The following is a 1,153,433-nucleotide window of genomic DNA, read 5'->3' as shown; positions in this document are numbered from 1 at the left end:
ATTTTGGTGGTATTTATTCACAACTCAGTTTTTTATTTTTTGCGATATAAGCGCAAAAAAAGCGGAAATTTGGAAAAAAAAACAATATTTTCTTTTTCCTATTTTAAAAGAAATCCAATAAAATCAAATTTTGTCATAAATTTAAGCCAAAATGTATTCTGCTACATGTTTTTGGTAAAAAAAATTCAGTGTATAATAATTGGTTTGTGTGATCACGGACATATGTACGCAAATGATCATGTACATATGTGTGCAGGTGATCACGTACATATGTGTGCAGATAATCATTGGAACATGTGATTTTAGTGGGAAATATGTGGGGGACATGTGTTTTTTTATTTTGGGACATGTCTTTTTATTATTTGGGGACATGTGTGTTTTGGGGACATGTGTGGTGACATGTGTATTGTGGTGACATATAAAAACAGCTCATACTCACTGATCACCAGCCGGCTGCATCGATCTGCTCTCCTCTCCTCAGCGAAGACTTCCGTGTGAGGAGAGGAGAGCCGATTGCCTAGCAACCAGCTGTTTGTATACATCACATGACGGCCATGATTGGACACGGCTGTCATGTGATCAGGAGGGCCAATCACAGAGTCCTCCTGCCAATCCGAGATGCGCCGTGTCCGGGTGACACGAGCGCATCGGGATTGCGCCGCTGCGCGGGCACACGCGCGCACGATCCCCCTCCTTCTGATGGACGTTCCTGAATGTCTAGTCAGAAGGAGGCGGCTCCCACCCGGCCAATGTACATATACGGCCGGGTGGGAGCCGGATGCTGGTTAAGGAGCACGGCCCAGGAAGCCGGATGCTGCGGCCTTAACAATCGATGTGTCATCAGCTGTCAATAGGTTTCCCCGCTGACAGCTTAACAATAAAAAAGTGGTGGTAAAAAAAATTAAGAAAAAACAGTGTGGACCCTCCCCCCAGTCCATACCAGGCCCTTCAAATCTGGTATGGATTTGGAGGGGAACCCACGGCAGAAAAAAAAGCATAGGGTCCCCCCAAAATGCATACCAGACCCTTATCCAGGCATGCAGCCTGGTAGGTCAGGAAAGAGGGGGTGAATGAGTGCCCCTTCCCTACTGAGCCATACCAGGCCATATGCCCTTAACATGGCCCCCCCACCCCAAAGCACCTTGTCTCCATGTTGATTAGGACAAGGGTCTCATCCCCATAACCATGGCTGGTGGTTGTGGGAGTCTGCTGGTGGAGGCTTATTGGAATATGGAAGATCTCAGATCTTCCAGATCCCAGCCCCCCTAGTACCCCTAGCCATTCACCAAAAAGGTAATAAACACAAGAGACAACTTTTTGACAATCCATTTATTACAAAATAAAAAAATTGTATCCCTCAATTTAAATCCATCGTCAAACACACCATCCGCCACACCCAAAAAAAAAAAAAGCTCACTTTCCCCCCTTTCCTGCATGGCTGAATATCTGGGTCTGGTATGGATTTCGGGGGGGGGGGGGGGGGCACACCATTTTTTTTTATTTTGGCATTGGGTTCTCCTCCAAATCCAAACCCTAAGGGCCTGACATGGACTGGGGGGACCCCACAACATTTTTTTCTTTATTTTTTAATAGCTAAGTGCTGGCAATTTTAACCACAAGTTATTTTAAATGGGATTTGACTATTTTGTTTTCCTTAGAAATGTAATTTTTGCTGCAGCATGTTTTATGCATGCTACAGATGTGCCACTTTACAGGGACATTAAGGGGACCCCCCAGGAGCTGTATTTAAAGGAATTTTTCATTTTTTACTGTTGCACTTTAAGCATAATTAAAATCACTGCTCCTGAAAAAAATATTGTTTAAAAAAACAAAAGTATTGATACATGTCCCCCAGGGCTGTACCCAGACCCCCATGCCCTTTTATGGCCAATTACTTGCATATAAGCCTTCAGAATGAGCACTTTTGATTTTTCCTGTTTGGCTCTCATAGACTTCAATGGAGTTCGCCATTCGGGTTAGGGGGGTGTTTGGCCGATGTCTAAACAGCAGCAGTTTGACAACTTGCTATTTATCTACATACTACAGTCCTTGTATTCCTTGTATGCTATATTCCAGAAACCTTGACTTATTGTCAAGGCTGGACTCAGCCCTTCCTTCTCTGAACTGGCCACTGCATCCGCCCTGCTTCCTCAGTGATTTGGGGGCAATCCAGTCCAATGCAGAGGGTTTCTCAACCAGGTTGAGATATACTTTGAGGTACAGCAGCCAGCTCAGAGAAGGAAGGGCTGAACCCAGCCCTGACACTTATTTATTTGACTGAATATGTACAACATGGATGCATGTCTTTGGCAGCATTGATATTGTCACATTGGGGTTTATTTACTAAAGCTGGAGAGTGCAAAATCACTTCTGCATAAAAATCAATCAGCTTCCAGGTCTTAGAGCCGGTTCACACAGGGGCAACACGACTTTCAACACGACTTTTGGAGGCAACTTGGACACGACTTCAACACGACTTGGGGCGACTTACAACACGACTTTAAGTCGCCCCAGGCCAGGCGACTTTTGCCGTGGCCAATCAGAGAATGAGCTCTCAAGTGGGAACTCCACGCCAAATTTATTTAAAAAAATTGGCATGGGTTCCCCTTCTGAGAGCATAACAGGCCCTTAGGTCTGGTATGGATTTTAAGGGGAATCCCCACGCCGAAAAAACGGCATGGGAGTCCCCCCAGATCCATACCAGACCCTTATCCGAGCACGCTACCCAGCCAGCCAGAAAAGGGGGTGGGGACGAGCGAGCACCCCCCTTCCTGAGCCGTACCAGGCCGCGTGCCCTCAACATGGGGGGTGCCTTGGGGAAGGGAGGGCCGCACCCCAGAAGAAGAGGAAGAAGAGGGCGACGGCGAAGAAGAAAGCCGGGCTCCTCTGCTAGTAAAATAGCTAGCAGAAGATAGCGGAGGAGTCCGGCGAGCAGACCCCCGAAGACGGAAGGAGACCCCCGGAGCTGTGCAATAAACTATTTTAGCCCTTGTGTGTTGTGTTTTTTTTTTACTTTTTTTTCACAGGTGAATGGGTAGGGGTACATTGTACCCCATACTCATTCACATAGGGTGGGGGGCCGGGATCCGGGGGCCCCCTTATTAAAGGGGGCTCACGGATTCTGATAAGCCCCCCGTCCGCAGACCCTGACAACCAACGGCCAGGGTTGTCGGGAAGAGGTCCTTGTCCTCATCAACATGGGGAAAAGGTGCTTTGGGGTGGGGGGGTCGCCATGTTGAGGGCACGCGGCCTGGTACTGCTCAGGAGGGGGGGTGCTCGCTCATCCTCACCCCCTTTCCTGGCCGGTACCGTTTTTTCGGCGTAGGGGGTTCCCCTTCAAATCCATACCAGACCTAAGCTGAGCTATTGAGCTATGGGCTATGAGCTAAATACCATGAGCTATTTTTTACAGCTTTTTACTCACTAATCACTAGTCTAGTGTAAAACACACATGTCCTCACACATGTCCCCAAAACACATGTCCCCACACGTTCCCAAAACACACATGCCCCCAAATAATAAAAAGACATGTCCCCAAATAAAAAAAAAAACACATGTCCCCCAAATATGTCCCACTAAAATCACATGTTCCAATGATTATCTGCACACATATGTACGTGATCACCTGCACACAAATGTACATGATCATTTGCGTACATATGACCGTGATCACACAAACCAATTATTATACACTTAACGGATTTTTTTTTACCAAAAACATGTAACAGAATACATTTTGGATTAAATTTATGACAAAATTTGATTTTATTGGATTTCTTTTAAAATAGAAAAAAGAAAATATTGTTTTTTTTTTCCAAATTTCCGCTTTTTTTGCGGTTATATCGCAAAAAATAAAAAACGGAGTCGTGAATAAATATCACCAAAATAAAGCTCTATTTGTGTGAACAAAATGATAAAAATTTCATTTGGGTACAGTGTAGCATGACCGCACAATTGTCATTGAAAGTTCGAGAGTGATGAAAGCTGAAAATTGGGCTGGGAAGGAAGGGGGCGAAAGTGCCCTGTATTGTAGTGGTTAAACAAGCTGAGGTTAGAACCTTATTGGGTTCTCTACAAAAGTGAGACTGATTTTGAACTCTCCAGCTCTAGTGAATAAAGAGGTAAAAAAGTAGTGATGCGCGGTACTATAATAGGGAGTTGGCCTAGGAGGCTTAATAAATTCTATAGGCACTAAGATTGTGCGTGATATATATATTCCCGTATACAGTAAGAGAAAGGTATATAAAAAGTTGTGCGTATTTTTATAAGGGGGTGGTGGACAACTCTCACCACTATAGCATGATGATATTCAAGATAGGAGACAAATGTAATGAGTAAGAAAAAAAAAAGAAAAAATTGCAATGCTTGGAATAAGTAATCCCTAATGTGATTTTATAACTGACAGAATCGCATAAAGTGCCAGTGCTAGACAATAAATAGAATCATGAAAGTATTAACTACACCATAGATTAAATAAAACAATATATATAAAGCAGTCACAAAGAATAGTGAATCGCAGTGCGATTTGTTCACGCTGACAAAATCGCATAAAGTGCCAGTGCTAAAGGTGAGAAGGTGTGTGGAATATTCTATTACACAATAAGGTAAATAGGATAATATGTATAAAACAATCACCAACTCGATAAAACGTATGTGCAAGAAATGGTGAGTTGTAGCTGCCAGAAGTCGCATAAAGTGCTAGTGTCACAGAAGTGGTAGAACAAGGTCCGTGCGGGTGTTCTCTACCATATAATCATCAAAACAATATTCCTGCGACCGTGAACAGCTCAATAGTTCAATTGTGCAAGAAAATGACAGAAAATCAAAATAAACGCATAAGTAATATTGGTGTTAAGGGAGTAAAAAGAATCCCACAAACTAATCAAAAAACTGTGTGCGATACCTACAAGAAATTATATAAAAAATAACAATAGCATATATCAGAGTGTGACCATTCTGCTTTGTGCGATAAACGGTGGCGATTATGTCAAAAGTCGCATATGTCGACAAATCGCATATAATGTCCGTGTCTGTATATAAGTGCACAGAGCAATATAATCGGTGATGGTGGTGAAAGAGGTGAATATATCCCACGTGGTCCTGTGTGGTTGGAGTATGGGTGTCCCCTTACCTTACAGCTGTAAGGTAACAGCGTGTGATATGTATATCCTCAGAACTCCTGTACTTTATCCCTCGAGGTCTTGTCCCGATATTTACAGATCCTGGTATCCACGGATCCTGGCGTCTCCTGCCTATCACGCTGTGTTGGTCCCTTTAAGTATTTGCTCAGCAGCACTCAGCGTGGGGGGGGGGTGTAGGTTTACCTCGGCAATTGGTGCATATGTAAGGGGTTAAAGAAATAAGGAGGAAGGGAGCCCCATAGTGTAGTAATTCTCAACACATATGATTTATTACAGCAAAACAGTAATGTACTCACAAGCAGACAAGTTTCAAATGCAGTGTATAAACGAGCCTCGAGCTCGATTGCGTCACTTCCGGTAGCGTCCCCGGACGCTACCGGAAGTGACGCAATCGAGCTCGAGGCTCGTTTATACACTGCATTTGAAACTTGTCTGCTTGTGAGTACATTACTGTTTTGCTGTAATAAATCATATGTGTTGAGAATTACTACACTATGGGGCTCCCTTCCTCCTTATTTCTTTAACCCCTTACATATGCACCAATTGCCGAGGTAAACCTACACCCCCCCCCCACGCTGAGTGCTGCTGAGCAAATACTTAAAGGGACCAACACAGCGTGATAGGCAGGAGACGCCAGGATCCGTGGATACCAGGATCTGTAAATATCGGGACAAGACCTCGAGGGATAAAGTACAGGAGTTCTGAGGATATACATATCACACGCTGTTACCTTACAGCTGTAAGGTAAGGGGACACCCATACTCCAACCACACAGGACCACGTGGGATATATTCACCTCTTTCACCACCATCACCGATTATATTGCTCTGTGCACTTATATACAGACACGGACATTATATGCGATTTGTCGACATATGCGACTTTTGACATAATCGCCACCGTTTATCGCACAAAGCAGAATGGTCACACTCTGATATATGCTATTGTTATTTTTTATATAATTTCTTGTAGGTATCGCACACAGTTTTTTGATTAGTTTGTGGGATTCTTTTTACTCCCTTAACACCAATATTACTTATGCGTTTATTTTGATTTTCTGTCATTTTCTTGCACAATTGAACTATTGAGCTGTTCACGGTCGCAGGAATATTGTTTTGATGATTATATGGTAGAGAACACCCGCACGGACCTTGTTCTACCACTTCTGTGACACTAGCACTTTATGCGACTTCTGGCAGCTACAACTCACCATTTCTTGCACATACGTTTTATCGAGTTGGTGATTGTTTTATACATATTATCCTATTTACCTTATTGTGTAATAGAATATTCCACACACCTTCTCACCTTTAGCACTGGCACTTTATGCGATTTTGTCAGCGTGAACAAATCGCACTGCGATTCACTATTCTTTGTGACTGCTTTATATATATTGTTTTATTTAATCTATGGTGTAGTTAATACTTTCATGATTCTATTTATTGTCTAGCACTGGCACTTTATGCGATTCTGTCAGTTATAAAATCACATTAGGGATTACTTATTCCAAGCATTGCAATTTTTTCTTTTTTTTTTTCTTACTCATTACATTTGTCTCCTATCTTGAATATCATCATGCTATAGTGGTGAGAGTTGTCCACCACCCCCTTATAAAAATACGCACAACTTTTTATATACCTTTCTCTTACTGTATACGGGAATATATATATCACGCACAATCTTAGTGCCTATAGAATTTATTAAGCCTCCTAGGCCAACTCCCTATTATAGTACCGCGCATCACTACTTTTTTACCTCTTTACTCCGCTATTGGGACCCAAGCATCCCCATTTCAGTGTATGCAGCAGTACGATTATCGGATTCTTCCCTGATTAGGCGCAGGAATAACCCTTTTCTCATTTACCTTGACAGCTCTAGTGAATAACCCCAATTTTGCCCATTTCAAAACAAATAAAATGTATTTTGGGTTAAAAAAATGGTTAATTACCTACACTGCTCCCCTCCTATTCCCTGACAACTTCTATTCACAGCAATGGTCCCTAGTAATGTGCTGACTATGCTAAAAGCTCTCCTGCTACCTGTCCCTGGTATAGACAAATATAGACTTTATGTTAACCACTTGTCAACCGGCTCATGCGAATATACTTTGACAAAGTGGCACGAGTGCGCAAAACTACGTACCCATACGTCACCCCATCATCGGTGGCTAGAGGTGTGGCGTGCATGTCCACGAGTCCCTCGTATTCAATGTCCGCCAGTGGCCCGCGATCATGGCATGGAGAGGCTGAACAGGGAGATGCCTATGTAAACAAGGCATTTCCCTGTTCTGCCTAGCAACATGACAGAGATCTACTGCTCCCAGTGATTAGGAGCAGTGATCTCTGTCATGTTCTACTGAGCCTATCCCCCTATAGTTATAACATGCTGAGGGAACACACGCAACCCCTTGATCCCCCCAGTGTTTAAAGCAGTGATCATTGTATAAATGCCAATGGTCCCAATATTGTGTCAAAATTGTCCGATCTGTCCACCGCAATGTCCCAGTCACGATAAAAATCGCAGATCGCCGCCATTACTACAAAAAAATAATAATAATAAAAATGCCATAAATCTATCCCTAGGGATGGCCTTGTGGTTCGCCCGGCGGTCGGTTCACGGCAAATTTTGCATGTTCGCGATTTGCCAAAACCGGCAGACTTCTGGAGCTGTTCGTGCGGCGGACATATACGTTTACATTGTGAAAGAACTTTGTCCATGATGACACTTTCATCGTGGGGTACAGGACAGCCAATTGAAACATTTCAGCACATGGACAATTGGACATCCCCCCTACCTTATAAATAGACCTGATCTGGCAGCCATTTTACATTCTGTCTTTTGTCAGTAGGGATGAGCCGAACACCCCCCGGTTCGGTTCGCACCAGAACTTGCGAACGACCCCCGCGTTCAGTACGAACGTTAGAACCCCATTGAAGTCTATGGGACTCGAACGTTCGAATTGGAAAGTGCTAATTTTAACGGCTAATATGCAAGATAGTGTCCTAAAAAGGGTTTGGGGACCTGCCTCCTGCCTCAGGGGACATGGGTCACTGCAAAAAAAAGTTTTAAAAACTGCCGTTTTGGCGGGAGCACTGATTTTAATGACGATTAAAGTGAAAAAAAAAAGTGAAATATTCCTTTAAATATGGTGCCTGGGGGGTGTCTGTAGTATGCCTGTGAAGTGCCACGTGTTTCCCGTGTTTAGAACAGTCCCTGCACAAAATGACATTAAACGGAAATAACACCATTTAAAACTGCTTGCGGTTTTAATGTTATATCTGGTTCCTGCAATATGGTTGAAAATCATTGAGAAACATGGCATGGGTAGCCCTCCCTGCCCATTACCAGCCTATTTGGGTCTTGTACGCATATTAAGGGGAACCCCGTACCCATATTAAAAAAAGGAAATGCGTGTGGCCCCCAGGCCCTATATACTCAGAACAGCAGTATACAGGCGGTGCAAACAAGACAGGGACTGTGTAGGTTTGTTGTGTTAAGTTGAATCTGTTTGTCATTTTCAACCAGTACATTTTTAAAGTGTAGCTCCAGTCAAAAAAACTATCTTTAAGCTTTTTGGAAAACATAGGGAAGGGTTATCACCCCTGTATAATTTGTTTTGTCGTCCATCTTTTTTCATCTCACTTGCTGTTGTCTCCTTGCGTTTGCAAGTAGGAGATGTTTGTAAGTTGGATGTTTGAAAGTAGGGGCCTGCCCTATATTATAGCGGTATGTACTGGGTACAGAGCACGCAGACAGCACGCACTATCTCCTAACACTACTGACTGCAAGCTCTATTATTAACCACTTGTTAGCCCAATGTTTGCATAAAGTGAAAGATGAAGTTATGCTGAGTAAATAGATATCAAACATGTCACTCTTCAAAATTGCACATGCCCGTGGAATGGCGCCAAACGTCGCTACTTAAAAAATCCCCATAGGCGACGCTTTAATTTTTTTTACTGGTTACATGTTTTGAGTTGCAGAGGAGGTCTAGGACTAGAATTATTGCTCTCGCTCTAACATTCTCGGCGATACCTCACATGTGTGGCACATGCGAGCACATGGGGACATGGGCGCTTTAATTTTTATTTTATTTTTTTATTGTTCATTTTACTTTATTTATTTTAGTTTGACATTTTTTTCCCCAAAAATATATTTTTGATCACTTTTATTCCTATTACAAGAAATGTAAACATCCCTTGTAATAGGAATATGGGGTGACAGGTCCTCTTTACAGTGAAATCTGGGCGGTCAATATGACCCCACATCTCACCTCTAGGCTGGGAAGCCTGAAATAAAAAATAAAAAAAAGATTCTGGCTTTGATCGTACTGGCGAGTTGGTAGAAGCACCGGAGGGCGGTGAGGGGTGGGGGGCGTCTATGGCTGGGTATTTCAGGGTATCACCGAGTATGGCTGGGTATCTCTGAGTATGGCTGGGTATGGCAATTTATGGCAGGGTATTACAGAGTATTGGCGGGGTACTACAGAGTAATAGCAGGGTACTGCAGAGTATTGGGGGGTACTACAGAGTAATGGCAGGGTACTGCAGAGTATTGGGGGTACTGCAGAGTAATGGCGGGTACTGCAGAGTAATGGCGGGTACTGCAGAGTATTGGGGGGTACTGCAGAGTAATGGGGGTTACTGCAGAGTAATGGCGGGTACTGCAGAGTATTGGGGGGTACTGCAGAGTAATGGGGGTTACTGCAGAGTAATGGGGGGTACTGCAGAGTAATGGCAGGGTACTGCAGAGTATTGGGGGTACTGCAGAGTAATGGCGGGTACTGCAGAGTAATGGCAGGGTACTGCAGAGTATTGGGGGTACTGCAGAGTAATGGCGGGTACTGCAGAGTATTGGGGGGTACTGCAGAGTAATGGGGGTTACTGCAGAGTAATGGGGGGTACTGCAGAGTAATGGCAGGGTACTGCACTGCAGAGTAATGGCAGGGTACTGCACTGCAGAGTAATGGCGGGGTACTGCAGAGTAATGGCAAGGTACTGCAGAGTATGCACTGGTATTGCAGAGTATTGGCAGGGAATTGAGGGGTTAAATTGGGTGAGCAGCGATGTGGGCACTGCAGATGCAGCCCACATCGCTGCTGACACCGATCTCTTTCCCCTCCGCTGTACCGATCAGTACAGAGAGGGGAAGGAGGAACAGGCGTCATAACATGACGCCGGTTTGTTTCCAAGTGATCACTCCGTCATTTGACGGAGCAATCACTTGGTAAACGGCCGCTATGAGCGGCCGTTTACCGTGATCCGTGATGCGACCCGGCGGTCACGGATGCTCTCGAGATGCCTGTGGCCAATCATGGCTCTCCTCGCTGCCGGCGCTGCGATTGGGCAAGCATGCGGGGTCACAGTGCATGCTTGGCCAATCATGGGACAGCAATGCACTGCGCCACCGCAGTGCATTGTGGTCCGCGCGCGCGTCACTCGAATTTTGACGCGAACGGCCCAAACGTTCGGAATTCGCCGAACGGCCGAACGGCCAATGTTCGAGTCGAACATACGTTCGACTCGAACACGAAGCTCATCCCTATTTGTCAGTGTAGGGAGAGGTTGCTCTGTAGAGCAGGGACAGACTGTAGTGACACAAATCACTAGCTATTAGGTCCACAAAAGTCCCTTTAAGGACTGGTATAGGTGTACAGTATATAGGGTTCTGGTGCACTGCTGCTGACTGCTGTGCTGCTGATTGCTGAGTGCACTGTTGACCGATTCTGCAGCTGTCTTTTGTCATTGTAGGGACAGGACGCTGTGTGGAGCAGGGACAGTCAGTTTAATCACTAGCTATTACTATTAGGTCCACAAAGGTCCTTTTAAAGACTGGTATAGGTGTACAGTATATAGGGTTGTACACGTATAATATACTTTCTTTCAAATATAGAAAGCCTATTATACTTGACTGCTGCCCGATTCTGCAGCTGTCTTTTATCAGTGTAGGGACTGAGGGACAGTCTGCAAATCACTAGCTACTATATCCACAAAGGTCCTTTTAAGGACTGGTATAGGTGTACTATTTGGTGTGCAGTATATATGGGTGTAATACACGTATAAAATACTTGCACATATAGAAAGCATAGTATAGTGCATTTCCACTGTGCAGCATTGTGACTGCTGAGCGGTTCTGCAGTGATACTACAAAGAGTGACAAACGCAATTAAAAAAAAAAGTATTATAACTGGTGTGTTAGACCAGTGGCCCCCAAAAACGACAGATTGAAGCAGGTGTTATATACTTTCTTCCACATACATACTGCACTTCTCTAGAGACTTTTGTCACAGAGTCATTTAAAAAATGACAGGCAGAGGAAGAGGCAGGGCCTTCCACAGGGGTGGTAGGGGTAGGGCAGCAGCAACAGACTTGAGCTAAAGTGGCAAATTGCAGAAGGTGCATGCGATTACGTCAAAGGATGCACCAGACTTGGTTGAGTGGCTCACTCAGCCTAAGGCCGCGTACACACGCGGGGACTGTTCGCTCAACTTTGTTCGTCAAACAGTTTGAGTGGACAGTCCGCTCAAAATTAGCATGGACGGACTTAGCCACACACGACGAACGAACAGTCCGCTGAAACTTGCGCGATGACGTGAACGGCACGTACGACGGGACTAGAAATACGACGTCCTATACACTGCAATGCAACCTTCGGCGTGTAAATCCTTTCTGAGCATGCGCGGAACTTAGTTTGACGAACAAGCCTACACACGGGCGGACTGTCCGCTCAAACCAAGTTTCAGCGGACAGTTTTACGGAATTTCCGAAAAACTTTGTTCGTCAGACTGTCCGCTGAAAAAGGCCGCGTACACACGCGGGGACTGTTCGCTCAACTTTGTCCGCTGAACAGTGTTTCGGCGGACAGTCCGCTCGTGTGTGGGCTTCAGCGGACAGTTTCAGCGGACAGTCTGACGAACAAAGTTTTTCGGAAATTCCGTAAAACTGTCCGCTGAAACTTGGTTTGAGCGGACAGTCCGCCCGTGTGTAGGCTTGTTCGTCAAACTAAGTTCCGTGCATGCTCAGAAAGGATTTACACGCCGAAGGTTGCATTGCAGTGTATAGGACGTCGCATTTCTAGTCCCGTCGTACGTGCCGTTCACGTCATCGCGCAAGTTTCAGCGGACTGTTCGTTCGCCGTGTGTGGCCAAGTCCGTCCATGCTAATTTTGAGCGGACTGTCCGCTCAAACTGTTTGACGAACAAAGTTGGGCGAACAGTCCCCGCGTGTGTACGCGGCCTTACTCTTCTGCACCCTCCTCATCCTCTCAATCTGCACCCCCTTCACTCTCTGCTGTGTACACCCCCAAAGACACTACCACCAACAGTGCTCTCTATCACAGTGCTGATGTCAGTGCTCTCTATCATGGTGCTGGTGTGGTGTCAGTGCTCTCTATCTCGGTGCTGGTGTCAGTGCTCTCTATCACGGTGCTGGTGTCAGTGCTCTCTATCACAGTGCTGGTGGCAGTGCTCTCTATCACGGTGCTGGTGTCAGTGCTCTCTATCTCGGTGCTAGTGTGGTCCCAGTGCTCTCTATCACGGTTCTGGTGTGGTGTCAGTGCTCTCTATCTCGGTGCTGGTGTCAGTGCTCTCTATCTCGGTGCTGGTGTCAGTGCTCTCTATCACGGTGCTGGTGTCAGTACTCTCAATCACGGTGCTGGTGTGGTGTCAGTGCTCTCTATCACAGTGCTGGTGTCAGTGCTCTCTATCATGGTGCTGGTGTCAGTGCTCTCTATCACAGTGCTGGTGTCAGTGTTCTTTATCCCGGTGCTGGTGTCAGTGTTCTCTATCTCGGTGCTGGTGTCAGTGCTCTCTATCACGGTGCTAGTGTCAATGCACAGTCTCTATCACAGTGCTGGTTTCAGACAGTGAGGGAGATAGCAGCAGAGAAGCCAATCAGCAGGCAGTGCCAGCCCCATGGCTGAGGATCAGCACTGGACTGGCACCTCCGGACCACCACAGTGGAGCCCTGCATAGGTGGGGGGAAAGGGCCGGGCAGATGGAGGGGCTCAAGCACAGGTTGGCACACTGGGACACTGGCACAGGACTGCACCGCCCTGACTGTGGCACTGATCATCTCCTGCACCCCCTTCATAACCTGGCCTGACCTTGCCTCTCCTCCATGGCCTTCATGAGCTCCTGAATTGTCAAAATTTCACAGATGAAAAAAGAATGCTTGTCGTTGTCGATCCCAGATTCACTTAATACTTTTGTTATGTTAGTGTCCATGTGGTGGGCCTATGTGTGCACAGCTAGTAAGTATTTTGTGGCTGAAAATATGACCTGTAGGTTTTTAAGGTTCGCCTGCCATTAAACTTTGCGGTTCGCGAACCGTCCTGTCGGAAGTTCGTCCATCACTATCTATTCCCTATTTTGAAGAAGCCATAACTTTTTTTGCAAACTAAACAATATATGTTTATTTTTGTGGGATAATTATTATAGCAAAAAGTAAAAAATATTGTTTTTTTTTTCAAAATTGTTGCTCTTTTTTTATTTATAGTGCAAAAAAAATAAAAACCACAGAGTTGGTCAAACAGAACGCAAAAAAGGGCTAGTATTGCAATGCATATTAGCTCATTGTGCCTTTGTCTTGCATGTTTTTTTTTTTGGAGGTTTGCAACCCCTTTATGAAAATTTTGCTAGGGGGTCCCACAATCTGTTGATACGTCTCTGAATAGGGACCACATTAAAGATACCCAAGAGTTTAATTTAGCTTCTAAACCATAGGTTTGGAGATATTGCTTTTGAAATACCACTGTTTGAACAGCCAGGGGAAAAACACACGCACGTAGTCAAACTAAAATACCACAAAGCAAAGCATCATGCACATGGCGTACTAAAAAAAAAACTACAATCTGATGTGCATGTAAATAAACATCTGTATTGTCAGGTAACTTATAATACTTATTATTTAGAACTCTGTGTGTTTATGTATCTAACATATTTACCACTGCAGAAAAACATGTTCTATATATAGAAATAAATGATTCGTTGTCTAGGTAATGGAACTGTGAACTTAGCTTGTGATAAATGAACGTAATGGATGTTTTAGTATTGACCATTAAAGTTTTTAATTTTGATTGAAAAGGTAAACACAGTTATCTGTAATAGCCTAAAAAATATTGTTATATCAGAAACCAAGATGTACATTAGAAGTATACTGATACAAAAAGTGTTAATCAAAGTGATATACATAGGGATATGACTGCTTTATAAATCTGGCCATACACACATATTTTTAATAAACAATGGGGCTGAAGGCATACAAATTTAAGATTGCTCCATTTACACTAAACAGCACAGATCAACAAATCTCCTGCTGCAGGATGATAATTTCTGGAATTTGCAATGAGTTTGATGAACAACCCATGAAATGATGACAAGAATTTTCATTATTGGAGAATACTTGTCTGCTTAGCATAAACTGGTTGGCACCAGTAAAGAGTTGTGTGAAGATGAGCAATATTCTGTATCAAATGCTTCTTTATGCATTGGCATACCTCCATAAACCCAGTCTGCCCAGACAATATGATAACTTACTGTACTGGCACCATCCACACAAAATGTATCCTTTTAATAACTTTAAAAGTATATATACTAAATATACAAACATGCACTGATGGTGTGACAAAAAAAGGTTAAATCAGTAAAGTGAAATAATTGCAGCTGCTGTACACAAAGTGCTAATCACTTGGAAATCATAAAACATATAAATATAGCGCTTGCAAACATACTGAATAAAAGTCCAAAAACAAGTAACTCAAGGTTCTCCAATCCAAAGTGAACAAAAGAAAGATGTCTGAAAAACTTAAGGTGCACAACACCCCCTTATGTGTCCCCAGATCCACGTGACCCCCAGCTTTTCAGTCTGGTGGGTCAGTTTAGGCTTGGTATGGATGTTTTTAGGATGGTGTGTGAAAAGCCAGGTCAGCAGATACAGGGTTGCTCAATGAAGAGTTTGAGCCAGATAGACATATACCCAGAAGTAAAAAATGGAACTAATAGTGAAGTACCATCAAAAATTGATTCATTTAAACAAAAGATGGGTACTTACAAAAAGAGGGATTATAACAAGCATTAAGAATGGAGAAGATCGTATGAAACCATCGTTGGTAGCATGTGTACCAAACGTGCGTTCCAAACGACCGGAACTGACATCAGTATTTCCGGGAAACAGCGTCAACGTTTCGCCCTCCCACAGGACATCATCAAGGACCTTTTAATAAGACTCATAAAGCCCCGTACACACGACCGGACTTTTCAACATCAAAAGTCTGACGGAATGATTCCGGCAGACTTTTCGATCGTGTGTGGGCTGCAACGGACTTTTGATTCACAAAAGTCTGACAGACTTTAGAAATGGAACATGCTTCAAATTTTTCCACCAGAACTCCGCCGGATCCAGTTCCTATCGAAAAATCCGCTCGTCTGTATGCTAGTCCGACGGATAAACAGCGACGCTCGGGCAGCTATTGGCTACTGGCTATGAACTTCCTTATTCTAGTCCAGTCATACGTCATCACGGTCGAATTCGTCGGAGTTTGGTGTGATTGTGTGTGGCCAAGTCCGCTCATTCGGAAAGTCCGTCAGAACTCTGTCAGAACTCCGTCAGAACTCCGTCGAAAGTCTGTCGGACATAAGTCTGGTCGTGTGTACGCGGCATAAGGTGAATTGAATGCGATTTTACTTCAGATACATGCAGTACAGATAATGTTTTTCAGTCTCTTGATGTGTAAGAAGACCATAACTGTCCTATGCCCTGTTTCTGCAAAGAAAACAACACTGCTTGAGGGAACATGGAAACTAAGAGGGTCTAGTTAGGACAGAACTACAATAACTGATGCTAAACAGGAGGGAAGAACAGAGGGAGGTATGAAAGCATATAAATAAATGAGTTGTAGTGACTGTAGACTAACACTAGATGTAAATATGCATTGGAATATCCTGATGCAGCTGAATCTAATGCCACGTACACACGATCAGACTATCCAGCGGACTTAGTCTGGCGGACAAACCACCATAAAGTCCGCTGGACTGTCCAAACGAGCAGACTTGCCCACACACGGGACTTTTCCGGCAGACTATCCGCCATACTTTTGAAATGAACGGACTTGCCCACACACACGGAGGAAAGTCCGTTCATTTTGAGCGCGGCTTCAGGTAGCCGGGACCAGTGAAGGAAGCGTTGTTGGCCCCGTCACCTGGTATGGAGTTAAAGGGGAAGCCCTACGCCGAAAAAACAGCATGGGGGTCCCCCCTAGGTCCATATCAGACCCTTATCCAAGCACACAACCCGGCCGGTCAGGAAATGGGGTGGGGACGGGCGAGCGGCCCCCCTCCTGAGCCATACCAGGCCGCGTGCCCTCAACATGGGGGGTGCTTTGGGGAAGGGGGGCCACGCGGCCCCCCCACCCCAAAGCACCTTGTCCCCATGTTGATGAGGACAAGGGCTTCTTCCCGACAACCCTGGCCGTTGGTTTTTGGGGTCTGCAGGTGGAGGGCTTATCGGAATCTGGGAGCCCCCTTTAATAAGGAAGCCCCCCGGATACCGGCCCCCCACCCTATGTGAATCAATGTACCCCTACCCATTCACCTGTGAAAAAAATGTAAATAAAACACAACGCACAAGGGTTAAAAATATTTTATTGCACAGCTCTGGGGGTCTTCTCACCGGACTCCTCCGCTATCTTCTGCTAGCTCTTTTACTAGCGGAGGAGCCCAACTTTCTTCTTCGTCGCCGCCCTCTTCTTCCGACTTCGGGGGTCACTGATTGGTTGCTAGCACCTGACAATTGGCTTTGGGCATTACTGAAGAGAGCCCTGTGTAGGTAAACAAACACAGGGCTCTCTTCTGACAGCAGCAATGTACAATGCAGGAAGTAAAAAACAGCACATTGCTTGGTAAAACAGCACACACAGTAACACATCTTGGCCACACATTTAACCCCTTAATTGGCCTAGATGTTAACCCCATCCCAGGCCAGTGTCATTAGTACAGTGACAGTTTTTAGCACTGATCAATGTATTGGTGTCACCGGTTCCCAAAAAAGTATCAAAAGTGTCAGTTTGGTGTCCGATTTGTCCGCTGCAATATCGAAGTCCCGATATAAGCCATTACTAGTGAAAAAAATGTAATAACTAAAAGTTCCATAAATACATCCCATAGTTTTTGGGCACTATAACTTTTGCGCAAACTAATCAATAAACTCTTATTGGGATTTTATTGCCAAACATGTAGCAAAATACATTTTGGCCTAAATTGATGAAATCATTGTGTTTTATAGCAAAAAGTAAAAACTTATGTATTTTTTTTCAAAATTGTCAGTCTTTTTTTGTTTATAGTGCAAAAATAAAAAACACAGAGGTGATCAAATACCACCAAAAGAAAGCTCTATTTGTGGGAAAAGAAGGACATACATTTTATTTGCGCACAGTGCCGCACGACCGCACAATTGTCAGTTAAAGTAACACAGTGCCATATCGCAAAAAAATGGACTAGTCATGAAGGGAGACCTTCTAGAGGTCAAGTAGTTAATGATGACTTCTTGATGAACCATGATCATAAGCAATTAACTTAATGCTTGCTGTAATCATAGTAATCTTTGATTGATCACTTTCATTTCATGACACAACCTACATATAATACATCAATCTGAGTATTTAATCTGAAGCGCCAAAAAATTAAAGTATATCAACTGAATCAAGTTCCCTGAGTCTGTCTGATCTCTATGTAGCTACATATTATCTCTTGAATTGGGTATCATTGACTAACAGCAGTCAGGTCTCTGTACATGAACTAAAATATTCCACAACATCAAAATAAAGCTCAATGGACATAGATGTGTCCACTGGACCTTGAGGATACAAAAAAAGAAAGAAAACATGCAAATCTATATGCTTTAGTCCAAAAAATCTGGTAAAATCTGGGATCATTCTTGATGTTACGATCTTGATACCTGAAGCAATCCTTAAGGGTATCAAGTTACTTCTTCATGAACGGTAAAGCATGTGTAATTCCAGAATCTTCAGTTCCAGCAGTCCAGGACACAGTGACCTTCCTCAGCCGTAACAACCAGGTTCTACAAGAAGCAATAACCTTGGCCCAGGCAGACAGTAAGAACGGATCGGAAGAGAAGGGAAGAATTGGATCTTCAAATCGGGGATCAGGTATGGCTTTCTACTTCCAATCTCAAGTTAGCCTGTCCTTCGAAAAAACTTGCACCCAAGTTTTTAGGCCCTTTTCCGGTGAAGAGAAGGATTAACAAAGTATCTTATGAATTGTCCTTACCTAAATCAATGAAGGTGCACCCAGTTTTTCATGTGTCCCTGCTAAAACCTTTGGTACCTGACCCCTTTCCAAATAGAGGAACTAGACCACCTGAGCCCGTCTTAGTTGACGGTAGTGAGGAATATGAGGTGGAGACCATTCTTGACTGTAGAAGACGGCAAGGGCAAAGACAGTTCCTGATAAAGTGTAAGGGCTACGCCCCGGAGAGCAACTCTTGGGAGCCTGATAGTAATTTATATGCTGGAAGATTAATTTGTGCCTTTTTCTCTGCTCATCCCGAAAAGAAAGACGTGTTGGGCACCCGGAGGTTGCCCCTTGTGGGGGGGGGGGCAATGTCAGGGCTCTGCTTGTGCTTTGCGGGCGAATCTGCATGCGCGCATGCCCACGTGTGCCGTTAGGCAATCCAAGGATTTGCACGTGTGTGTGCACCAGTGGCCCTATTTAAAGGTACAGCTGCATTTGTTCAGTGCTGTTTGTCTGCAGCTTGTACCTGAGACTCCTGTTACCTGTTCATCTGATTGCTATTACTGACCCGGCTTATGTCTGACTCTGCTGATCTCTCCTGCCCTGATTCCGGCCTGCCTGACTCTGTTTATGGACTGCCTATTTGATGCTGAACCTTTGCTAGCCTGTGACCTTACCTTGCCTGCCATTACTGCCTGATTGTCTATCTGCTCCAACCCAGCTTGTCTGCCCAACCCTCTGATTGTTCCAAATGTGCTAAGTTTATCCAGGATCTGCTGCCACTGTTCCTGTGCCTTCTTCTACCCGGCTTGCTGTTTGTCCTCCTGTTCTGCCAACTTCTGCCAGCTCTGCCAGCTCTGCCAGCTTCTGCCAGCCTCTGCCAGTTTCTGCAGTTCCAGCCATCTCCACTGCCTGCATCAGCTCTTGCATCCAGCTCAGACACTCCTACCCCGCTGCGCTTACGGGACCACTGTCTTCACTCCAGTGGGCCCTGAACCAGAGTCGTAAGCATGAGCTGCCTGCACGCTCCCTGTGGGGCACATGCTGTGCACTCTGTGATCAGCGAGTTGATGAGACTCAACTGATCATAGATCAGAGTAAGGGGCCGATCCCAACCCCTTACCATGGGATCAGCTGTCAGCCAATGATAGCTAATCACGTGATGTAAACAGAGCCGGTAACCCCGATCAGAGGCTTCTGACATTGGGACATCAGTCCCAAACACAGAGAGCCACTGCGGCCTCATCTGTTCCAACCAGTGCCCACCAGTGCCACCTGCCAGTGTCCACCAGTGCCACCTATCAATTCACACCATTCCCACTATCAGTGGCACGTATAAATGCCCACCAATACCACCTATCAGTACTGATCAGTCCTGGCAATTAGAGATGAGCCCAATGTTCAACATGTTCAACATTCGCCCATTTGCCGAATCTAGAACATTATGGGGTATTCGCGGGAAATAAGAGCACCCGCGGAACGCCCCATAATGAACTGCGAGATTGTAGTGCATTGATGGCTGCTGATTGGCCAAAGCATGCATCTGACTTGCATGCTTTGGCCAATCAAAGCACGCTCTACTGTGAGAGTCATGATTGGCCAAAGGCAATACTAGATTTTGTATCTTGTGGATCACACATATCAACCAATTGTGTCAAAACCAATGTACTGTAATAGTTGCCTCTATGCAAATGGTCAGGGGATATAACTTAGTGTAGCATCACCTATAGCAGCTCCAGTTCCTATAGGCCAAGCAAGCCTAGCCTACAAGGAAGTTCCCCGATCATCTCCATGGTCTATGGAACCAGAAATTACAAGCATTTTGTTACTTTTAGTTTAGTTTTGTTGTATACAAGCCGTTACCAGTTTTGAAAGCATCTGATCAATCTCAGGTTGATCAGATGCATTTGAGGGCAGAGGAGAGGTCTGGGTCTAGTAGATCTCTCCATACAGAGGACTTGTCATGCTTATGGCTATAACAAGGGACAGTGTAAAAAAAATGTAACCCCTTCACTCCCACGCTATAGCTGAAAGAGGGCTACAGCGCAGGCCTCAATTGCCGGGAGGGTGTCCACGTACGTTCTCCCATGCATGAGCTGCCTGCATGCTCTCTGTGGGGTACACGCTGTGCAGTCTGTGATCAGCGAGTCAATGAGACTCAACTGAGATCGGAGTAACGTGACAATCCCAACCCCTTACCATGTGATCAGCTGATCATGTGATGTAAACAGAGCCGGTAATCCCGATCCCCGGGGATTTTGGGGAGTATCCCCATGCCTTTTTTTTTTACATTTTGGCACAGGGTTCCTCTTAATAACCATATCAGACCTGAAGGACCTGGTATGGATTTTGGGGGACCCTCACTTCATTTAAAAAAAAAATTGGCTTGGGGCTCCCCTTAATATTAATACCTGACCCAATGGGCCTGGTAATGGACTCGGGGGGGGGGGGGGCATATGCCATTTTTTTTCAATGATTTTTATCTATATTGCCAGGATCCAACAATACATTACAGCCATGAGCACTTTTGGATGAATTTTTTTCCTTTAGAAATGTCATTTTGCTGTGGTACTGTTATGAACATGGGAAAGGTGCGTTATTTTACAGGCAGACTAAGGCGACCCCAGGTACAATATTGAAATGAATATTTCACTTTTATTGTTTCACTTTAAGCATTATTAAAATTACTGCTCCTGAAAAACTGAAAAGACAAAAAGACGTTTTTAAAAAACGACATTGTGATGCGCCCCTACACAATCTGTGACAGCGACAAAGCCTCCATCCCTAATATATGTACAACATTTGGAGAGAGAGGGAAATGGAACTTTAAATGAGGCATGTCACTGAATGGATACGTTAATTACATTTATTTATAAAATACAAATCACATCATGAAATGTGTCAGTCTGGGATACAGGACACAGTAAACTATGATACACTTGTTTACATACACTTCTTTAAATATACAGGTATTATACAGAATAGAATGCAACATGGTTGCATTCTATGTGTGTCTATGCAAATGCATAGACACACTCATCCATTCATAAAATCAATAAACATAAGCGACTACTCATGGTCAGCCAAACTTGTCTGGGCATCAGTTGTATATATACTCGACGCACGTTTCATGGCTCATGCCAATCATCAGGAGTAAAAATGCTCTGAAATTAAACCAAGGATATCTATAAATATGGGATAACCTTTAGACGGAGAACTCTCTCTCAAATAAAGGAAGGCCAACTTACAATCCGGCCCAAAAATGATGCCCAGCCTATGTCCAGGGGATGCAAAAGACAAGAACATCGATCTCCCCCGGGGCTGAGGTGAGGAATCTTTTTTTAAAAAAATGTTGCATTGATACATATCCCCTGGAGCAGGACCCATGTCTCCATACACTTTTTATGGCAATAACTTGCATATAAGCCTTTAAAATTAGTACTTTTTCATGTTTGTGTCCCATAGACTTTAAAGGTGTTCACAAAAATGTGTTGCCTTTTTGCATGTTCTGCTGTGAACTGGGGGGTTCAGCTCATCCCTACTGCCAACCAGTGCCCATCAGTCCCCCATCATCAGTGGTGCCTATCAGTGACACCTATCAGTGCCATCTAGCGGTGCCACCTATCAGTGCCCATTGCCCACTGATAGGTGCCACTGATGGTCACTGATAGGCACTGGTAGGTGTCACTGATAGGCACCACTGATGATGAGGCACTGATTATCCGCATTCCACTGGTAAATATAATTTTAAAACGCTATATGTTAGAGATCTATTTACTCAGAAATTGCATCTTGTTTACTACTGTGTATGTTGTTACACGTTTATTATATTTAATATGTCAAAGATATGATGTGGGTTAAATGAGAGTTCTTTGACCAAGAAAGCTTTAACACAATAACAACATTTATTTGTGAGTAGTTGAAAGTCTATCTAATACACAACCATCTATCTAGTCTACACCAAGGAAGAAAATATTAGGTTAAAATAAAAGAATACAGAGTATATTTGTCAAAATAAAAACAGCTTACCTGATATTTGCCGGTAGATGGCCTACATCAGTCTCCTGACTCCTGTCCTCTGTGTGTACTTCCTCCCACTAATATAGGCCAATCTCTCATTGACTTGAACAGGGCCCTAGTGATTGGTAATTCTGTTACCCCTCTCCTCACTCCGGGCATATCTCCTCCAATTTCTCCTTCCCCTTAATTTAGCATAGATCAGCCCCACACTAGCACCTGGGGATATAATTAGTTTGAAGAGAAATTATTTAAATAGAAGATCATCATCTTCTCTTGAATGGGGCACTTAACTATGCATGATCATAGCCGGGGCAAATTGTCCATTCCTGAACAGATCAAAGAAATATTCTCAGCATATCAAACACCTTTTGAAGTAAATAAAGGGTTGGTTAACACAGGGGAGTAAGGCCTTTATCTAGCTAATGATTTTGGCCCCCATCAAGTCTCTCCTGCAGTATTCAAGTCAGATGGTATCTCTTCCTTGCATTTGTATTTACAACAGGTAAATAGCAGAGAATCTCCCATAACTAGTGATGGACGAACTTCCGACAGGACGTTTTGCGAACGCGAACTGCGAACACCTCCAAAAGTTCATGAACCGCATGGATCGCGGCGGACCACATTGACTTTAATGGCAGGTGAACCTTAAAAACCTCCAGGTCATATTTTCAGCCACAAAATACTTACTAGCTGTGCACACATAGTCCCACAACATGGACACTGACATAACAAAAGTATTAAGTGAATCTGGGATTGACAACGACAAGCATTCTTTTTTATCTGTGAAATTTTGACAATTCAGGAGCGCATGAAGGCCATGGAGGAGAGGCAAGGTCAGGGCAGGCTATGAAGGGGGTGCAGGAGATGATCAGTGCCACAGTCAGGGCAGCGCAGTTCTGTGCCAATGTCCCAGTGTGCCAACCTGTGCTTGAGCCCCTCCCTCTGCCCGGCCCTTACCCCCACCTATGAATGGCTCCACTGTGGTGGTCCGGAGGTGCCAGTCAAGTGCTGATCTTCAGCCATGGTGCTGACAATGCCTGCTGATTGGCTTCTCTGCTGCTATCTCCCTCGCTGTCTTAAACCAGCACCGCGATAGAGACTGAGCACTTACACCAGCACCGTGATAGAGAGCACTGACACCAGCACTGTGAGAGCACTGACACCAGCACTGTGATAGAGAACACTGAGACCAGCACCAAGATAGCACTGACACCAGAACCGTGATAGAGAGCACTGACACCAGCACTGTGATAGAGAGCACTGACACCAGCACCAAGATATAGAGCATTGACACCAGCACCATGATAGAGAGCACTGACACCAGCACCGTGAGAGCACTGACACCAGCACCGTGATAGAGAGCACTGATATCACACCAGCACCGAGATAGAGGGCACTGACACCAGCACTGAGATAGAGAGCACTGACACCACACCAGCACCGAGATAGAGAGCACTGACACCAGCACTGATACCAGCAACTCACTGCGGGACCCGAAAATATGACACTGCTCAACCTCTTCAAACAGGGGGGTACGGGCATATAGTATGGTGTGCATTTTTTGTACAAGGAAGTGAGCCAAAGGTAGAAAAAAGGTCCGTGTGCTAGATTATATAAATTGTTTATAGAGTTATGCATATACATGGTCTACTGGTCACATGTGTTAAATTCCTCCGAGATCCATGCCTCATTCATTTTTATAAATATGAGGTAGTCAACACTGTCATGAGCTAGGCGAGTGCGCTTATCTGTCACGATCCCCCCTGCTGTGCTGAACGTCCTTTCAGACAGGACACTGGACGAGGGGCAAGCCAACAGTTCCATTGCAAATTGGGCAAGCTCTGGCCAGAGGTCAAGCCTGCCCACCCAGTAGTCCAGGGGTTCATCACTTCTCAGACATCCACATCGGTTGTTAACTCGATGTAGTCGGACACCTGTCGGTCTAGGCATTCCCTGATGCTGGATCCGGATGAGACCTGTCGATGGGTCGGCTGAAAGAATGACCTCATATCAGAAGTCACCAACACATCTTCAAACTGCCCTCTCCTTGCAGGCGCTGTTGGATTGGTGCCCGCAACTCTTTCTCTGGGAGTGGGAATTCCTCCTCTGCCAGCGCACGCAAAAGCAGAATGCAGCATTTCTTGAAGCAAGACCTGTAAGTGCTCCATTCTGACAGCCCTCTGTGATGGTGGTAACATTTCCGCCATTTTGTGTTTGTACGGGGGGTCTAAGTACGTTGCCACCCAGTACTGGTCCTTGACCTTTATGCTTTTTATACGGGGTCCCTGTTAAAACACTGGAGCATGAAGGCCCCCCTTTGCACTAAACTGGAAGCAGTGTGGTGGCCTGGCTCCTGCTCATCATCCAGTATAATTTCATCCTTCTCGTTCTCCTCTCCCCATCCACGCACAACAACAGGGATCCCAGAAAGGTTTAAAGCATGCTCTTCTTGCTCCTCCTCATCCGCCCCGGCACCATCCTCCTCTGACTCCTCTTCAGACTCCTGTTGTTGACTTGTCTCAGATAGAGTAGCCCCCCCTGGGAATTCATCCAGCATTGCGACTTCCTCATCTTCCTGCTCCTCCACTGCTTGATCAATGACACGACACAATGCACGATCCATAAAGAAGGCATAAGGTACGATGTCACTGATGTCGCCATGGCTGCGACTGACCAGTTTGATCTCATCAAATGGCTGCAGAAGTCTGCATGCATCGTGCATGAGCAGCCACTGGCGCGGTGAAAAAAACCTAAGCTCCCCAGAACCTGTTCTGCCGCAGAGTTCGTACAGGTAGTCGTTAACTGCACATTTCTGCTGGAGCAGCCTATCAAGCATATAGAAGGTTGAGTTCCATCGCGTTGGGCAATCACAAATAAGACGTCTGACCTGCAGATTGTGTCACCACTGAATGTCAGCAAGGCGAGCAATGGCCGTGTAAGATCTTCTGAAATGGACCGAGATTTTCCTTGCCTGCCACAAGATGTCCTGGACCCCAGGGTATTTGACAACGAATCGCTGCACGACCAAGTTTAAGACGTGTGCCATCCATGGCACGTGTGTCATTTTGCCCTGTTTCAATGCGCTAAGCAGATTGGCACCGGTGTCACACACCACTTTATCAACTGTCAAATCGAGCAATGTTAGCCACTGATCTGCCTGTGAACGCAAAGCTGAAAGGAGTGCAGGGCCAGTGTGGCTCTTGGCTTCCAGGCACAACAAATGCAGCACAGCATGGCAACGTCTCACCTTGCATGTCGAATAGGTTCTGGGGATCTTGGGCGGCGCAGCGGAAGAGATGCTAGCAGCGGAAAAGGAGGAGTCAGCCGAAGAGGAGAGGGAGGAGGATGGAGTAGGAGGAGGAGAAGAAGAGCCAGGCCTGCATGCAATCCGTGGCAGTAAAACCAAATCTACACGGGTGCCACGGGATACATGCTCGACGGCCGTCAGAAGGTTCACCCAATGGGCAGTAAAAGTTATATACCTTCCTTGCCCGTGTTTGCTAGACCACGTGTCTATGGTCAGATGTATCTTGGCACCGACACTGTGTGCCAGAGATACATTCACTTGCCGCTGAACATGGCCATATAGCCCTGGGATACCTTTCTGTGAGAAATACTTCCTTCCTGGGACCTTCCATTGTGGTGTTCCAATGTCCACAAATTTTCGAAAGGCCTCCGAGTCCACCAGTTTATATGGCAGTAGTTGGCGGGCTATCAGTTCTGACAAGCCAGCCGTCAACTGTTGGGCAAGAGGGTTATCCGGCGTCATAATTTTTTTACGCTCAAACATTTGGCCCACGGCAGCCTACCCTTTTCCAGAAGAATGAGAGGATGGCATGATGGAAGGTAGAGTGGAGGACAATTGTGAGGAGAAAGGAGAAGTAGAAGACGAGGCTGGACGGTGAGAGCCTGGAGTGTGGCTTTGTGGGTTCCGTTGCTCCCACTAGGCTCAGTGATGGCAGCTCATGTGCCTTCTTAAGGCGGTCGTCCCTAGGTGAATGTTGGGCTTACCATGACTTATGCGTTGACTGCAAAGATTGCAGATGGCAACACTATTGTCAGCAGCGGACACGTTAAAAAAAGCCCACACTGCGGAGCCATGTGTCGGTGTCCTAGGAGCGCCAGATGTGACCATACATGGTTGATGCCTCGCTCCTGATACATTAGCAGTCTGGTTTGTCCCTCCTGTGCAATGTAAGCTCAGCCTGCTTCTCCTCCCTATCTGCTGGTCCATATCTCCCTCTGAACTCCCCTCCTCTTCCTCTCTTGTGGCCACCCACGTGACATCACTAGACACGTCATCATCGATGTCACCTTCCCCACCGCTATAATTAGAGATTTCGGAGTAGGCAGCAACACCGGGGACCAACCTCCTCCTTGGGCTGATCTGGGTACTGTCGTCAGACTGCTGAGTGGCGGTTGTTGCTACCTTCTCTTCCTGATCCAATGCCAAGTGGCTGTGCATCAGCAATGTCTTGTGATGGATCGGAAAATAATTCCTCTGACTCAAGCGAAGGGTGTATGATGGTGGCAGTGGTGTTGGTGGTAGTGTTTTTGGGGGTGCACACAGCAGAGAGTGAAGAAGAGGGTGCAGATCGAGAGGATGAGGAGGGTGCAGAAGAGTAAGGCTGAGTGAGCCACTCAACCAAGTCTGGTGCGTCCTTTGACGTAATCCAACACACCTTTTGCAATTTGCCCCTTTGGCTCAAGCCTGTCCTGCCCTACCCCTACCACCCCTGCGGAAGGGCCTGCCTTTTCCTCTGCCTGTCATTTTTTAAATGACCCTGTGACAAAAGTCTCTAGAGAAGTGCAGTATGTATGTGGAAGAAGGTATATAACACCCCGCTTCAATCTGTCATTTTGGGGGGCCACTGGTCTATCACACCAGTTATAATACTTTTTTTTATTGTGTTTGTCACTATTTGTAGTGTCGCTGCAGAACCACTGATTCTATATTTGCAAGTATTTTATACGTGTATTACACCCCTATATACTGCACACCAAATAGTACACCTTTACCAGTCCTTAAAAGGACCTTTGTGGACCTAATAGTAGCTAGCTAGTAGCTAGTGAATTGCAGACTGTCCCTGCTCCAAACACCAAACTGTCCCTTCCTACGCTGAGAAACTACAGCTGCAGAATCAGTCAGCAGCCCAGCAGTGCAGTGCACTATAATATGCTTTCTATATTTGAAAGAAAGTATATTATACGTGTACAACCCTATATATTGTACACCTATACCAGTCCTTAAAAGGACTTTTGTGGACCTAGTAGCTAGTGATTTGCAGACTGTCCCTGCTCCACAACACCAAACTGTCCCTCAGTCCCAACACTGATAAAAAGACAGCTGCAGAATCGGTCAGCACTCAGCAGCACAGCAGTCAGCAGTGCACCATAATATACTTTCTATATTTGAAAGAAAGGGTATTATACATGTACAACCCTATATACTGTACCCCTATACCAGTCCTTAAAATGACCTTTGTGGACCTACTAGCTAGTGATTTGCAGACTGTCCCTGCTCCAAAACACCAAACTGTTCCTCAGTCCCTACACTGATAAAAGACAGCTGCAGAATCGGTCAGCACTCAGCAGCACAGCAGTCAGCAGTGCACCATAATATACTTTCTATATTTGAAAGAAAGTATATTATATGTGTACAGCCCTATATACTGTACACCTATACCAGTCCTTAAAAGGACCTTTGTGGACCTAATAGTAATAGCTAGTGATTAAACTGACTGTCCCTGCTCCATACAGCGTCCTTTCCCTACACTGACAAAAGACAGAATGTAAAATGGCCACCAGACCAGGTCTATTTATAAGGTAGGGGGTATGTCCAATTGTCCATGTGCTGAAATGTCTCAATTGGCTGTCCTGTACCCCATGATGGATGTGTCATGGGTCAAAGTTCTTCACAATGTAAACGCATATGTCCGCCGCTTGAACAGGGCCAGAAGTCCGCTGGTTTGGCAAATCGCAAACGAGCAAAATTCACCACAAACTGACTGCCGGGCGAACCACAAGGCCATCTCTACCCATAACACACACATGCCTACCATTCCTGCAAGTCAAAAGGAACTGTTAAATGAATTATAGTCTCAAGCCCAAAGCCTATCATATATCTACATCTAGATAGGTTAACCCCTTACCAACAGCAATATTTCATGCACACTAATCTTATTTATTATTCTAAACTATATATACATAGATACAAATATTCCCAGTTGCTAATGGAGATTACTCAAACTCCTCACATGGCAACAATGTGATTGCTGATTGGCCAATCAGCAATCACATAGTACTAGAGCTGCCCAGAGCAGTGAACACAGTTGGCACAGATAATTTACTTTAACCAAAACTATGAACAGAATTTTGTACATTTAATTTATATGGGCACTGCCTCTTTAAGTAAAGTAGTGGTAGTATTAAAACACCTATTGTTTTTTTGTTTGTTTGTTTTGTTTTCTGTCCCTGTCCTAGAAACACAATTTCCTGTCCTAGAAACGTAATTTTAAGTGACAGGTGAGCCAAATTTGCAGTTGTCCTAAGCACATATGAACTGAACAGTTTCTCCTCACCGCTTACTCTGATGACAACTCTAAAATTCAGAAATTCAACTTACTTTCTGACAATGGTCACCAAGCCAAATATAGGTTTAACTTCTGCAGTTGGGACACAGACAGCCACAAAACTTGATGAAGGATCTACTGTATACTTATTCTACCTTCTTTCATTAAAAAGTTTTTGCCTTTACATGCACTTTAAATACTCCATCGGTGTTGAATTTTATTCTGCTTCTACTGTATAATTTATATTATTGTAATACTACTTATACTTGCAAAGAAATGTTTGCATCACTGTATCAAAAAACATAAATTAAAGGTATTGCTGCATTCTTAGTTTTGCAATGTGTAAAATCAAAAGCTGTCATTATAATAATCTTAAATCAATAACATAAAAACCTGGAAATGCTAAACACATGTACTATGACTTGCATGGATTATCTGGTTGAATTTCAGTGAATGGACATATAGCTCTTAAGTGGTCACCCCTTCACTGTTAATATTTATTACCCTTAGGTTGAGAAATTGCTTTGTTGTAATTCAGACTAAATATACAGTGTAAAGAGTGTTCTTAAGCTTGAGAAATCTAAGCCATGGGCCAGGGCACCTCAGATGAAAAGCAGATGCATCTTATAGAATGTTGCCTTGAGATCTCTCTGCTGATGCTTTGATGGATTAGCACTTAAGCACCAAAATAATATCTTCCTGGCTTCTGAAAGGTTTAGATTGAACTGATTACAAGAATGTGGATTCAAGACACAAATAGCACTCAGAAGCCCCTAAAGGATCAAAAGGCCATCATTTATCATCATTGTTAACTGTAATGCAAGTACCAGGTACATGGCACGTCCCCGACAACTAGAATTAATGCTAAAACATGATTATTTATATGCAAGTCAAGAGCCTTGTCAAAATATTGCTCTTTCAGTCTTGTGTAAATGATAAAGTTCACAAGCTGACTTCGTTTTTGGCTTAACTACACCAAGATGTTTTCATTCTAACATAATGTACTCTTGTCAACGGTCTAATTGAATCCTTTAGGTATGCTAAAAGAAATTAAACCTTGGAAGCCTTTACCAGTGTGTATAGGCTTGTCATCATTGTCTTGAAATTATTATAGCTCATAGCATGTGATCAGATCCTTGTGTGTTTTAAAAAATGGACATAAGCAAAAAATACTGGGAGTGGGATTTCAAAATGCTAATATAAAATTGTCTTGAAAAGTTAATTACACATCTGCTTTGTTTTACTAAAAAATATGATCCAGCAGATTATTCTTTTTGAGCCAAGAAGAGTTTAAGCTAAATAATAAAAAAAAAAAAACAACAAAACTACACCCAGAAAGTAGAATGCCACATGTGCATTATTTTTCCTGTTAAGAAATGCATTTATCTACATTTTAATTAATAATGCTTTCTATGAAGTCTTGACAATGATTAATAGCTTGCTTTTACGTATCATAAGCACTGTGAGAGCAATGTTTTAAGATATATTACAGAGCATTGATATTAACTACCCAGCCCATTCTCTAATTCACTGACCATTAACACAAAAAGGATAATGATTTCCACTGGCTTTAAAAGCAAGTGCGGCTGGAAACAAACTTTGTTCCCATGGGAATAGCATACCTATCAACCATCTAATGTTTTAGCATTCATTCATTTATACATTTATTTAGCCTAGAGAGCATAGATTATTTTTTTGTGTAAGAGGGGCCGGAGGTTTATCAGGGCATTCTCTTTTCAGATGCATGTTGTTTTGTTAGTGAAGAGCCTAAATCACGGGTCTCAAACTGGTGGCCCTCCAGCTGTTGCGGAACTACAAGTCCCATCATGCCTCTGCCTATAGGAATCATGCTTTTAACCGTTACCCTTGCAATGCCTCATGGGAATTGTAGTTCTGCAACAGCTGGAGGGCCACCAGTTTGAGACCCCTGGCCTAAATGATCAAACACATCTTAATACTTAACTGCAGAAAAACATATCCGAAGCAGTAATGAAAACTGAATAGTTCATTGATGAAATTATGCTAGACTCAAAGTTAAATTCCAGGCTAAACCTAACTACTTAACCACTTACAGCCGGGCCTATAGCAAAATGATGGCCAGGCGGTGGTTCAGTTGACTGACAGACACGAGTAGAGGAGAGCTGATCGGTGGCTCTCCTGACAAGGATGGTCTGCACTGATTATTTATCAGTGAAGCCCCCTGCGAATTCCCACACTGGACCACCAGGGGTGCCGCCAGGACCACCAGGGATGCCCACCACACATGGATGACCAGGTGTGCACCCATGGCCACCAAGGATATCACACAGTGCCTAAAATATGCCAATTGTGCCCACAAATGATGTCATTCAGTGCTCACTACTAATGCCTGCCAGATTTCTCCTCATCAGTGATGCCGAGTAGTGCTATCTATCGGTGTTCATCAATGCAACTAATCAGTGTCCATCAGTGCCACCTATCAGTGCCCATCCATGCCCATATAGGTGGCATGGGTGTGCACTGATGGGCACTGATAGGTGGTATCAGTGCCCATCAGTGCACACTCATGCCACCTATCAGTGCCACCCATAAGTACCCATCAATACCGCCTATCATTGCCCATCAGTGCCGCCTATCAATGTCCATTAGTGCTCCATACCAGTGCCACCTATCATTGCGCCCATCAGTGCAGCCTATCAGTGCCCATCATCAGTGCTCATCAGTGCTATCTCATCAGTGTCACCTCATTGGTGCCATCTTATCCGTGCCCATCTGTGCCACCTTATCAGTGCCCATCGGTGAAGGAGAAAACGTATTTATTTACAAAATTGTATAACAGAAACAAAGAAAAACTTTTTTTATCAAAATTTTTGGTATTCTTTTATTTGTTGCGCAAAAAATAAAAACCTTAGCAGTCATCAAATACCACCAAAAGAAAGCTCTATTTGTGGGAACAAAATTATAAAAAAAATGTTTGGGTACAGTGTAGCATGACTGTGCAATTGTCATTCAAAGTGCCTGAAAGCTAAAAATTGGCCTGGGCAGGAGGGGGGTGTAAGTGCTTGGTATTGAATTGGTTAAAAATGCTCCTTCCCCACTCTTAACACCTATGCTAACTAACCAGTGTAAGAAGGATATACTCACCTATTTTCAGGCTGCTCATGTCCAGTCATGTGATCTGGCTCCCCTGTGTCAGCCAGCAGCAGTTGCAGGGGAGAGGAGGGAGTGCAAACAACAAATGGACTGTAGAAGCCTATGGGTGATATCACTGCTACCAAGAATTCTAGCCATTATCAAGCTCTCTCTCATCTATCCTTTATTTATTGATGCTTAGAAATTAAAGCAAAAAAATGCCTTTCAATATAGTACCTGGAAAGTTCCCTTGGTCCACCTGTAAAGTGGCACATCTGTACTGTGTATAGAAGTTGCTGCAGCAATAATTGCATTTATAAAGCCCAAAAAATGTAATTTTCTCTGCAAGCTTTCTTTATTTTGTAAGCAACGGCTTGGGGAGCTCACAATGTAGTGCACTGGGAACAAGATTAGAGATTTTTTGGGATAAATTCTGGTGTCTCTACCACAGACTTTGGATAGAAGTAATGGGTGTGGAAAAATTGGTCTTTGGGTGTCAGTGGTGCCTTCACACTGTAACTCTATAGAGGTACTCTTGATGAAAGCAAGAATTGGCCTATCTGTCAAAAATTACAATGATATGCATCTGTCAAACAGGTGCAAAAAAATGAGTCCTTGGTTGTCAGAGGGGCCTTCGCATCATAACCCTTTAGAGGTACTCCTAATGAAAGCAAGAATTGGCCTTGCTGTAAAAAATTGGGTCTTTGGGTGTCAGTGGCGCCTTCAACAAAAACCCAAAAAGTCAGAAGGCTCGTGAGGCCCCACTTTTACGGTCTGTATTCATACTGAAAATCAAGATCAAGCAAGCTTTTGCCCTTCTACTCCATGGGCGGTTTCTGTCCTCCCTGACCTTGCCTTAGGACACCTGCATTACACCGTTTGGCAAGTGTACTGCCCCAGTCAAACTCCCCATCTGCCACTGTCCTCGGAGCAGGTGCTGCCCATCTCGCTCACCCCGCCGGGGAGGTGGAGCATGAGCGTACGTGGCAGGACTTGAAAGACGATGAACTATGCCTGGGTAGGGTGAAGCCAGAGAAAACTCTGGTGGAGGTCTGCAGCAGTCCTGATGTGCAAATCAGTCATGTGACCTGGATATTAATTGTGCCCATGAAACCTACATCAAAAACATTCTTCCAGAAGAAATCAACACCTACAACACTAGGCAGCCTAGAAGTCCTGCAGTGATTCCACATCCCAAAAACACTTAATTGGCAAAATCTGTATCAGGGGCTTCATAGCTGCTGGTAATCCAGGACTGATTAATTTTGATAAATGTCCGTCGGTCCACGGAGTCTGTAGACAGACACATTCCATGATCAATAACAAAACCTCCAGCAGCACTGAATGCTCGTTCGTAAAGCATGCTGGATGAAGGGCAGCCCAGCAGCTCAATAGCATACTGGGCAAGTTCTGGCCAGTGGTTTGTTCTCATGATCCAGTAAGCCAGTGGATCATTGACTGGAAATCTCTCCATCTCTGTTTCAAAATCCACCATGTGATGCAGATTCTGCCAATGGGATGGGGAAGCTGACAGCCCTGAGTGGCGAGGATTAAAAAAATTGAGAAATGCATCACTTAGGCAGCCGCCTTCTCCACCACTCTTCTCTTGACCAACAGAAGTCTCAAAACTACTGTCACGTACCTAGTAGTTGAGCCTGGAATGCAGGGAGCGGCCCCTCGTATCCCCTGGCTAATGAACCCCTGGAGATGGAGACAGGTATTCAAAAGTTCAGGGGGCACAAGTGCCTGGCGGATTGAGACCGGTCCGGATAAGCAGCGGGGCACCGACAGCGAGTAGGTAGAGCTGATGGTACTTGACTGTAGCAGGCAGGCACAAGTGGATAGACTGGCAGGCAGGTGGACGTCAGGAAATACAGGAACCCCAACGGGTAAGCAGGAACAGCAGGGTCAGGTGCAGGCCGGGTCAGCAGGGATCGATCAGCAAGGTACAAGAGGATGAGGCAGAGACGTGGTCAAACAAGCAGAGGTCGTAGGCAGGCAGCAACGGATCAGGGTCAAGGAACAAGCCCGGGTATCAGGAATCAAGGTAACAGGTACAGGTACAGGAAGCAAGGTCACGGACACGCTGTAGACTGGACAGCACGGATGGGAAGGAGCAAGTGCCTTAAGAAGACCTTAGGGCGCCAAAACGGTCGTACGACGGGTCAGCGTGCCCCCGCGAGTAGACGTGCGCCCGTTCGTGACCCCACGTGCGTGCGTGCACTCGTTCATGTTGACGTGAGTGCGTTCGTTCGCTTTAGCGCGCGTCAAGGGGAAACGACGGGTTCTCCACGACAGGTTTCTACGGGTAAGTCTCCTGTGTACGGCCGAAACGCCAGAGTGATCGTGACATTGCCCCCCCCCCCAAGGGGCAGCCTCCGGATGCCCAACTGAGCCAACTTATTCGGGTGGGAATTCTTGAAGGCACGGATGAGTCTCTTGGCATGGATGTTAGCTTCTGGCTCCCAGGAGTTCTCCTCAGGTCCGTACCCCTTCCACTTGACTAAGAATTGGACCTGGTTCTTTCTCTTTCTACAGTCCAGAATGGCCTCAATTTCAAACTCAATCTCCCCATTGACCAACACGGGTTCCGGGGGACTGGAGGTCCTGTCAGCGAAGGGATCTGCGACTGCGGGTTTGAGAAGCGATGCATGGAACACTGGATGAATTCGGAAGGATTCAGGAAGTTTGAGTTCAAACGCTACGTCATTTAATTTCCTCTTGATCAGGAAGGGGCCCACGAATTTCGGGCCCAACTTCTTGGAGGGACAGGACAGTCTAAGATTCAAGGTGGACAGCCAGACCCGATCCCCAACCTTAAGATCCAGCTCCCCTCTTCTCCTTCTGTCGAAGACTTCCTTGTTATGCTCCTGTGACTTGGCCAGGGTTTCTTGTAAGAGCTTGTTATTTTCTTCAAAGAAGTTAAGTTTCTTCTGAACCGCTGGTACCGAACACTCGGGAAGACTGCCAGACAAAAACAACGGATGGAACCCGAAGTTCGCATAAAAAGGGGACTGCTTGGTGGCCGAGTGGATTGTGTTATTGTAAGCGAACTCAGCCATCGGTAACAGAGAGACCCAGTCGTCTTGGGAGAAGGACGAAAAACAGCGAAGGTACTGTTCCAGTGTCTGGTTCGTCCTCTCGGTCTGACCGTTGGTCTGCGGGTGGTAGGCTGAGGACAGGCAAAGATCGATCTTCAGAGTTCCACAGAGCGCCCTCCAAAATCTTGAGGTGAACTGCACCCCCCTATCAGATGTGATGCTGGCGGGAATGCCATGAAGTCTCACAATTTCTTTAACAAAGGTGTTAGCTGTCTCTGCGGCTGAAGGGGTGCCCTTCATGGGCAAGAAGTGAGCCATCTTGGTGAGTCTGTCGACTACGACAAAGATCGTTGAATGGTTCTCCGAAGGGGGGAGTTTGACGATAAAATCCATGGAGATCATCCTCCATGGTCTATCAGGAATAGGTAGCGGTCTTAGTAGACCCCAGGCTCTTGACTTGTCGCCCTTACTCCGAATACAGGTGGCACAGGCCTGTACATACTTCTTGCAGTCGTCCTTCATCCGTGGCCACCAGAATGTACGCCTGAGTAATTCCAGGGTTTTGAATACCCCAAAGTGGCCAGCCAGAGGATGGTCATGACAGGAGGCCAGAACCAGGGTCCGAACTGCCTGGGGAACAAAGATCCTATTCCCATGCCACAGAAGGTCATCGTTGGAAGACAACGGGGCACCGGGTGGAGGTGTAGCGCCTATGGAAGCCCGCTTGACCTGAGACACCACATCTCCCTGGAGTAGAAGAAAGTTCCCAGCAGAAAGGATGGTATCGGTAGGTGGCAAGTTTTCCGGCTGACTAAACATGCGGGATAAAGCGTCTGGCTTAGTATTCTTGGATCCGGGACGGTAAGTGATATGGAATACAAATCTTGAGAAAAAGAGTGCCCACCTGGCCTGACGAGGCTTCAATCTCTTAGCTGTCTTTAAATATTCCAAGTTTTTGTGGTCGGTATAGACCAGGATTGGATGGATAGCCCCCTCCAGCAGGTAGCGCCACTCCTCGAGTGCAGACTTAATTGCTAATAGCTCACGATCACCGACGTCGTAATTTCTTTCGGCCTCTGACAATTTGCGAGAGAAGAAAGCAACCGGATGGAGTAAGGACTTGGGTCCCTGCCTCTGGGAAAGTATCGCTCCGACTGCTATTTCTGAAGCGTCAACTTCGAGGGTATACGGTAGAGCGGGATCGGGGTGCTTCAGGACCGAGGCCGAGACAAACAAATCCTTCAGGGTCTTGAAGGTCTCTTGTGCTTCGGGGGTCCAACGGAACCTTTGGCCCTGCTTGGTCAGCCCGGTAATGGGGGCGATAATAGAAGAGAATCCCTTTATGAATTTACGATAGAAATTAGCAAAATCGCTGAACTCCCTTCCTATCGGAGGGGGCAGGCCAGTCCTGGATTGCGGAGATCTTCTGGGGATCCATCTCTACCCCTCTAACCGAGATGACCAGGCCGAGGAACTGAATACTCTCCTGTTCGAAAACACATTTTTCGGGCTTGGCGTACAAACCGTGAAGGCGGAGACGGGTCAGAACCTTCTTAACATGTTCCCGGTGGATGGCTAGAGTGGAGGAAAAGATTAAGATGTCATCCAGGTAAATAATTACAAACAAATCAAGATAATCTCTAAAAATGTCATTGACAAAATGCTGGAACGTGGCTGGGGCATTACACAACCCGAATGGCATCACTAAGTATTCGTAGTGCCCGAAGCGGGTACGGAAGGCTGTTTTCCATTCATCACCCTTTCTAATACGGACGAGGTTGTAGGCACCCCGAAGATCCAGCTTTGTGAACAAATTAGCGGAGCCCAGTCTCTGAAAAAGTTCAGGTACTAATGGCAGGGGGTAGCGATTTTTAATGGTGATCTTGTTTAGAGCCCGATAGTCCACACATGGGCGCAGGGAGTGGTCTTTCTTTTCCACAAAGAAAATCCCAGCGCCAGCTGGGGAGGTAGAGGGTCGGATAAATCCTTTTTCAAGGTTATCATCCAAGTAGGACTTCAGGGTACTCAGTTCAGACTCGGATAGAGGGAAGATTCTTCCGAAGGGGATTTCTGCTCCCGGGAGCAGTTCTATAGGGCAATCATATGGCCTATGGGGAGGAAGAGTCTCTGCCCCCTTCTTACTGAAGACATCTAGAAAAGCATGGTATTCCTTGGGTACAGCTTGTCGGGTTTCATCATCCGATTCCAGACAGAGAAGGGCCGAGGAGTCCCCGTTGGGAGTCGGACAGCAATGCTGGAGACAGTAGTCCGAGGGAAATTCAATTATTCCAGTGGCCCAATCAATGCGTGGGTTGTGTGCCTTCAACCAAGGCATACCTAGGATGATGGGGAACAGAGGAGACTGGATGACGTCTAGGCAAAGGAGTTCTTGGTGAGTTCCGGCGATGACAGCGGATAGGGGGCTAGTCTCCTGGGTCACTGGTCCTGATCCCAAGGTAGACCCGTCAGCCAGGTATACCGAGAGCCCCTTCTCTCTCGGTCTAAGGGGAATCCTGTTCTTTCGGGCGAAGGACGAGTCTACAAAGCCACTGCATGCCCCGGAGTCAATAACTGCGTGGGTTGGGATAGTCCTTCCTGGAAGCTGTAAAAGAACAGGAACAGCCAGATGAGAGGTGTTATCAGACAACACAGGTGAGGGAACAGGTGGAACAAGGAGGCACTTACGCATCTTAGCTGGGCAAGAGCGAACAAAGTGCCCTGGTTCTCCGCAATACAGACAGAGGTTGTTGACCCGGCGACGTTGACGTTCTTCTGGAGTCAGAGATGGGCGGAGTAGCCCCAGCTGCATGGGTTCCGGGGTGTCCAATGTGGATGCGGCTGGAACAGGAGGAGTTGGGTGACTAGGCACCCGTGGTAGCATCCAGATCGGGCGAGTAGTTGTGGAAGAACGTTCTTGGCGGCGCTCCCTCAAACGCCTGTCAATTTGGACAGAGGTGTCTATCAGGGCTTCCAGAGTCTCAGGGACACCCACACGTGCCAACTCATCCTTCAGAGCCTCGGAGAGGCCCATGCGGAACTGATACCGCAGGGCCGCGTTGTTCCAGTCTGTGTCTGCGCTCCATCGTCGGAACTCTGAGACGTAGTCCTCCACAGGCCTGCGACCTTGTTGCAGGGCATGTAAGGCTGCTTCTGCGGTTGCAGCGAGTTGGGGATCCTCATAGAGTCTGGACATTGCCTGGAAGAAGGTATTCATAGAGTCTAAGGATGGGTCCTTTCGTTCCAACAGACGGTGTGCCCAGGCCTGAGGTTCATCTGTTAGCAGAGAGATGACAAATCCCACCTTCGTCGCCTCAAGGGAGAAGGTCCTAGGTTGCAGGGCGAAATAGAGTTCGCAGGAGTTGCGGAAGGCCCTGAACTTGTTCCGGTCTCCCGCAAATCGTTCCGGAGTTGGGACCCTGGGTTCGGGTGGCAACATCACGACTGACGGTGGAGCATGGGCCCCTGGAGCAACTGGTGCAGAAACGGATAGCGCCTGGACTTGTTCCTCCAGTCTACCGTAGCCTTCCTGTAGACTCTTAACTGCCTGAGTAAGGCCGGCCAGGTGGTGGCAGAGCTCGTCCATGGGGGAGGCTCCCTGCGCAGGCTCGGACATGGCTGTCCAGTACTGTCACGTACCTAGTAGTTGAGCCTGGAATGCAGGGAGCGGCCCCTCGTATCCCCTGGCTAATGAACCCCTGGAGATGGAGACAGGTATTCAAAAGTTCAGGGGGCACAAGTGCCTGGCGGATTGAGACCGGTCCGGATAAGCAGCGGGGCACCGACAGCGAGTAGGTAGAGCTGATGGTACTTGACTGTAGCAGGCAGGCACAAGTGGATAGACTGGCAGGCAGGTGGACGTCAGGAAATACAGGAACCCCAACGGGTAAGCAGGAACAGCAGGGTCAGGTGCAGGCCGGGTCAGCAGGGATCGATCAGCAAGGTACAAGAGGATGAGGCAGAGACGTGGTCAAACAAGCAGAGGTCGTAGGCAGGCAGCAACGGATCAGGGTCAAGGAACAAGCCGGGTATCAGGAATCAAGGTAACAGGTACAGGTACAGGAAGCAAGGTCACGGACACGCTGTAGACTGGACTGCACGGATGGGAAGGAGCAAGTGCCTTAAGAAGACCTTAGGGCGCCAAAACGTTCGTACGACGGGTCAGCGTGCCCCCGTGAGTAGACGTGCGCCCGTTCGTGACCCCACGTGCGTGCATGCGCTCGTTCATGTTGACGCGAGTGCGTTCGTTCGCTTTAGCGCGCGTTAAGGGGAAACGACGGGTTCTCCACGACAGGTTTCTACGGGTAAGTCTCCTGTGTACGGCCGAAACGCCAGAGTGATCGTGACAACTACGTTTACCACGACACTGTAACCTACCAAAGTCCAGAAAAGCATTCGATAAACTCCTCTTTAAGGTGTCTTCAAGAGATTTCATCTTCTGCGTGCTCTGTGTGGACGGAATGAGTTATGAGACTTTCCTCTTATAACAGAGGTCAAAGAGGGTTGCCAACCAATAGTGATCCTTTTCCTTTATGCCGTGTATTATTGTTCCTTTTGCAGGCTTTGAAACATGAAAGAGCCCATACACCACAAATTTGCGGAGGCATGAGAAGCAGACTCCTTGGTGTCACTGAGGATTATAGTATCTGTAGCAACTGCCTCTTCACAGCCACATCCTACTACCAAGGGTTCTGGGGATGGAAAACCATTTCTTACTGTTTGACATATGTCTTCCTCTGCTTCAATGCCTCTGAAACTGTTAGAATCCTCATCCACCTCTCTCTCCTCTTGTGTGTTCTGTGGCATAGGAACAATGGTGTCTGCATAAAGTGGGCCTTGAGAGGAAAGGAAGTCCTCATCTTCACCCCACTGTTCTGCCTCGAGTGCCCTGTTCATGCCTTGTCTGCTCCAGCAGGAACACAACAGGGGTTGTGTCACTGATGCATGCATTGTCACAACTCACCATCCTTGTAACCTCCTCAAATGGTGACAGTACAGTGCATGCATCCTTTATGAGCAGCCATTGGCTTGGGGAAAAAAGGTCAAGCCGATCTAAGCCTGATGTTGTGCCATACTCACACAGATATTTGTTGACACCCCTTTGCTGTATGTGCAGCTGCTGCAGCATTGCCAGAGTCAAGTTCCACCTAGTGGGCATGGTATAAATCAGGCAGTTTATGGGCAGTTGGAATTCCCACTGAATTTCAGCCAATCGAACACTGGCTGATATGATCACCTGAAATGGCCTGCTTTAGTAGATCTTCCAAAACTGGGTACCTATTTAGGAAATGCTTCACCACTAAATTGAGTACAGGCTTGGCACATGTGTCAACTCTCCCTGTCTAAGGGCAGACAGGACATTTGTGCCATTATCACACTCCACCATTCCTGGGCCCAGCTGGTGTAGTGTCAACCACCTCTGGGCCTGTCCCTGCAGATCTGCGAGAAAGTCTGCTCCGGTGTGGTTCCTGTAGACACACCAGCTGAAGCACTGCATGGCACCTTTTAGCCTGACTCATTTAATAGCCCTTTGAACACTTAGGGGGTACTTAAGGTTTATTGGACAATTCAGCAGAGGAGGTCATGGAGGAGGAAGAGGAGAAAGAGGGGGTAGAGCTGACAAATCTCGCATCATCACCAGCTGTATGGAGACGTGGGGGCACAAGAAGCTGCAGCACTGAGTCCTGTCCTGCATCCTTCCGAGTTGCAAGCAGAGTTACCCAGCCTGCTGTGAACTAAATAAATCATCCCTGACTATGCTTGTTGGACCATATGTCAACAGTAACGTGGACCTTGTGGCTGACTGCCTTGCCCAATGATGCCACAACATTGCCTTCCACGTGATGGTAGAGAGCTGGAATAGCTTTACATAAAAATAAATAAATGACTGGGAACCTGCCATTGTGGTACAGCACATTCTGCAAATTCATGGAAGCGGGCAGAATCCACCAGGTAGAAAGGCAGAAGTTGTAGAGCCAGAAGCTTTGACAAGCATGCATTTAGACTCTGGGCATGTGGGTGGCAGGGACTGTATTTTTGTTTCCGCTGCAGCAGATGGGGCAGAGAAAATTGCCGGCTTTAGTCTACAGCTGGTGGTGTGCTGCAGGCAGATGTGTTGCAAGGACCTGGGACCCCCTGCACTCTGCCATCATCCCTATCAGTGAAGGCTACTGAGAGATCATGAGGTATAGCAGGGACAGGCTGAGATGAGTAAGGAGGAGGTACCAATTTGTGCCCCTTTTGTTTGTCTTTTAGGTGCTCTTGCCAATGGGCTGATTGGTGGGAGGTTAATTGCCTTGTCAAGCATGTGGTATCCAAATAGTTGGTGTTTGCCACGCTTGATGTGCTTGAGACAAATTTTGCAAACAGCAATGGTGTGATCAGAAGCATATGTACTAAAAAAAGGGACAGGCCGCTGAGCTGTGGGAAGCGGGCCGGGAGAAAACAGCTTCAAAATGTGATGGAATAGGGGGGCTGCTCTCTAATCTTCCATGATAGCAGCCTCATTGGGATTGTGTCTCATGCTCACTTTCCTCCTCTGCTCTATCTGGCACCCAAGTTGAGTCAGTGGCCTCATCATCATCATCTTCTCAATCCTCAATACCACTGACTACCAATTGGCAATACGCTGCGGCTGGGGGAACATGAATGCAAATTTGTGTACCTGTGTTCTCCCCTCTCTGTAGGCTCATGTTCCTGCCTTCCTGAGGAAGAGGAGAAGAAGGACAGTTTAGTAAGCCAGGCCGGAATGTCTGCCTCTCCTTGCTGTCCTCCCAGACATGATGGGGGTGGGGGTGCTTATTAACAAAATGTAATAAAGATGTGTAAATGTGTATGTGGATACACTTTAATCAATGAAAAGTGGTGTTTGGTGAACTTTAATTTGAGTATTCACTACACAGATGCACTCTGTGGATACACAATGATATACTGCAATATACTGTATCACACGTACAGTAACGCAATGAAATATACAGCATTAAACGTGCAGTAATGCACAGAACTATATGGCTTTAAACTTGCAGTAACACTATGAAATATATGGCGTTAAACTTGCATTAACGTAATGAAAAGTACGGTGTTAAACTTGCAGTAACACATGTGTGAATTGGTAATGGGGTACAAATGTAGTGACAAAGTGACAAAAAAGTTAAAAAAGACAAAAGACAGTTTAAAGTTCTTTATTAGTCTTCCTTCGGTGTTGTTCTCCATCTTCTTCTTCTCCATCTTCTTCTTCATCTTCTTCTTCCTCCGCTCTTCTTATCCTGCATCTTGCTCCGGCTTCTCCTCTGCGCCATCCGCATCGATTCACCTCTGTGGGAGTCTTCAGCAGTGTGATGCTCCACTTCTTCTGACAGTTCTTAAATAATGGAGGACAGGGCCACCCGGTGACCCCACCCTCCTCTGACACACAGTGACTTCCCTATGGCATTCCCCATGATGTCAGAGGGGGCGGGGTTACCAGTTTACGTGAGGGGGGCCACCCGGTGATCACGTAAATGGGTGACCCCGCCCCCTCTGACATCATGGGGAAGCCATAGGGAAGTCCTTGTGCATCAGAGGAGGGTGGGGTCACCAGATGGCCCCGTCCTCTGTTATTTAAGACCTGTCAGAAGAAGCAGAGCATCAGACTGCTGAAGAATCCCACAGAGGCGGATTGTGCGGACGGCAAGGAGATGAAGCCGGAGCAAGCTGTGGGATGTGAAGAGCGGAGGAAGAAGAAGATGAAGAAGAAGAAACAACATTGAAGGAAGACCAGAAGAAAGAAGATGAAAGAAGAAGCACAAAGAAGAGAATTTAATAAAGGACTTGTCAAAAACTGTCTTTTGTCTTTTTTAACTTTTTTGTCACTTTTTTGTGAAATGGCAGGGGTACATGTGTACCCCATTACGAATTCACACGGGGCGGGATCTGGGGGTCCCCTTGTTAAAGGGGGCTTCCGGATTCCGATAAGTCCCCTGCCCGCAGACCCCCATTACCACCGGGCAAGGGTGTTTATAGGATTAAGTGCAAGGAACCATGATTGGATACAGTCATCATGACAGCGTCCAATCATGGCTCAGATAGTGCTTTGTGCCCTGATTGGGCGAAGCTTTCATTGCTTCAGCCAGTCAGGGCTTTCAATGCACTGTGCAGTGGTGCATTGCATTGTGGTCATTCGGCGGCCCGAACAAACAGTCAAACAACTTGATAATTTGGTTGTTCGGCGAATGGTCGAACAGCCAAAGTCCGCCCATCCCTAGTCATGAAGTAGCCATAAAGTCTATATTGCTCGACCTGTAAAAAATGAAATGATATTAGTGGCAATATACACACACCTCCTATATGATCATAACAATAATATAGTTAATAACTCACACTTTAGAATCCAATGTTAAAATTACAGTTGGAAGTACATAAACACTCACTTTATTTGCCAACATGTACACAAAACAAACTAGGTAACAGATGAAGAAACTAGAACTGGTATACTCTAGCCAATGCAATTTTCTCAATCAGCACCCCAAATACCACAAGAACAGGTCTAAAAAGTAAGGCACTAAGAAAAATATATATATTTTTTTTGGGCTGTGGATTATCAGTTCATTTCTATAACTTTTACTGAGTCTGCAACTCTTTCCACCATCATGCAACCTGAAGACTTGAAAAACAAAACAAAGCACATGGAAACAATGGATTAAATACTACGTCAGATAATTTTGACAATCGAGTACTCTCGTCATGGTGATTAATACTCTTTCAAGGATTATAACACCAGAATGTATATGCAAAATCTGCCTTCGGAGTTCTGTCGTCTTCCCCTCACAATTGCCCTTATTTCCTTTCATTATTTTCTTTTTCCTTGTTCCTTCAAGGACTATTATCTTTCTCAAACTCAGTCTTTACTTACAATACAGTATTTGTTATAAACAGATATTTGAAGTTATGGTCAAGGTTTTGTTAAATTCAAACCTTTAAATGGATATATTCATGCCTACTCAGTTATAAACAATTTTCACACTCAAGATAATTTTTTTTAACACTGAAAAGTTTTTTTTTTTCTTGCATCATCTGTACTTCAATATTATACTCTAATAATTTATTCTAATATTCTGTATTTGTTGATATTCAATGTTTCTAAAATAAAAACTTTTGAATGAGGAAAAACAAAACAAAACATAATTTCTGCATACATTTGCATCTAAAACAATGTTGCAAATTAAGCACATTCTTTACCTACTTGGTTAGTATGTCTAAAGTATGTTTTAAGACTCTGATTATATTATTCATCAGGTTTTTCCATTTGTTTAAGATTTCACTCTCTTTCTGTATAAACAGACAAGTGAGTATCTCTTAGTGGGGGCATAGTTTACATTTCCCAGTTTTCCTTTATCATCCACTGTTATGTCAGTTAAAGCTGCTTTAATAAAATATCACTACCTGTCCTTGCACTGTAATATTTGCAGATGGTTAGCAGAGTATGCAGCTGAAGGTATCACTCTCCCTGGCAGTGTGTTGTCACTTTTGTGTACATTGTAGACTTCTTGTCATTTATCTATATCAACCATATTTCACAGAACTGTGTGTGTTTGTGTGTGTGTGCGTGCCCCAGTCATCCCCCCCCCCCCCCCCCAAGGTGTCTGTAATGAAAACCATTCTATAGTTCAACCAATCACAACATATTTACAGAATAACTTGTTAGATGCACACAATGTAATAGGAAATTTCTATCAAAACAGCAGTACTTGTAAGAATGAACTACACCATTATATCAAGGTTCATATTTATACATACAGTAAATGAGCCTGTTCTATTCTTGGTACATGTTCTACCTTTTCTTTGTGAAAAAAAAATATATAAGATAGAAAGATAGAAAGTGCTGGATTATTAGGTGGGCATTAATAGACAATGCCTTCCATGTTAAAGAGGAAGTAAACCCTGATGGGTTTACTTCCTCTTTGTCTCCCTGCAAAGGTAAAGCATAATAGACTACTATGCATCTGTTGACTAGTATTTATGATTATGTGCATACCCCTCAATCATTGTAGTAGTATGGACATATACATATCTAGATCTGAGAGATCTTGTACAAAAGAGATCAGCAATACACATTTATTTATAGGGTTACATAATATATACAAATTACACACCAGACAGTATTTACATCACAATATACAGTGTAGGTCCCCTGGCTTACATGATATTTACAAATTACTCACAGAATCATATTTACAATACAATATAAGGTGCAAGTTCAGAGTTAGATTACCTGTTAACTTCAGGTCAGCCCATGGTGACTGCCGTGTGCTCCCACACCAGAGTGACTTGGCTTGCTCACAAAGCATTATATCCCCCCCTACTTCCTGTAGTGTGGCTAATCTAATTTTCCCTAATTGGTCACTGTACCTAGTCAATGTATATTGGGAACAGCCTGATTGGATGAGTCAACAAAAGCTGTTGTTTACTTCCCAGGTGAGATGTTATCAGGGAAAACAAAAGGCCAAGCTTTGAAGTTGAACCAATTACAGTAACACCAACACAAACACTCAATACTTTAAATATATATTTAAATCTAATGGAAATATATTTCTAATTACAATGTTGTACAGGTATTAATGGAGATTTCACATAAACTCATAAGGCTACAGATGGCCCCTTGTGGCCAGTTGAGAATATGAGACTCGGCCACACATAGAATAATGGTTTATGTGCAATCTTCTTTAATATTTTGAACGTTTGGCTTTGCCCTCTGAAATGAAATAAAACTCTTTGAGAAGAAAAAAAAACTTTTAAAATCCCCATCTCTACAGTTCACATTTCTGGATCCCAGTATCGGTAGTCCTCACTTGTTCTGAATGTAATAAGTCCATAATAAAAATCATAGGATACAAAACACAATAAAAAACACGAGAGGGATAAAAAAAAACAAAAAAAACATGAGGATCCTTGTTCTCAACCGTCCAATAATAATAGTGCGAAAGTCAATAATGTCAATCTGGTCATGTTGCCCTTGCTTCTGGGACAGCCTTCCATGGTGATTCCGGTTGGATACCGCATACAGTAATGGCCTTTGGACCAGCTTTCCCGGCTAAGATTATACTTTGTTAATGTGGACAGAGGTAGAGAAAGAACACCACCAGTACATTGGAGACACATGCATTCAAATTAATGCTTGTCTGGTAAGTCTGAGCAGTTAGGACCTTTTATTAGAATTACCATAGATATACTGCGACATGCTAATAAGACCCCTTTCTCAGTGACATGAGTAACAATTTGGTTACGCCCTTCAGCCAGGTGTCTGATTTCCACCCCCCATCTTTCTTCCTCCATGGTTATATGCCTGCAAGTAACTCTGTTCTGCCTTCTGCTATATACCACTGTGTGTCTGTGTATGACCCTTCAAGTGTCCAGGGGGCTCTTGTTGCCATCACAACTCACCACTAACTCCTGTTACTGAAGCTATGTTCAGTGCTGGTCCCAAACATTGGGCACCGTCCTTGGCTACCATGTGTAGCTACTGCACGAGCCCTGCCTTTAGCAGGCTACGGAAGAGGTCATCACTTTAAGAGTTCTCATTGCAGATTAGGCAGTGTCGCCTACGCAGACAAACATGACTGGATTTCAGAATACAGATAGGTGTGATGTCACCAGTCACTAGTGGCTTCAGGAAAAATCTAAATAAAATACTCTTAAGTACAAATGTACTATACTCCCTGCTATTTGCCAATCACTATGAGTCTCACCAGTCCCAGTATATCTATATGATATTGACGCAATGCTCTTTGAACTTATTATGGCACAAAAAGAAAGAAATGAACATAAAAAAAAAATATCAATGACCACATCTAATGACTGCCCAACATTAGAACTGTAGAGAGGATTGTATGTCACATATACACAGAAAATAGTCACATGGCTGTAGCTAAACCCTAATGTTACTATTGTCATGATAATAGCTACAATGACCTAAATTCCTATAAAACAATTATCCAATGTCATAAAAGAAAAACAAAAACTGTCGGATACTCGACCCATCCCCAAAATGCTAAAGGGAAGCTTTTAATATTCTATATCAACATTTGTAATTGCTTTAAATGTTCTCCATATAATGTTCCCCATACTCCCCTCTTTTTTTTTTTTTTTTTTTTTTTTATTTCACCATAGGCAAGCCAAACTGAAGAATCACCAAAAAAATTAAAATAAGGTGATATAGGAAGTAAAGAAAAAAAAAATAGTTTTCTTTAAGAGAAAAAGTTGAAGGAGAAAAAAAAAACAATAAAGAAAAAAAAAACTATTCAGATTGAATGCTGCCTCAACCTTTAATTTGTTAAAGAGCCTTGAATCTGTAATAGTGTTAAACAAAATGATTGAATCTGCTTTCAAACATTGCGCAACACCCTCTCTCGGTGGTGATTAACATATTAATTGACTCTCAGTGCAAAACAATTTGCGAGTCAAGCAGGCCACAAAAATTTGTATTAGAGAGAGCAGGACCTCTGTTTATTGAAACAGACCGCCCTAAAGAAGTTAGAATTTAGTAAGGCCTGACTGTAATTAATTCCATTCAAGGCTTCTCCTTAAAACCAACATACAATTGTTTTAAGGTCCTCATCTGTGTTTCACAATACTTTGCCCCGTCTGCGTCCAAACATTCATCCTTGTTTGGGCAATTACCCTAAAATACAAAACTTAAAAATCATTAATAACACCTCACTGTACCTCTCTGAGAGGTTCATAATGGTCTACAATAGTAGTGGATGCTTGGAACAGACTTCCAGCCAAGGTAATGAGTCTATACTTTGACAGACCAAATATGGAAAAACTGGGAGGGTTTGTAAATACTTAAATTCTAAAATGACAACATGTAGATCTATAACCTTCACACATGTTAGCATCACATGAGTTAATTTGGAAGGAAAAACAAAACAAAACATAAGACCTACTGAATCCATAAGATGTCACAAGGTGCAAAGTAATGTATCATTTAGTTTCCGAGTGTCAGAGTGAAAGAACTTTCACTCTAAGCCACAGGAAAGGAGAAAACAAAGATATACACAACATCCCTACAGTTCCTCATAGTTATAAGGATTGAGATTTAATATTTGTGCACAGGTTATTTATTCGCACGTACATTTGAACTTGTAAAAAAAAATTATAAATTTAAACTGGTACCAGTATTGAGCTCATTTCCAATGAAAAAAAAAATGATAAAATAATCATAAACAGTACAACGCATGCGCATTAGTGTGATCACCCTTATTTATGGCCATAAAGCAATGTTGAGTACACCCCCTAAGAGAAAAAAAAAAATCTTTGTTTACACATGGACAGTTCATACCCATGCATTCCATCACTCACACATACACATTCATTTCGATTGCATCCTATACATCCTGGATAGCACTTTGGTATTTGCAAATGAATTGTTAGGCGTTTCTGGCCTCTGGGAGAATACAAAGGAAAGTGAGAGGAAGAGAGAAAAAACAAAAAACAATGGACTGTTATACCTTAACCTTGTTAGGCGTGTTCTTATGCATATGTACAGCTAATTTGTATGGACATATACTTTCCTGAACTCACTTAAACCTGAAAAAAAATTACTTTGTAGAAGACAGTTATTAATCTTTCCCCCTTTTTATTTATTTAACCTATTTAAAGCAAAACAAAAAATAAAAATAAAATAAAAAATACATCATTCTTATGTGTACATTGGTAAATAGACACTGACATCCGCACTTGGATCTGGTGAAAATAAATTACTCAGATCATAGACATCTGAATGACACATTAGATCTGGTACTTCTTTCACTGTTTCTACATTGCTTATATTTAAGTTTTGTTCCCCGTAAGAGGAAGTCCTAGCAGATAATATAGATAGATTGGGCCTCCCTCCTGTATTTTCTGTTTGAATGGAATAGACGGTTTTCTGTGGGGTCTTAACAATTTGATCAAAAGATTGTTTTATTTCTTTCAGTCCTTTATTACACTGTACCACATCTGCATGGCATGCTTCATATTTTTCCTTAAGAACATGTTGTGATGTTTCCATTATTTTATTGGTATTTTCCCAATTATGAATATGCGACTTCAGTAGCTCAATCTCATTTTCAAGAGACTTAATTGTGGTTATTAACGTAAGTTCTTTCAGAACTGATCTCCTGTGCTGTAATCTGAGATCGCTTTCCATGGTATTTACATTCAAAGGGGAGCATGAGGCTATTTGCCTTTGACTAGTAACTGTGGAGCCATGCCTATAGATCTTATCTTTGGAGGCATTGTAATTGTAATGATGTCTCTTTCTGTTTGAAAAGGTGGCCAATTCTCCTGTAGTGTGACTTACTAAATAGGTATTTTTGTTTGTACGCTGGTGATAAATCTTTGATTTCACAGAATTAGACCTTCTGGCTACATGAAAATAATTGTGCATACAATCCATGATACTTTGATATGAATCTTTAAGAGGATTTATAAAAAATCCACATTGAATTTTAAATTTTGGATGGGCATTAGATATTAGGAGGGTTTTGTACTCTGGGTCCTCTCTGTTTACATTTCTCTGTTTGCCTACATAGTAAGCTGACCATAGCCTGTTTGCATAAAGAAGTGGATTCTCATTATTTTCCTGTTTTGTTCTAAACGCTGCTATTAAGCCTAGGTCAAAGGGATATAATATTTTTAGCAGTTCATCTACAGTTTCATTGTAATCTGCTCTTCCTTCTTTAACATGGTCTGGTAAGGAAGACCATGTGTCTAAGTTAACTGTTAATAGTAAAACTTTAACCTGATCTCTGGAGTTGGCAACTCCCAGCAATTTACATCGTTGCAAGACATTATCTGCATGAAATGTTATGTGCACTCCTGGCAATAGTTTGCCAATATTGTTAGCTACAAGTAGCACATTTTCTAAAGACTGTCTGTCCTCCCTATCCATCTTTTGTGCTGTACTCTCAATTCCTGTTACATGCACTTCATTCACTGCAGAAACCATCTTTCAAACTTTTTTTTTTTTTTTAATCGACTGAATCTTCATGCATAGAAACATTGGGCAACAGCTGTTTTCATCTCCTTCTAATGTATCTGGACTCTTCATGTACACATTCTATATTATATTTAGCTTTTAACATAAGTGATGTGTTCCTTAGTATACTAATAGTAGGCTTCCTAATGATCACACACGATACAACACAGCTATTTTTTTATAGCCTATTTCTATATTGAGCACATAGAGCACCCAATGTTACTTTTTAGCATTCAGATGAAAAACCCTTTCATAGTTTGCCTTTTGTAGATATTTCAACCCCTTGAGATATTGCTGAAAGAGACCACCAATTTTTCCTGTCCCTTCGTCGGTCGCCATTTGTTGACTAGTATTTATGATTATGTGCATACCCCTCAATCATTGTAGTAGTATGGACATATACATATCTAGATCTGAGAGATCTTGTACAAAAGAGATAGTTCAATCAGCAATACACATTTATTTATAGGGTTACATAATATATACAAATTACACATCAGACAGTATTTACATCACAATATACAGTGTAGGTCCCCTGGCTTACATGATATTTACAAATTACTCACAGAATCATATTTACAATACAATATAAGGTGCAAGTTCAGAGTTAGATTACCTGTTAACTTCAGGTCAGCCCATGGTGACTGCCGTGTGCTCCCACACCAGAGTGACTTGGCTTGCTCACAAAGCATTATATCCCCCCCTACTTCCTGTAGTGTGGCTAATCTAATTTTCCCTAATTGGTCACTGTACCTAGTCAATGTATATTGGGAACAGCCTGATTGGATGAGTCAACAAAAGCTGTTGTTTACTTCCCAGGTGAGATGTTATCAGGGAAAACAAAAGGCCAAGCTTTGAAGTTGAACCAATTACAGTAACACCAACACAAACACTCAATACTTTAAATATATATTTAAATCTAATGGAAATATATTTCTAATTACAATGTTGTACAGGTATTAATGGAGATTTCACATAAACTCATAAGGCTACACATCGCATAGTAGTCCATTATGTGTCACTTACCTGACACATGAGCCAGCAAAGTCACCGTTGTCCCCTGTAGTTCCGAGCGCCCATTATCTTGGTGGGTCTTGCTGCTCCGGCGTTGTGATTCGCCAGAGCAGCGATGACGTCTCTCCCGCGCATGTGCACGGGAGCCAACACTCGCGGCATATCGCCGCGATCTGCGGCTTGCCCAGTGTGCCTGCGCGCCGCTGTCTGCGGCGCATGCGTCATAGACAGCGGTGGCTGTCTTCGGGTAAATATCTCCTATACCGTATAGGAGCTATTTCTTGGACCTACAGGTAAGCCTTAATCTAGGCTTACCTGTAGATTAAAGTGGTTTGTAAGGGTTTACAACCACTTTAAAGCATCCCTTCACTGAATCAAAAGCCATAGCAGATCTCCTGTCAAAGCAGGGATCTGCCAGGAAATGAAGGAAAACTTCTTACTGTCTCTCCATACCCTATGGCATGTCTCATTAAAGCAAAATTTAATGAAATAATGTCCCCATGCTTTATTTTGTTGAGAAATCATGCCCCAACTATCTTGAGACATGGCAAATGATTCAAGTAGCATTTATTTCCTGCAATCCATCTACCCTTAGTTCAGGCATGCTAACCGGGGGGTGTGTTTAGCTGAGGAAACCCCTCCTCCAGAAAAAAATAAATGTCCATGAGGACTCCTGGGGAATATGACATTATTTTGGCCTAGACCAGAAACTAGGAAGCAACTGAAGAAGTGAAACATTTTGTTTAAAACAAGTAAATATAATATACCTTCCTATCTATTTACTAATGCTAGCAACATAAGGATTAAAAATAGATCATGTTGACTGAGAGAGTTTGGTTCCAATTTAAGTAGCTGAAGTTTGCATTCAGTTCCCAGTAGGTACCCCTTTTCTTACAGTGCCAGGTAAATTTGTGTGTGTATGTGTGTGTGTGTGTGTGTGTGTGTGTGTGTGTGTGTGTGTGTGTGTATGCATCATCCCTTCAGCATGATCCTCATATGCATGTGAGCATGCAGTACATATAAGGTTGTTTTGGAGATGGTAATGTGTAATGACCCCCCCCCCCCCCCCTCACAATACCCTATATACCAACATTGTGGCAGCACCTGGGACATACAGTATAGTGTCCTGTAGTTTTTTTTTGTGTATTTTTGTTTTGTTTGTTTTTTGTTTACAAACTTTTATTAAGGAAAAAGTGAGATCCAAAATCCATAATTAAATAATGTAATAACATCTGTAGCAAAAACAAAATATCCTACACAGATTCTTAAACAAACCATTGAAAATTACAATCAAATTGTAGAGGACATGCTGTGATTCTTCTTTTCTCTTTGGTCCCCCCCCCCCTCTTCTGGGATACTCCTGTTTTTACTTCCCTATGAGGTGGTCATCTCCTTCATTCATATGCCTTCTCCCCTCCCTCCCCTCGCCTTTGTCTCCTTTATGTCAGCGTTAAAAACCATACGATGGGGAGCATCCCATTCTGATATTGGTATCTCCTGCAAGGGTGCTGCATATAGTAATGTTCAATACGAATGAGAGAGGAGATGGCATGGAGTGGGGCTATTGTGACACGAAAGGTGACTATGCTGTGCAGAACAATCTCAGAGACACATTCATGATGAAGTAACTGTTGTTATTATGTTTGGTATGATATGTAAAAACTGTTCTCATGTATAAAGTACAATAACTTAAATAAACATTCCTTCTGTTAAAAAAAAAATTGTAGAGGACATAATGACATTTATCATATAAGCAAAAAGGAAACTAAACTAAAAAAAAGAAAAGAAAAAAAATACAGCAAAAAGAGAAGGCCCTTCTAATGTATAAGTAAATGTACAGGTTAGCACCATACAGCAACTTCTGTTTGATGGAACAATCAGATTAAAAAAAATCAGCATTGTTAAACATTCGGATACATTCATAGTTATTGCAATTTAGAAAGCTATTGAGTTTGGGAAGCCTGAGTTAAGTGATATATAAAAAAAAAAAAAACAAGGATCCTATTTGGCATCAAATTATGTTTTAGAATCATAAATGATGTGAAACATCTGTTCCATAAGCATAATAACATTCATTCTAGAGATTATCTGGGCAAAAGACCATGTCATGGATTACCAGTGATACGCAATAGTCCAGTTCATAGCTACACATGTAGAGTATGGAGCAACCTTTTAAGAGGGCAGGTCTCGGATGGAGGAAAATAAAAGACATAACGTGATTTGTCTTCCTGCAAGCTTAGAGCAGAGATTAGAATTGTATTGCCATAGTGGAGCTATTTTTCACATTCCCAGAAGGTATGAAGAAAAGTGCCTGGTTGATGGCAAACCCAAAAACAGTGTGGGAAAACTTGTGGATAGATAGTGGAAAGTTTAGGAGGGGTATAATACTACCTAGTGAATAATGTGAGGGTGGTATCATGGACAGCCAGGGATCTAGTGCATTTTGTCAGATTAGTCCACATAGAATCTTACTCTTTCTCGTGTACTGTAGTTCTTAAACCTTAATGAATGTATTGCCAGTATATTCAACCAAGGGCTCAGAGCTTCAACAGAAGCTGCTCAAAAGATCAGCTTATGTTGAAGTGAGAGGCTTACAGACAGCCTGATAGAGGGCCACTTCCTGTGTTCCTTTGTAACAACCACAGCCTTTTCTCCAAAAGCACAGTAAACTACATGGTAAGATTTACAGAGTAAGAGTTGATGCATACCTTGAAAAATAGGTTTGTAAAAAGCACCTTTGAACTTCAGGATTCAGGGATTGGTGGAATAGGGTCCTCCTCAGTGTCTTGAACCTCAATATCCAGTAGCAATCCCGCACATTGGGCTAAGTTATGAAAGACACAGCAGGCCAAAAACATGTCGCCAACTTTTTGGGGTATGCCTGTAGTTCAGGAAAACCACCAGATAGTAAAATACAACAGAACCTGCTTTTAAGAACCTCAAAGGTCCACTCAATTACACATCTTGTGTCAGTGTTGTTTCATTGTAACAATATTCTGCAGATGTTAAGCACCTCAAGGGTGGTGTTAAAATTCAGGGCAGAGAAGGATAGCCAGAATTAACTACAATACAGTTGGATAATGCCCTTTTTAGAACAGCAATAGTATATCATGATGAGTGGTTAATAACAGGAACATTTCTTCCTTGCATTTTCATGTTAATGATTGTAATGTGAACACCTTAGGTCATATGTAAAGTGTCTTTAGTTGGAAATGGTTACACTAGGATGAGGATCTGGTTTATCGATTTCTTTAACAGCCAAGACTAACAATCTGCCTTGTAAATTATACGTACAAGGTGTGAGGAGTGAACACAGGAGTGTAACATATGACCATATACTTCCATGTATGAGGTCAGTGGCATGCATTGAAACGTATTTGATAATAAAAAGTGTCTTACCAAGAATCCAGCATCCCATTTTTCGGTTAGTGTCAAAATGGTGGTAAAACTGTAATTGCCTTAATATATGTGTATCATGGAAGGATTCTGGGAAGCCAGTGACCACATTTCCAATGAACATATTTGCATTGCAGACAACCTGTATGTTTAGTGAGTGGTACCCCTTCCTATTATGGTAGATGTGTTCTATAAACAGAGGGTGCAAAAAAAAGACACATGAGTACAGTTTATGACACCCTTGACATTGGGAATCCCAAATACCGCATTTAAATCACTCTTAATCTGATCCTGCTCCTGGCATGTGGTAGGCAGGAAGAAATATTTGGGGGCAGTTTGCCTGAAATCCAGCAGGGCCTTAGAAAACAAATGTGAGAAAGATGGCTAGGATACCCTCACTACCTTTCCCAGGACCATATGATAGGATGCCTTGCCCAGAAAGTGCAGGACAGCCAGCAACTTAGTCGTGGGTAATATTGCATGACTATGCAGTGTGTTGGACTGCAGAAAAGGTCTCAGTTTCTTAAAGAGAAGCATTATCGGGTCCTTAAAAATTTAGAGACCACTTCTGTTTCAGGGAAATCATCCAGCAAGGTGTGCTGCTCAAAGGAACGTGGACACATCACAACCACCCTTCTCCTATTTGCACTCCAAAGAATGGCCCCAAACTTCAACAAATTTACCTCAAAAAGCTGCATTAGGAATGTAGGGGAGATCAATGCAATGTATAGCTGGCATATGAATGTAGACTAGACAAATGCTCAAAAGATTGTTAACTGGTGCCCTTTTTAAAAATTTCCATGCCCTACCCATTCACATGTGATGACCAAAGTTATCACTTCTATCATTACCGCATGCCTAGGTCACTAATTAATTACCCCAAACTGATGGTTCACAAGTACAAACCACCACTAAGCTCCTGGATTAGTGAAAAAATGGCTCCTACAGCTGCCACTTAAAATAAGAAAAAAATGTGAACAATATTCAAACCACTAAAGTATAGACAATAGCGGAAAGAATAGTGGCGCTTAAAGTGAAATAAAAAACAACAACCAGTGGGGGTTATTTACTAAAGGCAAATCCACTTTGCACTACAAATGCAAACTATAAGTGCAACGTGCTCTTGAAATTGCACTGAAAGTGCACTTGGAAGTGCAGTCGCTGTTGATCCGAGGGAGACATGTAAGGAAAATAAAAAACAGCATTTTAGCTTGCACATGATTGGATGATAAAATCAGAAGAGCTTCCCCTCATTTCAGATCTACCCCTCAGATTTACAGCGGCTGCACTTCCAAGTGCACTTTGCACTTGTAGTTTGCATTTGTAGTGCAAAGTGGATTTGCCTTTCGTAAATAACCCCCAGTGTATTTTCAATAAAAAGTGAACAAATAATGAATATTGGTATCATCCTGTGACTGATGTAAGAGTAGAAGATATATATCTATCAAACTGCAAATATTGACACAGTTTACTATTATCACCCTGTGACAAGTACACACACATATACTTTCTACTACATGAACATGTATGATATAAGAAAAAAGTCCATAAGTATTGGAAAGAATAAATAATCCAACATACTTCAAAGTACAATTCTTCTAATCATCCACCACGCCTCTGTGGCTATGATTCCACTCCCCTCAAAGACAAGCACAGGGTGACAGGATGATACCAATATTAATCATGTGTTCACTTTTTATTGAAAATACACTGGTTGTTATTTTTTTTTTACTTTGAGCACCACTATTCTTTCCGCTATTGTCTATACTTTAGTGGTGTGAATTTTGTTCACTAATTAATTAATTAATGCATGCATTTATTTAATGATTTCCATCTGCGAATTGAGTTTAACTGCTTGCCGACCAGCACACGCAGATTAAGTTGGCAGAATGGCACTGGTGGGCTAAAGGGCGTACAAGTACGTCTCCTTTAAGAAGCAGTGCTGCGGACCGTGGGTCCCGCGGACTCAATGTCCACCAGGTGCCCACGATCATGTCACGGAGAGGTAGAATGGGGAGATGCTTTTGTAAACAAAGCATTTCCCCATTCTGCCTAGTGACAGGACAGAAATCACTGCTCTCTGTCATAGATAGCAGTGATGGATGTCATGTGAGGTGTAGCCCTTCCCCCCACAGTTAGAATCACTCCCTAGGACACATTTAACCCTTTCACTGCCCCCTAGCGGTTAACCCCTTCACTGCCAGTGTCATTTACACAGTAATCAATGCATTTTTATAGCACTGATTCTTGTATAAATGAAAATGGTCCCAAAATAGTGTAAAAAATGTCCGATGTGTCTGTCATAATGTTGCAGTCCTGATAAAAATCACAGATTGCCGACATTACTAATAAAAATAAAATAATAATAAAAATTCTATAAATCTATCCCCTATTTTGTAGATGCTATAAATTTTGCGCAAACCAATCAATATACACTTATTTTTTTTTAACAAAAATATGTAGAAGAATACATATTGGCCTAAACTGTGGAAAAACATATTTTATATATTTTTGGGGGATATTTATTATAGCAAAAAGTATGTCAAACAAATACAAAGAGATTTCCAAACTCAAGCTTTCCAACCAGCCAGCAACCAACCAAATAGATCTGCATATCAATATGCGTTAAGAACAGGGTTTTAGTCTGCACACATTTGCAAATACATGCATAAGTTTCAGGCCCTGCCAAGGCACCTTGTTTTGTGTAGTTCCTAACTCTAACTTCTGGGAGTCTCCACAATTGGAGCACATACATTTTAATGGATAGGCAGAGGATAGGGGAGCCTACAAGGAGCCCAGCCCTCCTTAAAAGTACAGGGGCACACTGAACACCCATCACATAGAACTATGGTAGCAAAGATGTCAGTGTGTTGTCTGACCAATAAAATCGAAATACAAACAAGTGGCCACTGCCCCATCTATAACTGGTCTTTACAGTGAGGAGCACTGGAAGAGCGACATATGTCAAACAAATACAAATAAATGTCCAAGCTCAAACTTTCCAACCAGCCAGTGACCAACCAAATTAACCTGTCTAACAATATGTGTTAGGAACAATGCATGTGCTCCCATTATGGAGACTCTCAAAAGTTAGAGTTAGGGACTACAGAAAACATGATCAGGCATCTCTGTATCAGACATCTCTTCCTGATACAAAGGTAAAGTCAATGGATCTACCTCCACCATCCCAGAGGGAGTTCCAAATGCTGCATTTTGAGGTAGTGGTGCAAAGAACCCTTTGCAGCATTTCTTTATATTGGTAAAATCCCCCAGTAGAAATATGCCTTCAGGTGAAAAACCTATGGTCATAGACTTCCTACCCTTTCCCAAATCGGGTTTTATATTTTTAAATTTTTTTATATATTTCTTTATATTTTGGAGCTGCAGAGCATACACTTGTTACTTTTACAGACAAAGCTCTTTGTTTGCAACAGTTCACTGCATACTTGTTTCCTTCCTATTGCCATATCTGCCATTAAATTATTATTTTTTTGCTCATTAGGCCAGGTCAGACAAACTCAGACAGAGGCTGCAATGTAAACTAGGTAGCACCTTAGGCATGAAGGAAGTTCTAAGCTTCAACAACACTTTGTCCCTATGCAAAAACAAAAATAAGGCTTCTTGCTTGATTCAACCAGCTCAGACTCTTGCCTCACAGGGGTGATGGCTATAAGGAATAACACCTTGTGGTTTAGGGTAGAGACAGGAATGTTTTTAATGGCTTTGAACGGTTTCTCTCTGATGCATCAATAAAACCAAGGTGTGAGAGGTCAATGTTCTCTAAAGCAAGATAGAAAGGCAGAAACTTGACCTTTGATAATACTTAGAACCAAACACTCATCCAGACCCAACTGGCCTAGCCAATTTCTCCCAAGCCCTCATTTTTGACTACTGAGTTTCAAGGATGTACTACTGACTGGAGATGGGCCAATATGTGCTAGCCTGCCCTCTTGTGCATGTTATGCCAGAGGGGCCTTCAGTGCAGTGCGGGAACTTATGTGTGAGAGGCTCTAACATTAATTGAGCATTTTTGCATATTTACCGTGACCTGTACTATAAGCTTTTGGAACAAAAGAATGCAGGTCATGCACTAAAAACATGCAGCACTCAGATGGTACCAGAAAGAACCAACTACTAGTCTGCAGTAGTAGATATATAGGCTAGAAACGAAATACTTCAGGTGGTGTCCTCTATATTGCCACTTTGAATGGACTATGCTATCCTTTTTCTGCCTGCTCTTATAATGAGGAAAAAACATAATACCTGTAGTAAGCTGACTAAGCATTAGCTGATCACCTATATACTGTATTGAAGTGACAGTAAAATGAAGCAAATCTCCTCTAGATAAAACAGTAAGGAACATCATTATAATAAGCTTGTCAAATGCTGCTCTGCATCATTTACATCTAAAAAAAATCCACACAGGGAATGGATACTCTTGGCTGACTTAATAAAAAAAATCCTTCATATAGCATTAATTGACAAGAAATAACAGTGTCAAGTATGACAGTTTCAGGGACAGGAATATGGCTGAGGATGGCAAGATAAATGCTAAGCCAATCATATATGGCCAGACTATGATTTAATATTCCGGAAGAAGTTCAGAATTGTGAAATATAACAAACCATGAAGAAAGCAATGCCAGATGACTGAAGAGACAGAACAAAACATAATGACATAATTTAAAACTTAGAACAAATCAAACTAATAATCAATCAAGTGAAAGCAAATGCCTAAGAAAGAAAGAAAATATAAATAACAAATGAATGTGAACATTTACATACTATCAAAAATATGTATGTGTATTTATATACTGTGCTCATTATTGTACTGCTCTCCAGCCCTCCGTGAACAAACTAGACATGTGAAATTCGTTTCATACGAATCTCAAATTTGTATGAATTTCCCTAAATTCGTACGTTCGGGAGGATCCGAAATGCGAATTGCCATGCGTCTGAATTTTGTATGAAATACAAACTTTTTTTTACGAATCCCCAGGAGGAAGTCAGCACAGCACAGGGATGGTGGGAGCCCCTCATCTAACGAAAATTCGTATTTCGGATAGGAAATTCTGCAACGGAATTTCGTATTTCGGATAAAAAACAAATTTCCATCAGCATCGACTGTCATATTGAGGTATATTTTTGCCTTTAAATTCATCGTAACGAACGTTCGTACAAGTTAACGAACCTAACAGCAATTCGTATTTCGTACGAATTGAAACTGAATTTCGGAATGAAATACGAAGTACAAATTAATTTTAATACGAACCGTAACGGAACAGAACGAAACAAATTTATTGACGGCAACCATGTCTAAAACAAACTGCCTTTTGCTACAGCCAAATATCTAAAATGTTGACTCATCAATCCAGAGCACTTGATGCCATTGCTTCACTTTTAACATACTCAAACTTTTTTCCAAAGCCTTATACTTGAAAGTCTTTATGTACACTGCAGAGAGCAGTAGAGGCTTTGGCATTTAATCTGACAAAGTAATGTAACCTTTAAGGAGTGGAGCCTAATCTTAAATTAGGCTGAAGTTGAGACCCTATGTACAACCGGGTCCTAGGATACAGGGGCTTTTGAAGGTATATTGGTATTGATTTGAAGACCAACACAAGTACTTACAGGCACCACACGGTGCCTATGTTTTAGCACTATTATTAGCTTATAAACATTTTAGGCTAGTTTAAGTTCAATGGAACCGATCCTTTGTAACAGCAGATTATGATTGCAGGCACTGGATTCCTACAGTGAGTAATATATAACTGGAAGAGTTGAGTGATCTCTCTCTAACTCAGTTCCAGTCAACCTACTCTGATCTTTGTTATTTGAAATTTGGCATTATCTTTATTACTCTTTCTTTTTTCTCTTCTTTGATTTCAGAAACTATTCTGTAATAATTCTACAGTTTCACAGTTCAGTATGCTATTTTCTGTTACATTATATTGATGGTTTCTGTCTGCTTGTTTTACCTGCTTGTATGTGCACATGCAATGATCTTTAGCTGTACCCAGGTGGTGCTATAGTTCCTGTAATGAGTCACCATACTCTGCTGTTCAGTCACCAAACTACATGTATCTCCCAGAGATCTGCACTGATAGAATGTGATTTAAATGTTGTTCTATTATTTAAGAAGCTTCTCAAAAACAAAACTTGAATAAATTGATGGTTCTCACTTATTTTTTAACATGCATTTTAGGCAGAATTCTATAGATTTTTGTTTCATGAAACTTTCTAATAAATGCTAACTAAAAAGGCTTATGGGGAAGAATTATCTGTGTATCTGCTAACAATATATTAACCCTATTAGAATATTAAACTTAATTGTAGGAATGTAATTGTTTATGTATTATTCATTTATTTTGATGTGTGTGGCTATCTTTACAGCTGGTGGTTGAAAAACTGATGTCAATGATACGCAAGTATGAAAGAATTACTAAAGCAAAGTCTTTTGTCTGCTAATATCTCATGCTTGTACTTGTCCTAGTAGAAGAGCATTTTGCACTCATCCTGCAATCACAGTTAATAAAAATTAAGTTCTTAGAACATTTTGGACCTTGCATGTGTTGAAAGACAATGTATGCATGCCTGTGTCTCAAAGACCATACACACCGCTGAAAATTAAACCCTTTTTCTTTATTTCAAGGAAGAAGTTATTTTAGAGGGAGACTTATACTTGATGTTGGCCTCATTCTTTTTAAAGTTTTCAGGGCAGGCAGGCAGGCACACAGGATGGTGTTAAAGTTGCAAAAGACACAGATGTTTATTGTGAGAGTCCGTTATGCAGTAACAGTCTTGGTGACATGAGTTATATCTTTCAGATGGTGAGTATTTTTTGCATTTTAATTTAAAAAAATGTAAGGAGCTGAGAAGAGAAAACATGGTGAAGCAACAGAAAATAAACCATGGAACTGGAAAGGTATGGGGGATGAACTTTCAAAAGAAGTTTAATATTTCTTTGTTTCATTTGTTTTTATTATAAGAATAAACCGTAAAATTACAATTCAACAGGTAGCTTGTGTTCCGACATGGATTACACATATAGAGTAGCAATGAGCCCAAACATGACTCCAGTAACATTGAATATATATAATAACTTTTACAAATATATTGTGTACATCATGGATACAGTGCACGATGTATATAAACATAGTAGTAGGAAAAAAAAAATAACATAAAAATAGAGAAATAATTTTGAGTAAACAAAAATAGTAAGAACACACTATTAGATTGTGGTCTGACTGAGTATTTACATGAAAAATGGAAAAGAAGCTTGAATAAAAACTGTGACATTCTTAATTAGCATATCAGTATATATTGCATAATATGCAGTCAGTCAATGGTTCTTCATCCAGGGATTCCATAGGCCCCAGTGATGATCAAAAAGTTGCCTGCTGCTATGTTTATATGCTACTAGGCTTTCATAAGTGTAATTAGGCTTTCATAAGTGTAATTTTGCTTTACCACATCAATTACTTCTGATACATTAGGTGTTAGTTTGGACTTCCATCTCCAAGTTATAAGTGATCTGGCAGCTAGTAATATGTGAGCAACAATTTTTCGACACTCAGGGGGAAAAGATTCAATGCCCACATTGAGGATCGACCAAAGCGAGGGAGGGTGGAGTGAGAATTCCAGTTATTTCAGATATTGTTCGAAAACAATTTATTCCAAAAACTGGATAGGTTGTTTGCAGGGCCAAAAAATATGCATGAGGTGTCTCATCCCTCGGCATCCCCTACAGTATAGTGGGGAGTGGGAAGCAAGATACCTGGAAATCCTATAAAGGAGTAAGATACCACCTAAGGGTGATCTTTTGGGATAGTTCCCAGTGGTTGGCACAATTTTTCGACACTCAGGGGGAAAAGATTCAATGCCCACGTTGAGGATCGCCAGAGCGAGGGAGGGTGGCATGAGAATTCCAGTTATTTCAGATATTGTTCGAAACAATTTATTCCAAAAACTGGATAGGTTGTTTGCAGGACCAACAAATATGCATGAGGTGTCCCATCCCTCGGCATTCCCTCCAGTATAGTGGGGATTGGGAAGCAAGATACCTGGAAATCCTATAAAGGAGTAAGATACCACCTAAGGGTGATATTTTGGGATAGTTCCCAGTGGTTGGCACATTTGGAGGTCTGAAATAAGGATTTGAAGGCAGATTGCCATTGGTTAGTGGTAAAGTCTTTCCCTAGGTCCCTTTCCCATTTTAAGTACGGGGTGGTTTTATGGAATGTGAGTTTGTTTTGCAATATGATGTAGAATAGAGAGGTGCCCTTAAAGAAGTTTAATATTTCTAATAACCACATTGGTAGAAGCACAGTTGTTTCTTTAGAGTGATTTAATAAATTATTCCTGCAGGAAAACCTTCTTGGGCATTTAAAATTAACATTACTCAACAATATTCAGTGCCTTTGCCTTTCACCCTTAAAACGGGAGTCCCGCAAAATTTTTTTTTAAGAGTCAGCAGCTACAAATACTGCAGCTGCTGACTTTTAAAATAAGGGCACTCACCTGTCCCAGGGGCTAGTGATGTCGGCACCTGAGGCCGAACCATCCCTCGGCCCTTGGATGCTGCTGCTGCCACCTTCGGTAAGGGAATCAGGAAATGAAGCCTTGCGGCTTCACTTCCCGATTCCCTACTGCGCATGCGTGAGTCACACAGCTCAATCCGAATGGTCCCTGCTGTCCCTTGGACCTGTGTGTGTCCCAGCAGATGACGCAGTGGGACAGGAAGAAGCATGCCTGGAAGTGGGTCCAAATACCTGTCTTAGACAGGTAACTGCACCAACCTCCCCCCTGAAAAGTGGCAAATGTGACACCGGAGGGGGGGAGGGTTCCGAAAAGGGGAGGTTCAATTTTTGTGTGAACCTCCGCTTTAAAGATAAGCTCACTTTAAAAAAAAACTAATTCTAAATGCACATTTTTTTTGCAGGTAAAACAAAATGTACATTTATTATTATTTTTTTTTGTTGGAGCCTTGAAAGTATTGCACCCGCAGGTGTCATACAGGACAGACTGTCGGTGTAAGCTGTCTGCCTGTACATTGTATGGGCAGGCAGTTTCACAAAGACAGGAAGAATCAATGAATTACTAGCATGCTCAAAGCACCCTGGTAGTTCATTGAGAACTACAAGCCCACAGCCACAAAGGCTGTCAGTACATATAGTTCATTCCTTTCGCAGAACTCTGTGAATGAATGACATAGCCATGTGGGAGTGGCTGCGATCTATTCAAATAGAGACTACAGGTATGGGGAGAAGATCCCTGGCCTGCTGTCACAAGCAGTGCGAGGATCAGGGAGCGGCTGCAGAATCAGGAAATGTTACATGTTCCACCCTAAAAAGGACCTAAGCTCTCACAAATAATATTTCGTTTTTAAAGTGCAATTTCAGGCAAACTCCCCTGGCACCTATTCATCTGACCTCCCCCTTGGAAGCATTTATCCTTGTTGGTATTTTATGCTTACCTTTTTCAGATGTTTTCATGCTTTTCCCAGGATGCAGGGGGATATCTTTGTCTCCTCTCTGATGCTCAGTGGCCCTCAGTGATACAGAAATGGAAGACATTAGTGTCATTCTGCACCATAACACTCAGTGCAAGATGCCATGGTGACATTCTGTTAGGTCCATTGTGCACTGCACTCATTGCAAAACTTCATTTTTTTATTTGAATTACACTGGGAGCCATTCAATTCAAAATATCAAGAACATCTAATGGGGAAAATAATTACTGTGGGAGACAGTTCCATAAAAAAGTAAGTATTGTAGCCAAATCTCCTTTTTTCTTCTAATTCCTATGAGAGACAGTTTAAAAAACTACAGTGCCTTGAAAAAGTATTCATACCCCATTGACATTTTCCACATTTTGTCATGTTACTACCAAAAACGTAAATGTATTTTATTGGAATTTTATATGATAGATCAACACAAAGTGGAAAATAATTGTGATGGAAATGGAAGGAAAATTATAAATGGTTTTCAAAATGTTTTACAAATAAATGTGTGAAAAGTGTGGCATGCTTTTGTATTAAGCCCCCTTTACTCTGATACCTCTAACTAAAATCTAGAGGAACTAATTGCCTTCATAAGTCACCTAATTAGTAAATAGAGTCCATCTGTGTGTAATTTAATCTCAGTATAAATGCAGCTGTTCTGTGAAGCCCTCAGAGATTTGTTAGAGAACCTTAATGAACAAACAGCATCATGAAGGCCAAGGAACACACCAGACAGGTCAGGGATAAAGTTGTGGAGAAGTTTAAAGAAAGATTAGGTTATAAAAAAAGTATCCTAAGCTTTGAACATCTCATAGGGCACTGTTCAGTGTTCAATCCATCATCTGAAAATGGAAAGAGTATGGCACAACTGCATTTTGAAAATTGTTTATCATTTTCCTTTCACTTCACAATTATGTACCACTTTGCGTTGGTCTATCACATAAATTCCCAATAAAATACATTTATGTTTTTGGTTGTAACATGACAAAATGTGGAAAATTCCAAGGGGTATGAATACTTTTTCAAGACACTGTAGACCACAGTTGAGCTTTAACTACTTGCCTACTGGACACTTATACCCCCTTTCCTAACCAGGCCAATTTTCAGCTTTCGGTGCTCTCACATTTTGAATGACAATTACTCATGCAACACTGTACCTATATGACAGTTTTGTCCTTTTTTCACACAAATAGAGCAGTCTTTTGGTGGTATTTAATCACTACTGTTTTTTTTCTTAATGCTTTAAATAAAAAAAGACCGAACATTTTGTAAAAATAACAAAAAACAAAGAAACAAAACATTTTCCTTTGTTTCTGTTATAAAATTATGCAAATTAGTGATTTTTATTTATAGATTTCATAGATTTCAACCAAAATTTATACTACTACACTTCTTTAGTAAAAATAACCCAAATCAGTGTATATTATTTGTTTTTTGGTGATTAAAAGTTGATCACACCACAGTAAAGGCCCCATACTCACCACTACACATAGCGGAGATGTGTATGAATTGTACCTAAGGTGAAAGGATACAGTTTGGTATATGGCAACTACTTGGTATTTTAAGGCAAAGGGTAAGAGGGGCCTAATAAATAAAGGCCCCATACTCACCACTACACATAGCGGAGCCAACATATGTGAAGCCTTCAGACAGTGACAGCAAGGCTTCACATACGTTGGCTCGGCTATGTGTAGTGGTGAGTATGGGGCCTTTACTTATTAGGCCCCTCTTACCCTTTGCCTTAAAATACCAAGTAGTTGCCATATACCAAACTGTATCCTTTCACCTTAGGTACAATTCATACACATCTACCCCTGAAGAGCGAGCTGGGACTCGCGAAACATGTCGGTACGCCTGATGTTTGTATGTTATGTTATGTGATTGTTCATACACAATTGTACTACTACTACCTATTTTATTCAATCCAGTTATATATATTTCTAATTGGGGGCTTTCATGTAAATTTATCCATGCAATTTTTGAAAACTTTTTTTGAAAAACATTGGAGGAGGGGTATATCCACGTTTTCTTTGCGGTTTGTAGAAACTTGTTCACCAACATACAGTATCTGGTTAAAGTTTTGGGTTTAGATACACTTTTACTAAATTGCCCAACTGGTACAAACAAAAATGGAACAATCTCATTGAAAGAATCTCATAAAAGCTATTTTCCTATTGGTTGAAGTTTGTTCTGAAAAATGTGTACTTTTTAATTGCCTGGGTTTGATTGGATGGTATAGCATGGAAATCCATTTTGTAAATCATTCCTGTCAAAGCTCTCTGAATTTTTTTTCGAATCATTAACATTTAATTTTCATTTAGGTATGTACATTGGTTAGCTATAATCAGTTTGAAAATGCCTTACCTAAAATAGGTACAGATATCTGTTTAAAATACACCAGTGTTTGCCACTGACTAAACTGAGCTCCCTTTAACAAGTACCAGAATAATTTCAAGATCAGCAAAGGAGCATGAAAAATAACAGCTATGAATTTCCCGGTCTTCATTTGAGCATCCCTATTATATAAACAGCACCTTTAATCTTAAAATAAGTCCCAAGGAGAATATAAAGTTCCATGACTGTGAAAGTCTCCCTGAAAGAAATCTAACATTTTTCATTCCTAGTTTTGGATACAATTGCGTAGCATAATCTGAATTGAAGCACAATATATGGAGGAGATTTCACATTTCATAAGGCTAAATTTGTAACTTTAGTTCTTGTACTGCACTATGCAGATGATATACAGTAACTGACTGCATACATTTTCAGTATAAATTGATATGATTTCTATTTTGAGAAGCAAAGATTTCTGAGTACATAGAAAATTCCTCAAGAACAAATAAATAAGGCATGCACTAAAGACTAAGGATAATAGTCCCTTTTTTTTATATTCATGCAAATCGTTAAATATTATATATTGTACATGCTGTAACAGTTAATACATCAAAATCATACAAAATATTTTTCATTAACCGCTTCCTGACCACCCCGCGCTGATATACGTTGGCAGAAGGGCACATACAGTCAAAATCACGTACCTGTACATTGCCCTATAAGAGGCGGCGGGGGCGCAAGCGCCGCTGGCGCTGCACTTGCATGCCCACAGGAAGCTCCGTGAGTCCGGTTGCGGGTTCCACGGACTCGAACGCCGCGGGAATACCCATGATCACCTCATGGAGAGGAAGAACGGGGAGATGCCTTTGTAAACAGCATCTCCCCATTCTGCCTAGCAACAAGTGACACTGATCTCTGCTCCCTGTGATTGGAGCAGAGATCAGGGATGTGCACAACACAGCCATACCCTCCACAGTTCGCAAAACGCCCCTAGGACACACTTAACCCCTACACTGCCACCTCCTGGCTAACCCCTTCACTGCCAGTGTCATTTACATAGGAATCAGTGCATTTATATAGCACTGATTGCTGTATAAATGACAATGGTCCCAAAATTGTGTCAAAAATGTTCGATGTGTCTGCCATAATGTCGCAGTCACAATAAAAATCTCTGATTGCCGCCATTTAAAAAAAAAATATTAATGAAAATGCCATAAAACTATCCCCTATTTTGTAACGCTATAACTATTACGCTAAAACCAATCAATAATTGCTTATTGCATTTTTTTTACCAAAAATATGTAGAAGAATACGTATCGGCCTAAACTGAGGGAAAAAATGTTTTTTTTAATATATTTTTGGGGGATATTTATTATGGTAAAAAGTAAAAAATAATGTGTTTTTTTCAAAATTGTCACTCTTTTTTTGTTTATAGTGCAAAAAAGAAAAACCCCAGATGTGATCAAATACCACCAAAAGAAATCTCTATTTGTGGGAAAAAAAGGACATCAATTTTGTTTGGGTACAACGTCGCATGACCTCGCAGTTGTCAGTTAAAGCAACGCAGTGCCGAATCGCAACAAGTGCTCTGGTCAGGAAGGGGGTAAATCCTTCCGGGGCTGAAGTGGTTAAAGACTCCATGGAAGTACTTTAAAGTGGTTCTTAAGGCTCATCGTTCTCCACCTTTCTGTGAATGGGAGTCTTGGCTCTGCTGGGTCTCTCCCTCCTCATTGGCTGAGACAGCAACGAGAGCCATTGGCTCCCACTGCTGTCCATAGCCAATGAGCCAATAAAGAGATGAAGGGGCAGGGTTAAGCTATAGCTCTGGGTGTGAATGGACATGCAGAGCTGTGGCTCAGGAGCATGCCTGTTTGGGTGCCCCATTGCAAACTGCTTGCTCTGGGAGCACTTGACAGGAGGAAGGGGCCAGGAGCATTAGCGGGGGACCCGAGAAGATGAGGGAGGGGCTGCTCAGTGCAAAACTGCTGCACAGAGCAGGTAAGTATGACCTGTTTGTTTTTGTTTTTTTAATGCCATTATTATCATCAGTATCAATTCAGTCTGTATATGCAGTAAAGCATGCTTGTTATACTCACTGTGGAACCTAAGGGGTTAATCGTTTGCATTGTGTATAAAGGCTGTTTCATCCTGTCTCTCTTATCCTCCTCTTTTTCTACTGTCTCCAAAAATAACCTGATATTTACAGAGCCAGGGAACGGGCTGCACATGCTCAGTTTGGTGTGTATTGCTAGAGAGTTTTTCTTTATTGGTAGGGTGCATGTAATCAGCACAGGGCCAATCAGCACTGTCCAGACAGAGGATCAGGGGAGAATGAAAACTCCTCCTACAAGCTCTTCTAGGAACTGATAGAAGTCACAAGGCTGTTATACACTGCTGATGAGAAAAGGTATTTATCAGTTTATATTTACTAAAATAATTGCATTTCCCTGTTCTGTGTGCTGTGGGAGACCAGATATAGTGAATGCAGGCTCCTGGGTTTAGTAACACTTTAAGCTGCTTTCTTGAACATGTCTGCTATGCTGCCCAGAGAGTACAACTACTGTACAGAAATTGGAATATTTCTAAGTCACAATGAAGTTTTTATCTAAATAGCTGTTAAAGTCTATGAACATAATGTAACTTTAGTCTGCACCAAGGATGGCAAATCTTATTAAACGCTAGCTCCAGACACTCCAATGTGCATAGATGATTATGAAGATGTGTGCTGGCCGAGTGTCTAGTAGAATATAAAAGACTATAAACTACACAACTATGTGTTAGCATGGAACATACTTAAACTATGAAATCCAAAAATTCTGCAAATGGGATGTAAATAAGCAAGTATATTTAATATGTTGATGTATTTTGTGTCACCTAATTTGTAAAAATGATTCTATATCTGGAAGAATTTCCACATCTTTTAGATATACTATCAACATTCCATAATGGTGGGATTTATGTATTAAAGGCATACAAGTTATTTACTTAGAATTTTATTTTATTTTATTGAGCTTAGTAAAGAAAATAAAACTGAGTTCACTTCAATTAATCAATCATGTTCTAGCATACAGTAAATCCATTTTTTTTATTTCCCTTGCACAAGATTGAGTATTTAAATTAAGAACAGGTTCATTTTATTTACTGTCATTCACTATACAAGGATAAGATGCACTTTTTAAAGTGAGCATTCACTTTGGCAAGTGGTCAACCTCTATTCATTTAAAAATACAATCTCACTATCCTGTTTCTGAACATTTTTGGGTAGAAATAGATCAAAATCAAGGTAAGACTTTACAAATACAGTACATTTAATGTCAAATCTGACATGTTACTCTCCATCTACCATGAAGTGACAAGATATGGCATATCATGCTTTCCAGATGTATGCATGGCATAAAAAATAAGGTGACACAGGGCGATTGGGGGTCTATATCCCCACAATAACATCTTTCCCTAACACATTTATTTTTTTTTGAAAAATATTTCTATTGAAGGTTTTAGAACATACAACACTTATAAGAACAGTGCTTACAGTATGCAAAAGGAATTTTGAAGAGAAATAAAGTTATGCATTGCAATATGGCATTTCAGTACTCTACATCTGTAAGGGTATATCTCTGGCAGCCCCTACCCAACAGGCACATTAGGTTTGATCTCCTGCAGGAACCTACAAGAACTTGGAATCCCTTGAAACCTTCTGGGGGGGGGGGGGGGGAGCAGAGCCCTGTCAAACAACTTAACCAAGTGTGCCAAACCTTGTCATATTTCTTTGGGCAGCCCCTGTGTGTGTAGGTATCCTTGTATAGGGGAAGACTGTTATTCACCAGGCGTTTCCATTGCCCTATGGAAGGGGGTTCTGGCTTTTTCAAGTGCATAACAATGTTCTTACGAGCGTAGAAGAGCAATAGGCTAATCATTGTGCGTTTAGCAGTGGACAGCACTATGGGTTCAATAAGTCCCAGTATGCAAACCTCCATAGCCAAAGGCACGGTAGTCAAGGTGACCTTTCTCGTTAGTTCCAGCACCATCTCCCAGTATTGTTGGACCTTTGGACATCCAGAAAATGTGCGGGAAGTCTCCAGGCGAGGCACCACACTGCCAGCAGCCCGGGGAGTGGGAGGGGTTCATCCTATGGAGTCTGTACGGGGTGTAATAGGCCCTGTGGACAATTTTAAATTGCACTAGATGGTCTCGGATAGAAACCAGGGAGTTAAAAGGGAGATCCCGAAGATTGGCATTGAGTACTTCGCACCCCACTAGTCATCTCCAAAAACATTACACATTGGGAAGCGGTCATGAAACTGTTTCATAGGTGGTACTATACACCGCAAAAGTTAGCGACCATCTTCCCCACCCACTCCCCACAGTGCTGGAGAAATTGCAACTCCACCGGGGACTTATTTCACATCTGGTGGAGCTGCCCGGCTATTGGATCCTTTTGGCTACAAGTTTCCTCTCTGGTTCAGACCTTAACCAACTCTCCCCAACAGCTGACCTTGCGAATGGCTCTCTTTGGTCTGGATTCCCAATATTGGCCCTCCTCCTGTCTACCCGTGGTACACCACGTCTTAATCTCAGCGCGCCTGCTCATAGCTCGTGCGTGGAAAAACCCCCTCCCTCCAACCCTAACTGAGCTTATTAACACACTTAATGTTCATTGTCGCATGGAATTTCTTTTCTCCAGAGTACACATGACAGAATCTAGATTCAACAAACAATGGTCTTCCTGGTTATCACACCCAAAATGTGTTAAGCTTGTCTAACTAGTAATCCATCACCCCAGACCAAGTAGAGCCGGCAGCGAAAGTCACTGGTTCAGTGTACTATTTCTCATACAGTATTTGTAAGTCAGCTCTGATTCTCCTGCAGCTCAGGTTATTCGACTCAGGCATTTCCATCAATTTCCTCCTCTATCTTACCTGTTTCTCTTCCCTTCTCTCCTTCCTGATCCTTTTTACAATCGCATTGGGACTGAATTTCACCCTCACTCTACCTTACCTTGCACTGTTTTATCTGGCGTGGCGTCCTCACTCGACACAGCCCACTGAGGTGTCGGGAGGGGACGGGATGCCCCCGGACCTACCGGACCTAGCGATACGGAATGTATAGTATACAGCAACTGGGCCCCAGGCCCATAGGCCTTCTCCTTTCTCTTTTTCTTTCTTCTGTTAGTAACTCATGTTTTTCAATTTATCCGGGCACTTCCTGCTTGTCTTATTTTTCTTTTGCCCGTCAACTCTCTGTATCTTATGTACAATGGTTGTTATCAATATCTGTTATTGTATTATACTACAATAAAATCTTTTGAAAATGAAAAAAAAAAAAGGGAGATCCCATATATTGTCCCAGTCGTCGTTATCGAGTGTTGGAATATCAGTCTGCCATCTAGTCCAAAGTTTGTCAAGAGTCGGTAGTGACACGTTAATGAGATGTGAATATAGGTGGGAGGTAGGTTTTCTGTCACAGTTGTCAGGTGTAGCTGTAATTCCCTTTGAGCTGCCATCAGCAGGTCAAAGTGGGCGGAGGTCGGGACTGCAGTATACGTGTTGTTGCAATCATCAATGGCCTGTTGCAGTGAGAGGGTCATGCTCGTTTTTTGTTTTTTTTCCTGTCAGCAATACAGGAAATGTATTGTCCCCTGGTGTATGCCTTAAAAGCATCCCACACATTATCAGGGGAAGAGGACCCTACATTCTTTTCCCAATACTCAGCTAACTGGGTTGGCAGTTTGTCTGAAAGATCAGGCTGGGAAATCCACTGTGTGCCCAATCGCCAAAGTGCCGTATTACAGGAGGCCGGGGAGCGGAGCACCACTGTCAGAGGGCTGTGATCGGACAGCCCACTGGGAAGATAGGATGCCTCCAACACATCCGCTAACAGTGCGGGATTGGAGAAAGCCAGGTCTATCCGGGATGCTATTTTGTAGGAGGCTGAAAAACAGGAATAAGCACTTGTGTCAGGATGTCTCTACCTCCAGATCTCCACTAGACCAACCGCCTGGGCCCAAGCGGAAAGATCCATACACTGCTTCTTTGTCGGGGTAGGTCTATCCAGTTCAGGGGACAGAGTGGCATTAAAATCTCCCATCACCAGTACCCTCCCCGGACAGAAGGGTGCAATCTTGTCCAAAACATCATACAGTATTGCAGGTGAAAATGAAGGGGGGATATAGGGGTTGATTATAATGTACCTTTGAGACCATAAAGTAAACACTATTATTGCAAATTTACCCAGGGGACCCGTACGGATTTCTTCAATTACACAAGGGAAATTCCTATGAATAAAGATCAATACACCCCTGGCATAGGTGGAATAGGTGGCATGTATTCCCCATTGTATCCAAGGTTTCTTAAGAGTTACTGTAGGATCTTGCTGCCCAGAAGGTGAGTTTCCTGTAGGAGAATAAGCTGGGGGGACTGAGTTTTCAAATATTGGAAAAGCAGAGCTCTTTTAAATTTAGAATTAAGGCATCTGACATTCCAGGAGAGGATAGTAAATGAATCCGAGACTTGGTTAGCCATTTGGTAGGGAGGGAATAAAGGGACAGGAGTATTGAAGGGGGCATATCCAGGAGTACCCTATAAGTAGCAAGATCACTATTGCATTGCATTTAATACTGACAGCACTGAAACATAGCACAAAACATACACAGATATAAACCTGTACAAAAAAAACTTTGGAGACCCAAACAGGTTCCAAACTACCCAGGCATGAGGTGCCTTTCCTAATATGACCCATCGTTCCCCTTAACCACTTAAGGACCGCCGCATGGCAATGTACGTCGGTGCAATGGCACCGACAGGCACAAGCACGTACATGTACGTGCTCACCTTCCAGCGGGTGGGGGGTCTGATCGGACCCCCTCCCGCTGGATGCGGTGGTCTGTTTCGCTGCTGGAGTGATCCGGGATGAGGGGATGGCCGTTGGTTTCTGGCCATCCCCTCTCGATCGCTCTTGGCGAATGAGAAGCGTCCCCCCGCTGTGTATAGTAAACACAGGCAGGGAGGAAGTGATGTCATTCTCCTCGGGGCGGTCTTATTGACCGGACTACGAGGAGAGGACACAGTAAGTCTGCACCAAACACTACACTGACACTAACTAACACATAGGCACACAAACCCCCCCGATCACCCCCCCCCGATCGCCCCCCGATGCCCCCCCCCCCCCAGTCACAGTGTCACTGATTGCAGTGATCATTTATTTACTGATCACATTCAGTGTCAGTTGTAAAAGTAAAAACTGTCAGGGCAGTTAATGTTAGGTCCAGGGTAGCCCCCTACCCCCAATAAAGGTTTAACCCCCTGATTGCCCCTAGAGTTAACCCTTTCACCCCCTTTTGCCAGTGTCACTAAGTGATCGTTTTTTCTGATTGCTGCATTAGTGTCACTGGTGCCGCTAAGTAGCTAGTTATTTTTTAGGTTCATCGCCAGGTTTTTATAGCGCTAGGTACCCCCGATATACTACCCAATAATGGTTTTAACCCCCTGATTGCCCCTAGTTAACCCTTTCACCCCCTTTTGCCAGTGTCACTAAGCAATCGTTTTTCTGATCGCTGCATTAGTGTCACTGGTGCCGCTAAGTAGCTAGTTATTTTTATAGGTTCACCGCCAGGTTTTTATAGCGCTAGGTACCCCCATATACTACCCAATAATGGTTTTAACCCCCTGATTGCCCCTAGTTAACCCTTTCACCAGCGATCACCGTATAAGTGTCACTGGTGACGCTGGTTAGCCAGTTAGTTATTTAGGTTCCCCGTCAGGTTTTTATATAGCGCCAGAGACCCCATATACTACCTAATAAAGATTTTAACCCCCTGATTGCCCCTAGTTAACCCTTTCACCAGTGATCACCGTATAAGTGTTACGGGTGACTCTGGTTAGTTAGTTTGTTTTTTATAGCATCAGGGCACCCACCATTTATTACCCAATAAAGGTTTAACCCCCTGATCACCCGGCGGGTGATATCAATTAGGTTTTAGGGTCAGGGTCTGCGTCGCCCCAGGCAGCGCTAGGTTAGTGCTAGTACTGCTAACACCCACGCACAAAGCATACACCTCCCGTAGTGGTATAGAATCTGAACAGATCAATATCTGACTGATCAGATCTATACTAGCGTCCCCAGCAGTTTAGGGTTCCAAAAAAATGCATTGTTAGCGGGATTAGCCCAGATACCTGCTAGCACCTGCGTTTTGCCCCTCCGCCCAGCCCACCCAAGTGCAGTATCGATCGATCACTGTCACTTACAAAACACATAACTGCCGCGTTCGCAGAGTCAGGCCTCATCCCTGCGATCGCTAAAAGTTTTTTGGTAGCGTTTTATATTTAAATCCTGAAGGCGGTGCTTGGTTTTCGGGGTCCCGTACGCGGCCAGGCTCCCAAAAAGTCCCCCACATGTGGTATCCCCGTACTCGGGAGAAGCAGCAGAATTTATTTTGGGGTGTAATTTCACTTATGCCCATAGCATGTGTGAGCAATATATCATTTAGTGACAACTTTGTGCAAAAAAATAAAACATTTTTTTTAATATTCCTGCAACTTGTGGCAAAATATAAAATATTTCATGGACTCAACATGCCTCTCAGTAAATAGCTTGGGGTGTCTACTTTCCAAAATTGGGTCAATTGTAGGGGGGTTTGTGTTATTTTGGCATTTTATGGCCTTCGAAACTGTGATAGGTAGTGAGGAGTGAAATCAAAAATTTGCACCCTTAGAAATCCTGAAGGCAGTGATTGGTTTTCAGGGTGCCGTACGCGGCTAGACTCCCAAAAAGTCCCACATATGTGGTATCCCCGTACTCAGGAGAAGCAGCAGAATATATTTTGGGGTGCAATTCCACATATAACTATGGCATGTGTGAGCAATATATCATTTAGTGACAACTTTTTGTAAACTTTTTTTTGTGTCATTATTCAATCACTTGGGACAAAAAAAAAATATTCAATGGGCTCAACATGCCCCTCAGCAATTTCCTTGGGGTGTCTACCTTCCAAGATGGGGTCATTTGGGGGGGTTTTGTGTTATTTTGGCATTTTATGGACTTCGAAACGGTGATAGGTAGTGAGGAGTGAAATCAAAAATTTGCACCCTTAGAAATCCTGAAGGCAGTGATTGGTTTTTGGGGTCCTGTACGCGGCTAGACTCCCAAAAAGTCCCACATATGTGGTATCCCCGTACTCAGGAGAAGTAGCAGAATATATTTTGGGGTGCAATTCCACATATAACTATGGCATGTGTGAGCAATATATCATTTGGTGACAACTTTTTGTAAACTTTTTTTTTTTTGTCATTCAATCACTTGGGACAAAAAAATATATTCAATTGGCTCAACATGCCCCTCAGCAATTTCCTTGGGGTGTCTACTTTCCAAAATGGGGTCATTGGGGGGGGGGGGTTTGTACTGCCCTGCCATTTTAGCACCTCAAGAAATGAGATAGGCAGTCATAAATTAAAAGCTCTAGTTTGTAGACGCTATAACTTTTGCACAAACCAATAAATATACGCTTATTGTCATTTTTTTTACTAAAGACATGTGGCTGAATACATTTTGCCCTAAATGTATGACTAAAATTGAGTTTACTCGATTTTTCTTATAACAAAAAGTAGAAAATATATTTTTTCTTGAAATTTTCTGTCTTTTTCCATTTATATCGCAAAAAAAAATCGCAGAGGCAATCAAATACCATCAAAAGAAAGCTCTGTTTGTGGGAAGAAAAGGACGCAAATTTAGTTTGGGTACAACATTGCATGACCGCACAGTTACCAGTTAAAGCAGTGCAGTGCGAAATTGTAAAAAGACCTCTGATCCTTAGGCTGACAATTGGTCCGGGGCTGAAGTTAAAAACGGGGGAGATCCGGGAATAGTTTGTCCCCAAAAAGCAGAAGTTATACCTAATAGGTGTAGGTACCTTTAACTGGGGGCTCTACACATCCAGTGTTCGCCACATGCACCACTGGACAGAGTCACCACTCAGTAGGGTTAAATGGCCAGGGAGCCAAGGTTATGGTATGTGGCGTTGGCCACTGGCTAAAGAAAAAAAAAAGAAAACACAAAAGGCGAAAACAGGGGGGGGGGGGGAAGAAAAAATGGAGGGGAGGAGGGAGGCAGTCCAAGACCGCGGTGGTAGTGCTTGATTGTAGTGGCGTGTGTCCTGTAGAATGCTGAGCGGGCCCACTCCTATAAGAGTGCCCGACAGCCATGCGTATAGGGGGAAGAAAGAGACAAGGGGGTAGGTATGCCGGTACAGTCCCTGAGTCTAAACCAGCTCCCAGTGGCCGGTAGGTTCCTCAGTGGCCAGGCAAGACAAGAGGGGGGAGTCAGCAGAGATGGCAAATGTCTGGCAGAGGAGCCGGGTCCCTGTCAGAGGATCCAATGGGCAAAAAAACAAAAACAAAGGAGTGAGCAACCAAGGGGACCTGTGGAAATTGTGGGAGTGCAAATAACCACAGCTCGCAGGGTACCTGTAATAGGGTGTGGCTCATCTACGGCCATCCAGCCAGGACATGGCTGCCTCCGGGTCCATGAAAAAGTGTACACTATCACCATCGATCACCCTGAGTTTGCTGGGATATAGTATGCTAAACTTGAGGCCCTTGGTAAAAGAGCGGCGACGATGTTGCACCTCTGGGGAATAGTCCAGAAAAAGCATGATTTTGCCACCATTAAAAAGTAGATCCTTTTTTCTCTAGCTGCCGTCAGAATCCTGTCTCTGTAATAAAGCAGCCCAAGCAGGAAAGGCCGCGGTGGGTTCCCAGGAACTGGAGGGGTTAGAGAGACTCTGTGCTCCCTTTCAACTATAAATGTAGGAGGCATGTCAGGCAGTTCTAGGAGCGTTTTTAGGAAGGCCTCAGTGAATTTAGCAGGCCATGCGCCCTCTGTTTTCTCAGGGAGGCCTATTATGCGGATATTATTCCTCCTGAGCCTATTTTCTGTGTCTATGGACTTCTCCTGCAGAGCTTTAACCTGTAGTTGTAATGCACAGAGGTTCCTGGAGTCAGATCTGGTGGTGTCTTCTAGCTGAGATATGCGGCCTTCAGCCTCTGTAAACTGGGCTCTAAAGCCATGTCATGCCTGATCAGGCTCACATCGGCCACCAGATGATCAATTTTTACCATCACCGAATCCCTGCCCTCCTTAATTGCTGCCAGGAGCTCAGCATGGGGGTCAGCTTGGGATGGGGGGGGATCAGCGGTGGCCTGGGAGCTGGCGGACATCGTGGCAGCCGGGAGCCTCGTAGGAAAGATGGCCGCTGCGGAGGGGGCCGCGAAGTACCGGAGCCTCTCTTCCTCCCCAGGATGTCAAGGGGGGAGGCTGTGTTGAGGAAGAAACGGTGCTGGAAGAAGGCAGGATGAGTGGTGGAGCGGAGCTCAGTGGTCACACGTCCTCTCTCATTCACATCACGTCCACGCCCCTCAACACATTTTTATGGATACTATAGATCTACAAGTCATGTTAACCTTTGTCACCCCATGCCATACATACAGAACCAAACTCGGATTGTATGCTGGGACTTGTATTTCCACAGGAGTAAGCATGCCCTGCCACCTTTTCATGCATATAGGATTTGACTGATGCTGAATGCTGAGACTTGTGGTTCCTTAACAACTGGTAAGTGCTACACTGGGAATACTGCTGTTTTGTGAGTCCTGGCATATTATGTGTCCCTGATATACAGCATGTGTCTGGCAGGGCACTGTAGGTTGTGAATTTTCATAGTAATCGAATACCCATAAATTGATTGAGGCTATCATGGTTGAACAGTATGTCCTGTGCCTCTCTGTAACCTAAGGTTATGATTCATTATCTGGTTGTTAGAAAAAGGTTGTTGTATTCAGCACAAATGCATTCAATGATGTTTCACAGTTATGTTTTTATCTCAATACCACCAAACAACTCTACTGTAAAAGTCTTCATTTTAGGACGATAATTATTATTATATCAATATACCAGTAATTGTTGGAGCTGTCAAAGCCTTTTTTCACTTAATCTGAGGGCTATTCTATAACCAATGTTTTATGAAAAGAAGTTCCAATGACATTGCAGAGAGCAAGGTGTAAGCATGCCCCTTGCTATTAACCATTAAACCAGAAGTAGTAGAAAGGTTCTTTTTGCAGGCAAAATGCTAAATAATAACCACATTTGAATATAATTCCACTAATTCCATTAGATAATTAAAACTGTTAAATAGTTTGGAAGGATTGTCTTCCAACTCTTATAGAGTAACCATTGTTGCAGTACACTTCACCTCTAGAAGCTACTAGGGATGAGCCAACCAAACACACTTTGGTTTGCTGGACTTTCTCAAACCCAGTGGGAAATTTGCAATACCCAAATTTAGCACAGAATCCTATAGGAGGAAAATCTTAAAACTTCTTCCTGGCCTTTTTTGAAGGTTAGTTCGCAAGCTTTCATTAAAAAAGTTGCTGGGCACTACCATATGGGACACGTACCAATGCAAAAAAAAAAGCTTTATTACATTTCTTCTTTCTGATTTTTAGCCTTGAACTGAAGTAATGTTTTTTTATATGTTTAATGGTGTCTAAAATATACATTATTGTATATCTTTACCAGATAATTGATGACATTTTTTACCAAGTTTAAATAGCTAATAATTTTTCTGTAAATCAGTTTATAGTTATATACCATCATTATACCAGAACATTTTAAAAGTTACCCATACAAAGATTACCTTATGTTGTTTTATATTAAATTGTCACATATCTGTGTGTCTTTTAACTGGCTCTCACCCACCATATTTTAGAATGACGGTTGAGCGGGACTGCTCTTGTTCTGAGAGGATGTCACATGATGTCCTCCCATTTGTGCTGTGCATGCATGCCCTTGGGGGAGAGCAGCACGGCGATCGCTGGTGAGCTGTGTCCCTCGGACATATCACCTCACCAATCGGGGTAAAAAGCAATTTTTTAACCAATCATAGCAGATCACAAATGTAACCAAAGACTTGTAATTCACTTATTGGCATCTTCTCCTCACACACAGATCCTGTGTGAGGAGAAGAGAGTTGGGAAGCATGAGGTAACAATCTGAAGACTGTATAGTGTGCAGCACAACACATACACACAGTAAAGAACACCTGTCACATCACCCATCTGCTCCTTCACCTTATCAGCAGTGTTATTGTTGCCAATCAGCGTACCTGTCATCCATCAGCAGTGTACCTGTCACCCATCAGCAGTATACAGTCACCCATCAGTGCCCATCAGTGCACTCATCACTCATCAGCAGTGTACCTGTGACCCATAAATGCCCTTCAGCAGTGCACCTGTCGCCAGTCAGTGCCCATCAACCGTATACCTGTCGCACATTGTCCATCAGTGCTGCCATCAACAGTGTACCTGTCACACAGCCACCATCTGCAAAATATCCATCCCAGTGTCACCAAAACCAGTCATGGGCAAAAAGTTTACACTAGTAAGGAGGTGTTTCAAATCCTCAGTATGATGGATGAGAGCAGCGGAGACCTCTCACCATCCAATTCCGATTTGCGTATGAACCTGTTGAAAATAGTGGATCAGTAACCGAATCGGAGGAGGAAAGGGTCCCTCCTAAAAGAATAAGGTGCTCTGAGAACCAGCCAGCCAGTAGCAGCGATAGACCCCAGGATGAAAGACCTAGTACCAGCACTCAAATATCACATTAGACCCCAAGAATCAGGGCCCACACATATCTCCCAGGTGCACTGGCGTCCCATTATGGCTGCCTTCCAACTCAGGATCAGCTACAATCCTCCCTTTCACCTCACAACCAAGTGTGCAGGCCAAAACTGAAAGTTTTTCAGAATTAATTATTTTTATTTATTTATTTTTGCCCGATAGTTTTCTTCAGTTTATTGTGGACCAAAGCAATAATTGTTCCCAACAATATATTGCTAATAACCCCAGTTCATCCTATGCCCATATGTTTGAATGGAGACATCTTAACATTGGAGGAGTTCAAGTTATTTTTTGGCCCCATCATTAACATGGGGTTTAAAAAAAATGAAGGACATGCATACTGGTCCACCCACCTCATCCATCACATTCCTATTTATTCCGCTGTAATGCCCAGTAATTGACCACCTGTACATTGAGCATCTGGCGTCCAGACAATTGTTCAGGTTATATATTATGTGGTCAAGGTCACTGTTTTGGTCTTTTTGCTTTTTGATTTTTGTCTTTTAGGCTACGGTTGCTATACTTGTAGGGTCACTTTGCAAAGTGCCCATTAAAGCACACACCAAGGTCTAGAATTCAATTACCTCCTTTCTTATCAGCAGGAGATCTACATGCTATTTTTTTATCTTAAATAAAGTAAAATTATTTTTTTTAACCTGAACACTGTATTCTGTATCACTCTTATGTCTTTTTCCCCACAATTCTTAGTGGGGAGTCTTTTTTGTTCACGTGCTCTCAAAATGGGTGGCTGGGTGCTTTGGGGTAGGGGGGCTTATTGGAATATGGAAACCCTCTTTAACACAGGGGGCCCCAGATCCTGCCCCCATGTGACTGAATTTGGGGTATATAGTATCCCTACCCATTTACCAAAAAAGTGTCAAAAAGTAATAAAAACACAGAGACAGTTTGACAATTCCTTAATTTAAAAATAAAAATAACATAATAAAAAAATAAGGGTTCCCCGATTGAAAATAAATCATCAATCCTGCCACCCGCCGCACCTGAAAAAAAAAAACGCTCCCACTGTCCATGAAGACTGACCACCTACTGCAGGCTCTGTCATTTTTACAGTTCTTATATAGGTAAGGGCAGGGCCACCTGGCTATGCCACCTGGTGGCAACACCCTCTTGTGATGTCACTGACCCAGCATGCACCAGTCCGTGATGTCAGAAGGGGAACAGTGCCACCAGGCGATGTCGCAAGGTGGCCCCGCCCTTACCTATATAAGAACTGTCAGACAGCAGAGGAGGCAGTGGGTGGCCAGCCTTCATGGCCTTCATGAGCATAATTTAAAAAGAAATTCAGTTGCGGCAGGCGGTGTGATTGATGATGGATTTTTATTGTGGGACACATTATTTTATTTTATTTTTTAATAAAGGAATTGTCAAAAACTGTCTCTGTTTTTTTTTACTTTTTGATGCCTTTTTGGTGAATGGGTAGGGGTACAATGTACCCCATACATAACCACATGGGGGGTGGGATCTGGGGGATCTGGGGGCCCCTTGTTAAAGGGGCTTCAAGATTCTGATAAGCCCCCCGCCCACATACCGCCACATCCACTGGCCAGAGTTGTGAGGAGGAGACCCTTGGCAGAGCCCCCCTGCCCCAAATCCCCCCGCCCCCATGTTGAGGGCATGTGGCCTGGTATGGTTCAGGAGTGGAGGGGCACTTGCTTGTCGTCCCCCCACCCCTTTACTGACCTACCAGGCTTCTTGCTCCAGCAAAGGAGCTGGTATTGACTGGGGAGACCCCGTGCCATTTTTTTCTTTATTTTTTTCAATAGCCAGTCAATTTCAATGTGATATGATTCAGGCAGACTAATGCCCCGTACACACGAGAGGACTTATGTCCGACAGACTTCCAAAGGAGTTCCGCCGGAGTTCCGATGGAGTTCTGACAGACTTTTCGGCCGAACGGACTTGGCCACACACGATCACACTAAACTCCGACGGATTCGAACGTGATGACGTACGACCCGACTCGAATAAGGAAGTTCATAGCCAGTAGCCAATAGCTGCCCTAGCGTCGGTTTTAGTCCGTCGGAGTAGCATACACACGAGCGGATTTTTCGAAGGGGACCGGGTCCGGCGGAGTTCCGTCGGGAAAATTTGAAGCATGCTTCATTTCTAAAGTCCGTCAGACTTTTGCGAAGCTAAAGTCCGTTGCAGCCCACACACGATCGGATAGTCTGACGGACTCGGTCTGACGGACTTTGGATGTTGAAAAGTCCGCTCGTGTGTACGGGGCATTAGGGGACCCCCTAGGCACTATATTTAAAGTATTATTTTTTATTATTGCACTTTAAGCATCATTAAAGTCATTGCTCCTGATGGCAAACTAGCATTTGATTAGTGCTTGCAGCCAGTATACAGTTTCATTTTAGGCATGAGACTAAAGGAAAGAAACATGCAAATTCACGTAAGGAAGGCGGGGGGTCAAGAAAGGGCCAACTACCCTGCCTGCAGAAATCTCTTAAGAAATTTTGTTTGCAACTACATTTTCCAAACCTAAAACAAGTAAAAAGTGTAATTAAAATGAATAATATCGCTATCTGTCTGTTTGAGTAGAACAGCAGCAATAGCTGCATTTATTGCAAATACACAGGAGTTGGAGTTCTTCCAATCTGCCCAATACTCCCAATCTGCCTGAGGATCAAAATAATTTAATGTTTAAAAATATTTAGAGACAGGATGAAGACCAGTGCACTCATGTTTACAAAAGATATATACCATTTTTACTGACAATCAAAGCGAAACAGACCTTTTTATGATAGCTAGATAATGCAGAGGCAAAATAAAGTTTTGAAGCATGTGAAAACTGACATAAATGAATTTAGCAACAAACGTATGTCTTTACACCCGAATACATATATGGGGAAATAGCAAGTTTCTGGTGAAATGCTTCTTCGTAATCAAGCCACAACCGACCATTAACATTTTTGTAAGCCTCAAGAATATTATGTATGTGCTGGAACAACCAACTACATTTATCTGAACACTTGTACCCTAAATGCTAGCATAGTTACAGAAGGATTGAAGCTAGATATTGAATGGCCTACCAACAGGCTTCCACCGATTTTCTTCCTATGGGGTTTTTAAAAAAGTAAACCTTATACTTACTTAGCTGGATGCAGAATTGATCCAATGCCGCCTCTGCAGTGAAAACTGAGCTATCAAACACAGCTGATCACTCAGTTCTCCCCTCCACTCTGAGGAGAGAGTCGTGACTATCAGTCAATAGCTCCCTGGTCTGCCTTTACAGCACTCACTGGAGCATTGGGCTGGGGAGAGAGCAGCGGGCTCAATCTCCCTGCGGCACAGCTGAGTGACTGAGCCAGCTGCAGATCCAGCCATGTGGGTGGATCCCGACTCTAAAGTCTTGATTTTTTTCCCCAGCTTGGACTGGCTGAGTGACTTCAGCTGCCAGTAGGCTTTAGCCCGCTGTCAGCTGAAAATGACAGGTCCTTGCAATGTGCGGGGCTGACATGGGGCAGCCTAAGGGGAATGTGAGTTTTTTTTTTTACTTTTGCAGGATTGCCACTGGTTACAGCCGGGGCAGCAACAGCAGCTGATTGGAGGGGTTTTGGCGGGAGCATAGCCCGCGAAAAGGAGCTGATAAAAGGGCTCGTCCGGCTGTTTGTCCACAGACCATACCTCAGGACCGAGACTCAGCAGGACCGTTGGGAGAATGCAGTGTGCACCTGAGGAGATGGAGAGCCTGCTACGCCACCTTATTGAGAAGGCTGAGAGCTCCGGTGGACAGGAATGGCTCCATTAATGCCTGGGGGACGGTCAGTTGGAGGCTCCGCCTGGTCCTTCCCCTCTCACTAGAGCTGGGAAAATGGAGGAGCCAGCTGAGAGTATCCGCATTCCGTGCCAACAGCCAAAGAGGGGAAAGAAGAGAGCAAAGTCAGCAGCTTCTGCCAGCCCACAGTGTGGAGAGAGCCCGCAGCTTTCCTGCTACTGACACAAGTCCTTATGAAGCAGCTGCCAGCAGTGTGCCTGACAGGAGTTCGCCTAGTGGTGAGACATGTAATAGCTTATCTGTACCTGACTAAAATGCTTTTCTCTCATCCTTGTCTAACATTGTAAATGATCTTAAAGGGGTACACACTGTTGGTACTAATGTTAATAGAGCTGAGGGAGCACATTACTCTGGTGCATCACATAGCTTGAGTGAATTTAATATGAATGAAGGAGCACATTACTCTGGTGCTTTTCATGATAGTCACATTATGACAAATTCAGGGGCACAGTTATCTGGTGCTATTTTGCAACATGGTTCAAGTGGTGGTTTAAAAGAAACTGAAGCTGCACGGTATTCTGCTAATTTACAAGATGCTGGTAGTAATAATGCTTTTAAGAGGGCACGTTTACATGGTGCAAGTCCGCCAATAGTTAATGATAACATGGCACAGCAGAATTTAGAAGATGTCAGCCCCATATGGCGAGATTTTTCAGAGGTGCCCATTGCTACAAATTTCACAAATAAATCTGTACAACAAAGACCTGTTATTTCTCTGCATACAGTGGCAGAGTCCTTATTTAAGGTACCTATGCCGTGCAATATTTCACCATTGGGTTTCCACTTAACTGACTCAGTCAAAGAGAAGATTTGGAAGGGCAAATGTATTGAGGTACTGTCATTATTGCCTTCTTCCAAAGAATGTGTTACTAAATCTGATAAAAGGACAGAGCATCGCTCTGATGATGATAGGCGAAGGATTGTTCTGAAAACTTTTCAAAATTGGCTGCAGGCTTTCTGCATTTATGCAGCAGTTTTGGGAGAATGTTTTCCTGAAAAATGTTCTGGTTTATTTCAGCACGTAGACATAATCCCTGAAGCTTTTCGCCATTTTCATTACCTCGAGATGCAAGTGGGAAAAGCCATGACACCAGTGAGCTTGCCAAGCATGCAACCATGGTTAGATCTCTACCCAGACCGCAGGATGGCACGGTTGCTAACTGATGGTTTTAAGGAAGGTTTTTTAGTTCCTTTCTTTACAGGGACAGGTTGTGTGCTGGTTAAGAATTTGCGTTCTGCCAGGATACATTCTATTATTATTCAAGAAAAAATAAATAGAGGTCACAGAAGGCCGGGTAGCTGGGCCTTTCGATCATCCATCTTTTGTTAATTTTAGGCTCTCGCCTTTGGACATTGTCCCCAAGAAAGAACAAGGTAGTTTCAGACTCATCCACCACCTGTCATATCCTTTGGATACTTCTCTTAATGAGGAAGTCTCAGGAGTAATTGCTCCAGTTTCTTACTCATTTTTTGATGAGGCCTTAATGCTTTTAAGACACTTTGGGCAGGGGGCATGGTTGGCGAAGGCAGATATCAAATCTGCTTTTCGCCTGCTTCCCGTGCATCCACAAGGGTTTAATTCCCTGGGTTTCCATTTCCAGGACAAATTTTATTTTGACAAATGTCTGCCCATGGGCTTTTCTTTATCCTGCTATTATTTTGAGGCCTTTTCCAAATGTTTGCATTGGGTTTTATCGCAATGTTTCCCTGCTGGAAGTTTCCTGCATTATTTAGATTATTTTTTGTTTATAGGCCCAATGGACTCCCCAATTTTCCTTAAAGCAATGGATACATTTTTTATGGTTTGTGATTCATTTGGTATTCCTATTGCCCAAGAGAAGACATTTTTTCCATCGTCTACAATTGAATTCCTGGGCATCACTATTGACTCTTCATTGATGGAATTTAGACTGCCAAGGGAAAAATTGCATCAAATGAGATGGATGATCTCATTATTCCTATCCAAGTGCAAGGTATGGTTAAAGGAGGAACAATCGTTGTTGGGTCTATTTGCATTTGCAGCCAGGATTATCCCGATAGCCAGAGTTTTTTCTAGGCATTTTGCTTTGGCTACAAGAGGTTTGAAGAATCCATACTTGCATGTTAGAATTTCTGCAAGTGTCAAAGAGGATTTAAAGATTTGGGATGCTTTTCTTGTTAATTTCAATGGATCCACTGTTTGGCAATATGAATTTACAGACGATTTGCAGCTAAATTTCTTTACCGATGCTGCGGGTTCATCAGGCTTCGGAGCCTTGCTGGATGGCCGTTGGTGTGCTTCTGAGTGGCACTCAAGCTGGCGTAACCAGGATATTTTTAAAAATACAGTCCTACTTGAGTTATTCCCAGTAATTGCTTCAATTGTAATATGGAAAGTTTATTTTATGAACCGTAGTGTTATACTGCATACTGATAACAAAGGTGTACTCTTTGCTATCAATATGCTATCATCCAAATCAGAGTTCGTTTTTAAGCTTTTGCGTTTCTTCATAGTTTTACATTGTTTGCGTTTCAATATTTGGCTAAGAGCATGGCACATAGCTGGTTTAGAGAATGACATAGCTGATGCTTTATCTCGTTTGCAGTTCGAGAGATTCCGGGTATTGGCTCCATCGGCGGATCTGCACGGCACTCCCTGCCCAGATTTCCTCTGGGGGTTGATTTGGGACTGATATCGACTCACCTTCGGAATTCTGTAGCGCAGAAGACATGTGATAGCATGAAGATTGATGTATTGATTGTGAAGATTGATGTATTGATGTATTGAATTGATGTATTGTAAGTGGATGCCTATGTATCGTTAGCCTTCTTCTCCTTTCTGATTAAATCGCAGTTACATCCTGCGCCGGTTAGCAAAATTTTGGCTGGGGTATCATTTTTTTTTTTAATTTTGGGCTGGCCAGCTTTGACATCTTTCTTTCAAGTATGCCAAATCCTCAAAGGTTTTGGGAAATCCTCCCCTGCTAAGGATGATCCCGGCCTATTTCGGTGGATCTGTTAATTTAATTATTATCAGTATTGGATAAGGTTGGTAATTCTTGTTTTGAAATGTTGCTGTTTTCTCTGTAATCTTTTTTGGTGCTCTAAGAATAGGAGAAGTTTTAGCTCGGAACAAGGCATCTTCTTTTCTTTTGTATAATCACATATCTCTGGGCTCCGACTGTTTAAAACTTTTTATTTGTAGGTCAAAGACCTTTGAGTTGGGTAAAGGTCAGTGGATGTCGCTGGCCAGGCCTCCTAACCCACTGATATGCCCTGTATCCAATGTTGCTAATTTTATGGCAATTAGAACCCTTTTCGAACGTTCCTTTTTTATCCACCAAGACTGGTCCCCTTTAACCAGATACCAATTTTCGGCTGTTTTAGCATCTTGCTTTAAACGCCTTAACCTTTCTGGTTTTAAATTCTCATCCCATTCATTTAGGATCGGGGCTGCCACAACTGCCAACCTCCTGGGTGTTCCTCCCAAAGGCCAAAAAAGGTTTGGTAGGTGGGCTAGTAGCAGGTACAAGATTTATGTTCGCCCCGAATTGCTAATCTTATAATTTCTTTTTCAGATCCAGCTAAATGAACAGTATGGATTGTAGGCCACTCCTACGTCTTCTGGGCTGGTAAGCAGGCTTCATCTAAGAGTTATTCCAATAATTTAGGTCTGGATCTTAATGAATGTACAGTTTTTTGGTCAGGTATTAGGGGCCTTCGTTGGCGTAATCTTAGAGGCCATTTCATTCATTTGTCTTCTAGTTGGCCCTCTCCTACCATTTTAGTTATTCACTTTGGGGCCAACGACATTGACAAGGTTAGAACCTGGGAATTGTTGTGTGAAATTAAGAAGGATATTTACTAACTTTATAGTTTCCCTGGGCGGTTTATCTTTCCAACATATGAAGTTGGAAGGTTTTATAGGAGTTTAGGGTTTATTTAGGAGGGATTTGGTCCACTTGTTGGATATTGGTATAGACATATTTAATATGGGTCTGCAAAACTTAATTGAGAGTGCCATGGTGTTGGGGAGACCTCAGTCAGGAGATCCTCTCCTGACCTCGGTAGTCGTCCAAAATTAGCTGGATGGACAACGTATAAATAAATTTTGATTGTTGTGTTATAGCCAAGATGGCTTCATTTATTTGAGTTTATAAATCATTATGAGGTTACCCTTTGAACAATACCAGGGCCAAGAATTTTTTTTAACCAAAATAAACAAAATTTTGTTAAAATAAGAAATGTTGTCAGTGTGTTATTGTATTGTTGTTAATGACTCCTTTGTGCTGGCCCATGACAGGTCCTTGCAATGAGTGGGGCTGACATGGGGCAGCCTAAGGGGAATGTGAGTTTTTTTTTTACTTTTGCAGGATTGCCACTGGTTACAGCCAGGGCAGTAACAGCAGCTGATTGGAGTTGTTTTGGCGGGAGCATAGCCCGCGGTGAAGGAGCTGATAAAAGGGCTCGTCCGGCCGTTTGTCTGCAGACCATACCTCAGGACCGGGACCCCCCCCCCTTTTTTATTTTTTATAATAGTCATGGTGTTGTTTAGTTGGGGAATAGTCGTCCAGCATTGGCTGGATGGACAACGTATAAATACATTTTGATTGTTGTGTTATAGCCAAGATGGCTTCATTTATTTGAATTTATAAATCATTATGAGGTTACCCTTTGAACAACACCAGGGCCAAGAAAAAAATACCAAAATAAATAAAATTTTGTTAAAATAAAGAATGTTGTCAGTGTGTTCTTGTATTATTGTTAATGACTCCTTTGTGCTGGCCCATGAGTCAGAGGAGTGCAGAACAAACTGCACTCTTGTTATTCATAAGAGAAGTTTGACCACAGAAGCTTTGGCCATACTTCTCATTTAAGTGAGAAATTTGTCAAAGAAGGCAACATGGACAGAAAATCTAAATATTTGTTTCTCCATTTTTTTCTTTAATGGTGTTTTCTAAATGGAAACCCAAAGGGGATATCTTACACACCATAGCTTCATTCAATCAGAATTCAGCAATACTCTGAGCTCACCCCAAGTGAACATTATCAATATAAACAGCAGAAAACCTACAGGGGATTCTGTAACTGCATCAGGCAACATTGAAACTGTAGTATTACTGGGAAGTAAATTGTTTTACCCAAAAATGTTATCTAGCTTAAAGCTCTGCGCAAATATGGACAAAAAATAAAAAATCAGCTGATTTAGACAAAACATTAGATTCAACAGTCACAGAGGGAGGAGCAGGATCAGAACACTACTAGGCACAGAGTGAGAAGATGAGAATTCAGAACAGTAATAAAGCTATTCTTTTCTATACGACTTGAAGTATGAACATTAACCACTTGGGTACCGCGCTATTGCCGAATGACGGCATTAGCGCGGACCTAGATTTCCGGGACGACGTCTATTGACGTCGTCCCGGTTACGAGCGGCCTGCGCGCCCCCTGAGGGGAGCGCGCGGCGCGCTCTGTGATCGGCGAGTCTATGAGACTCGCCTGATCACCGATCCGTGCAAGGGGTCGATCCCGACCCCTTATCACGTGATCAGCTGTCAGCCAATGACAGCTGATCATGTGATAGAACGGAGCCGGTAATCGGCTATTATTCCTCCTCGCGCTGACAGCGCGAGGAGAAAAAAAAAAGCCGATCACGGCCAGCAATGCAAGGCACCACATGCCACCTGCCAGTGCCCACCTGCCTCCCGCAGTGCCATCCTGAAGGATAAATAAAAGTAAAAGTAAGTGCCCCCCGTCTGTGCCCATAGTGCCCACAGTGCCACCCACAGTGCCACCCACAGTGCCACCCACAGTGCCACCCCACAGTGCCACCCACAGTGCCACCCACAGTGCCACCCAATCTGCCTCAAAGGTGCTGCACCCCAGTGCCGCCCATCAGTGCCCAGCAGTGCCGCCCATCAGTGCCCAGCAGTGCCGCCCATCAGTGCCCAGCAGTGCCACCTATCAGAGCCACCTATCAGTGCCACCTATCAGTGCCCATCAGTCCCATCTATCTGTGGTACCTATCAGTGCCCATCCGTGCCACCCATCCGTGCCACCCATCCGTGCCATCTTATCTGTGCCCATCTTTGCCCATCAGTGCCGCCTTATCTGTGCCCATCGGTGCCGCCTTATCTGTGCCTATTAGTGCCGCCTTAACTATGCCTATCAGTGCCCACCAGTGCAGCCTATCAGTGCCCACCAATGCAGCCTATCAGTGCCCACCAATGCAGCCCATCAGTGCCCACCAATGCAGCCTATCAGTGCCGCCTTATCAGCGCACTTCAATGAAGGAGAAAAATGACCCGTTTGCAAAATTTTATAACAAACTATTAAAACATGATTTTTTTTTTTTTTTGCATCTTTTTTTGTTTGTTTAGCAAAAAATAAAACTCCGAGCTGTAACTAAATACCACCAAAAGAAAGCTCTATTTGTGGGAAAAAAATGATAAAAATTTCATTTGGGTACAGTGTTGTATGCCCGCGCAATTGTCATTCAAAGTGTATCAGCGCTGAAAGCTGAAAATTGGTCTGGGACTGAGGGGGGTTTAAGTGCCCAGTAAGCAAGTGGTTAAAAGTGTTGTGAGATGGAGAAGCATGCAATCGTTTTGCCTCCTACGTAACCTTTATATGCGGCACTGTGCTTAATAAATAACAATAAAATGGGGAGCGTGGCCTGGCACCGGAGGAAGATGGCAGCTTAGTACGAGAGCTCCGCCGCCCAGACCTCATATTTCGCTTTTGTCAGCGGGAAGAGCCTTCCTCTATACTGGAGAAAATGACCGGGAGAAGCTCCTCCACCTCCCGGTCGGCGCAGGACCCGTCCACGCAGCTCAGCCGCAACATCCCGGCGATGTTTCGCTCGCAAGTGGCGGACATGCAGGCCGCATCCCAGACCCCGGACCGTAGTACTTCTGCCACCCCGCCGGACTTCCAGGGAGCCTCCGCAGCGGCAGGTATGCTCCACTCGCACACTCCCTCCCCCCTCTGAATCTAGCAGACTTACATTTGGTGGCCACGGACATTAAGAACACCCTCTTTGCAGCCATATCTGACCTCAGATCAGACATCAGGGCAGTGGCTTCTAGGGTGGAGCGGGTGGAGGCCGCAGCCATGACACATGGAGCAGCCATACAACAAGTACAGCAGGTCTCCAGTGTACACACCCAGCATCTCATGGACATGCATAGGCACATGGAAGACCTTGATAACAGGGGGCGCAGGCGTAACCTAAGTGTGCGAGGCATCCCTGAAACAGTGGAAGGACCCCAATTACAAGCTGCAATTTGGGCTATTTTTAACACGTTGCTGGGTAGGCCTCCGGATGCCCCAGTGGAGATGGAGCGGTGCCACAGAGCGCTGAGGCCCAGGGGTAGGGACACGGACCCCCCTAGAGATGCGGTGTGCTGTTTAGTGAGTTTCACTCAAAAAGAAGACATACTGAGGCTCGCACGCAACCATGATCGCCTAGAATACGAAGGGGCGTGCATACAGTTGTTCCAGGACCTATGAGCCATCATGCTACAACACAGACGGGACCTTAGACCACTGCTGCAAGCCCTGCGCGACCGACATATCCCATACAGGTGGAAGTTTCCCTTTTGCCTACAAGCCTCAGCAGGAAATCGCACAGCTCATCTGAGAGTCCCGGCTGACTTGAGGCCTTTCTGCGATACCCTGGGTATCCCGTTTGTGGAGGTTCCGGATTGGTACAGCGCCTTCTTGCAATGTACTGTCTGTCTGGTCCTTTACACATGTTTATTTTTGGGGACCGGAATCTCTTGGGCACTGCTTATTAAGTTTTTGCCCGAGGCATCTCGGTAACCGCCTAGTTGTTCTCGGTCATGAGGGCACCTCGCTGTAGACTGCAGTGTCTCACATTTCCAATCTGCCCCTTCAATTGACTAGCTTCTGGTCCTGCAGTTTTGCAACCTCTACTGGGGCCGGTGACGCGGGAAGGTTCTGCATTGCTGCTCTTCATAGACCGAGGGCACCGGGTTTGGGACCTTATAACTTGGTTTCTCTATCATATGGTTTACTGTTTGTTCAATTTTAGATACGGATTACATTTAAATCTGAGATGTAGAAAATTATAACATCTTTGCCTGTGGGTGCAATTTTTCTCTCCTTATATTAGATGAACAGGCGGGAACATGGCCCTACTGGAGCCTGGTGGAAGGGTCGAGTGGGGCTGAGTGATTTCCAGCAGTCCTGACCTCCCAAGAGGGAGGTTCTTCCCATATTATATGAGCCAGTTAGGGAGTTACCTGGGTGGGGATAGCTGTGTGACTCTCTCTAGTGTTAGGCTTCGTTTCCACATCAAGGAGGCGGGTTTCCCCCTTGAACATACCCGGTAAAAGTTACCCTGTTTTCTTTACTTTTATCATGGAGCGATTAGGTGGGGTAGCGGGCCTTTACCCATCTCTGGTTGTTCTATCCCTCGGGATACCCCTAGGGTACACGCAGTGCATTAGGTGGCGGCCCCAGTGATAGCTGGGACCCCCACTGGTGACTACTAGGTAGCGGTTCCTCCCCCTTCTGGTAGGGGTTCCCATCCCCCTTGTTTTAATTTAATTCTTAATTCCCCTTAATCTTTCCCCCCTCCGCCCGAGTTTACTCCTCCTCTACCCCACCTTTTCTCTCCCCTCCCCCCTCTTTTCCCCCTTTTTTTTCTCTCTCTCTCTCTCTCTCTTTCTTTCCTCTTCTTTCCCTTCCTCCGGATTTGCCTTCTCCGTCTCGCTGTCGCGGGGCTTGGGTAGGGAAGTATATTAGGCTAACGGCGTGACTATTGTCCTCTGCTCACGCTTTTTACCTGCCTCAGACGATGTCTTCCATAAAGCATATCTCAGCTCCTCTATCGCTCAAAGTTTTCTCCCTGAATGCTAAGGGACTCAATGTACCGGAAAAACGGAGCAGCATCTTGGCAAATTCTCTTCTTTCAAGAAACGCATTTCAAAACTGGTTCAGTTCCCCGCTTGTCGGACAAACGTTTCCCGACAGTATTCCATGCAACCTCCCCTGACTCCAAAGCTAAGGGTGTCTCCATCTTAATAGCCAAATCTCTCCCGTTTATTCTGACTGATCAGCTAGTTGACCCTGAAGGCAGGTACCTTTTCCTGAAAGGAACCTGGAAGGACAAACCTGTAACTTTGGCGAATGTGTACTGCCCCAATACTAATAGAATTCCATTTCTGAAAAACACACTATTGAAGCTCACAACTTTCCAGGCAGGCCTCCTTATACTAGGGGGAGATTTCAACCTAGCGCTAGACCCTCTGCTAGATACCTCGACGGGGACATCCTCGCTCCCTTACTAGGCGTTGCGACAAGTCAAACTTTAACTTGGATCTCTCGCGCTTCACGATACCTGGCGTATGCTTCATCCCAGTGAGACAGGAATTGGCTGATACACGGGCTCTATTGGTGGAGGAACTTTTTAGGCGGGCGCGTAAACGTCATATGTTATCGCAGAAGTTGTTTTATGAACAAGGCAACAAACCTGGGAAGTTGCTGCCACGTTGCTTGCAGAAGTGCACCCTAGCCTCTATGGTACACCATTTGACGGACAGTTTGGGGCGCTCCTTTGCAAAAAACGAAGATATTGCGCAACAATTTCTTCAATACTATAGCAAGCTATATAGTCTTGAGGACGTCATTCGTGACCCTGTGTAGGATAGGGCGCGCTCGACGTTAATCAGGGAGTTTTTAGACAAATATAGCCCTAAAGCGTTGTCGGCTGACGATCGCATTGGCCTGGAGGCTCCTCTGTCCTCCGAGGAATGGGAGACTGCTTTGAAGTCGATGAAGCTGGGTAAAAGCCCGGGTCTGGATGGCTTCACGGTATCATACTACAAAAATGATACGGCTCTACTGGCGCCACGATTTCTTAAAGCCTTTAATACATTAGCCAAGACCCCCCAACCCCCGGATATGCTTTTAGAAGTGTACATAACGGTGTTACCCAAAGACAGCAAGGACCCTACGGATGTCATGAACTATCGGCCAATTTCACTTTTAAACGTGGATCTTAAGTTGTTTGCGAAAATTATAGCAAACCGTCTGCCGTTTTACATTCCTGCCTGGGTGGGGAAGGACCAAGTGGGCTTTGTGCGGGGAAGGGAAGCGTGGGACAACACGATCAAGGCCTTAAACCTCCATCATTGGCTGACTTCCACCCAGCAGGAGGGTTTCTTTTTAGCAATGGATGCGGAGAAGGCTTTCGACAGGGTGGCCTGGGACTACCTGCAGGCGGTGCTGAGGGCTCTGGGCCTGGGCAGCACCATGTGTGCCTTTATTGGGGCTCTATATTCCAACCCCAGGGCCAGGGTCAAGGTTAACGGCCACCTGTCGGACGCCTTCCCCATCCGCAATAGCACCAGACAAGGGTGCCCTCTTTCTCCCCTCCTGTACATCCTCACCCTGGAACCCCTTTTGCGCTGCATTAGGCACAACCTAGACATTAAGGGCATCAGGGTGCGCCATAAGGAGTACAAGATTGCGGCCTTCGCAGATGATATCTTGCTTTTCCTCACATCCCCAGTAACGTCTCTACCAAATTTGATGCCAATATTAGAGCAATTTAAACGCATAGCCAACCTTAAAATTAATTACTCCAAATCGTTCGCGCTGAATGTCTCCCTGCCGCATTGTCTTGCCCAGCAATGCCAAGCCAACTTTCCGTTTAAATGGAAGTCAGATGCTATCACATATCTTGGTATACAATTGCCTGGTAAGCTAAGTTCCCTTCATGAAAAGATCTTTCTCCCTGAACTAAAAAATTTACAACAGGAGCTACAGAGGTGGGATGCCCCGACTCTATCGTGGTTTGGGCGGGCAGCTGCACTTAAAATGACTGTTCTTCCACGACTTCTTTATAAAATGCAAACAATCCCAATACGTCTACCGCCGGCTTTTTTTACGGCCTTTAAAAGAGATTGTAGATCCTTCCTCTGGGGCTCTAAAGCAGCTCGTATCGGGTGGGCGACCCTGGTTTTACCTAAAGCCCAGGGAGGAATTGGCCTGCCAGACCTTAAACGATATTATTGGGCAGTACACATGACCAGGGTAGTTGAATGGAAGATCCATTCGCGCTGCAAAGACTGGGTAGAACTAGAAAGGCTCACTGTAGGCCAAGACTTGCAAGCGCTTCCCTGGTGTAATAACCGACCCAATGGACCTCAGCTCTCTGCGCACCCTCTTGTTGGGGCGACTTTGCAAGAATTTACCAGGGCCTGCAAGGCGCTAGCGCTTTCCCACATGGAGAGCCCGATCACCCCTATTAGGGGTAACCCTGATTTCCCCCCGGGATTATCTGCCAGCTTTTTAGCTTGTGAATGGCCATTTGCGGAGATGGTAGCGAAACAGTTCTTTCTGAGGGGCAAATTTTTGAGTCATCATGACTTGGCCAAGCTGTCCAACACAAAGGCGTTCCCGTACTGGTCCTATATGCAGCTGAAGCATTTCTTAGATGAGCCGGGGAGGAGACCGGGATACTTGACAAAGCCAACTGTATTTGAGGCCCTGTGCTCCAGCACGATTCCCCAGAATCATGTGATCTCGACTTTGTATGCATCTATGTTTGGGACTCAGCATTCTGGCAAGAGTTCGGATCGGGTCTTCTGGGGGTCCGTGCTGGATCGGGAGATTACGGATGGAGAGTGGGACCGTATACATTTATACATTCACAAAGGGTCCCTCAATGTAAACACACAGGAAAATGGATACAAACTAAAGATGAGATGGTACAAAACCCCAGATTTGCTCCATAGAATCATTCCGACAGTCTCTGATCAATGTTGGCGATGTGGTCAGGAGTCAGGTACCCTTCTCCACATATGGTGGGGCTGCCCTTTGATTCAGCCTTACTGGAGGGAAGTCCATGAAGTAATCACTGAGATTTCACCCTTAGCTTTGGAGTTCACCCCGGCACAATATTTACTACACCTATCTAACATTGCCCAAAAGAAATATTTTAAATCTTTGGCGATGCATATGACCAATGCTGCTAGGCTTTGTATTCCGGTACTTTGGAGATCCATGTCCCCCCCTCGATTAAAAGCTGGTTTCATCGCATTAACCGTATAGAAGCAATGGAGGAGCTGATTCATATGGCACATGACAGGGTTGCCAGCTTTTCCGCAGTCTGGGAGGCGTGGCGGACTTTCAAATCTTCCCATAGATACCTTGCTTTGATGCAAAATTAAGAGACAGTAGCACCTTGAAAGAGGGCTTCTTCCCGACTGGCATTCCCCAAGTGGGCGGTGCATAAGGCACTGCCTATCTGGATATAGCTGCTGCTCTGGAGTGTACTGGTGCTTCCCCCTTGGCTGCTTCACCAAGACGGAGAGGGTAGCTGGTGGGTGACCCCACGCCCATCCCGTCCGAGGGCTTCTCCAAGCCTTCCCCCCTTTCCTCTAACTCATTGTCTTTCCCCTCTAAGTCCTAGCTGGCCCCTCTTTCCTTTCCTATCTCCACCCTCTCCCCCCTTTTTTTTCTTTTCTTTTTGGAGCTCCCAGATCCCCCCCAGCTATCTTGTAGGAGTTACTAGCGCACATGCGCGCCATTGACATCAGGGGCGCAACAGTTTGGAGTGAACGTAGGGCGCAATGCTATCTTGAGCAAGCTGGAATGAAGGCGTGTACCTAAGTGATACAGTTCCATTACTGTAAACTTACTGTTTGGAATTTGCTGCGTTTAATTGTTACAACTGTTGCTTATGGACGAGTGTATGTAAGGTCATGTTGGCCGTTCATGATGCGCTGTACAGATTGAAGTCTTACTGTGGCCTTGTATTCACTTGCTGTTACTTTGAAAAAATAATAAAAATTCTTTGTGGAAAAAAATAATAATAATAAAATTCACAAAAAAATCATGTTAAGCCAATCTATGTAAATTTCATAGGCTACAACCCAATATATAAAAAGTTGTATAAACAGTTTATAAACATAAATAACAGCCTAAAATGTCCAGTACATAACAAAATCATAATAAAACATTAGGGAATCAAAGTGCTGTGTCCTTCAAAACCATGAAAGTGTCCACTTGTGCAAAAAAAGAGTTATGTGCCTTTAATTTAACTGTTTTCCTTCTTACACATTAAACTGTCCTTTGTTTTTTTTTTGTTTTTTTAATCCCCACATATTTAAATCAGCTGCTTTGCTTTTGGTGTTTCTACTGCACACTTTTATACTATATCTTCATATTACTCTTTTATACCATATCCCCAGTGTGTTATTCAATTCATTAAATTCATCCACTCCTAGGAAAACTCACTGTATATTTTTACCCCCTTTTTTGTTTTCAAATAATACGTCAAATAAGTGCCAATCCAGTAAGTGTTCAGTCCAAATCAAGATGCTGTCCACACTCTTCCTTTCCCAGGTTACCTCACCATGCACACCCCATTTCCTGTAAAAACATATCACAGGGAATATGTCACAGAGCAGATGAAAGTGCTCATAGTGTAAAACCGTTTAGAATAAAAGTGTACTGCGGGGACACCAGAAGGAAAGCAGCTCATTTTAATGCACATAACTCTCTTTTACACAAGTAGACACTTGGTTTTGCATAAAAGGACACTGGGCACTCTGATTTACAAATGTTTTATTATGCACTTCTGGAGCACTGGAACCTTTAGATTGCTGTTCATGTTAATTAATTGTTTATACAACTTTTTGAATATTGTGTTGTAATCTATGAAATGTGCACTATTATTTTTTTTGGTGAGTTTTACTGTTATTTATTAAGGCTAGCACTGCATATAAAGGTTGTGAGTTTCAAACACCACAAGTATTGGGTGCAACAGCTGGGTAAAGTAAAGGGGCGCGGGTGCACAAGAAAGGTTTTGCCTAGATACTATTAGCTTATAGCAATGGCAAATACCTCAAAGAAGGCAAATGGAATGCTGCAGAGACATCATCACAAAAAGGGGTCTACTGATTTGTTCTTCGGGGTGAGTTCCTTTTTCCTATTCCACAGGTAATGGCCCTCTGTGGTAAAGGAGACTGTAAGCAATTGCTCTTTGTCCTTTGCTATTGCCAGTAAATAAAACATAAATTGCTTCACTTCCCAGTGTACCAGAAGTTGCATCACAATGTATTGGGTGCAGCAGCTGGGTAAGGTAAAGGGGCGCGGGTGCACAAGAAAGGTTTTGCCTAGATACTATTAGCTTATAGCAATGGCAAATACCTCAAAGAAGGCAGAGGGAATGCTGCAGAGACATCATCACAAAAAGGGGTCTACTGATTTGTTCTTCGGGGTGAGTTCCTTTTTCCTATTCCACAGGTAATGGCCCTCTGTGGTAAAAGAGACTGTAAGCAATTGCTCTTTGTCCTTTGCTATTGCCAGTAAATAAAACATAAATTGCTTCACTTCCCAGTGTACCAGAAGTTGCATCACAATGACAAAGATAAAAAGAAAGTTGGCAAGTAAGAAAAAACAACTGCTTTTTAATGGGTAGGGTGGATAGATTATTATTATTTTAACTTCTGGATGAAATGTTCTAATTTCGTATTTCCCCTTTAGTTAACTCAGTGTAGCTGTTTCTGTGGCTTATTTACTTTATATGGTAAAATAAAAAATTAAAAAAGAGTTTGATTTACCACAAAACTACCATTTACGCCATCAATGAAATTTTACAGAAGTGGAAACTCTGAATTTCAATAGACTGTTTAGGCTAAATATGCTGTATGATTTTTTTTCTTTGATCTGTTTCCTTAGTATTATTTCTAGTTGTTTTGTTTCCCTTTTTCAGATTATGCTATTTGTGTACTGTACTTTTTCATCAGTTTTTTATTTCTCTGAACAAATGCCAACAGAGACTAGATATGTGAAGGAAACTTTATTAACTCACAAGATCTAATTATTAGCCCTTGCCATAACTTACCAAAAATCACCTTTGCCTTCCCTGGTTGATTCCAATGCAATGTGCCAAAATAGCAAAATTATGCCTAAATCTTCTGTTTTTTTCCCCTACTATTTTAGGTAAATGAATGCTCAGTTTACTCAGCTTTACTCTTTACTCAGTCCTAGTTGATATTGACACCTCCAATGGTAAATTTTATTTTATATTTATTTTATGTTTATTCTTAATGGGAACTTATATTGAAACTATTTTATTGGATCAGTAATAGATCAACATATTTATTTTTCATATAGCAATGCCTTTTTTTTATAACGTAATGCTCTTTGTATTGTGATGTTTTTCTTTTGCATCTTACACATTCTGTATGTAAATACTGTGTCTTCAAGCTTTCCTTTTTGGGAATATTTTGTTTTTCAGCATCTTACAGAAGTGCTTAAATTGATTATGCTAACATGACAGCACCTAGGGCATCACATTTCAGTTAACGTTAAAATTAAATTTATGAGAAATTCAATCTTTTATCTTTGATAATTGATTGACAGATACAATTCAAGCTGCTTTCTGTACAAGGTCTTCGTTTGCACAAAACACTTTCAAAAGCCTTGTATACAGTACATAGCTTGTCCTTGTACTGCATGGTGTCATTTAAAATACATTTTTGCTGTATGGAAGCAATTATAGTTATAAATGGAAAAAGGGTTACATGCAGCTCAGCAAATTACAATGAGTTTACATGTGCATCCTGATGTTTTCTTTTTAATCCTTGAGATAAAGGTGGAATCAAGGACATTTTATTCTCCTTCTTGGCCAGCATAAAAACATAAACCCTTATTTACAAAATAAAATGTCACTGAACTCAATTCACAACAAAAATTTTACTTTTTTATGTTTCACCTAATTGTAAGTTTAAATAAATAGTAACCACTTAAATGTTGCCTTTAAATTAAACAAGCAAAATAGAAATTAAATAAACAACATTTAACTATTTTATCATCCCTGTTAAGGGATAATGTACTGAATTACATTCATTTAAAACAAATGTGCTTGCTTTAAATGTAATATTAACCAAATAAATAAATAACAATAATAAGTAACAATCATCATACCAACAATACAGTCACACTAGTTAGACATATTTTTAGGAAACATTTTGTTAAATATATCAGTTTTAAAAGGGATCTATTATCTATCTATAATAAGAAATCACTTTTTTCTGACTCCCTTATACACTTACTAATTCAAAGCCTAAGTCTACCTTAAGCAATAAAATAATTAGTGGATCCCCAAGCTCCAACTGTTATGTTCAGCCAATTTTAGGTATTATCCCCTGCAGACTCACCATTCAGACTCCTACGCACAACATTTCTTCCAGGTTGAAGGATGCCTATCATCTTTCAACCCACCTCTTGTAAGGCCCAGGGCATCAAAGACTGGAATTACAGGAGCATGTTGCAGAGAGGAGCACAACATCACTAATGACACAGAGAGTGACACAACATAAGGATCTGCTCACTACTGAAGGAAGAATGGGGATAAGAAGATCTGAAAAATGACTTAATATGGCTAAAAGAACCTGGAAAAGAGCTATGGATATTGATTGTTTTTATTGGTTGCAGGAACGTTTCACAGGAGAAGAGGTGGTATATGTATAAGGGAGTATCTGAGCTTGGAGTTAAGCTTTACAGGCTAAGTTCACCTTTTGGGAAAAAAATTATACATTTGTACATATTTTTGCAAGAAAAAATGCATTTATAATAATGATCAGTGGGTCAGGGGTGCAATGCCAGGATCCTGCAGACAAACCCTGAAGCTTTCAGTTCTGATGCCATATCACTGCATGATTCCAGTCAGCAATGGCTGTCTATAGAAGTAGAGGGGTTTAGAATTGATAATCAGTCAGTTTTTTTGGAATGCTATGTATGTGATTCTCATGGTGCAATAAATATTACTCTATAGCTATCTTTGCTGGCTCTGGTGTGAGCTTTATTTGCTGCAAATTGGATCTAGACATGTTCATGATGAAAACATTTATTTAGTTTCATTTTGATTAGTTAATCTAGTTATCCAGTTTAGTTAAATTTGGTTGATTCATTGAAAATTCATTTTCGGAATTCATTTTCGGAATTTGTATTCGGAATTCGTCGTTGGAATTTTGGAATTTTCTTTGAATTTACCTATTTTTCTTTATTCAAAACAATCAAACCAATACATTTTCGAATCGGTTGAAACAAAAATGTTATATTGTTTTCCATTCAAATGCAGCAAAGTGAACAAACAAAAGAAAAAAAAAGAAAAACCTTCATTAAATGATTACAATGACTCTTTGAATCACCTTTGGCTTAACAAAAACAGGATTTTTTCTAAATAGTACTATAATAACACACAGTCTTTGATTTCAGCAATATGTGTATTGAGAATTCGACTGGAGTTCAATATAAAATTTGATTCGAATTTCAGTACAAATTTCCAAAATTCGGACGAATTTCCGAAATTCTGACAAATTGTGTTATGTTATTCGGAGCATTCGTTAAAATTTGTTTATATTGTAATTCGGGTATATCCAAATCACTGAATAATGAAAAGTTTGTCCAAATATTAATTCGTAATTAAAAGAACTACACATGTCTACTTTGATCGGTGCTGGGAACTAGTGAAGAGAGCACTGTGGAGGGATACATAGGCTACCGGGGGTGATACCCACCTATGAGGACAATGTTATATAATGTTATTAGATTTTGTCAAGCTTCAGTAAATTAGTATTAATTTCAAACATTCAGTCAACTTAAGGGAGATAAAAAATACACTGTTCCCTTAAAGGAACCCCACAGTAAAGAAAACACAATGCCTTTGCTTACTTTTTCAAATGCCTTACTGTAAACACAAATATATGACTTTAATAATATCTAATTTACAACCTGCAGAAAGTATGCAAGAGTTCACTGGATCCAGACTACTTGCAGGTAAGTTACTCAGATGGGGTTAAAGCCCAATATAAGCATGCAGCCCTTACAGTTTTCTCAGTACAGGTTACTTTTAATTAGAAGCTAGCTTATATGATAACCAAATGGCAATCACTCTATAAAATAAACAATATATCTGAGGAATGGTCCATAAAAAATGGTATTCTAAACATGTAAACATTGTGAATGACTGGATATTAACTAAAGGTTTGACAACATTAAGGGCCTTTTAGACCTATGATCTTGCTTTTCTTGCTAATGTTTAGCAGTGATATGTATTAGTACTAGAAGTGCTAAAAAAAACAAAAACAAAACCTTAAGATGGTACATATGATTCAAAAATAAATTGTATTAATATGTACAATATAAAGAGCATAAAATATTAATAGTTGTATCTGTGCACCGGACTGTGGCTTAAATAATATTGATGTTTGTAATGATAGTCGAGAGCTGGTTTTGGAAAATGCGTGTCTGCCGACACAGATTAGAAGTACATTAGTGTCCAGTAATTGTGACTTATTCTGTGACTTTAGGAGATATAAAACTCTTCCAAGTAGCTGGTCTTGTATTTATCTTTGAACCAGTAATAGTACAATAAAAATGCTATATGTGGATTTAGCTAATATAACTTTTCCGTTTCTGTAAAACTCATACTGTAATACTGCATTAGGACCATAGCAATTTTGATCTAGAGAACTATAATATAGCTTAAAATAAAAATAAATAATAAACCTAATAGATATAGGACCTATTTACAAATAAAACAAATTGAACAGTGATGAGCATTTTACACATTTTGTTAGATATGTCACAATTAATTTCATACAATTAAACTAGAACTTATTTTCATTTTAAATGCATAGTCATGAATCATGTCTGCTGTGAAAATTGCACAAGCCCTTTACACACAGAGTGGGTGCAGTTGCTCCCAAGGTCACCTTCCGACAGCTTTGTGTGATAGGCAAACATGTGGCCACAAACTACTTATCATTTTCTGAATAACAGAGAAGTTTATGTCCACATGGCTTCTCAAACAGAGCTGCTTTGAAGGTAACCATGCTTGCATTTTTACTCAGGCATTGTTTAGCAACCTCAACTCATAGAATGGCAGACAACGAAGAAGAAAAGAAGAAAGAAACAGAAGAAATATTGCAACAACACAGTTGAGTACTATTGGAAGATACTCACAAAAAACAAAATTTTGTAAGCTTCTTTGAATTTTGCCTGAACACAGCCTTGGGACCATGTGAGCCTTCAATTATGCATATGTTTTATCAGTTGGAGACCCCTTATTTCAAATGCTGTTGAGCTGTATTCATTTTGCAAATACTGTGAATCATACTGCTACTTATAATTAAAAAAATAAAATAAAGTCAATTGATAATTAGGTAATAACTAATCATTATTGAAGTCGGTGTATAAAGATAAGTAAATGCAAATGCATTAAGTCTTGAGCAAATAAAATATAGTTCTTTCTTTTTGAACGGTGATATTAAAGGTGGGCAGGGAATCTTGCCATCTAACTCAGCCACTATAACAGAATGAAAGTGGGATTTCCATTTACTTACTAATCAGGGATAGAATGGGTTAACTAGTTGACAGAAGGAGCAGACCAACTTGCCTAGTGGATCAGACAGCTATAGCAAACATTTGCTCAGAGTAAATCACTGTAATCTGAGTCAAATACCAGTTCAGGTAACTTACTTAAACTTTCTATTAATACATTTATGAAGTTTCGAGCTTTAGAGGAGCTTTCAGTTGAGCTTTGAAATCCAGGTAATGTCTAGGTCTTGAAAAACCTTTATATATGGACTGTTGTATTTAATTTACGAATTTGGATGAAAAGTAACTGTAAATACAATTTTTATTGATTGAACAATTTTTACTACAGATATAGACCCACTCTGATAAAAATCACTATTATTATTTTTATTATTATTTTTATGGAAATCAGCCAGAAATAACATTTGTCAGAATATAAATGTTAGGTATAAATGTTATTTGTCTGTGTTTAACAATAAATTTAAATTATTTCTTTTTCTAACTTAACTCTAACTGCTAATTAAACTATATTATGAATGGTATATGGCTAAATGTACTTCTACTTTTACTTTATTATATAATTTAAACTCCATGCATAGGACACAAGCAATGTTAATTCTAATTGTTATCTTTTAATATATCCAATCTTAATGTAATTTTTCTTCTCCAATTTACAGCATCCTAACTCATGCATGTTGCCACATAGTATATAACTGTAATCTCAACAAACCATTCCTAACATTACCAGACAAGAGGATGCAGTGGTATTAATTTCCAATAATATCCCCTTATATTGGATGTGCCCTTTTAGAGGCATTTGAACAAAGGTTCACCAAAGGTTAATATTTTAGTAAATACAGTGATAAATGAATGTTCATCCCATGCCAGCTGTGACATGATAATAACATTGTTGTTTTTTAATAAATCTAAAGCTATCTCTTTATCAAAACTAAAGCCACCCCTTAATCCCATTACTTACATTTCCTGAGCAGGTGACTGAGGTTTTATATTTCTTTACAAGTACCATTTATTGGGATTACATTTCTTGGGAATGTTCATATTGTTCTTTTGACTTTTTCTAATATGTAGCTGCACATTTGCAACAGACATTTAAATTGCTGTAGGAACTTATTCAAATATTTTCTAACCCAAAACTCAATACATGCAGATCTAATGCAATATTTGGCAGGAACTAGAAGGTTCTAACTATTCAACAGCAATAGACAACTATCTTACTTAGTAATTTGTGGTTATTTCTCCAGAAATTCCTTGGGAATGTAGGCCGCACTCCCCTCCCCGAATACCTCAACAATGGCACTTAATTAATTAAAGACACTCAACAACTTTGATAGATAATTGGCCGCGGCACGTTTATTGGTGTAATAATAAATAAATGAACATAATTTTTTTAATTTTTATTAATTCATAAAAATTTTCAACTTGAAAATATTTAATACAAAAACAGCTCAGTCTTGCAGGACCCAAGCAATACAGAATATCCTATAAACACAAGTCCCCCCCTTCAAATATAAAGGGTGATGAACCACATATACGTGCTTGTGACAAGGGTGGAGGGGTTGCTTTGCTTGTTGCTGACTCTGACCAACTGGTGAGGAAATTGCACGGGCCAGCTTTATATAATCAGCCCCTTTATGGAATGTTCTAATGGGTCATGTGACCCTCTAGAACATTCCCAGCGGTCATGTGATGGTCCCGAAGTACTGCAGCATTCATGACCCCATTTTATCTCTTTTTTTTTATTTAAAGAGACCATTCTATTTTTTTTTTTAAACTACACTTGCAGGAAGGGGGGGAGGTGGCCACATGTCCATGCTAACGGGCTAAAATCATTAAGCCTTTTCAGTCCATTCTTATTGGATGTCATCGTTAATCAATGAATTGTAATGTGCCCGTACATTAAATAATTCATGGGGACAGACTGCTCCTGAGTACCAAGTGCAATCCGCAGCAATCCGGGTGCATACACGGCCGTTTTTCCCCAAATCTTCGGCCTATGCACCCCACCACCTGTCCTGCCTCAGCCTGGAAGAAAATTGGGACGAGACTGGCCTGGGATCCGCGGAGAGAGACGCCGGCCTAGTCCGTCCTCGGCCGCCGTCGCCATCTTCCCTGCCCTTCATCCTCCTCCACCACTTCAACGGGGGACCTGGCAGTGGATCTCCCCGCCATCCGGACTGCCCTACTCCGTGCCCGGTAAGGTCCAGAGGCCCGTGGGGCCGCCGGGATTGTCTGCCGCGGATGCGGCCTAGTGCGGCCTAGTACAGCCAGCCAGTCCCCGCTCTTTCCTACAACAGCGCCCGGCGGGAGGACGCCGCGGCCGTCTTCCCGGCCTCCACCCTCCTTAATCACGCTAACGGAGGCCCTCCTGGTGGGCTGCACGGCTCCCCTTGCCACCTGGTCGGCCCTAGTCACTAATGGGGGACCTCTGGAGGTCCGAGGGGCCCCCGGGACTGTCTGCCGCGGATGCGGCCTAGTGAGGCCTAGCAAGGCCCAGTGAAGCCTGCCAACTACCACACCTTTCTGCCCCAGCACCTGGCAGGGGGCCCACTCACTGGAATCTGGACACTACAGCTGCCATCCTCTCCCCCCACGCTCCAAGATCCCAAGACAGCTGAGGAAGAGGCGGTGATTGTGAGCTCCACGGTCCGCAGGTGAGGCACTGTCTTAGCCCAGGGGGCCCTTGCTTTCCCCAGACCTCGTCCCACTGTGTTCTGGACACTCTCCCCATCCCCACGGCTCCACGGCCCTCTCTCCGACCCAGCCTCCTCCTGGGTTCAGGCCCTTCACAGCCTGACTACCGCCCTAGTGGGTTAGAGCTCCAGCTAAGGCCCCTTCTCCAGGCTACACCTGGCTTGGCCTCCGCCATCTCCGCTCGGAGTCTCCGTGGCCCCCCCCCTGGTCTGGGTGAAATTGCTTGACCATCAAGGCAGACGGCTACGGTCAGTTCACGGGAGTCATCTATTCACCAGTCAGCTCTCCCTACACAGCCTCTTCAACAAGCCCCTAAAGAGACATACCCCCCTTCTCCTGAGACTTTCATAATTTCAGTTGTTGGAATCAGCGCAAACTAGCAGAACTCATGGGCGACTAACAACGCTGACACCATGTCTTAGTATGGCTTAATATACCGCTCCTTTCCTAAGGGACCCTGCACCGCTTCATAAGCTCTCACATACACAGGGTCATTATCAGCTGCCCCCCGGACCCCTCCGGATACTACATGGGCAAAGTTGGTTTTCAAAAGAATATATATCAAGGCTTTATCCCGCCATCGACCTCCCGTCCTGCACACGTCATGGAGCGATACCTACACAGATCGCAATCTCCAGCCTTACACACGCTGGCAGAACCACTAGAGGCCACCGACTCCCTGCCCTCCACACCTAGTTCTCTTCACAAAGGTGGCTCTACCCAGCAAACAAATCCTGCCGAAGCAATTACGGTAACGGTCCTGGACCTGAAACTACAGACACTCCTACAAGATTTGACACGCAATATAGCTACAGAGGTTGGAAAGCTTGCTCGGGAGCTTAGGGGTGAGATCGACCAGCTTGGAGAGCGTACTGCCACTTTGGAATCTAAATTTGATGAGAATGTGCAATACATGCACGTATTGGAGGACGAAAACGCATTTCTTAAACACACAGTCTCCCAAATACAACTACAACAAGAAGATTTGGAAAATAGAGAACGTCGCTCAAACGTGAGGATTCGTGGAGTCCCTGAAACAGTCAGTGATAAGGAGTTGCGGGTATACTTGCTTGATCTGTTTGTCACTCTGGCTCCGCACATACCAGATATCGATTGGCGTCTAGACAGAGCCCATAGATCTTTGGCTCCTAAACCTCCTCCTGGATCCAATCCAAGGGACATTATAGTCCGTTTCCACTATTATGACAGCAAGGAAGCTTTAACTGCAGCCACACGCAATAAAAATCGCATCGACTTCAAAGGCTCTAAGATCCAGATCTTCAGCGACCTTTCTCCCATCACCTTGGCCAAAAGGCGCAACCTCCGACCAATCACTGCACACCTCCAACTACACCAAATCCCCTACAGATGGGGTTTCCCTTTTCGGCTGTCAGCATCCAAAGATGGCACACAATACTCTATCAGAGAATTGCATGAATGTGAGGCCTTCATTCGCAATTTGGGCCTCCCACCTGTCCCGGAAGAGGACCTCCAACTCCCCCCGCCCGCTCTGGCCCCCAAACCTCTCCAAGCCCCTACGGCAATTTGGACCCCAGTTCGTCGGAGACATCAGAGAGGCTTCTCCACACCGCAACGCCCCAACGTGCCTAAACAACCTGCCTGAAGTTCCGGCGCCTGTCCGAATTGCACCTCCTTACCCTTGGTTTCCAGGAACCTATCGGACCTCTTCAGGAACTCTTCGGGGAACATCCCCCTAACTTTAAATCTCTCCCATTTCTGTAGTGCTCAACGAGCCTCCTCCCCCCCCCCCCCCCCGCGGGGCCCCTCCAGCTGGTATTGTACTCCCAGTCGATGGTGGTATGTCTGACCACTGTTCAAATGTTAAGAGTCCGAGGTTAATCATTCTTTGCGGGAGCGGTACATAGTTTACCACTCCAAATGTTTGTTATGTCCCTTTATAGGTCCAAGGTATTCTGCCTTGGCTCCCTGAAGATTTTATATCCTTCAGGCTTTCAAGATACATGTTTTATGTTTTTTGTTTTTTGTCTCTTCATTTTTGTCTCTCTATATTTTACTCAGGTTATTTTTTTCAATTTTTCAAAGTTTTTACCAGGTCCTTTTTTGACCTGTCCTGGTTTTTATATGTCGCTGCAGGTTGTAAACTTGACATACAATTTTATGTTACTAGGAAATGCTGATGTGTATATGCCTCTTCCAGACCTCCTTAGATCAGAGCACTCCAACCACATGTACCAGATTCCAATATCATCTGCTAATTATTCCATGAATGTATTATGGCTCTAAAAATATTTTCCTGTAATGTTAAGGGCTTGAATTCCTTAAGAAAACGCTGGCTAGCCCTGCGGGAATTCAAATCCTCAGGGGCTGATGTGATAATGGTTCAGGAGACGCACTTCCGCCCAGAGGGCTCATTTAAATTTGCCTCCAAGCTGTACCCTACTGTTTTTATGGCCTCCAGCCCATCTGGGAAGGCTGGAGTAGCCATTTTGATTAAACGTTCATGCCCTATACGGATCCTTGCTTCGATCCTAGATCCCCAAGGTCGGTTTATACTCCTGAACTGTTCTCATCTGAACACCTCCTTTACCTTAACTAACATTTATGCCCCTAATACGGGACAAATTGGCTTCCTCACTAGAGTATTGGATCGGCTGCGCTCCTTCTCTCAGCCTTTCGCAATCATAGGTGGGGATTTCAACATGTGTATGTCCCCTGGTAGGGATAGATTAGCACTCTCTCAACAAACCCCGTCCCTCCAAACTCTTAAACTGTCCACCTCCTTTCGCAAACTAATCCGCTCCCACAATCTCTTTGATGCATGGAGAGTGAAACATCCCACCCATCGCCAATACACCTTTTTCTCCCCCCCACATAAATTGTATTCCCGACTGGACCACTTTCTAATAACTGCACCCTTGCTACCCAATGTGGTATCTTCTGAAATAGAGCCTATCACGTGGTCTGATCACGCTCCCATCACTCTCAATGTGACGCTCCATAACGCATCACCTAAAACTTGCCACTGGAGACTGAATGAGTCTCTATTGCGACATGCTGAAACCAAAGATAGACTGCTCAAGAGACTGGAGGAGTTTTTCCATCTCAATGTAGGCTCCATTTCAGATATATCTACTGTGTGGGAGGCCCACAAGGCAGTTTTTAGGGGGGAGTGCATCTCAGCTGGCTCACGTCTGAAGCGGGACTCTGTTAGGCTGAGGGTGGAGCTTGTGACCCAGCTGCAGGTCGCGGAGGCGCGGTTACTCCGCTCCCCTACGGTGGATCGCTTGCGTGCAGTGACTACTATTCGCAACCACATTAAGGCTATAGACGCAAAAGACATTTCAAAATCAATGTTATGGTCTAAGCGAAAGTTCTATGAGTTTGCAGACAAACCACATAGGATGCTTGTCCACAAACTTAAGCCCCGGCCCTTTTTATCCATTCCTGATTATATAATGCAATCAGACGGTACACCAACGCACTGCCCTCAGACCATGTCCGGAGTATTCAGAGAATATTATAACAAACTTTACAACTGCCTGAACACGGGCACACAGGATCAGTTCCCACAAGACAGGTTGGACTCCTTCCTATCATCTATTCACCTCCCAAAACTCTCACCAGAGCAACGCTCCTCCTTAAACCAACCTATCTCCAATGACGAACTAGTTGACGTAATTAAACATCTCCCCACACATAAGGCCCCAGGACCAGATGGCCTTCCATACTCCTATTATAAGACGTTCCTAGAATCCCTGTCCCCACACCTGCTGACCCTATTCTCCTCACTGCTCCAGGGCACAATACCACACCCCTCGTTCCTACATGCAGTCATAACCACTATCCCTAAACCAGATAAGGATCCTTCCCTCCCTGACAATTATCGTCCCATAGCCTTATTGAACTCTGATTACAAAATCTTTACCAAGATTCTAGCGAACAGGCTCTCTCTACTGCTGCCAGCATTGATCCATAGAGATCAGGTGGGTTTCGTTCCCACAAGACATGCGGGGGACAATACCCGCCGCACAATTGACCTTATAGACCTGCTTACTAAAACTAAAAACCCCGCTTTGATACTCAGTTTAGATGCCCAAAAGGCATTTGACCGCCTTAGCTGGCCATTTATGTTTGCGATACTAAACCACTTTGGATTTTCAGGCCCCTTTATTCACGCCCTCCAAGCCCTATACTCGAAGCCCACCTCCCAGGTACAACTCTCCTCCCATCTGTCCCGTCCGTTTTCCCTTAGCAACGGTACGAGACAGGGTTGCCCTCTATCGCCATTGCTCTTTATCCTCAGTCTGGAACCCCTAGCTGCGGCTATACGGGAATGTTCAGATATTAAAGGAGTCTGCCTCCGCAACGCAGAATATAAAATATCCTTATTCGCGGACGATGTCCTCCTAACTCTCACCCACCCGCACACATCCCTACCACACCTTCACCACCTACTATCCACTTTTGGTAGCCTCTCGGGTTTCAAAATTAATGATACTAAAACCGAAACATTACCTGTAAACATAACCCCGTCCCTCTTATCCTCGCTTCAAAGTAAGTATAATTACCACTGGTGTCCTCACTCACTTAAATACCTGGGGGTTCGCATTACTGCTTCCTATGATACTTTATATAAGGCCAATTTCCCCCCCCTGTTCTCAGAAATTAATCGTTTGCTGACATACTGGACATCTCTCCCCCTATCCCTGTTGGGCCGAATCAATGTCCTTAAAATGTCTATCCTCCCTAAGTTATTATATTTGTTTGAAACTCTACCTGTGGCTATCCCTATGTCACAGTTGAAATCCCTTCAAAGGAGAAGCCTCCGTTTTGTTTGGAATAACGCTTCCCACAGGTTAGCGGGGACAGTGGTCCTGGCTCGGAGGAATAGGGGGGGGCTCGGAGGCCCAGATTTCATTAAATACTATTATGCCACACACCTGAGAGTTCTTACCTCCTGGACCTCCCGGAAGGCCCCAAATAGATGGTCAGAAATAGAAATGAGTGTTACAGCCCCGGTACATCCTTGCTATATGCTTTGGCCTTCTACTGCCCTTCATATGCCCCAATTACGGCGCATATGCCTAGCTCCCATGTTGTTCACGTTGAATATCTGGAAAAGGTGCAATGACCGCTTTTCCCTATCCTCACCGTGTCCACCGCTTTTAAATATCCTATTTAACCCAGACATCCCAGATAGCCTGTCCTATGATCGTATGCTACCATGGACCCAAGCGGGACTCTTTCAACTCCGACACTTTGTTAACCCAGGGACACGCCATTTATTGACTTTTCCCACCTTGCAAAAGCAACACCAGATCCCCCAAAGGCTTTTACATTCATACTTACAGATCAGACACTTTTTCTCTATCAGGTCCCCCTCTCTGACTCTGGACAAACCCACAGACTTTGAGAGCCTATGTGCTAAGGGTCCTTACGAACCCAGACTGATCTCTACTATTTACACGATATTACATGACGCCATACCTATGACGGTGAACACCCACCACTACATGAGGAAATGGTCTCAGATTCTACAACACGATATTTCCCTGGTGGACTGGGGGAACATATGGGAGCACACTTCCAGAATATCTCGATGTGTGACCCACAAGGAAACTGCTTACAAAGTTCTAATGCACTGGTATAGGACTCCAGATATTCTACATGCCCGTAACAGGTTAATTTCGAAACAATGCTGGAGATGTGGTGGGGAAGTCGGCTCTCACTACCATATTTTTTGGGACTGCCCCCTAGTCCACCAGTTCTGGCTCCAAGTCCAAAATCTGTTAGAAACACTGGCTGGCACTCCTATTCCCCTGACGCCCATGCATTATCTGCTAGGCCTCCCTTTCTCTGGTATTTCTAAGGCCTTGCGCAGATTGTTGTCCTTTATCTTATTGGCTGCTAAAAGGGTCATACCCAGGTTATGGTTGTCCACCTCTCCACCTACACTTCCGCAATTGATCACCACTGTAGCTGACATACGCAGAATGGAACATTTGACGGCCGTAGTGGAGGATAAGATGCAGAAATTTTCTAAAATTTGGTCAACATGGGATGAGTCTACATATGGTTCTGATGGGATTGCTCCTACTTAGATAAACCTGGATACATACATGTCCCCGAGAGAAGGTCTGAAATCTATTTTTTATTTTATTTTTTTTTCTTTCCTTAAAGCTCTCTTTGATGTTACATAGTCTGTTTACAGATTCTGTCTATAACCCCCTTAAAGATACGGTGGAAGATCACTACTTTAATCACATCGCTATGCCTCTATATGTTTAGATTTTGTATGCCTTGTAATCAAAGTATACCTGCATTTTTGATACGTTAATATTCATATCTCATGTATATTTTCTTCTGTATGATGTTGAAAATTTAAAATAAACAATTACAAAAAAAATAAAATAATTCATGGGGACAATTAACCGCTACAGCCCTAGAAGATTTTACCCCCTTAATGACTAGGACATTTTTTGTGATACAACACTATGTTACTTTAACTGACAATGCATGGTTGTACAACACTGTACCCAAATAAAATGTATGTCCTTTTTTTTCCCACAAGTAGAGCTTTCTTTTGGTGGTATTTGATAACCTCTGTGGTTTATATTTTTTGCGCTATAAACAAACACAAATGTAAAAAATGTAATTTCTTCATAAATTTAGGCCAATATGTATTCTTCTGCATATTTTTGGTAAAAAAATCTCAATAAACATATATTGATTGGTTTGCGCAACAGTTATAGCCTCTACAAACTATGGGATAGATTATGGACTATTATGGATAATTTTTTTTATTGTTTTTACTGGTAATGGCAGCAAACAGTGATTTCTAGCGGGACTGCAACATTGCAGCGGAAAAATCTGACACTAAGTGACATGTTTTGGAGACCAGTGACACCAATACAGTGATCAGTGCTAAAAAAAATGCACTATTACTGTATAAATGACACTTACAGGGAAGGGGTTGATATCAGGGGCGATCAAAGGGTTAAGTGTGTTCCCTGGGAGTGTTTTCTAACTGTGCAGGGGATGAACTGAAAGGAAGAACACAGGGATCCGTGTTCCTGCTTACAAGGAACAGAAGATCCATGTGTACTTCCCTACCAGAATGGAGATATGCCTTGTTTGCATAGACAGACTCCCTTTCTGCCTCTCTGTGGAGTGATCACGGGTGGCCGGTGGGCCCGCTGATTTTCTCCCCATCTGATCAGCTGGTGCATGCGTGCACCCACAGTATCTACTGCACGAAATGACGTACAGGTACATTGTTTTTAGAGTGGTCTTTAAGTGGTTATGGTGATAAACTATGCCTATATGGTATAATTCAATACATTTTTTACTTTGTAAATTATTGTGCTCTGGCTTACATCTCCTGATTCTTTTGGGTATAACTCTAGATAACTCATTTCATAAAGTAAGAATATGATGTGTACTTTACATTGAAAATAACCATATTCCAGTTTCCTTTTTCCTGTCTGCACATGCATGCTAGTAAAATCACAAGTGCATAGACATTCTCAATGGGGCAAAGCTGATTTTGTTTTGGTGCAAACACATATAATGGTTATTCATTCCTAATGTCACATTAAGGGGTTGCCATAACAAAATAATACTACTTTGAATTCCAGAAGGAATAAAACTTAAAATTTAAGAAATTTAAACAAAATTCCAGCCTTACCTTCAGTCTTCATAAACAATGGAAAATGTGCTGGCATATACAAAGAAAGCTGCTAACAGAGACAGTCAGACACACTGTGCACACAACAAAATAAACAAAATTCTGCCGCGCTAATAATAATATAAACCACAAATAATAGAGTGAGAAACTTATGTGTAAAACATTTTTTTTCATTATATGCCCATTTAAAATGTGTATAGATGAAAACAACAATCCCAATTAACGTTGGGTGAATGGTTCAGCCCGATCATGAGTTAGGGCCGAACATTGGCTGTTCGCCTGTTCAAGGAACACCAGAATTATCGGAGCGTTCGACCATTTGTTCAGCCTGCTGAATGACCACAATGCACTGCGCCGCCGCACAGTGCATAGAAAGTCCTGATTGTCTGAAGCAATGCACAGAGCACTGTCAGAGCCATGATTGGAGAAAGTAATGTTGACTATCCAATCATGGCTCATTGCTCTTAGTCCTGCCCCACACTATAAAAAAATATTCTCCCCGTAGCAGCCATTTGCAGTGTGATATTGGTGTGGAGAGAAATAGAGCAGGGCTCTGTTAAGTGCTACTAGTGAGTTAGTGTGCTATTGTGCTTCTATTGTCAGTGTAGAATATCAGTTTAATGTGCATTTAGTGATAGTTCAGTGTGACCATTCATTTTTACTTTAGTGTCAGTTTTTGTGAGTGTAGTGTGACCATTCATCTTTACTTTAGGGTCAGTTTCATTTGTCAGTGTAGGTTTCCTGAAGTTTGTATCAGTGCACCCCTGCAACACAGTATATATCAGTGCATTACTATACATTTAACACAGTATATATCAGTACGCAGCTAAACGATTAACACAGTATATATCAGTGCATTACTGTACCTTTAACGCAGTATATACAGTATCAGTGCATTACTGCACATTTAACACAGTATATATCAGTGCGTTATTGCATGTTTAACACAGTACATATCAGTGTGTTACTGCACGTTTAGTGTAGTATAGATTAGTTTGTTACTGTACATCTAATGTAGTATACATCAGTGTGTTACTGCACGTTTAATGCAGTATATACGTATACAGTGTAGCATGACTGCGCAATTGTCATTCAAAGTGCAACAGCACTGATTTAACACAGTACGTTTCAGTGCGTTAGTGCATGTTTAGCAAAGTATATTTTAGTGCGTTTTGCACATTTAACACAGTATATTTTTGGGCATTACTGCACATTTAACGCAGTATATTGTAGTGCATCAGTGCAGTTTTACTGCAGTATATTGTAGTGTGTCACTGGAGTGTGTCTGTGTAGTGCACCAAACACCACTTTCTATTGATAAAAGTGCATCCAAATACACATTTTGACATCTTTTTTACATTTTGTTAATAAGCACATAGGCAGACATTACCATGGCACTGTGAGGGGGCCAGCAGTGTATGTGTCCATAGGCAAAGGTGGACATGGGTGAACATGGTCACTGGGCATTATTTCCTCTGTTTAGTGATGTTGCCCATGCTATCAGCCACAGCATGCAGGGGAGGTGGTGGACTGGCTTACTAAACCATGCTCATGCTTCTCATCATCTGTCACCTAAGCAGAGACTAGTGCACAGTCCACTGCAGTTGCCAGAGTGGCTTATTTTGCCTCCTTGTCCACAGCTACTCCTGCCATAGCCCTAGCATCAGGCATGGATGAGTCAGCTGAGTTTTTTGAACACAGTGTCAGCCACTTGCACCTTGACAATTCGTAGCCATTACTTGTGTCCCACTATCTGTACAGCAGGCAAATTTCTCTGTCCCATCTGCTGCAGGGAAAAAATGAATACAGTCATTACCACCCACATGCCCAGCATCTAAATTCAAGCTTGTAAAATCTGCTGGATTTATAACCCCTGCCTTTCCATCTGGTGGAATCTGCTCACTTCTGTGAATTTTCAGAATGTGCTGTACCACAATGGCAGGGACCCAGTCACAATTTCTTGCCTGGCACATGTCCTCAATTTGGTGATGCAGCATTTCTTAAATAGGTACACAGGTTTGGAAGATCTGCTAAAGCAGGCCAGAAGAGTCTGTAGCCATTTCAGGCAGTCGCTGGCTGTGGCCAGTGCTCGGTTGGCTGAAATTCAGCAAGAATTCCACCTGCTCCTAAACTGCCTGATTTGCATGGAACTCGACTTTGGCAATGCTGCAATGACTGCACATGCATCAGAGGGCTGTCAGCGAATACCTGTTTGAGTATGGCACAACGACAGGCTCGGGCTGACTCAACTTTTTCCCCCATGCCAATGCCTACTGATAAAGGATGCATGCACTGTACTGTCACCATTTGAGGAGGCCACAAGGATGGTGAGCCATAACAATGCATGCATCAGTGACACAATCCCTGTTGTGTTCCTGCTGGAGCAGACACTGCATGACATTATGGACAGGGCACTCAGGGCAGAGCAGCGGGAGGAAGAGGAGGACTTCCTTTCCTCTTGAGGCCCTCTTGGGAGTAGTACGTGGCTGGGAGGAGGCAGTTCCAGATACTTTAAACTTCAAGGACTCTGAGCAGTCTGCTTCTCATGCCTCTGCAAACTTGCGGTGCATAATCTCATGCTTAAAGTCCTGCAAACGAACCCGAGAATCACTATTGGTTGGCAACCCTCCTTGACCACCGTTACAAGGGAAAATTCTCAGAACTCATCCCCTCCCCACAGAGGGAGCAGAAGATAAAATCTCTTGAGGACACCTTAAAGAGCAATTTTTGCGTAACCCCTTTCCTGACTCTGGTAGGTTACAGTTGAAAATGTAATTTTGAGGCTTCTGTTGGTCAAGAGAGGAGTGCTGGAGAAGGGGGCCACCTAAGTGATGCAATTTACTTTTTTAGTCCTCGTCACCCAGTGCTGTCAGTTTCCAGATGCCATTTTAAGCAAAAAGTTAGCAATAGGAAAGAAGAGAGACTGGATCACTAGGTATTTTGCACAAAGGAAACAAGGCAAAGAGAACAGGATATATTTTTTTAACATGAGTACATTTTACAACAAACACATATTAGGAATATGAAACGTTGGGGTAACATACACTTTAACCACTTCAGCCCGATTTTACCCCCTTCCTTACCAGAGCACTTTTTGCTATTCGGCATTGCGTTGCTTTAACTGACAATTGTGCGGTCGTGCGATGTTGCACCCAAACAAAATTAACATAATTTTTTCCCCACAAATAGAGCTTTCTTTTGGTGGTATTTGATCACCTCTGCGTTTTTTATTTTTTGCGCTATAAACAAAAGAAGAGCAACAATTCTGAAAAAAACACAATATTTTTTACTTTTTGCTATAATAAATATCCAATCTTTTTTTTTTTTTTTTAAATTTTCTCAGTTTAGGCCGATACGTATTCTTCTACATATTTTTGGTAAAAAAAAATCACAATAAGCATATATTGATTGGTTTGTGCAAAAGTTATAGCGTCTACAAAATAGGGGATAGATTTATGGCATCTTTTTTTTACTAGTAATGGTGGCGATCTGCAATTTTTTTCATGACTGCGACATTGTGACGGACATGTCGAACACTTTTGACACATTTTTGGGACCATTCACATTTACACAGTGATCAGTGCTATAAAATTGCACTGATTACTGTGTACGTGTGACTGGCAGGGAAGGGGTTAACACCAGGGGGCGCTGCAGGGGTTAATTATGTTCCCTGGGAGTGATTCTAACTGTGGGGGGAGGAGACCAATCGGTGTTCCTCTGTACTGGGAACACACCATCGGTCTCAACTCCTCTGACAGGACGTGGATCTGTGTGTTTGCAGGCACAGATCCACGGTCCTGTTGTGTTCCCAAGCAACCGCGGGTGCCCAGCAGACATCGCGGCTGCCGGGCATGCGCACAGTGTCCCGAGCAATGCCGCGGGCATGCGCACGCCCCCTAGATGGCCGCGAATGAGAGGACATCATATGATGCCCACCTAGGATGGGAGATCCCATCTGCGGGCATCATATTACTATGGGCGGGTAGGGAAGTGGTTAAGGAATACGTTTTGAACAGAGTTTATTTTGTTAGCAGTTGTTTCATAAAACATTTACATTGATATATCTTATTGAAATAAATAAGGAGCAGAAAAAGAACCATCTAAATGCCCACAGCATAGAGAACGATGGTATAGTATATTCCCCCTATCAATGTACCACCAGCTAGGTCCTTGCGGGTTAAGACTAGGGATGGCCGAAAGGTTCGCCCGGCGGTCGTTTCGCGGCGAATTTCGGCTGTTCGTCGTCCGCCCGATCGGCGGACTATTGCCGCCGTTCGCCCGGCGGACTTCCGTGTTTACTGTGTAAAATAACTTTTACAGAAGTCACCAACACATCTTCAAACCGGCTTCTTCTTGCAGGCGCTGTTGGATTGGTACCTGCAACTCCTTCTCTGGGAGTGGGAATTGCTCCTCTGCCAGCGCACGCAAAAGCAGAATGCAGCATTTCTCGAAGCAAGGCCTGGAAGTGCTCCATTATGACAGCCCTCTGTGACGGCGGTAACATTTCCGCCATTTTGTGTTTGTACCGGGGTCTAAGTATGTTGCCACCCAGTACTGGTCCTTGACCCTTATGCTTTTTATACGGGGGTCCCTATTAAAACACTGGAGCATGAAGGCCCCCATTTGCACTAAACTAGAAGCGGTGTGGTGGCCTGGCTCCTGCTCATCATCCAGGATAATGTCATCCTCTTCATTCTCCTCTCCCCATTCACGCACAACAACAGGGATCCCAGAAAGGTTTAAAGCATGCTCTTCTTGCTCCTCCTCATCCGCCCTGGCACCATCCTCCTCTGACTCCTCTTCAGACTCCTGTTGTTGACTTGTCTCAGATAGAGTAGCCCCCCTGGGAATTCATCCATCCAACAATGACAAAGATTGCTAAGAGCAAAGTTGGTACAAAACATATGTCAAAAGACACTGGGCATTGAGACGGACAAGACATAAAAAGGAGAAAGGAGGAAAAAAAACACAAAAAAAGGTTCCGGGTATGAGAGTAGACCTCCGGGTAACTGGGATTAATAAGCAAACTCTGAAAACAGGTCTTGGATGGAGGAAGTGGTCACTTAAACATGTGGGGCCCTGTTTCCAGACCCACCAGGATCAATCCAAGGTCAGATCCCCTCACCCCATAGGAATCTTGCTGTGAGGGGGCTGACTGAGGAGTTCCCGAGGGCCCTCTAAGGGTAGCCAAGGAGAGCTCGCTGTCCTTAGACACAAACCCGTGAAAGGTAAGAACCGCTAGGAGAAGTTGCAGTTTACTTAGGAAAGTTACCATGAGCTGGGCAGGAGGAGGACAGACCCCCCAGCCCAATATTGAAAAAGGAACCTAAAGAGAAAAAAAAAAAAACCTAAAGGTTGGAATGACCAACCGTCATACAGTTTGCTCCGGTATGTGTGGTGGGTCAAGGCAACCCCGCATAAAGGCAAATAGCAATAAGAAAGCAAGTGGGGAAGAGGAGAAGGAAAGGAAAGAGAGAGGTGAAGAGGAGGGCGAGTATGATGGTATGAAGAGAAAAAAAATGGAATAAAACCCCAAAAAACTATAAGATGCAGGGGAAGGGAAAGGGTAGGAACCCTCGCGGGAGTACCTGGCTCTGGAGGGAATTGGGGGGGAAAGCCCTGGAAAAATTTCAGGGCAATAGGGATATTACAATATATGAAGTCCAGGGTTCCCAAATAAGTCTGAATTTCTCAGAGGAGTCCAGGATCGCATTGGCCGTTTTTTCCTGCGCCATTATCCAGGATATTTTTTGTTTGGCCTGGTAAAAGGAAACCGATTTCCATGAATGTTGTTTACCATTTATATTTATAACTTTGCTAACATGCATAAGCAATACTTCTGATTCTTCTAAACTTGAAAAAAAATATAAAATTTTAGGTATTCTTGCCTCCAACATAAGTTATTTTTATCCAGTAGTAATATACTTGAATTGAACAGCGAAAGTAGCAACTATAGGAACATTTGCTATTAAAAAATAAAGCTAAAGCCCTGAACTTTAAACACATTGGCCAGCTGTGATGAGCCGAACATACATGGGTTCAGTTCAAGGCAGGTTTAGTGAACGCACTACAGAAATTCAACGCTGAATCAGAACTTCATTGAAGTCAATGTGAGCCAAAACCAGATCTGGCCATTTTCTAGGCTAATAGGCAGTGAATTTTTTTACTAAAAATTATGTTTGACAGGGAGAAGTGCTTTTAGTAATACTTAAAGTGAAACATTAAACATTAAACAATATTCTTTTAACCACTTGACGTGTGTGCTATAGCCAAATGACGCCCACAGCACGGACCTGAATTTCTGGGAGGCCATCATATGATGTCCTCTCCTTTGCACGCTCCCCCGTGCACCTCCCGCACTGAGACTCGAGTGATCACAGATCCGAGTAAGGGGCCGATCCCGGCCCCTTACCACGAGATCAGATGCCAATGACAGCTGATCACGTGATGTAAATAAAAGCTTGGTAATTGTTTTTTTTCTCCTCATGCAGTCAGTGTGAGGAGAAAAAAAAGCCGATCACTGGCTTATGTGCAAGGAACATCAGTCGCGAAGAGGAAGGGGGCACATCTGCCTAATCTGTGCCCACAATTACCGCTTGCCAGTGCCCACCAGTGCCACCTATCAATGCCCATAAGTGACACCTATCAATGCCCACCAGTGGTGTCAATCAGTGCCTCATCAGTGCCACCTAGCAGTGCTGCCTACCAGTGTAACCTACCAGTGCTGATCAGTACCCATTATTGCCACCTATCAATGCCCTTCAGTGCCACCCATCAGTGCCACCTTTCAGTGTCACCTCTCAGTGCACACCATTGCTGCCTATCAGTGCCCACCAGTGCCGCCTATCAGTGCTGCCTTATCAGTGCCCATAAATGCAGCCCAATGGTGCTCATCAGTGCAGCCTATCAGTGCCTATCAGTGCAGCCTCATCAGGGTGCATCAATGAGGGAGAAAAGTTACCTGTTTGCAAAATTGTATAACAAAATATATATTTTTTTTAAAAGTGGTCTTTTACGGAGTGCGCATGCGCGAGGCTTCCAAGATGGCCACGATCATCTAAAGCTCCGCTGCCTCGCGGAACGACGGAACCCCTACCGCACGAAACGGCTACCCTTCCGCTTCCCGAGCTGTAGGGACGGACTCCCGAAGAGTTGGGGCACATTACCGAATGACCGGTGGACTGACTAAACGCAATCTGGGCCCGCTGTTCGCTTCATTGGACGTGTGGGAGAAATCCAAGATGGCCACCGCAGCACAGCTCCTATCTCAGGACCACAGATCCGCAGGCACAGTGGATTTCAGGTCAGATACAGACTTTCCTCCTCTCCACGCCACCCCAGGCAACCTCAGGGGTCCTCCCAAGGAAGCCACACCGTCCCCGGCCTCCACGGTCTCCCTGCTGGAACGCACCCTCCAGGAGTTCTCCCCCTCCCCAGCGGGGACATACAGGGCTGCCCAGGCCACCATGGCCTCCCATGAGGCTGCTCATGTAGACCCAGTCTCCCACATGGATGCCCTGTTTGGCAAATTCTCTGAACTGTTGGAAAGGGGCCTCTCCCAAACTGCCTTGCAAATCACGGGGGAATTGAAAGCTGACTTTATTAACCTAGGCTCCCGGATCGAAACGATCGAACATAAAATGGAGGATACCATTGCCAGATCCACCCAAAACTCCAGGCACATTTATTCAGTACAGGAGCAATTAGACCTAGCCATGGCCCGTATTGATGACCTCGAAAATAGGTCACGCAGATATAACATCAGAATTCGCGGGCTTCCAGAATCAATAACTGATGTGTCCAGGGCGGTGCAAGACCTCATTACACAGCTAATCCCTGACATCCCAGCTCCTAAGCTTGAACTTGACCGGGTCCATAGAACCCTCGGCCCCCCTAGGAAGGATGGCACTCCGCGTGATGTTCTGGCCAAGCCACATCACTTTTCGGTAAAAGAAGAAGTTATGAAGAGAGCCAGATCCCTGCAACACGTCATATACCAGGGCCACCAGGTTCAGATCTTTGCGGACCTCTCCCCCTCCACCATACAGAGACGGAGAGCTCTGAAACCCCTCTTGCTTGCAATGTCACAAAAAGACATAAAATACAAATGGGCATTCCCATTTGCGGTCAGGTTCACGGACAAAGGGAAGTCTTTTGCTTTCTCCACTTTTCCCGAGGGGGAAAAGCTCCTTACCAGGCTGAAAATCATTTCTCAAGAAGCTGATATGGACACTTCTAACCCTGGCCAGAGCTCAAACAAACGGCCCACTCCTAACAGCCCACAATCCCCGTTGTGGACCTCCGGAAGAGCCAAGAAGGTCAAGGATAATGCACCCACCTGAGCAACATTCAGACCCCTTTTCAGACTCTCCATTCTGTGTCTGACCGTCCGAGGTCCTGGAGAGGGCCGGAGGACTTCTCCCCAAACATTGGAAGTTTGGCCCTCCACCCCTTTTTTTGCCCTCCCCTTGCCTAGGACTTGTGCTACCCTCTTCCCCATCGCCTTCAATATCCCGGGACGCTATGCAGTACTTCGTCCATCTACTGGACTGCCCGTAACCCCTCACATTATTTGCGCCCCCTCGAAATGGGCCCTAAGGGCTGCTTGAAGGACTCTTTAGGGGGCTGCAGTCCCCAGCACCCTCCCTGGATATACCATCTCACTTTCTGCTTAATGACCAGCATTCACTGATTAGCCCCAGTGTCTCCTAATCATTATGTTTAGCCGTGCCTTAAGTTTTTTATTGTTGTTTATCTTCTATTGTTATATAATGTTGAATCAACAGATCGGGTTGTTGCCCGACTAGGGGTCCCCAGTTCCGCGAGGGACCACATGTGCAACTCCCCCTCCCTCGGTCTCTCCCGGGCGCCTGAGGGTCGGGACATCTGACCTTATGGGTCGGTTGTTTACATTGTTCTTTCTTGGGATTTCGGGGGGTGTCTCCTGCCCTGATCTCCTCTTTCTCTTCCCAGGAACGCTTTCTTTCCTTGCCCTTTCTCCTTCTCTCTCCCCACTAGGTGGTAAGCTACTCCTGTTGAATGTTTACATGACACTATTTTTTTTCTCCTCAGGTCTGGCTGAGCTAACCCAGTCGGCAATGTATTCTGGGAGAAAACCACAGGCCGCCGATCCCAATGCTCTTGCCAAGAACCCCGCTATGGACTGGGTAAGTGAGGTCGCTTTCAGATGCTGGGCTCCCCCTCTGCTCCATGGCTGATCCACAAGCTGCTAGGCTTAAGATAGCCACCCACAACATTCAGGGCCTTAATTCCCCCATCAAATGGAGAAAAGCCCTTGATTACTATAAATCTCTGAAACTAGATATAATTCTACTTCAGGAAACGCACCTTCCTATCCGGTATAGTCCCAAGTTCCTACATGCCCACTTCCCTCAGTTCTACTTAGCCAACGCGGAATCCAAAACCAAGGGGGTGGCCATTTTGATTGCCAAAACATGCAAATTCAATAAAAGATTTGAAAAGGCGGATCCGGAGGGCAGGTTTATACTTGTAAAGGGCACTGTGGGGGACCACCTTTATTCCTTGGTCTCCTACTATGCCCCGAACACAGGACAGGTCAAATTCTTTGAATCCCTGCTGCGCACCCTTGCGCCTCTTTTAGAGGGGACGGTTATTGTCGGAGGGGACTCCAACGTCGCCTTTGATCAAGGCCTTGACAAATCCTCCTCCTCACATGCCCGTTTAACCAGGCCCACGAAGGCAAGCCTGCGGATCGCCAAATTGCTTCACGCTTATGGGTTATCCGATGCTTGGCGGGAATTAAACCCCACAAAGAGAGACTACACTCACTACTCAGCACCACACCATTCATATGCACGGATTGACCACATACTTGTCCCCTCCTCGCTCCTACCCAGGGTGCTCAAAGCCTCCATCACTGACACAGTGATCTCGGATCACTCGCTGGTAATTGTGACGGCCCTCGGGGGTTTGAGTGGGAGACACCCCAGGCATTGGAGGTTAAATGAATCTCTCCTATCAGAGCCATCACGAGTTATGGATCTCGACAAAGCACTGCAGGAATATTTCTCTATTAATGCGACTCCTGATGTCTCCCCCGAAACCCTGTGGGCGGCGCACAAAGCGTTTATTAGGGGAAAACTCATTCAATTAGGAACTCAAATAAAACGGGAAAGGCAATCAACCATCCTGAAGCTAGAAGAGGAATACTCTAAACTCAGGGCTCTTCACAAAAAGGACCCCCTCCGCACCCCCACCTCCCTGCTTGACAAGATTCGCTTAGAACTTAATCTCGCCCTCACCACGAAAGCAGAAAAATCGGTTAGGTGGTCTGGCCACAAGTTTTACTCACAGGCGGATAAAATAGGCACACTCCTGGCTAATAGACTCTCCCCTAGAACCAAGCTAAGCACCCTCCCTCGGATCAGAAGTGCAGGACACCCGCCCACGTCTAATCCGGTCACAGTTCTGAATGCCTTTCAGGACTTTTACACCTCTCTTTACAGCAGCCCCCCATCTCCCAAAGCTAACCTCCTTCCAAAGTTTTTGGAGGGACTCCCCATCCCTGTCTTATCGGACGTTCACAAACAAGTCATGGAATGCCCCTTCCAGGTGGAGGAGATATTGGGAGTCATAAAGGAACTCAAAAAAAGCTCCGCCCCAGGCCCCGACGGTCTTTCGATCCCTTACTATAAAGCCTTTGCCAACACGCTTGCCCCCCACCTGGCCAATCTCGGTAATCATACAGCTAATGGAAGCCCCCTAGATCCCTACCTTAACACGGCGTATATCACGGTCATCCCCAAACCTGGCAAGAACTTGGAGGATGTCAGCAACTACAGACCGATTTCCCTCATTAATAATGACCTCAAAATTCTCACGAAAGTTATGGCCAATAGGCTGGCCTCCTTTATCGGACGCTACGTCCACAAGGACCAAATTGGTTTTATCCCTGGCAGACAGGGACCTGATCAAATTCGGAGGGCGATCGATATTATCTCCATTCTGCAGTCTAATTGGGAAGGGGGACCCAAACAATCTGGCTTCCTCCTTTCCTTAGATATTCAGAAGGCTTTCGACTCGGTCTCCTGGCAGTACATCTTCCAGCTCTTTGACAGGTGGGGATTTGGGGCTCGCTTCCTTGGCTTATTACGGGCCTTATACTCCCAGCCGAGGGCCCAAATTCGAATTCAGGGATACCTTTCCACTCCAATTCCCATTACCAGGGGGACCAGACAAGGGTGCCCCCTATCTCCCCTCATATTTGCAATAGCCATTGAAACACTAGCGATAGCAGTCCGCCACAACATAGACATTGGAGGTGTCCAGTGCGGTAGTCAAACGCACAAATGCGGACTCTTCGCGGACGACATACTGTTATTCCTTACTTCCCCCCTCACAACCCTGCCCAACTTATCCCGAGTACTAGACGACTTTGCCAAGGTCTCAGGCTTGCGGGTTAATTACTCCAAGTCTGTGGCTTTGAATATTTCTCTCCCCACCCACCAAGTTCTCTCACTCAAACAATCCTTTCCGTTCCAATGGAGTGACACCGCCATCCAATACTTGGGTATCTCCCTTACACCTAAAATGGAGATGTTGTATGCCCACAATTACCCCAAATTATACAGACAGCTGGAAACTGATCTCTCCTCATGGTCTAAACACGAACTCTCCTGGCTTGGCCGGATTAACTCCATAAAAATGACCCTTCTTCCCAAAATCCTATACTATTTCCGAGCCCTTACAATACCAGTCCGGAAGGACCACCTCTGCTCTCTGCAAAGCAAAATACTGAAATATATTTGGAGCAATAAGGGGTACCGTCTCTCGCAAAACACGCTCTTCCTGCACAGTCGCAGGGGGGGTTGGGCTTGCCTAACCTTCACAAATACTACCTTGCAGCTCGCCTAGCCCAACTCTCCACGATCTACTCCAAATACGAGAAACCGGATTGGCAGTCCATTGAACGCTGCTCCGTACCCTCTTTTACATTAGATTTTCTATTGTGGTGCCCGCCCAAAGCCAGGCCGCCCATTATGTCCCCATCCCTCTCTCACTCCTGCGCCCTATGGGACTGTCTTCGCAAAGAGCCTTCCCTAGTCTCCACTTTAAGACCCCTTGCTCACATGTTCCGTAATCATGACTTTCCCCCTGGCCTGGACATTGAGGCCTTCAGATGGTGGTTGGACAAGGGATTATACCGGATAGGTCACTTTTTCAATTCAAGGGGTCCGATTTCCCTGGCTCATTGTATTGAACACTTAGAGCTACCAGACTCAGAGAGGTTCCGCTTCCAACAAATATCTCACTTTTTAAACTTGCTTTGGAAGAACAAACCCCTTCCTCCTCCCTTTACTGAATACGAAGCCTGGTGTGGTAAGATCGAGGAGCAGAGGGGTGGTATTTCAGTAATCTATGCGGCTCTCACTACCCCAACTGGCAAATCCCCTTATATGACGGCATGGGAATCTGATCTCCAGACCTCTGGCAGTCTTGAAACCTGGCAGCTGGCCCTAGCCAGATCCTTTCGTGGGATCCAAAACACCTCACTAATGGAGGCTAGCATCAAATTGATAACCAGGTGGTACCTCACTCCAGCCAGGCTAGCCAAAATATACCCCACGGCTAACCCCTTATGTTTTAGGGGGTGCCAACTTCGTGGCTCCATGATCCACATCTGGTGGGAATGCCCTAGGCTTCGATCGTTCTGGACTAAAATCTTTAACTTGATTTACATAGTCACAGGCTGCCGGGTTCCAAGAACTCCAGAGGTTGCGTTACTCAATGCCCCTGTTCCTTTGTTGCCTGGTAACACTCAGAAACTAACTTATTTTATACTCTTAGGAGCCAAAATTGCGATTGCCTCCGCCTGGAAGCAACCCAGACCCTCCTTCCTCGCAGTTAAGAGGAAGATATCTTGGATAATGTCCCAAGAAAAACTGTCAGGTATTCTGTCAGATACCACGCCTAAATTCAGAAAGGTGTGGGACCCTTGGGCCCGTTACATGGGAATATCTCTGCTGCCTGGGGTGCCCCCAGGCTCTACTTTAGTGACCAGACCTCACCCCTAAAGCGCCCCCTCTTACATTGAGTGCTAAACATTCTTCCACTGTACCCCTCCACCCTTTTAGGACATAGCTTACCTCCCTTTACCCCTCTGTCCTTCTCTTTTCCTCCTCTCTTCTCTCCTCTGTCCCTCTAGACGTTCTATGTTTGTGGTTTGCTCAACAGAGCTATAATTGACAGGTTCACCGTACAGTCCAATTGAATGTTGCGGTGCCCACTGTGGACGGCCCATCAAATTCTTTTTCCCTCTGAGAGGGGGGGTCCCGGGAGGATACTCCCCCATCCTGGCACAGCAAGTTCCCTATTAGGGGTGTCGGGGTGGGGGCTCCTGGTTGCTACCCCTTACGGTTGAGGCGGGGCATGATGACTGTACCCTTTTGATTTTGTTTGTCTTTCACTACTGTCTCCTGTTTTCAATACTTACATTGTGTCAGCGGGCCCTCCCTGCTGAAGATTGTTTATTATTCTGGTGTATTGTTGTAAGTGCCTTTATCATAAAATAAAATCTTTTGAAAGTAAAAGTGGTCTTTTACATTTTTTTAACAAAAAAAACTGCAGAGGTGATCAAATACCACCAAAAGAAAGCTCTATTTGTGGGAAAAAATTATAAAAATGTAACTTGGGTACAGTGTTGTATGACCGCGCAATTGTCAGTCAAAGTGCATCAGTGCTGAAAGCTGAAAATTGGTCTGGACAGGAGGAGGGTTTAAGTGCCCAGTGAGCAAGTTGTTAAATAAGATGCCTTAGGGGATATCCTTAAAGTGTTTGTAAATGGTCACCTTGTAAAACAACCTATTCAGTTTAAAATAAAAATGAAAGGAAAAACATTTGTGTATAGATACAGTATAACAAATTGTAAACACCCTTTTGAATTTTTTTTATAAGGGATCATATTCCCTCTGTTCTCAGCTGCATAAGAGCTGGGGGAGTAGAAAAAAACAGAACACTGAGCATCCCAGGTGAAAGCTAATGTAGTGTGTCAGGACAATTCATTGGAGGAGAGCACACTGAGTTCCCAGCATAGCTAGAGAACAGACCATAGTGTCTTCTCCTGCTTAGTGTGGTTGGTTTTTATTAGGAAAGCAAAAAGTCAGGCAGGAACACCTGGGATTTCACACAAAGGAAGCAACACATAGAGAACAGGATATTTTTTCACACAAGTACATGGTATAGCAGGTACATATCAGGAATATGAAATGTTGAGGTTCCATATTCTTTAACTGTCCCGTGAAGTGGTGAATGTGTGCATTCTATACAACTTACTTTAGCAAAACTGACATTTACAAAAAATAAAGTGTGTTTAACCACTTGCCCACCGGCTCATGCTGATATAAGTCGGCAGAATGTCTCTCCTGCGCAAATTGACGTACCTGCACATTAGTTCGTAAAAGCAGGATAGCAGGCATGCGCGCATCAGCCACATGCCGCGAGAGCATGCCCGCAGGTCCCGTGGACTGGATGTCTAATGACAGCCTGCGATCATGGCGAGGAGAGGCAGAGCGGTGAACTACCTATGTAATATGGGTAAACGGTGTAGCACTCAAAACACAAAATAATAAGACATGAAGTTCATGATTAAAAGTTCATCTGTATGGGCAGAAAGACTAGAATCAATCAGAACAATTTCCACCATGAAGGAAATATCTAATGATCAGAATCCACCATGGGAGAAAGAGAAGTCACCTTCACCCAATATAACTGACCCTTACCATCAATGTATGGGTTATACACATTAAATGCGTTCAAGTGATGACAAAAGCGATCCAACTTTAATAGCAATCCAATGCACATGTATTCCAAAGAGATCTTTCTCCCAATAGACCAAATGACAGACTGAAAGGGCCTTCCTCTCAGCAGGATATTAAACCAGGTGTGTTCCAAGGCTCAGGTAGTAGCTCAATCCTCATATAAATACATGGAGTAGAAAAAGAACGCTCATTACGCAGGCATCAATCAAAGGGTATTTATTATACAAAAAGAATAATAAAATAAACTCACATTTAAAAGGAGTTCAACAAGCATAAAGAAAGAAGGGACCAGTGCTTCTAACCAACAAGATGGCCGCCGCACCTCCTTCCATCCACATCCTACGTCACATGTCCCGTAGCTCCACCCAACGTTTCATCATCAACATGCATCTTCAGGGGCGTGGTTGTGACGTGCGACAATACTTGTTTATATAGGACGGACTGGCCTGACGGGCAGAAATGTGTTGCGTTAACATGAACGGAACCTGAACATGAACCTACGAAAACTGGAAGCGACCAGTCACAAGAAGCACCAGTACAGAGATAGGGATTTGATATGTTCCATGGATAAATAATATATTAAAAAAACAGGGACACTTATCATATCTATCAATATAATCGGCTTGCCATTATTATTGGGAAACCAAAAGGGGAAAGGACAAGTGTGACATTTGCTTATAGTACAATTAAATATCTAAATATATAAGTGGACATATAGCAGACTGTGGTTAAGTAACAAAATGCATCCGTAAACATCTAAGATAACAGAACATTATTAAAAATATGAAAACTAACATGCTTAAATCAAAAACACATAAAAAACAATAAAACATTCTCATACTCCAGAGATGTAAAACATATATAATAATCCGAATGATGGATACCAAATAGAAAAGATATAATATACTATGGTCAAAACATAGATGGGAATCTTCAATATATTCTACCCATTGTTAGTAAAAGCATTCAAATCCCATTCTATGTTCATTCAATAAAGATGGTACATTTGGGCCTGGTAGATCCACTTAGTCTCTAATTGAGAGAGCCCTCTGACCATGGTACTTCCCATCCAATGTCCCAAAAATGTATTGATTCCAATCTATTGGCGGCAGTAACCAATTATACCTGAAGAGGACAGCATGTGTTTTTTTTAGTGGGCGTGCCACTCCGACAGCTGTAACCCATGCAGAGCTTATTTTGCATTCCCTGGGGGTAAGTGTGAACCCCAAATACTCAACTGGTTGGAGACAGAACTGGACCTTGGACTTGGAAACCTTTGACCCTCTTTACATAGACAATTTAAGAAAACCAACAGTGTCTAACTGAGAAGCCAACGGGGAAGGACTGCACAGCAGTAATTCGTCGACATACTGAAAGAGGACAGAACCATTTTCAGCTGACCATGAGCGTAGAGTCTCATGAAGCGCTATTGAGTAGACTACAGGTGAGTCAACATAGCCTTAAGGCACATGGCCCAGGTATACTGGGTCTTTTTAAAAAAGGACAAACCATAAGCTTAAGTGTCTCCTCGTCAACAAGGATAGAAAAAAAAATTACTCAGATCAATGACAAAAAAAACTCTGGCGGTATAAACTGTGGGGTATAGAGACAATCAGTGATGATACATCTGGGGACAATTGGGCTACTAGTACTACAAAAGTACTACTTGCGCTCAAATTCTGTACAAATCTGTAAGCACCATTTGCTCTGGGCACAGAACAGATGGGAGCGTTACATGGAGATATCACTCCTTTATTATCCTTTGCTGCAGAAAAGATTGTACCAAAAATCTGATGTCTTCAATCCCTTCCTGCAACAAAGGGGTACTATCTATAAAAAAATTAGAGCTGTGCCTTTCCAATGAGAAAGGTCTTAAAACAAAGCCCCTTCTGATTAATGTACAAAGGGGTCTTCTAACTGTATTTCCTCACTAGCTTCCCCTGTTTCCTTGCTAGGCGGGCAGTCCTGAGATCTGAGCCCAATGCTAGAAGGGACCCGTGGCCTAGAAGGCAACAGTGCTCCCTCCCCTCACGGCACCCATCTTCCCAGCCACATGGCTAGTTTTAACCTCTTCAGTTTGATATTTGACTATTTAAGTTAACATTTCTATCTGACGCTCATTTCTCTGGTGTATTTCTAGGTGTGCTTCAGCGCAGTCATTGGAATTGGACCTGGACCATTGGTGGTGGAACCATCACAGGTGCCAGTGGCAGGACTTCCCATTGGGGGGCCGGGGCAGCAGGGAACAGATGTCTTGCAACTAACACCTCCAAGTTTAGTTCCACCCAAACTAGGACAGATCTTACTATATCCAGGGGGATGTTCCCAGGAGAAGTACAGAAGGGGTTAGTACGGGGAAAGGGAATGCCGTTCTGTTATACTCTGGGCTGGGCGGCACCTTCTCTCTCTTTCCCTTGATATTATCCTCTGGCGGGGGCATTGCCATCCACCAAGGAGCAACATTCAACCAATTAAATCCTCCTTCTCTCATATTAGTCATATTCCACTCAGGATCGGGTCCAACAAATGGAAAAGCAGCCTTGTCACGAAGACACAGACCCTTCACCATGAGAAAAACGAATGACTTCCCATAGCCTGCATCCAGCCTACCAAATTTAAAACCTATGTGTCCCCATAATAATAACCTGTTGATGACACTCTGCTCACATAATCCCTATAATTTTCTCCATCAACTGGAGGAGCATTTTTACCATTGAGAGTCCATTTCAAATCAAGCCTTAATCACTCCATAAGGATGTAGAGAAGCCACCGTTCCAAATTACCCCTTTTCTTGATATTGCAAAAAGTGCTCTGGTTTTTGGGCAACAAAATGATTTGGGGCTTAAGTGGTTAAGCATTCAACATATAATACAAACAAGATACAGCAGTGGGATTATCCAGCCATCAGCTGAACTTGGTGCCTCTGCAAGCAAAACCAACTTGACCCATTAACAAGCCTTCATGCAGAGTACCACCAAATTTGTTAACCTAACCTGACCTGTTAACAGGTCTTAAACAAATATTTGATCTGTGATAAAACAGCAATAACATATCTTGATCCGTACCAAATAAATCTTGCGCCTAGAACCAACCAATGTTTTCCCTTTTTTTGCAAACTTTATCAGAGCTGTGGTGACAGAATGCACCAAAAATCAGGTACAATTAACTCACCTTAGATGATCTTGCATTCTGCCGCTGCCACCAGGCCTCTTGGAGACTTTAAATCCGATCACTAGATTGCCCCCACCAGAATGCTGGAAGTACAGATTGACTCGCACACAAGATGAGATCAAAATGTACTTGTTTAATATGGCTGATCAGTTATTGTTTTTATTATAAGAAATAAAAGAGGATGGATTACAATATATTCAGGAATTGATTACAGAGGAACAGAATAACAATTCTAATAATAAGTATTTATCTCCATATGACTTTGCAATTCTCATAATATTCTCTGTGAGCAAGGTTCATATCAAAATGTCACGTCAAAGTGTTCCCAAACAACATAGCCCTTACAGCCACTCTTATCTTATTAGCCTAAACATATCTAACAAGAAAGCACATTCTAAGTCAAATTCAGATAATAGGAATCACATGGAAATTTACAGAACAGACAGCAGAAACATTTTTAACCCTTCATAATCCTTTCTCTGTTATTGGCACTTCTGAATCCTAGGATAGAAGATATTCCCTACCCCCTGCAACACATAGTAACTCATATCCTTATAGCGGCTAGATTAACAGTAATGAGGCACTGAAGATCAAACATTGCCCTCTCCTTTACTGAAGCACTTCATATAATGCAAACCCACAACAACTAGGAGCTCATGTAGTACTCATCAAGTAAGGGAAATATATGAAAACGGCATTGCTTTGGCATCCTTGGGTGAGGTGGTATGACACAAGATGTATACATTGTTGAATATGTAGTATGGATTAAACTTTTGTACTTCATGTGGACTGAAGGTGGAATATGATCTATAGTCTTGTGCAAAATTGTTTTTTGAGTCTGTTGCTATATCTCTGTGCATTACATTGTGCATTGTGACCATGGATGTGCTACATGAATATACTGAGTTTCTGTGTCAAAATATTGTGAAATATAGAAATCATGTTCTTTGTTATTTCTTTCTCTATTCTTTCTGTAAATCCCAATAAAAGCCTATTGGAAAGAAAACTTCCTCTTCAAAGGGAAATAAAATGTAGGCTAAACGATTAATCACTTTCAATTCCTTCTCATTGTCTTTGCTTTCTTTATTATAAATGTGCCAATTTTTTTTAAATACACACATACACACACACACACACACACACACACACACACACACACACACACACACACACACACTATTTTGTTTCCTTTATGAAAGAGTTTGTGTTGTCTCCTAAAGAACACAATTGTGGCTTTTAAGTGCATTGTGTACATCAATTACTTTAAACCCATATAGTGTAAGGACAGAGTAGTTGTCTGTTTGAAATCCCTCCCTTGTCATTATTCACATAAGATATTGCTTTCCTTCTTGCATTGAAAGTGTGTAAATAATAAGTATAGTTAGCATTCAGCACCATACTGTACTGCTTAGTACCTGTGTGACAGCCTTTTTTCTGTCTCACCACTGTGCCTTCATCTGTGTCTTACCCTTGTTTGATAGTCTGGAATAGGGATGAGCCCGATGTTACGTTCGACTCGAACATCACGTTCGTGTTTGTCTGTTCTCCGAATAGTGAACAATTTAGGGTGTACGCTGCAAATTCGAAAGCCACGGAACACCCTTTAAAAGTCTATTGGAGAAATCAAAAGTGCTAATTTTAAAGGCTTATATGCATGGTATTGTCATAAGTCCGGGCCCTTGCCCAGGGGACATGTATCAATGCAAAAAATGTTTTTTAAAAATTATGTTTTTTTCGGGAGCAGTGATTTTAATAATGCTTAAAGTTTTTTTTTCCTTTAGAAATGCAATTTTGCTCTGGGACTGTTATAAACATGGGAAACATGCTCTACTTTACAGATATACTATAGACACCCTCCAGGTACGAAAGTTAAAGGAATATTTCACTTTTTTTATTTCACTTTAAGCATTATTAAAATCACTGCTCCCATTTTAAATTACTTTTTTTTTGCATTGATACATGTCTCCTGGGGCAGGACCCGGGTCCCCAAACACTTTTTATGACAATAACTTGCATATTAACCTTTAAAATTAGCACTTTAGATTTTTCTTGTTCGTGTCCCATAGACTTTAACAGTGTTTGAATACATTTTTTGCCTGTTCGCATGTTCTGGATGCGAACCGAACAGCGGGGTGTTCGGCTCATCCCTAATTTAGAGTCATTGTTTTTAAAGATGGTGTCCAAACAAACCTGCCATATGTTTTATGTATATTAGTGCCTCTGCAAAAGATAGTGGGAAAAGAAAATTAAACAATGTTCACAAAATATCTCACAATGTCTATATTGTTAAGCAAATGCAAAAAACAATTAAATGATCTCAACAAGGAAATGGATTCTGTGAAGTTTCAATAGATATAATTTAATATACACCCCTCAAATGCTGAGTCAGATAACAAATTGAAGGAACATGTTGAAAAATGTAATATAGACAATTTATTTAAAAAGTTTGGTGTGATAAAACGCCCTTTCAGGAAGTTAGGGCATACAGGTGGACCAATCTACAAACTTGAAGAAGGGGTAGAAATAAGGGGAGAATAGGAGGGATGGAACCCCCTTTGTACAGGACAAAAAGGGAAAAAAGACATGGGAGACACCTCTGAATTGCAGTGGAACAGAATTTTGAAACTAGCCCCACTGGTCTTGCTGTTCCCCTCTCAGAGGATGTCACATTTGTTCTTGCTATATAGAACCTACCATACCATACCCCTCAAAAACATTTTCAGTTCGGCGGTTGGCCAGACTCAAAATGCCCTAGGTGTGGGGATCTAGAGGCGGATGTGCTCCATATGTTTTGGAATGCCCGAAGCTGTTCCGCTACTGGACGGGGTGACGGGAATCACCGGGCATTTGCAACCTCCACTGAGTTGGAGGAAAAAAATTGCCTACTGGGATTAGTGGATGGTTTGAGAAAACCAGGAAACAGGCAGGTAGCAGTTATGAGATGCTTATTCCAAGCAAGGAACCTGATCGCAGTCAGCATCACCATTGTCCAGTGGGGAATGGCTAAACAGTATGAATGGGGTAATTCTCAAGGAGAAATCAGTATATATAAAGCAAGGGGCGCTAAAGAAATATAACTTGATTTGTAAACCCTGGTTGGAAGCAAGAGGGATTAATGTGTAAACTTTATCAGCGTAGAAAAACACGTAAACGAGGGGTAGTAACCTAAAAGAATATAGATCACGAGAGATCGAAAGATGAGTGAATGAGAGGAATGGATGGAGTTGTGAGGGTGAAGTGAATCGGTTGTGACCCTGGAGGAAATGCCTGTTTTGATACATAAAAAAATAAGAAATATTTGAATAAAGAAATAACGTTTGTAAAAAAAAGAAGAGGTAGAAATACTAATAGACCTGATATAGATGAGGATCATTCTACTTTACAACAATCACTTTTGAGCTCTTCATCTTTGTCTTCATCTTCTCAGATCCAGCACAAACAGCATGACATTAGTCATAGTGTGGGGCACTCTACACATAATGATACAGATAATGCACATGGTGAGTAGGTTGGGACTTCTCCTGAAGCCTTACCTTCTGGTGTTGGTTTGTCACAGAGCACACCCAATTTAATTGCAGGTAAAGAGTTGGGCAAAAGCATCCAAAAGCACAAACAGGAGACTTTTTAGGTCAGTCACTGGGGGATTCTCAGGTAACATCAAAGATAGGAAAAAGTATTGACGCATACATGAGAAGACTCAGTGGCGACAAGTTGGACTGAATGTAGCCAATCTTTCGATATGCAACCTATCTAATGAAGAATAACAGGTATTATCTCTGGGTCTCAGTTTCTGTCCAGAATAAGATCTGGACAAATTTGAGATCATGAAAAGATTTACAATTATTTCCTAACAAACTAATTTTGAAAAGCTTACATGTCACACAATCAAAAAAAGGACACACAATGAAAGGGAGAATTAATATAAAAGTATACTTTTTATTACAGCATCATTAAAATTACAAAAAACAAATAATCAACATATAAACAACACCCTGTATGTTACCAGTTACCCAAAGATGCAGTTACAGAGGGCTGGATCTCTGAGACAGGTATACCAAGTATTGGGATTCCATCCTGATGTGGAATATAGATGACGTTTTGATGTTATGGACTGGCTCTACCACTGATCTGGCTAAATTCATGCACGACAGAATGCATTTAATTTAAAAGTTATCATGCATCAAAGTAAGAAATTCATTCCCTTCCTGGATATTGTAGTTGTGATTGAATGTGATGGGAATATTAACACGACTCTGTATCGAATAGTATACCTTATGGGCAATATCTTAGGTTATGCAGAATCTTCTCCAATAATATCCTATTTAAACAGGAAGCGGACCCATTATGAATTACACTGTCTGAAAGAGGATACTCTAAGACAGGGCTTAAAAAAGCTTATAAAAGAGCATTTAGGCATACTAGGCAGGAAGCTCTAGTTAAGAGACCCCAACAAAGTAAGGAAGATACTACTAGGATGATCATCACGTACAATCACCAGCACTTATGTGTATGGGAAATACTCAAGAAGCATTGGTATATTCTTACCAAGGATCCTATTATTTGCAAATATACAGGCTCTAAACCTAATATCACTTTCAGGAGGGCAAGATCACTTAGGGATAGATTGACACAAAGCCATTTCTCTGAAATAGTGAGGACACCACCTCGAGAGGTACTTGGCAATATGGCTTATGCACTTTTTTGTCCATGGATATATGAAAACCATGCAATGTATCTGCCAAACTGCAGATTACACTCTATGTCAACTGTCAAACATAGGACGTGGTGTACATTGTGTTTTGTGAATGTGGTGGGTTCTATGTGGGCTAAACTAAACAAGCCCTTTGATGTCGTATTAAGGATCATATATACTACATTAACAGCAATTAACTGCTTAAACCAATAGGATGACGTGTAAATCAAATGCATGTTGGTGATAGCAGTATAGTAAAATTTTCAGCATTATAACACATTCTAACGAACTCTCGAGGTGGCAGTCATAATAAAGAAAAACTACAAAAGGAAATGATGTGGATCCATACCTTGGATGCTACTACTACCCCTGGCCTCAGTGATGCCATTAGTAAACCTTTTGTGTAAAAATATTTTTTTTTGTCTGTCTAAATTGTTTTTAGCTTGACATTTGTGTGCTGGCGGATGGTTTCCTCTTTCAAAACAAATGTTGCCCTTTTTCCCTTGGTTATCTTTTAGGGTACCAGATGGGGGTGTTTAGAGGTGCTGCAACATATTCTTATTGTTGTGCTGCCTGCCACATACTATGTATTGTGAGCGGTTCTTTTTGTCTGTCCATCTGTTGGCGGCCATATGGTGATGGGGGGGGGGCATGTCTGTGTAGTTGTATATTGGTACGTCATCCTACAGGTCTTGTTATTTCCTGTTGACATTTGCCCATTTATTTGTGAAGCTTTTGTGGTCACTCAATCCCACTCACATGACCACGATCACATGGCATTGTTACAGGCCACATTATCAAAATACCCTTGGTGCCTATTTGCTTTGCCACACTTCCATCCTTGGTATTTTTTACACGCCCCTCTACAAGATATATATGTTCACACATTGTTGTATGCTCAATCATCTAAAAAGTGGTTTGCAATAACATGAGTATGCTCATATGACCATGATCACATAGCATTGTTATATGTCATGTGAATGGCTTTCCCTCTGGAACCACATTCATCCTGTTTTGCTTCCTCCTCCTTTACCTTCACACCCTATCATGTGAGGATGTATATGATCACATGACTTTGGTCATGTGATCTGTGATCATATAACGCTATTATATGTCACATGAGTCGGCTATTTTGGCATCATTTTCGCGCTGCCATGCCCATTTTCTTTCCCTCTGTCATTTTCATGCTTCTATAGAAGATGCAATGCACATGGATGTTGGGTGCCACACACAGCGAGTTAGGCCATACATAGGGGTGCAGCACCGAACGGTAAGCCGTAATGCTTGTTTAGCCACTTAGCTAATCACCATGTGACATCTTTGTTGGAAATTGGATATTTATTCCATCTATACAATTATTATGCATTTTATTAGAGGGTATAATTTTTCCCTGCTTATGCGGCAACCCTGATTCAAGTCCCAATAAAAGGCCTCCCCCTATGGTATAAGTGCAGTATTAACATATTCAGGTGGGTTCTTATATCTTGTTACTCATGCTTGTTAGTTGTGCCTGCATTAGGGCGCTTTTTTTATATACACTAATAGGTTGTTATGCCCCCCCCCCCCCCATTAGATATACTATTTGCTTCTATACCTAAAGGGATTGAGCACTCATTCATCTAAATAGTGGTCCTGTACTCATGGGCCAATTCTGGGTACTATCGGTGAGTACCATTCATATATACCCTATGTACCTTGGGTGTATTCTATGCTAGCACATATATATTCTACCTAAAGGGCTAACATCTAATTATGGACCTCGTCTACTTTTAGATATTGTACTGAATACATTTACAGTGGAAATTTGTTACTACTTACCTCTGTGTGTGACCCATATCTTAATATATTTCCACACAATTGTTACATACCAGGTGAGAGTTGCTCAAGTACAAACAGTTTTTTTGATCTGGGAATCTTAGCCTATAATGTATATGTCTCTGCTTTATCTAGTGATACTCATCATAGACCACAGGATATGCATGCACTTATACACACATATGGGAATTAGAATTTTCGTTTATCTCGGTTGTCTGTTAGTTCTGTGAGGTTCTCCCATACCCTGAGCCATAAATTTACTAAGCAAGCATACATGTTGCTCTGTTTATATGTTTTTTTTTTCTCGTAGCAATGTAATAACTATCATAGTTATACTTATACAGATACATACTATACTAACTACTTACATATGCATTTTTTGTTTTTTAAATATACCAGCACCTATCCAATCTTTGTCCTGAGGAAGCTAATATCTTAAAATGTGAAACGAATCGACGAGCACGTTTTTGGAGGCATTACTGGATCAGAAATGTATCTTCTATTTTCATACATTATGACATCAATCTCTGTACCTTAGATTCAGCACTCTTTAACTGCATCTTTGGTTAACTAATAACTGTGTCTATACATGGTGTTGTTTATATGTTGGTTATTTGTTTTTTGCAATTTTAATGATGCTGTAATAAAATGTATACTTCTTTATTAATTCTCCCTCTCATTGTGTGTCCACAAAATCTGCCAATTTTTTGACTTGGTCATATATATATATTTATTTTGGATGTTGGCATGGTGAGGGTCCTCCCTACCAATCAAAAAAAGGGGAATATTGATTTGCCCCATCATACAACTAGGGAGTTTAAGGCCATCAAAACCTAATGGCATTGTTAGATGACAATGAGCTAATCGACATGATCAATCAAATTGATTTAGAGACCATCTTGGCAGAAGCTGAGGGACCTTGGGTAACTAACAGACACTTGAGGTTTCATGTTTTAACCTTTTCCAGACCACCTCACGCAGATATACTGCGGCAGAAGGGCACGAACAGGCAGATAAATGTACCTGTATGTTGCCCTCTAAGAAGCAGCTCGCGAGATACCCACGATCGTCTCACGATGAGGAAGAACGGGGAGATGCTAATGTAAACAAGCATTTACCCGTTCTGCCTAGTGACACCCCGTTCTGCTTAGTGACACTTTCACTGATCAGCTCTCAGTGACATGTCACACCCCAGCCCCCCCCCCCCCCACAGTTAGAATCACATCCTAGGACACACTAAACCCCTACAGCACCACCTAATGGTTAACCCCTTCTCTGCCAATGACATTTTTACAGTACTCAATGCATTTTTTTAGCATTGGTCACTGTATTAATGCCAATGGTCCCAAAAAAGGTGTCAAAATGGTCCGATGTGTCTGCCATAATGTGGCGGTCATGATAAAAATTGCTGATTGTTGCCATTACTAGTAAAAAAATATATATTAATAAAAATGCCATAAAATGATCCCCTATTTTGTAGACGCTATAACTTTTGCGCAAACCAATCAATAAATGGTTATGGTGATTTTTTTACCAAAAATATGTCAAAGACTATGTATCAGCCTAAAAACTGAGGAAAAAAATGTTTTTTTGAATATTTTTTGGGGATATTTATTATAGCAAAAAGTAAAAAAATATTGTGTTTTTTTTTGAAAATTGTCGTTTTTTTGGTTATAAAAAAATCAAAAAAATACAAACTGCAGTGGTGATCAAATGCCACCAAAAGAAAGCTCTATTTGTGGGGAAAAAAAGGACGTCAATTTTGTTTGGGAGGTACATTGCATGACCGTGCAATTGTCAGTTAACACAACACAGTGGCAAATCGCAAAAAGTGCTCTGGTCAGGAAATTCTTCCGGGGCTGAAGTGATTAAGCCTCGTTACATACATAAAAGACAATACAAAAGATGCCAATTATTGATGACCTCTTTGTTCCTGAGTTGTGATGTTGATGATCGGGAATGTGGAGGCACATTATAATTCAGTTCCACATGACAAGGGTGCAGATGTCATTAGATGCACTTTGTCAAAAAGAAATCAGCAGGAGTGACAATTTAATGTGGTTCATCTCTTGAATTCATTTTTAAACACTGTGGGGTAGATTTGCTAAAACTAAAGCACTCAGAACAGGGCCATCTTTAATATTGATAGGACCCTGGACTAAACTTTTCTTGCCCCCCATGCAGTTTTGCTCTCCACCTGCTCTGAGACATACAATAAATAGCAGCTAGACTAAAAATCAGTTTACTGAATCAGATCAGGCAGCGATTGCGATTGGTTGCCAGAGGTATCATTACTACTCACTGACTGATTGCTAGAGGTTACAGCACACATTCCAGCTCACTGATTAGTTGCTAGAGGTTACAGCACATGATTTCTGCTTGTTGAGATTACTGTAAAGTAATACTGCTCACTGATTCATTGCTAGAGGTTACAGCATATCATCTTCTCACTCCAGGGGTCATGCTATACATATGGATGCCACCTTTATTTACATATCTATGCAGCTATTTACATATGAAAGCTGCTGCTATTTACATATGAATGCTGGTTATTTACATGTAAACACAGGGTCTGCAGGTGAGTCATCTGTACACAACAATAGGGCAAAGCTGGGCAGCATTAGTAGCAGCACTTCACACTGAGATATCAGGACACATCAAGAGACAAGGAAATTTAAACTGGGATAGTTGGCAAGTATGAGGCAGCTGCTTTGGGCCCCACAACAATGACAGGGTCCAGGGCAGCTGCCCCTTTTACCCTGCCTTAAAAAACGGCCCTGACTCAGAATCTGGTGCAGCTGTGCATGGTAGCAAATTAGCTTATAACTTAAGATTGTTCATTAAGCATAAGTATGTTGATTGGTTTCTGCACAAAGCTGCACCAGATTTTGCACATTCCAGTTTTAGTAACTCTCCCAGTATGTGTTCATTTTTGAAGGTTGAACATGTTGTGCCCCATCCTCCACCTATCTGTACCTGTAGGAGTAGGAACGACTATTTCTGGCTGATGAAGGGTTATTGAGTAGTGGAAGGGTTATTGAGTAGGGATGAGATGAACATGTGAACAGGCACAACATTTGTGCGAACACACGAACACTGTTAAAGTCTATGGGACACGAACATAAAAAATCACAAGTGCTAATTTTAAACGCTTATATGCAAGTTATTGCCATAAAAAGTGTTTTGAAACCTGGGTCCTGCCCCAGGGGACATGTATCAATGCAAAAAAAGTTTTAAAGACTGATGTTTTTTAACAGAGCAGTGATTTTAATAATGCTTAAAGTGAAAAAATAAAATTAAATATTCCATTAAATATCATGCCTGGTGGGTCCCCTTAATGTAAAGTAGTGTTTTTCTATGCCACAGCAAAATGACATTTGTTAGGTGCTCGTCTTCTCAGTAATATCAGTTACCCCTGGTTGCCTAGGCTAGGATGGAGGAGCGGAGGTCCCGATCACCGGTGGACAGACACCACACATACACGATTGTACGTGAATAATGACTGCGAAATTTATTAACTCACACATAGCCTTTTATGCAGTACAAGAAAAAGACCCTGCCCCGTAGAGGTCATTACACATAAACATACGTCAGCATTATACTTCCTCAAACAATAGTCCTTGTTAAGAAATATAGACCAAAAGTTAGTAAATTTGTCCTAGCTCGTTACGCTTGCACATCAGTGTCTGCTGACTGACCCCAAATATGTCAAGAGTTCAGCAAAACCATTCTCAACCAGCATTACCTCACCATGCGGTTGGTGTCACAAGTTGAAACAGACAATTGATGCTTGTATAGAAACTTGAGACAGACCTTCTGGTCAGACTTGAGTAATATCTTCTTTTTGTCACGCTACTAATTATCACGTTATCAGTAGTTTGTTACGTACACATAGCCCAGGCTTTGTTACTCATAAAATAAAAGTAAAGCATAAATAAAAAGGTACCCCATACCTTATAATCCTCCCTTTGGCCATTCTGTACTATACAGAATGGTCAAAACCTAATCAAGGTTCATGTTCCTGATTCTCATACCAAATATTTGAACTATTGGGAATGGCGGTTAACTTTAGGGTCTCCTGATTTGATACCGTCCCCTTAGCAGAACAAAGACATCCTACAATTCTATAGCAAGCGTATAAAAATAAAATAAAAAACAATATGATCACAATAGTCATGGCTGTGTTTTTTAACCAAGAGGTTATATTTCCAAGACTAAAATTGGCTAGAGGGTCCCATGTTATTGCAATATTCCTAGCCTCGTCTTGGAGTTTATTTACTTCTTTTCTGTGTTGTGCAATTATATTATAGTAATCAGGTATTTCAATGCTAGTATTATGAATCCAGGTACAGCACTCATAGTCTTCCGTAATTTCACAAAGCCCTGTGAGTGCTGCACTCATACTTTCTATGGCCAGTTCATGTAGTTCTAGCTGTTTCCTTATTGCCCTAGTTTCTATGTTTAATTTAGTGATATCGTCGGAATTCTTTTCCAAGATCTCATCAATAATTCCAGTATAATTATTCAGTCTCTTCATTAAATCTATTCCCCATCCTGTCCAGGATGGGAACCAGGCCCATGCCATATCTTTTTCTAGGAATATCTTTCTCTTATTACGATGTTTAAGGGGATATCTGGGATGGACACTGGCTTCAAGAAGGTGACTCCCTTCTTTATCCCCCAACACACCCATAATGGGGGCTAGTGCTGCGAGATAACACCATCCCTGGGGTTTTGTGGGAATCCAAGGGTGACAAAGCTTCCCACAACAGATATAAGTATTATTCCCCAAGGCTATGGGGCGCTTGAGGAACACTTTATACAATTTGTCGGAATAGCCAGAAAATGTAAGAGTTGATAAGAGTTGAGCCATAGGGGAAGTGGTGCTGGTATTTAAGAATTGGTATAATGTGGTGTTTAAGGTGGTGTCTTGAGTTCTATAAAAGGTCTCGTTTAATGCTGTCATTGAAATATTAAGCTTTGATTGCTTACAAATTTCGGCTCCCTTGGTAGTATTTCCCAACCTAAAACACCAATCTGGATAGTGGCTTCTACCTATGATCTGAAAAGTGAGGGTTTTGTTAGAAGCTTTTCTTGTAACATCGGTAAGAACTATTGGGGGTGTGCCTTTAAGGAGAAGGGTGAAATTTAAAGGTATGGCCATCAAAGGAATCCTAGCAGTACTAGGGTGAAGCTTACTACATATCCAGCATTTATCAAAACCTGATTTTTGGGCATAACTGTATTTAAATTTTAATAACAACATTTTATCAGTGAACTCTTGGGGAGGTTCACTTCTTTTGTGTCTAACAGCGGGTGTGTTATTTGTCTTGGGGGAGGGAGTCCCACAAATCCCTTTTAATGGTCCCAAATCTTCTGGGTGGTATATACAATTAGCTATCAACCAGGTTGGTAAAAACACTACTAGGGCAGTACAGCATAAGAGGCATAAGGCCTTTCCTGATATTAAAGGTAAAAACATTTCTACAAGTAGTTCTTATGCTTGTCCGTCTTCCTCGCTATTTTGTTGAGTTTCAAGGGTTAATTGTCCAATGCCTTCCTGAATCTCTTGGAGTTCCGGTGGCTGTTCGGGTGGGTCGGGTTCTTCTTCAACAAGCGGGGGGTCCGGAGTTGCGGGAAGCGGTGGGCACTTTTTCAGCCTGCTGGCGTGGATCCAGGTGTTTCCTTGGTCAGTCAGGACCGCAGTTCTGGACACCTTTTCAACCTTCCAAGGTCCAGAGTAGATTGGTCCGATCCTCTTCTTGTGTGCCAGTTGCTTGACTAGCACTTGAGCTCCTGGGATGAAGGGGTGTGTTGGCTCTGTGGGGACAGGAGAGAAGGTGACAGAAACTTGTTCGTTCATTTCATGAAGCATACTTACCAGGTTTTTCACGTACATTTCCTGTTGGGAATAAATGTCAATATCAGTGTCTTGGTCTAATGGGGGTAATTCTATGTTTGCGGGGATTCCCATGAGGACCTCAAAGGGTGATAATTTTGTTCTTGCATGTGGTGTGGTCCTAATTTGGAACAATACAGCAGGCAGATGGTCAAGCCATCCTTTCAACGTGCCTCCTGTGGCCTTTTTTAGTTTATCTTTGATATTCCTATTCATTCTTTCCACTACTCCTGCACTTTGTGGGTGATAGGGGATGTGCAATTTCCATTGCAACCCCAAAAGTTTGGCTACAGTCTGGGTCACAGAGGAACTGAATGCGGGTCCTCTGTCTGACCAAATGGATGTAGGTATGCCGAACCTACAAATCCAGTGATTGAGCAAACACTTTGCTGCTATGTTGGCCGTCTCACCTGTACAGGGGATCGCCTCAACCCATCCTGACCATTTATCCACGATAACGCAGAGGCATTTCAGATTGCCTTTCTGCTTGGGCATGTGAGTGAAATCTATTTGCAAATCCGTCAGGGGGCCCAAGGGTGGGGGTAGGTGACCATGCAAACCATGTCTCTTCCCCTGGACATTGTTTTGGGCACAGGTTAGACAACTCCTAGTCAGGAGCTTGACCTGTTTGTTCAGATTATTTGTACAAAAGGATTTCATATATATATTGATCAAAGGGGCAGCCCCTATATGTCCTGGACCATGGAGATATGAGAGTATAAGTACACAGTTTGTTTCGGGTATGCCCAGGATCTTCCCCTCTTTTGACCAAAGACCTTCAGGGTCTTTGGTCAATCCTTCCTTTGTCCAAAAATGGACATCATCTTCTGTGGCTATTGATTGCATCTGTGCTATGACAGTTTTAAAGTTAGGTGCTGCGAAGTGTTCCTTGAAAAACATTGTTGTGGGGGCAGGTGGGTTAGGGGAAAAGGCAGCAGCTCTTTTAGCTTCTCTGTCAGCAAGAGCATTCCCTTTTGAAACACGACTGCTGTCAGAGGAGTGTGCCTTTACTTTAATTATGGCTACCTTTTTTGGAAGAAGAATGGCTTGGAGGAGAGCACTAATCTGTGTGGAGTTGGCAATTATTTTGTTGTCTGCTGTTTTAAAACCTCTATTGGCCCATATCACACCAAAATCATGCACCACTCCAAAAGCATATCTACTGTCTGTGTAGACGTTCACCTCTTTTCCGGTGAATAGAATGCAGGCCCTAGTGAGGGCTTCTAACTCTGCTACCTGGGCTGAAGAAGGAGGTAATGATTTTGCCTCCAGTACGATGTCTGGTAGTTGAACAACTGCATAACCGGTTAAAAAGGTGGAGTCAGAGGGACGTGAGCAGCTACCGTCAACGAAAACATCCTCTGCACCTGAGATAGGGGTGTCAGTGGATCCGGTCTGGGACTGGTAATAGCAGCAACCTTTTCCGAACAGTCATGTATAATGTCTGGGTCATGTGGTAAACGCAACATGGAATGCAAAAGGCGCACAGCGGGGTTGCTGGCAGGCACATATTTGAGTGTGAGGTTATCAGTGTTCATCAGTGTTATCTCATAACCACTAAGTCTTTGCGAGGTCATATGTTGGGTATTCATGTTCTGAATAAGATGCGTGACTGAATGAGTGGTATAGAGAGTCAATGGGGGACCTAGCACTAATTTGTTTGCATCTTGTACAGCCATTGCACAGGCAGCAAGATTTTGGAGACAGGATGGCATTCCCTGTACTTGGATGGGGAGTTTTTTTGATAGATATGAGACAGGGCGATACCCTGATCCATGTTGTTGTGTTAGCACGGCGGCAAAAGAGCTTCCTGAAACTACACAGTAAAGTTGAAAAGGTTTACCGTAGTTCACCAACCCTAGGGCGGGGGCACTTGACAGGCTGTATAGTAAAGCTTTAAAAGCTTTCAGTCTGTCTTCTGTCCAATCTATCAATTTGGGGGCGTTTGACCCAGTAGCCTCTCGTAGGATGCTATCGTAGTGAGAACAGTCGGGGATCCACTGGCGACAATATACAATTGCGCCTAGGAAAGAAAGAAGTGCTGCTTTGTCTTTTGGAGGACTGAGAGCCTGCAGGGCTGCGGCGCGTTTGGGTGACACCAGCCTTGTTCCTTCTCTAAGGATACAACCTAAGTATTCAACCTGGGATTGGCACCATTGCACCTTCTTCCTGGAGGCGAGGTGTCCAGCTCGGGCTAGGTGTCCCAACAGTGATGTTGAATCGACCGCACAATCTTCAGCAGTTCGACTGCACAGGAGCAAGTCGTCCACATACTGTATCAGTACCGACCCTCGCTCAGATGTCCAAGACTTGACAGTCTCATTGAGCACCATTGAGAAGGCGGCTGGGCTGTCTACATACCCTTGCGGTAAACGCGTCCAGGTTAGTTGGCCCGCGGCCCAGGAGAAGGCGTAGATTGGTTGCGCCTCCTCAGCAATAGGAACGCTAAAGAAAGCATTCGCTAGATCAATTACCGTATAACAGAGGGAGCCTGCCGGTATGCGTGAGAAAATAAATGTGATATCTGACACTAAGGGCGGGAGTGGAACCACTTGTTTGTTTACTGCTCTGAGGTCTTGGACTAATCTCCACTCGCCACTGGCCTTCTTTACAGGGTAAATGGGTGTATTCCAGGGGCTAATAATTGGTTTTAGGATACCTTTAGATATGTAATCATTGATCTGGGGGGAAATGCCTTGGGTTTTTTCGGGGGGCAAGGGGTATTGTTTGTGATATTGTGTCTCTGCATCAGGGCGCATCTGTGGGGAGTAAGGTGTACAGTTGATGAAACCCACGCTCCCCTTATTTTCTGCCCAGATGGCATGTGTTTCAAGGGGGGCGGGTAAGATCATGAAGAAGCCTCTGTGTGTATGTCGTTTCGGGGCATGCAAGTCACAAAGTGGGGAGCTGGCTGTGAGGGAACCTTTCTTGTCAAATTTTATCGTAATGTTAAGTTTGGACAGTAGATCCCTGCCCATGAGAGACACGGGACAGGAGGGCAAGATTGCAAAACTCTGGGTGCATAGTTCTCGTCCTTCTGGAGTGGCTACAGATAACGGTGGTGTGATGGGGTGGGTGACAAATGTCCCATTTATACCAATAGAGTTTCCCTCAGTACATTGTGGTGTGTCAAAAATAACATCATTCACTGAACTGAATGTGGCCCCGGAATCCAGTAGAAAACACACTAGGTGATTGTCTACTCGCAATACAACTTGAGGAAGGCTTTTCCATGAGGGGTTGTAACACACTAGGCTGAGGGAAGGGACATACTCTAGGCATCCCTATTGGGGTGATTGTTGTTGGCGAGATGGCCATTGCATGGGAATTCGAGGGGGAGGTCTGTTAGAGGTTGGGGTGTAGGGTGGCTGTGCAAGCGCATGGTTTTGAGATGGTGTTTGGGGAGGTGGCGGATATTGGGGGTACCTTGTAGTGTGAGGGGGGGGGCGATTAGCAGCATTGTACCCCCTTCCCCTGCCCCTTGGATAGCTCGCCCTCTGTCTATATGGGCACTGTGATTTCCAATGTCCCTGTTCCCCACAATTAAAACATCCTTGGTCAGGTGGGTAGGGCTGCATGGTCATGAGGTGCGGTGGTGAGGATGAGGTTTCAGGTGTGACTAGGGTTTGTGTTTGTGTCAAGGAGGGGAAAATTCCCCCTTTTTGTTCAAAGACTCCTGAAGTCTCTCTGGACCTAGCGTCCTTCATGAATTCATCTGGTGCTTGCTCTGCCCATTTGGGGTTTGTGAATTTGAGCAAGTGCGTCACTTTGGGATCGCCTCCCGACATGATGGTAGTAGTAAATAATTGTGGTGTGGCCCCATCTACAGCTTTCCATAGGGAGTATACTCTGGTACAGTAATCATAGAATTTCTCTTTAGGTCCCTGCTTGGCTAGGATCAGTTCTTGGAGTGCAGATGATCCTTTGTATAATTTGGACCAATGACCTCCTATGCCTTTCCAAAAGGATATCCAATCCTTATCGGTCTGGATATGGGTTGTCCATAGGTTGTCTACAGGGGCTACTTCTGGGCTGTCTGGGTCTACAATGCTAAGAATACTTTTTATGTCATCTTTGTCAAGCCCTGTGCCTGCACTATATTTTGCCAGAAAGGTACCTGCATCTCGTGGATACTTCTTGGGATTGGGACATAGTTCTTTTATTTTGGAGAGTGTACCCAAAGGTAATGGTATATGCACCTCGGTGTTCCCCATGGTCATCAAAGGTGCTTTGAGTGAAGCCCCTACTGCTTCTCTCTCAGTTTCCTCTTCTATGGATAATGTCCCTGTTTTACTAATTGGACCTGACTCCTCAGTTTTGGGAATAGGTGTCTCTTTTGTATGGCTTCTTGTAGTGGTGGGGGGCAGCGCTATAATCCTATCCTGCGCTTCTTTCAACATTTCCTCCTTCTTCTCTAATTGCCTTTTTATCTTTTCTAGTTCCTTTTTTAAGTCCTCCATCCTTTGTTCCTCTCTCTCTCTTCCCTCCTGGAATTCCTTCTCCCTTTCTTCCAAGTCTTTCTGATACCTTTCTAACTCTATTTTCCTATCCACTTGTACCTTTTCTGCCTCATTGAGGACTATTTCTTTTTGTTTTAGGTCTTCCATAAGTGTTTCTAACTCAGTTCTCCTTTTCCCTATTCTCTCTTCTTCCTCCGTTTTCCTCTCTTCAAACTCTTTTATTTTTGCCTCTAATTCCTGCATTTCGGGACTACCCACTTCTTCTTGTCCTGTAACTTCTTCCTGTCTCCCCTCTTCCTCTCTGCCCCTACTTATTTGTTCCCATTGGGCCACTTGTTGTGGTGTTGCTGTGGTGTGTGCTATGGCGGCTAGGACTACAGGATCCAGTGAAGGATATAATTGAAGGTATGGACCTGGCGTCCCATCCTCGTTTTTTACCATAACATAAGGTGGGGGTGGACATTGAGGCGGGGGAGGGGGAGGTGAAGGGGGTGCAGGGGCTTCAGCCATAGCACTGGGTCCTATATTTGGAGTAAGCTTTGTAGTTTTATTAATATGCTTCTTTTTATATTTGTGTAGACATTTATCCCATGCATGGTAACAATCTTTTATATATTGAATATTTTCCCACTTCCCTGGAGGGTACGAATTTTTGTGGATTTGGCATATTTTACTTACTTCCTGCCAGTCTTCCTCAGTACAAGGACCATATGGCCCTGGGTCATGTATCCCCAATTGCTGACACCTTTCTCTGACTTGTGTCCAAAATGGTTCTACCTGGGGGCCAGGGATCATATTACTGACAAATTCATAGGGTGATGGGGTGGCCATGGCTTGGGTTGCTGCAGAATTCCCCATCTAGTAGTCTGGGCAGTGCGTGTCTAGTGGCAGGACACAGGTGATAACACCCGGTTTGTCCAACAATCCGGTCTCTGGTCTGGGAGTAGGATCCCTGATCTTTTTTGGGGCAGATGGACTTATATAAAACTATGAAGATTTACCCTTAATATACGATGAAGGGTAAATCTTTCCTGGTGGTGGGATATACCCCTCTTACACCAAGTCTGCAAGAGAAGCCTGTAGGTCTAGTGGTCAAAAGAATCTATCTTTCATAAATGCTAAGAAAAAAAAATAATAAACCTAGCGTGCAGTGTGAACAGGCGGGTGCTACCTCACTACAATCTGGTTCTTAATACTCTGTATTCATTTAACAACATTTGGGTTTATTCAAACAGATATCCACTCTATATAATTATATCTTATACAACGTTAATACTCTATATACTTACGCTTGCACCTAAAGAGAAACAGACATATTTTTATAGTTTAGGATTTCAGCTTTAAAACTTTACATGTACATTATCAAGTAATCACATCATGATGCATTTCATTATTTATAGTGCACTTTAAAAGTTCTCAAGTGGGCGTCCGCTCGACCAATCCCTTTGTCACGGGCGTATTCTTTTACTTCCCGTGTTAATAAAACTATCACCAATAGTTTTAAGTCAGACCAACCTAGTCGGACTCCCCTAAACCTATAAATTCCTTGCGAGCCCTTTTAACCTCCCGAGGGACCAACCTAGTCCGTCGCGAAGGCACAGTTATTTCTTTTAAATTAAACTAAGTTCATGGCGACCATCTGGACAGAGTAAGTATTCACACCATTCACCTTTTAGGCAAAAAGGAGTAAAGTGACTTACCTGCCGCAAGATGACACCCCACTCCTGGTACCAAAACTGTTAGGTGCTCGTCTTCTCAGTAATATCAGTTACCCCTGGTTGCCTAGGCTAGGATGGAGGAGCGGAGGTCCCGATCACCGGTGGACAGACACCACACATACACGATTGTACGTGAATAATGACTGCGAAATTTATTAACTCACACATAGCCTTTTATGCAGTACAAGAAAAAGACCCTGCCCCGTAGAGGTCATTACACATAAACATACGTCAGCATTATACTTCCTCAAACAATAGTCCTTGTTAAGAAATATAGACCAAAAGTTAGTAAATTTGTCCTAGCTCGTTACGCTTGCACATCAGTGTCTGCTGACTGACCCCAAATATGTCAAGAGTTCAGCAAAACCATTCTCAACCAGCATTACCTCACCATGCGGTTGGTGTCACAAGTTGAAACAGACAATTGATGCTTGTATAGAAACTTGAGACAGACCTTCTGGTCAGACTTGAGTAATATCTTCTTTTTGTCACGCTACTAATTATCACGTTATCAGTAGTTTGTTACGTACACATAGCCCAGGCTTTGTTACTCATAAAATAAAAGTAAAGCATAAATAAAAAGGTACCCCATACCTTATAACATTTCTAAAGGATTAAATGTAATTTAAAACTGCTCACTGCTGTAATGTATTGTTGGATCCCAGCAATATAGATAAAAATCATTGAAAAAAATGGCATGAGCCCCCCCAGTCCATTACCAGGTCTTTGGGTCTGGTATTGATTTTAAGGGGAACCCCGCACCAAAATGAAAAAAAAATGGCGTGGGGGCCCCCTTAAAATTCACACCAGAACCTTAATCGAGCACCCCCCCTGAACCATACCAGGCCACATGCCCTCAACATGGGGAGGGTGCTTTGGGGTCCCTTGTGGGGGTCTGCGGGCAGGGGCTTATCGGAATCTGGACTTGTCCAAAACTGTCTCCTGTCATTTTTACTTTTTTGACACTTTTTTGGTGAATGGGTAGGGGTACAATGTACCTGCTACCCATTCACTAGGGATGAGTCAAATGTAAGTCAGGTGTTCGCCTGTTCATCGAACAGCGAACAATATGCAGTGTTCACAGCAAATTTGAAAGCCGCCGTAACACCATTAAAGTCTATGAAACACTAACATGAAAAATCAAAATTGCTAATTTTAAAGGCTTATATGCAAGTTATAAATGGTGGGTGCCCTGATGCTATAAAAGCAAACTAACTAACCAGCGTCACCTGTAGCATTTATACAGTGATCACTGGTGAAAGTGTTAACTAGGGGCAATCAGGGGGTTAAAACCTTTATTAGGTAGTATATGGGGGTCCCTGACGCTATATAAAAACCTGATGGGGAACCTAAATAATTAATTAACTAACTAGCTAACCAGTGTCACCAGTGACACTTATACGGTGATCGCTGGTGAAAGGGTTAACTCTAGGGGCAATCAGGAGGTTAAAACCTTTATTAGGTAGTATATGGGGGTACCTAACCCTATAAAAACCTGGCGGTTAACATAAAAAATAACTAGCTACCTAGCGGCACCAGTGACACTAATGCAGCGATCAGAAAAACGATTGCTTAGTGACACTGGCAAAAGGGGGTGAAAGGGTTACCCGGGGGCAATCAAGAGGTTAAACCTTTATTAGGGGGTAGGGGGCTACCCTGGACCTAACACTAACTGCCCTGACACTTTTTACAGTCACAACTGACACTAAATGCAGTGATCAGTAAATAAATGATCACTGCAATCAGTGACACTGTGACTGGGAGGGAGGGTGATCGGGGGATGATCAGAGGGTGACTGGGGGTTAAAGTGTGCCTATGTGTACCTAAATGTCAGTGTAGTGTTGGTGCACTTACTATGATGTCTTCTCTCCTCACCGTCCGGTCAAAAAGACCGCCCCGAGGAGAGAAGCCATCACTTCCTCCTGCCTGTGTTTACACTACACAGGCAGGGGAAGCTTCTCATTTGCCAGGAGCGATCGTGAGGGGATGGCCAGAAACCAACAGTCATCCCCTCATTCCGGATCGCTCCTGAAGCGAAAAGGACCGCTGCAGCCAGCGGGAGGGGGTCCGATCGGACCCCCCACCCGCTGGAAGGCAGGCACGTAAGGGTGCATGCTAATGCCTGTCCAAACCATTGTGCCGACGTATTATTACATGCGGCGGTCCTTAAGTGGTTAAGGGGAACCCCCAAATCAAAATTTAAAAAATAATTGTGTGGTGGTCCTCCTAAAATCCATACCAGGGCCTTCTGGTCTGATATGGAAATTAAGGGGAACCCTGCACCAAATTAAAAAAGAAATGATGTAGGGGTCCCCCCAAAATCCAAACCAGACCCTTATCCAAGCATGCAACCTGGAAAACCAGGAAAAGAGGGGGGATGAGAGAGTGCCCCCCTCCTGAAACGTATCAGTCCAATGCCTCAACATGGATGCTTTGGGGTCTGGCATGGATTTTGGGAGGACCCCCAGGCCACTTTTTTCTATTTTGGCATGGGGTTCCCCTCCAAATTCATACCAGACCTTAAGGGTCTGGTATGGATTTTTGTGGGAACCCCACACCATTTTTTTTATTTTGGTGCGGGGCTCCCCTTAAAATCTTGGATGGATCCCCACGCCATTTAAAAAAAAAATTGATGCAGGGTTCCCCTTAATCACTTCAATACACTATATTATATATACTACACTGTCTAAATATAGATTCTACGCTGATAAAGGAAAGAGGTTTGGGACTTGTGTGAGACATAAAACGTCAGGTACATCTATCCCTAATTACTATTAGCATAAAGAGATTTGGGACATTATATGAAGTATGTGACAGAATTGGCAATGTGAACATGGAGTGGCTGGCGAATATGAAATATAAAATAAACCTAGTAACATTGTGTCATCGCATATATACAACGGCATAACAAACACATTATGTAAATTTGTAGTTGGATTTATTAAATATACATCACATAGTAGCATAATAGCATGTAAATTAATTATAATGACACAATAATGGTAATAAAAGCACCAGACTCAAAAATCCATGTACACATAATAATAGCAAAACCATAACATATTGGTATAGGACAGTACAGCATATTAAAATAACTCTTGATTTGATGATCATAAAAGCATCTATATAGCTTGACGTGTTTCATGGATACCTCTTCAGGAGCAGATGCAGTATCGCTATCTATAAAAAATTGGTAGAATATCTTAGGGGATAGCCAGAGAACAGGCAGGGGAAAATAGGAATAGATCTTGGACTAAGGCCGCGTACACACGGGCGGATTGTCTGTCCAACTTAGTCCGCTGAACCGTGTTTCAGCGGACAATCCGCTCGTGTGTGGGCTTCAGCTGACTTTTTCAGCGGACTGTCTGACGAACAAAGTCTTACGGAATTTCCGTAATTTTGTCCGTTCAAACTTGGTTTTGTCCGTCCAAACTTGGTTTCAGCGGACAGTCCGCTCGTGTGTAGGCAAGTTGGGCGGACTAAGTATGGCGCATGCTCAGAAAGGATTTGCACGGCCGAAGGTTGCATTGCAGTGTATAGGACGTCGTTTTTCTAGTCCCGTCGTACGTGCTGTACACGTCATCGCGCACGCTTTCAGCGGACTGTCTGCTCATCGTGTGTGGTCAAGTCCGTTCATTCAAATTTTGAATGGACTGTCTGTCGGATTGTCTGACGAACTTAGTTGGGCAGACAATCCGCCCGTGTGTACGCGGCCTAAGGATGATAACCTTGAAACCAAAACCTTCCCTTTATGCTAATAGTTTCTACACAGAATATCTAATCTACAATAAATGGAGAGTATATACTAGGTTGCGTATGTGTATATATATATATATATATATATATATATATATATATATATATATATATATATATATATATATAGATCAAATACACTGCCTGTACTGACTGAGTATAGATTCTATACTGAATATCTATGCTAAATGCAGAGTATATAGCTAGCTATCTATATATACTGTATATATAGCGCAAAGAGCATTCGATACAGTTCCTTACACACGGCCCATGTGTAAGGTAAAGTCTACAGGTTTGGAAATATCAGTTTGTAAATGGATAGAAAACTTAAAGCTAAAAGACAGAATTCAGAGAGTAGTGGTTAATGATTCTTACTCTGAATGGTCTAAGGTTATCAGCGGTGTACCCCAAGGTTCAGTGCTGGGACCCTTACTTTTTAATATCTTTATAAATGATATTGGGTCTGGGATCAAAAGTAACATTTCCATCTTTGCAGATGACACCAAGCTATGCAGTGGAATAAAGTCCTTACAGGATGTCTCCAATTTACAAGCTAACCTCAATGCTCTGTCTAATTGGGCGACTATGTGGCAGATGAGGTTTAACGTTGATAAATGTAAAGTTATGCACTTGGGGGCTAAGAATATGCATGCATCATACAATCTAGGGGGAGTACAACTGGGGGGATCCATAGTGGAGAAGGATCTGGGGGTTTTGGTGGATCATAAGCTCAATAATAACATGCAATGCCAAGCTGCGGTTTCCAAAGCGAGCGAAGTCCTTTCTTGTATTAAGAGAGGTATGGACTCCAGAGAGAGAGCTATCATTTTGCCCCTGTTCAAATCATTAGTAAGACCTCATCTGGAATATGCAGTTCAGTTTTGGGCACTAGTTCTCAAAAAGGATATTGGGGAACTGGAGAAAGTGCCCATGTCAGGAGGCCGAGGCTCATGATGATGTCTCCACCACCACTGCTGCCAGTGCCATCACCATCAGCACTACAGGGAGCTTGGCAGTGATCAGCATGGAGACAGAGTTTACTGCTTCTAATGATCACTGTTCCCTTGGCAACGTGGAAGAGGTGGAAGCAGGCTGTCAGGAAATGTTCCATCCGCTGATAATATCTGTATTTTGGCATGCAGTACTGAGGTCCACCGGTAGGTGTCTCCTGGTAGTTTGGAACTGTCAGGAGAGCTTTTCTCTGCTGATATGTCATCTTTGGGCTGCAGTACTGGCGTCCACCAGTGGATGGATCCTGGCAGTATGGAGCAGACAGCACCTCCTGCAATCAGGTGTCACTTGAGGCCAATCACAGGCCTATAAATAGCTGGCAAGCACTCATATGTTTGCCTTGGTATTGTCCTTGTGCCTTGACCTGCTGCTTGTGATCCTGAGCCTGCTTCTGAACCTGTTGCTGTGACCTGAACCTGTGACCCGTGTTTCTGATCCTGTTTCCCTGTCCTGGTCCCTACCCTGTCCCACCTGTTACCATCATCCCTGCCCTGCAGTCTGATCCGTCCATCCTCTCCCTGTCCTGTGTTCCTACCCCATCTGCTGATCTCCCCGTGTATGAGCTTGGCCTGGCTTGTGTCTCTGATTCTGGACTGACCTGTATTTATCTACTGATCCTCTGTGCATGTCCCTGCCCTGCCTATCGTTTATGATCCTGGTATTTTTCTATTTATTGTACATATCTGTCTGTTGTTATTTGGGGGTCTCTGCTGGTTGATTTATTACACTGTGTGGTTGTATTTATATTATTCACTTTCCTTAATAAATCATTATATTTCACTTATACACGTTTGGGTTTCCTCTGTTGCAGTCCACGCAGTTCTGGTCTTATCTGATACATGACAGAATACCAAGGCCATCCCTGACCAGAAGTGGCTACACAGAGGAACCATCTTGGTTCAGGTTGCTTACTGAAATTAATTTAGAGGTGATTCGTTATTATGCTTTGCTGGCGTCTGAGAGTAGTGACTATCTCTGCCAGACACTGAAAGAGTGGACCAGTGATCAGCTGTTGGAAACCATTCATTTAGCTCACTCCTGGGTTGATCAGGGCTGTATGCTGTTTGGGGATGTTCAGCTGTTAATACAAATCTGCACAGAGCTGGCCCTGCCCTGCATCCCAGAGGGCCATGATGATTGTTCTCCCCCTTTCAGTATTAATCAAGTCACATCACTGGTATGGCTTCTGGAAGATGATTCCCCTTACTTTTTTGAGCATTACACAGCCTGTTCCCAACAGATGATAATGGAATGTGTTGATTCTGTACAATCCCTTGTCAGACAGTATGTAACCCGCAGTTTGTGCAACCACTACTTTTAGCATGGTTTGGTATTTTGCAATCAGCCACAGCCAGTCCACAACAAACCATCTCTGCTACCAAAAACATGCCTGCCCAAGAGTCTCTTCCTCCATCACCTATGGCAACCTCAGTTTCAGCCCAATATACTCTACTTCCCACCAAATATCAATACCCTGTTTCTTCCTGCTGCACATACCCTGCCTTTAATCCAACTGCCTCTTTCCTATTGCCTACTATCCCTCAAGAACTTCCCCCAGCCACTGTTACCTCTTCCCTGCCATATCCCAGCCCTTCGTTTCAGTATGCCTCACCTCCTACTTACAGTCCTACAGCCACCTACAGATCTTCTTCAGTTAAGCCAAAGAAGGAACAAAAGTTCTTCCCCACTCACACGATCCTGCCAGTAACCCAACTTGCTTCCACACCAACCAACCTGCTACAGTCTGATGTCCCGGCCTTCCAGTCTGATGCCTTCCAGTCTGATGTCCCGGCCTTCCAGCCCGATGCCTTCCAGTCTGATGTCCCGGCCTTCCAGTCTGAGGCCTTCCAGTCTGATGTGCCTGACGTCCCAGTGCCTGCTTTCCAGCCTGACGTCCCAGTGCCTGCTTTCCAGCCTGACGCCCCAGTCCCTGCCTTCCAGCCTGACGTGCCGCTGCCTGCCTTCCAGCCTGACATGCCGCTGCCTGCCTTCCAGCCTGACATGCCGCTGCCTGGCTTCCAGCCTGACGTGCCGCTGCCTGCCTTCCAGTCTGATGTGCCAGCTTCCCGGTCCGATGTGTTCCTGTCTGCGGTCCAGCCTGAGGTGTTCCCGTCTGCTGTCCAGCCTGAGGTCTTCCTGTCTGCTGCCCAGCCTGAGGTGCCAGTGCCCGCCGCCCAGCCTGAAGTGCCCGCTGCCCGGCCTGAAGTGCCTGTGCCCACTGCCCAGCCTGAATTGCCCGTTGTCCAGCTTGAAGTGCTTATGCCTGTGCCCGCTGTCCAGCTTGAAGTGCCTGTGCCCACTGCCCAGCCTGAAGTGCCCGCTGCCCAGCTTGAAGTGCCTGCGCCCACTGCCCAGCCTGAAGTGCCCGTGCCCACTGCCCAGCCTGAAGTGCCCATGCCCACTGCCCAGCCTGAAGTGCCCGCTGTCCAGCTTGAAGTGCCTGTGCCTGTGCCCGCTGTCCAGCTTGAAGTGCCCGTGCCCACTGCCCAGCCTGAAGTGCCCGCTGCCCAGCTTGAAGTGCCTGCACCCGCTGCCCAGCCTGAAGTGCCTGCTGCCCAGCCTGAAGTGCCTATGCCCACTGTCCAGCTTGAAGTGCCCATGCCTGTTCCCGCTGTCCAGCTTGAAGTGCCCGCCGTTCAGCTTGAATCGCCTGTGCCCTCTACCCAGCTTGCGGTGCCCTCTGCCCAGCTTGATGTACCCGCTGTCCCACTTGATGTGCCTGTGCCGGCTGCCCAGCCTGATGTGCCTGTTGTCCAGTTCAAGGTGACTGCTGCCCAGTCTGACAACCCGGACCCTGCCGATGACCTGGAGCCTGCCACCCAGTTCGATGTGCCTGCTGCTAAGCCTGTTATGTCTTCACCTGCTGTCCAGCTTGAGATGCCCATATCCTGGTTTAATATTTTAGACTGTCTTCATATCCAGCTTAATGTGAATCTGCCTGTTGCCCAGCTTGATGCCATGGACTTGTCCCAGCAGCAGCTGGTTGGAGCGTCCGGAGGCCACTCCTTTGAGGGGGGGGTACTGTCAGGAAATGTTCCATCCGCTGATAATATCTGTCTTTTGGCGTGCAGTACTGAGGTCCACCAGTAATTGTCTCCTGGCAGTTTGGAACTGTCAGGAGAGCTTTTCCCTGCTGATATGTCATCTTTGGGCTGCAGTACTGGCGTCCACCAGCGGATGGATCCTGGCAGTATTGAGAGTAAAGCACCTCCTGCAATCAGGTGTCTCTTGAGGCCAATCACAGGCCTATAAATAGCTGGCAAGCACTCATATGTTTGCCTTGGTATTGTCCTTGTGCCTTGACCTGCTGCTTGTGATCCTGAGCCTGCTTCTGAACCTGTTCCTGTGCCCTGAACCTGTGACCCGTGTTTCTGATCCTGTTTCCCTGTCCTGGTCCCTACCCTGTCCCACCTGTTACCATCATCCCTGCCCTGCAGTCTGATCTGTCCATCCTCTCCCTGTCCTTTGTTCCTACCCCATCTGCTGATCTCCCCGTGTATGAGCTTGGCCTGGCTTGTGTCTCTGATTCTGGACTGCCTTGTGTTTATCTACTGATCCTCTGTGCATGACCCTGACCTGCCTATCGTTTATGATCCTGGTATTTCCCATTTATTGTACATATCTGTCTGTTGTTATTTGGGGGTCTCTGTTGGTTGATTTATTACACTGTGTGATTGTATTTATATTATTCACTTTCCTTAATAAATCATTATATTTCACTTATACACATTTGGGGTTCCTCTGTTGCAGTCCACACAGTTCTGGTCTTATCTGATACATGACACAGGCTTTCCTGACATTGCTGTAAACAAATTTGATTTCCAGCCCTCTACTCATGTTGACACCACTGACAGCCCAGAAAGTATCTCCCCTCAGTCCCCACTACTTTTCTCTCCTGAAATGACCCCTGCCAAAGTGCTTTCTAAACCTACAGCATCAGAATGGGCCAATGCAACCATTAGACCTCAATCCATCACAGCGCCCAAAATACCTGGGATGTTCAGGTCTCTTCCTCCTGCTCCTGCCGAACTTCAGGAAGAGAGTGTGACCACTGCAGTAGAAGGGATTCCATCAGGCAGTGTCATTGGTGGTGGCTGCTGTTCCAGCATTTGCAATCATTTAAAAAGAAATGGTGTCGGTCAGAAGGTCAAATGCAATCACTGTGGCAGGGGGGTCAGCCGGGGCTGAGACATAGGGTATATCAGTAATAGTGGCATGAACCAGCACATGCGTGTGCACCACCACGCAGTGCTGTTAGGGGAGAAAAGTATTATGGCCACTCCTCCAAACACCAAAAGGGAACCAATAGTGGCATTGCCACAGCCACCATGAGTGCCAGCACCACCAGCCAGTATAAGGCAGAAAAGAATGCTGTTACCATCCCGCATTAAATCCATACCAGCTAGGCCACCCTGGAAGATTTTGGTGGCTTTCAGAGTAAGGGTATGTCTCAGGCGCAGGTACGTAAAATAACACGCCTGATCGGCCAGCTCATTGCAGTTAGAGGAGCACCTTTCAACATGGTGGAAGGTGAGCCCTTCAAGCAATTGATGCAGGCTGTTGCACCACAGTACCGTGTGCCATCATGTAAGAACTTCAGCCAAACTGTGGTTCCAGCCTTATACAGGTCTTGTGTTGGGGTGCTCAAGGAGGAAATTGGAAGGGCAGGTGGACAGGCAGTGCACCTGCCCACTGACCTATGGAGTGCATGTAGTGCCCAGCACGCCTTCCTGTCCCTGATGGCACATTGGTGGCAGGCCAAGGTGTCCCATGATGTAGTTCAAACATCTGGATCCTTGTCAGTAGTTGACAAACAGGGGCACCGTTCCTTCCTCCTGCACGCTGAGGTAAAAGTGCACAGCGCAAAACATCCTGCAAGCCCTGCAGAAAATGTTGTTGCAGTGGTTTGGGGAGGCAGACAGCTAATACCAGATTGGCTATGTTGTCACTGATGGAGGCAGACACATGGTCAAGGCTGTAAGGGATGGCAGCTTTGTGGGTGTGCGCTGCTCAGCCCACCTTCTCCACCAGGTGGCAACTGACAGCTTTCGGTTGGTGGAGGCCATTTCTGGCGGCGATGGCAGGCAGTCCAAAGTGGTGGACTCTTGTTGGAAGATGGCTGCCCACTTCCATCAGAGTGTGAGGGACAGCCACCTCCTCAGGGTGGAACAGAGGAAGGCAGGCCTTCCAGAACACTGCCTAAAACAGGATGTGGGGACTAGGTGGAATTTAACCCTAGCAATGCTGGAAGGCATCCTTGAGCAGCAGAAGGCTATTAATGCCATGGCCTGTGATCATAACATGGGCATAGAGATACCTTTAGGCAGGGAGGACTGGGTCATAAATGGGCAGATTGTGGCAATCCTCAAACCTTTTCTCTATTTCACAGAACACCTAAGCCGTGAGGATGCCAGCACTGGTCATGTGCTCCCACTCTTCAACCACCTTCAGAGCAAATTGGAGTGGTTCAAGTCAGTTGAGGAACCTTTGCTTGGTGGTGGCCCTCAACCTGATGTGTTGGCTCTGCTAAATACATTTCTGATGGAATTGGGCAGGCGCACGCAGGAGTTGACTGCCTCTTGCCCAGAACTGATGCTGGCTGCCATGTGTGACCCTCGCATCAAGGGCAAAACAGCTGTGCAGTGTAGTGCTCTGACAAAATGGCGGGACAGACTAATCAACAGGGTGCGTCAGAGGGAAAGGCAGATGGTAAGGCTGGGAGAGGAGGAAGAGGAGAAAGAAGATATTGAACACCCCCTCTCCCGTGCATCATCTAGTGAAGTGAGAAGAGCTCCTGCCAGCGGAGCATCTTCTGTCTTGGCTGAGGCACTTGACACCCTAATGGGAACCTCCAGCATAGTGCGCCCCAAGAAACCCATATCAGCAAAGGAGGTTGTCATGTCCTATTTGTCAGCCCCAACAGTGCATCCCATCACAGATCCAATGTTTTTTTGGCAGGAGAAGAGCGAGGAGTGGCCTGCCTTCATAGATATTGCCAAGGAGCATCCTGTCACCCCAAAGATCCTGGTTGTCCCCCCAGCTAATGGAGCAGTTAGCATTTTTAAAAATCAATTTGCCAAAGCTGGGGTACCCCTTCCCCACTCTGAACATTCCTTGAACTGACTGTCTGCAGCAGAGATGGCCATTTGGTCATAATTGGTCCCTGTCCCTCGACACAATCCCTCCCCTCGCTTCTCATATATCAATATTTGCTTGTGACATCATCTGGGATGGACGAGAAGAGAGGAGGGGCCACCAGGGAGCAGCGGAGAGAGAACTTATTACACACGCTTCCTGCGCTACTCTGCATGCTGGCTGGTAAACGCTGTGCCCTGATGTTCCCCAATGTGCCCCAATGTGCTTCAATATGCCCTGATGTGCCCTGATGTGCCCTGATGTGCACCAATGTGCTCCAATATGCCCTGATGTGCCCCAATGTGCCCTGATGTTCCCCAATGTGCTCCTATATGCCCTGATGTGCTCCAATGTGCCCTGATGTACCTTAATGTGCCCTGATGTGCCCCAACCATTCTTCTCATTTACACATATGACTGCTAGAACAGATAAAAAGACATTTAGGGAAATTGATCAAAATTGGAGCAAACAGAATCAGCTTTTCTTCAGTTCGTTCTGACAAGATTTGAAAATGAAAGAGAGAAGCTGATTGTCTGCCATGCACAGCTGGTCCAGTTTTCACCTGCTCCAGTTTCGATAGATCCCCCACACTGTTTGGGGTCAACGGGAGGGATGTGCAGAGAGCACATGCGCGGAAACACCAAACAATTTCAAGTGACCCCGCACATCCCCAGTGACCCCGCACAGTGCGGGGGATCTATCAAAACTGGAGCAGGCAAAAACTGGAGCAGCTTTGCATGGCAGCCATGTGCTCATTATGAGGGGCTCCCACCATCCCTGTGCTGTGGTGACTTCCTCCTGGGGCTGTACGCCTGCTGTGCTCAGTATGTCAGCATAGCACAGGGATGGTGGGAGCCCCTCATAATAAGCATCATGAGTCATTGACGACGATTATGCCATATTGAGAAATTGTGTTTTTTGCTTTTTAAATTCATCATAATGAATGATCGTTATTGTTATGAAAAACTAACAAACCCAACGATCTGAAATACGTAAACGAAAGTTTGTATTTTGTACAAAATTCAGAAACATGGCAATTTTGATTCATACAAAACTAATCTCACATGTCTAATGGAGAGCTGCACAAGATTATGTGTGTCAATATAGCACAGTATAGCACTTTATAGCAAACTGTCTGCTCTTCCTAAACTGCTCCAATGCACTATGACAAATGGCTGTTGGGAACTCACCCTTTTATAGTGAGCAGGCTGGAACATAACAAATCCCCCATTACTGATCTTCTAAGCAATCCTTGTAATCCTTGAATCATGATTCTGTGACATTTCAGACTCTCCCACATTCACAGATTTTTTTACAAGCAGTGTGATCAATGGTGTTCCCGTCAGAACATCTGTACTGCTGCTCTGCCTGAAGACCCAAAACTGTTAACCATTAGAGCACTGGTAATAGGGAGACAGGAAGACAATAGGCATCTGTGCAGTGAGGTTTTCCAGGATCCAGCTACATGTATGACATGAGACATATGTAATTACAGCCCATCCCCTGATGACGTCATAAGGTGGTGCCTACGAGAGTGACATCATCAAGCACACTGAGTTGATGGATAGCCGGGTCAACTTTGTCTTCTCATAGGAATGCTACGGCTTTGTGATATGTTGTGATATCTGCTAGGTCTGTTAGTATACACTTTACATTTTTAAATAAAACCATTTGTACAGTATTACGCTATGAGATTGTTTCATATTCTTTGCTTTCAATAGTTTTTGTGGCTGCTTATTCCTTGTTTGGTTTATGGAGGAGACATGTAGATTGTCGGGAGATAGTAACCCCTCACACACTGATTGAACGTTTTAACAAATAATGGCTTACAGGATCTGGGTGCACGGGGTGCACTGATTTTATTTTATTTTGCATACTGAACTGATGGACATGCTTTGTAAGATTGGATTAATACACGTTTGTTTGGTCCTTTTTTATGTAGACTTTATTTGGACTTTATTGGGGTATTATATGATGATTAGGAGATCACAACAGTTTGTTTAACACATGTGAACCCTTATGTCATGTTTATTTTCTTTTTTCTTTCACATATATCCTGCATTAATCAATGTTGATTAAAGGGGTTGTAAAGGTAAAGGTTTTTTCACCTTGATGCATTCTATACATTAAGGTGAAAAAACATCTGACAGTGGCGCCCCCACCCCCGTTTTACTTACCTGACCCCTCGAAAGTCCCGCGCTCGCCTCCGACATCCTCTTCGCCGCTCAGCCTGACCGCTGATTGGCTAGAGTGGATGGATTGAAAGCAGTGCAGCCATTGGCTCGCTCTGCTGTCAATCACATCCGATGGCGCGGCATGCCGGGGGGCGGGGCCGAGTGATACAGTGAGCGGCTATAGCCGCTGGCTGTATCACGGGAGGGCGCCTGTAAGTACTTCTCACCATGCGAGGGAGCTTGCATGAATGTGAAAAGTACTTGCGGGGGGAAGCCGAGACAGCCGCCGAGGGATCCCAGAAGACCAGATTCGGGGCCACTCTGTGCAAAAAGAGCTACCCAGTGGAGGTAAGTACAGGAACATGTTTGTTATTTTTTTTTAAATCCCTTTACAACCACTTTAATTACTCATACCATTTACAGGGACAAGGATGTGGGGAAGAGGCCCTTGTTTTCATCAAGATGGATATGAGACGCTTTGCCCCTGGCAAGATACATTCTCCATTTTGAGGGCAGGTGGCCTAGTATATTTTTGGGTGGTATATTTGGGGGGGGGGGGTGAATTTTCTTGCTGACCCTTACTTTCCTAGCCAGCCAGGCTGCATACATGGATAAAGATCTGGTATGAATTTTGGGGACTTTGTATCAATTGTTTTCTGTTTTAGTGTGAGATACTCCCTCAAAATGTATATCAGGTCCCCATCAAAGATTAGAATCTGATACATCTTTTTGGTGGAAACACACTTTTTTGTATTACAGTGGAAATTACCTTTAGGAAAGTATGTATTTTGAGGGTCACTATGTCGTTAAATAAAAACAAAAACAAAAACCCCCCAAGCACAGTTTTTATGTGCATTTCTAATGCATCACTTTAGGCCTTGATAACTATTTCAAGCCTTGAAAATGGGCAGAATTACACGTGTTTACTAGCAACCCGATTGAGGTAATGATGAAATTCAAACATCACCTATCCAAGCTTTTTACATCCCCCAGTCACTTTATGATAGAAAGAATAGAATTGTTTCTGAGATATCCGCTGTCTACCATCTCAAGACAAAAACGTCACTACTTACGGTGATTAAAAAGTCTTAACGCTAGAAAATTGCCTGCCTCTTAGGGTTATAATGACTTTTTTTTATTTAAGAATTCTCAGATGTCCTTATTCCCTACTTGAAAAAAACTTTAACTTCCCTACAGGACCAACATTGCTATAACAGCTAAACCATCTTCTTACCCTCGCTGTTGGACTAACTATAGACTAATCTCTCCTCAAGAAAAACATGAATATGAAAATAATGACAAAGGTCTTGGTTGCTAAAATAAACCTTTTCTTGGCCATCTCATGTACAAGGACCACATGGGCTTCATGCCATTGTGAATCATGAGTGGCAATGTCCACCAGGTAATATATCTTATCTACCTTGCTTGTACCTGATCAGTTAAATGTATGTTGCTCTATCTCTCTCTCCACATGTACAAAGCCTTTCACACCCTTTTTAGCAATACATACACTTGGCCTTTTGCAGAAAATGTCTGAGAGAGCACTTATTGTTCTGAGTTACAGCTTTTTTTTCCAATTATCCGCTATGCTAAAATTTGCAGGATTCAGGATTCAGGTTCTTTCCTGATCAGCCAGGACACTAGATAGGCTTCCCTTGTGCCCTGCTTTTCTTTACCTTGGTAATAGAGCCTCTGGAGGCTGCAATCTGTGAACACTTTGCTATTTCAGGTTTAGAATTTGCATATGAACACCATAATATAATACAGTTTGCATATGTCCCGTTCATACTTCCTACCCAACTTACTTGGCACCTTCCTAGCCTCAGCCAAATCAAAGGCCCTGAACTTGACTTTGTATCCTCGACTTTTCTGTCAGCTTCATGAAAACTATAATTTTTACCTTCTTATCTTACCTGGGCATCAACCTCAACCATCAACCCCATTCCTTTGATTCCCTATACAGAGCAAATTACCCTTGTCTCTTTAAAGAACGTTCTGGTCTTCTTGTGTCTTGATTCTGCAGACCCATGCCCTAAAATTACATATCTACTCTAACTTCTTTAGGGGCAATTCCAATTCCTAGCTACATAATACATGTTGCGAGAGAGAAATTCCTGACATTTTTATGGAAATACCATAGAGCAGGATTGGTATCCTCCATACTACATCTGCATATCATGCTGGCATTTGGCTTTGATATTAAATTTTGGGGAAACTTTGGAAAATAAGCTATAGTAGGATCCTCTATGTACAGTAGTTTGTAGTACTCAGCTAGCTGAGGTCCAAACATTGAACAACACTGTATAATAATTTTCCTGAAAAACGGATTCAGCTATAGACTTTACCCATGCCAGGTGTCATTGAGCACTTTGTGGTATAAGGAACTTATAACAAGCACTCTGTTTTAACATCTGTGGAGACAGAACCTAAAAGGTTTGGCAGAGGATGACTTCCAATACAAAAAAACCCTAAAAAAAACATAAAATAATAGACACACGCTTTTGAGATTTTACAGTCAGCACCTGTTGTAAACACTAGAGTGGATGAGGTCCCAAAAAGTCATAGTAAGAACGTTTTTTCTGGTGACTTCTTCTCTCTAATGGCCATGTTATATCATATAGTTTTCCATTTTATGCAACATCTGCACACATTTTCACTTTTAAAATTTTTATGTACAAGATCAAAAATGGCAAAATGGCAGGTTTTTCATGGACACTTGAGTACAGCGTTTACCTTCAGCACACATTTTGGAAGCAATTGTTCTATACTGAAGTCTTCCATCACATATTTTGACTTTGCTGCAGGTGGCTCACCAAAGGCTTATTCCAGAAAGAAATATCTTTTGATGAGAAAAAATATAAATTTAGAAGAAACTGAATACAATATGCTGGACATGCTCCTCATTTTCATACTGCAATGCTTGCAAGGGAATATAGTTTGTTTTAATTAAAACTTTGGACTTGGTTTTTGCAGAATGAATAAATTCAGGTCGTTTTGCTCCCTATTTTATTCCTTAATTCTTTGCTAATGCAAAAAGAAAAACAGATCAATTGTTCTTTTTATTGTTTGCATAATGGCCCTGGCACTTCACAGTGGTGTTTTGCAAACAGCTGAGATTTTCTACATGCATGATTCATTCCCATGTACCACCTGGGGTATACACTAGCATTTTAGATTTAAAACTCTCAGGCATCTCTTCCAAGTTGCTAAATTCCTAATTGGGTTCTGGATATGTCACTATGATTCACAGAAAATATTTCTTTAACGGTTTGCAGAAAAATGCAACAATTTATGTTTCTTTGTTATATTGTTCTTCATTTAATAGAAATAAAATAATTAAGGTGAAACTCTTAAGAAGAATCATTAAAAAGTGTTTATTCATATGTTTTTCAGTGTAAGCAAAGGGCAACTTTTTAAAATTTGGATTAGTGGAATATACATGTTACATATGGTTTATTTGTATACAATGCAAGTGCAGTATGGCCTATTGATTCATTTAATTAATTAATGAATTACTGAGGTCATTTTAGTCAAGCTATTATGTGTTTAGAAAATGTTTTGCAGCCCTCATTCGGGGGAGGTATATAACAAATGGCTCTCACCAAACAGGATATTGTGTTAAACCTGTAGATAAATAAAAGAACAAGAACGTTCACTAAGTGGAAAAGCGAGTTTGATAAAGTTGGCAGTGCCTTCATCCTGGAGAGGGCCTCTGTGAACAGAAGGGATTCCCTTCCTGGTTAATTAACAAGTAATTCCAATCAAAATAATTGGGAGCACAGTGTAAGGAATCCAGTGGTGCACATGCGCACCTGCACAGGGGACCACAGATGCCGTGAGTGCTTATGTGCATGCGGATGTGCGGTGCACAGCCTACATGAGCAGGAACGCACCTTAGCTCCAGTTGGTGCCAGACGGTCTACTTAAGGAGGGCCCCAGCAACCGATCAGTGCTGACTGGTCTTCAGCTGTGTTCCTGTTACTCTAAAACCTGCGTTTGTCTGTCGATTTCCCATTGCTGACCTTGGCTCCTGTTGACCCCACTCTGTACTCTGCTATACCTGATCTCTGGTTCCTGATCCGGGCTTCCCATCTGACCTGTCTCTGCCTAATGTTCCAATACCCTGCCGTCTGCCTGTTGATGAACCCGGCTTCCCATCTGACCTGCCTCTGCCTGACGTTCCAGTACCCTGCTTCCCGCCTGTTGACGAACACGGCTATCCATGTGACCTTTCTCTGGTGCTCTGCTCGGCCCAGCATTACTACCCAAGTGTCTGCAACTACAGTCCTGTGACCAGCTGCAACTTCCTGCTCTGCAACCTCAGTCCTGTGACCAGCTGCGACTTCCTGCTCTGCAACCTCTGTCCTGCGACCAGCTGCGACTTCTTTCTACAGGATTCCTGGTCTCTATCTGCAGGCACTCATGTGCCTCCTGTCCTTTGGCTCCTTCTGTTCCACTCTCAGCGGGGCCTGAACTGGAGATACAAGAGAGGCCGATCTCATAATTTCAGTCTCCCTTCACTTATGTGACACAGAGGAGCTACTGCAACCAGCATATAACATTAACCATAGGCATGCAGAAGAGTATGGAAAGAATACAAGCTTTATAGGAAAGATTATTATAAATAATAATAATAATAATAATAATACATACCTACAATGTACAAACAGGTATTATCAGCAAAGGGCCCAAAAATAGTTCTCGTGGAATTTTGCACGTAATGTATATTAGTGTATAGAAAGCTATTAATAGAGATATCTCCTGTTGAATGTTACAGTAAAGAACATTTATAGGGGCCCTTGAGGAAGATCAAATAATTACAAAAATACTGTGCATGTGAAAAGATAATTCAGTGTGGAAAAAGCAGCACCACAAATGTGAGATATTACTACAAAAAAAAAGAAACAAAATAAAATAAAGGTGTGTTGTGCTACAGTGATTGATATTAAAAATACTGACTTTTTTAAGTGCAACACACCTTTTTTTTGTTCTTGAGGATGATTGCAATGTGGAACCTGTCTTTGTTTTGATCTGAAAACAAGATCTGCCATGATGAGGAGACCCTCCAGCCATTGTCCAACCAGCCTGGAGCTCAGCTTTTCAACAGCAGAAGCCATGGTGTGGCACTGGCGTCAGCCTATCTACCCTGTGCATAGTTCCAATAGTATCTAATCTGTCATGCAACCAAACCTCTAACTACCAGAAGTGGCCATCAGGTGCCTAACCTTGCTCTAGCCTAAGCTATTATGGAGCTCTGAGCTAAAATTAGCCATAGAATTGCTATGATAAGAATATCATATGATAAGAATATCATATGATAAGAAGCATAACAACATATAAATTATATTGAAATAAACAGGTTCACCGAATAAACTGAAAGATGACCACTAAACACATATAGCAGCACTTAGCTATCTGGCTCTATGCATGTGTGATAATAACAATAAGACAGACATACTCTGTCTGTCACAAGGATCCACCTACACAACTATTAACAGCTGCAGATAGACTATTAGAATATAGGAATAATTACAAAATAGTTCTTGTCTGGTCTGGTGGTTTAGCAGCATGGGCAGAAAATGTGGCTGATCCTTTCTGTCTCTCAAACTCTCCATCTCCTCCTTCTGGGGCTTTGTCTTCCTAGAGACAGGAAGTGATAATACAGAAATAAACATAGCAATGGGGGTTATTTACTAAAGGAAAATCCACTTTGCACTGCAAGTGCACTTGAAAGTGCACTGAAAATGCACTCGGAAGTAAAGTCGCTGTAGATCCAAGGGGGGCATGCAAGGAAAATAAAAAACAGCATTTTAGCTTGCACATGATTGGATGATAAAATCAGCAGAGCTTCCACTTTCAGTGCACTTTCAAGTGCACTTGCAGTGCAAAGTGGATTTGCCTTTAGTAAATAACCCCCAATGTTTTATTCTCATTATTATTACACTCACACATGATTGGGTATTACAGCAGAACTGTAGGCAAAACTTTTTCTTCATCTAGGATAGAGCAAGAGAGGGTTTTTTTTTGCCATCTGTGTCCTATTGGGATACTTTATGTGGTTTTTTTGGGTGTTTTGTAGTGCTTTTGCTCATCACTCATAGGGCAGCCCATTCATTTGAATGGGCTGCCCTACACACAACAATCACTCTAAAGACGCTCCAAAACCTTTTTTTAGAGCGGAGTGTGGTGCGTTTTTTTTAATAGTGCTTTTTGGTGTGTTTACAGTGTGTTTCTGAAACTCATGGCAAGGCCCACATTTTCTCTGTGGTTTGCCATGCATTTGGAAATGTACAGATATGAATGGAGCCTCATTGATTTCAATGGGCTGCCCTGCTCATGGAACATATTGGCTTGTTGCAGGCTGCATGTTTCTCTGTACAATCTCCTTTAAATGTACCAAATCTATGTAATAAGAGAACACATCATCTATACAATCACTCTATATCCAATCAGATAGACCCTTGGACTACACAGTTGATGGTAGATCTAAAGAAGATTGTGCAATTACATTTTAGAGTGTATGTTGAGCTCCACAGAACCCAGGACATACTTCTCTTGTTTTCAATTTTACAGCTATGCACATACTGTAAGTTGTTATCTGATTGCTCAGCTCCCCCCCACACACACAAGTGAACAATCTATGGCTATGTATTTAGTGAGAACGATATTCACTGATTGCATAGAAAAAAACATGCACTTGCTGAAAGGTGGTAGTGATCTGCTGGACTAGGAAGTTAGATGATGCAAGGTGTGTCAGCAGGTCAGCTGGAAATCTCCTTCCTGTGTCATGTCTCAAGATCCATCCAGGAAATAATGGAGCCTTTTTTTCATACAGCCAGCTGGACAGTGAGATAAGGGGTGTGAAGATAAATAGAAAGATATTTTATTTCTGCTACAAAAGAAGTACACTAATGATATATTGGTGAAAGGTGAACTTATCCTGTGACATCTGTGCTGTAACAAACACACACGAGGCTGGTGCTACAAAGGGGTTCCATAAATCAAACAGAAGAATATATAAATATGATCCCGCACACAGTTTGAAGTTCCAAATGTTATTGTGTTATTGTCTTCTAGATCTGCAGCTAAAACATACATCCACTAATGCATTCTAGCCCTTTTAGCTGACTAATGCCGCGTACACATGACAGGACTTAAGTCCGGCAGACTTTCGACGGAGTTCTGACAGAGTTCTGACAGAGTTCTGATGGACTTTCCGAATGAACGGACTTGGCCACACACAATCACACCAAAGTCCGACGGATTCGAACGTGATGACGTATGACTGGACTAGAATAAGGAAGTTCATAGCCAGTAGCCAATAGCTGCCATAGCACACACACGAGCGGATTTCTGGGTCCGGCAGAGTTCTGTCGGAAAAATTTGAAACATGTTCCATTTCTAAAGTCTGTCAGACTTTTGCAAATCAAAAGTCCGCTGCAGCCCACACACATTCGAATAGTCTGCCGGAATCATTCCGTCAGACTTTTGATGTTGAAAAGTCTGGTCGTGTGTACGGGGCATTAAACAACATCACAGTTTCCTTACATACGCTATGTCTCTCAATAAGAAAAACAGGAGGAGCCCTCAACCAACAATTAACCTTTGTATGTATTCTGCACTTTTATATTAAAATAAACATATTATGAAATGTTATGTAGCGCTGACCCCCGAAGGAGCTGCTGATTTTATTGGGCTTACCGTTACCTTCTTCACCTCGTATATGTCTAGGGGTTTCCCGATGTTGATGGCCCAAGAACTGTAGAGACTAAGACAGATCCGCTTAAGGGATTTTTATTTGCAAATAAGAAGTAAACAAAACACAGTCTCTCAATGAGGGCTAGAGGGTTTTAAGTAGAAAGTTCAGGTACTCTTGGAACTTAGTCAAATAGTAAGTCTCTCACTTTAGAAATCCAGAGAATAGACATTCACAACTGGATCCTCACCATTATCGGATAGACCTCTCACCAGGCCTAGCAGCCGGTAGAGTGCTCAGATAAAGAAAAGTCTCTGCCACAGACTTGTTGTAGAACACTTGAATAAAGTCTCTGCCACAGACACTTGAGTAAACTGAAGGATGTAGACAACTTAGAGAGCCCTCATACGGTACCAGTATCCTGCAGCAGGCCCGGCGATACCATACGAGTGTAGATTCGCTTGGGGTCTTTCAACTTAGCCTCCAGGCTCTTTCTGAGAAGCCAGCCTCAAAAGTGCTCATTTTAAAGTCTTATATGCAAGTTATTGTCATAAAAGTGTTTGGGAAGCTGGGCCCTGTCCCAGGGGACATGTATCAATACAAAAAAAAAACGTTTTAAAAACGGCTGTTTTTTCGGGAGTAGTGATTTTAATAATGCTTAAAGTGAAACAATAAAAGTATAATAGTCCTTTAAATTTCGTACCTGGGGGTGTCTATAGTATGCCTGTAAAGGGGAGCATGTTTCCCGTGTTTAGAAAAGTCCGAGTGCAAAATGGCATTTCTAAAGGAAAAAAAATAATTTAAAAGTACTCGCGGCTATAATGAATTGTCGGATCTTGGCAATACAGATGAAAGTCATTGAAAAAAATGGCATGGGGATTCCTCCCAGTCCATTACCAGGCCCTTCAGGTCTGGTATGGATTTTAAGGGGAACCCCGCGCCAAAATAAAAGAAATGACATGGGTTCCCCCCCAAAAATCCATACCAGACCCTTATCCGAGCACGCAACCTTCCAGTCCACATGAAAAGAGGGGGGATGAGAGAGCGCCCCCGCCGAATCGTACCAGGTCACATGCCCTCAACATTGGGATGGTGCTTTGAGGTAGCCCCCAAAGCACCTTGTCCCCATGTTGATGGGGAGAAGAGCCTCATCCCCACAACCCTTGCCCGGTGGTTGTGGGGGTCTGTGGGCGGGGGGCTTATCGGAATCTGGAAGCCCCCTTTAACAAGGGGACCCCCACATCCCCCCCATGTGAAATGGTAATGGGGTACATTTTACTCCTACCATTTCACCCAAAAAAATGACAAAAAATGGTAAAAAAAAAAACACACAGTTTGGCACAAGTCCTTTAATAAAAACAAAACAAAAAAAATTCCAGCGATGTAATCCTTCTATGATCCATGAACGATACAGCCTCCTCCATAGCAGCCGCCCAGCAGAATGACGTGCAACACAGATGACAGTTATTAAATAACTGAGGATGGGGCCACCCGTGATGTGTGAACGTCCCTGGTGCAAGGGGGAATGCCAGAGTTACCCAGTGACATGTACGGGTGACCCCGCCCCCTCTTACACAATGGGGTTTCTCATTTCCCCACCCCCTCTGATGTGTCACAAGAAACACCTGTTGCGTCCGCATGAACCACAGGCTTGTCACTTTTCTTTTCCACCTTTTGTGTGTACCATGACAGTAGAGGTGTTGTGAATAGTACTCATTAGTCACACATCTTTTTTGTCATGCCATCTCAGTGCCATCATTTTGCCTTTCTGCCAGACAACTATTTCTCCTGCATTGAGCTTTTTATTGCCAAAGGTTGGCAGGATGTCACATTGGTTAGCCCTAACAATCCCATATGCATCTGTCTTGTGCTATAGAAGAAACTCATAGAGTTCTGGAGAAGTGTAAAAATTATCTGTGGTTACACAGTAGCCCTGATTCAGCAATCGCTCAATCAAAGTAAGAACTGAAATGGTTGCAATTCCATAATTACTGAATCTTATGTTGAATTTGGTTCCTTTCCCATGTAAAGGACTGAATTCTATATGTAACCAGTGCTGGATTCACAGAGCATGAATGATTTTATGCCAAATCGTCCTCTCTTAGATGCGATATAGTGTATCCAGCTGAGTCTTCCTTTGTAGGCCATTAGACTTTTGTTGATACTGATGTCTCTATCTAGTACATAGGTCTGCTGGAAATGTTTCTGAATAATTTGATATACCTCCCAAATCTTTTTCAGTTTTGGTGCTGGATTAGAAGTCTCATCAAATTCTTCATTATTTTGAAAGTGCAAATACTTCATTATCAGAGAAAATTTGTACTCCGACATAACCATGCCAAAAAAGAGAGCGGCTAGTAATTTGTTGGTTGTCCAATAGCACTTCTGTAGGGGTTTCCCCACTACTCCCTGAAGAATTATTAGGCCCAGAAACTTACAGATGGTCACTGGTTCCTACTTTCTGCTCCTTGCAAACCTCTGATGCATAGCAGCTTGTTGCTCCTGGTACCGATTTGTCTCCGTAACAATTTTTTCTATAACCTCATTGGTCAAAAAGAGTTGGAGGTATGTCAAGGGGTTGTCATCTTCAACCTCTACTTTGATACCGGGCGCTCCAGTAAATGGGAATCTTGAGGGCGCTACATGCTTCATACCACAGTCAATCGAGCACCAAGTCTGCACATTGCTGGGCACAGTTGCAGGATCATCGCTGAAACCGTGCATGATGATGAACTTCCCCACAAATCGCTATCACTCAATTCTGCAAGAGATTCTGTATCACTGTCACTGTTTCCCAGCAGGTAATATGCCACTTTTGAGGTAGAGGCATGCTTTTTTGATGCCATGGTCATTCTGATGTTTTCAGACAAAAAGTACAGTAAAACTGCAGGCAAGGGTACTGGAGAAAGCATCGGGGACAAACTAAGGTTAATTTTATTTTATGTCGTAATGTAATCCAATTACAATGTATCAGTGTGTTTGTGCTTTATACTATTTGAATTTGCCGCCGGTTCCACCCCCCTGCGTCATGGCACTTGCAGGGAACGGAAGCCAGGGTATACAGTGCATCAGGCGGAAGATCCGGTGTTGTAAAATTTCCTGCGACCTATGAAATTCGCTCACCCCGTCACTTCCGGTGCGGCTCCGTCAGTGAAACAGCTGACGGCGGGCCATGTGCCAATCCCCTGCCATTAACAGCACATGCGCTGTATATTTATTTTCACGGTGGAAAAAAATTCTAGCCTCGAGTGGGCGGAGACTTGCGGGTGGGCGGGCGGATACTTGCGGATGGGCGGGCGGAGCTGAACAGATGGTTAGAACGTCAGCAGCAGCCCCGCCCACCCCAAGATTTTCTTCACTGTTCAAGAAAAATTATGGCTTCAAGCTGTATTAGCGCATGCGCGGGATATTTGTTCAGCGGTCGACCAAAATTATGGACTCAAGCGGGCGGAGACTTGCTGGGAGGGAGAGATAGAGCAGAGCTTAGAGAGGGGGGCGGAGCTTGGAGAGGGGGGTGGGGCCCCATGCATAGCACTGACTACATATACAGTACATTGTTCTGCCAATAAATACGCCTCACTGTGGCCAGCAAACACCACCTCACTGTGAATAGAAATCACCGCCTCACTGTGCCCAGCAAACACCCCCTCACTGTGCCCAGAAATCGCCACCTCACTGTGCCCAAAAAATGCCGCCTCACTGCGACCAGAAATCGCCACCTCACTTCGCGCAGCAAACACCACCTCACTGCGCCCAGCAAACGCCACCTCAGTGTGCCTAGCAAACGCCACCTCACTGTGCCCAGCAAACGCCACCCCACTGTGCCCAACAAACGCCACCTCACTGCACCCAGCAAACGCCACCTCACTGCGACCAGAATTTGCCGCCTCACTGGGCCAAGCAAACGCCACCTCACTGCGACCAGAAATCGCCACCTCACTGCGCCAAGCAAACGCCACCTCACTGTGCCCAGAAATCATCACCTCACTGCGCCAAGCAAACGCCACCTCACTGTGCCCAGAAATCGCCACCTCACTGTGCCCAAAAAATGCCGCCTCACTGCAACCAGAAATCGCCGCCTCACTGCGACCAGAAATCGCCGCCTCACTGCGCCAAGCAAACGCCACCTCACTGCGCCCAGAAATTGCCACCTCACTGCGCCCAAAAAATGCTGCCTCACTGCCCCAGAAATCGCCGCCTCACTGCGCCCAGCAAACACCACCTCACTGTGCCCAGCAAACACCACCTCACTGTGCCCAGCAAACGCCACCTCACTGTGCCCAGCAAACGCCGCCTCACTGCGACCAGAAATCGCCACCTCACTGCGACCAGAAATCCCCACCTCATTGTGCCAAGCAAACGCCACCTCACTGCGCCCAGAAATTGCCACCTCACTGTGCCCAGCAAATGCCACCTCACTGTGCCCAGCAAACGCCACCTCACTGCAACAAGCAAACGCCACCTCACTGCGCCGAGAAATCGCCACCTCACTGTGCCCAAAAAATGCCGCCTCACTGTGACCAGAAATCTCCGCCTCACTGCGTCCAGAAATCGCCGCCTCACTGCGCCAAGCAAAGGCCACCTCACTGCGCCCAGAAATCGCCACCTCACTGCGTCCAAAAAATGCCGCCTCACTGCGACCAGAAATCGCCGCCTCACTGCTCCAAGCAAACGCCACCTCACTGCGACCAGAAATCGCTGCCTCACTGCGACCAGAAATCGCCGCCTCACTGCGCCAAGCAAAGGCCACCTCACTGCGCCCAGAAATCGCCACCTCACTGCGCCCAAAAAATGCCGCCTCACTGCGACCAGAAATCGCCACCTCACTGCTCCAAGCAAACGGCACCTCACTGTGCCCAAAAAATGCCGCCTCACTGCGACCAGAAATCGCCGCCTCACTGCGACCAGAAATTGCCGCCTCACTGCACCAAGCAAACGCCACCTCACTGCGCCCAGAAATCGCCACCTCACTGCGCCAAGCAAACGCCACCTCACTGCGCCCAGAAATTGCCACCTCACTGCGCCCAAAAAATGCCGCCTCACTGCGACCAGATATCACTGCCTCACTGCGACCAGAAATCGCCGCCTCACTGCGCCCAGCAAACGCCACCTCACTGCGCCCAGAAATCGCCGCCTCACTGTGCCCAGCAAACGCCACCTCACTGCGCCCAGAAATCGCTGCCTCACTTTGCCCAGCAAACGCCACCTCACTGCGCCCAGAAATCGCCGCCTCACTGTACCCAGCAAACACCACCTCACTGTGCCTAGCAAATGCCTCACTGTGCCCAAAAAATTCCCCTCACTGTGCCCAGCAAACGCCACCTCACTGTGCCCAGCAAAAGCCACCTCACTGTGCCCAGCAAACGCCTCACTGTGCCCAGCAAACGCCTCACTGCACCCAAAAAATGCTGCCTCACTGTGCCCAGCAAACACCTCACTGTGCCCAGCGAACACCGCCTCACCGTGCCCAGCAAACGCTGGCTCACTGTGCCCATCAAACGCAACCACTGTGCCCATAAATTGCCGCCACTGTGCTATCAAACACAGCCACTGTACCCATCAATTGTTGCCAGATTGTCAAGCCATAGCTGTGCTCCCTGGGGATATGCTGATCACCCATCTGTGCTGCTGGAGGGAGCCCAGACGGGCATAAATGAGGGACCTACATGTCATGGTAAGTGAGACCATCCCATATCCCACTCCATCTTTCCTGAGAACAGGGACCCCCTTCCAACCCCCCCAGGAGAGGGAACCCCTTGCCCCCTCTGAGGACAGGGACCCCCCCCAAGACAGAGACCCCCTTCTCCCCCCTGAGGACAGGGAAACCTTCTCCCCCTGAGGACAGGGAAACCTTCTCCCCCCTGAGGACAGGGACCCCATTCTCTCCTGAGGACAGGGGCCCCCTTCTCTCCTGGGGACAGGGACCCCCTTCTCTCCTGGGGACAGGGACCCCCTTCTCTCCAGGGGACAGGGACCCCCTTCTCTCTTGGGGACAGGGATCCCCTTCTCTCCTGGGGACAGGGACCCCCTTCTCTCCTGGGGACAGGAACTCCATCTCCCCTGGGAACGGGGACTTCATCTCACCTAGGGACCCCATTTGCCCTGGGGATCAGGACCCCACCTCCCCTAAGAACAGGAACCTGATCACCCTGTGTGCGCCAACCTCACTGCCCTGCCGGCCATGTGTCCTGTGTGAGGGCCCTCCTGTGACAGCTCTTATAAGGACTTCACCCCACTGTGTGATCCCCCTACATGACTGATCCCTCTGTGTCCAAAACTTACACGGGGAACCCCTCTGTTTGCTCCCCCTACATGTCTGCATACTCTGACCACCACCTGTACCATTTCCACATCCACTGACTGCCTCCTGTATCCTGTGCACATGTTCCAACCACCTCTTGTACCATGTCTGTAGCCTCTAGCCACCTCCTGTGTCCTGTCTGCAATCTCTGACTATCTCTTGTCTTTTAACATGTCTGCAGTCTCTTAAGGGGGGTCTGGAGAGGAATCAAGAGTGAGAGCACCGCCAGGATTGGGATTACGGGAGGAGTCAGATGTGTATGGACTGTGGAGAAGAGACTATAGAATAAAACCAGAACCACCAACCTGGAGCCGTCTAACTGAGCCCTGCACGCTGCACTGGAGAGGAGGTCAGTGACAAGAGGGCACTCATATAAAGGTTTCCCATCATCTCAGTAACACCCGCCCTAGTGTATTCACTCTGCGGAAGGTGGTCTCTGGTCACCAGAGTTCCCCCCCCCATAACATTTCCCGGCATTCCCCTTTACATCAGAGTCCGCAGGATTCTTCCCCAAGGCAAAGGAAAATGCTACAGAGCATGATCTAAGGAGGAACTCTGATGTAAGGGGTGCTCTGGTCACCAGAGACCACCTTATATCAGAGTCCACTGCATTACCATTTACATCAGAGTTCCAACTTACATCAGGGTCCGCAGCATTGCCCTTTACATCAGGGTTCGCAGAGTTCCCCCTGTTAGATTAGAAGTTATGGAGGCCCAGAGACATGTCCAGAGTACACAGAGGATACATGGGTTAGATTAGAAGGGATGGAGACCTACAGACATGTCCAGAGTACACAGAGGCTACATGGGTTAGATTAGAAGGGATAGAGACCTACAGACATGTCCAGAGTACACAGAGGATACATGGGTTAGATTAGAAGGGATGGAGACCCAGAGACATGTCCAGAGAACACAGAGGATACATGAGATAGGTTAGAAGGGATGGAGACCCAGAGACATCTCCAGAGTACACAGAGGATACATGGGATAGATTAGAAGGGATGGAGACCTACAGACATGTCCAGAGAACACAGAGGATACATGGAATAGATTAGAAGGGATGGAGACCCAGAGACATGTCCAGAGTATACAGAGGATACATGGGATAGATTAGAAGGGATAAAGGCCCAGAGACATGTCCAGAGTACACAGAGGATACATGGGTTAGATTAGAAGGGATGGAGACCTACAGACATGTCCAGAGAACACAGAGGATACATGGGTTAGATTAGAAGGGATGGAGACCTACAGACATGTCCAGAGTATACAGAGGATACATGGGATAGATTCGAAGGGATGAAGGCTCAGAGACATGTCCAGAGAACACAGAGGATACATGGGTTAGATTAGAAGGGATGGAGACCTACAGACATGTCCAGAGAACACAGAGGATACATGGGTTAGATTAGAAGGGATGGAGACCTACAGACATGTCCAGAGTACACAGAGGATACATGGGTTAGATTAGAAGGGATGAAGGCCCAGAGACATGTCCAGAGTACACAGAGGATACATGGGATAGATTAGAAGGGATGAAGACCCAGAGACATGTCCAGAGAACACAGAGGATACATGGAATAGATTAGAAGGGATGAAGGCCCAGAGACATGTCCAGAGTCCACAGAGGATACATGGGATAGATTAGAAGGGATGGAGACCTACAGACATGTCCAGAGTACACAGAGGATACATGGGATAGATTAGAAGGGATGGAGACCTACACACATGTCCAGAGTACACAGAGGATACATGGGATAGATTAGAAGGGATGGAGGCCTCCTCTGTTTTCTCTGGGCCTCCATCCCTTCTAATCTATCCCATGCATCCTCTGTGTACTCTGGACATGTCCCTGGGTCTCCATCCCTTCTAATCTATCCCATGTATCCTCTGTGTACTCTGGACATGTCTCTGGACCTTCATCCCTTCTAATCTATCCCATGTATCCTCTGTGTACTCTGGACATGTCTCTGGGCAAGAGATAGTCAGAGATTGCAGACAGGACACAGGAGGTGGCTAGAGGCTACAGACATGGTACAAGAGGTGGTCCGAACATGTGCACAGGATACAGGAGGCAGTCAGTGGATGTGGAAATGGTACAGGTGGTGGTCAGAGTATGCAGACATGTAGGGGGAGCAAACAGAGGGGTTCCCTGTGTAAGTTTTGGACACAGAGGGATCAGTCATGTCGGGGGATCACACAGTGGGGTGAAATCCTTATAAGAGCTGTCACAGGAGGGCCCTCACACGGGACACATGGCCGGCAGGGCAGTGAGGTTGGCGCACACAGGGTGATCAGATTCCTGTTCTTAGGGGAGGTGGGGTCCTGATCCCCAGGGCAGATGGGGTCCCTAGGTGAGATGAAGTCCCAGTTCCCAGGGGAGATGGGGTTCCTGTCTCCAGGAGAGAAGGGGGTCCCTGTCTCCAGGAAAGAAGGGGGGCCCTGTCCCCAGGAGAGAAGGGGGTCTCGGTCCCCGTAAGAGAAGGGGGCCCCTGTCCTCAGGAGAGAAGGGGGCCCCTGTCCTCAGGAGAGAAGGGGGTCCTTGTATTCAGGGGGAGAAGGTTTCCCTGTCCTCAGGGGGGAGAAGGTTTCCCTGTCCTCAGGGGGAGAAGGGAGTCTCTGTCTTGGGGGAGGGGGTCCCTGTCCTCAGAGGAGGGGAGGGGTTCCCTCTCCTGGGGGGGGGGGGTTGGAAGGGGGTCCCTGTTCTTGGGAAAGATGGAGTGGGATATGGGATGGTCTCACTTACCATGACTAGGGATGAGCTTCGTGTTCGAGTCGAACGTACGTTCGACTCGAACATTGGCCGTTCGGCCGTTCGGCGAATTCCGAACGTTTTGGCCGTTCGCGTCAAAATTTGAGTGACGCGCGCGCGGACCACAATGCACTGCGTTGGCGCAGTGCATTGCTGCCCGATGATTGGCCAAGCATGCACTGTGACCCCGCATGCTTGGCCAATCGCAGCGCCGGCAGCGAGGAGAGCCATGATTGGCCACAGGCATCCTGCCTGTGGCCAATCATAGCTCAGGCTGTGTAGTGCACGCCCCACACTATATAAGGCCGCCTTTAAGGCGGCCTCCTGTAGTGTGTTACTTTGCATCTGAAGCAGTGGGTGTTCTGTGTACCTTCAACACAGTACACACCAATCGTTTTTGGCTGATTTCCTATCTTGCTGCTGTGTAGTGGTTGTTGTCTGTGCCCTGACTGCAGTATACACCACTATATTCACCTCACCTATATAGCTAGTGATCTAGCTTTAACCACTTAACAACTGCCCATTGCCGATTAACGGCTTCAGGGCGGTTGTTTAACTCAGAGAGGCCGTTAATTAACGGCCTCCCAGAATTCTGCTCTCGCGTGCCCCGAGGTGTGCGCACTCGAGAGCATCCGTGACCGCCGGGTCCATAGGACCCGGCGCATCACGGTAAACGGCCGCTCATAGCGGGCGTTTACCACGTGATTGCTCCGTCAAATGACGGAGTGATCACTTGGAAACAAACCGGCGTCATGTTATGACGCCTGTTCCTCCCTCCCCTTTCTGTACCGATCGGTACAGCGGAGGGGAAAGAGATCGGTGTCAGCAGCGATGTGGGCTGCATCTGCAGTGCCCACATCGCTGCTCACCGAATTTAACCCCTCAATTCCCTGCCAATACTCTGCAATACCAGTGCATACTCTGCAGTACCCTGCCATTACTCTGCAGTACCCCGCCATTACTCTGCAGTACCCCGCCATTACTCTGCAGTGCAGTACCCCGCCATTACTCTGCAGTGCAGTACCCTGCCATTACTCTGCAGTGCAGTACCCTGCCATTACTCTGCAGTACCCCGCCATTACTCTGCAGTACCCCGCCATTACTCTGCAGTGCAGTACCCCGCCATTACTCTGCAGTGCAGTACCCTGCCATTACTCTGCAGTGCAGTACCCTGCCATTACTCTGCAGTACCCCGCCATTACTCTGCAGTACCCCGCCATTACTCTGCAGTGCAGTACCCCGCCATTACTCTGCAGTGCAGTACCCCGCCATTACTCTGCAGTGCAGTACCCTGCCATTACTCTGCAGTGCAGTACCCTGCCATTACTCTGCAGTACCCCGCCTTTACTCTGCAGTACCCCGCCATTACTCTGCAGTGCAGTACCCCGCCATTACTCTGCAGTGCAGTACCCCGCCATTACTCTGCAGTGCAGTACCCTGCCATTACTCTGCAGTGCAGTACCCTGCTATTACTCTGTAGTACCCCGCCAATACCCCGCCAATACTCTGTAATACCCTGCCATAAATTGCCATACCCAGCCATACTCAGAGATACCCAGCCATACTCGGTGATACCCTGAAATACCCAGCCATAGACGCCCCCCACCCCTCACCGCCCTCCGGTGCTTCTACCAACTCGCCAGTACGATCAAAGCCAGAATCTTTTTTTTATTTTTTATTTCAGGCTTCCCAGCCTAGAGGTGAGATGTGGGGTCATATTCACCCCCCAGATTTCACTGTAAAGAGGACCTGTCACCCCATATTCCTATTACAAGGGATGTTTACATTTCTTGTAATAGGAATAAAAGTGATCAAAAATATATTTTTGGGAAAAAAAATGTCAAACTAAAATAAATAAAGTAAAATGAACAATAAAAAAATAAAATAAAAATTAAAGCGCCCATGTCCCCATGTGCTCGCATGTGCCACACATGTGAGGTATTGCCGAGAATGTTAGAGCGAGAGCAATAATTCTAGTCCTAGACCTCCTCTGCAACTCAAAACATGTAACCAGTAAAAAAATATTTAAAGCGTCGCCTATGGGGATTTTTTAAGTAGCGACGTTTGGCGCCATTCCACGGGCATGTGCAATTTTGAAGAGTGAGGCCGCGTACACACGGGCGGACTGTTCGCCCAACTTTGTCCGCTGAACAGTGTTTGGGCGGACAGTCCGCTCATGTGTGGGCTTTCAGCGGACAGTTTCAGCGGACAGTTGGACGGACAAGGTTTTTCGGAAATTCCGAAAAACTGTCCGCTGAAACCTTGTTTGAGCGAACAGTCCGCCCGTGTGTAGGCTTGTTCGTCAAACAAAGTTGCGCGCATGCTCAGAAAGGATTTTCACGCCGAAAGCTATAATGCAGTGTATAGGACGTCGTATTTTTCGTCCCGTCGTAGGTGCCGTTCACGTCATCGCGCACGGTTTCAGCAAACTGTTCGTTCGTCGTGTGTGGCCATGTCCGTCCATGCTAATTTTGAGCGGACTGTTTGCCGAAACTGTTGGACGGACAAAGTTGGGCGAACAGTCCGCGCGTGTGTACGCGGCCTGACATGTTTGATATCTATTTACTCAGCATAACTTCATCTTTCACTTTATGCAAACATTGGGCTAACAAGTGGTTAATAATAGAGCTTGCAGTCAGTAGTGTTAGGAGTGCGTGCTGTCTGCGTGCTCTGTACCCAGTACATACCGCTATAATATAGGGCAGGCCCCTACTTTCAAACATCCAACTTACAAACATCTCCTACTTGCAAACGCAAGGAGACAGCAGCAAGTGAGATGAAAAAAGATGGACGACAAAACAAATTATACAGGGGTGATAACCCTTCCCTATGTTTTCCAAAAAGCTTAAAGATAGTTTTTTTTGACTGGAGCTACACTTTAAAAATGTACCGGTTGAAAATGACAAACAGATTCAACTTAACACAACAAACCTACACAGTCCCTGTCTTGTTTGCACCGCCTGTATACTGCTGTTCTGAGTATATAGGGCCTGGGGGCCACACGCATTTCCTTTTTTTAATATGGGTACGGGGTTCCCCTTAATATGCGTACAAGACCCAAATAGGCTGGTAATGGGCAGGGAGGGCTACCCATGCCATGTTTCTCAATGATTTTCAACCATATTGCAGGAACCAGATATAACATTAAAACCGCAAGCAGTTTTAAATGGTGTTATTTCCGTTTAATGTCATTTTGTGCAGGGACTGTTCTAAACACGGGAAACACGTGGCACTTCACAGGCATACTACAGACACCCCGCAGGCACCATATTTAAAGGAATATTTCACTTTTTTTTTTCACTTTAATCGTCATTAAAATCAGTGCTCCCGCCAAAACGGTAGTTTTTAAAACTTTTTTTTGCAGTGACCCATGTCCCCTGAGGCAGGAGGCAGGTCGCCAAACCCTTTTTAGGACACTATCTTGCATATTAGCCGTTAAAATGAGCACTTTCCAATTCGAACGTTCGAGTCCCATAGACTTCAATGGGGTTCTAACGTTCGTACCGAACGCGGGGGTCGTTCGCAAGTTCTGGTGCGAACCGAACCGTGGGGTGTTCGGCTCATCCCTAACCATGACATGCAGGTCCCTCATTTATGCCTGTCTGGGCTCCCTCCAGCAGCACAGATGGGTGAAAAGCATATCCCCAGGGAGCACAGCTACGGCTTGACAATCTGGCAGCAATTGATGGGTACAGTGGCTGTGTTTGATAGCACAGTGGCGGCAATTTATGGGTACAGTGGTTGAGTTTGATGGGCACAGTGAGCCAGCGTTTGCTGGGCACGGTGAGGCGGTGTTCGCTGGGCACAGTGAGGTGTTTGCTGGGCACAGTGAGGCGGCATTTCTTGGGTGCAGTGAGGCGTTTGCTGGGCATGGTGAGGTGGCGTTTGTTGGGCAAAGTGAGGTGGCGTTTGCTGGGCACAGTAAGGGGCATTTTTTTGGCACAGTGAGGGACTTGCTGGGCACAGTGTGGTGGCGTTTGCTGGGCACAGTGAGGCGGCGATTTCTGGGCGCAGTGAGGTGGCGTTTGCTGGGCACAGTGAGGCGGCGATTTCTGGGCACAGTGAGGTGGTGTTTGCTGGGCACAGTGAGGCGGCGATTTCTGGGCGTAGTGAGGTGGCGTTTGCTGGGCGTTTGCTGGGCGAAGTGAGGCGGCGATTTCTGGTCGCAGTGAGGTGCCGTTTGCTTGGTGCAGTGAGGTGGCGATTTCTGGTCGCAGTGAGGTGGCGTTTGCTTGGCGCAGTGAGGCGGCAAATTCTGGTCGCAGTGAGGCGGCGATTTCTGGTCGCAGTGAGGTGGTGATTTCTAGTCACAGTGAGGTGGTGTTTGCTGGGCGCAGTGAGGCGGTGATTTCTAGTCACAGTGAGGTGGCGATTTCTAGTCACAGTGAGGTGGCGATTACTGGGCACAGTGAGGTGGTGTTTGCTGGGCGCAGTGAGGCGGCGATTTCTAGTCACAGTGAGGTGGTGATTTCTAGTCACAGTGAGATGGTGTTTGCTGGGCGCAGTGAGGCGGCGATTTCTAGTCACAGTGAGGTGGTGATTTCTAGTCATAGGGAGGTGGCGTTTGCTGGGCGCAGTGAGGCGGCGATTTCTGGTTACAGTGAGGTGGCGATTACTGGGCACAGTGAGGTGGTGTTTGCTGGGCGCAGTGAGGCGGCGATTTCTAGTCACAGTGAGGTGGTGATTTCTAGTCACAGTGAGGTGGCGTTTGCTGGGCACAGTGAGGTGGCGATTTCTAGTCACAGTGAGGTGGCGATTTCTGGGCACAGTGAGGTGGTGTTTTCTGGGCGCAGTGAGGCGGCATTTCTTGGGTGCAGTGAGGCGTTTGCTGGGCATGGTGAGGTGGCGTTTGTTGGGCACAGTGAGGTGTTTGCTGGGCACAGTGAGGCGGCATTTCTTGGGTGCAGTGAGGCATTTGCTGGGCATGGTGAGGTGGCGTTTGTTGGGCACAGTGAGGTGGCGTTTGCTGGGCACAGTGAGGGGCATTTTTTGGGCACAGTGAGCATTTGCTGGGCACAGTGAGGTGGCGTTTGCTGGGCACAGTGAGGCACCGATTTCTGGGCGCAGTGAGGTGGCATTTGCTGGGCACAGTGAGTCGGCGATTTCTGGGCACAGTGAGGTGGCGTTTGCTGGGCACAGTGAGGCGGCGATTTCTGGACGTAGTGAGGTGGCGTTTGCTGGGCGCAGTGAGGTGGCGATTTCTGGTCGCAGTGAGGTGGCGTTTGCTTGGTGCAGTGAGGTGGCGATTTCTGGTCGCAGTGAGGTGGCGTTTGCTTGGCGCAGTGAGGCAGCAAATTCTGGTCGCAGTGAGGCGGCGATTTCTGGTCGCAGTGAGGTGGTGATTTCTAGTCACAGTGAGGTGGTTTTTGCTGGGCGCAGTGAGGCGGCGATTTCTAGTCACAGTGAGGTGGCGATTTCTAGTCACAGTGAGGTGGTGTTTGCTGGGCGCAGTGAGGCGGCGATTTCTAGTCACAGTGAGGTGGCGATTACTGGGCACAGTGAGGTGGTGTTTGCTGGGCGCAGTGAGGCGGCGATTTCTAGTCACAGTGAGGTGGTGATTTCTAGTCACAGTGAGGTGGCGTTTGCTGGGCGCAGTGAGGTGGTGTTTGCTGGGCGCAGTGAGGCAGCGATTTCTAGTCACAGTGAGGTGGTGTTTGCTGGGCACAGTGAGGCGTATTTATTGGCAGAACAATGTACTGTATATGTAGTTAGTGCTATGCACGGGGCTCCGCCCCCTCTCCAAGCTCCGCCCCTCTCTAAGCTCCGCTCCATCTCTTCCTCCCAGCAAGTCTCCGCCCGCTTGAGTCCATAATTTTGGTCGACCGCTGAACAAATATCCCGCGCATGCGCTAATACAGCTTGAAGCCATAATTTTTCTTGACCAGTGAAGAAAATCTTGGGGTTGGCGGGGCTGCTGCTGATGTTCTAACCATCTGTTCAGCTCCGCCCACCCACCCGCAAGTCTCCGCCCAATCGAGGCTAGAATTTTTCTCCACCGTGAAAATAAATATACAGCGCATGCGCTGTTAATGGCAGGGGATTGGCGCATGCACTGTACAGGCCCGCCGTCAGCTGTTTCAGTGACGGAGCCACACTGGAAGTGACGGGGTGAGCGAATTTCATAGGTCACAGGAAATTTTACAACACCGGCCGCCTTACAGGATCCCAGGGACAAGGTAAGTAAACTCTTCCAGGATCCAGCGATGCTATCCCGTGGCTCGGGGTTACCCCCAGATCCTGCCCCCCCCCCTGTTTGAAATGGTAAGGGGGTACAAAAGTACCAATACCATTTCACAAAGAAAGTGTGAAAATGGTTAAATAAGACAAACACACTTTTGAAAAATTCCTTTATTAAAAAAATAAAAATAAAAATATTCCAGCGGTGCTAATCCACTCTTGCTATCCAGCAACGGGTCTCCGGGGTCCAGCGATGGATGATCAAATCCAGCGACGGGGGATCTCTCAGTCCAGCGCTGTCCATACATCCTTCTTCTGTCTCCACTCCGGAGACACTGCAGAGAGCCCAGCAGGGGGGGGGGGCGGGATCTGGGGGTCCCCTTGTTAAAGGGGGCTTCCAGATTCTGATAAGCCCCCCGCCCGCAGACCCTCACAACCAACGGCCAGGGTTGTGAGGATGAGGCCCTTGTCCTCATCAACATGGGGACAAGGTGCTTTGAGGGGTCACAGACCCCCAAAGCATCCTTCCAATGTTGAGGGTATGTGGCCTGGTACGGTTCAGGAGGGAGGGGGGGGCGCTCTCTCGTCCCCCCCTCTGTTCCTGCGGCCTGCCAGGTTGTGTCCTCGGATAAAGGGTCTGATATGGATTTTTAGGGGGACCCCCACGTCAATTTTTTTTTTTAATTTGATGCGGGGTTCCCCTTAATATCCATATCAGACCTGAAGGGTCTGGTTATGGATATTTAGGGGGACCCCCACGTCAGTTTTTTTTACATTTGACACGGGGTTCCCCTTAATATCCATGTCAGACCTGAAGGGCCTGGTAATTGAATTTAGGGGAACCCCCACGCTTTTTTTTTTTTTATCAATGAATGAATGAATTGTCGGCTAATGCAGAGAACAGTCATTAAGTGTTCTCTGTATTACGGGACCCGACAATAGCCGCAAGTGATTTTAAAAGACTTTTTTTCCTGCACAAATGACACTTTGTGCAGGGACAGTTCTAAGCAGCAGAAACATGCGCCCCTTCACAGGCATACTATAGATACCCCCCAGCTACGAAATTTAAAGGAATATTACACTTTTATTGTTTCACTTTAATCATCATTAAAATCACTGCTCCTGAAAAAACGGCCGTTTTTAAAACTTTTTTTTGCATTGATCCATGTCCCCTGGGGCAGGACCCGGGTCACCAAACACTTTTTAGGACAGTAACCTGCATATTACCCTTTAAAATTAGCACTTTAGATTTCTCCCATAGACTTGTATAGGGTGGTCCGGCTTTTCGAATTTGCTGCGAACAGCCCAAATTGTTCACTGTTCGCTGAACAGGCGAACAGGCAATGTTCGAGTAGAACATGAGTTCGACTCGAACTCGAAGCTCATCCCTAGCCCTGGGCAACGGAGAGATAATGCCATTAGTAAGAAATATAGAGTATTGCCCGAGAGGAGTCTCGGACCACTCCCCGTTGGTGCTGACAATAAATACAGAGGGTAAATCTTAGAGCATGGAAAATCAGCCCTTGCTGGTTGGAATTGATTGGTAACCCTGGAGAAGTGGTGTCTAGATTAAATGAACTTGTACAAATCAGTACAGGCACAGTGCCTGGGGTGGTTTGGGACTCCTTAAAGGCCTATCTCAAAGGTATTTTAATCCAACAAGTGGCAAGAACTAAGGGGTAATTGATAGAGTGGGAGGGGGAAATTAAGAACGAGGCGATCCAGGCAGAGAAGCGATATGTTGAAGATCCAACCCCTGACAGACAGAGGGAATGGTTGGATAAGCAACAAGTCTATAAAATGGCAAGTCGGAGAACAGACGAATATTCCAGCAGCAGTGCCATTTTGGTGAGGGGGAGAGGGTCGGTCCCTCTTGATTTAATCTAACACTTCCCCTTCTACTGGCGATCAGGACATCAAGTGGAGAGACCATCACTGACGCGTTAGAGATAATGCATGCATTTGGCGATTATTACAAGTCTCTGTATAAATCCAATAGGGGAGTAGGGGGAGTAATACCGGATGATTTCCTCCAGCGAATAGTATATCCCGTCCCTGTCAGAGAAGGATAGAATAGATATAGTGATTCTAGAGGAATTAAAATGGGCAGTGGTGGGGATGCCTAACCACAAATCACCAGGCCTGGACAGGCTTCCGGTAGAAATATATAAATGTTATGGTGAGGTATTACTCCCTGAACTGCTGAAAACACTGGGATGGGTGTCAGATAATGTCAGACTCCCTACCTCAATGACAGAAGCTACTATCATTGTAATACATAAGGAGGGGAAGGATCAGCAGGACATCTCCTCTTATCGTCCAATTTCATTATTATGTACTGATGTAAAAATCTTGGCTAAAGTTTTAGCAACCCACCTAAATAAATGTATTCAAAAGCTGATGCATCCTGACCAGTCAGGTTTTATTCCCAGTAGATCAACTAGCACTAACATTAGAAGAGTCTTCTTAAATATGCAGATTCCAATTGACAACTTAGGCCCCAGGGCCATTTTGATCTTGGATGCTGCTAAGGCCTTTGATAGCTTTGAATAGGACTATCTATGGATGGTGCTGGAGCGATTTGGGCTCGGTCCCTCTTTTATTAGGTGTGTGAAACTACTCTATAATGAACCTAGAGCAAGAACTAAAATTAATAATGAGTATTCAGACGTGCTTCATCTAGAGAGAGGGAGGAGACAGGGTTGCCCCCTATCTCCCCTATTGTTTGCTCTGGCAATGGAGCCCCTTGCAATTATGACTAGATCACCACTAGACATATAGGGGTTCCGGCATCAGTTAGAAGAAGACAGGATCGTGCTGTTTGCAGATGATATCCTGTTTTTTCTTGGAGATGTTGAATCTTCGCTAAATGCAGTGATACAAATGGTCGATGAGTTCGGGCGACTTTACTGTCTGGTCATCAATTGGGACAAGTCGGCTCTTTTGCTAGTCGACCCACTTGGTGACCCCTCCTGAAAGCAGTAGCCAAACTGAAATATCTTGGCGTTTGTATTACTACAGATACAAACCAGGATGTCAATGATAATCTAGTCCTATTGCTATTGAAATTAAAGCAATAGGACTAGGCATTTGGTGCCGTCTCCCTCTGTCTGTTGCAGGGCGTTGCAATCTTATTAAGATGATATGGCTTCCGCAGATACTGTACATACTCCATAACTCTCTGCCCTGTATAGGCCAGAAGTGGTTTAAGAGAATTGAATACCCGTTTAGGGAATTCATTTGGAGGAAGGGCAAATCTAGGATCAGCCTCCAAACTATGCAACTACCTATTAAAGAAGGAAGGTATGACGATCCGAGATTAAACTTCCTGTCATCCCAGCTCCAAAACCTAGTGGGCTGTGGAGCCCTGGGTGGTGGGAACCCCAGCAGCAAAATTATGCTAATGGAGGCCCCACACAGCACATTAATGGAGGCATTAGAAGCAGGCCCTCTTATTTATAGAGTATAGTACTGGTTACCAAAGTATGGCAGGCAACTAAGGCACTAATGGGATACAACGGAGTAACTGAGTACACCCCCTTATGGCATAATAAAAACTTGTCATTCTCAGATTTAAGAAGGGAATTTAATATCTCAGACAATATGTTTTATACATATAGGCATGCTATTCAAGTCAAATTCAGGTCCCAGACCATTGAATGATACTTATAAAAATAATGAAATCAGTCTCTTAATCTCCAAGCTATATTCTAACCTGGGGGATAGAATTATGAGCGGAGTGGGAGCCTATTACGAGCAAAGCGAATTGGGAGAGAGACGTAGGGACAATGACTATGGAGCAATGGGACAAGATTTCAGAACAAGGAGCCCTGGTCTCAATCTCCCCTTCGCAGAAAGTTTCTCACCTGTTCCTAATTCACAGAGTCTACTATAGCCCCAAAAAAATGTTCAAACTTGGATGGAAACCAAGCGACGAGTGCCCCAGGTGTAAAGCGACAGGAGATCTTATCCATATGATGTGGAGGTGTCCAAAGCTATTTAGATATTGAGAGGAGATAGTTGACAGGATAAATAAAGTATTTAGGACTACATTGGAATCTGAGGCTAAGATATGTCTCCTGGGGAGCTTGGAGGAAGATACGGCCCAGCCCAGTGCTACTGTGCTGAGATGTTTGTTCCAAGCGAGGAACCTAAGCGTGTAGAAATGGCAGGGACAGTCCCCCCCAACTGTTGGGACTTGGATTGGGACTATCAATTCAATGGTTTGGAGTCAGAGAGTGGTATATATTAGGCAAAATAACTTTAGAAAGTTTGTGAGATTGTGGGGTCCTTGGTTGGAGGGGATGGGATGTCCGTTATGAGGGGATGGTGGACAGTGGGGGAGATTTCTCCCCCGCTTTCCTCCATACCTCCGTCTCTTCTACCTTTTGTTTCTCATGGTCTCTGTCCTACATCTTCTTCTTCGACCACAGTTTGGGTTAATTTTACATATTTTTGATAGTTAATCGCCAATTTGTTTTGTATAATCAATGATGCGATTATGTGTGGTAGAGTGTTGGGAGTAGATTGGGTGGGAGAAGAAATATAAAATAATAATAGTCTTTTTTGTATTATATGGTTCTATATGTTAATTCATGATGCTGTATGTTTTTAATCTTGCAATATGAAAACCAATAAAAAATGAAATAATTTAAAAAAGGATACTTTAAGATCAAAATTTCATAAGAAAGCAAGTTTGCCGTTGTCTGTCCATCGAAAGTCGATGAACACCGTCTGGGCTCAAAACAGCGCTAACAAGGGTCCCCATAAAACAGCCCCCATGGTTCAGCCACAGAAAGACCCTGATGGGTGATCAAATATCCTAGAATAGGTGTATATACACAAATGGCTAAGATGTTGTTGGTCCTAAAGCCCCGTACACACGAGAGGACTTATGTCCGACAGACTTCCGAAGGAGTTCCGTCGGAGTTCTGCTGGAATTCCGACGGAGTTCTGACAGACTTTTCGGCCGAGCTGACTTGGCCACACACGATCACACTAAACTCCGACGGATTCGAACGTGATGACGTACGACCCGACTCGAATAAGGAAGTTCATAGCCAGTAGCCAATAGCTGCCCTAGCGTCGGTTTTAGTCCGTCGGAGTAGCATACACACGAGCGGAGTTTTCGAAGGGGACCGGGTCCGGCGGAGTTCCTTCGGGAAAATTTGAAGCATGTTCCATATTCTAAAGTCCGTCAGACTTTGGTGAATCAAAAGTCCGTTGCAGCCCACACACGATCGGATAGTCTGACGGACTCGGCCCTTCGGACTTTGGATGTTGAAAAGTCCGCTCGTGTGTACGCGGCATAAGGGGAAAATAATACTGGGAGTATGCTATAGGTCCCCTAACCTGAGGGAGGAAGGGGAGACAGATCTTCTATCACAATTCGGATTAGCAGCAAGGATGGGAAGTGTTATCACAATGGGGGATTTTAACTATCCAGACATATACTGGGCGGAGGGAACCGCGCATTCATCTAAGGCTCGCCAGTTCCTAAACGTCTTACGGGGCAATTTTATGGGTCAGATGGTAGACACATCAACTAGAAATACTGTAAAGCGTTACTAGATCTACTGATTACCAGCAATACAGACCTGATCATGGATGTGGAAATATGGGGCAATTTAGGTAATAGCGATCACAGGTCAATTGGCTTCAGTATAAATCACACAAATAGGAAACATAAGGAGAATACAAAGACACTGAATTTCAAAAGAGCCAACTTCCCTAAACGATGAGCCTTGTTAGAAGGCATAAATTCTTAGGAACAAAGAACACGGAGGAGAGATGGCTTTGCTTTAAGAGCATATTAACCACTTGCTTACTGGGCACTTAAACCCCCCTCAGTCCCAGACCAATTTTCAGCTTTCAGCGCTGATGCACTTTGAATGACAATTGCGCGGGCATACAACACTGTACCCAAATGAAATTTTTATCATTTTTTTCCCACAAATAGAGCTTTCTTTTGGTGGTATTTAGTTACAGCTCGGAGTTTTATTTTTTGCTAAACAAACAAAAAAAGATGCAAAAAAATAAAAAAAATAAATCATGTTTTAATAGTTTGTTCTAAAATTTTGCAAACGGGTCATTTTTCTCCTTCATTGAAGTGCGCTGATTAGGCGGCACTGATAGGCTGCATTGGTGGGCACTGATGGGCTGCATTGGTGGGCACTGATAGGCTGCATTGGTGGGCACTGATAGGCTGAATTGGTGGGCACTGATAGGCTGCACTGGTGGGCACTGATAGGCATAGTTAAGGCGGCACTAATAGGCACAGATAAGGCGGCACCAATGGGCACAGATAAGGCGGCACAGATAAGATGGGCACAGATAAGATGGCACGGATGGGTGGCACGGATGGGTGGCACGGATGGGTGGCACGGATGGGTACCACTGATAGATGGGACTGATGGGCACTGATAGGTGGCACTGATAGGTGGCTCTGATAGGTGGCACTGCTGGGCACTGATGGGCGGCACTGCTGGGCACTGATGGGCGGCACTGCTGGGCACTGATGGGCGGCACTGGGGTGCAGCACCTTTGAGGCAGATTGTGGGCACTGTGGGTGGCACTGTGGGTGGCACTGCTGGGTGGCACTGTGGGTGGCACTGCTGGGTGGCACTGTGGGCACTGCTGGGTGGCACTGTGGGCACTGCTGGGTGGCACTGACGGGGGGCACTAACTTTTATTAAATTGGCACTGCAGGGGGCAGGTGGGCACTGGCAGGGGGCAGGTGAGCGCTTACATTACTGGCCGTGATCGGGACTGATGTCTCGATCACGGCCGCCGGTGATCGGCTTTTTTTTTTCTCCTCGCGCTGTCAGCGCGAGGAGGAATAATAGCCGATTATCGGCTCCGTTCTATCACATGATCAGCTGCCATTGGCTGACAGCTGATCATGTGATAAGGGGTCGGGATCGACCCCTTGCACGGATCGGTGATCAGGCGAGTCTCATGGACTCGCCGATCACAGAGCGCACCGCGCGCGCCCCTCAGGGGGCGCGCAGGCCGCTCGTACACGGGACGACGTCAATAGATGTAGTCCCGGAAATGTAGGTCCGCGCTAATGCCGTCATTTGGCAATAGCGCGGTACCGAAGTGGTTAAATAAGGGCATTAGCCAATGCATCCCATTGGGTAATAAATTTAAAAGAGCGAACAAAAGTCCTGTATGACTTAACTCCAATGTAAAAATGCATATAAAAGCAAAGGAGAAGGCCTTCAAAAAATACTAAAAGGTTGAGGGATCATCAGCATTCTAACGTTATAAAGAATGCAACAAGAAATGTAAAGGTGCAATAAGGACAGCTAAGATAGATCATGAAAGACACATAGTGGAGGAGAGCAAAAAAAAATCTCAAGAAATTCTTTAACCTCCCTGGCGGTATGATTATTTTTGATTTTAGGTGCTGAAAGCGGTACAATTATTTTGCATGGAAATTTGGCGTTTTATATTGTAGGCCTGCAATTCTTAACTAATAACTCTCATAAATCTGTTCAAACAAGAGTCTAGTAGACATCCCAGGTATGAAAAAGTTTATAATATAATAAATAACTATAAATAATGATAACAAATAATAATAAAAATGATTCAATAATGTAATCAAATCCAAAAACACTGAAATTTGCTCATTTGCAGAATTGTCGCTGTCATTAGATTTAGTGTTTGATGACGGATCTCCCCACAAATCGCTATCGCTCAATTGTACAAGTGATTCTAATTTATTATCGCTGTTTTCTAGCTGGTCTAAAATCACTTTTGACATAAAGAGATACTTTTTGGTTGCTATGGACAATCTCCAAATTCCAGGCAGAAAAAAAAACAGAATTTATAATATAAAAGTGCATGCAGGGCACTGGACAGACCACTAGGGACAAAGGGGGTGTGTATTTTTTTTTATACAGTACTGTAATCTGTAAGATTACAGTACTGTATGTGTATTGTGTATTTTTACTTCTTTGAATTTGGCGCGGATCTACGCTCCTGTGCATCGTAACGTCGCAGGGAACAGAGCTCGGCTGCACTCGGGCACTGTGTGAATCGAGCGGAGGACAGCTCGCACACACAGTGGGGGGACATCGCTGGATCCAGGGGACAAGGTAAGTAAGTCTCCCTGTATCCAGCGATGTGATCCCGAGTCTGGCACGAGGTTACCGCTCGTGGTACTGAAATTTCAGCCCGAGCCAGACTCAGGATTACCACCAAGGAGGTTAAGTATGTAAACAGTAAAAAAGGAGGACAGACCATATTGGCCCCTATAAAGACTGAGGAAGAACAGCTGGTTACAAAGGACATCTGGTTTTTGTACAGTCTGGGTAAGATGTAGTTAGCACATCTAGGAGGTCTTTCTCCCTATATAAATTTAGAAATGAGTCTTTGGACAGAGGTTAGGAAGGAGTGAGGAAGGGGTATTATCAGTGTGCAAAAAAGGTATAAGAGTTTGTTAGTAGTTTTGGTAGTATTATCTCCCATGAGTACTTTTGTTGAGGGATTAGAATAGAGAGAAAGTAGTGCATTTTGGAACCATTCCGTTATTCTAAATTTGTCTAGGACCCCTTTGAGAAAGCCCCAATGTATTCTATCAAATGCCTTCTCTGCATCCAGGGATAGGAGCAGAGAAGGAGTTTGTGTTTGAACAGCATGGTGTATTAGATTCAATACCCTTCTTCTGGCGGCCTGGGATAAACCCGACTTGATCGGGGTGCACTAAAGATGGGAGGTGTGCCCTTAATCTTTTGGCAAGGACTTTGGCTAATATCTTTATGTCAGTGTTTAACAAAGGAACTGGTCTGTAGTTTGCAGTAAAGGAAGGATCTCTATCTGGTTTCGGTATGGTCACAATAGTTGAGTATAGCAATTCTAATGGTAGGGAACCAGGGGAACTGGCATAGTTGAAGAGGGTCATTAATTGGGGTTGGGGATGTCATTAAATTGCTTATAAAATTCATTTGAAAACCCATCTTCTCTGCGTGACTTATGTAGGGGTAATTCGTTGTCAACCACAAACATATCTATGCATGAGTAGGTCGTCTGTGAAGGGGAGAAGTGCGTGTAATATTTTTTCAGATCCATGCTAGCATCTCCAAATGTCAAAAAGGTCTGTTGTTTGAAGAAAGGGGTTTAATGCATCTCGCTATTGTTGCTTGTGTGCAGAGGTATCCATGGTGGGGTCTCCAACTATGCTGAAATCCCCCCCCCCTATGATAAGGCATCCTTTTCGTATCTTTTCAATTTTTTTATATAGGCGTTTGTGGAAGCTGAGTTGTTTAGTATTTGGCCCATATACATTGACCAGGGTTTAAGTGAGTTGTCCTATATCACAAATCAAAACTAGATAGCTACCTTGGAGGTCCTCACAAGATCGGTGAAGTTTGAATTGGAGGCTGTCTTTAATCACTGTTAGGACACTATTTTTCTTTTTTTGGCCTCAGACAAGAAAAAGTTGGTTATATTCTCTGAGTTTGATTGTTGGAGTTTTTGTTGCCGCAAAGTGCGTCTCTTGTACAAAAATTGTGTCAGCTTGCTGTTTTGTAGTTTCCTATTGCAGCATCATTACTGTCACAATATCAGTGGGTTTGGATTTTTTCAGGAGCTAGGGATACAAGCCCTGGCAAAATTTAATAGGTGAACTAACAGAGATTTGGGACATGAGTGTAAGTTTAAGGCGCACAGCGAAGGGTTTATCAGACAGATAAAAACCCTTAGTTTACGAATTACGTCTGTTACTGGTTGTCAGAAGGATCGCATGGCAATATGTTGTGGAAAGTGTTTGGCCAGGACTGACAGAGACCTATACCATCTTGTCACTATCTTGTAAGAAATCTTTTGATATGTATTGAGGATAGAGGCTTCATGGGCAAAGAATAGTATCCTACTTATTTGATCCTTTCTAAAAGTGAGCCATAGGTCTGTTTCCCAATTTATTGAGAAACCCTGGGTTAATCCGTGAGTGTGCATTCACATGGAATTGGTATCAGAGTGACAGGGATCATCAACTCACACGAATGGTTAGAAAAATTTCTTCAAAAGGTGTCAGTTCCCTTTGGAAATATTGGGTTTAAGAACGGAGTGTAGGAAGTGGGATATGTGGCGCTGTCACCAGGTATTGTGATCAAGGGTCTTCTAAGTAGCAGAAAGGGCCAGAAATTACTCCATGCAGGCCTAGATATAAATTCTGTTACCCTTATGACTATCAAACCAAGTGTGGAAACATTTACCTAATTGACAGGGGAGGAATTTGGGGTGACTCAGGAAAGGAGTCGTAGAGGAGGGAAAGCTTCTGATGTTAATCACCAAGTAGGCTCTAGGCTTATGTTAAAGTCTTTACCAAGTAACTACAGACCTGTTACCTTAACTTCTATAGTTGTGAAAATACTGGAGAATTTAATTAAAAAAAAAACACATAGATGAGTTGTATCCAGAAAAAATATTTTAAGCAATAGACAGCATGGATTCAAGAAAGACAGAAGTTGGCAGACAAATCTGACTTATTTTCATGAGGAGGTAAGTAAAACCTTAGACAAAGGAGTGGCTGTTGGTGTATAATACTTGGATTTTGCAGAACCATTTGACACAGTTCCCCACACATGGTTAATCATCAATTTGTAAATGGATGGAAAACTGGTTAAAAGACCTTATTCAGAGAGAAGTGGTCAACGATTCACACTCTGAATGGCCCAAGGTTATTTGTGGTGTACCCTAAGGTTCATTGTTGGGACCTTACTTTTTATTATATTTATAAATTATATAGTGTCTGGAATTAAAAGTACTATTGTAGTCTTTGCAAATGACACCAACCTATGCAGTGGAAAATCATCTTTACAGGATATCTCCAACCAACAAGCCAACCTCAATGCACTGTTTAATTGGGTAACTATGTGGCAAATGAGGTTTATTGTTGATAAATGTACAGTTATGCTAAAATAAAAAATATGCATGCACCAGTAATACTAGGGGGAGCACAACTGGGGGAATCAATAGTGGGGAAGGATCTGGGTATTTTGGTAGACTATGAGCTTAATAATGGCATGCAATGTCAAGCTGCAGTTTCCAAAGCGAGAAAAGTTCTTTCTTGTATTAATAGAGGTATGGACTCCAGAGAAAGAGATATAATTTTGCCCCTGTACAAATCGTTAGTAAGTCCTCATCTGGAATATGCAGTTCAGTTTTGGGCACAGTTCACAAGAGGGATATTGAGGAACTGGAGAAAGTGCAGAGAAGGACAACCAAAATAATAAGAGGCATAGAGGAGCTCAGTTATGAGGAAAGATTAGTGGATCAGAGTGTATTCTTTCTTGAGAAGAGGAGATTAAGAGGGTATGTGATAAACAGATGAATACATAGTGAACTTGATGTTTAGTTATTCACTTTAAGGTCATCACAGAGGACAAGGGGAGCACTCTTTACACCTGGAAAGAAAGAGATTAAATCGTAAAGGTTTCTTCACAGTAAAAGCTGTGAAAAAATGGATTAGACTCCCTCAAGAGCTGGTTCTGGCCATCTCAGTCAATTGTTTTAAAAAAGGACTGCATTCTTTCCTAAATGCACAAAATATAACTGGATACTTATAGGTAAACTTGGTCCAGGGAATATCCATTTTCCAATCAAGAATAATTTTTTGGAATAATTTTTTTTTCCTTCTGCTGGATCATCTATGGGTATAGGATTGTGTATATAGAGGTTTTTGATTTGTGTGGGTTTTTGTTTTTTTTGTGGGTTAAACTGGATGGTGTTTTTCTTCCATCAGACTAACTATGTAACTAATAGCATGGGTTCTGGAATCCCTATATGTACCATGCTACACTGCAAAAGGGCCAATAGACCCCATTAAATGCACTTTCTGTGGACAACTGAGGCATGGGGTACGATGAATTCCTGGCTTTGGAGATAATACCGAGTGTTCAAATAATACATGGACTAAGCCTACTGGGTAGAATTTTTTGAGCCACAGTTCAAAAAGATATTGGCCTATAACTGCCACAATAGAGGTTTTTTTTTTATCAGGTTTCAGGATAACTAAAATTGAAGTCTTTGCTAGGTGGTTAGGTCTGGCAGTTTTAGTTTTTCTTTTTGATGCAAGCATGCAGAATAAAAAAAAAAAGTGTAATGTATGTTTCTTACTCACAAGATCTATGGGTGAATTAAGTAGTGAGGGATGCTCCATGTTTTTATGCTAAGGGTTTGGGAAAAGCGGTCAGAGTTGGTATTTATTAGCCATTAACAACAATACCTGCCTGAACACTTTGTGTCACTACAAAAAATGGTTGGTATTTCCCTGTCAAAGACATGACATGTATACTACACATCTCTATATTTAAAATAATAACAATAATATTAAAGGACAAGAATTTAAAATTTAAAATTCAAAATCATATCAAATTGACTTCAATACAATTATTTGAATTGCTGCATATCACTGAAATTATACCAGATTTGCACTTTACGTGCAAAAGGTTGACCCTTCACACTAGACAAATGGCAGCCCTAAATTCATAAATGTCTAACGCCACCCATCCTGTCATGTACCTGGTAGGAGTCTGATATGACGAATTCGGCCTCCCTTGTATCTCCAGACCAAAACCCACTGATGGTGGCAGGGTATAACAGGAATCAGAAGATCAGGACACAGCTGAAGACCAGTCAGCGAAGTTTGTGAGTCAGAGCACCCCTCAAATAGGCCATCAGGCGCCAATTGGCGTTAGGAACACGGCCCTGCATGTGCACACAGACCATTGCGCATAAGCGCTCTGGAAGTCCACAATTGCCCATGAGCGAGCACATGAGCACGTGTGTGTGCCAGAGCAGTTCTCTTACACTGCTTTTGCTGTGAGTGCGCGCCAGAGCAGTTCTCTTACACATCCCTTTTCCTGCATGCCCTCCACCTTTTTACAATGTCTTCAAAAAGGCCACAACAAACACAGGACCTTGTTTCTATTTATCTCTTCTCAAGTGCTGAGTGGTCCTCAGTGATACAGAGAGCACCACTTATGAAATGATGCATCATTGTAGTGGAGTTCAGGGCAGCATGGTAATGCACGTGGGTCAAGCCATGATGCTCTGCAGTCAAAGGATGTGGGTTTAACCACAGTAGGCATCATTCAAAGCAGAAGAGGACCAGTAATGGATTGCAGAGTGGGAAATTGCCAAAGGGTAGGTGAGAATTGCAACCAAATCTGCTTTTTTTTAATTTAAAACGTGCTGGGGGAGTGCTTTGTTAAATCGTAATGTGGATCTGCACTTTATCAAAATCTGATAATGATGATGATTTTGATGACATTTTGGCACTAGGTGAATTAGTAAAAACCCCCAATACAATGTTATTATGAGTGATGATGACCAAACAAGAAGAACTGTTCAGGACAAGTACACTAGTGACCACTGTGTTTTGATTTAGTGTGGGTGGATATCTACATAGCAAAATGGGCTTATGATATCTTCATTTAGAATTCTTAATTGCATGCACATAATTTTAACAGACCTTTTTTTTTTTTTACCATAAATCTTTTATTTTGAAAAAAAAGTATATATAATATAATATATATATATATTGCCAAGAAATAGGGCACAAGAATCAAACATTGCATCAATAACGAGAATAGCACCACAGTAATTCAGCCATGTTGTGGGTTGGCAGCTTCTCCAAGCATGGCCAGAACTTCTGGGCAACCACAGCAGTACAAAATAATGTAAAAGCAGTTTCATCTAATGTACTAAGCTATGTTTACATTTGCTTTGCAAAATGAATGTTCACTTTTCCAAGTGAATATTCTTTGAGCTTTTGATAAATGAGTCCTAAAGTCCATTGATAGCTGTGAGAAAGGGCAGAAGGTATAGAAAAGTATATGCATGGTAACATGACAGAGTCTTTAGTTAGGGGTTTTTGTTTACCAGGTTTCCAAGAGTAGTGCTTGTACCAAGTTATTTCTGCAACACATGGAGAATAAGTTGTTTATAAATTGCAACCCAGTCTGTATAAACTTTTTCTGCATTTAGTAAGCTGCGTTATCATCGCTCTCCAAGGGACTGACCTACTTTGCAATATACTCCCCCATGCCTTTTTATGACAACACAATATCATAAAAAATATCTGGTGAGATTAGAGTGAACTTTTGTTGACAGAAAAGAACAACTGCTTTGCCACTTTTGCCTATTTATCTTTCTACATTTAGGTCATTTCTGGTTGTCATATATCAAGAGGATAACCTTGTACTGATTTTATGCAATTTAAATATATATAACTGTGTTAATCTTTGTCATTTTTATGTGTATTTTAGAGTCATTCCTAAAATAATGGGGCAATAGTGTAAACTCAATATAGAGATCTTCACACACCTGGCAATATGCACCATCTAACTAATCTACTAGATTAACCACTTGACCACTGGGCACTTAAACACCCTTAATAACCAGACCAATTTTCAGCTTTCGGTGCTCTCACATTTTGAATGACAATTACTCAGTCATGCAACACTGGACCTATATGAAATTTTTGTCCTTTTTTTCACACAAATGGAGCTTTCTTTTGGTGGTATTTAATCACCGCTGGGTTTTTTATTTTTTGTGCTATAAAAGAAAAAATACAGAAAATTCTGTAAAAAAATGAATTTTTCTTTGTTTCTGGGATGACAGCCATGCAGACCAATTTGATGCAGTGTGTGGCATATGATCTGAGCACAGACAGGCTGACCCCCACACCTTCAACCTCTGCAGCAATACTGGCAGCATCCATACATCTATTTACCAAAGACAACCTTTGAATATGACACTGAGCACGTGCACTCAACTTCTTTGGTCGACCATGGCGAGGTCTGTTCTGAGTGGAACCTGTCCCATTAAACCACTGTATGGTCTTGGCCTCTGTGCTGCAGCTCAGTTTCAGGGTTTTGGCAATCTTCTTATAGCCTAGGCCATCTTTATGTAGAGCAACAATTATTTTTTTCAGGAAATTCCAGTGACCAGTATGAAAAAGTGAGAGCAATAACACCAAATTTAACCACTTGACCACTGGGCACTTAAACACCCTTAATAACCAGACCAATTTTCAGCTTTCGGTGCTCTCACATTTTGAATGACAATTACTCAGTCATGCAACACTGGACCTATATGACATTTTTGTTCTTTTTTTCACACAAATGGAGCTTTCTTTTGGTGGTATTTAATCACCGCTGGGTTTTTTATTTTTTGTGCCATAAAAGAAAAAATACAGAAAATTCAGTAAAAAAATGAATTTTTCTTTGTTTCTGTTATAAAGTTTAGCAGATTAGTAATTTTTTCTTCATAAATTTTGGCCAAAATTTATACTACTACATATCTTTGGTAAAAATAAGTACAAATTGGTGGATATTATGTGGTCTTTGTGAAAGTTATAGAGTCCACAAGCTATGGCGCCAATATCTGAAAATTGATCACACCTGAAGTACTGACGGCCTATTTGAATTCTTGAGACCCTAACATGCCAGAAAAGTACAAATACCCCCCAAATGATCCCTTTTTGGAAAGAAGACATTCCAAGGTATTTAGTAAGAGGCATGATGAGTTTTTTGAAGTTGTCATTTTTTCCCACAATTCTTTGCAAAATCAAGATTTTTTTTACTTTTTTTTTTTTTTTTTTCCCCAAAATTGTCATATTATCAGTTTATTTCTCACACAGCATATGCATACCACAAATTACACCCCCAAACACATTCTGCTATTACTCCCGAGTACGGCAATACCACATGTGTGAGACTTTTACACAGTGTGGCCACATACAGAGGCCCAACATGCTTGGAGCACCATCAGGCGTTCTGGAGCACCCAGGACAATTCTGACATTTCTCTCCTACATGTAAAAATCATAATTTATTTGCTAGAAAATTACATAGAATCCCAAAACATTATATATGTTTTTTTAGCAAACACCCTGGAGAATACAATGGTGGTCGTTGCAACTTTTTATCTCGCACGGTATTTGCGCAGCAATTTTTCGAATGCTTTTTTTGGGAAAAAAAAAAGTTTTGTGCTTAAAAAAAAAAAAACACAGTAAAATTAGCCCAATTTTTACATAATGTGAAAGATGAAGTTACACGGAGTAAATCGATACCTAACATGTCACTCTTAAAAATTGCACAGGCTCGTAGAATGGCGCCAAACGTCGCTATTTAAAAATCCCCATAGGCGACAATTTAATTTTTTTTTACTGGTTATATGTTTTGAGTTACAGAGGAGGTCTAGGGCTAGAATTATTGCTCTCGCTCTAACGTTCGCAGCGATACCTCACATGTGTGGTTTGAGCACCGTTTCCATATGTGGGCGGGACTTACGTATGCATTCGCATCTGCATGCGAGCACATGGGGACAGGGGCGCTTTAAAAAAAAAAAAAAAATTTTATTGCTCATTTTACTTTATTTATTTCAGTTTGACATTTTTTTCCCCAAAAATAAATTTTTTATCACTTTTATTCCTATTACAAGGAATGTAAACATCCCTTGTAATAGGAATATGGCATGACAGGTCCTCTTTACAGTGAGATATGGGGTCAATAAGACCCCGCATCTCACCTCTAAGCTGGGAAGCCTGAAAAAAAAAAAAGATTTGATCGTATTGGCGAGTCGGTAGAAGCACCGGAGGGCAGCGGGAGGGGGGGGTGTCTATGGCTGGGTATTGCAGGGTATCACCGACTATGGCTGGGTATGGCTGGGTATCTCAGATTATGGCGTTGCAGAGTATTGCGTTGCAGAGCATTGCAGGATATTGGAGGGTGTTGCAGAGCATTGCAGTGTTGCACGGTATTGGCGGGTGTTGCAGAGCATTGCAGAGTGTTGCAGGGTATTGGTGGGTGTTGCAGAGCATTGCAGAGTGTTGCAGGGTATTGGCGGGTGTTGCAGGGTATTGGTGGGTGTTGCAGAGCATTGCAGAGTGTTGCAGAGCATTGCAGAGTGTTGCAGGGTATTGGCGGGTGTTGCAGAGCATTGCAGAGTGTTGGCGGGTGTTGCAGAGTGTTGCAGGGTATTGCAGAGTGTTGCAGGGTATTGCAGAGCGTTGCAGAGTGTTGCAGGGTATTGCAGAGTGTTGCAGGGTATTGCAGAGTATTGCAGAGTAATGCAGAGTATTGCAGAGTGTTGCATGGTATTGCAGAGTAATGCAGAGTAATGGCAGGGTATTGCAGAGTAATGCAGAGTATTTGCAGGGAATTGAGGGGTTAATTTTTCGGTGAGCAGCGATGTGGGCACTGCAGATGCAGCCCACATCGCTGCTGACACCGATCTCTTCCCCCTCCGCTGTTCCGATCGGTACAGAGAGGGGGAGGGAGGAACCGGCGTCATAACATGACGCCGGTTTGTTTACAAGTGATCACTTCGTCATTTGACGGAGCGATCACGTGGTAAACGGACGCTATGAGCGGCCGTTTACCATGATCTGTGATGCGCCGGGTCCTGTGGACCCGGCGGTCACGGATGCTCTCGAGTGCGCGCGAGAGCGGAATTCTGGGAGGACGTCATATGACGCCCTCCCAGAGATAAGAAACCGCCCTGTAGCCGTCATTTGGCTATAGGGCGGTTGTTAAGTGGTTAAAATGCAGGGAGGGCATTATGGAATAAAAAGAGGAAACTCCATGCTATCATCAGATAATTTAAAGTGTAACTAAAGTCAAAGTCAAGTTTAGTTTTGGATAGAAGAGAGTCAGTTTTTTTCAAATAACATTTTTATTGGTTGTCTCGAAGGAGAAACAGTACAAGAATATGATAGAAAAATAAAGCAATGCATGAAAGGTCGCAATAGCAATGAGAAAGGAGGAGCCTTCTTCAAACTTAGCATTATACATTATAAACTTCAGTAGTGATATTGCTTTGAAACAGTATTAGGCAATGCATGAAGTTTGACATCACATAAAGTATAGCATAAAGAGTAAAAAAAAAAAAGAAGAGAAAGAGAAAGAAAAAGTGACGGGGAAGAGAGGGAGAAAAAGTAGAGGGTTATCAAATCAGCTCCGTCACTGGCTCAAGGTGGGTCCTCCCGGAGATGCCACAGCACCCAGACCTTATTGTGGTCCTCTAGTCTGTCCCATATCCTAGCGGTCATTTTCTTCATAAACTCCACATCCTTGACCCTAGCATACAGGTTATCCGGGGAGGGTGGTGTGTGCCTCTTCCAGTTGAGGGTGAAAAGGCAATGTGCAGCCGTAAGGATGTGCTTAAGTAGTTTTTTATAGGGATTGGCTATTTTTAATGGAGAGAGGCCCAGGAAAAATAATTTTGGTGTCGTGGGTATCTGCACCTCAAGAGGCGGGTCAGTAGTTGTTGCGTCGAGTGTCAAAATGGAGTTATTAGAGGGAAAGTCCAACAGATATGGAAGAGGGTGCCTCTATCCCCCTGGCAATGCCAGCAGTGGTCGGAACTAGAGGGGTAGATAACATGGAGCACGTACTGAATCAGGTACCAGAAGTAGAGAAGTAACCATTTTCCTTATAGAGAGTACATAAAGAGCTCTTGGCTGCCTGTGTCCAGATTGCCTGCCAGGCTTCCAAGGGAATTTCCTCACCCAGCACCCTCTCCCAACAGGGCATGTAAGCATGTTTAACTCGGTCTGGTACGGAGTATGCATTAAGGATCCAATATATATCAGAGACCAGCCCTTTGCGTGCAGAGCCCTTGAATACAATGCATTCAAAAGGGGAAGGTGCAGAGAACTGCAGATTCAGGACCATGGTTTGGGCATTATACCAAATCTGTAGGTATTCATAAAACACCTGGCACGCTAGATCGTGTTTAGCTTGAAGTTCAGGAAATTACAGCAATTAACTAAGTATCCAAAGTGGAACAAGTTCCGTGATGCCCAGGGCAATGTCATCTGATGGGTAAGGCTAGCAGGCACTCAGATTTAAGCTCATTTTCACGAGATAACTTGCACCAAAGCAGCCTAAGCTGGGATATTGACCCCAACAATCGGCTGGGTTCTACCTCCACATTCGCATTCTAGGGTAGGCTATTCTGGTGTACAGGCACCAGCCAAGTTTTTTCGATTTACGTCCATTTATTTTAGGAGTGTTGGGGAAACCAGGAGACTATCATGGGTAGCTGGGCCGCCTGTTAATACTTCACGAGGTTGGGAAACTCTAGGCCCCTGTCAGAGTGCCATGCCATCAATACTGAGTGGGGTATTCTGTCTCTCTTATAGTTCCATTCATAGCGTATTAAGTCAGCTTGTAATTTGCAGAGCTGTTTCCTGACTGACCTATATAGGGGGGAAATTGGCTTGGTAGAGTGTGGCAAAGGTCTTGGGGAGATTAACCCCCAGGTATTTCAAGGAAGAGAGTTTCCAATTGTAGGGGAAACTGGTCTGTAGGTGGTGGACTTCATCCTCTGGGAGATTGACTGGAAGGGTCTCTGACTTGGATGCATTTATTTAATATCCTGAAAGTGCCCCAAATTTGTCAAGCTCTGCAATCTAATTTGGTAGGGAGATTCTACGCTGAATCAAAGTGAGTATAATGTTGTCTGCAAACAGCAAAATTTGAAATTCCTTCCCCCTGACCGATATACCCTGAATGTCTGGGTTCCCACGAATAGTCGCTGGTAGAGGCTCTACACATATTGAAAATAATAAATGAGAGTGGGGAGCCCATTGGGGTACCATTAGTGACTGGAGAGGTGGATGAGAGGACAAAAGGGGTTTTCCATTGTGATGTAGGGTTGGTATATAGATGTTGTAAAGCCTGCAGGAAGGGCCCCACGAAACCCATGTGGCATAGCACGGCAAACAGAAAAGGCCAACCAAGGCAGTCAAAGGCCTTCTCTGCATCCAGGCTGAAGATCAGGGACTCTGAACTACATCAATTAAGTCTATGACCTTTCTCGTATTATCTCCTGCCTGGTGGAGGGGAACAAAGCCCACCTGATCTTTATGGACAGATCGAGAGAAGTTTAGTGAATATTTTTAGATCAGAGTCCAAAAGGGCTATGAGCCTATAGCTGGCACATAAGGAAGGGTTTTGGCTGGTTTTGAGATCAGGGTAAGGAAGGCGCTCTGCATGTCCCTTGGGATAGGGGTTTGCTGAAGAAAGGAGTTAAATAGTTTACGCATGTGTGGGAGCAGTAGGGGAAGGAAGGATTTGTAGTACTTGTACAGTAGGCTGTTCGGGCCAGGAGATCTATGAGAGGGTAAGGCTTTTACAGTCATTGTCTTCTGTAATGGGTGCATTGAGTGTGAGAAGGTCCAAGGGTTGGAGTTGGTCTGCTCTAGGTAGTGGGATATACCATCTATTAGGTCTGGTGGAGGGAATTATGAGGGATTCCCAGTGTTATCATACAGGTCAGTAGGCTTGTGCAATTTGTTTCGTAACGAATCAAAATTCGGCCAAATGTTGCATCTTTCGGACATTCGGATGCATCCGAATGTCCGAATAAAAAAATAACGAATGACAACAAATATAAAAGAAATATAACAAATAAATTCGAATGAATTTGACATGATTCGGTAGTTCTTTAAAGATCTAATGAAACAAAAGGTCAGCTCAAAGTAAATCTTATAGTCCAATCAGCTAATTAATTTTGTGCCAGAGGATGGATTACTGGCAAAGTGCATTCCTGAGAACTGAGTTAGAAGGTTGTTGTATTGTATTTGAGCCGAGGAGAAGAGACGTTGTCATTGTGTGTGTTAAAAGATTCAATAAACAAACGACTTTCCAAACTACGAATCATTATCACAAATGTCTATACATACATAAATAGCGAATTTCAACTAACACGAATGAATGAATTCGGCACTCTACGAATAATAACGAATTATCCGAAAACGTATTAACGTAACATAACGAATATAACAGAACGAAATGATGTATTTTACGAATGACAACGAACCGAAACTAAATGAAATTTTACATTGTGCACAAGTCTACAGGTCAGTATAGTAATCTGCAAAGGAGTTGGTGATGTCCTGGGGATAGGATAGTAAGCAACCCGACCTATTCTTAATTTGGTGCGGGATCGAAGTGTAGGTCAGCTAGCTTTCTAGCTAGTAATGAATGTGCCTTATTACCCTTGTCATAGTATAGTTGTTTCAGCCAGACTAATGCTTTCTCCACTTGACCTACCACCAGGTCTTTAAGGGTCATACATAAGCATGTAATCTGTTTGAGGAGGGATAGGGATGGGGAGAGTTGCAACTGGGTTTCAAGGACCTCAAGTTACTTTTCAGTTTGTAGTTTACTGGCCCTTGCATCCTTCTTCATAGCTAAAGAAAGGGCAATACATCAGCCTTATGGACTGCCCAGATTGTAGAAAGAGAGACACCTGGGGTATTATTTTCGGCAATATACTGTTTCAGGGTAGATTATAGTACCACTCTGAAGGGGGGATGTTGGAGGAGGAAATTATTCAGCCCCCAATTGCACGGCCTATGGGAAGGAGCACCTAGGTCTAGTGTAAATAAGATGGGCATGATCGGATCAGGAGATTGTGAGTATCTGTGCCAACTGGGTGATGCAGAGTTTAGTATTATTGACAAAGAGGTAATTTTTACTTATGTGGTGCGGAATAGAATGTGTACTGCCCATCTTCAGGATAAAGAATGTGACAGGCATCAAAAAGAGCATTTCATCTAGTGAGTCGGTGAAAGAGCTTCGAGTCTCTGAGGGCTCGGGTCTGTGGAGCCTGGGAGTTCACCACATGGTGATCGAAAGTCGTGGAGTGGGAGAGGTTAAAATTGCCCCGGCTATTAGGAATTCATGGGGTGACCTAAAGAGACGGGTGAACACCTTTGTCAGAAATTGTAGCTGATGGACGCTTGGGGGTTTAGAGGGCGCAGAAGGTAACTGTTTGTGTCTGCCATGGACCATGTAATATGACCAAGTGTCCCTGCGGGTCCAGGTAAGAGGCAGAGCAGGTGAATTAGGAGCCTCTTTTAAAGAGTATAGCGATGCCTGCTCGTTTACAAGGGTTAAAGGAGTGGAAGACCTGAGGATAATATCTGGAAGAGAATGCAAAGGAGCCCCCCTATGAAAATGGGTTTCTTGGACCATGATGACATAAATTCTCTAAGTGCCTGGTGCCTTTTTCTATTGGAGTTTAGGCCATGGACATTCAGTGACAGAATCTTAACCATTGTAGGAGGGAGCTACAGGTGCACTTATGCAATTCAGTCGGTGGTATGTCATATGCAGGAGCCAGGAGCATGACATCCACGGGTGGAGATCCGGGCGGACCACATGGGGAGCCAGTGGATGGAGATAAGAGGAAGAAAGAGCTAGGAGATAAAAAAAGAGATTAAAACAATAGAACACACATTGAGTATAATATACATCATCAAAAGGCCCTGTGAGACCCAGGGGCCAGGAGACTAATGTAGTTCCTATATGTCCTCCCATTCAAGTAACATAAATAGAATGGGCCAGGGGGACACAGAGGTGCGCAAAAAACTGTTGCAAAAAAAAGCTAACAGAGGAGTATAGGGGGAACTCTAGGTGGTAAACCAAAGGGGATTGGTAAGCAAGAAGTCAACCTCTCTTGTGTCTCAGCTGAGACAAGCCCATGATGCTAAACTAGAATGAAGCAGGGGCATACGGGGATTAACAGCATGATATTCGTGGGGTGTAATTCTATGGGCAGTAACCAGGTTGTGGTTCAGTCCAAGTAAAACAAAAAAGAAAAATGAAAGAGCCAATGTGACTTGGAGGGGGGGGGGGGGGGGGTTACAGGGGAGATCAGGCATTTCTGTGTTTGATGGCTTTGCGGGGGGTATCCGGTCCCCGGGATCGCTTGGTGGGGGGCGCCTTCTGCCAAACCACAGATTGTGGAGGAGAGGTAGCCAGAAGGTCCCAATCAGGTAACTGAGGAACAGGGATACCAAGTGTTTAAAAAAAGGCATCCAAGTCTTCTGGGTATGGCAGTACGGTCGAATTTCCCTGGTGTCTTGCCATCGGGCTGAAGGAAATCCTCATCTGTAGATAATGTCCTTTTCCTGTAAGATGTGGAGAATGGGTTGTAAGAGTCTACATTTTTGAAGAGTGATCTGGGAAAGGTCCTGGAACAGCTGTACCGGATTGTTGTTAAAGACCACTTTGCAGATGGAACAAGCTGTGCACATGATGTCTTCCTTCAGCGGATAGGAATGGACCCTGCACATGACATTGCGTGGTTTAGAAGCAGGGCCTTTAGGCTGGAGGGCTCTGTCCATCTCAATGTGTTTGTCTGGTCCTTCACCCAGAAGGTTGTTAAACAGGGCCTGCAGGGTGGACTGTAGGTCTTCAGCCTTTTCTGAATCAGATAGGCCTTGCACACGGATGTTGTTTCTGTGCCCCCTGTTGTCCAGATCCTCGACATGGTGTTGCATGTCCCTTAGTAGGAGGCAGTGGTCTGCACCCTGAATTTGAGTGTGGTGGACTGCTAATTCGGTCTCCTGGATCTCCTCCTCAGCCATTTCCACTGCTCTATGAGCTGTTTAAAGTCCTCCTTGGTTGGAATAGCTTGGGGATAGGATTGCCATAAAGGAGGGACTGGTTGGAGGTGGGCCATGTCCCCTTGCTGTGGTTGCATGTGAGAGGGAGAGGGCCGTGGGTGAGGTCCTCCGCCAGTGCACCTTGAGCCCGGGAGGTGGGTCAGAGCGTGGGAGGGTGACAGAGCTAGCCCTGTTGCACCCCCTGTCTGGAGAGTTGTGTGGGAGCCTGCAATCTGGGCATAGGTGAGGAGAATCTCTTCTGGGGGAGCCAGGGTCTCTGGATTGGACTGCCTCTGGGATTTGGGAGAAGCAGGTACAGGCATTCTGGGTGGGTGTGGCCTACTGTCTCCATCAGGCATCAGAAGGGCCCGGGGTTGTGCAGGGCCTGGGAGAGCTGGGAAGTAATCAGGGTCCTCTGATGGAAAGGGAGAGGGAGAATCGGGGCTGCTCTTATGGATGCAGAGGTCTGACACTGTCTGCAGCAGCCTTGGGAAGTCGTCTGTGCACTGTGTATGGGGAGATGGGCTTGTGCTGTGGCCTGCTCCTCATATGGCGTGGCTGAAGGTGAGGGCATCTGAAGGGAGAGACTCACTGCCTGCGGAGGCCCTTTGATCCCCCAAACTGTCATTTGAATTAAAACACATAGCCAAGTATTATTCTCCATAATTTTTGTATTGTGTATTAAAAAAAAAGAAAACAAATACATTTAGACATGCTATCTGCCAATAGAACTTTACCAAATATGTATTCTATGCATCCAAAAATATATATTATTCAACCAAACAAATAATGTCAAAGCAATAACTCCAAGGCCAATAATAAATAACACGTTATCTCCTTCAATCACAATCACATTCGTGATTGTTGGCCAACAATTGTATTTGCAATTCCCTTCCTTCTAACCACCTGAAATATATTTTATGCTAAATATCAAAGTGTTAGGTCTTCCAGTCAAGGCCAATTTTCAGCTTTCAGCGCTCTCACACTATTACAATTAGTGACAATTACTCAGACACGAAACACTGCATCCAAGTGACATTTTTATAATTTTTTTGAGACATATAGAACTTTCTTTTGGTGGTATTTAATCATCACTGGGTTTTTATTTTTTGCTATATAAATGAAAACATACCAAAGATTTTGAAAAAAACACACTTTTTTTTAGTTTTAGTATATAAATAATCTTTCCTTGTAAAAGTACCTTTAGGCATTCCAGGGGCATAAATTATGTATAAATTACACATCTCATTTCCTGAATACCTATATCGTGGCGTGGAGCACCAGGACAGCAGTAAATACTCCAAGGTATTTTTAAGAGGGATGGGGGGGGGGTCTTTTGAAGACTTAGGCCGCGTACACACGGGCGGATTGTATGGCCTACTTAGTCCATCATACAATCCGACGAACAGTCCGTCCTACTTTCGAATGAACGGACTTGACCACACACGGATGTACAAACAGTCCGTCGAAAGCTTGCACGATGACGTGTACAGCACGTACGACGGGACTAGAAATAGGAAGTCCAATACACAGCAATGCAACCTTTCGCCGTGTAAATCCTTTCTGAGCATGCGCCATTCTTAGTCCGTCGAACTAGCCTACTCACGAGCGGATTGTCCGCTGAAACCAAAGTATGACGGACAATATTACGGAAATTCCGAAATACTTAGTACGCCAGACTGCTCGCTGAAAAAGTCCGCTGAAGCCCACACACGAGCGGACTGTCCGCTGAAATGTGTTTCGGCGGACTAAGTAGGCCATACAATCCGCCCGTGTGTACGCGGCTTCAGGTTTCTTGCCACATGATTTTTGAAGATGCTTAAAGAAAATTAAAATATTTTTTTTTACGCAAAGTTATCAATTTAATAAGATATTTCTCACACATAGCACATGTATACTTAGAATTACACCCCAAAACACATTCTTCTACTCTGCCCAAGTAAGGGGATACCACATACTGTATATGAGACTTTTTCACAACCTAGCTGCACAGAGGGGCCTGACATCCAAGAAGCACTTTAACTACTTCCACTCTAGGCCAATTCTTACAGTCCCCTCCTACATGTATAAAACTTTTTTTTTACTAGAAAATTACTTAGAACTCTAAACATTAAATATTTAAAATATTTCCAATTTTTTAAAGATTAAAATGGTTGGTGTTGCATATTTTTATGTCAGGCGGTATTTGCGCAGCATTTTCACAAAGGCAAATTTTTTGGAAAAAATACACTTTAATGACTTTTAGTACATAAAAACACAATATAATACCCTTTTTTGTAAAATCTAAAAGATGATGTTACACTGAGTAAATATATATCAAACATGTCATGTTTTAAAATTGCGTCGGCTCGTGAAATGGAGCCAAACTATGGTACGTGAAAATCCCCATAGGCTACAATTTAAAAGCCTTTAAGGGTATCAGTTTAGAGGTACACAGGAGCTCTGGAGCTAGAAGTTTAGCTTGATATTTGCGGCAATACCTCATATGTGTAGTGCGATCACCGTTTACATATACTTGTGAGACTAGCGCATGCATTTGCATTTGCATGCGAGTAGGGGGGGGGGGGGGGGGGCGCTTTAAAACATTTTTAGTTCATTTTATTATTTCTTTCATTAAAAATATATATATATATATATATATATATTTTTTTTTTTATTCAACTTAATTGCTATCGCAAGGGATGATAAAAGTAATCCAAGTGGCCCTTTACCTGCTCAGATTACTTTTACCAGCTTTGGAATTGCTGGTATAAGTATGCCACTGGACAGAAAGCGATTAAGGTGTTCTATGGGGCATAAATTAAGCATCTAATTTCCTGACTATCACATTTTTGGAACCCCTGAAGCACCAGGACAGTGGAAAAAAACTGGGGATACTGGCTCTGATAACACTGGTACTGACATGGCAGTGATCAGGACACTGGTATGGTGGTAATCTGGACACTGGTATGGGGTATAACTATAATTGGTATGCTGGTTGGGTATGGCAGTGATCAGGATGTTGGTATGGTGTATGGCTGTCACGTACCTTTAACCACTTGGGACCCGCGCTATTGCAAAATGACGGCAATAGCGCGGACCCACATTTTCGGGACTACGTCTATTGACGTAGTCCCGGTTACGAGCGGCCTGCGCGCCCCCTGAGGGGCGCGCGCGGCGCGCTCTGTGATCGGCGAGTCCGTGAGACTCGCCTGATCACCGATCCGTGTAAGGGGTCGATCCCGACCCCTTATCACGTGATCAGCTGTCAGCCAATGACAGCTGATCATGTGATAAAACGGAGCCGGTAATCGGCTAGTATTCCTCCTCGCGCTGACAGCGCGAGGAGAAAAAAAAAAAGCCGATCGCCGGCGGCCGTGTTCGGGACATCAGTCCCGATCACGGCCAGCAATTTAAAAGGACACCTGCCCCCTGCCAGTGCCCACCTGCCACCCGCAGTGCCATCCTGAATAAAGTAAGTGCCCCCCTGTCAGTGCCACCCAGCAGTGCCCATAGTGCCCACAGTGCCACCCAGCAGTGCCCACAGTGCCACCCAGCAGTGCCCACAGTGCCACCCACAGTGCCACCCAGCAGTGCCACCCACAGTGCCACCCAAAATCTGCCTCAGGTGCTGCACCCCAGTGCCGCCCATCAGTGCCCAGCAGTGCCGCCCATCAGTGCCCAGCAGTGCCGCCCATTAGTGCCCAGCAGTGCCACCTATCAGAGCCACCTATCAGTGCCACCTATCAGTGCCCATCAGTCCCATCTATCTGTGGTACCTATCAGTGCCCATCCGTGCCACCCATCCGTGCCACTTATCCGTGCCACCCATCCGTGCCATCTTATCTGTGCCCATCTTTGCCCATCAGTGCCGCCTTATCTGTGCCCATCGGTGCCGCCTTATCTGTGCCTATTAGTGCCGCCTTAACTATGCCTATCAGTGCCCACCAGTGCAGCCTATCAGTGCCCACCAATGCAGCCCATCAGTGCCCACCAATGCAGCCCATCAGTGCCCACCAATGCAGCCTATCAGTGCCGCCTAATCAGCGCACTTCAATGAAGGAGAAAAATGACCCGTTTGCAAAATTTTATAACAAACTATTAAAACATGATTTTTTTTTTTTTTTTTTTTTTGCATCTTTTTTTGTTTGTTTAGCAAAAAATAAAACTCCGAGCTGTAACTAAATACCACCAAAAGAAAGCTCTATTTGTAGGAAAAAAATGATAAAAATTTCATTTGGGTACAGTGTTGTATGCCCGCGCAATTGTCACTCAAAGTGCATCAGCGCTGAAAGCTGAAAATTGGTCTGGGACTGAGGGGGGTTTAAGTGCCCAGTAAGCAAGTGGTTAAGCAGAGCCCGGAGTGCAGGGAGTGGCCTCTCGTAAACCTCTGACTCGAGAGACCCTGGTAGTGGTGACAGGGACTCAGGAGCACAGAGGGGCACAAGTGCCTGACTGGATAGCAGGTGGTAGAGGCAGAAGACCGTTGAAGGAGGAGGTGTATTGTAGTCCGGTGTCAGAATGCAGGCAAAGGTGAGATAAGGTTCAGCAGAAGGGTTCCTGTAGTCCAGCAACGGCATACAAGTGATTGCAGGAGGTGACAAACAACGGAGGGGTATTGTAGTCCAACAACGGATGCAGGTGCAATGGATAAGCGGAAGTGGAAGAGTCCAGTAGTCTGCAGCCAGAGGTAGAAGGCTACAAACGCAGAAGGAGTACAGCCAAATATAGCGGAGGACTGGGAGGTGTCCTGTAGTACAACAGCAAGCAACTTACAGTTGACGGATGGTGTAACAGTCCAGGTCAGGCACAGGCGGGCAGATCAGGTACAGAAACGGAATCCAGAAGAGTAGTCAGGTACAAAGCCAAAGTCGGGGAACAGCAGAGTCGGGAACAAGCCGGGTTCGATACGGATCAGGATACAGGTACAGGTACAGGTTCAGGTTCAGATACGGATCAGGATACAGGTACAGGTACAGGTACAGGTTCAGGTTCAGATACGGATCACCAGGAAGCACAGGAACGCTGTTGATCAGGCAGCAAAGCACTGAAGCATGGCTCCAGTTTAAATAGCGCTATTGGCGGCAATTTGCGTCAAACGGCCGCGCGCGCACCCGCGTGCGCGCTCCCGCGCACGCGCGCACCGCTGATCGCGGTAACGCTCCTGAAACTGGGCAAAAGATCCTCTGCGACTTTCGCCGCTCAGACGTCCGTGAGGAGGATCTTCCTGACATTGCCCCCCCCAATGGGCAGCCTCCGGATGCCCAACTGGGACATCTTACCTGGGTGAGATCTTTTAAATGCCAGAACCAACCTCTTGGCGTGGATGCCAGTCTCCGGTTCCCAGGAGTTCTCTTCTGGACCATACCCCTTCCACTTCACCAGATACTGGACCTGGTTGCGTCTCTTTCTGCAATCCAAAATTGCTTCTACTTCAAACTCTTCTTCACCATTAATAAGCACAGGTTCAGGAGGGCCCACGTTCCGATCAGTGAAGGGATCCTGGATTGAAGGTCTTAAGAGGGACACATGAAACACCGGGTGAATACGCAGCGATTCTGGTAATTTCAGTTCATAAGCCACATTATTAATTTTCCTGGTGATTGGGAAAGGACCCACAAATTTTGGGCCCAGTTTTCTAGATGGGCATGTTAATTTTAGATTCAGAGTAGATAACCAAACCAAATCTCCGGGTTTTAGATCGAGCTCCCCTCTCCTCTTTCTGTCAAAAACTGCTTTGTTGCGCTCTTGGGTTCTTGCCATCGTTTCTTGAAGCAACTTGTTATTGATGCAGAAAAAGTTCAAAGTTTCTTGAGCTGCTGGAACCGTGCATTCTGGGATATTGGCTGATAAGAACTGAGGGTGAAAACCATAGTTCGCAAAGAAGGGAGATTGATTAGTTGCAGAATGAACAGAGTTATTGTAGGCAAACTCGGCAAGTGGTAAAAGGGATACCCAATCGTCTTGGGAAAAAGAAGAATAACAACGCAAATATTGCTCAAGGGTCTGGTTTGTTCGTTCGGTCTGGCCGTTGGTCTGGGGATGATAGGCAGAAGAAAACGAAAGATCAATTTTCAAGGATTTACATAAAGCTCTCCAAAATTTTGATGTAAATTGTACTCCACGATCGGAAACAATGTTCGCAGGTATACCGTGGAGTCTTACAATCTCCTTAATGAAGATCCTTGCGGTCTCAGGGGCAGAAGGTGTACCCTTCATGGGCAGAAAGTGAGCCATCTTGGACAATCTGTCGACCACCACAAGGATAGTGGTAAAGCCTTCTGACGGTGGTAGTTCTACAATAAAGTCTATGGAAATCATTTTCCAAGGTCTTTCCGGGATGGGGAGTGGTTTCAGCAACCCCCAGGCTTTGGCCTTGCTACTCTTGTTCTGGGTACAGGTAATGCAAGATTCTACATAAAGTTTACAGTCTCTTAGCAGCTGAGGCCACCAGAAGGTGCGTTGGAGAAGTTCGGCGGTCTTGTGTACCCCAAAATGACCGGCCAGCTTGTGGTCGTGGCAAGACTTAAGTACAGCAACCCGTAGTTGTTGGGGCACGTAGATCTTATTTTCATGCCATAATAAGTCATTGCTAGAGAGTAAGGTGGTGTTTGAGGGATGTGAAGCTGAAGATGAAGCCTGCTTAAGTTGGAATAGAAGATCTTCCTGGAGCATAAGGAAATTTCCGGGCGTAAGGATGGTGTCTGTGGGTTGAAGAACTTCGGGCTCGCTGAACATCCGGGATAGCGCGTCGGGTTTGGTGTTTTTCGATCCGGGCCTATAGGTAATGTGGAAGGAAAACCTTGTAAAGAAAAGTGCCCATCTGGCCTGACGCGGCTTCAGCCTCTTAGCAGTCTTTAAATACTCTAAGTTCTTGTGGTCAGTGTATACCAGAATGGGATGGGCTGCTCCCTCCAGAAGATAGCGCCATTCCTCAAGTGCAGCTTTGATAGCAAGTAGCTCCCTGTCCCCGACATCATAATTCCTTTCCGCTTCAGACAACTTACGTGAGAAGAACGCCACCGGATGCAATAAAGCCTTGGGGCCCTGTCTCTGAGAAAGGACTGCTCCCACTGCAACTTCGGATGCATCCACCTCAAGGATGTAGGGTAGCGCAGAATTAGGATGCTTCAGGACAGATGCTGATACAAATTGTTCTTTAAGGGAAGAAAATGCGGCTTGTGCCTCCGGAGACCACTGGAACTTGATACCTTGTCTCGTTAATCTGGTGATTGGAGCGATGATTGTAGAAAATCCCTTGATGAATTTTCGATAAAAATTCGCAAACCCCACAAAGCGTTGGATTCCTCTCTTATCAGTAGGGGCTGGCCAGTCCAGGATGGCCGAAACTTTTTGCGGATCCATCTTGATTCCATCCACCGAATAATCAGCCCCAAAAACTGAATGCTGCGACGTTCAAACTCGCACTTCTCAGGTTTTGCGTACAAGCCGTGTTGGCGAAGCCGAGTGAGAACCTTCTTAACGTGTTCCCTGTGAGCTGGCAGAGAGGGGGAGAAAATTAAGATGTCGTCCAGGTATACTATAACAAACAGGTCGAGAAAATCTCTAAAGATATCATTCACAAAATGCTGGAAAGTCGCAGGAGCGTTGCACAGCCCAAAGGGCATTACGAGATATTCAAAATGTCCGAAGCGGGTGCGGAAGGCAGTCTTCCATTCGTCCCCACTTCGGATACGGACCAAATTATAGGCTCCGCGCAGATCCAGTTTTGTGAAGATACTAGCTGATCCAAGGTGCTGAAATAATTCGGGTACCAAGGGCAGTGGGTACCGGTTCTTGACTGTAACTTTATTTAAGTCCCGGTAGTCAACACAAGGGCGGAGAGAATGGTCCTTCTTTTCTACAAAAAAGATTCCTGCCCCAGCTGGGGACGTAGAAGGACGTATGAACCCCTTTTTCAAATTGTCATCAATGTAAGTCCTGAGAGTCTCCAATTCCACTTCTGTTAAGGGAAATATTCTCCCGAAAGGGATTTCGGCTCCGGGAAGGATCTCAATTGGGCAATCGTAGGGTCTATGAGGGGGAAGTGTTTCTGCCCCCTTCTTGCTGAACACGTCCAAGAAGTCGTGGTAGGCCTCAGGAACGTGCTGGCGTGTCTCAACGTCGGTCTCCATACACATTAAATGGGGTGAGACCTTAATTGATTCTTGGAAGCAGTGTTGACGACAATAGGGAGAGAGAAAGTAGATGTTTCCGGTGGACCAGTCTATTTGCGGGTTGTGTGCCCGGAGCCAGGGCATACCCAGTATGATAGGGAAAAGAGGAGATTCAATAATGTCCAGACAGAGTTGTTCCTGATGGTTACCGGAAATAGTAGCAGTCAAAGGACATGTCTCCTGTGTCACCGGTCCTGATTTGATAGCTGACCCATCGGCAAGGTGTACAGACAACCCCTTCACCCTGGGCCGTAAGGGCACTTGGAACTTTTGGGCAAATGATAAGTCCATAAATCCACTGTACGCTCCAGAATCAACTATTGCGGGGACTTGAATGTTCCCTCCGGGTAGCTGAAGAGAGACGGGAACAGCCAGGTGAGTAGCATTACTAGGCACAGCAGGTAAAACAGGAGGAAATACAGAAGAATGCTTACGGAATTTGGCAGGACAGGATCTCACGTAATGTCCGGATTCCCCACAGTACAGACACAGATTGTTGAATTGCCGGCGTTGTCGTTCCTCGGTGGTGAGCGTTGGTCTAAGTAAGCCCAGTTGCATGGGTTCAGGCGTGTCAGCAGCAGGATGTGCAGGGGGATTAGGTACACGGGGTAACATCCAGACTGGTCGGGACGGCCCGGCAGTGCGTTCTGCTCTCCGTTCTCTCAAACGTCTGTCTATCTGGATGGAGAGGTTGATAAGGGCTTCAAGAGTTGCTGGAACACCCACCCGGGCCAATTCATCCTTTAGAGGTTCAGAGAGACCCGTGCGAAACTGGTATCGCAGAGCGGCATCGTTCCAGGTAGTATCGGAACTCCAGCGCCGAAATTCAGACGCATAGTCCTCTGCTGCTCTGCGGCCTTGCTGAAGGGAATATAAAGCTGCTTCCGCTGTGGCCGCCTGTTGAGGATCCTCATAGAGCAAACCCATGGCTTGAAAAAAGGTATTCAGGTTGTTAAGGCAGGTTTCCTTTTGCTCCAAAAGGCGGTGGGCCCAAGCCTGTGGCTCACCCAATAGGAGGGAGATAACAAAACCCACCTTAGTGGATTCTAGAGAGAAAGTTCTGGGTTGAAGTGCAAAAAACAGTTCACAGGCATTGCGAAAAGCTCTATACTTGCTGCGATTTCCCGAAAACCTCTCCGGGGTTGGGACCTTGGGTTCAGGGGGCAACATAACCACTGATGGCGCAGAAGAAGTTCCTGACACGGTAGGGCCTGTGGTAGATAAGACCTGGACACGCTCCTCCAACCGAGAATAGCCTTTCTTGTAGAGACTTAACAGCCTTGGTAAGTCCAGCAAGATGACGGCATAAATCATCCATGGCCGAATCTCCCTGCGTGGGCTCAGACATGGCTGCCTGATACTGTCACGTACCTTTAAGCAGAGCCCGGAGTGCAGGGAGTGGCCTCTCGTAAACCTCTGACTCGAGAGACCCTGGTAGTGGTGACAGGGACTCAGGAGCACAGAGGGGCACAAGTGCCTGACTGGATAGCAGGTGGTAGAGGCAGAAGACCGTTGAAGGAGGAGGTGTATTGTAGTCCGGTGTCAGAATGCAGGCAAAGGTGAGATAAGGTTCAGCAGACAGCAGAAGGGTTCCTGTAGTCCAGCAACGGCATACAAGTGATTGCAGGAGGTGACAAACAACGGAGGGGTATTGTAGTCCAACAACGGATGCAGGTGCAATGGATAAGCGGAAGTGGAAGAGTCCAGTAGTCTGCAGCCAGAGGTAGAAGGCTACAAACGCAGAAGGAGTACAGCCAAATATAGCGGAGGACTGGGAGGTGTCCTGTAGTACAACAGCAAGCAACGTACAGTTGACGGATGGTGTAACAGTCCAGGTCAGGCACAGGCGGGCAGATCAGGTACAGAAACGGAATCCAGAAGAGTAGTCGGGTACAAAGCCAAAGTCGGGGAGGCAGGCAGCAAACAGAAGAGTCGGGAACAAGCCGGGTTCGATACGGATCAGGATACAGGTACAGGTACAGGTTCAGGTTCAGATACGGATCAGGATACAGGTACAGGTACAGGTACAGGTTCAGGTTCAGATACGGATCACCAGGAAGCACAGAAACGCTGTTGATCAGGCAGCAAAGCACTGAAGCATGGCTCCAGTTTAAATAGCGCTATTGGCGCCAATTTGCGTCAAAAGGCCGCGCGCGCACCCGCGTGCGCGCTCCCGCGCGCACGCGCGCACCGCTGATCGCGGTAACGCTCCTGAAACTGGGCAAAAGATCTTCTGCGACTTTTGCCGCTCAGACGTCCGTGAGGAGGATCTTCCTGACAATGGCAGTGATCAGGATGCTGGTATTAAAACTCAATTTCCATGCAGGAAATACACATAAGAGAATATATAATGTAATGTAAACCATTTCATAAAGTAGATACAAAGAAAACTAGAATAAAAACAAGGAAATGGGTGCCAACAATTTATTAAGACAACAATATCCACTCACATGTGGGAAAGAAGAGTCGTGTTCAAATTCGTTAGCTGGGCTGAAGAGATGGAGTGGGACTGCAAGTCCCAGCAGATCCTATGGGGCTGGCTTCACATCAAATCCCAGCAGGACAGGTGGGATGACTGAGCACAGCACTATCTTCTTCAGCTGGTCCAGGCGTATGCAGGTTAATTCAAATCACAGTCATGTGGAGAAAAGAAAATCTACAGGACACAGATATGAGTTCCAGGGAAAAAAGATATGCAGGAAAGGACAGACGTCCCTAGCAAGCTGTGCCGTGTCTCCACAATGATCGTTCCGCCTTGGTGGTGTAAAACGGAGCACGGTCGTGAGATCAGGATCAGAACGAGGCTTAGGGAGCAAACACCGCCCGGCGCCAGGCAGTGACGTCACAAAAATGCTACGCTTTTCAGAACAAGCAAGCCATTGGTGGAGGAATAGTCACGCTCCTTTATCAAACATGTTTATAGATGCCCCTGTTCCTGTGTGCTCGCACACAGAAGCGAACACACATGTAAGTCCAGCCCACATATGTAAACGCCATTCAAACCACACATGTGAGGTATCGCTACATGCATTATCTTTCAGATCATATAAAAAAAATTAGGCTAACTTTACTGTTTTGTTATTTTTAAATTCCTGACACTGTTTTTTTCCCAACTATAAAATGTTGCAACGACCACCATTTTATTCCCTAGGGTGTCTGCTAAAAAATATATATAATATTTGGGGGTTATGGGTAATTTTCTAGCAAAACAATGATGATTTTTACATGTAGGAGAGGAGTGCCAGAACCTGCTACAGTAAAACTGACATATATAAAGAAAACAAATTACATTTAAATAGATTTTCCCTGCAAGTTTTCTTAATTTTGTAAACAATGGCTTGGGGAGCCAGTCTGTATGACGAGGCCACAATTTAGTGCACTCGGAACAAGATTAGAGATTTTTTAGATACATTTTGGTGTCTCTTTGGCAGACTTTGGATGGAAACAACACATTTTTGCACCACAGTGAGCAAGCCTTATATGAAGAAACCAAATTATAGTACACTATAGGCCAATTTTTTTAACATAAAGTCTAGTGTCTCTTTCACAGACTTTGGATAGCAGTATCAGGTACAAAAAAAAATTGGGCTTTGGGTGTTGGTGGTGCCTTCACACCGTAACCCTATAGAGCAGTGGTCATCAACCCTGTCCTCAGGGCCCACTAACAGGCCAGGTTTTATGTATTACCTTGGGGAGATGCAAACTAGAATACTGCAATCACTGAGCAGCAAATGTTATCACCTGTGATGTATTTCAGTTATCTTGCAAACCTGGCCTGTTAGTGGGCCCCGAGGACAGGGTTGATGACCTCTGCTATAGAGGTAGTGTTGAACCAAATTTACAGACGCAAGCTCTCCGTGTCTGTTTTCGCCCCTACATAAGCTTCCACCATATGATGAAGACTCTGCTGATGGGATGTGGAAGCTGAGATCCCTGGATGCTGAGGACTATTTTTTTTTTTAATGCATCACTTAGGCGGCCCTGTTCTCCATTGCTCCTTCTTTGACCAGCAGAAGCCGCAAAACTACCTTTTCCATGAGAATGTAACCTATCAGAGTTTGCAGAGGTGTAACATAAACTCCTCTTTAAGGTGTCCTCAATATATTTCATCCTGTGCTACCTCTGTGAGGGCAGGGTGAGTTCCAACATGTTTCCCTTGTAATGGTGGTCAAAGAGGGTTGCCAACCAAAGTTGATCCTTCTCCTTGATGCCACAAATTCTCAGGTGTTTTTCATTCTTTGAAGAATAAAGGATCCCATGCATTGCAAGTTTGCGGAGGCATGAGAAGCAGAGTCCTCAGGGTCACTGAGGATTACTTTATCTGGAACTGTCTCCTCCTAGCCATATACTACTTCCAAGGGTTCTTGGAACTGAAAAACATCTCTTAAGGTTTGACATATGCCTTGCTCTGCTTCAGTGCCTCCAAAACTGCCAGAATCATCTTCCTCCTTTTCCTCCCTCTCCTCTTGTGTGTTCTGTGTGTGTTCTGTGGCATTACAAAAATGTTGTCTGCATAAAACTTGCCTTGAGAGGAAAGGAAGTCCTCCTCTTCTTTCCTCTCCTCCGTCTCCAGTGCCCTCTCCATAATGCCACACAGAGCATGCTCCAGCAGGAACACAAAAGTATAGCGTCAATGATGCATGCATGTCATGGCTCACCATCCTTGTCGCCTCCTCAGATGGTGACAATACAGTTCATCCATCCTTTATCAGCAGCAATTGGCATGGGGGAAAAAAGTTAAGATCCCCTGACCCTGTCCTTGTGCCATACTGAGACAAGTACTCATGCATAGCCCTCTGCTGTATGTACAGCTGATGCAGCATTGCCAAAGTTGAGTTTCACCTGGTGGACGTGTCCCAAATCAGATGGTTTATGGGCAGGTAGAATTGCCACAGAATTTTAGCCAACCGAACACTTGTTGTGTATGAGTACCTGAAATGGCTACAAACTCTTCTGGCCTGCCTTAAAAGATCTTGTAAACCTGGGTACTGTATAAGAAATGCTGCGCCACAAAATTGAGATGTGCCAGGCATGGCCCATGCATCAATTTTTCCTACTGAAGAGCGGACAGAAGGTTAGTGCCAAGAAGATATTGAACCCATGACTTTCTGTGTACTGCTCCTGTTGTATTGTCTCTGAGCCACACCTCAGCTCATTATTCAGCCTGGTTTCCAGCTATGCCTTGTCCTGCATGCAGCAGTGAGGGCTATAATCTTGCTTTGCAATTAGCACCTATCATTCCTGGTTCAGCTGAGGCAGTTTATCAAATTAGCTGGGTATAAAACACTGCCTCCCCCTGAGGGCTGTGTCAGTTCATTGTTTCTTGTATTGTCAAAGGTTCCTGGTTTCCTGTGTTCTTATTTTCAAGTTTCAGTGTTCCAAGACTGACCCGGCTTCTGACCCTGGCTCTGTTCATCATTAACTCTGACTTCTGGAATTCCTTGGCTACTGCTTCACCTGGACAATCCTTTGGTAAATTCCCTGTCAAGCCCCCAAGCTCAAATTCACAGCACAGTTAGCCTTTTACCTAGTTACCGTGGGCTGTGTGTATTTGCAAGGGTGAGCATACATCTCTGCACTATGGACGCCATCCTGTGTAAGCCGTTACACTGGCTCAAGCTTCCATGGCGTGAACCACCTCTGGGCCTGCCCCTGCCAAGCTGTAATTGTCTCTGCTTCAGTGTAGCTCCTGTCCCTTGACAGAACAGCTGAAATACTGCATGGCATCTTTTAGTCTGAATCGTTGAATAGACCCTAGAACACTTAGGAGGGATCTGGCGGTTCATAGGACAATTTAGCAGAGGAGGGCATGGCGGAGTGGTTGGAGCTGACAGATTTAACATTATAACCACCATCTGTATGGACACATGGCAGAAAAACAAGCTCTGAGTCCTTTCCTGCATCCTTCCTAGTGGCAAGCAGTGTTACCCAGTGTGCTATGAACTAAATATATTGTCCCTGACCATGCTTGCTGGATCACATATCAGCAGTAAGGTGGCCCTTGCTGCTGATTGCCTTGCCCAACAATGCCAAAACATTGCCTTCCACGTGATGATACAGAGCTGGTATGGCCTTACATGCAAAGAAATAGCGACTGGGAACCTGCCATTGTGGTACAGCACATTCTGCAAATTCACAGAAGGCATCAGAATCCACTAGATGGAAAGGCAGGAGTTGTAAAACCAGAAATTTGGACAAGCTGTAATTTAGATGCTGAGCATGTGAGTGGCGGGGAATTATTTTTTTCAATGCAGCAGCTGGGGCAGAAAAAAATTGCCTGTTATACTCTACAGCTGGTGGTGTGCTACTGGAAAATGTGTTGCAAGGATCTGCAACACCTTTTGCTATACCCTCATCCCTGTCAGTGAAGGCTGCTGAGAGGTCATGAGATATAGCGGGGGTAGACATGAAAATTGAGGAATGAGGAGGAGAAGAATTATGTCCCTTGTGTGTGGCTTTCAGGTGTTCTTGCCAACGGGATGTGTTGGGAGGTTAAAAATGCCTTTGCAAGCATTTGGTACCCAAATGGCTTGTGTTTTTGCCATGCTTGATCTGCTTGCAACAGAGATTGCAAATTGCTTCAGTGCGATCAGCTGCACAAGCGCTAGAAAAGCCCACACAGCTGAGCTGAGGGAAGTGGGCGGGGAGATAACAGCTCCACAATCTGATTGAATATGGTGGCTACTCTCTACTCTTCTATGATAGCTGCCTCCAGCAGACATCCTGCCTCATTGGAGTTGTGCCTTCCCCTCACTTTCCTCCTCTGCTCTATCTGGCGCCCAAGTTGATTCAGTGACCTCATCCTCATCATCACTGGAGCCAACTTGGCAATACACTGTGGCTGAGGGAACATGACTGCCAATTTGTTGTTGATAAGTGTTCTTCCATCTCTGTAGGCTCATGTTACTCCCTTCCTCAACTTCAGAACCAACATCAGAATCAAGTAATGCCTATGCATTGTCAAGAAGCAAGTGGCTGATGCTGTTTTCAAATATTTCAGCTGACTCCTAAATACATGATGCTGGGGCTATGGCAGGAGTAGCTGTGGACAAGGAGGCAGAATAAGCCACTCTGGCAGCTGTGGTGGACTGTGCACTAGTTTCAGCTTGGGGGATAAATGATGAAGAGGATGAGGATGGCTTATTAAGCCAGTCCACAACCTCCTCTGCATGCTGTGGCTGGATAACATGAGCAATAATCACTAAACAGGGAAGGACGGACCACATCCACCTTTGCCTGTGGACACAGACGATGTTGGCCCCCTCATAGGGGCATGGGGATGTCTGCCTTTCCTTGTTGGTCTCCGAGACATGACGGGGGGATTACACAAATTTAGTAGATACTAGGAATAGTGTAATTGGATGCACCTTATTCAATGAAAAGTGGTGTTTGGTGCACTTTAAATTGAGGACTGCCACTGACAGAAATGTAAAAAATTTTAAAAAAAGGGGGCAGGCACGGGACAAAAAACCCTGCAGCAACCAAACAAAAAAAGGGATATACAGCACTAAATGTTATGTAATGCTGTGTTAACCACTTCAGCCCCAAAATGATTTACCCCCTTCCTGACAAGAGCACTTTTTGCGATTCGGCACTGCGCCAATTTAACTGACAATTGAGCAGACGTGTGACGTGGCTCCCAACCAAAATTGCCATCCTTTTTTTCCCCACAAATAGAGTGTTCTTTTGGTGGTATTTGATCACCCCTGTGGTTTTTATTTTTTGTGCTATAAACAAAAAAATAGTGACAATTTTGAAAAAAAACGCATTCTTTTTTACTTTTTGCTATAATAAACATCCCCCAAAAATATATAAAAAAAACATTTTGTTTTCCTCAGTTTAGTCCGATACATATTGTTCTACATATTTTTGGTAAAAAAAATTGCAATAAGTGTTTATTCATTGGTTTGCGCAAAAGTTATAGCGTCTACAAAATAGGGGATGGTTTTATGGCATTTTTTTTTGATTTTTTTTACTAGCAATGGCATCGATCAGCGATTTTTATCATGACTGCGACATTATGGCGGACACATCGGACAATTTTGACACATTTTTGGGACCATTGGCATTAATACAGTGATCAATGCTATAAAATTGCATTGATTTCTGTAAAAATGTCACTGGCAGTGAAGGGGTTAACCTCTAGAGGGCAGGGAGGGGTTAAGTGTGTCCTAGGGGAGTGTTTCTAACCTTCTGGGGGATAGGCTGTGTGTGACATGGACACTGATCACTGCTCCCAATGACGGAGCAGACGATCAGTGTCCTGTCATTTGGCAGAACGGGGAGATGCTGATAACATCGGCATCTCCCCATTCTTGAGCTCAGTGACATGATCGTGGGTATCCCCATGGCGATCGAGTTCGCGGGTCCCACAGGCACAGTCACGGAGCTCATGGCAGGAGTGTGCACGGACGGCGGGAAATCCAAAGTAACGTACGGGTAAGTTATTTCACCCAGCCGTGCCATTCTGCCAACGTATAAATGCTGACAGCGGTCGGCAAGTGGTTAAACACTGCACTAGGGATGAGCTGATGTTCGAGTCGAACGTAAGTTCAATTTAAACATACAGTGTTTGCCTGTTCCCTGAACAGCGAACATTATGTGGTGTTCGTGACAAATTTGAAAGCCGCGGAATACCATTAAAGTCTATGGGACAGTAACATGAAAAACCAAAAGTGCTCATTCTAAAGGCTAATAATTTATTGCCATAAAAAGTGTTTGGGGATCTGTATCCTGCCCCAGAGGACATGTATCAATGCAAACAAAAGTTTTAAAACAGCGTTTTTTTGGGAGCAGTGATATTAATATTGCTTAAAGTGAAACTTAAATTTTCCTTTAAATATCGTGCCTGGGGGGTGTCTATAGTATGCCTGTACTGTGGCACAGTTTTCCCTTGTTTAGAACAGTACCACAGCAAAATGACCTTTCTAAAGGAAAAAAATAATTTAAAAATGATTGTGGCTGTAATGAATTGCCGGGGCCCGACTCCCAGCAATATAGATAAAACTCATTGAAAAAAAACAGCATGGGTCCCCCACCCAGTCCATTATCAGGCCCTTTAAGGGGAACCCTGAACCAAAAATGAAAAAAAAAATTGCATGGGGGTCCCCCCAAAATCCATACCCGGCCCTTCAGGTATAGAATGGATATTAAGGGGAACCCTGCGCCAAATTGAAAAAAAATGGCCCGAGGTCCCCCCAAAATCCAGACCCTTATTGGAGCCGGCAACCTGGCAGGCTACACGAAAAGAGGGGGGCGAGAGAGTGCCCCCTCCTGAACCATACCAGGTCACATGCCCTCAACATGTGGGGGATGCTTTGGAGTCACCCCCAAAGCAACTTGTCCCCATGTTGATGGGGACAATGACCTCATCCCCACAACCCTTGCCCAGTGGTTGTGGGGGTCTGTGGGCAGGGGGCTTATCGCAATCTGGAAGCGCCCTTTAACAAGGGGACCCCAGATCCCGCCCTCCCCCCATGTGAATTGGTAACAGGTACATTATACCTCTACCATTTCAAAAAAAAGTGTAAAAAATAGTAAAAAAGACAGCAGACACTTTGTCCTCTATTAAAATATAAAAAAATAAAAATGTCTCACAATGTAGATCCATCTCACGCCGCCCAACAAGCCGACAGTGTGAGATGGATTTACATTGCAGGATATTTATTTATTTTTTTAACATTTAATAAAGGACTTGTCCTAAAGTGTCTCCTGTCTTTTTTACTATTTTGACACCATTGTGAGGGTAAAAATGAATGTTGAAGATCCGCTACCCATTTTTAAATGTAGGATGTCTTAATAAACAATTATTTTTGCCAGAGAATATGGTAAAATAGTGATATACCCCATTGTGTGATAAAGAGGTAAGTGAAAAAATTCCAAGCAGGCCAGGCAATGGAGATTTTAGGGAAAGGGTATTTAGATAAGAACCACAATATATGGATGGATGTAAAATATTCTGTTTTAGATATACTAGATTCTTCCTTAAGGACCTCTGCAGTTGATTTGAGTCCAAGGTACATCTCCAGTATACAGACCGCCCGTAATAGACCTTGGTAAACCAATTTCTCATCAGATAAATATGGAATAAAAATGTCAAGTTGTTCAAGGGGAAAATAATGAGATTGTGTCTGGGGACCCTGGTCTGGTGAATGAGTGAGTATTCACAACCTATCAAGGAAGAGTGTGTTGATATGGGTAGAGGAGTTTAAATCGGCTTTGTTTTGGAGCTCCAGGGTGTGGATTTCTATAAGAACCTTAATGAGCCGGGAGGTACACAGGACAGCAGGAGTCCCCTACACCACAGTGATAGATATGGCTGCGTAATCTAAACAGGTGACATCAGAAATGGAGGAATAGGACACTCACTGTAACATCCATTTGTCTATAATAAACAAATCAATGTGGGAGTTTGAGCTGTGTCTAGAAGAATAGAAAGTAAAGTCCCTCTCCTTAGTGTGCTGACAGTGCCATACATCATAGACATCCTCTTTGTGCAATAGGTCTTGTAACTAAGGGTTGCAGCCCCTTACCAACGAGGTAGTGTCAAGAGTAGGGTTCACCACTAAGTTAAAGTACTCACATAAGGCTAGATTCCCAAATCACACATTAGAGACCTTTTAAAAAGCTTTCAGGGGAATCTCTATTGGTGCTAGTTGGGTGCATAAACTGTTATTGGCGTACAAGGCTTATCGTTGATAGTGCATAGTGATATAAATATACCCTCTGGGTCAAAAAATATCATTTTTTTAAATTAAAGGATATTGAGTCTGTGATAGCAAATAACACTCCTCTTTTCTTCTCAGAAGTCAAAGCCTGCATTTTGGGATGAAGTCACAATGAAAATTGGTTTTCTGGACAGCAGTAATGTTGACCTTATTACGGGTGACTTCTTGCCACATGGAGTAGTGCTTAGTCAGATGGTTAAAGCCTTGGGCATTCATTGAGAGTAGTTTAACCACTTGAACTCTGGAAGATTTATCCCCCTTTGACCAAGCCGATTTTTGCGATACGGCACTATGTTACTTTAAATGAAAATTACACGGTCATGCAATGCTGTACCCAAATAAAATGTATGTCCTTTTTTTGGTGGTATTTGATCAACTATGCATTTGTTATGCTATAAACAAAAATAATAAAAAACACAATTTTAAAAAATAAACATATTTTATTTTCTGCTATAAAACATACCCAATAAAAAATATAAAAAATCTAATTTCTTCATCAATTTAGGCCCACATGTACATATTTTTGGTAAAAAAGCCTATATTGATTGGTTTGTGGAAAAATTATAGGATATACTGTATTTATGGAATTTTAATTAATTTATTTTTTACCAGTAATGGCAGTGACCAGCAACTTATAGCAGGACTATGATATTGCAACAGACAAATAAGACACTTTTGACACTTTTTGGGGACCAGTGACAGTAATACAGTGATCAGTAGACATGTGTATTCATTTTCGTCCAAATGCTTTTTCGTCCGAATTTCAGGTATTTTCGTTATTGTTTTAACAAACGATAACGAAAGTACAGAATCCAAAAAACGAAAGATCCAACATAAGCAAATGCTTTAGTTTCGTGTTTGTTGTGACAACAGTTCGATACAAATAGGAGATTTGACATGATGCTGACAATAACAATCTGTGCCTATCGAACCTCTGGTCGAATGTGCCTAACCTTAACTCTATTAGTCCAGGATTATTCTACATAGAGAGAAATTGCTTTCTTCATCACTTCGTCAGAGGGTGATCAGTGATCAGTGCTAAAAAATATGCATTGTCACTGTACTAATGACACTGGCTGGAAAGGGGTTAGCATCAGTGTCAATCAAAGGGTTAATTGTGTGTCTAGCTAGTTCTTATGTACTGTGTGGGAGGTGCTTTTACTAGTGGAAGGCACTGATCCATGTTTCTGCTTTGCAGGAACACAGGATCAATGCTTTCCGCACTGACAGAATGGCGATCTGCCTTGTTTGCATAGGCAGATAGCCATTCTGGCACTCTGCCTAATGATCGGTGGGTGCCGGCGGACATTGAGTCCACATTACCCAAAGTTTAGCTCTCGCTGTTTGTAATCACAGGAGGAGAGGGTTCACTGGCAGTAAACAGACTATGCATGTGATCCTACACAGCAGAGCTGCAATTCAACCATATATGTAAGTTATATGGTCAGCAAGCTGTTAAGACCCATGGTGAACCAACCTGAAGAAAATATTGTAGGGGCTTGATTCGTAGTGTTGAAGGGCTGGAGATAGCTAAGATCACTGTATCGACATGGTATGGCAGTTGTGCACATGAATCTCTAGGTGTGATCCAGTGAGTAATATAGATGGCTGCATAGGTGCCATTAAAGAGGAAGTAAACTCTCCCACTCTGATGCTTCTTTTCATTTAGTCCATTATAATAAGTAATTATCAAAGTATAGCCACGGTAATCCAGCCCAAATTGCATATTACTTACAGTTTAAAGAAACTTTAAAAATCTTGTTTCCAGGGGTTAGGCAGCGCCATCTTAAGTATTGTTTTCTGAGTCCACAGTGGAGTGTATTTCCGCCCTTACATTGAGCACTTCCTGTACTGTTAACCAAGCCTCCATCTCAATCCAACGTTTCTATGGCAACCCTGCTTCCCTGTTCATAACTGACTTGTTTTATTTCATAGTATTACTTGTGCTGATTACCTAGTGTTTGCCTGTATGAGTCCTATCAGCTTCAGCTGATACGACTGCAGTACTGCTATCCCATTCCCTGGTTTACACTGCATGTCATGTCACATGGTCACATGGTGTGTAGAAGGAAGCTCTGAGTGATTAGCAGCCCCCTGGGAGTTCAGTGGTGTGCCGTAGGAAGTCCTGATAACAGATAGATAAGACATAGAGAGTGTGCCGTAAATCAGGGGAGATCTGGGCATGCTCAGTGACGTTTTTCTAAAGAACAAAAATGATTACAACAATACTAAGCAAGTGAGGCGATATCTACAAGCAGTGTTCATTAGGGTTTTTTATGCTGATTTACATGGGACAAAGTTGTGGGAGAGGGTTTACAATCACTTTAAGGAAAAGTGCAACATGGAGTCCTGATTAGGTTTGAAGACTAATGTAACATTGTCCAGAAGTAGATGACTTGTTCCAACAGGGACCAGCCATAAAGTACAAAACTTGGATAGTGCTAACCAGTGCAGTTTTGATCTACATGTGAATCTTCAAGGATGAAACTTCATTGGAGTACAAAAATATGATTTTCAGCAATTGGAAATATATACAAATTTCATATAGAGAGATAATAACGCTAATACTAATGATACCGATAGACGCGTATTCAGGTAATGTTATGTTGTTAATTGAGAAATGTAGTTTGTCACTTTAGCATTTATACTAAAGTATATGAAGATTTCAGTAAGAAATAAAAAATATTAATATTTTAGCTATATTAAAAAACGAGGTTGTTATTTCTGTTGGATACAAAAATAGGTTTGTTTGTGATGTTCCTAGCTTTAGTAGTAAAAGAAGTTTAAGTTCTATATATTTCTGCCTATATCAGCTTAAAAGGAAACCCACTATTTTAAGAACAATGTTAATCAACAGAACATAAAGGAGAAAATGAGAACCCAAAAATGAGAATTTACCAAGGCAGTCAAGAAATCACTGGCATTGTTAAAGACAGATACACCTAATAATCACAATTGCATGCTACTATGCAAGATTTCTGAATTACCCCTACTGTACTCACAATGTTGTAATATTTGAAAGACAGGTACATAGCTTACAAAGCATCAATGTACTTTAGCTTCATGCTTGTGCCTTTGTTAATATATAATTCCAAACTAGGTTTCTAACATTAAAAAAGTAGAACAATCAATATCTCTAATTGTGGAATTGCTTTAGACGAATTTAAAGTGTGATGAAAGCAAGATCAGCAATGCCATTCCAATGAATCAGTCCACCTCAGTAGCAACTCACTGCAATAAATGTGTGTATAGCCAGTGAAAAAGTCTTGCATTGGTACAGTGGGCTAAACCATATTATGCTATCTATGAAGATCCAAAAAGAAAGGCATCAGAATATACTTGTATAAAAATAAAGGTATAAAGGTACTGAAATGACAATACTTGACATACGACAGTGACATTTTTAAGAAGAGCTTTATACCAGAAACAATTGTTCCTTTATTTAAGAAGAGAAGTGCAATAGTATTACACAGAGGGGTTCCTTACCTCCACTTCTGGAGTTCCCCTCCGGCACACTCGTCTCCTACCTTCCTAAGAGTACCCCCACAGCAAACCATTAGCTAAGGGGGCACCAGTAGTTGCAATATCCTGACCAGACATCATATGATGTTGTTCAGGAAATCAAGCCGCTGCGCACCCAGGGGTGCGCACCGCGGCGATCTTTGTTGCCGCATGTCAGTCTGACACACTGCAACTATGATCTAGGTAAAAAGTCTCTGACAGAGACTCTTTACCACGTTATCAGCCAGGTACAATCACGTTTGTAAACAGGAAGAGCCGTTGCTTGGCTTTTCCTCACTCGCGCCTGACAGATGTGAGTAGAGGAGAGCCGATCGGCTGCTCTCCTGACAGGGGAGGTCTGTGCTGATTGTTTATCAGCCCAGGACCACCAGGGATGCCACCACACTGGACCACCGGGTATGCCATCCTAGACCACCAGGGAAATGCCAATCAGGCCCTGGCAGCTGCCAATCAGTGCCAAAGTAAAATTCCTGCCAGTGCCACCAGTGATGCCTATGAGTTAAATCTATCAGTGCCAGCCATCAGTGCCCATCAATGCCTATCAGTGCTGCCTTTCAGTGCCCATCAGTGCTGCCTATCAGTGCCCAGCAGTGCTGTCTATCAGTGCCACCCATAAGTACCCATCATTGTCACCTATCAGTGCCCATCAGTGCCACCTATCAATACCCATCAGTGCCACATATCAGTGGCATCTATTAGTGCCGCATATCAGTGCGACATATCAGCTCCCATCAGTGCTGCCTATCAGGGCCACCTCATAGGTGCCACCTTATCAGTGCCCCTCAGTGCAACTTATCAGTGCCCATCAGTGGATGAGAAAACTTACTTATTTACAAAATTTTATAACAAAAACAAAGAAAATCTTTTTTTTTCAAAATATTCATTTATTTTTATTCATTTAGCAAAAAATAAAAACCGCAGAGGTGATCAAATACCACCAAAAGCTCTATTTGTGGGAACAAAATTATAAAAACCAAACACGCTGTGGAAATTTTTTACCTTATTGCAGGAAATGTATTAAGGTAAATACATTATTGACTTAAGAAACACTTAAAAAATTGCCTGGGTATGCAAGCAGTTAACCACTTAAGCCCCGGACCATTTGGCTGACCAAAGACCAAAGCACTGTTTTGCGATTCGGCACTGCGTCGCTTTAACTGACAATTGCGTGGTCATGGAAATTTTCCCCACAAATAGAGCTTTCCTTTGGTGGTATTTGATCCCCTCTGTGGTTTTTATTTTTTACGCTAAAGACAAAAAATAGCAACAATTTTGAAAAAAAAAACACATTATTTTTTACTTTTTGCTATAATAAATATCCCCCAAAAATATATATATAAAAAAAAATTTCCTCAGTTTAGGTCCATACGTATTCTTATACATATTTTTGGTAAAAAAAAGTGCAATAAGCGTTTATTGATTTGTTTGCGCAAAAGTTATAGCGTCTACAAAATATGGGGATAGTTTAATGCCATTTTTATTAATAATTTTTTTTTACCAGTAATGGTGGCGATTAGCGATTTTTATTATGACTGTGACATGGCAGACAGATCAGAGACTTTTGGCGAGATTTTGGGACATTTCACATTTATACAGCGATCAGTGCAATTAAAAATGCATTGATTACTGTTTAAACGTGACTGGCAGTGAAGGGGTTAACCACTAGGTGGCACTGTAGGGGTTAAGTGTGTCCTAGGGAGTTATTCTAACTTTGGGGGGAGGGGCTGTGTGTGACACGACACTGATCACTGCTCCCGATGACAGGGAGCTGTGATCAGTGTCTTGACACTAGGCAGAATGGGAAAAGACTTGTTTACGTTAATCCGTGGGACCACGGGTTTACATTGAGTCCACGGGACACGCAATCACACTCATGGAGGTCGCGGCGCGCGCGCCCGTAAACCGCTTTTTAAAGGGAAATGTACAGGTACGCTAATCTGCCTGTATGCACCCTTCTACCAACTAATATTGGCGTGATCTAGCCGGCAAGTGGTTAAACTTTTCACATACATTTTAAAATCTGTACTTCTTGCTAGAAAATTACTTAGAACCCACAAACATTATATATTTCCTGAAAGCAAAGCCCATGAGAATAAAATGGTGGCTATTGAAATTTGTTAATGTCACGCAATATTTGTGCAGCCATTTATCAAATAGACATTTTTAGGAAAAATACACTTAAATACATTTTAGTGCACCAACACAATATATTACCCATTCAAAATTCTGCACCATTGTAAAATGGGGATAAACTAGAATACCGTATTTTCCGGCGTATAAGACGACTTTTTATACTTAAAAAAATCCCCCAAATATCGGGGGTCGTCTTATACGCCGGTATATGGATGTCAGCATTAATGTCCGCGCCGAGCCAATCATGGCGAGCAATGTATTCTTTTAATGAATACAAAGCCTGCACGGATTGGCTTTGAGATTCAGAGAGGCATGGGTTGATGATGTTCCAACCTGTGCCAATCACGGCGAGCGATGTATTCTATTAATGAATACAAAGCCTGCTCGGATTGGCAGAGGCTGTAATATCATCAGCCCGCGCCTCTCTGAATCTCAAAGCCAATCCGTGCAGGCTTTGTATTCATTAATAGAATACATCGCTTGTCGTGATTGGCTCGGCGCGGTACACTGTAATACTGTATACAGTATGAATGCGGCTACCCCTCGGCTCCTCTTCCCTCCACGGCCACCTCGCCATTCAACACTGGAGATTTGGTTTTAAGCACCCGACCCTCCATCTGGCACCCGACCATCCATCTGGCACCCTACCCTCCATCTGGCACCCTACCCTCCATCTGGCACCCGACCATCCATCAGTGTATTTTGCCAGGCACATGAGGTATTTACCACCACAGCACTAGTCGAAAGGGGGTCGTCTTATAGGGCGAGCATATGTCAAACCAACGTTTTAGCTGGACAATTAGGGGGTCGCCTTATACGCCCAGTCGCCTTATACGCCGGCAAATACGGTACCTAAAATTGTCCGTATGTGACACTTTGAAAGCCTTCAGTTTATTAGTTTAGAGTTAAACATGAGCTTTAACAATAGAATTATTGCTCTCACTCCAATGTGGGTGGTGATGTTTTTAATTTAATTGTATTACTATCACAAAGGGTGTACATGCCTTTCTGATAGCTTTAAGCAGTGACAGATGCGCTTTACTGATATCCTTGATATCTCCCCTGCCCTTCAAAGCATCTGATTAAACACAGATGGTATTTGATCAAATGTCTCCCTGCCTGTACAGGCCAGGGAATGACAGCACTGAAAAAGACAAAAAGTGACCAAATCCTTGTTGCTTCCAGCTTCACTAGGCACAGGGGGAAATTGAGGAGCTGATGCTCCTCCAAATTCTCTGTGAGCAGCCGACCTGACCACTTAAGGAAAGTCCAGGAATAACGGTGGAAAACCTTTTGAGTCTTGTAAAAGTGATGATATGGTGTAAAGCTGCTCAATCACGTTTGCATGCACAATCAACAGGTATTTAAAATATGTTCCATAGGGTACTGAGAAAAATCAATCTGGTATTGGCAAAGTCTTAAATTGTGTTTTTATTGGTTTTTCAGTAGAAAAAAGTGATAAAGTGATAGTTCTGTATGTAGACACAGAGTGCCAGACAGGCATAAGATAACAATACAAGATAACTGAAAACAGCAAAACCATGCAAACATTGTAGTCATGGAGCACTCAAGAACTGCAGAATAGTAAATATACACAACTAAACATAAGTTCCCAATTGGCAGCCAAGAGTTACACAAACACACCTACATTAAATGCCAAGCCGGAGACTATAGTAGTCTAAACCTCCTGAACCACTCAAAATTATAGCAACTGATTAACAATCATATTAGCTGTTCAAGGTAGGTACAACTATTGGAAGTTAGGTACCAAAGGTAAAAGATATAAACAAAGTTAGTTATTAGGCAGAAGAAGCATTTGAAAAGAGGAAACGACTATTAGCTTTGCTTAGCATATGGAGGTAAGAAGGTACGCTGAGCCTACAGGGGTTTATTTACTAAAGTAAAAAAGGTTGATCCCTTTGCAAGGGAAGTTTAATTTTGCAAACTAATTTGCCCCTTGCCTAAACTAACATTAACATATTTGTAATATTTGTATGCCAATTTAGGCAAATGTGCAGATTATCATTTGTGCATAAGTGATGAGCTGGTTTATCATTCTCTTTTTTGGGGTGTTGCCTCACTTACTGTCCTGGTGATCGAACAGAGAGTGAGGAGATCTCCATAGTGGGGCATAGACAGCAATAAAACCTGACAAAGGTTCTCACACTTGCTCTATTTTAAAAATGTTTTATCACTGCCTATGCCCCCATTAGAGAGATTTTTCTCACTTACTGTCAATACTGGAAGTTAAGGGAACCATCCTCAATGCTTTCAGAAATAGAGAAAACCACTTAGCCCTTGTACACACGGTCGGACATTTCGACAACAAAATCCGTCGGATTTTGTCCGAAACTGGTGTTGCATACACACGGTCGGACAAAGTTTGTAATGTGATGACGTTATTTAGTTACGGCGGGACTACGTTCGGGCTAGTAGCCAATAGCTTTGGTCTTGTAATTTGATCTGAGCATGCGTGGCACTTTGTCCGATCGAAATTCTCTACAAACTATCAGACAAAGTCCGATCGGATCATGTTATCGGAAAATTTTATAGCCCAGCTCTAAAACTTTGTCGGTCGGATATTCCGACGGAAACAGTGCGATGTAGCCCACACGTAGTCGGATTATCCGACAACACGGTCCGGTCAGACATTTTCCATCGGAATGTCCGACCGTGTGTACAAGGGCTAAGAGATTCTAACTCCCCCTATTTTATACAAAACTAAAAAAGTTTAATATTTTCCATGGAGTTGTGATTTAAATAGAAGTTCTCAAAATGTCTGTGCTAAAGACAAAAAAAAAGTTTCTGGCAATTTATTGTATGATATGTCAGCAACTTGAAATAAATTACAGTGGAATTACATTTCTCCAGAGACCATTAGGGATTCCTTGATCGGTGGTATGCTGATCTCCTGGTCAACAAAGCATACATACATCTGGTACTGATGTTCCTCTATTGACCACTAACAAAAGATGACCCTACAACTCTCACTGACTCTCACTGTCAAAAACAAGCATAGGTTTCACATTAGAGAAGTAAGTTTATCTCCTATTTTTTTTTAAATGTAATTGATATATCTCCAGTAGGGATGAGCTTCGTGTTCGAGTCGAACATACGTTCAACTCGAACATCGGCTGTTCGCCCGTTCGGCGAATTCCGAACGTTATGGGCCGTTCACACCAAATTCGTGTGGCGCTCACGGCCCACAATGCACTGCGATGGCGCAGTGCATTGCTGGCTCATTATTGGCCAAGCATGCACTGTGATCCCCACATGCTTGGCCAATCACAGCGCCGGCAGCGAGGAGAGCCATGGTTGGCCACAGGCAGGATGCCTGTGGCCAATCATAGCTCAGGCTGTGTAGTACACGCCCCACACTATATAAGGCCGCCAGCGCGGCGGCCTTGTGTAGTGTGTTGGCATCTGTAGCAGTTAGTGGGTGTTATGTATACCTTCAACACAGTATACACCGATCGTTATCGGCCGATTTTTCGTTCTTGCTCTTCTGTAGTGGTTGTTGTCTGCGTGCCCTGACCGCAGTATACACCGCTATATTCACCTATATATCAAGCGATATATCTATCTTTTATAATAGAGCTGTCAGTCAGTGTTAGGAGATTGTGTGTGCTGTCTGTTTGCTCTGAACGCAGTATACACCGCTATATCCACCTATATAGCTAAATATCTTGCTCGTTTTAAATAGAGCTTTCATTCAGTGTTAGGAGATTGTGCGTGCTGTCTGCATGCTCTGAACGCAGTATACACCGCTATATCCAGCTATATAGCTAAATATCTTGCTCGTTTTAAATAGAGCTTTCAGTCAGTGTTAGGAGATTGTGCATGCTGTCTGCGTGCTCTGAACGCAGTATACACCGCTATATCCACCTATATAGCTAAATATCTTGCTCGTTTTAAATAGAGCTTTCAGTCAGTGTTAGGAGATTGTGCGTGCTGTCTGCGTGCTCTGAACGCAGTATACACCGCTATATCCACCTATATAGCTAAATATCTTGCTCGTTTTAAATAGAGCTATCAGTCAGTGTAAGGAGATTGTGCATGCTGTCTGCGTGCTCTGAACGCAGTATACACCGCTATATCCACCTATATAGCTAAATATCTTGCTCGTTTTAAATAGAGCTATCAGTCAGTGTAAGGAGATTGTGCATGCTGTCTGCGTGCTCTGAACGCAGTATACACCGCTATATCCACCTATATAGCTAAATATCTTGCTCGTTTTAAATAGAGCTTTCAGTCAGTGTTAGGAGATTGTGCGTGCTGTCTGCGTGCTCTGAACGCAGTATACACCGCTATATCCACCTATATAGCTAACTATCTTGCTCGTTTTAAATAGAGCTTGCAGTCAGCGGTAGGAGATTGTGCGTGCTGTCTGCATGCTCTGAAAAAGACGGACGGCAAAACAAATTATACAGGGGTGATAACCCTTCCCTATGTTTTCCAAAAAGCTTAAAAATAGTTTTTTTGACTGGAGCTACACTTTAAAAATGTACCGGTTGAAAATTAAAAACAGATTCAACTTAACACAACAAACCTACATAGTCCCTGTCTTATTTGCACCGCCTGTATACTGCTGTTCTGAGTATATAGGGCCTGGGGGCCACAGGTATTTCCTTTTTTTAATATGGGTACGGGGTTCCCCTTAATATCCGTACAAGACCCAAAGGGGCTGGTAATGGGCAGGGAGGGCTACCCATGCCATTTTTCTCAATGATTTTCAACCATATTGCAGGAACCAGATATAACATTAAAACCGCAAGCAGCTTTAAATGACGTCATTTCTGTTAAATGTCATTTTGTGCAGGGACTGTTCTAAACACGGGAAACACGTGGCACTTCACAGGCATACTACAGACACCCCCCCCCCCCCCCCCCCAGGCACGATAAAGGAATATTTCACTTTTTTTTCACTTTAATCTTCATTAAAATCAGTGCTCCCGCCAAAACGGCCGTTTTTAAATGTTTTTTTTGCATTGACCCATGTCCCCTGGGGCAGGAGCCAGGTCCCCAAACCCTTTTTAGGACAGTATCTTGCATATTAGCCGTTAAAATTAACACTTTTCATTTCGAACGTTCAAGTCCCATAGACTTCAATGGGGTTCTAACGTTCGTACGAATTTGGGGTCCGTTCGAAAGTTCTGGTGCGAACCGAACCTGGGGGTGTTCGGCTCATCCCTAATCTCCAGTTTACCAATCACACTAATGTACTGTGAGCTGCGGAAATAATAACTTTTTTTGCAGGGGTCAAAACCTAACAATCATTTCCTTCATGACAAAAAAAAGATTGTGAAAGCCTGGCTTATAAAGCACAAAGGATTATTTAGACTAGATTGGCTAGATAAAAAAAAAAATATGTTGTCCCAGTATTTATTATTTAGAAGTTCTCTGCTTTTAGCAAGTTCCATAAAATCATAGGAGCCCAACTGTGTTCTGTGCATGATTACAAAAGAAACCTTTAAATGATTTTAATAGCAGCAGGAAGGGACTATTGAATAGGAAAATATTATTGGGCATATTGTGACAAGCAGCAAAAAAAGAAAAAAGCTAGTCTAAAATGGATTCATGAGTTTTATAGCATTGTTCATCTTTGATGTATGTCAAATGATTACTATAACCATAAGCAGACAGAAGAAATCAAATAACTCTATTACCAAGAAACATAAAATATCAATGGTATTTTAATACTTATCAGAAAGACAGCAAGATATGGGACACATAATAATCCAGCTTGAAAAAGAAAAATCTCTGATCAAAATAGAGAAAAGGCCCTGCAGGGACATAGAGATTTCCTATATAGTACTGTATATGAAATGCAATCTAGTCTAGAAGAAAATACCAGGCAGCTAAGTAGCATACAGATATATATATATATATAGATAGATAGATAGATAGATAGATAGATAGATAGATAGATAGATAGATAGATAGATAGATAGATAGTAAACACACAGTTTCCGTTTCTCTGAGGGGGGAACTGACAGATCCTCTGTTCATACAGAGTATGAACAGGCGATCTGTTAGTTTCCCTGCACAGTCCACATCCCCCTTCAATTAGAACACTTCCTAGGACACACATTAACAAAAGGAGGAATCACAGGAACCAGAACCGATTCCATCTTGGAAGTGGAGGAAAATTGACACGCAATGCATCAGCTCTTATATTCTTAGTACCAGGTAAGAATGAGGCAATGTCATTGAAACTTGATAAGAAAAGAGACCATTGTGCCCTTCTGGGAGAGAGGCATTTAGCCTCAGACAAGAATGTTAGATTCATATGGTCAGTAAGAATGAGAACCGGCACAGTTGTACCATTGAGGAGATGTCTCCATTCTTTCAGGGCTAAAATGATCGCTAACAGCTCTGTGTCACCAATCTCATAATTGCACTCTGCAGGTGACAATTTCTTGAACAAGTAGCTACAAGGATGCATAGCGCTCTCAGAGGTAGAACGTTGAGGCAGAAGGGCACCAACTTTGGTCTCAGAAGCATCAGCCTCAAAGATAAAAGGTAACATAGGATCAGGATGTGCCAACACAGGAGCAGAAACAAAGACAGCCAGGAGACTCACAAAGGCCTTAATGGACTCCGGAGACCAACTCTGTGGGTTACTGTCCTTTCTGGTCATATTAGTCAGGGGCTTGATCAGAGAAGAGAAGTTATGAATACATTTCTTATAATAGTTGGAAAAGCCAAAAAAACACTGCAGAGGACGTAAATCCATGAGCCGGGGCCACTGTAGGACTGCTGAAAGTTTCTCTGGGTTTTTTAACCACTACAATACAGGGCACTTTCACCCCCTTCCTTCCCAGCCCAATTTTCAGCTTTCATCGCTCTCGCGCTTTCAGTGACAATTGCGCGGTCATGCTACACTGTACCCAAATGAAATTGTTATCATTTTGTTCGCACAAATAGAGCTTTATTTTGGTGTTATTTATTCACGACTCCGTTTTTTATTTTTTGCGATATAAGCGCAAAAATAGCGGAAATTTGGAAAAAAAACAATATTTTCTTTTTTCTATTTGAAAAGAAATCCAATAAAATCAAATTTTGTCATAAATTTCAGCCAAAATGTATTCTGCTACATGTTTTTGGTAAAAAAAATTCCGTTAACTGTATAATAATTGGTTTGTGTGATCACGGACATATGTACGCAAATGATCATGTACATATGTGTGCAGGTGATCACGTACATATGTGTGCAGATAATCATTGGGACATGTGATTTTAGTGGGACATATGTGGGGGACATGTTTTTATTATTAGGGACATGTGTTTTTATTATTTGGGGACATGTATGTTTTGGGGACATGTGTGGTTTGGGGACATATGTGGGGACTGTGTTTGTACTGTGTGGTGTGTTGTGTGTTGACACTAGACTGATGATCAGTGAGTAAAAAGCTGTAAAAAGCAGCCCATACTCACTGATCATCAGCCGGCTGCAGCGTTCTGCTCTCCTCTCCTCAGCGATGACTTCCGTGTGAGGAGAGGAGAGCCGATTGCCTAGCAACCGGCTGTTTGTTTACATCACATGACGGCCGTGATTGGACACGGCCGTCATGTGATCAGGAGGGCCAATCACAGAGCCCTCCTGCCGATCTCAGATGTGCCGTGTCCGGGTGACACGAGCACATCGGGATCGCGCCGCTGCGCGGGCACGCGCGCGCGCGATCCCGCTACTTCTGAATGACGTTCAGGAACGTCCTATCAGGAGTAGACGGCTCCCACCCGGCCGTATATATGCATTGGCCGGGTGGGAAGTGGTTAAAAAAAACAGCAGTGGAAATGACAGGAATTTAACTTGTTCACAATGGAATTTGCACTTCTCCAATTTACAATAAAGATTGTTCTCTCATAGTTTCTGAAGCACACGACAAACATCTGTGTGGTGGCTCTCCAGGGACTTGGGAAATATGAGGATATCGTTGAGATAACCCACCACACATAACTGCAACAAATCTCGGAGGACATCATTAATAAATTCCTGGAAAAGTGCCAGGGCATTACAAAGGCCAAAACGCATTACGAGGTTCTCATAATAGCTTATTCTGGTATTAAACGCAGTTTTTCACTCGTTGCCCTCCTTAATCCTCACAAGATTATATGCCCCTCTCAAATCAAGCTTAGTGAAAACCCTCCCTTGAGGCGGTCAAATAACTCGGTAATCAATGGAATCGGATAGGCATTCTTAATCGTGAAACGATTGAGACCCCTATAATCAGTACAAGGTCTCAGTTCACCACTCTTCTTCTTCACAAAGAAGAAACCAGCACCAGCAGGAGACAAGAAAGTGCGTCTGCAACATACTCTTCCATGACCTTATCCTTTAAATCAACAAAGGGTAAACTTGGCCACGAGGGGATATGGCACCAGGTTGAAGGTCAATTGCACAGTCATGCAACCGGTGTGGAGGAAAACTAGCTGCTTGATTTTTGTCAAAGAAAATCACTAAAATCACGGTACTCCTCTGGCAGGAATGAGAGTGAAGAGGTGTACAGGACCTTTGGCAACCTTCTGGAAGCATGTCTTACTGCATTGTGGCAACCATGAGAGAACCTCAGCATGGAGCCAATCAAAAGAGGATTTGTGCCTCTGTAACTCAGGATAACCAATAACCAGCAGAAACTTAGGTGAGGAAATAACTTGGAATTGGATTATCTCATGGTGAAGAGCCCCTAAGGCCATGGACAATGGAACAGTCTCATGAGTCACATTGGCAGGCTGTAGAGGTCTGCCATCAGGAGCCTCAATGGCAAGTGGAGTGTCACGCAGCTGCAGCAGAATCGAGTGCTTCGATACAAAGGTAGCATCAATGAACAGGCCTACTGCCCCAGAATTGATTAGAGCCTGTATCTCAATGGGTGACTCAGCCCAAGAAAGGGTAACTGGAACCAGGGGCTTATCCTTTTGGATAACTGGGGACAAAACAATGCCACCTAAGGTCTGTCCCTGACAGGACCTCAAGGTTCGGGCGTTCCCTGGACGGGTAGGACAAGACTTCAAAAAGTGACCTACATGCCACAATAAAGGCACAATCTCTCCCTCCTCCTAAGGGTTCTCTCATCTGCAGAGAGACACGTGAAGCCTAAGGCCGCGTACACACGGGTGGATTGTCTGCCCAACTTAGACAATCCGCTCGTGTGTGGGCTTCAGCAGACTTTTTCAGCGGACAGTCTGACGGACTTTGTCTTTTGGAATTTCCGTAATTTTGTCCGCTGAAACTTGGTTTTGTCCTTTGTCCGTCCAAACTTGGTTTCAGCGGACAGTCCGCTCGTGTGTAGGCAAGTTGGACGGACTAAGTATGGCGCATGTTCAGAAAGGATTTACACGGCCGAAGGTTGCATTGCAGTGTATTGGACGTCGTTTTTATAGTCCCGTCGTACGTGCTTTACACGTCATCGCGCAAGTTTTCAGCGGACTGTCTGTTCATCGTGTGTGGTCAAGTCCGTTCATTCAAAATTTGGACGGACTGTCTGTCGGATTGTCTGACGAACTTAGTTGGGCAGACAATCCGCCCGTGTGTACGCGGCCTTAGTGCATGGGTTCACCTTCACTGACTGACTTGGTACCAGAAGGCATGGGAGGTAAGGGAGGCAAGGGTGGAACTGCAAAGCTAAGAGACACATTTACAGGAGGCCTCTGCAAGCACTCGTCCAAAAGACAGTGTTTCTCTTAGTCTGGAGTCAATAAGGATGGCAAATGTGATCAACTTCTTAAGCTCAGTGGGTATATCTTGGGCTGCTATTTCATCCTTGATGGTATCCGACAGATCATGAGAAAAGCAGCCACGAGGGCCTCATTGCTCCTAGCAACCTCTGCTGCCAGAGTATGGAATTCAATGGCATAATGGGCAACAGTTCTCGTGCTCTGTTTGGACATGAGGCGCTTGACAGCAGAAGTGGAGCATGCGGGAAAGTCAAATACCCTTGGCCAAGGCTGTCTCAGAAAGCAAAGATATCACCAAACCTACTTTTCTTCTGTCTGTGGAAAACGCCTGAGGCAGCATCTCAAAGTATATCTCAATCTGGTTGAGAAACCCTCTGCATTGAACTGGATCGCTCTAAAATTGGGGAAGCGGAGCGGAACCAGACATTCCTCTTATAGAGGTAATACTCAAGGCAGGTTCCTGCACAGTAGTAGGGATGGCCTTTAACACAGGTTGTACCGGAGTAGCCACAGTGGGAGCTTCCAGGTGAGCAGTGGGACTCAGTAGCGATTGTAATGCCATGACAAACTGAGCCATGCAATGATCCTGCTCATCCAATCTGGAAAAAAATATTACCAACAAGTGGATTGACTACATCTTCTGAATTCATGGCCTTTGCCTACTGTCATAAACCATGACAGAGACAGAAGTACAGTTAAATCACACTTGTTTAATAATAAAATTAAATAGAACAAACAGTCAGAACATAGCCAAAGTTCGGTAATTGGAATGGATAGTCAGATAACCCAGAAAGTCAGGAAGCCAGAAATCAGCATAATGCAAGAGCAAGCAAGATTTGGAGCCGAAAGGAATGTCAGCCAAGCAAGTCTTTAAAAGGGGTGCAGGAGAAAGTCTCTGATGTTGACCAAGGTGAAGGCAGAGATCATCTGGGCTGGACGGCTTAAGTAAGCAGGACTGACAAGCTGGATATCATCAACAGGTGAGTCACTGAGGAGAGATAGGAGCTGACAATTAGCCAACAGCTGAGTGGCCAGCTCAGAGAAGGAAGGGCTGAACTCAGCCCTGACAAGAATAAATCCAGTTCCTCTAATCTTTCCTCATAGCTGAGTTCCTCTATGCCTCTTATCAGGTTGGTTGCTCTTCTCTTCACTTTATCCATTTCCCCGATATCCTTTTTGAGAACTGGTGCTCAAAACTGAACTGTATCTTACAGATGAGGCCTTACTAGTGATTTGTACAGGGGCAAAATGGTATCGCTCTCTCTGGAGTACATACCTCCCTTAATACAAGAAAGGACCTGGCTCGCTTTGGAAATCATAGCTTGGCATTGCATGTTATTATTGAGCTTATGATCTACCAAAAACCCCAGATCCTTCTCCACTATGGATCCCCCTAGTTATACTCCCCCTAGTATGATGCATGCATATTCTTAGCCCCCACGTGCATAACTCTACATTTATAAAACGTTAAACCTCATTTACCACATAGTCGCCCAATTAGACAGTGCATTGAGGTCGGCTTCTAAATTGGAGACATTGTATAAGGACATTATTTCACTGCTTAGTTTGGTGTCATCTGCAAAGACTGAAATGGTAGTTTTAATCCCAGACCCTAAGGTATTAAAAAGTAAGGGTCCGTACACTGAACCTTGGGGTACACCACTGATAAGCTTAGACCAGAGTAAGAATCATTAACCACTACTCTCTGAATTCTGTCTTTTAGCCAGTTTTCTATCCACAAGCCTGTAGATTTTACCTCACACATTAGACACGTGTGGGGAACTGTGTCAAACATTTTTGCAAAATCCAAGTATACCACGCCCACAGCCACCCCCCTGTCCAAGGTTTTACTTACCTCTTCATAAAAATAAATCATATTTGTTTGACAACTTCTGTGTTTCATAAACCCATGCTGTCTGTTTCTTAAAATATGTTTTTTTCCAGCAAGAACTCATCTATGGGGTCCTTTAATAAACTCTCCAGTATCTTCCCGACTATAGAAGTTAAACTAACAGGCCTATAGTTACTTGGTACAGACTCTGTTCTCTTTTTAAATATAGGCACCACATTGGCCCTATGCCAATCCAGTGGTACAATTCCCGTCATTAATGAGTCCCTAAAAATTAGATACAATGGCTTTGAAATGACAGAGATCAATTCTTTTAGTATCCGTGGATGGATGCCAACTGGTTTAGATGCTTTATCAGCCTTTATTCTGTCTAAATATTTCTGGACCATATCACTTTTGAGCCATTGTGGATCATTTGGGGCTGTGTCAATACCATCCCCATTATGGACTTGAGCAACCCCATGCTCCTTTGTACACATAGAACTGAAGAATGTATTTATTAAATTTGCCTTTTCTTTGTGCCCAGTCACCCACTCTAGATTATTTTGTAAAGGGCCTACATGCTCAGACCTGACCTTTTTACTATTAATATCTTTAAAGATTTTTTTGGAGTTTGTCCTACTATCTTTTGCAATCTGTCGTTCATTTTGAATTTTGCGTCCTTAACTTCCTTTGTACATATTCTGTTATATTCTTTGTAACATTTAAATGACAATAGTTTTCCTTCATTTTTATATTGTTTAAAAGCTCTTTTCTTTCTGTTTATAGCTTTTTTAACTTTGGGCGTGAGCCACATAGGTTTTATTTTTAGCCTTTTAAACATATTGCCCATGGGAATATACTTTACACTGAGTTCAGAAACAGTCTTTTTTAAGAATTCCAGTTTCTGTTCTGTGCCCATTGATGCTAATATTCCCTCCCAGTCTAAGTCTTGGAGAGCAGCCCTCATCCTTGGAAAATGTTCTCTCTTAAAATTGAGTGTTTTTATCTTTCCCGTATGTGTTTTTGCTTACAGCTAACATCAAATAATATCATGTTATAGTCACTGCTACCCAGATGTTCCTTTATATTAACATTAGTAATAAGCTCTGCATGGTTTGAGATTACCAGGTCCAACAGAACATCGTTCCTAGTTGAAGCCTCAATAAACTGGACCATAAAATTGTCCTGTAATAGGTTTATACATTTTTGCCCTTAACTGATCCAGCAGTGCCATTACTCCAGTCAATTTCCAGGTAGTTAAAATCCCCCATTATTAGAATTGCCCCAGCCCTTGCAGCCCTTTCCATCTGTGCAAGGAGCTGAGTCTCCATCTCCTCAATAACATTGGGTGGTCTATAACAAACTCCACTGATTAACTTTGAACTATGTAAGCATACACACGGTTGGATTTTCCAATGGAAAATGTTCGATGAGAGCTTTTTTTCTGAAATTCTGACCATCTGTAGGCTGCATCGGACATTTTCCATCGGAATTTCTGGCGCACAAAATTTGAGATCTGGATCTCAAATTTTCCAACAACAAAATCCGTTGTCAGAAATTCTGATCATGTGTACACAATTCCAACGCAGAAAGTTCTATGCATGCTCGGAATAAAGCAGAAGAGCCCCACTGGCTATTGAACTTCAATTTTCTTGGCTTGTCATATGTCACCGTGTTCTTGATGTTTGGAATTTCCGACAACATTATGTGACTGTGTGTATGCAAGACAAGTTTGAGCCAACATCCATCAGAAAAAATCCCATGGATTTTGTTGTTGGAATGCCTGATCATGTGTACGCAGCATCACACCGGTGGTCAATGATCATTGAGCAGCCTTACATTGGTGGTCAGTGCTCAGGGTTTATCCTTACATTGGTGCTCAGTGCTCAATGAGTTCTGTTGGTGGTGGTGATGGTCAGCACTAGGTGTGTTTGGTGTGCCCCCTTACATTGGTGGTCAGTGTGTCCCATTACACTGGTGGCTAGTGCACAGGGTGCCCCCTTACATTGTTGGTAAGTGCTCAGTGTGCCCTCTTATTTTGGTGTGCAGTGATCAGGTTCTTACCCTGACTTTCCACCTCTTCACAAGCAATTAGTTGCAGTATCCTTATGCAGATGGTAGGAAATGATTAGGCAGGCAGTCACATGCAGTGATTTAGAGGCTAGAAGAGGTGCTCTTTGCTCCAAGTAACAAAGATACAGTTGGTCTTGGAGACAGGAGTACTGCACTCCCCAGGACCCCTGGCCTGCTCAGGCAATCACCTACAACCAATATGACAGGTGGGGATTACAGGTACAGGGATGAAAGTGCAAGCTTCAGTAAAAAGGATTCAGCTCAGGGCTCCAAACATCACATTTAGTACATGTGCTCTTGTGTTTGGCGCTAGCAATGGCTATAATGAACTAAATCAACTCGATTTATGAACTCACTGAGAGACAATGGCGTGGGAGTATAAATGGAAGAAAATGATTGAGGACCTTGAAAGCCACTGGCAGCTAGAACAACCTGACAGCAATAGGCACAAGCGGAGGCAATGGAGCTAAATACATTGCCTTGAAAAAGTATTCATACCCATCGATATTTTGTGTATATTTTGTCATGTTACAACCAAAAACGTAAATGTATTTTTTTTGGGATTTTATGTGATAGACCAACATAAAGTGGCACATAATTGTGAAGTATAAGGAAAATTATAAATGGTTTTCAAAAAATTTCACAAATAAATATATGAAAGTGTGACGTGCATTTGTATTCAGCCCCCCTGAGTCAATACTTTGTAGAACCACCTTTTGCTGCAGTTACAGCTGCATGTCTCTACCAACTTTGCACATCTAGGGAGTGACATGTTTGCCCATTCTTCTTTGCAAAATAGTTCAAGCTCTGTCAGATTGGATGGAGAGTGTCTGTAAACAGAAATACTTTTTCAAGGCACTGTATTAGTGTACCCTGCACTGTGAACAGAGTAGCCCTTTTTGTGCCCTGTTTGACACTCTTCATCCCTGTGAAAAGAGGGTTTAAGCATCTATAGCCAAACACGGCAGGGTGAGGCATAAACAGCTGCGTGTGAAGAGGATTACTCAGGAGTTGTTTATTTGCCTCTGACTGACATCTGAAGATCTGTCACTCTTCATCCCTGTGAAAAGAGGGTTTAAGCGTCTATAGCCAAACACGGCAGTGTGAGGCAGGTGAGTGTGTGCACATAATGGGATTTAAGTCACAGTCATGGCGGTGTGGTGGAGGAGTGTTTCTGGAAGTTTTTATGAATTATAATTATAATTGATTCACTGGTCACTATCTAATGAACGTTGAAATCTTTGTGTTTTAAAAGTGGACACTTTATTTATTTATTTATTTATTTACTTATTCATAAAATATATTGCAACTATTCACTTCACAGGGTGTTGCTATTATAGTTTAAAGAGGTAACAATCAATTTTATTTATGCTATGTGTATACTTTATTGGATACATTTGAGTTGAGATTGTGTATTATTCGCATATTCACTGAGTATTTAGCGCCGCTCATTCTACACTGCTTGATAGGATTTGTGTTATTATATGTGTTTTGACACCTGTTTTAACACTTCACTATGTCATTTTAACATATATTGCATTTATTTATGGTAACAATGTCAGTCTTCACTAGACATGTGCATTCGTTTTCATCCAAATGCATTTTCTTCAGAATTTCAGGTATTTTCGTCTTCGTTTTAACAAACGATAATGAAAGCGCAGAATCCGAAAAACGAAAGATCCGACATAAATAAATGCTTTATTTTCGTTTTCGTTGTTACAACAGTTCGATATAGAATAGGAGATTCGATGTGACTCTGACAATAACAATCTGTGTCTATTGAACCTGTGGTCGAATGTGCCTAACCTTACCTCTATTAGTCCAAGATTATATAGAGAATAGATTCAACAGAGAGAAAATATTCGACATAGAGAGAAAAGATTCCACAGAGAGAAAAGATTCTGGAATTGGGTGGGGCACGTAAAATAAAAATAATGATGATGATGAATGTTATTGGCTGATTGTAACCAAAGAGGAGGAGCAGTAAAATAGCTAGAACTACCGTAAGTACACACGTACAGCCAACTTACTTTCACTTACGATTGCTACTGTAGCATAGAGGGACACAGACACTGAATCATTTCAGAAGACAGTTAATCTTAGCTGGTCCGTTTGAATTGTCACTTGTCAGATAATCCAAATTATTAAGCATAAGCACAGCAGCAGAACAATAGTGAAGCAAGCTACAGTTCAACTTAGCTTTTTTCTAATAATATGCTGCTATTGTGTTACTGTGAGAACCTTAGAGTGATACTAGTGTTGCTGCTAGTGTTGTTGTGATAGCCTCAGAGGCTGCCTGTGTTGTGGGGGGGATTTATTATTATAGAATCTTGTTACCTGTCTGATCAGTGATCACTATCACTAGTCCACCAGTTTCTGTTTGAACGAGTATATAATATATATACATAAACACTTGTAGATGACCCAGGAACATCCTCCAATGCCTTCATGTCCCTCTCACAATGGGTTGCCACTAAATTCGTTATTATCAGTCACTCACTATCTGACACCTGACACTGTGAGACTTAGACCATTCATTCAACATGAACGATGGAGATTCGACAAAGCAATGAAAAACACACACATTTATAATAATATTTGACGGAGCATCGAAGATTTACGACGCTGCAATCTCACATTTCCGGAGTCAAATGCTCCGCCTATAGGCTATATAGAGTTTAGCAGCTCTGTCAAATCTTCTTTATACATTCGACAGACACCATAAGCCTTCAAAAACAGATTCGACCGTAATTCATGTGGATTTTCGGACAAATGCAACTTTTGAACAAAAAACTAAATAAATAAAAACAAATTTCGTGAGTAACTAAATACATTTATTTTTCGGACGAAAACAAAATTCCGAAACAAAATATTTCACTTTGCACATGTCTAGTCTTCACAGTATTTTATATAACATTGCTGTGCTAAGTGAAGTAGTGGAGGATCCCTTAACTCTTCAATTATTTAGCACATGACTAAATTAAATCAGACATAACTTAACATGACATAATTAAATAAAAATCAGATCAGCTTGAGAAAAGCCAGAAAAACATTTAAAATAAAATCCCTAAAATACGAACGAGTGAAGAAGTCTTTTGAGAATGTAGTAGGGTACAGTGTATGTTGCTGTCACGATCAGAGGGTAAGACCACCTGGGACTGTAAAATCAAGATCTATTGGGCTATTAGAACAACTAAACAGGTGTACCAGGGTAACGGTCCCCACAGAAGCAGGGGCAGTGTGATCACAAGCAAACAGAGGTGTACCAGAATCTCAAGGTCTAAGGAGCCACGCGGTCTTCACCAGAGACTGGAGGTATGTATATTGCTCTGTGAGACAGCCCCCAGATTGCGGCCCTCTAGCATACTTGTGAGGGCACAGTGCAAACAAATAGCATGATACAGGATTAATGATAGCAAAGACTAGGCTTGTTATGAGTAGATTTAAAAGCATGTGTTTAATGTATTAAAAAGTATCAATAATTAGACATCTGCATTCGTTTTCATCCCAATGCATTTTCGTCCGAGTTTCGAATATTTCCGTTATCGTGTTAACAAATGATAACGAACGTGCAGAATCAAAAAATCGAAAGATCCGACATAAACAAATGCTGCTGATATAGATAGGAGATTCGACATGATGCTGACAATAGCAATGTGTGTCCATCGAACCTGTGGTCGAATGGGCCTAACCTTAGCTCTATTAGTCTAAGATGATTCTACATAGAGAGAAAAAATTCGACATAGAGAGAAAAGATTCGACATAGAGAGAAAAGATTAAACATAGAGAGAAAATATTCGACATTATAGAGACAATAGCAAAAAAGGTTGAATGTACCTAACCTAACTCTATTAATCCAAGATTATTTAACATAGCGATAAAATATTTGACATGAAGATTGGATGAAGTAATCTCTGCGAGTGGACATTTATGGTCAAATTCTCCACCCATAGGCTATGTTGGTTGACTAGTAATAATAATTAATTAATATAATTATTACTAGTGTCATACAACATTAGAATTCTACTATAGCTTGAAGGCGGAACATTCGACCGTAAATGTACGATTGCAGTGTCGTACAGTTTAGCTGCTCTGTCAAATCTTCTTAGAACATTCGACAGATACCATAATCCTTCAATGACAAATTCAACCTTAATGATTTCAGATTTTCGGACGAATGCATTTTTTTAAGGAAACAAAATAAATAAAAACGAATTTCAGGATTAACTAAATACATTTATTTTTCGGACTAAAATGAAATTCCGAAACAAAATATTTCAGTGTGCACATGTCTATCAATAATGAGCCTAAACTCATGCAAACAACACAGTATATTTCAATCAATGTCCCATCACCAAAAAACAATTAAAAAAAACATGTACTGTATTAATGTTTGGAAACTAGTATCTAGCATTGCTAGATGAAAAGATGATTGCTTTAAGCTCCGAGGTATGTAGCCCACATAGGCCCCAGGGCTCCTGTTACAATCTTCTGCCATCCACCATAGATCACACAATTGTGCAAAGCTTGATTGTGGAGCAATGGGCCCCTAATAAGTGCCACCAGGTGAACTGCAGGAATCCTGTAAACAACTAAGCAATGTATCACAATAGGTAGATATAGATTATGTCAGGTCACCTGAGACCAGGTGACAGATGCACTCCGTAGGAGTCGGAAGTGCACCGCTAGGTAGTGGACCTTAGGACTGACTGCTGCGGATTGTACCCAGGGAGATTCAGGACACAGGTCTACAGGATCACTACCACAGATCCCAATGGGAGCTGGAGCATAGATTTCCCAGGGAGCGGAGTCTAAGAGCCAGCAGGTGTTCACCAGAGCCTCCAGTGGTGAGGATGGACTTTGCTGCAGTCTGGCTCCAGGTCGCGGTCCCTAGGGTCTCCCAGCTCACGCTCACAATAGACTACAGGAGAAGGAAGCAGCAGGCTGAAACAACAAAGATAGTAAGGGGATATGACAGAGGTCAGAGCAACTAGCAGACAGCAACAATAGAGTACACGCCAAAGGTTCAGGGTCACAGGCAGACAGGGATGGTCGGGGACATGCCAAAAGGTCAAGGTCACAAGCAGACAGAAATTGTTGAGAACACACCAAGGTCGGTAACAGAGACAAACATAGAGCACACGGCAAGCAGGAAACAGAAAGCCAAACACACAATGGATACACAATGGTTGATCAGCACCACTGGCTTGCAGTGCACAGGTTAATATAGGGTTCTCTGATAGGGCCTGGGGCGGAGCCATGCTTAGAGGAGAGGTTATAAAAACCACCAGGTGGAAGTGGCTGGCCTCTTATCTGTACACATGAGAAGAGGTAAGCAAACAGAGGAAGATTACTGCATAACCATGACAGATTATTGAAGCCAGTATGTTGCTTGGAATATTGGTGAGAATCAGGTCAGCATAAAGGCACCTTTGTGATGAAATCCATGTGGCTGGTATGCTGCTGTAATAGGCAGGGGATAAGGATAAGTAATAAGAGTGGATAAGGAATTTTCAAATGGCAATACTGGTCTCTGTACCAACAGAGGTATCAAGTCCAAACACTCATGACAATCCTCAATACCTGAATATCTAATGGAATAATGAAGAGCGAGCAGGCCTTACCCTACACCAATGAGTACTCAGAGTGTGCTGTTCAGCAATTGTCTTGAGAAAAAGAAAGAGAGAGAGCAGTGCCGCTCTAAGCGTATTAACTTGGTAAACAACAGCTTTTAATTTGCTTTACAATGCACTCACATTATGTCAGTGAAAGTCAGGAGTAGGGTGAGGATGAGGGAGTTTCTTCAGCTGTGCTGTATAGTCCTACTATAATTACAAGTTGGGCAGCGGTGATGCTTCAGTCCCCTGTCTCCCCAGTGGTGTTCGTAGCTCCGAGGCTGTAGGGTGTCATGGCAGGCTCATCAACAGGCAAATTCCACACAGCAGGTCAGCAATGAAAGTGATGGGCGTGGCTATAGCACTTGCTCACGCAAATTAAAAGCTGTTGTTTACTTTACTTAAGTTAATACTCTTAGAGCAGCACTGCTCTCTCTTTCTTTTTTCTCATTGCCTCAGAGTTGCTTCTGCTCTACTGAGCTGGCTGACACTTTTTACTTCTGCCAGAACTTTTAATTACATGCCTGGACTTTAAAAATGAAAAACGGATCCATAACTATAACTTGAAAAGTACTGGCAATTACCATTAACATTTTTTATCCATCCACCTATTTACTTATTTCATTTTAAAGTGGTACCTGCTAGAGCTCCATCCCATCCTCTTTTCAGCAATTGTCTTGACTGTCACAAAGGGGAGGAAATCATTCAAATTCCAATTAGTGCCAGCTCCTGTGTCTCAGTGCTTGGATCTCCTGGTTGCATGTCAAGTAGGTATAGTATGGATAATGATTGTATTAGTGCTGAGATCACTTCATTTACCAGAAACCTTTCGTTGGCGGGCCCATCAGGCACTGTTCCACACTGCTAGCTGCAATCAGCTATGCTTGCACGTAAGCAAAACACGTTGACATCACTGACACATCATTGGACATCAGTACTCCATTCCCCAGTGAACTTGCACTTTTAGTAGGGAAACCCCGGGAATTCCCGACCGATTGCTGAATGAAGCTAGCAATGTGGAACAGTTCCTCATGGGCCCACCAGCGGAAGGTTGCTGGCAGTGGTAAATGAAGGATCTTGGCACTAATATAAATTATCATCCATACTGTACTATTACAGCAACATACCAGCCACACGGACAGCATGCAATGAACTATGCATTTCATCACAAAGGTACCCTTATGCAGACCTGAAACTCACTAATATTCCAAGCAACATACTGCCTTCAATAATCTATGTTTACCTATTGTGATACATTGCTTGGTTGTATACAGGATTCATGACACTAATTGGGGCTAATTGTGCCACAATTAAGCTTTGCACAATTGTGTGATCTATGGTGGATGTCAGAAGATCATAAGGGGAGCCCTGGGGCCTATATGGGCTACATACCTCAGCATTTAAACCAATCATCTTTTATTCTAGCTTTGCGGGATACCACACCAACCTGTGTACCAAACATAAATAATAGTGTCCGGACGTTAATACAGTGACATTGTTTTTAATTGATTTTGGTGATGGGACATTGATTGAGATATACAGTGTTGTTTACGTTGTTTTAATGATTATTGAATTGATTTTTTTTTTATACATTAAACACACGCATAACAAGCCACATTTTTGCCATCATTAACCACTTGGCTACTCCCTGTGGGAGCTTTACTCCCATTAAGGGTGCAGCCACCTCTTCTTTTTTTTATATGAGTTGTTTTGGTTGGCAGGCAAACACCTAACAGGTGTATAGGCATTTGAAGTGTGGTACATTAGATACTGTTTATACCCCCTATCTTTTGTTTTTGTTTTTGAAAGGACACAGGGTACACACAGGACACTAGGAACCAAGGAAGCCCACTGCAGCTAGCTAGGAGGGAACGCCAGGGGAGAAGATGCTGGGAGCAAGCGTAAAGTGCTGGAGAGAGGGAGGGTGGTGCTGAACAACAGTACAGGGAGAGAGAGAGAGAGACTCAGTAAGCTGAATATGGCTGTAGGTAAACAACAATTAGAAGCAATGCTGAGAAAGGCACACACAGCAACAGGAAATGAAGGGATCCACAGACCAAAACAAAAGGGAATATACAGTAACAGCCAGAGGGAAAACACTGAGAACAAAGACGGGATCAAACAACACACAAAATATGGTAATACTCAAACAGTGGTGAACACCACAGGAACAGATGGGTCTAGCTTCCATGTGAAGAAACACTGTTTGAACACTAACACACAGGTGCAAAGGCTTAATACCTAGGTTCAGGGCAGGTAGGCAGGAACCTGAGCAACTCAGACAGGAGACAAAACGCAGAGCTGGATCAGTGTGTATGGAAGCATGACAGTTGCACATATTCTGGTATACAACCAGAGAGTGCGCAAGATAGTATATTTTTACCAGAAGATTCCCCAATGCATTTAGGTGGAGTATAAAAGTTAACATCTTTACGTAAAGAAAAGTTTACTCTTTGTTGATCGATCAAACAGTTAAATAATTTACATAAAGACATTACTACATGTCCTGTAGAATTTAATTTAAAGTATAACAGCACCTTTGGTGAAATTACACTTATTTTGTAGTCAATTGTTAATTATAACATAATTGAGGGGTAGGGATGAGACCGATGTTCGAGTCAAACGTAAGTTTGACTCGAACATCGTGTGTTCGCCTGTTCGCAAAATAGTGAACAATTTGTTGTGCAGAAAATTTGAAAGCACATCCTTTAAAGTCTATGGGAAAAATCAAAAGTGCTAATTTTAAAGGCTTATATGAATGGTATTGTCATAAAAAGTATTTAGGGACTTGGGTCCTGCCCCAGGGGACATGTATCAATGCCCAAAAAAGTTTTAAAAAACTGCAGTGATTTTAATAATGCTTAAAGTGAAACAATAAAAGTGAAATATTCCTTTAAATTTAGTACCGGAGGGTGTCTATAGGATGCCTGTAAAGTGGCACATGTTTCCCATTTTTAGAACAGTCCAGAATCAAAATGATATTGAAAAAAGTCATTTAAAAGTACTCGTGGCTATAATGAATTGTCGGTGCCAGCAATACACATAAAAGTAATTTAAAAAAAAACGGCATGGGATTCCCCCACAGTCAATTACCAGACCCTTAAGGGGAACCCCGCACCAGTATTTTAAAAAAATGGCAGGGGATCCCCCCAAATTCCATACCAGGCCCTTCATTTAAAAAAAATGGCCATTAATGTCTAAACCGCTGGCAACAAAAGTGAGTACACCCCTAAGTGAGAATGTCCAAATTGAGCCCAAAGTGTCAATATTTTGTGTGGCCACCATTATTTTCCCGTACTGCCTTAACCCACTTGGTCATGGAGCTCACCAGAGCTTCACAAGTTGCCACTGGAGTCCTCTTCCACTCCTCCATGACGACATCACTGAGCTGGTGGATTTTAGAGACCTTGCTCTCCCCCACCTTCCATTTGAGGATGCCACACAGATGCTCAATGGGGTTTAGGTCTGGACACATGCTTGGCCAGTTCATCACTTTTGCCCTCAGCTTCTTTAGCAAGGCAGTGGTCGTCTTGGAGGTGTGTTTGGGGTCGTTATTATGTTGGAATACTGCCCTGCGGCCCAGTCTCCGAAGGGAGGGAATCATGCTCTGTTTCAGGATGTCACAGTACATGTTGTCATTCATGGTTTCCTCAATAAATTGTAGCTCCCCAGTACCAGCAGCACTCATGCAGCCCCAGACCATGACACTCTCACACCATGCTTGACTGTAGGCAAGACAGACTTGTCTTTGTACTCCACACCTGGTTGTCCCCACACACACTTGACATTATCTTAATCAAATACGTTTATCTTGGTCTCATCAGACCACGGGACATAGTTCCAGTAATTCATGTCCTTAGTCTGCTTGTCTTCCGCAAACTGTTTGTGGGCTTTCTTGTGCATCATCTTTAGAAGAGGCTTCCTTCTGGGATGACAGCCATGCAGACCAATTTGATGCAGTGTGTGGCATATGATCTGAGCACAGACAGGCTGACCCCCACACCTTCAACCTCTGCAGCAATACTGGCAGCATCCATACATCTATTTACCAAAGACAACCTTTGAATATGACACTGAGCACGTACACTCAACTTCTTTGGTCGACCATGGCGAGGTCTGTTCTGAGTGGAACCTGTCCCATTAAACCACTGTATGGTCTTGGCCTCTGTGCTGCAGCTCAGTTTCAGGGTTTTGGCAATCTTCTTATAGCCTAGGCCATCTTTATGTAGAGCAACAATTATTTTTTTCAGGAAATTCCAGTGACCAGTATGAAAAAGTGAGAGCAATAACACCAAATTTAACCACTTGACCACTGGGCACTTAAACACCCTTAATAACCAGACCAATTTTCAGCTTTCGGTGCTCTCACATTTTGAATGACAATTACTCAGTCATGCAACACTGGACCTATATGACATTTTTGTTCTTTTTTTCACACAAATGGAGCTTTCTTTTGGTGGTATTTAATCACCGCTGGGTTTTTTATTTTTTGTGCCATAAAAGAAAAAATACAGAAAATTCAGTAAAACAATGAATTTTTCTTTGTTTCTGTTATAAAGCAGATTAGTAATTTTTTCTTCATAAATTTTGGCCAAAATTTATACTACTACATATCTTTGGTAAAAATAAGTACAAATTGGTGGATATTATGTGGTCTTTGTGAAAGTTATAGAGTCCACAAGCTATGGCGCCAATATCTGAAAATTGATCACACCTGAAGTACTGACGGCCTATTTGAATTCTTGAGACCCTAACATGTCAGAAAAGTACAAATACCCCCCAAATGATCCCTTTTTGGAAAGAAGACATTCCAAGGTATTTAGTAAGAGGCATGATGAGTTTTTTGAAGTTGTCATTTTTTCCCACAATTCTTTGCAAAATCAAGATTTTTTTTACTTTTTTTTTTTTTTCACAAAATTGTCATATTATCAGTTTATTTCTCACACAGCATATGCATACCACAAATTACACGCCCAAACACATTCTGCTATTACTCCCGAGTATGGCGATATCACATGTGTGAGACTTTTACACAGTGTGGCCACATACAGAGGCCCAACATGCATGGAGCACCATCAGGCGTTCTGGAGCACCCAGGACAATTCTGACATTTCTCTCCTACATGTAAAAATCATCATTTATTTGCTAGAAAATTACATAGAATCCCAAAACATTATACATGTTTTTTTTAGCAAACACCCTGGAGAATACAATGGTGGTCGTTGCAACTTTTTATCTCGCACGGTATTTGCGCAGCAATTTTTCGAATGCTTTTTTTTTGGAAAAAAAACAGTTTTGTGCTTAAAAAAAAAAAAAACACAGTAAAGTTAGCCCAATTTTTGCATAATGTGAAAGATGAAGTTACGCTGAGTAAATCAATACCTAACATGTCACTCTTCAAAATTGCACAGGCTCGTGGAATGGCGCCAAACGTCGCTATTTAAAAATCCCCATAGGTGACGATTTAATTTTTTTTTACTGGTTATATGTTTTGAGTTACAGAGGAGGTCTAGGGCTAGAATTATTGCTCTCGCTCTAACGTTCACAGCGATACCTCACATGTGTGGTTTGAGCACCGTTTTCATATGTGGGCGGGACTTACGTATGCGTTCGCTTCTGCATGCGAGCACATGGGGACAGGGGCGCTTTAAAAAAATATATATTTTATTGTTCATTTTACTTTATTTATTTTAGTTTGACATTTTTTTCCCCAAAAATAAATTTTTTGATCACTTTTATTCCTATTACAAGGAATGTAAACATCCCTTGTAATAGGAATATGGCATGACAGGTCCTCTTTACAGTGAGATATGGGGTCAATAAGACCCCACATCTCACCTCTAAGCTGGGAAGCCTGAAAAAAAAAAGAAAAAAAAAAAAGATTCTGGATTTGATCGTATTGGCGAGTCGGTAGAAGCACCGGAGGGCAGCGGGAGGGGGGGTGTCTATGGCTGGGTATTGCAGGGTATCACCGACTATGGCTGGGTATGGCTGGGTATCTCAGAGTATGGTGTTGCAGAGCATTGCAGAATATTGGAGGGTGTTGCAGAGCATTTCAGTGTTGCACGGTATTGGCGGGTGTTGCAGAGCATTGCAGAGTGTTGTAGGGTATTGGTGGGTGTTGCAGAGCATTTCAGAGTGTTGCAGAGTGTTGCAGGGTATTGGCGGGTGTTGCAGAGCATTGCAGAGTGTTGCAGGGTATTGGTGGGTGTTGCAGAGCATTGCAGAGTGTTGCAGAGCATTGCAGAGTGTTGCAGGGTATTGGCGGGTGTTGCAGAGCATTGCAGAGTGTTGGCGGGTGTTGCAGAGTGTTGCAGGGTATTGCAGAGTGTTGCAGGGTATTGCAGGGTATTGCAGAGTAATGCAGAGTAATGCAGAGTATTGCAGTGTAATGCAGAGTAATGCAGAGTAATGCAGTGTAATGCAGAGTATTGCAGAGTATTGCAGAGTAATGCAGAGTAATGCAGGGTATTGCAGAGTAATGCAGAGTGTTGCAGGGTATTGCAGAGTATTGCAGAGTAATGCAGAGTATTGCAGAGTGTTGCATGGTATTGCAGAGTAATGGCAGGGTATTGCAGAGTAATGCAGAGTAATGGCAGGGAATTGAGGGGTTAATTTTCGGTGAGCAGCGATGTGGGCACTGCAGATGCAGTCCACATCGCTGCTGACACCGATCTCTTCCCCCTCCACTGTTCCGATCGGTACAGAGAGGGGGAGGGAGGAACCGGCGTCATAACATGACGCCGGTTTGTTTACAAGTGATCACTCCGTCATTTGACGGAGCGATCACGTGGTAAACGGCCGCTATGAGCCCGGCGGTCACGGATGCTCTCGAGTGCGCGGCCCAGGGGGCGCGCGAGAGCGGAATTCTGGGAGGACGTCATATGACGGCCTCCCAGAGATAAGAAACCGCCCTGTAGCCGTCATTTGGCTATAGGGCGGTTGTTAAGTGGTTAACACACCTGCTCCCCATTCACACCTGAGGCCTTGTAACACTAACGTGTCACGTGGCACGGGGAAGGAAAATGGCTAATTGGTCCCAATTTGGACATTTTCACTGTGTACTCACTTTTGTTGCCAGCGGTTTAGACATAAATGGCTGTGTGTTGAGTTATTTTGAGGGGACAGCACATTTACACATTAAGAAAGCCATATATCCATTATCTGGATTTAAAAAGAGTTGACAACGTTACTGCCATAAGAATAAAGCTCATAGCTGAAATGTTTATGTGATTTGAAGAGATAGGACACGTTATTAGGTTTGATTTATTCTTCCAACTTTTTTTAACACAACCACTTTTTAGATTTAGGCAGCAGCATTTTACCTCCCCTTTCCTTATATCTTTCATAGATGAAATGTTAAAAAAAGTTTTGGTCCAAAAGGATTCTAACAAGTTTGAGAGTTTCAAAGTCCAGTGCAAAAAAAGTTAGTTGAAACTGAAAATGTTGTGGAAACCACATTTTGATCATGAGTCCATTATCTTAAAATATAACTCATATATGCATTTTATAACACATTTCTTCCTTTGTTTTATTGAAAATGCATTTACATTTTATATAACCATTTTATTTAAAATTTCAAGAAATACATCTTTCATGACATGTTTTTTTTTTTTTTTTTTTTTTTTACGGTTAGGTCTAAGAGTGCAGTATAGTGGTAGTTGGTATGCATTTGGTTATTGTAACAAATGTGTCACACAGGCTTGCTAGGCTTTCAAATTACCCACTAATATTTCATATTTCACTATGAAAGTATGAGCTTTTTTATATTGCTTAGGGGATATTTATTATTATTCGGATGACTTATCTAGTCTCTCATTCACCTTTGTCTGCAGGCTTTCAATTTTCAATTCCAATTATTAAAACAGACAGGTGTATTTTTAGGGTAATGCTAAGGCCAAATGGGAGATTGTAATTGCTTGCTAACAAGAGATTTAACATCATGACAACAACCTTAAATTAAATCGCTCTATAGCAAAAATGGAAAAAGTCACTAAAACTGACACGTCTCTTAGCAACACAAGAGTAAACAATCCTATACCCAAATCAAAGTACATGTAAACCCAACCACTGCAATTTTGCTGTTAATTCCAATAAAAATTATTTTCTGTATTATCTTTTTATATAATTTCAACAGATATTATAGATAAAATATTTTGCATATTTTTACAAGGTTAAGGTCTTGTTAAAATGTTGCTTCAATATTAACAGGGTCAAAACTGATCATGTATTGGTTTATGGAGGGGAATTAATCATATACAAATATGGAAATAAACAATTTTTCATTTCAATATTTTTTATTAGAAGTAGTAATGATACATGGTAAACATACAGTTGTATAAAGCACTGCATAGCAAACAAGAAAAAAATATTTTTAGATTGGTACAATAAAAGAGATGTCAATAAGGCTTAGTACTTTACACATAAAATCATGAGATATCATTAGTGAAAATCAATACAAATTTGCACATAGGGAGGACAAAATACTAGAATAATAGAATTATATCTCAACTGAAAGAGTAACCAACAGAAAGGTTTATGAACCTATGGAACACAAAAGACAAGTAAGAAAGGGGTTAAGCTCAAACTTCCTCTAAAATGTTTTGATCTGAACTCCACCTATGTACAGTGTATAGTTACCATTTAGATTCCAACTTTTAGACAGATAGTCATGCAATCATTTTCAGATAAAACATATTTATGGACCGGTTGTGAGAAAATAAACAGACTTTTAAAGCCTGTAAAAACATAATTTTATTATATGTGTTAAAATTAGGCACATAAAAAAAGCTTTCAATCACCAAAACATTATATGGTCACCACCTTATCCAACACCTAGAAAGTATTTTAACAGTAGGACATTGTAAGTCCAGAGTTTCTGCTAAAGCAGAGTTCCAGGCTAAAATAAAAGTAGATCTTGAACAATAGAACACCCCCCCCCCACCCCCCCTCATTTTTGGATATTGTTTTTTTTTTTTTGTCATTTTGTCATTTTGCACCTTTTTTTCTTCTCCAGCTGGCAAGGTACATCAGTCCACATTTGCATATGCCACTCCTCCCCCCCTGCTGCCTTCTGGGACCTGTGTGTGTCCCAGAAGATGATGGGACCATTCAGAAAGTGCAGCGCGACTCATGTATGCATAGTAGGAAACTGGCAGCGAAACCTGAATGCTTCGCTGCTAGTTTTCCATACTTGCAATCCCGGGGCCTGCACCCGAGCTGAATCAGCTTTGAGGGATTGGCATCACTGGATCCCTGGACAGGTAAGTGTCCTTTTATTAAAAGTCAGCACCTACAGTATTTGTAGCATAACCAGGGTTATGTCAGCATAAGGGTGAATTCCCTATGAGAATAGACATTGGGTAAAGGTAAAAAATGGCAGTAGGTGTAAGAGAACTGTTGTCACGCTCCAGGCACACTCACGCACACATACGCGCATAAGTGACTGTAAGAGAACTGTTGTCACACTCCGGCGCACTCACGCATGCATGCACACACAAGGGACCTTACGGATCACACACGCGCCAATCTGCATGCGCAAAGGAGTGTGCGCACCCGTAGGAGCGCATCTGCATGCCCCTTTGGTGCCAGAGGCCTATTTAAGGGGCACACTGACTTGTGTCCTTGTGAATTTTAGCCAGTGGAATATAAAGATCCTGCTCAATAGCACTGGTTGTGTTATCTTCTTCCCAGGTTAAATCTCATTACAGTGCTGTGTTTCACAGATATTGCATATTGGTCCTATCTGGGGATGGGTGAAAATGCTGAATCCACAGTTCCCAGACTCATAGAAATGTTCATGACAAATAATTGTATTAAAATAAAACCTGATAATCCTACTATTAGTGTCCTTGTTTAGGCACTTTCTATTATAGCTTGGCAACAATGTGCCCCTGCTTCCAAATTCTGTATTGCTAGCCACTCTGTCACATGCGCTTCCATTGTAGACTGCAAGGGGCTGATTCAGCGCATTATTATTATTATTATTACACAATTTATATAATGCCAACAGTTTACGCCGTGCTTTACAATGTATAGGGGGGGACAACACAATTACAGTACAATACAAAAGGTACAGGAGGGCCCTGCTCGTAGAGCTTACATTCTAAAGGGAGGGGGTGGTGGTCAAAAGGTAATAGCTGCAGAGAATGATTTGATGAGGGTGGCTTGGGACAGTTAGGTGGGTGTGGGATAGGCTTCCCTGAATAAATTAGTTTTCAAGGAGCTCCTAAAGGTGGACAGGGTAGGGGCTGATCGGACAGACTGGGGCAGGGAGTTCCAGAGGATGGGAGAGACTCTGGAGAAGTCTTGAAGGCGAGCATGGGAGGAGGTAACAAGGGAGCTAGAAAGCAGGAGGTCCTGGGAGGAGCGGAGGGGACGATTCGGGCGATATCTGCAGATGAGGTTGGTGATGTAGATGGGGGTGATGTTGTGGATGGCTTTGTATGTTATGGTTAGAATTTCGAATTTTACACGGTGGGGTACGGGAAGCCAGTGAAGGGATTGGCAGAGAGGGGCAGCAGTCACGGATCGATTAGTGAGGTGTATTAGTCTAACAGCAGCAATCATAATAAACTGAAGGGGGGATAGCCTGCTTAAGGGTAGGCCATTAAGGAGAGAGTTGCAGTAATCAAGGCGGTAAATAATCAAGGAGTGAACGAGTTGCTTTGTGGTGTCATTAGTCAGGAAGGGTCAAATTCTGGAGGTGAAGGTGGCAGAATTTAGCCAGTGATTGGATATGGGGGCTGAAGGAAAGGTCAGAGTCAAGGATTACACCCAGGACCCTGGCTTGTGTGGAGGGACCAATGGTTGTGTTGTTGATGTTAATGGTGAAGTCACGGGGGGGGGGGGGATTGTGAATGAGATAATATAAGAAGCTCAGTTTTAGAAAGACTGAGTTTTAGGAAGTGGTGTGACATCCATACTGGTATATCATTCAGTAAGTTTGAGATCTGTGAGGAGATTGAGGGCGTGAGTTGAGGAGTGGAGAGATATATCTGGGTGTCGTCAGCATAGAGGTGGTATTGGAAACCATGGGAGGTTATCAACTGGCCCAGGGAAGAGGTATAGAGCAAGAATAGGAGGGGCCCTAGGACAGAACCGTGGGGTACCCCAACAGAAAGAGGAAAGGGAGCGGAGGAGATGGAGTTGTAGGTGACACTGAAAGTGCGCTGAGATAGGTAGGAGGAAAACCAGGATAAAGCAGAATCGCGGAGGCCAAGGGAGCGTAATTTGCTGAGGAGGAGCAGGTGGTCAACTGTGTCAAAGGCAGCAGAGAGGTCTAAAAGTATGAGTATGGAGTAGTGGCCGTTGGTGTTGGCAGTTAGTAGGTCATTGGTGAGTTTAAGTAGGGCAGTTTCAGTAGAATGTTGTGGGCGGAAGCCAAACTGTAGGGGGTCGAGAAGGTTGTTGTCTATGAGGTAGCGACTCATTTGGTCATGGACAAAGCGTTCGATGAGCTTGGAGGCAAATGAGAGCAGGAAGATGGGTCTTAAGTTGTTCAAACAGGTGTGGTCTAGTGAGGGTTTTTTGAGTATGGGGGTAACCAGTGTATGTTTGAGCAGGGAAGGAAAGGTGCCGGAGGAGAGGGAGAGGTTGAAGATGTGGGTTAGGGAGTTAAGGATAGAGTGGGAAGGTGGTAGCAGTAATTGTGAGGGGACAGGGTCCAGGGAGCAGGTAGTGATTATTAAATTCATCTGTGGTAACTGGGCAAAAAGAGGAGAGTACTGAGCATGGTGTTGGACCTGTTGTGTTGGGTAGGGGAGGAAGTTGAATGCTGGATTGTGAATTGTGTCAATTTTGCTATTGAAATGGTTGTCAATCTGTTGAGCGTTAAGCAAGTTGGTGGGTGGGGGAAGTGGGGGGTGAAGTAAGGAATTAAGGGTAGAAAAGAGTTGATGAGGTTTGGATGAGAGGGTTTTGATGGAGTATTGTAATAGGTTTGTTTAGCAGTGTGGAGGCAGGAGTTGTATTTGAGAAGGGCAGATTTGTAGAGGGTAAAGTCTTGCAGGGACTTAGATTTACACCATGCTCACTCAAGAGCACAGCTGTGTCTCTTGAGACTTCTGGTGTCGTCTGTTTACCAGGGTTGTGGCAAACGGGGCCTCTTTCTGCGTATAACAAGAGGAGTGAGTACATCTAGGGAGGATGACAGCGTGTTGTTGTAGATGGAAGTGGTTAGGTCTGGGCAGGACAGGGGTGCGATTTTGTCATAAAGGCCATCAGTAGCAGAATGAAGAAGGGAAGGGTTGAGGTTGCAAAGGTTTCTGCGGGTAGTGGTTTGTAGGTGGGCAGCATGGGATGTAGGAGACAAGGAGAGAGTGAAAAGGATAAGGTTGTGATCAGAGAGAGGAAAGGGTGCATTTGAGAAATTGCAGGGAGTGCAGCGATAGGAGAATACGAGGTCGAGTGTGTTCCCGTTGGAGTGAGTGGTGATTTGTGTCCATTGTGTTAGGTTAAAAGAGGAGGTTAAGTTGAGTAGTTTAGAAGTGGTAGCAGTATTAACATTGATTGGAATGTTAAAGTCACCTAGGATGATAGCAGGTACTTCAGATATGAGAAAATAGGATAGCCATACAGAAAAGTCATCCAGAAAGCATGACACTGGTCCAGGAGGTCGATAAATAACTGTCACCCTCAAACTGGAAAGAAAAGACGAATGCAGTGCATTTCGAAAGAGCAGGGGGAAAGAGAGGGAGGTGTGGGAAGTACCTGAAAGGTGCATTGTGGGGAGAGGAGAAGTCCGACGCCACCTTCTTTTCGTCCACTGGGTCTGGTGGATTGAGTCCAAAGGAGGTCACTGTGGGACAGGGCAGCTGGAGAGGTAGTGTCAGATTCCTTGAGCCAAGTTTCAGTTATAGCAAATAGATTAAGGGATTTGGAGAGGAAAAGGTAATTGATAGAGGCTAGTTTGTTGAAGACTGAGTTGGCATTCCAGAGGGCACATGAAAGAGGGGGGCCGACTTGTGGAATTAGGGGAATTGGGATGAGAAGGTGGGAGTTACGACTGTTGGAGGAGGTAGACAGCATATTTTGGGGGTGGGAATTGGGTGTGGGAGGGCCGGGGGTTTGGTGCAATGTCACCAGACATTAGGAGTAGTAGGAGGGTGAGGGTGGTAAGGCGGGAGTGGAATTTATAGGAGGACAGATGCTGTGGTGTAATGGACGTGGTGATACTGTGTGGGCTTAGAATGAGCAGGAGGTGATAAGTGGAGTGATATTGAGTGGGAAGAATAGAGAGAGATATGTAAAGGTTGGGGGCTGGAGAGGGGTGATAAAGAAATGAGAGTTTGAGCAGAGAGAACATTATAACAAAGATTAGTGTGTGTGAGCATGTTGGAGGGTGGGGAGAGGGGAATAGAAGGAAGGCTGAGGTAAGTTAGAGTATAAATAGGAAATTCCTGCCAAATAGCAGTGGATCAATGTCTGTACTTACTTTTTGTAGAAGTACGCTAGTCAAAGTGCCCATGCACATGTGCCAAACACTTGTTGCCGGCGTGACACTTTGTGCAGGAGTGACCAGCCTAAACCCTCGCCAGCCATCCCAAGAAATTAACTACATTTATACTGGGAAAATGTGGGGGGGTGATTCAAAATTATTCAATTAGAAGCTGATAAAACCAGGCTTGTAGGGGGAGGGGGGGTTGGGTTTTACAGCTGACCTGGACAGATTGCAGTGCAAGAGGGGGCAACTGAATAAGGTGAAATGTTTGATCTTGTTCAGGGCAGCATAATGCAAAATAAGTGACACTTTCAAAAATAAACAAATATAAACAGTAGTTTCAAATTCTTAATAAGGCAGAATTAAAGTTTAGTTAGGCAATGAAGTCCAGTGTTTAACCACCTCCCGCCCGCCCTATAGCCGAATGACGGCAGTAGAGCAGGCAGGTTCCTTCGCCTGGCAGTCCCTGGACGGCCTTGTGTTTACTTCCGCAATGCGCGCCGCCGGGGGCGCGCATCGCGGAAGTTTTGTATTCGCCGTGTCTCCCGGAGACAGGCAAACACAGATCGCCGTGAACGGCCAATCAAAGCGGCCGTTCACAGCGCGATCGCAGCTGCCAATGGGAGATGATCTCAAATGTAAACATATGAGATCATCTCCCATTGCCATGTCTCTCCCTCCTCACACAGAGACAGCGTGTGAGGAGAGAGAGGATCTGTGAGTCAGCCCCAGTGCCAACTGTCAGCCCCAGTGCCATCTGTCAGCCCCAGTGCCAGTGCCATCTGTCAGCCCAGTGCCATCTGTCAGCCCAGTGCCATCTGCCAGTAGTGCCAGTGCCGCCAGTGCCACCTGCCAGCGCCAGCCGTCAGCCCCAGTGCCGTCAGCCCCAGTGCCGCCAGTGCCAGTGCCACCTGCCAGTGCCACCTGCCAGCACCAGTGCCACCTTCCAGCGCCAGTGCCATCCGTCAGCCCCAGTGCCGTCAGCCCCAGTGCCGCCAGTGCTGCCAGTGCCGCCAGTGCCGCCAGTGCCAGTGCCGCCAGTGCCACCTGCCAGTGCCAGTGCCACCTGCCAGCACCAGTGCCACCTGCCAGCGCCAGTGCCATCCGTCAGCCCCAGTGCCGTCAGCCCCAGTGCCGTCAGTGTCGCCAGTGCCGTCAGTGCTGCCAGTGCCGCCAGTGCCAGTGCCACCTGCCAGTGCCAGTGCCACCTGCCAGCGCCAGTGCCACCTTCCAGCGCCAGTGCCATCCGTCAGCCCCAGTGCCGTCAGCCCCAGTGCCGCCAGTGCTGCCAGTGCCGCCAGTGCCGCCAGTGCCAGTGCTGCCAGTGTCAGTGCCACCAGTGCCAGTGCCGCCAGTGCCAGTGCCACCTGCCAGCACCAGTGCCACCTACCAGCGCCAGTGCCATCCGTCAGCCCCAGTGCCATCAGCCCCAGTGCCGCCAGTGCCACCTGCCAGTGCCACCTGCCAGTGCCACCTGCCAGCGCCACCTGCCAGCGCCAGTGCCACCTGCCAGTGCCAGTGCCATCCATCAGCCCCAGTGCCGTCAGCGCCAGTGCCGCCAGCGCCAGTGCCACCTGCCAGTGCCAGTGCCACCTGCCAGCGCCATCTGCCAGCCGCAGTGCCATCTGCCAGCCCCATTTGCCAGAGCAATTAGCCAGAGCAAATAGCCAGCACCATCTGCCAGTGCCATCTGCCAGTGCCAGCCCCAGTGCCATCTGTCAGCGACATCTGCCAGCGACATCTGCCTGCCCCATCTGCCAGCCCCATCTGCCAGCCCCATCTGTCAGCCCCATCTGCCTCCAGTGCCATCTGTCTCCAGTGCCATCTGTCAGTGCCACGTGTCATCAGTGCCACGTGTTGTCAGTGCCACATGGGGTCACTTTGTGGGCATTTCCATTGTCCTGGTGCTCCAGGGCCTTCAAAACTGTAACAGGTGGTTGAGAAATAAGATGTGTAATTTATGCTCCTAGAACGCCTGATGGTGCTATTTCAATATTGGGCCTCTGTATGTGATCAGGCTGTGTAAAAGTCTCACACATTTGGTATCGTTATACTCAGGAGGAGTAGTAGAATGTATTTTGGGGTGTCATTTTTGCTATGTACATGCTATGTGTTGGAAATATCTTATAAATGGACAACTTTGCGTAAAAAAAAATGCGTTTTCATTTTTTTTCCACATTTTCCCAAAACTTCTGGAAAAAAAATGAACCATTCAAACGACTCATTATGCCTCATAGATTATACGTTGGGGTGTTAGCTTTCCAAAATGGGGTCACTTTGTGGGCATTTCCATTGTCCTGGTGCTCCAGGGCCTTCAAAAATGTAATAGGTGGTTGAGAAATGAAATGTGTAATTTATGCTCCTAGAACGCCTGATGGTGCTATTTCAATATTGGGCCTCTGTATGTGGCCAGGCTGTGTAAAAGTCTCACACATTTGGTATCGTAATACTCAGAAGGAGCAGCAGAACGTATTTTGGGGTGTCATTTGTGGTATACACATGCCATGTGAGAGAAATAACCTATTACATTGAAAATTTTGTGAGAAAAAATAAATAAATAAATCTTCATTTTGCAAAGAATTGTGGGAAAAAGATGACAACATCAAAAACCTCACCATGCATCTTAGTAAATACCTTGGAATGTCTACTTTCAAAAAAGGGGTAATTTGGGGGGTATTTGTACTTTCCTGACTTGTTCGGGTCGCAAGAAATGAGATAGGCCACCATTACATCAGGTGTGATCAATTTTGTGCGATTCGCACCACAGCTTGTAGACTCTCTAACTTTCACAAAGACCAAATAATATCCACTAATTTGGGTTATTTTTACCAAGGATATGTAGCAGTATAAATTGTGGCCAAAATGTATGAAAAAAAAAATTATAATTTGCAAAATTTTATCACAGAAACAAAGAAATATGCGTTTTTTTTTCAAAATTTTCGTTTTTTTCATTTATAGCGCAAAAAATAAAAACCCCAGAGGTGATAAAATACCACCAAAAGAAAGCTCTATTTGTGGGGAAAAAAAGAACACAAAATTCATTTGGATACAGTGTTGCATGACTGAGTAATTGTTATTCAAAGTGTGAGAGCACCAAAAGCTGAAAATTGGTCTGGTCAGGAAGGGTGTTTAAGTGCCCAGTAAGCAAGTGGTTAAGAGTGGAGTCTTTGCAGTTACCAGAGGGTATGAAGAGGAGTCAGGTGGGAAAATCGCAGACAGGTAGAGTGACTTTTTGTTGCAGGGAAGATCAGTGCAGTTACCAGAGGGTATGAAGAGGAGTCAGGTGGGAAAATCGTAGACAGGTAGAGCGACTTTTTGTTGCAGGGAAGATCAGTGCAGTTACCAGAGGGTATGAAGAGGAGTCAGGTGGGAAAATCGTAGACAGGTAGAGCGACTTTTTGTTGCAGGGAAGATCAGTGCAGTTACTAGAGTGCATATTATGAAGATCCTGCCTACTGTTGTTACCATTAGGGATGGGCGAACGGTTCGGCCCGAGCATAAGTTCGGACCGAACTTTGGTTTTTCAGAATGTTCGGGCGAACACCGAACAATATGTGGCGTTCGGGAGAAATTCAAAAGCCGTGGAACGCCGTTAAAGTCTATGGGACACTAACATGAAAAGACAAAAGTGCTAATTTTAAAGGCTTATATGTAAGTTGTAACCCAAAAAAATACAGCGCTATTCTTCAATGAAATATTGATAAATAAAATTGTGTGAAATTTTTTTTACCGTGAGTGCAGCAGCAACTTATTAAGTGAGATACCCACAAACCAAATCCTAGTTAATTTTCAAAAAGCTGCGCTAAAAATTATCCAAAAATTATTTGTGAAAAATAAAGTAAAGAGAAACAGTATCAAACAATATTATACCAAACTCTAATTAAAAGAATGTGTATACTCAAAAAATAATCAAAAAATAGTCCATATCACCATCTACACACAAAAAAATTCATTTCATATAGAAAAAATAGATTCTTTTTGATTGTAGTTTCCACCGTGAAACACACCACACCGGTAAAGGAAAAAGGTGTCCTCAAAGATGCAGAAAACAGAATTCCACCACCAATATTACTGCCGCTTACCAGCTAGACTGGTCCCATCACAGAGACCAGATATGGCCACAATAAGAAAGCACTCCTTCTGCGCATGGACCACCAGGAGGATAAAGCTCTGTTCAGACGTTTGGACAGGTCCTACGGCCACACCACTCATTGCCCGGCACATACAGAAACAAGAAGGGTCGCCATAGTGTAGTAAATTCTTACGTTTAATAAATAAATAAAAGGTTGCACTTACATCCAACTGAGAAAACAGTTCGCTGTGTTACAAACAACAATATTGCCGGCCGGCTTCGTAAACGCTGCCCGTTGCTTCCGGGTTCAACGTGGAGGAGTGGCGTATTGACGTCACCGCGTTCTCTCTCTTGGTCTCTCTCCTTTTCCTGTGGTCTGCCAGGTTGCATGCTCGAATAAGGGTCTGGTATGGATTTCAGGGGGACCCCAACGCCATTTTTTTTTAAATTTTGGTTTTGGGGTTCCACTTAAAACCCATAGCACACATGAAGGGCCTGGTACATTAGGCTCATGCCTTGCGAGCAACCTGTTAGTAAACAAAGAATGGGGGGATTCATTGGCCAAATAGTTGTGCATGCAGGAGAGAGTGGGGCCAATGGCTGGCTTATTAGGTGAAACTTAAATGTGCATATCAGGTTGCTTCTCATTTACATATGTAGGCACGATCTATGTATACGTTCGCTTCTGCACGTGGGGAGAGGGGCTATTTTACGTTTTTTTTATTGTTTATTTTACTTTTATAAATATTATATTATATTATAATATTATTATAAAAAAAAAATCTGGCTTCCCAGTCGAGGCAGCTGCATTTTTTCATATGCAGAGGCCTGGCATGATGTCATAACATCAAGCCTGGCCTCCGAAAGATCATAGAGACACATGGGGGCCATTTGGCCCACCAGGTTATTTATGGTAAACTTCTGGCGGCAGGAGGGGGGTGTCCCCTCCCGCGGGCTGTAAGAACAATCAAGCAGCTGAACAGCCCCTATTATTGTTCTTACAGTGCAGGGAATCTCCGGCTCTAAAAGAATATATCTGAATGATGCCTGTAGCTGCAAAGTTGACTATGTCATATGATGTCGTTGGACCAGAAGTGGTTAAACTGTGTGCAGGATTTTCTGGAGTATTTGCTGTCATAAGTTGCAAACTTTTTTACCAGTTCAAGTTTATTATAACACTCATGGCTAGCTGGAATTTAGGCTTTCCCTTTCACTTTTTCCTTAGAGCACATTGATAATAAACTATACCTCACTTCAATAATTTGAGTTTTTGAGCATTTGGTGACTAGCTGTCATCTCTACTTTACGATGCCAACTCCATTTTTGTATTTTTCATTCTGCAGAGTAAAGTAGGGACTGATCAGGGAGAGATCACTTTGATGCAGTTGACCAGCTTCAACATGTACTGTATTGCAATGTACTGTATGTGAACCAAAAATCCCTGTTTTTATGCAAGGTTTTATTGAAATATTTAAGGGTGTAAAGCAGTGTACAAACGGTTGATTTAGAATTCTAACTTCTTAAAAATATTTTACATCAGTTTAAGCAAAAACTTTTTACAGATGTGAGCAGCTATTAACTTATAGACAACACAGAAGAAGACAGTAGAACAAAAGTGGTGCAATGCTCTCCACTTTGGCTTTGGACTCATGCATGCTAGATGCGGGGTGGTAAAAAAAATCAGTTTTGTTCCTTTTAATCTGCTTTCATCTAAGCTCACATTATATAAAGTTCTGTGGTAATGCATATAGAATGCATCAAAATCAGGGGTCTAAAACTGGTGGCCTTCCAGCTGTTGCGGAACTATAAATCCCATCATGCCTCTGCCTGAGGGAGCCAAACTTGTAACTGTCAGCCTTGCAATGCCTCATGGGACTAGTTTTGCAACAGCTGGAGGGCTGCAAGTTTGAGACCCCTGATCTAAAATGTACCTAGGAGACAATGCACCTACATGTGCCACACCTAATTGCAAATATGCGGACCAGACTTTAATTCAAATTCTGCTTGCTACATGCTAATGTCCTAGACTTAGACCATGCTTATATGACCTTTACATGAATCCAGCTGTAGCAATTCTGATCAACCAAAGACTACAGTTGTTTCAAACCTATCAACTCCATTTTCACATCTAAAATCAATGCAGGATGTTAATGGGATCCCAAGTTATAACAACATTTTGTTTTTAATTAACAACACAAAGCTCAAATAAATGAAAGAGCTTGTCAGTGAACACAGAATCATTTGGAACAAGGAGGAAAATATTTGAGATCTGAGTTTATCAAGTAGACAGCTCCTGCTTTGTACAAGATAGAGCACAGAGCACTCAGGAAACATTTCAGCCACAATGAAAAAGTAATCATAGGAGAATGTAGCAATAATAGCATCCAAGTTGCTTACAAATATTGGCAGTAATTAAAGGTTGTATCTCGGGTGAAACTATTTAATGATATAGCAGCAGGGTAACCAGTCAAAATACATTCCACTGAGATATCAATGTCTGTTCCAAATTCAAGACAGCACTTCACTTCAGAAACTAGGGAAATAGCAAAACAAGTAAAATAAAAGTCAAGTGCAATATTTAATCACAAACCTAAATCAGACAGACATTAACGTGCTGTGAAAAAACAAGTGATATTAAATTTCAGGCTTGTGACTGTTATGGGATTTATCTAAGCAGAAAAAAATGCTTATATCCTGCTGCAGTGCAGTATTTTACTGGCTTTCGTTTCTATATCAATACTATTTAGCAGCAGATATAGAGATTTGTTCACTTATATCTTTTTTTTTTTCTTTTGCAATAGAAAATCATAGAAACCAACTGTGCTTTATATCCAAAATCCAGGTTTTTAAAATCTATTCCTGAATGTCACCCTATTTCAATAGTGACCTAAAACATTACATCCATAATACATACAATTATTACCATTTGTCATTTTTTTTAGGCTTTTTAAAGCCTAAGTCTGCCTAAAACAATAAAATATCAGTGAAAGGAAAATTACCTGCCTTTAGTGAGAGAAAGTGTCCTTTTTTCTGCTGTATAATACCCTCCTTTCACTGAAATCTTCTTCCTCAGGTGGCCAGTGAGGCAAGGATTAATAGAACTAAAGGGACTCACTATACCCACCCTTTCCACCCAAGTGCTCCATTCACAGAGGCTGTTACTAAGGCTTATATGAATGAAACACAATCTATGAATGGAGGAAGTGAACCTACCAATCATTCACCCATCCTCCATTGTTAGATCATGTTTTTTTATGCATAGAAGCATAGTACAACCTCTATGAATGGTCCAGTTGGTTAGAAAGGGTGTCACAACCCTTTAGTTCAATTAGAAGATATGTACTGTATATAATGGATAACTGTGCTGACCCTTTGGTGCCAAAAATTATTATTAGAAAGTGTAAAATAATATAAACAAAATATGAATGTGTCAAAATATGCCATCAAATATACAAATTGCAACCTTAATGATTCACATCCATAACCAATTGTGCTTAGCAAAATATGTGTATATACAGACAGTCCCAATATGCATTCTTCATATATTAATCCACCGTGCTGAACAGCAATGTGCAATCCAAAACATTTGCGATTTGTGATTCACCACCACCTTCCAATATATGCTCTTACCAGAAAACTGTAAAATATAAGCCTGTGTTGTGGCTTAATCTCATTGGTTCTTCAAACAGATGGTCAGGGATATATCTAGCAGTTACAGCAATACTCTCTCATGTGTCGTCACTGTTTTATGGTTCTCAGACTCTCATGAAAAAACAAACGGCCATCATTGCGCAAAATTCCACATTTATTTCTTAAGAAACATTATAAAGGTTGTGTGTTTAGTTGTTTTGAGGGGACAGCAAATTGTCTCTGTTTTACAAGTTGTACACTCACTATTTTACATTGTAGCAAAATTTTATTTCTTCAGTGTCGTCACATGAAAAGATATAATAAAATGTTTACAAAAATGTGAGGGGTGTACTCACTTTTGTAAGATATTGTATGTTTGTGGCCAGGGACATTACAGTGTAGACATCTCTAGGGGAAGGAAATATGAATGTGTCTTTGTTCATTGAGAATCAAACTAGAATATTATGGTACTATGGAAATAATCAAATATATTGCAACAGATTGTAGTGGAAGCATAGCTGAACCTTGTCAACCCTAAGACCTGGTATTGTTGATGTTTTGAGGCATCTGATGTACTGCCTGCAGCAGTGGCCATTATTAGCATCTGCATTTTAGCATTTTCATTGCAAAGTCTTCCAAGAGCAAGACCATGTCCAGCTATATATTATATGTTATCGCTAGTAGTGCAGCTGTTCTAAACATAGCTAGATAATCATAATATATATGGTTAAAAATCAAACAACTGCCGGTCTAGTCTAAAATGAAAAACTGTTAAAGTTGAAGCATGCTTGAAAAAATATTATAATTATTTCAACAACATAACAATTGGCAGAATAATTGTTTGCACTGTTTCTTGAACTTACACTCCTGGAGACTACAGCAAGGATGAAAAGAAGCCACTACAGTTACAAGTTGATATAATTGTGCCCTGTGTTAGACACAGGAAGATCGCTTTTCATTTCAATTTCTTTTTAAAACTTTGAACATTCAATGTTAAGAGCAGTGGTCCAGATATTTTTTATTTTTTTTTGCCTTAAATAAAACTAGAAAATAAATATCATGTAAGTACTTCTGCTGACTTGTTTTAAATGGTACGTTCTCAAGAACTGTCATTTTCATCCTTCCTTATCTACTTGGTGAGTCATTCACCTGCAGCAGATATGTGCTAGATCTATCCTAGATATACGTAGTGTACTTTTGTGTACTTTTGGCAAAAATTAATTCTGATGAAATCACTCATTTTTGGGGTGAAGCAGAAAAATCTCAAGTTTCCCTCATTGCCCTGATTTGGTAAAATTTGCTTGAAAAAACACATCTACTGTATGTCCTTTTTTTTATTTAAAGTGTGTTTTGGGGAGGTTATTAAGTGTGGTTTACTTAATTTAATTAAGTTTTTTGTATGTGTGTTTTTTATAATCTGTTATTATTTGATTAATATTTGTGGGCTTTCACTTTAAATTTTTTTTATATTTTTACACAAACAATAGATTCAGAATGGTTAAAAGGAGTTTCTGTAACCCTTAGAAACTATTTATTGCCAATCACACCTGGGGGAGGGAGAGATGTTTGGTGTGCCCCCTTGTGTACACAGTTCCATAGAAGTAACTGTCATTCTTTGACTTTAATGCTTAAAAGTAAACCTTAGTATTGCTAGCTGGGCCATATTGTTAGGGAAATGTATATATTATGTACAGTTGCATTTTGGACTACATTACTAAGATTCTCTTAATCTTATTTAAAGTTTTCAAAGACCATTAGCTATTGAACTTTCATTTTATGCTTGATTTTAGCTACTGCATCAACAGAACCAGACAGGACTGCTTTAGCATGTTTAAGGTTTTACAAATACATTTAACTTCCGTGACAATTGCATTTTACTATGTCATATCTGTTTAGCACTAAATTACCATAATCTTGAAATAACCAGTCTTCCGTGTACTTCGGAATTTGTTGTCTAAGTATTTTCGTTTCTTTCTCTACCAGATCCAGACATCATTTTTATGAATACAGTTGTTATTACAGGTCTGCTGACAAGGCAGGTGGTTATTCCTTTGAGACTCTCTACATTTTAAGTGTTGAGAGATAAACTGTCTTACAGTATCCAATTGGGAAAGACAAAAGTATAGGCTAGCAGAAATGCTTCCTTTGTTTTTTCCCTTAGTATATATCCTTGAAGTTGATGACATCATGTTATTCAAATATTTAGATAATTCTCTTTAACTTTGTAAAATAAATAAATCTATTGTAAAAACTCTAGATTTTTTAACAAAAGTAATGAAGAGTAGTTTGTACTGAAATAGAAATAAATTGCTTTAATTTGCTGTCTTGGATAAATGCAATTTTAAAATGTAATGTATAATTTTGCACCGGTACATTCTTAGTCATGTGGAAAGATTGCTCCTAGGACTTTGCACTTATTGTATTGCACAGCTCCTTACTGGCATGAAATCTTATTTAACCACTTGCTGACCGCCGCACGACGATATACGTCGGCAGAATGGCACGGGCAGGCAAATGGGCGTATATATAAGTCCCTGCCTTCCCGCGGGTGGGGGGCCCGATCGGGCCCCCCCCGGTGCCTGCGGCGGTCGGCATTCGTTCGGGAGCGATCCGGGATGAGGGGGCGGCCATTCATTCATGGCCACCCCCTCGCGATCGCTCCCGACGAATAGAAATGCTCCGTGACATCACTTCCTCTCCTCACAGGAGAGGAAGTGATGTAATCTCTCCTCCGTGTCGGTATTTTTCGTTCCGGCACCGAGGAGAGAGGATCGGTGAGTTGCACCAACACACCACACGTACAGTAGAACATGCCAGGCACACTCACACCCCCCCTTTACCCCCCGATCACCCCCCCAATTACCCCTGCCCCCCCCCCCCCCAGTCACAGTGACACCAATTGCATTTTTTTTTTTTGCATTGGTGTCATTTGTGACTGTAATAACTGTTAGGGCAGTTAGGGTTAGCCCCCTTTAGTTCTAATGTGCCCCCCTAACCCCCCCAATAAAGGTTTAACCCCGTGATCACCCCCCGTCGCCAGTGTCACTAAGGCTGGGTTCACATTGCAGCGGTTTATGAGAACGGATGTGATTCGCACCACACTGCAGTGCAAATCACATCCGATCTCTGTGCGATTCGAGTTCAGCCATACAGATAGTATGGCTGAATTCGCGCCGCACCCGCCGCAAATTCGCACGGGACCCTTTTTTTGGTCCGCAGCAGAATCGGATCGCATGGGTGTTCACACCATGCGATCCGAGTTTGCAGATCGCACTGCGATATGCGAACTGATCTGGGGGTGTCATTAACATTTCACTGACACTCCCAGCAGTTCGCATAGGGCAGTGTGAACTGCCGCCGGGAGGCATGCGATGCGGGAACCCGCCGCAGATTCGTGGCGTTCCCGCATCGCTCCAGTGTGAACCCAGCCTAATAAGCGATCATTTTTCTGATCGCTGTATTAGTGTCACAGGTGACGCTAGTTAGGCAGGTAGGTATTTAGGTTCGCCGCAACTTTTTATAGCGCCAGGGACCCCCATATACTACCGCATAAAGCCCCCTGATTGCCCCCTAGTTAACCCTTTCACCAGTGATCACCATATAACGGTTACAGGTGACGCTGGTTGGTTAGTTATTTTTTTATAGTTTCAGGGCACCCGCCATTTATTACCTAGTCTCACTAGTGTACCCCTAAATTTAGGGGTGTCTACTTTCCAAAATGGGGTCATTTGGGGGGCGTTTGTGCCATCTTGACATTTTATGGCCTTCAAAACTGTAACGCCCTTAGAAAGCCTGAAGGAGGTGCTTGGTTTTCGGGGCCCCGTACGCGGCTAGGCTCCCAAAAAGTCCCACATATGTGGTATCCCCGTACTCAGGAGAAGCAGCAGAATTTATTTTGGGGTGTCATTTCACATATGCCCATGGCATGCGTGAGCAATATATCATTTAGTGACAACTTTGTGAAAATAAAAAATAAAAAAAAAAGTTTGTAATTTTCCCGCAACTTGTGGCAAAATATAAAATATTCCATGGACTCAACATGCCTCTCAGCAAATAGCTTGGGGTGTCTACTTTCTAAAATAGGGTCATTTGTGGGGGTTTTGTGCCATCTTGGCATTTTATGGCCTTCAAAACTGTAATAGATAGTGAGGAGTGAAGTCAAATATTTACGCCCTTAGAAAACCTGAAGGCGGTTCTTGGCTTTCGGGGCCCCGTACGCGGCTAGGCTCCCAAAAAATCCCACACATGTGGTATCCCCATACTCAGGAGAAGCAGCAGAATTTATTTTGGGGTGTCATTTCACATATGCCCATAGCATGTGTGAGCAATATATCATTTAGTGACAACTTTGTGTAAAAAAAAAAAAAAAATTTTTTTGTCATTATTCAATCGCTTGAGGCAAAAAAATAAAATATTCAATGGGCTCAACATGCCACTTATCAATTTCCTTAGGGGGTCTACTTTCCAAAATGGGGTCATTTGGGGGGGTTTTGTACTGCCCTGCCATTTTAGCACCTCAAGAAATGAGATAGGCAGTCGTAAACTAAAAGCTGCGTAAATTCCAGAAAACGTACCTTAGTTTGTAGATGTGACAACTTTTGTGCAAACCAATAAATATACAGTTATTGACTTTTTTTTTACCAAAGACATGTGGCTGAATACATTTTGGCCTAAATGTATGACTAAAATTGAGTTTATTGGATTTTTCTAATAACAAAAAGTAGAAAATATCATTTTTTTCAAAATTTGCGGTCTTTTTCCATTTATATCGCAAAAAATAAAAATCGCAGAGGCAATCAAATACCATCAAAAGAAAGCTCTATTTGTGGGAAGAAAAGGACGCAAATTTTGTTTGGGTACAACATTGCATGACCGCGCAATTACCAGTTAAAGCAGCGCAGTGCCAAATTGTAAAAAGACCTCTGGTCATTTACCAGCAAAATGGTCCGGTCTGAAAGTGGTTAAGGCCCCATTCACACTTCACGTAGTGTAAACGTGTGTTCTCACTCATTTTTTATTTTTTTTTGCGTGTTTTTACAAGTCAGCACAGCCCTATGCTTGACAACTGTGTCAAAGAAGTTCCAAAACCTTTTCAGGCATGGAGCATTGTGTGTTTTTTTAAAGCATGTTTTCCACTTTACAAAAACAGCAAAATCACACCACATTTGGGATGCCTTTACAGATTAATAGTATCAGAAGCACATCACGTATTTTACAGTGTTTCCAAAAACATGGACAGAAACACGCAATTCTCCCCTGTTTTCAGAGAAGCCAAGTGTGAATGAGGCCTAATACTTAATATTAACATTCTTATTTGATTTTTAGGGTACTTGCAATTTGTTTGCGTCCTTAACCACTTAAGCCCCGGACCAAATTGCAGCCAAAGGACCAGGCCCCTTTTTGCGATTTGGTACTGCGTCGCTTTAACTGACAATTGCGCGGTCGTGCGTCATGGCTCCCAAACAAAATTGCCGTCCTTTTTTTCCACAAATAGAGCTTTCTTTTGGTGGTATTTGATCACCTCTGTGGTTTTTATTTTTTGCGCTATAAACAAAAATAGAGCGACAATTTTGAAAAAAATTAAATTCTTTTTACTTTTTGCTATAATAAATATCCCCAATATATATATATATATATATATATATATATATATATATATATATATATATATACAATTCCTCAGTTTAGGCCGATACGTATTCTTCGTTATTAGCGATTATTGATTGTTTGCACAAAAGTTATAGCGTTTACAAAATAGGGGATAGTTTTATAGCATTTTTATAAAAAAAATGTTTTTACTAGTAATGGCGGCAATCAATGATTTTTATTGTGACTGCTACATAATAGCGCACACATCGGACATTTTTGACACGTTTTTGAGGCCATTGTCATTTATACAGCAATCAGTGCTATTTAAATGCACTGATTCCTGTGTAAATTACACTGGCAGTGAAGGAGTTAACCACTAGGGGGCGGGGAGGGGTTAAGTGTGTGTGTGTGTGTGTTTTTAACTGTAGGGGGAGTGGCTTGGCATCTGACATCACTGATTGTCTTTCCCAATAACAGGGAACAGACGATCAGTGACAAGCTCAGTAGGAAGCACGAGGAGAGGTTTGTTTACACAGACCTGTCCTCTTTCTTCAGCTCTGTGACATGAGCGCAGGACACCAGTGGCGACCGGGTCCGCAGGTCCCGCAGCCACGGTCACCGAGCTCAGGACCGGGGCGCCGGCGGCGCATTCGCGACCCGCGGCTGGGCACTTAAAGCGCAACGTACCTGTACGTGCTTGTGCCCAGCCATGCCATTCTGCCAATGTAAATGTGCAGGAGGCGGTCCTTAAGCTGTTAAAGTAAACCTGAGCTCAGATTATGCAAAGTATTTACATATTCCAAACAAGTAGTGAAAGCACGTAAAAATAAGCACTCATCCACTTTCTTATCTAGGAATTGTGGAGAAATTAATTCACAACAGTTATTTTATATATGAAAGCAGCTTTATTATGAAAGCAGATATGGCAAGCTGTGAGCCTTTAAATTCAAACACACAGCTAGGATGATATTTGAACCTAGCCTACTTGTGGTTTAGTGAATCACCAAAAATCTGGCCATGTTTAGTCAGTTCACCTGTTTGAATATTTGGCAACCAATGCTCCCCAACCTCCCAAACATCCCCCATATATTTGGCTTTATAATTATTTTTTTTCTTTTAGCTTGACTTACATAAAGCAGCCACCCAACTAATTCTTCTCAGTTTTAATGTAGCAATTAAAATGTAAAAAAAAAGAAAAAATGGGTATGGGTTCCCTTTCATATTTTAACTAGCCACATACCTTTCAACACGGGGGGGGGGGGGGGGGGGGTGCAGTCCTTTCATGGAGATGGCTAAGGACAAGGTTACATTACGATGTGATACCAGGCAATATAGCAGTAGAGAGGTTCATACAGACCAGCAGGATAAAACATAAGGAGGTCACCCTGGCGGACAATGTTGGTTTCCTCAAGGTGCAGGGTGTAAGCACTAGCTGGCCTTCACCAAAGCTCCTGATGGTGGAGATGAATTTCCAGCATGCTAGTGCCAGGTCGCAGTCCTCTAGGATCGCCCCACCAGGGGGTGAGAAAGCCAGGGTCAGGTAGCAGATGAGACAGATGCGGAACAAGCCAAATAGTCAGTTATAGGCAGTTGCAGGTTTGGATCAAGCATAAGACTAGCCAAGGAACATGCCAAAAATGGTAATGTGTGGTAGTGAAGATACAAATGGCAGCAGGACGGCAAGGAGACAGATATAGGCTGGAGCAGGGCACACTAATCTAGCAAACAGAAAGTGCAGACATGACTTAAAGAGGGAGTCTTCCGGGAGTCCGCATTTTTTTTTTTAAAAGCCAGCAGCTACCAATACTGCAGCTTTTAAAATAGTGACACTTACCTGTCCAGCACGCCCGCGATGTCGGCACCCGAAGCCGATCTCTCGATTGTCTTTCGGGTGCTGCCGCCGCCATCTTGGGTATGGGAATCAGGAAGTGTAGCCTTTCGGCTTCATTTCCCGGTTCCCTACTGCGCATGCGCGAGTCGCGCTGCGTAATAAGGATGGACCCGCTGCCTCTGGGATCTGTGTGTTTCCCAGCAGGCAGCGGGGGACTTTCGGAAAGGGGTGTAATCTGCGTCCCTTTCTGCAGAGAGCTATCCCGGAAGTGGGTGCAGATACCTGTACTGTACAGGTACCTGCACCCCCCTCCCCCCTGAAAGGTGCCAATTGTGGCACCGGAGGGGGGGAGGATTCCAATGAGCGGAAGGTCCACTTTAGGGTGGATCTCCGCTTTAAATAGGAAATTCATGAAAGGGGCAAGGAGTTCAAGAGTCAACAAAAACAAGATAGGAAATAAAGTTGTCAAAGGGATCAGGCAGGGAGCTGTCCAGCATTTCAGGTCGCACATCAAAAAGAGCTACAGCCAGACACTGTAGAGGTGATATGTTCTGAACCTGACCTTGACAGGACCTCTTCCCCACATCTGATGCCTCAAGAGGATGTTAAAATTTCTGTTGGAGATCTAAAGTTCCCTTTTCAATATTATCCCCTTCCCCCAGGGTAATGAGTACAATGGTATATTAGTACCTTTACACATTTCTTCAAAGAGTAAAAGCAAATAAAGATACCCAGCACCATGAATAAATATTTTATTGCTGAAACATTTAAATAATGCTCCACACTGTAAATCGATTATCAATCACATCCTCCAGCTATGTAGAGCCATCATCAATCACAACGACCCAGTACCTGACAATGTTGCCCTTCTACGTTACCATCACTAAGGCTAAATTCGGATTATAATGGACTGTTGCCAGAGTGCCTTTCCCCTTTGACAGCTGTCTGTTGCTGGCTTTGTTAGGGGACAGTGTGGTGCAAGATTCAGAGCATCACATTTGAACTGCACAAATCTACACTTCATTCATGGTGCTGTACAGCAGCATGATGCACTGTGCTGCTGTACAGTGCCATGAAATTATGTACAGTGCACTGCGATAATATGCAGCATGTCTGCATTTTATCGCAGCATACTGCAGCACAGCACTAGGCTGCGTTGCAGAGGGAATAGGAACAATTGTTTCCTGTGTGCCTTGCAGTGACACATATTTTACAATGCAGTAAAACATCTGTCACCGTAGAATGTGAATTCAGCCAATATGTAATTTTGCTGCCGTATTGTGGATGGGCAACATCATCAGGTAGTGGGGAATCATTATTGTACAGCAGCAAAACATTATCTGGCAAAGGGTCATCATAAATGATGATGGATCTGCATTGCTGGATGACTTTATTGATGGTTGATGTAACAGGAGATGTCATTTTATTAAAGAATATTTTCATCACTCTGTACTCATTCTAATGAGAGAAGCAGATACTGTTCAACATTCTACTGTTCTGTAACTTCACATGCAGATTCCACCTCTTGGCTACCACAGACATAGTACATATGTCTACAGAAACAGGGGGTTTACCACACACTCTTGGCTGCAAGTTTATGTACATTTCAGAAGAAGACTGCTGTATTGTTTACACAAATCCCCAGAATGGACAATTCCCCCTGCCTTTTTTCCCAGACTCCACTGTCCTTCCTGCAGGCCCAACACTGGCATGGTAGGTTGCCAGGTATAGGGGAAGGAGACCAGTAAATGTCCATTCATGGTTCTTCCCTATCTAGCACAAACTTGGAAGTGGTGTATATTAGACATAGTTAGTAAGGTTGAATAAATACACCAGTCCATCCAGTTCAACCTGAGTGAGTGTCTACAATTGTCCCTATCCCTGTACATTGCACACTCACGTCAGTCCCTACCCTCAAGGAACCCACAATCCAAGGTCCCCATTCATATACTAGGGGGGCCAATTTATATGTTTTTGGACAGAAGCCAATTAACCTACCAGCATGTCTTTTGGAGGGTGGGAGGAAACCGGAGTACCTGGAGGAAACCCATGCAGGCACAGGGAGAACATACAAACTCCAGGCAGGTAATGGCATGGTTGGTATTTTAGCCAGTGACCCTTTTTACTGCTAGGTGAGAGTGCTAACCACTACACCACTGTGCCGCCCAACAGTGACTTACTGTTTCAGCTTTTACTGCTGTGGATGAGGAATATGAATATAGAGCATTTCCTGTGCTCTATTAGCTTTAGTGGAGGACAGGGCAGACATCAGGGGTGTAATAAATGCCGAATATCTCAGTAGAGAGAACCTGTCATAGGGGGTTTGCTTTGTCAAGTGTTATTGGGATAATGAAAAATTTATACAAAGGGGAGGAAGGGGATCTGCATGATGTGTGATTGTGAGGATCAGAGGTAGGGGTGTACATTGTTTCTAGTGTGAGAATAAGGAGAGGGGGTATGCACTGTTTGTAAGTGAGTTGAGCAGGGGACAAGGAGGTGCAATATGAGTGATGGACAAGTGGTGAATGGTGAAGGAGGGGTAGGGTCTGTACTGGGAGGTTTACTTAAGGTAGGGACAGTTTTTACTTTTTTCTTTATGTTGTATGTTACATACTTATGATAGCCCTCTGTGCTTTATGCCAATAGTAATGTTATATTCCTGACCAAAGTATTCATTGTATTAACAAGTTGCTAGTTCTTCATTAAGGTAGACTAAAGCCTTGTACACATGATCATAACATAACGGTGGCCACACAAAATATTGACAGTTTTGGGCCCAATTTGTACATTTTCATTGAGTTATTTTGATGGGACAGCAAATTTACACTGTTATACAAGCTGTACACTCACTACTTTACATTGTAGCAAAGTGTAATTTCTTCAGTGTTGTCACATGAAAAGATATAATAGGATATTTTACAAAAATGTGAGGGGTGTACTCACTTTTGTGAGACACTGTAAATCGTGAATGAACTGTTATGAACCACATTTTTTGGAAAGCTGAGTTAAATTGTACTTGCCACAATCAGGCCTGATTACTGCCAGACCTGTTGAATCAAGAAATCACATAAATAGAAGCTGTCTGACAAAGTAAAGCATGCTAAAAGATCTAAAAAAAAGCAACACGTCATGTCGTGATCTAAGGAAACTCAAGAACAGATAAGACAAATTAATTGACATGTATCCATCTGGAAAGGGTAACAAAACCATTTCAAAGGCTTTGTGAATCAAGTAAACCATGGTGAGAGCTATTATCCACCAATGGAGAAAACTTGGAACAGTGGAGAAGCTCTCCAGGAGTGGAACTCCAAGAGCACAATGACGATTCATCCAGGAAGTCATAAAAGAATCCAGAATAACACCTACAAAAACTGAAGGCCTCACCTCCCTCGGGTAATATCAGGGTTCATAATTCAACAATAATAAAAAAGACTGGGCAAAAATGACATCCATGGGAGAGTTCCAAGGCAAAAGCCACTGCTGACCAAAAAGAACACAAAGCCTCTTCTCACATTTGCCAAAAAATCTTGATTTTCCCCAAGACTTTTGGGCAAATATTCTGTGGACTAATGAGACAAAAATGTTAACTATTTGGAAGGTGTGTGTCTCATTACATATGGCATAAAACTAACACAGCATTTCATAAAAAGAACATCATACCAACAGTCAAACATGATGGTGGAAGTGTGATGGTCTGGGGCTGCTTTTAAGCTTCAGGGCCCAGACAACTTACTATAATAAATGGACCCATGAATTCTGTGCTCTACCAGAAAATCCTGAAGGAGAATGTCCGACCATCAGTTTGTGACCTCAAGATCAAAGTTATGCAGCAGGACAATGATCACACCAGGAAGTCTACCCTTGAATGGCTGAAAAGAAAAATTAAAGTTTTTGAGTGGCCTGGTCAAAGTCTGGACTTAAATCTAATTGAGATGCTGTGGAATGACCTTAAACAGGCTTTCGTGCTCTAAAACCCTCCAGTGTGACAGAATTTAAACCATTCTGCAAAGTAGAGTGGACCAAATTCTTCCACAGAGATGTGAAAGACTCTTTGCCAGTTATTGTAAGTGCTTGTTGGCAGTTGTTGATGCTAAGGGTGGCACAACCAATTATTAGGTTAAAGGGGCAATTACTTTTTCACATAGGGCCAGGCAGGTTTGGACAGTTGTTTTCCCTTAATAAATGAAATCATTGTTTAAAAATGACATTTTTTATTTATTTTGGTTATCTTTGTGTACTATTAAAATGTGTTTGATTATTTGAATACTCTTATTTCCAAGAAAAGATCTTATTTGCAACATAAATCCCTTTTTAACACTTTTTTACCCCCAACCACCCGGCCTATAGACAAATGATGGTTGAGTGGGAGTACTGTTATTCTGGGAGGACATCAAAAAATAAGCAAACATGTTCTGAACAGTGGAAGCATCTTAGGAGGTCTGTTCAGTTAATAAAAGACAATTCAAATTGTACCGGCGCTCAAACCTACCCCTTTTTTTCTTTAATTTATTAGGTGCGCTGCAATCCCAATCTGATTCCCCCACCTTATGGGTTACAGGTAATGTACAATATATATTAGGGGATTGCGCCTCCTATTCACTAATCCCCCCAACCAATATAAAGAATCTAAACTCAACAAATACCTAAACTCACTAGGTGATCACTATGCCACCTTAATACCATATAAACCCCCCAGGTAACCCCCAAATATACAAAAACCACTGTTTATAACTAGGGATGAGCCGAACACCCCCCGGTTCGGTTCGCACCAGAACTTTCGAACGGACCACAAATTCGTACGAACTTTAGAACCCCATTGAAGTCTATGGGACTCGAACGTTCGAAATTAAAAGTGCTAATTTTAACGGCTAATATGCAAGATGCTGTCCTAAAAAGGGTTTGGGGACCTGGCTCCTGCCCCAGGGGACATGGGTCAATGCCTAAAGTGTTTTTAAAAATGTCTGTTTTGGCGGGAGCACTGATTTTAATGACGATTAAAGTGAAAAAAATTTGAAATATTCCTTTAAATATTGTGCCTGGGGGTGTCTGTAGTATGCCTGTGAAGTGCCACGTGTTTCCCGTGTTTAGAACAGTCCCTGCACAAAATGACATTTAACGGAAATAACATCATTTAAAACTGCTTGCGGTTTTAATGTTATATCTGGTTCCTGCAATATGGTTGAAAATCATTGAGAAAAATGGCATGGGTAGCCCTCCCTGCCCATTACCAGCCCCTTTGGGTCTTGTACGCATATTAAGGGGAACCCCGTACCCATATTAAAAAAAGGAAATGCGTGTGTCCCCCAGGCCCTATACACTCAGAACAGCAGTATACAGGCGGTGCAAACAAGACAGGAACTGTGTAGGTTTGTTGTGTTAAGTTGAATCTGTTTGTAATTTTCAACTGGTACATTTTTAAAGTGTAGCTCCAGTCAAAAAAACTATTTTTAAGCTTTTTGGAAAACATGGCGAAGGGTTATCACCCCTGTATAATTTGTTTTGTCGTCCATCTTTTTTCATCTCACTTGCTGTTGTCTCCTTCCATTTGCAAGTAGGAGATGTTTGTAAGTTGGATGTTTGAAAGTAGGGGCCTGCCCTATATGCTCTGCAGAAATGGCGGAACAAGGTGTTGGTTTTGCCACAACATTGTAAGCCCTCAAAGTGACTCTTGGTGGGCTCTGGAGCGCCCTGCTGTGAACGATTATATCAAGAATTGTAATTACATGCCATTGTTGAACAGTGGTAGAAAAATTGACCTTTGGTGGTTGTGGTGCTGGTGCCACAACACTATAAGTCCTCACAGTTACTCTGGGTGGGCACAGGAACGGGCCTTCCTGTGAAATATTATATCAAGAATTGTAATTACATGTCCCTGTTAAACAGGAGCAGAAAAATTGTGCCTTAGGCACTGGTGCTGGTGCCACGACACTGCAACCTCTCCCATATACTCTAGTTTTAGTGCAGGAATTAGCCCTGCTGCAAAGCATTGCATCAAAAATTGTAATTAAACGCCCCTGTTAAACAGGGGCAGACAAATTGGGCCTTAGGCACTGGTGCTGGTGCCACCACACTGCAACCTCTCCCATATACTCTAGTTTTAGTGCAGGAATTAGCCCTGCTGCAAAGCATTGCATCAAAAATTGTAATTAAACGCCCCTGTTAAACAGGGGCAGAAAAATTGTGCCTTAGGCACTGGTGCTGGTGCCACGACACTGCAACCTCTCCCATATACTCTAGTTTTAGTGCAGGAATTAGCCCTGCTGCAAAGCATTGCATCAAAAATTGTAATTAAACGCCCCTGTTAAACAGGGGCAGAAAAATTGGGCTGATGGCATCACCCAGAACCAGAAATGTTCTTCCAACATATCAGTGGAGGAGGAAGAGGATAGACAATCAACATAACAGGACAGTCACTCAGCATCAGCATAGGCAGTCTTGAAGGGATGTGATATTTCAAAAAAAATTATTCGGTTACATCAGCTTCAGGTGCTTGGTAGCTGTGGGTGATCCAAGACTGATTCATCTTGATAAAGGTCAGTCGATCAACTGATTCGGTGGACAGACGCACCCTGTGATCGGTAACAAAGCCACCAGCAGCACTGAAGGTGTGTTCCGAAAGAACGCTGGATGCAGGACAGGCCAGTAGCTCAATTGCATACTGTGCAAGCTCTGGCCAGTGATCCATCCTCAAGACCCAGTAAGCCAGAGGATTTTCGGGGGGGAAAGGTGTCCAAGTCTGACCTTGCCCCTAGGTATTCCTGCACCATGTAAATCAGACGCTGGCGATGGTTGCTGGAACCGATCATACCTTGGGGCTGCGGACTAAAAAATTGTCTGAAAGCATCAGTCAGACGGCCACCTTCTCCACCGCTCCTTCTGACCGATGCCTCAGCAACACGTTGTCCAGGACCAGGAGTTTGTAACCTCCCAGTCTCTGGGAACACGTTGCACAGACCTTTCTGCAAGGCCTGCCGGAGATGTCTCATCCTCTGCTCCCTCTGCGATGGCAAGATAAGGTCGGCAACCTTACCCTTGTACCGTGGATCAAGGAGAGTGGCCAGCCAGTAATGGTCCCTCTCCTTGATCCGAAGAATACGAGGATCCTTCCGCAGGCTTTGCAGGATCAGGGAGGCCATGCAGCGTAGGTTAGCTGAGGCATTTGGTCCGGAGTCCTCTGGGTCACTAAGGACAACATGATCCGCAACTACCTCCTCCCAGCAACGTACAAGTCCACGGGTTTCTTGGGACTGTAAATCATCCCTACAAGACTGCTGCTGCTGCTGATGCTGAGTGCCAGCCTCCACCTCCATGCTGACACAATCATCCTCCTCCTCCTCTTCCTCCTCCTCATCCTCTTCCTGTGTGATGGGTGGCACAACAGGAACACTGTCTGGATAAAGGGGGCCTTGAGAGGCAAGGAAGTCCTCCTCTTCCTGCCTCTGTTCTGCCTCAAGTGCCCTGTCCATTATTCCACGCAGTGTATGCTCCAAGAGGTGGACAAGAGGTACAGTGTCACTGATGCATGCACTGTCACTGCTCACCATCCTTGTGGCCTCCTCAAATGGTGACAGGACAGTGCATGCATCCCTGATCATGCCCCACTGGCGTGGTGACAAAAACCGAGCTCCCCTGACCCTGTCCTGGTGCCGTAGTCGCACAGGTACTCATTGATGGCCCTCTGCTGCGTGTGCAGCCGCAGCAGCATGGTCAACGTTGAGTTCCACCTGGTGGGCATGTCACATATAAGGCGGTTCTTGGGCAGGTTCAACTCCTTTTGGAGCTCAGCCAGCCGAGCACAGGCATTAAATGTTTGGCGGAAATGCACACAGACTTTCCTGGCCTGCTTCAGGACATCCTGTAAGCCCGGGTACCTGCCCAAGAACCGCTGCACCACCAGGTTAAGGACGTGAGCTACACAGAGCACATGGATCAGTTGTCCCTGTCGGAGGGCGGAGAGGAGGTTGGTGCCATTGTCACAAACCACCATTCCTGGCTTAAGCTGGCATGGCATCAACCACCTCTCGGCCTGCCCCTGCAGAGCTGACAAAACATCCGCCCCAGTGTGGCTCCTGTCCCCCAAACAAACCAGCGCAAGCATGGCATGGCATCGTTTTGCCTGCGTACTTGCGTAGCCCCTGGAACGCCTACGGAGCACCGCTGGTTCTGAGGACAGAGCAATGGAAGAGGCCATGGAGGAAGAAGAAGAGGAGGGGGTGGATTAGAGAGGTGTGTCACAACCAATAGTATCATTTTGGAGGCGCGGTGGCGGAACAACCTCCAACACTACTGCACCTTGTCCTGCATCCTTCCCAGCTGCCAGAAGAGTGACCCAATGGGCCGTGAAAGACAGGTAACGTCCCTGTCCATGCCTGCTGGACCATGAGTCAGCGGTAATATGCACCTTACCGCTGACCGCCCTGTCCAGCGAGGCAAGGACATTGCCTTCCACATGCCGGTAGAGAGCCTTCCGTGAGAAAAAGTGGCGTTTGGGGACCTGCCACTGAGGAACCGCACATTGTACAAACTTACGGAAGGGGGCCGAGTCTACCAACTGAAAAGGCAGCAGTTGAAGTGCTAGCAATTTAGCCAAGCTAGCATTCAACCACTGGGCATGTGGATGGCTGGGAGTGAACTTCTTTCGCCGGTCCAGCAGCTGGGGCAGGGACATTTGCCTGCTATAATTGGACGTGGGTGTACTGCTAGCAGAGTGCCCGGAAGCACTTGGCTGTGACACACCTAATTCTACACCTTCATTCCTCTCAGAGCAGGTTTCAGAGAGGACTGAAGGTCTAGTGGGGTTTGAGATGCCAGCTGATGAGGAGCTAGGAGAGGTCCGCTTTGTTCTTTGGTGTGGGTCTTTGAGGAACGCTTGCCAATGAGCTGCATGGCAGGTCAACATATGTCTGGTCAAGCATGTGGTGCCTAAGCGCCTGATGTTTTGGCCATGCGAGATACGCTTGAGACATATGTTGCAAATAGCAGCGGTGCGATCTGATGCACTCGTCTCGAAAAAGGCCCACACCAAAGAACTTTTAGAATAACGCGCAGAGGCAGCTCCCTGCACAGGTGGAGCTCTGCAGTGTGATTCAGTCGGTGTGCTGCCCCTAAGCTGGCCCCCGGAGGGCATCCTGCCTCATTGGACATGTGCCTCCTCCTCCTCCTCCTCCTTCTCTCTCCTACCAGGCACCCACGTGGAGTCAGTGCCCTCATCATCCCCTCCCTCTTCATCGCTGGAACAAACCTGGCAGTATGCTGCAGCTTGTGGAACATGACTGCCAGATTGCTGTCCTTCTTAAGCATCCCCTCTCTCTGCATTCACGCTACTGCCTTCCTCTAGCTGAGTATCATCATCAGAGCCTACAAAACACTGGGCATCCTCCTGGAGCATGTACCCAACACTGTGCTCAAAGATTTCAGGAGACTCCTCAGGAGGACGTGGTGGGTCTAGGGAGAGAGTCACTGACGATGACATTGAGAGGAGGGAAGACGATGCGTTGGCAGCTGCTTTGCTAGTACCCTGAGACTGGGTGAGAGAGGATGAGGAGGATGAAGAGGGCTTGGTCATCCACTCTACCAAGTCGTTGGCATGTTCAACATGTCCAGCTGCCGAAAAGAAGGACAAGCGTGTCCCATGGCCACGTGCTGATGATGACGATGCACCGCGTCCACGACCAGCACTGTTGTCTCTAGACACAGAGCCTGCTTGCCCTCTTTTATCGGCTCGTGCCTGTCTGCCTCTCCTTGCTGGCCTTCCAGACATGGTAATGGTCTGAAGGGAGTTGGGAAAAACAGCAATTGGGTAGTGTAAATTGTGCTGGAGGTACACACAACTTCCAATAACTCCTGCAGATGGCAGATGGCTCAAATAGAGAAGAGCTATGTAGGTGGATATAGCGGTGTATACTGGGTTCAGAGCACGCAGACAGCACGCACAAGCTCCTACCACTGACTGCAAGCTCTATTTAAAACTAGCAAGATAGTTTGCTATATAGGTGGATATAGCAGTGTGTACTGGGTTCAGAGCACGCAGACAGCACGCACAAGCTCCTACCGCTGACTGCAAGCTCTATTTAAAACGAGAAAGATAGTTTGCTATATAGGTGGAGGTTTTTATAAAAAAAAAAACTGCTGCCAGTTGTATTTACAAAACAAAGACATAAATACTCATTCTTGAAAAGAAGAAGGGAAAACCAACTTAAACAGACTTAATAAAAAAGAAAAGAAAACATGCTTTCTTCACCAGCTTAAAAGAAAAGTCACTCGGATTAAAAAAGTTTATCTACAATAACAACCTATCTATATACACTACACACCCTTTTATAGACAGGAACGTAACGAAACCATCAGTGCCTACCATGCTTTTAAAATTAGATTGCCCAAAAAACTAAACGTGAGGGACAGGACAGACAGACCCATCACCTAGGAAAAAGAAGGGGGAGGATCATCAAGGTGGCCGGAAAGAAAAGCCTCTCCACAATCTGGCACACCTTTCCCTGCCCGTTCTTTCTCCCTCAAGATACCTCACCTTCACCAATTCCCAAAAGATATCACCCGCCACCTCATGCACGGGCAGGAACTTGCCCCTAGTGGACACTAAGCACCGCGCGTGACAGGTGTAATAAAGGCAAACTGTACTAACTAAAAACAGTGACGATAACTCATGACCCCTCCGGACCCTGAAGTCGCCGTACACCCTCTCAGAATAGGTAAGGGCCCGGAGACGGGGATAGCCAATGGCATCCCCAACCTCCCCCAGAACCTCCAAGTTGAAAGGGCACTCAACCAAAAAGTGGTCCATGGTCTCCAGTGCCCCTCCACACTCGGGACGAGGACAGCCCCTGTCCTCAAGACTCCGGTACTTTAAGTTCGACCTCACATAGAGCCGTCCATGGAACGCCCTCCATGCAAGATCCCAGAACTTGGCCGGAATTCTCTTAGAATTCAGAAGGGCTAATTCCTCCCTGAGAACCCTGTCCGGACAATCCCTTAAGGCTAGTGGTCTCAAAAAGTCCGAGGTCATGACCCGCTGGTACAGCTCGCGCCGACCCAACGAGCCCACCTCCAGGGCCGTTATCCTCCACCGCCTCAGTACCCTTAGGGCAGTTGGAACATAGGTGGGGAGGTACCCATGGGATCTCCGTAGATCACCGGGGAGACTGCCCCCCTCCCACCCACTCAGGAAAACCAGAAACCAGTTCTTACATGAGCGTTCCCACAGGGAGGGTTCGTCCTGAAAAATGGATTGTAGGTTAAACTTAAGAAACACCACGGTAAAGAAAACCGTGGGATTAATCATGTCCAACCCACCCTGCTTCCTCTGTCGGTACATGACCTCCCTCTTTATCAGATTCAGCCTGTTTCCCCACAAAAGCAGAAAGAACAGACCGCAGATCCGCGCATAGAGCGATCTTGGCAGAAGACAAACGTAGCTGACATAGAGGAATTCGGGAAGCAAATAGGTTTTGACCAGACTCACCCTTTCCCTCAGTGACAGCTTCCAGCCTTTCCAGGCATTAACCTTTTGGGTGGCACTCACCAGCCTGCGCTCCCAATTTAGTTTGGGATAGTCACCCTGGCCAAAAAGGATGCCCAGAATTCTAATTTCTGGCCGGGGCGTGGGGAACACGTCCGGGAGGGCAAACTGCTCACCCTCCCTCCCCAACCAGAGAACTTCACTCTTAGTCCAGTTGACCAGCGAACCGGACGCCTCGGAGTAATCTCCAATCTGTGTTTCCACAAACTGGGCCTCCTTTCGGCTAGCCACTACTACCGAGACGTCGTCCGCATAGGCAACCACCCTTACTGCCTTATCCGTGCCACTGCAGGGCTCCGCCTTGACCCCCCTCAGGCGTCCGCAGTCTAGCCTCCTTACGAAGGGGTCAACCGCGAAGACGTAGAGCAGGGGACTCAGCGGGCAGCCCTGCCCAACACCAGAGTCCACCGGAAAGGTAGGACCTACCCAACCATTGACAAGAGGGAAGCTTTCAGCCCCCCTGTACAAAACTCTGAGCCAATCGATTAATTGATCAGGCAGACCGTATCTCCCCAAGAGAAGCCAGAGATACTCATGGTTCACCCGGTCAAAAGCTTTCGCCTGGTCTAATGCCAACAGATACCGCCCGTCACCCGTTGTCCTGCACCTTTCCACAGCCTCCCAGACGTTAAGGACAGCACTAAAGGTGCTGCGGCCAGGAACCGTGAAGTGCTGGGAAACAGACAGTAGCTTGACCGCGACTGCAGACATACGCACAAACAGTATCTTCGCCAGGATCTTTCTATCCGTGGAGAGAAGGGCGATAGGGCGCCAATTCTCCACCAGGGACGGATCTTTCCCCTTTGACAGAAGGATCAAGGCCGACCTTCTCATCGAGGGAGGAAGCAGGCCAGATGCCAAACACTCACTGAACACCTCCCTCAGACAAGGAGCCAAGAGGCCCTTAAAGGTCTTGTAGAACTCTGCCGTGAACCCATCGGGTCCGGCGACTTCTTTAGAGACAAAGAGTCTATGGCCTGTTCAACTTCGGCCACAGAGATCTCCTCTGTCAAAGAGCCAAGGGGGTCAGACCCCACCTCAAGTGGAGTCTCATCAAGAAATTTCTTGGCTTTTCCCAGGTCCAAAGGCTTCTTCTTCAGGAGGTCCGAAAAATGGGCTCTGACGATCCCCAGGATTCCCGGCCTGGACCTCGCCAAAGAACCCGAGGGATCCCTCAGTCCATGTATGACCTTCCCACTCACCGTGTCACCACAGCTCTTGTAGGGGTCCGGGTTGGTGAACTTCCCGTAATCCCTCTCAAGAACCAGGGAGGCGAGACGGTCATACTGACACTCCTTCATCTGAAGCTTCAGACCTGAAATGTGGTCCTGAATGCCACCATTAGAAACCAAGCGGTCAAGCAGCCTGCGCAACTTCTGGTAGGCCTGATACCGGGAAGCTGCCCGACGACCAGAGACTTCACGGAAGAAGCCTTCCGACCTTTTCTTCACTACTTCCCACCATTCCTGGTGAGAGCAGCCGCTCTCAAGGAGTGAAGCATGTTCCATAAAGAAGTCTTCATAGGCCGACCTGACTTCAGGGTCCTCAAGTAGCGACCCATTTAGTCGCCACAGGCCCCTACCCTTCTGAGGGGTGTCCGCCACATTCAGAGTGACCGACACCATACAGTGATCCGAAAACTCGACCGCATGCAGCACAGAAGCCGCAAAGGACGAGTCCCCCTTCAAAAAAAACCTATCTAGTCTACTCTTACTACTACCTCTGGAGTATGTGAAACCAGTGAGGTTGGGGAAGTGGTGAACGTGCACATCCACCAACCCGGCCTCCCTCACTATGCGATTCAAAAAGATACTATCATATCCCAGAGGGCCTGAGGTGCCTGCCCGGTCCTTTGACCTGGTGACTAGGTTAAAGTCACCACCAAAGACCACCTGCTGGGATGTAAACAGGTATGGTTTCAGCAGCGCAAGAAGGTCCTTCCTCCCTCTCCTTGACTGGGGACCATAGAAATTTATGAGGCGGAGAAATTCCCCTCTCACGACTGCATCCACAATCAAACACCTACCAATTTCTAATTCAATCACTCGTCGAAAAGCCACCGAACCGGTCTTAAAAAGGACTGCAACACCACTGCAGGGCTCAGCCGCAAGAGACCAGAGGGAGGGCCCATGTCTCCACTCCCTCTTTGCTAGGTGCATCTCTGCCACAGATGCCAGCCAGGTCTCTTGCAAAAACAAAATGTCGGCTTCAACTCGGCCGAGAAAATCAAAGGCTGAAAACCTAGCTGCCGCAGAACGCATACTTGCAACATTAATCGTCGCAAGGCGTATTGGAGCGGGTACCGTCATCCTTAGTGATTAAAGTTTACGTTCCTCTCTATATTACAAACCCAGGTTAATCCTCCTCAGAATCGGAGGATAGGACCCCAAAACGGTTCCAGAGGGTGAGCGAGGATCCCCCACCCGCCCCCAGACTGGTGCTGGGCTGAGGGTCCTCGCCACCCTCCTTCCCCAGGCCCTTCCTCTTTCGCTTTTTTGTCTTTTTCTTAACCCAGCCCGACTTGGGGGGCTCTCTCCCACTCTCACCGTCCGACCTCCCACTAGACACCTCCTTGGGGCGCTTATTCACCCCCTTACCCACCTCAGAGGTGTCCATTGGGATACCACCCTCCAGGCCAACCCGCCGACCACCCACCACCTCCGTGGAGGCGGGAGGAGGCATGAGAAGGGCCGCCGGATCCGGAGGCGGACATGGTACATCTGGGGGGGAGAGGCGGATGGGGAAGGAGAAGAAGGGGGGGAAAGGGAAGGTGGCGGGGGACGGGAAGGGGAGGCAGGGAGACGGGAAACAAGGGGGGAGGGAGGGGAAGGGGCGGGAACTGGGGGAGGGGGGGAGGATGCTTCTTAACAGAGGGCTTTTTTGGTTTAGCCTGAACCTCTGCTGGATTTCCTACCATCGCCCCATCGGGCACAGAACCGGACGGGGCCAGGGAACCTGCTGACATACCCACCCCTGCAGTACCCGCCCCCTGCTCACGCCTGGGGGGTCTGACCCTTTGAGGGAGGGGGCACCCTCATTCTGTGACCCAGAAGGATTGGGGCCCCCACTTTGTCTAGGGACCCGCCCACCCTCCGGGCCTGGAGCACTCTCCTCAGCCTGGCACCCCCTAAAAGCTTTGGGGCAGCGGCTGAAGGGGTGCCCCATTTCCCCACAGAGGTTGCAGACTATGAGTCTGCAACCCTCAGGTGAATGGCCGAAACCATTACACCTCACGCAGCGAGGCATAGTGCAGTCCGCACTAAGGTGCGTGGGACTGCCACATTTGAAACAGCGACGGGGCTGGCCAGGGTAGAAGACCAGGATCCGGTCTCTCCCTATAAACGCACTCCCAGGTACATGCGCCACGGTGTTGTTGTGGCGCTTGAGCCAGATCCTGACCAACCAAGCACCTGTCCAGACCCCGCGCTCGTCCAAATTCTTCCTCAACCCTGTCTGGAGCTGCCCATACCGCGCCAGCCAGGTTGCGATGTCCTCAGGAGGAAGGGACTCGTTTCTATACACTATATAAGGCCGGCTGCGTGGACACCTTTCCCACCGAAAATCCTCTGGGTTACTGGGTCTTGAGAATGGATCACTGGCCAGAGCTTGCACAGTATGCAATTGAGCTACTGGCCTGTCCTGCATCCAGCTTTCTTTCGGAACGCACATTCAGTGCTGCTGGAGGCTTTGTAACCGATCACAGGGTGCGCCTGTCCACCGATTTGGTTGATCGACTGACTTTCATAAAAATGAATCAGTCTTGGATCATCACCAGCTACCAAGCACCTGATGCTGAAGTAATTATGCTGATGCTGAGCAACTATCCTGTTATTCTGAGTGTCTATCCTCTTCCTCTTCAATGGTCATCCTGATAGCTTGTAAGAACATTTTTGGTTCTGGGCCACCAGTGGCTAAGGCCCAATTTTTCAGCCCCTGTTTAACAGAGGCATGTAATTACAATTTTTGATGCAATATTTTGCAGGAGGGCTCATTCCTGTGCTCCAACTAAAGTTTCTGTGAGGTGTTGCAGTGTTGTAGCAACAGTGCCTAAGGCCCAATTTTTCTGCCCCTGTTCTACAGGGACATGTAATTACAATTCTTGATGTAATATTTCACAGCAGGGTCCATTCCTGTGCCCACCAAGAGTAACTGTGAGGGCTTACAGTGTTGTGGCAACACCACCACCAAAGGCCCAATTTTTCTGCCCCTGTTCAACAGGTGCATGTAATTACAATTCTTGATATAATATTTCACAGCAGGGCCCATTCCAGCACCCACCAAGAGTAACCGTGAGGACTTACAGTGTTGAGGCAACACCAACACCTTAGGCCCAAATTTCTGCAAAGCATATAGGGCAGGCCCCTACTTTCAAACATCCAACCTACAAACGTCTCCTACTTGCAACAGAAGGAGACAACAGGAAGTGAGATTAAATCTACCCCTAGGAAAGGAAATTCTCTCCTGTAAGGGTTGATATGGGAAAAACATGTCTTCTTTCCACTGATGCCTTATCAACAATCCTTGTTTCACTAAAAAACCCACATTTTCAAAAAACATTTTTCATTGGGACAGAAAGTGAGGTGAAATCTTCTGAAGAGGTGCGCAGACAGCAAAAATAAATTTACAAGGGTGATAACCCTTCCCTGTGTTTTCCAAAAAGCTTAAAAATAGATTTTTTGGCTGGAGCTACACTTTAAAAATATACCAGTTCAAAATTGCAAACAGATTCTACTTAACAACAAACCTACAGTCCCTGTACACCGCCTGTACACTGCTGTTCAGAGTATATAGGGCCTGGGGGCTCCTTTTTTTAATTTAGGTGTGGTGTTCCCCTTAATATCCATACAAGACCCAAAGAGCCTGGTATTGGACTGGGGGGGGGGGTACCCATGTCGTTTGTCTCACTGATTTTCACCCATATTGCCAGGACCAGACATTACATTAAAGCCGCAAGCAGTTTTAAATTACTTTTATTCCTTTAAAAATGTCATTTTGTGCAGGGACTGTTCTAAGCACGAGAAACATGCGTCACTTTAAAGGCATACTATAGATACCCCCAAGGTACGATATTTAAAGGAATATTGCTCTTTTTTTTCACTTTAAGCATCATTAAAATTACTGCTCCCGAAAAAAAGGACGTTCTTAAAACCTTTTTTTTGCATTGATAGATGTCCCCTGGGGCAGGACCCCTTTTCCCCAAACCCTTTTAAGGACATAACTTGCATGTTAGCCTTTAAAATTAGCACTTTTGATTTTGAACGTTCAAGTCCCATAGACTTTAACTATATGCTGACCGCCGGCTGTGAAATGACGGCCAGGCGGCGCACCTATTGTGACGGGAGGCCATCATATGACGGCCTCCCGTTTAAACAGGGAATGCGCGCGATCGTGCGCGCGCATCCCTGTTTCTTCGGTGGCGGCGTGTCCCGGAGACACCACTCGCCACCGAAGGGGGTGAACAGCCATTGGTTATGGCTGTTTACCACGTGATCGGCCGTGATGAAGTCATGGCCGATCCCCGGGAACACTGCTCGTCACCAACGCTGGTAAACAGCCATTGGCCGGCTGTTTACCCACATGATCGGCTGTGATCCTAAAATGTAAACAAACCGCGGTAACGAGATGTTACCGGGTTCTCCTCCTTACACACCGATCGTGTGTGAGGAGGAGATTGCGGTAACATCTCATTACCTCCTACAGTGTACACCAATCATACTGATTGCCTCCCCAATAAAGAGGACCTGTCACCACCCCTCATAGTACCTGTCAATCACAGTCCATCAGAGTACCTGTCACAGTCCATCAGAGTATTTGAGTACCTGTCACAGTCCATCAGACTACCCGAGTACCTGTCCCAGCCCATCAGAGTACCCGAGTACCTGTCCCAGCCCATCAGAGTACCCGAGTACCTGTCACAGTTCTTCCGAGTACCTGAGTACCTGTCCCAGCCCATCAGAGTACCCGAGTACCTGTCACGGCCCATCAGAGTACCCGAGTACCTGTCCCAGCCCATCAGAGTACCCGAGTACCTGTCCCAGCCCATCAGAGTACCCGAGTACCTGTCTCGGCACATCAGAGTACCCGAGTACCTGTCCCAGCACATCAGAGTACCCGAGTACCTGTCACGGCCCGTCAGAGTACCCGAGTACCTGTCACGGCCCGTCAGAGTACCCAAGTGCCTGTCACGGCCCATCAGAGTACCCGAGTACCTGTCACGGCCCATCAGAGTACCCGAGTACCTGTCACGGCCCATCAGGGTACCCGAGTACCTGTCACGGCCCATCAGGGTACCCGAGTACCTGTCACGGTCCATCAGGGTACCCGAGTACCTGTCACGGTCCATCAGGGTACCCGAGTACCTGTCACGGTCCGTCAGGGTACCCAAGAAACCTGTCACAGTCCATTAGAGTACCGAGTACCTGTCACAGTCCATTGGAAGTAGCGAGTACCTGTCACGGTTCATCTGAGTACCCGAGTACCTGTCCCAGCCCATCTGAGTACCTGAGTACCTGTCACAGCCCATCTGAGTACCCGAGTACCTGTAACAGCCCATCAGAGTACCCGAGTACCTGTCACAGCCCATCTGAGTACCCGAGTACCTGTCACAGCCCATCTGAGTACCCGAGTGAGTACCTGTCCCAGTCCATCTGAGTACCCGAGTACCTGTCACAGTTTATCTGAGTACCCGAGTACCTGTCACAGTCCATCTGAGTACCCGAGTGAGTACCTGTCCCAGTCCATCTGAGTACCCGAGTACCTGTCACAGTTTATCTGAGTACCCGAGTACCTGTCACAGTCCATCTGAGTACCCGAGTACCTGTCACAGTTCATCTGAGTACCTGAGTACCTGTCACAGTTCATCTTAGTACCCGAGTACCTGTCACAGTCCATATGACTACCTGTCACCGCCCTTCAGAGTACCCAAATACCAGTCACCAAGCCATCAGAGTACCCGAGTACCTGTCACCAGTCCATCAGAGTACCAGAGTACCTATCTCCAGCCCATCAGAATACCCGAGTACCTATTTGCAGCCCATGTCTCATAGAATATACGTTGGGGTGTTTGCTTTCCAAAATGGGGTCATTTTGTGGGTAATTTCACTGTCCTGGTGCTCCAGGGCCTTCAAAAGTGTGATAGGTAGGACTGAAATGAGATGTGTCATTTATGCTCCTAGAACGCCTGAACGTACTACTTCAATGTTCGGCCTCTCTATGTGGCCAGGCTGTGTAAAAGTCCTACACATGTGGTATCGCCATACTCGGGAGGAGTAGAAGAATGTATTTTGGGGTGTCATTTTTGCTATATACATGCTATGTGTTAGAAATATCTTATAAATTGACAATTTTGTGTAAAAAAAAAATGCGTTTTAATTTTTTTCCACATATTCCAAAAACTTCTGGAAAAAAATTAACCATTCAAAAGACTCATTATGCCTCACAGATTATACGTTGGGGTGTTTGCTTTCCAAAATGGGGTCATTTTATGGGAAATTCCATTGTCCTGGTACTCCAGGGCCTTCAAAAGTGTAATAGGTGGTTGGGAAATGAGATGCGTAATTTTTGCTCGTAGAACGTCTGAAGGTACTACATCAATGTTGGTGCTCTGTATGTGGCCAGGCTGTGTTAAAGTCTCACACATGTGGTATCGCCGTACTCGGGAAGAGTAGCAGAATGTATTTTGGGGTGTAATTTGTTGTATGCATATGCTGTGTGTGAGAAATAACCTGATAATATGACAATTTTGTAAAAAAAAATAATAATAAAAAAACAATCTTCATATTGCAAAGAATTGTGGGAAAAAATGACAACTTAAAAAAACTCACCATGCTACTTACTTAATACCTTGGAATGTCTACTTTGTAAAAAGGGGTCATTTGGGGGGTATTTGTACTTTCCTGACTTGTTAGTGTCTCAAGAAATGAGATACACATGATGTACTGAAGGCCTGATCAGAAGTGATCAATTTTCAGTGATTGGCAGCATAGTTTGTAGACTCTATAACTTTCACAAAGACCAAATAATATATACTAATGTGGGTTATTTTTACCAAAGATATGTAGCAGTATAAATTTTGGCCAAAATTTATGAAGAAAAATTACTAATTAGCAAAAATTTATGACAGAAACAAGGAAAAAGGCATTTTTTTCACAAAATTTTCATTTTATTTTATTTATAGCACAAAAAATAAAAAAAAACACTAGTGATTAAATACCACTAAAGGAAAGCTCCATTTGTGTGGAAAAAAGGATGCAAGTTTCATATGGATACAGTGTTGGATGACTGAGTAATTGTCATTCAAACTGTGAGAGCGCTGAAAGCTGAAAATTGGTCTGGTCAGGAAGGGGGTGTAACTGCACTGTATTGAGGTGGTTAAAGGGGGTTCTAAAGTTTGCGCAAATTTTCGGTCCATTTGCAGGTTCTGGATTATATTCACAGTGAGTAATGTGGAGCCTTGTTTTTCCTTGCGCCATTATTTAAACACTGCAATAGCAGGGACGACCATTGATGCTTAAGTATCTTTCTGTTTTCTTTTCATAGGTGAATTTACACAGTCCTAATTACATCAGTGAATGTCCGCTTGGATCTACTCACAGCGTCCCCTGATTTTTACATTCTCCCTAACTTGTCTGCCAGGTTAATGATGTGATTTTACATTCTGGGTATGTTCAATCAAAGTTAGTTGTTTTTTGATCATCATAGATACATATATACTCTTTTTTTGACATTCTTTTTATTTTTGATACACATCTTTAATTTAGTATATGTTGTTCTTTTTCCCAGGCTTTCCATTCTTTAGGCCCCAGTATACATGATTTTTGCTGCACTTAGGAACATAACAGTCCTTTTTCATTGATTTGGGGTGTGTTCCGCATACACATAGGTTTTTCTTATTAGTATTATATTTATTGAGCTGGCGATATCTTTACCCATGGAAGGTCTATGTGAGCAGCCATAATGTGGGCATCATGGTTGGAAGACTTCATATGACAGTTTTTTTTTCCTTTTTAAACTAATATGGATACATCTATGTATATGCAATTAATCAAGATGTAAGTTATAAGTACCTATGATGTTTTCTTGGATAACTCAGTGATAACTCATTATTTTTGTTTGCATTTGAATCTCAAAAGCCCCGTACACACGAGAGGACTTATGTCCGACAGACTTCCGAAGGAGTTCCGTTGGAGTTCTGCTGGAATTCCGACGGAGTTCTGACAGACTTTTCGGCTGAGCGGACTTGGCCACACACGATCACACTAAACTCTGACGGATTCTAACGTGATGACGTACGACTCGGCTCGAATAAGGAAGTTCATAGCCAGTAGCCAATAGCTGCCCTAGCGTCGGTTTTAGTCCGTCAGACTAGCACACACACGAGCGGATTTTTCGAAGGGGACCGGGTCCGGCGGAGTTCCTTCGGAAAAATTTGAAGCATGTTCCATATTCTAAAGTCCTTCGGACTTTGGCGAGTCAAAAGTCCGTTGCAGCCCACACACGATCGGATAGTCTGACGGACTCAGTCCTTCGGACTTTGGATGTTGAAAAGTACGCTCGTGTGTACGCGGCATTAGATTGTTTTCCTTGTTAAACCCCTGACAAAGGAGACAACAGTCATCTCTGAAACATGTTGGGTATGGAAATCTGTATCCTCAATTTTCATATTTTTTATTTTTGTATCCATTATTATGTTTTATATTCCATCTAAAATACATTTATATCATATTTGTATACAATTCTTTTGGTAGTGCCTTCAAAGTCCCTCTCCAAGGGTTCTCTTTTTTCATCTCTACAATGCATTCCATGGTGTACGGTTTCTAATACACTTTAGGAGGTATATATATGTAAGTAGTGAGTGTACAGCTTGTGTAACAGTGTAAATTTGCTGTCCCCTCAAAATAACTCAACACACAGTCATTAATTTCTTAACAAAAGTTGGGGCAATTAGCCATTTTCCCTCCCTGGTGTCTGTAACTCGTTAGTGTTACAAGGTCTCAGGTGTAAATGGGGAGCAGGTGTGTGTTAAATCACTCTCACTCTCACATACTGGTCACTGGAAGTTCAACATGGTACCTCATGGCAAAAAACTCTCTGAGGATTTGAAAAAAAGAATTGTTGCTCTACATGAAGATGGCCTAGGCTATAAGAAGATTGCCAAGACCCTGAAACTGAGCTGCAGGACAGTGGCCAAGAACACACATCAGTTTAACAGGGCAGATTCCACTCAGAGCAGGCCTCGCCATGGTCGACCAAAGAAGTTGAGTGCACATGCTCAGCATCATATCCAGAGGTTGTCTTTGGGAAATATACATATGGGTGCCGCCAGCATTGCAGGAGAGGTTGAAGGGGTGAGGGGTCAGCCTGTCAGTGCTCAGACCATTCGCCGCACACTGAATCAAATTGTTTTGCACTCTAGCACTTTGTTGTGTACACCCCAAATTATTAGGTATTTTGGGGTCTATTCAAGGCATATCCACTCTGCAATACAAGTGTACTCGCTGTAAATCTGAGGGGAAGCACTGGTGATTTTATCATCCAATCATGTAGAAGCAAAGATGCTGTTTTTTTTATTTTCATTTCATGTCCCCTTCGGATCTCCAGTAACTGCACTTCCAAGTGCACTTGTAGTGCAAAGGGGATTTGCCTTTAGTAAATAAACCCCAAAGTCCAAGATACCTAATAATTTGGGGTGTACACAGCAAAATGCTAGAGTGCTATTTACCTAATGGGGAAACTATTTAGATGGGCCTGTGTGTCCCCAAGGAAAGACATTGGTCGGGTTTTACCCTCACTTCCTGTTTGGCTATGTGACAGGAAGTGAATCAATTTGAAGGAGAAACTGGCAAAATTTGGGAGGTGTCTTCACCCTATCAGGGGTGCAGACATCCCCAAAACCTGACAAGACTTCTACTCCCTCTGCCCTCTATCCCCAAGCAAAAATAAGAAAGGTTTTTATTTAGTTTAACTTTGCAAAGACACATTCCTAAGTTCAACTGTGATGCATGTCAATGGCCCATTTAGACCTTGTTTAATAGAGAACACCAGTTGCCTTTCACTAGAAACATTCTACATCTGCTTTATTATTAATTTCCATAAAAATTGGGTTCCTGCAGCTAGATGCGCCAAATGCATCTAGATGCGAGACCGCTGTGTATGTGAGATGCGCAACTGCTGTGTGCGCAGAGGTATGTACCTGTGGCGCATATCTGGTACCTGGAAGCAGTGGCCAGCACAGAGGAAGGACATCACATCCCTCCAGGAAGTTGCTTGTACGGCTGATAATTTCTTCCCACTACTATGCCCTGCTCACTGTTCTCTGAGGAAGAGATGATCCTTATTTGCAAATTTGGATCATTTTTAATTTATTTTTACATGGGTTACACAACTACTTTCTGTGTACAGATATACTTCCGGGCCAATGTATATTGCTTCCTACTTCAGTATGTGTGTATATATAGATATATCTATAGATATAGGTCCTTGTGTCCACCAACACAGAGAAGTTGGGTAGATGCCGCAGACTCCCAATTCTAGAGTCATAATAATAGTCTAGCACAGGGGTCTTCAAACTATGTGAATGTCAGAGTTTTACAATGCCTCGTGGGATGTGTAGTTCCACAACAGCTGTAGAGCCATAGTTTGAAGATTCCTGAACACTCTAGCATGTCTTAAAAAAGGTGTTTTTTCACGTGCCTTGTATAATGCCCAAGAAATATTGTTTGGAAAATACAAGTGGATTATGGCACATCTACATTCCAAATTTGCCACCTAATATGGTCACACACTATGCAATCTGATTAGCCAATCTCTGTACAACTCAATATTTAGGCAAAATAGGTAATAGGAAGATGCACTTGAACAATTAATTCAAATTATAGGAAAGCAAATACCGTATATACTCGAGTATAGGCCGACCCGAATATAAGCCGAGGCCCCCAATTTACCCCAAAAAAACTGGGAAACTTATTGACTCGTGTATAAGCCGAGGGTGAGACATGCCTGTCCATCCCTGTGTGTCCGTCCATCCCTGTGTGTGTGTCCGTCCATCCCTGTGTGTGTGTCCATCCATCCATCCCTGTGTGTGTGTCCATCCATCCATCCCTGTGTGTGTGTCTATCCATCCATCCCTGTGTGTGTCCATCCATCCATCCCTGTGTGTGTGTCCATCCATCCATCCCTGTGTGTGTCCATCCATCCATCCCTGTGTGTGTGTCCATCCATCCATCCCTGTGTGTGTGTCCATCCATCCATCCCTGTGTGTGTGTCCATCCATCCATCCCTGTGTGTGTGTCCATCCATCCCTGTGTGTGTGTCCGTGCAGCCTTGTGTGTCCTGCCTACCTGTGTCCCGAGCCTCCGTCCCGAGCCTCCGTCGTCCCGTGCCTCCGTCGTCCCGTGCCTCCGTCGTCCCGTGCCTCCGTCCCGTGCCTCCGTCGTCCCGTCCCGAGCCTCCGTCCTTCAGCCATGCCAGGATCGCCGCTCTTCGTCGGCGCCTCGGCGGCCATTCCTCTGTTCAAAAGCCGCGCCTCCGTCTGTGATAGGGGGAACACTCAATTTCCCAGCAGTCTGTGTTCCGCCTATCACGGACATCCTCTCATCCTCGTCCGTAGTATGAGGATGAGCGGATGTCCGTGATAGGCGGACCACTGACTGCTGGGAAATTGAGTGTTCCGCCTATCACAGACGGAGGCACGGCTTTTGAATAGTAGAATGTCCGCCGTCTGTCTGCTCGACGCGCTGATCGGGCAGGCAGACGGCGATGACTCGAGTATAAGCCGAGGGGGGCACTTTCAGCCTCAAAAAAGAGGCTGAAAATCTCGGCTTATACTCGAGTATATACGGTAGGCTCTTGCACTAAATCTAATTTATTTAAGATCTAACTGATTGCAGTGTATCGTCACCTTTAAAAAACAAGATCTGGAAATATTAATTTATCGAGTTTAGAAACTCTTCTCTGTTCTTTGTAATGTATTGAAACTTTTGGGTAAAAAAAGTAAAAAAATAATTTCAAAGATATATTAGAAGTGATAGGAATGAGATTAGCATCAAAAGGGTTAATTAACTGAGAACACCTACTAATTGCCTAACAAGACACATTGAATGAGTTTAAATTAACCAATTGTATTGGTTATTATGAGCTATTATCAATGAGAAAACTGAAGTTACCCCAGTGGCTGTTGCAGTTTACATATGTGGGTATTTATTATCGCTATTTGCCCTATAATGTGCGCCGGTTCGCACATTTAATTAATGACTTTTCCGACACACCAGTTAACGTATGAACTAGTGCAGGGGCTTCTTCTTAGTAATTCACCCCCTAATTCTTTTAAAGGAGGATCGTACAAGGTAATTTACCTCTTCATTCATTTAGAAACTCATAGTTGGTCTCATTTATAAAAATGTCAACAAAACAAAGGACAGCGATGTTTGTATAATCTTCAGAACGACACTTGGAAGGAATCTCCAGTTAAGCATTTTCAAACGATATATTACATGGACCAGATCATGTCCTTTGCAAAGATAGACTTAACAATTTAAAGAGATCATTGCTTCTCTGCCTCTGGTCTTCTTTTATTACAGTACTGCAGATTGCAGGTCAATCCTAAACAAGATTGACCTTACATAATACCTACTAGCTACAGATAAACCACATTTAAAATTCTAACCAAACCTGGCCAACAGAGAGAGCTCTAAATAAAAGAAAATAAGAAAAGGCAAGTGACAACTTGACAGCATTTTGATATACTGCATAAAAGACCAAAAAAATTTGGCATCTTTAAAATATGTGATATTGAATGTTAAGCTAGCCATACATGACTCAATTTTCTCTCATTCAGCTTGTGGGATGAAGAAGAGAAAATCAACCAATTCTCCCATACACATTAAACAGCAGGAATGGAGGAATTTCCACTGCCAGCTGTTGTATTCAGTGATGCTGCCAAATAGAAATTGTATTTAATAGGATGCAGTCACTGTTTGGTCAATATATTTCCACCTGGCTCATTCAATTTTATCATCGTTCTGATTATCATTCTGATACGTATCATTCTGATTCAGCAGAAATCATCCAAAATTCTAATTGTTAATGGCCAGCCTTACATTGAACCTTAACATGTTGACTCAGGCAGGCTTCTATTTTAATTCATGTTAATATTGTATTTTATTCCATAATGTTCTACAATATTTACACTTGACATAACTGAGGTAATAATTTCTCTCATCGCTCCTGTTTGCAAAGGGGATCAATATCTCTTCCACATTAACAGCTGTTACAACATAAGAAAGAGCCAGATGAGTTTAACAGTGTATACACTGACATATATACAATGTTTGGTTGCCAGGTGACTCTCTTTATATATTATTCCTGATCCTGCATTTCCAAGAAGCCTTGGACAAATGCAGTATGCTAATCTAAAGCCAGTGTCCAAGGCTGAGCACTGTGCATTCTCCTTCTTTTTTTTAAAATAAGGTCAAAGATCAACAATAAAGGTTCATTAAGACAAAAGGGTGGTGGTTTCCTTGATATAGCAGCTAAGACCAAATACAGACTAGTACACCATTGACAGCTTTTCTTGGAAATTTATAAAGCAGTTGTCCAGTTGCAGTTGTGTTATGGCCACTGTAAATACTAGGGCAAGATGCATATTGTCTCCATTACCTCAAACAAATAATAAATGTAAAGTATAAATAGAATAAAAGACTGAGGAATAATATGTACAAAGAGAGAGAATGGGATGATAGAAAAAAAGATGGAGAAGGTAGGTGTGTACCCCGTCTGGATCCTGTTCGTAAAGTGAAGCTATTTTCACCTCAGCTCTTTGTACAGTGTTGTCAGGCAAATAAGTAATTTTTATGGAGAAGAGACATAATATGTCTCTTCTGCATTAAAAACCTTACTTGTTCGCAATTAAAAAAATAAAATAAAATGCCACTTTAAATGGAAGTAAAGACAATTTTTGGAGGGCACAGAAAGTACTGGTGTTTAGCTGAATTAGAGAAGTCAATCCAAGCGCACCAAATTTTCCTGAACTTAAAGTGCTAATTCTGTTAAGTGACTAGTTAGTTAGTTAGTTCCTCCATCCTGCATCTGTGGAGAGTAGTATTATCACAGGTTCAAGACTGGAGAGACATTTAGCCTGCCTTGGGAAAGGCTCAGAGGCATTCTATTGCAAACATGTGCTGCAGGAATATCCTGCTAGGCATTTTGGGTTGCCAAGTATTGGGGTTAAAGAGTCTGTATAGGTTAAACTTTTATATTTATGAATGACAGAATCCTGTCTATCAAGGAGTGAGGAAATTAAGGGGGGAGGGCTGTGTAGGCAGGAGATGTATCGTTCTTACCCAAGGGAGAGATGTAAGGGGTATAGGAGATGTATGGCTTTTTATGGTCACACAATGTTTAGTGTGGGCAAGAAATAACTAGTCAGTGATATGACTTTAGACTGCTGCAGTGTTATATGGTAACTTGTTTTGCCTTCTAGCTTTCATTTGACTAAAATATTGTGGCATAATTGAGCCAAGGATCATGTCAAAGGATACTTAAGTAGGGCTGTCCTTATAGAATACGAAAACGGAGTTAAAAACTCAGTTGGGCAAAGTCTGAAAGTAGTAAAGGAAACATGGCAAATGGCCATTTTGTAAAGTCACATCATCCCAAGCCAAGAATGATTCTTTGTAGACCAACAGAATAGCCTACATTCGGTAGCGGCATACAAGGGTAGATTGTTCAGATAATACACCAATCAACCATAACTTTGTGACCACCCAACTAATATTGAGTGGGCCCTGACAAAACAGCCCCTTTTTCTGCCAAAACAAACCTGATCCATGAGACCTCTGAAAGTTGTTGTAGTATCTGGCACCTAACCATCAGTAGCAGACCGTTTAAGTTCTGTAAGTTGCAAGGTGGGGCCTCTATGGATCAGACTTGTTTTTCTAGCACATCGCAGAGATGTTTAAGTGCATTGAAATCTGGAGAATTTGGAGGCCAAGTCAACTCCTTGAATGTTTTATTGTGTCCCTCAAACCATTCCTGAACCATTTGTGCAGAGTGCATATCCTTCTGAAGGAGGCCATTGCCATCAGGGAATATAATTTCCATGAAGGAGCCTACATGCTCAACATCAAACAAATATCCACATGAATGGCAGGACCAATGGTTTCCCAGAAAAACATTGCCCAAGGCATCACACTGCCGTCGCCAGGTGGCCTTCTTCCCATACTGCACCCTTGGTAAATGCACATGTACCCAGTAGGGATGAGCCAAACACCCCCCAGTTTGATTCACAGCAGAACATGCGAACAGGCAATAAATTAGTTTGAACATCCAAACACCGCTATGCCGCATACGCACACGATGCTGGGACTGTGACGTCATAAGGAATGGGCTCAAAGAGTGACTCTGCCCCTTATGCCTATATTAGTCGATACGCAACATGTCCACAGCATTACAGCAGGAGAGAGCATCATGTCAATATCAGAAGAAGAGTAGAAAGAAGAAGGAAGAAGAAGAAGACGACGGCGACAACGGGAACCCTGCGTCAAATAAAAAAAATAATAATGTGGAGTTCCCCCCAAATATCCATACTAGGCCCTTTGGGTTTGGTATGGATTTTAAGGGGAACTCCACGGCAAATTAAAAAAAAAATGACATGGATTTCCCCCAAAAAATCCATACCAGACACTTTACCTGAGCTTGCAACCTGGCAGGCCTCAGGAAAAGATGGGAGGACGCGAAAGCGCCCCCCTCCCCGAATCATACCAGGCCACATGCCCTCAACATTAGGAGGGTGCTTTGGGGTAGCCCCCCAAAGCACCTTGTCCCCATGTTGTTGGGGACAAGGGCCTCATCCCCACAACCCTTGCCCAGTGGTTGCGGGGGTCTGCAGGTGGGGGTCTTATCGGAATCTAGAAGCCCCCTTTAACAAGGGGGCCCCCAGAATCCCAGCCCCCCCCCCGTTTGAAATGGTAACGCGTAAGTTCTTCCCCTACCATTTCACAAAGAAAGTGTAAAAAATTGTAAAAAAACACACAGACACTGTTGGGATAAGTCCTCTATTAAAAAAAAAATATATATATATGTGGTAATCCACTCTCGGTATCCTGCGATGGGTGATCTCCTCTCCGGGGTCCAGCGATGGATGATCTCTCCTCTTCAGATCCAGGGCCCAATGATGATGTCCAGTGCAGCACATCCTTTCTCCTCCGGAGACACAGTGGGAATCTCGGCAGCCTGACAGGTCTCTTAGGTGAGGACGGGGCCACCCGTCATGTGACCCCGCCCCCCTCTGATGCAAGGAAAAACCCGGGCATCCCCAGTGATGTGTGGGTGACCCCGCCCCCTCTGATGTAACGCAGGTTTCCGTTACATCAGAGAGGGGCGGGGTCACCCACACGTCACTGGGGAAGCCCGGGTTTGCCCTTGCGTCAGAAGGGGACAGGGTCACGTGACGGGTGGCCCCATCCTCAGCTAAGAGATCTGTCAGGCTGCCAGGATTCCCGCGGTGTCTCCGGTGGACCCTGGACGTGTAGAGGAGAGATCATCCATCGCTAGACCCCGGAGAGATGACCACCCATCCCAGGATACCAAGAGTGGATTACCACTGCTGGAATCTTTTTTTAATTTTTTTTATTTTTAATAAAGGACTTATCCCAATGGTGTCTGTGTTTTATTTTTTTATTTTTTACACTTTCTTTGTGAAATGGTTGGGGTACAATGTACCCATTACCATTTCAAACAGGGGGGGCTGGGATCTGGGGGTCCCCTTGTTAAAGGGGGCTTCCAGATTCCAATAACCCCCCTGCCCACAGACCCCACAACCACCGGGCAAAGGTTGTGGGGATGAGGCCCTTGTTGGGGGGCTACCCCAAAGCACCTTCCCAATGTTGAGGGCATGTGGCCTGGTACGGTTCAGGAGGGGGGGGCTCTCTCACCCCCCTCTTTTCCTGTGGCCTGCCAGGTTGCATGCTCAGATAAAGAGTCTGGTATGGATTTTTGGGGGGAACTCCACGCCATTTTTTTTTTATCAATGACTTTCAATGACTGTTCTCTGTATTACTGGGAGCCGACAATTCATTATAGCTGTGAGTGCTTTTAAATAACTTTTTTTCCTTCAGAAATGACACTTTGTGCAGGGACAGTTCTAAGCAAAAGCAGGAAACAAGGGCTACGTTACAGGGATACTATACAAACCCCCTAGGTACAAAATTTAATGGAATATTTTTTTTTATTTCACTTTAAGCATTATTAAAATCACTGCTCCCGATAAAATGGACATTTAAAAAAAAAATTGCATTGATACATGTTCCCTGGGGCAGGACCCAGGTCCCCAAACACTTTTTATCACAATAACTTGCATATAAGCATTTAAAATAGATTTCGATTTCTCCCATAGACTTTTACAGGGTGTTCCGCGGCTTTTCAAATTTGCCGCAAACACCCCAAATTGTTCGCTGTTCGGGGAACGGCCGAACAGGCAATGTTCAAGCTGAACATGAGTTTGAGGGACTCTGTGTTTACAGCAAGTGAGGACTTTTTAAATTGAATATGTATAATGGCTCTAATGAACTTTTACAAAAATAATTGTTATAGTCCAAGCTACAGTCCAATGAGCGATGCTAAATTTCTTGGCTCATTTATTAAAGAATGTGGTGCCTTTAACATCAACTCATTCCTATTTAGATGGAAAAACTTTTGTATAATCATAAGGAGCTTACATTGGAGTTCTTCTTTAGATGTTTAATTACGCATAGATACATTCAACTTGCTGTTTGTTGTTGATTCTACTCAAACATCCATTTTACCCCATTGTATTATTTCGGAATCATGGTGAGCAGATAAAGTGTTTGTAGGTTGATCCTGCTGTCTGTAATCTTATTATACTGGAATCATACTCAGATATTAATAAGTAAAGACATGACTATTGTATGGCAAGGTATCAATGAAAAAATCTGATTTAAAATATAAGATTTAAGGTAGCATTATCTAATATGACACAGTCAAGCAGAATTTGCAATCAGAAGCTGCTTTTTCATGTGGGTAGATTAACAAAGTCAGATTGCTCATTCATCTAATTAAGTTTAAGAAAACCATACGGCTTTCATGAATTATTCAAATTACTGTCAGTTTAGACCAAGTCAAATGTAAGGCATTGTTATTTGTGAAAGCCTCTGTGTTTAATTTCCAATAATGTTGATAAATAACATTATAAAAAGCAAATACTAAACATAAAAAATGGCTTCTATACTTCCCGCTTTTAGTCAGTATAAAATAACTGCTGTCGTGTTACATTTCCAGTTCGAAATATTAAAGACATAAATCAAAATGAGATTATTTTACAAAAGTGGAGTTGGATAGCCTTGTTCCTGCAGCTGACAAATATGCTTTTTTTTTTTTGTTTTTGTTAAATAAATGTGACTATCCCTAGAACCCTACTGAGCCATTCTATTATATATTCCAAAAATGAAGTTATTTTGCATTATAACGCTCTATTCTTAGTCAAATGTGTGTCCTGATTCATGCATTAAGCTTATAATGCCGGCAATCTAAAATGATGGTCTTTCTACGATACATAGTTTGTATATGTATGATTTCTCCTCCAGAAGCCATGTATTAGGCTAATTCTCTGCTACACAGAGTCTTAAAATGCTTTAGCAAAACCACCATGCTGGCATGTCTCTTGTTTGAATCTCTTTTTCTAGTCGCATGAGGAATTTCATGCAGGATAATTGGGAAACAATATTGAATAATAGGCACAAAGAGGGAGGATAGGCAGAACCTCATTGCTTGCAGCTAACTAGCGTTGTACTTACTCTTGTGAGTAAAGCTTGATTACTGTGACATTTTCCCAATAGACCACTTTTACTGAACTACACCAATGGCCACAGAGATGTGTGAATGCACAGTTCCATTTATACCAGAGTGATACATAAATAAAATGAAACTAGGAATACCTAAACCCTTTAACAGTGAGCACATGAGTGAAAAGCCCATTACCTCTTTGCTGCTAGACCCTGCTCTATGCTTTTGATCTAATGTGAAAATACAATTTTTGCTATTTTATTTTATTTTTTATAATTTTTCACTCATAGCCTTATGCCGCGCACACACGATCAGACTTTGGACCAGAGTCTGTCGGACAATTCGATCGTGTGTGGGCTGCAGTGGCCTTTTTTCTTCCCAAAAGTCCAGCAGACCTAGAAATAAGACTGGCTTCAAATTTGTCCACCGGACTCGGCTTTTAGCAGACAATCCGTTCATGTGCTAGTCCGGCAGACTAAAACCGACTCTAGGGCAGCTATTGGCTACTGGCTATGAACTTCCTTATTCTACGTCAATGCGTTTGAATCCATCTGACTTTTGGAGTGATCGTGTGTGGCCAAGTTCGTTTGTTTGAAAGTCCGGTGGACCTCAACTGCAAAGTCCGTTGGATTCTCTGCTCTAAAAGTCCAGTAGTGTGTACGTGGCATTAGAGTCTTAAAAAGAACCACCAAGCACATATTTTCTGAAAGCCCAGAATAGCATAAAAAGACGGTGCTACTGTTTTCCATGCACAAGTGTTTATCAAAATGATATTTTCTGTAAATGTACACTAAAATCATGGTAAAAAATCATCATTAGCCCAGGCAAAAACAACAAAACAAAATTAAATCTAAGAGATAAGACTGTATTGAGCAAATAAATAACAAATATTTGTAGATTTTAATTTGTGCCTATTTGTGATGTACAGTAGTGAAATTCAATGGTATGTAAAACTGTGAGTAAGTGGGGCATCCAAGTTGGCCACTTGAGTGCTGTGTTACGACTATACAGAGAGAAACACAGTAACCCACAGCTGCAGCAGCCACTTCTTCCCTCTGTCTGACAGCGAGCCCCACTCCCCACCAATACTGCATCCCCAGCATGAGGAGTCCCAAGATGGCCCTGGCATTGAATGGCACTCACATACTCCCAGCTGCCTGACAATACTAATACCCTGTATGGTATTGAGGACTCCCCCAATGATGTGCTGATGCCCAAGGACAGGACAAAATGATCAGCTACGTCTCTTTCTGCTTCTCCCAGCCACAGATCTCTGGTAAACAAAAAGCTAATGATGGGGATCAACAGGGACTCTCTGGCCATTCTGCATACAACAGACAATCCAGTTTCTGAACACATTAAAACTAGGGATAAGCTCAATGTTCAGTTTAAGCATAAGTTCGACTCGAACATCTGGTCTTTGCCTGTTCCCAGAACAGCGAACATTATAGGGCATTCACAGGAAATTTGAGCACTGTGGAACGCCCCATAATGCACTGTGATCTCGCAGTTCATTGCTGTATGATGAGTGACCAAAGCATGCACCTGACCTACATGCTTTGGCCAATCATAGAACACTCTGCTAAGAGCGATAGTACAGTTTCTAATACAGTGCAGACGGTGTACACAGTATCTAATACAGTGTGTACAGTTTCTACTACACTTTTGGTGGTGTGCAAAATACATTGCAGCCGTAGTACAGTTTCCAATACAGCGCAGGTTGTGTACACAGTATCTAATACACTGTGTACAGTTTCTACTACACTTCTGGTGGTGTACACAGTAGGGATGAGCCGAACACCCCCCGGTTCGGTTCGCACCAGAACTTGCGAACGACCCCCGCGTTCGGTACGAACGTTAGAACCCCATTGAAGTCTATGGGACTCGAACGTTCGAATTGGAAAGTGCTAATTTTAACGGCTAATATGCAAGATAGTGTGCTAAAAAGGGTTTGGCGACCTGCCTCCTGCCTCAGGGGACATGGGTCACTGCAAAAAAAAGTTTTAAAAACTACCGTTTTGGCGGGAGCAGTGATTTTAATGACGATTAAAGTGAAAAAAAAAGTGAAATATTCCTTTAAATATGGTGCCTGGGGGGTGTCTATAGTATGCCTGTGAAGTGCCACGTGTTTCCCGTGTTTAGAACAGTCCCTGCACAAAATGACATTAAACGGAAATAACACCATTTAAAACTGCTTGCGGTTTTAATGTTATATCTGGTTCCTGCAATATGGTTGAAAATCATTCAGAAAAATGGCATGGGTAGCCCTCCCTGCCCATTACCAGCCTATTTGGGTCTTGTACACATATTAAGGGGAACCCCGTACCCATATTAAAAAAAGGAAATGCGTGTGGCCCCCAGGCCCTATATACTCAGAACAGCAGTATACAGGCGGTGCAAACAAGACAGGGACTGTGTAGGTTTGTTGTGTTAAGTTGAATCTGTTTGTCATTTTCAACCGGTACATTTTTAAAGTGTAGCTCCAGTCAAAAAAAATATCTTTAAGCTTTTTGGAAAACATAGGGAAGGGTTATCACCCCTGTATAATTTTGTTTTGTCGTCCATCTTTTTTCATCTCACTTGCTGCTGTCTCCTTGCGTTTGCAAGTAGGAGATGTTTGTAAGTTGGATGTTTGAAAGTAGGGGCCTGCCCTATATTATAGCGGTATGTACTGGGTACAGAGCACACAGACAGCACGCACTATCTCCTAACACTACTGACTGCAAGCTCTATTATTAACCACTTGTTAGCCCAATGTTTGCATAAAGTGAAAGATGAAGTTATGCTGAGTAAATAGATATCAAACATGTCACTCTTCAAAATTGCACATGCCCGTGGAATGGCGCCAAACGTCGCTACTTAAAAAATCCCCATAGGCGACGCTTTAAATATTTTTTTACTGGTTACATGTTTTGAGTTGCAGAGGAGGTCTAGGACTAGAATTATTGCTCTCGCTCTAACATTCTCGGCGATACCTCACATGTGTGGCACATGCGAGCACATGGGGACATGGGCGCTTTAATTTTTATTTTATTTTTTTATTGTTCATTTTACTTTATTTTAGTTTGACATTTTTTTTCCCAAAAATATATTTTTGATCACTTTTATTCCTATTACAAGAAATGTAAACATCCCTTGTAATAGGAATATGGGATGACAGGTCCTCTTTACAGTGAAATCTGGGGGGTCAATATGACCCCACATCTCACCTCTAGGCTGGGAAGCCTGAAATAAAAAATTAAAAAAAAGATTCTGGCTTTGATCGTACTGGCGAGTTGGTAGAAGCACCAGAGGGCGGTGAGGGGTGGGGGGCGTCTATGGCTGGGTACTTCAGGGTATCACCGAGTATGGCTGGGTATCTCTGAGTATGGCTGGGTATGGCAATTTATGGCAGGGTATTACAGAGTATTGGCGGGGTATTGGCGGGGTACTACAGAGTAATAGCAGGGTACTGCAGAGTATTGGGGGTACTGCAGAGTAATGGCGGGTACTGCAGAGTATTGGGGGGTACTGCAGAGTAATGGGGGTTACTGCAGAGTAATGGGGGGTACTGCAGAGTAATGGCGGGGTACTGCAGAGTAATGGCAGGGTACTGCAGAGTATTGGGGGGTACTGCAGAGTAATGGGGGTTACTGCAGAGTAATGGGGGGTACTGAAGAGTAATGGCAGGGTACTGCAGAGTAATGGCAGGGTACTGCACTGCAGAGTAATGACAGGGTACTGCACTGCAGAGTAATGGCGGGGTACTGCACTGCAGAGTAATGGCGGGGTACTGCAGAGTAATGGCGGGGTACTGCAGAGTAATGGCAGGGTACTACACTGCAGAGTAATGGCGGGGTACTGCACTGCAGAGTAATGGCGGGGTACTGCAGAGTAATGGCGGGGTACTGCAGAGTAATGGCAGGGTACTGCAGAGTATGCACTGGTATTGCAGAGTATTGGCAGGGAATTGAGGGGTTAAATTCTGTGAGCAGCGATGTGGGCACTGCAGATGCAGCCCACATCGCTGCTGACACCGATCTCTTTCCCCTCCGCTGTACCGATCGGTACAGAAAGGGGAGGGAGGAACAGGCGTCATAACATGACGCCGGTTTGTTTCCAAGTGATCACTCCGTCATTTGACGAAGCAATCACGTGGTAAACGGCCGCTATGAGCGGCCGTTTACCGTGATGCCACGGATGCTCTCGAGTGCGCACACCTCGGGGCACGCGAGAGCAGAATTCTGGGAGGCCGTTAATTAACGGTCTCTCTGAGTTAAACAACCGCCCTGAAGCCGTTAATCGGCAATGGGCAGTTGTTAAGTGGTTAAAGCTAGATCACTAGCTATATAGGTGAGGTGAATATAGTGGTGTATACTGCAGTCAGGGCACAGACAACAACCACTACACAGCAGCAAGATAGGAAATCAGCCAAAAACGATTGGTGTGTACTGTGTTGAAGGTACACAGAACACCCACTGCTTCAGATGCAAAGTAACACACTACAGGAGGCCGCCTTAAAGGCGGCCTTTTATAGTGTGGGGCGTGCACTACACAGTCTGAGCTATGATTGGCCACAGGCAGGATGCCTGTGGCCAATCATGGCTCTCCTCGCTGCCGGCGCTGCGATTGGCCAAGCATGCGGGGTCACAGTGCATGCTTGGTCAATCATCGGACAGCCAACGCAGTGCATTGTGGTCCGTGCGTGTGTCACTCGAATTTTGACGCGAACGGCCAAAACGTTCGGAATTCGCCGAACGCACGAACAGCCAATGTTCGAGTCGAACGTACGTTCGACTCGAACACGAAGCTCATCCCTAGTACACAGTATAAAATACAGTGCAGCCATTGTACAGTTTATAATACAGTGCTGGTGGTGTACACAGTATCTAATACAGTGTGTAAAGTTTCTAATACAACTCAGGTGGTGTACACAGTATCTAATACAATGTGTACAGTTTATACTACACTTCTGGTGGTGTGCACAGTACACAATAAAGTGCAGGCATAGTACAGTTTCTAATACAGTGCTGGCAGTAGACAATATCTAATACATTGTGTACAATTTCTACTATGCTTCTGGTGGTGTATACAATATAGTGTGTATCGTTTCTACTACATTTCAGGCGTTGTACACAGTATCTAATACAGTGTAGTGTGGTGTTGCAAAACAAAAAATACATCATAGTAAAGTATAGAAATTAACTCCGCGCCAAAGATAATAAGAAAACAAATATAAAAAAAATTAAAAAGCCTCTCCCCTGATTGCACAACAGTGATCAATAAGAATTAGTAGTAAATAGAGGGCGCTAGTAAATAGACTAGTGATAATAACAATAGTGAGAAATAAAAACTGCTGACTAGACAATTATCTTAGTGAAAAAATACATGAAGTGTAAACTCCAAAATGACAAATACTAATTTACAAAAATAATGTATAACACTGATGATCAATCACAACATTGAACAACAGTGATATCAATGAAGTCCCAATTATTTTTGTAAATTGGTATTTGTAATTTTGGAGTTTACACTTCTTATTTTTTCACTAAGATAATTGTTTAGTCAGCAGTTTTTATTTCTCACTATTGTTATCATTACTAATTTATTCATTAGCGCCCTCTATTTACTACAAAAAATATATCATGTCTGGAAGGCCACCAAGGAGAGGCAGATACTCACAGGCCACTAAAAGAGGGCAAGCAGACTCTGTGTCTACAGTCAACAGTGGTGGTCATGGACATGGGGCATCCTCTGCAAGTGGCCGTGGGGCACGCTTGTCCTTTTTTTTCTGCTGCTGGCCATGTTATTGAGCCAGAACATGCATAAAAGTTGGTGGAGTGTATAACAAAGCCGCCCTCATCCTCCCAATCCTCTGTCACCCATTCTCAGGGTAGTTTGCCTTCCAACACAGCTGCCAAAGTGGCCTATTTCACCGGCTCTTTGTCTGCAGTCACTCTTTTCATAGCCCCACCATCATGCACAGAGGAGCCCCCAGAATTATTCAACCACAGTGTCGTATACACGCTTTTTTGGACTTGCTTCTGCAATTTGAAAGCTCTGATGTTGGTTCCTAGGTTGAGGAAGGGAGTAACGTGAGCCTAGAGAGAGATGTCACAGAAGGACAAGAAACTGGCAGTCATGTTCCTCCAGCTGTAGCATACTACCAAGTTTGCTTCAGTGACGAGGAGGGAGGGAATGTTGAGGTAACTGACTGTACTTGGGTGCCTGAGAGAAGAGAGAAGGAGGAGGCACAACTCCAACAAGGCAGGATGTTCTCTAGGGGGCAGCTTAAGGGCAGCCACCCTATTCCATCACACTGCAGAGCTCCGCAGGTGCAGGGTGCTGCTGACTTCCCGCTGACTTTTAAAAGTTCCTTGGTGTGGGCCTTTTTTGACACGTGTGCAGCAGATCGCACCATCACTGTTTGCAACCTTTGTCTGAAGCGGATCAAGTGTGGCCAGAACAGCAGCTGCTTGGGCACCACATGCTTGACCAGACATATTATGACCAGCCATGCAGTCCGTTGACAACAGCACTTGAAAGACCCACATCAAAGAAGGCGGACTTCTCCTTGCTCCTCATCTGGGATCTCCAATCCTACTATACCTCCAGTCTTCTCAAAAACCTGCACTGAGAGGAATGAAGATATAGCAATAGATGTCTCAAGTATTTGCAACCAATCTGCTACCAGTACACCACCAATTTATTTTAGCAGGCAAATTTCCCTACCCCAGTTATTGAACCATAAAAACAAATTCCGCACCAGCCATCCACATGCTCAGCGTCTAAATGCTAGCTTGGCCAAATTGCTAGCACTGCAACTGCTGCCTTTTCAGCTGGTAGACTCTGCCCCCTTTCCTGAATTTGTGGAATGTGCTGTACCTCAGTGACAGATTCCAAAACACCATTTCTTTTCACAGAAGGCCATTCCGGCTCTCTACCGGCATGTGGAAGGCAATGTTTTGGCCTCATTGGACTGGGAAGTCAGCAGTAAAGTTCATATTACCGCGGACTTATTGTCCAGCAAGCATGGGCAGGGACATTACCTTTCCTTCACGACACACTGGGTAACTCTGCTGGAAGCTAGGAATGATGCAAGACAGGGTTCAGTATTATTGGATCTTGTTTTTCGCCACCATGCCTCCAAAATGCTAGTGGTGATTCTGCCACAGCTCTCTCCTCCACCCCTCCTCTTCTTCTTCCTCTATGGCCTCTTCTTCAGATTTGTCCTCTGAAGCAGCAGTGCTCCATAATTGTTCAAGGAGCTACGCAAGCAGTAAGGCAAAAAGAAGCCATGTGCTGCTTGAGTTGGTCTGCCTAGGGGACAGGAACCACACTGGGGCAGAGATTCTGTCAGCTCTGCAAGGGCAGGCTCAGAGGTGGTTAACGCCATGCTAGCTTCAGCCAGGAATGGTTGTATGTGACAATGGCCCCAACCTTCTCTCTCCGCCCTCCAACAAAGACACTTGACCCATGTGCCATGGTCATTCAGTGGTTCTTAAGCAGGTATCCAGGCTTACAGGATCTCCTGAGGCAAGCCAGAAAAGTCTGTGTTCATTTCTTCCGATCATACAATGCCAGTGCTTGGCTGGCTGACATTCAAAGGGAATGCAACCTGCCCACCAACTGCCTTATTTGTGACATGCCCACCAGGTGGAACTCAATGTTGACAATGCTGCAGTGGCTGTACACACAGCAGAGGGCCATCAATGAGTACCTGTGTGAGTATGGCACCAGCACAGGGGAGCTTGGCTTCTTTTCACTACGCCGGTGGCTACTGATCAAGGATGCACTGCACTGTCCTGTCACCAATTGAGGAGGCCACAAGGATGATGAGTAGCAACAATGCATTCTTCAGTGACACTGTCCCTCTAGTCTTCCTGCTGGAGCACACGTTTGTGGAATCATGGACTTCCTTTCCTCTTGAAGCCCCCTTATCCAGATAGCATTCCTGTGGGCCCCCCAAACACACAGGAATAAGAGGAGAAGGAGGAGGTTTGTGTCAGCATGATTGTAGAGGATAACACTCAGCAGCAGTCTTCAAGGGATGGTTTTCAGTCCCCAGAACCCCAAGGAAATGTATGTGGCTGGGAGGATGTAGTTATGGATCATGTGATCCTTAGTGACCCAGAGGACTCAGAATCAATGCCTCTGCAAGCTGCATGGCCTTCCTGATTCTGAAAAGCCTGTGAAAGGACCATATGATTTGTGGTATCAAGGAGAGGGATCATTACTGGCTGGCAACCCTTCTTGATCCACGTTACAAGGGTAAGGTTGCAGAACTCATGCTGCCTTCACAGAGGGAGCAGACGATGAAATATCTTCAGTAGGCCTTGAAGAAAGGTTTGTGCAATGCATTTTCAGACCCTGGGAGGCTACCATTTCCTGGCGCTTGACAATGTGTTTCTGAGGCTTTGTTCAATCAGAGGAAGGGTGGTGGAGAAGGTGGCCGTCTGACCGATGCCTTTAAAAAAAAATTCATTCCTCAGTGCCAAGGTCTGATCGGTCTGCATCATATGATGCAGGAATATTTAGGGGCAAGAGCAGACTTGGAGACCTTTCCAACAGAGCATCCACTGGGTCTTGAGGATGGACCACTGGCCAGAACTGATTGAATTTGCTATGGATGTGGGATCCCTTGAAGACTGCCTATGCTGACTATCCTATGCCTCCTCAATTTTAATGATGCTAGCTTCCAACAATATTTTTGGTTTAGTGCTCCACCACCACCACCCAAGACCCAACTTTTCTGCCCCTGTTTAACAGGGGCATGTAATTACATTTTTTGATCTAATATTTCACAGCAGGGGCCATCCCTGTGCCCAACAAGAGTATCTGTGAAGGGTTACAGTGTTGTGGCACCACCACTCAGGTCCCAATTGTTCTGCCCTGTTTAACAGTGGAGTGTAATTATTTTTTTAATATAATATTTCAATGCAGGGCCCATTCCTGCACTCAACAAGAGTATCTATGAGGGGTTTCAGTGTTGTGGCACCCCCACCACCACCCAAGGCCCATTTTTTCTGCCCCTGTTTAACAGGGGCATGTCATTACAATTCTTGATACAATATTTCACAACAGGGCCCGTTCCTTCACCCAACAAGAGTAACTGTGAGGGCTTACAGTGTTCTGGTGCCACCAAAACCAAAGGCCCAATTTTTCTGCCCCTGTTCAACAAGGGTATGTGATTACAATGTTTGAAATAATATTTCAAAGCAGGGCCCTTCATGCGCCCAACAAGAGTAACTGTGAGGGCTTACAGTGTTCTGGCACCACCAAAACCAAAGGCCCAATTTTTCTGCCCCTGTTTAACAATGGCATGTAATTAAAATTCTTGATATAATATTTCACAGCAGGGCCTGTTCCTGCACCCAACAAGAGTAACTGTGAGCGCTTACAGTATAATGGTACCACCAACACCTAAGGCCTAAGTTTCTGCAGAGTATATAGGGTGGGCTGTATAGTATATATACTGCTGTTCAGAGTATATAGGGCCTGGGGGAAAAAAGTCTACTCCAGAATTTATTTTTCTTATGGATAAACACACCTTACAGCAAATCATTTCTACGCAAATTGGGTTAATTACCTGGTCAGATCATGTGCTGTTCTCCACTGAACTCTTTATGAACACTACTGCATGCACAGCTTTGATTTTGAGACTCAACACATCTATCCTTAAAGTAAGAGATCAAATATGCATTGCAATGCTTTTTCCATACAAATGTTGGCTGCCTCTCTGATGTAACCTCACATACAGCTTTGATTAGAGGTCTATTTATTAATTTAGCTGCCTATGAGTAGAAAAATTACACAAAAAAACTCTCACCTCATGACTCAAATTCGTGATCGTGAAACAAATAATACATCACACCCTAGTGCCAATCTCCACTCAGAACTTTGAAAGGGGAAGCTCCACTTGTTCGCACCCTCCTCCCCTCCACTGCCACATTTGGCACTTTTTTTGGGGGGAGCGGGTATCTGGTTTTGGCAGGTACCCACTGCCCTGCCTGGTAAGATCACCGATCAGCAATCTATGACATTTCCAGCCCCTCCTTCTTCCCCCCCCTGCCTTTTGTGACACATACAGGTCCCAAAAGATAGCAGGACCATTTATAGAGCACAGCACGACTTGCATATGTGCAGTAGGAAACCAGCTGTGAAGCCTGAAGGGAAATTTTTGGTTATTTGAAGATTCAGATGTATTTGAATCTCCAAATGAAATAGTAACGGATAGTAATGAATTTCATTTGTTTTGTTTATTCAACTTTTCAGAACAAATTCAAATTCTGTGTGGAGAAATAGCTTAACAACCTTAACAACCATGAGTCATCATGTGTCAGCGGACTTCCCCACTGACAGTTGAATGGAAAGATAAAGAATGACGGCAATTGCCCTGCAATATAATTTTTTTTTTAAATGGCATAGGGTCCCTCCTCCCCAGTCCATACCAGGCCGTTCATGTCTGGTATGGATTTTAAGGGGAATCCAATGTGTGGGGTCCCCAATGAAATCCATACCAGACCCTTGTCCAAGCATGCAGCACAGCAGGACAGAAGGGGGGGACAAGTGAGTGCCCTCCCTGAACCTGCCTTCAACATGGGGGGTGGGTGCTTTGGGGCGGGGGGCTCTGCACCCCCCATTACAAAGCACCTTGTCCCCATATTGACAACCCTGGGCTGTGGTTGTCAAGGTCTGTAGGTGGAGGGCCTATTTGAATCTGGAAGCCCCCAGATCCTGCACCCTCCCCATGTGAATGGGTATTGGGTACATCCTACCCGTACTCATTTACCAAAAAAGTATCAAAAAGTTAAAACCACAGGAAACAGTTTTTGGCAAATCCTTTATTTAAAAAATAATAGTGTCCCTCGATGTACATCCATCATCAATCACGACGCATGCCTGCCATTATGTGATGTCAGAAGGGGGCCGTGTCACTAGGTGATGTATCCAGGTGCCCCCCTTGCCTATATAACAACTGTCAAAGTGAAGAGAGGGCAGATGGTGGGTAGCCTCTTAGGAGGCAACGTTTTTTTTTTTTTTTTAAGTCGGCGAGCATCATATTTAACAACGGATATACATCAAGGGACACTATTCTTTTTTTAATAAAGGATTTGTCAAAAACAGTTTCCTGTGGTTTTTACTTTTTGACACTTTTTTGGTGAATGGGTACTGGTACAATGTATCCAATACCCATTCACATAGGAAGGGGGGCTGAAATCTTGGGGACCCCTTGTTAAAGGGGGCTTCCAAATTCTGATAAGCCCCCAACTCCCGACAACCACATCATAATGGGGACAAGGTGCTTTGAGGGCATGTAGCCTGGCATGTTTCAAGAGGGGGGGTACTCGCTCACCCCCCCTTCCTGACCTGCGAGGCTGCTTGCTCGAATAACAGTATGGTATGGGATTGGGGGGACCCCATGTTTGTTTTTCTTTTTTATTTGGCGTGGGCTTGGTATGGACTGGGGGGGCTACATTGTTTTTTTTTTACATTTTTTTTTTCCCATAAAAGTTTTATTTTTCATAAAGGAAAAAATTATAGATTGTGTTACATAGTATGCCAGAGGTACAATCAGGCAGATAACATATACGTAACCATCCCAAACATAAAAAACTATGAGGCAAACTTGTTACTGGGTATGTGGTCTAATGAACCCACAAAACTTACATTTTTCTATTGCTGGCCAATTGATGGCCTTTTCCTGTACATTCATCTGTGAGTGGTAAAGCCCGCTGACAGATGATGATTCATGGTTGTTAAGGATGCGGGCTGCTGGCTTCCCAGCCCGCTGCTTAACAACCAGCTATTTCTTCACACAGAATTCAAATTGGTTGATAGTTTTTCGACCAATCCAAATTCTAAATTCCTTCTGAAAAGTTGGAATTCTTTAGAAAATGAATAAATAAAACAAATTGTAACAAAAACTACATTTTATGAAGACAAAACTAAATTAATTCTGAAACCTAACTAAACTAATTCCATAAGAAAACAAAATTAGTAACATAAATCTATCCAAAATGAAACAAAGCAAATGTTTCTGTTATACACATGTCTACTAAAAGCCACTCTTGCAAAATTTGGTAAACTGTATATGTTTCGCCATCCAGGCTCTCTACACTCACCCCAGAATTAGTGTATGGACATCAGGATTTATCTAAGCCCTATTTATGATAACTAATGGAACCTGGCCATGGTGTACCTTGTCCTCTGTCATTTTTTTGCTTTGGTTTTGGAACTATTAGCATAACATACAAAGGTTGTTGCCAACTAATTGGAAAAAAGGATAGTTCAGGTCCACATCCTTAATACAAAATGTAAAAACTGGTTTCCTCAAAAAGTGGGACTTTAATGGACCAAGAATGCTCAAAAAGTAAGGAATTTATAAAATTACAAATTTATTACAAAGAGTAAATGACATATTGGAAAATTGATAAAATAAGAACACATGACTGAAAGGACAAAACACATAGAGGACAAACAGCTAGAAAAATCCCAAATGAACTGTCAGAAGGACAGAGGAAATTCAACACATTTCAACAAATGAGGCAGAAGTCTTCTTCAGGGAAAATAGGCTGAAGATTTCCAGATGTATACATACAATCTACAATATCAATATACACATAATTACAAAAAGAATTCAAAATTCATAATGTGACATCATTTATAAACTGATCATATTTAAGATTATACACAGGAAAACCAAGACAAAGAAAAGGAGAGCACAGATGTAAGTATCCATACTGACCTCATGTGTTATATATATATCAATCAGAAGAAGTCATAGCTCAATAAGTGGAAGGAAACAAAGACACCAGAATAGCGTCATGAAGCCAGAGCAGAATGGAACTAAACCATGTCCACATCAAAACCCTGCATCTGAATATGCCCCCCAAAGCCAGAGCAGTGTTGGGGGACAAACCAACAGGGATCTAAATACATAGAAAAACAAGGGGGGAGAAGTATACTGATAGTGAATGAATTATAATATAGGACAAAAACTAATGCATAAGGAAATGGACGTTCAATAAAGTTTTCCAAATATGTAATGATAAATGTACCTATCACTTGCAGGTTCATGGAGTAAATCTTTGAAGACAAGCATTTATTCTATAAAGTTACTTGTCCATAGACCCAATCCAGCTAGCAATGGTCACTGAATTTAAGGCAAAGATGTACCACAGATGAAACCAGGAGATCATGTCAAGCTCCAAAATTGTTCAGCAGATATCCAGGAAAAGGCTGAACAGTCAACAGCCAAACCTGGAATCAAGAGTGGTAAACATTTGTATTACAACAAGGGGAAGTTACCCCGTCAATGCAAATGGTACTGAAAGTAAGCAGACCCCAAGTATCAAAGAGGTGTATCATACCGTATAGATGTCATAAAGTTCAGCAGTTTCCTGTGTCTCCAGAATAATGCAAGGAGCATGGAGGAACTGTGGGCTTTTATATAGTGACCATAGTGGAAAGGGGCTGTGGTGGATGATGTCATCTTAGGGTATTCTCTCAATTCTGTTCCAGGATTAACGCTCACCATTCCACGCTGCCGACACAGGTGTACCCAATCCCAATTACGCTGGGTCACAGCATCACCCGCAAATCATGTCATTGTGAGAGACAAACACAGATGACATCATCGCGGGCAGGCGCTGGATCCTATCACGTGACGGCTCGACGCACTGTGCCGCCTCTAAACTGATGCACACAGGGCACAAACCATGCACTAGAGCCCAAACAAGCCACCTTCACCACCCCACAAGGGGGCCGTCCATACTGCTTGGGTGCGCCTGCTGGGGTAACAGATAAACAGAACACAGGGGAAAAAAGAACTCGGCTACGCTGTGGAAAACACACACAAGCCTAGAAAAGTTGCAAGACAGACATCAGGACTGGGAGCAAACAAGGCTTAAATGCACGTGAATCGGCTGCTAAAAGTAAGAAGCCAGGATCCCCACAGTAGATACCAAAAAAGAAGGGGGAGGGAGAGAGGAGAATAGAATAAAAGGAGAGAGGAGAAGGGAAAAGAAAAAGCGAATAAAGTGCCAATTTATCATGGAATAACAATTAACACATGAGATCAATGTATGAACCCATCCATACAATATTAGAAAAGTATATTATCTTAGGCCGCGTACACACGCGCGGACTGTTCGCCCAACCTTGTCCGCTGAACAGTGTTTGGGCGGACAGTCCGCTCGTGTGTGGGGCTTCAGCGGACAGTTTCAGCGGACAGTAGGCCGAACAAGGTCTTACGGAAATTCCGAAAAACTGTCCGCTGAAACAAGGTTTCAGCGGACTGTTCGCTCGTGTGTAGGCTTGTTCGGCCAACTAAGTCTCGCGCATGCTCAGAAAGGATTTCCACGTCGGAAGGTTGCATTGCAGTGTATAGGACGTCGTATTTTTCGTCCCGTCGTACGTGCCGTTCACGTCATCGCGCACGGTTTCAGCAAACTGTTCGTCCGTCGTGTGTGGCCATGTCCGTCCATGCTAAGTTTGAGCGGACTGTTCGCTCAAACTGTTGGACGGACAAAGTTGGGCCAACAGTCCGCGCGTGTGTACGCGGCCTTAGACATGATCTTTCAATGCTAAATAACACCATTGTTCAGTAAACTCACACACCAATAACATATATGACAACAACAATACAAACAAAACAAGTATAGAAAAAAGTATAGAAAACGATATGGAGAGCTAGCAGATTGATGGATGGATCAAGAAGGATTGACTGTAAAAACGAATTATTCTCTGGACCTCCCGAGATGAACCCCTAAAAAAGGCTTTTAAGATATCGTCTCGTTGGGACCAGAGAATGTGGTTGCATTGAGTCTAAAAGTCCAGCGTTGTTCCTGGTGTAGCAGTGTCTTGTTCCAGTCCCCTCCTCTAAGACCTTGGTGTACTCTATCTAGTATTGAGAATTTAATCCGTGGGAAAAAACCGCCATGGAATTGGGTAATGTGCCGTCCAAGTGGCAGATCTGGATTGCATAATTGCATACTGAGGATGTGACGGTATGCTCTCTGCCAAAATTCCTTTTTGGTCTTTCCCACATAAAAACAGGAACAATCACACTGTAACATGTAGACAACGCCTTGTGTTTGACAGTTGGCATAATGCCTGGGTTTAAATTTGTTAGGAAGATCTGGGTGTGTGGAGATGTTCATATATTGACAATACCCACATCCCCTTCATCTGAAAGTACCCGGCCTTTTGCAGGGATCCCTCCTGCCACCTCTAAACTCATTCAATACCAATTTGTCTCTCAGAGATCTAGCCCTCCGAAATCTGAATGTCAGATGCTCAGGTACACAGGATCCGGCTAAAGGATCAAGTGTTAGAACCTGCCAGTATGTGTTGATAATTTGTTTGAAACATTCCTGCTGTTTAGAGAAATGGGTAATGATTCGTAATTGATTGGTGTTTCTGAGTTTTGATTTTATATAACAGTTATTGTCTAGTTTTTATAGTAGCTTTTTTGAAAGCTCACTTAAGGCACTTTTTGGAGTACCCACGAGCTAAAAGGCTCACCCTAAGTTTGTCTGCTTCTTCTTTAAATGTACTATCGTTTGAGCAGTTTTGTCTAATATGAAGATACTGGCCAAAAGGGATAGATTTGACCAGACTGCTAGGATGCAAGCTGGTGGCAAGTTACCTTCAGTGGGTTTACAGTAGAGGCTACTTGACAAGAGACCGTCCTTGTCAATATGAATATATACATCTAGAAACTCAGTTTTGACTGTATCACAGGACATGGTGAAATTAAGGTTAAAAGTATTAGTGTTTAGCCACTGCACAAAAGTATGTAGCAACTCATGTAAGTCACTCCAAACCATGAAAATGTCATTGATATAATGAAACCAAAGGACCACATGATCAAGGAATGGGGCCAGGTCACCTGAAGTATTAATCATGCATTCCCATTCCCCCAGGTACAGATTGGCATAGGACGGTGCACAGAAAGTCCCCATCACTAGGCCCTGCACCTGGAGGAAATGAGAACCCTTTTGGGGGGCATACTCAGATGCAGGGTTTTGATGTGGACACGGTTTAGTTCCATTCTGCTCTGGCTTTATGATGCTGTTCTGCTGTCTTAGTTTCCTTACACTTGTTGAGCTATGACTTCTCCTGATTGATATATATAACACATGAGGTCAGTATGAATACTTACATCTAAGCTCTCTTTTTCTTTGTCTTGGTTTTCCTGTAAATAATCTTGAATGTGATCAGTTTATAAAATATGTCATATTATGAATTTGAAATTCTGTTTGTAATTATGTGTATAATGATATTGTAGATTGTATGTATACATCTGGAAATCTTCAGCCAATTTACCCTGAAGAAGACTTCTACCTCATTCGTTGAAATGTGTTGAATTTCCTCTGTCCTTCTGACAGTCAATTTGGGCTTTTTCTAGCTGTTTGTCCTCTATGTGTTTTTTCCTTTCGATCAGGTGCTCTTGTTTTATCAATTTCCCAATATGTCATTTACTCTTTGTAATAAATTTGTCGTTTTATAAATACTGTACTATCTGAGCTTTCTTGGTCCATTAAAGTCCCACTTTTTGAGGAACCAGGATTTTACACTACTAGCAGAACATATTAATTCCAATGCACACATCTCGGGAGACAAAGTAGGAACTAAAACTGGATTATATGCTGAATATTTACTCCTCTCTTTGACCAATTCCCTGCAAACTTTTCTCCCCTAACTTCTCCAAATCTTATATGCTAGCTATTGGCTTGCCCCCCCCCCCCCCTTATTAAATATCGCATCTCCACCTTGGAATTCAACTGTTTACACCTAGCAATTAAACTATGCTTAATTGCGCTACTTTACTCACTAAACTCAAAAATATATATATAGACCTCTGGTCTGTTTAATCTTCATGGGCAGGCTGTACATTTTTAAGTAGAATATTTTCCTTGCCACATCTAATCTAGATGTCTAGAACTTTACCACCTCTCATCCTACTGTACTACTTACAGAATCTTCAAACAATTCAAAACTCTTTTATATGGGTTACAAGAAACCGCATATTAACCACTTGCCGACCGCCGCACGACGATGTACGTCGACAGAATGGCACGGGCAGGCATATTGGCGTACATGTACGTCCCTGCCTTCCCGCGGGTCGGGGGCCCGATCGGGCCCCCGCCCGGTGCCCGCGGCGGTCGGTATTCGTTCGGGAGCGATCCCGGACGAGGGGACGGCCATTCATTCATGGCCACCCCCTCGCGATCGCTTCCGACGAATGAAAATGCTCCGTGACATCACTTCCTCTCCTGTAATGTAAACACAGGAGAGGAAGTGATGTAATCTCTCCTCCGTGTCGGTATTTTTCGTTCCGACACTGAGGAGAGAGGATCGGTGAGTTGCACCAACACGACACTACACAGTAGAACATGCCAGGCACACTCACACCCCCCCCATCCCCCCCCCCCCCAATTACCCCTGCCCCCCAGTCACAGTGACACCAATGTCATTTTTTTTTTTTTTTGCATTGGTGTCATTTGTGTCATTTGTGACTGTAATAACTGTTAGGGCAGTTAGGGTTAGCCCCCTTTAGTTCTAATGTACCCCCCTAACCCCCCCAATAAAGGTTTAACCCCGTGATCACCCCCCGTCGCCAGTGTCACTAAGGCTGGGTTCACATTGCAGCGGTTTATGAGAACGAATGTGATTCGCACCGCACTGCAGTGCAAATCACATCCGATCTCTGTGCGATTCGAGTTCAGCCATTCGCCGCACCCGCCACACCCGCCGCACCCGCCGCAAATTCGCACGGGACCCTTTTTTTGGTCCGCAGCAGAATCGGATCGCATGGGTGTTCACACCATGCGATCCGAGTTTGCAGATCGCACTGCGATATGCGAACTGATCTGGGGGTGTCATTAACATTTCACTGACACTCCCAGCAGTTCGCATAGGGCAGTGTGAACTGCCGCCGGGAGGCATGCAATGCGGGAACCCGCCGCGGATTCGTGGCGTTCCCGCATCACTCCAGTGTGAACCCAGCCTAATAAGCGATCGTTTTTCTGATCGCTGTATTAGTGTCACAGGTGACGCTAGTTAGGCAGGTAGGTATTTAGGTTCGCCGCAGCTTTTTATAGCGCCAGGGACCCCCATATACTACCGCATAAAGCCCCCTGATTGCCCCCTAGTTAACCCTTTCACCAGTGATCACCATATAACTGTTACAGGTGACGCTGGTTGGTTAGTTATTTTTTTATAGTTTCAGGGCACCCGCCATTTATTACCTAATAAAGGTTTAACCCCCTGATCACCCAGCGGGTGTCATTTGTGACTGTAATAACTGTTAGGGCAGTTAGGGTTAGCCCCCTTTAGTTCTAAGGTACCCCCCTAACCCCCCCAATAAAGGTTTAACCCCGTGATCACCCCCCGTCGCCAGTGTCACTAAGGCTGGGTTCACATTGCAGCGGTTTATGAGAATGGATGTGATTCGCACCGCACTGCAGTGCAAATCACATCCGATCTCTGTGCGATTCGAGTTCAGCCATACAGATAGTATGGCTGAATTCGTGTCGCACCCGCCGCACCCGCCGCAAACTCGCACGGGACCCTTTTTTTGGTCCGCAGCAGAATCGGATCGCATGGGTGTTCACACCATGCGATCCGAGTTTGCAGATCGCACTGCGATATGCGAACTGATCTGGGGGTGTCATTAACATTTCACTGACCCTCCCAGCAGTTCGCATAGGGCAGTGTGAACTGCCGCCGGGAGGCATGCGATGCGGGAACCCGCCGCGCATTCGTGGCGTTCCCACATCGCTCCAGTGTGAACCCAGCCTAATAAGCGATCATTTTTCTGATCTCTGTATTAGTGTCACAGGTGACGCTAGTTAGTCAGGTAGGTATTTAGGTTCGCTGCAGCTTTTTATAGCGCCAGGGACCCCCATATACTACCGCATAAAGCCCCCTGATTGCCCCCTAGTTAACCCTTTCACCAATGATCACCATATAACTGTTACAGGTGACGCTGGTTGGTTAGTTATTTTTTTATAGTTTCAGGGCACCCGCCATTTATTACCTAGTCTCACTAGTGTACCCCTAAATTTAGGGGTGTCTACTTTCCAAAATGGGGTCATTTGGGGGGGGGTTTGTGCCATCTTGGCATTTTATGGCCTTCAAAACTGTCACGCCCTTAGAAAGCCTGAAGGCGGTGCTTGGTTTTCAGGGCCCCGTACGCGGCTAGGCTCCCAAAAAGTCCCACATATGTGGTATCCCCGTACTCAGGAGAAGCAGCAGAATTTATTTTGGGGTGTCATTTCACATATGCCCATGGCATGCATGAGCAATATATCATTTAGTGACAACTTTGTGAAAAAAAAAAAAAAAAAAGTTTGTAATTTTCCCGCCACTTGTGGCAAAATATAAAATATTCCATGGACTCAACATGCCTCTCAGCACATAGCTTGGGGTGTCTACTTTCTAAAATGGGGTCATTTGTGGGGGTTTTGTGCCATCTTGGCATTTTATGGCCTTCAAAACTGTAATAGGTAGTGAGGAGTGAAGTCAAATATTTACGCCCTTAGAAAACCTGAAGGCGGTTCTTGGTTTTCGGGGGCCCCGTACGCGGCTAGGCTCCCAAAAAATCCCACACATGTGGTATCCCCGTACTCAGGAGAAGCAGCAAAATGTATTTTGGGGTGTCATTTCACATATGCCCATAGCATGTGTGAGCAATATATCATTTAGTGACAACTTTGTGAAAAAAAAATAAAAAAAAATTAAAGTTTGTAATTTTTCCGCAACTTGTGGCAAAATATAAAATATTCCATGGACTCAACATGCCTCTCAGCAAATAGCTTGGGGTGTCTACTTTCTAAAATGGGGTCATTTGTGGGTGTTTTGTGCCATCTTGGCATTTTATGGCCTTCAAAACTGTAATAGGTAGTGAGAAGTGAAATCAAAAATGTACGCCCTTAGAAAGCCTGAAGGCGGTGCTTGGTTTTCGGGGCCCCGTACGCGGCTAGGCTCCCAAAAAGTCCCACATATGTGGTATCCCCGTACTCAGGAGAAGCAGCAGAATTTATTTTGGGGTGTCATTTCACATATGCCCATGGCATGCGTGAGCAATATATCATTTAGTGACAACTTTGTGTAAAAAAAAAAAAATTTTTTTTTGTCATTATTCAATCGCTTGAGGCAAAAAAATAAAATATTCAATGGGCTCAACATGCCACTTATCAATTTCCTTAGGGGGTCTACTTTCCAAAATGGGGTCATTTGGGGGGGTTTTGTACTGCCCTGCCATTTTAGCACCTCAAGAAATGAGATAGGCAGTCGTAAACTAAAAGCTGCGTAAATTCCAGAAAACGTACCTTAGTTTGTAGATGTGACAACTTTTGCGCAAACCAATAAATATACAATTATTGACTTTTTTTTTACCAAAGACATGTGGCTGAATACATTTTGGCCTAAATGTATGACTAAAATTGAGTTTATTGGATTTTTCTAATAACAAAAAGTAGAAAATATCATTTTTTTTCAAAATTTGCGGTCTTTTTACGTTTATATCGCAAAAAATAAAAATCGCAGAGGCAATCAAATACCATCAAAAGAAAGCTCTATTTGTGGGAAGAAAAGGACGCAAATTTTGTTTGGGTACAACATTGCATGACCGCGCAATTACCAGTTAAAGCAGCGCAGTGCCAAATTGTAAAAAGACCTCTGGTCATTTACCAGCAAAATGGTCCGGTCTGAAAGTGGTTAAGCGAAATAATAAAAATGCTAAATTTCCCTAAATAATCTTCCCTATTTTCACCTGGTAAACTGGCTAGTAACACACCTCCTGTATAAGAGGACTTCCAGTCTGGTTGACCTTTGAACAGCAGAATTGTCAGTCTTGGGGAAAATGAGTGATAGATGTACTAGCAAATGTACATACAATAAAAAATTTAAGCTAAACTCCAGCTCACACTGCTGTTACACAAGCAGGTAAAGCAACAGTTTTTTTGTTTCTTTTAGGATAAAGGTTTTACATAGGAGAGCGTGTTCTGTTGAAAAACAACTAACTTACTGGCTGGATCACCATATGAAAATAAAGGAAAGGAAGCCTCAAAAAGAAAATTAATGCAGTCCGGAAGGATTTGTCCCCTTAATGACGAAGCCATTTTTTTCTATACAGCGTGCGGCGCTGTGCCCAAACAAATTGGACGTCCTTTTTTTCCCAGAAAAAGAGCTTTCTTTTGGCAGTATTTGATCACCTCTGTGGTTTTTATTTTTTGCGCTATAAATAATTTTGAAAAAAAATATATATATTTTTTACTTTTTGCTATAATAAATATCCCATTTAAAAAAACAAAAACAAATTTATTCATCAGTTTAGGCCAATATGTATTCTTCTACATATTTGTGGTAAAAAAAAATTACAAAAGGGGTATATTGATTAGTTTGCGCAAAAGTTATAGCATCTACAAAATAGGGGATAGATTTATGGCATTTTTTTTTTTTTTAGTAATAGCAGTAATCTGCGATTTTTAGCGTGGGACTTCAATATTGCAGCGGACAGGTCAGACACTTTTGATACTTTTTTGGGACCATTAACATTTATACAGCAATCAGAGCTAAAAATAGCCACTGATTACTGTATAAATGTCACTGGCAGGGAACGGGTTAACACTGGGGGCCGATTAAGGGGTTAAACGTGTCCTAGGGAGGTATTTATAACTGTGGGGGCAGTGTAGTGACTGGGAGTAGAGAGACATCACTGTTTCTCATCACTAGAAACAGCAGATCTCTCTCCTCTCTCTGACAGAATGGGGATCTGTCTGTTTACATTGACAGATCCCCCAATCATGGCTGCTGGGCACGTGCGTCAGTTACTATGTCACGTGGCTAAGGCTATTTAAAGGGCCGATGTACAGCTACAGCGGTTTGCCCAGGAGAGCCAACTTGCCGCAGTATAACAACGGCGGCTGGTCGGCTAGTGGTTAAGGTAAAAACATGCTGTTTAAATAGCTGGTAACTGCACACTCCCAGAACACAGGTCACTAACAGATCTCAGTCATAGCTTCTGATTGGGAGTCAGCTAGATGGGCTCTCTATGATATTACTGCTGTAAAAGCCAATCACAGGAGTCACACGATAGAGAAGCCACATTGCCTCATGAGCCCATCTATAGGGCTCCTGACAGGTGACAGGAAGCAGTTAAAATGTTTTTATTCTCTAAAGCAAGTCATAGATTAATATATTTTTTTTCCTTCAACCATTGGGCCACATGAAAAAAAAAACATGTTCATCTCTATTTTATGATGGATTGATGAGACTAGTAGCTTAGACAATAGAAATAAGGTTCTTTGTGTTTCCTTTTCAGCTTGCGTGGACTGACAAGTCATTGCGTTCCTGTCTAGAACAAAAATAATTTTCTTTACTTTCTGAAAGTGCTCTTAGTCTGAAAAGTGAAATTTAATGTAGTCAAAACAACCAAAGGACACATGAGCTGCAATATATTACATTTTTGCTTTTGCATTTAGGAACACTTTAAAAACAAAGCAACACACCCGATTTAGGACACATTTAAAGCAGCTTAAGACCCACAGTGGGTGTCAGTACCAAATCCTTTTGTAGACATTTTTGGCATACATAAAGAAAATCTGACAGTCTACGTTTTGAATTGTTATTATTTTGCAATGTGTGAAACTAAAATATATATTCTTGGAATTGTTTCTTCTTTAAAAGAAAAGGTGGGCATAGATGGATTGAAATTTGGTTGGTTCAGCCAGTACTGCTGAGTTTCAATCTATGTGTGGCCACTGCAGTTGAACAGAAGTCTATTTAGCAATCAACCAGCCTGTCAGATAAAAGTCACTTGATCGGAGCTTGATTGGAACAGGCTACATAGTAATGGCTGCTCATTATTAACAAACAGAAGCTTCTAAAGTCGGGCGATCATGCAAAACGACGTTGAGCTAGCTGTACATTGACAGCCCCAGATGTAATTGACACCAGCAGCATTTGAATTTTTGCTTTTTTTGTTTTCACAACTTTGGATGTTTTTATGTACTCACATTTCATTCAATCATTAAAATTACCACATTATGAGTATTTTTTATTTCTTATGTTTGGTGATTCCTTACGGATGTGTATACTTTTATTGACCCTTGGAGGAATTGGAGGAGATTGATTTGACAAAGCCACCTGAGATGTAAAAGAGAGAGAGTCATGGATGAACATCATTTAACATGCGTTGATAGCTGTTCTATATTTAGACAGCATATCCTTGTGGTGAGTGTGCATTTTTACCATATGTGAAGGATTATCACAACAGGTGTTATCCGTTTTTTCGTTTTTTTTTAACAATAGGTTTTTATTGAGTTTGAATAAACATGTTACAGATACCAGTGATAAATGAAGCTTCATATAAAAATTAGTAATATGCAGTATATTATGTCAATCATCAAAACAGTAGTAGGATTCTGTGACTAACAAAATTGCCGGAGTCCATAATGAAGAAGGATAATACAGAAGGCAAGAACATTAGCAAACAGGATAACAGTAATTAGTAAAACATCAGCAACATTAGAAATGTGTAACAGTTAATCAAGGAGAGGAATGCGACCATTTACTCCGTATTTTCTATGCACTTTCAAATTTATTGAACAAGTTGTTTCTAATGCCGCGTACACACGAGCGGACTGTATGGCATACTTAGTCCGTCTAAACACATTTCAGTGGACAATCCGCTCGTGTGTGGGCTTCAGCTGACATTTTCAGCGTGCAGTCCGGCGTACTAAGTATTTTGGTTTTTTCGAAATTCTGTCCGTCGTACTTTGGTTTCAGCGGACAGTACGGTCGTCAGTATGCTAGTCGGACAGACTAAGAATGACGCATGCCCAGAAAGGATTTACAGGGCGGAAGCACTCGGTCTTGTAAAACTAGTGTTCGTATTGAAGCTAGCATATTCGTCATGCTGCTAATTTTGTGTTTTTTTAATATAGCCCGTTCTTTTCTTCTTCATAATGCAAGAAAGGTGAAGTAGCTTTGCTGCTTATATTCACACAGAGTTATCACAAATGTTTTTATTCATCCTCATCCTATGATTAATATTCCAATTTGAGAATAAATATATTTTTATAATTTATCTATTACTATATATTTTTGGAACTACTATTGTTAGTTTAAAATTATTTATTTATTTTGCTTTTTTTTTTGTGTGTGTGTGGGGGGGGGGGGGGGGGGGGGGTTAAACTAGATGGACTTGCGTTTTTTTTGTCCAAGCAGACTATGTAAGTAGAGATAGATAGATAGATAGATAGATAGATAGATAGATAGATAGATAGATAGATAGATAGATAGATAGATAGATAGATAGATAGATAGATAGATAGATACCCAAACCAGCATTTTAGCTTACACATGATTGAATGTTCAAAATCAGCAGAGCTTCCCCTCATTTCAAATTTCCCCTCATTTCAAATCTACAGCGACTGCACTTCCAAGTGCACTTGCAGTGCTTTAAAAATTGCACTTGTAGTTAGCATATTTATATTAACATGAACGTGTGTTTTGTAAATAACCCCCATAGTCTTTTGACATGTACCTGCCTACTCACAAATAAACTCTGTTTTTTTATTCCAAAATAAAAAAAATTACAATATTTTTGGAAATAATAAATCTTTATTTTTAGTCTGTACAAAACAAAATCAAGAGGGAGGCAACACTGGAGACACTTTTGAAGTTTGTGAAGCCTTTTGTCCCCCAGGCACACATCAAGTCAGTGGCCACCAAAATTCAGATCCTGTGTAACATGAAAATAGGGAGCACAACATGGTCCTAGAATCCCACAGACCAGGAACAGCAGCAGATGACATCTATGTCCCCAGACTGTGGTACTACAACAGCCTGCGTCTTCTGTCAGAGCAGACTGAAGCCAGGCAGTCACTTCCGAATCTTCCGTGTAGCCTTCCCTCCACGCTTCGCTGGAGGCTGTGCCTCTGGTGGTGGACTTGTGGTAGGAGGAGGAGGAGGAGGAGGAGGAGGAGGAGGAGGAGGAGCAGTAGGGTCTGTGTTGTAGAGTCTGGTGGTTGGTGTTAGCTCACCCTTCAGACCCCGCTGAATACTGTCGAAGAAAATAGCCTCGCACAAGTTGCGCTGTCCCTTCTCCATTTCAAGCAACTTGCTGGCCAAATAAGTAGCGTAGGCCTCTTCAGGATTGGGGGGTTTACTCAGCAATTGGCTGGCTTGACGTATAAGCGCCAATGACTCCTCCTCTGTCTGTGTCATCCTCCTGGGCCTTTTTCTGGCTAGGCGGAGGGGAGGGACCTGACTTTCGGTCCGACTCCTGCTGGGCCCAGCTAGCTCCTGCGTGTGGCTGGTCCCGGCCTCCTCCTCCATACCACTGGTCCCTGCCTCCTCCTGGGGAGCTCATCCTGTGTAAAAAATAAAGAAATAAATAAATAAAATATGTCTATATTTTGAAATCATCAATCGCTGACAATTTTACAGTTCTCACTTGCAAATACATTTGTCTTGAAATACAAAAGGCTATCATTTTGACACCATCATTTTTCCATCAGTTCACCAAGATTTTAGCCACATTTGTGGAAACTACTGTACCCTTATATCTAATTTAATTTGTGATGAAATCCTAGATTTGGAAGCAATTCAAACATTGAACTTTACATCATTAATATTTGAGCAATCCTAACTTTAGAAACTTTAGAAACTAAAATATACCTGGCTCCAGCTGGGCGCATCAACTTCGTCCAGCAAGGAAGGGTCTGGATCTTCCTGGGGTGGCTCACCTGAGGTGGAGGGAAGGGTGGAGGGAAGGGTAGACGGAAGAGTGGAAAGTGACTGCCTGGCTTCTGACGGGTCATCCAGAAAACGCAGCCTGTTGTAATACCACAGCCTAGGTACATATATCTCATCTGCTGTTGCTCCTGATGTTTGGGACTCTAGGATCTTGTTGCGCTCCCGCCTATACATGTTACGCAGGCCCTGAATTTTGGAGCCCACAAACTTAATGTCTGCCTGGGGGAGTCAGGTTTTCACAAACTTCAAAATTATCCCCAGTGTTTTCCTCCGGCCAGGACGGCTTGAATATAGTGGGTGCTTGGAATCCCACAGGTTCCTGTGCATCTCAAACATATCAATGAATGTTGACAGGAATGCCTCCTCCTTAAAGGGGTCTGGAGTGTACTTTTGCATTTTGATTTCTGAAAAAAAAAAAAAAAAAAGAAAAAAAAAACATATGTCAGACCAAATGCACACTATTTATATTGTGACAATGTAGGCGAGACACACACTACACCCACACTACACCCACCCACATTACCCCCACACACACACTACCACACACACTACCACACACACTACCCCCCCACACCCCCACACACACACTACCACACACACTACCCCCCCACACACACACCCACCCCCACACACACACTACCACACACACTACCCCCCCACACACCCACCCCACACACACACACTACCACACACACTACCCCCCCACACACCCACCCCCACACACACACTACCACACACACTACCCCCCCACACACACCCACCCCCACACACACCCACACAAAACACCAACCCACATTAAAATCAACTAACCATCCACAAGGTAAAATCCCACTATATACATCCCTAACGCAGGCCTAAAACCCTAAAAATAAAAAGATAACCATCTTACCGTCGCGTGTATCGCTCGCTGCTTCCGTTCGGACAAACGTACGGCCTCGCGGTAACGCTTTATATACAGCGCATGCGTTCAAGCTCCGCCTGCGTCGCCCACGTTGCCCGCCCCTGACGTTCCTTGTGATCGTATTTCCCCGCCCCTTTTACCCTCGTTCCGCTGTGGGAGATTGAATAGATAAAGATGACGGACGGATTTTCAGTTAGCAGCACGGAGGAAAGCCCTGAACCCTATGCTTCCGGAGCAAGGAAGAGGTTTAAGGCCACAAACATGGCCTTTGAAGAGATGGTGGAGATGGTGGATATACTCCGAAGGGAGGATTACGATGGGGAAAATGGCCCGTATCCCAAACCCAATATCCGAAAAGATCGCATCATGACGATAGTTGTGAGCACTTTGGAGAGCAAATTTGGGGTCCGAAGAGCCAAAGATTAGCTCCGGAAATGATGGTCCGACATAAAATCCAGGGAGCCGGACCAATACAGGAGAATAAAAAAAGGCACTGAAAAAAAGTGAGTACTCTGCGCTTATCGTGACGGTCGGACATAATCGTTCATATAGGTGTATACGATATATTTGTAAATCTGGCGAATTTGATCATTTGTGTGGTTAATCGTTCATGTAATGAGCGAATATGCTCTTTCGTATATGTGGACGTAAATAGCGTGAATTTGTATATGGTGTAAATTTATCTGGTGTTGGATTCGATTTTAATTAGTTATACATTTTTTTGTATCGTTCATGATAAACTGAATTGTCACACTCAGTTTAGGATATCCTTGTGTACATGTCTTTATAGCTGCAGCTGTTTCATAAATGTATTCAGTGTAATGTAGTCTAACTAAAAAAAAGAGATAGATAGATAGATAGATAGATAGATAGATAGATAGATAGATAGATAGATAGATAGATAGATAGATAAAACGCTGGTTCAACATCTGGACTGGGAATCATTTAGTGTAGTTTGGGACATCATAGAACATTTTTTGACATAATCACACACAGGTACTCCAGGGGATGATTCCAGTGTGTCCGTCTGTGAAACTTGGACAAAAGATATAAAGTATCGCAGTTTGGTTAAAGGCTAGGTTCACATTGCTGCAATGTACGAGATCGAATGTGATTTGCACCGCACTGCAGTGCAAATCACATGTGATCTCTGTGTGATGCGATTTCAGCCATACATATAGTATGGCTGAATTTGCATCGCATCCGGCCCAAACTTGTACATGGCCCTTTTTTTAGTCCACAGCAGAATCGGATCACATGGGTGTTCACACCATGTGGTCCAATTCCTGTCCGAGTTTAAAGATTGCACTGTGATATGAGAAATAATTTGGAGGTGTCAATAAAACTTTACACTGACACTCCCAGCAGGTCACATAGGGCAGTGTGAACTGCCTCCGGGAGGCATGCGATGCGTGAAACCACAGTAGATTTGCAGCGTTCGCACATCTCAGCAGTCTGAACACAGCCTAACTAAAAAAATGTCATTTAAATGATGTATTAGGCTAGGTTCACACCATATCGATGCGGGAACGCCGCGAATCCGCGGCGTTTTCCCGCATCGCATGCCTCCCGCTGGCAGTTCACACTGCCCTATGCGGACTGCTGGGAGGGTCAATGAAATCTTAATGACACCCCCAGACCAGTCCGCATATCGCAGTGCGATCTGCAAACTCGGACAGGAATCGGATCGCATGGTGTGAACACCCATGCGATCCGATTCTGCTGCGGACCAAAAAAAGGGTCCTGTGCGAGTTTGCGATGGGTGCGATGCGAATTCAGCCATACTATCTGTATAGCTGAACTCGCATCGCACAGACAGATCGGATGTGATTTGCACTGCAGTGCGGTGCGAATCACATCCGGGTCTCCCACCCGCAGCGGTGTGAACCCAGCCTTAAACTAGGATCTTGTAACAACCAGCTAATAATTGTACACCAATTTAAACCAATGTTTCATATTCCAATTTCTGAACTCAAATATCACTGTGCTTAAAAGTATACCTTTTTTTTGGTTTTTCATTCTCATAGGGGAACAAAGACTCGGACAAGAGTCGGAGCAGCCCAGGACCCCCCGACCTCACCAGCCTGATTGGGCAGTTAGCCCAAGCCCAATGTCAGAGCTGGAGCAGCTCAGTCCATTGCCAGAGCTGGAGCAGCCCAGTCCAGGGCTAGATGTGGAGGAGGAAGAGCTGGTGGAGATACGAACCCCACAAAGTGAGTGTCTGACAACCCAGCTTAAGGTAAACAATTAATGGCTGTATATTTTAACAAAAATTTTTATCTACACATGTTTTTAGGTGATGATCTGGTTGTGGAAGGACAAGCCGCGGAGCCATTTTCCTCCGACAGTGCCCAGAGACTGATTGGTCAGATCATGGCCTGGAATGGCAAGATTGATCAAATGCAGAACAAGATGCAAAACATGCAACGACAACTGGACACTATGAAGCAGGAAATGAAGAACATGATCGATGTTTTAGGGAGAATCTAAGCCCCTTTTCCCTAAAACAAAAGATCATGTTCTTCATTCCTTGTAAAAAAGTTTTTAATGTTTTTATAACATTGTTTTTAGGTGTTTTTAGAGGCCAAATTTTGAAGATGCACACGGTGTGTCAACATGTGCTATGTGCCATCAGAGGATCGCAATGTACGCATTTTGTGTTTGCAAACCCTTCCTCATTCTAGTATGTGAGAGGAAGGGATTGCACCCACCAAACACGTCCATTGATCACTCATGATGGTAGATAGCACATGTTGACATTACCAATTTTTGGTGTGCATCTTCAAAATTTGGCTTTACCCCTTGTTTTCTGTAAATAGTTAAAAATTTGATTTTTTTTTATTATATATATATATATATATATATATATATATATATATTTTTTTTTTTTTTTTTTATATGTTTACAAAAAAAATTGTTTACCAAAACAAAACAAAACAAAAAGAAAAATACCAAAAAAAGAGGCACTTGTTGGAATGTGCACTATTAAGGGCCGGTTCACACTGCGAGGCGACACCGACTTGCCTCGCCGCGACCTGCCGCGACCTGCCGCGACCTCAGCGGCAACTTGCAGATGACTTCTGTATAGAAGTCAATGCAAGTCGCCCCGAGGTCGCCCAAAAGTAGTACAGGAACCTTTTTTCTGAGTCGGAGCGACTCGATTCGCTCCTCTCAGAACGGTTCCATTGTACAGAACGGGGGCGACTTGTCAGATCGAGGCGAGGCAAGTCGTGTCGCCTCGCATCGCCCGCAGTGTGAACCGGCTCTAAAAATTACAAAAAAAAGATGTGTGTGTTTGTGTCTCCTTCTTTCAATACTCAATACCAGTTTGGAAAGTCATTTTGTGTTTTCTGTCACAAAGGGCCTTATTTACTATTGGCAAAAACCACTTTGCAATACAAATGCACTAGGACAGGAATATGCAATTAGTGGAAATCCAGCTGTTGCAGAACTACAAGTCCCATGAAGCATAGCAAGACTGACAGCCACAAGCATGAGACCCAGAGGCATGATTGACTTGTAGTTTTGCACCAGCTGGAGGTCGGCCAATTGCATATCCCTGAATTAGGAGAATGTAGGAGACAACCACCTTGAAAAGCAAACAAGAACCAAACTTAAAAATTTGATCAGACAATACATATTTAAACAAAAGGAAATCTTTATTGGTCAGCTGGCATTGGAATAGCCCCCCTACCATTAAAATAGGTGACATACTGGTCACGCACCTCACGTGCTGTTTGGGGGGCTAAGCCAGGATGGGCATGATCCAGCCCTTCTGGCATTAGTCCGGCCTCAGGCCCAATTGGCTGCAGGTAATGGGTTCCAGAAAGTTTTCTTAAAAAGTTGTGTAAAATGCAGCAGCAGAGAATGACATAGTTCAGTTTGTACTCTGCCAAGTTTATTGCTGTCAAAAACAGACGGAACCGGCTGGCCATAATACCAAAGGCATTCTCCACAACCCTTCTTGCTCTGGCCAGCCGGTAATTAAAAACCCTCCTCTCCGGGGTGAGGGTCCTTTGGGGGAAGGGCTTCATCAAATGGTCACTCAGACCGAACGCTTCATCAGCGATAAAAACAAAAGGTAGACCCTCCACATTATCAGCATCTGGTGGCAAGTCCAGGCCACCAGTGATGAGACGGTGGCAGAACTCGGTCTGCCTAAACACTCCTCCGTCAGACATCCGGCCGTTCTTCCCCACATCCACATACAGAAAGTCATATTGTGCTGACCCCACCGCCATTAACACCACACTATGGAACCCATTATAATTCCAGTAGTAGGACCCCGAATGGGGTGGGGGCACAATCCGCACATGTTTCCCGTCGATCGCCCCTCCACAGTTGGGAAAGTCCCAACGGGCAGCGAACTGGGAAGCCCCAGTCTGCCATTCCTGTGGCGTGGAAGGAAACTGGGGAGTCAAACACAGGAAAAAAAAATAGTCATTAAATCAAAACAATTCATAACAAATAAAACTCAAAAACATTTTGGAACAGCAGTTAAACATAAATATTGAAAATGTTTTTCTGCAAAAAAAAACAAATAGACGGCCCAATTCACAGATTACTCAGCCCTCTGATGGACCAGGGGACATAAGTTAGGTGGGTGAGTGGGGTGGGGGCCTAATTAATGAGTATACAATTCCTGCAACCAATTTGAGTGGGGTGGGGGCCTAATTAATGAGTATACAATCCCTGCAACCAATTTGAGTGGGGTGGGGGCCTAATTAATGAGTATACAATCCCTGCAACCAATTTGAGTGGGGTGGGGGCCTAATTAATGAGTATACAATTCCTGCAACCAATTTGAGTGGGGTGGGGGCCTAATTAATGAGTATACAATCCCTGCAACCAATTTGAGTGGGGTGGGGGCCTAATTAATGAGTATACAATTCCTGCAACCAATTTGAGTGGGGTGGGGGCCTAATTAATGAGTATACAATTCCTGCAACCAATTTGAGTGGGGTGGGGGCCTAATTAATGAGTAGACAATTCCTGCAACCAATTTGAGTGGGGTGGGGGCCTAATTAATGAGTATACAATCCATATATATATATATATATATATATATATATATATACACACAAAAAGGGTGTATACAAAGAGTATACAAAGGGTGGGGGGCAGTAAAACAGTACAATGGAGCTGACAATATGAATTAGAGAAAAACAGTCTCGGCTGTGGGTGTATAGGGGCCCAGGATTGCATGCTGGGGACGTTAGTGAAAGCAAATATGCACGTGGGACACAAAAAGGTAAAAGCTCTAAAAAAAATGACAGAAAAAAAAAATACATCAAAAAAACAATTGCATGCATTCATATAAAGGGGACATTCACAGCATATTCCTGTCATGGATATTAAAAGTCATGATGAAATTAATACAAACATACAATGCATATAATGCAATATTAAAAGAACAAACTTACCTTCATATATTCCTTCTGCAGGACCCGAATAATGGCAGAACAGGTCTCTGGAATAATGATCCCCAGAGCCTGGGGGGAGATGCCTGTAGAGAACTTGAGGTCCTGAAGGCTTCTCCCTGTCGCCAAGTAGCGCAACGTGGCGACGAGCCTCTGCTCCGGAGTGATGGCTTGCCGCATGCAGGTATCCTGCCTGCTGATATAAGGGGTCAGCAAAGCCAGCAGACGGTGAAAAACGGGGTCCGTCATCCTGAGATAATTCCTGAAATCATCAGGATTATTCTCACGGATCTCACGGAGTAAAGGCATATGCGAGAATTGGTCGCGCTGGCGCAACCAATTCTTTGTCCATGAACTCCTCCTCACCCTGTTCACAGACTGGGCTCGGGTCAAAGTATTAACCCCAACACCAAGCCCCCATATAGCACGAACTCGTTCGCGAGTACGTCCACTCTCCATGGCTTTGAAACCGTCGGCTGGACAAACAAGCTTAACTGAATGCACTGAAGAACAGCCAGACCTATGAAGAACGACCTGAAACCCAGAAACGAGTGGACCAGAAGCGCCTAACAACAGGTACCAACTGATCCACGCGTACTGAAAGACAGATACAAACCTCACAGGCAGACTGCGCCGCAGAAAACGGACAAATTAAGCTGAAGTCTGAAAAGCGCGAATCGTCTCTAACCAAACTTCTACTAACGCAAAGTCAGCAGAAGGAGCCCAAAAGGTGCTTTGCTGTGTCTTGGACTTCCTATTTCTAGTCCCGTCGTACGTGCTGTACGTCATCGCGCAAGCTTTCGTCAGACTGTTTGGGTATCCGTGTGTGGTCAAGTCCGTTCAGTGGAAAGTACGACGGACTGTCCGTCGGATTGTATGACGAACTAAGTATGCCATACAGTCCGCTTGTGTGTACGCGGCATAAGGGACATAGAGTGTTCACAGATGTTATTAAGCTTAACCTTAGCAATCAGTTCAGACAAATTAGACGAAAAAGTCCTTCCACCACCATCTTAGTAATTTGAGATTTTGCCACTGTTAGGACATGAAAGACTACAATTCTGTGGTGGGTGGGGAAAAACGTGATACCTGTGTTGAGGAACGCTAGGGTAGGTCAGGTGAAATCAAAACCCCCTGGAAATCATCTGGAACATTGAATGACAGAAGCTAGTTCAGTTCTTACATTGCCATAGAATATGAAGTATGTTGCCCACTTGGCCCCATCCTCTCCAGCATAAGGAGTAGGGATGAGCTGAACACCCCTGGTTTGGTTCGTGGCAGGACATGTGAACAGACCAAAAATGTGTGCGTACACGCAAAGCCCGTTAAAGTCTATGGGACTCAAACGTGAAAAATCTAAAGTGCAAATTTTAAAGGCTATTATGCAAGTTATTGTCCTAAAACGTGTTTGGGGACCCGGGTCCTGCCCCAGGGGACATGCATCAATGCAAAAAAATGTTTTAAAAAAGTCCGTTTTTTTGGCAGCAGTGGTTTTAATAATGCTTAAAGTGAAAAAATAAAAGCAAAATATTCCTTTAACCACTTAAAGTGGTTGTATACTCATTTTTTTAACTTTTACCTACAGGAAAGCCTATAATAAGGCTTACCTGTAGGTAAAAAAAATATCTCCTAAACCTGTACGGTTTAGGAGATATTCCCCTCGGTATGCGCCACTGACTGCAGCGGCGCTTGCGCACAAGGGGATTCTCGGCTGAAAGTACGGCAGTGGCCGGCCCGGCCGGGGTGAAATCTCCCGCGCGAGTGCCATAAAACTAACCATTATTTTGTAGATGCTATAACTTTTGCGCAAACCAATCAATAAACGGATGTTTGAAAATAGAGGACTGCCTGTATATTCTATACAGCCTGCCCTATACACTCTGCGTACAATTGGGCCTTAGGTGTTGGTGGTACCAGAACACTGTAAGCCCTCATAGTTACTCTTGCTGGGCGCTGGAACGGGCCCTGCTGCAAAATATTATATAAAGAATTGTAATTACACGCCCCTGTTAAACAGGGGCAGAAAAATTGGGTCTTAGGCGGGGTGGTGGTGGTGGCACAGCACTGTAACCCCTCAATGATACTCTTGTTGTGCACAGAAATGGGCCCTGCTGTGAAATATTAGGTAAAAAATTGTACTTACACGCCCTTATAAAATAGGGGAAGAAAAATTGGGTCTTAGGCAGTGGTGGTGGTGGTGGTGGCACAACACTGTAAACCCCTCACAAATACTCTTGTTGGGTGCAGGAACAGGCCCTGCTGGGAAATATTAGATCAACAATTTTAATTATATGCCCCTGTTAAACAGGGGCATGCAAATTGTGCCTTAGGTGGTAGTGGTGGTGGTGGCACAACACTGTAACCCTTCACAGATACTCTTGTTGGGCTCAGGGACGGGCCCTGCTGTGAAATATTGGATCAAAAATTTTAATTACATGCCCCTGTTAAACAGGGACAGAAAAATTGGGTTTTAGGCAATGGTGGTGGTGGCACAACACTGTAAAGCCTCACAGATACTCTTGTTGAGCACAGGAATGGGCCCTGCTGTGAAATATTAGCACAAATATTGTAATTACATGCCCCTGTTAAACAGGAGCAGAAAAATTGGACTGCCCTTAAGCTGGCCCCTGGAGGGCATCCTGCCTCATTGGAGATGTGCCTCCTCCACCTCCTCTCTTCTATCAGGCACCCACGTAGAGTCAGTGACCTCATAATCCCCTCCCTCCTCATCACTGGAGCAAGCCTGGCAGTATGCTGCAGCTGGGGGAACATGATTGCCAGTTTATTGTCCTTCTTGGGCACCCCCTCTCTTTGGGCTCACGTTACTGCCTTCTTTAACCTGGGTACCATCATCTGAGCCTTCAAAACGCTGTGCATCCTCCTGCAGCATGTACTCGACACTGGTCAAACAGTTTGGGAGACTCCTCATATAGGCTTGGCTAGACTAGAGAGCAGTGGGTACAGTATATATATGTAGGAGACTATATATATATATACATATATAAATAAATAATATATATATATATATATATATATATATATATATATATATATATATATATATATATATATATATATATATATATATATAAGGTATATATATATTATGCACTGCAGATCACTGAATCACCTACCTGCCTGAAAGTGTATTTGAAAACGTACACCTGGAATGGCCTGCATTCAGGTATAGGCTTGGCTAGACTAGAATGCAGTGGATATATGTATGTAGGAGACTGTATATATATATATATATATGTATATATATATATATATATATATATATATATATATATATATATATATAGTCTACATATATATACCCACTGCTTTCTAGTCTAGCCAAGCCTATATGAGGAGTCCCCCAAACTGTTTGACCATAGTGTCGAGTACTTGCTGCAGCAGGAGGATGCACAGCGTTTTATATATTAGGCTGACTGTATATATATATATATATATATATATATATATATATATATATATATATATATATATATATATATATATATACCCTGTTTCCCCGAAAATAAGACCTAGCGTGATTGTCGGTGATGGCTGCAATATAAGCCCTATCCCGCAAATAAGCCCTAGTTAAAGTCCTTGTAGGGCTTATTTTCAGGGTAGGGCTTATTTTTGGGGAAACAGGGTAGGGCTTATTTTTGGGGTAGGGCTTATATTGCAGCCATCATCGACAATCAAGACAATATATATATATATATATATATATATATATATATATATATATATATATGAAATACACTGCAGTTAACTTAATCCAACTTAATTTAACTTAATTAGCACAGCAATCAGATTTATTTTTGATTGCTGCACTGGTGTCATTAGTGACACAAATCAGTGTTAGGGCAATTAGTATTAGCCCCAGATAGGTCTAGGGACCCCCAACCCCCCAATAAAGGTTTAACCCCTTGATTACCCCCTGTCACCTGTGATCACTGTATAAGTGTCACGAGTGAGGCAGTTTAGCTAGATTTTTTTATAGCATTAGGGCACCCGTCATATTTTACCCAATGAAAGTTTATCCACCTGATCACCCGGCAGGTGATCAAAATTAGGTTTTAGCGTCGGATAGGGTTTGCATAGACCCAGGCAGTGTCAGATGAGCGTCAGACCCCCCCCCCCCCAACCCCAATAAAGGTTTGACCCCTTGATAACCCCCTGTCACCTGTGATCACTGTATAAGTGTTACGGGTGACACAGTTTAGCTAGATCTTTTTTTATAGCATCAGGGCACCCTCTGAATTTTACCCAATAAAGGTTTAACTCCCTGATCACCTGGCGGGTGATCAAAGTTAGGTTTTAGTGTCAGAAAGGGTCTGCATCACCCCAGACAGTGTCAGATTAGTGCCAGTATCGCTAACACCCTTGCACGCACCATACACCTCTCTTTAGTAGTATATTGTCTGAACGGAACGGTATCTGATCTGATCAGATCTATACTAGCTTCTCCAGCAGTTTAGGGTTCCCAATAACGCAGTGTTAGCGGGATCAGCCAAGATACCTGGTAGCACCTGCTTTAGCCCCTCCGCCCAGCCCAGCCCAGTCCACCCATGTGCAGTATCAATTGATCACTGACACTTACAAAACACTAAAAACATAACTGCAGCATTCGTAGAGCCAGGCCTGATCCCTGCAAACGCTAACAGATTTTTTGGTAGAGTTTGAATCAGTCCCTAACAGTCAGGAGTCTCAGTACCGTACCAGTAAATTTAGAGACCAAAATGTCAAATCAAAGGTACAGTAGTGAAGAGGCCTACACGTTTCTGAGATAGTGAAGAGGAAGTCACTCATCTGTCAGATACAGGCTCAGAATACGAACTGGTAGACAGCAGCGGCACCCTGACAGATAGCTCTGATAATGGAGTTGTGGTCCCTTGCCAAGGTCAGGCATATCAGACCCCGTTCTGCTCTTGAGGTACTAGAGCCGCTCATCCTTCTGGTGAACTGCAAGCACCAGTGACCTAGTACATCCTGGTCGTGCATCCAGCACTGCAGTAACACTTGGTGACCCATTCACTGGCCAACACGGAATTCAGGTGGAAACAGTTGATTTTATGTCACTTGATTTTTAGATCTCTATAGATATATTGTGGACCAAAGCAATTTGTACGCTGGTCAATTCATCACCGATAATGCCCAGCTGACCCTTGCCAGAGTTTGGAGACCTATTACGGTCTCCAAATTTAAGACCTTCCTGGGCCTATCGCTCCTGATTGGAGTAACTAAAAAGAGTGGGTTGCATATTGGTCCACTGACCCAATTCACCATACGCCCATGTTCGCTGCCTCCATGACGAGGAAACGATACGAGCAGATCTGGTATAACCACTCAAAGTTCAGCAACATACTGGGTATCATCTTGGTATCACTTATTTCAGCCATCTGCTTCCATGGTTTTCTTGGGCTCTTCTGTCCCAATAGGGAACCCAAGAATGCAGCCGGTGGTTCAGCCAGCTGACCATAGAGCTGATCAGAGACCAGAATGGCTCCAATCATCTCTATAGCCTAAGAAACCGGAAGCTACAAGCATTTCCTGACTTGGGTTTCGCCGGATATTAGCAGCCCCATTGGGAAACTGGCAAAGCATTTTATCACATCGATCTTGGTGTTGTCAGATGCTTTGAGTGAAGAGGAGAGGTCTAATAAACCCCAATTCAAAAAAATAGTACCTGTCACTACTTATTGCTATCATAGGGGATATTTACATTCCCTGAGATAATAATAAAAATTATACAAAAAAATGACAGGAACAGTTTAAAAATATAATAAGACAGCAAAATAAATAATAAAAAAAGCATCCCTGTCCCCCCCGTGCTCACGCGTAACAGCGAATGCAAGTGTCGGTCTGGTGTCATATGCAAACAGCAATTTCACCATGCATGGGAGGTATCACCATGAAGGTCAGATCAAGGACAGTAATTTTTTCAATAGACTCACTCTGTAAATATAAAATGGTAACCTGTAAAGGCTTTTAAAAATGTAGTTTGTGCGCAAGTTAAAGCATGTCGTGTTTGGTATCCATATACTCGGCATAAGAATATCTTTTTTATTTCATCAAACATTTGAGCAATATAGTGTGTTTTAGTGCATTAAAATAAAAAAAAATAGTTTTTCCAAATAAATTGTGTTTGAAAAATCACTGCGTAAATTCTGTGTGCAAAAAAACATTCACCATTTTAATCTGTAGGGCCTTTACTTAAAAAAATATACAATGTTTGGGGGGGCGTGACTAGCCAGCGGAGCGGATGGTCGCATGTTAGAGCGGCTCCGCTTCATCCCAGGCTTCAGCTGCGAACTACACCGACAATAACCCTCGTTTCCACCTGCAAACTGTCAGACTACCTGCGGGCAACCTTGGAGTCCACCAGACCGGGCAGGATGTTAAATTTTTTTGGCCACCAGCGTCCGCCCTCCATCCAAGATGGCGCCGGCGGCAGTGTCAGCCACGCACAGGATCCGCAAGGCCAGCGGGAGAAATCAGAGAGGCAAGCCAGCGTGGGGAGATTCCCGTCCCTACAGCCCTCACCATGCCCATCGCCACCCTCAGCATCGTCGAGCCCGGCGAAAAGCAGGCTGAAAAAAGGCGGCTGCAGCAGCTGACATGGAGGAGGTGAGTGATTTTAACTCCTCACTAGATGACACCAGGGAACTACAGGACTCCATTACTGAATTCCCTACGCTGAATCAACCTGTATTGGACACTACACTTAAGGACATGTTGGTGTCCCTCCGCTCCACGTTACATGCGAACATTATATCACTGACGCAGCAATTTAAAACCGAGGTGACCGCGGCAGCCAGCAGGGTTTCACACATAGAAGTGAAAATGGGTGAGTTTGCAAATACATTCAACGACTTGGTAGACGCCCATAATGACAGAGACGATGAGATCGCAAATATTAAAGCAAAGCTGGCGGACCTCAAAGACAGGTCGAGACGTAATAACGTCAAGATCCGTGGGATCCCTGAGACGATTAAACCGCAGGAGTTGAGAGACTATTTTATTAACCTAATGCGGGTGACGCTCCCAGATACACCGGCGGAGGAATTGGTGGTGGACCGTATCCATAGACTACCGAGACCTAAAAACATCCCGGCCCACTTGCCCAGAGATACTATAGTCCGGTGCATTTCTATCACGTAAAGGAGCGATTTGTGATGGCGACTGGACAGCGGGAGAATTTGCCTACTGATCTTAAGGACTTGTCATTCTTTGCAGACCTTCAGCCTACACCATGCAGCAACGTAGACATTTGGCTACAATCACTAAACCATTGAACAACCACCGTATCCCCTATAGATGGCTGAATCCAGCTAAACTGCTAATAACTCAAGATGGGGAGTCACATCAGGTGACAAATGTCGAGGATGGCATCCGCCTTTTGGAAGCTTGGCAGATTCTTCATCCGCCACACGCAGCTCAAGGAAAGACAGGGTCACCCCTGCCCACACGCACAAATCTAGTAGCTGAAACAGGGTGAATCCACTTCACATAAATGTGATTTAACAGCCTGGACACCTGGGAAGAAGGCTTATAGAAATTTGTCGAGTTCTTGTTTTCAAACTTCAATACTGACCGCTTTTACCCCCCGAGAGTTATCGGTTTTACACCAGCACAGATTCTATAGTGAATCGCAAATCTTTTTATCTTTGTTTTTCTCTATCTAGTTCATTTTTGTTTGATTTTCACTGTTTCACTTTAACCGTATCTATCTTCCCCCTACCCCCTATTGCAGATACCAGTACGGTCATTCTCGGACAGAGAGGTTGGCTCAACAGGAGGCGCCTGACCCAAACCGAAGCACCTATCTGATCTTCACTAGTGGAGCGTCTCCTTTCAGGTCTTGAAAGGTCAGGTACTAATACAGTGTAACACAACATGGCTTTTACTATTTCATCGCTAAATGTTAAGGGCCTCAACAGCCCCCAGAAGCGCCAATTAGCCTGGAGAGAAGCGGCTAGACTGCGATGCGACATTATTTGCTTCCAAGAGACCCACTTTATGACGGGTAACCACCCTTCCTTCTCAAATCGCAAATTCCCACATGTGTTTATGGCATCTGGCCCCAAGAAAAAAGCGGGTGTAGCAATTGCTATTAAGGACTCTATCTGGACCCATCTGGTAGGTTCATAGTCCTTCTATGTGTGATTGCCCAACAGAAATATACTCTTGTAAGTGTGTACCTCCCGAACAATAACCAAATCAGGTTTATGCGGAAAATATGGAAGAAAGTTTCTGCGATGAGACAGGGCCATGTTCTTATTTGCGGTGACTTTAATGCTGTCCCAAATGGTGAAATGGACGTGTCTAACTAACATCTGAGGAGGTCCAATAGACCCACCCTTACAAACTTTCTTTCCACCTCTGGCCTCCATGATGTCTGGCGTTGTCAGCACGCCTCTGAAAGGGACTTTACCTTTTTCTCCAACGTCCACCATACTTACTCTCATATAGATTTCTTTCTGGTAGACAAATTTCTGCTACAAAAAATTGTACGATCTGACATACATACTATAACTTGGTCGGACCATGCCCCGGTGTCCCTGGGGGTGGGGGATCGCGGTGCCGAAACGAGAGCGAACAGGTGGAGAAATTATGTTTCCGTCATTTCCCAGCCTGCTAATCTAAAATATTTGAGGGAAAAACTGACTGAATTCTTTGAGATTAATGCTCCCTCTGTATCGGATCCCTTCATCCTCTGGAACACCCACAAGGTCTATATGAGAGGCTTATTAATCCAACTAGGAGCGAAAGTTAAAAGGCAGCGGCAGGAGCAGCTAAACTCTCTGCTAGAGGAAATACAAACTTTAGAAACGTCCAATAAACAACTGTCCACGCAAAAGACAAGAGATGCTTTGTTTTCTGCACGGCAAGAGCTACGTGCATTTCTGGTCTCCCAACAGAAGAACCATTTTCGTATCCTGAAAGCTAATAACTATCGGTATAGTAATAAAGCGGGGAAGCTACTGGCAAGCCAGCTTAAAGAAAGATTTACCCAGCAGAAAATTAGCAGTATGATCAACCCTAAAACTAAGCAAATGGTATACAATCCCAAAGAAATCGCTGATGCTTTCAGTGATTACTACGTGGCCTTATATAACCTTAGCGTTGACCCTGACACTCACCAACCCTCAGATCAATTAATCACTGAGTTTTTAGGGGCAATTGACCTACCCAGAGTCTCCCAGACTGAATTAGAACAGTTAAACTCCCCTTTCACAGTCCCCGAAATTCAATCAGTTGTTAAGAGTATGCCCCATAATAAAGCACCAGGTCCCGACGGCTACTCGTCAGAATATTTCCAGCTGTTTCAAGCTGAACTATCCCCATATCTAAAGCAGATTTTTGATGCCGCAATGTCCACTACCGCCTTTCCTAGCGATATGCTTACGGCTTTGATCATTACTATCCTCAAGCTGGGTAAAGACACTTCTCTCCCTCGGAGTTATAGACCGATATCATTATTGAATGTCGATGTTAAAGTGTACGCAAAACTGGTGGCCAATAGACTTGCAGGGCTTTTGCCAAGACTTATTAATCACGACCAGGTGGGCTTTGTTCTGGGACGGCAGGCACACGATGCAACGAGGAGATTGATAAATCTTGTTTATTCGGCTGAAAAGTCGGGGTGGCCTTCTCTGCTTCTATCTCTAGACGCGGAGAAGGCCTTCGATAGAATCCACTGGGGGTACCTGACCAGGGTACTACAACAATTCGGGTTGACGGGACGATTCAGCAGGCCATTTTGGCGTTATATTCCTCACCGTCAGCATTCGTGTTTGCGGAGGGGATGTTCTCAAAACGTTTCAGTATAACGAATGGCACCAGGCAGAGCTGTCTCCGATCATTTTTGCCATGGTAATGGAACCCCTGGCGGAATTGATCAGGTGACATCCTGGAATACAGGGTATATCCTCCCGAGGCACACAACACAAGATCTCACTCTTTGCGGACGATGTCATTTTGACATTGTCTAATCCCTACCAATCCATGACAGCAGCACAGGAGGTATTAACAAAATTTAGTAAGGTGGCCTTCTACAAAATTAATGAAAACAAATCATGCGTTCTGGGGATAGGAATTGATAGTCATCTAAAAGCAAAAATACAAAAGGAATTCCCATATCCCTGGTCCTCAGACTCTATTCAGTATCTGGAAACCCAAAAAACTCCCTCCACTACTAAGTTGTTTCAAGCGAATTTTCCCCCAATATTAGATGCTCTCCAAAGAGAAATACTTAAACTTCAGAAGCATTATATCTCTTGGCATGGTCGCCTGGCAGCTTATAAAATGCTACTACTCCCTAAGCTAATGTACCTTTTCAGGACATTACCGATAGCTATCCCCCCTTCCTTCTTTAAAACTCTCCAAAGGCAAATGCTAACTTTTATTTGGGCAGGGAAAAAAAGCGAGATTCCCATCTGGTATGCAAGGTAAAGGTAAACAAGTGGGTGGTATAGGGATCCCAGTTCTGCAAGATTATGCAGCAGCAGCAGTGTTGGATCAACTACGAGACTGGATCTCCCCACTAGAACCCACACACTGGTGTTAACTAGAGCAGACGTGGGTGCACCCTAGATCATTAAGCTCTCTATTGATAGCCCTTAGCTTTGAACAATTCAATGTCGGCATAGATCATCCCACGATACAAGCCTCTTTACAAGCGTGGAGAAGGTTCCTGTTATCATCCCTTTGTGGTGAGCAACTAACTGCAGTACCCATTCCCTTAAACTCGCTCCAGTGGTTAATCCCTAATATCTCTTTGAATAGGTCGCAAAGTAGGGGGATTGAACTAGTCCACAAGCTCACGGAAGGGGATTGTGTCCTGTCCTTCGAGGAAATTTCAAATAAGTTTAACATCCTCCCTTCTGAATTCCTAACATACTCTCAGATTGTGTCCTGGTACCATCGCTTGAGGGCCTCTAATTCATTAATCCCCTCTAGGGCATGGGAGTGTTTGACCTCGTCCAACCCTAAATCTAAAGGGATCTCCATATTGTATGATCTTTTAGATGCAAAATCCTCCTTCTATAGATTTGGTCACCTGGACAGGTGGGAAGCTGACCTTGGGAAACATTTTACGGATAAACAGTGGCTGTTAGTGATTAAGGTTAATATCCGCTCTTCGAGATGCTCAAGCTATGGGGAACTATCAATCAAAATTACAGCTAAATGGCACTTCACCCCCTATATAATAGCAAAATTCTCAGAGGATAATTCCAACCAGTGTTGGAGGGGGTGCGGCCAAGTGGGTACGCTAGTCCACATGTGGTGGTCGTGTCCACATCTGCAGAGCTTCTGGAATGAAGTATTCAAATTGATAGCGAGAATCACAGGTGTTCTGATCAGGGCATCCCCCGAAAAAGCATTGCTGAGCATAGGTATGTCTGTCTACCCATTACCATTGAGAGCTACAGCTATGAACATTGTACTTGCCGCGAGGTCTTTGATAGTGCAGAGTTGGAAATCAAAGGATATCCCCACGCTACGAGAGCTGATCATGAAGGTCAATATCATCTCAGAATACGAAAAAATGCTGGCATATAGAGACGGTACCGGTGCAAGGTACAGGGTTAACTGGTCTGCCTGGAACTGTTGGTTCCGGGATAAAGGGTAATCCCCACAAGCACTGGTCATAGCATTCATAGCTTTACAGTGGTCGCCTCCTCTCTTGCTACCTCCCGACCCCTTCTTCCCTTTCCCTCCCCGTCTTCTTTTCCCTCTTTTTTTATGTTTAAGAAATGTTGACTTATTACGTTACTTGAGTCGAAGTGCTGTAAGTGCACGCTTGACTAGTTGGACCTTTAGGCTGACGCACAACTTATGGCGGTCTGGTTGACAAGGTCCCCAATAAGTGCCTATATTCTTATGTTTTTATGTCACCTGGGTAAACTATGCAAATAATGGTGGTTGTATTCTTGCTTCTCAGTTTGGAAACCTTTGTATGTATACCATTGCAACATTAAGTTTTTGTATCCTGGTGCTTGCTGTGTTCATGTACCATTCCTCTTTTCAATAAAAATGTATTTGAGTAAAAAATATACAATTTGGGGGTTCAAAGTAATTTTCTTGCAAAAATTTTTTTTTCAAGCAAACAAAACTGTCAGAAGGGGGTTTGTCTTCAAGTGGATAGAAGAGTGGGTGATGTGTGACATAAGCTTCTAAATGGTGTACATAAAATGCCAGGACAGTTCAAACCCCCCCCCCCCCCATGATCCCTTTTTGGAATGTAGACACCCCAAGATATTTGTTGATAGGCACGTTTAGTCTATGGAATATTTTATATTTTGTCACACGTTTTGGGAAAATTACACTTTTTTTTCTGCACAAAGTTGTCAATAAATAATAAAAGTGAATAAATTGCGGCGCTAACAGCAAAAAACAACTAAATGAAAATGATTCTTATCTAAAAAATATGTAAAGTGCAAAGAGTGTGAATCACCTCGCAAAGTGCAAAATGTGCGATAAAGACAATACAAATAAAATATTTACTACAATATTACATGTGCTTGCATAACACAATCATGCAAAAATATAAAATCCAGAGAAATTGCTGAGAAGAAAATGTGCAAAAAATGCAAAAATCAAAAAATATTAATAAATAATGCTCATTAATTCCAGTTCATGCAATTGCTTCGTGAGCACAAATCAAAGTCCATGCACAAAAGTGACTTCCAAAGTGTGTGCTAATCCAGTGACTGAATTCAGTGCCAAGCCAGTGCACCACCAGTTTCCCCCAGCCTCTCACCTCAATTACTTGGTATAGAAACACAATATAAAAGCCAAAGCTAATCCATCCACATTCGTCCAGCGGCTAGTATCCACCTGTATATTTCTTTCCCAGGTTCTTCACATCTCACTCGTTAAGGTGTGCGATACATACAGTGTGGAACAAAAGGACAGGGGGCTCTCATGTGTAGTATGAAAATATGACGTTTTAATAACGAAAATAGCAACTTACATTGAAGTAGAAAACAGCAAGTAAATGTAGTACAGTCCGAACTTCCGGTCTCGGCCGCGACCGGAAGTGACAAGTGCAACACCACAGCTCCTTCCTTGACGCGTTGCGTCACGATCACATGACTTTTTCAAAAATCCCTTTGAAAAAGTCATGTGATCGTGACGCAACGCGTCAGAAAAGGAGCTGTGGTGTTGCACTTGTCACTTCCGGTCGCGGCCGAGACCGGAAGTTCGGACTGTACTACATTTACTTGCTGTTTTCTACTTCAATGTAAGTTGCTATTTTCGTTATTAAAACGTCATATTTTCATACTACACATGAGAGCCCCCCTGTCCTTTTGTTCCACACTGTATGTATCGCACACCTTAACGAGTGAGATGTGAAGAACCTGGGAAAGAAATATACAGGTGGATACTAGCCGCTGGACGAATGTGGATGGATTAGCTTTGGCTTTTATATTGTGTTTCTATACCAAGTAATTGAGGTGAGAGGCTGGGGGAAACTGGTGGTGCACTGGCTTGGCACTGAATTCAGTCACTGGATTAGCACACACTTTGGAAGTCACTTTTGTGCATGGACTTTGATTTGTGCTCACGAAGCAATTGCATGAACTGGAATTAATGAGCATTATTTATTAATATTTTTTGATTTTTGCATTTTTTGCACATTTTCTTCTCAGCAATTTCTCTGGATTTTATATTTTTGCATGATTGTGTTATGCAAGCACATGTAATATTGTAGTAAATATTTTATTTGTATTGTCTTTATCGCACATTTTGCACTTTGCGAGGTGATTCACACTCTTTGCACTTTACATATTTTTTAGATAAGAATCATTTTCATTTAGTTGTTTTTTGCTATTAGCGCCGCAATTTATTCACTTTTATTGTACCACTATTAGTGCTGAGATCACTATTTTTTTGTAGGCTGCTTTCACACACTTATATTAATTTCACTTTTATTACCCTACACATTGATTAGCAAGGTGAAGCGCACTGGTACCCTTTATTTATATTTTGTCAATAAATAATAATTTCTTCAAACCTGGTTATGTGTGGAATTACACCCCAAAATACATTCTTCTGCTTCTCCTGAGTACGGGGATACCACATGTGTGACTTTTTGGGAGCCTAGCCATGTACAGGACCCCGAAAACCAATCAGGATTTCAATGGGTGTACATTTTTGATTTCACTTTTAATATACCGTATATATATATATATATATATATATATATATATATATATATATATATATATATATATATATATATATATACACAGGGCAGTCAGTGTACAGTATATAACACAGTCCATTGAAGTGGTTAAACGGAACTCTGTGACAGAATTAAGAAAAAAAATGGCATGGGGTTCCCCTCGAAAGCCATACTAGGCCCTTTGGGTGTGGCATAGATTTTAAGGGGAACTCCATGCCAAAATTTAAAAAAATAAATAAAATCCATACTAGACCCTTATCCGAGCAAGCAGCCTGGCAGGCCAGGAAAGGGGGGTATGAGTGAGCAACCCCCCTCCTAAACCATAGCAGGCTGCTTGGCATCAACATAAGGAGGGTGCTTTGGTGTCCCCCAAAGCACCCTGTCCCCATGTTGATGGGAACAAGAGCCTCTTCCCAACATCCCAGGCCATTGATTGTAGGGGTCTGTTGGCGTAGGAATAATAAGAGGGCCCCCAGATCCCACCCCCTAAGTGAATGGGTAGGGGTAGTTGCTGCACATTTAAAGCACTATATATCAGTGTGTTATTGCACATTTAATGCAATATATATCCATGCTTTACTGCACATTTAACATAGTATATATCTGCATTACTGCATGTTTACTGCAGTATATATCAGTGCGTTACTGCACATTTAACACAGTATGTAACAGTGTGTTACTGTATGTTTAACACAGTATATCATGTATAGATCTATTGAGAAAGCCCAGTCAGAGGGTGATACACGTGTAGAGGGGGAGCCTAGCCAGTGACGTCATGTAGCCACAGTGGTGAGCAGGCGGATACATTTGTATTGTACAGAGCTGGTTTTAATTGAATATCTTGTAAGGGTTTTTAATTGGGGCAATTTAATAAATGTTGCAAACAAAACACTATGTATGCTCTATTTATTGTTGCATGAATATGGAGCCATATCCTATAAGGAATATCGAGCAATAATGCTGGTGTGGAGGAAGGAGAGAAGCAGTGTGGTAGTATATATAAGAGATCTTTCTCATGAATTCCAGAATTAAATATGATATATTTGGAAATTTTCCTCCATGTATTCGTTTTGTGTGGCGGCCAAGTGGCAGATCTGGGTTGGAAACCTGCATAATCCTGATGTGTCTGTATGTCAGGGGCGGATCCAGGGGGGGGGCAACAGGGAAATTGCACCCCCCCAAGAAAACATTAAAGACTGAGGCTGATTGTGCCCCGGGTAACCAGATCTGCTCTGGTTACCTGGCCAGCAGATGGGCTGGACAACTAGCAACCATTCTAAGCATGAATTGCTGTCCAGAACCCTCGGGACTGCACTCTCCGCCCCGTGTACCTCCCCCTGCAGTTTTTTTAGCCTCTCTCCTGCAGGCTGCTGCTTGAGTGGGCAGGATGGGGGTGTGCCTTTTCTCCAAGATCCTCTGGAAGAGGGAGATGTGTGCAGCAGCTACTGAGCAGAGAGATCGTGTGAAAGTTCCTGGAGGTGAGCTCTGCTGCCAGCACTACATTGTGGGTTTCTTTACAGGCACTTCTATGCTGAGACTGCTGAGTTACTGCAGCTTAGCATAAAGGTGCTGTTAGGTGAGGAATGAGATATTTATCTTTTCATGACAAGTGAAAAATTGAACTCCTTAAAAGATTATCACTGCCCCCTGGTGTATACCCTCCTTACCCCCCCCCCCCCCCGCAGTGTATCAGTGTATGCCCTCCTGATTCCCCCACCCCAGTGTATCAGTGTATGTCCTCCTGACCCCCCCCCAGAGTATCAGTGTATGCCCTCCTGATCCCCCCCAGTGTATCAGTGTATGCCCTCCTGATCCCCCCCCCCAGTGTATCAGTGTATTCCCTCCTGACCCCCCCCCCCAGTGTATCAGTGTATGCCCTCCTGATCCCCCCCCCCCAGTGTATCTGTGTAAGCCCTCCTGATCCCCCCCAGTGTATGCCCTCCTAATCCCCCCCCAGTGTATCAGTGTATGCCCTCCTGATCCCCCCGTGTATCAGTGTATGCCCTCCTGATCCCCCCAGTGTATGCCCTCCTGATTCCCCCCCAGTGTATGCCCTCCTGATTCCCCCCCAGTGTATGCCCTTCTGACCCCCCCAGTGTATGCCCTCCCAATCCCCACCTAGTGTATGCCCTTGCGACCCCCCCTCTCCAGCATGTGCCCTACTGTTCCCTGCACACTGCCCTACATACTACGGACCTCTGTACACTACCCTTCCTACTACTGACCTCTGTACACTACCTTACATACTACTTATCTCTGTACACTGTATTACACGATATTATACATTACAATTCAGTTCTGTAAGCAACACCTTATTTTCTGGCAGTGCCCCGAGACTAGACTCTGGATCCGCCCCTGCTGTATGTATGCCTTCAAAATTGTAGCTTCGTTTTGCCAACATAAAAGCAGCCATGCTCACAATACAACAGATAGATCACACTGATCGGCTTCCAGTTAGAAAGGTGTTTAGTTTGAAAAAAAATTGCCATTTGGAAGGATGGGGTCCTTCTGAGCGAGCATGTACTTGCAATAGTTAAAAAATGCTAATTAAAGTACCTTTATGTTTGCAAGGATCATTGCAGAATTCTCCCTTAAATTCACTGCAAACAAGTTGATATTTGATAGACTGTGCTCTCTTCAATGTGAATAATGGATGTTCAGGGACAAATTATTCAAGTATCGGATCCATGGTTGCCAGTATCTAGTCACAATGGATTTAATTTTTGCTTGTTAGTTGGTGTATTTTGTAATTATTCTTATAGAGTCAGTATCCTTAGTTTTCTCAGAGTAAAGATCCCAATTACTAAACTAATAAGGATACTGACTCTATAAGAATAATGGCAAAATACACCAACCAACAAGCAAAAATGACATCCATTGTGACTAGATACTGGCATATGTTAACCATGAATCTGATACTTGGACAATTTGTCCCTGAACATCCATTATTCACATTTAAGAGAGCACAGTCTATCAAAGATCAACTTGTTTGCAGTGAATTTAAGGGAGAATTCCGCAACAATCCTTGCAAACATAAAGATACTTTCATTTGCAGGGCATGTAACTACTGCAAGTACATGCTCACTCAGAAGGACCCCATTCTTCCAAACTGGATTTTTTTTTCGACCTAAACACTTTGTTAACTGCAATATGATCATTTTGATCTATCTGTTGTATTGTGAGTGTGGCTGCTTTTATGTTGACACATCAGGAGTATGCAGGTTTCCAACCTAGACCTGCCACTTGGCCGCCACACAAAACTAATACATGGAGGAAAATTTAGCAAAAATAAAAATTTTGATGAGGTCCTTGACCCCATCAACATGGTCAGACCCCCAAAGCACCCTCCCCATGTTGAGGACATGTGGCCTGGTACAGTTCAGGAGGGGGGGTGCTTTCTCACCCCCCTCTTTTCCTGCAGCCTGCCAGGTTGCATGCTCAGATAAGGGTCTGGTATGGATTTTGGGGGGACCCCTACATCATTTTTTTTAGATTTGGTGCAGGGTTCCCCTTCATTTCCATATTAGAACTGAAGGGCCTGGTATGGATTTTAGGGGGACCCCCACACATTTTTTTAAAATGTTGGTTCGGGGTTCCCCTTAATATTCATAACAGACCCAAAGAGCCTGGTAATGGACTGGGAGGGGGGGGGGGGGGCATGCTCTTTTTTTCAATTATCTGTATCTATATTGCTAAGACCCAAAAATTAATTATAGCCGTGATCAGTTTTCAATGACAATTTTTCTTTTAGAAATGTAATTTTGCTATGGTACTGTTCTAAACACGGGAAAATATCGTCACTTTATAGGCATACTATAGACACCCGTCAGGCATGAAATTTAAAGGAATATTTCATTTTTATTGTTTCACTTTAACCCCTTCAATACCAGGCACTTTTGACCCTTCCTGCCCAAGACAATTTTGAGCTTTCAGCACTGTTGCGCTTTGAATGACAATTGCGCGGTCAGGCAACACTGTACCCTACATTTTTATCATTTTCTTCCCACAAATAGAGCTTTCTTTTGGTGGTATTTGATCACCTTTGCAGTTTTTATTTTTTAGGTAATGGGTGGCCTCACATATAGTAAAAATTATAAAGTATCAATATGCACCCTCGTCCCAATTAGATAAACTGAGAATTTGATCGAGATCTCTGGTCTCCTATCAGAGATATTGGAAAAGTATGAGCAAGGGGACTATTACGGGGGCATGTACATTTGTTATATCAATGTGAAGAGAACCAGTAATCCATAAAAATATAATTTATTAAAAATACAAAACATTACAGCTTCGGGTATAAGTCACAATTTCAAAGTGGGAAGGTGAGGTAATTCGACTAGTTTCGCTTCTCAGCTTCTTCAGGAAATTACCTACATCTAAAAATACATCAATTTATTTATGAGTATATGAAAATACAACGATCATCATGCAATAGCAATACATTTGTTTAGCAGATCGATAAAGGAGACAATATTACAATACATAATGAGAGCGGGGTCTTACCTATCCGCCCTTGCCCCTGTCCAGAAACCCAGAAATGCCCTTCACCGACACTTCCTGGTTCAGTTGTGATTTGTCACAGCTGCTCACATGATAAGAAGCCTCTGTTAGAGGCTTCTTATCACGATCGGAGGTGTAGCATGTCAAACTGACATGCCACACTCGTGATCGCCGAGCTTCTTGCCCCTGCGAGCAAACACCGGCATGCTATCCTGCTGGACGTGATATAACGCCCAGTCAGGATAACAGAACCACTTCCCGGCCGTCAATCTGTTATAGGCTGGGCGGGAAGTGGTTAAGCATTAAAAAAATCCCTGCTCCCGAAAAAATTTTTGCATAGATGCATGTCCTCTGGGGCAGGACCCAGGTCCCCAAACACTTTTTATGACAATAACTTGCATATAAGCCTTTAGAATTAGCACTTTTGATTTTTCATGTTCATGACCCTTAGATTTTCACTTTCTATTGTAGTTCTTATCATGCCCTCTAGGGGGGCAATGGACTGTTTTGACCTTTGGACACACATGGAGGTACTCAGTTATAATGTATAATGTATTTTATAGCCCAATACAATATCGAGTCGCTAGTCATGGTGAGTTTACACCTTCTCCCTCATTGGTTCTGTTTCCAGGCGGGCATACAATCACCCGACACACAAGTTGCCTGGCCCTCTCAAACCATGGCGGATATTTGGAGCACAGAGGCCTTTTGGTCAGCTGTCTTCCATCTTGCTACTCCAGCGGACTTGTGCAGTGGGCTGGTTAGGCATTGTGTGTCGGTGAGCATTCCGCCGCACTGATGGCATGAATGCCTGGTTAGGATGGTAACTAATTGCTATATCAGTGTATATCATGTCCACTTAATTTAATCTGTGCTTATTACACAAATATTGGAAATCTATTTGACTTTTATGAACACTAGCGTCCCTATTTTGGATCAACGCACTATTCAGGTAGTAATTTCATGGTATCATTTATATCTTAGTTCTAATTAATGAGGCATATACACTTATCATTTTCTGTATTTATTTTTTGCATTTAGGTCATCCTCCCATCCTGTTTGGCCTCAGTGCTCTTATCTGCCCTTTCCTGGGGGATTCCCTCTGGGGGAGGGGAGGCCCGTCATCTCTGGCTCCTCGATTCATTTCCAACACAGAGGAGAACAGCTCTACAGGGTTACTAAGATCGTTTTATGAGACACAACTTTCTCTTTGTTTTTAAATTATGGAATGTTTCACCTGTTACACCACTTTAGCACATGTAAGTGCATTTCATATATAAAAAAAACAATATTTCTCACAATAATATATGTACTCTAATGTTTATTAAAATTGCATATCTCTCATAACATTATAAATGCACATATATGTTTACTGGAGAACACCCTTGAGGAGAGAATTTAACTGAAATGGATTATATTTGATCGTCTGCTGTAATATTCGTGTCTCTATGTACTGATTTTTACACATTCCAATCATTTTTTGTCTTAATCTATCATGTTTTAACATGTTTTGTTGAATAAATACTTTGTAATACTTTAACCACTCTTGAATACTTTTTGTATAGATAATAATGCCTTAAAAGTCAGTTTAGGGGTACCATTTTTCTGTTCACCCACACTCATAGACCATTTTTTCCACACCTGTCACTTCTTTCCAAAGTCTTCAAAATAATTTATCCAAAAAATCTCTAATCTTGTTCCAAGTGCACTAAATTGTGGCCTCATCATACAAACTAGCTCCCCAACCCATTGTTTATAAAATGGAGAAAAAGCTTGAATGGAACATTAAATTTTTGTAGGCTTTATAAATGTCATTATTGCTGCAGCAGGGTCTATACATGGTACAGATGTGCTACATTCCAGGCAGACTAAAGGGACCCCCCGACACTATATTTAACTACCTCAATACAGGGCACTTACACCCCCTTCTTGCCCAGACCAGTTTTAAGCTTTCAGCGCTCTCACAATTTGATTGATTCATTGATACATGTTCCCCAGGGAGTACCCGGACTCTGATAACCATTGCATGCCCAATTACTTGCATATAAGTCTTCAAAATAGGTACTTTTGATTTCTCCAGTTTGGGTCCCATAGACTTCAATGGGGTTCATTATTTGGTTCCTGTTAAGAAGGACGTCCCGGTAATCCGGCGGTATATGGAAGACCTGCCCACAGAATCCCTATCCTAAGAGCTAACTGGCGCACACGGGTGCGCGTTAGCATGAACGGGCGCACGCGGGTGCACAATAGCGTAAATGGGCGCATGCATGCGCATGATATCGCGAATGAGCACACGCAGACGCACCCGGGTGTGCGCGGGTGCACGCAGATGCGCCGTGTGACTGTTTTTGGCACCCAGAGGGCTATTTAAGGGAATCTGTCACTGTGCCTCCTTGCTGTCCAGTCTACAGCATTTCCTGTGACCCTGCTACCTGTTACTAGTTGACTTGATTCCTGTCTACCTGGCCTGTTCCTGACGACGTCTGTTTGCTGCCTGCCTCCGACCCCGGCCTGTCCATTATCCTTCTGTCTCTTCCTTTGGATTGATCACTGCCGCCTGTTACCGGCCTGGCCTGTACCTCTACTACCCTTCTGCCTCCGTTTGGTACCTGCTCTGCCCCCTAGTATTGATCCGGCCTGTCTGACTCTGCCTGTGTTACTGCCTGACCTCTGAGCACCTTCCTGCAACCTGCCTATCCAGCCCTCTTGCTGTACTACAGGATACCTCCTTGCTGTCAGATGTTTCAGAGTTCCTGCCAAGCTCAGGCATCTCCATACTTCCGCTGTTCCAGTGTTCCTGACAGGTTCCTGTGCACCACTTCACAGCCTGCAGATCCTGTGCTCCTGCTGCACTACAGAACTCCTCCCAGCTGTCTGCGTTGTTCCAGTCACCAGTTCCAGCCTGCTGTTTCTGCCTGCCTTTCTCCTGCTACTTCAGAGGTCCGGATCAGTCCCACAACTACCATCTATCAGGCACTTGTGTCCTTTGAACTCTTGAGTCCCTGTCTCCACTACCAGGGGTTCTCAAGCCAGAGGCTTACGAGAGGCCACTCCCTGCATTCTGGGCTCCAACACGAGATATGTGACAGTATTGGACAGCCATGTCCGGGCCCACGCAGGGAGCCTCTCCCATGAACAAGCTCTGCCGCCACCTTGTTTGACTTACTCAGGCGGTGAAGAGCCTGCAAGAGGGCTATAGTCAGCTGGAGGAACGTGCCCAAGCTCTGTCTGCATCCACACCCTCTGCTTCCGGGACTTCTGTAACACTTTCAGTGGTGATGATGCTGCCAGAGATTCTCAGGCAACCGGGGTAAATTTAGGACATTCTGTAATGCTTGCAAACTTTTCTTTGCCCTGCAACCAAGGACCTTTTCTCTTGAAGCCACCAAGGTAGGGTTTGTTATTTCACTGCTGGCAGGTGAACCCCAGTCCTGGGCTCATCGTCTCCTAGAAAAGAAGGATCCCTCCCTTGATAACTTAAGCACCTTTTTTCAGGCCATGTCTCTGCTCTATGAGGATCCGCAGCTAACCGCCACCGCAGAGGCAGCTCTGCATGCCCTGCAGCAAGGCCACAGACCCGTGGAGGACTACGAGTTGGAATTCAGACGTTGGAGTTATGACACAAACATCACATACCCCTTCAGCCTATAGCGAAAGGACTTTCAGTGTATTTGGCCGATGGCTTTACTCTTAGATCACGACCAGTAACGCAGGAGACTTTACCTCTGCTTACCACCATTGCCAGGACTCACCAGGAGTTACTGTGTTTAGATGTCATCATGTCTCCACTATTTCCCATCATACTAGGCATGCCCTGGCTGAGAGCCCATAATCCACAAATCGATTGGATCTCGGGGAAGATTGAATTCCTCTCACCCTACTGTCATCAACATTGTCTACCGGAAGTCAACGATGCCCCTTCTTCTCTACTATGCCTAGAAGTGGATGCTGAGACCCGTAAAGCTGTACCCGAAGTTTACCACAGCTTCCTGGATGTTTTCAGTAAAAAGGGTGCAGAAACTCTCCCTCCACATAGGCCGTAAAATTGCCCAATAGAACTTCTTCCCGGAGCAGAGATCCCTTTTGGAAGAATTTTCCCATTGTCAGAATTGGAATTAGGGACATTGAAGACTTACCTTGATGACAACCTAGAAAAAGGCTTTATCCGACCCGCCACCTCCCTGGCGGGTATAGGAATTTTCATTGTGTGGAGAAAAAAGATCGCTCCCTATGTCCATGCGTAGATTATCGGGCACTTAACAAAATTACAATTAAGAACTGATATCCTCTGCCTTTAGTGCCAGAACTGTTCCAAAGACTGGGGTCTGCAGTAGTGTTCTCCAAGCTGGATCTTCGGGGTGCCTATAATCTAGTCCGCATTCGGAGTGGAGATCAGTGGAAAACCACCTTCTGCACACGGTTTGGGCACTTTGAATACTTAGTTATGCCTTTCGGCCTTGGCAATGCCCCTGCCACATTCCAACACTTCGTGAATGACATTTTCAGAGACTATCTTGACCTATTTGTTATTATTTTATTAGATGATATTATGATTTTTTCCTACTCCTTAGCTGAACATCAAGAACACATTAGAAACGTTTTAACATGACTCCGTCTTCATGGTTGCCAAACCTGAAAAAACTATTTTCAAACAACAGAGCATCCAGTTCCTTGGTCTGGTCCTTAAAATGGACCCTCAGAAGGTTTCTGCCATTCTGGACTGGCCAGCACCTACTGACAGGAAAGGAAATCAACGGTTTGTGGGCTTCGCAAACTTCTACAGGAAGTTCATAAGGGGATTTTCCACCATCATTTCCCCATCACAAGATTAACCAAGCAGGGCCTAAAGTCCCAGTGGACTCCTGAAGCTTAAGCAGCCTTTACAACTTTGAAAGATTTGTTCATATCAGCCTCAGTTTTAAAGCACCCTGACTCAATCCTGCCATACATCTTGGAAGTAGATGCCTCGGAGATAGCGGTTGAGGCAGTGCTTTCCCAGAGACAAGGACCTAAATCCCTTCTGCACCCTTTTGTATACCCTTGGCTCACTTTCTTGTACAAAAAAAGCACACTGTACTATATGACCATACCCTCCTGTTTGAAGAGGTTGAGCGGTGTCATATTTTTGGGTCCTGCAGCAAATTGCTGGTATCGGTGCTGCTGTCAGTGCTCTCTATCTCGGTGCTGGTGTGGGCTCAGTGCTCTCTATCTCAGTGCTGGTGTGGTCGCAGTGCTCTCTATCTTGGTGCTGGTGTGGTCTCAGTGCTCTCTATCACGGTGCTGGTGTCAGTGCTCTCTATCACGGTGCTGGTGTGGTGTCAGTGCTCTCTATCTCGCTGCTGGTGTCAGTGCTCTCTATCTCTGTGCTGGTGTCAGTGCTCTCTCTCTATCTCGGTGCTGGTGTGGTGTCAGTGCTCTCTATCACGGTGCTGGTGTCAGTGCTCTCTATCATGGTGCTGGTGTCAGTGCTCTCTATCACGGTGCTGGTGTCAGTTCTCTCTATCTCGGTGCTGGTGTCAGTGCTCAGTCTCTATCATGGTGCTGGTGTCAGTGCTCTCTATCACGGTGCTGGTGTGGTGTCAGTGCTCTCTATCTTGGTGCTGGTGTCAGTGCTTTCTATCTCGGTGCTGGTGTCAGTGCTCTCTATCATGGTGCTGGTGTCAGTACTCTCTATCACGGTGCTGGTGTGGTGTCAGTGCTCTCTATCTCGGTGCTGGTGTGGTGTCAGTGCTCTCTATCTCGGCACTTGTGCCGGTGCTCTCTATCACGGTGCTGGTGTCAGTGCTCTCTATCTCGGTGCTGGTGTCAGTGCTCTCTATCACGGTGCTGGTGTCAGTGCTCTCTCTCTATCACGGTGCTGGTGTCAGTGCTTTCTATCACAGTGCTGGTGTCAGTGCTCTCTATCACGGTGCTGGTGTCAGTGCTCTCTATCTCTGTGCTTGTGTCAGTGCTCTCTAACTCAGTGCTGGTGTCAGTGCTCTCACAGTGCTGGTGTCAGTGCTCTCTATCACGGTGCTGGTGTCAGTGCTCAAGATCACGGTGCTGGTGTCAGTGCTCTCTATCACGGCACTGGTGTCAGTGCTCTCTATAATGGTGCTGGTGTCAGTGCTCTCTATCTCGGTGCTGGTGTCAGTGCTCAGTCTCTATCATGGTGCTGGTGTCAGTGCTCAGTCTCTATTGCGGTGCTGGTTTCAGACAGTGAGGGAGATAGCAGCAGAGAAGCCAATCAGCAGGCAGTGCCAGCACCATGGCTGAGGATCAGCACTGGACTGGCACCTCCGGACCACCGCAGTGGAGCCCTGCATAGATGGGGGTAAGGGCCGGGCAGAGGGAGGGGCTCAAGCACAGGTTGGCACACTGGGACACTGGCACAGGACTGCGCTGCCCTGACTGTGGCACTGATCATCTCCTGCACCCCCTTCATAGCCTGGCCTGACCTTGCCTCTCCTCCATGGCCTTCATGCACTCCTGAATTGTCAAAATTTCACAGATAAAAAAAGAATGCTTGTCGTTGTCGATCCCAGATTCAATTAATATATTTGTTATATCAGTGTCCATGTTGTGGGACTATGTGTGCACAGCTAGTAAGTATTTTGTGGCTGAAAATATGACCTGGAGGTTTTTAAGGTTCGCCTGCCATTAAAGTCAATGGGGTCCCCTGAAAACTTTGTGGTTCGTGAACGTTTGGCCACGTTCGCGGTTCGCATTTGTGAAACGTCTCGGAAGTTCGGCCATCACTATCCAAGATAAGGTTCTGCTATGGATTTGCAAGGGGGACCACATGTGTTAATTGGTAAAAAAATAAAAATTGCAATGGCAAGAAATATTTCCAATGGTGTAGCAAGTAATAGAGATATATTGATTTTTTTTTTATGTTTAACCTCCTTGGCGGTATTCCCGAGTGTGGCTCGGGGCGAGAGTTCAGTACCGTTAGCGGTAACCCAGAGCCAGAATGCATCACTGAATCCTGGAAGAGGTTACTCACCGTGTCCCTGGGATCCCGCAATGTACTCCCGCTGTGTCTGTTTAGAGACTCTATTGCGGTATATGATCTGTATGACCTAGGGGCTTATTCCGATTCTGAGACAGCCATATGTGACTGATATGAGGCCTATGACAATGCTTGAATGATGATAAAAGGAAACAAGTTTTTTTTCACTATTTCATGTTACTGTAATTATGGACATATCATCTGGCAGCTGTCAGCAAGCACTGTTTTATGAACTGCTCCATATATGAATTTAGTCTCTTTTTGATATCAGGACTTTATTACAGCTGCAAAATTGTTTCCTGGAACTGCAACTTTTGATGATATGCCTCTTTTTCTTTTTGCATTTTTTCCGCATTACAAAAGAGGAATTAATTGTCAGCCAAATCTTGAGACTATGTGCAATATTTGGAGAGTAGTCAGATAGACATTGTACTTTAGGGAATCTTTAGTTCTTTAGATTTTCCACATTCCTAGGTACCCTACTTTTGTTTACTCAACATTGGCAGTTTGACCGCAGGGTCTCTATGTATATATGGTAATTAATGCGCCCGGTCTGGTTTTTCTTATTTGTGTGTCTATTGTTTGAGTCTGTCTATGTATTTGTCTGTTTAGTGCACCACATGCTTTGATGCATTTTTGATGTACCACTGTCTGATTTCCAGCAAGACCAGTTCAATATAGCTTTCCAATTTGCTGAGTGATTTTTTATTGTTGTAGTTTTTGATATTAAATAAATTATGAGTTACATTTTATTGCTTCTTTCCCATAACTGCCAACTACAGCCATAATAGCCATCTTTTGTTCTGTGGGGGTCTTCTCTCTTTTTGATCCTCCTTGGAAGATACTTTGTATATGCTGTTTTTTGGTTACGGCAGTAGCCTCATTTATGTAGAGGAGTGGCATTGGGTTAGTAATCATTACTACACTGATGGTGTGGGGTGGAAATTTGGTCACTTTCCTTGTTTTGTATTCAAAATTTACCATACTCTGGATGTTTACTGAAGCAATATGACTAGTAATATTTTGATTTGATTATATTATTGACTAAAATGTATTGAATAAAATGTATTATTATTATATATTATTTGTTAATATTTATAGTTATTTATTATATTATAATTTAGGATTTTGTGCTTAAAACTTTATCATACCTGGGATGTCTGCTAGACTCTGGTTTGGACAGATTTAAGAGAGAGAGATTTATTCCTAAGAATTACAGGCCGAAAATATAAAAGGCTTTCTTACGTATTCACAACAAGCTACATTAGAAACAACACAACTTAAGACTATCTGGTCCTGATTTTTTTATGTGGCACATTGTGGTCCTCTTGCATTTGTCCACTTTGTTTTCTAAAAGCTGTGGTGCATGCCATTCTCAAAATTGTGGACATTCACAATGTTGTGCAGCAAACATGTTGCCTTCTCCACACTCACTGTGTTTTGTACATTGATGTGTATAGCAGAATTTAGTAATATGCACTTATTGGTTAGGGTGCATGCTATCATCCTGTGGGACAGTCTATAGTTGAAGATCCCTTTGTCTTGACTAAAGCCTCTCTAGTAATAGGGATGCATTTGGTGTTCATCCAAATGCTATGTATCCAACTAATTCAAGAAGATAAGCTGGCTCATGTTCCTCAGACAGAAGCCAAACTTGTTGAAAGATACTTGAGTCCCTGCTGCTACTATAAGAACCAACATCTATGTAAGTAACTTTGTAGTCAGCATTAAGTAGAACAAGCAGTACCAGCCTAAATATTATTTGTAATTAAAGTACTTGATTCCATTGCCTGGAAGCATGGCCAGACTAATTTGTTTTCCTCTTATTGCTGCAGCACAATTTGGGAAGTTGGTTATATGTCAGAAAAGGTCAATGATCTATGGCGGCTGTGCTCCTCTGGGTGTTATAATCTGGGGTAAATTTATCCATATGGCTTTTCAGGTCACTAGTACAGTATTTCTTGTCTGTATTTGGCCCACCAGTCATTAAAAAAAGCTTTACCCCTTCTTGGTGTTTTTGTACATTTAGGTAGCTTGAGTCAGTTATTCAATCAGTTTAGTTCATAGATATGATTCATCATACCCCTTAGGACATCTAGTAAAAATTGGATATACTGTACATACAGAGGGATATAATAACCTTTTACTATCTTTAACATCAGTTTGTTTTTTAGAGAAAAACTGGATTTCATTAAAAACCTAGTGTCAGAAAAATTATTATTGCATTAAGAAACGTTCACTGTGAGAAGCCATAAGCACTCCAAACATAGGCATATGCAATTGAAAGATGAATGATGACTCCCAAACCATGAAGATGAAAAAACTCTCACTTAATAAACCTTCCTCCATCATATAGTAAATGACCACTGCCAACATGGATGGGCTTGTCAAACCTGTCACCAGTCTCAGCATCAGCAGTCCCAGTAATCAGCACTGTATTCTAAGCATTACCACCATTAAGTCCTACATTGCAACTTAAAATAGCAGTAGCACTCTTGGAGAATTATGTCTGTTAACAACTTCTGGGGAAAAAGAAAATATTTTCAAGAGAAAAATGCAATTATAGTAGTTAAGGAAGTAACTTTTCTCTTCTCCAAGCAACAACACTTATATTGAAGCAGTATTGTCTGGTTTAATTTGTTAGAATAATATATTGCAACCTCTTAAAAATAAGGTTTATTCATTTCTGGCATTCTTCAGAGTAAATTAAAGGAAAAAAGTAAGCTATAATTAAAGAATCTTGATTTTTGTCTACGCATTGTTATTGGAAGAATCAGCATGCTCATTTATCAGCCTATTTAATGTCAATATTTTTGTGGCAATATAATGACATGTTCTTGTTAAAATGAGAGGGAAACATTTAAATTGGAATAATGTGCTGTTAATGGTTAGCTTAAAGCCTCTCAAAGATTTACACATGCTGTAGTTTTTTGTATAAGCTTATGTCTCAAAAAATAAGCATATATTAATAGCCATTTTTTACTACCTCCTAAACTGCATTTGTAGTGTTTAATTTCACTGTCAAAATTGACACCTAGTTGGGACTGTTGTATTCTTTATATATTATATAAATTCCCATTCTCATTTTTATTCTTCAGGTGCCAATTCTGTAGTGGTGATGAAAGCAAAATAGTTATTTGGGGTATTCTGAATTTGTGTTAATTGGCTGGAACTGCAAATATTGCAGATGGGATCTTAGCTACAACTTTTTGGAGCTTATAATGAATTAGGAAGAGCTAGATTTTATGTCAGGTTCTCATCACTGTTTGTATCCCCCATTGGGGTAAGTTAAAGAATCATGAAATATCCTCAATACATTTTCTGCTTTTTACTTTGATCATTTGAACTATTCAATGCTTTGGCAATCCCTGAAACCTTTTCTTTGTTCGTGTTATTATATTTTCTAAGTATAATGCACAAAATCGGGGCTGGAGTAATAGTTTTTCCTTAAACTGCAACTGGCCTTGCCAGTGGCATCCATCCATATTTTTTATACAGTTGATATACAGTAGATGTATACAAGGATATTACAAACAATTGTATGAAAAGCAAGGGTAACAATAAAACATTTATACTTTTTTACTATATTGTGCCCAGATGTCTTCTACTTTCCAAATTAGTACAAGTAGAGCCATGATTTGGATCTGTCTATGGGGCATCCCCATGTTTCAAAGGAAAGGAAAGTTTGGGAGGGGAGGCTATAGAAAGGTGTAATAAGGTTGCTGTTGAGAAAGGGGATAAGGGAAAAGAGAGGGAGAGAAAAGGAGAAGGAAAGAGAAAAATCATCTTCTTGATTTTAATTTTTTGCGTTAATCATAATGATAGACGGTGATTGTTTCCATGTTGACGGGATACAAACCCTGATTTTATTAGGTGAATTCATAATGATCGCTTGTAGGTTTTCCTGTGTATGTTATTGTGGTGATTTGGGAAAAGAGCGTGTGCCGCTCAGGCTCGATAGTGTGGGGATATGTAGACAATGCGTCTGCAACTGCTGCTAGAGTGCTGACAGGGGATGGAGCCCGATCTGGCTACTGCAAAGGTTCAAGGAAGGAAAGCGTGACCCCTGGAAGTCGCACATCTATGGTGTCTCGTTACGAGGAATTGAGTGGCAACCTCAACCTGGACTCCAACCAGGCCACACCCCATAGCATTTCACTCCACCGCCCAGAGCTTAGACATGGGAATATGTTATTGTGGTGTAATGGATAAAATTAAGGGTTGAATAGGATTATATCATGAAATTTTGAGAGATGGACCAGTCCTTGTTCCAGAATGGTCTAAGTACTGCACAAACCAAATATATGTAAGATGCCTATTTGGCCATATATTCAGCAAATATTTAGGGTTTATAGGGATATATGGTGGAGTTTTTGGGGTGCTGGCCTGAACCCATCTTGACATTGCGATGCCTAATATATATAAATGGATATGGCATTATGAAACACTGGCTGCGGTTAGCTCTCTTCACTTTCACACTTGGTGAACAACCAGAAAGGTAAGTGAAATATCCCCAACAGTAACAGAAATAAAATTGTGACAGAAAGCCTAACCCATACGCACTTCCACCAAACCTAAAAAAAAAAATATTGAGTCCTGCCTATGGAAAAAAAAATACTGAATTATTCAAAAGTACTTGTGTAACACAGAGGCTTATTCAAAATAATACTAAAAAGAATACTACACCTAAAATGTACATTGTCCAAAAATGTCTAAAGCTATATAAGCTAAATTCACAAAGGTAAAGCACCAGGATCAAGATATATATTTTTTTTCCAAAGAAGTGACAATTATTTGAAGCAGAGTCCAATGAAATTTGGAAACTACAGTCAAATGACACTAATTAAAGATGTTGTTCTTGACTTTAGGAATTGCTCAATATGGATGTAATAACTCTGCACAGAAATTGAGATACCATACATTTATCTAACTGTTCTATGCATCCTGTTGCTCTATATTAAATTCCAATAATGGCAAAAGTTTACATCAAAATGACAATTCCTTCCTTCCTTCCTTCCTTCCCTCCTTCTTTCTCTTTTTCTTTCTCTCTATCTTTTTTGTTAAGGGGCTTGCAAAGCTCAATCATACGACAAGCTATGTAGTGTAAATTCAGAGTACACACAAAACAGATCACAATGCATAAATCGAAATAAACACAGTTCATCTGACATGGAAATAACAGCCCATTCCAGTGTTCCTAAAAAAAAAAAAAAAATGCACAGCAGCATCCCATAGAGCTATGATCTTCACATTTGTGTCATACAATACTGAGATAGGGACTAGTAGGAAGGCTAAGTGTCAGAAAATCAATGTTTTTGAAATATGGTATTGGAGAAAAGGGTTTAGAGTTCTTGAACTGAAAGAAAAACAAATCAGTCAATATTCAAGTAAATAAATTCAATCTCTCTTTTGAAGGCCTGACACCGAAATTAAAGCTAGGATATTGTGATCCAATAGTATAAATGAAAAACTCACTATAAAGATGTGGGGATAAGCAATAGAATGAAATCAGGAGGCATTAGAGAGATCTTACTAGCAAGATGATTGTATTGCCACAACTGCTGTAAAAATAAGATTATATGTGTTGGCTGTGCCTATCTTTACCCAATCAACAATTCAAGCTTCATTATCGTGCACAAAACAATACAATTAAATCATAATTAAATCATTTTGTGACATAACTCCTTCATATGTTGAAGTTCAACTGTCATACGTGAATACAGATAAACTATAAATGCAGTTCATATGCAACAAAATGTTCTTTCATTCAAATAATAATCCTTCTGAATGTGTTCATAATGCCAATTTTCTTTTAACAATCATCCTTTGTGAATCTTTATAACATTTATGTGGGGTTCCTCCCACCAGCTTTCACCATTGCACTCACCTCAGAGATAGACCTGTTTCTAGGTCTAGAAAACCCTTCCCCGACTAGGCTATATATCCAGGCTGCTCAGCTGGTAATTCTCCCTATATCCTTCTTTGTTTGTCTGGATTGAACTTTAATAGGCAAACCTCATATAAACTCTTAGGTTGTACACATCTCTCCTCCTCCGTAAACCTCAGTGAAATAAATGGGCTTACATAGTGTAGTATTTAAAAGCTTCCACATTTATTAAAATAATATTCACTTACATTAAAAACAGGGACAATGTGCCTATGCAGATCATCCAACAGGACCACAGCTCCCAGGTTCCTTACAATCCACAGTTCTGACATAACCGACTCCGCCCATCTGTATTAATATATGAACTATTTAATTGTATTGTTTTGTGCACTATAATGAAGCTTGAATTGTTGATTGGGTAGAGATAGGCACAGATAACACATATAATCTTATTTTTACAGCAATTTTACTTAAACTTTTGCTATGGTGTCCTCTGATTTATAGTTAACTCCCTGAGAAAAAGATGATACTGCGTACATACGATCGGAAATCTTGCCAGCAAAAGTCCAATGTGAGGTTTTGGCTGGAAAATGTGACCGTGTGTATTCTCCATTTGACTTTTGCTGGTGTTATTCCCGCCAGCAAAAGATTGAGAGCAGGTTCTCTATTTTTTGGTCGGAAAAATTTCCTATCTGAAAATGCATTAGTCTGTATGCAATTCCGATGCGCAAAAAAAACACATATGCTCAGAATGAAGTACGAGAAAGAAGCGCTCAGTCTGGTAAAACTACCGTTCGTAATGGACATAGCACATTCGTCATGCTGCAATTTTTACAAGTTTAATGCAGCGCATTCTCTTCTTCTTTATAATGCTAGAAGAATGAAGTTGTTTTGCTGCTCATATTCACACAGTTCTCACAAACTTCTTTCTTTTTTGTGATCTCCTGAATAATCTTTTTTGTTTTTAAAGCCAGATCTCTATAAGAATGTATACAATTATTTTTTATTGTCATCTTTTTTTTTAAAATCAAGATCTCCTTTTTTATTGATTTTAAAAAAAAAAATTCTAGTGATCTACATAATTTATTTTGTTTTTGTTTGTCAAATTTCCACAACAACATTATTATCTTGTATTTTTTTAACCTCAAGGAGGTTGGTTGGTGTCCCTTGTTAATTAGACATTGTATTTTTGAAATGTACCTGCCTACTCAGGAGGATGGGCGAGCGCACACTTATCACATAAGTGCATGTTTTCACTCATTTGGCCCCTCAACCCCTCTCACATATGAGGCATTGTCTCTCCTCCATTTTCTGCAATTTTGCAGCTATATAGCAGCCATAGGCCTCTTCAGTGTCGGGGGGGGGGGGGTTTCAGGGTCGCATTAGCCTCTTTAATGAGGCCCAGTGCTGCCTCCTCCATGTTACTCCCCTTCCTGGCCCTTTTTGTTGTAAGACGGAGGGGAGGCACTTGGGATTGGGTGAGGCTACAGGGCCCCACCTCCTCCTGTCTGCCACATTCCAGAGCCTCGTCCTGGCTGAGGTCTTCCTGTGTATGAAAAGGGACATAGTTTTAGTTTTTGCTTCATCAATCACACACAATTTTCAGTTCATGACTGTTGCAAATTGAATGTTAATAAATAGAAAAGATTATCATTCTGACCCCAGCATTTTTCATTCTTGTCACACTCTTTTTTGGTTACTTTTATCTATTGATATGTCAAACACTTTTTGTTAAATCATTAATTTGTTAGCAATAATAACATCTAGTTAACAACAATCATTTTCAGACAATAAATATTTTAAAAAATACAATACCTGGTTCCAGCTGGGCTCCTCAACTTCTTCCAGGATGGAAGGCCCAGGTTGGTCCTTGGAAGCCTCAGCTTGGGTTGAGGGAAGGATGGATGTAGAAAGTGATTCCCTGCCTTCAGTCTGGTCTTCCAGAAACTGCATCCTGTTGTAGTACAGCAGACTGGGTACATACACATCCTCTGCTGCTGCTCCTGATTGCATGGAAGCCTTGACCTTATTAAGCTCTTTCCTATACGTGCTTCTCAAGCTACCAATTTTCTTCTCCACAAACTCAATATCTGCATCAGAGACCTGCATCTTCACATATTCCAGCAGTTTCTCCAGCAATGCCTTCCTATTTGGTTTATTGCAATATAAGGGGTTTTTAACCTCCCACAAAAACTGACCCATGAATTCAAGGTCTTTCAATTGTTTCATATTTGCTGAAAGACAAAACACAAGGCCAAAACACTAATATCAGGCTAAACTCTCCTAATTTTATACCAACATAGGCCTCAATCTAGAATCAGTATAGGCCACTGATGTCCCAAGTTAAAATGTTACCTTTGTTAGAATGTTCGTCCTCCTTACTCCGCGCACAGAATGTATGTACGGCACACACGTGTGTTAACCTTATATACAATGCGCATGCGTGATACTCCACCTGCGTCGCCCGCCCCTGACGTTCTTTCTAGAATATTCCCCACCCCTTCTCTTTTGTCACAGTGGGAGAGGAACATGGGGGAGACACAGCAGGTATTTAATAGCAGTAACGAGGAGGAAAGCCCGGAGAAAGAAACGTCACAATCCCGGAGAATATTTAAGGCGTCAAATATGTCCTTTGGTGAGATGGAGGATATGGAGGACATCTTGAAGAGGGCCGACTATGATGGGAAGTATGGACCGTACCTAAATCCAAATGTGAGGCCAAGATCAATTCCTGCGGTGGAATTTTGGGGTATGACAATCCAAGGGGCAATTGAGGAAATTCTGGTCAGACCAGAAATTGAGGGAGCAGGATCAGTACAGAAGGATCAAGAGAGTTCTTCTAAAAAGTAAGTAGTTGTCGTGTGTTCCTATTATTATTATTCCTTGCAAGCTTCTCCATGTGCTTTTCTTTACTGTTGTACGATTTAAAATGGCTACTTTCATGTTCGTGGGTACAGTAATCGGTCGTAGGAAACATTGTTCGTTTGACAACTAAATACAATGTTTTTAGCAGATACAAGGTTAACTACATTTGATCATGCTAATTTGTATTAAAAGAAGTTTAGGACATTGCTGTTTAGATGTGTTTGAAACTAGAATGAATTACTTGATTCAGTGTAATGTAAGGAGAGGACACTCAGCAGCTGTTTGCACATCTGGATTCAGGAGCACTAGTGTATATTCTTTTTTTTTAGGGGTTCCCACACAGGTGGTCCAGTGGATACTTGGGGTGTCTCCCAGTGTGAAACTTGTCCAAAAAAGGTAAGTATTCCAGCCTTGTTAAAGGAAAAAATCTTCAGCTTGGAACTCTGCCAAAACAGGCAATTGTACCCCACTTCCAACTAATGTGTCATATTCCTATTTCTGGCCTCAAATATCTGTGTGCTAAGTATGCCTTTTGTTTCATTCTCATAGGGGAGAAAAGATTCGGGATGTCAGAGGACAACAGAAACCCCCCACCTCTGAAAGAAGGGGAACAGAGAACACCACAACCTCAGGATGTGGAGGAAGGAGAGGTGGAAAAAGTGGTTGAATTTGTCATCACAACAGGTCAGTGTCTGACACCACAGATTCAGGTAATAGATGAATGCCTGCATATTTATAATACATGGTGTGTTTTTTTTATTTTAGGTAATGTGCATGTGCAATCTCCTCATTTCACCACTGAAAGCGCACAAATAATAATCCAGGACATAATGGTATGTTGTCGGGATTGAAACTTTATAAAGGAAAAAACCAAGGAGGTTGAACAAAGAATGAAAAACATGATTGATGTATTAGGGAGAATCTAAATCCAAAAACTAGTACAGCTTTTTTTTTTTTTTAAGAACATTTACCTAAACTTTTAATACAGTTTAAAAGCCAAATTTGGAAGATGCACACAGTGTGTCAATATGTGCTATCTGCCATCAGGGGATTTCAATGTATGCGTTTTGTGGGTGCAACCCCTTCCTCCCAACTCTAGTAGGTCAGAGGAAGGGGTTGCACCCCCAAAACATGTACATTGATCCCCCATGATGGGAGATAGCACATGCTGACATTAGGCATGGGATCAGGAGGGAAATCCCCAGTTTGACTCCCAATTTGCGTGCATCTTCTAAATTTGGCTTTTACAGGGGTGACATCATCCCATCTGATGAAGGCAAGATCAAGACATTTTTGACACTATAATGTCTGACATTATATATATGGATACACACATTTCAATCCCTCCACCTAGTGTATCATCACAGCGCTCAAATTACCCGCACCCCAAAACTCAGCTGCTACTTACACAAAAATATTAAATAGAATATAGGTGCATCAAAATTTGTTTCCAACAATAAATAAATAATTGATTTCACGTAGCGCTATTTCTGTGTAAATATTACTCAACACAACCTAATCTAAAACATTGAGTGACCTTATATGAATAAATGTGCTAAATACTGTGAACAGGAATCACATAAATTATATATATCACCTCCTATAAGTGAGTATAATGACCTACATTCACTTATATACATAAATTTGTGACTAGTGTAATACAACACTATCAAACAGAGAGTGAATATAGTCCATCACCCGGAAAACAATTATATTTAAACGATCAAACAATAGTCTTTCTATAAGTGCACAGCATATCTTCAGTGTTCAGAGCAGTTTCAATTAACTCCTTCACCATACCATCCGTGATTGTGAGTCCCCCTTCGTGAAAACACTCACCAGCTGCTAAGCCTAAGCCCCTGTACACACGGTCGGAGATTCTGCCAACCAAATCTGTCGGATTTTGTCCGTCAAATTTTTTCCGATGGATTGTGTCCGAAACTGTTGCATACACACGGTCAGACTAAGTTGGTGGAAAAATCCGATCTTTCAGAACGTGATGGCGTAATTTCGTTACGATGGGACTAGATTCAGGCTAGTAGCCAATAGCATTGATGTAGGAATTTGATCTGAGCATGCGTGGCACTTGGTCCGATCAAAATTCGCTACACATGATCGGAGTATGTCCGATCGAACCAGTTGGTCGGGAAATATTTCCAACATGTTGGAAAATTGGGTCCGACGGATATTCGGATGGAATCAGTCCGATGCATACCACACACAGTCGGATTATCCGACGACACGGTCCGATAGGACACATTCTGACGGATTCTCCGACCGTGTGTACAAGGGCTTACACTCGTATGATAGGCTAGAAGGGCTTTTAAACCTCTCAAGAGATGGTTTCAATACAGCAACACATATGATTGGATATTCTCCACTCAGGAACTTCTATATATGTACCTCAAAAGAAATCACAGAGGAAGCCTCCAATAGTGTAATACCGTAAACACACTTTAATCTTAAAAAAATTTCACTCTTTATACACTCACATGAACAATAAAAAAATGAGCCACTTCAAAACAGATCAAATCACTTCACACTCCAACTTCATCAAGTGCTTAAGATACGCTGGGGCATTGGTGGTCACAGCGGACCTCTTAAACAGGGAACTGGATCGCTCTCTCTCACCCCTCCTCACGTATCCCGCCTGGTCCCACACAGCAGGTCCGTTGTTTGAATAGGGCGCCTTAGCTTGATTGTACCGTCCCCTTTGTCCAGCACCACCTTCCACCACCGTGTATGTAAGCTCAGTATCTCAGTGTTGCTCGCCAGATAGCCATGTCCCCGACATGTTTCGTCATACCAGACTTAATCATGGGTTTGGCTATCTGGTCTGGCGTCCCACCTTTTATCTCTCTGTCCTCTCTCCCATACATCCCTCACCTACCCTCCACACAAGTGCACCTTCCGTATCGAGCATAGTGAATACCGGCCTCTAGCGCACGCGCAGAGACCAGATTCCCGGTCTGCGCATGCGCAGGCCATGAGACTTCATGTCCCCATTCACAGATTGCGCGGACAGCATTCCTCTGTGTCCCCACGCGCCACCATCATGCACACAACCGCATGACTCACACGCCCACGTGGACCCCATCCCTCTGTATCCACAATGCACTACCATTATGTACGGGCAGCACCCCTCTGTGTCTCACGTACACTAACATAATATGTACTCAGTCCATGGTTCTTGCGCATGCGCAGGGATCGAATACCAGAATCGCACTTGCGCAGATCACAGATCATTGTATCCCCAGTTACATATTGCACGGGCAGTGTACCTCTGTGTCACCAATGCGCGGTGAGGAGGGGATACACAACACCAATTAAGATTCATATCGAGGTTCCACCATCAGTATAGAGAGGTAGAACAGATCTTTAAGGAGCATTGGCACATTCTGGGCAGGGATAAACATCTGGGGGCGCTACTACCCAAACTCCCCAAGTTCATTTACAGACGGGCACCCAATATTGGGGATAGGGTCGTAAAAAATATTCCCGACCCCCCCGATGAGACAGACCATTTCCGGTGAACTGAAAGGATTTTATGCATGTAGAAGGTGTCTACATGCACCTGTTGCAAAACTGTGCCTCAGGTGAATAGGGGAGTAACCTCAGTGACTAATGGGGAGGGAGAGTCATTTAATATTAATGAATTTATGACATGTAACATGTCATATGTGGTGTATCTGCTGTGGTGTCCTTGCAATTTGTTCTATGTGGGACGCATGAAAAGATTGCTGAGGGTGCGTATCTCTGAACACTTGGCGAATATCCGGAAGGGTTACCAATATCCTAGTGTGTCACTACATTTTAAGGAATGCCATCAACAGGATCCGCGTTTATTACAGTTTTGTGGCGTGGACTGTGTTCACCCCTCCTGGAGAGGCTCAAATCGGGTTAGAGACTTATCCCAGAGGGAAACAAAATGGATTTTCTCAATGAGATGTTTCTCCCCGAGAGGGATGAACATAGAATTGGACCTAAACTGTTTTATTAGTAATTCCTGATAAACTGGATACTTGCACTAATACTGGATTAATTGAATATGAATGGATTTGATATCATATATATTATGTTTATACATTTTTTTTGCGTTTTTTTTACCTTTTAAGAAAGAAGATCCCCTAATTGGTTGGGGGGCTCTTGTGTCTACTCAGGATCTGTAGATTTATAGAGTGAGGGTGGTAAGATTTAGGTTGAGGTGACCCGGGGTTATCAATTATTAAAATCTGTTCAGGAAGGTGGAGGGTGATTTGTTCACCTCTGCATAAATAGGAAGGTATAGGATGTGGGTGATATAGGTTGAAATGTAAATTGAGCCATTCATCTGTATGGAGACTTTTGTATATATTTTTTTATATTTTTTAGTACCATTATTGGTTTTATATATAATTTTTTAAACACATCCTTTTTGTCTTATATATATATATATATTTTGAATATTATTTTATATATATATATATATATATATATTTTTTTTTTTTTTCTGTGTTATTATGCATTATTGTAGCAAGGTCAACTTGCACTGATTTAGATGATATAAAACAAGTAGGGGTTTCTATATTGTAAACGTTGGCGCATTGGTGACACTGCCCGTGCAATATGTAACTGGGGATATGATGATCTGTGATCTGCGCATGTGCGATTAATTGTAGTGCACTGTGGATACAGAGGGATGGGGTCCGCACAGGCGCGTGAGTCATGTGGTTGTGTGCATGATGGTGGCGCGTGGGGACACAGAGGAATGCTGTCTGCGCAATCTGTGAATGGAGACATGAAGTCTCGTGGCCTGCGCATGTGCGGACCGGGAATCTGGTCTCTGCGTGTGCGCTAGAGGCCGGTATTCACTATGCTCGATGCGGAAGGTGCACTTGTGTGGAGGGCAGGCGAGGGATGTATGGGAGAGAGGACAGAGAGATAAAAGGTGGGACGCCAGACCAGATAGCCAATCCCATGATTAAGTCTGGTATGACGAAACATGTCGGGGACATGGCTATCTGGCGAGCAACACTGAGATACTGAGCTTACATACACGGTGGTGGAAGGTGGTGCTGGACAAAGGGGATGGTACAATCAAGCTAAGGCGCCCTATTCAAACAACGGACCTGCTGTATGGGACCAGGCGGGATACGTGAGGAGGGGTGAGAGAGAGCGATCCAGTTCCCTGTTTAAGAGGTCCGGTGTGACCACCAATGCCCCGGCATATCTTAAGCACTTGATGAAGTTGGAGTATGAAGTGATTTGATCTGTTTTGAAGTGGCTTATTTTTTATTGTTCATGTGAGTGCATAAAAAGTGAAATTTTTTTAAGATTAAAGTGTGTTTACGGTATTACACTATTGGAGGATTCCTCTGTGATTTCTTTTGAGGTACATATATAGAAGTTCCTGAGTGGAGAATATCCAATCGTATGTGTTGCTGTATTGAAACCATCTCTTGAGAGGTTTAAAAGCCCTTCTAGCCTATCACGCGAGTGCAAGGCTTAGCAGCTGGTGAGTGTTTTCACGAAGTGGGACTCACAATCACGGATAGTGTGGTGAAGGAGTTAATTAAAACTGCTCTGGACACTGAAGATTTGCTGTGCACTTATAGAAGGACTATTGTTTGAGCGTTTAAATATAATTGTTTTCCGGGTCATGGACTATATTCACTCTCTGTTTGATATTGTTGTATTACACTAGTCACAAATTTATGTATATAAGTGAATGTAGGTCGTTAAACTCACTTATAAGAGGTGATATATATATAATTTATGTGATTCCTGTTCACAGTATTTAGCACATTTATTCATATAAGATCACTCAATGTTTTAGGTTGTGTTGAGTAATATTTACACAGAAATAGCGCTACGTGGAATCAATTATTTGTTTATTGTTGGAAACAAATTTTGATGCACCTATATTCTGTTTAATGTCTGATATTGCCTTCATTTTTTCAATGTTGAACTTTTTAAGTTCCATAGTTGTGTATGTTATGTTTACAAACATGCCTGTTTATGTACTTTAAAAAAAATTCAAGATAAAACTTAAAAAAAAAAAAACAATGTTTTAGAACGCACATGTGCACAGAGTAAAAGGCTTTCTACTCAACAATGTGTAGTTTCTTCTTTCAATGCTCAATACCACTTTTTGTATTAAGTTGGTGTTTACAGTGACAATGGGTGTTATTTAAATAATCGAAAAACCATGTGGCACTACAAGAGCACTAGGAGAACCTAGGAGACAGCTAAAAGAAACACAAGCAGTAAATCAAAATCAATATTTTATCATAACCAATTTTATTTTGAAAATATTAAAAAAATTTGCTGGCATAGAAATGGCCCCCCTACCCATTAATAATCAACATATGTTTGACACACTTCATGGGCACTTTGGGGGGTGGGGGGGGCAAACCAGGGCTGCCAGCTTCCAGAGCTGTCACAGTAGTTTCATTAAGTCCGGCCTCAGGCCCAACTGAGGCAACATAATTAGGAGAATTTTGCTTTAAAAGTTGTGCAGTATGCAGCATGATTGATTACCGTAAATGGTTAAGTTTGTACTCCGCCATATTTATTGCCGTTAGAAATAGGCAGAACCGGCTGGCCATTATCCCAAAGGTATTCTCCACGACTCTGCTAGCTCTGGCCAGCCAGTAATTAAAAACCCTCTTCTCCGGGGTGAGGGTCCTCTGGGGGAATGGCCTCATCATGTGATCACTCAGACCAAATGCTTTATCAGCAATAAAAACAAATTGGAGTCCTTTAACGTTCTCTTCCACAGGTGGCAATCCCAAGCCACCACTCTGGAGACGTCAGTAGAATTCGGTCTGGGAAAAGACCACCATCCGACATCCGCCCATTCTTCCCCACGTCCACATATAAAAACTCATACGTCGCTGACACCACCACCATTAACACAATACTATGAAACCTATTTTATTTAAAATAGTATGACCCCGAGTGGGGTGGTGGGATGAAGTGGACATGTTCCCCATCGATTGCCCCTCTGCAGTTAGGAAAGTCCCAGTCTGCCATTTCTGTGGCATTGAAGAAAACTGTGGAGTCAAAATAGAAACAAAAAAAATTTGTACTTTTGCACATAACATTGCAAGCAGATTAGACACAAACATTCTTGGCCAACATCAGTATAACATTAATTTTAAGGAATATTTAAAGACAAGAATATAAGGTCCACTTATCGGATTCCTCACCCCCTCTGATGGCTCATTTTAAAAATTTTAGGGGGGTTCCAAATGAATTTGGGACCCAAAAAAAAGCCTTTGGCACTCTGCATGAATTTAAGGACAACAATAACATTTTTATCCATTTTAAGGGGTGTTTAGGGTAAAGCACTACAATGGAGCTGACAAAATACATTGTTAAATGACTAGGCTATAGTTGTGTATGGGCCCAGGATAGCATGCTGGGGAGGTTAGTGAAGGTAAGTATGCATGAAGGACAAAAAAGGAGCATTAAAAGATTACAGCATGCATAAGGACAAAGGGGACATTCACAGCATATTTCAATCATGGTAATTAGGGAATGATGAAATAAATACAATACATTAGCAAACATTAAATACATATAAAGTGATGTTAAAGGATAAAACTTACCCTAATATAGTCCTTCTTCAGGACCTGAATGATGGCAGAACAGTTCTCTGGAATAATGATCCCCAGGGCCTGGGGGGAGATGCCTGTCGAGAACTTGAGGTCCTGTAGACTTCTCCCTGTTGGCAAGTAATGCAACGTGGCGACTAGCCTCTGCTCGGGAGTGATGGCTTTCTGAATGCAGGTGTCCTGCTTCATAATATAAGGGGTCAGCAAAGCCAACAGACGGTGAAAAATGGGATCCGTCCTCCAGGGAAAATTCCTGAAATCATCAGGGTTATTCTCCTGGATCTCATGCAGCAGAGGTATGTGAGAGAATTGGTCACGTTGGAGCAACCATTTCTTGGTCCATGAACTCCTCCCCACTCTGTTCAAGGACTGAGCTTGGGTCAAAGTAAGAACCCCAACACCAAGCCCCCGCACAACTCTTTAAACATATTTTATTAACATGCAGTATAGCAGTTACACAGTACAAATCACATGTTGGAGTGCAGGATTACAGACCGTTAAGTGATAAAGTAACAAATGTGATACATTCGTAGCGGGCGACAGGACCCGAACAGTAATACAAAATGGTAACAGAAGGATGCGTTATAGGGAAGATGCACAACAAACGGTTAATAAGGAAGGTTATGGACTAAAAGGTGCATAGAAAAGGGGAATGGAGCCTTCCCAAATAGGAGGTTTGATCCCGAGTAGGGATCTTAGTACTGCGTAGCAAGTTATTTTTAATAGGAGAGGGTATAGGAGAAAAAAGGAAAGAAAAAAGGAAACAGGAAAGGTGAATTAGGGGTAGTAGAGGGGGGAGAGAAGGCTGGGAAAGAGGGGGGAGGTCAGCGGGCCCGCCCGGGCCCGATGGCTAAGAACCAGTGACGGTTCATGTGATATCTATCTAATTATTTCAACAATCCAATGTGTCTAAGTCTACATCAAGAGGTAAAAAGTGATCTACCCACGGTTGCCAAATTTTATTATGTTTGGGGAGGCGGTCAAGAGTTTTGGCCTCGATCCTACAGTGGATCATGGCCTGTGTTACCCTGTTCCTAAATGCGGGCAAGGGCAGGGTTGCAGACTTCCAAGCCTGTGCTATAGTTTGCTTGGCTGCTGTGGTGAGTTGGAGGAATAATCTTAGCTGATTGCGGGAACAACATTCGGGTGATTTGTTAAGTATGGCGAAGGTAGGATCTGGGTGTAGTGTGAACTTAAATAGTGTTGATGCCATTTGGAACACTGCCTCCCAAAATTGCCGAACTATCGGGCACATCCACCAGATGTGCAGATGGGTGCCAACATCTGTACAGCCCCTAAAGCACATCGCTAAGTATCCCGGAACGTATCTGGCTATTCTAGCTGGAACTAGGTACCAACGCATTAGAACTTTAAAATTAGCCTCAGAGGCAGCAACATTTTGGGTCGCGTTCTTGGTGTTAGTCCAAATCTCATTCCAGGTCTCAGCGTCTAGATCTATAGCTAAATCGGTCGACCACCTCGTCGCATAAGCTGGGAGGGAAGGGGAGGGGAGTGTGAAGTGGGCATATAATTGCGAGATAATGCCTGGGGCGTGTGGATCTGAGTCACATATCTTTTCGTAAAATGATATATGATTCTGAGCGGCACTGGGCTTAGGCAGTGAGTGCAAAAAATGTAGGATTTGGAGGTGACGGAAGTATTCTGTATGTGAAATGTGGTACTGAGCGTGAAGATCTTGGAAGGACTTTGGTAGACCACCCTTCAGGTGGTCCGAGACCTTTTCCACACCTGCTCGGGACCAGGCCGCAAATGAACCTGGTTCCAAGATAGCCGGGGGGAAGAGCGGGTTACCAAACATAGAAAGTAGCGGGGTGTGCGTGGATATGAGTGGGGAAGATTTGTGGGCTACGTCCCAAATTTTCAGGGAATGCAATGTAACCGGGTTTGTAAGAGTGCCTCTCTTGGAAGGGGGCAACCAGAGCAGATTGGAAATGGCAATAGGGTGAACATCTACAGCCTCAAGGCTAACCCACAATGGAACTTCTGATTTAGCATGGTAAAGAGCGATTTGGGCTATCTGAGCCGCGCGAAAGTAATGTGTGAAATTGGGCACTCCAAGACCGCCCCATGTCCTGTGGCGGAAGAGTATAGATTTAGCGATTCTGGGTCTAGTGGGTTCCCAGATATACTTTAGAGTTTTGTTTTGTGTAATACGATGAAAATATGGGGGGACCGCGATAGGAAGGACCCTATAGAGATAGAGTAATTTAGGTAGTAGAGACATCTTTACCGCTGTAATTCTACCCAGCCACGAGACACAGAGCGGTTGCCATGAAGCTAAGATATTCGCAAATTTTCTGAGTAGAGGGAGATAGTTTAATTGATAGAGGGAGGACGGGTCACTCGTCAGTTGAATGCTCAGGTAAGGGATAGAGGATGAAGACCAAAAAAAGGGGAAGTTACTTTGTAAGCGTGTAAACTCGTCTGTTGGCAGGGAAACATTGAGAGCTCTGGATTTGGCCTGATTGACCTCTAAGCCCAATATTTTAGCAAATCTGTCCAAAAGTTTACAAAGATTAGGTAGAGTAGTATGGGGGGCAGTAATGAAAAGCAGGGCATCATCGGCAAAAAGGCACAGCTTATGTGAGGTCGAGGCCAGTTCAAGGCCGCGTATATCGGGGTGAGCCCTAATCAGCGCAGCAAGGGGTTCTATCGCCAATGCGAATAGAATGGGGGAGAGGGGGCATCCCTGCCTCGTCCCCCTTTGTATGGGGAAGGTCGCTGAGCGCGAACCCGCATATCTGACATAGGCTTGGGGTTGAGCGTACAAAGCGTCTATCCAACGAAGGAAATGGGGGCCAAAACCCCAGCGTTGCAGAATATAGTGAAGGTACTGCCAAGATATCGTATCGAATGCTTTGCGTATATCAAGAGAGAGCAGGTGCATAGGGATGTTTCTGGATTTTGCTATATGTTGGAGGAGAATCACCCGACGGATGTTATCGCTGGCCTGCCTCTGGGGGATGAACCCCACTTGGTCCTTATGGATTAGCCTACCAATAAGCGGGTTCAGGCGTAGCGCCAATACCTTGGCAAGGATCTTGACGTCTACGTTGAGCAAAGAAATGGGTCTGAAATTGGACCATATTGTATTATCAGAATTGGGTTTGGGGATCATAGTAATAATAGCCGTCAAGGTGTCCCTGCCAAGGCAGTGGTCTTGTAGGAGAGAGTTGAAAGAGTTAGTGAGAAGAGGGGCTAACGTGTCAGCGATTTTTTTGTAATAGGATGCCGGTAGACCGTCAGGTCCCGGACGCTTATGTGGTTTGAGGGATTTGATGGCCGCAAGAACTTCAGCCATAGTGATAGGGGCTTCAATTAAGTCGTGATTCACAGAGGATAGCTGGGGGAGCTGCAAAGAATGGAGCAAAGTGTCAGCTTGGGAAGAAGAAAAAGGGGTTTTGGCTTCATATAACTGGGATAATTGAGTGCTGAACTCAGTAAGGATTTTGGTGGGGTTACTAGTGGGTCCCTTTTGTGCTATTTGGAGTCTGATGGGCTTAAAAGATTTCTCGGGATTTCTTAAGTGCATTGCCAAAAAGGTGTCGGGCTTGTTGGCTTTGGTATAGGTGATATGGGAAGATCTACGGATTTGCTTGTCAGCCTCTTCGGTCAGAAGTAGGTCCAACTCCAATTTTGTCCTTTCGAGTGCCAATCTGTTTAATTCTGTGGGGTTGGATTGGAATTGAAGATATTGTTGTTGGAGGGTAGTCTCTAGTTGGCAGGATTTCTCCTGTCTGGCCCTTTTAAGGTGTGAGGCAACAGAAATGCAGGTGCCCCTAATGACCGGTTTATGAGCTTCCCAGAGGAGGGTAGGGGAGATGCCTGGAGTAGCGTTATGAGTGAGATATTCTGTGAGGGCTACCTGGATATCTAGACAATACGACTGATTGGAAAGGAGAGTTTCATTCATGCTCCATCCTCTATCCGCGGACTGTGGGATAATGGAGGAGACAGTCGTGATTGTAGCACAGTGGTCGGACCATGTGATAGGATGTTTACGTGAGTGAAGGAGAGTGGGAGCAGATGTTACGGGTATAAAGATATGATCAATTCTGGAGAAAGACTTATGGGGATTAGAGTAAAAAGTGAAGTTTTTTTTGAGGGGATTACATTCTCTCCAGGTATCTACTAATGCTGCCTGTTGAAGTTGCTTGCGCAGTTTAATTGAGGGGGCAAGGTGTTCCAGAGAATAGGGTGACTTATCCAAATGTGGGTGGAGGACTAAGTTAGAGTCGCCGCATATAAAAAGGGTACCTACTCGGTGTGTTCGAATGGTCTGTAGGAGGTGGGAGAAAAATGGATTGGGGTTTGTGTTAGGGGCATAGTAGGAGACAACTGTGGCTTCCGTGTCTTGGATCAAACCTGTGACTATAATGTACCGGCCCTCTGGGTCCCTGATTTCAGTTTTGGGAGTGAAGAGGAGGGTATGATGGAAGGCGAGGAGAACTCCTCTGTGTTTCGTGGATGCGGAGGCTGTAAAAACTTGGGGATATTTAGAATGAAAAAATTTGGGAGTGGAATGTGAGGAGAAGTGAGTTTCCTGAAGAGCCACTATTCCAGCTTTCAGTGAAAGGAAAGTGCGGAAAGCCTTGACCCGTTTTTGAGGTGAGTTGAGTCCTTTAACATTCAAGGACAGGATGCTCAGGGGGGCCATAGTGTGGGAGGGAAGGAGAGTTTAGCAGGCCACTGGGGTTCCGGGCGAGTCGACCGACCAATGGGATAAAGGAGGGCATTAGAGAAAAAGCATGGGAATAGAAAAAGGGAGAAGAAAGGAGATAGGTAAGGGGGAAGAAAGAGAAGCGTGAGGCGGTGCGGATAAGACCGGACCGCCCAACAAGAAGGTGTTGCAGTCCGCCTGGCCGACAACCAGCCAGGCGGAGTGTGCATCATCAAGAGGGGGGAGCAGTGACAACTCACCGCCGCGTACCCGTACAATGATCAAAGAACAATACAAAAAGATATAAACCTTAACATCATCAAACTCTACCGGCTAAAAGAGACATTTTTAGCATATATAAAGGAGACCAAAGGGTATTGGTTGCGTTGAAAAAATTGCTATGTGAAAAAAAACAAAAAAACAAAAAAAAACACTATTAAAAATAAGAGTGAACCAAAAGACATGAAGGAGGGATGATATAGATGGGAGCCTAAGGAGAATGGGAAGGGAAGAGGGAGAGGAAGGGGGGAGAGGGTATACGGGGAAAAAAGGGGGAATAATGAGGGAGGGGATAGGTAGGGGAGAGGAGGAGGAGGTAAACTAGTGGGAGAGAGTGTAAGGCATAGTGGGATCGTGTAATCAACAAATTTCCCAGGTCAAATAGAATGTTTTCAGTATCATGCCCTCTAGAGGTAAACAAGATTAGAGATATTGTGCCTGAGGAGGCAAAGTTCGCAGGTGATGTCCATGGGGGAACCTAGTAGTAGCAATTCCGGAGGGATGGTGATCCTTGGACTATGGGGCAAGGAAAAAAGACAAAAAAAAAAAAAGGGGGGGGGATTGGGGGGGGAAGAGGGTCCCGAAAAATCTGCGGCATAACTCTTGCAAAACAGACAAAAAGTCATAGGATGGGTAGAGATGATAAAGCCAAGACAAACAAAGTCCTGGGGGAGGGCCAGGATATGTTGAGTCCCATAATCTGGCGGTTCTAACTTGAAAGGACGCCAGGGCAAAAAAAGGAGAACACAAAAATAGTAGATAATTCGAGTCAGCGAGGGACAAATACCTTTGGGCTAGGGAAGCCTAAATTGGTAGAGCGTTTAGGTGTACATCGTCTGATGGAAGAAGAGCTCGGTGTAGCTTGAAGATTCCTCCTCGGTGTGGCCGTATAGGAGTAAGGAGCAGGATGGGCTGGTGTACGAGGAAGAGCCGTTTCCTGGGGCTCCGGCGAGACGAGATGGAGAGTCTCCAATAGGTTTTGCAGGGCTTCGGATGAGGAGCAGGTATGTTGCTGACCTTGGTAGGAGAAGTGTAGCGCAAAAGGAAAGCGCCATGCATACTTTATCTGGTGTTGCAGTAAGATTTGGAGTTGAGGCTTCATGGCTCATCTCTTTGCAATCGTCGTGGGCGCCAGGTCGGTGAAAAGCTGATACGTGTGGCCCTGAAACTGTAGATCTTGCTTATTGCGCGCTGCGGAGATCAATTGCTCTTTCGTGCGGAAATAATGGAGTTTCAAGATTATATCGCGCGGAGGACCCTCAGGTTGGCGTCGCGTTAGCGCCCTATGGATTCGATCGAATTCGAGTCGTTTGATCGGTATCGCCGGGGACAGTTCTTGGAAAAGTGCTGTGGTGAAGGACTGAAGGTCGTCCACGGTCTCGGGGATGCCCCGGAGGCGAAGATTCGACCTCTGTGAGCGATTTTCGGCGTCCTCTAAACGGGACAAGAGGACCGCGTTGTCATCGCGGAGGCTTGCTTGTTCACGGGCCAGTTCTTGTAAGGTGAGCTCAGAGTCATCAGCTCTCGTCTCGAGGTCAGCCGTGCGCTGGCCTAGGTCACGGATCTCACGGGTGAGTCTGTCTGTAATTTGGTCGGACGTGGCTTTAAGGGTCTTATGCAGCATGGTTTCCATGTGCTTTAGGAAGTCAGTCTGAGACATACCTGCCGGAGGGGGAGACAGCGTCGTAGCCATACAATCTGCCGGAGTGTCCTCCTCCTCACTACTCTCATGATGGTGCGGGTTGGTGGAGTGTTGGACGGCCGCGGAGGCCTTCGCCGCCATCTTGGAGGAAGCACACGCCAGTGCTTCTTTTATCGGTTTTGGCTTGTTTTTGCCCCGATGGCCGGTCAGAACCATACCGGGAGGTGCGCGAGGGGATCCGCAACGGAGGTCCACAATAGCAGAGATGATAGCCGCCTGGGACAAGAAGTTACAGCTCGGGATCGCGGCGGTGAGAGCGGAGCTCTAACGGGATGCGTCCGTCATGGCGAGCTTCGCGCATGCGCCCGCCCCCCCGCACAACTCTATGATGAATACGTAACGGCAACATGGCTTCAAAACGGTCGGCTGGTCAGAACGAACTAATAGAATGCACTGAAGAACATCAAGGCCTGTGAAGCGCAAGCTAAAAATCAGAAAAGAGTTGACAAGAACCCACTGAAAAACAGATACAAACTGACTACACGTACTGAAAACCAGATACAAACCCACAAGCACAAAATGAAAAGCAGTAAAACAATCTGAAAAGCAGGAGTCTGAAAAGCGCAAATTGCCTCTCACCAAACCTCTACTAACACAAGATAAACACAAGATTAGTAGAAGGAGCCCAAAGGGTGGCACACTGGCTATTGAACTTCCTCTTTAAAGTCCCATCATACGTGTTGTACATCACCGCATTATTGATGGTCGGAATTTGGTGTGACTGTGTGTATGCAAGACAAGCTTGAGCGGAATCCCGTCAGAAAAACCATCATAGCTTTTTTCAACCAAAATTCCGATCGTGTGCACGTGGCATAGGTACATCCGAGCTGCAGCAAATTTATTTAAAGGTAGAAGGTGGCTAAAAGTGAATGTGAATGTTTACATTGTAAATCACGTCAATCAGTTTAAAATAGTAACACAAGGCAAAATGCTTTTAAAAATGAAAAATTTAGGGGCGTGGCCGGCCAGCGGAGCGGATGGACGTGTAGGAGAGAAGCTCCGCAGCTATCTGTGCAGTGAAGGCAAATTACAGCGGCGGTAACCCTCGTTTTCGGCTAAAAAACATACCAGCACCTGCGGGCATCGACCCTGATGCCATCTAAAAAGAGAAAAGGACTTACTAAACCGGGCAAAATGCTGGACTTTTTCGCCCAGCAGCGCCAGATCCAGGCCCAAGATGGCGGCCGCGCACGAGGCCTGCGGCTTCAGCAGGAGCGGACGGATGAGTGCATAGACCATAGCAGGCAACAGGCAGCGGTCCCGCTCGATCACTCGGTTCCCACCTCTGCATCTTCAAGCCCAGCAAAAAGCAGGCAGAGAACGGATGCCCATTTGAATGACACAGAGGAGGTGAGTGATTTTAATTCCTCAATGGATGACACTAGGGAATTGCAGGACTCTATCACCGATTTCCCCACGCTGAATCAGCCAGTAATGGACACCACTTTAAAGGACATGTTGGTGTCCCTGAGATCCACCCTGCATGCAGATATTCTGTCTATCACTCAGCAATTTAAAAAAGAAGTGCATGCAGTTACTGACAGAGTGTCCCATGTGGAAGTGAAAATGGGGGAATTTGCTGAAACATTTAATGAACTTGTAAATGCCCATAACGATAGAGAAGAGGATATGGCGGCTATTAAAGCAAAATTGGCGGACCTCGAGGACCGCTCGAGGCGTAATAATATTAGAATCCGCGGGATACCTGAGTCCGTCCAACCGCAGGTGCTGAGAGAATACTTTATTAAGCTAATGAAAATAGCCATTCCAGAGCTAACTGAGGAGGAGTTAGTAGTGGATCGGATCCACAGACTGCCGAGGCCTAAAAGTGTCCCAGCGCACTTGCCAAGAGACACGATAGTCAGGATCCACTTCTATCATATTAAAGATAAGTTTGTCAGAGCAACCAGACGGAGGGAGGAATTGCCCACGGAGCTCAAAGATTTATCTTTCTTTGCTGATCTTTCGGCTTACACAATGCAGCAACGACGGCAGCTAGTTACTATAACAAAACCCTTGAATAACCATAAAATTCCCTACAGGTGGCTGTATCCGGCTAAGTTGCTTATCACATATGATGGGAAGTCGCAGGTAGTGACCAAAGTCGCAGAGGGCATCCGCCTCCTTGAAGAATGGCAAATTCTTCTTCCACCGCGTACAGACCCGAATAAATCGAGATCTCCTCTATCTACGCGCTCAAGTTCTGATGCTGAAACGGGTTGAGTCTCAATATTGTTGACTATACTAAATTCGCCTTCGCGCCCAGCTAGCTGGCTTACAGGTTTATATTTTTCTTCGTTTGTTTGTTTGATCTTTTTTTTATATAGAACATGTTCATTCATTCTTGCTAACTGTTGGTTTCATTTCAACCCGCATCTACCCCCCTGGTCTTAGCGGAATATTATCTGCACAGATTCCTTAGTGAATCGCTACCTTTTTACTGTTTTTTTCTGCTCTTTTATTTCTGTAGTTGCATACTTAGCAACTACTCTTTCCTTGATCCAGAACTTTATTTTTCTTCAATTAGTCCACCGAGGGTGCAACTGTGACTTTTTTTTTTTTTTTTTTTTTTTTTTTTTATCGACAAGACAGATTTGATAATACATTATGGCCTTTACAATCTCATCGCTCAATGTCAAGGGGCTTAACAGTCCCTACAAACGCCAAATGGCATAGAAGGAAGCAGCCAGACTACGCTGTGATATTGTTTGCTTTCAGGAATCACACTTTATGTCGGGGAACCATCCTTCATTCCAGAACCGCAAATTTCCACAGGTGTTTTTGGCTAACGGCCCCAAGAAGAAAGCAGGAGTAATCGTCGCGGTTAAGAACACCATCCCTTTCAGTCTTATAGACTCATATATGGATCAATCGGGTCGGTACATTATTCTTATTTGTGAAATCGCTCAAGTTATTTATACCTTGGTGAATGTGTATCTCCCGAACTCTAATCAACAAAATTTTTTACAAAAGATTTTGAAAAAAGTGTCAAGTATGAAAAGGGGTCATGTTTTATTATGTGGGGATTTTAACTCCATTATGCATAGTGAATTAGACGTATCTAACCCACATATACGTAAGTCCCGCAGGCCTACTTTAGCAAAATTATTTTCTACGGCTGACCTTTATGATGTTTGGAGGTGTCAGCATGCCTCAGAAAGGGATTATACTTTCTTTTCAAATGTGCATCATTCATATTCTCGTATTGACAGATTTCATGTTGATAAATTCCTGTTACAGAAAATTGTTAAATCAGATATTCATGCTATAACGTGGTCAGACCATGCGCCTGTTTCGGTTAGGGTGGAGGGGAAAGGCGCTGTTACGAGAGCAAACAGGTGGCGCAATGATGTGTCCATCATTTCCCAGCCTGAGAATACAAAATATCTACAGTCTGCTATGTCAGAATTTTTCGAGATTAATGCTCAGTCGGTGTCGGACCCCTTTATCCTCTGAAATACACACAAGGTGTATATGAGAGGCTTATTAATCCAGTTAGCTTCGAAGGTTAAGAGGCAAAGGGCGGAGCGGCTTAACGGTCTATTTGCAAAGATAGAAAAATTGGAATCCACAAATAAACAACAAACCACACAAAAACTAAGGGAAGATCTGTTTGTTGCTCGACAAGAACTGCGAGCTATGCTGGTCTCACAGCAGGAGAACCGCCTTCGTTCCATTAAAGCTCATAGCTATAGATATAGCAACAAGGCGGGGAAACTGCTGGCGGGCCAGCTTAGGGATAGGATTACGCAACAAAGGATCAGGTCCATGATTAATCCTATTACGAAACGGGAAGTGTGTAACCCCAAAGAGATTGCGGACGCCTTTAGCGACTATTATGAGTCCCTGTATAATCTCCAAAATGACCCAGAAACATTTCAACCTACCGACCGGTCGATTTCCGATTTCCTAAACTCGGTCAATCTTCCAACTATTTCCCAAGGTGACTTGGAGGCGCTGAATTCGCCTTGCACAGTCCCCGAAATCCAAAAAATTATCCACAGTATGCCTCACAATAAAGCACCGGGTCCGGATGGCTATTCATCAGAGTATTATCAATTGTTTCAAGCTGTTCTCTCTCCTTATATGCAACGGATCTTTGATGCCGCAATGTCCAGTGCCTCTTTTCCAAATGAGATGCTGACGGCATCTATTATTACTTTGCCGAAGGCAGGTAAGGACCCAACACTACCACAGAGTTACAGGCCAATATCGTTATTAAATGTTGACATCAAAGTGTATGCAAAACTGATTGCTAGTAGACTAGCAAGTTTATTGCCAGGACTTGTTAATCATGATCAGGTAGGCTTTGTATTAGGGCGGCAGGCCAACGACGCGACTAGGAGATTGATTAACCTGATATACTCTGCTGAGAAATCGGGAAGGCCTTCTCTGCTCCTATCACTGGACGCAGAGAAGGCCTTCGATAGAATCCACTGGGGTTACTTGACTAGAGTTCTACAAAAATTTGGGCTAGTGGGGCAAATCCTCCAGGCAATTTTGGCTCTTTATTCTTCTCCATCTGCGTATGTGTATTCTGAAGGGATGTTCTCTAAGCATTTTCATATAACAAACGGCACCAGACAAGACTGCCCGCTATCGCCCATTATCTTTGCATTAGTGATGGAACCCTTCGCCGAAAATATTAGACGTCAGCTAGATGTACTAGGCATCCACTCCCAGCAAAAGCAGCACAAAATATCACTTTTTGCGGATGATGTCATTCTGACACTTTCCGACCCCCTTAAATCTATTGTGGCAGCGCATGATATTATAGTGCAGTTTGGGAAGGCCTCCTATTATAAAATCAATGAAAATAAGTCCTGTGTCCTAGGCATTAATATAGACGATCATATTAAAGCGCAAATCCAAGGAGTTCTTCCATATCCGTGGGCCCGAGACTCTATAAAATACCTGGGTACTAATCTAACACCCTCTTCAGCGCAGCTGTTTCAGGCAAATTTTCCACCTTTGTTAGAGTTGCTCCAGTCAGACATAAATAGAATCAAAAAACACTATATATCGTGGCATGGGCGATTAGCGGCATATAAAATGTTATTACTTCCTAAATTGACATACCTCTTTAGAGCACTCCCCATCCATATACCCGCCCAATTTTTTAAAGCTGCTCAGAGACAAATGCTAGAATTTATTTGGGAAGGGAAGAGAGCTAGGTTCTCTACTAGTGTGCAAAGTAAGAAAAAACAGGCGGGAGGTCTGGGAATACCTGTTATCCGGGACTATGCCACAGCTGCGGTTCTGGATCAGCTTCAGGGATGGTTTTCCGCACTGGAGCCGAAACCTTGGTGTCAACTAGAACAGGCATGGATGTATCCTAGGTTGCTCCGATCCCTCCTAATCGCATATAACGTCGAGCAATCCCACATTAATTATGACCACCCCACCATTAAAACTTCTCTTCTAGCGTGGAAGGATCTACTTTCCTCATATGGTACCTCAGAAACGTTTACGTATGTCCCCATCCCAATAGAATCTCTTTATTGGTTGATTCCGAATCTTTCTCTGGCCATTTGGCTAAAAAGCGGAGTGTCCATGGTTCAAGATTTACTGGAGGGAAATAGCATGGTAGCCTTCCAGACTCTTCAGAACAGGTTTGGTATACCTAATTCCGAATTTCTGACATATTGTCAGATTCGGTCTTGGCTCCTAAAACCGAAGTTATCCGGTACTAAGGTTATAACATTGATATGGGACTTCCTGAATTCATCCAAACATAAATCTAAAGGGATATCGCTAATGTATGATTTACTTAACGCAAAGTCTTCTTTCTGCCGGTTTGGCCATTTGGACAGGTGGGAAAGAGATCTGGGTCGGAAGTTCACTGAACAGCAATGGTTATTGGCTTTTAAACACAATACTAGTTTTTCGAGATGCTCGAATTATGAGGAGCTGGCTGCGAAGATAACGGCTAGATGGCATTTCACTCCCTATATTACTGCTAAATTCTCCAACGAGCAGTCTACCGAGTGTTGGAGGGGGTGTGGTCAAGTGGGGACGCTGCTCCACATGTGGTGGAAGTGCCCACACCTACGGAGTTTTTGGAACGAAGTATTTAAACTGATTGCCCGAATTACAGGCGTTTTTCTTAAACCTTCCCCAGACAAAGCATTATTAAGTATTGGTATGTTAGACTATCCTGTACCCATGAGAACAATAGCTATGCATGTGATCTTTGCGGCCAGGTCCTTGATAGTATATAAATGGAAATCAAAGGAGATCCCAAACGTTTCAGAACTGATTTTAAAAGTGAATATTATTTCAGAATATGAGAAAATCTTAGCATTCAAAGATGGATCCAGAAAGAAGTATTTAGATAATTGGTCTGCTTGGAATGTCTCGAAACACACGGTCCCTTGATATCTTGTCTTATTTTTGCATCATTTTGGTACCCTCGAACCCATACTTTTGAACTTCATATCTTGCACCCCAACCTTTCATCCTTCGCTATTTTCTTTCTTTTCTTACCTTCTCTTTTCTTTTTTTCTTTTTTTTTTTTTTTTTTTCTTTTTTTTTTTTTTCTCCTTTTTCTCCTCAGTATCATCCTTTATCTTTCGTATTTCTTTCCAATTCTCTAATTCCCTTTCTTTTATATATTAGTTTTGATATTCTTCCAATGTAGAAGAATTTAAAGTTGTCCCTCAACAATCAGGGTCAGTAAATGCTTTTCTTGATGTGGTATAATAGTCATATTTTGTTATGTCTGACTATTGTGGTGGATCTGTAGTAGTACGTCTTATGTTTGTAATAAGTTTTGGAAAAGGATATGTTCAGATTGTACCCCTATATGTAACATTTCTCAAAGCATTGTAACCCGGATTGAGTTTGTATGTGTTTCTTTTATCTCTTTATTATTCTCAATAAAAATTACTTGAATTAAAAATGAAAAATTTAAATTGTATACTGTATACCTATTTTTTTATTTATTTTTTACAAGCAGTCGCATTACTTTTATTCTGTAAAATGGACTTAGAGGGGTGGAAATGCTTTGTTTATCTGCTGATCTGCCGACATAACACATTCCAGCTGCTGTCATTCGAACAGAACAAGCCTGGGGAGTGTGGCAGCAGTATTCCAATCAGAGTACAGACACTCTATATTTCCCAGGCTTCTGCACACTGAGCCTTCCTTGTGATGGGCTGGGTGTAAGGACAAGGCAGCAGAAGTCTGACCACGGTAATACATGCACACCATGCTCATGTACGGCATCCTGTACTCCCAATTAGGCTCGATTCACACCTATGCATTCTTTAGTGCTTTTTGCATTTTGCAGATTTGCACTACAGCCCATTTAACATGATTTCCTATGGAATACGTTCTGTAGAGCAAATCTGCAAAATGCAAAAAGCATTAAAAATGCATAGGTGTGAATCCAGCCTTAGGCCGCGTACACACGGGCGGACTGTTCGCCCAACTTTGTTCGTCAAACCATCCGACAAACAGTCCGCTCAAAATTTGCATGAACGGACTTGACCACACACGATGAACGAACAGTCTGCTGAAAGCGTGCGCGATGACGTGAACGGCACGTACGACGGGACGAGAAATTCGACGTCCAATACACTGCAATGCAACCATCGCCGTGTAAATCCTTTCTGAGCATGCGCGAAACTTAGTTTGTCGAACAAGCCTACACACGAGCGGACTGTCCGCTCAAACCAAGTTTCAGCGGACTGTCTTACGGAAATTCCGAAAAACTTTGTTCGTCAGACTGTCCGCTGAAACTGTCCGCTGAAGCCCACACACGAGCAGACTGTCCGCTGAAACACTGTTCAGTGGACAAAGTTGGGCGAACAGTCCGCCCGTGTGTACGCGGCCTTAGAAGGCACAGGCACCAAACTGTCCATGCTAGGTGTGGTCAGATTAAAACAGAAAAGCAGGCGTACAGGCGGCATCACCAGGTATTTTACAGCCAAGTAAGCAATACAATATATGCAATACATATCTGAAATATTACATTTTGAGGTTACATACACTTTAAATATAGAGGATATAGAAGTTCCGGTTTTAAAAACTGCTGTGGTTTTTATTTTTTACGCTATAAACAAAAGAAGAGCGACAATTTTGAAAAATAACACAATGGGATTTATTTACTAATGGCAAATCCACTTTACACTACAATTGCACTTGGAAGTGCAGTCGCTGTAGATCTGAGGGGAACATGCAAGTAAAATAAAAAACAGCATTCCCCTCAGATCTACAGTGACTACACTTTCAAGTGCGTTTGTAGTGCAAAGTGGATTTGCCTTTAGTAAATCAACCCCTCTATATTTTACTTTTTGCTATAATAAATACACCAAATTTAAAAATAAAAAACAAAACATGTTTTCTTCAGTTTAGGCTGTTATGTATTCTACATATTTTTGGTAAATAAAAAATAGCAATAAGCGTATATTGATTGTGTCTACAAAATAGGGAATAGATTTATGGCATTTTTATTATTATTATTTTTTTTTACTAGTAATGACAGTGATCTGCGATTTTTATTGGGACTGCGATATTGTGGCGGACAAATTGGACACTGTTGACACATTTTTAGGACCAATTATACAGTGAACAGTGCTATAAAAATGCACTGCTTACTGAATAAATGTTATTGGCAGGGGAGGGGTTAACACTAGGGGGTGATCAAGGGGTTAACTGTGTTCCCTAGTGTGTGTTTGAACTGCCAAAGCACCCTTTCCCCCTTGCTCCTCCATTTCTCATTCTCTTTTTATCTTTTATTTTAATTTATTTCCTTCTACACCTTGGGTGTCATCTTTTTCCCTCAAAATACAGGAAAAAAATCACTTGGTATGCCTTAATTACTAGGTGCAGCTACCGTGAGGATGGGTCAGAAAGAACTATATTGTGTAAAGTTCATGGTTTGTTAACCACCTTACAGTGGTTCAATACCTGCTAGCTAGTGTTTTTCTTTCTTTTCTGGTATGTTCATGACTATTGAGTTTCCATATTGGTTTTCCCCCACACTACAAGATGGGATTTTTTTGTAGAGGCTATTGCCCACAGTTTACGAATATTTTATATTGTAATGATGGAACATTGTCTGTTATTTCTTTGATATCCATTTATTTCTGTTGTGGTTATATTACTGTTTATATTTTGATTTTATTGACCATGACTGGTCATGTCATACTCTTATGTCCTATTGCATACCTTAAATAAAGAAAAAAAGGAAATCAAGCGGGGGTATCCAATACAGTAAAGCACCTCATCCCAGAATTTGTAGTTAGAAGGAATAGTATTGGGGGAATGGGATTATTACGGTGCCTATTTATCTAACAAGCAAAGAAAGATTAAATTAAATATAAAGATAACAAAGAATACAACATTTATATAGAGTACATAATTAGGAAAAGGTTATTGTTTATTTATTAAATACAATAAAAGAGTGGTCAAAAAATATATAGACCAAAATACAAAAATACATAAATTAAAATACACGTCTACTCGATCTACTTGGTCGAAAATTATTTACTGGTCAGGAATGTCCCAACATGTTTCGCCATTACAATGGCTTCTTCAGGGGAACCAATACTCGACCCAAGGAGAGACGAAAAAGTAAACTAAAAATCATAACAGAAAAAAAAAACATAAATGTTAAACGGAGTTCCTTATTATGTGCTGCTGGGTCATTAATCGAAAACATCTCACAATTAAATAAGATTAAATCTAATAATAAATACGTCCACAGTATAGATGGTATGGATTTATTTAAGAAAAAATACATTTAACAAACAGATACCTACCCCTGGCTCAATCCCCAAAACACGACGGATGGGGCAATCTCATCAAGAAGAAAGCAATCCAGCCTTACATACTACCACAGGTGACTGCAGGGGGTAGAAAAGGTGGCCAATTACCCAAGGAGTTACTTAAGGGAAAAGATAAAAATCAAAAGAATATAAAATTAGGTTATATATAAAAGGTTAAACACACCCATAGGTGTATAGGGAGAACAAAGAGAAAACATGGTAAAGCAAAGTTGTCGAGAACAGTATCTCCTCGTACGTACCAAAGTTAAATTGCAATAGTAGATGCATGTAGAGCAGGAATGCCAAAACTTAGGAAAAATAGACTGTGACGTTGCGTTATCAGTCAACCTACATATACAGAGAGTGCTACTTTATTAGGAGATACTAGTTAGTAAATGAGTATATAGGTAAATAGTATGCCCTCAATAACTGTAACAAATACATTTTAAAGTAGGCTTTTCTAGCCCAAACATGGGTTTAAAAATAGTTGAGTATCCAAAGAAAGTAGTCAAACAGTGTCCAGCAGGGAAGCTCTACAGAGTGTAGAGCACAACACTGAGCGCAATGCCTGGTTATGTAGTCCCTATCATGACGGGAAACAAAGAAATCACAGGAGGCTGTAATTATCAAACAACTGGAAAAGCTAAGAAAGTGTGGATTAAACCCAGCTCATTCCATCAACTAACCTTGTTCAGACAGTCACCATACATCATTGTCCCCGCAAAGCCAGCACAAACTGTGCGGCTTAGGCGTCTTAAGTACCCCCCACTCAATCGGCGTACGTACATAGTCGCTGACTGAGAGCGGACTAAATGTAGCACTGCGCATGCGCCGGGTGTACAGCGGGAGCCTACAATCCCCAGAGTACTTTGCAGCGAAGAGCGCATCACCGAGGCAATGGCGCAGCTGACAGAACTTCAGCAAAGACGATGCAGAGTAGAATGGAAATGCCTGGTATGTACATACCAGCTAGGGGATAGTAGGAAGCAGCGGAACATCGTTCGATGGTATCTGCTGTAGCGTCAGCATATTCCGGTCCAGTTTCCACAAGGCTGGACCCCGGGTGTCCATACAGGCAGAAGAGGCAGAAAGGCCAGTCCGCCCGAAGAAAATTGAACCATCACATCGAGCATGAAAAGAGGAGCCAGGGGTAATAAATATAGGGGAGATCAAATCATTATATAGGGAGAGGGACTATTATCAAGAAAAGGGAGATCTGCTCAAAGAATAGGGGGATGGGTAAATTATAATTGAGTCTCCCCAATTAACTGAACCATCTCAGAGATGAATAATAAAGATTAATGTCAAATTTATCAATGCAAGAATAACAACAACAAAAAAGGGGGGTATAAACACCACCTCTATCAAATACAGTGAGCAAGTGGTGGACATGGCTGGTCATCAAACGGGGCAAGATTCAAATCTAAGTTACAAAAAATGTTTAAAAGTAATATATTCATTCAAACCCAGATATTTTGTCACATCTAAGGTATGTATCCATTTTGTTTCAAGTTGTAGTAAGGGTGAGTCGATCTCTCCACCTCGAAAATGCGCAGGTACATGCTCAAGGGCAGAGAATCGTATCACACTCGAGTCGAAATTATGTTGATGACCTATGTGTATATTAAGGGCAGTTGTGCATAAATGCTTTGAGAGTGGCAACTTATGGTCTCTGATGCGTTTAAAGAAAGGACGTTTCGTTTTGCCGATGTAAAAACATCCACAAGAACAGTTCGCAAAGTAGACTAGCCCTATTGTTTTGCATGTGACATTGTATTTGATGGTATGATGGGATCCATTTGGCAAAGAAATATGTGAAGAGTTAGAGATAAATGGACAAATGTCACAAGATCCACAAGGGAAGGTGCCTCTTTTAGTGGCCTTAATTGGTTGGATGGACACAAAGTGCTGTTTACTAGACGATCTTTCATAGATAAGGATCTTCGATACGTGAGTTGAGGATAGGGCTTTATGTATTTTTTAATAGTTTGATCCGCCATAAGTAATGGCCAGTACTTAAAAATAATTTCTTTCATTTGGGAGTGTTGTCGTGAATATTGGGTGATTATCTGAATTGGTTGATCAGTAGTGGGAGTTTTTTTGGGATAAATGAGGTCAGTTCTATTTAAGTTAACCACTTTATTAAAGGTTTGTTTTAAAAGTGATTTACTGTAGCCACGCTGATTAAGTCTGACAAATAGGTCTCACGTGGCCAATTGAAAATCAGCATCCAGAGTACAATTCCGTCGAAGACGTAGATATTGACTGTATGGAATACTGTTGAGCAAAGGTTGAGGATGTGCACTGGAGGCATGCAAGATGGTGTTTCTGGATGAAGGTTTACGATACAGGGAAGAAATAATTCTTCCCCTATCGTCCACCATAATTTGCAGCTCAAGAACATTGATTTGAGACTGACTGTATTCCATTGTAAATTTTAAATTAAAATTATTAATAGCTAGTCCGTCAAAAAACTGCCTGAGATCATCCTTGCTGCCTGGCCAGAATAAAAGGATGTCATCGATGTAACAATGCCAACCCAGAATGTGCCTGGTTGGACTTGAAGATTGGTCATTTGCAAAAACTTCCCTTTCCCACCCCCCCAGGTACAGGTTGGCATATGAAGGGGCACATTTTGTGCCCATTGCCACACCTTGTACCTAGAGGAAGTGGGAAGAATCAAACATAAAAATGTTATGTGTGAGGATGAACTCCAGAAGCTGGAGAATAAACCCACCATACGCTTCAAAAGTTGAACCCCTTTCACTGAGTTGGGACTGAATGACTTGGATTCCTTTATCGTGTGGAATAGAATTATACAGGCATTCAACGTCCAGGGCCACCAACCAGGTGTTCAAAGGAAGCTGTTTACCATCCAGAATACGTAGTAAGTCAATGGTATCCTTAACGTATGATGATAGGGATAATACATGTGGAAATAAGTATTTGTCAACTAATGCACTAGCATTTTCAGTTAATCCTTGACAGCCGGAAACAATCGGTCGGCCTGGAGGATTAGTCATGGATTTGTGCAATTTAGGCAAAGAATAAATAGTAGGAGTTTTGGGATGTTTGACATTTAGGTATTTTCAAGTATTGAGATCAATGATGCCTGATTGTTAGGCTTTAAAGATCAGTTGATAATATTGTGCATTGGAGTTTTCAACTACCAATTTGGAGATGGGACGGTACCAATGTCTATTGCCTAGGATGTCCAGGCACATATTTTTATACCACCAAAAAAAAAAAGCTAAAGGTATATTTTAATGCCGGCCTATCGTATACCTCTCAGCGCCAAACTGGGACCTTCGCACACCTCCAAAATTGTGTATATATATGCACACACCTATATGGTACAAGTACACCCGTACATACAAAAGGTTCTTCTATATGAAGATCACTGCATGTATAATAATAATAAAACCAATCACAAATACAAATAAAATGATAACTGCTGAGTGTATTAACAGTCAGCAATGTGGACATATTTTTATATGCCCGGGGATCCATAACACAGACATTCCCCCTTTGTCTGCAGGTTTTATTACCAAGTCAGGGTTGTTTTGAAGAGTTTTAAGAGCTTGACGATGTTTAAAGGATAAATTGTCGGACTCCTGTTCATCTAGTTCAAGGTTCTTAATCTCTGAGGTGATTTGCTGCACAAATGCCCAACTATTGGGATTAGTTTGTAGTAAAGGGAATGATTTGGACTTAGGTTTAAATGAAACTGGTGGGGAAAAGGACACACCAGGGACCAAAAGCCACGGCACAATAGGCTCAGGTATCTTATCATCTCCTGTGTGCGCTCAGTGTTGTGCTCTACACTCTGTAGAGCTATCAGCAATGAGGTACTCACCGAGGCCAAGATGCAGAGAGCGGTGGCTGTTGCGACTCAGCGCACACCACCCCTGGAGGTGATACAGGGAATGGGTTGCACCAAGAGGCACAAGCCTCCAGCGGGATACCTGACTTGAGTGAAGGTCTGGAGGAAGGCTTGTGCAGGATGGACCGGACCAGAAGGTAAGCAGCCAGCAGGTCTGTAAAACAAGTAAAGAAAGTGCAGAAACAGGCCGAGGGTCAAACACCAGTAAACAGTCCTGGAGCCAGCAAGGCTGAGTGCAGAGAATAATCCGGAGGCAGGCCGAGGGTCAAACACAGGTGATCAGTCCTGGAGCCAGCAAGGCTAAGTGCAGCAGACAGAGGATAATCCAGAGGCAGGCCGAGGGTCAAACACAGGTGATCAGTCCTGGAGCCAGCAAGGCTAAGTGCAGCAGACAGAGAATAATCCAGAGGCAGGCCGAGGGTCAAACACAAGTATCCGTCCAGTGCGCAGCAAGGTTAAGAGTAGGAAGTCCGTTTAAACAAGCCAGGGGTCAGGTCAGGAGAGAATCAGCAGGTCTTCAGGCAATCCGGGTCAAAGCAGGAAGTGTCAAACAGGAACAGGAAGCGGCAAACAGGAACAGGAAGCAGGGAAACACAGGTGAGCTGAGACAAACCAGCAACTTGTCTGTGTGCTAAGGATCCTTTTATAGGCTGGTCAGGGAGTTCACGTTATGCGTGTGCTTGAGCGCACTCGCGCACGCCTCTCAGTAGGGCTGCGAATGTGCGTGCGCCGGAGCGCCGATCCATGGCAAATTTGTGTGTGTCTATGCGCAGGTAGGTGGTGAGTTTGATTCAAATTACTTCCCTGATAGTGCCCCCCCCCAAGGGGCGGCCTCCGGACGCCCAAGCTGGCCATCAACTCCGGATGTTCCTGATGAAAAGCTCTAATCAATCTTGGAGCATGAAGATTACCAGAAGGTTCCCAGGAGTTGTCTTCTGATGGGTACCCTTTCCCTTTTACTAGGTACTGAAGTTGTCTGCCCGACTTTCTGCAGCTAAGTATGGCTTCCACTTCAAATTCGTCCTCCCCATCTATTACAACTGGAGGCGGGGGAGGCTCCTCTCTTCCGGGAAATGGACTAGGAACTACTGGCTTTAAGAGAGATAGATGAAAAACTGGATGTATTCTGTATGATCTGGGTAAGTCTAACTCAAAGGCCACAGGATTCACCATTCTCTTGATTGTGAATGGGCCTATGAACCTAGGACCTAACTTACGTGAAGGGCAGGGTAGTTTGAGATGAGTAGAGGCTAGCCAGACCTTCTCGCCAATTCCAAAAGCTGGATTCTCCTTTCTCCCTTTGTCGTAGTACTTCCTGTAGTCGTCTTGAGCTCTTTGCATGGTTGCTCGAATCTTTTGAAAATTTGATTGGATAGAGACTATCCGATCCTGAACAGCAGGGACTGACGTTTCAGGGATGGAGTTGGGGAGGAAGGAGGGATGGAATCCAAAATTCGACCAAAACGGTGTTTGGTTAGTAGCTGTGTGTACAGAATTGTTGTATGCAAATTCTGCATAAGACAGAAGGGAAGACCAGTCATCCTGGGAGCCGGAACAGAAACAGCGGAGATATTGTTCTAGAGATTGGTTTGTCCTTTCTGTCTGACCGTTGCTCTGAGGATGGTAAGCGGACGAGAGACAGACCTTGATTTCCAAGGCCTTACAGAGTTCTTTCCAGAATTTAGAAGTAAACTGAGCGCCCCTATCTGAGACGATGCTGTTAGGTACTCCATGGAGTCTGACTATTTCCTTAATAAAAGTATTGGCAGTGTCCAAGGCAGAGGGAGTACCAATCATGGGCAAGAAGTGGGCCATTTTTGAAAGACGGTCAACCACGACCAAGATGGTGGTAAACCCTTCTGAGGGTGGCAGATCCACAATAAAGTCCATAGAAATGTCTGCCCATGGTCGTTCAGGGATAGGTAGGGGTCTCAGTAATCCCCAGGGTTTGGCTTTAAATCCTTTGTTACGTTGGCACGGAATGCATGAGGAGACAAATTTCTGACAGTCCCGCCTCCAACCAGGCCACCAGAAGGAACGGGAAATCAATTCTGACGTCTTCCGTATTCCGAAGTGGCCGGCCAACTTGTGGTCATGAAAAGTCTTTAAGATTGCTGGCCTTACTTCCTGAGGGACAAAGATCTTATCATGTGCCCAAAGTAGATCATTGCGTTTCTTCAAGGAAGACACTACGGGATCAGTACAGTGGCTTGAGGCTGTTTTAATGGCGGTTACCAGGTCGGATTGTGTAAGCAGGAGAAAATTTTGCGGTGACAGAATGGTGCTGGGTTCAGTAAACTGGGGGGATTCAGGGAACATCCGGGAGAGTGCATCCGCTTTGCCATTTTTGGACCCGGGACGGTAGGAAATGTGGAAGTTGAACCTAGAAAAAAAAAGTGCCCAACGGGCTTGTCGTGGTCTTAAGCGCTTGGCTGTTCTGAGATATTCCAGGTTCTTATGGTCCGTAAAAATTGTAATAGGATGAGTTGCACCCTCTAAGAGATACCTCCATTCTTCTAAGGCAAACTTAATGGCCAATAGCTCTCGGTCACCGACATCATAATTCTTTTCCGGAGGATTTAGCTTTCGGGAGGCAAAAGCTACTGGATGCAAAAGGGCCTTGGGGCCCCGTCTTTGTGAAAGAATGGCTCCAGTGGCGGTTTCAGAAGCGTCAACTTCCAACACAAATGGCAAAAGTGGGTCTGGATGCTGTAGAATGGGTGCTGAAGTGAACAAAGATTTCAGTTTAATGAAGGCTTCCTGAGCTTCCTGGGACCACTGGAAGCGACCATGTTGACGGGTCAGCTGCGTAATCGGAGAAACAATGGATGAGAAGCCGGCAATGAATCTTCGATAGAAGTTAGCAAAGCCTATGAATCTTTGCACAGCTTTTTTGTCCCCTGGAGCGGGCCAATCAAGAATCGCCTTGACCTTTTGGGGGTCCATGGCGATCCCCTGAGTGGAAATGATGAATCCAAGAAATTGGACAACGGTCTTCTCGAATTCGCATTTTTCTGCCTTAAGGTATAGTTTATGTTTCCTCAGAATGGTAAGGACCTTTCTTACATGGTCTCGGTGTAGTTCAATGGTGGCAGAAAAAATGAGAATGTCGTCTAAATATACGACTACAAAGTCGTCAAGGTATTCTCTGAAAATGTCATTCACCAGGTGTTGAAAGGTGGCCGGGGCGTTGCACAGGCCGAAGGGCATCACTAAATACTCAAAATGCCCAAACCTGGACCTGAAGGCTGTTTTCCATTCGTCATTGGTACGAATCCGAACAAGGTTATAAGCGCCTCGTAGGTCAAGTTTGGAGAAGATCTTGGCAGTCCGAAAGCGCTGAAATAGTTCTGGGATGAGCAGGAGTGGGTATCGGTTTTTAACAGTTATTTTATTGAGTTCCCTATAATCAATACAGGGTCTGAGGGAGCCATCTTTTTTCTCAACGAAGAAAATACCCGCCCCGGCTGGAGATGAAGAGGGCCGAATGAAGCCTTTTTCCAAGTTCTCATCGATGTAGGCTTTGAGAGCCTTTAGCTCAGTCTCGGATAGAGGGAATATGCGCCCGAACGGAATTTTAGATCCAGGTAACAATTCGATGGGGCAGTCATAAGACCGATGAGGTGGTAGACAATCGGCCTTCTTCTTATCAAAAACATCCTTAAACTCGAGGTATACTGGAGGGACATGCTGAAGACTGTCGGATGCAGGAACGACTGCCATACAGGTAGCTGGAACTGGAGGAAAACAGTGTTGAGAACAGTAAGAGGATGTAAAAGAGACCTTCTTTTTGCTCCAGTTAACGTGGGGGTCGTGGGCCTGCAACCAAGGGAGTCCTAAAATAATAGGGAACATGGGAGAAGAAATCAAATCAAAGCGTAGGAGCTCCTTGTGGCCTGAGTCCGTGATGGTGAGAATCGGCTGGGTCTCTTGTGTAACTGGTCCGGAGCGAGGTAAAGACCCATCAGCCAAGTGGACAAGAAGATTTTGTTTTTTGTCTTGGAGAGGAAGGTGAAGTTTTTGAGCCACAGAGATGTCCAGGAAACAACTGCACGCTCCGGAGTCAATTACGGCCGGTAGTTGAATCCTCTCTTCCGCCAGCTGCAGAGAAACAGAAAGAGTAACATAAGACTGGGTGAGGTTTGTGGCTTGATAGTTCATAACAAATTGCGGAGGTGGCTTACAAGGTCTCACTGGGCAGTTGCGAAGGTAATGGCCAACCCCTCCGCAGTACAGACATAGGTTGGCCTGTCGTCTTCGTTGCCTTTCATCTGGGGTGAGACGAGGGCGAACAAGTCCTAGCTGCATGGGTTCCCCTTCCGTGGCCATGGGGCCAGCAGGGACTGGAATTGGAGGGTAAGGAGTGGTCGACTTAGGGAGCATCCAGCTGGGCCGAGGGGTCTGAAGGCGCTCAGAGCGACGCTCCCGCATGCGCCTGTCCAACTTGGTGGCTAATTGAATCAGGTCCTCCAAAGAGGCGGGGGTCTCCACTCTAGCTAATTCGTCCTTCAAAGTTTCGGAAAGGCCTTGTCGGTATTGGTACCTGAGGGCGGCCTCATTCCAGCCGGTGTCAGCTGACCACTTACGGAACTCGACGGTATAGTCCTCCACTGGTCTCTTTCCTTGTGTTAAGGTGTGCAGAGTGGCTTCAGCTGTAGCAGTACGTTGTGGGTCATCATATAACTGACCCATAGAGTTAAAGAAGGTTTCCACTGAGTTCAGGAGAGGACTTCTTTGTTCCATAAGGCTATGTGCCCATGCCTGGGGTTCTTCAGATAGTAAGGAGATGATAAATCCAACTTTCACTATTTCAGAAGAAAAAGTCCTTGGTTGCAGGGCCAGATATAAGGAGCAGGCATTTTTAAATGCCCTGAATTTTTTTCGGTCGCCCGAAAATCGCTCAGGCATAGGTACCCTTGGTTCAGGAGTCGCCATCACCAGGGCAGGCGGTGAATGGGCCTGTGGTAGGGAGGCCCCGCCAGGGGGCGCTGGTGCTGCGTTAACTGGTGAAGGTGTTCCTGCTAATTGCTGAAGACGGCTGTCGATTTGGGTGTACCCATCTTGCAATTTCTGCACAGCGTCTGCAAGGGCTGTAACTTGCTGGCACAACATCTCCAAAGGTGAACCCGCTCTGTTGGCCTCTGTCATGGCTGGTTTGTACTATCAGCAATGAGGTACTCACCGAGGCCAAGATGCGGAGAGCGGTGGCTGTTGCGACTCAGCGCACACCACCCCTGGAGGTGATACAGGGAATGGGTTGCACCAAGAGGCACAAGCCTCCAGCGGGATACCTGACTTGAGTGAAGGTCTGGAGGAAGGCTTGTGCAGGATGGACCGGACCAGAAGGTAAGCAGCCAGCAGGTCTGTAAAACAAGTAAAGAAAGTGCAGAAACAGGCCGAGGGTCAAACACCAGTAAACAGTCCTGGAGCCAGCAAGGCTGAGTGCAGAGGATAATCCGGGGGCAGGCCGAGGGTCAAACACAGGTGATCAGTCCTGGAGCCAGCAAGGCTAAGTGCAGCAGACAGAGGATAATCCAGAGGCAGGCCGAGGGTCAAACACAGGTGATCAGTCCTGGAGCCAGCAAGGCTAAGTGCAGCAGACAGAGAATAATCCAGAGGCAGGCCGAGGGTCAAACACAAGTATCCGTCCAGTGCGCAGCAAGGTTAAGAGTAGGAAGTCCGTTTAAACAAGCCAGGGGTCAGGTCAGGAGAGAATCAGCAGGTCTTCAGGCAATCCGGGTCAAAGCAGGAAGTGTCAAACAGGAACAGGAAGCGGCAAACAGGAACAGGAAGCAGGGAAACACAGGTGAGCTGAGACAAACCAGCAACTTGTCTGTGTGCTAAGGATCCTTTTATAGGCTGGTCAGGGAGTTCACGTTATGCGTGTGCTTGAGCGCACTCGCGCACGCCTCTCAGTAGGGCTGCGAATGTGCGTGCGCCGGAGCGCCGATCCATGGCAAATTTGTGTGCGTCTATGCGCAGGTAGGTGGTGAGTTTGATTCAAATTACTTCCCTGATAAGAGCTTCCCTGCTGGACTCTGTGTGACTACTTTCTTTGGATACTCAACTATTTTTAAACCCATGTTTGGGCTAGGTAAGCCTACTTTAAAATGTATTTGTTACAGTTATTGAGGGCATACTATTTACCTATATACTCATTTGCTAACTAGTATCTCCTAATAAAGTGGCACTCTCTGTATATGTAGGTTGACTGATAACGCAACTTCACGGTCTATTTTTCCTAAGTTTTGGTGTCCCTTCTCTACATACATCTACTATAGCAATTTAACTTTGGTATGTACGAGGAGATACTGTTCTTGACATCTTTGCTTTACCATGTTGTCTCTTTGTTCTCCCTATACACCTATGGGTGTGTTTAACCTTTTATATATAACCTAATTTTATATTCTTTTGATTTTTATCTTTTCCCTTAACCTCCCTGGCGGTAATCCCGAGTCTCGGGTTGGGATTTCAGCACCATGAACGGTAACCCCGAGCCAGACTCAGGATCGCATCGCTGGATGCAGGGAGGACACAGGGAGAGTTACTTACCTTGTCCCCTGGATCTAGCGATGTCTTCCGCGCTGTGCGATCGAACTGTCCTCCGCTCGATTCACACAGTGCCTAATGCCGCCGAGCTCCATTCCCTGCGACGTTACAGCGCACGGGAGTGGAGATCGGCGCCAAATTCAAAAAAGTAAAAACACACAAAACACACACAGTACTGTAATTTTACAGATTACAGTACTGTATTAAAAAATTACACACCCCCTTTGTCCCTAGTGGTCTGTGCAGTGCCCTGCATGCACTTATATATTATAAATACAGTTTTTTCTACCTGAAATTTGGAGATTGCCCATAGCAACCAAAAAGTGTCCCCTTTTCACTGTTTTAGGATTTTATTACATTATTGAATATTTTTTATTATTCTTTATTATATTATGAACTTTATCATACCCGGGATGTCTGCTAGACTCTGGTTTGAACAGATTTAAGAGAGTTATTCCTAAGAACTACAGGACTACAATATAAAACGGCAAATTTCCATGCAAAATAATTGTACCACTTTCAGCACCTAAAACCAGAATGAATCATACCGCCAGGGAGGTTAAGTAACTCCTTGGATAATTGCCCACCTTTTCTACCCCCTGCAGTCACCTGTGGTAGTATATAAGGCTGGATTGCTTTCTTCTTGATGAGATTGCCCCATCCGTCGTGTTTTGGGAATTGAGCCAGGGGTAGGTATCTATTTGTTAAATGTGTTTTTTCTTAAATAAATCCATACCATCTATACTGTGGACGTGTTTATTATTAGATTTAATCTTATTTAATTGTGAGATGTTTTCGATTAATGGCCCAGCAGCACATAATAATGAACTCCGTTTAACATTTATGTTTTTTTTTTCTGTTATGATTTTTAGTTTACTTTTTCATCTCTAGCCTTGGGTCGAGTATTGGTTCCCCTGAAGAAGCCATTTTAATGGCGAAACATGTTGGGACATTCCTGACCAGTAAATAATTTTCGACCAAGTAGATCGAGTAGACGTGTATTTTAATTTATGTATTTTTGTATTTTGGTCTATGAATTTTTTGACCACTCTTTTATTGTATTTAATAAATAAACAATAACCTTTTCCTAATTATGTACTCTATATAAATGTTGTATTCTTTGTTATCTTTATATTTAATTTAATTTTTCTTTGCTTGTTAGATAAATAGGCACTGTAATAATCCCATTCCCCCCAATACTATTCCTTCTAACCTTAAATAAAGGATTTAAAATTCTATACTCTATACAAGTTAGTTCCAGTTCCTGTTGTAGTATTTTCAGAAGACTGTACATGTTATATGAATGCTTGGAACTGTCATTCAATAACTCCTCTGTCCTCCAGATTACAGGACATACCAATGGGCTAATACTAGTAAAAAGCTTATGGCATTAAGAAGGATAACTATGCAACAAAAATCCAGTGCATTACATCAGCATTAGCTTTCAATACAAAGAGCTTGCTAAAAAGTGTGTAGCTGTTTTCTAAGTACAGTCATTTTGGGCTGGAATTTAAACTAGGACACACACAGAGGCATTGATAGCAAACAAGTTATTAGGGGACAAGATTGCAGAAACGAGGCCACTAAACTTTAAAGCTCACATGTTGGGCTCCTTTATAGGAATTAGTGACATTGCCCATCCAAAATTCCAAAGGGAAAGGAACATGCATTTATATTAAGCAACATAGCAAGTATAGGCACACAATTCTGATATGACACTGCAAACAGAATCTTCCAATATATAAACCTATACAATATAGAGTATAAATAAAAAGTGTCTGATAGTCTCTGATAGTAATTGATTTAGTCCAATCGGAACTAGAATCCAGAAAAATGCAGACAGGGCAGCCGTCAATTTAGGAATAAAACCATGTTTCCAAAGGAACTGCAAAAATAAACAAGTAGAGAGGCTCCTCTGGGTGCAGTAGTTAAAATACCAAATTTATTAAGCAGCAAAATGTGCACTCACATGTAAAAGGAGAATAGCAGGCATTGTATAAAAGTTTCATGGACGTTTTCCCCGGTTTGCGGAAGGATGCCCTCAAAACGAGGCTTGGGACACAGTCTGGAGCCGACTGAACGCTGTGTCCCAAGCTTCGTTTTGAGGGCGTCCTTCCGCAAGCCGGCTTTTCCAACGTTCAGGAAGCATAACAACTAACGAACAGCTCGATCAGATGGCCAGATTCCATTTCTGTGAAAATGTCCATGAAACTTTTATACAATGCTTGCTATTCTCCTTTTACATGTGAGTGCACATTTTGCTGCTTAATAAATTTGGTATCTTAACTACTGCACCCAGGGGCGCCTCTCTACTTGTTTATTTATATTAAGCACCACTATCATAATCAAATATCTTATATAAACTTTTTCTGTAGGTTGACATTTCTAAAATTTCTGCCAAGGAGATTTTTTTTTAAATAACAGATCATACTAAGCTTATTGATTTAAGAGTTTGGAAGATACAAGAGAACTACACCAATGGATTCAGTGAATTTGAAAAGAACAAGTACAAGAATACAGCACCAATAGTTTCAGAGAACAGAGTTATTTTACTTCAATGATAGTTAAGGCTAAACCATTTTTTTTTCTTTTCATTTTGAACAGAGTGGAGAGGGATTAGAACATCTATTGGGTTTCTATTGCTGTCTGCGCCAACATTAGGGAGATTCACTCTCTATATCTGTCCCATTTACCATTATCATTTAAAGTGAAATTAAAAGAAAATCCCACAATTTCTGGTGAGCTGAGGGTAGCCCAGGGGATTTATTTAATTTGAAGGGATTTCCTCTCACTTCCTGTTGTGGCTATGGCACAATGGAAATTGTGCCTTTAGTTCTATGTTTATCATATTTTCTACTGTATTTCTTTCACCATGCCTTGAGGATATACAAAATCTGAATTCAGAGGTTTTTGGAGAGTTCAGGAAAAAAAAAAAGTTTCTCTCTCTTCTGTCACATACTTTAGCAGCATGTTATTGTTGGTTGTGTTAAATGGCCCATTTCCACAACCAGCTGCTGAAGTCTGTATCTAAAGAAATAGCAACATTCCTCCTGCACTGTATTTTCCATCCCAAATAGCACCTTAAACCTCAAACCTCAATGAAGGTACTGTAATGTACATAAATGTGTTTGTTCTAATGCTCTGGATTTTTATGATAACATAAATAATTCTGCTATAATAATCTATAATTGGAATCTATTGGACTAACACTCTTGTATATCTTTTTCAAACTCTTGAAAATATACAAATGTCAGAACAGATAGTTCTGACATTGAAATACTAATAATAAAGCTTTTATGGAGATATACGATTTCATAAAAAAGTGATACTTTTTTGCATAATTTATTATATTTATAGTTTGTTAGTATTATATTGCCAAATCGAAAAAAAGTGACCCTGTTATGTTACAACCAAAAACTTAAATGTATCTTATTGGCATTTTTTTGATAGACCAACACAAAGTGGCACATCATTGTGAAGTAGAAGGAAAATGATAAATGGTTTTCACATTTTTTTACAATTAAATATCTACAAAGTGGGGCATACTTTTGTATTCAGCCCCCCCCCCCCCCCCGAGGAAATACTTCATAGAACCACCTTTCACTCTCAGTTGGATTTAGGTCTGGCCCTTCTAACACATGAATATGCTTTAATTGAAACCATTCTATTGTAGCTCTGGCAGTATATTTAGGGTTGTTGTCCTGCTGGAAGATGAACCTCCACCACAGTCTCAAGTCTTTTGCAGCCTCTAACAGGTTTTCGTCAAAGACTGCCCTGTGCTTGGCCCCATCCATCTTCCCATCAACTCTGGCCAGCTTCCCTGCTAATGTAAAGCATCCCCACAACATGATGCTGCCACCACCACGTTTCACGTGGAAATGGTGTGTTTAGGGTGGTGTGCAGTATTCGTTTTCTGCCACAAATATCTTTTACTTTCAGGCAAAAAAGTTCAATTTTGGCTTTATCTGACCAGAGCACCTTCTTCTACACGTTTGCTGTGTCCCCCACATGGCTTCTCGCAAACTGCAAACGGAACTTGGTAGGTTTGCAATTGTGCCATACTCTTTCCATTTTCGGACGATGGATCTAACAGTGCTCTGTGAGATGTTCAAAGCTCCGATACTTTTTTATGACCTAATCCTGCTTTAAACTTCTCCACAACTTTATCCCTGACCTGACTGGTGTGTTCCTTGGCCTTCATGATGCTGTTTGTTCACTAAGGTTCTCTAACAAACCTCTGAGGGTTTCACAGAACAACTGTTGTTATATTGAGATTAAATTCCACACAGGTGGACCCTATGTATTAATTAGGTGACTTCTGAAGGCAATTGGTTTCACTAGATTTTAGTTAGGGGTATCAGAGTAAAGGGAGCTGAATACAAATGCACACCACACGTTCCACATATTTATTTGTAAACAATTCTGAAAAACATTTATAATTTTCCTTCCATTTCACAATTATGTGCCGCTTTGTGTTGGTCTATCACATAAAATCCCAATAAAATACATTTATATTTTTGGTTGTAACATGACAAAATGTGGAAACTGTCAAGGGGCATGAATACTTTTTCAAGCCACTGTGAGTTTCTCACTTGCTGCCACTGTGAGTTTCTCACTTGCTGCCACTGTGATCGTCCCTTGTTCCACACACTTCTATACAAAACAAACCTTTAGTACATATGATACGGCGATGCAATGTTTATATACACATATTAATACTAATAATACACCAACATTACTGTGAGTCCTTTTTAGTGCACCCTCTGACAAAGCCACGTGATAGCGGCAAAGCACGTAAGTCGACATACGTGGCATAAGGCACAAGTACCTTCTGACAAGAAGCCTGATGGATGGGAGTCAGTTCAGGCAGAGATAATGAGAAAACCCATCCGGAGCTTAAGGAGATAATGTGGACTGTTTATTCTACAGTAGAAACAGCAAGCTGGATCCATGTACTACCTAAGGGTAAAGTACAAGCTTTATTTCTGTAGTGCACCAGAATTAGGGCACATAATCATGTGAGTGTGTTCTTAACACTACATAAATCACTATGGCAATATATTCTTTGTTTTTTTCTGAGAATCTTGGAGAATTTCTGATTAGGTTTACACCATAAAGATCAGTGGAAACATATGAGCATATGATGTAAAGGAAAGAATCCATTCAAGCTCTGATATCAATCCTGGCTATGAGATCCCCTTAAATGGGAAGGCACATATTGACCTAAATTTTGTAGGTCAAAACACCAGGTGAGCGCCTAGTGGTGGAGGTGTATGGCATACGTGGTTATTGTTGCACAGAATATTGAAGTGGAGCACAAGATACGAATAAATGGGATTGTATTAACTGGTTGCCGACCAGCCGCTGCAGTTTTACTGCGGTAGAATGGCACGGCTGGACAAAACGATGTTACCTTACATCGCTTCGCCTTTTGGCCACTAGGGGCACACACCCATAGCGTGCGCCCGGAGCCAATGCAGGTGTCCGGTGGGCACAATGACCGCCAGGCTCCTGAGATCGCTCGTGGCAGAGCGAGAACCGGGATTCCTGTGTGTAAACACAGAGATCCTGATTCTCTCAGGGGAGAGGAGAAAGATTGTATGTTCATACTATATATGAACACCGATCTCTCTCTCCTCCTAGACAGACCCATCCCCCTACAGTTAGAACACAGTGAGGGAACACAGTTAACCCCTTGATCTGCCCCTAGTGTTAACCCATTCCCTGCCAGTAACATTATACAGTAATCAGTGCATTCTAAGCCCTTGTACACATGGTCGGACATTCCAATGGACAATGTCCGATAGGACCGTGTTGTCGGATAATCCGACAGTGTGTGGGCTTCATCGGACTGTTTCTGTCGGAGTATCCGATGGACCAAGTTTTCCAGCTGGGCTATAAAATTTTCCGACAACATGATCCGATCGGACTTTGTCCGATCATGTGTAAAGAATTCCAATCGGACAAAGTGCCACACATGCTCAGATCAAATTCCTAGACCAAAGCTATTGGCTACTAGCCTGAACGTAGTCCTGTCCTAACGAAATAACGTCATCACGTTAAGTACGATCGGATTTTCTGACAACTTCGTCCGACTGTGTGTATGCAACAGTTTAGGACAAAATCTGTCGGACAAAATCCGACGGATTTGGTTGTCGGAATGTCCGACCATGTGTACTTATAGCACTGATTGCTGTATAATTGTCAATGGTCCCAAAAATGTGTCAAAAGTGGCCAATTTGTCTGCCGCAATATTGCAGTCCTGATAAAAATTGCAGATCGCCGCCATTACCAGTAAAAAAAAAATAATAATAAAAATACCATAAAGCTATACCCTATTTTGTGGATGTTATAACTTTTGCGCAAATCAATAAATATACACTTTTTGCGATTTTTTTTTTCCAAAAAATATGTAGAAGAATACATATAAGCCTAAACTGAGGAAAAAAAATGTTTTTTTTTTAAATGGGGGATATTTATTATAGCAACAAGTAAAATATATTGGGGTTTATTTACAAAAGGCAAATCCACTTTGAACTACAAGTGCAAAGTGCACTTGAAATTTCACTGAAAGTGCACTTGGAAGTGTAGTTGCTGGTAATCTAAGGGGTAGATCTGAAATGAGGGGAAGCTCTGCTGATTTTATCATCCAATCATGGATCAGCTGTTTTTTATTTTACTGACATGTCTCCCTCAGATCTACAGTGACTGCACTTCCAAGTGCACTTTCAGTGCAATTTCAAGTGCACGTTGCACTTGTAGTTTGCACTTGTAGTGCAAAGTGGAATTGCCTTTCGTAAATAACCCCCATTGCTTTCTTGTCAAAATCATTGTTCTTCTTTTGTTTATAGCACAAAACATTAAAACAGCAGAGATGATCAAATGCCACCAAAAGAAAGCTCTATTTGTGGAAAAAAAGGACGTACATTTTGTTTGGGTACAGCAGCGCATGACCGTCCAATTGTCAGTTAAAGCGATGCAGTGCCATATTGCAAAAAATTACCTGGTCATTGAGCAGCCAAATCTTCTGGGGCTGAAGTGGTTAAACATGGGACATGTATTACTAAAAAGCACTCACAATAATGTTGGTGTTTTATTGCAGTGCTGTACCGTATGTACTATAAGTTTATATTGCCAAATCTACTTTGTGTTCTCACATATTGCTTAAACCATAAACCATATATATAGTCATAATCAGTTCTTCAAAGTCTTATGATTACATGGGTTTTACTAGCTCCTAACATTACAAGGATAAGCTCTTCAGTCATCTACATAAGTGGATTTTCTCAATCCACCTCAAAGCACAAAATCTGTCTCATGAATCCAATTTCAGCAGCTTTTCTATCCTGTTCACTTTCAGCTTTGTTTGAATTATACAGCATGTGAATGTGAAACATGCTGTGCTGGTTAATTCAGACAGGCTGACATAAAATGAATTAAAAACAATCCTAAAGATTTCACATGATATGAGCTACAGTATATTCCATGTGTTTGGTGTCCACTGTCTTCCTGCACAATGCATCCAGATACAATTTCACACTAATGTGTATTACAGCATTCATTCATCTTTTTGATGCTGTGCAAGATTTTTTACTGATTTACACAGGCTGAATTTATTTTGTAAATTATTTACATGTATATCCCATGCTTTCACATGGAACAAGAGATATTTTATCTCACTGCCATACACTCTGTTTTTTTTAAATTAGGCCCACCTTTACTTTGAAGTAGTTATAATTACTACAGAACATCTAAAACATGTTATATTTCTCTGAGCAAACAGTACTCGAGTCTGTCATTTTGTTTCATGCAATATGGCTGATTCATTCGGAAGTCTGTGATTCAATTTATAGAGGATAATAATATTTCTCTACAGAACTTCAAATTGGGCTCCTGCACATACCTTAACTGTATTTTAAAACTGTACTACCTCTCCTTACGTTCACTTTCATGAAATATAATATAGTACAGGTACAGATAAGAAATACTGCATACATACTTTTTTGCATTTCACCCCTGTTTTGCCCGGTCTATTAAATAATAACGTTAATGAATGTTAATATAGTGAATGTATTTGAGAGTTGCCAATATAGTGCAGTGTAGAGATCACTTACCCTAGTGATTCATTGGGGTTAATTTACTACAGACAAATAGACTGTTCACATTGCAAGGAAATTTCCACTTTGCAAAGGAATTTTCCCTCTGTTTGGTAAAGGAGGTGAAGCTCTGCTGACTTCCGTCATCCAATCACATGCAATCAAGAATACTGTTTTTTTTTTTACCCTGCATGTGATTGTGTATTCTTTGCACATGTCGTTTTTATTGTATTTACTAAGCTAAAATCCCATTCCCTTGGAAAGTTAACAGCCCTTTTGCCTTTACAAAATCAACCCAATGTTTTCAGTACAAGGAGTCAAGTAAAGATTTATGTACTGCATTGCATTCATATAAGTAGTTCCTGCATTAGGTCAACTATATGCAAATATAATAGACCCCGTCAATCTGTCTTTGCACAAGCTTCCTGTAGTCCCCTATACATCAATAATCGCATTGGAAGTAAAAGGGCATCTGTTAAGCCACTCAACGTTTCTGTATTGTGCACTACTGTAAATTTAATAAATTAACTTACTGACTGGAGAAGAGAACACAACGATTATCACATCAGTTGGCTGCCTACTATATATATATATATATATATATATATATATATATATATATATATATATATATATATATATATATATGTGTGTGTGTGTGTGAGTGTGTGTCACTATCCACTGACAGCTTTGGTCAAGCTGTATTTCTTTAGCTGCAAGATGTTATACACTGTCACACACTGCATTCAATTCCATGTCTTGCACATATTTTCTTAAAATATTATAACATAAGATCAAAGTACTTATAGAAACTTATATGCAAAAAGTCCCAGGGACAGCATAACTTCTAAATGTTCTCATTCAAGTCAAAAGGGACTCAGTATGCAGACAACAATTCTAATCACAGAAAAGTTTTTAGATCAATGCTCATTTTTAAGATAGAAAGAATTGCCTTTTGTGGATTGTTATATTTCTACATATAATTACTTATATTATCCTCTGGTACCTAACTATATGTCACTATAGACCATATCTTCATTATCCTATAGGACAGGGGTAGGCAACCTCAGCTCTCCAGCTGTGGTAAAACTACAAATCCCATCATGCCTCTGCCTCTAGGAGTCATGCCTGTGATTGTCAAGGTCTTGTGATGTCTCATGGGACTTGTAGTTTCACCACGGCTGGAGGGCCGAGGTTGCCTACCCCTGCTATAGGAAGACCTCTTCTTGCTAGCTAAATTATAAATACAGTTTAAGTTAATTTACTGTATACCATTTTGTTCATTTATGATTACCTATCCTATGATTATATAGCACACTGTATGTTTTTGCTTATGTTTACTCACAAACATGAATTAACCACTTGCTTACTGGGCACTTAAACACCCTTCCTGCCCAGACCAATTTTCAGCTTTCGGTGCTCTCACACTTTGAATGACAATTACTCAGTCATGCAACACTGTACTCAAATGAATTTTTTGTCCTTTTTTTCTCACAAATAGAGCTTTCTTTTGGTGGTATTTGATCACCTCTGGGGTTTTTATTTTTTGCGCTATAAATGAAAAAAGACCGAAAATTTTGAAAAAACGCATATTTCTTTGTTTCTGTGACAGAATTATGCAAATTATTAATTTTTCTTCATAAATTTTGGCCACAATTTATACTGCTACATATCTTTGGTAAAAATAACCCAAATTAGTGGATATTATTTGGTCTTTGTGAAAGTTAGAGAGTCTACAAGCTGTGGTGCGAATCGCACAAAATTGATCACATCTGATGTACTGGTGGCCTATCTCGCTTCTTGTGACCCGAACAAGTCAGGAAAGTATAAATACCCCCCAAATGACCCCTTTTTGGAAAGTAGACATTCCAAGGTATTTAGTAAGAGGCATAGTGAGCTTTTTGATGTTGTAATTTTTTTCCCACAATTCTTTGCAAAATTAAGATTTTTCATTTTTTTATTTTTCTCTGTCATTGTCATTGTCATTGTCATTGTCACTAAAATTGTCATTGTAATAGGTTATTTCTCTCACATGGCATGTGTATACCACAAATGACACCCCCAAAAAAATTCTGCTACTCCTCCTGAGTATTACAATACCACGTGTGTGGGACTTTTTCACAGCCTGGCCACATAGAGAGGCCCAACATGCAGGGAGCGCCATCATGTGTTCTAGGAACATAAATTACACATCTAACTTGTTGACTACTTATTACACTTTTGAAGCACCAGGACAATGACACGTGACACTGATGACAGATGGCACTGATACGTGGCAATGATGACACTTATATGTGGCACTGATGACACGTCACACTGATGACAGGGGGCACTAATATGTGGCACTGATGACAGATGGCACTAATACGTGGCACTGATGACACGTGGCACTAATATGTGGCACCGATGACACGTGGCACTAATACGTGGCACTGATGACACATGGCACTAATGCGTGGCACTGATGACAGATGGCACTAATACGTGGCACCGATGACGCGTGACACTGATGACAGATGGCACTGATAAGTGGCATTGATGACACGTGACACTGACAACAGATGGCACGTGACACTGACAGGTGGCACTGATGACACATGGCACTGATACGTGGCACTGATGACAGATGGCACTAATACGTGGCACTGATGACAGATGGCACGATGTGGCACTGATGACACGTGGCACTGATGACAGATGGCATTTATACGTGGCACTGATGACAGATGGCACTGGGGACAAATGGCACTGACAACAGGTGGCACTGGGGACAGATAGCACTAACAGGTGGCACTGGGGGCAGGTGGCACTGGGGGCAGGTAGCACTGGGGTGGATGGCACTGCGGCGGATGGTACTGGGGCAGGATGGCACTGGGGCGGATGGCACTGGGGCAGATGGCACTGGGGCAGGATGGCACTGGGGCAGGATAGCACTGGGGCAGGATAGCACTGGGGCAGGATTGCACTGGGGGAGGATGGCACTGGGGGAGGATGGCACTGGGGGAGGATGGCACTTTTTTTTACACTTTTTTCTACACTTTTTTCTTAACTTTTTTTTTTTTTTACACTGGCGGCCACTGCAGCCGTTCATCTCTCCTCTCTCACACTCTGTCTGTGTGAGGAGGGAGAGCGGCGCTGAGAGATGATCTCATATGTTTACATATGAGATCATCTCCCATTGGGCACGCCGATCGCGCTGTAAACGGCCGCTGTGATTGGCCGTTTACAGCGATCTGTGTTTGCCTGTCCCCGGGGGACACGGCAAACACAGAACTTCCCCGATGCGCGCTCGCGGCGGCATGCATTGCGGATGTAAACATTAGGACGTCCAGGGACGGCCACCCGGACGAAAGCGCCTGCTCTACGGCCGTCATTCGGCTATAGGGTGGGCCCGAGGTGGTTAATATATGTGTATTTGACTAAAGCCGCCAATATACTAGTCGATTTTTCAAACACTGTTACTATGATAATCATCAAATTTGATGAGGTAACAAATGTTGATTGTACATCAAGAAAGATGTGCTTTTAACATTAATTTTGGAGTGAATAGACTGAATAGACCCTCCTAAATAAAAAAACACATTTACAATTTATTAGAAATGTTCTCCTTCAAATTTTCTTTTCACTGTGGACAAAACAAACATTAAGTTGAGCCCATTACTGATTAGAAAATCGAAATAACTTTCTAAAAACAAAAAATAAAATAAAAAATCAAACAGAATTTTACTAGATCTCTGGGAGATATAACAAGTTTTTGAGCAGTTTAACAATACATTATCTAGCAACAACTGAAAATCCATCTTGGGTGCTGTAAAATTTTAAATTTTGTCATACAATTATTATGGATTTGGTGTCTCCTAGGAGAGATTTTAACACTAGACAGCTATTTAGACCTTATGTATCACCAATAGTATATTTAGAAATTCACTGAGCATATTTTAGAAATGTTATTTTCATAAATGGGTTTTTACCTTTCCTTTTGTTTCTTTCAACAACAGATAAGTCTGAAGCTTTCATTTATTGTTTTCATATATCACATTATTATTATTATTATTAGTATACAGGATTTAAATAGCTCCAACAGTTTGCGCAACGCTTTACAATATGAGGGCAGACAGTACACTTACAATACAAATCAATACAGGAGGGATCAGAGGGCCCTGCTCATTAAAGCTTACAATCTAGAAGGGAGGGTCAAGTGGAAACAAAAGGTAATAACTGTGGGGGGTGAGGTGATGGAGAAAATGAAAATACAGTTGTTAGGTGTGGGTAGGGTAGGCTTCTCTGAAGAGAAGGGTTTTCAGGGTTTGTCTAAAAGCTAATAGAGTATGAGATAAGCGGACAGATTGGGATAAGGCCTTCCATAGAATTGGAGAGGCTTTGGAAAAGTCATGGAGGCAAGCATGGGAGGAGGTGACAATGGTGCTAGAGAGCAGGAGGTCTTGAGCGGAATGAAGAGAATGAATAGGTTGGTATTTACATTCTAGGGGCTAGAGATGTCGCTGGGGGCTAAATTGTGGATGGCTTTGTAAGTAGTTGTTAGTATTTTGAATTTAATATGTTGGGTGAGTGGCAGCCAGTGGAGGAATTGACAGAGAGGGGTAGCAGACACAGAGCGATTGGTAAGGTGGATGAGTCTGGCAGCAGCATTCATGATGGATTGAAGAGATGATAGACTATGTAGAGGTAAGCCAATGAGAAGGGAATTGCAGTAGTCGAGGCGAGAGATGACTAGTGAGTGAATTAAGAGCTTTCCTGTGTCATCGGTTAGAAAGGGGCGTATTTTGGAGCTGCTGTGGAGGTTGAGGCGGCAGGATTTGGACAGTGATTGGATGTGGTACTTAAAGGAGAGTTCAGAGTCCAGGACTACACCTAGCACCTTGGCATGTTGGGATGGGCTTATAGCTGTGCCAACGATTTTGACAGAGAGATCAGGGGAAGGGGCATAAGGGTGAGGACAAATTATAATTTCAGTTTTGGATAGATTGAGTTTGAGGAAGTGGTGTGACATCCAAACTGATATATCTGATAGTAAATTAGTGATACATGAGGAGATAGAGGGAGTGAGCTGAGGGGTAGAGAAATAGATTTGTGTGTCATCAGCATAGAGGTGATATTGTAAGCCATGGGGGGCTATCAGCTGACCCAGGGAGGAGGTGTAGATTGAAAATAGGAGAGATCCAAGAACAGAATCTTGGGGAGAGGAGGAAGTAGAGTTGTAAGAAATGCATTGCGGTTGGATAAGTAGGAAGAGAACCAGCAAAGAGTATAATCACGGAGACCAAAGGCGTGGAGTTTTTTGAGCAGGAGGGGTTGGTCAACCATATCAAAGGCAGCAGAGAGGTCCAGGAGTAGGAGTACAGGATAGTGTTGATTGGTTTTGGCCATTTGTAGATCATTTGTTAGTTTTAGGAGAGCAGTTTCTGTGGAGTGTTGAGGACGAAATCCAGACTGAAGAGGATCAAGAAGGCTATTATCAACAAGGTGGACGCTCAGTCGGCTTGTATACCAGACGTTCAATGAGTTTGGATAAGAAGGGGAACAAGGAGAGGGGACATAGGTTGTTAAGATTGGATGGGTTCAGTGAGGGCTTTTTAAGTATTTGTCTGATAAGTGCATGTTTTAGAGAGTTGGGGAAGATGCCAGAGGAGAGAGGGAGAGATTGAATATGTGGGTTAGAGAGTGTAGCACAGAGTCAAAGGGTGAACGTAGCATTTGCGAGGGAACAGAATCCAGAGGGCAGGTGGTAAGGTGGACATTAACAAGTACTTTAGCAACCTTGTCTATAGTGGTGGAGTTGAAAGAGGGAAGTAATGACTGTACCTGTGTTGGAGGGTGGAGGACAAAGTAGAGAGCTGAAGGTAGAAAAGAGATGGCACATGAATCATATGAATAAAGATATCTAAATATTTAGATTTACTTGCCTTGTGCTAATCCAATTATTCATTAATTAGCACAGTGTTTCAACACTATAGCCGGAAGCAGTAAAAATTGTATTCTGACAGAAGGAAAACCTGTCAATGTCAGAATACAATAGCGCAGCAGAAAGGATTCCCCCATCAACACTGACTGTTTTGATGGGGGAATCGAGCAATTTTCTTTCCTTCCACCTTTGGCCGAAGGAAAGACAATTGCATAATGTATGGCCAGCCTTCTAGTCTAGCCTGCCCAAATGAACAGTAATTCATTACTGTAGCATCGGCTACATACAGTATACAGTGCTGTGTGCCAGAAACAGTATGAGGATTTTCCATCTGCTGCCCGAACAAAATTGGGTTGGGCTGAGTGCTGCATAGCCATTTACAGGAAGCCTTATATTTATCAATTAATACAAGTCCTCCTCTGATTGGCTTAAGGGGAGAGGTGGAAGGATGAAATAATGATTTCCAACTCAGTCAATTACAGGTAGCCTTGTACAAGGTTTTCTGTGAATAGCTGAGTAGCCCTCAACCTAACTTGACTTTTTTTTACAGCAGCAGATGGAAAGTCTCTGTACTACTGCTGGAACAAAGCACTACACACTGTATGTAGCTGATGCCACATACAGTTTAAACAGAGCTGACAGTGGTTACAACTATTAGTAAAATAAATAGTTCAAAATATTTACAGTAAAAGTGCAAATGGAGTTAGACTTAAATGTTTTTTTGTGTGTGTGCAATGGGAGTCCATGCAACAGTTTTAGAGTTTTAATCATTGAGGTGACATGATATATGCAACATTTCTACCCTCTCAAACGTATCTTTTCTGGAAAAAACAAAAAAACATACAAACCATTTAATCACAAAATAAATCCTAGCCCAACTGACACTTACTACACAAGTCCCTCTCTATTAAGGAATTGAACCTTGTGTCTAGTTCCAGATAACAGGCTGTTTCACTTACAGGGATTCCAGCTCACAGTTTCTCTGTTATTCTTTTTCACAAGTATTGTACAGTCATTTGCCCCTTCAAGAAAGGATTACTAGAAATTGGCATGCCTGATTAGACCAGCTACTCAGGAACACATACTCTTAACAATCCTGGTGTGACCAGTGCTCCTCTCACAAGTAATTGAATATTGCTGGACTTCTGGTAACTAAAGTTAAGCAATTGGCGTGCATGCACAGAGTTCCTGTGATGGCCGATTGAGCCGAGAGCTCCTCACCAGCCGAGACAGCGGCGCCCGCAGCAACACACATGGTGATTCTGTAGCTCCCATACTGTCACAGCTGACCGACCCCCCTAAAGCCTGGGAACACCCCTGAATGTTAAAACCCTCGGGTAAGAGGGATTTACGACCGCATTTTGAGTATGTGGTCATGGATGGGATTTCCAAGATGGCGGTCACAGCACAGCATCCAGTCTCCAGTGTGCACAGCCTTACAGATCACAGGCAAGGGATCATCTCGGCGACCCTGAACTTCACCCTCGGCTCACAGGTGGGACTCCAATAGGCAACCACCTCCTCCCCTGCATTCACTGAGTCCCTACTAGGCCAGACAATTTCAGACTTTACTCTCTCACCCTTAGGGCCTAATACAGCAGCCCAGACCAGCTTTACCCCCCCTGAAGCCCAGGCTAGGGACCAAGCATATCAAATGGCGGACTTGTTCCAGAGGTTCTCAGACCTTCTGGTAAGAAGCCTGGCGCAAACAGCTGCCAAAATCACTGGCGACCTTAAAGCGGACTTCCAAAACCTAGGTTCCAGAATAGACACAATAGAACACAAACTGGAAGAAACAGTGGCTGCAAATCAAATCAAAATTCGAAACTGTATCGGATGTATCCACTGCGGTCCAGGAATTAATCAGAACCCTATTGCTCAACATCCCCCAAAACTGTCTGGAGCTAGACAGGGCCCACAGAAACCTTGGACCACCTAGGAAGGATGGAAAGCCCAGAGACATCATCGCCAAACCCCATTTCTATGCTGTAAAGGAGGAAGCCATGAAACAAGCCAGATCTTCCCCCCGAGTAATGTGCCAGACCTTGAATTGACCTACCCAATTCAGCTCTTTACTGACCTTTTCCCATCCACAATACAGCAAAGAAGAGCATTTAAACTGTTATTGCTGGTCCTGACACAGAGGGAAATAATGTACAGATGGGCCTTTCCTTTTGCAGTCAAGTTCAATGACAGCGGGAGAGCCTCCTCCTTTTCCTTCTCCAGCCTTTTGGAAGGGGAGAGACTACTGCTTCATCTAAAGTTTATCTCCCAGGAAGCTGAAATGGACACATACACCGCTGGTACAAGCTCAGCCAAGAGACCTACTCCTACCAGCCCACAATTCCCCCTGTGGAAGTCCACTGCAAAGGCCAAGTGGAGGGGCACCATCAGCCAGGTCTACCACATAATACCTAGAGGTATGCCAGCGGATATCAGAAGCCACCCTCCTTTTTTTTTGTGGTTGAGGGAGTGAATTCGCAGTGATACACCCGGTTTGATATTAAAGCACACAAGCCACAGAAAGAATAACCATGCTATGTTCACTACACGTTTTTTTTAAACGTTTTTCTTCATGGGTGCCCTGTTAAGGGGTGGTGCACATGCGCCTCCACCTACCACTTGGAAATGCGAGGGTCTCTAAGGGTTATGTTGTCTGACCCCCCCACAGGGCAGACACCTATTGTTTTGTTGTTGGGCTTTGGGGGGCATCTCCCCTCCCAAACCCCGGTTTTTGTATGCTAGGAGATACCCCCCTTCCCTCTTCCCCTCCTCTCCCCTCTCCTTCCCACTCTGCTCTCCCCTTAACACCTATGTGCCTACTACCATCATCTATTTCAGAATACCGAATCCTCAGCTCCCAGATGGACTCCACGCACCTTCACTGCCCAGCAGGAGTTCATCCCAAAGCAATATTGATAGAAAACTGCTATGGGTGAGTGAGGACGTCGTCAGCAGTTGTGCCCACCATTGTCTCCATGGCTACTAACACACAGACTGACCTCAAAATAGCTTCCCACAATGTCCAAGGCTTAAACTCACCCGTCAAAAGGAGGAAAATTTTAAACTACTACAAATCCCTTACAATCGATATTCTCCTATTCCAGGAGATGCACTTTCCTATGCGGTATAGTCCCAAATACATCCACCCACATTTCCTTCAGTTTTACCTGGCCAGTGCTGAAAACAAAACCGGGGGGGGGGGGGCATTGTTTTCTCAAAATCCTGTAAGTTTGAAAATAATTGTACATACATGGACCCCGAGGGGAGATTCCTACTAGTAAAGGGCAGGATTGAAGGACACCTCTACTCATTAGTCTCCTACTATGCCCCAAATAGAGCACAAGCCACATTTTTCAAAAACATGATGGACACACTCACCCCCATGCTAGCAGGCACTCTGGGGGAGACTTAAATGAGGCATTCGATCAGGGACTAGACAAGTTCAAACCCCCCAATGCCCAACTGACTCACCTGGCCAAGGAGAGCCACAAAATAGCAAAAATACTTTCAGCTCAGGGCTTGGCAGATGTCTGGAGGGAACTGAACCCCTCTAAAAGGGATTTCACCCACTACTCACACCCGAACAACACGTATACCAGGATAGATCATATCCTGACCCCAGCGTCCCTTCTCCCACTTATCCTTAGCACCCATATTATAGACACAGCCCTGTTGGATCACTCTGTGGTGGTCTTGACCATCCGATCCAGTGCGCTGGGTAGGGAACGGGGACACTGGAGACTAAACGAGTCTATCATATCCAATCCCGTTAAGTCTGCATAAATCAATAAAGCACTTCAGGACTACTACTCACTTAACGGCACAGGGGAAACCTCTGCTGAAATGCTATGGGCTGCCCATAAAGCCTTCATCAGGGGTAAAATAATTCAGATCTCCACCCAACTTAAATGGGAATTGAAGGCCGACATAGAGCGTCTAGAACAGGAGTATATAGCCCTATGGGCTCAACATAAACGAGACCCCTCTAAAGTTCCTGTAACCCCAATAGAAAAAGCCAGACTAGCTCTCAACCTAGCCCTCACCACGCAGGCAGAAAAAGCAATACAATGGAACAATTCCAAAGTCTATACGCACGCAAATAAAATGGGATCACTACTGGCTGCAAAAATCTCATGCTCTGCCCAAGATCAGAATAGCAGGTCAACCGCCCACAGCCAACCATGCCAAAATCCTTGACACATTTCAGGATTTTTACTCCAACTTATATAGCTCACCCTCGCAACCTGACAAAGACTCAATCTCTCGGTTCCTTGATGGCCTCCCCAGCCTGTCCCTCAATACCGCACACAAAGATCTACTGGAAGCAGCTTTCACAGTGGAAGAGGTAATGGGGGTCATTAAGGACCTCAAGAATGGGTCGGTGCCGGGCCCGGATGGTCTATCCATCCCCTATTATAAGACCTTCGTGGGAATCCTAACCCCACACTTAACTAAATTTTTCAAAACACAGAGCGAACCCTTGGATACCCATCTCAACAAAGTATACATCACGGTCATACTTAAAGCTAATAAGAACCCCAAAAAAATCTGCAACTACTGCCCAATCTCCCTCATAAATAATGATGTGAAAATAATGACAAAAATACTGGCCGATGGATTAGCATCCTTTATCAACTCCTACATACATAAAGACCAGGTAGGCTTCATCCAGAGCAGACAAGGCCTGGACCAAATATGACGGGTAATAGATGTGACCTCAAAACTGCAATATAACTGGGAGGGGGAGTCGAAACAACAGGGGCTTCTTCTAGCAATAGACCTACAGAAGGCCTTTGACACAGTGCTTGGCCTTACATATTCTCCCTCCTAGGCCGTTGGGGCTTCAGGCAGCGCTTCATGGGGCTCCTTCACTCACTCTACTCACATCCAAGGACAATAAGCCGACTGCAAGGATGCTACTCTAAACCAGTTGACACAGCACGGGGTACCAGGCAGGGCTGTCCGCTATCCCCACTCATTTTTGCCATAGCCATACAACCTTTGGCCATAACTATCTGACACAACCCTAATATTAAAGGGGTAACTTGTGGGGATAAAATCCATAACTGCAGACTATTTACAGAAGAAATCATTCTGTTTGTGACCTCTCTACCCCACCTCTGCCAAGTCCTGGACAACTTCTCTAAGATATCGGGCCTCAGAGTCAATTACACGAAACAACAAACCCTTAACGTCTCGCTCCCCCTCTCGAGTGTCTCCCTGTTAAAGCAGTCATTCAAATTTTAATGGAGTGACGTCTCAATCAGATATCTGGGTATTACCCTGGCGACCAGCACGGAAACACTTTATGCCCATAACTGCCCCCTCTATATAAAAAATAAGCAGCTGACCTCAAGACCTGGTCCAAGCATGAACTATCATGGTTGGGCAGGATCAATTCCATTAAAATTACCTTGCTTCCAAGGATCCTCTACTTTTTTCGGTCCCTTCCCATCCCAATCAAGAAAGACCACTTAAAATCGCACCAGAGTAAGATACTCAAATTCACCTGGGGAAATGCCGGTGTTCGCATACCACAAAACACACAGTTCCTACACAGACACAAGGGAGGCCTTGGTCTCCCCAACCTACACAAATACTACATAGCTGCAAGACTGGCACAGCTCTCTACAATTTACTTCAGATATGAAAATCTGGATTGGGTAACGACCGAAAGACAAGTAGTACCCCGATTCACCCTAGATTTCCTTCTTTGGTGCCCGCTAAAAAATCTGCCTCCCATACTGTCCCCCACCCTGTCTCAATCCTGTGCTCTATGGGACAGCCTCAGGAATCACCCAGCCCTTGTGTCAGCAGGACACCCCCTTGCTCACCTGTTTCACAACCCGGACTTTCCCCCAGGCCTAGACATTTCTAGCATTCAAATGGTGGCTGGATGAGGGACTATACTGCATAGGACACTTTTTTACCTCTAGGGGCACTATAATCCTCAGTCACTGCATCAGCAAATTGAAGCTCCCAGCCTCTGAAAGATTAGGCTTCGGACAAATTTCCCACTTCCTATGCAAGGTCTGGAAGGACATACCACTCCCTCCCCAATTCACAAAATATGAGCTTTGCTGTCGCCAAGCCATGGAGCAAAGGGGAGGCATTTCCATGACATACTCTGCCCTCACTCACCCCACAGTCAAATCCACCTCATGGGAAACTGATCTCCAGAACAGCTAGGACCTGGACACCTGGCACACTGCCTGCTCAAAGTAATTTAAGGGTATCCTAAATGTTTCCCTAATGGAAGCTAATATTAAGGTCTTAACCAGATGGTCCTTAACCCCTACCAGACTTGCTGCCATATATCCAGCAGCAAACCCAACCTGTTTCAGAGGCTGCCTACTGTTAGGATCGACGGCCCATATCTGGTGGGAGTGCCCTAGGATCCGCACATTTTGGAACAAAATTTTTAATATGATCTTCCAGGTGACTAATTAACAGGTTCCCAGGTCCCTGTCTGTAGCCCTCCTTAATGCCCACATACCTCAAATCCCAAAAGCTTCTAAAAAAACGAATCTGCTTTATCCTCACAGGAGCCAAGCTCATGATAGCCAAAGTGTGGAAGAAACCTAAACCCTTCTTCTCAGAAGCTAGGCGGAAAATATCATGGATAATGACACCAGAAAAACTAGCCAGTATTTTGACAAATACAACCCAGAAGTTCAAAAATATCTGGGGACCCCGGGCCAGATTTGTGGGGATCTCCCTCACTCCCAGTGTTCCATTGGCTTCTAACCCCCCCCACGGTCTCAGGTTAGGCACGTCCCCCTTCCTCCCCCCTCTTTCCCTTTTCACCTCTTTTACCTCCTTTTTCTCTCCCCCCTGATACTGTTATACCTGGTGATGACCTCAGGGAAATCCCCTACTAATCTTGTGCTTGAGACCTAAGGAGATAGAAGAGTCAGCCTAAAGTTCTGACCCCAGCCTTCCTGGCTGGGCTAGTCCAGGTGGGGCCATGGGGATGGGAGAGGGTTCCTTCCTTAGGCCAAGATTGTTCCTGATAGGGGTTCCTGGGGTCATGGGGACCCTGTCCGCTGGGCGGCCTGACTGGGCGAGCTGTCCTGGGATTGCCCAGCTAGGAATATCATGTAAGCTGCTAAAACCATCCTCTTATCGCATCAACAGATATTATGCCACGTACTGCTGATATATATTGTCATCATCCAGGCTTCATTGTAACTGTTATGCTATAATTTGTTATGTACAATTTTTGCAAAATAAAATACTTTGAAAGTTAAAGTTAAACAATTATTAGAAATACCTGAAATGTATTTTCCAGATAATTATTTATTTTAATGTATGTTTAAACCCTTTCAGATGACCGCCTCCCAGACCTTTAAATGTTTTAAAAGCCAAGAGGCAGAGGCAGCCATTTGGGTCATGTGACTGCTGTGATTGACTGTCACAGTGAACACATGGTACAAGCTGGCTACCGTGATGGGAGCGTGCAGTCCACAGACTCCAACCCACCTAACCACTGGGGCAGCGGAAGAGAACCACCGAGATGCTCTGATGTGAATGGTCCAAAAGGATGGCTGGTATATAGCAGTTATTCACAGAGCAGAGTAGATAGTTCAACCAAAACAGGATGGGAAGGAGGTTCATCTAACAGCAAAATTTGTATCTGTATATAATGGAGGTGTATAGCACAACATGGCTTCCATATAACTGCTATATACTAGCCATAGTATTGGACCATTCACATCTGAACATCTCTGTAGTTCTATGCCGCTGCCCCAGTGGTGAGGTGGGTTGGGGTCTGTGGACTGGGGCTGCTTGCCATCCCCTGTTGTTTGTCAGCCTTTTGGAATGCCATCAATCTGGTTTTAGAACTTTTATGCAGTGGCTGTCCATGCATATATCCTTTATGCATGTATAGTTCATATACACCTGCTTGGGGCACCTCTGAAAAAGAAATTGGCTTTGAAATGCATCAGTTGCCTTTGTGCTACTGTATAATCTATCACAGATATGCAATATTGGAATTTACTTTATGTGCAAACGGCTATACTTTAGCTTGTTTTTATAATTTTTGTATAATAAAGTAATTCTTTTAATTTGAATTGGTATTATGTATCGTCCAGCAGCCCTTATAGTCCTCCTCTGATAGTTAGAGGGTATCTACTTTAAACACCATTGCAGCCCTTTGGAGGAGCTATCCATCCTTCATCAACTGTGTGTCACCAGACACATTGGGTAGAAATTCCTTGCTGTTTTCTATGCAACTGTTGATATTTTTACTGAGCCTATTGCACATATGAAGGACTGTAAATTCTTGAAGTAACTTTCCACATAAGATTTTCTTCACCTTAAATCTGCAGTACTGACAGGTTTAAATGACTCAGGATACCACAGTTGAAACAAAGGTTGATATTTCAAGTGTCACATATTGTATGATTCTGCTGTATTCATCATTGTCACTGAAGAAGGAATGCACAAGTGTTCAAAGCACATGCATAAAGAATGTGTATTTGATATACGTGATATATGTGATTTTGTCAGAATGAAATGATTGACGCCTTGGAATTGGAATTTATCTAAACAAGTATACTTACCAATGTGTATGTGACTTTTTGATTGCTTCTTGTTGCCCCACATGTTGCTTGATGCCCTAATCCCGCCCTGCTATTTTCAAAGTTTGCTCACAGTATCATGATGCATGCTTACAGTATGCATTAGATGGAACACACTGTTGGGGTTATTTACAAAAGGCAAATCCACTTTGCACTGCAAGTGCACTTGAAAGTGCACTGAAAGTGCACTTTCAAGTGCAGTAGCTCGAAATCTAAGGGGTAGATCTGAAATGAGTTGAAGCTCTGCTGATTTTATCATCATTTTATCATCCAATCATGTGCAAGCTAAAATGCTGTTTCTTATTTTCCTTGCATGTCCCCCTAGGATCTACAGCGACTTTACTTCCAAGTGCACTTTTAGTAAATAACCCCCTATGTCATCTCGTACATAAGCAGTATGAGATTAGATCCATATGTTTGGGGGAAAAAAAGCCTTCTACGTGAGATCTCAGAGGGAAAGGTTCCAATAGCCTATGCCCAAGGGTGCAGGGCACAATAAAAAGGATGGTGCTGGTTCTTCACTGCTTATGGTGTACCCCCAGCTACTTATTGCCTAACATGTAATTGTCTTTTGAGTGCGTTTTAATAAGTCAGCAGTTTTTTTGGACTATATGCTACTGCATATGTTTGTCACTTTTTTCATAATTTTCAAATCATGACATTGTGTCATTTTGTTTTTCACCATTAGGAAAGATGGGAATGCCATTAAGCCATCAATGAAGTGAGTGCATGTAGATAGCAATGGCTGCAAAGAGGCTACATGAGATTAGCAACACATCTTATTAAAGTGGTTGTATACTCAATTTTTTAACTTTTACCTACAGGAAAGCCTATAATAAGGCTAACCTGTAGGTAAAAAAAATACTCCTAAACCTGTACGGTTTAGGAGATATTCCCCTCGGTATGCGCCGCTGACTGCAGCGGCGCATGCGCACAAGGGGATTCTCAGCCTGAAAATCCGGCAGTGGCGACCGGCCGGAATGAAATCTCCCACGCGCATGCGCGGGAGTGACGATATCGCGGCTCACAGCGCCGGAGCCGCGATACCCGGAAGAAACGCTGAGGGAGCATGTCAGCTCCCTCGGCGTGGATCGGGCCAGATGTCGGGGCCTCGTTCTAAGGTAAGTATTTCATAATGAGCTAGTATGCGATGCATACTAGCTCATTATGCCTTTTGCTTTGCAGGTGTTAAAAAAAAAAAATTGCGGGTTTACTACCGCTTTAAAAACAGGGCAACTGTTGATTCACAGTGTATTAACAAACTAAATGTAATTACATTTCAATACTTTCCTGAGTGTAATATTCCTTCACTGTTCCCAAGTAAGTTCAAGTATTTTTGACCATGGGTATTCATCTTGATTGTAAACTATATTATACTTAACAGTAAGGTCCACATCCTTACCAACCAATGATATCACCCAGCTTATTCATTTACAGTGCCTTGAAAAAGTATTCATACCCATTGACATTTTCCACATTTTGTCATGATACAACCAAAAATGTAATTGTATTTTATTGGGATTTTCCTTTTCAATATTTCTATTGTTTTTGCTGCATACAAAAATATATGTTATGTTCATTTTTAGGCAATGTGGTACATTTGAGAGTACCGAACCAGAAAGGTACACAATAGCAACGAACAATTATAGTTGATCACATCTAAAAACACCCGTGAACTAAAAATTCTCCAAATAAACACAAAATATTGAACAAATGAAAAAAAGAGTCCAGTGCCCCTGGATGATGCAATTTTGTTGCGAAACGCGTAGGGCTGAGCGTCACGCTAAACATCACCTCGTGTTCAGTGTTCAGCCATGACAGGTTTGTCCGTGTGCGTCCGGCCGGCGCGACCAATTTAAGGCTTTGAAACTTCAATGATATTGTAAGTGTTATTTTATATTCTTAAAGTTTTTTAATAAAGGGTTTTTACACTATTGGAGCCCTTTTTCTTTTTCCATGGTGTACGCTTTTGAGCCTTCCAAATTTGTGAGAAGCATCCTATGAAAAACGCATCCAGCCATTCGTATATGGAGAGGGTGATGTAAAGGTGAACAGAAAGGATTCCTTTGGAGTGGGGGACAACCTTATATCTACATGCTCACTGTGATCCTCTGTAGTGGGGGATCATGAAGTTCCGGTAAGAAGTGACTTCAGATACATGGTGGTGGATTGAACACTTTTTGTGCATAGAGGACTTTGCTTGTATCTAATCCTTTAAGGACTGGACTCTTTTTTTCATTTGTTCAATATTTTGTGTTTATTTGGAGAATTTTTAGTTCACGGGTGTTTTTAGATGTGATCACCTGATATATGATTTATATAATTTTTGCACACTAAATTGTGACCTGCCCACTTAAGGGTGTGGCTGGGAAGAACATCTATATTGCTTATTTCCCCATTGGCTGGGGGTAGAATAACACTGTCTTTATATTGTTCTCATACCGTCACTTTAATCTGTTAGAGTGCACTTAGCGCGGCTCTATATATATATATTTTCTCTAATTGTTTTTCTGTAATATGTGATACAGCTGAGCCGCAGCTGATTTCAGTCATTTGAAAGTTATTTGGTATATATTGTTCACTTACCTTAGCGCAGTTTTCACCTTATTTCTTTTAATTATAGTTGATCGCTTGATAATACAGGCCTACGTTTACCCCCACCTAGGGGTGGGTAAGACCCGTGAAGAACTGGAGATTAGGGTGCTAGGCACACTCAGTTATATTGTCCGATGTTGACCCCAGTTAAACCGGCCAGAATTGTATCAGGAGATAAATTAGGAAGTTGATTGCCCATAATGGCCTGCCTCTCCACCCCCAGGGGAACTCATGCCTGAGGAAATGGCGAAGGGCACCCACTCCTAAAAATTTAAACTGCCGGCTGTGAGGGAACAGTATGTCTACCCCAATCTACCTTTACTGTTGTAATATGTGGGATGTGTTGAATACCATCAAGGAGTCTTATTTGCTGTACCCTGATTGGGCCTATTAAATCCCCTTGGTAACTAGTCAACGTGAGGAGCAATCGGAGAGGAGAGGAACTAGCTTTGGTATTGTTGTGGCTGAATACCCTAGGCAAGACTATACTAGGGCATCTTAGCTGTCTGCCTCCCCCTCGCCTATTGCAAAATTAGGTTCAATAGGTTGCAAAGGGCCTCGGTTCATCATGTGGACAGCGATGCCAAACGTTCTGGTCCCTAGGGTATTGCTTATCTGACTCTAGGTATGTTATGCTTTGGTTTATATCATTGTAGTTTAAGAAGCTAATTGAGTGTCTTCAGCCAGGATCCACCTGGAAGAGTATCTGCTGAAGGAAGACACGTCTCCTCCAAAAGGAAGGAGAGAGAGTAGGAAAGAAAAGGGGGAAAGAGGAAAGTGACAGCAGGAAGGAAGGTCACCTAGAGAGTAGACAAGAAATCGTAGTCATCTATGTGCCTGGATGTAATGTTATACCTATGTAGGTCGCCCAGGGTTCCCAAATAAATTTGAATTTATGGGTTTTGTCTAGAAGCATGCTAACAATCTTCTCCTGGTCCATGATCCAGGAGATATTATGTTTCACTGCAGAGATTGGTACCGAGCGCCTTTTCCAGTTCCTGGCTATGGTGGTTTTGGCTCCTAGGAGCATATAAAAGATCAATGATTGTGTATGTTTGGGTATTTTCTCAACCTGGAAGTTGAGGAGTGCTATGTCCAGAGCCTGTGGAACTGTGACCTCTGTGATCTTGCAATAAGTGGAAGAAACTATTCCAAAAGTTCCAGAGCCGAGGGCATGTCCATCATATGTGGAGTAGGGAGTCAATATGGTCACTAGGGATGAGCTTTCTAGTTCGAGTCAAACTCATGTTCAACTCAAACATTGCCTGTTCACCTGTTCGGCGAACATTGAACAGTTTGGGGTGTTCGCGGCAAATTCGAAAAGCTGCGGAACACCCTGTACAAGTCTATGGGAGAAATCTAAAGTGCTAATTTTAAAGGCTAATATGCAAGTTACTGTCCTAAAAAGTGTTTGGGGACCTGGGTCCTGCCCCAGGGGACATGGATCAATGCAAAAAAAGTTTTAAAAACTGCAGTTTTTTCGGGAGCGGTGATCTTAATAATGCTTAAAGTGAAACAATAACAGTGTAATATTCCTTTAAATTTCGTACCTGGGGGGTGTGTATAGTATGCATGTGAAGGGGCGCATGTTTCCTGTGCTTAGAACATTTCCTGCACAAAGTGTCATTTCTGCAGGAAAAAAGTAATTTAAAATCACTCGTGAATATAATGAATTGTTGGCTCCCATAATACAGAGAACACTCATTGAAAGTCATTGATAAAAAAAAATTACGTGGGGTTCCCCCAAATTCAATTACCAGGCCCTTCAGTTCTGGTATGGATATTAAGGGGAACCCCCGCATCAAATAATTTTTTTTTTTTACGTGGGGTTCCCCCTAAAAATCTATACCAGACCCTTTATCCAAGCACGCAACCTGGCAGGCCACAGCAAAAGAGGGGGGGACGAGAGAGCGCCCCCCCTACCAGGCCGCATGCCCTCAACATGGGGTCCCCCCAAAGCACCATGTCCCCATGTTGATGAGGACAAGTTCCTCATCCCCACAACCCTGGCCGGTGGTTTTGGGGGTCTGCGGGCAGGGGGCTTATCAGAATCTGGAAGTCCCCTTTAACAAGGGCACCCCCAGATCCTGCCCCCCCTTTTGAAATGGTAAGGGGGTACAAAAGTACCCCTACCATTTAACAAAGAAAGTGTAAAAAATAGTTAAATAAGACAAACACACTTTTGAAAAAGTCCTTTATTAAAAATAAAAAAAGATGCCAGCGGTGGTAACCCACTCTTGCTATCCAGCGACGGATGATCATCTCTCCGGGGTCCAGCGATGGATGATCTGATCCAGCGATGGGTGATCTCTCAGTCCAGCACAGCGCAGTCCATCCATCCTTCCTCTGTCAGCCTGACGTTTCTTATATGAGGAGGGCAGAGCCACCCGTCACCTGACCCTGCCCCCTTCTGACGCTAATGGGGAAGCCTGGCTTCCCCAATGACATGTGGGTGACTCCGCCCCCTCTGATGTAACGGAAACCTTGATCCCGTCCTCTCCACCGCCTACCTGCCAGACTCGATTTGCCAGGACACCCTTGGGTTTCGGCCTGGTGGATACTTGGAGGATTGGAAAACCCACGACAAAGGCTTATTCATGTTTCTCACCTACCCACTACTCTATGTCACATATAGATTTAATCTTTATCTCCAGGTCCCTCCAGCCGAGACTGATTGGAGTGGGAATCTCCCCTAGATCACTATCTGATGACTGCCCCTATTGGCATTTAAACTACATGCTCACATGACTCTTACCATGCATATTAATCAGATTAAGAGAACCTCCACCCTGGCTCTGGACAAGGCGACAGAGGACCTGAGTACAGCTGATACCGAATACCTCAGAAACCCTACCTCAGAAAAAGCTGATGCTATTAAACTAAGATCTGGGGTGGTCGACCTACTGCATTATGAGAAATCCAAACTAAAAACTCATTTGAGCATGGGGAGAGGGCGGGAAAACTCCTAGCGTACTTGGTACATTGTGAGGATCGTCCTCTGGTAGCGGTCTCCCTGCGCTCCCCTGATGGAAACCTAGAGACAGTGCCTAGGAGGGTAACAGCACAATTTAGAGACTTCCACGCTACACTGTACACCACTCAGGCCCCGAGTGGCACAGCTCTTATGGACTCGTTTCCCGCCGACCTGTCTTTCCCTCAGTTAACGGGAAAGCAGGCCGAGGAGTTGGAGGTGCCGCTTACTGCAGATGAGATCACTACAGCCCTGGCATAGTTCCCTAGGTCTAAAGGCCCGGGCTCGGGTGGCCTACTGGTGGAATTTTACTCCACTTATACAGATTTACTAATCCCTCAGCTATTATCACTGTATAACACTATATTCGAGACATCAGAGCTCCCAATCTCCATGAGAGAGGCCACCATAGTATTAATTCCAAAGCAAGGTAAAAACCCGCATCTGCCAGAGTTGTATCGGCCTATCTCCTTGCTGCAGGTGGACGTTAAGATTCTGGCAAATCGTCTCAACAAGGTCATACTATCCCTTATACATTGTGATCAGGCAGGCTTTATGCTAGTCAGGAACACGTCCTTCAACCTTAGAAGGCTCTTTATGAACATGCAATTGCTGCACCACAACTCTGGGTCCAGGATTATAGTTGCCTTGGACACAGCCAGGGCATTCATCTCGGTCGAATGGGAATACCTCTGGACCTGCTTGGGTAAATTTGGAATAGGCCCCAGGTTTATCAAATGGGTGCAGCTATTGTATCAGGCCCCGGTGGCAAAGGTGATCGCTAATGGATGGCCGTCTGAACACTTTCCCCTGACTAGGGGTACAAGACAGGTCTGCCCCCTGTCGCCACTGCTCTATGCCCTGGCAGCAGAGCCACTGGCAGTAGCTATACACTCACACCCTGGTATAGTGGGTCTTAGCAAGGAAGAGGTGACTGAAACAATTAGTACTTATGTAGATGACACACTACTGTATCTGGATGATTATGAGACCTCCCTTCCTAAAGTCTTGTCCTTGATAGAGAGTTTCAGGACTTTTTCTGGACTCCGCATTAACTGGGACAAATCCCAAATACTTCAGCTTGATAGCTACCCACCCCCTAGGGACAGAGCTGAATTCCTTTGCAGAGAGTTGACAGTAAGAAAATACCTTGGCATAAGGACCAGTAGAGACTCAAACGACTATATAGCTTTGAATGTCACTCTACTTTATGCAATGCTTAAGGAGAAAACTAAAACCTGGGCCCGCTCCCCTTGGGGGTTATGGGACGGATAAATCTTATAAAAATGGTCCTGCTATCAATAATCCTCTGCATACTATGGCACTCATGGGTATATTTAATACTGAGGCATTTCAGACTGATGGAGGCCATTCTAAAGCCCTTCGTTTGGGGTAAAAATAGACATAAACTACTTGGCATAGACTTAAAACTCCCACAGACCTCACTGGAACAGCTTTGCCTGATTTTAACTTATACTACCTGGCAGCTCAACTCTCCCAACTCTTTCATATTGACATAGTCAATAGGGAGAGATTCCTATGTCTCCTTTGCCCGGGGTGGATACAATCCACCAAAGATCCCCTCACGGCAGTTTCAAGTAAAACGGGCGGAATGGGTGGAGAGGGTGAATGAAAGTCTATGCTACACCACTATAAAAAATTATGGGAAATAGCCTTCACTAGACTCAATATACCAACATTTCAGGAATTCAACGCTCTGTGGCACAACAGTGCTTTGCCTGAATTTATGCAATTCCAGACTGCAACACATGGAGTTCCAAAGGCATATTTTATCTTTCTCATATAGTTACTGGTGGAACACTCAAATCCTTTGACAAGTTGAAGGAAGATTTTGACCTACGAGCCAAACGTAATTTAGATACTTGCAACTGTGCCATGCGTACCGTGCCCAGTTCCCAGCCAACAGCACACCCTAGCCAATAATCCCTTAATGGAGGCAATTAAATGCCTTGACCCTAGAAAACTGATCTCACAGCTCTACTGCATATTGACACTCCTACAGGCTACTGTATCAGCTTTTGCATTAAAAACTAGATGGGAGGGAGAGCCTAACCAGCTCTTAAGTTGCCCAATGTGTAACCAAGCTATGTGCTCATTCTACCATCCCCTCTGGCAATACCTCAAAATACAGGAGTATTGGACACAGGTTGTATGATTCTTACATGACACCATGGGCTCTCCAATAACAGTACAGCCTAAAGCCTGCCTATTGGGAATTTTTCCAGAAACAGAATTGAACAAATTTACTAGAACATTCCTACATGAGACTCTTTTCTTGACTAGGAAGGTTATAGCTAGGCCATGGATAAGACTCAACCCTCCTGAGTTCTCCCAATGAATAGTGGAAGTCAACAACACGTTGCCATACAAGAAGAAGGTTGAAGGCCCCTGAAATGATGGCAGGAAGCTAATATTTTGTAATATGAAGTTGTACACATGTTTAATTACACTGCACCCACTGGGGAACATTCTGTTTATTTTGGTTGGTAACACTGATGCTTCTGATTGCATCTGTTTTGTCTATGTTTTGTGTAAGCATGTAATATACACGTGGTTGACATTGTAACTTTTGTGCTCTCGTCTAATTGTAGAATGTATTTTGTTCAATAAAACCTTTTGAGAAAAAAAGAAAGCATCTATACCACCTATCCAAGTCCAACTCATCAGCCAGGTCTTGTTCCCAGAGTCAAGCATAAAGAGGTTTTTTGAGGTTCTGTCTAGTGAGGTATAGACAATGGAGATACCCCCCCATGATCTTTTATGTTGGAGCACCATGTCTTGTAAGCGGTCTGCGTGGGGGAATCTGGTTTATTATTCCATTTGGATTGCAAGAAGTGGGTAATTTGGGTCAGTCTATATCTTTCCGAGTCAGGCATTTCCAATTTACTAACACAGTACCCGATGGTAAGGGGTCCCACTGAGTTGAGGAAGTGTCCTATTCTGTATAGGCCCTTATCAAGCCACCATTTAAATGCAAGTATTTTTGGCCAGGGGGGAAGTCTGGATTAGGGAATAAGTGAGCAAGTGGACGCAGGGGGGATTTTAGGGAGGAGTGTTTTTGGTGTCTATCCCATAAGGTCATCGAGTGGGAGAGGGTTGGGGCTAATATCGCAGGTCTGAGGCGAGAGGGGACCCCCAGTAAGTAATCTATTGTGTATCGTGGTGTCGCCTGTCTCTCCATCAGTAGCCAGTCTGGTTTAGGGCCTCGTGAGTAGGCGATGGAGAACTGTGCTATTTGCGCTACTTGATAATACCACCAGATAATCGGAAGTGATAGACCCCCATGTGATTTGAGTCTAAAAAGTATCTCTTTGGAGCATTGTCTGCCCTTGGATCCCCAGATGAATTTCAGGATGGAGGATTGGAACCAAAGGTGTTGTGCTTTCTTAATCGGAAATTGGAAGGGATTGGAAGAGGTACAGGAGATGGGGAAGGAAGGTCATTTTAATGGAATTCCCCCTACCCAGCCAGGATAGATTATGTTTGGACCATGCGGAGATGTCGGCTTCACGTTTTTTGAACAGTGGAGATAATTGTTAGAGTATAACATGTCAAATTTGGGGGTTAAGTTGACACCCAAATAGGGAATAGAAGTCTAGCTCCAGGTGAATGGGAAGTGAGCCTGCAGACGTTTAGTAAGAGAGATTGAGATGTTAAGCGCCGAGGATTTGGATATGTTAACTCGTAGACTCGAGGATGCTTCAAACTGCTCAAGGAGCTTAAAGTGGAAGTAAACCCATCAATTTCAACAGTTAAAAAAAAAAAAAAGAGATGCTGGGAATGCTAACTGCACATTGGCTGTGCTCTCATCCAAACTATCAAACCATCCAATGGCTGGTGTCATAACGAATCACATGTGCAGCACCATAGCAGTTGAAGATTAAACAGAGGCAAAGATGGCAGCTTCCTTGGCTGAAAACGATAGGGGAGTTTACTTCCACTTTAATAATGTTATGGGTGGAGATGAGGGGTGATGTCACAAAGAGGAGTAAGTCATCAACGAATAGGACACAGTTATGTTGTTGAGGGCCACACGTGACTCCTTTAATGTCTAGGTGATTACGTATGGCGATCGCCAAAGATTCTATGGCAATAGCAAAAATCAGGGGCGATGAAGGGCATCTCTGTCTGGTACCTTTCTCTATACTCAACAGGTCTGCATTCTTACTTGGGCGCTTGGATTGGAGTAGAGGGAATATAATATGCCAAGGAAGTTGAGGCCTATTCTCCCATCTTTCCAGAACCTTGAAGGTATACGGCCATGTGACCGTGTCAAAGTTTTTCTGAGGGTCAATGGAAAGCAAAAATCCCTCCTGAGGGGGCCCTCCATTCCAGTGAGAGCCCAGGAGGGACACCACATCTATAGCCCTTCTCACCTGGTCCGTTCCCTTTCTCCCTGGGATAAACTCAGCCTGGTCTTTGTGGACACACTGGGGTATGAATGAGGAGAGCCGGTTTGCTAGTATTTTCTTTAAAAGCTTAAGCTCATTATTGATCAGGGAGATCCGGCGATAGTTAGCAGTCACAGTGGGATATTTTCCTGGTGTAGGAATGACTGAGATGTAGGCCAGGTTCAAGAATTTATCCAGGGGAGAACCCAACTGTAAGGAGTTAAAAAACCAGACCAGGTAAGGCATCAGGGTGTCGAAATTTTTTTTGTAGTATCCCACGAGAACCCATCCAGGCCAAGAGCGGAACCTTGTTTGAGTGTCTTGATGTTTCCATGACTTCCATGGATGTAATAGGTGTAATAGGTTGTTCTAGGAGATCTGTGTGATCAGTTTGGGGAGTGAAATGGTGTTGAGGAATTCTTCAAGGCGGGTGGGGGGGCACGAGTTTTCATCTTTATAGAGGGAGGCATAGAAATCTTGGAAGCATCCCATGATACTTTGTGGGTTCTGTGTTGTCGTGCCAGAAGGTAAGCGGATTTTGGGGAAAGGTAAAGGACGTTGTTTGGGGGTTAGTTTGGTGGCTAGTATGGATCCAATTTTATCATTTTGAGTGTAAAACCTCGCGCCCGACCAACGGAGGTGCTTTACAGCCCCAGTGGTGAGGGCCATGTTTTGTAGGGATGTCTTGGTGCATTCATGTTTGTTGAATTTACATAATTCCTGAAATCTTTAGTGAGGTTAATGAGGTTATCTATCTTGGCTCAGTGTTCCTTTTTTAGACGGGAAGATAGCTGGATTATTTTACCCCTTATTACTGCTTTGTGGGCCGCCCACAGAGTAGCTGGGGAGATTGCTTCCGTGCCATTCATGTGAAAATATTCTTTAAGGTCTTTTTCTATAAGAGTACAATGGACCAGATTACTGAGAAGCGTTGCCACTTCAATTCCCGTTTTGCGTTATCATAGTGGCGGAGTGAAAGAGTCACCATAGAGTGATCTGAGATAGGGGAGTCTCTGATAGTCGAATTTAGGGGTATTTGTGCTGCTTGAAGGAATACATGATCTATCCTGGAATAGGTCCGGGGGGAAGGATAATGGGTGTGGTCTTTGTTATGGAGGCTGAGTTCTCTCCAGATGTCAACTAATCCTGAGTCATAGAGGAGTTTGGCTATTTGTACGCGTTGTTTGGGGGGTCGTCTAGTGCGTGGCCGGCCCAAGCCCAATTTGTCGGGAGCAAGGTCAAACGCTATGTTCGAGGGGCGTGGCCGTGATGTTAGAGGAGACAGACGTGTTCAGCCTGAGCTTCTGCCATTAGTGACTACCATCCGCTTCCATCCTGGTTCATTTTAAGCCATCCTACTCAGCAAATACCTTCCTCCTGTCTGGGGGGGCCCCGCGGTTCTTCCGATGACCAGGAAGCGTAAATCAGTAAAGAAGGCAGCTACTTCCATCAAGCATCTTGCCTATCTCGCCATCCTCTCTTGCTTCAGTAGCAATGCAGACAGACTCCTGGATGGCAGCACTCGAGGCCTCGATTCTGGAAGGGTCGCTGACAGGAATGGGAGAACCAATGGAGATGCTGGGGGAACGATCCACCTCAACGATACTGGCGGCCTTTGCAGACAGTAAGTCATCCATGGAGGGAAAAATAGACACACCGACGACTGAATGTGGGCTGGACAAATTCAGGGGCTGCTTAAAAGAGGCTGAGCAGCGCATTTATGCAGTGGTGGACATGGTGGCCTCCACGGCACAAGCGGTGGTGGAGCTGCAGCAGCAAGTCAAAACCCTAATGACCCGTTTTGTGGATGCCAATAACCGTCTCAGGCGCAATAATGTTTTGGTGATTGGGCTCCATGAGGGTGAAGAGGGTGCTAACCCTGTGGAGTTTGCTGAGACCTTCTTCAAAAAGCTCCTGTGCCTACAACATCTATCCCTTGTCTATGTCATGGAGTGGGCACACAGGGTGCCCACTGGTCGGAGACCTGCAGGTGCATGGCCACGTGCATTTCTTGTTCGCCTGCTGAATTTCAGGGATAGGGATTTGAACCTGGCAAAGGCCCGCAAGAACCATGAATTAAAACATGAGAATGCAGTCATTCATTTTTACCCTAATTTCTTCCCAGAGCTGCAAAAGATATCTGCAGATGCCTGAGGGAAAAAGATCTGATTTACAGCATACTTTATCCTAGCCGTCTAAAGGTAATTCATCGTAGAGCTGCCAAGTTCTTTGAATCCCCAGCAGACATTGCTGAGTGTCTGGATTCCACTGCCTAATGCTAGGATCTGATGGTGGATTCTGTGTCATGGGAGCATGTGGAATAAGTCTGGAAGATACTTACGTCCATGTGGTATTGCTGCTGGGAGTTTTGATTCCTGCTGTTGCAACCTCCTATTAGAATCCTGCTGTCCCAAGTTTCTGGTTTCTTGGTTGTCCGTACTATTTGACAGTCTTTGAGTATTGCCATACATTCACTGCAGGAGCTCCAGGTACTGTTATGAATGCTTTACACTACCTACACGTCTTCCTGAACTCCCTTTTTTTGGAGTGGATATACTCTTGGAATGTTCCCCTTTTTGTTCACTATGTTGATGGTATTAAAGTTTCTCCAGCATTTTTTTTTTCTTTTGTTTGAATTTGCTTGGAGCAAACAGAGTGTTGGGTCTTTAGAATGCTATTTTCTGTGACTTTTTGTCTTTTTTCTTTATTTTTTGCTTTTTGTTTTTTTAACATTTGGTTGTTAATTGCCTATTAAGATATATGCTGTTCAAATGTCGTCATATGATTGTGATATGATGCTCCACAGCTCTCTGTGCCCGGGTCCCTTCCTACTGGTCCTCCTCAGTTTACAAAGTAGCTCCTGCCTCTATCCAATACATAGCTCCACCTGATGAGTAATCTTAAAATAACTTTGTGGCGTCCTTAGCCCCCCGGTACAACCTTGGTCAGGGTGCTCCTCGTCAGTTGTCATGCTTCCCTCTCTTTACCCCCCTCCCCTTTCCCCCTGACCCTTCTCCTCCACTTCCTCCCCACACCCTCCCTCTTGGCCCCTTGTCCTCAGGGGTCACTCCTCAAATTTTTTTTCTCATCCTCAGCCTTCCTTGGAGGGCGGAGGAGTTGGAGAGTCTGTATTGAACCCCGATGTCTCAGACTCTTCCACTGAAATACAGGGCCCCCCGCCTGAAAGGGGAGGCTGGGTAACCGAATGGCTCTCACCCAGCACAGTTTGCACCCACTTGGGGTGTGGGTGAGACCCGGTAGGTTATAGTTGTTACACATATTTAGGTTGAGTCAAGAGGGAGGGGGACGTTTAGCTCTCAGTCAGCCTTTTAGTATTCAGCTATTCTGTAGTCATTTAAGCTGCGTTTTCTCTGTTCCTTGGCTGTGTACTATACCTCCGACGTCTGTCACAATGAAAATATATAACGTTTCTTGTAAACTCAATTAAAAATTAAAAAGTAAAATAACTTTGTGGAATGTCCATGAATTAAATTCTAAATGTAAAAATTCCTTAGTCCTCCAGTACCTCAAATCCCTGAATCCACATATTATCCTTCTGCAAGAGACCCACCTAACGGGTAACAAAATTGTATCCCTGAACAGGAAGTGGATACAGAGAGCCATACACTCCACTCACTCCTCATATGCCAGGGGAGTGGCTATTTTAATTCAGAAGAAACTAGCATTTTTTATAGAACATATACTGATCTATATGGGAGGTATGTAATTATGGTCCTTGCCATTGAGTCTCAGTTACTGGCAATAGCAACGTATTTGTTCCACCCCCCTTCAAAAATGAAGTACTATACCTGGTTCTGGAAAAGCTTGCTACCTTTGGCCCACTAAAAGTGCTTGTGGCAGATGATTTTAACAACACCCTGGACTATGGGCTAGACACCTCTAATCCAAACTGGGTGCAGAATCTAGAACTAGGCCATTGGGCGGACACGGCAGCATTAGAGGAGGTGTGGCCATGGAAACATCCTGGTGAGCAAAGTTATTCTTACCTCTCCCACGTCAGTACCTCCTCATCCCTTCTTTATCTGGCCTATGCTAACTCAGTGCTGTTGCCACAGATAGTGGAGGCCTGTTACCTGGCTGGAGGGCTTTCTGATGACACTCCCTGCAGGTAATGTTGAGTTATACCGCGGGCAGCAGTCGAGGAATCTGGAGGCTGCCCTCGGGGTGGGTGAGTGAACACTCAGTTGAAACATTGGTCTCCCCACATCTGTAAGAATACTGGGACATTAATGAGGATTTGACAGATGGGCTCATGGTCTGGGATGCGTTCAAGGCATCCACCCAATAGGTGTATATAGCAGCAATCAAAGCCGCTAGGGTTGAGAAAAATTCAGAATCAGAAGCGCTTCAGGCTCAGGAACTACAATGTGCAAAGATCCATGCACCCTCCTCCTCCACCTTAGCGGAGTTACAGTTGGCCAGAAGGGCCTTGTTGGTTCATTTTCAAACTCACATGCAATGTACATTTAAGCGAAATGCTGAGGAATTATTTGAAAAAGGTGATAAGAATGGAAAACTGTTGGCCTTTTTGGCGGCAGATGCCTGAACACATACAGTTATCCCCTGCATTTATTCAGCTGAAGGTACTGTAGTAAGAGATGGAGAGGGTATTATGCAGGCTTTTGTATCTTACTACTCATAACTGTACACTGCTATACCCAAATATGATGGTCAAGTGCTAACAGACCTTTTGGACTCCCTTGGATACTGGAGCTGCTTGGAAAGGTGGCGGCAGAATTGGAAGCTCCTTTTACTCCTAAAGAACTGGCCTCAGCCATTGCCTCCTTCCCCAATGGTAAAGCACTGGGCCCTGATGGGATCCCCACAGAATGGTACAAAGCCTATGCAGAATTGTTGTCCCCCAGACTTTTACAACTTCATGGGAAATGTTTTGAAGCAAGTAAATAGCTTCCTTCGTTGTATAAGTCTCATGTGGTATTGCGTCCCAAGCCTGATAAAGACTTTCTTTACTGCTTCTCCTACAGGCCAATAGCACTGTTAAACATGGATCTCAAAATCCTTACCAAAATGATTGCCAACAGGTTGATGAAAATCCTAGAGCACTTGATTTTACCAGACCAGACGGAGTTTATGCCTAAGAAAGCTACTGACAATAATATCTGTAGAGTGTACACCGATATGCAAATAGATGAGGAGATATCCTCTGGAGGGGCTCTGGTGTTTTTCGATCTGTAAAAAGCATTTGATTTCACTGATTGATATATGACTCAGGTATTACAACACATTGGATTTAGTCCCATGTTCCTCAAATGGATATCAATGCTATATGACCATCCGGTGGCAGCACTCCGTCTGAATGGCGGGGGGGTCTGGTAATTTTCCAGTATCCAGAGGCCCCAGATAAGGGTGTCCCTTGTCACTGGGCTTATTTGCGCTTGTCATGGAACCCTTGGCGATTGCATTGCGCTCCTCCTCACAAATCCAGGGTATCAGGGTGGGCACCCCTACTGAAACCACTGCCCTTTATGCAGACCTGAAGGGTCTGGTATAGATATTTGGGGGGAACCCCGCGTCACTTTTTTTTTAATTGATGTGGGGTTCCCCTTAATATCCATACCAGACCTGAATTTGGGGGAACCCCATGCTTTTTTTTTATCAATGACTTTCAATAACTGTTCTCTGTATTATGGGGAGCTGACAATTCATTATAGCCGTGAGTGCTTTTAAATTACTTTTTTTTCCTGCAGAAATTACCCTTTTTGCAGGGACAGTTCTAAGCAGGGGAAACAGGCGCCCCTTTACAGGCATACTATACACACCCCCCAGGTACGAAATTTAAAGGAATATTACACTTTTATTGTTTCACTTTAAGCATTATTAAAATCACTGCTCCCAAAAAAATTGACATTTTTAAAACTTTTTTTGCATTGATACATGTCCCATGGGGCAGGACCCAGGTCCCCTAACACTTTTTATGACAATAACTTGCATATGAGCCTTTAAAATGAGCACTTTAGATTTCTCCCATAGACTTTTACAGGGTGTTCCGCGGCTTTTCAAATTTGCCACGAACACCCCAAATTGTCCGCTGTTCGGTGAACAGGCGAACAGGCAATGTTCGAGTCGAACATGAGTTTGACTCAAACTCGATGCTCATCCCTAGTCTCCAAGTGTCCCCATCACTGGGAATTATCTCTAAAAAACTACATTCCTAGAAAAATCTCCCATTGTCCCTTATTGGGAAGATAAATCTAATCAAAATGAAAATTGCTACTTTATACCCTTAGAAATTCTCCGGTGTGGATACCAAAAGCAATTTTTAAATCAAGACAGTATAATCTCCTCATTTCTGTGGCAGGGAGGAATCTCCCACATTAGATTTACCATCTTACAGCAGCCGTTGGGGGAGGGAGGCCTTGCAGTACCAAATTTCCATAAATATTTTTTAGCTGGCCAATTAACGGTGGCACACCGATGGTTGTCTACCCCTTCAGATGATGCTGTGGTGTTGTTGGAGGCGGCATGCGTGGGCTCGTACGAAGCGCTATCTCACTTAGTTTATAGGGGTCTACGGGAACCTTACCCTTTGACGCCCTCCATGCGCTCTGTAATCAAGGCATGGTCCGTGACTCAGGGACTCCTGCCTCCTAGCCCTGGCAAATTCTCCCCCAATCTCCCCTTTTGAAGAAATCTCAATTTACCACATCTTTTTGACTACTTGGACACGATAGTGTGGACCAAATTCTGAAATAAGACTCTAAACCACATTGTAGCGAATGGCACCCTAATGTCATTTGATGCTTTGAAATCACGTTATGATCTACCCAACACACATTTTCTTCAATACATTCAACTAAGGCATGCCTTTCCTTTCAATTCCAGTTTGGCGGAAAACCTCTTGACCTTGAGCTCAGCGACTTGGAACTGCTAGCTGGCAGTGACTCTTTATCTAAACCGGTTTTCAATTTATATAAGGACCTCTTTCAGGAAACAACAAAAGTGTTGGAACCTTGCAAACAGGCTTGGGAGACTGCAACCTCGGGGTTAGACAGAAATGACTGGGACGATGTATGGGGAATTGCATTTCAGACCCTGGTCTCTACTAGGGACAGAATAATTCACTGAAAATTCTTTCACAGGATTTATTTGACCCCAGCTAGACTTGCTGAAATGTTTGGGAATCAACAATCCTCTTGCTGGAGGTGCCCCTCGCCACTAGCAAAGTTTATGCATATCTTTTGGGAATGTCCACAGGTCAAACCATACTGGTAGGCTGTGGCGAGCTACATCAGGTAAGTCACTTCTGTCTCGATTCCCATGATGGGTTGAGGTATGCTTGCTGCATCTGGTGGAGCCCTTGGCCACCACCAGGGCTATTAGAACTCTTCTTACCCTATTGCTGTTTTATGCCAAAAAGCAGATTATTCTCTCATGGAAAAGTTCTTCAGCCCCAATCTTAGAATCCTGGAAAGCATTGGTCAATAAGGCAGTACCATTTTATAATACTACTTATTTGAGTAGGGGGGCACCGACCAAATTTGACAAAGTTAGGGGGGTTGGATGGCGTCCATGGATACGGTATCAGATTAATACCATATATCCTATACCTATTGGAAAATGGTGTGGTATGCTACAATAAGAGATGTTTATGACTGACGCATGGGGGAATATCAGTAATTCTGTAATAGTATATTTGGTCACTTTTTAAGGGGGTTGAGTTATTTCTTCCTATGAAATTCATGTTGTCGGGGTGGGGGGGGGGAGCCGGGCCATATTTTGGACTGTATTTAGCATCATGGTCCAGGGTGTCCGACAATCCAGGTGCTAAGTTACCTGGTGCCTTTCTCCAGTTGGAGGACAACTTTGACTGTATATATCTAGGCTAAGTATCTACTGTTTAGGGGGGAGGAGGGGGGATTTAATTTCATGCTTGACTTTTGTTTGTTTTTGCTTTTGTATGTAACTGTCCATCGGAAATTGTGTTATAGCTGGTGGTTGCTGGCCATTATGTTAATTGTTGTTATATGTATGCTTTAAAACTGAATAAAAAAGAATTTCCAAAAATAAAAAATGCTATGTTTGAGTCTCCCTTGAGGATACTGATTCTTTCTAGCTGGTGTGCAAGGGAGTGCATCATAGAGGTGAAAAATTTGTCTTGAGCCCGAGTATTCGGGTGCAATATGAGACAAACAAATATAGTGTTCCATTTATCGTGTCTTTTACCAAAATGTATCTGCCAGAGGGGTCCCTGGTGGTGTGTGACATAGAGAAGTTTAAATGTTTGGAAAAACAGACGGCTACTCCTCTTGTTTTATTCTCCACGTTGGAGAGGTAAAATTGAGGGAAGTGTTGGTGAATAAAAGATGGGTTGTAGGACTTGGAAAAGTGGGTCTCTTGTACCAAGAGAATCTCCAACTTTTGGGATTGATATAGCTTGAATAATTTTCTCCATTTGACTGGAGAGTTAAGGCCCTGCACATTATGTGAGACTATTTGCAGTTGAGAGGGTGGTGTGTCATTAAGTGCATAGATCAGAGGAGGGGGTAGCTACAGTACCATGACTAAGTGGGACTTACCTAGTGCAGAGCAGAAGAGTACATCTGATTCAGCAGGGGTTGGACATCTAGGTGAGAGAGAGAGAGAGAGTGGGAGAAGAAGCGGAGAATGTAGAAGGAAGGAAGAAGGAAGAGGTGAAGAGGTGAACCTTCTGGAAGGAAGAACAAGAAACATAACATGTTAACAAGATGAAATATGCAATTATTTTCCCAATCCCCAAAGATGTGTGGGAACCCATTCCCAAACACCACAAAACCTTTCCCCAGAAACAACAATGAACGAATCACCCCCGTGGTTTGGGAAAAGTAGCAGAAAAGAAAATCTTCTCAGACAGGGACAAGTGGAGGAGCAGGACATCCATTCCCACTGCCTCCAAATACTGTTACGTTTATGTGTATGTGGGCAGAGCCCCTAAGAATTTATAGGGTTCCCGAGGGGAGAGGTCCCACCGATCCCAGGGCTGGCCAGGGCCCTTCATTGGGTGTCCAGTCTGGTAAGGCTCAGGGGCCTGGGAGGAACTCACCTTGCCTGGGACGTACAGTGCAGCAGGTTAATTACATGATAAGGGGAGTAACAACTCCCTAAAACTAACTGTTTCCTTGGCCCTGAGTATTCGGCAACTTTAAAAAAAATAGTTATATCATATACATAAGCAGAGGACTATATGTAGGGCAACAAGGTAATGAAAACCAGTCTAACTGAAAACGTTAAAAGTGTTAACCAGAACAGGAACAGTCTCTTGGACCTAAAACTAGTAGAGAAAATAGCATTGTTCAGTGTGTTCAGTGTGTTCAGTTTTTCCCAACTGTGTTGTCGGAACAAGGAGTGCTACATCAAGCACAGCTTCGGCAAGTCGGTGTGAAAGTGTCCTTCGAAGGATCCAGATGAATCAAAGGGGGTCAGAGCAGGTTCAGGTGGGACCGGGGCATTAGGCTTTGGTTAGGGAGGCGTGTGTTCCTTGTATTTTTTTGAGAGGTGCTTCTCCCACATTGGGTGGATGGAGCTGGATGGTGGTGGTCTCTTTGAGGACGAGTTGGGTGCCCTGCCGGTCCTGGAAGATGAGGCCCAGGTGGAGTAGCAGTTTTTCTCCCTCCGCAAACCATGAGAAGCCATATGGTTTGTTGTTGAAGAAGAATGAGAGGCGAAAGGGAAAGAACCATTTGTATATGATTGATTTCTGGGTCGGCACTATTAGGAGCAGTTTCAGAGATCTCCTTTTTTGAATGGTATGGGGAGATAAGTCTGCAAAAATTTGTATGGGATGACCTTGGATAGTCACCTTGTAAAAAATGCGGCTTATCTATAATGTCTCCTGGGAGGCCATCTTGGCAGGGAGGTTATAGTGCTCTGTGGGCGTGGTCCCTCTCTAGGCGGTGGTCTGGGAGGTTGGGAATGAGATCCTTAATAAATGATTGTACAATGTGGTCAGCATCTTTGAAGGATTCGGGGACCCCCCAATGTAGAAATTGTATCTCCTTGAATGATTTTCAAGATCGTCAATTTCGGAGAATGCATTTTCGAGCTGGTCCTGCAAGTATTGGATTCAAGCAGTATTCTGGTTCACTCTAGTTACTGTCTGGTCTGCATTAGTTTTGATCGCTTCAATTCTTGCACCTAAATGCTGTAGGTCGACCTGGATGGCAGTGGTAATTTGGTTAGCAGTTTGTGAGAGACCCCTGGAGAACATTGTGGCAAACATTGTCATCATGGTGGAAAAGTCCTGGGGTGTGGAGGGTAGGCCTAGTGTGGAATAATTACAGGCCCCTGGCCTGGCTGTAAAACCTTCCATGGGCGATAGGGGCATGTCTTCCATGGTCCTAAAAATGAGGGATTCTGTGGAGGAGGGAGACAGGCAGCCATGTGTGTGGTTACTCACTCGGTTGAGCAGACATCCTGGTCTGCTATGGAGTCCTCCGTCTCCTGCTCTTATCCTTGTGTGGTGGCAGCCGGTGCCATCTTGGTCGAGGCCGCAGGTCCCAGTCCAGCGTTCAGAACACGGAAGATGCCTCTCTTTGCCGATTCCCCTGCCATCCTGGGGCTCTACAATGTGTCCCCTATCTGCAGAGAATGTTTGTGGCCGAGGTTCTGCTCTGTAAGCGGCACTGGAGGAGCTAAATGGCCAAAGCGGTGCGAAGCTCTCGGCTCAAGCGTCCATCCGGCGAACTGCCGCGCATGCTCCTTATTTTTATTGGGATTTTATGTTATAGACCAACAGTGGAAGGGAAATGATAAATGGCTTTCAAAATGTTTTACAAATAATTTATTATTAGTATTTTTTTTATCAAATATTTTTTATTAATTTAGTCACTTGACAACCATTAACATTGCAGACACTGGCAATGTAGAAAAAGAGAAAAACTAGTACAAAAAAGAAGTACTAAAGAGGAGTACGCAGACTCCCATCTCTTTAGCAACTTACAATGAAATATTGTATGCAAATATTCTTAGTAACGATAAAGAATATAAATATACTTCCTGAGTATTGTCAAAGAACTAGAAAAGGATAATTCAGTATTACCTACTAGTGATATCTCTTGTGTTTCTTGTAGAATTGGTCCCATAAAGCCCACCTTTTGTAAAAACTATCAGTTTGTCTTCCTGATAAGCAATAGTTTTTTCATAGGAATACGAATCGTCAACTAGAGTAGTCACTTCCCTTATTGATGGAGAGACAGTCATTTTCCATTTGCGTGCGATAGTCAGTCTGGCCACAAAAATGATATGCATCACCAGTGTGCGACAGAATGGAGGGTACAAGTCCATGTTTACACCTAGAAGGGCCTGTTCTGGTTTAAGTTGGTTTAGGATCCCCGTCACCTTTGCTATCAGCTTGCCTATCTCTTTCCAGAAACTACGTAGAGAGATACAAAACCAGAGCATGTGTGCTAAATTCCCCACCTGTCCACAACCTCTCCAATAAGTGTTCGAACAGTTGCCTGCATATTTTGCCATTGTGTAAGGTGTTCTGCACCATCTCAGATGTATCTTCTGGGTGGCTTCTCTAAAGCTGGAACATCTAGAATGGATATAGTTACATTTAACTGCTCTTAACCATTGGGCTTGGGAGATATTTACGTTTATCTCCCCTTCCCATTAGGTCAGGTGCTTTGAGATCTCAAATTGTAGTTTACTATGGAGAATGTTGTAAATTCTTGTTATTCTTTTTTTATGCTTAGATTGTGGTTGCCACATTTCCCATATGTGCTCTGGTAGTGGGAAGTGGTAGGTTTTAATAGTGGTTAGTAAACTTGCTGCTCTGGCATAGGTCAGAAATTCTGTCTTAGGCAGTGATGTAAGAGTTTGCATCTTAAATGTGTTTATATTTTCCCCTGGTCTATTAGCTGATGTATGAATTTAAGTCCGTATTTTCCCCAATGTCTCACTTTTAGGTCAGGTGTGAGGAATGTTAATGTTGTTAGCGGTATAGGTATCGTTTGGAGCTTAGTGGACTTATTTTTATTTTTGTTCAGATAAGACCAAGCTTGTAGAGTGGCCTCTATCATTAGTTTCTGAAAATTCTTGCAATGAAGTGGTGATGTCCTTTACTATTGTAGGGTCCTTGAACAATTGAGGGTCGTTCCTCCACCTGTTTGCCCAAGTGGAGCAGACATGATCCCCTACATTAATCGATACAGGGGCATGATCAGTCCATGTTATGTTTCCAATCTCTGACTTGGAAATTTGTTGTAATAGATATTGGTCCACCAAGAATAGATCAATTTCTGGAGTACGATAAATGTACTTGTGAAAAGAACGAAAAGTCTTTTTCCGTGGAATGCTGGCACCTCCACACATCATATAAACCAGCTGAACATGCAAAGTTAGTTATGGTAGGTCTACAGGCTGCTCTGGACATCTTGCTGAAAACATCCATTTGTAGGTCATGTGCCGCATTTAGGTCGCCACACAGAATGGCATGTCCCTTGTCTAATTTTTGCACTTTTTTTCCAAAGTTTGTTCAAGAAGCAGAGTTGTCTGGTATTAGGGGCATAGATATTAATTATAGTATATTCCACATTGTTGATCTCACATGTGAGTATTATATACCTCCCCTCTGTGTCACACTGATGGGCTATATACTTGAACAAAACTGTATGCTTATAAAAAACAATGGACTACCAGCGCAAAAAAGGAACCAACAGATTATATCCTAGTTTGCTGCAATCTGATATGAATGTCACCACGTGAGTAAACAAATAAAAAAAAAATATATATATATATATATATATATATATATATATATATATATATATATATATATATATATATATATATATATATATATAATATGGATTGCACTAACTACCACCACAACTCATTAAATATCAAATATCACTTTCACAGTGCCTTATAAAAACCTAAAGTGCCGTGCATATATTAATACTTCTATAAACTCCTCACTACACCCTTAATGAAGACATGTATATTCCATACCACTATATAAAGTGCAATTCATTATTATAAACAATATCAAAAAGAATAATATAAAGGAAAAAAGGACAGAAAACGAATTCCAGTGCAAGGGAATGCCCTAAGTGAGTGATCACTTCAGTGCCAATGCATTCCTTCTATATAAAGTGATTCTTTTATAAAGTGCTTCTTTTATCCACCAAACAAGTAACTTCACCACCGCCTGCTGCAATGGCCCCTCACCAGATAAACCTGCATATGCGCCTTTGGTTCATTTAGGATAACCACTCTGTTATGGATTTCACCAACAGCCTTTCCAAGCAGTATGTAAAAGCGATAGTTGTTTGTCATAAAGATATATAAATAGCCATCATGGTGTAGTATGTAATCAAAATTTATTTAAAAGGTAAAAAAGCATAGATGAACTCACATGTGCCTGTGCCTATGTTGGCACCAGGCATATCCAGCCGTGTACGTGGGGATGGGGTTCAGGTCTATCACCCTATCTCTCCTATCCCTATAATGAATTGCACTTTATATAGTGGTATGGAATATGCATGTCTTCATTAAGGGTGTAGTGAGGAGTTTATAGAAGTATTAATATATGCATGGCACTTTATTTTATAAGGCACTGTGAAAGTGTTACTTGATATTTAATGAGTTGTGGTGGTAGTTAGCGTAATCCATATTATATATATATATATATATATATATATATATATATATATATATATATATATAAATAAGACTGTATGCTTGACCATAATAGCCACTCCCCATTTTTTGGTCGGTGCGTTTGATAGGTATATGTTAGGGAATTGGCTATGGGCTAGTTTAGGGTGGTTGCCTTCCTTAAAGTTGGTCTCCTGCAAGCAGAGAATATCACACTTCTGGGAGTGTGCTTCTTTCCAGAGCATATGTCTCTTCGGTTGGGCTATTTAGGCCATTAACGTTTAGGGAGGATATCTTAAAGGACATGTTTAAAAGGTAGTTGTCCTTGTAGTGTACTATAGGTGAGTTTAATCCCCTAGAATAAATGGATTAATCTTACCCTTCTGAGGTCTGGCAAGTTCTGGAAGTTTGCTGATACCGGTTTGTGGGAATCAACTCTTGTGACAACGTAATCTGAAGTGTCTTTACTCAGAGATAGGTCTCGTAGGTTATTGCGTACTGAAATTCAGGCTGGTAAACTGTGCGGAGGAAAGAAAATGTTAACAAGTTGCAAAACACACAACTAAAAGATGCAAACAATGCGTTGTTTCAGTACACTTTCTTTAGTAAAAACTTTGTGATTGCTGTGGAATATGTGCATATATTGGCTTCTAAGTACGGGGGTTGTAACAATATTTGGGTGCCGTGAGGGTCAACCAGAAATGAATGAACCTAATTACAAATGAGACATGGTGTGCGTAGAGTAGGTATCCTTATTTCAGGTATTAGGGAACTCCGGTGGGTCTTGGCGAATCTTGGGGTCAGTAGGATCCTGAACAATAATTCTCTATTTCTCCAGCAGTCATATGCCATCCTCTAGGGTGTTTATGCAGAAGTCTTGTTCGCCTTTGGTGATCACGGCATTGCAGGGTGGTTCCACCTGTAAGGGATGTTGTGGTTCCTGAGAGGTTTTGTGAATGTCAAGAGGTTCTCTGCATAGTGTGAGCAGAGAGGTCAGCAAAGAATGTCAATCCTTGTATGCAGTCTGGGGGTTGTTCGGCCTGTCTTATGGTGTGCATCAGTTTTTCTTTGACTCTATAATAATGTAACCTGGCTATGGTATCTCTAGGGAGTTTTGCGGGAATGTGTTGCGGCTTTGGGAGCCTATGTATACGGTCGATAGTCAGCTTCTCCAGAAATGCATCTGGTAGGGTTTCTTTCATTATGTTGGTTAAGTATGCCATCAACTCATGGGGTTTGACCTCCTCAGGAATACCTCTTATTTTAATATTGTTCCTTCTGGAACGGTCCTCTAGGTCGGCGACCTTTGCTTTAAGCCACGTTATATCATCATCGTGCTCATTATGTGCATCCACCATCTTGTTGAATGTGTCGGTGAACTCCCCCATTTTATTCTCAATATGAGTTACTCTGTCACTGACCACAGTCACCTCTGCTTTGCACTGTTTCATGAGTTGTATCATATCTGTTTGGATTGCACTCCTGAGAGAGACCAGCATGTCTTTCAATGTGGAGTCCATAACAGGCTGAATGTTTGTTGGAAATGCCACTATGGCGTCCTGGAAGTCCAGTGTGTCATCTAGCGCGGTGCCAGTGTCCCTGTCTCCTTTATTTACAGAGTCCTATGTCAGCTTTAGTCTGGCTTTAACCAGGCTGTTCATGCTGGAGGAGGACTGGGATACATTATACAGCTGTTTGTGCCTATTCCTGTGTCTAGGCACTGTCTCCCATTCCTCCGCTGTTCTGTCTGTTAACATGCTGGGAGAGCCCCGTGTGCTGATGGTGCCATTTTGGCCGCCCGAGCGGCCTGAGTGTGAGAAGAAGTCCGTCATCTTACCGACCTCTGTCCCCGGTGTCCCGGCTGTATATTTCAACGTCTGATCATTGCTGTATAAGCCTCTGTTTGTCCTGTGTGCCGAGGAGCTAGGGACTCGCATGTCCATACTCCTTGCGTGCCGGCTCCGCCCCCCCACAAATAAATTATTTAAAAAGTGTGGTGTGCATTTGTATTCAGCCTCCTTTACTCTGATTCCCCTAACTAAAATCTAGTGGAACCAATTGCCTTCAGAAGTTACCTAATTAGTAAATTTAGTCTGTGTGTCATTTAATCTTAGTATAGAGCCCTCACAGGTTTTTTAAAGAACCTTAATGAACAAGCAGCATCACGAAGGCCAAGCAACACACCAGACAGGTCAGGGATACAGTTGTGGAGAAGTTTAAAGCAGGGTTAGGTTATAAAAAAAAATCCCAAGCTTTGAAAAGCTCAAAGAGCAATGTTCAATCCATCATCTAAAAATGGAAAGAGTATGGTACAATTGCAAACCTACCAAGACATGTGCATCCACCTAAACAGACAGGCTGGGCAAGGAGAGCATTAATCAGAGAAGCAGCCAAGAGGCCCATGGCAACTCTGGAGGAGCTGCAGAAATTTACAGCTCAGGTCAGAGAATCTGTCCACAGGACAACTATTAGTCATGCACTTCACAAATCTGGCCTTTATGGAAGAGTAAAAAAAAGAAAGCCATTGTTGAAAGAAAGCCATAAGAAGCCCTGTTTTCAGTTTGCAAGAAACCATGTGGGGAACACAGCAAACATGTGGAAGAAGTTTGCAAAATTTAGCACAATTTAACTTTTTGGCCTAAAAGCAAAATGCTTTTAGGCCAAATGTGTGTTTGTGTATGTGTGGCAGAAAACTAATGCTACACATCACCCTGAACACACCATCACCACCGTGAAACATGTGAAACATGGAGGTGGCAACATCACGTCGTGTGGATGCTATTTTTTCAGCAGGGACACATAAAGCTGGTCAGAGTTGATGGGAAGATGGATGGAGCCAAATACAGGGAAATATTAGAAGAGAGTCTGCAAAAGACTTGAGACTGGGACGGAGGTTCACCTTCTAGCAGGACAATGACCCTATACATATAGCTAAAGCTACAATGGAATGGTTTAGACCAAAGCATATTCATGTGTTAGAATGGCCCATTCAAAGTGTGGAGACTTGAAAATTGCTGCTCACAGACATTCTCCATCCAATCTGACAGAGCTTGAGCTATTTTGCAAAGATCAATGGGCAAAAATGTAACTTTCTAGATCTGCAAAGCTGGTAGAGACATACCTAAAAAGACTTGCAACTTCAATTTTAACACAAGGTGGTTCTACAAAGTATTGATTTAGTGGGGCTGGATGCAAATGCATGCCACACTTTTCAGGTATTTATTTGTAAGCAATTTTGAAAAACATTAATCATTTTCATTCCACTTCACAATTCTATGCCAGTTTGTGTTAGCCTATTACATAAAATCCCAATAAAATACATTTATGTTTTTGGTTGTAACATGTGGAAAATTTCAAGGGGTATGTCTACATTTTCAAGGCACTGTACATGGCCAGGAGCCCCTGACCATGTAAGCAAAAGGGTGGAGATAGGAAATTATATCCCTGCCTAAATTTGAACACCTGGACATAGCTGAATAATAATGTTAACCTGCTACATACTTAGATTAAAGGGTGTGGTATACATTTTAGAAGGGGGTTCGCGCTGTAATTTCATACCGCATCCAAAGGGCCTGGTATGAATTTAGGGGGATGTACCACAGCAAAAGTGACATTTACAAAGAAAAAAAAAACTTTTTTTTTGTGGCAAAGGGATTCTTCAAAAGCGAACAAGGAGATGTAATTTACCAGCATTAAAAACTACATTTAGTTTAATTTGTAAATGTCAGTGTTGCTGTGTTTGGTTGTCTACATTTTACAGACTTACTACTTCATAGGCAGCTTTAGGGCACCCCTTTCTCAGCAGATTATTAAAGGTTGCAGGTTATTAAAGGAATAGGGCAGTTTTAATTGTTAGCTAATTTTTTTTATTTTTTTTTATGTATTATTATATGTCTCCCAAGTCAGGGGCCAGCCCTCTGCCATTTGTTTGACAATCCCTAGCCTAATAGCCAAGAACATGGCTAATACTGATTTTACAGATTCAGTTGATTTTGGTGTTTGGTATCTAGTGTTCGACTAACCCTGCTCAAACATCACCAAGTGTTTGGCTCATCACTACTCAAAATCAACTCCTATATATTTGTTCTCAAAAGCAAAACTATGCTGAAAACGTCTTCCTGAAGTACTTCACTTTCTCTTAAATAAATGCATGTCATTATGAGATTTTTATATTCTAGTATTTTGTGTAGTGGCCAGTACTGATACAACCACTGATGTTATAAAAAATTTAAAGATCATTCACTGCACTGAAACAAAACTCTGCAGGACTTATTTAATATATGTCAAAAAATGTCACATGTGTGAAGGCATATCAGTTTATTGCTGATAATGAAAACAATTGTTAATAGGGTGGCTGAGACTACCTAGTTTCTCTGCTGAATAGTAAACCTTGCCAGCCATCAGTAATCACAAGTGCAAATGACACTGTGAGTCTTGTACTGACAATCAAATGTTATTGACCTTTAAAAATATGAAATACAGTAACAAATACAAGTGCTTTGCTTTACAAATGCTTTTATTTTGACACTACTTTATTGAATTACAGACCATTATACTAGTTTAAAATGTTTCTGAAACATCTGTGAAAAATAAGGCAGCTAAGTGATCAACTTAAACAAATATTAGAATTTCTATTTTTCAGTAGTCACATATATAACATGAAACATTAAAATTAAATCAAATTAGTTTTTTTTAATTATTCTACTGGAAATAAATTTGAAAATGAAAAGCCCAGTGGCAATTCACCTATGTGGTTCTTAAAAACTAATTAACAGATTTTCCTCAGTCTTGGCAGAAATATACATCCCAGGCTGCCAAACATCAAAAGAGAAGAATGTCCCTAAGATTATCTGATTAAGGCTTGCCGCATCTGAAATTAAGAATGTGTCCCAAATCTCTCTTAACTGTTATAATATTGTCCACAGCCAAGAACAAATAGTTTACATTAGATGAGCCACTGATCATAAAACTGTCTGGGAAAAATTACCGGAGATAATATTTGAAATGCTTTGCTTTGGAAATAAGAATTTAAATGCATTTTATGGAACTGTATGGGGCATTATTAAAAATAGAGAATGCGTAATGTAGTCACTAAAATAAACTCAAGAAATAACTCCATAAAAAGTAAAAACACAAACTCTATTACATATTTATTTTTTAATTTTAAAGACTAATAGAAAAATATGTTAAGTTTTTGTTACATTTAGTGAAATCATAATTATTATTTATGTTTTCCTTATTATATAGCACCAGTATATTCCAAAGTAGTATAGCAATTAAAAGTGTACAATGCAGTGCGCTTAATCATACAAAAACACAAACTTAAAACTTTAAAATGACCCTGTAGCCAATTTTTAAATCAATATAAATAAGATCTCCATTAGGACAGATGTCAGGCAGCAGTGTCTATTGAGAGGAGACATCATAGATCTTCAGAATATGTGGATTACACGTATAGGCTAATCATTATTAGTCTTTTGCTGAGTGCAACATGGAGGATTTGCACTATTGGATGGATTGAGCTTGCACCTTTTCTTCTTATTTTGCACAGAAGCACTTTGTAGCTGAGAGTGTCAATACTTTCTCACCCTTTGGAATATCATTAGGGACTATTTGAATGGACTCGCATTTCATTGATTCTATTAAGCATGTTTTTTAGAGCACTTATATATATATGTGTGTAAGGCTGACCGCAGGTCAGCCTATATTTGTAGGAGGAGTCAGGCTACATAAAGCCTGCCATCCTTTGCCTCCTCCCTTGTGGTCGTAGGCTCTCATGTCTGTTAGCATCATTTCCGGTGCGACCTATATGACGTAAATTCCGGGTTTTCATCTCGGCTAGGAAGATGTGCAGCTGCAAGGGGGGCTCCGAGTCCCCTGCTTTCACTAGCAGGATACAGGTTTGGTTAGGGGGATCCACGGGCAGACAGCCACCCCCATCTGGATTAATCCGGGGCATTTTCTGGCATGCCGCTACTCTCCCCATTCAGGGTCTGGTTGGGATCAGAGCCCAGCCGGTTTCCCCAGTGTCAGTTCTGGCACCCTCAGGGCTGAGGCCGTTACAGCGCGTGTCTCTGGTGCACGCGTGCAGGTTACTTAGGAGCTGTTGGTTACTTGCAGGTGCAATGCTGTCAGGCTGCACTCTGGCTGGCTCTGCTGTGGCCTGCGGGGCTGGGGGTCTCTGGTGTCAGAGTCGGCTGGACTAGGGACGATCATGGCTGCATTAGTGATTTTGGTATTTGAGGTCTGTCACCATGGTCTGGTCATGTACCTGTGGGGAGGTCCGGGGATGCCTCGGTTATGCTGCAGCAGCTACGGCATGTATGGGCAGGGTCTTATCCCTCCTAGGCTCCTTATGGTGGTTCTTCCTCCCCTCCTGAGCTCCATGCAGTGGTTCCCCCCTCCTGAGCTACACATCCTCCTGAGCCCCATGTGGTGGGCCCTCCCCTCCTCCTGAGCTCAGTGAGCACTGTGTATTTATCACACAGCCCATTCACTCCCCCTTATGCTATAAGGGTGCCAGTGGTAGTACATTTAGCAGACAGGGCAGCCCGCAGTATGCTACCATTTCACCTGATGTGGGGCCACGCTGCTAGTGCCCTGTTACTATGTACTAGGCACGCACGATAAGTATTGGTTTTCAGTCTTTAATTCCAGCTGCGGAGTTGACATGACACTTGCTTGTCGCCTGTCATCTTATCATAGTCTGTGGGGGTCCTTGGGGGCTGCATGGTTCTAGCACATTTCTCATGAAATTTATGCTTCTAAGGCAATTTACGTTTTTCATGCAAGTTACGTTTTCATGAAATTTACGTTCTCATGCAATTTACATTTCTGATGCGATTTACGTTCTCATGCAATTTACGTTCTTATGAGATTTACGATTTCTCATGCGATTTACGTTTTCGCATGTAATTTATGATTTCTCATCCAATTTACGATGTCTCATGCAATTTACGATTCTCATGCAAGTTATGGTTCTCATGCCTCATTCACGATTTTTCCCATGTTTCTTCTATTTCTCATGTTTCTTACGTTTCTCATGTTTCTTACGTTCCTCATGTTTCTTATGTTTCCCATGTTTTTCACATTTTGCATAAAGCCTGCCCTCCTTTGCCTCCTCCCTTGTGGTCATAGGCTCTCGTGTCCCACATTTCATTTCAATTCATACTCGGGTATGCCCCCTTTTAGGCATACTGACCATGTGACCCCGGACCTCAGGTCAATGTTCTCTGTTGCTCTTTTGTTCCTTTCCTATACTATCCACAGATTGACTCAGAGTACAAATATATATATATATATATATATATATATATATATATATATATATATATATATGAGAGTATGTATGTGTTGTGCACATGATTTAATGGTTCATACCTTCAGACTATAATATTAGCACTTTAGCACTCAACTGTTTGTTGTTTTTTTGTATTCTCATTAGGGTTGTTAGCTGCTCACCCTCCTTCTTTTTACTAGTTACTAGACCTCAAGCCTTCCCTTCTTCATTTTGCTACTGGCTGCCTTTATGACAGAATTGTACCCCTGCTCTGCCCAGACATAGCCACTTCTGTCTACAACAAGTTACTGTCATCCTCCCTGGACACACTCTACATGCAGAACTAGGTCTTGTCTGCTACAACCATAGCAAACAGATGACACCAGAAGTCACAAGAGTTGAGCAGTGCTCTTGAGCAAACTTGGCATAAAACACAATCTTGCAAAACCTCACATATCACACTTCGACAAATGATTCTTCTTGATTACAACTCCTGCCTCCACTCTGTTAAACAAACATACTACACCACTCTTAGCAAAACCATGTCATCCAATCCTTGTCACCTCTTTTCTACCTTTAATTCCCTACTTCCCCCCTCCCCCCACCAACTTACTTAGTGTCCAGGAGATTGTCAGTCATTCCAAAAACAAGTTCAATACAATTACATGAGGAGATATCCAGTGCCCAGCTTTCTGCTTCAACCAACCTACCAGGTCCAACACCACACTCAATACTTTGCTCCTTTGACCATGTCATCACTGAGGAAGTTGACAAACTCCTTTCCAAGGCCCACTTCCTAACCTGTTTCCTGTACCCTGTCCACTCACAATTAATACAAGTTGCTACCTCCCTGAAAACAACATTCTCCACTCCCTATAGTCTTCTGCCCACAACATTCCACTGACTCTGCCCTACTAAAGCTCACTAATGATGCACTAACTGCTAAAACCAATGGCAATTACTCCATACTCATACTCTTAGACCGTTCCGTTGCCTTTGACACAGTTGACAACCCTCTCGTCCTAAATAAACTCCACTCCCTTGGCCTCTCTCCTGAATTCTCTTTTTAGCTATATCAATGCACTTTCAGTATCACTTACAACACTATCTCCTCCTCCCTGATCTCCCCTTAATGACTTTACTATTGAGATCATCAGCATAACCATTAGTCCCTCCACTCATACCAGGATGCTAGGTGTAATCCTAGTTCTGACCTCTTCTGCAGTCCCCACATTTAGTCACTGACTAAATCTTGCCACCCTAATCTCTGCAAAATTTCCAAAATTAACCCTTTGCTGACTAACAACACCACAAAACAATGTATTCATTCCATGGTTATATCTCACCTTCACGCAACTCCATCCTAGCTGGCTTACCTTTACACAGGCTACCCCCCCCCTTCAGTCTATTATAAATGTTGCTGCTATACTTATACGCCTTACTAACTGATCTGTAACTGCTGACCCTCTCTGCCAATCCCTTCACTCATTTCCACTAGCCCAACATATACAATTGAAAATAGTTTTGAATTGTTTTGTGGATAGCTTTGTACACTGTGGTTACAGAATACTTTATTATTTTCCTTGGGATTAATAAAGTATTATGTATTCTGTAACCACAGTGTACCAAACCATCCACAAAACTGCCCCTAGCTACATCACCAACCTCATCTGCAGATATCACTCAAATCATCCTCTCCACTCCTCCCAAGACATATTTCTCTCTAGCTCCCTTGTTACCACCTCCCATGCTTACCTCCAGGACTTTCCAGAACCTCTCCTATCTTCTGGAACCCCTATCCAGTATGTTGGGTCAGCTCCTATCCTGTTTGTTTAGGTGATCCTTTAAAACATGGAAACCTACCCCACCTCCACCTAAAAAATAAAAAATCTGTAGTCATGTCACCTCCATCAGATCACCCCCTACACCCCCCACATTACCTTCTGTAACACCATTAATGTGTAAGCTCCATTAACAGGGCCCTCCCATTCCTTCTGTATTGAACTGTGTTGTAATTGTACTGCCCCCTTTATATTGTAAAGCGTTGTGCAAACTGTTGGCACTATATCAATCCTGTATAATAATAATATATGTAATGCTGCATGAGAAGCCCTTAGCAAAAACAAGTATGGTGTTTTACAAGTGTTTAGAAGTCATTAGAGTGTCTGTTGTGCTGATCTTCCTCAGTACTCAAAGACGTTCTAAATGATCTCTTTAGAATGATAGCTTTTCAAAAGCAGAAACATTTAAGATGAGACAAGAAATTTCAACTTTTTAATACATTTTAATAAGCATCACAAAAAACTGCAATTGTCAAATTTGATACTGCATACAGTATATTTTATACCTTATCTATTTTACATCCAACATATTGTGAGTGATAGTCCAGTCTGAATTATTTTAAGTCAAATGGACTGTAGTCTACGGAAACTAGAGTTTTAAGCTAAGAAATGAAACGGAAATGCCAAGGATTTCACTTTGCTTTTAAAGCACAACTAGAACATTCCTTGTTTGATGCTCTAAGCATGTCATTTGGTTTATGAGTGGATGACAGGTGCACTTAAAGATAAAAGGAAAATAAAAAGCATTTCAAGCTTCCAGAGAGATATGCTGCTGACTTGGAAAAAAAAAATTTAACAAATGACATTTCCAATTTGTGATATTGATTATTGCATAATGGCAGATTTGTCTTATGCAGCGTACAAACTATCTGACTTTCCGGCAGACTAGGTTCAGCGGACTGCAATCCGTCGGCCAATTCGATCATGTGTGGGCTCCAGCAGACTTTTTTGTCTGATGGACCTAGAAATAAAACATGTTTCAAATCTGTCCGATTTCTAGCGTGTCCTAGTCCGATGGACCAAAAACGTTGCATGCCCTGAAGCAAGTACAGGACGGAAGCGCTTGGTCTGGTAAAACTAGCGTTCGTATTGATGCTAGCAAATTCCTCACGCTGCTAATTATGTGATCTTTTAATACAGCGCATTAATTTCTTCTTTATAATGCTAGAAGAAGGAAGTTGTTTTGCTGCTTATATTAGCACAGAGTTCTCACAAACTTCTTTCTTCATTATTTATCCTCATCTCTTGACTAATATTCTAGTTTTTAAAAGCCAGATCTCCATAAATAATGTTTAGAATTCTTTTTTAGACTCATCTTTTATATTTTTTTATATTTTAACAATACATATTTTACAATTATTTAAAAAAAAAGAAAATAGTGATTTCAATTTTATTTTTTATTTTTTTGAGTTTCAAGTTGCCACAATAACGTTATTATCTTGTATTTTTTATGAACCTTAATGAAGTTGGTGTCCCTTGTTAATTTGACATAGGGGGGTTATTTACAAAAGACAAATTCATTTAGCACTATAAGTGCAAAGTGCACTTGAAATTGCACTGAAAGAGCACTTGGAGGTGCAGTCACTGTGCATCCGAGGGGCACGTGCAAGGAAACAAAAAAAAACAGCATTTTAGCTTGCGCATGATTGGGTGATAAAATCAGCAGAGCTTCCCCTCATTTCAGATCTTCCCCTCAGATTTACAGCGACTGCACTTCCAAGTGCACTTGCAGTGCAATTTCAAGTGCACTTTGCACTTGTAGTGCTACATGAATTCGCCTTTTGTAACTAGCCCGCATAGTCTTTTTGACATGTACCTGCCTACTCAAAAACAAACTGTCCTTTTTTTACTAAAAACACATAGTAAATTATTTTTTGAAACTAAAATATCCATTTATTCTGGTTAACAAAATAAAAAGAAAGGCAACACTGGAGACTAGGGATGAGCTTCGAGTTCGAGTCGAACTCATGTTCGACTTGAACATTGCCTGTTCGCCTGTTCAGCCAACAGTGAACAATTTGGGCTGTTCGCAGCAAATTCGAAAAGCCGGAAAACACCTTGTACAAGTCTATGGGAGAAATCTAAAGTGCTAATTTTAAAGGCTAATATGCAAGTTACGGCCGTTTTTTCAGGAGCAGTGATTTTAATAATGAAATTAATGGATTAATGAAACCATAAAAGTGTAATATTTGGCGCGGGGTTCCCCTTAATATCCATACCAGACCTGAAGGGCCTGGTAATTGAATTTAGGGGAACCCCATGCTTTTTTTTTATCAATGAATGAATTGTCGGCTCCGTAATACAGAGAACACTCATTGAGTGTTCTCTGTATTACGGGAGTCGACAATTCAAAGTGATTTTAAAAGACTTTTTTTCCTTGCGAAATGACACTTTGTGCAGGGACAGTTCTAAGCACGGGAAACATTCGCCCCTTCACAGTCATACTATAGACACCCCCCAGGTACGAAATTTAAAGGAATATTACACTTTTATTGTTTCACTTCATTATTAAAATCACTGCTCCTGAAAAAACGGCCGTTTTTAAAACTTTTTTTTGCATTGATCCATGTCCCCTGGGGCAGGACCCAGGTCCCCAAACACTTTTTAGGACAGTAACTTGCATATTCGAGTCCCATAGACTTTAATAGTGTTCTAAAGTTCGCACGAAGTTTAGGTCTGTTCGCAGGTTCTGGTGCGAACCGAACAGGGGGGTGTTCGGCTCATCCTTACTGGAGACACTTTTGGAATTTGTGCAGCCTTTTGTCCCCCAGGGCACAAATCAAGTGAGTGGAAAACATAATTGGGATCTTGCGGAGTACATGTAATAGGGAGCACAATCTGGTCCAAGACTCCCAGAGATCAGAAACAGCAGCAGATGACATCTATGTCCCCAGCCTGTGGTACTACAACAGCTTGCGTTTTCTGTCAGACCAGACTGAAGCCAGGCAATCACTTTTGACTCTTCCGTGCAGCCTTCCTTCCATGCTGTCCTGCAGCCTTATCTCCATGCTTCTCTGCAGCCTTCCTTGGAGGCTGTGCCTCTGGTGGTGGACTTGTGGCAGGAGGAGGAGGAGTAGGGGCTTCATCATAAATATGGCTGGTTTCAGTAAGCTGTCCCATCAACCCCTTCTGAAGGGCCTCAGAAAAAAAGCCCATCACAGAGGAGGCGTTGGCCCTTCTCCAGTTCCATCAACCTGGTGACCAAATAGGTACCATAGGCCTCTTCAGTATTGGGGGGGGGGTACTGAGGAAATGGCTGGCTTCCCGAATGAGGGCAAGTGATTCCTCCTCTGTTCTGGTCATCTTCCTGGGCCTTTTGGTGGGAAGGTGGAGGGGAGGCACCTGGCATTCTGTGAGACTCCTACTTGTCCCAGCCACCTCCTGGCTGCCACTGGGCATAGCCTCCTCCTGCCTGCTACTGGTCACGGCCTCCTCCAGTCTACTACTGGGTACGGCCTCCTCCTGGCTGAGCTCATCCTGTGTATAAAAAAAGGGACATAGTATTATTTTTGGCTTCATCAATCACAGACAATTTTAAGCTCATGACTTACAAATTGAATTTTAAACAAATAGAAAAGGCTATCATTTTGACACCAGCATTTTTCTAGCTGTTCACCAACATGTTACCAACATTTTTGGCCACTACTGTCTAGTGATATGTATATATCATTTTTGTGATAAAATCATTGATTTGTGAGCAGTTCATACATTCTAATTAACATCATTAACCACTTAAGGACCAGGCCTCTTTTTCAGACTTGGTGTTTACATGTTTAAAACAGTTTTTTTTGTTGGAAAATTACTTAAAACCCCCAAACATTTTATATTGTTTTTTTTCTAACACCCTAGAGAATAAAATGGCGGTCATTGAAATACTTTTTTTCACACCGTATTTGCGCAGCGGTCTTACAAGCGCACTTTTTTTGGAAAAAATTCACTTTTTTGAATAAAAAAATAAGACAACAGTAAAATTAGCCCAATTTTTTTTATATTGTGAAAGATAATGGTACGCCGAGTAAATTGATACCCAACATGTCATGCTTCAAAATTGCGCCCGCTCGTGGAATGGCGTCAAACTTTTAGCCTCAAAAATCTCCATAAGCGACATTTAAAAAATTCTACAGGTTGCATTTTTTGCGTTACAGAGGAGGTCTAGGGCTAGAATTATTGCTCTCACTCTACCGATCGCGGCAATACCTCACATGTGTGGTTTGACCACCGTTTTCATATGCGGGCGCTACTCACATATGCGCTCGCTTCTGTGTGCAAGCTCGTCGTGACGGGGTGTTTTAAAAAAAAAAAAAAAAATTCTTATTTATTTTAATTGATTTTATTTATTTTTACACTGTTTTAAAAAAAAAAATGGATCACTTTTATTCCTATTACAAGGAATGTAAACATCCCTTGTAATAGAAAAAAGCATGACAGGTCCTCTTAAATATGAGATCTGGGGTCAAAAAGTCCTCAGATCTCATATTTGGGCTAAAATGCAACAAAAAAAAAAATCTGACATTTAAAAAAAATATACCTTTAAGAGGTATGGGCGGAAGTGACGTTTTGACGTCGCTTCCTCCCTCCTATGGTATAGAGACGAGTGGGGGCCATCTTAGCCTCACTTGTCTTTATGCCCAGCAGATGAAAGGACCCGATCGCCTCCGCCGCTACCGACGGCTCCGGTAAGCGGCGGAAGGTGCGGGAGGGCGGCGGGAGGGGGGGTGTCACCTCTCCCGCCGCCAATAGCGGTGATCTCGCGGCGAATCCGCTGCGGAGACCACCGTTATCGTACAGCCGACCGCCGCCTGAAGAGATGGATATCTCGGTTGTGGCAGCAGCTGCTGCCGTTACCGAGATATCCCTCTTCAAAAATAGGTCGTACATCGTCGGGCGGCGGTCGGTAAGTGGTTAATATTAGGATAATCAATATTTCCTAAAAATATTATACCCGGCTCCAGATGGGCACATCCACTTCCTCAAGGATGGAAGGGCCCGGTTCTTCCTGGAAAGCCTCAGCTGGGGTATAGGGAAGGGTGGAGGGAAGGGTCAAAAGCGATTCCCTTGCTTCAGTCTCGTCATCGAGAAAACTGAGTTTGTGGAAGTACCACAGCTTGGGGGCATAAACCTCATCTGCTACTGCTCCCGATTTGAGAGACTTCTGTATCTTATTGTGCTCCTGCCTGTACATATTTCGCAAGATCCCAATTTTATTCTCCACAAACTTAATGTCTGCCTGGGGGACTAAAGTCTTTACAAACTGCAGAAGTGTCCCCAGTGTTGCCTTCCTTGCTTGCTTGTTATAATACAAAGGGCAAAGGGTGCTTGACCTCCCATAGGTTTCGTTTATCTCTATATAGGTCAATAATATGACTCAAAAACTCCTGCTCTTTAAAGGGAGTCATGTTTTCTGAAAGACAATACACAAGACAAAAACACTAATGTCAGTTCAAACTCACAGTATTATCTTTATCCCAATATAGGGCACACATACACACACACACACACACACACACACACACGCACACAAGAAACCAAAACACCAATGTCAGCCCGAACTCTCAGTATCTTATTCCAATATATGCCTCAACTTTGAAGCATTATAGACCACTTTGATGGGCCAAGTTCAAAACTTACCTTCATTTAGGACGCTCGCTACTTCCGTTCGGAGGTACATATGATTGTGTACTAGCGTTATATATACACTGCGCATGTGTCAAGTTCTGCCTGCATCACCCACCCCTGACGTTCTTTATGATGAATATTCCCCGCCCCTTCTCTCTTTGGCGCGCAGTGGGAGTATATCTACAAAAATGCGCTGAGGAAAGCCCTGAGCCCCAAACATTCAGATCCAGGAGGAGATTGAAAGCCACCAACATGGCCTTTGAGGAAATGGTGGAGATGGTGGACATCTTGAGGAGGGAGGACTATGATGGCAAAAATGGTCCGTACATCGACCCAATTTGCGGAAGGACCAAATAATGTCCTCAGTTGTGACCACTCTGGAGCAGCCATTTGGGGTACGATGGTCTAAAGACCAATTGAGAAAGCACTGGTCTGACCTTAAAATGAAGGAGCCGGATCAGTATCGAAGAATTAATAAGGTGCTTAAAAAAAGTAAGTATTTGTTGTGTGTTCTTATTGTGCTAATTAACTTTCATGCTGCTCCATGTGAATCCAAAGACATGCAGGTAGGTTAATTGGCTTCTGTCCAAAATTGGCCCTAGTATATGATTGGGCACCTTGGATTGTGGGCTCCTTGGGGGTAGGGACTGATGTGAGTGTGCAATATACAGGGATAGGAACAATTGTAGACACTCAGGTTGAACTGGATGGACTGGTGTCTTTATTCAACCTTACTAACTATGTAACTATGTAACTAACTATGTAACTATGTGCTTTTCGTTTGTAAATATCGTTCGTTTACCAATACATACCATGCTTGCTAATATCATTCGTTTGTCAATAAATATGATGTATTTAGTTAGTACAGGGTTATACCTACATTTTGGTCTTGATAATTTGTCTTATAAAAAGAAGTTTAGGATATTGTTGTGTAGATGTGTTTGAAACTAGAATGATTTTAAAACTTTATTCCCTGTAATGTAAGGAGACAACACAGCAGCCGTTTACACATCTGGACTCAGGAGCACTAGTGTAGTGTGGGACACCAGAGAACATTTTTTAGGGTAACCCACTGTCAGGGCTGGCTTAGCCCTTCCTTCTCTGGGCTGGCCACTCAGCTGTCGGCTAATTGCCAGCTCTCTTCTCTCTCCACAGTTACCAGCTGTTCCTGATGATGCTCGTCTGACCTGCCTACTTAAAGTCTTACAGCTTACTTCACCTCTGCCTTCGCCTTGGTCACATCACTAGAAACCATCTCCTGCGGTTTGTTTAAAAACTGGCTTGTTGACATCCCTTCTGGCTCCTTATCCTGCTTGCTGTTGCTCTACTTGGATCCCTGACTTCTGGCCTGGCTGACTACCCGATCTGGTTACTGGACTCTGGCTATGCTTGACTACGCTTTTTCTATTTACCTTTTTATTTTTATTAATAAACAAGTGTGATTTAATTGTACTTCTGTCTCAGTCTGATTCATGGTTTCTGACACCTAAACAGGGGCTCAAGGGGATACTTGAGGTGTCTCCATCTGTGAGACTTGGCCAAAAAAGGTAAGTATTGCAGTTTGGTTAAAAGGGAATTTGAAGCAAGTCTTCAACTTGGATCTCTTCCCAAACAGACAATTCTACACCACTTCTAAGCATTGTTTCGTAATCCTATTTCTGGACTCAAATATCTGTGTGCTAAGTATACATTTTGTTTCATTCTCATAGGGGAGAAAAGACTCAGACAACAGGATCCCAGGGACCCTTTTCCAGAGTTGGGTATGTTATTATTTTTTTAATTGCCTATTTAAAAATAAATAAATAAATAATGCAGAAAACACCAAAAAATTGTAAAAAAATATTGTGCCAAAAAAAGTATATTGAGTAAAAATTCTAAAACACAAAAACAAAACAAAAAAAAATTAAGTTGAATCACATTTTAAAAAATGCACATGTTTGAATGTGCACTGATTAAAAAATTTGAAAGACAACAATGTGTGTGGCTTCTTCTTTCAATATTCAATACCAGTTTTGCCATAATTATTGTGTTTACAGTGACAAATGGGCTTATTTACTAAAGGGAAATCCACTTGGCACTACAAGTGCACTAGGAGAACCTAGGAGACAGCCCAAAACAAAAGCAAACAAGAGATAAAACTCAAGATTTTAGCATAATTTTATTTTTATTAAGATAAAGGTTAAATATGTTTTGACGGGGGTGTGGCTTGCCGGTTGAGGAAGATGGCAGCTTAATTCTTCATCTCTGTTGGACCTCGGCCTATTCCTTTAGCTTTCACTGACGAGAGGCGATTTTTTTAGTCATCTACACATGGGGACTTCATCCCGCGGCAATTCGGGTTCCTGTTCCCGTTCCCCGAGAGGACCAGACAACCGTGCTGCCTATAACATCCCGGAGATGTTCCGCACACAGAGGCACAATATGGCGGAGGGTACCTCACATACAGCGAGGCACAACGACAACATCGTTCTCTCCCCCTCAGAGCAAAGCTCCGTACGGACATCCCCGACTTCCAACCCTCCTTCATCACAACTGCTGAGTTTAGCAGACCTTCGGGCAGTTGCGTCCGATATAAAGGACACCCTTACAGCGGCAATTTCTGACCTACGCCAGGAACTACAGGAGATAGCGGGAAGAGTACATGCGGTGGAGAAAATGACAGACCGCCATCAAACAGTCTTGAAAGACCTGGACCGTAAGACCACCACTCATAGCCTTTACCTCAGAGACCTCCAACGGCATGTCGAGGACCTCGATAATCGGGGCAGGAGACACAATCTGAGGGTCCGTGGATTGCCTGAAACTGTGGGGAACGAAAACCTATCACAGACTATCACAGCCATCTTTAATGATCTGTTGGAAAGGTCCCCGCAAGCACCACTAGTCATGGAGCGGATTCACAGAGCGCTCAGGCCCAGGGGACGAGACAACGATCCGCCCAGGGATGTCATCTGCTGCCTTGTAGATTATGCCTTAAAAGAGGAAATCCTGCAGAGGACCAGAGTGAAAGACGCCATCACCCATAAGGGACAGCCCATCCACATATTTCAGGACTTGTCAGCCATCACCCTAAAAAACCTAAGGGATCTCCGTCCGCTTCTGGACATCCTCAGAAGGAAAGGCATACCCTACAAATGGAAGTTTCCGTTCGGACTCCAGGCTACCCACAATGCTCGCACCGCTATACTGAGGATTCCGGAGGATTTAGACAACTTCTGCCATACTCTTGATCTACCATTTGTCGAGATTCCTACCTGGTACGCAGACTTCGCCCGCTACAAGACCCCACATCGCGACAGGGAAGAACCGATGGAAGTTCCAGATGTCTCCTCCAGACGCCGTCGCTCCCCATCTCCGATTCTAAGTGACCGCATAACCGCAGCTCTCCTACTAGTCCGACCCCACGCCATGCGCGCAGGGAATGCTAATCAATGGAACAGTGTTATTCCCCGGAAAAAGGAGAGACATAGGTCTGTCTCCCCCCGGCATACGGCTGACTTGTGTTCCCAGTTCTAACTGTTCGTTCGATCGTTATTCGGAATAATCACTTTCTCACCTTGATCCTAGAGAGGTTTGTTTCTCCCTTTTACTACATATTCCTAAGCCTACTGACAGGTATTATCTCCCAGCAGTGAGACAACCCTCCATAGAGGGGATCTGTCGCGAGATATTCGAATGCTGTCAATCGCCTATTCGGATCCCTCAGACGCACAATGTTGCAGCTATTCTGCTGCTGCTGTTTCAATTGTTGACCTAGGAGAAACACTGCCGAACCAGACTTCTACAGTCTACGCTCCGATGGATTGGTCGGAGCAACTTCAGCCTGCATGACTGTTTTGGTCGCCCGGAAGCGTACGCTATCACTACGATCGGATTGGTGTGACCGTAGGGTTATTCGATCAGAAGAATGCGCTTCTGTGAGTATGGTCTGGACTGAATAACCGTATGGAATAGGGACTTCAGACACAGGACAGTACTTCTGTAGGAGTGTTAGCATATGTAGTTTATTGTGTATTATGGTTGAATCCACTTTTTCTCACACCCTCCAATTTAACTGTCGGGATCTGCTCGTTTTGCCAGGGTCACTATTTGTCACTATACCTCTACATATCTAAACCTCGTCCCATGTGGACACACTACGAGGTATAATCTGAGGAGACGCTTTCGCTCTTTCTAACAGGAGACCGAAAGATGTCTGTTTGTGATTCCTGGCGGTCTAGTGACTCTCCGTCCTGGCATGGGAGTGGATTTTGAATAGTTGTCAGTACTACGAATAACTCCCCTGCTATCCTAGTTGGATGCTTGCTATGGTTTCTCTTGGATATACCAGTTAATTAGCATTAGTTGTTTAAAGATTGGGTTCTATTTTAGTCATATCCCAGGCCTCAGATTATGGGAGACACGTTTAGCACCATCCTTTACATGTGTCACCCTGATGGATTTATTACCCCACTCAATTTTATCTTACTTATTGCTCACATGTGTACCCTATCTTCATACTAATAGAGCCCCATGACTTCCACTACTGTGCCTCTATTTCCTCTATAGGTCGTAGGTCCGACGGCGGATCTTTGAAACACTTTCCTCAAGGTACTCCCACTACCCACAAGGTGGACTGGCATGATTTGACTAATTGCAAAAATCTACATCCATCGTGCAGTTCAACCGACTCATACTGACTAATTGTAAATATTTCAGAGGGGCCGTAGGCGTGCCCTTGCAGTCGGTGCTTATTTGATCGTCCCCTCTTTTCCCCTTTTCCTCTCTGTTTTCATCCCCTCCCCCTCCCTACCCCTATAATCTGTCTTCTTATTTCTACCTCCGGCGCTCTTCTCTCCATTGACTCCATACCCCGGTTCTATCCCCAGACTCTGTTAGCTTTAGGCATACCTCCTGCTTTAGCTTACTGACTCGTTTATTGCCGCATCCCAGCATGCCCAAACTCACCTTCACATCGCTTAATGCTCGGGGCCTAAATTTGCCTGAAAAACTGAGGCAATTACTACTACAGATGCAAAAATCTCGACCTGACATTCTATTCATTCAAGAAACGCATTTCAGGACGAACGCGATTCCGAAACTACAATCCCGATACTTCCCGGTGGCTTTTCATGCCACGAATTCAGAGGCCAAATCAAAGGGGGTTTCTATACTTATAGCCACACAGTGTACATTTATACTCCAAGACAAACTGGCAGACCCCGGAGGTAGATACCTCTTCCTGAAAGGGAAAATAGGACGTACCACATACACCATAGCAAACATATATGCACCAAACTCCCGACAAGTTTCCTTTTTCCAAAATATTAACCAAGCTTTGATTCCTTTTGCTGAGGGGACCCTAATCCTTGGAGGTGATTTTAATGCTCCGCTAAACCCATTACTCGATACATCGACAGGGAAATTGGCTATTCCATATGCTGCACTACGCTCCATCAAGAATCAATTACACAACCTCATGTTGCATGATTCATGGCGGACCCTCCACCCCGATACCAAGGACTACACATTCTTCTCCCCTCCACACAATAAACATTCCCGTATAGATTACTTCTTCCTATCCCAAAAAGATCTACATCTCCTTCAACACACCTCGATCGACCCTCAGATCCTCTCAGACCATCACCCGATCTCCATGTCCATCTCTATGCCTGACGAACTTTCCAAAGCCCCGATTTGGCGTCTTGACCCCTCCTTACTCACAGACTTAGCAACCCTTGATAAAATCAGAATTCGCATCCAACAATTCTTTGCGAAAAACAAACCCACGGATACTTCCCCTTTGACCAACTGGGAAACTCATAAATGTGTGATTCAAGGCATTCTTATAGCAGAAATGACCCACCGCAGGAAAGCTAGACAAAAACAATTCCGTGATCTTTTATCTAAAATCTCCAATTTTGAGAAAGCCCACAAGCAAACTCAGGCCTTACAATCCCTAACCATGCTCATCCAGGCTAGACAGGAAATGTTAGAACTTCTCGGAAAACAAATCAAACGTAAATATATCCTCTCTCAAAAGTATTTTTATGAATATGGTAATAAGGCAAGCAAGGGGTTAGCCAGAGCCCTCCAGCTGTGACAATTCATGCTCTAACGGATGCATCGGGCCGTAAATTCACATCTAACCCAGACATAGCCTCCCAATTAGTTTCCTTTTATGAAAACCTGTATAATCTTTCCCCTACCAATCAAGATCAGCCGGTACTAGATAGGAAGGGTATGATTTCAGATTTCTTAAGTACATACGCCCCTTCTAAAATCTCAGCCGAGGAGTGTCTGAGACTCCAAGAACCATTGTCAGCTGCGGAAGCAACCTTGGCTCTAAAGCAAATGAAACCGGGCAAGAGCCCAGGTCCTGATGGTTTGACCACAGGTTATTATAAAGCGCTACAGGATCACCTTATGGAACATTTTCTTCTAGCTTTTAACTCCTGTTCCACTCCCCAGGATCCCCCGTGTGATTTGCTAACCGCCCACGTAGTGGTCATTCCCAAACCTGGACAAGGATGTGACAAAAGTCGCTAATTACCTTCCGATATCCCTACTAAACGTTGATTTGAAATGGTTCGCAAACATTTTGGCTAATTGACTACTTCCTTTGCTCTCTCACTCCATTAATTTAGATCAAGTAGGTTTCATCCCCGGCAGGGAAGCGAGGGACAATACAATTAAAGCTCTTAACATCCAGCATTGGCTCCACTCCCAAAGACATCCGGGCTTTTTCTTATCCCTCGATGCGGAGAAGGCGTTTGATAGGGTGGCCTGGGATTTTATGTTTCAAACGCTACAATCCATAGGCCTTCCATCATCGATGTTAAACCTGATCATGACACTTTATTCCACTCCCACAGCTAAAGTGAGAGTGAATGGCCACCTTTCAAACGCCTTCCCCATCACAAATGGCACCCGTCAGGGTTGTCCGCTTTCCCCGCTAATTTTTATATTTACTCTTGAACCCCTCCTCAACTGCATTAGAGCGAACCAGGACATAAAAGGGATTCAAATCCATCAACATCTGTATAAAACAGAGGCCTTCGCCGATGACATCCTTTTGTTTCTAACAGACCCGATGTCCACTATTCCCGCCTTGCTCCGTACACTTCAACACTACCAATTCCTGTCTAATCTCCAAATTAACTACTCGAAATCTACCGCCCTCAACTTGACTCTCCCAAAAGAAGTATGTGACCAGTGTAAAGTTAAATTCCCATTCACTTGGAGTACGCATGGGATTAAATACCTGGGGATTCACCTCACAACATCTATACAAGATTGGTACGCCTCTAATTTTTTACCGCTACTACAGAATATCACCAAAGACCTTACCACTTGGTCGGGAGGTTTATTTTCGTGGTTCAGGCGTGTCGCCATAATTAAGAGCTATTGCAGGCTCTCCCCATTGCCATCCCAAAGACGTTCTTTGCCTCCTTACGTAGACTTTTTGTGTCGTTCATTTGGGGAAAATCGCCTCCTCGAATTAGTTACTTGAAACTCACCATGCCTAAGAGTGAGGGAGGAGTAGGTCTACCGGACATTCACAAATACTACCTCGCCAGCCACCTCACTAGGGTCCTCGACTGGAATCTACACTCTAAGACGAAAGACTGGGTACAACTTGAAAAAGCCCTAGCCCCATCACCGTTAGATTTATTCCCATGGCTACCTGTAAAACACACACTGCTTCTTATGCAAAATCACCCTCTAATTTGCCCCACTTTAAGTGCATCCAAAGAGTGCTTTACGAAATATGATGTTTCTTCCCTTCAAGGTCCCCTAACTCCTTTGAGAAGGAATCCTGATTTTGCTCCAGGCATGGAGAAAAACTTCTTGAGTGATGGATGGCCACAGGAGCCTTTACAAGCTCGACACCTCTATGAGGGAAACAAATTGCGAACGTACGAATCAATAGTTGTTACATCACAGTCTAACTCTTTTCCCTTTTGGTCATACGTCCAATTAAGACACTTCCTCCACGCAGCTCCCTCTCAATCCCAGTGGTCGCGCCCTCTCACCCAATTCGAACAGCTTTGTGTATTGACAGAACCACAACGACACCTCATTTCACAAACATACGCTCTATTATTGTCCTCCTCTAAATCTGCTCCGGATAGATTGAAACAAAAGTGGGAAAGAGACCTGTCCCATTCTCTATCTGTAGAATATTGGGACACTATATTCAAGCTGGCTCATACGGGATCCTTGAACACACACACGCAGGAAAACGCATATAAAATAATCTCACGATGGTATAAGACACCTCTCCAGATACAACGTTTTTCTCCACACCTTTCCCCTCAGTGTTGGCATTGCCTAGACGGAGTGGGTTCTTTTCTACACATTTGGTGGACTTGTCCCAAATTACAACCGTTTTGGAAAGAAGTCCACAGAGTGATCAAACAGGTCACTACCTTTGATTTAGCCTTTCGCCCTTCGCAATTTTTACTAAATTTACCCTCCATTCCTAAAAAACAATATTTCCGTTCCCTCGCAATGCATATTGTAAATGCAGCCAAATTATGTATATCGACCAAATGGCGCAATTTTGACCCTCCCACCATTGTAGACTGGTTGGAGAGAGTTAGAAAAATGGCGGAAATGGAAGACCTTATTCATCAAGCCCAAGATCAATCAGAAAAATTCACCTCCACTTGGGCATGCTGGTTTCACTTTCTTTCTACCTCTGATTATAAATCGCTCACCCACCACACTGGGTAGGGGGTACGGAGTTAGCGGAAAGACTCCCTCTTTTTTCCTTCTGCTCGCCTTTCTTTTTCCCTTCTCCTTCATATTTCCACCCTTGGCTCTTTTGCCCGACCGATCCCTTGCTTTAGACACTTTTGGATCCTAAACTCTTCCCAGGGAGGGAATTTGACACCCATATAGTGACAGACTCTAATCCCGAGGACGATCCTCAAGTACTCAAAGATGTTAGCGACCATTACCTCCTCCCCACATTCAGTTATGAGATTAGAGAATCGTAAGTTATAGTTGTTTTCGGGCACTTCATCTATATAGTAGTATCAACATTTCTATTATTGTGCTCTTTACGGTATAAGCTGTTATTATCTTGTATAGCCTTATAATTGCATTACTTGGCTTTCTTTTTCACAATCAGATTGTATGTTATTATTGACAATGTGTGTGTATGTTCACAAACGTTAATAAAATCTTTTGGAAAAAAAATAAAATAAATAAATATGTTTTGGCATTGCAATGGCCCCCTACCATTAAAATAAATGACATATCTGTCCCGCACTTGACGGGCGGTTTGGGGGGCCAAGTCAGTATGGCCAGTATCCAGGACTGTACAGATTCTTAATTAAGTCCGGCCTCAGGCCCAACTGAAGATGGATACGTTTGGGAATGTTGTCTTAAAAAATGATGAAGTATGCAACAGCACAAGATTATATGATTTAGCTTATAGCCCGCCATATTGATGGCTGTTAAAAACAAATGGAACCGGCTGGCCATAATCCCGAAGGCATTCTCCACAACTCTTATTGCTCTGGCGAGCCGGCAGTTAAAAATCCTCCTCTCAGGGGTGAGGGTCCTTTGGGGGAACAGCCTCATCAAGTGCTCGCCCAGACCAAAGGCTTCATCTGCGATGAATACAAAGGGGAGTCCCTCAATGTTCTCAGAATCAGGTGGCAATCCCAGGCCACCAGTCTGGAGACGATGGCAGAACTCCGTCTGAGCAAAGACTCCTCCATCCAACATCCGGCCATTCTTCCCCACGTCCATGTACATAAATTCATATTGCGCCAACACCACCGCCATCAACACTACATTATGGAACCCCTTGTAATTGAAATAGTAAGATCCCGAATGGGGTGGTGGCACAATGCGAACATGCTTTACATCGATCACCCCTCCACAGTTGGGAAAGTCCCAATGGTCAGCGAAATGGGAGGCTACAGTCTGCCAGTCTGCCAAACTGTGGAGTCAAACAAGAAAAAAAATATAAGTACTTTAAACATAACTTTGCAAGCAGATTACACAAAAACAATCTTGCACAACAGCAGTATAACATTTTTAGAAGTAGCATTTAAAAAAATAAAAAAAATAAAAAAATATGGGGCGTGGCTTGACCTCAGCCAAGATGGAGGTTTAGACCCAGAGCTCCGGTGTACAGCGGGATAACGGAGCGGCTCACGGAGCACAGCGGCCACACTTTACATCCCTATAGCGGCGTTTCGATCCGGACACAGCCTGCCGACATGTCCAGGAGGAAAAGAGCGGAGAGGAAGCCCAGAAAACTGACGGTGTACTTTATGCAGTCACCGAGGCAACATGGCCAAGATGGCGCCGGCGCATCCTCCACTCCGCTCCTTACATCCAGCATTCTGGAGCGGTCTGATGAGAATGCCCACACCAGCGGTGAACATTCGCCGGGGAACTCACAGGCATCCACCCCGCTGAGCAGAAGGGACAGCTCCGGAACACTGCAGCAGCACGAGGTGAGATCCCCTACTGATTCCCAGGAAGACACTAGAGAACTCCCTGACTCCATTACCACTTTCCCCACGACAGACCAGCCTGTCCTGGACACTACCCTTAAAGACATGCAAATCTCTTTGCGCAGCACCATTCATACAGACATGATGTCTTGTATGAGAAGCTTTAGCACAGAGGTTAAGGAGGTGCGTGAGAGAGTGGGTCATGTGGAAACTAAAATGGGGGAATACGCCACCACTATAAATGACTTAATTGATGCCCATGACTCAGTTGAGGAAGAACAGAATTGGATTAAAGCTAAGCTGGCGGATTTGGAAGACAGGGCCAGGAGGAATAATGTGAAGCTAAGGGGCATCCCCGAGTTGGTAGCCCCAGCAGACCTGCGTCCCTATGTTACCAACCTGCTAACTACTCTTATGCCAGATCTTTCGCCAATAGAAGTTTCTATTGATAGAATACACTGCATCCCTAAGCCTACCTTTATTCCTGAAAATGTTCCTAGGAATGTTCTATTTCGTATGCATTTTTACCAAACTAAGGACCGTTTAATGAAAATTACCAGGAAAGGGGAGCACCGCACTACGGAATTTTCTAATATTCAGTTCTATGCGGACCTTTCGCAACATACATTGCAGCTTTGCAAAAATTTGAATAGCATCATCAAGGTTCTACGGAATCACAGCATCAATTATAAATGGAGATTCCCCACCAAATTGATTGTGAGCAGGGAAGGGTCCAACTATGTGATTTAATCACCTGACAAAGGCCTTCAACTCCTCAAAAGATGGAAGATCCTTCCCGACTATTCCTCTCCGCCTCCTGTCACACACAGCCCAAAGGGTCGGTCACTGGTTGATTAACTGTACTATGACACTGGATTTGGATCTGATGCTTTTTTTGCGGCCACTGCGCTGTGTTAAACAGTCTCTTATGGGCCCCACCTGACGGAGCCACTTTCTTTTGGTCAATAAAGCCCCCACTTACCTGAGCTGATACGAACTGCACACGGGTTATGATGACCCTCCTTTTACCCAGTTATTGTTTTGGAAGTTTTTTGCCTTTTTTATTTTTCCCCCAGGAGGGTATCAGCACTACCACCACGTCCAGAAACAACCAACTCCAACGTATCAGAACACCTACTTTACACAGAGGATCTTGCAGGGGCCTTCTACCCACCGCATCTACACTACTACCACCTAAGGATGTACCGAGCAGAGACCAGCGGTGAGTACAAGTGTCTCCTCATGGACAGCGCCCCACCACATAGATGCAATGCCTCTTAATATCCTGTCAGTCAATGCCCACGGACTAAACCACCCGGCCAAGAGATTTTCTTTATGGAAAGAAGCCCAATCATCGCATTGCGATATACTCTGCGTTCAAGAGACACGTTTTCAAAAGGATTCCCCTCCCAAATGCACATCAAGAGGTTTTCAACACTATTTTCTAGCCAGTGCACAGAAGAAGAAGAGAGGTACTATGATAGCTATTAGAGACACTGTCTCCTTTCTTTTGCACCAGGAACTTACTGACCCTAATGGTCGATTCATAGTCTTGGTGTGCGATATCAATAACACCCGGTATACATTGGTAAATGTTTATGAACCTAATGTTCGCCAGCTCAGTTTTTTGAACAGACTTATGAAAAAGATAAGCAAAATTAGACAAGGTGCTCTATTGTTGTGTGGAGAATTTAATATAGTACCAGACCCGGAGATGGACTCAACGTTTACCCCTGCTAGAAAATCTCAATCTGTGCAACTTCTTAAGAACTAATGATATATTTGATGTATGGCGTTGTAGGCATGCCGATGAGAGAGATTATTCTTTCTATTCTCATAGGCATCGCTCTTACAGTAGGATTGACCTCTTCCTCTCGGACAGGTGGCTCCTCCAGAATATCACTCATACCAAAATTAATTCACTAATGCCGCCTATTTGTGGCGATCTAACTCCCAATTGATTCAGGATCCAGCTACCAAATGTTTACTGGAGGACCACCTCTCTGAGTTTTTTCAGATTAATTCTACCCCTGAGGTCACTCCTACTGTGGTATGGAATGCCCATAAGGCATTCATCCGTGGTATCTTTATCCAGCAAGGTGCACGGTTGAAGAGGCAGAGGCAAAGGCAGACGGAAGATCTTCTGAACAAAATCACAACCCTAGAAAGCCTGAACAAGACCAATCCCACTTTAGCTCTCCATACCGCTCTAGGGCATTTGACGCATGAACTCAGACTAGTGTTAATGCACAAATTTGAACAGGTGGAGAGGAGGCTAAAACTGTCCTTCTACTCTGCGGGCAATAAGGCTGGGAAGGCCTTGGCGTGTAGGCTACAGGGACAGCGTTTCAAATCAAAAATACCTCACCTGTTCAACCCTAGGACTAATATCAAAGAATGTGATCCGCAAAAGATTGCAGACTCTTTTAGCGACTATTACGAATCTATTTATAACTTAGGTAAAGACAGTTCTACCCACAGCCATCTAAGGATGACATAGCAAATTTTTTAGCCCAAGCAAAAATTCCTACCCTAACCACTGATCAGTTGGAGGAACTAAATTTGCCTTTTACGATTGCTGAGGTGTATATGGCCATAGACATTCTACCAAACAACAAATCCCCAGGCCCTGACGGGCTGACTGGAGAATATTATAAGACTTTTAAGTCTGTGTTGGGCCCCCACCTTCTTAAGGTTTATGAGAATGCCGCTGCCTCTGCTCTCTTCCCATCTGAAATGTTGGAAGCAATTATAGTGACCCTGCCTAAGCCGGGCAAAGCTCCGGAGGTGCCCCAAAACTTTCGGCCTATATCATTACTGAACAATGATTTAAAGGTATATGCTAAAATGCTAGCTTTACGTCTGATGCCAATGTTGCCTACTATCATAGTTGCTGACCAGTCGGGGTTTACTAAGGGGAGGCAGACCTCGGATGCCATTAGGCGTGTTATAAATATAATTGGCTTGGCAAGTGGTCGGCGAACGCCTTCTCTGCTCCTTGCCTTGGACGCGGAGAAGGCGTTCAACCGGGTCCATTGGGGTTATCTGTCTGGAGTGTTAGGGTCATTTGGCTTCACTGGCCATATTCTATCGGCCATACTTGCCCTCTATACCTCTCCTTCGGCTAGGGTATATTCCTCAGGAATGTTGTCAAAACCCTTCCAAATCACGAATGGCACCCGACAGGGAAGTCCATTATCCCCCTTGATCTTCAATATGCTCATTGAGCCTTTGGCTGCATGCATCAGACAGGACCCGAATATTGATGGGTTAAGGGTGAAAGGTCGCACGCATGTTGTCAGCCTATTCGCTGATGACGTGATTCTAATGCTTACTAGACCATCAACCTCTCTGATGCACGTCGCCAGGGTTCTGGATCACTATAGCAAAGTCTCGTACTATAAAGTAAATACAGCCAAGTCCTATGTTCTTGATCTGGGAATTTCCCCACAAGAAAGGAAACTTTTGCAATCTTCCTACCCCTTTCTATGGCAAGACTCGGGAATACCTTATTTAGGGATCATGCTTACCCCCTACCCTGATCAACTTTTTAAAGCTAATTATGTTCCTTTAGTAGACAAAATGAGGTCTGGTCTCCGCGCCCTAAGTAAGCACATTCTATCATGGTCGGGACGACTCGTGGCATTTAACCACTTGCCGCCCGCCCTATAGGCAATCGACGGCGGCAAAGTGGTTTCATAATCCTGACCGGACGTCATATGACGTGATCAGGATTATGAGCCGCTGCGCGCCCCCGGGGGCGCGCATCGCGGCGATCGTTGTTGCGGGGTGTCAGTCTGACACCCGGCAACTACGATCTCGGTAAAGAGTCTCCGACGGAGACTCTTTACCACGTGATCAGCCGTGTCCAATCACGGCTGATTACAGTGTAAATGGGAAGAGCCAGTGATCGGCTTTCCCTCACTCGCGTCTGTCAGACACGAGTAGAGGAGAGCCGATCGGCTGCTCCTCTGACAGGGGGGGTCTGTGCTGATCGATTATCAGCACAGCCCCCCCGAGGATGCCCACACTGGACCACCAGGGACACCACCAGACCACCAGGGAAAAGGTAATCCTCCCTAGACCACCAGGGATGCCAGTCAGCACAATGGGTGCCAATCAGTGCCCATAATGGATGCCAATCAGTGCCCACAATGGGCATCACTGATTGGCATGCATTATTGTTTGGCACTGATTGGCATCCATTACTATAGTATAACACCAATGCCGCCTATGAGTGCCCACCTGTGCCGCCTATGAGTGCCCACCTGTGCCGCCTATGAGTGCCCACCTGTGCCGCCTATTAGTGCCCACCTGTGCCGCCTATCAGTGCCCACCTGTGCCGTCTATCCATGCCCATCCATGCCCATCTGTGCCGCCTATCCATGCCCATCTGTGCCGCCTATCCATGCCCATCTGTGCCGCCCATCTGTGCCGCCCATCTGTGCCAGCTATCAGTGCCAATTTGTGCCACCTATCAGTGTCCGTCCGTGTCACCCATCCGTGTCGCCCATCAGTGCCGCCTATCAGTGCCGCCTATCAGTGCCACTTCATTGGTGCCACATTGGTGCCCATCAGTGCCGCCTTATCAGTGCCCATCAGCGTAGCCCCATCAGTGCCCATCAGTGAAGGAGAAAACGTACTTATTTACAAAGTTTTGAAACTGAAACAAAAAAAAACATTTTTTTTTTCAAAATTTTCGGTATTTTTTTATTTGTAGCGCAAAAAATAAAAACCGTAGAGGTGATCAAATACCACCAAAAGAAAGCTCTATTTGTGGGAAAAAAATGATAAAAATTTCATTTGGGTACAGTGTAGCATGACCGCGCAATTGTCATTCAAAGTGCGACAGCGCTGAAAGCTCAAAATTGGTCTGGGCAGGAAGGTGTTTAAGTGCCCTGTATTGAAGTGGTTAAAATGCAAATACTACCTCAGTTGCTTTATATTTTTCGTACGGTCCCCATTCCAGTTACTAATCAATTTTTTAGTAAATTGCAGTCATTGCTCTCAGGGTTTCTCTGGGAAGGTAAAAAAGCTAGAAGTGCATTCAAGAAATTGAACAAGTCTAGGAAGGCTGGCGGACTCGGCTTGCCCATACTAGTGGATTACTACAGAGCAGCTATCCTAGCACAACTGAGAGAATGGTTTGCTAATAAGCCATCCTCGTTATGGGGGGAGATAGAACAGCAGAGTGTTCCAGGCAGTAATTTACAAGATTTTGCTCTGGCCTTCTCATACCTTGCACGGACACCGGAAGATCTTTCGCTCCCAGTGCTAGCAACCTTAAACTCCTGGAAACTATTAGTTTCTACACAATCACATAGCAGCCCAACCTCTACAATTTCATTACCAATATCTATATTAACGTTACTAATTCCTGAGCTATCCCTGAATAGTTGGTTTAAATCGGGAATCCATTGGATTCACAACCTGTTTAGTGGCTCTCAGCTTAAACCCTTTGCAAAGGTGCAGGAGGAGTACGGCTTATCGCACTTGGAATACTTTACTTATCACTGAATACAGTCATATCTTACTAGTAAACACACTCCCCCTTACAAAGTTAATTGGCAAATTAAACACTATCTTAGTTCTGGGGGTGAGAAAAAGGGCGGTATCTCCCTATTTTATAGCACTCTAAATGACAAATCGATATTAGAAAAGTCTGGGCCTATGATGGCTTGGGAGAGAGATCTTGGAGTCTCTATTTCTGACGATCAGTGGAGCATAGCTATCCATCACACGTATTCTGCCACAAGATGCACCTCCCTTTGGGAATTAGCACATAAAACCACGCAAAGATGGTATTTAACACCATACCGTCTGGCCAAATTTAACCCCTCGATCTCTTCACTTTGCTGGAGAAACTGCTCTCAAGTAGGCACTATTCTTCACGTAATGTGGTCGTGCAGCAAACTAGCTGGATTCTGGACCAAAATATTCAAAATATTTCGACAAGTGACAGGCATCACGATGCCCCCTTCCCCTGCTTTGGCACTGCTTAATATAGGAATAGAAGATATTCCACCATCCCTTAGACAGTTTGCAACTCATCTATTTTTAGCAGCTAGACTGGTACTTCTTAGGGTGTGGAAATCCTCTCAGCCACCGGAGGTGCAAGAGGTTATTCGATCTCTTGCTACTCATTACAATTATGAACTTATTTTGGCATCGATATCAGGGAAATGTACTATCTTCCTAAATAACTGGCTACTGTGGTGCGACTGGTACAAAGCACATACACCATAGTTAAACATCGTAGCTAATCTAGTAGTGTGGGGTGTGAACTCAGATGAACTGGAAACATATCCCTCTCTCTTCAGAAACTCTTAGTGAGTGATAGCCTCCTGCCCTGGGGCCTAGTATTAGGCTCCTACCCTCCCTTCCCTTCCCTTCCCCTTACCTGATTAAGGTTACAGTTTGGTTTTCCCCTAATTTTTTACTTTCTTTTTGGCACATAGTAGACATTATGGAATATCAGCATTGTCGCCTACCGAATGTTTGTCACAATCTATGGGAAATGAGTATAAACCTGATTGTTCTAAGTTCAATACAGGATCCAAATGAAGGGAACCATATGATTCCTCCCACGGGGGTGCAGCTAGATCCCCGAGGGGGCACCTGCGATGGGGGGGTGATATGGTCTCAGGCGGTGTAACGATGCCTGTTTGGCAGTATGTTGTGTCAATACACTGTATTGTTTTCTATAACTGCAACCACATAGTTAGCGGGTTATGTTTGGATTGTCTCCTATTTACGTCAATGGTATGAATCCTATATACGAAAGTCAATTTGTATATTTTGTACCCTGTAAATCTGAAAAATTTGAATAAAAATGTATTGGTTAAAAAAAAAAAAGTAAAAAATATAAGGCCCACTTATCAGATTCCTCACCCCCTCTGATGGCCTATTGATAAAATTGTATGGGTGGCTGGGGGAGGGTTCTAAATTAATTGAAGACCACGCATTAGATTTGGAGACATTTGAGGGGGTGGGGGTGGGTTAGAAATGAATTGAAGAATCTGGTTCACTATGTAAACCAAAGGAAGATGCCAAGTGTCTTTCTGAATACAGATGAGGAAAAGGCTTTTAATAGGGTTAATTGGACGTTTATGTTAGGAGTATTAAAATACATAGGCCCAGGAGATCGGATGATACACTGGGTAACCGGGATATACTCTACACCATAAGCCCTGGTTAAGGCAAACGGGGTACATTCAGAAAACTTTCCAATTACAAATGGGACCCACCAGGGCTGCCCACTTTTGCCTCTCCAGTTTGCTTTGACGTTGGAGCCTTTATTAAATAGAATTTGACAGAACCCCGATATCAAGGGCATAGTTTTGGGAGAACAGCAATGTAAAGTATCCGCTTATGCGGATGACTTACTCTTTTCTCTTACTAGCCCACAAATATAATTACCGAACCTCATGAAGGAAGTTGAACGATACGGAGCTCTGTCCAATTTTAAAATAAATCGGAGGCAATGGGGGTGGCATTGGCGGGCCCCATGCAAATTAGTCTACAGAATAACTTTAAGTTCAGGTGGACAACTACTGCACTAAAATATCTAGGAATACAGATTCCATCAAAGTTAACAGACATATACGTGCTGAATTTTCCACCACTACTCAGGGAAGTCAGAACACTGCTAGACAGATGGAATAGAACCACACACTCTTGGTTCAGGAGATGAATGTTGTGCCAAAGTTTTTATATCTTTTCCAGGCACTGCCTATCTTTATCCCCATGTCCTACTTCAGTCAAATTTGAGCTGAGGTTACAAAATGTATCTGGGGGCGAGTAAGCGCCCAAGGATTAACAGAAATCTGCTGACACTACCTAAAAAGGTAGGAGGAATAGCGGCACCAGATTTATATAAATACTTTCAGGCCGCTCAGCTCGCCAGAATAATTGACTGGCATAGACATGGAGAAGACAAACTTTGAATTAATATAGGACAACAAGCAAGCCCAGTTCAATTAAAAAGAGCTATATGGTGCCATGCAGTCCTACCCCTAGAGTTAACACAAACTGAACCGCAGAAAACGATCAAAATAAGCTGAAGTCTGAAAAGCGCGAATCGTCTCTAACCAAACTTCTACTAACTTGAGATAAACATGAGATTAGCAGTAGGAGTCCACAGGGTGGCGTACTGGGGCTTAAGCTTCCTTTTGCTAGTCCCGTCATACGTGCTGTATGTCACCGCATTCGAAAACCTTTGGAGTAGTCGTGTGTGGGCAAGTCCGTTCGTTTGAAAGTCCAGCGGACCTCCGCTGCAAAGACTGTCGGACCTAGTCCGTCGAAAAGTCAGATCGTGTGTTAGGATTAACATTTTCTTATTTATATTTTTCTTATATATATATATATATATATATATATATATATATATATATATATATATATAAAACATGCATTTACATTTATCCAGTGAATTTGCATGTACATTTTGTCTGTGTGAATTGAGCAAAAATGTATGTTGTTTAGGATATTTTCTTATTTGAATGATTGTTCTTTTATTTTTTGCACCATAGAAATACCACATTATGGCAACTAGAGAGTTGAGGAGCATAGGAAATATATACTTCTTTGTAACAAAATATACATGACCATGTCTTTAAGTGAGTAAAAAGGTTTGATTTAATTTTCTAATGCCAGCAAGTAGATAGAAGAAGGTGTGTGGGTGGTGTGGGGGGGGGGGGGGGGGGGTAGAAGACTAAATTTATTTGTACATTTAATATTTTTCCTCAGGACGGAGAAGCTGGCAAAGCATAGGCAGATCTTGGGTGCAATGCAGGCTCCAGACACTTACTACAGCTTTCTGTACAGGTTTTCTGTTTTAAATCTGTAGAAAGTGTCAATGAACTACAAGGGTGCTCACCAGCGCCTTTGCAATTCATGGACAACTACAAGTGATCTACCATGGTGACAGACAGTACTTGTAATTCTTTATTTCAGTAATTCCTGTGGAAGAACGATGTGGCTGTGCAGGTGGAGCCCCACACAGCTGTGTTGTATTTGATATCTTACAGCGGATGTGGGGATAGAATCCCCCACCCACTGTAACAGGTAAGGGAGGGATTAGGGTGGTGGGAGGAGATTGCCGTACATGTTACACCCAATTTACATGTGTAACATGTACCATGTTAAAAAGGTGAATTTATCCTTTAACATTTGCCCACATATAGCCTTTAAAGTATGCGTGTCATAACTCTGGGGAAAATTCAAACTAAGAATATGATAAAAAATAATAAGCAGACAACATAGGGTGCCTGGTCTTACCTTGACAGTTCCACCAAGCCCCTTGTAAATACCAATTTTCTGATAATCTGATAGTATTTAACCACTTTAGTCCTGGAAGAATTTACCCCCTTCCTGACCACAGCACTTTTTGTGATTTGGCACTGCGTCGATTTAATTGACAATTGCGACAATGTGGCTCCCAAACAAAATTGATGTCCTTAATTTTCCCACAAATTGAGCTTTCTTTTAGTGGTATTTGATCACCTCTGCGGTTTTTATTTTTTGTGCCATAAACAAAAAAATTGCGACAATTTTGAAAAAAACCCAATATTTTTTACTTTTTACTATAAAAAATATCCCCCAAAAATATTTAAAAAAGCATTTCTTCCTCAGTTTAGGCCGATATGTATTCTTCTACATATTTTTGGTTAAAAAAAATCGCAATAAGAGTTTATTGATTGGTTTTCGCAAAAGTTATAGTGTCTACAAAATAGGGGATAGTTTTATGACATTTTTATAGATTTTTTTTTTACTAGTAATGGCGGTGATCAGTGATTTTTATTGTGACTGCGACATTATGGCAGACACATTGAACAATTTTGACACATTTTTGGGACCATTGGCATTAATACAGCAATCAATGCGAAAAAATTGCAGTGTAAAAATTTCACTGGCAGTGAAGGGGTTAAACACAAGGTGGCGCTGTAGGTGTTAAGTGTCCTAGGGAGTGATTCTAACTGTGGGGGGGGGAGGGTCTGTGTGTGACACGTCACTGATCAGCACTCCCGATTACAGGGAGAGCTGATCAGTGACATTGTCACTTGGCAGAATGGGGAGATGCTTGTTTACATTAGCACCTCTCCGTTCATTCACACCGTGAGATGATCGCGGGCATCCCTGGGGACAGGTATGTTAATCTGCCTGTACGTGCCCTTCTGTCGCAGTATATCTGTGTGAGGCGGTCGGGAAGCAGTTAAATAACACTATTTATACTGCTCCTTTCTTTCCAGAGTTCCACATAACAGTATTCAGTTTTGGTAATAATTTGCTCAAACATCAAGTAAGTGTGGGAAGCCTGTTGTGTATGTAGGTGTATCTAGTGTATATCTATATACATGAAAAAAAAAATATATATAGATATATATCTATATATAGATATATATATGAGAGAAGGCCTTTTTTCATGTTTTGATGGAAAAAAAATATATAAAATATGTTATACTAAATATTTGACCATCAGCATGTTCAATGTGTGAATCAGATTAGCCAGAAGTTTCTTGCCATCAACATTCTATGCTCCTATCCATGAGTAGCCTTAGGTCTACAACCTGGTGCTCTTCTGCTGTTGATAAACAATTACTGTCAATAGGAGGCAAAGGATTGCAAGATTTTTAGCTTAGCTACAGCTGGACAGCCTCTGGATGTATAAATTGAGGAATACACAGTTATCATGTACTGGCAATAAATAGACATAACCTTTCTGTTTTGCAGAACTCATTTTTATGATAATACGATGGTCAATGTATGTTATAGATCCAAAAAAATGTTAAAGTAACAGAAATGATCAACCATCTCCAGCCCACTGGTCATTGATATCCATTCCTTTCTATCCATAAAGTGATACTAAAGTCTCGTTTTGTTTTCCTTAAAAATAACAAACATGTTATACTTACAGTACCCTCTCTGTGTAGTGGTTTTGCACAGACAAGCCCCAGTCCTCCTCTTCTCAGGTCCCTGTTCGGTGCTCCTGGCCCCTCCCTCCTGTTGAGTGCCCGCACAGAAAGCAACTTGCTATGGTGGCACCTGAGATCGGTGTGGTCATTCAGACACGAGCCATGTTTCAGCCCGGACCCCTCTCTCTCCTGATTGGGTAACTGACTTTGATTGACAGCAGTAGGAGCCATTGGGGCCACTGCTGTGTCTCAGCCAATCAGGAGGGAGAGTCCTGGATGGCTGAGGCACTTGTGCACATCGCTGGATAGCAGGGGAGCTCAGGTAAGTAATGAGGGGCTGCTGCACACAGAAGGTTTTTTATCCTAACACATAGGATGCATTAAGATTAAAAAAAAACATCCTGCCTTTACAACCACAAGTAATTTATTTATAACCAAAAACATTGCTATTTCACTATTTTATAGGGAAATGGCAAATCTTTAATTTGCAGATATACTGTATTTGCAAATTGAAAAAAAAAAAAAAACAAACTGAAAAAAAACTTCTTATGTTTTTCTCACTGAACATTTCACCAAAACTATGTGTAGTGAAAATTTGAGGTGCAGAAAAGAAAAGGTGAATACAAAATTAAAAACGAGTTATCCTGTGTATAGACAGGGAGTGTGCTGCACAATGATTTTACTGCACCACATATGTCAGTGCAAATCTATGTAAAGCAAATCAAGCATGAGCTTGACCAGCATAATATTTACCTACAGTATACCCACATCAATCTATCATCTCAAGTAAATGCTAATCCTGCATCTACCGACTCTCAGTTTATCAAGAATAGGTTATAAATCTGCATTTCCTAGCTTTCACTGTGTCTTCCTTATTTTCTGAACTCCACTCCATTTGTAGATGTCCTGTCTACTTCACTGTGTCTCCAATCTCCATCCTGCTCTGTACTTTGTCTCCCCCCCCCCCCTTCTTATTATGCCTTTGTGTTGTTTTTATTGAACTGTGGTTATTTAGCAGTGTCTCTGCTTCCGCCTGACACTGGTTCATTGTCAGACCAAGGGGTTTCTTTATAAAAAAAAATGCATAGCCATTTGTCTAGTGAACTTCGTGTACAGTCATTATGTGAGAACCGGGCAAGTGTAGATATTGTTTAGACTATTTTCTCTTCTAAACAAATGTTCTTGTATTATTTCCAGTAGTAGAATGGAACATTATGGCCACTAGATAGAGCTGAGGTGCATAGGAAATACATACATGCTTGTAACAAGAGATGCAATGATGTTAATTTAGTAAAACCGGAGAGGGCAAAATCTGGTGCAGCTGTACATGGTAGCAGGGGCGTAACTAGAAATCACAGGGCCCCATAGCAAAATGTTGTATGGCCCCCCCCTCCCCCCCACAAAAAATAATTAACTAATGCCATTGAACAACAGACTACCACATCCATGTGGCACAGTACCCAGGCAACGGCTTATATTAATTTTTAACAACAAAGTATGCAGTATACTGTATGCAGCCCCTGAAGGGAACACATTGCAGACCTCCATGCCTTCTAACCAATTTCTGTTCTGTTATATAAAACAAAATAGTTCAACTCACCATAATGCAAAATCAGTGGGATCCCTGAGCGTGTCACTTGCCATCATCGCCTGCCACCAGATGCAGATTTTAACTTGTCACACGTTGCAGAATGTCACCTGCCACATGTTGCGGATTGTCCTCTTGCCACATCCCAGATTGTCACTTGCCACGCATTATGGATTGTCACTTGCCACGTCCTGGATTGTCACTTGTCACATCACCTGCCACACGTTGCGGATTGTCCACTTGCCACGTCGCCTGCCACCAGGTGCAGATTGTCACTTGTCACACGTTGCAGAATGTCACCTGCCACATGTTGCGAATTATCCACTTGCCACGTCCCGGATTGTCACTCGCCACACATTACGGATTGTCCCTTGCCACGTCCTAGATTGCCACTTGCCACACATTACAGATTGTCACTTGCCACGTCCTAGATTGTCACTCGCCACACATTATGGATTGTCACTTGCCACGTCCTAGATTGTCACTTGCCACACATTATGGATTGTCACTTGCCACGTCCTAGATTGTCACTTGCCACACATTATGGATTGTCACTTGCCACATCCCGGGTTGTCACTTGCCACGTCACCTGCCACACATTACGGATTGTCACTTGCCACGTCCTAGATTGTCACTTGCCACACATTATGGATTTTCACTTGCCACGTCCTAGATTGTCACTTGCCACACATTATGGATTGTCACTTGCCACATCCCGGGTTGTCACTTGCCACGTCACCTGTCACACATTACGGATTGTCACTTGCCACGTCACCTGCCACACATTACGGATTGTTACTTGCCATGTCACGGATTTTCACTTGCCACGTCACCTGCCGCATATTACGGATTGTCACTTGCCACATCCAGGTTGTCACTTGCCACGTCACCTGCCACACATTATGGATTGTCACTTGCCACGTCACCTGCCACACATTACAGATTGTCACTTGCCACGTCACGGATTTTCACTTGCCACGTCACCTGCCACACATTATGGATTGTCACTTGCCATGTCCCGGTTGTCACCTTCCACGTCGCCTGCCACAAATTATGGATTGTCACTTGCTCTGTCACTTTCCTGCTGTGTCACAAAGTCAGGCAGCAGATAGTCAGGCAGCAGAGAGATAATGTCATCTCTCTGCTTCCTGGCTACCTGCACAGTGAGGGGGAAACTGCACTGCAGGGATGCAGGGCGGGCGCCGGGCAGTGAGAGATGATGTAATCTCTATGGTCCCCCACCCGTCAGCTCCCTGATTGGCCAGCCCCCTCACGCCCTCTCACCCGCGGAGCCGCCCGCGGAGCTGCGGACCACCCGCTCTCACCCGCGGAGCCGCGGGCCGCCCACTATCACCTGCGGACCACCCGCGGAGCCACGGACCACCCGCGGAGCCGCGGGCTGCCCGCTATCACCCGGGGAGCCGCCCGCTCTCGCCCGCGGACCACCCGCGGAGCCGCGAACCACCCGCGGAGCCGCCCGCTCTCGCCCGCGGACCACCCGCGGAGCCGCGGGCCGCCCGCTATCACCCACGGAGCCGCGCCGCCTGTCCTTGCCGGGCCCCACTTGACTGCGGGCCCCATAGCGCCCGCATGTGTTGCTATGGCGGTAGTTCCGCCACTGCATGGTAGTCAATCAGCTTTTACCTTCAGCTTGTTCAATTAAGCTTGGACAATAAAACCTGGAAGCTGATTGGTTTCTGTGCAGAACTGGGGAATGCTACAGGGTTCTTGGGAGCACTACAGGGAATTAGGAAAATAAATGAAACCAATTACAGTTGAACTGCAGTTGAATTCCTTCTGACCTACATTTGAGAGAAATATATGGGAGGCAATAATTTTACATTTGGGTGCCACATCCAAAATTTTGAAGCAAAACTTCTAAGATACCCCTAGTGGTGGACTTTTAAGGCACATACAATAATTATCCAAAACTGTTTTTCCAAAGATTCAAAAAACTATTTTATTGAAAAAATTAAAATAAAAAACACAAGTAGAAAAGTATATATAAAACAAGGAATGTGTAAATACACTGAAAATTTGTACATGTATAGGTTGCTTCAAATATCCTATGCGGTTCGGAGACATTAAATCTCCTTGTTCAGGGAATATGTACAATTGTAAGATATATTATAAAAAATACATAAAGTACTTCACTTTTATAATTATCACTTACATTTTCAAAACAGTGTGTTGTGAAGACATTCCATTTTAAAAACACAACAGAAAACCAGGGTTGTTGTTATCAATGATAGTTCGGCCTCTTTGAGGTCTTCCCATAAGATCACTCCAATAACACAAAACTGGCGAAATGTTAAAGAAAGGGACAAACACCCCCCACAGTGATAGGCAATTGGAACTATATAGCACCCACCGGAAGAGACACTGGGGCAAAGCGAACAGCCCTAATAATAGATATACATAAAAATATCATGTATAGTATATTGTAAGTACATTGTAAAAAAAAAAAATAATAATTCCCTTTATTTTTTAATTTATTATGATATAATAATTATGATAAAATGTAATTTCTAATTTAAATTGTCACGAAAAATCCGAACAGGCAAAAAATTTGTCAGAACACACGAACACCGTTGAAGTCTACGGGACACGAACATGAAAAATTAAAAGTGTCCATTTTAAAGGCTTATATGCAAGTTATTGTCATAAAAAGTGTTTGAGGACCTGGGTCCTCCCACAGGGGACATGTATCAATGCAAAAAAAGTTTTAAAAATTGATGTTTTTTGAGAGAAGCTATTTTTTTAATACTTAAAGTGAAATAATAAAAATTTTATATTCCTTTAAATATTGTGCCGGGGGGGGGGGGGGGGGGGGTGTCTATAGTATGCCTGTAGCACAGTTTTCCCCTGTTTAGAACAGTACCGCAGCAAAATTACATTTCTAAAGGAAAAACTGTAATTTAAAACTGATCACGGCTGTGATGAATTGTTGGGTCTCGGCAATATATATAAAAACATATTGAAAAAACAGCATGGGGTCCCCCCAGTCCATTACCAGGCCCTTTGGGTCCGGTATGAATATTAAGGGGAACCCCAAACCAAAAATTAAAAAAAAATTACGTGAGTGTCCCCCCAAAATCCAAACCAGGCCCTTCAGGTCTGGTGTGGAAATTATGTATCTACAAAATAAAAAACAGTAAACACTGCGCTATCCAAAAAATAAGAAAAAGAAGCTGCTAACATGCCAAAAAGGATATTTCAAAGTGAAAACATGTAAATTCAATAGGAAAGTGTAGCGCTAAAGACCTGAACTAAGTGACATAACCTTATGTGCCACCCATCAATATTCTTCTAGTGTTCCTTATAATAAGGACATAAAATTACATAAACACCAGGAATAAAAATTATATTAAACAATCATTTATGAAATAACATAAATTCGTGCATATACAATTATGTAAGCAAAAATAAAGTGATTCAAAAATCCAGAAATCCTAAAAGTAAAAAGAAACAAACAGATCAGCAAAGTCTCTTATGTAAGACGATCCAATCCCACGTGTGTGGTCAAAGTCACATTCCACCTTCCTTATGCCGGCCATACACGGTTCGAATTTCGAAAGAATTTTCTTTTGAAAATCGTATCTAAGAATTTTCGTATGAATTTCGCACCATTAGTGGGCTGCAGCAACAGCCGATTTTCGTGCGGAAATAAAATTTGAGGAATCGGACATGTTGGAAATTTTTAGAAAAACGAACGATTTTCTAATCAATGATGGGAGAATCGTGCGAGAAACATAATAAGAAAAGAAAATGTACGGAGATAAAAGAAAATGTACGGAGATAAAAGAAAATTTACGGAGAGAAAAGAAGATTCCCAGCCAAGAAAATTCTTTTCTGTAGCAACATGAGGTGAAATTGAAGGCTTGGTCAATGGTGGCATCATCGGATCACAAAAAAAAACAAATTTTCTGATTTTGAAAAGAAAATTCGTTCGAAATTCGACCGTGTATGGCCTGCATTAGACATGAGAAACATGTAGACACCACGTGACATTCCCACCACCATTCACAATGCGGGCTTACCAGATGTATTGGATCCAAACGAATGTATATTCGAAGGATCACAAAGGCTTGTGTAGTTTACATAAATTCACAAGGATGAACTCTCCAGGAAAACTTCAAACACGACCATTCCACTCATATAATGAACAATAGGTTATCTCCAGCTATATGATCCAGCTCAGATTGTTGGATACATGTAATAAGAAGATGGAGCCAAATAGCGTAATTCCATTAAAAAAAAGGTAATAAACTTACATTTGTACAGTGAATCAAGCGCTTTTTCAATAAAAATGTGGCTGCAGTAGAGTCCCGACGCGTTTCATCCTCTTAGAAGTCATCTGGAACAATGATAAGTCTCCTCCCCTCATCAGTCCCCTCTCTCCACAATTAGATTCACTCCCTAGGACACACATTTAACCCCTGCAGTGCCCCCTAGTGTGAACCCCTTCCCTTCCAGCCACATTTATATAGTAATTGTGCATTTTTTATAGCACTGATCGCTTTAAAAATGTGAATGGTCCCAAAATTGTGTCAAAAGTGTCCGATCAGTCTGCAGCAATATCACAATCACTATAAAAATGGCAGCGATAAAAATGACAAATCTACCCCCCATTTTGTAGACGCTATAACTTTTGTGCAAACCAATCAATATACACTTATTGGGATTTTTTTTACCAAAAATATGTAGAAGAATACATATCTGCCTAAACTGAGGGAATTTTTTTTTATGGGATATTTATTATAGCAAAAAGTAATAAATATAGTGTTTTTTTTCAAAATTTATATTCTTTGTTTGTTCATAGTGCAAAAAATAAAAAACGCAGAGGTGATCAAATACCATCAAAATAAAGCTCTATTTGTGGGGGGAAAAATGATTAAAATTTAATTTGGGTATAATGTCGTACAACCGTGCAATTGTCATTCAAATTGTGACAGAGCTGAAAGCTGAAAATTGGCCTAGGCAGGAAGGGGGTGAAAATGCCCTGTATTGAAGTAGTTAAGCATCAATAAAATCACTGCTCAGTTAAAAACAATATTTTTAAAACTTTTTTTTGCCTGTCCTCCAGGGCAGTACCCAGGCCCTCATACCCTTTTAATGGCCAATAACTGGCATATAAGCCTTAAAAATTGGGACTTTTCCAGTTCTGGTCCCATAGACTTTAATAGAGTTCTGGGTTCTGGTCAGAATTTTTTCCCTGTTCTGGAGTTTTGGTGTAGAACAGAACCTGGGGGTGTTCTGCTAATAACTAGCTCTCACACTTCTCTGTTCTTTACCTAAAGACACGCCTAGAAAGTTTCTTGTCTCCTGTTTAGTGATGGACGAACTTCCGACGGGAACGTTTCGCGAACGCGGACCGCGAACGCGGCCGATAGTTTGCGATCCGTAACGTTCGCGGCGGGCCCCATTGACTTCAATGGGAGGCGAACTTTGCAAACCTACAGGTCAAATTTGCAGCCACAAAATAATTACTAGCTGTGCAAACATAGTCCCACCACATGGCCAATGACATAACTGGGATCGACAACTACAAGCATTCTTTTTTAATATGTGAAATTGTTGTGACAATTCAGGACTGTGGAGCGCATGAAGGCAATGGAGGAGAGGGAAGGTCAGGGTAGACAAAGAAGAGGGTGCAGGAGATGATCACCAGCAGCGTGACATACAGCAATGGCACCAGCACCGTGATATACAGCACTGACACCAGCACGGTGATAGAGAGCACTGACATCAGCAGCGTGACATACAGCAATGACACGTGCACCGTAATAGAGTGATCTGACACCAGCTGCGTGATAAAGAGCACTGACATCAGCAGCGTGACATAAAGCACTGACACCAGCACCATGATATACAGCACTGACAGCAGCACGTGATATACAGCACTGACATCTGCAGCGTGACATACAGCAATGACACCTGCACCGTGATAGAGTGATCTGACACCAGCACCGTGATAGAGAGCACTGACATCAGCAGCGTGACATAAAGCACTGACACCAGCACCGTGATATACAGCACTGACACCAGCACCGTGATAGAGAGCACTGACATCAGCAGCGTGACATACAGCAATGACACCTGCACCGCGATAGAGTGATCTGACACCAGCACCGTGATAGAGAGCACTGACATCAGCAGCGTGACATAAAGCACTGACACCAGCACCGTGAAATACAGCACTGACACCAGCACCGTGATATACAGCACTGACACCAGCACCGTGATAGAGAGCACTGGCATCAGCAGCGTGACATACATCAATGACACCTGCACCGTGATGGAGTGATCTGACACCTGCACCGTGATAGAGAGCACTGACATCAGCAGCGTGACATAAAGCACTGACACCAGCACCGTGATATACAGCACTGACACCAGCACCGTGATATACAGCACTGACACCTGCACTGTAAGCAGCCCTAGGAGGAAGTCAGCATAGCACAGGGATGGTGGGAGCCCCTCATAATGAGCATAGCACAGGGATGATGGGAGCCCCTCATAATATGCACAGCAGAGGTACAACCCCAGGAGGAAGTCAGCACAGCACAGGGATGGTGGGAGCCCCTCATAATAAGCAGCCCCAGGAGGAAGTCAGCACAGCACAGGGATGGTGGGAGCCCCTCATAATAAGCAGCCCCACGAGGAAGTCAGCACAGGGATGGTGAACTTTACAAACCTACAGGTCATATTTGCAGCCACAAAATAATTACTAGCTGTGCACACATAGTCCCACCACATGGCCAATGACTAGGGATGAGCTTCGTGTTCGAGTCGAACGTACGTTCGACTCGAACATTGGCCGTTCGGCCGTTCGGCGAATTCCGAACGTTTTGGCCGTTCGCGTCAAAATTCGAGTGACGCGCGCGCGGACCACAATGCACTGCGTTGGCGCAGTGCATTGCTGCCCGATGATTGGCCAAGCATGCACTGTGACCCCGCATGCTTGGCCAATCGCAGCGCCGGCAGCGAGGAGAGCCATGATTGGCCACAGGCATCCTGCCTGTGGCCAATCATAGCTCAGGCTGTGTAGTGCACGCCCCACACTATATAAGGCCGCCTTTAAGGCGGCCTCCTGTAGTGTGTTACTTTGCATCTGAAGCAGTGGGTGTTCTGTGTACCTTCAACACAGTACACACCAATCGTTTTTGGCTGATTTCCTATCTTGCTGCTGTGTAGTGGTTGTTGTCTGTGCCCTGACTGCAGTATACACCACTATATTCACCTCACCTATATAGCTAGTGATCTAGCTTTAACCACTTAACAACTGCCCATTGCCGATTAACGGCTTCAGGGCGGTTGTTTAACTCAGAGAGGCCGTTAATTAACGGCCTCCCAGAATTCTGCTCTCGCGTGCCCCGAGGTGTGCGCACTCGAGAGCATCCGTGACCGCCGGGTCCATAGGACCCGGCGCATCACGGTAAACGGCCGCTCATAGCGGCCGTTTACCACGTGATTGCTCCGTCAAATGACGGAGTGATCACTTGGAAACAAACCGGCGTCATGTTATGACGCCTGTTCCTACCTCCCCTTTCTGTACCGATCGGTACAGCGGAGGGGAAAGAGATCGGTGTCAGCAGCGATGTGGGCTGCATCTGCAGTGCCCACATCGCTGCTCACCGAATTTAACCCCTCAATTCCCTGCCAATACTCTGCAATACCAGTGCATACTCTGCAGTACCCTGCCATTACTCTGCAGTACCCCGCCATTACTCTGCAGTACCCCGCCATTACTCTGCAGTGCAGTACCCCGCCATTACTCTGCAGTGCAGTACCCTGCCATTACTCTGCAGTGCAGTACCCTGCCATTACTCTGTAGTACCCCGCCATTACTCTGCAGTGCAGTACCCCGCCATTACTCTGCAGTGCAGTACCCTGCCATTACTCTGCAGTGCAGTACCCCGCCATTACTCTGCAGTGCAGTACCCTGCCATTACTCTGCAGTACCCCGCCATTACTCTGCAGTGCAGTACCCCGCCATTACTCTGCAGTGCAGTACCCTGCCATTACTCTGCAGTGCAGTACCCTGCCATTACTCTGTAGTACCCCGCCATTACTCTGCAGTGCAGTACCCCGCCATTACTCTGCAGTGCAGTACCCTGCCATTACTCTGCAGTGCAGTACCCCGCCATTACTCTGCAGTACCCCGCCATTACTCTGCAGTGCAGTACCCCGCCATTACTCTGCAGTGCAGTACCCTGCCATTACTCTGCAGTGCAGTACCCTGCTATTACTCTGTAGTACCCCGCCAATACCCCGCCAATACTCTGTAATACCCTGCCATAAATTGCCATACCCAGCCATACTCAGAGATACCCAGCCATACTCGGTGATACCCTGAAATACCCAGCCATAGACGCCCCCCACCCCTCACCGCCCTCCGGTGCTTCTACCAACTCGCCAGTACGATCAAAGCCAGAATCTTTTTTTTATTTTTTATTTCAGGCTTCCCAGCCTAGAGGTGAGATGTGGGGTCATATTGTCCCCCCAGATTTCACTGTAAAGAGGACCTGTCACCCCATATTCCTATTACAAGGGATGTTTACATTTCTTGTAATAGGAATAAAAGTGATCAAAAATATATTTTTGGGAAAAAAAATGTCAAACTAAAATAAATAAAGTAAAATGAACAATAAAAAAATAAAATAAAAATTAAAGCGCCCATGTCCCCATGTGCTCGCATGTGCCACACATGTGAGGTATCGCCGAGAATGTTAGAGCGAGAGCAATAATTCTAGTCCTAGACCTCCTCTGCAACTCAAAACATGTAACCAGTAAAAAAATATTTAAAGCGTCGCCTATGGGGATTTTTTAAGTAGCGACGTTTGGCGCCATTCCACGGGCATGTGCAATTTTGAAGAGTGACATGTTTGATATCTATTTACTCAGCATAACTTCATCTTTCACTTTATGCAAACATTGGGCTAACAAGTGGTTAATAATAGAGCTTGCAGTCAGTAGTGTTAGGAGTGCGTGCTGTCTGCGTGCTCTGTACCCAGTACATACCGCTATAATATAGGGCAGGCCCCTACTTTCAAACATCCAACTTACAAACATCTCCTACTTGCAAACGCAAGGAGACAGCAGCAAGTGAGATGAAAAAAGATGGACGACAAAACAAATTATACAGGGGTGATAACCCTTCCCTATGTTTTCCAAAAAGCTTAAAGATAGTTTTTTTGACTGGAGCTACACTTTAAAAATGTACCGGTTGAAAATGACAAACAGATTCAACTTAACACAACAAACCTACACAGTCCCTGTCTTGTTTGCACCGCCTGTATACTGCTGTTCTGAGTATATAGGGCCTGGGGGCCACACGCATTTCCTTTTTTTAATATGGGTACGGGGTTCCCCTTAATATGCGTACAAGACCCAAATAGGCTGGTAATGGGCAGGGAGGGCTACCCATGCCATGTTTCTCAATGATTTTCAACCATATTGCAGGAACCAGATATAACATTAAAACCGCAAGCAGTTTTAAATGGTGTTATTTCCGTTTAATGTCATTTTGTGCAGGGACTGTTCTAAACACGGGAAACACGTGGCACTTCACAGGCATACTACAGACACCCCGCAGGCACCATATTTAAAGGAATATTTCACTTTTTTTTTTCACTTTAATCGTCATTAAAATCAGTGCTCCCGCCAAAACGGTAGTTTTTAAAACTTTTTTTTGCAGTGACCCATGTCCCCTGAGGCAGGAGGCAGGTCGCCAAACCCTTTTTAGGACACTATCTTGCATATTAGCCGTTAAAATGAGCACTTTCCAATTCGAACGTTCGAGTCCCATAGACTTCAATGGGGTTCTAACGTTCGTACCGAACTCGGGGGTCGTTCGCAAGTTCTGGTGCGAACCGAACCGGGGGGTGTTCGGCTCATCCCTACCAATGACATAACACATGTATGAGGTGAATCTGGGATCGACAACTACAAGCATTCTTTTATTATATGTGAAATTCTGACAATTCAGGACTCTTGAGACAATGGAGGAGAGGGAAGGTCAGGGTAGGCAAAGAAGAGGGTGCAGGAGATGATCACCAGCACCAGCACCATGATATAGAGCACTGACACCTGCACCGTGATAGAGTGATCTGACACCAGCACCGTGATAGAGAGCACTGACATCAGCAGCGTGACATAAAGCACTGGCACCAGCACCGTGATATACCAGTCCTTAAGGATTAGTAGACTGTACCTCACTCAACCCTATATACTGTAGTACCCTAGACCTTACCAGTCCTTATAAGGACCTTTGTGGAACTAGTAGGTTGTGAATGATTAGCAGACTGTACCTCAGTCCTTATACTGATAAAGGACTACTGCAGCAGAAGGGCAGCAGTCAGCAGTAGTGCACCTCAACCCTATATAAATTGTGGACCTATACCAGTCCTTAAGGAATAGCAGACTGTACCTCACCCAACCCTATGTACTGTAGTACCCTAGAGCTTACCAGTCCTTATAAGGACCTTTGTGGAACAAGTAGGTTGTGAATGATTAGCAGACTGTACCTCAGTCCCTATACTAATAAAGGACTACTGCAGCAGTAGGGCAGCAGTCAGCAGTAGTGCACCTCAACCCTATATAAATTGTGGACCTATACCAGTCCTTAAGGAATAGCAGACTGTACCTCACTCAACCCTATATACTGTAGTACCCTAGACCTCACCAGTCCTTATAAGGACCTTTGTGGAACAAGTAGGTTGTGAATGATTAGCAGACTGTACCTCAGTCCCTATACTGATAAAGGACTACTGCAGTAGAAGGACAGCAGTCAGCAGTAGTGCACCTCAACACTATATAAATTGTGGACCTATACCAGTCCTTAAGGAAGACTGTACCTCACTTAGCCCTATGTACTGTAGTACCCTAGACCTTACCAGTCCTTATAAGGACCTTTGTGGAACAAGTAGGTTGTGAATGATTAGCAGACTGTACCTCAGTCCCTATACTGATAAAGGACTACTGCAGCAGTAGGGCAGCAGTCAGCAGTAGTGCACCTCAACCCTATGTATTGTGGACCTATACCAGTCCTTAAGGAATAGCAGACTGTACCTCACTCAACCCTATGTACTGTAGTACCCTAGACCTTACCAGTCCTTATAAGGACCTTTGTGGAACTAGTAGGTTGTGAATGATTAGCAGACTGTACCTCAGTCCTTATACTGATAAAGGACTACTGCAGCAGAAGGGCAGCAGTCAGCAGTGGTGCACCTCAACCCTATATAAATTGTGGACCTATACCAGTCCTTATGGAATAGCAGGCTGTACCTCACTCAACCCTATGTACTGTAGTACCCTAGACCTTACCAGTCCTTATAAGGACCTTTGTGGAACAAGTAGGTTGTGAATGATTAGCAGACTGTACCTCTATACTGTCCCTATACTGATAAAGGACTACTGCAGCAGAAGGGCAGCAGTCAAGTATAATATTCTTTCTATATTTGGAAGAAAGAATATTATACGTGTACAAGCCTATTACCATACCAGTCCTGAAAATAACCTTTGTGGACCTAATAGTAACAGCTACTGATTAAACTGACTGTCCCTCACTGTCTCACACACAGCTTCCTGCCTGTCCCTATTTAAACTGACAAAACAGAGGCTTCTGGAACAATAACTTGAATAGCACTTTTGTGGACCTAATAGTAACAGCTTATGATTAAACTGACTGTCCCTGCAGCACACAGCGTCCTGTCCCTCTCTCTACACTGACAAAAGACAGGCTGCTGCAAAAATCAGTAGCACAGCAGTGCCTCAAACCTATATCCTGAACTACACCTAACACCTATACCAGTCCTGAAAAGAACTTTTGTGGACCAAATAGCTAGCGATTTGGGTCACTGCAGTCTCTCCCTGCTCCACACAGCAACCTCTCCCTATAGTGACAGTAGAAAGAATGTAAAATGGCCGCCGGATCGGGTCTATTTATAAGTTAGGGGGAATGTCCAAGTGTCCATGTGCTGTAATGTCTCAATTGGCTGTCCTGTACCCCATGATGGATGTGTCATCATAGGTCAAAGTTCTTTTACACAGTAAACACAGATAGTCCGCCGATCGGGCCGACCGCGAACAGCCGAAATTCGCCGCGAAACGACCGCCGGGCGAACCGTTTGGCCATCCCTATGGAGAAGGAAAGGAATTGCTCATGATCCAAAGCATCCCACCTCATCAGTGAAGCATGGTGGTGGTAGTGTCATGGCATGGGCATGTATGGCTGCCAATGGAACTGGTTCTCTTGTATTTATTGAGGATGTGACTGCTGACAAAAGCAGCAGGATGAATTCTGAAGTATTTTGGGCAATATTATCTGCTCATATTCAGCAAAATGCTTCAGAACTCATTGGACGGCGCTTCACAGTGCAGATGGACAATGACCTAAAGCATACTGTGGAAGAAACCAAAGAGTTTTTTTAAGAGAAAGAAGTGGAATGTTATGCAATGACCAAGTCAATATATATATATATATATATATATATATATATATATATATATGTGTGTGTGTGTGTGTATGTATATATATTTGTGTTGGTCTGTTTTCTTTTTATTCCATGTTTAATGTTTATAACTTTTTTTAATGTTTTTTTTAACAAATTTGAACCAGATCAATACGGTGTTATCATAGTAACACTGTACTACTCTGTGGAAGTAATCAGTTTTTTTTTTTACACATTTTTAATGCTTATACAAGTGCCATAAACTGATTAATGGCACATGGTACAGATGCGCTGTGATTGGCCCTGTCTTTACCACATGATCACTGTGACCAATCACAGCTATCAAGACAATTCTATACAATGGATGGCATAAAAGGACGTTATCCATTGTGTACAATTGTCATGTGATTGGCCATAACAATCCCATGACACTGGCAGCAGGCGGATCTATAGATCAGTCATCGGCTGTATCCAGTGGACAACGCTTTTGACAGATCATGCCACTGCGTAACCCTGTGGGTGTGCGAGAGGTGCATTCTGGGAGGACGTCATATGAAGTCCACTTAGAATGTCGAAAGTCCCAGCCAATCGTCATTTGCTATAGGCAGGAACTGATTAAGGTACCACTAAAACTTGTTATTTAGAGAAATCATTCATTTTTAACCACTTCCCGACCGGCGCACGCCGATGTACGTCAGCAGAATGGCACGGGCAGGCATATTGGCGTACAGGTACGTCCAGTTTTTAATGCCGCCCTTCCATCGCGAACGGGCCGCCGGGGGCGTTCTCACGTGCCACCGGCGGCAGGCTCACGTGACGGTTGGGACCCCCGTGAGTCCGGTAGCGGGTCCCGTGGACTCGCTGTAAACAGCATCTCCCCGTTCTGCCTAGCAACAAGTGATGCTGATCTCTGCTCCATGTGATTGGAGCAGAGATCAGTGTTCACTAAAACAAAGCCCAGCCTCCCATAGTTAGTAACACATCCCTAGGAACAATTAACCTCTACACTGCCACCTAGTGGTTAACCCCTTCACTGCCAGTGTCATTTACACAGGAATCAATGCATTTGTATAGCAGTGATTGCTGTATAAATGACAATGGTCCCAAAAATGTGTCAATAATGTCCGATGTGTCCGCCATAATGTCGCAGTCACAATAAAAAATCGCTGATCGCCACCATTACTAGTAAAAAAAAATTAATAAAAATGCCATAAAACTATCCCCTATTTTGTAAATGCTATAACTTTTGCGCAAACCAATCAATAATCGCTTATTGTGATTTTTTTACCAAAAATATGTAGAAGAATACGTATCGGCCTAAACTGAGGGAAAACATTTATTTTATATATTTTTGGGGGATATTTATTATAACAAAAAGTAAAAAATAATGCGTTTTTTTCAAAATTGTCTCTCTATTTTTGTTTATAGCGCAAAAATAAAAAAACGCAGGGGTGATCAAATACCACAAAAAGAAAGCTCTATTTGTGGGAACCACATCGCATGGCCGCGCAATTGTCAGTTAAATCTACGCAGTTGCGAATCGCAAAAAGTGGTCTGGTCTTAAGCCAGCAAAATGGTCTGGTCTGAAAGTGGTTAATATTTCCCTTTAAGCTGCATCAAAAGACTCACTCCCCACTAAATAGCATTTTTTTTAGTTTTTGTCATTGGTACATGTTTGCCATGGCAGTGTCCAGCTACCCATTGTTTATTTTTTTTATTTTTACCAAAAGCTTACAAATTGGCCTTGAAAAAATAACAAGATACTCATACTGCATACACAGATTTCACAAATCCTCCCAAGAACCGAATCCAGGTTAGTTCATCCATCCATTGGGCTGAAGTATAAAATGAAAATAAGTTAAACTGCACAAAGTACTTCAAATTATGTGCAAAAAGATTTCTTCTATTTAAACCAGTAAACAGCTTTGTACAGCAACTTTTAGGTACAGATTATATGCGTCACTACTTATATATTAGATAGAGAATTTTTATCTAATAATCTTTCAACAAATGAGAAATGTATATACATTATTCAAAGTCCCTGTTGCAACTTTTTTGGAGTTTAAGCCCCTGTACACACGGTCGGAGATTCTGCCAACCAAATCCGTCGGATTTTGCCCGTCGGATTTAGTCCGACGGATTGTGTCCGAAACTGTTGCATGCACACGGTCGGGCCAAGTTGGCGAAAAATCCGATCTTTCAGAACGTGATGATGTAATTTCGTTAGGATGGGACTAGATTCAGGCTAGTAGCCAATAGCTTTGATGTAGGAATTTCATCTGAGCATGTGTGGCACTTGGTCCAATGAAAATGCTCTACACATGATCGGATTAGGTCCGTCCGGCCCAGTTGGTCGGGAAATATTTCCAACATGTTGGAAAATTGGGTCGGATGGAGATTCGGACGGAATCAGTCCGATGCATACCACACACAGTCGGATTATCCGACGACACGGTCCGATAGGACACATTCCGACGGATTCTCCGACCGTGTGTACAAGGCTTAAGCGGTGTCTACGCTGGTAGATTAACATTGCAGACATTTAAAAATAAATGTAAATAATACTTTGCAACAGCAAGGAACACATAAAAGTGCTTATAGCAAAGGGACATTTCCTAACTGAACACAAAAGGAATGTCTACCCTTCTAGAGGGATCTGCATTATATTATAAAAAATGGCAATTAAATGCTACACAGTGGCCATTAAATGCCTTGCACAATGGCCACCATTCTTTCAGCATCCACGGAATTGAAGTCCAAATATCAAAAAAGACTGTACAAATGATATAATAATGCAAAAATAACTCTTTTAATTAAACCATATTAGACAACAGCTTAAAAATTCTGCTAACCAGTAAATTGAAGTGATGTTTTGAACTTCATAAAATACATTTCCAAATTGAACAAGAGAAGAAAGTTTAAAAGTACAAACGTTTTAAATATATTCAATACCTTACAACAAGGGTTAAACTTGGGAACGGGATTTATGAGTTCCTATGTAAACGAACTGCATTGTAGTAACTCTCATATGTCTTACTAAAGATGGCCATACACTAGTCGATTTTTGATTGAAAGTTCATATGAACACTTCCATGAAAAATTGTAAATAAATTCTCAGTTCCTTCAGTGGCTTGATAAATGGTGATTGGAAGTACTGCAAAATTGAATTCACTCACTTTTAACGTCTTGATTTTGGAATGAATATACTTTATTAAACAAAAACCACATACACTCTTGGGAAGTCATTGTTCGCATCACTGCAGTTGAAAATTAATATTGATTTGACCCCACTAATAATTATAAACTCAAACAAATGGTAATAAAACTAAACGCTATGCAGTGGAATAACGTTCTTACAGGATGTTTCCAATTTACAAGCCGACCTCAATGCTCTGTCTAATTGGGCGACTATGTGGCAGATGAGGTTTAATGTTGATAAATGTAAAGTTATGCACTTGGGGCCTAAGAATATGCATGCGTCATACATAATAGGGGGAGTACAACTGGGGAGATCCATAGTGGAGAAGGATCTGGGGGTTTTGGTAGATCATAAGCTCAATAATAGCATGCAATGCCAAGCTGTGGTTTCCAAAGCGAGCAAAGTCCTTTCTTGTATTAAGAGAGGTATGGACTCCAAAGAGAAAGATATAATTGTGCCCATCCAAATCATTAGTGAGACCTCATCTGGAATATGCAGTTCAGTTTTGGGCACCTGTTCTTGTTGTGATTAAAATGGTATTTCTATATACATGACAAGGACCAGGTAGAGGTATAACTAACGCAATTACAATACTCATGAAACCCTTTACTTAACACTGCAGTATTAAGGAGACAACAAGAACAGATGAGCCAAGATTGTAATTCAGCAGTTGTCTAATTTATTCTGGGAGGGGCTGCATTTTATATGCACCCTTATCAGCCAATCATTGCATAGAACATGGGTGTGGTTAATACAGAGGCGTACATTACACATCATCATTACATATCATTACATACAGTATCATTACATATCATTACTCATGTCATCTGCTTCTGAATCACAGTCATGGGATATGTGGCTCAGACATATTGTGACACAATCTCTTTATTTAGACAGCACATAATAAAACCGCCTATGCAAGCTATATTTCCTTATGTGCATGTCCACAGAAAAACTGCCTATGTCTGCAGATACAGAACCTAAGCCAACTATCAAAGTTAACCCAAGTTAATCCCATATGAACTTACAAAGATGGAGTCACTCTGGTTCAGCCATATCACAACAGTTCTCAAAAAGGATATTGGGGAACTGGAGAAAGTGCAGAGAAGGGCAATCAAACTGATAAGAAGCATGGAGGAGCTCAGGTATGAGGAAAGATTAGAGGAAATTAATGTATTCACTCTTGATAAGAGGAGATTAAGGGGGATATGTACAAATATGTACATGTACAAATATATAAGGGGTCCATATAGTGAACTTGGTTATTCACTTTACAGTCAACACAGAGGACAAGGGGGCATTCTTTATGTCTAGAGGAAAAGAGATTTCATCTCCAAATACAGAAAGGTTTCTTCACAGTAAGAGCTGTGAAAATGTGGAATAGACTCCCTGCAGAGGTGGTTCTGTCCAGCTCAGTAGATTTATTTAAGAAAGGCCTGGATTATTTCCTAAATGTACATAATATAACTGGATACTAACATTTATAGGTAAAGTTGATCCCAGGAAAATCCGATTGCCTCTCGGGGGATCAGGAAGGAATTTTTTCCTTTGCTGTAGCAAATTGGATCATGCTCTGCTGGGCTTTTCCACCTTCCTCTGGATCAACTGTGGGTATAGAATTGGGTATATGGGATTGTATGATATTATTATTATTTTTTTTTTGTGGTTGAACTGGATGAACTTGTATCTTTTTTTCAACCTGACTAACTATGTAACTATGTTTTAAAGAAATTCTACTAGTGTATAACCAGCTTTACTCTTTATTCAGAAAGAAAAGCATGTCCCCTGCCAGCATGCTGTCTATTGTGCTCTGTTTTGAAGCAGTGGTCTTACTGCAGAGGTCATTGCAGAGAAGTCATCGTTGGCTTTTGAATAAGCTGATTTTCTTAATGTGGTAATTTGTTAAGTAACAGACCTGGAATAAAAATGCTATAAATGACAAAGCAGTGTCAGCAGATCAGACTACATTGAAAACAAAGCATCAACACTACAGTAAATGAACTATCATTTTCAAATGGAGAGTTCAGCAGTTATAGCCTCCATAATCTCTAATAAAAACTTTTTTTTAAAAACTTAAAGTGATTGTAAGGGTTTTTTGTTTTTTTTTAATAACAAACATATCATACTTACCTCCACTGTGCAGCTCGTTTTGCACAGAGTAGCTCTGAACCTCATCTTTTGAGGTCCCCCGGTGGCTCTCTTCCCCACATCAGATAACCCTGTAGGAGAAGCACTCTCCTGGGGAATTACCTTGCCGGGGTAATCCTGAGTCCAGCATTTGCATCCATAGACACAAATTCCAGACTCGTCCCCACCCTCCCGGCACTCGCTTCATTGGAGTTGATTGACAGCAGCAGGAGCCAATAGCTGCGCTGCTATCAATCTTTCCAATCAAGAGCTGGGACCCCATGGAGAGAGGGAGAGCTTGTCTCCGCTGATAGAAATACCGAGCTCAGGTAAGTAAAACAGGGGGGCTGGGGGGGGGAGCAGTCACTGCCAGGTGTTTTTTGAGGGTTAACAACCCCTTTAAGGTTCAGTTGGGCTTTGATATTGTTTTTGACAGTGCTATAACTGCTTAGCTAAAATTATATGAATGTACTGTATCTCTAACGATAAATATGGCAGATGTTGCTGACAACCTTCTAATTACACAATTTGTCTGGTTTTCATGCCATTCCAATTGCTTAAATACATTTGGAGTTACTGACCCAAAGCAACTATGCAGCTAGTGAAGTCAGAGCTGCTGATTGTTCTTTGTCAGGGACCTTAAAATCCTTTAAACTTTGAAATTAGAATGAGAGCAAAGCAACTTGAATTTTCAGTACTCAAGATCAGGAGTAAGGCCTCTTTCACACGGGACGGATCAGTAATGATCTGCCCCGTGATTATCCGCTCGCTCAGCGGGGATCGCTCCGTTGTCCCCGCTGAGCCGGAGGCGGACAGGGCGGTCTCCGCACACTGTGCAGGGACTGCCCTGTCAGCTCTCCGCTCTCCTCTATGGGGATCGGATGAGCACGGACCGTCTGTCCGTGTTCATCCGATCCGCTCTGCAGACGGATAGAAAAATAGGATTTTCCTCTGTCTGCAGAATCGGACAGTAGCGGAGGCGGACGATATCGGGTGTCTGCGGATGCTCATCCGCAGACACCCGCTATCCCATAGGGATGAATGTATGCCCGTATTTCATCCGCAAACGGATGGATGAAATACGGACATACCATCCGCATGTGTGAAAGGGGCCTAAAGATGATCAAAACTGATAGTTTTCACTTCCTTTAAATTAGGAAAAATTTGGAGATATAATTTTTGGGCATTTTAAGTGGAAGCAAATTAAAAGAGTATCATCACAAGAACTCGATGAAGTGATGAGAGATATAGTGTCATCATTCGACTAAGCGCCTGACACCCAGATAAACAAGGTCTGTCACTTTTAGAATTAGATTGATGATTCTTTTCAAGAAAGGCCTAATTTTGGGACATTCCCAGCAAATGTGGGCCATAGAAACCACAATTTTGCATCCTCTGAAGCAGTGAGGGTTCACAGAGGGATACATAAGGGCCAATTTGGCAGGGTGAGGTACCATCTGGTCATCACTTTGAGGTTACCTTCAATTAGAAAAACATTCCTTATCCCCTTGTAGGCTCTAGAAAAGGAGGTCAGCCATGTGTCCAGATCCCATTTTATTGAAAGATCATTTTCCCAAGCAGTCATAAATTGGGCTTTACAGACCCAATGGGCAAGTTGCTGGTAGATAACAGAGATGCCACCCCTCTGTTCAGTGGCTTGTCCACACCATAATTCATAGGCTGTGAAGCAGTGTGGAATGGGTTTCTTTCCCTTTTCAAATTTTGTGGAGAAAGTGTTGTATTTGGCTAAGCCTGAAGTGTTCCGAGGTCAGGATCTCAAGCTGCCACTCACAGAATTTCAGAGTTATTGGTCCAGAGGCCGTAAAAATTTGTCCAATTCAATACAACCGCTTGTCCAATCCCCATTTGAAGGATTTGATGCCTCAACCAGGGATGAAGTCTGGGTTGTTGAAAATGTGGGCTAGGGGATGGCATTCAGAGGTTAGGGAGGTCTCGGTTTTAAGCTTGTCCCATAGGGTCAGGGATTGTGAGAAGATAGGTGAGAGTATGGGGGGTCGTTCCCTTGAGGGGACTCATAGTAAGTAATATAATGTGTATGTGGGGGCAGCCTGCCTCTCTATTTGTATTCAGTCTGGTTTTTCCGATTTGGAATACACTGTGGAGAGTTGAGCAAGTTGTGCCACCTGGAAATACCAGCAGGCTCTCATGAACGATTCTATAACTATGATCAGCAAATTACAACCCGCTGATCAGAGTTATTAACCACTAATTTGACCTCCCCTAGCCCACCCATGCCGCAAATTACCTGCCCCCTTCTTCTCCACCCCCCGCCGCTCCCTTCCACCTAAAACTTCCCCCCACTCTCATTTTCTATCAACTTCACCTCACTTCTTCCCCCAGCACTGATACCCCCACACCTGATCCAACCCCCCTGCAAACCGGACCCCTGCAGCCACCATCAATAGCTGGCCTCCCTCCTCTGTCATTCCCACCGGCTTCAGGTGCTGCATGGGGCTTGGGGGGGACCCAGATGTGTACCCCCCACTGGTAAGATCACCCCTGTACTTCTACTGGGGGGGATCAGTGCGGGTGGGAGTGAAGTTGGGGCTTGGGGGATTGGTAAACAAATGTTTACCAATCCCCCTGCTATATCCACTGACAGCTGATCATTGTAACTGTGAGTTTTATGAATGAATTCAATCTCTATACAGATTCCTTATTCATTCATGTAGAGTGCTACAGAGAAAGAGACTATCTTCAGTCCCTTTCTCTGTCTCAAAATAAGAGATTTGGGGGTCTGTTAGACCTCTGATATCTCACCAAAGACCCACCACTACCCCAGAACCCCTCACCCTTCCCTGACATCCTATACAAACCATTTTATTTTAATGTTGCATTTTTCAATTTTGTAATACATTTTTCTGTAAATATTTTTTGTATTTATTTATCAAAACATTATGTAAAATGGTTTAGCAGAATCTCTGACTGTAAGTAGTGTAAACCCTGTTACATTCCTGTTTAGGTGAGACAACATATGATGCAGACAGTTTTAAGATCAGGATGCTGTGAATTGTGCATGTGTCTGTTAAAAGATGTGGTTGTGGCTATTTTGTTTAAAGTGTTAACTGCTTAGTTAAACTGCCCCAGTTATGACCACTTTCAGTCTGCTGTTGCATTTATTGTTGTCTTTCCAGCTGAGCAATCTATGCAAAGGATTAGGTTAGGAATACAATAATCCTACCTCTTGTTGAACATATGTTAACAAACATCTTAAGAGCCATCGGCTAAAATTCTATATGGTGGGTGATTCTCAAATCTATCTGTCACCGATAGCTCCAATCCCTACTGACAATCAAAAGTGAAAATGTCAGATACAATTACAGTGTGAAAAGAAAATAATAATAATAACTTAATTAAAGAAATAAATAAAATAAAACAATCATTGTTATTCTTGCACACTTGTCAGCCTAAAATAAAAAACAGAGCACCAAATAAAATTCTCAAAAATATATAGAAATTGTTTAGGCATGCAATCCAATCGTAGAGTGATTGTGAAGCTAACAAACACATGCTAGCGTTGCTAAATTTTGGCATCAAATACATTTGGTTGCAAAGGAGTTAAACATCTGTTTGATCCTGACTTCATGAATTTCTATAGCTCAACACTTAAAATGATGTCTTTTGATAACTTTCTATCTGTTACCCTTATAACCATATACAGAAAGAAATCTTTAAATTACAACTTTCTCCTTTTGAATTGATGTCCCCTTGTCCTTTGTTTTGTCCTTGGCACATAATGTTCATTAGCCAATGTTTTTATTGTCCTTGGTTATATTTATATACTATAATTAGGTCAGGTCTTCTGAGTCTTTATTTTTCCAAATTGAACAAACCTAATTTTTGTAATCTATTACTGTAATTTAGCCCTTCCATTCATTTTATTAATGTTGTTGCCCATTTCTGAATTCTCTTAAGTTTTCCTTTTCAATTATACCAGGGGAAATCACAACATGATTTTCATGCTAAAGATGTGCTATTTTCTAAATTAACTATATGACAACAAAAGCAAGTATTGAACTAAAATCAGAGAGGTACAAAAGTCTCTGAAATTATAGACATATTCAATTAGAACTCCTAGCTAGGCCTTGTTCCTGCCTAACTAATTAAATAATTTTCTGAAAGAATGTTATGTTTCTAGTTATTATGTTGGAATAGGATGAAGGTTTATTATTGCTGATAGATAGAGAAACAGATGGTATACAGACTTCTTACAGGAATGTCCCGGGAAAAAAAATTCATTATGCAATCAAAGTAGAGGAAACACCTCACGAGGAACACATGAACAAATGATCACAATTAACCCTTTCGCTGCCAGATGCTGTGCTCCAGTTTTACATTTAGGTGGCCAGACCATTTTTGCAATTTTTCCTTTGCTTTTTATTTTTTTTATGTATAGCTTTCAAAGTTTGCAAAAGAACCCACAAGCCCTATATTTTCTGAAAGCACATGACCAGTAGAATAAAAAGATGGTGCTACTGATTTATAAAGTCCCAAAATATTTGCGCAAATGTTTATCAAATAATATTTTTGCTAAAAATCCACTAAAATCATGATTAGCAAATAAATACACAGCACATTTTACAAAATTACTAAATATAAAAGCTTAACATGTATTGCATTAATAAATAACAAATATTTGTAATTTTTACATTGGGCTTTTTTGCAAAATGGTGAAAATCTAACTTAAAAATGTAAATATCCAAATTTCTCAAAAAATCTGAAGGTTTTCATTTTTCCCCTAGAGCTTTCAGAATTTGTGAAAGACCCCCAAAATCATATATTTTCTGAAAGCATATGATCTCTAAAATAAAAAGTAAAATAAGTTGCTACTGATTTTTTAGACCCTGCGGTATTTGCGTAAATGTTTATCAAATCAATATATTCGCAAAAAATACATTAAAACCATTATTAGCAGATAAAAACACAGCTAATTTTACCAAATTCTTGCTAAATCCCTACTAAATATAAAAGCTTAAAGAGGTAGTCCCACAAATGTTTTTTTTTAAAAGTCAGCAGCTACAAATACTGCAGCTGCTGACTTTTAAAATAAGGACACTCACCTGTCCCAGGGTTCAGCGATGTCAGCAACCGAGCCCGAACCGTCCATCGGTCCTCGTCGTCATCTTCGGTATGGGAATAAGGAAATTAAGCCTTGTGGCTTCACTTCCCAGTTCCCTACTGTGCATGTGCAAGTCACGCAGTGCAATGAGAATGGTCCGTGCTGTCTCTGGGACCCGTGTGTGTCCCAGCAGACAGCCCAGCGGGACAGGAAGAGGTATAGACTCCCGTGGGAGTCTATGCCTGGAAGTGGGTGCAAATCCCTGTCTTAGACATGTATATGCACCCCCTCCCCCCTGAAAGGTGCCAAATTTGACACCGGAGGGGGGGAGGGTTCCGAAAAGTGGAAGTTCAATTTTTGTGTGAATGTGCAAAATAATGAAAATCAAACGTACGCAAAAATTTCTTTAAAAATGTGGAGGTTTTAATTTTTCACTTATAGCTTTCAGAATTTTTAGAACACTCCCTAAACTATACATTTTCTAAAAGGCCCATGGCCATTAGAATAGAAATAAGGTGCTATTGATTTTTAAGATTTGCATAAATGTTTACCAAAACAATATTTTTGATAAAAAAACACTAAAATCATTAATAGTACACATAAACACAACATAACTTACAAAATGATTGCTAAATTGCTACTAAAGCATCGTTCACATGTGGCATACTAAAGTGTATGCTCATGGAGGGCTATGCTTACCTGCACAGGGCTTCACAGGTGTTCCATGCATCCCCATACAGGCAGTCCCATTTATGTCAATTGGGATGCAATGGCTGCACAGGCATAGATGCTGTTCCCTATCTGACATCCATGTGGTTACATGACCCCAAACACTGACAGTGTGAGCTCAAGGACATATGGATGTAAAATTGGGAGCAATGGCTCTGTTCCTGCAGTTGCTACATCCCAAATGACATTAACGGGAAATCAACGGGACTGCCTGCAGAGAGATGCTGGGAACACCTGTGCGTCCCCATAAAGGTACACTGTGTTCTCCCTGTGTGAACAAGGCCTTGGGCCCCTTTCACACAAGCAGATCGATTAGGTCTGTCTGTCCCTTTTTAAGGCAGGCACTATCGGACCACCCATTTTTCTCTATAGAGGCTGATGTAAATTGACATGTGTCCGTTTACACCCGCCTGCATCCGATCTAGTCCAGTCCGTTAAAAATAGACTAATGGGGATTCCATTCCCCATCCATCTAGTAGATCGGATCCAATGATATCAGATGGAAATGTCCGGGTCTGCTCTGCATCAGCGCAATGGACACGGATCTGTCATCCGCCTGCTTAGTGGGGATCAGCATACAGATCCCCCCACTGAGCAGGCTGATCTGCTTGACAGAGTCCGCTCCATGTAAGGCCCCTTTCACACATGCGGACATTATGTCCGTATTTCATCCATCCATTTGCGGATGAAATACAGACATACATGCATTCCTATGGGATAGCGGGTGTCTGCGGATAAACATCCACAGACACCCGCTATCGTCCGCCTCCGCTATTGTCCGATTCTGCAGACGGAGGAAAATCCTATTTTTCTATCTGTCTGCAGAGCGGATCAGATGAACACGGACAGACGGTCCGTGTTCATCTGATCCCCCATAGAGGAGAGCGGAGAGCTGACAGGGCGGTCCCTGCACAGTTTCATTTCCAAAATAAGCTACACAATCAGTTTTGAGGTAGGCGCTCACATATAGTTAAGGGTAAGGTACCGTATGTTATATTTATGAAAATACACAGATTGCGTTGTTATTTCAGTATTGACTTTAAACCTGAATTCTAGCTTTGCTGGCATGTTAAATATTTGGTTTTGAGCCAGCTTGGACCAACAAATTACTTGCATGCCAGAATGGACTGGCTGCTGATTAGGCTGTAGTTTAGGCTGGGGTGGGGGTTGTGATATTATCCACTCCATTCTTAAACTCAACTAATCAGAGTGCAGAGTGGTTTAACCAAAAAAACCCTAGTCACTACAGGACACAGTAGTGCAGCAGGGGTAGCAGGAGAAACCCTCCTTGGGGAGATAACAGGTTCAATGTAACAAAATAACATAAGATAAGTATGAAGAGCAAATATTTACGGAAAGATTTTTCATATAAAAGCAAATGAGGCAACGTTATGTATTGAAGTATTGAAATGTACTTACAGAGTGCGCATGCGCGGCGCCCTGTGATGGACGCTTGAACACAGGGCTCCGCACCGCCCCAGCCAGCCCGCACACTTAGCGGCCGAACACCGCAGCGGATCGGGACCAAATTACCTGCGGAGGTGCCCGCTGACACGGGGGCACTTTTAATGTACGGGGGGGCCGTCAGAAGGAGTTTAAACTCCCGTTTTGAGGGAATCCCGGGAGCGGCCGAAAAATCCAAGATGGCGGCGGAGCGGCCGCCTCACGAGGCTCACACAGGCTCCTCAGGCTCATCTCCCTGGCGTGACAGACTGCATGAGGAGGTATGCGGAGAGGGTCTCTCACACTTATCCCAGGGAGGGCCTTTATCCCCTGCTACCACTGTCTCCCTGCTTAATCAGACGCTGGAAGAAATTCAGGGGCTTTCCCCTGGAGGGGAACACACAGGCAGGATTCAGAATACTTTATCTTACAAGGAGGCAGCCCTGCTCATCCCTCAGCCATCCCAGTCTCCTCAGGCACAGGACATGTCAGTGCTCTTTTCTAAATTTGCTGAAATGCTTGACAGAGGGCTAGCACAGACTGCATCTGTAATCACTTCTGATATCAAAGCTGATCTTCATATGCTGGGGAACCGAATTGAACATATTGAACTCAAATTGGACGCCACAGTTGACCGGGTGAACCAGAATACTGATCGATTTCAAGAATTACATGAGCAACTCGAAGGGGCGTACGCCAAAATTGATGATTTGGAAAATAGATCGCGCAGACTGAACTTTCGCGTCAGAGGACTACCTGAGTCCGTCACTGATGTGCATGAAGCAGTGCATTCTCTTATCAAGTCCCTTATACCTGACATAAGATCACACAGATTGGAATTATACCGTGCACATAGAGCTCTGGGCCCTCCCCGCAAGGATGGACTCCCGCGCGATATTGTAGTCAAACCGCACTACTTCAGCGTTAAGGAAGAGGTTATGAAGAGGGCCCGGTCTTCGCCTCAAATTCAGTTAATGGGTCATCAAATACAAATTTACGCAGATATCTCTCCCTCCACCATTCAAAAGCGGCGTTCCCTCAAGCCTTTGCTAACGATCCTGACGCAGAAGAATATCAAATACTGGTGGATGTTCCCGTTTGGTCTGAAATTTGACTTTAATGGTAAACCTTATCGCTTCTCTTCACTGCAGGACGGGGAAAATTTTTCTATGAAAGCTGGGTCTTATTTCCACGGATCCTCCTTCACCCATGCAGACCTCCTCTTCTGGGATGTCCAAGCGACCACCACCATCTAGCCCGCTCACCTCCCTCTGGGTCTCGCCCAAGCACAAGAAAGCAAAGGATGGACTTCCTACATGATTTTGAGACTCTCCTCTACCGGGTTCCTGTTTTTGTCATACGATTTTTTGGGCAGAGTTCACTCTGACCATGGGCCTCAGGGCCAGTTGAAAACTTTTTGAAAAATTTTTTTTTTTTTTTTGGGGGGTTTTTGCCCATTGGACATTATTACACCTTAGTGTAGGCCTTATCTCAGGCCTTTAATTTGCATTATTTGGTCTTTAATATTTGAAAGTTGATTATTAGTGTTCGGTTTTTCTCTATTTTAATGCATGCTTATTCATTGGTGTTGTGGGGGTTGGGGCGTACCTCCTGCGCACTCACTCTATCCTGGGTGAGAGATTCCCTAGTGGAGTGTTCTTACCTAGGATGGGACATTCCTCCTTTGGGGGGACTATGTGGTTGGTGGCTTCGGGCGGAGGGATTCTGTCCTTTCCTCCTTCTCGGATCCACTGTTTTTCTTTTATTTTTATCTCTTCTTTTTATTCTCTCTCTCTTTACCCCTTCTCTTCTTCCCTTTTTGCAGCTCTAGAAATGGACCCCCTCACCTGTGACACGCGAAATGACGCTTGGTGGACCTCATGGATTCTCTGGAACTCGCATCTGGCATATAGCACGAAGGTAGGCTTACAGAGATTTCCTGCCTTCGGTACCTCTCTGCTCCATGGCTAATCCCCCCAGTAATAGCACTTCACTACGCCTAGCTTCTCATAACGCCCAAGGCCTTAATTCCCCGGTCAAACGTAAAAAAATTTTCCAACAATATTACGGCCAAAAAATTGATATCTTATTCCTTCAAGAAACACACTTCCCTAAATCGTACCAACCATCTTTCATTCATGCCAAATTTCCCAAATTTTTCTTAGCCAACGCTGACAATAAAACGAAAGGGGTAGGTATTTTCTTTGCACGTGGGGTTCAGTTTTCGGAAGTCTCCATTTTTAGAGACCCTGGAGGCAGATTCCTACTTGTTAAGGTTCTCATAGATGATCAAATTTATTCTCTTATTTCCTACTATGCACCGAATAAAGGACAAGCGAAATTTTTTCTCTTTCAAAGTATTTTATTGTATTTTCAATAACAAGATACAGAGACATTGAATCGACCAGAACGACAAGCAATAATTAACTAAATACAAACATATGGAAGCAGTCGTGTAAGTAACAGATCAACCTTCTGAACAATCGCATAAAGAAAGGGAGTCATAGCCAATCAAGCACGAAAACACAAATATCGTTCCAAAAGTATCAGGCCTGGATCTCCTCTGCATTAGGGGGGGGGGGAGAGACCAGGAGGGTCCGCTTGGTTCAGGACATATAAACTAATCGTGACAGCTGAGGAACCAAGGTTCTCCTGTTGGGCTTAGCCCAAGCCGTTTCCACGAGGAACCCCCAGCCCTGTGCCCCTCACGGGAGCACGCTGCACAGGGGGAGGATCACTCTGGCATAAAAAGGGGCCTTCCCAGCTACCCCCCCTTTTCGAGCAAGGTCAGACGTGAGAGAATAATGGAAAGGTCGACCAATATCCCTGGGGGAATGGTAGGCGAGCCTACCAAAGAGTTAGAAAGAAGAGAGAAAAGGAAAGGAAAGGGTAGAGTGAGAGAGATTAAGAGTATTTGTTAGGTTCCCAATGGTCAATTCCTGATTAGTGAGTGAGTTGGGGGGATCCCAGGAATGAGAGAGATCCCCACAAATTGGGCCCAGGGTTCCCAAATCAACTCAAATTTTTGTTTGCAATCATTAAGAGAGCTCACTATTTTTTCCTGAGTCATAATCCATGAGATTTTTCGTATCGCTTGCTTAACGGAGATTGTGGTTTGCTTCCATGCTTTAGCTAAGGTCATTTTTGCCCCCAAGAAGATAAATTGGATCAGTTTCCGCTTATGTTTAGGAATGCTAGGGAGATGACCGTTCAATAAGGCAATTTGTGGCAGCCTGGGAAGCTCGTGGCCTGTCACTTTTAGGATGATTGTAAATAGTGTTTTCCAGTAGTGCCTAATTCTGGGGCATTCCCACCATACATGTGCGATAGTACCCAGTAACTGACAACCCCTGAAACACAGTGGGTCGGCTGTTGGGAACATCTTGGATAGTCTTGTGGGGGTTAGGTACCACCTAGTGACTATTTTTACGTTGGCTTCCATAAGGGAGGTGTTTAAGATTCCTTTAAAGGCTGTGGAGAAAGCAGAATGCCAGGACTCCAGGCTCCAGTGAAACTGGAGGTCTTCCTCCCAGGATAACATGTAGGAGGACTTTCCCGAAGATTGTGATAGGGAGGCATAGATGAGAGAGATCCCTCCCCTCTGATCCACGGCTTGACCACACCAGAGTTCATACATAGAGAAGCGTGGAGGGTTTATTTTATCTGGCAACAGGCTATGTAGAAAGTGGCTAATTTGAGCGAAACGAAACCTTTCGGTTTGTGGAAGGTCTAGTTTGCTGATGCAATGTGAAAGCGAGATGGGTCCATTGATGGAAAAATAATGTCCTATGCGGTACAGCCCCTTGTCCAGCCACCACTGGAAAGCTTGTATATCCAGTCCTGGAGGAAATTTTGGATTATGGAATATATGGGACAAGGGAGCTAGGGCTGAGGTTATGTTCGGGTTCTTCTTTAATTTATCCCATAACGAAAAGGTGTGTGAAAGAGTAGGGGCCAGGATTGGGGGTCTGTTTTTTGGCGCGGTCCAAAGCAAGAAGTCCAGAGTATTGTGTGGGGCAGCTTGTCTTTCTATTTGTTGCCAATCGGGTTTCTCCCCATTAAAGTATATCGCTGAAAGTTGCGCCAATCTGGCCGCTTGATAATATCTATGTAAATGGGGAAGTCCCAGGCCACCTTGTTTGCGAGGTAAGTATAGAATATGTTGAGAAAATCTGTAACCTGCGCCTCCCCAGACAAATTTCAGGACCTTGCTTTGGAACGAGCGAAGATGATCAGACCGTATCGGAATTGGGAGAGCTCTAAAAAGATATAATAATCTAGGCATCAGGGTCATTTTAACGGCATTGATTCTGCCTAGCCATGAAATGTTTTGTGTGGACCAAAATTTTAGATCTCGTTCCAGCTTATGATACATGGCAGGGTAATTCTTTGCATATAGAGTTTCAAATTTGGGGGTTAGGTTTATGCCTAAGTATTTAATAGTGTGGTCACTCCAATCAAAGCGGAAGTTCAATTTGAGCAGGTCTACCTGAGCTGGTGGCAGAGATACGTTGAGAGCTTGGGACTTGGAGAAGTTCACTTCTAGGCCAGATATTCTAGCGAATGAAGACAGGGTGCTGCATAAGTTTGGTAGGGAAGTTAGGGGGGATGTAATATAAAGTATCAAGTCGTCTGCGAACAGACCGCACTTGTGCTCCTGGGGCCCGCAGATTACCCCTTTGATGTCTGGGTTTGTCCTGATTGCAATCGCTAGTGTCTCAATCGCAATAGCGAAAAGTAATGGAGATAGAGGGCACCCTTGCCTCGTACCTCTCGCTATTTCGATGGGAGTGGATAGGTAACCCTGAGATCGAATGACAGCTGTGGGCGTAGAATATAGAGCTTTAATGATTCCCATAAAGCGCTCTCCGAACCCCCATCTATCTAAGAGTGAGAACAAGTATGGCCATGAGACTGAGTCAAATGCCTTTCGTATATCCAAAGAGAGCAGCATGCCCTGTTGTGTAAGTCCCCCTGGCCAATTAGATTGGAGAATAGAAATAATATCTATTGTGCGTCTGGTCTGGTCCGGTCCCTGACGACCGGGTATAAAGCCTACCTGGTCTTTGTGGATGTAAGAGCGTATAAAGGAGTTAAGTCTATTTGCGAGGATTTTGGTGAGTATTTTGATGTCATTATTTATCAGGGAAATTGGTCTATAATTACCCACTTCTTCAGGGTTCTTGTCTGGTTTCGGGAGTACTGTAATAAAGGCTGAGTTTAAGTCAGGATGTAGCGGAGCGCCAGTCACTTTTTCATTGAAAAAGTTAGTCAAATGGGGAGCTAAAATTTCAGCAAAGGATTTATAATAGGGCACCGATAAGCCATCTGGTCCCGGGGCAGAGCCCTTCTTTAAGTCCTTAATGACCGCTAAAGTCTCTTCTACAGAGATCCTCTCCTCCATGGTGGCTTTGTGGGAGTCCGATATGGATGGAATGGATAGAGTATCTAGGAATTTCGATATGAGATTAGGGGCACTATGGCGGTCCTCTTTATATAATTTGGAGTAAAACTCCTGAAAAGCAGCAATGATCTTAGTGGGGTCAGAGGTGGTTATGTGGTCACGCATTCGAATTTTAGGGATGGTCTTAGCTCGTGTCCTGGGTGAGAGTTTGTTGGCCAGCATGTGCCCTAGTTTATCCTTTTGAGAATAAAATTTAGCCCCGCTCCATCTTAATTGTTTCTCAGCTCTTACTGTCAGAGCTAGGTTTAATTCCAGCCGGGCAGAGTCCAACTGGGCTATGGAAACAGTATGGGGGTCCCTCTTATGGTGGGCTTTGAGATCAGCAAAGTTGTTTTCAAGCTTGCGGATGGCAGCTATTCGCTCTTTCTTGAGTTGTGATGCAATCTGAATGAGTTTCCCTCTAATGGTAACCTTGTGCGCAGCCCATAAAGTTTCAGCAGAAATCCCTTCAGTTTTGTTGCGTTCAAAATACTCAAGAAGTGTGGAATGAATATCTGACACCCTAGCGGGTTCCGATAAGAGAGACTCATTAAGTCTCCAGTGGTAATATTTCGGTCTGTTAAGTGGATTGAGCAGAGTGACGGTCACTATGGAGTGATCCGAGAGGACCGTGTCTATGATTTTGGAGCTCGCCAGAAGAGGCAGCAATTGTGTAGGCAATAGCAGATGGTCTATCCTGGCATAGGATTGGTGTGGATTGGAGAAGTGAGTGAAGTCCCTTTTGGTTGGATTGGCTTCGCGCCATGCATCTGCTAAGCCATAATTATAAATCAGTTTAGCAAATTTTAAGCTAGTGTTGGAGGGGCGGATGAGTTTGCTTTTGACCGGATTGGACTTATCAAGTCCTAGGTCTAGGGCTGTGTTGGAGTCACCCCCCATGACTACGCTCCCTTCCATGTGAGGGTCGAGAGTAGACATCATGGACTGGAAAAATTTGTGTTGTCCCTTGTTAGGGGCATAGTATGAAATGAAAGAATATACCTGGCCATCTATGGTCCCTTTTACCAGAATAAATCTCCCGTTGGGATCTTTATAATCTGCTTGCCAAGCGAAATTACAGGATCTAGCAAATAGAATTGCTACACCTTTCGTTTTGTTTTCGGTTTTTGCTAGGTAAAACTGGGGAAAGTGATGGTGTAGGAAATTAGGGCTGTACCGCATAGGAAAGTGAGTTTCTTGGATCAGGATAACATCCAATCCAAGTGCTTTGTAGCCATTAAAGAGCTTTCGCCTTTTGACAGGGGAGTTTAGGCCCTGAGCGTTATGCGATGCTACTTTGAGTGTAGAGCCTGGGTGGTCAGCCATTTAACCAGAGAGAGGGGATGCCAGCCATACCTGCTTCATATAACCCTGGAAAGTCCTGGGCTCCTGTCGTCCCTAGGTGAATACCGTTACTCAGGAACAAAAAGCTGTGAACGACCTTTGAGTAGTCCTGGAGGAAAAAAGAATAAAGAATGACCATTGGGAACCATTGTGTTATTGAGAGAGAGATAGAAAAGAGATCACAGAAAGGAGGAAGAAAGAGAGGAGAGAGAGAGGAGGATGAGGAGGTCACAGAAGACAACCTCAGATTTATCGGGGCAACCACCTGGGGACCATGTCGTCCCCAGGAGGCTACCTCCACTAGAAGCGCCTGCTCCTCATAGGGCAGACTTCCTTGCCCACTGAACATTAAGATCGGTGGGGAAGGTGGAGGCGCATGTACCGAGTCCAACACCCCGGCACCACATGTAAACAAAATAAAGATGTGCAACCAGCACTAAACCAGTAAAGTGAATAGGTAGAACTAGACATATTGCAGAACGTTCCGCAAGGTAGCATGAGATTAATGTACATACTAAACGCTAAGTATGTGTGAGAAACAAAAGACATTGTCTGGAAGGGGATAAACAAACCAAGGGAAAAACAAAAAAAACAAAAAAACGGGAGGGGGGGGGGGGGGGAAAGGGGGGCAAGAGGAAGACACATTGGAGAATTTGAGATCTTGCTATGGTTCTCTGAGTGGTGCCCGTGGAGTGCAGGATCGAGGTTGATTGTCTGAGATGAGATCCATCAATACGGGAGGAGTCCATCCATAAACAGGAACGATCCATGGGAGGGTCTCGAACAGTTCTATGATGAAGAGAAACTGTGCAACGGTGCAAGAAACCAAACTTGATGCAGACTAGATTGAACCCTCTTCATTTAGGCGGTAGGATGTAGTCAAAGAAAGTTGAGGCACTCAGAGGGGAGCACAAGGAGAGGGGGTGATACAGTTCTTCAAGATAGAGAAGTGGAGCCGAGGCTCGCATCAGGTGGGGGGAAACTTCCCCGGTGCTACTCCATCTTGGAGTAGGAGAAGGGATAAAGTGACCAAAGACTTGTGGATGTCCCGGCCTCAGGTCTGTAAGCGGTCCTTCGTCCTCTTCGGCAGTTGTTGATTCCATAGGGGAGTGAGCGGGCTAGTAGGAGGTGGGCGCTTGGCTGGGTTGAAGCTTGGGTTGGAAGTGTCCATGTCTGATTCAGTGGCAATGAGTTTAAGAGATAGGAGGGTCGTTTCGCCATCTTGGAAGCTGGAGAAGGAGTGAAATTTGCCCTTGTGTTGAAACTTGACAGCAAAGGGGAAAGTCCACCAGTATTTTATTTCTTTTTGTGCAAGGGCTACCAGAAGGGGTTTAAGGGCTCTCCTTCTCTGAATCGTGGAAGGGGAAAGGTCAGCAAAGATTTGGATAGGATGCCCTTGAAAAGAGAGTTGTTTTGTCTCCCTAGACTGCTTCATGATCTCCTCTTTGACAAGGTAAAAGTGTGGCTTGACAATAACATCTCTAGGGGATCCGTCTTTTCTGGGGGGACCTAGGGCCCTGTGGACCCTATCCAGCTCTAGACGGTGCTGCGGTATGTTTGGTATCAAAGATTTAATGATGTCTTGGGTGGCTTGTGACACATCAGAAATGGATTCTGGGAGTCCTCTGATCCGGAAATTATAGCGTCTGGATCTATTTTCAAGATCATCAATTCTGAGTATGGCAGTGTCCAGTCTATCCTGCAGAGTTTGGATGTGTGCAGAGTTTTGATTGGTCGCGGATACTGTCATGTCCAATTTGTGCTCTATAGCTTCCATTCTAGCTCCTAGGTTCTGGAAATCAGTTTTTATGTCCCCTGTTATCTTAGCTGCAGTAGAAGCTAAGCCTCTTTCCAGGAGGGCTGACATCTTCGACAGAAGCTCATCAGTGTGGGTGCCATGCTCAGAGAGGGGGAGAGATGGAGAGGATTCCCCTGGTGGTGGGACGAGATTCGGGCCTGCTGGGGAGTAAGGCGGATCTCCAAAGTTTCTGCTGAGCAGAGAGTCTGTTGATGCCGGTGAGGGGGTGAGGTGCTGTGCGGGACCACTGGTTTGAGGTGGGGTGTAGGTGAGTGAGGCGGGGGCGAGTACTTGCCGCATCTCCGCGTGCGTTTCTCTCCCTGAGGCGCGCTGTTGGGCCGCGGCGGCCATCTTGGTACACCCCGGCGGGGAGGCTTCGTTAAATTGATGCATTAGGTCTCTGCGGGGCTTCCTTCCAGGCATACGGCTGGCTTCTCCGGAATGTCCGGGCGCCGAATCGCCCGTTTTGGCTGCTGATAGAGCAGGTGGCTGTGCGCTGTGGGTGTCGTTGGAGCTGGACTCGGCGGAGCTCTGGCTCAAGCGGCCATCTTGGAGACTCCGCGCATGCGCACCCCCGCGAAATTTTTTCAATCCATGTTCAATACCCTAGCCCCAATAACAGAAGGTATTGTCATTTATGGTGGGGACTCTAACCTTGCGTTCGACTGTGGTGTTGACAAATCACGTCCCCCAGGAAAGGACAGGATCCGTCCGACCAAGCAGAGTCTGAAAGTTGCTAGACAACTGTTTCATTATGGTCTAGTCGATATATGGAGGGAACTTAATCCTAGAACTCGGGACTATACTCATTATTCTAGTCCTCACCAAACCTTCGCTAGAATTGATCACTTTTTTGTCCTCCAACAACATATTCCGCTGGTTCAAAGGGCAATTATTAAAGACTCTGCTTTGTCGGATCACTCCGCAGTTCTTCTCTCTCTCCAGGGTGGCTCACTCCCGCGATCGGGATTTCATTGGCGACTGAATGCTTCCATACTTAGTAACCCAGTTCATGTGACTGAGATAGAGAAACACATACAGGATTATTTCCACCTCAATGATGTGGACGACATCTCCCCTTCGTCGCTCTGGGCGGCTCATAAGGCCACCATTAGGGGTACCTTTATTCAAATCTCCTCTAGACTTCGCAAGGCTCGCAAATTAGACATAGACAGGCTTGAGAGGGAATTCTCCTCCTTAAGCAAATTAAATAAAGCTCATCCCTCTAAACTCACTGCTGACCAGCTTAATGCTACCCGCACCAATCTAAACCTTGCACTAACAGCTGTAGCGGAAAAAGATCTCAGATGGGAAGGGGGACGCTTCTATCATCAAAGTAACAGATTAGGCACATTACTTGCTAAAAGACTAACCCCCAAAACCAGACTGTTTTCTCTTCCCAAGATAAGATTGAAAGACGGGTCTCCCTCTCAGAATCCCCGTAAAATTTTGGCCGCTTTCCACGACTTTTATCTCTCTCTTTACGGTAGCAAGGTTGACTGCTCATCTCCTGGTGATGTCCATTCTTTTCTACAATCGATACAAATACCTAATTTAAAAGATCGCCATAGGGATGAAATGGATGCGCCAATTTTGGCTGAGGAAATAGAAGGGGTCATCAAAAATCTAAAGACCAACTCCGCTCCTGGGCCGGATGGGTTCTCTGTTCATTACTATAAACACTTTTCTCAGGTCTTAGCCCCTTACTTAGCACGCTTCTTTAATCACCTCCGGTCTGGTTCTTCCCTGGATAAAGCCCTGAACTCAGCTTTCATTACGGTCATACCTAAACCGGGAAAAGATCCCAGTTGTGTTGCTAATTATAGACCGATATCCTTGATAAATAATGATCTTAAAATCCTAACGAAACTCCTAGCTAATCGACTCTCTAACTTCATCAGTCTTTATATTCACGCTGACCAAGTGGGCTTTATCCCGGGAAGACAGGGACCGGATCAGATTAGGAGGGCAGTGGACGTAATTTCGCTCCTGGGTTCGAAGTGGGATGGGGGACCCCCCCAACAGGGTTGTCTCCTTTCTCTTGATCTTATGAAAGCGTTTGACTCGGTTTCCTGGTCTTTCCTGTTTTCTACCCTGGAAAGATGGGGATTTGGTAAGTCATTTATGAATATCATTCACGCTCTCTACTCAAACCCAGAAGCCCAAATTAAGATGCAGGGTTACTATTCCAGCCCTTTCCCGATTCTCAGGGGCACGAGACAAGGATGCCCCTTATAGCCCCTGCTCTTTGCCATGATCATTGAGACTCTGGCAGTAGCGATTAGAGCGAACCCAGACATTACAGGTGTACGGTGTGGCCCTCAAACTCATAAATGTGCCTTGTTTGCGGATGACGTTCTGCTTTTTATTACTCATCCTACCACATCGCTCCCAGTTCTCTGCAGACTTCTCAATGATTTTGGTGAACTCTCGGGCCTTAAGGTCAATTATGCGAAATCCTCTGCGCTTAACATTAACCTTCCATTATCACTTGTCTCCCGACTAAAATCTAGCTTCAAGTTCACATGGTCAGACTCTTCCCTCCCTTACTTAGGAATACACCTGACGGCCTCCATTGACAGATTATACAATGCTAACTTTCCCTCGACTTTTCGCAAATTGGAGGAAGATCTCGTCTTTTGGGACTCACTTAAATTATCTTGGTTAGGTAGGGTGAATTCAGTTAAAATGACTCTTCTCCCACGTATCCTGTATCTTTTTCGGTCTCTACCTATCCTGGTACCTAAGGATCGTATCCGTATCTTTCAGGCCAGAATTATGACATTTATTTGGGGATCCAAAAGCCACAGACTATCGAAGGAAACTATGTTCCGTATGAAAAATCAAGGGGGTCTTGGAGTCCCCAACATTCTCTGGTATTATAAGGCGGCACAACTCTCCCAATTATCTACGGTTTATTTAAAAATCGCTCACCCGGATTGGGTAAATATGGAAAGACAGGCAGTTCCCAACTTTACACTTGACTATCTTCTTTGGTGTGCACCTAAGATCAGACCAGCCATACTAGCACCTACACTCTCACACTCAATCGCTCTCTGGGACTCCATGAAAGCAAATCCACATATTACCTCCAACTGGAAGCCCCTCTCTCACGTTTTTAGGAACCCTCTATTTCCTCCGGGCCAGGACATTAAGGCATTTCGTTGGTGGCTCGATAAGGGCATTTATAGGATTGGCCACCTAGTCTCCCCCTCAGGTCCTTTTTCTCTAAGTCATTGTCTGAGGAAACTGCACATGCCAGTCTCGGAAAAATTCAGATTCCAACAAATCTCTCATTTCCTCAAATCTCTAGGATTGTCCTCAGGCTCTCCTCTCTCAATTACTGAATATGAACTTTGGGGTGGCCAGGCCATGGAGCAGAGAGGGGGGATTTCTGTGATTTATCGTGCGCTTGCCCAAACAGAATCTAAAACGCTTTTTATGCGGGAATGGGAAAATGATCTCCAGCAGCAATGGTCTTTAGGCGATTGGCACATGGCAACTCGTGCGGCAGCTAAAGGCTTACTCAATACAACTCTTATTGAAGCTAACTTAAAGGTTCTTATGAGGTGGTATATGGTTCCTCTGAGACTAGCCAAAATATACCCACACGCTTCTCCCCTCTGTTTCCGCGAATGTGGTCACATTGGCTCGATGGTACACATTTGGTGGGAGTGCCCCAAAATTTGAAATCTATGGAATAAGGTATTCCATATTATCCGGAAGATCACAACCTTGCCTATCCACAAAACGCCTCAAATAGCCCTTCTAAATTTCCCTCTACAGGGTGTTCCAAAATTAACACAACATCTCATTAGATTTATTCTCATTGGTACCAAACTTACCATTGCCAGGGCCTGGAAGCAGCCCACTGTTTCCTTGGGATTGGTAAAAAGGAAAATATCATGGATCATGGTTCAAGAAAAGATAGTGAGCATCTTCCTTGACAAGGTAGATAAACACTCAGCGACATGGGATCCGTGGATCAGATACACCACCAAATGTCTTCTTTCTCCGGAGCAACGTTCGTGAGCCAGGTGAGAGCGGTCCATTTTTCCTATTTCCTACTTTTCCTTTTCCTCTCTATTCTTCATCTTTTCTTTCTCTTTACTGTTTTTCTATATCTAGTGCTCTCTTTGCTACCGTATCTAGGTTCAACATTGGGTTTATATACTCTATAAGAGTACAACATTACCATGCTAAATGTGTTACATGACTTTCTCAGGGCAATTGCCTTTCTTTAGCTCAAACAGCTCTTTAATTACCTGATACGAGTTATTTTCTCTCGCTTAGGCAAAGGTTTTTTTTTTGTTTTTTTCCTACCTAGACCAGTTGATAGGTTATTTGCAGGCTTATGGTATTCTTTTTTCTTTGTTTTTTTTTTTTTGGGTCTGAACCTTCAGGTGTCCGTCACAGTGTGATCCCATTTGGGGTGTCGGACACGAGTGGTCTTCCACTACTGTTTAGCTGTTAGTATTATGGGTTCTTAATCCCAAGTGTTGCTATGTACCCCTGCAGATATCTCTCGTGATACTCTTTGTATACCAGTTTGTATGCCTACCTTAGTCATCTCAACTATACTAGACTTGTTTTAGCAAACCTTATGCTTTGCTCTCTATCTATGTGAAACTCATTGTTGTCAGCTATCACTTTGAGCACAGATCTGCTGTTGTTATGTATTTCATTGTTATTTCAATAAAAATCTATTGAAAGTGAAATGTACTTACAGGCTTCTTAACCACTGCATGGATGAATCTGCCCGAGGGGCTAAATCCCAAGGGGTTGCTAAAAAATGTTTGAATATCAAGAAAAGCCAAATTTAACAGTGAGACCCAGTAATGTTTTTTGGGGGAAAGGGGCAAACCTTGATGCAAAATGTTGGCCTTTTCATGGCCAACAGGCAGACTATTGGCAAAGAGATAATGGGGTACTAGACACCTCCATAGGGGAATTTTAACAATTGAAAAGACACTCCAATGCTACTCATCAAGGAGAGGGTCTATGTAATGTGACATCAAGAATGACAAGGAAAAGACATCAATCATTAAAGTGATTGTATACTAAATTTTTTAACTTTTACCTACAGGAAAGCCTATAATAAGGCTTACCTGTAGGTAAAAAAAATATCTCCTAAACCTGTACGGTTTAGGAGATATTCCCCTCGGTATGCGCCGCTGACTGCTGCGGCGCATGCGCACAAGGGGATTCTCGGCCTGAAAATCCGGCAGTGGCCGACCGGCCGGAATGAAATCTCCCGCGCGCATGCGCGGGAGTGACGATATCGCGGCTCCGGCCACTCACAGCGCCGGAGCCGCGATACCCGGAAGAAACGCCGAGGGAGCTGACATGCTCCCTCTGCGTTTCTTCCGGGTATCGCGGAAGAAATATACCATACACTATACTAGCATCCTGATCACTGCCATACCTCATACCAATGTCCTGATCACCGCTATACCCCATACAAGCATTCTGATCACCACAATTTGCCATACCAGTGTCCTGATCATCACCATATCTCATACCAGCATCCTTTTCACTGTCATATGCCATACTAGCACCCAGTTCATCGCCATATCCCATACCAGTATCCAGATCACCACCATACCCCATAACAGCATCCTGTTCACCACCATACCAGCGTCCCGATCACTGTCCTACCAGTGTCCTGATCACCGCCATATCCCATAAGTCTCACACATGAGAGGTATTGCTGCATTTGTCAGATTGAGAGTAATAATTTTTGCTCCAGACCTCCTGTGTTTTATATTTTAACAAATAATTGGGTATTGTATTGTGTTTTTGTGCATGAGAATTAATTAAAATTTATTTTTCCCAAATAGTTTTCGCAAATACTGTCTGACATAAAAATATGCAACACCCACCATTTTATTATCTTGGGCCTTTGCTTAAGTCATTTTCTAGAAAAAAAAATAGGATTTTTATATACAATTTACCTGTAAAATCCTTTTCTTGAGAGTACATCACGGGACACAGGAGCTCATTACATAGTGGGTTATAAAGGCACCTCTGGTGATTGGACACTGGTTAACCCCAATTAAGGAGAATTCCTCCCCTATATAACCCCTCCCATATGGGAGGCACCTCAGTTTTGTAGGAAACCACGTAAAATCCAAGAGGGGCGGGAGCCCTGTGTCCTGTGATGTAAGCTGTATATAAAAATCCTATTTTCTTGATCATACATCACGGGACACAGGAGATCATTACATAGTGGGATGCCCCAAAGCAATGCTAAGATTGAGGGGAGGGAGACACAGATCATAATTATAGACCGCCATGGGCCGGAGGACCTAAACTGTAGCCTGCAGTACACTGCGCCCAAAGGCGATATCCTCTTGCCCTCTGACATCCACCTGATAGAATCTGGTGAATGTGTGGACTGATGACCAAGTTGCAGCCTCACAGATCTGAGCCAGGGAGGCCTGGTGATGCACTGCCCAAGAAGCACTTACTACCCTAGTAGAGTGCGCTTTCACTTGAAAAGGAGGGATTTTCCCTTTAACACTATAGGCTTGAGAAATAATCTGTCTAATCCACCTTGCGAGAGTGGATTTTGATGCCGCCTGGCCCTTCCGAGGGCCTTCCGGCAAAATAAATAAGCAATCAGTTTTCCTTATCTGAGCCATTGCTTGAAGATAGATACTGATTGCCCTAACCACATCCAAAGTGTTCAAAAATTCTTCTTCTGCGGACTGTGGGTCCGGAAAAAAGGATGGTAGGATTACATCTTGATTCAAATGGAATCACGAAACCACCTTAGGTAGAAAGGACCCCATGACCACCCGGTCCTTATGAACAATTAGATACGGCTCTTTGCTGGAGAGAGCTGCTAGTTCTGACACTCTTCTAGCCGTGGATATGGCTACCAAGAAAACCAATTTTTTGGTCAAAAGAACTAATGAAGCCAGATGCAAAGGTTCAAAAGGTTGCCCCTGCAAAGCCGAGAGAACCGAATTCAGATCCCATGGGCATACCGGAGGTTTGACTGGCGGCCTTAACCGCATAGCCCCCTGGATGAAAGCCTGCACCAGGGAATGCAATGCAAGTGGCTTCTGACAAATCACTGACAAGGCCGGAATCTGCACCTTGATAGTGCTTACGGCCAAATTAATTTCTAGGCCTGACTGGAGGAAGGCCAAGATCCTGCTAATGACATACTTTCTAGGATGCCATTCCCTGAGTTCACACCAGGAAACATATGCCCTCCATATTTTGTAGTAAATAAGCCTGGAGGCCGGCTTTCTGGCATTAACCAGAGTAGAAAGGACTGGCCCCGAAAGCCCACGGTCTCTCAGAATGTGGGTCTCAGCAGCCAAACCGTCAAATTCAATAAAGGAATATATAGAAGAGCGCCAAATCAGTAAAAAGTGCATTTATTTTATACAATTAATAAAAGTCTCACTTACATCCATAATTATTATTGTCCTCCGTTTGATAGTCAAATCACTGTTCCCTTTCGCTGGTGCTGTTACTGGATGAATCCTCCTCCACAGCGCACTAGGGGAAGCTCTGCTGTGTTCTGCGGTGCACAGAGAATCAGACTGGCTTGCGGACAGCGTGTGACATCAGCTGGGGGGGTACCCAAAAGCACAACGCGTTTCTGAGCTTGCGCAAGCCTCGTTCGGGCATGCGCGCTCCTTTCTCAAGTGCAGGTATAGACAATGCTGCAGTGGACTGCTCTTAAATAGGAGAGTGAGTAGATAATGACAGACAAGATAGCAATTAACCCTATAATTGATGCAAGCTGGTTGAGAGGGTTATACTAATGATAATACTATGGCAAGTGAGTAAAATATATGGTAACGAAGGTGAACTTGAAAAAAGTGAAAAGTTTTAGAGAAGCTTTTATACATACATTCCTTGTTCCCTATATATATATAACGCTTCTCTAAAACTTTTCACTTTTTTCAAGTTCACCTTCGTTACCATATATTTTACTCACTTGCCATAGTATTATCATTAGTATAACCCTCTCAACCAGCTTGCATCAATTATAGGGTTAATTGCTATCTTGTCTGTCATTATCTACTCACTCTCCTATTTAAGAGCAGTCCACTGCAGCATTGTCTATACCTGCACTTGAGAAAGGAGCGCGCATGCCCGAACGAGGCTTGCGCAAGCTCAGAAACGCGTTGTGCTTTTGGGTACCCCCCCAGCTGATGTCACACGCTGTCCGCAAGCCAGTCTGATTCTCTGTGCACCACAGAACACAGCAGAGCTTCCCCTAGTGCGCTGTGGAGGAGGATTCATCCAGTAACAGCACCAGCGAAAGGGAACAGTGATTTTACTATCAAACGGAGGACAATAATAATTATGGATGTAAGTGAGACTTTTATTAATTGTATAAAATAAATGCACTTTTTACTGATTTGGCGCTCTTCTATATATTCCTTTATTGGTATCCTATTCATGAGATGACTTCACTCTAAAGAAGCAGCTGCCGCAGGTGATTGTGCACATACATCCCTTATCCTCTAAGGACAGCAAGCAACCTTTCTGGATCTTCAGCAAATTCCAAGTACTGTTTTCTCAGATAACTTTTTTTAAAACATCTTGCTTTTATAAAAACTGTTTTGAATCTATTTTAATGAACAATACAGACTGAACTGAAAAGGACACACCAGTATCTTTTAAAGCGCTAGTATTTTGTGTTGTTTTTTTTTCATCAAACCGTCAAATTCAGACTGTGTAATGCAGGATGGTAAATTGGACCCTGTGAGAGCAGATCTGGCCGGAGAGGGAGGATCCATGGCCTGCCTACTGCCAACTTCATGATCTCTGCGTACCATGGTCGCCTGAGCCAAGCTGGGGCTACCAAAAGGACCGATTTTGTCTCCCTCTTGACTCTTCCCAAGAACCGCGACAGAAGCGGGCACGGGGGGAAGGCATAAATCAGATTGTACTGATCCCAGGGAACTGTCAGAGCATCTGACCCCTGAGCAAGTGTATCTCTTGTTCTTGACACAAATTTGTCCAGTTTTCTGTTGAACCTGGACGCAAACAGATCTACGTCTGGAGTACCCCACCTGCGACATATGTCCCAAAACACATCAGGGTGCAGAGCCCATTCTCCTGGGCACAACTGCTGGCGGCTCAGAAAATCCGCCTGCCAATTTTCCACTCCTGGAATGAAGACTGCAGAAAGGCATGGAACATGCTTTTCTGCCCAGACAAGTATGCGATTCACCTCTTTTTGCGCAACCAGACTCCTGGTACCGCCCTGGTGATTGATATAGGCCACTGCTGTGGCATTGTCGGACTGAATCCGAACAGGGAGACCCTGTAGTCTGGAAGACCGCTTTATGAGAGCCATATAAACTGCTCGGATCTCCAAGACATTTATGGGCAATAGCTTCTCGATCGCAGACCATTTCCCCTGCGAGCACGTCTCCTCCAACACTGCTCCCCAGCCTGTCAGGCTGGCATCTGTCGTAATAACCTTCCATGGAAGAGGAAGAAAAGTTTTGCCTTTCAGCAAATTCTCGGTTTGTAACCACCAGACGAGACTATTGCTTGTCCCTGAGGATAGACGCATAGGAAGATCCAAGGACCGGGGAATCCTGTTCCAAGCCGCAAGGATTCATCTTTGCAGATTCCTTGAGTGGAACTGGGAGAATGGAACAGCTTTGAAGGAGGCGACCATTTTCCCTAACAGTCTCATGCACAACCGAATGGGGGAAGAACTCCTGCCCAGAATTAGGTGCACCAGATCCCCGATGGCCAAGGCTTTTGGCCTTGGAAGAAACACCTTGCCCTGAGCGGTGTCGATAAACATACCCAGGTATTCCAACCTGGTAGCAGGCTGTAGGGACGACTTTTCTAGGTTTATAATCCAACCTAGGCGTTCCAGGAGGTCTAGCGTTCTGGAAACACTGTGGTTCAGGAACGCTACTATTTTCTCCATGAGAAGCAAGTCGTCTAGATAAGCCATGATGGCTATACCCTGAGCTCTTAGGTTTGCCAAGAGACGGTCCAGAATCTTTGTGAAGACTCGAGGGGTCGTAGCGAGCCCAAACGGCAAGGCCACAAATTGAAAATGGCGCCACTCTACCGCGAACCTTAGATACTTTTGGTGTGCGGGAAAAATTGGCACATGGAGATATGTATCCTTGATGTCTATTGATGCCATAAACTCTCCTCCTTGCAGGGAGGAGACCACAGTGCGAATTGACTGCATTCGGAAGGACCGAATGCGTAAAAACCGGTTCAGATCCTTCAGATCCAGGATAGGTCTGACACTTCCATTTGGCTTCAGAACGGTGAAGAGATTCGAGTAAAACCCTGAACCCTGTTCTTTTGGGTCCACTTCCACTATCAGTCCCTGGGATAGTAAGTGATCTAAGGCCAGAAATAGCGGTTTTTGCTTTACTGGGTCCCTGGGGATCCTTGACCTTAGAAAGCGAGAAGGTGGAATCTCCTGAAAACTCTAGCTTGTAGCCCAGAGATACCGAAGAGATCACCCACTTGTCCCGGATCTCTTCCCGCCAGGCTTCCGCAAACTGCCGAAGCCTACCCCCCACTCGGCCGAGCGGGGGCGCCCCTTCACAAGGAAGCTTTTGGGCTCTGCTTGGCAGGCTTTCGCCCCCAAGTCTTTTTCTGCCCCTGGGCCCTGCCCTGAGCCCTTCCTGTAGAGGAGGGTTGAGAAGGCCGTTGCCACTGCTTAGAGCTTGATGCTCCGGGAGAGAGAGAACGCCTAAATGATGGACGTTTGCTCCTTTTGACTGGAAGGAGAGTAGATTTACCCCCTGAAATTTTTTGGACGAATTTGTCTAATTCTTCTCCAAACAAACGTTCCCCTTTAAAGGGGAACCCAATCAAATGCTTCTTGCATGATAGCTCAGCTGCCCAATTTTTTAGCCATAGGGCCCTTCGCATGTGTACCAACAGGAGAGACAAACAAGATGCTTGTTGGACAGAATCCAACAAAATCGCATCAATCATGAAACACAGAATTTGAGGTATTTCTGCATAATTCTCCACTTCCTCACTGGGAAGGAGGCCAAGCATCTGCTTAACGTGTTCCTTGAGGAACTGACACAACCCCACGGCTGCGACTGTAGGTTGCACTACAGCGCCAGTCATGGAAAAGGAGGCTTTTAATAATGTTTCCAACCTCTTATCAGTTGGATCTTTAAATACCTGAGCATTATCCAACGGACAGGTCAGGTTTTTATTCACACAAGAAACAGCCGCATCGACAGATGGGGCCCCCCATTTCTTGGTGAAACTTTCCTCCAGAGGATAATGCATAGAAAACCTTTTAGGAGGAGCAAACAGTTTATCGGGATGTCCCCAATCCTCATACATCAATTTATCCATTAAGGGATGAATTGGAAAGGAAAAAGCAGTCTGTGGGACTTTCCTGACTCCCAGGGAAGAAACAGAGGACGTAGCGACTTCAGCAGCAGGCATTCTGAATGTGGTACGCACCAATTCAGTATAATACTGCACCTGTTTTCTGAGCGCCTGGGAGAAGGGGACTCTCTCCTCTTCCTCTGATTCCTCTGACTGCTCAAGATCCCTGTCCCAAGATAGGGATCTCTCCTCATTGTCAGAAGAATCATCTGAAAGAGGAATCTCAGCAGAGGGAGGGGATCTACCCCTTTTCCTGCTATCTTTCAGGGAAGCAGAAATAAAATTCATGATTCTCCCTTCAAAACCCTCCAATGTAGCCCTAAGGGAGTCCTCAGTGACGTATACCGGGGCTGAGACATTAGGAGAGGTTGAAAAACCTGACAGGGGCACTGACTCATCCTGTGAGGCTGGCTTCAGTCTTGCAGGGGGGATGGTAACTTACAGGCATTTTTAGAACCCCTGGACCTAGGCAGTGATTTACCAGTGCCCTTGTTACCTCCCCCTGAGACCCTCTTACGAGGAGACATAGTCTTAAGCTACATAGCGGAGGTACTAGTATAAAGTGCAATCACTGTTGTACTTAAAGTCTCACAATAAATATATATGCTTAATACTGCACAACCTGATGCTGAGTAGGTGTCTTAGGTTTGCCTGGATCCAATCCCTTGGGATGCTTACTGCCCACAGCTCCTTTGTTTCACACTTACAGCCCCCTGACGCTCTGGGCTTTTAAAACTGCCCCCTGGCGCCTGCGCAGTACAGCGTCGTGCACACCAACGTGCACGGTTCACAACCACACTCCCCCCACCTCCATTGGCCCAGGAGCGCGCTCGGCGCGCATGCATGAGGACCACCGGAATCCAGGGGGGGAAGGAATCTCCATGAGAGCTGCGTGGGACCCTCAGACTATGTGGGACCCCTGCATTACCTTATTGTGGCAGGGACTGCAGTGGAGATGTGAGACCTCTGGAGAACCAGGCTTCACTGAGCGTGTGTGCTAAAAGGCATGTAAGTATGCATCAGGCTGCTCTTACTCCCTCTAGTTGTGGAAACCAGGTAAGACATACTACTACTCAAATGAAGAATTCCATAATATAATAATATATATGATTAACTTCCCTTACCTGTCCTTGCCGAAGGAATTGCTGAAACAGACAGATTCCAGCCTTCACCCATCATGGCGGGCAAGTTGTGCCAACCTTCAGGTTTATTTGGGGTTCTTTCTCAGAAGAACCTCCTACCTGGACCTTGTAAAAGACTCTGCCAGAAACTTTCGTGCCACTATGTAAAACAGTACACCAAGTCTGGTTTTCCCAGAGCCCAGTCTTCCAATAGGAGAGGACTTACAGGCCAAACCTCGTTTCTTCGGATGACGGGCCCGGGTACCATACCATCTTGGGAGTCAAATATCGGCCTGAGATATGGATCCGGTTTGTTGTAGCCCTTAGGCCCCCGCAGGGACCTGCACAGAGCTTTCTTCATAGCACATGTTTTACGTGACCAACCACCATAGACACTGGCGAAAAAAATGAGGTGCCTCCCATATGGGAGGGGTTATATAGGGGAGGAATTCTCCTTAATTGGGGTTAACCAGTGTCCAATCATCAGAGGTGCCTATATAACCCACTATGTAATGAGCTCCGGTGTCCCGTGATGTATGATCAAGAAATTATGTTTTATACGTGTAGGAGAAGAATGTCAGAATTGGTCCAGACTGGAAGTGGTTGAGGTGCTTCTCGGATTTCGGTCCCTCTGTGTGGCTAGGCTGTAAAAAGTCTCACAGATATGGTATTCCCTTACTTAGGAGGAGTAGCACAATATGTTTTGTGGTGTAATTCTAAGTAAGCACATACTGTGTGTGAGCAATATCTTATTAAATTAACAACTTTGTGTAAAAAAGTTATTTTCTTTCTATCCAAAATAGGGGTCTATTTGTTGGTGTTTCTTTTGTCCTGCTGCTCCAGGGACTCCATAAATGTGATAGATAGTCAGGAAAATAGATGCTCCTGAAAAGCCTGAAGGTGCGCCTTTAATTTTGGGCCCCTCTGTGTGCCAAGGCTGGAAAAGGTTTCACACATGTGCTATCATCATACTCAGTAGCATAATTTGTTTTGGGGGTGTATGTCAATGTTGTTTGTTATAATTATCTTATTATTTGACAACTTTGTTTAAAAAAAAAAAAATAATAATATATATATATATATATATATATATATATATATATATATATATATATATATATATATATATATATATATATATATTACTGTTCTTTCCTAAATTTTCCAGAAACTTGTGGCAAAAAATAAAATTTTCAGAAGACTTATGATGTCTTTCATACATTGGAGTGTTTCATTTTTAAAATGGTTTTGTGGGTGTTTCCACTGTTCTGGTGCTCCAGGGCCTCCAAAAATGTGATAGGTAGTCAGGAAATTAGATGTGCAATTTATGCATAATGTATGCCCCTGGAACGCCTGAAGGTGCTCCTTGGATTTCAGACCCTTCTTTGCATCTAGGCTGTGAATTAGTTTCACACATGTGGTATCCCCATACTGTAATAAAAAATACCACCTAAAAAAACTCACTTACTAAATACCTTGGACTGTCTACTTTCCAAAAAGGGGTCATTTGGGGGATATGTGTGCTGTCCCTGCATTTTAGAGTTTCATGAAATGAGACAGTCATCAGGACTGAGCCATTTTCAAATATCTAATTTTCTAATACACACTCTGCAGTATCTAATATGGTGTGTATAGTTTCTACTACACTTCTGGTGGTGTACACAGTATACAATACATTGCAGCTGTTTTACAGTTTCTAATAAAATGCCGGCGGTGTACACAGTATCTAACACAGTGTGTACAGTTTCTACTACATTTCTGGTGGTGTACACAGTACACAATACAGTACAGCCATAGTTCAGTTTATAATACAGCGGAGACAGTGTATACAGTATCTAATACAGTGTGTATAGTTTCTGTTACTATTCTGGTGGTATACAACATATCTAACACAGTGTGTACAGTTTCTACTACACTTTTGGTGGTGTACACAATACAGTCCCCGACAAAAGTCTTGTCGCTTGCGTACAAATTGACCTGAAGTGCCGCTAAAATATATTTCTAATCAAGATTTTGATTGATTTTTAATCCCAACAGTTTTTGTAATAATGTTTCAGTACAAAATGAAACTGACAAAAAGTATTCTAATATTCACAGCTTGGTAAAGTCCACTGAGTCAATTTTTTCCAAGACATAAGTGTTGTCGCCTTGTTATATGAGCTTCACCTGTGACTAATAATGGATCAATTAGGTCTCAGGTGTGTATAAAAAGAACACCAGTACACTAGACCTTCTCAACTGCAACTAGACCTCTGCAAACATGCCTAAGATTCACCCGGAGACTAAAGTGTTGATTATCAAGAGTCTGAAGACCAGATCCACTGCTGATGTGGCAGACACCTTCAATGTGTCTCAGCGTCAAGTTCAGAGGATAAAAAAAAGATTTGAAGAGACTGGAGACATTTTGGACAAGGCCAGATCAGGCCGACCCCGCAAGACAACTGCTCGACAGGACCGTTTGTTGGCTCGAAAATTCAAGGCCAGCCCATTTTCCACTGCAACAGAGCTCCACGAGACCTGGTCACCTGAAGTCCCTGTGTCAACCAGAACAGTTTGTCAGATTCTGTCTCGAAATGGCCTCCATGGTCAAATCAGTGCCCAGAAGCCAGCACTATACAAAAGACAATTGAAAAACCGTGTGGCATTTGCCAAGGGCAACAGCCTGCTAAAAGCATGGACTCTGGAAAAGTGACAGAAGGTGGATTTTTCAGATGAATCTTCTGTTGAATTACACCACAGTCGCCGCAAATATTGCAGGAGACCTACTGGAACCGGCATGGAGCTGACATTTACCCAGAAAACAGTGAAGTTTGGTGGAGGCAAGTTTGGTGGAGGCAAAATCATGGTCTGGGGTTACATCCAGTATGGGGGTGTGCGAGGGATCTGCAGGGTGGAAGGCAACATCAATAGTCTAAAGTACCAAGAAATCTTAGCTACCTCTTATATTCCCAACCATAAAAAGGCCAAATTTTGCATAAGGATGGTGCTCCATCGCATACTTCCATCTCCACATCAAAGTTCCTTAAGGCAAAGAAGATCAAGATGCTCCAGGATTGGCCAGCCCAGGCACCAGACATGAACATCATTGAGAATATATGGTATAGGATGAAAGATGAAGCATGGAAGACGAAACCAAAGAATATTGATGAACTCTGGGAGGCATGCAAGACTGTTTTCTTTGGTATTCCTGATGACTTAATCAATAAATTGTATGAATCCTTGCCAAACCGCATGAATGCTGTCCTTCACGCTCATGGAAGTCATACAAGATATTAAATTTGGATCTCACAGCACCACTACTTAATTTGCTGACATATTTTTGGATTTTCAGCAAAGTTGTTCAATTTCTGTATAGGCGACAAAACTTTTGTCTTGCCAAAATTTGACCTGTCTATCTTGATTAAATGATAAATCTTTTTTCCGTGAAACTAATTTATTTCAGTGCATTACACATCATTTTGGAGGGCTTTAGCTTTTCATATGAGCTATTTCTAACACCAATTGAGTCATTAAAAGTCAGGTTAATAGCAGGAGTTTCTACAAAATAGAGAAGCGACAAGACTTTTGTTAGGGACTGTACAGTGCAGCCATAGTACAGTTTCTAATACAGTGTAGGCGGTGTATACATTATCTAATACAATGTGTACAGTTTCTACTACTTTTCTGGTGGTGTACACAGTATCTAACACAGTGTGTACAGTTTCTAATACACTTCTGGTAGTGTACAAAGTACACAATACAGTGCAGCTGAAGTACAATTTCTTATACATTGCAGGAGGTATCCACAGTATCTAATACAGTGTGTACAGTTTCTACTACACTTCTGGTGGTGTACACAGTACACAATACAGTGCAGCCATAGTAAAGTTTCTAATACAATGCAGGCGGTGTACACAGTATCTAATACAGTGTGTACAGTTTCTACTACATTTCTGGTGGTGTATACAGTATACAATACAGTGCAGCCATTGTACAGTTTCTAATACAGTGCAGGCGGTGTACACATCATCTAATACAGTGTGTACAGTTTCTACTACATTTCTGGTGGTGTACACAGTATCTCATACTGTGTGTAGAGTTTATAATACACTTCAGGTGGTGTGCACAGTATCTAATACAGTGTAGCATGGTGTTGCAAAACAAAAAATACATCCTGTCCGGAAAGCCACCAAGGAAAGGCAGATGCCCACAGGCCACTAAAAGAGGTCAAGAAGCCTCTGTGTCTATAGTCAACAGTGATGGTCATGGACATGGTGCATCCTCTGCAGGTGGCTGTGGGGCACAATTGTCCTTTTTTTTCTGCCGCTGGCCATGTTATTGATGCAGAACATGCAGAAGAGTTGGTGGACTTAATAACAAAGCTGTCCTCAGCCTCCTGATCCTCTGTCACCCAGGCTCAGAGAAGTTTGCCATCCAACGCAGCTGCCAAAGTGGCCTATTCCATCGGGTCCTTGTCCACAGTCACTCCTTTCATAGCCCCACCATCGTGCACAGAGGATTCCCCATAATTATTCAACCACAGTGTTGGGTACATGCTGCTGGACTTGCTGCTGCGATTTGAAGGATCCAATGTTGGTTCCCAGGTTGAGGAAGGGAGTAACATGAGCCTAGAGAGAGGGGTGCCCCAGAAGGACAATGTACATACTGACAAGTTTGTTCCAGTGACGAGGAGGGAGGGGGTGATGAGGTCACTGACTGTACTTAATCAATAAATTGTATGAATCCTTGCCAAACCGCATGAATGCTGTCCTTCACGCTCATGGAAGTCATACAAGATATTAAATTTGGATCTCACAGCACCACTACTTAATTTGCTGACATATTTTTGGATTTTCAGCAAAGTTGTTCAATTTCTGTATAGGCGACAAAACTTTTGTCTTGCCAAAATTTGACCTGTCTATCTTGATTAAATGATAAATCTTTTTTCCGTGAAACTAATTTATTTCAGTGCATTACACATCATTTTGGAGGGCTTTAGCTTTTCATATGAGCTATTTCTAACACCAATTGATTCATTAAAAGTCAGGTTAATAGCAGGAGTTTCTACAAAATAGAGAAGCGACAAGACTTTTGTTAGGGACTGTACAGTGCAGCCATAGTACAGTTTCTAATACAGTGTAGGCGGTGTATACATTATCTAATACAATGTGTACAGTTTCTACTACTTTTCTGGTGGTGTACACAGTATCTAACACAGTGTGTACAGTTTCTAATACACTTCTGGTAGTGTACAAAGTACACAATACAGTGCAGCTGAAGTACAATTTCTTATACATTGCAGGAGGTATCCACAGTATCTAATACAGTGTGTACAGTTTCTACTACACTTCTGGTGGTGTACACAGTACACAATACAGTGCAGCCATAGTAAAGTTTCTAATACAATGCAGGCGGTGTGCACAGTATCTAATACAGTGTGTACAGTTTCTACTACATTTCTGGTGGTGTATACAGTATACAATACAGTGCAGCCATTGTACAGTTTCTAATACAGTGCAGGCGGTGTACACATCATCTAATACAGTGTGTACAGTTTCTACTACATTTCTGGTGGTGTACACAGTATCTCATACTGTGTGTAGAGTTTATAATACACTTCAGGTGGTGTGCACAGTATCTAATACAGTGTAGCATGGTGTTGCAAAACAAAAAATACATCCTGTCCGGAAAGCCACCAAGGAAAGGCAGATGCCCACAGGCCACTAAAAGAGGTCAAGAAGCCTCTGTGTCTATAGTCAACAGTGATGGTCATGGACATGGTGCATCCTCTGCAGGTGGCTGTGGGGCACAATTGTCCTTTTTTTTCTGCCGCTGGCCATGTTATTGATGCAGAACATGCAGAAGAGTTGGTGGACTTAATAACAAAGCTGTCCTCAGCCTCCTGATCCTCTGTCACCCAGGCTCAGAGAAGTTTGCCATCCAACGCAGCTGCCAAAGTGGCCTATTCCATCGGGTCCTTGTCCACAGTCACTCCTTTCATAGCCCCACCATCGTGCACAGAGGATTCCCCATAATTATTCAACCACAGTGTTGGGTACATGCTGCTGGACTTGCGGCTGCGATTTGAAGGATCCAATGTTGGTTCCCAGGTTGAGGAAGGGAGTAACATGAGCCTAGAGAGAGGGGTGCCCCAGAAGGACAATGTACATACTGACAAGTTTGTTCCAGTGACGAGGAGGGAGGGGGTGATGAGGTCACTGACTGTACTTGGGTGTCTGAGAGAAGAGAGGAGGAGGCCCAACTTCAACGAGGCAGGATGTCCTCTAGCAGGCAGCTTAAGGGCAACCATCCTATTGCATCACACCACAGAGCTTGGCAGGTGCAGGGCGCTTGCTGACTCCCCTCTGACTTTTAAAAGTTCCTTGGTGTCAGTCTTTTTCCACAAGTGTGCAGCAGATCGCACCATTGCTGTTTGCAACTTATGTCTGAAGTGAATCAAGCATGGCCAGAACAGCAGCCGCTTGGGCACCACGTGCTTGACCAGACATATGATGACCTGCTGCCATGTAGTCTGTTGGCAACAGCACTTGAAAGACCCACATCAAAGAAAAAGGTGGACTTCTCTTTGCTCCTCATCTGGGATCTCCAACCCTACTGTACCTCCAGTCCTGTCAAAAACCTGCACTGAGAGGAATGAAGGTATAGCAATAGGTGTCCCAAGTACTTGCAGCCAATCTGCTAGCAGTACACCACCAATTGATTTTAGCAGGAACATTTCCCTACCCCAGTTTCTGAACCGTAAAAAGAAATTCAGTCCTACCCATCCACATGCTCAGCATCGAAATGCTAGCTTGGCCAAATTGCTAGCACTGCAACTGATGCCCTTTCAGCTCGTAGACTCTGCCCCCTTTCGTGAAATTGTGGAATGTGCTGTACCTCAGTGGAAGCTTCCAAAATGCAATTTCTTTTCACGGAAGGTCATTCTGGCTCTCTATTGGCATGTGGAAGGCAATGTTTTGGCCTCATTGGACAGGTTCATATTACCGCTGACTCATGGTTCAGCAGGCATGGTCAGGGAAGTTACCTTTCCTTCATGGTGCACTGAGAAGCTGGGAAGGATGCAGGACAGGGTTTATTGCTGCATGAGTTTGTTCCTCCACCACGCCTCCAAAATGCTAGTGGTGATTATGCCACAGCTCCCTCCTCCAGCCCCTCCTCTTCTCCTTCCTCTATGGCCTCTTCTGCAGATTTGTTCTCTGAACCAGCTCTGTAAGCATTCAAGGGGCTACGCAAGCAGTCAGGCTAAAAGATGCCATACGGTGCTTGAATTGGTCTGCCTAGGGGACAGGAGCCACACTGAGGCAGAGATTCTGTCAGCTCTGCAGGGGCAGGCTCAGAGGTGGCCAGCTTCAGCCAGGAATGGTTGTATGCAACAATGGGACCAACCTTCTCTCTGCCCTCCAACAGGAACACTTGACCCATGTTCCACGTTTGGCACACGTCCTGAGTTTGGTGATGCAGCAGTTCTTGAGCAGGTACCCAGGCTTACAGGATCTCCTGAGGCAGGCCAGAAAAGCCTGTGGTCATTTCTGACAGTCATACAATGCCAGTGCTTGGCTGGCTGACATTCAAAGGGAATACAACCTACCCACCAACCTCCTCTTTTGTGATAGGCCCACCAGGCTGAACTCAACATTGGCAATGCTGCAGTGGCTGCACACACATCAGCGGGTCGTTGATGAGTACCTGTGCGAGTATGGCACCAGGACAGGGTTAGGGGAGCTTAGCTTCTTTTCACCGCGCCAGTGGCTACTGATCAAGGACTGCACTGTCCTGTCACCATTTGAGCAGGCCACAAGGATGGTGAACAGTGACAATGCATGCATCAGTGACACTGTCCCTTTAGTCTTCCTACTGGAGCACATGCTTTGTGGAATCATGGACAGGGCACTTGAGACAGAACAGAGGGAGAAAGAGGAGGACTTCCTTTCCTCTCAAGGCCCTCTTTATCCAGATAGCATTCCTGCGGGCCCGCCAAACACACATGAAGAAGAAAAGGAGGATTGTGTCAACATAGATGTAGAGGATAACATTCAGCAGCAGTCTTCAAATGATGGTTTCAGTCCCCAGAAACCCCAGGAATTGTACGTGGCTGGGAGGAGGTAGTTACAGATCATGTGATCCTTAGTGATCCAGAGGACTCAGAATCAAATGCCTCTGCAAAGTTACACTGCATGGCCTGCCTGATTCTGCAAAGCTTGCAAAAGGACCCTAGGATTTGTTGTATCAAGGTGAGGGATCATTACTGGATGGCAACCCTTCTTGATCCACATTACAAGGGTAAGGTTGCAGAACTCATCCTACCTTCAAAGTGGAAGCAGAGGATGAAGCATCTTCAGGAAGCTTTGAAGAAAGGTTTGTGCAACACATATCCAGACCCTGAGTGGTTACCAATTCCTGGTGCTGGATGACGTGTTGCTGAGGTTTAGTTCAGTCAGAGGAAGAGCAGCAGAGAAGGTGGCCATCTGACCAATGCCTTTATTTCAGTTCTCAGCACCAAGGTCTGATCGGTTCAAGCAACCATCGCCAGCATCTGCATTATATGGTGCAGGAATATCTAGCAGCGAGAGCAGACTTGGAGACCTTTTCAACAGAGCATCTGGGTCTTGAGAATGGACCACTGGCCTGAACTTGCTCAATATGCAATTGAGCTACTGGCCTGTCCTGCATCCAGCGTGCTTTCTGAATGCACAGTCTGTGCTGCTGGAGGGTTTGTAATGGGTCAAAGAGTGTGCCTGTCCACAGACTACATTGATAGGCTCACATTCATAAAAATGAATCAGTCTTGGATCAGAAGCTATTAAGCACCTGATGCTGATGTAACTGATTGCATTTAGTATGGATGAGGGATCCCTTGAAGACTGCCTATGCTGACTATCCTATTCCTCCTCAATCTTGATGATGCTAGCTTCCAACAATATTTTTGGATTAGGGTACCTCCACCACCTCCCAAGGTCTACTTTTTCTGCCCCTGTTTAACAGGGCCATGTATTTTTTGATCTGATATTTCACAGCAGGGCCAGTTCCTGCACCCAACAAGAGTGTTGGTTGGCTTGTCTGGGCAAATCGACGTTACCTTAAATCTCGTCACCTTTTGGCCACTAGGGGCGCATGCCCGCAACATGTGCCTGGAGCCGATGCAAGTGCCTGGTGGGTGTGATGTCCGTCGGGCACCTGCAAGCTCTTGTAACAGAGCGAGAACCAGATATGTGTGTGTAAACACACAAATCCTGGTTCTTTTAGGGGGGGTAGAGACATATTGTGTGTTCATACCGATCTCTCTCCTCCTAGACAGTCCTATCCCCCACAGTTAGAACACACACTAGGGAACACCGTTAACCCCTTGATTTCCCCCTATTGTTAACCTCTTCACTGCCAGTGACATTTATACAGTAATCAGTGCATTTTTATAGCACTGATCCATGTATATTTGACAATGGTCCCAAAAATATGTCAAAAATGTCCAATTTGTCCACCGCAATATTGCAGTCCCAATAAAAATCGCATATTGCTGCCATTACTAGTAAAAAAAAAAAATAATAATAAAAATATCATAAATCTATCCCTTATTTTGTAAATGCTATAACTTTTGCACAAACCAATCAATATACGCTTATTGTGATTTTTGGTGATTTTTTTTACCAAAAATATGTAGAAGAATACATATTGGCCTAAACAGAGGAAGAATTATTTTTTTTTTTTAAAAAAGGGGGGATATTTATTATAGCAAAAAGTAAAAGATATTGTGTTTTTTCAAAATTGTCGCTCTTCTTTTGTTCATAGCGCAAAAAATAAAAACCACAGAGATGATCAAATACAACCAAAAGTAATCTCTATTTGTGGGAAAAAAAAGGACGTCAAAAAATGGCCTGGTTAATGAGCAGATAAATTTTCTGGGGCTTAGAGGTTAACAGGGGCATGTAATTAAAATTTTTGATATAATATTTCAATGCAGGGCCTGTTCCTGCACCCAACAAGAGTATCTGTGCGGGGTTACATTGTTGTGCACCACCACCCAAGGCCCAATTTTTCTGTCCCTGTTTAACAGGGGCATGCAATTACAATTTTTGATATAATATTTCACAGCGGGGCCATTTCTGCACCTAGCAAGAGTATCTATGAGTAGTGATGGACGAACTTCCGACGGGACGTTTCGCGAACGCGAAATGCGAACGGACCCAAACGTTCGCGAAACCGACCGTTCGCCGCGGGCCCCATTGACTTCAATGGGAGGCGAACTTTGCAAACCTTCATGTCGAATTTGCGGCCACGTGGTAATTATTAGGGGGTAAAACGTAGTCCCACCATCTGGACAATGACATAATACATGTATGAGGTGAATTTGGGATCGATAACTACAAGCATTTTTATTTTATTTGGGAAATTGTTCTAACAATTCAGGACTATGGAGCTAATGAAGGCAATGGAGGAGAGGGAAGGTCAGGGACCAGGGTAGGCAAAGAAGAGGGTGCAGGAGATGATCACCAGCAGCGTGACATACCGGAATGACACATGCACCGTGATAGAGGCATCTGACAGCAGCACCGTAATACAGAGCACTGACAGCAGCACCGTGACATACAGCGCTGACAGCAGCACCGTGACATACAGCGCTGACAGCAGCACCGTGACATACAGCGCTGACAGCAGCACCGTGACATACAGCGCTGACAGCAGCACCGTGACATACAGCGCTGACAGCAGCACCGTGACATACAGCGCTGACAGCAGCACCGTGACATACAGCGCTGACAGCAGCACCGTGACATACAGCGCTGACAGCAGCACCGTGACATACAGCGCTGACAGCAGCACCGTGACATACAGCGCTGACAGCAGCACCGTGACATACAGCGCTGACAGCAGCACCGTGACATACAGCACTGACAGCAGCACCGTAAGCAGCCCCAGGAGGAAGTCAGCACAGCACAGGGATGGTGTGATCCCCTCATAATAAGAACCCCCAGGAGGAAGTCAGCACAGCACAGGGATAGTGTGATCCCTTCATAATAAGAACCCCCAGGAGGAAGTCAGCACAGCACAGGGATATCATAAGCAGCCCCAGTAGAAATATGACACCGCTCAACCTCTTCAAAGAGGAGGGTAGGGGCATATAGTACGGTGTGCTTTTTTGGGTCAAGGAAGTGAGCCAAATGAATTAAGAAGGTCTGTGTGCTTGATTAAAAAAATAGTTTATAGACATATACATGGTCTACTGGTCACATGTGTTGAATTCCTCCGAGATCCATGCCTCATTCATTTTTAGAAATGTGAGGTAGTTAACACTGTGGTGAGCTAGGCGAGTACGCTTATCGGTCACAATCCCCCCTGCTGCGCTGAACGTCCTTTCGGACAGGACACTGGATGAGGGGCAAGCCAACAGTTCGATTGCAAATTGGGCAAGCTCTGGCCAGAGGTCAAGCCTGCCCACCCAGTAGTCTAGGGGTTCATCACTCCTCAGAGCGTCCACATCGGCCGTTAACCCAATGTAGTCGGACACCTGACGGTCTAGGCGTTCCCTGATGCTGGATCCGGATGACACCTGTCGATGGGTCGGCTGAAAGAATGACCTCATATCCGAAGTCACCAACACATCTTCAAACCGGCCTCTTCTTGCAGGCGCTGTTGGATTGGTACCCGCAAATCCTTCTCTGGGAGTGGGAATTGCTCCTCTGCCAGCGCACGCAAAAGCAGAATGCAGCATTTCTCGAAGCAAGGCCTGGAAGTGCTGCATTCTGACAGCCCTCTGCGACGGCGGTAACATTTCCGCCATTTTGTGTTTGTACCGGGGGTCTAAGTACGTTGCCACCCAGTACTGGTCCTTGACCCTCATGCTTTTTATACGGGGGTCCCTATTAAAACACTGGAGCATGAAGGCCCCCATTTGCACTAAAGTGGAAGCGGTGTGGTGGCCTGGCTCCTGCTCATCATCCAGGATAATGTCGTCCTCTTCATTCTCCTCTCCCCATCCTCGCACAACAGGGATCCCAGAAAGGTTTAAAGCATGCTCTTCTTGCTCCTGCTCATCCGCCCCGGCACCATCCTCCTCTGACTCCTCATCAGACTCCTGTTGTTGACTTGTCTCAGATAGAGTAGCCCCCCCTGGGAATTCATCCAGCATTGCGACTTCCTCATCTTCCCGCTCCTGCTCCTCCACAGCCTGATCAATGACACGACGCAATGCACGCTCCAGAAAGAAGGCATAAGGTACCATGTCACTGATGGCGCCATGGCTGCGACTGACCAGTTTGGTGATCTCCTCAAATGGCCGCAGAAGTCTGCATGTGTCGCGCATGAGCAGCCACTGGCGCGGTGAAAAAAAACCCAGCTCCCCAGAACCGTTTCTTTCGCAGAGTTCATACAGGTAGACGTTAACTGCACGTTTCTGCTGGAGCAGCCTATCAAGCATATAGAAGGTTGAGTTCCATCGCGTCGGGCAATCGCAAATAAGACGTCTGACCGGCAGATGGTGTCGCCGCTGAATGTCAGCAAGGCGAGCCATGGCCGTGTAAGATCTTCTGAAATGGGCCGAGATTTTCCTTGCCTGCCGCAAGATGTCCTGGACCCCAGGGTATTTGACAAGGAATCGCTGCACGACCAAGTTTAAGACGTGTGCCATGCACGGCACGTGCGTGATTTTGCCCTGTTTCAATGCGCTAAGCAGATTGGCACCGTTGTCACACACCACTTTACCAACTGTCAAATTGAGCGGTGTTAGCCACTCATCTGCCTGTGAACGCAAAGCTGAAAGGAGTGCCGGGCCAGTGTGGCTCTTTGCTTCCAGGCACAACAGACGCAGCACGGCATGGCAACGTCTCACCTGGCATGTGGAATAGGTTCTGGGGAGCTTGGGCGGTGCAGTGGAAGAGACGCTAGCAGCGGAAAAGGAGGAGGCAGCTGAGGAGGAGAGGGAGGAGGATGGAGTAGGAGGAGGAGAAGAAGAGTCAGGCCTGCATGCAATCCGTGGCGGTAAAACCAAATCTACACGGGTGCCACGGGTTACATGCTTGACGGCCGTCAGAAGGTTCACCCAGTGGGCAGTAAAACTGATATACCTTCCCTGCCCGTGTTTGCTAGACCACGTGTCTGTGGTCAGATGTATCTTGGCACCGACACTGTGTGCCAGAGATACATTCACTTGCCGCTGAACATGGCCATATAGCTCTGGGATGCCCTTCTCTGAGAAATACTTCCTTCCTGGGACCTTCCATTGTGGTGTTCCAATGGCCACAAATTTGCGAAAGGCCTCCGAGTCCACCAGTTTATATGGCAGTAGTTGGCGGGCTATGAGTTCTGACAAGCCAGCCGCCAACCGTTGGGCAAGAGGGTTATCCGGCATCATCATTTTTTTACGCTCAAACATTAGGCCCACGGAAGCCTGCCTTTTTGCAGAAAAATGTGAGCTTGGCGTGATGGAAGGTGGAGTGGAGGACAATTGTGAGGAGAGAGGAGAAGGAGAAGTAGAAGACGAGGCTGGACGGTGAGAGCCTGCAGTGTGGCTTTGTGTGTTCCGTTGCTCCCACTGGGCTCGGTGATGGCTGCTCATGTGCCTTCTTAAGGCGGTCGTCCCTAGGTGAGTATTGGGCTTACCGCGACTAACGCGTTGACTGCAAAGATTGCAGATGGCAACGCTATTGTCAGCAGCGGACACGTTAAAAAAAGCCCACACTGCGGAGCCATGTGCCGGTGTCCTGGGAGCGCCAGATGTGACCGTACATGGTCGATGACTCGCTCCTGATACATTTGCAGTCTGCTTTGTCCCTGCTGTGCAATGTAAGTCATTGCTGCTTCTCCTCCCTATCTGCTGGTCCATATCTCCCTCTGAACTCCCCTCCTCTTCCTCTCTTGTGGGCACCCACGTGACATCACTAGACACGTCATCATCAACGTCACCTTCCCCACCGCTATAAGTAGAGATCTCGGAGTAGGCAGCAACACCGGGGACCAACCTCCTCCTTGGGCTGATCTGGGTACTGGCGTCAGACTGCTGAGTAGCGCTTGTTGCTACCTCCTCTTCCTGATCCAATACCAAGAGTGGCTGCGCATCAGAAATGTCCTCTTGATATGGATCGGAAAATAATTCCAGTGACTCAAGCGGAAGGTATGTGGTGGTGGTGGTGGTGGTCGTGTTGTTGGTGGTAGTGTCTTTGGGGGTGCACATAGCAGAGAGTGAAGAAGAGGGTGCAGATCGAGAGGATGAGGAGGGTGCAGAAGAGTAAGGCTGAGCGAGCCACTCAACCAAGTCTGGTGCATCCTTTAAAGTAATTGAACGCACCTTCTGCAACTTCCCACTTTGGCTCAAGCCTGTTGCTCCTGCCCTACCCCTACCACCCCTGCGGAAGGGCCTGCCTCTTCCTCTGCATGTCATTTTTTAAATGACCCTGTGACAAAACTCTTAGTCCCTATACCGCTGAAGGACTGCTGCAGTATAGGTGAGCGGTCAGCAGTGGTGCACGTCAACCCTATCTATTGTGGACCTATAGCGGTCCTTACAGAACAGCAGACTGTACCGCACTCAAGCCTATGTACCGTAGCACCCTATACCAAGTTACCAGTCCTTATAAGAACTTTTGTGGACCAAGCAGGTTGTGTATTAGTGTTTAGCAGACTGTACGTCAGTCCCTATACCGCTGAAGGACTGCTGCAGTATAGGGCAGCGGTCAGCAGTGGTGCACGTCAACCCTATCTATTGTGGACCGATAGCGGTCCTTACAGAACAGCAGACTGTACCGCACTCAAGCCTATGTACCGTAGCACCCTATACCAAGTTACCAGTCCTTATAAGAACTTTTGTGGAACAAGCAGGTTGTGTGTTAGTGATTAGCAGACTGTACGTCAGTCCCTATACCGCTGAAGGACTGCTGCAGTATAGGTGAGCGGTCAGCAGTGGTGCACGTCAACCCTATCTATTGTGGACCGATAGCGGTCCTTACAGAACAGCAGACTGTACCGCACTCAAGCCTATGTACCGTAGCACCCTATACCAAGTTACCAGTCCTTATAAGAACTTTTGTGGAACAAGCAGGTTGTGTGTTAGTGATTAGCAGACTGTACGTCAGTCCCTATACCGCTGAAGGACTGCTGCAGTATAGGTGAGCGGTCAGCAGTGGTGCACGTCAACCCTATCTATTGTGGACCGATAGCGGTCCTTACAGAACAGCAGACTGTACCGCACTCAAGCCTATGTACCGTAGCACCCTATACCAAGTTACCAGTCCTTATAAGAACTTTTGTGGACCAAGCAGGTTGTGTATTAGTGTTTAGCAGACTGTACGTCAGTCCCTATACCGCTGAAGGACTGCTGCAGTATAGGGCAGCGGTCAGCAGTGGTGCACGTCAACCCTATCTATTGTGGACCGATAGCGGTCCTTACAGAACAGCAGACTGTACCGCACTCAAGCCTATGTACCGTAGCACCCTATACCAAGTTACCAGTCCTTATAAGAACTTTTGTGGAACAAGCAGGTTGTGTGTTAGTGATTAGCAGACTGTACGTCAGTCCCTATACCGCTGAAGGACTGCTGCAGTATAGGGCAGCGGTCAGCAGTGGTGCACGTCAACCCTATCTATTGTGGACCGATAGCGGTCCTTACAGAACAGCAGACTGTACCGCACTCAAGCCTATGTACCGTAGCACCCTATACCAAGTTACCAGTCCTTATAAGAACTTTTGTGGAACAAGCAGGTTGTGTGTTAGTGATTAGCAGACTGTACGTCAGTCCCTATACCGCTGAAGGACTGCTGCAGTATAGGTGAGCGGTCAGCAGTGGTGCACGTCAACCCTATCTATTGTGGACCGATAGCGGTCCTTACAGAACAGCAGACTGTACCGCACTCAAGCCTATGTACCGTAGCACCCTATACCAAGTTACCAGTCCTTATAAGAACTTTTGTGGACCAAGCAGGTTGTGTATTAGTGTTTAGCAGACTGTACGTCAGTCCCTATACCGCTGAAGGACTGCTGCAGTATAGGGCAGCGGTCAGCAGTGGTGCACGTCAACCCTATCTATTGTGGACCGATAGCGGTCCTTACAGAACAGCAGACTGTACCGCACTCAAGCCTATGTACCGTAGCACCCTATACCAAGTTACCAGTCCTTATAAGAACTTTTGTGGAACAAGCAGGTTGTGTGTTAGTGATTAGCAGACTGTACGTCAGTCCCTATACCGCTGAAGGACTGCTGCAGTATAGGTGAGCGGTCAGCAGTGGTGCACGTCAACCCTATCTATTGTGGACCGATAGCGGTCCTTACAGAACAGCAGACTGTACCGCACTCAAGCCTATGTACCGTAGCACCCTATACCAAGTTACCAGTCCTTATAAGAACTTTTGTGGACCAAGCAGGTTGTGTATTAGTGTTTAGCAGACTGTACGTCAGTCCCTATACCGCTGAAGGACTGCTGCAGTATAGGGCAGCGGTCAGCAGTGGTGCACGTCAACCCTATCTATTGTGGACCGATAGCGGTCCTTACAGAACAGCAGACTGTACCGCACTCAAGCCTATGTACCGTAGCACCCTATACCAAGTTACCAGTCCTTATAAGAACTTTTGTGGAACAAGTGAGTTGTGAATGTTTAGCAGACTGCAGCAGAAGGGCAGCAGTCAAGTATAATATCCTTTCTATATTTGGAAGAAAGAATATTATACATGTACAAGCCTATTACTGTACCACTGATACCAGTCCTGAAAAGAACCTTTGTGGAACTAATAATAACAGCAAGTCTTTAAAATTACCCTCACTGCCTGACAACACTGCTTCCTTCCTGTCCCTATACAAATTGGCAAAAAAAGAGAACGATTAGTGGTTACTGGAACAGCTCTTTTGTGGACCTTGATAGTAACAGCTAATGATGATGATGATGATGATGATGATGAAAGACTAATCTGGCTGTCCCTGTAGCATACACCGTCCTTTCCCTTTCTCTAAACTAACAAAAGACACTCAGGCTGCTGCAAGAATCAGCAGCACAGCAAACCTATCAACACCTAACACCTATACCAGTCCTGAAAAGAACTTTTGTGTACCAAATAGCTAGTGGTTTATCTCTCCCTACTCCACACAGGAACCTGTCCCTATCTTAACAGAAGAAAGAATGTAAAATGGCCACCGGATCGGGTGTATTTATAGGTTAGGGGGAATGTACAAGTGTCCATGTGCTGTCATGTCTCAATTGGCTGTCCTGTATCACATGATAAACGTGTCACCAAAGGTTAAAGTTCTTGTATACATTAAACACGTAAGTCCGCCGCGGCGAACGACGGAAAAAGGCGTTCGAACGTGCGGACCGCGAATGTCGGAAATTCGCCGCGAAACGACCGCCGGGCGAACCGTTCGGCCATCACTATCTATGAGGGATTACAGTGTTGTGGAACCACCACCAACACCCAAGGCCCACTTTTTCTGCCCCTGCTTAACAGGGGCATGTAATTAAAATTTTTGATATAATATTTGGTTCTTGTTCCTGCACCCAACAAGAGTAACTGTGAGGGCTTACAGTGTTCCGGCGCCACCAAAACCAAAGGCCAATGTTTTCTATCTCTGTTTAACAGGGGCATGTAATTGCAATTTTTGATATAATATTTCACAGCAGGGCCCATTTCTGTCCCCAACAAGAGTAACAGTGAGGGCTTATAGTTTTCTGGTGCCACCAAAACCAAAGGCCCAATTTTCTGCAGAGTATGTAGGGAAGTCCATATAGTATATATACTACTGTTCAGAGTATATTATAGTGCCTGGGGGCCCCCACGCCATTTTTTTTTACATTTTGGTACGGGGTTCCCCTTAATATCCATACCTGAAGGGTCTGGTATGGATTTTGGGGAATACCCATGCCATTTATGTTGGTATTTTTGGTATTTTTATCTACAGTATCTCACAAAAGTGAGTACGCACCTCACTTTGTAAATATTTTATTCTATCTTTTCATTTGACAACACTAAGGAAATGACACTTTGCTACAATGTAGAGTAGTGAGTGTACAGCTTGCATAACAGTGTACATTTGCTGTCCCCTCAAAACAACTCAACACACAGCCATTAATGTCTGAACCACTGGCAACAAAAGTGAGTACACCCCTAAGGTAAAATGTCCAAATTGGGCCAAATTAGCCATCTTCCCTCCCTGGTGTCATGTGACTCTTTAGTTTTACAAGGTCTCAGGTGTGAATGAGGAGCAGGTATGTTAAATTTGGTGTTATCACACTCACTCTCATAGTGGTCACTGGAAGTTCAACATAGCACCTCATAGTACCTCATGGCAAATAACTCTCTGAGGATCGAAAAAAAAAATTGTTGTTCTACATAAAGATGGCCTAGGCCAGTGATGGCGAACCTTGGCACCCCAGATGTTTTGGAACTACATTTCCCATGATGCTCATGCACACTGCACTGTAAGTAAGCATCATGGGAAATGTAGTTCCAAAACATCTGGAGTGCCAAGGTTTGCCATCACTGGCCTAGGCTATAAGAAGATTGTCAAGATCCTGAAACTGAGCTGCAGCACAATAGCCAAGACCATACAGTGGTTTAACAGGACAGGTTCCACTTAGAACAGGCATTGCCATGGTGGACCAAAGAGGTTAAGTGCACGTGCTGAGCATCATATCCAGAGGTTGTCTTTGGAAAATGGACATATGAGTGCTACCAGCATTGCTGCAGATGTTGAAAGGGTGGGGGATCAGCCTGTCAGTGCTCAGACCATATGTTGCACACTGCATCAAATTGGTCTGCATGTCTGTTGTCCCAGAAGGAAGTCTCTTCTAAAGATGATGCACAAGAAAGCCCACAAACAGTTTGCTAAAGACAAGCAGACTAAGGACCTGGATTACTGGAACCATGTCCTGTGGTCTGATGAGACCAAAATAAATTTATTTGGTTCAATTGTGTCAAGCATGTGTGGTGGCAACCAGGTGAGGAGTACAAAAACAAGTGTGTCTTGCCTACAGTCAAGCATGGTGGTGGGAGTGTCATGGTCTGGGGCTGCATGAGTGCTGCCGCCAATGGGGAGCTACTGTTAATGAATGCCAACATGTACTGTGATATACTGTAGCAGAGCATTATCCCCTCCCTTTGGAGACTGGGCCGCAGGGCAGTATTCCAACATGATAACGACCTCAAACACACCTCCAAGATGACCACTGCCTTGCTAAAAAAGCTGAGGGTAAATGTGATGGACTGGCCAAGCATGTCTCCAGACCTAAACTCTGTTGAGATATTTGTGAGGCATCTTCAAACATAAGGTGGAGGAGCGCAAGGTCTCTAACATCCACCAGATCCATCATGGGAGAGTGAAAGAGGACTCCAGTTGCAACCTGTGAAGTTCTGATGATCTCCATGCCCAAGAGGGTTAAGGCAGTGCTGAAAAACAATGGTGGCCACAAAAAATATTGACATTTTGTACCCAATTTGGACATTTTCACTTAGGGGTGTACTCACTTTTGTTGCCAAAGGTTTAGACATTAATGGCTGTGTGTTGAGTTATTTTGAGGGGACAACAAATTTACATTGTTATACAAGATGTGCACTCACTACTTTACATTGTAGCAACGTGTCATTTCTTCAGTGTTGTCACATGAAAAGATATAATAAAATATTTACAAAAATGTCAGGGGTGTACTTACTTTTATGAGATACTGTATGTTGCTGGGATCTGAAAATACATTACAGCCGTGAGCAGTTTTAAATTACATTTTTTCCTTTAGAAATGTAATTTTGCTGTGGCACTGTTATACACATGGGAAAGGTGTGCTACTTTACATGCATACTAAGGACACCCGCCAGGCATGATATTTAAAGGAATATTTAATTTTTATTGTTTTACTTTAAGCATTATTAAAGTCACTGCTCTTAAAAACTGCAGTTTAAAAGAATTTGATGTTGACTCTGGTGCCAGACTGATGAGATTTGGACACTGCCAGATGTAGGACAAAATGGTCTTGAAGGTGGGCCAGATGGCACCTGCATATAATAAAATATTTACAAAAATGTCAGGGGTGTACTTACTTTTGTGAGATACTGTATGTTGCTGGGATCTGAAAATACATTACAGCCGTGAGCAGTTTTAAATTACATTTTTTCCTTTAGAAATATAATTTTGCTGTGGCACTGTTATACACATGGGAAAGGTGTGCTACTTTACATGCATACTAAGGACACCCCCCAGGCATGATATTTAACCACTTGACCACTGGGCACTTAAACACCCTTAATAACCAGACCAATTTTCAGCTTTCGGTGCTCTCGCATTTTGAATGACAATTACTCAGTCATGCAACACTGGACCTATATGAAATTTTTGTCCTTTTTTTCACACAAATAGAGCTTTCTTTTGGTGGTATTTAATCACCGCTGGGTTTTTTATTTTTTGTGCTATAAAAGAAAAAATACCGAAAATTCTGTAAAAAAACGAATTTTTCTTTGTTTCTGTTAGAAAATTTAGCAGATTAGTAATTTTTTCTTCATAAATTTTGGCCAAAATTTATACTACTACATATCTTTGGTAAAAATAAGTACAAATTGGTGGATATTATTTGGTCTTTGTGAAAGTTATAGAGTCCACAAGCTATGGTGCCAATATCTGAAAATTGATCACACCTGAAGGACTGACGGCCTATTTCAATTCTTGAGACCCTAACATGCCAGAAAAGTACAAATACCCCCCAAATGACCCCTTTTTGGAAAGAAGACATTCCAAGGTATTTAGTAAGAGGCATGATGAGTTTTTTGAAGTTGTCATTTTTTCCCACAATTCTTTGCAAAATCAAGATTCTTTTTACTTTTTTTTTTTTTTCACAAAATTGTCATATTATCAGGTTATTTCTCACACACAGCATATGCATACCACAAATTACACCCCAAAACACATTCTGCTATTACTCCTGAGTATGGTGATACCACATGTGTGAGACTTTTACACAGCGTGGCCACATACAGAGGCCCAACATGCATGGAGCGCCATCAGGTGTTCTGGAGCACCCAGGACAATTCTGACATTTCTCTCCTACATGGAAAAATCATCATTTATTTGCTAGAAAATTACATAGAACTCCAAAACATTATATATGTTTTTTTAGCAAACACCCTGGAGAATACAATGGTGGTCTTTGCAACTTTTTATCTCGCACGGTATTTGCGCAGTAATTTTTCGAATGCCTTTTTTTGGAAAAAAAACTGTTTTGTGCTTAAAAAAAAAAAACACAGTAAAGTTAGCCCAATTTTTGCATAATGTGAAAGATGAAGTTACGCTGAGTAAATAGATACCTAATATGTCACTCTTCAAAATTGCACACGCTCGTGGAATGGCGGCAAACGTCGCTACTTAAAAATCCCCATAGGCGACGATTTACATTTTTTTTACTGGTTATATGTTTTGAGTTACAGAGGAGGTCTAGGGCTAGAATTATTTCTCTCGCTCTAACGTTCGCAGCGATACCTCACATGTGTGGTTTGAACACCGTTTTCATATGTGGGCGGGACTTACGCATGCGTTCGCTTCTGCATGCGAGCACATGGGGACAGGGGCGCTTTAAAAAAAAACATTTTTTTTATTGTTCATTTTACTTTATTTATTTTAGTTTGACATTTTTTTCCCCAAAAATAATTTTTTTGATCACTTTTATTCCTATTACAAGGAATGTAAACATCCCTTGTAATAGGAATATGGCATGACAGGTCCTCTTTACAGTGAGATGTGGGGTCAATAAGACCCACATCTCACCTCTAAGCTGGCAAGCCTGAAAAAAAAAAGATTCTGGCTTTGATCGTATTAGCGATTCGGTAGAAGCACCGGAGGGCGGAGGGCGGCGGGAGATGTCTATGGCTGGGTATTGCAGGGTATCACCGACTATGGCTGGGTATCTCAGAGCATGGTGTTGCAGAGTACTGCGTTGCAGAGCATTGCAGGGTATTGGCGGGTGTTGCAGAGCATTGCATAGTGTTGCAGGGTATTGGCGGGTGTTGCAGAGCATTGCAGAGTGTTGCAGGGTATCGGCGGGGGTTGCAGAGCATTGCAGAGTGTTGCAGGGTATCGGCGGGGGTTGCAGAGCATTGCAGAGTGTTGCAGGGTATCGGCGGGGGTAGCAGAGCATTGCAGAGTGTTGCAGGGTATTGGCGGGTGTTGCAGAGTGTTGCAGGGTATTGCAGAGCGTTGCGGAGTGTTGCAGGGCATTGCGGAGTGTTGCAGGGCATTGCAGAGTGTTGCAGGGCATTGCGGAGTGTTGCAGGGCATTGCGGAGTGTTGCAGGGCATTGCGGAGTGTTGCAGGGCATTGAGGAGTGTTGTAGGGCAATGCAGAGTGTTGCAGGGCAATGCAGAGTGTTGCAGGGCATTGCAGAGTATTTGCAGGGAATTGCAGAGTATTTGCAGGGAATTGCAGAGTAATGCAGACTATTTGCAGGGAATTGCAGAGTAATGCAGAGTATTTGCAGGGAATTGCAGAGTAATGCAGAGTATTTGCAGGGAATTGCAGAGTAATGCAGAGTATTTGCAGGGAATTGAGGGGTTAATTTTCGGTGAGCAGCGATGTGGGCACTGCAGATGCAGCCCACATCGCTGCTGACACCGATCTCTTCCCCCTCCGCTGTACCGATCGGTACAGAGAGGGGAGGGAGGAACCGGCGTCATAACATGACGCCGGCTTGTTTACAAGTGATCACTCCGTCATTTGACGGAGCGATCACGTGGTAAACGGCCGCGATGAGCGGCCGTTTACCGTGATTCGTGATGCGCCGGGTCCACTGGACCCAGCGGTCACGGATGCTCTCGTGTGCGCGCCCCAGGGGGCGCGCGAGAGCAGAATTCTGGGAGGCCGTTAATTAACGGCCTCTCAGAGTTAAACAACCGCCCTGAAGCCGTTAATCGGCAATGGGCGGTTGTTAAGTGGTTAAAGGAATATTTAATTTTTATTGTTTTACTTTAAGCATTATTAAAGTCACTGCTCTTAAAAACTGCAGTTTAAAAGTTTTTTTTGCATTGATACATGTCCCCTGGGGCAGGACCCAGGTCCCCAAACACTTTTTATGGGGCAATAACTTTCATATAAGCCTTTAAAATGATCACTTTTGATTTTTCACATTTGCATCCCATAGACTTTAATGATGTTCGTATACTCGCACAATTTTTTGCCTGTTCGAATGCTCTGCTGCCACCCCGTACCAGGGGGTGTTCAGCTTCTCCTTACTGATGAACTGGCAAGCTGTTAGTAGGTTGAAAGGAAAGGGCAACAATGGGCTGGAGCTAGACTGGCTTGGCAGGTGTGATAAAAACTGGCCCAGAACCTCTACCGGTCACCATTTGTTGTGGGTCTGGAAGAATTTGATGTTGACTCTGGTGCCAGACTGATGAGATTTGGACACTGCCAGATGTAGGACAAAATGGTCTTGAAGGTGGGCCAGATGGCACCTGCATAGTACCTGGCAACTGGGGTCACTGTAAGTGAATTTACCAGGCCGTAGGAAGCTGTAGAAGGACAGGTAGATAGCTGCTTGGATGATCAGGCTGGACAGCAACCCAAAAGGGGACCATGAGAGTATGGCTGACAATTCCTGGAACGTGGAACTTGAAATGGGCAAGCATTTGCTACTGGCTATGGGCAGATGTTTCTGGATGCCACGCAGCAAGGCTTTGACCTCATGGGTCATGAACAACAAGGGTTTTGCAGAGGCTTGAAGGGAGAGGAAATGCTGGATGCCAGCTAGGTACAGTCTGATAGTGTTGTGGGACCAGTTTAGCTTCATGTGACAGTATGACACAAAGGCCAGGACGTGCTTGATGTTGCCTGCCCCCCGAAACCGGGGCATGTGGCTAGAAACCTGTAGGTATTCCAGGTGGCATGGTAGGCCTTCAGTGTGTTGTAGTAACCTGTTTATGAGTAGGCTTGCGTTGTGAAGCTGGTTCTTCAGCCCATTGTCAGCTGTGACCATGGTGAGATAGGAGAAGAGGTCAGTTTAGCTTTGGGTTTCTATAAGAAACAACAGGAAATTAAGGTGGGACAGTGCATCTGCTGCGAGATTGCACTTGCCGGAATGTAGATACAGTGCACATTGAATTTGTAGTGAAGAGATATCTTCACCAGCCTGTAGGAAGGACATGATGACCAGGGACTTGGGCTTGCCTAGTTGGTAATTTCAGCCGTGACCAGGTTGTCTATGGAGAAGACTACAGTCTGCCCTGCCTAGGTGTAACCCCAGACCTGAGCTGCTACAATGATGAGGTAGAGCTCAAAAAGGAGGATGTCTGGCTAAACCCAGAGACCTAGACGATCTTTTGGGCCTGCAAATGAATGAGGGCCAAAAATTGCAGTGACGCCTGTGGAGGCTGCTGCATCTGTTAGTACGTAAGGTGATGAGGCTGATGCCACTGGAATGAACACTGTCACGCCATTCTAGTTTTTGGGGAACTCGTTCCACATTGCCAGATGCTTGGTCTAGCCTGAGAAAGGAAAACCAGGAGGTGTGGAATTAAGGATTGCCCCTGAAGGACAATCCTCATGGAAAAAGTAAGCGTTTGTGACAGGGACTGCAGCTGTCTCTTGGTGCAAACTTGTGAGATGGTGAAGGCATGAAAGACCGACCTGATCCGGGACAATTTGTTATGAGGTAGGCTGGCCTGCATGGAACAGGTGTCAAGAGTGATGCCTAGAAAGATGATGGACTGGCCTGGGCTTTCCACTTGATGCTCCGCTATGGGCACGTTGAGGTTGCCAAACACTACCCTTATTTTGTCGAAATCTGAGGGAAGGCTCGAGAAGCCGTTCGATCAGCTGGAAGTCGTTGAGGTAGTGTATGACTATTGGCACTGCACTTGGTGAGATAGGATACAGGTGAGGGGCTGAGAAAACATATTGAAGAGCCATAGACAGCCCTTAGAGCCGAAGGTCACTTTAGTGGCAAAGTAGTATGGTCCTTACATTTGATGTCGTTTCATTGACATAAAGACGACTCGATGGATAACAGCAAAATGTCTGCCTTGGACAGGCATGTGCCCATGCCTATGCTGATGATGAGCTGTATGGCTAGGCCAAGGATGTGGAGCAGACAGTATTGGCTGTACGATGGTGAAGAGTAGTTGAAATTGTTGCAAATCTACGCTTCCCCCAGTGACTGAACAGGCTGTCCCGATTTGTCCATCTGCAAATGTGGTGGCAGGCATACCCTGGGGAGGTGGAGGGGATGGTCAGGGGACTCCGCATTGGAACACCCATTTGCCATATGTGTGGAGGATTGGCAGATGGGGCAGAGCAGGGAACGCAAGTGGTGGAAGAAAAGTTTGGTGTCCAAGATGCCTAGATTGGGGCAGACTTGGAACTGAGAGTATTTGGCTGCTGCTGCATCTGCGAATGACTGATAGTAGTTGTAGAAAGCAAAGTTTCCAACCCCTCAGAGACTAAGAGCTCCATGCTAAGAATCCACAGGGGGTGTCAGAGGGGCAGAGGCAAGATCTACGCTGTCGCCCCGTGACATGGACACTGAACTAAACTGACGTGGGAACGAAAAGACAGACATGAGAATGAGTGGCATTGAATATGTGCCACTGATAGATGATGAGTGGCCGTAACCATGTCACTGGTAGAGTGAGTTGCAATTGCGTGCTGCCTTGAACCTTGTGAGGGGGCAGAAAACAAAAGGGAAGAAAAAAGAAACCAGAGTGAGTGTGTAGAGAGGAACCATGGACCATGCTAGTCATGTATTGTGTTCATATGTGGGTAAATGGGAATGGAACATGGCGACTCGTGTCGGAGCTGCGAACCGGAGCATCATACTGTATGAGCAGCAAGTGAGTGCGAACGTACAAATGAGTGATACGAGTAATGACTGGGTATTTGTGGCAGCTGACTCAAGAGGGAGGCTGAGCTGTGGAAGCTTGTGACGTGTGTAAAAGAAAAATGTGTCGTCTTGAGCCATAGATTTGAATCCCTGTGCCGCCAATGAGACCGGGATTCGAATTAGGCTGACGTGGAGTGTGTATGTTTATGAAGTGTTGGAAAGGTAAGAACAGAAAAGGAGAGACAGAGTACTTAAACATAGATGAGAAAAAGGTAAAGAAAAATAGCAAATGAATGACAGGCGCAGAGAGAAAATGCCGTTTTGCATTCTGAAACGTTGACCGCTGTTGAGTGGAAATTTAGAAGACTTTAAAAAATGCGTGGCAACTGAAGTGAGCCAGAAGGTGACTGGCCAGGTAACGGATACTCGGGTGCCTGTTTACGTTAAGCCCAAACCTGTGAGCCAGAGCCCCAGGGTCTACTGGGGTGAGAAGCTGAAGTCTGACCTAAGTAGGAATGTTGCGCTCTGTAGCTTGTGACGTATGTTAGGCCTGCCAATGCTTTTACTGTCTACAAGCCCGATTTTTAGTGGCCTTGTCTGTGTAGGTAAGTGGTCGTGCTTCAAAACAGAATGTAGTGCAAAGAAACATGTGACAGTAGCTAAAACCTGATAAGCAGCCCAAATCATGTATGCTAAGTGAACGTGGTGAAAATTATGCTGCAGAGTGATGTGAGGGTGGAATCCATGTACCACATACCTGATTGTAGAAAATGTGACATAAGAGTATAGGTTTTAACCAGGTATGGAATGAATCCTGACCCACCCCTTCACATGTGACTGAGCCCCATGGGTGAAGATGCAGACCCTATGTGTGTTTTTATTTCTGGTGCAGGATGAACAACCTGAACTTGACTGACCTAATGGAGAAACACCAGACAAGATGAGTGTCCAGATTTAGTGCCACTGGAGACAAGCTCACCTCAAAGGGAGGTGGAAAACAAGCAGTAGCAAAAAATAGAACATGTATTGGGATAACCAAGGCCATGCTGACCGAGTGACTTAAATAAATGTGTTGATACTGAAATGAGGCATGCTGAAGCATGTCAGCATCTGCGACCTAAGAAGTCTCATGAGTTGTAAGTGTGGACAGGTAAATGAGTGGTATAAGTGGCCACTGAAAGCTTGTGGCAGGAACCTCAAGCGGGAGGCCATTTAGCAGAAGCTTGCAGTGCCTGTAGATGGGTAAGGAGTGGAATGAGTGGTGACTGAGAGCTTGTGACAGAGAACCTTGACAAGGAGGCTGTGTAGCAGAAGCTTGTGGTGCCTGTAAATGGGTAATGAGTGGTATAAGTGGTGACTGAGAGCTTGTGGCAAAGAACCCTGAGAAGGAGTCCGTGTAGCAGAAGCTCGTGGTGCCTGTAAATAGGTAATGAGTGGTATAAGTGGCGACTGAGAGCTTGTGGCAGGAACCTTGTGGGGGAGGCTGCGTATCAGAAGCTCATAGTGTCTGTAAATGGGTAATGCGTGATATGAGCAGCAACTGAGAGCTTGTGTAAAGCTTGTCAACCTTGTGCAGGATGGAACAATCTGAACATGACTGATCTAGGAGAGAAATGACAGACAAGAAAACGTGAGCGGCCGAATTGTGTGCCACTGGAGACAATGAGTGATCAGATCATGTACCACTGGAGACGTGCTTGCAACGATTGCAAGAAAGTAGCCTCATCAGGGAGATGAAAATAAGGACAAACCGTGCCGACTTGGGACAGAGTTGTGAAGCTGGAGTATCGTATTTGTTTGTGAGTAAGTACGACCTTATGAATGGTCTGAGTAACGACTGGTTGGTTTTGGCAGTAGCCTCAAGAGAGAGACCAAGCTTCAGAAAGCTTGTGATGTGTGTGACAACTGGAATCAACTTGTCATGCTGAGGATATGAAACACTATGTCACAGACGCGTCTGGGATTCGAATTGGCCCGTCATTAAGTGTTAGGGTGCCAGCCCCTCCTCCAAAACCTGAACATCTACCAACCACCCAGCCCCCGAGGCTAATCAAAATGCAGACAAGGCACCAGATGGGTCTAATTACCACCTCAATCAGCCACAGAAACCGTGCAATCAATATATGATAATCTCCAAATGGATGAGACAGCAACCCCATAGACAGTGAATCCTATAACCAGCGAAGCCTGTGTCGAGTGATATTGGACAACAGCCGGCAGCGGCTCGGAAGCTTGGATCTACAAACTAATTATATGTTTTTGGATGGGATGACAACCAAGGCAGAGGGAATCAACAAATATATTACGTCTGTGCCGAATAATGTCCGGACACGACCAACAACAACTCAGAGGCAGCTAAGTACGGAAGTAATGCGGGATAGAAAATATAACAAATTGGAACATTGCGCATGATATGAAAAAGGTTTGCCTCTTACCTGCAACAGCAAACGAGGACCACTGACAAAGACCACAAACAAAGAAGCCGCAACACACTTATAATCAAACGCACAGGCTCACGAACACAAAGTGAGCTGGGGAGAGTCAGCCTAGTGATGTGTAGTATCGTGCACTGCAACCGACAAGGCACACAGGTGAGTGGGCTGCTTAAATACCCTACCCCTCGGCTCCTCCCATAAATTCAGGCCACCATACTGGCCTTCTAATATATCATAGTTTATAGACTTTACAACTTTGATACAGACTAAATAATACACACTGTTTTGGGTTATTTTTACCAAAGTAATGTAGCAGAATACAGTTTGGCCTCGGTTTATGAAGAAATATTATTTATTTGCAAAATCTATAACAAAAACTAAGAAAATAAGGGTCTGTTTACACAGGAGCAACACGACTTTCAACACGACTTTTGGAGGCAACTTGGACACGACCTGAACACGACTCGGGGTGACTTACAACACGACTTTAAGTCGCCCCAGGCCAGGCGACTTTTGCCGCTGCCAATCAGAGAATGAGCTCTCAAGAGGGAACTCCACGCCAAATTTATGAAAAAAATTTGGTGTGGTTTCCCCCTCCGAGAGCATGCCAGGCCCTTAGGTCTGGTATGAATATTGAGGGGAACCCCCTATGCTGAAAAAACGGCGTGGGGGTCCCCCCCAGATCCATACCAGACCCTTATCCGAGCACGCTACCCGGCCGGCCAGGAAAAGGGGTAGGGACAAGCGACCGCCCCCCCTCCTGAGCTGCGCAGCCCCCCTACCCCAAAGCACCTTGTCCCCATGTTGATGAGGACAAGGGCCTCTTCCCGACAACCCTGGCTGTTGGTTGTCGGGGTCTGCGGGCGGGGGGCTTATCGGAATCCAGGAGCCCCCTTTAATAAGGGGGCCCCCGAATACCGGCCCCCCACCCTATGTGAATGAGTATGGGGTACAATGTACCCCTACCCATTCACCTGTAAAATAAAGTACACAAAAAACACAACACACAAGATAAAATAGTTTATTGCACAGCTTCGGGGGTCTTCCGTCTTCGGGGTCTTCTCGCCGGACTCCTCCGCTATCTTCTTCTAGCTCTTTTTCTAGCGGAGGAGCCCGGCTTTCTTCTTCGTCGGCCTCTTCTTCCGACTTCGGGGGTCTTGTCCCCCTCTTCGGTTCTTCTGCCAGGCCACCGCGCCTTCTTATAGCTCTTTTACAGGCGGTGGCCCGGTCTTCTGTCGCCAAATTTTTTTTTCATAAATTTGACGTGTAGTGCCCTCTTGAGAGCTGATAATTCTATCAGAGTCGCCTCCGTATAGACGGAGATCCGACTTGGAGGCAACCTCCATTGAAATCAATGGGTACCGGTCGCCTACAAGTCGGATTCAAGTAGTACAGGAACCTTTTCTGAAGTCGGAGCGACTTCAGTAGCGTGCATTAAGACAGCTCTCATTCACTTACATTGCTTTTTAAATGTTGTCGGACCTGAGGCGAATAGGGGCGACCTGAAGTCGGATCGGAGTTGCCCCTGTGTGAACGCACCCTTCGTCTTTTTTTTTTTAAATGTTCAGTATTTTTTGTTTCTATAACAAAACAAAAAAACTGTGGTGATTAAATAACACAAAAAATAAGCTCTATCTGTCTAAAAAAAAGTTGGGTAGTGTTGCATGCCTTAGTAATTGTCACCGGTGAAAGTGTCCAGACTTGAATTAGTTAATAAGAAGCAAATAGGGTGCAAGGCAGGTTTTATCTTGTAAAACAAACTAGAGTGTATTACCTGAAAGATAATAGCCACAAATATTGTTCAGTAGTTTGACAGTATGTAAGCATCTTAGTTGAACCACAATATTAGAATGAGAGAAGAGGTAGGTTTTATCTTAAAATTGAAAATCGAGTCTTTATCAACCTGCAGCCCTTTTGCACTTATGGCATAGCCCCCAGGGCCCTTGTAGGCAGCGGCCTGTTTAGCCATGCTCAAAAAATAGAGCAAATTCACGTAGTACACTGGTTTATTTATTTTCCCTTATTATTACTTATTTCTGCCCCATCCATTTTCAGTTTGTATGTTTTGCATGCCTCTATCCTGCTTACAGTGAAACGTATTAAGGCAGGGCTGAACATGTTACCTTATCATGCACACAGATGGGAATCTGGCAGTGCCCATCTTATGTTATATGCCTGTATTGTCTTATTGCAAGTACATTACCATAATAAAATCCCTTAGTTTTAATATACTGTACTATGGTGGTTTCGTCTAGCTTTTAACTCCTCTTTGCTGAACACACTTAAACAAGATCGTACCTAGATGAAGTGGGTGTCTGAATATTTTGTACTGTGGGACAGAAAGGAGCTTCATGATCTCTATGTCGGATCAGTGTATCTGGTTAGTTTAACTTACAGTATCACACAAAAGTGAGTACACCCCTCACATTTTTGTAAATATTTTATTATATCTTTTCATGTGACTACACTGAAGAAATTACACTTTGTTACAATGTAAAGTAGTGAGTGCACATCTTGTATAACAATGTAAATTTGCTGTCCCCTCAAAATAACTCAACGCAGCCATTAATGTCTAAACCGCTGGCAACAAAAGTGAGTACACCCCTAAGTGAAAATGTCAAAATTGGGACGAAAGTGCCAATATTTTGTGCGGCCACCATTATTTTCCTGTACTGCCTTAACCCTCTTGGGCATGGAGTTCACCAGAGATTCACAGGTTTCCACTGGAGTCCTCTTCCACCCTTCCATGATAACATCACGGAGCTGGTAGATGTTAGAGACCTTGCGCTCCTCCACCTTCTGTTTGAGGATGCCTCATGGATGCTCAATAGGGTTAAGGTCTGGAGACATGATTGACCAGTCCATCACCTTTACCCTTAGCTTCTTTAGCAAGGCAGTGGTAGTCTTGAAGGTGTGTTTGGGGACGTTATCATGTTGGAATACTGCCCTGCGGTCTCCAAAGAGAGGGGATCATGCTCTGCTTCAGTATGTCACAGTACATGTTGGCATTCATGGTTCCCTCAATGAACTGTAGCTCCCCAGTGCTGGCAGCACTCATGCAGCCCCAGACCATCATACTCCCACCACCGTGCTTGAATGTAGGCAAGACACACTTGTCTTTGTACTCCTTAGCTGGTTGCCGCCACACACACTTGACATCAACTGAACCAAATAAGTTTATCTTGGTCTCATCAGACCACAGGATGTGGTTCCAGAAATCCATGTCCTTAGTCTGTTTGTCTTCAGCAAACTGTTTGCAGGCTTTATTGTTCATCATCTTTAGAAGAGGCTTCCTTCTGGAATGACAGTCATGCAGACCAATTTGATGCAGTGTGCGGCGTATGGTCTGAGCACTGACAGGCTGACCACCCACCCCTTCAACCTCTGCAGAAATGCTGGCAGCACTCGTTTGTCTATTTCTCAAAGACAACCTCTGGATATGACGCTGAGCATGTGCACTCAACTTCTTTGGTCGGCCACGGCGAGGCCTGTTCTGAGTGGAACATGTACTGTTAAACCACTGAATGGTCTTGGCTACCGTGCTGCAGCTCAGTTTCAGGGTCTTAACAATCTTCTTATAGCCTAGGCCATCTTTATGTAGAACAACAATTCTTTTTTTTGTCAGATCCTCAGAGAGTTTTTTGCCATAAGGTTTTTTGCCATAAGGTTGAACTTCCAGGGACTAGTATGAGAGAGTGAGAGCGATAACACCAAGATTAACACACCTGCTCCCCATTCACACCTGAGACCTTGTAACACTAACGAGTCACATGGCACCGGGGAGGGAAAATGGCTAATTGGGCCCAATTTGGACATTTTCAATTAGGGTTGTACTCACTTTTGTTGCCAGTGGTTTACACAATAATGGCTGTGTGTTGAGTTATTTTAAGGGGACAGCAAATTTACACTGTTATACAAGCTGTACACTCACTACTTTACATTGTAGTAACATGTCATTTCTTCAGTGTTGTCACATGAAAAGATATGATAAAATATTTACAAAAATGTGAAGGGTGTACTCACTTTTGTGAGATACTGGTGTGATCTCCTGATGCCCTTTATTCCTTTTTTTTTCATACATTTTTTATTAAAGATAATGAGACATTCAAAAATGTGCCCTTTATTCCTGCTGCACTGAATGCTCTCTGTCTGACACTAGTAAAATGCCTGTACAAATGGATAAATATTCTTGTGAACAGTCCAAGACAGAAAATCCCAAAAGACACAATTCAATATTTTTTTTTTGCTTGATTCATCTTTGTTATCCTTGTTGGCAATATTGAATAATATATTTTAATATATGCTTGTTTACTTATAATTGCCCATATGTACAATTGTCCATATGTATGTATATGCACTTCTTTATTTTAACCATTTAACAACCGGCCCATAGCCGATTAAAGGCTTCAGGGCGGTTGTTTAACTCTGAGAGGCCGTTAATTAATGGCCTCCCAGAATTCTGCTCTCGCGGGCCCCCGGGGGCGCGCACTCAAGAGCATCCGTGACCGCGGCCGTTTACCACGTGATCGCTCTGTCAAATGACGGAGCGATCACTTGTAAACAAACCGGCGTTATGTTATGACGCCATTTCCTCCCTTCCCTCTCTGTACCGATCGGTACAGTGGAGGGGGAAGAGATCGGTGTCAGCAGTGCTGTGGGCTGCATCTGCAGTGTCCACATTGCTGCTCACCGAAATTTAACCCCTCAATACCCTGCCAATACTCTGCAATATCCTGCCAATACTCTGCAATACCCTGCCAATACTCTGCCAATACTCTGCAATACCCTGCCACTACCCTGCCATACTCTGCCAATACCCTGCCAATACTCTGCAATACCCTGCCAGTACTCTGCAATATGCAATACCATGCCAATACTCTGCAATACCCTGCCAGTACTCTGCAATACCCAATACCCTGCCAATACTCTGCAATACCCTGCCAATACTCTGCAATACCCAATACCTTGCCAATACTCTGCAATACCCTGCCAATACTCTGCAATACCCTGCCAATACTCTGCAATACGCAATACCCTGCCAATACTCTGCAATACCCTGCCAATACTCTGCAATACCCTGCCAATACTCTGCAATACACAATACCCTGCCAGTAATCTGCAATACCCTGCCAATACTCTGCAATACCCAATACCTTGCCAATACTCTGCAATACCCTGGCAATACTCTGCAATACCCAATACCCTGGCAATACTCTGCAATACCCTGACAATACTCTACAATACCCTGCCAATGCTCTGCAATACCCGTCAATACTCTGCAATACCTGCCAATACCCTGCCAATACTCTGCCATACCCTGCCAATACCCTGCAATACCCAATACTCTGCCAATATCCTGCCAATACTCTGCAATACCCAATACCCTGCCAATGCTCTGCAATGCCCTGCCATTTTTTAATTTTATTTATTTATTTAGGTATTTTTATTTCAGGTTTCCCAGCCTAGAGGTGAGATGTGGGGTCTTATTGACCCCATATCTCACTGTAAAGAGGACCTGTCATGCCATATTCCTATTACAAGGGATGTTTACATTCCTTGTAATAGGAATAAAAGTGATCAAAAAATTTATTTTTGGGGAAAAAAATGTCAAACTAAAATAAATAAAGTAAAATGAACAATAAAAAAAAAAAAAAAAAAAATTAAAGCACCCCTGTCCCCAAGAGCTTGCATGCAGAAGCGAACGCATACGTAAGTCCCACCCACATATGAAAATGGTGTTCAAACCACACATGTGAGGTATCACTGCGAATGTTAGAGCGAGAGCAATTATTTTGGCCCTAGACCTCCTCTGTAACTCAAAACATGTAACCAGTAAAAAAAATTAAAGCGTCGCCTATGGGGATTTTTAAGTAGCGATGTTTTGGCGCCATTCTACGGGCGTGTGCAATTTTGAAGGGTGACATGTTAGGTATCTATTTACTCAGCGTAACTTTATCTTTCATATTATACAAAAACATTGGGATAACTTTAGCCTTTTGTTTTTTTTAAGCACAAAATTGTCTGAATTGGCCTGGGTGCTCCAGAACGCTTGATGGTGCTCCCTGCATGTTGGGCCTCTGTATGTGGCCACGCTGTGTAAAAGTCTCACACATGTGGTATCGCCATACTCGGGAGTAATAGCAGAATCAGTTTTGGGGTGTATTTTGTGGTGTGCATATGCTGTGTATGAAAAATAACCTGATAATATGACAATTTTGTGGAAAAAAAAAGGGGAAAAAAATCTTGATTTTGCAAAGAATTGTAGGAAAAAATATCAACTTCAAAAACCTCATCATGCCTCTTACTAAATACCTTGGAATGTCTCCTTTTCAAAAAGGGGTCATTTGGGGGGTATTTGTACTTTTCTGGCATGTTAGGGTCTCAAGAAATGAGACAGGCCGTCAGTCCTTCGGGTGTGATCAATTTTCAGATATTGGCACCATAGCTTGTGGACTCTATAACTTTCACAAAAACCAAATAATATCCACCAATTTGTAGTTATTTTTACCAAAGATATGTAGTAGTATAAATTTTGGCCAAAATGTATGAAGAAAAATTACTAATCTGCAAAATTTTATAACAGAAACAAAGAAAAATTCATTTTTCGGTCTTTTTTCTTTTATAGCACAAAAAATAAAAAACCCAGCAGTGATTAAATACCACCAAAAGAAAGCTATATTTGTGTGAAAAAAAGGACAACATTTTCGTATGGGTACAGTGTTGCATGACTGAGTAATTGTCATTCAAAATGTGAGAGCACCGAAAGCTGGAAATTGGTCTGGTTATTAAGGGTGTTTAAGTGCCCAGTGGTCAAGTGGTTCATCTCTATTTTGAAAATTAAGTACTGGGTTATATTATATACACTTTAAAGTTTGAGTTTTTTTGACATATTTAAGCACCTAGCTTATTATTGTCCATATACACATCTGTACTGATATACACTCTTCTATGTTTTATCTTTATTTTGAGAGTAGAGTATGGTGTTATATTACCAATCCTTTAATGTTAGAGAGCTTTTGACACAGTTACGCATATGGCTCATTATTATTTGTTTATATTTGGCTTTACATTTTTATATTGTTTTAGGTTATTGCATGTATTGAGTTTACACCATCATTATTTTCTTATAAGATAGTAATATGGTTTGATACAAATATATTGTATGCACAATTGCACTTACTGTATATTGTATGCAACATTTTAAAGAGACAGTGTGCCTACTTTTCTTGCAGTAGTTGTTTTATCTCTAGTATCTGGACTTTGTAGTAGATGCAGTAGTCTTTATTTATATTCAGTTGTTGCGAACGCAAGGAAATTATTTTGTTTGTTTTTATTCCATGTCTGCAAACTGGGTGGTAGCTGCTGGCTCTTGCTTCTGAATATAGAGCAGTGTCTTAACATAAAACCCATCAGATGTCCCTGCTGGCTATTTAATAAAGTATTCAATAAAGTATTCAAGATCATGACATGCACAGTATTTCTTTATGTGTATTTATCTAAGACTTCGTTTACAGATTTTACTTTGTTAATCATGATATATTTAATCTCAGATGATGCAGTAAATTTAAACTATTAATTTTCATAAACGAATAACTTAAAATTCCAGATAGAGCAAAGCCAAAGAAAGAAACAAGATTTACTTTTTTAATTAAGTTTATTTGTACGGACACGTGTATATACAAATACAATTTATGAATTTTTTTTACATTTTTTTTTAATTGATATAATGTAAGCATTGCAAAACAGCACTCAATGAATAGTAAGTGCAAAGCAGGGAAGTACAAGCACAGGACCACACTGAGCTGGACTTTCTTACCCAGATGCACACACAATGAGTGGTTTCAATGGGATGTCAGGAGTAAATATGAAAAAACAGATTTTGTAGCCTCATGGGTAACCTCCAACATGCCAGCATCTATGAATCTGCACAGACAATGGCAGTAAGCTTATCATAGAAAAATTTAGCTCAGATCTGAGAAAGGTTTGGGGGTACCTCGAAATAAATTTGATGGTACCAAAAAGTAGGACAGATCTGCTCATTCACTTCTTGAAAGGAGAAAGACAGAAAGAGCAGAAGTAACAGAAACAGGGTAGAAATTAAAATACGTAACCACAAAGTTACATGGCAAGTTAACAGAACTGAGTAAAACCCTTAAAATATATTTGAGATACTTATAATCTTACAGTGATTAATGGACCATGAAGATTGTGGCTCTTTCAGACCCAAAATGTACTACATAAAGTTTAAATGGCTAACATATGATGTATGAGTTAATCATTCTTTCTAAGGCTCACCTTTAATTTAAATATACCACATGAATGGTAAATTTGCATGGAGGGCAGTATGCCATCATGAATATAAGACCCCCCAAAAATTACCAAAAATCCCTATGTTCCCTTATCCCAACATGCCAAAAATACACAGGGCTCTAACATCAGTTCTATAAACATTTAGTACAAAACATCATTGATAGTTACATGTTGTGTTGTTCTGGGTCATGAGTCAGTGAGGACAGTGGTGAATGATCATGTTTTATAGATGAACCTTTTTTTGTTGCTTTCAAGCCTCATTTGATGAAAGTCATGATTGTTTATTTTTTTATTTTTGTGGTCTGAAATTCTAATGTATTCACTTAGAAAAGACATAAGAATTGAATTAATACTTTATTATCAAACACTATATACAACATAGGTTGCTAATAATACAGAATTTAAAGAATGTTGTTTTTTCATTTTCTTATAATCTTTGCCATCCAAGAAGGTATAGTACAAAACAATATTCTAATCTAACATGAAATGTTATCTTGTGTATTAAAGGATACACAGTATCCACCAAACAGACTAATGCTTAATCCCCCTGCTTCAGGTTGCAAAGCCTCTGGCCACCAGGAAAATGGGTTAAAAATGTACCCATCCTGGGCCATAATAGTATATGGGGAAAAAAAGAGAAAGAGAAAGTAGCTGAGGAAAGAAAAGAAAGCCAAAGAGACTTAAGTGCAATGAGCAGCTTTAATATTTGCCCCAAATTCCTTAAAATTTGTTTTGTAAATGTTACAGAAAATAGTCTTTCAATGTTCCATTACTTCAATGATTTCTTTGTCCATCACAAGATTTCTCTTGTTCCCAGTCAAATTGTCTATGAATACAGAGGCAAGTTGTTCCTTAAAATGGTGCACTGGCAGGTAACTGATGCAGCCAGTCACAAAACTGTATTATTTATTTATTACATTGCATTATTTATTCATAACAAGTATTTATAAAGTGTCTTCAATTTACACAGCGCTTTACATACTATTCACTCACATCGCCCAAAGCAGCATGAAGTGAAGTATAATGCAAAAAGACAACTTGAACCTGTTTCAAAAGGCAATTTAGCTGAAACGAAAAAAAGTTAACATTAGTGGGGATACCCTTTCTTATGATTTTGCTTGTTTGATTCTATCTGCTTTATTAATACACTTTTACTATCTTCCGGTTATTTAAACCTATAAGTTTACCAGCACTGGGATTTATGTTCTGTTATTATGAAGGAGCTGTTTTAAGGAGGGAAACCAAATGTATTTATTTTTTCTTTATAAAACCAAAATAATAATTAAAACACGAACATCTAAATCAATGTTAAGGCTGGTAAATGCATTAACATCCATCAACAATAATGCACAGAAGCAGCAGTTGTATTGCAAACACATTTTAAATACCAAATTTATTGTAATGTAAAACAACCTAATGCATGTGTCATATATATTTTATTGTTACTATATCACTGAATTTTTAATGGCTGTTAAAGAGTGTAGACTTCATTTATAATTGCTTTTAAGAATAAAATTAGTCCTGGGTTATTTTTTCGTTTTTTTTTTTCCTTTTATAACTTTGTAGGTAGATTTTTGTGCTAACACTGTAAATATGTTCAATGAGGATCTACATTATATGAATGACTCACATTGTTGTCAAATAAGCCTACAGCATAATACAATAATTTTTTCTTAGGTTACTTGTCTGTGCTTTATTGTAGTTTATGATGAAAAATAAAATTGCATAATACTATTGTTCTAGAATAAAGCAACCCAGGTCAATGAGAAGTCTTGAAGGCTCTAGTTGTACCTCTCATTGCATTTTGATCTAGAGGAAACACATAGTTGTGAAAGTTATACAAATTTTTTGACTAACTATGACCATTTGTGTATGTTTGAACCTTTTTTTTTTACAAATACAAATATATTAAAAGTATTATTGTACTTGATTACTTTTTTCTTTTTTTTTTATATTAAACATAATCACAGTTTGTTAAAGGCTTTATTACGTAAAGTACATTTGGTGAATATGAAGTGTCTGAGTCATGTCCTTTGCTATACATCAATAATAAACATAATAAAACAGAAAAATAAAACTCAAGGCACCCTGAAAAGTTATCAAGTGTCCATAGTTGAATGTTCCAACAAAACAATAGGTAGCTGTCCATTTATTCAACCAAGTTTTGTCCCATTGTTAGAGATTTATCAGTAACTACTTATTTAAGCAGAAAAAACATGTATCCATCCATTAGTTTAAATATTCCTTGGTTATGCATATATCAGTTTGAAAACATGTCCTTAAAATCTTTGGGAACCATCTGAATTCACCATTTAACAAGCAAAATGCAATTTTGTTGTTTATACTTATTGGGGTAGATAGCAACACAATGTATTGCAGTCATTCTGTCCCTACAGCTGGATTCAAATGGGGTTAAAACCTCACTTGACTATCTTTCAGGGTCAGACTGTTTTTCTTTGCAGTTGATTAAAAACCATGCATATCATTCTGATAAATAATTTCTTGAGACTGTTTTATAACAGTACAATGAAGTCAGTTCAGTACAAAAAAATGATAAAAACTTAAGTTCAGTAACAGACTTATTTGTTTTCACATATATTGTAGGACTGTGATCCAGGGCAGTTATCTATGACTGCCTCCAAGACTTTAAGCATGGTCATCTTATGTACAAAATGCATGTGAGTTGTGAAACAGCAAAATAAAATTATAGCACCTTGGAGATCTATTTTATGGTATTATCTGCCTATAATTTAAATAGTAGAACAGCATTCTGCACTCTAGATGACTTAAAATATATAAAAAAAATAATATTTAATAAAAATCCCCCATGCCCCTCTGCTTATCCCTTAGTGCAGGTAAGAGTGCTTAGGAGGGTCAATATCATCTTCTTAGATAGACATTTCCTTGGGACCCCTCAGGAAATTTACATTATCACTGTTTTAACCACATTTGTTAATAGTGCTGTTCATCAAAGCTGAATCTTGTTGCACATTCTTTTTCATTTCATCCAAAATCCATTTTTGTTGGTTAGTGTCTCCTTGACTGTCTGCACAAAAGTGTGTGATTTCCTAAGATCAAATGATAAGAGAACTTTGTTTCACTAGTGATGCTATTAAATTTTGGCATGTCATTTTAAGTTCCTTTTAAAACGTCCTGGAAACAAATATTTTGTCTATATTGTATTGTATATTAAGTACTTATTTTTCTGGAATTCAAGTTCACTTGATATTGGGGAAAAAAAATAAGAAATAAATGAAAAGCAGAAAAAAGGTTCTTTCTCGGGTGAAGCAATTAGGTGGATCTTCGATGTTCCAAGACCCTGTTATATTCTGCAGCTGGTCTGTGAAGTATACTGTGCTATAACGTCAAAAGCATTGCCAGGAGAAACAACAGGGTTGTCAAAAGCCAGTTTGGTATTCTCAGTATAGGTGCTGAATTTTCACCACGGGATGGCTCAGCTGATTCATGAATTGTGTCATCTGTTCAAATACAAAACACACAGTCAATAATTTAGCTGTAACATCCTTCTGCTTTATGACTGTTATGTTGCATTATACATAAAGTAATATACTTTCTTTCACTATCTGTTTCCCCATTCTCCCTTCTGTTATTGTTTCTTTCTATTTGAAAGATTTTAAGGTCATCATTTCAAGCATTTATGACATTCCTTAAAAAGGCATTTTAGACTACTTTTACATGTAAAATGCACACTAGTATTTCCATGCATATGCATATTAGCATCGTCTTTATAGAATGTATCCTTCAATGAAGCTCCTACTACAGTAACAGATATGCTGAGCAGAAGACCTGTCCTCGACACTGTTGAGCAGCTAAAAAAGGCAGACAGTATGTTGGAGGGTCATTTCTCAGCATTAGATTATGTTATAGTCAGAAAATGGAGTAGACACTGTATTGACTTAAGACAGGGGTCTCAAACTGGCAGCCCTCCAACTGTTGCAAAACTACAAGTCCCATGAAGCATTGCAAGGCTGAAAATTACAAGCATGACTCCCACAGGCAGCGGCATGATGGGACTTGTAGTTTCGCAACAGCTGGGGTGGCACCAGCTTGAGACCTCCTGACTTAAGAGGTATCCATCTGACAAAGGTTTCTTTTAATCATACTTTAGCCCTCAAATCTGTACAAAACTTAACTGTATATTATTAACCCCATTTAAAATGTATTTGTTGCAGCTACAGTATGTATTTAATAAAAAAAGTAATGGTAAACGTCAATGGGTTATTTTAAATAAGAAAAAAAAAAGAATGTCTGAAGATGTAGACTCTAAGTTCTACTTGTTCATTTAAATATTTTATTACACTTCATGGCAAAAGGTTTGTGGCTGCCTGACCATTATACCTATATGAGCTTTTTTTCCATTCCAAAACCATGAGCATTAATGTGGAGTTACCACCCCTTCCCTTTTGCAACTTTTGTGATATTTACATTATTCATAGAGGGCTTTCCATAAGATTTATGAAAGAGACTGTGACATTTTTTGCCCATTCGGCCAAAAGAGTATGTGTATGGTGAGGTATTTATTGTGGACCAAGAAAACCTTGATAAAAATTGCAACAGGATTGAGGTCAGGGCTCTAGGCAGATCACTCAATCTCCTCCACATCAATCTCATTAAACAGTGGGCTTCATTCACAGAATGAACTCGCACAAGATATTTAGGTATCAGGACACATTTTGCCTAAATATCACATGCAATCCTGAAACGTTCAATTCACTAGCCTGAGCAACGCTGAAAATTCTCCGTAAATAATATATACAAATAGCGCAGCACTAGAAAATGAAATAAACTGGCATATGATCTCATCAAAGTTCTTAAAGAAGAAATTCAATCACATTATTTGGGTATAAATCCAAATAAGACATGCAGAGAATGAGTTTAAAAAAATCCCATATCAAAAGTCCATGAAATAAGTGGTGAACATAGAATCCTCATCTGTGCTCCATGTAACAATCCACACATCAAGTGAAGCAGAGAAGACGATGATCCTGAAACCAGAGAGAATCCTGCTCCACACCCAGTGTAAGTTAATACAAACTGCTTCCAAGCTGTATATGACCACTAGATTATATGTGGTCCGACTGGGCATAGGGAATTAGGTCTTCCAAAACTTTAAATGTTCTCTTTAATCCCCCCAGTCCCACTGAAAAATGAGTGCAAATTATTCAAGATACAAGTTGCTTTTCCATTTTCAGTTTTGACCTGAAGCTTCTTTGCCTTTTCTTCAGCAGAATTCCCCCCCCCCCCCCCAGCTTCCGTAGTGCAGAGGTTGATATGACCATCCTACTGACGAGAACCCAGGAGCATATTAAAAATCTCAAGAAGAAGATGATTCTCAATTGAAATAGGCACAATCGTGCCTCACATTATGACTAGGGATGGGTGAATGGTTTGGCCCGAGCATAAGTTCAGGCCGAATTTTGGTTGTACGGATGTTCTGCGAACACCGAACAATATACTCATTGTGAAGGCTTATATGCAAGTTATTGTCATAAAAAAGTGTTTGGGGACCTGGGTCCTGCCCCAGGAGACATGTATCAATGCAAAAAATGTGTTGAAAATGGCAGTTTTTTCGGGAGCAATGATTTTTTTAATGCTTAAAGTGAAACAATAAAAATGAAATATTCCTTTAAATATCGTGCCTGGGGAGTGTGCCTGTAAAGTGTCACATTTTTCCCATGTTTAGAACAGTACCACAGCAAAATGACATTTCTAAAAGAAAAATTGTCATTTAAAACTGATCGCGGCTGTAATGAATTGTCAGGTCTCGGCAGTATAGATGAAACTCATTGAAAAAAAGAGCATATGGCCCGATATTTAAAGGAATATTTAATTTTTATTGTTTCACTTTAAGCATTAAAAATACATTAGATACATTAAAAAATCACTGCTCCTGAAAAAATGCTAGTTTAAAAGAAAAATTACATTGATACATGTCCCTTGGAGCAGGACCCAAGTCCCCAAACATGACAATAACTTGCATATAAGCCTTTAAAATTAGCACTTTTGATTATTCATTTTGTGGCCCATAGACTTTAACGGTGTTTGTGTGTTCTGCTGAATTTTTTGCCTGTTTGATATGTTCTGGTGCAAACTGAACTGGGGGAGTGTTTGGCTCATCCCTAATTATGACCCATGTTTCACCAGTGGGTCATAATAAGCTGTTCCCCTCTGTGGATAATGTTAGGTCTCTGCAATGATCTGTCTCCCTGTATCCCTGTATCTTCAATATTCTCCTGTCAGCTCTCAGTCACAGGAACAGATAGCATAAAGTGATTCTAAATGAAAAACAAAACAAAAGATCTAGTGCTCTCTGCATGAATTTTAATCCCAAAACCAAGAAAGAGTGGTACACTCACATAAATCAGCACTTAAGCAGTGCTACCTGGTGCAGACGTATCAGTAAAACACTTCCAAGATAGCAGGATGATATTCAATCAAAAATCAAAAATTCAATTGATCAATTAATATACAACTACAGCTGATGACCAGGTAACTAATCCACCTCTATAGGGCAGGGTTGGTTGCCTGGTCATCAGCTGTAGTTGTGTGTTAAATTGATCAATTACATTTTCGATTTTTGATTGAATATAATCCCGTGCTATCTCGGAAGTGTTTTACTGATATGTCTGTACCAGGTAGTCCTGCTTAAGTGCTCATTTATGTGAGTATGCCACTTTTTTCTTGGTTTCTGGATTAAAATGTATGCAGAAAGCACTAGATCTATTGCTGTGTTTATCATTTGGAATCGCCATATGCTATCTGTTCCCGTGATTGAGAGCTGACAGGAGAATATTGGAGATACAGGGATACATGGAGACAGATCATTGCAGAGACCTAACATTATCCACAGAGGGGAACAGCTGATTATGACCCACTGGTGAAACATGGGTCATAACGGGAGGCAAAATTGTGCCTATTCCACTGGAGATCTTATCAGTAAAATGGTCATATCAACCCCTGCACTTCAGAAGCAGGGGGAAATTCTGCTGAAGGAGAAGCCAAAAGGAGCTTCAGGTCAAAACTGAAAGCTGAAAAGCAACTTGTGCATTGAGGAAGTCATTCGCACAAATTTTGTTGTGGGACCGGTGGAAGTGAAGAGAGAATTTAAGATTTTGAGGAGACCTAATTCCCTATGCTCAGCCAGGCCACTATAATCCAGGGGTCATATACAGCTGGTAAGCAGTTTGTATTAACTTGCACTGGGTGTGGAGCAGGATTCTTTCTGGTTTCAGGGTCATCACCTTCTCTTCACTTGAAGTGTGCCTTGTTACACAGAGCAAGGATGAGGATTCTATGTTCACCACTTATTTCATGGACTTTTGTTATGGGATTTTTTTAACTCATTCTCTGTATGTCTTATTTGGATTTATACCCAAATAATGTGATTGAATTTATTCCTTAGGGACTTTGCTAAGATAATATGCTAGTTTATTTAATTTTCTATTGCTGCACTATTTGTATATATTACTGATTATGGAGTCTGTGTCTTGGCTTTTGAATGCTGGCAGCTAATTTCAATTCCCCTTCCCTTTCTTTCTAGCATGGTGTTATGCCACATACACATGATCGGAATTCTCGTCGGAAAAAGCTCTGATGGTTTTCCCGTCAGAATTCTGACGGAATTCCGCTCAAACTGTCTTGCCTACGCACGGTCACACCAAATTCCGACCGCCAAAAATGCAGTGACATACAACACTAGAAAAAGGAAGTTCAATACCTAGTAGCCAATAGCTTCCATCTCGTAGTTGAATCTAAACATGTGTGAGTTTTTGCCCATCGGAATTGCATACACATGATCGGAATTTCCGATAGCAAGTTTTTCCATTGAGAAAATTGAGAACATGCTATCAAATTTTTGTTGGCGGGAATTCGGCCAGCTAAATTGCAATGGAGCATACACACGGTCGCATTTTCCGATGAAAAGCTCTCATCTGTCTTTTGCTGGGTGAAATTCTGATCGTGTGTATGTGGCATTAGCCTTGGTTTATATTTGCATAATGCTCCATAAATGCCACACAAAAACCCATTGGTGGTGGCAGGCATCATGACTGATGATGGATCTATACCGGGGGACATTTTTTCTTTTTCTTTTTTAAATAAAATACTTGTCAAAAACTTCTAATGTGTTTTTTTAGACTACACTTTTTTTGGTAAATGAGTAGGGGTACTATGTACCCCTACTCATTCACATAGAAGGGGGGCCTGGATCTGGGGACCCACTTGTTAAAGGAGTTGTGGGGAAGGGGCCTTGTCCCAATCAACATGGGGTCAGGGTGCTTTGTGGGTAGCCCTCTTGCCCCCAAATCACCTTATGTTAAGGGCATGTGGCTGGGTATGGTTTGAGGGGTGTTCACTCATACCTTCCCTTTCCTGACCTGCTGGGCTGCATGCTAGGATAAGGGTCTGGTAGGATTTTTTTATTTTATCATGGCTCCCTTCAAAATCCATACCAGGCCCTTCGGGGGGCCACACCATTTTTTTTTCACTTTTTTTATTGCCAGCAATTCTATTTTTTACATTCAGCTGTCAGCGGGGAACCCCACTAGCAGCTGATAACTCATCGGTTGTTAGGGATGTGGTGGCTGCCCGCTCCTTAACAACCATGTTGTATACTGCTTTTTAAGCACGCAGACAGCTGCCCACTCCTTAACAACATCTATTTATTAATGCAGATAGTGCCAGGTGATAAATTATGGCATATTTTCACTGCTAAAATAACTCATGCAGTATTTAAATAGTAAAATAATTTTTTTGTGAATGCCAAAAAATCTTTTGAAAAATGCTGTGCAAAATATTTTACTTCATATTTTAAAGGGGAACATACTGCTTTGTGAATGGAGCCCACCATATTTATAGACATTCATGCTGGAACAGAAAAGTTCATTTGTATGCTGTAGCTTTAACAGTAAGTTTCACTCTAAGCTCATAATTTGGAGGGTTCTCCACATACCTTTAGCCATAGAGTGTATCCAGAGTTGATTGCAATAACATATTGTGGAAATTGACATTTATTTATAAAGATATTTACTAGACATGTGCAATTTGTTTAGTTCCAAATTTGTGTTTTCAATTAAAATTTTGGAATTTCCGAATGTTTTTTCAGAAAATTTAAAATTTCTGAATTTCGGAAATTCGGAATTAGAAAATTTGAAATTTTTTAAATTGGAAAATTCTACATTTCAGAAATTCAGAATTTCCGAAATTTGGAATTTCAGAAATCCAAAATTTGTAAATTGGAATTTTGTAAATTGGAAAATTTTGTAAATTGTAAAATTTTGTAAATTGTAAAATTTGGGAAATTGTGAAATTTCAAAAATTAAAAGATTAAACATTTTGGAAATTCAGAAGTTAAGAAACTTTCAATTTCCGAAATTTCAAATTTCCGAATTTCACATTTCTGAAATTGCAAATTTCTGAAATTCTGAATTTCTGAAATTTAGAATTCTCCAATTTCCGAAATTTCTAATTTTCTTAATCCGAATTTTCATATTCAGAGGATCTTAGCCCCTCCCTCTTTAGTCCTTAGATCGGGGAAGAAGAGCGGTGGGTGGTCACATGACCACACATCAATGATGTGGAAAATGGTATTTAGCAGGAGAATTGAAAAAAACACATACACTGTGTGGTAAATTGTGGTATAATAGAGGGGCTTGCAGTAGTTAAGAGCACTTACTTTGGAAAGGAAGACAAAAGTGGGAAGCAAATTAGTAAAGCCTCCACAGATGCACAACTATGCTGCATATAAACCCCACACCTATTCCAACATTCTCCTAGGCACTAATGGGGCTGGAAAGCATGAGTACCAATTATTTGGAAACAGTGCATTTTCTCCAAATGCATTCAGTCCTGAAGGGCATGTAGACTGGTGCCTAAAGGGTACTGCAGGCTTTCTGCCCTAAATTTTGGTAGGCAGAGCTCGTAAGGATACTGGTAGTCATTTTTTTTTTGTTTACTTTTTTTTTCAAATAATTCTCCAAATGCAGAACCTTTTTTAAAAGCAAAAAACAAAACAAACAAAAAAACAAGTTTAATAATATGAAGAGTGTCTGTGCTTCATTTTCTGGCAACATATTTTCTACTCAAATGTTGCAACTGTGCTTCAAATAATTTTTGGCACTAATCAGCTTAAACATTTGCCAGCAAATGTGTGGTACAGGCAAGTGAACCCAGGCAAACTGATGTGCCAAGATTTATATTCCTAAAAACCAACAAACCTTTTAATATCCAAAATAATATACAATTTTTAACATTTTTAATCCATATAGCATGTAGAGAATAAAATTGATTTTTATTCTTTAAATTACTGATTTATTGGTAGGCCCAAAACTGTATAAATGTTGCTATACTTAGGATATAGCAATGTGACAATCAACATTGCGATTATACATGTTTCAGTATGCATTACGGAAGAGCTAAAATATTAGAACATTTTACTGTGTTCAGCAGATAACTATAGTGTAGAATTACTAGATAAACAGATTGATTAAGTACACATACTAAAGTTTTGGCAAAGCAGTTCCGTCTGTATACCACCATTCCAAGATACAGCTGCTCCATAGCAAGGGTGATGTTATAAGAGGTGAAATGATATGGAGTTGATATAGTCTAATGACTTGTATTAGAAGAATATAAGCAATGGTGATGTAATCTAGCAGTTGGTATAGAGAGGGAGCTCTTTAGTTGCTTTAAAAAAGATTTTGCATGTGACTCTACAGCTGTGTTACTAAATAAATGCAATTGTGTACTGTAACATTTTCTTTTAATTTTAGTTCCTTCAACAGATTCCAATACAGCTGATGCATGTCTTTAGTATGTGTTCATAAAATTATCAGATCATCTAGTAAGGTCACTGCAATGTAATTCAAAGATATAAATAATTTTCAGCATAAATACATGTAACAACACCATCATTTTATAACAACATTTTAAATATGTTAAAGAGCAAATTCTTCCACCATGCTTTCATTTATTCTTATTTTAATATAATTCTCTTTTTTATTTGCATGAACAAAATACCAATTCATTTGATTATTTCTCTTTCAAAATAGAGATGTTTTGTATTTTGGATTGCAGGGTCTTAGCTCAGCTTTAGGGTTCCACGAGCACCAGTGATGCCACAGCAGGACTTCAGCAGAATGCAGTTATCACCCAACCTTTCTGATTTCCCAATTGGAAACAAGAACAAAGATAAGATTTAGGGGTTGGTGTTGGACTACCAAATTCTCACTGAGTCAGAAAAAGGCAGAAAAAAGGCAGTACCAGTAAAGGTAAAGTTATCTGCGAATGTCAGATGGACAGTTTTTTTTATGATGGAGTCCTATAAAGTAAAGAAAAGACCCTCATGTATTTATTAAAGGTCAGTTCCACCAAGAACTGATATTTCAGAATATGAAATTACCAGTAGATTAATAAATCACTTGTCAAATTTTAAGAGTTCTATGAGGTTCAAATGGTAAGAATTTCCTGATACAGTATGTATCTCCGCCATTTTCCACAAGGTTTCGCTGACATTTTTATTTTCTCACAAATCAGGCTTCTACTTATGTCCTTATCCTACATTGTTTAGAAGCCTTCAGGACACTTTGTAAAGGCTACAGCAGGTGGAAGAAACTTAAAATCTGGGGAGAGCATCTAGTCAATTGAATCCCCAAGAAACATAAGAATTTGGCAAGTGATTAAACCTACATACTTAGCTGAAATATAATTTTTAGGTGGACTTAGCCTTTAACACACCAGATTACCATAATCATTGATTTTTTTTTTAATGTTAGTCACAATTATAACTAATCTAACTAAAATGAGAAAGTTGCATACATTTTGTAGGTTATGTTGTTATTATGGATTATGGACAGACCGTGTATGCTTAAAGCAAGGTTTGGCATTGTTGCAAGCTGTCCAATTATCATTACTTTGGTTTAATTAATCAATTTAAGAAGTGGTTTCCTAACCCCTTGCCATCATTTCTATACATTAATATGGTCACTTTTAAATGCAATAAAGGTATGTTACAGAAAGACAGGCAGGGATGGTGGAAGAAGCAGCCACAAATAGCTCTATGGTAAACCCAGCAACCACCCCAAATTTAGCCCCACAAAATGCAAAGACTCATCTCACTGACTGAATTCTGGGCTGGTCAGATTGGCAGGTAAACTTGGTGCTTCAATGAGATCAAAGCCTGCAGGGGAAAAGAGAGGAGTACCACTATGCTGCAGATGAGTACTAGCAGGTTATGATTATGGATGTGTGCTGTAGTCGACTGTTCCCCATGCTCTGTGTGTGTGTGTAAGATTACTGTCAGCCAATGTGCAGAAAGCCAATTTGGGTATGTAGTTTACAGGGTAACTGGAGACTGTTACTGTCAACACAGTCATGGGTATTATCCAAATTATTTTTTCAGTTGGTTGTTAGAGTATTTACATGATTTTTTACATGGGTTTATATATATATATATATATATATATATATATATATATATATATATATATATATATATATATATATATATATATATGCTATGCTGTCCAGTATCTGAACATATTTTCATTAATATGTTGGAAGAGAATAAAATGTGTGAGATCCCCATGAAGTATCCTCAGTATGCATTTTAAAGTACAGCACTAAATGGTATCATTTTTAAAACAGTACATAGGCAATAAAGTGCTGCACTTTATTATGTATGCGTCTTTATAAGGACCTCATGTCTGCTGTTTGCAAAGTGTCTATATACATTCAATCTACAAGACGTCTCCATGGTCTCATTGTGGATTAATGCAGCATTTAGGGAACATAAAAAGGCAACATAACACTTTAAGCACTGGACATAACCTGATTGACTTCATAAGACAGATCATGATTTATTGAAAAATGGAATAAGCCATCAGAATGGCAAATGGAACTGGAACTATGAAAGGATGTCAATGACAGGGGTAAAGGTTTTGAAAGAAAATGTATGAAATGCAGACATCACAATAAAGTGCTGTGAAAAGGACAGTGAAGTTCAAGCAATGAAAACTGTTTTAGTTATTTGTGACAAATTAAAAATCTGTTGTGTAGTTTATGGATAGTAAGCTCCTCCTCTGGGTAGAAAGCATCTACAAGTGCCTGCATGCACTCTCAAATGCTCTGAAGAATTTCCAGTAACCTAAATTCTAGGGTGTTCTTAAGAGCTTTGTCATTGTGTAGCTCTGCATAAAAAAAATGCTTGCAGGCATCTGTAGATACCTGTTAGCCAGAAGAAAAAAATGGAATATCATCCCTAAACCAAGCAGTCTATTTAATATTGCTGCCATATAGAATTCCCATAAAGGTTTTCTTTAAGTTAACCTAAATCTCTGTAAATACTCTTGTTGGAACGGATACTTAAGTAACTGAAGGACTGAAAAATGTACCTTTCCTTAGTAAACTGCTGTTTTGGGTGCTCTATTGTGTCAGCAATGTTACTAGCAATGAGATCTATGTTGAAAGTGAGGATAAGAGATATGACTGGTTAATTCTTTAGCAGAAATAATGGTTAGGTGCTTAGCTCCTTGGTCACATGACTGGCAAAGGTGAGGTGTAGAGAAATGTATTCTCTAGGAAAAAATTGATTAACTACGCTGGATTTCTTCAACATTTTGATTTTGTTACTCCTCATTGTAAGCAGGCATAGGAGGTTTTAGGAGGTCTACTCATCCATTTGATAATTGCTGGAACTATTGGCCATGGCCCATGACAAGAAGCTATAATACTCTATTAGGATGCAAATGTCAACTTTATTTTTTATTGTTTTACTTGGAGAAAATAGTAGAAATAAAGAAACACTATCTAAAGCTAAAGTAAATGCACTTTAGAATCTCATGTGACTGTCAACAGTAAATACTCAAATGTGTTGGGCTTCATATTTACTTACAAAGAAAAAGAACTGTAAACGTGTACAAACTGTGATTGTGGCTTTCATTAAAGTTAACATTTTGTAAGAGTTAAGGAAGGGAATGAGTAAAAATCACATTTACCAACATTTGCAGCTTGGGTCCTTTAGGTCCCAGCTGGCAGAACTCCTTTTATCATGGAGGATTGGCAGAAAGACAAGTGAAAGGCCAGGCAGGCCTGCTAAAAGAGTGCCATGAAGAGTTTTCTTAAGTGGAACAACAAAGGAATCTGACGTGTAAATTGCCAGTAAGGAATAACCAGATATTATTTTTGTGATTTAAATCCCAATTAAGGACCACAAGTTTGTGTGTTGTTACTGCATGCCTGCTAATGTGTTAACTGTGAACAGTGTAATGAGATTTCTGCTTTCTGTTTTAAAAAACTCAGATCGCTCCATAATTTTATTTATAAATTAATGGTTGTAAAATACTATAATAATATTAGACAACCAGACTGAATTTGCATTCACTTTTATAGTATATACTGTACATTGTTAAATTATACTCAAACACACACACACACACACACACATTCATATGTATACATGATACATTCTGCATCATAGAGCAGAGGAAGAAAATATTATATATAATACACAACATACTTGGGTAGAATAGGCATACGAAACCTTAGGTCAGTGTGATGAAACACCTACAAACACCTACAACTAAAGTTTATTAGAAATGTGCTATATTTGCAGTAATGTCTAATAATCTGTCAGTGGAAGGTGATATTTGTACAGTGTGTACTCACACTGCCTATTTAGAGTGTCTACATTTACTCCCCCAGCATGTCTATGGAAGAGAAATATAGCCACCTTTGGACAGCAGCATTGTGTGCCTATCGCCTGTACCAGGTCTGTAGCCTGTGACTGTCGCCTGTACTGTGCTTGCAGTCTGTGACTGTCTCCTGTACCTGGCCTGCAGGCAGTCTGTGACTGTCTCTTGTTTCATGCCTGCAGTCTGCGACTGTCTCCTGTAAAAGGCCTGCAGCCTGTGACTGTCTCCTCCCCCAGCCCTGCAGTCTGTGACTGCCCTTGTACCATGCCTGCAGTCTGTGACTGTCTCCTGTACCAGGCCTGCAGTCTGTGACTGTCGCCTCTACCAGGCCTTCAATCTGTGACTGTTGCCTGTACCAGGCCTGCAGTCTGTGACTATCTCCTGTACTTGGCCTGCAGTCTGTGACTGTCTATTGTATCATGCCTGCAGTCTGCGACTGTCTCCTGTACCGGGCCTGCAGTCTGTGACTGTCGCCTGTACCAGGCCTGCAGTCTGTGACTGTCGCCTGTAACGGGCCTGCAGTCTGTGACTGTCTCCGGTACCGGGCCTGTAGTCTGTGACTGTCTCATGTACCGGGCCTGCAGTCTGTGACTGTCACCTGTACTGGGCCTGCAGTCTGTGTCTGTCTTCTGTAAAAGGCCTGCAGTCTGTAACTGTCTCCTGCACCAGGCCTGCAGTCTGTGACTATCTCTTGTACCATGCCTGCAGTCTGTGACTATGTCCTGTAGTATGCCTGCAGGGGGGCCCCAAGAAAATGTTTGCCCATGGTCCCATCAATATTAAAGATGGCCCAGGATGAAGTATGAAGCGATATCCAACTGCATCATTTACAGGGGCCAGTTTGGGGTGTGCACCATGACTGCGCATGACTGACCCGAAAATAACTTGCCCAGTGCCCTTCAGGGCACTGTGGCAAGAGAGAGCTTAGGGAGGGGGGTGACACCATGGTTTACCGCACCAGGTGACACCAACCCTAGTCACTCCGCTGAGCATTATCATTCTGTGGAGAGGGTGGTGTTAGATGAACTCAGATTTAAATTGACTTTACGTAAGTGACTAACAAAAACAAAAAAAGCCCAACTCCATCTAACATTTTATAAGCAGTTTCAGCAGTTTTGTTTCCTTTTGAAATACATATTTAAACTAAATTAGTAAAAGCTGACCATCATAAGTATATCACCTGCTCACCAACTGTCGAAAAATCTCTGAAAATGATCCACTGCAGTTCACTTTTCAGAGGGGTGACAAAGGCAGCATGCATGAACAATGAATAGAATTTTGAGTTTCCATTTTCTAATAAAAGATTTTGTTGCGAACCCAATGCAACCATTACCCATGTCACAGCCATTATTTTACTTTTTTTAGTTGTCAAATGCTCATTTATGTTTTACCATCACTGTAATAAATGTCAGTATGCTTAGCTTTATGCCTTTATGGACACTGGTGGACAACAGGAAAAAAAAAACGATGGCAGCCAGTTAAAAATTTATCTAGTTCTGGTGCCTCAAGTTACTACGGGCATCTTGATGTATACACTACTCATGTCCACAGAGGCTGTGATGACTTGACATGTATTTACATCCTCATCCAATTGTTTCCTTAGTTTGTTAATAGTTTTAAATATACAGTGACTTGTGTTAAATCTAACGCATTGTTTTTTGTTTTGTTTTTATTTTTTTAACAGGTATTTCCAGAAATGTATTTATTGAACATTTTAAATATAACTTAATTTTGACTATATACCATAATATACAGTATCTATGGGGATAGTTTAGGCAGTTATGGAGATATGTTTCTTATACTCAAAAGTTGGATTTTATTTTTATAATGGATAATGCTTGCTCGGCTATACAAGGTAAAATATAAGCACAATATATGTCAAATATAACCTCGGTAAGCTGCCCATTTGTCATAGCCTTTTTTTATACCTCAATTGCAGGATCTAAACTCTCCAAAGGTGTACTGTGTGAAAATGAGTGTTAAAGGTATTTCATCTAGGAAAATGGAGGGACCATACACAAACATATGCACAAGTGTCATACATTCTACTATAGCGCTGTAGACCTTCAACTCAGATAGGAGTAATATTATTACCACCTAGTCAAGCTGCTTTACCAATCGTCCCATGTGTCATTAAAAGTAAAATATATAAATGCCTCACACTCAAAATCTTTCTGTAATATTAAAGGTTTGTGGGGTACCTTGATGCTGCAATGTACTGAGCAATAGGAACTCCACTTTTAGAAATGGGTAAGAAACATTTCTTATATTTAGATTACACAAAAATTTGATGACACCTAGTCAACCTGGAAGCTGTTACTCCAAACTAAACGGGGCACTGCAAAACACAGCTATCCTATGACTTGAAATAGGATGAGGAAGAAGATAATTATGGGATAGAGCAGCTTGTTTAATTAATTTAATCATTTGCCATAAATGTTTAATTATCAAAGCTGGCCTACTTTCTGTGTGTGCTTTTTTAGAGGCGCAAAAGTCCTTTGTTGCAGCATGTGTACTGCATCTTGATCTTTTCTCATTGGCCTATATGCTGCCTATAAGATTTCTATGTACCAGCTGGTTGTGCACACATGGCTCGGGTGGAAGTGTTGTTAATAAGTTCAAAATATAGACTTTGCTCAAAACAGAAAGAAATATGACCAGGATGTGTATGGGACTAATAAAATAAATTATTGAGACTAATCTGGCAGACAAAACAACAAAAGGACATACCTTAATAATAAATTAGAATTTTTGGATATTAGATTTTTTTTTTGTGTAAGGTATTGATGTACAGCAATGCTGAAACAAACAGATTGCTTTCCATACTTAAACGCATCAGCTTTTATCTGAATGTTTTCTTTCAATTTTTTGCTTGAAGGAAAAGGTCAAGTGAGGTCATCATTTGTTTGACGATTGTTTACCAAAAACTAGAGCAGCAAGAGGTTAATTTCAAAATGAATAATTGATTCATGAATGGTATGTGATGCCTTCCTCTAATCCTATTCAATGTTATGTGTTAGAAAAGTCAATTTGTACAGTGGACATTTGTGTGAAACAAATATTGATTTTACAGGGCCACATCTATATATTTAATGCATAAAATACTGTATTCTAATAGAAAAACTAAAAGTAGGTATAATCCACCTTTGTAGATGAAAATGATATGCATTTTCTCATACATATTCTTTATATGGAGGGACACATAGGGCTCTAGTTGTATTGGGACCTAGCATGCTGGATTTGACACCGTTATCCCAGCTAGAATGATAAGGAGAGAATGAGACCCTTCAAAAAAAAACAAAAAAAACAGGCTTCTGGTTGTAACCCAGATAGGAAAAAGATGGTTCTTCGTGGTTTGACTGAATATTGAGCAGCAGAGGGGGGATTTTTTTAAGTGCAGCCTTGAAATTAAAGCAGAACTAAACCTCCAGTCCAAATGCAAAATGTTGAGCCCCATGAGCTTTGTGCCATATTGTGCAAGTATGCACAGCATATTTGCACATTATGGCAGACTTACCTAACAAAGTGGTCCCTTTCAGTGTAACATTAATGCCAGCACTTCTATCTTCTACAGTATTCTTCTAAGTTCAGAGTCTTCAGCTTCATGATTGGCTGAGTCTGAATAATGTAACTCCTGTGCATGCTCAAGCGAGTTACTTCCTACCGGTACAGCATGAGTGCAGAGACTGTATACTGAGCCACCCATTTGTGGCTCAGTGTACACTTACAGAAAGAAAAATGGTGACAGGCAGGGATAAACATCAATAATATAATATATATATATATACATAGGGGCTGATTTACTAAAATTGGAGAGTGCAAAATATAGTGCAGCTCTGCATAGAAACCAATCAGCTTCCATTTCTTCAGTTTTTTGGTCAAAGCTTAACTGAACAAGCTGAAGTTAGAAGCTGATTGGCTACCATGCACAGTTGCACAAGTTTTTCTCTTTAAAGTTTTAGTAAATCAACCCCATAGTTTCTTCGGTCACCCAAAAAGCCTGCCTGTCAGCACATTTTCTTAAGTCCCATTCTGCATTTGTAGGCAAGGATACTACTCTGCGGTTATAGCAAGGAAAAGGCTTTTTTACTCTGGATGTGGCTGCTTTAGAAAAAAAAATTCTGTAGGACACCTTTTGCTTTAAGCAAAGCTTTGAGTTTTAATCTGTCACATTATTTCTGTTTAGCAGTTTTGCCTGCTTAGCGATAGAATTGATAACCACTGTGTTTTCAACTGTTAATTTCAACTGTGTGTGTTGCATGTATAAACAGTTAAACTTTCCTTTTCCTCCAGGGGGAATTAGCAAAGATGATAATGACACAATAAGCTTGAAAAAATTGTGTGTATCACATTACCACAGGTAGAAAACTCTAGCAGATCCCCCATAGACTGGTCCTGAAAGACAGGATATAAAACGTTTGCCTGGTAGCCAGCTCAAATGCCTTCCTCTGCCCATGTAGTGAACACAGGCATGGAACTCCAGCTCTCCTACTCTCCATGTTGTACTTGGTGCAGAGTCTGCAGACATAGTAAAGAAAATGGAACAGATAGCTCCCAAATAACAAAGCAACTTGTGTCCCCCTTTGTCAGATGGGGACAGGACCTGCTCCATTTTCTTAATGAACCACTTGCCTACTGGACACTTTTACCCCCTTCCTGCCCAGGCCAATTTTTAGTTTTTAGCACTGTCACACTTTGAATGACAATTGCATGGTCATGCAGCTATGCACTCATATGCACTCATATAATTTTTTTTATATTTTTTCCAAAAATAGAGCTTATTTTTGGTGAGATTTAATCACCATAGGGTTTTTTTTTATTTTTTGCTAAACAAACTGATGAGGCTGTACTGATAAGTGACACTGATGGACACTGGTAGGAGACACTGATTGGAACTAATAGACAGCACTGAAGGGCACTGATAGACGGCACTGATGGACACTGACAGGTGACCCTGATGGGCATTAATAGGCGGCGCTGATGGGCGGCACTGATGAAGAGACACTGTTGGGCAGCACTGATTGTCAGCACTGATAGGTACTAATTGGCACTGATGGGCACTGCTGTGGCTGCATTGATAATTAGGACACTGATGCTCAGTGCCCTGATTATCAGTGCAGATGTCCCCTTTTAAACTAGCTGGTTACCGGCTCTCTCCTCACATTGTGACAGCATGAGGCAAGAAATTCCGATAACTGCCAAGTGTGTTTACATCGTGATTGTCTGTGATTTCCAAAAGGATACAGTGTTTACTGCACCCAGTGCGCCCTCCCAGAACTGGACAACCCTGCTATAGCCATTATTTTGCTATAGCACAGTCAGGACTTGGTTAAAAAGACTGGTGTATTTATTATGCCAGCGCCTTTCTTTGTTAATTTCCCCCTCTGTGTCTACAGAAAGTTTTCCTAGTTACAAGTTAAGTGAAGTCATAGAAGCATGATAGAAAATATTGCCACTGGTTAACTGGTTAACAAGATGTACGGAACAAAATTGGCATTCAATGATAATACATTCTTCTTATAATAATTTGCTGTTTATTTTATTTCATTATAACTGTCTTTTTTTCAACTGTCTTTTTTAATTGTTTGGGAGACAAATGACAGATGGGCTAGTAACACCATGGGAACGCGTAACACATTTTGTTTTGTTTCAAAATGTTGTAGTTATTTTTAGAAATTTGCCTTATGTCCTTTCCTTACAGATGTGCAGCTCAGAGAACTCTCTTTAACATAATAAGGTTGGTTGTATCATAACATGAAAAAAAGAAATATTAATTGCTTACCATATGGCATAATTTTGTTTGCTAATATACATTTCTGTTGTAGGCTGTCATTGTGAAAACCTCCAACAAGAGTATATTTTGTGGATCACATTATTGCATATGTTCACCTGGGATCCTGTGTGCTATGGTAGAGACTTAAGACCACGTTAAAGTAAATTTTTAAGCCTATGATACAAAAAAATGTATGCCTATTTGTTATCTTAATTTGAAAATATTAAGGATATTATCTACTTACAATGCCATGGATGATAACAAACTCTCCAACATGAAAAATTATGTAAACTTTATAATGATTTGCTCCTGAATTTCTTCCTGACTTTCAAATTAAAAATGAAAAAAAAAAAAGCCTGGGCTTAGTCAAAAGGAAAGACATAGGCATTACTAAAGGTCCCACCAGAGGAGTGCAACTTGCAAGCAGACTTTGTTTTCACGAAATGCACACTCCACTAACCTTACAATCTAGGGCAGTGAATTAGGAACATTGAACCACATCTTTCTTGATTACTGTGTACACCCTCTAGATCTCTTTAACTCCCTATTGGTTCTAACATGTGTGGGGGGGTGGAGATAATTATTATTTTTTCCCTTTTCTACCTTCTAATTAAAATATCCCTTGATTTCTGGGTGAATAAACCCTTTAACTACAAAACACCATGCATTTGCTTTATAAAACATATGTGCTTCTAAACAAAATTTGGAAAATGCATACGTATAGTTTGACCTATAATGAAAAACATTAATGGTAAACAACGAAGATGGAGTTACACATTAAAATGCATTTAATTGTCAGTCTAAGTATGATGTCATTGTTGTCTCGCTGTCTCAACAATGGGGAAACTGAATTTCACCAAATAATTAACCTAGCCCCCAAAAGTGTTATGTTGCTTTAATAATTAAGTCACTATGATAACTACAGGAACTAACAAATACAAAAACTATCACAAATTACAAGGGCACAGACAAGGGTGTATTGTGTCATGCGTTAGTGGTATATCAATCAAAAAACACAACCATTTCATAACGCACTAATCTAAAACCAAATATTTTTTGAGTTTTTGGGAAGCACATGAATACACATAATCAAACACAACAATCGTCTGCATGCAAAATATAAATTTTAGTTACATATTTTAAATATTATTTTCAAAACAAAAACTTAATGCAACCTCCCACAAGCCTAAAAGAAAGCAGGTATGCATAATGCCATCCATGCATTGCATAAACATGCTAAAGAAATGAGGGTAACTATGAAAACCGTATCACCGCTCTACATAGACAACATGCAAGGCATGCAAGGCTTGGAATACAAAGCACCAAAGGCAGAAACAGGTTGGTTAAAAGAGATTTCTCTAAGCATACTAACCTGCTGGTTCTAATGAATTTTCTACTTTGTCGTTAACATCGAAAACACGGTCATGAACACCTATAGTTTTCATACAGCTGTCTATAATAAAAATAGAGATAACAGCCAAATATGTTAGTGAAATCTTTCCAGCTCCACCACTTTCTTTATGTTAATTCTATAATTTTTTTTGTTTTGTTTTTGTACTGCATGTTTTGCTTAGAGCATTTTGAGCTATGGGGCATTTTCCTTATGCCAAGCATACAGTATTGTTCTTAGTCAATCTAGACATCAACAACATTTAAGAAACAACAAGTTAGCAAGTAGGCATGTTTGTAAAAATGCTCAATGAGGAATGATTAGAAATAAAGATGCAAAGTAAATCACAAACGTTGATTACCGGTATCACAAAAGGCTTAAAATTTACAAACAAAGAAAGGAAAAAAAAACTTTAATGCTTTTAACTGTAGCACACAATAAAACATGCATCTAAGGGCCATATCTAAAGCAAACATAGAGCACTTACTTGCTGGCCGTACGTAGACTCTGAGCTTTAAGCAGGATCTTCTTCCATTATCTGGAATTGCTGAAGCTGAAGAAGAGAAACAAAAAGTTTCAACCTTAAACTTTTGTTCAATGGTGTCACTATTTAGTTAAAAAATTTAAAAATCAAAGTTAAAAATTACATATGCAAGTTGACAGTATTTCAATGGCATTTGAAGCGGTTGGAAAGTTAAGAAGATGAAGGGCATGGATTTAACCACAAAACCCTTTAAATGCATATGAGTTTGCATATGAAATTGACTAGTAAACATCTTCTACCGTCCGGTACTCACTTGAGGCAATGGAATTTTTATTAGAAAGGACTTAAATAATGATCTGGGGGTCAATTTTTTGTTTGTTTTGTTTTTATGTTTTATGTTTTGTTCTTATGTCTAATTGTTTACATTTGAATACATTGTAAAATCATATTTATTAAAGACAAAAAAAAAATTAAATGTAATATAGAGTGCTGCATTGACACCACTGTAAGAGAGAATTTTAGGATTTCCAAAAATGGGCATAACTGAAGCACTTTTGTTTTTAGATTGTTTTTCTCTAAATTAAAGTTTGTAGAGGGCAATACAAAGCAAGCAGAAAAAAGAAGAGAAAAGGGTTCAGTCACAAAGTGAATTAGTTATTCACGTATTCACTTATTTTAGTGACATTTGTTTGCTTTAATTACTCAATCATATGTGAGGGAAATTAAAAAATAAATAGATTTTTGTTAGCACATGATTGTATGTTCACCTCATTTACTAAACTCAGTAAAAAGGTCACCTGAACAGTCTGCTGCCTTAGTAAATCAACCAAATTCAATTGTGTGTGTAATGTGATGTAACGAGTAGAGAATGTTCATTTGGCTTAGTGAATAAGGTAAAGCCGTCATCTCTTTGAAAACCATATCAAGGTTGCAAGGTGCAAGGTGCAAGGTAAATTTTTATAACACAGGGCTTTTGCTTCCACATGATTAAATGAGTGAAGTGAATGCAGCTTAAACGTATTTGTTAAACTAAGTGATCATTCACTCATCAAAGTGAATATTTAAATGCTCAATAAATCAGCACATCAATAAATATTTCTGATACCATATTTATAACATATTTTTAGTCTTGGCCATAATTACTAAATGAATAAAGAAAAACAACATACATTCCTTCTGGTGCTCTAAGAATTTGAATGAGATAGCTATGGCCAGAAATGCCATACTGTAGCAGTTCAGCCTGCCGACTATAAAGCAATACTAATGTAATTGTTTCAGCTTTATTTGCACCGCCTATTCATGACCATACATAACCAATTTGAGCACATCTTGAGATGGGCAGTAGATAGGTTTACATCCAAATGATAAAAAAGGACTGGCAAGTGTCTGAAGATCTTTTGTATTGCAACATCGTTCTTATTTTATTTTTATTGCGTGTGCTGCACCCAGATGTTGGCCAGGCCATGCCAGAAATAATAGTGGGACAATTTGATGTACAGTTTTAATGGAGCAGGCAGATCTCTAAGTTCCCATCATTCTTTTTTAAAGGATATAATTCTTATTGTTAAATAAGCAGTATAAAACAAGAACATTTTAAAGAAGAACTTCACTTTCAAAATTATATGACATACACAATTGTTACGAAAGCCAATTTGTAATTTTATGTTATTGAAAATTACCTTTCCATTTCAAACTGCAGCCACTGTAATTTTTAAACACTGTCAAACAATTCAGTGCAATTCGGGGGGGGGGGGGTGCTGCCTTACGTTTTTGGAATACGGCACTACGTTAGTTTAACTGACAATTGTGCAGTTGTGTCGACACTGCAAACATGTAAAAGCTTTTTTTTTTGTGATATTTGATCACCTCGGCAGTCTTTATTTTTTGAGCTATAAGCAAAAAACAAACTACAATTTTGAAAAAAAAAACATATTTTTTACTTTCTGCCATAAAACATATCCAATACATTTAAAAAAAAAATCTGATATCTTCATCAATTTAGACCAATATGTATTCTTCTACATAATTTTGGTAAATAAAATCCCAATAAGCATATATTCATTGGTTTGCGCAAAAGTTATAGCGTCTACAAACTATGTTTTTATATTACTAGTAATAGCAGCGATCAGCGACTTATAGCGGGACAAATCAGCCACTAAATTACACTTTTTGGGGACCAGTGACACTAATACAGTGATCATTGAAGAATCACAGTGGGAGCAGGCCATCTGCAGTGGGTGCATGCACCCCAGACCCGGAAGTGTATCGTACTAGCACAGAGTGGCCGACCTGCCACTATAAATAAACACTGGGTGGTTCGCAAGTGGTTAAATTTAAAGAGGAGTTCCCCTAAAAAAATAAAATAAAAGTCAGCAGCTACAAATACTGCAGCTGCTGACTTTTAATAATCGGACACTTACCTGTCCCAGGGTCCAGTGATGCGGGGGAATGAAGCCCCGCTCATTCCCCCCTCCGCTCGGCGGTGCCGGCATTCTAAATGTGGGCACCCGGCTGTGGCTTCACAGCCGGGCACCCACTGCGCATGCGCGAGTGGCACTGCAAGCCATGATTGGCCACGCAGTCACCTGGGACCTGTCACGTGTCCCAGATGACTGACAAAATTTTAGGAATTTTGGTGATTTTTTTTATGTGCAACACCACTTTAATTAATGCGTGATGCGGGGGAATGAAGCCCCGCTCATTCCCCCCTCCGCTCGGCGGTGACGGCATTTTAAATGTGGGCACCCGGCTGTGGCTTCACAGCCGGGCACCCACTGCGCATGCGCAAGTGGCACTGCAAGCCATGCTTGGCCACGCAGTCATCTGGGACCTGTCACGTGTCCCAGATGACTGACAAAATTTTAGGAATTGTGGTGATTTTTTTTATGTGCAACACCACTTTAATTGAACTGCCACTGTCTTAAGATGTTTGCATCAGGGTTATAATTGTGTGGATTAACATTTGTGTATTAATATAACATAGTGTGTTAAAAAACCAAAAAACTATGCAACATTGTGCTCTGGGGGCCTATATATAGGGGAAAACAACAGAAATGTGTTTCCTACTTGTGTATATGTCTCACTGGATTTATCAGATGTCTGTACAAGTCAAGTTTTAGGCATCCTGGATAATAGGAGTTTCAATTTTGGTTACGTAGTTACATAGTAGGTGAGGTAGAAAAAAAATACATGTCCATCAAGTCCAACCTACGTGTGTGATTATATGTCAGTATTACATTGTATATCCCTGTATGCTGTATGTTCTGGTGCTTATCTAAAAGTTTTTTGAAACTATTGATGCTCCCCGCTGAGACCACCACCTTGCCATTCTGACCATTCTGAGATTCTGAGTACTCCCCATTTCTCACCACTTTCTGAACTCGCCCTTGTAGCCAGTTTTCAATCCATGTACTCACCCTATGGTCCATGCCAATGGACCTTATTTTTTACAGTAAACATTTATGGGAAACTGTGTCAAATGCTTTTGCAAAATCCATATACACTGGATTAGCTGGCAACTCACCTCCTCATAGATGGTTAATAGATTGGTTTGGCAAGAACGATTCTGCATGAATTCATGCTGATTACTGCTAATGGTACCGTTCTTATTACTAAAATCTTGCACACTATTGATGCTAGGCTAACTGGTCTGTAATTCCCAGGGATGTATTCTGGGCTCTTTTTAAATATTTGTGCTACATTGGCTTTTGGTGAGATTGACCCCAAAGGTTGACTACATCTAAAAGGATGCTGACACTGCAACTTTTCCAGGTGATTATAATGAACCAGTGCCAGTCCCATTCACTAATCAGCCTGTATAGGGCATGGTAAAACACATCCATTATTTCAGAAAGAAGAATGTAAAAATCTGCAATATAATACAAAATCTGAATATTTATCAAAATGGTTGCAAATGGGCAGCAATGTGCAGGGGGGGTTCTTAACATAAGTCTTACATTACATTACGCTTACATTTTTCATACAGAAGAAATAAGACACCAGGTGTATTCAGTTGCACTAGTATAAAGTTCCATTGTTAATTTTCTTACATATCTGCTTTACACTGTTCCAATGTGCAGAAAGTAACTTGCAGGTTCAATTATTTAGCTTATGTCACAATAAAAAAAATCAAGAGTTGGAGACTGGCAGAGGAACTTCACAATACAACATCTAATCAGTGTGTGTATGCTAATACACCTTTACACAACAGGGATATTAATCAGCCCCCTGTAAAAAAACAACTGAATGGTTTTGAGAAATGTTCTGCTTCAATTAGCCTTACAGTATCTATACATGTCTAAATAGTTTAAATTATGATAGCACATAAATAGCATTAAATCCACATGTTTGAATGTCTTGAAAGTTATGTGGAAAATCTTTAGCAATCTGCTTGTGACTATTTGATTTTTTCCATATGATCGTACAGCCTAATTTGGACAATGTTTCATAAAACTCCCTAAATTATCTTAATGCTTACCACTAAACAGGCAGATGCTCTTGGAATGTGAGATAAAGCATCCCAGAACAGGGACCTCAGCTTCCATTGTGATAAAAAAATATATATTCTCATAGCTATACAGCAACCACAAACCAACCTGTTCACATTTTGGTTAGACTTTGAACTTTTAGGTTAATTAAGGGAACCACTTGGGAAAAAAAGTAATGAGCAGATAATTTATACAAGCAGTCTGTGAATTTTAATGATGATTAATTGCTACCTTTCTGAGGGTTTTTACCACATTAGACTACAACTACACAGTGTGTGTCCCAATTGTAGGGCATTATTTTGGGACATGTTTTTAAAGCAGCAAATTAATAGTTAGCTGATAATTTGCAATTTTTTTTTTTTTTTTTTTTTTACCATTTACATGCCAGTCACACACTGCTCATTTAATACACATTCACCAGCTGCATGAATTTTACCATTCTTCAAGGGGAAATCCAGATCTCCGTTGCTATCTTTTGTAATGTGAACAATTTTACATTTGCTAGCAAAACCTTCTCTGCTTTCAGTAGGAAAATACAACACTGTATAATAATGGTTGTGTTGTGCTTGTGTGGATTGGAATGTGGTGCATATAAAGTTATGGGATGGCCTCAGTCTAGATTTTCTTTTGGCTACTTGGAGAATTGCAATACTTGTCTAAATTATTTTTCATTGAATAATGGCTGCACTAAAGTAAAGACAACTTTCCTCGGATTCATATTTGCCATTTTCAGCTTCCACTGGAGATATTATAATTGCTGTAAAATGCAGGGTGGATGTGCGTTAACATTTGTTAAATGCAAGTAAATCTTGACATATAAATGTATCTTTATTTGTTGTATTTGTAGAAATAGGCCCTTGTGTGTTTGCAGTATAAAACAGTTGTCAGATATCACTGCTTTGAAAAAAAGGCCCCACATAATAGATCCTTAATGCATATACATACACTATATTACCAAAAGTATTGGGACACCTGCCTTTACACAAACATGAAATTTAATGGAATCCCAGTCTTAGTCCGTAGGGTTCAATATTGAGTTGGCTCACCCTTTACAGCTATAACAGCTTCAACTCTTTTGGGAAGGCCATCCACAAGGTTTAGAAATGTGTCTATGAAAATGTTTGAGCATTCTTCCAAACGCGTATTTGTGAGATCAGGCACTGATGTTGGAGGAGATGCTCGCAGTCTTCACTCTAATTCATCCCAAAGGTGTTCTATTGGGTTGAGGTCAGGACTCCACACCAAAATCTCTCATTCATGTCTTTATGGACCTTGCTTTGTGCACAAGAGCAGAGCAGTGTGCTCCCAGCACAAAAACAGATACGCAAGTATGAGGCCCCATGGAAAAAAGCTTAGCCCTGCGAGGCCACTGATTTTTAAATTGCATATTACATATTTTCTTATTTAAAGTTATACAATTGTCTCACAATATTTAAGAATGCCTCCAAGCCTTGGTTAAGGGGCTAAGGGGCTATGCAAGGACAAAGTATGGTTACTCATGCCAAAGTAATGTGTGATTGTAAACTGGCAAAGTCCTTAAAAGGTTATATTGTTGTTTACAAAGGGACTTGGCTTGCGGGTTGTCCATTTCTTACACAGACGTCTATATACTACAGCTATCACTTGGAACAGTCAGTCATGTCTTCAGAGATGAAACCATGCATGCACCTATGATAACCTGTGCCACGCTGCATGCGCAGATGGGATGCCATGGTGAAACAGCATCTTTAATTACGTATTATTGTTATATTTTCTTTATCTTCACCTGTATCTGTCATTACCTTTAATAAATACTTAAATAAATGTTATACTTATAAATATTTGTGTGATCTCTCTTTGCACATATCGAATCTAAAAAAATGTGATGACACAGCTGTATTTCTGCATACTGTTGGCATCAAGGGGTTAAACACATATGTCTTTAGGGTGACCATACACATGAATATTGCTTGACACGATCTACAATATAAAGACCTATGTCTAAGGGCTTCAATGGGCAAATGCAGTGTGATTTTGTCAGCAATTTAAGATACTTCAGAGAGCATCCATAATTCATTGCAGCCTAATTTAACTTGCAGTCAATTTGCATATGACCTGCTTGCATTTGCATTCCCATAAAATTTTATGGGTAGAGAAGCAGTGATAAGGTAAACAAAAACCCATCATCACAGGCCATAACTAAGCTTGAACACAGGCTTGATCTTTAATGAATCTGGCGACACATGTCTTGCCAAATCTGTACTTCCAAACTATTCGGCTTCTGTACTGTTATTGACCATCTGTATATTTTTTTGTATAAATTATTTACCAAAATGCAGTTGTTTGTACATTTTCTCTTAATATATACTGTACATGTCAATATATGAGACATCATTGCTCTGTGGACTCTACCTTCTCATATACGGTTAATAAAGTCATCGTTGCACAGAATTTGTAATCTGTTTTAGTTAAATCTGTCATTAAGCGATTCATGTTCATTTTCATCTCTATAGTACTTAAGAATAGCATGTGTTTAAGAACTAGTTTTATACATAGACATGTCTTTAGATGAGGAAAGGAATTACTTGGCACAATTTAATAATCAACACATCGTAAGTGTCAGCTCATTTCACACAGCTTTTTTCAGTTTGACATCAAAACAACCTTTCTTGAGGAAAACAAGTGGCTGAGACAAATACAATCTGCATGATGAGTCAACTGTGCATCAAAACCCAAACATTCTTTTTTGTAAATTCAATACGCAAAACACAAAACGTTAAAAAAAGTATACCTTTTTTCCTTAACTATACTTAATGCTGTAATGTTTTAAGGCAAAGTTTACAGAATTAACAAATGTAATATAATACTTATTATACATTTAATATATTAAATATTAGAATGAACAAAGGCATAATGTAATAAGACATGCAGTATGAGGCTAAGCATTCTAAACACTGGTGACTCTAAAACACTGCTTGACCCTAGGGTGGAAATATTTCATAGCTGGATATCAAGGGCATTTTTTTTCTTCATCCATAAGGAAATTTTCTATTTTGTTCAAAGCAAATAGACCATTTCCTATACAATCCCTGAAATGTTCTAATAACTGGAACTAATGTGGCTATATGTCAGTACTAAGAAGTCATTTAATCATTCCCTACAAAGGTGTAGGTATAAAGATTGCTTTAGTGGGGAACTCCTAAGAGGCCAACCTAGCTATACCAATGACTTTTCCATCACTGTGTGTATGCTGATTCACTCTAAAATGTCCTTGAAGTGGTTGCAAGCCTCCGAGGTGAAAAATTAACAAAAGCATATCCTTAGTACCTATAGTGTGTACTTGCCCCAATAGATTTTTTGGCTGTATTTTATTACCTCTGCTATTTACATGAGCCATTTCTGATCATTTAATGTGAATTAACACTGTTTCGCTGCGGTTTGGCTGCAGTGCAGATGCAGCACAGTGTACCTGCGGTTTTCAAACAGGCTTCTGGTGGTTTCCCATAGGCTTGTCCAGCATTTCTAGTGTGTTTTCTTAAAACTGGCTAGACGTACACTTAAAAATGTACCTGTTCCAACTTACACACAAATTTAACTTAAGAACAAACCTACATCTTGTTTGTAACCTGGGGACTGCCTGTAATATATATTTTGAAACTATTACCAAACAAAAGTGCTCTTTGAAGTTATTATAAGCATCCATTGTGACGTGTGTAGCAATATTATTAAAGCCTCATACAGTATATGAAAGTGTCTGATGGAAGAGTTATCTCACATATGTTATGCAGTCACAGTGATTAATACAAAATTATATAGTTATTGTATATGCATCTTGATACTGTACATGTACTGTATGTCCTCTCCTTTTTTTGCCTTGCACTTATCCCAGTGTGTATAGTTATTTTTACTCAATTCCTTATGATATGGTATATAGTTATCACAGTTGTTGAGTTGACTTAAGCCAGTTTATTAAATTAGGTAATTAAGCAGTGATTTTCCAGCATGACCTCTGCACACTAACCAACTCTGTGTCTGAAGGCAAAGTTGTCTGTATAACAACCAATCAGCTTCTCCCCTTTGTCGTGACTTTTATTGCTCAATTGCTTTATTGCTTTTATATGTAAACATAGCTTGCTATGGATAAAGTATAATATCCATATTTAGGATATACAGATCAGGTTCTTGTTTCAATAAAACTATATTAGAATTTAGTTTTATATGCATTTTATATTGATTTAGTATGTGAATGAGTAATACACAATCAATACAGTTAATATGGTAAGCATGAGTTTACTTTTGGTGATCAATTTATGCAACTAATATGCATTAGCACACAATCAATAAATGTGTCAATGCTTCACATAGGTTCTCAAATTATTAAATGAATACGTATATCTAGTTTGCAGATAATTCCTTTTTCTAAACTACCATTAATAAGGTTTGACCTGTAAGTATACTGCATTAGTCCTTTACACCTGAGTGTTTGCTATGCAGATCAAAAGGAAAGCAAATATTCCCTATACAGGAGCCAATATTTGCATAGCTAAATATTTTGTTCCCTTTAAAAATGAATGGTTGTAAGTGGCCAAGATCAGGGAAGTATAATTTTGTTTACATTTTCTCCTGAAAAAAATGTTGATACTGATGGTACAGAAGTTCCCTAATAAAGTCAAGCGTTCTCTTATATTTCATCTTGTTTTGATACACTATTGAATGTACTCAACATCCAAAAAGTTTTCATACATTTGTATTGTGTATGTTACACACACACACAGACACAGACACACACACACACACACACACACACACACACACACACACACACACACACACACACATATATATATATATATATATATATATTGGTTTCTTCATGTGTTGCATGTGGTCTTTTGTGCATCTTATGTTGTTACATTAAATATTACACTTAAAAAAATATGGATAGGTTACACTGGGATTTGGCAAACTATTAAATCCCAGGTCGATAAAAGACAACACTATAGAACAGGGCCACTATGGGGAGGGGGACCATGCTCCCATATTGGCCCCCACAAGTCAACAGGCAGTCAGCAGATGCAGCACATATGCAGTGCACATAGCAGCCATGGAGAAGTGAACATTAAAATGATGCTAGAACTGCTTGATTGACAACCAATGTCATAGGCTTTGACATGGTCTCATCGTGCTGAGCAAGAAAGGGATCGCTCAATGAAAAACAATGTCATTGGATAAGAAATGCAGTATGTAGGGGAGAGAAGCAGAGTAGAAGAAAAGCTTTAAAGAAGGGGAGCTGGACGCTCACCCTTCCTCATTATCACTTCTAGCAGTATACTATAATAGGGAGAGATCTGTTTGAAAACTGGCACCATGTGGCACATAAACCTCTTCCTCCAGCCTCACCTTAGATCAGGGGTCCCAAACTGGTGGCCCTCCAGCTGTTGCAAAACTTCAAGTCCCATGAGGCATTGCGAGGCTGACAGTTACAATCATGACTCTCTCAGGCAGAGGCATGATGGTACTTGTAGTTTTGCAACAGCTGGAGGGCCACTAGTTTGAGACCCCTGCCCTAGATCATATGTAACACTGATGGGGTGACTCCCATATTGTTTTTATTCTAAAATGTCACATTTCAGCTAGGCTTATCAGGAACGGGGGGTTAAAGTTTATGCAGAGACACAGATGGGGGCTGTCATGTATTCTACAGGAGTATCTAAACAAATGTTCACATACTCAGAAGGACTTAATAATCCTGAAACCCGGCAAAATATCCCAATGATGATTATGGGCTCCCTGGCTTGATACTTTGGTGCTGAGTCCTAGAGAACTCATTATGAAGAGACTCTTACAATGCCCCGCTGGCTGGTTGCACTCACTGTTATTAAATATATTAGGGGTCTCATAGAACCCAAAGGGTAGGTTGTTTGGCCACTCCTTATATGCAGCATGTCCTTTTAATTGCAACACTGTATGACTAAAGTTTTGCAGTACTAACTTGGTAAGATGCATGAACCACTGTTATCAATGTGATGCAATTGACTGTATAATGTCTATTGGTATATCATGATGCATTGGATTATAGTTGTTGTCTATGTTTGTGTTTTATGTGCTTATTTGCAATTAAAAATGTTGCTATTAAAAAAAAAAAAATATATATATATATATATATATATATATATATATATATATATATATATATATATATATATATATATATATATATATATATATATATATCCCAATGATACGTTTAGTTTGGATTGTTATCAGCTCAGTATCAACATCATTCAATGTGAAGCCATGACTTCAAGTTAGAGGATTTGGCTCCAGGGCTCCCAGCATGAGATATGTAAAGTATTAACTTAACCCTAATGTTTTTATGCACTAGATGCAATAGGAAAATGCTGCACTCAATTACCCAGTTACAAATAATGTTTAAGATAAAAAAGACGCACAAACTCTTACTATACCCACAATTAAAAACAATGATATCTTATCCCCTATTTTTGTGGAAACATATTGTTTAACAAGAAAGCAATGTGAAATTCCACCTTGAAAATAAACTACACAGTTGACAAAAAATTCATAAACAATATTTCATAAAAATAAACATAAAAGTGAAAGGTAAAAAAATGAATAAACATAAAAAGTCGACTCCCAGTGACCAATTACAGTCCAAAAATTACAATCCACCTAAAATATGAATGCTTTGTGCTATGACCTCCGCATGCAGTGCTACAAGTTCACCAAATAACCAGAAGTACTACCTCCTTAATGGATTACCAGGATTCCTAAGCAAAAAATGATCTATAGTGCTTAAACACATATGTAAGATCACTCCGAGGGCCCGCTGCCACTTTCCAAATATGTTCCAAATCAATCCAAAATTCACAAGAAAGCCCAACTTTTCCTTGGGAATATTAGGTAACTGTCACTTTCCCAAGCATTTTCAATCAATCTAAAATTCACAAGAATGCTTGTAAAGTATTAAGCTTGATTTGGGACTTAGGTTAAGTTTGTGTCTGGCTCAAGGGTTATATGTTTAATATTTACTTTTATATTGAATATATTCTATTCTATATACTGTATGTATATGTATCTTGTCTGTCACAATGACAATGCTAAAAAGCAACTTGTGAAAAAGTCTCACTTATCCTTCCCATCTTTTGACCCCAGAACATTACTATAATTGACACCAAGTCTTCTAGTAATTTGCTTTGTTTTTCCATTTTGAAAGATGTTTATATATGTGAGAAGTGCCATACTGAAAAAGTTAAAATTGTTGAAAGTATAAATGTCACCTGGACATTAAATACAGCCTAACTACCATAACTCATTGCATAGCAAGCACCCACCTTTATCTTAATTTAAAATTAGTGCTCCTGTGCTGGCCTGGTCTGCACTATCAAAATCCTGTGCAGGTACAGACTTTTTTGAAAGTTTATATTTGCATAATTTACTCATATTCTGCCCCCACGTAAAACACCACCGGGATTTGCCAAGCACTGTATTGAAGGGGCAGCAGGTAGTATGCATGTTTGCTTTTTATTAGTATTGCATATTTCAAAAGAGCTATAGTGTGGATTGGGGCAGTGGGCATTAAGTTATGGCAATGGATGATGTCTGCTATGCAGCAGTAACAGGAATAGTTTGTCTTTAGCTTCAGGGTAATGGGATGGCATTACTTATAGAGGAGGCAGAATTACATTGTCCTAGATACAAATAAGCAAGTAAAGATAAGCAAACCAGACCTGGCGGTTTTAGGATTCACATTTTTTCTAAATTGTGGGAAGAAAATTTTAATAAAAGGAAAAAAAAACAAAAAACAAACAAACAACTGTTCCTTAATGGAAAGAGTCCTACCGGATCACAGTAAAGTGGTATTCAATCTGGGCAGTTTGTGTGCTTGCATATCATTCTTTTTTAAGCAATTGCTTCATTGCATACACTATATTAGAGCCAAAATAATGCACTTGTATAAAAAATAAAAAAAAATAGCATTTTCTATGTAAAATATAACACAACACATTATGAAACTGTCAAGTGAAATCATGTTTTCTCCTTTGGTGGAACATTATTCAATTGTTATGGCCTCTAGATGGCACTGCATACTATTACTCTTTAAAGTAGGCTCCTCTATCTAAAGGCAAAGGTTGCGTAAAAGTTTACAATTTTCACACTTCCACAGGCTGAATAGCTTGCAAAAAAATGTGTATTGCAAGCCCTTCTATAAAGCTGAGGACAACAATAAAACAAGATAACATTTGTTATTTTAACAAAACAGAATTACAATTCTATTACACTAGAATAAACACCCTTAAAAAAACTAATAAGATAACTATTAGCATTGATTTACTTTTATATATTCTAAAACTATTGCTTACATTAGCATAGACAAAGGCAGAAGGTTGCTAACAAATAACACAAGAATTAGCGATTCTGTAGCTGTTGTACAATGTACCAGCTCTATGAGATTATTTATTTCCCAATGAATCAAATCAGTATTGGTTCTGACTTCTACAAAATGAAATCTGATTATCCCTTTGTAATATATTAGAAAATAAAAAAATAGTTATGATAGAACACTAATAATACATGACAGTACATAGATAATCTGACATAAAGATAATAAAACATGATGGAATGTCTACAAACAAAACAAGCAGTGTGTTTGTCTTGTGCTTCATATAATCATTGTTTTTCACAACTTATTGCAAAAACAAAGCTTTTTTATTTGACCTGCACTTGGAAAACATATTCATTGTTCTATTCTGTATATTACAAAGCAGGAAAACAATGGATGCAGGTATGACAAAATGTTACTGTACGATAGTTAAATAAATAACTTGGAGCAAGCATGCTGTACAATGTATACAAGTAAAATATCTAGGTGAAATAAATCTCATTAATTTGCATTTAAGTTGTTAGCCTTTCTTATTAAAGTGGAACTAACCTCAAAAAGTGAAGATTTGCTATATTATAGGAAAAATTGTAGGAAACATTTTCCTAAGACTTTGCCTAAGAATTTAATTTGACATTCTATCCATCTTAGCAGATTCTGACACCCAGGGTAAGCAGAAAGATGCTGTCAGGAAACCTAAACAGCAGCTGCATATAACTGGATGCAGTCACTGTTTGGCCACAAAATTCTGTCTGTCTCCTTTAATTTTTCTGTTTCAATATTGTTATTGGAGTTTCAAAAGTCATAACATGCCATGGTTTGCACACACAGCAGTGACATCGAACAGGTATGTAAAGGAGCAGCGTGTGAATGCGTAATGAGCAACATGACAATAAACCGTTGCCATGGCCATAGAGGACCAGGTTGAAAATTAGGTATATGTCATAGACTATATTAACCTGTACCCTGGAGTACAGCAGTCTACATTGCTAGCATTCATATCAGAAAGAAAGAGGAGAAGATAAAAACAGGAAACAGAGAAAAAAGAGAAAAAGAAAACAATGGAAAGGGGGGCCCCAAGAGAGGGCGAGAACCACAGACAAGAGATCTGCCTCCTTTAAGTTTTCAGTCAAAGGATGTTGAGTGGAAGGGTGGCAACAGGGTCACCCACAGAGTGAATTTTGGCCAATTCATCATGAGCTAGCCAACATTTGCATTGTGTATGGCCAACTTAATTCTCTGTTGCCTCTGACTGCTAGTGCCAGGAGATCTGGGGTAAGATATGGTGATTGTGAGATATGGTCTCTATTGTGCTGATCACTGTTGTTATTGCTGGAGGCTCTGCTGTAAGGAAGCAAAGCTGCCTCTACCAAGATATCAGGTCATGATCAATAATGACTGTAGTTAAGAACACTTACATCCTAACATTCTGGAGGGAAAATGGAATCAGAGGGACTGGGATGTCCTCCCTCTATATATCTCTTGTCCATTAAGACATGCCTAAAGAAGGGTTCCTGCGTGGCCCCAAAGCATTGCTTTTCTATCTAGTCATACAAGAATAATGAGTCTTGAACTATGAAACAATCTTGTTGGTATGCTGGCGACATATTTTGTCCATGTTGCACACCATTACATAAATTGTTGCAGCACCTTTTTAATCACTTGGTTGATTGCAGTATGAAGTGTGAGTGGAATATATCACATGGTCAGTAATGGGAAAAGATCAACAGCTGGTAGACCACAGGAAATACTAGTGACTAGTCCTTTACCCCCTGCATGCCTATTTCCTGGCACAGCTTCCTGAATTCACTTCCTCTTTAAAACTTAATGACTTATCTGCCCAGTATGGGTCAGTTTTTCACCTATTCTTGTTCCCTCTGCAGTTGATGTACCGCCATCTTCTTTGCCCCAGCTAATAATATTAAACACCTTTGTGTGCATTTTGAAATGCACATTGACATGGGTTTTTGGAACAAACATGCAAGCAATAGTGCAAAAGGGCCCTGAAGGTCCCTTCACACTCTCCCATAGGATGATGGCCTTTTTTATTTATCAAAAGCAACAAAACACTATAACCTTTGTAAGTCTCGGAAACTGGGAAACACACAAGATTCGTTCTAAGCAATTGCACGGCATCCATGAGTTTTGCTGTGGGTGTCAATGTTATCTTAACAGCACAACAAAACAGAAGGCAAAACGCAATGTGAATGCCAGAATTGCATTGCATGGGTGTGAACACCCATGTGATGTGATTCAGGTGTGGGAGAAAAAAAGCGTTCTCCACTATTTTGGTGCAGATACGATTTCAGCCATACAGATATATGTATGGCTGAAATTGCACTGCGCAGACATCCCATGTGATGTGCACAGGAATGTGGTGCAATTCCTGTGTGAATCACATGCTGTATTTTCCCACACGCTGGTGAGAACCCAGCCTAAAAAAAATCTCTTGATTTTTATTAAGAAGTATATTAAAGGTGTTTCTCAGAAAAATAGTAAAAACAACAAGAAGTATAAGTAAAACTCAAAGCACAGTCTATTTATTCGGAAAGATTAATGAAGGATACTGGTTACAGGTATATCTACAAAGTTTTGTAGAAAAGGTTTTTCCATCCAGTTTCACTAGCTACACTTAAAGTGTTACTAAACCCACAACAGTAAAATCAGTCTGTATATGCAGTAAAGCATGTTTGTTATACTCACTGTGGAACCTAAGGGGACTAATCCTCTGCATTGTGTAAAAAGTCTGTTTGAGCCTATCTTCTTTGGTCCTCCCCTTCGCCCATAGTCCCCAATCTATCTACTGATACGACAGAGGCTAGGGGACAAGTTGCACATGTTCAGTTTGGTGTGTATTGCTAGAAAGTTTTTTTTTTTCTTGGGAGAGTTCATGTGATCAGTTCAGTGCCAATCAACACTGTCCAGACAGGGGTCCAGCGGTCCTGCAGCCTTATAGGACAGTCAGTGTAGAATAAAAACTCCTCCTACAAGCTTTTACCAGGTGCTGATAGAAGTCACAAGATTGCTCTAACTGCTGATGAAAAAATATATTTAGCAGTTTATATTTACTAAAGCTATTGCATTTCCATGTTCTGTGTACTGTGGGAGACCAGATATAGTGAATTCAGGGTCCTGGGTTTAGTAACACCTTACAGAATATGCAAACCCAATGACTAAAATAACATATTTGCCTCAACATGTTATTGAAATATGTAATTTTCAATATTTTTAAATCTACAGCTTTTAGTAAAATAATACTTGTTGATGCTGCCCTGAAGGTTCTTTTTCAGTGCTTCCGTTCATGTGGTGAAAACACGCTGTGCCTGTCTCCCATGTGTTCTCCAGCATTATCACTCTGTCACATGTACAAACATGGCCCCCTGTGAAATGACCTGCAACAATTTGTGGAATACGTTCATGTAGATGGTTAGTGGCTGCAAGAAATCAGAAATGCTGATGTGCAGTAAAGGATGAAAACATGATTTATTTATGCTTTAGCAAAATCATTGTCATTATTTTAGGATTTGCATGTACTATAACCGGAGAACTTCTATATTGGAGAAGTATGGAGGCTTCCATTGCTAATTTTCTCTTGGAAATTCTTGTTGCCTGACTGTTCTTCTGCTCCACTAGCTTACATTTTTTTTCAGCAGCTGACCTAGAAAATCCATAGCTGCATATTGGTTCTAGATGACGACAGCATGACAGCTAGCATTTTGAGAAGGAAACATCAGCAATGGTAGTCTTTGTGTTTTTCTCATAGCAGGATTCTTTGAAGGATTCTTGTTTCATTTGGTTGTTGTGGGCAACAGTTCAGTCCTTACATGAATGATAATGAAATATTTATTTCCTTAGAAATGGCTACTGGCCACTAGTACAAGATCTTGGTATCATCCATTGGAAAGCCCCTACAAGATCTTGGTATCATCCATTGGAAAGCCCCTACATAGTGTATTTCCTTTAACGTATGCAAGAAGTGAAGATGTTCCTTTTAAAGTATTAAGGTAAGGCAAGTTTACATCACCACGTGTATATTGAAATTTTGCATATTTAGTCCTATGCAGTGATCCATTACTGTTTTCCTTCTTTTTTTAATATGCAAGACTGCTAATACCTTGCTAGGACTTCTCCCTGTCAGGGAGGTGGACAGGATCTGATGGTTACCAGAAGTTTGGACACAGTAACCTGCTGACATAACTGCATAGTTGAATGTAGATATGCAGATCAGAGGGCCAATAGTACTTCACATTTTAGGGCATAGAGGTGTATACCCTACATAAGAAACAAGGGCATAACAGCAGTGCTGGCAAGATTAACTGGTAAATACTTAATGGCTTAATAAAAATATCCTTATTTCATTTATCTAAGAATTTCTCTGTATATGCCACCCCAACAGCAGGCAACTGTTATTTTTACTGACTACCCCATCTGATAGATATATATATATATATATATATATATATATATATATATATATTTATTTTTCAAAAACCTAGAGCAAGCCTACCAAAAGCATGTGCAAACTGTGTTATGCTCTGATGAGACCAATATTTCACTTTTTGGCCATAATTCCAAAAAGTATGTTCTCTGAAAAATCAACACTGTGCATCACCAAAAAACACCATACCCACAGTGGGGCATGGTGGTGGCAGCATGCTTTGGGGCTGTTTTTTGTTGTAGGTAGAACTGGAGCTTTAGTCAAGGGGAGAAACTTATGAATAGTTTCAAATAAATACATTTTCCCAGGAAAAACCTTCATGCCTCTGCTAAAAGCTAAATATGAAGAGGAATTTTAGCAAGACAATAACCAAAGTTATATCTCCAAATCAAAAATAAAAATGGCGTCACCAGAAGAAAGTCAAAGTTTTGGAATGGCTCAGCTGGAACCCAGACCTGAATTTAATTGAATATCTGTGGGGTGCCCTGAAGATGCCCTCACAATCTGACAGATTTGGAGTGCTTTTGAAAGGAAGTGTGGGCAAAGAATTCCAAGGAAAGATGTGCCAAACTGATAGACTCCTACACCAAATGACTGACTGCTATCATGACATCAAAGGGTTCTTCAACAAAACATTAGATGAAAGGTGTGCATATTTATGTAAAAAATATAAAAATGTAAACATTTTACATTTATTTTAATTCCCCCTCCCCCCATGATTTATCTTGGTGTGATTTTTTTTACATGTCAAAAACCTGACGACAGAGTGTGTAGACTTTTTTATTATATATACTGTATATATATCATAAAGAAGTCTAAGTACAGTACAACGGATTTCAGACATATACCATATAGGTATGATGTAACAACACTGGTAAAGTCTATACAGTAAGCCCAATACACGTATACAGATACAGTACAAAGATATACAATACTGTGTTTATAGCATTCCAAGACAGTAAGGCAATGGAAACAATAGTCAGGTAGAAGAATTAGGGCTTCCTGAAAATCAACATTTCAGGGTCTAGAAACCCGTTTATCCAGGAAGACCTCCTTGCTGTTCTGAGTGTGTTGATTTCCTTTGTTGCAATGAATGTGATGATGAAAAGTGGTGATAAGAATTCATTTGTTATTATATATTGTTTTAGCTTAATAAAGGAGATGATCTCTAATTCACTAATCCTTCTTCAATAAACAGCATTCTCTCTATATTGTGGTTGTACCTCCCGTGCACACAGTGGTGCTGAAGATTCACCATGCATTATGGAAGATATGGCCTTGTTTTTAAGCTATTTTCATCATTTCAATATAGGAAAACTGTAATCATTACAAACGATGTTAATGCTGAAGCAACATACCACACTGCTGAAGCACAGCTTAAGGTATCACAATAGTGATAGTGCTAGAACAAAAAAAACATTAGCCAAATGCAATTACACATTTAATAAGAGCACATTCAATAGCTCTTTTAACAGTTTTATTGGAAATTGCTAGGCCTGTGTGAATATGCCCTGGTTCTTTTTTTGTTGCTTTACTTTATTGAAGGTACTTGGTCTAACTCTGTGTTTTAATTTCTATTCACCACGTACATATGGAGCCATCATAAAGCTAGCATGGGTTATTGAAGCTTTCGGAAATTGCCGATTATAAAGGTAGAGATACGAAACAGCACAGGATACAGAGAATTGTTTTATCGCTTAATAGTAAAGGGAGATGGGGCAGAAAAAAAAATAACTTTTGTGGGTTTGCCTTGAAAGCGACATTTAATTACACATAATTTCCTACATTTTAAAAGCTGCAATTCCGCAGCACTACACCAAATGTTGCTATAGAACGAAACACATAAACGACTTCCAGCACGTACCAAAAAAATGTGCTGAAAGTATCATGCCTGCTATAGGTGAAAGTTAGTGAAGTGCCCTCAGCGCTTACTGCTTTCTCTACATAGTTTAAGTGACCATGCATGAGTCTTTTTATTGTGTGTTGAAAAGATTGTTTCTATTCTACTCTAGGGAAGTCAGCCCTCCTGTAAGCTAGCTCCTTTGTTATGAATATGGAACAGATGGAGATGAATCTATCAGCTCTGCTGGAACAAAAACACTTACAAGCAAGCTCTATTAAATACTCTGCTCAGCTCTTTGATACCAGAAGCTCTTTGTGAACTGCTGTGGTGCTCCAATTCTTAAAAAAAATGATATAGTTCTTATTAAAGCAAAATTACTTTCCCTAATAAAATATGTGTCATCTGCTAAATAATATACATTTGTAAACTCAATTTAGATGTTAAAATTAGCTGTTTTGATAATGTGTTCTTCCTTCAGGGAATTAAATGTTCTTTAGGTATTTCCTGGAAAGCCTTGTTGTGTTTTATGTGTGTTTGACAATAAATGATATTACTATTTTAAAATAATAAATATCTTGTGTAAATGCTTGGGTTTGTATTTTTGTTTTCACATGACATATTTGAGAGAAACTGTGTATCTTTAATCTGTGCCTTGTAAGCAGGAATGAGCTTAAAATTCCGGTTATCAAAGAGTTTGGCCAGAACTCTAGCAATTCAAGGTTTGCTGAACAGGTGAAATAAATGGCCAGGTTTGGCCTGTTTGCCCACCAGAACCTCTGGCTGCCGCAGCAGCAGCAAATGATTGATTAATTGGTAGTATTACCTCTGCTACCAATGAATGATTGGCAATGAATCTACATTGTGGAGTGCATGAATGAGGATGGATTTAAAGCATGGGACCCTTTTTTTTGTTGTTATGTGTTTTATTTATTTTTGAATGGCTCATGATGACGCCCTTGTAGCTATTTGCTATGTACATTTTTGAGTGAATAAACAAAAAAAGATACCATGTATACCTTACTCACACACATGATGGGGATGGATATCTGGGGGCCCTCTGATGTTAAAGGGGAATTCTAGATTTTGATAAATTCCCTTCTGCCCCACAGACCCCCACATCTAGGCCATGGAATGGGAAAGGGTCTGTTATATGGGGTACGCTTACTGTCCCTTCCTTTTCTGCCCAGATGGAGGTAAACATGTTACTTGTCTTGCAAAATGCTCTCAAACCAAGTTATTCTCAAACCAAGCTTTTACTGTACAGTACGTGCTATAACATTGTCCTTAGGTACTAAGTTCCTGTCCTTCAGTATAATGTCACCTAAGTACTAGTATCCTGGAATATATATCATCTTTTATCTCTAGTAGTAAGGATAAATTAAGTTGTGGATATATGGAAGGAATCAAGCTGATGCATCTCTTTGAATTCCATGAAAATTCCATTAAGCAAAGATAAAGCAGCACATCAATTCAAACATAGATTTAGGTAAATATACAAAAGTGTTTTTTTTTTTCACTAAAACTTCTATATCTATAAAATGAAACCTAAACACTAACAAATACAAGTTACAGAGGAAACACAATTTCAGTGGTTTAATAAAGTACCCTTTTCACCAACTAGCTGTATTGCTGACAGGATTCTCATTATAAGCAATGCAATGAAATATATGTGAGAAAATGAACACTCTTTGTGAAATTAGGTTGTTTGTACATGTAGATAGAAATTGTTAAATTTTATATTACATTTGATTTAAAAGTACCTTAACTGCATAAAAGTTTAGTGATCTCTTATATATGGGGTGTCAAAAGTCTCAAGAATTAGAACATTGATTTACTGTTGAATCTAAAGTTCAGTCACTTAGGTTCCGTGGATAAACATCCTCAAGAAATATTGATAAAATGTCCAGTTTTAAGAAACTCAGAAGTCACTAATACATGCAAAGAAGGAATGGCATTCAATGCTGAGTAAATTGTGGGGTCAGCTTATAAAGATCGGAATAGCCTGACCTATTATTACTCTAGCACCCTCTATTTAAAGGTAGGGGCTAAAGTAGTATTTTTCTAGCTGCAGAGCCCAGGTGCAGGTAAATTTAGCCAGGCTTGTGTATTTCATTTCAGGCCTGGTTGTTTTGATATGGGAATGGGAGTGTCAGTATAGTGGGGGGCGTGGCCACCTATGCTCGGGCTCAGAGATCCTCCTTTGCTTACAGAAGAATTGTTCTGAAAGGGAGGCTGGACCTGAGACCTGAGTGGCAGGCAGCTCATGTGAGGAGTCCTGACCAATTATCTCTTGGTGTTGACAGGGAGCAGGCCTCCCATATGAGCTAGGGTCACATGCTTCCAGAGAGGAGTTGGAGCACAGCAAAGACAGCATGGAGTGCTGAAGTACTGTACCGGTGTCCCCACACAGTGATGTGCTGTGCGCAGAGGAGGAATGGAGGAACCGCGGGGAAGGAGTCCTAGGGAAAGATCTTCATCTCCATGAGAAAGTATCAAGTTTCTGTGATCGGGGAAACGAGACTTGCATGCTGGAGAAGATCAAGTAGAAGAAGTAGCAGTGAATTGGCAGAAGTAGATCGGCGTTCTGTGACTGGGGAACACAGGACTTTGATCCAAAGGAGAAGGCCAGTGTAACGTGAAGAAGCAGGAGCGAATAGTGTAGCATGCTGGGTGGCCTGGGAGCACAGCATGAACAGATGTAAAAAAGGAACTTCCAGAGACTGTGAGGCTGTTTAGTTCATTGAGCCATGGAAGATAGGCGGTATAGGCGTTTGGCTCTCTGATAGGTAACAGGAAAACCACATCAGTCTAGAGGGGAATTATTCAGAGTGATTCTTCTTGTTGTAACTGGAAGCAGCGCATAGTAAATCTTCAATCAGGTATGCCAAGTAACAGAAGAAGCAATAATCTGCAGTGAGGATTCTACAGGGAAATCCATTTACTAGGTCAAGGCCATGGATGATACCCTACAATGTGAAATCTCTATGGGCATCCCATATACCTCCCTTGTTTCATCCAAGTTGTATTCCAACAGTAAAGCGAAAGAAAACTAAATCATTGACTGTTTAATGTCTAACATGGTGAATGGGAGGTCGGCAGCAGAGTGATTGGCAGATTTCTATAACCAACTCAGCAGCCCTTACGAGGGTACTGCTACAATACTTTATAGGGATGAGCTGAACACCCCCCCTATAATGAAAAAACACATAACGTCATAAATAACACCTACACTGCCCCCTAGTGGGTAACTCCTTCACTGCCAGTGTCATTTACACAGGAATCAGTGCATTTAAATAGCACTGATTGCTATATAAATGACAATGGTCCAAAAATGTGTCAAAAATGTCCGATGTGTCCGCAATAATGTCGCAGTCACAATAAAAATCGCTGATTGCCGCAATTACTAGTAAAAAAAATATTAATAAAAATGCTGTAAAACTATCCCCTATTTTGTAAACAGTATAACCTTTGCGCAAACCAATCAATAATCGCTAATTGCGATTTTTTTTTACCAAAAATAGAAGAAGTAGAAGAATACATATCAGCCTAAACTGAGGGAACAAAATGTTTTTTTTAAATATTTTTTGGGGATATTTATTATAGCAAAAATTCGCTCTATTTTTGTTTATAGCGCAAAAAATAAAAACCGCAGAGGTGATCAAATACCACCAAAAGAAAGCTATATTTGTGGGGAAAAAAGGACGCCAATTTTGTTTGGGAGCCAAAAGGGGCTTGGTCCTTTGGCTGCAAATTGATTCAGGGCTTAAGTGGTTAATAATGCTTAAAATTAAACAATAAAAATGAAATATTCCTTTAAATTTCGTGCCTGGGGGTGTCTATAGTATGCCTGTAAAGTGGCACGTGTTTTCCAGGTTTACAAAATTCCCTGCACAAAATTACATTTCTAAAGGAAAAAAAGTAATTTAAAAGAACTTGCGGCCATAATGAATTGTCGGTCTTGGCAAAACATAAAAGTTAAGAAAAAAACAGCATGGGATTCCCCCACAGTCCATTACCAGGCCCTTCAGATCTGGTATGGATTTTAAGGGGAACCCCACGCCAAAATAAAAAAATGGCATGGGTCCCCGCAAAAATCCATACCAGACCCTTATCCGAGCACGCAACCTGGCAGGCCACAGGAAAAGGGAGGACAAGAGAGTGCCCCCCCCCTGAACCATATCAGGCCACATGCCCTCAACATGGAGAGGGTGCTTTGGGGTAGCCAAAGAGGAGGAGGATAGTGGTGACATCATAGCCCAAAAATGACCATGGCCATATTTGGTCAATATTATTGGCAAATATGGCCATGTGGTCATATTTCGGCAAAGATGTCACCCATTATCCCGCCCTTTTTCTTACATGGCTGTGGATTCCCAGCCATGTAAGTGAATGGTCTGGGTGATGTCAGTAGTCAGTAGGTAAGAGCACAGTCGGTGAAGGCACCTTTTTATCAACTATTGACAGAAAAAATCTATCAGGTTCACTCATGCTATCATCTTCTACATTTGGAAAAAACACCCAGCTCATCCCTAGTCTGTAGTAAATTAATCCCACTGTCTCGTTGCCTTGCATGGACAGGTGACAATATGTGTTTTTAAATATTAGATGCTGTTAAATATTCAGCTCATATTCAAGTTGTTTAGTAAAAAAAAACTCTTTATCTTGAGTGCTAAATCCTTTTCAACGGAATAAAAAAAAAAATGTTATGCTTGTTTATGATTGGATAATTGAAGTGAGCACAGCTTCATCCCACTCAGTGATAATAAACTTTACAATGTAAAAATACACTTTGCAAAGTAAACAACCTTTACTACTTAAGCAAATCTATCCATGTACATTCCATGAAATCAAATTTTTCATCAACATGATGTATTATTTTTATCAGATACTAGATTATTTATTGACATTGCTTCAGTACACAACATGAATTTTGTTGATCATTAGCTTTATTCTCTTTTAACTTGCTTGTGGCCCTCCAACCATGGGGGTACAAATCTGTATGCCTGGTGTGGCAAAACAAAAATATTTATAGGCTCTTCCCACTTTAATTACAACAGCTATTTCAATCATTTGCCCAGGATATAACCAAGCATGCAAAATAATGGATTATATATAAATTAGAGGGGTGGAAGGAAAACAAATAAATTAGAGATTTGGGATTTTGATAAAGGATTAGAACAATGGATTTTGCAGTTACAGCAATGTGGTAATAAGAAGCTGAGAAACACCAGGGAAAATTCAATTTATGTGTTTTCATAAATAGATAGGAAGGGGTTAAACTTAAAAAAGAAAAAGAAAAGAAATCATTATATCACCCTTTTTAAAATAGGTCCCTATAAAATCTGCTTCATGAAAATAAAAAATATTGTATTGTTTTACCAAGAGAGAGAATGGAATCGTCGAGATGCAATTTGAATTCATTTACAGTCGTATCGAAACAGTTTGTACAGATCTTAGTGTCAAAGCATGGTTTTTGTTCTTGTATGAAAAGCCACTTCTGCATTGTAACACATTTCTATTGACAGACACAGGCCGCCAAGCTCTGTTATATTACATTTTGCAAGCAAGTCATACAATATTTCTCCATAGGCATTGTGCCGTCCTCATCCGAAAGAACAAGAAAAGCCAGTCAAAAGTGGCATGAATATTTATAAATGGATCTCTCCTGCTGAGGTGAATAAAATACATGCAATCATACATACCCTGTAAACATTGCAACAGGCCCACTTTTGCTAGTCCAGAGCATCTCATGTTGGTGATAGGAAATACTTGCCCCCACCACCACTACCAACAAGAAAAGAGATGCACACTGATAATTTTCCTTTAAAATTTTTCTCCGTGGACTAATGGGTTTGTCTCCAAAGACATATCTAAGTTATATCACAGCAGCTCAAATATCTGAAAATTCTAATTTTGAGTTTATAAAACTCCAGTAGGACACGTGGCTTACAATTTGTAAGGTATTTCCGGCTATATGCAACAGAGTGTGAAAATTACTAAAAAAAATAATTTGTTCTCTTAGCCCTCTGGCTGCTAAGTTCCTGTATTTCCAAGTATCCATACTACATTATGTAATAAATGCTATATAAATAAATAAATCCTCATACATTTTTTGAATAAAAAATGTCACTGGATCTTGTATGATCAAGTGGGGATCCTGCTGTTCATGTTGCAAAGGTTTATGTGGGAAGACCCTTATTGGTCCAAATAAGAAAGTACGATATGTCAAGTGAACCTGGCCATTTAGTTTGCCAGTTCGGCAAAATGCAAAAAAAACTTCTGCTCAAAATCCTAGTCAAATTGATCCTGAACCCCATCCCTAATAGTGACCAGGAAACAGAGGAGTGTACTTTCCTGTGTGATATCAGTCAGCTTTAACAGTACTCTTTTTATATATTATTATCTATTAAAAGATAGCAAAGCACAATGTCATAATTAAGTACAGCATAAACCCCCAATACAATTCAAAGATGTTCCTGTGCTACATTTTTAATACACCAGCCTCCTTATCTGAACATTATCAAACTGCAAACAAAGCTCCAATATCAACAAGATAAACACTATCACATAAAATGTTTACATTAATAGTGTGCCTTCACATCCAGCACTACTGATTTCAACTGTAGCGGATGACATTTTGGGCAAAATGTCATACGCATGTAAATTTAGTTTTTGCCTCAGAAAAGTAGAGGTTCTGAGGGTTAATTACATAGGTTGGCCTTAACATCAGTCTGGCCAGGCTGTGTTTGGAAGTTCTGCCTGGTCATGTGAAAGGTGAGGTGCACATGACAGGCCAGAACCAGGCCTGGTTGGATGTTTAGGTATCAGCCTTCTCAGAACCAATCAGTGGGAGTGCCGGGGCCCGCTGAGGAGTCTGGGAAGGGGTACTTAAGAGGTGTGGGTCACGTGTTCAGGGAGAGGAGTTTGTGAGACCCGTGTGGTCTGTTATGGTTCCAGGACCGGGGTAGCCCCATGAGGGGTCCCAGTCACGGGGTGTTCAACATCCCGCAACATGTTCCTGTTAGAGGCCCCTGGTAGACCCATCTGGTCTGGGGCAGGGATCCGTCTGTTCCCAAGTCTCTGAACCTGCTGATCCGAGGCGTAGCAACTGAGGGAGGATTCAAGGTGTTTGGGTGTGCTCTCGGCTTGGAGGGGCACCACAGTTCATGGAAGTGACTGGGGGAGGACTCTTCAGAGGAGGGCTGGCAAGTGGCATCCTGGGAAGTGCCCGGCTACTGAGTTGGGAAGGACATTGATGCATTCACGCTTTTCCAGTACCATTGAGGAGACGGGAAACGTTCCAGGTACTGAGGAAAAGGTTCTTGTTCACCCTTAGTTACAACTTGTACATGTTCATAGGATTTCTTCAAGTTTTGAGTCAACGTGCTGATTACCATGATCTCTGGCTATATATCTATTCAGCCTTGAAGTACCCAGCTGTGAGTGGCTACTCTCTGGGTGTAATTAGAGACTTTGCTAAACTTGCAGTTCAAGGTGCCTGAGTTCTTCACCCGTGCCCTCTGTTCACCTGAGAGACTGTGTTATTGGACTTTACTACTGCAAAATAAAACCTTTGTTAAAGGACTTTATCCGTGTCAGTGTTCAAGTCATTGGGTATCTACCCTGGGAACCCCTAGATCTGAAGAGAAGGCCAAGAGGAGGTATACGGTAAGCCCAATAAGTCAAGGCTGCCCAGCAAGGGTTGTGGCCGCTACATAACAAAGATACAATCTTATGGCAAAGCAACAGGTTAACTTTAACCACCAACACACACACACACACACACACATCCCCAGCAGTATATAATTACCTTTCCATGTACCCCAAAGCTCTAGGTGGCACCAGGGGGTCAAAGAAAATATTTGGTACTTCATGGTGTAATAGAAATTGGTGACTCTTTCAAGTTACAACATTGAGCCAATCAGCTCAGCCACAGGGCAGCCCATATTCAAGAGTGTACTATAATTCTAGAAATGTATTGTTCACACAAGGCTTTGGTTTTTCTCCGCATAGCAAAACACAGTGGTAAGGAAGTAAAAAGAAGGGCTGTGGAGCTCTGCATGACTAAAGTTTAGATTTTAAATGTGGAATAAGTCTTTTGTTTTTAAGATTTGCAGTAAAGAAAGCCTGCACTTTACACTATTTCTGGGGAATGTCTTCTTGATCTATGTTGAATGTACTCTGAGGAGTTATCTTTTCTCACTGCTTATTAATGTCTACTGCATAGAAGCCATGATTTCTGTATTAGCAGTGATGAGAGGTAACAAGCCACACAGCTATATGTAGGTTGGAATTCATGGTTATATAATAGCTGACTGTTTCTTGATTATAAATCAGAGGTTCAGGATGTACAATTGGCCATTGGGGAATACGGGAAGTGCATGATTCTGCCCACTGTCTCCTAATGAGAAATATAGCCCTTATTTTTGGATATGTGTTGGAAGTGATAGCATGTAAATACCTTTTGTTTTAATAAGGGAATGCTGCACTTTTACCTGAGAATCAGTCTAGACAAACCTCTTGAGTACAGTTATATATAGGAGTGTATTACGTCTCTTCAATAGAAAACATCTTGTTGTGGAAATATACAAGTTCTAAGTAACGCTTCCATTCAAGTTGCAGCAATTCCATTTATTGAGATATATGATTTATCTGTCTCCGTGAAAGAACATTATTAGAAAATACACAGATTGCCGCTCGCTTTTCTGTATCTGAAATAATCCTTTCACCAAACAAGAGCATTAAACCCTCTTGACATGTGTAAAATAACTTGACTTTTAGACTCAATACAGAAATGCACAGTACATAATAAGCGACATAGGTGCTTGAATGATGGAATGCGCCGCGGAAGGGTAAAAACAGATTTGACAATCACTTTTAACAAGTTCATGAAGTTATGTTCCAGAAATTTACATATACATTACTTTTACAAAGTTTCTGCTTTCTAGTCTTTTACTGACTCCATAGAAAGCAATACATTCACTTGAGTCACACCGATAACATTTTTATTGTTAATGTATTTCACATTTTGCTAAATATATATCAGGTTTAATGGGGAATACCAAAAAATGGATATGCCATGTGCAAGTAATTAGACAAGAAACATTTTTGCAGTGTAAATAATGATGGCCATGTATGGAACATGGGATAGTTTTGTAATATCCTGAAAATGCTTGTTTCCAACAATCACTTCTAGAAATCACTTGCATTCCAGAGATATCTGAAATAAAGGGTCATGCTTAATTGTATTTGGTTATCATTTCTGTCCATGTGTTGCGGGCTTTAAATTTATCTTTACATCATATAAGTTTCTGTGTCCAATTGGCCTGCAGTTAGCATGGGTGTCCTATAGACTTAAAGCCCAACTCTGGGAAATATAAAAAGGATCCATGACAGTTGGCTGCTTCTGCACTGCAAGGGTTAATAGCTCATTTAGTTCTAGGCAACTTGTTAAAGTAGCTTTACCTACCCAATCCTCCACTTATCTGTGCTGCTAGACCGGTACCCAGAGCGTCTTCTTCCCCATGCTCCAGCCATTCAAGCCCCTGATGTTATCAAGTGCAAAGCAGGGTCCATAGCCCTGCACTGGACGTGATGATGCCAAGGGACAGTCCACTGTATGAATATGGGGAGCATCATCTGCTCGAGAAGTGAATAATCAGTTGTTTGTGCTTCTCCTATCCTCTAGATTAAATGAGCGGTTAACCCTTACAGTGTGGGTGCAGCCCCAATGCAAGAGATATTTTCCCTGTAGTTTCCTGGAGTTGGGTTTTAAATAGGTGTAACACCTATACAGTATGTGGTAAAGGCAGAGCCAAATATGTTCTAGGACCAATTGGCAAAATACAGGCCCTACAATTATATATGCATGCTTCATACCCTCACTTTTTTCCACTTATTATTATTTTTTCCTATCTTATTTTACTGATGCTATACAAACATAATAGAATGGCTTGGCTGGAGCGGATAGTAGATGAGTAGTAAATGCTGACTTTCTTTGGCTTTTGTGGTCTACTGGGCAGCTGCAGGCCACACTAGCAACATATTTCCCAGTAGAATTTATTAGCAGCATTGAAGAACAGTAACATGTCCAGTTGTAAACCTACAACTTCATGAGCTGTTTACTCAACATAGTAATAAAAGAGATGCTGTGTTGCAACATTGTATCTTTGGGGCAAAAGTCAAGTGTTCCCTATTTTAGAAAGAGCACAGAGAAAGGACCGTGAATAAGTGAATAATTTAGAAAGTGATCATAAATACAATACATTGACAATGAAGAATCTGTTGCTAACACACTGACTTAATAGAAAGAGTAATCACAATGGCACCCCAGTCAAGACCCTAATGACAGATATATTGGCATACATCTTGCACATATTTGGAGAACTAAAGTATTAGTAGAAATAATAATATTGATAGCAATGATCATGTGTTTATGATCTGTTTTAAAAAAAATTTGTCAGCTGGCTTTGACCTCTATTTCCTTGAGCCGTGATCTATCAGTCTTTACTAGATGTAAGAATGACAACCCCGACTAACCGTGGGCATTTGGCATCCTCCCTTTCCTTCTTATTTTCTCTTCTCTCTCTTTCTTTTCTTTTTTTCGCTTTATTCTTGGAAGTTTTGCACTATGGTTCTAACTCATATTTTGCACTCCAATTTCCTTGGATTGACTGTATGTCTTTGATATATATGTTTTCTGTACATGCTATTTGCACTTCATGGAGCTTGGAGCTCCTATTACTTGACTTTTTGGCATATTACCGGTCAATTGATAGGTTATTGTGTCATTGTACTGTTCAACTTGCTTTGATGTTTTTTTGTACCTGAAGTGGGTGCGAATCCTACCTCTTGCATGATATGTATGCTTTATCAATAAAAATATTGAACGTGAAGATTTGTTTTAACATGTGTATGCTAAAAAGTTTTTAGCCAAGAATACAAAAATCCTGTAGCTGTCCAAACTAACCAGGCAGCTTTTTAGCAATAAGCATTTACATGCTAGAATTTCAGTAACTAAAATACAAAGAACTGGTCAAAATGTAGGCCTTGGCAATCATTTAGGATAATAGCCATGGAGCTCTTTCATCAGGATGACAAAAAAATTGAAAGCTGTATGTACATTTTTTTTTTGAGATAAAATATCTGATTTCCACGCAAGGTTTCAGGTGAGAGATCCATTTTCTTTTCTTCAATATTTTTTGACATTTTGAAGAAGAGAGAGTCGATATCTCGATGCATTCACCCAATAAAAAGTATTTTGTACTGTACTCATCTGTTTTGTTAGAGGTGCCCTAATACCGCTACAACCACCTCTTCATCATTTTGAGTAACATTTGCAAGCTTTGCATGGGTGAACTAGGACTTGGGTGGGAACGTGTTATGAAGAATTCAATATATTTTTGTATTACACTTCTCTTTAGGTCTTCTATTATAAAAGAAGACTAGTTACCCTGTGAGATATATATATATATATTGTATACGTTATTAAATATAGGATGTTGAAAACTGAGTAACAAAAACATGGCCATAGAAAAACAAGGTAAAAGAGGTCCAAGGGCAAGTAGTTAGTATCCATACCTTTTCCAATGAAAGCCCTACCAATTTACACATATGGTTTTGCCTAATTTGTTTCAATGTTTTAACAAAAGAAACACTCTAATCTAATGTATTGCTAGCTGCAACATAGGGTTCATATCTTTTGTGATTCCATGAGTGAAATATGAGTAGGAACATTATTTAAGGTATGACAAGAACCTTTTATGGTAGGCAAACTTCCAGGAAGCGATAACCTTTGGCAGAGGAAGGAAGCTGAAAGACAATCGGAGAGCAGATGTTTATGCCAAATCGGGGTTCTGGTATGCGCAGGATTCTGCAAATAAAACACTTTCAGTGTGAGTTCAATCATTTTAGATTCCCTCCAGTATGAAATATGAACTTGACAATAAATGTCTTGTGTGCTGCTCTGCTCAGCAGGCTGATTATGACACAGCTGTGCCAAAGACACAGAAAGCTCCACACTGCCTGTTCAATAAGTCTGCCTTATAATGTGGCACGAGCACAGAAATGCCATTCAGGCAGCTTTATGGGACTAGAAAATTAGATTTGTAAAGATAACTTTGCATTATCCACATATGTGGTAACCAAACTCTCTCTTTACCAGCCAGATGATTACAAAGTTTTCCCAATTTGTTCATTGATTGATTCCAGAAGAGCCCTACCATGGGAACACATGTTAAAATGAATAGATGAGAAGTTAAAGCTGCTTGTCTTCAGAAGTGAGAGAGAAATAACCAACTGTCTTGTTTAATTACAACAAACTATATTGGTTTAATGTTTTGGCTTTCAAGAAAATTTGCGTTTTAAAAGAAGGAACAAAAAGTTTTTATATTGCTAATGGTAATATAACAGCCTGATCTTAAAATCCATACAATCTATATTTACTAGTTAGTATCAATAGGTTCACTTGCACACATGACATTGTGATTATTTAGCTATTATGTGAATTAATAAAAATCTGCAAAACAAATAAAAATTAAACTTTACTGAAATTAATATGAACAACAGCAATACAGCTAAATAAAATTACTTTACAAGAAAAAGTTAAGTCTGCTAGACTTTTAGTGGAGCAGCCATTTAATGGTTAAATAGGTCCACCATAATAATAGGGTTTAAAAATCTATGTATTGATTGCTTAGAACACTGTAACCTTGCCACTATCTATGCAGTGATTGAGAGTGAGTTGATTTTCATACACTTGGCTAAAGCTGATTATACAAATGACCACATACTTTTAACTTGTTCAGATCCACGCTATAGACGAATGATGGCTACAGCATGGATCTGCTTTACCAGGTGGTCGTCAATAGATTCGGTGATCACAGATCAGAGTAAGGGGCCCCCAATGACAGCTGATCATGTGATGTAAACAGAAGATCAGTAATCGTTTTTCTTTTCTTCTCACACTGACAGCTTGAGAAGGAAAAAAGCTGATCGCCGACTTTTGTTTGAAGGGACATCGGTCCTGAAGAGGAAGAGGCAGAGCTGCCTCATATGTGCCCACAAGTACCGCCTGCCAGTGCCATAAATCAGTGTCCACAGTGCCACCAATCAGTGCCCACAATAGTAAGTGTCAGCAATCAGTGCCACCTATCAGTAACCACAAGTGCCACCTATCAATGTCCACCAGTGGTGCCAATCAGTGCTTCATCAGTGCCACCTAGCAGTGCTGCCTATCAGTGTCACCTATCAGTGCCAATCAGTGCCCATCACTACCACCCATCAGTGCCCATCACTGCCACCCATCAGTACCCATCAGTGCCAGCTATCAGTGTCAGCTATCAGTGCCACCTATTAGTGCCACCTATCAATACCCTTCAGTGCTGCCCATCAGTGCCACCCATCAATGCTCACCAATGTCACCTATCAGTGCCCACAAGTGCCACTTCATCAATGCACACCAGTGCCACCTATTAGTGCCCATCAGTGCCAACTTATCAGTGCCATCAGTGCAGCCTTATCAGTGCCCATCAGTGCAGCCTAACGATGCCCATCAGTACAGCCTATCGGTGCCCATCAGTGCAGCCTCATCAGCATACATCAATGAAGGAGAAAAATTGCCTGCTTGCAAAATGTATTCACAATATATAAATCAGGTTTTGTATTTTGTTTATCTTTTTTTTATTTTTTTAACAAAAGATAAAAAACCCAGAGGTGATCAAATAGCACCAAAAGAAAGCTCTATTTGTGGGAAAAAAATAATAAAAATGTAATTTGGGTACAATGTTGTATAAATGCGCAATTGTCGTTCAAAGAGTGACAGCGCTAAAAGCTTAAAATTGGTCTGGGCAGAAGGGGGTTTAGGTGCCCAGTAAGCAAGTGGTTAATTCCATTTTTAATCAAAGTTGCAAAGCAATGGAAGACATAAAATGTTAGTTTGAATGACTGCAGGGCAATGGAATCAAAATTTCTCCAATTGAACATTGGGAATAAATAATAAATATTATCCAATTTAGACTTTATAATTGGCAGAATTTTGGTGGTCAATCAAACTTGTAGGTGATAGGTTACTTAGTTTGTAGTGATTACTTGCAATTATACCTGTAATCACTTGTGGCTCAGAAGTTGAGAAAAGTGATTGACATGAGTATGGTCAGCTCACTGAGTTTATCTCTGGCTACTTCTTATTGTTTAGAGCTTAGCTACAGTCCTCATTGATCCCTATGTTGGCAATACACATGGCTATCTGCTGGCAATTACAGTCATTTTAAAGACAAATGTTTTGTACTAAGGTTGGTACCTATAGGTAAGCCTATAATAAGGCTTACCTATAGGTACTGTAAATATCTCCTAAACTTGCACCATTTAGGAGATATTTACTGTATGCTGCACCAATGACGTCATTGGCGCATGCGCTCTGATGGAACGGCCACCTGTGCCGTTTCTTCAGGGCCCTGTGCCATGACCGGCGGCTCCAGCAAGTCACACACCTGGGGTTCAAGGACCCGGTAGGAAGATGGACGAAGATGGATTTGGCCCCAAGCATGGAGAATGAGGGCTTTGTTTGCAGGTAAGTTTCACATAATGGGTTAGTATACAATGCATACTAGCACATTAGACTTTGCAGGTGACCGAAAAAAAAAGAGGCAGGGTTTACTTCCTCTTTAAGCTAGCTTTTAATTGAAAAAACAGATAGGAGGGCATTAATGCCAAGTGCATTACCAAAAACGTTATTGAAACCAAAAGACAAAACATTCTCATAATTATAGTAAATAAATGGCGCCACTGTACCAAGATCCAGCCATTGGTGGTGCCACCTGGCTCAAACCATCTCTAGAATTGGCAGTCTTAAGTGTTTCAGGGGAGACTACCCCTTGTTTAGAACTGTTTTTACAGTTTTCTGTTGAGATTCTCGTGTCTGAGGAGGGCTGCATCAGTGGAAAATTTCAGCTGAAGAGTATTATTTGACATGTAGATGGGACCATCCAGATGTCCATGCTTCTGAGCGCTGGGGTGAGTGTACATACATATCTTTTACTTGCTATAAAATAACCTGATTGTGCCAACCTACCACCAATAGCTTAATTGTTTGTGGTGGTTGCCTTGATCTATTTGGTCATTTTTGCAATCAAAAGATAGTAGTAAGTGATTAAAATTGCTATACTATATATTGCCTAGTTTATGGCAATATGTCAGCTCTCCTTGTGAGCCCACAGGTGGCATAATTAATGTACATTTGCTGCAATTATAACCCTTATCTTGAATGGTGTTATTAATTCAATTTACAGAAAATCACAGCTCTTGATACTACAGTATGTAAATGAGTAAATGTTCCCAAGTATATCCTGTCGTATTGCCACTTCTTCATTTCTGTCAGTTTTATAGAAATTAAATAGGATGCTGTTAATGACCACCAAATGTCAACAGATTAAAAGATCAATGATCTTTTACAAAACCATAAAATGTATCCTAAAATATCTATAGACATTGTTAAAATGTATCTAAACCAAAGCAAAAAAGATAATTTCATATTATGCAACTTACCAGTCCTTAGAAGTGGCTGCTGCATTTTATTTTCAGGCTTTTTTTCTTTTTCTTTTTATGTTAACTGCACTGAACACTGAAACTTTTGACACTTTTTTGGGAATCAATGACACCAATTCAGTGATCAGTGCTAAAAACATACACTGTCACTGTACTAATGACATTGTCTGGAAAGGGGTTAACATCAGGGGCAATCAAAGGGTTAAATATGTGCCTAGCCAGTGTTTGTGTACTGTGAGGGATGTGCTTTTACTTGGGGAAGGCATGGAACCATGCATTCTTTATTGACAGGACCAGCAATCTGCCTTGTTTACATTGGCAGACTGCAATTCTGCCTGTGTAAGGATGGATTCACACCTATGCAGTTTTAGTGCTTTTTGCATTTTGCAGATTTGGACTACAGTCCATTTAACATTGTTTCCTATGGAAGAAGTTCTGTAGTGCAAATCTGCAAAATGCAAAAAGCACTAAAACTGCATAGGTGTGGGTGCCGGAGGACCCGAAAGTGCGGGATCACGTATATACAGTATCACACAAAAGTGAGTATACCCCTCACATTTTTGTAAAAATTTTAATATATCTTTTCATGTGACAACACTGAAGAAATTACACTTTGCTACAATGTAAAGTAGTAAGTGTACAGCTTGTATAACAATGTAAATTTACTGCCCCCTCAAAATAACTCAACACATTTAAGTGTGTCTTGCCTACAGTAAAGCATGGCGATGGGAGTTTCATGGTCTGGGGCTGCCGGCACTGGGGAGCTACAATTCATTAAGGGAACCATGAATGGCAATGTGTACTGTGACATACTGAAGCAGAGCATGAACACCTCCCTTCGGGGACTGGGCAGTATTCCAACATGATAATGACCCCAAACACACCTCCAAGATGACCACTGCCTTACTAAAGAAGCTGAGGGTAAAGTTGATGGACTAGCCAAGCATGTCTCCAGACCTAAATCCTATTGAGCATCTGTGGGGCATCTTCAAACGGAAGGTGGAGAAGCACAAGGTCTCTAACATCCATCAGCTCTGTGATGTCATCATGGGGGAGTGGAAGAGAACTCCAGTGGCAACCTGTGAAGCTCTGGTGAACTCCATGCCTGCTGGAAAATAATGGTGGCCACACAAAATATTGTCACTTTGGGCTCAATTTGGACTCAGGGGTGTACTCATTTTTGTTGCCAGTGGTTTAGAGATTAATGGCTGTGTGTTGAGTTATTTTGAAGGGTCAGCAAATTTACACTGTTATAAAAGCTGTACACTCACTACTTTACATTGTAGCAAAGTATCATTTCTTCAGTGTTGTCACATGAAAAGATATAATAAAATATTTACAAAAAAAATCAGGAGTGTACTCACTTTTGTGAGATACTGTATATGTGACCCTTCACACATGGCAATCATGCAAGTACCCTTGTCTTCCAGTGAAACTTCCAAGTTGAACATTTAACCACAGAGTTGAACATTAAGATTGAGGGAGAAGAAGGGTTCTGTGAATCAATGAGGTACAGATTGCCTTCGGGTCATCAAAGGCAAGGAAGACACATTTTAATTCATTGAAAATTTTAAAAAGCAAGATTGAAATAAAAAAATGCAATTTTATTAAAATGTTACAAAATTCAGTTACAAAAGAGTTTGTGTATCAATTAGATGTTATTATTTGCCATCATGTTTAGAGAAAGTAGATTTTTCCCTAAAAGGAGTGTCAGATATATCAGATGGCTGTATAAACATGTTTTGTCAGTTGTGTTCAATTCCTTAACAGAACTGTTACGATACTCAGATGGCCAGACAGTTCAATTGTCTCTTTCCTGTTTTCAGTACATTGTATACAGCATTCATATGCTACAGTCCTATTATTAGACAATGATGTCACGTCCAACCAATGCGGATGGTACCCAGCAACAGAAATACTGTTGGAAAAGCTGAGGACAGCAATCCACTATACGTAGTTTAGATATTATAAATGATTACATGCTGACACTTCTTTTATAATTTTTATAGACTTGTGTACTGTATGTGGCAAAAATATCTTTAGAGTATTGGAATAGGTTTGCAATAGTTCTGAAAAATGAGGCCATCCTAAAGAGAAACAAAGAAAGGTTATTTTTTTCATTGTTTTAAAGATTCACAGAGTTTTTAATCGCTGTCTTATAAATGATATTTATTCGGCAGGATATATGATTTTTTTTTTACAAAAAAATAATTGCTTAACCACTTACAGACCGAACCATTTTGCTGGCTTAAGACCAGACCACTTTTTGCGATTCGGCACTGCGTCACTTTAACTGACAATTGCGGTGTCGTGCGACGTGGCTCCCAAACAAAATTAACATCCTTTTTTTCCCAAAAATAGAGCTTTCTTTTGGTGGTATTTGATCACCCCTGCGTTTTTATTTTTTGCACTATAAACAAAAATAGAGCGACAATTTTGAAAAAAACACATTATTTTTTACTTTTTGTTATAAAAAATATCCCCCAAAAATATATAAAAAACATTTTTTTCCCTCAATTTAGGCCGATACTATTCTTCTACATATTTTTGGTAAAAAAAAATCGCAATAAGCGATTATTGATTGGTTTGCGCAAAAGTTATAGCGTTTACAAATTAGGGGATAGTTTTATGTCATTTTTATTAATAATTTTTTTTACTAGTAATGGCGGCGATCTGCGATTTTTATTGTGACTGCAACATTATGGCGGACACATCGGACATTTTTGACACATTTTTGGGACCATTGTCATTTATACAGCAATCACTGCTATACAAATGCAGTGATTCCTGTGTAAATGACACTGGCAGTGAAGGGGTTAACCAGGGGGTGGCAGTGTAGGGTTTAAGTGTTCCTAGGGGCGTGTTACTAACTGTGGGGGGCTGGGCTTTGTTTTAGTGAACACTGATCTCTGCTCCAATCACATGGAGCAGAGATCAGCGTCACTTGTTGCTAGGCAGAACGGGGAGATGCTGTTTACAACGGCATTTCCTCGTTAAGCCGCCCCGTGAGATGATTGAGTCCGCTGGACACGCGACCGGACTCATGGGGGTCCCAACTGGCACTGGCAGGGCGGCATTTAAAATTGGACGTACCTGTACGCCAATATGCCTGCCCGTGCCATTCTGCCGACGTACATCGGCGTGCTCCAGTCGGGAAGTGGTTAAGCTTTATGGTTTATCTAAGGAGACAGCCAAGCAAATTAGGCTTAATTTCTACCCCACACAGATTAAAGTTGCTTGTTACTGTATGTTGCCCCACTAGGCAAATTCACCTTCTTTGTCTATCATGTGAAATGCAAAATGTTAGCGTTTTCATCAGAAGAAAAATGAGGAAAAATCTTCCAATATAGACACCTGTTCAGGAGACAGGTAGGAGAATTTCACTCAAATTACATAGATTTATCTTAACTTTAAGTTTTATTTTAATGACAGGCAGTTAAGGGAAGTTCCATTCCTACTCTTTGCAAAATTAAAAAATAAAGTTTTGGCTATGCATGCACTTCTGATAAGGTTTTAATCACTGTTCTGATGATTTATTCCAGCTATATAAACAATAGACCTCTTTCAGAAAAGCTAAAAACTGAATAAGCTAAATATGTACGAAAAAAAGGAGACTAGAGCTCCACCTGCTGGCATAGGATGGAGGACAGACAGCTAGGACGCTCCAGAAAAATATAACAATGTCAGCTTTCTTCTAGACTTTAAGCTGAACTCTGGGCGATTATATTTAAACAGGCACTGTATATGTCCCTGCCTAGGTGGTTGACGTTTCCATAAAACAATAATAATAAAAAATTTCATAGTAAGTAACACATTTACTTATGTGGTGACAACAGCATATGTGCTGCATAATAACTTTTCATAGTGCCATTTGGGGGATTTGCATCTGCAGAGCTCTTTATGTTTCTTCCTACACATTTTGGGCCCATCCTAACAAACAACATGTTCCAAAACCAGATACTTACCAATCAATGGTGTGAAGTGAGAACAGGTGAAAAAAACGAATGGGTTTCTCCTATGCCAGTTATCACCAACACAATAACATCAGCGCTACTGGAAGAGGACTACTTCAGGGCTATTAAGTGACCAGTCTCCCATGGCAATTTGTGCATTACCACAATGCAGATATAAATGGGTCCCTAGAGGACTCCTTGCTCTTATGCTTCAGGAGTTCAGTTTTAACATAATGATTCAACATAATGCATTGTATAAGACGTTTTCGTACATTATTTTGCTTCTTTATTTTCATGGTATTCTTTACTCTTTTGTCATAATTTTCATGCAGATCAATGTTAGTGGCAGGGGTTTGATTACTTTATAACACTGTCAGGGCTGCTTATGATCGTCACTTCTTATTTGCACAGAATATTGCCTCCAAAAAACAAAACCGCAGCTACTCAAGCATCATTCGCATTGTTAGGGAGTGTCCCAGCCCATGTTGATTTCACCTTAGGCTAGGATTAAAGACAGCGATTTTTTTAAAGGGTTTTTCTTTTTAGAAAAGTTGTAAATCCGCCAGCCAAATCTTAAAATTTCCTATGTATGTAATCACTGTAAAATTGAAAAGTATATTAGCAGAACACTTACAGTGCTTTCTTTGGCTGGTTAACTTATTAAATAAAGTCTCTTTTAATCTTTAAAATGGTACATTGACATTCACTACACTTGAAGTTGTAATGACAGTTACCATCAGCAGAGTTGCTGAGCTACATCTCGTGAGAAGTGCTACTCAGCCATCCGATGGATGGAGTCCTGCAGCACCACTCCAGAAATAGCTATTTATAAATGACTTAATGCACTATCCAAAAAATGGCTTATTTTATTAAAAAGGTTAGTTCAAACGTATCATTTTACTGGATCAAGCAGTTTAATGTCCTCACAAATTGACTTTTCTAACATGATCCACATTTGTCTCTGTTTTGAATACAAGACATAGCTTACTTAATAATTGCAGATGTAAACTTTAGAAGAACTGTTTTTTATGTTATCTTTTTGTACTGTTTTTCAAGAAAACAGCAAATAGTTAAATAAAACAAGCAAAGACGTGTTTAGTAGTATGTAAAGTGCTGCACAAACTGTTGGCATTATATAAATCCTGTATAATAATAATAATAATAATATGTAAAAAAAGGTCATGTCTAAAAAGTAATGATAGGAGATGACATCGGAGTCTTCTGATAAATATACAGTATTTATGCTGTATTCAATTATTTACTTAGAAAAAAAGAATAGACCAAAAGAAGAAATAATACAGAGTTTTTTACAAAAATCTCTAAAACTGCTGCCAAAATCACCCCGCATGCTTCTCATTTCTATTGTACATTGGATGATATTACTTAAATGGACAGATTAAGAAGCTAGTGTTTCCAGCACTTCTTGCCTGTATAGAAGTAAACAAAGGGGTTTGCCATATAATAAAATAATAAGGTGTGTCTACCAGCACTGGTGAATGAGACAAATGGGACAAGAGTGAGACCCCCGTAACATGACTGCCAACAAATTTCAAAAGCACTTAGATTTCAATGAATGACTGCAGAGTAAACCATCTCAGAAAAGTTCTGTAAATTGAGTACAGTACTGTACTGTATGTCCATAGGAGGGATTGCCTTTAATCTCATAATCACGTCTCCTAACACTTTAGCATACCCAGTCCCCCAGCATGACTAGTGTGTTTTAAAAACAGACAGTGTAATTTAAAAGAGATCTGTAGTGAGAAAGGATAGAGGCTGCCATTTATGACCTCTAATTCTGAAAACAATAGTTTCCTAGCTGTCATAGTGATTCGTTGGCTGCAGCACTTTCTCTGTACAGAGTGTACAGATCAGGAGCTCTAAATTCACAATATGGAAAAAAAGAAGCCGATAGGTTTTCAACCAACTATACCTTAACCAGAGCCATTTTTGCTTTTTTTTTTGCACACATGTTTAGAAAATCCTTTTAGGTCTGAAGATTACAGAAAAACCACACATTTTATATATTTTCTGAAATCATATATCCTAAAGAATAAAATTTTGTTAGTTCCAATTTTTTATGTCACACAATATTACCGCAAAGGTCTAGGAAATGCAAAATGTCAGTAAAAAACACACTACCCTGAATTGTAGGGCAAACAAACACAATCAATTACCAAAATGTTTGGTAAAATATAAAAGATGAGGTTACACCGAGTAAATAGAATACCCAACATGCCAAACCTTGAGTTTTTGTGCACCCGTGAAATGGAGTCAAACTTCAGTACACTATATTTTCTATAGACAACTCTTCAAAAGCCCCCTACAGGTATCAGTTTAGTGTTACAGAGGAGGTCTTGTGCGTGGCAATATGTAACATGTGTACCGCAATTGACATTTTTACACGTAGGTGCTCCGATGCATGCATTTATGTTTGCGTGCATATATGGGAGTGGGGGGCTCAAAAGATCGCATTGCAAAAAATTATTTCCCAACTGAGCTAGCTGGGAACACCAAGAGCTTGACCTGCAACTGACGTCAGAGACGTTGCTTTTCGGGTCACACAAACAAGGGGAGGAGAGTGGACAGGTTAAAGGGCATATCTCAAATAGGTATAGAAGTAGTCTAAATCATTGGATACATTTTTAAAAACACAATTGATTTTGTTCAGTACAAAATAGTTAATTTTAAAGTGTAACGAACACCCTTGCTATATACAGTATATAAAACAGACTCCAATAACTCAATATAGAGCTCGTAACAACCTCTACAACATTTACAGATGTACATCAGAGGTATTAGATTTGAGATCCCTCCATGCATTTCTTCAGAAGGAATGTCATTTATCATTTCATAAGTTGAAGTTTCAATCAAAAGTTACAAGCCCGTTTCTGCATTCCCAGCAGGTAAATGAAGTGGAAGGGGGATCCCAGGAGCTACTATGGTGACTATTTAGTAACACCTAGCATAGCTTTCCTGGTGGTCAATAGGAAAGCTGGTTCGTCTAGGAGAGCCAACCTGCAACAGTACAACTGCAGTGGCTGGTCTTAAAGTGGTTAAATATTGTTCCTTGTTCTAGGTTAATGTCTCAAAATATTAAAATCAGAGGCCAGTCAATTAGCCTTTTTAGGTGGTCAGCAATGTCAAGCTCCGTATTTTCGTTTAGCTCCTTTTAATAATATGGCCAACTTGTCATATGATGCTCTTTCAAAATGGTGCATATTAACCACTTGCCGACCGCTGCATGCCGATATATGTTGGCACAATGACAGCGGTGGGCAAATGGGCGTACCCGTATGTCCCCTATAAGAGGCGGAGATAGCAGGTGCGTGCCCGCCGCATACAGAGTGCCATGCCCGCTAGACTTGATGTCCACCAGTCTCCTGACAATCATGTCACAGAGCTGCAGAATGGGGAAGTGCCTGTATAAACAAGGCATTTCCTCTTTCTGCCTTGTGTCATGACAGAGCTCACTGCTCCCTGTCATCGGGAGTGGTGATCGCTGTCATGTGACTTGAAGCCCATCGCCCCACAGTTAGAAGCACTCCCTAGGACACACTTAACCCCTTCATCATCCCCTAGTGGTTAACCCCTTCACTACCAGTGTCATTTACACAGTAATCAGTGCATTTTTATAGCACTGATCGCTGTTTAAATGACAATGGTCCCAAAATAGTGTCAAAATTGTCTGATGTGTCCACCATAATGTCGTAGTCCCGATAAAAATCACAGATTGCCACCATTACTAATAAAAAAAAAAAATGCCATAAAACTATCCCCTATTTTGTAGACGCTATACCCTTTGCGCAAACCAATCAATATACGCTTATTGCGCTTTTTTTACCAAAATATGTAGAAGAATACATATCGGCCTAAAGTAAGCAAAAATTTTTTTTTTAAATATATTTTTGGGGATATTTATTATAGCAAAAAGTAAAAAATGCTGTGTTTTTTTCAAAATTGTTGCTCTTTTTTTGTTTATAGCGCAAAAAATAAAAACCAAAGAGGTGATCAAATACCACCAAAAGAAATCTCTATTTGTGGGAAAAAAACTTCAACTTTGTTTGGGAGCAACGTCGCATGACCGCGCAACTGTCAGTTAAAGTGACGCAGTGTCGAATTGCAGAAAGTGCTCTGGTCAGGAAAGGGGTAAAATCTGCCGGGGCTGAAGCGGTTAAATGCTTGTAAAAGAAGAACCCTCTGTGCTAGTGGAGACACTTTTATCTTTACGTATCCTGTAGGCCATCTCAGTGTTTTTCACTCCTGCCCACTTACTCCCTTTGCAAGCCTGATTACAAGGCTAAAGTGATAACAAGTTTGTCTAGAGCAACAGTTGAGCTGGGAATGGCATTGCCAAGATACACAGGCATATTGTGCCATGTCCCACTGTATTGCTATAAGCTGTGAAAGGCAAGTCAGCAGTCTACAGTGCAAAAGTATATTAACAGCAATCAAGTGCAGCAAATGTAACCCGCGTTAAGCATGCTTCTAAAGAACAAACTCTGGTTTTGATCTCAGCCACTGAAGGCTTTGTTGATTAACCTCTCAGCTTTTGGAAAAATGAATTACATTGTCTCATGTCTCTGCTGTATAATTTTATCTGAGAAACAACAAATCAAGTCTGCAGTGAACCCCAGCACTCTATTGGAAACAACAGTAAAATATGTTCTTTCTTAAATGAATTGTTGGAACTGTTAATCTTTATCTAAGGGTCCAATAACGGTTTTGTTGCTCATAACAGTGTGGAGAAAAAATGTCTTTCAGAAAGCACTTTGGCAGCCACTCTGCTTGTTATTAAACTTGGAAAATGGTTATGATTAATATAGATTACTAAGTACACTTTTAATGCACGGACGTGACACAGACTAATTTATGCTGTTTTACTTCGGCAAGCACAGGCTATCATAAAATAAGGTTCCGTGTCATATCATATGGCTGCATTCCTTTAACAAAAGCTACCACAGGTGCAGTTTTACATGTCAGTAATCCTATATACGATTGCTTTGAAATAATAACATCTGCATGCATATCGACAATACATCGAGGGTATGTTGGTGGGAAATATAAGACTCAAGCTCATTTGTTGTCCAGGACTGGCTAGACATGGTTTAACACAAATTTAAGAAAATATTTGAATCTCTTCTGACTTTCATGTCAGAAATAAGACACAGTGAACATAAACAGAAGACTGAATAGATAGCAAGCATTTCACAAAGTGTCTGTCAATGTACAACTAAATGCAGTGCTCTGTTTCATATTAGTTAAAGTGGAACTGCTGGCCAACAGCAAAATACACAGTTGAGCATAATTATCAACTCTTTTAGCTGTCAAAGGGTTTGAAACTTTGTTTAACCTATCTTGTACTTTACACACATCTGTCACACTGCGTAGCCAGGAAGATGGCTATACCATTTCCTGGTTGAGATTTACAACTTCCTATGTCATCTTCCTGCTCACCGGACAGAGGTTAGGATCTTGATGCATTGTACATGAAGCATGTTATGTGTGAAAATGTGACTCTGGCAGTTGCAAAGCTGGACCATGATTGTCACCTGCTTGGCTATGCAGTGTGCAGAGATGTATGAATAACAAGATTGTGTCATGGACTGGTGGGACCAGAACTGTGTGGCCTGCAACAGAGTGAACCAAACACGTGTAAAGTGAAAACAATATAATCTATTATAAAAAAAGTAACACCTCCTGCAATCAGTCTAAGGTGATGCCTGATTGCAGGAGATGATATCGGCTCCAGAATGCCAGGAGAACCCGCTGGTGGACAATGGAACAGCAGCCCATAGGTCTGGGAGAGACAGTGCCATCAGCAGGTGAAACCTTTCATGACAATTGTCTGAACATGATCACAGATACTTTGCTTAAAGTCAAAATAAGTATTACTCACCTCCTCATTCCATCAATGCAATGGGTTAATCACTCACTGTCCTCTTCTTCTCAGCCGCTTCCAGGTGCCAGGTTTTCGGTCTCTTGATTGGCTGGTCAGGAAATTATGTCATCCCATGCATGCACACAGGAGTCCTCATTCTGGCACAACTGAAGGGTTCCAGGAATGTACACTGAGCTGCGCATGTGAAGCTCAATAAATCTGTCATATCAATGGAAGATAGCAAGCTGGCAGGTAAGTGTTTGTTATTGCAGAAGAGACAAAGTGTGCCTCTTGTGCAATAAAGAGCTTTCTGCTTGTAGTTTGTTTTTTATTGATTACATTTAGTTCCATTTTAATAAAGTGTTCCACAAATATGAATTTTAATTGGATTTTAACCCCTTACTGCCACATGTGCACATTTAATGGATCGCCTTCTGTTAGACTGCATATATACAATTAGTAAAATCTAGTAATGATTGTGTCTCAGATCCTGAAGATGGTAGGAATGTATAATATGCAAATTTGTAGGTATTTTAATCCATACAATCAGAATAATCTTTGGTTTATGCCCATTCTTATGCCCCATACACGCGGTCGGATTTTCCAACGTGGGATCAGATCATGTTGTCGGAAAATCCGACCGTGTGTGGGCCATCTGACTTTTTCCATCGGATTTTCCAGTGCCCAAAGTTTGAGAGCAGGATCTAACATTTTCTGACAACAAAATCCGATTGCATAAATTCCGATCGTGTGTAGGCAGTTCCGACAGACAAAGTGCCACGCATGCTCAGAATAAACTAAGAAACAAAAGCTATTGGCTACTGGCCCATTTATAGTCCCAACAAAGGTGTTTGACATCACCTCATTCAGAACAATCAGATTTTCCGACAGCTTTGATTGACCGTGTGTATGCAACACAAGTTTTGTCCAAAATCCTACGGATTTTGTGCTTGGAATATCCAACCTTGTGTATGGGGAATGACTTTCCCACTGTTGGCCTCTAACAGACGTTTCTAAGAAGCATGGCATATTAATGATACTGGTGTTGGCAGTCACAGGATCACTGAACAGGACAGAGAAATACTTTATTTTAATGCATTACTACCTTAGTAGCTAGATGAACTTTGCATCACTCTGTGAGTATTTTCTCCCCCTTATGATTATCCTGGATCACAAGAATGCCATGGCCCTAAGTCACATACTTTGGATCAGATTATTTTTGTTAGTTTTGAAATGTTTTAGGGCCCTGGTCTGTATATTTCACTGGGGTCGCTAAATGTTTAGTAATGCCTTTGGGGCCTTTTTATCATTCAGTCTAGGCTCTAAGCAGCTCTATGTTCTCTTTAAAGTGGAAGTAAACTCCCCTATCGTTTTCAGCCAAGGAAGCTGCCATCTTTGCCTCTGTTTAATCTTCAACTGCTATGGTGCTGCAGATGTGATTCGTTATGACACCAGCCATTGGATGGTTTGATAGTTTGGCTGAGAGCACAGCTAATGTGCAGTAAGCATTCCTGGCATGCCTTTTTTTTTAACTGTTTAAATCCATGGGTTTACTTCCACTTTAAGTACTCATTTCTCAGGAAGAAATCATCAAACTTTTAACATTTCTCCATTTGGTTTTTTAATGTGAACATGTGCTTTCTTCATGCAGGGTCAAAAATAAGTTCACTGTAGGATTAGCCCTTAGCAGCTTTTACTCACCTTTTTTTTAACCAATGAGAATGAAGAAAAAAAAAGAGAAGATGTGTACTTTTCGGTGTTGGGAGAATGTGTTTTACTCCACTATGACATCACTGATACTTAATGATTGGCTGCTGAGACAGCCATGAAGAACAAAGAAGGCATCCTCAGCCCTAAGCAATGAGCTGCAGCTTAAAGGTTCCATAGCTTCTTCTTCTTGGGCAAACAGAGTGGTGGAAAAGAAAATGCAAAGTTGGTATAACTGTTTTTGGGGCTTTATTAATGAAAACCTGCTGGTTTGCCCTGCATGGGCAAAGCACAGGTTCACTTGAAAGGCAAAACTTGTTTACTTGGCTGGAATAACATGTATATCTAGTTAAAATTAAGAAACAAACAGCAAATGATTTTAATTTTGATTAAATCTGTGTGAAGAAGGCAACATGTAATAACATGCAATTTCTGTTCATAGTGGTACATGTAATATATTGTGACGCTTGCTCGACACAATAGGTGTAGAATGAAATTTACTTTCTCTGTGTCATGTGTTTATACATATATAAACTCCTTTTGATGAGTTAGAGAGGCATAAAAGAGAAAAAACCCATGGATGGCGTTGAGTCAATGGTCTACAACTAATTTATTCTAAATGCCTGTCGAAAGCTTTCTTTTTTTAACATTTGCTCAGTGTTCCATGTTGCACAGAATACATCTCCTATTGTAAAAGCAGTAGTGAGTGTCTCGCCCTTTCATGGTTTGGCTCATCAGCATGAAGAAAATGATAACCATCTTATGCATATTTGAGCAAGGCCATTATAAATATACAAAAATATATTCATAGAAACATTTTTAACATTTCTATGAAATGGACTTCTAAATAGAAGGAAAATTTAATGATAAAATAAATGATTCACATCTAAATATTTGAATAAAAATGTGGTGCCAATGCACTGAATTCCCTGTAAATGTGTTATATGTAAATGTGTTACATAGTTCTAACAAAAATATTGCTAACATCTACCAAAAAGTTATATCTTTTTTTATAGATGCAATCCAATTGGTGGTGCCCTGTTGGCTTCTTAAAACAGAACTCTAGTGAGCTTACAAATACCATTTGAGTGGCACCCTCCTTCTGCATATTCAGAATTTAATGCTTGTTAATTCTAGGGAGGAAATAAAGATTGTATTATTACCTTAATTCAGAATCCTACAGGTTTCCTCCCCACTGATTCTTGTCTCACAAAGCCAGTTCTCTTCTTGCATCACATGGTTGCCCCTCTTGCCAAAATAGTCACTCACAATGCAGGACCAGTGGCCACCACTGAACCTGCAATGCATGTGATGACATTGAAGACCTGCCCATCATTAGAGTGGGAGCAAAGAAGAGCTTCAGGTACCCTGAGACTAATACAGAAAGTATTCTTCTCATTTACTTACCCTAGATTATATAAGCTTTAGATCCTGAATATATGGGAGAGAAGGGGCGCCCACATGACTGGAGTTAAGCTTTAAATTTCTTAAGAACTGCGGTAGAGATATATTTTTAAATATTTCCCAGATGTGTACCCATTCACTAAACTTTAATACAAAATATAAATGCAGTAAAGATAATGGGATTTGCCAATGACCACATCAGAATTATAGCCTAGGATAACAGATCACCCCACTTGAATCCCAGGGAGGGTTTGAGAACCCTTTTTTCATTTAACTATTCAGAATCTAGAAAAAACCTGAAACGTCAGTCTCATGTGTGCAGATTCATTATGCTAAAAGTTTTACCGTTTATACTGTATTCTTTTCAGAGAAGTGGCTACTGGCACAGTCATAGCCTATCAATATCAGTTTTGGAGAGAATGGGGAGGAATTAAAACGCTTGGCTGGCTTTACTGTCATTTGTGGCTCTGTTAGAGATTGTTTAACTTCCTATCTAGTAAAAAGGGTTGTCTCCAAAACCAAAATTGAGGGAAAATCTCTCTAACAGAGCCCCAGATAGCAGTAAGACTTGGCCAGGTTTTTAGTCTAGATACACTATTTTTAGCTTTGAAGGTTGGAAAGGTTACAACCCCATTTTGTTTTATTTTCCTTTCTAAAGAAAGAGGTATTTTGCTTTTTTTTATGTTAAAAAACATAGCAAGTGAGGGGAAATCTCTTTCACTCTCAAAGAGAACTGTACCCAAAACCGGTTTTCCCTTTGAAAATTTTTCCCTTGTCTTCTGCTTTGGTCACAGCAATAATATTTTGCTTTTCCCACCAGCTTCTTTCCCAGTGGCAATTGTCATCAAGACAAATAGAAAGGACAAATCTATGCAACTGGGACATACATTGCAAGGAAAACCTCCCAGGGGTAATAACACTCCACATTTTATTATCTAAAACTAGAACAAAGGCTTTAGATATTGTTTAAATATACAAAAATACTTTTGTATTCTGTTCTGCAAACATGCCCTTTTTGCAGTAATACCTGGTTTGCAGTCCAGTGTAACACAATTTAATTTTGCAAAGGTATTCTGAAAAACTATTCCTGCAGGAGTTAAAATCTGTCAGGCACGCTGTGTGGCTTGCTTACTGAGCCCATCTGATGCACTTGATCTGTCTATCAAAATGCAGTTCTAGCTTTGTGTCTCGCACTGCCTATATTATATTACATTATTTACTTAGCCAGCCCAGTTGTACTTTCTAGGCATTAAACTGCTGTATTTATTATTATTTTTTTATCAGGCTAAGGCAGAATGTACAATAAAACTGCTACATTATTAAGTCCAAATCAGGAAAACAGCTAATAAGTGAAGTATTTATCTAACTATTCATCTTACTGGCTTGGTCTAAGCTAATTATATTTTACAAATTGATTTAATTGAATTGGTTTACAGAGCAAGCTGAATCCATAGATATGTATTTTATGCAAAATGAACATATTCACGTTTGCATTCAATCAAATTTCCCTGTGTTAATAATTTAATTTATAGTAAAACCTATTTTCCATGGTTTCTCAATGTGAATAGTTTTTTGTCAAATAAGTTGTAACAAAATAATATTAGCAGAGTATAGGGGTGCTTTGTAGATTACTCACTCTCATCATAAATTTCATTCTAACATATCTCCTTAATGCTTTAACATTAAAAGTTTCAAATATAAAAAGAAACCCTATGTGGGGTTAAAAGTTTGGGCCCATTTCACCAGTTCATAGTATTTTATAATGGGCCAAGGAATAGGCAAGGACAAATTTAAGGAACAACTCCACACAGGACAGACTTCTCTGTGTGGAGCTGGGCAAGTTTCAGTCTCTAACTATTACTGCTGCCTAGACACCTGCAGCGAACATCTCCTGCTACTGTTTTCCAGTGAGGCAACATCTTTCATAAACCTATGTAACTATCTCTTTTTAAGAATCCATTAGAGACCACTAGAAACAGAAATACTATACCCTATACCCTCTTTGTGTAACCTCTATGGGAACATGTATCAGTTGATTTTCTAAAGGCAAATGGACGTTTCCTTTGCAAGGAAATTCTTGCTTTGCAAGGGAATTTTCCCTGAGCTTTACAAATGTGGTGAAACTTAATTTTGCAAAGAATACTCAGTAATGTACAAATAATAATTTAAACAACAGTATTGTTTCCTAACAGCCTATTTGCCTTTAGTAACCAAACCACTATATATTCCCATAAAAACAAAATAGCTATAGAGAAACAAAATAGCTATAGAAAAGAGGACTTTAAAGGTGCCACATACTTGCATAAAAAAGGCTTATTCTGCAAATATTTAAAAAAATATATGATTTTTTAAGAAGACAACAATATTACATGTAAACATTGCAAGTACAGTAGAAACTCTTATATATCCCATCATTACAATCAGACTTGGATGATGGAATGCTTGTTGTGATGTGATATATGAGTTTGATGTGCTTCACTGGTCCATGCCTGCTTCATCAGGAAGATAGCAACAGTCAAGCTCTGTGCTTTGCATGTAAAACAATCATAAACAAAGTGATACAACCACCAACTGTAAGCTTTCTGGAACAGATAGGTCAGCTCCTCCAAGGTTAGTCCACTCGAGTCCATGTAAACAAGAGGGAAACCCTCAATGAGACTAATATTGTGTCATGTGTAAAAATACTTAAGTGCCGTCCTGTTACTTTCAAAGTCTCTCTATATCTCAGGGAGGAGGTGGTGAAAGAGAGACTGAGTCTTCGCCATAGTGGCTATGGCAGCTGCTATCTGTTTCAGAAAGCTTATGTTTGGTGGTTGTGTGTATCACTTTTTTTTATGTTTGTGTTACATGCAAAGTACAGAAGTTGACTGTTGTTATCTTCCTGATGAAGCGGGCATGGAACCGTGAAACACATCAAAGTCACAGCAAGCATTCCATCATCCAAGTCTGATGGGGATGATGAGTAATGATATATAAGAGTTGCTTATGTACTGGCAATGTTTACATGTAATATTGTTGTCTTCTAAAAACATCATTTTTTTAATATACAGTATGTAGAATAAAACATTTACTTTTTTATACAAGTATGTGGTACCTTTAAAGTCCTCTTTTCTATAGCTAGGTTTTTTTTGTATGCATACATTTTCAAAGGATGTGGTGCCGGACATCATAAGTCCAATAATTAGAAGGTCTCCTATTGGATTCCTTCCTCCTATTATCTTATTTAACTATATGTTCCCATAGTTGGTACATGTAGAGGGTATATAGTATAGTTTCTTTGCTTGCACGTCTGGTTGATAGAAGTAAGCAGAGCTTAATCACTAAGTTATATAAAAATTCCCTTCCAAAGTGAAGATTTCCTTGCAATGTGAAAAGTCTGTTTGCTTTTAATAAATCAACCAAATAGTGTCTATAAGAATGAGTCCAGGATATAGGTAGGTCTGCTGGAAGACAACTCAGGCTGCCATACCAGCTAAATACTAAACCCTACCCTACTCTCCTTAAAAAAGAAAAATCCCTTTCAAGTGAAATTGTTCTTTCATGCAATTGCTTTTTTAAACTTAAACTTAATCTGTGGTTAATATAACAAACAATTATTATAACAATACTACTACTATTACTATTAGTACTACTACTACTACTACTAATAAACTAATAATAATAATAATAAAGTAAATACCTGCCTCTCCTGCTGCCAACACAACTGTAGTGAAGAGAAATCACTGCCCAAGATATATAAAGGGTTGTCATAAGAAACTACTGCATGGGGGAGGGAGGGGGGGGGCAGGAATCTGGTACTCTTGGAATATAAAATTCTGAAGAGTTTTGGGGTGGCACACTTTATTAATTACAGCAGTATTCAGCCACACAAGTAAAAGGAAAGGTATTTAGCTCTTTCTTTGCAGGGGGCAAATTTATTGACAATTTATTTTATTCAAGAAATACTTGAAATAGTTTATGCTTCTGGTCATAAAATGTATGACTTGACTGATTAAGATTTAAGTTGCTTCCTTTAGTTTTCTTTAAAAAAGTGGCCTAAAGTCCTGTAAATGTCATTAAACCAACCCAATTATTATTTATCTAGCAGAGAATCCCTATCCTTGTTTTGGATTGTGACCAGAATTATACATTATTGTAAAACAGCAATACACTTTGTACAGTAAATAAAACTTCACTTCTCGCACAATGTCAACACTTTGTTACTGAGCATATTGTAGGATCAAATAAGTGTTATACATTCTATGTGATGCTATGTTTAAAGTAAAGTGTTGCGCTGTAGCAAAGTTCAAGTTATTAGAGATATAAAAAACTCACAATGTACTTTGCAACTAAATTTCTACTTTCATAGGAACACATATCAAGAGTCTGTGTAGGTAAAAAAATCACTTATTCCCTATATCGTGCCAAAAACATATTTTTAAGTTTTGTACTTTTAAATGAGTTTCTTGAATCGTTAGCAGTATTCAAAGATAATGGCTAATCATTAAAGAGGGATTCCACCAAAAAAAAAAAATATTAAAAGCCAGCAGCTATAAATACTACAGCTGCTGACTTTTAATAAATGGACACTCACCTGTCCCGGGTTCCAGCGATGCCGGCAGCCGAGGCCGATCGATCGCTCGGCCCTCGGCTGCTGCCGCCACCATTCTAGGTGAGGGAATCAGGAAGTGAAGCGAATTGGCTTCACTTCCCGGTTCCCTACTGCGCATGCGCAATAGGAATTCTCCGCGCTGTCTCTGAGACCCGTGTGTGTCCCAGCAGACAGCGCGGCAGGACAGGAAATGGTGTAGACTCCCACGGGAGTCTATGCCCGGAAGTGGGTGTAAATACCTGTCTTTGACAGGTATCTCCACCCCCCTCCCCCTGAAAGGTGCCAATTGTGACACCGGAGGGGGGAGGGTTCCGATCAGCGGAGGTTCCACTTTAGGGTGGAACCCCGATTTAATCTGACAACCATGCACCCTAAACCTGTCAATCATTTCCACTATGTTTAGCCTTTAGGTATTACACTGGATTAATATTGTTCATTGACCAAGGTACTATTCTTGATCCATACCATGACTAACATATGAACTTATTTCAATCTGAATCTCCAACCAACTTCTTAAACCAAGATTTGTAAGACAAGTTAATTGGAGTTCGTTGCCCTGCTCCCTAGAAAGTTACTTGTTTAAATTAAAGTTAAGCTGACCATAGGTGGTTAGAATTTTGAATGAAAATGTGTACAAAACTTCTCAGAACATTTGAATATTGATTGAAATATTTCATTTGCTTTTGGAATAGATGCACTTTACCAAACAAAAACCATAACCACTGTTGGTCTTTCAAGAAAAAATTTCCGTCCTGGTCCTTTGAATTATCTCATCACTCTGGCCAAAATCAGATAGTGATTTGACCCTCTAATGATTAGAAAAAAATATACAAACTTTCTCAGTACCTTCTTTTCCCCAGAATTTTTGTTTAAAATTCTACCCCTTTATGGCCAGCTTTAGGCTGAGTGAGACTTTCAGACTCTTTATACTGCTATCTTTGCTATTGAGATCACAGAAGGTGAGCAAGTAAATATTTGTATCCTAAAGTCAAGAACAATAATAAAAGCTACAATAAGTTGGTGATGAATTAAACTTTCACCAAATCCAATAGATATTTAAACAAAACAAATAGTTTAACTACAAATTCCAAGCTGGCAAAACTGCTTTGGGTGGACCTGGCTTTTAATTAATAATTTATGCCTCAACATTTTTGTCCTGTTTGCAGTTTGGCTAACAAATCTGTCAGATTAACCTGAACATATTGGTATGTTTGTATTAGATTGGTCATCAAGGACTTAAACACTGGCCAGAAAGCAATCATATTACGAAGTAGTGAGGCATACGTGATTTGTTGTTGCCAGCCTCAATTTGAGTTAGTGTCTATGAAGATAAAATGAGACAGTCCATTACTATTACATAGGATGGTGGTGAAAGCTTCTAATGTGCTTGTTGTTTTAATGTTCAAGGTTTCTGCAGCCCAGTTAATTCCTTTTATTTAGAGTTTGATATATGTGCAAGCTAAGCAATACTGATATTTGATTAATATACTTGAAGAGTAATTTTATTTTTAACAGACGTGAGCAGTAACTGTCCTGTAGTTCACCTTTCTACATCACCTTGTACTAAATACACATTTAAAGGTTCAGTCCATTCAACACTAATGTATTGATTTTAGGTACACTGTGGAATTTTGAAACAACTTTTAGCTTCATATTTCTCTTGGACACTCAAATGGTAAAATTTTCTACACCGAGCTCCCAGCTCAAATCACTATTATTTGATATCATAGTAATCATCTGCAGGTTTCAGACTCCCTTGGATGATCCCAGAAGAATGAGGCATCATGTTGAGTGGTTGCATGACTGAATACTCAGAATTTATATGATTGTATACTGTATAACTCTAAGCCAGGAACTCAGTCCAAAATCTTAATGCTGACTCTGAATGATGCCTGAGCTAAGATGGTGCTCACATTCTGCAATGAAAGAGGTAGTCAGACAGGTTTACTGTGAACTCTGAGAGTGTTAATAAATATCTTTAGGTGTTACACTTACACATCACTTAGCCTGCGTGCACACCTTATAAAAAGTATATATCTGACCCTAGGTCCACTTTAAAGTTTAGGGTTCAGGTGAAGCGATAGTTAAAGCATAACTCCACTTTTGTTGAGAAAAAAACATTCCCCTCTGGGTGATCTATGTGCATCGCAAGGAGTACAACAACCTTTGTTACAGATTCCTAACTTTTGTTATAATGAAAAAATCTCTGTTTGTTCCTCTGTGCTGAGTGGGTCTAATGGAAGAGGTTTCATAATTATCTATCAGCTGTGCACCTGCACAGCACTAATGAGGAAATCTGCTAGGCCTGCATCCCTTTAGATGCATTCCTACTGGGAGTATCTCACCAAAAATAAATTTTTGTTGCAGGGGATTTCTGAAATCTGAGTTGAATCTAAGGCAGACTTCTGGTAAATTGGTGAGCCAATCACACAAGCAGTAAATGATGTTCCTGGGGAGTGGTCAGTACACACTCTGTGTACAGAACAACTGCAGGTAGCCATATTGTGTTGCATTTACTGAAAATTACAATGGCTGCAGGTTGAAAAGGAAAATCATTTTTAATTACGAAATGCCTTGTGTTGCAATTGTATGTGCTAAATTATTTTTTTCTTTATTTGCTATATTTTCTCCCCACAAAAGTGGAGTTACCCTTTAAGTGTTTGAGTCAGCCTAATGGTCAAGCTAAATTTAGAGATCTGGAGGTATGGCAGGCATGTTTTACTTTTCCACTTTTTCCCAGTGTCAAAAAATTTACTTTTCACTAAAACCAGCATAGCGACATGCAAATGGCAAACCGGGTACCCTAAGAGCCCTTTCACACTGAGGGCATTTTGCAGGCGCTATAGCATTAGAAATAGCGCCTGCAAACTGCTGCACCATTCACTCTATTGCGGCGTATTTCGGGTGGTTTTAACCCTTTCTCGGCTGCTAGCAGGGGGTAAAAGCGGCCCGCTAGTGGTCGAAAGGCGCTGCAAATCCGACGGTAAAATACCGCTTGACGCTATAGGCTCGGAATTGTGAAAGGGGTCTAATGCTTTCACCAGTTTTGAAAGCAAGCTTACTAAGTGTCATTTCTATCATCTCACGTTACAAAAGTCTGCACCCTCAAAGTAGCTCCTACTTTGAAGGTCTGTTTGTGGATTTTAGGCTGGACATACATAATCGGGCATGTTAAATTAATGAATACTATTCAGAAATCCTAATAAAGATGTGGTCAATCTTCTGAAAGTGTTGTTCAGCAATGGAAAATCAGCTCACGTGATCATAGGTCAATCTGTTCAGCAACTATTTTCTGCACAAGTATATGCCAGAGAGTGAAGCTTAAATCTATGGAGACTTTAAAAGAGAATTATAGTATATATATATATATATATATATATATATATATATATATATATATATATATATATATATATATATATATATATATATATAAATGTATACTCACCTAGGTGGATGCAGTATTGACCCAATACTGCATTTGTGCCCTGCCACCTTTGCATTGAGAACTGAGTGATCAAACACTGCTGATTGCTCAGTTCTCCCCTCCACTCTGAGCAGAGAGCAGAGAGCAGAGAGCAGAGAGCAGAGACTGTCAGTCATCAGCTCTCTGCTCTGCCCCTCCAGCGTTCACTAAAGCGCTGAGCTGGGGAGGGAGTAGTTGCTTTACCAGCTGTCAGGCCAAGCATCTGGGTGGATCATGACTGTAAAGTCAGATCATTCCCCAGCTTGGACCGGCTGAGTGACTCCAGCCAACAGCAGACTTTAGCCAACTGTTGACTGAAAACTGGTCTATTCTTATTACAACTATAAGCATACAGCAAGTGAAGTGAAATCTTCTCATTCAAACTCAGACAGCAAAAAATGTCCTTATTGCATCCAAAAATAAATAAATAAATAAATAAATAAATAAATAAATAAATAAATATATATATATATATATATATATATATATATATATATATATATATATACTATATATATATATTTGCTACAATCAAAAGTAGTAAGTGTACAGCTAGTATAACAGTGTAAATTTGCTGTCCCCTCAAAATATCTCAACACACAGCCACTAATGTCTAAACAGCAAAAAATTTACTGACTGTGGTTCTAACACTTCCTTATTGTATCCAATATCTATCTATCTATCTATCTATCTATCTATCTATCTATCTATCTATATATATATATATATATATATATATATATATATATATATATATATACACAATATCTCACAAAAGTGAGTACAGCCCTCACATTTTTGCAAATATTTTATTATATCTTTTCATGTGACAACACTGAAGAAATGTGACAACACTGAAGAAATTACACTTTGCTACAATGTAAAGTAGTAAGTATACAGCTTGTATAACAGCGTAAATTTGCTGTCCCCTCAAAATATCTCAACACATAGGCACTAATGTCTGAACAGCAGGCAACAAAAGTGAGCTATTTTCCCGCCCCAGTATCATGTGACTCGTTAGTGTTACAAGGTCTCAGGTGTGAATGGGGAGAAGTTGTGGTAAATTTGGTGTCATGGCTCTCATTCTCATCATACTGGTCACTGGAAGTTCAACATGGCACCTCATGGCAAAGAACTCTCTGAAGATCTGAATAAAAAGAATTGCTGTTCTATATAAAGATGGCCTAGGCTATAAGAAGATTGCCAAGGCCCTGAAACTGAGCTGCAGCACAGTGGCCAAGACCATACAGTGGTTTAACAGAACAGGATCCACTCAGAACAGGCCTCACCATGGTCGACCAAAGAAGTTGGGTGCACATGCTTAGCATCATATCTAGAGGTTGTCTTTGGTAAATAGATGTATGAATGCTACCAGCATTCTTGCAGAGGTTGAAGGGGTGGGTGGGATCAGCCTGTCAGTGCTCAGACCATACGCCACATGCTGCATCAAATTGGTCTGCATGGCTGTAGTCTCAGAAGGAAGCCCCTTCTAAAGATGATGGAACAAGAAAGCCTGCTGAAGACAAGCAGACTAAGGACATGGATTACTGGAACCATGCCCTGTGGTCTCATGAAACCAAGATAAACGTTTTTGGTTTAGATGGTGTCAAGCAGGTGTGGCGGCAACCAGATGAGGAGCACAAGACAAGTGTGTCTGCCTACAGCCAAGCATGGTAGTGGGAGTGTCACTGTCTGGAGCTGCACGAGTACTGGGGGTTACAGGTCATTGAGGGAACCATGAATGCCAACACGTACTGTGATATACTAAAGCAGAGCATGATCCCCCCCCTTCTGAGACTGGGCCACAGGGTAGAATTCCAACATGATAATGACCCCAAACACACCTCCAAGACAACCACTGCCTTGCTAAAGAAGCTGAGAGTAAAGGTGAGGACTGGTCAAGCATGTCTCTAGTCCTAACCCCTATTGAGCATCTGTGGGGCATCCTCAAATGGAAGGTGGAGGAGTGCAAGGTCTCTAACATCCACCAGCTCCATGATGCATCATGGAGGAGTGGAAGAGGACTCCAGTGCCAACCTGTGAAGCTCTGGTGAATCCATGCCCAAGAGGGTCAGGACAGTGCAGAAAATAATTGTGGCCACACAAAGTATTGACACTTTGGGCCTAATTTGGACATTTTCCCTTAGGGGTGTACTCACTTTTGTTGCCAGCAGTTTAGACATTAATGGCTGTGTGTTGAGTTATTTTGAGGGGACAGTAAATTTACATTATTATACAAGCTGTACACTCACTACTTTACATTGTAGCAAAGTGTATTTTTTTCAGTGTTGTCACATGAAGAGATATAATAAAATATTTACAAAAATGTGAGGGGTGTACACACTTTTGTAAGCTACTGTATATCTATCTATATATCTATATCTACTGTATATATCTATATATATATATATATATATATATATATATATATATATATATATATATATATATTTTTTTTTTTTTTTTACATGTCACTCAGTTCCCTCACTCAGGCAATATCCATGTCAGCTTTAAAGTCTGTAAGGTGAATGAGGGGATGTTGCTGGAATGCAGGGCTCAACCAAACAACTATAATATGCTTAATTATACTAATTTCTGATACCAAAGGAAATTGACAGCATTTTTCACAGGTGCTTGTGTTAGAGGAAAGTAGACTTCCATCTGGAAGATCACAAGAGGGATTTATGAGCTAAACTAGAACATATGTAAAGATATCCAGTTATTTCCCACTTTAAGAAGTCAGTACTGATTAAAAATCATTATAAAGGAACTCTTTCATAAGACAAAACACCTGTGTGATTAGGCTCTCATAGAAGCTGTCATTTCTCCACTCAAGTGTTACATGCTAATTCCAGAGCAGTGATGCAGACAATAAATGTAGCTTTACTGTCACACCATCAATCTGCAGCATCAGTTAGAGAATGACATCTTCTTCCCTAAGAAACCAACACAGTAGCTTTGCTGTGTGACAAAATCTTCTTAAAAAAACTCCCCCAAATCCAAGCAAATACCAAGTGAAGAACAAACACATAAACAATCTAAAACCTAAAATAATTAAAGTGATCTTGAAATAAACAAGTCAAATTGTGTGCTTTTAAATGCATCATCAATAGCTGTGCCTAAGCACTGCTCTGAAAATTCTACAATTTGTCTTTATTTGCTTTTTCAAAACAGCATCACATTTCTGGTGCCTTCAACTTCATAGCTGAATGGTATACAAGCAGTGTGCGATCATCTAATCTACTGCTGCCTCTTACTGCAACTTTCACATGATCTGGAGGGAGATTTGGCAATTTCATAACCATAAGTCTCATACGTCTCATAAAAAGTTGCCCCCTGCCGCTTGCACCATTGGATGTGATTGACAGCAGAAGTAGCAAATCGCTGGGCTCCTATCAATCTATCAAATCAAGAGTTGGGACCTCTTGGAGAGAGGGAAAGCGTGTCTCCACCAATGGACTTACCGGCTCAGATAAGTAAAATGGGGGTTGGGGGGGTGACTGCCAGGTGTTTTTTTACCTTAATGCATAGGATGCATTAAGGTGAAAAAATACGAGGGTTTACAACCCCTTTAATACTGGCATTTGTGTTATTTTTTATGTATAGAAACGTAGTCCATACTGCAGTTTTTTACTTTAACTTATTACTTTCCCTTTGAAGAAAGTATATTTATGAACATTTGGTCAGATCTGAAGTGATTATAGAAAGGCAAGTGATATAAATGCGAAGGTCACACTGTTATCACACTGCCCTGGATAGAGTCTTTCCTTTCTTGAATATGTGGACTTTGTGGAGGGGGATTAAATACAGCACTAATGACAGTTTTCATTCAGCATGGTTCCTTTAAAAGAGCCTGTGCCTGATTCAAAAATCCCTGCCACCAGTTTTGGTGACAGTTTCAGGTGCTTCTTAATACTTTTCTGACACTTTTTTCCTATAAATGTAATGTTTGTTTAGCCTAGAGGTTTAAAACATTAGTCCTGCCTCCAGTAAGGCCCCTTCAACTGTGTGAGTGGTGCAGTGCTACTGCCTCTCTATAGAACTTTTGGACCCAGTCGCCCTTGACTCCTCACATACATTGTAGGGTCAATAGCCTGCACGGCACATGATGACGTTGATGGGTCTCCCTTTTAGGTCTACCCATTCTGGCAGAAGAAAACAGCACTAGAGTGAGGAATAGGGTGAGAATCCTCCTTATACCTGGACCACTGGACTAAATGAGCATTGAGTCTTGCAGTAAAGGAGTCTCCCTGCCATGGAAGATCATATCTAATTTCCAGAATTCAGCTTTAAAGCAAGTAAAGAGCACACATATAGGGAAATATACCTTCTAACCACTTGCTGACCGATGCAAGCCCATATACGTCGGTACAATGGCAGCGGTGGGCAAATGGGCGTACCTGTACATCTCCTTTAATTGGCGGGGATAGTGGGCATGCTCACACAGCATGACCATGCCCACGGGACCGGCGGACATTGTGGGACCAGCGATCGGGTCACGGAGCCGCAGAACGGGGAAGTGACTATTTAAACAAGGCATTTCACCGTTCTGCCTTGTGACATGACAGAGATCGCTGTCATGTGAGTTGAATCCCATTCCCCTCACAGTTAGAATCACTCCTGAGGATGCATTTAACTCTCTTGATCGACCCCTAGTGGTTAACGCTGTCACAATAAAAATCACAGATCACCGCCATTACTAGTAAAAAAAATTAATAATAAAAATGCCATAAAACGAAACCCTATTTTGTAGACGCTATAATTTTTGCGCAAACCAATCAATATTTTTTTTTCTTTATAGTGCAAAAAAATAAAAACCACAGAGGTGATCAAATACCACTAAAAGAAATCTATATTTGTGGGGAAAAAAGGACGTTAATTTTGTTTGGGTGCAACGTTGCATGACTTGTGCTTGCACTTGCGCAATTGTCAGTTAAAGTCAAATCGCAAAAAGTGCTCTGGTCAGGAAGGGGGTAAAATCTTCTGGGGCTGAAGCAATTAAAGCACTTACTATGCTTTATACATCATGCTTCATTATCCCTTTCTTTTCACTTATAATCGGTTAAGAATGATTAGTAAATGTTCCCTGTAAGTGTCAGGAAGATCCTCCTCACAGACGTCTGAGCGGCGAAAGTCGCAGAAGTTCTTTTGCTCAGCTTCGGGAGCGTTACCGCGATCGGCGATGCGCGCGTGCGCGTGCGCGTGTGCGCGCGCGTGCACGTGCGCGCGGGAGCGCGCACACGGGTGCGCGCGCGGCCGTTTGACGCAAGTTGGCGCCAATAGCGCTATTTAAACAGGGTCCATGCTTCACTGCCTTGCTGCCTGATCAACAGCGTTCCTGTGCTTCCTGTTTATCCGTATCTGGACCTGAACCTGTATCTGTACCTGTATCCTGATCTATATCGAACCCGGCTTGTTCCCGACTCTGCTGTTTGCTGCCTGCCCCCCGATTTTGGCTTGTACCCGACTACTCTTTTGGATTCCGCTTCTGTACCTGATCTGCCCGCCTGTGCCTGACCTGGACTGTTTCACCATCCGTCAACTGTAAGTTGCTTACTGCTGTACTACAGGACACCTCCCAGTCCTCCGCAATATTTGGCTGTTCTCCCTCTGCATCTGTAGCCTTCTACCTTTGGCTGACGATTACTGGACTCTTCCACTTCTGATTATTCCATTACACCTGCATCCGTTGTTGGACTACAAAACCCCTCCGTTGTTTGTCATTTCCTGCAACCACTTGTATGCTGTTACTGGACTACAGGAATCCTTCTGCTGTCTGCTGAACCTTACCTCTCCTTGCCTGCATTCTGACACCAGACTACAATACACCTCCTCCTTCAACGGTCTTCTGCCTCTACCACCTGCTATCCAGTCAGGCACTTGTGCCCCTCTGTGCTCTTGAGCCCCTGTCATCACTACCAGGGTCTCTCGAGTCGGAGGTCTACGAGAGGCCACTCCCTGCAATCCGGGCTCTGCTTAAAGGTACGTGACAGTATCAGGCAGCCATGTCTGAGCCCACGCAGGGAGATTCGGCCATGGATGATTTATGCCGCCATCTTGCTGGACTTACCCAGGCTGTAAAATCTCTACAAGAAGGCTATTCTCGTTTGGAAGAGCGTGTCCAGGTCTTGTCTACCACAGGTCCTACTGTGCCGGGAACTTCTTCTGCACCCTCAGTAGTTATGATGCCCCCTGAACCCAAGGTCCCAACTCCGGAGAGGTTTTCGGGAAATCGCAGCAAGTATAGAGCTTTTCGCAATGCCTGTGAACTATTTTTTGCACTTCAACCCAGGACTTTCTCTCTTGAATCCACTAAGGTGGGTTTTGTCATCTCCCTCCTACTGGGTGAGCCCCAGGCATGGGCCCACCGTCTTTTGGAACAAAAGGATACCTGCCTTAACAACCTGAATACCTTTTTCCTAGCAATGGGTGTGCTATATGAGGACCCTCAACAGGCGGCCACTGCGGAAGCAGCCTTGTACACCCTGCAGCAAGGCCGCAGAGCGGCAGAGGACTATGCGTCTGAATTTCGGCGCTGGAGTTCCGATACCACCTGGAACGATGCCGCTCTGCGATACCAGTTTCGCATGGGACTCTCTGAACCTCTAAAGGATGAATTGGCCCGGGTGGGTGTTCCAGCAACTCTTGAAGCCCTTATCAACCTCTCCATCCAGATAGACAGACGTTTGAGAGAACGAAGAGCTGAACGCACTGCTGGGCCATCCCGACCAGTCTGGATGTTACCCCGTGTATCCAATCCTCCTGCACATCCTACTGCTGACACGCCTGAACCCATGCAACTGGGCCTACTCAGACCAACGCTCACCACCGAGGAACGACAACGCCGGCAGCTCAACAATCTGTGTCTTTACTGTGGGGAACCCGGACATTACGTGAGATCCTGTCCTGCCAAATTCCGTAAGCGTTCTTCTGTATTTTCTCCTGTCTTACCTGCTGTACCTAGTAATGCTACTCACCTGGCTGTTCCCATCTCTCTTCAGCTACCCGGAGGGAACATTCAAGTCCTCGCAATAGTTGATTCTGGGGCGTGCAGTGGATTTATGGACTTATCGTTTGCCCAAAAGTTCCAAGTGCCCTTACGGCCCAGGGCGAAGGGGTTGTCTGTACACCTTGCCGATGGGTCAGCAATCAAATCAGGACCGGTGACACAAGAGACATGTCCTTTGACTGCTACTATTTCCGGAAACCATCAGGAACAACTTTGCCTGGACATTATTGAATCTCCCCTTTTCCCTATCATACTGGGCATGCCCTGGCTTCGGGCACATAACCCGCAAATAGACTGGTCCTCCGGAAACATTCACTTTTTCTCTCCCTATTGTCGTCAACACTGCTTCCAAGAATCAATTAAGGGTTCACCCCATTTAATGTGTATGGAGACCGATGTTGAGACCCGCCAGCAAGTCCCTGAGGCCTACCATGACTTTCTGGACGTATTCAGCAAGAAGGGGGCAGAAACACTTCCCCCTCATAGACCCTACGATTGCCCAATTGAGATCCTTCCCGGAGCCGAAATCCCTTTCGGGAGAATATTTCCCTTAACAGAAGTGGAATTGGAGACTCTCAGGACTTACATTGATGACAATCTGAAAAAGGGGTTCATACGTCCTTCTACGTCCCCAGCTGGGGCAGGAATCTTTTTTGTAGAAAAGAAGGATCATTCTCTCCGCCCTTGTGTTGACTACCGGGATTTAAATAAAGTGACAGTCAAGAACCGGTACCCATTGCCTTTGGTACCCGAATTATTCCAGCGCCTTGGATCAGCTCGTATCTTCACAAAACTGGATCTTCGCGGAGCCTATAATCTGGTCCGTATCCGAAGCGGGGACGAATGGAAGACTGCCTTCCGCACCCGCTTCGGACATTTTGAATATCTCGTGATGCCCTTTGGGCTATGCAACGCTCCTGCGACTTTCCAGCATTTTGTGAATGATATCTTTAGAGACTTTCTCGACTTGTTTATTATAGTATATCTGGACGACATTTTAATTTTCTCCCCTTCTCTGCCAGCTCACAGGGAACACGTTAAGAAGGTTCTCACTCGGCTTCGCCAACACGGCTTGTACGCAAAACCTGAGAAGTGCGAGTTTGAACGTCGCAGCATTCAGTTTTTGGGGCTGATTATTTCGGTGGATGGAATCAAGATGGACCCGCAAAAAGTTTCGGCCATCCTGGACTGGCCAGCCCCTACTGATAAAAGAGGAATTCAACGCTTCGTGGGGTTTGCGAATTTTTATCGAAAATTCATCAAGGGATTTTCTACAATCATCGCTCCAATCACTAGATTAACAAGACAAGGTACCAAGTTCCAGTGGACTCCGGAGGCACAGACCGCTTTTTCTTCCCTTAAAGAACAGTTTGTGTCAGCATCTGTCCTGAAGCATCCCAATTCTGCGCTACCCTACATCCTTGAAGTGGATGCATCCGAAGTTGCAGTGGGAGCCGTCCTTTCTCAGAGACAGGGCCCCAAGGCTTTATTGCACCCAGTGGCGTTCTTTTCACGGAAGTTGTCTGATGCGGAAAAGAATTATGATGTCGGGGACAGGGAGCTACTCGCCATCAAAGCTGCACTTGAGGAATGGCGCTATCTCCTGGAGGGGGCAGCCCATCCCATTCTGATATACACTGACCACAAGAACTTAGAGTATTTGAAGACTGCTAAGAGGCTGAAGCCGCGTCAGGCCAGATGGGCACTTTTCTTTACAAGATTTTCCTTCCACATAACCTATAGGCCCGGATCAAAAAACACCAAACCCGACGCACTATCCCGGATGTTCAGCGAACCCGAAGTTCCTCAACCCACAGACACCATCCTTGCGCCCGGAAATTTCCTTATGCTCCAGGAAGATCTTCTATCCCAACTTAAGCAGGCTTCTTCTTCAGCTCCACATCCCTCAAACATGACCTTACTCTCTAGCAATGACTTGTTATGGCATGAAAACAAGATCTACGTGCCCCAACAACTACGGGTTGCTGTTCTTAAATCTTGCCACGACCACAAATTGGCCGGTCATTTTGGAGTACACAAGACCGCCGAACTTCTCCAACGCACCTTCTGGTGGCCTCAGCTGCTAAGAGACTGTAAACTTTATGTAGAATCTTGCATTACCTGTACCCAGAACAAAAGCAGCAAGGCCAAAGCCTGGGGGTTGCTGAAGCCACTCCCCATCCCGGAAAGACCTTGGAAGATGATTTCCATAGATTTTATTGTAGAACTACCACCGTCAGAAGGTTTCACCACTATCCTTGTGGTGGTCGACAGATTGTCCAAGATGGCTCACTTTCTGCCCATGAAGGGTACACCTTCTGCCCCTGAGACCGCAAGGATCTTCATTAAGGAGATTGTAAGACTCCACGGTATACCTGCAAACATTGTTTCCGACCGTGGGGTGCAATTTACATCAAAATTCTGGAGAGCTTTATGTAAATCCTTGAAAATTGATCTTTCGTTCTCGTCTGCCTATCATCCCCAGACCAATGGCCAGACCGAACGAACAAACCAGACCCTTGAGCAATATTTACGTTGTTATTCTTCTTTTTCGCAAGACGATTGGGTATCCCTTTTACCACTTGCCGAGTTTGCCTACAATAACTCTGTTCATTCTGCAACTAACCAATCTCCCTTCTTTGCGAACTATGGTTTTCATCCTCAGTTCTTATCAGTCAACATCCCAGAATGCACGGTTCCAGCAGTCCAAGAAACTTTGAACTTTTTCTGCACCAATAACAAGTTGCTTCAAGAAACGATGGCAAGAACCCAAGAACGCAACAAAGCAGTTTTTGACAGAAAGAGGAGAGGGGAGCTCGATCTAAAACCTGGAGATTTGGTATGGTTATCCACTCTGAATCTAAAATTAACATGCCCATCTAGGAAACTGGGCCCAAGATTTGTAGGTCCTTTCCCAATCACCAGGAGAATTAACAATGTGGCTTATGAGCTGAAATTACCAGAATCACTGCGTATTCACCCAGTGTTTCATGTGTCTCTCTTAAGACCTTCAATCCAGGATCCTTTCAATAATCGGAACGTGGGCCCTCCTAAACCTGTGCTTATTGATGGCGAAGAGGAGTTTGAAGTCGAAGCAATTTTGGATTGCAGGAAGAGACGCAACCAGATCCAGTATCTGGTGAAGTGGAAGGGGTATGGTCCAGAAGAGAACTCCTGGGAACCAGAGACTGGCATCCACGCCAAGAGGTTGGTTCTGGCATTTAAAAGATCTCACCCAGGTAAGATGTCCCAGTTGGGCATCCGGAGGCTGCCCATTGGGGGGGGGCAATGTCAGGAAGATCCTCCTCACAGACGTCTGAGCGGCGAAAGTCGCAGAAGTTCTTTTGCTCAGCTTCGGGAGCGTTACCGCGATCGGCGATGCGCGCGTGCGCGTGCGCGCGGGAGCGCGCACACGGGTGCGCGCGCGGCCGTTTGACGCAAGTTGGCGCCAATAGCGCTATTTAAACAGGGTCCATGCTTCACTGCCTTGCTGCCTGATCAACAGCGTTCCTGTGCTTCCTGTTTATCCGTATCTGGACCTGAACCTGTATCTGTACCTGTATCCTGATCTATATCGAACCCGGCTTGTTCCCGACTCTGCTGTTTGCTGCCTGCCCCCCGATTTTGGCTTGTACCCGACTACTCTTTTGGATTCCGCTTCTGTACCTGATCTGCCCGCCTGTGCCTGACCTGGACTGTTTCACCATCCGTCAACTGTAAGTTGCTTACTGCTGTACTACAGGACACCTCCCAGTCCTCCGCAATATTTGGCTGTTCTCCCTCTGCATCTGTAGCCTTCTACCTTTGGCTGACGATTACTGGACTCTTCCACTTCTGATTATTCCATTACACCTGCATCCGTTGTTGGACTACAAAACCCCTCCGTTGTTTGTCATTTCCTGCAACCACTTGTATGCTGTTACTGGACTACAGGAATCCTTCTGCTGTCTGCTGAACCTTACCTCTCCTTGCCTGCATTCTGACACCAGACTACAATACACCTCCTCCTTCAACGGTCTTCTGCCTCTACCACCTGCTATCCAGTCAGGCACTTGTGCCCCTCTGTGCTCTTGAGCCCCTGTCATCACTACCAGGGTCTCTCGAGTCGGAGGTCTACGAGAGGCCACTCCCTGCAATCCGGGCTCTGCTTAAAGGTACGTGACAGTAAGGTATGTGGGGTAATACCTACAAGATTTGTATATCCATACTGGGATAACTGTAGGGTGCAGTATACACCGACCAGCCATATCTTTATGATCACTGACAGGTTAAGTGAATAGCATTGATTATATTTTCTATATTTGTTTACAAGGGCATCTGAAAGTTGGTGGGATATATTAGGCAGCAAGTAAACATGTTGTCCCTGAAATTGATGCATTGAAAAAATGGGCACTGCAGTTTGTTGTGTGTGGGGCTAAGTTGCTACAAACTGGTCAGGATGCCCATTCTGACCTGTGTTCACAGCCAAAATCACCTACACTTGAACATCAGAACTGGCCAGAACAGGGTACATGAGCACCAGAACTGGACTGGACCAGAAGTAATGGAAAAAGATGGTCTGGTCTGATGAATCATGTTTTAATTTACATGATATGGATGGCTTGGTGCATGTGCATCACTTACCCAGGAAAGACATGGCACCAGGATGGAGTATTGGAAGAAGGCAGGCAGAGTGATGCTTTAAGCAATGCTCTACTGGGAAACCATGGACTGACTTTGCCATTCATATTTATGTTACTTGGCATGTACCACCTATCTAAGCATTGTTGCTGACCAAGTACACCCCCTTATTGAAACAGTATTTCCTTTCAACAGGATAATGCACCTTGCCACACTACAAAAAATGGTTTGATAATGCTTTGAGGAACACAATGAGTTTGAGGTTTTGACTTGGACTCCAATTTCTCCAGATCTCAATCCAAACAAGCATCTGTGAGATGTGCTAGAAAAACAAGCTCGATCCATGGGGGACTCACCTCACAACTTACAGGACTTGCTACTGAAAACTTGGTGCCAGATATCACAGAATACCTTCACAGGTTTAGTGGCTATTTTGGTGTCAAAAAGGGTCTGTTTTGGTGGCCATAGAGGGATTTACTCAATATTAAGTGGGTGGTCATAAAGTTATGGATGATCTGTATTTGCCTGAAAATCATTGATACCAATGCAGAATTACAGTTGTGCTCATAAGTCAACATACCCTAGCAGAATTTATGATTTCTTGCCCATTTTTCAGAGATTATGAATGATAACACAAACACATTTCTTTCACTCATGGTTAGTCTTTGGCTAAAACCATTTATTATCAATCAAATATGTTTACTCTTTTTAAATCATAATGGCAACAGAAACTACCCAAATGACCCTGCTCAAACGTTTACATACCCTGGTGATTTTGGCTTGACACAAATGGGGTTGAAGGGCTATTAAAGGTAGCCATCCTCACCTGGGATCTGTTTGCTTGTAAGTAGTGTGTGTGTTTGTGTGTAAAAGGTCAATGCATTTCTGGACTGCTGACAGACCCTTGCATCTTTCATACAGTGCTGCACTGATGTTTCTCTATTCTGAGTCATGGGGGAAGCAAAGGAATTGTCAAAGGATCTGTGGGAAAAGGTAGTTAAACTGTATAAAACAGGAAAGGGATATAAAAAGACACCCAAGGAATTGAGAATGCCAATCAGCAGAATTTACAGGAACTGATGGGTTTTTGCCAAGAGTAATGGGCAGCTTTACCATCTGAGAAGATAAAGAGTCTCATCCACAAGTACCACAAACGACTTCAAGCTGTCATTGATGTTAAAGGGGGCTAAACACGGTATTAAGAACTGGGTTATGTAAACTTTTGATCAGGGTCATTTGGGTAGCGTCTGTTGCCATTATGATTTAAAAAGAGTAAACGCAATTGATTGATAATAAATGGCTTCAGCCAAACACTAACCATGAATGAAAGCATTGTTTTTGTGTTATCATTCATATTCTCTGAAAAATGGCCAAGAAATCATACAATCTGCCAGGGTATGTAAACTTATGATCACAACTGTAGGTGTGGGGCTTAACAGTGTGATTACAGTATATGTAAATATTTTATTTTTCTATGTATTCAATACAGTAAATGTTACTGTTAAACATGTTAATGCTGCATTCTTTATAAAAGTAACCCTTGAAACCATATGAATTTAAATGAAATAAAATGCAAATGCAGAGTTTTATATTGGAATGCTTCTCAGATACCTATAGCTTGAATGAAAAACCTTATGAGCATCATAGTACAAGCATCACTGGTCTAATGAATGTTTAGTAAAGGACTTTCCTCTACTGTTTACCATTGATTGAAAAGCCGCCACATTTCCTGGTCCACTTTCTAAGTGTTTTCACTTGACATGCAGCATAAATGCATAATTAAATATTATATTTTTCTTACTTTAATAATTTTGTAAAAGTATTGTTTACTCAACTGGCTACAAAGAGACTATCTTCACATTATTTAGAGAAGTTTGTTACATTGTGCTGAGGCTGCATTCAATAATATTCACATTTGCAATGGTTTGCTTGTAACATTTTAACACATCTATCCTGAGTCCCCTAAACCACATTTTATTTACAGGAGTGAAATCACATTTGTGTTCTTCCTACTACTAAACAGTTTTTGCAGTCAGTTAATAAAGATTTGTCTCAATGGTCCATTTTATACTGTAGTTTAAGAGGGAAAGAGTCTGTTTATAAGTGCGGTGAACAAAAACCATATGCTACAAAAATGTAATGTATATTTCCTATAAAAATGTTACTTCAAGTGTTGCAGACATACTGAAAGTGAAAAGCCAATATTACTTTTTGGCACTGTTTAAATAGCTGTTACCTCACTATATACCTGCACTGCATTACTGTATACACAGGATGGGATAAGATTACATAGCTAGATAGATAGAAAGATTGAAAGCCTTAGCAAGAGCTACAGTTTATGAAGAAAACAGAGTTTCAAAAACCAAACAGCAGTGTTGGAGTGGGATCAGGCCAGTCTAAAGCTCTCTTTAGTAGTATACATTAGTTTTCTGTGGAGAAGAGTCATTATTCTCACATCCACTTCGAGTCACAGTTATAGGTTTAAGTTCTATATTTATTCCATATAAAGTAGAGGTGAAAGGAGATAGATACAAAGGTTTGCTTATATTGTTGGTATCGGTGTCTAATTATTGAGAAAGATTGTAATAATAATAAAACATTTTTTATATATATATATATATATATATATATATATATATATATATATATAATCCCCATTTTCTACCCTTTGAGCCTATTCAAATTAAACCTTCTTCCCATTCACCATAGTACATCCACTGTTCAGGAATATTCTCAATGCTGCCTGCCACTGAGTAAAGCTTTATTCAAGTCTATGGGAGGTTAACTAGAAGTGAATACCATCCAATAAGATTTCTGAATGGTTGAGGCCAATGCCATTGGAGAATGGTAAGTGAGCCCTTGAGTAGGGGTTTTAGCTTAGCTAGAGGCAGGGCGTGGGAGCCGAGGACATTTTACCTAAACCTGAATGTATCCTTTAGGGTGTTCACCTACTGGCCTGTGTTTGTAAAATAACATAAGTGCATAGAACTCTAAAAAGCACAAAGAATGACAAGCAACAATACCTACAAAATAGCACAGCAATTTGAGTCATAGTCTAGGAATTGTTGTTATATTCTTATGCTACTCTCCAAACTATTGTTCTTTTCTAACATTATTTTCAATTCAACTGGAGGTCACTTCACTTTTCGATGGCAGCACAAGTCTCCGACTCATACGGCAAGCGGAAGCCCCCACATGCACAGGACACATTCTGTACATGTAAGCATGATAAGACGAATGCATACTATATCATATACCATGTATAGTTACTATAAAAGCATCATGAAAATATTCATGGGAGTTTCTTCAGATCATGAGAACAGAATTTTTTTGGGATACTCACATATATAGTAATATTCTCTTCCCGGTCGAAATTCAAATCCTAATGAAAAGGGAGTGAAGAGTTGGAATTTCTCTGAAAACTTTAGAGGTCCATTGGAGGAGTGGGGCCGATTGCACTCCCATCTCTTGAAGCCTTTGGATGTGTGATCACAGGAGCTGTAGCCATCAAAGTTCACCATGAACAAAACGTATCGTTCAGTTTTATCTTCAGGCACAGAGTCCTCATAATGAGGGCAGAATACATCTAGATAGTCGTTGATGCATACTTCAATATGGTAGTCACCCCTCATGAACCTACCAGAGAAAAAAAAAGAGAAAGTCATGTTTAGTGTGAATAGTCAATGTTCAGAATATATATATGTACTGTAGCTAACACAGTGAAATATTCTGTTATTTCTGCCTATATTATGCCTAATTTTCTGCCTATATTATTATACAATATGAGCAAAAAATGTTCTATAACTTACGAATATTAACACAATGGTGATATTTAAAAGAGAACTGTGGGTTTTGAAAAAAAAAAAAAAAAAAACATTCATACTCCCTTAGGCCGCGTACACACGCGGGGACTGTTCGCCCAACTTTGTCCGCTGAACAGTGTTTCGGCGGACAGTCCGCCCGTGTGTGGGCTTTCAGCGGACAGTTTCAGGGAACAGTTTGCTGAACAAGGTTTTTCGGAATTGTCCGCTGAAACTTGGTTTCAGCGAACAGTCCCCTCGTGTGTAGGCTTGTTCGTCAAACTAAGTTCCGCGCATGCTCAGAAAGGATTTACACGCCGAAAGTTGTAATGCAGTGTATAGGACGTTGTATTTTCCGTCCCGTCGTACGTGCCGTTCACGTCATCGCGCACGGTTTCAGCAAACTGTTCGTTCGTCGTGTGTGGGCAAGTCCGTCCATGCTAATTTTGAGCGGACTGTTTGCTGAAACTGTTTGACGGACAAAGTTGAGCGAACAGTCCCCGCGTGTGTACGCGGCCTAAGGTGGATACAGCATAAATCAAATGCTGCATCTGTCACCCGCTGCCTCTACACAGAGAACAGAGAGGTCAGTCACCACTGTCTACCCCCTTGTGCTTATGGAGCACTAGTCTGTGGAGGGGGCAAGTACGGCTGGCTTAAGCTCTGAGCAGCACAGTGAGAGGCTGAGCCAGCTGATGGTCAGGTATCTGGGTGGATCCCAACATTAAAGTTTGGATCTCTCCAGAGTCTGGACCAGCAGAGTGATGTCAACTAACATTGGACTTTAGCCCACTGTTGGCTGAATACAGGTCACAGAAGTGCAGAATGAAATGCACTCCTGTGACCTGTGACTTACAGGTATTACATGATACAAGTTTTGACCTTTTACAATGTGCTAATTACTGTGAAATACTTCACCAAATCTGTATGCTAAAATTAAATTATCTAAGCATGGGTTGTGTTATTAAGTTATTGTGGGTGTATGTTATTGCTCATAAAAATTTTAAAGGGTTACAAATACAAGTGGCACGGAGAGAGCTTCTTTTTTTCAGACCTTGGGACAGATGTGGTTCAACCTTCCTTATAATGCAGTAGAGGATTAGGGGTCTCTCTGCACATATTCTTTTCATTGCTAAGGCTTCCAATAGGCAGGTATATTGGTCTAACAAGAGCATGCATGTGCACTCACAATGAACATAACTACAGTGGTAATAATTTGAGGTGAGACAAATTTGAGTTTTCTTCTACCAGAAATTCAAGCAAAATTCAAGAGATTTTGCCAAAAGGGAGGTGAAATTAAAAATGTTTTTAAAGGTATAATGGGCTAGAAATGGCCCCTGACGGTTACAATAGCACATTTTTACTATTCTGAATCCGTTCTGTCAAAACAAAAGACCATCATTAGCCCTATTATTTTGTGTTGTTAGTTTTTTTTATTTCTTCACAGAAATCAAAAACAGGTACTGAGAAAGGTAAAATATAAGTAACTAAAATGACGGTATACAAATAATGATCAAATAGACAAAAAAAAAAAAAAAATGAATGCTAAATAAAATAAACCAGATCTTTTTTCAAACTAATTTTGCCTAAGCCGCTAAGTAAATTAATGTTTCCAAATGTGAAAAATTTCCGAAATGTGTACATTTTGGTGCTAAACATTTTCACCAAATCACTACACTCATTCCTATTAATACTTTCAGTATTAATTTGGTTCAGACATTTCATTATTCAGTTACTTATGTATAAATAAACTGCATAGCAAGTGTCAGACTTGCACAATTTTTTAATGCATGTTAGCATACTGTAATAAATGGCTGGTTTGTTGTTCAGTTTTTGGTACTATATAAAATAATGATAAAGATAATTATTATTATTGCTATTATTATATGACTAAAAGTAATTAAGACCTTGTTAATATGAAATAAGTGTTATTGATTTACAAAAAAAGAATGTACTTTTTATGGTTTTACTGCAAAGCATGTAAAAATGATTGCATATTTCATAACATATTCACAGCAATGAGCCAGTTTTCCTATGATTTATGACATCAGGACAGCCATATTTATTTAGTTACACTTTGCTGGCACAAATTTTTAAGACATATACAAAGCCCGGTACAGCATTTACAAGAAACGTAAAAGCAGTGCAGTTTGGCTGCCAAACTACACAGAAAAGAATCTGCAGCTTTATGATAAAAGGATTCTGGGATATGAATTAATAGCGCTCGTGGTAACCTGACAGCTCTGAACAAGAGCCAGATGATAGTTGTAGCCCTAGGAAGTCTAGCCCAAATGGGTTTTCTCTTTAATTATTATAAAGCATTTTCAGACATGCAATACTAGAGAATTTGCAAGTGTCAGTCTTGTGACATTTGACACCGATGTGCTCTGAATGATAAATTAGAAGTGAAACTTAAATCCCACCCTTGCCTTTGTGAAGACAAAAACTGTATCAAACAGATTTAACTGAAGACACATTTATGGGGAATGCACGACCGTATATTCAAAGGTCTACAAGAAACGTTTTGTAGGTATTGTTACATTATATTGATCTTTCTTCAAGTCATAGCAATTAGCAGAAGGAGTTGACAATGAATATAATATGAAGCCTGGAACCACACAGCAATTCTGTTTGATATTCTTTTAAACAATGACTGGCGAAATATGAATTATTGCAAAAGTTGTTGCACATTATTGTTTTGAAAAAAATAAAATAATCACTTGACCTCTGAAGGTCAAAGGATATTACTCTTGTTATATTGGCATAATGATTTTTTTTCTTATACAATACATGCTTTTCTTTCTTACAGTCTTTCATGTCAAACTCAAATCATAAGGCTACCGTAACTGCTTTTTGATTAGATTGATTTCTCAATAAGGTGCTAACATTATTATCCTATTAACTTTTTAATCTTTTTAAAAATCTTTTTTTAAACATATTAATGTTATTATATTTCACTTGGAGTTCATATTAGGAATACATATACCATTTTCTATTACTATTAATCATTAGAGGGCCTAGAGGCATGGAAGTCACTTCTATGCTCTGCTTGTATCAGGGGCGGATCCAGGGGGGGGGGCAATGGGGCAATTGCACCCCCCGAGAAAATAATGAGCGGGTGAGCCGGCGGGTGACTGAACAGGCCAGCGGGTGAGCGAGCGTATGGGCAATCATGCCAGCGGGCTGGCGTGTGACTGAGCAAGCAGGCAGGTGTTATCAGGAAGCCGCTGCTCATCTGAATATGTGACTGAAGGGACGTTGCGTCGCGGCCATCTTGGTACTCCCGCACTCGTCGACAGTAAGCCTAGTGTTATAAGTCGGCAAACTGACATCTTTATACACCCACCGGAGTATTGCTTTTCCCAGGTATTTTTAAAAGTAAACGAAACTTATATTTCACTAAATAAACTGAGTTTACTGTTAAAAATAACTGTGAAAAGCAAGACTCCGGTGGGTGTATAAAGATGTCCGCTTGCTGACTTCTAACTCGAGACTTACTGCAGACAAGTGGGGGTGTACCAATATGGCCACAATGCAACATCACTTTGTGACAATCTGCATATTGTGGCAGGTGATGTTGGCAAGTGACAATTCACATCTGGTGGCAGGGGATGTGGCAAGTGACATGGCAAGTGACAATCTGCATTTGATGGTAGCCAATGGTGGCAAGTGACATGCTGCATCTGGTGGCAGGCAATGGTAGAAAGTGACACACTTCATCTGGTGGCAGGAGACATGGCAAGTGACAGGCTGCATCTGGTGGCACGCAACGTAGCAAGTGACATGCTGCATCTGGTGGTAGGCAACATAGCAAGTGACACGCTGCATCTGGTGGCAGGCGACGTGGCAAGAGACACGCTGCATCTGGTGGCAGGCGACGTGGCAAGTGACACGCTGCATCTGGTGGCAGTCGACATAGCAAGTGACACGCTGCATCTGGTGGCAGGCGACGTGAAAAGTGACACGCTCAGGGCTCCCACTGATTCTACATTATGGTGAGCTGAACTATTTAATTGTATATTACAATGTAATAATAGAAATAATGCGCTTCAATCATCCTGACACTATATTAATCATGGCGCTGTGATGATTGAAGCGTTAACACCAGCCATTGCCCCAACAAATTGCCGCAAAATTTTCTGGCAGTGCCCCGCCCAAGACTAGGCTCTGGATCTGCCCCTGGCTTGTATCTCATATTTATATTTCTGCAGAAGTCCTATTATAGTGGTGTAGTACAGTCCTAAATCTTAGGCCGGCCATACACGGTGGAAATGTCTTTCCTGCAAAAAAAATGGGTTGCATGAAATAAATATGCATGATTCACCATCCACACAGACAGTGCTTACAGGGGATCATCAATTGTCTCTCGCAAGGGGGGGCTCCATCCCCACCGGGAGCAGACAGTGATTATAACTAGCGGCTATAGCTTAGCAGCTGTTAGCAATAATCGTAAGAGAATCTTGCCTACTGGTTGTACCCAAGTTGATCGATTGATCAACTTGGAAAATTCAGCCTGGCCAGTGATGGTTCGATCCCTATATGGCCGGACTTAGATTTCCAGAAGTGGTATGGCTTAGAAAAGTGACCATGTTCAGAATAATAGTAATTTGCCCCTGAATGCCTTTTTAAATGCTGCAGACCAGTCCTAATTCTCTGATTCCCAGAAGTGTTATGGTAATGTTACATAAATCTATACCTATCATAGTGACACAAATCGGGTCTAATTCCCAGATAGACCCTCAAAGTGGCTTTGCATAATGACCAGAATAGTATAGTATAATAGCATGGGAGGATTTGGAACATGCAGACATAAGGGCAAAACACTAAGGCCCAGTTCACACTTGTGTACAAACTGAGTGCCATACCCACATAATTGTGGGCAAATAAGTCCCAGACCTTTTTTAAACATTGGTCCGCATTGAATGGCATGGTGCTATGACACCATGAGGTTTTGCGCATGTGAAAATGCTGGAGTTTTGCCATGGCATGGGAGTACCGTTAAGAATTATTAGCACCCCTGTGTATCTGCTAAACTGCAGCACAATGTGTCTTTGTGTTTGGGGAACGCTTGCGATTTTCTGTGCATTTCGGCACTTAACAGTGTGAACTTAGCTTAAGGGTTGCATTTATAAATGTTTTCACACAAGCTTTTTATAACTTTTAAATATTTTTTAACTGAATTTAAATTGAAAAAATGTGTGAATCCTGGGAGAAAGTTGTTTGAAAACATTTATGAACAGACCCCTTAGCTTTCCTGAGCTTTAGATTCCTAAAAAGAGAGAAGTATGCCCACCAAAGAAGCATCTTTGCTGTACATTGTGACCCTTGATGTGTTAATGATAGAAGCTCACCCATTACATGCTATTTCAGTTGGCATGTCAGTGCTCTTTGACAGGACAGCTGTGGGAACGGTTATAAATAATTTGCTCTGAAAATGTTCTGCTCATTTCATTCATTAACGCATAGTAAACTTTCCGACAAGATGTATACCAGTCCCATTTATTCTAATGAAAGGTCCATTAAAAAGTTCATAGTTTACATTGGAGCAAGGCACAATCTATGTTTACTATCCTTAAAAGAGTGTAATGTCTACAAAACATCATCTTTAGATTAATGAAACAAAAAGCTTATTAGTGGAGCCAGTGAAACCAAGAATTATATATTATGTGTAATGCATGCTTCACAGGAGCTCCTCAATCTATCACATTATATTGATGATACAATAACCCTTGCTCAGTGACCTCCCTTGCTATCATCTAATTGATCTTCTTCCAGCAGCAGTCACAGTGATGAAGCTGAAGTATAAACAAAGAGTGAAAAGGGGTCATGGAATGCTTCACTTTCAGAGTTGACATGGAAAACTGTATAATGTCTCCTTTGGTACTCTCTCAATTCAAAGGAGTGCCGGGTGTCTTTCACGCTCTTGATAACTGTTATTATATGCGTTGTTTATTTAAATTGCACAAATCGAGAATACATATTAGAAGACGCGCAGGCTAGTGAGACGTCCAAACAAGTACAAACAAAACTGCATTGTTTTAAAACAAGGATGTTTTTTGGTGATTGATCTGTAGCAGACACAATTAACCAACTCTCAGTAAAATATGTTTTGATAATAATATTTTTAGAAGAAAAACTCTTTTTTATCCAAATCTTTTCTATATTTTCTAGCTGGATCTAATATGAGATCCCTTTTATGTAGAAGTGATTCAAACAGCTGCTCACATGGATCTTCTTGGGTCTTAAAGCTTTCTGGGATCTTAAATGGTTCTAAAAGCAGAAGTTTTTTTTATCTCAATGCATTCCATGAATTAAGATAAAAAACCTTCTGTGTGCAGCAGCCCCCCTAATACTTATCTGAGCTCCATCTTCATCCTGCGATGTTGCATGAGAGACTCGACTGTCTGATTTTCTAAAACACACAGTGGGCACCATTGGCACCCGCTGCTGTCAATTAAAGTCCCTGAGCCAATAAGGAGAGAGAAGGGGGTGGAGCCAACCTGCAGCTCTGTGTCTGAATGGACACACAGAGCTGTGTCTCGGCTCAGGTGCCCCATAGCAAGAAGCTTGCTGTGGGGACAGGAGGAAGGGACCAGGAGCACCAGCAAGGGGCCAAAGAAGAGGAGGGTCTGTGCTGCTCTGTGCAAAACCGTTACACAGAGCAGTTAAGCATAACATGTTTATATTCTTTAAGCAAAAAAAAACAAAAGAAGACTTTAATATCACTTTAATGCTGTCCATATACTGATCGAAATTTGGCCAGTTCAACAGGGACCAGATCTATTTTAATCAGTGTGTGGTCTTTTCTGCATGAATTATCTGCCCTTACTCAAGATGGCCACAGACAGAAATGCTAGGGGGTGTTTTTGAAAGTGATTTTAAAGCAAAATAAAGCATGGAGACATGGATGGATGGGTGAGTTTGCATTGAATATTAAAAATTAATGAAATACCATTTGCAGTTTAGTTCCAGTTTAGGACTCCAGAAGCTACATTCAGCATAGAGAGTGAGGTGAGATTAGTGAACTCCTATTTACCAAACTCCTCTGAAGAAAATTAATCTGGAAGTTCTCAGCCCTTTGTACTTTGTTTAGGATCACTAAAAATAAAACTAAGGGCACTTTTCACATTGGATAAAGTAAGGGAAGGTTATAACCCCTGTCAGGGTATCTGTGTATGATTGGGGGACATGCTCCATAGCCAAAACAGGAAGACAAAATGAGGGGACCTCTGGTTGTACCCAGAATTAGTGTCTTCCTTGGAAGATCCCATTATGTTGATTTTCAAAGCAAAAATTAGAGGGGCCAACAGTTTGACAGACAGCAACCAGATTTGGGTGTCTCATCTCCATTCAGTAAATTAGTTGGATCCAATGTGAGTGTAAATTAAAAAAATTGTTAATTCAAATATTTGTATCCAAACTTTACTACACCCACTGGCACACATATCAGTGGAACTAAATGCAAAAGTTTTTTGATTTTCATTTGAGATACAGTAGATTAGGATTAATACCCTGTTGTTGTTGTTTGTTTTTTGTAATCTGTGTGCCATTGGAGAGAGAGCTTTGCCTTCCCATAGCCAAAACAGCAAGTAACACAAAATCCCCCCAAAGGGAGGGAATCCTTGGTTGTCAACTGGGTCATCAGAACTAGTGTCCCCATTGGAAGATGTCCCCTTTATTTCTGTTCTGGAGACAACTCAAATTTGAGATTTTCTTTCACTTTCACTCTCAGCGATAATGGTAAACATGACAAATAGAGAGGATGAATCTCCCTAACTAGGGTACAGACAGCAATAAAAAAATCTGACAGGTGTTCCAATCTCTCTTCGCACACACAAACTGCATATATATCATTGTTATAGTAGGTTCACACTATTTGCAGTGGTCTGTATTTTTCTGCAGAAGAAAAGCACATATCACCCCCAGGACATGCTTAGATACATAGAAAAATGTTGTTTTCCATGTGCCCTGTTTACCCTACATGGCTGGTGTGATGTAAAATGCAGTGCACTGGGTGGCACCACATTCGATAGCACTACAGTGCAATGCACTATGCCACTCTTCAGAGATATGAATGAACTATCACTATATAACACTTCAAATAAAGTTCAAATACAAAGAAAAAGTAAAAAGCAAATCGCACAATCCCTTGCTGGACCCCACACAGAAACTAGTCTACATGGTAAAACACTTTGCAACAATGCTGAACTAGCTGTGATCCTGGAAATCTCTATCTCCAATATGTATTCTAAAGGGTGCTCAGTCAATTAAATTGCCACATGTATGGCTAGAATCATTGATCTCTGGTGTTTTTATTGTCAGAATCTGTTATTACCCAAGTAGACTGTCACATATAAAGCAGGTCCCCTCTTTGTATTTGTGTGAATTAAAATGATTGCATTGTATATGGAAAATAAAGATGTTATGCATTATAATAAATAATGTGGGGAATACAGAATCAAGGCTACCATCTTTTATTTTAAGGTTTCTCAGCTTTCGGAAATTATATAATTTGGGGATGTATTTAGTGAATGGTCCAGTCTATAAAGCGTATTTTAGTATATGTATGGGAAAAACGGACCCAGCAGTGAAGGGGTTAATGGTTTTTGAATTGTCGCAGGCTACAATACTTTAATAATTTGACCTCAAAGCTACCACAGTTCACGGTTACTTTCATAAACTCTTGAATGGTTGCTCTGAAAGCTTCAGATGATTTAAAAGACTAGTGAAAGGAAGTTTTAAGTTTCTTGCAGCCACAGGTGGAAGTCGGCAACACATGGATGTTGAGCCTTTGACCTCTAACACTACAGCTGCTATAAGCACAAAAAAGAAAGCTTCCTTAATGCTAGTGTATGACGGTCAGTAAGGATCATTAATCAACTTTACAAGGAAGTGTCCATGAATCTGCTGTTTTCTCTGCAACTTGCCTGATAAGTTCACATGTATAATATGTCGTATTCTAAAGTGGATTCTGATGTAATTATAATACAAAAAATCCCTTTTTTAACTCAATGAACATTTTTTACAAGGCATAAACATGGGTTCCAGCTAAATGAAGGTGCTTTAAAGTAAATCTGGTCTAAGCAGCATCCACAAGGTAAAATCTCCATTATCACAGGTAAGTGATATTACTAAAGCTGTGGAGATTTTTTTAAGCCAAATTTTAGCTTTAATTTTAACTCATTCAATGAATTTAAAGCATTTAATCAAAATGAAAAAATGTCACCAAAATCTGAATTTCACCCAAGTTTAAAGTTAAATACATAAGCAGAAGTATTTGAAAAATAAATCCCTCGTTAGCCAGAATGGTAAGGTGGTCACATGGCAAAAAAACGCAAAACCCCAATCAATTAAATAGCCTGAAAACTTCACAATGCACTTACATGCTGATATTTGGATATTGACAGAACTAATGAGAATGATAAAAAATGAATCATATTAATGTGTTGTATGTACCTATGACTTATGTGTTGTGCTAGATGTGTCACCTAGTTTATTATGTTTTCTCCCAGCTGAAGCAAAAACAAAAAACAAAAAAAAAATTGATGACATTGATCAAAATCAAGCAAGAGTGACAAATAATATATGTCACAAATCTAGAACAGATTGTTGTGTATGTGTCACAGTAAGCCTGACAGAAACCATACCAGGTAATTCATCTCAGTTCCCTCTGCTCTTCAAAGGTCCAACCTCAAATGCACAACTTGTGATATAAATCCAACATTTTTTATATTGAATCTTACCAATCCTCAAATGTGGTGACTGCATTCGTTTAGTTTTTTACTTTTTTTTTTACTTTAATTTCCCCAGATGATCCTGTCAGTAAATCTGTTATTTTCCAACTTCCTTTAACAGATCAAGCTGTCCAGCAAAAAGCGACAGTTCGAGGGTTGAGACATTGATCACTGGCAGGGGCACTTACAATGATCAGCTTTTCTTTTTTTTATGTAAAAACTTTTATTCCAAAAGGAAAATAAAACTGTTGCTGTAACTGCTTAATGGGAGTTCACCTTTAATTTTTTTAGTCAAGTCCATCTAAATCTGCTTGTGTGTCTAACACAACCCTCTCCCCATACTGACAATGCTGCCGTCCAAAGATGTCTCTGTTGCTCCCCCATTCAGAGTGGAGAAACCTAAAGACATGAAATGTGGTGTTGGCTGGATTACCAGGTAGAAAAAAGTGGTAAAAAAAAGCCTAAAAAAGAAAATGAATGTAGCCAAAACATCCAAACATTGGTACATATGATTATTATTATTTTTACTGCTTTAACTGCTAGTGTAAAAGGAAAAGGGCATTACGTAAACTATACTAACACAAGAGCATATCTTTACTACTGTTCCATCACTGTGTTCAAAAAATTAATGCTTACAAAAGTGCTAATAAATGGAAGGTCCACCTAAAACTGATTATGATTTTGGATGGATGTCACCCTCTGGGAATAGCTAAATTATGTATTTAAATTGATTTCTGCACCATAGCTCCAAGCTTTCCTTACCTATAGGAAAAGTAAAATTCTATGTCATGTTTTGACATTTTAATGGCAGCAGTAGTAGAGATCTAGAAACTGTTTCGCCACTCAGGTCCTTGAAAACAGAGTCAAAGATGGACTGACCAAGGTCCTAGGCAGGTTACTAACTTTAAACTGGAGTTCACCAATCTCTGGCTGCTCCACATTGTTGAATGGCTTGATGGGAGTCACAGAGCCTTGGGGGGGGCAATAAAAACCCAGAGGTTGAGATGACGGAATGGCTTTATGTCTACTGAAGTTAGCAAAGTTGGCTGATAAATATAAAACTAATCTACTGGGTGCTAGTATTATTATGTTATCTAGTGGTTAATCCAGGAATCATTAACTGATTATTTTACTCTGGCACCCATCCAAAACAAAGGGAGGCTGCCTTCAAGTAAAAATCTAAAGTTGGGCATAGACGGGCAGAATTTCAAACAAAAAGTCTTAGCCCTTGTACACACGGTCGGAGATTCCGACAACCAAATCCGTCGGAGTAATTCCGACGGATTAATTCCCGGAAGAGGTCCGGAAGTGATGTTGCATACACACGGTCGGACTAAGTTGTGGGAAAAACCGATTGTACATAACGTGATGACGTTATTTCCATTGCACAAAACCATTGCACAGAGCAGGTAGGTATCAATGAAATGTTTGTTATTTTAATAATAATAATTAAAAAAACTAACCTTTACATTAGCTTTAAGTGGTAGGAAAGTCAGATCAGTGCTTCCCTATGGTTGTGATCAAACAACAGCTTGTTAGATATAAGCCATTGTACTTTTCTTTTTTATATGATTGTAAATGGCTCTTTGCCAAATGCTTATCGAGAAATCTGATGCAATGTAAAGGCTATTGATTTCTTGAATGTGCTACAGCAGAACAAAGTATGAAAATGATATTAATAATATGGCTAAAGGAAATAATGACAAACTAATTATGACTAATAAGAAGCTAAATCATTTAAATGAAGCGCTTGGTAAAATAAGCACTGGCTCAGATAATACTAGGAATATCAAAGCTGTAAGATGATATTTTACTTTTGTCAGCATGATCTCAAGGTCATTGTTATTCTATTTACAGTGTCAGTCTATCCAAGATTGATATCTCAGTTTTTAGTAGATGCTTAAAGTTTGTTTTTCCCTTTTGCTGCCGAATCAGGATAACACCTACCTTATATTTGTTACGTGTTAACTGACTTACTTTACAAATTCATACTTACCTGATTCTTAGATTCTGAAAAATCCTATTTAGCTTTCTCCGATTATGTAATATCAATAAGAGGCTGTGGAGTTAATTTTTACTATGCTGGCAGATCTCCATATCACTTGTAAACTAGATGGGGATTTTCTGCTCCAACAATAGGGTAAACATATCAAAGCTTTGGTTTCACATTGTGTGTTAATACACATATATATATAATTATTTAAAAATTTCATTCAAAAATGCTATGTGAATAGGAAAGCATGAACCCTTTACAGCTATAACAGCTTCAACTCTTCTGGGAAGGATGTCCACAAGGTTTAGGTGTGTCTATGAGCATTTTTGGCCATTCTGCTAGAAGCACATTTGTGAGGTCAGGTACTGATATTGGATGAGAAGGCCTGGTTTGCAGTCTCTGGTCTAATTCATCTCGAAGTGTTCTATTAACACATTGTTGAGGTCAGGACCCTATGAAGGCCAGTCAAGTTCCTCCACCCCAAACTCGCTCAACCATGTCTTTATGGGCCTTGCTTTGGATCATGGTGTGGGGATGTTTTCCAGGGGTTTGGCTAGGCCCTTTAGTTCCAGTGAAGCAAACTCTTAATGCATCAGCATACCAAGCCATTTTGGACAATTTCATGCTCCCAACTTTGTGGGAACAGTTTGGGGATGGCTCCCTCCTGTTCCAACATAACTGCACACCAGTATACAAAGCAAGGTAGGTATAACACCTTTGGGATGAATTTGAGCGGAGACTGAAAGCCAGGCTTTCTTGTCCAACATCAGTGCCTGACCTCACAAATGCACTTCTGGTACAATGGTCAAAAATTCCCATAGACACACCTAAACCTTGTGGACAGCCTTCCCAGAAGAGTTGAAGCTGTTATAGCTGCAAAGGGTGGGCCAACTCAATATAGAACCCTACGGACTAAGACTGAGATGCCATAAAATTCCTGACCATGTAAAGGCAGGTGTCCCAATACTTTTGATAATATAGTGCATATTGGGGGTTTCTCTAATTTGACTGAAAAGGAAGAAACACTTTATGCGTTAAGCATAGCAGTTTTTTTTTTAACCTCTTGGAGACTTATTGGTGACATATCTGCACTAGAGTTATTGACTCTGCACATCTACTTTAGTTGTTTTAAGGCATTCTCAAATACCCTATAGAATTGTTTATTTTTTATTTTTTCCAGATATATGTAGCAATTCTTTGTGAAACGTTGCTTCCTGTAATAAAGATTAAAGACTGATCACCGCAGCTCTCTCTCCTAGTACAGGTTGACTCGTCTTGCATCTGCCCCCCTTGAAAACCTGTCAGAAGTGACTCATGCAGATAGCAGTGGAAGGAGGCTGCAGAGTGAAAAGAGACTTAGTGTTCTGGACTAAGGATGAGCTAAACACCCCCCCCCCCCCCCAATTTGGTTCACACCAGAACATCAAAACAGGTAAAAAATGTGGACAAACACCCAAATACTGTTAAAGTCTATGAGACATGAACATGAAAAATCAAAAGTGCTAATTTTAATGGCTTATATCACAAGTTGTCATAAAAAAGTGTTTGGCGACCCAGTTCCTTCCCAAAAAAAAGTTTCAAAAACTGACTTTTTTTCAGGACCAGTGATTATAATAATGCTTAAAGTGTAGCAATAAAAGTTAAATATTCCTTTAAATATCATGCCTGGGGGGTGTCTATGGTATGCCTGTAAAGCAGCGCAGTTTTCCCATGTTTAGAACAGTACCACAGCATAATGACATTTCTAAAGGAAAAAAGTAATTTAAAACTGATTGCGGCTGTAATGAATTGTCGGGTCTCGGCAATACAGATAAAAATCATTGAAATAAAATGGCATGGGTTCCCCCCAAGTCCATTACCAGGCTCTTTGGGTCTGGTATAAATATTAAGGGGAACCCTGAACCAACACTTTTTTTTTGAAAATTGTATGAGGGTCCCCCAAAATCCATATGAGACACTTCAGGTCTGGTATGGATATTAAGGAGAACCCTGTGTCAATTAAAGAAATGGCATATGGGTCCCCCAAAATCCATACTTTTAATGGGAATCCTGCGCCAAGATTTTAAAAAAATGGCGTAGGGCCACCCCCCCAAAATCCATACCAGACCCTTAGCCAAGCACGCAACCTGGCAGGCCGCAGGAAAAGAGGGGGGATGAGAGAGTGGCCCCCCTATTGAACAGTACCAAGCCACATGCCCTCAACATGGGGAGGGTGCTTTGGAGGCCTCATCCCCACAAACCTTGCCTGGTGGTTGTGGGGGTCACAGACCCCAGATCCTGTCCTCCCCCCTATGGGAATTGGTAATGGGTACATTGTACCCCTACCATTTCACAAAAAAAGCATCAAAAATATAAAAAAAGACAGAAGACACTTTTGGGACAAGTCCTGTATTAAAAAATAAAAATAAAAGTGTAAAGTGCAGGTCCATCTCACGCCACCTGACGAGCCGAAAAAAAAAAAGCCACAGCTCCATGGGAGGCTCCCACCAAATGACACTTCTTCTCAGTGACAGCTGTTATATAGCTGAGGGTGGGGCCACTCGGTGACGTAAATGGGCGGCTCTGCCTTCCTCTGATGTCACGTGGAGTCAGAGGGGCGGTGTCACTCATTTACATCACCGAGTGGTCCCGCCCTCAGCTATGTAACAGCTGTCACTGAGAGGAAGCGTCACTCGCCAGGAGCCTCCCATAGAGGCAGAGCTGTTGCGGCTTTTTGTTTATTTTTTCGGCTCGTCAGGTGTCGTGAGATGGACCTACATCGCAAGACATTTTTATTTTTTTATTTTTTAATACTTCAAGTGCTCTGCAAGCATACAACTTGCAAGTTAAAGTTCAGCAAGTTAACAAGACTTACAATTCAACAATGCCACAAATTTGTGGCAAGTTATCCTTACTAACTGGGTAGTTCCATCTCAATTTATGTAATTTCAATTCATTGGGCTTTTCTCTGTCCAGTATGGTTAAGTGCCCATGCTACTGGAATTTGGTGAGCTCTGCATGGAGTGCAATGCACTGCTACTCCTCGACATATACCTATTCTCATGTGTATGCTATCTTAGACTGGTCTATAATAGATGCTTTCCAGCTGCTAAGTTTGAATGTGGGTGGCATGGTTTGATTACATAAAAAAACAACTGAGGAACATTTCAGATTCGCTTAAGCAGACTTCACACCACAGGAAGACATCCCAATGATGAGTTTCTTGAGATATTTTTATTTCCATTTGATTATATGACTAGAACAACTAAGCAATATGCAAGTGGTATCTAAAAGTGTGCATCAATTCCTTGGAGATTATAAATAATTATTAGCTCTCTTGAAAAGACCTCATCTATATGTAAATGATTAGACAGACACTTGTTTATGACTGTATTATGTGAAAAAAAGTGAAATTTTAGTCACAAAGGAAGGACTCATGAAGCTAACAGAGTCACCCTTGTATTAAACACATCAGTTAAATAAAAAAGTCCTCTTAAATGAAGGCTCTCTCAATGGGTCTCATGTTTATAAAAGATTGAATATATGCAAATTCCCTTACAACTTTTTAAATGTACATTTCTATGCATTAATTTAATTTGTTTGCAGTGTTTCTTTGATGTTATAATAACTCTGTTTTAGCATATGCTGAGCCTCCATTGTCACAAAAAGACAGGAATAAAAACGTTGGTTAACTATTTTTTACTACCGTTGACTAGAAAATTACATATCACAGAAGTTTTGAAAGCCTTGAATTAATGCGGTTTTACAATCATTGCTTTGCTTGCATTATGAATTAGTATAGTCGGATTCAAATATTTAAGTCTATTTGCATATATTTTAAATGAATGTTGGTTTGTAAAAGGCACCTGATTATAATCATGACAGTGAATAGAATTTGTAATGGACAAGAAAATGAACAGGGCTTTAAAAGAGTAATAATGTATGTCCACAATGGAAGAGATCTTCAGCTGATGCCATGGGTTTTCATTACCTTGAAGTGTTTATTTTTATTCCCAGCCTTTTCCAGCCTAGTCCAGAAAGCTCCTGATATGTAGGGTGTGTAGGTTTGCTTCATGAGGTCTGTCCTGTTTAGTTTTTTCCTCTCTCTCTGCATGTTAAACCCTGAGGCCTCATTTAGACTTGTGGTTGGAGGAAAGCAAAAATTGCACAGTTGAGGTGTGGTTTTGCTGCCCACCAACCACCTTAAATGGCACTTAGCAGCAGACAGAGGTGTTTACATGCTGTGGCCATGATGCTTCACTTTGTGCCTGCAGCAAAGTTAAGCCAACTTGTAGCGAGTTTGGTCAACTTTGCTACACATTCAAGTCAACCGGGAAGTAGCGCAGACACTCTGTAACCGCAAGCAATACACACAGTTGCGATGAGTTTGGGTTGAAACAGATGGGGAAGAGGCATTGCATCACTTCCTCACCGCCTGTCAGTAGCTTTTGGAGCGTGATCCAGGCACGGATTGGGCATCAGAGGCAAGGGAGATTTAGATGCCTGCCTAAAGCTACTCTACATCAATGTTTCTCAACTCCAGTCCTCAATTACCCCCAACAGATCATGTTTTCAGGTTTTCCATTATTTTGCACAGGTGATTTGATCAGTTTCACTGCCTTAGTAATTACCACAGTTGTTTCTTCTGAGGGAAACCATGAAAACATGACATATTGGGGGTGTTGAGGACTGGAGTTGAGAAACATTGCCCTGCATGACATTGACCTGTTTTTGCCAGCCACAGGTAAATATGCAGCCTCTCAGCGGGTGGGCGTTGGCACCGACTGGCAGCATATTTTATCGAATTGGTGGAATACCACTGTGCCAAGAGCACATGCCCAGTTATTGGTGGCTAATGGAAAGCGTACAATCACTACTTGTAATCAGAAGTTTTCCAATCATGTGACAGCTAATCATAGCAGTCACATGACCATAAACCCCACCCTGCCATGCACCATCCTAAACCCCTTAAAGGGCCGGGAGGCACCAGCTCCAAGGACTTAAACAATATCCTTAACCTTCAAAAATAGTCTATAAACATCCACTATTTTATGGCACTGTAATCACGGTTTATTACTTCTTCCTTGTAACATTCTCTATGGGCTCCTGAACCTCTTCTCTCCGTCCTTCAGATTGTTTGGAAAGAGTAGTGCACCTTAGTTGTGGTCATGTATACTGCTCTATTCAACTACAAATCCCATAGTCCATAGTCCCTAGTCTATTTTGGGAGTCAGCAAGCAAAGATGGCTATGTTCTTACACACAATGGGACCAAAAAAATGTAACCCCTCTCTACCACGAAGTCAGATCATAACAGAAAAAAAAGAGATTTGGAGGAGGCTGAGAGCATAAGAAGGTACTTTTTGAGTTAAAAATAAGTATGTGCATACAATATTTTTAAGCCAGACATGAGTGTCAATTTAACTAGTAGGTCTTAAAACTGCCATTGTGACCTTTTGAACTTGAGATCAGATAAGCAAAACGTACCTGTCAAAGGTCAACCGTGATATAAGATGCTGATGAGTTCCTCTTTTTACTGCATATTTAATGCAGTGGGGTCAGAAAGACACAAATAGGTGAGATATTGTGGACATCAAGGGCTTTCAACTGAGTAGCATCAATCACGTTTATGACTTGAGCTATCTGTGGCTGTGTGGTTGTCAGGATACAGCACAGAATAATGGATAGGGGAGTAGAGGGCCAGCTACACTGCTTATTAAGGTATAATTCCAGCTTAACACAAACTTCTCTGAAAAAACTGCCCTCCCCTCCTTTTTAACACCTATTCTGATTAACCTGTGTAAGAAAGATATATATACTTACCTATTTTCAGGTCTCGTGATCCTGCTCCCCTGTGTTAGCCAGTGCAGCTGCATTGAAGCCTATGGGTAATGTTATCATTTCAGGCTTTAATAGCCATGGCTGAAACGCTCTCTTTTCTCCCCAGCAGTGCCGCTGTCAGGCACAGGGGAGATCTCATGACCAAGCCAAAGTGCACTGAAAATAGGTAAGTATATATATTTTTTTTACACAGGTTAGTTAGCATAGGTGTTAGGAGGGGGGAGGGAATAGTTTTAAGAGTAGTTAGGTTTAAGCTGTAATTCCCCTTTAATGTGTTTTATACACTGGTAACCTTCTTGCACAAAAGACTTCACTGGGAGTTTAACAAATACGCAACATTGCTGTATTTCTGATACAACAAATATTTTTTGTAAGTATTTTGTGCCAACATAATCTCCGAAAAAACTATAGTTAAAATTGATATTGAGCTGTACTAAGTAAAAGACAAATAGGGAGATTACTAGCTGCACTTAGACCAGTAGAAGAGAGCAAGTGAACAATATAGCAATGTTCTGTACCACTGTAATTCAAAACTATACATGTTCAACGCAGGCGGGTATCCAAACTTTTTCCAAAACGTTTTAGATTGGTAAATGTTAACCCATTATTCTGTTTTGGTTGTTTGATGATAGAAGAGACATCAGAAAGGTTGAACATAGGCACATTTCAGATAACAGAACACGGATGATGCCTGAATCATTGCACAGACCTGTGTTATGAGAATCACGTGTTTCTTTGCCATGCCTCGGCTTAATATGATATTCCTCACTGATTTTCAAATGCCAACTTCAATTACTAGCCCCAGACAAGGAAATAGAACCTAATTCAGCTACACAATACCTGCGTAGCTAAAATGAATAAGAAATAATCACCAACACTACAATCAACTTCTGTCAATAAACAGTAAGGGATTTGTGATTTGAAGCTACTAATAGCAAAACGAATATCAGGATCAGGACTAATAAAAAATGAAGACTTGTAAATAAGCTAGAAGGTAAAATAATCACGAACTTGCACATGGCTCGGTACATTACCCTCATTACATGCAAATTTAAATCTGTTTGTTCTTCCTAGTTTGATTTGCACATATGCTACAACCTGAGCCTTGTGCCGAGGCTTCACTAACACTAAGATTAATAGTCAAGGTCAAGCACTGATGATGAAATCCAGCTAGAATGTAAAACAGAGGAAATAATAGGCAACAAGCAGTTGTCTGCACAACGCCACTGAGCTGTTTAGAGACAATGATGCAGTGGTCCTACCTGAGCAGACAGAAAGTTTTTTCCTTTTTTTTTCTTGTTAAGTCCTCTATTCAATTATAGTTTATCAGGGTAATTAAACACTGAAAAAGGATGCCGGGCTAATTGTTAGATTATGATAATTACACGCCATAGCTTCACTAAAGCTGATCAAAATAAGATGTGGTTGCATGCATTTAGTTAAAGCTGTTTTGTAATCTCAGGCTGCAGCAATGAAAGCAAGGGGCCATTTATAACTAGTTCATTACAAATCAGCCAGAGAAGCTTATTATTTGTAACCTTCCTTCTTCACCCAGTCTAGTGGAACAAAACTCCACAAAGGTTGTGCCCAAACGACTGCCTTGGATTGGCTGGCTTCCATCATAATTACACAGTCGAATAAAATTAGGTTAGCTCAATGGAAAGAGATCAGACTTGGAATTACTGTGTCAAACAAGAGTTTGCAGTAACTTAGCTCCAAGGTGAATCTCAACAAGACAGGACTATGTGGACGGAGGTGAGATCTCCTGCCTTCCAACCTAACAGGTTACTTTATATTGCTGCTTTCAAGTTCTTGTAACTATTTGCTATACATTTCAGAGTTACATAGTTTACAAGGTAAAAAAAAAAAGATACAAGTCTTTCCAGTTCAACCTATGTGTGTGTATGATTTTTATTCATTAACAATTCCCATAGCACTGTATATTCTTATTTCTAAGGAAGACATCTAAGCCCTTGTACACACGGTCGGAGAATCTGTCGGAATGAGTCTTATCGGACCGTGTCGTCAGGTAATCCGACTGTGTGTGGTATGCATCGGACTGATTCCGTCCGAATCTCTGTCCGACCCAATTTTCCAACATGTTGGAAATATTTCCCGACCAACTGGGCCGGACGGACCTAATCCGATCATGTGTAGAGCATTTTCATCGGACCAAGTGCCACGCATGCTCAGATCAAATTCCTACATCAAAGCTATTGGCTACTAGCCTGAATGTAGCCCCATCGAAAACGAAATTACGTCATCACGTTCTGAAAGATCGGATTTTTCGCCAACTTGGCCCGACCGTGTGTATGCAACAGTTTCGGACACAATCCGTCGGACTAAATCCGACGGGCAAAATCCGACGGATTTGGTTGGCAAAATCTCCGACCGTGTGTACGTGGGCTAAAAGTTTTTTGAAGTTTTTTGAAGTTGTCAGCACTTGCAGCTAGGGAAAGGGAGTTACATATTTTTACTGCTCTAACAGTAAAGAACCCTCTCTGCAATCTAAGGTTAAACATATTTTTTTTAACCTTAACCGGTTCCCGACCGGCGCAGGCCGATGTATGTCAGCAGAATGGCACGGGCAGGCATATTGGCGTACAGGTATGTCCAATCTTTAATGCCGCCCTGCCATAGCGAGCACGCCGGTGGCGGCACGCTCGCATGCCGGTGGCGGCGCGCTCGCATGCCGGTCGGGACCCCGTGAGTCCAGTCGCGGATCCCGCGGACTCGATCGTCGCGGGCATACCCGCGATCATCTCACGGGGTGGCTGAACGGAGAAATGACTGTTGTAAACAGCATTTCCCCGTTCTGCCTAGCAACTAGTGACACTGATCTCTGCTCCATATGATCACTTAACCCCTACACTGCCACCCACTGGTTAAACCCTTCACTGTCAGTGTCATTTACACAGCAATCACTGCATTTGTATAGCAGTGATTGCTGTATAAATGACAATGGTCCCAAAAATGTGTCAAAAATGTCCGATGTGTCCTCCATAATGTCGCAGTCACAATAAAAATCGCTGATCGCTGCCATTACTAGTAAAAGCTTTTGCGCAAACCAATCAATAATCGCTTATTGTGATTTTTTTTACCAAAAAATATGTAGAAGAATACGTATCGGCCTAAACTGAGGGAAAAAATATGTTTTTTTATATATTTTTGGGGGATATTTATTATAACAAAAAGTAAAAAATAATGCGTTTTTTTTCAAAATTGTCGCTCTATTTTTGTTTATAACGCAAAAAATAAAAACTGCAGAGGTGATCAAATACCACCAAAAGAAAGCTCTATTTGTGGGAAAAAAAGAACGTCAATTTTGTTTGGGAGCCACGTCGCCTGACCGCGCAATTGTCAGTTAAAGTGACACAGTGCCGAATTGCAAAAAGTGGTCTGGTCTTTGACCAGCAAAATGGTCCGGGGCTGAAGTGGTTAAAGCGGATGTCCACACATATTGTTAACTTTAACTTAATCCCTTCATTGCATTAAACAGATGTGTAAATGAAAAAAAAATGTTGCTGTGGGTTTACCTTTTTATCAGTCTTTATTGTGGAACTTCCTGTGTGCTACCCCTGCCGGAGTAGGCATGTATATTCTTCATCCCCTGTGGTGCACTGTGTCCTGGGAGATAAGTGTCAGCATTCCCAGGGGTCAGTGCAGATCGCCACCGTTTCTGTTGCCATCACAATGGGATGGGAACTTTCTGACCGCCACTCATTGTGGTGCCAACCTGGAAGTTTACGGAGCTCCACGCCATTAACACTGAGCATGCACAGGAATGACTAGTGAATGCTGGTAGATCCGCATTCACTGCATCCAGGAATTAAATGCTTTTGGGCTTCATATGCCCAAAAGCAAGATGGAACCGACCATCCACAATTTTTAAAACTTGTTTTTTTATTCAAAACCAGACATCGGGGGACATAGTTCACCTAACAAGTGAGTGTTACATTGTTATTATGTCAGTGTCTGCTTGGTTGAAAAAAAAAAAATGAACGGTCGGTGGACCTCCGCTTTATGTCATGACCACACGTCCTTTTCATGGAACTTAGTGTAAACAGTTCATTACAGTTACTGGAGTCACCTTTGATATATTTGTACATTGTAATCATATTCCTTCCTCAAGAGCCTTTTCTCCAGAGTGAATAACTGTACTCTATGTAATTGATCCTCATAGCTGAGGTCCTCCATCCCCATTATTATTTTGTTGCCCTTTGCTGAACTCTTTCTAATTCAACAATGTCTTTTCTGAGGACTAGTCAACAAAACTGAACTGGGTATTACTGTAAAAATATACTGAGACAAGAACTCTAGCCACTCTTAAAGTTGTTAAGGTGCAACATTCAAGGAAAAATCCCATCAGAGTTAGTATTTTGAATTCTGACCTATACAAGTTGAAACATTTTGCAACAAGGCATCAGTGCAACTATTTTGTGGAATACAATTTCAAGATCATCACATTTGTGAATCAGCAACTTACCAAGCTCACTATGTATTAATATAATGTTTTGTCATACACAATAACAACAAGTTACTAAAAAAATGTCCAGAACCAAAGCTAAACACCCTATTAGATTGTAAGCTCTTCAGAGCAGGGCCCTCTTAATCCTTTTGTATTTTATTGTATTGTAACTGTATTGTCTCCTTTTTATATTGTAAAGTGTTGTGTAAATTGCTGGCACTATATAAATCCTGAATAATAATAATAATAATAAACAAGGCTTTCATATATCATCAACAAACACATTGGCACTAACATTCTATACACAGTTCCAAAAATGAGGCAAATGCAAATGAGCTAGAGTAGGACATTATTCTAGAATGTTTAGCTAGCAACACTAGGGATTCCTATCAATTATGATCATTAATGTCTTGTAGCATTTGTTTATTGTGTTAAAGCTAGAGATGAGGCAATATGTTTGAAAATGACCCAAATTTGACTGGGTTAAATGTGGTTTGCATGCATTCAGACAGGCTGGGATTGGCAGTCTGGCAAATGTCTGATATGTCAGAGAATATGTATGGATCCTGTAAACTCCTAATGGTTGCGTAACCTCAATGAATATAGATTATGTAAAAGAGCAAAGTTCACTTTATTATATTAATGCATGGCCCTTTGTTGCTTGCATAACACATATGTGTGGCAGCAAAAGGATGGGCTTTAATGCCCACACGCTGCACATATGGGTCGCTCAGGTGGCAGATGTCTATCCGCTGAGAGGGTGCTCACTGCTTGTCCCCAAAACAGAGACTGAGTTGTCAAAGACAGCTCTGGGTCTGGACTAACTATTGGTAACTGACAAAGTGGTCACATGATCACTGATCCTTCCTGACCTCGGGCATTCAGAACTTTTAAAAAAGATGTTGGGGTGGGTGGAAACAGTTTAATAAAATCAAAGTGATGCCAATTAAAGTGTAACCAAAGATAAAACTATTTTTTGGAGTAGAGAGGGATTCAAGTACCTGTTTTTATTGCTGTTTGTTCTGGGAACATTCGTTTTTGGTTACCCAGGTGACAACCAGGAATTCCCTCACTTTGGAAGAATTCTGCTGACTTCCTGTTTTAGCTATGGGACATAGAGTGATGGGAACTCTCCCCAATGGGACACAGGTGACAAAAGAAAAAAACAGGGGCAGGGGTTAAATAACAATAGTTTCTAGTTCTTTAAAAACACAACAGAGCAATTTACTAAAACGTGAGAGTGCAAAATCTGGTGTAGTTCTGTATAAAAAAATCAGCTTCCAGGTATTCTTGTCAAAGCTTAAAGTGATTGAAAACAATCACCTTGTAAAACAACCCATTCAGTTTAAAATAGAAATAAAAGGAAAAAAAAATGTTTGTATACATATAGAAAACATTATAAATACCTATTTATTTATTTCAGGTACTTATATAGCTCTGTCAATTTACACAGCGCTTTACATATATATTTTACATTCACATCAGTCCCTACCCTCAAGGAGCTTACAACCTAAGGTCCCTAACTCACATTCAAACATATACTAGGGCCAATTTAGACAGGATCTGATTTGCCTACCAGCATGTCTTTGCAGTGTGGGAGGAAACTGGAGTACCCAGAGGAAACCCACGCAGGCACAGGGAGAACATGCAAACTCCAGGCAGATTGAACCAGTGACCCTTTTTGCTGCTAGGTGAGAGTGCTAATCACTACACCACTGTGCTGCCCCACCCTTTTCCCCTTTTTTCGATTTTTTTTCACATTCTCTCTGTTCTCAGCCTCATAAGAGCTGGTGGGAGGAGAAGCAGCAGCACACTTAGCTTGCCAGTTATTGGCTGCATAGTAGGGGGCGTGTCAAGACAAGTCTGATCATCGGAGGAGAGTACACTGAGTTTCCAGCATAGCTGAAGAACTGACCACGGTGTGTTCTCCTGCTTTGTATGGTCAGTTTTTAATAGGAAAGCAAGTGAACGAGCAAGAACACCAGGGATTTCACATAAAGGAAGCAATACAAGGAGAACAGAATACTTTCTCATACAAGTACATGGTACAGCAGGCACATATCAGTAATATGAAGCATTGGGGTAACAAACACTTTAATTGAACAAGCTGAAGTTAGAAGGTGATTGGCTACCATGCAGAGCTGCACCAGATTTTGCACTCTCCAGTTTTAGTAAATTGATCCCACAGTGTCAGTGGGTGTTGTAAAGTTTTCTTACAAGACCGATGATAATCTGTATATGCTAGTTGTGTTTTTGAATATTCCATCCTGCTGTTTAATTGTGAGATTTTTCAATATTCTCTCAGATGGACCCATATAATTCACTGTATAAAGATGAGACAGCTGAATCTGGTTGCTGTCTGTCAAAATGATGTGTTGCCCCCTCTAATTTCACTTGGAAAATCAGCATAATGGAAAAGCAGCATCAGCATATGCAGGAGATTGTCAAAGAATGTTTAATTTATTTCTAAACTGACACAGCAGAACAGCAAGATGGTGATTCTTTTTCGATTGGCTCGCCATAAGCTTCATTTAGAGTTTTGGGTGGAAGCCTTCTTTTGTGCCCTGCTTTTTCATCAATCCTTCTTCTCCATTAGTTAGTAATATTAAGCCTCTTAGTCATATTCAAGGTAGGTGAACATTTGTCAGTGGTTTGACCATAGACTCTTCACGAGAAGGTCCCCATAGTCTGGACACCTGCAGGCACTTCACTTGTGCTCAGTGTTTTTCTGTGGACTGAGGGCATCCATAGGTGAGATAGACTATGTCACTCAAGTTAATGACCCATTTAGAATCTTGTCAGCTGCAACTGAACTTGAATCTTCCATCTCTAAAATGACTCTACTGCAGAAAAGTTAGGTGCACTTTACACAATCCCTTGTTTATTCAGCTTTCCTTAGCCTCTCTCCTTTTTTTTTCAGTGTTAAAATGTCATATAGAAATGTTTGCCAATGTTTTTTTGTTGTATCACATTAACCAGGATTTTGTGAAGCGAAACAGCTAACGATGGTAACCATCCAGACATGTAGGTTAAACAGCTTGTAAAAATTTGTCAGAAATACAAAAAAAAGATGATTTTAAAAGTCTTTGATATAACTGCTCATGACTGCCTGGTCTGCAAAGCATCAAACTGAGGGCAGCCATTGAGATAGTTCAGGCATCTTACATAGATGTCCCTTGGGTCGTTACTGCTGGACCAGGTCCAAGCACATCCATTTAGAAGGAGACAGCGGTATAGGACTCTGCCAGGGTTATATCCCAACTTGTCCAGATTTACTTCATACACAAAAATATAACCAATTATTATTTGATTTAAACTGATTGCTGCATCTGCCATACATTTTTTGTAATCGATGCAATATATTCAAGAATCACCTGCGGCACTTACATAAGAGCTAACAAGGAGCAGATGAGCAAAATATGTATTTCATATGTAGAAATTTTGTAGAATGCTCTAACATTTTTCTTTTCAAGTGAGAGAAGCATCCACAAAAAATATAAGAATTCCAAAGTGCTCGGTGATCATTATAAAAATGATTAGTTCATTTTAACGCACATAAGAGCTGTCATCCTTAAAATAAATACTCACTTTAGCACTATAACAGAAAATAATATTGCTTTTATAATTCCTTTGTGTTACAATTGCTTTATTATAGTCATTGTTGTCTTCTGCATGTATTTTCCTGGCATCCCTATGTATGCAATACCATATAAGACACGTCTGATTCTCTGGGGCCATAGACAGAGCATAGCATTCTGCATTTTAAAAAAAAGAACGTTATTTCAAAGTAAACATGGGTGACCCTTTATTTTGATCTTTAAGGATCTTTGTTCTGTAACTGTCTCAGAAGTGCGGCAGTTGTCTGGTCTGAAAAGCTTCTCTGGGCAGAGTTGGGCCAGACACGAGGATGATAAAGTGAGACTGTGAACTGAGGGGCACCTTCATGCTGTGTGACATGGCAGCGCATTGATCCTCGGGTGGTTAGACTGGTGTTCATCTTCCCCTATGCCTATGGCTTTAATCCCTCCAATTGCTGCCTCTACCTGCGTATCGATCGCACACTGCAGTGGGAATTTTGCTTGCTAGGAAAGGAGAACATTTCTGCCTGTTTGCAGCACAAACCAGAATTACACATCAAAATAGTTATTTGATGAAAATAGTTTAAAGCAGGAGCATTTAAAATGCTACTGTTGGTAAGAAAAACACTGCTATTTCTGCTGCAATACATTCCGTACAAATACAGTGATGATATATGTGATATTTAAAGGCTAATTAAAACATTTATTTTCAGTATCTAGGGATGAACAACATTTTTTTTTGATTCGCCAAATGTTTGGCACAAAATAGGGACATTTCAGCAAAATGATCTGGAGTCAATAGGGAGGGCTAATTCAAAATGGTTTAACAGCTAATTGAACCCTAAATGTCTCCTGAGGAATAAAGAAGATCATGTCAACTATAGACCTACGGTTTTTGGTCAAAATTTGCATCCAATTTCACCATGTAGACTTTTATGACAATTCAATTGATCACTATTAAAATTCATCACTGACTGTTATTTTTTTTTCTTTTACAGCAACTAGTTTTTTTTACAACTAAGCAGTTCACATTGCTATATTTTAGGCTAATTTCAATGAAATTACCACAAAGACAAAATCCATAATCTTGCAATGTGGTCAATTTTGGCAAAATGATTCTGCTCATCCTTCAAGTAGGGTTTCTATAAAAAAAAAAATTGATATGTAATGTAATGTCACATCCTCACATTAGGTTGGCTTAACTGTTCTCAACAGGAACAACTATTGGCCAGTATAAGGAGTTATTCAACAATTAGAATTAGAATTGAGGGCCTGGTAAGAAGCTAGACATGTAGCACCAGTTCAAATACCACAAAATAACTGGCTGCTAGTGATGTACTGGCACTTTAAACTGCGTAAGTGTAGCTTACAATCTAGCCACGGGAAAATTTTACAACTGCAACAAATACATGGCTACATTCATGCCTATGTAGAAGAGTAGGGGTTATCTGGTAGTATAGTCACGTATTAAAAAGACAGGTGGTGCCTCCTGCCACCCATGTTCCAAGCCTGTATTTGAATCTTTTTTTGTATCAGCTGATAAATTAGCCCATGGGTGGCAGCCTTCAACCACAATCTTACTGTTTGCAATTTAAACAAGACTTCTAATGTGGATAAAGGCCTGTGACTCTTTTGTCAGTCCAAATCACATTACTTCAGTTCAATCATATAAATTATTCATAATAATAAGTAAGCCGGAGTTTTCAAATAATTCACTAAATCTAGCATTTCATGAGCTAAGGTATTTATATTTTAACGGAAAAGCTGTTTTTTTTTATAGTTATCTATAAAAAAAAATATCAGACATGATGTTTTAAATATCTTCAGGTCATTAATCTTAAAATAATGGTCTTGTGGAATTTCCTAATTTACAACAGGAAATTTTCCTATTATCAGCAAAACCACATTCAATACTAAAGGGACACTGGACCCAGCTTGATTGTACAAATCTATAGCATGTGCTCCATTATGACCCTATTAGTAAAAGTAAAAAGCATTTGTATTCTTATATCCTTCAATATTCTCCATATTGTCTCAGCCATTAATGCTCCCAAAGTGATCAATTAAAAACCCAACATTACATTGTACAACAAACTTCTCTGAAAAGTCCTTTATAGCTTTGTTTTCAATAAAAGGAATATTGCCATGTAGAGTAAAACTAACTAGAGATACATAAAAAGTTTTGGAAAAGTTATGTAACATACTTCCATTTATTCAAGTGAAATATCAAATGTAAAAGGGTAGTTGTCAATTTAAGAAAAAAAGACTTTGCTTGTACTGCAGACTCCTTGAATCACTGCACACCTCCAGTATAAACTGCTGATATGTGCCAATAAATAGACTATGCAGAAGCACAGCGACAAGGTAAACTGCAGAATGATATGACCTCTTGCCTACTGCTGTTATCAACTGCCAACTGTGAGGCTTCATATCCAGATCAAGCAACAGTCTATGGATCTTTAAAATAGTGGCTGTGGTTATTACGACTGCCTGTACTGAGATCCTAGATTTAGTTTCCACTAGGGCTACTGTGTTGTTAAGATTGTAAATGTATTCAGGTTTTTTTATATTTTTCTCTGGCTTGTCCAGTTTCATCTATAAGATATATAAGTATAATAATTGGCATCCATTTAATTTAAGTGGCGTATGTGCGTCATTGTGAAAGGGATATTAAGTTATAACCTTCTTCAGGCCCAAGGAATTATATAAATAGGGAATATTCTATCATTACTTTTATACAAATTAACAAAATTAATACATTTAAATGAAAAGTGTAGCCTAAACAACTACAAATGTACAACTCCCCTGTAGATGTAGAAATGGTTATTAAACCAATTGCTTGTGCTTTGATTACAGAATACAGAGTGTGTTAAGACCCAATTACATCATTTCCTGTGAAGTGGGATTTCCAAGAAAAAAATATTTTCTAAACAAAAACAGCCCACAATAAAATATATGCACTCTATTTCTCCTTGAATGCTCGCCCGGACATGCAACCCGCGACCCTCTGGATGGCGCATAAAGCCGTCATCCGGGGACGACTTATTAGTCTCTCCGCGGCCCGGAATAGAGCTAACAGACTTAGGATAGTAGAACTGACCAGAGAATTGGATCACCTATACAAAGACGCATCCTCGTTGCACTTGGACTCGTCCAGGCGCAACATAGATCAGAAGCGCCTGGAACTCGACTCCTTGTTGTCTTCCAAGGTTGAGAAGACGCTACGCTGGGCCAAGGCTCGCAGTTTGCTATTCAACAACTCTGCCTCGACCTCGTTTGCTAGGAAGTTGTCTAGCACACTTCGACCGCCTCACGTCTACCGTCTTTCTAATAATGAGGGGTTTGTATCGTCACATCCCAGGGAGGTCCTTAAGATCTTTGAGCAGTTCTACTCCAAACTCCTAGAAGCCCCCCATACACTTCCTTCTCTTGACGACCTGTCTTGGTTGCAAGACATCCCTCTCCCAACGCTCTCCTCCTCTCAAGCGGAGGCGTTGAATGCCCCTTTTACTGTTCCGGAAATCTTGGGGGTACTCAAGTCACTGAAGTTGGGTTCGGCCCCGGGTCCGGACGGCTTTTCAGCCCTCTATTACAAGAAATTCTCCATGATTTTAGCCCCCAGAATGATGCAACTTTTCAACACGATTCTATTAGGTGGTAGCTTCCCAGAGGAAATGCTGTTAGCTAACATGTCACTGATCCCTAAACCCAATAAGAATCATAATTTACCTCAAAACTTTAGGCCAATTTCCGTGATAAATAATGATATCAAAGTATTTAGCAGAATCTTAGCTGACAGGCTAGCAAAATTTATCCCTTCTCTAATTTCTCCCTTCCAGTCTGGGTTTATTCCACATCGTTTTATCACTGACAATATACGCCTTGCCTCCAATGTTATCCAGGATGCCAACTTGTTCTCACGTAAGCTCCTCCTGTTGAGTTTAGATATACAGAAGGCATTTGACAGTGTTACATGGAACTATTTAGACGCACTTTTGCCTCTCATGGGCTTTCAGGGCAGCTTTCTGGCAGGATTCCATGCCCTCTATAATAATCCTATGACTCGCATTAAGTTGCCCGGCTGTAACTCAGAATTTTTCCCCATAGGTAAAGGCACTAGACAGGGGTGTCCCCTTTCCCCGTTAATCTTTGCCTTAGCCCTGGAGCCCCTCGCAATTGCTCTCCTTAGACATCCTGATATCACTGGTTATACTAAGGGGTCCGAAACGTATAAATTTTGCATGTATGCAGATGATGTTTTGATGTTTATTACTAACCCTCATGTCTCTCTCCCTAATCTTTTCTTGACTCTGTCTCATTTTGAGAAAATCTCTGGCCTGTCCATTAATGTAACTAAATCTGTGGCCCTCCCTATAGGCTTTACACCCAATGATTTGGCCCTTATTAAACAAAACTACTCATTTACTTGGGCCTCCACCCACATTTCTTATCTGGGGGTTGGTCTCCCCGGGAATTTCAGGGACCTCTTTGGGGTCAATTATCCCCCACTGATTAGCAAACTTAAAAACACCCTGAGAAGTTGGCTTTCTTTACGTATCCCCTTTATAGGTCGTATCACTGCCCTCAAAATGGTCATCCTGCCCAGGTTGCTTTATCTTTTTCGTTCTTTACCGGTTAAGCTCCCTAAGAGCTTTCTCCTTGACCTGCAGTCTCATTTCAATAGGTTTATTTGGAACAGTAGACCCCCCAGGTTTGCGAGAGGGGTACTCTATAGATCTACGAAAAATGGAGGTTTGGGGGTGCCCCAGATTTGGTTGTACTACCTTGCCTGTAGATTTACTCAGCAGGCACAGTGGTCGATCCCTAATTCTAAGGTCCCCTGGGTGCGGTTTGAGGGTGACTCGATCACTCCATTCTATCTCCCCGGCCTTATGTGGTCTACCAATCATCCCCTCCTGACTCTAACCACACGCAATACTATAGTGGCGGATTGCCTCCAATTGTGGCACCGCTTCAGACAGAAATACGACATCACACTGGGGCGCTCTTTAGGGGCCTCCTTCCTAGGCGACCCTAGGTTCCCCCCGGCTTATCTCCATCCTGAATCTTTCGATATTTGGGTCCGTTGTGGTCTTACCCAGCTGAAAGACTTTGCGATGGGCCCCGACTTTGTTCAATTTTCGACTCTGCAGGCCCGGCACCAACTCCCGGACTCTGAATGCTATAGATACTTGCAGATACGCCACTTCTTCCTCTCCCGGTACGGACTCCGTCCTCGGGCACAGCTCACTGTCTTTGAGGACGTGTGTTTCAATTTCCCACGACAGAGGGGTTTGATCTCTCTGATGTATAGGGCCCTTGAGGGACAGTCGGAGTGCCAGTCCCTTCGATATAGAGCTCGCTGGGAGGAGGAACTGGCTTTGGAGACGGGAGTGGTGGACTGGGAGGAAGGTTGGAATAACATGCGCAAATGCACCAGATCCCTGACTGTTAGGGAGACGGCCATCAAGGTTCTCACTAGGTGGTACTATACCCCGGTACGCTTGCACCAGATTTACCCCCTTACATCCCCTAACTGTTTTAGAGGATGCAATCATCCCGGCACCTTTGTACACATTTTTTGGGATTGTGACTTAATTCGCCCTGTCTGGCAGGAGGTCTTAAGGCTGATGGATGGGTTCGCGGGCCGAACACTGTCCCTCTCCTTTCACCACTGCCTTCTATTCCAGACCCCCCCCGACACCCCTAAACATTTTATAAGACTAGTGCACTCTATCTGTGTTGCTGTGCTTTGGACTATCGCTCTTAACTGGAAATCCCCGTCTATACCTTTAGCACAGGTTCTCACTCGTATTGATCAGATTATGCTGTCTGAAAAGATCTTTCACACTCTACATGATACTGAACACATCTATGACCTTAAATGGAACCCATGGTTCCTGTTCCGTTTACAGAGATGATTGCACCTTAGGTTTTTCCTTTTTGCTTCTCTTTTCTGTCTACTTTTTCTCCTCTTTTCCCTTGTTTCGCTCTGCTCTCCCTCCCCCTTCTCCCTGTCATGATCTTTCTTTGATAATTGGGTTATGATGGTCAGCTCGTTACCTTGTCATTCTCGTTACTATTATGATTAATGGTTGGAATCCATGACCTATACAGGGTATCATTTATCTATGGTTGGCCTTGCAGGGCTCTGTCATGTGTTTATTACTTTTGATCACCTGGTCTTCCAACATTTTATGCCAATGTTGAAATATGATGCTTTTTGCTGACTTTGTATTTCTGTTAATAACTTTAATAAAACTCTTTTGAAAACAAAAAAAAAAAAATATGCACTCTTTTGTGTGTCAGGCTCCAGCAGGCCCCTGATGACCAAAGTAAAGTCTACTTCGTATTTCTGGATACCAGCAGAATGTATTATTTGTTTATACTGTTAAAAAAAAGAAGATGGTGTTGGCTTGATCCCCCTCCAACCTTGGTATTCCATGGCCAAACCCTTTAAAATCCCCTACATAGTAGCAACAGTTAGTGGTTACAAAAAAGAAAAAGACTCTAAGGAAGAAGACCAACCCTTTTGTCCCTGCGTGGTCCCTCTATGATCTGGAGACTAAATTCCAGGACTTTCAAGCTGAGGAAGATTGGCTGGTCTTAGCATACTTTTGTCTCATGCTTGTGAGTCGTTTTTATTATTTTTATCTTTAATAAATGTATGTGGGATAATGCACTAGGCTGGTGTGCCCTCTTTTCTTTCCATTCAACGGTTAGTGGTGCCTGATATGAATTAGAAACTATTTCATTGTTGCTTTACTTGCATCTCTCAGAAAGAATATATGCTCATCTGCTTGTGATGGTGGAGACCTATTTCCCAAACTCACTTACTACAGGACCCTTGGTGTCTCCCCACCTACAGATAGTGTGATATAAAAAAATACCAGTACAAATACATTTCTCACAGCTACCAACTGGATTAAAGCAGAGAGAGAGAGAGTAGATGTTAAGCAGCACAAAATTCAGGAGGTACACCACTAGTGTACCTGTAAGGTCCTATTTTTATTCTTGCTACAGTGGTTTAAGTGGAAGTAAACCCAATGATTTAAACAGTTAAAAAAAAAGGCATGCCGGGAATACTAACTGCACATTGGCTGTGCTCTCAGCCAAACTATCAAACCATCCAATGGCTGGTGTCATAACGAATCACATGTGCAGCACCAGCAGTTGAAGATTAAACAGAGGCAAAGATGGCAGCTTCCTTGGCTGAAAACGATAGGGGAGTTTACTTCCACTTTTAGTCAACTGCACTGTATTCTATCAGCTGTTAACGGATTGATTTCATTAATTGCCAGGAATTGCTTTTTAAAGATGATGTACTTACACAAATAATAGAAAAGGTAATATGACAGAAGTAATTAGCCACTATAGCTTGTTGATCCACACTAGGTCTGAATAGTAACATATGCAGCCCATGTGTTTATCCTGGTAATCTTCACCTAAGTAAAATGTGCTTCTAGGATTCTTTTTTCTTACTGTGCCCTGAGGCATACACTAAAATCCATTAATGGATATTGAAAACAATACCCTATCTGTCAAAAGCCTTGTTGGCATAACACACAGTTCACAGGATTAAGACAGATGCCTGGTGAATCTACTAGAAAGAGCATGATATTCTGATATTGCTAAGGATTTTCGCCACCGAATGAACTCATGCTCTATGTTTAACATTCAAAGACATCATTCAGCAAGAAATGAATCCCAAGAGTGTGATTTTTTTTTTTTCTTAAAGCAAAACATACAAAATTGAAAAGGTAACATTAATCCTACCGCCTAGACCATTGCAATGTACTTCAACTCATACTTTTCTTGAGAAATGTCAGCTGTACAATTCTGAGTTTGGAATGCATACACAGATTTAAGATGTGACTGTTAATATTTTGCTGGCTGATTCTCAGTTTGTGGCTGGGTGGGGGGAAAAAAGTTTACTGGCTAGCAGATCTTACTGGATGATGCATATGGACTTTTTTATTATCTGCTTGATTTTATCACTCGTTTGTGAGTATGCAATTTTACCTTTAAATACATTTCAGTGTTGTAAAGTTAATGCGCAAGGCTGGTGCGCCCTCTGTCCTTGTTTTCTATTAGAGTTTCTATTAGAGTTTTCTCTGGGTTCCCCCTGACCTGTTTAGCGTGGCAACACAGCTGATGCGGTGGGCGGATTTGTGAAGATCTATTTCCCTACAGCAATCTTTTGAGTGCGGGAGCATTTTTTCTCTTTGTATCGACTACCCTAAATCCAACATGCTTCTAGACCAGCCTTTCTCAACCTTTTCAACACAGAGGGACCCTTGAAATAGTTCCCTGGTCTCGGGGAACCCCTACTAAAAATTAGAAATCTACAACTCATGATACATTAGTGTGATGGTCAGTGGGAGTAATGTTCCTTACACTTGTGGTCATTGGGAAGAATTACCTTCTTACAGATAGCTAAAAAGATCAATGGTGTGAGTGGGAACTTATCTGAGAGGCAGAAATTGCCAAATGCTAAAGGAACCCCTAGCAACCTCTGGAAGAACCCTAGGGTTCCATGGAACCCTAGTTGAGAATCACTGTTCTAGACTGTAGAGTGTTAGGCTGTCTGTACCTAAGTCCTTTTTTTTGTTCAACCAGTGGATTTAGCAAAAGAAAATTACTTGATTCCTCCATCCACATTCTTGATGTGGAAGAAGATCTTCACAAGTCACTCCACTGCATCAGCTGTGTTGCCACGCTCAACAGGTCAGGGGGAACCCAGAGGAAACTCTAATAGAAAACAAGTGCAGAGGGTGCACCAGCCTTGCGCATTACCTTTACAACACTGAAATTTATTTAAAGGTAAAATTGCCTACTCACAAATGTGATAAAATCAAGCAGATAATAAAAAGTTCATCATATGCATCATCCAGCAAGATCTGCTGGCCAGTAAACGTTCATCCCACCCAGCCACAAACTGAGATTCAGCCAGCAAAATATTAACAGTCTCATCTTAAATCTGTGTATGCATTCCAAGCTCAGAATTGTACAGCTGACATTTCTCAAGAAAAGTATGAGTTGAAGTACATTGCAATGGTCTAGCCTGCTATAGCCCTCTGTGCTGATTGAGAAAATGTATTTTCAAGAGGCTGGTTGAACACAAGTGCAATTCATGTATGGCTGGCTTTAGGGTCCTTCTTCTGGTACTTACTATATGTCACAGTCTAAAGTTGTGGACATTTCCCAGTGGGTCCATTAGTGGAACATTGCAGAACTGAACTTCACTCCCTGAAGACTCACAGTGGAGGGTAACATGATGGCATATTTGGGTAAATGAAAAAGTGGTTGGGGGAAATAAAAAAAAAGTGAGAGTAGGGCCAGTGTGAGTGTGTGTGTGTGTGTGGGGGGGGGGGGGGACTGGAGGGGATCAGCAGCAATGAGATACAAAAAATGATGGGTAAAAATTACTATTTTAGAGAAAAAAAGGTTTGTTATACATGTATCCCATAGACTTGAAGGGGCAAATCCACTTTCATGGAGAAAATATAGCAAATAAAAATAAAAATAAAAAAATAACACATCATATACAATTGCTACAAAAGCCATATTGAAATGCAATGTTAAGAAAAATGATCTTTCCTTTTCAGTCTATAGTGCTGTAACTTTCAGAAAATTTCAATGCAATGTGGCAACCTGGAGGAATTCTGTACACAGTTGGTGTACAGATCTTCTCCACAAATTTCCTACTTGTGCTCACTGATTTCCCCAAAAGTCTGAGATACAAGCCAGATTTTAGGTATCCTCTGCAACAAAAATGTTGCTTTTTGTGAGATGCTCCCAAAGGGTTAATTGTTCTAAAAGGATGCAGACACTACACCTTTCCTCATTAGAACAATGCAAGTGCATAAGCCGATTAATAATGAAAGGGTCATTCACATTCACTATGCACACACCATAATGCTATTCCTTCAGAGCAGAAACAGGAATCTGTTTGTTAGTTAATTATTTCGTTAAAATCCTTGCAAGGTACATTGATCACCCAGAGGGTTTTTTTTTTGTATTTCTTTTCTCAACAAAAGTGGAGTTATTCTTTAATGACAGCAGTAGAAGGCCTTGCTTATTTATTGGGACTGCAGGAGCCTAAGACATCTCATTATTCTTATATGGAATGGCCTATATCATTTCATAGTAGCTTTCTTTCCTTGAAATCTCGTCTAATTACTATACTATCTTGTCAGCAGCTGATAGAACTATCAGGTCTTAACACTATTCTCTGACCAGAGCACAAGTAAAACATTCTCTCCAGGGTGCTTAAAGTGTTTTATACAGGGCAGAGTTTTTGTTGCACAGATCTGAAAATGTATCTAGTCACAGCTACAACAATGAAACAATTTTCAGTCCATCTGTATGAAAGCTCCAGTTCATGCTCGCTCACCTCGAAGTGAGTGCAATGCTGCCAGAAGTCTCCCGAGAGAAGGCAGACTTCAATTTTTCTTCTCTCAAATCTCTCATTTTCAGAAAGAATTGGAATCTTTAATAAATATCGTAATAAAAAAGAAACACATTTATGATTCCAGCAGTGTGAGATCTTCACAGTGGGAAAGCGGTGAGGCTATATTGCAGGTGCCCCCTTTTGGATCATGGTGAGTTGAAAGCAGAACAGGATAGTGAATGAAGGAAAAAAAAAAAACAGATTGCATTAATGCCAGGTATTCCTTCTAGATAGAAGGTTTTGACAAAAAAATAAAAAATAAAAAAATAATACCTAAGTATTACATTCACTAGTATCTGACTCAAAACTAGAAAAAACATTGACTTCATTTAAAAGTAAATGTTAAAATTAGGTGCAACGTGAATGGACAGCTTGGTTAATTGCCTGCAAATTAGCTTATCTTGCAAAATGACTTATTTGAAAACATAACACTTGAACATTCTGTAACTCTTGGCAGACATGCCTAGGATTAATAGTCTAGAAAGACAGCCAAAGACTGATGTTAGGTAGCAGCAAATCACGGGCCAAATGTGTGCAATTCTTGGGTTTATTAAAGGGCCAATAATCTCATGATACAAATTACCTTTATAAACAAACTAGTAATAATATTTAAAAATGTATGAGAGCTCTTAATTGTTCCAAACTGGCAGTAATCGGCACTGAACTTCCATTCCTTGAATAGCGCAGCACAGAATACTCATATTTAAAAAATAATTGACGAGAAACACTCATTCAGGAGAAAGCTGGTGAAACTATTATATTATCAGAATTTTTTATAAATTCCAACAACAAAATGGCTTTGATATACGATAATAAATAAATAAATAAATATATATATATATATAATGCATATATATACACTATACTGTCAAAAGTATTGTGATGCCTGCCTTTACACACACATGAACTTTTATGGCACCCCAGTCTTAGTCCGTATTCAATTTGGAGTTGGACCACCCTTTGCAGCTATAACAGCTTCAACTCCTCTGGGAAGGCTGCCCACAAGGTATAGGAGTCCGTCAATGGGAAAGTTTGACCATTCCTCCAGAAGCACACTTGTGAGGTCAGACACTAATGTTGGACGAGAATGCCTGGCTCACGGTCTCCACTCTAATTCATTCCACCCCAAACTCACGCAAACATGTCTTTATGGACCTTGCTTTGTGCACTGGTCCAAAGCATTTGGTGGATGGGGTTTTTGGTATGGGGTTGTTTTTCAGGGTTTGGGCTTGTCCCCTTAGTTCCAGTGAAGGGAACACTTAAGACGTCAGCATACCAAGACATTTTGGACGATTTCATGCTCCCAACTTTGTGGGAACAGTTTGGGGATGGTCCTTTCCTGTTCCTAAATGACTGCACACAGGTGCACAAAGCAAGGTCCATAAAGATATAGATGAACGTGTTTGTGGTGGAGGAACTTGACTGGTTTGCACAGAGTCCTGACCTCAACCTGATAGAACACCTTTGGGGTGAATTAGAGCAGAGACTGAGAGCCAGGCCTTCTTGACCACATCAGTGCCTGACCTCACAAATGCACTTCTGGAGGAATGGTCAAACATTCCCAGAAAAGTTGAAGCTGTTATAGCTTAAAAGGGTGGGCCAACTCAAAACCTACAGACTAAGACTGGGATGCCATTAAAGTCCATGAACGTGGAAAGGCAGGTGTCCCAATACTTTTGGTAATATTATATATATATATATATATATATATATATATATATATATATATATATATATATATATATATACACACACATACATATATATCTATCAAATTGTCAAGCAGATATGATTAAAAAAGGTTAGACTTCCTGTCTACAGTCCTAACTTTGCATCATTACAAGCAAAAAAGTTTATTGTACATATTACATTATTCCTTTATGCAGACATTCAAAGTACAGTGACAGTGTCCTTTTAAAGGTTATTTAAACCCTAATAGGATCACATTTAATTTTCTAAAGTGTATTATAAATAATAGTTTTTTTTCCATAAAATGTGGGTTCCACCTTTTTTCGCATCTCAGTTCTGCTAATTCCCTCCCCCAGCCTCTTAAATCCACTTCCTGACAACAGTGGACCATGTCTGTGCAATGTTTGTTGGCACTGCCACTTTGGTCTCTATCAGGGGTGCCTGTGGCAGGATGACAATGCAGGGATAAAACGTATTGCCAGCACACTGGCAAACCTTTTTATTCTTGTATGATCACATAGAAAAGCAATATGGTAAAATATATAAGTGTTAAAAAAAATTATTTAGGGGCGCTATGAGTTCCTCTACACTAGTGGATGATTCCTTTATGTGTCTGCTGTGTTTGGTGTTTGTTTATCACATGTTTATCACATGCAAGAGGAAAGGTCTCTACATTGTCCTAAAACATTGCCTTGTATATAACCATACAAGAATAAAGAGCTTTTCACTTTAAGCCTGAGTTCACACAAATGCGAACACAAACATCGCATGTGATTCGCACCCGCATTGCGAGTTTTAAAAAGACTGAAAATAACCCTTGAAACTTCATTATCATGCTATTGGATGCAACACATTTTTTTTTATACTTTAAACTCAAGCAGTAATAATTAACAGCTTACATTTTTTTTAAACTGTAAATATATTTTAAAAATTTGTATGGAGGTAGAGATATTTTTAACCACCCAACAGACTTTTTATTCATAGTGATTTTCAGGGGGGTCCCTGCTGAGCTAGCTGAGCATTTGGTTGCACTTGGCTGATCAGAAATATAATCATCCATGATCCCATTGGAGAATGTTTACTCTGCTACACTTATTATCACATATCTTTATGGCCCCAAACTTGATACATAAAATTGATATGCATCTGAAACCAACGTTCAACATTTGTGTAACCTTTCATACATACTGTATATACAAAACAAGAATGCTAAGATATTGAAACAAGAGTTAACCTGTGTGAAATTTTACCAATCTATAACCATACTTATGTGGCATCTCTGATGCCAGATCTCACTGGTGTGGCCCTCATTAACCACTTGTGGGTGCACCTAGGCTCTAGATGATCATAGGCTTGGCTCATGATGCTAGTCACTATGCCAGAAATACAAATTGCAATTGCTGGTGCAGGCAGATGAATACTTTTTCTTAGGGTGCCAAGAGTCAAACATAGTTTGTTGACTCCTTATGGAGATTAAACCAATTAGCTAGAGTATGTATGAACTTACTCCTAAAGCCTATTGTACACAGGCTAAATGTCAGGTGACATCGGCTGGTTCAATACAAAACATGTATCCTATGTATAATGAGTGTGATTTCTATGTGCTGGAATGGAACGGAAATGTTATGACATTTCACATATTGCCTGCCATCTTGAGAAAGGTGGGCCGTGCCCCGCTGAAACGTTAACATTTATTAAACTATGTTGGATAATTCCTCCTGTTTTAAAGTATTGGTGAGTGGCTTATGCCTTCTTCACATTTTACATTTTGCCTGTCTAATATATTTCTAGGTTATGCCATTTATTTAAAATAACTGCTTGGCAAAGCCACTATAGGATGGTTTGTGAAAAGAATCTTTCTATTGCAGTATTTTCTCCATTGTCCCATGTAAAAATTGTAATTACTTCTGTTTCAACTTTTCAGTTTGACACACATATATATATATATATATATATATATATATATATATATATATATATATATATATATATATATATATATATATATATATATATATGTGTGTGTGTGTGTGTGTGTTTGTGTATGTGTGTGTGTGTGTGTGTATATATATATATATATATATATATATATATATATATATATATCCATCATAGTCCATCCACAGGTTAACTATGTAGCTATTCTATCTTTGTTGATATTAAATCCAGTAGAAAAGAGGTAAGAGGTCAAATATTGTGCAAAACTATTTTTTTATTCTTTGTAGAATATAGGCTTAAACATGCCCTCAAGGTGTAGGGCAATGAAGTACAATATACCGTACAGCCAATTCCTGTTTTCAAAGACACCATTTTGCTCCCCTTTGCTGTGGTTTCATAGCAAGTCCATTCCATGCTTCAAAATAGCTTTCTTTGACGCTATCTGTGAACTGCCAATACCTGTGGTGAAAAGTTAACATTGAGGCAGATATAATCAAATCGGTTTTACACCTGCTCACCACCACAAAGGTTCCACCAGTAACATCTGTACATTCTTTCCTCAAATGATAAATCTTCTTGTATTATAAAGACTTTTTTTTTATTTTTCTTGAAGATAATTATCCTATTCCAACTCCCAGGAGCAAAGCTAATTTAAGGCTTTGGCCTTCACCACAATTGTAGACAATATGTTGAGCATATGGAGGTCATTTTCTTTACTTCCTAAGATTTTTCTCTGTAGATTACAGGGAGGGATGAAAATGTTCTAGTTTGTTATGCTGTGTGTTCACGCAGAAGGCCCAATGCATAAGTTAAATAATATAGGACTTGATGCATCAAATGCCTGTAAAATTAACAGTATTCCCTCTATAATTATCACCCAATGTTGTCTTCTCGTTAGTGCTTGTTTGAATAAAAGTTTAAAAAGGAAAATTCTCAAGGCCGAGCGATAATTAAAATGACTACTTGTGCTGCATTGAAGTGTATCACTCATTTTGAGCACTGTGCTTAAATTAATTTGAGTATATATATGCTAAGCTCTCTAGTATTGTAAATGGTAAACCAATAAAACTATATTGAGAATTCCCAACTGCTTGGTAGGGATGAGCCGAACACCTCCCGATTCGGTTCACATCCAGAACATGCGAACAGGCAAAAAATTTGTTCAAACACGCGAACACAATTAAAGTCTATGGGACACGAACATGAATAATCAAAAGTGCTAATTTTAAAGGCTTATATGCAAGTTATTGTCATAAAAAGTGTTTTGGGACCCGGGTCCTGCCCCAGGGGACATGTATCAATGCAAAAAAAGTTTTAAAATAGTTTTTTTTGGGAGCAGCGATTTTAATAATGCTTAAAGTGGTTGTAAACCCTTACAAACCCCTTTGACCTACAGGTAAGCCTAGATTAAGGCTTACCTGTAGGTCCAAGAAATATCTCCTAAACCTATACGGTTTAGGAGATATTTGCCCGAAGACAGGCACCGCTGTCTACGGTGCATGCGCCGTAGACAGCGGCGCGCAGGCGCACTGAGCGCGGCATTTCCAACAATGGAGCGGCCGCAGGTGTTGGCTCCCATGCGCATGCGTGGGAGTGACGTCATCGCGGCTCCGCCGAATGACAGCGGCGGAGCTGCGAGACCCCACCGAAAAGATGGATGCGCCGGACTACAGGGGACAGCAGTGACATCGCTGGCTCCTGTGTCAGGTAAGTGACACATAATGGGCTACTATGCGATGCATAGTAGTCCATTATGCTTTGCCTTTGCAGGGAATGAAAGAGGAAGTAAACCCATCAGGGTTTACTTCCTCTTTAAAGTGAAACAATAAAAGTGTAATATTGCTTTAAATGTCATACCTGGGGGGTGTCTATAATATGCCTGTGAAGTGGCGCATGTTTCCTGTGTTTAGAACAGTCTGAGAGCAAAATGATATTTCTAAAGGAAAAAAGTCATTTAAAACTACTTGCGGCTATAATTAATTGTCGGTCCCGGCAATACAGATAAAAGTCATTGAAAAAAACGGCATGGGATTCCCCCACAGGGGAACCCTGAACAGAAATAAAAAAAGTGTGGGGTCCCCCCACATTCCATACCAGGCCCTTCAGGTTTAGTATGGATATTAAGGGGAACCCCGTGCCAAAAAAAAATGCCATGGGGGGTCCCCCCAAAAATCCATACAGACCCTTATCCAAGCACGCAACCTGACAGGCCACAGTTAAAGAGGGGGGAGGAGAGAGCACCCCCCTCTTGAATCGTACCAGGCCACATGCCCTCAACATGCGGAGGGTGCTTTGGGGTAGCCTCCCAAAGCACCTTGTCCCCATGTTGACGGAGAGAAGGGCCTTGCCCGGTGGTTGTGGTGGTCTGTGGGCGGGGGGGCTTATTGGAATCTGGAAGCCCCTTTAACAAGGGGACCCCCAGATCCCGCCCCCGTGTGAATTGGTAATGGGGTACAAATGTACCCCTACCATTTCACAAAAAAGTGTCAAAAATGTTAAAAAGACAATAGCCAGTTTTTGACAATTCCTTTATTAATGTCTTTTTCTTTCCCTGCTTCTTCTTCCATCTTCTTCTGTTCTGTCTTTGGTTTTCTTCTTCTTCCTCCATCTTGTTGAGACCTGAAAGGCCTGGTATGGAAATTGGGGGGACCTCCATGCCTTTTTATAAATTTTGGTTCAGGGTTCCCCTGTGGGGGAATCCCATGTAATTTTTTTCAATTACTTTTATGTGTGTTGCTGGGACCGACATATTCATTATAGCCGCAAGTAGTTTTAAATGACTTTTTTTCCTTTAGAAATGTAATTTTGCTCTCAGTCTGTTCTAAACACAGGAAACATGCGCCACTTTACACGTATACTTTAGACACCCCCCAGGTACGAAATTTAAAGGAATATTACAATTTTATTGTTTCACTTTAAGCATTATTAAAATCACTGCTCCTGAAAAAATTGCCATTTTTAAAACCTTTTTTTTTTTTTTTTGCACTAATACATGTCCCCTGGGGCAGGACCCAGGTCCCCAAACACTTTTTATGACAATAACTTGCATATTAACCTTTAAAATCTGCACTTTTTATTTCTCCCATAGACTTTTAAAGGGTGTTCCGTGGCTTTCGAATTTGCCGTGAACACTTAAAATTGTTCGCTATTCGGCGAACAGGCGAACAGCCAATGTTCGAGTTGAAATCATGCTCGACCCGAACATAAAGCCCATCCCTACTGCTTGGTATCTCAAGCATGTGAATTTGTGAAGTTTGAATGGGCATACAGAATACCTGGTGATCTTACCATGATGGTCCTTGTTCAGTCACTTCCTGCTGGCACACATTAACCAGGCATTGTCTACCAGGGCAATGGTGTGCAGACAATGCCAGAGTGGCCAAAAGAGACTGTAGCAGATCAGTGGGATGGGGACACCAAAGGATAGGGTAAAAGCAGTATCTTGAAAAAAAATGGTTGGCTAAAGCCCAATTGACGTTTCCTATTAAATTAACTTGATACAATTAAAGAAAAGTACACCTAGAAAAGTACACCAAGCTTGTTTGGTTGTACTTCTCCTGTGGATCACAATAGTGCCGTTTGTTCTGCACTCCTGTGACCTGTTTTTCAGAAGACAGGCTTCACAGAGCCGGTATAGGCTCAGTAAAGATCATGGCCATATGGTCCGGATCCCCCCCACATACCTGGACCAGGACCCAGCTCAGCCTCTCAACATCCCAGCACTCCAGTGAGTGTGGGGAGGCAGAGCAGAGAGCGGTGACTAACAGTCAGCAGCTCTCTGCTCAGGGAGCTCTGGAGAACTAAGCGATTGTCAGTGTTTGACCACTCGATTCTTAGTCTTAGAGCCAGTGGGGGACAGATGCAGCATTGGACTGATGCTGCATCCACCTAGGTAAGTATGATTCTTCAAAAAAACCTACCCATACTTCTCTTTTAAAGCACAGTAAGAAACTAGATGGAAAATATCTTACTAGTGCTATGCATGTAATTGATCCCTAGAGCCAGTAAACTGTAATTTCTACCAGCAAAGTACCAGCAGATAAAGAATGTTGCTCTGTGTGGAAGCAGCAGTCTCCCTGCAGTGAGCCAGCATGTCTCCTGCTTAGTCAGAAGTACAACTCTAGAATCAGAATTGATATTTCCAGAGCTGTAGCTAAAACTAAGCATTGGGCATGTTGGACTACTGCAGGGAGACTGCTGCTTCCACAAAGAAAACAGCAGTCTTTATCTGCTGCCTCTTACCTGGAAGAGAGACTTTTACACTAGTGCATGTGCTCAGTTACGGATATAACACCACTAACACATTTGGCATTTAGCTTGTTACTGCTATTTAGTGTTAATCTAGCTAATTTAATAAGACACTTCGATTGGACTTGAACAATACACACACAGAGATTTAGATAATGAAATGTCAGAAAGGTGCAGAATGCAAAATAACAAACACAAGTAATAGCTATGGGCACCAGCAATAATTTAATTTGTTTAAATGGCAAAAGCTGGCCTAGTACCCTAATTATTAATTAATAGACAAATCAATAGATGGGGTATATGGCTTTGTGGTACAAAGTGGTGACACAAATCAAAACCATACTGACATTGGAGTGCACAAGAGGTATAAAAAAAAAATTAGTAGATGCTTAGATGTACACTTACCAACCCAAATGCACATTTGTTTGACCAGGGATTATAGTCTGTGTTTCCCAGATATAAGTGCTGCTTATGGCATTGCGAAGCCATAATTGTATAACTAATTGCATTGAAAGAGAAAATTAGCATATATAATGCATACTATCTTAAATACTTGACTGATTTTCTTTATGTATTACTCAAAAATGTGCTTCTGAAAACAGGCTCTGAATTAGAGCAGACTACTTATTCTCATTCAAAAAGTGTGACATGAACAATTATCGGCTTTGCGACAATACAGAAAGGCTTTACTTTCCAAGTGTAATCACTATAAGTAGTATTAGTAATTAGGAGGGCAGAGGTGAATGAGAGAGTGCTTGTTGGCATAGATCATCATTAGCTATACAGTAAAGAGCCTTACAGGGCATTCATTATTCTCTTATAAATCAAGCTCTGTTATTAAGACGTATCGGGTGCTTATCACTAGTGAAGTGGACAGCTCTACAATCTCTGACTCTTCTGTAGTCAGTAAAGAGCATGCCATTTGATAACATCAGTAGCAGAATAATCTCATGCTGGGACCATTCTGTCACTATAGTTAGAAACAAAAAAAAAGGAAAGAAAAAGGTAACACAGTTGAAAAATAAAAGGAAAATGATTATATATAACTTTCCTCATAATTGTATTTCTAAGGATACCAGGGCTTCACTACACAGTAGGTCACGACTCAGGACAAACATGCAGGACATGAGTTCCCTTGTCTATGTTTATAATTTTGCTCCTGGTCAATGAGACACTAGGTAGTCAAGTCAGGATTCTGATGATGAAGTCTGCATTAAGTCAACAATGGTTGTCAGTAACAGGTGTGACCAGAAATGTGTGGACTGCCACAGAGAATATCAGGCACAAATGCAGTGTAAAAGAATAATAATTTAAAAGATAAGTGAACAGCATAAATGTAAACGCACCTCCAAAATACCAAACTGTGTAAAACAAACCAGAGAACCAGTCACGGATGATGAACAACTGCCTAAATCACATATATACAACAAGCATGGAAAGCAAAGGGTAATTGTAACAGAGCCAGGGTCATACACGGGAGATCAAGCAGAGGGAGCTGGGAGTAAGACAGGATAGAGAAAGGGTAACAGGAGATGAAGAGAGCAGGTGGGAAGGGATCAGGGTTCAGGAACAGGGAACAGGAAACAGGATGCAGGAACACTGGAATGCAGATCAGGAGCACATGGAGACAACTCCAAGGCAGTGAGGAAGAGAATGCACAGTATTTAAATACATTTCCTGCAACTAGCATCAGGTGATGACTGATTGCATGAGATGATGTAAGCTTCTGGCTGCTGAGAGACACCCGCTGGTGGACACCAGAACTGCACCCTATAGATCTAGGAGCCACAGTGCCACAGTGAACCCTTTCCTCACAATGGTATAGCTAATGACTCTTTTATGTTTTTCAGTTTCTCTTCACTTTCTGTTCTAAAAATCCCATTGTAAAATAGCACTAAATCTTCAGCATTTATTAGTTCAACACACTGACCAAAAGAAAAAAAAATCTCCAGTAAAGTATTTGTTTAAATCTTTTACCCCAGCATTTACAATTTACAACAGCTCTTTCTTCACAGGAAAACAGTGGACAGTGCAGTCTCCAGTTAGTCTGTTAGCTTGGAGAGGGAATAGGGCAGCTCAGGGGAACGATTTGCCTTCCTAGGCTATCGGATTATGTGTTTGATGCACACAGCATAAGGAGACACAAGTCTAATCCCTGCATGCAAGGGTGGCTCCCTAGAACACTACAAGATAAATGAGCCACTTTAAAATAGAAAACCTGGATCAGCAGTCATGGTACCGGTGTAACTACTTCAGCCCCGGAAGATCTGGCTGCTCAATGACCAGGCCATTTTTTGCGATACAGCACTGCGTCCCTTTAACTGATAATTATGTGGTCATTTAATGCTGTACCCAAACAAAATTGTCCTTTTTTTCCCACAAATAGAGCTTTCTTTTGGTGGTATTTTATCATCTCTGTGGTTTTTATTTTTTGCGCTATAAACAAAAAAAAAAAAACACAATGGGGGTTATTTACCAAAGGCAAATCCACTTTGCACTACAAGTGCACTTGGAAGTGCAGCCACTCTAAATCTAAGGGGTAGATCTGAAATGAGTGGAAACTCTGCTGATTTTATCATCCAATCATGTGCAAGCTAAAATTTTGTTTTTTATTTTCCTTGCATATCCCCCTCAGATCTACAGCGACTTTACTTCCAAGTGCACTTGCAGTGGATTTTCCTTTAGTAAATAACCCCTAATACGTTGTACTTTTTGCTATTTGCTATAATAAATATTCTTTTTTTTTTTTAAAAGCAATTTTTTTCCTCAGTCCGATATGTATTCTTCTACATATTTTCGGTAATAAAAATCACAATAAGACTATCTTGATTGGTTAGCACAAAAGCTATAGCTTCTACAAAATAGGGGAAAGATTTATGGCATTTTTATTATTATTATTTTTTTTTTTTACTAGTAATGGCGGGGATCTGCAATTTTTATTGGGACTACGACATTATGGAGGACAGATCGAACACTTTTAACACATTTTTGAGACCATTGACATCTATACAGGGATATAAATGGCGCTAAAAATAAGGCAATAATCTACAATAATTTCCAAAAAGGAAAAGAAAAACAATAACAGTGCTGAATAGACTTAAGACTTCAGAGCACATAAGAGGCTATGGATTCATTCTATATACATATATAATAAACCATAAGCATGGTATGAATGGATCGCCAGGGGGTAGCAAAGTCCACAGTCACGGCAGCCGTACTGTGGAAACAGAAACTATGTTCCCGGTAATACTAGAAACAAAACAAGAAAGAGAGGAGACTATATAATAGTTTATTTGGGTAAAAAGTAGTAGTAGTAACACTCACATAGTAGTTAAAAGCAGGCAGATAAAGTCCCATACAACGGGGAAGGGGCATCAGTGTAGTCAATCCCTAGGATGGTAAGCCGGTCTTCCGCTTGTCACAACACCGCTGGATGTTTTTCCAGCCACCAGCCGAGGCTTGGAACGCAAGTTAGACTTCAGGCGAGGGGGGATGACGTCACCGGACATGCAACACGTTTAATGAGCTGGCTAAGCCGTGAAAGGTGATGGCAGCACTCCTTTGTCAAGCTAGTTGTCAGGGATCAGTGACAGAGGATAAATAGGGATGGATGGGGAGGGGAGGCCGAGACACCAGAGCGCAGGAGAAGTTGTCTTTTTCTTGGGGAGGGGAGGAGCCAGAGTAAAACTCAGCATCATACGGCGATTAATAATACTAGATATACATGGCTACACTGCACAAGACTCCAGATCCATATATAAAATCTATAAAAAAAACTATTATTAATTCATATCAAAAAGTTAAATTAATTAAATTATAGGTGACAGATCACAGGTAATAAGAACTAGAATTATTTTACAAAAAATAATAATGATAAAATAAATAAATAAATAATAGAATGGAAAGAATAATAAATAAATAATAATGATAAATAAATGAAAAATGTACAATAATTCCATAATAGAGAAACATCTCCAATAATGATAAACGGTGTGTATAATAAAGATTTGGGGGAACGCGTAAACTTTATGGAGACCATATAATCAAGTATGGACAGGAGGGCAACATAATACCAGGGGTGGGGGTGAAAAAAGGGGGGGTGGGGGGGTTTGATGATTAATGGGGAGGAAAAGAAAGGGACGGGGTTACATTTTGAAAAATAAATATTATAAAGACTTTTAAACAGACCGTACATACACATAAGTGTATGTATATGTGAACATGTAGGGATAAGTAATACCTAGTAAGGAAAGGTCCGCAAATCTATATATATATATATATATATATATATATATATACACACGCACACATATATATATATATATATATATATATATATATATATATATATATATATATATATATGTATGCAATAATGTTACTATACAGTCCAAGAAGCATATAAGCACATAAGCATGTGTATATATGAGGAGAGTATGTATATTTACGAGAGAGCCATATGGGTGTACTATATACAAAGGGAAAAGGAAGCAGGCTAATAATTGGGAGGGGGGAGCAAGATAAAAAAGGGGGAACAAAATAAAGGAACCAGATATATATGTACATATATATATATATATATATATATATATATATATATAGACACGCACATATATATATATATATATATATATATATATATATATATATATATATATATATATATATATATATATATATATATATATATATATATATATATATATATATATATATATATATATATATATATGTGTGTATGCAAAAATGTTAGTATACAAGCCAATAAGCACATAAGCATGTATACATACAAGGAAAGTATATATATTTCCAAGAGAGCCATATGGGCATACTATATACAAAGGGGACAGGAAGTGGGCTAATAGTTAGGAGGGGAAAACAAAAGGGGGGGCACAAAGGGGGGGAGGGGGAAGGGGGTGTTATTATATTTAGATGAAAATGGAAAAAAGAAGAAGGAATGGAGGAAGCACTAAAATGTAAATAGAGGTTGAAAATGGAGAGGGGGAGGAAAAATGTACAAAAAACATTGCACTGATTACTGTATAAATGTCACTAGCAGGGAAAGAGTTAACACTAGTGGATGATCAAGGGGTTAACTTTGTTCCCTCGTGTGTGTTCTAACTATAGGGGGATGTGACTGATAGTGATGGCCGAACGGTTCGCCCGGCGGTCGTTTCGCGGCGAATTTCCGACATTCGCGGTCCGCACGTTCGAACGCCTTTTTCCGTCGTTCGCCGCGGCGGACTTACGTGTTTAATGTATACAAGAACTTTAACCTTTGGTGACACGTTTATCATGTGATACAGGACAGCCAATTGAGACATGACAGCACATGGACACTTGTACATTCCCCCTAACCTATAAATACACCCGATCCGGTGGCCATTTTACATTCTTTCTTCTGTTAAGATAGGGACAGGTTCCTGTGTGGAGTAGGGAGAGATAAACCACTAGCTATTTGGTACACAAAAGTTCTTTTCAGGACTGGTATAGGTGTTAGGTGTTGATAGGTTTGCTGTGCTGCTGATTCTTGCAGCAGCCTGAGTGTCTTTTGTTAGTTTAGAGAAAGGGAAAGGACGGTGTATGCTACAGGGACAGCCAGATTAGTCTTTCATCATCATCATCATCATCATCATCATTAGCTGTTACTATCAAGGTCCACAAAAGAGCTGTTCCAGTAACCACTAATCGTTCTCTTTTTTTGCCAATTTGTATAGGGACAGGAAGGAAGCAGTGTTGTCAGGCAGTGAGGGTAATTTTAAAGACTTGCTGTTATTATTAGTTCCACAAAGGTTCTTTTCAGGACTGGTATCAGTGGTACAGTAATAGGCTTGTACATGTATAATATTCTTTCTTCCAAATATAGAAAGGATATTATACTTGACTGCTGCCCTTCTGCTGCAGTCTGCTAAACATTCACAACTCACTTGTTCCACAAAAGTTCTTATAAGGACTGGTAACTTGGTATAGGGTGCTACGGTACATAGGCTTGAGTGCGGTACAGTCTGCTGTTCTGTAAGGACCGCTATCGGTCCACAATAGATAGGGTTGACGTGCACCACTGCTGACCGCTGCCCTATACTGCAGCAGTCCTTCAGCGGTATAGGGACTGACGTACAGTCTGCTAATCACTAACACACAACCTGCTTGTTCCACAAAAGTTCTTATAAGGACTGGTAACTTGGTATAGGGTGCTACGGTACATAGGCTTGAGTGCGGTACAGTCTGCTGTTCTGTAAGGACCGCTATCGGTCCACAATAGATAGGGTTGACGTGCACCACTGCTGACCGCTGCCCTATACTGCAGCAGTCCTTCAGCGGTATAGGGACTGACGTACAGTCTGCTAAAAACTAATACACAACCTGCTTGGTCCACAAAAGTTCTTATAAGGACTGGTAACTTGGTATAGGGTGCTACGGTACATAGGCTTGAGTGCGGTACAGTCTGCTGTTCTGTAAGGACCGCTATCGGTCCACAATAGATAGGGTTGACGTGCACCACTGCTGACCGCTCACCTATACTGCAGCAGTCCTTCAGCGGTATAGGGACTGACGTACAGTCTGCTAAACACTAATACACAACCTGCTTGTTCCACAAAAGTTCTTATAAGGACTGGTAACTTGGTATAGGGTGCTACGGTACATAGGCTTGAGTGCGGTACAGTCTGCTGTTCTGTAAGGACCGCTATCGGTCCACAATAGATAGGGTTGACGTGCACCACTGCTGACCGCTCACCTATACTGCAGCAGTCCTTCAGCGGTATAGGGACTGACGTACAGTCTGCTAAAAACTAATACACAACCTGCTTGGTCCACAAAAGTTCTTATAAGGACTGGTAACTTGGTATAGGGTGCTACGGTACATAGGCTTGAGTGCGGTACAGTCTGCTGTTCTGTAAGGACCGCTATCGGTCCACAATAGATAGGGTTGACGTGCACCACTGCTGACCGCTCACCTATACTGCAGCAGTCCTTCAGCGGTATAGGGACTGACGTACAGTCTGCTAAACACTAATACACAACCTGCTTGTTCCACAAAAGTTCTTATAAGGACTGGTAACTTGGTATAGGGTGCTACGGTACATAGGCTTGAGTGCGGTACAGTCTGCTGTTCTGTAAGGACCGCTATCGGTCCACAATAGATAGGGTTGACGTGCACCACTGCTGACCGCTCACCTATACTGCAGCAGTCCTTCAGCGGTATAGGGACTGACGTACAGTCTGCTAATCACTAACACACAACCTGCTTGTTCCACAAAAGTTCTTATAAGGACTGGTAACTTGGTATAGGGTGCTACGGTACATAGGCTTGAGTGCGGTACAGTCTGCTGTTCTGTAAGGACCGCTATCGGTCCACAATAGATAGGGTTGACGTGCACCACTGCTGACCGCTCACCTATACTGCAGCAGTCCTTCAGCGGTATAGGGACTGACGTACAGTCTGCTAAACACTAATACACAACCTGCTTGTTCCACAAAAGTTCTTATAAGGACTGGTAACTTGGTATAGGGTGCTACGGTACATAGGCTTGAGTGCGGTACAGTCTGCTGTTCTGTAAGGACCGCTATCGGTCCACAATAGATAGGGTTGACGTGCACCACTGCTGACCGCTCACCTATACTGCAGCAGTCCTTCAGCGGTATAGGGACTGACGTACAGTCTGCTAATCACTAACACACAACCTGCTTGTTCCACAAAAGTTCTTATAAGGACTGGTAACTTGGTATAGGGTGCTACGGTACATAGGCTTGAGTGCGGTACAGTCTGCTGTTCTGTAAGGACCGCTATCGGTCCACAATAGATAGGGTTGACGTGCACCACTGCTGACCGCTCACCTATACTGCAGCAGTCCTTCAGCGGTATAGGGACTGACGTACAGTCTGCTAAACACTAATACACAACCTGCTTGTTCCACAAAAGTTCTTATAAGGACTGGTAACTTGGTATAGGGTGCTACGGTACATAGGCTTGAGTGCGGTACAGTCTGCTGTTCTGTAAGGACCGCTATCGGTCCACAATAGATAGGGTTGACGTGCACCACTGCTGACCGCTGCCCTATACTGCAGCAGTCCTTCAGCGGTATAGGGACTGACGTACAGTCTGCTAAACACTAATACACAACCTGCTTGGTCCACAAAAGTTCTTATAAGGACTGGTAACTTGGTATAGGGTGCTACGGTACATAGGCTTGAGTGCGGTACAGTCTGCTGTTCTGTAAGGACCGCTATCGGTCCACAATAGATAGGGTTGACGTGCACCACTGCTGACCGCTCACCTATACTGCAGCAGTCCTTCAGCGGTATAGGGACTGACGTACAGTCTGCTAATCACTAACACACAACCTGCTTGTTCCACAAAAGTTCTTATAAGGACTGGTAACTTGGTATAGGGTGCTACGGTACATAGGCTTGAGTGCGGTACAGTCTGCTGTTCTGTAAGGACCGCTATCGGTCCACAATAGATAGGGTTGACGTGCACCACTGCTGACCGCTGCCCTATACTGCAGCAGTCCTTCAGCGGTATAGGGACTGACGTACAGTCTGCTAAACACTAATACACAACCTGCTTGGTCCACAAAAGTTCTTATAAGGACTGGTAACTTGGTATAGGGTGCTACGGTACATAGGCTTGAGTGCGGTACAGTCTGCTGTTCTGTAAGGACCGCTATCGGTCCACAATAGATAGGGTTGACGTGCACCACTGCTGACCGCTGCCCTATACTGCAGCAGTCCTTCAGCGGTATAGGGACTGACGTACAGTCTGCTAAACACTAATACACAACCTGCTTGGTCCACAAAAGTTCTTATAAGGACTGGTAACTTGGTATAGGGTGCTACGGTACATAGGCTTGAGTGCGGTACAGTCTGCTGTTCTGTAAGGACCGCTATCGGTCCACAATAGATAGGGTTGACGTGCACCACTGCTGACCGCTGCCCTATACTGCAGCAGTCCTTCAGCGGTATAGGGACTGACGTACAGTCTGCTAAACACTAATACACAACCTGCTTGGTCCACAAAAGTTCTTATAAGGACTGGTAACTTGGTATAGGGTGCTACGGTACATAGGCTTGAGTGCGGTACAGTCTGCTGTTCTGTAAGGACCGCTATAGGTCCACAATAGATAGGGTTGACGTGCACCACTGCTGACCGCTCACCTATACTGCAGCAGTCCTTCAGCGGTATAGGGACTAAGAGTTTTGTCACAGGGTCATTTAAAAAATGACATGCAGAGGAAGAGGCAGGCCCTTCCGCAGGGGTGGTAGGGGTAGGGCAGGAGCAACAGGCTTGAGCCAAAGTGGGAAGTTGCAGAAGGTGCGTTCAATTACTTTAAAGGATGCACCAGACTTGGTTGAGTGGCTCGCTCAGCCTTACTCTTCTGCACCCTCCTCATCCTCTCGATCTGCACCCTCTTCTTCACTCTCTGCTATGTGCACCCCCAAAGACACTACCACCAACAACACGACCACCACCACCACCACCACATACCTTCCGCTTGAGTCACTGGAATTATTTTCCGATCCATATCAAGAGGACATTTCTGATGCGCAGCCACTCTTGGTATTGGATCAGGAAGAGGAGGTAGCAACAAGCGCTACTCAGCAGTCTGACGCCAGTACCCAGATCAGCCCAAGGAGGAGGTTGGTCCCCGGTGTTGCTGCCTACTCCGAGATCTCTACTTATAGCGGTGGGGAAGGTGACGTTGATGATGACGTGTCTAGTGATGTCACGTGGGTGCCCACAAGAGAGGAAGAGGAGGGGAGTTCAGAGGGAGATATGGACCAGCAGATAGGGAGGAGAAGCAGCAATGACTTACATTGCACAGCAGGGACAAAGCAGACTGCAAATGTATCAGGAGCGAGTCATCGACCATGTACGGTCACATCTGGCGCTCCCAGGACACCGGCACATGGCTCCGCAGTGTGGGCTTTTTTTAACGTGTCCGCTGCTGACAATAGCGTTGCCATCTGCAATCTTTGCAGTCAACGCGTTAGTCGCGGTAAGCCCAATACTCACCTAGGGACGACCGCCTTAAGAAGGCACATGAGCAGCCATCACCGAGCCCAGTGGGAGCAACGGAACACACAAAGCCACACTGCAGGCTCTCACCGTCCAGCCTCGTCTTCTACTTCTCCTTCTCCTCTCTCCTCACAATTGTCCTCCACTCCACCTTCCATCACGCCAAGCTCACATTTTTCTGCAAAAAGGCAGGCTTCCGTGGGCCTAATGTTTGAGCGTAAAAAAATGATGATGCCGGATAACCCTCTTGCCCAACGGTTGGCGGCTGGCTTGTCAGAACTCATAGCCCGCCAACTACTGCCATATAAACTGGTGGACTCGGAGGCCTTTCGCAAATTTGTGGCCATTGGAACACCACAATGGAAGGTCCCAGGAAGGAAGTATTTCTCAGAGAAGGGCATCCCAGAGCTATATGGCCATGTTCAGCGGCAAGTGAATGTATCTCTGGCACACAGTGTCGGTGCCAAGATACATCTGACCACAGACACGTGGTCTAGCAAACACGGGCAGGGAAGGTATATCAGTTTTACTGCCCACTGGGTGAACCTTCTGACGGCCGTCAAGCATGTAACCCGTGGCACCCGTGTAGATTTGGTTTTACCGCCACGGATTGCATGCAGGCCTGACTCTTCTTCTCCTCCTCCTACTCCATCCTCCTCCCTCTCCTCCTCAGCTGCCTCCTCCTTTTCCGCTGCTAGCGTCTCTTCCACTGCACCGCCCAAGCTCCCCAGAACCTATTCCACATGCCAGGTGAGACGTTGCCATGCCGTGCTGCGTCTGTTGTGCCTGGAAGCAAAGAGCCACACTGGCCCGGCACTCCTTTCAGCTTTGCGTTCACAGGCAGATGAGTGGCTAACACCGCTCAATTTGACAGTTGGTAAAGTGGTGTGTGACAACGGTGCCAATCTGCTTAGCGCATTGAAACAGGGCAAAATCACGCACGTGCCGTGCATGGCACACGTCTTAAACTTGGTCGTGCAGCGATTCCTTGTCAAATACCCTGGGGTCCAGGACATCTTGCGGCAGGCAAGGAAAATCTCGGCCCATTTCAGAAGATCTTACACGGCCATGGCTCGCCTTGCTGACATTCAGCGGCGACACCATCTGCCGGTCAGACGTCTTATTTGCGATTGCCCGACGCGATGGAACTCAACCTTCTATATGCTTGATAGGCTGCTCCAGCAGAAACGTGCAGTTAACGTCTACCTGTATGAACTCTGCGAAAGAAACGGTTCTGGGGAGCTGGGTTTTTTTTCACCGCGCCAGTGGCTGCTCATGCGCGACACATGCAGACTTCTGCGGCCATTTGAGGAGATCACCAAACTGGTCAGTCGCAGCCATGGCGCCATCAGTGACATGGTACCTTATGCCTTCTTTCTGGAGCGTGCATTGCGTCGTGTCATTGATCAGGCTGTGGAGGAGCAGGAGCGGGAAGATGAGGAAGTCGCAATGCTGGATGAATTCCCAGGGGGGGCTACTCTATCTGAGACAAGTCAACAACAGGAGTCTGATGAGGAGTCAGAGGAGGATGGTGCCGGGGCGGATGAGCAGGAGCAAGAAGAGCATGCTTTAAACCTTTCTGGGATCCCTGTTGTGCGAGGATGGGGAGAGGAGAATGAAGAGGACGACATTATCCTGGATGATGAGCAGGAGCCAGGCCACCACACCGCTTCCACTTTAGTGCAAATGGGGGCCTTCATGCTCCAGTGTTTTAATAGGGACCCCCGTATAAAAAGCATGAGGGTCAAGGACCAGTACTGGGTGGCAACGTACTTAGACCCCCGGTACAAACACAAAATGGCGGAAATGTTACCGCCGTCGCAGAGGGCTGTCAGAATGCAGCACTTCCAGGCCTTGCTTCGAGAAATGCTGCATTCTGCTTTTGCGTGCGCTGGCAGAGGAGCAATTCCCACTCCCAGAGAAGGATTTGCGGGTACCAATCCAACAGCGCCTGCAAGAAGAGGCCGGTTTGAAGATGTGTTGGTGACTTCGGATATGAGGTCATTCTTTCAGCCGACCCATCGACAGGTGTCATCCGGATCCAGCATCAGGGAACGCCTAGACCGTCAGGTGTCCGACTACATTGGGTTAACGGCCGATGTGGACGCTCTGAGGAGTGATGAACCCCTAGACTACTGGGTGGGCAGGCTTGACCTCTGGCCAGAGCTTGCCCAATTTGCAATCGAACTGTTGGCTTGCCCCTCATCCAGTGTCCTGTCCGAAAGGACGTTCAGCGCAGCAGGGGGGATTGTGACCGATAAGCGTACTCGCCTAGCTCACCACAGTGTTAACTACCTCACATTTCTAAAAATGAATGAGGCATGGATCTCGGAGGAATTCAACACATGTGACCAGTAGACCATGTATATGTCTATAAACTATTTTTTTAATCAAGCACACAGACCTTCTTAATTCATTTGGCTCACTTCCTTGACCCAAAAAAGCACACCGTACTATATGCCCCTACCCTCCTCTTTGAAGAGGTTGAGCGGTGTCATATTTCTACTGGGGCTGCTTATGATATCCCTGTGCTGTGCTGACTTCCTCCTGGGGGTTCTTATTATGAAGGGATCACACTATCCCTGTGCTGTGCTGACTTCCTCCTGGGGGTTCTTATTATGAGGGGATCACACCATCCCTGTGCTGTGCTGACTTCCTCCTGGGGCTGCTTACGGTGCTGCTGTCAGTGCTGTATGTCACGGTGCTGCTGTCAGCGCTGTATGTCACGGTGCTGCTGTCAGCGCTGTATGTCACGGTGCTGCTGTCAGCGCTGTATGTCACGGTGCTGCTGTCAGCGCTGTATGTCACGGTGCTGCTGTCAGCGCTGTATGTCACGGTGCTGCTGTCAGCGCTGTATGTCACGGTGCTGCTGTCAGCGCTGTATGTCACGGTGCTGCTGTCAGCGCTGTATGTCACGGTGCTGCTGTCAGCGCTGTATGTCACGGTGCTGCTGTCAGCGCTGTATGTCACGGTGCTGCTGTCAGCGCTGTATGTCACGGTGCTGCTGTCAGCGCTGTATGTCACGGTGCTGCTGTCAGTGCTCTGTATTACGGTGCTGCTGTCAGATGCCTCTATCACGGTGCATGTGTCATTCCGGTATGTCACGCTGCTGGTGATCATCTCCTGCACCCTCTTCTTTGCCTACCCTGGTCCCTGACCTTCCCTCTCCTCCATTGCCTTCATTAGCTCCATAGTCCTGAATTGTTAGAACAATTTCCCAAATAAAATAAAAATGCTTGTAGTTATCGATCCCAAATTCACCTCATACATGTATTATGTCATTGTCCAGATGGTGGGACTACGTTTTACCCCCTAATAATTACCACGTGGCCGCAAATTCGACATGAAGGTTTGCAAAGTTCGCCTCCCATTGAAGTCAATGGGGCCCGCGGCGAACGGTCGGTTTCGCGAACGTTTGGGTCCGTTCGCATTTCGCGTTCGCGAAACGTCCCGTCGGAAGTTCGTCCATCACTAGTGACTGACTAGAGGGGATGACAGATCATTGTCCCTAGCTAGTAGGAACATGCAAAGGGGGTTATTTACTAAAGGAAAATACACTTTGCACTGCAAGTGCACTTGGAAGTAAAGTCGCTGTAGATCCGAGGGGGACATGCAAGGAAAATAAAAAAGAGCATTTTAGCTTGCATTTGATTGGATGATAAAATCAGCAGAGCTTCCACTTATTTCACTTGCAATGCAAAGTGGATTTGCCTTTCGTAAATAACCCCCAGTCTGTCTCTCCTCTCCTCACTGTTCTGGCTTTTGTGCCTGCACTCAAGCGTGACCAGCCATCATCGCGACTGCCAGCCACGCGCATCAGCACCCCCGCAGTACAGTGGGCATACGATGCCTGCTATCCCCGCTTAAAGGCCAACATAGAGCAATGATGGTTTGTGGGAACGTGTTGACCTGTCGCAGTACCTGCCACAGTATAATGATGCCGGGTGGTTGGCAAGTGGTTAAACAGGAATACTGTATAGGCAAGGATTAATAGATTTTAAAAAATCCATATTCAGTAAGTGATTGAATTAGCTGCTAAAAGGGCTTAAACAATTGAGGGTTTAATATCACTTTAAAATATCTAAGGTGGAAAAAGTCACACACCAATGAACAAGTCAGATCAGTGGGGTTGATTTACAAAAACTGGAAAGTGCAAAATTTGGTGCAGCTGTGCATTGTAGCCAATCAGCTTCTAACTGCAGCTTGTTCAATTAATAGTTGACAAAAAAAAGATTTTGCACTCCCCAGTTTTAATAAATCAACCCCGGTGTCTTCTACCCTTCCCCTTGTATAGCTCCATCTAAGGCAGTGGTTCTCAACCTCAGTCCTTACCCCCAACAGGCCGTGTTTGCAGGTTTTTCTTTATCTTGCACAGGTGCTTTAAATCAGAGTCAATGGCTTGGTATTTTGGACAGCTATTTTATGTAAGAGAAATTCCCAAAACATGGCCTGTTGGGGGTACTTGAGGCCTGAGGTTGAGAATCACTGATCTAAGGTTTCAAATAGTGACAGAGTGTCAGAAAGAAAAATACTTGTGATGTGCCTTCTTCTTAGAAAGCCCATAGTGCTCTTCACATATGCTGTTATGGAAGTTCCCTGTACTAAATGTAGCATCAAACATTTATAAACACATAAAGCGTAATATTATTTTTGAAAGTTATTTTTCTAAAATATTTTCCTTCAACTTAAAAATATATTTATTTTCAGTGGAGCTTCATATAGCTCCAACATTATTCATGATTAAGGATCTATAGGCAAAAGATCTAATACCGAGATGCAAAAGGACCAAACTACATGGACGATTTTAATATCATTAAAACGAACAGTTTAACCTCTTAGAAAGCTCACTAATTGCAGCACTTTGATTTCAATGTGTTGCAGATGAAGTGACTGCCAACAGGAGTTTAACTTGTATTATTAGTAAGAGATTAAAATTGCCCATGAAGTTTAGCTCTAGGCTTCTGGGAAATTGTTCAGTATCTCAGCTTATTATACTGCAAATGCCACCCATACAGAGCTGATGTGCAAATGTCCCATTCAAATGATCTTTCTTCCTCAGATGGCATAGCATCCACATTTTGAAATAGGTTTCTAACTGAAGCCTGCAATTGAGTTAGTATTTAATAAATACTTAAAGGTATATAACAGTGAATATTATTTTAAATAAAACAGTTCAGAATTTCTTAAAGTTATTATTATACATTATACTATAAATCAGTGTCTGCTGTTGGATGCAAGAACAAGAGACGCTTGGATGGACCCATACATTTCATTGTATTGGGCACCAGATGTTGCAATAACAAATGTAACTAGACAGGCGCACTGTGGGTACATTTTAAAATCTTAGATTCTGGTCTTGAAAAAAAATGCTGCTTTTGAGGGGTTCTCCAGTGTTAGTGCAGAGGTGGGTTATAGGCTGTCTTAGAATATAAAATTCCCTTTAAAGGAAACCTAGGAGAGTTATGTAGACTTCTACTGTTGACTTTTTTCTGAAAATCCTAGTTGTCGTGCTTTCTTTGGCTTTAGTACGTTTTAAGTCAGAACACCAGTACTGCCTGCTTGTTCTTTGTCTGGGACTCACAAAGTACTGAAGCCAGAAAGTCAGCTGTCAGGTTGCTAACATTTTAAAAGAAGTGGTAAGCCCTGGCAGTCTCCATATTATTTGAGCAGATTTTCTGTACCGGGATGCAGTCAAAGCTGACCTTTCCTGTGGAAGACACACCTTTAATCTTCCTATGGTAACTGACATTCTCCTACCTTATATTATGTCCAGACAACCATACAGAAGATGAACTCCCTCACAACCCCATAAATATCACGTTATATGAAGGTTTAGGCATAGTTGCTGCTGAGGAGGAAGCCATGTTTTCTCTCACAGAAATGATATCAATTGTAACACAAGCTTACAAATGATCCTGAATTGGCCAAGAAAACCGTCTAAGGTAACAATAGTGCTGAACCACCTGGTGCTTGTAAGTACCTATGTACTTCATATCAATATTTGAATCCTTGTGAAGCCCCTTGGGTTCTAATCTCAGGCCTAGGCCCTAGACTGGATCAGAGCCCCTTTTTAGCACAAAGCCACACAACTGAAATGTCTCTAATGATCACTTACACTATGTTATTTGATATTATTTTATTGGCTTTTTGACAAAAGGACTGGTTTGTCACATGGAGAAAAGATAAAATCTACAATCTAGGCCTAATAAATAATTTAGTAACACCTGTACATGCATGCATCACAAACTGCCTGCACTGTTACTTTATTCAAGAAGTATTTGGGCCAGGTTATGGTTCACTTTAAGGGTTGGGTCCTCTGCAATGGTTGTGCATTACCGTGTGGTACGATTTTGCAGTTCATTCATTTGAGTGGGCTGGAAATCGCATGAATGATGACGAAAAAGTAGTGATTGCACTCCTATGTCAACTCAAGAGCAGAAATTGCACCTCACCAGTTTTTTAGTTGAGGCAGCTATATCTGAAATACCTGCTAGTAATACACTTACTTTTTTGTACAGTATCTGTGAAAAAACAATGTTGTCACTTAGGACAGAACTACAGAAATGTTGAAACTTCTCGCTTGTTCTTCTTTATATCATGGGGAGTGGTCCTGTAGTCCCCAGAATAGCTGGGGACAATGTAAATGATACAAATGACACACAGGTAGAGACCTCAACTCACAACATTTCTGGCAGGATCAATGGATATATATAAAAAATAATAACCTCCTGCACAAAATATATTAGTTAAAGCGCAATACTAAAAAAAATGCAATGTTAATACCAAAAAACAATGAAAATAAATAACGTGAAAATAAAAAATATAAAAATCAGAGCTGCGAGTCTTCTAGTTTTAACCACTTGCCGACCGCCTAACGCCGATGTACGTCGGCAGAATGGCACGGGCAGGCATAAGCACGTACATGTACGTGATTTGCCTCCCGCGGGTCGGGGGCCCGATCGGGCCCCCGCCCGGTGCCTGCGGCGGTCGGTTTTCGTTCGGGAGCGATCCCGGACGAGGGGACGGCCATTCATTCATGGCCACCCCCTCGCGATCGCTCCCGACGAATAGAAATCCCCGGTGACATCACTTCCTCTCCTGTAATGTAAACACAGGAGAGGAAGTGATGTATTCTCTCCTCCGTGTCGGTATTTTTCGTTCCGACACGGAGGAGAGCGGATCAGTGAGTTGCACCAACACATCCCACACACAGTAGAACATGCCAGGCACACTCACACCCCCCCTTTACCCCCCGATCACCCCCCCAATTACCCCTGCCCCCCAGTCACAGTGACACCAATGTCATTTTTTTTTTTTTTTTTTTTTTTTTTGCATTGGTGTCATTTGTGACTGTAATAACTGTTAGGGCAGTTAGAGTTAGCCCCCTTTAGTTCTAATGTACCCCCCTAACCCCCCCAATAAAGGTTTAACCCCGTGATCACCCCCCGTCGCCAGTGTCACTAAGGCTGGGTTCACATTGCAGCGGTTTATGAGAACGAATGTGATTCGCACCGCACTGCAGTGCAAATCACATCCGATCTCTGTGCGATTCGAGTTCAGCCATTCGCCGCACCCGCCGCACCCGCCACACCCGCCGCACCCGCCGCAAATTCGCACGGGACCCTTTTTTTGGCCCGCAGCAGAATCGGATTGCATGGGTGTTCACACCATGCGATCCGAGTTTGCAGATCGCACTGCGATATGCGAACTGATCTGGGGGTGTCAGTAACATTTCACTGACACTCCCAGCAGTTCGCATAGGGCAGTGTGAACTGCCGCCGGGAGGCATGCGATGCGGGAACCCGCCGCGGATTCGCGGCGTTTCCGCATCGCTCCAGTGTGAACCCAGCCTAATAAGCGATCATTTTTCTGATCGCCGTATTAGTGTCCCAGGTGACGCTAGTTAGGCAGGTAGGTATTTAGGTTCGCCGCAGCTTTTTATAGCGCCAGGGACCCCCATATACTACCGCATAAAGCCCCCTGATTGCCCCCTAGTTAACCCTTTCACCAGTGATCACCATATAACTGTTACAGGTGACGCTGGTTGGTTAGTTATTTTTTTATAGTTTCAGGGCACCCGCCATTTATTACCTAATAAAGGTTTAACCCCCTGATCACCCGGCGGGTGTCATTTGTGACTAATAACTGTTAGGGCAGTTAGGGTTAGCCCCCTTTAGTTCTAAGGTACCCCCCTAACCCCCCCAATAAAGGTTTAACCCCGTGATCACCCCCCGTCGCCAGTGTCACTAAGGCTGGGTTCAGATTGCAGCGGTTTGAGAACGGATGTGATTCGCACTGCAGTGCAAATCACATCCGATCTCTGTGCGATTCGAGTTCAGCCATTCGCCGCACCCGCCACACCCGCCGCACCCGCCGCAAATTCGCACGGGACCCTTTTTTTGGCCCGCAGCAGAATCGGATCGCATGGGTGTTCACACCATGCGATCCGAGTTTGCAGATCGCACTGCGATATGCGAACTGATCTGGGGGTGTCAGTAACATTTCACTGACACTCCCAGCAGTTCGCATAGGGCAGTGTGAACTGCCGCCGGGAGGCATGCGATGCGGGAACCCGCCGCGCATTCGTGGCGTTCCCGCATCGCTCCAGTGTGAACCCAGCCTAATAAGCGATCGTTTTTCTGATCGCTGTATTAGTGTCACAGGTGACGCTAGTTAGGCAAGTAGGTATTTAGGTTCGCCGCAGCTTTTTATAGCGCCAGGGACCCCCATATACTACCGCATAAAGCCCCCTGATTGCCCCCTAGTTAACCCTTTCACCAGTGATCACCATATAACTGTTACAGGTGACGCTGGTTGGTTAGTTATTTTTTTATAGTTTCAGGGCACCCGCCATTTATTACCTAGTCTCACTAGTGTACCCCTAAATTTAGGGGTGTCTACTTTCCAAAATGGGGTCATTTGGGGGGGGTTTGTGCCATCTTGGCATTTTATGGCCTTCAAAACTGTAACGCCCTTAGAAAGCCTGAAGGCGGTGCTTGGTTTTCGGGGCCCCGTACGCGGCTAGGCTCCCAAAAAGTCCCACATATGTGGTATCCCCGTACTCAGGAGAAGCAGCAGAATTTATTTTGGGGTGTCATTTCACATATGCCCATGGCATGCGTGAGCAATATATCATTTAGTGACAACTTTGTGAAAAAAAAAAAAAAAAAAAAAAAGTTTGTAATTTTCCCGCAACTTGTGGCAAAATATAAAATATTCCATGGACTCAACATGCCTCTCAGCAAATAGCTTGGGGTGTCTACTTTCTAAAATGGGGTCATTTGTGGGGGTTTTGTGCCATCTTGGCATTTTATGGCCTTCAAAACTGTAATAGGTAGTGAGGAGTGAAGTCAAATATTTACGCCCTTAGAAAGCCTGAAGGCGGTGCTTGGTTTTCGGGGCCCCGTACGCGGCTAGGCTCCCAAAAAGTCCCACATATGTGGTATCCCCGTACTCAGGAGAAGCAGCAGAATTTATTTTGGGGTGTCATTTCACATATGCCCATGGCATGTGTGAGCAATATATCATTTAGTGACAACTTTGTGAAAAAAAAAAAAAAAAAAAAAAAGTTTGTAATTTTCCCGCAACTTGTGGCAAAATATAAAATATTCCATGAACTCAACATGCCTCTCAGCAAATAGCTTGGGGTGTCTACTTTCTAAAATGGGGTCATTTGTGGGGGTTTTGTGCCATCTTGGCATTTTATGGCCTTCAAAACTGTAATAGGTAGTGAGAAGTGAACTCAAAAATTTACGCCCTTAGAAAGCCTGAAGGCGGTGCTTGGTTTTCGGGGCCCCGTACGCGGCTAGGCTCCCAAAAAGTCCCACATATGTGGTATCCCCGTACTCAGGAGAAGCAGCAGAATTTATTTTGGGGTGTCATTTCACATACGCCCATAGCATGTGTGAGCAATATATCATTTAGTGACAACTTTGTGTAAAAAAAAAAAAAAAAATTTTTTTTTTGTCATTATTCAATCGCTTGAGGCAAAAAAATAAAATATTCAATGGGCTCAACATGCCTCTTATCAATTTCCTTAGGGGGTCTACTTTCCAAAATGGGGTCATTTGGGGGGGTTTTGTACTGCCCTGCCATTTTAGCACCTCAAGAAATTAGATAGGCAGTCGTAAACTAAAAGCTGCGTAAATTCCAGAAAACGTACCTTAGTTTGTAGATGTGACAACTTTTGCGCAAACCAATAAATATACAATTATTGACTTTTTTTTTACCAAAGACATGTGGCTGAATACATTTTGGCCTAAATGTATGACTAAAATTGAGTTTATTGGATTTTTCTAATAACAAAAAGTAGAAAATATCATTTTTTTTCAAAATTTGCAGTCTTTTTACGTTTATATCGCAAAAAATAAAAATCGCAGAGGCAATCAAATACCATCAAAAGAAAGCTCTATTTGTGGGAAGAAAAGGACGCAAATTTTGTTTGGGTACAACATTGCATGACCGCGCAATTACCAGTTAAAGCAGCGCAGTGCCAAAGTGTAAAAAGACCTCTGGTCATTTACCAGCAAAATGGTCCGGTCTGAAAGTGGTTAAAAAGCTACTGATGTTTTTTTTTTTCTTAAATCATAGGAAAACTAAACCGCGCTCAAACAAGCACCCAGGGGACTTTCCAGGGCACATCATTTCTGGTCTATGGAACGCAGGTGGAGCGCAAACCAGCCTTTTTGGTTTTAATTACATGCCTGATTATGATTTGATGGATGTCATTTTAATAAAAATTGAACTATGAGAGTTTCCTTAACATCTTTTCCTTGTAAACGAGATATACACAAGATCTCTTAAAGGCACAGGAGCACCTTACAGGAAGCTACGGTATCCAGCTGTCCAGATAGGTAGGATATAGTTGGTGACCTGAGTACATACCTATTTGGGTATATACTTACCATAAGCAATTTTGACCTTTTTGAGAAAAGAAATCATATATTTCTGGTGAATGTGGAGTGTTTATATCTGGCCAGCCGCTGATGATGCAGCGACGTACGGGTACGTCTTTCTGCGCACCCGTGCCACTTTGCCAATGTATATCGGCGTGAGCCGGTCGGCAAGTGGTTAAACCAAAGGGACCAAATAAAATAACTCTATTGTTAGGATTCACATACACTTAATTTAATATTAAGGTAGAACTGAAACCAACAGAAACCTGTGAAATTAAACCCACAGAAAAAAAAAAATTAAACACTAATGCAGATTACTATAGAACTGCCATTAGGACTCAGCTCTGCAAATATATTCCAAGCCAATTCTTCAGCAGATAAGAAAACCACTGGGAAATTCTATTTGTAATTAGGATTAAAACAGACAATTAAAGTTCATTTGTACTGGGAGATTTTTTTGACTCTTTGATACATGTGTTTTATGCCGCAAATCTAGCTGTGCAAGTTTAGCCTTTGCCAGTGTGTACATTAAATCATCCATTTAGTTTCCCTAGGGTGCGTTAGTTAATAGGGACTTTAATGATTTGCCTGAGCCTTCTTTAATTTTTTAATCATTAGTACTGTCATGACACTTATTACATATCTCTGGCTATTGTAAGTGAAACAGTGTGCTCATTTGTAGTGCAGCCTCCTTTAGTATTTTAAAAAATGGTCACTGCTGACTTAAGACCAATATTGTACAGTGAATGACATGAATCACTGCCAATACATAATATATAACATTATGGACGATCCTCAAAGCTTGCCCATCTCTCTATACTCTTCTTCTAACCGTTTAGCACTCTTTCTCTGCTTAAAGAGGAACTTTACGGAAAAAATGACAAAAAAGGATTTTTAAAGCAGAAGAAGGTCCTTACCTGCCTGTCTGCACTGTGAATTGAGCCATGCATGTGCAGCTCAGTGTATAGTTTTGACAATGCTGAGATGAACAAAGCCCAGCACATTTGTGGGGGTGATGTCATTTCACCCCATGCAATGAAAGTACCCAGGAGCCGACCAGTTAAGATGTCAACGATTGGCATGGAGCTCCAGTTTACTGCAGCACTGGAGAGAAGGTGAGGTCGTTTACAAAGACTTGTGGGAATCTTTATTCAAAGAAAGCATAAATAAAACGCATATATAGTGAACATTGAATAGTAGTTCATAATGCTTTTATGTTACAGATCCCAACACAGTAAAATCTTCTTAAGACAGAAAGTATATCCCATAAAAAAGAGGACTCTTCCTCATTTCAGGACAGTAGGAAGTGTCATACAAGTCATTGCTGTATGCCATATTGGCCAAATGCATATCCAGATCTGCATAGTACAAAAATAGCCTAATATTGTAAAACCATTCAGACTATTTGTCTTTTATCAGTTCAGTGCACTGAACCATGGCTTTTTTGGAGTAGGGCTTAGACAGTATAACCATACAGGGAAAGACAATATAACCATCCAGGTTATTGTCAGAGGGACTAAAGCAAATAACAAATTCTGATTTCTGAGTGAAAGTGTTCTGATTGCTTTGGTCCCCTATCACCATAACCAGTATTGTTATAGAGTCTTGTTAAGTTACAGATTCCAGTTCAGCTTGAGCATAAGATAAAATATCCACAGTTTATAAGCAACATACAAAAAACAAAAATCTACACAATACTAACTTTTCTGCTAAAAACAAAAACTCTAGTCTAGCCTAGTAAGTCAAGTAATCTTATGCAACATGAATTCATTGGTCACTGTAGGTCAGCTCACAAAGTCAACAAAGTCAGCGTATACCCTGTTATGCCTGTATGAAGTTTAAAGCATATACACTTTTCTACCAAATGCACCTCATATTTGGATTTTCAAGTTTGTGCTTTAAGCCAATAACCCTTTGATTAGTGCACTGATCTATTACTCTTGGCTTCAGTCTTCTTATAGGGAAATCTTAGCAATCAGGAGAAAAATTACCCTAGCATGACATATTTGCATGTTGCATTGTCCCTAAAGACATACAAGATGAAAGTAAAATCTCCGGATTGGATGATGATTGTCCTAAGTCTGGAACTATCATAACAAGCAGAGATCATACAAATGATGTTCAAATTGCATTAACGCATAATAATTAGTCTTTCCAGAATCCATATGATCTATAATAACATCCTTTATGGATCTTCTGAAATTTGAGTTTTCTAAACTTATCCCATCACACCTGTTCTTTGATAATTTCCTTTTCCCCATTCATTTCTATAATAATAATATAGTAATAAAATCTGTGTTATAAAATGATTTTATACAGTTGTCTCTATTTGCTTCTTTGAATATTTGTCTTTTTTAATCAATAAGCAAACTTTTGTGTAAGGAAATGACTGCAGCCTTTTATTCTGAATAGTTTTTCCTGATTGCGGGAGAATTTTTTTAGAAAAGTTTGTTATTACACGGAATGAATATTGTATATGTGTAGCTTATCTCTTGCAATATTTAATTCTATAAAAGGTCAAAGACTAATTGCATCAGACAGAGTGTCTGCATAGAAATGAACACTCAATCAGTAGCTACATAGTTTTGCTTTATTTTGTCTACTGAACTTGCAGAACATAATGACTTCAACCTACTGTTAGCTATTTTGCCAGCAGCAAATGATTAGTGTAAGTCTGAACGAGCAGTAATGTGCAAAAGCAATTATGTTTTTAGGCTAGTTATTTAGAAAAATGGACATTTTTCCATCATTCCAAAGAGACAGATTAGTTTACGCAGTTCGTAAAAGATAGAATAAAAATGAGAACAACATGCAGATATGTTCTTAGAATAAGGGCAATCTAATCATTCAATAACATTTCTTCAGCAAGCAATTTAACATGAAATGAGAGTGTCTGTTTATATTGTTGTACCTTTTACAAAATGCCTTTGAAGTATTAACCACTGAAATCTATATTCTTGTTCTGGTTAATGTTACTCAAACAGGCCTGAGTAGAGTTGATACTTTAAAGTATACAGTATAATTGCAGAACTATTATATCATTAGATATAATAATTAGTCAATTGTGACATCATCACCACCACCATATCATTATGAACAACACATGGAAGATATGAAGGTCAAATACAAGGCACAGGATGTCCATAGCTGTATGTTAGGAGACAGATGATATCATCTTTTTTTTTTTCTTTTTTTATGGTATTGCACATATTAGTTGTACAAAAACAACAAATACAATAACATTACAATGAAAATAAATATGAACAACTAGTTATTATGTGTTGCATGAGGGCAAGAGTTAACCTGTTTTTGTCAGCCATTTGTGTATATGCGATGGCTGGGAGGACTGGCTTTATCGCCTAGCTGCTGAACATACAGTATATGTCTGTGGCGAGTGGCTTGTCTGTGCTGAAGAAGTGCTTACAGTCAACCACAGTGGTCACATGATTAGAAAGCCCACCTCCACTTGTTGACATTTAGATAGCATGCCAATAGGTGGAGGGCCTTGGGGTAAAGGGGAATAAGCAGCAGCAAGGGACTAAGGCCAGCCATAGAAGGTGTGAATCTCGGTATGTTCTCAAAAACAAACTAAGATTCAAACTGTCTATGGGCAAGCTGAATGTACCAAGTTGATTGATTAATCAACTTGGGTACAACCAGCATGTCTGAGTTACTTGCAGTTATTGCCAGTGGCTGCTATAGCCACTAGCAATAAGCACTGTCCTCTCCTGGCGGGGATGGCTTCCCCCACCCCTTTGCCGGGAGAATTAAATATTTGGCAGGTGGGATTCCCCTGTCAGCGCTATCTGTGATGATGGGGGAATCTTGGGAATTTATTTCCTGTAACCTGGTTGCAGGAAAGAAATGTTGTACCATCTATGGCCTACCTAGGACTGAGACTAGGCTTTTACTGCTCTCTGTGACCATATTGGCTAGTTCTATCCTCATCCTCACCAAGGCAAGAAAACAGGACAATTTAAAGGGGTTGTAAAGGTAATTTTTTTATTTTCTACATAGGTTCCTTTGAGCTAGTGCATTGTTGGTTCACTTACCTTTTCCTTTGATTTCCCTTCTAAATGTTTTTTTGCTTTGTCTGAATATCTCACTTCCTGTTTCTCCTCAGTAAACTTCTCACCATCATTCGAGCTGGTGGTTAGTCAGCCAGAACAGCTTACTGAACAGCTTACTGAGGAGGAACAGGAAGTGAGAAATTCAGACAAAGAAAACAAAGAAAAAAAAAACATTTAGAAGGGAAATCGAAGGAAAAGATAAGTGAACCAACAATGCACTAGCTTAAAGGAAGCTATGTAGAAAATAAAAAATTTACCTTTACAACCCCTTTAAGATTGGTTTACAAAAGGTATGTAAGCTTTGCCCTTTGCAAGATAATTTTCCTTTAGCTGATTTCTATCACACAATAAGTGAAAATCCTTTTATTTTTTATTTTTTCCCTTTCATGTGATTGGGTATTCATTGCAAAGTGAATTTCCACCACATTCATTAAGCTGAGGTAGAATTATCTTACAAAGTGAACGGAATATTTGCATTTAATAAATCAACCTCTATGTGCTTCAGGAAAGGAAAACAATGAGAGCAATAACAACATTTATAGCTTCCAAACCTTCCAAACACTACTAAAAAGAGTTTTTCTGCCTCTATTAGATACATTTCATTTCATTTCCTCTTGCAGTAACACCTTTTTAATGGATAGAAAATTAAGTTCTTGCTGTACTTGGGTTATTCTAAATGTACCAATCAAAAGAGATATGGCATTTTTAGCAACACCTCCATCTGATGTTGAAACATGCATTTATAGCAATGGATCAGACTGAAGCATGCCTTGGAAGATCGTGATTGGAGCTGCAGGAAAAAGGAGAGAAAAAGGTACCTTCTTACTACTGTCCATGTTAGATAGTTTATGAAAGTCTTGCTGAAATTGATTATACAGAACTCATATTAATGTAAAGTGCAGGAACCTACTGATTTTAGCCCAGTTGCTGTGTTTAATGGATGTCTTTAGTAAACCACTGGTTGCTTTCCAGCATTGCTTGCGATTGCTCTTTGAATCCCTGACTGTAGTGAAATGCATTTATTTAAGGCTATTATCATGCATTAATGGACACAAATTTCATTTTCATTTGATGGCTGAGGCAGCATTGTTATTGCTAGCTTAATTTTGATTATGAGATACATTTACAGAAATACTGCAAAAATTGCTTTAATGCTGTCATGAAAATTTGGGAAAAGGAGGAGGGGAAACATTGGGACATTGCCTCCATCCCGAACAGTATAAAAATACTAAAATTGGGAGCACAATGGTGGGACTTTAATGCTGATGTTGGATCAGGGTGTCTAGTTCATTATTTGACTGTCCAGCTAAATAATATGGATTTTTATATTGAGTTTGATTGGTGTGCAATTTAGGTTATTTTATTATATAGTTGTTTAACTATACAATTGTGCGTAAAATCTGTAGATATTCATATTTTCATAAATACACTTTTTTGTTTTATATGTATGGTTTTGGATTGTTTTAAAAATAAAATATCAGGAACTTTAATCATTATTGTACTCTCGACTACCAGGATGGCATTGCAACTTCCATACACCGTATTGACATTACAGCGAGGTCCCCCTTCAGTTTTCCTCGTACACAGATGTGGAGGAGAGAGGATATGGTGATGTTTATCTTATTCTACTTCTTCTTATTCTTCCTTTCTTTTTCCCTTCCTCCTTTTATTGACCCTTTTACCTCCCTTATGGTCCAATGATGTTGCCTTCTCTTGGTTGGAGGATACACCCCCTCTACCTCCGGGATCTCTCCAGCCTTACATTTTCCTGATTCCCCATTAAACCTGAGTCTCTCTCAGCATGGCTCCTAAACTCTTAAATAAAATACTCTTGTTGAGATGTTCCCTGAATATTTGATGTTGCTAACCACCTTTTTCTTCTTCTGGAAGATTGCATTTAAAAGATTAGATTGCTCCTTTGTGTTCTGTCAGATTGTCATGTAGTTTTTACTGTATATTTACAAATCTTTGCGAGACTGGATGCCTACAAGCACACGGGATATTGGCTGGGTGCTTTATTTTGTCTGTTATAGCAAATTAATCACCTAAATAAAGCATGATTGAAAAATAAATAAATAAAATGAGACCAATCCCCAAGAGCTTATCCTTACTGTTTATTGTCAGTGCACAACAGGGGATGGTAGCCTTCGAATCCGCCGAGTGGCATGTGCTGTCAATCAAAAATAGAGAGGTCTTACTATGGAGCTAGTCTCTCAGTTGTCCACCAGGCACTGCCAACCTAGTGACAGAGATCATTTAAAAAATATTGGCATTGCCATGTTTTGGTGATGGCATTACCACTGTCCCTGGCCTCTTTGTTTACATTTAAATTTCAGCCGGGATATATTCATTTTGCTTGGCAGTGGAATGAGGCTGGGACAAAGCACTTTGTGGAAAGCTGTCACATATATGGCCGCTTAGGCATGCACCATTCTAATACTACCATGCCTCCAGCTCAGAGCTTGTCTAAAAAGTTTTCTAATTTGTAAATTGGTGGAAATTCTATAAAGTGGTTGTAAAGCCTAACTATTTTTTACATTAATACATTCCAAGGTAAAAAATGTGTAGGCATCAGAATCCCCCTTTACCCCCCTTTTTTACTTATTCGATCCAGCACCGTGCCCGTCTCTCTCCTCATTTCTGGGTCTTACTGGCTTTGCTAGGGCACCGGGAGCCATTGGCAATCAAAGCCAGTGATGAGGGAGCGGGGGGGCTAGGGCAGAGTCCCACGGTCTGTGTCAATGTGCACAGCAGCAGAGCTTGGGTAAGAGCACGCGCGAGTGTCCCCATGAGAAACGCCTTCCCATGGGGGCACTGGTCAGAGGGGAGGGGCCACTGGTGCAAATGGTGCAGGTAGTTCTAAAAGGACTTACCACAGAAATGTGTTGTAAAGCCTTTATTGAATTTGAAAAGATTTGAAGCTATGGACCTATTATACCTAGTATAATAAATGAATCTATTGCCAGAAGGAGGCACATTTTCTAAGGCAGCCCTACAGTCTAATCATGCCCTGTCCTCCAGACATGAAGAAAATTCACTAAAAGGAATATGTCAACCTGTCTATTAGATAGACAGGGAAAATATCCATTAAACACGTTTATATTTTAAGCTTTGAACAAATCTGAGCTGGCAAATTTTTTACATTCTTGTTGCCGTAGTAAAAGACAGCCAAAAATATCTATCCCAAGACTCTTTCCTGCACTAATGGATTCAATGCTGAGTGAGATTAAATTGCCTTTGCAATAATTTATCTATTTGTGTGAAAGGGTGAAGTAACAAACCCTAAAAAATGTGGACTCTCAATGTTTTGATGATGGAAAAGATCTAAATTACATAAGATGTGCTGCATTGTCATGAGGAGAATATTGTTTTTTTTTTTTTTTAAATAACATGCACATCGCATAAAACAAGAAGACTAGAATGACTGGAGCAAGCCATTTACTGTAGAAGGTTTATGATTTGTATTGGATTTGTTTTAGAGACAGGGAAACCTCTAATTTCTATTTAATGATGGATCAACAGTTCATTGCCTCTCCAAATATGCCTCATCCTGTCTTTTTATTATGACTGTGACTACATGTAAGTTATTACACGTGCTTTCGTTAATGGAATAATTCTAAATAAATAACAAAGTAGAACAAATGCACTTTGTCCCATTTATAGATGTCTTTCACGTTTAAGTGGGAAAACAGCAACTTGTTCCAAATGAGCCCTTGTCAGTGGCTGAATTTGTCATAAAGAATTCCTGAGCCCATTCTTATAACAGGGAATTTATAGTGGTTTTTGTATATATTTTCTGCATTTTTTTGGGGGGATAGAGTAGAAAAGGGATTACATCAGATTTTTATTGCTGTTTGTGTCGCTATTAGGAATATTTACCCTCTCTATTTTTCTTGGTTACAGTTATCACTGAGAGTAAAAGTGAGAGAAATACCTAAATTTCTGGTTGTCACCAGAGCAGGAATAAAGGGAATCTTCCAATGGAGATACTCATTCTGGTGACCCTGGTGACAACTAGGGATTCCCTCACTTTGCAGGGATTTTCCTCACTTCCTGTTTTGGCTATCGGACATAGACAGCAGTGTTTATAACTATCTTACTCTATCCAAAATGAACAAAATGTTTTTTAATTTAATTATTCTTTAATGGATTAAAGGAAAAGTTCAATGTACATATTTTTGCAGGAACACAAGCCTGCAGAGGCTTGCATCTGCGGTGCTGCGGTGGCAGAGGGAGCATGTTGTTTCTTCATTCACCGATCTCTATGGATGAATGACATGGCTGTGCAGGCAGAGCTAAGCTGATTTCACATGTGACTGCAGATGCAGGGGAGAGGAACCCTGCCTGCTGTCCCAGGGAGGAGGCTAAAGGAAAGAGGGGGGGTTTACTTGACCAAGTTACATGTTATACTCTTAATTTGACTGTAACATGTAACATATTTAAAAGGTGAAACTATTCTTTAAGAAGAATTTGAACCAGTGCACAATATTTACTTTTACTGTTTTTACCTGCACTGCTGCTCTTGCAATAGGAAGTGATATTCAGCAGCATTTAAGGCAGGGAGCAATGCCCATTAGGGAAAGCGGCTGTTGAACTGACAATGTGTCACCAGTATGACCTTAGCCGATGTCATATGACTTAAGAAATGACACACATGCTGAAATATAATATTCCCCATTACTGGGTGGTGATAAGAGGTCATATATGACTCATTCCAAATGACACCGATGATGGTTTTGATACTCTTATCAAGCAATCAGATTCTAGATTCTCTGGTGCAGTATTGAAAATAAATGTAAAATATTGTCGATCGCTGTGGGCATTGAATTTTCCTTGTGTGCATTGTTTTATTATAAATAACCTCCGTTGTCCCTATTTGCATTTAAAAAAAATCAGAAGCCCATTCCGTACATGGTATTTTTTGCAAATATAAAATATTACATAGAAAGAAAAATTGGGCTAATGATATAAAAGTATGACCTCAGGAGATTTTACAGTATTTTATGGTGAAGTCTCCTGTGATTGCTGTTGTAACTTCAAAACAGGCTCCTGCCTGAAATCGGCTTAGCAGGGAGCTGAAAATCTATGAATGCTGCTTACAGAAATAAATCAAAAAGCGTAATTATTTACTTATTGTGAAAGGAACCTGTTTCTATAAACTATAGTAGGACAGCAGTGTGGAGAATACAATACTCCATCAACACCACTGCAGGAACACTGGCCTGTGGATTATTCTAGCAAAGGGCCAGGCAAAAATTAGCCTTGTGTGTCATCATGTGTCTAAAACAGAATTACCTCCAGTGAGCAATTACATTCAGGCCGGGCTCTTTTCTTCCAATCAGACCTTTCCGTACCCTCATTTAACACCGTGCCTGTTACAATGTAAAAGGATTGATGGGTAAAGAGTTACAGAGTATCTCCGATCTGACTTGGCTGCTGTTCTGTACATATTGATAAAGGAGCAGACACCTTATAAAAAAAGATTCCTGCTTTGTAGAACAGTGAAATCTCTGCTCCGTCCCTTTCTACTCTAAGTCTTTCATTATTTGCTGCTGACTATGGCTGCTCATGAGGGAGTATGAACTACCCATGAGTGTAAAATAGATATTGCACAAATTGATTCAGTAACACCACACAGACATGTATGAATAATGAGACTCCATAGACGCTTGCCACAAAGCAAATAGATCAGCGTATCTGATTTATTGACATTTTGGACTATAAAATCAAATCTGGGGAAGGGACGTTTTGGACATAGTATGTTTAGTTTGTCTTTTGATTTATTTTTAGCAGATTTTTTCTGAATGTAGGCAGATGTGTGTTCTCAAAAAAGTATGTAAGGCTCCATATAATAGATATTGGCAAGAAGCATTATTCTGTTAAAATCTTTGTCAAGGCTAAATAAATGTCAAGGCAAAAAAAACAAAAACTATGCAGTACATCTTTGCAATACAAGGACATTTCTCTATGTTTTTTTTCTCTTGAAAGACCCTACAAGTACAGAAAAATACTTGTTCATCTGCCAGAACTGCATTCCTCCAATATGTCAGAAATCCAGTTCCAAATTCTTGTCGTGAGCTGACAACATACAGCATTTTTGAGGGTCGGATGGGTGTCATCTCTGCCCAACTCTCTTTTGTTAAATCACTCAAACCATCTCACTCTAATATCTCCATGACATACTGTAGACACTTACAGTTCAGTAGTCCCAAGATAAAGATTAGGAGGGCTAATTAAATTCCTTGAAAGTGTGAACAAGACAGGATACTTATCAAATTGATATAACAAAATGTTTTTAATGGTACATGTATCAGATCCGAAGGTAGCAAATAAGCCAAGTTGTTTTCAGGATTTACAGACACCTTAAGAGTCATATTTGCCATCCTATAAAGAAGGGAAGGGTACTCATAATGACATCTTTAGCTATATGTAGTAAGAATATCCAGTGGAGAGATTGTTTGAACAAATGCATCCACATGCAACTGATGGGATCAAGAAGGAGTTGTCTACCACTTATGATAATTAACTAGCACTATCTATGATAATGAACTAACGCTATCTATGATAATGAACTAGCAGCAACCTCATGGATGGTTTATTTTGCCTTCTGCAGAATCAACATAACTAGACTTGTCTTAGAATTAAAATAGGTTAAATTTACAGACATTGGTCTTATTTCAGTTGTTCATATTGGATCTTTCAGAAACAAGTGCAAAACACAGTCCAATGTCTAGCGTAAAGAACTAAAGCCACACCTTGTTAATTTTAGCCAACGTAGGAAAGTGTTAAAATGTATGACATTTTGTATGTCTGCTTGGGGAGATTTTGCTTAATTTACCATCCCAAGTGAGAGGACATATTTCAAAAGCAAGAGAAATCCTTTCCTAAAATATGGACACCAGAACAAGGGTTTAATTTCTGACCCAATTACAACTCAAATTTTAATCCACCTTTGGTCTCAGTGACAATGGTCACCAGGGCGCATGCAGAGGGTGATTTTCTTCCAGTGGGAACAGACAGCAATAAAAACCTGAGAGAGCTTCTACCTCTTGCCAACTCAATATAAACTTAAGAAACACTTTTTTGGCTTTAGATACACTTAAGTGTTAAACTTAATACTGGAGGCTGGGCCCAAAATAGATAGGCGGTATTGCATGTAGGCTCCCTGCAGTTGATATTTTCTCCAGTACTGACTTCGTATGGCTTGTTCTGTACTGTGTCTCTGGGTGGAGGCCATTTTGGTAGGTGTAGGGCTTTGGTTTGTCATGTCAGAGCCTCCAGGAAGAAGAACAGTGAGCAACATAATAGTGACATTACCAAATCTCACTCCACATCTCCTAAGTAATAACAGGCAGTGTGCCTTAAATCTCACACAGCAGATATACTAGTATGAGCCTGAAATTACAGGCAGTGATGACCAATCACAGTGATCACTAGGTACCCTGGTCCTCAGATTGGCTGGGAACAGTGTCTCTCTTTACCCAGCTGTCTATTGACATCGGGCAGTGTTTAAATAAAGTGCCGCCTATTTGCCAGTGGAAAATGCACTATGATACAGAAGTGATTAAAGTGGTTGTTCCCCCTTACATATACCCACTGAAGTGACTAGCTTCAGGTGATACACATAAATGATACCTATCACCCTACATAAGTTGTACCTGTTTATCTGCATCCCTCTCTTCTCTACAGCCACTCAAAGTGCATTGCTGTCTAATGTCACACACCGCACAGCACAGAGAGGAAAGCTGAATGTGATCTAAGACCTGAGTGGATGGAATGGACACACCCCCTCTATACAGTCTCATAGGGAAACATGCACAGCTGAGGCTGTTAATCATCTGCTGTGTGCTGGTGGGGGTGAGGGGCGCCTTCTCTTGGTATTGCTTGGGGTAGGAAAACACTGTCAAAACTGACTTTTGCAGATAGCATAGGAATGAGAGAGGAGACAGAAATCGCAATAGGTGCTTTGGCTTGAGGCAAGTACACACTAAAGAAGGATGTGATTTGTAATTTTTTTTTTCCAGAGGATTAAAACCACTTTAAGCTAAAAATGCTGGGAGTTTAATATTACTCTAATACAGTCAATGTGCTATTTCACTGAAAAGCTCTGTAGATATGTACCTTTATTGTAGAATGTTATTGATGTTATTGATGTTCGTTCAGCTGTTCAGCTGTTTAGCTGTTAATAATAACAATGATAAGACTCTAGTAAGTATGTTAATTCTCTATTAGACCCATTTTTGAACCGCATCCAATTGACATAACTTATGAACCAGACCTGCTTTCAATGGAGCCGATTCACATATCTGCAGGATGGTTGAGGTGCAAATGAAAAAAGGGTTCTGTGCATTTTTTAGTCCGGTTCAAGTGCAATTTCATTGTCAAACTCACACCTGAATCACACCTGAACCACTGCATGGAAACTGCACCTGACTCTGCACCAAAACCGGACCTGCATATATGTGAACCCAGAGCATCAACCATTCACCAGAAACCCAATGGAAAAAACAGCTTCTTTTGTAATAACTTACATCCAGTATTTTATTTATATGATTTGCTGAAAGTAAACAAAATTGCAAATAATTTAGGCAGAAAGGTTTGCCGATATATTAATATAGTTATTTTTGAATTCCTCTGTATGGATTTGTATGGAAGTACCTATGTATTAGGCATGTATGAGTCAGGTGAAGATAGTTTGTATTTTTATTAGAGACAGGCGCAGCTGGTTCAGAAATACTCATTAACCACTTGAGAATTACCTGGGTTTTCTCAGCAGAATCAGCTCAGCTGCACTGAACCTGCCACTAATTGCCTTCCTTTAATAGGAACTAGCTAAAACAAGCAAGGAGCACATGGGACACACAAGAGATTCCAAAACCTGTGTGCCGACTACTTATTTGAGCACATGAATTATGAAGATAGATTTTTTTTGTCTTCTACATTAAGTAGTATTACATTTGAGTTGGACTTAAAATGTATTTACAAAATAATGCAATTTATATTCTAATTAGCAATTAAAATGGCGAGGAACTAGTAAAATTTACGTATAGCCTACACAAATGCAGTGCTTGTTTATGAAAACAGGAGCAACGAAAAACGAGTGGCAATTCCATAGATATAACTCAGCTTCCTGTTATCTATGCTCATAAAAGGATAGTTGGCATTTGATTGGATGGTATGCTATGATTCATCAATTGCATTTTCATGGAATGTGTCATTATTAAAAGCTGTCAGTAACAAGTGGAACTTTTTGACAAAAAAACCTTTACATGTCACCCAAGTTAACGTTTAGCCATGAGCTTTCACCATCTTAAATTCACATACCCTAAATCAAGAAGTGCTCAATTGTATGCTGGGAATTCACCCTTAGGCCCACATTCACACCGTGTTGATTTGACACGGGATTTGACATGTCAAATTGCATGCCAAATCCAAGCCTATTGACAGTAATTGCACAATCCAACTTTGAGGCGCCGCACCGATTCCCAAAAGTAGATTCTGCACTACTTTTGGAGACTTTGGGGGCAATTCAATAGACATCTGTGCATGAACCCACACAAATATCTGTCAAATCTCCCCGAAGTCAGACTGAAATGCCGGTTTGAAATGGTGAGAGTTCAGATAAACTCACACAATTTCAAACCCGCCCTCAGTGTGAACCTGGGCTAATCCTGGGTTCACACTTGTGCGGTGTAGGGCAATGCATTTGATTCAGATAGGAATCACAATGTATTCCTTTTCAAATCACATGTGATTCTTTGAAGTGCAATGTGAGCCCATTCATTTTATCTGGGCTCAACTCACACCACACCAAAAAGGCGCAGGCCTTAGCTGCAGCAGAATTGGATCACATGGATGTTCACACCCATGCAACCCAATTGTTGCAATCAAACTGCATTTCGCAACCTGTTTTGGGGTGTCATTAATTTAACATTGACACCGGAGGCAGATCGCATGAACGAAATGCGATTTTAATGTGTTGCGGGAAAGCTCCGGATCCGCTGAATTTCCAATTATTATTCATGGCATGCCTTGAATGTAACTGTTTTGAAAAACAGCTAAATTGAAGGGTTTAGTTCCCCTCCAAGGCGGCTACATACGTACTGACCATTTGTTGTGACTGGTATGACTGAATTTAATAAGAATAATAAACCTGAGGCCCTCCATTTCATCAATTTAGTCATCTTTTGTTTGATTGTGATGCTGGCAAGTTGACCAGCCATGGAGGAATTTTGTCAATCATTTCTGTTTGATCAAACGAAAATATGCTTGTGTATCAGACAACCAGTTATAATACAGATCGTTTAAATGATCATTTTAAATAGTTTCTGATAGATCATATTTTCTATCAATACTATATGTGTTGTACTCAATACTTCATTCTTTATTGAATTGTTTGTACATAGATAAATGACATATTGATATATTTATGGCAACCTTTAGCCTGTCCACTAGGTTTAGCCTGTTTACTCATACCCTGGATAGAAGTGTGCCTCTCCTGCTTCTATCTAAAGTTTCTATCTGACTTTTTATGTCTAGGATTTTATCTGTCTGTTGTTTGGACTATGTTTTTACTCATCTTGTCTGTGCTTTTTCTAATCTTTGGTCGGTTACCCCTTCAATTGTCATTCATTGCTCCATTACTTATCTAAAACCATCTGTCTAAGGCGTTATGGCACTATAGCATCTGTCCCGGTTGCTGTTGGCTGTTGCCTCATGCACCACAGAAGGTCTACTGAACTCTTTGACACTTGACAAATACAAAAACAGCTAACACACACTTATGTATTAGATCAGACATTACATTTTAGTACAATCTGAATATGTAGAATTTCCCCCTGTGTAGAAATTTTTTTTTTTTCATATAATGGGCTAAACAGATCAAAACTAAGTACAAACATATGTTAGACATGGAAAAAATATATATATTACAGAAAATCCAGATAGATAGAGGCTGGGCTTGAATTGTCTGATTTGCTTGCTCATAAATCAGAGGAGGATTTTTAACCACTTCAATACCAGGCACTTTCACCCCCTTCCTGCCCAAGCTGATTTTCAGCTTTAATTACTTGCTGACCTGCCTCCGCAGTTATACTGCGGCAGGTTGGCTTGGCTGCGCAATTCGGTGTAGGTGTATGTCAGGTTGGTAGACAGTGATCTGTGGGTGGTGCATGCTTCCATTGGCCAGTGGGGGAGCCAAACATTCCCTGCAGTGACAGAACAGGGATCTGCTTATGTAAACAAGGCACATCTACATTCTGACAGGGGAGATCCTACAGATCCTCTTTTTCTGCTATGCATGTGTTGTCCCAGTGAGCCCTTCCCCCATACAGTTAGAACACACAGTGAGGGGACACAGTTAGCCTTGATCCCCTCTGATGTTAACCCCTTCCCTTCAAGTGTCATTAGTACAATAACAGTGCATATTTTTTGCACCGATTACTTTAGTAATGTCACTGGTTCCCAAAAAAGTGTCAAAAATGTCTGTTAGGTGTCCGATCTATCCACCGCAATGTCACAGTCCCATTAAAAATCACTGATCGACACCATTACTAGTAAAAAAATAAATAAATAATAAAAATGCCATAAATCTATCCCCTATTTTGTAGGCGTAGTAACTTTTGTGCAAACCAATCAATATACGCTAATTGGGAATTTTTTTTTTACCAAAAATATGTAGCAGAATACAAATTGGCCTAAATTGATGAATATATTAGTTTTTTTTACAGACATGTTATAGCAGAAAGTAAAACATTTTTTTTTTAATCGTCACTCTTTTTTTGTTCATAGTGTAAAAAATAAAAAAACGCAGCGGTGTTCAAATACCACCAACCAAAAGAAAGCTCTATTTTTTCCATCCCTTTTGACGTGATTTCCTATTGAAAGTATGTCACCAAAAATTACATTTTTGTCACAGGAGATGCCTAAAATCTGACTTGTATCTTAGGGCATATTTTAGGGAAAATTGGTGAGCCGATCACACAAGCAGGAAATTATATTTCTGGGGGGGGGGGGGGGGCGTTTCTGTACACATTCTCTCCAGCCATATTGCATTACAGAGCTGCAGATTGAAAAGGAAAGGTAATTTGTAATAACATTCAATTACAATATGACAGATGATGGACATTGTATATGCTATATTATTTTTTCTATATTTGCTATATTTTTTATTTTTTTGCTATTTTTTTCCTCACTAAAGTGGAGTTACCCTTTAAGTGCTGTCACACTTTGAATGACAATTGCATAGTAATGCAACACTGTATGCAGATAAAAATGTAATCATTTTTTTTTCAAAAAAGATAGAGCTTTCTTTTGGTGGTATTCAATATTGTTTTGCTAAACAAAAACAAAAAAAGACCAACATTTTTTCTTAGTTCCTGTTATAAAATTTTGCAAGTAAGTACCTTTTCTTCTTCACTGATGCACTGAGAGGCTGCAATGATGGACACTGATGAGGCTGTACTGATGGGGACTGAGAGGCTGCAATAATGGGCACTGGTGAGGATGCACTGGTGAGGATCACTGATATGCACTGATGATTCTGCACTGATGAGGCGGCACTGATGTGCATTGGGAGGCTGTACTGATAGGCACTGATGAGGCTGCATTGATGTGCACTGATGGGCGCTGATGAGGCTGCACTGAGGTGCACAGATGAGGCTGCACTGATGAGAAGGCAGTGAATTAAGTAACAATGATTAGGTGGCACTTATGGGCACTGATATGTGGCACTGATAAGTGTCACTGATCTGCACTAATAGCACCAATTGGCAATGATGGGGCTGCACTGATGATCAGTGCCCTGAATATTAGTGTAAAGAGTGTACTCACTGTGCCCTGGTAGATTTCAAAGGTATTGACTTTCTTTTTCTCACACAGAGACAGCGTGTGAGGAAAGGACTGCCAATAACTGGTAAATCTGTTTACATGTGACCAGCTGTAATTGGACACAGCTGATCACATGATAAAGGGCCGCTATGATTGGCCCTTAATCACGATCTGTGATCAGCTGTGTCCAAAAGAGCCTGCTCAATGTGTGCCCCAGGGGCTCTGTCCCAGAACTGGAGAGCTGTGCTGTAGCCATCTTTCAGCGATAGCGTTTGTGGGATGCGGTTAAATGTCACTTTATTTCAGCTAGAGTGGAGCTACATTTCTAGATGATTGATATAAAACTGTAGAATAATTAACTATTCAGGATTGGGAATTACCATACCTCTCAGGGTTTGGAGTGTTGTACTGTTATTTACTGGTATTTTCTCATATTGAAAGAAAAACATCAGCTGAGATAAATCTTGTGCACAGGGCTGATGAAATAGTCTGCAGCTATTGTGGAAGGTTAAAGCGGTCAATTAACAAAGCCTTTAAATAACTCATGGTAGCTTCTTTACAGTATATGACACTTTCCTGTCAGCACTGAACTCTGATGGCATTGCAGCCCTTCATTCAGTCATGCACTTCTGCTCTAACAGGGAGCGAATACAAATATTAAATAAAAAAATCACAGTTGATCAAATCAAAGTTTATTCTGAGAAGTAGGACTTCAATATTATAGCAATTCAAGCATTAGGATTCAAATTAATGCAAATGATTAGTGGTGGCTAGTTCTCTTGAAAGTGTACATACACCCAAACAATGAATTTCCCTTTATTTGTTCCCAGCTGGTCTGCTGATGACAGGGTTGTCAGGGGTTGGGCTATAATTTGAACTGTGTCATCTGTGAAGCATCCTACTACCCCCTGAAACAATGAGCTTATTGAAAACTGATTTCACTGACCTACCTTGACAAAAAGATCATAGACACTTACTGCTCCTAAAACCCAGTTAATTATCCTCCCCAACTACAGTACTACTACTACTCAAATACATGCTCATTTTCATGGCACGCTTCCCCCTTTTTTTGAATCAGCAACATCCACTCACCTAAAATGGCCCCATTGCCCAAACCTATATATGTCTTGCCATCTTTCACACTTAAGGTGATGCAAAATAGCACAATGTCCCTTACGGATTCACAAAATCATCTAAATCTACAGGAAATCCATGTATAGAAGAAATTGAGGATTGGCATTCCCCAACTTGTTTAAATGTTATTAAGCAGCAGAGGTAGCCCACATATCTACCATACATATGCCCAAGAATCCATCTTGGTGGATAATATTTGGAATGCCTACCGTAAATGTTCTCTCATTACTGCCAATTCCATCTTATAGATCCCTAACCACCTATGTCCATCTGCTCTCAGCCCTACATCAATAGTTACTACATTTGTCTGTTCTTGTGTTTAAAGCGATAAAATGGGTAAATGGGCATGTATGACAGGGGTGTACTAATTATGTTTTTTTGTTTTTTATTTTATCTTGACATATGTTTCAAAGTGGCAACTACATAAATGTTCTTCTTCATTGGAGAATGTAAATTGAAAATAATGAACTAAAATCATTTTCCCCCAATGCAGTTCCATCATATATAGAATGATCTCTCACCCGGATTTACTACATAATTCAGTGTCAGGATCAAGGAATATACTGTCTGCAGAATCCCACAAAAAACAGCCTTTTCTCAAAGTGCTATAAGTCCATAAATTATAGTTTTTTTTTTCTGTTGAGCAGACATGTGCTGACATTACCCAATAAAAGAAGAGCCCTGTGGTTAGGCTTAGCAAGCTCCAGAGGTTATCATTCAGGGTCAAACAGCAGAACTACTACACAATATTTCACAAGCTGTCAAGGACTTTAATCACATATAAATGCTATATAGAAGTACCAGATTTACTATACCTCTCTTATGCTCTACTTTCTTTGTAGCCAAGAGCTGGCTACATGTAAAGCAAACTTCACCTAGCAGATATTGTGTGCCCATTGTTGGTGAACCATAGCAAATCTTTCTATAAACACAGTGGTATTTTCAAAGTGTTGCAGCAAGGTCGATATGCCTCACATGCTCTTATACACAAGCAAATACACAACCAATGCTTATGTATAACCCTTCCCATACGTACATTTAAGAAGTGTATGAAGTTGTAGACCTGTGAATTTTATATATATATATATATATATATATATATATATATATATATATATATGTGTGTGTTTTAAATGTAAGTATTAAGCATACTGCATATAAATTATTCTCCCTCTTCTGTCTACTGCAGTTGCTTCATGTGTAACAAAATATTACCTAAATTCATTCTAACGTGACTATCTCACATAGTACAATAAGAGTATCCTATTAAACTTCAATTATACAAATGCCTGCTAGCAAATAATTTCATGATTAATTACCCTAATTTCTCTTTTAATTTAGAGTGGTTTGTTTTATTAACAAGAATTTACACATGGGAACTGCTATTAGGGAGCTCTCTTCAGCGTAAAGCTTGTGTACAGTCGAATGTTTGCAAGCAGAAATTCTAATTGTGCAGAAAGTTTTGAAAGAAAAGTGGCAGAAAATCACATTATAATAACACAGTATTGTACCTACGATTTAGGAAGGCCAGATTCCACCTCTGCTTGCTTTAGGCAACTTGGTTACAAATGACATTTACTTTTTGTTTTGTTTTGCTAGTACTTAAGAGGTCACTAAGGGCATTAGCCAAGTAAGCCATATAATGTATTTCCTAAACCAAAAGGATCTGGTGTACACACTTGACTATTTAGGGTTGATATGTAAAGTGGTCTGAAACCTCTGGCTGAAACTGGAGCTGGAATGAGCTGCAGGCAGGCTATAATTAAAAACTACCTGTGTTCCATCAGAAGATAAACATTGTTTTTTGTGGAAAACTCAGAGCATATTACAGTCACAACATAAAACACGCCTTACATTAAGTTGAACACACACTCTGCAATCTGATGATATGGACATGATATACATGTCAATCTGGAGTTGTGCAAAATTATTCATTATTTTCCAGGCTGATACGCAATGGGAAAATGGGTAGATGGTGACCATGGCCATATTTGATTTTCATAAGACACACATAGACTAGCAAGGTTAGAGGCAGCACCTAGTCACTAAATTTACAAACTATAGCTTTTTTGACCTTTGTCTATGGACTCTATCCCTGTGAAAGGGATGCAGAGGTTGCAGACGGCAATAACAGGATTTTCTGTATCTGAGATAACCCTATAGCTTTTTACAGTTTTGAGGTATGTACACTAAAATAGTATGTCTAAAAAGACACACAGGGCATTATTTAATAAAGGAAAATCCACTTTGCACTGAAAGTGCACTTGGAAGTAAAGCCGCTATAGATCCGAGGGGGACATGCAAGAATTTTAGCTTGCACATGATTGGATGAAAAAATCAGCAGAGCTTCCATTCATTTTAGATCTACCCCTTAGCCCTTAGTACACACGGTCGGACATTCCGACAACAAAATCCGTCGGATTTTGTCCGAAACTTGTGTTGCATACACACGGTCGGACAAAGTTGTCGGATAATCCAAACGTTCAGAACGTGATGACGTTATTTCATTACGATGGGACTACGTTCAGGCTAGTAGCCAATAGCTTTGGTCTAGGAATTTGATCTGAGCATGCGTGGCACTTTGTCCAATCGGAATTCTCTACAAACACTCAGATACTCAGAAAAAAAAAAACATGTAAAGCTAAATAGTAGCGCAAACTTAAATCTTCTATAAGCAACATTTCATAATTATAATAATGTAAGACTAGGCATCCTAATTAAATCCTAATATTATATCCTGATTATTCCAGTTTTGACTGGTCCTTTTGAAGCAGGTGCTGATATTTTTCATAATGATTGCTTAAAATATAAAAGTAAACAAAATAAATACATCTATATGATATTGAAGTTTATGTTTTAATTAAATATGATATGTGCATAATAGAAATATTTGACATATTATTATTAGGGAAAAAAAGCTTTTTCGCTAGTTAGATGGATTCCATTAATAAAATAGAAGAATTGATAGTGGGAAATTAATTTAAAGTGAAATTGATTTTTATCCTTAATTAATCTCTTCTTAAAGGTTTGTAGCCACATTAATTTAGTGATGTTATGTACCAGTGCCCTTTAATCTAATGTACATTCCCTGGGCAATCCTCATACATGATTATATTAATTCTACTGATGGATTATATGCCATATTAACTAAATATTGCCTTGGTACTAAATTAACTAAATGTACGTTAGGTAACTACAGCAGTGTTAGGTGTTTGACGCAAACACTAAAATGTTAAAAGTACTTTAAAGAGGAAGTAAACTTCCTTTACTTACTTTTACCTATAGCTAAGCCTATAATAAGGCTTACCTATAGGTAGTATAAATATCGCCTAAACAGTGCACGTTTAGGAGATATTTACATTACATGCAGCTATTGAAATCACTGGCACATGTGCTCTGAAGGATTGGCCACCTGTGCCATTCCTTGAGAATCCTATGTCGTGAACAGCGGCTCCCATGTGCATGCAATGATGTCATTGCAGCTCTGGACAGTCACAGAGTCGGAGCACCCAAACCCAGAAGCAAAACAAGTGACGATGGGAGCCCCTGCAGTGCTGACATCTTGGCCCTGGACAGCTTTATTTAAAGTAAGTTTCACATAATGTGCTAGTATGCAATGCATACAAGCACATTATGACTTTACCTTGCAGGGAAAAGAAGAAAAAAAAGTGTCATAAAAATACATTGATTCCAATGAGGACATTCATATCTGCATGCCATAATAAATTAAGCATTTCATAATTTTTATGTATTTTCTTGTGCAGTGATTTCCAATAGAATAATATAAAATACACAGTTAAAAAACAGACCACGTTAAAATTGGCTAAATAAGAGGTGAAAGTGAACGTGAACAGATGTGAACCCAGACTAAAAATATGCTTGAGCCAGTAGCATCTCATCAATGTGTGCAGTGGTTTCAGAGGCCTATCTAATAGATTTATTTCATAACAGCAAATAGTAGTGATGGGCAATAGTAACGTTCACAACAAATAACAATTTTTGACAAAGTACATTTTTGGATGTTTTCTAAATGGGTCGCTGTGAGTTGCTGAACGCATTGTTCTGCACTTTGCTATCAATGGGATTAAAGACTTTCCTTTTTAGTAACATTCATATATAAAAAGCATCCGGGGTGGTCAGGGCTTTTTATCCATCTTCTCTGAGCAGTCCTCCCCATCTTATGAGTTATTACTTCACAAGTGGAATGTGGAGGTTCTGGCTCAACAGACCGCTTGAAGAGTCCAGAACATATACGGTAGTCAATATATTTTACAATAACTTATTATCAAGTAAAATTCCTTGCTTCAATGAAAATTTTTTTGTAGAAGGTTTGCCTAATACCTTTTATTGAAATCCTAGATTACATTTTGATTTTCTAAGATCATTTGTCGCTATGAGTTGTGAAAAAAAAGACAATTATTCAATACATGCCTTAACAAAAATGCAGGAAAAATACTTTAATGCATTCATTGGCTCTAGGGGGTATTGTTAGAATCAAAGAAGGATTGAGCTTCACTCAAAATACCTTTACATGTTCTTGAAAAAGATTTAAAAGTGGTAACTCCTTCTTTGCTCTAGGTGATGTAGAAACTAATTTCTAGTTTGCCCTGAGTGACATTGTCCTTTTTATTGATTCCTTTGTAAATGTAGTTAAACATTACTTCTATTGCAGCCTGATAAAACACTGTAAATTATGAGCAATATCAAATCCATTAGCTGAAAATACAACAAAATGAAAATCAAAAACTGCAATATCTCTATGTTATTTCTGCAAAAAGCAGCAAGGCTGTAATGAAAGCTTCATACTGAGTGTAGATTAAGGGGGAGGAAAGATCTACTGTTTACTGTTATACATCATAGTAAATAAAAAAAGCTTGGTATTTGGGCTTCCAAATAACACAAGACTAGCACACATGACATACTATAACGTGGAAGCATGACTTCTGCTTTGATGGAAAAAACTCCACATATAATGGAAGCCATTAATGTATCATTTTATGCCTTTTCAACTTTATGTTTTATTATAATATGGTTCTTGTACACCTACAGATTGCATTGTACTATTCACAGAGTGATTGACATATTCTTTTGATCCTGAGATTGCCTAGCTGAAGTATATACAGTATAAGATGCATATATAAGGAATTTGCCATGCTTCCACGTTGAGCAATACACCCTATTTATAAACAAAGTTCCTTATATTTAAAACTATAGCATTTTAGTACACATAGGTCACACTGGACCTTATAGACACAGCTTTTAGGTTCCCTGTGCATCTACAACTGTTTCTGGGCGAGTATGAAATGTGGAAATCCAGTCCACCTGGAAAGAGAAGAAAACCAACTTAGTTTGGAGATGATACCACCACCTACTATCCAGGAGGTAGATATCTCCAAACAAATACCCCCATATGAGCACTAAAAAAACTGTGCTTTAAGAAAGGCAATGCTGTTATTGGGGACTGCTTTCATAGCTCGCCTGCAACTATAATATGATAGCATTGTGTGTTGTATTGTATTGATTTTTTAGTATATATTTTTTTAAGATTTAGCATTTAAAGGATAAGTTCACCTTTAAATAAAATAATAATTACATATTTGTTTGCAGGTAAAAAATGTTTTTTTTTGTAGGAGCCTAGAAAGCATTGCACCCATTATCAGATGATCGTGGATGCAATACAAGGCTCCTGCAGACTGTCAGTGTACGCTGTCTGCTCATACCTCATATGGACAGGCAGTTACACAATAACAGGAAGAATCAATGACTTACCTAGAGCAGTGTTTCTCAACTCCAGTCCTCAAGGCACCCCAACAGGTCATGTTTTCAGGATTTCCCTCAAATGAAACAGCTGTAGTAATTACTAAGGCAGTGAAACTGATCAAATCACCTGTGCAAAATAACGGAAAACCTGAAAATATGAGCTGTTGGGGCGCCTTCAGGACTGGAGTTGAGAAACACTGACCTAGAGCACTTAACAGCACCCTGGTAGTTCATTAAGAACTACAAGCTGTCAGCCAAAAAGGCTACCAGTACATGTAATTAGGTCATTCACAGAACTCCGTTGAATAAATGATGTGGCTGTGTTGGTCGTCCAACAAATGCCTAATCTGAGTGGATCTTTCCCCCTTTCACCAAAAGTCATAGCAGCATATATGAAATCATGAAATCGTTATTATTACTTTAACTAGCTATATAACATCTTTTGTTTTTACTTATAATTACAGTTTTTCCATGCACTAATTGTTTTAAAGCACTGGCAATATCACCCTAGCCTTACAGCTACTCCCTGGGAACATTCTATTAAATGTTTCAAGAGGCAGACCCAGAATTCTAGGCTAAGTTCCAGAAGTAAGGGGAGATGGATTCATCTACTTAGTAAAAATGCCCTCCATGAAAATAATGGAAATAATAAAAAGTATTAAATTAATTATAGTATCTGTTTGTAAATTGCAATTATCAAACATTTTTTGAAGTTGCCTTTATTGTAATTTTTATGATGAGGGGGAAGCCCCTATTTAAAAGAAAAGTATAGCAAAAAGCTATTTTGGCTATACCTCTCCTGTAGGTCACAGGAGTGCAATTCGTTTTGCATATCATTTTCAGCCGACAGCGGACTAAAGCCTGCTGTCGGCTGACGTCACTTATCCAGTCCAGGATCTGGAATGGCATGTGGCTCAGTCTCTCAGTAATCAACTGACAGTCATGGCTCTCTGCTCAGAGTGGAGGAGGAGTTTGAAGGGTGTGTTTGATCACTCAGTTATCACTGCAAAACCAGTTTTTCATCAGTGCAACATTTGTTGCTAAAAAAACATTTATCGGTAAAAATAATTAAGAACAACACATTCACAGAGAATATTGCTGCCAATTGTCAATATATGTGGATGGATTTGCTGGCAGCTTTATCAGTATATGCTCCCTAATATCTCTTCATTATATTACTTTATTTATGGACAACTTTTATGACTAGGGAATACTATTCATCTATTCTTCTATAGTCCTTCAAAATCTAGCCTGTTGAAGGACCCATCTCACTATAATGAATATTCCCTTTAAGCATATCTAGCACCTGACACGTTCAAGAGCTTATTGCAAACCTAAAGTCATTGAAAGCTAGCTTTCAGATACAAGTTTATGACATCTGCTGAGTAGAGATGAGGAAATCAGATCTGGAAGGCTGGATTCAACCCAAAATGCTCTGAATACTGTGAAGGGGGAATGGGGTGTTCTTTTCTACCCAAACCAAATAAAGAAATACAAGTAACTAACTGTGGAAAATGTAGGCTCAATAATGTGGCTGAGCCAGCAAGTATGCATTCTTAATGTGGTTCTAATGCTCTAAGAAGGGAAGTCTTACCTGACAAAGACTGGAGAAAGTGGCCATAACAGAGCATGCATCCTATTCAATAAAGTACCACAAGTAGTGATAATTATGTATAGTAATCCATAATAGGCCTAGTGAAAATGATCTCGTAGCTGATCCATGTACAGTTAACCAATCTAATTGGTATCTATGGGTTATTGTACTTTGACACCCATCATTGCTATTTGCTTTCATTGAAAAAGCCTTATAATATGTTAAATAATGACTGATATTTCTATCTTTTTACCAAAATGTAAAAGATCCAATTTGCAAATTGACAAAAGAACTCTCATCAGTAGCAATGGATATTTTTCACTTTCCTGGGCAGTTATACAACTGATTGCACATAGCGTTCATCATTACATCATCATCCTGTGTGCAATACTTACCTTTATCCGGGAGCATTGTCTTAGAGACAATAACAGATTACATTTCTGTTTACAAAAACACCAGAAACGTGCACTTGGAGATGAAAACTATAAAGTTGCTTATCTTACCTTGCAGATTTCTTAGTAAATGGAGCATGTATTTTTCACTTGTCAGGTAGATAGAGCACTAAATGCTAGGCACATCTTTCTACAACAATAATTCCACTCTGCAAACCCTGTCGGGAGAAATGATTTCCTCTCTGCAATTTATTTATTTCTTTTTGCTCCATCAATACTGTAATCCCCCCGAGTCTAGAGCTGGAACATTAACATTCCCTCATTTATTAGCAGCCAATTTTTACATTTGTAACCTTGAAATCACTGGTAAACTCCCGCTAATTAGCCAGCAGAAATGACAGGGAGCATTGACTGATTCCAAGGCATACAGGCAATATTCTTTTAATTTGTTTCAGCTACTTAGAGGAAATGTGATCCAGAAGATCGTGTTTAAATATGCTGCTGTACAAGCTCGTATAGTGTTAACATCAGACAGCTGCTTTTGTCCAGCAGTTTAGCGAGGATTCCGCTCATTCATACCGTGAAACATCAGCAGATTTGTACTTCCATCCAGTTTTCCTTGAGAGCAGAATTAAATTCACTCTCCTCACAGGCTTGGGTATTTGCATGCATGGCTAACCTGTTGAGATGTGCTGGTCATTTCCCAAGCTTCTCCTAAAGAATTGAATTTTCAAGAAGCCTGATAACATTCAAAGAGAGCTACTTAGTAGCATATCTAAGTGGTTAGCTCAGTCAAAGCCCATGTTTCAAATAACTTTGATACAGTGGAAAAACAAAGTAAGTCACTGAACCCATGTATTCTATTGTAGATAGCCTGACCTTGCAAAAGGCGATATCTTTCTGTGTCTGCAAATGTGAGTATCATCACCCTGGACTGTATCAATTCCAGGCCTGTCTACTTCCTGTAGAAAGGACTCAGAATAAAGGTTAGGATACTTCTCTAGATCTTTGCAAATATATTGTCCCAATGCAAATGGAGCTTTCATGTTTACAATCAGTGGCAGCTGGTGTTTTTTTTTCGGGGTGGGGTGGCAAACCCCGGAAGCTGGCTGGTGGCACCTCCCCAGCCTGCCCTCTGTCTGCTGGTCAGTCCGGCACTTAGCCCATCTAGGTGGCAGGCATCGGGCAGCTGGCAGTGGCCCCTGCATCCTCTACTCCATCACAGTGGCCTCCTCCATGTTTCTCCTCTCCTTCTCCTAGGCATCTAATAGGATTTCCTGTCCTTCCAGCCAATCGGATGATGGGTCTTTAAGACCTGCTTCATGATTGGCCGGGAGGAGATTCAGCATTACAATTAGTGAATATTCATTTACTATTGTAACACACCTGGGTGGACTCTTTCGCATTCTCTGCACCCCAAGCCCACCCTATTTTGAACCCGATTGAGCCTGCATATCTGACCCCATAGCAAGCACTTGCTATGGAGGTAGATACAGAAAACAAGGAGCCAAAAGCACTGGCGGTGGACCCCGGAAGAGGAGGTTTGGTGCCACTCTGTGCAAAACCATTGCAGAGAGCAGGTAAGTATAACATGTTTATTATTAAAATCTGAGCCTTTAGAATCACTTTAATCTTAGTTGCACTTGAAACATCACCTTGGTGTTTTCATCAAATAGTAGAAGTTCATTAGTGTTTTACTTTGCATATATTGCTATAGATGCTATGTGGCTGTGCTTGCAATTGTGACCAAAGCTACATTATTGATTGGACCTTTAATACTGATGAAATATTTCACTCAAAGACATTCAACTTCTTTCTAATCAATGGCACATATTTATCTGTATAAATATTACCCATTATAGGAAAAACAAGATTGTCACCTAATATCTGTACATTGTATGTGATCTATTGTTTTTAGTTCTTATACATCCTTTCCTAAGGATGGATGGGTGTATTATGCCCGTTTTATAATATATAATTTTATTAGTGAAAGATATTTAAAAAGGGTCAAACAGTTAAGGCAGTTCTTTGTATATGAAGACATTCCTACATATTCTTTACCTAATATGGAAAAGAGACTAAGTAATTCAAAGTAAATGTATCAACCAATAAGGATTCACACTTGACATCTGATATGTGAATTAAATGGTACTAATTTAGAAATTGCTGCACTTTGATTTCATATTTATCCAGTTAACATGTAAGGATAATTTACCCGGGATGTAATATACTTTGAAAAGCATTCCTCTGCTCAAAGATTAACCAAAACTCTGTAGTGGGAGCTGAGTCAATGGACCATAGAGATACCATGCTTTGAAAAGATTTCAGCTGCTTACAAGTATGTCAGTGAATGCTTGTCATGCTCATAACGAAGTTGTTTAAGGTCTAGTGGAAAAATGTATGACATGTTGAAATGTTTAAAAATAAATCCCTTTTAAAAGGTAAACAGTACATGCTAGAACAGGGGAAAAATAGTAAAAGTAAAAAAAACTAAGGTCTATTCACACCAGCAGTCATGTTGTAAAACTGCCGCTGGTGTGCCCTGTGGAGTACACAGTGTCAATGTCTGGATTACAGTGCATCACACTGCTTACTTTTTTCTTTTCAAGTTTATTGGAATGTCACAAAATGACATCCCATCCCATTATGTTTATTCACCGCAGTGCATTGTGATGTGGTGTAGTGCATTGCAACACACTATGGTGCATGTCTTACTTTTTTTCCAGAACAGGGGTGTAAACAAAAAAAACAGAACATGAGACAATTTGCCTTGTCCATGTATTGGGACTGCTCTCGACTAGGCTTTTCAGTGCAGCCCAATGCACCTGGTGTGAATAGGCCTTTTATCTTTTTGATACAGGTCCACACTAGGGAATGTTGGGGACCATGGCCAACACTGAATTAGGAACACAATGTGTGACTTCTGACTGGACAGTGAAAGACAAGCAGCAGACTGATTAGGTCATCCAAGTTTTTACTTTGCTCTGACCTTTTACCAGCATGTTGCTTTGAAATATATTTGAATTCCGCATTCTCTTATTGGTTCCCAGTACTGTCTCTCATTCTCCCAGTATGAGTGCTGCTGTATAAGTATAAATACAGAGTTGCAACATTTTATATTTATTATATGTGCCTGGAATTCAGCTTTAACATTATGTGCAAGTCTACGGAATAATACGTCTGGTGTGGCCCACAATTTGTATAAGAATGCCCACACTGTAACAGTATTCTGCTGATGCACCATTTTTAAATATACACCTGTTGCCCTCAGAGGCTGGTTTGTTTTTCTGCATTGGAATAAAACTTCCAGGCCATCCCCCCGGCCTTCTCTGTGATTCCATGGCTCCATTGATTGGGCTGTCATTTTACCTATTGTAGAAACAGCCTGGAATACAGAGATACAAGAACAATCCTAAAACTGAAAGCATTTCATTCTTAGTGTTCTCTGAGTACAAAAAAGCAATTGGCTACTTAGCTGAGCCTCAGCCTTAATTTTCTTCTATTTAATATCATGCAAATAAACGTAATTATGTCATTACTGTTGAGACAAAGCCAATGATAATTTTCTGGTTGCTTCAGCGCATCTTCATAAATAGTTCAGAGGTAAATTACTTGGACTCAGGTTTTAATAACTTGCTTAAGTAAATTGAAGTCTTTGGGCATGAATCAGTGCCGTATCATTTTGTTTTCCAATCTAAATATATCTAATAGTTCAAAGGGAATAACGTGTTCTGCTAAACTCACTTAGGCAGCAACAAAACTATATTACAATCCAGCTCTTCAGCACAAAAAAAGGTATTTGGTTTCTTTGCTCATGGTGTTAAATCTGAATTGATACTTGAAAAACCAAACCCTCTGCTCATCCCTGTTGTCTGGCCAGAAATTACCATTGAAATGCAATACATTTGTGCCTTTTTTTTTTTGCCAGATGTAGGGTTTCTTATTAAAAACACATTTATAGTTTAACGTTCTGTCAAGGGATTACTGGCATGAGAGGGAGAGAGGTAGGTGCACCAAGGAGTGTACAACCATTGACCTAAAGTGCACACCGCCATATGATTGGAGGTACTTCATACTTGTTGCTGAAGCACCAATATTGTCACTTTTGAGTAGATTACATAAATGCTATCCAAGGCGATTACTTATTATTTTAAATTATACAGATTATAGTTTAGGATTTCACTGTCATGCCAGAAAGCTAAATCTAAGCACCTACTTAGAAAATTATCATGTCTTCAGTTCTCAACAGTCTTAAGTAGGGATGGTCAAATTTTCCCAGGTTTAATGAGCCAAGGCTTTGATGCTTCCCGATTGAAATTTGCCAAATTTGAACTTAATGGTGAATCACCTTGACATCTATGAGGTGAATCTTGTTTGTAAATTCAAACCATTATTAGAGCTAATGGGCATACTATAGCATAAGACATGGGGCTTTAAATAACATGCATGGTGATGCCTTAAATTTCAATGTGAGGTTACACAACGGTACGGTTTTCACAGACAGTCCCAGCAGCATACACTGGCAGCATACATATTTTTTAACAGAATTAATTTTCTTGTTTCACTTTTTAAATTAGTTTGGCTTACATACAGCAGCATACCCCAATCTGATTAATTTTAGTTAAAAAAAAAGATTTTCTCAGGCAGCTTTAGAAGCAATGCGTGCTTTCCCTAATGCAAAACTGATGGCCAACTTATTTTAAACTGTCATTAAGAATTAAGGGACCACAGATATTACAGCAGGCTAAAACTGACCAATAGCAGGACATTTTCAGTGACAGAAAATTGCCCAAAATGCAATAGAGAAAAAGAGAACAGGCAGGGGTTTTATTATGTAAATTAAAAAACCATAGTTAATGCAAGGCAAGGCCCAAATTTACAAGAGATATATGTTGGGGTTTTACTGTAAGAAATAAAAAAAATACTGCAGAGGATACAGTAGTGTAAAATTGGTAGTACAAGGAATCAGATGTTTCATTTGCTGACAAAAAAGTATACAGATAAGAGAGGACGGCAGAATAAGATTTTCAATGTGTTGATACTCCTTTCACTGTCCAGTCACAAGTTGAGGTGGGTCCAGGATTACCTGGGCTCAGAGGAAATGGGCCAGATGATGCTGGCCACTGTAGGATGAGTTGGTTCTGTTATTTTGTAAATGTTTTTGTTATTTTGATAGGCTTTTCATTTTCATCCTGTAATTTTCTGCTATGGAACAACCCAAAATGGGGCAAAATAATAACACATTGTTTTCAAATAAGCTATTGATTTGCTACACTATGCAATAACATTGGTACCTTTTGAGCTGCAGAAGTGATTGACTAGGAGCTAAAAATCAATTCCCAGCAGCCCATAAGATTAGAAATCAGCAGCATGTAGGAGGTTCACTGCTGGGTTTGAATCACATTGTCTGTAATGACTAGCTGATTCCATGGCACATACAGGCAAGCTGTTGTTTTTGAAAACAGCCTAGAGCCGTTACACGCCAAACATTGTATCAAATTTACATTTTTTTCTGATAACTAGGGTATCCAAAAGCAAAAAAAAGCAAACACTTTGCACATAGGTATTCAGATATCATATCTAATGTTGCGTTTGCCTAGAGAACTTCTTTAAACATATATAGTTTTCTGATTCATTGCCATGAAAACTGTAATTATATTTTGACTAATTCCCAACAACTAACTCTTCCTAAGACGTAATATGAATGAGACAAGCTGAGTTTTGGGCTCTATTCCCAGCAATTACTCAGTGTAAATTTAGAGGTGTTACCTTCTAAGCAACATGTGGAATTGGAATAAATTTAAATCACTTAGCATGTCATGAAAAGCTGAACTTTTAATTAAGTGCTTTGTTTTTTTCCTTACTTTTAAATAAAGCATTGCTTTCTGTAGAAGACATTTTTAAAGAAAAAGAAAATGGAAATACAGGTAATCATCAATATCTACCATAAAAGAAGAGAAGCTGTTTTAAGTTAAGCTGCTAACTGAACAAAAGTATTAAACTTGAACTTCAAATTGTAGTACTCTCTAGGCCCAAAGCATCTTATCAGACTTATTATGGAATGTCCCTGGACTACCTGTGAACTCTGATATGCAGAGAGCAACTATAGTATATTCCTTAGTCATCAGCTCTGGTCTTTTCTCTTTTGTGGAACACCAAGGACAAATATACACCATGCCAGCCAGTTGTGTCAAGTGTTAATGTGTTGCGTTAAAAAAAGCTAATTTTTGGAATAGGCTAAAAAATCACACCTACAGCATTTTGTGGAGATGCATTGGAATGCATTGGAATGGTAATGCCCAGCACAACACACCAATGCATTGCAGTGGGCTGGCATGTTGTTACTTGGCCCCTAAAAGTTTAGTTAGGCTTTTCACCACAGAGACAGGTCAGAATCATTGCCCATATCATATTTCTTAGCTCCTGGGGTACTCTTTAAGAAAGTATACTATAAAAGACATGCATGAACCTTAAAGTACTATTTCATGTAAACAGCAGTTTACTGCTTCTTCTCAGCTCAAATGTACATTTTAAAGATTTTCTGTAGGAAGGCTAAAACCAATTCATGTTACATAAAGCTCACCATATCAAAGCTGAAAGAAAATAAAGGTAAAGCATTTGTATAGCCAAAACTTTATTTTTGATGTTGACTAGAGTAGGTATTGGTAAAGCCCTGCAGGTGTATAGAAATGTCTATGAAATTTGGGGCATTTCTTTTCTTAGACCAGTGGTCTCCAAACTGCACCCCTTTGGCTGGAAATAGCCCTTTGCTTGCACTTATCCAGCCTTTGGGGCACTATTCCTTTCACTGTTATGAGACACTTTTTGTCCAACTGACACCCAACAGCAGGGCATCCTTTTTTCCCCTGGCACCAGTAATAGGGCATTAGTCTTCCTAACAATACCAATGATGAGGCACTATTCCTTCCCCTAATACCAAATATGGTGATGTTTATGCCCACTGATGCTTGGAAAATTTCCACTGCCACTGGCCAGAGTTTGGCCCCCCTAAAGTCTGAACAACAATAAACTGGCCCTTTGTTTAGAAGGTTTGGAGACCCTTGTATTAGATTGATGTTACCAGAGCAGTTTTTAACCCTGGAAAATTTCTACTCTTGCTCTGGTAATAACTGTCTTGTTCTTTTGATAACTGTACTGTAAAATATTGGATTTCCCATCACTTTATGTTCTAGTAATAATTATCACTAGGACAAACAGGCTAAATCTTGCTGAAGGGGACACAGGCAACAATATATCCTTATCTTTTGGAATCCTACTTAAAGTTGACCTATACCGATATAATGTTAGTCTTCCAACAGGGATTCATTAACGTGGTTGAATGTAATAAACCATTTGGTCAAAATATAAAAAAAAGTAAAATATAAATAAAATTCTGATCAGTGGCAGAGCATGTCGACCATGTGACAGTACATAGGCATCCTTCATTCGTGTACCCTTTCAGGTTTCTGCTAGGACATTAAATAACTCGATGTACAGTGTATCCTGAATCTGGTTACTGGTTAGAAATTTACTTACTAAAGTAAGATATTATGTTAATTTTGCCAGGCAGTAAATGAAGTAAAGCTCTGCTTACTTTTATCATTCACTCAGAAAAACAATTTTTTTTTTTTTCATTTTCATTTTCATTGGGTATTCTTTGCAATTCACCACATTCACTAAGCTAAGGAGAAATCCCCTTGCAAAGTAGAAATTCCCTTGCAAGTGAACAGCCTATTTGCCTTTAGTAACTCAAACCAATAGTGTCAAAATTGGGGTCTAAAAATAGTGATAGGTTACACCTCCACTACTATGCCTTCTACCCATGTGGCACAGTAGAATGAATAAAAAAATAGGCCTAGGCAAAATGAGAAACTGCAGAATGTTTTTGTAAGAGTTGTGTCATTAACAAGTGACTTGTTTTATTCTGTTCAAAGATTGCCTAGGCCTAGGTCTGCCTTAAGTCCTCTGGCTAGCATACTACATACAGTATACTGTTATATTATGCAATGAATTCACTGTGCAAATGTTAGTAACTGAACAGGTTTGGAAATATTCATCATAATTGCCTGGAAACACCTCCACCCAAGTGATTCAGTTTTACCTATTTTCATGAGCCAAGTGTTGAGGGGTCTGCCATCAAATAAGAAAAAAGATACACAGAGGATTCACATAGCTATTTTAGAGTATCATAACATCCCAGTAATTGCTTGCTAGCACTAATTAACCCCTCCTCTCCTGGAAAAGCCTGTACACATTGATCTGCTCAGCTAATGCTGCATAATGAGCAGTAACAAAGTCTAATAAGGATTTCTTCCAGGGGTCAGCCTGTGGGATTAGCCAAAAAAGGTTTTCTAAAATTCACAAGATATCCGCACGGATGTCTAGAAATAAAAAACGGTATCCTCCGATAACAAAATAAGCCAGAATTGCAAACTAACATTTCATTTATGAAATTCAAACAGCCAATAAACTCCCAGTAAAATAATCATGAGAAAATGCAAGTAGAATAAATGTATAAAACTGCCACAAATGTTGCAGCCTTTAAAAAAAGGAATACATTAATAAAAGACAAGGACTGATTCGTTATTATTAAAAGGCCAGGATCACACGGGTTTCCTTTACAGAATTTGCAAAAGTCCCCGAGTAGCTAATTATTTTTACAAAAGAAAAGAAGCAGCTAGCTGCAGTGCTTCATTTGCTTTTGTCAGTAGTTTACTCTCTACTTCATTAGTCAGCTTTTTAGTAATGAAATATAATGGCGTATAAAGTTTGAGCTTTTATGGACAAGCCACATTACAAAATATGTATCCATCTGACTATATATCACAGAACATTAGGAAGCTTAGGTATGCCACATTATATTGTAGCCACAGCAAAGTGCTCAAGTTAAACTGCACTGCTGCAGGTAGCAAACTATGCTGCTCTCCTTTTTTTACCAGCATGTCATTATTTTTTATGTTTTTTTTTTGCAGGGCTGCAATACACAATCATAAAACATACGGTAGAGCTGTTCTAAATCACAGGCAAAAAAAAATTATGATGAAACAGAATTGCAATAAATCCTAAACCAATATGATGAAAAGAAGGAACAATGGCTAGATATTTTACAAAGCAGCTCCAATAAATTTAAAGTAAACCTGAACAAAAGACAAGCTAGTAACCTGGTAGCATGAGTTTAATGCAGGCGCCTAGATGTGATTTGTACATTCCTTTAGTTATCTTTGGAGTGCCCTAGGATCTCAGAACTCTGGGCTGTTCTATTATGTAAATGATGCCCTGCTCTTAAAGTGTTTGTTCACCTTTACAGAAAAAAAAATGTAAAGGTGAACTAACACTGTGCACCTTGCCCTACCCTCTGGTCCCCACTGTGCAGCCAGTCCAGAGGTCTAGGGATTTGAAATCCTTGCTTTTCACCCTCTTCTCTGTGCAGTGCATCCAGGATGGACTCTGAACAATCAGAATCGCTCTGGTCTGTCACAGACAGAGAAGAGGGGGAAAAGTGGGGATTTTACATTTCTGGACCGGCTGCATAGACACAGACAGCTTAGCATTGCCGGAGGTAGGTACAGTGAGAACATGGGGGGAAGGTATGGAGGTAATATGGTGTTAGTTCACCTTTTCGGTATTTCTGTAAACGTGAAGGCAACTCACCTACTTGATGTCTCACTGTTGGCCAAAGAGGGTATGCTTTCATGTTAATGTATGAATTGTGAGGTTTTGGAGTGTAAAGGTAAAAGTGGGACCTGTTTGGTGTTTGCCATGACATAACTCCTAACTTCTTGAAAAGAGAAAGAGGGACAACATTTAGCACAAAATATATAGAAAGGGGCACATCTCCTCTACACCCCTATTTTATGTATCATGAATAAATAACATGCACAAATTGACTGGTTTATCCCCATTTCGTTCAAATTGCTACTTTAAATTTTTAGTGTCTTTTTCAAAATAAAACTTACAATAGTTCACAGGTTGGATGAGAGGCTTAGTTTAGTATAACCCTTTTGGCAGGTAAATAGTACACTTTTTTATAGAGGTTTATACTTCAGACAAAAAAAAGAGTGACAACTGAGGCAGGACAGAAAGATTTGGTTCCAAAAGAGGGATAGTCGTCCCTCCAAGTGAAAGACAGTTGGGAGCTATGCCAAGTTTAGAGACTCTAAAATAATATGTCTTAGTGCGTCCATTTACCTTGGAAATTGCAATATAAACAATATGGTTAGTTACAATGTTCTGTAAGTAATTAGTGGCAGTTCACCAGGTGCTCAGGAGGTCTAACTGGTCTAAATTTCACAATGTCAGCCCAAACAAATGTGTAACTACACCACAGCCATTCCTGGATTATACCATTTAATCTGTCATCAAAAATGGAAAACTGCACAAAATTTTGAGCAAAGCTAGACCTTCATCAGGTACCTAAACTGACCCTGTTTCCTTAAAATCCAATAAAAGAGGTGCTTTTATACTCACTTTTCCAGCAAACTATATCCCCTGTCTTCTCTCTGATCAAGCTTGGGGACCTCCCTCAGGAGTCATCATCAATGTAGGTGTCAGATGATGGGGCTACAGCATTTGGCAAGGGACACAGGCATTGAACATTCTTAGAAATGTCAAATGTTAATTATTCTCACAGAGACTGCGGTGCTGCAAAGGTTGGAGACACAGGCCTCCAGAGAAGCAAGCATAATACCTCTTGTATTGTAGGGACCTGAGATTTGCATTTTTAAGGAACATGACAGGGTCTTTGTAATACATTGAACAATCCGTCACACTTTTATATCACCCTAACTACCCAGGCTAGGGACATTTATAAGTACAGTTTATTGTCAAAAGTATTGGGGCACCTGTCTTTACACACATTAACTTTAAAGGCACCCCAGTCTTAGTCCGTAGGGTTCAATATTGAGTTTGCCCACCCTTTGCAGCTTTAACAGCTTCAACTCTCTGGGAAGGCTATACACGGTTTAGGAGTGTGTCTATTGGAAAGTTTTACCATTCTTACAGAAGTGCATTTGTGAGGTCAGGCACTGATGTTGGACGAGAAGGCCTGGCTTGCAGTCTCCTCTCTAATTCATCCCAAAGGATGTCAGGAATCTGTTCAGATCAGTCAAGTTCCTTCACCCCAAATCACTCATCCATGTCTTTATGGACCTTGTTTTGTGCACTGGTCCAAATAATTTGGTGAAGGGGGGGATTATGGTGTGGGGTTGTTTTTCAGGGGTTGAGCCTGGCCCCTTAGTTCCAGCGAAGGGAACTCTTACGGCAACACCATACTAAGGCATTTTGGACAATTTCATGCTCCCAACTTTGTGGGAACAGTTTGGGTATGGCCCCTACCTGTTCCAGCATGACTGCATACCAGTGCACAAAGCAAGGTCCATAAAGAAAAAAGAAAAAAGAAAGTTTGTGGTGGAGGACTTGACTTGCCTGGACAGAGTCCTGACCTCAACCCGATAAAACACTTTTAGGATGAATTAGAGTGGAAACTGTGAGCAGGGCCTTCTCGTTCAACATCAGTGCCTGACCTCACAAGTGTGCTTCTGGAAGAATGGTATACCATTCCCATAGACACACTTGTAAACCTTGTGGACAGCCTTCCCAGAAGAGTTGAAGCTGTTAAAGCTGCAAAGGGTGGGCTAACTCAATATTGAACCCTACGGACTAAGACTGGGATGTCATTAAAGTTCATGTGCGTGTAAGGCATCCCAATACTTTTGACAATATGGTGTATATTTACTGTTTAATGAATACATGCATACATGATGTTGATATTATTTTAAAAATACCATAAGTGATAGGCTGCATTACTTATTAAGATAAACATCCTTCACTCAGACAATGAAAAAACTGCATTTTTTCACAGAATGGGTATTAGAACTAGACCTTACTTTTTTAGATTCCCAGAAGGCAAAAATCCTGTTACAACTCTTGACCAAATGGTACCAACCAACTCAGTCTTAATTGTTCCAGCTATTCATGACACTTGCTGGAGTGGTTGTGATCACGGTGACACATTCCTCCACATGCCAAAAAATGAAACCTAATGGACTTCATATGCCAACTCATAGAATATGGAGTTGGGAAAATCCACCAGTGATTCCCTGGAAGCAGGGAGATGGGTGCACCTCAGTAAGGAACAGTACAAAACATTTTAAAAACATTTGGCCAACATGACTTTACCTCCTAGGATGCCAATGTCAACATGAGGGACATAGCACACAAAATGTACAAGTGTACAATACTTTAATTTGATCTGATGTTAACTCTTCCTTTCCAATCCATTTTTCTTCCCTACCTATTCCCCTCAGCTACTGACCTTCAAACCCACTGTCCCACTATCCTTTTTGTCTCATTGCCCTATCTCCCTGCCAAGTGATTTTTTTCTGATTGTGTTGAAAATGTCAAGTTCAAGAAAAGAAATTGGATGTATCATAATTCTTTATTTACAACTATGAACCTTGAAAGTTTTTCAATTTTTATACTGTAATGTCCTTGTTGATCCAATTTGCTTTATTAAATAAAGATTTTATAAAAAAAACTGAACATTCTTTCTAAAATTCTTCATATTTTATAGCAAGCAATACCTTTGATAAGGCTTAAATGTTTTAAGTTGCACAACAGCCTGCTTCACTCCTTTATCCGGAAAGGTAAAAGGCCAAAGCTCATATGGACTCGATTGCAAAATGCTTTGGATTGTGTCGGATTGGCTCTACTTGGTTGCAACTTTTATTACTTGGCAGCTCTGCTATCTCACATATGCCTTTGGATATGGGATAAAATAGCGAGAGTGTATAATCTCCTTACTAAACCATCTGAGCTTCAAATTGCTAACCCCTATATGTAATCACTCATCAAGGATTTAGGTGGTGTAAGAATAAAACCAATCTTCATCCACTTCTTACCAATACTCTTAAAATCTGGAATATGGCTTTTTGGTAAAAAGTAAAAAAAAATAAAAAAAAACTTGTAGCATAATGATCAGCTCACCAAGATGTTATTAATTCCAGATTATGAAATATGGTACCATTTTTCAATATCCACTTTTTTACTAATTTCTTGTTTAGGTCCAACTGTTTAGAAGAAGTTTATTTACCTAAGGTGCTGCTTATAAATTGTATGCAATGATGCAAGGAATTATGTTTTTAAATATTTAAAAAGCTTCCTTCTCCAGGAAAGTACATTTTTGTTTGTACTAAACCCTATGCACTTTGCAGGCTTCATTTCTAGTCTTCCCTTTCCTTGTTATCATACACATTACAATCTGACTGTAAAATCTATTTTAGACTTGACAAAAGTATGTAATAAAAAGACCTACCCATGGCATCTAATCAATTTGTATACAATCAACAGGCTTTGCACTACAGTACATACTCATTGGTAGATCTAAAGGAGATTGTGCATGTGTAATGTGCTTGAGAAAACTACTTGGAAATAGAAGGTGAAATTATTGACCCTACACTTTTGTACTTTAGGTTTTGCTGGAAATGTATAGTAAAGTGATCTATAGACACTGAAAATAACAGTAAAATTCTAAAAACTTTAAGCAACTATTTGAATTCTGCTATATCATCTACATTAAAAGTTTGTCGACACCTAACCAACACACCATTTCAATAACATGAGCATACAGTAGATATGGAGGTGGCTCTTTTATTGGATCTATATCAGCCTTCACTCCTCTGGGGAGCAGGCATGTACTGGCCATTGGGACTACAGGGAGTTTCCCGGTGGGCCGATGGCTCAGTGGGCCGGTTTCAGTGACAAAGTAATGGCTGCGCGACTTGCCCCTCAACTTCACCCAGTGATGTGAGAAAAATACAGAGGAGAATAAGTGAAATAATAAAAGAGGTTAGTGAGGACGCCTTATGTTATGCTACTTATGTTTTTTTGCACAATTACGTATAGTTTTATATACTGTTTTTGTGCTTGTTTGCAAAATTTAAAGTGGGCTGGTCTGGATGAAGTCCAGGGCCAAATTTTTGTCCCAGTCCAGCCCTGCTGGGGAGGCATCCACAAGACTTTGGAGCATTTCTGTAGCAATTGGTGCCCAATCATTTAAAAGAGCATTTTATTTAGTTATCTACTCATGCCAATGACAAATCCTGTGTTTCACTTGGCACTTCAATTCATTCCAAAGGTCTTTGGGTGCAGGGCATACAAGTTCCTCCCCATTACCCTCATCAAATCATGCCTTTATGGACCTGGCTTTGTATACCTAAACTCAATAATGTTGTGGGTGGCCACATACTTTTCATCATATAAGGTATCTCTACTCCCCCAAGCCTGTTTCTATTCATACATTTAACCATTTTATTGTCTTTTTACCCACTGAAGAAGTTGTTGTAAATCTTCTCAACAAAGTTCAAAAAATCTGACCAAGGTTCTAGTCCTACCTTACTCTATCCACAGCTAAAAAAAAATCTGGATTTACACTTTAATGATAAATGATGTGTTACCTTTGCTTTTTTCATGTTATTGCATCAGTATGTCTAATGGTATAGCAAAGGGTCACTTTCTAGTTAACGCCTATGCACCTTCATTAGGAATTCAACAGATACTTTGTTCACCTTCTTGTTTTTGCCAGATATTTCATTTTTAATGGTTTGTTTAAGATATGAATTGAAAATATATCACATTACAGTACATTACACTGTACTTTGTTACATTTCGCTCATTCCTTCTATTACATACTGCATATCTCAACTGTGGCATTCCAGTTCTGTACTTATTTTTTTGTGACCTATGTTTGTAACTCTAGTTAATGAGTTTTTATTGTTATCCTTGAGGTAATATTATTGTATTATTTGTGTCATTGTGGATTTATACTTCTGATGTGTATCTCAATAAAAGCTATTAGTGATTTAAAAAATACCATAAGTACAACATAACCACACTCTGCAGAGATGAAATGCCTCGGTTGTGAGTGTTTTCAGCAAACAGTGTTAGCATAAATGGCTGTTATCTAGGTTACAATGCGAGTATTATAGTTCATTGTTTATTCACCATCAGAGGTCTGTGACAAGATCTTGACAGTACAAATACAGTAAAATATGCCAGATGCTGTAAAAGACCCGATTTTAGGGCATATATAATATTTCTTTTTGTTTTATGATATTTTGTTTTTTACTGCAGCCATAAGTTAAATCCCTGCACAATGTGAAAGTGAATTTTTCATACATATTTATAAGGTTTTATGTTGTTCACAATATAGATTGCAGCAAAGTCATGAATGAAATGGCAATGGTTGCAGATCAGCATGGCTACTTATTCATTTGGTTTTGTACTCCATTGTTAGCATAAAAATAACACTTTTATTAAACAAGATCTACAGGCAAAAAACAATATTTAATTACACAAATAGCTACAATACAGGTGTATGCCATGAATTGGGAGAAAATGGAACATTCCACAAAGTTTGGGGCCTATAATAGGAGTTGAGGCACCAGTCTGCAAAAAAGTGCTTTCACATTAAGAAAGACATGGCATACAATGCAGATCATCCAACAGGCTTCCCACCATCATCCACACTGGAATTATGTTGCTATGCTATAGGTGCAGCCAGTATTCAGCATATATTCTGCTGCAGTTCATAATTCTAGAAGATCAGGCTATTTACATACAACCAGATGTTATGTAATTTATTATTGCTTTGTTTTCCCGACTAAGGGCTTAATTTTAAGTAATATGTTATATTACAAATACATATTGCATCATGAGTAACTATTATATTAGGCATTATAGTTGCGTTGATCATTTCCAGGTGAGTGCTAGGTCTGGGGATTTTCTTTAGCGATTAAAAGAATTTTAACAGTCCATTGTCTGTACTGTCTTTACCAAATTTCCTAATCTGCTGGGTGATCTGCCTGACCTTGTTGACAAATCTTGTGAAGTTTTCGTGAAGTATCAAAAACACATTGCCCATTCCATAGACAGTACCAATTTGGAACACCAGCCATATGGGCTGTTATGTGCACACGAGTGGTGGCTTCTCCATTAGGGGTGCAGGGGCTCCGCCCCCTTAATCCATGCACCCAGCCCCTAATCTATATGCAAGGTGCCAGACGCATTAATTTCAATGTTTTTGTTTTTTTAAGCACATTCATTTAAAAAAGGGTGGGCTTGAGACCACCCACTTGTGTGACAATAGCAAATAAATATTCACTATTGTCTTCCTGCTTCTCCTCCCAGCCAATCGGGAAGTGGGTCTTAAGACCTGATTGGCTGAGAGGAGAACCGATCGTATTGGCCAGCCAGGAGCAAGGGGGAAGCCACAGTGGCGGAGATGCAGAGGGAAGCCGCCAAAGCTGGCCACGACTTGGATGGGGTAAGTGTGGGGCTGGCTGACAGAAAGGCAGACGGGGGAGTGACTGGGGGGTTTGTTCGCCAATGGGGGGGGTCCAGGGGTATGATATGTTGTCCACGCCCCCAAAATAATGAAAATGGAGCACCAGCCACCACTGCTGTACACCTTTACAGGTCATGTGTTTGAGCATGTGGGCCCCAATCTTTAGGTATCCCTCTTAGTACCTGTCTAGTGCTATGATACTACCAATGGCCTAGTGGTCTGGTATCATTTTAGCTGTATATGTTTAAATATGAAAATAAATGAAAAAAAAGTAGAACACCACTGGAATAAAACTCAAAAACTGATAACTGGATAATATCAGGCAAATTACCAGTAATACTCAATTATCTAGGTATCATCTATTTCAGGCTAAAATAATCCTTATCTGATCATTGAGCTATAGTATAGTAATAAACTAGTGATGTTAATTGCACTTTTATGCACCTATTACTTATTAATGTAGCACACTGGCATGCTAATAGAGACTCCAAGGATAAAAAAAAAAGTTTTTTTCAAAATGCTGGAAAAGTTATTTTCACGGTGTTCTTTTTAAACCATTAAAGTAACTTTAAACAACACTTACTGGGAACTATAAAAAAAGCTCCAGCTAAATGAACATAACTCTGATAAATAACAGACTGTTTTTCCTTCCACCAAGCAAAAATAGTGAACTTTTGGCTTTAAACTGAACTGGGACTGTTATGGAAAGCCCAGAGCAAGTCTCCGAAGGTAAGCTTACAAATCCTTTATTTTTCTTGGAGTCAGATCTGTTGCATCACTACCTTTTGTTTTATGATATTTCAGTTTCTGTTTGTGTTATGCTACTAAAAGTCCCAGATCAGATTAAGTAATATTGTGTGGCCTCAAGTGAATCATTTTATTTGGTGCTAAGTATTTGGATCGCATAAACTCTATACAATAGAACATTACGGCTCCACAGTACTATTGGAGGAATTATCACATAGATCAACTAAAAAGAACCCTTACGTTTCTATATTGACGTGCAACCCTTTCTTTTTTCTAAACAGAATTTTTCAATTATGTGACTACACTGTTTATGAATTATTCATTCATAAGTCATAAATGCCTTTATTAGGCAAAGAGAAAGGGTGTATGCTGTAGAATTCCCTGGCCACTGTCATATCAAGTGAGGTTGGGGGGCACTTTGAGGTGATTGGGGTGGTTGTGTTGGGAGAGGGAATTTGAGGGGCAGCAGGGGGTAAGAACTATTCTAGGAGGGAGATTTTTGTGGGAAGAAGAGGGTTTGTGCTAGGAGGGGAATTTGGGGGGTGTGTACTTAAAGAGGTGATATGGTAGAAGGGGAGGGATATTGTGTTAGGAGGGGAATTTTTTTGGGGGGGGGGTTGTGCTAGTAGGGATGTTTGGGGGGTATTTGTGTTAGGGGGGGAATTTGTGGAGTGGGGAAGATTTCTACTAGCAGAGGGGTTATGGGGGAATTTATGCTGGGAGTGGGGATTTGGAGTGGGGGGGGAGAAGAAATTTGTGGAATTTGAGGATCCCAGGGTAGAGGATTTGTGCTAGGAGGGCTGATTTGTTTGGAGGGGATTTCAGCAGGGACCACAGATTTTTAGTGGGAGAAGGAAATATATGCCTAGAGGGTAAGCATGCAGATTAGTGCTCAATTTAATTTTTTCTGACACATAATGCTCATACATGTTGGGGGGGGGGGGGGGGTGCAGTTTGATTTTGGCATTTTCGCCCTGGACTCTAGATTACCTTGTCTCGGCACTGGCTAGGGGTTACTGCAAATAGTAATTTTTCATAGTGGATTCTTGTCACCTTTGAGATCAAATTGTCATAGTGCAAAATTAAGCTTAATATGTGTGTTGTCTCTTCTGCAGACGCCTCTTCAGGGTGTCACAGGAGACTCTTTAATAAATGCAGTAAAATACGTAACGTTTTTCAAACATTTGTTGCCATTAAAAAAAAAAACACTTCCAAAACACAGCGAGAGTAGCGGGTGCCATTTATAAAAACTGCACTAAATCTTCCATGAATAAAAAGTGATATATGAATAGAGGCCAGAGGATGAATGATGAGGATGAATGAAGATGATGTCCATTTCATTCATGGTTCATTTTTCATTAATGCAAACAATGTTATGGCTTCTCTGATTAAAGGAGAAAGAGGTAAAACAATATTGTATAAAACAATAAATAATAATATTGTGAAAGATAATTAAAAAATAAAATTCTAAAAATAATTTAATAATAATAATAAAAATAAAAAACTACTGAGATCATACACTGCCCTACTGACACCATCCACTGCTCTTCTAAAACTGTCCTTTGCCCTACCGACATTGTCCATTGCTCTACTGACTGACACCATCCACCGTTCTACTGACACCAGCCTCTGCCCTAGGGACATGTCCACTGCTCTACTAACTTTCATCATCCACTGTCCTCAGGACACCAATCTCTGCCTTACTGCCAAATCCACTGCTCTACTGACACCGCCCACTGACCCACCTTCTAACACTGTCAACCATGTTAACATTTATTTATAAGAGTGTGTGTGTGTGTGTATATATATATATATATATATATATATATATATATATATATATATATATATATATATATATATACACACACACACACGCAAGTGTATTTGAGCTTTGGGATGCACACCCTAATGCAATAGGCTGTGTAGGGGGGGTAGAAATGATGGGCATAGTTGGGATTCTTGATGAGTGCACATGACAGGCTCCTCGGCTTGTATTAACCCCTACGGCACTGGGAAATTATCACTGTTGGGGTATGGGGGGGGGGGGGGGGGGTGATCAGGGGACTGAAGATTTCAACTAAATCCACTGTGAGCAACACAAGGGACACATTGCACTGATGATTTTCTTTTTAAACGTTTTGACTTCAGCTTAAGAGAAAACTACAAGGGCAGCCTGTTTGTCTGTGCTAGCTTAGATTGTCACATTGTGTACAAAATATTTATTTATAAATAAATATATGACATGAACAAACAATCAGATATACTGGCCACTCGAGATAGCCCCATTAAAAAGTGTCTATCAATGTGCTTGAATGTAAAGGCGGAGTTTGATGTTGAAGCTGACGCCAAACCTCTGGCGTATTTTTTGTTCTATAAAATGTCAGGTTTGTAAAAATACTGAATGCATTCTTGAAGGCAGACAGGCTAATTAGATGTATGTCTGTACTTGAGGATCCTATGGGTGCATCGGCCATCATTATTGTTACTTGCAAACATCATAAGAATTGTCTTGGAATGAACCATAATTTTGATTTCTATGTGTACAAGCGAGTTATGTAAAGACACTAATCATTATAAAGTAACATAAAACTACCCATATACTCAGTTTCACATAATATCATAGGCTTCCTCATAACTACATTTAAATTGCAGCCCACATACATTTTAAATAACCTTGCCCCAGTGATTTTTTTATAACAATGAAAAAACGACAGGTTCATGCTGCAGATAGCAGAACAGAAAAAGGGATGCAAAAGAAAGGCAGTGCCCTTTTATTCCATGTAGTTGGTCAATAAAGGTACCAAACAGTCAAAAGAGTTGATTTATTTAATGTTCAACATAACTGTACACATCAAAAACCTCAAGTGGTAGGACTTTACAACCTCACTCTCCAAGGAACTTCTACAGTATGTACTTTACCAAGCCACATTTTTTAGTTGTATATTTAGTTTCCCAAGATTGACGTTTCTATTTGATTGTACCCTATAACTGTCTGATTGTCATAAAAAGCACCAAATCATTTGTTGTATTTGACATGGTTCTCTTAAACTGGCTATACTCCTTATATTCTGATTGTGCAACTTTCTTTAGAATTGCCAACAACTATATAATAGTAAGTAGATCTTCTTGGATATAAAATAAATGGATTGCTTAGGTAGACCCTCATACTACATCATTTTTGAAAAGAGCTAAGGAATGTTTTACAGTGATTGTGTACAATTTGACTTTAAAGTGATGTAATGACCATCAAAGTCAAAGAAAAAAAATATTAGCATATGACATCAAAATCTTAAAAGAAAAAATGTGTGATTTTGTCAGTAACAGTGTGAAAAAGTACGGGGAAGTAAATTACTAAAGTTGGTCAATTTTTGAATTGATTTTTGATTGATCTACCTGTTTATTTACCAGTATTCTTCACTAAATAGCGAATGCAATTGTATTAGGGTGGACATAATGGCCTTGGGTATGAAAATAGAGGAAATGTGTCATCCATAGAAAGCTAATGCCCTTGTTCATTCTCTAACTTGAACTAGAAAATGACAGCTGGTCTAGTCACTCCACTTTTTGTCATACATCAGCCTTCAATGTGTTTTATGCTCCAAGCTAGCAGGATTTCAGTCTTGTCCTTTTCTCTTTTCATATTGAGTACTCTTTTTTTGTGTGCACATGTGACAGTAACAGAAAAATAAATTGAAAGGAGCACTGAGGCAGAGTGTATTTCACGCACTAGTGCCAATATTTCATATCTCATGAACCTCGGGAAAACAATTCATTGGACTAATTAGTTTACAGTGTTTAAGCAGCTTGTTTCCCGTCTTTAATCTCCTTTATGCAATGCTGTGAACAAAGCCATATTATCGTCTGATTTTTTTGTACAGTTTAACAAATATAATCTTTTCTTTCTTTGTGGAGATTACTTCATTTAGACATCAAACTTGGTTGGAATTTTCACCCATTCTTGTTTTAGTGGGGGGATATAAACAGCTTAGCTTCCATTCAGTTGCCTTTTTTTCTCCTTAATAGACACAAATATTAAACCAGAATCCATAATCTGCCTTGGCTTCCATTGCTTCCACCTGCTGCCATTATTATAACAGAATTCAGCAATTCAACATGTGTTACTCTTTCTGGGTTGCCAGTCGTGAAATGCATGCTAGTGCTCACTGACAATTTATGAATGCTTTCTATGCTGTCTTTTCAGTTGAATGTAAATGATACACGAAAAAGCAAAATGTACAACTCGTTGATGAATTTTCATTTCTTCCTGTGGTAGATATAAACGACTTTGGTTATTTTGGTGTCTTGTTACTAATACAATTAACCATTTGTTTACAATAGCTGTAATTTATGAAAGAAGTGGAAGCTTTTTCACTTAGCAAAGTGAATGTTAACATTGCCCAGTGAATGATAGTAAATAAGAGGAGCGTGTGTTTACTTTAAAGTGGAGTTACAGTCCCCATAATCAATGTTTTTAAAAGAAATCTCCCTGTGATTGTTATTACCTGTATATTATAATTAGAATACTGTTAGAACAGGTTCGTTTTAAATCTTTAAAAATGTACCTGATCTCGGAAGCAGGTGGGTGGCCATCTATGAAGTGGGCATCTGAAGCCCACTTGTGTCTTTTTGAGGGTCTCGGTGCAACTGGCTACCCAGCATCCCAATCGCGCAGTAATTGCCAGCTGTGTGCTCACATTGCCCTATGCACTATAGGAGCAAATTGCTTTATTTATTTCCCTTTTTCGATTCTGTTATTTACAATTTGGTGTGGATGATTGTACTTAGCTAAGCTTTGACCCAAAAAGGAAAAACAAACGGCTTTTTACAGTGACATGTCAGAGATGACACAGGTTTCCGAAATGTACAAATACCTTTGTAAATACCAATAACATTATGTGCAATGTAGTTATTTGTACTGTAAATAAATGTTTTAAAGTTTAAATTGATTGTAAAGTCTCATTTTGTTTTCTTTAAAAATAACAAACATATCATACCTACCTTCTCTGTGTAATGGTTTTGCACAGAGCAGCCCAGATACCTCTTATTCTTGGGTCCCTCACCAGCTCCTTTGGCCCCCCTCCTGCCAAGTGCCCCCTTAGCAAATAGCTGCAGCTCTGTGTGTCCATTCAGACAAGGAGCAGTGGTTCGACCCCCCCTCCTGATTGGCTAACTGACTTTGATTGACAGCAGCGGGAGCCAATGGTGCCGCTGCTGTGTCTCAGCCAATCAGGTGGGAGAGTCCCAGACAGTAAAGGTACTCCTGCACATCACTGGAAAGAGATGGGCTCAGGTAAGTATTAGGGAGGCTGCTGCACACAGAAGGTTTTTTTTTTTAGAATGCATTAAAATAAAAAAAACTTTCTGACTTTACAACCACTTAAACTCCATGTAAACAACTGAATACACTAATGAAATACACAAATGTGAGCTGTTTTACCTGTCAAAGGATTTGTACTTTTATCTATTTGATCCTGAGATTCATGCTGCCTTGCTACACTGCACAGTCAGGTAGGTGGTAGCTCTTTCTCTGTTACAGTTAGGTATCATTCACAGGAACATATGGGCATTTTCTGTATGGAATGCATATTCTTTCTGGTGGAGCCAGCAAATGTTCCTGTGTAAACTGCATGCCTAATACATGCCCCGTATTTGGTTGCATTTAGGCATGTTTAGATGCATACACTTCTTCTAATGACTTTATATGTGTATATGTTTATGCATTTACATACATTTATATGTATGCTCACAAAAAAATCTCAAGCAATGTATGGCCCCCGGGCCAAAGCTGTGTCCTACTCTTCCTGTACACCGCTAAACGCAGCACAAATTTTTGTTTGTAGTTGTGTGTATGGGCCCATTGATTGCTACAGTGCTGCATTTAGATGCCCGTATGCATCTGAATGCTGCACTTTAGACCCTCATGTGAATGAGCCCTTAAGAAATACTGTGGTGTCCTCTATCCACCCCAAGCCTGCTGGCTGGACTCCTGAAAGATCAGCAGTAGACTTAGTATGCTTTCTCCTCCTATCAGTATTTTTATCATGACCATATTTGCATGCAACACACTGGATTAGCTCCCAGTGTTGCAGATTGTAAAGCTGTCCATATACTGCACAAGCTTATTGTATATGCTCTATACAATCTCCTTTAGATTTACAATAGTATGTGGACAGAGCTAAACAAGCTATTCACTTTGTATCTAATCTGGTAGGCATTTGCACTACATAGTTTGTATAAGGTATGGTATAGTATACCTATAGGTAAACTCCCATGTATGATGTTTACCTATAGGTAAGCCTATAATAAAAACGTACCTATAATTATAATAGATAACTCCTAAATTTGCGCCGTTTACAAGATATTTAATTTAGATGCAACCGGTGTCGTCATACCCATGACATTCCCTCAGAGCTATGCTGTAAAGAGCGTCTTCCACGTGCATGCTTGGGAGTGAGGTCATCGGTGGCTCAGCCATTCATATCGCCAAATCCGGAGCAAAGACCAGGTGAAGATGGAAGCGCCTTCAGCATTGACAGCGTGCCACTGGAGGGCTTTGTTTTCAGGTAAGCCTGTCATAATGCGCTAGCTAGCTAAACTGCCCGGTGCCCAGTTTTATTTTTTTATGTGGTTTACTACAGCTTTAAGAGGCTGAATCATATCAGGTTGAATTTGAGAAAAAAACTATGTTTAATAATTTAATAGTAAATCGTTAACTGTATTAATTTGTATTTAATTAATATAAGTGTTCTTTTTTTTCATGCATAGATACAATAATCCTGTTATTTTAACTTTTTCAAAAAGAAACACAGTGCATATAGTTTACTGTATGGGTCACCGGGAGGTTGTAGGTAATATCCTTTCCCTGATAACTACAGATCGATTTCCTCATAGGATAAGGCTGCCTTGTTATTTGCCACCCAAGTAAAGTTATTAATTTTCTTTACAGCACATATAAAAGAGAAGGAAAAAAAAAAGTCGTCCTCAGCAGATTTCTGTTGCTGACTCCTGCCTTGTTTAAGACCCATTCCTTTTCCCATGATGTCAATCTGCATCTAAAGTTCATTCCTTTTAATTGTCAGATAGATTCATCATAAACCTAATTACCGCCCAGACAATATGTAACATATGTACGTGTCTGTCCTTATGAGCACCTTTAGGATTCGCAGACAGCCATTCAAGTTGATACAAGTCTGCTGAGTTACTGTGTTTTTAATCATCTACTTAAAATGGCAATAATTTACTAATGGCAAATACAGTTTCAGTGAATAAAAAAAAAAATCCTTGTAAAAATCAAGAAGCAACTGTTACAATATTTTGTGTGGCCTATTAATACTAATATATTTTACAGTGTTATTTCAGGTGAATAATCCCACTGTATACTTCCTATAAATTGTCTGAGCTGTGCTGGGTTCTTTATTGAGAAATACAGTAGGAAAAAAAGCTAGCCAGGCTTAGCTATATACGCTCGTAATTTTATTCTATTAATTTTAATTTTGAGGTTGCACCTAAAAAGGGATGTGGTACATTTTAATAACATGTTCAGGAATGTGTTAAGGAAAATCTGTGCAGAGAGAATATTATGCTGTCCCTGCAGACCTCTCCTTTTGGAAATGGTATTTACCTAACTGTTATTATGACCCAAAAGCTTCAAGTGACTGACCCAAACAAGTATGCAAATCAGGAGTCCTGACTTCACAGTGACATTGCTTGCAACATGTTTGTTGTGGGTCACTGAAAATTTGGGGGAATTCTCAGATAACATATAAAGCCAAATATTAATCAATCCAAAGTACAAGGTGTAAACTTTTTTTTTTTTGCCAACTTTTTTAACCCTTTCATGACTAAGCCTATTTTTGACATTTGGTGTTTACAAGTTAAAATCCATATTGTTGGCTAGAAAATTACTTGGAACCCCCAAACATTATATATATATATATTTTTTTTTGCAGAAAATCTAGAGCAGGGATATGCAATTAGTGGAACTCCAGCTGTTGCAAAACTACAAGTCCCATCATGCCTCTGCCTCTGGGCGTCATGCTTGTGGCTGTCGGAGTCTTGCTATGCCTCATGAGAATTGTAGTTCTGCAACAGCTGGAGGTCCGCTAATTGCATATCCCTGCTCTAAAGAATAAAACAGTGATTGTTGCAATATTTTATGTCACACGGTATTTGCGCAGCAGTGTTTTAAATGCAACTTTTAGGGAAAAGGGACACTTTCATGAATTTTAAAAAAATGAGACAGTAAAATTAGCCCAATTTTTTTGCATAATGTGAAAGATAATGTTACCCTGAGTAAATAGATACCAAACATGTCACACTTTATAATTGCAAACACTCGTGGAATGACGACAAACTACGGTATCTAAAAATCTCAATAGGCAATGCTTTATTTATTTTTTCTGGTTACCAGGTTAGAGTTACAGAGAAGGTCTAGTGCTAGAATTATTGCTCTCGCTCTGATGATCACAGTGATACCTCACATGTGTGATTTGAACACAGTTTACATATGCGGGCGTGACTTCCATATGCGTCTTCTTTTCTGTGCGAGCTCGCAGCAACGGGGGGGGGGGCTTTAAAAAAATGTCTTATTTATTTAAAAATGTATAAATTGTTTTAAAAAAAAAAATTATCACTTTTATTGCTGTCACAAGGAATGTAAACATCCCTTGTGACAGTAATAGGTGGTGACAGGTACTCTTTATGGAGGGATCGGGGGTCTAAAAGACCCCCGATCCCTCCTTTACACTTCAAAGTATTCAGATCGTCATTTTCAGCGACTCTGAATATTGTATATATTTTAAAATCTGGCACTATTGGCAGCCAAGTAAACGGGAAGTGATGTCATGACCCCGCTTCCATATTTTCAATTAGGAGACTGGAATGAAGCCACTTACGGCTTCATTCCAGTCCCTCTCTAGCCGCCAGAAGCGGCGGATCGTGCATCAGTGCTCCCGATTGAACGGGAGCCCTGGTAAGAGCAGCGGGAGGTGGCGGGAGGGGGGGACGTCCCCTCCTGCTCCTCCGGCATAACAGCCGAGCGGCTTTTAGCCGCATCGGTTGTTACAGCTGGAAAGCCAATCGCCCGCTCTGAAAAACGGTACTGGGATGATGCCTGCTGGTGCGGGCATCGACCCAGTATAACCCCCGGAAGCCATGTACGCACATCTGCGTACGCTCGCCGGCAAGGGGTTAAATAATCTCCTTTTAAACAATGTCTGCCCACCTCCCCCCAAATCTGGCTAACCAAAAATAAGGCCCGGTATTTTTACAAAAAGGTTGTTTTCATTAGTAGTCTAATAGAGAACAAATACAACACACAAAAATGAAATGATTTTTAAGGCACCACAGGTAAAATTTACATGACACTAATGTTTATAATAAAAATTACAAAGTTTATCCAGTTAAAATCATTTAAAACCAACTATGTAGATAATATGATTTACATAACTGATGCAATGTGGAATACATATAAATGCACATCTGTGGGTACCTATAATGACAATTCCTCTTGGTGCTATCCATAGCACCAGGAGGAATGACATAAAAGGCTCAACGCGTTTTGTATCTAGCAAGTCTGCTTCCTCAGGAGAATAGTACAAGAGAGTCTGCAATGAGCTTATATTAAACATAGCTTTTTTTTTGTATTTGCTGAATATTTGAGGATGTGGCCCCCTTACTATTTGTCCGTGGTCTAGCAATTATTAGTCTAATATAGATTATTTTACGTCCATGGTTGGTTGCTGACATGTAGGGAATGACCCCGTGTTATCCCAAAAGAGTTTTTTTATTACAACAATTTGAGGGTCTGGCACAATGGTGAATGGGTCATTTTTTATTCATAATTAATTTTTTCTTCAATAGTCAGCAGGTACCAGATAATATACATCCCCAGCCTTTGCTGCAATATTCACCTGAAATTCAGAGATTTTTCTGCTGTCAGATGCCTCTAGTGGCCAAGATAACTCAAATTATTTCCTCTAATTTTAATTGGTCCTGGACCCACCCTAGCTTGTTTTTGGACAGTGAAAGAAGAAGCATCACAGTGATAAATTCCTCTTTCTGTTACTCTGCTTGTTGTTCTTATGATCATGCATATTATCCGTGCATGAATTGCTTAATTCCATGTGATGCATCTTTGCATCCTTTCACACGGGTGATCTGCCCAGCGGACTCCATTTGGCTTAGTGGGGAATTGCTCCGTTGATCCCCGCTTAGCAGGCGGACAGGTCCATCTCCACTCACTGTGCAAAGATGTCAGAAATCGGATAAAAATGGACCACCTGTCCATTTTCATCTGTTCCCATCCAGACGGAAGGAAAATAGTCTCACCATCCATCTGAATTTCACGGACAGAATTGGATCGGAAAGCAGCGGGTGTCAGCGGACAGGTCACCGCTGACATCTGCTGCCCAATAGGAGTATCCACCTGAAAAACTGACAGGTGGACCTGATTAGACTGCCCGTGTGAAAGGAGTCTTCTTTCACACCCTGGACCTGGTATACTGGGACTACATGAGGCTGATATCAGGTCAAATATATGTACTTCCACTACTTAAATTTAAAAAATACATTTAATGGTATATTAATGACTATGGCATTGCATTGTATTTGCGTGGAGTTGAGCTTTAAATATGTGACATGCTAAAATTTAAATTTCTTAAAGTGGTTGTTAAGCCAATTTCACCTCTTCATACCATCCTATCTGTGTTCTATTCATGTGTGACCCTGTGTGAGTGATTTATTAAAAAAAAGCCTGCTATACCTCTTTTCACAGCTCTTCTAAGTGATCACATGATCGACTGGCTTTTTTCTCTCCCCATCTGATAGATGCAGCGGGCAAGGAGAGAAGAAGAGAGGAGAGGGAGAGAGAGAGAGAAAGAGCCAGCCAATCATGTGATCGCTGAAACGAGTTGTGAAATTAGGTATAGCAGACTTTTTTTTATAAATCACTCACACAGGGGAACACAGGATTAAAACAAAAAGGGGATGGCATGAAGATGTGAAAGTTATTTTAGCAGCAGGAGTTGAGTGGGCAGGCACTGTCATAAGCTTAAAGGGGAGGATACAGATAGCAGGCTGTGGATGACGGAGGCACGTACGGATGACTCCGATGTCAGGGCTCAGCAGCCCTGATATATCGGAGTCAGCGTACAGGGGAAGGGTAGCCAGGCAGGATAAGCCAGGTATTACAGGTGATACAGATACAGATAGTAAAATCAGACTCGGGATTACCGCCAGGGAGGTTAAAGAAACAGGATTTTTTTGGGGGTTAACAAATGCTATCATTGTATACTGTGCACTATGGTGCTTTCCTGTTCCATTTTTCAGTAATAAACACACTGGCTCCACCACTAGGCATTTAGTCCCTTTTCTTCAGCTTTCAGATGGAGCAATCTTTTACACTTGTTTCCATCTATTTTCCACCTTTGAATGACCAAATGTTTGAAACGGGTGAAAATAATGTTTTTTTATTGTTTGCTGATTTCTACTCCAATTTTCATTTTTTGGCCCCTTGGTTTTGGGAAGCAAATACAACTTTGGGTAAAAGATTGTTGTGGGTAAAAAATGATAGAAAGTAACATTATTATTCAGTATATGGCTACCAAAAAATCAGCAAATTTCAGGCAATTTCAACCACTATTATTGCAACTGTAAAAATAACAAACAGATTATTTAAACCCTACCATCAACAGTTCCCATTAGTACCATCATCTAAAGTGTTGGTAGTAAGTTGCTTTAAAACATTAAGTATGTTTCATTAATGTGTGAAGGGTTTCAAGACCTCAGCTTCTCAGCTACGCCATTAAAGTCCCGACTTTGGCATTGTTGGTGCCTGAAAACAGATGCTTATTTATATTACAATAATAGCTATATACCACATTCATATTTTATCAAATATACTAGCCCAAGTGTCCGTCACATACACAAGTTTCATGAATTTACCTACTTGTGATGTACGATGGCTCATTTACAGAAACAATCAAATAAAGGCTAAGATATAGCTTTTTCTCTCAGTCCCATATGCCGCCTGAATAATGATGAGACTTAAGCTATCAACTGTAGATGGGGCACCAGCATTTCTACATCAATTTAGAATTTTCAAGGCAGCTCTGAAGCTTTTCATCTGTTTCATCTCCTATGGCCCCAAACACTTTGAGATGGGCAAAAGTCATCAGGTTCATGTTTCTTTGTGGCTGATGGTTGATTGATTTTTTTGTACATATGATGAATACATTGAGAGTTTGACCTGGATTGGAAATAACATCGTTTATGATTTTTGGAGAATTCCTGAGCAAGGTCCCATTACTGTTCAGTTTTACACTTGATTGAAACAGGATATGAGAATCACACTAGTAAATTAAATTTACTCAAGGTTTCCCATGCAAAAAAAAAAAAAAAAAGATTACAGCCTGCATTGGCCTGTGCGGCAGCCAAAATGAAAATTGGATCCTCTGAGGGAAATGGAATCAGAGAAAATACTGAGATAAGTCCTAAATGCAGCTTTAGAAAATATGAGAAATATGAGCACCAAGCTGAGGTATACTTGTCTCGCTGGCCCTACATTTTTTTTCTTTTAGTTACTGAAATTGGCAATATGCTGTTATGACACAGGTTATTGTTGACCAACCAAACTTTTTTTTTATCATTGAGTTCTTGTCTTAAAACTGAATTTCAGTATTGACTAAAAACATACATTTTTATATCAAATTAAATCAAAGTAAGTGCATGGAAGTGTCTTTACATTAACTTCCTGCAATACCTTGCACAACAAGAATACAGTAGGTGAGGGTGGGGCAAAACTTTGAGCCAAACAGGACTTTATTGCCATGCACAGAGCTGTCTGTTCAAAGTAGCATATAGATGATTTTATTTTGTTCCACCATAAGTGGAAAGAAAGCAAATCATTGGATTTCCCCATCAACAGCCTGTGTTATTGTGTTCTGTCGATAGTGGGCACGGGGAGCCTTCCCAGGCGGCAGAATACAATGATTACTGCTAATAGCCGGTAGTAATCGCATGCAAAAAATCTGACAGGCTGGCTGTACCCAAGTCGATCAATGGATCGACTTGGGTGCAGTCAGTCTGCCCATACATGGAATGAATCTCGCCCAGTCTCTGTTGAACTAGCCAAATTTCGATCCATGAATGGCCGGCTTTACACTGTGAGTGAGCTCATGGGAGGAAAGATGACAGAGATAACCTTATCAATGTTTTGTCACCTCCCTCATTGACTTACAAGTTGGCTAGCAATGATTCCTTGACTATGTTGTATGGGTAACTGCAGAAAAAAAAAAAAATAAACAGACCTAACTGTGTAGCCTGAAAGGGTTGCAAGACTAGCTGAACCAAACTGAAAATCTTACATTTAAAAAAAACATGTATTTGGCTGCTTTACTTGAATTCATCTTTGAGTATGACCTTTTTACAGGATTCTAAGTGTCTAAAGCAGGAATTTGAAAGTAAGCACAAACAATCATTTAAAAGTTATTCTATAGTTTTTTGGGATAAATTTAGCCAATGACCATACATTAACCACTTTCCGCCTGCCATGTAGCAGAATGACGTGTGCAAAGTGGTTAATTTATCCTGACTAGACTTCATATGATGTCCAGCAGTATAAGGCGATTGTTGGTGTGGTGTGTCAGTCTGGCACACCGCATCACCGATCTTGGTAAAGAGCCTCTGACGTAGGCTCTTTACCATGTGATCAGCTGTGTCCAATCACAGATGATCACAGCGTAAACGTGAAGAACACTTTATTGGCTTTTCCTCCACTCACACTGACAGATGCGCGTAGAGGAGAGCTGACGGACTGCTCCCCTGACAGGGGAGTCTGCGCTAATTGATTATCAGTGCCCTAAGTTCCCCCAAGGATGCCCAACAGGGATGCCCACCCAGGACCCCCAGGTGTGCCCATCCATGGCCAACAGGGCTGCCAATCAGTGCCCATTAGAGGCGCCAATCAGTGCCCATTAAAGGTGGCAATCAGTGCTCATCAATAATGCCTGTCAGTGTCTCCTCATCGGTGCTTCCTATCAAAACCCTCTATCAGTGCCCATCAGTGCTGCCTATCAGTGCCCATAAGTGCCACCTATAAGTGCCCAGCAGTGCAGCAATTCAGTGTGCATCAGTGTCGCCTATCAGTGCCCATCAGTGCCATCGTTCAATGCCCATCAATGCTGCATATCAGTGCCCATCAGAGTTGCCTATTAATGTTCATCAGTTCTGCATATCAGTGCCACCTATCAGTGCCCATCAGTGCTGCATATTAGTACCTCATCATCAGTGCCCATCAGTGTGGTATATTAGTGCCCCATCATTAGTGACCACCAGTGCCACCTCATCTGTATCACCTCATTAGTGCCACCTCATCAGTGCCACCTTATCAGTGCCCATCGGTGCAGCTTATCAGTGCCCATCAGTGAAGCAGAAAACTTACTTATTTACAAAACTTTATAACAGAAACAAAGAAAAACTTTTTTTTTTCAAAACATTCAGTCTTTTTGTATTTGTTTAGAAAAAAATAAAAACCACAGTGGTGATCAAATACCACCAAAGAAAGCTCTATTTGTGGAAACAAAATTATAAATAATTTAATAATTATAATTTAATTTAATAGTTTGTAACTTAAAATGCAACAGCGCTGAAAGCTGAAAATTGGCCTGGGCAGAAATGTGCCCTGTATTGAAGTGGTTAAAATTTGATTTCACTGTTCATCTGCAAGTTAGTAGACTTTCTCCTTTCACCCGAAAATGTCCTTCAATGCATAGCTGTTCTTTGACTGTTAAGCCCCGTACACACAGGCCAAATGTTGGGTTGCATCAGCCGGTTCAATAAAAAACAGCCGACATTGGTCCATGTGTACTGCAGAGGGTCCGACAGAAGCCTGCTGGGTTTAATGAACAAAAAAAACTAGCAGTGTATACTAGGCTTTAAGTGTGGCAAAGACTGCAAAGAAAACTAGGGATCAAGTACATTTTTCCTGACCATTGGTTCATTTTCATAAGTCATTTGCTGCTCCATATGGAGAAAGGGACCTCTCTATGCCATGATCATATGACATCATTACAGCCCAACCAATAAATTGGTTGAAGAATAAATGAGGAAAGAAGGCTGGGAGAAGATGGAAGCACCCATGACAGCTAAGAGTGCCAACAGCTCAGCACTGCAGGGGATAATTTGGCAGGTAAGTCAGTCATATTATGCTAATACAGTAATACAGTAGTGCATACTAGTACTTTATGGCATAACACTACCAGGAGTCGATTATTCTATTTTGTTTCCAGGTGGAATTCCACTTTAATCAAGTACAATGTGTTACTAGCAGACCCATAAACGAGACAAAGCCTTTTTCCTGCTAATATCTGCATAATATTTTCTTTTTCTTTATTCCCATTTTTTTGTGTGATCACTGCAATAGTCTACTTTGATATGTTGTATTGTGTACATTTAAGAAGGCATGCAAATATATTAGTTGGTTAGATTCTCTAATGATTAAAGTAAATTTCAACAAAAGATTAAGTATGACAAACGTTACAAAAGCAGGAGAACATCATTTGCTGCTTAGGGCTTTAGAAGTGTTAATAGGAACATCAATCCCATTATACTTTTGTCTAAAATATGAACAACCTGTAACATCTTAATACAATGGAACAATACATCTCTTGGCAAATACCTATTGTGGAGCAGAGTATAAAGCCTTACATTGTTCTTAGAAACAATAAAAACATTACTCATACTTGAATTAATCCAAAATGTATGTAAATGGCAGGCATTATGCAAGAAAAACACATTCATCTATTAAAATGATAAAGGCGTGTCTGCATAAGGTGTTACAATGCTTTTTGATGTCAAAAAGCTACAGAACAAGAATTTCTGGGTGATACTTTTAAAAGAAGAACGGTAACAACCGGAAATATTTAATTCACCTATGGTTCTTACTGAAGATCCTACCAGTAGTGGATTATTATAGAGTACCTCTTTTAGTTTCCTAGGACCCTTGCTCTGAGTGGGTCTGCTGAAAATCAGCAGTCCACTTAAAAAATTTCAGAAGAAGGTGAATAAGAATGGACTGAGGAGCTTGAAGTGTATTTCAATTACCCTTGAGAGATACTCGTATAACTTATTACATAATCATGAAGAATCTATTATGGTAAAGTGTACCTGCCACAAACTAGGACATTTAAAACTATAAATTCAACAAATACATAGACAGAGGTTACCTTCCTTGATTATCCCATGAGTCGGGCACTACTACACATGGCTGAAAATATTTTATTTGCATGGATAATGATTTGTTAAAATGTGTTAATACCCTAAAACAGGGATATGCAATTAGCGGACCTCCAGCTGTTGCACAACTACAAGTCCCATCATGCCTCTGCCTCTGGGTGTCCTGTTTGTGGCTGTCAGAGTCTTGCTATGCCTCATGGAACTTGTAGTTCTGTAACAGCTGGAGGTCTGCTAATTGCATATCCCTGCCCTAAAATAATCAGTTCAGAAAACCATGTGACCTTCTGACCCACCAATGTGTAGATGTAATAGATGTACTCCTTTTTGTTCATAGAGAACAGTCAGCAGCTACTCAAACAGTGACCTTAAGCGGAGTTTCACCCAAAAGTGGAACTTCCGCTTTAAGGCCTCCCCTCCTGGCTCCTGTTTGTGAAATCAATTCTGACAGTACTTAGCACCACTTAGGCGATAGAAAGCAGAAATTATCCCTCCCCCTCCCAAAGTCTTCTGGGACACATGACACATCCTAGAAGACTTTGAGACCAGTCACAGAACACAGCGGTACTTGTGCTTGTGCAGTGGGCACCTGGCTGTGAAGCCGCAAGCTGTCACAGCCAGGTGCCCATATTGGTGATGCCAGTGCCAGCAAGGGAGGACATGTTGAGAACACGGCTGGGGTGAGTGCACCACAGGATCTTGGGACAGGTGAGTGTGTATTTATTAAAAGCCAGCTACTACAGTTTTTGTAACTGCAGTGCTGACTTTTAATAAACAAAAAAAGGACTGGAACTCCACTTTAAAAGAGAAGTTTGGCATTGTTTTTCAAGAATCATACTTACCATACTTACTTGCCACATCAGTCCAATCAGTCCAATGCTGCATCTGTCCCCTGCCTGATCTAAGGCTGAGAACCAAGAGATCAGCAGACTGCTGATTGCTCCATTCTCAGAGCTCCACGGCTGAGCCAGGTGCCGGTCCAGGGTTGTGGGTGGATCCCGACCCTATTGTTGCAATCTTTCCCCAGCCGGGACCAGCTCTGTCACCTCTGCTGAAAACAGGTCACAGGTGTGCAGAACAAACTGCACTCCTGTGATCCACAGGAGAAGTACAGCTAAACAAGCTTTGGCTGTACTTCTCCTTTAAAATAAAATAATCGTATATATATATATATATATATATATATATATATATATATATATATATATCTGGTCTAGTCACATGATCCAGCAGCTCCAGCTCCCCGGCTTCAGTGAATGGCTGGCTGCAGGAAAGAGGAGGGAGCACCGACAAAGGCTGGGTCATGGAAACCTGAGGGTGATGTCACAGCTCCTGGAATTCACAGGTCTTGTTAAGTGTTCCCTTACATAGGTGAGTTGCAGGATCATGTGACCAGACCACAGTTAATTAAAATTAGGTAAGTACACAGATCTTTTTTTAACACATTGTATGCAGGATAGCTGGGAAGATGGGGCAGGATACATTTTTAAAATAATGAGATCCCGCTTCTCAAATTGTGAACATGTGAAAATTTAATAAAGCTGGTATCACACAGTCTGGGAGTGCTGCCATACGATTTTCTTTGTTCATGATACATTTTTTTTAAATAGTTAGTGTTAGGCTTTTCTTCCACTTTAAGCTGGCCATACACTATACACTATTCTATAAATTGTAGAATCTCCATTCACTCTTTTTTAGAGTTACCAAAACTAAATAATATAAAGACAAACCCAAACATTCAATTTGGATCCAAATTAGGCAATCTTTTCCACTACATAGTTGATGGTAGACCTAAAGGAGATTGTACAATCAGATTGTATAGTGTATGATCAGCTTTAGAAAGAAACCAATAATATTGAGATGACCAAAGCAAAGCTAGGACTAAAACCTGACTGTAGTATACAAAATAAAATGTATTATTATTTAAAGGATAAATAAACTCAAAAAAAAAAAAGGTAATATATCACAGATAAGGTGGCTGTGCTGGTTTCCTTTTTTCAGGCTAAGAACATTTTCACCAAGTACAGAAAATACCTGTTGATCTTGTTAGAAATGCAGTATCTCTGCTGCTTCTTGTGAGCGTAACAGAAAAAATTATTAATCTTCACCCCTTATGTAAAGGAGTTAAACAAAGGCAGACATGTTTGAAGTTCAGTCTGGGTGGCAACTATGGCTTTTCCCATAGATACAGTGGAACAGGAAGCACGTTATTTACAGAATTACTAGGTGAAAACACAGCCACGGCCTTAAAACCTAATGCCCTGTACACACGATTGAACTTCCCAACAACAAAACTGTGGAATTTTGTTTGAAGATTGTTGGTTCCAACTTGTCTTGCATACACACAGTCACACAAATGTTGGCAAACAATTACGAATGTGGGAACGTGGTGACATACAAGACGTAAGACGAGCCGAGAAAAAGAAAGTTCAATAGCCAGTTTCGCTCCCTCTGCATGATTCCGAGAATCCGTGAACTTTTGTGCGTCGGACTTGTGTACACACGATCGGAAATTCCGACAACACAGTTTTGTTGGCGGAAAATTTGAGAACCTGCTAGCCAACATTTGTTGGTGGAAACACCACCAATAAATGTTTGATGGAGTATACGCACGGTTGGACTTTCAGGCAACAAGCTCACATCCAACATTTGTTTCGGAAAATCCGATCGTGTGTACGGGGCATAACTCTTTCACTTTAAATAGTTTGTTTTTACCCAAGCTGTTTCAAATGAACTATCTCCTTTACTAACTACTTCGACCACTGTCAGCGCTGTATAGTATGCAGCTCTGTGTTCTGGTAGTGGTATAGGGACTTATTGTATGTTGCTAGAACAATATCAAGTTGGACTGAGCATTCACAGGAAGCCTTGTATTTTTTTATTGGTGAATACAAGGTTTCCTCTCATTGGCTGATATGAAGAGGTGAGTGGATGATATCATGATTGCCACCACAGCCAATCAGAGGAAGCCTTGTATTCATTGATAAAATACAAGGCTTCTGTGAATGGCTGTGAAGCATTCAGTCATTAAAATTAAATAGCACAAACATAAACTGAAATTAGCAAAATCAAACAACTGTATGTATCTATTTTAAATAACCAGTACATAAAAGTTTTAATTAAATTAACTATGCCACTAGATGTATAATAAAATATAGCGGAAAGCCCTTTGTAGCTAATTGGCCTTAAATTAAGCATTTTTCTTCTCAATTTACATCAATTATTTTGCCAAAAATTAGTCTATAAGAATATATTCTATGAGTGAAGCATTCTTAATATATGATATGAATAAAAAGCAGAGGTTCTATTCGGTGTTCTACAGATATTTTAGTAATGTTTTACAAGTATAAAAGGAGTTTCTGATAAGAAAAATTACACAGCTTGATGGAAGAATGTACATTCGCAGCTTTCTAATAGTCATCTCACACAAAGGCTGCTAGTTTTTATTGATATAACTATGAAGAAAACTTGCAGAGAACAAAGACACTTGGAGAAAAAATATTTAGTGAAGCAGAAGAACTTTATGGAGCTATGGAACACAGTTTCTTGAAAGCTAAAACATTCAACTAAATATGAGTAAATGGATGCAATTATTAATGTTATCATATTCAAATATAGTTTAATTATGTCAAATTAAAATATTGCTTTTTACTGCACCTGCCTTTCTTTTTTGATTATCAGACCTAGGAAGACACACACACACACACATCTATATCAGACTACACAAACTACATTCAATTCAAATTGCACTGGTCATCATTTTGGTCAAATATGCTTTGTAACACAGGACAAATATTGTTTATTTGCTACCTGTGTAAGCCCGAGCTCAGCTGTATTGCTATATTGCCTTGCTCCTTCAATCACCATCTCTTTTTTTTCTGTCTCTGTACCATTGCGGGATTTCTCTTCACTTCCTGTCCCAGAGACGAAGAAGTTAGAGAAAATCTCCCGAAGTGAAGGGAATTTCCATCTTATATGGTTGTCAGTGGAAGAGGTGACCCCTCTGTAAGATTTCTCTTACCTCTTGTTCTGGGCAACACTAAAATGATAGATTTCTCCTTAATTTGTTTATTGATGACAAGTGTCACCAGTGCAAATAGAGCTTCAGACATCAATAAATACTTGACAGTGGGTCTAACCATTCCACTTAATTCAAAATTTTGCCTGGATATAATTTAGATCGGCCAACCTTTTGAGTGGCGATATGGCCAATCTCTCATAAGCACATACTGTATAAAAAAGTCACGTAAAACCTAACTTCAGCCAGTGTATGTATGTATTTTAATAGAGTGAGGGTAAAGTTACAATTTATGTCAGGTACTTGTGTCTGTGACCCCATAGGGAGCTTACACTTATTTCCTATCTTTTCGAAAAGATTATAAAAGATTAATGTTGCACTTCTAATTTTTTCAAAAAATCTCTCCAATAAAGACACAGACAATAAGAAATACCCCCCTTGTTGGGGGGTGTGGATGAATCACTAGCAGATTTCCATTCACAACAACAATAATATAAATTGAAACATGCTGTTCCACTACAAGTGAATATATGAACTATATAACGGATGGTGTTGCCATTTAGCTCCTCATGGCTTGTTTTTATCCTGTGATAACAGTGAAACATACTTGCTGACTTATAGACAAAAATAATCAAATCACAGTATTACATTCACTGCCTTTATACATCAAGCATTTGCATAATATAGAAACCATTAGTTCTAAAAGTCTAATTTCCATGAACTGGTCACACACTGTGCATAATGAAATCCACAGAGCAAAATTCATTCAAAAGAAGAAAAAAAAGAACATATCAAATACACTAGCTTTGTGAATGTAATCAGGTATGGTATGGATTCTGAATGAAAAAAGAATGAGTCAGGTGTGAAGCCATACAAAGACCTGACCACTTGAATGGAGCCAGGTGCCTAATGTCTGTTTAAAATAGATTTAATATATTTTAAGGCTTTCTTTAAACCAATACTATTTTGCACGGCTTATCCGTTTTCAATATAACACCTTTTACAGTAAAAATGGTTAAAAAACAAGAGTATTTCCCTTTGACAGTCTGAAACTGTACACCCCACTCTATTGTAAAAGCAGCTAATTGAGCTCTCATTATACAATTCTTCTTCTTTGCTTCCCACACCACTAAATTATTTTCTGATTGATTACTCATAAAAGTGGGTGTGCTTAGAAGAAATGAAAGGAGTAAGGATTTTCTACTTGATGAGGCACATGCAATGTTCTATTTTTATACCCTATTGTATGATATTTTGCACTCATTTAATGCCTAAAAGAAAAATATAAAGAGAACTTCAATTAAAATATAAAATGTAAACCTAACAAATTGTTTTCTATCACCAGTGATGTACCTAGGGGAAGGTTGGCTTCAGTTTACACTGGGTACCACCACTTAGAGAGTGTCTAAGGCCTTTTCTTTCAATTTTACTTCACGGTGTGAAGTCATAAGTGTACTGTGAGAGTCAGACTCTGCTGCTACCCACTAGATGGCTTAGAAGCTAAGCAGCAATTAGGGTAGACAGGCGGAGGGATATGCACTGTGATACAACTCACTCTGCTTCATCAGCATAGGGGGAATGGGGGGTGCAAACCTGCAGGAGATCAAGAGCCTTCCAGGAGTCCTGGTCTGGTGGTGAGTTACACCAAGGGGGTTTTTTACTAAAGGAAAATCCACTTTGTACTGCACATGCACTTGAAAGTGTACTGCAAGTGCACTTGGAAGTAAAGTCGCAGTAGATCCAAGGGAGATATACAAGGAAAATAAAAAACAGCATTTTAGCTTGCACATGATTGGATGATAAAATCAGCAGAGCTTCCACTCATTTCAGATCTACCCCTTAGATTTAGAGCAACTGCATTTGAAAGTGCACTTGAAAGTGCACTTTCAAATTCACTTGCAATGCAAAGTGGATTTGCCTTTTGTAAATAACCCCCCATGTGTCATAAACCAAATAGGTTATATTTTGATATTTGACATGAAATGTTAAAAAATGAGCCAACCAGGGTGTCTAGATTGCCTAAATAGTCTAGATATTAGACATGTGCACATTTTGATTTGAAAAATGTATTTAGTTACTCCCAAAGTTAGTTTTTATTTATTTAGTTTCAAAAGTACATTTGTCTGAAAAATCCGAATTAATTAAGGTTGAATCTGTCAATTGAAGGCTTATGGTGTCTGCCGCATGTTCTAAGAAGATTAGATGAAGCAGCTAAACTGTATGATGCCGCGATCATACATTTTGGGTCGAATTCTCTGCCCAAAAGCTATAGTAGAATTCTAATGTTGTTTGACTAGTAATAATTATAATTATTAATTACTATTCAAACAATATTAGAATTTTTCTATAGCCTATGGGAGGAGTATTTGACCGTAAATGTCCGCTTGCGGTGATCGTATGTTTTTAGCAGCTTTGTTGAATCTTCATGTCTCTATAATGTTGAATCTTTTCTCTCTATGTCGAATAATTGAGTTAGGTTAGGCACATTCAACCGCAGGTTCGATAGACACAGATTGTTGTTGTCACCGTCATGTTGAATCTTCTATCTATCAATATGATACTGTTGTTCCAATGATACAAAAATATAATGGATATGACAATTTTTTATTTCGGATCTTTCGGATTTTGGATTCTAAATGTTCGTTATCGCTTGTTTAAACAAACATAAAAATCCCTGAAATTCGCACAAAAATGCAAGTGGGGCAAAAATGAATGCACATGTCTACTAGATATGCCACTGCCTGTCAAAGTTTCAAAGGCCTTGCTTGCCATTACTTACTAGTTTGTTTGTACTGCCATGTGGACATAGCAGGTCATTGAACCCAATGTCATGTGATCCAGCACAGTTCCTCTCAACCTCTCGTTGTTTGCCTTTACATGCTAAAAAACATTTTGTTACATTCCAGCGCAAGGAAACCTGTACTTGTAATAGTTTTGCTTGATAGTCAACAAACAACTGGTAATATGTAAATGCTTGTACTTCTTCTCTACCTCATTCACGGACACCCATTATGATCCAGTGTCAAATATTGTTTTCCATGCATGATGCACTGCTAAATGCCTGAGTGCTGGGCCCAAGTCAAGTCTAAACCTGAATTTAGACAGGGATTTTAATCAGTGGTCTTATAGACATTGGGGAAGCATGAGAAAGGTGAGTAAAAGTGGCGGTTGGCTATCAAATGAACCTATTACTCCTGAAGAGATTGAACAGATTCCACACCAGAAACCACATTTAATGAAATGCACGTTTAGAAAAAAAATGTACTTGAAGCTTAAGCAATGGTTACGTTTTCTTCTTTTTACACAGAAATGCTATTGTTTAATATATGTTGCTTTTTAATGTGTTGTGTAGGCACTCATTTATTACAAGTTACAAGTAAGCACATTTCAGAAGTGATTCTTAGAGAAATTGTTGAGATATTCTAAAACCACCACTCAACATATGTAATGAACTAGTAATATGGTTAGCATGCAAGCTGAATTAGGCAGGGATTTCTCTTTTTATAGGATGACAGAAAGGAGGTTTTCTGGTCCCTGTGACGTGTGAGGAATTAAAGGTAGGTTTTCACATCGTACTAGTCCACTGTCCAAAAGACCAATATATTTGTTCCCTGGCAAATGATTTTCCCAGCATACAACACATTCAATTTCCTTCATTAAAACCAGAGCAAAGAAAAGTGAAGATATTGCCCATAGCAATCAGTTGAGTGAAACATGGGCTATACAATGAAAACTGAAAACTGAAATCCGGCTTACTGCTGCAGGCAACAACCCAATACAGACATTACTTCAGTATTCAGAAATGAACCCCATGGTGTACGATCAGTACTGTTTTGAAATGCCTGAAACTAATTTTTTCGAAACATTTCTTTCCTCTCGTATAATTTCTGGCAGCAGTTCTCAACAATGGGCAATATTGCAGAGTGCAGGAAAAGGTCTGTGTGCATGTTTATGTGTTTGGTTAGACTTTCCCGTACAAGTAATTTGGTCAGGGACTGCAAATCAGATCAATAGCTAAAAGTAAGCCGTAACTTGGCACTGCACAAACCTATTGACTGCAGTCTCATTTTTTATACAAATGATCCTCTTGTGCGGCCGAGCCCATCTTGTAAAATTTTCTAGCAGATGCTGCAATTAACTTCTTCAGTTTCCTGCAGCTCATCACACATGAACCTCCTGATTGTAGGAGTCTTTGTGATTTTATTTTGCTTCCAGTGGTGGAAGAGGTATTTCAATAGGTATGCAGAGAAGAACAAATCAAGGAAATACATTAACATTAATCTTGCTGTGCACTCACTGACTGATTTGTAGATTTATTTTACTGATTTATAAAGCCAATGAATCATCATGGAATACAGTATATACTATGATGAATTTACTTATGTTTATTAATGATTGAAGTAGAATGATTCAATTCCAATCTCAAATGGATTACCTTGACAATTCTGTTAGGAGTTCCTGCTCATTTGTTAGCTATAGAGTGAAAAAAAAAATTCTGTTGCCAGATCTGAGTTTTTCAGAATAGTGCATCTGACCTTCTGTAGAGAAACATAAGACCAGATAACATAGGTGTATGCTCTGGTCTACTTTAAAGTGCTCCAGGTTCCATGCCTGGAACAACCCCATTGCCCTCGCAAGTGGTATAGTGTTTAATGATCACAGCTATGGCTTACAGTGATTAGGCACAGTGGGAGTCATTATTTAAAATGTGCTTTTATTCAGACCTTCTTTTTAGAGCAATGACTGTTGTACACTGCTGGAAATCAAGATCTGTTGTTCTCTCACATTTTGGTCACACCCTATAGTACTGTTTCATACAGTAAAATATACAACCTCCTGTGGCACCCCATTGGGAGGCCTAGCAGTGTCTCTGATGAGTTCCTACCATAGGTCACAACAACACCTCCTGGTATCTCTTCCTTTTTTTGTTCTGTACAGCTGTAATACAACTGAACTTATAAAGTGATAACATTATCACATTTATTTTAACAGACCAGACTACATTGTTGTGTATGCTTCCTGTGGCCACCATAGGCCTCCATCTGTACATCAATGATATGCAGGGCCTCCAGACATCCTTTAGTGAAATACTTTGACCCTTGGTGTGGTCGACTCCTATATTCTTACTCCAGGTCAGCCTTTTTCAACCAGGGTGCCTTGAGGTTTCTTCAGAGGTGCCTTGGCAAAATGGCAAGAAATTGCCCAAAAATGGTATACAAGCTAGCATGTGGATGAAGGCTGCCTTTTTAGTTACACTAATGCCACGTACACACGACCGGTCTTTCACAGGTTTCATTGCATCATTACAACCTTCCAGCTTCCGGCATCCCAACATAAATTGCATCATCAGTTAATAAGGTGGATGTCGTATGCATAGTATCCTTGTTTGACCATCCTCTGCCCTTCTCATCAGCGTGAGGGAGAAGAGAAACATTGAAATATTAGTTTACAAAAGTGTATTTGCTTTGGAAGAATAAATCACCTCTAATGTTGAGTGACCTGATTGGACTTGTGGATGTTGCTGCATTATGTAAAATGGTTAGCTCTTGTACACACGGTCGGACATTCCGACAGAAAATGTCTGATCGGACCGTGTTGTCAGATAATCCGACCATGTGTGGGCTTCATCTGACTTTTTCCGTTGGAATGTCCGACCAACAAAGTTTGAGAGCTGGATATAAAAATTTTCTGACAACATGATCCGATCGGACTTTTTCCAATCGTTTGTAGAGAATTCTGATCAGACCGGGTGCCACGCATGCTCAGATCAAATTCCTAGACCAAAGCTATTGGCTATTTGCCTGAACGTAGTCCCGTCGTAATTAAATAACGTCATCACGTTCCGAACGATCGGATTTTCCGACAACATTGTCCGACCATGTGTATGCAGCACCAGTTTCAGACAAAATCCGTTGGAAAAAAATGTCAGACTGTGTGTACAAGGGCTTAGAATAGCTTTTATATTTTAGAACCTGGTGCCTTGAGACTGTCCATAATTTTTAAAGGGTGCCTCGAGATTGTCCTAAATTTTTAAAGGGTGCATTGACTGAAAAAGTTTGACAAACACTGCGCCAGGTTTAGGTCTATTGTACCCACACGAGAAGTTTTGCAGACTGTACTAAACATTATGAATGGATGCCTCATATGTTATACATTTTACTTAGATAGTTCTACATGAAGTGTAACTATATCTTTATTTAAATAATGTTTGTGGCGATATTTTCCTTCTTTAGACAGCACAAATCTGGAAAAAAATGCCTCAGGCATTAAGGTTTTATCCCAGGCCTACTCTTGAGATGGTGTACACTTCTTTGAGAGGGGAAACATACAGAATGTCCCGAGTCCAAGACTCAATTTACAACCTTAATGTTACAGGTGTTTAAACTAAAATGGCAATAATAGCCCTATGATCAAAATATACAATACAGAGTGTATATAGAGAAATCGATTTATAATTTAAAAAGTATAAACCGGTATGTACTCTTACGCATACATTCAAGATATTTCATTGAACTCAAATCATACTGTGCCTGGTGAAGTTCAGAATCCATAATAATGCTAGAGATAAACAAAAGATTTCTTGCACGCCTGGGACTGCTCAGAGAAGGGCACATTGAACACTCTAGCCTTATTTATGGGTTGTAATGCATGCAGCCTTAAAGGTAGGCTGCAAATTTGAAGGGCATTTCGATTGATGGTAATTGCAAATTAGATACAGAGAAATATACATTATCCCGTTAAAGATTTTCATGTTCTAAAATATATATATTTGTGTTCTTACACAAGTTACTCAACAGTTGTAGGTCAAATGAAGAAAGAAAGTCAGTTAATGAAGGAGATTTAAAATATTTTCTCACTTCATTAACTTGTGTAATCTTTATAGCTGTTCTATATATCTATCAAGACTCTTCTTTCCTTTAATGTATTCAGTTATAATTTTCATATCCATAACTATCTAAGAAAGATTTGGCCAAATGAGTTTAGAAAAACAATTACCTTCAAATTATCCTTCCAAATCTGTCTATCTGTAAAAGCATCCTATTTTTTCTGGTTCTGATCAATAACGCCTGCCATAGGAGCTCTATCACACTTAATAACTATAGTGTTTCACTGCTTTATGACCACCAGATGGCAACCGAAGCTCAACAGCTTCCTTTTAACTGCATGATTAAAGCTGAACTCCAGCCAGATGGAAAATATTATAATTTTAAAGGTGATTCTTGCTGCAAAAAGTTGGTGTTTGGCTTGTAATGTTCATTCTTCCGTGGGTTCCCCCCCTTCTAACATGCCCCTTATATCTCATGTTTTACTGTTTTTCTGACCAGGCTAGCTGTTTTCTCCCCCTATGGAGAAATGTCTCCTGGTCATATAATTTCTTCTGTGTAGTACACTGAAAAGAGCAGTGCTGTGCTGACCTCACACTTCCCTGTGGGGATGAGTATGATGTTTGCAGCATTCATGACCTACCAAATGCCTATGGTTGGTCCAACATCAGTGTATTTCCCAATAATGGTAAATGAAGTCTCTGGTAAGAAGGTCACTTTTAATATAGTTAGTCAGGTTGAAAAAAGACACAAGTCCATCCAGTTCAACCACAATATGCAGCACCTGCACAGATTCAATCCACCCCACTGCCCCCCCCCCCCCCCCCGTGCCCGGGCACGGTGGAATTAACATAGGCAGTAATGATGTCACACTGTAGAAAGAATGTTTATTTTTTTTTAAGTAAGGCTTTAATTTTTTTTTTAAATATATATTTTTACTATGCATGGGGAAGAGAGATAGTGTGGTCAGGATCCTGAAGTACAGCTATGAAGGGTAATTCAATCTTTCTGACCTTGCTTCTTATTTGGGGTTTAACATGAAACATGGTCACATTCCACAGCCTCTCCCCCTCAAAATGCACCCCTCTTACATAAATCATCTTTTTCCTGCATCATCCATTCACAAAACTATTCACATGGACTGATGTTACCACATGTATAGTACAATGACTTAAGCCTGGAGGAATAGTCTTCAGGAGCCTGTGCACTGCCCGTGCAATACACTGATCATGGTTGCAATGCTTTGCATTCCCCAATCCCAAAAAATAATAAATTCACAGTTTTTATTTTCTTTATGTATGAGTACAAACAATTATACCCACATTGCACGTTTAGTCTAAGGAAGAGGAGAAGAACTTTAATGTACCTGATCCTCTGCTACCCTGGCAGATGGCACTCTTCCATGCTTCAGCAGAGGACTGTCCCTTGGAGTCATCACATCCAATGCAGGGCATAGGTCTTGATGATGTCAGGACCATAGACTGCTGGAGCATAGGGGAGAAGGCAGTCTAGCATAGCAGAGGAGTTGAGGATCAGGTAAGTAAATCTTCTTTAACAAGTCTTCTAGACCTAAATTAACATTTAATTAAATTTTTTTACATTTCCCAGTTACATGACAGTCTTTGGCTTTAATGCTTTTAAAGTCACCAATCTGGACCAGTGTAGTCAGGGCTTACTTCTTCCAGGTCAGGGATTGAAGGAAACCAATCAGCAAGACAGCCAAGCAACTAAACATATTTGTCTCAATGTGGGTTTCCTTTAAAGCCACCCAGGAGACGTATTCTGAATCCAATTTAATACATTTAAAACGTGTTTATAATGGATGATATTTAGACATCAATGTTTATTTTATTTGTCTTTGTTATTATAGTTAAACACAAATTCATTATTAAATATGTACAAGCATAAAAATACAATAGAGTATTGCAGATGTCTCTTTAATCACAATATTGATGACTCCCAAGGAAGTTCTTTGTTGCAAGTTCCATATGGCTTCAATCTTTAACACAACTGAATTATTATGATTCTGGAATTTTACAGTGAAAAGAAATAGAGGTATTTATGTTATTTTATATCAAAAGAAACCTGGTGATTGTGCATTTAACCTTCAGCCCAAATTATAAAACTACCTAGCTCAATCTGAGTGTCTGGTTTGTCCATAATGTTTAGCTTTAAATAATAGCAAATGTAAAAATATTTTGATAATGTACTTCAATTTACTGTAACTGAAGACATATGAAAATCATCATTTGTTCTGGAAAAAATTTAACTATTTTCCTTTTTATTTGAAGACTGAAGCTATTAAAAAAAATGTTACCATACACAGTTTATGTGTTTTCTGATCCTTAAAGCACCCGTACATATCAGATGAGGGTCTGGAAGTAACTAGTAGTGATAGTAGTAGTATATATGACATATGTAAGACATGAAAGGTACTGTGTGCCACAGGGCCCTTTGGGAAAGGTGAGGTATGATTAGGACTTGGGGGAGGCCTTTAATAAAAGTGCGTAACCCTTCTTTACTCTGAACTGTATAATAATATAGAGCTATAAACTGCATTTGATTTAGCTGTGGATATTGGATGTTATATGTTCAAGGCTAGATGTTACATTGTTACATATTTATTGTTCACTGGAAACTGGTCATAGAATCAGATGAGTACAGTACAGTATTTTAAACTGCTGCTGCTCACCCTGAAAAGAGCTCTTCAAGTATAAAAGGATATCGTTCTTGGTATAATATCTGCCTTCACAGTCTATGCGGCCGGGGCGGAGGGAGCAGAATTTCTATTGGGTGGGTAGCTGATATAACTCAACTCTTAAGGGTATTTTCCCCTGTCAAGGGAACATTATTCAATGACCATTAATGTAAAAAAGAGGACATCTTTCCTTGCCATCGGTGTATAAAGGGGACATCTTCCACCAAACTGCAAAGGGGCCATTTATAACTGACCACAGAGGTTTCGCGAACTGACAATATAAACGGGCATCTCCCCTGGCCATCAAAATAAAAGGAGCACATATGGCCCCTACAACTAATGTAAAAAGGGGCATTTCTACTGACAACCAATATAAAGAGGACATTTTTGCTAACTGCCCATGGAAACAGAGGCTTTTCACTGATCACGAATATTAAAAAGGGTACTTTTTACTGATAACTGACACATTAAGGGGGTAGTTGCCCCTTAGCACCATTATAAAGGTGGAGCCTTTAGATATGTTCATTGTGGAAAGCAATAAACACAAGCTGTAGTTCAGTCCTTGTATCATTTGGCGACTTGTAAGCTAATAAGGGTGTTTTTTTGGAAGGGGGGCTCTGTGATTTCTGGTCACACCTCTGGCTATCATCCATGAAAGAAATATTAGTTGAAGAACATATTGCTTGCCAAAGATAAAATTATAAACTGCCGCTAACAAAACTTCCATATTTATATTTATAAGGAAAACCAATATAAGATCCTATATCAGTAAACCACACCCCTGCATTCACAGTCTTAACCCCAACATATCAGATCTCTGCTGAATGTGCTTTAACCAACAAGCAGCACTTCATCACATATTTTGAACGTGCCCAAATATTAGTCCATTGTGGCAAGGTGTGGAATCTATCATTCACAATCTTTTAGAAATGACAATTTCACTTAGGTGTCCGTTTATGAAGCAGCGAAGAGCGGTGATCCCCAGGATCGCCGCTGATCACAGCTCATAAACAGTTTATGAAACAGAGCTAATCGGGGGGAGAAGTGTTTGAACATGTTCTCCCGCCGATTATCTCTGCACATGGAGAATCCTCATTGAATGACACAGTAACGGCCAGTTTATGAAGCTGCAATCTGAGCGCTTCACTGGTGATCTGAGTCAGAATTCCCACTCCCCGATTCCCCAGCTCCAAGGTGGAGAATCGGGGAGTGAAGAGAGAATCCCAGGGGATCTGAGGGGGGAAAGAGGAAGATTATTAACTTCCTTATTCCTCGTTCAGACCCCCCCAACACTGTAACCATGTACCCCTGTCATATTTATGTGTATATATATATATACATATATATATATATATATATATATATATATATATATATATATATATATATATATATATATATATATATATATATATACATACATATATATATATATATATATACATATATATATATATATATATATATATATATATATATATATATATATATATATATATATATATATATATATATATATATATATATATATATATATATATATATATTATGTGTGTGCATATACATGTATATATATATATTGTGTGTGTGTATACATATATATATAATGTAGGGGGACTTGTTATTTTATTAACATTAACCACACTGTCTGTCAGGGTATTGAGCGGTGATAAATTATCACGGCTTAATAAACTGACATCTTGGTGTTTCGGTGAATTTCTGGTGCTGTAATCTAGTAAAGTCTAATGAGATTCCAGTATCAGGGGTCGTTCTCCACTGTTGGAAGCGTTTGTAGATTACTTCACTCCTCCAAAGGTGAAGTGATCTACTCCGCTTCATAAACAGGCACAAAGAGGAGAAAGCAATGAATAGATTTAACTGTTTCATAATCGGACACCTTAATCTTTCTACATACTTACTGGGTCTTCCCCCATCTACAGTATCTAAAGATGTGAGAAAGTTACTCTTGCATGTACTAACTGCTGCTAGATATTTAATTAACTCTCATTGAAAGTGGACACAGGGCCCAACAACACCAAATTTATGCATTTGAAAAGTAAAACCCATGGAAGATCTAACAAAGAGATTGAATAACACTCTTGCTGATTTTGAATAGGTATGGGATCCCTGGGTCCACTTTATTGCCTCTTTGTAGAATATCTGTTGGAGATAGACCCCAGAACATGAATCGGCCTAGCCATTATACTCTTTCCCACTGCTGTATACTATCCATTTCCCCATTCTTGGTCTCTCTGTCTCTCTCTACCCACATATCTACACATTAATAGGGTACTGTCTTCTTCTTTTCTCTTACTACCCATACCTGTTGACTTCATTTGATAATAACTACCCATCTGGTATGCTGCTAGGAACTAATTACGAAACATTTGTTGATGTGATATACACCTCATGAATGGATGACTTCTTAAAGGAAATGGTTGCAGCCTTTTTAATTGTATTTTTGAGTAACGATACTTAATGTTGCATTTGTTCACACAGAAGATAATATTTTTGTTCTTCTGCAAAACCTGCAATGTTTTTATGGGAATATCGTTCATGTCATATCTTGATATAACTTTTCTGAAAACTGATATTTTTTCAATAAAAATAAATGTAAACAAATATAAAATCACTGCTTTGCAATATACATAAATATCTATATAAATGTATTTGTATTCTATTAGTGTTCAAATGTATATATCTATCAAGAGTGAAAGAATTCATTGACATCTAACCATTACAGGTACTCCTCACTTAACGACCAGGTTCCGTTCCAACGACCAGGTCATTAAACAAATTGGTTGTTAAAGGAGGAATCACAAGTAATCAATATTTTAAGCATTCTTAACTACTGTACTGTATTGTGATAAGGAGGTCTAAACACTAAACTCCAGCTCAATAAAAAAATTTAATTTGCATATGCACAGTACAAAAACAAAAATTCTGTACTGTACAGTACAATACAATGATGTATATTATTATTATTATACAGGGTTTATATAGCGCCAACAGTTTACGCAGTACTTTACAATATGAAAAGAGACAATACAGTTACAATACAATAAAATACAAGAGGATTAAGTGGGCCCTGCTCAGAAGAGCTTACAATCGAATAGGGTGGGGCAGGTGGTACAAAAGGTTGTAACTGTGGGGAATGAGCTGATGGAAGTAGTAGAAGATTCCTTGGAGACGTGATAGGCTTTCCTGAAGAGATGAGTTTTCAGGGATCACTTGAAGGTAGCAAGAGTAGGGGATAGCCAGACCAGAGGATGGGAGGTAGCACGTTCCAGAAGATGTGAGAGGCTCTGGAGAAATCCTGGAGACGAGCATGGGAGTAGGAGACAAGAGAGCTTGAGAGTAGGAGATCTTGAGAAGAGCAGAGAGGAAAATTTGAGTGATATTTGGAGACAAGATTGGTGATGTAGCTCGGGGCAGAGTTGTGAGTGGTCTTCTATGTTGTGGTTAGTATTTTGAATTTAATTTGCTGGGTGATTGGGAGCCAGTGTAGAGATTGGAGGAGAGGGTTGGCAGACACTGAGTAGTTGGTAAAGTGGATAAGTCTGGCTGCAGCATTCATGATAGACATGAATACATGAGTATATGTGTATATACGCATGACATGAGTATATACGCGACGTTAGAGTGGGGAGAGCTGTTTGTAAGTCCGAGGAGTCATTAAATGGGTAAGTCATTAAACGAGGAGTATCTGTATTTGATATCTATGGCTACTTTTAGTTTCAGAGAAAATGGGTACATGGTAGCACGTATCTTCTGCTTTTACTGGATATGAAAAGCCTTATATATGGTTATTTCTAAATAGTATTAATAGCATCAGCGTGTATTTTTATTTAGCCAGTCTTATGGTTATGGCGGCACATTACAGGCTGTGTTTACACTGTGAAGAAAATAGCCTCATGTTTCAATTCAAACACTTCAAGCATGACTACAATAAAATCAGTTTACTGCACACTCTTTTAGCTGTACTTTTTTTTTTCTTGCTTTAACTTGCTTTAACAACATCCTCTCATCGCCTCCTAAAATTTCCCACTGTCCTCCACAGCCAAAGGTTCAGTGCATCAGTCCTGGAGAGAAGGAGCGAGTATGGGGGTTTTATTGGATGCGGTAGTGATGAAAGGATTTTGTAAAATGGCTGACAGATGTTTGCGGCACGGATCATAGACTTTTCAAAGAGGGTTGATAAATATTAGGAAGAAGTCCAATGAATATGAACATGTGAAGCAAGGGTGTCGCTAAAAGGCACAAAACAGGTTTAGTAGATGAATGACCTACAATATGTTAATACATGGCAGAACTAAGAGCAGATGATAGAATTGTGTACGCTCATTTTTTTTTATTTAGAACCAATGTTCACACAGATAGCACATTAGGCTGCTGCTTGTTAACTGTAACACTGAGAAACTGGGATGCAATAAGAACATTTCCACTGAACATTTGTAGCTGCTATGGAAACTTTGAAGGCAGGCAAGCATCAGACCTCTTTTTAAATGCTGTAAAAGCTACATAATTATATGGATATACAACATTAAGTGCTAAAATTTATTACTATGTTATTTTTTTTATATAAACAGTCTGCTCTAACATACATATAAATCTACTGTAATTATAAAAAGTCTATGAGTGATTTATGGTTAGTAAAGTGTGGAGGGAAGGAAAATGTTCTATTTTCAGCAACCAATCAGAGTCCAGTTCTAATAGCAGTCCTACATGCTTTGAAGTTATTACCCGATGGATGTCATTTGACCAAAACAATTGAACTGGCAAACAATCGAATTGGCTTAACTTCCCTACAGATCGATCTAGACTCAATTTAGTCAATCAGCAAGGGCAGAAGTATCTTGATCGCGTTGCATCAATTGGCAACATGAGATACGTTGTTGATGATTTCGATCATATTATGAAATTGCATGATGAAAACTGAGATGTGATTAATAACTTATGATCTTCCAACAATTGATGGAAACCCACTTTCCCATGTGTGTCATATGAATCCAGTATATTGTCAAATATAGATTGCTTATTCTAACTGGAAGAGACCGATTTGAAAATAATTTGATGATTTTTGAAGCATGTATGGCCACTATGATTGTAAAATCTATCCTAGATAAAGGATTACTAAAGTTAGTTTTCCAAACAGAGACTCTCCTTTCTCTAAGCATTTTTATAATTCAGGTGCAATTATGTGAAGCATTTAAAGGACAGTTCCATTTATATATAATTGCTTAGAAAACCATTATATAATTTCATGTTTTAAAAATGACCTTACTATTTGTAGCCGTTATTTTCTGAAACTGCCGAAAAAATTAAAATGTTGCTTCTTTACAAATGACAAACTGTACAGAATGCCCCCAGAAATTTCATTTCCTGCTTGTGTGATTGGTTCACTGCTTTCCCAGATGTTTACATAGAGCTGGAAGTAAAACTGGAGACATCAAAAGGAGATTTATTTTTTGCTGAGATTTTTTTTTCAAGACACCTGAAAAGATGATTCTGTTTCTATTTTCTATGTTTCTATTTTTATTTATATTTATTTTTTCAACACTGGGATTGCTCAGGTAGTCATAATGAAGGTATATACCCCCACTTAGCAGTCAGTTTAAGGCTCCATGCATACTGAGCTTAAAAAAATGCCAGCTCCCATGTCAGAAAAAAAAACCACATACTGTATATAGAAATTTTTTTGTACAAAGTTTAGGTGAGTTTAGCGTTTTTTCTGCCTTAAAGCTCTAATTAGAAACGCAAACCAGAGAGTTTTTTTTTCCTGCCTCTAAATGTTGAGTTTAAAATATGCCTCTAATCATCCTAATGTGCATAGACACATAGGATAACATTGAGCTGCTTCTACAGTCAGAACACAAAACTCCTATAGAAGCAACGTTTTTTAAACCAGTGTGCATGGAGCCTAATGGCCTGTACACAAGGTCGGACTTTCCAACAGAAAATGTGCAATCAGACTGTGTTGTTGGAAATTCCGATGTGGGCTAAATCAGATTTTTTTCCATCGGAATTTCCAACACACAAAGTTTGAGATCAGGATCTAAAATTTTCTGACAACAAAATCCGATCGTTTAAATTCTGATCGTGTGTAGACAATTCCGACACACAAAGTGCCACACATGCTCAGAATAAATGACAAGACGAAAGCTATTGGCTACTGGCCTCTTTATAGTCCAGTCGTATGTGTTTTACGTCACCTCATTCTGAACGATTGGATTTTCCAGCAATTTTGTGCGACCGTATGTATGCAAGACAAGTTTGAGCCAAAAACTGATGGAAAAAATCCAACGGATTTTGTCGTCAGAATGTCCGACCGTGTGTACAGGGCATAAGAAGGTTCACGGTAAGGTAAACAACAATTTTTCCAAAACAATAAAGCCAAGCACAGTATGTAGTGTCTGTTAGACACGCCCATCATCATAGATAATAGTTTTAAAGTTATTTCCTTTTGGTGTATATTGGAAAATGGCTGATGTGCCATAAACATTATATGGAACACAATCAGCATGTTCTTACCCGCACATGGGTTGTTCACATCGTTACCTGTCCTCATGAGCTATTAAAGTGACTGCAAATTGCATTTATATTTATACTTACCTGCTCTGTGCAATTGTTTTGCACAAAGCAGCCCCAGTTCTCCTCTTCTTGGATCCCCCACTGGCGCTCCTGGCCCCTCCCTCCTGCCAAGTTCCCCCACAGCTAGTGGCTTGCTATGGGGCACTCAAATAGGCTCACTCCTGAGCCGCTGTTCTGTGTGTCTATTCAGCCCCGCTTCCGCTCCCGCTTTCTCTTCATTGGCTCACTGACTGTGATTGATAGTGGTGGGAGCAAATGACTACCGCTGCTGTCTCAGCGAAAGAGGAGGAAGAGACCTGGGAGAGCCTCGGCTCTTGTTCAAGTCACAGGGTCGGGTTTGGGCTTAGGCAAGTATTAGGTGGGCTGAGGGGGTTGGTGGACACTGACGGTTTTTTACCTTCAAGCATTGAATGCATGAAGGTGAAAAAAAATCAGCCTTTACAATCAACTTTAATATCTGTAGGTCAAATACATATCGGTAGGTTAGATCTGGCTTAGGCAAGTATTAGTGGGGCTGAGGGGGTAGGTGGACACTGACCATTTTTTACCTTCAGGCATTGAGTGCATGAAGGTAAAAAAAAATCTGCATTTACAACCAACTTTAATATCTGTAGGTCAAATACATATTGGTAGGTGAGAGCGGGCTTAGTCAAGTATGAGACCCCTTTCACACCAGGGCGTTTTGCAGGCGCTGTAGCGTTAGAAATAGCGCCTGCAATCCGCCCTAAAAAAGCTGCACCATTGTCTATAGTGTGAAAGCCCGTGGGCTTTCACACTGCAGCGGTGCACTGGCAGGACGTCAGGGAAAAGTCCTGCCAGCAGCTTCTTTGGAGCGGTTGAGGAGCGGTGTGTTTACCGCTCCTCCACCGCTGCTCCCCATTGAAATCAATGGGGCAGTGCTGTAATACCACCGGCAAAATGGCACTATTGCGGAGTATTGCCGGCGGTTTTAACCCTTTCTCGGCCGCTAGAGGGGGGTAAAAGGTTTTACCGCCCACGCTATGAGCGGTGTGATGGGAAAGGGGTCTTAGGGGGGCTGAGGCGGTAGGTGGACACTGACCGCTTTTTATCTTCAGGCATTGAATGCCTGAAGGTAAAAAAAAAAAAAACAGCCTTTACAACACACTTTAATATCTGTAGGCCAAATACACATTGATAGGTTAATTGACTCCTGTCTAAATTGGTCCAAGCATGTGTATGTATGAATGTGAGGTAGGGAACTTAGATTGTAAGCTTCTTGCGGGCAGAGATTGATGTCAATGTACAATCTGTAAAACAATTCAATAAATCGTTGGCACTACAAAATACATGTAATAGGTAAATAAATACCTGCCAAAAAATGCCCACTTTAGACAGAGATGGAAGAGTAGGAAAGAATGAATAGCTGTGTAATCATTGTAATACAGATCCATCTTGTATGTGGAAATATTTATTTAATGTGTACTTGTATATAGGTTGCTCTCATATATACAACACACTTGCTGCCAGGAACCCCATTAAAAGCCAGATTAGTCAGCCTCGTCTTGTCTCAAATAGCTGGAAAAGTAAACAATAGCTTGAGGTCAGCTGCAAATGCAAACACAAAGTAAGATACTTTGGGGTCTGTAAAGTTATGACAGCTGACCCACATCATGTAAATGTGAAAAAAATACTCCTCTGGATTTTGGCACCACAAAAGCTTTTATGCAAGGCTTGGAGACAGTGGCATATTTGTTCAAACAACATAAATGTGTAAAGATGAATAATAATATGGTCTGATTTACTAAGTGTGAGGTGAGGTCAAGTGAGGTGAAGTGTAGAGAAGTGAATCTGAGTCTGATTTAATAAAGTATGAAATGAGGTGAGGAGCACAGCACCTGGCTGCCCTTCAGACATCAAAGAATGTGCATGGAATTAAAAATTGAGCTTTGTCTATTCATGATTGGAAGTTTATAGTGAATACAGGTGAACGCCACAGAACGTTTATCATTAGGTAAACCAGGCCCAAACCGGGCCCTGTTAGGATTTACTGATGTGACACGTACCACAGTGATATGCAGGGAACTGGTGTGAACCTCTGTCAGCATTTAATGTCCTGTCATATATAATGAAACACCCAGGCAACTAATAAAAACAATGAATGAGCTACTACAGCTTCAAATTAAACTTTAAAGTGCTACTAAACTCTACATTCACTATATCTGGTCTCCCACAATACACAGAACATGGAAATGCAATTATTTTAGTAAATATTACCTGCAAAATACTTTTTTTCATTAATGGTATATAGCAGTCTTGTGACTTCTATCAGTGTCTAGTTAAAGCTTGTAGGAGAAGTTTTCATTGTCCTCTGACTATCCCATGAGGCTGCATGATCCCTGACTCTCTGTCTGGACAGCAATGATTGTCCCTATGCTGATGATATGCACCTCCCCCCCCCCCCCAAAAAAAATAAAACATTCTCTAGCAATAAACATCAAACTGAGCATGTGCAGAGTGCCCCCAAGGCTCTGTACTATCAGGAGATGGATTGGGGACTGTGGAAGAAGGGGATGATCAGAGAAGACTGGATCAAACAGCCTTTTTACACAATGCGCATGATTAACCCTTTAACTTCCACAGTGAGTATAGCAAGCATGCGTTCCTGCATCTACAGACTGATTTTACTGTTGTGGGTTTAATAACACTTTAACCTGTATATTGTATAATTCACTTAAAGCAGATTTCCACAGACCATCTTACAAGGTGAGTGAGAAGGAGGTAGAAATATCGTTCCTGAAGTCTGTGCAATATAGCATCCTTCGTCTCCCTCCCTATGTTTCCTGCACTACCAATCCCATTCAGACTTTATTTTGACAGCTAGCCTTGGGAAACTTCTAATGCCATGTACAAACGGTCAGATTTTCCGACGGGAAATGTTGGATGTGAGCTTGTTGTCGGAAATTCCGACTGTGTGTATGCTCCATCGAACATCTGTTGTCCTACTTTCCACCAACAAATGTTTGATAGCAGGTTCTCAAATTTTCCGCCAACATGACTATGTGGACTAGTTTCCGTTTGTGCATACACAAATCCGACTCACAAAAGTTCATGCATGCTCAGAATCAAGCAGAATGAGAGGCACTGGCTATTGAACTTCCTTTTTCTCGCCTCGTCGTACATCTTGTACGACACCACGTTCCCATGTTTGTCATTTTTGGCCAACATTTGTGTGACTGTGTGTATGCAAGACAAGTTTGAGCCAACATCGTTCGAACAAAAATCCACAGTTTTGTTGGTGGAAAGTTCGATCGTGTGCATGGAGCATTAGATGTAGCATTTTACCATAAAGCTTATAGTGTCTGGAAGATAGTAAGTGAGGTTTCAGGATCCGATATGGAAGCGTACTATAGCCATACACGACTCGACTTTTAGTTAATTCTTGCTGAATTCGATGAAATTCTAATTGTGGGTGGCTCTGCACCCCCCAGCTCAACAAACTTCGATTGAAGGAGGTGGGTAATTGTCAGACAAACGGTGATTGAATTCTTTCACATGCAATTACTGTTTGGGTATTCTGCTAGAGACATGTGTTGGTGGCTTTCAGAATACAATAGTTGGCAGTGGAGGTTTCTTCATGAGGTATCTAACTTTTACATGGATGGAGGAATCTATTGATCTGTTATGTTCAGCACCGTGGGGTCTGAATGAAAGAAGTCAAAGTGTGTACAGTGAGCCCCAGATCACAGACAGAGGACAGTGGGGTATATGAGTGCATTATGGCAATGTCTGGATCAAAACTAAGCTGTAGACCATGAAGGTTGGGTTCAATGTATGCATCTCAAGTTTTCATTTTCATATTTGCCTTAGGTTTACCTTTAAAGCACCTATTACCAAAAACTATCTATACCACAAAACTAAAAATGTAATATATTGCAGTTTAAAAAATCCTTAAATGTGGTGGCTTCATTAGTCTTCTTTTTAGACTTTTTTTCCTTTATTTTCATCTAGTGATCCAGCCAGTAACATATTTATTGTCATAGGGTGTCTCCACTCAATGGACAGAAGCATTGTCAACCTTTAGAGAGGGTAGTATTATGCCGCGTACACACGACTGGACTTTCCGGCAGAAAAGATCAGACGGAATAATTTCATCAGATATTCCGATGGTGTGTGGGCTTCATCTGACTTTTTTCTTCTAGAATTCTGACAGACCTAGAAATAGAACATGTTTTAAATCTTTACGATGGAATAATTTCCTATCGGGAAAAGCGTTTGTCTGTATGCTATTCCGATGGACCAAATATGGCGCAAGGGCGGCTATTGGCTACTGGCTATTGAACTTCTTTTTCTAGTCCTATCGTACCTCATCTCATTAGAAACAAACGGACTTTGGTGTGATCGTGTGTAGGCAAGTCCATTCTGAGTTTATTCTGATGGAAAGTCCGGTCGCGTGTACGCGGCATTAGACGCACTTAACTAACAAATTAAAGCTGAACTCCAGATTCCACGCCGCACTAAGATTTACGTTGATAGAATGGCACGGACAGGCAAACCCTGCCGCTAGCTCCGTGAGTGTGATTGCGGGTCCCGCAGACTCGATGTCCACGTGGATACCCGCTATCGTCTTACGGAGAGAAAGAATGGGGAAATGATGATGTAAACAAGCATTTCCCCATTCTTCGTAGTGACAGGACGCTGATCACAGCTCCCTGTGATCGGGAACGGTGATTAGTGTCGTGTCACACATAGCCCATCCCCCCACAGTTAGAATCACTCCCTAGGACACACTTAACACCTGCAGTGCCCCCTAATGGTTAGCCCCTTCACTGTCAGTCACATTTACACAGTAATCATTTTTAAATGCACTGATCACTGTATATATGTGAATGGTCCCAAAATAGCACCAAAAGTGTCCGCTCTGTCCACCATTATCATAATGATAAAAATTTAAATTTATAAAATTTTTGTTTTGAGTTTAGGTACACTTTAAATTACCATACTGAACAATACAGTTATGCATTATTAACCACTTGCCAACCGCACGCTGTCTGGCAGTATGGCACTCCGGCGCGAATCACCATAACTGTGCAGTGGGCACTTTAAGGAGTATAGGGGGCGTGTGCCCACTGCGTGGCATAGGAGCCAATGCACATGGCCGGCGCATGGCCAATGTGCAATTGCTCCTGAGAAGGACAGAATGGAAATCTGTCATTGTAAACAGACAGATTGCTGTTCTGTCAGGGGAGTAGAGACAGATCGCCTGCTCCTGGTACTTTGGAGCAGCAATCTGTCTCATCCCCCCACAGTTAGAAACACACAGAGGGAACACATTTAACCCCTTGATTGCCCTCTAGTGTTATCCACTTGCCTGTCAGTGACATTTAAACAGTAATCAATGGCTATTTCTAACTCTGATCACTGTATAAATGTCAATGGTGCCAAAATAGTGTCAAAAGTGTCTGATCTGTCTGCTGAAATGTTGCAGTCCTGATAAAAACCGCAGATCGCCGCCATTACTAGTTAAAAAAAAATAATAATAAAAATTCTGTAAATCTATACCCTATTTTGTAGACACTATAACGTTTAAACCAATCAATATATTTATAGTGTAAAAAATAAAAACCACAGTGGTGATCAAATACCACCAAAAGAAAGCTCTATTTGTGGGGGAAAAAAAGCAAATCAACTTTGTTTGGGTTCAATGCTGCATGAGCATGCAATTCTCAGTTAAAGCAACGCAGTGCCGTATTGCAAAAAAATGGCCTGGTCAGGAAGGGGGTATATTATTCCGGGACTGAAGTGGTTAAAGCTGCACATTAGGCAGGTATTTAAACACACAAATAGGTAAAGTTATATATTAATTAAAAATCATTAAAAAGTATTTAATTTAATTGCAGCTAGAGTCAGAATTTGTCTAGATATCAGCCTGTAATTCCCTGCTCAGCGGGTGGCAACTAGTAGGTTATTTTTAGGTAATAAAGAAATCACTTATGCATGCTGAGATTTATAAGCAGAGCCAAAAACCAGCTCTATGCACTCTTCCCAAACAAGTCACATGATTCTGAGAACACATGACCAAGAAGCTTCAAAGAAGCATTCATAATAGGACAATGCAAAACAACGCAGGGGATTCTGACTACCGCATGATCCAGTGCATCGCAAATTCAATTCCATCATCTGACAATAGCAATATTTGATTAATGAGTCCGTGGAGAGCACTTTATAGTGCCCTAGGATGGGATAGCTGGCAGGCATATGACACTCCATCAATATGGAAGGATGGCAGACTGAAAAGAAGCTCGCTGATATTATACATCTGCTTCCTAATAGCACTCATGCTTCTATCCCTTTCCCGCTCATTGCCTACAGAAACCGCTCTGCTGAGAGTCTGCGCCATCAACAGATGGCCCATGTAAAAGGTGATATCAGGAGCAGCTTGCAAAACGTACTGAAAACAAATAGAATTACAAGCTCTTTGCCTGGCGCTGTGCATCAAGTGTGTATGTGGAAGTGTTCCTTGTGTACGTGTATGTGCACATGTCTATTGTCACAGGGCTAAGTGTAAATTGTAAGTGTGTCCTTGTGTGCTTGTGTATGGTTGTATATGTATGTGTACATGTCTATTGTCACAGGGCTAAGTGTAAACTGTAAGTGTGTCTGTGCGTTTGTGTATGGTTGTTTACATGTCTATTGTCACAGGGCTAAGTGTAAACTGTAAGTGTGTCTGTGCGTTTGTGTATGGTTGTTTACATGTCTATTGTCACAGGGCTAAGTGTAAACTGTAAGTGTGTCTGTGCGTGTTTGTATGGTTGTTTACATGTCTATTGTCACAGGGCTAAGTGTAAACTGTAAGTGTGTCCGTGTATGGGTGTGTTTGTATATAGTTGTGTACATGACTATTGTCACAGGGCTAAGAGAAAACTATAAGCCCTTGTACACATGGTCGGACATTCCGACAACAAAATCCGTTGTATTTTGTCCAAAACTGGTGTTGCATACACACGGTCGGACAAAGTTTAAAAAATCTGATCGTTCGTAACGTGATGACGCTATTTGGTTACGACGGGACTACATTCAGGCTAGTAGCCAATAGCTTTGGTCTAGGAATTTGATCTGAGCATGCGTGGCACTTTGTCCGATCGGAATTCTCTACAAACAATCGGACAAAGTCCTATCGGATTATGTTGTCAAAACATTTTTATATCCAGCTCTCAAACTTTGTCCGTCGGACATTCCGATGGAAAAAGTCAGATGAAGACCACACACAGTCAAATTATCTGACAACGCGGTCCGATCTGACATTTTCTGTCGGAATGTCCGACCACGTGTACAAGGGCTACTGTAAGTGTGTCCTTGTGTGTTTGTGTATGGTTGAGTACATGTCTATTGTCACTGGGCTAAGTGTAAACTGCAAGTGTGTCCTTGTGTGTTTGTGTATGGTTGTATATGTATGTTTACATGTCTATTGTCACAGGGCTAAGTGTAAACTGTAAGTGTGTCCAGGCATGTGTGCATGTGTGTATGGTTGCGTACATGTCTTTTGTCACTGGGCTGAAAATAAACTGTACGTTTGTCCTTGTGTGCATGCATGATTGTGTATGTATGTGTGAATGTCCATTGTTGCATGTATGGATGTGTATGTATGTTTCTAATGTCACTAGACTAAAAAAAAAAAAAAACTGTACTTGTGTCGTTGTGTGCGTGTAAGGTTGTGTATGTATGTGTGTGCATGTCTATTGTTACTGGGCAATGCATTCATTTTAAGTGTGTTCTTGTGTGCTTCTATGTACATGTATGTAGCTGCGTGTGTCTATTGTCACTGGGTTAAGCATAAAATGCAAAGGTGTCCTGGTGTGTGTGCATGGTTGTGTATGTATGTGTGTGTCACTTGTCACTATGCTAAGCATATACTGTAAGTATGTTCTAGTGTGAGTGCATGGACGTGAATATAATACACTATATTACCCGGTGACAATAAACACACACACATACATATACACACAATCATACACATACACAGGACACACTTACTGTTTATGCTTAGCCCAGTGACAATAGATATGCACACATACACTGTATTACCGAAAGTATTGGGACACCTGCCTTTACACGCACATTCATGACATCCCAGTCTTAGTCCATAGGGTCAAATATTGAGTTGGCCCATTCTTTGCAGCTATAACAATTTCAAATCTTCTGGGAAGGCTGTCCACAAGGTTTAGGAGTGTGTCTATGGGAATGTTTGACCATTCTTCCAGAAGCACATTTGTGAGGGCAGGCACTGATGTTGGATGAGAAGGCCTGGCTTACAGTCCCTGCTCTAAATCATCCCAAAGTTGTTCTATTGGGTTGAGGTTAGGGCTCTGTGTAGGCCAGTCAAGGGGTTTCACCCCAAACTCGCTCATCCATGTCTTTATGGACCTTGCTTTGTGCACTGGTGTACAGTCATGGTAGAACAGGAAGAGGCCACCCCCAAACTGTTCCCACAAAGTTGAGAGCATGAAATTGTCCTTGTGATCTGGTGTGTGTGTATGGTTGTGTATGTGTGCTTGCCTACTGATACCAGGTTGAGAATAAACTGTACATGTGTTCTTGTGTGAGTGTATGGTTGTGTATGTATGTATGTGTGTGTCTATCGTCACTGGGCTAAGCATAAACTGTAAGCACCTATAAAGCAGTATGCTGTCTTGGCAGAAATGAGTGTGTGTGTCTGGTATATTTAAGACTCCTCCTGTTTGCCTCCCTTAGGCTCTCAGCACTACAACACCTCGGCAGCTGTCACTAAATTCTTTAATGACAATGTTTTACTTAGCAACACATTTGATAGCAGCATTAAGGATAAGGGACTAAGTAACAACTAAAGTGAACACTTTTTTTTTCCCAGTTTAAATCCTTTACAATCACAGCAAACTTACAGCTTTATTTCCAGCAGCAATTCAAACAAGCTAAAAAAAAGGCAATAAAAAAGGTTAGCAATATTAACAGGAAAGTATAAAGCAAGGGAGGACCTGTCAGCAATCCCCATCAATGCTTCAGGGCCCCATGTCTTCACCCATGTACTGAGGACATAGCAATCCTCTTGTTGTGTCTCATATAGTAAGTATGGTATCCTGGTGGTTTGCATTTTTTTCTTGAATCTGCATAATTCTAAAAGTCATATAAGGTCAATCCAGCTCATAAATGAATGTAACCGCCAGTACTTTTCAGTTCCGTATGTAAATTAGCTGGATCATTTTCACACATCTTTACAGCTTGATTCGGTAATTAGAAAGACATGAAGGCTGCCACAGAGCAACGGGGTTATGCCAAATGTAGTGAGCCATAGCAAACACATTTCAGATTGATGTAATCATATCAGAAAAGGGATCATTTCTGATTGGCTGCCGGAGGCTGCTGTCGTTTTCACATCATACTGTTGTTTTTGGGTCCAGAAACCTAGCTTTACGTGTTGATGTTGCTTTCAGCACCTATGGCCCCTAACCTGCCTCTAATACTTACCCTGTTTCCCCGATAGTAAGACACCCCCGATTGTAAGACGTATCGGGAGTTTCAGAGGGGTCGGCTAATATAAGCCGTACCCCGAAAGTAAGACATATGTCTTAGTTTCGGGGAAACACGGGGGTATTGCCGCCTCCCTCTCATCTAGCTGCGCGCCGCCTCCTGCCCACGTCCGCACGTCCCCCTCTCCATACGTCGCCGCGTCTGCCATTTCCCTCTGATCTTAATGAGCGCCGCCTCCTGCCCACGCCTGAGCCGTCCCCCTCTCCATACATCACCGCGCCGTCCCCTGCACTTGTCACTGCCGCCTCCTGCTTAAAATACGGTAATGCACACAGTATTAATCATACATCAGTAAAACATACACACTGGCATACTGGGGTATCATCTGCTGTATGTAACCCAGTGGGTATCAGCAGGTGTCACACTGGATTAAATACAGCAGGTGGTACTGTATCACACATAAATCTGTTTTATCTTCCAGTATTCCACTGTTCGTTCTTACCATTTTTCATTGTTTTACATGTTATGCAATGTTGTAACAAGACATTCTTGGCACTTCCTTTTATAAAACTGTTTTGTGGTGAATACAATACTGTTCAGGTTGTTAATAAATGTTAATTTTATGGTTAAAACAAAAAATTCGACATTTTTTTTCCAATATAAGACATACCCCGAAAGTAAGACATAGTGGGGCTTTTGGGGATAAAAAGAAAGTAAGACACTGTCTTACTTTCGGGGAAACACGGGTATCACTTTAAGGCTTGATTCACACCTATGCATTTTTAGTGCTTTTTGCATTTTGCTGATTTGTACTACAGAGCGTGTTCCATAGGAAACCATGGTAAATGGACTGTAGTACAAATCTGCAAAATGCAAAAAGCACAAAAAATGCATAGGTGTGAATCCAGCCTAAACGTAGGTTAATTGGCTCTTGTCTAAATTGTCCCCAGTATGTACAGTATAGTATATGTATGAATGTGAGTTAGGGACCTTAGATTGCAAGCTCCTTGAGGGCAGGGACTGATGTGAATGTGCAATATACATGTGAAAGTGTGGTCCCTCATGCTATCACAAGAATAAATCTAATCTCATAAAAATAAGTAAATAATCACAGCTAGACATAAAGTCTATACAGTGAACAAAAATTGGTATAGATAAAAAAAAAAAGTGATCAGCGCAATTATAATTATAAGTACCTGTGATAAACAAAATAAATAACACTTACACATGACTGGACATTCCGGCAGACTAGGTCTGACTGGATTAGTCTGTTGGACAATACTATCGTGTGCGGGCTAGTCCAATCGTAGAAATAGAACGTTTCAAATCTTTCCGACGGACTTGAGTCAGGTCAAAAAATACATTCGTCTGTATGCTAGTCCGATGGACAAAATACGACGCAAGGACAGCTATTGGCTACTGGCTATTGAACTTCCTTGTTTAGTCCCATCTTACATCATCACGTTCAAATGAACGGACTTTCGAACAGACTTAGTCCATTCGTGTGTGGCCAAGTCTGTTCATTCGGAAAGGTCCATCGGACCTCTGCTGAAAGTCCATTGGGAAGACCGTCGGACCTAGTTTGTCGAAAAGTCTGGTTGTGTGTACATGGCATTAGCCCTTTCTTCCCTGTAGCTTGAAAGAATTGGACCAATGTAACCATGCATATATCATACCTGCAGGATCTCACCAAGCTGGACATTGCTACTCCAGTGATCTCCACTAGCTTCTGGGTCCCATGCTGAGCAGCTGCCCTTCTGCATTGTGAACATAGGAGGTCACCCTTTCAGAAAGGAAGCCATTCAGTGTAAACTTTTTATATTTTTTAAATGAAGGCAAAGCATTGGAGAACCGATTGGATGATTTTATTTTAGATTCCCTTGATCTGTTTGCTGGAGCTATCCACAATAAACATACTCACATGCCCAGTGAATCCAGCGTTGTCCTGCTGTGATCTGTCCATCTGCTGCTGCAAGCTGGACTTGCACCGTCATCTTCCTTTCAGACATCTTCGGGAACCAGCTGTCTCTTACTGGTTCTTGCAGTTGGCCCCTGATGTTGAAGCACCAGGTCCACCTTCCTAGAGATGCTTTGTTGAAGCTAATGCCTCCTGAAATATGTACAGGCATACCCCACTTTTAAGTACACAATGGGGTTTATTTACTAAAGCTGGAAAGTGCAAAATCAGGCTCACTTCTGAAAGAAACCAATGAGCTTCCAGATTTTATTACCAAAGATTAACTGAACAAGCTGGGGTTAGAAGCTCATTGGTTTCTATGCAGAAGGGAGCCTGATTTTGCACTTTCCAGCTTTAGTAAATAAACCTCATTGTGTACTTAAAAGTGTGGTTTGCCTGTACGCTACATATTAGGAGTGGGGTAAATGTAATTCTGGTCTAGGTGAGAATAGAGACGAGGGAAGGGCTGGAGTGGTAAAAACATTGGTAAATTTGAAAAAAAGAATCAGTATTTTTCATTTTTTTGTAAACACAAATGGTGGCCGATCAATATGTTTACAACATATACATGTTGATCAGCCACTATTTGTGTTTACATATTTTTTATCAGATATTTAAATAAAACTTTGTATATTTTACAACTTTTATACAACTTTTTTCATTTTTTGTTTCTACGCAATGTGATTGACATATCAATCATTAGGGCCATTACAGACCCGTAAGACGGAATTCTTTCCATTTGTTTGATAATGTGATATACAACAGTATTTTCTGAGTTATATATACACTTTGATCTTAGTTTACAATGTTGTAGCTCATATCATAAAGGCAGTCATTATCTGTGGTACAGACAGATGTCAGTGCTCAGTTACACTTTACGGACTGCTTAAAATGATATACAAAATACTTTAAGTGCATCAAGTGATAAGCAAAGTACCAGTGAGTACCAAACAAGGGCCCACTATTGAGATTGGTTATCTCTTTGGTGAAGTCAGCTTAAATACAGCTCAGGGTTTACTATATTCTGGAGTGCAATGGGTCTATGACAAGTACTTATTAAGCCCCATACACGCTATCAGATTTTCTGATGATTTTTGTCTTCAGATTTACCAAAACCATGTAGTAGAAGGGCCTGCCTGATTGCATACAAATTGAAACTGCTAAGGTTTGACCCTCATATTGTATGGTTTTGGTAAATCTGAAGGGAAAAATCTGCAGAAAATCGGATATTGTGTATGGGGCTTTAGGGAAAAAACCTTGTGCTGAACTCTGGGAATTACATAAAAAAACACCCTTGCAGCACCCTCCCCCCACACTGCAAGGTTGTTAAAGGATAGGTTACACCTATTTTTAGGGTGTAACATGTAACGTGTTCAGCATGATACCCCCCTCCTTCCGATAACCCTCCTCCTTGTGGCAGTGAGCTGGGGATCTTCTCCCCGCATTCGCTGCCACAATTCAAAGAGAGCGCAGTTGTGCAAAATTCTGCCCAAACAGCTGCGTCATTGTTTCACAGATCCCTGTAAATCAAAGAACTACAAAATCTTCTGCGGCTTGCACCTTGTACAGTTGCGCTCAATGAACTATCAGGGAACTGTTGAGTTCTCTAGGTAGTTCATTAAAGTGGTTGTCAAATAAACAGAAGAGAAAACAGCGCCAATCTAAGTGCAGTATTGTTGAATCAAAGACATTTAATTTGTGAAGTTATGCACTCACACTCTACCAGAAAGTTTCAGGCACATCATGTATCTAGAGGACATCGCAGGGCTCTCGAGGAGAAGCGGTAACTCGTTCGGCTGTATCTCTCGTCCGGTGGCGCCGGTGGTTCCCAGCGTCGCACGGCTCGGTGTAGCAGCGTCAGGGAGGTCCGTTCGTTGTTACGTTGAGGGGCGCACTGCGATGACGTTTCGTTGTGGTGTACGTTGCACGCGTTCGGAGCATGCGTGCTCCTTCATCAGGCATCCTTAACATCATTAAAGTGGTTGTAAACCCTTACAAACCACTTTGACCTACAGGTAAGCCTAGATTAAGGCTTACCTGTAGGTCCAAGAAATATCTCCCAAACCTATACGGTTTAGAAGATATTTGCCCGAAGACGGGCACCGATACGGCAATGCCGCGAGTCTCGGCTCCCGTGCGCATGCGCGGGAGTGACGTCATCGCTGCTCTGGCGAATTACAGCGCCGGAGCAGCGAGACCCACGGAGACCCACCAAGAAGATGGACGCTCGTACTACAGGGGACAGCGGTGACTTCGCTGGCTCCTGTGTCAGGTAAGTGACACATAATGGACTACTATGCGATGCATAGTAGTCCATTATGCTTTGCCTTTACAGGGAATGAAAGAGGAAGTAAACTCATCAGGGTTTACTTCCTCTTTAAGCTTCCTGTCATTCAGTAACTGCCTGCCCATATTAGAGGTAGGGGCAGACAGCTACAGAGACAGTCTGCTGGACTGTGTAGCTGTGGCATTACACCCACTATCTGCTGATCATGGGTGCAATGCTTTACAGGGTCTAAACAAACAAAAAAAAATAATAATAAATAAAAAATTTTACCTGCAAAAAAATTTGCATTTATTATTTTTTGTCTGTGAACTTATCCCTCAAGTCTAGGGGTAGAGGAAAAGACTATAATACTTATCTTATTTCTCACTCACTGGCAGGCTTCCTCCATGCCGTGCAATGGTTGCCTAAAGCCTTCACTCAAAGGGTTCTCCAGCTGCTGATGCTAATATCTTTAAGTACAATGCAGATCCAATAGCATTGCATTCTGTGAGGTTGGGGAAGGTTTGTCCACAACCCAGAGCATCGAAGAAAAGAAAAGAGTGCCATAAGCCTGCCAGAGCCCCAGACCAAGGTATTAACTGATTATTAAAGCCTTGTTTTCTACTCCAAGACTTAAAGTGATTATAAAAGGCTCAATTTTTTTGAATGTAAAAAAACCTTCTCTGTGCAGCGGCCCTATCAGCCCCCCCTCCACTATTACTTATTTGAGTCCCATTGTGATCCAGCGATGTGCAGGGGAGCACTGGCCTTACTGCTCTCTTCCTTTGCTCCCACTGCTGTCAATCACAGCCAGTGAGGAGGAAGCTGGGGACTGGGCTGAGACATGGACACACATAGCAGGGCTTGAAAGTGAATATGCATAAGCGCCCAAATGTCAAGCAGTTCTCTCTGAGGACTCTCCTTTCTCATTGGCTGAGACAGTGAGACAGCCCCAATGGGGCGGGGGGGGGGTGAGACTGAGCCACAGCTTTTTGTGTGAATGGACACACAGAGGAGCGAGCCTGCTTGAGTACCCCATTGCAAGCTGCTCGCTGTGGGTGGGCTTGGTAGAAAGGAGGGGCTAGGAGTGCAGACAGGGGACCCGAGAAAAGAAGGATCGGGGCTGCTCTATGCAAAATCACTGCACAGAGCAGGTATGTATAGTATGTTTGTTTTTTTTTTTAAACTTAGCATTTATTATCACTTCAAGGTCCCTTTCACACTGAGGCATTTTTCAGGCTCTACAGAGCTAAAAATAGTGCCTGTATATCACCTGAAAAAAGCGGCTCTTTTTACTCCAGTGTGAAAGCCAGAGGGCTTTCACACTGGAGCGGTGCGCTAGCAGGGCGGTAAAAACACATCTTTGGAGCGATGAAGGAGCAGTGTATTCACCGCTCCTATCCATTGAAATCAATGGGGAAGCTCCGCTATTCTGCTGCCAAAGTGCTGCTGCGGTGGTGCTTTATGGGCAGTTTTAACCCTTTTTTGGCCACTAGCGGGGGTTAAAACCGCTTCGCTAGTGGCCGAATACTGCCGTTAAAACGACGGTAAAGCGGCGCTAAAAATAGTGCAAGTAAAAATGTATATAGGGATATCAAAAACACTTAGTGGTAATATTGGATACCCCAAGGTAAATACTGATAAAGGTGCCAACATACTCAATCATTTTGTACAGAACCGGAAAAATGCTGGATGTGACCATGTTGACAAATGTATTTTTCTAATTCAGTTTTTAATGAAAAATAACATTTATTAATGATTCATCCTCTCTTTTCAGTGCCTATAAAGTCCATAAGGTCCCCACGATCATTCAAAAGTACCAGGGTATGCAAGGTTAGTAAAGCAATACTGTGCCATCAGTCACTCGTAAAACTAAACTCTAGGCAGATATAAATAACACTAATTAATACAGTTCTGTAGTCATTATTACATACCGTAAATAAATGTAATTACGGTAAATACAAGCAGTGCAACTAACATGTTTGGCTTAGAATTATCACTTTGCAGTCCCTGTACATCAAAGCTCAGACTTGGGGGAGATGGGCTCATTATTGTGTTGCTTCCCCTTCACTGACAGAGGAGGTGGGTTGGATGATGCTGGCTGCCTTTCAACCTGGAAGACTGAGGACATCTAGTGGTGGAACAGTGCAGAATCAAGATTGAGTATTGCAAAAAAAAAAGATGATTTTTTTATTTTATCGTTTAAAATTGTATTTTTTTATTTGTTTTTACTGGGGTTTTGTTTTAAAAATACTTTACTTGTATTGCTGTAATACTCAATATGTCAGCATGTCTCCAAATTTACAAGGAAACTTATTGTAACAAACTGGTAATAAATGTAAATTAAATATAATTTAATTAATTATTGATAATCATTCCCCGTTGAAAGCATCGTGTCTGATATAGGCAATAAAGAGTTACAGTTATGTTTTCAAAGGTTAAAGGAGGTTGATGATTCAGTTGTGTATTACAGGAGATTGTGCCCCCATGTATGTCTGTTTGACATAAAGGAATAGAAGAGGCAAGGCTGCCCAGTAGAATACAAATGTGACTGGAGAGTTGAGGATATGTTTGTAGCTGCAGGGGAAGGAACACGCACTGGTTAAAGAAAAACCTGTGTGTGGCCTTTATATTGAAGGCATTTACGCTGCATCTTTAAGTGATTAATTTCTACACTCTGTTCCCAATACAATCATGGAGAATCCAGCTGCATGATAAAAATCTGACTTCCCAAAGTGCTTTTTTTCTCTCCATAAGCAATTTTTGCCTCAACACAATAACATGTCAACATAAAAAATGACACCCTCGATCAGTGGCTAATATTCAGGATCAGAATACCAGGAACAAACAAATGTTGCCAATTACTGTCACAGAAGTCCAGGCTAGTACATAAGGGTGGCTGTTTGTTATAGGCAGTGACAGAAATGGCTGCATTAGCCCATATTTTACACTTCTTTTTATGTGTGTTTGATTTATACCTCTCATGGTGAGGTGAACCGAGTTCATCACGCGCCAAGACAGTACACTAAGCACATGCAAACTAGAAACTTCCTCATGCTGTTGATAAAAACAATACCAATTCATCAGCTGACCTGTCCGTTACATATTAGCTAATGATCTGCCCCTGCAATCTAGTTTGCCAGTTCTTCTGTCCAGCAGTATTTTTATCACCAAAATTTGTTGTGGACATTTTTAAATTGACTTGGCACATTTGGCATATGGGCTGGTGCCCACCCCTCACCCTCTTCCCCTCCCTGGTGGAGGTGGGACTGTTTTTTAGTTGCTTAATATAGGAAGTGTAAGGGCTCAGACATACCCGGTGTGCTCTGAAGAAGGGGACTTGTCCCCAGAAACTTATCAGCTGGTGTTATCATCCACTCAAATCTGAGAACTTTCTACATGGGCTCGCTCTTGGTTTTTGGGTTATATATCACGTTGTTATTCACAATGGTTTTGTGGGTATATTTTATGTCTTTTAAACAAAAATTATCCACAGCAATTTATTCTAACATAAAATAAATACAGAACTCTATTCTATAGTGCCAGAACCATGTATAGCTGCCCCCACCATGATTATCTCAGAAAAGGGTACAATCCAAAAATTTTAACAAAATTTGGTGTGTGCTTAACACTACAAAAAAATAAAAAATAAATTCATAAATTATCTGTGCCTGAAAATTCATTACATGAACCTAAAATGCCATGTATGCAAGTACCATTGCTCTAATCATAATACACTCAGTGCACTAATACATTATTATAAACTCTCTACACATTTAAAAGTATCTACATAAAGTGTGAAAAAATTTGTAGAGATTTTTACAGTATATGTAGAGAGACTTTATAATAATTTATAAGTGTACCAAGTGTATTATGATTAGAGCAATGGCACTTACATACATGCCACTTTAGATTTATGTAATGAATTTTCATGGGCACATCATTTATTGTTGTATTTATTTATTTTAGTAGTATTAAGTGCACACCAATTTTTATTTAACATTTTGATATAATCATGGTGGGGGCAACTATACATGGTTTAGGCACTATAGCACAGAGGGGTTGATTTACTAAAGACAAATCCATGCTGCACTACAAGTGCACTTGTAATTGCACTTGGAATTGCAGTCGCTGTAGATCTAAAAGGAAGATCTAAAATGGGGAAGCTCTGTTGATTTTATTATCCAATCATGTGCAAGCTAAAATGCTGTTTTTTTTTATTTTCCTTGCGTGTCCCCATCAGATCTACAGCGACTGTACTTCCAAGTGCACTTGTAGTGTAAAGTGGATTTGCTTTAGTAAATAACCCCCAGAGTTCTGTATTTATTTATATTTAGACATATTTTATATTTTAGACATTTTATGTCTTTTACCTTTGAATAAATTGCCATGGATAATGTACTAAATGACTGGGGGGTTGACAGCATGCGGGCCATCCATCCCATATGTTCCTCATCACCAAGTGGTTACTTCAAGATAGATGGAGGCTATCTCAAACCACCCACCAGCTTAGTTCTAACTCCTTTGAATTTGACTCACCCCAAAAAATGGGCTAGCCTTGGTACCAAAAAAAGATGCACATAACTCCTCTTGGTACTCCAGAGATGCTGAACAGCCCAGTGGGCATTAGCTGCTTTTCTTAGCTCCACTTCCCCTTGTAGCACACACCTAGTTCGGAAGTGTAGAGAGTTGAAAGGCAGAAAACTACACACTTGTGTATTTCTGCCTTGACATCGGGATCCCATATATTTCAAGTTTAGCTGTCTGGTATTGTACAGGGTGAGGGTAGTGGGTCTATCTGGATGTGATTTATCAAGATCTTGCCATCTTCACTGTGTTCCACAAACATGTACAGTTATGGAAATATTTAAGCATTGATAAATAAAAAAAAGCAACAATAAATACAAAGTATATGGGGCCTGGAACCATGCTTCTCTATAGAGGCCCCAGAAGATAATGTGATCCATCATAGATTTTAGTGAGGAAATAAGCATGGAGCTTCTGTGGACATTCTAGGTCGTCAATGACAGGAAAGTATTGCAGAATAGACCAAGAAAAGCTTACAGGAAAATCATGTCACCATATTCTACTGGTTGACAGTGACCATAAAGTATTGTTGGCCTACAAATGGGATCCCTTAGACTTTGTTTACTAAAGATTATCATATCATCTTGTTATCTTTCCTTTTTTCAATGGCTGTCTAAAAAGTTGCCCATATATTGTATCAGTTCCTAACTAGCATTGCTTAATATACAACATACTTTTGCCAGCCATAATAGCTAACCATAACATTCCCAATCACTTGTCTACATTAACCAAAATGAAGTGTTCACACCAATCATGCAAATAAAAACTGACAGCAGCAATATCAAATATCTGAATGTGTGTCAGATGTAAACAGACCAATTTAGTTAAAGGTAAACTTTATATTTATAGAAATGGATTCCTAGGAAGGAAGAGGTAATAAAACCTTGCAGAGATAAAAAGATGTGTAAAGGGAGTTGGAGTAATTGAAATATCATAAATGATTATAGCAATCCCTGTGCTATTTTTAATGTAAATAATAACAGTCCATGGTCATAAAGAACAGTGCTGCAGTCTGGAAGTTTATGTTGTTTTTGCATCGATTGAGTCTCTTGTTGGCTCTTGGTAATGGATCATATGGGTCAATTCTACAGCATATAGTATTTGTTTATTGAGTCTTTTTTTACATTAGGGATGTACTTGCTGGTTCATTTTCCTAGTTTATGTGTGATTAAAATATACATTTTGTAATTTCTTAGCCATACAAAGTATATTACTGCATATGGTAATTCCATACCTCTAAGTAAACAAACTACTTAGTAAGTATATTAAAGTGGTTGTAAAGCCTGAAGGTTTTTTTTTTCTATGGTAAAAAAAAAAAACGTCTGTGTTCAGCAGCAACCCCCCTCCCCCCAATACTTACCTGAGCCCCATCTCGAACCAGCAATGTGCATGAGAGTCTCAGCTCTACCAAGTAGCCATTGAAGAGGAGAGATCGGGGGCAGAGCCAAGCCATGCTCCAAGTGTGAATGGACACACTGAGCAGCGGGCCGGGAGCAAGCTTGCTAGGGTGCTCCCAATAGCAAGCTGCTTTCTAGGGGGGCACTAGGCAAGAGGGAGGGGCCTGGAGCACCTGTGAGGGACCACTGCACAGAGCAGGTAACTATAACATGTTTTTTAATAAAAAAAAAACGAACCTTTAATGTCACTTTACCAAATTCAAAGCATTGCAAAATATAGCTAAAGACATATTTTACTTAAAAAAATATTAAGTGGCTCGTTTACACTGACTTTGCTCTCTGAAAAGTGATCTGTGTTCAGATCACTCTTCAGACAGCATTTGACAGGCAGTGAGGAGGCAATGCAATGCCTGTTTTGACCCCCTAAATACAGGACAACTGGAGCTGCAACTGTGCTCGTGTGCACAGTTGTGGGCAGTTGCAGCATGGCTCCATTCACTTGAATGGGTCACACTAGTCAGGAGTGAATTAAAGCATCATGGCCTTGGTATGTGTACACCTCCTGGCCACTGCCTCTGTAGCAAAAGGGAGAGCCGGTTAGGGGTGATAAAAACGCAGCTTAACCGCAGCATTTTACTGCGCCCCCAATTTCAATTGTGTAGACAAGCCCATATTGAACCTATGTTCAAACATTAAAACAAAAATGCTTATTTTGTATCTCAAAATAAAAAATACATTTTTCTAAATATTATATTTTATATTTTGACAATTTATTTTGCACCTATAAAGTCCAGGTTTCTTTCTTTGCTTTATTCTTCAAACCTTTGGATGTGGTGCTAAGAATTATGTGGTGTGCTTGTGGTCTTGAGAACTATTTCACATTAAATAAATAAATTGTTGTTAACCATATTTGCAGGTTGGAACTATATACCTGGACTAAATGCTACCCCAGGCTCAGTTCAGAGCTGTTTTTGGTTGTTGGCCATGTAATCTCAGCCGAAGGAAAGATTGGTGGTCAGTGCTCCACTTCGGCTGGGATCACATTACCAGATAAATACCCTTTTACATTTATGGTCAGCGTTAATGAAAACTGGGGAGGGTTTTTTTTTTTTTAAAGAAATGTAGATATTAAAAACAAAAGTGTATTTCTTTATGTTTTAGATATAGGGAGAATTTCAGACTAGCGAAGGATGAATCAACACAAGGAGACAATCAATTGTGCTGCTATGCAAGGGGCATGTTGATGGGAGGAGAGACTGAGAGAGTAGGGTGATAGAGAGATCAGCTCAATAGGCTGCTGCTTCTCTTTTCACTGTCCAGTCAGGCTAGAGAGGGACAAGACTGTAGCAACAGAAAAAAAGACTCAGGTCTTCTTCCCTGCCAAACAAGGCTATCCTGTGTGATAGAGCTATGTGAGTATCGGAAGTGGATGGACAGAAATAGAAATCATTTTGCAGCTTTTTTATAGCTGTGTTTAGCTGGTAGCCTAGAATCCAGCTTTATTTGTGTCAACTGCCAAAATGCTGATGGGAAGAATAAAGTCAAAGTGGAGCTACCCCCTTTAAATATGGCACAGCTCGGGTAAACGTATGCTATGCTCCAGGAAGGAATGTCTACTTTAACAAAGCTCCATTTCCTAAGCACGGCAGCTGACTAATTCCTCAGAAAACACTACTGCCCATTTAATTTACAAGTCTGCCTAAAAACATGACTCTTACTTTACTGAGAGTCCTTTAAATGCGGCTTCAGCAGCTGCTATTCAATAATATGATATCCCCATCAGAATAGATAGATTCTTCTTATGAAACACAGTCAAACAAAACTGCACAAAAAGACACTGCTCCAATCAATGAAGATTTTTGTTCTGTTCCTTTAGCCTAAATACATCTGGTAATATTCACCTGGGAACTCCTGTTTGGATTCATCTTCAGGAAACGTCTACATAGATGAACATTATATGTGATTTGGTGTGTTTTCTTTGCCTGTGGATATGTCTCAAAGAAAAAAAAAAATATTTTTTTTGTCTGGAATAAATGTATTTTTTTCTTCTCATCGCATTGAGCCAAAAAAACTACGAGTGATTACTCCGCTGTGTTACTTCCCCTACACTTTGTCAGGTAGCTGCGAGCATTAATAATGGTGTTCTGAAAAACAGTTGTCAGGAGATGTTAAAATCTGAACAATTTGCTGAAACCTGTGAACATCACAGTTTACTCTGTGTGCTTATAGTGTAATATGTATCTTTTCCATTATTTTTTTATCTTTCTTAAATTGGATCTTTCCAAATGTTCTGATGCTACAGTGAAGCACCAGAGCTGAAAGCTTACACTGCACTTTAGACTGGCTGACGTGAGGAGCTTGCAAATAATGTGTGACCATGGCAGACGTTATATTATTGTTAAACCAAGCATCATATGTGCATGGAGCTTGAAGGGGTACTAATGTCTACTGTTTGTACTGCTGATCCTGCAACCATTGGACCCAACAAAACAATGGTGTTAATAAGAGTTGTAGTACTGTAAAGAATGAACCTATGGCTACTTTGTAAAAGGACTATCCAAAACAAATATTACAGCATTTTACTGGATTATGGGGAAAAAGATTACTAACGAGCTTTATGATGTTTTTTTAGATAATAGTAAGGGATTCCCTTACACCCCTAGGATCTTTGGTCTTCCTCTAGGCTACAACCCTGACATGGCTCACTTGGATCTGGGTAGAATACAGCATTAGGGAAATAAAAAAAAATTCAGAGTCTCAACAATTAGGTATATACTATATAATATATATTGAAAACATTGCACGACTAATGTCTTATTATTTGTGAAAATGACATGAAAAACAGCCGCATTGTTTGTCATATGTGTGAAATGTCAGTTTCTATTTGTTGATTATCACAGGATGAATGTAACATTCAATCATAAGAGAAAGGCTTAGGGCCCTTTACAATTAAGTCCACCTGACAGTTTTTCAGGTGGTCCTGATCAGAAGCTCCATGCAGCTCTATTGACAGGTAGATGTTAACGGACTTGTGTTTTTCACCCGCCTACCTCTGAGTCTGTCTAGGTTCAGGAAAAAAAAGCAGAAACTACTGTGTCCTCTTCCATTTTTCAGGACCTAAATATGATGGATCAGAGGTAGCCTGATGGACACCAGCACCCACTTACAACTGGCCACCCATAGAGCTATTACTGATCCATCCTATGTAAAAAATTTACATCTATCCCATGTGGTTCCAATTCAGCAGGGGATATGCTCGTGAATCCCCTGCTGATCGAGGGGAAATGGTTCCATGTGAAAGAGCCTTTGAGAACGTTCAACCAATAGAAAATATAGCCTATCACTATAAGCTAAAAGCATTTGACCCTAAATGGAAATAATATGAGAGAGACCTGTGCACTGTCTACAAAATGTATGGAGGTTTCTGTACGTCTGTTACCTGTTCACCCTTCTGGGGTGAACAGGTAACAGTTGCCACTGCGACTTAAAATAAGGCAAAATCCAAAGTGTACTCATAGAACAGAAATAGAGGGACCATTTTCCAATTAGGAAACTTGTTCCAGTGACAATTGTCTAAAAGGGAATTTCCTCTAACATCCAATGGGGCAGATTTACTAAAACTGGTGTACACAGAATCTGATGCAGCTGTGAATAGTGACCAATCAGCTTCTAGGTTTTAGCCCCTGTTCACATCAGAACGATTTGACATGCAATATTCATGCCAAATCGCATGCCAAATTGCAGCCCATTGCCGGCAATGGCACTGTCCCAATTGATTTCCAAAAGTAGTTCCTCCACTACTTTTGGAAACTTCGGAGGAGATTTCAATAGACATCTGTGTATGAACCCACACAGATGTCTTTCAAATTGCCCCCAAACTCACACCGAAATGTGGGCTTGAAGTTGTGCGAGTTCAGTTGAACTTGCACGATTTCAAACCCGCCTTCACTGTGAATGAGGGCTTAATGTCAAAGCCTATTAGGATAAGTTGAAGTTAGAAGTTGATTGGTTACTATGCACAGTTGCACCAGATTTTGTGTGCACCAGCTTTATTAATTCTTTCTCATTGTGTCTACATAACAGGAAGTGAAGGAAAGTTTCCTGAATGGGACCCAGATGGTAAAAGAAACCCTAATTCCTTTCTCTATCCAAAAATAAAAAATAAAAATGTTATATACTTTAGGAATCCTTAAAAGAGACAATGTCATCTTGTTAATGTAGAGCAATATGACAGTAAAGGGCATCCTTTGATCCCTAAAACAGGGGTCTTGCTCCTCTGTAGCCATTTTGGTTATGGGGAATCATGTAGTTGAGACAGTGCCTGGGCCTAGCAGCCAATGACTTAAGAGGGATGTCACCATTTCCCAGGGTTGTCAATATGGCAGAGCTGGTTGCAGAGTAGTAAGGAGGTTGGTTTGCTGGGGGAACTTCCTTATCAGAGACATGTCACTGTCTATTGCACAAACAATTAGAGTGTCTCCTTAATGGGATCTATTCACTGTTTACACAGGCGTGGATATAAGCACATGATCTTGTTGCCAATGTGCTGCTTGGGTGCATTGAGTAAATGGTTTTAAATAAGAAACATTTCTCTGCCAAGCTACTATTACAAAATTGGCAGATTAGTGAAACTAAGAACAATATCACCACCAAGTGATGTAACGCTGGAGACAGCTGGTAAAAGCATTACCATGACATAGTGTAAAGAAATACAGTTTGGGCAACATGTTTATTAGTGGAACTCAGTCAGCAAGGTTTAATAATTTCTTGCCAGATAAATTCACTTAGCCTCCATGAACAAGCAAGCAGGGAGTTAGACCAAGGCAATTCAGTGGATAAGGTCTGTTTATATTTTCTAAAAACATTTGATACTGTGGAGGTTGCTTTATAATAACAAGGAAAGTAGGCCTAAGGGAAAACTGCTCACTTGAATGGAACATTGATTAAAGGTTAGGGAGAAGAAAGGAGCAACATTCTTAAAGTGAGACAAAGTTTTGGCGCTTGATCTATGACTTTTCTGCTTTTTACTTTAAGTAGCTGCAATTAATTAAAACATAGAATAGCATAATGTAATTTGGTGCATCAATAAACTTTACTAAGTAACATGGAGTGCACATGCATTTTATAAAGTTTTATTTTCAAGTAAGATAGGATCTAAACGTATTGACTCTAAAGCTGGGATTTAATAGGATTTTATAGTGTTTAGGTTAATAAGAAAAGAGGTAAGCAAGGACGCAAAGAGAAAGGGTAATAAGCCAGTAAGAAAGGTTAAAATAAAAGCTAAAACAAGAAAATGAGTCTAGAATATTATTTTAAAAACACTAACCCAAAAATGCAATAGAACATTCCAAAGTATTAAAACTCTTAGGAGCCCATCAATGCCTGAGGCCTCCCTGGCCTTATGTTATGTTCTATTTCATACTTTCCTTTTCTATATGTCTTCAGACCTGTCACAAGATAAGTAAGGTCCTTTTTGAACCTTCTCCCAGATGGTGGATGATCCTTGATTATGCAGAAAAAGACACCATGTGATGGCATCGGTACTGCTATCCACATCAGAAGATTCTGAGTGTGGGGTGCTGGGGTGACACCTCTTTTCATGATGCCCTGCACTCACATTATGCCCTAAGTCTTCCAGGTTGAATGGCACTGGACATCATTTAACCTAAGTGACTGAGGACATCTTGTGCCAAAACAGAGGCACTGTGGGGGGGAAACTCCCGAAAGGAATTTAGCATTGCAGAAAAGACCAGCTTCTATTTATTTATTACAGGTATTTATATAGCACTGCCAATTTATGCAGCTCTTTTCATATATATATATATATACATATTGATTGATTGATTGCAGGTTCACATCAGTCTCTTACAATTTAAGCTCCCTAAGTCACATAGGACCGATTTAGACAGGAACCAAATAACCAAATAATCAGCATGTCTTTGGAGTGTGGGAGGAAACTGAAGTACCCGGAGGAAACCCACGTTTGCCCAGGGAAAACATGCAAACTCTATGCAGGTAGTGCTGTGGTTGGAAGTATAACTGACGACCCTAGGGCTGCTAATCACTTAGGCACTGTGCTGCCCAAGTTATAAGCTGGGCTTTACAAGTACTGGCACTTCAGCAAATGATTGTTGTCTCTGTCATTTGAGTCTGGTATCAGTGGGTTTCTCTTTGGCAAATAACAAGTTGGCTGATGTATAAAAAGTGCTTTAGGAAAATTTATTGTTGTCCATAGCAACCTTTTAACTTCAAACTGTTGCTTCTGCAGTCCAAGACTAAAACTGAGACAAGCATGCTATGGGTGTACTTTTCATGCATACTCCTGTAATTTTCATATATACATATATATGTCAAACTATTCAGTTAATTTGTAATTAAAAGAAAGCTTGAAGAGTCTTTACTGAATCCTCATACCTAAAGCCTAGTACACACAATGAGATTATCGGACGAATTATCGTCCATTTTTTTTGGATGCTAATCTCCATATCGAAAATAAATAGGTTACTAAAGTACAAAAATTCTTGTATGATAGAATAAAAATTTGGAAGTGATGTAATGTGTTGTAGTGTATTTGTATTGTATTTTCGGATGAAAGCTGTACTGATTAAAAGAAAATCCTATGATCTGGTATCGGGTGAGAAAAATTTTCCTGTTTGTCCCTTCGGAACATTTTGGATGACAGCTGTGTACTAGTGGTCAGATTATCCTATGATCAATTTGAAAGCTGTATTTTTTGTACAATATTCTGTTTGTGTGTATGGGGCTTAAGTCTTACAATGGGTTTGCAAATTCTGTCAATTCCCTTGCATTGTATTTCACTTTTAGAACCTGTATCAATGACTTGTTCTGATGTAACGATGGGATTAGATCATTTAGAAATCATTGATATGTGCATTTGTCCTGAGGTTAACCTCCTCCTGACCTGCATTTGACCTGCTTAAAGCAGGTTTTGAATGACCAAAGAATTGCAAGGGAATACAAAACCCGTTTGAAGAGAACAAAAGCCCATCGACACATACCATTACAAAAAAGGTTATGCACCTTTACATCTTCTTCTTTTAAATAAGAAAACAATTGCTTATAATAGCTTTCAGAGAATTAATTGTACAATATACGATATACTCTCGCTGCAAATCTGGCATTTCAAAAGGCGGACCAGAAGGTTCAAATCTGGAACCATCTGCTGGTGAAATAGTATATTTCAAAATTCATACTTGAGCCACTAAACAAATTAACAAAAACTACAGGGGCAACAGTGTCCTAAAAAGAATTTGCTAGGTGCAGCTGTATAATATAGTATGGAGGGGTCTTCAGAAGGGGTCACTTTTTAGTTTAGCCTGGTGAACACATTTTAATAATATACTTTAAGAAAATAAATTTGCAAGCCTCTTTTCTTACAGCCGATTCACACCATCTGTATAAAGACTCAAAGTCTATTCATTAAAGTGAAATAATAGAGTAGCCTTTCTAATACCTCTTGAAACATTTATATTCTACACTATTCATGTGGTAACATTTCCCTTGAAAATATTTTGCATTCAACTATGGTATCCTCTGGCCCTTTTCTATATGGGAAGCCACAAACTATTAGAATTGCTTAGAAATCTATTATTCAATCCACTTAATTATAAAAAAAAAAAAAAAACAATTCCTGTTTAGCTCATTTAAATGTTGTAGTTTGGCATACGTATATTTGACAATGTACATCTAGAGTCTATTCACAATGAATACCAATCAGTCAGCTCCTTTTTTACCCTTCTGCACTCAAGTTAGTGAACTAGCAGTACGGATTTTGGGGGGCTTTGTAGTTCAATGGGGGAAGCTTAACATCTTTGAAGGTCTGAATATATCATACAACTACGCAGACATAAAAGAATTTAGGAATAAAAGCAGAGGCCCCACTTAACGTTCTCCATGCGCTTTCAATGTTTGCATACTCTTGTGAATAATTAGAGAATTCCTATACCAAAACAGATTAAAAAGGGCTTTTTGCAGATTTAATTCTCTTGTTTGTTGGGCTTGTTAAGGGCCATGGTAGGTCATGATGATTGACAACTCTTTGGTGTGTGTTTATCGGGCTTCATAATACACATACATTCTCGGAGAGAGTCCAGGGAATGGACGGCGTCTAACCCTTTGGCTGCCAACTAGTCTTAAACTACATGGCTGTGCTATAAGAGAGTTGCTGTCCTCCCATTATTAGAGTTAATGAAAAAGCACTGAGCTTTCACATCAACTCAGAAGACTCTAAAAAGACGAAAGTGGATTTCGTCATTCAAATTTATGCTCTTTGTCAATTAGTGCCAGTAAGAAAATTGGACAGGAATCCACACACATAAAACACAGTACAATAAAGCTCTGTTCACCTTATTCCTCTTTTATAGTCCTTATTCCATTGCTTATACTACTGAAATGACCATAGCATCCACTCAAGGCTACCTTTCAGCTGGATATTTGATAAAAAAAAAAAAGATTATACTGCACAAGCACTCAAAAAAAAATACAGCTGCTGGCACTGCAATAGAACTGATTGCATAAGTAGGTGTGATATAAAGTGCAGCGCTGAGATGCGCAAACAAAATGAAAATGCAAGAAAGTGAAATTAATTAAATAAAATCAATCAAAAGTGTATATATGAATCATACAAACATAATACGAATAACAACTTCATCCAAGGTAATACAGGGTACTACCGGTACCCTGGATGAAGTCTTAGTGTCGAAACTTTAAGACATATTGTGCTGACTCTATGTTATTACGCTTCCTATTATCCTCATTTGTGATCACATATATACAATGCCTGCATCCATCCAAATTGATGTAAGTGCATTATTTATTCAATAAATTCATTCAGTGAGGATTTTATGCTATGTTGGCGTTTTTCCTCCTCCATTTATATATGCCTGGTGGAGCCTTGGATTATTTTGCAGGCTGAGTTGGAGTGGTCGCATTCCTTCTGAGTGGGTGCCATGTGTGGTGGTTCCATGTATGCTGGTTCCTGTGTATGCCGGTCACCGTGGAATCTAATTTGCCCTGGTCTTTCTGCGCATTTGGCTGTTCTTTAGTAGCTCTTTTGATCTTGTAAGAGTATCCAATCATTGTGTTTGGTGGTGGCTACACTTCTGATGTTCAATTTCCACTCTCGGTGGTCTTCTTCACAAAAGCACATCTAACTTCCTTCCAGAAGCAGAAGTTTGAATGTACATTAACTACTTGCTTACTGGGCACTTAAACCCCCCTCCTATCCAGGCCAATTTTCAGCTTTCAACGCTGATTTGAATGACAATTGCGCAGTCATACAACACTGCATCCAAATGAAATTTTTATAATTCCCCCCCCCCCCCCCCCAAATAGAGCTTTATTTTGGTGGCATTTGATCACCTGTGCGATCTTTCTTTTTTGTTAAAAAAGTGTACAAAGACCAAATGAAAAAAAAAATTATTATTGTTTTATTTTGTTATAAAATTTTAAAATCGGATAATTTTTGTCTGTCATTGATGTACGCTGATGAGACAGCACTGATGGGCACCAATAGGTGGCAGTGATGGGCACTGATGGGTGGCAGTGATGGGCACTGATCGGTTACACTGACAGCACTTCTAGGTGGCACTGATAGGTTGCACTTGTGGGCATTAATAGGTGGCACTTGTGGGCACTTTCATATGGCATAAATGAGGCATAATTTCCCTCTTCTGTTTCGGGACCGATGTCCCTTTAAGATGAGCCATGATTGGCTTTTTTTTCTCCTCCGCTGTCAGTGCGAGGAGAAAAAAAAAGCGATCACTGAGCTTTTGTTTTGATCTTGTGATCACCCGAGTCTCAGTGATTCGGTGATCACAACGTGCCGCGCGTGCGCCCTGCTCAGGGAGTGTGCACAGAGGAGGCCGTCATATGATGGCCTCCCGGGAATTCACATCCGTGCTGTGGCCATCAAGTGGTTAAACTGTTTTTTTTTTCACTTCAGTCACTTTTTCCCCAGGAACTTTTGTGTTTTTTCACGTGTATTCCTACATGGACATTATTATTTATGAATATATTGTTATCAGTATTATGTTTGTATGATTCATATATACACTTTTGATTGATTTTATTAAATTAATGTCACTGTCTTGCATTTTCATTTTGTTTGCACGTCTTAGCGCTGCACATTATATCACAGCTGGATATTTAGGTGTAAAATAATTGTATATGTTGGGAAACCACATATTTCAAAAGAATAGTCTTTCCTGGAAATGTATAAAATATATTAGAGATAAAATGTAATCGGATCCCCAAAGACTTGATCTTGCTCCAGATGGAAGAGTAGGCATAATTACAATGATGGAACTTGTTTAACCACTTCAGATCCGCGCTATTGCCAAATGACGGCATTAGCGCGGACCTACATTTTCAGGACTACGTCTATTGACGTCGTCCTGGTTACGAGCGGCCTGCGCGCCCCCTGAGGGGCACGCGCGGCGCGCTCTGTGATCGGCGAGTCCGTGAGACTCGCCTGATCACCGATCCGTGTAAGGGGTCGATCCCGACCCCTTATCACGTGATCAGCTGTCAGCCAATGACAGCTGATCATGTGATAGAACGGAGCCGGTAATCGGCTATTATTCCTCCTCGCGCTGACAGCGCGAGGAGAGAAAAAAAAAGCCGATCACCGGCGGCCGTGATCGGGACATCAGTCCCGATCACGGCCATCAATACATGTGCCCACCTGCCACCTGCCTGTGCCCACCTGCCTCCCGCAGTGCCATCCTGAAGTAAAATAAAAGAAAAAGTAAGTGCCCCCCGTCAGTGCCCCCTGTCAGTGCCCATAGTGCCCACAGTGCCACCCACAGTGCCACCCACAGTGCCACCCACAGTGCCACCCACAGTGCCACCCCACAGTGCCACCCACAGTGCCACCCAATCTGCCTCAAAGGTGCTGCACCCCAGTGCCGCCCATCAGTGCCCAGCAGTGCCGCCCATCAGTGCCCAGCAGTGCCGCCCATCAGTGCCCAGCAGTGCCACCTATCAGAGCCACCTATCAGTGCCACCTATCAGTGCCCATCAGTCCCATCTATCTGTGGTACCTATCAGTGCCCATCCGTGCCACCCATCCGTGCCACTTATCCGTGCCACCCATCCGTGCCATCTTATCTGTGCCCATCTTTGCCCATCAGTGCCGCCTTATCTGTGCCCATCGGTGCCGCCTTATCTGTGCCTATTAGTGCCGCCTTAACTATGCCTATCAGTGCCCACCAGTGCAGCCCATCAGTGCCCACCAATGCAGCCCATCAGTGCCCACCAATGCAGCCCATCAGTGCCCACCAATGCAGCCTATCAGTGCCGCCTAATCAGCGCACTTCAATGAAGGAGAAAAATGACCCGTTTGCAAAATTTTATAACAAACTATTAAAACATGATTTTTTTTTTTGCATCTTTTTTTGTTTGTTTAGCAAAAAATAAAACTCCGAGCTGTAACTAAATACCACCAAAAGAAAGCTCTATTTGTGGGAAAAAAATGATAAAAATTTCATTTGGGTACAGTGTTGTATGCCCGCGCAATTGTCACTCAAAGTGCATCAGCGCTGAAAGCTGAAAATTGGTCTGGGACTGAGGGGGGTTTAAGTGCCCAGTAAGCAAGTGGTTAAAAGAATATATATTCATTTGGCTGTATCATTAATGACTATACATTCAGTTAGTGGTAAAGACTTAGATTTAATCAGAGCCTGGTATTTGTTTAATCCATTGAGATTAGAGAGTGAATTTAAAATGTGTCCCTTCCCTATCTGGAAAGACATAAAACTTTGCCCTTACATCTAATTGGAACTAACCGTTTTCATTGATATGCTAATATATTTAATGTGACACAATGTAATAAACCTGTCTCTTATTTATTGACATTGAACTGTTCGTGTTCTTAGACTCCCTGCACATATTGGCATTCTTTGCCTGTGTTAAGGTCATGCTATGTACAGCCACTGAGAAAACATATATCTCAACAGCTCCTTTGTGAAGCACTGAGCTAGTCTTCATTTAAAGGCAGGCAGGAAGCAACAGGTCAGTGAACAAGAAAAAAAAAAGGTAATGCAATCTTCCATTGTTGATCTAGACTATCTGACAGAACTAATGCTGGCCATCTACTTAGACGTAATTAATTCAAGGAAAACAGCAAAATTTGCCAGTTCCCCAAATAGGCAATAGGCGCAGAATACTTACAAATCTTCAATTGAAACTAGAAAAATATTCAGTTTGCCAATGCTGACTTCTCATTCTGAATAATTAAGTTGCCTGGCTTTCATGCTCACTCTCTTGCTTTGGTACTTTGACTGACTGAATTAGAACATGCATACAGATAAGGACCTCTGACTTTACTTTGATTTTCCTAATGTGCTTAATAATTTTTTCTAGATCAGTAACTCAAAAAGTCAGCATAATAGCCAGACAATTAGCATTTCCTAAGAAGGTCATTAATGACAACCTCTGTATTTCCTTTTGAAGAGGTTTATATTAAAGTATCAAACAAGTAGCTCCTATGACATGTATACATAAGCGAGTGCCAACAGCTACTGTTTGAGCTATTTTGTTTAAAGCCGAACTCCGGGCACTTTTTTCCCATGAAGTGGGGCTGTGCCTGCACTGCATGGGTTAACTGCTTATTTTTTTTCTAGAGGAGTGGAGAGCAAAGATATTCTTACATAATCCCCCAATCCTCCCAGCACAAGACTAGTCTATGTGGCTCCTGCCCCCTGTGGTCTTGTACTCTTGTGTAGTGGACTGTTCCTGACATCATCAGCCCAAAGACCTGCTCTGTATGTTAAGACTTTAGGAGCAGTCTACCACTGGATAGTGGGGAGTGCTGTTTGCTGCTGGAGCAGAGGATCAGGGGAGTATACAGCTTTCTGCATGCCCCTTGACAACTAGAGCAGTTAACCTTTTCATCCAAGAACACAGATTTATAAATTTTTACAAGGTAAAATAATTGTGAGCTTTTTTGAAGGTGCTTGAAAAGTGGAGTTAAAGTGTATGCACTGTATAGCGGAAATCTTTTTTGTTGTTTTGGATAGATTAAAAAAGGGATAAAAATTCGTTTGCTGTCTGTGTATTATTGAGGAAATTTCACGTAATTTCCTGTCCCAGAAAAGCAACAGAAAGTTAGAGGAAATCTACCAAAGTGAGTGTAATTATCGTCTTAGACAGTTCTCCAATTCAAAGATTGCCCTTACCTCTTGTTCTTGTGACAACTTTAACATTTTGGTTTTACCCTCACTATCTTTCTCAGTGAAAACGGTCACCAGGATAAATTAAAAGGATGGATTTCCCCCTGCCTCCGCCACTTAAAGCAGGACTACCTGACAAAAAATAATGTTTTTTTAGCAAACACCTTTATAATTATGCTACCAAAATAAGTGTGTGCTATAAATTGCCCCCAGCATCATTCCTATTTCTTCTTGCTGAAGGTTGCCCTTTTGCTGTAGACCAGAAACTCTGAACAGCAGTAAATTTTTAGGCTGTCAGAGGGGTAACCTCTACATTTTTGGCACATTTCTGAAAAATAAAGAGCAACTGAGCATGTGCAGAGCAGGATATTGGAGTGTGTTACTTTTCCGTCGGAATGTCTGACCGTGTGTACAAGGGCTTACAGTGTCATTGGACCCACACACACAGTCTTTACCATTTAGCCTGGTTTAATGATCACTGTAAAGCAGGGTATACACACACACACACACATTTTTTTTTTTCCATTCAACCAGTGGGTTGAACAAAAAATAACACAAGCAATGTGGATGCAGGGATCTCCCCCACCACGCTGTTGTATTTTGAGAGTTGAGACTCCCCCTCATCAGAATACACAGAACAGCACTGCAGCCATTGGTTGCATGCACTAATTGAATGCTGGTTTACCAGCAAGGCTGTTCGACAGAAGCTCATCTAGGCAGTGGTTGTTAACCCTGTCCTCATGTACCCCCAGCAGGCCATGTTTGCAGGTTTTCCTTTATCTTGCACAGGTGCTTTAAATCAGAATCAATGGCTTGGTATTTTGAACAGCTATTTTATCTAAGAGAAATTCCCAAAACATGGCCTGTTGGGGGTACTTGAGGACAGGGTTGAGAACCACTGATCTAAAGACCAGCTTCTGTTGAGTAGACAGGGCTACATTTTATTATAACTGTACTATCTGTCCTCGTGTTGTAATGTGCTGCACAAACTGTGGGCACTATATAAATTCTGTATTATAATAATTGATTGCTGTCTCATTGCTGCTTTGTTCATTTGCTATTCTCACTCTCTCCTATTTTTTCCATAGAGCGCAGAAGTTTTTAGACACAATTATAATAATACATATATAGTTCTGGTCCACATAATAGTACATCATCAAATACATAATTTCACAAGTCTCTTGTTACAGCTTGTAAATTAGTATGTTTTCAAAGCCATATTTGTTGATAATGCTACTGAGCCAATTAAATTGTTCCTAATGTTTCCAACACTACTTTAGACCTACATTTCTATTTATGCAGCTGATTTTAGAGGCCTTGAAATATCCATAAATTGAAATTGTCCAGGGTGCTAAAATAATTCTCCTTTGCTACAGATGCCTCCTTCTGTGTGGGTTAATGTGTTATGAAATTTATGGAGATGTATGCCATCATGTACAGAAAGTCTTTCTGCTTCCATAACGTCACTCAATGGCCACTTGAATTGTTGCGATCAGTACATGTAAAACAACAATTTCTGTCAACAATTTTTTGTTCACATAACTTCAGCACCTGTTCAGTTCCCACAATACACCTATTATTAGAGATGAGACAGGCATATTTATCATCTTACACAGCTCCAAGTGATTTCATCACCATCTAGGATTCACCTAGGGGTTTACTATGTCTCTTCTAATCTGCGTGTGTTCTGTTACGACTTCTGTCATCATAGTTTGTTCAAAACTGTCAACGGTCTTTCTAAGTTACATAATAGTAAGGTGATTAATTAAAAGAGTAATTTTTGTACTGGCCCAAAGACTCCACATTAAATCAAGGGAAGGGGGTACAATTTCTAGTAAATTGTAGTTTAGCTTAAGTTAAGATTCTCTAGGTCAGAGTCAAGCACTTCCAGTGAATCATCTCTAAAATGTTCACCACCAGTGCACTGGCTGCTTTCATTACCAGCTTTAAAACATTTTTCTGCGTGCTAAAACTCTCTGTTTTAACATAATAGCTGACGTCCATTTTGCTGTTTTTTTTTTCTTTACTTCATTGCAGATTTTCACTTAATTATTTTTTCAACACAGCAGCTTGTTGTGACACACTGCTGTGCCATAACCTGCGATGCCATTTGATGTGCTGCAGAAAAATGCAACATGTCTAAATTTTCCACAATTTTCCACAATGCACATCACACCATCATTGTGGTGCAAATGCACACATAGAAACAATTTGTATTTTCACTTAAAGCGGAGCTCCACCCTAAAGTGGAACTTCCACTCATTGGAACCCCCTCCCCCTTTCGTGCCACAATTGGCACCTTTCAGGGGGGAGGGGGGTGCAGATACCTGTATAATACAGGTATTTGCACCCACTTCCGGGCATAGATAGCCGCAAATTCTGCGGGTATCTACGCCACTTCCTGCTGGGCCCCTGCTGTCTGCTGGGAAACACATGGATCCCAGATATAGCAGGGACCATCCTTATTGCCCAGAGTGACTCGCGCATGCGCAGTAGGGACCGGGAAGTGAAGCTGCAAGGCTTCACTTCCTGATTCCCATACTGAAGATGGCGGCGGCAGCACCCGAGAGCTGATCAAGAGATCGGCTTTGGGTGCCGACATCGCGGTCGCACTGGGCGGGTAAGTGTCCATATTTTAAAAGTCAGCAGCTGCAGTATTTGTATCTGCTGACTTTTAAAAACAAAAAATGGCAGAACTCCCGCTTTAAGTTGACTGGCATTGATAGATAGATAGATAACCACTTGACCACTGGACACTTAAACCCCCTTCCTAACCAGACCGATTTTCAGCTTTCAGTGCTCTCACATTTTGAATGACAATTACTCAGTCATGCAACACTGTACCTAAATGAAATGTTGTCCTTTTTTTCACACAAATAGAGCTTTCTTTTGGTTTTATTTAATCACCGCTGGGTTTTTATTTTTTGTGCTATATGTTTACATGTGATCGCTCCTTCATTTGACAGAGTGATCATGTGGTAAATGGCAGCAATCAGTGTTTACCACTTACCATGACCATTATTTACCATTTACCATGATCTGTGATGCAGAGGACCCGGCGATTATGGATGTTCTCGGGTGCGTGCCCCAAGGGGCGCACGAGAGCAGGATTCTGGGAGGACGTCATAGTACACCCTCCCAGAGTTAAGCAACCGCCCTGTAGCCGGCATTTGGCTATGGGCCGGTTGTTAAGTGGTTAACTACAATTGTGCGGTCATGCAACACTGTACCCATATAAATGTATGTTGTTTTTTTTCCCACAAATTGAGCTTTCTTCTGGTGGTATTTGATCACCACACTTTTCACATATTTATTTGTAAAAACATTTGAAAAACATTTAGCATTTTCCTTCCACTTCACAATTATGTGTCACTTTGTGTTGGTTTATCATATACAATCCCAATAAAATATATTTAAGTTTTTGGTTGTAACATGACAAAATGTGGAACATTTCAAAGGGTATGAATACTTTTTCAAGGCACTTTTTTTATGGATTAGGTACTTATTATTATTTTTTTATGCTAGTAATGGCGGCAAGCAGGACTGCATTATTGCAGTGGACAATCAGACACTAACTGGAACTTTTAAGACTTTGTGGGAACCAGTGACACTAATACAGTGTAGGAGGACATGAGTGAGTGTCCGGCACCTGCAGAATGGCTTGTGTGAGGAATCAAAGCAGAAGTGGCCTGCTGGCGCTTGTGCGTGTCCCATGAAAGTGAAAGTGCAGGATCACATATATATATATATATATATATATATATATATATATATATATATGTTATCCTCTGCAGAGCTGCCACCCTATAGCAGTAAAACTGCTATAGGGTGGTCAGCTAGTGGTTAAGGAAAAATATAAAATATGGTCACTAGCCACTTGCCTACCACCCACAGTATATATACGTCATTACTCTGATGTTAAATACCATTGTTATGGCAGCAAATAGCTGCCATAACCCCAGTATAATTTTTTCTATGGGATATTCAATGTCTGATAAAGGTGATCCCAGCAGCAGATTCACTGCGGGATCACTTTTAGAGGCGGTGGAAAAGGTGCCCCTCCTCCCATCACTTCCTGGTCATTTCTGGGTTTACCGGCGTCATCTGTAAATCTGATGCGGTCAATGGCTAGCCAATAAGTCGAGTGACTTACCCACCTGGGTTTTACGCCCTTGGAGGACCTGAGCAATCTCTGACATCACTTCAGATTCTCTGGCATTATATATATATATTTTTTAACCGCTTACAGACTGCGTGCTGTAATTATACATTGGCACTTTTAAGAAGGATATCATAGTTATGGCAGCAGCTAGCTACCATAACCCTGGTATCCCCTTCTTCAGTGGGTGGTTCGCTTTTAGATAAAAGGGGCCTCTGTGGCAGATTCACTGTGAGATCACTTTTATCAGTGGTGCCCTCTGCTGCTTACAGGAACCGTCGGTTAGCGGCAGAGGCGATTGAGTCCTGTCACATCTCTGGTATGGAGATGAGTGAGGGGAAGATGGCCCCCACCCATCTCCATACCACTGCAGGGTGGAAGCAACATCAAGACATCACTTCCGCCCATGGCTCTTAAAGAGACATTTTTTTTTTCAAATGACATTTCATTTATTTATTTTATTGCATTTTAGTATAAATATGAGATCTGAGGTCTTTTTGACCAACAGATCTCATATTTAAGAGGACCTGTCATGCTTTTTTTTTCTATTACAAGTGATGTTTACATTCCTTTTAAAAGGAATAAAAGGGACACCATTAATTTATTTTAAAAAGAACAGTGTAAAAATAAAAAAAGTAAACGCACCCCATCCCACCAAGCTTGCATGTCGAAGCGAATGCATACGTGAGCAGCGCCCGCATATGAAAACGGTGTTCAAACCACACATGTGAGGTATCACTGCAATCAGGGCAAGAGCAATAATTCTAGCCCTAGACTTCCTCTGTAACTCAAAACATGCAACCTGTAGAATCTTTTAAACGTCGCCTATGGAGATTTTAAAGGTTAAAAGTTTGACGCCATTCCACGATCAGGTGCAGTTTTGAAGAGTGACATGTTGGGTATGAATTAACTCAGCATAACATTATCTTTCACAATATAAAAAAAAATTGGGCTAACCTTACTGATGTCTTATTTTTTAATTAAAAAAAGTGTATTTTTTTTTAAATATACGTTGTGACAGAAATTATTGCAATGACCACCATTTTATTCTTTGGGATGTTAGAAAAAAATATATATAAGGTTTGAGGGTTCTAAGTAATTTTCTAGTAAAAAAAATGTTTTTAACTTCTAAACACCAAGTCTCAGAAAGAGGCTTGGTCCTTAAGTGGTTAAAGCCAAACATTTTCTTTTTTTTCTTTTGATTTTAAAGGTAAATTTGAGATCTTTTTGGCCCTAGATCCCTCAATAAAGAGGACCTGTCATGCTTATTTCTATTACAAGAGATGTTTACATTTCTTGTAATAGGAAAAACAGTGATTCAAAAAATAAAATAAAGGGAAAGTGTAAAAATAAAAAAATAAAAAGTAAAATAAATAAGATTTTTTTTTTTAAAGCAGCCCATCCCTCCATGCTTGTGTGGAGAAGCAAACACGTACCTAAGTCGCACCCGCATATCTAAACGGTGTTCAAACCACACATGTGATGTATTGTTGCAATCGTTAGAGCGAGAGCGATAATCCAAAAATGTATAAAGTGTTGCTTATGGAGATTTTTAAGCACCATTGTTTGTTGCTATTCCATGGGCATGCGCAATTTTAAACCATACACGTTAGGTATCTATTTACACAGCGTAATATTATATTTCACATTATACAAAAACATTGGGGGAACTATTGTGTTTTTTTTGTTTTTTTAATTCATTAAAGTGTAGTTTTTCCAAACAAATTGCGTTTGAAAGACCGCTGCGCAAATACAATGTGATATAAAATATTGCAACAATTACCATTTTATTCTCTAGGGTCTTTGCTAAAATATATATAAAATGTTTGTGGGTTCTAAGTAATTTTCTAGCAAAAAAAGTTCCAGAAAAGACCTGGTTGGCAAGTGGCTAGATAGAGTTGACGATCATATGAAATAAATACATTAGGCACATTTTGGGGATTATTCGTGATGGCAATGCGAATGCTGGGGCATTTTTTTTTGTTTAATAAATATACCCTTTAGTGATCTAAATGTCTGGTTGGGGGGCCAGATTTTCCAAAGATTTATCTCACATTCAATTGGGATGATGGTGCATGATGTAATGTTCTATTTGTAAATAATATTTTTTTTTATGTTGTGAGCCCATTGAGAATTTCTATGATCTAAATGTTTGTAAAAAGTAACAACGTGTGTAACTTTCTATATCAGTTATGTGGACTGTCAATAGATTTGAATTATTGGCACATTGGGTGGTTCTTTATATTTCCTGCGATCACGCTCCAGTCAATATTCATATTCTCGCAGATGCTGAAAGTGTCAATGTGGAAGACTCCTTATAAGTGCATTTAAAGAGTTAAAGCGGTAGTAAACCTGCACATTAAAAAAAAAGAAGGGAAAAAAACCCTGCAAGGCAAAGCTATAATGTCATTATCGTTATCATTATCAAATACATACCTCAGAACAAAACCCACGTATCGGTGCCCGGTCCACACCGAGGGAACTGAAATCTTGTCCTCGGCGTGTCTTCCGGGTTCGCGGCTCCGGCCCTGTGAGTGGCCGGAGCCGCGGTGACGTCACTACCGCACACGCGCACAGGAATTTTCTTCCTGGCAAGGTCCGGCAACACTGACGGATCTTCAGCTGGGGCATTCAGAGCACATGTACCACTGATGTCAGCACCTGCATGCATAGGGAATATCTCCTAATCCGTACAGGGTTAGGAGATATTAATTTTACTTACAGGTAAGCCTTATTATAGGCTTAACTGTAGGTTAAAGTGTAAAATTTGAGTATACAACTGCTTTAAATATAATCGATCTTTTGTTTCTTAATGATCACATGAATACGTTCATCCCTAAAAGTGTCTGTGTGGTTTTTTTTTTTTTTAACTCTAAACTACTTTTAGATGATATGTCAATAATTAGCATGAAGCAAACAGAGATAGAAGCACCTTTCAGTAGCATCCTATAGATTGAGCCTCAGTATTCCTCTGTTTCCTGAGGTACAGCATTTCCATTCTAGCTAATTGGAACTTAGTGTTTTCATTGATATGCTAATATATCTAACGTGACACCATGTAATAAATCTGTCTTCTCTGTATTGACACAAACGTACTCGTGTTCTAAGGCTTCCTGCAACTAATGGTGTTCATTTCAGTGTAGTTTGCTAGGTCATACAATGTACCTAGGAAAACATATATCTCAACAACTGTCTTGTATACAATAAGCATGTCTCCTCTTATTTAGAAGCAGAGAGGAAACAAGACGTCAGTGGACTAAAATGCTTAACTCGATTCCTAATGATAAATGGCATCATTATAGCAATATTACCCTAGCAGTGTAACGATTTTAACCCATATGCTAGCTTACATCTGTTTGCAGAAAAAGAAAGTAATAATAATAAAATTGCTGCATAGTTTTATTATCATTATGCTTGTAAGAGTTCTAATAGAGATATTTAAAGATTTGTCTTATTAGTCTAAAATGTTAGGATCATTGGTATGCAGAAAGCTGCATTCACACAGATCTATTTCATGTTTTTCTTTCTTTAATATTCAGGGTGATTTACTTAAAAAGCCTAAACTACATGGGCAATTTGTGTTTTATTTCAGCTGTTTCATGACCATGTAGTACAATCCTTCCCACTGACTTGTACTGCAATTGACAAATGTGAATTGCCTCAATCTTTCAAAGGACTCCACAACTGATTACATATAGCAATGAATGCCTAATATCTTTACCTTAAAGGTATATTTAGCACATAGCAGGGGAGCTTTGGGTTATGAAACTTTTACAGCTTCATTATACCGTATATTTTTTATTGGTTTGCCCATAATTTTATCACTTTTCTACTGCTATACGCCTTTGAATGACATAGAAGTGTACCCATATTTCTGCAGAACTGTTTATCCCCTTAGCACCGAGCGTACGCACATTTGCGTTCAAGGGCATCACCTCGGTACCATTTTTTTAGAGCGGGCAGCCGACTCTTTAGGGATAACAATGGATGTAGCTAAAAGCCACTCAGCTGTTATCCTAAAGCAGGGGTAGGGAACCTCGGCTCTCCAGTTGTTTTTAAACTACAAGTCCCATGAGGCATTGTAAGACCCTAACAATCACAGGCATGACTCCTAGAGGCAGAGGCATGATGGGATTGGTAGGTTCAAAACAGCTGGAGAGCCGAGGTTCCCTACCCCTGTCCTAAAGCAACGGTAGGGGACGTCCCCCCTTCCCACCACCTTCCGCCACTCTCTCGGGGGCTCCCGTCCCACCGGTCTGGCACTTCCACCAGCTAGGACTGGAATGAAGCTGGAAATGGCTTTTTTCCAGTCTGCTATGAAAAAAACATGGAAGTAACATCACAACGTCACTTCCGGTTTACTCGGCTGCCAATGATTTAAAAAAAATTACAGTATTCAGAATTGCCAATTTTGGCGATCCGAATACTTTTAAGTGCAAAGGAGGAATTGGGGATCTTTTAGACCCCCGATCCCTCCAGAAAGGGTACCTGTCACCACCTATTACTGTCACAAGGGATGTTTACATTCCTTGTGACAGCAATAAAAGTGATCAGATTTTTTTTTTGTAAAAAAAAATAAAAAATAAGATTTTTTTTTTTAAAGTACCCCCGTCCCAATGATGCAGCAAAGAAAACACATGCAAAAATTGCGCCTGCATATGTAAACGGTGTTCAAATCACACATGTGACGTATCGGTGCGATCGTCAGAGTGAGAGCATACATTTTAGAAAAAGATCTACTCTGTAACTGTTAAAGTTTTTTAAAACGTCACCTATGGGTACCATAGTTTGTCGCCATTCCACGTGTGTGTGCAATTTCAAAGTGTGACATGTTAGGTATCTATTTAGTCAGCATAACATCATCTTTCACATTATACAAAAAATTGGGCTAACATTAATGTATTCAGTGGGTTTGGGATTCCCTTATAACACGTAGAATAATAAAAAGGGGTGCTAGGTGAGTGTGAGATAAAAGCAAGAATCAATTTATTAAAATCCACTTACATTTAAAATCTCTGCTTACTATGTGCAGGGCTGGTGTGGTGTGCTAAACGGTAAGCAGCAGTCTAGATGGACTGGAGAGCAGCTACAAGGCACAAGCAAGGAGCCGCCACATGGAGGAGAAAAGCTGGCAGTGTCCTGGGCTCTCACACGTGCCACTGACAGGAGTCTTAGGAACAGACAGGCAGAGCAAGAGGTGGGCCAAAAAGGCCACAGTCAGGCTAGATTTTGATTTTTGCTCTCATTTCAAACTCACCTGGCGTCCTTTCCACATGAAAAATGGCCTAGTAATAAAGAGATTTAACAGGCTTGTACAGAAATAGTTAAGCACACACTTTTTAAAGGACTCCTGTACTAAGAGATATGTGGAGCTTCCATTGCTGAACCTCCTTCTAATAACACTAGAGCTCCTGCTCCACATGCATTGTCCATTGCTCCAAAAGTTTTAAAGCCAAAAAAGCAACTTGACAGCCGGTTAAATAGCATTTTTGAAAGATGTTAGCACTAGCATGTGAGCGAGGTTTAGAACCTCTGTCAGGATTATTTGCTGTCCCCTATTGAAGCATTTCCCCTTATGTTCTTTCCAGATGACAGGTGTCAGAAAGGAAAGGAAGCGAGTAGAATTTCCTATGGGACAGATATCATTTAAAACTTGACAGAATTCCCAGCTCTTTCTCATTCTATCCAAAACTATATAGAAAATTTTTGGCTTAAAGTGGCCTTTACTTTGGACTTTGTAAAATGTGTTTCTTTATCTTAAAGGGCATTTACAACCTCAAGCCTCTTGCAACGCCGTTCTCCCCTCTCCCCCCCCCCCCCCCGAAATGTATCTTTAGTACACCGATTTCTTGCCACTTTGATTTTATGAGAGCTTTTTCTTTTTGCCTGCGATAATTGCTGAAAAGTGTGAGCACGTTAGAAAGCTTGAGCACTGTTGAGGGTGGGCTGTGATAAGGAACCCTCAGGGGTGTGTACATGACAGCCTGGGCTTTCCAATATTCAACCAGGGAGTGGCGTGCAGGGAGTACATTTGTGATAGTGGGGGGGGGGGCATTTTAAGAAAAAAAAAAAGGAAAGGAAAAAAGGTAAAATAATTTTTTTTCTTTGATAAGGAACTGTTGTTGGTCCAAATGTAGCATTTTGATGTCTGTCTTAAGGTCAAAGCTTGACCTCAGTTTCCCACTGTTTCTCTGATAGCTTCCTTCCAGGAAACCAATCACTGCACTTAACAGCCTTATGTTTATACGAAGCGACAAGCACAATACATTTTTTTAATGCTTTGTTCGCCTCGCTGACATGTGCTCATCACTACTTCTGAGTATTTTGCCATGGGTATGCATAGCATAGCAAAGTATGATAATGTAAATGTATCAGTGTAAGGGACATTGATATTTTTTTAATATCAACTTAACGCTGCTGAGCTTTCTTTAATATATCATCCTTATATTTTATTAATATAATGTGATAGCAAAAGAAATAGAGAAAGCAATAGAAAGACTGGGAGAGTGAGTCAGTGGGGCGAAAAAAGAGAATGAAGAAGAGAGGGTAGTTATTTTTTTTTATCTTTCATAGTTACTAGCTATAAGGAATGCTAACAGAGGTAGCACAATGACATTCTTATTGCCATATATTATTTCACAGTTACTGAACAGTTCATCGAGAAATTCCATAATACCAAGTGATAGCATGTGTAGAATGTGGACTCATCAAAACCAGCTCATTCATAGATATCTTTTCACAATTCTTCATAAATTGCCATTTTATTTCTGGATGTATTCACATTTTTTCAGTACATAAGTACTGCTGATGTGACAGTGAGACCCAGAGCCTCACAGTGAGATTTGACACTTAAGAATGTGACATAAACTGTGTATGAAACTTTAATGATTGTTAATGTGGAAACAGTGTGTGTAACAAGGAAGGGGTTCAAATAAATATCCCTCTAATGGAGGTTAATTATAAGTATTAAGAATATAACTAGCATCACAGATGGACCGGGAATGGAAAACAGCCCTGCAGTGGGAAATATACTAGTTCTGATGGAGTAAAATCACATTGTTTATTACACAGCCTGATTGTGGACTTGCCAGAATTTACAGTATTTGGCACTGCAGCCATCACTCTTTTTTTTGGGGATAGTGTGGAAAGGATTAAAAACTTGCATTTTAATGCTGTATGGGTCCCTGCTGGGGACATACTCAGATAAATGGATCATTTTTTTATGATCAGCCATTTGCACACAAGCAAGGTGAATGGAGAAATCTTCCCCACTGTGTCATTGTATTATGACAGTGGGAGCTCATTGTCAGATTACACCGATCAATGTTGCAGACAATTGGCTTCAGCCATTAATTGGGTGAAAATTTTCCAACATTCTTGATTTCCGAGAGTAGGAATGGCCATAGTGGCCTGTTGAACTGGCCAAATGTCTATCCATCTATGGCCAGCTTAAGAAAGGGGAATTTTCCTAGAGAGAACTTACACGTTAACCTAACAGGGGTTTTAACCCTTCCTTTCCTGTTCAAATTAGAAGTATAACAGGGATTTAAAAATATATATATTTATTTTGTATCAGTGTGTTTTAGGTAGGATAAAAAACCAAAAAAATGCACACATATGTTTTTTGACTAAGGTAGGTATAATTCACCTGTATACACTAAATATTTTTAATGTTATGTACAGAATTACTTACACATCCAAAGTTGCAAAAATGGGTTGACTTTTTTTCAGGTATTAAGGGGTTAAATATTCTATTGCTGTATTATCCCTACTGGATACAGCGCCTGTACCCATGGCCAGCATTCCTCCCTGATGGAAATACATATAACAATACACCTAAAGAAGGTAGCAACCTCTATCCAAATCCAAAGTAACATGTTTTGATTGGAGTTTTACTTTAAAGTAGAACTTCCGTTTAGCAATGGAGAATGCTGAAAATGTTTTTATTACTCTCTTCTCAGGAATATATACACTTTATATTTAGCCTAGTAACCACTGTCACAAGGAATAAAAGTGAGGGCAATTTTATTTCTGAGTGTATAGAAGTGGCTGATGTCCACCCAAAACTGAAATGTATTTATTTTAGTGTGAACTTACACCTCAAATATCTGTAGTACAAGGTGAGATCATTGACTAGTACACCAGGCAGTGCAGCTGTTTTAATGTTAAATAACTAATCCCCTCAAAGTTATTACTGATGACAATGAAATCTGCAACCGCTATGCAAGAGTTTCAGTTGCTCTCCAGAGGACGATGTATGTATATATCTCCTGCATAATTGAAAATATTTTTTTCAACAGTTATTGAGAGAGGTACAAAATGTATAAAGGTATTAGTTTTCATATGTCTTAGTTCTTATTCTCGCTTGCATGAAAAATCTCTTTAAATCCTGGAATATTTAAAAAAGTATCCAAAATGTTCAATTACAGGGAGTCAAAGTCTTGTACCGAAAATTAGGTTTTGCTCAGAATCCCACAGTTTTGCAACAGCTGACTTGCAAATAATTTATGTTCTGCTCTCAAAGAGATTTTCTGTTTTCTTTTTACATTGGACGGAAAGTAATATATTAAAATATAATCTGAGGAAATAAAAAATGTGTTACTTATTTTCCAGTGGTGTGCATTCTCCTTAGACGTGGCAATTCAGATGGAGAATCAGTTACAGATGGAACATAATTTCTTAAATACATTACATTTAATACTTTTAAGTCTGGTATTATAGACATCTAGACATTACAAAAAAATGTTTTCCCCTTTTCAATAATCCTGTATTAATGGAGACAAATACAAATAGTTTGTGGCAGAAAAAATGATTAATTTGCTTCATCTGTACTTAGGCAAAATCTGAAACCACAGAGGGCTTTATGAATCACATATATGGATGCATTAATGAAGTTCATTTGGTTAGCTCTACAAAATGAAGAAATGGTAATACTATATTCCTGTTACTTATACAGTCAATGGATTAGTATTTTCAAATTATGGATCTCAAATTGTTTGTGACAGCTATAATATATAACTTCAGCTTGTGATTGTGTCTGACAATGAGTGTCAATACAATGCCATATTTGAATAGGGTGTTTTTAGGGTAAAAAATCGTTGCTTAACTGGCCAATCTTCCTGACACTGTAATGTGTTTTCCTAAAGTGAACTTGTCAAGACCCACGTACAGAATGACAGCATAATCAGATTCAGCTATCCTTTTGTTTGACGCTTCTCTTAATAAAATGCCTGGGAATTACATGTTATAATATCATTGCCGGTGGTTAAAATTACAGGATGTGATGATAGTTCCCACTAAGGTCCCTTTTTAGTGCTACTCAGGCAACCATGGCTCTCACTGAGCATTCCCCATCACCAGCCTGTTGGCAAACTGGACTAGCAGTTCCCTCCAAGCTGGCCTGGGATTCCACCACTCATCTTCATGGAGAAGGTACGTGCATACCTGGCTTTAGGAAAAACATTGTCACATTGCATCATATAAGCTCCAGGCCCAACGTTTTCTCCTCTCACTGTATTCACATTTCTCCGGACCAATGCCCACTTTCTTTAATAAAGAATATCTACACAGAATGTTGTTTAATGATTTACTGAAGAAAAATATAAGCAAAACTTGGCAAAGCTTTACATTTTCACCCTTTTCTTAATTATAGCACACAACACTTCAGTGCCAACAATATTAACTCCTAAAGTTCAGCTATCTTCCAAAATGCAACTTCACGAGTCCCCCCAGCAGTGGGTACTAAAATGAAGTATTTCCCTATCCCTAGGCCCACAAGGCCTACATCTCTCCAGGCTACAAACCCCCATGCTGAAAATAAGGGTAGCCAATTCTAATCCACTTTCTGCCTAGGGCCCCGCACACACACACCAGAATATAAATGGCAGAGTACTCTGCCCACTAGCATCATCAAATGGAGTGGTCTTTCTAAAAGGGGCACTACCACCTGCTTACAAGCCTTTCTCAACCTTTTTAAAATGGAGAATTCCTTGAAAGACACTTTCATGTCTCAGGGAACCTCTGCCAATTATTATTATATTAGCTCACCATAAATTATCCATGGAGTGAGAAGAGTGCTTTTTAAACTGATGTGGTGCCCACTGGGAAGAATACATCTCTTACTGTTAGCTTAAAATAATGTTGTGTCAATGGTTATATATCTCAGAGTCAGAAATTTCTCATTGCTCAAGGACCCCTTGCAATCTGAAGAGGAACCGTAGAGTTCTGGTTTAGAAAGGGTTAAAAACCTTCTGGCTCTTAAAAAATACAGTATATGTGTAGCCTAGGTTTTGGATAAAGCGAGTAAGGATTAAAACTCCTGTTATATTTATGAAGTCTGAGTCCTGTTGGGGAGATTTTGCTTTGCAACTTGTCCTGAAGATGTATCATGAAGTGAGAGGAAATGTCTACAAAGTTGAGGAACTTCTCCTCTCCTACAGTTGTCACTGGAACAGGTGTCTCCATTGTAAGTTGATTCCTCACCTCTTGTTCTGGTGACCACTATGAATATTTGGACTACCCATCACTTTCCTTTCTGTCTCGGTAACAACAGTTTACCAGGACAGATAGAAGGAACGAAAATGCCCAGTGCAGATACAGTCAGCATCAAAAATCTTTCAGGGATTCTTAAAAGTTCTTACTCCTTTTTTAAACACCGCTTCTTTCCAAAAATGTTTTGACTATACATACACTTCAATCGGCTGGGCAACTGACATTATGGAATACCACGGACTGTAAGGGTCATGTGGTCTATTTTTTACATTCACAACAGACAGAAGTATTCATGATTTCTGGCTACCAAGAAAAACCAGAGTCTCAGTAAGATGTAGTGCTCTTCAGAATTGGGATAGGAGAACAGGAAGAAGAGAGGACTTTGTGTACCATAAAGATAGCTTTAAATATAGCCTTGTATCTTTATTACACTCTATGTACTTGTGTAATTGAATGCTTATTTACATAAAAATGCCCTATTCATTTATTCCTTCTACATATCAAAAAAGAAATATGATTTTTTATTTTTTTGTTATCTTTTGTTGTGGTCATAGTTTTCCTAATGTCCTAATGTTTAAATGGGACATACTATAAGAAATAAAATATTCAATACAAATCTATCATATTTTATGTTTATTGTGCTTTTCAGAAATATTGGTCATTTGCCTTTGCCTACATATGTATAATTACATCTCCACAGTGGCAGCAGGACATATGGAGCTCTACAGGAGAACTGTCAGCAATGTAACAGATTAAAATAGACGCTAGTAAATTAATGAATTTACACAAAGACATAACAGGATAAAGAAGAATGATTAACGCTCTCATAAGGAGTTATCACAGTCCCTGTTATGAAATTACTTAACTCAGTCATTAGCTTAAACAAGACACAACTTCTCCACCTATATTGTGTACCTACTCTGTATTAATCATACTGACAGTCAACTCAGTGAAAGTTAATCTTTCACGCATGAGGTGAGATGGTATTACGAAGCAGATTGAAACAATGCAGGATTCCTTTTTACCTTTTAAATTCCTTTTGCAGAGTAAAACGAAGAAAAATTGGCCCATTTAAGGCCTATGTAGCCCAGTGAGTAAGCGTTATGCTCTTATAGAACACACATCCGCCAATGTGCATTGGTAGGGTCAGAGCAATGCGTTGTTATAATGCATTGTACTGTTTATTTTTTCTTCTTTTTTTCTTCTCTTTAAATGATATTGAAGTGTCTGAAAATGGCATTTGATTCAGCCTTATGCACTGCGGGACCTTTGCGAAGTGCTGCAGTGTGTTGACATCTGGGGCTAGTGCATTAAGCTGCGTAAAAATGCAGACTTGCAGCACACAACACGAATCAAACGTTTACTAATGAAAAACTGCATGAAGTTAATTCTCTTTACACCTCTTGCATCAGGACACTACAGATGTTTTTTGACCAGGTCCAGTGAAAATGTATTATTACACTGAGAGTTTGCTTAAGCCTAGCACACACAGGTCGAATGTCGGGCGGCATCGACCAGTTCAATTGAAACAGGCTGAATAATGGCCCATGTGTACTGGAGTTGGTCTGACATTCGGTCGGCTTCTGTCGAAGGAGCATGACCAATAAAAATGCCACAACCTTGAGGCAAAGCATTGCACTGCAGCTAAGGCATGTGTGCACACATATCTGGCTGTATTGTTAGGATTCGTGTGGGTGGTCATGGGGTGGTAAAACCGCAGCTCTGCAACCAGTTTTTATTGACTTCTGGCCACCCATGTGAAATAGCCGTTATTGCTCACAGACTGTCTTATGTGAGCTTTTTTTGTATGTATTTATTTATTAAAGCATCAGAACTTATAGCAATGTGCAGTACCTTTGCATTACAGGGTTACTGTTTTCAGGCAATGCAATCAAAAATTGGAATAACATTTTACTCATAGCATACAGAGGATTTGCATCTAGCTGAAAGTATGTGGTTCATGTATTAAAAAAGTGGAGTATTTTCACCTTGCAAAGTATATATAACTTAGCTTAGTAAATAAGCATAGTGAAATAGGTTCACTCTAATCATTTGTGGCCAGTGGGGCCTTCTATGATATTTGTTATGCAGCACAGAGCTAGCTTAAGGCTGGGTTCACACTGGTGCAATGCGGGAACCACACTGCTCTCTGCGAACTGTTTTCAGGTGTCAAAATAAAGTTAATGGCACCCCCAAATTGGTTATCAGAATGCAGTGCAAACTGTGGAATTGGCAGATGAAAGAGGAGGGGGGCCGAACTTCCAAAGCACCTGGAAGTAGGGAAGGGTACCTGTTTCCTCTTCCTCCCAAATGTGGCACCAGAAGGGGGAGGAAGTAAATAAGCAGAAGTTCCACTTTTGGGTGGTACTCCACTTTGTGATGTCTCATTTGCAGATTTATTGGTAAGTGATTTAAAGTACAACTGAGTTAAATATAGTAAACGGGTTCATTCACATGAGCATCCAAAATGCAGTGTTTAAATGCATACAGTATATGATTTTGTATGCAGTTAAATGCAGCACTATAGCTATCAATAGGGCTATAAACAGAGTTGCCTCTACTAACACCAATGTGTGTCGTATGTAGCAGTATAAAAAAATGTAGGACACAGCTGCATCTGGGTGTACATTATGGGTGTACAATGCGTAAACACATATACCCATACACATGTAATGCCATTGTACCAAATTCTACTGTAACTGTACTGTATCTGTTAATTGTGTAAAGCGCTGAGCAAACTGTTGACGCTATATAAATTCTGTATTATAATAATAATAATTAGAAAAATAATATGCTTAAACACTGTACGCATTTAAACGCATCTACTTTAGACATGTATTTTACCAAGATCATCTGCTAGCTTTGCAAGAACCTGAATTCCTTAAAGAAAACATGTCCATAGAAATTAAACCTAAAGCAGGCCATACATGGCTCAGTTGTTTTTAGTGGGCTGAAAGAAAAAAAGGAGGTGATTCTCCATCCACACATTCCAATCCTTCCTGCACTGTCAGAATACACTGATCAGCACTACAGCCAATTGGCTACATGAGCTAATCAAAGCCAAATTCTAATTGTAGTTGATCATTAGATTGACTTATCATGAATAGGAACAGACATAGATGGATCAAACTTTGGCTGGTCCATGCTGAATTAACCAAATTTTAATCCATCAATAACCAGCTTAACAAACAGCAAACAGACAGCTTACAGCAATATAATGCAAATACATTACAGTAGTTGTAAAGATAAAAGTTTTTTGTTTCTTTATGCCTGAATGCATTGTCTGCATTAAGGTAAAACATCATTTAATAGCAACTCCCCCTCAGCCCCTCCTAAATACTTACCTGAGCCCGATCTTGATCCAGCACTGTGCACATCTGCAGCATCTCTTCTCCCTCTCCTCCCCTATCTCACAAGCCATTGGCTCCTGCTGCTGTCATTCAAAACCTGTAATCAGAGAGCATGGCCAAATCAGGCTGTGTGTCTGAATAGAAGCCAACAGCCCGGGTCTGGATTAAGCATGGTAAAGTTCCCCCATAGGAAGTGGCTTCCTATGGGGGCACTCAGATGGGGGAGGAGCCAGGAGCAGTGGAGGAGGAACCCATTAGAGTAGGATCGGTGGTGCTCTGTTCAAAACCACTACACAGAGCAGGAAAGTATGACATGTTTATTATTTTAATGAAAAAAAGTGGAAAGCTTTACAATCACTTTAATAAAAGCTAATTTTTGATTGGGTGTTACTGTTAACATCGCTCTAGCATTTGGCCTGTTTTTTTCCTTCTCGATGCCTTTGTCAGAAAATGATCAAAAACAAAGGTACTTAACTCCATTGTGTAAATGCAAACTGTGTCACTTCTTGCAGATCCCTATTAATAAAAGCAGATGCTGTATTTTTGTCATTAGTTGACTACAAAGCCCCAAAGTTAAAGAAGCGTATTACAAGATACAAACAAGGCACCACTAGATATTTAAAGCACATGTTAATTAACTTAAATTTGCAAGTGAGTGAGAGAGAAGGTAGGGAATGATTGACAGATGAATGCCTTCCATATTGCAAACTCCTGGATGCGTGTAAATCTTTAATGAATTCTGTTGCTAATCTCCCTTAACAGTCAGATGCTAGCAATATCATTGCGAGTTAACATAATAAATGGGCATGTTTTAAGGGGTGTGCACAAATGATCTTGTGATTGCTGGCAGAGACTGTTTCTATAAATACAAACTACCCATCCATGAACTGTGTTTATATTGCATGGCGTGCAAGTGAAATGTTTTAAATCCTCTTCTCACTAAGGAGTTGGGGGGGATTTTTCTTCTTGTCTATTGATGACTCAGCTCTTTTGTTTCAAATCTAGTTTCTGATGTTTCCAGGTGAATTATCATGGATAGGGCTATACATCCATATCAATACCTTATGTTAAACGACGTTGCATCATAGTCTTGTTTCGTTCCTATTACAATGGCTTTCTTGTCGAATCAAGCCTCTAGCATGAAGATAATAGAAGCCAAACTTTTCGAGGCAACAGTGTGTTTAAATTACATGAAAAATGATGCCAAAAAGGAAAATCTATGGCCTGTTTTTTTCAAAAGCAAGAAAGCTAAAGGGGCTTAGAGGAACTTTATTGTTGGCAGAACTCAGGCATTCCTTGTAAAGCATGTAAGATACAGAGATATATTGTATCAATGTCTCTTAAGAGAAGGAATAGGCACCAAAAAATAAAAAATAAATGCCACAATTTTTTTCCAGCCTTGCCTAAGCCAATCAAATCCAAAAGCAAACCCAAATACCACTTATGGAACTTAATTTAAATACAGTGTTTTAAAAAGGGCACGTTGGGAAACACTTTTATATTGACAGTCTAAAGCCATGGTCTAAATGATACCAGGAAAAGTCTGTTTTTCCCTTTGAACCATGAGTTCTGCTAAGTTTATGTCAGGTGTGATGAAGTGAGTGTAATAGTGACAAACCCCAGTGACTCGCTTTCCCCTTCCCCTTTGCTTTTTCATTCATAGGCTTTGTCTTAAGCTTCCATAGAAAGGAAAGAAAAGTAAATAAAGAGTAAGCCTCATTTTCAGCAGGACCACAAAACGATTTGAGGGGTCTTTGGGGACCGTATGTCGCCAAGACAACTAAAAAAAAAAGTACCAAAGACAGATGTAGATACAGAACTTTTTCAAAGCCAAGCCATTCTGGCGGTTCATAAATCACCGTTGTCACTTTGCTACAACAATAACTGTTCTTATGTACTGTACTCCAGCTATCCTCCTTTGTATGGCCTAGTAGATATGGCACACAGACTACAGCTGGTTTATCACTTAGAACACTAGATCTGGAATGCAGTCCATACGTCTGAACAAGAGCGCACTGTTTGTAGATAGGCGGCTGCAGGGGACAAAAACAATCAGCATAGCTATATATAGCATTCAAGTGCAAACCACTAATGCATAAAGGTTGTCTGCATTAGATAAATCTATTCAGACATCATAGAAATATCAGCCAACGTGAAGAATGTGTGATGGTAATTAACAAATCAATGAATGTTTGTGTGAATCTATCTTATTATTTTTATGATAGCATTTAAATCTGCCTAATCCTTTTCGGATTAACTGTGATGATGGATTGGAATGGATCCTTGTTTGCCTCTTATTATAATTTAACATTACAGCATGAAAGAGAGTGATTGCAATTTCTACTGGTAATAGATCATGTTGTCACTCTGTACAATTGTTTAACAGAGTCTGCAAAGTAAACACATGCAGCATAATTCCAAATCCTTTATTTTGTAAAGGACAGAAAGACATTGGTGTCATTGGTGTAGTGGATGTTTTAATTTAGACCAGAATACGTGTAATCATGAGGGGCCTCTGAATCTCATGCCAGTGCCTAGCAATGCGCCTGGACAATGAAATGCAAATTAAAGTTAGACTTGGGATAATTTGACATTTTGTAGGAGACCAGTGTACACAATAAATTACTTACAACTATTTAGTCCTTACAATAACCTGCAGCATTGTTTGGAGACATCTTCCAGCACTCTGGAAGATATTTGTTAGTATTAGGAATGAAAAAAAAATGTCAAACATGAATCACAAGCATTGATTTTTGCAGGCATTTCGATTTCATGATGTTTTAATTAAAATACTTTTCTCTCAAATCGAATGGGCCTGAAGAGGACTGTGGATTGACAATACTAAGAGTTTAAAGAGTGCCAGATGTATGGTGAGAGTCAAGTTATTATTATTATTAGTATTCATGATTTATATAACAGTTTACGCAGCTCTTTACAATGTATAGGGGGGACAACACAATTACAGTACAATACAAAAGGTACAGGAGGGCCCTGCTCGTAGAGCTTACATTCTAAAGGGAGGGGGTGGTGGTACAAAAGGTAATAGCTGCAGAGAATGATTTGATGGGGGTGGCTCGGGTTCAATTCAATTCTTATTTATAAGAATTTATTTATATTTATAAGTCAAGTTCAATTCTTATTTTTTTCTATTTTTATAAAATAAAATCCGACACAATTCAGGGGCCTAACTGATCTTTGATCTTGATATTTAAGAGAAAGGCTGTGATTGTGAGGGGCATAGTGAATAAACTACCCAATACAGGCATGCTATATGTCTGCACAGTGTCTTGTTCCTCTGGATGCCCAGCCAAAGAATGGAAACTGACCACAAAAGCACAGATCAGCTTCTGTATGTTCAGTTTAGAGCAAGGAAGGAAGGTGATTGGCAGGATTAACAAGGTACTTCACAAGGAAGACGTACATGAAAATGATAGAGGCCTTGACACACGTCTGTAAGCACATACATAGTAAAAACAATAAAGATTAAGGTGGCATACACTTAAAGCATGGCCATTGAGTAGAAATACTCCAGCAGCATAACAGCTATTTTATTAGCAGAAATGCCATAGCTCTACTTGCCTAAAGGGCCTCATAGACATAAACAGTAATCAGTATAGGAAATTGTGGACTGGTTACAAGCAGATAACAATTCATAAGGTGACTACCATTTAACCATGTTGGATATTTTTATCCACTGACTTTTGTCTTATTTAGTACTAGTCTAGTAAAAATGCTTCTCTATTTTCAGAAAAATCTATGCCCAAGTATATCACACAGTAGTTTCTAATAAATTCACTTCTGTATTTCTGTAAAGAATAAGCGTAATCTTCATGCAATAACGCAAATGATGCCAGATGTTTACAAGGTTTAGATGTATAATGAAAGTATAACAGCTATATGTAATTTTTTTCAGCCTGTTTTGATGCATTTACTCCTGCAATACTAATGGAAAAGCAAGGCCAAGAAGGTTGGATTTCTATAATAAGACACAAGTCTAAAAATACACATAAGAAAATTATAACAGCACTGAATACATATTCATTGATAGAAAATAATCTAGTTTCATACATTAATACTGTTTGTCCTTGCATCCTAATAACATTTATATGTGTACTTTGAATGTCTCATGCTTTTGACATCAAGTTATTTTCTTGTAGAACACAATGCACAGGCATAAATTCTTGGTTAAGAATGTGTGGAGAAAACGTGTTTTTTTATCTTGTGAGTTGTTAGCAGCTCGATGGAACTGTCAGGAACTGGCTCTATGAACTTAGAGTGGAAATTTATTAGTGAGAAAAAATATATTACAAAGGAAAGATTACCCAGTATTTCTAGAAGTATAGTAACCTGGAAAAGTGTAATATACTGAAAGTCGGGGCTTGGCAGACATCTCATATTCTGTATCTCTATGTTCTCAATATAAGTATATTTGTCTTTTTACTGTCAAGCTCTTTTAGTGAGACCATAGTAGATCTGATGATTATCTGAGATGCACCTAACATATTAAATAAAAATCCAGCTTGTCCTCTGTGAAATGTTTGGTTGGGAGAAATTGCAACATTTCCTGCAAACCTATATTTTAACGGAATTCTACAATCTCACTATACTAAAATTATTGCCAGATTTTATTACAACTCAGTACCGATGCAATGCACTTTTTGATTTTGACCTTATGTAAGATTTGAAAAAAAAATAATGATGTAAAAGTACAGATAAAAGAAAAGAAATGCATTACAGTGTCGAAATCGACTGCAACGTTAACAGAAATGATTGGCTAATTCCTAACTTTAACATAACTCCCAGACATGAAATGCATGTGCTGTTTATATTCATCTTCAGAGGACATCCTGGCTCATTTTGACCTTTCTGTTGATCATTAAATGTTACTTTAGCCAATGGACTATGATTACCCTAGTGCCCAGGGAATCAGAGGCCCCAAATAAGACAACTGTTACCATTCTGGAACCCAAGAAGCAAATCATTACCAAAATGACAGCAAAGTCATACAATGACAAAAACAATGCCCACATACATTAAAAGGAAAACAATGAGAAAAATGGTAATTAATGCAGCTCTGTATTCATATTTCAACATTGGGAGGCAAGGAGTTCACATGGGAACTATTGTAGAATCCTGCCTAAACTGGTGGTATAATGCAAGGTACTTACCCACAGCTATTGTCATTCGAGCTGGTTCTGCCTCAAATCATTTACCCTTCCAAGGCTAAAACAATGTTTTTTGAAGGCTGTCATCATGCCTATTAAAGAGGAAGTAAACCTTGACCCTTTGTCTCCCTGCAAAGGTAAAGCATAATGGGCTACTATGCATCAAATAGTAGACCATTATTTGTCACTTACCTGACACAGGAGCTAGCAATGTCACCGCTGTCCACTGTAGCACGAAGCGTCCATCTTCTTCCATGTATCACTGCTCCGGTGCTGTGAGAGGCCGGAGCAGTGATGACGTCACTCCCGCGCATGCGCACGGGTGCTGCCACTAACGGAACCGTTAGCATAGGCATGCTCAGTGTGCCTTGCTCACCACTCTCTATGGCGCATGCGCTGTAGAGAAAGTTTAGGAGATATTTCATGGACCTACAGGTAAACCTTAATCTAGGCTTACATGTAGGTTAAAGTGGTTTGTAAGGGTTTACAACCACTTTAAGAATTTCTTGTATTTGTTCCCATGTTATAGGATTTTTTTTTTAATGCATTTTTAACTTGCACATTTTAGGGCTTTCATTACTAAGAATGTCCTCACATAGCTCCCCATATGTGTCTGTGATATTAATCATAGTTGATATGCCATCACTTGCCAATAATCTGCTGCTTTTAAATTTGGACACACATTCAATGAGTGACCCATCTAAAACAGTGCCCTAATGGTATTAAAGGTGTGTGCTGTGCACAAAGCCATGCACATCCGTACAATATGCACTTGCATTTGTGCACAACTATGTACAGTATATTGAAAAGATAACTTGTCTCTGAAATTAAATAGGCTGACCCCAGCCATCTTTCTATGAACAGTTTAACATACTTTATGTAACAGTGTCTAGTCTTAAAAATAGAGACATACAGCGAAAAAAATAAATGAAAATTGATTGGTAGGATAAGTGCATAGCATCATCAGTAAAAGCATAGATTGCATGAAACTGACTGAGAATGGAAAACTGCTATGTGTGGAGGAAGTAAAATGAAGTCCAGTGCCTCAGAAGTCTGGATGGTGGTGATAAAGCTTTTATAACACAACGTTCTTTTAGAAAGCAAGATGAGTAAATAAAATGTAAATATTAATTAACCTATTGGCAACCATGTAGCTCATATATACAGTATATGCCAAGAAAGATGGGCTTTAATGCCCAGCTGCAAACACATACATCCATGGCAGTATACGTTTGTGTGTTGGGAATGAGCTCACGGCATGCTCCCTGCACACTGACCAAGCTGTCACCGACAGCTCTTGGTCAAGGCTTCTGATCTGGAGTTAGTGGGACAGGCTCCCAATCATGTGGCTGCTATGAGAGACAAGATATTAAAGTGGTTGTAGAGGCAGAAGGTTTTTTTATCTTAATGTATTCTATGCATTGAGATGAAAATCCGTCTGTGTGCAGCAGCCCCCCTCAGCCCCACTAATACTTACCTGAGCCCATCTTGATCCAGAAAAATCGCTCAGCTGTCAAGGACTCCCTCTCTTCATTGGTCAATCAAAGTAAAAGAGCCAATGAGAAGGGAGAAGGGGCCATGGCTCCGTGTCTGAATGGACACGGGGAACTACGGCTCGGTTTGGGTGCCTGTGGGGGCACTCAATAGGAGGGAGAGGCCAGGATCCCTGATGAGGGACCCGAGAAGAGGAGGATCCAGACTGCACTGTGCAAAGCCACTGCACAGAGCAGGTAAGTATAACATGTTTGCTATTTTTAACAAAAAAAAATACAAGACTTTACTATCACTTTACGGGGGTTAAAAAATATTATTCTTTAAATGTTCATGGCTGTTGGACCAGCATGATTTGTCCTGAGTTACTATGGACACAGGGAGTACATCTGCTTTCAATGTCACTGTATATAATGTGTAGTGAATTGTATGGAGGCCACTTAAGAACTGCTTCTTTGCATTCAGAAGCAACTAATTATATACTTAAGTATACTGCCAGTAGAGATTTCAACAAGTGCTTCCTTTCATTTTGAATATAAAAATGGCCACTTTATACATTTAATATTGCTGCTTATACCAACTAAATATCTGTAACTTCATAGCAGTATTCTAAGACTGAATTCTCTGTGTAGATAGAAAGAGGAGGAATTCTATCTTACCACCTGTATATATAAACGTGACAGCAAGTTTAACCTCCTATTAAACTTATACTTCCTCAGGCTTGAAAACAGCTGCTGTCACTGGTTTAAACCTTTCTACTTGACTATCTCAACAGCTTTTCCACCCACCAGTTCAAAGACAGGTAATTTCCACCAGTGATGCAGCGCAAGAGAAAAATGCATTTTACACTGTACACTTTAATATCCGTGAACATTTATAATTATGCCATTGTATATTCTCATGTGACATTGCTTTACTACATACTCTTAAGGTTAACTGTGAAATTATGTGTTTACTGACATGATCAGCTCTTTGATTTTCCACCCTTGTGAAGAAGAATGTTACATTTCTCATTATACACATAACATACTTTATATAATCACCCGTCACAGTGGCTCTCTTGGACTTTAATAAAAAGAATACAGTAAAAATTTTAAATGAACTTCCAATTAGGTAGAGAATGCAGAACTTATAATATTCCGTTATTTGCATTTTACAAGCTTGCTGTTGAGCTGAGAAGGTTTAAGGGTGCTTATCTGGCATCCTTCTGCTTTATTTCTCTATTAAAATTAATCCCTTGTAATAACAAATGAGGTTTAAATGCTTATTATGTATGTAAATGGAATGGAAATAAAAGTATCTCATATTGTAGCTGGAGCAAAGAAATGTGTTTATAGCCCATAGTAGCACCAACATCTGATTAATGTCAAACATAATACAACATATAAAACATGCTTATTCTATTTTCTATTCAATGTAAAGACAATTTCTAGAAAGTGGTAAACTTATTCTGATAGTTGTGTGTTTTATAAATAGCTGATGCCCCTACCTTTCAGCCTAAAACAAAACGAAATAATGGGGGAAATGCAATTCCATAAATTACATGCACTGGTGGAACTAGAGCCATAGCAACCTACACATTGGTTGTAGGGTCCAGGCCAGGATAGGAAGGCCAGTCAGGGCCTCTAAGATAAGGAGTAGCTTGGTCAGGGCCCCTGAGATGGAGATTGTCTTAGTGGGGGGGCACCACGGGATGCATTGTAGATCATTGCCTTGGCTGATGCAGAGTAGCTACCGATCTGTCAGAGGTGCAGCAACCAGCAAGGGAGTGAAATCATACATATCTGCTCCTGCTCATGTGAACTGTCACATAATTTGAGATAGGATAAAAGGATGGCTTCACTTTTAATTCCCACAGCTAAGTGACAAAGGCATGAGTTTATCAGTCTGCATCCTCTCCTTTACTGTCCAGTCAAAGGCTGGGGAAAGGAAAAGAACTGTAAGTATCATTTAACTGAAGCAGGGACATTTTAGGTCTCCTGCCATATTAGACAGGGTTGTACTCTGTACCAGAGGTATGTAAATCCCAGAACTGTATAGACAGAAATACCAATTATTTGACAGATATAAGAGCTATTGTGTATGTATCTTATCTGTGAATTTCGCTTTTTGCCTGAATTTCAACTTTAAAGCAAACCGGGGTACTGACAGAAATGCAAAGGTGCCATTGCTGACCTCTTTCTTCATAATGCTAATTACCTGGCTTTCTCTGATTTGACTACACTCTAAATCATTGACTCTGAACACAATGATTTAAAAGTCAAAAGTTTCAAATGGTATTGGTAGCCAGGTAAGTAACATTTCTTAAAGCGTTTTTTAACCCCCTCAAAAAATGGATCCTGTCCCTTTAAAGCATGTTATACAGCACAGTGCTTGTGCTGTGACATTTTCCCTCCATAACACCTTTAATACCTGGCTGATACTGACTGGCTATACCCTCCTCTTTGTAAACTTATCACGGTGTATCATAGCTACTGAGCCTTGACACCATGGTCAATTTACATGCCTCCGTCATCCGCAGCCCTTATGTCCTCCTATGCACTCCTCTTTCCTCCACCTCCTCCCATCCCTGTCTGCCTGCCCCTTTGTCAGTGCCAGCCCCCTCCTCTCTTGCTGCTCTCATAACTTTTTTAATATTATCCCATTCCCGCCGAGCGGACATAGATATGCTTACTCGGGGGCGTTATACCGGGATGATGCCCACAGCTGCAGGCATCATCCCTGTACCGTTGTTTAGAGCGGGCGATCGGCTATCCAGGGATAACAACCGATGTGGCTAAAAAGCCGCTTGGTTGTTATCTTGGAGGAGTGGGAGGGGACAACCCCACTCCCTCCGCCTCTCACCGATCTTCCCGGGCCTCCCAGTGGCACCATTGTCGCCATTCCACGAGTGTGTGCAATTATAAAGTGTGACATGTTTGGTATCTATTTACTCGGCATAACATCATCTTTCACATTATACAAAAAAATTGGGCTAACTTTACTGTTTCATTTTTTTTAAATCTATGAAATTGTCCCTTTTGCCAAAAAGTTGCGTTTAAAACACTGCTGCCCAAATACCGTGTGACGTAAAATATTGCAACAATCACCATTTTATTCTCTAGATTCTCTGCTAAAACACATATATATATATATATATATATATATATATATATATATATATATATATAAAACGTTTGGGGGTTCTAAGTAATTTTCTAGCAAAAAATGCAGATTTTAACTTGTAAACACCAAATGTCAGAAATGGGCTCACTCATGAAAGGGTTAAAGGCCTAAAAACATTTTTTAGCATTACATTTTTAAAACAAAATGCAATGCTAAAAATTCTATGGGTCACAAGAGGTGTACTGTATATAGTTAAAGCTGACAGATAAAGAACAGGAAAAATGATGTCTTTCAATAATTAGTATCTGCAAAGGTGATTATTATAATACTGTAATGAAATAATTGACCTAAGGATTATTGTGATTAATTGGGTCGGGCATTATTTAACAGACAGCGGCAATAAATTTGAAGCTACCTCATCTGAATTACACCTTCTTCTGATAAAAACAAAGACTTAATAATTTCATTTGATGAAAGGTGACTTTTTTTTTTTTTTTTTATCCTCGCTCGCTGTGTTAGTAAGCCTTAGTGCTCCAGGAGACTCAAACTTAATCATAAATAGATTGTTTTATAAAAACATTGCCCAGAATGGAACAAAAAAAATCTACATGCACATATGTGTGGTTAATGAAATAAAATCCTATTTAGGCTTAAACAGCATAAGGGGTTTCTTGCTTAAATTTCTGATTCATCAGTTACCGTAGCAACTAATAAATTATGTGATGATGAGGTTTGCCAACCTGTTAGCAAAGAAAAAGTAGTAAAAATGCATAAAAGTGCCAAGGAAGCCTTTTAAGAGATTAGTATAAGCTGAGGAAACAGCCTGAGGTTACACATTTTAAGTCAAACAAGGAGCGGAGGCTTGGAGGAGTAACGTATGGGCCCGTGGGTAAACATATGCAGGTGCTTTCGGCTTTGACACTTTAAGCATTAACACTTTCAGTATGAAAAACAGCAAACGTAATTTGTGTACATGTCAAAATATAGTAAATGGACATTTCTGATATATATTGACTTGTATAAAATATTTTTGCTTTTGGATCACTTTGCTGAACTTTATACCCTCTCCATGCGATTTCATTTACTATGTTATACTGCAATAAAGCATGTGTATGGATGTCTGTGAACAACCATGCATCCTTGTCACCCTCTATAAATTCCCAGTCTGTGAGAAATGAAGTCTCAACTCAAGTAAGCTATTAAATAGATCATGTGCTCTTGCATCATTATCCATGTAAAAATTGATTAAAGGCATAATTCCCCTTTACCAAAAAAAAACGGCCTATGAATATAAAGGGTGCCTCTAGATAAAAACAAACTGTGCAGCTTTGGCTAAAGTTAAAGGGCAACTCCACTTTCATGGGAAAAAAATGTCAAATAAAGAAAAATAATATAGCGTATAAGATTGCAGCACAAATCATATTGTAACTGAATGTTAATAAAAATGACCTTTCCTTTTTTTAATCTGCAGCTCTGTCATTTTTTGTAAAATGCAATATGGCTACCACGAGGTGTTCTGTACACAGAATGTCCCCCAAAAACACATCATTTGATGCTTGTGTGATTGTCTCACTGGCTGCACTTAGACCCCTTTCACACTGGGGCTTAGCGCTAAAGTGCTGCCCGTTTTAGTAGCGCTTTACTGCTGTTTAAGCATCGCTTTTTGGCCACTAGTGGGGCGCTTTTAACCCCAAAAAACAGGGTTCTGGAGCGCTGCCCATTCATTACAATGGGCTGGGGCGTTTTAAGAAGAGTGGTATACAGCGCTCCCAAACCGCCCAGAAGATGCTGCTTGCAGGACTTTTTCGAACGTCCTGCAAGCGCACTGCCCTAGTTTGAAAGCACTCATTGTAATAAATGGGAGGCAGGTTTAAAGCGCTTTACAGGTGCTATTTCTAGCACTAAAATGCCAGAAAACTGCCTCAGGGTGAAAGGGGTCTAAGATACAAATCAGATATCAGGCACCCACTTTGTCATTTTTGGTGAGATACTCCCAACAGGAAATCACATCTAAAGGGATGCAGGCCCAGCAAATTTCCTCATTAGAGCTCTGCAGGTGCACAGCTGGTTGATAATTATGAAACTACTCCCATTAGACTCACTTTCCCAAATGGGCACAGAGGAACACACAGGGATTTCTTCAGAATAACAAACGGCAGCAATCTGCAACAAGGTTGGTAAAGTCCTTGCAATGTACATAGATCACCCAGAGGGGGGTGTTTTTTCTTAACAATGGTGGAGTTGCACTTTAAAGTGATTGTAAATGATCACCTTGTAAAACAACTGTTTCATTTAAAACAGGAATGTAAGGCAAAACATTTGTATATAGATTTTTTTTTTTTAATTATAAATACCCTTTTTTTCCCCTTTTTTAAAGTGACCACATTCCCTCTGTTCTCTGCTGCATCAGCGCTAGGGGGAGGAGAAGCAGCAATACACTGCACTTTCCAATGAAAGGCTGTGCAGTGGGGGATGTGCCAGGACAAGTCTGATCATTGGAGGAGAGCAGGCTGAGTTCCCAGCACAGTTAGAGAACTGACCACAGTGTGCTACCCTGCTTAGTATGGTCTTTTTTAATATAAAAGCAGAGGGACTGGCAGGAACACCAGGTTTTTTTCACACAAAGGAAGCAATACGAAGAGAACAGAATATTTTTCATACAAATACATGGTACAGCAGGCACATATCAGGAATATAAAATGTTGGGGTAACAAACACTTTAAGTAATGCCATTGCTATAGGTGTAGGCCCTTTACCTACCTCCTGAAGCTTGACTCCACCATCACAGGAGTGAGTTCTCAAACGCTGAGCTCAGAGCTATTGTATCAGGGGAAAGAAAGAGCATTTGAGGGGGTTTGAAATAGGGAAAGCGCTCACTCCTGTGATAGTGGAGGTGAACAGTATGAGGTGGGAGTCTCTTTGTAATGTCCTATCAACAAGGCAGGGTGGGATGATGTACTCTCTGGAAGTTTTTTAGTAAGGCTTTAGGATGTACTGTACATAATTAGGCCTAGACACTTGTAAAACAAGCCTAAAACCCATTGCACTTCACTACATGGCAAACACAGAGGTGTAAATGTAAACTTATATTACATACTGGGGTTGATTTATTAAAGATGGGGAGTGAAAAATCTGGTGCAGCTCTGCATAGAAACCAATCAGCTTCATTGATTTTTGTGTCAAAGCTTAATTGAACAAATTGAAGTTAGAAGCTGATTGGCTACCATGCACAGCTGCACCAGATTTTGCACTCTCCAGTTTTAGTAAATCAACCCCACCGTATTTAGAATATAGCAGTTTTCAGTTTGTTTCAAATATTAAAATTCACACTGTCATTTTTTAGTAATAGATTATGTAATTAGGCATAGAATAAAATAAAAAAAAGTTACAAGAAAATAGAGATCAGTTTACCTCTAGCTTGCTTCTGACATTGTTTGGATGGAGCATAAGAAATAAAGATGCAGTAGAATAGGACATGATGCATAGGCCAAATCACAAAGTAAATGCAGCAATAAACACAAGTGGACACTTTTAAACATAGACTTACAAATCTTTCCAAGCTGCTTACAATACACATCGTAACAGAAGAAAAAAGATGCTGCGCTGTTATTTCCATTGCTATGAAGGGGTTACTGCACCAGAATTCATAAACATGGCCCCTGTTTGTTGTAATATCTCAGCATGGGGGGAACCAACGAAAGTACCGTATATACTCGAGTATAGGCCGACCCGAATATAAGCCGAGGTCCCCAATTTACCCCCAAAAAACTGGAAAAAATTATTGACTCGTGTATAAGCCGAGGGTGAGACATGCCTGTCCATCCCTGTGTGTCGTCCATCCCTGTGTGTGTCCATGCATCCGTGTGTGTGTGTGTCCATGCATCCGTGTGTGTGTGTGTGTGTCCATGCATCCGTGTGTGTGTGTGTCCATGCATCCGTGTGTGTGTGTGTCCATCCATCCCTGTGTGTGTGCATGCATCCGTGTGTGTGTGTGTGTGTGTGTGTCCATGCATCCGTGTGTGTCCATCCATCCCTGTGTGTGCATGCATCCGTGTGTGTGTGTGTGTGTGTGTGTGTGTGTGTGTGTGTGTGTGTGTGTGTGTGTGTCCGTGCAGCCTACCTGTGTCCAGCCTGCCTGTGTCCGTCCAGCCTGTGTCCGTCCAGCCTGTGTCCGTCCCGGCCTGCGTCCCGTCCCGGCCTGCGTCCCGTCCCGGCCTGCGTCCCGTCCCGGCCTGCGTCCCGGCCTGCGTCCCGTCCCGGCCTGCGTCCCGGCCCGTCCCGCAGCTCTTCGTCGGTGGCCATTCTAGGATTCAAAAGCCGCGCCTCCGTCGGTGATAGGCGGAACACTCAATTTCCCACTGACTGCTGGGAAATTGAGTGTTCCGCCTATCGGATGTCCGTGATAGGCGGAACACTCAATTTCCCAGCAGTCAGTGGTCCGCCTATCATGGACGTCCGCTCATCCTCATACTACGGACGAGGATGAGAGGACGTCCGTGATAGGCGGAACACAGACTGCTGGGAAATTCAGTGTTCCGCCTATCACAGGCGAAGGCGGAGACGGAGGCGCGGCCTTTGAATCCTAGAATGGCCGCTGTCTGTCTGCTCGACACGCTGATCGGGCAGACAGACAGCGATGACTCGAGTATAAGCCGAGGGGGGCACTTTCAGCCTCAAAAAAGAGGCTGAAAATCTCGGCTTATACTCGAGTATATACGGTAATGGAAAAAATGATTTACTTTCTTTTCTAAACTTTCTTCCCTTCTTCTATTTTATTTGGTGAGAGACTCAGAACCTGAGGATTATGTTTAACCACTTGACCTCCGGAAGATATACTCCCCTTCATAACCAGGCCATTTTTTGCAATACAGCACTGCGTTATTTTAACTGACAATTGCGGAGTTGTGCAACGGTGTACCCAAATAAAACGTATGTTTTTTTGCCCCTACAAATAGAGCTTACTTTTTGTGGTATTTGATCGTCTCTGCAGTTTGTAAACAAAAAAAAAGAAAATTTTGAAAAAAAAAACAATATTTTTTACGTTCTGCTATAAAACATATCCAATAAAAAAAAAAAAAAAATAATGTCTTCCTCAATTTAGGCCTCGATTTGTGCTTTATTGCAGGCTGCTGGATACTATTGATTGTCAATTAGTCTGTTCCTGTTTCAGGTAGCATATTTTGTCTTTATAACATGATTGTTATCTATATATAGACTTTTGTCTATTTTTCTACCTGTGTCTCTTTAAACCTAATTTGTATTCTCTATACTTTTTTCAAAACTGAACCTATCTGAAAGCTACATATGTGTAGATAAGTTAAATAATAATATATATTGTAGTAGATGTGAGGACGGAGAGAAACAGATAGCTAGGTAGTAAAGCTGACCAGTAGTGTTGGTAGGCTTTACTGCTTAACTGGGGTTCATTTTAAATGGAAGAATAATGTCTGGAGTGCAAAACCAAACAGCAAGGGACAAATGAAAATAAATAACATTTCTATTGAAAGGGATGCCAAAACGAGGTTCTTCTAAAATGGTATTAAACCCAAAAGCAAACATGTATTATATTTTATATTTATATATATATATATATATATATATATATATATATATATATATATATATATATATATATATATATATATATATATATTATATATAATATAATATATATATATATAATATATTATATGTGATGGCTGCATTAATTAGCTTATTTAGGCTTTCGTTCTTCTAGTTTTCATCTAATGTTCCAGCTAGCAAGTCTGTTGTTTTACAAAAGAACAAGCTCTCCAGCAGAATGCGTCAGTTACAAATAGGGAACACCCCCTGGTTCGGTTCGCAGCAGAATATGCGAACAGACAAAAAATTTGTTCGAACACATGAACACTGTAAAAGTCTATGGGATACGAACATGAATAATCAAAAGTGCTCATTTTAAAGGCTTATATGCAAGTTATTGTCATAAAAAGTGTTTGGGGACCTGGGTCCTGCCCCAGGGGACATGTATCAATGCAAAATAAAGTTTTAAAAACTGACGTTTTTTCGGGAGCAGTGATTTTAATGCCTCTTTTCATGCGGCCTGCCAGGTTGCTTGCTCGGACAAGGGCCTGGTATGGAATTTGGCGGGACCCCCACGCAATTTCTTTTTTTTTATTTTGGTGCGGGGTTACACTTAATATTCATACCAGACCCAAATGGACTGGTAATGGACTGTTTTTTTCAATTACTTCTTTTATCTGTATTCCCGGGACTGTCAATTCATTATAGCCGCAAGTACTTTTAAATGACTTTTTTTCCTTTAGAAATGTAATTTTGTGCAGGGACTGTTGTAAACATGGGAAAAATGCTGCACTTTACAGGCATAATATAGACACCCTCCATGTACAAAATTTAAAGGAATATTTCACTTTTATTGTTTCACTTTAAACTGCTCCCGAAACAGCCATTTTTAAAACGTATTTTTGCATTGATACATGTCCCTTGGGGCAAGACCCAGGTCCCCAAACACTTTTATGACAATAACTTGCATATAAGCCTTTAAAATTAGCACTTTTGATTTCTCCCATAGACTTTTAAAGGGTGTTCCACGGCTTTCGAATTTGCTTCGAACACTCAAATTTTGCGCTATTCGGTGAACAGGCGAATGCCTGATGTTTCAGTCATACTTACGTTCGACTCAAACATCGGCTCATCCCTGGTTACAAAGATAAGACATACTATTTTTTACTTGCAAGGGTGCCTACAATGATTTGAGTTTTATTTATTCATGTAAAACCTTAATCCCAAGAAGGAAAAAAAAACTGTTTTCTGTAACTGCTTAAAAAGCTGGAGCTTATCTTAAATTTGTTAGTGTAGTTAAATCTGCTAGTACATCTAACACTATCCTCACCCTGAACTGAAAATGCTGCTGTTAAAAAGTACATCCTGTGCTTCTTCATTCAGAGTGGGGGCATTACAGGAGGCGTGTTACTGGCCAGATCATCAGATGAAAACAGAGGAGTAAAAAAAGACTAATAATAGAAAATTGATGCCGCCACCACATCTAATGATTGGTAAGCTGCAACATAATAAATTTTTGGTTTTGGGTTTTATATCACTTCAAACCACATAATCATCTTTTAAATCATATCATAATTTGAGTTTACTCACTGACAGTAAGTTTGCTCTGCAACTTTTTTCTATTGTTAAACCCCACGGTGATACAGCTGTTTTGAGAACCTACCAACACCCCTATAACTGTTACTTTATTGTAGCCTACGGTGCATATGAAAACACGAGGAAAGGGGAAATAAAGAAACAAACTGAAGAGGTGGTAGTGCGTAGACCCATTATTACTATGCTTATCTTTTCAGTACTCTACACATTTCAAATTTTTCTTGGATGGTTACGCAGTGATCCTTGAAAATGGCAAAAATATCTAGTAAATGTATATTTCTTTTGAATAAAATTGTATTTTTTTCATTCCATTTCAATATTAAAATGTCAGCATGAAAAACCTAAAATTACTTTAGGTCAGGTATGTGAACATACATTATTATTATCCGCTGCCAGACTGAAATTGTAAAATGGTCTCCGTGAATGTTACAATAAATGTATGCTTTATTTTATTTTTTCCTAGAAAAGGACCATTTTATGAATTGTAAGAATTGCACCTGTTGCTAAATCCAATTAACAAAAATGTTTTTAACGAAATCCTGACCTGGCTTGAAAAAATCTCAAGGCACTTACGTCAAGTACATCTATTAGCTTTCTTAAGACTCCCTGGATACCTGTTGAGCCCCATAGATCTTAGGCCAAGGTTGTGCACACCAAGACCGACAGAATCAAGCAACACCCCAGCAGAAAGGGTTTATACTGAACTTGCAGAGAAGCTGAGACCCCTTGTACAGCCTAGGCATAGACTTTAAAGGGCTCCTTAAGGACACAGTGACTGAATTGCAGGCTAAAGGCCTGCACCCAGGGTCTTTTGTTAACTTTAGACAGGATTTTCAATTTTCATACAAGTCTATGCCTATGCAAACAGATCAAATGCAATTTAAAAGGAGGCCAACTGCAGGTAGAAATGCACCTGGAAATAAATTCTAAATGAGTTCAGAATCATATCAAAGTGATGCCAACTGATGCCTGTTAGAAATCCTAAAGTCTATTGACACAGGCCCTAATTTAGGAACTTGCAGGTACCATTAAGCGGCATCGTTACCTCAGACTCTTTTTACGCCATATCAAGTAAATTCATTTCAAAGTAGCAGTTATGGTATTTTTTCCCATGAATTTATTCAATAAATAATTCACTTACAGTCTTACTGGACCTAAATCTGGCTGGAGTACCACTTTAAATAATGAAGCCCGCAACATCTGTATTGAGTGTCCTAGATTCTATTACCTGCTTGAATTTAGCTGTAGATTGGACCAGATGAAATATGCTTTAACAATGACTCATGCTGTGTCATTGAGCTTGCTATTGCCATTGAAGTAAATATAGTCTGTTACACACAAAGTAAGTCATGTCTTTCACCCCAGGCATAACAATATTGCTGTGAAGACACAAAGGTTTTCCCATGTGTATATGACCAGCTATGTTCTAGGACAACTACAATAAAAGAATTGCCATTTGTGAACAACTAACAGGGTGGCATTTGTTTACTTCTTTTTCATTTGTACATGTTAAGAACTTCCCCTCCCTCCCAAAAAAAACCCCTATTATTAAGTTAAAGTAAACATGTATCTTTGTTTTCCCTGTTCTTAAGTATTAACATTTATCACTGTTCCATTTTGGAATAATGGCTGTAGCAAATAACGCTATGCCTCTAACTGGAACAAAATCTGGGTAATCTTATGTTCCTTTTTTTAAGTTGGTAAATACTAAGTTATTAGCATACCATAATTGAACTTGCCACCACCAGCTAATTAGATTAATGGACTGGCTGGCAGTGAAGCTCGGTAAATTTGTGGTGCTAGTGCTCCGTATACTAATGGAAGGAATTACTTGACTGGACTAGAACAAATAGAATAAATAGTATTATTTGGGCGAGTTTACTAAAGCAGCCAGTGAAACATGTTATATTTCACCTGAGCAGTTTCGAGCTGTAACACTAGTTTTCGGTACAAAGTGACAAATACAACAAAGCTAACAGCAAACCAAACAATGCTGATCATTTAATTACTTTAAAATTAATAAGCAAGAAAAATAATGAGAAGGGTAGATGAAAAAAGACTCTAAAACATCATGAAAGTATTTATGCACGTCTGCATAAAAAGCATAAACCTACCTAAAACGTATATACTACACCAGTTAGGTTTAACTGTTTAACATTTGCCTCTGTAAAGTAACCATTAAATCAGCATACAGATTCTAAAGACTATATGTTCCTAAAAAAATGATATATATTATATATATATATATATATATATATATATATATATATATATATATATATATATATATATATATATATATATATGATACTGTATATGTACCTGGGTCATTTACCTAAAGACTTGGCACAGATAGAGATGCCCCTATAGGGAGCATTTACCCAGTTTTTCCAGTCTTACTTTATTAGAGGCTTGCTCCAAAGAAGGTCTTACCTCAACTCCAAGTTAATTAGCAACAACATTCTTCCCTCTTTCCTTTATGCTCAGTAATATTACTGAAGGCAGCCAGGGGCCCTATTTGATATTACCTGGTTAATCACTGCAGCAGTCCTCCCAATTTTAGTAGCTAATTTACATAATGTCTATGCCACTTATTATGTGGGAAAGCATGGGCAGATATCGCTAGTGAGATTTCTATCTCAATGGTTATAAGTGGAATTAGCAAATGACGTTGCATTTCAATGTTTAGTTACATTGAAGTATCAATGGCAATTGTTTCAAATATTGCAAGATAGGTCTGCTGAAATAATATATTTGGTACTATAAAACATTTAAAGTCTCTTTTGAAAAAAAAAATGCCATACTTACCTGCTCTGTGCAGTTGGCTTTGCACAGAGCAGCCTGGATCCTCCTCTTCTCAGGTCCCTCTTTGCTGCTTCTGGCCCCTCTTTCCGGTCGAGTGCTCCCACAGCCAAACTGAGTTGCAGCTCCATGTGTTCATTCAGACATGGAGCTACGGCCCCACTCCCTCACTCTCCTGATTGGCTAACTGATGTTGACAGCCACGGTGCTGCTGCTGTGTCTATGCCAATCAGAAGGGAGAGTCTCCGATGGCTCGGCCCCACTCCCTTACTCTCCTGATTGGCTAACTGATGTTGACAGCCACGGTGCTGCTGCTGTGTCTCTGCCAATCAGAAGGGAGAGTCTCAGATGGCTGAGGGACTCGTGGATATTGCTGGACAGAGAGGGGGCTCAGGTAAGTATTAGGGGGTGCTGGGGAGGCTGCTACACACATAAGGTTTTTAATAAAACCATAAAATACATTAAAATAAAATAAAAACTTCTGCCTTTGCAACTCTTTTAAAGCCAAAGTTTAGGTATGGGGATTTTTAAATAGTTACATTGGCCTAGTTTGGACCAATAAACATTCCATACCTGTGGAATACCCAGTGAAAGCAGGAAATCCCTGTGGTAGGCACTGCTACTACAGTGATCTGCACTAGTTTTCAGGTCACTGTTGCACAGTAAACATGAAGGTTGGTACGGGAGCCATGCACAGAACATCTTACATTTTTATATATGCATACAGGGCATTCTCTAATTGGACATGTTGGAGAGGTGGGTGTCACAATCTCTACCTAGTCCTCAGTAAGGACCCAGAATACAGTAGCAATTACTTTAGTAGTGGTGCCTACTTAAATGATTTCCTGCTTCCAAAGGGATCCAACAGGGATGGCATATGCATACTTACGGTCCAAAGTGGACTCATGTAATTATGCTTTAAAACTCATACCTGGAATTCAACTTTAAGATCTATGACTAAGAGTTTTGTCAGAGAAGTGAATTTTCAGATGGCAATGCAAAATTACCTAGGTGAGGGAGCAACATCCTCTAATAGAGTCAATCCTTTGCTAACCCCATTAGAAAAGGTATATAGCCTGCTGGTGAGCCTGTCACTGGTGGCAACTTGCTTGTTTAACATTAATCTTAGGGTTGTAGGATGGTCATATATTCATTTGGTAATATACATTTTTAGAGTCAATAAATCATACACAATTTTTCTTGGTGTTTGATCCTGGCAACAGGTTAATAAAATAGTCTTTTTACAGCCTTACAGCCACTAATAAGTGCCTAATTAATGGCATATTGTAATAAGCAATTTTGTGTAGCAACCAATCAGAAAACTTGTTTCACTGATTTGCCCACTCTAAGCTGCTGACTCTGAATAGTTTATATGTATTGCCACCTGCCTTTCTGATCTAATAAGTAAGATGATTACTATATTTTAGGTACCAGCCTGATCCTTTTACTTTATACCAGTCCAGATTCAGAATTTATTAGTGCTAGAACCACAACAGACATGTAATACTGGCACTTTTGATAACAAATGTGATCTTTTTTTTTGCTAGCTGTGAACTAGAGAGGTTCGCCCTTCCTCTGATCTGCAGCGAGCTTCTTTTTAGGCAGCATGATGGTAGATTGGTTATCCCACCACTTAAATGCCACCTGGTAAACTACGGGGTCTATTTATATTTCCAATATATATATAGATATGTAGATATAGATATATCTAGATATAGAAATATCTCTATCTATCTATCTATCTATCTATCTATCTATCTATCTATGTATGTATATATATATATATATATATATATATATATATATATATATATGGTATATATAATTTGTTGGGCGAATGTCACAAGCATTCGTTCATTTATAAAGAAAGTATACCATATTTTAGCCACAAGATGGAGCTGACATCATAAGAAGTCATAGTATTAGAGAAAGAGGGGGAAATGTGTGCAACCTGGACAAATGTCTATGGTATTTGTACAACAAATGTTTTATAAATAGACACCTATCCGTATTTCCTTCTACAATCCAAAAACACAATAGGTTAAATCGTTTGACTCAAACATGTTCATGAGTGTGGAAATTACTTAACTGTAATGTGAAGGGCTCTATACCCTGGTGCTAAATTTCTATGGGAAATAAATAAAAATAATACTCTGCCCTGCTGTAATGTACTGCACTATAAGCATCTGTGTTTTGATATGTCAGCTTTAGCTACTGACCGCTACAGGTTTCCCCATGGCAAAAGCTCAATCACTTTAGTTAATGTACAGCTAAAATCAGTTATAGCAGTTATGGTTCAGTGACTTGATGGAAATTGAAACCCGCACATCAAAAAGCCTATAAACATGAGATTACAACTTGCTGTGTAAAAGGGAAATTAGAGTTGTTTCTATTTTCTGTGATAGATAGATAGATAGATAGATAGATAGATAGATAGATAGATAGATAGATAGATAGATAGATAGATAGATAGATATGGTGAAATAAAAGTCCTACTTTAGTATAAAAGCAATATTGTTTCAGCCAGCAAACCTTAAAGCTGGACAGACGTTGACCAGCCGAATTTTGATCAATGTATGGCCGTATCCACACAACAGAAGCTGATTATTTCTTCTTCTCAAGAAATCACGTTTAGAACATTTTCCTTGATCAGTGAGTTCTACCAATCAGCTGAAGATACCAATCAGTGGGTGCTGCCGCCAGAATAAAGTATACTAGAGAGTGGATTTCTCCATCCACCTCATTTGTGTGAATGGAGGTATCTTTTATTTATTTTTATTTTTTAATCAGCATGTTACCAACTACTAATGACCAGCTTTAAAAATAAAGCATTTAACCACTTGCCGACCGCTGTTGGCAAATATAGGTCGGCAGAATGGCACGGCTGGGCAAAGTAACGTACCCGTACGTTACTTTGAATTTCCCGCTGTGCACACGCGCGCACCTGCCGCGAGTTTCGTGACCGTGACCCGCAGACTCAATCACCACGGGGATACCCACGATCGCATCACGGAGCTCAAGAATGGGGAGATGCCGATGTAAACAGCATATCCCCGTTCTGCCTAATGACAGGACACTGTCCATGTCACACAAGCCCATCCCCCAGTCAGTTAGAAAAACTCCCTTAGGACACACTTAACCCCTCCCCGCCCCCTAGTGGTTAACCCATTTACTGCCAGCGACATTTTTACAGTAATCAATATATAAAAAAAATATTAATAAAAATGCCATAACACGATCCCCTATTTTGTAGACGCTATAACTTTTGCGCAAACCAATCAATAAACACTTAGTATGATTTTTTTTACCAAAAATATGTAGAAGAATACGTATCAGCTTAAATTGAGGAAAAAAACTTTTTTATATATTTTTGGGGGATATTTACTACACCAAAAAGTAAAAAATAATGTGTTTTTTTCAAAATTTTAGCTATTTTCAAAAAATAAAAACCGCAGGGGTGATCAGATGCCACCAAAAGAAAGCTCTATTTGTGGGAAAAAAGGACATCAATTTTGTTTGGGAGCCACGTCACACGACTGCGCAATTTTCAATTAAAGCGACGCAGTGCCGAATCACAAAAAGTGCTCTGGTCAGGAAGGGGGTAAATCCTTCCGGGGTTGAAGTTGTTAAAGAAAAACCTTTTCATCCAATGCCATCAACTTAGTGCAGACTTATGGTAACTTTTTTTGGAAAAAATTTTTATTTAAAAATTTTACATACAGACAGAAATGTCACGATGATTCTTGTAATAGCTGACTTAATTTGACTTCCCCCTGGTTTTCTTGGCAAAGTATGGAATACGAAGTAGATTTCCATACATTTCCTTCAAACAGAAAATCCAGACTAATGTCAGTTCACAAAAAGGTAAGAAATAACCTTATTTGTTTCAATTATCCAATCATTTGAAAAGCAGTCCCCCTTTTTTTTCATCCAGTTGGATAACTGAAGTGAATATTCACCATTTATTTTATGAAGATTTTTAACATTTATCAAATCAAGCCTATTGTCTCTTGTAAAATCAAAAGACCCCAATATTCCACAACCAACGTTTTAATTGCTGTCCTTTGAAAAAAAGAAAAAATTGAAAACGGATCACAAAAAGCAAAAACATTGAGCATGTTTTATTGAGTAGGGAATATAGCACTGATCTTCTTGTAATACAGCAACACACTTCCTGTCTTATGCCGGCCATAGATGGTTTGAACTGTCTATGGGCAGGCTGAATGTACCAAGTTGATCAATCACTTTTATTTGTAATTGTCGCTAGTGATTCGTGTAACCTTTAGCAACAATCACCATCTTTTCCCACTGGAGATGGCTTCTCCTCCCCCTCCCACCAGGAGAGGACAATGGCTCAACAGGTGGGATTTCCACATCAACGCTCTTGGAGTTGATGGGGGGATCGAGAATTTTTTTTTCCCCTGAAACAGATGGTTGCATAAAATAATTTTGCACCATGTATGGCCTGCCTTAGGGTGTCTCCACTCCACTGGAGGAGCAAAGGAACCATCTTCGGACAAGAGCAATGTCAATCTGGAGGAGAGGGTAATGTTAGTTTTACTAGCAGATTTAGATGGGCCTGACTAACAAATGAAGCCAAACTCAAGCTATCACTTTTTAGGCAGTTTAACAACAGGTTTTTGTTTTTTGTTTTTTTACCTTTTGGGCAAAGATTATACATAAATGAATAAAACGCTAACTGGTGTAAGCCCCCCTGTCAGTGTTAATTGGTTTGTCTCAAAAAAGCTTAAAAAAAACCAAAAACATCGTTTTTTGGGTTTAATAACGCCTTCAGTCATTTGAAATCTAGCTAGGGACATTAAACTTTACACAAATTTATTTTTTGTTTTTTTTGTTTTTAATACTGCTTGAAGTTAAAGCAAAGAAAGATTAATTTAAATTGGCTGGCATGGGTTTCAGGGCATCACTTTGCCTTATTATTATTTTTGTTTTATTTAAAGTACAGGGTTAAGAATTTGAATAAGCCTCATGTCTCCTAAAGCAGAACATACTTACACAGAAAATAATTTGATATTTTTTCTTTCTTTTGTTAAACTGGTATTTTTTTTTTTTTTACAATATGTAATAAAATCAACAGCTACATCTAAACTGCATATCTTATTAATGATGACAAGTGTAATTCACAAACTGATAGGTTCACTTGCCATGTTCATATTACCTGGTGAGAATGAATCAAAAATTACAGGATGCTACAGTTCTCATAAAGGAAAGCACATATTTGTAGTAATTGCACTAAACCTCCCAAAATTCCAAAATCAATTTTCTTGTGAGGCTTAATGACAGAATATTTATGTAGGCTCATGAGAAAAATATAGTTCTCAAGTGTGATGCCTTCCAGCTTATTTTAGGAGCCAGGTTTAATCAATGGCGTCAACCAACATGACAAGAACAAGCAATGGGCTCCCCGTCTAAAGAAGAGATTTTGTAGATGTAATCAATATGCACTTTCCTCTCCTTATTGCTTTTTAGGCTGTTTACTTCAAAGAACCTGTGTCACTCATTATTTAAATAGTAATTAGAATATCCTGGTGATTCAGCATTGAAAAGAGGGCATATTGATCAACACTTCCGTGTGCTAGGTGTGACCATAACTAATACTGGTAAATGCATAGCTATATAGAAAACAATTCTATTAGTAACTTACTATACATTTAATGGTGATGTCTCAAAATCACTTGATGAAAGTCATGCTACTTAAATAATATTTCTGAATATAATTTGAACCCGAAGACATGTATTTCATGCATACCTTACATACAATGAGGGCTGTTTTAAGAAATGGGTGGGACCATCACTGTATCCAGCACAGGGGGAGTTTTACCCTCATGAGAGTCCACATGCGGCACTAAAAGAACAGTTAATCCAAGAAGGGAGAGTTGATAAACCCGTCACAATCTTCAATGTGTATGGAAAAGCACACCACACCACATGGAAATCCAAGCTGTTATAAGTAGGCATGTAACAAACAGACTGAGACCTCCGCTCTCCAGCCTTGGATGGTGGGTGTGTAATATCCAAATACAGGACTCAGCAATCATCAGACACTCACATACAACTAGGTAATCTCAAACTCCAACATAAGGTGATGAGAAATATATTTAGAACAAGGAAACGAACATCATGATGCACATATGACCGCGGCTTTCAGCGTGCTAGTGTCAGCCCGCCTGACATGTTTCATTCAACAGGATATTGTTAGAGGCATGGCTATGTGACACCAGCATGCCTTTTTATTGAAATCACAAGTGACGTCCATCCCAGAGAGTTAAACCCCCTGAAAAAACAACAGCTGGAAGTACGTCAATGGATCGCATCACGGCCGCACTCCACTGCCAAATTAGAAATATGGATGACAGGCATCATGGAGGGGTGAGTCTCCAGAATGACGCAATGGCCGGAAGTGATGTTAGTGGAGCGAATCGTGCACTGTGCTTGCGCTCCACCGCCAACACGGTCATGTTCGACACCCATCCTGGAAGTAGGAACCTTCAGAATGACACACCTGGTGGAAATTAGGTCAGCAGAGCACACCAATGTCTGTACTCCACAGCCAAACAATCACCCATAGATGATGTAACCCAAGAACCCACAAACAGAACATGACAAATGAACTGCAAGTATCGAATGGGCGTCATCCATAATAGGCAAAACATTCTCCAAACCAAGTATACATGAAAATCATGATTAAACATTTAAACAATGTATTTATAGCATTCTAGACAGATAATATGACATTATAGGAGGCTATCTAGAAATGTAAATATTGATATAAAACCAATAATAAAAAACATATTATAAATTAGAGGAACAACCATCTACTGATGGAACAGAGAAACTACACATATCCATGGACATTAGTGTGTATAGAAAAAAACGGAGAAACATTGACTAAATCAGCAATTATTAATAAAGCTATTAACATCCCAGTCAACTTTTAGCCCAAAAGGGTATAGTATTTAAGATCATATATCCAGTGGGTTTCTTTCCACGAGATCTCTCTCTTGGTCATACTATCAGTGAGGTGTAAATCTATCGACGGCAATACCAGTAGTTCCTACGGGATTTTTGTTGTGACATTCAAGATAATTGGGCGAGACAGTATGTTTGGGAAACCCTTTCCTAATGTTAACCAGATGTTCCTTAATTCTAACGTTCGTGGCGCACACAGTACAGCCTACATACTGTAGACTGCATAGACAAATCAATAGATAAACCACGTTTTTGATATACAGGTGATGAAAGTATTAATATCATACACCTTAGCGGTGGTATGAGACTTAAATTGGCTAATTTACCCCCATGTTCATCCTACACCGCTACATGTTTGTAAGGAGGGATCCCACTGGGTCAATTTGATTTTTACAGAAAAATTTAGCACATCTTGTTGCTTGATAATCATGGCAAAATTGCAACACGTTTGGGGTGCCATTAAGAGATAATGGCATTGCAAGCACTTCTCGTGTTTTGCTGCAATTCTGGAACTGCGGGCAGCATCATGCGATTCTGCCCCTGATTCCAGTATGCTCAGTTGTGAACAGAGCCTGAGGCTCCATGCACATTGGCGTTTGTTTACGCTCCCAGAAGCTGTTATTAGCATTTGTTTCTGATCCTAGAAGCTAAATAGTGTTATCCTATGTGTACATACACATTAGGCTATTAGCAGTTTTTTGAGCTTCAGTGTCTAGGAGCAGAAATTGAGATTTCTTTTTGTAATGGAATGGTAAACAACGCTAATAATTACCAGCATTTTGTATCCATTAAAAAAAATGCTAGTGTGCATGGAGCCTTAGAGTACTAATTAAAAGGGTAGTATGGACTTGAAAAAAAATTACATTAATGCTTACCTCCATATTGCCAGTCATTGTTCACAGCTCTGTCCCACCAGAGTGCTGGACTGGGGAGGGAGTGAAAGAAGATGGCTCAGCTGAGCACCTAAGTGAGCTGCTAACCAGGCACCTAGGTAGATTCTGACAATATTGTTGGGATCTATACAGAGCCTGGAGAGGCTCTATGATGTTAGCCAACAGAGGGCTTTGATCCGCTGTGAGCTGATTCTGGGTCACAGAAGAGCAAAAGTAAGTTCATTGACCCAGAATAGAAGTTTGGCCATACTTCTCATTTAAGAACATTCTCCCCTGTGGGTATCTGTTCCTTATATGATCTTTGGCAATGCTTAGCAATAGTGGCATTTAACTAATTCATAGATGTTTGAGAGCATTTTTAAACTAGACTTGTGCTCACTTTATAGTGATGCTACTCTGATATCAATTCATACCAAACAGTTTATATCAGATGTAAAATTGCACCACTGAAAACAAATAAATTGTTAATAACGGCTATGATAATGTGAGATTTTTGCCGTCATGCTTGTAGCTGTCATGTTGGTACACCTCTGCCAATAATTGAAGATTGTTCCCTTTCTTCGACAGAAAAGGGATCTGTAAGCTAGCTCAATTGATGGGAGATCACAGCAGAATGAGGCTGAAAGGGGACAGGCAGCTCACTCATCAGCTATTTGTTCTTGGTAAGAGCTGTGCCTTTTTATGGTCAACCTAAAACAACTATATGATCATATTACATTATTGTGAATTATTATTTGTAACACAATCATATATTTTTCCAATTATGTAAAACGAATAATAATAAATAATAGTCTAATGGGTGTAAATTGAATTTCAGCCAGTCACAAGCTAAGCAACCAGACAATAATCATATAAATATGTATTAACAGACTTTTAAAAATGATCTTTTTTGTATGTTAGACTTTTGACTGCCTCAGCTCTACCTTACTCAGGGGATCAGGCCAGTAACAAAATACACTGGCCTTTCTACCTACAAAAGGTCCCTAGGCTGTTTAGCCCGAGGGCCAAAAACACATTTGAAATGAGATAGCTCTGCTAGTGTAATGTAAATATATGTCATTAAGAGTTGTGGCCTCATGCTGTGATATGGTTGCATGATAAGGCTTGGGATGAAGAGCACATTTACAAACACACATTATTGGACCCTGGGGAAAGAAAAGGTATGGAAATGAATTCCTCTGCAAAATGTTTAGGATCTGGATGCAGGGACAATGCCTCTATTGAATAAAATAAAATACTTTTTTTTTTTTAATATGAAAACAGGTAGATGGAAATTCAATATGCCACATACAGTATATGTATTTTATTTTAACTTTAAATGATTTGAAAAAACATCAAAAGAAAAAAAATATATATCATATTCTTTCCATAAGGTAATGTCACTCAGAAATTGCTGTGAGCAGCTCAATATGTGAGATCTTGCAATGCAAAATACTTATCAAGGGTGCATAGTAATGTTACATATAGTGGATGAATCCTGCTTTGTAGACCCATAGGGACCCATCACTTTAGAATACTTTAACAGCTGATATGACAAAGATGTCCATTACCTAAATGGACAGCACTCTCTATTGATCAGAGCTGCACTTAGCAATGCCATTTATCATCATATAGTCTCTTCCGTCATCTTTGTTGGGTTAGATGAGTAAAGGGACTGAGTTAGGTGTCATGGGGTGGCTAAAGTACACACTAGGTACAAATGACAGGCACGTAATGTGTTGAGCATGCTAACCATAAAGAGATGCTTCTTTGTCTGTTTCATGTGCTATTTTAGAATCTCTGAATACAAGATCCCAAGCAGAAGCTGTCATTCGCTAAATGATACAGGTAAAAAAAACATGAAAATTCCAAGACAAGAAGAATGATCTCATAGCACTACTGATATAATTCATGTATGTGCATGTAATACCCTGAAGACTACTGGGGATGTACAATCCAGCTTGCAAATCACCTGCAGTGATTGATAAATATTTTGGGAAAAGCAAGAATATCTTTCTTATATGCCAAGATAGTATCACATTAAACATGCAACCAGATATTAGGTGCATTGTTTTTAATCAATCTAAAATATATGTAAGGTTGTGTTTTTTTAACACATGCAGCATTTTTAAAAGTAAAAAATAAAAAAAAGTTATGTGACCTTAGTATTTAAAACGCATATACCATATGGGATTGAACATAATGCCAACAATTAAAAAACATAGTTTTGAGCCAAAGACTGATTCAACAGCTTGATATGTGGAGTTCAGATCAATGGCACCAGCCTTCTGGGGTGTCCACTCTGTGATATGAGTCAAAAATTGGTCACATAGGGATTGCTAAATACTATTTTTTAAGCAAAGTTCATAATATTTATGAGGTTCTGTTAGATCCTCTCATGAGGAGTTAAGTGATTTCCATTTTTTTTTTTACCTGAATGACATATTCATTCCACAACGTGCATTGATTTTGACCATAACATAGTGCACTTTATTTCTAGGCATTTCCAATCGGAAAACTTCCATACCCAGATTTCCTCTGAGACTCATTTTATGAAGCTATAAAGACTGTCAACCAGAGACAGGAACTCTTCGGCACCTGAGCTGCAGACTCAACTATCAAATAACATTTAATTGCCAGATGACAGTATGTGGCTGGACTTGAATTCCGATCTCAAAATATTATCTGTATTACTGTCTGTACTGAATAGATGGTTATGGCACTGGCAGATAAAACCAATTAAACTAGGAAATAGACATTTTAAAATCTTAATTATCAATAGTGTTTCATTATATCTTATATCAAAAAGCTATATCAAATGGTAAATGTGTCACCTGGAAGATAGTTAAGGTTTGGAGAAGAGTATTAATTGGCTCTGTAGAGTACTTCTAATATCCTACTTAGCGTAATTCGAACTTTCTTTGACTTTTTGGCAAATTGTTGCAGAATATTGCTCTTTTTCTGTTAAGGTAGCTTGGGCCTTAAGACGTCTAAATGATATTTAATTCCACTTAAATAAGAAGAGAAAAACATAAACTGTGTAAATACATCCAATCAACCATTCAATCTTGTAATTTCTCTTTGTTTTTTTATAAAACAAAACTCATAAACCCTCCATGTGTATTTTGAGTTGTCTCCTTATCAATATTTTACTATCAGCATCCAAGGGCACACCAATCTTGATATTGATTGGGCATCATTGGTTTGAGAATATTTTTAAAGGGTTTTACATTGTTCATGCATGGGCATTAGATTCAGGATGGTCATTTATTCCACATAATATACTGTACATTTTCACAAAATATTCCTTATTAAGGATGTCAGTTAAAAATGTAATTATGGAATGCTCAAACACTTGCTTTTAAATCTTTGCTTTGACTGTGGGTATATGATAAAAATGAAACATTTGACACATGTGGCTTATTAAAGTGCATGTAAAGGCAAAATATTTTTTTTTAGTTTTGAATAAAGTGAAGAACTGTCCACTATAAGGGGATGTACCCCTTTATTTGTGCTGGTAACCATTCTCTCTAGTACAGAATGTGATGGGAAGTCTAACATTTTAGAATGGTTACAGAAATAGGGGGTGAGGCAAAATCTTCCAGTGGGGATTCCTGTTATACAGTAGTAACAACTGTAAAAGGAAGGATTACATTTGCTTTTGAGACTCTAACTCCCTGGTATGTCTCTGAGACTGGAAGTGCTTTGCTCCTGGTATGCATTTGTGAAACATCAGGAATGTGAATTTTGAATTGATTTATATGGAATAGTGTTCAGTTTGTGCATTGTTGCATTTGTCCTGCATCACATTTATTCCCTTACACAAGCCAATGAAAAATGAAATATGTCAAAATGATTAATGCACCACACACGTCTCAAGCAAATTAAACATTTTCTTGAAAGCAGGTTACATTTAACATGCTTCTAAGTGGGACAATAATTAGTAATATTAGTGACATTTAGGAATGAGCCAAACACACCTGGGTTCAGTCCAAGGAGGGTTCAATGAACATAACAAATGTCTGGGTACAGAATCCAAACCCCATTGGTAATTTTGTAGGCCAATAGGCAAGAAATTGTCAAACAAACCAATAATGTGAGGGGGGGGTTGACATTGTCCTGATGCACATGCACGTACCAAACATCTATTTTGTATACAAAAACTCAAAATCAATCAAGTATAAAGGTATAAAGTGCATATTATGATGTTCACTAAATTACATTATATTGAGAAAAAAATTGGGGGCTGAATATTGGGAAAAAGAAAACAGCAACTGGGAGAAGCAAACGTTTCTGTACTTCCTTTCTTGGCAACTACAATCTGAATGATTACCAAAAAGTGTGTCTAAAGCCAAAAAGGTTTTGTTTTGGAGAAAATATAGAAGTACGAGAACCTCTTTTGGATTTATTTGCTGTTTGTGTTCCCCTAGGGAGCCGCCCCCCATCTATTTTTACTGATGACCACTGTCAATCTTGGATTTTTTACCAACAGAATTAAAGGTGAAACGTTATAATGGGGAGAGTTGTTCCAGCGATCTAAAAGAAGATTTCCTTTTCTTTGGAGAGATACATTCTTACTTTTTATTTAATCTTTTGTATCGGAAGTGAAGAAAAATATCATCAAAGAGACACAGACAGCTTAAAAATTGTTTAAACAATCCTCTACACAAGCCAAGTGTAAAACAAAAGAAAAAAGTTTCGGGTTTAGCTATAATTCAGTTGTAATATATACTTTTCTTTCCTTCCGTTTTAACAAATTAAATCCATTGTTGTAAATGCATAACCCTTACTTTTCTTTTATGTAAAGCCTAAGTGTTTATATAAACTCCTATACATCTGTAGATATGATTCTACCACTAATCTGGTGTTGTATGCCACTAGTAAATAGACTTTGGACATACAAAATAAAGGGCATATGTTACTAAATCTTCTATACTTTCATACTATGGTTTGTGAGTGATTAACTGGGACAAAATGTAATAGTTCTCACAGCGCATACTGGAGCAAGAGCTAGCTGGACGTCACAGAGACACTCTTTGCACAGGCTCACACCCAGAGGGCTAATTGAAAACAAAAGAACTGTCAAAATTACTCTGGATTCTACCACCAGAATTTAACTAATTATTGATACCCCGAAGCAAGATGAAATAGGATTGAAAAAAGTCTCCTTAGTAGGCATGTCCAGTTAATTCAAAATTATTATAGAGATAATTAAACATAGATCTTTCATAAGCAATTTTTCTTATAAAGATGATGCAAGCCTTTTGCAATAAATGAAAATATACTTATTACTGGTTTATTACATAGTTTTCAGCCTAGCATAGGTCACCTTCCCATGGTGCTGCTCCTCTCGAGCTTCCACTCGTCGTTATAGAAGGAAAATGAAAATGGTTCACATATCAAAGACATTAAGGATTAAAACCATTACCAATAAGATTACATTTTTTATATAATTCTTCTCAACCCAGGCTGGATTTTGTCATTCTCTTGCCATCTAATTAAAAATGTACTATCCCATGGGGCACTGACATAAAGAAAACTAATATAATTTCATGGTGGTCGAATCATATTCAATGTCTCTAATCTGCTTCACTCAAAGAACTTTAAATGTGTTAAAACTTTAGTAGTTAAATTTTTTTTTACCACATTAAAAAATGAAGAACATTCCTGTCAATTGGAGATGATATATTACCACAGCACTAGATCTTATCTTTCTTCTGCCCTGTTTATGGCATTTATAATGGGAAATAAAGAAATATGGGGACTGCCCACATGTATCACCTTGTGAAAATGCTAGCTTCCTGACCATCTCAGGCTTCAGGACTCTTTGAATCATGAACCTAGAACATAAATTCAGCAAGCAAGTCAAAGCTCAATCTACATTTTAATCCAGGTCAAAGAATTTGAGAAACACTTAAGGCACTGAATAAACATTTCCACCAGAAATCTAGCATTTTCAGGTGGTGGTGAGGCCTGTACCAGAAGCTTGCTTTTTCTTGGAAATTATATGAAGACTCAAAAACTTGATTTTCTATTTTAGATTGCATTACTGTCATTACTGGCATTATCTCACTTTATTCTGTCTTGGACAAATTAGCAGGGGTTGTCATTGCTGACTTCACCTTTGATAATCAGTTATAAGATTGTCATGCTGATATTTTCAGTTTTTTTATGTGTCCCTGACCTTGAACAAGTTGAAGTAAGAAATGCTGATGCTTTTCTGACACTCATTTACATCATGCTTTTCCTGGGTCTGTAACTCAGGAATTTTGAACCCAGATATAGTCAGGCTACCATTATTTTTTTTATAATAGGGCCAGCAGTGGCAGCCATCATACATTTGGGTGTGTTAAATAAAAAACATTATAATTTATAGAAACCAATCACAAGCTATGATGATTACGTAGGATAAGTATTTACAATAGGAGAAGAAACTGTTCATTTAGCAAAATTGATATTTACTTCACGTTAAATACCTTATGATATGCAAAGAAGTTAAAAAAACAGGATTTTTTTTAGTGATGAGCCAAACACCCCCCGGTTCAGTTCGCACCACAACTTGTGAACAGAATTGTGCGAACATTCGAACACTATTAGTCTATTGGACACAAACGTGAAAAAATGCGAATTTTAAAGATTTATATTCAAGTTATTGCCATAAAAAGTGTTTGGGGACCCGGATACTGCCCCAGGGGACATGTATCAATGCAAAACAGCTATTTTTTTCAGGAGCAGTGATTTTAAGAATGCTTAAAGTGAAACAATAAAAATGAAATATTCCTTTAAATATTGTGCCTGGGGGGTCCCCTTGGTCTGCCTGTAAAGTAGCACATTTTCCCATGTTTATAAAAGTACCGCAGCAAAATTAGATTTCTAAAGGAAAAAATGTCATTTAAAATTGCTCACGGCTGTAATATATTGTCAAATCCCAGCAATATACATAACAAATCATTTAAAAAAAGCATGCCCCCCCCCCCCCCCCCAGTCCATATTAAGGTGAACTCCATGGCAATTTTTTTTTTAAATGGCGTGGGGGTGCCCCCCAAAATCCATGCCAGACCCGAAGGGCTTGGTATGGACGGGGGGAACCCATGCCATTTTTTTTCTTAATTCTGTCATAGGGCTCCCCTTTACCATTTCAATACACTATATTATATTTGCACACTACATGACCCTGCACTGTATTATATATACTACAATGAGTGCATTATATATGCTTCAGTATATATACTATATAAACTGCACTATATACTCTGAACCACAGTATATATACTATACAAACTGCACTATATACTCTGCTGAAAAATTGGGCCTTGTTGGTGTTGGTGGTGGCAGAATATGGTGACCCCTCACAGTTACTCTTGTTGGGCAAGAACAGTCCCTGCTGTTGAATATTATTTAAAAAATTGTAGTTACATGCCCCAGAACACTATAACCCTTTGCAGTTACTCTTGTTGGGTGCAGGAACAGTCCCTGCTGTTAAATATTATTTCAGAGGCTGCTTGCCCTCTTTTAGTGTCCTGTGAGCGTCTGCCTCTCCTTGGAGGCCTTCAAGACACGATGGATATTTTTTTTTATCACCGCACTACACTGTATTATATACTGTGTACACCACCTGAAGTGTATTTTAAACTATACACACTGTATTAAATACTGTATATATAGGCTAAGCTGAATGCAGAGTGTATATATATATATATATATATATATATATATATATATATATATATATATTGCCTGTACTGACTGAATATATAGTTTACAGTATATATATATATATATATATATGACTGAATATATAGTTTACAGTATATATATATATATATATATATATATATATATATATATATATATATATATAGGCTATGCTGAATAGACTGCCACTAACTAACTAACCTGAATGCCTAATCTAGCTCATTCTCTCTATCTCTGTCCACTATAACACACTATGCGGGCGCTGTGTAAGCAGCCTTATATAGTGTGGGGTGTGGACTTAGTCCCCCTTAGCCATGTTTGGCCAAAGGCACCCTGCCTTTGGCTAATCATGGCTCTCACTGAGGAGTGTGCTGTGATTGGCCAAAGCATGCAGGGCAGGTGTATGCTTTGGGCAATCATCATACAGCAATGCACTGTGTTCTTGCAGTGCATTATGGGGTGCTTGAATTTGCCATAAAATTTGCTGTTCGGCGAATAGGCGAACATCTGATGTTCGAGTCAAACTTGCATTCGACTTGAACTTGAAGCTTTTATTTCCAAATGATAGGGATGGAGGCACACGACTTTACCCAGCCATGGCTTCACTCAAAGTCCCAATTTCCCCATTCCCCCCTTTTTAGTATTGAACTCAAAGCTCATCCCTAGATTTTTTCTTGCATGTGATTGGCTGCCTAAAGTGAACACATAGTCTATTTATTTACTAAGCCCAGTAAACATTCACTTTTTTGGAAGTAAACAGCACTTTTCTAGTTACTATCCTATCTTTTTGGAGGACCTGTCTTAGGTTTGGTAAGGTTTTCCAAAGCCAAATTTCACAAGGGATGTTAGGTTGAACTTTGTAGTAAACTGAATTTTAGCCATGTAATGGAATAATGGTGATCATAAAAATATCTTCTTTCAAATGTATGAAGATTCTCTGCATTTAAGAACAATCTTCATATTAAGGCCAAGTCCAAGCAATTTTCAATTTTCTTCTTATTTTCATTCAGTTTATTTTCCATTACAATGGGTCATGGAGTTATATTTTGTTTCAATAATAGTAGCAAAAAAATAAAACCTTTATTGCCTAAACTAAAACAGAAATAACAGAAACTTTCAGGGCACACGGTTTCTTTATCTGGCTGATTTATAGTAAGTTAATGAGCACACTCTTAAAGTGCTTTTGCAATAAAAATAATACATTTAAGGTAGACATCATTTATTTACTTTTTATTTTTCATAAATACCTAAAATGCCTTTAAATGATATCACACTGCGTTGCAAGGAATACATGACGGCATGAAGTTGCATTTCTGAAGACATCTGTGGCTTAGAAAGTGCAATGAGGGCACAGTGGGGCATTAATGAAAAAAAATCTGAATTTTAGACCTCATTAATGCCACAAGGGTCACACTACATTGAGAGATCCTTGGGAGACATTTAGCAAACAAGACAGAAAAGCTCAGTGGTATTAGGAACATTTGACAGCAGGGGACTCCATCAGAGTTCCCTATTGTAAAGGAAAAAACAAATGTATAATGTTTCAATATGGTATCACAACTTCAAAACACATGGAAAGGATTTTCCAAGATCTGATATAAACAGAATATGTGTTTATTACAAATATAGCAAACACACAATGCCTATATATTTTATATATACAATACCTGCTCTATATTAGTTTTACAACTAGAACTGCTAATAACTAGCCCACTGGGCCAAATTTAGGAACAATAGTTTCTAGGTTCATTGGTTAATCAATAAGTATGGAAATGTTGTCTCAGCAGCAGCAAAAGATACTAAATCCTGTTGGGTCCTTTCTAATAAGTAAATTGCCAACAAAGAAGCAGAGTTTTAGGGTGCCAATAAATGGAATACCAAGGCTGAAATTAGTTGCTTGCTACACTAAATTTACAGTCATATAACATAAATTTGTAGATTGTTAAAGTCTTAATTTGTAATTTCTTCATTTCCGCCACTTGCATATACTGCAATTAACCAGTTTCTCTAGGCAACAAGCCCCTTGGCTAATGACAGATTAATCTGTCACTTAGTGAATTGCCTGCTCGTACTTTCGGTAAATTAACTTTGAATTCAAGAATGATTTAAGGCATTAACAAATGCTAATCCTTACACCTGAGCCTACCGAGTGTGAATTGGGAGATTTTATTGAAATCCCAGGATAGTGATCTGTTGTTTATGTTTGTTATAAAGTAACAGAAGCTAATCAATCAGACCTACTCCGCCCAAAATTTAGAGTGTAACTTTGGATGGAAGGGAAAAATTACCACCAGTGCATTGTTACCTCTTTGTCTTATTTTTCCAGATCAGTCATTTACTAACTTTAATAATACAATTTCAAACCCTCTACATTTAAAATTAAGGGTTCTATTTATTAAGTTTTTCGACCAGGATTCACACAGATTTCACACAAGATTTGCTATTTACTTTAATAGAATCATCTTTCTATGTGGAGACTGTGGGGGGGTTAAGTTAATCTTGGGTGAATTTTGAAAATCTTGCCACCGGGAGTGAATAACAGTGAAAGGTGGGAGGAGATTGAGATTGACAGTGGTAGGTGGAGAAAAGGGATGACTGCAGGGAGTGAGTTGATTGAATAGAGGAACTTGAGGTGATTGAATAGCCAGTGTGAGGAGCACAAAAAAGACAACAGAGGGTGGGTGACAGAGACAGTGTGAGGACATAGCAGATGGGGTACGCTCATAAATTGGGCTTCATGCATGGTGAAGATCACAGCCACAAACAAAAGGCATAAATATGTGATTTTTCTCCAAGTGGTTTTGTTTTTCATTTCTGAAGTATGAATTATTTTTTCACACAAATTAATGGGCCAACAGGTAAGCTTTTATTCCTGTTGCTTCTTTAAGTATCAAAAATGTTCACTTTCAAATGCAAGTTGTCATATAGAAGGTTATGACATGCCTCAAAAATCATTTAATTGAATGTTATGCTTACAAGAACATTTGGACGAAAACATTTACTAATTATGAAACAATGTTTGTAGTTATACATGAAGCTTTTGATAAGTCTTATACTCACATTTTCCTAACACTTGCCGAATGCCAATTAAAATGATACATGTTCAAAAAATCAACACCGTATCACTTACAATTATGTTGAAATTACTAATGTTGCCACAGCTGTCAGCAAATTTTCAGACTGATGGCGCCTGCTAGTTGCCCAAGTGATAACCAAGGGAAGTCCAGGTCAAAGGTTTCCAGCCAGCAAATTCCAAAGAAAGCTGTCATTACACACTTCCACCTTCACCATTGTCTGACACCAAATATGTCCAACTTGTCAAGGTCAGTGATGCTATCATGCAGGACACTTGTGTTTTAAGACTTTTCATCAAGTCAGCTGAGCCAGCAGAAGTAACTTTATTTTCCATACACTTCAAATTTCAAAATACCAGCCATTAAACCAACAAAGAAAAAAAAATATTTTGTATATCTGGTTATGGGAAGGAAAGCACCATGAAATAAAGTAAGAGAATGCAATTATTAAGGTAAGCTGTAAAGGTATTTTTTTTTTAATCTTAATGCATTCCATGCCTTACGCTAACAACCTTTTGTGTGTAGCAGCCCCCCCAGCACCCCCTAATTACTTACCTGTGCATCTTTTCTCTCCAGTGATGTTCACAAGTGTCTAAGCCATCCAGGACACTACTCTTGAATGGCTGAGACACAGCAGTGATGCCATTGGCTTCTGCAGCTGTCAATCAATGTCAGTCAGCCAATCAGGGAAAAGAGGGGATGGGGCCAGGGCTGTGTGTCTGAATGGATACACAGAGCTTTGACTTGGCTCAGGTGCCCCCATAGAGAGCTACTGGCTGAGGGGGGACACTCAATAGGAGGGGAGCAGTAAAGAGGGACCCAAGAAGAGGAGGATCCAGACTGCTCTGTGCAAAACTACTGCAAAGAGGAGGTAAGTATAACATTTTTGCTATTTAAAAAAAAGAGACTTTACAATCACTTTAACCACTTCCCGCCCAGCCTATAGCAGAATGGCGGCCGGTCAGTGGTTCTGTTGTCCTGACTGGGTGTCATGTGATGTCCAGTAGGTTAACATGCTGGCACGCGCCCGCGGGGGCATGCAGAGCACCGATCAAAGGTGCCGTGTGTCAGTCTGACACACTGCTTCTCCAATTGTGGTATGGAGCCTCTGACGGAGGCTCCTTACCAAGTGATCAGCTGTGACCAATCACAGCTGATTGACCAATCACAGCTGATCATTGCGTGAACCAGGAAGTTCCTATCAGTGGCTCTTCCTGTCAGAGCACATTGATTATCAGCACAGCCCCATCAGATGTGCCACCACAGCTGCCAAAAAGATGCCCATCAGCTGCCAGTCAGTACCCCATCAGAAACGGCTGTAGGTGCCCATCACAGTACCAATCATTGCCCATATCAGTGCCAATCAGTTCCTACCACAATGCCAATCAGTGCCCTGTAGTAACACCCATCAGAACCTCATCAGTACCGCCCATTAGTGCCACCAGTCAGTGCAACCTGTCAGTGCCAATCAGTGCCACCTGCCAGTGCCCATCACAGCCGCCTGTCAGTACCTGTCAGTGCCCATCAGTGCCACCTATCAGTGCCCATTAGTGCTGCATATCAGTGCCCATCAGTGAAGGAGAAAACTAAATTTAAAACCGAAACTAAGAAAAACTTTTTTAGTTTGTTTAGCAAAAAATAAAAATCCCAGTGGTGATAAAATAACACTAAAATAAATCTCTATTTGTGGGAAGAAATTGATAAAAATGTAGTTTGTCTGCAGTGTTGCATGACCGTGCAATGCTCATTCAAAGTGCGACAGCACTGAAAGCTGAAAATTGTCCTGGGCAGGAAGGGGGTGAAAGGGCCCGGTATTGAAGTGGTTAAGGTGCTGCCTAACAAAACACCTACAGTGCTTAAGGGGCAAACAAACAGCCACACAGAGATAAATAATATCTGCTGTCTTCTAAGAACTTAATTTACTAACACTGCTATTATTTCCACATTTGCGGTCTAATTTGAGAAATCCCCACTATACTATAGGCTTGGTAAGTGTTCCAATTAACACAACATACCTAAAATGACCGTTCTAGTTGTTTTTTTTGTGCATAATTATACATAGGACTCTACAAGCAGCTTGTATTACTCAGAATAACTTTTAAAGCTGGCCATAGATGGATCAAAATTTAGCCTGTTCAACCGGTGCTAATGACTGACTTCTCACAAATGGGCTTCTTGGAAATTTTTTGTTCAATACGTACTGAAGCCAATTGGCTGCAGCACTGATCAGTGTATTTTTACATTGAAGGAGTTCCCGCTGTCAGAATGCAATAACACAGCAGGGAGAATTGCACTATCCACCTCACTCAAGTTAAAGTCGGGTATACACGGGTCGAATATCGGGAGACAGTTGCTAGTTCAAATTAAACATCTGACATTTAGCCATTGTCAATCTGTCCGACGTGTATGTTGGAAAACCAGCAGCCAACCGACACCCAATCAGCTCTTTCCACCAACGGCGGAGAGCGCTGATCAGAGTGTTCTGGCTGGGGGGGCATCCACCTGTCAGAACACAACAGCTCAGCTGGGGAGATCGCTCTACTAACGTTGGATCGATAGTACAGTGGCTTCGACCCGAGCTGACAGTTTTCTTTCGTTCAACCCACTGGGAAATAATAGTGTGTACCAGGCTTAAGAGTCCTCTAAATTATCAGCCATACCTCCCACAGTGGTGCACAGAAACAAATCCACCTTCTATGGGTAAAGTAAATCAAATAGTAAAGAAATCCTAGCACATCATTAAATGAGAGCGCTGATCAGGAGTCAATCTGCTGTTGGTTTTCCAGCACACTCGTCCGACAGAAGCTGGTCAAACAGCCCACTTCTGTCAGGCCGGCTGGCTTACACATTGGCCAAATGTCCTCACTTCTTGTGCTACTTCTACCTTTACCAGTCTGAGCTCTACACAGAGAAAGTAATAATGAATACAAAGCTGTATTCATTTTTGTTTCTTTCGAATCTGCCTGAACTTCAGCTTTACATGAGCATTTTGGTTGTTTTTTCTGGCACTGTCATTTTAGACCTGATGCAAAAATTATAGCACAATATTAGAGAAGCCTAATTCATATGAGAATTTTCCATTTTATGCCACATATTTAGCATTATATCTATTGGTAATGTAAAAAATTCTAATGCCAAGTTTGTTGTAAATAACATTCGCACTTCACTCATTCTGAAGTCTTTGAAGAGCTCTGGTAAATGTGAAGAAACTCCAGTTTCTCCAAGCAGTTCTAAACAAATTTATTAACAGTGTGCTTGAATAGTTCAAGCTAAACAGAAGCAGCAAAGATATTTTCTTCCACTTAAAACTGTAATTGACTCTTTTATTGCTAGCCTGTCAAAGGAATGATTCCAAATAATAAATTCAGTGGCTAAAGTTGAATAAAATTTTAACTTCAGGAAGGAGAAGTAACAGTATACACTATAATGTCAAAAGTATTGGGACCCTTGCCTTTACATGCATATGAACTTTAATGACATCCCAGTCTTAGTTCCTAGGGTTCAATAATGAGTTCCCCCCCCCCCCCCCCTTTGCAGCTATAACAGCTTCAACTCTTCTGGGAAGGCTGTCCACAAGGTTTAGGAATGTGTCTATGGGAATGTTTGACCATTCTTCCAGAAGCATATTTGTGAGGTCAGGAACTAATATGGATGAGAAGGCCTGGCTCACAGTCTCTGCTCTAATTCATCCCTAAGGTGTTCTATCGAGTTGAGGTCAGGACTCTGTGCAGGCCAATCAAGTTCCTCCACTCCATTCCCATATTCCCATAGACATACTCCTAAACCTTGTGGATAGCCTTCCCAGAAAAGCTGAAGCTATTATAGCTGCAAAGGGTTAGCCAACTCAAAACTGAACCCTACAGACTAAGACCGGGATGCCATTAAAGTTCATGTGCATGTAAAGGCAGGCGTCCCAATTCCTTTTAATAATATAGTGTATTTGTTCAGTTTTTTTTTTCGTTTTTTGTTTTTAACGTATATATTAAAACGAAAATAGATACCAAGAATTTAACTTACGGAAATAATGTTTTTGACATAAATAAAGTATTAACTAATGTAAACAGGGATATCAAAAATGTAAGCTATATAGCTAGAAGTAAAACATGGAGCCACAGTCTCTACAAGTGACATAAGCAGAAAAAAAAGATATCCATAAATGTTTTGCATCATCCAGTTGGGTAAGTATTTGATGTGCATGGATACACTAATGCAGGGGGTTAGTATTAAGTCATGACAATATTAAGAGCAATGCAGACCCTGCCCAACTATCCATTTCTTTTCTTGAGGAAGGCGGCCCAAATTACTCTTTTCTTTTTTTGAGGAAGGCGGCCCAAATTCTGATCTTGCACACTGGCCCATTGCAATCAGAAAATGCTCTATACTAATACTAGACTGTTAGGCTGGATATTTGTTTTCTCCGAAACTGAAAGGGGTTGTAAAAGGTAAAAAATTTTTCACTTTAATGCATTCTATGCATTAAGGTGAAAAAACATCTGACAGTGCCGGCCCCCCAGCCCCCCCGTTTTACTTACCCGACCCCTCGAAAGTCCCGTGCTCGCCTCCGGCATCCTCTTCACCGCTCAGCCTGTCTGCTGATTGGCTAGAGTGGATGGATTGAAAGCAGCGCAGCCATTGGCTCGCGCTGCTGTCAATCACATCCGATGACGCCGCACACCGGGGGGGGCCGAGTGATACAGTGAGCCGCTATAGCCGCCGGCTGTATCACGGGAGCGCACCCACAAGTACTTCTTACCATGAGAGGGAGCTCGCATTAACATGAGAAGTATTTGCGGGGGGAAGCCAAGAGAGCCGCCGGTGGACCCCAGAAGACCAGGTTCGGGGCCACTCTGTGCAAAACGATGCTTGTTACTTAAAAAAAAAAAATTCCCTTTACAACCACTTGAATGCTAAAAGAACATATTGAGACTTGTAGTTTAACTAATACTGCAAAATGATGGAAGCTGATATACTTATTACCCCTCTAATTAAGAAGAAACAGAACAACAGAACAAAAACAGCATTATAAAAGCAGCAAAGACATTTTTAAGAGATGACAACAGGCTATTAAGATATAATAAACTGGGGGAAAAAAGACGTTTTATTGTACAATTGTGGCTGGGCAGGTTGAATAACACACCGGCTTGAATAAAAGTAAAGACTGTATTCACTTCAGCTCTTTTTATGTTGTAAGAGTTGAAGTAAGCGACACACAGCTTCTGTAAGCTAGTGTCCAAGGCAACCCTGAAGCACCTGACAACCAGAGAGAACAAGGAAGAGTAGTCCCAGAGGAACTCAAGGAGGGCACAAATCCCAAGTGCACCTCTGACACCACTGCACACACCAGTTCCTAGAAGACTGCCAATCTCTGATGAATACATTGTTTGTACTTTGAAGTACACAAGCACAAAGGCACTAAGAAGCAGTGCTGAGTATTGTAAACTTTTTTTTTTTTTTGTTTTTCAAATGTGTTGTATTTTGAAAAAAAAAAAAAAGCCTCAAACTGAATTCTTTAAAAAGTAACAATCCTCATCCCACAATAGACAAGAAGAGCTTTATCATGGGAACATTTAAGGGGAAATAATGAGAATACATGTGTATTTTCAGGAGTGGAGTGTTTTTCAAGAGTCTAAACATTGTCTGCTAATTGTTTTTTTTTTTATTCTTCTGTAGATGTTTTACCTGCAGGAAAAAAAAAAACCCACAGTGAATAAAATATCTTGCAGGCTGGAATTATTGCTGAGCTGTTTTTAATTCAAAAGACAGATACTAATGATAACGCAATGCTACAAGAGGTTATACAAAAAGCTTTATGTGTTATGATGGTCAGAGATTAGTTTGGCCATTTTTTTTTTTTTACTTAAAAATTGTATTAGTTTTACAAGTTCTACAAAAAAAAGATATACACTCTTCACAGAAGGAGGATTGATATTACAGGAGAGTACCAGGATGCAAGGTTAACTATAGTGAGTGTTTCCATTAACACTATGAAGCTGGTTCTGTATCAGTGTCCATTTACAACCAAACATAAAGAGAGAAACAAACCAATAAACAGGCTGTATGACTTGTATGAGTGGTTGTCTCTTGTCTCTATCTAGGTGATATTGTCAATTTTATGTTCCTGATTTCTCCTTGGTTTGCTGTGTATACAAACTAGGTTGGCCATTTTTAGCAGATGCAGGCCATTAACTGTCAGTAGACTAAGGCTGGATTCACACCTACGCATTTTATGTGTGTTTTGCATTTTGCAGATTTGCACTACAGAACGTGTTCCATAGGAAACCATGTTAAATGGACTGTAGTGCAAATCTGCAAAATGCAAAAAGCACTAAAAATGCATAGGTGTGAATCCAGCCTAAGACTAACCTATCTAACCCTGTAAAGTAAAAATTGATTTACATACCTTTTCTGAAGTTGCTCTGATCCGGTCTCCAATGGCGGAAGCTCTTTGCAGGAGACAGCCGACCACGGCCTGCGAAATGCCTGGAAAGTAACGTCACCCATTGAGTGCTTCCGTTGTTGGCTGCCTCTTCGGCACCCGCCTACACAGCAAAGCCGCCGCTGACAGCTCAGCATGGGACTGGACCAGAGCCGCTTCAGAAAAGGTATGTATAGCAATTTTTGCTTTACAGGGCTAGATAGATTAGTCTTAGAATGTAGCTGCAAGTAGATTTAGAATTTTTAGTTTCAGGCTGAACTTCTAATTTAACTCTTAACTCTAATTCCTCCTTCTCTGGCTCTGGCAGTTTCAGGAAATCTAAGACTTCTGGCATGCATCAATATGCATGGTTACAGCTAATAGTCTATATAATAATAATACATTAAGGCTCGGTTCACACAGGGGGCGATGCGAGGCGACACGACTTGCCTCGCCGCGACCTGCCGCGACCTCAGCGGCGACTTGCAAATGACTTCTGTATAGAAGTCAATGCAAGTCGCCCAGAGGTCGCCCAAAAGTAGTACAGGAACCTTTTTTCTGAGTCGGAGCGACTCGAGTCGCTCCTCTTAGAACGGTTCCATTGTACAGAACGGGGGCGACTTGTCAGGTCGCGGCACGGCAAGTCGTGTCGCCTCGTGTCGCCCCCTGTGTGAACCGGCCCTAAAGGAATAGCCAGCATTCTTTACACACTATTTATTAAATACAGAGGTGCAGTTAGTAGCATATATTTGCAAATCTTTATAGAATATGCCCTGCCTCATCAAGGTCCCTATGCAAAGTGTGGTCCCTAACTCTATCACACTTTACTGAGGTGCCTTGATGAGGTAGTGTGACTTCCACATCTTGCAAAAATATACTACTGTTTTAATATATAGTGTTTAAGGAGTGCTGACAATTTTCTTAATTTCAACACTGTTGACCAAGCAACCTTCTATACTGACTGTGGGTGACAGTGCAGGGCAGGATGTTGAATGGTAAAAATAACAACGGTCATGCCTTTCCTCCAACGGGTTTATACACTTTGTCTAATTGTGTAACATGGAGATGCAGCTTTCTATTCCAGAATTGTTTAGTGGCAAGGGTCAGGGCACTGTGTCAGCTGGACTCTATCACAATAATAAAATGTCTGGCGACATTTTATTTGGCCTAGGAGTCCATCTCCACTACAGCCGCAAGCATCTGCCATAGTGGAGCCATGCTGTAATGTGCACAAGAATAAAATGTCGAAGGACACCTCATTCATTTGTTTTGACAGGAACAGTCTGGACTACTGAAAGTCTGAGTGAGAAATACCAGCACTTTCCTACATGAGCAAGATGTGTATTAGCACCACAGGATCCTAAACATATTTGGGAAGGGTCAGTTATTGACATCAGTACATCAATAGCATGGTGTCCATTTTATCCATAACATGGTGTCCATTTTTCCAGCATACCATTAATGTTGCTGGAATGCAAACAACAAATTATAATAATAGTAAGACAACAGTCAAACAAATAATCTAAAATTCACCAATAATGTCATGTAAAGCCCCAAGCTGTTTGCCTTTATCTTGGCAAGCAATTTTGCACACAATATATGCTAAAATAAAAATTGTATAAAGTTAACTATCCTATAGGTCTTCATCTTTTGATGAACAACAATATCCATCATGCTTTGCTTTTATCCCCTTAGGGATATGAGAATATAAAACTAGAGACAACATGTCAGTCATTATAATCCACTGAAATGAGATCTGGTACTTACATTAGTGGCATGTCAGGACTTCATCTGCTGGCACAGATAAACTGGTTTTCCCCCTGAGTCTGCTTGGCATTTTCTGGCATTTCATTTCCTCTTCAAACCATCAAAGCTCATACAGAACAGATCAGCACTCATCATATTTTTTACAAATCAGAAAGTATAGTCTATAAAGCTAGCCATAGACAATAATGAGTTGTCGGAATTGCTGGGTCTAAAATAAATATACATGTTTGGATCATCTCCGGCCATAAAGTACTAACTTTTTCTTGCTGTCAGAACACAGATCAGTCAAATGCAAATGGAGCCTTTGTACATGTTTTTATACTAAGAGAGAACCCTAAATTCCCCATTAGGGTGCAGTTACAGTAATAGCTCACATCAGCCTTGCTGCATGGGAACAGCTGCAATTCCTGGGAAGCTAAGACCCCACCAGACATAAAGCTTTAAGGTAAAATAAAAATGATATATATTCAGCACATCTCTACAATACATGCACCTTTCACCGTGTTCTACCCTTTTAAAGAGAATACAGGTACATGAAAATACCTGATTATTTTCCAGAAATGCACCCAGCTCTTAATTTCCTTTTGTAAGCTGACAACATGCAGTTTTTTGTGGACTGATTGGTGTCAGCCCTGTCCAGTTTTATTTTGCTAAACTTCTCAAACGTTTATACTGTCTTCATCTCCAAAGCATAGGCATGAATTGCCCTTTGAATTCCAGCATAAACCCATTTAGCCATAAAAGTGCTCATTCCCCCCTCCTAACACCTATGTTGGCTAACCTGTGTAAAAAAGATGTATATACTTACCTATTCTCAGGCTGATCTGGTCAGGTCATGTGATCCAGTTCCACAGTGTCAGCCAGGAAAGCTGCATGGAGAGGAGAGAGTGCCGACAACAGATGGGGCATAGAAACCAGTGAAATATTGCACCCCTCCAGGCTTTATTGCAGTTGTTGATAGCTTTCCCCTCTCCCCTGCAGCTGCTGCTAGTTGACACAGGGAATCATGTGACTGACTGCATGAGCTGAAAATAGGTAAGTATATACACCTTTATTACACGTTAGCTAGCATAGTTGCTAGTGGTGGGGAGGGGACATTTTTAAGACTAGATAGGTGTATGCTGAAATTCTTCTTTAAGATAAAAACAGGGAAGGCTAAACAAACACTTTCAGATAACACAGGAAGTGTGCAGAGGACACAGAGAAGTTCATTAGGATTTAAGTACACTTTAAGGAATCTCCTAGTTTTTGGGTGAAAATAGAAACCCCCCTTTAAATATATTGTATATCCCAGAGTTTTTTTTTTGTTTTGTTTTCTTTTTATTCATGCGGCCTGTTTATATATATTTCTCAAAGAGCTGATAGGAAGGGAAAATTATATGACTCTCAATCACAGAAAATCTGGGCAGTGAAACATGCATAAAATCAGTATTCCATCTAAGGAGAAAGGTTTTTCATTTGAATATTATTTTTTTATTGTGATGCACCACTCCCAGACTGTTAATTACTGAAAGCATAGGTCAGAATCCTGTTTAAAAGCTTCATGTAGTGAGTCAGCAACACACATTAAACAATCCATCGACTGGCATCCAACCAGGGTTCTAAGACACAAGGAGCTCAAAAGTGCTCACAACACCAAGCTGTACAAAATTAAAGCAATTAACTGTACTTTTTCCCTGTTCTGTGTTGTTTTTAGCTATCTGGTACAAACAGTGTGCTTATTTTAATGCATTTATATAGTAATTAAATTCCATCAAGAATTCAAATTACAATAATTATTTGCAACTACAAGAAAAGGCAGAGTTTGTTGCATAGTTGACTGTTGGTTTTTGTTGAATTCTGATGACTGTTAACTGTTGATTTCATATGTGTTATATCTTATTGGTTGACCTAGATGAACTTGTGTCTTTTCTCCAACCAAACTAACTATGTAACTTGTTTTTAGTCCATAGACCTAAAGTATCAGTATACCAAAAACTGATGTTATCAGTCCCAACAGACTTCTTGAATTTTTGTATGGCACATTAGAGATCCTGACTCTCCCATCACTGACACAAATAATTATATAGCCAGCAGCACTGATAACTCTATTCTGATATAGGAGAGTCTCCCTGATGTCAGAATGGAATAACTCTGCAGGAAAGATTCCCCAATCCACATCAAGTGGTTGGATGGCAGAATCTGAAGGTTGAGCAAAAAAAAATGATGCTTAGTTTTTTTTTGTTTTGTTTTTTTCGATCAACCAGAGGGATGTTTAAAAAAATAATGGCTTCCCCTGTCCATACAATCAAGGTAGATAGAGGAACCCTCCCTGCTGCCATTGGATCTTAACAGCAGGACTCTTCCACTGTCAGACAGAAGGAGGAATCAGTGAGTGCCCTGGGGGAACAAGAAATCAAGTGTTGTGTTCCATTAGATGACTTCAGCCTGGGATATCAGAGTGGTCAGAGTGGTCTTTAGTGGAGAGGGTATCAGGAGAAGGAGCTGCTTGCTCCTTTACTATTACAGCCTTGTCTGGGAATTTTGATTTTGGCAACAGGGTAGCTTAAAGGGTTCTATAACAGAAGGGATAGAAAAGGTAGTTTGGCTATGAAAGGGTATTAATTATTCCCAAGAAGCTGGACCAATCAGGCATATTTTGGCTATGGTGTGGGGAAGTAATTGCCTTCATAGCAGACCTGCCAGTGCTTGCAGAAGAACCAGGATATCCTGGCCCTACAAAAAAAAAACTTAGGTTGGGGCAATCTTACAAGTTACAGAAACATATATTTGATGGAACCGGGCAGAAGGTTTAATTTCCTGATAAAGATGAGCTTTAATGTTTGGTAACAAACCAGCTAGAATTCATTTTTGTCTTAGTTTTTTTTTTTTCTATGAAATGAAATGAAATGAAAAAATGGAAATATAGGCCATGTTATTTTGAAGTTTGAAACACAATAAAACTGATCGTATTCAGTATGAAACTTGAACTGCTGTGTGAATTCATGTTGCGCGATTAACCTCCCATTTGAATCTGGTTACATGAAAATGCTGTAGAAGCAAACTTGCTGTCATCACAGTCCATTGATAAATGCAACAGTGCCACAAACTAATGGCTGATTTTCTTTTTTACTGCACTGTCCATCAGCACATGTGCACAAGGATCACATGTTTGAAAATATATAGTCTTGTGCTCCTTGAATGTATGGATGTATTGTAAAATAAGCAATCACCATACAGATGACCTAAGCACAGTACATTGTGCCCTCACCTCAGGCAACTCCAGCTGTGATACTATACTTCAATAGTGCACATGCAGTTCCTAGAAGGCATTCTGAGAAATGGAAAACAGCAAAAGAACTTGTCTACCCACCCACTCCTGATCTACATTACAAACAAACAAAAAAAAAACTGACAAACAACCGGCTTTACTTAGAACTTTGCATACAATTCAGTTGATAAAACGTCTGCATCTAATGATGATGAGTCAGATCTAGCAGACATCTTAATGCATGAGTAGCTAAACACAACACTTCCTTGTTTTTATCAGAGAGTCCTATGGGAAATGTTTCCGCAGAGCTGCGGGAGGACAGTAGACAGGTGTTACTGTATGCATACACTATAATTAGGTGTATCAGTATGTGGAAGAATTATTGATGCCACTCATTACATAAGGAAATTGTTTCTCTTCCCTGTATGTGATTGTTTAGGCTGTAAAAAAAGATGCAGAAAATAAATGAAGCTATACAAAATCTTATGTTAGAATAAAGTCATATGCCTGCAAGAGATGCTCCCTTTAGTTTAAAAAAAGACTTGTCTGATATATAGCACATATTAAAGCAAAATTACTTATATATTGAGTTCATAGTAGCTAATTGGGTATATTAAGAGTAGGTATGTTACATATATTTGTCTTCTTCAATACATGGCTCTACACATCCCAGGTATTGACCAAGACTGACATAAGAGTAATGACCATATGTATGGAGCACCTTAGACTATTCCGTCTAATTGATATCCATCTGGAAATCTAGCAAGTAAAATGAAAATCTGGTCGTGTGATAAATACATGCACTGTCTTTGTGGTTATCAATTACTTTTTCCTTTTATTACTGTCCAGCAGTTCTGCTACATTATTTCGATTTGCCTGTGTGAGTAACTGGAACTGGGTCAATATGCTGTGGTACAAAGAATGACACTGATATACATGCAGTGATAACTGACACTGATAACACAGATACAACTGTGCAATGATGTCATTGCTCACATTGTGGCATACAAAGTGGTCTTAATATAGCTTAATATAACTAAATTTAAAGAATAAAAAATTGTGAACAGACTGGCTCGCATTTTGCATTTATCTCTTCTACAATAAAATACATGTACCTGCCTGTTCAGACTCCCCTTCAGAGTGTACACTGAGCTCCACATGCACCGACAAGGCATCATCCCATGCCTGCCGAACAAGATGGCCGCAAACAGAGCGGGAGAAGATGCCAGCCCCAGCAGGGGATCTCTCAGGTGTTGGACAGTTGGAACCAAAGATGGGCATAGATGGGTCATAATTCGGCCGGTTCAGCAGGAATTGGACAAATTTTGATCCATCTATGGGAAAGCTGGTTGTACTGCAGTTGATCCACCAATTAATTTCATTAGTTTGTGGCACTGTTGAATTTATCAATGGACTGTGATGACAGCAGGTTTGCTTCTATGGTATTTTCATGTAACACAGGTTTATACAGATTTGTGAACAATATTTGAGAGAAATAGGCCTTTTGTATACATAGAAAAAGTCATAGCTCTTTGATTTCAGCTCCAGATAAGTAGGGGAAAACACAAAAGTGTTGCATTTATAATTTTACACATTGTATATCACAACTTTGGTGCTGTGATCCAGATTCAAACCAGGGTTCCTGTGGGAATAACGCAAATGATTATAATAATTATCATCCCTACTACAATATGAGTATAGGAGGGGTATTTAACAGTGGGGTTTTCCGACTGTAGTTTTGGCATCCTTTGCTCCAGTGCCTCTAAAGCTCCGTACACATGGGCTGAATGCCGGTTGACATTGTGTAAGGCACTCCATCCAACAGAAGCCAGCCATTTGGCCAGCTTCTGTCGAATGAGCATGCTGGAAAATCAGCAGCCGACCAGCTCCAAATTAGTGATCTCAGGCAATGGCAGAGAGTGCTGGTAAGTGTTCCCGCTGTGTTGAACAAATAAAGAACCTAGTAGTGTGTACCAGGTATAAGGCAGACTATACATTCTGCAACTTTCTTTCATTCAACACAGTCAGTGCTGATGGGGGAATCCCTCCCACTGCACGATTGTATTCAGACAGCTGAAGTCACCAGCAATGATTATACAAAAAAAAACCATGCTGATTGTACTGAACTTAATTAATAGATAGATTTCAGTACAACCAGCCTACCCATAGATGGATCGAAAATGTGTCTAGTTCCTGCTGAACCTTCCAAATTTAAATCTGTCTATGACCGGCCTAATCTCTTTGATTTATAAATACCCTATCTGTTGGCAATAAGTCCTCCAAACTTACAAGACATTGCTTTGGTTTCCTAAATAGTGAACTATTATGGTCCAGTCTACATTTTAACCAGTAATATAAAAAAAAGCAAACAGACGTATCTAGGACCACTGGAAATGACCTTTCATTGATTTTCACCAGCATACATGCTCTTAATTGTTGATAGACAGTTGGTAGCTTATGGGCTACTACACATCATTGCTCTTGTTACAATACGCAGGTAAAACAAGAAACAAGTTTGTGTCTGATACTCTAGTAATGCGAAGAGGGTACTTTAAGAATGGTAATTTGTTTATCACGGAAGTTCAATTAAGTCGTCTCATAAAAAGCTGACACATGATAAATTTTATCACAGAATTGAACGCGCTGGTAAACATCAGAGGCCGGGGACGTGTACACACCTTTCATAAGTAAGACAAATGACCCATTTTCAAAGAATGTTTTAAATAATGCTGCTAATTATGTATTTACCTGCAGAGCTTGCATTGACCATACAAAACAGCAGACACATAAAATATTCACCATGATTGTACCAAGTTAATGTTAATTAGATGTTATAAATGTAAATAAGGGTAACAGCAATTAGATTTGTAAGGAACTAAAGGATCAGTAATTCTAGAATACAGGCTGACATATGTAAAATTACTATTATTAACATTCACAGCGATATATGGAAAAGTCAAGATCAAGTGATAAAAAGTTGCTATTATGTGAGTGATATTTTGCTACTCACAGCAGACTTCCTGTCCATTAACTCCATAAAATGACACAGCAGTCAGCTACTCTTAGACTGAAATAACCAATAACGTCAAACAATAGTTTGCACTCAGCTAAACAGATTAGTGCACAAAGCACTGCAAGTTGTATTAAAGGGTAACTCCGCTTTCATGAGAAAAAAATAGACAAGAAAATAATAATACAGAATATACAAATGTTGCACATGCCATATTGTAATTGGATTGTTATTAAATATCACCTTTTCTTTTCAATCTGTAGAGCTGACGTTTTTGGCAAAATTCAATGCAACCTGGAGGCGTTCCATACACCACTAGTGTATAAAGTTCTCACAGAAATGTACTTATCTGCATTTCTGATTGGCTTACTGATTATTTCAGAAGTCTGCACAAATATACAAGTCAGGTTTTAGGCATCTTCAGCAACAAATATTACATTTTTGATGAGATACTCCCAATGGGTTAATTACTTTTAAAGGAATGCAGACCCTGCATTTTCCTCATTAGAACACTACAAGTGCATCTGTTGATTGATAATAGAGTCACTCCCATTCAGATCCACTCTGCACACAACAACTTTTTCTTCAAAGCAAAAACAGATAGGAATCTACTACATTTGTTAAAATCCCTGCAATGTACATTGATCACCCAGAGGGAATTGTTTTTTGTTTGTTTTTTTTCTGACAAAAGTGGAGGTACTCTTTAAAGGGCCATGTCATCCAAAGTAATAGTTTAGTTAGAGAAGGAGACCAATGGCCTTCTGGCCTCCTATATGTCTTGGTTACTCCAAACATGAGATCTTACTACTATAATTCGTGATCAACATCTTATCCACCTTTGAGTTTTTGCTGCCCACTTTTCATTGTTCTATAACTTTCCCTAGCATTCTTTATCACTTAAATTGTGGTAAAACTCCAAGCTGTTGAATGGTTCAGCCATCCATAATCTATCAAAAACTGAAATATTAGTCTTAGGTGGATTAACCCCTAAGATATGAAAAATTTTACAAGCACAACAGCTGATTAAAATTGTTATGATTAGTAGTTCATCAATGAGCAAAATATCCTATTGGTTGCCCTTAGCACTATTAAATAGACTGAAAGTAATAGATTACTCTAGTCTTTCCATTGTGTTCCAGCCATGTGACAGGGAGTGTCAATGGGGAGTCGCGTGTAACTCGCATGCCAATGAAGAGTTTCTTTCAAGTCAAAGATAGTGACAAATTGCTATTTGCTAAGGACTATGCAAGCACAAAGCACCGGACTGACTCTATATTTTCTGCTTGTTCTTTGTAGGACAAGATGGATAGACCTGTGTTGCAGAAAGGAGTGCTGGTATATTTGTTGGCCTTTTAAACATATTACTCTTGATGCATTTCAAGCTGTCAAGGTGGTTTCAGGTACAGATCAACTTTTAGCAGTGTACAGTAGTCAGACAAACAAAAGTTCATTTTTGATTTATTGCTAAGGGATAGTTCAGTCCGTTGCGCTATTGCTGTATTAGATTTCCGTATGAGTGTTTACAACCTAATACAAATGATCCATTTATTTTGTTCCAATGTGAAAGATATCAACAGAGATGGCAGTTATCATATACAAATAAGATGTCTGTGTTTCTATTTATGCTGTCCAATGTGTAATCACCGCTTAGTGTCTGGAAGAGATATGACTTAATATTTCATACGATGGTCAGCCAGTTTATTCTAATACATCTTAATTAGCAAATGTATCCATGTATAGAACCTTTGCAGTTTACAAGAGCAGCAAAAAAAAAAAATACTGTTTCCATACTACTGACATATAAGGGGTGATTTATCAAAATCAAATATAAGAGAGTGTCCACAGACAAAAGACCAAGGGATTCATCAAATCTGCCCCATTTTTTCATTAATAGGCTGTATAGTCTGTAAGGGACATTGCACCTTTCCAGGTAATTTGTCCCAGAGCTTAGTTAATATGTTGAGGTTACAGTTTGCAAAGAATACCCAGTTATGAGCAAGAAAAGTAAACACAGCTTTTTTTGCTTGTACATGACTGAATCAAAGATCTTAGATGGGACTCAAAAAATTACAGGGCAGGTATCATGCAACTGGTCACCAACAAAGCCAGTATTTACTTAGTTCAGTAATCTGACATCTTACACTCAAAGCCATGAGATTTAATGTGGTCAAAAAAAGTCAAAATGTTTTTTTACCTTAAAGTAGAAGTCCAACCAAAGCTTGTTAGGCTGGGCTGCTTCTATGGGTCACAGGAGTGCAAAAAGTCCGCTCTCTGCTGATGTCAAGGATTTCAGTCCAAGCACCGCGTCATTGCGACAATAAAGCCGCTTCACCCCTCCACAGCCCAGCACTCCAATGAGCGAGGAGGGAGAAGAGCAGAGAACTGTGACTGACAGTCTACAGCTCTCTGCTCATTGAGTTCTAAATACCGAGTGATAGGGAATGTTCAATTGCTCAGTTTTCAGTGTAGATGCACTGGGGGACAGAAGCAGCATCGGACCCATACTGCATCCACCTAGGTAAGTATGAATGGGGAAAATAAATTCCTATACTTTTTACTGAATTCCCTGCATTAAGGTAAAAAAGCCCTACTAACTGTTTTACTACCTATCCTCAAACACTTACCTGGCTCTTTCTCACCACTACAGCTCTCAGGAAATGTGCATTTCTGTGCAAAGAAGATTGGTCCTTGGCCAATTCACACATGCACCACCGAGTGTGTTAACGGGTGCGCAAACACGCACAAATGCCAGGCAGGCCATTTAAACTGTACTATGGCCTTGGGTCTTTGCTGTTTGGTCTATTACGTTTCCTGAATACCCGCTACCTCTTACTGTGTTGTTGTTACCTACTTGACTTGCTCCTGACTCTGCCTGAACGCTGCCTGTAACGGCCCCTGGCTTGTCTTTGGATTTCATCTTTGCCTGCTTCTTCTGCTTATCCACTACTTTTCCTCCTACTGCTTGTACTTGATCTGCCTTTCTGTTGCTAACCCAGGCTGCCTGTGCCTGACCCTGTTTACCTGCATCTGAACCTGCTGACCTGTGCTTACCCTCTGTTTCAGTCTTCCTGCCAATACACCCTTATCTTCAGCAGCGCACAGCCTGCTCTTCAGCAATGCATGCACAGTTCTTCAGCGCCCTAAAACAGCAGACCGGTCAGGCACTCATGCTCACTCCATGCTCATGCACTCCTGTCACTTTACCAAGGTTCCTGGGCCAGAGGTGTAAGAGAAGCCTACTTCCACACGTCAGGCTCCACCATCAGGTACATTACACCAGCACTGTCCTGGCTGTAGCACCACTCTACTCTCACTGTCCGGTCACTGCCCGGAGACACTCAGAGCAGCTGAAGCCAAGTTCCTGTGAATAGGGAGTGGGAACATGTCTTACCAACACTGTGTATATCTATGGAAACCCACAGCCTGGGTCTGGAGCACACCCGCACGGGTGCCCCTTAGCACCTGGCTTACTAAGGAGGTGCTCAGGGAAGAGTGAACAACGCTGGGAGGTAAGGGACCACTCTGTGCAATATCATTGCACAGAACAGTTATGTGTAACATCTTTTTTGTTTTAACTCAAAAAAATAATTTAATGTCATTTTAAAGCCTAACTTCTTTTTAGACTTGGGAAGAGTAAATATGTCTGTCAAGTTGATAGCACTGACCTTGACTGCACTGAAGGTGTTCACCCCAGAAGAATAATAAGGGGAATGGTTGTCACCCAAAAAGCAATATCATTTTGATAAAATGTCATCCACATAACTAAACTTCCTCATCTTAAACAAGTGAAAATTTGTATTATTCATCAAAAGAGAGACTGTGTGCAGATGCATTAAAAATGACAACACACAAGTCCTACTCCTCGAACATAATAATATTAACTAATAAAATAAGCTGCCTTACAAATAATATATCAACATATTTCAAATCATCCTCATGTTACGTGACAAAGTCTAATACAAGATGACATCCCAGAATGAATGCATGCAGTAATATTTAGAAACAATTAAGTTCACCTTGCACATTGCTTTTAGTGACATTCCTAGAAAAAACATTTTTGCAATAACTTATGTCCCGACTAAAGTCAATCCACTGGATCTTTCTAAACATCTCTCTTTTGCTGACAGCATTCTGTTGTGCCAAGTCCCTCCCTTTGTGCTTTTATCGATTACCTTGTGTGTTGTATTATATTATTAATCTTGCTTATCTGTTGTAGGTTTATGAAAGATTATCCAGCCACAGATCTTGTGTAGCTGCTCCTTCAGAAAGGTCATGTGTATTATGGATATTAGAGCACATGAATGTCAAGAGATTTTTGTCATAAAATAAAGACTCCGATTGTCCTTATGAGGCACCAAGGAAGATCTGTCATAGCAGCATGACCCTTTCAGGAGCAACAGCATTTTTCATACTGTATAAAGCTTGCTCATGTAGGAATTATGTGTCAATTCAATGGCCCAAAGAGACAATCTGGATAGAACAGGGCTATAGACATTTTGTAAGGAGTAATGACAAGCTTTTGTCAGACAATTTCTATATGATGGAGCCAAGCTCTCCCTTTTCTTTGAATAAAAGTGAAGCAACTATTTTACTACTTGGGAACTCCTCTATTCTTTGGCAAGTAACAATTTGTAGAGAGGGCTAGTCAATAAAAGCAGAGGAGTCATCACTCAACATTCTTTAGTGACATGTGTCTGTCCATGACCAGCTTACGGTAGACCACATACAGTCTGACCAAACAAGAGACACAACCTATTGGACCACTACTTGAAACACAAGGGTGGCTCAGTGATGTAGTTACAAGTATTTCTTATACAGTAAAACCTTGGACTGAGAGTAACTTGGTCTGATAGTGTTTTGCAAGACAAGCTCATTTTTTAAAAACATTTTGACGTGATCTACAAGCAAAGTCTTGATATACGAGTAGCGTCATGTCACAACTGAGTATAAAAGAAAAGAGAGGCACCTCTAAGAGTAGAAATATGGTTACATTTAATGTAGGTACAACATTTAGCAACTCACATGGTTGATGATTAAAGCAGGCACATCTAAGTATGCAGACATCTGGGGTAAAGCTGTCCACATAGACCACCCTCCACACCGCCATCAACGCCATCCCTTCCACACTGCACTATAAGAGAGCTTCAAGCCTCACTTTCAGATTGCTCTACTGCAGGGTAATCTTCCCGGTCATGATTACAGACTGACAGCGGTGAAAACCAGCGGTGTGGAGGATGGTCCATGTGGACAGCTTTACCCCGGATGCCTGCATACTTAGATGTGCCTCATCAACCATGTGAGTTGCTACATGTTGTACCTTCATTAAATGTAACCATATTACTACACTTAGAGGTACCTCTCTTCTCTTTTATGCTCTGTAGCTCCTGATGGATTTTGCTTCTAATCCCCTTGTGGAGGCTGCCATTTGTGGATGGACATTTTTTATGGTTACACAACCTATCACATTGCTATAATCCTTTTTATATGGCCTATAACCTGAAGAAGTTATGAATATATGGTTGTGGAAAGAATAATCTGAGTTTCCATTATTTCTTATGGGGAAATTCACTTTGATATACGAATGCTTGGGATTACAAGTATGTTTCTGGAATGAATTATGCTCGCAATCCAAGGTTTACTATACATCATTGATTATCACACCATGAGACTTTTCAGCATATTGGAATAGTTAATTCTGACAAAGAGTTGTACCCTTAAAGGTTAAGGTTAAGCCTGAAATGCAGTGCACCCTCAATCAGCAGATTAACAAGTACAAAATTACAAGTTTGTATTCTGCAGTGGCAGATGGGACTTGTAGTTTTTTTCATTGACAGACAGCTGTGAATGAATGGAGCAGTTGGGTAGGCTGAGCCCCACACAGCTATGCCGTTTTTTAAAATGTGACAGCGGGTGCTGGGAGAGGATGTTACATTTAACACATTACTAAAGGTGAACTTATCCTTTAAAGCAGTATTAAAACTAAAAGCAAATGTTTTTATATGAAAGCTTACCAATGTTTAGACATACAGGCTGCATTTATTTATTTTTTTAGGCTTTCTTTCTTCTATTTTAATCAATGATGTGGCCGGGGTGCCTAAAACGATCAGTTATTATTTATGTAAAAGCTTTATCCCAAATGGAAAAAAGGCCGTTTGCTGTAACTGATTAAAAAGTGTCAGCTGGAGTTAGGCTTAAATTTTATAGTGTATTTAAATCTGCTTGTACATTTAACATTACACTCCTCCCAGACTGACAATGCTGGTGTCCGCTGTGCCCCCTCTGCTCATAAAGGCACTCTGATGCAGGAGGTATGTTAGTAGACAAATCACCAGGTGAAAAGACAAGATGAAAGCCACCATATAAGATTGGTAAGCTGCAATATACTACATTTTTGGTTTTGGGGTTAATACCTCTTTAACCAACCACAGCTATCCACCCCTCCAAATGCCATTAATCTTAGAAAGAATGTAGCAGTGCCCTGTAGTATAGGAGAGTCATTTGGGTAGTGCACTATATATCATCACATTCATTCTTTGATAATCTTTAGGTCTATGGCCATCCTTAGATTATAGCTTAATGATGTGCACAGTGGAAAAACCTATAAAACCAAATAAGATATTAGTTTACTGAAGTCATTAACTGAAAGATGTTCACAGATTGGTTTCCATGGATATTGTTCTATAATCAGCATTCGTTTAGCAAGAGTGTTGCATTGTTCCCAATTTCTGAGAATTCCTCAAGCCTGGAGCAGCAAAAATTCAGGGAACCTTACAGGTTAATTACATTTGTCTCCTATGCAAGCTTGAAGAACTCAAACAGTAGTTAGATATTATTTTAGCTGATTGCAGAATACAATATAAAAGGTAATTGAAAATGTGCTGGCAAAAACATCTGCAGCCAAAGTATAGCATAATTATGTCAGGTTAATTTGAATGCTGGATACAGAAGGACATCCAACTTCCGAGATGTTGGGTCAGTGTAGGCAGGAGGGACAGTACCCAAATATACTTTCTGGCAGAGAGGCAGGGGTACTTGGATCACAAAAGAAAAAAGATAGAAAGAAAGAAAGAAAGAAAGAAAGAAAGAAAGAAAGAAAGAAAGAAAGAAAGAAAGAAAGAAAGAAAGAAAGAAAAAGAAAGAAATACAGATCGATAGATAGATCTAGATGGATAGATAAAATATCTATACTTGACTGAAGTTAAGGTTTAGGTTATTGAAAGCATTAAATGCAGGGCATTATATACAATATTACAGTACTGGTACTAAATGTGCACATGCCAAGATTTAAAGTGGTTGTAAACCTCAGACATGAAATATAAACAAATCATATCCCTCTATAGTGTGTAATTGTCTCAGCTAAGAGCACTAAGTGTAATTTCTTTCTGCTGCTTCATTCCCCTGTTATCAGCATGAATCACGTCTGACATGTTTTCCCGACACTAAGAGAAAAATGGTGACGAGGGCTCCAGCTGATTGACAGCCACAGCTCTGTTCCTGTGTTCCTTCCCCCCAATCAGCTGCCAGAGCTCTCCTCACTGTGCAGGGTGTAACTTCAGTTCCCTGTGCCTTGCATTCTGAAGCTCAGAAATGCTGTGTAAATTCTAGACTTTGAATGGATGCAGAGAAGAGAATACTGCAGATAAACAGTACAACTAATGTAGGAGGATTTATTTAATCTCTGTGTATCACCCGTGGCCAGTCATTTCATTTTTACAACCATTTTGAAAGAAAAGTTAGGATTTTTTTTGTTTTTAAATCACACTTACCTAGGTGGAGGCAGCATCAGTCCGATGCTGTATCTGCCCCCCGCTGACTCTAAGGCTAAGAACCGAGTGATAAAACACAGCTGATCGCTCGGTTCTCAGTGCTCCCAGAGCAGTGAGCTAGTGACTGTCAGTCACCAGCTCTTTGTTTTGCACCTCCCCATTTTCACTGGAGTGCTGGGCTGTAGAGGGGGCGGGATCAGCTGGCTCAGGCTCTCAGTGGCTTGCTGAGAGGCTGAGCCGAGTGCTGGTACAGGCATGTGGGTAGATCCTGACCACACAGTCATGATCTTTTCCAAGCCTGGGCAGCTCTATGACATCAGCTGATAGCGGGCTTCAGTCCGCTGCCTGTTGAAAATTGGTCACAGGAGTTCAGAACGATCTGCACTTCTGCGATCCACAGGAAAAGTGCAGCCAAACAAGCTTTGGTTGTACTTCTCCTTTAAACCAGGAGCTTAAATGGGAAATAACAAAAAAAAAATGAAAATTGCAGTTTTAGAATTTATTGGGAAGATGGTGTAACCTGTACTTTTAAAACTTGGAACCTGACTGATTCCAAATATATTTTCTAGCAGATATAACACCTACATTTTAGTAGGTTTAATTTTTCAAAGTGTCTGAAAAATAACTATCTGTGCTGCCTATAACAATAATTTCTAAGCCTCCAAAAATAAAAACATGTGTGTATACAGTATATTAACTGTAGCTTACTGCACACACATGTGCTCACATGCATGAGAATATTAATTTCTATTACAAAGAAAAACCCTGACTGTAACACAGCCGGTACGCAGGCAGCATAAGCAGGCATTGTTATAATACTGTGAGCTATGACCTGACCTAAGTTCTATTCTGTAGAGATGAGCAGAGCGCAACAATTTACATATTTATAGCATAACAAGTGGAAAATATGCTTTGCATTATTGGGCCTACATTGAATTTATACTGTGCGGAACTATTTGCATCTCAAGCACGCAGGACTTCTGAAGTGGAAATTGATCAGCACCGCAGTTATGGATGGCCTATACTATTATTATTTTTTTACTAGAAAATATGGTCTTCAGTCTCCTTGTATTTTCTGTGATTTATAATTGCAATGAGGCAAAGCCTCTTCCAGCTGTTCCTATAATATAGCTCATAATCAAGGTCGGGGGCCTAGATCTGCAAAGTGACAGGAGTAATGTTAATACAACATAATTCACACAGGGATAAATGTCAGCTTAGAATCAAGTGGCATATAGAAAACTTATAAACCATCTCCTACTGGCCAATATCGTCCAAGTCTCCGGGGCATCCACTTTGAGACAAGGTTAAGTAGGTAAAGAAGAGCTTAGACTCACATTCCTGACTGTTTTCCAGGCAAAATAGAATCACATTTTTTTTGGGTACTGTAATGGCTTGAAAGGACAAAGAAGTAAAGGAGTTGGAAAGGCTTACTGGAATGAAAGTCCAACCTAGGAATCTATAAAGTGTTAGTCCTGCGATAGCTCAGGAAACGAAGGAAACAGTAAAAACTTCAACACAATATCAATTCATTTTCTTAGGATGTTACCAATACTTACAAGGCCATCATAAAAATGTCAGCCAAAAAAGCAGGCCTGCTGTATACGAATGTTCGGCGGTGTAATACACATAAAGGTATAAAGTCGCTCACAGAGCTTTCAATTTCATTTTTAAGACACTTATTTTATGGCTAGATGTTTATTTGCTTCTGCCTATAAACGTTTAACTCATTTAAAGTGACCATTTTTATATAAAGTTTTTCAAATGCAGATTGAATTCAAAATGTAAATGACAACAAAAGCGGTGTTTGCGGACAAACACATCTGAGCACACTTTTTGGGATTGATTTACTAAAATGCACTTTGAAAAGTGCAGTTGCTCCAGAGCTTAGTAAATAAGGTAGAACTTCCCTTTGCAAAGATTACCCAATCACGTGCAAGCAAAAATTAAAAAAGCAGTATTTTGCTTGCACATAATTGGATGTCAGCAGAGCTTCTACTCATTTATTAAGCTCTAAAGCAACTGCTTTTGCAGAGTGCAACCCACTAATCTATGCACCAAGCCCCTAATCTATATGCAGGGTGCCGGACGCATGGATTTTAATGTTTTTTTTTTAAATTTTATGGAAGCACATGATTAGAGCCCGAGGGTCTAATTGGCTCCCAAAAGGGTGGGCTCACCCACTTGTGTGACAATAGCAAATTTAAATTCACTATTGTCTTCCTGCTTCTCCTCCCAGCCAATCAGGAAGCGAGTCTTAATACCCTATTGGCCCAGAGGAGAAGCGATCATTTTTGTATTGGCCGGCCAGGAGTAGAAGCAGTGGGGAAGCCGCTGAGGAGGAGACACAGGGGGAAGCTGCCGAAGCTGCCCTCAACCAGGATGGGGTAAATAGGGGCTGGTGGGCGGACAGGTGAGGGACAGGGGGGTTTGTTCGCTGACCGACGGGGGGTGGTGGAGGAGTTTGATCGATCGACTGACCGAACGAGGGGGTGGAGGGAGGTCGGGTAGTTTGTTTGCCCCTCCCCAAAAAATGGAGCACCAGTGGTCCCTGAAATCAACCCCTCTGTGTCAAGTGTTTTTTGGAGCTCCTGAAGCACTAATGGCAATGGAAATGGCTTGCTAAAAGAGAGGATTGTTTTCACTTTGCAAATGGTAACTTAGCTCAGTGAGTAGGTTGAAACTATGTTCACATCATCCATCCAACCACATACAGGCAAAAAAAAATTTTATTCCTTTTGCACACGTTTGAGTATTTAATTTCCATACAGCTTCAGAGAACATTCACTTTCCAAAGGGTACATTCTCTGATGCTTTAAGGCTGGTTTACAACAGTAAAACATGTAAACCAATCACTTTTTGGAGGACATTTTAAAGGCAGTGAGGGAGCATTATGCCACCTGTGTTAACTCCTATAAGCCCACAGCGCAGCACTACAACCACGTGCATTGCTTGAATGGGTCACGTACAGCTTGGGGGTGTAATTCTCAACACAGCCATGAAGCAAAGCATCATGACCATGGCCCTTGTACAACCCAGTCCCAGTCCATTGTCTTTGCTGTTTAAGTTTTAAGTGTGATTATTGGTGGTAATAAAAACATGGCTCAACCAAGTGTTTTTATCACCCTCAACCAAAAGTATAATCAAGCCCTAAGTAAATCATCTCCAAAGTATAGCAATTAATTTTGAAACATTGATTTTTGCCCATATTGATTGATCAAAAGCAATTTGGTGTTGGAAGATTTAAACGGGGCTTGTTCAAATGTATCGACTGCATTGCGGTATGGTATTTCATATTTTAACATGGTCTGTGTCAAGGCAGCCAATTCATTTTAAATGGGCTGCCAATGTACTTCAATCAGCTAAAAAATGTACCTGCACCATTTGTGTAACGTTAAACATTACAAAGTGTGGCACTGTGTGTCCTCATGCTGTAACACAGTTGTGTTTCTAACTACTGTACTTGCGCACTAGGGTCCAGTTTCAAAATGAATGGCACAGTAACACCACAAAGAGCCATACATTAGCGAGTGTTGTGGTAACACACTAAATTGCACATGTTACCACACACAATAGGTGTAAAGCAAGCCTGTATGGAGTGTTTCCCCAAATCCCTATTAAAGTGGTTGTAAACAAACGTAAAAAACAAAAAACGAACACCTGCAAGACAAAGACATAATGGGATAGTATGCTTAGCATACTAGCTAATTATGTAATACTTCCTTGAGATCAAAGCCTTCACTGAGGTGCCCGTACACAGCACCGGCTGACGACATCACTCCCGGGGGTTACTTCCAGGCGCTGTGATTGGCCCAGAGCCGCAATGACATCACTCCCGCAGTAACGGCACACTCACTGAAGCAAAGCCACATACATACTGTTGCTTCAGTTTGTGTCAGTGTGCATGTGCCAATGACGTCGGCACACGCAAATACAGGGGATATCTCCTAAACCTTGCAGATTTAGGAGATATCCTGGGTAGCTACAGCTACAGACCTATTATAGGCTTACCTGTAGCACAAAATTGTCTGTAAGGGTTTACAACCACTTTAACCTGTTTATGTTATTGCCAAAATGACTCTCCTAAATGTATTTATTAAAGGTACTTATATAGCACTATCAATTTACATATATATATTGTACGTTCACATCAGTCCCTGCCCTCTAGTAGCTTACAATCTAAGGTCCTTAAAGCGGTTCTTCACCCTAAAGGGGAAGTTCTGCTAGTATTATCCCTCCCCCCCTCCGGTGCCACAATCGGCACCTTTCGGGGGGGAGGGGGGTGCAGTTGCCTGGATAATCCAGGTAACTGCACCCACTTCCGGCCAGACCGCTGCATGGCTCCGCCCACCGCCGCATGGCTCCGCCCCCCCCCCCCCCGTTGTGTTCTGGGAAACACACAGTTCCCAGAGACACAGCGGGGAACCAGCGCAGCGCGACTCGCGCATGCGCAGTAGGGAACCGGGCAGTGAAGCCCTCTTGCTTCACTTCCCGATTCCCTGACAGAGGATGGCGGCGGTGGCTGCAGCGAGACGAGCGATCGCTCGTCATCTGCCGCCGACATCGCTGGAACCTGGGACAGGTAAGTGTGATATTATTAAAAGTCAGCAGCTGCAATATTAGTAGCTGCTGGCTTTTAATATTTTTTTTTTTTGTGCAGCTCCTCTTTAACTCAGATTCATACATACATGGGCCAATTTAGACAGGAGCCAATTAACTAGCAGCACACTTCTGGAGGGTGGAAGGAAACCACAGCACCTGGAGGAAATCCACACAGGCAGAACATGCAATCTCCATGCAGGTAGTGCCATGATTGGGATTCAAACTGACTGTAGTGCTACTAGGTGGAAGTGCAATCTACTTAGCCACTGTGCTGCTGGTCAGTATAGAGATTGAAGCAAATGCATAAGGTGCCCATAGCAATAAATTTGGCATCTCTGCCAATTTAGTGCACTCGAAGTTACATGTTTGGCTTAGTCTCGGTTCACCCGCATTTGTTCAAACATGGCAGCCCATTCATTTGACTGGGTTGCTGTGCTGTGTGAAACGCACAAAAAAGGTTCATGGAAACTTTATGGTCAATTCTGACTGCGGGTGGCGCAAACAGAACCCACGACCCACACTATTGTGAACTGAGCCTTAGGCACTGAGGCGACTTAGCCACCTGACAAGTCGCTCTACATTCAGTGCAATGGAACCGTTCTAATTGGAGTGGCTCAAGACGCTCCGACTTAGAAAAAGGTTTCTGTACTACTTGGGGGCGACTTCAGAGCAACTTGCATTGACCTTTATTACAGAAGTTGTTTGCAAGCCACGCTGAAGTCGTGCTGTACGGGGCGGCTTTACAGTCGGGTGACTTTAAGGCGGCCCCAGTGTGAACCGGCACTAAGAGACCTACATATATACAGAAAAGTTACGGTGCAGTACTTTCTACTTTTACTACAACACTGAGAAAGAGCCTGTGTGGTAAAGGCATAACCTTCAACTTGGCATAGGTTTTGAAATATTTCAGCAAATGTCCTGGAAAGCCCTATTGTAATAGCTACAGGATAAAGCAGTACCTGGAATAAAGTTAGTAGTGCTTTTATCAAACAAAGAAGCAGTTTAATAGACACAAGGGTGTTTCAGTTTAAGTTCTTGGGTGGTATTCATTCCTAAATTATTGTAAAGAAGCTCCTTATCAGACATAAGGCCATCTCCACCCAGGTGTCTTTGAAGTTTGAACCCATGATCACATGCCCAGAGGCAGTAAAGGGGTTAAGTAGTAGATGGCTTTACTTTCAGCTGCTGAAGTCACTGAACTGGAGATAATTATTCAGCAACTGTGAAAATCCCCAGTCTTCTGTATTGCTCAGCTGCAGCTGAATTCAATGCTAAGTATACATTTCAGCATCAGCAGCAAACAGTGAGGACAACATTAATAGCGGGAGAAAGTAATGTGCAAACAGTATATACATGCGAACATAAATATTCCACAAGACAGACGGAAGCATTACTAAATCCTCAACGTATATTCAAGCCCCGCAGTGCACAGGCATGTAGCATTAGCATAAAAGGTTTCTTGCAATATCCCCACTGGGAGGACAAAGAATACCAGATCAATATACGTCTACATATTACACAACTCATTGCTCTTCCTAGGAACTAGAACTACATATTTCCCTAGATTATATTTAGCAAATCACCCACACCGTGTTCTACAAACAAGACAACAGCATTAGCCACATTTTGAAATCCACAGCTTTCATTTAACCTGCCGTTCATTTTTTTAATTATTTTTTTTTTTTTAATCAATTCCGTTTTATTACAAAGTCGGCTGCTCATGCATTTCCTAATCATCTGCTATTTATGAGAGGTCAATATTCCTGTAAACTGCTCTATATCACGTCTAAGGCATCTTTCTTCATAACAGATAGAAATGTGTGCACTGTCATGCATGAGAAATTCACTGTGTAATCTAGCAGTAAAGAATAAACAAACCGCAGTGGTGGAGAGAGAGAGAGAGAGAGCGAGAGAGCGAGAGAGAGAGAGAGAGAGCGAGAGAGCGCAAGAGAGCGCGACAGAGAGAGCGAGAGGGAGAGAGAGAGAGACAAAAGGCAAGGCATAGCAAAATAATAACAATCTTTCCCTAAGCTTTGCAGTGATGGTGGTCAAAGTTAACTCTTCCCGGGAGCGTTATTCCACCACTTCCCACTATATTGATGACTTCAATCCCAGGTGATGTCATGATGTTTTCAGGATCTTCCAGTGTCCTAATTCAATGCAGGAACATGAAACTAGAAAAATGTGTCTCTTTTATAGAGCTGCCCAAGGCAGCCAGGATGAGTCTGCCTTTAATTCCCTAACCTGCATCAGAAAAATAAAACAAAAAATCTGATTGGCTGCTTTCATCCCTCAACAGTCAGATTGTCTTAAAAAAAAAAAAAAAACATTTTATAAAGGAGGCCTAAGGGGTTCATTTACCAAAGGCAAATGGGCTATTCAATCTGCAAGAGATTTTTCCTTAGTTTAGTGAATGTTGTGAACATTCACTTTGCAAAGAATATCCAATCAAATGGAAGTAAAAATAAAAATAGCAGATTTTTTTTTTCTTTCATGTGCTAATTGAACAGCATTTTTGCCTTTAAGCCTAGTACACACAGGCCGAATGTCGCCTGGTTCAATAGAAACCGGCTGATATTCAGACCATGTGTATGGCAGCTGGTCCAACAGAAGCCAGTCTGCCAACCAGCTTCCGGTCAGCTTTCTCAGCCAATAGCTGAGAGCGCTGACCGGAGTGTTCTGGCAGAGGGGATCACCCCCCTGTCAGAACACAGTAGCTCAGCAAGGGGGGATGCTGTTTGAACTGTTCTGTTAGTACAGCGGCTCAGACTTGAGCTGACAAGTTTTTTTTTCTTTCAACCCTCTGGATTGAATGAAAAAAAAATAGTGGTGTGTACTAGGCTTTAGTAAATCAAACTCTAATTGTACAACGGTCCCTAGACCATAAAGGGCAGTTAGAAATGTAGGTAAGTAGGGATGAGCTCAGACGTGTGTGGATCCTGAGTGAGCCTGCCAAGAAGATGTTACTTGTACTGGGTCAAAGTATTCCCCTTATACATGTGCAGCTTCGGGGCCCTGTACAGGTCCTAGTGGGCTCATTCATATGGGTGTAGATTAGGATCCAAACAGGCCTGAGCTCAACCCTTCAGGTAAGATCTGAGGCATCTCTTTTGGAAACTGCATCCCTGAACACACATGGTCCTATTGGTAGAATGTTCTCATTAACAAAGCATTTGTGCTTTAAGAAATGTTGTCACCAAATGAAATGGGGGCAAACTGTTTAAGGCACCTAGAGATTCACATACTAGCATATATGTTATGGCAAATCTCAGACAGTTCTGACAGGCAAAGCTTCACCCCTTCTTGAAAGTGGCAAAGCTTTTTCTCCTATCTCTACCTCCTGCACATTCCCAATGACCAGTGAGCCTGCTATTCAATGTAATAGACCAGGGGCTTAGTGGCAAGCTCTGATGCTACTCAAATGTGTTGGAGGTTTGCCTATCAAAAAGGCTCAATATTTGGTCATGACATGATAATTTGGGAGGCTGCTGCAGGTATTTTACAGGTACCAGTAGATGCTGGTGTTTCTTACCTTCAATAGTCTGACCCCTTCATTCCCAATAAGAGTCTCATTAAGCCTATTGAGCAAGCAAGAGAACCACGTTGCAGATTTCTCTTGCCCCAGATTTATACAAGAACTACAAAAGTAAACAAACAGATTTAGTCTAACCTATCCCCATAAAGCCTCTATAGATACCCTATAGCAGTGATGGCGAACCTTGGCACCCCAGATGTTTTGGAACTACATTTCCCATGATGCTCATGCACTCTGCAGTGTAGTGGAGCATCATGGGAAATGCAGTTCCAAAACATCTGGAGTGCCAAGGTTTGACATCACTGCCCTATAGGCTAGAATATCACCCAATCTGGCCAAATCAGGAGACTGTTATGTATATGGACACCTTGAGGGACAGCATAGAGAGTTTGTACTAAGCTAATACTTCAAGTATTTGGAATGCCAAGAATATTGTGATATTTTCAAGAGAGCTGACTGTTTTGACCAATAATTGCTATATTGTATGTTTTGTTGTATGTTTAAAAGCAGCCTTAAACATACAATATAGCAATTATTGGTCAAAACAGTCAGCTCTCTTGAAAAATATCACAATATTCTTGGCCCTAAAACAGACTACACCACTAAGCCTAGCTGGAAAATCTTCTTCACATAATTTTTGATTGGTTCCCTTCCCTGATTCCCTACACGATCTGCAAGTCAACAACATCCATATGACATCCAACATGACAAAGAATCCCATATAAATTTTACAAAATTTGCATCTAAAATATGTTGAATGGCGTGTTTACTAAAAGAGAAGTTGTCCTTTAAATGCTGAAGTTTTGTTGACATAAATATGGGGGATGTTATTGCTCACTTCTTTCTGAAAATGCTAGTGGCCCGGTTGTTAGCTGAACACTTTTTTATTCCCTAGCCTTAAACAAATATTAAAAGTAGGAACGTCAGACGTCCTTATGAGCATGCTTGTTCTATGACAGGCTTCCTTTAAAGTGGAAGTTCAGTCAAAATCTAACTAAGGCTAAACCTGCTCCCACACCTTGTCTAAGCCCTTGTACACACGGTCAGACATTCCTACAACAAAATCCGTTGGATTTTGTCTGGCGGATTTTGTCCAAAACTGGTGTTGCATACACACGGTCGGACAAAGTTGTCGGGAAAATCCGATCGTTCAGAATGTGCTGACGTTATTTGGTTATGACGGGACTACGTTCAGGCTAGTAGCCAATAGCTTTGGTCTAGGAATTTGATCTGAGCATGCGTGGCACTATGTCCGATCGGAATTCTCTACAAACGTTCGGACAAAGTCCGATCAGATCATGTTGTCGGAAAATTTTAGAGCCCAGCTCTAAAATTTTGTCGATCGGATATTCCAATGGAAACAGTCCGATGGAGCCCACACACGGTCGGATTATCCGACAACACGGTCCGATCGGACATTTTCCGTTGGAATGTCCGACCGTGTGTACAAGGGCTAAGACTATTCTATCTACCTGTGAAAGAAAAGATGCTTATATTTACCTATTCTGAAGATGTTCCAGTCCAGTCACATAATCTCTCCAGCGGTGACTTTGGTGAAGATCAGAGGTCGCCAACAATGGCTGCAAATGTCTGTGTGGTGACATCCCCATAGGCTTACTATCTATTGTCTGCTGCCCCTCCTCTACACTGAAGCCAGGGCTGGGACCTTATCATATGAACAGATCAAAGTGGCTTCAGAATAGGTAAGTATAAGCATCTTTTTTTTTCAAAAGGTAGATAGAATAGTCTTAAAATGGGGGTGCAAGTAGGTTTAGCTTTAGTTTAGTTTTTGACTGAATTTCCACTTTCAGTAGTGATCCAAGCATCTGGATTGAGGTCAGGACTCTGTGCAGGCAAGTCAAGTTCCTCCACCCCAAATTCGCTCATCCATGTCTTTATGAACATTGCTTTGTGCACTGGTCCAAATCATTTGGTGGAGGGGGGGGGGGGGGGGGTATGGCAGGGAGTTGGTTTTCAGGCGTTGGGCTTGGCCCCTGAGTTCCATTGAAGGGAACTCATAAGGCGTCAGCATACCAAGACATTTTGGACAATTTCATGCTCCTAAATTTGCTGGAACAGTTTGGGGATGGCCCCTTCCTGTTCCAACATGACTGCGCACAAGTGCACAAAGCAAGGTCCATACAGACATGGATGAGCGAGTTTGGGGTGGAGGAACTTAACTGGCCTGCAGAGAGTCCTGATCTCAAGCTGATAGAACACCTTTGGGATTAATTAGAGCTGAGACTGCGAGCCAGGCCTTCTCATCCACATCAGTGCCTGACCTCACAAATGCACTTCTGGAAGAATGGTCAAACATTCCCATAGACATGCTCCTAAACCTTGTGGACAACCTTCCCAGAACAGTTGAAGGTGTTATAGCGGCAAAGGGTGGGCCAACTCAATATTGAACCGTGCGAACTAAGACTGGAATGCCATTAAAGTTCATGTGTGTGTAAAGGCAGGCGTCCCAATACTTTTAACACTATAGTATAGTGAAATACATGCAACTGGTCTGCATATAACAACCCAGCATAACCAGATTGCACAAGCTGTGGACTGACAGCCATTAAATGGAAACCAGTCACGAAACGTACAAGCTGCCGTTGCTGCTAAATTTATTGTTTCATGCTGACCCTCTAGTTTAAAGGGGCTGTAAACCCTTGTGTTTTTTCACCTTAATGCATCCTATGCATTAAGGTGAAAAAACTTCTGACAAGGACCGCCACCCCCCGTTTTACTCACCTGAGCCCTTCGTTCCCTCGGCGGAGACATGCTGGACCTCTCTGCCGGGGGTTCACGGCTTTTGATTGCATAGATTGATAGCAGTGCAGCCATTGGCTCCCACTGCTGTCAATCAAATCCAATGATACGGGTGCTGGAGGAGGGGCCCCGTCCGGCATTCTGTGTCTATGCACGCAAATGCTGGACTCAGGAACGTGCCCTCAAGGTAACCCCCGGGAGAGCGCTTCTCCTAGGGGGTTTAGCGATGCAGGGAGGAGCCGCGAGCACCGCCGTGGGACCCCAGAAGACGAAGATCGGGGCCACACTGTGCAAAATGAACTGCACAGTGGAGGTAAGTATGATATGTTTGTTATTTAAAAACAAAACAAAAAAAACTTGGAATTCCCTGATACCCAGACAACTATTATTTTTATAGCAAACAAGCAATTGCAGCCTCTACATTTCTTTTATAGCAGGTTTACTTTAAAGAACTACAGTTCCCAGCAACCCCCTCTAGCCACCAACATAAGGAAATAGTCTGCCCTTACACTATGTAAAACATGTCAGAAATGCACAGCCCTAGGGAATAATATGTAACATGATCAGGATTTGTAGGCCATATGCTGGCAAAGGTGATGAAACCATGTTTTAACTACAAGAAGAACATATTAAATGCCAAAAGAAATGTTCTAGTTTGCTTTCTGCTTGGAATTCATCATGACAGAATTAGATCTAATGAAAATTGGGCATGCTTTATTGCCTAACTCCACAGAGCAGAGTCATGCAGCTCTATAAAGTGAAAGGAAAATTGACTAGATAAAAAATACCTGTGACAGTTCTGTTGCTGTAAAGAATAGCGACTACTAAAGATGTCCTGATCTCAAAGCCGGTGTCATTAGCTCTCCGAGAGAGGCTTTCTATTGCCAGAAATAGAGAAAATACATTTTGGAATTCAAACTATAAGTCAATGTAATTACATTTTGGTCATATGTTATACAATTTAGCGCTAATCTATTTCGACGTATTGTAATGAAGCTCAGAAAAAAAAAAAAACATGTGCCTATATTTCCATTGGGAATTGTCCAGAGGGTTCCCAGAGTAGCTTCTGAGTTATCTAGTTACAACCGTGGAGGGGGACAGAAGGAAATGAGAGACAGAAGTTTGTGTAGCTAAGTTAAGCAACGGCAATTACAAGTATTTCAAAGTGTTGATTGTGGTGCTGCAAGTTGTGAATGACTGAAAGAGGTGGTAAAATAACACGCACATCCTCCTCTTTTATTTGATTTTCTTTTGCCGTTTGCCACGTTTGACCTACAGGATAAAGACTAGCCCTGGGGTGAGAAAAGTGGAGCTAGTCTTGTCAGTTGTGAGGCCTAGGCTATCTAGCAGTGATTACAGCTAAAAGCCACAAAGAGAGTCCACACTGGAACTAATTGTTGCTGTAGAGGAAATGTAATACAATCCCTAGCTTTTTACACAAATATGTGTGTGGTTTTGGCACGAGGAAAACTAATATGGGTGTTAAAATCAAGAACTATTGTACATCATTAAATGATGGGTCATACAAAGGGAGTTTATGCATCATCTCTGAGGAAGCTATGCAAGGAATGCATATCGACTTGCTGAATAAAACAAAAGAAACCAGGCAGAGCTGTGCCTTCAAATAGTTTCCAGAGAGCCACAATGTACATTTGTTTTAATGTAAACAAGCAGTACGAATGTCATATGGTTTCTATGCTATTTTTGTGGCCTGAATTAAGTTTCAAGGGTTCGTATTCTGTTGAAAGGTTTAAATTACCCACAAGCATGAAGACTGGGATGTATGGTGTAATTGTGGAACATCTACATTTTTGAGTATTCTGGTCATGGCCACACCACGTACTGCAGTGATAACAGTCTCTGAATGCTAGTATTTGCAGCCAGAAAAAATGAAGCCAGAGAATATGAACTCTAATGGCCCGTACACGCGATCCGAAAATCGGATGACAGATCATCCTTTTTATTTATGTTTTTTGCATGCTAGTCGAAAATTTAGAGGTTACTAAAGTTATGAAAATTCTAGTACCACAGAATAAAAAATCAGATGTGATGTCATGTGTTGTAGTGTATTTCTATTTTATTATCAGATGACAACTGTACTGATTAACTACTTGCCGACCGGGCCATAGTCAAAAGATGGCTAAAACGCGGTTGGGTTTTTCTGGGAGGGTGTCCATGGACGTCCTCCCAGAATCTTCCCCTGGGGCACGCTCCCGCAAACATCTGTGACCACTGGGTATGGAAGACCCAGCGCATCACGGATTACAGTAAATGGCCACTGGTAGCAGCTGTTTACCACATGATCGATTCATCAACTGACGGAGCGATCACTTGTAAACAAACCAGCGTCATGACGCTGGTTCCTCCCTCCCTTCTCTGTACCGATCGGTACAGTGCGAGGGGAGAGGGGGAGTGATTGCAGCAGTGCTGTGGGCTGGATGTGTAGTGCTCACAGCGCTGCTCTGTAATAATACTCTGCAGTACCCCGCCCACACTGTGCAATACTCTGCCAATACTCTGCAACACTGTGCAATACTCTGCCAATAATATGTAACACTGTGCAATACTTTGCAACACTGTGCAATACTCTACAACACTGTGCAATACTCTGCCAATAATATGCAACACTGTGCAATACTCTGCAACACTTGCCAATACTCTGCAACACTTGCCAATACTCTGCAATACTCTGCCAATACTCTTCAATACTCTGCCAATACTCTGCAACACTGCAATACTCTGAAATACTCTGCAATACTATGCCAATACTCTGCAATACCCTGCCAATACTCTGCAATACTATGCAATACTCGCAATACTCTGCCAATACTAGCCAATACTCTGCCAATACTTGCCAATATTTGCCAATACTCGTCAATACTCTGCCAATACTCGCCAATACTCTGCAATAAATTATAATCAGAAACAAATATATATATTTTTTTTACAGAATATTTTAGATTTATAGTGCAAAAAAATAAAAAAAACAGCGGGGATTAAATACCACCAAAAGAAAGCTCTATTTGTGTGAAGGACAAAGGACAAACATTTCATAAAGGTACAGTGTTGCATGACTGCGTAATTGTCATTCAAAGTGTCAGACCACCTAAAGCTGAAAATTGGTCTGGTTATGAAGGGGGTTTAAAGTGGTTTGGTACCTAAAAATGAAAGTTCATGTTATTAAAATCAACAGATAGCATACTTACCTAAACGAACCCTGAAAAAAAAATTATTATTTACTTACCTTTTATTTCTGATGTTTCAGCTGACTTCCGGGTTGTCCTCCCGTGGGAGTAGGCGTGGCTATCGTCCTCGCAATGGTCCCTGGGAAATTTCCCAAGAATCCATGGGGGACAATGAAAGTTTTTCCTTCCTTGTCACTGCTCTCACTGAGCATGTGCAAGATGGAGCGGAGCATGCTGGGAGCCAGAGGTCATCATATACCAGGAAGTAAATGCCTGTGGGCTTCAGACACCCACAGTTAAAATGGAAAACGCCAGAGCAGGTTTTTATAAGTCATCCTGAGGAAAAGATTTGTCGCGCCGGGGGTCAAATAAACGCCGGACGTGGATGCCAATCGAAGGTAGCACTCGCCCACCAGTGAGACAGGTAAGAAAAAAATAAAAAAAGAGTGGAATCCCGCTTTAAGTGCCCAGTGGTCAAGTGGTTAAAACTAATATTGTACAAACTAGCATTTTATAAGAAAAATTTTCATATTTCTCTGATCGGATAATATCAGATGAACTGTTGTGATCGGCTCTCGAAAGCTCTGTACTAGCAATCTGATTATCGTACGATCGCTTCAAAAGCAGTATTTTTCGTCCGATTTTCAAATCATGTGCACTGGCCATTAGATGTATTTTCTATCCCTTCTCATGCTTTTCTTGTTCCTGTACTAGGAAAATGTGTCTACCAAGGCCAAACTAGCTTTTCAGATCACTGCATGTATCTGAAAGGTACAACTACAGTCGTAACTCAACATGTGACATGTGATATATGACATGTGTGTTATGGCATTCAGAGGATAAGGGGACCCAAAGAAAATATTTTGGATACCTGTGTCAAAGAAAAGCAATTTGAACTACAGTCTGTGTTATACAACTCTGTCCCGGAACGTTAATATTCTCTCATGCTTCTAGGATTTCCATACACCAAAGAAAATAGTGAAATAAGGAGTGATGACAGGCAGAAAGTTAAATATGTCTGTGCATCACTAATGCCATCCAGTAAACAATGCAACAAGGCTAAAATCAGAATTTACACCCAAATTACATGTAATCTAAAATGCACTTGATATCAAATGCCAGATTTAGCAGCCTTTTCATAGTGGTTTATTTACTAAAGACAAAACAACGTTAAAGGGTTTGTAACCCTACGTTATGATTTGCTAACACCCCCCCCCCCCCCCCATTTTAAGGTGCCATCCTGCACTGTGTAATTGTTTGTTAAAATTGATGCCTCTAAATACCTCTTTGTGATGTATCTTCAGGCCGGTCATGTGACTCCCAGCAGCTCTGATGCTCCAATCCAGGGCTACAGCGGGAGGGGCCGAGATCTCCCTTTGGCATCAGCCGGGAGGTCATGTGAGCTCTGAACTGGTCGCTTGCCTCCTCCCTTTGCAGCCCTGAATGGGAATAGGAGAGTGGCTGGGAGTCATGTGACCAGCCTGAAAATACATTACAAAAAGGTATTTAGAGGCTTTGTTTCTAACAATTACACGGTGCAGGACAACAGCTTAAAAAAGAGGAGCTGGCAGCAAATTTTTTTAAATTTTAGTTTTTTAATAACAGCAGCAGGGGGGCCAAGACAGAGACACAGACTCCCGAGCTGACAGGCAGGGAGGGTGGAGAGGATGGGGAGAGCAGAGAGGAGAGCTGCAGATGATGGGGGCATGTAAACTGGCCACTATGTCAGGGATTAGCAGCCATGATAAACTGTGGTCAGTTTACGGGGGGGAGGAGAACCAGGCAGGATCAGCCAGGTTTATTACAGCTTCCAGAGGGCAGGTTAGACAGCCCAAGCACTCACTGTGCTGTTTAACCTGCCATAAGGGCACAGGATTTTTTTTTGTTTTTTACGGTTACAAACACTTTAACTTTGCAATTTGCTTTGCAGGGAGACAAAAACTGGCACCCCCCATAAAAACCTGCAAATCTGGTGTGCTCTGTTCCTTTTCATTTTCTACTCTTATCAGGAGCCTACCATTGCTGTGCCAAGATGTATCAGTGATGAGCACCAAAATTACTAATGGTGCAAATACACATGTTCGGTTTACATTTATAGTCCCTTTTGCTGGAAGTTTAGTAAGTGCAGAGAGGGTCATTCCACCTATAAACAGCATAAAGAGCTGTGCACAAACATGCCAGTTGAGACCAGCTGAACTGGCTTGTTTGTGCTTATGTAGGAGAGAGGTAGGAGCTCCAATCAATCACATAGGAAACAATAATGATGGGTAGGAGAAAGCCCCCATTTTGTCAAAGAGCCAAAATCCATTAGCCAGAGTCATGAAGGTGTCTACAAATCTATAAAGGCATATTTGATGCAGCTTAACATGTTTCTTTTCTGAACAGTGCATTTTATACAATAAGATACAATTAAAATATAAACAAGTTTTGGATAGATTGGATAGGGATTGGAAAACGTGTCTTGTTTGTTTTTGAGTCTTTGTCACTCTTAAAGCGGTAGTAAACCCACTGACGTTTTTTTTATTTTTTTTTACCTGCAAAGGAAAAGGCATAATGAGCTACGAAATACTTACCTTAGAACGAGGCTCTGACATCTGGCCCGATCCATGCCGAGGGAGGTGGCATGTTCCCTCGGCGTGCCTTCCGGGTATCGCGGCTCCAGCGCTGTGAGTGGCCGAAGCCGTGATATCGTCACTCCCGCGCATGTGCGCTGGAGATTTCTTTCCGGCTGGGTCCGGCGTCTGCTGGACTTTCAGCCGGGAATCCCCTGTGCGCATGCGCCGCTGCAGTCAGTGGCGCATTGCGAGGGGAATATCTCCAAAGCTGTACAGGTTTAGGAGATATGTTTTTTTTTTTACGTACAGGTAAACCTACTTATAGGCTTTCCTGTAGGTAAAAGTTATAAAAATTACTATACAACCACTTTAAGGAGATACACCCTCTCTCGTTGTCCTGTTTAACATGAAAAAGAAAGAAAATCACACATTTTGGGTTGTCACCAGAACAGAAATGGAAGGGAAATCTTCCAGAGGGGACTCTCGTTCTGATGACCCTGGTGACAACAACTTAACTTTGGAGGGATTTCCTCTTACTTTCTGTTTTGGCTATGGAAGTGAAGGGAAGAATTCCCAATAGGGCAAAGATAATAGCAAACAAAATCTGACAGGGGTTGTAACCCTCCCTTACTTTATCTAAAAAATAAAAATAAATGATATATATATATATATATATATATATATATATATATATATATATATATATATATATATATATATATAATTGTCTTTAGTTCTAGTTTACCTATGTAACCCTCACCATTCTTAAAATTGTGTGAGTGATCTCACACAACACGGCGTAAAGTAAAAGTTTATTTCCAGTGTTCATATAATGTATACAATAATCCTAGGGTGAAGCTTAGTTAATCACTCATTTTAACAAATATTTAGACCAGCCAAATGCTTTTAGCATGAGCCTCACAATAGAACAACGTTTAATGTTTATACAAGTCGTATTTTTCATCTGTGGCATTACAACATTATTTTTTGTTTCTTATAAATTTGGTTTTGCACTGATGTGTTTTCTTTAGAGATTATTCCTGTGCCTTGTATCCATCAAAGGTGATAGTCATTCATCAAAAGCAATATTTATCTCTCATCTGCTGTCTCTACTGCTCTAAGGGGCTTATTCATCAAGCTCTATACAGATGACATTTCCATGAATCACCACCACAGAATAAAAGAGAAACAGGTTATATGGATCCTATTTGAAATAAAACAAGTATGTGATAGATATAGTACTGTACAGAATTTATAAGGAAATTAAGCCTAAGACCTTATATGATGCAACTGCCGTAATGTCCTAGGGTATTGTTCCAGTGACGTGCCAGTATATTAAAATACAATCCACACATACAGGAGAAAAGAAAACAATATACACACACATACTGTATATATATATATATATATATATATATATATATATATATATATATATATATATATATATACATACATACATATATGTATGTATGTATGTATGTATGGATGGATGTATACATACATACATATATATATATATATATATATATATATATATATATATATATATATATATATATATATATATATATATATATATATATATATATATATATATGATAAGGCATTCTGGAAAAATAATTTACTAAAGCTGAGTTTATTTCTGCCAGTAAAGTTGAACAGTGTTCACCCACCCTTACCATTGAAATGAAGCTTCTGCATCCCTGCTCATGTGCAAGGAGATCACAAAGCTCAGGGCTCCATCCCAGAAATTTAGCTTACTGTTGGTGATCAGATAACAAATTTGTAAGTAAACATTAGATCATTTGAAAGTAGGGCACTTAGTTTGTAAGCTCCTTGAGGGCAGGGACTGATGTGAATCTACAATATACTGTATACATATGTATATATAATCAATACATAATAATAAATAATCTTTTTCAGCACATATATAATGTACACATAGAAAGATAAGATTTTGTTAATTTTCAATTCCATTCATGCATGCCAACACAAATATATTTCTATTAATTAATTAAAACAAAAAAACATACACATGATCAGCTGCGGCTATGAAGGCAACCTTCTGTTTTGTATTGCAGCAGGTTAAAACCTTATAGGCTAATTCACACCAGGTGCTGCGGCTGGCGTGCGGTGCGGTGTGATCAATGCAGTGTCAATGCACTGATTGCAGTGCATCACACTGTTCACTTTTTTTTTATAGAACCAACTTTATCGAAATGTCAAACAGTTTCCTTTCATTAAGTTGTATTAGTCACTGCACAGTGTGAGGTAGGGGATTGCCTCGCACTGCATAGCACAGAAAAAAAGTGTAGCTTGTCATCGTTTTTTTCACCGCACACTCTGTGGTGGTGTGAACCGGGCAGGGGCGGACTGACCATTGGACCACTCGGGCACTGCCCAAGGGCCCCATGCCACTAGGGGGCCCTATCAGTGTTGCCACCCTCAGTAAAACCAGGGACAGTATGTAAAAATGTATGTTTTTTTTTTTTACATCTGTCTCTGAAATGTCCCTTACTGACATCCTTTTGGTCTAAAAATCCAGAGATTATAGCTGCCCCACCTCTCCAGTACCTTCTCAGCCAATAGAAACATGTCTGTGTAAACTGTGTGATTGTATACTGTGTGTGTGTGTGTGTTTGTGTATACTGTGTGGCCCCATAATCTCTGATTGCCCGGGGGCCCCATAATCTCCTATTGCCTGGGGGCCCCATGAGTTGTCAGTCTGCCCCTGGAACCGGGCACATAGGAGACAAAGCATTTTGCCTTGTCTTGTGGTGGGACTGCACTGAAATAGCCTCCTAAGACAGTACCACTGCACCTGGTGTGAGTAGAAGAAGAAGCATTTAGAAGATGAACGGTTTACAAACTGTTTAACTTCTGGCAGGTTTTTACCAAAATAAAAACGAAGAAGAAATATTCTGAATAGGAAACCTTTTCCAGTAACAACTAGGAGGGTATTTATCTTTCTTTGGAGAAATCTCCACTGAATTCCTACTGTGTATTAGGGCAGAAAGAAAAGAAAAATCTCCCCCACTGGAAAAAGACATCAACAAAAAATCCGACAATGAACCCCTCTGTTCTCTAGCTAAGGCTAAATAAAAGAAGAAACACATTTAAAATTCACAAATAAATGTTTCACTATAACTATATAACTATATCACTGATCTGCCCATTGTTGTACATTCCTGATAGAATTTGTTGGCGAAAACTTGAAAATCATAGTAAACATCTGACTGCATGATCTCAAATGTAACATCTTATGTTTTAGAAATGATTATATTTCTTTTGTCCTTTTCGGGCAGTACCAAAGCTCGGCTCAGGTTTAACCTTCTTCAGCCGACAATAGCTGATGGTAAAGTACACTTGGACCATTAGGTCCTAATTGTAAACCAACAGGATAGAAAAGAATTGTCATTCAAAACATATGAAAAAGAGATTTTCTTCTTATAACAATTAACTTTAAAATACTAAAACATCTTGTCTGGAAAAAAGTAGAAACGTTCAACGAAACCTAATGTATCAATGTAATGGCTTTGAGCAGTGATACAAACAATTAACTTTAGTATTTTAAATCAATACGTACACATTACTGTAACACTTTCCATCCATTTTCACTTGAGTGTGTGAATGTCTGTGGATGTACTAGTCATTTCTCTTATTTTCCTTCTCCTACATAACCAATCCTTTCATTATGTGTTGGGTCTCTGAATTAGAATGTAGCAAAGCAATGTGCCATGTTTTGATGTGGTAGGGTGTATCTTTATAAGAAGTACTGTACATACATGTGGTTTAAATTACGACAATAGAATTTAATGAAGACTACAGAGAAAGAGTATTGTAGTTTGCACTATAGCAAATTTTCTCAAGGGCTTTAAAGTAGATCTAAACCCAATTTCTAAAATATCATAAAAGCTTTGCCATGTTGGTGGGATTCAAAAATAGATTTGAATCTTTTTACATATTCAGCTTTTATTAAAAATAATACCTGGTTATTCTGCCATGACAGTCCTCATTCAGTCCCTTCCTGTTATGGGGTAACATTGTCATCCTGTCACATGTGCCCCTGATGGAGACTGCACGCAAACTCACATTGCAAAGTCATGGTCCACTCTCATCAGGTAACCAGTCCAGAACAGTGATGTGTAGCCAAAACTGCAGTGAGTGCATACAGACAGGAACTGGCTAAAAGAGGCTGGAGGGGATCACTGGCATCAAAGTGGTTGCTAAGCCACTTAATGTTGTTGCTACATACTACTGTGCCCCACTGCATGTGTTTTATAAAAAAAAATCTGCTGATAAATACCTTATTTTATAGCGCCACTCATGTGACCGGCCGTCTCCCTCCTCTCCAGATCTGATAGCAAAGTGGGCGGTGCCGAGGAACCCCCCGCTGATGCCAGCCAGGAGGAGGCAAGGAGAGAAGGAGATAGATGGCTGGTTACGTGAGCGGCAATATAAAATAAGGTATTTATCGGTAGATTTTTTATAAAACACATACAGTGGGTTACAGCATTTATTATAACAGAGGGGATTGTAGCAACAACAGTAACTTATGATCGCAGCAGAAAGGGGAAGGGTGGGGACTGGTACCAGCTGACGGGCAGGGAGGGGTAGAGCAGAGAGGAGAGCAGACAGGCGACAGCAAATGATGGAGGCTTGTAAACTGATCATGGTGTCAGGGCTCTGCAGCCATGATGCACCACGGACAGTTTACAAAGAGCAGGGCAGAACCAGGCAGGATCAGCCAGGTATTTTAGGTGATACAGAGGGCCAAATTACACAGCACAAGCACTGTGCTGTATAACATGCTTTAAGGGAACAGGATCTGTATTTTTTTTAATTTTAGGGTAACACACACTTTAAGATATCCAGTTGGGCTTCAGTGTAATTTTAAAAAAATTTTGCACACATGTAAAAATCTTAATTTTTGGCAATAAAATTACCTAAACCCCTAGAACATTGTATGTTTTCTGAAGGCAGAGGCCCTGTAGAATATAAAGGTGATTGTTGCAAATTTTTATGTCACATGATATTTGCGCAACTGTTTAATAAAAACAAATTATCAAGAAAAAATATAACGAATTGAATTTTAGTACAAAAACACACATAATATAATACCCATTTTGGCTTGAAATATAAAAAAAGATGAGGTTGCATCAAGTAAAAACATTACATGTCTTAAAATTGGTGCGCCCACGATAGCGTCAAAAACTATGGTGCCCAAAAATCACCATAGCTGACAATTTAAAAGCCTTTACAGCTCATCATTTTAAAGTTAACTAGGATTTCTTGTGCTAGAATTATTGTTCTCACTCTGATGTGTGCGGCGATATGTTTGCGTTTGTGCAGGTGCATGGGGCATTGGGGGTTACGACAATTAAAACATTCTTTTAAATATATTTTATTATAATTTTATTTTTTGAAACTTTTTTCTTTTCTTTTTTTTTAAATCAATAAAAGTTATAGCATTGGGCAGATGATATGTACTCTTCATGGAGACATTAGGGGTCTCATAGACCCCAAATGTCTCCCCTGCCCTTCATACTATCTAGCCAAGCACAGATTGGCTTGGTTAGATGTGTCCCCTGGCTGTACTGGCCAGGAAATGGTGCAACTGAACCTGGAAGGGACATCACTTCCAGTTTGATAGTTTGCTCCCCCCCCCCCCCCAGCCATCGGTTGTGTTTCCGGGCTCCGGTAAGAGCAGGAGAGCCTGGGAACCATGGGAATAGATGGGCGCCGGTAGGAGGGGGCGCCATGCTGCCTGCTCTTTGAAAATGCTATAGAGATGCTGATCACTTTCTCTTTTAAGCTGGGGAACAAAACTCACACAGGCCGATGGCTGCTACTGCTATTAGCGTGTGATTAAAGGTTCACTCTTTGGGTGTACTATGCTGAGCTGGATATAAGAAAAATTAAAAGAAAGTTGAAACAATGTTTTTTGGAAAAAAAAAAGGGCAGTTGTTTATCATACACAGTGCTTTATAAAATTAAATATACAAAGATTACTTCTTTGCATAAAGGTGCCTAAAGATCCCTAAATCTATGGTGGCCCAAGATCCACCACATTTTTTAGAGGTGGAACAGCTGTCCAGACAGTAACATTTCTTGAGACACCATACATATTTTCCATTAACTTCAAATGCATTGTCTGTGTCATCCCATGAAACTGATCGCACCACGACTACATGAACTGAGGCAGGATTGTGAAATTTAAACAGCTTCTTGAAGAGCCAGGATTCAGTTTTACTACCTCAGTGACCATCTACATTATATTCACATCTTGGTCACATAATGACTGCCGATTTGTTCCTCTCTCAGTAACTTGATTCTTCAAAGCAGAAATGTTTCTTAAATTAGGTTGACTTTTGGCAAGACTAACAAAAATACAATGAGATACTATGTATTCTGCATCGTAATCAGGAGTCAGTAGCCAATCAAAAGGAAATAAGTATTTTGAGCCTCTACATCTTGAAGGTAACAATGACTACCCTAGAAAAAGGAACAGATAAAATAACAAATGTCTAGCTTTCACCAGCTTGTAGTCACTGTTAAAACATAACTCCAGGCAAGGTTTTTTTTTGTAATATTCAATGTGCAAACAAATTATCAGAATTGCTACTTTGCCTCTTACAATCTATACTTTTATTAATGTGGAATAGTACAATTCACGATTTCTGGCCTGCTGTGGATATGAGGGTCAAGTGAAAGAGAACAGCGGCCTCCTCTTTCCTCACGTCCTGTCCCATGGACACAACCAAAAGTGAGAAAGAACTCTCCAAAGCTGAGAAACCCCCTCTAAGCCCTTGTACACGCGGTCGGAGAATCCGTCGGAATGTGTCCTATCGGACCGTGTCGTCGGATAATCCGACTGTGTGTGGTATGCATCGGACTGATTCCATCGGAATATCCGTCGGACCCAATTTTCCAACATGTTGGAAATATTTCCCGACCAAATGGTTTGATCGGACACACTCCGATCATGTGTAGAGAATTTTGATCGGACCAAGTGCCACGCCTGCTCAGATCAAATTCCTACATCAAAGCTATTGGCTACTAGCCTGAACGTAGTCCCATCGTAACGAAATTACGTCATCACATTCTGAATGATCGGATTTTTCGACAACCTAGTCCGACCGTGTGTATGCAACAGTTTCGGACAAGATCCGACGGACAAAATCCGACGGATTTGGTTGTCGAAATCTCCGACCGTGTGTACAGGGGCTTAGACACTTGTAATGGCAAACAGCAACAGATTACCCTCTGTTACTGTTGTTTCCACAGCAAGACACAGATAACAATAAAAATGTAATTTCCCTACCTTATTTTAAACTACAAAAAATGACTTTCAACACATGTTATGCCATGTACACATGGTCGGACATTCCGACGACAAAATCCGTCAGATTTTTCCGACGAATTTTGGCCCAAACTTGTCTTGCATACACACAGTCGCACAAAGTTGTCGGAAAATCCGATTGTTCAGAATGAGGTGATGTACAAAACGTATGGCAGGACTGTGTAGAGGCCAGTAGCCAATAGCTTTCATCACGTAATTTATTTTGAGCATGCGTGGCACTTTGTGCGTCGGAATTGTATACACACGATCGGAATTTAAATGGTCGGATTTCGTTGTCGGAAAATCTTAGATCCAGATCTCAAACTTTGTATGTCGGAAATTCTAATGGAAAAAGTCTGATGGAGCCCACACACGATCGGAATTTCCAACAACACAGTCCGATCACACATTTTCCGTCGGAAAGTCCGACTGTGTGTACAGGGCATAATATTAACCACTTACAGACCGGACCATTTTGCTGGTCAAAGACCAGACCACTTTTTGCGATTCGGCACTGCGTCGCTTTAACTGACAATTGCGCAGTCGTGTGACGTGGCTCCCAAACAAAATTGACGTCCTTTTTTTCCCACAAATAGAGCTTTCTTTTGGTGGTATTTGATCACCCCTGCAGTTTTTATTTTTTGCGCTATAAACAAAAATAATAAATATCCCCCAAAAATATATAAAAAAACATTTTTTCCCTCAGTATAGGCCGATACGTATTCTTCTACATATTTTTGGTAAAAAAATTGCAATAAGCGATTATTGATTGGTTTGCGCAAAAGTTATAGCATTTACAAAATAGGGGATAGTTTTATGGCATTTTTATTAATATTTTCTTTTTTTTTACTAGTAATGGCAGCGATCAGCGATTTTTATTGTGACTGTGACATTGCAGCGGACACATCGGACATTTTTGACACATTTTTGGGACCATTGTCAGTTATACAGCAATCATTGCTATATAAAAGCAGTGATTCCTGTGTAAATGACACTGGCAGTGAAGGGGTTAACCAGGGGGTGGCAGTGTAGGGGTTAAGTGTTCCTAGGGGTGTGTTACTAACTGTGGGGGGGCTGGGCTTTCATTTAGTGAACACTGATCTCTACTCCAATCACATGGAGCAGAGATCAGCGTCACTAGTTGCTAGGCAGAATGGGGAAATGCTGTTTACACGGCATTTCCTCCATTCAGCCTTCCCCTGAGACGATCGCGGCTATCCCCGTGGCGATCGAGTCCGCGGGACCCACGACCGGACTCAAGGGGGTCCCAACCGGCACGCGAGAAACCAGTCAGCTTCCAGTTTGTGCTTTTTTTTGTCAAAGCTTAATTGAACAAACTGAAGTTAGAAGCTGATTGGCTACCATGCATGACTGCACTCGATTTTGCACCAGTTTTAGTAAATCAGCTCCATTGCGGGGCAGTTAGGGGCTGCATAAAGGCTCCTAAAACATTTTAGACTAGTGTTGTATATATTATGGAAGTATCTCTTTGTTTAAGTAGCATAACACCAGGGTTTTTTTGCACTTGTAAAGAATAAAGCCTTCTACACATGGTCTGAATGTCGGAAGACATTGGCTAGTTTAAAAAAAAAGCCAACAATTTCAGCTCATGTGCATGTTGCTCTGGAAAACAGGCAGCTGACGGACTCCTTATCTGTGCTGTCAGCCAATGGTAGAGAGCGCTAATCGGAGTGCTCTAGTGGGGGGCCATCCCCCTGTCAAAACATAACTGCTCAGTGGGGGAGATTGCTTCAGTCATTTTGCATAGTTAGTAAACACACTGGGTTGAGCGGAAAAAGAAATCACAGTGTCTACAGGACTTAACTGTTCCAAAATTTCAAACTGAACCAATTGGTGTCTTGTCTAAAGTTGTCAATTTTTAACATCAGTAAGTTGCCTGTGTGGCTAAAAATATTGGGGTATGTTTCTCATGCTCATTTAAACTGAGGAAGCCATTTGGATTAACATCATGGAAGTCCGGTTGAATGTTACTAGCTACTACTAGCTGTCCAATACTGAGGTTTGATAATCAACTGATGTGAATGTACAATGTGTATGTAAAGTGCTGCATAAATTGACCGCGCTCTATAAGTACCTGAAATAAATCAATAAATAAACTGTTGCTATTTTTCCCAGTGCAATACTACCCAAATATTACAACTGATGGCAAAATCATCAGACAAGACTTTCTTCAAGCAAGGCCACCTTCAAGACTCCAAATCAATTGTTTTAGAATATGAAAGATTTGCATTTTATTTTCATAATACATATATGTATTTATTTCCTGTCGTATTTTTTGCATTACTGTATATTTGTCCAAATCTATTCTTCCTTCTTTTTTATATGTGATGGCTCATTGTTTCTTTTCTTATTGTGCAAATTTCAAAGTAACAGCAACACTGAGCTGTGCCAAGTTGCTTTGCATCCTACACACCACAGTGCTTTGTAGGAACAGAGAACATAATTTAGGATGACAAATTGCAGGATATTGAGATCCCTAGAAAAAACATTTCCAGTAAATTTGCCTTTAACCAGCAAACAGGAAGTTGATAAACTGGGTGACATATGAAAGGGAATTCGCAGCAGCAAGGTTAATTTCATGAGATACCATAAAAATTCTGTTTAGTAGAACGGTGACATTAGCTTAAAAAAAGATTAGCGGGAGCCCAGTATAACATTCTGCTGGAATGTCCTGTGCATCAGTGTTAAAGGATGCATCATTGTTCTGTGGCGGGCCAGGCAGCTGGCACTACACTTTGACCTTCAACCTCGTCACAGCAAGGAGCTCATTTACAACCTCTCTAGCATAAAAAAGCTGAAAGACCGGTACAGAGAATGAAAAAAAAGTAAAAACACTGGACGCTCTTCATCAATGGCAGCACGCAGGTCCAGTCAAGCTTCACAATTCCCTGGCCTCATGAACTCGTATTTTTCATATGTTTACCAAAGTCTCTTTAGAGCTGCTTTCACAGGCTCCTGAGTTAGCAATGGCTTTCTATTCTTGCCTGAAATTTGATTAATTTGCAGCATTTAGGTGTCCCAAAGGGACAAAGCAAAGGGACTTTGTGTAAGCTTATCAGCACGCAACTGATGTTCTGACCCAAAAGTGAAAAAAACACAGTACAGACTGTTAACCAGCAGACTAGCTACAAAATACATGGTCTTTTTGTTTACGGGAAACACATATATTCAAACATCACATACAAAGGACTGAAGCTGGCCATATGCACTGAGATATGATCACTAGGAAATTAACAGCCCACCATATGTATACTTTGGGACTTCCTAGCATGGGAAAGAGGGATACTTTAAGGTAGCAAATATTATTGGAAAAAAAAAAATCACACAGATTTCACCTGTCAGATATGCAAAAACTAACAGATCTATAAGACAAGCCATACATTAATTGATTTTCTTTTCTTCTGCCATGGGTAGAAGAAAAGAAAATTGCTAGATTCCACCATAAACATGGTCAGTGTTTATTGAAGAATCCCTTCTGCAGTGTTATTGTATTCTGTCAGCAGGGAGCCATCCCACCATAGCCGCTGACAATAATCGCATATAAAAAATCCAACAGGCTGGTTAATTTTCAAAAAAAAAGTCTGCTTGGCTGCATGTCCAGTAAAATCCCCTTTATTTCAGCAAATCCATAATAGCAATTCCAAAACACATATAGAGGGGGACAGTCTCACCAGCTAACGTGTTTCACACTCGCTTAGCGCTTAATGGTAGCTCACTATTAAGCACTAAGTGAGCATGAAACACATTAGTTGGTGATGTTGTTCCTCTCTATTTGTGTTGCAGAATAGTTTTTATTGATTTGTTGAAATAAAGGTGATTTTATTGGACGTGAGGCCAACCAGACTTTTTTTGCCTATTGGAATCCGTGATTGACAAAGCCAGCACTTGGTTAGTCAGTTAGTGGAGGCAGAGATGGGAGACTGATCTAGAGCAGTGTTCACATTCATGCTTTGGACTGGGTGGTTCATTGATCAACTTGGGTACAACCAGCCTGTCCATAGATGGATTGAATCTTGACAGGTCCCTGATGAATCAGCTGAAATCCGATCCATCTATGGCCTTATTTATACTTATCGTGTAAAATGTGTGCTTTTCATTTGTGTATAGGGTAATACAATGATTCAATTACAATATGGAGGCTTCATGTAAACACAAAAATAGTAGTTCCTATTTGCAAACTGTCAACACAAATGGCTTCCCACAAGGCATCATGGCTTCCCCAAGGTTTGTAAAAGTATGAGTGACTCCTCTGAAGCCATCTGTCTCCTCAATGGCATAATTGCCTTTAATTACCCCAGTTTATCAGATGCACAAAAAACCCTCCTGGCTTTCCTAGTAGTATTCCCACCATGTAGAGCCCAATATTTTCATGCATTGTAACCGTGAGATCATTGCATTCTACTGCGCAGTTCATATTTCAAATTCAAGCTTTCTTACAGTAGGTGCTGTTATACACACAGAAAATGTCTAATATTAGTAGTAATTTATTTTTCCTCAGAAGAAGGTCCTTTACCACTCACATCAGTGGGATTTCACCCAACCACAAAATGGCATTTGCAATAGGCCCACGCTCAGCATTGAGCCAGATGAAAATAAAAAATATCTGCAAATACAGTTACAAACTGACTTCTTTCTTGGAAAAGGAACTTAAACCATCAAAGCTCTTCCCTCCCATTGGCTATGAAAGGCGGACATCTTAACATGGCCTAGTTGAGCAAAATATAACTTAGCATTATTTGTCTTTCTTAGTGAGATATCTGCTAACTTAGGTTAGCTACAATGTTTTATTTTTTTCCTAAAACATGACTGATTTGCAGCTTTTACCTAAAGTAAAGGTGCAAATGGACTTTGCAAGGGCATATTAACATGCAACCAATGTTTTAACCCAAAAGTGAAACAGATTTGCTGGTGGCAACACAATCTAGAATGTTAACCAGCAGACTAAGTAAATGTCAACACCTTAGCTGAGTATCGTCTATTAATAATGACACACACGTCTTCTTCAGAATGGTGCTCTACCCTCCACTTCTTCACACTCCTCCATCTCTAGTAGCTACATTATGAATTTTCTGCTTTTGTGAGCATCATTGTAACAAGGACTTTCAACTTTATTTTTCATAAAGCCCACACAGGCAACATCAGAACAGAAGAAAATCTATTCAAGATTCCATTTCAGGGCCACAGCTATTCATAATTGCGAGCCGCCGTGCAGACTAAGTTAATATTATCTGCAATATTAGAAATCACATTTTCCTTTTTTTCTAAGTACACGTTTCCAGACATGCGTCTCTGAAATGACAGTCTTTATGGCAATTTGGTAATAAATCTTTGCTCAGCAGGACCATGATTCAGAGAGGATGTAAAAAAAAAAAAAAAAGACAGAGAGTTATATAGAGAGAGAGGAAAAATACAGCGAAAGGTCCAGTGAATCAGCAATCATCTCCCCTGGGGAATACCTACACTTTCCTCATTCCAGATTCTTTTTTGTCACTGCACTTAAGTGCTGGCTGTTGATCACTACCAGCAATCACTCTTGGCTTCCTAGCTTATGACCACTTGTGCCATCTTTGACAAATCGGCAGAGACGGGACTGGAAGGCCGGCAAGATATTATTTGTCTGATTCAAGAGGCAGGCATCAGTGTTCCTCTGATGAGTTCTATTAAAAAAATAATAAATCCTCAGCTCAGTGATTTCAGTGTAATTATTTCAAATTGACAGACACATTATAATACAGCTGAACGGGCTCCCTGTTTGTTTCATTCTTGCCCTCCCTCCTTCTCAACACACACTATTAAAAAAAAAAAATGGGAGAAAGAAAAGAAAATCTACATATCAAACAGCCTTGGGCTAGATCATCTAAAGAAGCAATATGCATGAGTCAATATGTCAGCATTAAGATCAGATGAAAAGCATGTTAAGAACGAGAAATCTTTCACTGTGAGACCATCTCATTCTGATTCTAATTCCCTGGTAATAGTTACATTAAACCAACATTTTACTGTAATACAGGTGTTAGATGTTTAATGGTGGGATAAAAAGCCATCCTCTCTGGGTCTGTTTTTCAGGCTTTAAAGCAAAACTAATGGGAACCAAACGTAACTCTTCTTCAACGGTCCAACATGCCTCACCGGTAGTGGCATCTTATACCTGTTTTCTTCCGGATGCCGGGCTCCAGCCATCCTTATTGGCTGGTGTGTGATGATGATCAATCTTGCGCATACGAAGGAGTGAAGTCATCCCAGCACAAAGGTGATATGTGATGGAATGTAAACTGAGCTGCGCTTGTGCTGTTGCATGTACATTCCAAAGGAGTCTTTGAGCAGACAGATAGGTTTCTGTTCTTTCAGAAGAGACATTGCATGTCTCTTCCACAATAAAGAGCCTACCTGCTTGTAGTTTTTGAAAGTGGGACTTTAGTTCCCCTTTAAACTTCTGCAAGAGGCAGTCTTCATTGTACATATGAAGACAGCAGCCAATAGGTTAAAGCATATCTAAACACAACACCATTAATAACCCCTTTAAACTTCTGCAAGAGGCAGTCCTCATTGTATATATTAAGACAGCAGCCAATAGGTTAAAGCATATCTAAACCCAACACCATTAATAACTTATTATATTGCAGCTTATCAGTCTTTTATATTCATCTGATGATCCTGCCAATAACACAAATAACATAATACCGTCATTGCATCTAGGGAGGTGGTGTCCCTGTAGACTGCTCTCTTATTTGTATATAAAGCATGGGTTGCGCTAACTTTACTTTTTGTTTAACCAAAAGTGCCTGCTCAGATAAAAAACCTACTTGCCTATAAAGAGTAACTCCTCTATCATAATATTACAAAAGTGCTAAATATAAACCAAAAAAATATTCAAAATATTCAAAAGATATATTGGTACCACTGCTCTCTTATTTGGACTCCAAATCTACCCTATCTCTCCGTCTCCATTACATACAGTAGGTGCAGGGATGGTGGTGATGGGAGGATCTGGTTGTAGTTTATAGAAGATAGCATTGCATTATTGACAAGATCAACAAGTATTTTCAGTTCTTGAAAAAAATGTACTTAGCCTGAAAAAAAGAAAAACAATGCATCCACCACATCTAAGGCTTTGTAGGCTGCAATACATTACATTAAGCTGGGGATGTGATACTATAATATATACATGTCTATGTAATCATCTCTTGATGTACTTCTCTTTTGTTCTGCCTGAGGAGCTTTTTGGTGCTTATCACATCCCCTATGGTAAATCCCACCGAGGGCTAAGTTCCACCCTTATTATTAAAGGCAAACTTGTTCCAGTAGACCTATGAGAAGGGAAGTGATTATGTTGTTACTGCATCCTTGAACTGATACTTTACTGTCCACAGGAGCAAGGAGCAGCAGGAGACATTAAATGAGAATCTTATCTCATGCTGTCTATAAAAGACCACCTAAGATAAGATTCTTCACCTGCCATGATAATGATAGACAAACTGGTTTCTGCACTGCCCTAATGCTTGCCTGTTCACTGGGTGTCCACACACAAAGACACAGCTGGTAATCTGATATGAAGAATTATGACATTTTGATAACTGGGTATTCTTCTACCAAAAAAAAAAAAAATACATATAGCTAATTATCACAGGACGCCTAAAGTTAAAATATGTAATGAGACCAAATGGCATTTTGTATACATTTTTGATCTGTATTTGAGTACAGGGATCTGAACAGAGCTACAATTTGTGGTGATAGTATAATTTGCACTGAATTGTGAAAGAAGACCAGGGCGAAAGGGTGAAATTAGATGGTCAGGTACAAAAAAAAAATGCAATATATAAAACTCAAAACAAACAAGCTAAACAAAGACTAGACTACCCTAGAAAGGTAGTCTTATTTGTATGATGTCTATGTGCGTGGATATCTGTGACCTGAGCATAAAAAAGGGGTTGCCATGAAAACTTGTTGGTCACAGTACTCAGCTATTCAAAGTTGTTTGAATCCTTGACACAAAACAAACTTAGCTGACTGATCAAAACTAATAGGTTCATGGCTTACAGGCCATTTGCACTATTTGTTCCATGTTGTTAAATATTGTACGTTTACAAGTGAGTGTTCAATGCCAACACCATTGGGTTCACACTTATGAATTTTCATTGTAGTGCACTTAAAGCAAAGTTCAACCCATTTAAAAGTCAGCAGCTACAAAAAGTGTAGCTGCTGACTTTTAATAATTGGACACTTACCTGTCCCACGGTCCAGTGATGCGGGCGTACGAAACCCCGCTCCTCTCCCCTTCCTCTCCGAGGCACCGGCATTCTAACTGTGGGCACATACCACGCATGCGCGAGCCGCGCTGCACGCTGTGATTGGCTGGGCAATCTTCTAGGACCTGTGACGTGTCCCAGAAGATTGGAGGGAGGGAGGGGGAGAGGTGAACTTCCTTCCGATTCCACAGAGCCCCGGGAGGAAGTAGGAGCTGGATGCCTCCAAAAAGAGGTTATCCACCCCTCCCCCCAAAAAATGACATTCCAAATGTGGCATTTCAGGGAGTCACTAAAACTTAAAACGGAAGTTCAATTTTTGGGTGGAACTCCGCTTTAAGTGATTATTGACACCCGCTTTTTGGCATTTCTGACTCACTCTTTTTAGAGGTTGTATTGTTTTATTGTGCATAATAATAAAACTATTACAAATATGGAAATAACAAACATACTGTTAATATCAGTAGATAAAACATACCCAAGGTATTAAAATAAACAAGATAATACATAACCACGGTAAGCGAAAACACCCTTCAAAATATTTGCCTTTAGTAAACCAACCCCAATGTGTTTCCACGTGTCACCTTGTAAACAAATATAATAACTATAGGAACAACTGTCCTGTAGACAAATTATGGTCAGATTAGCAAATGATCGTGTATTGGTAAGCACTCCAAGGACCACGTTTATTAGAAGAATCAAGCACAATGGATAGATTTTTCTAATCGATAACTATTGTTCTCCAAAAATATGCCCAGAGACAGTGGTATAAGATTAGAATAAAACCCATGTACATTGAGTCAAACATGTATTTTTATACCACAATTGAAGCAAAGATCCTTGATTTGGCCTAACACCATGTCTTATATATGAACATATTAATGTGGCCACACACAGATTTTTCTTTAGATTTGATCTGTCTTTACCAAAAATACTTCACAAACAGCAGCTCCAAAAACTGTATCAAGCCAAGAAGAGCCATAATTAACTAGCAGTATATTTTGATGATTTGACAGATCTGATTGCGTGTGGCCAGCATTAACATGAAGTGCTATGGCGAGGTCCAGTTCAGCTAATATACACTATGGGTGGTATATACAATAAATCCTTCTTGACATTAAAGGTCAGTAATGCCTCCTGATTCCGTTGACATAAATGCCTCAAGGTATTTTATATACTGGCTGCATGGACAATACTGTAAGTAATAAGTAATGAATGTGCTACATTCTCAAATCCAAGTTCACATACAAAGCACCAGCACATACATTAATTCACAATGTCTAGAACAATGGTAGACCTGTTAAATGTAAACTCCATAGTCAAAATATATGTCCAGAATGTACTAATGGTCATATGTTTATAACTAAAAATGTTTAATATATATATATATATATATATATATATATATATATATATATATATATATATATATATATATATATATATATATATATATATATATATATATATATATATATATAATTTATTTATTTATTTATATGTTTTGTTAAAAAGCATAATTCCTCTATCATGATACGCTCCCCATTATACAGGTCCTTATAAACAACAGGGTCAAATTAAAAAAATAAACATCAATAAATGCAGATGTTGTAGTAAATAAGAACAGTTGGACAAGAGTATTTGTGATCTGAAAGAGCTTTTTTTTTACAGTGAAAGTTTTAAATATATTTTAATATTAATACAAAAAATTTAATATTTATTTTTAAAATATATTTATATTTTAAATGAACAATGTACATTAATTATAAAATAGTAAAAGCTGGGGTCAAGACTAACTGAATATTGTTTTAAATTTTTGGAGTATATTTACATGTTCCTTTTGTTTTGTAAATGACACATAAGAGTGCAAAAAGGTTGATTTACTAAAAAGTAACTGGAAGTATGCCTGTGGGAGGCCTATTTAACTCAAACATAATTTATATGTTTTGGGGTTGATTTACTAAAACTGGAGAGTGCAAAATCTGAGGCAGCTGTGCATGGTAGCTAATCAGCTTCTAACTTCAGTTTGTTCAATTAAGCTTTACCAAAAAAAACTGGAAGCTGATTGGTTTCTATGCAGAGCTGCACCAAATTATGCACTCTCTTGTTTTAGTAAATCAACCCCAAAGTATTTAAAATGTGTGATTTAATTAATCCTCATTCACGCATGCATGCTTAAGCATATTTCCATGTGAAGGGTCATGTTTGCCCACAGTGGATCTGCAGGTATTTTTTTTTCCACTCACAATGGATATACCTTATTAACAGGACAATATAAAGAGGCAGTGCACTATGCAACTATGGTGTGAAAAACACAGTAATCCATATAGTCAATTAGATTGAGAGCCCATGCATCAAAAGGGGCAATAAGCATTCTTCCCCAACACCCACTGAGACATCCTTCATACCAGATCTGAATAGGTACTTTCAATACATACAGGCCTTTGGCTAACTGATGTTGTAGTAACGGGTCATTTTTGCATACCTCTTTTATTTAACCTCCCTGGCGGTATGATTATTTTGGATTTTAGGTGCTAAAAGCGGTACCATTATTTTGCATGAAAATTTGGCGTTTTATATTGTAGTCCTGCAATTCTTAGGAATAACTCACTTAAATCTGTCCAAACCAGAGTCTAGCAGACATCCCGGGTATAATAAAGTTTGAAAAATGAAATCATAAATTATAATATAATAAATAATTATAAATAATTGTACCAAATAATAATATAACAATAATAAAAATTATTCAATAATGTAATCAAATCAAAAACACTGAAATTTGGTCAGTTGCAGAATTGTCGCTGTCATTACTTTTCAGTATTTGATGACGGATCTCCCCACAAATCACTATCGCTCAATTCTGCGAGTGATTCTAATTTATTATCGCTGTTTTCTAGCTGGTCTAAAACCATTTTTGATGTAAAGTGACAGTTTTGGTTGCTATGGACAATCTCCAGTTTCCAGGCATAAAGAACAGTTTTTATTACATAAAACTGCATGCAGGACACTGGGCAGACCACTAGGGACAACGGGGAGGTGAAATATTTACATACAGCAATGTAATCTGTAAGATTACATTATACTGTATGTTTACTGTTTGTTTCACTTTTTGAATTTGGCGCCGATCTCCGTCCCCGTGCGTCGCAATGCTCGCAGGGCACGGAGATCGGCGATGTGATGCATCGAGCGAGACACGGCTCGCTCGTACAGCGGGGAGACAACGCTGGATCCGAGGGAGAAGGTAAGTAAACCGCCTCCTGGATCCAGCGATGCGGTCCCGAGTCTGGCTCGGGGATACCGCTTTTGGTATGAAAATTCCACCCCGAGCCAGACTCGGGAATACCGCCAGGGGGGTTAACAAAGAAAGGAGGTGTTGTGCTGGGAAAAAGTTGTGCAGCATAGGCAGAGAGCATAGGAACTTATCAGCTTAAGGGATCTTTGGTGGGATCAACAGGTATTTTTTCTGCACTTATCCAACAGATATAACAAATGCTGGCAATGGCATTTTTACAGTAGAACTAAACTTAATCAACATTAACCATTTTAACCTTTATGTTGCTAGCATTAATAAATATATAGGGAAGTATAATATATTTACATGTTTACATTTACATTTTTTCACATTTCTTTAGTTGCTTCCTGGTTTTTGGCATCACCTAGAGACACATTTAACCCTTTGATTGCCCCTGATATTAACCCTTTCTTGTCATTAGTACAGGCATTAGTACAGTGACAGTGCATTTAGTTAGCACTGACTACTGTATTGGTGTCACTGGTCCCCAAAAAGTATCACTTAAACCCCTTTTACACTGGGGCACTTTGCAGGTGTTACAGCGCTAAGAATAGCACCTGAAAAGCACCCTGAAAGAGCCGCTCCTGTCTCTCCAATATGAAAGCCCGAGGGCTTTCACACTGGAGCGGTGCGCTGGCAGGGCACAAAAAAAGTCCTGCTAGCAGCATCTTTGGAGCGGTGAGGGAGCTCCTCCACCCTTCCTGCCCATTGAAATCAATGGACAGCGTGGGCTACACCGCCGGCAAAGCGCTGCTGCAGTAGCACTTTTCTGGTGGTTTTAACACTTTCTTGGCTGGTTTTAACCCTTTCTCGACTGCTAGTGTTGGCTAAAAGCATCCCGCTAGCGGCCAAATTGTGCAGCAAAATTGACGGTAAAGCGCGGCTAAAAATAGCGGCGCTTTACCGCCGATGCACCCACCACCCCAGTGTGAAAGGGGCCTCAGTGTCAGATTTGTCTGCAGCAAAAAACCGCTAATTGCCTCCATTACTAGTGAAAATAAATAAAAAAAAGTCCCTAAATCTATCCCATAGTTTGTAGAATCTATATATATCTTTTCCTCAAACCAATCAATATATCCTTAATGGGATTTTCTTTACCAAAAATATGTAACAGAATAGATATTGGCCTAAACCGATGAAGACATTTTTTTATTTTTTTTATTAAAGCAAAAAGTAAAAAAAAAATTTTTTTTTTTTTTTTTTTACAAAATTGTCTGCCTTTTTTTGTTTATAGCCCCAAAAAATAAAAGTCGCAGAGGTGATAAAATAACCATGAAAAGAAAGCTCTAATTGTGGGAAAAAGGGACATCAATTTTATTTGGGGACAGCGTCGCACAACCGCGTAATTAAATATCGCAAAAAATGGCATGGCCATGAAGAGGGTAAAACCTTCCGGGGCTGCAGTGGTTAACAGAGCAAAAAGAAGAAAATAAGAGTAGTTTGCTGTTAGGATTTACATTCACTTTAACTAGCAAGTTATTCTTTTGTTTGCATAGGCAGTCCTATCGTCAGCTGCGTGTGTTGGGATTATTTGGACCATGTGACAATGCAATGAGCGGCATCTATAATTTAAAGTATAACAAAGTAAACAGCGGAACGCTGAAGCGGTGTGACTCACGCAGCAACATAAATACACATTACTAGCTAGAAAACCTCTGGAATGGAATCCAAATGGTTTTATTCTGAGAATTGCCAGGCAAGTCGAACTAATCATCAGGCCATCATCGGACTGTGGTTTTATCTCGTGTGAAGAATCCACTGTTACAGCTGTGTCATTTTAAAAGGTTGATATCATCATAAGACCCGAAAGAAAGAAAATCCACTGCTGGATAACTCAGCCCTATATTATAACAGCGGTTAGAAAGATTTTCTGATACGGGGTAAAATTACAGTCTTGATGACTCTAATCCATAGCGGGCTAGTCTCTGCTCATCTGCTGTAATTCATCTCTGGATCCCATTATTATATTGGAGCTCCAAAAACAGAAAATTGGGTGTTTCCTGGAATGGGCCAGCATACCCCCAGAGGGGTACGCTTACTAAATTGATGTGTTTTATCAGATTTCTTGCAGCAAGAGACCTGGGTCTAAATTGCTTTCCAGAGTCGGTGGTGGAAGTCCCACGCGTACCGCAAGGGTTACAACTGCCTACATACTTTGACAAGATGAAGGAAAATGATACCTCCTCTAATGCAAACAGCAGGAGCTTGGTAATGTGTATCACAATTCTTTCATTAGTAGGAGTGAAAGTGCAATAGCACAATGATACATTAGCCTGCTGAGCAGTAATACGATGGGCTGTAAATAACTAGGAAGCCATATGAATTTTAAAACTGAACACTCCCGCTAGTGTGAACTTTAAACAGGATGCTACATGTTATTTATCCTGCAAAGGACAGATAGCATTCAGCTCTAGGGAGAAGGGGGGGAGAAAAAAAAAGAGAGATGGAAAGGTTTTTAATCATAACAGTACATTGCGAGCCATGCACACATCATTTTTTAATATATTCTCGCTGGTTAATTGCTCAGCTGCCTAATTAACTCCCTAAATTTTAAAGAATGACACAATCCATTATAATTTAGTAAGTTTTCCATATTAAGCCCTGGGAGCCAGAATGTGCTGTGCTATATAACCATTGCAGATTATTCTCCATCAAGTTCCTCAGAGAGACTTAATGTTTAAAGTGCACCTGTTTTCTTGTTTTTTTTTTTATGACACCAGCCACTTCCAGAGGCCCACCAACTGTGACTTTCATTACGTAAGCACATCTGCGCTCCTTGGAGTGTTTCGAGTTTTGACACACGTGACACATGTGTGAATCCTGACTTTCTGGCAAAGTCAAGATCTGTGACACTCCTTTCGTGTGACACAGTCTACAGCATTTCAGTGCAACCTACAGAGAAGAACGTGTAGCAAAGGCATATCAAAGATTTTGGTTTTATTTGAAATAATTGTGGTGGACGTAGATAGCTTTGATAGCTTCAACCAATTAACAACCGCCCACCGTATCACATACCTACCAGATCACATAACTACCCTGTTTCCCCCGAAAAAAAGACCTAGCGTGATTGACGGTGATGGCTGCAATATAAGCCCTACCCCCAAATAAGCCTTACCCTGAAAATAACAAGGACTTTAACTAGGGCTTATTTGGGGGATAAGGCTTATATTGCCCCCATCACCGACAATCACGCTAGGTCTTAATTTCGGGGAAACAGGGTAGTACGTGATCTGACACTTCCGGGTCTGGAGCGCGCGCAGCCGGTGATCCGCACCCGATGTGATTATACACAGTGGGAGCCCAGCAGCAGGACTTGATGTCTGCCAACACCCACCGATTAGACAGGACACAGGCAGAATGACAATCCGCCTATGTAAATATGGCAGATTGTCGTTCTGTCAGAAGGGAAGCTACTGATCCTGTGTTTCTGCAAAGCAGGAACACGCATCTTTGCCTTCCCCTAGTCAAAGCACCTCCCCCACAGTGAGTATACACTTAGGCACACAGTTAACCCTTTGATCACCTCTGATGTTAACCCCTTCCCAGCCAGTGTCATCAGTACAGTGACAGTTCATATTTTTAGCACTGATGACTGTAATAATCTTACTGGTCCCCTAAAAGTGTCAAAACTGTCAGTTAGGTGTCTGATTTGTCCGCCGCAATATCGCAGTTCTGCTATAAGTCTTTGATTCCTGCCATTACTAGTAAATAAATAAATAAAAATATCCTATAGTTTGTAGATGCTATAACTTTTGCACAAACCAATCAATGTACGCTTATTGGAATTTTTTTTTAACAAAAATATGTAGCACAATATATATTGGCCTAAATTGATAAAGAAATTAGATGTCTTACATGTTCCTATTGGGTATGTTTTGTAGCAGAAAGTAAGCAATATTGTTTTTTTTTTTTTTGTGTGCAAAATTGTCTGTTTTTTTTGTTTATAGCGCAAAAAATAAAAGCCGCAGAAGTGATCAAATGCCACCAAAAGAAAGCTCTATTTGTGGGAAAAAAAGTACATCAATTTTATTTGGGTACAGTGTTGCATGACCGCGCAATTGCCAGTTGAATTAACACAGTGCTGTATTGCAATAAATGGCCTGGTCAGGAAGGGCGTAAACCTTCCGGAGCTGAAGTGTTTAAACAAGTGATTTGAATATTGCTTGGGATGTTCAACTGTCACACAATTTGAGGGTTCATGAACTACTTGCTGTCCGTGCTACAGCTGAAAGACGGCTACAGTGCAGGCTTAATTTGCCGGGAGGGCATCCATGGACGTGCTCCCTGTGTTAAATGTTTATTTGCAAGATAAGGATTTGATATAAAAATAATTGATAAAATATCAGGTTTATAAACTTAAAGTGGAATTCCAGCCGAACACTAACTATGTTTAAAACATAACTTCACCCAAAAAGGGTATTTCTGCTCTTTTTCCTTCTCTGCCATATTTGGATGATACTTTCTTTTTAAGGGGGAGCGGGTGCCCAGTTTTGACAGGTACTCGCTCCCACTTCCGCTCTGATTGTCTCTCCGATCTGCAAACTGAGGAAATATTCTCCTCCCCCTCCCCCGGCCCTTCTTGGACACATCACAGGTCTCAGAAATGCTGCGGGACCATTCACAAAGCCAGTGCGGCTCACGCATGTGCAGTGAGTAGCCGGCTGTGAAGCTGCAAGGAGTCCCCGCTGGCTTCCCACAGCTAAGATGCCGGCGCTGGGGACAGAAGACAGGTGAAGAAAGCAGCTCAGGTGAGGACAACGCTGGATCCCTGGGCAGGCGAGCGTCTGTTTAATAAAAGTCAGTGGCTACAATTTTTCTAGCTGCTGACTTTTGATTTTCACACACATGACTGAAGCTTCTTTTTAAAAATGGTCCCTCCCCCTCATGCTCCCTATCCTGCCTGCCCTGTATCCAGTTTGGTCATGTGATCCTCTGTGTCAGCGAGTGGCAACTGCAGGGGAGAAGAGGGGCCCTCAACAACAGCTGTGAATTCTAAGAGCCGTACCATTACTCATAGGCTCCCGTTATCAGGGCTCTATGTTCTCCTCTTCAGCCACCGCTAACTGACACAGAGGAGCTTGATGCAGTTGATTCGAGTCAAGGATTGGAGGCCACTGAGTCAGCCAATGCAAGCTTCAATGCCCCCTATTGCCAGCTGCATGTTCTTTGTTAACTCTCCCCTATATGTGTGGAGTCACATAAATTCTACACAGTCACTGGCAGAGATTTTATGAAATTGTGGTTGAATTAGGGCTTGCGTAGAGAAGCAAATACATCAAACTTTCAGGTGTATTTATCTTTTACTTTAGTAAATGCTTTTTACCTGTTTACAGCTGCTTTTGCATTCACATTGACTTGTATGGGCAGAAAGACAGCTAATGCAAACAAATGTCTGTGTGTACATGCCGTAACTTGTATTTCTTGTCATTAGATCAAAGCATTGATTGTACAATCCTGCATAACCCACTTTGTGGCTATAAGATACGTTTATACAATCCAAACACTTATCTCTGTTGGATGATCTTAAAAGCTGTTATATGAAGTCACTGTAAGATTATACATTTTCTATTACTTCGTACTGACACTGCTTCTCTTGGAAACTATCTTATAATCAAAAAAGGGAGAATAGAACTGTAATAAAAAAACATGTAACATTTGTGGATAGTCTAAGGAAGCTCCATTCATTGAATAGGATCATTATGTATGTAGATTGCAATGATCTCTGCACGTCATCTAGAATTTACAAAGGTATTTCCTTGGAGTTATGCTCACACAACACCTTGGATGCTATACATGACATTAGTGAACGGGGGTTGTTTGGGCGTAGCGGCAATTACATGAATGCTATGTTGATGTGAACTAACTGTTGCATGCACTGTTATTATAAGCGTTATACAAGGCGAATGAACGCTAATGCTTGCCTTTGATGTGTTGCATTTTAGGATGTAAGACTACTTTAGTTTGTGCCATTGGGACCTCTAGATAACCCATTGGCTATCTGTCAGTACCATTCATTAAAAGGATGGTAACTGCTTTATTTCTGCTTTAGCCTACACATGGCAGAGTAAATTATAGCTAGCGTCTATACTCCTACCACTGACTTTGAGCACTAATTGAATGTTCTCGAGCAGAGATACTATAAACAAAAAAATGCCTTTAAATTTACAGTAATTGCACTGGTACTAAAAGTCACTAATTACAGAGCAGAACGTGCTCTGCTCTGACCTTTTCTGTTTCATTGTCAGTGCCAACAGTTAGTCTTGATTAATATTCTGTTTTTCTCATGCAGCCATTTTTAAGCTTAGTGATCACCGCCACTTAAAACTTAGCAGTACGCCTTGGTCGTGTATCAAAGCCTTCTCCCTGCAAGAAATCAGAATAGGTCTGGCATAAACACTGATTTACCTATTAGCAGAGAAGCTGCAATGTCATCCTTATAATCACACTTAATCCTTTGCATCAAATAATGAATACACGGGCAAAGCTTTTACTTGCATGTGAGCAATTATAACAAGTTCCTGGTAGTCCTCCAAATGCATTCCTGACATTAATTTGTGAACGGTGAGACTTTCTGTAATAGGATTCTTTGACAGGTGACTTAAATTAATGATTTATTTAGGTTGTCTAAAATAACTGGTACATAATGGCTTATTGAACTCCAGGCAAATCCAAAATGCTCTATTTAGCCTATACGCATATTCACAAGCAAATTCTCAATGCAAACCCTTGCGGTCTTTTTTTTAATTATTATTATTATTATTGGCATCTGCACACCAGCTGAAATTTCAAATGAAACTATGGTGCCCCAATGGTTAGAATAGACCTTGCAGTACAATGAAAGGTCAAATTATAATGCCTAGGTCTCCTTCCCCCTGTATAAATTGCTAGCTCATACTATGTCTAAAGCCTCATGCACACTATCAGTTTTTCTGCTGAGTTTTTCCTTCAGGTGTACCAAAACCATGTAGTGCAAGGGCCTGCCTGATTGCATACAAATTGAAACTCCTAAGGTTTTTTTACATCATATTATATGGTTTTGGTAAATCTGAAGGAAAAACTGAGTGTGTATGGGCTTTATGTGTGTATGGGGCTTTATGCCCCATAGACACGGTCGTAAATTCTGATGGAAAAAGTCAGATCGGATTATGTTGTCGGAAAATCCAATTGTGTGTGGGCTCTATCAGACTTTTTTCCGTCGGAATTTCCGACGGAAAAAGTTTGAGAGCTGGATCTAAAATTTTCCGACAAGAAAAATCCGATGGGACTTTTTCCAATCGTGTGTAGAGAATTCCGATGCGCAAAGTGCCACGGATGCTCAGAAAAAATTTGGAGACGAAAGCTATTGGCTACTGGCCTCTACGTAGTCCCGTTGTAGGTTTTGTATGCCACCTCCTTCAAAACGATTGGATTTTCCGACAACTTTGTGCGACCGTGTGTATGCAACAGAAGTTTTGGTGCTTTGCAGGCAGGTTTGGAGCGCTGCTGTTTTCAATCGGAAGGTGCACTTTAGGAGCGGTAAATACACCGCTCCTACGGCGCTCCAAAGATGCGGCTTGCAGGACATTTTTCAGTGTCCTGCAAGTGCACCTCTCTAGTGTGAAAGCCCTCCGGGCTTTCAAACTGGAGAGACAGGAGAGGCTGTTTGAGGGTGCTTTGCAGGCGCTATTTTTAGCACTCTAGCGCCTGCAAAGTGCCTCAGTGTGAAAGGGGCCTTTAGCTTTAAAAAAAGCGCCTGTAAAGTGCCTGAAAGAAGCCACAACTGCAATCCCAATGTGAAAGCCTGAGTGCTTTCACACTGAGGCGGTGCGCTGGTAAGGCGTCAAAAGTCCTGCAAGCAGCTTCTTTGCAGTGCTTTTGGAGCGGTGAATACACCGCTTCTAAAGCGCCCCTTCCCATTAAAATCAATGGGAAGCACCTGCAAAACGCCTGAAAAGCGCTTTTGGCAGCAGTGCTTTGTGAGTGCTTTTAACCCTTTATTTGGCCACTAGCAGGGGTTAGAAGCACCCCAATAGCGCTCTAAAAATGCTGGTAAAGCGCTGCTAGTTTAAGCGGCGCTTTACGAGCATTTTTCGGGTGCTGACATTGTGAAGGGCTCTTAAAGCACTTGGGCTTTCACATTGGGATTGCAGATAAGGCTTCTTTCAAGCGCTTTACAGGTGCCTGAAAAACGCCCCAGTGTGAAAGGGGTCTTACTCCCAGTAATGAAGAGGACAGGTGTAAGGTAAGTATAAATCTATTTTTTTCTTTACATGTACTTTTTTGATGTATTGGGGTTGATTTACTAAAGGCAAATAGATTGTGTACTTTGCAAAGTGTAGTTGCATTTTGCAAGAGCAGTTGCTCCAGGGCTTAATAAATGGGGGAGAGCTCCGCTGACTTCCATCATCCAATCAAGGGCAAGCTTTGCATGTGATTGAATATTGTTTGCAAAGTGACTCTTTATCTCATTTACTAAGCTCTGGAGCAACTGCACTTGCAAAGTACACAGTCTGTTTAGTAAATCAACCCCATTATGTCAAATATTAAAGAGGTAGAGGACCCAGACATAATAAACAGACCTTGCCCTTTTCTACAAGGTCCACTTTAATGGAATATGAAGGAAAGGGAGGATCAGGGGTTGCTAGCACAACATTATCTCTCCTATCTACAGCTCTGAAAGTGCAGAGTCTTTTTTTTTCATGTATTTATATAGGGTGTAGTGGGCTTTTCAAAGTTCAGCCAGGTATGGACGTGTATTGGCAGGTAATAAAAGTCTTATGGCTTGCTCACACCAGCTGTGCAGGGACTTCGGTGCCACCCATGGCTCACATTTTTCTTGATTCACAGGAATTGGCTACAATTTGAGCTGTGTATAGCCAGGATTAGGTCCCACATTGAAATGCCACATACCAAAATGCGTGTTTTAGCACAAATGAATGTAAAGTATGGTAATGCACCTTGCCAACACACCAAGTTACACATATGTGAACTATGGATCTGTGGGAGACCTCATGTTTTGGAGAGACGTATTGATATTTCCAATGCTTTTGTTAGGTGTCCTAATGAATCCTTCATTTTATTTTGTTAATAGCAGGAAGCTTCCGAAAAAGCAGCCTTTTTCTAGGCTGAAGGCGAAAAGCATTTTCAGAATCTCATCCACCACCCAATTTCTCCCTAGTAAGGTCATTGAGTCTATATATGCATTAATGTCACCAGGAGAGGGATAAGGAATGCAGTTGTTCTGTCTGCACACGGATCTTGCCATGATTGAAAAATAACTGGCCTTGTATAAGCACAGAATGGGCTAGCTGCTTCCAGACTGTCTGTCTGGTCAGTCATTGAGCCTCTCTTTGTGTAATAGTGACCACGGTGAGTATGCTTTCTGAGAGGCATGTGTCACACCCTTCAGCTGTCGGATTGAAATTCATGAACCTTTTTAGCATGACCTTTTAACATTTCATTTAAGAACAATTTCCCAACATATAAGTTGTCCAGCAAGGTTGTCTGCCTTGATGGCCATCCTCATTAATAATCACTTACAGACCAGAAGATTTCCCCCCCTAATGACCAAGCCATTTTTTGCTTTACGGCACTGCGTCGCTTTAACTGACAATTGCGTGGTCGTGCTACACTGTACCCAAACAAAATGTATGTTCTATTTTTCCCACAAATAGAGCTTTCTTTTGGTGGTATTTGATCACCTCTGCGGTTTTAATTTTTTGTGCTATAAACAAAAAAAAGCGTCAATTTTGAAAAAAAAAACTATATTTTTACTTTTTGCTTTAATAAATATCCAAAAATAAATAAATAAAACGTCTTCAACAGTTTAGGCCAATATGTATTCTGCTACGAATTGTCGGTAAAAAAAATCGCAATAAGCGTATATTGATTGGTTTGTGCAAAAGTTACAGCTTTTACAACATAGGGGATCATTTTTCTACTAGTAATGGCGGTGATTTGCAATTTTCAGTGGGACTGCAGCATTGCGGCAGACAGATCGGACACTTTTGACACTTTTTTGACTGTGACACTTTTTGACTGTGTCAATGTCACTGGCAGGGAAGGGGTTAACACTAGGGGGCGATCAAGGGGTGAAATGTGTTCCCTGGGAGGTGTTTCTAACTGTGGGGGGGGGACTGAGTGGAGGAGGAGAGAGATCGCTGTTTATAATCACTAGGGACAGACAATCACTCTCTCCTCCCCCTGTCAGAATGGGGATCTGTCTGTTTACATTGACAGATCCCTATTCTGGCTCTCTTTCCCAGGATCGCGGCCGGCCGATGGACTTCGCGGCTGCCGGCCACATGCATCGCGTCTCCCACCATGCAGCAGGCACGCACACGCTCCCGCCTGCTATGGCTCTTAAAGGAGGTGACGTACAGCTACGACGATTAGCGGGAACGAGCTGAACTGCCGCAGTATAATTATGGCGGCTGGTCATCAAGTGGTTAAATTGCATTGAAAAATTCTCTACAAGAGGGGGGCTACTGTAGATTTTAATGCTGCTAAAGGACAAACAGACTAAAAATCTGCTGTTATTAACAAAAAAATAATAAACAAATGTATGCCAATCATTATTATATCAAATAGAATCCATGAAGTCTATCCCAATTTGATATTTTAGTTTCAGATGGGGCATGATAGAGTGAATTTATGTCTTGGGTACTTCAGCAGCAAAACCCCCCAACCTGCCCACCTTAAGATTTTTGTTGTTCCTGCCCACCTTTGTATGGTTCAGCTACTCCTTGCATTCAGCGCAACAAAAAAAATGAAATAAAATATAATATAACACAGTGGCCATAGCAGGAATGCAGACCGGGAACTCAAGAGCTCTTATCCAAAAAAAAGATTTAATACATTTTCTGGTCATAAATTCTCTAGTATTTACAAAACTTGAAATATCAGTTTTGGGCCATTTTAGGTTTTAAAACAAAGAAGAGTCCACAGGCTGAATGATTTTCTTTTACTGTAAGCTAAACCTTTGTGGCTTTTCACTAAGCCAGACCTTTGCATGTGCATAGGATAAATGTATTTTATTGTATGCAGCACCTTTTAGCAGTGTTAAGAACTTTCCAGCAATGACAGCGGTAAACATAAAAAGGAAACAAGTAGAATTATCGGTTGCTCATGTTTCTTGAAGGCTTTAACACCTCTGTCTAAGCAGCAGACATTACGGTGCAATAGTGTCAGCTGGATACAAGCCACGCTACTAGATAACCAAACAGGTTTTTCCTATTCTGAAGGGATGAAAGATTTGACATTCTTTTGTGGCTAAGTCATGGGTTAGAAAGCTATTAATGACTCAAAATGATCATGATTCCACACATGTGTTATGTATGATTCTCCGACAGGCTGACACGACCCTCCTGATCCAATGAGAGCATCTGCAACAGATGATCTCTCCTAGGAAGGTTATGTGAATGCATTTTAGAGCACATATATCAGCAATAAAACATTCCATGTTAAATCTTTGAACATTCCATGGAGCTCATGCATTAAACAAAAATGAAGTTTTACAGAAAGATCTTCCTCCTTCTACTCAGACCTAAGTTTGACATGATACACAGAGAGATTCCATTATGCTCCGGAGCATCATAAATTCTCTGAATCTCATGCACGTGCCTGGTGATAGCACCCCCTTGTGGACAAAACTGATAAACTGCAATAGTATAGGGCTCTATTCCCATAAAAGGATTTTTTTAAATATATTTTTTTTTACTGATTTACTATTTAACCACTTCAGCCCCGGACCATTTTGCTGGCCAAAGACCAGACCACTTTTTGCGATTCGGCACTGCGTCACTTTAACTGACAATTGCGCTGTCATGCGATGTGGCTCCCAAACAAAATTGACGTCCTTTTTTTCCCACAAATAGAGCTTTCTTTTGGTGGTATTTGATCACCCCTGCGGTTTTTATTTTTTGCGCTATAAACAAAAATAGAACGACAATTTTGAAAAAAACGCATTATTTTTTACTTTTTCTTATAATAAATATCCCTCAAAAATATATAAAAAAAACATTTTTCCCTCAGTTTAGGCCGATACGTATTCTTCTACATATTTTTGGTAAAAAAATCGCTATAAGCGATTCTTGATTGGTTTGCGTAAAAGTTATAGTGTTTACAAAATAGGGGATAGTTTTATGGCATTTTTATTAATATTTTTTTTTTTTACTAGTAATGGCGGCGATCAGCGATTTTTATTGTGACTGCGACATTATGGCGGACACATCGGACATTTTTGACACATTTTTGGGCCCATTGTCATTTATACAGCAATCACTGCTATATAAATGCAGTGATTCCTGTGTAAATGACACTGGCAGTGAAGGGGTTAACCAGGGGGTGGCAGTGTAGGGGTTAAGTGTTCCTAGGGGTGTGTTACTAACTTTCATTTAGTGAACACTGATCTCTGCTCCAATCACATGGAGCACAGATCAGCGTCACTAGTAGTTGCTAGACAGAACGGGGAGATGCTCTCCGTTCAGCCGCTCCGTGAGACGATCGCGGGTATGCCCGCAGCGATTGAGTCCGCGGGACCCGTGACCGGACTCACAAGGATCCCGACCACCAGCGTCACGCTCACGATGGCAGGGCAGCATTAAAGATTGGACGTACCTGTAAGCCAATATGCCTGCCCATGCCATTCTGCCGACGTACATCGGCATGCGCTGGTCGGGAACTGGTTAAAGAGACCCTGTCACCAACTTAAAAATGTAAAGTATTATAACTGCTTACATGGATAATTTTTCTTTCCCATAAACAATTTATTATTGACATGCAATGTGCCTCAAAACTTGCTAGGGAACTTTATTATTAGTATTATTATTATTATTATTATTTTGGATTTATATAGCACCAACAGTTTACACAGCACATAACAATTTGAGGGTAGACAGTACAAATACAATACATTTTGATACAGGAGGAATCAGAGGGCCCTGCTCTTTAGAGCTTACAATCTAAGAGGGAAGGTCAAGAGATACAAGAGGTATAATAACTGTGGGACGTGGTGATGGAAAAAAAAATGTACAGTTGTTAGGTGGGGGGGGGGGGGCATATAGGCTTTTCTAAAGAGATGTTATTTCAGGGATTGTCTGAAAGTTGACAAAGTAGGAGAAAGCCGGACAAATTGGGGTAAGGATTTCCAAAGGGTGGGAGAGGCTCTGGAGAAGTACTGAAGGCAGGTGTGGGATGAGGAGAGAAGGGAGTTAGAGAGCAGGATGTCTTGGGAAGAGCGAAGAGAGCAATTAGGTTGTTATTTTGAGCCTAGGTTAGTGATGTAGCTGGGGGCCAGGTTGTGGATGGCTTTGTAAGTTATTGTTAGTATCTTGAATTTCATTTGTTGGTTGAGTGGCAGCCAATGGAGGGATTGGCAGAAGGGTATAGCAGAGCTATTTGTAAGGTGGATGAGCCTGGCAGCATCATTCATGATGGACTGAAGTGGGGATAGCCTATTTAAAGCTAAGCCAGTGAGGAGAGAGTTGCGATAGTTGAGGCGAGAGATGACCAGGGAGGGGATTGGAAGCTTTGTGGTGACACTGGTTAGGAAGGGGCATATCTTGGAGATGCTGTAGAGGTTGAGACAACATATTTTGGATAGCGATTAGATGTGGAGCCCCAAAGGTTAGTTCGGAGTCCAGGATTACACCTCGGACCTTGGTGTGGGGGGACAAGTTGATAGTTGAGCAGAGAATTGACAAGAAATCAGGGGAAGTGGCATGTGGGGGAGGAAATATCATGAGCTCGATTTTGGAACTGACACGCCATAAAGCTTAAATAACCTAGCAGAATCCCCCCCAACCCCCTACATGTAAATCAGAAATCTGAATTCTGTTCTATTCTGGGTGTGTCTACTTACTGCCTGTGATGTACCAGCTCCTCCTCTCCCCTTTCCTTCCTTTGTTATCCTTATGTGGTAGCCATTGGAGGAATGAAGGGGGTTTTGAGTGACAGATCTGAGTTTTCTAGGGCTGCTGTGATCACACCCACTATGGCAAGAGTCAGCAGCAATCTTGAGATTAGGGATTTACAGGTAAAACAATGCATACAATATGTTAAATGCACATGTGATCTTATGTAAATATTGTTTTTAAAATGAATTTTCTGGAGACAGGACTAAAAGAAACATGAATGCTGCCATTGCTGACACCCTTCCAAAGCTGGACATACAATTATAGATTGCTTTCATTCAATCTGAGGACTCAGTGAATGCAATCTGAGATATTTCTTTCCATGGTAAACAGCATGAATGGATAATTCTCCCCTGCCAACTATTGTATTGACAGTCCGCACCGGCTGTCAGAATACCCAAACAGTGCCTGCATCTGATTCTATGCAGATGCTGCCCAGCAGACAGTTTTCTTTTGATAAAGTTTATTAAACAATAGACTTTTGTTAAACGGGGCGGTGCTGACAGAAACGCTCGCTGCTCAAACTTTTGGCCAATTTGACAAGAGTCGGGTGAAATTTGAGCCATGTGTGGCAGACTAATTGCCTGGCTGTCTCTGGCTTCGGTACTTCTTTAGACACTGCTGATCTTGAGGTCAGAATACTAACCTGCATACTTATCACTGGACCAGCAGGACAGCCAGGAAACTGGCATTTTTCACTAGAAGAAATAAATAATGGCCACCATATTCAATTAGTCTAGACCAGATCAAACATGCAGCCAGAAGAGTGTGAGGAAATAGAATATGCATATACTGTTTGCAAGTCCGTTATTCATTAGGTAGTGAAGTCATGATGCGGAAGACATGGAGTTTATAAAATATAGTAATTGCAGCGCCCAGATTTTTACCTTGCTGTGTTTATTTTAAATGTAATCTGTGCCGAAAGAAACATGGATGCTATTGATAGGAAAGCATCAAACATCTCCACAGCTTTTCCTTTAACCATTTGCCTACCAAAGTTTTTTTTTGCTAAATAAGTGAAATAAGACCAAGTTTTTGTAATAAAATTTTGCAAACAGGTAATTTTTCTCCTTCACTGATGTGGGCTGATGAGGCAGCACTTATGGGCATTAATAGGCTGCACGTATGGGCACTAATAGGCTGTATGGATGGGCACTTATATGCTGCACCGATGAGACGGCACTGATGAGCACTGATGAGGCAGGACTGATAGGCACTGATGAGGAGGCACTGATGAGGCTGCACTGATATGCAACACTGATGGGCAGTGATACGTGGCACTGCTAGGCGGCACTAATAAGAACTGATTGGCAGCACTGATGGGCACTGATTGGCAGCACTGATGGGCACTGATATGTGGCACTAATGGGCACTGATGGGCACTGTTGGGGTTGCATTAATAATCAGGACACTGATTATGAGTGTACAGTAGATGTCCCTTTCACACCAATTTTCCTTTCCTCACGCTGTGACAGCTGACAACTGGCAACTGTGTTGTGTTCACATGGTAAAGGGCTGCTGTGATTGGCCCTTGCTATCTGCCCTTTATGAAATGCCGCCAGGTCTGCCCCCCCCCCCCAGTCTTTGTGTACCTGCTCCTGCACTTCCAGCCTCCTTGGATATGTGACGGGGATATCCCAGGATGCTTCAGGAGCAGGACATGTCATTCTTGCCTAGGTGGGGCGGGGGGTGGGACAGTAGTTAAAAAAAAGAAGAAGAAGAAGAAACAAACAAAAAAGGCTTTTATATATAAGAAGGGGGTGGCAAAGCACAGTTTTACTTTAAGTCCCACAATAAACATGTTAATTTAAATATGTTATCAATACCATTATTAATCTCTATAGTATTCTACTACTTTTGATTTCTAGATAACAAAATAGATTGCATGCAACTAATAAACACGAAAAATCTAGAACAGAATTATTAATTTAAGTGAATGTGTTACCAATCTGACAAAAAACTGCATCTAACAAGTAGTACAAAGTGACAATTTCTGCAAACATAATTGCAAAATTTTACAACATGAACTAAGCAATGGGTATGAGGGATAAATAAAACAGAAGTTAATTGGTGTTTTCTTCCAATGTGAGAGGTCAGCACCCTTTTTGAAAGTGCAAACTGACTAATTTCAAGGTGACACTAATTTATAACACAAAGTTGTTTATGGACATGGGTTCACACATTGCAAATGAGGCTTGAGGAGGGTAATGCATTAGCTTAAAAGGAGAATTTGAAATGCAAAGACATGAAATTCAAAGAAGGCTCAATAGAAAGTATACGTAACACATGCCATAGAATGGTTAAGTTGTTAAAGCAGAGGTCCGCCAATTTTTTTTTTTTTTAAGTCAGCAGCTACAAATACTGCAGCTGCTGACTTTTAAAATATGGACACTTACCTGTCCAGGGCGCCCGCCATGTCGGCACCTGAAGCCGATCTGTCGCTCGGCTCTCAGGTGCTGCCACTGCCATCTTCGGTAAGGGAATCAGGAAATGAAGCCTTGCAGCTTCACTTGCTGGTTCCCTATTGCACATGCACGAGTCACCCTGCACAATCCGGATGGGCCCTGCTGTCTCTGGGACCCGTGTGTTTCCCAGCAGACAGTGGGGGTGGAAGAGGCATAGACTCTTGCGGAAGTCTATGCCCAGAAGTGGGTGCAAATACCTGTATTATGCAGGTATCTTCACCCCCCTTTGAAAGGTGCCAATTGTGACAGCAGAGGGGGGAGGGTTCCGAAAAGCGGAGGTTCCATTTTTGTGTGAACCTCCGCTTAAAGCCACTGTCATAACTTTATGTAATCCTTTTTGTTCCCTAATCCTGTGTGCCTCTGTCTCTGTGTTTTAGAAAAAAAATGCTGCGTATACCTGATTTCAGAGTGCCACTCAGCGATCACGTGACCGACCGGCTCTGCCCTCTCCCTCTGACAGCTAGAGCGGGAGGGGCCAAAAATCCCCCCACTCAGGAGGAGAGGAGGAGAAATGTAGAGAGCTAGCCGGTCACGTGGGCACTGAGCAGCACTCTGAAATCAGGTATACACAGCATTTTTTTTATAAAACACAGAGACAAGGGCACACAGCATTAGGGAACAAACAGGATTGTATAGAGTTATTACAGTTATTTCAGCAGCAGGAGGAGGGGGCAGGCCCTGACGCAGAGCTGACAGGCAGGGAGGCAAGGGGGGAGAGGACAGAGGAGAGCACAGAGGAGGACAGAGGAGAGCTGCGGATGATGGAGGCACATAAACTGACCCCCGTTTCCAAGCTCAGTAGCCATGATAAACCATGGTCAGTTTACAGGGGGAGGGCAGGGATTGGTATGTTTAGGGGTTCTACCTCTCTGAATAGCGATCGTGGGTGGCCGGAGAACCTGTACATTTTCTCCACCGCTGTGCAGCGGGCACACGTGCGCCCACAGTAACTCATGCACAAAACGACGTACGGATAGGTCGTTTCATGCAATAGGGCCCACCTGCTGCAGTATATATGCGGTGGGCAGCCCTTAAGTGGTTAAAGGAACAGGATCCATTTTTTTTGAGGCAAGTGATATGGGAAAACTGTGAGAAATAGGGAAAAAGGGAAAAGCCCCCACAGTGCCACGTCCGTATATAAATATGGGAAAACAGTGATTACACATGACCATAGAAGGCATACAATGGGCAGACTGAGCACAAATGAGCAAAAGTGTGGTTTGTAATTGAATGGTAACAATGTACAAAGTAAAAAAAAAAAAAAAAAAATGTTTGTCTTAGTTTGTGCAAAATGAAGGGTGTAGGTATAAAACAATTTGCTTTTTGCATGTCTCAACATCTGTGCAAGCATAACAAATGATTCCCATAATGTTTGTAATATGTGTGTATTGTTTCCTTGTTGCCTTTTGCTGGGTGAATGTAACATTCCCTAACATTTAACCATGAGATTTAACATTCACCTATAGAGAAAATAGCCTAAAACAATTGGCTAATAAGCAGGAGAAATAATTTGAGGGAGACTTCTGCACTGTGTACAGTCTATGGAGAATCGTGTGCAAATGGCAGAACAAAGTTCTAGGTGCAGTGTGAAGCAAAATATTTAGCAGTGGTATTTATTCCCCCTTGTGAATGTAACAGCTTCCTCCTGGTTGTTGGGGAGCCAGCATCAATCACAACACTGAGATACTCATTATGTCATTGACCAGATATGGTTATGACCATTAATTATGTTACTCACAGACCCTAGCCCTGTACTTATATTGTGGAAATGGGGACCGGCAGATGACTTTTGATGGGAGTCAAGCAATGGATTTGGATGTGCAAGCAACTTTTTTTCTGTTTAGTGTGTGGTAGACATAATGATTGGCAGGCGTAAGGCATAGTGATTGATGTGGATTTGCATTGGTGGATGCAGTGATTGCTGTTTTTTTTAAATAAAGGACAAAAAGTGTGATTGTGTTTATGTACCATTGAATTTTTTGTGAATGAGTAGAGATGCTTCGTGCCTCTTACTCATGTACATAGTAGAAGGGGGTTATCTGGTGCCCCCTTATTATTAAAGGGCGCTTCCAGATTTTTATAAGCTCCCCACTGAACCCCACAACTACTGGGCCAGGGCTGTAAGGGCAAGGCCCTTTGTGCTCATCAACATGAGGCAGGGCACTTTTTCAGGGGGTCCATACCAAACCTAAAGGGATTGGTATGAATTTTGGGGGGCTCACATTTTTATTTATTTTTTTACACTATCCCTGCTGTATGTTTTCACTCACCTGTCAGTCGGTAATCCCTAACAGCTAAATGTGACAGGTGGGAATAAGTCACTGGCTGTTAGGACACCTTTAGGTGTTGGTTTCCTAAAAGCCAGAAGGAAGCTGCCACATTTAGCTGTGGTAATAATGCTACTGCTAACTGTTTCACTTCACACTGCAGCTGGAGATTCGTTTGGCTGAACACTCATTTATTTACCTGTTTTCACAAAATTCTCCATAAACACTAGAGAAGTCTGCCTCATTACTTCCCTTGCTGGTCATATGTTCTTAGCCTATTGTGTTAGGCCAGCCATACACTGTTCAAACCATTAATGGGCAGGCTGAGTGTACCAATTTGGGTACAACCAGCCTGCTGGATTCTCTTGCGATTATCACAAGGGGCTACTATAGTTGCTAGCAATAATCACTGTCTTTTCCCAGTGAAAATTTTTAATTTGCCCCACAAAAGGCAACAAGGAAACTATGATATACATACTACAGACATTACAAACATAACAACGCACAGGATTTCCGGCAACATCAACAGGTATATTTTGCACTCATCAGCATCAACAGATATGAGAAAACACCTTCAATGGTATGGTTAACAGACTAAAAGAGACCAAATAATAGACGGGTTAGGTTGGAAGAGTTGTTAGGGTTGTATTTGTTCCTTTTGACCTCGGTGGGACTTTAAAGGCAACCAAACCAACAATAGCATAACTCATTCTATATGTATACCATTTATTAATGCAACTTTAAAAAAAAAAAAGACATACAAAAGTTTAAAACCACACGGGCAGCTTCAAGATGAATAACATTCATAAACATGTAAAGATTAAAGGGGTTGTAAACCCTTAAGTTTTTTCACCTTAATGCATCCTATACATTAAGGTGAAAAAACACCTAGCAGTCACCGGCCCCCCAGCCCACCGTTTCACTTACCTGAGCCCCTTCATCTCTTCGCGGGGACACGCTGTCCTTCTCTCTATGCGGTCCCGGGTCTTGATTGGATAGATTAATAGCAGTGCAATCATTGGCTCCCGCTGCTGTCAATCAAATCCAATGATGCAGGCGCCAGGGACAGGGCCGATATAAGCATTTGTATATGTGGATGCAGATGCTGGACTAGGGAGCCCGCAAGATAAACCCCTCGGGAAAGCACTTCTCCTAGGGGGTTATCTGATGTGGGGAGGAGCCGCGAGAGCCACCGGGGGACCCCAGAAGAGAATCTTCGGGGATAACCTGTGCAAAATGAGCTTCACAGTGGAGTTAAGTATGACATGTTTGTTATTTTAAAAAAAACAAAAAAAAAACGATCCTTTACAATCACTTTAAGCGATACTCCCTAAAAGTCTTGATATTTCACACCGTCGCTTTATTCACTAAGCTAAATTAACATTCTCAAATTCTTTTGTATTTTAACTAGCTGATGGCATCCGTGGTACAAATGTACCTAATGGTTATAAAACTGGTATGAATCTAAAATGTAACAAATTTACTAGAAATACTAAGGGTGATTTATTTAAAACAAAAAAGATAGAAAGGTCATGATTTGGAAAGCTGAATTGCAATATTTAGACCAGTTATACTCTTAATTTTTCTGTTTGACCGACCATTAAAATGGCAGCCAAAATCGTATCCGTTGCTCCCTCAACTAATTGCAAACTAAGCAGGCTGTGTGTTGTGCTTTAGATCTAAAGTATAGACATTCTTTTCATGTTATGTATCTAAATGATGTTATTAATTGCACAGAATTCACTTCCCTGTTATCAGTATTTAGGAAGACTTACTCAATGACCACAGGGTGTCTCTGACTCTCAATGGCTGTGTTTTTTAAAAGCTTTTGGTACAGCATGGCATAGCCTGATAAATGATTCCATACCCTTTCATGTAAAAGACCTTTCCAACAGACAGCAGGCTCCTTGTAGAAGTTGTCAGTCCAGTTCCCTACCTTCAGGCATAAAAGCATGTTGGTCAGCTAATGCAGAACCTGTTGTCCCAGTGACATAGACCTTCTGTCTTTGTTCATCTCACTACTTCAAACAGAGAGTAGGGAATACAATCAAGAACAAGCAGAAAATATAGGGGATGATACAAATACAGGCAACTTCCTTATGGTCTTCTGGTATCAGTTTATCACTGTACTTTAGATAAATGCTACACCAAAAGAAAAAAAATGCATTGTGGGACCTATTTGTGATTATAACCCCACCAGTTTCTATAGAACGATTTGTGCATGCCCAAGTGAAGTTTATGATGAGACACATACACATTCCTGAGCTGCCTGTAGTCAAAAGCACAATTATGATCAAACCTTTGAATGAGTTTTTTCTACAAGGAAGACAGAGCAGAGGCTGCCTAACTGATTTGAGCTTTTGTTAGTAAACCAATTCAACCAAATCAAGATTCTTAGTGAACTAAATATTGCTTTGCTCCACAAAATGACATCTTCTATACATAGCTACAGGTTGGATCTCAATGTACGCATGAAAAATAACTGATGTTAGCTAATCTCTCAAAATCAAGATATCCATAACCTATATAAATCTAGTTTCTTTCTGCTTTTAAGGATCTGGCATTAATCCTTATGTCACATCCTCACTAGTAACTATCAGTTTACAAACACGACAGATGGGGTTCCCAAGGGAAACAGATTCTTTAATAACTTTGGAAAGGTTCTAATATGACCTGATCTCTGAGCAATTCCAGATTGCCTGTTCATAGTGTAGTCAAAATATCCAACTCTATGGGTGCAATTATCTAATTCATTCTTTCTGTAGGATAACAAGCTATTATCTTTACATGAAAGAAATATGCCATCCTATAAATTAATTTTAACAGACAGTAATTGCTTGCAAGTTAAAGTTTTGTTATTCCACTTAAATAAATAAAATGCAAGTTACCACTGGTGTAAGCAGCTTTAACAAAGCACCTCAGTTATTATGTCATAAAAAGAAAAATCATACCCTTTTTATAGTATTAAATTCACGTTTGGCTATCCTGAAGTGCATTTGACAGCTTACATTTGGGAGATGACCCTGTGTCAACAACCTCTGGCTTTTCTATTTGAGAGATAGAGAGAGATTAGTCCATAGTCTTTCTCTCCTAAGAAGATTTCTTCTCCCCCCATGGAAGAAATATAAAAGGCAATTCTGTCCCAAATGTCATCTAGGCTTCACAAACGTCTTCTCAATTTTCGGGCCTAACGAATGGCTATTAAAGAACCCCTTGGGCATGACGCTGTGAAAAAGGCAAGGAAAAACTTAACTTTTAAGCTACTCTTTTTGGTCTGAGGAGAACCTCAGACCAAAAAAAAAAGAAAGAAAAAGAAAGTGATATTCAGAGATGTGGCTACCAGCTTAAGTTCAGCCTTGAAGGATTTAAGTTACTAAAGTTAAGCCTGTATGCATATTAAAAAGTGCAATTTTGAACTTCCAAAGAAGCTACTTAAATTCATACCAGCGTTTCACAAAGACATGAAGGACATCACTGTCTCATAGGGAAAAAAGACCCAGGAGAGAGCCCTCCTTGTTGTGCAACTGTTAACATGAAAAACTGTCTTGTGACAAAGCATGACTTCTTCCCATTAATCCTCGAAATACTGCATACAGAAAAAACTGAAGTCTTTCATAGCTCCACTTCCAAAAGAAGACATGGGTGGTTAATCAAAGAGAACTAAAAAGAAAAAAAAAAAATTTAAAAAAGCATACCGTGTGAAACGAGCTGTTCTCTGAAAAGAAAAAGTCATAACTGATTAATCGGATTAAAGTTGAAATGGTGTATATTAAAAAGATAGATCTCCATGACTATATACCACTTCATAAAAGACCACATCTACCATTGGTCTACTTCCCTTCAAAGGAACTTACCTCATGACTGATTCCTCCCAATACAGAAATTCCTAGAAAAAATTATATTACTTACTTATTTCCGTATTAAATAAAATGCTTTTTTCTTAAGAGTTGGGCATTCATACATTATTTTGCATCAAGTAAATTATACAGCAACTAAAAAAAAAGGATGTGTTACCCATGGCAACCAATCAGATATTTTTCTGGAATAATAACAGTTGAAATCTGTGACTGCATGAAGGACAGACAGTAAAGAGCAGAGAGGCGCCATAACCACAACTGCTAACACACTGTAGTCTAGGTTAGAAGACACTTCTGCAATTATGTCATGCCATGTACATCATCAACTGATTCCATCTAAATATTGTTGTCATGGCCTTCAAAAAAAGTCAACCTTATTTTTTACTGATGCAAGGTATAATTTTTTGTTTAACTTTAACATTATATAAATAGATATGCCTTACTAAAGCTGGTCATACATGGCTTACATTTCAGCAGATACCCATAAATCTGCCAAAAGAGCAATTTGTGGTCCTGCCAATTCCACCAGTAATGAAGAATTTAAATTACGAAATGGAAAGAGAAAAAAAAGGGGGAAAAATAGTGACTGCAGCCAATCAGCTAGTCGTTGTTGGGATATTCTAACAGTCATGAGTGCCAACAGTCAGCAGGGGGAGATTCTTCCATCTATGCTGTTTAGCCTGGACGTGGGAATCTATAGATTTCTCTTATTAAGCTGGGCTTAACAATAGAAATATTTGGGTAATGTATACGGCCATCCCTGTTTGCAAAACCTGACAGCAGTTGATATTGTTATGTAAACTAAAGCTGTTAAGCACTATTCCTGGTTACAGTGTGTTTAATTAAAGCAGAAATAAACTACAATACACTTAACTACTTTGGGAAATTTACATGCTAATCAAAAGCAAGACAAGCAATATAATCAAGAAAATAATTAGTCTATGTTCTTTTATATGTGCATTAGTTTTAATGTTTCTACAATTCAGATTTATTTAGAACTTACCCAGCATTTTTAAGTAAATTCTTCATTATCCATTAATTTTTATTTGGTTTAGGTTTATTTGAATGAATACATTTAGTACATTATTTCCGAGAATATTAAAAAAACACAGTGAACCCGAGTACGTTTTATATGAAGGTGAAGAACACAATCTGAATAAAATTAATCTCATTGTAATAAATTAGGCCTAGAAAATTACTGTTTATCATCCCTATCTGGATTTCAGAAGGAAATTGGCAAACCTTTCTTGTTCCATTATTGCTTTGCCTGTAGGGTACATACACTATATCATGCATTTAAAGTCACTTTCATAGAATTTTTTAGACTATCACCTTTTTGTCATTTATATGGCATTCCCTGTAGTGTAAAGCAGCTTTTAGCTTTTTTTTTTAAAGATAAAAGTAGGTCAAGGTTGCAGCCAAATGGATCAATTCCAGATTTAACAACTCTCACACTTGAATTCCTATATCCTTTTCTCAACAAGCTTTAAGCCACAGAATTATACATTACGTAATAAAAGGGGGGGGGGGGGCAAGAAATTTAAAAAAAGAGAAAATGTGAAGGTCGAGAGTAGAATAGGAGCCTTTTATGAACATACGCAAAGACAAATAAATATGAAAATAAAAGAAAAATTGTGAAATAACAGCAATCAAAGTAGTTCAGGAAATTATTGTAGAAAATTAGATAATTGTGTTCCAACATACTAGCAGATTGGCTGTGATTGCTTCACAGATTGCTATTTTGTCTAAACATTGTAGCTGTATTTAAGAAAAAGGGGCCCACCAACTTCAAATTGTATTTATGCTTGTTTTTTTATTACTATTATTTTTAATCAGTTGTAACGCTCTGAGTAGAACATGCGTGTTTTATTTCCATGCCTGTAGTAGAAATGTCTTGAGGCATAATTGGTTACTAAGAAAAGCAGAAATGAAAGCACAAATCTCATGCTTACTTTGTGAAAAGCGGCATTCGAGGAAAAAAATGTACATGTTGCTCAAAGCATATTATTAAATCTTCTGTCTTGAAACAGAAAAATAAACCTACCCATATACACGATATTACCAAAAGTATTGGGACGTCTGCCTTTACACACACATGAACTTTAACCACTTAAGCCACGGACCATTTAGCTGCCCAAAGACCAGAGCACTTTTTGCGATTCTGCACTGTGTCGCGTTAACTGACAATTGCGCGGTCGTGTGACGTGGCTCCCAAACAAAAATTGACGTTCCTTTTTTTCCACAAATAGAGCTTTCCTTTGGTGGTATTTGATCACCTCTGCGGCTTTTATTTTTATTGCACTATAAACAAAAAATAGCAACAATTTTGAAAAATAAAACGCATTATTTTTTACTTTTTGCTATAATAAATATTCCCCAAAAAATATATAAAAAAATAATTTTCCCTCAGTTTAGGCCGATATGTATTCTTCTACATATTTTTGTTAAAAAAAAAATCACAATAAGCGGTTATTGATTGGTTTGCGCAAAAGGTAAAGCGTCTAGCAAAAGAGGGGATAGTTTTATGGCATTTTTATTAATATCTTTTTTTTACTAGTAATGGCAGCGATCAGTGATTTTTATTGTGACTGTGATATGGCTGACAGATCAGACACTTTTGCCGGCGATTTTGGGACCATTCACATTTATACAGCGATCAGTGCAATTAAAAATGCACTGATTACTGTGTAAATGTGACTGGCAGTGAAGGGGTTAACCACTAGGTGGCACTGTCGAGGTTAAGTGTGTCCTGGGGAGTGATTCTAACTGTGGGGGGAGGGGCTATGTGTGACATGACACTGATTACCTCTCCCGATTGCAGGGAGCTGTGATCAGTGTCCTATCACTAGGCAGAATGGGGAAATGCTTGTTTACATCAGCATTACCCTGTTCTTCCTCTCCATGAGATGATCGCGGGTAACCCCACGGACATTGAGTCCGTGGGACCCACGATCACACTCATTGAGGTCATGCCGGTGCGTGTGCACCCGCTAACCGCTTATTAAAGGGCAATGTACAGGTACATTAATCTGCCTGTATGTGCCCTTCTGACGACGTATATCAGGGTGAGCCGGTCGGCAAGCAGTTAATGGCATCCCAGTCTGAGTCTGTAGGGATCAATATTGTGTTGGCCTGCCCTATGCAGCTATATCAGCTTCAACTCTTCTGGGAAGGCTGTCCACAAGGTTTAGGAGTGTCTATGGAAATGTTTGACCATTCTTCCAGTAGCGCATTTGTGAGGTCAGGCACTGATGTTGGGCGAGAAGGCCTAGCTCGCAGTCTCTGCTCTAATTCATCCCAAAGGTGTTCTATCGGGTTAAAGTCAGGCCAGTCAAGTTTCTCCACCCCAAACTCGCTTATCCATGTCTTTATGGACCTTGCTTTGTGGGCTGCAATTTCTAAAATGCTGCGAGGACCTTTTCTTTGCGTTTCAGGAGGCACGGAAGCCCACAATGAATGGGTTGCTCTGCCCATGCAAAATGCAGCTTGCAGTGCCATATCAATGTGAACCTAGCCTAAAAGAGTAACAGCAAAGGAATTGTTACCTTAGCTTAGTGAATAAAGTGAATCTGACTTGACTTTCAATAACGAATTGCAAACAAGAGAACATAAAAAGCAGGATTTTCTTATGGATATTTAAAGATAACTCCACTTCCCTGTTTAATAAAGCTGGCATAGATGGATTCAAATTCAGCCAGTTCAGCAGGGACTACCTGAATTTTGATCTATCTATGGCCGTTTCTACTCCAGAAAAGTTGATCTAATGACAAGCTTCCCTTGAATGGGACTGTTGGAAAATTTGCAATGTCTGCAGCAGTGATCAGTGTATTCTGACAGTGAATTCACCACCGTTAGAATGCAAAAGCGCATGGGGGAGGATTCCTTCATTAACTTCACCTCTTTTTTTTTTGATAAGCCAGCTGACTGATTAATAAAACCAGGTCCATTGATAGCCAACTTAAGCTAAGTAACTGTCACATTGATTTACTAAAAGTTTAAGGAGTTTTCATTTTTCAAACCGAATGTTCTCTTTGCTAAGCAAGAATACTTAACAAAAGTGACAAAGATGAAGCTTTATTTACTGCACTCAACCTATCACATGCACACAAAATAGTGTTTATTTTTGTATATTGCACTTTTTCTTTTCTTGCTAAGTTAGCATTCACTTATAAATAAATCTATAGTAAATCTTTGACAACAGAAATTTTTGTACTTCCTGACTCAGGGAGTTAAACAGTATGCTATGCAAATGGAGCAGTAGAATTACAGGTTTATATGCTGAAAAATGAAACTATCCACTCTTCATAAGGTACTCAAAGTTTAAATGATTTCCATCATTAACTTTGTAGTTTTACAACCAGTGAAATAGTTCTCCTGTAATTTTAAATAAAATAATTAGAGGGTATGCTCCATTAGAAACAGCTTCCCAGCTCTCTTGCCTGCTATGCCTTATATTCAGTTTGCCTGGGGAAAATTACAGACACAGAAAGACTATTTTTTTTTTTTTTAAGCAAGGGCTCTGCTATCTGTTCCAGGCCTACTCTAGAAAGGACATCCTAAAGAAGTTAACAGCAAGCCGTTGGCATGTAAAATGTAGCATGGTAATGAGTTTTCTGAAAATAATCACTTAGACTGTGACTATAATCGTTTAATGGGACTGAGAGCATTGGTGGTGGCTGACTCAGCTTCTGTCAAGGTGCTTAAATAGGTAGCTCTAATGGATACATCTTTCAATTTGCATATATATGTAACTATCCCAACTAAATAGTTTAGTTTAGACAAATAGGGGTGTCCAGAGAGTTGTCCCGACGCACATAAAGCTCACCGTAATGCTCATAAGCACTCTGTGAATTTTCAGCCTTGTGATAATAACATGGGCACTACAATGTTTCTGCTGTTTTCCCAAAGCTGAGCTCCGGGGTCGAAAAATAAATTCCTTTGCAGCGGGGCGTCCCCCACACTGCTAGGGCTAAATGCTCTTTTATGCATAGGGTACTAGGGTTTCTAGGATGCTCCATTGGTCTCAGGCACTCTGGCATCACCATGTACAATGCAAATACACCAGCTCTACTAGGTATGTGAGGGCACTGCCCACAACCTGGAGCGTAAGTGAAAAGAGCTGAGCACCATCTGCCTAGGGAGCAAAGGATCAGGTAAGAAAGAGTCAATTTCATAATACTCTAGGTATAAACAAGCATTTAACTCATGTAGATTGTGGGGGGCTCTATTACAATGGATTTTTTTTCACCCCTGTTCTGAATGGACACTTTTTGCCACAGTTTTACACAGGATCTGAGTCTCTTCCACAAATGTATAGGGATCCTAAGGACCTGTTTTCTTTAAATATATAGCAATTCATGAAATCTGAAGAAGCCTGTAGACATTATAATGCTGCATTATAGTGTGTTTAAAAAAAACTGAACTCTTGGAGAAATAAACACTATTGTGGAAAAACACGTGTCAGGCTTTTTTGTGCATAATGCATCTGCACCATAGAAATTGATATTCTTTCATTCTCTAATTTGCATAAGTCATAAAGAAAAAAAAATAGCAGATTTATGTGCAGAAAAAAATCAGATGAACCCACATGAAAAATGTTTAAAAAATATGTATAACACACAAGCATGCCATGCTAGCAAAAACTCACTAGTGCATATTTATCGTTCTGAAAGACGTGCAGAAAAACTGAACATTGACTATATAGATATAAAAAGTTGTGCAAAAAACTAATTTTTTTTTGTCAGGATTATCAAAGGAAAATAGTGGCATAAAAGTGACATATTTATTTATTTTATTCTAATTGCTTTTATATCTTACCCTACTCATAATCACACACACTCTTTTGTGTATATATATATATATATATATATATATATATATATATATATATATATATATATGAAAGAGTATATATATATATATATATATATATATATATATACAGTCTTTCATATATATATATATATATATATATATATATATATATATATATATATACATATATATATATATATATATATACGTGTATATATATATATATATATATATATATATATATATATATATATATATATATATATATATATATATATATATATATATATATATATATATACGTATATATATATATATATATATATATATATATATATATATATATATATATATATATATATATATATACGTATATATATATATATATATATATATATATATATATATATATATATATATATATATATATAACCTACTTAATGGGTTGACAAGCAAATGTGTTAAAATATACAAAGATGAAAAAAAGAGAAATGTACCGATTATCATAAGTAAAAAATCCAAACCCTGCATTCATTTCACAGCTGATAAGAGCAACAAAGACTTTCAGAAGGCACATAAGGCAACATCATCCAAAGTCTTTAAAATGACATTCATCCTTGTAGTCCATCATCTAAGCTACTATAAAGTCTTATTATAGATGTATTGCAATTTGTTGCATCCATTTCGGGTAGCTAAACGATGAAGAATGAGAAAGACTTGTGTTGTTTTACCCACAGTAATCTAATTGATTCCAGTGTCAGGAAAATCATTCACTAATCTATAAGTAGAAAGATTGATAGTTGCACTTTCTTGTCTTATCACAAGCTGAGCCACTGATTCTACAAAGAACATTGAAACAATGACACTTCCCCAGATAACAGGCATTTGGCCCACCAAGTCGGACCATTTTTTATTCTTACTGTCAAGCAAAGTTTTAAGTTCTGCTTTCTGTTGCTGTAAATCCTGTGAAATTACAAACTTCTATTATAAATCTTTCCTAATAGTTTGGGTTTCTAGAGAATTTTACTTTCTTAGTTTTAATTTATTTTCCGAAGGACCACAATACAATTTCTCAAGTTAAAAGTGCCACAAATATAAGTTGCCATTTTATGTAAAACAGATGCTAATTGTTGCCTTAGTTAAAAATCCAACACTTACAGACGTTTAACAGAACAGGCTATATTTAAATATAGGTAAGCAATATTTCATAAATATATTGTTTTCTTGACCAGTACTGTCAATTTCACACCTAAAAAGCAACTCCATCCAATAATTTCTACATTATGCCTATAGAGGGAAACAAGTCATTTATCCTTTGCATTTTTCATGCTGCTAGGCAAAGGGAAGCCTAACCCAAAGTCTTCTATCCATATGGCTATAAGAGACTTGGCCTTTGAGCTGAACTATGAGTGTTTCAAATAAAGATGTGCAATAAACAACATTTTTACTCCATTGACATTCCACAAGCCCTATATATACCAGACATTTTAAAATCTGTGGTACATCAGGAGAAGGTGAACCTTATACAGGAGTCGAGACCCATGCGCCTGCTGGTAAACTGCCTTTTTGGATTATTTTACCATTCAAATATGGAGAAGCATTTAGTCCAAAGTTTAAAATACATTTAATTGTGAGAAAAACATCCCTTTCCATTCTCAAGTATAAAATAAACAAGGTGGAAAAACTAAGTTGGAAAAACTAAGTGTAAAAAAATATGACAGAATATGGCATTTTGTGTTCTTTTCTAGTCCATTGTCTCTTTTTTATTTGTTTCTTTAATTAATATATTATATGTAAAAAAAAAATATATATATATATATATATATATATATATATATATATACACACACACACACACACACACACACACACACACACATATATATATATATACTTTTTTTTTTTTCCTAGTATACCATTTGATCAGATACTACTATTATGAAGGCACTCCACTAGAGGGCATTTTATATAGTATTCCTGTGACCTGTATTCAATGACTCATTTACAGTGCAGTTATATGCAATGTAAATGCCGAAAGACGAGAATAGCATTATATATATTATAAGAGACATAAATCTATATACAGCAACAAAGGCTAAATGACTGAACCTGTTCCAAGCCTTTATGAGCTATTTTAGAAAAAGTACAGACAGAGGTACTGCAAATGGGGCTTCATACTTATGTGTATTATATTACTTACATATGTCAGCTTAATCAATATATTTTCATGGATCGCAAAATGTAATAATAAATAGGTTTAAAGACTCTTACATCATAATCTTTTAATCAAATTGTTGTGTTTATCTTTCAATATATAAATATATGTGCCATTACAAAGAGAAACTATGGCAGAAAATAAGATATTTAAAGGAAGTTTTACATGAACAGGCCTGGCTGTAGAGAACAAACTGACAAGATGCTTGGAAAATTCTTCCTTCATGTGTCATATCAACTGTTCATTGCATGTCAGGCAATCTGCTTTTTAGTGTTTACTAGGCAATAATGGGGAGTTCTATGCTATATGTTAACCTCAAAAAAACCTAGCTTGCCTGTTTGATGGCTCATGTGTGTTGGTACATTAGTTTCTCCATACACAGAGGGGTTGTGACACAGCATTGCCTATTTCTCTTACATCAATCTCGATTGTCCTGACCCAACCTGGAAGAACATTTATTTTTTGCATTTTCGATTTGATCTTTCTATATACTATGTTGAAGCTGCCAATTTATTGGGCAGTTTTGGCTTCACAATCAACTGAATTCTGGTGGTCAGTCAAATTCGTGTATAATAAAGTGCTTAGTCTCTGCATTTCCTGATGCATGGAAAGTGGTTGAAACGAAACTTAAAACTGCCACATGTATTCTTTAAAGATATTTTTAATAAGGTAGGCAACCACTGGGGGGGGAGGGGGGGGGGGTTACTAAAACTAGTGCATACAGAATCTGGTGCAGCTGTGCATAGTAGCCAATCAGCGTCCAGGTTTTATTGTGAAATCTTAAATGAACAAACTGAAGTTAGAAGTCGATTGGGTTCTATGCACAGCTGCACCAGATTCTGCATGCACCAGTTTTAATTAATCCCCCCCATTGTGTATTGATCATAGACGGAGGATTTCATTATCTGACAATAGCAGATGTATGTGTATTTGGCAATTACGTGACTGTTTCTTTGGTCCTCTGCTTAAGTTTGACATTCATAAGAGCTGTCCTATAAGGCATAAACCTTTACAAATGTCATAAATATTCAGTGAAAAATGGTTGAGATCTAAAAAGTATTATGCAACTATTTAATCTCTTTCATTTGTTATAAAGTTGTACATCATTTTGTGTAATGCTGGCTCGTTTAGACTGGCAATCTGGAAATTGTATCACTGACCAAAGGGTCATGAGTGTTTGAACATTTTAGTGCTGTGGCATTTAGCATTCGGTTTGTGATTTTTGGTACTTGGTTCTCACTACTGTCTAAATAAATTAAATATCTTTCTCGTCAATCATTGCAACGTGGACTGTATGATGGGAAGGAAGTGCTTTCACAAAAGAAGACATTAAAAAGAAAAATTAAGATGACTGTCAGCTAAAGAGATCCTATGGAATGCAGAGTTCCAGCTCTAAGGGAGTGTCTGCTGAAGTTCAAAGTTGTGAAGAAAGATCATAACCTTAGAATGTTTCAGCACTCACCAGTGATCGAAATTCACAACTGTGGTAAACGAACTTAAAAAAAAAATATCACCCTGTTTCCAAACAGATGTTTCACTTGGAGGAGCAGCACAAAATTATAAGCAAAAGGGTCCTGTAGACCAGTCTTTTTCAAGCAGGGTGCCTGGGTGCCTTGTCAAGTTGCCTAAAAATTGCCAAAAAAATTTATACAAGCCAGCAAGTGGATCAAGCCTGCATTTTAGTTACACAGAGCCACAGGATCTTATTAAACACCATTTCAACCTTCCAGCCACTGGCATCCTAACAACCAGTGATGTCATCAATGTTGATAAGAAGGGCATTAATTGCCTGCACAGCATCCTTGTTTGACCCTCCCTGCCCCCCTCCATCAACACCGGGGTCACATTAGCTGAGTGATGAAGAAAAACTGAGGGAGAAGAGAAATACTGGAATACTAGTTGGCACTAGTGTGCAAAAGTGTATTTTCTTTGGAAGAATAATGTACCTCTAATGTTGGGTGTCCTCCTTGTGTCAATGCTGCTGCATTGTGTTTAGAATGGGGTACCCTGAGACTGTCCATAATTTTAAATAGTGCCTTGAGATTGTCCATAATTATAAAGGATGCCTTGACTGAAAAAAAGGTTGAACACTGCTGTAGACAAAGTAACATTGCTAAGCCCAACTAACTGTGTAACAAGAGTTTTTCTGGATCTCCTGTGCTTCTGAAACACACAGTAGTCCCATGATCTACTATTACTAAGGTTTTAACACAGTTGCAACATGCATGCCAAACTGAGGACACTAAACCATATTGCATCAAATCATAAAATATCAACAGAAAGGATAGTGCATTGATAAGCCAATTAAGTTGGAGACAAACCTACATAAAATGGTCATAGAACCACTCTCTTATGTCTGTTATACGTATACCTTCCAGATGGAGGTAGAAAAGGGGCTATTAAAATATTATGCTGTACAATTTGTCTAAGAGCCCTTATTACTTATAAATTCAGATGAACGCATTTTGTAATTACACAAGATTATACAAATCTGATAATAACTGTCCAGTAAGACTCCTCCACATTTGACTGATTGCTAGAAGGACATGACGGCTTCAGAGTAAAACTTCCACTTGCAGGAAATAATCCCGCTGCACTGTAAGTTATGAATGTGTGTGTAGTTTTTGTAAAACTCTAGGTCCCTCGTAAACTGGTAACTGCTTTTTTCCTCTCTGCATGTTAAATATTATATGCACCATTAGGATCAAATGTTATTGCTGTGTACTAAAGCGCAGACTGCCAAGTTAATGGCTTCAGACTAACCTGTTTATAATTTACCTTTAAGGCAAAATGACTCAACTTTTTGCAGTCAGTCCCAGCTACTCTCCAGTGACACATACTACCAAAGGGCATAAGGAGTAGACAGACATTTAAACATTGTTTAAGAAAAATTTTGGCAGATTATAAATCATACAAAATGTAAGGGAAAAAATGGCCTGAACCATACAACTTTTTATATTAATAAGTATAAAACTACTGTAAATAAAGAGGTCTGATTCCAGCTCAAGGGCTTGTTGTATATCCCTTTCACTTCTAGGGAAAAGAAAAACAACATTTTTAAAATAGCTGAGGTCATAAGTGAAATGTTTAAAATTCAGTTTTCTCTATAGGTGACAACTTAACATTAGCATTTTTACAATTACTCCCTGCTTGGTGTGCGTTAACGTTAAAGTGCTGTTTAATAATTACATGCTGCAAAGTGGTTTCCGTTTTCAGTAAAGGATTATTGTTCAAAAGCAAATATAAATGTGAAAAAGCAGATGTAAAAGTAATGGATTTTATAGTTTTCTAAAATGCACTGATTCCAAAGTACCTTAATAACATGTTTTAGCTATTATACAATTCCAAAAAGCATCATTTTACAAATTCTGCTGGTCAATTAAGCAGATAGATATCAAAGGCTAGCAAGTAATGTGGGTTTCATTATTGCTGTCTACTGCATCCAAAAAGTATCTTATATGACAATGGTGAGTATGTTTTGAGTGTTATGTGAAGAGGATGACATAATTGGAAGTGTTTCATGATGTACAGTATCTAGGCATTGATTATCCTATGTTATTGTGTTTGCAAAGCTCCACAGTGTCTTCAGCAGTGGCTGTTTGATACCACTGGGAACTTTAACCTTGGAAAGCTATTGGTGGATGTTACAACGTTTTCTGTCATTTTTATGATAATCTAAGCACCAGATGGCATCTTTTCATAGCTGACAAGAAGTGACATGTCATTTAGCAACTCAGGTCTTTTTAATGCATTTAAATATTCAAGGTGAGAATACCACTTTTACAACAGACATGTTTCCATCAGATGGGCCTGCTTTTCATTTTAACATATGATGACAAAGTGCACATGTCAACCCTGCCAAATTACATTTATGAATAACACATCTACCATAATAAACAAATAAATGTAAGTGAACACAGTAACTAGTGGCGCTATTAATAATGTATCATGTATGATAAAGAAAAACATCACCTAGTGACTAAGTGAATAAAGTTCCAAAAGTAAAAGTCCAAAAAAATTATGAAGTCATCAATTAGATAAGACATAAAAATGTTCAGTGAGGATAATCGTGAGGTGATAATCCTGTTAAGAGATTTTCCACAACACCACATGAAGGTGGTGACACCTATGGGTGTCAACTCACCAGAGATAATTGCCTCACACTCTCATGCTCGGCAACTGAGGTATTAACCCATTAAGGGTGTCCGATCTTCAGTGGCAACTTCACAAGTAATCCATATTTGCAAAAAACAAAAATAATCCAAAAGTGTAGTAGCGTTTGACCAAAGATTTATTTAAAACAAATTAAAAACCTCCAAACATTACACTCACATTATGCACAGGGTAACAATGCATGTAATGAAACATCTCATGCAGTGGCACCTTACTGGCATATCATGGTCATGGCAGACCCTGCATGTGAAAAGCAGTGTCTCACCCAAACCGAACTTGACTAGTTATCGCTTCTTGGCCTTTTGTTCTTATCAGTTGCCAGAGGAGGCACTGTGCTGCTCCCATAGAGAAGAGCTGGCAAATCCAATGGTGTAATTGTGCCTGGAAGGGTGGTTTCAGCAGGGATTATGTCAAGCCACTCGACATATACTGGGGGATGACCATTGGTTGCGTCTGAGCCATCTGGAGGGGTGCTCCTGGTGAGGATGGGTTCTGCATTGGGTCTGGCCAGAGGGTCAGGTCCCTGGCCTTCTGGCCTAGAATGGTGTAGTTCTAGCTCTGGTGTTTTTTGGGAAAGAACGCTTGCTCCCCTATAGCAGCGGGGGGAGCAGTTAGTATTTCCCGAATGTAATTAGGTAGGAGTGATGGGAGCGAAGGTTGAGCCTTTGGGTTATGGGCTCTACCCAAGCTTCCAGAACGTCAGGCCTTCCTGGCTGGAGTAGGGGCTGCACTGACTGGGCTGTTGGTCAGGGTTGTGAAAAAAAGCTTGTGGTGAATGTGAATGGCAAATGTGCCCCTGAAGTGGCAGTTCAGGGATGCTGTATAATCACTGTGAGTGAGTGAGGGTCACTCCGATTTATGGCACCATGGTCACTTCACTAACACACTTTTTTCACACCTGCCTCTAGGGCCAAGCCTTTTGGCTAGGACCAGGAGAATTTTTTAATCCTGGCCGAAGGGCCTGGCCATTGTATTGCACTATGATCACTCTTTCACTTCTCCCACTTCCTTCTCCCCACCTTCCTATTTATTTAAACCCTGTGTTTGTCACATTTATAGTGTGCGGTGCGGGTTCTCGGGGCTGCCCTGAAAGTCCTGGGAGGGGATGGACATAGGCCTTTTGGCTTGATTCACTCTCTTTCATGGGGTCTCCCTTTGGGGGACTCCCACCAAGTACCCGCAAGACCTTCCAGAGACCATCTGGTTTTGGTCAGATGGACCCAAGTGAAGTACCTCAGTCCCCGTCTGTAGCCTAACGCCTCAGAGGATCAGGTTAAGGTTCCTCCTAGGGAGGACCGTGTAGCACCCATTGCACTCTTTATGTGTGTGCATTTTTTTTTGGGCACCAGGTGGAGTTTTTGGGTGTGTTTCACACACCACAGGCTTTAAAAAAAAAAATTGAACACTAGCAAAGCAGAAGTTCTAGCCGACACTTCAAACTTGCAGCAAATTTGCGTCGCAAGTCCCTAGCAAGAGCAAAGTGGTAGTGGTGAGTCTACAGCAAGAGATCTGCAAGTCACAGTGACCCCTGTGGTGGGATGATTATTGCACAACATAAGTGAACCATAATTTGCAAAAGGCTTGCAGAATGTTTGCAAAGAAAGTTGATCTGGTGTCATGCAATGCAGACTTGCTGCAATTATGCAACACATTTGTGAAGCCTGGCAAGTCTAGCAATAGCTTAGCAAGTTATTTTCAAACTTTCAGCTCAATTGCTTGATATCTGGGTATACTTTAATATGAAAACACAGGGACCTTAAAAGACATAGGGGGTTATTTACAAAAAAAATAAAAGGTCCAAAGTGCAGTGGTTAAATAAATCAAATGTTAAAACTAAATGTGATTGTTCATATAAAAATCAAAACAAAGATGACGTAGATCCTCCACCAAGTTTCAATGTGCATATGAAAAGCACACCACACCCACGTGCTCTTGAACTGTTTACCAGAACGATATGAAAACAAGCATGTAATCATATGATGCAAGAGGTCAATAATGGACTTGAGTGGCACACTCAAAACTTGATAGAAAAGTCATAAAGATATCCAGGTTCATCAATATCGGAAAGAACATCAGGACTCATGACACCACAGGATGGATGTATTGTGCAATCATCACCAGAATGTAAACCTAGTAGCCACTGCTCCAACTCCACCTTCCTTCACCTTCGTTATTTACGAAAGGCAAACCCACTTTGCACTGCAAGTGCACTTGAAAGTGCAGTCGCTCTGAATCTAAGGGGTAGATCTGAAATGAGTGGAGCCTCTGCTGATTTTAGCATCCAATTATGTGCAAGCTAAAATGCTGTTTTTTATTTTCCTTGCATATCCCCCTCGGATATACAGCGACTGCACTGCCAAGTACACTTTCAGTGCACTTTCAAGTGCTCTTGCAGAGCAAAGTGGATTTTCCTTTAGTAAAGAACCCCCATAGTTTGATTTTTAGTCTTAAATTTTAATTTTAAACCTGTTCAGACTTCTCAATTTTCAGTAATGAATGTATTGTATTAGATTATACAGTAGCACTCCAACAAATTTTGAAATGCTCTACTTGGTACTTATATGGCTTACATCAACCCTTGCTGCTGAGACTGAACCATGTTTGTTGGTGGATTAAAAATAGAACAAGATGTATCAGTTTGTTGTGAAATTTCCATTCTTGACACTACTTGTGCTTTGTAGTTCAAATGTTGAAGGATTCACTTTGGCATCATGGTATTTTCTCAGACAGATCACACAAAAATATTCCAGCACACTGAGAAATTTCCATGACTAAAATTTTAATCTAAATTTGTATCACATTTTTTTAACTAATTAGTAACAGATTTGTGACTCATGTGATTATTCTTTGAATGACACTGGGAATACAAGTAATGGAGTTACTCAGTTTAGTGTTTATCTGTTGCTGTTTCTCAGGCCTCCCAGGAGGAAATAACCTTTTTACCTCTGCTATTAACAAATTCTCCTTGCTCTCAAGGAAAAATAAACAAGACCAAGGAAGAGGCTGAGAGAGATAGGCAATCTCAGACAGTCTGAACTAATAACTACAGTACTGCTGATGCCAATTGCATGACACACTAATCAAAATCAGACGCAAAAGTGATCATGAAGTCAGGCTCTTTCTCGTGACTAGCTCACATACTTGATTATTCCAACTGAAATCAGTCATTAAAAACAACATATTAATGCCAAGTAAGCCAGTTTGCAAAAGTTATGTTAGATGGCAACATGTCATGGAAAATATTCTCCTGCAGTTTATGATGTGTTTTAATGACGGGCAGGCTGATCCCTAATTTAATTTAAATGATGTGATCCCCTAGGTGCCGGAGACTTGCATGCTGTGCATTACCACATTGGCACTGACAGGCCTGTACTTTGGTATGGTAAATTCTAAAAAACCACAAATATTTTAAGGCCCAAGAAAATAGTGACCTCATCCTGGTGTTTTCTCAGCTGATATTAGGTTTGCTTTAAATTCACTTTTCCCTTATCACATCTTAACTGTATTCAAGATAATCTATGTTGGCACAGCGGCTTTCATTCAAAGAAACTTGGCCAGATTTTAGAGTTCATTTAACTGTGTAAAATTCAGCACAGTGCTTCCTGATATAATGAAATACACGTTGTTGGCATTCCGTTCAACAAATAATACATGTCTTAATTATTACATTTAGCAAAAACAGTCTGCTCTATAGTGCCATATGAGCCAATATTTTTATGCCACTTGTCTGCCCATGGTGTGTGCTGATGTTGGCATATGGATCTATACTTGGGACACAAATCAAAATGAGTAGTATTGCTACAAGATAAAATATTTTGTTCTTGTTAGAGGACCCTTAAGTACAGTACATACCTTATAGTATATAGCCAACTGAGAGAGCACTTGGGCACTTCAGTGGATCAGAGATCCGGTAAAGTGCTGTATGACCTCCCTGAGGGGGGTCACAGGCTTTCTGACTACTTTTTCAACTCTTTCAATACCCAAAAACTGTGACGCTCATTTGATGCAGTTAAAGCCAGGATCCACTCCAAAAACATTCAAGTCTGAAGGTCTTGCCTCTCCTCACAGTTCTGGATACAGAGGAAAAAATCGCTGCATCTTTCACAGTTTAGTTTGCAGTAACCTCAGTGACCTCTGACCCCTCCACCTTTCCGACTGGTCATCTCCTTCTCATTGGTGTCCCTTGTGGGGTCATTTTTCTTCTTCAGATTGATAAGATTGAGATGTGACTTTTACCATATACTACCTATTGCGAGTGTGTTCCGTGGACCTACTATCCACTGTAATCTGAATAGGAGAAGGTTTGGTCATATGCTGTGAGGAGGAAATCGCTGATTGGAAAGCTGATAAGCATTTTTTTGGTGACAAAGCGTGTTTGACCCTGTGTAACTCAAGGGTCCACGCTGTGAGGTGAGCAGCCATTCTTACCATTGGTGGAGGTTCTATCCAGCACTAAGTCACTTTATGCATGGTCTGATTGTCCATCACTGAAGATTCCCACACGGATAATTCTTAATATATGTTATTTGGACATTTATATTTGATTAGCTTTCAAATTAGTTTAATAATTTTTAGTTATTATTTATAGCGCTGCACTGTCTGATTGATACATACCTTATAGTACACCTTCCACTATAGACACAGAAGGGTGACCATTGCCAATCTCTTCTTAACATGTAAGTTGCCTGGCATGGAACAAGTGTACAGCACTGATGAATACACAGTACATCAAAGGGAGAAAACCCTGTCAGAATTCCTTATTGTTATCTTTTTTATCTGTTTTTGTGACTAAAACGTATTGGAGAGAAAGCATTAGTATGGAGGTCAGACAACTGGCCTTTTTAAAGAAGGTAAGCATTGGCATCTTACACAGCAAATAGACATAGAAGACCCTGTTGGACTAATGGGTAACCACACCTATGTCACCAGTTTCTACATTTGCTAATGTTTATTATATAGCCATTAAAGCATCCCAGGATGTGGATGCCTACCCCTGGCCCCACATAAATGAGATTCCATTTACAATTGTCCATAGAAAGCTTTCATACATAAGTGCTTCAATACATTCAGTGGGAATGGCACCGCCTGACTAATTAGGCTGCTTAGGGAGCTGAAGTTCCAGGCCCCATTGTTAAAAAAAGGCCCAAGTTCTTGTCTACCAATTATTCTATAGATAAAGGGGAGTCCACAATGTCTGCTTCTTATGTTTTAAGCCTTATTATTACAGGTAGCATTGAATATAAATACTTAGACATGTCTTCTCAAACCTGGAACCAATCAGTAATTAGCATAAACCTATATCTTATTGGTAATAACTTCAGCCTACATCCAATTAAACATCTCTGTCCTTTCTCCTCATTTGCTGTGTTATACATACAATACTGGACAGCCTGCATGCAAATTCATGTATGAATCCTGCTCTACCTACAGTTGGATAGTAGTAATGAACTGGAAGATCAGTAAATAGCAGTGGATAAAAACATGAAAAAGAAAGCATTCTTTCACTGTCTTGCCAGGTTTTTCAAGACTTCTTCAGTGAAGAACTGGCAAACATAATAAACATGGCTTATGTAGACCATATCACCTGCTAAGTGGTGCTGAGATGTATCTAGACAAATTTCAGTATATTCCAACATAGTTCTTCCCATCCCCTACTACCCTTTCTCATGCAGTGATTGTCCCCATTATTCAGAATGGACTAGATATCATTGGTTCAAACTAGCTGCAATACCTAACACCATTCTAACAAAGTAAAAACAGCCTTCCATTCATTTGTAAGAGAGAATTAAATGAATAATATCTCTTTTGAGATTCTATAAGGCCTTCACTTTCATAATAAAGGGAAGGGACACAGTACATTTATTTTAATTACATTATCTCAGTTTATGTTTTTACTGATCATTACAATAATGTGTTATGTATAACTTGCCTGCTTCTCTAGGCTGACATTTAGTTTAATGTTTGTACCTATTTAAAGTGTTCATTTTAAAGCCAGACTACAGACAAGCAGTTAGGTACACATCTAAGGTATTTTTATATAAACTACTTTACCTGTCAAAGGATTTGTACTTTTGTGCTGCCAGTATTGTGATCTATGCCCATCTGCCATACAGCACAGCCAGGTTTATGACCAATAGAAACAGAGCAACTTATCCAAGAACATGCTTCTTGTCCAAAAACCTCTAACTGGAAAATGGAGGGCATATCAAACGATATTTTATATAATACTTAGGATCAAGAGGACTTTAAACCCTTCGTGTTACCTATCTTTTTCTTCTCTACCTTACCATGTGTCTATGATACAAACTATGGCATGGCAGGGCATTAATCACAGCACCAAATAAAGGATTGTTATTACTGAGTCGGTGATGGGGCAGAAGGAACTGAAAATTATGCAGAATTAGCTGTACTTTTTTGCTTGCATTATAGTAGATCCTTGTGATTATCAGGCTTATAGGGAACATCCTGTGCTAACTTGGTTGCCATTATTTCTTTGCTGTAAGTGAATACACAATGCCCTATAGACCTTAACAAATGCTTTGTAACCTGTAGAGTGATTGGATTGGCTCCTAAACTCCTAAGACATTTGTCTGAGGAACATACTGTAGCTACTAGAACTAGTACGTTCTAGTTTATTACTCTGCTTGTGTACAATAATCTGTGAAAAGACCCTGGAGGATCCTAAGCTGTAAAATCCAGCCCTAAAAGTTCAGGCAGGTGGGTGCTGACACTTGTAGTTCTCAAACAGCCGTAAGGACACTGATTGCCCATGGCTATACAAAGCGCAGAAAAGGCAGTTAAGCTTTTCATTCATTCTCTATTCACTGTGGTTTTTCTGCAGACATAATCTGATAGCAGCAGCCTGCCTCCTTTATATCTATTTTTTTTTCTTTTAATTCCACACATTACTTTTTCTGCATTTTAATTTTTTTTTCATTTGTTTATACCGTGAAGTGTTCTCCACATCTTTATTAAAATTCAATTTTCAATATACCAAAATTCACTATGGATATAACAGTAATAACAACTTCAAATCATGCTTGATAATTACACCACAGAGTGTGTTTAGCTGGATGAAAAGATGTTTTCCAATGCAAAGAAAAGAAATAGGAATATATATGCAGATCTCATTCAGAGGAGCATATTTAACATTACCATAAGTAATGAAATCCAGTCTCCTAACTGAGCAATTCTGCTGATACTTGTAGCAGAACAGATGCTTTAGCTGAAGCCTATCTGCTCACACCATTCCTGCTCCCATAAAAGAGAAATCAGTGCCTGACTGACCCTCTTTTTGTCAGCTGTTTTCTCTTCTTGGCTACAGGCATATAATTATATCTGAGATAAACAGTAAAAACATAAGCAATAACTGCAAAAGTAACATCGCACAGTGTGTAAAGTATGTTCTTAACCACTTCCACACCAGCAATAGTAAAAAAGACATCAGATCTGGTCTATGTATTGCTAGATTGTTCTGGTGCCTCCATGATCCACCAACATTTGATTCGAGTTTTCAAACTGAGGGCATCCAAAGAGGAACTAGCTGGACGATTTGCTCCTTCCTTTTGCAGGAAAGAATTTTGCACCATGTATGGCCAGCCTTAGGGTAGATCTATGATTAAGCCCTATATGGGTAAAATGCATTAGAGGGACAGCCTTAGGTGGAAGGATGCAGTTTGTGCGGTCTATATAATAAATCAAGTCAGATCTTCAAGACATCATATGGTTGCAGCCTGTAAGCTGGTACTGTTAAAATATATTATGATCTAAAATACAGAAGCAGGAACTGTTTCCTTATTCAATAGGATCGATTTTTAAAGGAATACTAACGGAGTAAGAAGCATTTACTTAGCTTAACTTTACTGAGAACCTGTATTTACTTTAATTTTACAATCCAGTGCAGGCCAAAATATTTTTTTTTAATATATTTATATGATTGTATAGTCATAGTTGCCATAGCTTCACCTTATTTACAAAGCCAAGTGAATAGTGATGTCACTCTTTGCTAATAAAGCAACATATAGGCCCCACTCAGACCCACTTGCACAATATGTCACACGTTAATGCGCGTTGCATTAGGTCTGTCCATTCTACAATAAATAATATATATATATATATATATATATATATATATATATATATATATATATATATATATATATATATATATATATATATATATATATATATATATATATATATATATATATACATATATATATATACATATATATACATATATATATACAATTATATATTTGAACTTCTTCTATCAGCAAGCAAGACAGTGAGGACATCAACTGGATCTTGCTCTTGTGCTCTGTCCATTTTTAATCTCCGAGTGTAATCCATGATTCAGTTTAATATCTCTTTTTCCTGGAACTGTTAGTAAAGCCCTGAGAAGTCTTTTTAAAATATGCCTAATGTTCCTTTATAATTAGTCAGCAACATATCCACTTTTGTGTGTTGGAAATTAACAGTCATAAATTCAATTTATAAAGCAGCCACAGCTGTTTAATAAATAATTAGAATTTAGTTGCATAGTTGAGGCCTATTGCTAATTTGTGCTGACAGACCATATTTTGAAAGATTTATCCTGGGCAGTTTATGTTCTTGAAAATTTCATATTTTATTATTTTTGAGTAAATCTTTGGAATTTATCCTTCCTCTTGTTGTCTCTAATAGACACATTTATTAATATCTAATCAAATATTCTCAGTCAGATGCCTACAAAGATTCTTTATTTCATAGGGACCATGTTCTGGAACCCTAAAGGCTCAGAAATAAAAAACATGGTTTTGCCACTCATCATTTATCTGTAATCCTGCAGCTTTAAAGACTGAGCCATATATACAGGGATAAATGTTTCAGGTACCAAAACAATAATAAATGATGGTACTTGAAAATTAAATAATTCTGGTAACAAACCTTTAAGCATCTACTGTACCTAGATGGCATTCAGGATGAGTAGCTATGATGGCCTTAAAGCATTCATAACACAAAACAAAAGAAAACTGATCCTGTTCCCTTAAAGCTTGAATAAGAACACGGTGCTTGTGCTGTGTAATTTGGCTCCTTCTATCACCTAGAAAACCTGGATGATCTTGCATTGTTCTGCCCTCCCCCTGTAAACTGACCATGGTTTATCATGGCTGCTGAGCCCTGACACCGTAGTCAGTTTATGTGCCTCCATCATCCACAGCTTTCCTCTCCCCCCCTGCCTGTCAGCTCCATCCAATCCCCAGCCTTCTTCTCCTGCTGCTATCATACTGTATTTACAATATAATCATACAATCTCCTGTGTAGAATATTGATATGTGTCCCAGTGTCTGTGTTATATAAAAAAGATGCCAATCTCTACCTTAAATCAGAGCATCTACCGGCATTCTTGTGACTCTTTGGCTCTATCGCCTCCCCTCCTCCCCTCTTTCCCAGCACATAAGCGCCAGGAGATGCTTTAAGATAAGGTAGAAATTGATATCTTTTTTATATAACACAGACATTAGGACACATAATGTTATTTTACAGAGGGTATTGCATGGTTATATTGTAGTGGCTTAGCGTAGTGGCTTAACAACCACGTTAACCTTTTAGAATATATTTGGCCTTTGTTGATTGTTAGGAAGTCCATTGCACTCAGATGGCTTTACCCTTTTCTCACTTAAATGTCTTACACAGGACTCATTATGGTTTGAGCTCCTTAAAAATCAGAGAATGTGCACTTTGCAAAATTAATGTTCAGGTAGTGAAGAAGGTGATTCTGTGTTGATTTCATCCAATAATGCACAAGCTAAACTGCTGTTTTTCTGATAAATTTCTGATAATGTCTGATAAATGCACGCATCCCTGGGGGTCAGCGCTTATCAGCATGTATTAGCTCTAGAATTACTACAGTTATCCAAGTAACAGATAGAGCAATCAAAGAAATCATAACTGATTTAATGAGCCATTCGAAGTCTCGTGTCGTGTGTACTTACACATGCATGGCTTAATCTTTGAGACAAGAATATGCTACTGGCAGGATCAACCAGGTAGCAGACACGGCCAGATGTATGAAGGGGACTGCCAGGCACCATCAGCCACGAGACCTAGTTGGGTGGGCCGGGATGATGCCATGGGGTAGGTGGGGGGCACTCACTAGGAAGAAAAAACTACAACATTCCTTTCACTATTTACTAATTGTATGGAATTTTTCCTGTCCTTCCTGTTTCCTACACATTCCTATTGTCCATTAAGGCCTCCCATCATAGAGGGAATTTGTGGGGGCAGGAGGTAACAGCAAGCTCCATAGCTACCCTTTCTTGGATCTTTGACTGTCACAATAACCTGGGATTTGACCTTAACATAAGGGTCCCAGTTGCAATTACAGCTTCTAGGCCCCTGCACTTTCTACCCATGGCAGTAGTTAATTTTTTCATGAACATGATTGGGTATTTAGTGCAGTCGTTTTATTCATTTTACATTCTCTACAGCTTTAGTAAATCAAATCCGTTTTATTCATCATTCTGACAGGGGGACACAAGAACATTCCAGTCAGTTTGACATACACACAGCTGGTTTTTATTAAACCGGCCGATATCTCCTGACCACGTGTATGGCGCTTAACCTCCGCTCCTCCAGCTGATGACGCTCCCTCACCCCCCAATGTTGAACTGTTGACTTGTGTCCTTACATGGGATATGGACCCTGCACTAGTTTTGATGATGCCAGAACCTTAAACTGGTGAAGCAAAAAGGAGAGGACATGGCTGGGATTGGGTAAGTAAATCTGCTTTACCATGTCACTTAGACCTAAATGAGCAATTAAAGTGGTTGTAAACCCTTACAAACCACTTTGACCTACAGGTAAGCCTAAATTAAGGCTTACCTGTAGGTCCAAGCAATATCTCCTAAACCTATACGGTTTAGGAGATATTTGCCCGAAAACGGGCACCGCTATCTACGGCGCATGCGCCGTAGACAGCGGCGCGCAGGCGCACTAAGCGCGGCATTTCCAAAAATGGAGCTGCCGCGCGTGTCGACTCCCGTGCCCATGCGCGGGAGTGACGTCATCGCGGCTTCGCCGAATGACAGCAGCTGAGCTGCGAGACGCCACCAGCAAGATGGATGCGGCGGACTACAGGGGACAGCGGCGACTTCGCTGGCTCCTGTGTCAGGTAAGTGACACATACTGGGCTACTATGCGATGCATAGTAGTCCATTATGCTTTGCCTTTGCAGGGAATGAAAGAGGAAGTAAACCCATCAGGGTTTACTTCCTCTTTAACCCGGTGAGTACAGCTTCACTGCAGGGAATTATTTTACAGTTTCCTGGAGCTGGGCTTTAAATAGAACATACTGTATACACCATTTCAGCAGCTTGCAGTAGGTACCTACATTATATATCAGTGTACAATTAGATTACATGAGTTGACCAATCAATATGCAAACTAGTTTTGCTGTTGACAGTCCCAATATTTTGGGTATTTAATTTAGCAAAAGAGAGAAACTGTTAATTTTGTTTAGTAAATCGAAGTAAAGTGAAGCTACATAAGTCATCCACGTTTTATATTTTTTTTTTTATAACAATGCAGTTTAGTGGTGGAGTGCTATCAAATCAAAACCAACTGTAAATGGTAAGATTACTGACGGCTGGCTTCTGAAATAATGCATAGGAAGGTTATGCAGAATCTATGCAATACAGCTATCAGAAGCCAGCCTTACAAGAAAAGAGATAGAAATGTTAATCCAGCAAGATGCATATAAATAATCAGCACTGCAAAATTGAACATTTTTCCTAACTGTATAATTTAATTTCATGTGTTTCTCTAATTTCCAATCCTCTTTCTTTGAACTGTTCACTTGAAGATAGCTACAATTTTGTTTTGTTGATTGTACTATACTTCCTCATGCTTTTGTATCATATGATAATTTCTTAAACTATCCAAGACATAGTACGCCTGGGTACCAATGAAGACATCCATTAAGAGGATATAGTATAAATTACTTAGAGAAAGAGCTGGCCACCCACTTTGAACCACGCAAACAATTAAACAATGGATTTTCCTTAACATCTCAATCATGAAGTGTTTAACTCTCTCATTTGTTTTTTAGATTATCCCAGCTTACTTTATTCAGATAGACCTTTTACTTAGCACATTGTTTACTTTAGTTTATTTTCACTCTATATGTCCCTTTTCTTCAGCCTGTCAAGTACATATTTGAATTCAACTTTCACCTTGTTAGAAGTCATTTTTGATTTGTTGCCACTACACAAATTGATTAATTCAGGTGGCACCACAGAATGCATAGAATAGGACCAGTTTGTTATAGACACCTTTAAGCCAAAATAGCAAACGTAGATGTTTTTTATGACCTGACTTTAGTTGCTAGGGGTAAAACTTCAATCTTTAATGCACACAATACACACTGGATTTTCTGACTAAGACAATACAACACCTTGTAGATTGAATTGTGCCCACCTGCAAATCTGTATATTAATGTTCTTTGGGATAAAATTCCTCAGTTGCCATGTTCCTCAATATTAACTCTTCCGAGTTGCCCTTTTAGATGCAATGATTGGAAATCAATCAGCAGGGTATCACAGCTAATATGTATCACTTGGCTTTATTTAAAAACAAGTCAGCACCTGTAATTTTAGCCATCATAGAGAAACCTTTACAGAAGTGTTCAGAACCAGTGGTGGCTGGTGTTTTTTTTAGGGGCAGCAGACAACCACCCCCTCTTCCCCGGTCGGGCGGCAGCACCCCCCACATCCCCCACTGTCTGTCGGTTGGTTGGTCAGGCCACCTGCACCCCCTTCCCCAGGGTCGGTTAGTCATCCAGTCCCGCACTTACCCTATCTAAGTTTCAGTGCTCCTACCGTGATGGGCAGTGGGCAGCGGCTTCTATCATACCTCCTCTCCTCTGCATCATGGCAGAAGCTTCCGCCATGCATTTCCTCCCTCCTCCTAGGCATCCAATAGGATTGCTTGTCATTTCAGTCAATCGGCTAACGGGCCTCATTTCCTGATTGGCCAGGAGGAGAATCAGTGGGGCAATAGCGAATATTCTTTCGCTATTGTCACACAACTGCTTAGGCTCAAAGCGCAGTTCTCTAATGCTCTAATGATATGCTTAAAAAAACACCCCCAATTGGAATCCCTGGTCCGGCACCCTGCATGTGGATGGGGGGGGGGGCGGCGCCAATGCACCCATAGTGGACGGAACACTGTTAAAGTGGTATATAGACTGGAAAAAATAAAACAAGCATTTTTTTAAATTTGCAATACCTTTCATTTTTTTCACATTGTTGTCTACTTGACAGCTTATAAAAAAATATTGAGGAAGGTTTGAGCTAAACAGTGCCATAAATAAGAGCCTCACAGGTCCTTAAAACCCATTGTTAATTTTTTTCAGGAAGAGAAATAAGTCAGAGATCATTGTCAAGTTAACTCATCCATCCTGCATTTCTAGTCATAAATGACTCTTGGTCATGAAATGGTTAAAGTGGCTGTAAATCCTTAAAGTTTTTCACCCTAATGCATTCTAATTCTATTTTTCTTACAAGAGCCTGATCTGATCCAGCAATGTGCAAGAGCACAGTGACTCCAGCCACTGTCGCTCTCCTCATTGAACAGATTGATAGCAGGAGCCATTGGCTCCTGCTGCTCTCAATAAAAATCTTTTGCACAGATCGGGTGGGGCTGAGACCCACTCTCTGTCAATAGATGCAGCAGTGAGGTTTGGAAGCGAGCCCGTACAGGTGCCCCATGGAAAGCACTTGATGAAGAAGAGGGGCCTGGAGGGCTCGCAGGGGACCCCAGTATAAGAGGGTCAGAGATGCTCTGTGCAAAACCATTGCAGAGAGCAGGTAAGTATAGGCATGTTTGTTAAAGTAGAAAAAAAATAAAACAACGTTTACAATAACTTTAAGGGAAAAGTTCAGACCTAAGAAAATCTTTAGTAGACTGTTCATTTTAATCTTTACCAAAGTTAGCGCTTGCAGTTTTTTTTTTAAACCTAGGAATACTTGTACCCTGAAGGTTAATATTAATACATTGCATGCCACAACTAAAGGTAAGTCTTTGGCAGTTCATGAATAGTGGTAGATTTTGGATGGAAGTGCATTACGTTAAATTACAAATTTGGCTCCTGAGATCAATGAAAGAAGGGCATTTCCTGAAACCTAAAATCAGACTATTATTTTTCTTTCATATACTGCACCCAAAAACAAGAAGAAAACACAGGAGCAAATAGACATAAAAAATGTACATATTTAAAATCAACATTTCTCATTTTAACACATATATACTTGTATACATGTGTACACATGCGTATTTATACATATGCACATGTGTGTGTATGCATATGTGTATTAACATGTAACATTGGGGTCATGAAAACTGGAGCAAAAGTAATTGTTGCTATAAGCAACAAATACAATTTTTGTGCTCCATTTGTCAGGAATCAGCTACATTGTGTTGCTATGAGGCCAAAGGATGTGCCACATTGCATATTATTTCTTCAATTAAGCAAGAGATGTTAAATCATATTTGTAGCTTTCTTATTTGACAATGATTAACCTCCGATATAATTAAAACATTCTTATGCAAACACAGAGCTGGGTCATATTCATATATTCATACTAAATTATTCATTAAGAATCACTTTGAAAATCTTAAAAACTTGAACTCATCACTCATCAAATGTTAAAATGTCCTAAAATGTTCTCTATTATGACATCAACTTGTATTTCAGTTCCCCCTCCAAGCACCACAAAAATGAAACAATACCGGTTTTTGAAATACACAATTTGTCTCCCATATCCGAAAGATATTTCTGAAATGTCAGATTAAAACAGTGGCATATTGAATTACAGCCAACAGCACATTTCAAGCGTTAAAAAAATTGAAGTGTCACCCAACCTGTCTGTCATGCCGGGAAACCTGCAGGAGTTGTTCTCACTTAGGTAGGGATTAGGTAATCCTTAGATAAAGATTTTCTTTTCATTTCTACATTCAGAAGCTGGCAATGTCTCAGCTGGTCTAAACATCATGAGCTGACATGAACTACTGCTTTAATAAAGATGATCTAGCACCAGGTCTTTGGTTTTTTGCTCACAAAACCTGGTAGTGTTCCAAGATTCATCAGTTTTCTATTATTCTAACAGCTGAATCCAAACACGTCTACATCTCTGTTTTTAGTCAATTTGATTCATAATTAGGGTACTATTATAACAAAATAATGTACACCAGGGTACATTTTATTATATTAAAACCTCTAATATTTTTTTTTTTTGTTCACAGAAAGAAAAACGCACATATTGACTCATGGATACGATGTTATGCCAGCATAATTCGGAAAAATTTTATTTGGTCTTCAATGGTGGTAATAGTAAGAACTAAAATCTTTCTTCTAAAAATGAGCCCACAAACACTGAGTACCATTTCATTTCATATAAATACTTTAAGCTGTTTAGTTACATAGTACATTTGACTACCACTCATCAGCAAACCTTATTGTTGCTTGCTCTAAAAATTCTACCTCCTGTACAGACTACCAGCCAGACTTCAGCTTTTCTTCCATTGTGTATTGTGGTGACTGTACTTCTCACTTTGTACTTGCACTGGGCACTGCCTTAAGCCTAGTACACACAGGCCGAATGTCGGGCGGCGTAAATAGAAATAGAAACTGTCCGACATTAGACCCAAGTGTGCTGTGGTTGGTTCTGACAGAAGCTGGCTGTTTGGCAAGCTTCTGTTAAAGGGGCATGACTGAAAAAGGTCTGCTGACTGGTTCTGGAGTGTTATGGCGGGGGGGGGGGGGGGTAGCCTCCCTGTCAGAACACAATAGAACAGCAGGGAAGATTGCTGTACTAATGCTGGGTAGTTAGTACAGCAGATCCTCCTGAGCTGTCTGTTTTTTCGTTCAGCCCTGCTGGGTTGAGCAAATAAAATAACTACTAGTGTGTACAATTCTTTAGGGAGTCATAGCCCAGCACTTACATTACGTTTTGTTAAAGTGTACAGAGCATGCACAATGTTATAAGTAAAGGGACCAGAATATACATTGAAAATAAAGCCAGGGGCTTTAAATCATGAAACAGCTGCCGTTCGTGAGTACAAAAAAAAGTTTACTGTTTCCTGGAGCAGCTATACCTTTTTTTTTTTATTCAAAGGACATAAATTCACATTTAACAGATTCAAATTATTTAGTACACTTGAAGGTCTTTTTCACACCTCTTGCCTGGCTGGAAGTTGATGATACCATTAAAACTTTTTATGTTCAAATATTTACTCCCTAGAAATTAGTATTCAAACATTACACTCTACCTTATAGGGTACATTTTATAATTCACAGCAGCCCCCTGATTTAAAAGGAGCTATCATCATACTGTTGGAATTATAATGATAAAATAAACATACACACACATACTACAGTGCCTTTTAAAGTGGTTTTAAAGCTTAAACATTTTTACCTTAATGCATTCCTTGCATTACAAAGCTGTTGAAAATGGAAAAAAAATGTTTAAGTGTCAGCATCCCCCCTCACCTACCCTTCTACTTAACTGAGCCCTCATTTGATCCAGCGCCATGCATGTCTTCAGCTCTTCTCACCCCTCACTTTCAGGTTTTGCTGGCTTTGCTGGGGCATGGAGAGCCATTGGGACGCACCTTCCCATGGGGGCACTGGACAGTGAGGAGGGGCCAGGAGCACAGGCAGGGGACCCAAAAAGAGGAGCACACAGAGCAGGTAAGTTTGTTATTTTAAAAAACAAAATACCTTTATGCCGCGTACACACGACCGGACTTCCGGCAGACTAGGTCTGACGGTCTTCCTGATGGACTTTCGGCAGGGTTCCGACTGACTTTCCGAACAAATGGACTTGGCCACACACGAATGGACTAAGTCCGTTCCAAAGTCCGTTCGCTTTGAACGTGATGACATAAGATGAGACTAAAAAGGGAAGTTCAAAAGCCAGTAGCCAATAGCTTCCCTTGCGTTGTATTTGATCTGTCAGTCCAGCATACAGACGAATGGTTTTCCTGATAGGAATTGAGTCCATCGGACAGATTTTAAACATGTTCTATTTCTAGGTCCACTGGATTTATTTTATGAAAAATTATCGGATTAGCCCACACATGAGCGGATTGTCCGATGGACTGATCCCGTAGGACCTAGTTTGCCGGAAAGTCCGGTTGTGTGTAAGCAGCATAGCAATCACTTCAAGTCTAAAGTTGATTAAACTAGGAGTGTGTCATTGGGCTATGGGAAGGAACTTGAAGCAAACAGAAAACCTGACAATGAGAAGGACACACCAATCCATGCAAGTAGCATCACTAGTAAAAAAGAGACCCTAGCACTGTAAGGTGAATGTGCTAGCCAATTCATGACTGGGTGGCACAGTGGTGTAGTGGTTAGCATTCTCACCTAGCGGTAAAAAGGGTTGCTGGTTCAAATCCCAACTACGACGCTACCTGCCTGGTGTTAGCATGTTCTCCCTGTGCCTGCATGGGTTTCCTCTGGGTACTCTGGTTTCCTCCCACACTCCAAAGACATGCAGGTAGGTTAATTGGCTTCTGTCCCAAATTGGCCCTAGTATATGAATGGGGACCTTGGATTGTGGGCTCTTTGAGGGTAGGGACCGATGTGAGTGTGCAATGTACAGGGATAGGGACAATTGAAGACACTCACTCAGGTTGACCTGGATGGACTGGTGTCTTTATTCAACCTTACTGACTATGTAACTATGTGACCCTTCCCCCAACATGAGAAAAAAGTGCAGAAGATACTTCCGGGTGAGGTCAGATATCTTTTACCCAATGCTTACCAGTCTAGGTTCCCTACTAGCAGTCTACCAATAATTAGGGTTAATCTGAAATGTTCCTTTTCACATCAGGTTCCAGTACTCATGAGTAACTAAATAAAAAGAAAATAAGACCATTCTTTCCCAACTGCTTTTGCTGAATATTCTTTTTATACTTGCCAATGATAACATAATTTAAACACATCAATTATTAGATTTGGAAGAATGCACAGATATTTTAAGGTCATTTAGAATTACCCGGTAGTAGACATTCATCCCATAGCCTGTACAATAATGTGTAGAATGACTGTGTTGCCATCTAAATTGGTGTCATTAATCATAATAATGTTTGCAGTCCAAAAAAAAATGACTGTACAGACTAATCCTCATAGAGATGTGCCATGGAGGGATTCACATGACTACATCTGTGTTTTCCAGAAATCAAGTATAATATGAAGAATACTTGCACCAATAATGTGTTATTTTTGTCTTGATACCTGAACATTGACTGTTCAATTGAACTGACTGTTTTCATTTTTTTTAATTCTTTCTTGACCATAGATCTGAAGCAGCGGGAAAAGACTGTCATCTACTCACAGAAAGGGGAAACAATATGGCATTTACTGCTAAAAGACACTGCATATGGTAGAGTTGACTCCAGGAGGACTTTACAATGTTTATATATTGCTTCTTTAAATCATTTTTACATTAAAAGAAAATTACTTGTATTAAGATTACTGATCTTCATAATCATTTGTGTAGTAACCATCAGAACCCCAGGAACCTTGTCACTTACCATCCAGTGCAAGTCAATAAACCCAACTGCAGCCAACACTTTTTGTTAACTTTAGATCTTACGTATCTTTACAATTACATCTATGTGGTCTGGTGCGGTGCGTCAATGAACCTGCACTGTTTCATGCAATACCTGTAACGTATTTTACATTAACAACAGCAATGCACCACAAAAAGTCTAGAGCACCATATTGCACACTAGTGTGCGACTCTGGACTACAATGAAGGCCGTAAGAGGTCTGTTATTGGGGTGCTGGGGGCCATTCAATCTGAATGCCACTGACACATATTAACCCATGAATAGTACATTATTGTGAGTTGTGAAAATACGTGCATTACTGCAGTACATAGATGTGGATTTAGTCTAAAAGATTATGTCTGAACCAGTTCTATAGTTTTATTCATTATATATACAGTCTGTACACTTGTCAAGCTAGCAGATTTTGTAAGACGTGCCAAAGAACCTATAGATATCACTAGTAAAGCTATGTTGAAAATGTAATTCTTCTCAGAGGAATCCTTGTTTACTGGAAGCCAGGTACCTTGATAAAACATGTCTTTATCATTCCCCTGTGTGTTTTGCTTGTTGGCCTGTGGTTATTATTTAAAGCATCTTTTGATATCAACGCAAGTCTTTTTTTAAGGTGCATATCAAATAATATGCTTTGTTGTACAAGTGCATATGGGAATATCTAAAGGATAAGTGCACTTTTAACTTTAAAAAGAGGATTCCCCCCACTCTCCCGATCACACTCATGGATAGAAGTGGTTACCTTGTTAACAAGGAAACCGCTCTTTATTCTGCCTGGGGACAGTACAATGTTTTATACTCTGATATTCCAAGCTTCTTTAAACTCCTGCAGAGGATGGACCAGATAATAGGAAATGATGGCACCTGTCTGTCATAGCACACGTTGAAGATGAGGACTTGGTTCACATGTGGTTGAAGCATTAGAGGGGAATACATTTTTCACTACTAGTGCAAAAGGAAATTCTGTGCAGTTGCCCTACCTCAACCATATTTTTTATTTCTAGAGTTTACGTTCAGGTTATGGAAAACATTTTTCGATGAGTGTCCTATGAGCTGTTCCCAATGACTGTGATATTGTTATTAAAAAAATATTTCTAAAGAGCTGAGCGAGTAGACAGAAAAAATTTAATTAAAGCGTATTTCCAATTTTGTTGAGAAAAAAAACATTCCCTTCTGGGTGATCTGTGTACTTTGCAAGGATTAGAACAACCTTTGTTACAGATTGCAGATTCCTACCTTTTGTCATTCTGATGAACTCCCTGTGTGTTTGTCTGTGCTTCTGTCCTGAGTGGGTCTAATGGGAGTGGTTTGAAAATTATCAGTCAGCTGTGGCAGCTGCAGAGCACTAAAGAGGGAATCTGCTGGGCCTGCATACCTTTAGACGTGTTCCTATTAAAAATATCTCACCAAAAATGACATTTTTGTTGCATGGGATGCCTGAAATCTGACTTGTATCTTAGGCAGACTTCTGGGGAAATTGATGAACACAAGCAGGAAATTATGTTTCTGGGGAGTGGTCAGTACAGAACAACTCCATATAGCCATATTACATTGCATTTATATAAAATTACAGCAGCTGCAAATTGAAAAGGATAGGTGATTTTTAATAACATTCAATTACGATATGACTTTTTTGACTTTTTGACTTTTATTGCATACCCTATTGTATACCCTATATTATTTTTTCTTTATTTGCTATTTTTTTCCCCACGAAAGTGCAGTTACCCTACCCTAAAAAAAGCACCTAAGTACTATGTATATCTGTAATAAAAGTGTATACTTACCTGTGCTGAATTCTTATAATGTTGGGAAATTGGCACCCAGAAAAAAGATCCATAAGGCCATTATATTGATTGTAATAAATATTATCTCGGTTTGGGTATGGACCTTTGTAACTTGAATAATGGTATATCCTGCATAAATCTGTCTTGAGCATGTTTCAAAACTGTATTTTACTATAAAATCCTCCAAATGTATACCCACTTCTCCTGAACTAACCTCCCCACCTATCCCACCTATACTAACCCCCTCAACATCCTCACTTCAGCTTCCTATTTACCGTTGTAGTAGAGACAAATCCCATACTCAGATTCACTGCAGAAATCTTCTTTGGTTCTTCAGGAGCAACTATGATTGCGCACTGAATATTCTTGTATAGGGCCGTTCTATGATGGAGATCCAGTGTCCAGGACATCCCCATAAAAAATTCATGAAATCTCAGTATATAGGTCCAGACAAAATCAAGGAAGATTTCTGCACAAAGTGAAATAAACAGTATGTAGAATTTGGCTACAGAGTAAGAAATTAGGATGGGCTAGTTTAGTAGTGGTTTTGAAATTTTGAGGAAAAAAAAACAATATTTTTACTTTCTGCTATAAAACATATCAAATAAAAAAATGTAAAAATCGTATATTTCTTCATTAGTTTAGGCCAATATGTATTCTGCTACATATTTTTGGAAAAAAAAATCCCAATATCCGTATATTGATTGGTTTGCAGAAAAGTTATAGCGTCTAAAAAATATGGGATATTTTTATTTCATTTTTTTTATTTTTTTACTAGTAATGGCGGCAATCAGGCACTTTTGACACTTTTTCGGGGACCAGGGACACTAATACAGTGATCAGTGCTAAACATATATGCACTGTCACTGTACTATACTAATAACACTGGCGGGGTAGGGTTTAACATCAAGGATGATCAAAGGATTAAATGTGTGCCTGACATGTGCTTTACTACTGTGGGGGAGGTGTTCATACTAGGAGAAGGCATGGATCAGTGCCATTGCTTAGCAGAGACACATGATCCATGCCTTCTATAGTGACAGAACAGCGATCTGACTTGGTTACATAGGCAGTCTGCCATTCTGTCAGTGTACCTAAGCATCTGCAGGTGCTGGAAAACATTGAGTCCACTGTTCCCGCCAATCAGATGCCACTGTTTCTACTCACAGCAGGAGCGGGCTGCCGCTGACGCACACCTGCGTAAGTGGAGGATCACATACTAGGTACATGATCCTGTGCAGGCGAGTTGCCTTGCCCCTGTATATCTAAAGTATACAGTCAACAAACGGTTAAGAAAGCCCCACTATATGTTTATTATATGTTCCAATTTACACAACATACTTACCTTTTTTTGATGGGAAGAAGGCCTCATAGCTCAGTGGAAGAAATTCTGAAAAGCCTCAGTGTCTTTGTCCCCACACAGACTGGGGACACACTGAACTATTCCTCCTTAACATACAATATTGAAACCCAACTTCTAAAACTTTAACCCTTTGATAGGTAGACAGTGTTCAATTTGAGTTTTAAACTGATAAAGAAGAACCACCAGCATACTGACAGGATTATTTATGGTACAAAATGCAAACAGAAAATGCAAACAGAAAAATCAGTGCTACTACCCATATAACATATTGATGACAGAGCTCCCGGGTGCTCAGTCGTTTGCTGAGTAGAATAATGTATAAAAGATAATCAGAACACCTCTTGTTGTTCATAAGAAATCTTAATTTGTTGGAAAGCCACAATGTACAAAACGCAGATAAAATTAGTTGACGTGTTTCAGCCTATAGGGCCTTAGTCATAAACACCTTTTTTACGTGGTGTGCAGATCTTCTTTTCTATGTTATTTATGATACACAATAATTTCCCAATCCCTTAGCATTCCACAGGAAAATTAAAAATTAAGTTTAGGTAAAAAAAATTAACAGCAAGTAAAACTGCAGATTTTAAATATTTTTTTTTAAGTTATGCTTTATGAATGTGAATATGTAAAAAATCTAAAGTAGGTGTTATCTCAACTTGCCTGCAAGTGGAAATACAATTTAGGTGTGTTTATCCTTAGCCCAAAAATCCAGACAAGAGCAGCAGATTGAAATCAAAGACTTTCTCAGTACAAGAATGGAAGACGCAAGAGATTAGAAAGTCACATCATATTGGCTCATTGGATTAGTAGTGGTCCTGCTTCTCCTCTTTATCAGACTTGTATTATTGAAGTGCCTTTAGATGAGATATGCTAGATACATTTATCGGCAATAACACAGGACCTATTTCTGCTATCTATACATTGAATTCTAAAAGCAAAATAGAGAGGTGACTTGTTGTGTTAACAAAGACTGTTTCCCTGCTTAGATAGACAACACAAGTGATTTAACTAAATTCCATGTTGCTATTAATATAGCGAGACCTGCCATACTTAAGAAGGTCCCCTCCATTTTTAATTATTGATGTTCTCCTCCATGTGACACACCATCAGAGGAGGTCGATACAGGGAGAGTGAAATCTGACACACACAATACTGACATAATACTACAGCTTCATATTTTTTTGCATACTAACCTACACTTTTTTTTTTAATCAAATGCTTTTTATTATTTTATATGAAAACAACGTTGACACAATACAGAAAAAAACACAAAAGTAGAAATCACACCAAATCAAACCCCCCACAAAAAATAAATAAAACAAAAATATAAAAATAAACCCAAAACCACTTTCCTTCAACAACCCCCACCCCCCACCCCCCTCACTCGGAGTATATATGACACACAAAAAAAAAGGAATAATAATATCCAACATGTTGGATATTCTTAACCTACACTTTAACTGCTTGCCGACCAGCCACCGCAGTTGTAACATGGCTCGGCCATGTTACGTCGCTTCTAATTGTGGCTACTAGGGGCGCCCGCTCATCTCCCCTGGAGCCGATGCATGTTCGCTCATGATGCAGCGAAAACCAGGATCTCTGTGTGTAAACACAGAGATCCCGGGTCTCTGAGGGGAGAAGAGACTAATTGTATCTTCATACAAAGTATGAGCACCGATCTATCTCTTTTCCAAGCAAGTCCCATCCCCCTTCAGTTAGAACATGTAGCAGGGAACACACTTAACCCCTCGATTGCCCCTAGTGTTAACCCTTTCACTGCCGGGGACATTTTTACAAGAATCAATGCATTTTTATAGCTCTGATCGCTGTGTAAATGTCAATGGTCCCAAAAATGTGTCAAAATTGTACGATATGTCAGCCATAATGTTGCAATCATGATACAAATTGCAGATTGCTGCCATTACTAGTTAAAAAATTATAAAAATAAAAATGCTATAAATCTATTCCCTATCTAGACGCTATAACTTTTGCGCAAACCAATCAATATACACGTATTGCAATTTTTATCACCAAAAATGTGTAGAAGAATACATATCGGCCTAAACTGAGAAAAATTTAGCTTTTTTTAAAAAAATGGGGATATTTATTATAGCAAAAAGTACAAAATATTGTGTTTTTTTCAAAATTGACGCTATTTTTTTGTTTATAGCACAAAAAATAAAAACCGCAGAGATGATAAAATACCACCAAAAGAAAGCTCTATTTGTAGGAAAAAAAGACGCCAATTTTGTTTGGGCACAACATCGCATGAGCGTGCAATTGTCAGTTAAAGCGACACCGTGCCAAATTGCAAAAAATTGCCTGGCCATTCAGCAGCCAAATCTTCTGGGGCTGACATGGTTAAAATACATCAAACTTAGCACTCTATCTATCTATCTATCTATCTATCTATCTATCTATCTATCTATCTATCTATCTATCTATATATCTATCTCTACTTCTGTATTAATGCTCCATGTTTTCACTAAACTATGTATCTCCACTGAGCTGTTTAATGTTACCATACCGTGTGTGCTGCTGGCATATTCTGAAACAAATTTGCATTATTAGTCATTTTTGTGGTAGCAGCTGACATAAAAAATCAATGGCATCTGTCGGATGCACGCAGAGATGTACATTAAATTTGTAGGTTAATAAATCCTGTCTGATGTGCTTCAACTATAAATATTTTTTTTCTTGTACATGACCTGCTTTCTTCTCCATCAAAATGAAAAGGAACATTAACTTACTTCTCAGCGCGTTTCAACCTTTTGGTTTGCTTGGCAATCATACAAGATTATTAGCGGTCAAAAAGTTCATACAATATGAAGCAGCTGTCCAACAGCAGACTTTGCTATGATTTGTCATTGTCTGCCTGAAGAATTTATCTAATCAAAATGGGATTTTCACAGCCATTAGAGGTTTATTCTTAAGTTACAGGACTAAATTGGCAAAATACTGCTTAGATCAATAACAAATAAAGATGGGCACTGCTGACTGGTTACTTATTCAATTTGCTGGAGACCTTGTGTCCTCTTTTAAAGTTTGGCATCATTACGATTCTGTCAACCAAAAGAAACATTTTTTGGTTGTCTTAAGTTTACCATCAACAAAAAAAAATAAAAAAATACTTAAATCTTCCTTCAGATTTGTTTTCTTTGATCTACCCCTTCGAGTTATTAACATTAACCGCAGGAGGGGTAGACCCATCTGAAAAATAGTGAATGATATTTCATTCGAGCTGAGCTAAAACTCAGCAAGTGCTCCATGGCTTAGGGCACAAAAATATTGTGCTTCACCAGTGTGTGATAGGAGATTGTAGGATAAAAATGACAGAATCAGCTAAGAGAATAGTGGGACATGCTGAAAATCAACATTCTCATGAATAGCATGGGGATGTTATACAAAGCCACTTATACTATTCAGTTGCAACAACTCAAACTTGTAGGTTATAAAAAATGCTACAGTATGAACTGCAAAAAAATAAAATAGACAACATAAAATAAGAACATCTCTAAAAACAGATACACAATCTGATATATTAATACTAAAACTAATATATACTATAGCAATATTGGTAAAGATAGATACATACATACATACTTAGAAATGAGTGCATTAAAACTTTTACAAAATACCATTACAACGTAAAAAGATAAGGAATTCCTTGCGGAAATCTGTACTGGAAAACAGATGTTCTCACCAAAGAGAACAGTAATAAACTCAACTAGTAGGACATATCAATTAGTGTAGCTTTTTCTGAATGCTTAGTGCTGCAGCTACAGTAAAAGTTGTGTTTTATTCAATAATTGTATCATAAACCCATGGTGGATAGAGATTCCACAAATGTGAATCAATTTATGAAGCTGCCGGAACTAGCCACAGAATTTCAAGCATCGATAGAATGCATGACATGTATGTATTTATATGAAACATATCTATAGTGAATTATTCTACTCTGTAGTCGATATTCATCAGAGACTTTAAAAAACACATCGTGCATGTTAATCCTAATACACTGGTAGTTTATGAAGATCGCAGAATTCCTTAAGAAATATGTAGAACAATGCACCATGAATTCAACTCCATTTTTCCCTCCCTTCTGACTATTTTCCTAAACCAGATAAATGCCACAAAACAATCCCATACATATATATATATATATATATATATATATATATATATATATATATACACACATATATATATGGGATTGTTTTGTGGCATTTATCTGGTATAGGAAAATAGTCAGAAGGGAGAGAAAAATGGACAAGCAGTTGAATTTACAGGTCAGTTACATAGCAGTGCCATGCAATAATGAACACTGAACAGTACTTGTCCCCGAGGAACTCGCACCCATATGTCCTTACCACAGTCATACACATTGGGGAATTTAGAGCACCAGCCATGCAATAGAGTCTGTGATGAGAATTTAATCTAGGACCCCACTGCGGATTAATATGCCAAACACTGGCCTTCTCTGCAAACTATTACTTGTTCTCCATAAAGAGAGTTTACTTCTATAAAGATTTAATCTGGATGGTATCATTTTTGTGGAAAATGCCTTTTAGTCCTATTTTATTTAAACCATTTTAATCTGGCATTCATTAATCTTAGCCTTGGGCAGATTTGTTTGATTTTATTTATTTGTTTTTGTTTATTTATTTATTTTTGTGTTTTACTTTTGCTTAGCTCTAAAAATGTCCTTGAAAGAAAAAAAAAGAAAAAAAGAAAAAAATATATATATAAGTAAAGTATTGATACTTGTTATGTAAAACATTCCAGACACTATATTATTCTAGTTGAGAAATGTTACAATAATAGAAGTAACAGCTATAGTATTATTAGTAGTAGTATATTTTAACAAGGAATATAGGGTGAACGTGATAATATATATATTTATATTGAAATGCAGCACCTGTAAATTAAAGCACATATACAGTGATACCAGTAATGTGTCAAGCTAATGTACAACACTAATGGTATAATAATGGAAATACGCACCAATATTTTAGCATTTCGTAAAGCACATGAATTGCAATGAGGTCACCTTTCATCAGTTGAAAGGCCTGAAAAGCACCACAGGACCCATAGATGTAGACTGCTTGGTGATATATTCACTCATATATGCTATCTGCTTGCGTTCACAATATAAAGCCCACTGTTTTTACAGCTGACATAGCTTTTTCTGTATGTATAACTATTATAGAAAAGATGGCTGCCTGCTAAATACATTTAGCTGATCAAATTCTTTGCTCTGTATAGAATGAAAGACTAGAGGAACGTAATATAACCAGGCGTAAATGATGGCATTATCCTATGTGAATATCTTTTGTTAAAACATCTGTGTTATCGCAAGTCTGTATTATTTTGCCTTCTAAAATATTTGGTCTGTTACCACAATGTTTGTTGATACGTGGAAGGCAAATGGAAAATGGGGTTTGTTAAGATGTATAGTAGATTACAGGGCATGGGTCCAAGAGAGTGAAGTACAGCATATGGTTAAGCAAAGAGCTCCTTGTTGAATTGCTACTAGATAAACAATCCAGGTATTTTAAAACTGACTGCACTGTTTCCTCCCTGTATAGACCTTTCACCTCCCACTCAATTCTCCAGCGGTAGGCAGACTGTGACTTTCTGAATTACTTCTACACTACTGTAGGCATGGAATTAACATTTGATAGGGAATAAAAAAAAAGAATCGCCAAATTTTAGCATATTCCAGAAACTTAGATGAGAATGTTCCATGAGAACGATTAAATTGTCATGCACTTATACTGTATATACTTTATTTTTTGCAATCAGTGATAAAAAAATAAAATAAATATAAATATATATAAATAAATAAATATATATATATATATATATATATATATATATATATATATATATATATATATATATATATATATATATAATTTGAATTGTAATCACCCCTCTCAAAAAATCTTTTACCCCGCTCTTTCCATACTCTACTCCAAAAAGTGGCATGGGCTTTAAGAGCTCTTTTCTAAAGTGTGCCTTCTAATAGACTGTTATGTCTACTAAGTGTGAAAACTAGTCTAAGCCCTTGTACACACGATCAGACATTCCGTCGGAATGTGTCCGACGGATTTGGTTGTTGGAATCTCCGACCGTGTGTACAAGGGCTAAATGTCCAGCTAGACCAAACGACCACAAATATCACTGTAGGGTGAGGGAGGATAATCCTTTGTTCTACAGTTATATCTGTTGTCGTTTGGTGCTCATAAACTACCTTATGATCTAAAATGATTAGGTGAATGGGTTAGGAACAATAGCCATCCTATGGCTGAGTTTTCTTTTAGTTTCACACTTTGAAAAAAAATTTTAGAAGCACGAATAAAAAGCACGAGTAAAAAGCTACAATTGACCAGCCTACCAAAGAAATATATTTTTAAGAAGCAAATGTGCATCGCAAGTCAAGAAAAAAGTTGAATAAAACAAGAATAAATCCACAAGAGGTACAGAACAAATTTCATTAAAGATATAAACCATTTGGATATTTTAGAGTTATAGTTCTCTGCCAGCTAGAATATAGACTAGTATGAAGTAGATGATAGAGTAGTAGGTTATATCAAGGAGAAGGGAAAGCTTTATGCCTAAGCTGACGGACAATTCTCTCTGCAATAAAAATTAAGCAGTAATATGGGAAGGCCTTGTGAAAAAAGCAAATTTTATTTGTTTTATTTACTCTGTGGTATAAACTTCAATTATCTGCATTTATTTGATGGCTCCTCATATTGCAGTACCCGTCTGTGTTCATGCAAACAGCAGATTCTCAAGTGTTTCATAAAAGGATGAAACTACCAGAAATGATGCATTTTTCTCCTCTTACAAGTCCCCTCTGTTATTTTTTTTAAAAGGTTATCCAAGGTAGAATTGTCGAAAATGTTTTCCTATGCAAGATGATTTCATTCTATCTAGGTGATTGAATATAGAATAATAAACAGATCAGTGAATATGCCATAACAACAAAGTCAACAAAAGCTACTGAATGCAGCGATTTAACTTAAAACAAAGCATGCATTTTCAGTTTTTTGCTTCTTTACCTTTCTTTTACCTAACTAAGCCCTGCTTTAGGCTACCCTCAGATTAGAACCTATTGGTCTGTATCTTTTTTTTTTTTCAAGGACATTTTTAGAGTTAAGCAAAAGCAAAAAAACAAAACAAAATAAATAAATAAATAAATAAACAAATAAATAAAATCAAACAAATCTGCCCAAGGCTAAGATTAATGAATGCCAGATTAAAATGGTATAAATAAAATAGGACTAAAAGGCATTTTCCACAAAATGATACCATCCAGATTAAATCTTTATAGAAGTAAACTCTCTTTATGGAGAACAAGTAATAGTTTGCAGAGAAGGCCAGTGTTTGGCATATTAATCTGCAGTGGGGTCCAAGATTCAATTCTCATCACGGACTCTATTGCAAGGAGTTTGTATGTGTTTCCCTTGTTTACAGAGGTTGCTATCAGGTGCTCTAAATTCCCCAATGTGTATGACTGTGGTAAGGACATATGGGTGCGAGTTCCTCTGGGACAAGTACTGCTCAGTGTTCATTATTGCATGGCACTGCTTTGTAACTGAGCAAACTATACAAACAACAATATTGAATGACCGTTATGAATAATCATTTTTCAGGGCCTCTTTCAGAGTTTACAAAGTGGCATTTTTACTGCACTTAAAGTGAATTGAGAGTTCTTTATCGTAGTTTTTAAATATATCATCACCTATGTATGGTTTAATTCTCCGCTTGTTTTATTATTATTTTTTAAATCCTGTTGGTGTCGTTTTTGTAAAGTGAATCTCCTATAGAATTAAATAGCAGCACACGCAATTTGCGTATAAAAGGTATTTTAGTCTATGGAGCTTAATGGAGTTCACTCAATCTTGGGAAACAATTCCACAAAATGTATATAAAAACAAATGATGCTTGAAAAATGCATCACACTATGTAATGCACCTAAACTATGTGTACAGAACATGTTATTAAATGTTTAAAAGTATAAAGAGGTTATATTGGTTTTAAATAATATTTATTACTTTTATCATTATCTTGTATTTATGAAGATCCAGGAATCAACATAATAATGTGTTTTGTATTAATTAAGACATATTTAAAATCTACTACGGATTAAAATATACATACAATCTTGCCCCTAAAGATCTCCTGCAGTTACATCCATAACGCTTGATTGGCTGTCTCATGTGGCTTAATGATAATTCAATTGGCAAGCAACAACTGTGCTGCTTAATTTCTGCAACAGTTTGTCTAACCTCCTGAACTTGAGGGAGAAACCAGCCACTTTAACTAGGTCTCTGGTCACTATCAGATGGCTCTTAAAAACCACACTGTCTTGAAAGATACATGTATATAATATTATATATCACAACAATATATAATTTAGCCTGCAGATTAGTTTGTATGTTCCATTTTACCTTTGAAGAGATGTCTTACACCATTGTAATAGCATACAACCTTACCGATTAACAATAATAAGTTAGTCATTAATTTGTAATAACATGATAACATGATTTGTTTTATTTGTGTTCAGTCAATAATTCGCCTCCAATATTTTTCAATGTATAATTTGCAAGAAAAAAAAAAAGCAAATGAATAGTTAGATAGATAGATAGATAGATAGATAGATAGATAGATAGATAGATAGATAGATAGATAGATAGATAATTTCATAGTTTCATAGTTTCATAGTTAGTAAGGTTGAATAAAGACACCAGTCCATCCAGATCAACCTGATACCACACTCACATTGGTCCCTAGATAGATAGATATATAGATAGAAAGATCTTAGTGTGTCACTGCTCCCACCCATTCAACAACGTTAAAGAAAAAACTTGGCTGTCAGTTGCTCTTGATGTCAGTCAAGCAAAATCAGATCAAATTACTTCGACCATGTGGTACTAATTCACATATTGGCAGGACAAAAGAGACGTTAGCTCATTATAACAAATGCAAGAAGAGAATTACACACACACACACACACACACACACACACACACACACACACACACACATATATATATATATATATATATATATATATATATATATATATATATATACACACATAATACATTGTATTCTTCAAGCTTTTATTTATTTTATTCTTTTTTTTTTTTTTTTTAAACTGTTCTACAAAAATGACAGCATGGCTGTAAATATAACTTTTGCAAATAGCTTCTGAAAGATATAATATATACAATTATATTTATTTTTATTTACCTACAGTATAACCTAAAGTGTAGAAACAAGCATACCTAAACATGAAAATAATGAATAGAAGGCATCCCTGCAGCATGAAGACAGCAGTAAGCTGTCATTTCTCAATTCCTCCACAGAGAGAGGGGATAATGGGTACCAGCTTTTTTTAGTTTATTATATCGTGCAGAGGGTGGGCTTCCCATGGTATTGATTGCAGACTGCAGAGCCAGCGATTGCACCAGTCCACACACTCATGGAATAAGCAGCTGGCTGGAGTTGGCAGCATGCCAAGCTTGCAGAACTTATAGTTCATAGTTCAAGGTTGTTGGAGGTGTTGGAGGCTTAGTCACTGTGCCTAGTGTTCTTTTACCCATTTATATATTTTTACTCATGTATCTCTTTAAAGTGACACTAAAGGTGTAGTGTTTTTTTTTTTTTTTTTTAATAACACACATGTTATACTTATACAATGGTTTTGCACAGAGCAGCCCTGAATCTCCAATTCTTGGGTTCCCTGCTGATGCTCCTGGCTCCACCCCTCTGCAGAGTGCCCCCATAGTAAGCCACTTGTCATGGGGGCTTTTGTGCCTTACAAGTCCTGCTATGTGTGTTCATGTCTCAGGCCCAGCCCCCCACTCCCTCCTCATTGGCTGTGACTGACAGAAGTGGGAGCTAAAGAAGAGAGAGCAGGAAGAGCCGCTGCTCTCATGCACATTGCTGGATCCAGATTAGGCTCAGGTAAGTAGGTCTGGAGGGGGGGGGGGCTGCATTCAGAAGGTTTGTGTGAGTGCATGAAGGTAAAAAAAATTCAACCATTAGAAACACTTTAATGACTTCAAAATCCAAAAGGTACGCAACACTGGTCTTAAAAAAATACAGACAGATAATACATCTAAGGCTTCATGTTCACTACCAGCTTTTGGTGTTTTTTTGCCACGGCTCCTAAACTCAACTCTATAAAAGCCTATGTCAATGTACACATAGGCTTTTAGCAGAATTTAGGAGCTGCTGTGGTTAGGTGAGGTTCAACCACCCTCAATATCCCTATCCTGAACGCAGAATAATTGTGTTTCATAGGAACGTTTTGACCGCCGGACACAGAAAACCGCAAAATGTGTCAAAACTGTGGCAAAATTGCGGCCGCATTAAATTGTACATTTTAATGTACAATTAAAATTAACAATTGTACATGAAACCAAACACTGATAGTGGATCTGTATATTTTGTGAAAAATTATATTTAAATGTTCCATTTATTTGCAAATCAAATATATGAAACTCCCATATGTGGTCAATTGTTTGGGATTCCCACCTCCCTAGTTTTGAGACAAGGTGAAGCTTTTGTCTCAGGTCCTAAATTGTGTGCCAAAATAACCTTCATACTTCACCACACTATTGCAGAGCACACAAACCAGGAGGAAATATGCCCTCACATCTTCCTGTAAGAATTAGTGTTCCAGTAAGGGTACAGGACTCATGTCCCTCTCATTAAATTTAGGGATGGAAGAGGGCAACATCAGCCTTTAAAGAGTTGAACAACTCCATCCAACTCAGCAGACTCCTATCATCATTATGCAGATGTTTTTTCTTGCTCTACTCAATTTATCTTTAGCATCATAACTTTCATCTTTACTTTGGCTTGAAAAATTTCCCCAGAGGGACACCTACTTTTTCCATATTTAAAATAATATTCTAGTCAGGCATGTATATCTAATTAATGTGCATAACTCAAAATCATGATTTATATTGCAACACAACACAAGATGCTGCAGTAAGACTGAAGATGAGCAACTGTCTATATCATTTACCATGTGTTGTGTTTACATATTTCACAAATTCTAGATTTGTTGGCAATATGAGACAGCAGGGGTTATTTATCAATGTCTTCATTGTAAGTGAACATAAATTGTAGCAAATCTAATAAGAGAGAAAAAATGGAATTCAGCTGAAACAAATGGACTAAAAATACAAAATAGCAAATGAAGCTTTGCTCGCATGGAATAGATTTGAACGGGATTGTTTCTCATAATAATGGTGGCATTTCATTGAATTTCTTTGAATTTGGTTACTTGTTTACACATATATACAGTAAAAGGGTAGAGTATGTTTTTCTCCGATGAGATTAAATTAGACTGAAATAGCTGTATGCAAGTTGAAAAGATAACGCTGCATATTTTAATATCCCTTACATAATTTAAAACAAAACCCATAGTGGAATCTGAAGCTTTAGCTGCTTGGCCATTTTAGTGTGGAAATGGGGAAGAGTGGGCTACACCTTGGCTTTTTTTATATTGTATCCTGTTAAAAGGGACTTTCATCTCTCACACACCTTTATGCCATATATTTTGGGCAACTGTCATAACTAAAAGCAAACCTTGCAGTAAAAAGCAAGATTGCTTAATATATTTGGGTCCCATTCTCCATTATTGATAGCCATTTACAAATGGTAGGGGAATTTTAATGCAACATTCACGTTAATATTTAGTATCCCACATTCACACTTTTTTTATTTGATTTCTGCCCAGGTCTAGAGATAATGATATATGCCAACTTAAATCTCCATAGCAACACAGGTATTATTAAAGTGGTTGTAAAGTCAGAAGTTTTTTTTTATCTTAAGGCATTCTAAGATAAAACACCTTTAGTGAGCAAAAGCCCCCCTCAGGCCCCCTAATACTTACCTGAGCCCATCTCAATCCAGCAATGTTGCACAAGAGGCTCGGGTGTCCGGGACTTTCCCTCCCATTGGCTCCAGCTGCTGTCAATCAAAGTGAGTGAGAGGGGCAGGGCAGAGCTTTGGCTCCGTGTCTCATTGAACACACAGAGCAGCGGCTCGGCTTGGGTGCCCTCGTGGGGCCAGGAGCGCCAGCGAGAGACCTAAGAAGAGAAGGATCTGTACTGCTCTGTGTAAAACCATTGAACAGAGCAGGTAAGTTTAACACGTTTGTTATTTTTAAGCAATAAAAAAAAACAAGCCTTTAGTATCACTTTAAGTTTAAATGTTAAGCAGATAATTATAAATGCTAAACTTTATGGTGTGAATATATGAAAATATTTTGTCACAGAACTGGCCACCCTATGGACCTCAGTTGAATTAAATATTAAAGAATTAAATATTTTAACGTCAGTCTGCTAGTACTCAGTCTTTGTCTAACATGGAGACTGACTGTATAATGTGCAGGTGTAAGAACTGATGTCTATCTGCTTTATCTAATTCCATTACCACATATTCATTTCTTCTGTCTATAAAGCTCTTATAAATCGGTTATGTCCAAATTCTATATCTAAATGCCTATTTTTAATATTTAGTATTAATTTAGTTAAAGCGGAATTCTGTCCGAAATATGAATTTTACGATACAAATACCCCTAGAATACTCATGCCTCGTGCAATGTAACAAAGGTATACTGTAAACTATGCTCAGTTTTCTATATGTGCAGCATCTTTTTCTTACTTTGTAAAGTTCTTGCACAGCGCAGACTTTTCCAGTGTTGGCATCTGAAGCCACAGTGTCCTTCTTCTTGGATTCCGTGGATTCTGGCTACTCAGCATGCACCTGCTGATCTTGGGCATGTGTTGTGTGGTGCCAAGCTGACCAAGATTTTCCATAGACGCCAATGTTAAATGTTACTGGAGAAGAGAATGTGGGAGCCTCTGAGTGCAGACTGTTAAAATATATATTGGTAAATCAAATAGTAAACTCAAATTTGAGATAGAAATGACAGGCACATCTGTGGTGATTCGCCCAGTGAAGCACACATGGCACTAGTCCGCAAGAGGAGCCATCCTGGCCGCTCGGTATACTTTCAAGACCGGCAAGATGGTGGTGTAATGGAGGAGAGCTGGAACAGAGGGCTGGAATGCTCCTTGGACTGCAGCACATGTCGGGATGACGTCACTGGCTTGCTCGTGATGTGTTTCCGATCTAGTACACCCTGGTGGTGGAAGGTATGCACGCTCCTTTCTCAAGCTATTACAAACAAACTAGATGTGCTATATTTATATCTTACTAGTGCTGTCATTAGCTTGATAATAATCCTCCCAGAAAGGAAAAGAAAACTTTCAATCAAAAACAATATGGCCCCACGGCCCCTAAAGGAGGAAGTGAAATTATATATAGGCATATATCAGGTAAGTGAACAGAAAAAATAAATAAATAAACTGCCAATTCATTTTAAGGATGCAAATTAGTGCTGCATGGTAAAGAGTGAAAAAGTGGGTGGAACTCCGCTTTAACTTGTAACATCGTACTCATTGTCAAGAGATGCAATTAGGAGTTTTGCGCAAAGCTAAAGAATGATATTTCCCTTTCGCACTGACTGCATTGCCAATCCCTACCACACTGAGGATAGAAGCTTCCTCAAAGATTTTCAGCATCCAACACATCTGGGTGGTGCAGTATACCAACAGAGTGCATCAGGGGACACTGGAAGCATCTAATTCAGACAATATTTGAGCAAGATTCCTTCATAAATGCAGCCAAATGGCTAGTGTTGGCAGTGGTGCAGATAAGTATTCAATATTTATTTCATCTTTCACAATAGTGAAAGTTACTAAGATCTTCTGTCTATATTTCCACATGGCTGTAGGTGTGTGACATGTTCTCATCTCTTGTTATTTGGGTGCCAATGTATAACACCAAATAAACAATGGCAAATACAAATGTGCTGGCTCCTAGAAAACTTTCTACATCAACCCACCTTTCTATATTAATTTCTTAACAAAATCCATAACCACCTCCTTAGAGATAAGTATTATTATTATTATTATTATTATTATTATTATTATCGATTTATATAGCGCCAACAGTTTACGCAGTGCTTTACAAAGTATAGGGGGGACAACACAATTACAGTACAATACAAAAGGTACAGGAGGGCCCTGCTCGTAGAGCTTACATTCTAGGGAGGGGGTGGTGGTACAAAAGGTAATAGCTACAGAGAATGATTTGATGGGGGTGTACTCCCAGTATCCCAGTATCAATACATCTGCAATACCTATGAAACTCAGAAAATGAATATGCTTGCCTTCTAGTTGTCTTTCAAGTTATTAACACACCTCACACCTGGCCCATGCTTCTGACCATCATACAATGATGTTCTCTATCGTCAAATATGATGCTCCTAACCCTCAAACGCTTCAACACTAATATAGCATCTATACTTCACACTACATTAACATACTAACTTCCCCTTCTGACATTGCCCCCAAACCCCAAAACCTTAAAGGTCTCCAACTCCATCTACTTCCCATTACTGTAACACCTGATTCCAGTCTATTCTAATTTAACTGTGCCATCCCCCCACCCCCTCAGATCAATGTTCTATTCAATTAGTCTACTCAATCAACTTCAGAGGATGTTTATATAATTTTTTTAAATAATTTCTCTTAAGCTGATTAGTTCTTTGAAATGAACTCAGGTGTGGTGGACTTCTATATCCAATTTATTTTTAAGCATCGTCAATTTAAATAGAAAACACTGTATGCAATTTAAGAAGGATTTTCCAGAAACAAGCTAAATTCTCAATAATTGCTTATTGTAGAATGTGCATGAAATCTGAAAGTGAAAAATAAAAAATAGTAACATCTGGATTGTACAAGCAGCCTGTGATGATGCCTCTTTCTAGCTAAAATGCTCCTTTACAGTCTTGGGTTTAACACTCATGTGCCTCTTGCAGGCTAGCAGTCATTTAGTTGAAGTCAATCAGGCGTGTGATTAGAAATAATAACTCAATGAAGCAATGAATTCAAAAAGGTTAGATATTCGCTGAACTGAAAGTGCAGGTTATCCCATTATATATCTTTTACTGAAGACTTCAAAAGAAATCACAGCGTATTTCTGTGGAACGAAAAGATGGCAGTTACTCAAAGTCTCTTTCTTAAGCTCCAGTTCAAGCCATCATTCATATAACATTTCTTCACTGCTGTTGATGCAAACCACATAAATACTGCATGCCACTTTCTGTTGGACTTATTCCTTGTACTGAAACTTACCCTGACAACAAAACATAATTTAAATCCTTCCTTCCTATTAAGAGTGTAGATGTAATATAGACCGTTTTCTACCTTCCATCGGTTACATGGCTCTTTTTAGCTTATTTCATTGGAAAATCAAGCCAAAATAGCCCAATTAACCCTTGAACAAAACTGTTTTATTAAACAGAACAGAAATGTGTTTAACACCTACCTTCAGTTTATATTTTTTTGTACAACACTTTTACAGTATCTTAAGAAATGGATATGCATTTAAAGCTGTTTAACTCATTCCTTTAAGACCTATGGACATTATACTGTATATGTGTTGTTTTAGTAATATTGTATATGTTAAATATTAATGTTGAGATCGTAATACTGTACAGAACATATTTAACCCTTCATGAGCAGGACATTTTTTGTGATACAACGCTGCGTAACTGGCAGTTGGATGCACGTGCGATGCTGTACCCAAATAAAATTTGTGTCCTTTTTTCCCCACAAAATTCTTTTGGTGGTAGTTAATCACCTCTGTGTTTTTTTATTTTTTGCGCTACAAACAAAAAAAGGCTGATAATTTTGAAAAAAACAAACAATATTTTTTACTTTCCACTATAAAACACATCCAATAAAAAAAATCTAAAAAATTAAGGCCAATATGTATTCTGCTACATATTTTTGATAAAAAAAACAATAAACGTATATTGATTGGTTTGTGCAAATGTTATGACATCTGGAAACTGTGAGATCTTTTTATTTTTATTTACTTTTTTTTGTTCTACTAGTAATGGTGGTGATCAGCCACTTAAAGTGCAAACAATCTGACACTAACTGACACTTTTTGGGGACCAGTGACACTAACATAATGATCAGTGTTAACTTTGCACTGTCACTATACTAACATTTAACATCAGGGTTGATCAAAGGGTTAACTGTGTGCTTAGCTTGTGTTTATGTGAACTGTGTGTGTCATGGAGATCCTGCCAGAAATCTGCGCCCCAGGCCCTCTGGCTCGCGCCCGTGGGCGCCATCGCGCATGCACGCAAACGCGTGCGTGCGCCCCTGTTGGCACCAGACAGGCTATTTAAGCCTGTCTGTCACAGACGGTTCCTGCTGCCTGCTCTACAGCATTGTGTGCCTGAGAACCTGAGAACCTGATCCGAAGTACTTACTTGTGATAGGGGCGGCACAGTGGTGTAGTGTTTAGCACTCTTACCTAGCAGTAAGAAGATTGCTGGTTCAAATCCCAACCACGACACTACCTGCCTGGAGTTTGCATGTTCTCCATGTGCCTGCGTGGGTTTCCTCCGGGTACTCCGGTTTCCTCCCACAATCCAAAGACATGCAGGTAGGTTAATTGGCTTCTGTCCAAAATTGGCCCTAGTATATGAATGGGGACCTTGGATTGTGGGCTCCTTGAGGATAGGAATGTGGGTGTAGCAATGTACAGGGAAAGGGACAATTGTAGACACTCACTCAGGTTGAACTGGATGGACTGGTGTCTTTATTCAACCTAACTAACTATGAAACTATGAAACTATGAGACCCGGCTCGTCTGTGACCTACCTGTTATCTGCCTGCACCCGACCCCGGCCTGTCTGTGACTACTCTCCTGCCTGCTCCCTTGTACCTTGCTGCCAGCCCGATACCTGATCTTGGCCTGTCTGTGACTACTCTCCTGCCTGCTCCCTTGTACCTTGCTGCCAGCCCGATACCTGATCTTAGCCTGTCTGTGACTACTCTCCTGCCTGCTCCCTTGTACCTCGCTTCCAGCCTGATACCTGACCCGGCCTATTTGACGATCCTATCTGCTGAGCTGATCCCATCTGCTAAGGTGATCCAGTTTGCTGAGCTTATCCAGTCTGCTGAGTTGATCCTGTCTGCGGAGCTGATCCTGTCTGCGGAGCTGACCCATTCTGTTCATCCCTTCCGGTCTGTTGATCCTGCCAGGCACCTGTGCCCCTCCTTACTCCTGTGTCCCCTGTTACCTTACCAGGGAACTGGTAGTGGGAGCCGTAAGGGAGGCCTCCCTCTGCAATTTCGGGCTCAAAACCACTAGGTACGTGACAGTGTGAGGTGCTTTTTCTAAGGTAAGAGATGGAATTAATTTCCTGCTTTACAGGGACACAAAATCCATCCCTTTCCCACTGACAGAACAGTGATCTGCCTTGTTTACATAAGCAGATCGCAGTTCTGTCTCTATGCAGGACAATCAGCTATAGGGTGGACCTGAACTTGTTAAAGATTAGTAATGCTGGTTCAGAAAATTGTTAACAATATAACAATTCTTTGCTAGCAAAGTCTGATATGACATTGGTAAATCGCAGATTTCATTTTTTTGGCCACTAGCCGACCAGCCCCCATTTGATGGTGGCAGGCTGGCTCCCCTGCGTGAATTGCCGTAGCTGTACAGCGGGAGCTTTAAGGGGTATAGGGGCACACATGTCTGTTGGGCACCCTCGATCACTCCTGACAGAGACAGAATGGAGACCTGTCAATGTAAACAGACATATCTCCGTTCTGTCAGGGATGAGGAGACCGATCTGTTGTTCCTAATGCTTAGGAACAGAGATCGGTCTCCTCCTCCAGACAGTTCCATCCCCCCACATTTAGAAAAACTCCCTAGGGAACACATTTAACCCCTTGATCGCCCCTAGTGTTAACCCCTTCCCTGACAGTGATATTTACACAGTAATCAGTGCATTTTATAGCACTGATCACTGTATAAATTACACTGGTTCTAAAAAAGTGTCCAATCTGTCCACAGCAATATCACAGTCCCGCCAAAAATTGCAGATCACCACAATTACTAGTATAAAAAAATTCCATAAATCTATTCCCTATTTTGTAGATGCTATAACTTGTGCGAAAACCAATCAATATTTGCTTATTGCGATTTTTTTACCAAAAATATGTAGAAGAATACATATCGGCCTAAACTGATGAAGAAATTAGTTTTTTGGGATATTTATTACAATGAAATTGTTGTTTTGTTTATAGCGCAAAAAGTAAAAACCACAGAGGTGATCAAATACCACCAAAAGAAAGTTATATTTGTGGGGAAAAAGGACATATATTTTGTTTTGGTACAACATTGCACGTGCAATTTTCAGTTAAAGCGACGCAGTGCCATATAACAAAAAAATGGCCCGGTCAGGAACTGGGTAAATTCTTCTGGGGCTGAAGTTAAAAATTGCATTTACTGACATTGTTGTTAGTAGTCTAAGAATTCTAAATCTAAGAAATAGAATGAATCAAAATTAGAACTATGAATGGAAATTATTAAAATGTGATCTGTTCATAATTTAAAGTGTATCTAAAGCCACTGAGGGGTTAATTCCCCCCTTTTTTTAAACAGAATAGAGCTCTGCTTTGTTTACATAGGCAGAGCTCTGTTCTGTGTCTCTCCTCCCCAATCAACGGGTGCTGGTGGACATCCATTGGCAGGCATCCGCTAATCGGCTTGTGCTGTGTCTAATCGCAGAAAAGATATGGCGATGGCGGCGTGCGCACTCCATCTATCCTGGAGGGCTGGATCACATGATAGGTATGTGATCCAGTGCAGGAGAGCCCCCTTGCCGCCTTGGTCGACAAAGGTCTACTGATGAAACTGGCAGTGCACATGAACTTGTGACAATGAACACAATAAATACATGAACAACACAGGTCACGGGAAGATTGGGCTGATATTTGTGCTAATTCCTAAAACATGGTCTTCCCAAAACATGCTTTCTGTTGAGACCAACTATATGGTGCTCCTGCACTGGTACCTGGTCCTGGCAAGAATTGCTAAATACCTTTTAACCTACCCTCCCACGAGGTTGCAGAGAATGGGACACATATGTGCATATCTGGTGGACGTGTTGGATAGTGCAGCAATTCTGGGTTGAAATCTTAATAATATAATCAGCCGACTATCCCCGACCCTGCTTTCTACTTGCTAAACCGCTGTCCACCTGACCATACAAAGGCCCAATTGAAACTTGCAATAAAGTTCAACACAGATTCTAAACAGACTGCCGCAAAGGCCTAGAAATCTTCATTTCTCTGCCCTGTAAAGATTAAAAATAGGATCACCTAAACTCAATCCACAGTAAGACTGAGGTGACCATCTTAGATAAGATCCCACGGCACTTGAAAATTTGGCAACCATGGGTAAATCATTTCCTCCCTCCACACTTTGATACCAGAACCTTAGGGTTGTGAAACCAATTTCCTACTCTGGTTAATCCTATGCCCTGATGCAGAGCAGATGGCCTCTCTCTCCCCCCTTGTCACCCCATTTTGCTGTTCTTCTTTTTACTCTTTTTCTTCTCCTGGCGGCCTGATAGGCCTTTTTTAGATCTCTATCATCTCTTTCTTCAGATTTTACCTGAGAAATGTGGTCAGGGCCTTATGTGGTACTCCTCTGAGGCCCTCTCCTTGGTCCTTAGTCTCCCTTGTAATCTATTGCATTATAACTGCCTTAGCCATATGCATCAGGTGGTAGTTTATTGTCCCCTACATTCTTTTTACTAATGATGTAATATTATCATTTAGTTACTATTTACCATTGGATTCTATGTACTATTTAGTTATCTGTACTGTGTTCATGTACAAAGACACCTGTTAATTGTACTACTTAGTCATTGTCCATTATGCAATGTTAGTTATTACCTACGTTTAATAAAAAAAAATATTAAACAAGATACAACACAGGTCAATGCACACACAGACATGAAGCCAGCCTATAATAAGCCTCTTTCAATAAAAAGCCTCCTTTATTGATTCAGATAACAGTTGAATTTTTCGTATCAGATAGACATTTGATAGATATCTATTTTACTTATAACAACTGCATAAGGAAAGGATTTTTTTTTTCCTATGGGCTTATTTTAATTTGCCACCCTAATCCTTTTACAGAAGCTTATAGCCCACAGAGTAACTTTTGATAATAGAACAGTGAATTACTGTAATCTGTACTACTTTTGATATTCCTAAAATAATTTTATGATCTATAAAATCATGGTAATTATAAAACCACTGAATAATAAATTCTGTTTAGATCATACACATTCCCCACTCTTTGAAATGTAGAAATTAGTTATTTGTAATCTTCTTCACATAAGTATCTTTGCTAGGATAAAATATGGAAATACCATATTTCAATGCCACTCTCTTCCTCCTTCATTAAATTTTTGTGTAAAGAAAATGTCCATCATTCCAAACACTTTAACAAAACAAGTGTTTAGTCAATATAGCCAATATAAATGAAGGCCTGACAGACAAGCACATATGTTCTTATCACTTCTATTTTAGTAAAAAAATATGGCATTTTTTTTCTGGGACACTATGGATTAAATTACTGATTTTAACACATAACATAAGATAATAAAACCTATTGCAGCTAAAACATGTATGTACAGATTGAACAAGTAAGACTAGATTACAGATGATCTATACTATAATATGCCTACTCCTCAGATCTGCATATCTTCAACTTTCAAAAGTGAAAGACTTCACAGTAATTGCCCTTATAAACATCTCCTGTCTGTTCTAACATTTTTGTTGCTGAATGTTAATGTAAAGCACTTTGACAGCCATTTTACTTTATTTTATTAAATAAGGCACCTATGGACACCTTGATCTTTGCGACTTATTTCTCCATTGCTTAATCTATCTGGTCAACAATCAAGATATAGATTAAAATAGGTGGATATATGTTCTAAAATGTCTGTGTGACCAAGCCTAAGTTTTTCACTTTTCTAAGATGGAAATGGAAATACTGCCAACATGCACTGAATTCTTTTGGTATCTCTTGAATCTTCTCATAAGTGGGATATACTGTATGCAATAAGGATATGGTGCTAAATCCTCATTTACAAGGCATTGGATGGATTGTGTGAATGTGTATTGTGAGGTGGAAGCACAAACAAGCAAGATGGAAATAAATAGTGAATCAATGATAAAGATGTACATGAGATCAACAATTACTATCATTATGGGTTGGGTAACTCTGATTACCTATTCGCAAACCAAGTAATATAGAACTTTGTGCTACCAATATTAAGTAGTTTCATTCCACTTTCTTTACATCTTAAAGTTATAAAATATACCTCAGTTAGACATAGACAGTTTGGCTCAATAATTGGATGTGTGAAAGGCTATACAAAATTGGATGGAATTTCACAAATGGTCAGACAGATGTCACATTACTTGATCTTGATTAGCAGTATTAGCGTAAATGGATATTCATCATGGATTTCAAATTTGCGCCACAAAGTGATTTGCTCTGTGGACTATTAAAGGGGTCCAAAGGACTTCTTTTTAATCCACATTTGTATAACTTATTGGAAGCAAGAACCAAGAAACCTCTCATCCATGACTGAACTATCGGCAAGAGAGATCTTATTTTTATTTAGTTGAAGAGGGTTTAGGAGACTTTAGAATGAGATTCTACATCCCTGTATTCTAATATGACTAGTAAGGAAGCACTATTGTTCTTCACAAGGAAACCTTCTACTGTCCCACAATGTTCTGTACTCTCTTTGATGTACCAAAAACAGAATCTAAAATGGCCCAAAGGTCTGTGAGTTTAGAAGAGTCTGTCAGGGTCTGGGCTCCCCAAAGAACTAACACAATACACTATAGAAGCAGATTAGACAAGACTTACTAATTATTATTGATTATATTTGTTGTGCATATATCACTTGGCCCAGCTCAAATCTGTGCTGTGATCGGTGAGTTAAAATGGCTGACAATGCACCCCTTTCCCCCACTGATTTTCACAAGGAGAATAATACATGATTATTTGTGAGTGACAGTGAACACAGAGGAGAGACAGCATGACAGACAGCACACATATAAGAGAGGGAATGGTGATAGCACTTGTCTTTGGCAGCACTCTTGAGTTGAGCCCACTATTTAGCTCACATCTCTGCCATTTTACATCATGCAATTTATCTTGGGATGTAAATTCACATTAATTCCTTTATAAATGGGCACCCACTTACTTACCAGTGAGTATTTACAACATCCCCAGTTATGCCCCGTTTCCATCCCTGCATTCTGTTAATGAAGGAGACATTGAATTATCAGACCTTCTCCACCCATTTACAAAATGCAGTGCATTGTGGGAATGTAGTAATATGAGCAATATGAATAGCAGAGTGGGCAGAGGGGGGTAGATGAGTGGTGTAACTTTTATCTGTAAAAGCCACTGATGTTAACCTTCACAGCACTGGAAGGCAACCACTCAGACCAGTATCTAGTGGCTATAAAAGAAGACAATTTTTAGCAAGCAGCCTCCTGTGGGTAAGAGGATATACACCATTACACATACCTGTTTGGTGCTGTATCCTCCTTCCAAAAAAATAAAAAAATAAAAAAAAATAAAAAAACTTTAGATGAGATTCAGTCAATCCAAATTGGTATTAATAAAGGTCAATGACTATGTCCTAAGTGCGGTAACCCATAGCTGTATGTATTTTATTTTAATTTACTGTACCTAACCTAGGTGAAAAAAAGTAATGCAAAAGTGTTATTATGTGAATAAGCCCATATGCATTTTACAAATATTCATTAAACATGTTTTGAGTATTTACATGGAATAAAATAAAATCCATAGCTTTCAATGTGCATGAGTAACCTAGTATAATATGTTAGAAATATATGACCAACATAATTTTTCCCGAAGTATATTTTTTTTCAACATAGTCCTTTTCTACTGTAATGCTTGGGTTATTGAACACCTTCATAAATCACAAGTGGTGCACAAAACTGCTTTCTCCATCTTTCGCCTAATCTTTACTGGGAATTTATGGTAGAAGGACATTTGTAAATTTAAGAGCCCATCAAAGTATCTGAAAGCGTACCAGTCCTAAGTACTCATTAAGTGACATTAAACATAACTTTTCATAAAGTACAGAATAGATGGGCTGGCCAGCTTGCAGCTACTAAGACAATAATTTATAGTTTGCAATATTGCCTTATTACTTCCAAAAACATAAAAAGAAGCATTTGGCAGCTGTGAAACGTGTGGTCAGTGCTATGAATCATTAAGGGAGGCATAAAGAAAAAACCTTTTATGCTCTTGCCGAAAGTGTAAGCTATTTTGATAGAGGGAGCCTGACACTTAAAAAAAAGTTCCAAGCTGACTTTGAGTCTCTCTCTCTCTCTCTCTAATGCAGGCTTTGCAAAAATCGGTCTCTCTTAAAATTCACAGTGCGGCGTTTCTTATATGAAAATATACAGGAAGAGCTCAGCTTTCAAGGCTGCCAAATGACTTTGTCTGGGTCTACTGTATGTGTTCCAGTATATAAAATAGATGTAGGATTTCAGTCTCAAGTATCTGGCTTTGAAGTACTGACATCCTCATATTCAGGGGTGGCCCATTGCTGAAACGGATTGGAGGAGGCTGTGTCTAGAGCCAATGGGCAACAAAAATTAGCTAGAACAGCACAGTCTGATGCTTTAAAAGGCCACTGAACTGAAAATGAAATAATTTCACACAGAGAATCTTATTATAATATACACAAATATTTCTGGTGAAGCTCTAGCACTTCACAAAACCTCTGAGATAACAATGAATGAATATTTACAATGTAAACTGAAGCATGGTTTTGTTTTACAAATCTTGGAGCGTGCTTGTCTGTGTCATTAAGTGCCATTGCTAGATACAATATCAGCTGTTTGTAGAGCAGTAACAAGCCCCACAATCTCAGTTTTGGGGTTGATTGACTAAAGCAGTATTTTTTGTATAAGCCCAGTAAATCTGTGTTTGCTTGAAACAACCAATCATTTGAGTCTGTTCCTTTTGTGCATGGCTTTATGCCTGGAGATAATACAAAATAACAGTTTAAGCTTAAATATTCTTCTTTTTTTAATAAATCATTATCCTTTCTCTCCAATGTTTTAATGATGATATCCAAATATATTTGTGAATGTCTTAAATAATTAGAACTACTGGTATAATTATATTGACTTAAAAAACAACAATGTAAAATCTGATATATAAAGGACAGAATTAACACCCAAATTACATGAACATTATGGGCATTGAGAGATTAAAGAAGCATGCATACTATTTACAGGTTAAAGAAGCAATGCTATAATGGCAATCTACATAGAAAAATATGGTCTATGATTAGATCTATCATTCATGGCAACCAAATATTACCATGGCAGATTTTTTTTCTAACCACAAATAAGCAACTGTCACCAAATTATGATTTAGTCAGCTACTAATGTGTATGTACACTGTAGTATACAAAATATGGTAACCTGCTCTTATGGAAACCTATGTATTAGGGCTCATTCACACCAGAGGGCATGCTGAAAGGTGCACAAAATGCATGTGATGGTGTGCATTGTGAATGTTAATAGATAAGCACTGCAACGTGTTGTTAAATTGCGGTGCTAATGCATTTTTTAAATGATTATTCTCAGCTGTAGGCAATTTTTATGTACTGCGGCATATTACTGCTCATAAATGCAACATGTTATTTTTTTTTCAGTGCACACCAAAACAGCATTTTGGTTTCAACTAGGCAAAACAACATATATATATATATATATATATATATATATATATATATATATATATATACTGTATATAATAATTAAAAAATAAGTATCATAATATTTCAACCTAATTCCTCTTGTTTTAGCTAGAAAAAAATTTAAACATTTGGTAATACCTAAAATGGAGGCTGTAAAAGAAAATGATATTTGCCAACAGACAGCATAGAAATATTGCAATGCTAAGCTAATACAAATATTAATATAAGGCAAAATGTGCATTAAAATAAGTATACATAACAACATAAAATATGTAACCAAATGTAATAAATCTATAAGATGCACAGAAAGTAATTAAAAACATGACAAAAGAATAGGGTCAGGAAAATGTAAACTAGCTGTACAGAGATTGTGCTGTGCTCAGAAAAAAAATCCAAGATGAATAAACAATAAAATATATAATCTTTCCCAATGTCTCTCACAGTAAGATGTCTCCCAGAACAAAGAACAGAGTGCTGTCATTATGCCGTGTGAGGAGTTTTTCTTTTGCTATTTTTGCACTGTAAGTAAAAATAATATCAGATGGCACTGTAAAAGAATATTTGCTTTAACATTTTTAAGAAGCTGTATCTCAAAACACAAAATAATGCATCTGGATGTGTTTTGAAAGGGAAGTATATATAGATATATCTATAAATATAGATATATCTATATAGATCTATATGCATCTATATATATATATATATATATATATATATATATATATATATATATATATATATATATATATGTATTTATATATATATATATATATATATATATATATATATATATATATATATATATATATATATATATATCTATATATATATATCTATAAATATATCTATATATATATATACACACAATTGCACAGGTAAAACTGTTGTTATTATTATTATGACTGGTGATAGTACTCCATTGTAAAGCACATACAACAAAATAGCAAAAAAAAGTTGATTGCAGAGTGAAACACATTACAAAGACATATACCTAACACAAGAGCGAATGAAAGATCAACCTCTATCGCGGGCGTGGAATTAATTTTATTCCAGCACTGAAACAGTCGAATTTTCCTTGCGTGCCAGCAAAGAGGTCTCATCGCACCGATAGCGTGCAGAGGGTTGACCATATGATCACGAAAAGATTTGATGCTCGAGTGACTTGGAACTGTTGATGTAAAAGTAGTGTGGTAGAGTGCATTCTCTCAGGAAGGACAAGTGCCATCTAATTCGTTGTGATGGATCAGTGGCTTTGGTATCTTGTCACTGTGTCATGTGGGTAGGACAGCATTACACCTCCCATCAATTTGTGTTGTATTCATATTGTGCATTAACACTTGGCCCATTGCATTTAATATTCGCAATTACAACTGTTTTGGGCCTTTTTTTTCTATAAGATTATTATGTTTTTCTTTTCTGATTATGCCACCGAGTCATAAATGTACTGCGACAAAAAATCTTTTTTTTTTCATAAGTTATCTAAATAATGTTCATCTCATCCGGCCACAAAACAAGGTTGTTTAGATTAATACTGTAATTGTGGTACACACAAAGGTCTGCCTGCTTGCAAAATTGCCTCATATGATTCCCCCGTAACATAAATAACTGCAAATAAAATGACCTATATAGTTCAAACAATATTACTCAGTGCATAAGGCGGCTCCAGGCTTCCAAGCGACTATTGTACCTGAAACAAGTTTAAGCTACTTAAGCCGTAATTCATTTTTTCATCAATTCTTTAATGTAATTTAGCTAGCTATCAATCACGGGGATCATAAAACACAGCTTGCTGTGACACGTAACGTCTGAATTTGACAAATTGTCTATAGGAGAGATTGCAATGAAATGTCTTATTTCATACAGAAGCAAAGAAAAGGTTACATCCTAAAACAGATTTGTTTTTCAATGAAAAAGGTGGTATTTGATATAGTCCTTTTGCCTTGTTATGTTTACAAAGCTGCATTTGTCTACCTGTTTGTGGTAAATAAAAATGGCAATGTACCACTTGGATTATCTCTAACCAATGCAGTAAAGCAAAACAATTAATTTAGTAAATAAAGCACCATTGCACCTGCCCCATCTCCCTTCTTAAATTGTCAATAGTAAAAGCAAGTACCATAAATGTTTGTCTCATAAGTGTGAGTAAAATGTTAATTTCCTACCTCATCTCTCAGAGAAAAATGTTACCTTAAAAGCACAAAGGACAGTTATAACAGAAGAAAAAATTGTAAACTATATTTTGTGTATAGCACAACAATACAAATGAATACAGGCTAGATAAACTTGGCCATGTATACTTCCAGCAGATGAGGCCTACAAACCTAATAAAGGGAGCTTTATAGCTTGCCTGTCAACCTTGAAATGTTTTCTGTTGATGATGTCATTCACTCTTTTTCAATATATGGGATGCTAAAATAATGTTTTTATTGTTGAAAATGTGTTGCCTAATCGTTGATCCTTTAAGCCTAGTCTCTACAGAGTTCTCCTCAAAGGTATAAACTGATACATAACTAGATCATCTGAAATCTCTCAGGAGATTTTAGTCCTGATATAATGAAATGTTGCCAAGGCATTTCTCTTTTGTGTCTAATTATTACCTTTTGTTCTGTTTTCATCTCACTGTTATGACACTTGGGTTGCTTAGTGTAGCTAAAGTAGAATAAAATACTTTCTGGGTATAATTACCTCAATTAAAACTCTGGCACTTACAAGCTTAAGCACTGTTCATCCTCCCTCCCTGGCAGATGATGTTCGCTTGGTCAAGCATCCCCGTGCATGACTATGTGCAAATCCATTGGCAGTTTGGTCTATGTTCAGGGATTAAAGCTGAGGTGGGGCTTTCTATGGCATAACTTCAATAACAAAAAAGTAAAGAATAACTCATATCTATCTATTTATTTATTTCAAGGCAGAAGAACTGGTCCATTGATTTTCCAAGAGCTTCCATAACCCTAAATGGCATTTATGCCATTAATTGCTAGCACCATTAATAAAAACCAAAACACCTTAACACCAAAACATTCCCTGTTGACTCAATTTTGCCAACACTTTCTGCTTTTCATTGACATTTTGGTGAAATGAAAGCTCTCAATTTCGCTCATCCTTACCCAGAGCCACATATATTTTGGCATGTTAAGCATATGTACACTACTGTGGCATTTAATAGCGATCTCCCAGCTATATCCTTAAGGATAAACGATCTGATGAGCACATTTCCAAACTTGGTCACCATTGTTAGAAGTAGTACCTTTTGTAAGGGTTGTGTTACATAGCTAGTCTGTTTGAAAAAAAGTCCGTCCAGTTTAACTAATAAAGAGATATAAATATACAATCCTATACCCACAGTTGATCCAGAGGAAGGCAAACCAACAAAGCATGATCCAATTTGCTCCAGCAGGGGAAAAAACTTCCTGATCCCCCATGAGGCAATTTGATATTCCCTGAATCAACTTCACCTCTAAATGTTAGTATCCAGTTATATTATGTAAATATAGGAAAGAATGTTAAGCTGAAGTTGAAGACTGACTGCACATAGGGGGATCAGATTCAAATTTCTCTAGATGTCGATGATAGTTTCCGGCACTCAAGTTTCACTGGAAGGTTTGTCATTTTTTCAAAATCACATGTTGGTAGTCTATGCATTCAGATAAAAAGCCTTTTGGGTGCAGCAGCCCCCCTCAGCCCCCCTAATACTGACCTTAGCCCCATCTCTATCCAACCATGTTGCATTAGTGTCTCGTCTGCCAGGGACACCCCTCCTCATTGGCTGAAACAGAAACACGGTGCCATTGGCTCCCACTGCTTTCACTCAAAATCAGTAAGCCAATCAAGAGAGAACAGGGGCTGGGCCAGGTCACGGCTCTGTGTCTGAATGGACACAGGGAACTATGACTCGGCTCTAGTGCCCCCATAGCAAGCTGTTTGCTGTGGGGGCACACAACAGGAGGGAGACACCAGGATCACAGAGGAGCTACCTGAGAAGAGGAGGATCTGGGCTGCTCTGTGCAAATCAAATGCACAGAGCAGGAAAATATGACATGTTTATTGTTTTTAAAGCAAAAAAAAAAATAGACTTTACAATCACTTTAAACTAAATTCTGCTGTAAAAAAAGGTTCAGAATGCATACTAATTCCATGGTAGTGAATATCAATAAGTGCAGCTCCATGGTGATGTCATGAACTTAAAACAAGTTTTGCTCTTTACATCTCCAAGCCTTGTTTATGATATTAATGATCTATGTGTTTATTGCATTACTGTTTGCATCTTCATTTTCTGCTTGCTTTGTTGTGCTGTAAGAATTATGTATTTTTTTTTATACCTCAAGATTAAAATCCAAAATTGAGCAGGGACTTCCCTGAAAACTTGATTCTCCTAGTGCAGATTAAAAAGGAAGGAGATATTTATATCCTTTACAGAGGAATAATAATAAAAGTTATTAGCCACTTTATCACCTGAAGCAATGTCACCGGGGAAGCATTTAGCATCAAATACAGGAATTAGTCCTTCCTCAGCTCACAGAGTCATGGCACATGGAGACTGCAGTTATACAACAAGCAGACAAGTACAAATAAATACAAACAGTAAGCAGATTATTTAGAGTACAACGCTTGATTGGTAGGAAGAAAAACATGGATTTAACTGTTTTAAATCATTAAGAGGGTGTGCGCAGTTAGTAAAACATATCATATCTAGCATCATCTAGTATGGTTTTATTGGAATTTAAAATAGATGCACTATTAGATATTGGGAAATACTGATGTTTGGTTCTCTGTCTCTTGCCATTAGTAATTCATAATCAAAGAATTTTCAAGGCACACCATAGCAAAAAAGATTATATTCTGCTAACTCTGTTTTTTTAAACTTGTAATAGTATTTTTTTTATTATTTCACATGCCTTTATGTATATCTTTATTTACATTTACATGCAGATCATGCAGCCTAGCAAAAATAAGAGTGACAGGGTTTGGGACAAATTATTATACTACTGAAATTGTTGGCTTGTGTAATTGTGGTTTAACTTTTTCTTCCAAAAGAAAAAAAAAACTGTTGCTGTTATTTAAAAAAAAATACAGCTGTGTTAAAGTCCATCTAAGCCCTTGTACACATGGTCGGACATTCCGACAACAAAATCCGTCGGATTTTTTCTGACGAATTTTGTCCGAAACTGGTGTTGCATACACATTGTCGGACAAAGTTGTCAGAAAATCCGATCGTTCATAACACGATGACGTTCGTTGCGACGGGACTACGTTGCGACTAGTAGCCAATAGCTTTGGTCTCGTAATTTGATCGGAGCATGCATGGCACTTTGTCCGATAGGAATTCTCTACAAACCATTCGACAAAGTCCAATCGGATCATGGTGTCACAAAATTTTATATTCAGCTCTCAAACTTTGTTGGTCGGACATTCCAACGGGAAAAGTCCGATGTAGCCCACACACGGTCGGATTATCCGGCAACATGGTCCAATTGGACATTTTCCGTCGGAATGTCCGACCATGTGTACAAGGGCTTAGACTACTCTCTCCACAGGGTGACAACGTTGCTGTGCTATTTCACTGCAAAACAAATAGTGTTGTCACCCTATTACATAAAGGTCAAAAGTAACGGATCTGCTACAAGAAGTAACAGGTAATAAAGGAGGAGATTTACTAAATACATATATATAAGAAATAATGCAGTCAGTCAATAGCATTAAGACAGCATTGTTTTTTGAGTCTTCCCTCTAACACCAAATGGGAGAGATTTACTAAAACTGGTGGACACAGAATCTGGTGCAGCTGCACATAGTAACCAATCAGCTTCTAACTTCAGCTTATTTAATTAGCCTTTGACAATAAAAGCTGAAAGCTGATTGGTTACTATGCACCAGATTCTGTGTACACCAGTTTTAGTAAATCTCCCCCAAAGTTACAGAGAACACTCAAAAAACAATGTTGTTTTAATGCTATTGACTGACGGCATTATTTCTTATATATTTTTATTTTAGTTCCACTCTTAAGGCACAGTCTATACAAAGCAATTATTTTCTTCTGGTAAAAAACAATCTCACTGCCAAAAGCTTCAGATATCAATCTTTCCACTGCCTATATTATAATATAAACTAAGTTAAAATGATTATAAATTCAATTTTTTCTTTTTTTTAAATAACAAACATGTTATACTTACCTGCTCTGTGAGCCCCCCCCCCCCCCCCCCCCCTGCTGAGTGCCCCCATAGCAAGCCATTTGCTATGGAAGAACTCATGCATGCCTGTTCTTGATTCGGTTCTGCATGTCCATATGATACACAGACCGTGGATTGGCCCTCTCCCCCCCTCCTTTCTCACTGGTGATTGAAAGCAACAGGAGCCAATGGCTTCCCACTGCTGTGTCTGAGCTAGTGATGGACGAACTTCCGACGGGACGTTTCGCGAACGCGAAACGCGAACGGACACAAACGTTCGCGAAAACGACCGTTCGCCGCGGGCTCCATTGACTTCAATGGGAGGCGAATTTCGCAAACCTTTAGGTCGAATTTGCGGCCACGGGGTAATTATTAGGGGGTAGCACGTAGTCCCACCACCTGGACAATAGCATAATACATGTATGAGGTGAATTTGGGATCGATAACTACAAGCATTTTTTTTTTATTTGGGAAATTGTTCTGACAATTCAGGACTATGGAGCTAATGAAGGCAATGGAGGAGAGGGAAGGTCAGGGACCAGGGTAGGCAAACAAGAGGGTGCAGGAGATACAGAGCACTGACAGCAGCACCGTAATACAGAGCACTGACATCAGCACCGTGACATACAGCGCTGACAGCAGCTCCGTGACATACAGCGCTGACAGCAGCTCCGTGACATACAGCGCTGACAGCAGCTCCGTGACATACAGCGCTGACAGCAGCTCCGTGACATACAGCGCTGACAGCAGCTCCGTGACATACAGCGCTGACAGCAGCACCGTGACATACAGCGCTGACAGCAGCTCCGTGACATACAGCGCTGACAGCAGCTCCGTGACATACAGCGCTGACAGCAGCTCCGTGACATACAGCACTGACAGCAGCTCCGTGACATACAGCGCTGACAGCAGCTCCGTGACATACAGCGCTGACAGCAGCACCGTGACATACAGCGCTGACAGCAGCTCCGTGACATACAGCGCTGACAGCAGCTCCGTGACATACAGCGCTGACAGCAGCTCCGTGACATACAGCGCTGACAGCAGCTCCGTGACATACAGCGCTGACAGCAGCTCCGTGACATACAGCGCTGACAGCAGCACCGTGACATACAGCGCTGACAGCAGCTCCGTGACATACAGCGCTGACAGCAGCTCCGTGACATACAGCGCTGACAGCAGCTCCGTGACATACAGCACTGACAGCAGCTCCGTGACATACAGCGCTGACAGCAGCTCCGTGACATACAGCGCTGACAGCAGCACCGTGACATACAGCGCTGACAGCAGCTCCGTGACATACAGCGCTGACAGCAGCTCCGTGACATACAGCGCTGACAGCAGCTCCGTGACATACAGCGCTGACAGCAGCTCCGTGACATACAGCGCTGACAGCAGCTCCGTGACATACAGCGCTGACAGCAGCTCCGTGACATACAGCGCTGACAGCAGCTCCGTGACATACAGCGCTGACAGCAGCACCGTGACATACAGCGCTGACAGCAGCTCCGTGACATACAGCGCTGACAGCAGCTCCGTGACATACAGCGCTGACAGCAGCACCGTGACATACAGCGCTGACAGCAGCTCCGTGACATACAGCGCTGACAGCAGCTCCGTGACATACAGCGCTGACAGCAGCTCCGTGACATACAGCGCTGACAGCAGCTCCGTGACATACAGCGCTGACAGCAGCTCCGTGACATACAGCGCTGACAGCAGCTCCGTGACATACAGCGCTGACAGCAGCTCCGTGACATACAGCGCTGACAGCAGCTCCGTGACATACAGCGCTGACAGCAGCTCCGTGACATACAGCGCTGACAGCAGCTCCGTGACATACAGCGCTGACAGCAGCTCCGTGACATACAGCGCTGACAGCAGCTCCGTGACATACAGCGCTGACAGCAGCTCCGTGACATACAGCGCTGACAGCAGCACCGTAAGCAGCCCCAGGAGGAAGTCAGCACAGCACAGGGATGGTGTGATCCCCTCATAATAAGAACCCCCAGGAGGAAGTCAGCACAGCACAGGGATGGTGGGAGCCCCTCATAATAAGAACACCCAGGAGGAAGTCAGCACAGCACAGGGATGGTGGGAACCCCTCATAATAAGCAGCCCCAGTAGAAATATGACACCGCTCAACCTCTTCAAAGAGGAGGGTAGGGGCATATAGTACGGTGTGCTTTTTTGGGTCAGGGAAGTGAGCCAAATGAATTAAGAAGGTCTGTGTGCTTGATTCCAAAAATTGTTTATAGACATATACATGGTCTACTGATCACATGTGTTGAATTCCTCCGAGATCCATGCCTCATTCATTTTTAGAAATGTGAGGTAGTTAACACTGTGGTGAGCTAGGCGAGTACGCTTATCGGTCACAATCCCCCCTGCTGCGCTGAACGTCCTTTCGGACAGGACACTGGATGAGGGGCAAGCCAACAGTTCGATTGCAAATTGGGCAAGCTCTGGCCAGAGGTCAAGCCTGCCCACCCAGTAGTCTAGGGGTTCATCACTCCTCAGAGCGTCCACATCGGCCGTTAACCCAATGTAGTCGGACACCTGACGGTCTAGGCGTTCCCTGATGCTGGATCCGGATGACACCTGTCGATGGGTCGGCTGAAAGAATGACCTCATATCCGAAGTCACCAACACATCTTCAAACCGGCCTCTTCTTGCAGGCGCTGTTGGATTGGTACCCGCAAATCCTTCTCTGGGAGTGGGAATTGCTCCTCTGCCAGCGCACGCAAAAGCAGAATGCAGCATTTCTCGAAGCAAGGCCTGGAAGTGCTGCATTCTGACAGCCCTCTGCGACGGCGGTAACATTTCCGCCATTTTGTGTTTGTACCGGGGGTCTAAGTACGTTGCCACCCAGTACTGGTCCTTGACCCTCATGCTTTTTATACGGGGGTCCCTATTAAAACACTGGAGCATGAAGGCCCCCATTTGCACTAAAGTGGAAGCGGTGTGGTGGCCTGGCTCCTGCTCATCATCCAGGATAATGTCGTCCTCTTCATTCTCCTCTCCCCATCCTCGCACAACAGGGATCCCAGAAAGGTTTAAAGCATGCTCTTCTTGCTCCTGCTCATCCGCCCCGGCACCATCCTCCTCTGACTCCTCATCAGACTCCTGTTGTTGACTTGTCTCAGATAGAGTAGCCCCCCCTGGGAATTCATCCAGCATTGCGACTTCCTCATCTTCCCGCTCCTGCTCCTCCACAGCCTGATCAATGACACGACGCAATGCACGCTCCAGAAAGAAGGCATAAGGTACCATGTCACTGATGGCGCCATGGCTGCGACTGACCAGTTTGGTGATCTCCTCAAATGGCCGCAGAAGTCTGCATGTGTCGCGCATGAGCAGCCACTGGCGCGGTGAAAAAAAACCCAGCTCCCCAGAACCGTTTCTTTCGCAGAGTTCATACAGGTAGACGTTAACTGCACGTTTCTGCTGGAGCAGCCTATCAAGCATATAGAAGGTTGAGTTCCATCGCGTCGGGCAATCGCAAATAAGACGTCTGACCGGCAGATGGTGTCGCCGCTGAATGTCAGCAAGGCGAGCCATGGCCGTGTAAGATCTTCTGAAATGGGCCGAGATTTTCCTTGCCTGCCGCAAGATGTCCTGGACCCCAGGGTATTTGACAAGGAATCGCTGCACGACCAAGTTTAAGACGTGTGCCATGCACGGCACGTGCGTGATTTTGCCCTGTTTCAATGCGCTAAGCAGATTGGCACCGTTGTCACACACCACTTTACCAACTGTCAAATTGAGCGGTGTTAGCCACTCATCTGCCTGTGAACGCAAAGCTGAAAGGAGTGCCGGGCCAGTGTGGCTCTTTGCTTCCAGGCACAACAGACGCAGCACGGCATGGCAACGTCTCACCTGGCATGTGGAATAGGTTCTGGGGAGCTTGGGCGGTGCAGTGGAAGAGACGCTAGCAGCGGAAAAGGAGGAGGCAGCTGAGGAGGAGAGGGAGGAGGATGGAGTAGGAGGAGGAGAAGAAGAGTCAGGCCTGCATGCAATCCGTGGCGGTAAAACCAAATCTACACGGGTGCCACGGGTTACATGCTTGACGGCCGTCAGAAGGTTCACCCAGTGGGCAGTAAAACTGATATACCTTCCCTGCCCGTGTTTGCTAGACCACGTGTCTGTGGTCAGATGTATCTTGGCACCGACACTGTGTGCCAGAGATACATTCACTTGCCGCTGAACATGGCCATATAGCTCTGGGATGCCCTTCTCTGAGAAATACTTCCTTCCTGGGACCTTCCATTGTGGTGTTCCAATGGCCACAAATTTGCGAAAGGCCTCCGAGTCCACCAGTTTATATGGCAGTAGTTGGCGGGCTATGAGTTCTGACAAGCCAGCCGCCAACCGTTGGGCAAGAGGGTTATCCGGCGTCATCATTTTTTTACGCTCAAACATTAGGCCCACGGAAGCCTGCCTTTTTGCAGAAAAATGTGAGCTTGGCGTGATGGAAGGTGGAGTGGAGGACAATTGTGAGGAGAGAGGAGAAGGAGAAGTAGAAGACGAGGCTGGACGGTGAGAGCCTGCAGTGTGGCTTTGTGTGTTCCGTTGCTCCCACTGGGCTCGGTGATGGCTGCTCATGTGCCTTCTTAAGGCGGTCGTCCCTAGGTGAGTATTGGGCTTACCGCGACTAACGCGTTGACTGCAAAGATTGCAGATGGCAACGCTATTGTCAGCAGCGGACACGTTAAAAAAAGCCCACACTGCGGAGCCATGTGCCGGTGTCCTGGGAGCGCCAGATGTGACCGTACATGGTCGATGACTCGCTCCTGATACATTTGCAGTCTGCTTTGTCCCTGCTGTGCAATGTAAGTCATTGCTGCTTCTCCTCCCTATCTGCTGGTCCATATCTCCCTCTGAACTCCCCTCCTCTTCCTCTCTTGTGGGCACCCACGTGACATCACTAGACACGTCATCATCAACGTCACCTTCCCCACCGCTATAAGTAGAGTAGGCAGCAACACCGGGGACCAACCTCCTCCTTGGGCTGATCTGGGTACTGGCGTCAGACTGCTGAGTAGCGCTTGTTGCTACCTCCTCTTCCTGATCCAATACCAAGAGTGGCTGCGCATCAGAAATGTCCTCTTGATATGGATCGGAAAATAATTCCAGTGACTCAAGCGGAAGGTATGTGGTGGTGGTGGTGGTGGTCGTGTTGTTGGTGGTAGTGTCTTTGGGGGTGCACATAGCAGAGAGTGAAGAAGAGGGTGCAGATCGAGAGGATGAGGAGGGTGCAGAAGAGTAAGGCTGAGCGAGCCACTCAACCAAGTCTGGTGCATCCTTTAAAGTAATTGAACGCACCTTCTGCAACTTCCCACTTTGGCTCAAGCCTGTTGCTCCTGCCCTACCCCTACCACCCCTGCGGAAGGGCCTGCCTCTTCCTCTGCATGTCATTTTTTAAATGACCCTGTGACAAAACTCTTAGTCCCTATACCGCTGAAGGACTGCTGCAGTATAGGTGAGCGGTCAGCAGTGGTGCACGTCAACCCTATCTATTGTGGACCTATAGCGGTCCTTACAGAACAGCAGACTGTACCGCACTCAAGCCTATGTACCGTAGCACCCTATACCAAGTTACCAGTCCTTATAAGAACTTTTGTGGACCAAGCAGGTTGTGTATTAGTGTTTAGCAGACTGTACGTCAGTCCCTATACCGCTGAAGGACTGCTGCAGTATAGGGCAGCGGTCAGCAGTGGTGCACGTCAACCCTATCTATTGTGGACCGATAGCGGTCCTTACAGAACAGCAGACTGTACCGCACTCAAGCCTATGTACCGTAGCACCCTATACCAAGTTACCAGTCCTTATAAGAACTTTTGTGGACCAAGCAGGTTGTGTATTAGTGTTTAGCAGACTGTACGTCAGTCCCTATACCGCTGAAGGACTGCTGCAGTATAGGGCAGCGGTCAGCAGTGGTGCACGTCAACCCTATCTATTGTGGACCGATAGCGGTCCTTACAGAACAGCAGACTGTACCGCACTCAAGCCTATGTACCGTAGCACCCTATACCAAGTTACCAGTCCTTATAAGAACTTTTGTGGAACAAGCAGGTTGTGTGTTAGTGATTAGCAGACTGTACGTCAGTCCCTATACCAATGAAGGACTGCTGCAGTATAGGGCAGCGGTCAGCAGTAGTGCACGGCAACCCTATGTATTGTGGACCGATAGCGGTCCTTACAGAACAGCAGACTGTACCGCACTCAAGCCTATGTACCGTAGCACCCTATACCAAGTTACCAGTCCTTATAAGAACTTTTGTGGACCAAGCAGGTTGTGTATTAGTGTTTAGCAGACTGTACGTCAGTCCCTATACCGCTGAAGGACTGCTGCAGTATAGGGCAGCGGTCAGCAGTGGTGCACGTCAACCCTATGTATTGTGGACCGATAGCGGTCCTTACAGAACAGCAGACTGTAACGCACTCAGGCCTATGTACCGTAGCACCCTATACCAAGTTACCAGTCCTTATAAGAACTTTTGTGGACCAAGCAGGTTGTGTGTTAGTGATTAGCAGACTGTACGTCAGTCCCTATACCAATGAAGGACTGCTGCAGTATAGGGCAGCGGTCAGCAGTAGTGCACGGCAACCCTATGTATTGTGGACCGATAGCGGTCCTTACAGAACAGCAGACTGTAACGCACTCAGGCCTATGTACCGTAGCACCCTATACCAAGTTACCAGTCCTTATAAAAACTTTTGTGGACCAAGCAGGTTGTGTGTTAGTGTTTAGCAGACTGTGCGTCAGTCCCTATACCGCTGAAGGACTGCTGCAGTATAGGGCAGCGGTCAGCAGTGGTGCACGTCAACCCTATCTATTGTGGACCGATAGCGGTCCTTACAGAACAGCAGACTGTACCGCACTCAAGCCTATGTACCGTAGCACCCTATACCAAGTTACCAGTCCTTATAAGAACTTTTGTGGACCAAGCAGGTTGTGTATTAGTGTTTAGCAGACTGTACGTCAGTCCCTATACCGCTGAAGGACTGCTGCAGTATAGGGCAGCGGTCAGCAGTGGTGCACGTCAACCCTATGTATTGTGGACCGATAGCGGTCCTTACAGAACAGCAGACTGTAACGCACTCAGGCCTATGTACCGTAGCACCCTATACCAAGTTACCAGTCCTTATAAGAACTTTTGTGGACCAAGCAGGTTGTGTGTTAGTGATTAGCAGACTGTACGTCAGTCCCTATACCAATGAAGGACTGCTGCAGTATAGGGCAGCGGTCAGCAGTAGTGCACGGCAACCCTATGTATTGTGGACCGATAGCGGTCCTTACAGAACAGCAGACTGTACTGCACTCAGGCCTATGTACCGTAGCACCCTATACCAAGTTACCAGTCCTTATAAAAACTTTTGTGGACCAAGCAGGTTGTGTGTTAGTGTTTAGCAGACTGTGCGTCAGTCCCTATACCGCTGAAGGACTGCTGCAGTATAGGGCAGCGGTCAGCAGTAGTGCACGGCAACCCTATGTATTGTGGACCGATAGCGGTCCTTACAGAACAGCAGACTGTAACGCACTCAGGCCTATGTACCGTAGCACCCTATACCAAGTTACCAGTCCTTATAAGAACTTTTGTGGACCAAGCAGGTTGTGTGTTAGTGATTAGCAGACTGTACGTCAGTCCCTATACCAATGAAGGACTGCTGCAGTATAGGGCAGCGGTCAGCAGTAGTGCACGGCAACCCTATGTATTGTGGACCGATAGCGGTCCTTACAGAACAGCAGACTGTACCGCACCCAAGCCTATGTACCGTAGCACCCTAGACAGACCAAGTTACCAGTCCTGATAAAGAGCTTTGTGGAACAAGTGAGTTGTGAATGATTAGCAGACTGCAGCAGAAGGGCAGCAGTCAAGTATAATATTCTTTCTATATTTGGAAGAAAGAATATTATACGTGTACAAGCCTATTACCGTACCACTGATACCAGTCCTGAAAAGAACCTTTGTGGAACTAATAGTAACAGCAAGTCTTTAAAATTATCCTCACTGCCTGACACACTGCTTCCTGCCTGTCCCTATACAAATTGGCAAAAAAGAGTAGGCTGGAACGATTAGCTGGAACAGCTCTTTTGTGGACCTGATAGTAACAGCTAATGATGATGATGATGATGATGATGAAGAAAGACTAATCTGGCTGAGCTGTCCCTAAAATAGCAGCATACAGCGCTCTGTCCCTTTATCTAAACTGACAAAAGAAACTCAGGCTGCTGACCTAACACCTATACCAGTCCTGAAAAGAACTTTTGTGTACCAAATAGCTAGCGTTTTCTCTGTCCCTACTCCACACAGGATCCTTTCCCTACAGTGACAGAAGAAAGAATGTAAAATGGCCACCGGATCGGGTGTATTTATAGGTTAGGGGGAATGTCCAAGTGTCCATGAGCTGTCATGTCTCAATTGGTTGTCCTGTAACACATGATAAACGTGTCACGAAAGGTTAAAGTTCTTGTATACATTAAACACGTAAGTCCGCCGGGGCGAACGACGGAAAAAGGCGTTCGAACCCGCGGACGGCGAAAGTCGGAAATTCGCCGCGAAACGACCGCCGGGCGAACCGTTCGGCCATCACTAGTCTGAGCCAATGAGGAGAGAGAGCCGAGACAGCCTCTGCTATTGTGCAAAGCACTGGATAGAGATTGGGCTCAGGTAAGTACTAGGGGGGTAGCTGCTCGCAGAAGGTTTTTTGCAGATACTGCATTAAGTTAAAAAACACTCTGCCCTTAGAATCACTTTAACCCCCCTGACGGTATTCCTGAGTCTGGCTCGGGGTGGAATTTTTATACCAAGAGCGGTAACCCCGAGCCAGACTCGGGACTGCATCGCTGGATCCAGGAGGAGGTTTACTTACCTTCTCCCTTGGATCCAGCATTGTCTCCCCGCTGTACGAGCGAGCCATGACTCGCTCGATCTATCACGGAGCCGATCTCCGTGCCCTGCGAGCGTTGCGACGCACGGGGAAGGAGATCGGCGCCAAATTCAAAAAGTGAAACAGACAGTATACATACAGTATAATGTAATCTTACAGATTACATTGCTGTATGTAAATATTTCACATCCCCTTTGTCCCTAGTGGTCTGCCCAGTGCTCTGCATGCAGTTTTATATAATAAAAACTGTTCTTTATGCCTGGAAACTGGAGATTGTCCATAGCAACCAAACTGTCATTTTACATCAAAAATGGTTTTAGACCAGCTAGAAAACAGCGATAATAAATTGTAATCACTCGCAGAATTGAGCGATAGCGATTTGTGGCGAGATCCGTCATCAAATACTGAAAAGTAATGACAGTGACAATTCTGCAACTGAGCAAATTTCAGTGTTTTTGATTTGATTACATTATTGAATAATTTTTATTATTGTTATATTATTATTTGGTACAATTATTTATAGTTATTTATTATATTATAATTTATGATTTCATTTTTCAAACTTTATCATACCCGGGATGTCTGCTAGACTCTGGTTTGGATAGATTTAAGAGAGTTATTGCTAAGAATTACAGGACTACAATATAAAATGCCAAATTTTCATGCAAAATAATGGTACCGCTTTTAGCGCCTAAAATCCGAAATAATCGTACCACCAGGGAGGTTAAAGGTGATTTTAAAGACTTTTTTATATAATTAAATTTAAAAACAATGTTATACTAACCTGTTCTTTGCAATGGTATTGCACAGAGCAGTGTCTTATCCCTTCTTCTGGAATTCCCTACTGAACTGTCCTCAACTCCTCTCCTGCATGTGACCTCACATCAAGACCTGTGCAATGGGGGCACAAGTGAGCCAGGCTTTGTGCACCCATAGTCAAACACAGCACACTTGGACACTCCCTCCTTACAGGAGCTGGCTGAAGAAGCAGCCAATGGCTCACACTACTCTCACTTTGTCCTATGAGAGCAAGGAGAGGAGAACTGTAGCTGGACAGGTAAATGTTTGGGGGGGAGGGGGAGAGCTTTGGATGCTTTTTACCTTAATATAGAGAAGGCATTAAGGTAAAAAAACAAAACAAAAAAAAACATTTTGCCTTTAGAACCATTTAAAAATGCAAACAAGAACATAATGACCACGAAATGAATTCAACAGGTGGGTGGAACTGGATATTTTCATACAATGCTCATGACAGTGGAGTGCAGGAGCAATACAAGAAGCCTTTTGAGTGTCATTGCTAGCCAGACTAAGTTATTCAGAGTCTAGTCCAAAATGGAATCTCATCAGGGCCCTTGAATATGGCTGGCTTGTGACCTTACAAATAAAAAAAATCACAGCCAGTCACTATTTTCAGTACTTTATTCCCTGGAGGTGTATAAAGTCTGGACAGATGTGATTTTTTAGAGGATAATCAATATAGCGTGTGCTGTGAAGATGACCCCACACATAAAACAGTCATAGTCACAACTGAGACCATCCATCCCTGGGGAAGAGTAAAAACCTTGAGCTATTCTCAGCCACATTTTGTCACCGGGGTGGGGTTACACAAATATGCCTTTATGTGGTGTAAATACATAGTACTATTCAATAGTGTAGTGCATCATATTAGCACGCATGAAAATGCAAATAAAGAAGTTCATATATACATCTATACAGCAATGTGACCAGCGTGATCCTTGCTGTGTAGTTGATATTCTATGGCCACATCCAGGCAATGCCATTGCTGTAATTAGAGTTAATGAGTGGAGGGGCAATTTTCTAAATAATGGAAAGCACATTTTCCCCACTGTAAGCACATATTTGTAACGGTCTTACTGGAGTTTTTCCTGACTTCTTTGAGGTCAACAGCTTTAGCACAGTATTTGTATATTGTTAAACCTAATTGGCTTTTTTTTTTTCAATCATAAGCTGACCATACATGGAACAAGTTTTGGCCAATTCTTACTGAATTACTGTCTTATGTCTAATTTGTTGTATGGCCTTTGGGTGACCAGTACACTGCTAGCTACACTACAGATGCATCTAAATCTATTTCTGTTGCAGTCAACTTTCTTGATTCCCTGACTGTGTAAAGATCATTCAGTATTCATTAAAAATAAACATACACTGTCTGACTATGGTCATTGTATAGTGAATATTCTGCTCACAGGCCATATTGTTGTGTACATAACTCTGGTTGCCTGTAATGCTTGGGTGATATCTATGAAATGAGACAGTTCCATTATATTTTATTGTACTCAGTACACACTGCTAAGACTGGGAAAAAAAACAATGTTTTCCACGGCTCCCAGAAGGGCTTTTTATGATGGTAAAATAATGGGTGTTTATTTTCTAGGTATATTTTATAGGGCTGTGTGTTTATATTTCAGATGCAGATTTCCTAAGCCCGATGTGCTGCAATAATAAGATGTCCAGTAGAAATGTGAGCTTATGCATTCCTGGCCTCTCAGTTTGCTACAATTTCCTTCCTTCCTATTCATTTTCACACACAGACGTGTGAGAAATAGCTTATGAAGCCAATGTAGGCAGAGTCTGCAAATCGAGTTAGAACAAAGTAAAACAAATACAAAGAGAAGAAGAGAAAACACTCCCCTGGCGGTACTGTCTACATGGGCGCTGTTTAACTTGTATAGTAAAATTACTTACACTTATAGTTCCCTCTACAAGACCATTAAAACAACAAACTTTTATTATTCTGCTTTGAACTATTTAACTGTTTTATGAGAAAAACACACACCTGTACTTAATAGCCCTCATTATTTTATTTTATTTTATTTTATTGTGCTGTGCAGGTCAATACAAGCCAGGCCCTACCTTCATGTCTGCCTTTACAAGCACGCTATGGAGTTAAGCAAGAAAGGCAGTGTTGTCATATCATTATTATGCCACTTTGTTCTTTGTGAAATTTATTTGTGTTAATGCATTTTATTTATTGTTATACATATTACTATTTTCAATGTATGCAGCTTTAAATGCTTTATTATAGGGCTGCAGAAATTGAGAATGACTAATATTTACCCATAGGTGTAGACTGATTGCAAGGTCAGAAATCGTTTGTTTAATGGCAGCATCAATCCTAGCCAGTAAGGGCAAGGAAAAAATTAATAATCTAGTTTGGAAAGATAATGCTTATTTTGCTCATTTCTCATTATAAATAGTTCAATTTTAGGATAAAAAGAAAATATTTTCCAGTATGACGGGTAATGCTTTTAAGCAGATTATCTGTATTAAAGAATACTCATTTCCAATATGTCTATCAATGTTTAATACAATACAAATTGTGTTCAGCCAACAATTTTAACCAATATATGCATTACATACAAAGGCTAGTTATTATATCTACCCAAGTTATGAGAGGATCAAGAGCCCTGCTTAAACAAACAGTTTTATTCAGTAGGAGAAAGAGTAATAGACAAAATGCAGTAACCCATAGTAACCATCACGTGATCATATAGTATTATTATGACAGCTTTAATAAACGGATAAGTAAAACTGGATTGGCCGCTACAAGAAATTACACTTTGTAAGTGATCATTACTCAAAGTGGTTTGTATTTTTGATGTTCTTTTGTGTCTAGATTTTGCAGCACTCTATACTATTGTGATGCCTATATTGTTTGCATGCTGACCCCATAAAAGGTCATATTCAATTAATATATTACTAAGGATAAAATTATTTCTCTGCCATTACACCATTTTGAAACTTCAGAATTCCATTGAAACATTTTTATCTTTTTGAAGTTCATATTGCTGACTCTGTCACCACTTTCTCTCCTCTTACTATAAATCCCTGACAGCATGCCAAGTCAAGACGTGTTACTTCTGATGTCTTCTCCTCGGTGGGCGTGCACACGCGATCCTGCACTTTCTCAGACCGCTCAGTCCAACTTGGCTGTGCCAGCTGGAGCTGCCTCACTGCACATTCGCATCACATTAATTCCGCTTTTCTAACTTTTCCACTTCTGAGCACTATCAATTATGCACTAGAATAACAGAGGCCTAGCTCGGCAATGTAACATAAAGGCCGATTATGAGTGTAAATAATTTAAACACCTGCGTGCCATGTTCCTTTTACCAGTGATATGAGGCTGGCAGAATATGATGTACTATTAGGGCAGGCTTGGCTCCTTAATGCTTTTCAACGTGCCTACTGTGGAAAGGCACCTGAAAGGCATAACTGGGAGATCTATATAAAACAGTGGTCAAAAGAGTTTCATTTTATGGCATGTGTAAGAAAATACTTTTACTTTTACAGTGTTAACAACTCATTTTCCACAAAAAAATGGAAAATGTTGTCTTTAAAACTTCATTTTAAGGGTCTTGATTTTCTATTAACATATTTCTATTGCTGTAGTATAAAATATAGGTAGAATGAAAGGGAATTATGCCAATGTAAATGTAGACTTTTATCCATTATTTTTTCAATGGACACGTACACTGGCAGGATAAACTGTAATTAAATGCTAACGATGAAAAATGATCTAAAAAGCAGAATTTGTGTTGGTGTAAAATTCATTTTTTAGGGGCTATTCATTTATCTTAGTGCAAAAAAATTTGACAAACTTCCAGGGCCTTTTCAGCATGCTTCTTTCATGTCGTTTTACTTTCATCCTACAAGTTGAATGATTGTGTTTTTTCTTCAAGGTCCCACGAAGAAAAAAATGTAGATTTGGTGTTTTTTTGCAGACTGGAAAAACATACCATTGAGCCTAAGTAAATAAAATATTTCCTATTTCTGAAACACAGCATTTGACCTGCGGCCATATTGCTCTTTGCGTTTAGAGGAAGTATACAATGAATTGTGCTGACATTATCTGCGTTTAGAATGCTGTGTTAAACCATTAGTCTGAGCATGCCATATGCTGTGGTGGCAGAATCCAGAAATTCCATCTACACACATAATATGGCTAATGTCACTGTGTCCCAGATGACGAGTGGTGTTATCTAATGACAATGAAGCAGCAGATGACCATATATTCTTGCTGATGGCAACTGAGCACCTGTTGTCAATATATCTCATTATTGACAGGGCCTAGGACACTCTCAATCAAGTTCAGCATTACTTGCTATTAAAATGTGGTGTATCACTGAGAAAGAAAGAAGAAGAGAGAGAGAGAGAAAGAAAAGAAAAGAGAAGAGAAGAGAAGAGAATAGAAGAAAAGAAAAGAAAAAGAAAAGAAAAGAAGAAAGAAAGTCTCTCGGGGTATACAATAATGTTTCTGTTATTTCTTAATTAAGGATATTTGAGTGTGTTAAGAGTTTAAATTTTCTTCTCTATATTTTGCAAGGGAAGGGTTTAAAAATGAGCACATTAAAGGAAAAAAAGGACTTATGACAGTATGATTCTTTATAAAAACGAACTATCTGGCATCTTCACATAGAGCCTTTTTTTCATAAGAAAATATACAAACAAATACAGAAAAAAAGATAATAAACTCATACTTTAAACTGTAGTACATGCAATCCATATACAATAATAAGATATACTCAAAATACAAACACAGTCTTGTTAACAAAATGCCAATACCCTTCTTAAGTTGGGCTATTTGAACATATTACCCAGCAGTATTGTTTAAAGTAAGTCTCCTTGCTTATGCTACAGAAGCACCTTATATGCTAACCAGTACCTACCTACAGCCTTACATAATTCTGGCAGAGCAAAAATTTGCATTCACTTATGTTTTCCTATAAGTGCTTTCTCTTTCACAAATAGATAGAGAGATAGATAAATAGAATCATAGTGTAAGCAAATACACACATATATACACACACAATTCATGCACTTATCAAACACACAATATGAACAAAAAGAGAAATATGTGCTTATTTGGATTTTTTGAGCACAGTCATGTCAATGTAAGAAAACTTAAACTATATACTTAAAATAACAGTTTTATTTAATCACAGCCACATGATTAGGCAGATGCAGCCAAACTCTCTAAAACTTTATTACAGTTATTTTCTAAAATGAGTTCATTATTTTCTTTATGCCAAGGTTTAGTAACTGAGGTTGATCATGGAAAATTTGGAGTCCTGCATTTTTTCACCTTTCTAAATCTTTCCAAGACCTGATTTTCCTGGTGCCATGTACTTATCAACTATATTTTACATCTACAAGATCTGGACAGGGAATTTTTCTTGGCATGCTTACATGTCTCTCCAGCAACAGGAATTCTCGAGAAACATGGATTAGTTGCTTGATGGGGTTTCTTTAAATGTATATTACACTGAAGAACCTTTTTTCTCTTTTTTTACATGGACAGCTACTTAGTTATAAGGATTACCCTCCCTCCTATATTGTAAGCTCTAACAAGCAGGGCCCTCTGATTCCTCCTGTATTGAATTGTATTGTAACTGTACTGTCTGCCCACACGTTGTAAAGCTTTGCTCAAGTTGTTGGCGCTATATAAATCCTGTATAATAATATGAATAATCTTAAACATGTTTACTGCTTTACCATGTAAAATATAGACTCCAGATTGTTTTTAGCAATGTTGATAAATTATACATAAATAAACATGCAAAATGTGAGATATTGAACAAAGTTATGGGATACCATTTGTTTTGTCATCCTAGGTATCATTAATCACAAAAATAAATATCAAACAGTGATTATAAAAAATTATTTCTAGACGAGTTACTGGTGAATATTTATACTTTACCTTTGAACTCCTACTACTGATAGTTATTATTTATGTTTATTATTTAACAAAGAACTCTGTAAATTACTATTTAAATGAATTAAACTTCTACGCTTAACAGTGGTATATTTTTTATATAATTTTACACCTATTACATAGCTGAGATACTTTATTCACATTGATGACAACATTTTTAAATTTTGCTTTTCATGACATGTAAAGAAATCTTCCATGGCATGTAAAGAAATCTTTGAGTGTAATCTTTATATTCCAATAGCTGTTTAAGCACCTGGCACGTAGTGGATAATCCTCTGCAAGAGATAAGTATAAAGAAAATAAAAAAGAAGAAGATTAATGAGAGATAGAAGATCGGGAAGCTTGTCAATCAATACCTGCATGTTGGTTGAAACTTATTCAATTGGGTATAATAATGTATTTTTATGCTTACATGTATTGTTCCATGTGTGATATGATTAAATTTAGAGAACAAAGGGGAGCAATAAAAATTGGAATGTGGCACATAGCAAGCACAGCATAATCCCCCCCAAAAAAAGTAGTTGAAAAAAAATTCACAAAAGTTACCCTACCAAATTAAGACACTATTAATGAATAGAACCATTATCTTTTATCTACATGGACAAATGGGCTCTCAGCCTTTAACTCACAGAGTTATACAAATGTGGGTATTAAAGTTATAAAAAAAATACATTCCATCTATTACTAAAATAATTAGACTTTTTAGTCAGACCGAGTTGTAACTGTTTTATCAGTTAAACCCCAGAAGGAAAACAGTCACTTAATTCCATATCTATATTCAAGACCAGACTGGCATATTCATCACCCCTTTCAGCGCCTTTTGATTATAACGCATATAATTTACAGCACAGTTGTTGCCGAGTTGTAAAACTTACAGCCGATTCAACTTTAAGTCAATTTTAATGCCTGAACTGGATTTTCATCTTGATAAGCAGGAAATTTCTGTAAAGCTGACCTCATTGCGTCTCTTTGTTTGATCAAATAAAGGGGGGCTTATAGACTGGGGTGATTATCCTGCAATAATAACCTCAAATAACAGGCTTGGCAGCCAATAAAGATTTATTGAAGATAAAAAAAACTTTTCCCTTTTTGTCAATTGATGCATGTGCATTTAGCAAAATCAGATAGGTAAGTAACCTTGACCACAACTGGATCTTAGGCAGAGAAAATAAAAAATCTCTGCAGTAAGTCTCCATTGAAGAAATAACTTTAATTAACGAGGGATGACAAAAACTCTACGGGACAGTAAAGCCTTTGAATTAATACAATATCTGTATTAATACAATATGATGGGGATTATCTGGAAATAATGCTTAAAAAATAATAGTAATTTCCTCAAACTTGCGCTATATCTGATTTCATAGACCAGTGTAGATTGAGCAGCAAGCTGATTTTATTCTAGAATTAACAATCATGCAAGCTCAAATCAAGGTAGGTGTCCAAACTACAATCAAAATGCTTTTCTAATATCTTTTTTTATGTTCCCCTGGAAACAACAAATGTTAAAGGGCTGTGAACAAATCACCAACATTTCAAAATAAGGTCTGCTGAGCTTCTTTTTTTATTTTTTATTTCTGTGTTGTGCGTGCAAAAGTCTGCAAGCCTGGCTCTTCACTGAGATCACAAACAGTCTTTAATATTTCATCTGACCCAAACCACAAAGCATGCTGAAACTCAATACATGGAAATGCTTTATCTAGCCCGACACAAACTAATAATTCAGCACAACCACCATCACCAGAGACTTGACAATGATGGCGAAGGAAATGACGTCAGGGTGGCTTGGGGTCTGCAATCATCATGGCATTAATTTCCCAACAGAATACGTTTAACCATTTCCATGTCACCTTTTGATGCCTACAACAATGCTTAATAGCATACTTGCAATGCAAAGGCTATAGCATATTCCCTAGAAATCAATATTCTTGAGACATCTGTAGGACCTGTAAGTTTGTTTACCAGAGGTGTACGTCCAAAAAATGGATTCGATTTAGAACTTTGCTATTTCTAAGAATGACCTACTGTATGCCAGTGGTTGAACAATATTGATGCCACATCTGAACTATAAGCTCTAAATTCTAAATCTAAACTCTTCTAACATTACTTCCAGTTATGAGTTTCATATTCCCTTCCAGTCATAAGATTCCTTTGCATAAATGACCTGAATAATGAACCATTTTAAGTTAATACATTTTGCTCCAAGCTAAATCAAAACTAAACCCAGTGCAGTTGCCCCTTGTCTACACAATGGGATCTTCCTCACTCTCCTTATTAGAAATAGCAGGCACTTCATTTTGCTATCTTTTGTACAACATAGCACATAATACCAAATAACTGTGATACTTAGTTTACTTACAGTTTTACTGCAGGCAAAATCTCTATTTGTGTCTCCTTGCTGTCACAACATGCACCCCTCTGCAGACATGTAACTTAACAAAAGTATGGTAACCCCTTATATATCTAAAAGCCACTGACAGCCCCAGATTCTTTCAGAATCAGGCTATCAGGCCCGCCAGAGGCTCAAACAGCAAGTAAGAAAAGAGATAAAGGAGTGTAAATGCTGTGAAATTCTTTACTACTGGCAAATAAAGGACATAATGTGCTCTGCTTGCTCCTTAAAGATGAATTGGTTTAAGAAAAGTTGCCCCCCTGCACCCCCTAAGGTTTAACTCAAGCAGCACCATGTAACTATACAAACAAGTTTCCACCCAAGGATCTTTTTTTCACTTCTGTCTTTATTGGGCATAATACTGCATTTTTGCTTACCACAAACAATACGGCCGTCTTTTTCACTACAAGTACCTCTGATAAAGTCTGACAGTCAAATTAAAATGTTGAGCAGAAATGTAGCGATATGGATCAGTGCCATCGAACAAATGTCTTTTAAAAAATGGAAAGGGTATGAAATGGAACAAATCAAGCACAAATATTAATATTCCAGTCAAAATAAACCTAATCGGCAAACCAAGCAAAGATTTTTCATCTCAATTAGGTTGTTTTATTCAAACTCAAAAGTCACATTTTTTTTTTCTTGTTTCTTTGTATTTTCATGATGATTATTTCTCTGCTTTAAATGAGGCCTACAGGGAGAATTCTTAGTTTACATGACCTGTGACTGGAATGTAGAAAATAAACTTGATCATTATTGTTTTGTCTTGTCATAGACACACACTGAAGCAGACACACTGGTAAAAAGGGAGAAAGTCTAATTAATGTATATGTTGGTACAAGCTACCTGCATGGCTGCATAACAGAGCCCCTGCAACAATTAAATTATCCTAACACAGCTCTAGTCAAGCTTCAAACAAAAGAGACTGCACAGGTTGACAACTTACAATTTGTGTGTCTGGTGATCTTAGTTCACCTACTCAAAGCCTTTGGTCTATTTTAATTGCTTTTAATCTGTGTTAATGCAGGATACTGAGAAATGTTCTTTTATATTTCTTTTTCATCAAGAATAGAGGAGGTTGAATTTTTTTTGAAGAACTGTTAGACCTTATAAGACACACATAGTCAAAATACAAGGCATGCATATTATACTATACCAATCTATATCTTTTCAGCAATTATCAAAAGTGTTTGACGAGATGTATGTATGTATGTTATCGCCCAATGACTAATTCTACTGTTTTCTTTTTAGACGTTTGGATTCAGGTATAATTAACAGAAGTCATTCCACCACTGTCTGAATGACTTCATATGATAATATAGGTTCAATGTTAGCGATTCTTTGTGATATGGCACTAAGGCAGTGCATACGCTATGCTTTTTTTTGTTCAACCAGCTGGTGGAATGAAAGAAAGGCCTTGATTGTCCCATCCACATCCTTATGTGGTATTATATTCTGACAATGGGAAACCTTCTTCACCATCAGAATACAATGATCAGTGTTTCTGGCTATAGACAGAAGCCCAACCATCTGTTTGTACCCAAGTCCATCGATGGATCAACTTGTGTACTACCAGCCTGACCATACATAGATTTACATTTTGATCCATTTATGACCATCTTAAAAGGTAAGGTTAAGCCTAGTACACAATATTCATTGTTTCATTTTGTTCAACCCAGTGGGCTTGGGAGGAGCTTGCGAGGAGCTGCTGTACTAACTCGGGAGGAGATTCTGTACTAACTATGTGATGATAGTTCAGCAATCTCCCCCACTGAGCTATAAAGAAATGTTAATTACTGGGTTAATTAGATTAGGATTAAAGATGAATTGTTGCTTATGACTTATCAAAGCAATACAACATTCCATATCTGTACACCCATAAGATCAACTCTTTCTACACAATTTATGACCCCCCTACCACCTCAGGCTAGGGACAACCACGGTCAGGGCCGAGACAAGGGGTGGGAAAGAGGGGCGGCTGCCCCTGGTGCAATGGTTTATTACAGGGGTAGGGGCACCCTGACCCTAACCCTAAGGGAAAGGGGAGCGCAATTTGGCGTCTTTGCCCTGGGTGCTGGATCACCTTGTCCCAGCACTGGCCACGGTACTTCCTCTTCCCAAACTTGGGCACATTATTGTGACAACTGGTTATATTTACATTTACTACCCTAAATTTCACCTTGGTTTGGGCACCAATACCCTAACAATTACTGTTTAGACTGGTTCTGATCACTACTTTACATTATTCTGATGTTATGGTGGTTCGATACTTTGTTATGCTTTATTGTTATTTTGTTTGTTATCTTAACCACTTCTTTATTGAGTGGCTATACTTTATTACCTCTGCCATACATCTCAAAATTACCTACATGTTGTATTTTTGACTCTTATCATTAATAAAATATTTGAACAAGAAAAATGAATGTTTGATACATTAATTGCATTTAGTTTATTTATATAGTAACTAAAAAAAAATATGTTTTAAACACAACTAGTACAATGAACTGAATATGTCTTTCTATTAGCTTCCTGATGTTCTCTGTGCAGTTTACTGAGAAAAAGATGGTTAGCACTATGAGCCAGTTTCTACTGCTTCGCACAATTCTACAAGTCTAAAAGTATAATAATGCTTAGAATAGGGGAGCACAATGAATTTAGTTTGCCGCTGCTCCTTTTTTTTTCCATGTAGAAGATTAGGAGTGAGTCCTTGACTAGCATTAATTGCATATTAGCAGTATAAAAAAAAAATTGATCACCAGTCTGGCTGTGCTGTCTGGTAGGATTTCCTTGATCACAGAACTGGTTTGACAAACTTACAAAAACAATGTCATTTACAATAGCTCTCGTATTTGTATTCAGCTGTTTGCCTTGATTCCATGTAAAAGGCCCGGTTCACACTAGTGCGATGCCAGACATCACATGTGATTCGCACTGCATTGCTGTTCAGATCACATGTGATGTCTGCATGATGCGATTTAAGCCATACAAACTGTATGGCTGAAATGGCATCACATTCACACCAAAATGGTGCATGACCCTTTTTTTGTTCTGCACTGGAATCGGATTGCATGGGTGTTCACACTTATGCGATCCAATTTCTGCATCATTTCGCAGTTCTCACTGCGATCTGCTGACCAATGTGGGGGTGTCATTAACTTTACATTGACACACGCAGCAGTTTTCAGATCTCAGTGTGAACCACTGTGCGATTCAGGTGCGATGCGGGAACCCGCACTGGATTCGCAGGGTTCTCACATTACACTAGTGTGAACCGGCACTTAGGTGACCCCTGAAGATACATTTACTTTCATTATCTTTACATTTACTTGCATTAACAATTACATAGTTATTTTAAGAATATCTAAGGCTAAAACTTTTTTTATTTGGATAAAGTAGAACATGGATAAAACCACTGCCACACAGAAGAAATGTAAAAGTAAGAGAAATTCTCTGTTAATAAATAAATGTAAAGGAAACAATTATCTAAGACCACAAGGACAAATAGAAAGGGATTTTATATATATATATATATATATATATATATATATATATATATATATATATATATATATATATATATATATATAAATAAAAGAAGACTCTCCCTAACCAGGAAACAGACAGCACACAAATACATAGATAAAAAATAAAAACCGGCCGGGTTTCTAACCCCCCTGTTTGCACCTTTTTTCACATCAAAGTGACTACATAATCGGGTCAACAATATTACAAGAGCACTAACCTGGGAAGTATATAAAAAAAAAGTTTTCTTTACAGATATCCATCAACTTGTTTACTAAACTTGACACTGAAGCAGACCTGATGCAATTCAGTTTCTCAGGCTGGCCAAATGGCAGGTCCCCCTACTTTGGTTCTTCCTGCTGATCCTTAAGCACTGCAGGACACAATCATGACATAGGGGTTGGTGGGAGAAGCCACAGCAGCCAACTTTGGATATTCTATTGCCCAGATCTGGAAGTGTGGAATCACAATGGATGCAGGAGAGTGCAGACATAGCAAACGGGCAGATGGGCAGGTATGTATAAAGCTATTTTCTTCACAGGTTAGTGCTCTCGTAAATTTTTCTGAACACCCCCCCCCCCCAGACAGGTTCACTTTGACAATCCTGTTGGTGTGCAAAGAGGGCATCAGTGCCACACTTACTAAGAGGCATGATGACCTGGAGGTTAAGATCTTTTAGGAAACCTTAACAGGAAGAGAATCAATTATCTTGTCAGACTTCTTTTGAGGTATTTTTGTGTGAGGGAGTTTATGAAACCAGAGATACATGTTCTATCCCACCAGTTTTTCAAAGAGCACAAAAAAGGACAAAGGTTAATAACCACTTTCAGACCGGACCATTTTGCTGGTAAATGACCAGAGGTCTTTTTACACTTTGGCACTGCGCTGCTTTAACTGGTAATTGCGCGGTCATGCAATGTTGTACCCAAACAAAATTTGCGTCCTTTTCTTCCCACAAATAGAGCTTTCTTTTGATGGTATTTGATTGCCTCTGCGATTTTTATTTTTTGCGATATAAACGTAAAAAGACCGCAAATTTTGAAAAAAAATGATATTTTCTACTTTTTGTTATTAGAAAAATCCAATAAACTCAATTTTAGTCATACATTTAGGACAAAATGTATTCAGCCACATGTCTTTGGTAAAAAAAAAGTCAATAATTGTATATTTATTGGTTTGCGCAAAAGTTGTCACATCTACAAACTAAGGTACGTTTTCTGGAATTTACGCAGCTTTTAGTTTACGACTGCCTATCTCATTTCTTGAGGTGCTAAAATGACAGGGCAGTACAAAACCCCCCCAAATGACCCCATTTTGGAAAGTAGACCCCCTAAGGAAATTGATAAGAGGCATGTTGAGCCCATTGAATATTTTATTTTTTTGCCTCAAGCGATTGAATAATGACAAAAAAAAAATTTTTTTTTTTTTTTTACACAAAGTTGTCACTAAATGATATATTGCTCACACATGCTATGGGCGTATGTGAAATGACACCCCAAAATAAATTCTGCTGCTTCTCCTGAGTACGGGGATACCACATATGTGGGACTTTTTGGGAGCCTAGCCGCGTACAGGGCCCCGAAAACCAAGCACCGCCTTCAGGCTTTCTAAGGGCGTAAATTTTTGATTTCACGCCTCACTACCTATTACAGTTTTGAAGGCCATAAAATGCCAAGATGGCACAAAACCCCCACAAATGACCCCATTTTAGAAAGTAGACACCCCAAGCTATTTGCTGAGAGGCATGTTGAGTCCATGGAATATTTTATATTTTGCCACAAGTTGCGGGAAAATTACAAACTTTTTTTTTTTTTTTTTTTTTTTTCACAAAGTTGTCACTAAATGATATATTGCTCATGCATGCCATGGGCATATGTGAAATGACACCCCAAAATAAATTCTGCTGCTTCTCCTGAGTACGGGGATACCACATATGTGGGACTTTTTGGGAGCCTAGCCGCGTACGGGGCCCCGAAAACCAAGCACCGCCTTCAGGCTTTCTAAGGGCGTAATTTTTTGAGTTCACTTCTCACTACCTATTACAGTTTTGAAGGCCATAAAATGCCAAGATGGCACAAAACCCCCACAAATGACCCCATTTTAGAAAGTAGACACCCCAAGCTATTTGCTGAGAGGCATGTTGAGTCCATGGAATATTTTATATTTTGCCACAAGTTGCGGGAAAATTACAAACTTTTTTTTTTTTTCACAAAGTTGTCACTAAATGATATATTGCTCACGCATGCCATGGGCATATGTGAAATGACACCCCAAAATAAATTCTGCTGCTTCTCCTGAGTACGGGGATACCACATATGTGGGACTTTTTGGGAGCCTAGCCGCGTACGGGGCCCCAAAAACCAAGCACCGCCTTCAGGCTTTCTAAGGGCGTTACAGTTTTGAAGGCCATAAAATGCCAAGATGGCACAAACCCCCCCCCCCCCCCAAATGACCCCATTTTAGAAAGTAGACACCCCTAAATTTAGGGGTACACTAGTGAGACTAGGTAATAAATGGCGGGTGCCCTGAAACTATAAAAAAATAACTAACCAACCAGCGTCACCTGTAACAGTTATATGGTGATCACTGGTGAAAGGGTTAACTAGGGGGCAATCAGGGGGCTTTATGCGGTAGTATATGGGGGTCCCTGGCGCTATAAAAAGCTGCGGCGAACCTAAATACCTACCTGCCTAACTAGCGTCACCTGTGACACTAATACAGCGATCAGAAAAACGATCGCTTATTAGGCTGGGTTCACACTGGAGCGATGCGGGAACGCCACGAATGCGCGGCGGGTTCCCGCATCGCATGCCTCCCGGCGGCAGTTCACACTGCCCTATGCGAACTGCTGGGAGTGTCAGTGAAATGTTAATGACACCCCCAGATCAGTTCGCATATCGCAGTGCGATCTGCAAACTTGGATCGCATGGTGTGAACACCCATGCGATCCGATTCTGCTGCGGACCAAAAAAAGGGTCCCGTGCGAGTTTGCGGCGGGTGCGGCGGGTGCGACACGAATTCAGCCATACTATCTGTATAGCTGAACTCGAATCGCACAGAGATCGGATGTGATTTGCACTGCAGTGCGGTGCGAATCACATCCGTTCTCATAAACCGCTGCAATGTGAACCCAGCCTTAGTGACACTGGCGACGGGGGGTGATCACGGGGTTAAACCTTTATTGGGGGGGTTAGGGGGGTACCTTAGAACTAAAGGGGGCTAACCCTAACTGCCCTAACAGTTATTAGTCACAAATGACACCTGCCGGGTGATCAGGGGGTTAAACCTTTATTAGGTAATAAATGGCGGGTGCCCTGAAACTATAAAAAAATAACTAACCAACCAGCGTCACCTGTAACAGTTATATGGTGATCACTGGTGAAAGGGTTAACTAGGGGGCAATCAGGGGGCTTTATGCGGTAGTATATGGGGGTCCCTAGCGCTATAAAAAGCTGCGGCGAACCTAAATACCTACCTGCCTAACTAGCGTCACCTGTGACACTAATACGGCGATCAGAAAAATGATCGCTTATTAGGCTGGGTTCACACTGGAGCGATGCGGAAACGCCGCGAATCCGCGGCGGGTTCCCGCATCGCATGCCTCCCGGCGGCAGTTCACACTGCCCTATGCGAACTGCTGGGAGTGTCAGTGAAATGTTACTGACACCCCCAGATCAGTTCGCATATCGCAGTGCGATCTGCAAACTCGGATCGCATGGTGTGAACACCCATGCGATCCGATTCTGCTGCGGGCCAAAAAAAGGGTCCCGTGCGAATTTGCGGCGGGTGCGGCGGGTGTGGCGGGTGCGGCGAATGGCTGAACTCGAATCGCACAGAGATCGGATGTGATTTGCACTGCAGTGCGGTGCGAATCACATTCGTTCTCATAAACCGCTGCAATGTGAACCCAGCCTTAGTGACACTGGCGACGGGGGGTGATCACGGGGTTAAACCTTTATTGGGGGGGTTAGGGGGGTACATTAGAACTAAAGGGGGCTAACCCTAACTGCCCTAACAGTTATTACAGTCACAAATGACACCAATGCAAAAAAAAAAAAAAAAAAATGACATTGGTGTCACTGTGACTGGGGGGCAGGGGTAATTGGGGGGGTGATCGGGGGGTAAAGGGGGGGTGTGAGTGTGCCTGGCATGTTCTACTGTGTGTGGGATGTGTTGGTGCAACTCACTGATCCGCTCTCCTCCGTGTCGGAACGAAAAATACCGACACGGAGGAGAGAATACATCACTTCCTCTCCTGTGTTTACATTACAGGAGAGGAAGTGATGTCACCGGGGATTTCCATTCGTCGGGAGCGATCGCGAGGGGGTGGCCATGAATGAATGGCCGTCCCCTCGTCCGGGATCGCTCCCGAACGAAAACCGACCGCCGCAGGCACCGGGCGGGGGCCCGATCGGGCCCCCGACCCGCGGGAGGCAAATCACGTACATCTACGTGCTTATGCCTGCCCGTGCCATTCTGCCGACGTACATCGGCGTGAGGCGGTCGGCAAGTGGATAAGCAACCAAAAACAGCAGCATGTCATCATTTATGAACTATCCTGAAAAGGCACCATAGTTACTGATAAAAAAAAAAATAGTCACTTGGACAATAAATATATTTCTGTGTAAAGTAATGAGGGTGACACCTTAAAAATCTGTAACAGAAATTACTGCATGCTTTCAAGGCAGGGGCCAAATCTTTTTGGTTTTTAATAAGTATCTATGCGCAGTTGGTAAGAGTGTCCATTTATAAGGAAAAGTGCCACTTCTTAGTCTATTTTTGTCTCCTTTGTTAAGTTATCCAGTTCATATGCCCTTTATTTCAAACAATTCTACAATTTTTATATTCTGAATATTTGATCATTCTTGTATTATTTAGTAGGTCATTTATGCTGATATAAATTGCTAAAGACAAAGTGGATTGTATAAATGATGTATTACTTGTTAACCATTTCACAAGTGGGAAAGTTCATGCTTGCCGATTTTAGATGCAAAGACATTATTATTATCATACAGGATTTATATAGCGCCAACAGTTTTCTGTTCAAAATGAATGAAGACAGTACAACTACAAGCCAGTCCAATACAGAAGGGTTGAGGAGGGTTACGCACATGAGAACTTTGATCTTTTATCTAAAGTTTATCTGCAAACAAAAAGCAAGCACATGTTGCCTGGAAATCAATTAACTCACCAAACTACTACACTCTGGATGAGATGTTCTCCCTGGTTCTGGACCTTGGATTCTCTTCACTTCGCTTTCTTGCTCTCTTTAGACTTTAACGCCCTCAATACTGAGCACGTTCACCCCCTTCCTGCCCAGGCCAATTTTAAGCTTTCAGCGCTGCCACATTTTGAATGACAATTGCGTAGTCGTGCAATTCTGTACCCAAACAATTTTTTTTATAATTTTTTTTTTAGACAGCTAGAGCTTTCTTTTGGGGGTATTTAATCACTGTTGAGTTTTTTATTTTTTGCTAAACAAATGAAAAAAGACCATTTATTGCATTGATAAGGCTGCACTGATGGGCACTGATGAGGCGGCACTGAGGGGGTTACACTGATGGGCACTGATGAGGAAGCACTAATATGCAGAACTAGGCGGCACTAATATGCAGCACTGATGGGCACTGATATGTAGTACTGTTAGGCATCACTGGTGGGCACTGATAGGAGACACCGATGGACACTGATGGGTAGCCTTCATGGGCACTGATAGGCAGCACTGGTGGGCACTTATAAGCGACACTGATGGGCACTGATGGGTGGCACTGATTGGCATCACTGGTGGGTATCATTGGTTGCACTGGCAGGCATCACTGATAGGACTGCACTGATCATCAATGCACTGATTATAAGCGCAGACCCCCGTCAGGAGAGCCGCTTATCTTTTCATGCGTTGTCAGCATGAATAGAAGAATGCTGATAACCCGCACTTCCTATTTACACTGTGATCAGCTGTGATTGGACACAGCTGATCACATGGTAAAGAGCCTACGTCATAAGCTCTTTACCGTGATTGGAGATGCAACACGCCGCACCACTGATCGCCATGCTGCACTCCCCCGGGGGCGCGTACAAGCAACATGTTGTGAAGTACATCATAAGATGCCCAGTCACAACAATTAAACCACTTTTTTTTTTTAACACCTTCCCACCCGGCCTACAGTAAAATGAGGGGCGGGCGGGAAGGTGTTAAAAAGATAAATATTGCAAAAATACTAACCTCTTGTATGTAGACTGATAACTGATCTTATGTACATTCTTCAGTAAAGCTTACTCCTAATATTTCTCATATTCTTATCACACCCTTGGCTTGTGCCAAAAAGCATTTGTTGCACAGTCTGCTACAAAGCATACCTTATTTAATCAAAAAGTGCAGAGAGAGAGCAACAAATAAAATACAAATTCTTTCACTCAATTTTCAGCCTTAAGTAATGATACATTTCTCATCATGATAATATTTTCAGTTCACAGTATCATAAAGTCGTTTTTTTTTTCAGCTGCCTATGAATTGCTGGATAAGAACAGCACGGGTCATGTAAGAGTCACTTATCCCTGTTTATTATACATTTTGTAAAACAGTGTTCTCTCTTCTTCAAGCTAGGCACATACTAAACTTGTCTACTGTCCTGTTACGATAATTTCATGCTACATTCAAATTTAGCATATATAATGATACACTGTTATTACATATGGGTTTACAAAACTATAAATGACATTGTTAAATATTTTAGTGCATTAAAGAGGAAATAAAACCTGATGGGTTTTACTTCCTCTTTGTTTCCCTGCAAAGGTAAAGCATAATGGCTACTATAATGCATTGCCTAGTAGCCCATTATATGTCACTTACCTGAAACCGAAGCCTGCGATGTCCCCAATTTCCTCGCCTCCACGAAGTGTCCATCTTTCACCCTCTTCCTTCTAGGTATCGTGGCTTCGGCGCTGTGATTGGCCAGAGCCACGATTACCTCTTTCCAGCACATGCTTTCGGGAGCCTCCAGTCACGGCACAATCTCCTTTAGAAACTGCACGATTGCCAATTCTAAAGGTTTCTACAGTGCGCCTGCGCCGTTGTCTATGGCGAATCTGCCGTAGACATCAGTGCCCGTCTCTTTTGCAAATATTATAGATTAAGGCTTACCTGTAGGTGCTCAAATATTATATATATCTAGGCTTACCTGTAGGTAAAAGTGGTTGTAAAGGGTTTACAACCACTTTAAAGCAGGCAGGTTTTTTAAAACATTAGTGAATTGGCTGGCATGTACCTCAGTGGCCCAGAAATGGGACCTGCACCCCAACTTGCAACACTCTCCAATCGGGCAAGGTGCATTAAAGTGACTATCAGACGTAGTGTGTGGTGCCACACATTGAGGTAATGGTCATGAGGGCATGATATTGGGGCCTAAATGCCCTTTTCTTACATACCTACAGCTGTTCCCTTTTCTATTCTGTTTACTTCCAGCAAGGCCCAAGTGTCCATGTTACTGCCTACATGATGAGGGGTATAATATTTTTCCTGGAGTATGGTATTAAAAAAAAACTTTAAATTTACAGTGCAAACTTAAAGAGAATTTCCTAATAAAGTACAACTTGTGATGAAAAGTAACAATACTAACTTTTTTCTTTTACTTTTGATTCTATGTGTGCAGGCTTTTGGGACCTGAAATGCAAGCTGAAAATTGGGGTACCGGAAATATAATAATATTATTTACGGCCACAGCATAGAAAATAAGCATCAACCTTGCTGTTACTATGGGGTGTTTTATTGGATTATTAAGTTACCAGACTTTTATTTCTTCATCCACAGCATAGAAAAATGTATCTTCTTATATATTATATGATGCATCTACTATTGTCACAATCCTTTTGCATGTAGATTAATTTCAGCAAACTTTTAATGGTTAAAATATATATTTTTTTCTTTTTATCCATTTTTGTAGTACAGTGCAATATAAGAGATCCACTATTTTGAAGTCAATTTGATTTAATTCACCCGAGACAGAACCAGTCATTAATGGTCAAGCAGTTTGGTCACCAACGATTGATCTACCAACAAGAAATTTGCTGAGACCTAAAATTACTTATTGCATTGACCTTGAACAGGTCAAATGAAATTTGCTTTGGAAGGATAATGCTTTAATACCCCTGGAGATCCCATGCTAAAATGCATGGATTAACCACTTACCAACTGGCTCACGCCGATATACGTCGGCAAAGTGGCATGGGTGCACAACATAACATACCTGCACATCCCTGTGTCATCGGCAGCTAGCGGGCGTGCGTGCTTGCCATGCACACTGCAGGAGCGCGCTAGTGGGTCCTACGGACTCTATGTCCACTGGCGGCCCGCAATCATGACACGGTGATGCAGGATGGGAAGATGCCTATGTAAACAAGGCATTTCCCTGTTCTGCCTAGCAAGATGACAGGGGTCTACTGCTCCCAGTGATCGGGAGCAGTGATCTTTGTCATGTTCTAGTGAGCCCATCCCCCCTACAGTTAGAAAATGCTGAGGGAACATACTTAACCCCTTGATCGCCCCCTAGTGTTAAACCCCTTCTCTGCCAGTGACATTTACACAGTAATCAGTGCATTTTTATAGCACTGATCGCTGTATATATGCCAATGGTCCCAAAATAGTGTCAAAAGTGTCCGATCTGTCCACTGCAATGTTGCAGTCATAATAAAAATCACAGATCGCCGGGGCTGAAGTGGTTCAACTAAAACAATGTCTGGATTATTCCCATGAAACAAAAGAACAAGCCAAATTGGTTTCTTCATATGGGTGTGTGTGTTTTGCAATATGTATATGGATAGATCAAACTTCAGTTATGTAGTTTTAGAATTTTCACCATGTGGATATCTTAAATGTCCATAGGCTACTACAGTAACCGAAGGTTTATCTCTTGTGCTCTGGACTCTTAGACACAGACCATCTGTACAAACTTCTCCTCCTGTCCTGTAAACCATATCAGATTTCATTGTCAGCTTTATCATTTGTTATTTTGATGGAACAAGACAGCCTTTTCAAAATATTACAGCTTTTTGCATCATGTCTTTAAGTATTATATCTTTGTTTTGTGTGCTAATACAGTGTATTAAACATTGTCCCTGTAAAAGCATAATAAAGGCATCAAAGCAGTATTAAAAGCAAAAGTAAAAAAATGAATATGTTCCTAATAGAGGAGGCTGCATTATTTTACATTTTTTTCCCCTTTATTTTCAAATGCTGGTCTTGCCAGTAATACACTTCCTCCCTGAATAGAGGAACAATAGAGACACCTTTGGTCAGCAGCATCGTCAATCTGGAGAGAGGGGTGTGTCACAGTGAGATAGATTTAGGCAGTTACAGTTTCTTTGGCATAAAGGTTTTTTTTTTTTTTATAAATGAATACAAGCTGGCCATTGTAAACACCCCTGTCAGTGGTAAATGGTTTGGCTCAACCCTCTAAATGTAAATTTTTTGAACAATTTAGTCTGGTAAAGGAAGTTGGAAAAAAAGGGTAGGATCACCAGGTAAAAACTAAGGGAAAACCTCAAAATAGAAAACGAATGCAAGTCACCACATCTAAGCCCCTGTACACACGGTCGGAGATTCTGCCAACCAAATCCGTCGGATTTTGTCTGTCAGATTTAGTCTGACGGATTGTGTCCGAAACTGTTGCATACACATGGTCGGACTAAGTTGTCGAAAAATCCGATCTTTCAGAACGTGATGACGTAATTTCGTTACGATGGGACTAGATTCAGGCTAGTAGCCAATAGCTTTGATGTAGGAATTTGATCTGAGCATGCGTGGCACTTGGTCCGATCAAAATTCTCTACACATGATCGGATTACGTCCGACCGGCCCAGTTGGTCGGGAAATATTTCCAACATGTTGTAAAATTGGGTCCGACGGAGATTCGGACGGAATCAGTGCGATGCATACCACACACAGTCGGATTATCTGAGGACACGGTCCGATAAGACGCATTCCGATGGATTCTCCGACCGTGTGTATGCGGCATAAGAATTGGAAACATTTTTAGGTTGGAATCTAAAGCAAATTTGGGATCTAAAGCAAATAAAAATGGAATAGGATTAGATGTTCACATCAAAAAGCTAATTCAATACCATCTGAACTGATCCACTTCTTCATGCTCCACCCACAATAAAATAAACTTGTTGGCCTGTGCTAAGCCCATACAAGGGCATTTACATTCTGATGATATAGCATCCCAATAAGCTCATTTGCCACAGCATCTGCATACATTAGGCCTGCTAGCCTATGCACTGGCTGATTAGATCACAAGGCTGCATTTGGCATAACATAAATCTTTACAGATTTTAATCATTACTTGCATGCACAATCAATATACAGCATTTTGCTACAGTTTTGGATATTTAAATAGAAGACACCAAAAATTCTGAGTTGTCATTGCTAATTACTTCACAATGGCAGTATAAATGTAACACTGTAAATGATTCCTATTTTGCATCAGTGCGACTCCTGTTTATCCTTCACTGACTCCCAGCATTCCTATCCTAATTAAATGCTTTAAATGGAGCTCCACAAGGTGGAAAAGGTGGGAGGAAATGCTTTGTGAGCATGGTTGAGTGCATGCCAATTCTCAAAAAAAGAATATATATATATATATACACACACACACACATATATATATATATATACCATAAGTGTGTACATACTGTTTATATATACTGTATATATATAAATATATATATATATATATATATATATATATATATATATATATATATATATATATATATATATATATATATATATATATATATATTATTTTTTCTGTATACTTGGTACACTCAGCTAAGTATTTCCTCCCAGCTTTGTAGCATTTATTAAGAGAGAAATCTCTTTTCTAGAAGCAGTGTTTGCCTGAGATATACAGTTTATTTCAATGAACAAGAATAACAATGAAAATGGTCTAGGCACAAAAAGCATGTGGGCTTCTGTTTAGTGAAAGTGCATGAATAGCCCCAGCCCATGTATGCATGTGTATTTTATATTCACCTATAAGCATCGGATTTGCTTTTAGTAAATCAGGGAAACATTTCAGAACAGCATCACTAGAGATCAACAGCCTTCTTATGGGTCTGACCTTACTTATGATGAAGCTGTAGGCATCATAGAAGATTTGCTCCAAAGACAGACAATCTTTAGCACTCCAGCTGTGGCTAAACTAAGTACATACTGGCTAGGAAAAAGACATATAAAACTGCTTGAGATGAAAAAGATTCAACCTTTATGCGTCTGTGTTCACTCATGACTGGGGCACTTTAAAGAAGCACCTAATTGAAGTACTGGCTTTATTGATCATTTCTGTGATGGCTCATGGTTACCTTGATGTCATTGATTGTATTGACCAGTCCTTGCCATTATCAAACTAATTAGAGCTGTCACAATCAGCCAGTTGTTACACTGCAGAAATACATTGCCAATACAGCCTGAGTGTTACAAACACTCCATAATAAAACAGAGAAAATAGCACATTTGCTGCATGCTTGTCGGAAAGTTCCAGTTTAAATTCAGTCTATCTTCTAAGCAGCCATATGCTTATAAACTGGGTATATGTTTAAAACAGTGTTACAATGTTTAATACATTCTTAGTGAGCTTTAGGGACCGTATCCTTTATTCACCGAAGAGTATATCAGTGGCATAACAATAGCCATAGCAGTCCACTAAGCTGCTATGGGGTCTGAGAGATGAAGGGGCCACATTAGGAAAGCTGTAAGGCAAATTTAAACATGGAGGGATTGATTTACTAAAACTGGAAGATGCTAAATCTGGTGCAGCTGTGCCCTAGTAGCCAATCATCTTCTAACGTCAGCTTGTTCAATTAAGCTTTGACAAAAAAAAAAACTAGAAGCTGATTGGTTTCTATGCAGAGATGCACCAGATTTTGCACTCTCCAGTTTTAGTAAATGAACCTCAAAAAGTGTTTATGCATTTGATGATAATACATATCAAGCACTATAATATTAATAATCGCAGACGTTGCTGTTGGCATTGACCCCATACCCACTGTGACATTTCCAATCAAGTGGAGCTGACGTTATCTGTAAAGAAGTCTCTGGAATCATTGCTACTAGTAACAAATTATTTTTTTCAGGCTGTGTAGTAACTGACTTAACATTTTGCCTGTCTTTATAATGTAGATTTACTGCCATCAGAACTTTTGGCCATCCCAGCCAGCACTGAAATCAACCCTTTTTGCCCAGTGCAGTCTTTTTATGACTGTTAAAATACGGAGTGCCTCATCAGCAAACAACTGACAACTGTTTGTAGTTCTACTAAAACACTCCACAGTACTGATAATAGTGTCATAATGTAAAATACTAGGATGATTGTTAACATTTTTACTTAAACCCTTTATTTCTTATTTTTTATTTTCGCAGGGGAGTGCTCAGAATTTACATTGAGGTCCTGAGATATTTGATTCTGAAAAAGACTGGTAAGCTACAGAGGACTGAGTAGCTATCTTTAATATTAGTGTTCAAAGTTAACTTCTTTCACCAATGCCCCCTCCTCCCCAACAACTTCTGTCCACAGCATTAGTTCACCACAATGTGGAGCAAAGAAAATGTAATGCTGCGTACACACGGCCGGACTTTCCGGCAGAAAAGGTCAGACGGAATCATTTCATCGGATATTCTGATCATGTGTGGACTTCATCTGACTTTTTTTCAAAAAGTCTGATGGGCCTAGAAATAGAACATGTTTTAAATCTTTCTGAAAGAATCAATTCCTATCGGGAAAACCGTTCATCTGTTTGCTATTCCGACGGACCAAAAATTACGCAAGGGCAGCTATTGGCTACTGGCTATTGAATTTCCTTTTCTAGTCCAGTCGTACGTCATCGCGTTCTGAATGATTGGACTTGGTGTGATCGTGTGTAGGCAAGTCCGTTTCAGCGGAACTCTGTCGGAAAGACTGTCAGGCCGCGTACACACGCGGGGACTGTTCGCTCAACTTTGTCCGCTGAACAGTGTTTCGGCGGACAGTCCGCTCGTGTGTGGGCTTCAGCGGACAGTTTCAGCGGACAGTCTGACGAACAAAGTTTTTCGGAAATTCCGAAAAACTGTCCGCTGAAACTTGGTTTGAGCGGACAGTCCGCCCGTGTGTAGGCTTGTTCGTCAAACTAAGTCTCGCGCATGCTCAGAAAGAATTTACACGCCGAAGGTTGCATTGCAGTGTATAGGACGTCGTTTTCTAGTCCCGTCGTACGTGCCGTTCACGTCATCGCGCACGGTTTCAGCGGACTGTTCGTTCGTCGTGTGTGGGCAAGTCCGTCCATGCTAATTTTGAGCAAACTGTCCGCTGAAATTGTTTGACGAACAAAGTTGAGCGAACAGTCCCCGCGTGTGTACGCGGCCTCAGAGTTTATTCTGGCGGAAAGTCTGGACGTGTGTACGCAGTATTAGAGTTGTTGATCACAGGAACCAATACCTTTTATTGTTTTTTTTTTGGGTGGGGGAATAAATCAAGCTTGACGAGTTATTATCCAGCCCCATTTTTGTTGTACATTTCAGGCATCTGACACCCATGGAAGTGTTTCAGGTGTGCAGATTCTGCCGGCAGCTTTAAGCCTGGTACACACAATGAGATTATCAGACGAATGATCATCCATTTTTTGCATGCTAGTCTCCATATTGAAAATGAATAGGTTACTAAAGTATGAAAATTCTCATACAACAGAATAAAAATTTGGAAGTGATGCAATGTATTGTATTGTCAGACAAAAACTGTACTGATTAAATGAAAATGGCACAATCTGGTATCGCACGAGAACATTTTTCATGTCTGTCCCTTTAGATAATTTTGGATGAAAGCTGTGTACCAACGATCAGATTATCATGCGATTGATTTAAAAGCGGTATTTTTTGGGCGATATTCTGATCGCGTGTACTAGGCTTAACTCTGCGAGAGAGTGAAGATTCCACTAACAAAGTACGGTGTGTCTTCTTTTGTAGGATATTTTTATTTTTCATTTTTAATTCAGTAGCAAAGTCATTTTAAATTGCCTATCTTGGTTTGGTATAGTACATTTAGCTGAACTATGTGAGTTTCACTGGTGAGATCACCAATCACATTCAGGAATGCACTGTAAACATTCCTATTTGAATACCCCTTCACATTTCTTCCTGGTAACTAACATAATTGTCTTTAATTGATTTGCTCTACAAAGGCCAAGATCTCATTTAAAGAAAATGATCACCTCATTTCAAGTTATGTTAAACAAACCATGACATGTTAAGAGAACTACCATAGATATGTGCATGTACAAAGCTCACATTAATCATTTTTGCATAACAGATCACAGGGAAGAGACTAAGAGAGGGATTTACTAAGCAGAAAAAAAGACTCAACCTTGCGTGACTTGGAAAATCAGACTGTTCTACGCTGGATATACTTGGGCGGTTAACCATACTCCCCTGTTCCGGTGTGTTGCATTGTTTTCACTACATGAACACAGCTTGAAAGAAGATAGAAATAGGAATTATAGACCCCATCCCTGCATGAGCTGATAAATCCATACTGGGGGGTTGGGATGATTTACTAAACAGGGCAAGTCTATATCAGCAAACCTGTGTTTGTTTTAAACAAAATTATAGGGACATCACCAATTGGCTAATTTTCATAGAATCAAACTGAGTGTTTGAAACAAGCACAAGTTTTCTTGGTTTGACATAAAACATACTCCCTTTAGTAAATCATGCCTTAGATTACTGCATATACTATGGACTACAGATAAAATGAAAGATCCATTGAATGTGTGGTAAAATCATTATTTATTGGAGTTTATTTACTAAATATTTTTTTTGCCCTGTATAATTAGTACTGAAACAAAATACAGATACCACATATTCACTAAGCGAGGTAACCAATCTCTGATCTTATAGTATATAAAAGTCTGTGTGTATATTCTTTATACATTTTTATATTATGTTCATCAATACTATTGATTGTTTTTCAGTTGGATATAAGGGGGTGGTTCAATGTTATTAATCAAAGCTTGTTCCCAACAAAACACATACAGTAATGGAGTTGACATCTGCTGCCCATGCTCATACGTAAGCATGAGTCACATATCTGAAGGCCTCGATAAAAAAAAACAATCTTTTTTACAAAAATAAATAATAATAAATGCATTTATGTGTGCAAAAAAAAAGTGCTATTTGTTGTGTTTTTTTTTTTTTTTTTGCAAATCAGCCTCCAAAGCATTGTAACCATAATCAGTGGATCACAAGTACAATTGGATTACGAGTGCGGTGATCATTGCACAAGTCCCAAGATGGGACTTGTAGTTTATTAATTCACAGATCTCATGGCTGATGACATGGCTGTGTGGCTGGAGCACTGATTTCAAATCTGACAGCTGCTGCAGGGAAGGAGAACCAATGTCAGAGGAGGATTTGTTTGAAGTCCGCTTGGTACTATGTTAAACCCTAAAAATGGGTGTTTAATGTAACATGGTGTTGGCCTTTAAATGTACTTGACTGGCAAGCTGCAGGTCAGTTCACCAAAACTGCTGTCTTGATCTGACCAATAATATATCCTTCTTCCCCTTAACATTCACACATGCTTGATGAGTGGATATAGGAGTGAACGTTCACTTCAATTTTCAAATTATGTGAAAGACGATTTCTGTTCCTGTTTATTTATTTGTATTTATTCTGCACATAATTGGATAATTTAATGACTGTTCACCCTTATTTTGTTATGAAAGATTCTCAACTCCTTTAGTACAGTTTATCAGTCTCACAATCTTTATGCTCATAATGTTTGTGGGCTTGTACAAGAAGGACACCTCACCGCTAATGGATTTTTGAGTATGATGGTATGTCCTTCAACTTGGAAATATGAAAGATGTATTGGCAGAATCTGTAATATTTATCCTTGTTTGTTTCACTTTCATTTCTAAGATGGATAAAAGATGATGGCGTTATGTAATAGGTTGCTATTAATGATACAGTACAAACAAGCATAAAACACCTGTCACGCTTGCAAACCGCAACATTTGCACTTCAGCTGTGATGCAACTACAAATCCCATCACGCCTCTGCCTCTGGGAGTCATAAATTGTCTTCAAATGCCTCATGGGACTTGTCCACCAAAGCTGAAGTACCAAGGTTGCCTATCCCTGCTACAGAGATTCTAATTGTTTTCTGTACCTGTGAAAAATTACAGATGTATGACTACAATTACATAATGGTTATTACTGCTGTGTGGCAAATGTAGATACCTTGCAATGTACATATATTTATGACCAATGGGCAGAAGAGTTTATACTGCTGGGGACCAGGCTTTAGAGCTGAAGTCCAGGTTTTTTTTGCCTGTTTTTCTGTCCAGCCATTCCTGAGGTTTCCATAGCTCTGGCATGCAGGACAGCCCTTCAGAAAAAACGGAAGCCTGCAGCTCCAGAATCCAGTAAAATGAATAATCTTTATTGTTACATATAGGCGGAATTAAACAGCTTACATGTTTCAGCACAAAGCCTTGGTCACAGCAATGACCAACCCTGCCTAGAAAAAGACTTGATTTTTCTCTGCTGCATTTATGTAACACTCACAGGTCTTGTCCCTTCCCCAGTCTGTGACCGGACATTCAAGGAGAAGCAACACACTGATGAACTCTCCGCCCCCCATTTAGCGCTCTTCTCTCTCAGCCTATCAGCATGTCCCTTGTTAGCACATTAGCACTACAGGACAAGTGACTGGCTTCTTGTGCTGATTCTTCCACATATTAAGCTCTGCTAGTCAGGGATTGTATGGGGGGGGGGGGGGGTCAAGTTTAGACTTATTTATACTGCTTGTATTTAAAAAAATGTATTTGATGCTGTATTCATGCATACAGAGCTGCATTGGTTTGTGTATTTTATAAGCACAGGTTCACTTTAGATCTACATAGCAGTAAGCTTATATGTGATATAAAAAAGAAGCTGTATTTCAGCATTTGTTATTTTGTTCTACTAGGGTGACCTAAGATTAGAGCTATATAACTGGAGCTAACTGCGGGATGCTGTAAAACAGGATGTGTATGTTCACAGAACTCACACTCCTGATGGACATGGATTAGTATAATTAACAGGAATAACTTCCTCTAACTGTCTATTGCTTTTACCACTCAATAGGAGAGTATGACATGCCTTTCAGGGGCTGAGAGTAAACCGTATGTGATAAATTGTTTCTTTATACCCACAGAGCCCAGAAATTCAAGAGACAAAAGTTTAATCAACATGATTGCTCTATGATTGCAGAGTCCTACCATTCACAATAGGGTTTTAACCTTACAATCATCAAGATTCTAAGAATAATGAAATACTAAGAACACTTGCTTCTTATTGCTTCTTCTAAAAAGTAAAATTACTAGAAGAGTGAAGAATGTTCACTTAGCTTTGTGTATCTAGTGAAGTACAGTATGTTCACTCTGATGACCCAGTCATACGAAAAATCATGATTTTCCATATACATAATTAAATAATTGAAGTGAACACAGGTTCACTTTATTCACTAAACAAAGTGAACATTTAAAGCCCAACTGCAGGCATATACAAAATTAAGAGCTGGTTTTGTCCAAGGAAGAGTAAAAACTGTTTTACTTGCTCCCTTACCATTTGGGGTTCCCCCACATTCTGTTGGAGGACCATCCCTCGGCATCCTCACATACAAAGCAGGTTTATGGATCCTGCTCTGGACTTTATGACGTCAGGGCCCTAGATTGCTTGAATGTAGGTGTGCAGAAATTGTGGGGACTGGTCTAGCTGTAGGGAAGAGCAGAGGATTTGGTAAGGATATCTCCTTTTATTGTTCCCTTAGAAAATAAAGGGGAGCTCCAGTCTGGAAAAAATAAATAATATAAGGACACATACCTGTCCAGGGATTCCCGCAATGTCAGCACCCCGAGCCGGCATTGTAAGTAGGGAAAACTGGCAGTTAAGCCTTTCCTACTGTGAACGTGTGAGTGGCGCTGCACTTTCTGAATGGTCCCGTCTGTTTCTGGGACCTGTGTGCATCCCAGAAGGCAGCAGGAGAAAGGAAGAGAGGCTGGCAATGTTGAGGGTCACTGATCGGCGATCTTACCCAAAGTTGGACTGAGTACCTGTCAAAACCAGATACCTGCTCCCCCCTCCCTCCAAAAAAGTGGCAAATGTGGCAGTGGAGGGGGGCTAAGGTGTAAACAAGTGTAGCATTCTCTTTTGGGTGGATCTCTGCTTTAATAGACAAATACCTCTTGTAGTGCAGGCACAGTCCCACTGCAAGGGATCATTTTCAATTTACCCGGAGTTGGACTTTACCTTATTAAGTGAACTTTTTCTACTCTTTTAGCAAATCAGAACTCTTTAAAAAAGTAGCAAAACATGATTGTCAAATCAATGATGCTTTAGAAAAATGATGCAGGGGTTTCAGATACTTTTCTGCATGTAATCGATTATAATGCAGGTTGTGGTTTACTGAATTCACATGGGGAGTAACAAAAGAAACTTATTTCAACCACCCTAGACTATTAAATCTGATATTTCTTGGCTATTAACGTTTAAAAAAATATGACGTGTTCTGTTTTCTTTTTTTTACTCCTAAACATTGCACTGCACGTTCATACAGTATTTAAACAAAGCATTTTGTATTTTATACATTCTGTCTAGATTTTATATTGCACCATAGAAAAAAAATACCTCAAGAGAAAAGTCCATGACCTTCCCGCTGTCTATGTCACAAGAGTAATATTCGTAATATTCTTTAGCCATGTTTGTCGCAGTCCTCATATTAAAACCTCAGGCTCTTATAACATATATTGAACTCACAGTAAAAAGCAAACAACCATGCATGCGACATCTCAGCTATTGATTTTGTATTTGGTTAATTTGCGTCAACCATATTATAGCGTTACAGAATAGATGTGAGTTATGTGAGATGGGGTGCTGTGTTTCAGGGAGAGCACACAAGCAGACTTATCCAGTAACAACTCTTATATGTAACTAATGCATTTTATTCAAGTAGATGAAGATCATTTTTAGTCCGAGTTCCATAAAAAAAATACACAGAAGTTCATTTCTAATACACTCAAGTACATCCCTTAAATGTGTTTACCAAATCCTAAAATAAACTATTTTCAGCCAATATGATAGGGCAGCATTGTGTTATGCCAGAGGTGTTATTGTAATAACTGGCTAGACTGGTTTATAAAAAAAAAAAATATATATATATATATATATATATATATATATATATATACATATATATATATATATATATATATATATATACATATATATATATATATATATATATATATATATATATATATATATATATATATATGAAGAAAAGCAAAGAGTTTCTGTTGCCCAGGGCAGCTTATCAAAGTTCTGCACTTATTCTGTCACTCTCATTAAATGACATCTAGAATCTGATCCTACAGAGTGCAAAACAGCCTAATAAAAATCAGTCCCACTACTGCAAACTGTTTGCTGAAATAGTGCACAGGGGTACAGCGGCAATCAGCACGTGGACAGCTGAGCCCCCCTCCCAAAAAAGAAAAAACAATGGGAGCAATAAAGATAAGTTATTGTTAGGGTTTACATATACTTTATCCCTCCCTTCCCCCATTCAAGTCCCCAAGAAATGTAAGTTATTACTGTATGTAATGCTGATACTTGGATCCAAATTTGGAGGGTCCAGGAGATCTGGCCAAATTTCTATCCATGTATGAGCAGGGAGATCATACAGAAGTCAACAGATCGATCGACTTCTGTACAACCACCCTATTTTATTTCCCCCACTCACTCACTCACCCCACCCCACTGTAGCCAGCAGCGCTAATCAGTGTATTCTGAGGGTGGAAAAGTCTCTGCATCAATGTGAAGGATTCCCCTATCCACATTGAGTGTGTGAATGGGAGAATCGGGTAATTTTTTTGTTCAACCTGCTGGTTGAACACAAAAAAGACTCACCTCTGGGCTGCCTAAGTTAGACCGCTACCTATAACTGAATTGTAACTTTACTTACATTTAGATCTCAAGTGATAACATGCACTCATTGGCATTTTCTTATGTATATGAAAATACCTCCAAATGATCTATAATTGTTTACATTTCAACAAAGAAAAGGAGGCCCACCTGCCCATCTGCTTACAAGAGCTGTCTGACGACTTCTCCTGCCCATCGTGGACATCTGCCCTAATGCTAGCAAGACTTACAGGTACTGTGCTTCTCTGTACTCCTGCGCCTCCTGTCTACACTATCAGGGGCCCGAATCAGAAGTGTAAGAGAGGCCTTCCTCATCATATCAGGCACTACTACCCAGGTATGTGATAGCACCACTTACTGTACATCTATAATATCAGTTTTAAATGACCAGACCTGACCCCTCATATTACAACCTGATTGTTCAAACTCTGTATATTTTCCCTTCACATTTAGCAAGGATTATGTTGTACAATATGACTATCATGATGTGGCTAGGGCCTTTATAAGCTCAAGAAAAATTCTCTGGGACCAGAAATAAAACAACGGTTTGTAAATTGAGATTTGACTCTTGAGACAGCATATAGGCACAGACAGCTTTTAGACTCTTAGCGCTTGCGGCATTTACAGTTTAAAGCCTGGGATTGTCATCGGGTGAGGTACAGCACTTTCTAGCTCAGCAGAGCTGCAGCAGGGAAACTTTGTTAAATCTCCCCAGATATCTATGTTAGCGTTCTGTGCTTGAGACTCTACTGCTTCTCCTGAAGGAACTGGAATGGTTGATGTAAAAATTTACCTGACAATTCAGTGTCATAGCCAATATCTTAGTGGCAGTCATGTCGGTGTTTCTATCATTCTCGCTTTTGTGTTTTACTGAAGCAGACAGCACAGTACTTAAAGATAAAGAAACAATACACTTTCAGCAGAAAATAAAAAATAACCAGCATGTGAAGCTGCTGGAGACCTGAAACCTTGCAAGATTTCTTAAACTGAAAACATTTATCTGTATAGAAAAAGTCCAATAGTATACATATGATACATCCTAACTAGTCAATCAGGTGTATGATTTTACCTTAGAAAAAAGTCTGCTGGATACTAGTTGGTTGCATTGTTGAAATATAAGCTCAGTTATGAGAAATGTAAGGGTAGCAATGAGACCCTAGAATTATCATATTGCTATAGGATTTATAGTAGTGATTGGGCATGGTAGCTGGATTCTGGACTGGCAGCTTCTCTTTGTCACAGTATTTCTACTGTTACCTTGGTTTGGTAAATCTGAAATGTAAGAGCCACTCCAAAAGTAAAAAGTCTAGACATTTTTTTTCCAAAATGAGATAAAAGGCTTTATCAGACAGCCAACTCATTTCAAGAGCTATAAACACTATTCATCAGCCTTGAAGGGAGGAATGCTACTTGCTGGATGCTATATAGTTTTTAAACCAGGTAATAATGAAGCACAAAGTCTTTCAGGCTACATGAACCAGCCTTTTATAGACCTTGTGCTTTGTTAATTACTTGGCTTAAAAACCATACACTTTGTAGTCATTCCAGTACATAACATTTCTCACTTTAAGACCTGATGAATCAGGTGTTTTGTGGCCCCCGAAACACGCTGGCTTTATGATAACGTCTTCTGTTGTATTTTGAAATACATTTATATCTGCATAAATTACTTCCAGCATGGTGCTTCTATTTCAAAACGAATCCCCGCCCATAGGATGTCATATGACCTCCTTAAGTGGGCGTGGTGATATCTGAATGATGCCTGTAGCTGCATCTGAATGATGCCTGTATGCTTGTTTTAAGCCAGTGATTCCCTGTAATGTAAAAGCCACCTTAGCAGCTATTCAGCCTCTGGGTTGCTTTTACAGGCAGCAGGAGGGAATGCCCCCCCGCCACCCTCCCGCCCTTTCCGGGCTCTCCCATTAACGATCCTGCAGTGGCACCAGATTTCCATAGAGCTGGCCATGGACTGGATGGTCATCAGCCATCTCTATGACCCTGAGAGGGTCTGTAAATACTGACAGTTTTTTTTCTGAAAAGCAGAGATCGATGTTTTTTTTTTTTGATCTCATGCTTCCCAGGGTAGAGGAGATATCTGGGGTCCTATTGACCCCAGATCTCTCCATAAAGACCACCCACCATGCCTTATTCATATTGCAAGGTATTTTTACATTTCCTGTAATAGGAATAAAAGTGATCAAAAAAAAAATTAAAGGGACAGTGTGAAAAAATGTAAAGGGCCCCTGTCCTCTTGTGTTTGCACGCAGAAGCACACTCGTATGCAGGTTGCGCCTGCATATGTAAACAGCGTTTGAACCAGGAACCACACATTTGAAGTATCACCGTAAATGTTAGAGTGAGAGCAATAATTCTAGCACAAGGTCTACTCTGTAACTCTAAATTGGTGACCTGTAAAAAAAAAAAGTGTAGCCTGCGGAGATTTTTAAGTACTAAAGTTTGGCGCCATTCCACGAGTGTGCGCAATTTTAAAGTGTGACATGTTAGGTATCTATTTACTCTACGTAACACCATAATTCACATTATACAAAAAAAAATTCCCCCCAAAAAAGTGTTTGAAAAATTGCTACATAAACACCGTGTGTCATAACAAATTGCTGTAATTGCCATTTTATTTACTAGGGTCTCTGCTCAGAAAATATATATGAAGTTTGGGGGTTCCGAGTAATTTTCAAGAAAAAAAAAGATTTTGACAAGTATAAGAGGAATGCCAGTGTTAGCCTGGTGTGGAAGTGGTTAAGCTCCATCTTCCCAGACTGTGATATACTTTTTTTTATAGCGTTATATGGTATGTTACTTTTAAATACATATTTCTGCATGTCTGTGTGACTAATGTAGTCACTGGGAATAATCTTAATGATTTTAAGATTAGCCAGGTGTTTTTGACAAAGCAATATATGAAAATATTAAACTAACTTAGTATTGTGATTATCACTATGTGGCATCTTCAGCTGTAAAATGATTCGGTATTAGTTTGGTTAGTATTTATTTTTGTTATTTTGTGGTTTTACAAATTCAGCCAAGGTTAAGTAGGGTCTCAAACCACAGACCAGACAAAGCTACGGATTTGCACAGTTTTTAAATAACCTTTACAACAAATTATTATCCAAGGATGTCCAGGTAATCTTAAGATTGCCCACATAATGTCGGTACTTCATTATTCTACATAAAACAAATCAGACTAATGCAGCTTTTGTTACTATTCAAAACATAAAGAGCAAGCAGATTGTTTCTATGGATTTTCTGAAAGCTCTTAGTAAAAAGCATGAGTCTAAATAACAAACCACTTGAAATAAACTATAATAGATAAGAGACCTTTGCATTCCTAATAGCAGTCATTTCCGTAATAATAACCTTTGCCATATGAGCAACATGTTGTACGCTGTGGTCTTTTTGTCACCATGGAAACCATAACCAATGCTCTTTTACTGAATATGATGTATGCAATTTGATGTAATCCACTCCCTTTTTCTTTTTAGGACTCTATTCTTCATTCCACTTGTAGTTTCTCAAACCCGTCTCTCTATGCTTCAGTAAATTGCTGTTGGGACAGTGTCTGCCAAACTTTTCCAGTCTGGCCACCTGGGCTACTGAAGGGTCATCATCAGTCCCTCTGTTCTGAATGGTAATTGTCAGAGTACCCTATCAGGAATTTCAAGCAGCAGGGCTTATTAAAATGCTAAAGGGCAGTAATCCCTAAGGACTTCCAGCTGCTACAGTTTATGAACTCTGCTTGACAAGAGAGTGAAACATAGGAACTGATGGTTGGGAACTTAGCAGAAGGTTCACAGAAAGATAATTGGAAGTGCAGCAATGTTTTCATATTGCACATTAATACTAATCTACAACATTGCCACTGTTTACTTATATGGTTTAGGACACATAAGGAGCCATTGTACTGGTCGTTAGCCCTGAAAATGGGAATCAAGTCATTAATCCAGCATAAAAATCAATGCTAATAATGAAAAAGAACATCTAAGTGCTCAAAATAATATTTATTTAAGTTTGTATGTATAGGTCATAAAACATAATGTGATACGCAAGGCATAAAATTCAATAAAGAACAATATGTTACAAATTGGAATATACAGACGCCATTTATAAATGTTGACTCACCATAAATGGAGTCTGATTGGGTGACAAGGGATTCAGCACCTTGTTGTTCTTTGTGTTACCTTGTTAATTAAGTCATATATGGATCAAACAGCAGAAAATTACGATATCAATTCTGTGGATTATATGAAATGATTTCAGCTCTTGTAGACACATACTCATTTATAAAGAAAATGGGGGTTTCTTACCTAAGAAGATATTTTGAGAGCTTAGGTGAAATGGTTAATATATCAGGAATTGATACTTCAGTTTTGGCTAGCTACAGGATGCTCAAATCATTATTCAGTTTCATAAATAGCTCTTTGGGACTCTGGTGGAGAGATCTTGTGACTTGAATGACCAGTTTGAGTCATCTGTCACGACCATTGCTAAGAGGCTTGATTCTCCCTGATGGGTTTTTCAATAGCACTACAATTTCAGGAGGTAATTACAGTAGGACGGTTGAGACTCCTATGCAAAAAGGGAATTACATCTATTGTTGTTTTTTGGCCAGAGATAGGATCTGTAGACAGGGGAACTCATGGAAGCCTATAAAAAAATTGGCACAAGCCTTGGCTAACTAAGCTTACTTTGGATCAACAAACACACAAATGTATACACTGACATGCTTTGGTCAATAAAATAAACAGTTTTGTATAATGAAATTTGATCAAGTATAGCAAAATTATATTGTTTGACATTTTCCATTTACGAGAATGCCGGCTTATTAATCCCTACTAATATGTATTTTTGCTGAACAAGGGTCCCTTTCCGGTACTGAAATGATAACAAATGCAATGAAATGGGATGATCATTAGAGGGCCAAGGGGACAGTACAGAGGAGCAGAATGGTAATTAATTGGCAAAGGAAGGAAGGAAATTGCCATAAGAGGAAGGTTTTAGCTTACAGAAGAATAGAATAAAGAGCAGAAAGAGGAGAACTAGGATCTGTTCGCACCTCAACACATTTCACTGCAATACAAACCTTTTTTGTGCTTGAGGTGCTGTGGTGAGCTGCGTTAGACAATCTTTTTAAAATAATTGGGCTGCAATGCACACCAAAAAAAGGGTCTTGCTGCATTTTTTGCAGCCAACCAACACAAGTATAGTGTTTTACAGCCTGCTGCAATGATTTATGACCTCATTACCACAACAGGCTGGTAAAGAAGATTTCTAGGTATGGCATATTTACATACATTTTGAACCAATATAATCTTGCATATGCCATACCTATAGGATTCCTCTAGAAGCTAGAAATCACTTTAGTAAACTCCACTAGCTTCTAGATGCTGTGTCAAGCAGAACTTGGGATTGGCAGCTTAGAACAAGCGTCATTCATGGAATGCTTTGCATTCATTGAGAAAATGCAAAGTATTCTCAGAATGGTGCTTATGCCAAGTGACTAAACTCCTGTATTCAGAATGCAACAGGGCAGCCTGCATGGGACCCAGAGCTAGTGGAGATCATTGGAGTAGTGGTGTCTACTACAGTGATTTCCAGGTTCTTGAGGTATCCCACAGGCCTGGTATATGCATAGTTAGATTGGTCTAAGCTGTAACTATGTAAAAATATTCATACCTGGGTTTCTTCTATAATAATCTTATGAACATTAACATACAACATCAGCCAAACAGCTAAGTATCATAATTCACATGCTCCTGTCAGACTTAGATAGCTAGAATAGTGTCACCACTATTTATGTTTGCAACTTAGTGAATTCTTGGTTCATCTCCCTGTTTTCTCTCCAATAAAAGTGTACCATCACATTGCTGAGGTGTATGTTGTATTGTCCTCTTCCTCTTTATTGCCTAAACACCTCCCCCTCCAACCCCAAGTGCCTGAAAACATATAATAATGACAACAGCATGGAATGCAATAGAGCTTTCCTGGCTCACATTGCAGAACTTCTCCAAGTCTAATTCCTGGGAGGGGAATGTGAAAAGATAATTAAAAAAAAAGGATTTTGGGCAGTACACTGTATTTTAAAGTACCTGATTTATTCAAGGAATATATAACCAGAATACTTATTTATAAATGAATGAATGATTTGAGGGATTCACATTTTTGTCCCTAGCAGCTCTGAATCTTTTTTTTGTTGCCCAGGCCAAACTTTCGGCACCTCAAGAAAAGATCTTTTCATCTCATTAGCTTAAGCAGATTATAATGGCACAAACAACACATTGCCCATGGCTCTCTCAGAAGTAGTAGAGGAAGTTAGGGGATGTTAGCTGAAGGTTTTTGTATTCTTGACAATAGAGAGAATGACTTCTTTTTTTTTTAATCCTTTTCAGTCATCGTTCATTAGCAACAGACACCTTGGCTTAAATTCCTTAGACAAACACTGTAGTGCTATACAATGCCTGCTGCTAGCAGGCCCTGCAATTGCTGTAAGATGCTATCATTTTGTTATATCATGTGAGCAATTCATGAATATTTGAATTTTTTTCATTTGATAAGGAAAGTACTCCCAGAACTTCTATTCTGTCTGTTCAATAAGACATTGAGTAATTCTGAATGTGCAATAAACCACAGTAATAAAACAGCAATAATTTTTTTCTGTTTTGACTGCTCTGAAGTAATATACATTAAAATGTTGTTGATATGAATTTTTGTAGAGCATTGTTCTTTAGACTACTTTAATGAATAAAATCAAATGAGTATCATTAAGGTGCTATAATACCTGTCTACTATTTCCTGATCATTGTGCCTACATTGACTGAATGCTGTTAAAATTGGCCATTGACTGCTATGAACAGCTCAAGATTAAATGTCTCTCATTGGACCTTAATACCAGCTCATTAATCCAGATGCTTAATGTACAATATGCAAATGTTGACTTGTTATTGGGAAGTTGAAGACATAATGCCATCAGCCCAGTGGACTTAAGCCATTGTTTTGAAGGATGCATCAGTCTATCAGAGCTGTGATTTAAGCCAGCCATACATGGGTCAAAATTTGTTTGGTTCAGCAGGGACCAGCTGAATTTCAATCCATGTATGTACACCCCTGTTGTACATAAGTTAGTCCATGATTGACTTGTGTACAACTAGCCTGTCTGTTTTTTTCCCAAATGATAAGTTATGCTGACTTTAAGCCGGCAACACTAATCATTGCGTTCTGCTGGCAGAGAAGTCTTCCCATGCTCCCTGCTGCCAGAACACAATAGCTTTGCTTGAGGGATTCCCCCATCAACACTGACTGTGCTGATGGGGGAGTCAAGCAATTTTATTTCCTTTCTGTGTCGAAAGGAATGAAAATTGTATAATGTACTGTATGGCCTGCTTAAGAGTTATATCCTTTCATATGTGAATTGAGTCCAAACACTCAAAAAACATATCTGACTAACTCTTTGAAGAGTTGGTTAAGCTTTTGTAGCAGGATGCCACATTATCTGTTTTACTTACTTGCTCATAGGCAACCCATACATAATATAACTGGGTTCTTTCATCTTCACAATTCTTAAATTTTTTTTGGTAACTTCAAAGCATAATCCATAATGTAAGATAAAGGATTGTGTGTGCCATATACTATATTCCCTTTATATGGTCTGTTTTTAATGTGCCAATAATAATTTTTACGACAAGAGACAATGGAGTAGGTTAGGTAGATCAGAAACCTGAACACTAATTAATGCTGAATGTTGAGTCACGAAGCAGACAAGTTCACCTGATTCCTGAAAAACCCAGCTATGACAACATTTCACTAGCTGACAATGTCCTAAATCAGCTAAGGGCTAGCAGCTTGAGAAATGGTGATATTTAACACCGATTTTATGACTTATCCACTCCATAACAGCCACATGACTAGTGCTTAAGCTAAAGTAAAAGACAGTTGGCACTGCTTTAATGGTAGCAGGACAGCCAAGCCTATGTTATCCACATGTCAGCAATCTGGCATGAGTTCCTGAACTGCATATACATTTATTTCCGCCTAATAATTTGGCAAATGCTATTACTGCCTGAAGAAATCATTATGCTGCTCTGGGTTTGGAGTTATGGTGGTCATAGGCTTTCCTTTTTTTTAACTGTGAAGATGCTGGAGTTGATTGGCAGAAGGAGAATATTCATGTTGTGAAATGTTCATGTAATGAAACTGTGTACTTCATTGAAACACTTGAAAGCAAAATTACATTCAGTTTTTTTTGTTTTCCGTTTTCTTTGCAGAATGCTCATATAGGCTCACTTTATTCACTAAGCCAACTGAACATTCATTCATTTTCCTTTCCATTTCTATCCCTTTTAGAAAGTCAACCCCAAAGTGCTGTGGGTGGGGAGGACAATGATGGGAGAAACTATAATTCAGCATCAGTTATTACTTTTTCTGCTTCATTAAATGCTCACCATTAATGTTAATGGCGTGTAGCAGTATTTTTAGTAATACAATTATAATGACTGATTTGATTTGTTTTACATTAACTAAAATTTCAGATAGCCTTTCTGCAATGTCCAGAGCCCCTTACATTTAGGCGATGCTCCTGATTTTAGGGCCTTTGGATATTGCCAAAAGGCCGTAGTTGTACCTAAATTTTAAATGAACATTAACAAAGTAAACTGTTCTTTACATAGCTCTTTGGTAATTCTACATAGAAAAGTTCACAAAGCTATTTATGGTATGTAGAAAACTAGAACAAAATGGCTGTATATGGATCATTATTCTTTTGATCAGTCAGCTGACTGATTAAAAAAGAAATGGATTCCACTATCCATTTTTTCCAACATACCCATTCAAGAGGATCTGATCATTAGATTGGCTTATCTCTATCGGGAACAGCCATTGATGGATTAGAATTTGGCTGGTCCTTGCTGAGCCAGTAAAATTTCGATCCATCTATGGTCAGCTCATGTCACAGCAATAGATGATGGTTTGGTCAAATATGACTAAAACAATTTGCAAACTGTTTTAACCCAAATCAACAAACCAGCATTCATCTTTGTATTGTGAATGCTCTAAACCGATTAAGGATGAACTGGTTTCTTGCTATGGTTTGAAAAACTTTGAACTTCACCTTATAGGCAGGATACACAATTTTGTGGTACATTATCACAAAACACATAACATTCATTTTGATTAGGCTTACATCTTTTTTTTCAATTCACCATACCACAATCGGTTCCCATCAAACCGAGGTCATAATGTGGTGCATTGGGGATGTACATTGGGGTGGCATTGAAACTGAATGGTATTGCATAACACTGCAGTGTGTGCATTATAGTGCGTTGTGTCACCATTCACTTTTAATGGCACTGCAAAATAGTGGGCAATGTGTGCATTTTACTCTGCATTGTACTCTGCATTATTTTATTTTTTTATTTTACTCTACTAAATGAGTTTGCATGAATTTGCCTGGTTAGAGAAATGCACAGATTGTAATATGTCTTTGCAATTGGCCTGAGTTATTTTTATGGAGTTTAGTCATTCTGAAAACTACTTTACATAACCGATAGGCAATTTTGTTTCTTTATATTTTCCTACTAATCACTGATGGTCAGAACATTATCTTAGTACGTCACCAGTCATATTCCACTAAACATGTTGCTGTCTAATAGCTTTAAAAACACTGTTATGTTTGGCACAGTAACATCCCATTCTGCCAAAAATATCACATAATAACAGTAATTTCAGTGTGAGATTCCCTTCGTACTTTTCCTCAAACTTTCAAAAAAGTAAGTTTTCAAAAACCATGTACTTTTATTTCTCAGTTTAAAATTTCATGGCACCTTTTGTGTGGGAAAACATAAATGTTTTAAGATTACAATATCAAAAGCCTATGAAGTGAGGAAAGATTTTCTGTTGGGACTGGTAAGGGAAAATAAACACTATCTTTGTGGGGTATTCCCAGGCCTGGCTGATATGTAAAGTCAGTTTCAGCAACTGGCCTGAATTATATGCTCCACTGGTGTGAACATATACACTGAGCTATACATGTGTATGTATATACCATTCATAATGTAAATGTTTAGAATGCTAAATCCAATAATTCAAAACAAAAAAACGTTAACTGCTGTGCTGTAAATTATATAAATGCAGACGTTTCTTAAGCTAGCATTGTAGGAAAACATTAGAACTAAGGGTACACAGGAACATCAGATGGCAGACGTCTGATTTGGTGATTTTCAGCAGGTAGCCCTCAAATTGGCTGGTCACACACTGACATGGGAACAGTTAATCAAACAGGTTTGAAAGGCTGCCTAGCAATAATATCATATACATGGGTGAATTAGCAAGAGGCACCAACATACAGGCATCAAAATGAACCTTAACATGCTTACTCATAACTCCTGCAGAGTATGACCTAATATGCAAGCATTTCCAGGATCCACAGCTTAAGCTGGCTATACATGGGCCAGTTTTCTGTTTTCATTTGGCCAACACTTTGAATGAAAAAAATTTACCCAATTTCCCCATCCACACATTCGATGTGGACGGGAGAATCCGCCCCACTGTGTTGTTGTATTCTGACAGTAAGGAGACTCCTTACCATCAGAATACACTGATCAGCACTGCAGCCTATTGCCTGCAGCACTGATTTAGCTGCTTTTACCTGATAGGGTGGTTCAACCACAGTGGTCACAGGTGGATTGAAATGTGACCGGTCAGCCAAGTTTTAATCCATATATGGCCAGTTTTACTTTGCTTTGTGGAAGTGATAGAAAGCTTCCCTTATAACAGCAGGAATTTATTTTTTATTTATATCTTAATCAGCGCATGGATGATGGAAAAAAAATGTGATCAACCAATGGGTTGAACAAAAATAAAAGCTGGCCCAATTTTCCCTATCACACATTCAAGGTGGATGGATGGATTCAAGGTGGATGGGGAGATCCTCCCTGTTGGTGCTATTATATTCTGACAGTGCAGAGACTTCCCTGGCATCAAAATATACTGATTAGGCTTGCAGGCTATAATATGCAGAACTGATCAAGTAAGGAAAATCCGACAAGGTGGTTGTACATAAGTCAAGGATCAACTGTACAGCCTATACTGTACATGGATCAACATTTGTCTGATCCGTGTATGGCTGGCTTTAGAAAGGCTGCCTTGATTGCTATTGCCCCCTCTTCATCACTGACACTGATAAGCCATTGCTTGTTCTTTGTCTCCAATTCAGCCCACATTGCTCTTCCCTGTAGATGAGCAGAGGTTATAAATTAGTAGAAAGCTCTCTGGATTTCCTCCATAGCACACGGAACTGTCAACTACACTACAACATCTATAGATGGCCTACAGCAATCCATGTATGGCCAACAATGTTCAATCAATGACAACAATGTAAAGGCCATCCATACAAAAAAGCTCATAAGCTGATTAAAATCAAAGAAATAACACACATAGAATAGTTCAATATTACTTGCTAACATTTTCCTGCATGTCAGAAATCTTTGTGATAGTTCCAAAATGTTTCTATATCAACATGGTAAATGAAAAGATCAAATATATTGCTGCAGGTAAAGATAAGCATCACCTGTGGATCTGACAAGATATTCAAGGTTAGGCAGCCTTAAGAAGTTTAGGAAGCTCCATCTTTCAAGTTTTAAAAGATTTTATCGATATACCAAAAAGGCAAAAATCTGGCAAGCTTTTGGATCCTACATATAGCTTCCAAACAGCCTTCACATTATTGCAGTTCACTTTTTAGGAAAAAATAAATACACATATTTTTGCAGAAAAATAAATGTGCATTTATTTATTTATTTTTCCTACGGGATCCTGCAAAGCGTTGCACCCGCAATCTACTGATATGCAATGTCAGGCTCATGCAGAAACTTACTCCAGCTTTCTTGTCCATACTTCTATATGGATGTCCTCTTAGAAAGCTGGAAGAAGTGCCAATGAACTACAAGTGCACAACTGCACTGTTCTTAAATTGTGACAGCGGGTGTGGGGAAAGGATCCTCTGCTGTTGTTACAATGGAGGAAGTGAGGGGGTAAGCAGGGCATGAGATGTGACATGTTCCAAAGGAGAACTTAGCCTTTATTGCAAAAATACCTACTGTATATGTCAAACTTTAAATTCATTGACCCTATTAATTACTCTAATCAGGACAATGCGTGAGTGCTTTTACTAGATTTGTTGATATGAGCAAAAACTAGATTTCTAGAGTTGTTCAGATTCAAAAATATAATCTATAAATACATATTTCTCCTTCTAAAGCTGCAAGGACTTGTAATATGAAAACAAACTAAACTCACTGATCCTATGACCTAAATCCCCAGAATCATTTGCTGTCTGTGTTCACAGCTTATGTATACCAAAACTTTTTCTTTTAGCTTTACATAGAGTAGGGAAGGGTTGAAACTCCTGTTCTGGTTAAATTGTCCTTTGCGTGCCCCATTAGGGAGATTTGTCTTCACATCTAAGTATGTAGTGCAAAGGTCTGCCAGATTGGAACGATTAGGTAGGTCCTTACATTACGCAGTTTTGGGAAATCTAAAGTTAATTGTACAAAGATTGTAATGCGTATGGCATTTCCTAGACAACTGTCAATTGAATAGGAGTCCCCCTGGAAAGATGTCTCCTCACTTTTTGTTCGGGTGTAAACTGTAAAAATGTAGATTTAATATCTCTTCTTACCTCAGTGACAATGGTCACCAGGACAAATAAAGCGGGTTCATTTCCAAATTTCCCAAGCTGGGACAGAGGACAGAAAAAACTTAAAGTCTCTAATCCTTACTTGATACAAAACTAATATTAAAAATGTTTTGGCTATACACTCACTTTTAAAGAACCATGTTCTTAAATTCTGACCCGCTTCTGACAAAAATAGATTCCTGCATGTTTCTGACTTCAGTACTGTGAGCTGCTGACCTGAAGCTTGCAAAACGATTAGAAAACTAAATGAAAAGCCAGAGAGCCATCATACTTGTTTCAAGTCAGTGACTTATTATTTGGATCAACATTACATCAGTCATGGATCAGTATTTTCCGAAGGGGAGGTTAGCAATGGCAGCCTCCACAGTTTTCCTTGTATCATAAGTTCATTGAAATTTCATAGGAGGATGCTGTGTCTTTGCCTACCTCCATCTTTTTGTGTGTAAGTAAGCTTTAGTAATTGTTTGAATGATACTTTCTCGGGATAGTAAACCACCCAACTTCACAAACTCTTCGACTGCTGAGTTAAGATGGCCATACATTGATCAAAATGTGCCTGGTTTAGCAGAAACCCATCAAATTTTGTTTCATGTATCTACTGATCCATGTCTGTACAACCAGCCCATCAGATTTTTTCCAAGTGATTAATGTTGATGGGGGAATATGGTCTTTTTTTTTCATTCAACCCAATGGTTGAATGAAAAAAAAAAAAGATTAATATATGGGCTGCCTCTGTTTGTAACAGACCTTTAAGATCATAGAAAATAGATGGATAAAACAAACACTCCGGTCTCCACTCTTCCAAATGTTTTTATTTAAACATCACCCCTATTGCTGCAGTCAAGGTGTCTTTACCCAAAAGAAACCATCACCTCCTTAGGAGGTGGTGGTTTCTCTAGGGTGGAGACACCATGATTGCAGTAATACTGTTGATGTTTGAATAAAAAACCCTTTGAAAGAATGAAAGCGGTAGTCAACTCTTTACAAAAACAAATTCCTCCTCCAAGGCAATGTTATAATGTGTATGCATCGCTTACTAGGGCATTATGTAAACCTTAACTTAAAATGAAGCCCTCCAGCAGTGCGCTGTCACCACTGACAGGCGTTCCATCCTCACCTGATCTTCCTTCTGGGTCGGGGGGCTTCAATCCTTTGAATGGAGGAGCTGCGATGATATTACTCCCATGCATGCACATGGGAGTCACTGTTCACAGCACAAGGCTCTGGAAAAATGGCACGTTTGCCATTTCTTCAGAGTGCATGTGTTGGTGATGTCACTGATGGCTTCACAAGTAAATATCTCCTAAATGGTGCACGTTTAGGAGATAATTACTGTACCTATAAGAAAGCCTTATTATAGGCTTACCTATAGGTAAAACTTGGCCGGAAAGTGGCCTTTATTTGTCTATTTTGAACATGGTGAGCCAGGACAGGCTTCTGTGAGCTGGTACCCTGTTTATTCATGGACAGGTGAGGGGAGCAGGTTTTGAGTAGTGCTGTTTGTCTGGAATGTTTCAACTAGACATTTAGGATAACTTAATAAGTAATGTACATAAACCATTGTGGAATATTTAGCAATTCTACATATAATGCTACAAAACAAATAAATAAATAATAAATACAACTGATAACACTATTTCTACTAATGTAATATAATCTAAAAAAAAAAAGAAATGTATTGCTAATGGAATCCTCAGATTAATAGTATTATTACTTTAATGAATAATAATTATTATCATTATCATGATCATCATTCTATGATTATATGTTATTGTCAATGCTCCTCATTCAAATATTCCAGCAGAGAAAAGAAATAAAAACTCCTTATATCTTAAAACTTTATCTTGTAAATATCTAGTGGGATCAGCTAAGGCAAAATGCTTGCTAAGAAGATTCAGTGTTGTCTGCAGATAAAGATAACAAGCGGCTGGCTGTGAAAGTGACAGGGAAGCATCCGCTGTAGAAAGACCCATTCAATCTGTGTTCCTCTCCCTGTGAGTTTTCTGCAAGCTATGGGTCAGTATGGAGAACAGAAGAAATTTATAGACAGATTTAGCAACTTTGATTTGTTTGCTTAAAGCTGCTACAGGAAGCGTTGTTGAATCATTTCCAATCAAGCAGGAAGCAGATGAATCTAAATTGGAAATTGTTTAAAAGACAGATACTGGAACCTGGTTGTAGGGAGATTCAATTTTATTTTATGTAAAAATTTGTATTTTTCCATTCTAGAAACTCCAAGTTAAGAAATGTTTTTCTTGCAAATAAACGTTATAAAACCATATATATATATATATATATATATATATATATATATATATATATATATATATATACATATATATATATATACATATATATATATATATATATATATATATATATATATATATATATATATATATATATATATATATATATATATATATATATATATATATACATACATATATATATATATATATATATATATATATATATATATATATATATATATATATATATATATATATATATATATATATATATATACATACATATATATATATATATATATATATATATATATATATATATATATATATATATATATCAATCAATTTATATATATATATATATATATATATATATATATATATATATATATATATATCAATTTATATATATATATATATATATATATATATATATATATATCATAAGCACTATGTTTTTAGGTTAAAAGAGGCTTACCAGAGGCTTCCCACGGTGTCCTTCAATGGGATTACAAGACCGCTGCGTATAGGAAAATGTCTCTCTCCAGGACAAGAATTTTTATCTTAATTATCTTCAGTTCTCATTTGAGCTATAGCTCTTGTGTATAAATCACCTGTCTTCAATATATAGCCCCGTTTTAGCATTAGCATTGGGAAAATAACTACAAGGTATATTATAACACACAAGGCAGCAGACCTGTGATTACAGGCCTTTATTTATGAAACATTTTAAGCTGTCAGTGTTGAATTTGACTGGTGCTTTTCATGATATTGTGGTGTAATCAAAAGGATTTTAACCACTTGCTTATTGAGAACCTAAACCCCCATCCTGTCCAGACCAATTTTCAGGTTTTAGCATTGTAATTTTTTGAATGACAATTGCGCGGTCATACAACACTGTACCTAAATTACATTTTTATTAAAAAAAATTCCCATAAATAGAGCTTTCTTTTGGTGGTATTTGATCTCCTCATGGTTTTTTATCATTTGTTAAAAAAAATAAAAGAGACCAAAAAAAAAATACAAAACCTTTTATATTTTGTTAATACATTTTGCCAACAGGTCATTTTTCTCCTTCTTTGATATACACTGATGAGGCTGCACTGATGGGCATGGAAAGGCTGCATTGATGGGCACCGATAGGCTGCATTGATGGGCACTGATAAGGTCGGCACTGATAGGAACTAATAGTCAGCACTGGTGGTCACTGATAAGGTGGCACTAGTGAGCACTGATAGGTGGCATCGGCGGGCACTGAGAGGTGGCACTGATGGGTGGCACTAATGGGCAGCACTGAAGGGCATTGATAGGTGGCACTGAAGGGCACTAATAGGTGGCACTGATAAGTGTCAGTGATGGGAACTGATCGGCACTGGTAGGTGACACTGATAGGCAACACTGATAGGTGGCACTGATGAGACACTGATTGGCAACACTGGTGGGCATTGATAGGTGGCACTTGTGGGCACTGAAAGGTGGCACAGATTGTTGGCACTGCTATGCACTGGTGGGCACTGATTTGTGGCACTGTGGGCACTGGCAGGTGGCACTGGCAGGCAGTACTGGTTGGCACATATAAGGCGGCTTCTCCACTTCCTCTTCGGGACTGATGTCCCTTGCCCAGAAGCCAGTGATGGGCTTTTTTTCTCCTCAATTACTGATCTTCTGTTTACATCACGTGATCAGCTGTCATTGGCTGGCAGCTGATCACATGCTAAGGGGCTGGGATCGACCCCTTACTCTGATCTGTGATAACCCGAGTCTCATTGACTCTGTGATCACAGCGCATGCCACATGCGCCCTGCAGGGGGCGTGCAGAGAGCATACAAATGGGAGGTCATCTATTGATGGCCTCCAGTCAAAGTAGGTCCACGCTGTAGCCATCTTTCGGCTATAGCGTGGACCTGAAGGAGTTAACACACTTATAATTTTGTTTTCTGACATGTATTGAATGATATCATACCATATTTTCTGTTCATTGATTACTGTGTTTTTGCATGGTGGTATTTTTATATCACTCATACGAAATTATATAGAAGTCAAATAATTCTATGAAGCATTGGGAAAAAAAATGGTAGATTTGAAAATGGACTGTACAGGAGTCAATCAGGCATTGCCTGAATAATTCCCCTTTTAATTTTATTCTATGAATGCTGATAGTAATCATGTTGACATGAAAATGACCAAGATTGAATATATATGAACTCCCTTTTCTACTTTATCCACAAAGATGCTTGAAAAACTCTCATTCATATAAAGATATAACCTCAGCATAAGAACCAACAAAAATTCACACCCTACATTTTCAAAAGCAAAAGAAAACAGTACAAGTTTAATTGGCCCAGGGCTCACATGCATGCTTCATGAATCTCATCATAAATTGCTATTAAACCTGAAATGTATAAGCTGTCCCCAACCCTCAACCCTCTTGGATTTCCTACATTAAATGAGGCATTTTCTAAATAGTGCTTTCTTTATTCCATGGTCAGCAGTCTTATCCTAGCAAGTTCCAGCTGTGATGACCAGTCCTCTGGAGCCTCTGTTCTTGATAGTCTCTGACCAGTCATGATACTCCTCCTCTCAATGACATCATAATGTACAATGCAAAACTACTGTCTACAGCTGGTCCTGTGTTGCACACAATGATGCAGAGATGAGCCCACTATTGATGGACCCAAGTGATTTACCTAGCCCATAGTTGGACCCATATACTCTAATGGTTCAAAAAACTTCTATTGTGCAGACTAAACAGAACCATGATCTGCGAGGACACTGAGTGTATTTTTTTGTGTCTGTACCCTACTACAGTAGTTATTATTAATTTGGAACCACTGATCGATATGAGGACGGGAGTTGCCTATAAAACTTCCAAAATATCACAGGGCCACTAACTGCGTCCAATACTTTTAAAGAAAACAATGTTCCAAGCATAAATAAAAATTTTACAAACCACTTGTTAAAACAAAGTAGTGTATACAGGTATTTGAAGCTAGGTTTTTGTGCACTAGTTCCCCTATGTTTCTGGGATTAATTTAAGTCACATGCACAGTTATGTCTATAGTTCAGCCTTGATCAAGATGTTTTCTTTAAGTTGCAAAAGTATATTAATGTGCACACTGTGGCCCTAAGGGACCGAATAATAGATATCTTGACACTTTGAAAATGTACATGTATTTGCGCACACATGGAACTCATAATGTAAACACTCCGATTAAGTTAATGTGGTTGAATGACGAGGCACATGGCTCACTTACACAAATTCTAACAAAGAACTCACACTTTGCACAAATAGCTGTGCCGATGAGTGATATGTAGCAGCTACTTATGTTGATCCAGTCCCAGACTACAGCCCTATATGTTCTTTGTTTTGCTCTCCCTTTTTTCTTCTAAGCCCTGGAGATCAGCAGAGAGAGGGTTAAGGCTGTCAGGTCTTCAATACACGAGGCGGAAATGTGTTTCTGGCTTTTCCACTAATTAAGGCAGTTTTACACTCTGTAGAGTATCATGAACTATTGCTGTTTTTGGTACAGTTTTCCTTTTCCTCAACATTGAACATCTACAAGATCATTTGGGAGCTCTATTAAACTAGCTAAGCTGCCTTTCTTCTCTCTGTAACTCATGCATACTTTGGTCTTGGCTATGGAATGCTGACTAACAGGGAACAATAGAGGCCTTTCAGGACACCAGTGTCTGGCCCTAGAAAAGGGTTCAGATTCAACACAGTCAATATTTACAGCAATGTGGAGCCGATGGCATGAAGACTACTTATAAATTTCAAATTCACTGATTACTATCATTTTATTAAAACATGCCAGTTGCTACTTACAAAAAACAATACACACTACATCTAGTTTGCTGAATATTTATTATTCTTCCTTCTACAATTGAGTTACATTTAAATGACATCTGTTGTAATTTGGGGACAGAATCACTATAATTGTTATATTATAGTTACAATGATAAATAAAGGCATGCTTTTTCAAAGGCCATTAATTCATTTGTTTGTAAAATCTGAATTATTTGTTAAAATGATGAAGGCTAAATTATTCAGCATTGAATCTCATTTATTAATATTCTTTATTTTATTGAATTGCACTCAATGGATCTGAGTTTGTGTCGGCTGTCTATTAGCTTGTGGTTCCTATATGAGTGCCATTTGTGTGGCCAATTTAAATTAACACCCATTCTAAAAGCCATCAATCAGTGTTCAGCCAAGGAACTTTTAAGTTATGTGCTTTTTTTTTTTAATAACAACATGCATTAAAAACAAAGCTGCAGTAACTAATAGCAACCAGTTAATGCATGCATTCACTTAACTGCAATAAACTGTTGGATTGTAATCCATGATTAGTTTATATAGCATACTGTACATCAGTGCTATTTGTACTCAGAAGCGGTCATTTAGAAACAATTCATTACATATTTGAAAAGCAGCTTGTCACAGCTATATTGTGTATATCACATCATCTGTATTACAGCTGAACTCTAAGCAAATATGAAAAGCCTCCATTTAATCCAGTTGCTAACCGATTAAAGAATACGTTCTTACTGAGGATAGAATAAGTAATATGTTCCAACTCCTGCCCCCTCACCTTCCATGCACCCCCCCCCCTCCTTGACAGCAGGCAGGGGATCTTTCCCCTGTACCAGTTGTCAGAATTTAAAAACAGCTCTGCCCAAATGGCCATGTCACTCACTCTCAGACTCCTGTGAACAAATGAACTACAAGTACCTTTGGCAGCACAACTGACAGCTTGCAGTTCTCAATGAACTGTGAGGGAGCTGGTGAGCTCTCTCATATTCTTCCATTGATTCTTCCTGCTCTTCAGTAACTGCCTGCCCATATCAGAGGCATGAGCAAACAGTGTACTGAGAGTCTGCAGGAGCCTGATATTGCCTTTGAAGAAGATCTAAAGATAATTTAGCCAGAGCCATTTATGATTATTAACCACTTAAGCCCCGGGCCATTTGGCTGGCAAAAGACCAGAGCATTTTTTGCCATTCGCCACTGCGTCACTTTAACTGAAAATTGCACAGTCGTGGCTCCCAAACAAAATTGACGTCCTTTTTTCCCCATAAATAGAGCTTTCTCTTGGTGGTATTTGATCACCTCTGAGGTTTTTGAGTATACAAGGGAGAACATGGACAATTAGAAAGAATACGTTTCTGCATAGTCAAATTAGTAAGCAGCACAGTGGTGTAGTGGTTAGCACTCTCGCCTAGCAGTAAATAGGGTCGCTGGTTCGAGTCCCAACCACGACATTACCTGCCTGGAGTTTGCATGTTCTCCCTGCGCCTGCGTGGGTTTCCTCTGGGTACTCCGGTTTTCTCCCACAATCCAAAGACATGCAGGTAGGTTAATTGGCTTCAGTCCAAAATGTGCCCTAGTATATGAATGGGGACCTTGGATTGTGGGCTCCTTGAGGGTAGGGACTGATGTGAGTGTGCAATGGACAGGGATAGGGACAATTGTAGACACTCACTCAGGTTAAACTGGATGGACTGGTGTCTTTATTCAACCTTACTAACTATGAAACTATGAAGGTATAGTCAGGGGTATGGAAAAACACAAAAGTGTAAATGGGAGTCCAAGGATAAATAGAAAGGGTAAACTCCTCTATGAAGACACAGACAGCAAGAAAACATGACAGAGGTTAAAACCTTTCTCTACTCTGTCCAAAAAAAATAAAAAATAACCGTTTGGCTTAAGAAGTACTTTAAAAATGTAATGCATTGAATGCATAGAATGCATTAAGATAAAAAAAAAAAAAAACTTCTGTCTTTACAACCACGTTTGGTATCAGTAAATGTACATTGTGTTGATACACACATGTCACACAAAAAACAAAGCTGTATTGTTTTTCAGCACAAATAAATGTGGCTGAATGCAATAGTGCGAATTACCCTAATTGTGAAGCAATGTATTTATAGTGTCCAAGCTTTTGGAATGTGTTGACCGACATATCTCAGTACATAAGGTATGAAGTGGCCTTCACAGCCCTGAAATACTTTAAATCAAATTATTTCTCTGCTTCTCCAACACATCAACTTCTCGTATGCATATAAATGTTGGTTCCATGTGTGACAAAGGGACTGGTTAACTATTCAGGCACATTGAACTTGCACAAGTACCTGAATTTGTCTTGATATTGACCTCCTTATATTCTTTGCATAGCAGGACCCAGCCTGATAGAGAGAGGAACAGTGCTATAAGTCAATAAGGTTCTAATGCATTGCTGTCTAACAAGAAACTATTGCATTGCTATCTAACAGGAGACTCTGAAAGCAGGAAAGAGCAGAGTGATAATCTCTTCAATGTGCTGCTACTTCTTCATCACAGACTGGAGTGAGCCCTAAATCGGGCCTCAGCTGTTGCCTATTCTACGGAGATATCTCAGGAGTGCTGGACTTGGTGGCTTTTAAAATATTTTGACAGGGTAAATAATTCCCACTTCCCTAATTCACACTTTTGCTATGGTTTCCAGGGCAGTTTTGTTGCAGTTGCAAGATTTACTAGGAGAACCCCTACAACTGCACCCTAACTGCACCCTATATAAATAGTACCCAAACTGATTCATAAAGTACACCACAGAACACTCAGCTAAAATCTTGGGGTGTAAAAATACCCATTCCTGGAAAAGGTGGGAATTCTAATGCTCTTTCTGGGTTGGTAAACCATTTAGAACATGCACTTAGCCAATCTGATCAGAGCACCTGTACTTTAACAGTTCTGGGGAGGTCTATAAGTACATTTGTTTATGTTCAATCATTTTTATTGATAAACAATTTTAAAAATTGTGAGTGTTACAGAGGTACATGTGTACATAGTGTTTGTCTTAAAGCAGGATTCCACCCTAAAGTGGAACCTCCGCTGATCGGAATCCCCCCCCCTCCGGTGTCACAATTGACACCTTTCAGGGGGGAGGGGGGTGGAGATACCTGTCAAAGACAGGTATTTTCACCCACTTCCGGGCATAGACTCCCACGGGAGTCTACGCCATTTCCTGCCCTGCCGCGCTGTCTGCTGGGACACACACGGGTCCCAGTGACAGCGCGGAGATTTCCTATTGCGCGGCGCGGCTCGCGCATGCGCAGTAGGGAACCGGGAAGTGAAGCCGATTCGCTTTACTTCCTGATTCCCTCACCTCGAATGGCGGCGGCAGCAGCCGAGGCCCGAGCGGTCGATCGGCCTCGGTTGCCGGCATCGCTGGAACCCGGGACAGGTGAGTGTCCATTTATTAAAAGTCAGCAGCTGTAGTATTTATAGCTGCTGGCTTTTAATATTTTTTTTTTTTGGGCGGAATCCCTCTTTAATAATACATTAAAGCGGAACTAAACCCTCCTATCCTTATTTAGCCAAGGAAGCTGCCATCTTAGCTTCTGTGACACCAGCCATTTGATGGTTTTACAGTTTGGTTGAGATCACTAGCAGATGTGCATTCTCATTATGCCAGGAATTGCTGGTAACTGCTTTTTAAACTGTTAAATCGATGGGGTTAGTTACGCTTTAAGCAAAAAAAATCATTAGACGTAGAATGTGCTTATGCGCTATAGTGTTGTCCATAAGAAAAAAAAAAAAAAAGAAAGGATCTAACAGAAAAGAGAGAGAGAAAAGCGTTGGAGTGGGGAGAAGGGCATGTGGGGCTTGTTAGGAAGGAAGGAGAGTGACCTGGGAATGTGGACATTTCCAGTCCGTTGGTGATAGAGTGTTTCTATGCTGCTAATGTTCATGGAGTCAACAATCCAAGTCTCCAGATAAAAAGAGAGTGACCCAAGGTTCCAAGCCTACAATCATTTTTTTATAAGAAAAAAAAGTAGCTATTGCATTTGATTGCAGCTACCACCGCTAAAAAGATCAAAGAAAAACTGAGCCAAAGTAAAGCTGTTTCTGAAATGAACCAGTCAGTGCTTTGTATAATTTTATTTATCAGTAAATAACAAATGAAACATTTTCATTTGCATGTGTAGAATCCCCATTATAATATCATTCTAGCACTATATCATGTATTTTAAGTCAGGAAAACCAATGTTTCAGCCAACTGGTGTCGAACAGCAGAAACCTAAGAGAGGAGACCCCAATATAGAGAAATAATGAGTTCCCAGCTTGCTCTGTAAAAAGAGAAAACTCCCTTAATAATAACAACTGAAAATAAACACTGATTTATAGAAACAAGCAGCTAGAAATAAATGTGAAAATGTCTCGGAAGAAACTCAGAACAGTATATTTCAAGCAAAGCATGGCCCGTGATAAGAAATATATTTTTTACACATTGTTGACTTCCATCCCACTACTGCCGCTACAACCTTTTGCAGTCATCAATTCCTCAGCCCCTTGCAACCTGAAATGGCCAACATCATAAAACAATATCACGTTCTTAATACCCAGCAAATAGCAGAATCTGAAATATCGCCTTTCACACTTATTTAAAGGGTTATTAATAGTGCAAGGCAGCATGTTTTTGTTGCGACTTTAAAGCGGGTTCTTGCTCCACCACTTAGAAATGTTTGACATTTTCTCTCTCTAATCTATATTTTAAATCAGCTTATGGACTATTATTCAACGTGATTCATTATACATGTTATTTTTTTTTAAAAACATTTGCTTCTGGAAAATGCCAGAGGATAAAATAGAATCCAACGGGATGAGGGTAATAGATTACTATACTTAACACAGACCCAACACTATCCAACTGATACCATCAAAGAACTTGAAATAAAAGAAGCCGTTTTTCTGCTCTGCTTCACTTGCATAGCATGCGGCCTGCTATTTCAATGCACATTTTCTTAAATTCTTGCAGACATGTACAAACAACTTTCTGCTGCTTCCTTCTACTATAACTTAAAAGGTGGGAAATTACAGCTGGAACCTTTAACATGTCAGGACATTATAGAGATGATAGTTGCTGTCACTTTTTAAATTAAAGGTCCTTGAGAACTTCACCGAAAGCCACAATCTATGTGCTGTGCTGTAACGTCTTTTAGGACAATCTATTACAGAACTGGTATTACACAGCACAGGTATGCGCTTAACATTCTTATGTTATTTAGACAGGAATAAACAAATAAAGATCTGACTGGGGAGTAGACTTAGCTACTTCCTGTCATCCGTGCCACACAAAATAGAGGCAGTTGGAAAAGATTAGTGCAATTGAACCATAGATTAAAGAGCAAACATGGTTCTGACAGTGATGGGATTTCTGGGAGTAGGAGATGATGCCCTGACGTTACCTGCCTGTCAGTAAGAGCTGTCAAAGTGCTGTATCACTAGAAAAACTCACTGACAAAGAAAATACCAATTTTCGGCTAGACCTTGCTACATTATCCTGTCACCGATTCATCATTGCTTCCTCTACACTTTAAGTGTTTTTTTTTTTTTTTAAAGGTTCATGCTGTAGAAAATTGAACTAATGGTACGAATATATAGATAGCACAGCAAGCTAAACTAAGCGCTTAAAATGTCACAGCACTAAAAGAAAAAGAAAAGTGTATCTACAGCCAAAACTTTTTTTTTTTTTTTTTTGTTGTGGATAGCATAGGGAATGGTTAAAATCTGTGCCCATTTTTTAAGCTGTGTGTCCCATTGGATAGATTTCTCTTCACTTTCTGTCCTGGAGAAACAGTAAGATGTGTCTCTCCAAAGTAAAGGGAATTTCCCTCTTAGGATCCATGCACACACACTAGGCAACAGAAAAAAATGCCAGAACTGCTGGCAGAAAAAAAAAGAAGCATGAAAGACATGCTTAGGCGCGTTTAGGAGTGTTTGCGTTTATAAGAATTTTACCTAAAAACACTAGAAAAAATGTACACTTAAAAGCACTTGACGCACCTGAACACTGCATTTAGGTGCATAAAGCGTTCTGCTGCCCGAAAGAACTTATAATGTGTTTTTTTTTTGCAGCCTGTACATTTTTCTACAAATATCCCTGTAGATGCCCAAATGTGCATTGACTCATAGGGGGTTATTTACTAACAGCAGATCCACTTTGTACTACAAGTGCACTGCAAGTGCACTGCAAATACACTTGCAGTGCACTTGGAAGGGCAGTTGCTGTAGATCTAAGGGGGACATGCAAGGAAAATAAAAGTAGATTTGCCTTTTGAAAATAACCCCCAAAGTGTTGCTTCTACAGGCTGAAAGAAGAAATGCCAACTGCCTGTATAGCAGAATTTTTTATGCTGAGTGTGCATGAGGCCTTAAAGAGGAGTTCCACCCAAAAGTAGAACTTCTGCTCATTTGTCTTCGCTCCCCTTATGGTGCCACCTTTTGAGGGGGAGGGGGGACAATATACAGTACCTGTCTTTGACAGGTATCCTGTTCCCACTTCCAGGAGTCCGAGCCTTAGCCTGTGACAATCTTCGCAGGGCTCCCTCCTCCACCCTCCTCCTCTCCTTGTGGCTGGGTAAGTAGGAGAGAGGAGCGGGGCCTCATGCATCTGCATGAGGGTTCCTGGTGTGAAGCTGTAATGCTGCACTGCCAGGTACCCTTACCCACAATGGCGGTGGCAGCACCCGACAGCTGATGGAAACATCAGCTGCAGTGCCAACATCGCGGGACTCCAGGACAGGTAAGTGTCCTATTGTTAAAAGCCAGCAGCTGCAGTATGTGTAGCTGCTGGCTTTTCATTTGTTTTGGGGGCAGAACACCGCTTTAAGCTGGCCATAGATGGCTAGATTTTTGTTTATTTTCAACAAGTGGGCTTAAATAAAATAGAATCCTTCTTTCACACAAATGAGCTGGATGGAGGAATCCCCCCACCAGGACAATGTATTCTGACAGAGGGGCCCTCCATTATCATAATACTCTGATCAGTGACACCAGCCACTGATTGACAAAAGTTTTCCAGTGTGTTCCTTTCACTTCTGTCAATCAGAGATGATCACACACTGATTGAAATTTAGCAGGCCCCCACTGAACCAGCTGAATTTTGATCAGTCTATGGCCAGTTTAGACAGTTGACACCTCTTGACTTTATCTGTAGGGGACAATAGTTAGCACAACAAATAGAGAGGGTGAATTTGTCCAGTGGGAACACAAAGATACACACTTCAGTGGTTCAAAGATGTCAACGTTGTCAGGGCTTAAAATATTGGTTCAAATCAAAAATGGACTTAGGGGGTTGTGGGGATGCCACATAGTTATGTACTTTGCAGCAAACACTGACTACAATTTTGATTTGAACTAGTACTTCAATCCCTGATGAAGGAAGTATCATTTAAACTCTAAAATGTGCTGGCTACAAATATGGATTCTTGTGGGATTATTTTAATGAACAAAATATTCACTGGGCTTAAAGTTACGGCATCTATATTTTCTTTCTGCTTTTGGATTCTATCTGAAGGGCTCTCCAAGACCCTCTTGCATGAACCAGATACCTACCCACTGTTACATGGTAATACACTTGTAACCGCCATTTCCATTCTACCCATGGATTAGACTCATTATGGGAATCCAGCAGCAGCTAATCGCCCTACCATACTCTATCCCCAAAAAAATCCAAAAACGGCTATAAATACATGTCAGACCAAACAGGCACATCTCATATACCCTTGCTGAATTCAGATCTGCTGCGGTATGATTCTTCCCTTTATCCATAAAAAATAAGGATAAAAGTGATTTAATTCAAAAATTCTCCCTGCTTCAAATTTTCAACCATGTTAATTTTCCTTCCTGTGACACCTGCCTGCTCTATGGGCAGAGGTGTGTATGGTGATTTTCTGTCCAGTGAACACACTGGTTGATGAGAGCTGACTTAGGAAACCACAAAGCTGAATGAGAAGTGGCAAGTGAAACAATTCATATATATGGATTTTCACTGCTCATCATTCAGCTACTTGCCTGGAGTACTTCTTTAAAAGGTCACATGACACTTCTAGAATGTGCTCCTCTACATCATCCAGCTTCCACAGTTTGACAGTTCATAGTGGGGGGGGAGCAATTTCCTATGGACATCTGAAGACTTTAGTTTTGGCTATGAAAAATATTGTTATTTTCAGTATGTGAAAAGCAAGTAAAAATGCTTATTTTTGGTAATGTGTTAATAGTTTGAGTTCTATTTTTAAGTTAGCATGGAAAAAAACTGTACTTTTGTATGTAAATTTGCACCTGCTATTTCCTACAGGGCTTATGAGATGTAGCTTGCGGCAGTCATTAACATCTTAAGACAATTACTATTATTTCATTAATGCCCTAATGATTATTTAGGTTGTTTTGAATCAACAAAGGAAGTAAAGAAAAGCACGATCCAAAATATCCAATTAACATTCTGCAGCAAAAGATAATTTTTTTGGCACATACTTAACAATAAAAGTAAAATCAGGCAGATGGCAACTTCCAGACGAGTCAACCATCGCACAGTTTTTTGAAAGTGCAAATGTAGCATAAACATGCACGGTTATATCAGCTAAGCATGTGGGTTTAATCCCTATGTATACGTCTCTAGTGTCAGCCCTAACTCTTGAGCAATAGCAATCAAGAAAATTCTTGCAATAAAATGGATTGCACCCCCAAAATCCGTCAGTTAGTGGTTGAATTACCATAGGTCAATGGCATTCCACATGCATACAATTTTTTGATGACCTGTTTTCTGTAAGGACCTTACATAATGGCACACGTTATATAAGTTACCTCCAAACCAATTATCCTATGCACAAATAGGTGCTGCTTACTGTAAAAAACCTCTCTTCATTGCTTCTGGTTCTTCCGTGGTCTTCTTCTGGAGCTGTAACTGAGACATCCAGCTAATATACAGTAATGGTAGGTTGGTGCTTGCTATTCACCTCATTGGATTAGATTGGATGAGGGGAGATCTAGTGTTTTACCTAGCCCTCCTCTACCATCTTTCAGTCACAGAATGGCTTGCATTCAGTGAAAAGAATGCAACGATTTTTCTAAATGGATAATGTGGAGAGTGAGCAAGCGCTGGAACAAGAGCACTGTGGGGAGGAGCCCATAGCAATGAACTTATGATCTGTACAGTAACCACTGGCCATCCAAGCATAGGATGCTTGTCATTGGAGGTAACTTGACTTGTACTGCACCTATTTTATTTATTTATTTTTATGGAATCCAGTGTTAAATGAAAAGGAAAACCTACTAAAATATACTCTACAGGTCTGTGGTTCTCCATTTTTAGTACTGTGATCACAGGAGTTCATAGGATTATTTACTAAGATGTATAAAAAAAATATTTGTGCTAGTTATTTTATCTTACTACCATTTTCCTAAAATGTTTTATAGGTGTGTATCTACTAAAATCATCTATTTTGTCTGAATTTGTTTTTATTCTCAATTGCTATTTCATCTTCCCCACTTTTCTGCATTACTCAACAAACACTTTATAGAACTCCAAGTTATAAGAGGCTGACAAAATTTGAAAGAGTAAAAGCCATCATGATTTTTACATGCAACAAGCCTAAAATAAAAAAATAAAAAATAATATAATGTGCATGAGGTAAATTCATCTGATCCATTAGATAAAACCTTCAGTGAACTGAAAACACCATATTCCACGGCAGCAAATTGTAAATATCATACCATATTCTGAGTTGACCCCTATGTATTATTTTATAAAAGAATCCAGGCAACTCTCAGTTTGTCATTGTTTGAAAAAAATCTCAAAACATGTGCTTTTCAATAAAACGCTAAAAAAGAAAAAATACTTCTGTTTGGAAAATACAAAAAATGTATTGTGGGATCCCATATCCGGTCCCGACCTACAGGTTGCACACCGAATTTATAGTCAACAGACAATGTTCATATCTCTATAAATATGTTTTGAAAAGTTTTTATATGTATGGGTGTAGAAGAAAAAAAGTCTGCAAAAAAAAAGAAAAAAAATTTAGTCACCATATCTAAGGATTTGCGACCTGCAATACATTTAATTTGTATTTTTGGGTTTAGAAACACATTAATTCCATTGTCATTTTATTATGCGAGATCATTTTCATAATACGTTATCAAACTTGGTTTCCAAGTCTCCCTGGTTTCACCCTGGTACAATTTAAGAGATCGGAGAGATATATGGAAATAATAATTAGGGAGAGCATTTGTAAATATAGGAGATTTAGCGTATATGGATAAAATAGGAGAGGTATCAAGGAAATGGGGCAGAATTTATTTATTTATTTATGTATTTATTTATTTTATTTTTTGGGGGGGGGGGGGGGTGGTGAGAGGGTTAAATATATAATATAATAAAAGTATTACATTTTTATTAATTATTTTTTCTATTTTCAAAACAAATGAAGAGAGAGTAAATAAAAAAAATTATGTGTATAGCTAGATGGGTCATAACTAGGCCAGAGAGGACTGAGATCGTGAGATGCATGCAATTTGTCTTATGGACCTTGCTCTTGTATACTTAAATAAACTCAATAGTTATGGTATATTATCATTACACAGGATTTATATAGGGCCCACAGTCTGTACAGCGGTTTACAATATAGAGAGACAGTACAGTTGCAACACAATTTTGAGAGCTTACAATTTAATATTTAAATATATATACATATAGATAGGTAGATATATGTATATGATATATGCCATCGCAAACTTTGTGGGTTACCAACTATACTGAGGAGGCAAAAAAAAACAACCTCCTCTATCCTACCTAGCTAGTGGTGCTCTTTATTTGCATGAACAATTGGTATATTGTTATGTATGCAGATATCACCTGAATTGATGTATAGTAGAAGAGAGCTAGACAGTCTCGATGTCAAACCTTCCTGGAAGAAGCAAAGGAGAACATCCAAAAAATAAAATCTGGTTGGCCATGCGTTCCTTGACAACAATTATCTGGGAATGCCTGCTGCTGCATAATGTTAAACCAACTCTTCTTTAAAATGTTAAAAGGAATTTTGTGTACGACAATTTCTTTGAATTACACAATAAATAAATGCTGTAAAGGGATCGCATGACCTTCTCAACCATTTTTCATGAGTACATAATAATCTCTTTGCATCATATATAATTATTTTTCAACACAAAAGTACATAATGATTGATTTAAATATAGCAAAAACAATTCTGACCATCATCACACCTTCACGTTCAAGTGTGTTACCTTTATGCAGAGCAATGTAAATGACAGTAAATGGTTTAATCTGTATAGGACTCCCCCGCTGTGTCAGAGGAATGTACTAGTATGTCATGTAGTGAACCAAATTAACATATTCACAAGTCCTGAGTACTTTTGTAGCGTACTGTCTTCGCGCTTATCTTTACTCGATTTGAACCTACTCAGAAGAGATTTAATTAAAAATACCTTTCACATTCCTTACGAACGTCACAACAAAAAAAAGCAATTCAAATCTTAAAAGGGGTGATTAAACGTGCGTATGAACAGGTGTCTGACAAAGGAAGATATCATAAGCATGCAAATAATAGTGCTCTATGTAATTGTTTAAGCAAAGCAATCGAAAATAGATATGTATGGACTAATGCTTTTCAGAAAATGTATAGATACCGGAATTAACCTGTCAAATACATTCACATTTTTTTCCGCAGGAACTCTTAAAGAATAAAGATGAGTTTGATTGTGTGGGACAAATGTTCTACTGGCTTTTAAAAAAAAAAAAAATTGGGATATATCTCTGATAAGGGTAGATACGTTTAACAGGGTTGTCTACATTTACTAAAAAATAAAGCATTGCTGTTTCTGAGACACTGTGAAGCTCCTTATACACACCCTCCCACATTGATGACCTTGTGGCTTGTCCATTGCTGTAATAGTAGGTGGCACCATTGCCTAAAAAAGAGGGCAGAGGGTTTGGTTCTTCTGATCTTACATTATTGCTCACTTACTTCCAATTATGTAGTGTAAACAACTCCGCTTTTATTTAACCACCGCCGTACTGCCATATTGTAATGAAAAAAAAAAAGGCAGGGACGTGGATGTGTATTTTATAAACAAAACTTCAGGAAACAAACTCTGCAGCTAGCACACTCAAGAAAAGCTGTGATCTGAACTATCATTGGACATCTCAGACTACGGTTTGGTGTACAAAGCCAGTCAGCGTTGCTCTGTACATTGTGATCACTGTGGTACTGTGAACCTATCACAGGCATCACAAGTGTAATCAATAGTAGTGTTCAAAAACATTCAGGCCAATCACATGAGGGCAATCTCCCCAATGAGTGGGCTGAATATTTGCTAAAACAGCAGGAAGGGGGATTGGCAGATCAAAAGTAAAGGGGACTCCACCAGAGCACCAGGGATGCCTAGCACCAGGTATGCCACCCTAGACCACCAGGGATGCCAGTCAGTGCCAACAATGGATGCCAATCAGTGCCCACAATGGATGCCAATCAGTGCCCACAATGGGCATCACTGATTGGCATCCATCCATACAATACTGTACACTACAATGCCACCTATCAGGGCCCATCCGTGCTGCCTATCAGTGCCCATCCATGCCGCCTATCAGTGCCCATCTAAGCCTCCTATCAGTGGCCATCCATGCCCATCTGTGCTGCCTATCCATGCCAATCCTTGCCACCTATCAGTGCCTATATGTGCCACCTATCAGTGCCTATCTGTGTCGCATATCAGTGCCACCTATCAGTGCCACATATCAGTGCCACTTCATTAGTGCCACATCATCGGTGCCCATCTGTGCCGCCTTTTCAGTGCCCGTCACTGCAGCCCCGTCAGTGCCCATCAGTGTAAGAGAAAACATACTTATTTACAAAGTTTTGTAACTGAAACAAAAAAAATGTCAAAATGTTTGGTCTTTTTTTATTTGTTTAGCAGAAAATAAAAATCCCAGAGGCGATCAAATACCACCAAAAGAAAGCTCTATTTGTGTGAACAAAATTTTGTTTGGGTGCAGTGTAGCATGACCGCACAATTGTCATTCAAAATCCGACAACACTGAAAACTCAAAATTTGTCTGGGCAGGAAGGTGTATAAGTGCCCAGTATTGAAGTGGTTACTAAGAAAAACTTTACACCTAACACCTACTAGACACACGTATTCCCTAAAGTGTGGACCTAATTCTTAAAAAACAGTTAACTTACCTCAAAAGCTAACACTAACCCTTAGGCCCCAGTCCATTTAAGGTACCATGCATTATAATATTATAAAACATATCCTGCTTGCTGCATCTTTGATGTGATGTCTTGGAAATGCACGTTATATAGAGTTCAATGTTTAGGCATCTAAAGTATATGTAAAACAAGCTGCACAGATGCAAACCAAGCCTAAAAACAAAACTAAAAGAGAAAACCCTTGCTCTAACACTAAACTTACCCTAACACTAAAAAAGTTTATTCCTAAACAAGTTTCTTACTCATAAATAATATCTTTTGCAATATAACTACCTAATCCTGAGCTAGAATTAGCTATAACGAATCTTCACAGGTCCTAAGCCAAAAACCACCTGGGATGTAGACACAGCACCGAGAACTATTGATCTCATTTGCAAACATAATTAACAACTTCTTTGTGTGAAACAACTTGAGCTTCAGGTGTAGCAGCCATTTAAACAGAGGACCTTGCCAGTGCATATGTTATCGATTAAAAAGAGTGACAAACTGGCAGAAAGCAACAATTTCCGCCCAATAAAAAGTGAAAGGTCCTTCATGCCCCGAGTTGGTATTGCTCCAATGTCAATGATGATGCATATGATTCTCTACCTAACAATGAACAGATTTTATTCCTTCCAGTATTACAACTGCTGGCACACACTGGCTGATCAATAAAATTATATTGGATACATCCCGTCTTCCAAACACAAAGTGCTAATGAAACTCATTTGAATCTTTGCTTCCAAACACTCATTCGCTTATTGTTAATCACTAGCAATGACTGAAAAAGTAGGCAAGTGCAATATGCAGCAATTTAAGACCATTTACCACTTTTCCTAAAGCATGAATGATTATGATAATAGCTAGATTAAAAATAAAAAATATTTTACTGTTTACTCTATGAAACCCTGTCATTAATTTTATTGTCTTAACTTTATGTTTAAGGAATTCTGATCCTTCTATGTAGTAACATAAAGGGGTTCTACTCAGTGCCAGATTTAGACATTGGGGGGCCCGAGGCACTTCCAGTTAAGGATCCCAAGCAATATCAGAAGTCAATATTGCCTGCAGTATTACTGAACTGAAATAAAACTGGCAATACTAGCAAAGAATTAGTTGGCAAACAATGATATTTATCTTAAAGTGATTGTAAATTATCGTTTTTTATTTTTTTTAAATAACAAACAGATCATACTTAGCTCCACTGTGTAGATCTTTTTGCACAGAGTGGCCTCGAACATCCTCTTATTGGGTCACCACAGGGCTCTTGCAGCTCCTCCCCGTATCAGATAACCCCCTAGGAGAAGCTCCCCTCCTGCGGGGGTTACCTTGTGGGTGTTCTCCCGAGTCCAGAATTTGAGTCCACAGACACGAATGCCGGACTCAGTCCCGCCCCCCAGCACCCGCATCATTGGATTTAATTGACAGCAGTGGGAGTCAATGGTTGCGCTACCATCAATCTATCCAATCAAGAGCTGTGACCCCATGGAGACAGTGCGTCCCCGCCGAGGAGTTGAAGGGGATCGGGTAAGTAAAACGGGGGGAAGGCTGGGGGGCCGGTGACTGCCAGGGGTTTTTTCACCTTAATGTATAGGATGCATTAAGGTAAAAAAATACGAGGGTTTACAACCCTCTAAAGGGCATGCCATAAAAAGAACTATTTACATCTAGAAATATAGAAACATAGAAGAGTGATGGCAGGAAAAAGATCAAGTGCTCCATTGAGTCTGCCCATTTTATATACTGTATATATATATATATATATATATATATATATATATATATATATATATATATATATATTATTCTTTTGTCTCTAGCATGTTTGTTTGGATCCACTTACTGATGATTGACTCATACATCTACTGACACTCGATTTCAAGCAACAACTACTCTTTTGCGAAAAAAAAAAAATAATCATAAAAATAATAAAAAAATAATAAAAATTTGTAATTAAAATAAACCCGTTAAATAACGGAGATTTAACAAAAGAAAAATAATATTAAAAAACATAAAATAATGCATGTTATTACTAATTAGTGATAGTGTTTTTTATGACTTTAACAAAACCATACATATGTGGAAGAATAAAAAAAAATCAGAGCTGTATGAGGCCAATCCACCTCAGCACATCACAGCTGTCGATTGTGTGGCAAGGCACAGCACGGCACCCATGTCTCCCACTGATCTTAATGCAGGGTGAGCACAGAAAATAATTACTGGTGTCTGGATGAGAAATCAGCTAATTTGCATATTAACTTTACTCTCAGCTTCAGAAATAGACACATTGTGAATAGGTTATAATTAGAGATCTGAAGAGGTCTGGCATTAGAAACAGTTTTTTTTTCCTAGACCGGAGTCCTCCTTTAAATTCTAGGACCGTCCCTTGAAATTAGAGACTGATGGCAACAACATTACTGAACTCATTTGCTGGGGATACATAAATTAAGCTGAAACCAACCAACAGAACAAGCAAACAGCAATGCATACAGGGCATGCATACAAAGCACACATGCATACATGTCTGCCTGCTAACACTACATGGTGTATTCTAAATCATAGCCGAATGTGTAATTCCTTTCATTGTTCCCCTAACGGGCATAGAACATCTTTAATATCCCTTTGTTAACATGGTAAGGAGGACATTTATTACAATACCAGCAATTCAGTTTTGAGAGCACTGGCCATAATGGAAGATGCTAGTGAAAAGATGTGTGGAAGTGAGTATTATGTATTTATTACAATTATTTTAGCTATTCAGGCCATTGTGTTTCAGAACACCCAACATGTGTGAGTGTTATAAATTTGAAATGGTTCCCATCACACAAAGAACCTCCCTGTGCTGACAATGTGCACTAATAGAACAGTTAGCATTCATTGCTCAGTGCTAATTAACTACAAGGCAATGAAACCTTTAAGTATTGCTAAATTAGCACTCAACTGGATGAAACGAAAATTGACTGGCTGCTTCTGTGAGGCTGCTACCACATCTGAGCATTTCATTCCTCTCAACAAGGATTGGACAACACGGAAAATTCATCAATGTGTTTAAGAAGGTTTTCAGCCAGAGCTGCAGAGCTGGCACTCAATTTTACATGGATGTTTAACAGTAAAATCGTCAAGAATTAATTGGTATAGTTCAGAGTTTTCTTTTATCCTTGGCTGCTAAAAAAAAACAAAAAAAAAAACAACACAGTTGGGTCCATGACGTGTAATCTTAAATACAGGGCACAATACATTTTGTTCTGAATCAACGTTGAAAATTTGCAGCTTCGAGTTTGTTTAACCAGTAACTTTGCATCTACTGGTTCAGCCAAGTGAGATCTGCTTTATTTGAATGTCCACTGAATGTGCTAAAACTTTAGATGTAAGCTGTAATTATTTAACAGCAGCACATTCAGGCCATTCTTCATTTACGCCATGGATACAATATAGCATATATACTTCTATTTAAGATTTTCCTTTGAAAATAATGGTAACTGATGTCATTATATTCCTTGAGCATGTTTTTCAGACCTACTTACTTACTAAATGTGAATGATGAAATGATATGTATAGTCAATAACTTCAATGCAACAATTTAAAATAAACCACGAAGGAAAAAAGAGGGTTTGGGACTTTATATGAAGCAAAGTGTATGTGCCTCCATCCCTAATTGCTGAGATACATGGGAGAGGAGTTTGGGACTTTATATGAAACATGTAGCCAGGGAGGCATCATTACATGAATGTGTATGACGGGTAATTGTGAGTTGTGACCTTAGATATTGCATAGTAACATAATACACACAAAATGTAAAATAGGTACAATTTATTCCATACATAATACATAATAACATGGTAGCATAATAGCATAGCAACATATAGGTTTTCAATGATATCATCATATAAAACACCAAACTCATTATTGCGTGTCTCCACAATAAAAAAAAACATGATTTGATTTGGTAAGATCCAGTAGAAAATAATGTGGGTAACAATTCGGATGTAAACAAAGGGGCATGTAATAGCTCAAATGCACATCAGATGCCACTTTGTTTACTTATCAAGATTGTTACTAACATTATGTTCTACTGGATCTTACCAATTCAAATCATGTTTTTTTTATCGTGGAGATACGCAATAATGAGTTTGGTGTTGTATATGATAATATCATTGTAAACCAATATGTTGCTATGCTATTATGCTACAATGTTATTATGTATTATGTATGGAATAAATTCTACCTATTTTACATTTTGTGTTTATTATGTTATTATGCAATATATATAGTCACAACTCACAATTACCCGCCAGACATATTCATGCCATGATGCCTCCCTGGCTGCATGTTTCATATAAAGTCCCAATCCCCTCTCCCATGTATCTTAAAATAAACCACAGCACTACCTGCCTGGAGCGTGCATGTTCTCCCTGTACCCATGTGGGTTTCCTCTGGGTACTCCGGTTTCCTCCCACACTCCTGAAGACACGCTGGTAGCTTAATTGGCTCCAGTCTAAATCGGCCCTAGTATGTATGAATGTAAATTAGCTCATTGAGGGCAGGGACTGAGGAGAATGTGCTATATATATATATATATATATATATATATATATATATATATATATATATATATGTATGTGCAAAGCACTGAGTAAATTGTTGGTAAGGTATATAAGTACATAAAATAAATAAATACAATAAATTAATTATTAAATATTACAATATAAATACAGACAACTGCTATCAGCTCAAGTGCAGGTAAAATATACATACTTTACAGTGCTATAAAGTTATGCATGCCAGCATGTAGAGCAAGGTGCTATTGCTGACTTTAAAGTGTGATCAGAGATATGGTGGAAATGTAGGACTGCAATGTACTTTACACCCTTTACTGTCCTATTCACTGAGAGAGACAAAGGGATGCAAGCAACGCCTGGATTGTACTGTAGCTTATGCATAGCACTGCACTTAGGGACTGCCATCTTGGAAGGCAATGATGTGCAACTTGCAGTATTTTGAATCAAGCCATGAAGCCATCAAATGCTATGGCAGGTTCCTGGCACTGAAATAACTATAATGTAGAGCAGGCAAGGGCAGCTGCCTTCTGACGCTTCACACACATGTACATATCTGTGATATATTGGTAGTTGCAATATATGGAAAAAAAAATGATATGTTATATTTGCCTAAAGAACATGTGTATATTTTAGACCAACAATTTCAATGAATTAACTGCAACAATTCAACCTTGTAGACCAATTATTTTTTAAGGGCAATTGAAATGAACTTTTAAACATCTTATCTTCCAGTGAAGGTCAGGTGACTTTAGTTTTCAGTGATTTTCAGTGATTAGTACAGTCACTGTGCGGCACTTGCACCCACAGATCCATTCAATCAAGGGACACTATTTTCAAAGAGTTTGTATGCTCTGCCGGTATTTATCTGAGTTTCCCCATAGATATTCTAACTTCATGTATTTCAAACTGGTTCTATAAATATATATCTGTATCTCTTTTAATCATCCAATCACGTATGAGCAAAAATACAGTTTTTTTTTTGTTTTTATTTTTCACGTAAGCTGGGTACACGCTATAGTTTACAAACTGACAGACTGACCATGTGAGGTTAGTCCAGTGATCTCCCCCACTGAGCTGTTTTGTTCCCCCCCGCCGGAACACTCCGATCAGCGCTCCCTGCTATTGACTGGGAGCGTTAATCGGGAGTCGGGCGGCTGCTGGTTTTCCAGCATGCACGTTCTACAGAAGCTGGGCGAAAGGCCGGCTTTTGTCAGACAGACCAACATACACGTGGACAGGACGTTGGTATTTTTTGTTACTGGCAAATGTCTCCCGACATTCTGCCCATGTGTACGGGGCTTTACCTTCACCTCATAAACTAAGCAAAGGGAAAATTGACTTTGCAAAGTAAACTCCTTATGTAAATCAACCAAAATGACAATGCAATAAACAATGTCATCTCTGCAGGAGCAATGACTGATATAAATGATTTAAAGTAGTTATAGATAGATTGGGACTGATTTACTAAGAAGTTGACAAATTTCCCAAAAAACAACTGTGCAAACATTCACTTTATTTACCCAATCACATGAAATGCAAATTCCTAATCGATTTGAATGGTCATTTATGTGCAGATGCAGTATATTTATTATATGTAATGCATGTAATTAACCGTAGGGCTCATTCACACAAGCACAGAGAGCCATACTCACCCGCCCAAGTGACAAGTGTGTAGCCGCCAGTAAAAATCAGTGAAGGCTGTGGCTGTTTGCTGGTAAGCAAATGTCCAAGCGTCTACTTTCTTAGCGCACAGATGACCCGCTCTATCCCTTAAACAGGTAAATAGATGTGCATTACCAGCCATATACAGCCGTAGCCTGTCATTGATTGTATGGGCAACTGCATGCAACACCTGTCACTCCCAGACACAGAAATATGCTAATTTCACATGGTGTATAGCTTCCTGCACCCATGTGAATGAGCCCATTTAATATAAAAGAAACAGTCATAATGAGACATTTCTATGTGTGTGTTCCTAGAACTATTTTGATACAATACGAATTAATTATAATTGTAAATAAGCAAACAGATTTTAATTTCCTTTACCTGTATGACAGCATTGTCAAGTGAAAGTATAGCTCTGCAGTAAGCACACATAGCATAGCTGTGAAGGTGTTTTCCAATGTGTTTTCAATTTAAAGGTTGACAAAAAAGACAGTGTACATCATGATGTTAGCTAATAGAGCAGAACCCCCCTGAGAATCATTTAATTAGTTTTATTTTTTTACAGTATTTCAAATAAAATATCCCAGAGAGGCTGTCACTGCTGACATTGGTTTTGTCAGTGAGGTGCCTTTTTGCTTGATTAATTAGTAATAAAGAGACACACTTTTTGGCAGCTCTTATTTCTATTCTACTTTCCCTGAACAACTGGAAATACTTTGGGGAGCCACAAAAACACTATTAGTGTTTCAATACTAAGGCGTAATAAATGTTTTTCCTTCTAATCAATAGTAACTGCTGACAGTATGCAATAAAGTACCTAAACAGTTAAGCGCAGTCATCTTTATATGGGACAGCCCAGGGAGTGCATCCATTTTGTCTTATGAATCTTGTGCCCTCGGGTTGCTTTTTGATCTTTCTCCTAATGAGAGATGGTGGAGGAACCAGCACTCAGATACAAATTCATATACAGAACTGCTAGCCATAAAGATGCAACAGTAAGAACTGTCAAGTCCTATGCATTATATGTAAAGTGATGCATAACAAAGGAAAGAGTAGATATATGTCTATTAATATTCGTATCTGCTGATATTATTATATCTATTGGCCTATAGATTGGGAGAACGGCTCAGACACAGACATGCTGTCTAAGGACATGGGTTTTTTAGAATCTTTCACATAAAAATAAGTATAAAACCTTTTGAATGGAGATGTAATGCCGAACTGTGAGCTTTCTCCCTCTTGTATAACAACTGATTACCTTTGCGGGACCCACTCTATTAGCTAGCAGTACAAAGATTCATTTGACGTTCTACTGCAGAGAACGCAATGGGATGAAGCTAAGCTGGCCCCACTGGACATCAATGCCCCGCTGAAGGATTTTTCCACTTTCTACGCATTGTGGTATGCTTATGGACAATAGCACTTACTGTAGTAAAAAATAGGCCTCGATTATACTACATTGGTAGAACAGAACAAGCTATATAGATAGATAAACATGATTAGGCCTTTACTATTTACCTCTACTTTTAATCATTATATTGGATCCGTAAATGTATGCATACTCATATCCAGGGCACTGCCATAATATTTCAAAGGTATTATGATATTTCTGGCTAAGACATATATCAGGTATATAAACACACCACATCAAAAACATATCTAAAAAACTTTGGGGATGCCATTATAACTAATTTCTAAGATTAATTACAAGGCAATCACATATGCGTGACTTAATGCCAGCTTTATGGCGGCAAGAACTTTTCACGCAGCATTGAAAGCGGGCATCAGGATTTCGTAAATCCGCACTATTAAACCTTGAAAGATCATCAGAGCGCAATCTAAAATACGGCAATGAATATTGGACAAACAAAATTTACATACCATAATGAGCGCTCAGCGAAAATATTGTGGCCATTGTAACCAGGCTGGCAAGTCACCATAATGTATTACAGATAAAGGGAATATATGAATAAAGTAAATAAATGGACTGCCGCCACATAGAAGGGTTTAATTATCATAGCTTTACCCTAATGCCCCAGATTCTAAGCCACTCATGCATATGGCTAGCCGATCTCATTCTTAGCTCTGTTTGGAAAATCTTATAAAGTCGGCATTAACTTGTGAGTATTTGACTGGAGCCTCCTACTCAATCTAAAATGAAATCTATGCATTTCTGTGTGAGATATGGGAACACAGCAAAATAATATATTTGAATGAGGATGTAACACAAAGAAAAGGTATATGTTTGGCAACAGGAAATCTTATCAGTTCTTGTGACGGGAACATTATTGTTGACCCAAGCAAATTCAGGCTTTGTAACTCCTTGTGAGCTAGCAACCTAAATGTTCTGTGGTTCATGATTACAGTATATCTAGTCAGAAGAATCTATTGAAACGTGTTATTAAACTGAATTGAACTCTACACCTACGCTGGTGTTGTTTAAATATTTTCAAAAAATTAAAAATGAATGCTGCTATCAACCATGGCCATGCAATGTTTTAATTACTATCGAAGCTTTACAACTAAAAAAAAAAGGAAATTGTACAAATATTTATATAGATCATACATCCTTTAAGAAAACATCTCTGTGTCCAGATGTCTTTGATGTGTGCCATAATTTGTATTCTCTCAATTATAAGCAGATGGAATTGTATTGATGTACTATAAAGGCTGAAAACAATTAGCTGTGCCTATATACTAAAAAAGTTATCTCCCAGAAAAAAAAAACATATATTTATCATTAACAAAGAGCTAATGAGATTAGAAAGTACACCAAAAGATTTATATGACAAACAGGTTAGAAAACAGTAGACCTAATGAGTTGTGTTTAGCATATTTCCTTGATGTGTTATACAGTATATTCATATGGTATGTAATAGAATAGCCCTTTATAGAGAAAAACCTGGCATGTAAAAATACAAAAATAAAGTTAGTAAGAAAAAATTGTCATTCTGATTGCAAGCCCCCATATCTGTTGGCAACTTCTGAAGCCTTATTTACTAAACCAGTCATTTTCAGTCTACCCTAGCTTCATTTCAGTTACCCACTTAATATAAGGGGAATGAAAATAGAAATATCTCGACAAACTCATTGGGTATTTGAAATGAACACAGGCTAAGGAACAAATGACTCCTTTAGTAAGTTGACTCGATTTTTTTATTTTATTTTTTAAACTCGCTGAACCTCATTGAGCAATATATAAATACAATATACAAGTACTGAAGTCATTTTTGTAAATGAATAACAACTGTAATTACCGTATAATAATTTTAAAATAATAATTAAACATTCAGGCAAAGTGTGAATTAAATGCCTCTCCTTGATGCTTCTATGCAATAAGACACAAAATTATGCAAGGTCTAATAACAATTAATAAAGCTAAGCCTAAGCGCTGCAATGTGCAGACCTTGTGTAACAAAAAAAATGCCTTTCATTTACTCTCTCTGCTTGCTGTATTTTTTCGAAGAGAGAGCAAGGAACTAGCGGCAATTATGGGTTTGACAGACACTAATAACTTACAGGACAGTTGGAAATAGAAGCCTCCAGAGCACAGAGCAACATGAGCAGACAAAGGAAGATTTTTGATACATTTTCTGTCCACACAATTAAACAGGAAAATATTATCATTGCAACTCAATGGCATGTCTGAGGGCCATCTGTTCAGCTAAGTTAGATGACCTACTACATACTACAAGATTCAATGAAATTTTACAAACTTGAGTTGGAAGAATCTGTTTTGTGAATTGTGAGATTCAGCTACAAGCCAAACCTAGGAGAATATACCACTTTTGAGCATGCATATTCACTGTGTGTCAACTGATAGCTTAAGCAGTGAATACCCATGGCACACTGGTTAGCAGATCTCCCTTTAACACAATGAGACCCACCAACCTTAGAATATACAAACAATGAGAAAACCTTACACAGGTCTGTATATCAGTATTTTCAAAGTGCGAGTAGCCTCTTTGTAATTATTATTAGAATTTTTTTTTTGTTATTATTATATGAATGATTGCTTAATAGAGCTTACATTTAATATTTTTTTTAAATACATATATAGACTAGAATATAAATATAATATGTTTAGGACTTTAGGATAGTGAAACGCTGCATACTTTGGTGCACCCTACCTAAAAAAAGTCAAACTACTTAAAAAAAAGAAAAAAGCAACTCTCTTTCTCTCGCTTTTGTATTCCTTCCCTTAAAATGTTTTTTTTAATTGCCCTAAAATATAATGCTTCATTTTAGTCTTTTATAAGACATTTTAAGCAAAAGAAATTATTTTGATGAAAATGCATCTAATATATGAAATAAAGTACTTTGCTACATATGAGTGTTTTGGAACTATAAGACACAGTAGGTACCCAACGAGTTTAGGATGGTGTAGATCTCACATTCTTGATGGAAGCAGCATGTGACTCGGGCCCCAAATGGGTTCCATGATGAATATCTACTGTCTTAACATTATTGGACAGAACATTAATTTTACTGAATTGTACTGGAAATTGGTGGTGGGGGGCTCCAAACAAAAGCAAACTGACACCTCCAGCTCCTTGAAAAAGTAGAGATTATAGGTAGAGAAAACATTTTACTCCTTTATAGCATTTTCAAAATGGAGGATGGTTTATCTATCTATCTATCTATCTATCTATCTATCTATCTATCTATCTAGCCATCTATCTCTCTGTTTTTTAATCATTTAATCAGGTATTAAGATTGAGTAACTCCCAGCAGTCATAGAACTACAAGTCCCAGCATACAAGGGCTTCTACTTCCAAAGTTCTGTAGCAAAACAACCACAAGTTTTATACTGAGCTCTAGATAAAGCAGTTTGTATTCTGGCAAGGTTTTGAAGAGATATAGCCAGGAGTAGGTAGATAAACAGCCTTCTCCAATCCTATCAGCAATCCAGCCAGGTCTCTTCTAATAAAACATAGCTTTCTTGTTCATGGGAGGCACGCTCACTCCAATGGAAATATTGACATTTACAGAATAGTCTGCCACATACTATATGCTGCCTGACTGCCTGGAAAATCGGTCAGCCAATAAAAAGTCAAATTGGCTTTCCAGTCATAAAAAGAACGACAGAAGGAACAATGTCAAGAATGACTTGCTTTTTTTTCTACAGCCACAAAAGTGTCAAAATTATGAATATAAACAGAGTGGTTGTAAATGGTGATATTATTATCTGCTAGGTGCATTTTATTGTGCTTGAGAGGTTATGTATGAACTACCTAATATTTTTGCCTTGATAACCTCTGAAAGATCTAACAGAATATCTGCCTTGATAAAAGTGTTAATACCATGTGCACATGTGTCTACATACTACATTACTGGTTTCCATTATGTACCTTATTCACCTGCAAATAAGGTATAGAAGTATGTAGAATAAGCCTAATTTGTTTTTTTGTATTTCTACTTTATACTGTATATAGATACAATCACCTACAGTATGTGTTAATGTGGCATAGCCACACAATATAAAGTCCTGAAAAACTGGCTGTTTGCCTAGTGGTAACAGGGTATCACATACATTAATTTACATTATGCACATCTACAATGTGTTACTGCATAATATAATAATATATGCTATATACTGCACGTGCTATACATATACATGTGTGTGTACAAATATGCACAAACAAAATGCAAAAGCATCAGCAATAATTGTTAGCCATGATTAAAAAGCCCCAATGGTAATAGATTATTTTAACACCTTTGCTCAATAGAGTAGGATGTACAACCTGCATCCTGGGCTAGTTAGTTGTCAGCATGAGCAGACATATGTCCTCCCAGTCAATACAATTATAGCATATTTAGCTGTAATTCTACCTGACCCGTAAGTAAAATGTATTTCATTTATTCTTCTTGCTGTTTAAGACATTTATTGGACTAGAAAATCTTTTTATTTTTTAATTCAGTGCTACCCCTCTATAATCCAGGCGAAAAAGATCTTGTGATACTACAAATCTACATTCCAGTGTTCTTAGGATGGTCCGCAAAGCATAATCCTTAAAATAGGAAACAGGGCATAGCACATGCTTTTTTATAGCAATAATGAAACCAATTGGTGGGAAAAAGATCCTAGATAAAACATAAAAACCTGCTTCAGCAAACACACATAGACTGAACCGCCAAATTTACGATGCCAAAAGTATTGTTCAGTTCACTCAAACTGTAAATCTTTGGTCAGATTAGAATGATTTGGGGAAATAAATGCCATTCTGCATACTTAGCAGTGTCATGCTCTGCAAGGCTTTTGTGTTCATTCACTGGAGCAACTGAGGTAACAAGCAGCCATTTTTGAAGAAGCAGTGAGAAGCCATTTTGTGATTAGACAAAGTGCATCATACAAAAGCTATCCCTTCCATATCCTTCTACATTACTTCAGCTTAAAACCTGTTTAACTCAACATAACTAGGAAAAAGTTTAGGTAAGTGCTACCTTTCTATGATATCTTGTGGAGACAACTACTATAATAAGCTTGCACTATAAATTGAAAGTAAGTAGCCATTTCTATAGAAACGAGATGAAATACTATGAGAGAAAGGTTCATACAGACCTTGACATAGCCTTGACACAACCCCTACATGTCTACAAACAATGTATTTACATACATGTGTATATATTGTATGTGTAATCACTATGGAAGTACACAAGTGAATCAAATTGCAGGTTACGGAAGCAGAAAATATATCAATAGTAAGAATACTTTACCAAGTAAATGTTGAATAAATAGTTCAACTAAGCCCTGACTGACCCTATTATTCTTTTAATGATCTGGAAGAAAAAGGGTTGTACGATCCACTTATCCTATATAACTACAATATCAGCTGTTACTCGCCCCACAAATGTCTTCATTCGATCAGTCTTAAAGAATTTAACAAAAAAAATAACAAAAATGGAGACAAAGTTTCACCTTCATCGCTCAAATCACCTTAAAACTCTACTTAATTAGCAAAGTGTACTTCGCCAAACACACAATGAGAGAATTCATCTCCTTGCTTCCTGTTAGATGTAGATTTTTCCCATTAACTTTTAGTGTCTTTCCATTTCTACTACAGTTATACTACCATAACATAAGACTGCTGCCTTAGCAAGGATTTAGATATCTCCGGGGGAAGGAGTGTCGTGCATAGGACAAAGTCACATATTGGCAAATGGGCACATACTATTTATTGCCATAATTAAAAGTGGTGGCCACATTTTACACACCCTGCAAATTTTTGAGCTCTTCATATCCCCTTACACATATGCATGCTCATTAAAAATGATGTACTTCTAAACTGTTAATTAAGAATTTCATATACAAGACATCAGGAACAGATATGACTAATTGCTAGAGAGTAATAGCAGACTCTCCTAGTTGTAGGTTCTATGCAATTGATGCATAAGATCACCTGAAAGTATCATGGGAGAGAATTTTTCATTTTTCACTTTAAAATGAAAGAGCAGAATGCAATGTTTGTGACTGTGCATACATGATGGTCCATAGATACTCTTAAAACAGAGCAAACCAACTTTCCTTAAGCACTAATTGTATTCATTCATTTTGTTAGCCCAGCATGGAGCTGCTCGATTGCTGGGTCCATAGCAACAGGGGACAGAAAGAAAGGCTCATCTTTATCTGTCCCTCTACAACAGGAAACGGGGCCAGTGGGTGGAATGTAGTGCTTTCATTATGGGCATTTGCAAAAGATTAAATGAGAAGAATTACAGGAGGGTAATTTACCCTTAACTAGGTGCCCTTCATTCAAAAGGATGAGGTCTGTAAAACTACTGTTGATTGCATGGGATCCACAAGGGGAAAATACAGTCTCTTGCAGGAACCCATTTGAAATAACCAAGGTATTCTTTCAAAGCTATAACAGGCTAGAGTAACACTATTAAAGCCAGCAAGCTGCACGTAATGAACTACTGAGAACACTCTTGCTACACTTTTAATCATGAAAAATTTATTGGGCTGGAGGTCTCTTTGTCCCTCAAATTGAAATTGCCAAATCAAAAACCCCTCTGGAAATTGGAAGCAGGAACCAATGTTTCAAGAATGTGACTATTTATTTTAACTTGCTGCCCTCTAAAGATTTCCAAATCTTGAAAACAAGACCAGAGCAAGTATAAACCTGGTTCTGCAGTATCGAGAGACAGACTTAGATGGATTTAGCTGAAACAAAGCTATTCCAATAGCCAGCCACGCAAAGAGTGCTATAGTCAAACTTCTCTTTCCACCATCTGACTTTAGTTGTTATCATTGCTAATCAGAACGACCATTTACATGTAGGTAAACACATCACAGTCATTAGGACATTAACCTGCCTATTAATACATATGCTAAGATAACTACATCTATTAAGCAACACCATAACGATTAGCCAAGACACTCTTGATTATGATGAACCATTGTATGCTTGGTTATGGATCAATTTGTCTTGCTTACATATGTATATAAATTGTCATATCTTTTAAGCAAAAATCCAATACAAATGATAAGGCATTCTAAGCAAAAACTATGGTGTAATTTTTTTTTTTTAAATGGTATATATTCAACGCAAGTGGCTATTGGTTTATGTGGCTGAGGCATATGTGATGTAACTCTATGGTTTGCATTTGTACCGCCTAAAAAAGCGCTTTCAGCCCATGCAATAAGTTACTGCTGGTACTGGCTGAACACATAATGACTATTCCAGAGTATATTTCAGAGTATATAGTTAGAGAAAGCATGTATACTAAGCTAAAGAAATAGATTACAAGGTTAATGGCCAAATCATATTTCCGCAAGCACGGTTCAAAAATAATCTTTATTTTGTGAAGTCAAACTAAGCAGACAAATGCCACAGCTTCAGCATATTGCTAATTGACAAGCCTGACATAATGAATGATTTGTTATGGATGCAATATTTCAGGATTCCAGGCAAACACATTTAGGAGCAGACACTTTTAATTATTCCAGCAGCTTTTTGGCAAAAAGTCAAAAAAGTTCAGTAGTGGTTCTTCACATACATTTTCTGCCTAGAAAAGATGTTGAACTGAAAATCTACTTAGAGAATTCATCAGGTTGTTAATATAACTTATAATAGCTGCCAAAAGTTACTGTACGTTAAACTAAGGGACATATATTTCAGGATTAAATTTCCAGGAAAATAACTTGCAACACCAAGAATGCAGACAGTTAGTCATTTAAATAAAGTAGTATTTTACACGGACGCAGGTTTTGGTATAGCTGCCTGTGGGAAGCAGGGAAAGGCATCAGTGCTCTTAAAAAGTTAAGCTTAACTATATATCACATAAACCCTGGCAGTCTTACTGGTGCTCTCCTATTCAGACTTTCACTAGCACTCCTGTTTTATTACACGGGGCTCCATCTACAAAAGCTAAAGCCACTGCACTCGTTAATTTGTATCTTGAGTTCCAGAACAAAAGAAATGTTCTTATCAGTTGTTTGCATGTTTTACAGTGCAATTAATGAACTCTGAAAGGCATTTAATAAGATCCAGATTTAGGCTGGCATTTTGCAAGAAAAATGAAAGCACATTTTGGCCTTGCTTTTAAACTTACTGCCAGAATCCTGCTTGACATGCCCCATCTAAACTTCTACTTTGCTAAAATACACAATACTTTGGATCTGTTTTTGAAAGATGTTACAGTACAAGGGTAAACTATGATGTGCTAAATCGTGTGAGGAAGCTGTGTTGTTTTATTGTTTTGTTGTTTTTTGCATTTTTTTTTTCTCTTGGACAAGTTATTATGACATCCAGATGCTCTTTTTGAGTTTAGATGCTTTTTTTTTCTACATATGGTTGACGTATTCTCTCTTCAAATCAATTAACAGCCAATTCGTATGTAACTTGGGTGTAGCTGCAAGAGATATCACAATGGTTCAAAGGCATAATGTATCTAAAGAACTTTTAGCTTCCAACCAAATTTTACTCTGCTGTTGCAACATTTTTGGTATCATCCGTAGATACTGTTAACTTTAAGATTATGCCACTGCTCGTTCTTCACTGTGAGAGTTTTCTGCGGGCAATTCTGATCTATTAAAAAACATGACCTGTGACAAAAATCAATGTACTAATCTCAAACTAAACAGCAGTATCACAGGCACAAGAAGCAGATAACCTGTGATAAGATGTCCTCAGCCTAACGGGAAAGGTAACAAATGATTTGGAACACATCTGTTTTCGAAAAATAAAAAATATACAATCCAGGTGACTTTCCTGAACATATGGTCAACATTTAAAAAAAAAAAAAGGAATATAATTTTATGATAGCGTAGCAAAGCAGTTAAAGGGGGAAAAAAAACACCAAACAATAAAAAGTGCTGCCTCTAACACCGGTACCCATAACTCAACAAGTTATTGCTGGCCTCTCTCCATAAAAGTTTTATTCAAGTCTGTCTTCCAGTGTCTTTCAGTTAACCAAAACATACGCACACACTTTAATCACATTGGTGGGCATTATTTCCGTTGTAATTTGTCCAGGAGTTTCGAGTCCTATTCTCATATTTCTATGTTCTAATCATCTTTAACTAAGGCATCTGCAGTGCCCTGCAAACAGTTTTAAGGAGTCCTGCCTACAACTAGAAAGAAAACACATGTTTATGTAGAGTTAATTAGTAACTAAGCAGATGACTGAGATATTTTGGCTCAAAGCTTCATTATGTTTCAAAGAAATGTACTGCCTTACATGGGGGGGGAGTAGATTCCAAAAGGAATTGAAACATTAGTGGAGTTTGACAGATCAATATGGTTTGTTTGTTCAATTAAGGCTGCTGATATTGCCTAACCATCAATTGGGAACTCTTCAAGAATAAAACAAGACAAGTTATATGGGGTGAAAAAAAAATTGTGGCTACTTCAACTTTTATGAATTGACCAGTTGATGATGTCATATTTAAAACCTTTGTAAGCTTATAATTACCATGCTTTATTTTTTATTTTTTGTTTGTTTGTTTTAGATTTAGCAGTAACGTATGAAAGTTTACAAGGATGTAAAGACTACCATAGTGTCTGCAGGTTTGTTTCCTACCTGTGACCTTTTTGTTTTTATTTTATACACACAGACAGTGATGAGACCATGTGTAATAACTCCAGCGCAGAAATCCTCCCGCAGGCTGGGAAATCTATTCAAGTGACATGACAGATTCTGGTCTTTTCCAGATGCTCGGCCTAGACTGACCGATTATTGCTAGTCATGCTTGAGTCTGTCATATCACTAGAAAAATGTAACACTGTATGGTCATCATAGGCAATGAATACGATAGAGCTACTAAGTAGAAATAAGTTTTATTAGCACATGTTGAATGCTCTGAAAGAAAAAAAGAAAAAACTGCCTGGTGATGTCTGATTATACTCAGCCTGATTGTGCAAAATGAATTTAAAATGATAAGTGTTGATAGCAGAAACGGTGTAGGTTTAATGTGTGTAGACATAACGGAGTGCTCAGTACACCAAGAACATATCCAGTATGACGCCTAGTGAGTCATTGATGATGCTTAGTCCCTTTCTGAATGTAAAAAGGAATACTGCCGCTTTATGCTGCAGAAAGTCTAATATTCCTGCATACTATATTATAGATTTGTGTTACCAGCAGTGCTAGTCTTCAGATCTATACTCTACAATCACAGTATAACAGCAAAAGAAAACAGTTGTAGAATATGTTAGAGGTATGCCTTCATTTCAAATTGTGTTGCCAGCAAATTTAGCCTTGGGGCATACGGACTACAACCACAGTGAAATAGCAAAAGAGCATAGTTGTAGAATATGCACTTATATGTTACTTCTTGAGTGATGCTTTTACTCCAAGAACAGCCAAACAGAATTTTGATTTCCTGGCTGTAGCACTTAGATCAATCCAGCTTACATGCTGCTGCGGCCAGATTTGGACAGCGTGTGTTTAGTACAAAGCAGTATGTCAGTTCTTAACCTCCCCCTCCTCCTTACCTGGGGTTGGTGCTGTTCCAGTACACCGCATAGCGATCAGCAACCACCTTGGAGCCAGGATCCTGGCTGCAAACACACATCCAGAGTAGCAGAGAGAGAAGCGTCAACATCTCCACGTGCAACATCACTCCCGGCCAAAAAAAAAAAAAAGAAGAGGGGTACGAAAGGAACAAATAGAGGTGCTCAAGTGGGCAGCAGCGAAAGGCTGCGGTTGTGCAGTAACGGGGCTTCTGCTTTTTCTTAGAGTTAGTAGGAAAAGGTGCGTGAATGTATCAGGGACACTGCTGCTGCAGAGGGAAGGATAGCCTGGCTCAGGGAGGTGCTGGAGGCCGTAAGGCTGTTGTGACTGCTGCTGAGAGCAGGACTAACAGGGCGGTGTACATTCACACTGTGCTCCCTGCACACAGAGCATGGTAGGGAAACAAGGGACACATTCCCAGGGGGGGAACCTCAGGCACTGCCGTCCAGATGCCAACCTTTACTTCCACACTAAAGCAATGGTTGTATTCAATTCAGTGTGTCATAGGGAGGGCTGGAATCCTGTGCACTCCAGGGTATATATATATACACCACTTCTTATTCTGTACAAAGTTACTCTGCATTCAGGCAGTTGTGTTTGTGGCACTTGCTGCTGGTTGTAGGGTTTGCCCAATGTCAAGGAGAAGCAAGCTTTAGAAATAAATTTGTCTTGCTGATACTCAACTTGTAGGATATTGAGTATCAGATCTTCTCTTCTCAAAGCTCTCCAAGAGAAGCAATAGTCATACAGTTTGTTGTCTCCAGAGATAGTGTTGTAAAGTAGAAGAGCTTCAGTCTGTCTGAACTGTCTGAGTCTTTGGGGGTACTTTATGTATCCTCGCACCCCGCCTCTGTCCTTGTCCTTCCTTTTGAGCGGGGTGATGCACTAGAAGTAAGAAGAAAATCGAACAATCCTCTGAGCCGTGTGATGTCTTACATCCAAACTCAATGCACAGGATGCAAATTCAATTGTTTCATATGGGGGCAAAAAAAAAAAACCACAACAAAAACAGCAAACTCCTGGAAATGCATCCAAGTCTTCTGCATAAAACGGCCACATACATAAAGATGAGGTCCAGAAATTGCCATAGGCATCAACAGGAGGGGGAAAAAAAGTCACTCTCTTACTTTTTTCTTTTTGTTTTTTTTTTTTGTTTTTGTTTTTTTGCAAAGCTGTCCAGTCCCCAGGAGATCAACTTGTAAGAGCAGGAAGCAGTTTGAAATAAATAAAATGAGCCACAATATCCAACATCACACACATGAAAAGCCGACGTCTACACCAGCTTCACAGCAACTGCAGCTGCTCCCATGCTTGGGAAGGAAGAGAGAAAAGCAAACAGGAGGAAAAAAAAAAACTTATTATACATCAGCAACTGGAAAATAGAATGGGTGCGCAATGGATGAAGGGTTAAATGTCAGACGGAGAGGGGGGGAAGGTCAAAAAAATTGTAGGATGAAGTAAAATCCCCACAAAAAAAGTCCCACCCCTTGTTAAGCCAAGGACTTGAAGCCTATAGATCTTGCATGGAGCAGACACACTGTGAGAGCATTTCAATGTGTGCAGTCCTTGCTGTAGAGACAGATTCCATGCACATGCAGAGGTACTATGTGCATATAGAGATCTATAGGAGAAAGGTGGGTGCTGGCACCCACAGCGGGCGCGCAGGTACGAGCACTAATCTTGCAGATGATGTATTCATGAGAAGCACACACAGCCGCCGGGTGATCATGTGAGATCTCATGCACTTTACTAGGCAGAAGGAGGAGGGGGACTGTCAGAGCCCAGAGCAGCCACTCAAGGCAAGGGCTGCTGTTTGCTTAGACATTTCCATAGTCTAGCTCTCTCATTTTTCCTCTCTGCAACAGGATTGGTGTGCAACATGAGAAAGAGGCGTCGCTTACTAACCAAGAGAAGAAGAAAAAAAAAACCTCCCCACCTTCCCTAAAGCTGGACTAATTGAATTACATTGAAATCTGGATGCTTAACAGGCACTACTGAAATAAGCACAATGTAGCCAGGAAAGTGCAGCCTCTGGCACTATAGATTAACCCTTTAGAAGCCTGAGCCTTAAGGATACTCAGCAGCTCAATGCTTGAATCATTTAACCTGCAGGGCTTCTCCTGTGCAGTGCTGTCCATACTGACATACTGCCTGCTATTGTATGTATGGGGGAGAGGGGGAGACGTGGTGTATATGGAAGGATCTGAGAACTTACAATCAGATATAGGTTTGTACATATACACATCCCAGAGCGATAGATAGATAGATAGATAGATAGATAGATAGATAGATAGATAGATAGATAGATAGATAGATAGATAGATAGATAGATAGATAGATAGATAGATAAATCGAGGGATAGATAGATAGATAGATAGATAGATAGATAGATAGATAGATAGATAGATAGATAGATAGATAGATAGATAGATAGATAGATAGATAAATCGAGGGATAGATAGATAGATAGATAGATAGATAGATAGATAGATAGATAGATAGATAGATAGATAGATAGATAGATAGATAGATAGATAGATAGATAGATAGATAGATAAATCGAGGGATAGATAGATAGATAGATAGATAGATAGATAGATAGATAGATAGATAGATAGATGGATGGATGGATGGATGGATGGATGGATAGATAGATAGATAGATAGATAGATAGATAGATAGATAGATAGATAGATAGATAAATCGAGGGATAGATAGATAGATAGATAAATAGATAGATAGATAGATAGATAGATAGATAGATAGATAGATAGATAGATAGATAGATAGATAGATAGAGGGATACATAAATAGATGGATAGATAGATAGATAGATAGATAGATAGATAGATAGATAGATAGATAGATAGATAGATAGATAGATAGATAGATAAAAACGGATGGTACAATAGATGAATAGATAGCTAGATAGATAGATAGATAGATAGATAGATAGATAGATAGATAAAAACGGATGGTACAATAGATGAATAGATAGCTAGATAGATAGATATAGGAGAGTACAGGTTTGTACCTATATACAACCCAGAGCTATAGAGAAGATAGATAGATAGATAGATATATAGATAGATAGATAGATAGATAGATAGATAGATAGATAGATAGATAGATAGATAGATAACAATTGCAGATTGGAGTAAATACATACATACATACATATATACATACAGAAAAATCATAAAGTACAGTAAATAGATAGATAACAATGAGAGTGCACAGTAAATAAATAGATAGCAAACAATAGAAGATAACATGATGGTACAATAGATAGATAGATAGATAGATAGATAGATAGATAGATAGATAGATAGATAGATAGATAGCAATAGAATAAAAGCTGATGGATAGATATAAACAGCAGAGTACAGTAGATATATTGATAGCTAGCACATGTCTGGTGACCGTTTTTATTGACATATCACAGATGATGATCAGTATTTAAATACGATTTCAAAATCAATATTCTTTTATTGTATGACATAATGACTTTGCTTTTCTCCCAAACATAATATAGACACTCATGTTTTATATTTGCAATGCTAATAACATTAATAAAACTGTGTAAGGATCTAATATCCAACCAACCTGTGGGGCTCCAGATAAAGGAGGTGTGGGACTTGTGGTTCCTGTCCCTCCCTATAGCCATAGAGCACAGTAGAGTCCGAGGTATTGGGATGTCCTGGACAAGGCCATCAGGAGACGTTTTCTATGTATTGATCACATCACAGAACAGACAAGCTTGCTTTCATGGAATATCTGCAGTAGACACCCATTTAAAAGGCTCCAGCCCAGTATTTTAACATAGTGTATATAGTTAAGATGTTATCTTCTTCCAGTGTAAGTAAAAGCTCTGGATGATTATACAATTTTATGTAATATCTTGCAGTGATAAGACCTTGTGAAGCAGACATGGATTGTTTTTGTTGAGTGCATTGTCTATACAGTAATTATGGAGCCATCATTAGTCAGACAGCAGAGCTGATATTCTTGAACTCATCAGACCCAGGAGGAACAAAGCGCATTCACTCTTAACATCATGCAAATAGAAAAGCTGTGATTTTTTTCAGTTTTTTTTTTTATATGACTAAATTACTGACACTTTCTAGGAAAGCTGAATAATCTAACATTTTGCTAAAAGTCATAGTGATTTTATTTTAGTATTATAGATTCTCTAGCATGTCAGGCAATATGTAAAAAAAAAATGTTTTTCAATATTTCCCGGTGTTTATGGCCTTGTTGGTTAAATGGAAGATATAAGAATGAGCAAAGAACAATTTGTGGCAGCCAGCCATGGTTTCTATGGGTCACCACAGACTGCATTGCGTGCTACCTTCTTACAAAACCCATACCGAATTTTAAGTGCATTTTGAAAACAGAAAAGCTGAATCTGGATTTTGCCAATTTTTTTTATTTTTTGGGGATTTTTAACCCTTTCCTTAATAGTTGAGTTATGAACAGACTGCAGATCTGGATGAAGCTTCAGCAAGGGCAGCTGTTGCCAGAGGAACCAATCTTTTTTTTTTTTTTTCATTATTGAGAGTAATCAATGTTGAAACCTCATTGGTTGCTGTAAAAAGTACATTCACATTTGGCCTGTCCTCCCCTTCAAAATACAATAGTGTATAATATGTATGTAATTAATGCCAGTGTGGGAACTTTTCTGTGTAGTCACCTGTTAAAACCAGCATGTTCTAGTTCAGTGTTATGCCCCGTACACACGATCCGAATATCGTACGACCGATCCCACGACCGTTTTCGGTTAATAATCGCAAGTAGAAATTGAATAGCTAAATAAAGTCACGAAAATTCTCGTACGATAGAAAAAAAAATCGTTAGTGATGTCATGTGTTGTAATGTATTTGTATTGTATTTTCGGACGACAACTATACTGACTAAACGAAAATCGCACGACCTGGAATCATGTGAGGACAATTTCCGTGCATGTCCGATCGAATATAATCGAATGAACAGTCGTGATCGGCTGTCGAAAATAGTGTACACATGATCCGAAAATCGTACGATCCTTCCTCGGACGACCGTTTTCGTACGATATTCAGTGTGCTAAGATGTGCAAAAGAACCAAACTTTTCTGGATCCTTGGGGTCATTGGCCTAACCATTACTGTTCCACCTTTATTTAACCACTTGTCCTCCAGAAGATTTACTCACCCTCACGATCAGGTCATTTTTTGCGATACGGCACTGTTTTATTTTAACTGACAATTGCGCAGTAATGCAACAATGTACCGAAATAAAGTTTATGTAATTTTCCCCAAACTACTATTTTCTTTTGGTGGTATTTGATCACCACTGCATTTTTTTTGCACTATATATATATATATATATATATATATATATATATGTGTGTGTGTGTGTGTGTATATATATATATATATATATATATATATATATATATATATATATATATATATATATTACTTTCTGCTTTAAAACATATCCAATAAAAAATGTAAAAAATCGAATTTCTTCATAAATTTAGACCAATATATATTCCGCTACATGTCTTTGGTAAAAAAAAAGTCCCAATAAGCATATATTGATTGGTTTGAGAAAAAGTTATACCGTCTACAAACTATGGGATATATACAGACATACACCACTTTTAAGTACACAATGGAGTTTATTTACTAAAGCTGGAAAGTGCAAAATCAGGCTCACTTCTGCATAGAAACCAATGAGTTTCTAACCTTAGCTTTTTCAATTAAGCTTTGGTAATAAAACCTGGAAGCTCATTGGTTTCTATGCAGAAGTGAGCCTGATTTTGCACTTTCCAGCTTTAGTAAATAAACCCCATTGTGTACTTAAAAGTGGGGTATGCCTGTACCAGAATTTTTTTTTTATACTAGTAATGAAGGTGATCGTCAATTTATGGCAGGGTGGCACAGTGGTGTAGGGGTTAGCACTTTCACCTAGCAGCAATAGGGTTGCTGGTTCAAATCCCAACCACGACACTATCTGCCTGGAGTTTGCATGTTCTCCCTGTTCCTGCATGGGTTTCCTCCCACACACCAAAGACATGCTGGTAGGTTAATTAGACCCTGTCCAAAAAAATTGGCCATAATATGTGTATGTGTATGTCTATGTCAATGTTGTAAGTGTGTCGGGACTCTACAGGTTAAATGACCACATAAATAGCTGCAGATGGACACCGGTGGCAAGAAAAGCATCCTGAGGCAATTCAGTTTACATAGGTAGCGCTATACAAGTCATTCATTCGTTCAGGACTACAATATCGAGGAATCAGATACTATCTAAAACTTTTGACATTTTGTGGAAACCAGTGCCACTAATACAGAGATCAGTGCTAAACATATGCACTGCCACTGTACTTATGACACTGGCTGGGAGAGTTAAATATCTAGGGCAATCAAAGGGTTAACTGTGTGCCTAGCCAGTATTATTGTATACTGTGTGTGGTGCTTTTACTAAGGGAAGAGATGGGGTTTCTTTCCCTGCTTTGCAGGGAAAGAAAATCAATTACTTCCCCCCTGTCAGAATGGAGCTCTGCCTTCTTTACATAGGCAGATAAAGAGCCTCATCCACAAATACTACAAAAGACTTCAAGCTGCCATTTATGTTAAAGGGGACAATACACGGTGAGTGAAAGAAAAGTGTTTGTGTTATCATTCACATTCTCTGAAAAATGGCCAAGAAATCAAAATTCTGCTAGGGTATGTAAACTTATGAGCACAACATGATTCTGCACAGCGTGGTTGCCCTGTAGCAGTAAATCTGCTTTGTGGTGGTCGGCAAGTGGTTAACTCCTGTGTTTTCACACATTACATAACATAAATATGGTATCTGGTGGGAATTCAACATATTGACAAATATGTAAAATTTTAATTTAAAGTCTCATTTAAAAAAAAAAATTAATAAAATTAAAATAAATGATTTACTTACCTCCTCTGTCTAGTATGTTTTGTTGAGTGCCCCCAAAGCAAGTAGCTTGCTATGGGGGCACCCAAGCCGAGTCACAGCTCCATGTCTCCATTCGCATAGGTGTGAACCCGGCCTCAGACATGGAGCCCTGCCCCACCACTGCCCCCTCTCTCTCCTGACTGGCTAACAGATTTTGACAGCCGTGGGAGCCAATGGCGCCCCTGCTGTGTCTCAGCCAATCAGGACGAGAGTCTCAGATGGCTAAGACACTAGTGGACATCGCTGGAAAGAGAAGGGGCTCAGGTATGTAATTAGGGCTTGCTGGGGAGGCTGCTATACACAGAAGGTTTTTTGTCTTAATGCATAGAATGCATTAAGATAACAAAAAACCTTCTGCCTTTACAACCCCTTTAACCACTTCATCCCCAGAAGGACTTACCCCCTTAATGACCAGGCAATTTTTTGTGATACAGCACTGCTTCAATTTAACTGACAATTGCTTGGTCATGCGACACTGTACACAAACAAAATTTGTGTCCTTTTTTTCCAACAAATAGAGCTTTCTTGATGGTATTAGCTTTTTGTTTTTGGTGTTTAATTTTTTTTTTTGGTGGTATTTGATCACCTCTGTGGTTTTTATTTTTTGCGCTATAAACAAAAAAAGACCGTCAATTTTGAAAAAAAAATATCTTTTATTTTTTGCTATAATAAATATCCACAAAAAAAAACAAAAAAAAAACTTCTTCATCAGTTTAGGCCAATATGTATTCTTCTACATATTTTTGTAAAAAAAAAAAAATCACAATAAGCATATATAGATTGGTTTGCGCAAACGTTATAGTATCTACAAAATAGAGGATATATTTATGTTTTTTTTCTTTACATTTTTTTTTTACTAGTAATGCCGATGATCAGTGATTTTTAGCAGGACTGTGACTGCGTCTGACAGATCGGACACTTTTGACACTTTTTTGGGAGCAGTGACATTTATACAGCGATCAGTGCTAAAAAATAGCCTACTGTATAAATGACACTGGTAGGGAAGGGGTTAACACTAGGGGGAGATCAAAGGGTTAAGTGTTCCCTAGGGAGGTGTTTCTAAATGTGGGGTGTAGTGAACTAATTGGGAGTAGAGAGAGATCACTGTTCATGATCACTAATAACATACGATCTCTCTCTACCCCCCTGTCAGAACGGGGACCTGTTTGTTTACTTTGACAGATCCCCGTTCTGGCTCTCTGAGGAGCAATCGTGGGTGGCCAGCAGACATCGCCGCCGCCGGCCACGCGCATCGGCTCCAGCATCGAGACATGGACACATGCGCCACTGGCACCTGTTTTTGCTCTTAAAGCAGCCGACCTACACCTATAGCGATTCACACAGCCGCGTCAACCTGCCGCAGTATAATGAAGGCAGCTGGTCGACAAGCGGTTAAAAAAGCTTTTTAAAGTGATATTAAAGCCTCGATTTTTAGCCACTTTCAGCAGTTTATTTAATGATTTTATTTTTACAAAAGTACTTGATCCTTGCCTATGTTCTAGTTTAAGCTGATGTCATGAACACTGCCCCAGGTTTCCTGTTCGAAGGTGGCTCCTTCCTCTCGCAGCATCCTACAGAGTCATCCTTGCATGCAGGGACTAAAGGTATGTTTCCCTACACTGTGTGCATCAATAGAAACTCACAACCCCATAGTCTAGAATGGCAAGGCACTCCCCTTCTCCTTCCCCTTTTACTCCAAGCTTACAGACTAACGGGAGACTGCACTGTTCATTATTATCTCTTTCCTGTGAAGACTGGAAGTTCAGGGAAGCAGCTCTGAGCAACAACCAGCAGCACTGATAAATCATTTTGATAAATAGTGTATTTATTTGGTGTATAACATGCACTTTTTCACCTGAAAATTGGGTGCAAATAGTGTGTGCGTGTTATACGCCAATACTTCAATTTTGGCTGCCTCAGCTAGGACAGGGAGGGGGGAGGGGGAGCACCCTCAGATTACATACAGTGAGAATCTCCTGTTTACTTGGCGGACTCTGTAATAGGAAGTCCCACCTCCTGGGTTGCCATTGGACCACTGTTCTGTCTATCATAGGAGAGTCTCACTGTATGTAATCTGTTGGCGCTTGTCCCACCCCCCCCCCCACCCTCCCTGTCCCCTCTAGGCTGCAGATGGGCATCAATCAGGCTGCACTGATGGCAATGTTAAGGTGGTTGCATTGAAGGCAATGGTGAGGCTGGTGGTGGCTAATTGTTAAGGCTGCTGCATTGAAGGCAATGGTGAGGCTGCTGCATTGAAGGC

General features: G+C 41.3%; 1 protein-coding gene across 5 annotated transcripts; it reads right to left on the bottom strand.

The window, feature by feature from the left end:
- Positions 1-579,988: 579,988 nt before the first annotated feature.
- On the bottom strand, positions 579,989-1,146,022 carry EFNA5 (ephrin A5). 5 transcript variants are annotated; one of them, XM_077462315.1, is made up of 6 exons: positions 1,144,196-1,146,022; positions 673,678-673,970; positions 603,022-603,087; positions 602,517-602,597; positions 592,799-592,859; positions 579,989-584,142 (listed from the first exon to the last, which is right to left on the bottom strand). In XM_077462315.1, the coding sequence occupies exons 1-6, from the start codon at positions 1,144,318-1,144,320 to the stop codon at positions 584,139-584,141; spliced, it is 630 nt and encodes a 209-aa protein (XP_077318441.1). In that variant the 5' UTR covers positions 1,144,321-1,146,022; the 3' UTR covers positions 579,989-584,138. The 5 variants fall into 5 exon arrangements, with proteins under 5 accessions (XP_077318441.1, XP_077318438.1, XP_077318440.1 ...); XM_077462312.1 differs by having other exon boundaries at positions 592,803-592,859; positions 1,144,196-1,146,021; XM_077462314.1 differs by lacking the exon at positions 602,517-602,597 and having other exon boundaries at positions 592,803-592,859.
- Between the last annotated feature and the right edge of the window lie 7,411 nt (positions 1,146,023-1,153,433).

The sequence above is a fragment of the Lithobates pipiens genome, unplaced genomic scaffold (assembly GCF_037356315.1).
Source record: "Lithobates pipiens isolate NorthernLeopardFrog02 unplaced genomic scaffold, aLitPip1_a1.2 Scaffold_3, whole genome shotgun sequence".
Taxonomy (NCBI): Eukaryota; Metazoa; Chordata; class Amphibia; order Anura; family Ranidae; genus Lithobates; species Lithobates pipiens.
Note: the sequence above shows the minus strand (reverse complement) of the source record. Positions and strands in the feature narration are given on the sequence as shown.

What these genes read in the sequence shown, in the direction of transcription:
- EFNA5 (XM_077462312.1), bottom strand. Translation starts at nt 1,144,320, where the DNA reads ATGTTGCACGTGGAGATGTTGACGCTTCTCTCTCTGCTACTCTGGATG. An exon ending in TGGAACAGCACCAACCCCAG is followed by an intron (nt 673,971 to 1,144,195) that starts GTAAGGAGGAGG and finishes TTTCTCTGGTAG; the next exon opens with GTTCATGAGGGGTGACTACC. An exon ending in AAATTCATTAGAACCAGCAG is followed by an intron (nt 592,860 to 602,516) that starts GTTAGTATGCTT and finishes TTTCCCCTGCAG; the next exon opens with GCTTTGATCTCATTGAAGCA.